This window comes from Homo sapiens, chromosome 2, assembly GCF_000001405.40.
Source record: "Homo sapiens chromosome 2, GRCh38.p14 Primary Assembly".
NCBI lineage: Eukaryota > Metazoa > Chordata > Mammalia > Primates > Hominidae > Homo > Homo sapiens.
Window position 1 is genome coordinate 229,753,131 of NC_000002.12, and position 1,104,144 is coordinate 230,857,274.

The 1,104,144-nt window shown below is 41.6% G+C and overlaps 9 protein-coding genes, 7 long non-coding RNA genes and 10 pseudogenes across 172 annotated transcripts, besides 89 other annotated features; 13 read left to right on the top strand and 13 right to left on the bottom strand.

The window, feature by feature from the left end:
- Positions 10,707 to 170,056, bottom strand: TRIP12 (thyroid hormone receptor interactor 12). 61 transcript variants are annotated; one of them, XM_047446379.1, is made up of 43 exons: positions 168,750 to 168,879; positions 126,852 to 126,998; positions 107,276 to 107,401; positions 105,789 to 106,444; positions 105,642 to 105,701; positions 87,692 to 87,797; positions 83,718 to 83,854; positions 77,626 to 77,709; positions 76,063 to 76,158; positions 65,234 to 65,382; positions 62,143 to 62,178; positions 61,969 to 62,064; positions 61,103 to 61,195; positions 60,740 to 60,901; positions 58,006 to 58,074; positions 57,750 to 57,915; positions 55,122 to 55,239; positions 54,578 to 54,734; positions 52,600 to 52,672; positions 50,869 to 51,097; positions 50,441 to 50,559; positions 49,122 to 49,329; positions 46,153 to 46,253; positions 45,745 to 45,919; positions 44,560 to 44,701; positions 43,461 to 43,652; positions 42,049 to 42,200; positions 39,843 to 40,000; positions 39,023 to 39,096; positions 38,736 to 38,935; positions 37,994 to 38,121; positions 36,481 to 36,632; positions 35,668 to 35,810; positions 34,375 to 34,531; positions 32,627 to 32,725; positions 25,746 to 25,860; positions 25,303 to 25,457; positions 24,185 to 24,349; positions 20,967 to 21,131; positions 18,389 to 18,502; positions 16,101 to 16,195; positions 15,486 to 15,589; positions 10,707 to 14,620 (listed from the first exon to the last, which is right to left on the bottom strand). In XM_047446379.1, exons 2-43 carry the CDS (start codon positions 126,947 to 126,949, stop codon positions 14,424 to 14,426), a joined length of 6,021 nt encoding a protein of 2,006 aa, XP_047302335.1. In that variant the 5' UTR covers positions 126,950 to 126,998; positions 168,750 to 168,879; the 3' UTR covers positions 10,707 to 14,423. The 61 variants fall into 61 exon arrangements, with proteins under 61 accessions (XP_047302335.1, XP_016860779.1, NP_001335261.1 ...); XM_017005290.3 differs by having other exon boundaries at positions 39,843 to 40,015; NM_001348332.1 differs by having other exon boundaries at positions 52,600 to 52,753.
- Positions 69,099 to 69,299: a silencer, noted in NCBI's record as "peak4073 fragment used in MPRA reporter construct". NCBI's record gives its function as "represses an SCP1 promoter by STARR-seq MPRAs in K562 erythroleukemia cells {active_cell/tissue: K562}" and the evidence as "EXISTENCE:reporter gene assay evidence [ECO:0000049][PMID:32103011]".
- Positions 97,026 to 97,705: an enhancer, noted in NCBI's record as "H3K27ac-H3K4me1 hESC enhancer chr2:230714872-230715551 (GRCh37/hg19 assembly coordinates)". NCBI's record gives its function as "activates a minimal SCP1, AML or CMV promoter by ChIP-STARR-seq in naive H9 embryonic stem cells {active_cell/tissue: H9 hESC(naive)}" and the evidence as "EXISTENCE:reporter gene assay evidence [ECO:0000049][PMID:30033119]".
- Positions 97,706 to 98,384: an enhancer, noted in NCBI's record as "H3K27ac-H3K4me1 hESC enhancer chr2:230715552-230716230 (GRCh37/hg19 assembly coordinates)". NCBI's record gives its function as "activates a minimal SCP1, AML or CMV promoter by ChIP-STARR-seq in primed H9 embryonic stem cells {active_cell/tissue: H9 hESC(primed)}" and the evidence as "EXISTENCE:reporter gene assay evidence [ECO:0000049][PMID:30033119]".
- RNU6-613P (RNA, U6 small nuclear 613, pseudogene) lies at positions 141,216 to 141,323 on the top strand (annotated as a pseudogene).
- Positions 147,217 to 147,718: an enhancer, noted in NCBI's record as "H3K4me1 hESC enhancer chr2:230765063-230765564 (GRCh37/hg19 assembly coordinates)". NCBI's record gives its function as "activates a minimal SCP1, AML or CMV promoter by ChIP-STARR-seq in primed H9 embryonic stem cells {active_cell/tissue: H9 hESC(primed)}" and the evidence as "EXISTENCE:reporter gene assay evidence [ECO:0000049][PMID:30033119]".
- Positions 148,510 to 148,710: a silencer, noted in NCBI's record as "peak4074 fragment used in MPRA reporter construct". NCBI's record gives its function as "represses an SCP1 promoter by STARR-seq MPRAs in K562 erythroleukemia cells {active_cell/tissue: K562}" and the evidence as "EXISTENCE:reporter gene assay evidence [ECO:0000049][PMID:32103011]".
- Positions 167,197 to 167,296: an enhancer, noted in NCBI's record as "active region_17205". NCBI's record gives its function as "activates an Ori minimal core promoter by ATAC-STARR-seq in GM12878 lymphoblastoid cells {active_cell/tissue: GM12878}" and the evidence as "EXISTENCE:reporter gene assay evidence [ECO:0000049][PMID:35858748]".
- Positions 167,934 to 168,434: an enhancer, noted in NCBI's record as "H3K27ac hESC enhancer chr2:230785780-230786280 (GRCh37/hg19 assembly coordinates)". NCBI's record gives its function as "activates a minimal SCP1, AML or CMV promoter by ChIP-STARR-seq in primed H9 embryonic stem cells {active_cell/tissue: H9 hESC(primed)}" and the evidence as "EXISTENCE:reporter gene assay evidence [ECO:0000049][PMID:30033119]".
- Positions 168,372 to 168,761: a silencer, noted in NCBI's record as "silent region_12404". NCBI's record gives its function as "represses an Ori minimal core promoter by ATAC-STARR-seq in GM12878 lymphoblastoid cells {active_cell/tissue: GM12878}" and the evidence as "EXISTENCE:reporter gene assay evidence [ECO:0000049][PMID:35858748]".
- Positions 168,372 to 168,935: a biological region, named in NCBI's record as "H3K27ac hESC enhancer GRCh37_chr2:230786281-230786781".
- Positions 168,435 to 168,935: an enhancer, noted in NCBI's record as "H3K27ac hESC enhancer chr2:230786281-230786781 (GRCh37/hg19 assembly coordinates)". NCBI's record gives its function as "activates a minimal SCP1, AML or CMV promoter by ChIP-STARR-seq in primed H9 embryonic stem cells {active_cell/tissue: H9 hESC(primed)}" and the evidence as "EXISTENCE:reporter gene assay evidence [ECO:0000049][PMID:30033119]".
- Positions 169,373 to 259,989, top strand: FBXO36 (F-box protein 36). Of its 2 annotated transcripts, none has more exons than NM_174899.5 (4): positions 169,373 to 169,479; positions 223,111 to 223,219; positions 243,621 to 243,793; positions 257,566 to 259,989. In NM_174899.5, exons 1-4 carry the CDS (start codon positions 169,384 to 169,386, stop codon positions 257,752 to 257,754), a joined length of 567 nt encoding a protein of 188 aa, NP_777559.3. In that variant the 5' UTR covers positions 169,373 to 169,383; the 3' UTR covers positions 257,755 to 259,989. The 2 variants fall into 2 exon arrangements, with proteins under 2 accessions (NP_777559.3, XP_005246374.1); XM_005246317.3 differs by lacking the exon at positions 169,373 to 169,479 and adding an exon at positions 185,145 to 186,138.
- Positions 169,592 to 169,651: an enhancer, noted in NCBI's record as "active region_17206". NCBI's record gives its function as "activates an Ori minimal core promoter by ATAC-STARR-seq in GM12878 lymphoblastoid cells {active_cell/tissue: GM12878}" and the evidence as "EXISTENCE:reporter gene assay evidence [ECO:0000049][PMID:35858748]".
- On the bottom strand, positions 184,684 to 184,752 carry RNU6-964P (RNA, U6 small nuclear 964, pseudogene; annotated as a pseudogene).
- Positions 190,696 to 191,196: an enhancer, noted in NCBI's record as "H3K27ac hESC enhancer chr2:230808542-230809042 (GRCh37/hg19 assembly coordinates)". NCBI's record gives its function as "activates a minimal SCP1, AML or CMV promoter by ChIP-STARR-seq in primed H9 embryonic stem cells {active_cell/tissue: H9 hESC(primed)}" and the evidence as "EXISTENCE:reporter gene assay evidence [ECO:0000049][PMID:30033119]".
- Positions 199,833 to 200,697: an enhancer, noted in NCBI's record as "H3K27ac hESC enhancer chr2:230817679-230818543 (GRCh37/hg19 assembly coordinates)". NCBI's record gives its function as "activates a minimal SCP1, AML or CMV promoter by ChIP-STARR-seq in primed H9 embryonic stem cells {active_cell/tissue: H9 hESC(primed)}" and the evidence as "EXISTENCE:reporter gene assay evidence [ECO:0000049][PMID:30033119]".
- On the bottom strand, positions 203,183 to 205,869 carry LOC105373924 (uncharacterized). Its single transcript, XR_923981.4, has 3 exons — positions 205,829 to 205,869; positions 205,555 to 205,658; positions 203,183 to 203,265 (listed from the first exon to the last, which is right to left on the bottom strand). It is a non-coding gene; the product is annotated as an uncharacterized LOC105373924 (long non-coding RNA).
- Positions 211,979 to 212,193: a silencer, noted in NCBI's record as "fragment chr2:230829825-230830039 (GRCh37/hg19 assembly coordinates)". NCBI's record gives its function as "represses an EF-1alpha promoter that drives an FKBP-Casp9 reporter gene in an ReSE screen in K562 erythroleukemia cells {active_cell/tissue: K562}" and the evidence as "EXISTENCE:reporter gene assay evidence [ECO:0000049][PMID:32094911]".
- Positions 220,185 to 220,291, top strand: RNU6-1027P (RNA, U6 small nuclear 1027, pseudogene; annotated as a pseudogene).
- Positions 253,659 to 253,848: a silencer, noted in NCBI's record as "fragment chr2:230871505-230871694 (GRCh37/hg19 assembly coordinates)". NCBI's record gives its function as "represses an EF-1alpha promoter that drives an FKBP-Casp9 reporter gene in an ReSE screen in HepG2 liver carcinoma cells {active_cell/tissue: HepG2}" and the evidence as "EXISTENCE:reporter gene assay evidence [ECO:0000049][PMID:32094911]".
- Positions 259,990 to 271,750: 11,761 nt separating the features above from the next.
- Positions 271,751 to 298,624, top strand: LOC107985996 (uncharacterized). The gene is made up of 2 exons (XR_001739919.3): positions 271,751 to 271,872; positions 297,719 to 298,624. It is a non-coding gene; the product is annotated as an uncharacterized LOC107985996 (long non-coding RNA).
- Positions 281,852 to 315,794, bottom strand: SLC16A14 (solute carrier family 16 member 14). Of its 6 annotated transcripts, none has more exons than NM_152527.5 (5): positions 315,425 to 315,794; positions 305,964 to 306,236; positions 296,631 to 296,774; positions 292,615 to 293,592; positions 281,852 to 284,401 (listed from the first exon to the last, which is right to left on the bottom strand). In NM_152527.5, the coding sequence occupies exons 2-5, from the start codon at positions 306,220 to 306,222 to the stop codon at positions 284,250 to 284,252; spliced, it is 1,533 nt and encodes a 510-aa protein (NP_689740.2). In that variant the 5' UTR covers positions 306,223 to 306,236; positions 315,425 to 315,794; the 3' UTR covers positions 281,852 to 284,249. The 6 variants fall into 6 exon arrangements, with proteins under 6 accessions (NP_689740.2, XP_016858969.1, XP_011509053.1 ...); XM_017003480.3 differs by lacking the exon at positions 315,425 to 315,794 and adding an exon at positions 313,969 to 314,923; XM_011510751.4 differs by lacking the exon at positions 315,425 to 315,794 and adding an exon at positions 314,179 to 314,374.
- Positions 292,876 to 294,075: an enhancer, noted in NCBI's record as "BRD4-independent group 4 enhancer chr2:230910722-230911921 (GRCh37/hg19 assembly coordinates)". NCBI's record gives its function as "activates an origin of replication core promoter dependent on BRD2, P300/CBP, MED14 and CDK7 cofactors, and independent of BRD4, by STARR-seq in HCT116 cells {active_cell/tissue: HCT116}" and the evidence as "EXISTENCE:reporter gene assay evidence [ECO:0000049][PMID:35650434]".
- Positions 305,101 to 305,194, bottom strand: RNY4P19 (RNY4 pseudogene 19; annotated as a pseudogene).
- On the top strand, positions 313,609 to 389,045 carry LOC107985995 (uncharacterized). Its single transcript, XR_001739918.2, has 6 exons — positions 313,609 to 313,647; positions 330,023 to 330,172; positions 358,503 to 358,596; positions 366,870 to 368,886; positions 371,171 to 372,419; positions 386,938 to 389,045. It is a non-coding gene; the product is annotated as an uncharacterized LOC107985995 (long non-coding RNA).
- Positions 314,502 to 315,272: an enhancer, noted in NCBI's record as "H3K4me1 hESC enhancer chr2:230932348-230933118 (GRCh37/hg19 assembly coordinates)". NCBI's record gives its function as "activates a minimal SCP1, AML or CMV promoter by ChIP-STARR-seq in naive H9 embryonic stem cells {active_cell/tissue: H9 hESC(naive)}" and the evidence as "EXISTENCE:reporter gene assay evidence [ECO:0000049][PMID:30033119]".
- Positions 314,502 to 315,437: a biological region, named in NCBI's record as "H3K4me1 hESC enhancer GRCh37_chr2:230932348-230933118".
- Positions 314,648 to 314,897: a silencer, noted in NCBI's record as "silent region_12405". NCBI's record gives its function as "represses an Ori minimal core promoter by ATAC-STARR-seq in GM12878 lymphoblastoid cells {active_cell/tissue: GM12878}" and the evidence as "EXISTENCE:reporter gene assay evidence [ECO:0000049][PMID:35858748]".
- Positions 315,168 to 315,437: a silencer, noted in NCBI's record as "silent region_12406". NCBI's record gives its function as "represses an Ori minimal core promoter by ATAC-STARR-seq in GM12878 lymphoblastoid cells {active_cell/tissue: GM12878}" and the evidence as "EXISTENCE:reporter gene assay evidence [ECO:0000049][PMID:35858748]".
- Positions 315,668 to 315,787: an enhancer, noted in NCBI's record as "active region_17207". NCBI's record gives its function as "activates an Ori minimal core promoter by ATAC-STARR-seq in GM12878 lymphoblastoid cells {active_cell/tissue: GM12878}" and the evidence as "EXISTENCE:reporter gene assay evidence [ECO:0000049][PMID:35858748]".
- Positions 315,798 to 315,857: an enhancer, noted in NCBI's record as "active region_17208". NCBI's record gives its function as "activates an Ori minimal core promoter by ATAC-STARR-seq in GM12878 lymphoblastoid cells {active_cell/tissue: GM12878}" and the evidence as "EXISTENCE:reporter gene assay evidence [ECO:0000049][PMID:35858748]".
- Positions 387,546 to 388,074: an enhancer, noted in NCBI's record as "H3K27ac hESC enhancer chr2:231005392-231005920 (GRCh37/hg19 assembly coordinates)". NCBI's record gives its function as "activates a minimal SCP1, AML or CMV promoter by ChIP-STARR-seq in primed H9 embryonic stem cells {active_cell/tissue: H9 hESC(primed)}" and the evidence as "EXISTENCE:reporter gene assay evidence [ECO:0000049][PMID:30033119]".
- Positions 407,196 to 407,265: a silencer, noted in NCBI's record as "silent region_12407". NCBI's record gives its function as "represses an Ori minimal core promoter by ATAC-STARR-seq in GM12878 lymphoblastoid cells {active_cell/tissue: GM12878}" and the evidence as "EXISTENCE:reporter gene assay evidence [ECO:0000049][PMID:35858748]".
- On the bottom strand, positions 412,056 to 472,506 carry SP110 (SP110 nuclear body protein). Of its 18 annotated transcripts, XM_017003968.3 has the most exons (21): positions 472,405 to 472,506; positions 470,974 to 471,152; positions 468,575 to 468,654; positions 463,651 to 463,798; positions 461,820 to 461,988; positions 459,631 to 459,897; positions 459,217 to 459,300; positions 458,340 to 458,423; positions 456,801 to 456,878; positions 454,861 to 454,929; positions 449,449 to 449,598; positions 447,755 to 447,835; positions 432,864 to 433,013; positions 430,442 to 430,510; positions 425,027 to 425,125; positions 424,408 to 424,550; positions 419,714 to 419,829; positions 418,936 to 419,044; positions 418,349 to 418,498; positions 417,491 to 417,631; positions 412,056 to 416,107 (listed from the first exon to the last, which is right to left on the bottom strand). In XM_017003968.3, the coding sequence occupies exons 3-21, from the start codon at positions 468,589 to 468,591 to the stop codon at positions 415,994 to 415,996; spliced, it is 2,238 nt and encodes a 745-aa protein (XP_016859457.1). In that variant the 5' UTR covers positions 468,592 to 468,654; positions 470,974 to 471,152; positions 472,405 to 472,506; the 3' UTR covers positions 412,056 to 415,993. The 18 variants fall into 18 exon arrangements, with proteins under 18 accessions (XP_016859457.1, NP_001365371.1, NP_001365373.1 ...); NM_001378442.1 differs by lacking the exon at positions 470,974 to 471,152; NM_001378444.1 differs by lacking the exons at positions 418,349 to 418,498; positions 470,974 to 471,152 and adding an exon at positions 418,566 to 418,637.
- Positions 426,743 to 427,285: an enhancer, noted in NCBI's record as "OCT4-NANOG hESC enhancer chr2:231044589-231045131 (GRCh37/hg19 assembly coordinates)". NCBI's record gives its function as "activates a minimal SCP1, AML or CMV promoter by ChIP-STARR-seq in naive H9 embryonic stem cells {active_cell/tissue: H9 hESC(naive)}" and the evidence as "EXISTENCE:reporter gene assay evidence [ECO:0000049][PMID:30033119]".
- Positions 433,021 to 563,441, top strand: SP140 (SP140 nuclear body protein). 38 transcript variants are annotated; one of them, XM_047443073.1, is made up of 29 exons: positions 433,021 to 445,953; positions 460,524 to 460,639; positions 460,829 to 460,944; positions 483,953 to 484,130; positions 485,083 to 485,251; positions 488,274 to 488,357; positions 490,601 to 490,681; positions 491,858 to 491,950; positions 492,733 to 492,810; positions 494,786 to 494,935; positions 495,755 to 495,838; positions 497,851 to 497,931; positions 500,186 to 500,287; positions 502,322 to 502,402; positions 516,402 to 516,488; positions 516,707 to 516,823; positions 517,456 to 517,509; positions 531,216 to 531,281; positions 532,622 to 532,702; positions 534,762 to 534,836; positions 537,330 to 537,434; positions 539,516 to 539,658; positions 541,141 to 541,188; positions 544,291 to 544,332; positions 556,794 to 556,909; positions 557,613 to 557,721; positions 558,024 to 558,101; positions 558,322 to 558,465; positions 559,456 to 560,085. In XM_047443073.1, the coding sequence occupies exons 4-29, from the start codon at positions 483,954 to 483,956 to the stop codon at positions 559,552 to 559,554; spliced, it is 2,544 nt and encodes an 847-aa protein (XP_047299029.1). In that variant the 5' UTR covers positions 433,021 to 445,953; positions 460,524 to 460,639; positions 460,829 to 460,944; position 483,953; the 3' UTR covers positions 559,555 to 560,085. The 38 variants fall into 38 exon arrangements, with proteins under 38 accessions (XP_047299029.1, XP_011508819.1, XP_011508820.1 ...); XM_011510517.4 differs by lacking the exon at positions 433,021 to 445,953 and adding an exon at positions 450,438 to 450,563; XM_011510518.3 differs by lacking the exons at positions 433,021 to 445,953; positions 460,524 to 460,639; positions 460,829 to 460,944 and adding exons at positions 472,606 to 472,773; positions 481,808 to 481,945.
- Positions 449,969 to 450,018: an enhancer, noted in NCBI's record as "active region_17209". NCBI's record gives its function as "activates an Ori minimal core promoter by ATAC-STARR-seq in GM12878 lymphoblastoid cells {active_cell/tissue: GM12878}" and the evidence as "EXISTENCE:reporter gene assay evidence [ECO:0000049][PMID:35858748]".
- Positions 463,493 to 463,642: an enhancer, noted in NCBI's record as "active region_17210". NCBI's record gives its function as "activates an Ori minimal core promoter by ATAC-STARR-seq in GM12878 lymphoblastoid cells {active_cell/tissue: GM12878}" and the evidence as "EXISTENCE:reporter gene assay evidence [ECO:0000049][PMID:35858748]".
- Positions 466,583 to 467,062: an enhancer, noted in NCBI's record as "active region_17211". NCBI's record gives its function as "activates an Ori minimal core promoter by ATAC-STARR-seq in GM12878 lymphoblastoid cells {active_cell/tissue: GM12878}" and the evidence as "EXISTENCE:reporter gene assay evidence [ECO:0000049][PMID:35858748]".
- Positions 466,780 to 466,966: a silencer, noted in NCBI's record as "fragment chr2:231084625-231084811 (GRCh37/hg19 assembly coordinates)". NCBI's record gives its function as "represses an EF-1alpha promoter that drives an FKBP-Casp9 reporter gene in an ReSE screen in K562 erythroleukemia cells {active_cell/tissue: K562}" and the evidence as "EXISTENCE:reporter gene assay evidence [ECO:0000049][PMID:32094911]".
- Positions 472,486 to 472,695: an enhancer, noted in NCBI's record as "active region_17212". NCBI's record gives its function as "activates an Ori minimal core promoter by ATAC-STARR-seq in GM12878 lymphoblastoid cells {active_cell/tissue: GM12878}" and the evidence as "EXISTENCE:reporter gene assay evidence [ECO:0000049][PMID:35858748]".
- Positions 472,926 to 472,975: an enhancer, noted in NCBI's record as "active region_17213". NCBI's record gives its function as "activates an Ori minimal core promoter by ATAC-STARR-seq in GM12878 lymphoblastoid cells {active_cell/tissue: GM12878}" and the evidence as "EXISTENCE:reporter gene assay evidence [ECO:0000049][PMID:35858748]".
- Positions 473,046 to 473,125: an enhancer, noted in NCBI's record as "active region_17214". NCBI's record gives its function as "activates an Ori minimal core promoter by ATAC-STARR-seq in GM12878 lymphoblastoid cells {active_cell/tissue: GM12878}" and the evidence as "EXISTENCE:reporter gene assay evidence [ECO:0000049][PMID:35858748]".
- Positions 473,146 to 473,195: an enhancer, noted in NCBI's record as "active region_17215". NCBI's record gives its function as "activates an Ori minimal core promoter by ATAC-STARR-seq in GM12878 lymphoblastoid cells {active_cell/tissue: GM12878}" and the evidence as "EXISTENCE:reporter gene assay evidence [ECO:0000049][PMID:35858748]".
- Positions 504,661 to 504,730: an enhancer, noted in NCBI's record as "active region_17216". NCBI's record gives its function as "activates an Ori minimal core promoter by ATAC-STARR-seq in GM12878 lymphoblastoid cells {active_cell/tissue: GM12878}" and the evidence as "EXISTENCE:reporter gene assay evidence [ECO:0000049][PMID:35858748]".
- Positions 511,652 to 512,173: an enhancer, noted in NCBI's record as "H3K27ac-H3K4me1 hESC enhancer chr2:231129497-231130018 (GRCh37/hg19 assembly coordinates)". NCBI's record gives its function as "activates a minimal SCP1, AML or CMV promoter by ChIP-STARR-seq in naive H9 embryonic stem cells {active_cell/tissue: H9 hESC(naive)}" and the evidence as "EXISTENCE:reporter gene assay evidence [ECO:0000049][PMID:30033119]".
- Positions 535,129 to 535,278: a silencer, noted in NCBI's record as "silent region_12408". NCBI's record gives its function as "represses an Ori minimal core promoter by ATAC-STARR-seq in GM12878 lymphoblastoid cells {active_cell/tissue: GM12878}" and the evidence as "EXISTENCE:reporter gene assay evidence [ECO:0000049][PMID:35858748]".
- Positions 536,241 to 536,441: a silencer, noted in NCBI's record as "peak4075 fragment used in MPRA reporter construct". NCBI's record gives its function as "represses an SCP1 promoter by STARR-seq MPRAs in K562 erythroleukemia cells {active_cell/tissue: K562}" and the evidence as "EXISTENCE:reporter gene assay evidence [ECO:0000049][PMID:32103011]".
- Positions 559,129 to 560,328: an enhancer, noted in NCBI's record as "CDK7 strongly-dependent group 2 enhancer chr2:231176974-231178173 (GRCh37/hg19 assembly coordinates)". NCBI's record gives its function as "activates an origin of replication core promoter dependent on BRD2, BRD4, P300/CBP, MED14 and CDK7 cofactors, with strong dependence on CDK7, by STARR-seq in HCT116 cells {active_cell/tissue: HCT116}" and the evidence as "EXISTENCE:reporter gene assay evidence [ECO:0000049][PMID:35650434]".
- Positions 565,167 to 565,216: a silencer, noted in NCBI's record as "silent region_12409". NCBI's record gives its function as "represses an Ori minimal core promoter by ATAC-STARR-seq in GM12878 lymphoblastoid cells {active_cell/tissue: GM12878}" and the evidence as "EXISTENCE:reporter gene assay evidence [ECO:0000049][PMID:35858748]".
- Positions 566,347 to 566,496: an enhancer, noted in NCBI's record as "active region_17217". NCBI's record gives its function as "activates an Ori minimal core promoter by ATAC-STARR-seq in GM12878 lymphoblastoid cells {active_cell/tissue: GM12878}" and the evidence as "EXISTENCE:reporter gene assay evidence [ECO:0000049][PMID:35858748]".
- Positions 573,737 to 574,206: an enhancer, noted in NCBI's record as "active region_17218". NCBI's record gives its function as "activates an Ori minimal core promoter by ATAC-STARR-seq in GM12878 lymphoblastoid cells {active_cell/tissue: GM12878}" and the evidence as "EXISTENCE:reporter gene assay evidence [ECO:0000049][PMID:35858748]".
- On the top strand, positions 574,063 to 650,602 carry SP140L (SP140 nuclear body protein like). Of its 21 annotated transcripts, none has more exons than XM_047446412.1 (19): positions 574,063 to 574,171; positions 575,627 to 575,701; positions 604,675 to 604,837; positions 605,834 to 606,002; positions 608,484 to 608,567; positions 617,727 to 617,837; positions 618,468 to 618,521; positions 630,380 to 630,445; positions 632,094 to 632,174; positions 635,429 to 635,503; positions 636,789 to 636,893; positions 638,957 to 639,099; positions 640,284 to 640,331; positions 643,627 to 643,668; positions 646,997 to 647,112; positions 647,852 to 647,933; positions 648,236 to 648,313; positions 648,534 to 648,677; positions 649,668 to 650,602. In XM_047446412.1, exons 1-19 carry the CDS (start codon positions 574,140 to 574,142, stop codon positions 649,764 to 649,766), a joined length of 1,767 nt encoding a protein of 588 aa, XP_047302368.1. In that variant the 5' UTR covers positions 574,063 to 574,139; the 3' UTR covers positions 649,767 to 650,602. The 21 variants fall into 21 exon arrangements, 20 of the variants coding, with proteins under 20 accessions (XP_047302368.1, NP_612411.4, NP_001339821.1 ...); NM_138402.6 differs by having other exon boundaries at positions 617,778 to 617,837; positions 647,825 to 647,933; NM_001352892.2 differs by having other exon boundaries at positions 617,778 to 617,837.
- Positions 588,500 to 589,091: an enhancer, noted in NCBI's record as "H3K27ac-H3K4me1 hESC enhancer chr2:231206345-231206936 (GRCh37/hg19 assembly coordinates)". NCBI's record gives its function as "activates a minimal SCP1, AML or CMV promoter by ChIP-STARR-seq in naive H9 embryonic stem cells {active_cell/tissue: H9 hESC(naive)}" and the evidence as "EXISTENCE:reporter gene assay evidence [ECO:0000049][PMID:30033119]".
- Positions 588,500 to 589,129: a biological region, named in NCBI's record as "H3K27ac-H3K4me1 hESC enhancer GRCh37_chr2:231206345-231206936".
- Positions 588,938 to 589,129: a silencer, noted in NCBI's record as "fragment chr2:231206783-231206974 (GRCh37/hg19 assembly coordinates)". NCBI's record gives its function as "represses an EF-1alpha promoter that drives an FKBP-Casp9 reporter gene in an ReSE screen in HepG2 liver carcinoma cells {active_cell/tissue: HepG2}" and the evidence as "EXISTENCE:reporter gene assay evidence [ECO:0000049][PMID:32094911]".
- Positions 594,815 to 595,154: an enhancer, noted in NCBI's record as "active region_17219". NCBI's record gives its function as "activates an Ori minimal core promoter by ATAC-STARR-seq in GM12878 lymphoblastoid cells {active_cell/tissue: GM12878}" and the evidence as "EXISTENCE:reporter gene assay evidence [ECO:0000049][PMID:35858748]".
- Positions 641,019 to 647,906, bottom strand: LOC105373925 (uncharacterized). 3 transcript variants are annotated; one of them, XR_001739922.2, is made up of 4 exons: positions 647,807 to 647,893; positions 646,990 to 647,096; positions 644,615 to 644,785; positions 641,019 to 641,175 (listed from the first exon to the last, which is right to left on the bottom strand). It is a non-coding gene; the product is annotated as an uncharacterized LOC105373925 (long non-coding RNA). The 3 variants fall into 3 exon arrangements; XR_001739924.2 differs by having other exon boundaries at positions 641,102 to 641,175; positions 644,610 to 644,785; positions 647,807 to 647,906; XR_001739921.2 differs by lacking the exon at positions 641,019 to 641,175 and having other exon boundaries at positions 644,526 to 644,785.
- Positions 658,626 to 658,715: an enhancer, noted in NCBI's record as "active region_17220". NCBI's record gives its function as "activates an Ori minimal core promoter by ATAC-STARR-seq in GM12878 lymphoblastoid cells {active_cell/tissue: GM12878}" and the evidence as "EXISTENCE:reporter gene assay evidence [ECO:0000049][PMID:35858748]".
- Positions 658,806 to 659,075: a silencer, noted in NCBI's record as "silent region_12410". NCBI's record gives its function as "represses an Ori minimal core promoter by ATAC-STARR-seq in GM12878 lymphoblastoid cells {active_cell/tissue: GM12878}" and the evidence as "EXISTENCE:reporter gene assay evidence [ECO:0000049][PMID:35858748]".
- Positions 659,376 to 659,425: an enhancer, noted in NCBI's record as "active region_17221". NCBI's record gives its function as "activates an Ori minimal core promoter by ATAC-STARR-seq in GM12878 lymphoblastoid cells {active_cell/tissue: GM12878}" and the evidence as "EXISTENCE:reporter gene assay evidence [ECO:0000049][PMID:35858748]".
- Positions 662,718 to 663,237: an enhancer, noted in NCBI's record as "active region_17222". NCBI's record gives its function as "activates an Ori minimal core promoter by ATAC-STARR-seq in GM12878 lymphoblastoid cells {active_cell/tissue: GM12878}" and the evidence as "EXISTENCE:reporter gene assay evidence [ECO:0000049][PMID:35858748]".
- Positions 663,071 to 792,476, top strand: SP100 (SP100 nuclear antigen). Of its 6 annotated transcripts, NM_001080391.2 has the most exons (29): positions 663,071 to 663,198; positions 664,461 to 664,535; positions 689,807 to 689,969; positions 691,048 to 691,216; positions 693,689 to 693,772; positions 695,958 to 696,020; positions 696,431 to 696,580; positions 697,042 to 697,125; positions 708,132 to 708,284; positions 709,305 to 709,388; positions 710,937 to 711,020; positions 713,171 to 713,224; positions 713,990 to 714,085; positions 715,913 to 715,966; positions 716,885 to 716,968; positions 720,194 to 720,310; positions 721,264 to 721,317; positions 741,286 to 741,330; positions 745,331 to 745,405; positions 749,936 to 749,980; positions 751,056 to 751,160; positions 753,173 to 753,315; positions 754,863 to 754,901; positions 757,995 to 758,036; positions 786,137 to 786,252; positions 787,746 to 787,866; positions 788,171 to 788,242; positions 788,762 to 788,905; positions 789,706 to 792,476. In NM_001080391.2, exons 1-29 carry the CDS (start codon positions 663,167 to 663,169, stop codon positions 789,814 to 789,816), a joined length of 2,658 nt encoding a protein of 885 aa, NP_001073860.1. In that variant the 5' UTR covers positions 663,071 to 663,166; the 3' UTR covers positions 789,817 to 792,476. The 6 variants fall into 6 exon arrangements, with proteins under 6 accessions (NP_001073860.1, NP_003104.2, NP_001193630.1 ...); NM_003113.4 differs by lacking the exons at positions 786,137 to 786,252; positions 787,746 to 787,866; positions 788,171 to 788,242; positions 788,762 to 788,905; positions 789,706 to 792,476 and adding an exon at positions 761,965 to 763,397; NM_001206701.2 differs by lacking the exons at positions 757,995 to 758,036; positions 786,137 to 786,252; positions 787,746 to 787,866; ... (1 more) ...; positions 788,762 to 788,905; positions 789,706 to 792,476 and having other exon boundaries at positions 754,863 to 755,016.
- Positions 686,554 to 686,603: an enhancer, noted in NCBI's record as "active region_17223". NCBI's record gives its function as "activates an Ori minimal core promoter by ATAC-STARR-seq in GM12878 lymphoblastoid cells {active_cell/tissue: GM12878}" and the evidence as "EXISTENCE:reporter gene assay evidence [ECO:0000049][PMID:35858748]".
- Positions 688,305 to 760,175, bottom strand: LOC101928816 (uncharacterized). Of its 3 annotated transcripts, XR_427235.4 has the most exons (4): positions 759,948 to 760,175; positions 757,140 to 757,209; positions 745,506 to 745,678; positions 688,305 to 690,235 (listed from the first exon to the last, which is right to left on the bottom strand). It is a non-coding gene; the product is annotated as an uncharacterized LOC101928816 (long non-coding RNA). The 3 variants fall into 3 exon arrangements; XR_001739925.2 differs by lacking the exon at positions 688,305 to 690,235 and having other exon boundaries at positions 744,417 to 745,678; XR_001739926.2 differs by lacking the exons at positions 688,305 to 690,235; positions 759,948 to 760,175 and adding an exon at positions 759,668 to 759,707 and having other exon boundaries at positions 744,417 to 745,678.
- Positions 694,810 to 695,079: an enhancer, noted in NCBI's record as "active region_17224". NCBI's record gives its function as "activates an Ori minimal core promoter by ATAC-STARR-seq in GM12878 lymphoblastoid cells {active_cell/tissue: GM12878}" and the evidence as "EXISTENCE:reporter gene assay evidence [ECO:0000049][PMID:35858748]".
- Positions 751,988 to 752,157: an enhancer, noted in NCBI's record as "active region_17225". NCBI's record gives its function as "activates an Ori minimal core promoter by ATAC-STARR-seq in GM12878 lymphoblastoid cells {active_cell/tissue: GM12878}" and the evidence as "EXISTENCE:reporter gene assay evidence [ECO:0000049][PMID:35858748]".
- RN7SL834P (RNA, 7SL, cytoplasmic 834, pseudogene) lies at positions 753,971 to 754,256 on the top strand (annotated as a pseudogene).
- HMGB1P3 (high mobility group box 1 pseudogene 3) lies at positions 761,794 to 762,956 on the top strand (annotated as a pseudogene).
- Positions 799,091 to 799,291: a silencer, noted in NCBI's record as "peak4076 fragment used in MPRA reporter construct". NCBI's record gives its function as "represses an SCP1 promoter by STARR-seq MPRAs in K562 erythroleukemia cells {active_cell/tissue: K562}" and the evidence as "EXISTENCE:reporter gene assay evidence [ECO:0000049][PMID:32103011]".
- Positions 812,415 to 812,474: an enhancer, noted in NCBI's record as "active region_17226". NCBI's record gives its function as "activates an Ori minimal core promoter by ATAC-STARR-seq in GM12878 lymphoblastoid cells {active_cell/tissue: GM12878}" and the evidence as "EXISTENCE:reporter gene assay evidence [ECO:0000049][PMID:35858748]".
- On the bottom strand, positions 818,765 to 820,826 carry TPM3P8 (tropomyosin 3 pseudogene 8; annotated as a pseudogene).
- On the bottom strand, positions 821,416 to 836,526 carry LOC112268431 (uncharacterized). 4 transcript variants are annotated; one of them, XR_002959451.2, is made up of 7 exons: positions 836,368 to 836,526; positions 833,517 to 833,585; positions 830,457 to 830,531; positions 826,771 to 826,911; positions 826,024 to 826,107; positions 822,792 to 822,896; positions 821,416 to 822,086 (listed from the first exon to the last, which is right to left on the bottom strand). It is a non-coding gene; the product is annotated as an uncharacterized LOC112268431 (long non-coding RNA). The 4 variants fall into 4 exon arrangements; XR_002959455.2 differs by lacking the exons at positions 821,416 to 822,086; positions 822,792 to 822,896 and adding an exon at positions 824,040 to 825,066; XR_002959453.2 differs by lacking the exons at positions 830,457 to 830,531; positions 833,517 to 833,585.
- Positions 825,265 to 825,404: an enhancer, noted in NCBI's record as "active region_17227". NCBI's record gives its function as "activates an Ori minimal core promoter by ATAC-STARR-seq in GM12878 lymphoblastoid cells {active_cell/tissue: GM12878}" and the evidence as "EXISTENCE:reporter gene assay evidence [ECO:0000049][PMID:35858748]".
- Positions 829,744 to 829,963: an enhancer, noted in NCBI's record as "active region_17228". NCBI's record gives its function as "activates an Ori minimal core promoter by ATAC-STARR-seq in GM12878 lymphoblastoid cells {active_cell/tissue: GM12878}" and the evidence as "EXISTENCE:reporter gene assay evidence [ECO:0000049][PMID:35858748]".
- Positions 831,084 to 831,223: an enhancer, noted in NCBI's record as "active region_17229". NCBI's record gives its function as "activates an Ori minimal core promoter by ATAC-STARR-seq in GM12878 lymphoblastoid cells {active_cell/tissue: GM12878}" and the evidence as "EXISTENCE:reporter gene assay evidence [ECO:0000049][PMID:35858748]".
- On the top strand, positions 833,992 to 834,091 carry RNU6-451P (RNA, U6 small nuclear 451, pseudogene; annotated as a pseudogene).
- Positions 836,124 to 836,273: an enhancer, noted in NCBI's record as "active region_17230". NCBI's record gives its function as "activates an Ori minimal core promoter by ATAC-STARR-seq in GM12878 lymphoblastoid cells {active_cell/tissue: GM12878}" and the evidence as "EXISTENCE:reporter gene assay evidence [ECO:0000049][PMID:35858748]".
- Positions 836,434 to 836,683: an enhancer, noted in NCBI's record as "active region_17231". NCBI's record gives its function as "activates an Ori minimal core promoter by ATAC-STARR-seq in GM12878 lymphoblastoid cells {active_cell/tissue: GM12878}" and the evidence as "EXISTENCE:reporter gene assay evidence [ECO:0000049][PMID:35858748]".
- Positions 839,521 to 839,570: an enhancer, noted in NCBI's record as "active region_17232". NCBI's record gives its function as "activates an Ori minimal core promoter by ATAC-STARR-seq in GM12878 lymphoblastoid cells {active_cell/tissue: GM12878}" and the evidence as "EXISTENCE:reporter gene assay evidence [ECO:0000049][PMID:35858748]".
- Positions 849,310 to 849,439: an enhancer, noted in NCBI's record as "active region_17233". NCBI's record gives its function as "activates an Ori minimal core promoter by ATAC-STARR-seq in GM12878 lymphoblastoid cells {active_cell/tissue: GM12878}" and the evidence as "EXISTENCE:reporter gene assay evidence [ECO:0000049][PMID:35858748]".
- Positions 849,580 to 849,659: a silencer, noted in NCBI's record as "silent region_12411". NCBI's record gives its function as "represses an Ori minimal core promoter by ATAC-STARR-seq in GM12878 lymphoblastoid cells {active_cell/tissue: GM12878}" and the evidence as "EXISTENCE:reporter gene assay evidence [ECO:0000049][PMID:35858748]".
- Positions 858,179 to 858,238: an enhancer, noted in NCBI's record as "active region_17234". NCBI's record gives its function as "activates an Ori minimal core promoter by ATAC-STARR-seq in GM12878 lymphoblastoid cells {active_cell/tissue: GM12878}" and the evidence as "EXISTENCE:reporter gene assay evidence [ECO:0000049][PMID:35858748]".
- Positions 862,056 to 862,175: an enhancer, noted in NCBI's record as "active region_17235". NCBI's record gives its function as "activates an Ori minimal core promoter by ATAC-STARR-seq in GM12878 lymphoblastoid cells {active_cell/tissue: GM12878}" and the evidence as "EXISTENCE:reporter gene assay evidence [ECO:0000049][PMID:35858748]".
- Positions 891,333 to 891,502: an enhancer, noted in NCBI's record as "active region_17236". NCBI's record gives its function as "activates an Ori minimal core promoter by ATAC-STARR-seq in GM12878 lymphoblastoid cells {active_cell/tissue: GM12878}" and the evidence as "EXISTENCE:reporter gene assay evidence [ECO:0000049][PMID:35858748]".
- Positions 905,494 to 906,622: a transcriptional cis regulatory region, noted in NCBI's record as "candidate enhancer chr2.6880 targeted for multiplex CRISPR interference". NCBI's record gives its function as "positively regulates CAB39 gene expression with high confidence in K562 cells {active_cell/tissue: K562}" and the evidence as "EXISTENCE:mutant phenotype evidence [ECO:0000015][PMID:30612741]".
- Positions 905,510 to 905,599: an enhancer, noted in NCBI's record as "active region_17237". NCBI's record gives its function as "activates an Ori minimal core promoter by ATAC-STARR-seq in GM12878 lymphoblastoid cells {active_cell/tissue: GM12878}" and the evidence as "EXISTENCE:reporter gene assay evidence [ECO:0000049][PMID:35858748]".
- Positions 905,660 to 905,709: an enhancer, noted in NCBI's record as "active region_17238". NCBI's record gives its function as "activates an Ori minimal core promoter by ATAC-STARR-seq in GM12878 lymphoblastoid cells {active_cell/tissue: GM12878}" and the evidence as "EXISTENCE:reporter gene assay evidence [ECO:0000049][PMID:35858748]".
- Positions 906,040 to 906,309: an enhancer, noted in NCBI's record as "active region_17239". NCBI's record gives its function as "activates an Ori minimal core promoter by ATAC-STARR-seq in GM12878 lymphoblastoid cells {active_cell/tissue: GM12878}" and the evidence as "EXISTENCE:reporter gene assay evidence [ECO:0000049][PMID:35858748]".
- Positions 906,944 to 907,500: an enhancer, noted in NCBI's record as "H3K27ac-H3K4me1 hESC enhancer chr2:231524789-231525345 (GRCh37/hg19 assembly coordinates)". NCBI's record gives its function as "activates a minimal SCP1, AML or CMV promoter by ChIP-STARR-seq in naive H9 embryonic stem cells {active_cell/tissue: H9 hESC(naive)}" and the evidence as "EXISTENCE:reporter gene assay evidence [ECO:0000049][PMID:30033119]".
- Positions 909,781 to 909,860: an enhancer, noted in NCBI's record as "active region_17240". NCBI's record gives its function as "activates an Ori minimal core promoter by ATAC-STARR-seq in GM12878 lymphoblastoid cells {active_cell/tissue: GM12878}" and the evidence as "EXISTENCE:reporter gene assay evidence [ECO:0000049][PMID:35858748]".
- Positions 910,411 to 910,600: an enhancer, noted in NCBI's record as "active region_17241". NCBI's record gives its function as "activates an Ori minimal core promoter by ATAC-STARR-seq in GM12878 lymphoblastoid cells {active_cell/tissue: GM12878}" and the evidence as "EXISTENCE:reporter gene assay evidence [ECO:0000049][PMID:35858748]".
- Positions 913,288 to 914,153: an enhancer, noted in NCBI's record as "NANOG-H3K27ac-H3K4me1 hESC enhancer chr2:231531133-231531998 (GRCh37/hg19 assembly coordinates)". NCBI's record gives its function as "activates a minimal SCP1, AML or CMV promoter by ChIP-STARR-seq in primed H9 embryonic stem cells {active_cell/tissue: H9 hESC(primed)}" and the evidence as "EXISTENCE:reporter gene assay evidence [ECO:0000049][PMID:30033119]".
- Positions 914,104 to 914,398: an enhancer, noted in NCBI's record as "tiled region #12127; K562 Activating DNase matched - State 5:Enh". NCBI's record gives its function as "activates a minimal TATA promoter and a strong SV40 promoter by Sharpr-MPRA in K562 cells {active_cell/tissue: K562}" and the evidence as "EXISTENCE:reporter gene assay evidence [ECO:0000049][PMID:27701403]".
- Positions 914,368 to 914,847: an enhancer, noted in NCBI's record as "active region_17242". NCBI's record gives its function as "activates an Ori minimal core promoter by ATAC-STARR-seq in GM12878 lymphoblastoid cells {active_cell/tissue: GM12878}" and the evidence as "EXISTENCE:reporter gene assay evidence [ECO:0000049][PMID:35858748]".
- Positions 914,888 to 914,937: an enhancer, noted in NCBI's record as "active region_17243". NCBI's record gives its function as "activates an Ori minimal core promoter by ATAC-STARR-seq in GM12878 lymphoblastoid cells {active_cell/tissue: GM12878}" and the evidence as "EXISTENCE:reporter gene assay evidence [ECO:0000049][PMID:35858748]".
- Positions 914,958 to 915,037: an enhancer, noted in NCBI's record as "active region_17244". NCBI's record gives its function as "activates an Ori minimal core promoter by ATAC-STARR-seq in GM12878 lymphoblastoid cells {active_cell/tissue: GM12878}" and the evidence as "EXISTENCE:reporter gene assay evidence [ECO:0000049][PMID:35858748]".
- Positions 915,418 to 915,637: an enhancer, noted in NCBI's record as "active region_17245". NCBI's record gives its function as "activates an Ori minimal core promoter by ATAC-STARR-seq in GM12878 lymphoblastoid cells {active_cell/tissue: GM12878}" and the evidence as "EXISTENCE:reporter gene assay evidence [ECO:0000049][PMID:35858748]".
- Positions 915,838 to 915,977: an enhancer, noted in NCBI's record as "active region_17246". NCBI's record gives its function as "activates an Ori minimal core promoter by ATAC-STARR-seq in GM12878 lymphoblastoid cells {active_cell/tissue: GM12878}" and the evidence as "EXISTENCE:reporter gene assay evidence [ECO:0000049][PMID:35858748]".
- Positions 927,878 to 927,927: an enhancer, noted in NCBI's record as "active region_17247". NCBI's record gives its function as "activates an Ori minimal core promoter by ATAC-STARR-seq in GM12878 lymphoblastoid cells {active_cell/tissue: GM12878}" and the evidence as "EXISTENCE:reporter gene assay evidence [ECO:0000049][PMID:35858748]".
- LOC124907996 (formin-like protein 16) lies at positions 936,935 to 960,196 on the bottom strand. The gene is made up of 4 exons (XM_047446832.1): positions 958,949 to 960,196; positions 943,173 to 943,565; positions 941,421 to 942,116; positions 936,935 to 937,201 (listed from the first exon to the last, which is right to left on the bottom strand). The coding sequence occupies exon 1, from the start codon at positions 960,194 to 960,196 to the stop codon at positions 959,438 to 959,440; it is 759 nt and encodes a 252-aa protein (XP_047302788.1). The 3' UTR covers positions 936,935 to 937,201; positions 941,421 to 942,116; positions 943,173 to 943,565; positions 958,949 to 959,437.
- On the bottom strand, positions 937,791 to 947,399 carry LINC01907 (long intergenic non-protein coding RNA 1907). Its single transcript, NR_040038.1, has 4 exons — positions 947,193 to 947,399; positions 943,173 to 943,565; positions 941,421 to 942,116; positions 937,791 to 939,103 (listed from the first exon to the last, which is right to left on the bottom strand). It is a non-coding gene; the product is annotated as a long intergenic non-protein coding RNA 1907 (long non-coding RNA).
- Positions 959,484 to 960,423: a silencer, noted in NCBI's record as "silent region_12412". NCBI's record gives its function as "represses an Ori minimal core promoter by ATAC-STARR-seq in GM12878 lymphoblastoid cells {active_cell/tissue: GM12878}" and the evidence as "EXISTENCE:reporter gene assay evidence [ECO:0000049][PMID:35858748]".
- Positions 959,712 to 1,067,945, top strand: CAB39 (calcium binding protein 39). 5 transcript variants are annotated; one of them, XR_007076407.1, is made up of 9 exons: positions 959,712 to 960,100; positions 1,006,829 to 1,006,985; positions 1,037,742 to 1,037,906; positions 1,040,083 to 1,040,201; positions 1,045,599 to 1,045,767; positions 1,057,133 to 1,057,192; positions 1,057,509 to 1,057,716; positions 1,057,880 to 1,058,634; positions 1,060,919 to 1,060,964. XR_007076407.1 is itself a non-coding variant. In NM_016289.4 (9 exons), the coding sequence occupies exons 2-9, from the start codon at positions 1,006,872 to 1,006,874 to the stop codon at positions 1,065,572 to 1,065,574; spliced, it is 1,026 nt and encodes a 341-aa protein (NP_057373.1). In that variant the 5' UTR covers positions 959,712 to 960,100; positions 1,006,829 to 1,006,871; the 3' UTR covers positions 1,065,575 to 1,067,945. The 5 variants fall into 5 exon arrangements, 3 of the variants coding, with proteins under 3 accessions (NP_057373.1, NP_001124321.1, NP_001124322.1); NM_016289.4 differs by lacking the exons at positions 1,057,509 to 1,057,716; positions 1,057,880 to 1,058,634 and adding exons at positions 1,064,624 to 1,064,767; positions 1,065,386 to 1,067,945 and having other exon boundaries at positions 1,060,919 to 1,060,984; NM_001130849.2 differs by lacking the exons at positions 959,712 to 960,100; positions 1,057,509 to 1,057,716; positions 1,057,880 to 1,058,634 and adding exons at positions 960,418 to 960,928; positions 1,064,624 to 1,064,767; positions 1,065,386 to 1,067,945 and having other exon boundaries at positions 1,060,919 to 1,060,984.
- Positions 968,034 to 968,557: an enhancer, noted in NCBI's record as "NANOG-H3K27ac-H3K4me1 hESC enhancer chr2:231585879-231586402 (GRCh37/hg19 assembly coordinates)". NCBI's record gives its function as "activates a minimal SCP1, AML or CMV promoter by ChIP-STARR-seq in primed H9 embryonic stem cells {active_cell/tissue: H9 hESC(primed)}" and the evidence as "EXISTENCE:reporter gene assay evidence [ECO:0000049][PMID:30033119]".
- Positions 971,639 to 972,349, bottom strand: BANF1P3 (BANF1 pseudogene 3; annotated as a pseudogene).
- On the top strand, positions 999,011 to 999,117 carry RNU6-268P (RNA, U6 small nuclear 268, pseudogene; annotated as a pseudogene).
- Positions 1,005,790 to 1,005,889: an enhancer, noted in NCBI's record as "active region_17248". NCBI's record gives its function as "activates an Ori minimal core promoter by ATAC-STARR-seq in GM12878 lymphoblastoid cells {active_cell/tissue: GM12878}" and the evidence as "EXISTENCE:reporter gene assay evidence [ECO:0000049][PMID:35858748]".
- Positions 1,021,464 to 1,021,758: an enhancer, noted in NCBI's record as "tiled region #14077; K562 Activating DNase unmatched - State 5:Enh". NCBI's record gives its function as "activates a minimal TATA promoter and a strong SV40 promoter by Sharpr-MPRA in K562 cells {active_cell/tissue: K562}" and the evidence as "EXISTENCE:reporter gene assay evidence [ECO:0000049][PMID:27701403]".
- Positions 1,036,820 to 1,037,319: an enhancer, noted in NCBI's record as "H3K27ac hESC enhancer chr2:231654665-231655164 (GRCh37/hg19 assembly coordinates)". NCBI's record gives its function as "activates a minimal SCP1, AML or CMV promoter by ChIP-STARR-seq in naive H9 embryonic stem cells {active_cell/tissue: H9 hESC(naive)}" and the evidence as "EXISTENCE:reporter gene assay evidence [ECO:0000049][PMID:30033119]".
- Positions 1,040,146 to 1,041,345: an enhancer, noted in NCBI's record as "P300/CBP strongly-dependent group 1 enhancer chr2:231657991-231659190 (GRCh37/hg19 assembly coordinates)". NCBI's record gives its function as "activates an origin of replication core promoter dependent on BRD2, BRD4, P300/CBP, MED14 and CDK7 cofactors, with strong dependence on P300/CBP, by STARR-seq in HCT116 cells {active_cell/tissue: HCT116}" and the evidence as "EXISTENCE:reporter gene assay evidence [ECO:0000049][PMID:35650434]".
- Positions 1,071,269 to 1,071,438: an enhancer, noted in NCBI's record as "active region_17249". NCBI's record gives its function as "activates an Ori minimal core promoter by ATAC-STARR-seq in GM12878 lymphoblastoid cells {active_cell/tissue: GM12878}" and the evidence as "EXISTENCE:reporter gene assay evidence [ECO:0000049][PMID:35858748]".
- Positions 1,075,067 to 1,075,596: a silencer, noted in NCBI's record as "silent region_12413". NCBI's record gives its function as "represses an Ori minimal core promoter by ATAC-STARR-seq in GM12878 lymphoblastoid cells {active_cell/tissue: GM12878}" and the evidence as "EXISTENCE:reporter gene assay evidence [ECO:0000049][PMID:35858748]".
- Positions 1,090,546 to 1,091,171: an enhancer, noted in NCBI's record as "NANOG-H3K27ac hESC enhancer chr2:231708391-231709016 (GRCh37/hg19 assembly coordinates)". NCBI's record gives its function as "activates a minimal SCP1, AML or CMV promoter by ChIP-STARR-seq in primed H9 embryonic stem cells {active_cell/tissue: H9 hESC(primed)}" and the evidence as "EXISTENCE:reporter gene assay evidence [ECO:0000049][PMID:30033119]".

Consider the following 1,104,144-nt stretch of genomic DNA (forward strand, 5'->3'; position numbering starts at 1 on the left):
ACCCTTTCAATTGTAGAAATATTTGAAAAGAGTAAATAAACCAGGCTAAAATGCAATTCTGTCTGAAAATACTTACACACATACTCAAAGTCCACATTACCCAAAAAGAGACTAAGTCCCAGTTGGCCAGCTAATGACACGAACCTGAAACTCCAGAGGTAACCCTTTAACTGAATAACTGCTTTTTTAAAACTGCAAGTGATTCACAGCACATTTTGTCACCTGCACAGGGAGAAAAGAAATGCCTCTGAATATTCAAATATGCTTGTAAAATATTAAGCACCTCCCACAGGCAGTGGAAGTGATATATTTATCCTGCGTCATTATCTCTCGGGGCACCACCTGCATCTGTTCATGGTCAGCAAACATGGCCAAGCTCAATGTACTTTAATGGAGGGAGGATCACAGATCACATCTTCCTCTCACTTGCCCGGGCTACCAGCTGGGTCCTGTTAGCAGCAGGCATCGGACAAGGCCTAAGACCCACAGCCTTCGGTTCTATGGGGCGGGGCCCTAGATGAAGGAATTGGGAAGTGGCTCATCCTCTATTTTTTCTAAATAGAAAAAAAAATTATTTCTAAACAGCTTAAAACATTATTTTCATTTTCTCAATTTACAGTGACCCCCTAAATGAAAGCTATTTCTTTTTTTTTTTTTTCCTAGGTGGAAAAACATAGAACCTATTCATTTTCAAACTTAGACAATGCCAAGTTTTGGGGGAAAGAAAAGTCAGCTGAAAAACTGCAATGGCTCTGATGGTGAACTTGGCAATATGTCAGCACTGTTCAGAGAGAAGGGCCCACTACTTTATATTCTGTGGCTGCAAATGGCAGACAGGTTCATTTTCTCCTTATTGTTCTCTCCTACACACACACACACACACACACAGAGAGAGAGAGAGAGAGAGAACGAGAGAGAGAGAAAGAGAGAGAGAGAGAAGGTACCCAATACATACATCATTTACCTTTTAACTTCAGGATGCCTGATAGTACTTTTGCTCCTGCCACTAACTAGCTGGAGAACTTGGGCAAATTGAATAAATCTTCAAACCTTGGTCTCCTTATTTATGAAATAGGAATTTTTAAAAAGCTACTTCCCAGGTTTGTGTAATAACCAAATACCATTATAAAAGTTATGTAAAGCAGGGAGGTCACCCACTCTCCCCAACATCATCACTGGTGGGGATGGAAGGGCAGTGTGGTTTAGTGAGTCAGGCTCTTCTCCCTGGAGTAAGTCCTGGATTTAAGTCCCAGGTAGCCACTGAGTTTGGGACAGAACCAGGTGGGTAGAAAGTGATTGTGTAATCATAACTATTAATTGTGATCATTTCTCACAGCAAAGTGTGATGCAATCATTTTTCTTAGTTGATGTTATTGTCTATAGAATGAAAGAGGGCTGGGCGCAGTGGCTCATGCCTGTAATCTCAGCACTTTGGAAGGCTGAGGCAGGTGGATCACTTGAGGTCAGGAGTTCAAGACCACCCTGGGCAACATGGTGAAACCCCATCTCTACTAAAAATATAAAAATCAGCCGGGCATGGTGGTGTGCGTCTGTAGTCCCAGCTACTTGGGAGGCTGAGCCAGGAGAATTGCTTGAACCTGGGAGGTGGGGGTTGCAGTGAGCTGAGATTGCGCCATTGAACTCCAGCTGGTTTACAGAATGAAACTCTGTCTCAAAAAAAAAAAAAAAAAAAAAAAAAAACAGAAAAGAAAGAATGAAAGAGAATTAAGACTTGGGCAGACAACCAGCTACATCAGATACTTTTAGTTGTAAGTAGAAGTTGCCCTAATAAATGAATTACACTCTTTCTTTGCTAGTTAATGCTCCTCTTCATTGAGAAATACTGTCAACTGCACTGGAACAAAAATACTTAGTCATAATGTCTTCCCATTATTAAAATGCAAGATGGTATAATTACATTTGCCATATTATTTCTTACACTCAGAGAGATGGATTACATATCACTAAACAGCCATGACCTTGGATGATGGGTTTGATAATTTGCTAGAATTGTTCATAGAACTCAGGGAAGCACTCTACTTATGTTTATAACTCAGGAACTGGCAGATGGAAGAGAAGCATTGAGCAAGGCTGGAGATGGAGTGGGGGAACCTGCAGTGCCCTCGATGGACCACCACCCTGCCAGCGTTTGGATGTGTTCACCAACCTGAAAATCCATCAAATCTTGTTCAAAAGTCTTCATAGAGTCCAAGCGCTAGCTCTTCCTCCCTTTCCTGGAGGTTGGCGGGCAAGGTTGAAAGTTCCAGCACTCTAACTAACCACTGTGTCATCCTAGTGACCAGCCCCATCCTGAAGCTATCTAGGGACCTCATCCTGAATTACTTCATTAGCATAAACTTAAGTATGATCAAAAGGGGGTTTTAGGCCCTGGGGCGGTGGCTCACGCCTGTAATCCCAGCACTGTGGGAGGGCGAGGGGAGTGGATCATGAGATCAAGAGATCAAGACCATCCTGGCCAACATGGTGAACCCCAGCTCTACTAAAAATACAAAAATTAGCTGGGCGTGGTGGTGCACACCTGTAGGCCCAGCTACTTAGGAGGCTGAGGCAGGAGAATCGCTTTAACCTGGGAGGCGGAGGTTGCAGTGAGATCGCACCACTGTACTCCAGCCTGGCAACAGAGCAAGACTCTGTATCAAAAAAAAAAAAAAAAAAAAAAGTTGGGGGGATTATTTTATTTTTGAGATGGAGCCTTGCTCTGTCACCCAGGCTGAAGTGCAGTGGCACCATCTTGGCTCACTGCAACCTCTGCCTCCTGGGTTTAAGTGATTCTCCTGCCTCAGCCTCGTGAGTAGCTGGGATTACAGGCACCCACCACCATGCCAGGCTAATTTTTGTACTTTTAGTAGAGACGGGATTTCACTGTGTTGGCCAGGCTGGTCTCAAACTTCTGACCTCAGGTGATCCGCCTGCCACAGCCTCCCAAAGTGCTAGGATTACAGGTGTGAGCCCCCATGCCTGGCCAAAAGTGGGTTTTACCACAACATATAGTCAGAAGTACAGTTGACACTGTAACTAATTAATTATACATACACATATATTTTATTTGTATTTTTAGCTCAACTCTATGGAAGCAAATATATACGTATATTTGTAACTGAAATAAAAGTTCCACAAAGTAATACTTACCCATAGTACCTCCAATATACGCTGATATTTTTCTATTCTATACTCTATTTCATTTTTTACATTTTCAATTAAGGCGCTACATTTCTAGGTGCTACATTTGTGGAATTTAATTTTTTCTTCTTGTTATTTTTTCAGTATTTCCCACAGCAAAACATTTTGTAGTAAGACGAGAAATAAAAATCACTTAAAGATCATTTTCTTTCAAGTGGAACTGGGGCTCAAAAAATATTGACCAATGGGTGCAGTGGCTCACGCCTATAATCCCAGCACTTTGGGAGGCCGAGGCAGGAGAATCACTTGAGGCCAGATGTTCAAGACCAGCCTGGCTAACATGGTGAAAACATCTCTATTAAAAAATACAAAAATTAGCCAGGCATGGTGGTGCACACCTGTAATCCAAGCTACTCGGGATGCTGAAGCGGGAGGATCACTTGAACCCAGGAGGCAGAGGTTGCAGTGGGCCAAGATCATGCCACTGCACTCCAGCCTGGGTGACAGAGCAAGACCCTGTCTAAAATATAATATATATATATAGAGAGAGAAAGTATAGAGTATATATATATACTATATATATATATAGAGAGAGAGAGAGAGAAGCCAAGAGGGAGAAAAATCAGGCTGGGCCCTCAGTTGCATTTCTAACTTCTCTCTGCTGGGTTTGAGGCATGTTGGAGTCTAAAGCAGACACCTTCGTCTCTGCTCGTGTCTTTGTGGCTCCCACACAGCCGCCAGGGGTCCTGCACCTCCAGGTATTTGCAGCATCCTCATGTAGTCCCCTCCTACCCTGTGCCAGGATTAGTCTCTGGGACCAAAAGAATATAACACAAGTGATGAAATGCCACTTCCGTCATTAGGTTATAAGACTGTAGCTTCTGTCTTGTGTGTTCTCTCTCTCTCTTTCTCCCTCTCTCTCTCTCTCTCTCAGATCGCTTACTCTGGGGGAAGCAAGCCATTGTGTCAGGATACTCAAGCAGCCCATGGAGAAAGAGGTATCCAGTGAGGAGCCGAAGTCTCCAGCCAACAGTCACCGAGGAACTGAGGCCTCCTGCCAATAGCCATATGAATAGCTTCGAAGAGGATCCTTCAGCTTCCAAAAACTACAGCCCCTGTGGACTTATGAGAGGCTCTGAACCTGACAATCTGGTTAAGGCATTTCCCGATTCCTGACCATTGGAATGAGTAAGATAATAATGTTTGTGGTTTCAGACTGTTTGTTGTTACACAGCAGTGCCTAACGATTACACCCACCGTCCCAATGAATGGTCACTGGAGATCACTGAGCTGGCCCTGCAACCCCCGCCTAGGAGAGAGAAGAGAAAGTGTTTTTTATTTATTATTTTTTATATTTATTTATTTATTTATTTATTTATTTATTTATTTATTTTGAAACAGAGTCTTGCTCTGTCAGCCCGGCTGGAGTGCGGTGGCATAATCTCAGCTCATTGCAACCTCCGCCTCCCAGGTTCAAGCCATTCTCCTGTCTCAGCCTCTCAAGTAGCTGGGATTACAGGTGCATGCCATGACACCGGCTAATTTTTGTATTTTTAGTAGAGACAGGGTTTTGCCGTGTTGGCCGGGCCGCTCTCAAACTCCTGACCTCAACTGATCTGCCCACTTCGGCCTCCCAAAGTGCTGGGACTACAGGCATGAGGCACCGGGCCCAGCCAGAAAGTGGTTTTGTTGTTGTAGTTGTTGACTAACAGGGAGAAAGTTGATTGGAAGCCCATGGAGCAGGACAGTAGAAAATTACAGAACAAAAGTTTTATGGCAAATTTTGTCTACAAAACATCAAGTGATTGTGTTCAAAGCAGAAAGTGTGACAATCAAAGGCAAAGGCCATCTCTACAGCTCCTGTTCCGTTCATCCCATCATCAGTGAGGGTGAGCAAGAAACAAACTCACTCACCAAAAGGAACCCCAAAATAAGCTGCACTTATTAAACTGCTTCTTTAGTCTGACAAAGTGAAAAACTGGTTCCCACCTGGTTTCTTGCTTCCTGAACAAATATGGTGGGTGATCACTTCTGGGAAGTATGGGAAGAGGCAATTCTCTAGACCCGTCTCTTCAAAGATGAATCTTTTAGACTTTAGAAAAGATAACATTGGGACTCTCAACTCACAGGAATCATGGACGAAAATCTCTGGTTTTATGGAAAGGCCACTGGCTGGAAATCAGAAAACCTACATTCTACATCCAGGTGGAAACCTGGGTGATCTTGGGAAGGTCTCAACCTCTCTGAGCTATTATTTCCTCAACTAGGTATGAAGGGGTCTGATAAGCAGTACCTTAAATATCTTTCCAGCATTAGGATTACTTAAGGTTATATATCTCACTCCATTGTTAGCATAACAAACTATGTAATTTTAGGTGAAATATATCAACTGTATTATTTTTTAAATAGATGGCTGTATTGCCTTTTTAATGGACGTCCTTCCAGCTCCAAGAATCTGTACACCTCTACGTTTTGGGGTATAAAGAATCTGACCAATGGCAGTGGTTAGTAACATCCCAGTCCTACCCAGTCTCACATCCTAACTTGACAAATGGTCATTGAACAAGTTGGTGGAAACCAAGAAAACCCACTAGTACTTAACATTAAGATGGATTTAAAAGATCAAGAAATAAAACAAAAATAACATTTATTTCCTGAGTTGTTTTAATATCTGGTATTAATAGTGACACAAGTATGCAACTCAATATATATTTCAAAAGAAACCTGCACTTTTATTTTGGCATTAAAACTGTGTAGTTAACAATTACTTTATTTTGTTCAACTTGATTAGAATAGGATCTAATGCACACTCTTCAATCGAGTTGATCTGAAAAAGATAATCTAAGAACTGCAATAGAGGTTAGAAACTTAGAATTTTAGAACCCAAAGGGGACTTAATCGGTCTGCTTCCATAATTTTACAGATAAAAAATACCCAGTGAAAGTTACTTGACTTACCCAAGGTCAAATTCAAATAAGAGCCTCAGTTGTCTGAATTCAGAGCCCAGCCATCTTTCTGAAACACAACATAGCAGTAAAATAGAAACCTTCATAAAAAAACTTTATAAGTAGCAGGAAAGAGTTTAGTATTGAAATGTCAGTTTTTACCAATGTGTACAAAATTCAGAATTGAAATAAGCAGTACTACTGAGTTTTTTTTTTTTAAATCATCATAAAAAACCTAAAAACATAATTTAAATTAGAGCCGGAGCCTGTGAAAGTATTGGCAATGTAAAAAGTTGCTCATCTTTCCTGGGCTGTCTGTTCTAAATGGACTTTGAAAAAAAAAAAAAAAAGTATCACATTCTCTACTCATAATCTTCCAACTGATGGAACATTAGTTTGTTTTTAAAATGGACTTCTCCTTCTCCTGTAACTTTTTTTTGTGGTGATAGAAACATTGAGGTTTTCTTTTTCATTCATCATTTTTATTACATTTTTAACTTTGACCTGTGCTAATATACCTACTAACTCCTAGCACATCCTAACTTTGTCATGAATTTGAGTTTACTTCTGGAATGACATCTGATTTCTTTTAGTTTTATCTACATTGTCCAAGTGAACTGTTCACCAAAAACTAAATAGCACCATGTCAACAGGACATTTTGGCGAAGAACAAAGTGTCACCTATGATTACAGGCCAGTTTATACTGCTTCTGGTGGTGATGGTGATGTTAGGAGGTAGGTTTTCATACTCAGTGTAATTCTGTTGATTACCCCCAGCTTTCCTCTGGATTTTTCCAAATCCACATAATACTTAACTGTATACATAGTTGTTTCAATTTCATTTTCCTTTCTCCCTGGATTCTAAAGTCCTGAAGTAAAAGAGCACAGATTATGCAAACAACCTGACTGACAAAGAGGAAAGAACGCAACAGTACAGAAATGCTCATTCATTCCTTCAGTGACTATGTGAGTCTAGGCCAGGCATTATGCCAGGCACGAGATTTAAGAAAAACAACAACCTGATACCATGGCATCTCCTGCAGATGATAAAATGGGAAGACTGAACACAGTACACTAAAATATTTGTAGTACACTTAGTTGACCATGAGATCCAAACAAAAAACCTCCATGTAAAGGGAAAACAATAACTAACAAAAAGCATCTATTTCTTAATTCATCCATTTCACGATGAATGTCAAGTCGATCCGTGACTAAAGAGATTCGTCATCCCATCTGTCATAGTTTGAATGAGTCCTCCAAAAGTTCATGTGTTGGAAACTTGGTTGCCATTGTGGTGATGTGAAGAGGTGAGGCCTTTTGGAGGTGATTGGGTCATAAGGGCTTCACCCTCATGAAAAAATTAATGCCAATACCTTGAGAGTGGGTTAGCTTTTGCGTGTTTGGCCCCTTTTTCCTCTGTCTTGCATGCTTGCTTGCCATGTGATGCCTTCCACCATGGGATGACTTCACCAGATGCCAGTGCCATGCTCCTGGACTTCCCAGCCTCCAGAACTGTGATCCAAATAAATCTTTCTTTATAAATTATCCCGTCTTTGGTATTCTGTCATAATGCCAGAAATTGGACTGAGACACCACTCCTGCCCACTCCCATGGGTGTTAAGTGGGGAGGGAAGTTGGTATGTTGGAGAGGAAGACCACAAAACTTGCAGCTTTTTCTTTCTAAACACCAAAACACCATTGAATGCTTTGGGAGGAAATGGATTTCATATTCTCACCATCCATCCAGAATGCTATCAGAACAATGGAAGCAAATAAATCTATTACAACACTAAATTGTCCTTGGAGGAAAGAAAACTTACTTTGCCTAGTCTATTAGCCTATAATAATTAAAGACCAACTTTTTTTTTATTTAGTTCTAGAAAGTTGAAAAACCTGGCTTGAATACTTAACATTCTCATTAGAACTATTAAGCTTTTTCTCAATGAATTTAGTTATTAAGCCTGTTTTTATTGATCACAGGGGCAACTACAATGACATTTTCTGAATTTAAAGTCCTTTTAAAATTAGTTACATTTTAAACAAGCGGTTCTCATTTATGTAGGAGGCCAGAGTGGTAAGACAACGTCCTCCTAATCGAAGGAAGCTGGGTGAGAGGGATGTTGTGTGTGTGAGGAGTAGGGGAGGACAGGATTGTGGCTTTTTCTGACTAAAAATCGTCACTTTTACATTCCTCTTCTTATCCCTCTCTTGTGCCTACTTATAAATTCTGCAAAGGTTTGATTTGTCACTAACTATAATTATTGGCTGAATATAAAATCTAAATGCTTTCCAAAAGCTGCAACACACAATTACTGTTTTCACTCAGTAGATAACGCGTTGATATTTGAACTATCTGGAAGTAGTAAGGGGCATTTTGAGTTGTCATAATGACTGGAAGGTGCTATTGACATTTAGAAGCAAAGGGCTTTGCTGTAACCCTCTACCAGGAAGAACTGCATCAAGCAAAATGCCTATACCTGTTAAGAAATCCTGGGAGACGTTTTAAAGAATCATACAAGATTTGAAGAATGTTACCATTAAAACATAAAGCTGGAGATCACTGAACTGGCTTCACAAAAACACAGAGAGTAAGGTTCAGTGGGGTTAGCTTCCCCTAGCTGGGAAGACTGGAGCCAGGACTACATCAGGCCTTCTGACTCTGTCTGGGGCTCTTTCTGCTCCACCAAGTTTATTTTCACAAAGCCCTTTACACAGGTCTGTGTGAGTTATCATGATGCCAGGGACTCTGCCTGGATGCCAAGGGCTGCATGTTCTATTCTAAGTTTTGGAACACACTTTGGGAATAGGACTGACTAGGATGAATGAGTTTTAACAAATGTCCAAATTCCATCAAGAAACTGCAAGCTGAGCCCATCGGGTTTTCTTTACATTACTGTTAACTTTACAGATGATCATTTCAACTAACAGCAGCTGCCCCGTATAACTCTACAATTGCCCACGTTAACATTAACCAGTGTTTAGACCCCTTGCAATCTGGACTTGTGTTTTCTGCCCTAATATCCCTTAGTACAATCTTCTTGATAATAAATTGTTAATAGTGTCCCTAATTAACATTTTGATGTATCATAGCCACATAGAAGATACCAAAATCGATTCCTGAAACCTCAATTCCCAATGAGAGTGCAAGAATCCAGCATGTGTGCCTGGGCCTCAAAGCCACAATGGGACATTTGAGCTGGCTATGGGGCAGTTCTGGGACCTGCTTCCTTGCAATTTCTTGCATAGGAAGGACAGCGTTATTCCAGGCATCAGCACGACCCTTCTTCCTGCCCTTCTCACATCAAGTGAGAGGAGGAGCAACATAGGAGACCAGCTAATCTTTTTTTTTTTTTTTTTGAGACGGAGTCTCGCTGTCGCCCAGGCTGGAGTGCAGTGGCGCGATCTCGACTCACTGCAGGCTCCGGCCCCCGGGGTTCACGCCATTCTCCTGCCTCAGCCTCCCGCGTAGCTGGGACTACAGGCGACCGCCACCTCGCCCGGCTAATTTTTTGTATTTTTAGTAGAGACGGGGTTTCACTGTGCCAGCCAGGATGGTCTCGATCTCCTGACCTCGTGATCCACCCGCCTCGGCCTCCCAAAGTGCTGGGATTACAGGCGTGAGCCACCGCGTCCGGCCCCAGCTAATGTTGAGGTTACTAACCTGGCTCAAAAAAAAAGAGGAAGGAATGACACAGCCTTCTGTAAGCATGAGTTAGAATTGTTCTGCAATGGCTGAATCTCTCCCCTCCCAAAATGCCTCCTGCTTTTGTATGCATTGGCCTCAAGAGTTTGCAGAGACATTGTGCTTTCTACCAGAACAGTGCCCCAACAACTGTCATTAAGATGGAAAACTTCATCCATATACCCATTAACATGCGAACACTAATTCATACAATCACATCAACCAGAAGTGCAATGCTACCCAGCTCCAAACACAGAATTGGTTATCTAGACAACATCAGATTGGTTATAAACTTCCATGCCTGTCTTGTGGTGAGCTTTTATTTAGTAGTGCCTTTCATCTCTGATTTAGAAATTTTACAGACCAAGAGATTTATCAAAGGAAACGTGTGTTTTTCCCTCAGGCAGTTGTATCAAGACAATGTATGTGTGCGTGTATATGTGCATATACGTATGTGAGTTGTGTAACTGTACACAGACCTTTAAAAATAAAATTAAATTCAGTCATCACTCTTCTAACAAAAATCCATCTTTCACTTTTGTAAATCAATTCTACTTTGCTTTTTCTGTTTCAGTGAAATAGACTGGACATTTGCTAAGGGCAGAAGAGCCAGTCTTGAAAGTCAAGCACGATGACTTCATAGTGTTCCAACCAGTAGGCCCTATTGTCTGTGCACATTTTCAACGCCAATGGCACTATTTTGCCGGCGCATAGGGATACCTTACACAAATGCTCCACCAACAAGCAGGTAGCAGGGCCACCTTTTTAAGTGTATTTGTTTTCTACAGCGTTCTCCACTATCTGCCTCCAAAAAAAGCTAAGTTCACTCACTGCATTACTTACCAAAATAGGAAGCTTTCCAAAAGTCACCCACGCAAGCACATAGCACTTCTTAGAAGAACCCTCTAGTTGTGTATAATTTAATAAAACTGACCATGTAGGATAATGCTGTTTATTAAAAATATAGTCAGGGAGAAGGAAGTCAGTGCATTTATGCAATTTTACATACACATCTGTAGTTTGAGGTTCCATTATTCCAACAGTTCATATAAATCACTGTTTCAGATAAAAGGAAAAAAATGCTTTACACAGGAGATCAGCAATTGGTTATAGGTTTGGAAATATGAGTCGGCTTGTAGTAAAAATAAAACCACCTCTTCCATTATTAAAGAATGTCTCCTTCATGCAGAACAAGTCTTTAGCATTAAGAACTTTTCCTTGCATAAGAATTGTTAACTTGAAGTTCTTGGAAAACAGCCAATCCTGTTTTCTATATTTATAAATGCTATTTTGTCTGGATTTTTTTTTTTGAGGTAACAAAGGAAGCATCTTCAGTGATTTGTCACTAGGTTATCCTTTACCGTGTATGTCAACTACTGCAATGTCAAACCTAAGACTTATACAAAAGCATTTCTCAGAGAATCATAAATACAGAATATGACATTTCCAAACAATTATTCTCATTACAGCAGGGAAAACAAAATGGATCAAAAAACAAAGCCTAAAATAAATGAAGGCTTGATCATTTTACTAGTAGAGAAATGAACAATAGCATCCAGAATCCTCCAAAAAGGATTTGGCATATGAATGCACTTTTATGAAAAACTTCATCACATTTTTTTTTTGGAATAGACTCCACTCTCATTTCCTGAGCTCACGCTCACAGACAGGAGTCGAGAGTACAGCTGCAGCACCTGCTAAGCCAGAAGGAAGACGGCAAACTTACAACTTACTCGCGACAGTCCTCAGTGTGGAAAATCAAGAGTTGTGGATCTAATTTCTTGGATACTGAAGTTGGTGCTCTGTCCCTTGGCCTTCTGTGGTAGGATGTATAGGATGCCCTAGGGAAGTCACTCCACAATACGGAGTGGTCACATTCATTTGAAGGCACCACTCCTTTCCATGTTATGCACCTAACTCAAACCCAGTAAAGAGGGACTCCAAGCATAATTACTTTCTTTATATCCTGCTAGTGAAAGTTCTGTCACTACAAATGCAGGGAACCAGAGACAAGCATGAGAAGAGAAAAATCTGCGTTTCTTACGATGAGTGGCTGTGTGAAAGGTTTCTGCTGGGTTTGGCTAAGGCATCTAAAACTCCGTGTCTGCTCCCAATTAGTCTACCTAGAACTTACAGTTCAGTTTTCTGGGGGGATAGGAAGAGGGGATTACATTTAGCTACCTCTTCCTTCTTGGAATAGTTAAAAATACGTTCTCATATATAAAGCAGATCGAATCAGTAACTGTCTAAATGACAACACAAATTCGGTGTTAGCTATGACTAACATCTGACTGACTCCATCTCAGCAAAAAATAAAGGACAACAAAATCTCAGTTGTTACCCAACTAAGTGTTTAAAGTATACTAAGAAGTTAGTGCTCGTTGATAGGATTACCAAGCAAATGAATTTAAGGCATAACTGGAGTAACAGCAAATGAAGTATATACTTTTTCCCTCTGGTGCAATAAGGCCTCTGCCAAGAGAGATTACTTTAAGAGTTTTCCTGCCCCAAATTAACCAAAGGTCCCGTGTATTGAAGGAGGAATAAGCTAAAGGCTGAGGCTTTTAAACAGGTAACGACTGACTTTGAAACACTCAAGACTTTAGAGTTTGAGTCAAAATCATCATATATACTTATTAGATGCTGGAATCAATGAGGCCAAATTTGCCAGGGCTGCAACATGGATAAAATGTCAAGTACAGATGAAACATTATTTTGTTTATACATGTCTAAATTTTAACAGAACCCTTTAAAAATCAGGAACAAAATGCTATGTTCACACAAAAATCCTTGTGCTTAATTTGCAGGAAGATATCAGAACAGTTGAAAACAAATTGTTTCAGTCTTTAACTTCACTTGATGAAGCTGCTCAGCAACTGTGCTGTTAGTGGTGAAAACTGCAGAAACACAATTCCCTTCTTGGATTTCAGGGAAAAGCCATTCACTTGTCAGTCTCTGCAGAGACAGGGAGAGAATTCTCTGCCCCCAACTCCTCTGACAGTTCCCTTCCACTTAATGGGGTCACTGCCCAAGTGAACTCTCAGGAGGGGACATTTCCATATAAGGCCATTTAAGTGTAAATTGACACAGCAATCTATGTCAAACAAGCCACTGAGTTTCTTTTGGGTGGTGGGATAGGGAAAAGGGCTTTTGTGTCAATTAATTAAAACTTACAGAACAGTCAAAAAAATTGATTTCTCAAAGTTCAATTAAAAAAAAAAACTAGCTCATCTCTTATTTTCAAGGAGATGAATTATGGAAAATTCCTTCAAATTTATGCCACAGGCCTAGTTTTGGACCTTAGGAAGGAATCTCCTCCCATTTTCTCTTCACATTTTAGTTTCTTCAAGTTGCTATTATAAATTGTTTGAATAGCAAAATCAGCCATGACCCGAATCATGGAGATATGTGGATTTCCTTGCATTGAAATACATCTATACAATTGAAAGTTATGCATACAGCACAAAACTATAAACAAAAAGGTGAAGCAAACTTTCTTTATTTTCAGGTAAAAACATTAACCTGATGGATTATTGCAGATTTGAGAAATCAGCACATAAAATGACTGGACAGCATTGCTTACAGGTGCTTTTATCTGCGTCGAGACAAAGGCTGAACTGTTTTGTCCCAAGTCAGCACTGGGAGAAGGGGAAGAGGAGCGTGGAATAAAGAAGACTATGAACAAAAACGTAAAACAACAAAGGGAAAAAAATTTTTTTACTCCAACAGGGAAGGAAAACTGCTTATTTTGTTTAAAAAATTTACATTAATTTAAAATCCTCTGGCCACAGAATAATAAATACCGGCCAGCCCAAGCTGTAGACTTCTTAACCTTCATAAAAGAAACAAATGAGCTTTCCTTGTCTCATTCCAGAGGCTGTTGCTGCTGGAATTGCCATGTAAACAGTCCTTAGTGTGTCACCTGGGAAAAAGCCAGTAATACCCTAAACTATATTAAAACTAAACTATAAGAAAAGTCTACCTAGTTACAAAAGCTGAATTATATTCAATAAATTTCAATCCAATGAATTTTAAATTAGATCTTAACTGGAGAGAACATGGGACAACAGAAGCCCATGGGTAACGAAAATTTGAGAACTGTGAGTTGTATACAAAAAAAAAACTGTGAGCTGCACAGATAATAATGAATCAGGGAGAGAAAATCAGAGGAAAGTGAAAAGCACATAGAGCTAGTCTACTAAACTATATTTGTCAAATACATGTGAGCTTAAATTTCTGTACTTATGTACAAGAGTTGTCTTTGGAGGAAAGAAAACTGCAGACTTAGCTAGATGGATACACACAGCCCAGAATTAAACTGCACAGCCACATTTATTGTTCCAGCCTGGAAAAACATCCCTTTTTTAAATTTCACACAGCAAAGCATGTTAAAAACTTCACTCATCAAATAAATGATAATTTAAACAAGAACTTGCTAAAGAAACCTCATCACAACAACGTTTTAGGGCCTGATCACTTTAAGTCCATGGGGCCATTAATGAATATCAACCAAATGTCTCTTTATAATCTGCAAGCCGTTTTTCCTACAACAAGAAGGCGTAACATGTTTCCTTGACTCAGGTGATAACATTAGAAAAGAAATCATGATTTGTTTCTTTTGCTGTAACAGGCAGACACTGCATTTCTTGCTATGATCAGGAAAGATGGAACGACTGCTGCCCTTCTCTTGCTGCTATCAACAGTTTTTCACGCATTATCTCAATGCTTGAATAGTCCGGCAACTTAAGATAGTTCACACAAGTCATTACAGAGGGCAAGAAGTCATCTGGGTTTTCTGTTGATTCAAACGTCTTTCGGACAATTGTCAAAGGTGGATTCAAACTCCGGAATCCTGATTAAGAGAAAAAGAAAGACAAGGAACTTAAGTTTTTAAAAAACATCAGCTATCAGAAAACATTCCACTGCTTTGCCGTACAATATTACACACAAGATATTCTTTCTTGCTTGGCAATTGCACATTCAATATACATTAAGTGCAAGGAACCTGCTTTAATTTATCATTTAAAAACTCGCTGTATAACATGGAGGCAACAGTTCTTTATGTCTTCTGATTTTTAAAATGGAATACCCACAGTGGTTCACGCCCGTAATCCCAGCACTCTGGGAGGCCGAGGTGAGCCAGTCGCTTGAGAGTTTCAGACCAGCCTGGGAAACATGGAGAAACCCTATCTCTACAAAAATACAAAAATTAGCCAGACATGGTGCTGTGTTGTGCCTGTAGTCCCAGCTACACAGGAGGCTGAAGCAGGAGGATCTCGCCTGAGCCCAGGAGGCAGAGGTTGCAGTGAGCCAAGATCACGCCACTGCACTTCAGCCTGGGTGACAAGAGTGAGATCCTGTCTCAAAAAACAAAACAAAAACAACAGAATACCAATTTAACTTACATTAGGATTCAATCTGAAAAACCAGATTTTAGAATCCATTCTCATCTAAGTCAACTAAGAGTTTAGAATGTACAAATGGCCTGGAATTTTATCTAACCAGCATTACATGTGCATTAGTAATCCTACTTCAATATGTTTAAGACAATCCCCATGGATTTCCCTGCTAGTGGTCTCAATGTACTATAATGATACTGGAATAACTAAGAGGCACTGCAAGTGAGATAAAGAATCTCCTGCTGATGGTACTGAAGTTTCACACTCACAAACCCACCCATAGGTAGAATAAATGCTAAACATCAACATCGTACCCACCTCCAACAGGCAATCTTGGGCTACCAGTCACAAACTGGAGAAATAACCTCTGCTGCTCATTATCAAAACTACTGAGAATCTCAAACAAAAACTTCACAGCCCGACTATAACAGAAATAAATATACCAAAATTATTTCATCAGGTTAAAATAGAGTTTTAATCACACTGCATCGCATCACATGACATAAAAATTAGATTAGCACTTTTAAATTACACATACATTTTCCATTACAATGTACTTAAATTCGTTTCTGTTATGACTAGACTAGAATTCAAATGGAATGATTACAGTTGTAATAAGTAAGACTTGATCTGGTACTGTACAGATATTTCTGCTTTACTATATGTAATAATGGGGAACAAGATTAAATCTGTCTTCCCCAACCCCTAGTATTTTCACAGAAATACTTGAGAAAGAAACCCTTGGGTCTTAATTTCCCATCTTCAGAGAAATAAGGCCAAAACAGAAGTAAGCATCCATTAACAGGTAGACACATTTTAAAATGAACCACTCCAACTTTTGTTGTTTACACATGTGCGCATGTGTGTGTACACACACACCCCTCTCCACATTCTTCAGAATCAACAGAAAAACTGGCAGACCCCAGTACTTACCTGTCATGAGTATAACCATGATCAGGCCTACAGCATTCCATCAGTGTCTTTGCATCCCAAGTGTCTGCTTTACTGCCACAAAGGAGCTGATCCAGCTGTGAGTTTAAATAAGGGTAAAAAGAATTACTAAGGAAACATTTGTTTACGTGAGTGAAAATAAAGGTCTACGTGTACCATAAAAGAGTATCAGTCTCAGTACTAAAACCTTCTGCTTGGGACCTCTTTCCAAAAAAAAAAAAATAATAATAAAATAAAATAAAATTTAGAGATTCCATTTCCTTTTTAGCTGTACGCTATTAAGTACCCTGCCCATCTGCAGGGACTTGGTTCCTGAGAAACCCTTCCTCTCAAACCAAAAACACCTGATGACCCTTGATTTCAGTTTTCCTTTCTTCTCATTACTTTAGGTGCTTTAAATGGATAATCTGCTTCTAGTCAGGGAGATTTTATAAATCCTGGCTTTCAGAAACACAAAGGTATACAGTAACAGATGCCAAGGGAGAGAACATTGAGCTGGAGAAAGAAGTGGGAGAAGCAAGCTGAACTAGGACACAGCAAATGGGTAGGTCTTTACACTTTGTAGAGAGGCATGTCTACGCTACATGGTTGGTTGTATGGGGACCAACCCAGATATTATAGAATGAATATTAGAAAGCAATAAATGCTTTCATGTCCTTATACTTTGAGAAAATCCAATTTGAGGCCAATGAAATTTAATATCTATTATATAATGCTCACTGTCTGGTCCTATATATTTAAAGACAAAGCTTTGCTCTGTTGCCCAGGCTGGAGTGTAGTGGCCTAATCACAGCTCACTCCCGTCATGATCTCCTGGGCTCAAGTGATCCTCCAACCTCAGCCTTCCAAGTAGCTGAGACTACAGGTGCATACCACCACGCCCAGCTAATTATTTTTTTTATTTTAGACAAGGTCTCACTATGTTGCCCAGCCTAATCTTAAATTTCCGAGCTCAAGTGATCTTCCCACCTCCATCTCCCAAAGTGCTGGGATTATAGGCTAAGTCACTGTGCCCAGCCTATTTAATTTCCATTACTCTGTGATAGGGGTTATTCCAATTTTACAGATGAAACAGTCCTATCAGATACAGTAACTTGGATAAGGTTATACAGCAAGTGGTGAGGACCATGATTCTATTCCAGGTGACAAGCAGTGCCTACAAGTATCAGGCACACTACATGCTTAAGTAGACACAAATATAACTGAGATTAAGACGTTAAGTTAATCAAAAATTTATAGATTTAATCAGTAGTGAACATACACTCTAAAACTAGTATTCAAACAATAAATAAAAAGGTTTCAAAACTGAGGGAAACTGGACACATTCTAGAGGCTTTCTGTATCTCACTACCAGTGAGTAGTTCTTTTGAGATTTGGCACTTGAAATTAAAGACGGTAATATGGTTTGGCTGTGCCCCTACCCCAAATCTCATCTTGAACTGTAACTCCCACAATTCCCACCTGCTGTGGGAATGACCTGGTGGGAGGTAACTGAATCATGGGGGCAGGTCTTTCCCAGGCTATTCTCATAATAGTGAATATGTCTCACGAGATCTGATGGTTTCAAAAAGGGGAGTTTCCCCGCACAAGCTCTCGTCTTGTCTGCTGCCATGTGAGATGTGCCTTTCACCTTCCACCATGATTGTGAGGCCTCCCCAGCCACGTGGAACTCTAAGTCTAATAAACCTCTTTCTTTTGTAAATTGCCCAGTCTCGGTTATGTCTTTATCAGCAGCATGAAAACAGACTAATACAGGCGGCTAGAGAAAACCAAGCACATAAATCCATTTCTTCCATTCTCAGAAGTATTCTCTGTATTTGGCAATTAGATAATTTATAATACTTTCTTAAAACTTCAAGGACTAACTTTGATTGTGAAACAATGTCTCATCGAAACGAAGTTTAGTTAAGGAATAAAGTCAAGCCCCCTCCATGTCTCTCTTTGCTTCCACAGCAGTACAGAAACATGTAGAACATGCCACACACAGCACAAGTCCCCATTCTCCACTGAATGGCATTGAGGGTCTTGGCTGACAAAGATGCTATGCTTACTGTCACGCGTGGAACCCGCTCCCCAATCTAAGAGGGGACACCTATTTAACATTCTTCCTTGCTCAGGCAATTTCCTTGTCTTTCCCAAACATCCATCCCCTGCTATCTAACACCCATTTTTTTGTTTTTGTGCAACAATACGGTCTTTGACTAGGCAGCACAGAAACACTCCACTAAAATTATAGGTATGACCATTTCTTTTAGATATAAGCTACTCACTTCCTCCGGGTAGAAGTACTGAAGATGACTGAGTGGGAAGACTGATTCAAATCCATCTCTGAACGAATCAAATTGCCTAGAAACGCCTTCATTTAGTGCCCAGAATATAACCAGCTGCAAAAAGAAAGTTTTCAAAAAACTGTGACAAGATTTCAAATCTCTTTACTATTTAATATGTGGCAAAGTACAGTGAAACACCCTTCTGGATCACTTTATAAAGAACAAACAAGTTATTAAGACTTTAAAATAATCTGCTAGAAAACTACATGAGTAAAACATCAGGTCAACATCTAATGTGGGGCCCCTACCAATAACAAAATGTAAAAAAAAAATGCCATGTGCATTTACATTTAGTGTGTTTTAAAAATCTATTTATGTGAAACCCATGCCATACAGTTATATTACCTCACTGGATGGGAATCAAATGAGAATTTCCCAAGAGGATAAAATGTTATTGAGAATTAAAGGTAATGTTTGAAGAATCACAATTAGCCACTATTAAGGGTTTTTAATTTTTAACGTAAAATGTTTAGTTCTAAATCCTGTGAAGTTCTTAGAACCCAACCTGTCTGCAGTGTGTGCTTCCTACTAAAAGTAGGCAAAGCCTGGAAATGAAGTCACATGCAATTGAAGGGTAAGAAAAAGCAACTCTTATTGGTCCAACATTATCTAGTCATCACTGACTTTGGGTAGCCCAATGGGTAGAGAAACAACATTTTCAGATAAAAATGAAAACATTAGGATTTTCTTGATAGAAAATTATAAGCATTAGTATAAATTATTTTGAGATAACCTTAATCTAAATGTTAACTCATTATTTGCTAGTAAGATGGAAGAATAGCTTTCACAAAGTCAGTAGAAGAAACAGGATAAGAAGACAGTCCTACTGAATACTAAAAGGAATTACTTATGAATCACAGAACTGTTAAGTAACAGGGGACTCTGGTTATTATTATTATTTTTGAGACAGAGTCTCGCTCTGTCGCCTAGGCTGGAGTGCAGTGGCATGATCCTGACTCACTGCAACCTCCGCCTCCTGGGTTCAAGCAATTCTCTTGCCTCAGCCTCCCGAGTAGCTGGGACTACAGGCGTGCACCACCACGCCTGGCTAATTTTTGTATTTTTAGTAGAGACGGGGTTTCACGATGTTTGTCAGGCTGGTCTTGAACTCCTGACCTCGTGATCCGCCCGCCTTGGCCTCCAAAAGTGTTGGGATTACAAGTGTGAGCCACCACGCCTAGCCAGTTATTATTTAACCTATATTCTCTCTCTCTCTCTCTTTTAAAGCTGATGAAGAAAATGGTGATGAAGTTCTTCAGAGGCTCCATCTAAAGTCACAAAGCAAGTTAGTGGAAAGGTCAGTTCAAGGGGTAGATAGCCATTCTGACCTAAATCCAATGCCCCTTCCACCCAATGTCAGGAATAAACCAAAACAAATTTTTCAAACATTGGTAATAAGGATCTATATAGTGGTAATTTAAAATACAATTTGTGTTCAATATAAAATTATTTTCCTGAATTTAGCAAATATAGTCAAGCATCACAAATTAATATATACATGCTTTTTTTTTTTTTGAAATGAAGTCTCATTCTGTTGCCCAAGCCAGAGTGCAGGGGCACGGTATCGGCTCACTGGAACCTCCACCTCCCTGGTTCAAGCGGTTCTCCTGCCTCAGCCTCCTCAGTAACTGGGACTACAGGTGTGTGCCACCACACCTGGCTAATTTTTGTATTTTTAGTAGAGATGGGGTTTCACTATGTTGGCCAGGCTGGTCTTGAACTCCTGATCTTGTGATCTGCCTACCACGGCCAACCAAAGTGCTGGGATTACGGGCATGAGCCACCGTGCCCAGCCTAATATATATATATGTATGTATTTTTAAGAGAAACGATCTTGCTCTGTCGCCCAGGATCGAGTGCAGTGGTGCAACCTTGACTCACTGTAACTTTGAACTCCAGGGCTCAAGCGCCCTCCCACCCTAGCCTCCCAAGTGGCTGGGACTACAGACTCATGACACCACACCCAGCTAATTTTTGCATTTTTTTGTAGAGACAAGGCCCCTACTTTGTTGCCCAGGCTGGTCTTGAACTACTGGCCTCAAGTAATCCTCCTGCTTCTGCCTCACAAAGTGCTGGGAGGATTACAGGCGTGAGCCACTGCACCTCGCCCATAAGTTAGTAATTTGAAAGGTGTCACCAAACATAAAAGTGTGCACTGCACGGTGCCTGGAGTAAATTCTGTCAAGCTAGCTGCCTTGATGGAAATGCAAAAATGCAATTTAGTGAGAACACAAATAATGTCTCTTTTCACTTGTTTTTTAAACTAAGAAAACGTGGTGTAATTAGATAGCATTCAAGCCTGAGGAGAAATAATTCAAGGTTATATAAGACAGGAAATATCTGATATGTGCACTCAAGAGCAAAGAGAAGCTAGTGCCTTGTAAAGCAGCCTTCATGCAGTGGTCCTGGGGATGTGGAAGGTCTCAAGCCATAGCGTGTGCAGCCAGAAGCAAGGTACAATCAGGCAAAGTCCTCCGTCTTCACAACTGGCCTACCCCCCAAAGACACAGTTACATACTCTTAGATACTCCTCTAAATTGTGGATAGTGACTGGTATATCCTTCCCTCCTTTCTTCAGTTCGATATTGGGAAACCCTGGCAGAGTGAAATCCAGTCCTAGATCTTCAACTGAGCAGCCATTCATAGTCAAGGTTTCTAATGCATACTGTAGACTCTCTTTGGTCTAAAAAACACAAATGGGGGAGAAATGGTGTCAAGCAAAATTAACTTACGGTTGTTTAAAAAAATAAAAGATATCCTAATAAAATATAAGCTATCCTAATAAAGCTGATGGGTTCAACTCTTAGCCTCTTTATTTTTTTCCTGGTCATAATCTACATATGAAAGAGTCACTGAGATTACAAAGGAAGTAAGCATAAGAAAAGAGAGCTGAAGTGCTTCTTCATTATGAGATGCTGCTGCTCAGTTTAAGCATATGCAAATCAAATTTCACAGTAAGTGCATAATAGGTTGCATATTAGTTAATTTTAAGAATGTGGACCCTAGAACTAGACAAACTTTTCATAAATTCTAGGCTAATTTTGAATCCAATACTGTATAAGTATACAGCCAATACTAATAATACAGTTGGGAAATCGTAAATATAAAAAACATACTATCTAGTGATAGTGATTAACTTTCTACCCCTGCAAAGCTCAAGTCTACAGAATGAAGCCTGGAGAGACTTCATTCAACTACTTCAGGCCTCTGATGCATAACAAGTTTGTATCTATGCAGCAACACTGTGATCTAAAAAAAAAAAAAAAGTTCCAAGAAATCCCTAAGAAAAGGCAAGCAATACTTTATAAGACAAACGTTAAGAAGTCTTTATTACTCACTTTTTAAAAAATGTCTAAGATTATGAAAGGCCCATGTAAATTTTTTTAAACTTAAGGATCAAAAACCAACATGCAAAAATGCAAATTCCATCTAAAACTGAAGACAACAAGTTAGGAGAAAGAAGACAAATGGCTTTCCAAACTGGAAATGCCTCCGTGTATGAAATTCCTATAGGGTAACAATTAAGGTACAGAAAATTAGTCATTTAAACTAGAAACAGTTAGAATGTTCTGATTAATTAATTAGTCATTTTTTAAAGAGCAAACTAAATGCTGTTTAGGATTCTAAATAATTCAGAATATCAATGAGGTGGCAGATTATTGAAAGTAAATGGTCACAGAATTATGTCCATTTTTACTTCTCTGCAAAAACCCACTTTTAAGCCTCTCTCCATTTTAGGTGTCATTTGAAGACCTCCAAAGGGAGGCATTTTATTTTACATTTGAAGTATTCTTCAGCACAAAGATTTAAAAAAAAAAAAAAAAAGAAAGTTCTCCATTTTCATGTTCCCCCCACTGGTAAGCTCTCAAAACTATCCTCTGTGACTCCCTGTCACAGATCAAGGTGATTACTATTACACCACTGGAAAGTCTTCTCTCATAGCTACCAAGGAAATATCTTATTTCTAAAGATGTGCATTACAAAGTGTTGTTATTAGATAGGAATCTAGAATTTACAATGTCCTAGAGATGTTTAAAAGGAATTTACATTAGTTTCTCTAGATTTTATATATTAAGTCGAGAAACTAACGTAAATTCCCTTTAAACATCTCTAGGACATTGTAAATTCTAGCACATTTTCCATATTTCTTTAGAGAATTTAAGCTACCCAGTAGAATCTGAGCCAGGACAACTTGCCCCCATCTGTATATATACTTTATTAAAGAAACAGGATGTGGTTTTTCAGAATGTCACCATTTCTCATGCTCTTGTTCACAGTTGGTTATTATAATAAGTCAATTTCTGGAGTGTGGATTCTGTGCCACTCATTTTATATTTTTAAACTGACAGCATCAGGAACAATAAAGGATAGAACAAATCTCAAAAAAACAAACAAACAAAAAAACTACTGACAAGAGAACTGTGGCGGCATACTGCATTTGAGACAAGCATATATCACAGAGCTTGCATGGTGTGGAAGCATGCAGACAGCCTGGGTTTGAGTTCCTACTCTGTGTTCTCTAGGTGTGTGACCTTAGGCAGGTTGCTCAATCTGTCTGCCCTGGTTTGCTCACCAGTAAAATAGAGGTAACAACAATACCCCAATCTCATATGGTAGTTGTTGGGATTAAATAAATTAACATATATATGCTATCTAAAACAGAGCCTCCTGTTTTACTTGCTTTTTTGTTTCTCCTTTTTTTGTTTTTCCATTATTTACCTAAGAGATAATCCTAAACAACACTGTAATAGTTTAAAACTTACCAAGTTGTGAAGGGAAAATCAAAATGGTTCTAAAAATTCTAAAATGACAAATTCTGTACAGAAAAGGTGGACTTAGCCTCTTTGAATACCAATTTCTCTTAACAGACTTACTTTTTCAAACAGCACCAAATAATTACAAATTAGTATGGGAGATAAAGTGAATCTTACAAATCTTCTAATAAAAAGACACTCTAAAATCCTATCCCTCTACCATAAGATCCTCTCCAACTCATCAGGAGAGGTGACACTCTCCCTCACTACAGAATCTTAACTTGCTATTCTTACTTAATTTATAAAATGAGAGTTGATTAATATTGGTCCATGTTACCAGCCCAAACAAGCTTTTTGGGTCTGTGCCACAAAAAAATAGAATCTTGTTTTCTTCTAATAGCAGATACAGAACCATTATTAATCTCAGATTGAGTTAAATAATTTATCTATTGTTAATTATATACATTAAAATTATACAGTAATGATATGAAGTTCAAGGTTATCTATGAGATGTCACAGAGAAACCTCAAAATGTATTACCAAGGAATAGTTGTTGGCACTCATGGTGACCTTTAAAAAATATCTTCCTGAGATCTCTAGAAACAAGACTGTTCCTAAATTAAGCTACCTTTTTTGAAAATAAATCTGTTCTGAGAATAGTTTTACTGACTCAAATGCTAAAAGATGATATAATGTCTGCCCAGATACATAATATGTCCATCTAAAATTTAATTGAAAGGAGTCCTTATTTATGGTTTGATTTAGAATTGTATTTGCTAATCAAGATGTTTATAGCCTGCTGTGAGTATAGGTCATGTGACCCACTGTGAAATCATATGTCTTAGTTAGTACAATAAAAGAATTAAAATCTTCTAAAATAAAACATTAATATAACAACTGAGTCAAATACAAACTATTTAACAAAAGCCTCATTTTTCTAAAATAAAGACTTGATCTACTGGACTGTTTCTTCTAAGCCTACCTGGGATTTATCTTGTTCAAGTCTTTTCTTCTGTCTGACAATGTCTTCTAGGTGATAAACTGATCTGGCTACAACTGGGTCGATGTCAAACAAATCGTGTGATGTCAGTGAAGTTTCTTGCCGTAGCATCCATTTATAAAAGGGTAAGCCAAGGGGAAGGTCCACCTGAAATGGAATATGCATAATATTTTCACTGTCACACTGAACTTCCAGCATTACCTCCATCTAAGGCACTTCAGGAGATCATTTAAATATTAATAGGTCAAGTAATCCCCAAGAAAGAAAATTCTGTAGTTACAAACTATTTCTCCCACTACACAAAATTGATTCTCTTGATTTGGGGCTCTAAATGCATTTCCACTGTAGTCTGTATTACTGAATATCCCAATGCAAAAAATGTTAAGGGAAAAAACTTACTATATTTAAAATAGAAAACTAAATGGAACTTCTAAAATAACTGATAAACTGCCCACTCTTCAGTTAAAGTGAAATTGTAAACTTGTCAATTTGGCCACAGGTGAAAATGTCTTAAACATACTGATAAAGTGCCTCCGAAAACATGAGAAGAGCACGGTGGCTCATGCCTGTAATTCCAGTGCTGTGGGAGGCCAATGTGAGAGGACTGCTTGAGGCCAGAAGTTCAAGAGAAAAAGAAATGAAGAAATGTCCAGAAACATTCCAACCTCTATGAATACTGATCACTCGGGTTATTTTCACAACAGCACTCTAATGTAAATTTAATGAAGTTTAGTTACATGCACAAACTTTCCTACTGAATTAAAAAGGTAATGTCAGACTTTAAAAAATAAATAATTAATACCACCTTAACTTGCCTGATTATCTGAACCCTTGCTATCCAAGGAGGGGTCCACAACCTGGCAATCGGGCATGCCCTGGGAGCTGACAGGAAAATTTAGAATCTTGGACAGTAGGACAGTCTTACCCCTGCCCTACTGAATCAGAACCGGCATTTTTAACAAAATCCCCAAGTAATTCATATGTGTATTGAAGTTTGAGAAGCATTGCTCTAAACTATAGCAGTAAACTACAGGGGACTGAGGTACTTGCACAGAACATTCTACACCAAAACTGCAAAAAGCAAACCATCCTAAACTTACCAATCTGAAATCCATGATAGCCTTGGCCATTAATTTTCCTAAGAAGCGAAACTTCATCTTAACCTTTGCGATATGAGCTGGCTTTGCTGTCCTACCAAAGGGAAGCGCAAACAGGCCCTGGAGGTTTTGAATATACTTGGTCCCTTCTTGGCTCCCTGAAAAACAAGCAATGCAGCAAACTTCAGATGATGTTTCCAAAAACAAAACAAAACCTGGTAACTAAGAACATTTAAGAAATTAAGCATTCTCAAAATTGGAGTGCAGATCACTGAATGAAGTCCTCTAGAACTGGACAGGCCTTCCCTATTTGATAAATGAGAAAACAGAGGCTAAAAGAAAGCAAGTACAGCTGTCCATTAGAAATTAAATATGTCTAATAAACTGTCAGAGTCCATTACCTGATCTGAGTAACACAAACCAACTAACTTACAGATAGGCATTACCTTTTGGATTGCTAAGAGTTACTTCTTCACCTCTCCAAAGACCCAAGTCAGCTCTCTGTAGTTCCTGAGATACAAGCGCATAAAACTCCAGTGTAGGCCCAAGACCTGTACCAACCTACAGAAGAACACAAGTAGAACGATTTCAAATTTTAAGAATTGTGTTTTTTTACTGCCAACCTCTTGGAAATGTGCACACTAACAGCAACTGTTTACCAGGATGCATTAGAGATTATTTTCCAAAATGTCCTGGCTGGATTTATTCTTTCAGTCCTGGTCACCTGAAACAAAAACTAGCAACTCTTTATTATTTCCTAGCCGCTAAGGCCCCAACATGTCAGTTGAACAATTTCAGGTTGTACTCACAGAAGTGCCACTGTGGCTACATATCTTTCCTTCAGGAACAATATGGCATTGTCTGCATATGGATGTCTTTCCCCTTTTTCTCTTTAGTGAACTGTTACCCCAAAACCAGCTCAAATGTCACCCTCTCAAGGGGAAGGCTCCCCCCAGCATCTGCTCCCAACAGTTAGTCTGTTCCTTTTTTCTTGGGGCTTATTTTTCAGCTACTTAAATACTTACTACATGACTTTACCACAATTTCAGTATATGCTTGCATATTTCACAGGATGATAACTATTTTGGTCATCCTGTTATCTCTGATAGTACCTGACACACAGTAGCCATTTAATAGAGATATGTCGAATAAAATACAAATAATGGAAGGTCTGATTCCACACCAGCACAGAAAGGACTAACGGCCTCATACAGGACACCAATGCTTCTCAACTCCCAGGGTGCACTGGAATCCCCAGAGCTTTATCAACATGCACATATAGGGGTGCCACGTCCTGAAGATTCTGATCTGGCAGGTACAGCTTAGAGCCTGGGCACTGGTATTATTAAACAAGTTCTGAAGGTGACTGTGCAGCCTAAAGTGAAACTACTCCTCCATGAGACACCTGATGTGGACATGCCTGAAGCAGTGTTCATAGCTTGCTCCTTCCTTCACGATCTGTCAAGGTCCCGCCAGATCAGACCATAAACAAAGATATGCAGGTAGTGACAAGTTCATATCACAGGTTATACTCTAAGTCTAACTGTAACCCTGTCAAGAAGGCAACATTTATAGATTACTTGTAAACAAAGGGTACTATTTTAGCATTATTACAGTTACTCTTAAAAATTACCCACACTAGCTTAAAAGTTTAGAGGTAGTCCACTAAACGTTTAACTCTCTCAAAACAGAGATCTGCTTGGGCCTAGTGGTGCTTTCCTGATTAACCCCAATCCTATTAGAATTCCACACCAGTAAATGGTATCACCATTAAACCCAAAATGAATAATCCCACCAAATCCTTAGAGCCGTCCTTGGCCATTCTTTAAACTCGCATAATCCAATCCATCAGAGTAAATACAATAAGCGCTGCCTTCAAAATGCATTCTAAACTAATTACCAACTTTACCCAGCTGCCATTCTCTGTCATCTGGTCCACTGCTAAAGCCTCCTAGATGGTCTCTGCACTAGCATTCCCGACATCTTGTATCCCATTCTCACAGGAGCAAGCGTAATCCTTACAAAACACAAGTTCGCGGCATCCCTTTGCTACTTTCCAAAGGTTTTCCATCTCATTCAAAGCACAGCTCCAGTTCTTACCACGGCCTACATGACCCCTCTGCCCACCCTGCTCAGTCTCTCTGACTCCTACTACTCTGCCCTTGCTCTCTATGCTCGAGCCACACTCATCCTCCAACAGGCTAGGAACACTGCTTCTCTGTTCTTGTGCTAGAGATACTCTTCCCCCAGACGCAATGACTTGCCTCCACTCAAATGTCCTCAGACTGCCCTACGCATCCCCATAATGCTTCATCCTCTTATTTTTACTTTTCTTCCACATGGCCTAACATATATGTGTACATGAATGTGTGTGTATGTATTGGCCTCCCCAAACTAAAAGATAAGCTCCATCATGGGGGTGGGAGTACTTTGTATATTCTGTTCTGCACTGAATCCCAAGCACTAGAGGCCTGAGGAACAAAAGAGAAGCAAAGAAAAACCTGCAGTAACACATGGTATCCACTAGATGGTGCTAGTCAATTCTCCTTTTGGCATAACATTATCCCAGGTTCAACAGAAGTCACAGATCAAATTAGTCTATTTCCTTCATCCAATGCTGTTGTTTCTAAAAGGATTCTTAAAATATTAAATCACTAAAAGCACTTCCTCTGTGAGCCTCTGCAGAAGGTGGAAGGCCCAGGTCATGTTTGCTTTGCTGATACAACCTGGGGGTGGCCAGCACCCCCACAGAGTAACCTGATCTCTTCAGGGATTATCATTCTACCCAACTACACCACTAAAAGTGTAGGTACTTGGTTGAGCTTCATTTTTCTTTTTAAAGGAAAGGAAAGCATAAAACCCCAGAAACAGAAAAACAAAAGTTTGACAACTTGACTTAAAATGGAATCTTTTTCTCTCAAAACTAACACATACTGGCACTTATTATGTGACAATGGTCTGAGTGTTTCACACATTGCAGCTCATTTTATCATTCTAACAACATGAGGAGGCAGCTGCACTAATTATGTAAAGGGCTGAGAGGACACTGATGAGTTTATGTTAACTTGCCCAAAATCACATAGCCAGTAAGTGGGCAGGCCAGGCTCCACATTCCCTGCTCCTGATCTTCCACATTCCCAAAAGGATACTGGGTCACTGGGTCATTTGTAACCCTAATCCTGGGGGTTTGGGTGGCTTGTGAGCCCAAAGACTGGTATAATCCTTCCCTGGCTTACCAATCATCCCAATTCAAATAGGAGCCCACACTGTGACCTGACATTTTCACTGGGATTCTTCTAGAGCTAGTTAGAAATTCTTCCTAAAGGCCACCAGCTGACATGTACAGCTGAATTTGAATCATAACCTGAAGCCCTATGCATCTCACAAAGTCAGTGCTTGTGAGGTAGGGGTGGAGGTACTTTCCCCTTCCCCAGTGAAGCAGCTCCTGGAATCTTTTCCGAGGTCAACAGGTAAGACCCATGAAGGAAGGGCATAAAATCTTGACCTTACATTAGCAATCCAATCCTGCTCCTTAGAACAACCTGTGTGAAGACATTTTGAGCTTGTTTAGGTTTCACGCAAGATGCAATTTTAACAGAACCATGAGGGATGAGAGAGGAAAGATATTTCCTGGCAAGAGAAAAATATGCTGAAGAAAGTGGAATGTACGTTTAAAGAGACTAAAAACATACCAAATGGTTAGAGCAAAGGTCCTGCAGTCTCATAAGTAACAAATTTGGATGCACCAACATATAAGAATCGCATCCTCTGAGCAACAGCCATGATCAAGCTAGATTCAAAAAATCCGTATCTCTTATGCCAGCAGTCCAGGGCCTCCACTCCATCTGGCCTCCTCCTTTCTATCCCCCTTCTCCCAACACTTCTACAGCAGTACTAACTTCTGCCACTCACCACCAAGCCTGACCCTTTGCTCAGGCCCCATCTCCTACTAGAAAATGGTTCCTCAATCTTCCTGTTCTCTTTCACTAAGGTCTAACTCAAGACATCTTGAGGACAGCACTCCTTGTCTGAATGCGTCATTCAGTTGGCACCTGTACCACTACCTTGCCACACTCTTTGGTACCTTTGTCCTGTGTCTCCCTAACTACACTGTAATCTTTTGAGTGCAGAGACTCTGCCATAACCTGGAACCCTAGCATGCAGTATACTTTCCAGTACACAACAACTTATAATTTTACCTTTGGTGACTGAATACTCTTAGCTTTTTAAAAGTCATCAAGAAGGAGAAAATGCTTAATAAAATGAATGAAAAATCAAAGTCATGATTAAAATTACTTAAATAGGCACAGGTAGTATCACACACTAAACTGCTAAATCTATGATACTTACCATGAGCCAGTTCATGTACTCAGTTCATGAACTCAGTCACAACTTTGAGGTTATACTATTATTACCTACATTTTACAGATAAGAAAGCTGAGGGGCAGAACCTCCATTAAGAGGTTCAGGGAAGCCCCAAAACTCTAAGTTTTGTCTTAAAACAAAAAAATTAGGTGAAAGAAGAGGGGGGAAGTATCCCAAGAGACTTTGCTTGTTTAAAAGTATCTGAAAAGAAAGAAAAGACAAAGACTAGAAGAGAAGTTTCATTTTATTCACGGATGATATAAATGTCTATGACACAAGGCAGCAAGCTATACAACTGGCGGGCCAAACTACAGCTCCAGCCCCAGGGTCTGTTTTTGTACTTTCTGCAAGCTAGGAATAACTTGTATCAATTTTAAGCGATTAAAAATAATTTGAATAGTATTTCACAACATGTGAAAATCACATGAACTTTACATTTCTGTGACTATAAAGGTTCACTGGAACACAGCCATGCTCATTCAGTGTCTATTGCCACTTTCACACTACAAAGGTAGAAGTGAGTAGTTGTGATGGAGACCATGTGACCCACAAAACCTGAAATATTTACTATCTGGTCCTTCACAGAAAGTTTTCCCAAGCCATGGGTCTACAATAATCGTAAGTGATTTATTAACAAGTTTTAAGTTTATGAAGGTCACAGAAAACAAGGTTATGATACAAAAACGAACTGTATTTCTAGAAACCAACAAACAACTGAAAATGAAAGAACAGTATCATTTTCAGCTTCATCAAAAAACCACAAAACATTTGGAGCGAAACAAAATATGTGCAAGAAAGACCTCTAGATGTAAATAATGAAAAATTAAAGATTCAGATAAGTGTACACCACATTCATGGATCAGAAGACACAATGCTGTAAACATGTCAATTCTCTCCAAACTGATCTAAATTGAAAGAAATCCGAATCAAAATCCTGTCAAACTTTTTGTAGACACTGGCAGGCTGATTCTAAAATTCACATGAAATAAAAGTTGAAAATAACCAAACCATCTTTTAAAAAAAAAAAAAAAAAAGGCCAGGCACGGTGGCTCATGCCTGTAATCCCAGCACTTTGGGGGGCTGAGGTGGGTGGATCACCTGAGGTCAGGAGTTCGAGACCAGCCTGACCAACATGCAGAAACCCTGTCTCTACTAAAAATACAAAATTAGCTGGGCGTGGTGGCGCATGCCTGTAATCCCAGCTACTCTGGAGGCTGAGGCAGGAGAATCACTTGAACCCAGGAGGCAGAGGTTGCAGTGAGCTGAGATTGTGCCATTGCACTCCAGCCTGGGCAACAAGAGCAAAACTCCGTCTCAAAAAAAAAAAAGAGAGAGAAAAGAAAAAAAAAAAAAGGAGGACTTATACTACCTGATTATGACTTACTATAAAGCTATGGTGATCAACACAGTATAGAATAATAACAGAAAAAAAATCTAGAAAGAGATCCAGACATCACAATCAACCAGTTTCCCACAAAGGGGTCAAGGTAATTAAATAGGAAAAAGAACGGTCTTTTCAGCAGATAGTGCAAAAAAATCTGAATAGCCTATGTCTGAAAGAACTTCAAACTGTAATTAATATATATATATATAAATTAACTTAAAATGAATCACAGATGAAAAGCCAAAACTATAAAACTTCTAGAAAAACAAATATAAGAAAAATCTGAGACCATGGTTTAGAGAAAGATTTCTTAGGATGCAAAAAGCACAAACAAGAAAAAAAAAAAAAAGATAAATGGATTTCATCAAAACTGAAAATTTCTGCTCTTCCAAAGACATTTTATAAATAAATGAAAAGATAAGCCACAAACTGGAAGAAAATAATGGCCAAAATTCTTGAATACTTCTCCAAAGAAAATACATGAATGACCAATAAGCAATGAAAAGGTCACATTATCAATCATGAGGGAAATAAAAATTAAAACCACCATAATATGCCGCTATACATCCACTAGAATAACTAAAACAATACCAAGTGTTGTGAGTATGAGAAGCAATTGAACTCGCATATATACGTTACTGGTGGGAATGTAAAATGTGACAGCCACTTTGGAAAAGTTTTGTATCTCTAACAAAATAAAAACATATCTCTATCTTACCAAATGACTTAGCAATTTAGTTCTGAGGCATTTACCCAAAGAAGTAAAAACATGTGTCTCCACAAGGAAATGAATACAAATGTTCACAGCAATGTTACTCAAAATAGTCAAAAACTGGAAACAACCCAAATGTGAATCAACTGGTGATTGTTAAACATACTTTGGTGCACCCATATAATGGAATACTCAATATATAGTTCATATAATGGAACTACTCCATAATAGGAAACAAATTGACACATGCAACATGGATGAATCTCAAAAGCATTATGCTAAGTGAAAGAAGAATGACAAAGGCTACATACTGCATGACTCCATTTATGATATTGTAAAAAAGACAAAATTACAGGGACAGAAAACACATCAATGTTTATCAAGGGCTGAGGATGGGGTAGGGGATAGAATGACTGATTTTGCAAAGTGAAATGGGGGCACTTTTTGTGGTGATCAGAGTATTCTTTATCTTGACGTGAAAGTGGTAACAAATTGCATCTGTCAACCCTTAAAACTACAAAACTACATTTTTGAAGTATGCAGTTATTATTTATATCTCAGTAAACCTGATTTTTTAAAAAAGGCAATTCAAACATTTTGAAAGTTATCAGCTGTTTAAAATATCCTTTCAATTTATCAACTTAAAGACTAACAACACAAATGTGTTCTTACGCCAGGAAAAAAACTGCCTTTTATTATTTAGTTGAACCTTTGAAAAATGGAGAACTTAGAACAAATCATTCAAGAGAAAAGAGAGCAAAGTCTCCCAACTGTCTTTCAGAATTTCATAGTACCAAGAAACTCAAATAACATTTAATTAAGAGCACAAGTCAAGCTAAATAACCATCACCAGACTCCAAGCTCACCTCATTTTCATACTGGATTTCTAACATGGCCCGTGAGCTGCCGAGGTCCTGCATCACAGACTCCGCCTGTTTCAGCAGCTCCTCTCGGTTCACAGTACGCTACAAAGAAAGTACAACTGTCAGGAAACTATGCTCTACCCATATTACACTTTAATAAACAGGTGGCATTTCTTGAAATGCAAAAGAACAAGATCAACTCAATTGTTAACACTTATTTCCTTAAACAGGTAACTCAGAAAAGGTTAAGAGGTAGCTGTATTGCTACAAATATCAACAGCACCCTGGCATACATTAAGGAAATCAGATGCAAGAGTAATTACTAATTTATCTTGTGGCCATGGCAAGTTCAGAAAATTCAAGTTGGGGAAGAAAAAAATCGTCTTTGCCAAATATCAGTGCAATTCTCAGGGCTGCAGTTTCATGAAATTTCCCTGGGTACATTTATATTTAGATAGAGAAATAGATATGGAGGTGACAGGTCAAACAGGTGAGCTGGAAACCTACTGGCTCTGATCTGCCAAGATCCTACAAGCACTACTACAAACACCTGCAAATGAGATTTTAAAAGGTCCTGCTAGATTTCTAATTTATGCCAATATCAGTGCTTATGGAATCCTAATAAAGATACGAATAGGATGACTTTTTTTTTTTTTTTTTTTTTAGGTGGCGTCTCGCTCTGTTGCCAGGCTGGAATGCAGTGGCGCAATCTCAGCTCACCGCAACCTCCAACTCCCTGGTTTAAGTGATTCTCTTGCCTCAGCCTCCCAAGTAGCTGGGATTACAGGCATGCGCCACCACGCCCAGATAATTTTTTTTTTTTTTTTTTTTTTTTTTGTATTTTTAGTAGAGATGGGGTTTCACCATGTTGGCCAGGATGGTCTCGATCTCCTGACCTCATGATCCGCCCGCCTCGGCCTCCCAAAGTGCTGGGATTACAGGCAGGAGCCACCACACACCGGGCCCAAGAAGATTTTTTTAACTACAATGTTTGCTTTATGTTTTGTTTTGCTTTTCAGTATACACTTCACTCCCTGCCATCCATCTAACTCCTTTATTTTATTACTAATGTCTCTTATGAAACTTTTGGAGATAAAGGCTTTAGGAAAAGAAACTTAAATCCCTAGCGGAAAAAAACAGGTAAATGAACAGAAAAGACCTAAGTAAAAACAGTGCTGGTGAGAACTGTAGAATCGGTCTCCACTGGAAATGGCTCAGGGCCCCGTGGTTCAGAGCCACAAATGTGGAGCCAAGATTAGAAACACAGATTAAGTTAGCAATACTGGAGCTAACTGGTATAAGAGACTCAAAACATATAAAGGATTTTGTTTCAGGCTCTTCTAATTGGAGTGACTTGTTAAGGGAATGAAATGGATCTGATTAATTCCAACTATTACATAAGGGATCAATTTTTAAAGGCAGGAGATAGTTTGAACTCCTAATTTAGAATGAAAAAAGTTTCAGTGAGAGAAGACAAGATTCTTTCTTGGTCTAAGAGTTACGGCAACTAAAAGAGAAAAGAGAATTGTAGAAATTATTTCAGAAACTGGGGGGTGGGGAGGAGAGAAACTCTTAATGAAGAATAAGGAAGAATCACAGCCCAGTTCCAAGAGACTGAAAGGAAAATAGGGCTAGCTGAATATGACCAAGGCCTCCAAGACCAACATGCATATTTAGATATACTACATTTCTAGTTTTTCCCATTATTTTGAAAAGCTCAGATTATTTAAAGATTTTGGGGAGAAACTTACTTTTTTTCTATCCAATCTAGGTGCAACTCTGCTATCTTGAGAATCAGACTGGTTGATTTCTGGGTTGGTATCAAGTAATCTTTGCATTGCTCGGTCCCGATCAAATGCAGTTACATAAAAAAGCATTTGCCGGGTATCAAAAGGAAAGAAAAATGGGCTGTAAAAAGATGCAATGTAAGTTTATTATCTGGATGAGAATCAGAAACTACTAAAAAAAAAATCCAAACTTATATTAGAAACAACTTTTGATATGATATAGAAAATTGTAAATAAAATCAGTAAAAATTGTTTAGGTCAATTTATTTATTTATTTTGAGATGGAGTCCTTGCTCCTGTCGCCCAGGCTGGAGTGCAGTGGTGTGATCTAGGCACACTGCAACCGCCACCTCCCGGGCTCTTGCAATTCTCCTGCCTCAGCCTCCCAAGTAGCTGGGATTACAGGCTCCTGACACCACAACTGGCTAATTTTTGTATTTTTAGTAGAGACGGGGTTTCACCATGTTGGCCAGGCTGGTCTTTAACTCCTGACCTCAGGTGATCCACTTGTCTTGGCCTCCCAAAGTGCTGGGATTATAGATGTGAGCCACCACGTCCAGCCAGGTCAATTAATTTTTAAGAATTTTCATACTTCTTATATGAAATTTCTAAGTGATCAAGTAATAGTGCATTAAGTAGCCTTTCAATGCAGAATCTGATATTTAATTTTTAAAATCCTACACTTAAGTCGATAGATCATCTTTAATCTACCTGAAGGAAGTATAACATAACTAATGAAAGCTCATTTTTAAAATATGACCACCACCTTCATGAGGCACTTGAATCATCCTGAAACCAGCCCTATCTCCCAGTCCATGTCTGTGGAAAAAACTGTCTTCCATGAAACTGGTCCCTGGTGCCAAAAAGAGTTGGGGACTGCCGATTTAAATGTATATGGCCAGTGGCTTACATTTATCACTGCAGTTCTAGAGTCCCTGACCCAAGCAGGCTCAGAGAATCAAGCAACTACACCTTTGGAATCCAATTCCATGACAGCAGATAATTTTGACTATCCTCAGCCAAACTGCTATGTGTACTTTCCTGTTTCATACATAGACACATACTACCAAGAAGATCCAGCCCCCAAACTTGCCTAGTCTGTTTACATGCTAAAGCCACACAATTAAGCAAGTTGTGATCAACAGTATTAATAAACATTTGACTAGGTCCAGTAAAGACAATGTTTCTGTAACAAAATACATCAAGACCAACCCAGTAACATTTCCAAGGCCACCATTACAGAAGTGATTGTCTTACCAGGTTTTTCCTAGCTCAGTAAGCCATGTTGGGATGTTTCCTGTCATGATTACTAAAGGATCTTGAAGTTGCCTATTTGCTTTTGCTGTTAACTTACTGTTAATAAATTCACTAGTTGGAATAATTTCCTTGCACATTGCATTCTGTAAAATGTTTAAAAAAAAAAAAGTCTACATGTAGTAAAATATTAGGATTATATTCACAATCTCTTCCATTATCCCCAAGTCCATGCAAAGTACCCTGAATTCACGTGTTGGTTTCCAACATACAACACACAGCCTCTCATTACTGTGTCCCAACTAAAACAACAATTCCCACAATACACTGTTAAGCCCTCACACATACCCCTTGCCACTGCTGCGCACCCCGCCCAGCCACTGCTGCTGGCTCAGTCATTCAGTGATGTTGCAGCTAATGTTTCATGCAGGGCCAATTCCTTTACTCTTCTCTATGCTATATAAATATCAAAGGCAGCATGCAACTTTCACCCAACTTTTACTTGATATATAAACTTCTGGTTACATGTACCTAAAGAATTTTAACTATAATAAATCCATGTTCAAGTTTCATATTGTAGCTTAATTTCATAAATTTATTCCTAGAGAGAATTTTACAAATCTGCCAAGAGAATTAATCTAAGACTGTGGGCCAGGAGAAAAAAAAGTGGGGGAGAAGTTTCCACTGATGAGTACATTGTACTTTACTGGGCTAGGAGCCCTGCATTTAGCTGAATCACTGTTTCCATTTCTAGTGCAATAGGAAATTTATCAATCACAGACCATGAAAACTTCATAAATAGGCAACATTACTCACATCATACAAGTAATACCAGTATCGACTGATAGCATGTAAAACTCTTAAAAGAAGGATCACATCTAATGACGGGTCTTCAAATGTTATATTTTCAGGTGGTGTGGGAATGAGGTAAACTTCTAAAGGATTTGATACTGATGGGCACACTCCATCTAAAGGACAAAAGATCAAAGTAAGTTTTGATCAAAGTTAGAAAGGCTAAGCCAGTGCAGCCAAGGTCCTATCATCGCTAAAAGAGTAACAGAAGTTGTTATAGTCAACGCTTGGAATCTTATTAGTAGGGTATTGATAAGTTTGACAATCTTCCCATTTTATCTTATATATAAAGTGCCTTGGCTTATAAAAATTTCACTTTTCCCTCCCATACACAAATAAACATTATAATGCAGGAAAGCTGACTCCTCCACATTTCTCCTTTATACCAGAAACAATGGCAAACAGTAAAATGGCTGGAGGAATAAAAACAAACTGTTTAAATTTAAGTTCACTGTTACAGAAATTTCCCAGATCTTTCATATCCAGTTTATAACTAGATGAATACCTCAAAATTAAAAATCTGGTAAAAGAGACTTGGTTATTTAATGCAAGGCTTAGGACTGAACAGATTGTGAGGGTTTTCAAGTAAGGGTCTGCAAATCCTTTGTTATTAGACTGCATTAAGTAAAGGCATCAAAAAAATAAATCTGAGGGATTGAAACAGTTGCCATTTACTTATAGCAAGCAAAATAATAAAAAATCATACCACCATCATTTCATAATAGAAAACAGCATGTTTAACACCAAAAACATAACAATCTCAAAACTAAGAGCCTTTTATATCGAACAAACTTAGTTTTGTGAAAAAAAAGTGCTACAGGGCCCTTTTCTGTGGACCAGGGAAACCAGTGTGAAAATTACTGTGGTGGCGGCAGGGGGCAGGGAGCAGGGGGAGGGGGGGGTGTCCTCCATGGAACAATAATATTGTCTAACTCTAAGGCACTGTTAGTATCGTATTTTTAAAGGGAAGACGTGGGGGAAGAGAGGAAAACTATAGACAGGAAGGAAGTATTACAGAGGAAAATAAGTCTATTAGAAAGTGACGGTTATATTCGATGGTCATTACATTACCTGGCATCACTTTTTATAATTACTATAATTGTACTACTGTCATGGGTGACAAATAAAAAATTAGGGGCCAATTGGCCAATTATCACTACCTTCAGTCTCTTGTTTAGTGAACATGTTCTACCAATGAAATTTGTTTCAACCTTCATAAAAACCTGAACTCTTATATGAACTGGGAATAAGTTTTTTTCCCAATTTTCCTTCCCAATTTAATTTTGTAGGTACTTAATTTTTCATTTTCTAGATATTAAAGTTGAGGATTAAATGTGATCAAACTGTTTGTAATGTCATTTATTTCTCAACTATATTCAAAAATTTTACTACTAAATCCAAATCACTCTTTGAAAATCATGAAAATGGGAAGATTGCCCAGTTGGCAATCCATTTTCCCCTTTATCTACCATCTTACCGTGCCATAACTCATCATGCTTTTTTGCATTTCTAGGGGAAGTTTTCGTTGGAGCTGTTTGGGCTCTTCCTCTTTTACCACCAACACAATCTTTATTACTTTCTTCATCCTCTCTCACAGGTTTATACCTAAAATGACAAGACAGTATATAAACCAAATGTAGATTTTGAAACTGATACAAAGCCAAAATCTAAGCCACAGACACCACAGTTACCAGAAGACTGTTCTGAGATCTATTCTCCTCTCTCTCCCTAGTGTGAATCTGGAGAACTTCTTAGAAGAGATCACCTAGAGACCACCTTCCCAGGAGGGGCTGCCTCAGAAACTCCAAGGGTGGTTCTGGGAAGAATGGCTCTCTTCAAGCATATGTAGCAGACACTCACAGACAATGCAGGAAGCTGCATCCAAATCCCTCTTAAGGACTCAGAGATGCCCAACTTCAGATTACCTAATATCTTATGGCAACATTTTTGTCTTAATTAAAGACCTGAAATAAATCTAGAAAAGCAGATGTAAACCATGATTACTGTCCATGGATATACATTTTCCGGTAGAATGAATGAGGAGGCTACATATACATATGCACCTTATCAAATATTTGAAATCGTCTTTCAGAACTAAAATGTGTGATTTAGGGCCCCCTATCCTTATGAAAGCCAGCCATTAAGTTAATGTGAATTCTAAAACACAAGAACAGTTTCAAAGTTTATGAAAAAACAAAAGAAAGAATTTTCAGACTTGCCATATTGTATGAGTCTTTGTCCAAATACCAGCTCTGCCTAGAGGATTGCTCTCATCATCTGTGGATTCTCTTTCATCTTCAGCCTGTATACTAAACTGCCGTACTGCCTGATACACAGTCATGTTATACGGCAGCAAATGTTCTCCAATATAAAACTGCAGCCTGTGTCTTACATTTCCTGAATTTAGGAACTGAGCAGCCTGAATAAAGCAAAGCAAAAGCCATTTAAGCCAAAGGCCCTGAACTTTATATAGTACATTATACATGGTGGGAATATAGTACCTTACCAGAGACTCATCTATTTCCTCATCTGATCCATCGTCATCGCTGTCTTCATCATCTTCTCTTACTCTTCCATACCCTGAAGACCCAAGTAGACTTTTAAACTCTTAGCGATTTTAGGTGTAAAAAAAAAAAAATCCTGTATACACACTGGTTAAACATATTCTTAGAAAACACATATAGGTTGAGTATCCCTTATCTGAAATGCTTGAGCCCAGAAGTGTTTTAGATTTCAAATTTTTTCAGATTTGGAATATTTGCATGTACATAATGAGATACCTTGGGGATGGGATACAAATCTAAATATGCAATTCATTTATATCTCATATACATGGCGTGAAGGTAATGATATACAGTATTTTCAATAATTTTGTGCATGAAACAAAGTGTATGTACATTGAACCATCAGAAAGCAAAGTTGTCAGGTGTGGAGTCTTCCACTTGCGATGTTCACGGCAACAATCAAAGTTTCAGATTCTGGAGCGTTTTGCATTTTAGATTTTCAGGTTAGGGATGTTCAACCTGTATATATTACACTCTGATCTATGAAGCAGAAAGGTCTAAGAAAATTGCCAAACACAAAATGTCATTTCTACTACATTTCACCAAGATAAATTAACTCAACATTCAAGGAAGCAGTCAACCCCTAGTAAGTTCAATGTATGACTATATACTAAGTAGAAAATAAAAGACAGGAATATAAGTTCCTGCCATCTATTTTTTAACAGAAACAACATTAAACAGAGAAATAATGTATGTAACTCTTAATGTAAATTTCTCCCAAATATACATATATAACACACGAAACAAATATATGGAAAGTACCTCTAACTACAAGGTATCTCTCGATGGCTTGTACCAAAGCCAGAGGGTCAATCTTGACAGGTCCACCCTTCCACTGCTTCACATTTGCACAGTCTGGATGCCTTTGTAACTGGCATTTTAATTGATGTGTGTTGAAAAATTTTAAAGCCTGTGATCCTCTGTTGAGAGAAAAGCTCAAGATAATTTGTGAAAAAAAAGTTAGTCTATTATTTTCACATTTAATATACATTAATTCAAATAAAGGCAAGTTAATACAAACTGCATTTTCATAAGACACACTAGTACTAAGCATTTACTTACCAGTTCTGTGAATGGTAAAGCCAATAATTCAAGTTATTTAGAAAAAATTTTTATACGTAAGAAATAAAAGACGGATGTGTATGCATGCATATGAAAACCTTAAGTCAATATTTGATCTCTGTCCCATCATAAATCCATGGGAGCAGAAATACTTCACCCATGAATATTTAATTATTTTTCTGGAACAAAAATTCCTGAACTATTTAAGCACACTCACTTCTGCAATATTTTGCCCATTCCTATTGAATTATATTTTTTAAAAAGAAAAAAAAAACTCTTTATTTCAAAGATTTCAGCTACAATATTACATTAAAAACTAACCTTTAAAATTTACCTTGCTATAATAGTTTTGAACGAAGCGGTTTAATAGCTACTGCAGTTGAAACCTGGTCATGATGTTTAATTGCTCATTTCAGAAAAGCTCTGGCAGGAGTCAGATACAAACTTAAACTGTGATTATCTGTATGATTCCACAAAGCAAGCTTGTCCAACCTGCGGCCCACAGGCCACATGCAGCCCAGATGGCTTTGTATATAGGCCAACATAAATTCGTAAACTTTCTTAAAATACAATGAGTGTTTTTTTTTTTTAAGCTCATCAACTAACATTAGTGTTGGTGTATTTTATGTGGCCCAAGACAATTCATCTTCCAATATAGCCCAGGGAAGCCAAAAGATTGGACCCTCCTGCACATAAAGCACACAAATAGGGATGTGGAGAATATTCCATTTTATGAATATATACATATGCAAACATATTTTATATAAATTTGGACACAAAAAGCTTCATGATTTTCTCAAGCACAGGTCAAAATGCCCCCTTATTTCATGAACTCCTCCAGGAAATCATAACGATCAAAACTGAATACCACACACTACATTAAATTTCAAAGCAGAAAAGAAACCCTAGTCCATGATGTGATTGCTTTATCACTCAAAAATGCATATGGTTTTTAATTCAAACAAAGTTTTTTAAATGTTTTTAAAACGTCAAAATGTGGATTTAAAAACCAAACTAGGCTGAGTGTGGTGGCTCAGAAATCCCAGCACTTTGGGAGGCCAAGGCAGGAGGATCACTTGGGCCCAAGAGTTTGAGACCAGCCTGGGCAACAAAGTGAGACCCCGTCTCTACAAAAAATAAAAAAATTAATGGAACATGGTGGCACATGCCTGTGGCCCCAGCTACGTGGCAGGCTGAGGCAGAAAGATCTCTTCAGCCAGGAGGTCAAGGCTGCAGTGAGCCATGTTCACACTAGTGTAATTTGGCTTGGGCAACAAAGTAAGACTCTGTCCCAAAATAAATAAATAAATAAATAAATAAATAAAAACCAAACAAATTTCCTATTTTCTAGGCCTCCGGTCAAAATATTCCATGAAACTTGTAACATTCCACAACATAGAACAATTCTTTCCTGTAGCACCTCAAGAGTCCTTAAAACTACATTAAAAATATATATATTTATTAAACTAGTAAAACTTCAAACATTTGACCCCATCAAAATACAAAGTTATAGCCACTAATATTACATATAAATCATATCGCTCAAAATGTAAACATTACTCACAGCCACAAAAAATTTTTTATCCCTACTGAAGTTAAACATAAAGTTCTTAAGGAAGTTTTGTATGCTGAAGTGTATCAATTTAAGGAAAACTAAGCCTATTACAAGTTACAAATACAATCACTGGATTATATATTTATAAAGCATCCTGTTTAAGGCATATGGTATAATTTTAAAGATAAGAAAGCATTTGATTCATTCTTTAGAGTGCTTAATTTCTTTCATCATTACAGCTGAATGTTTTCTGGGCCAATCAAGACTTTACCAGACCTCTTGCCATCTTACTTCAGTGAAATTAAGTACCAAATTCCAGTGGCAAGGGTATAGCCAGGCAATGGTCCTTACCTGCCTCCTGTCCCATTTCCACTAGGGAAATCATGTACTTTGACTGGAAATTGTTCCATCTGGCTGAGGCAGTTGTTCATCTTGTGAACTAATGCCAACAAAGGTGCATTACCCACTGGTTCCACTCTTCCAATGGGCTCTTCTCCAGGAAGCTAAAGTTATAAATAAACAAACAGGTTAAACAAAGCCTTTTCAAAACAAAAGTCTCCTCAAAGAGAAGATTTAATAAGCAGCTTTATAAAAGAGAATAATTTGTCTATTCATCTTTATCTTTTATGGCAGATTTGGTTTGAACGATGTTACCACGTCAATTATTTCAATAAAGACAACTGTTTTGTACAGCCCACAATCCTGTATTCACAATCTCTACATCCAAAGGCTCTGAAAACACAAGTCACTTGGTGGCAAAATCTGATCCAAACAGACATAAGGCTATTTACAGTCTTTATTTATCTGATTTTAGTAAGAATATTCATGTTATGCTATAAAAATATTTAATGCATATAATATACAGTGCTATTCAGAAACTGCTGGGAATTTTAATGTACTACACACTGTAGGACCTTTGAAACCGACCAAACTCCAGGGGTTTCAGAAAAGAGATTGCACATAATCTTAAGTATGCTGTAAAACTATACATAATACTGTCACGCTTCTAATGAATCTCCAATAAATACTAACTTTGCTTTAGGTTGACTCACAAGTTAAAATACAAGCAATGCTCAAATGCCTCTGAGGACTGCAAGCGCATGGTGAAATAGTGTTAATACATAGGAGAGCTATGCTAAGCCCTATTACACAGATAATAGGGAACGTTTCCAAGTGATGCCTTCTCTTTAAGCCACTGTAAAACAAGGAGAATGCTGTCAACAGCATCCAAGGATTACCCTCTTGCTCTGGCCCACTTAAGAGTGAAGGAAGGGGAGCCACTCTGTGGCTTTGTAATCCACATTATAAACGGTGACATAAATGGTCATTAAGCGCCCTTGATTGGAACTGTTACAACTGTATTTTATGTACAAAACAAGAAAATATAACTCCTCTATCTTATTATAGATGTCTGTTTCACTAAAAGGAACTAATACAAACTTCAATACATTTAAAAACAAATATTGCAAGTAAAATACATTCACAGGTGAGAGACTACTATTAATGGCTCATCCTGCAAGCAAAAAAGACTCAAGATACTTCAATCATAGAAATAGTGACATGGGCTTTGTTAAATCCCCATTTCATTGTTTTACTATTTACTTTGATATACAGAAGTTGAAGGATTCCAACTATGTGAAAACCTAGAAGTTTTCCCTCAATGTCTTGACCAAGACCTGCTGGAAATTATTACTGAGATGAAAATATATGCATTAGTGAGCACTGATTCTTAAAAGATACACAGGCATTATTAGATAACTTACTGGAGAAGAAAAAAATACATGAAGAAATCGCTTTAATCTGATCTCTCTGCTCACAGCATCCTTTTCACTTTTAGATGTCAAATAAAGCAACAGCTGCTTCACAAATCCACTATGTTGGATTTCAAATGATGAAACATCTGACTCTGAGACTATGCTACGGATTTCTACAAGGCACTCAGCTCCACCATCCACCTGAAAGAGTTAGGAAAAGTATTTCTATATTGATTTAAGCAGCACTTAAAAAATACACAACTCACATATCCTCAAAAGGAAATGAATATATTCTCAACGCCCTTAAAAAAGAGGGCAGGGGAGTGGTACAGTCTTAGTAAATCCTTGGAAATTATGATTTTAAACACACACACACACACACTAAATATTTCATGAGGAAAACCAGGAATCCATAATAACATAAGAAGAAAATCTTCATATTCAACCAATGTAGTTTTCTTTAAAAAAGAGTATTTTAAAAGATGAGAACAGAAAACTGAAGAATAAGGGGCTATAACACCAGAATGGAAAGATGAATCAAGAATACAAGGTGTGGCTTTAAATTAATACATTTAAGGTCTCAGCAAAATGAACAATTTCTTGGAAAACATACTACCAAAACTGCTCAAGGTACATCAAAAACATCAAAATAAATAAATAAATAAAAATAAAAATAAGAACAAAAACTGAGAACCAGATGAAACGTAAAACACTTATTAGTAAACCTCTAGCCTCTCCTGCCACTCTGAGACCCCATGTGAAGAGAGGGGCTAAGGAAGGCCTATCATCTATACCTATAGTTGAGGATGACTTAGAAAACAGATGTGCTTGTGAGGACATTTCTGAAGTTTCTTCATTTGTCAAGAATGATGAGATGTGAAGGAAAGAAAGTCAAAGATGAGGTTTCTAGTACATTTAATACAGACTGATGAATCCTGATAGTCAAGGGATAAGTAAAAGAAATGCCAGCACCAAGGGTGTATATAAGGTAAAAGTCGATGTAGGATAGCTAAATCCATAGGAAGCTAGAGAGTCATGAAGGAAAAGAGTAGCAGGAGATGCTGGGAAGAGACTGAAAAAGACCAGCAAAATGCACTGGACACAGCACCTGGAGGTTGAGTTGTTCGGTTGCAGCACAAAGTCTCTGAAGGACATTCAATGCAGGGTTGCTTCCATCCATATTCTCAGAACTGAAATAACGTTCTACAAATTTATGTGCCTGCTCCTTAATCCAACCTTTAATTTTTTCTCTACAAGAAACAAAAAGGAGATATTAAAGTCCCAGTGTATGTAGAAAGGATATAACTTCTGATCAAGGCAAATAGCTGCTACATTTAAAATTCATCCTGGTCTATGCTTACAGTTTAAAAACTCCAGATTCCATAACCAAATTAACTTTCACTTTGAAAATGGGCTACGATGTACCACCTGGAGAACTGTTTAAAAACTTAAAATACACTGCAGGTCATTACATGAATTGTAAACAAAGTGTAATAATTTTTTGGAACCCTGCAATATAACACTTTCCTAAGTGTTCCCTTTACTTCCTAAAGTACATACATATCTGCATTATCCTTAACTTGTGTTTCCTGGAGAGCTGAAGTAAAGATTTACAGACCAGAAACATGCGCCTATTAAGGATGTAATAAGCTATGGCAAATAAGACCCGGCTGCTTAAATTACAAATGCTGATGGCTTCAGAAATCCATTCACTTAATTATTTTTATACACTGAAATTAAGAAAAACAACCAACAAAACCAAAGAGAGCATGTTTATTTTCTCAATGACATTTGGTCTTTTAAAATTTCTTATCTGCAGAGGGAAGTAATCATGTTGGTATGCTACATGCAGAACCCAAAAATAAAACAAGTCCCAAGGACTTAAAAAAAAAAAAAAAGGCTCTCCCCTAAAATCCTGAAGTTCCATTGTAATGGGTAGAGAAATTTTATCATAAAAGATGTGAAGAATGTGGACAGAAAATGTCAGCTTTTCCTTGTCTGGAACAAAACTGAGGAAGAGGTTCCCCAAGGAATACAATGTGGTTTTGAACGTATAAGACTTTCAGCTAGGTATGCTGGAAGGAGTTTCAAAGCACATGACTGGAACTTAGGACAAAGCCAGATGCAGGGTTCATAAACTGAGAAACTACCTAATTCTTGAACTATGCTTTTAAGAACAAATTAAAGTGCTGTGTCTATGTATCGTCTCCACACAATAAACGTACTGGCTGAAATAATGTTTAAGTTTTTCTGATATGGGAATAGAAGAAACATAAAACTCCCCCCACTTCACCTATTATTGGAGATGGTATCCTTTGAGGCAGCCCTGGCAAGGCCACTACCTCCCGCAGTCCGTGCTGGCTCAATGTTGTTGCTGTTGGACTGTGTACTTAACCTTCCCCATGTTTTTGGATTCAAGCTTGCCAGGAAAGAAGATTTAGGTGACTGAGTAGTGGTGGGGCTTTTAGCTATGAAAAGAAAAAAGAACTACAGTTAAGTCATTTTAGTTTAAGTGATGAAAAACAACTGATTTTTAAGATTCACAGTCTTAACAGATTAATTAACTGAAAGAACTAAGAACACTTAGTCCTCAGGAAACTTAGGCATACTTCAAGAGCTACTGGCAGTTTTAATAAAGTACATTTCTGCACCTGCTACCACCCTCCCCTTTACCTCCCCATAGTTTCATCAAAGGGGTTACCTTGATTGTCTACTTTGTCATCATCTCTTGGAGGTGAGTACTTTGGCCTTCTTGGCCCTCGTTTTGGCAGTCGTTTTCTCTTTAGAACATCACTTAATCGACTGTCCATGGGAAAATATGAGATAAGTTTAGCAATTACCACTGTTTTATATCTTCACTCACTGAAAAAGCAAACTAAAATGGCAGAAACAGGGAGTAATAAAATACTGTCAGGCCGGGCGCGGTGGCTCACGCCTGTAATCCCAGCACTTTGGGAGGCCGAGGCGGGCAGATCACGAGGTCAGGAGATCAAGACCATCCTGGCTAACATGGTGAAACCCCATCTCTACTAAAAATACAAAAATTAGCCGGGCGTGGTGGCGGGCGCCTGTAGTCTCAGCTACTGAGGAGGCTGAGGCAGGAGAATGGCGTGAACCCGGGAGGCGGAGCTTGCAGTGAGCCGAGATAGCGCCACTGCACTCCAGCCTGGGAGATAGTGAGACTCCATCTCAAAAAAAAAAAAAATACTGTCATAACAAGGTATGTTCTTGTTTAGTGATTATTTAATGCCAATTCTGTGCCAGTCATGTTCTAGAGGTGTGCAGACACAGCAAATGATTATTCAGAAAATAACTAGCTGTTTAACTATACTGAACTATGAAACATAAAGCCAGATAAGATGACTGATCAATTTTCTATGTGTTCCACTTTAAATAGTAGTATATAAGTACATAAAGCAAATATGCAACACAAAGGAGCAAAATAAAAATAAACGGGTAATCACCAACCTGAAAAAGAATGTTAAATCCACATAACACACTTTTTCCATAACCAAAATGGCCGTGAGTAAAATATACATGACCCTTAGTGTTCATGTTGTCAAAATACTCATCTGCCTCTAACATACTACCCAAAGTAATTTCATAGTGTGACAATGGCAATAACATACTAAATAAATGCATTTATGAACATTTTAGTTGGTTTTTTTAAACCTATATACAAATCTAGTGAGTAGTATGAGTAATTTATTCTGAATTAGAATCATTTGCAAAATTAAACACCTGTAGCCTGTTCTAACGACAGTAGAAATAGTTTGTAACAGCAATAAATTTTTAGAATAACAAAACTAAATAAGATGAAAAGGCTGAAAAATGTTGTGGTTTAGTTGGTCTGTGGCCCAAATAAAACTGGAAAAATCTGAAAAAAAATTGGAAAATTTCCAACACCTGACATTTCTATGGAATATACTTAATAATGTGCTCAAATGTGCTTGACAATCAGGAAAAATGAACTTTCAAAGGATGAAAAATGTAATTAAACAATTTTCATTTAAAAAAAATTAACATGAATTTTTCATTTGCAACCATGCTGTAATATGGAACCACTTAAAACTATTTAAAACCATGTAAAAATATTTTAAGAAAAAAGTTATTTTCTCTTTCTTTGGCATAATCAACTGTTAGACTCTATAATCAATTCCAACTCCTTAAATTAAAATGGCTCAGAAATACTGCATTTGAGCTGGGCATGCTAGCACATGCCTGTAGTCCCAGCTACTTCGGAGGCCAAGGTAGGGAGGGTCACTTGAGCCCGGGAGTTCGAGGTTAGCCTGAGAAACAGAGCAAGACCCCATGCTGTGTCTCTTTTTGAAAAAAAGAAAAAGAAAAAAGGGAGAAAGGAAAACATTTTTAAAGGGAAAGAAATACTGCAATTGTCTGAACTGTATCACTCTCTGTAATTTACTGAGTATCTATGATGTCTCAGGCACCATGCCTACATTACAGTAAAACCCTGCAATAACTTATGTTACTGCAGCAGCTAGTGGGTAGGAATGGGGCTGGGAAGGAAGTAAAGGAGAGAGCAAGGCTGGAAAGGAAAATGGCAGACAAAAGCAACTGCAGAATCAGGGATGTGGAAGAGTCCCCAGAACTCTCCAAGCCCAATCTCCTCAGACTGGTCAAACAACATGGGTGCCAGTTAAACTCAGCAGTTTCCTAAAATAATACCCACTGTGCCAGAAGTTCAGTCTGCCAGAAGTCTTGAAACTGCCAAAATTCATATTTAAGCTGGACTAGAAAACTGCCACCAGGTGGCACCAAATTCCCCTCATCCCCTCTCCTACCTGAGTTGGCTGCCTGCACAAGACAATGCTACCCTGCAGATTATAAGATTAAATTTTTGGACCCCACTTATTATTACTATATTTTAGCATGATCTACTTTTCAGTTTAAAAGGAGCCAGAAAGAGTACTGAAGTGAATACATACTGAATTTCAGAACTGAATTTGGTTCATCAGGTACCACTCATCTAGTAATATTAAGCTTCTAATAGCAAGGAAATAAAAACACTTTTAGAGTGTGATTTGTTTCTAACACAACAAAATGGAAACCAATGGAAGTTTTGGAAACATTCTTAGTAGCATGGTATAACAAAGATTAAAAGCTGATAAATAAATGGGAGTAGAGAATTTAAGAACTCTCATTTTCCCTTATTAAAAGCAAAGTATTTAACTCCCAGTTGCCAATTAAAGATAAATGGGGAATCAGTATTTTTTGGCCTTTATTCTAAGACTTCTAATTTTCAGTATTTTTAACTGTATTAATATCTGGATGTCTCTGAGGTCGTATGTATGCAGCAGCACAAAAAATAGTCACAAGATTATGAAATCAGAAACCAGAATTCAAATCCCACAATGTTAGAGCCTACAAGTAACATAAGTGTGTAACACCGTGCAAGTCACAAATGTCTCTGAACTTTAGTTTCCTTGTATGTCAGTGGGAATAAAACTAATCTCTTACAGTTCCTAAACACAGCCCAATACAGTAGGTTTCCAATAAATGTTTTCTTCCCATTCTCATTAACAAAATACAAAAGGAAAAATATAATATATATATGCTAATATGTTACCATTTTACTCCCTATATGATTCTTAGGTACCAAAGCAGCGCTAACAGCAAAGAAATAAAAATCACAACACAATTCTTACTTACCCTTGAGGGCTGAGATCTAAAGAATCATCCCTGCTGTGCTGCAAGCTGGGTGATCCCAAGTCAGCTGCAGCATGAGTGGCAGCTGTGGCTGTCCCACTGCTGACTGAAGTTGTGGATCCCATGGATCCCGATCCATTCGTACATGCCTTTGGTGGACTTGTCAACAAAGACTCTGATTCTGCTAAGTGTTTTACTTGATGCATTACACCTTTATAATAACAGAGATGAAAGGGAGTCAGTTTTAATCAGGAGTAGAACCTTCTCCCCACCATTACAAAATCCCTAAATACCAACACTGACATAATACACAAAAAGACTAAAACATAACTGGCAAATAGGTAAAAGAAATTAGGAGCCAGAGTTTTCAACTTGACTTCAATCAGAAAAAAATATAAAAACTAAAGGTTAAAGAAAAATACTGATATTGAATGTCTTCTAATCTTCAAAACCAGATTATATAAAACTTAATAGGGTCACAAAGTCCTATTCAGAGTTCAAAATACTCATTATAAAAACAATAATCAACTACAGAAATACAGTGCACACCCTGTGGTGTGACAGCCAGAAGGGATGGAAAAGACCAAGAATCAGTTAACTTCAAGCGCTACAAAAAGACAAGATCACATTAACACTGCCACCAAAAAAAAAACCAGCTATTGAAGGGTGGGAACTATCACATCCTTTAAGGTGTGTAAAGAGAGCTAAACATTAACTTGTGAGGCAGGGGTTCCTATCTGTCCCGGAATCATAGGAGAGTATGTATGAAGGAGTGTGACTAAGAACTATCAAATTGTATACCAATATGCATGTCTGATTATCAGCTAGTATAAACTATATGCAAATATGTGGATATATTTAACGTGAGTGAATGAGCACACGTTCACATTTTTCTGGGGAAGAGTCCACGGCTTCTATCATTCTATCAGACTCTTATTAAAAGACAAACTGTAATCCCACGCTGAGGCAGTAGGATTGCTTGAGGCAAGGAGTTTGACATCAGCCCAGGTGTGCACCACCACACCCCGCTAATTTTTGTATTTTTCTTAAAGACTGGGTTTCACCATGTTGGCCAGGCTGGTCTCCAACTCCTGACCTCAAGTGATCCACCTGCCTTGGCCTCCCAAAGTGCTGGGGTTACAGGCGTGAGCCACCACGCCCAGCCTAAAAGACACATTCTACGTACACAGAGCTATAAGCTAACAGAGCTTTAAATGTCATTTTTAAATTGAAAAGCTATCAGTTTTTGCTCGACAGATTAAAACTTTATTTCTGTTGAAGTACTATCTAGACTAAATGACTATTAATTTATATGACATTACCTTCTCTTCTGAAGTAAACACTAAAAATATCAGGTAACTTCTGCATTAAAATTTCTGCCATCTGAAGTGCTCCCACTACTATCTTCAGGTCTTGGCTTGACAGCATGGAAGCAATGTGACTAAAAAAAGAAAGCATTTGTATATAAAACTCTGCCTGAATTTGATGATTATTTTTGGCCATACTACTTTAAATTGAGAGCAAAGCATTTTCATTGTGAAACCATTCTATTAACATAAACATTTTTCTTAAATGCTCAAGTTTTATATTTTATAAAAGCTATTATGTGAATATAAATAGACAAAAAAGAGCTCAAGATACTCCTAACAAATTTTTGTGCATATTTTTTCTATTATTACTTTAGAGGTTTCTGAAATTACTTGCAGAGATTTGTATTTGTAAAATGTTTCTACTATTTTCATTAACACACCTTGAAACAGCATGATTTTTCAGAACATCCTTCAGAAGTTCAGCATCCGCAAAATAAATTATCCTAAGAATTGCTCTAAGGCACTTATGTCTGACCGCAGGTCCTGCTGAGGAACTATACACTTCATAAAGAACACCAAATAATGTCTTAATAAAAGACTTAGCCAGTTCCGGATCCTCTTTCATAAGCTGTGCTCGAGCATCATCCTTCTTTGACTCTGAATATCCACCTATTACATTAAAAAAAAATATATGTGCAATCCTGAAGTGACAGACTTCAGAAACACAATAAACAATATAAAATACTCAAGCCAGTGTAATTCTTGAAATGCTATGAAAACTTTTTCATTATAGAACACATGAACTTCTATGATATGATCAACTAGGATTTACAAAGATGCTAAAGGCAACATTAAGACAGACAAAATTCAGCTGTCTAGAAAACTAGTGACCCATTGGGGCCAGCTGAAAGTAACAATTCATCACCGCACTGTACCTCTTTATTTTACTGATATACATTCAATGAAACAATAGGGAAATCCAATCCTAACCAACCAAACCAGTGGTAAGAAACTGAGTTCTAGAAATGCACCATATTTCACTAAAAGCTTTGTAAAATGGATAAAGAAGGTAATTCTACCACTTTGCTTAGTGACATAAAGTGTAAGGAAAAGATAACTGATAAGCAGTAAGTTATATACAAGGGGTTGACAAAGTACGGTCTGTAAGCCGAATCCAGTCCACCACCGGTTTTTGTAAATATAATTTTATTAGAACGCAGCCATGTACATTTGTTCACATATTGTATATGGCTAATTGAGGGCTACAATGGCAATGGTGGTGAGTATAGACTATATATAACCTGCAACACTTATATTATTTACTATCTGGCCCTTTATTTTATTTAATTAATTTATTTATTTATTCAGACAGAGTCTCACTCTGTCACCCAGGCTGGAGTGTGGTGGCAGGATCTCAGCTCACTGCAAGCTCCGCTTCCCGGGTTCACGCCATTCCTCTGCCTCAGCCTCCTGAGTAGCTGGGACTACAGGCGCCCACCACCACGCTCGGCTAGTTTTTTGTATTTTTAGTAGAGATAGGGTTTCACCGTGTTAGCCAGGATGGTCTCCATCTCCTGACCTCGTGATCTGCCTGCCTCAGCCTCCCAAAGTGCTGGGATTACAGGCGTGAGACACCATGCCCAGCACTACCTGGCCCTTTTCAAAACAACAACAACAACAACAACAACAAAAATATTTGCAGACCACTGTTCTCTAAACTAGGGCTGAAAAAGCAATGAACTAAATCCCTGAGGGGACAGATAAATGTCAGAAACCTGGTTTTGTTTTGTTTTGTTTTTTTAATCACAATTATCTGTCCTTAATTAGTTCAGATAATTTTGGCAGGAAGGTATAAAATACAAGGTTGGAAAGAACTAGTCAATGGATCTAAAGGTATAATAGTAATGACAGGATCAGATAAAAATCTGTATGAGCAAATTCTGACTCGAATCTCAGGACATCAGGTAAGCAGACAAATTGTGGAAAAGATACCAGTTAATACTGGCTCACTCATCCATTAATGGACATGATTTAAAAAATCGAAAACCAAATTATTGTTATGCAATTGTCTTAAGCTTAAAAAGATACTTAATAAGCCAATTATTATTTATTATGCAAACACAAAATATTGCACAATAGTATAGTGCTATTTTAACTCAGAATGTACTTACTAGTGTTACTATTGGCTAACGGGTTAGGTTTTCTCTGAATGGCACGTGCTGTTCCCGTGTCCTCATTGATTTGCTGCATAGAATTAAAATCAATAGTATAAACTCGTCCCAGAGTGGACAAGCTTATCTCATCCTCACCGACCTGATGGGCTGCCTGAGAGCAAAGAGAGAGAAACTTTGAATATAAACATTGAGAAATCTATTACCTTAAGACACAGTGGGGACCCTCCAAATATGCTATCTTACATATTTATTTCAACAGGTTTTAGATGGTGAAGTTAACAGAAGATGGAATAATAGTGTAGATATGACAAAACTCATTCATTCAACAAATCATTTTTAATTAGACATAGGTTACATGCCTCAAGCCTTATCAGGGACCCTTAGACATAAATGCAGGTAAAATCTTGATGAAAGATCCACCTGTGTAGCATCACTGACACAAAGAAGACACCATTTGTATTGAGAATGCTTTTAAGACATTGCTTATAAAAAATCAGTTATCCATATATCTTAGTATTCTTAGATTAAAAATATTATTTACATGATGAATTCTTAGCGACCTACCAAAATCCTCCCTTAAACAAAATGATCCTATAAAATTGTCCTCATTAAACAAAGATAACTTTAAGACTGAAAGGGACACAACTGAAACAGATTAATCGCCAAGGTTGTGTGTGGTATACAGAACATATTTAAATTGACACAGTTCAATTAGCACAGTTTGACTTTAAACAGACTACAGAAGTGACAAAATATTCTCATTACAGAATCCAATCTATGGAACTCCTAGGCTGAATGGAAGACAAGACTCTCAGCACATATGAGAGAGTAAGCTAATAGTGAAGGTGCAATGATCAGGAAAATGCTAAAAAGAAGACGACTTAGAGTTAGAGACCAGGACCACTATTAGCAGGATTGGCCTGCTTATACACTGCTTATATATAATGCTGCACAGAAGACCAGTCAAAGTCAATTTTCTCATAAAAGCTTGCTCTGAAACTGGATTTATTTTTAAAACTCTTGATTTTATGAGGTAAGTCATTGGTTTAAAATTTTTTCTAAAATTCATTTTTAGAAACGAACTAGAAGGCACCTTTAAAGAAGACTGTCTATTCAAAATGTGTGATGTTCTAAAAAGAATTCAAACATCAAAGATTGAAATTAGAAAATAGATAAATTCTTACAGGTGTCTCATGTATTGAAAATAGTAAATTATGCATGGCATCACAAATAACACAGTGATCAACACCTCCTAAGCTAGAGCAAATATTATGCTCATTTAGTTTTAAAAATATTTCAGTGCAAACAATATATAAGGAAGTAAAAATAAAAATCACATAAAACTGTCACAGAAAATCACTGTCAACATTTTGGTACATTCCTCCCCTTTGTATTATTCATATGTTCACTTATTTTGCTGAATTCCAAAAAGATTCACTTAATATTGTATAGTGTTTTTCATTCATATTTGATTTTATATCATTAAAATTTGTCCCAATAATATCTGGATAACATACAAGCCTACGTGTATCACAATTTACTTAACTATTTACCCAGAACTGGCTATTTCATTTGTTTCCACGTTTCTGCTCTGGAAAAATATTGAGAGGAAACTATTTGTATGTAAATCTTTGCTCATGGGACATTGCTTTCTGATAGAAGATAGATAAATTTTAGAAACCTACGGCCTAAGTCTTCCAATGTTTCCTTTCAGAAATGAGGAAACTATGGAACAACAAACTTAAATTACTTGCTCCAAGTCAATCAGGTAGTTAGCAGCAGAAGCAGGACTAGAACATGAAGTTTTCTGACCTGAACAGAAATGAGGACCTTGTTCTCAGGAGACAAAATGAGAGAATCTTGAGTTAATTCAAAATCAAGCACATTCAAATCCACATATCCACCTCCCCATTCCATCCCTACACCCACTCTCCAACAAAATAGACACATTTAAACGGTACGATGAAACTACTACCTCAATGATCCGGCTGTCAATCCTGTTATATGGATGCCAGAGGCCCCGATCATCACGCCACTGCCATATCGCACCATCTGTGTTCTGTGCATTTCCCTTCTTCAACATGGTATCAACTGCAAAAATGCCTTCTTTTGGTAAACATGGCATAAGTTCACTGAAAACAAAAAGTACAATAATTTTAGTAACTTTATGAAATATTAGTAAACGTTAGGTCTCTAAAGAAAAATAATCTCACACAAACCAAAAGTTGTATTTAGACCAATTTTTTTTTTGGAGACAGAGTCTCACTCTGTCGCCCAGGCTGGATGGCAGTGGCACGATCTCAGCTCACTGCAACCTCCGCCTCCCAGGTTCAAGCAATTTCTCCTGTCTTGGCCTCCCAAGCAGCTGGGATTACAGGCGCCCGCCACTACGCCCAGGTAATTTTTTGTATTTTTAGTAGAGACGGGTTTTCATCATGTTGGCCAGGCTGGTCTCGAACTCCTGACCTCGTGATTCACCCGCCTTGGCCTCCCAAAGTGATATTTAGCCCAATCTTTACCAAATCAGAGATGTCAGTTCATACAACTCTTGAGGGCTTCGTGGAACAAGATCAATCTGTTCCTGACAACTTCCATTGGAGGCACCACACAGGAGAAAGTGAAGCGTTTCTGCAATGTCTGTAAAAACCAACAACAAAAAACAAAAGGCTATTAAACTAGTTATACTACCTCATTCAAAGGCAAACATTGCCCAAGGGGGGAAAATAATCAGAATCATTTTCTTACAAAGCAACATAATGCAGAAATTAATGTAAAAAATGCAAAAGTGCTGTAATAAAGGCCTAAAAAAAATTTGTGTAGATTTTAACAATCTCTTTCTGGAGACTTCGTTCTTTAGTCCAAACCTAGCTGGGTGCCTAATCACAATTCCTTCTCACCCCTGAGACTTCAGGAACCCTTTATTTCTTTCCTTGAGAAGCATCGTACTTTGCACAAAAATGCATTCAACATACCACAAATCAAATATATTTATGTACTTGTCTTCAATTCAAATATACTGAAAATATGTGGCCCATAGTATAAAACGTTAACAATTAAATGTAACTGAATCTTATTGTATTGTGATCAGGAAAATCACTACCTAAGCAACACTGATTACATGCAAACTTGATACAAGGATCAGGCAGGCATTCTCTACTGTAAGTTTCCATTCCCAGAAGACATCATTTTCTGGAGGACTCTGCGTGATAACCACGCAGATGTGCTGACACTGTGAGTGGAGGGAACTCTCAGTCTCTACCGTTTAGTCAGTCTAAACCTAAGGAAAGCTGAAACCTAAAGACACAGCTGGGTCTTTGCTGATTGTGTGTGTGTTCCTGTAAATATTATACATATGCAAAATATACATAAACATTTTATTAGAATGTTTTGCCAATAATCAGTAAGTTCTGTTATCAAGAAAAATATTCATTAATGATTTGGGCAGAGATGTGGATAGTGAACTGCCTGCCACACAGAATTTCACAATTAGTGATTAAGATTTTTTTTTTAATTACAGTTTTGCAACTTTATAGAGAAGTTTGAATACATGGTATGCTGCATTATAAGGATTTTATTTTTTTTAGAAGTCAAGGGATGACAACAAAATAGAGACAGATAGAAGAGGCCTACATTTCCTTTTATAGGGTTATTACAGTAAACAACTATGGTGACCTCCATATGATAAACATGTGGTAAACTGCCTGGAGCATGCAAAAGAGGTGAACATATACTAAAAGAAAAAAAATGTTAAAACAAAAGGCAGGCAGCAATTTCCCAAACTAGTATTTAGGGATGTGCTGTAACAAAACATACATTAACAAGAAATAATCTCTCTTACATGATTCAGGAAATGTTGGGATAAGCAAGGTTCAAAGAACTCCTAGAGACTTTAGTAAGTAAAATGAATTGCGGATACTCAAGAAAGAGTTGAACCTTTCCCAATCTTATTTAGGGAAAGAGCACTTTCTTCAGGACCACTCAAAATAGGGTTGTCTGGAATACCAAGTTTGGAAAAGACTCAATGCTTTACGGAGAATCTTTCCAAGTAGCCACCTCAACATTATTTTTCTACAAAGTTCTGTGCCAATGTGTTAATTCACAAGAAAAGCAACTAAATATAAAACTGAGTTCCCCTAAAATGAAAATACTATACTGCTAAATATACTGTCTCAGACAGTACGAGACCACTCAGACAGAGTGGGACCAAAGACCATTTTATCAGTTAATATCATCACTGACTCCCAAGGTAACATCCATAGAGATTAGAATTATGGCTATGAAATTACAAACAATTAAAGGTATTCTATACAAAAGTGATCAATACTCTACTAGAACTAATCATAACAGCCAGGTGTGATGGCTCATGCCTATAATCCTAGTACTATGGGAGGCCAAGGCGGGAGGAAGGCCTGAGGCCAGGACTTCAAGAACAGCCTAGGCAATACAGTGAGACCTTGTCTCTGCAAAAAGTTAAAAAGAAGAAAAAAATTATAACGTATAGATGTTGTCTGATGCCCCACCATTCTCTGACATCAACTTAAGTCTAAGGATTGAGAGAGGAATGGTCAACTGCAAGAGCATTGCAATAAAATTTTATTTCCCACACACTGTGTAAAGGTTTAGAAATACCTTTCTAAATTTGAAAGGTTTAATTTGAAAGGTCTAAATTTGAAAAGGTTTAGAAATACCAAATTAGCAAACATCAGAGACATTCATCAGTATAAATACATTCCTACTTTTTGAGGGAAGACAGCATTCTGGAATCAGAAAAATTGCTAGAAAATCTAACATGGGCAGAAAAAGCAACCTATATAAGCTGAAGACAGCTGGTTATTGGTTAACATAAAACTCAGAATTCTCCTAATCAAGGATGGTTACATGACTAACATGGCATAGATATTAATGACTTTGTATTGTTAGCCCCAGAAACACCAAGGGCAAACATTTAATTTATACTTTAAAAGGAGTATGTTAGAAACATTAACATACTGTCCCAACACAAATTTATTACATATTAACACTTTTCTTTACTATCCAATGCCTATAATATTAGTAATCTCTTCCATTTGCTCGGCTTATGTTGACTTTACATATTAATGAAGAACCAACTTTTCCTGCTTAAAGTAGAACAGTAAATTTGCACTTACTTTGTTTCATAAGTTGAACAGCTAAAGTTGGACAGTTGGAACACATCAGAGAAAACATGCGAACCACCATTATAAACATCCCAGAACTTAAAATGGGTGGAGTCACTACCAACAGCTGTTGAACATTTGTAAGCAGATCTTTGGAAGCAACCTGCTGGAGTAAATTCTTCACAAACACAAGAATAAAGGAATTATTACATCAAGATTCAGCAATTCAACAACCTCATAAAAATACTACCAAAGACTAAACACTTACCTCCTCATGCTGGAAGTTGTCCACTAGGCGTGCAAAACAAAGGCAAGTGCTTTCTACTGACTTTTTATCCTATTTTTTTAATAAAGGAAAATAAAATTTATTAGCATAAAGCATTTTCACTGTCATGTATCACTACTTTATCTTCCTCCTAACCCCAGATTCTTCAAGGCAAGCTCAATTAGTAAATGACAGCTTTGAAAATGCAAATGGGCCTAAGCAAGGTACAGTCAGTAACATCACAATTTCAAAACAAACAGGAAACAAACCAACCTCTCTCTTGTATAAAGGCCCCTACTAGATAAAAGCAAATACACAGAAAAGGAAGAACTATTATGCTTACACAATCTCAATACCTAAACAAATGTTATACTAAAGAAATATATAAATATCCTACTTTCCTTTAAAACCATTACAAGTAGAAATGTTTAAGTGGGTGCACACTAAAAAGTTAGAAAAAGGAAAGTTGCGAGAACCAGAGGTTTCTTGACAATGTTAAAAATAGGGCATAGACTTGCAATATTCACTATAAAAACAAATAATTCACTATGAAAAAGTTACACTATGAAAACAATTTGCCATATTTGTCATAAAAACAGAGTGGCATCACTGACAAAACATTTGAAATAAGTGTCATAAAAAGAAGGGAAAGAATGTTTTACTGGCTAATGTTTTGATAGATCTTGATTTTTCCTAACTTGAAAGTGGAATTTTCATATGTAAAAATTAGACTTGTTTCTACAAAAATGAGAATAATTCAGATATTATAAAAGCCTATAGCCTAAACCTTCACTGACACTACATAAATCAAGAAAGAGTGCTACAAATTGTGACTATTTAAGTTCTCTAATTCTTTTATCTTATTTCTAAAGAATATCATATGGAACTGATTATCACATAACAGAGAACACGCTTTTAGACTACAGAAAAGATTATCTCAACTATGTTTTTATTTATTTATTATTATTATTTTTGAGACAGAGTTTCGCTCTTGTTACCCAGGCTGGAGTGCAATGGCACGATCTCAGCTCACTGCAAACCTCTGCCTCCCGAGATCAAGCGATCCTCCTGCCTCAGCCTCCTGAGTAGCTGGGATGGACCACCACACCCGGCTAATTTTTTATTTTTAGTACAGATGGGGTTTCAGCATGTTGGTCAGGCTGGTCTCTAACTCTTGACCTCAGGTGATCCACCTGCCTTGGCCTCCCAAAGTGCTGGGATTACAGGTGCGAGTCACTGTGCCCCCAGCCAACTATGTTTTTTAAAAATAAACACATAAACAGATTTTTAAAAAATGAATAGTACTACTTTGTCTTGATCATTTTAGAAGCAAAAGGCTCTAGAGTGATTCAATGATCACTACTATTTTATCTTACATAAATCCCTTATTTGGTCGGGTGCCATGGCTTAGGCCTGTAATCCCAGCACTTTGGGAGGCTGAGACAGGTGGATCACTTGAGTGCAGGAGTTTGAGACCAGCCTGGCCAACATGGCGAAACCCTGTCTCTACTAAAAACACAAAAATTAGCTGGGCGTGGTGGCACGCAACTGTAATCCCAGCTATTCAGGAGGCTGAGGCAGAAGAATCGCTTGAACCAGGGAGGCAGAGGCTGCAGTGAGATCACGCCACTGCACTTCAGCCTGGGCAACAGAGTAAGACTCAGTCTCAAAAACAAAAACAAAACAGAACAAAAAAAAATTCCTAAATTGTTTAAAAATATTTTTATGAACCTATTTTCCCTGGGTTAGCCACACTTTGTAATGGCAATTTTAAAGCCAGGTTTCTAGAAATATCTTTAGCAATAACAAACAACGCTTTAAAATATTTCTCTGTAGCTAAAAAAAAATTCAATTTCTCCATAGCCTTGAAGCTGTACTCACAATTTGTCCTCACCATCCCCGGCCCATAAACCCTGCTTTTCACACTGTTATCATCAGGTCCATTGATTCTGCCACCTAGATAATCACTTTTGCTCTTCTCCAACCCCAGATAGCCACAAACTACATTTTTCATTTCTGTTTGGGACATAGTCTAGTCTCTCTTCTGGTCTTAACCCATATTCTCCTGCTCCCATCTGCCTCCTCCAATGCCTCTCAAGAAAGAGTAATCTTTTCAGAAGGAACTTCTGATCATATCACAGAGTAAACACTCAATGTTTGCTGAAATAACAAAGCCATCCCTTAAAAGTCAAAATTGTTAAAGTCATCAAACATATGAATTACTATTCATTTGAATAAATCTACCAAAATTTTATAAAATAACCTAATATGGCACATAACTGGATAAAAATAAAAAATATCAGAACATTTTCGATTATATATGCAGTTAAAGATTTAAAATACTAATTGAAATTGTCATTTAAAAAAGTGGCTGGGCGCGGTAGCTCACGCCTGTAATCCCAGCACTATGGGGGGCTGAGGTGGGTGGATCACCTGAGGTCAGGAGTTCAAGACCAGCCTGGCCAACATAGCAAAACCCCATCTCTACTAAAAATACAAAAATGAGCTGGGTGTGGTGGCACACGCCTGTAATCCCAGCTACTCGGGAAGCTGAGGCAGGAGAATCGCTTGAACCCAGGAGGCGGAGGTGGCAGTGAGCTGAGATCACACCACTGCACTCTAGCCTGGGTAACAGAGCGAGACTCCCATCTCAAAAAAATAAAATAAAATAAAATATAAAATTAAAAAAATTAGTAATAAAACACTTTATGGCACATAAAATAGATGCATATTTTACCTGATGTGTTAGCCTTTGGGTTAGCAATGGGAGTGAATCTGCCACAAAATGAAATTCATCTGGCGTGATACTCTGGCAGCAATTAGCTGCAATTGCTAATGCATTTCTTTGGGCATTTATGCTGAAGAATTCTAGGTACAGCAAGCAGTCTGCCAAACCACCCTAAAATATAGAAAACTGTTAAGGTAAAGAAAAATCCTTTATCAGCAATAAAAAATAATTTAACTCATAAAAAGTCTAGCACATTACTCTGGAAACAACATTTGTATCTTACAAAAACTGCAATCAAGTAGCCTGTACAAATGTGGATTTTAAAAATTCTACATAAAGTGAAATGTAGTCCCCTTCAGTAACAACACTTACCGCCTGTAGAATGGCTTTACTATGTCTCCGTGACAACATCTCCAAGGCAGTCAAGGCCTGCTCTGCCACATCAATACACTGAATAACTTGCAGCTGGGAACATATATATAGTTACCATAAGGTTATCATTTAAGTTCTTTCCCAATAACTTATCTTCTACATATTTTCTCTAATTTACATCCATGTATACTATCTCTAACATGTAACCCACCATAGGATGCAAGTCACTTAGCAGCTTAAGCTACAAAGTATAGCCAAAACAGTTTCCTTCTAACCAGTTTGCAGTTCTAAGATACTGAAAAATATGTTTTACATAATAAACCAAACCCAATTACATAACTTTTAAATCTTCAGATTTAAAATAGATGAGTTGTTTTACACAACAAAATTTTAAAATCAGATTTTAACTTTACACCATACTGCAAGTTTATCAGATAAAGCAAATTTTGTTGTGCGTTAAACAAACAAAAAGGTCCGTAAGACAGACCAAAAACACAATTTACTAGAAACCATATGAAAATTTCTATTCCCCACTGATTCAACTTTCTCAGCTACATAATGAGGGTATAAATAGCTATCAACCTCACTGGCATGTTTTCTAGAAATTAGATTATTTTTAATCAAGTACTTTAAAGTTCTTCTCTGAAAGTTATTATATTAATGTGCTAATTATTACTAAAAATTACAAAACTAGGCTGATTCTATCAATGATTTATCTTCACCTTCAAACTATTGATCTGCTGGACATAAAACATTTCTCGGGCTAAAAAATATACTTTATTTAGAAAATGAAAGCTAAAATTCAAGAGTTTGAAACTTGACTCCCTATGCCTGCTTTTGAACAAACGGGGTAAAAGTAGGATCACCTTTTCTAAAAAGACAGGAATAGCATCTACTACAACAGCAGAAGATCGAGGAAGTGCTTCCATCATGTATGTTAAGGCTCGACAAGCATGGTTCATCTAGAAAAGAAGAGATTTTAATGAGTAAAAACTCAAAACTTAAATATACACCATTAAAAAAATACAATATATACTTACAATATCAAAATTGTGCTCCATCTGAAGTAACGTAATCTGTTAAAAAGATAACAAAATATTAGAAGCTATATTCCTTGGGAAAATCCTAGAGGTATTTCTTCCTCTTCTATTTGAACTTCAACTGAAATGGAAGTATTATTCCTAACTTTTACCACACAAAAATAACTTTAAGATAAAACCTAGTAGGCGTTCACAGAAATGATTACACTCAGGATGGTTCATCACACACGGTGACTCCGACTTGAGTATGCTGCTAGATAACCATCACCTCGTGATACAGGTCACAAACAAAGCCTTCTTGTTACTTACAACCTATCCTTTTGGTAGCTCTAACCCCTTTCAGAAGCCTATTAATATATCCCTGAGGACTTACTAGTGCTAATAAATACTAGATACATAAATAAACAGGATCAGCAATGCACTGACATTTGTTAACAAATGTCAGCACAGATTCAGGACCATAACTTAAACTCTTGTGAACAAGCTTCTCTAAAACAGATAAGCACCATTTGACTCAGCTTTAAAATGTACAGTAATATAGAATTTAAACATAAGATAGATCACATCAGAAACTAATTATGCACTAATTAAAGCCAAATTAATATAATTACTCCATATATGCATGAATAAGTTTAAATATCTGATTTCATTTTAGTTTTTCTTGTGGAAAAGATCTTAAGCAGATTTCAGGTATGTTTTTCTAATGAAGGAATGCAAAACTGCTGAGGATACACACTCTGTCCTCTCGAAGCAGCTGAGTCACCAAAGAAATTTCCTCCTTGGGGATAAGACAGTCATTCACTGTCTTCTGGTTCAATGGAAATTTTTAAATGCACTGAATTGAAGCTTGTTAAGTACCCTTCAATTAAATTTATAATGACAACAACAAACATCAGATATTCTAACACCATACTCACTCAATATGAATGTCTTCTCAGCTGTGAATTGTGCTGGGTAAAGTATACCTACATACCAGAAGTCCTAAGGACTATTTTTGTTTAAAAGCACACACACAAACAGCATAACACATACACACACTCCATTTCAGGACTTAAAAAAAAAAAAAAAACTATCAAATCACTTAATGTCAGTCACTTAAAACACTTAGTCTAATTTGAAAGGGGCTGTCATGTTAAAAGAAAAAGTACTAAGTTCCCCAATTATTAAATAACCTTGTTATACTGTGTTTGGGAATGACTGATATAAACAGATACCCTTTCACCAAAAATGGCTATTTATGTCACATGACTGTATTGTGATGAAGAGATATAAATAATATTCAACTGTGATAAAAGATATATCTGAAGAACTCATTAATAACAGCCATTATTAATAGCGAGAGCATACTTGTGCAAGTCAATTAGGTACTTAAATCTAATTAACAACCAGCACATTAAGTAAAGTGAATTATGTGTCAACATTTCTGCCTAGACTTAATGGCTTCTTTATTTAACTAATAAAAACTAAATTTTAACTGTAGATAGTATAAGGTAAGCCTAGTTATTTGTTGCTAGTTCTTAGTGAACAAACAACAATAACAATAAAACAAATGAAAGTTTGATTCAGGTCACAGAAGCCAGCTATTGAACAAATCAGCAAACTGAGAATGGACATTAACACAGGCAAAATCTGAAAGTTGAAAGGTTAATAATATTGCTATTATGAAACACTCAGAAAGCAACATGTACAACTTTGACTAGAATGGAAATGATAAAATTTGATAACTGGCTTTTATTATCTGCATCTGGGTGGCAGGTGAAGAAATTGTTCTATCCTTTATCAAACTCTGCCAGAGCTGAGCCATCCAAATAAGAACAAGCAGAATAAGGATTGTCACCTTGTATTTCACAGGCTTTTCTTTACTCAGCTCTCTCACCAAAACTCAAGCTATCTCCATAATTTGATAATCTCATCAAATGGGACAATATGATGTATAAATCATAACTTCATTTTCTGTCAGCTTTACTGGATATACAAAAAAGATTTACATGGCATTTAACTGTAATTTCCAAAATAAAACATACCACAAATGTAAATGTTTATGTTTGTCTTTTGGTAGTGTTTGATTTAGACTCAAATTTTAATCTTAAATTATACCTAATTTCTTTAATTTTGGACAAAGAAAATTATCAATCCACTATTTAAATGCTGTATTGTGCTAAGGTGCCTACATTTGATAATGGCAATTTTTCTTCCTATTGTTTTCATATTTAAAAGTTTAAGGAATCAAGCTGTTAATAAATCTATCATATCAAAATATCAACTCACAACTGTGTTGAAAAGGCATTAAAAAGATTTTTTAAAGTCTTTTATTTCTTTTTCTGAGACAAGAGTTTTGCTCCTGTTGCCCAGGCTGGAGTGCAGTGGCGCGATCTTGGCTCACTGCAAGAGATTAGAGCGATTCTCTGCCTTCCAGGTTCAAGTGACTGTCCTGCCTCAGCCTCCTGAGTAGCTGAGATCTACAGGCACCTGCAACCATGCCCGGCTAATTTTTGTATTTTTAGTAGAGATGGGGTTTCACCATGTTGGCCAGCCTGGTCTCCAACTCCTGACCTCAGAAGATCCACCTACCTCGGTCTCCCAAAGTATTGGGATTACAGGCGTCAGACATTGCCACTGGCCAACATAAAAGCTTTTAAACTGAAAGGATCCACATATATACCATATGGCTTGAGTAGTATTCCCATGTAGACACGTACTAAATATGAAACCTTTCTGGCCCCCCGACACAACCCAGAGTGAGCTTCCCTGGCCTATTGCTCCGTGGATCACCAGGCTAAAAGAAAAAGCATGTGCATTTTACATGGCAGGAGTCAAGGTTACTGATGAGGTGAACAACTTAAAACCAGTCATTTAAGTATCAAGAAGTGGGTGACTATTCATCAAAAAAATGATTTAGAAAATTTGCTAACTCATTAGCAATTGCTCACAGTATCTGTAAGCATGAAATACAAGCACCAAGTCATATACTCCTCTCTTAACTCTATCATGTTTTAAAAATTAATAATGACAATAATCATACATTCAGTACAAAATCGGCAGATTTCAGAGGACAAATGAGGTAAAAACGAGGGAAAAACATTATGCTTACCAAAGCTGGAACAACACTCTTGACAGGAAACCCTCCCAGTGTCTCCTCATTTCCCATGACCAGTAACTGACACATCTCAATAACTGCCTGAAGCTGTTGACTTTCATCACTGGCTTGCAATCCTTGTAGTAGCTGCTGGGCCTTAGAACCTTTAGAGAAAAAAATAATTATTATCTTTAAACATTTAAGAAAATTATTACTAGGTATAAGGTGTGACTCGAAATGTAATTGGTTGCTTATCTTCTTTGCATCCTAATGAAAGACTAGGTCTATACCAGGGTTAAGGCTCACTGCTAATACATTGAAGGAAGAATTAAATTAGTTGGATCTACTCTGCCTTAACATGCTTTCACAGTTATATACTTCTGTCTTCTTAATTGAAAACTTGACTGGTTTTACAGCAAAAACAAAAAATAATATCCCTAAGACCAGTATGAACTGATAGCTTTAACATTATCTGTTTTAAGGAAATATCAATTGTGAGCAAAGGCTTGCTACAATAATAAAAACCTGTTAAACAATGATGCCCATACTTCAAAGGAAATGTTATACACCTCTAAATATCTGTTCCAGAATAAATAGAATCCAATTAACAATGAAAGGGCAAGGAAATAAAAAACACAACAACGTATCTAACAAAAAAGAGAATGGAAAGAATATTCTGTAAAAATAAAAACCACACACACACACACACACACACACACACACACACACACACACACAATTATAAACCCTTGCATCCTCTTTCATTTCCTGCACAGATGATGGCTATTAGAATGTTCCTACTTTTAAGACTTAATTCCACTACTCCAACAATTGAAAAATGTGAATACTCAACAACCACAGAGAAGTACGTTGTCATTAAGCTAAACAATACACTCCAAAATAAAGTCTAGAGAGGCTGGGTGCAGTGGCTCATGCCTGTAATCCAAGCACTTTGGGAGGCCAAGGCAAGTGGATCACTTGAGGTCAGGAGTTTGAGACCAACCTGGCCAACATGGCGAAACCGCATCTCCACTAAAAATACAAAAATTAGCCGAGCGCAGTGGTGTGCACCTGTAGTCCCAGATACGCAGGAGGCTGAGGCAGGAGAACTGCTTGAACCTGAGAGGCAGAGGTTGCAGTGAGCCGAGATCATGTCACTGCACTCCAGACTGGGCCACAGACTGAGACTTCATCTCAAAATTAATTAATTAATTTTAAAAAATAAAGTCTATGAATGTGTTTCATTTTTCATGGACACTTTCCTACTTGAAACCACAATTAATTAAATTAACACTTAACCAATCTTATATGATGTTACTTTTAAAGCTCCTTCACTTCTTACACCTTTTCAAGTTATTCTTCGCAAATTGGACTTTTCCAGTCCTATATCATTGAGTACTGAAATGTGTAGAAATGGGATATATGTCTGGAAACTGTCAATGAATGTGAAATTCTCAAAAAACTGAACCTAATAATTTCAACTGAGCTTCAGTGATATTCCTGGGGGCGTACACCTCTCACAGGGGCACATAGCAATCAATGGAAGTTGTTTTATGGTTTAAGATTGTGGCTACTGCATTCCATAGCTATCGCTGCCTACCTACCTTTACCATAATTAAAAATCCATCCAAAAATACACCAGAAGAAAAGTTCAGGGAAATACAATTTAACAATTTTAAACTAAATAATACCAATTTTAGTGACAGCAGGTTTATCACTTCTGTGTTGACATAATGTGGAAGGAAAAACAAAATGATAGAAAAATAGTGAAAACAAATGAATCCTCCACTGATTCTAACATGACTTTAAAAGGATTAAACAGTTCATATCAAGTATGGCCTAAGAGCACAACCCCCTAAAAGAAAGAACCAACATGTATGCAACTAGATGGAGGTCTTATAACCATTGGGGTTGGCAACTCTTAAGGACATGGATCTTATACAGCATAATCAAAATTATCATCAATACCAATAAAACATCTGGGATGTTCCTAAAAATAACTTACACTAAACTGAAGATGACAACAAAAAGCCAAAACCATAACCAAAACCTGATTTATCCTCTGATTTATGAGGAGAAACCAACTCCTAGAGCAGTGGATTTTGAATTTAGAATCATTTTATACTCTTAAAAACTACTGAGGTACCACAAAGCACTTTTGTTTATGTGGGTTATATTTATTGATAATTTTAAAATATGTTAATTGAAATACAAAAATTTTAAATATTTGCCAGTTAACTCATTATATATTAATATAAATAATTTTGATTTTAAAAGACCTTATTTTCCAAAACAAGTGGTGCGGTCTCAGCTCACTGCAACCTCTGCCTTCTGGGTTCCAGCGATTCTCCTGCCTCAGCCTCCCAAGTAGCTGGGATTACAGGCACAAGCCAACACACGTGGCTAATTTTTCTGTATTTTTAGTAGAGATGGGTTTCACCATGTTGGCCAGGCTGGTAGTGAACTCCTGACCTCAGGTGATCTGCCCACCTCGGCCTCCCAAAGTGCTGGGATTACAGACATGAGCCACCGCGCCTGGCCCAAACACTGTATTTCCAATCTGAATTTGGTTGCTAATGTAGAACTCATGGATACAGAAAGCTAACTGTATTTATTTTTAAAATCCATGAATAAGTGGACCCAGCACAGTTCAAACTCATATTGTTCAAGAGTCAACTGTATATAGAAAAGATTGGCCTTATTTTGTTCCAAAGAGTATTAAAAAGACATGTCTTGGGAGTAAAGACCTAATTAAATTAACTTTGGTTCAGTAAGGGCATCTTAGATAAAAACTGAATTATATTTATTAGGAGTATGTGGCAGTGAAAAACACAATGATTGCTAGTACCGTTTAGTGCCACTGCTTTGATGCTTAAGATCCCACCAGTTTTACCCATTACAGCTTTTGCACCATCAGTTCAAACATCAATGAAGTAGAAAAGGAAAAATCTTGGTAACTATTATTAGTTTTGACCTTATAGAACTCATTTAAGGGTCTCTCTCAGAAACCAAGAGTCCACAGATCACACTTTGAGAACTGTTATCACAGATCAGGGTTTGGCAGGAAAACGTTCTCTTTCAAGGGAGAGATAGCAATTATTTTGGGCTTTACAGGCATATGGTCTCTACTGCAACTACTCAACTCTAGCACTGTAGCTGGAAAGTATCCATAGAAAGTAAGACTAATACAAACAAATGAACATGACTGTATACCAATAAAACATTATGGACACTGAAATTTGATCTGCATTTAATTTTCACATCACAAAATATTCTCTTTTAAAATGTTTTCAGCCACGTAAAATATAAAACCCATTCTTAAGAGTACACAGGTAGTATAAAAACAAGCAGGAGCGTGGATTTGGCCCTTGGGCAGTAGTTTGCTAATTTCTGATAGGAATGGAAACAGAAGCCTATAGTGCTTTAGGGAGTCACAAGAAGCTAATGTGTTGAAATCAACTGGCCCACAGACAGGTACCGAGTTCTGGAACTGTGAAAACTGATAGAGGGGCCAGATACCCTGGCTCACACCTGTAATCCCAGCACTTTGGGAGGCCAAGATGGGCGGATCACCTGAGGTCAGGAGTTTGAGAACAGCCTGGCCAGCATGGTGAAACGCTGTTTCTACTAAAAATACAAAAATTAGCCGGGCGCGGTGGTGTGCACCTGCAGTCCCAGATACGTGGGAGGCTGAAGCACAAGAATCACTTGAACTCGGGAGGCAGAGGTTGCAGTGAACCAAGTTCACGTCGCTGCACTCCAGCATGAGCGACAAGAGCGAGACTCCGTCTCAAAACAAACAAACAAACAAACAAAAAACTGATAGAGGGGAGAGTAAGAAGTTTTGATAAGATAGAAGAAAATCTTCTGCAGTCTCATGGTGCTCAGAAGCCAACATCTCAACAGAGAGAGTAGGCGTCAAAGACACACAGCTGGTACCTGAACTCCCAAGATAATCTGCCACATTTTGAGACTGCTCAACTATTCAAATCTGAACTCCCAAGATACTTGCCACATTTTGAGACTGCTCAACTATTCAAATCTGAGGAGACATAGATTTGCAAAGTTGTCAATCAAAATTCTAGGAGGGCCACAACAAAGAAAACAGTGACTAGCAAGAGGTGAAATGAGTCATACCAAAATTACCAGAGGTGAAATTAGTCATACCAAAATTACAACTCTGGTTAAAACAAGCTCAAGTCCTGATTAAAGTTAGAGTGATCAGCTCTGGACCCTTTATTTTTGGTAGAGAAAAAAGAAAGCTAGCACTAGCAGAAAATATCATTTTGGGCCACTTTAGTTCTTTTATACAAAACGTCTGTCACATAACCAAACAATTACTAGACTTATAAAGAGGCAGGAATATGGGACTGAGAATTAAGTGGGGGAAAAAAAGACAATAAAAGCAGACCAATACTTCTAGAATGAAAAGACAAATGTTTTATAAAGTATTAAAAATACAAGCAAAGATGGACAAAATTGATTAAGAATATACACATTTTCAACAGATGATTGGCATCTATAAAGAGAATCAAAAAACTATTCAGAACTGAAAAACGTATCTGAAATTAAGAACTCATTGACGGGTTTAACAAAAGATTGAAGACAGCAGAAAAAAGAACTAGTGAATTTAAAAACTGATCAATAGGAAGTTTTCCAACTAGGCAAAGAGAAAAAATTCTGAAAACAAAACCAAAAATAAAACAGAGCCAGAGAGACATGCTGGATGCAGTGTAAAGTTTAAATGTGTATGATCCTGATACTCTCCAAAAGGAAAGGAAGGAGAAAATCTGATGATGAGATAAGAGAAACAATACTAGAAGAAATAATGACCAAGAATTTTCTAAAACTGAAGATATCAACTCACATATTCAAAAGTTCAGTGAAGGGCAAGCACATTAAGGGTCAAGGAAACATCACTTAAACCCTATATAGTCAAGCTATTAAAAAATAAGTGGTTTTTACATTTTTTTTGAGACAGGGTCCCATGCTGGATTGCAGTAGCCCGATCTCGGCTAACTGCAACCTCTGCTTCCTAGGCTTGGCCAGGCATGGTGGCTCACGCCTGTAGTCCCAGCATTTTGAGAGGCCGAGGTGGGGTGGATCAGGAGGTCAGGAAATCGAGACCATCCTGGCTAACACGGTGAAACCCTATCTCTACCAAAAATAAAAAAAAAATTAGCCAGGTGTGGTGGCAGGCACCTGTAGTCCCAGCTACTCGGGAGGTTGACGCAGAAGAATGGCGTGAACCCGGGAGGCGGAGCTTGCAGTGAGCTGAGATCGCGCCACTGCACTCCAACCTGGGCAACAGAGGAGACTCTGTCTCAAAAAAAAAAAACAACAACAACAACAAAAAATAAGTGCAAATAAAGCACATGCCTGTAACCCCAGCAACTTAGAAACTGAAGCGGGAGGATCACTTGAGGCCAAGGGTCTGCGACTAGCCTGCGCAACATGGCGAGATGGCATCTCATTAATTCATTCATAAATTAATAAAGACACATCAAGGATTTCTCAAACACAGAAAGAAATCATTATTAATAGTCTGACACTATGTTAAAAAAAAAAGTTCTTTAGGCTAGAAGGAAACAATCCTTTAAAGAAAAAAGAAACTGCAAGAAGAAACTAAGAGCACTGCAAAGGTTAAGCATGTTGGCAAACATAAAAGAAAACAGATATTCTAAGTAACGTCCTATCAAGTTTATAACACGTATATATAGGTAAAACAAATTAAATACAACAAACATAAAGGAGGGCAGGAGGTAAAAAGTGTTAATAAACTGTTGTAAGGTTCTTGTACTGTTTGAGATATGATAAAGTATTAATTTAAGGTATGCTATAATAAACCAATGAATTTGCATTATACTCTCTAGGGTACCACTAAAAGAAATATACGAAGATACATATAACTAAAAAAAGTTAATATTAGAGAAACAATGAATTTTGGTAAAAATTCAAAAGCTTGATACCATACTACTGTCATTCACACATGACTGGTGGAAACGCAAAATGGTGCAACTCCAAATGGGGGGGAGTTTGCAACACCTACAAAAACATCGTATGCATTTACACCCATTTAAGCAGCAAACCTGCTTCTAGAAATCTATCCAAAAGATAATGCTTGAAAAAATACGAAAGCTACATTTCACTGAAGCCTTGCCAATAGAAAAAAAAACTGAAAACTCAAATGTCCAACAGGGGACTATATAAATAAACTATGTATACCCACACAATGGAGTAACGTGGCAGCTTTACAAAGGCCTATCAGTTGAACATGCAACATGCATGTGGCAGCTATGAAGAGTGAACACGAAGAGTGAACACCAAAATATAGTGTCAAAAGCAAAGTAAAGTGTATAAAGTTTGCTACTCTTAACTGAGAAAGGCATTCCCATGGACAATATAGATATTTATGGATTTTTTAAAGTAAATAACAGAAGGACAAGGCATAAAATTTAAAAGATTATTTATGTGAGAGGAAGAAGCAGGGAAAATGGAAAGCAAAAGAAGATAAGATTTTTCTAAATATATGTTGTTTGTAGATTTGACTTTTAGAACTATGTAAATATTACATAATTATAAAAGCAAAACATAAATTTTAAAAAGCAGTCCCTAAAAATCAGAAGCAAAATGAAGTAAATGAAACAATCCAACTTGGTGGCATAAACAAAGAGATGGATTTCAAATGACTTTAAAACACATTAATTTTAACACAAAGTAAAAAATATCCCAGGAACAGAAAGAACTGTAAAAACACTTTTTAACTTTTTTAATAATAATACTTTCAGCAGCAACTTGAAATCTCGTACTGTGGGATAAAGCAAATGAGTCACTATATTATAATTATTGGGAATTAGGACACTCACCATTGGAGAAAGGAGACATAACATCAATGAAGTTAAATAAAAACCCTGTAGACCTAAATATGAATTGGTGGTATCAGCATCAACTTTTAAAAGTCTAGAAATAATGGTCAACCCAGTAGAAATGAATATGCCAGACTGTGGTCTCCAAATACAAAATAAACCAAGGATCTATGGGGAAATGAACAATTTCAGGTATGGGGAGTGTATTAGTCCATTCTCACACTTCTATGAAGAAATATCCAAGACTGGATAATTTATAAAGAAAACAGGTTGAATTGACTCACAGTTTGGCATGGCTGGGGAGGCCTCAGGAAACTTACCATCAGTGGAAGGCACTTCCTCACAGGGCAGCAGAAAAAAGAATGAGTGCCAACAGGGGAAATGCCAAATGCTTATAAAACCATCGGATCTAGTGAGAACTCACTATCAGGAGAACAGCATGGGGGAAAACACCCCCATGATTCAATTACCTCCCACTGTGTCCCTCCCAGTGGGGATTATGGGGATTGCAATTCAAGATGAGATTTGGGTGGGTACATAGCCAAATCATAGCAGGGAGAAAAAAATAAGTCAACTGAGTTTGGCACATCTTGTCATACCAGAAAATAAGAGGCTATCAAAAATTACTAAGGTTATGGCCAAAAGATTCAGAAGCCAAACTCAAAAAGATCCCATCATCCAATGCTGGGACAATTCAAGTATCAGTGAAAATCACTGAAATGTTTAATACACATCTCAACCCACTGCTTACAATTATACTTAAAAACAAACATGTTAAAAAGCAAAACAAAAATATAACAATGGCACCTTTGGAGGACATAAAAATTACTCCTTTTATTAACCAGTAAAGAGTGAAAAATAATTTTTCCTGTATCAACTATTGTCCTAGGCAATCAAATAGAAGGTGAGAAGAAGATATCCTTTATATATTTCTACTAAATTATTAATACTTTCTTTACTTCTCATAAATGAAAAGTGATTATTAGTTCTAAAATACTACCATTTTGTAACCCCTATTACATAGGTACTTAGTTTCAACAGCTTGTTAAAATACAGACACTATGTACTTCCTAAGAACACACTATGACTTTTCAATAGGCTTTCTTTACCAAGAAAAGAAGATAAAGGCTCGAAACTCAATCTGAAGAGGTCTCTAGATCCAACAACCAGTTTGCAAGAAATAAATTATGATATTGAGATAATGAAACTTTGACATCTATTGGGTATCTATTATTAAGAAATTACTGTTTTATTTTTTAAGTGTGATAAAGTGACTGTGTGTTTTGAGGAGCATTATCTTGAACTACATGATGAAATTTTATAGATTAAAATTAGGTGTCACTTAACAAATGGGATATGTTCTGAGAAATGCTTTCTTGACCTATTTTGTCATGTAAACATCATAGAGTATACCTAAACCAAGATGGTACAGCCTACTACACACCTAGGCTGTCTAGTTTAGCCCATTGCTCCTAGGCTAGAAACCTGTACAGCATGTTACTTTACTGAATACTATAGGCAGTTGTAATGCGTATTTGTATATGTTAATATATCTACAAATAGAAGAAGTAGAGTAAAAATATGATATAAAAGATTAAAAAATGGTACGTCTGTATAGGGCACTTACCATGAATGGAGTTTACCAGGAATGGAAGTTTCTCTGGGTGAGTGAGTGAATGGTGAGTGAGTGTGAAAGCCTAGACTATATATTACTATCAATTTTGTAAACTGTATATTTATGTATACTAAATTTTTAAGAAATATCTTTCTTAAAGAAATTAACTGGCCAGGCATGGTGGCTCATGCCTGTAATCCTAGCACTTTGGGAGGCTGAGGCAGGCAGATCACAAGGTCAGGAGATCGAGAACATCCTAGCTAACACAGTGAAACCCTGTCTCTACTAAAAATACAAAAAATTAGCCAGACGTGGTGGCACGTGCCTGTAGTCCCAGCTACTGGGGAGGCTGAAGCAGGAGAATCGCTTGAACCTGGGAGGAGTAGGTTGCAGTGAGCTGAGACTGCGCCACTGCACTCCAGCCTGGGAGACAGAGCAAAACTCCGTCTCAAAAAAAAAAAAGAAAAAGAAAAAAGAAATTAACTTTAGTTTCCTGTAACTTTTTTACTTCATAAACTTTTGTTAACTATTTTGTAGTATTAACTAGCTTAAAACACAAACACAATGAACAGCTGTACAAAAACATTTTCTTTCTTTATATCCATAGAGTATAAGCTTTTTCCTATTTTGAAAATTATTATTATTATTATTTTTTTGGTTATTAAACTGTCTTTTAAAACACTCAGACACAAACACGAACATTAACCTAGGCCTGCACGGGATGAAGATCATCGGTATCATTACGTTCTACCTCCACATCTTATGTCCCACTGGAAGGTCTTCAGGGGTGATGACAGGCATGAAGCTGTCATCTCCTATGACAACAATGCCTTCTTCTGGAATACCTACTACTGAGGGTTACAGTTAATGTTCTTCTTTAGTATATAGAAGGAATACATTCTAAATCAAGCTTGTTCAATGCATGGCCCAGGATGGCTTTGAATGCAGCCCAACAAAAATTCGTAAAGTTTCTTAAAATATTGTAAGATTTTTTTTTAAGCTCAACAGCTATCATTAGTGTTATTATAGTTAGGGTTACCGTATTTTATGTGTGGCCCAAGACAATTCTTCTTCTTCCAATGTGGCCCAGGGAAGCAAAAAGACTGGACTCCCCTGGCTCTAAATGATAAAAGTATGGTTTAAAAATCTGTACTGTATATTAGCTAGATGATGAGCATTTTTCAGCTCCATTATAATCTTGTGGGACTAATGTAGTGTGTGTGAACTGTTGTTGAATGAAACATCATCATGCAGCACATGACTGTATATAATGCCTGGGATTCATTTCAAACTAATATGGGAAGAAGGATTAGAATGAGGCTAGAAATAAAGATTAAATATGAAGTAGGCACTGTTGAAGCTGGGTCATGGGCACAAAGAGGTGTGGCATTGTTTTTGACTCTAGTGCTAGTCTACGGTTTATATTAAGTTCATGTGTAAAGGTTGATGGTAAATACAGGTTTCAGATACTTTAAAATCAATACCCTTAGGGACCCCCTGCAACAGTGATTTGTTTTTTTTTTTTTTCCTTTCCAGGCTTCTCCCCAGTGATAAATAAAATCAAATTTCTCTTAAAAACAAACAAACAAACAAAAATCAGGTAAGAAACATTACCTGATTGTAATGTATAGATCATATTTTGATCCAATTCAAGGAAACAGGCCGGGCACAGTGGCTCATGCCTGTAATCCCAGCACTTTGGGAGGCCAAGGTGGGCGGATCACCTGAGGTCAGGAGATCGAGATCAGCCATCCAACATAGTGAAACCCCATCTCTACTAAAAATACAAAAATTAGCCGGGCTTGATGGCACACACCTGTAATCCCAGCTACTCAGGAGGCTGAGGTGGGAGGACTGGACCCGAGAGGCAGAGGTTGCAGTAAGCTGAGATCACGCCACTGCACTCCCGCCTGGACGACAGAGCAAGACTCCATCTCAAAAAAAATATATATATATAAAAAGTACACATGAAAACCAACATCCTTATGTCCAAATATTTAAAGTTATAAAAAATTCAGCTAGCAAACTGTTTAATATTTTATCCTCTCACCTTGACAAATACATCATTATGACAAACTCAAGATTCAAATCTATGCAAAACATGCCATCAGGTGCCATAATTATCAATGTAATTGTTTGAGATTCTTTATTCTTATTTTGTTCAAACAGAATCAATCTCGCTACAAAATCTGGATAATTCAGCAATGAAAGCTGTATTTAAGGTGTGATTGTACACAGCCTTATTTTTAAAAATGGGTTAAAGTTGATGAAAAACTTCTTAATACTTACATCAATAGGTTACAAGTAACAATAGCAGTTGGCTAATTATTGAGGGATTTCAGGGAAGGAACATTTTTACTTACTAGCTCCACTTCCAATTGTTCTATGGAAAAGCTGTGACATCCGAGGACCAAGAGGACCAAATAGGTGAGGGGGAAGACCCCTTGCCTCTAACAAAGCTAAAGAAAAAAGAAGGGCAGAGTGAACAACTAAGATGACTTCATGCAACTGATGTATCTAAAAATTTCAAGTAACTGATTCATCTCGCTTAACTGATTCAGTCAATGTTACTTTGCTTTCTGGACTTTTAAGAGAAGCTACAAACTTTCAAGACCACCCTAATATATTAAATCAGTGCCAGCAGGAATGTGTAAATATTTCAAGAAAAATCTAAGGTAAATATTTTGATATTTTGAAGAGCTAATATGTTAAGCACCCTTGCTCTGTTTTCTGTATGACATTATTTCCCAATCAGATATTGGTCATCAGAACCTATAAAACCATATGAAAACAGTATGATTTTTATTAGTTCCAAAAAGTGAAAACAAAACAAAACAGGCCAGGCATAGTGGCTCACACCTGTAATCCCAGCACTTTGGGAGGCCGAGACGGGAGGATCACCTGAGGTCAGGAGCTCAAGACCAGCCTGGCCAACATGATGAAAGCCCGCCTCTACTAAAAATACAAAAATTAGCCAGGTGCAGTGGCAGGCACCTGTAATTCTAGCTACTCAGGAGGATGAAGCAGGAGAATCATTTGAACACGGGAGGTGGAGTTTGCAGTGAGCTGAGATCGTGCCATTGCACTCCAGCCTGGGCAACAGAGTGAGATTCGGTCTCAAAACAATCAAACAAACAAAAACTATGTGTTCCTGAGAGTCCGAGTCCTAGAGATACTTGTATGTTCCCTCAGGAATTTAAAAGCAATAAAAAATGATTTATAAATAATACATTTATTGTAAGCCTCACACTGAGATCTGTTATAAATCAAATGAGATAAAAATACATACCCATCCATACATAGTATTAGGCTGCTTTTGTAAAAGCATTTGTAACATTAAAAAAACCCTACAATTTGTGTATACACTATACATTCATTTTGAAACATGATCAAGAAGACAAAAAACCATGGCCAAACGCCTTATTAAAACCCATTTATGCTGCAGGTTGCAATTTTTTGAATTTTTGCATGAGTGAAAAGTCCGACCTTGGTGATGGCCTTGAGCAGTAGGATATAAATAACTCCCACATTCTTAGTGTTCCAATAATGGAACACTAGGCCTAAGTGGGTTAAATGCATTCATAATGCTACTGGATACCAGACAAAAATATATTAAGGTACCCATTTTTCAAGATTTTTAACTTATTTATTACTGAAACCAGCTACACATGCAACCACAATTTAAAAATTTTAAACAAAAATAAATATGTAAGGCTTCATCTAGTGAAACAGTAAACACGAAGAGGCGGACAGCTCATCTTCCAATTCCAAATCATGAAATTGCTACTAAAAATTTTTTTTTCTTGGAGGTGCAGGCACTGCTAGATTATGGTCAAATGAATTTAACTAAATTAATTTCAATAAAGAATGGTATTAACAGGTAGCTCATGGTAATGGTTTCTTATAGGCTCAATAACTGTTTTTACCTTGCAAACGTCCCATCTCGGAATCATCTGATTCACTCTCCCCAGAGGTGGTCATGCCAACAGCCCCTGCAACAGAACTAGAGGCTTGGGGTGGAGGGGAAAGATGAGGGTTAGGAGGAGCACTTAAACACATTATGTCTGGCTTACCTTAGAAAAACCAAAGTTTTGCGGACTACAATTGAATAAAGGCAATTAAACTTGTCTTGCTACTGTACACTCAGCTGTTCTTCTAGACTTTATCCTGTAGCTTTTAGGAATGAAAGGAGAGCTCAACTATTTTAGTATTAAAAAGGTTGTATTTTTATGCTTGTTTTTCATTTATATGTGGCTTTTGACAAATTTCTTGTGCCGTTGAAACTGTTCTTTAATTAAGATGTCCTGAATCCCTCTTCTGAAAGTCAATAAAGAACATACTGCTGTAACAATTGTGATTATTTAACAGATGGCCAATTAGTAACAAAAATAATAAAAAGGCAAAATAGACATTTGGGGGAAATGTTGTATGTAGACGTCTGCCTTCTAAGTCTGCTTTATTTCCGGACTACAGTCTTGATACAATCATTTATCTGTTTTCATTAACTTCAAGAGTGCAAAAAGATATTACAACTAACAGATGACTGCTATGAAGCATGAAGGAGGTTGGGCATGGTGGCTCACTCCTGTAATACCAACACTTTGCGGACCATGGCAGAAGGATCATTTAAGCTCAGGGGTTCAAGACCAACCCGGGCAATATAGTGAGACTTGTAGTCCCAGCTACTGAGTTGGGCATGCCTGAGTCGAGAGCACTGCTTGGGCCCAGGAGGTAGAGGCTGCAGTGTGCCGTGATCGTGCCACTGCACTCCAGCCTGAGCGGCAGGGCCAGACTCTGTCTCAAAACAAAAACAAGAAGTATGAAAGACAGGGCAACTAAAGTGTCAAAACTAGTGTGAAATGAAGAGTTAAGACTCAGGATACTATTAATCGAAATACTAACCTGACCAACAATGACAAAAAAACAGTCTAAGCTAATGGAGGTAGAGTCTATTATAAATCTGAACAGGAAGTAAAACCATATTCCTGCAAAACTAGCAGTTAATTGTGCCTCTATGTGTCTGCTGAGGTCAAAGGTTTTTTTTGTTTGTTTTTTGGGTTTTTTTTTTTTTTTAACACAGATGATTGATCTACATAAGCTCTTCCACAATACCTTAAGCCCTATATACTGCACAGATTGTGACAGAATGCAAGCCAGGAAGAATATTTTTGTCATAATTGTTAAAGAGGCATGTGTGAATAACATATGCGAGTTTAAAGAGCTTGTCTGAAGAAAAAGATGCCAAAATACCAGCCACTGACTGTATTTTCATATTACCATTCTCTTCACACACCATTAAGTATTTTCTATGTAACTTCATTATTGGGATTAAAAAAAAAATTCTTAGAAAAGCTTATGGTTTAAAACAGGGTCAGCAAAATATGGCCCAAAGGCCAAATCCAGTCCACCACATGGTTTTGTAAATAAAAATTTTATTAGAACATAGCTGTACTCATTCATTTACAAGTCTGTGGCCGCTTTCACGCTATAATTACAGAATTGAGTACTTGCAACAGAGACTACATAAAGCATAAAACATTTACTATCTGGCCTTTTACAAAAGTGTTGGTAACTCCCCCACCACTCTGAAAAGTTTAGAGCCATAGAGAGACAGATTAACCAGAAATACTGAAGTTGTATAAAGGCTGGGCAAAACCCACACTTCTGGTAAAGAAAAAGGAAATTAACCAATAACTACACACTATAATGCTACTTACAGGTAGGCAGCATTTATGAAAACGCTTACCATACAACACAGGCATTGTCTAAGTTTCCTCATAACTGTACAAAAGGTATTATAATCATCATGCACATAAGGAAACTAAGGTTTTGTGACTTTGAGCATACTTGGCCAAGGTCAGATAGCTAGTTATGGCTGAGAGATCTGAACTCAGGAAGTCTGACTTCACAGGTTGTACCCTTAGAAACTGTATGACTCAAATATATTCTTTAGCAGTGATTTTTAATTCAAATACAGTTGCTTCTTCACATTATACAGAAATGCTGTTAACGAATACTGTTACTAGGTACAATAATAACTGAAATGGCTCTTAAACTTATCTTAAGACTATTCCATCTATGTAGGAAGCAAATACCGAGTTTTAACAAATGAAATAGTGGGTATTTTTTAAAACACACTCTGGAGCCCATACATTAAAAAACAAACACACAGAAATCTAACCTGTTAGAGTACTGCTGGGTTTTTAAGTTTATTTATCAGAGAATCTACTTGATTTTACTTTAAAATGTTCTCCAGACCTACAACCATTAAAGGTTTCTACCTAACATTACTTCTTAAATATTTTATTCTAACGACTTTCATAATGAATATCTCAAACTGCACTGCCACAAAGACATCAATTAATCAAAACATAAAACCTATAGAAGAACATAATTAAAAGAGATGCTAAGGTTCTATTATAGCAGGGTCCCAACCTTTGGGGAGCCACAGAATCTTTTTTATTTTTATTTTTTTGAGACAGGGTCTTGCTCTCTTGCCCAAGCTGAAGTGCAATGGTGCAATTTACAGCTCACTGCAACTTCCGCCTCCAGGGCTCAAGCGATCCTCCTGCCTCCGCCTCCTGAGTAGCTGGTACCACAGGTACATGCCACCAAGTCTGGCTAAGTTTTGTATTTTTTTGTAGAGACAGGGTTTCACCATGTTGCCCAGGCTGATCTCAGACTCCTGAACTCAAGTGATCCACCTGCCTCGGCCTCTGAATGTTGGAGTTACAGGTGTGAGCTACTGCCAGAAGTCTGATTATCAGTAGAGGGTAGGGTGCTGGTTTTGACAGAAATTGGAAACTAATTGTGAAGAAAAGGATTCTTTTGCCATACCTCTGATAGCAAGTATTAAGCTTTTGTTCCCTTTTATGAAGTAGTTTAGGTTATCTAAAGTGGGAGTTTAGATATGAGTTATGAGTTATCTAATTTTGTAAAACATATATAAAAACTATTTTTGTATATGTTTTACAAAATTAGTTTGGTTTTACCAAAACAAAACAAAAAAAAAACAAAAAAACTACTAGTTTTGTATGTTTTACAAAATTAGAAGACTTAAACCAGCCAAGCCTCTGGCTAATTTAAGTAGTAGTATAGAGATAGCTGTTCTGTAAGGTCATGCAGATACGAAAATGTAATTAATCAACAGCAGTCAGCTACAGTTCTTTCGTCAAGGCTTCAAACCTCCTTAGGCATAGGCCAGATTTGTTCCCAGAGTCAAATATAAAAATGTGACTATCAGTAGATAAAATCCAATGCCAGATTTTCAACAGATATTTCCCGTTTAGTCTTAGCCTATCTTCACAGTACTGTGTAAGACAGTTTCCAATACACACAAGTGAAAATACTGGAGAGATGTTGTCTAAATCAGAATGCAAACATTCTACATGGAGTGACAAATTTTTATACTTTAACCAATTGATGCAAAGTTAACAAAATTGGACCACTTTCTTTATGTGATCTAACCCTGATCATTTCTTCCGAAACTATAAAGCTACCCAATGCAAAATGAAGCTGACATTATTTTACAAGCATAAAGAAAAATAGTTCATTCCTTACTTTAGTACCACTAGCATTTGCAAGACTTTATCAACACTATAAAGGTCTGTACAGTTCTGATTATGTCCAAATCTACGAATGCATAGCAGACCAGGTGCAGAGGCTCACGCCTGTAATCCCAGCACTTTGGGAGGCCAAGGTGGGCAGATCACTTGAGGTCAGGAGTTGGACAGCAGCCCGGCCAACATGGTGAAACCCCTTCTGTACTAAAAATACAAAAATTAGCCGGCTGTGGTGTCAGGCACTTGTAGTCCCAACTACTTAGGAGGCTGAGGCAAGAGAATCACTTGAACCCAGGAGGCAGAGGCTGCAGTGAGCTGAGATTGCAACACAGCACTCCAACCTGGGCAACAGAGAGAAACTTTTCCTCAAAGAAGAAAAAAAAAAAGAATGCACAGGAGTCTGCCTCTGACTCGTGGGAAAGCGTGGCAAACACTACACTTTCAACTTCAAAGGCTAGCATTTCTTACATGAAGAGCTAATGTGGTTGGGCTTTTTAAAATAATAACAACATTATTTCCAAATAAATGTTTCCAATGGAGTCTTATATCGACTATACAAGTACTATCCGAAAACGTTTACTTGTCAAAAAGAGCTCTAAGTCCACAAACCTATACACCATACTAATTTAGGTATTTTCTTCTACATTCCCATTTTACACATGCAGAAACTAAAGCACATTATCATGAAGAACTTAACGTAAAGCTGCTAAATAATTAGCTTATTTCCCCATAAATACTTTCATGAGTCAGCAGAGAAATTCCTATAATTCATAAGAGATCTATCCTCCAAAATGTAATGAAGTCAGTTTTCTAATACAAGTGCACATGCCACATGTATTTTTTATCACCAGCTACAATACACAGCTTGGGAAACACCTGTACCACACTGTAATTTGAAACATAAATGACAGTGTAATGCCTGGAACTGTTTAGAAAGGCAGTCGGATGAGCCTGATTCCTGTATGCTTTTATCCTCTTAGGTAAATAAATAGGGGAACAAAATTTTGAACCCCGTTCCCATTCCAGCCTTCAATTATATATTCGTATAAATTATATAAACTCTTGTAACTGCATTAGACAACAATGCTGTTACAAATATGCCTGGCTTTGGGAAGTCACACATCACAGCTTGTAACCCTGAGCAAGCATAAGCAATGTTTGTCTCCGTTTTTCCTCACTTAAAAAATGGTAATAATAACACTCATACCTCAGCAGGTTGTTTGGAATATTAAATAAGAATATATGTAAAGTGCTTAATACTATGGCTGGACTGCAATGTAGTGTACACTGTATATTAGTTATAATAATTACTGTAGTGAGTCTACATTAATAGCCTGCAGCTCCTTTTCTGTTACCCATTTGGGAATTGCCCCATTTCCACATTCAGGCTTCAAATAAACATTAGAAGACTGGGAAGGAGCGTACAGCACTGGGACAGACTGTGAGTCACAACCAGTTTTAATGAGTTGCAATTAAATGGACTTTCCAAATATCTACCATTTAAACCTTCAAAAAACTATTCTAGGAAAACAAATATGGGAAAAAACTCCTCTCCCACCATATAATTTATCATATAAAACTAAGAAAGTGTAGTGCTTAAAAGAAAAAAATCCTAAGCTAGAAAAAACAAGAAGACATCAATAGCGGGTAAACCACAACCTTCCTGGCAAACTATGACATATGATCAACCACAGACATTAAAGAAAATGACAACGTATCCTAATAGTAAACAATAGTATCTGAAATATCTTTATTCAAAAGGAAGTATATGCCTGTATCTAAACCTGTGTGTATCATCTGATTTAAGGGACTCATACATATAAGCCTATAGTGATTGATTTTAACATTTTTTTATCAGTTGTTCATGTCATTGAGAAATGTCAACAGAAACTACATTTTGATATCCATCAGCCAGAATTAATAGTTGAAGTATTAGCCTTGTTTTGGTACAGGTAATGGGTACATTATTTAAAGCTGAGAGAAAAGCCTTAATTTTGTGCTTCTAATATATCAAGAATAAAAATGAGAAGCCCATAACAATATAAATACTATTCTTACAGCTAAGGTTCAAACTGAATACTTGTATTTTAGGGCTTACAAAAATTCTAAATTAAAATTTATATATGTGTGAAGCAATTTAAACTATATCCTTACATTTTTACTATGAATTTAAATTCTTTCAATCAATGGGCAATTATACACACTAGTCAATATATAAAAAGCTTAAACAGAGTTTGCTTCTTCCTAAAAGCCTTTTGAATGTAATTAGAGCAAATTTGGATGAGAATTTTAAAATGGCAACCAAATCCAACTAATCAAAATATCAAACTGGTAAAGTAAAACAAAACAGAACAAGAAGTTTATACGATAGTAACACCTAGCATACTTCCCTCCCTCTGCCCATCAAATCTGTAAAAGACAGAAACGCATTTTAAAGCTAAGAAGTACCAATCTACCTGCAGCTCCTTGGGGAGCTTCATCTGTCCGAGCAGCTGAAGAATTTACTGCCTCCTGGTTGCTTTCAGGGTCTGCCATTTTCTCCTGTCGACGAGCTTCAGCTGCTCCTCTTTTGCCCAGGCCAGAGCCTCGCCGACTACAACAGAAAAATGTCATCATGGGCAGCATTACCAGTGAACCAGGAGCAATGTATACACAACACAAAGCTCAAATTCATGGAGCACAAAGCCAGTTTCTTCTTCGTCCTCTTTTTAAATAAAAGTAAGTGCACAAAATCACCATGTATAACAACCAAGACTTTGTATATTTAAAATTCTTCCAAGTTATATTGCATTTACAATACAAGCTTTTGTTACTGTGAGCTGTTGTCATCCTCAGAAACAGAAACGATTTTTAAAACACTTCCAACTAAAAAGAAAAGTGACTCTTTCTGCAGAGAAAATTCAATTCGTTTAAAATAGAGCATCACTTCCAGGGTAAATAGTGGATTAATATATTAATGCTGGCTGGGTACGGTAGCTCATGCCTGTAACCCCAGCACTTTGGGAGGCTGAGGCAGGTGGATCACCTGAGCTCAGGAGTTCAAGACCAGCCTGACCAACATGATGAAACCCTGTCTCTACTAAAAATACAAAAATTAGCCAGGTGTGGTGGCATGCGCCTGTAATCCCAGCTACTTGGGAGGCCAAGACAAAAAATTGCTCGAACCCGGGAGGCGGAGGTTGCAGTGAGCCGAGATCATGCCACTGCACTCCATCTTGGGCGGCAGCAACAACAAAAAAATTATACAAAAGAACTGCAGATTAACATTGAGAATGCGAGGAAGGGAGGAGGAGGAGATGGAAAAAAATTTCCCAGCCCGTGTTCCAGATTACCTAAATCATATAAAAATAACTATCCTAATAATGAATAACTCCATTCTTTAAATTATGGATTTAATATTATTAATAAATACAGATAACATTTGGGAAAGATATTCATCTAGGACAGAGACACAGAATAAATTATGGAAAAAGAATGACCACTTATTTCTCCTATAGAAAATTACATTTTATTGATAATAAACCTTTTTTTCTCCTTCAACAGCGAAATCAGTAAGCAAACCAGGGAGAAGCAAAAATACTTCCCCCAAAATTATTCAAACTTGATAGCATTTAAACAAAAGCTCCCCAAATTATCTCAAGAAAGGCAGAAACCTGTTACTAAAGACATGTTTTAGACTAAAGTCACACTACAGTAAAGTGAGAGAAGCAGGCACAACTGACCTACAAAGGAAGGCTCTGGCTTACCTGAGAGCACTGGAAGAGTTTATTCTCATTACAGAAAAAGCTTCCCTACACAGAAATTTGCTTAACTAATCTTTCCTTCACAAGGAAACAGCTCATTCCCAACCCATTTTACAAAGGTACAAATTAGTGGGATTCAAATTCACTCATTTAAGATCTAATCTCCACCAACACACTGGGCTGACCACTTTGGATACATAGGGCTGCTGCCCTCAAGGAGTGCTACTCTAAAGAGAAACAAGGACACCCTTAGTAGGTGACCAAGGCACTGTATATAAGCAGAATCTCAACTAATTCAGAAAAGATTTGCCATGAAGAGCACTTCAAGCAGGTGGCTAGATTAGACGGCCTGCGCACAGCATGATCATGCCTCAGTGGGTAATTTCGCACGTGCTAATTATCGTTGAGTAGAAGGAGAGACGGTTGCAGAGAACAGCAGGGCAAGCAAGACAATTACAACACTAGATTACCTGACTTCGCATATGGCTTAAAATTAATTTTCAGACACAATAAATCCAGTTTGCATCTCAGACTAAACCTTGAGTAATTAAGATTCAAAATTTGGCCCAAAATAGGACAAAAACTCTGGAAAACTAAGAAGTTTCTTCAGAAATCCTCAGAAAAGTTGCTATGCAACCTCAAAAGCAAACAGGTGTACTAAATCCAGATATTTTAAACAATCTAAAAAATTTAAAAACAGGTTGAAAAGATTTAAGGTGGCAAAGCTATATTTCTTATGACTTATAGGCACCAAGTTGTACTGTTTACTTATGTCGCTATTGTAACACCGCCAAGAGTAGAGATAAGAACCAAAAGAAGTGGAAAGACCTTTCTGCTAACCTGAGTGGGAAAACGTAAGCTAAAATCATTCCCCCCTGCATTACTAGTGTTGATGCATTTACTAGAGGGAACAAGCTACAGTCATGTGCTGCATAATGTTGTTTCTGTCAAGGACGAACCACGTATATGACCGTGGTCCTGCAAGATTATTAATACCCTATTTTTACTGTACCTTTTCTATGTTTAGATATGTTTAGATGCATAAATGCTTGCCATGGTGTTACAACTGTCTACAGTATTCTGTAAGGTAACGTGTTTTACAGGTTTGTGGCTAGGAGCAACAGGCTACCACACGGCCTAGATGTGTAGTAAGCTATACTATCTAGGTTTGTTTTAAGTGTTCTCCATGATGTTTGCATGGCAAAATCACCTAATGACACATATCTCAGAACGTGTCCTCCTCATTAAAAGTGGCATGACTGGCCGGGCACGGTGGCTCACGCTTGTAATCCCAGCACTTTGGGAGGCCGAGGCAGGTGGATCACGAGGTCAGGAGACCGAGACCATCCCGGTTAACATGGTGAAAACCCATCTCTACTAAAAATACAAAAAAAATTAGCTGGGCATGGTGGCGGGCGCCTATAGTCCCAGCTACTCGGGAGGCCGAGGCAGGAGAATGGCGTGAACCCGGGAGGCAGAGTTTGCAGTGAGCCGAGATTGTGCCATTGCACTCCAGCCTGGGCGACAGAGTGAGACTCCATCTCAAAAAAAAAAAAAAGAAAAAAGTGGCATGACTTACACAAAGACGGAGAACTCATATATAGCTACTGAATAATTAGCAGCGGAATGGCACCTGACTAACCGACCAAGCCTGAAAAGCCGAGAGGAAGTTGCAGGAGATTTTTACCTTTAGGCTAAGATTCTCAATCAGTTAATAAAAGTATATGAAATATTAACTGTATCACATCAAAGATAGTTGTTTTGAAAGTGAGATCTACAGCAACTAGAATCTAGAATTGGAGATGGGAGAGAACACACATAATAACTACACCTTTTCTTGAGCGAAAGGTGTTATAAAAATTAAGTACATTTCCCCCTCCATTCATTAAACTTAGCAACTAGTTCTAACACTTTTAGAAACCAACTGGGCAACAGTACAGCCATTAAAACAGGCATCCTTTTTGATTCATTAATCACACTATTGGGAAATTTAACTACCTTTTAAAAACAACCCAAATCTGCATAAAGATGCTCATTAGAAGTATATTTGGCAGACGAGAACTCTGTAAACAGTCAAAGGTCCTGCTACTGTCAACAGTATTGTGAAAATAGCGTTAACAACAAAGGAAAAGTAGAAGATAAAAGTATCGTCAAGAAATAGAATGATTAGAACTTAGTAGAAACATGTAAATAAATATTGCGGAGAAATTCACAAAGATAATACCAGTTATGTTAGAATATGTCTTTACTCAAGTAAAAAAAAATTTAAATAATTTTTTAAAAATCATCGGGCACGGTGGCTCACGCCTGTAATCCCAGCACTGTGAGAGGCTGAGGAGGGTGGATCACTTGAGGTTGGGAGTTGGAGACCAGCCTGGCCAACATGGTGAAACCGCATCTCTACTAAAAATAAAAAAATTAGCTGGGTGGGGTGGCAGGCACCTGTAATCCCAGCTACTAGGGAGGCTAAGGCAGGAGAACCACCTGAACCCGGGAGGCGCAGGTTGCAGTGAGCCAAGATCGCGCCACTGCACTCCAGCCTGGGTGACAAGAGCAAGACTCCGTCAAAAAACAAAACAAAACAAACAAAACAAAAAACAACCTATGGAGTTAAGTATTTTGATGAAAGTTGAAATTGAGCAACAGAATAAAAATGAACTCACTATAAAAAAAAAAAAACAAATTACCTGGTACTAGCACAGGAGCCCGTGGTCTTTTGGCGTGTGCTCCGCCTCAAACTGGGGAGCTCAGCAGGTGGAGACTCACTGCGTTTCTTCGTAGATTTTCTTAAACCTATCCACAGAAAATGGAAAAGTGTAATTTTATAATGAGAAATTATCACTAATTAAAAATTATAAAATTCTTCAGGTCATCATGTTCAAAACTTCACAGAATATTTTTATAACCTCTCCAGCAGTATTACTAGCTTTATTTCCACAGCCTATTCATAATGAAAAAGCTAATGGTACTTGGCACTCCAGTTCAGGATCGGTCTTCTCACTTGGGCCCAACCTTGACCCAAGCTATCCCCAAAGTCCTGCCTATCTCTCCTCTTTCAAAGTTCTTTTCTCTCCTGCTCCTCTTCTCCACTAACAAAGGCGAGTTTTTTTGTATATACCATTTATTTCAAGAATTTACTAAACGTCATTAAGTTTATCAACTTTGTTACACTGTTCTTATATTGTCCCATTTCAGTTAGTTTATATAAGGCTCATCAATAAGGTATGAGAGAATAAAATGAGTTATACCACCCATCAGAAAGGTACATGCACTTGGACTGAAGGTTATTAGGAAGACTGATTTATAAAATACTGGATAATTAGGGGGGAGACTCAATTAAGCACAGTTTACATGTTATTCTGGAAGCTAACTAATGCCTTTACAGGTCAATAGGCTCGAAAATGGTGTATCAATTAAGTAAAGTTTATTACTATTTTATGAACAATAAGAAAGCCAAGACAGCATCCACCCTTGCCCAACCCTCACAGTGTTACCACAAATGACATACTAGGCAGTATACTCAATCTAAACAAAGACCTCCAACAGTGAAAGGTCTCCAAAGTTACCAATCATATTTCCATGAGAACTCAGCATCATCTTAAACAGCTGTTAACTTTTTCAGAGACTAATTAATTATACAATTGGTCCTGGTCACTTACTTCTTTTCAGGAAGTTTTAATTTTGCTGATTTCATTGCTTTAAAGGGGAAAAACAATTCTTTACTCCTTTGTGGAAAAGCAGCAGTAAAAGAACTGGGAGAGAAACAGTAAAAAGGATTCTAGACATTTTCTTGATCTTTTAGACTCAAATTAAAACTTCAGTTCATTCAACTTGGGATGGTCTTTACAGCAGACTTAAAAGGAGAGTTGCTAAGTGAAAAATCAACTTATTCAAGAATCTGCAAACATGAAACAGAAGCTATAAAGATAAAAATCTATGTTTAGACAGGCATTACTTTTTAGACATCTAAACTATATCTTTTGGGCCTTTTTCAAAATAACTTTCGTGAAAGATTATCTAAACAGGTGAAGCTGACATAAAAGAATCAAAGAATGAAACTTTAATTGGGAAAAGATGATTGGCTTAAGAGTTTCTTAAATTTCAATCTTATTTTTAGGTTGATTTTCTACATAGCATACTGCCAGAATTACCTGATATAATCATATGCCTAATATCCTATGCTGTCTTTGTCAGGGCACACAATCTGGTCACCTAAGAGACAGGGCATGGCAATAGATCTAGGGAGCTAGCTTGGTAATACATTTGGCTAATTAGCATCACATTTAATATTTTAAAAATTCATAAATTATTTTAAAATAGTATTTCAGAAAGTATTCAATTTTACACTTGCTTTTCTATTGGATTTGTGTGACTAAGTTAAAGTAGACTTACGAATGTACAGTTTAGAGAGAAAAAAATGCAAATTTACATTATATTAAAACACACCAAAAAACAGTGTTTTTGCTTATAACAAAGCACTTAAAAAAAACCCTGTATTCTTGTCATTAGTATTACACAGTACTTCATTCATGAATACTAAAATATCTTTATACATACCATGATACAGTAATAGACAGTAGCACACACTTTTGCATCTATTTAGTGACATTAAAAATAAATTATTCAAATTAATGTACTGTGGGCTACACTGCTGATTTGAAGTGATGACATATTTTTTAATCAAACTTTATTTTACTCTTTCACTATTCATGTCCTAAAACAGACTTCACTGTTTCTTTTACACTGTCTTCAACTATAACTTAAATGTGATAATAATATACTTATTGTGAGTGGTTCAGAGTTTGACAAATGTATTTACCCATATAACCAGCATCACCATTAAGACACAAACATTTCCATTACTCTAAAAAGATCCTTCCTGATCCCTTGTAGGTAATTCTCTCTTATTCTCTCTTTCTCTCTCTCTCTCCCCCACTCCTTCCCTCCCTCCCTCCTTCTCTCTCTCCCTCCCTCTCTCCCCACCCCCCTTTCCCAGGCTCTGTAATGCAGCAAAACTACATTTATCATTTACCTTTATGATGCCACTCAACCAGAATGTCACTGGTTAGATTAATATACTCTTACCCCAAAGGTTTTGTGTCATGAAGTTAGGTATAAATGTAGATGTACTCTTTTCCTCAAAATTCTTGACCTTATTATATTGGTATAAGTATATATGCCCTTGTTACTATAATCTTTAAACCTCTGGATAAAGATGAAACTGGCAGTTAGTATGGTCTGCCTAAAAATCCTAATTGTTCTGTTCTCCAATACAGACGTATCTATAAAACAAACAAACAAACAAAAACAGGCTGAGCATGGTGGCTCATGCCTGTAATCCCAGCACTTTGGGAGGCCAAGGCCTGAGGATCATTTGAGTCCTGAGAGTCTGAGACCAGCCTGGGCAACGCAGATCTTGTCCTCACAAGAAAACCAAACCAAAACAACAAACAAAAAACACAGGCTGGATATAGTGGCTCATGCCTGAAATCCCAGCAATTTGGGAGGCTGAGGCTGGAGGAATGGGTGAGCCCAGGAGTTTGAGACCAGCATCAACAACACTGTAAGACCCTGTGTCTCCACAAAAAATAAATAAATAAAAATAAATTAGCTGGGCATGGTGATGCATGTCTATAGTCCCAGCTACTTAGGAAGCTGACGCGGGAGGATCCCTTAAGCCCAGGAGTCCAAGGCCATAGATTACACTACTGCACTCCAGCCTGGATGACAGAGCAAGACCTTGCGAAAAGAAAAGGAAGAAAAGGAAGGGAGGGGAGAAGAAAGGGAGGAAAATAAAGAAAAAAAAGAACATGTATTCCTAATTAAAAAAAAAAACTGATTTATTCAAAGTTCAAGGTTTCAGTCTTTCAAAACAGCGGCAATTTGCAAGGTTTGGCTTTCGAAATGTGATATAATTAAAACTGTATGTATCCAGTTGCAAGCTTTGAATTTTTAAAACAACATTGTAAGAGAATCAGATTGAGGAGTGACAATGACCTTAGATATTTTACTTACTCTTATGTAAGAATAGTTAAGATGCTTTGGGGTACTTCCTGCTTACATGATTTACTTTCCTTGTCTACTTGAAATTTTATAAATTTTAAAATGTACTTCTCATTACATTAGACTATTATTTAATGATTCCAATCTCATCATTTTGCAGGAGAAATGAGCTCAAGGAGAAATGTCTGCCTACTTAAAAGGAGTCACCAAAGGTAGGTCACTACCAATACTGGAATGGCTTTTACTCTTAGTTATGTTATGTTAATTAAAAACTAGAAATAGACAACTGAATAATAAATCTTCGCTGTCCTGTTTTTATGCTATCTTCCATTCTTACATGATCTATGTTAAAGGCATGTTAATCTTTCATATGGTAATCTGAGATACACATCAGACCTATTACACAGTCCCACAATCAAAATATAGTCTCCCCCACCATGATAAAGTATTCTAGCAATGAAATAAGTAAACTTTCCAGCTTCTTCAAGATTCCTTCTGTTACACAAGAAGTCAAAGCAAACATCAATGTCAATGTATTTGATAAGACTCTATAAAAATCGGGCAGGGACGAAGAGGTGAGGGAAGTGGATTTAAGATCTTCATTCCATAAGTAATTATTCCACTCAAATAATTACTGTTATCTTCCAACTTACACATGCATTTTCAAGTGACTTTAGATGATCAAGTACACACACCTATTTTTAATGTACAGAAACCCTTTTTCTGAGTGCACTGCTTATTTATTTTTAAAGTTCTCTGGAGAGCTATCTCCTACCTCTTCTCCACGTGGTACCATTGGAAATGTCTTCTCCAACACATTTCTACTATTACACAAGAGGGTCAAACACCAATCCTCACCATCATCACCCTTTTTTCTCCTCCACCATACTGATTCATTCAAGGACAGGTATATAACCCAAGGAAATCAGGGACTTCCTTAAATGTTGATATATAAATGAGTAGATATTATCCTCTTTTATTGTAAAGGGAGAGTCTGAGGGAGGTCACAAGATGTGAGATTGCAAGTGCTATCTTCATTTGACCTCTGGATCCAGCCAAGCCTGAAGCTAGGCATTCTCTTGGCTTTACCACCCATCATGTGAACTGATTTGTATTTCCATTTAATTTTGGTTGAATATCCACCATTAATCCCAAAATTCAGACCGTAAGTCATTATTAGAATTTTTAGTCTAGAGCAGGTGTTGACAAACGGCAGCCTGTGGAACAAATTTGACTGGCAACCTGAGCCTCTCAAGCTATGAATGGTTTATACATTCCAGAAAGTCATAATAAATGAAGAAGAATATGTGGCAAAGATTGTATGTGGTCAGCAAGGCCTAAAATATTTACTATATGGCCATTTGCAGAAAATGGTTACTGACCCAGACTTTGAGGGGGAAAAAAAACCACGTAAGAATTCATCCAAATTTCAAAAACTAGTTAAAACTCTCCAAAACAAAAGAAATAAAGCCTCTTTTATATTTTAAAAGAATACAGTATACAAATTAATATCTTAAGGGTAGATATCAAAAAAATTGCTACAAGTCATTTACATTTATAGGCATATCAGGGGATGACTATGATGATCTTTAAAACACAAACGCCTGGCCAGGTGTAGTGGCTCACATCTGTAAGCCCAGCAGTTCAGAATGCAGAGGCAGGAGGATTGCTGGAGGCCAGGAGTTTGAGACCAGCCTGGGCAACATAGTTTCTACAAAAAATTACGAAGAAAAAAAAAAATTAGCTGGGTGCGGTGACACAAGCCTGTAGTCCCAGATGCTCAGAAAGCTGAGGAAGGAGGATTACTTGAGCAGTGAGCTATGATCACACCACTGCGTTCCAGCCTGGGTGACAGATCGAGAGCCTCTCTTTTTTTCAAAAAAAAAAAAAAAAAGGTGGGGGGGGCAGGTAGTTTTTGTCTTGAGATGGAATTTATTCATGGAAAGATGCTGTAGACATCACTGAAATGACAAGAAAGGATTTAAAATATACATAAACTTAGTGATAAAGCAGCAGCAGCAGGGTTGGAAAAAAATTGACTCCAATTCTCAAAGAAGTTCTACTATAGATAAAATGCTATCAAACAGCATCGCATGCTATATTGAAATCTTTCGTGGAAGCAAAAGTCAATCAACGCTGCAAACTTTATCGTTTTGAAACTTCCACAATCACACCAACCTTCAGCAACCACCACCCTGATCAGTCAACATCTATCAACACTGAGGCAAGATCATCCACCAGCAAAAAGATTATGACTTGCTAAGGCTCAGATGATCATTAGCAATTTTTAGCAATAAAATATTTTTAACTAAGCCATGTACATTGTTTTTTTAGACACAATGCTATTTATTGCATGCTTACTAGATTACAGTATAGTGTAAGTACAACTTTTATGTGCACTGGGAAACAAAAAAATTCATGGAACTCACTTTACTGTGATTTTAATTTTCTTGTGGTGGCTGGGAACTGAGTGCATTAACATCTCCAAGGTATGCCCGTGTAACTATATTAATGGTTACTTTGGTAAAAATAAATTTAAAAAAATGAAAAGTAATCTATGAGGTTATAAAAAGGAATCACAGACTTTTATTTTAAAATAACTCAGTAATAATAAGACAGATTTTGCAGATAATGAGCTAAATCCCAAATGCAATTTTTAAAGCAAATTTTTATTTCCTAGTCAATGCACAGCATTTCATGCACTGATTTGTCAATATGAATTACAAATATTGGAAATGTCCAAAGGTATTCATCTAAGCAGTATTTATAATGAGGAGAAACTAGAAAGGAGCTAGATGCCCAATAACAGGGAATAGTTAAATAAAACAGTATGGTAATTAAAGTTGCAAGAAAACAGTTATTATTTAATAAGGATTTGAACATGTTGGCACTTTTACACAGCTGGTGGGAATTCATGTATTTCTAAGTGCAGTTTCAAAATATATGTCAATATCTAAAAAGAATATAACCAGTGACTTAACAAGGAAAGAGTGGTGTAAATTACAAAGCTATACTTAATTAGGGTACATCCATATCTAGCCATTACGAATGATGTAATTTATAGTTATTTGAAAGGAAACCACTCTATTACAAAGTGTTTAGACAAATAATGCACTTTTGTTTCTCCACAACTATTACCTTGCTCTGTCATTCTGAAGATGAAATTTAACGGACATCAAATGTCTATTTCAGAGCCTGGCCACATAACAGGCACTCAAAAAGTAATGCCCACTGTCATGTACAGCGAGATCATACTTTTGCATATGCCTAGCGAAGTGTCTCCCTTCTGGGTAAAGACAGAAGACTTAACACACATGCACTCACTTCTGTCTCCACATGAAATGCCACTAATACAGCATTAAAACAATCTGAGACATAAATCTACAAGGATGAGAAGAATGGAAGACACTATTGTTACAATACAATTTTAGGAGATGAAAACCAGAAATGCCGGGGCTAAATGCACTGGGAAGTCCAGAAAGCTGAAAGTAGAAAGCTGAGATTAACTACCAATCAAACTGACACCAGAGAAACCCAAAAAGGCTCAGGATCTGATGATGCCAGATACCTCTAGGGCAGTGTTGGGATTAAAACTGAAGATTGGCTGATAGGCTGTTTACAAGGCATCAGATCCTCAGATCCTCTCCCACACTTGTACAGCTGGGTAACCATTCCTCTCCTGGTTCCAGCAAAAAACAAGACCTTTATTCTTTAGGAAGTATAGAATATAGAAATTCCTGACTAAAGTACACAGTACAAATAGGTTCACTACACCAAAAATAAGAGGGAGAGAAGGGAATCGAGTACAGACATACTGTCTGACAATATACATTATCCTGCCTCCATCTGTGGCCTCTTCTCCCACTTGGCCCCCAGAACTCAGGCACTTAGGGCTTCACCTTGAGGCAGAAGTTTGAAACAATCTTCTCTGTGGAATTTTACCAGCTAAAGAAAAAAAGATCTAAAAATAATGATAAGAGGAAGTTTACAACAAAATGACCCAACCAGATCACTAAACAATGAATCTCGGTCAAACCTCCCTTATGTACTCAGAGCTTATAAATTAGACTTTTGGTCTTGAATTACACTTGAGTATGAGGAGACAACCAGGAATTACCAGAATTACCAGAATATGAGGAAAGTTCCTAACATGAAAGACAAAACCAATCCAAAATGCAGGCCCCCCCCGCCCCCCCCACACACACAAATACTTGAGATTACACAGGCAAAGAAAACTCACCATTAATGTCATCAAAAAAGAAATGCAACCATAAACCAAACGCATGATTCTATAAACAAGAAAATGAAAACAAAATCACCTCTTGGAAATAAAACATGGCAAACATGGGGGAAAAAAAGCATTTCAAGAGAAAAGTTGGAAGATGTAGAAATCTACCAGAAACAGAACGAAAAAGGAAAGCAATGTCAAACAGTAAGATCAAGACCATTTAAGAGGACAAGCACTCAATAGAAAATCAAGAAAGAGAAAACAAACAAGTACACGGTGACCAACAGTCCCAGTTTGCCTAGGACTATGCTGGTTTTAGAGCTGTAAGTCCTGAGTCTTCAGAATGCCCCAGATCCAGAGAAAGCAAAACCAGTTGGTCACCCTATCAAGGAATAAATCAGAACTAGGAATGGTGCCAGTATTGAAAGACAGAATACACTATATAATTCTTGAAAATTCTGAAGGAAAGTAATTCCCAACCCAGAACTCTATATTCACCAATCTGGCAAATAAATATCAGGGTGGTATAACATTTTCAGACATCTAAATTTTGAAAAAATAAATTGTAAATTATTAAAATCTCATACTTTTCCTTAGAGTCAAGAAGAAATATTCCACCAAAACAAGAAACCAAGATGACATGAAATCTAGAAAAGGGAAACTAAGAAGACTGAAGAAAATCCCAAGGCTGAAGCCGTATAACCAGGCATAATGAACAACCATCCAGAGGCCTCATTTCTTCAAGATGAAACAAATGCATGCAGACAGCTTGAGAAAAGATTGTGACAATTAGTAAGGAATGTGGAGTTTGAGTAAGTTCATGGGAAAGTAAGGAAAACAACAACAAAAAGGAATTTAAAATTCAGGAAAAGCAAAAATGTGTGAGAAAGGAAATGTTCCTTTACGTGGCTCAGTGTAAATAACATTTAGATGTTCACGATACAATAAACCCTGCGTGCTGATCATCACTGGGAAGACAGGAAGTATGTAACAGTATGTGTTTGGTAGGTGAATGGGGTGGGGTAAGGTTAGAATGCAAAATCTTCATTTTCCCTAAGGGGAACACAACAGGGATCAAACACTTGGGGGTGGGGGAGAAGAATCAACAAAGGGACATATAAAAGCACATAATCTAGACACTGAAACTTCAAAATAATCAGCCACAGAAAAGGGCAAAGTGGCAGAAAGACTGCTTTAAAAAAAAATAATAGATCTGGCCAGGCATAGTGGCTCATGCCTATAATCCAAGCACTTTCGGAGGCCTAGATAGGAGGATCGCTTGAGTCCAGGAGTTTGAGACGAACCTAGGCAACATAGTGAGACCTCATCTCTACAAAAAAAAAATCTTTCTAAAAAAATTAGCTGGGTATGGTGGCATGTGCCTGTGGTCCCAGCTACCCGGGATGCTGAGGTGGGAACACTGTTTGAATCTTTTGAGATCAAGGCTGCAGTAAGCTATGATTATCTTCTTGAAGAAGAAGAAAAAAAAGGTCTTATATAACTCTTTCACTTAACACTGCACATAAGTGTTGATAAATATAAAGTGAAAATTTTTGGCATAATACACACCAAAAAAAAAAAAAGAGGTAGCCCTTGGTGAATGAAATTAAAAGTGATTTTGTATTTTTCTTCTTTGTATATTTTGGTACTTTCTGGATTACTTTTAACAAACATATATCAGAATCAGAAGTGTCAAAACCATTCCAGAATACACGTAAGAATATAAAGGGCAATTACTAATGTAAATTGAGTAAAACATAATTTGGCTAATTTAATTCTTATTTTGACCTTGCATACAAAACAATATATAACATGGCCATTTATAATTTCCAAACAATGTAATACAAAGCAAAGCCTTGTTAACAAAGAAGTCAATGCTGTATTTACAATTAAATGATCTCTTTTTTAAATTTGGCCACTTCTGTTTAAAGTTTTTTTAAAGCCTCAAAAACACTAGGATTATTTGTTAGTAATTTTTCAAAGCGGTCACATATTGGAACTTCTAAACTTTTAAGTTGCTAAATTACTTTAATAGCTGCCTTGTAATATAGAAAACTGACACTCAACCCATTTCCTTTTAAGCTCCCTGCCCAACTCTTCACAGAGCTCACAGATTATCTACCTTTTTCACGCAAGTAGAGATGATCCTGCAAGATGCAAGTTGGTGAAACTGAAAGGTGACAGCGTGTGGCAGTCCTCACAGCCCTCGCTCGCTCTCGGCGCCTCCTCTGCCTGGCCTCCAACTTTGGCGGCACCTGAGGAGCCCTTCAGCCCACCGCTGCAATGTGGGAGCCCCTTTCTGGGCTGGCCAAGGCCAGAGCCCACTCCCTCAGCTTGCAGGGAGGTGTGGAGGGAGAGGCGCGAGTGGGAACGGGGGCTGCACCCGGCGCTTGCGGGCCAGCTGGAGTTCCGGGTGGGTGTGGGCTTGGCGGGCCCCACACTCGGAGGAGCAGCCGGCCCTGCCGGCCCCAGGCAATGAGGGGCTCAGCACCCGGGCCAGCGGCTGCGGAGAGTGTACTGGGTCCCCCAGCAGTGCCAGACCACCGGCGCTGCACTCGATTTCTCGCCGGGCCTTAGCTGCCTTCCCGCAGCGCAGGCCTCGGGAGAGCAGCCCACCATGGCTGAGCCTTCCCCCACCTCCGTGGGCTCCTGTGCAGCCCAAGCCTCCCCGACGAGCGCCGCCCCCTGCTCCAGGGCACCCAGTACCATCGATCACCCAAGGGCTGAGGAGTCCGAGCACATGGCGCGGGACCGGCAGGCAGCTCCACGTGCAGCCCCGGTGCAGGATCCACTGGGTGAAGCCAGCTAGGCTCCTGAGTCTGGTGGGGACGTGGAGAACCTTTATGTCTAGCTCAGGGATTGTAAATCGGCACTCTGTATCTAGCTCAAGGTTTGTAAACACACCAATCCGCACCCTGTGTCTAGCTCAGGGTTTGTGAATGCACCAATCGACACTCTCTAGCTACTCTGGTGGAGCCTTGGAGAACCTTTGTGTCAACACTCTGTATCTAGCTAATCTGGTGGGGACATGGAGAACCTTTAGTGTCTAGCTCAGGGATTGTAAATGCACCAATTAGCACCCTCTCAAAACAGACCACTCGGCTCTACCAATCAGCAGGATGTGGGTGGGGCCAGATAAGAGAATAAAAGCAGGCTGCCCGAGCCAGCAGTGGCAACCCGCTCGGGTCCCCTTCCACACTGGAAGCTTTGTTCTTTCACTCTTTGCAATAAATCTTGCTACTGCTCACTCTTTGGGTCCACACTGCTTTTATGAGCTATAACACTCACCGCGAAGATCTGCAGCTTCACTCCTGAAGCCAGCAAGACCATGAGCCCACCGGGAGGAAGGAACAACTCCAGACGTGCTGCCTTAAGAACTGTAACACTCACCGCGCAGCTTCACTCCTGAGCCAGCGAGACCATGAACCCACCAGAAGGAAGAAACTCCAAACACATCCGAACATCAGAAGGAACAAACTCCAGACGCGCCACCTTAAGAGCTGTAACACTCACCATGAGGGTCCGCGGCTTCATTCTTGAAGTCAGTGAGACCAAGAATCCACCAATTCCGGACACAAAACCATGTATCTAACTTAAATTCATCTCTCCTGCTTAACTCATTCTTATTTCCTCCCTCCGTGCTAGGGGCCCAAAGCACTAAGTCTTCCTAATCTAATCAGAATCTCTTTTCTAGAATTTGGCTTTTGCCTGGTTCTTGTCTAGGTCTGATAAAAACCACAGGCTACATGCAAAGTCACCAGGAGAATATGAAACTCAAGACAAAAGTAAGCTGTTAACTACTGCTATGTTACTAATAACGTGCACATGATGTCCACTTTAAATAATAGAGAGTAAAGTAGATCTTCAATAGAACATCTGCCTGGAAATATAACTTAAGTTTTTCTATAAACAGGTTCCATAATTACTCAGATTTTGATCACCAATTGTTTCTTATAATTCTATACCATCATCATCTACTCACTTTGAAATTATTGCAAATTTTTTTTTAAATTAGCTTTTATAAGAAGGTAGATTAGCAAAATATATTTTGAAGCCAAACTATTATAAAATTATTTAAAGTATATTAAAATATAAAAAGATTTTTGAAGCCATCTATATCATTATATTACCCTACTGGTTTTATATTTATGCTGTATAAAATTTGCAAAAATGTCTACTTACTTAGGCTAAACAAGAGACAGCTATAACTTCCTAATGTACATTAAAAATTGTTACATAACAATTTTCTTTCTGGGGTACTCAGGAGACTTTTACCAAGTAACACAGAATGACCTTTGTCTCAGAGCTGTTTTGATGAGATACAGCTGGCAAGCAGCAATGCTTCAGGAAGTCTATCACTAAAGTAGCGGTTTCACTAGATCTTCTGCCAGCCCTAGTGCCTCGCCGGGAACTTGTTCATTGGTCTATCAACAATTGACTAAGCAGCACAATAACAAGGTCTTCCTGTTTAAGCTTCCTCACTAAATGTATTATATCATTTCCTGAGTGTATTCCATGAACCACTACTGGTTCCCAAGTAATAGCTGGTCAAATTAATTTGCAAATTATTGGGTTAAGAAGTTACTGCAAGTCTTCCCACAGCTTTCAATATATTCCTGCTTATCTAGAATCTCCTTGAATAATACTTGAACATGGAGAATGGTTTTTCATAAAGCATCTTAAAAATACTGTTGTTCCTACAATTTTTAAAACATTTCCTTTACTATGAAAGCTCTCCTACTGACCAATTATGTCTTAGAATAAGTCTTTACCTAAGGAAACACATCACATTCAAATAGGTTCAATTCTTAAAAACTGGAAGAAAACAAAGGATATCCAAAATAAAATAAAAAACCTACCCAATGTGAAATTTCTCACAATGGCCTACTCTATTTTTAATATAATTTTTAGATTTTTATTCTACTAAGATTTGTATTAATCAGAAGCCCATCTCTCAACTTTCATCCACCCACTGAATCTAATTCTGGCCTCTGAATTAACGTTAAAACAAAAAACCCTGATGCATACAAAAGCCCTTTAAATACATGACCTGGCTGGGCGAGGCGGGCAGATCACCTGAGGTCAGGAGTTCGAGACCAGCCTGGCCAACATGGCAAAACCGCATCTCTACTAAAAATACAAAAATTAGCCAGGTGTGGTGGCACCTGTGAATCCCAGCTACTTGGGAGGCTGAGACACGAGAATCACTTGAATCCAGGAGGGGGAGGATGCAGTGAGCAGAGATCACACCACTGCACTCCAGACTGGGCGACAAGAATGAGACTCTGACTCCAAAAATAAATAAATAAATAAAATACATACATACATACATACATACATGACCATAACTCTCAATTCAACATTACATGGTACATTACAATATGTTGCTGCATTCTATGGCACTTCATATGTGAAAACAACTTTGAAAATCTTTCATTTATGCTTCACAAGGAGGAATCTTATTATTTTGCAAATAAGATTAGTAATAGGGTTGGTATCATAACTACAGCTGAATGATTTGCCCAACCTCGCCAAACTATGAGGAGATAATATTTTTTAAAGCAATGTACATGTATTAATATTGACATTTTTGTTTTCATTTATGTTGATGTATCCATTTATATAGGTTACATGTTTACATATAAAATTATGCAATTTTATTTGTATATATATTCCTAGTTTTGACTTTCTTGTGTAAATTTAAGGGGTGCAAGTGCAGTTTTGTTATATGGATATATTGCTTAGTGGCAAAGTCTGGGCTTTCGGTATTAGCCATCATCCAAATAATGTATATTACAGCCATGAGGTAATTTATCATCCTTCATCTCCTTCTCAGTCTCCAATGTTTATTACTCCACACTCTATGTCCACGTGTATACATTATTTAGTTCCAACTTACAAATGACAACATGTAGTATTTGATTTTTAGGAAATAAAAAAACTTTAAATCTGGTGTTCCAAATCTAATAGCTACCTTAAAATTGACCAATGGCCAGGACTTACTGATCCCCCATTCTCAAAATGCTCCTTTGAATATGTTTTCTGCCTTAAGATATTCACTTTCAGTTGTACACCCTAAATTTTGTGATGCCTCCTGTGTACTAAGCACTATGCTAAGTCTTCTAATGTTTTCATTTATTCCTCAAATAGCTATTATGCCCATTTTACGGAGAACAAGTTACAAACATTCCCCACAGTTACCAACTGAAAAAATGGCAGAACTAAGATTTGAATCCAACATTTTTGGCTCTACTCCTCAAAATATCATTACCTGAACCCAGAGACAATCATAAAATACCACATTTTGCCCCTATATCCTTAAGAAACATTACCTGCCAATTAATTCTATTGTAAACTATTTTCTGAAGTGACACATTTAATCATGCCTAAAATGCACAATGCCTTGTTTTGACTTCAAGAAACCTACCCAGACTGAGCTTGCCCTATCTGTTCACCCCTATCATTCTGTCCTCAAGGCCAATTTCTGAGATCAACTGGCCTGGGTTTTAACTCGGCTTTGTCACTTCTTAGTTCTGTGACCTTAGACAGGTAACTTTACTAATGATCCAAAGCTTCCTAACCGGTAAACTGGGAATAAAAATACTTGCCACACAAAGGCTAGGCACAGTAGCTTATGCCTGTAATCCCAGCATTCTGGGAGGCCGCGGGGGATGGATCACTTGAGGTCAGGCATTCAAGACCAGCCTGGCCAACATGGTGAAACCCCATCTCTATACTAAAATCACAAAAAATTAGCCGGGCATGGTGGCGCGTGCCTATAATCCCAGTTACTTGGGAGGCTGAGATAGGAGAATCACTTGAACCCAGCAGGCAGAGACTGCAGTAAGCTGAGATCATGCCACTGCATTCCAGCCTGCGCAACACAGGAAGACTCCATCTTAAAACAAACAAACAAAAACAAAAAACAACAACTTGCTATACAAGACCGATGAGGAACAAATAAGATGACTCATGTAAGGTATTCAGAACTGTCAGGCACTTAAAAGCACAGTAAATACATGCTACTTTGTTTTGAAATGTTTTCATTTATTTGAAAAACAGCAAATATATGGTGAATGATATGGTATGAATCCTTGGGTCCACATAGTATTCATCTCTAAATTTAATCAATACTATCAATGAAGGACCAAATAACATTTCATTTTCTCTAGAGTCTTAGTATCTCCAAATGGCCCAATTATGTTACAACAGTAAAACACAGAAACTAACAAGGGTTTAAAAAAAAAAAAAAAAAAAAAGAGAAAAGAAAATGCTTCATTCAAGGTCACACCTACTACCCCCATCTTCAAATCCTAACTCTGCCAAGTATGAGGTATATTACTCAGAGAAGTTATTTCATCTCCTTGGAATACATTTCCTTGATAACTATCCTAGGCTGGGCATGGTGGCTCAGGCCTGTAATCCCAGCACTTTGGAAGGCTGAGGCGGGCAGATCACCTGAAGTCGGGAGTTCGAGACCAGCCTGGTCAATATGGCGAAACCCTGTCTCTTAAATACAAAAATTAGCCAAGCATGGTGGCATGCGCCTGTAATCCCAGCTACTTGGGAGGCTGAGGCACGAGAATTGCCCGAACCTGGGAGGTAGAGGTTGCGGTGAGCCAACTGCGCCACTACACACACTCCAGCCTGGGTAATACAGCAAGACTCTGTCTCAGAAAAAAAAAAAAAAAAGTGTATCCTAAAGCACCATTTTTTTTAAAAGAATATGTAACTGCATATGTAAAATACCTGGTACTTATTTTATGCTACACAAACGCTGGTTCCATTCTCTTGTTTCAACAGCTTAGGCTACGATGAGAGATCAGAACTGGGATAGTGGCAGTGAAAACGGAAAAGTGATTTAATAGTGACAACAGAACACAGATACTGTGCAAGTGAATGAAATAATGGTGAAATGAGTTTTAAAATACTAAATTAGTTTGTGACTATGTGCTGAGCAGGCTTAATGGAATTATCTGGATTGGTTTTATCAAACCAGCAGCAAAATGACACTGCCAAAACTCTTGGTGTTTCCTGATTGAAACACCAAGGAGAAAATCCCACTGATTAGCCACTGGTAGAGTTGGGTTTTCTTTTAAAAATCAAGTTAACAGACTATATAAAGAAAAGAAAGCTGATCTCTACAAAGGACCAAGGCCATGACACTCAAGTACAATCTGCTATTGCCTGGCCCTAGAACCCTCCTACACATAAGAGATGAGTTCTTCAAGTGAGGCAGACTGGAAGGCAGAAGGGGAAGTGAATCCTAAGCAGCTTGCTGTAAACTCAACCTGGCTCACTGGCTGTGAATATTACATAGCAGGACTGACAGACACAAAACACAGGGAGGAAAGGCAGCATAAAAGCTGACATATGTAACTCCAATTATCAATAAAGCATTGGAAGGACAAATAGTTGGTTGTCCTTTTAACTTGGACCTTTTTTTCCTTCTCACTTCAAGATACTGATCTAGCCTATCTTAATCCTTTAAACTTAAAACATTTTATACAGATGTTCTGCATATTTAAAATACCAAAACAGAACAAAGTTCAATCTAAAAGTAAAATATGTTACTTCACAATAACCTATCATACAGGTTAAACATAAAATTTTTTATATAGTACCTACTATTAATAGTATTGTCATTTCAGGTAATATGTGAATCAACCAAAAGTAGTTTTAGACTGCAGTGTTAAATTAAACAGAGCTAATAGTTCTGATTCAATTTTAAGTTAGGCTGATTCAATATGAGCTATACTTTGACAAGAATGCTAGTAGACACTATATACAATCTTTTTAAACCAAGAAAACATTATAGCCCTACCCAAATGTAGATCTAAAATCCATCAGAGAAGAAAAGATGCTTAAAAGCAAGCTTCCTAATTAGGTATTATAAAATTAAAATGCTTTTAAAAATTGTAGAGATAAGTGCTTTATTATCCTATTTGTCCTTTATAGGTTTCTGAAATAGAAATAAGGAAAGAAGCCTGGGCACAGTGGCTCACACTTATAATCCCAACACTTTGGGAGGCTGGGACAGGTGGATCACTTGTCCCAGTTCAAGACCAGCCTGACCAACATGGTGAAACTCCCTCTCTACTAAAAATACAAAAATTAGCTGGGTGTGATGGCGCACACTTGTAATCTCAGCTACTCAGGAGAGGCTGAGACAGGAGAATTGCTTGAACCCAGGAGGTGGAGGTTGCAGTGAGCCAAGATCGTACCACTCACACCACTACTCCATCCTGGGCAACAGAGTGAGACTCTGTCTCAAAAAAAAAAAAGAAGGGAGGAAAGAAAAGAAAGACACTAGCATTCCCCAGATGAGCAGCTGGTTCCCTGAAGAAGTCTTTTGGTAAAGAGAGAGGGAGAAGAGTTCCTGGATATCTCCAAAACTGACTCATGAAGGAATGCACATAACGCTATGTTTCTTCCATCTACTTTCTGTTTCTTTGCTTGAATGTATTCTCAAAACACAAATTCTTTCTACTCCACTGTAAACTTTTAGAGAGCAATATTCTTACTCACTTAGGACACAGAGTAGTGTATATAAGAGTAGTGAAACATAAGTAGTATTCATCTTTAGACAAAACTCCTTAAAAGACTGTGAGATATTACATATGAAAAAGTTTAATTTACATTGAGGTATATTTATAGTAATAACTTAATTCACTGTATCTACACATCAAGAATATCTCATATAAAAAAATATATTTGGCCAGGCATGGTAGCTCACACCTGTAATCCCCACACTTTGGGAGGCCGAGGTGAGCAGATCACTTGAGGTCAGAAGTTTGAGACCAACGTGGCCAACACAGTGAAACCCCATCTCTACTAAAAACACAAAAATTACCCAGGCATGGTGTGCACACTTGTAATCCCAGTTACTCTGGAGGCCAAGGCAAGAGGATTGCTTAAGCCCAGGAGGCGGAGGTTGCAGTGAGCCGAGACTGCGCCACTGCACTCCAGCCTAGGCGACAGAGTGAGACTCCATCTAAAAAAACATATATATATTTGATCTCTGATCATGGCAACTCATAACTAAAAAGAACTCCTAACTAAATGATAATTTTGTATGTGGTATAGAAGAAAATCCAACTTTATGTCCCATCCTGATATTAGGAAATCAGTGAAGTAGGAGATGCCGCGAGGACCAATAAAGACACAGACACTAAAATGTGATGGTTTCGTAATAATAGGAAGGTAGTATTCCTTACCTGTCTCAACAAAACTAAATGTAGTAGCACTTACTACATGCTGTTATGTACTTAATTACACAGACAGTAATACATCTAAGATTATCTAAGACTGGGGGGAAAAAACCCTTAACTTTAAAGCATAATTGCTTTTGACAAACCAAGAGAAACTTTCTTTAATTAAAGAAAAATACCTTTTTGTAAACTTACTTGCTAATTTGGCCTGTAATCCAGAAGGTCCAGGTTTTGATGTCTCTGACTTAGAAGACCCTGGAAGAGACAGTTTTGTTTTAGGAAGGCTAACTTTAGGGCTGAAACGAGCAGCCCAATCAAATTTTGAAGAGCCACCAGTTTTACTCTGTTCCTTTTCCCTGCTACTTCTTCTGGGGCTGGGACTGGACGCTGAACGGGAACGCCTGGCCTTGTTCTGATCTTTTCCTTGTTTCACTCTGGCACCTGGTGGTACAGTGGAGGAGGCCGAGGCTACAGCAGAAGACGAGGAGGAAGTAGAGGCAGCAGAAGAAGAATCAGTGATGGTGCTACACCCAGCTTTGGCTGAGGTGGCTGATTTTGAAGCCAGCTTGGTAGGTTTCGCAGATCTCTCTTCTGCACCAGTTGATTCAGACCCGGAGCCACTCTTTACACAAGAACTCTCTGTCCTTTTTCTTTTCTGACTCCGTGAACCGCCAGTGGCCCCACTCTTCCTGGTATGAGCCTTGCTTGTTGATGGTGATTGTGCAGATTTCAGTTGTTGCTCCTGGTCTAAATGTCTCTTCTTTGACTTACTATGTGGCTTATTTGTTTCTGAGGGAGATTCAGTATGCTGAAGTGCTTTTGGTTTTTTTGCAGAGCTAGGAGAATTGGTCCTGTTGTAGTCTGGACTAGCACTGCGCTTCACTCCTCGAGAATTGTCTTTCTTAGGCACCTGCCCCGTTTTTTGTCTTTCTGAAGTATTGGCTCTGTCTGGATCCTCTGGTTGTGGAACTATCACAGCAGATGATGAACTGCAGCTTCTAAGAGGTTAGATAAGAAAACAGTTAATATCAGCCTGTCATAATTACAACTGTCATATATAATGCTTTCAAAAAATAAAGTATGAATATGTTCCTACTAAGTCCAGTATTAAACATAGGTTTTCAGAAGGTTCAAATCTGTAAAACGAAATAAAAGAACAAAACAAAAGCAGATGTGACTTTGGATACTAAAATATCTGATTAAAAGATAAGGGTGTTCTTTAGCCCAAAGATTACTGACACTAACACTCGTAATCACAAAACAAGAATTAAGATTACAAGAAAAACAACACTTAATTGTTCGGAACCAGAGGAAGCCAGAATATTGATGCCCTATTCACAAGCACAACTGCTTTGTCAAAGCTTAGAAGAAATAAGCATTAACATACGCACTTTCAAAATGAAGGTTAGAGATTTTTATATTGTAGTACTATCAAATCTTCAAAGTTAACATTGCTTTCCAAAGTCTCTTAACAATTAAATCTTAAGAATCACTGACTTAAACCTAAACTATGGCTCTGACAATAAAAACTAAAAAAAAGATTAAAAAATAAAAAGAAATAAAAAATGGCCATAATGGTTTGTTAAGCAAAGGGGGAATCTTACGGCTCTCCAAACAAAAATATCATTTTATCATTGACAAACTCACTGTCTAGGGTATACTGCACTAATCACTGCAAAGGTGATAAACTGTCAATCCTAAAAGTTACTTAGAGAATAATGAAAATATGTATCAAAACGTTTTGGAATAACCTCAAGTTTTAACATTATGCAATGATTTGAATGCAAATAATTCTGCCTTGAAAATGTATAAGCAACATGAAGATTTACCTTTTAGAAAGGTGTCCCCTTGACAGTTCAGAAGTAGTATTAGACTGCACTTTGGGTGCCTTAGAATTAGATTTTCTACTCTCAGGAGGGCTATATCCCTTATGTTTTGCCTGCCCTAAATGTGACCTGTCAGCAGAAAATCAAAACAGAAATCTATCAGGAAACTGAGATGCAAATACAATACTGAAAATGAAATATTTTTATATATTTCTTAAAGCTTCCCACAATTCATTGTTGACCCTACCCTTTTTCCAAATATTTATAAATTTTAATTATTATTCTACTAAATAATCTGGCAAAAAGAAATTGCCTCTCAGAACCACCCCCGCCCCGCAATACCGAAGAGTTTATTATCACCAGTAGTCATAATTGCACAGCGTTGTTAAGGTTGCTTAAGCAGTAACACATTTTTCAGCAATTTTAGTGCAGATATTCAAATATGCTACATTTTAACAAAAAGCAAATTTAGACTTTAGATCTAAACACACTTTTAATACATAATGTGACTGTAATGGCTTTAAAAGTTTACGGAAAAGACAATTGATGATTCCCACACTGATACCGATTTCCAATTTGTACTTAAAATTCAGGTAAACACAGCAAATGCAGAGACAGACGAACCAATTCTCAAACTGATTTTACACAGAAAATCATTTCAAGCACTAAACAATAAATAAACCTACATGAAATCAACATAGTGATACTTGCTAAAACTTTAAAGTACTTGTCAACAGAAAGAACACAAAAAAGTCCTGGAGAAATATGGAATTTACCACAAAAGTTCCAAAAAACATTCAAATAATTCCATGATTGATATGGTGCATCATATTTACAATAAATCAAATCCTTATGCCAGCACTATTCTAAAAGCAAGTTTGAGGAACATGAAAAAACTGTTTTCAGTTAGATTATTTTTTAGACCTTGGGGAATGGTTACATGAGATTTACATAAGCAATAAAAAACAAACACATGTTGATATCCAGAAAACTGCTGCCATTCGGGTGAGATATTAATGTAACAAATGCAATTTATGTAATTCATAGCTGATATCCACTTTCCACATAAGAGCATATACCAATGAAAATCTAGAAAAAAGTTTCATTAATACCAAATTTACTTGTTAAAAAAAAGTTTAAGGCTTTTATTCCAAACACCATCTCAAAAGAACTTAGAAATGAGTCACTGAAAATCTCACAAAATAATTCTAACTCAATCTGTAAGGATGCCATAAATTTCTTAAGATATCATACAAGTACAACCATCTGTTCCAAAAGAGGACCTAAGGTTTCTCTTTTCTGTATCACTTCTTCTTCCATCTTTCCAGAATTCATGAAAAGAGTCTTAAAAGAAGGTAAGAAATTAGCTTCTTAAGAAAGGAAATAGTTCCTGGATCCCTCATATCATTTTTGTTTTTAAGGTTCTAATCTGAAAGTAATAATATGTTCTAAAGACTTATTAGAATAGATGAATTTCTTAAAAAAAAATAACAAAAAAACAAAACTCTAGGTGAGCCTTTCAAGTGTTATTAGTCTTCACTTTTAGTAATGAAAGGACACATATACTTCAAGAAGCATATTTTCTAAAGTTGTAGCTAAGCTGAACTTTGTAAGATTTTTTATACATTGTGTTTTTGTTGTTGTTGTTGTTATTTTTTATTTTTTGGTGTTTCAGACAGGGTTTTGCTCTATCGCCCAGGCTGGAGTGCAGCGACACTATCTCGGCTCACTGCAACCTCCGCCTCCCAGGATCATGTGATTTTCCTGCCTTGTATATATTGTGATTTAATTTTAATTTTTCCTAGATATTCTCCCATTGCAGACTAAAATTTTGCTTTAACCAATGAGTTTATTAGAGATTTAATTTCTAAGAGTTGCTTTTGTTTTTGTTATATTTCTACTAACAGATCTCAGAGTTCAACTCTTTTTTCTTCAGAAATGAGACTATTTTTCAAATCATTCCATAGTTATTCTAAAAAAGAGGTGTAACGTTCTGTTTTTGGGGTGTGGAATTTAACAGCTACAGGAAATATAAATTATGTCATTCAGGTCCTCTACATTCTTATTTTCTTAAAGATCGTTGCAGACTGATGTTTTAATTAAATCACGTTTTCTACTTTATTTCATTTTAAAATTTAAAATATAGCTTGTTGCATTCCTTGATAATTAAACAACTCATTCTGAAAGAAAACTACATACATTCAAAGCTAGACAACTTTGTGAAAAATAAATGCCCAAAACAATTAAAAATTATGATTCATTCCATTTGTCATCAGAAACCGGCCCATATGAAACTAAAGGTGAGGTCTGGGGCAGCAGCCCTCCTCTTTTTAACTCAAATAAATTGTTCTGTTGACTTTTATATAGCTTATGTTAGATCCACCTAATTCTACTCCTGTGTTATTTCTCATGCCCTTACTAATACCTTCAATGAACTTAAGAACTTAGCATGTAAACTCTCTATATTATACCACAAAAAGTAAACAGTATTCAAATCATTTAGAAAACCAAGGCTCACAAAACTGGCTTAAATTCAGCAATGCCCAGCAGGGCACGGTGGCTCATGCCTGTAATCCCAGCACTTTGGGAGACAGAGGCGGATGTGTCATGAGGTCAGGAGTTCAAGACCAGCCTGGCCAAGATGGTGAAACCCCGTCTCTAATAAAAACTACAAAAATGAGCCGGGCATGGTGGCGCACACCTGTAGTCTCAGCTACTTGGGAGGCTGAGGCAGAAGAATTGCTTGAACCCAGGAGGCGGAGGTTGCAGTGAGCCGCGATCGTGTCACTGTACTCCAGCCTGGGTGACAGGGCGAGACTCCATCTCGAAAAAAAAAAAAGAAAGAAAGAAAAAAAAAAAATCAACAATGCCCACACTGATCTTACCTAAAATTATTTTAAAGTGTGATATTCTAAGGACTGTTTAAAAAATATATTTTAAAAATATAAAATATTGATACTTAACTGTCCCTTCTGCCTATCTGTTTAGCCCATGGGACTTAATACATTTTCCATAAAGGAGAGTAAATATTTTCAGCTTCCTGGGCAATACTGTATGTCAAAAAAACAGGTACAGAAAATTCTCAAACAAACGAGCATGGTGGCTATACTTCAATCAAAATTTTATTTACAAAAACAGGCAGTGAGCCAGATTCAGCCCATGCGCTATAGTTTTCAACCCTGGCTAACAAGGAATAGACAACCAGATGGTACCATGAAGTGACAATATGGGGCCTCCCAAAATGGAGCTCTATTTTATTATGTCCACTTATAAATTATTAATGCTCAAAAATGCTGCAAAGTAAATCTCCATAAAATAATGATGTCCAATCTGGAATAGCCAATTAGAACATCACAGTATTCAGAGGTAAAGGAGCCTTGGACGCCTCCTTTTAGCTCATTTTACCACCTCTCTAATTTAGCAAGCCTTAATCCTTCAACTTTAGTTTTTATTAAAAAGCATAATCTTTTTAAAACCTAGTAAAATTTATATCCACTATAAATAAAATTTGTAGAACAGTATAGTAAAATGCATGACAAACTCTTTTAAATAGCACTAGAATGAGGTCATTTAGTAAATTATAGCCCAAAGATTTGGGTGAAAGAGAGAGAGAGAGAGAGAGAGAGAGAGAGAGAGAGAGAGAGAGTGTGTGTGTGTGTGTGTGTGTGTGTGTGTGCACGCGCACACGTGCACACATGTGTTCAGGAGCTTCTATAACAACATATGGGTATTCCTGAAAAAAAAACTCATGTCTCTGCAAAATTATCCACTAAAAATAACCGGGCTGATATGTTAAAAATAAGATGGGCCCAGAGCACACAAACCTATGTTATTTTGTAATGAGCATCCCAGCAAAATCACATCAATTTTAATAAAAAATTAAATCTCCCAATAAAATTTGCACCAATAAATCCACTTGAGACTTATTTTTGTATTTTCTCCTTTTAAGTGTAACTTTTTAAAGGCATTTTTTAAAAAGCTTCAAAAAATTAAAAATATAATTATTCTTGGGTAGACTTTCCTGTTATCTTCTTCCTTTAGAAACAAAGGAGTAAATGGTTTTGAACTTGTTGAGACTGCTTTTGACAGTACAAGGTATGGTGGTTTTAGAAACCACTGGAATAGCTATTTCTTTCACTAAATTATTTCTGCCAGATTTTCAACTTTTTTTTTTTTTTGGTGTAATGTCTTCAAATATTACCAAACCTTCCTCTTTAATTGAAAGGTCTTTCCCCATTTTCAGTTTATACATTAGCACTGTGGGAAAAACTGCTTATGAACCAACACTACTTCCACGTTATATTGACATTATTTCTCTATTTACCAAGTGTGTATGGGCCAATTCACATTAAAGAAACCAACACTGCAACAGAACAGACTATAATCAACTCTGGGTTATGTGCTTTCAAGATCATTATGTGCTTTCAAGATCATTTGGGTTATGAAGCCTCAAATGCCTCTGAGTGTTAACTTTTAGGCACATAGTATTGACTGTACCCTTCCACCTACATTTGTACTGCTATTTAGTCAAATCCTTTACAGTAGTCCACAGAATTAAAAACCATCTCTAGTCCAGAGGACATCTAAAAGAGACCTAAACTTTATATCAAGAGCACAATATTGGGCCAGGTGTGGTGGCTCATGCCTGTAATCCCAGCACTTTGGAAGGTTGAAAGCAGGTGGATTGCTTGAGCTCAGGAGTTCAAACAGACCAGCCTGGGCAACATGGTGAAACACTGTCTCCACAAAAAATACAAAAATTAGCAGGGTGTAGTGGTACACACCTGTATTCCTAGCTACTCGGGAAGCTGGGGTGGGGAAGATCACTCGAGCCTAGCAGGTCAAAGCTGCAGTGAGCTATGGTTGCACCACTGCACTCCAGCCTGGGCAATAGAGTGAGATCCTCTCTCAACTACAAAAAAAAAAAAAAAAAAAAAAAAAGAAAGAAAGAAAGCAAAATGCTGTCTCAATGTTAGGAAAAATGAGGAAAGTGGCTAGTTACAAGTAGCTAGTTAATTCCTATTATAGGTATTACACTGCCTGAATTTAATTTTTATGCTAGACATATTCACAGCTTATATGATATGCATATATATAATATACACACACATTACCACTTATATTTGGTAATATATGCATGTATTACATAATATACATGCATATATTACCAAATATAAATGGATTGTGGGTTTAATTACAACTCTAAATTTGTTTGTGTATATGTGTATACAGACACATTTTTATGCTTTTCTACTTTAAATACACAATTATAACATTATAGTTTTGTCTTCTAAAAATTAGATATTTTATTTCAAATGCTGGAAAATCCATGTTTTAAAAGAGCCATTGATTTTCAATAATTAATGGTGGAAAGTTCACTTTAAACCACTTTAAATAAGTAACTCACTAATGTTCCCTGTAAAACGCACTGTTTTTCTATTTCTATTACAAAAAGAAGCTTGATTCATCTGATCAATGTTCCTATCTTTAGTTACACTGAAACACTAGCCCAAATGATTCTATAATTTAAAGTAAAGCAGTATTTCTAAACAGCAAAAATACTGCCCCTAGGAAGCATTCTGGAAACATACACTGGGAAGCGGCAGTGCTATTCCCATTTAGCAGGTGTGGATTAGAGGTAAAGATGAGCAACATACAGAACAAAAAGACCCAACTGTCCCATGCCCCATGTATTTCAAACAGTCTTGGTAATATATGAAAACCTTATGAAAAGCCCTGACAGTGTGGCAGTGACATAGGTGAAAAACGTGCTTGCAATTTCTCAGATTTGTTTTGCACAGTTCTTACATATTAAATTTTCCAAGAATGCAACGACAAGCGATTATACTATTTTTTTGGCAGCTTTACCAAGAGTCAGGCACCGTTTTTAATGCCTATGATGAAAATGCTGCTTATGGCATTTAAGTCCATTGTTGTAACTGTCACATTCAGTGACTCCAAATACAGATGCACTATAATTTTGTGTCACTGTGTCCAAGCATTTACCTATTGAGATGTTATTTTTGTTATCAACTATTTTCCTTTTGTTTATCTTTGTAAAATGCTAAGACATTATATCAATATTTCTAAACTGTGTGTAGGCAGGTATTTTATTTCTTCATTTATTTGAAGATATTAAAAGAGCATAATAAAAATATTTATATGATATACATTATAGACAGGGAGCACTGCCTCTGATAGAGTTGAGAACCATTGTACTAAGCTACTCATTTCAAAAGATGTTAGGTTTGCCACCAACAAATATATGCAAGTCCCAACAGGGCACATAAATATAGGTAACAGTCTAGTCCCTGTCCTCAAAGAGGTCAGAGTCTCATAAAACAAAGTAATCTACCAGGTACTCTCCATAGATGTTTCCAACGAATACTTTTAGCAGGAGAATATAAGCTTTATAGGCCACACCATTTAAACCTGGCCCTGAAGGATGAAAAGCTGAGGAAAAAAAGCTTTCCAGTCAAAAGCAGAATACAGGCAAAGGCAGAGGCAGGAAATTTTAAAGCCCATACAGTAACTGGCAAATGATATAAATTGCCCTGAACATGGAGATACATCAGAAAATATGGATGAAAGGATGTTCACCACTATGCAATTCATTCATGTAACCAAAAACTACTTGTACCCTGAAAGCTACTGAAATAAGCAAAGTATATATATATACACACACACATAGAGGGTTTTTTTTTTTGTTTTTTTTTTTAAGTGTAGGCTATGGTCAGACAGGGAAGGTTTTTTTTTGTTTGTTTGTTTGTTTTTTTTTTTTGAGACAGATACTCACTCTGTCACCCAGGCTGAAGTGTAGTGGCATGATCTCAGCTCACTGCAACCTCTGCCTCCTGGGTTCAAGAGATTCTCCTGCCTCAGCCACCTGAGTAGCTAGGACTACAGGTGCCTGCCACCATGCCTGGCTAATTTTTATATTTTTAGTAAAGATGGGATTTCACTATGTTGGCCAGGCTGGTCTCGAACTTCTGACCTCAAATGATCCTCCTGCCTCAGCTTCCCAAGTTGTGGGATTACAGGTATGAGCCACTGTGCCCGGCCAAAATAAATGTCTGAAGACTTTAGAGATAGTATATGAGAAAAAGGGAGGAAAACACCACTATTAATTTTCTAAAAAGGAGCCCTCTGCCTTCTTTTTCTCTCTGTATTACAAGAAAACAGCCTTCCAAATGTGATAAAAAAGCTTGCAGTTAGTATAAGAATCATTTGTATATATATTTTTAAGTGACACTGAACACTTTTAAGAAGGCATTCCAAGACTGGGAAAGCTTTTTAAAAGTGGTTTGGAGTATCAGAAGAATGAAAGCAAATCCTCAGTGAGGGATATGAGACAATCTATGGCAGCTGACAATTTCTTATAGGTTTTCCAGTATGCTTATGATGTGACTTTGACTCAATTCCAAACTTGATTAAAATAAAGCATAGTGCAAAGGAAATTACTAATAGAAAACATATAAACTATTACTTTGTAGGCCCCCCCAAAAAATTTAACACGGGTACTACTAAGAATCAAATGTTTCTAACTTCCAACTACAGAAAAGTAGCCTCTGCTTCTCCTTAGACCAAGGCAACCATGCCATTGTTGAATACAGCACCATATTATCTTGCCTCCTGATCCCAAGGCCTGATGGGACAGACTAGTTTCAGCATTACCAATGCAGCAGGCACACAGGTCTCCACAGCTAAAACTCCAGGCTGCCTAATTAGAGCAGTAAGATTTACTATTGCTGAAAAGAGCAAGTTACAAATTACCCAGCCGATTCTAGAATACTTACTTTCATTCATTCATTCATTTATTTTTTGAGACAGGGTCTCTAGTCCAGGCTGGAGTGCAGCGGTGTAATCTTGGCTTACTGCAGCCTCAACTTCCTGAGCTCAGGTGATCCTCCCACTTCACCCTCCCAAGTAGCTGGGACTACAGACACTTACGACCACACCTGGCTAATTTACTGTATTTTTAGTAGAGACAGGGTTTCGCCATTTTGCCCAGGCTGCTCTTGAACTCCTGGGCTCAAACGATCTGCCTGCTTCAGCCTCCCAAAGTACTGACATTACAGGCATGAGACACTGCGCCCAACCAATTCTAGTATAAATACCTTTAAAAAGTGGCTCAAATTCAGTCATAAGAGGCATTAAATTATTTTTGCATCACATCATGTCTCCCCATAACATTCTCCTCCTCCCAAACAAGAAGCAGTTTGAACTTGCTTCTGACTGAACAAATGAGAGGACAAAAAAAGAGACAGGAAAGAAATAAGAATTAAAGAATATAAAAGGAAGGCACTCACACCGGTTAAACAGACGAATGAAGAAAACACACGGGACCAGTGGCTAAGTTTCACTAAGTAGGCTTTAGGGAAACAAACTATCATAGAGATGCAAATAAGAATGCAAAATAACGTATAAACATCCTATGACAGCTACATCTCAAGAATATTCTGTTTTTCCTTTTTCTAGATGCAAGGTAGGATGGTACTTGTCCAACCACTTGGAAGCACGTACTGCCATGTGACTTGCTTCAGCCAAGGGAATGTGAACAGAAGTGAATCACTGCTGGGGGAAGTTTTGGAGATTCAAGAGTACAGTTCACCATATTCTCTTACTTGACAACACAGCAAGGTATCTGAATATCTGAATGTGCAGGCATGGAGCAGAGCTTACCACTGACCTGGACAGACAACCTTTTTAGTGGCTAGATTATAACCACTAATATCTAGGAGATGTTTTTTCCTGTAGTATTATCTAACCCACCTTGCTACATAGCCCATTTTAACTATGCCCTATTTCAACCCTTCCTTACTCCAATCATGTTTTCATCATTTCAGTAAAAAAGAAAGTCACATTTCTGTGCCCAGAAATTCCAAGGAAACAAATATCCTTTTCTAACCCATACTAGTAATTGTTGAACACCTACCACTTACCAGCAAATTAACACAATACACGCAACTTCGAAATAAAACCCAGACTGTGAAAGGAATTAATGAGACCACATGTCAAAGACAAATATAGTTGACATATACCACACCTGCTTTGCAACTGTTGCTTCAGCCTCAGAGCCCAGATCAATGAGGTCATCTCTAGAAATGTTTCTCATCTGACTCTAGTAACAACCTGTATCCCCATTCCCCCTACCGAGCTGGGTTGCTTTCTGGGTTCTTTCCCTGGTAGGAAAAGAAAAACCCTACCCTACCCTCATTTCTATAACTACTATAGAGCACGGTGCTTACTAACGTGGTGTTCAACAGATGAATGAATATAATCTTATACTGATGTTGTATTAAGGCAGAACTCTAAAATGCCAAAAGAGGCATTATTAAAATAACACATGCATTATCTCCAGAATCAGAACAACAGTGGAATAATCAATCCTAGAAAAGGCTAAGAGTCAACACAACTTTAAAGAACTACTAACGAATTTAAACTTGCCAGAACGTTAGCACACACATACTCTTTGCTCTTCTCTGCCTGTCCATCTTCCTCCATAAGGCACATACACAGTAGTTGGCAACTTCAGATTCACATCTTCCCATCTTTGTCACCAGAAAGAAAAAAGCTAAATCTTCCAACTTTTCTCATCTTGATCATGTGACCACACCAGGCTTATCACTGTGCTCAGAAAGAGGGAGTACGTCGATTCCCCTAGCTTTCACCAAAGGTTAAGGAATAGCTAACAGGATCAGAGTAAAACTGTATTAGAACAGAGTAACTACCCATCAAAACGCATGGGAAGCCATTCCACAAGACTACTGTTTTAAGGAGAGGTGCCGTGCACAACAAAAACCATGAAGAACATTATTTATTGCCACCTCCATGAAAATGGTATAATCTTTTTAATAATTCAAAATGAAAGAGGGCTTGATCTAGCTTCAGAAGATGAGAGGCCTAAAAGTTAAGCCTTAAGGCACAGGGAAAGAAATAAACATGGTGTACAAAGAGATGGTGAGATCTGCCTGGATGGACATGACATGGTAGCAAGAAGCAGTAACGTAAGGACAGATGAACAGAGAGGAGGCAGCCAGACAGATACTGAGTCTGTAGTTCCCGGGGATCTCCAAAATGTTACAGTGCTTTGGGATCTGTATAAGATTTCTAAGACTGGAAAAGAGTATAAACTACATTGATGTGGAAACTTTTGAATGGATCTTGAAAGACTGGCAGAATTTCAGTAAGATAAGGTCTAGAATACAGAAGGCAAGCATTTTAAAAGGAAAATGGCATGATCAAAATTACTAAAGAAGGAAATTGCAAGGTATTTTAAGTAGTTAAGCATAGAGTAAAAACTATCAAGTTTTAGTCTCTGAAATCAGTAGATAGGAATTAAGTTTGGCATTTTATTTATTTATTTTTTTGCGGTATACTTCTTTCAAAAATCAAGAAAAGGAAAGTTAAGTTGATTGGTACACTGACAGCTTGTCCTGAGTCCTTCTTGAGTGTGGCTTCATTATTTCACTAGAAAACATCCTAATCCGGCTAGACACGGTGGCTCACACCTGTAATCCTAGCACTACGGGAGGCTGAGGGGGAGGATCACTTGAGCTCAGCCTGGCCAATGTGGTGGAACCCTGTGTCTACTAAAAATACAAAATTAGGCAGGCATGGTGGTGCACACCTGCAGTCCCAGCTACTCGGGAGGCTGAGGCAAGAGGAGGCTGACGCAGGAGGATCACCTAAGCCTGAGAGACAGAGGTTGCAGTGAGTCAAGGTCACACCACTGCACTTCAGCCTGGGCAACAGAGCAAGACACTGTCAAGAAAAGAAGAGAGGGGAGGAGAGGGGAGGGGAGGGGAGGGGACCGGAAAGGAAAGAAAAGAAGAAAGAAAAGAGAAGAGATCCTAATCCAAACATAAGTATGGTTTCTTCCCAATTTTCTTTGCAATATTAGAAAATTAAAAGACATTAGTAATATGGTTTATATGTTTGTCCCATCCAAATCTCATGTTGAAATGTTGGAGATGGGGCCTGGTGGGAGGTGTTTGAATCACTGGGGTGGATGGATCCCTCATGAATGGCTTAATGCCAATGCCCTTGGGGTGAATGAATTCTTGCTCTGAGTTCACTTGAGATCTGGTTGTTTACAAGTGTGTGCCTGCCACCCCTCCCCACCCCTTGCTCCCACTCTTGCCATGTGGTATGCTGGCTTTGCTTTCTGCCGTGATTTTAAGCTCCCTGAGGCCCTCACCAGGAGCAGATGCCAGCGCCACACTTTTTGTACAGCCCACAGAACCATAAGCCAATTAAACCTCTTTTCTTTATAAATTACCCAGTCTCAGGTATTCCTTTACAGCAATGCTGAAGCCTAATATAATTTGAAATTAGAAAATACAAAAACAAAATATTAATAAGGAAAATCAATAATCCTAGTATAATCAACTAGTAATTATATGCAAATGAAAGTAGTCTTATAGAAGACAATTTTCTAGAAGAGTAAATATTTGAAAACATACTCAACCCAGCAATTCCACTTGCAATAACCTAGCTAGTACTAACTAGTACTAGAGAAGTACTAGTACAAGTTCACGATGACAGTGAGAATGTTCAGGTGTGGCATCATTTGCTATGGCAAAAACCTGAAACCAAATGATGAAAGGAGTGATTACATATATGCATAATTGATATATCTACATAACGGAAAATTATAGAGACATTAAAACTGATAATATAGTTTTAATGACAGATATTGTAAAAAAAAAAAAAAAAAAAAAAAAAAAAGAAGCCTATATTAAGGCCAGGTGCAGTGGCTCATGCCTGTAATCCCAGCACTTTGGCAGGCCAAGGCAGGAGGACTGCTTCAGGCCAGGAGCTTGAGACGAGTCTGGGCAACATAGCGAGACCCCCATCTCTCTTTTAAAAAAAGAAGAGTCTGGGTGTGGTGGCTCATGCCTGTAATCCCAGCACTTTGGGAGGCCAAGAGGGGCAGATCACTTGAGCCCAGGAATTTGAGACCAGCCTGGCCAACAAAGTGAAACCCTGTCTCTACTAAAAATACAAAAATTAGCCAGCTGTGGTGACAGGCACCTGTAGTCCCAGCTGCTCAGAAGGCTGAAGGAGGAGAACTGCTTGAACTCGGGAGGCAGAGGTTGCAGTGAGCCAAGATCCCACCACTGCACTCCAGCCTGTGAGACAGAGCAAGACTCTGTCTCCAAAAAAAATAAAGAAAAAGATGCCTATGAAACAGTTAATGAAGACAGCAAGTCACATTACGGTATGTAAAATAATTCTATCCTTAAAAAGAAAGAAATGAACAAAAATACAAATACAAAGCTGTCAAAAATGTCCTCTTACTCTAAAATCTTCCTGTCTTTTAAGAGTCTGTTAAACTCTGCACCTTCTACAAACTCTTAAGTATCCCTATAAACTTACAGGACTTACAAGACTCAAGTCTACTTTCCTAACCAGTGTATGTCATTTATCTTCTAATGGGTAACTCCTGTCTTGCCAACTGTTTTAAAGCTTCTTTGAGACTGACTTATACTTCTCCAAGCCAGCCTTTAAGGAATAGGACTGTAGTTTTTACACAATAAACTGGTAAGTATCAGCTAAACCAATTAAAAAGTCAGTTCTCCTGTACAGTGGTACAAAGGGAGATTAATAACAAATACAAAGAAAAAAATAATAGAAGGAGACTGCATCAAAAATTATTCTCAGCCAGACTCATTCTTTAAACCTACTTTTTCAATGTGACCTCATTACTAGAGAAACAGCAATAAAACAAGAATAAGGGTTTTCTTCTTTATCAAATTAGCAGAAAAATGCAAAATGGAGATAACGTGACTAGAACAATGAGAAAAAGCACTCTTTCCCCTGATGGTGATAATGTGAACAGGAAGTAAAAAATTAATGCACAACAAAGTTATTCATAAAAAAGTCCCTTGGACCAAGCAGTTTCACTTCAGGGAATCTATCCTGAAGAGATACCTGAAATGTGAACATTTGGAGCATAAGCAAAAACAATTTCTCCTAAACCTACCTAACTATCCAAAAACTGAAAAAAGTAGCCATGGAAAATACTGTATACTCATTCAGTGAATAATGTGGCCACCATTTGTAAATGATTACCAAAAGATCACAATGACATGGGCAATGTTAATGTTAGGGTATTGAGAGAAAAGAGCAGGATACCAAACTGTACACACAGTGTGATCTGCCAAAGTGTACAGATAAAAAAAGTTAACACAGACTTTTCTCTGAATAGTTCTTATTTTCTTTTTGTACTTTTCTGCATCCCAATCCTTTGAAATAGTTTTTTTAAGTGAAAACACAACTCTATTTCTTTCTATATAACTAATGGGGGTTTAAAAAAATCTCTGCTCTAAAAATGTAAAGAAAAATAATAAATAGAAGGCTATATCCTATATTTCTCACAATTGAGTTTTTACTGAGTAATACATAATTATTAAAACTTTGCAGGCAAATTTTTTGATGGGGGTGAGAAGTAGGCAACTGTATACAAGCATTTCCTCTCATCATTCAAAAACTTCAGACAGATTCTAGTCAGATGTAAAAACGGGTCCATAACAAAGCTGAGGAAAAATTTATTCTTAGCATGGAGAAGGCAAAGGAAGAAAAACAGAGTTGGTAGACTTAATTATCTGATTTTAAAATGTTGTAGAAATTAAAATAAACCATAAAAAAAAAACAGAAAAAAAATTTGTCCATGTTAGTGAATCAACACCTTTCACATAAAGGGCCCTAATAAAAGAGTAAGTATCTCCAAAATTAGACAAAAGACGCTAACAAACAGCTCAGAAAATAAATGAAAATGGCCCACGGAGCAAATTTTTCCACTCTATAGTAAACGAAGAAATGCTAACTTTAAACCAAGGAATTCTTTTTCCCCACAAACTTTTCTTTTTAAAAAGGGTATGCTCTATTGACTAGGATTTGGCAAAATGAGGACTCTCATGAAGTATTAGAAGTATTAAATTGGCCCAAGATTTCTGAAAGACAAAAGTCTTCAAAATATTCATACCCTTAGATTCTGTAAACCCATTTTCAAGAATTCGACTTGATAAAACCAGCTCACATTCAAATATGATAGGCATAAGCAATATTTTTTACAGCAAAAATCTGAGGAAAAAACCTAGAGGCCCAAATTTAAATCATGGGCTTTTATATTAAAGAAAATCATGGAGCCACTTTAAATTACCTCATGGAAGAATGTTACAGAATTCCAGAAAATACATCTAGTGATAACATCATCCCTATTATTTGTATGTTGCAAGTATACATATATTGATCTCTGTGGAATTTTGAAAAAAACAAAAAGAAGCTACACGTATAGAAAAGACTGTAAGAACATAGACTAGAAATATTAACCATGGTTATCTCTGAGTGGTAGGATTAAAATTGTTTTCTTTAATTTTCCTGAAGCGTCCCAATTTTCTATTCTCAATATGCACTGTTTATATAGTTAAATCAACCTTGAAGACACTACCACTAAAGCAATCTTAAAGTTGCTATAAAATTAAATTCAATCCTACCACTGCCACTTGAGAAAAACAAGAAAAAGCACACGGTATAATAAAAACGCTACTGCATTGCCAAGAGGGAGGTGGTAGCCTACAAATACCTGTGCTAGAACTGGAAAAGGCTAGGTAGTATCCCTGAGAGCAAGTCAACAGAGAAGCAGTGGAAAGGAGTGATTTCCTATAGAAGAAAAAGAGAACAGAAAAGAGAGGAACAGGTCAGCTACAATCCAAAAAATTAGAGAGGAAAGGGGCTAAGAAAAATAATAGAAGAGGAATAAGATGCCTAGTTCAACTGTGGATAGTGATGAAGGATGGGTGAAAAGGAGAGCAGAGGTAAAATTAAAAGGGATTAAATATATCCTCAGACTCTACTTTCATTTATCTTAAGAATGAATTTAAACTATTTTTAAAAAGAAACCATCTTGATTTGGGAGAAAGGCACAAGAGGTCACTGGAAGGAGGTTACACAAAGAAGACAGCTTAATGCAGAGGTTTAGAAAAAAACAGAGTGGGTCAAAAATGAATCCTAGCACAAATCCTAGGAGAGAAAAGTGCTACTTAAATTCAAAACTAAAGTTTATACCCTCTTCTAACACTCCCTCATCATACGGATCCAGTGGGCTGCAATGAAACACTCTGGCATAATGAAAAGGTACACTGACTTTACAGTCAAGAGGTCTGGAAACAAGTCCTGACTACACACTAGCTATACAAAGTTGAGCAAGCTTCCACATTTGTAAGAGAGATTACATATTTAATTTCTGAGTTTCAACTGAAAGAATGTGTAATAATTTTTTAAACTTAAAACACTCCATTAATGCTGTTGTGTAACTGCTATTATTATCATTAGTTGAATCACTGTATCACTGTGAATACCTTTATGGGGCAAGTCAACCATTTTCAGGAAACGAAGGCTACAATGACAGCATTTTACTTAGGAAGGCTAAACGAGTCACATGAAGAGAATAAATATATAGCTGTAATTGTTCTCTCCCAATTAATCCCAATCCTCTCACTCCCAAAACTCCCTGGAAAGGTTTCTGAGAGTTTAGATAATTGCTAGAACAGTACACTCTATAGGGGTTTCAAAAGTCAATCTGGGTCAGGTGCAGTGGCTCATGCCTGTAATCCCAGCACTTTGGGAGGCTGAAGTGGGTGGATCACCTGAGGTCAGGAGTTCAAGACCAGCCTGGCCGACATAGTGAAACCTCGTCTTTACTAAAAATACAAAAATTAGCCAGGTGTGGTGGCCCGTGCCTGTAATCCCAGCTACTCAGGAGGCTGAGAGGCAGGAGAATTGCTAGAACCCAGGGGGAGGAGGTTGCAGTGAGCCCGGATGATGCCACTGCACTCCAGCCTGTGTGACAAGAGCAAAACTCCATCTCAACAAAACAAAACAAAAATATATCAACCTGGGGGCTGATAAGAAGGCCTTCAAAGTTACTCCCAGTCTTGACATTTTATTATGAGCAAAAGAATCAAGCCAAGACGGCAAAATGATATTTAGAAGAGCCAGCATCTTCTCATCTCATTTGCATTCTTAAAACTAATAAGATGTTTTGGCTAAAGCTCTAAATTTCTATGTCCTGATCACACTCTTCACAACTGAGCATATTATTGACTGGCTTAAACTACATGAACTACAACAAGATTTGTCATTCTACAAATCTAATCGAGTTCCATCTCTGTTACAACTTTGAGCTACTTAAACCAACACATCTTAATCGCTAGTATTAACCACTTCCATTTATGTCCCACTACTTTGTTTATTACTTATTTATTTTTTGAGACAGGGTCTTTCTCTGTCGCCCAGGCTGGAATGCACTGGCGTGCCCAGTCATAGTTCACTGAAACCTTGAACTCCTCGGCTCAAGCGATCCTCCCACCTCAGCCTCCTATGTAGCTAGAAATATCAGTGTGTTCCACTGTGCGCAGCTAATTTATTTTTTGTAGAAACAGAAAACTTCTACATGTGTCTTGTGATGACACATGATGTGTATTGCTATGTTGCCCAGGCTGGTCTCGAACTCCTGGCCACAAGTGATCATCCCACCTCAGCCACCTCAAGTACTGAGATTATAGTCATGAGCCACCATGCTCGGCCTTACTCATTTTTTTAAAATACATGATACTAGGTTGGTGCAAAAGTAATTGTGATTTTTGCTATTAAAAAAAACTGCAAAAATCACAATTACTTTTGCATCAAGTTAAATACACAGCTGGGCATACTGGCAGGCGCCTGTCTTCTCAACTACTTGCGATGCAGTGAGCTATGATTCCATCACTGCACTACAGCCAGAAAAATAGAGTTAGACTCTGTCTCTAAAAATAAAATAAAAACATAATACAATTTACAAAATTTTTTAGGCTGGGCGCTGTGGCTCATGCCTGTAATCCCAGCACTTTGGGAGGCCAAGGCGGTTGGATCAGGAGTTCAAGACCAGCCTGGCCAAGATGGTGAAACCTCGTCTCTACTAAAAACACAAAAATTAGCCGGGCAAGGTGGCAGGCGCCTGTAATCCCAGCTACTACTTGGGAGGCTGAGGCAGGAGAATCACTTGAACCCAGAGGGCAGAGGCTGCAGTGAGCAGAGATCACAGCACTGCACTCCGGCCTGAGTGACAGAGTAAGACTCCGTCTCAAAAAATAAATTAAAAAAAATTTTTTAATCTACATAACACTGATATATAGAAAAAATGACCATGCTGAAACACTGTGGATTTTAGAAGCAATGCGCTGTTGATAGCCCACAATGATTGTCAGTTCACATGCAAGAGTCCCAATGCAACCTGAGGATTAATATGCATAAAACCGCAGTTGTTCTAAAGGTACAAGTTACTTACATGCACATACATAATGTACATCTACACGCAGTTTTTTAAAAGACAGAAGAAATGTCAATAGTAACCAATGTCAACAGCACACGTTATAAGTGTGGAATTATGTTTTTCTTTTTAGTTTTCTATATATTCAAAATAATCTAAAATGAACATGTAACACTTTTATTACAGGAGGAATAATATTTTAAAATCAGTCACATGAAGTTGAGTGTGGCTGCTCCAAAGAATAACCTGAATGTAAAAGAGCAAACATTTTCAGAACAGAGCTCTATATACTAAGTATAAGTGATAAGAGCTTAACATGCTAAAATACTGAAGTTTACCAATAATCCTATGAAATAGCTATCCCATTCTGTGGACTAAGAAACTGAGGTTTCCTGAAACTCTTAACAAAAGACACATAGCTATTTAATGGCAGAGGCAGAAATCACACACAAAGGCTGGGCGCGGTGGCTAACACCTATAATCCGAGCACTCTGAGGCCAAGGCCAATGGATCACTTGAGGTCAGGAGTTTGAGATCAGCCTGACCAACATGGTGAAACACCATCTCTACTAAAAATACAGAAATTAGCCAGGTGTGATGATGCGTGCCTGAAATCCCAGCTACTTGGGAGGCTGAGGCAGGAGAATCGCTTGAACCCGGGAGGTGGAGGTTGCAGTGAGCCAAGATCATGCCGCTGCACTCCAGCCTGGGCGACAGCAACTGTTTTAAAAAAAAAAAAAAAGAAAACAAAACAAAAAGAAATCACACGCAAAGCTGCCCTAGTCCAAAGTCCCTATGCTTAACCACTAAATAGTCTGACATCACCATGATGTGCTTTTATTCTTTACATTTGACATTAAAAAAAAATTTTTTTTTTTTGAGACGGAGTCTCGCTCTGTCTGTCGCCCAGGCTGGAGTGCAGTGGCGTGATCTCGCTCACTGCAAGCTCCGCCTCCCGGGTTCACGCCATTCTCCTGCCTCAGCCTCCCGAGTAGCTGGGACTACAGGCGCCCACCACCATGCCCAGCTAAATTTTTTTGTATTTTTGGTAGAGACGGGGTTTCACCATGTTAGCCAGGATGGTCTCGATCTCCTGACCTCGTGATCCGCCCACCTTGGCCTCCCAAAGTGCTGGGATTACAGGTGTGAGCCACCGCGCCCGGCCTAAAAAATTTTTAAATACTTTACTAGATAATATGCATTCATGGTTATGGCCGCAAACTGCTGTATGAGATAATCCTATTAGAATTCAGCAGCTGAGCGCAGTGACTCACACCTATAATCCCAGCACTTTGGGAGGCCGAGGCGGGTGAATCGCTTGAGGTCAGGAGTTTGAGACCAGCTTGGCCACCGTGGCAAAATCTTGTCTCTGTGTCTCAAAAAACATTAGCTGGGTGCGGTGGTGCACACCTGTAATCCCAGCTACTTGGGGGACTGAGGTGGAAGGATTTTTAAGCCTCAGAAGCAGAGGTTGCAGTGAGCTGAAATAGTGCCACTGCACTCCAGCCTGGGTAACAGAGCGATGAGACTCTCAAAAACAAAAAAATTTAACAATTATCCATCACAAGCTAAACGTAATCAATGTTAGTCCCAAAATTAGAGAACTAGGCCTTGCAAGAAGAGTTCTGAGTATTTTTTACATGAAGTGACAGTCCTTGGCTAAATCTGACTTGGAGTATTACATTCAAGAAAACACATCTGATCTGATTCTTCACACTACTTCATATGTAACTACTCCAACTAAAAAGAAACACCAGACCACTAAAAACATAAGACAACTCGTTCACTAACAAAGTCAGAGTGCCTCACTACCCTGTTAATATCTATGCTGTCAAAAGGCATGATGAGGACAAAAGCTCAAAAGCTGAGTATTAAAACTCAAGTTCTTAAAACAAATGAGGCCTCTTTTCCATAAAGTATCATTAAGTCAACACATAAGGAAAAAGACCACGAATGGTGAAAGATGTGTTGTAACATACATTTAACGAAGTGAAGAGAAAGGGCAAACAAAACATGACACACCACATGCTAAATGAGGTGTCTGATCATGTCAGTGGCTATGAACTACTTCTTTGAGTCTAGCATATCTGGGGAAAAATTTAGGAACTGCTTTGGATTCCAGTTTGCTTTTAAGTACCTGGCTCACAAATCAGGAAAAATTACCCATATGCAATGAACCATTCAAGTTTTGGACCTCGCAAGGAGGCTTAAAAATATTTTTTCTTTTATTCCCAATTCCTTTTCAAATTACCATGAAATACATACCTTCCTCCTATTGAGTCGTCTTGTGGTTGGGCCCCGGCAGTGTTCCTCTGTGAACGTCGCAGTGACCCCCCTGGATTGTTATTAGGCCGGTTGGACATTGGCACCTCTCTCTTGAAGGGACATACCCTTTCTAGACACTACCATTCACTAAAAGAAAAAAAAATAAACAAAATTTATCAGATGTACAAAATACAATATGGAAAAGAAATGAGGGGAACTTACGGTGACATGGAAATTTTCTGCAAACTATCTGATTTTACAGCCTTCACCCATGCTGCAATGTCTCACTGAACTGTGAAGTCTGACTGATCAACGTGTTAACAAAATGTCAGGGTACGTGTAACATATTCAAGCCATGTGGTCCCGGACTCAGTATATAAAATTAACTTAGATTTCACGGAATAGCCAGAAAATTCTCAATTCAAAGAAAACAGAGCACAGGTAGAAATATGTCTTCGTTTCCCCATTCTAGTATTGTGCCTAAACAGGCACTACACCTCAAGTCAAAAGATGATGGCTCAAGTCTTGTGACGGAATAGGTGTTAAAGAAGTTTGCCTTTGTACAAATCACAGCCTCTAAGCCTAGGATTCCTTAGACACAGAATTAACAATGTATGTCATGTCTTCTTCACAGTATTGTTGTGAATAACAAATGAAAAAATAAATACAAACAAAATCGTGGCCGGGTGGAGTGGCTCACACCTGTAATCCCAGTATTTTGGGAGGCTGAGGTGGGTGGATCATCTGAGGTCAGGAGTTCAACACCAGCCTGGTCAATATGATGAAACCCCGTCTCTACTGAAAATACAAAAATTAGCCAGGTGTGGTGGCGCACATTTGTAAACCCAGCAACTTGGGAGGCTGAGGCAGGAGAATCGCTCGAACCCGGGAGGCAGGGGTTGCAGTGAGCCTAGATCATGCCACTGGATTCCAGCCTGGGCAACAGAGTGAGACTCCACCTCAAAACTAAACAAAACAAACAAAATTGTAAAACTATAGTATCTTACTGAAAAGATGAGGAGAAAACAGCTCAAATAGAGTAAATTGAGCAATGGTCTCAGATATTCTGGATTTTCAACAGCAGCTCTGCTGGCCGTGACCTTGGACAAAATAATCTCTACCTTTAATTTACTCTCCTTTAAAACCAGTACGTTACCTACCTCAACAGAGTTGTCAGCAACAAGAAATTGCGAAAGTATTTTTAGCTCAAATTTAGCTCAAAACAGTTCTTAATCAAACTGAACTTTCTATAAGAAATGATTGTGCAGATAAAATATCGAAACTCAGAAAATTAGTTTAACTGGTAAAACAAGCCAACATAACAATCATAGAATTACGACATGCACAAATAAAATCTTGCACTATTTTTTGTAAGCCTGCAGTCAAATTCCAAGTGGAGTTCTTTCATTACTTCTATTTACTGGGAAAGAGAGTGAACATATGACATTATAGAAACTGGTGCCAAAGAGAATGCAAATTAATCATAATTAAATCTATTACTGTACTGGATTTTGTTTTAGAGATTCCTTATACTGTAATAAGAAAGTAGTTTTCTTTTGGGTTATATTGTTGATACAATTCAGTAGAAAAAGACTGTTTCTATCACATATGTCCAAATTAATATAATAAACTTTAATTAGAAAGTTCAAATTACTAATTTAAGGATAGTCAGTTTTAGAAAGAAAAAAATAAATACAATTAAACATTAAAAGAGAGGCAGGCAGAGAGAGAAGAAAAGGTTAAACTTATGCGTACTGATATGGAAAGATATGAAACTCTCATTTGTGTGTATGTATACCAAGAAGACTTGTATATAAGTTTCTGTATACTGTCCACGTTAAAAATTCATGGAAAGATGCATGAAACATACTTCGTTAATAATGACTGCCTTTGAGAAAGGACTGGGGGATCCAGAGTTTAGAATGGAAGAAATCATTTTTGTTGTCATTGAGACTGATTGTCAATTTATAAGGAATTAAACAGGCTGCTCTAGCATAACAGCTTTAAGTACAGAGCTCTCAAGTCAAACTGTCTCTGCCCAAGTTCAATTCTGGACTCTAACACTAACAAGTTGTACATAATCTTGCATATATGAGTGTGTGCATACATACTTCCCCCTGTGCTTCAATCTATCAAATGAGGATAAAGAACTCACATGGCAGTTGTGAAGATCAAATGATAAATCCATGTAAACTACTCAATACAGTGCCAATCATGTAGCAAGTGCTCAGTACATGTTAAGTATTATTATTACTATAAACATTTATTCAAAAGAATAAAAATACTTGTGGTAAAATAAAATCTAATATATTGGGAAAGGCTTCACCATAAAAATCACTGTCTATATGAGTCTTAATTTTTGGCAAAATACTTTCAAAAGTGAAATGTTTTTAATTAAGGGTAAACATCTCAATCACCTGGGAAGCTTTGTCAAAATATGAATGCCTGTCCCCTAACCTCAGATCCTCATTCTTTGGGCACAAAAATTGGAGACATAGTTTAAAAGAGCTTTCCTGGGTATACTGCGATACACCAAGAAGTTCAGCACATCAAAGAATAAAAGGCCAGTCTTTTTCAAAATTCATGTTAGAAATTTCTCTACTTCAATCATCTCAATGCCATTTCACCTGGACCCAAACAGCAAGGACAGATACAAGAGAATAGGATGATACTGCTGCTCTCACTTTAAAAGGCAAAGAATAGTATTATAAACAAGGTTAGTAGTTGTCACCTGCCCACCTTCTGCTATTAAACGCCTACTGTATGTCATGGAGTGTTAAGTCATTCAAATGAAACTAAGTCAGGCTAGTTGTTTTGACCTAGAGTCACCTAGGTAACCTTAACAATGCTCCCCAACATCTTCAGTGCTGGTCAACCAGCACCATTATCAGCCAACAGCCTATTTGTCGATAATTCTTGAGATATAAGAGGAAGAATAGCAGGTAAGAACAAAGCTGTTTATCAAATTACTCCCTGCTGTTAAAGCATAAATTCATCTTTTTAAAAAGAGGCCAGGCTTTGTAAAACATTTGAACTTTAATTTCCTGAAAGTAAATAAAAGATTAACATATGATGGATACAGGATCTCTCCCTCTGCCAGGTATCAATAAAACCAGAGGGCTGGAAGGGACCCTCGGAGATGATCAAGTTCAACCCCTTATACTTTGCAGACAAATCCAAATGAAGAAAGTTCCAAGTAATTTGTTGAAGAACCAGTCTTCTGAATCCTGGTACTGAGCAGTTCTACACACTTCATAGGTATCACCACCTCAACTTCAAAAAAAGTTTAATGCCTCTTTGGCTTCAGCTAAGAACCCAGAGGCCAAAAGTTTTCTCTACGCAATGAATTACAGAATGTTTTCCTTATAGAATATTCTGTACTGACTTGACCAATTACTTATGTCTACCATATATTACTTAATTTTTAAAACACAAGTGGGAATTACACTATTACACTGCTAAAAGTTATGTTTTCATAGCCGGTAGTGAATATGAACTCGAAGATTCCATCTTAACAGATTAACTCCTAGTGTGAAACTAGAATTATAAACCCAATTTAATATCCCTATCAAATCCTGAAATACACTAGTCTTTTCTAACCATGGCCATACCTTCATTTCTGTAAAACTAATCAAGATTTTTCACATAAAACCTTTGATATTCAGTCCTAAGGTACTGAAATAAAATAGAGAACATGTATGACTTTAACAGGAAAAACAAAAAGGCTAATGGATGTCTTCAAGGTTGAAAACAAATTCACGACAATTTTAATCACAGAGTATACAACCAACTTATTCACTGTTTAAGTTAAATGACTTTTCATTTTATGTGAAAATGTATTTAACTCTACACGCAAATACCACATAGAGAAACAAAAACAAAAACAATCGGCTGGGCGCGGTGGCTCACGTGAGGTCATGAGTTCGAGACCACCCTGGCCAACATGGTGAAACTCCATTTGTACTATAAATACAAAAATTAGCCAGGTGTGGTAGTGCGCACCTGTAAAATCCCAGCTACTTGGGAGGGTGAGGCAGGAGAATCGCTTGAACTCAGGGGGCAGAGGTTGCAGTGAGCCAAGATTGCACCACTGCACTCCAGCCCAACTAATAGTGAGTCCATTTCAAAAAAAAAACCCAAAAACCTGTATGTTGTTGTTTTATATTTACATTTAAAAATTCATTCCTAAAATATCTATCAAGAATAGTCCTTAAAGGAAAACTTAAACTAAAAACATTTTGCAATTTTTCTTTTCTTTTTTTTTTTTTTTTTTGAGACAGAGCCTTGCTCTGTTGCCCTGGCTGGAGTGCAGTGGCACGATCTCGGCTCACTGTAACCTCCACCTCCTGGGCTCAAGCGATTCTCCTGCCTTGGCCTCCAGAGTAGCTGGGATTACAGATGCCTACCACCATACCCGGCTAATTTTTGTATTTTTAGTAGAGATGGAGTTTCATCTTGTTGGCCAGGCTGGTCTTGAACTCATGACCTCAAGTGATCCGCCCACCTCGGCCTCCCAAAGTACTGCAATTACAGGCGTGGACCACTGCCTGTGCCTGGCCGGAAATTAATTTTTCTTCTAAATTCTTAATATCATACGCACACAAAGAAAGGCTAAAAAAAACCCAAAACATTTTTTAAAAATTCAATCCTTCCTCTGGTACAGAACTTTCAGAACACTGAAAGAAATCACCTGCAAAAAAATAAAGCCAGGCACGGTGGTGGATGCCTGTAGTCTCTGCTGCTGGGAGGCTAAGGCAAAAGAATCACTTGATCCCAGAAGTTTGAGGCCAGCCCAGGCAACACAGGTACAGAAACCTTGTCTCTGTAAGAAACTTAAAAATTAGCCAGGCAGGACGGTGCACACCTGTGGTCCCAGCAACTCAGAAGGCTGAGGTGGAAGATTACTTAAGCCTGGGAGGACGAGGCTGTGGCAGGCCGTGATAATACTACTGCACTCCAGTCTGGGTAACACAAGGAGACCGTCTCAAAAAAACAAACAAACAAAAAATACAGCCACATATTGCACTAGTGACATTCTGTTCAACAACTGACCAGAAATACAACAGTGGTGCCATAAGATTACATAATACCACATATTTACTGTGATTTTTCTATGTTTGGATATTTTTAGACACACAAATATTTACCATTTTGTTACAACCACCTACAGTATTTGGTAGAGGAACAGGTATGTTACAAACATGTTGCTATGTTTGCAACAGGTAAATCTCATTTGTCCAGTATGTACCCCCCTAATTTCTTACGGACTTATTTAGATTTGGTCCTCCAAAAAGGCTTGGTTTAGCTTCAGATCATTAACTTGGAGGTAAATTACAGTAATAAACACAATTTGCAAGGTACTTTACTCATTTTGTAAAATTTAAATGTGACAAGGAGTCATATAAACCATTGCCCATTAGTCCTATTTTACAAATAAAGAAACTGAAATGTTACAAAATTAGTACCCTGCATGAAACAAGTAATGGCATCCAGACCTGCAGACTGCAAGCAAGAACTGACATCTGGAGCTCCAGTTCTGAACTACACACACCAGATAAAGAAGGAAATGACTAGGTCCCAGAACCAAGTGTGGTAAGGGGCAGCATATATTAAACCACTACAATAAAACAAAATAGAAATCACCCTTGTGTATAAAAGAAGTCATTCTTGCCTACCTAAAAACAGCAAGGACTTCAAATAAGCCTATCTTTAAAGTGGGAATGAATAACCCTTAACATTCCCCAAAAGCACTGAGAGGTGCTGAGATTGAGAGGTGCCGAGAAACAATGACAAGACAATCCCTCCTCACAAGGAGCTTACTGCTCTGTATCGCCCACCTAGGCTCAAATTCTGCCTCTGCTGCTTGGTAAGACCTACAAGTACTTACCTTCATCTCAGTTTGTTTCTCCATTTAATTAGAGACAATATTATACTTTGGGATTTAAGTATTAGAGAACTGCATATAAGGCTCTCAGAACCTTACCTGAACATGATAGCTGCCATTTAATGAGTACTTATTAAGTACAATCTTAAAGAAAAACGGGGGAAATCATCAGGTCCATCATGTGCCAGAAAGGAATTGAAGGGGAAAAAGAACAAAAACTTTCTACAAAACCACTGGGACAGTTTATTATTTTACTTTGATTTAGGAAGGAAGCAATACAAAATCAGCAGTTTTGTATGGTATATTCGTAAGTCAAATGTCAAACTCTTAAGTAGCCATATGTCAAACCTGAAATAGCTGTATCTGATATAGAACAGCACAATGCAGTTTATTAGTTCACGTTTGAATTAAGGGCAACAGAAATTTACTGCCTTTTTTTCCAGTTAATCAGAAAAGTTCTATAGAGAAATTAGGAGAGTAAGGGCCATTGAGTGCAAGAGAAAGGGCTACGTTAGGGTCTGTTAGGCACTGAATGCAATTTATGGGCATCAAAACCATTTGAATGTGATAACGGGATATTATACAACATGTAAAAATAGCATTTTTTTTTTTTTTGAGACGGGATCTCACTGGACACCCAGGCTGGAGTGCAATGGCGCGATCTCGGTTCACTGCAACCTCCACCTCCCAGGTTCAAGCGATTCTTCTGCCTCACCTCAGCCTCCCGGGTAGCTGGGACTACAGTCGTGCAACACCATGCATGGCTAATTTTTGTATTTTTAGTACAGACAGGGTTTCACCACATTGTCCAGGCTGTTCTCAAACTCTTGACCTCAAGTGATCCACCCTCCTTGGCCTCCCAAAGTGCTGGGATTACAGGCATGAGCCACTGTGCCCGGCCAAACTAGTATTTTCAAATTGTATTTTTATAACACTAGAAAACAATATTTAATGGAAAAAATACAAGATTTAAGTTGAACAGTAAAGTATGGGTTACGTGTATTCTGTGCTTAGCATGTACCAGGCAATGTGCTTTAAATCATTTAATTTTCACACCAACTTTACAAAACTGGTAGTGCAAATAACCTTCTTAAAAAGAAATCATGACACACAGTAAGTTAAAATAACCCTAAGGCTACAAAGCTAATAGGGGACGGGCTCAGCACTCAAATACAAGTTTGACTGAGCAAACAAGGAAAAATAATTATGTATTTACCTTAAAAAAAATCAAAATACTAGAAAGCCATGACATCCCAAGCTTAAAGGATTATGGGGGATAGAAAGAAAATTCTGATCCTTTGCCATTTGGTAAATCAGCTTAGCTGGCCAATCATTAAGTGAATAATTATAAAATATGCTAAATTGATTTGAGAAGCAAGATCAAATGTACTACTCTAAACAAAGAAGAAAAAGGTGGCTAACTTTGCCTTCACAGGTTGAGGATGACCAGTCACTTCTGCTGATGTTCCTTGAAATGCTAGAGCAGTGAGGAAAGACATGGAGGAATGAGAGAATAAATTATAATGCAGGGATGTGGAGTGGTTCCTTGAGCCTGAAAATAAGCCTAAACTCTATCATGAAGGGCCAGAAACAAAAAGTTTTACATTTAAGACCTACAGATAAGGAGGCAGATCAAGTAGAAAGCTACCAAACAGATCTAAGGGTAGATGAGGATCTGTTAACAATGGAAGAAGGCAAAATGAAGACGGGGTCAAGAAACATTTTGATGACAGGATCTACACAGTGAGAAAGAATAGTCTAAGACTGTGGTTCTCAGACTTCAGACAAATATAAACCCTAAAATGACTCAAATTTCTTACACTGGTGACAAAGGTTAAGAAAAGTTATCTAAAACATATAAAGAAGATGACTGCACATCCTTTCAATGTCCTAGGAAATGCTACATCAGAGGCTTACCTAGGAATTATTTAATTTTCTGCAAGAGCATCATATTTTAATTTTGCTATTATATTTACTATTAATCAGGGGTTCAGACATTAAAGTTACATGTTAACCTGTAGATTTAAGTCTGGAGAAATACAGTTTATGTACAGAAGAAAAGACAACCCCAAAGATTGCAGTTTGTTGCCTGTAGGTTATCAGTAATCTCATTCTAAAATTCTTTATTAAATTGCCTATAAATACCCAGTTCCCCAAATGCTCTTTAAACTAGCTTTACTACAACAGCTTCCTGTCCTTATTAACTAGTCAAACAGTATCTTTGCTATTTACATTCTATAGTTCTAAAAGTCATGCTTTTAACTTTAGAAAATTATACAAAATGATTGTAGCAGCATTATCAAATGATACACATGAGCAGAAAGAGTACATTTAGTGTTAATCATATAAAACCTGACTCATCATGTAGGTATCCAGGTAGAGTTTCAATAAGCAAATGGAAGTAAAGATTGAGAATTATGTAGGCAACTGGATATACAGATGGGAGAAATTACACTGACATGCAGGAGGTAAGAGAAACCAAGGTAATCAATAAGATTCTATTTTCTCTATGAAAAACAGACAGCATAAAGAGAGGAATACGCCCAGGATGAAATATTGGGAAATGCTAAAATCTAAGGAAAACATAAAAAAAAAGAATCCAGTCAAGGAAAATCAAGAACTTACCACAAGCACTGGGAAAATAAATCAGGATAGTGGTGTTGGCAGACACCAAGAGGAAGACAGATAGGCAGAGTTCAAAAAACTCAAAAATGTCCATCAGATTTAGAAAATGGCGAGAGCAGCCTGGGCAACATGGCAAAACCCCATCTCTACACAAAATACAAAAATTAGCGAGGGCGTGGTAGCGCGCCTGTAGTCCCAGCTGCTCAGGAGGCTGAGGTGGAAGGACTGCTTGAGCCCAGGATGCGGAGGTTGCAGCGAGCCAAGATTGCGCCACTGCTCTCCAGCCTGGGGGACAGAGCGAGACTTTGCCTCCAAAAAAAAAACAAAAGAAAATGTTGAGAGCTATTTCTAGAAATGGTGGGGAAGGAGAGGGTATAAGGTAAGATAATAAATACCAACTCTCTTCTGGAAGTGCTAGACTTTATAAAGAGAAGAGACAATAGCCAGGAGAGAAGGGAAGGCAGAGAGACAAAGGCTGTGTTTGCATGGATATATGTAATTTCCCTGTTTGTCGTTTTTAAAAAAATAAATTTTGAGCATATGTATTTAGGTAAAGAAAAGAATTACTGAAAGAAAAGGTTGGGAATAAAGGACAGTCTACTAACAGGATCCCGCAGGGGGAAAAAAATTAAGAGCATAAGCTTTGGATCAGAAGAGCATATCAATCTCTGAGGCATGAGAAGATGACAACTCCAAGTAAGGAAGTACGTGCCTAACTTGTTGAATCTGTGATTAACAGGTGTGAGAAAAGCAAAGAAGAAAGGAGGTAACCCTTCACAAGGAGGTCCAAAATAGACCAAAAATCTATTTTGTAGAACACTGTAAGATGATCAATTATCCTGAATAGCTATTGCTAAGCTATTTCTAAAATACAGAGCCACTCATTCCCTAATATAAATCCTGTCTTAGCTCAGATGGCTTGTATAATCCATTAGAATACTAACTGCATTCATGTAACAGAGGATATTCTTCAGGTCTCAAAAGCACACAGACAGCAACTTTTAGTCCACATGCCAAAAATGGTGCACAGACCCAATTTTAACAGGTCTACAATCCTGTTGGCTACCATCATTAGCCAGTGAATGGGGATAGGAGGTCAGCTTATCAATAGTCTTTCTAGTTACTTCCTCTTAAGGGTATCAGACTAGATAGTCTCTAAAATCGGATTCAGTTCCAAATTTTTTAAGACTCCAACCTAATGTTTATTTCAGTTTTTCTTCAATGGGGTACTTTAAAAGTTCTTCCTTATAAAGATATAATAATACCATTTATTAGGGACTCATTAGGTGATTATGAAAAATGAGGAGCTGCTGAGGGAGCAGAGAAAGAATGATTTGTAAATGCTTCTCTCCCTTAAGCGACAGACAGAAACCTCCTGGCTAAGAATAAAAGTTATTCACAGTACAAGGTACCCTGTAGATTACAGCAAAGTGCTCCCTATGGACAAAAACAATTTTATATTTGGTAAATGACCTTTCCAGCATTCAGACACACATAATAAGGCAATATTTTCAAAAATATTCTCTTCAATATATATTCTTGTCACTATTGTGAACTCCACCATAATAATGACATCACAGAGGTTAACTCTTTTTTTTTTTTTTTTTGAGATGGAGTCTTGTTCTGTCGCCCAGGCTGGAGTGCAATGGCGCAGTCTAGGCTCACTGCAACCTCCGCCTCCCAGGTTCAAGCAATTCTCCTGCCTCAGCCTCCTCAGCAGCTGGGACTACAGGCACGCACCACCACACCCAGCTAATTTTTGTATTTTTAGTAGAGATGGGGCTTCACCATGTTGGCCAGGCTGGTCTGGAACTCCTGACCTCAGGTGATCCGCCTGCCTCGGCCTCCATCCACCTGCCTCGGCCTCCCAAGGTGCTGGGATTACAGGTGTGAGCCACCACACCCAGCCTACAGAGGTTAACTCTTTAACATAGTTCAGATTAGGACGTCTATTCCTGACTTACAATAAAAAATATTTTAACGTTGTGATAACCATGGATTTGTGTTATAATCTTTTCCAAACAAGTATGTAGCCTGTCATCAATAGAGCTACAACCTGGGGAACTGTCAGAAACAAAAATTATTAAGATTATAGTTAAGGTGGGGGAAAGGAAGCATTAAAATGTAACTCAAAGTCGGGGAGAAAATACAGACTGTAACTTTAACACCTGGTGAATAATAGTGTCAAATTTTTGTTTAAGATCATGCATTTCAGAGTAATTATACCTAAATTCATTTAGAATGTCTCGAATATTTTTCAAAAGTTAAAAAAAAATTTTAAATGCCATACTCTATAGACTAATGCCCCACATTTCTACATTTAGCATTTTTACCAAAAATAAGTAGATGCCAAAGACTGCCTCTATATTGAGCCAGAATACGTACAAACCAGGAGCCAAGAGAAAATTCAGAGCTGTATTTCCCAAACGTAAATTTCTGTAATACAGATTCCTGGACCCTATCAGAATGGGGGTATGGGAAAATCAAACCATTCTTAGAATAATAGGCTGGGTGCAATGTCTCATGCCTATAATCCCAGCACTATGGGAGGCCAAGGCACAAGAAGGTGGCTTGAGCCCAGGAGTTCAAGACCAGTCTGGGCAATATAAGGAGACCCCATCTCTACAAAATATTTAAAAATTAGCTGGGGCTGGGCGCAGTGGCTGACACCTGTAATGCCAGCACTTTTGGAGGCTGAAGCGGTAGGATCACTTGATCTCAGGAGTTTGAGACCAGCCTAGGCAACATGGTGAAACCCCCTCTCTACCAAAAAAAAAAAAATTTAGCCTGGCGTGGTGGTGGTGCACATCTGTGGCCCCAGCTACTCAGCAAGCTGAGGTGGGAGGACTGCTTGAGCCTGGGAAGTGAAGTCTGCAGTAAGCTGAGATCATGCCACTGTACTCTAACCTGGGCGACAGAGCGAAACTGTCTCAAAAATAAAAAATAAAATTAAAATAGCCGGGTGTGGTGACATGCACATCTAGGCCCAGCTACTCCGGAGGCTAAGGTGGTGAGGTGGGAGGACTGCTTGAGCCCAGGAAGTCAAGGCTGCAGCAAGCCATGATTGTGCCACTGTGCTCCAACCTGGGTGACAGAGGGAGACCCTGCGTCAAAACAAAACAAAACAAAAACACCAAAAGAAATTAAAAAGGAAAAAAAGCAAAATAACTATTTTTCTAGTATCAGCTAGGTTTGACAACTGTGACACAGATTTACGCTATTGTTTTGGTATCATTACGTATCATCTTCTATTCCTTTGTAATTTTTACATGACTCTCCCAACTCCCACAATTAAAAACTGCCACTGATATCCTTAGAAACTTCTAGGAATCTAACCTAAAGAAATACTTGCACAAGTAAGCAAGGATGTAATCACGATGGTCACTGCAGTATGTCACTGTGGAAAAATGGAGATGATCCGAATGTTCTCAGCAAAGGAACAGTTAATAAGTATACTGTATCAATACTATGGCATATTTAGAGGTCCTCAAAAGCAAAGGGGTAAATCTGTATATACTGCACTGACATTCATAGACAGAACATTGTTAATTCATTCCTTCAGCAAATATTTGAAGGCCTATTTGACAGGTGTCAATACTGTTTGCTACAATGGAGCTCACCTCAATTGGAAAGAGAAAATAAACAAACTATATGCACATTGTGGTAAGTCCCATGAAAAGTGAAATAGGAGAAAAATAGGAAGGAGTAGAGGATAATGGGAAGGAGGAAGGAAAAAGCTACTTTGGGTTGAATCATCAGGTAACAGCTCTCTGAAGAGACATTTTAAGCTGAGACTCAAAGCATAAGAAAGAAGCAGGGGGAAGGAAAGGTATGTATTTGTTTATATATGTGTAGGAAAAAAGTCTGCAAAAATACACCTAAATGTCAACAGTGGAGCAGAGAGAGAAGTAGTAAAAAGTACCTATGTCTTGAGTCTGTTCAAACCCTGGCTCTACCATTTTAAGTCATGTTATCTTGGAAAAATTTCATAACTAAGCCTGAGTTTTCTCATCTGTCAAAGAAATCATTATGCCTTTCAGAGGTAAAGACATTGTCACCCATTTGAGAATAATGTGACAAAATACAAAAAAAATTAGGTCAGGCACGGTGGCTCACACTTGTAATCCCAGCACTTTGGGAGGCCAAAGTGGGCAAACTGCTTGAGCGGAGTTTGAGACCAGCCTGGGCAGCATGGCGAAACCCCTTCTCCACAAAAAATACAAAAATTAGCCGGGCATGGTAGTGCGCATCTCTAGTCCCAGCGACTTTCGGGGCTGAGGTGGGAGGATTGCTTGAGCCCAGGAGATGGAGACTGCAGTGGGCTGAGATTGCACCACTGCACTCCAGCCTGGGTGACAGAGTGAGACCCTGCCTCGAAAAAATAAAAATAAAAAATAAAAAGCCATATTCACATTCAAATCAGTAAGACTACAGCTACCACTCATCTTCAAATGGGCATAAACATAAACTGAACAACATTTGTAAAACAGGCTAGTTACACAAATTGAATTATCTTCCTGAACTTTCCATTTTGATTCTTCTTTTACTTCTCACTACCTTTCCCCTGCATGCAGATTATAAAATTTCTCAAAATACAAAAAAGTTGAGAATTGCTCAATACCTGTAAGTCCCATCTAGCTTCTACAATGAAAAGTTTTACATATGTTTTATTACATATGTATCCATATCCTCATTTACGTACCCCTGTGTCTGCCAACTATCCATCCTATTTTTTGATGTATTTCAAAGTAAGTTGCAGGCACCATTATACTTTATGTATCATAAAACAGTTTCCAAATTTTGCTTCATGTTTTCAGTTAAATTTTCAACAACGAAATGCCCAAGTGTTAAGTGTAAAATTCAATGAGTTGTGACAAACACACACACCTATGTAACCCAAATCCTTACCAGGATATACAGTCTATCACCCAAGAAACTTTCCTCACGCTCCTCCCCAATCAGTCCCTGCACTTCACCTCCCAACTCTGCAACTACTGTTCTAATTTTTTTTTTTTTACCATTGTCTTGCCTATTCTAGAATTTTATGTAAGTGGAAACATAGTATGTACTCCTTTGTGTAAGGCTTCTTTGACTCAGCATAATAATATCCTGAGATTCATCTATGTTGCTGAGTTTTATCAATATTTTTACTTTCTTATTGCTGAATATTCTACTGTATGAATATGAACATTTTGATTACCCATTTTTCTGTTGATGGACTAAGTTTTGCCCGTTAAGTTTAAAGCTGCTAGATTTTTCTACAAGTCTTTCCATGGATACATGCTTTCATCTCTTTTGAGCAGAATTAACTAAGAGTAGAATCACTAGATCACCCTCCTGAGTAGCTGTGAGTATAGGTGTGTGCCGCCATGCCTGGCTTTCCTTGTGGGGAGATGGAGGTGAGTAGAGACAGGATGTTGCTATGTTACCCGGGCTGGTCCCAAACTCCTGGACTCAAGCAATCCGCCCACCTCAGCCTCTCAAAGTATTGGCCATCTCTGCTAAAAATACAAAAAGTGGCCAGATTGGTGCTGCATAACCATAATCCCAGCTACTCGGGAGGCTGAGGCAAGAGAAGCACTTGAACCTGAGGGATGGAGGCTGCAGCGAGCTGAGATGGCACCACTGCACTCCAGCCTGGGTGACAGAGTGAGACTCTGGCTCAAAAAAAAAAGTTTTCGTTATTCTGCTGGGTGTGTAGTAGTATCTTATTATTGTTCTAATACGTATTTCCCTAATAACTAATGATGCTGATTATTTGTGTTTGAAGCTAACTGCACCCCCCGCCGACTTTCCAAACCCAAAATACTCAAGAATCTAATATCATTTCAAGCTTTTTAAAAAAAGTCTTTATCGTGATCACTTTGGCAGCACATACACTAAAAGTGGAACTATACGGAGAAGAATAGCATGGCCCCTGTGTAAGGATTACACAATTTAATATTGTTTTTAAAGGCCTTTATCAACTCTCAACTCATGAAATAAGGGAAAAAAAACTATGGGATACACTTTCATGATGAAGATGACCAGAAATATTCCTGAACCCCATCCCAAACCGACTGCTGGGAAAGTTGCCTTGTTGCTAAAAAAAGCAAGCAAGACAGGGGAGACAGCAGGAGAGAAGAGAAGGAAGGGGAAAAGAAAATCTATACCTGAGAATTTATACATGTGTGGCCAAGATTTGTAGGCATATTTCAAATCAGGTGAATGATCCAAGAAACTTTAAGCCAAGGAACTTCAAATCCTACTGATCACTTAACGCAGCGATGCTCAGTATTTAACGTGCCTAAGAATTACCTATGGATCTTGTTAAAATTCACATTCTTGTTAAAATACAGGGATAGAACTTGAGGTGCCATGTTTCCTAAAAAAACTTCTCTGCCAGTCTGAGAACCATACTTTGGGTAGCAAGCTCTTAGTGCATCTAAATACTTGACAAGAGCAAAGTAAACCTTTAGAGAAAGGCACCTTTAGGCCTCGGAAAATGCTACACATAATCTAAGGACAATGAACAGAATATACATAACACTCAAGTAAACAAGGCATCATGAATAAAAACCTGCAAAAAGACACAAAACATTTCAGATAGGAGAATTATCAGATCTTAAAATGCTCACAATGTGTAGATGCATAAAGGACAAACATGAGAAAGATAAATGAAACAGAAAAACTATTAAATGTTACATAGATTTGGAAAACAACCAAACAGAATTTCTAACATGAAAAATAAAATAATAAAGCTCAGACAGGTCTGGCTGCCTATTAGACAAAGACAGCAAAGTGGAAGACAGAAGGAATTATATAAAATATATACAGAAAGAACAAAAGATTAAAAATAAGATATGCAGAGAATAAAGTGAGAAATTCATATATAAGTTTAAATAAAAATTCCAGAAGTAGAAGAGTGAAGAAATGTGAGACATATCTAAACATTTAGTGGCTGAGAATTTTCTAGAACCAGTAAATGATATGAATCCACAGATGCAAGGGACCTAACTGAGCTCAAACAGGATAAATAAAAGACATCTAAACCCAGACATGTCCTAAGTCAAAAACAAAATAGGTGTGGCGGCCTATTAGACAAAGACAGCAAAGTGGAAGACAGAAGGAATTATATAAAATATATCACAGAAAGAACAAAAGATTAAAAATAAGATATGCAGAGAATAAAGTGAGAAATTCATATATAAGTTTAATAAAAATTCCAGAAGTAGAAGAGTGAAGAAATGTGAGAGACATATCTAAACATTTAGTGGCTGAGAATTTTCTAGAACCAGTAAATGATATGAATCCACAGATGCGAGGGACCTAACTGAGCTCAAACAGGATAAATAAAAGACATCTAAACCCAGACATGTCATAATTCAAAAACAAAATAAACTAGCCACATGTAGAGCTGTGCAGGAGGATCGCTTGAGCCCAGAATTTTGAGACTACAGTGACCATGATAGCACCACTTCATACCAGCCTGGGCAACAGAGTGAGACACCATCTCTAAAAAAATAATAATAAAATAATAAAATAAAACATTCTACACCAAGTGAAATTATCTCCAATGAATGAAGTTTTGGTCAGATTAAAAGTTTTTCCACCAGCAGAAAAGAAGTGGCCCAGGAAAAAGTAAAGGTTGTCACCTTTACAGCTAAATGTAAATGAATATTAACTCTATATTATACTATAGAGTAAGATTCAAAAAAATTTATTCAAATGACAGTATCTTAAGGCCAACAGGAACTTGGTAAATGGAGTTATCATTTTAAGGTCGTTGTATTTTCCACAAAAAGACCTTGTTAAATATACTGTTTTACTTTGTAAAACAGGCAGGCAGAGACTAGAATCATCTCTCTATTAAAAATAATAAACTCAGCCAGGCGTGGTGGCTCACACCTGTAATCCCAGCACTTTGAGAGGCTGAGGCAGGTGGATCACCTGAGGTCAGGAGCTCGGGACCAGCCTGGCCAACATGGTGAAACCCCGTTTCTACTAAAAATACAAAAATTAGCTGGGCATGGTCAGGAGGCTGAGGCAGGAGAATCGCTTGAACCTGGGAGGTGAAGGTTGCAGTGAGCTGAGATGGCGCCACTGCACTCCACCCTGGGTGACAGAGCAAGACTCCGTCTCAAAAATAATAAAATAATAATAATAAACTATTATGAAGGCAACAAATCAGAAAATAAAATGAAGTAAAACTCCATCTCTAGTTAAGATTATCAGACTAGGCTTTTAAAATACTCTAACTACAAGAGATAATCTAAGAAACAAGAATACAGAATGAAAGAAGATGAAAAATACCATACAAACACTAGGCAAAGCTGGTGTATCTAAAAAAGACTTTACAATAAGACTCTTGTTTTTAAAAGTAATAAAAACTTTTAGGGTGGTAAAAATTACAGTTTATAATACTACAATGGTAGCTGTATGTCATTACAAATTTGATAGAAGATGCAAAAAGAATAAATCCTAATGTAAACTAGGGACTCTGGGTAATAACATATCAATGTAGGTTCACTGACTGTAACAAATGTACCACTTCGGTGGGGGATGTTGATCACAGGAAAAGGCTATGCATGTTGAGGGGTAGAGGAGTGTACAGGAAATCTCTGTACCTTCAGCTGATTTTTGCTATGTGAGCCTAAAACTACTCTTAAGAAGTCTTTTAAGGCATTAAAAGGCATTACCAGAGATAAAAAGAGTACCTCCATAGTGAAAAAGGGTTTAATCCAGTGACACTGCAATTCTCAATTTATATACACTTCATTTATATACAAGGCCTAATATTACATATTAAAAAACTAAAAAATACCAAATCCAAAGTGGATTTTAAAACACTTCTCTCAGCAACCAATATAACAAGACAACTAAAAAATAAATAAGGGGCCAGGTGCAGTGGCTCACGCCTGTAATCCCAGCACTTTGGGAGGCCAAGGTGGGAGGATTATTTGAGGTCAGGAGTTGGAGACCAGCCTGGCCAATGTGGTGAAACCTCGTCTCTACTAAAAATACAAAAATTAGCCAGGTGTGGTGGCATGCGCCTGTAATCCCAGTTACACCGGAGGCTGAGGCAGGAGAATCGCTTGAACCAGGAGGCGGAGGTTGCAGTCAGCTGAGATCGTGCCACTGCACTCCAGCCTGGGCGACAGAGTGAGACTCCGTCTCTAAATAAATAAAGATAATTATCTATTCAAGTTTTACAAAATCTTCTTGCCTTAAAGTTCTCTATACTTCTGCATAATTACAACTCTGAAGAGCCCCATGGCACTTTGCAAACTTAGACATTTCGTTAGATGCCTCTGCAAGTGGGTACTTACATTAGACAACCATGTTTGCCTCCTCTCTCTCCCCCCTATGTTCCCACAGACTCCTATGAATGCTGCAACATAATACCTAACACCCTTCCAGATAGTCACAACACCTGCCACAAGTTAACCAGGATTCAAGACTCAACAAACAACCTATGATGGACCAATGAGAGTCTCCTCCCAAGACTCTTTGGGTACCTAGATTGTAAAACCTAAGTTTGGCATTATAATGGCTGTATTTAATACAGTCAAATTAGAAAGCAGTCTTTAGAGAGAAAGAGAGAGACAGCAGACACAAAGACAGTAGAGACAATAGGTGATAGTTTCGGAAATACTGGTTTCCCTAAGGCCCAGCTGCCTAATTCCATTCTTAAGGATTTCATTAGACACACATTGATAAGTCAATGTCAAGTAATAGTCTTAGGTAAGCAGGCATTCAATTAATGTTTGAATATTTTTTAAGTCCCACTTTATTTTTTACACCTCCAAATTGACATTAGTGTAAACTTGACTCATTCAGAGATTTCCCCCAATAACAAAGACAAAATTAAGCCACAGCGCACGAAGTAACAACAATGTACAAAGACTTCTAACATGTGTCTCTCTTTAACCCTAATAACCCCAGAATTATAGCAAGAGAAAGCCATTACTCACATTTAACACAAAAAGTAAGACGCAAAGGAAATTCATCTATGCTCAAGCGTCTAAGGATTAGAATTAGAACTCCAGTCGCCTGACTCTCAGGCCAATTTACTTATACACTGACCTTTAAAAGGGTAAATTCAAATCAAAACTTTCTATTTGTATTATACTATATACAGTAATAAAAAAATCAACTTTTTAAGTGATAATACACAGTATAAAAAAAAGATTCTTCTCTAAAATTTGCATCAGATAGCATTTTGTTTAAATTTTTTTTTAAAGACAGGGTCCCACTGTCCACCAAGGCTGGAGTGCAGTAGCACAATCAAAGCTCACTATAACCTCCACCTCCTGGGCTCAAGTGGTCATCCCACCTCAGCCTCCCCAGTAGCTAGAATTATAAGTGTGCCCCACCGCATCCACCTAATTTATTTTTATTTTTTGTAGAGACAGAGGTTGGGAGGTGTCTCACTGTTCCCCAGGCTGGTCTTAAACTCCTGGCTTCAAACGTTCCTCCAACCTTGGCCTCCCAAAGCATGAGCCACTGTGCTCAGTATTGCTGAATACACTAAAAGTCATCAGCAAGAAACAATAAAATGGTATATTTTCTTTTCCCATTCCTTATTGAAGTAAAAGAGAAAAACATTAAGAAACCAGTAAAGCAAGAAAAAGAGGGCTAAACAAAACCACAGCCATCAAATTTCTTCTTTTTTTAATACAGATGAGATTTCCAGGCCTGTCTCGAACTCCTGAGCTCAAGCAATCCACCCACCTTGGCCACAAGCCATGGCACACGGTCTAGCCACCAAATTTATATACGCAATCACTTTTTCAGCCACAGGGAATAGAAAAATAGTTAAAACTGTAAAAAGAAGTAGAAACAGGAGGTACTGCCACACCTCCAAAGTGTTAGAACAGTTAAGGTTTTCCTCAGGTGGAAAAAAAATCAGGAAAACCAGCAAGAATGAGCTAGAATAAACTAGACCAAGATTCTACCCTGTGCTATCAGCTGTGAAAGACATGAGCTAGCCCAAGCCCTCTTTCAAAGACAACTTGAAGTGAGGTGTGCAGATAGCCAGCGGTGATACTGGAATCTTTGGTAGGATGCATGCAAGGTTTAAAAGAATGCTGGGAAGCTCAGACCAACGGAAGACCAAAATGGAAACAAGTAACTGGAGTAAAAGGCGACAAACTACTACTCTAAGTACTATTAGAGAAGAGCAACCCGAGCCCTAGGGGTGGCAATACACATTCCAGGAAGAGCTGGTATATAAGAACTCATGAAAATAAGGTATTTCCCCAAGAGAGAAGTGGAATGGTCTAGAATGGGAGGCAAAAAGGGAGTTCTAGCAAGAGACAACTTCAGAAAGGTCTAGGGGCATGAATGAATGAGCAATATATAACTGTGGATAGGTTTCAAAGGAAAGCCTGAAAACATGCAAACAACTGAAATGACAAAACAACCCAAATACACAATTCACACCTATAATCTTCCAAACAAACTGCATACCAAATATATAGAAGGCGCTAATAGGTCTTTTAAAACAAGTTGTTACATACAAAAAGAAAGCCTATGGAAGTTCTGTTGTTTGGTTTGTTTTTAACTGACATGGGTTTATTCAAAACACAGTTGCACAAAATAACTTCAAAGTTTTTAAGGAGAGATTCTTGAGAACTTAACACACTATGTACAGACTGTTATACAAAGGAAGCTCTTAAAAGTCCATCACACATTTCATGTTTGCTTTAGTTGAACTTCTACAACCTAGGAATTAAAAAACAAACAGAAACCTGGTAAATTGTTTCGCAAAAAGTAGAGTCATCACTATACTTGAATTTGGTTCTGAAATGAATTTGGCATCTTCCAATAACTGTTTCCTATCTAACCTGCTTGAAGTGACACTATCATAACCAACAAACGTATTTTCTAGTTAACGAGATGTTTAAATTCAAATAATTTAAGTAGAAATAGTAAATTGAAATTGCCAATGGGGTATTTCTTCCTAAAGAGAAATCCAAATAACAGTTTCCATTTGCAGTCCCATACTACAGATGATTAAGATATTTTTCAGTTGATAAGATTTTTAACTAAGAAGACAGCACATTACAACATTAATTCTAAAATTTAACCTAAAAGTTAATAGAATTTGGCCAGGTGCGGTAGCTCACGCCTGTAATCCCAGCAATTGGGAGGCCAGCACGGGTGGATCACTTGAGGTCAGGAGTTGGAGATCACCCAGGCCAACATGGTGAAACCCTGTCTCTACTAAAAATACAAAAATTAGGTGGGCGTGGTGACACATACCTGTAGTCCCAGCTGCTCTGGAGGCTGCGGCAGGGGAATCGCTTGAACCCGGGAGGCAGAGGTTGCAGTGAGCTGAGACCGCGCCACTGCACTCCAGCCTGGGCAACAGAGGGAGACTCTGTCTTTAAAAAAAAAAAAAAGTACTGCCTACTGTAAATAGGTGAATTGTATGGCATGTGAATTATATCTCAATAAAGCTATTTTTTTTTTTTTTTGAGACAGAGTCTTGCTCTATCGGCCATGCTGGAGTGCAGCGACGCAATATTGGCTCACTGCAACCTCCGTCTCCCGGGCTCAAGCAACTCTCCTGCCTCATCCTCACTAGTAGCTGGGATTACAGGCATGTGCCACAACGCCTGGCTAATTTTTGTATTTTTAGTAGAGACAGGGTTTCACTATGTTGGCCAGGCTGGTCTTGAACTCCTGACCTCAGGTAATCCGCCTGCCTCACCCTCCCAAAGTGCTGGGATTACAGTCATGAGCCACCACACCCGGCTCAATAAAGCTGTTTTTAAAAATTCTATTTTGTTCACAAAATGCTTTCTACCTTCAAAAGTATTACATAATAAGGAAAACTTTGGCCAGGCGCAGTGGCTCACTTTGGCCAGGCGAGGTGGCTTACGCTTGTAATCCCAGCACTTTGGGAGGCTAAGGTGGGTGGATCACCTGAGGTCAGGAGCTCAAGACCAGCCTGGCCAATATGGTGAAACCCCCCTCCTCTACTAAAAACACAAAAATTAGCCAGGTGTGGTGGCGCACACTTGTAAATCCAGCAACTTGGGAGGCTGAGGCAGGAGAACTGCTTGAACCTGGGTGGTGGAGGTTGCAGTGAGCCGAGATTGCACCACTGCACTCCAGCCTGGGTGACAGAATGAGACTGTCTGAAAAAAAAAAAAAATGAGAACCGAATTTTATTTTTACTGTTACCCTACTTCAGAACAGTTTTTTAGGAACTGGAAGGTAATAAGACAGTCTTTTCCCTCAAGGAATATACACTCTACCAGGGTCGGCAGACAAATAGCAATTACCAGACAGTTCTGTGAGGAAAACTAAGCAGTGGGAAGAGAAGAAGATAAGAAGAAGTAGAGACTACAGACAGAAGATGGTAGCAGACAGGGTTCCCTACCCAAATTCCAACTACCCCACCTTTCTTCCCTGCTAAAAGAATCCAGCTACAACCGCCTTTAACCTCCCAGGAAGCAGGCTATTCCCTCGCCCTCAGGGATGAGTCATGATTGGGCTAAAGCCAGTTATTTCTTTCAAACTTCAAGATTAGAGGCATGAAATCAATTTAGACCACTGGTTCATAATGAGGATTCTTATACTTGGAAGAAATAATTTCACTAACCTCTAATTGAAATTAAAGCCAGGCATGGTGACTCATGCCTGTAACTCTAGCACTCTGAGGGGGCCAAGGCAGGTGGATCACTTGAAGTCAGGAGTTCAAGACCAGCCTGGCCAACATAGTGAAACCCCGCCTCTGCTAAAAATACAAAAATTAGCTGGGCATAGTGGTCGTGCCTACAGTCCCAGCTACTCGGGAGGCTGAGGCAGAATCACTTAAACCCAGGAGGCGGAGGTAGCAGTGAGCCGAGATCGCGCCACTCTACTCCAGTCTGGGCAATGCAGCGAGACTTCGTCCTCCCCCCACCAAAAAAAAAAGAATTTTAACATTTCTTTCTCATATGAATAGGCAACAAACCACAGCATTATTGGCGGTACCTTTAAGTTTGTACCAAAAGAAATCACTGATATTATATCACATTACAATTGCTGCAGATACCTCAAACTATCCTTTACACTCAACTACTTTGAGAAGCTGCTAGATCGTTACTGACAGTGCTAATAAACATATTACTGATTACATACCAGCTTTCACAGTTTGAGAGCTAGACTTCCAACATTTTGAGATCTTTGGTTTTTTTGAATCTTATGGGTATTAATTTTGTGAATTTAACAATATTATTCTGAGGTATCCACGAGCTTCAGACTGCTAAAGAATCTATGCTTCAAAAAAGGTTCAGGGCATCCAGACTTAAAAGGTCCTAACCAAAACTTTCAAATGAAACAGAGAAAAGAAAATAGAGCATGCATAATCATTAAGCACAGCTCATGCAACTTACTTCAGTTACACAGATATGCCTTCACATACAGTGCTGACACACAGTAGGTCATTCATATTAGACTGCATATTAGAAGAATTTAAAAGCCAATGGTCTAAACCTGGCTGTGTACAAAATACCATTACTGTGTGCGGGTTTTTTTTTCTTTTTCTTTTTTTCTTTTTTTTTTTTTTTTTTGCCAGAAGTATGATCCAGTTGTCAGTAATAAGATATACAGGGAGACAGGCTAGGCATCCTCTAGGAATACTTTTGCTTTCTAGATAAACAACAATAGGAACACAACAGTATCTTTTCTTCTTCCTGACTCAAATGCAATGGACACAATGACTTCAAGCCTTGACAGCCATTCAGTAACCGTGAGAACCACTTGCTGCTTAGAATGGCAGAGCAGAAACACACAGAGCCTGGCCCTTGCTGGAACCACTGTGCAAACGAACCATGTCGTGCAAGGAAAAACAAACCCCAATCTGTTTAAGGCCTTGTTGGTCAAGTTTTCTATTTACTTGCAGGTGAAAATGTTCCTATCAGAAAAAGGAATTATTATGGATAGGATGACCAAGTAAGGCCATCTGAGCTAAAACCTTACGCATGAAGAAACAGCCATTAAGATCTAGAAGATGACGTTCCACGGAGCAAGAAGAGCAAGTAGAAGGCAAGAAAAGCAGGAGATGATGTCAGAGAGGTGGCCATGTAGGAGCCTGTGAGCCACAACAAGGAGTCTTCTTACTCTTCCCATTGGGCTGCCACAAGCAAAGAGCCACATCCTGCACAAGGTTAATACAAATGATATTACAAGTATCCCAAGTTAATGCAAGATACTCCAAGGTAATACAAAAGATAAGGGAGGAAAATTTCATTTAAAAACATGGTTTTGGCCAGGCGCGGTGGCTCATTACCTGTAATCCCAGCACTTTGGGATGCCAAAGCAGACAGATCACTTGAGCTCAGGAGTTCAAGACCAGCCTGGGCAACATGGTGAAACCCCATGTTGTCTCTACCAAAAATACAAAAAAAAAAAAAAAAAAATTAGCCAGGCATCGTGATGCACGCCTATAGTCTGATCTACTCAGGAGGGCTGAGGCAGGAGGATAGTTTGGGCCCAGGAAGTGAAGGCTGCAGTGAACTAAGATGGAGCCACTGCACTCCCGCCTGGGCAACTGAGCAAGACCCTGTATCAAAAAATAAAAATAAAAATAAATTAACTTTTTAAAAAAGCATGGCTTCACAGATATGAGTACAAAGCTAGCATTTTTAAAAAGGATTATTAACAATAGTTTCTGGCCAGGTGTGGTGGATTACACCTGTAATCCCAGCATGGGTGGCCAAGGAGGATGGATCACCTGAGGTCAGAAGTTTGAAACCAACCCAGTCAACATAGTGAAACCCTGTCTCTACTAAAACTACAAAAATTAGCCAGCTATGGTGGCGTGAGCCTGTAGTCCCAGCTACTTGAAAGGCTGAGGCAGGAGAATCGCTTGAACCCAGGAGGTACAGGCTGCACTGACCCAAGATTATGCCACTGCACTCCAGCCTGGGAAAGAGTGAGACTCCATCTCCAAAAAAAAAAAAAAAAAAAAAATTTTAATCTGACAAAAAGGGAAAGATTTTAACAATTATGGTTAAGTAAATATAAAGCACATTAATGAAGAACTAATAATGCAACAGGAAGATGCTCATCATATAATAGCATAAGGAAAAGCAATATGATCTGCTATTATTAAAACAGAGGCTAGAAGGAAAGACTACATACAAAAATGTTTATAGTGGTTATATGAGGTGGCAAAATTGGGGGTGATTCTTAGTTTTCTTTATTCAAATTTTAACAATTGCTCTATACTTTATAATCAGAAATAAATGCCTCAAAAAGCATAAGTTTTAAAAAGTCATTCGCTACATGTTACGTGACACCCTGGATAGGATCCTGGAACAGAAAGACATTAGGTGAAAATTAAGAAAATTCAAATAAAGTATAGGTAGTAATAATGTATCAATACTGGGTCATTAGTTGTGTCAAATGTACCATACTAATGTTAAAATTTTCACAAACAGAAACTGGATGTGGAGTATAGGAGAACTCTATCTCTGAAGCTTTTCTGTGAATCTGAAACTGACCTAAAATAAAAAGTGTGTTTAGGCCGGGTGCGCTGGCTGATGCCTGTAATCCCAGCACTTCAGGAAGCTGAGGCAGGCGGATCACCTGAGGTGGGGAGTTCGAGACCTGCCTGACCAACATGGAGAAACCCCGTCTCTACTAAAAATACAAAATTAGCTGAGCGTGGTGGCACATGCCTATAATCCCAGCTGCTAGGGAGGGTGAGGCAGGAGAATCGCCTGAACCTGGGAGGCAGACGTTGCGGTGAGCCGAGATCGCGCCATTGCACTCCAGCCTGGGCAACAAGAGCAAAACTCCGTCTCAAAAAAAAAAAAAAAAAGTGTATTTAAAAAGACTCTTCAAGTGGGCAAGTGCAGATAATAGGAGTCATTACTAAGTTATAGCAGGCAAAAAGACAAAGTCATTTAGGAAGAGAGAAGATATATTTTGAAAGAGTCAAGGGCAAAACGTTATACACAATAATGAATACCCAGCACACCACAGACCCTCACTTGTAGAATAAGGCCCTCAGTTATTATACTGTCTTCTCTGCAGTCTCTTAAAACAGTTTTCAGACACAAAAGGTTTAAACCATCTTCAAAAATAACAAAAGCATTATTGATCCCTTCAGGTAACAAAGTGCTGAGAATAACGAATATACTTTTAAAAATACCTTTGAGCTACCAAAATTATCACTGTCTTAAAGCCACATAATGCAAGCCTTTACCCTGAACTTAAGGTACACAAGTCTAGAAAGTAGTTTTGCAACTCAATGCATATTAAAAGCTGGGGGAGGAGGGTGTAGCTCACAGTGCCTAAACACCAAGACGCCCACCAATCAGAGCAAGGAGAGAACACATGCACTGCACAAAGCAATTAAGTTCTATAAAAAGCAGGCCATTTAGGAGTATCCAATAGCCAATGAGGGCCTTAAGGCTAAGTATAATAAACCAATGTTCACTAATGATGGCCACAACTCAGGCACAAAACATTACAGTGCATTCAGAACATTCTGAAAAATCAACACCTATATAGTAACTGTTGAAGAACCACATAAAGAAACATGTTCATGGCCAGGCGCAGTGGCTCACGCCTGTAATCCCAACACTTTGGGAGGCCGAGGTGGGCAGATTACCTGAGGTCAGGAGTTTGAAACCAACCTGGCCAACATGGTGAAACCCTGTCTCTACTAAAAATACAAAAATTAGCTGGGCATAGTGGCACACGCCTGTGATCCCAGCTACTCTGGAGGCTGAGGCAGGAGAACTGCTTGAGCCTGGGAGGTGGAGGTTGCAGTGAGCTTGAGATGGTGCCACTGCACTCCAACCTGGCTGACAGAATGAGACTGTCTCAAAAAAAAAAAAAAAGAAAAGAAAAGAAACATGTTTACTGTTTACTGCATGAATCTTTCTTCATCAGGTTTTACATCTATTTCTGAAAAAAAAAAAATAAATAAAAGACTTCCATTAATTAAAAAAAAAGAAATTAGGCCGGGCTCAGTGGCTCACAACTGTAATCCCAGCACTTTAAGAGGCCGAGGCGGGTGGATCATGAGGTCAAGAGATCGAGACCATCCTGGCCAACATGGTGAAACCCTGTCTCTACTAAAACTACAAAAATTAGCTGGGCATGGTGGCGGGCACCTGTAGTCCCAGCTACTTGGGAGGCTGAGGCAGAAGAATTGCTTGAACCTGGGAGGCAGAGGTTGCAGTGAGCTAAGATCACACCACTGCACTCCAACCTGGGCAACACGGTAAGACTCCACCTCAAAACAAAAAAAAAAAAAGAAAAAAAAATAAGAAATTTATCCTCTAGCGATTAAAAAAAGACCTTGAAACTAGGTAAAGAGGAATATGGGATGTTCCTTACACTATTTTTGCAAGATTTTTATAAATCTGAGACTATATCAAAATAAAGACATCAAAAAATGTATGCCATATCACACTGCTAACACTGACCTTATTTATTTGAAACTGTAAGTAGTCAAAGAGACTATAATTAGCAGTGATAAAACACCTGAACCTAAATCAAATTTAGAAACAGCCCCCCACAAAACTTTTCTAAGTGTGTAATCTGGGTCAGGGTTATTTTTCCTTTCAATTTTTAGATTCCATTTTAATTGTCCATTAAATTTACTCAAAACCTAAATTATAACATCTTAAAAATAAATACACACTGTTGACTGTAACTTTATACATTGCCACCAACTGTGAAAATAAGGCACCATTTAGGAGAACTATTAACATTTACAATAAAACAAATACTATTTGATCACTCAACTGGGAACCAGGCACTGTGCTAGGTAAGAACTTCATTTACTCATTAAAAACTGAAAAGAATCCTGAAAAGTATGTATTTTCTATATTTTACACAGTAACATGCTCAAGGTCAAACAAGGAAAAACTAGAACCCAAGTTCATCTTGCTGCAGAGTCCATAACACTCGCAATGATCTCATTTCAACTCTAAAATTCTACCACTCAAATAATTCCAAGATAGTATCAGAAAAATCCATCTTCTCAAAACTGTCTTTTCAGATGCAAAGGAAAGGAAAATAAAAACACTGTCTCTCAAAAGGCATGGTTACTAAAAATAGTATTCTTACAATGCTGAGGAAGCTGAGGCAAGAAGATTGCTTGAGGCCAAGAGTTCAAGACCAGCCTGGGCAACGTGGCAAGATTTCATCTCTACAATAAATAAAAAATTAACCAGGCATGGTGGCACATGTCTGCAGTCTTAGCTACTCCACAGCTAAGGCGAGAGGACCACTTGAGCCCACAAGTTCGAAGCTGCAGTGAGATATGATCACACAATTGCACTCCAGTCTAAACAACAGAGAGACCTTATCTCTAGAAAAAAATAACAAATTAATAATAATAATAGTTTACAAATGCAAGCACTTATCCTATACCAGGCATTGTTTTAAATGTTTTACATATATTAACTAATTTAATCCTCATAACAATCAGGATATATATACTATTTTTACTTCCATTTTACAGATGGGAGAACTAGTGTCAAAAAAAAAAAAAGGTTATTCAACTAGTAATGTTGGAGCCTAGATTTAAACTGAATCTCAGTGTTCGCTCTTACCCACTTCACTAAACTTATCATTATTCATACATTATCACATTATCCTCCACCAGCAGACTGTGCTAAGCTATATAAAGTACCACAGGCCCAGCCCTGAGCCAAGGGAAGGATTCAACACAGGTTAGTTGCTAATATTATTCAAGATGCCTTTTCTTAATATTCTTATCCCATTCATTTTCCACACCAGTGGACTGACCTAGATCATTAGACTATATTATATACCTTTTAAAGTGATACATCAAAAAGGGAACCAGGAATTTAAATCTGAATTCAAGGTGGGCAAATATATACAGATGCAAATAATGCAACTATTCTGAGAAATATCTTGGTAGTATTTTTACCATATTCTTTATTCCAAACAGTTGGTCATCTTATGAAGCATCCGCGTAACGTCTCACAATTCAGTTTAAGAGATTTTAGGCCGGGCGCGGTGGCTCACACTTGTAATCCCAGCACTTTGGGAGGCCGAGGCAGGCGGATCACAAGATCAGGAGATCAAGACCATGGTGAAACCCCGTCTCTATTAAAAATACAAAAAATTAGCCGGGCGTGGTGGCGGGCGCCTGTAGTCCCAGCTACTCGGAGAGGCTGAGGCAGGAGAATGGCATGAACCCGGGAGGCAGAGCTTCCAGTGAGCCGAGATTGCGCCACTACACTCCAGCCTGGGTGACAGAGGGAGACTCCGTCTCAAAAAAAAAAAAAGATTTTATGCTGCTGGACATGGTGGCTTACGCGCCTATAATCCCAGCACTTTGGGAGGCTATGCGGCCAGACATGATGGCTCATGCCTGTAATCCCAGCATTCTGGGAGGCCGAGGCGGGCAGATCACTTGAGGCCAGGAGTTCAAGACCAACCTGGGCAATATAGCGAGACCCCTCTACAAAAAATAAAAAAAATTAGCCAGTCACAGTGGCACATACCTGTGGTCCCAGCTACTGAGGAGGCTGAGGCAGGAGAATCACCTGAACCTGGGAGGCAGAGGTTGCACTGAGCTGAGATCACGCCACTGCACTCCAGCCTGGGTGACAGAGTGAGACTCTGTCTCAAAAAAAAAAAAAAAAAAGAGATTTTATGTTAGTTTTGTCCAAGTTTACCACTCTCCCTTTAAGACTGTAAACTCCAGGCCAAGGACTACATTTTATATATCTTTATAATCCTAAATCTTGGCCTAGGGCCTGAAATAAGAAGTGTTCAAAAATACTTATTATACCCTGATAAGGGCCAGGAGTGGTGACTCATGCCTGTAATCTCAGCATTTTGGGAGGCCACAGTGGAAGGATCACTTGAGCCTACGAGTTTGAGACCAGCCTGGGCAACATAGGGACACCCTGGCTCCACACACACAAAAAAAAAAAATTAAAATATTAGCTGGATGTGGTTGTGAACACCTGTAGTCCCAGCTAGTCAAGAGGTTAGGGTGAGAAGATCGCTTGAGCCCAGGAGGTTAAGGCTGCAGTGAGCAGTGACTGTGCCACTGGACTCCAGCCTAGGTGACAGCGTTGAGACCTTGTCTAAAAAAAAAAAAAAAGCCTGGTACAGTGGCTCATGCCTATAATTCCAGCATTTTAGAAGGCTGAGGCAGGAGGACTGCATGAGGCCAGGAGTTCAGGACCAGCCTGGGCAACCAAGATTCTGTCTTTACCAAAAAAAAAAAACAAAGTAGCCAGGTATGGTGGTGTGAGCCTGTAGTCTCAGCTACTCAGGAGGTGAAGGCAGGAGGATCACAAGATCCAAGGGCTTTCAAGGCTATGGTGAGACATGATTGTACCACTATGCTCCAGCCTGGGAGACAGAGTGAGACACCCAACTCTAAAAACAAAAAATATATATATACCATTTGCTTATAATTCACATGTATTAATTCCATATCCACTGCTAGAGTAACTGCACTGACATGCCTTAAATGATTGCTTTTCTAGGTTTGAGAGTATTGCTACATGCAATTCAAGCAACACCTTTAAGAGCTAAATGCAGCAGTTGCTGAAACCAAGATAACTCCTTTCCTTGAGCCATGATTCTAATACTAGCCCTTAAAATAGAAACAATTCCAGAATTTTTTTAGAACTGTTGTTTTACTAAGTCCTTGATTTTACACTCCTTAAAATAACTATAGATAGATTAAGCCATTCCTAACTTTACAACTGTCTGAAGAAATATGGAAAACTTCCCAAATCCTTTACTATTGCATTAAAAATTTAAATAAACTCAGCAGGAATCATGAAAAAGTTCTAAGTTTCTTGAGATACAGTAAACTCTCAGAAGTTAACTCTGTAATTATGAATCACCTTCATTTTCTTTTTTAGTAATAAGAAACAAAACCGTAACACTATGGCTGAATATCAGTAAACACATGAGTTAGGTAGTAGACCCATTTTATAGAAGAGAAAGAAACTCTGGTATTCCAGCAAACATAAGTTTACCAATTCCTTAAATGATTCAAGAAATAAACTGAGTATCAATTAAAACATGTACCACAATGAAGATATAAAATGATGGTGTATTAGCTCTTCAGTAATTCCTTTCAGTAGTCCTTACTTTCTGTAATGACAAGATACCTGGAAAAAATGTCATGGCCTAATATACAGGCAGCTGAAAAGTAATACTAGATGGTTAGAAGAGGCAGAAGGAGATTATCTTACAGCACCACACCAAAGGCTGAAATACCCCAAGTCTTAGTTCATAGCAGCAACTGGAAAGGCAACACTTTTCAAAAGGCAGGATGAAGAGTAGAGTAAAAAAGATGAACTCTGCAATTAACAGTCTAGTTTTCTGAAAGGATTTTGAGGCCAGAATGTGAAAATCAACACTAACATTACTAATGACAGTTGAGAAATAATTAGTAAATAGGTCTGATCACAAAGTTAAGACTACTGAATCTTCTTAAACATCAGCCTACTTGTTGCCATCTACTGGGGGAAGGGCACAAATGCATTTGGACCTGGGGTGGAAGGGTAGAGAGCAGGGTCAAATTCCCTTGAGACTAAGCTGCTTTCCCTAGGTGGGAAGAAATGAAAATACATGCTTCATATAAAGGAAAAAATATATGAAGCTGGGTGGCTGTTTTACAGAAAAACAGGCACTCTTGTGCTACAGCAGTAAAACAGATAGACTTCACGAATATTTTTATTCTAAAGTCCACAAAATGTTGGACAATACAGCCTTCCTTACTCTACAAACAGGTACAATTCTGAGTCATAAATCTGCATAGCTAGCATCTCTGCTTTCTACATAAGAATCAAATTAATCCAAACTGCAATTAGGAAAGTCTGTAAGAACACACCAGAAATAAAAGCTGCTAAAGAAAGCTAAATATCATAGCTATCAGAACACTGAAAAAAATTGTTTTTAGTTTCTCTTCAGCCACCATACAACCTAACTTCTCATTTTTAAAATCCTGTATACATACTTGTATAAAAGTAATGGTATCTGTTAAAGGATATAAAACTGTGCTAGATAGGAAGAGTATGTTCTCCTGTTCTATTCCACTGCAGGGTGACTATAGTTTAATATACAGTTTCAAATAGCTAGAGGGAAGATATTGAATGTCCCAACACAAAGAAATAATAAGTGTCTGTGATGATGGTATGCTAATTACCCTGGTCTGACTACTATACATTGTATGTATTGACACATTACTAAGTGCCCCATAAATACATACATATTATGTGTCAAAATAAAATTTTAAAAACAATTAAAGGGGTAACAACTCTACTATGCAGAGTGCAAAGCGAATATTTTATTAGAATATTTAATTTGATTAAACTATGTAATATTAATTTGTACTTTTTAAAAGTATTTACATATTTATCCCAGAGTCAGTAATGGCTAGAAAAAAAAAACCAGAAGTATTTAAATATTTAAGCCACAATTCACTTTTGTTTTAAACATAATTTCACTGTATTGAACGCTAAGCAAAAGTTTCCCTATATAAGACTTACAAATTACTGAGGACAACTCACAAAAAATCATGCATTAGGTATCAAAAAGTATTTTGAATTACAAAAAATCTGAACAAACAACAGTTGAATGTGCTGAGACAAAATGACTGATAGCTTCCACTAAAGGAAGACTTCTGTGTCCAACAGAGGACTGGTGTGGGTCATTTAGACAATAAACCAGCTTCTGCTTATTTAACATTTTAAACAACAGGAAAAAACAAGAAGTTTTACCTTCACTACTTCTATCTCCTCCAAAACTTAATACAAAAACTTTTATATGTAGTATCAGAAAGGGAAGCACTGTCATAAAAAATGACATCTAAAAGCACTTTTATTTTTGTTTTCAGTTCATTCATAAATATTTTTGTACACCTTTTTCACATCACCTATTCAGGGATCAACAATCATTCAACATAATCTGTTAAATCTAATTCCGTGATCTCCCATTTAAGAACTTCAATAATCTCAGCCCAATTTCCTGTTATTTCATATATATGGACCCTCTACTCCAGAGAGCCCATTTACCTTAATATTAGATCCTCACCACAATTACACCTTTAAGCTCCCCATTCTTCTATATCTTCCTCCAAACAATCAGGGCCAGTTTAAGCCCCTCTCTCTTCATAGTCTTCCTAAGTAACTTCAACCCAGAACTGAACCTCTCTAAACTTCCAAGTACCCACTGTATAAAACTCGATCTTGTACTTAATAACAAATATGCACAATGTTAGATGTTGTGTGCTGTAGTCGTAAGTTTCAACTCATCTACAACAAAGTACATTTCAAGATAAGGAATCTCCTTTTATAAATCTCTTCTTTTTCAGCACCCTCTAAGAGGGCAGATCTTGTATGGAACCAGATATGCACTCACATTAGCTGCTGATGAGTATTTGTTTTTGTTTTTTGAGACAGAGTCTCACTCTGTGGCCTAGACTGGAGTGCAGTGGCATGACGCACTGCAGCCTCAACTTCCTGGGTTCAAGCAATCCTCCCAAGTAGCTGGGGCTACAGGCATGCACCACCACATCAGGCTAATTTTTTATTTTTAGTAGAGATGATGTCTTGCTGTGTTGCCTAGGTTGGTCCTGAACTCCTGGGCTCAAATCATCCTCCTGCCTCAGCCTCCCTAGGGGTTGGAATTACAGGCATGAGCCACAGCACCTGGCTGAATATTTGTAAATGAAGATGCTTCAACAATTTATTTAGTATAGCCACAAATCATGCCCTAATTCATGTTTCTTAATTTACATTCTAATATCAGATTTTCTAAATGCAGAAAATCTACATTTAGAATTTTACAGAATATTTCTCTATGCTAAATACTATACTCCTATATACAGTTTTAGACAAATAAGCTGTGATGGAATAAGATAAATATCAACTATATGAAACATAACAGAACTTGGAAGACAAGGAATAAGTTTCAGGTCCCTTTTATATTCTGTCAAGCACAATTGTGGCACACAGTAAGCACTTGATAAATATGTATTGATAAATAAATCATCATCTACTAATAAACATCATCTCCAAATGCTAAATTTGGGGTAACCAACTAACTAAAATATTCTAGGGTCTTAACAATTCCTTAAGTAGCTGATTTTAATGAGCCTAATTTTGAAAAATTTATATTCTACACTCAGCTGCCAACCCCTGAAAAATGAAAACAAGCAAGTAAATTATGGCAAACGATGCTAATATTATTTCACAACATCGTTTCTCAATGTGTCACACCAGAACACACTACCACGTACACCTACCATGTACAATGCATTATGTTGGAAGCCTTGTGCTAGACACTGTGAAGATAAAAGAATGAGATCTCTACCTTGAAGAGGCCAAAAACCCAGTTAAGTTAAAATGTAAACAACTAATTATGTAAGACAGAACGTGAAAGTCATCCTGAAATATGTTACAGAAGGAGAATAGGAGAGTAAGGAGTAAAAATTTTAAAGGAGTCACTGGAAGAAAGTTAAGTGTAAGTATATATATTTCTAAGAGATACAGGCCAGGCGCGGTGGCTCACACTTGTAATCCCAGCACTTTGGGAAGCCGAGGTGGGTGGATTGCCTGAGGTCAGGAGTTGGAGACCAGTCTACAATCCCAGCTACTCAGGAGGCTGAGGCAGGGAATCGCTTGAACCAAGGAGGTGGAGGTGGAGGCTGCAGTGAGTCGGGATCGCACCACTGCACTCCAGCCTGGGCGGCAAAGCAAAACTCTGCCTCAAAAAATAAAAATAATAATAAAAATAATAGATACAAGATGTGAGAGGGGGTGTCAATTCAAGTAGACAAAAAACCAAAGCAAAAATGCTAAAAAGTTGCTGGGTGTGTTCAGAGAGGAAGAAACAGTTCAATCTGATTGCAGCCAAGGATGTAAAACAGAATTACGAAACACTGGGGTCTGAGAAGTTGACAGCATTTGCATATATTTCCTATTTACAAGGCTACTAGAAGCACTTGGTTTTTGAGAATCAAAAAAAGTAGGGGACATTCATATGATCTCTATGAACCTGCTCTCTAAGGACACAAAGTAGCTTAAATTACAACTGAAGAGAGAATTTCAAGAGATGGGCTACTGTGAAAACTCACTTTAGGTTTCCAGGGCATCGCACATGTTTACCAGTATAAAATCTTTAAATTAAGTTCATCTGACCTTAAGAACACAGCACAAGGTACATCTATTTATTCAGAGCACTGCCCACGGCTAGAGTGAGTAGGAGTTTTGAAGTCAGGGTAGAACTCATTGGTTATGACAGCCAACAAGTTGATTAAAATACACACTGAAATGCTGTAACTTCAAGTCTTGAAGGCTTGTTGATGGACACTTAGGCTTATAAATAGCCTTCAAAAATCCATGTATGGGTAATAACACCATATTTATAGAAATATGTACATGCTCTCTAAAAAGAAACAAACAGAATAAACTACAATGATGTATACTATTATAAATTGGAAACACTAATCATTTAGCACTGCATTAAAACATATTGGCCAGGCACAGTGGTTCATTCTTGTAATACCAGCACTTTGGGAGACCAAGGCGGGTGTATCACGTGAGGTCAGGAGTTCAAGACCAGCCTGGCCAACAGAGTGAAACCTGTCTCTACTAAAAATACAAAAAATTAGCTGGGTGTGGTGGCAGGCACCTGTATCCCGGCTACTCGGGAGGCTGAGGCAGGAGGATTGCTTGAACCCGGGAGGCAGAGGTTACAAGTGAGCCAAGATTGCGCCACTGCACTCCAATCTGGACAACACAGCGAAACTCAATCTCAAAAAAAAAACTTATTTAGGTCCTCAATGTACTTTATCAACTATTACATGCACATAATGGTCAATTAAAGAGTAACAAAATGGCTTGCCCTAATTCTTTTTAAAATGTATGATTTAAAGTAACTTGCAGTCTCCAAAATATATACTGACTAAAAGTCTCAAAGTCATTTTAGCATTAACGATGCAAAATAAGAATCAAAATTTTAAAAATAGGACATTAAGCCATTACAAAATATTTCCACTTACAGTATCTTATTTTATTTTCACAAGACTTATTCTGTCAACAAACGCTTAATCCCTATCATGGGCCAGCTACTGTGCTAGATGCAGAGATAAAAAGGGACACTACTTGGGATTAGTGTCCTTATAAAAGTTAAAAAAAGGGTGAGGGCTAAAGACTTTAAAGAATTCATAATCAACTAAGGAATACTATTGTATACTAAAAAAAAAAAAAAATTTTTTGAGACAGGGTCTCACGGTCACCCAGGCTGGAGTGCAGTGGCACAATTACAGCTCAGCACAGCTTCCATCTCCCAGGCTCAAGCAATCCTCTCACCTCAGCCTCCCAGGTAGCTGAAGACTACAGGCATGTGCCACCATGCCCAGCTAATTTTTTACTTTTAGTAGCAACAAGGTCTCTACTAAGTTGCTCAGGCTAGTCTCAAACTCCTGGGCTCAAGTGATCCTCCTGCCTCAGCCTCCCAAAGTTCTGGAATTACAGGCATGAGCCACTGGGTCAAATGTTTCAAGTAGGATACCTATGCATATAACAGAGGTATGTTCGAGTTAAAAGAGTTTTAACAAATGAGGCAATGGTCCACAGTACTGTAAACAAGTGGAGAAAGGGCCTTGTGTTCCAATTCATCTGTGGAGCCTAATCTAAATACAGAATGTCTAGCATATAAATGACAACTGACTCTACATTAGGTGGTAATAATCAAATTTTTCAGATTAGGCACTTGAAGCTCACAAAGTACTAAGTTAAATTATTTGCCCAAGGTTACAAAGATGGGAAATGCATAGCCAGGATTGGAACCTAAGTCTTGCCTTCAAATCAGATAATCACTTGAACAGTGCTATTAAGGAAAACACACAGTAGCAGGTATTTTTCACTCTAGACCATTTGAATGACTTTTTAAATCAAGCATAACCATGATAGCCAAGTGTGGAGGTGCCCGTCTGTGATCCCAGTATTTGGGAGGCTGAGGCAGGAGAATCACTTGAACCTGGAAGGTGGAGGTTGCAGTGAGCCGAGATCGCGCCACTGCACTCCAGCCTGGGTGACAAAAGTGAGACTCTGTCTCAACAAACGAACAAGCATAACCATGAAACTGACTACTGCCAATAGCTTCTGCACTCTCAAGACAAAGCAGGTAAGCCTGAATAATGGGTAAGTTCCTTTTTCTTCTATCCAATTCAGTTTAATGAAATCACTGAAATCACAATAAACAACCAAAATCTAAAAGGCCTCAGAGAAAAATGACTGAACAGACTTATTTCAGTCTAGGAAACCTCTTTTTGCCAATAACCTAAAACTATCAGTAAGTTAGGATATTAAAGAACTACATTTTTAAAAAACCCAAGACATTAGCAGAGTTAAATTTTACTTAAAAAAAAAAAAAGAAAAATCAAGGGACAGGTCTAGCATCGGTATACTTATCTATTTATTACAAATAACAGCAAGCATCCATTATGCACAGAGAAACCCAGCAGAGAGGTAGAGAACAACTGCTTTGAGGTTATGTCTTCAAGTCTGTAACACAGCTGCTGAAATGATACACAAGTACCAAAAGAAAATACACAAGTAAAGCTTACATTACACTACACGTTAAGAATTACCAAGCACTGGCCGGGCGCGGTGGCTCACGCCTGTAATCCCAGCACTTTGGGAGTCCAAGGCGGGTGGATCACGAGGTCAGGAAATCAAGACCATCCTGGCTAACAAGGTGAAACCCCATCTCTACTAAAAATACAAAAAAATTAGCTGGGCGTGGTGGCTGGCACCTGTAGTCCCAGCTACTCGGGAGGCTGAGGCAAGAGAATGGCATGAACCCTGGAGGCGGAGCCTGCAGTGAGCCAAGATCGCGCCATTGCACTCCACCCTGGGCAACAGAGCGAGACTCTGTCTCAAAAAAAAAAAAAAAAAAAAAAAAAAAAAAAAAAAAAAATTACCAAGCACTAAGATTATATACAACAATCTAAAAATTATATTTATTCTGTAACATCCACCAGATTTTTACTCTTCCACCCTATCTGGCCTGGACTCTCCTCAGGCTTGGCCTTATTAACTAAAGCTTGGCCTATGAAAAAAGTGGCACAGAATAATCCACTGGCTTAACACTAAAACATGGCAGTGACAGTTGATATCCATCCAGGCACTCTAATGGCACGTTAGTCAGGGGAGATGTGAAGAGGCCCTGATCACTGAACCAACCAAGAGAAAGCATTCTGAAGAATCTGCTGGGGTCAAAGAACCCTTCCAAGCAGGTTGGAGTCCAGTGGCATGATCATAACTATTAACTTCAAATCTCTGGGTTCAAGCAATACTTCCGCTTCAGCCTCCAAAGTTGCCTAGAACTACTGATGCATGCCACCATGCCCAGCTAACTTTTTTTTTCTTTTTTGTGGAGACAGTCTCACTATGTTGCCTGGGCTACAACTCCTAGCCTCAAGCGATCCTCCCACGTCCTCACCTCCAGTGCCACCTCACCCAGACCAATCAGGTTTATTAGTATACCTTCACACATACCACATTGACATGAAATCATCCTTGCCCTCAGGAAGCCTACAGTCCAATCAGGGAAACAAAAGCAACACATGTCAACAAATGCAATACTGTAATGCAGAAACGAAGCAAGTACAGTTAATCAGAAATACAAAGATCACAGGTAGAAACTTGTTCGAGGAAGTGATCTGAAGACATGAGTTGTAAGTTGTTCTTCACATCCTTTATCTTCTATGTTTTTCTGTACATAGTGGGTGCTTGCTTGATTTAAATGAGGGAAAAGTCCATGTCAAACAGGCAATTGCAAGGAATGATTTCAGTGAAGATTAAAAAACCAAGTAGGTTGCTGTTTTGACTTGAGTCCATCAAATAGCAAACAAAAAAATAAAGGAGCAACTGGTATCACATTTGCTCAAAAAGATCCCTACCCATCCACTTAAAAGGGGGGAAAGTTCCCTAGGTTCTGTAAAGAAAACAGTGACCAAGATTCAGAAGCATTATTCCCTAATTGTAATCTCTTACATTAAGTCAATTTCATTAGAGTCACAAACCAGAACAGGTACTTTGTCAATAAAAAACGTAAATGAATTTGAAGTTTCTTTAAACATATTAACAAGTTTTTTCAGTAGAATGTATGGCAAACAAGTATCTGGCATGCTGATACCAAAAAAAGAAGGTAACTTTAAAAAGACAAAAATGAGACCCAAATTCTACTACCAATTAAGCAGCAATTTCAAATTATGAAGTTCTATAACTCTGTACCTTCAACCTAGTTTACATTAATTCTCCCCTGCCCCATGGACCACCACGACTAATGAGAAGCTGTATCTTTTAAAAATGACCTCAAAACAGCTCATGTAATTTTCTAAAATTAATTTATTTAGCATGTTGTTTTTTTTCAGTCATTACATCTGTTGGGTCTCACAACCACCCAGTGAGGTAAAATAGAGATTACCCACTCCCATTTTACAGATAAAATAAATGAAGACCAGATAGGTTAAGTGACTAGCTCAAGGTCACAAAGCTACTAACTGGTAGTGTGTGAATTTCCAAGCCAGTGATGTTTTCCTTGCTAAGATGAAAACCTTAAAATAAAGCAGGATATTAAAACCTTGTCTAGATAACATAAATACAATAATCTTACAAGTTACACTGGGGCCGGCGTGGTGGCTCTCCCCTGCAATCCCAGCACTTTGGGTGACCAAGGCAGGCGGATCACCTGAGAGGTCGGGAGTTCGAGACCAGCCTGGCCAACATGGTGAAACTCTGTCTCTACTAAAAATGCAAAAATTAGCCGGGCGTGGTGGCGCGTGCCTGTAATCTCAGCTACTCAGGAGGCTGAGGCAGGAGAATCGCTTGAACCAGGAGGCAGAGGTTGCATTAAGCCTACACTGCACCACTGCACTCCAGCCTAGGCGACAGAGCAAGATTCTGCTTTAAAAAAAAAAAAAGTTACAATGGGAAAGGAATCATACATGGAATCATACATTACTACAAATTTACTTTGCCAGGTGAAAGTACTGATTTTACCGTGATCTACCTAGCATCCCATTCGTTTTTTAAATGTAACTACTTTAGTTTAGCACCTTCTGGAACCTAACTGCCAAAATTGTTCTCAAACTTTTTGAAAGTAAATGAAAAAAAAAAAGAAAAATAAAGCCTGTTCATAGACTCAAACTAAGTAGTATAAATGTCAGCTGAACAGACTTAAAAACTGCTCACACTCCAGAAAAACTGGGGATTGAATGGAAACAATGATAATCTTAATTACAGTTTTCCAATTCTTATGGATATTGGCACATTCATAGAAAGGCAGACATGTACAAAGCCCACAAACCCCAATCATATTATGTACTCTTAAGCTTAAAATAAAACTCCCTCAATCTCACAAAGATAGTCACAGCAGTTCAACATTTCTGGGGCTGAACACACAGCAGGAAGTGTCAAAAGAAAGAATTAGAAATTCTGTATACTTTAAAACTTACACTTAATATTGATCACTTTGCATGTGGTAAATATGAAAATCAGCCTCAATAAAATCCTCTACAATTTATTGTCTCTAAACCTCTGCTAATTCCATTCCTCAACCCCCCCGGGGTGTAAATGCGACACACACAGGCCTCATATACAGGCCTCTTGCCTTTTTTTCTAACACAACTAGGACCTTTGTTCTGAGCGTCGTTTTACCCCACTCAATAGCTCTTTCAACTTTCTACCCCGTATTTTTTGTTTTGTTTTTAAAGAGGAGACTCTGAGACTCAACTTGCTAGGTCTTTAAAAAATGAAATGCCAAAAATACCTAATGAGACTCTCGAGAGGAACATAAAGTTAAACACATCACTAAAGGGCCTACAAAACGGAGTAAAGCCCGGAGATCGGGTGATCTGGCAGCCCAGGCAAGATCGAGGACCGCGACTAGGAAAGGAGACAGCAGGAGAGCAGTTAGACGTCCACTTAGAACGGATTCACTGCGCTATTAACCGTACCCGCCTCCCCCCGCACCGGCCCAACCTTTACACACAAACACATTCCCTCCCCCAATTAACTAAAGAAGCAATTAAACTATGCCCACCACCAGACTCGATGCTTAGGCTAAACCTCCCCCAAAGTAAAACAGCATTATCAAAAAAACACAACATTTGTCTTAAGGGTTTGGAAGCTGCCCCTTCCGTTATCTCCTCACCACGTAAGGTAACCAATTCCCTCCTGTCCCCCACCAGGAGTTCAAAGTGTGATTTCCCCCCGATTTACATGTGTTTTTATGTTTTTCCGCATTTTTCCGTCTAGGAAATGAAGGATTTCTTATTCTGAGGAAGGGAGAGACGCCGAGGAAGACAGGATTTGAGGTTTTACTACCTTCGTTATTCGAACTCCCCTCTAACTTGTTCCTGTACTAGAAACCCACTCACTATGGAGAAGGAAGGAGAGGGGCTGAACTGATGGACAAACGTTGTAAATAATAGGTTTTATGTAATCCACATATAAATAAATTAATCGCCTGACTCGCTCTGAATGCTAATACGATTGGGGTGACAATTGGCCCACCTCCCTCCCCCAAGTCCTAGTTAAACCCACCTACCACCAATTTCCATTCTGATCTATTTAAAAGGATACTCTATTCCTCTCAGTCAAGTTTCTCGGCTTCTTTAGGCCTCCCTGCATGCCCCCCTCGTCATCATCCTCCCTCAGCCTCAACTTCCCACGGCTTAAAAAACTGCCCCGCGCAGACCCCGTCTCCGGGCTCGCCCTCCCTCAACCGTCCCTCGCCGTCCCCCTGGGCAGGAAACCCCTTACTGCGGTCTAAAGTCTCTCTGGCCTCTCCCTTCTCTGACCCTCGCTTCCCACAACTGTTGTCACTGGAGCTGCTTCCTAGTTTCCATTTCCGGGCCGTCCACGGCCCCGGAGCCTCCCCTTTCCCGATTTCCGGGCCCCTCGTCCCATTTCCGGGGAACCCTTGCCGTCTTCACACCCCCCACCTGCACTTCCGGCCCCCCACTTTCTCTCTTCCCAGACACCCTCCAAGCTCCAAAGCCCACTTCCGGCCCCCCTTGGTCCCCGCCGAGCTCCCCAACACCCGCAAGCCTTACCCCGGTTCTGTGAAGGGCCCTCCTCATTGCGGGAAGCCGGAGGAGGGACCCAGCGACCCCTACCTCCCGCCAGGCCCCGGTCCCTCCGGCCGCGGCCGCCCTCGAGCGTCTCTCCCGTCCACCCCCGGCCCGGTCCTTCCGCGGCCCCGCCGCCGCCGGCGCCGGGAGCAGGCCAAGCGGGGGCCGAATCGCGGCGATGACACAACCGGGCTTCCTGGGACTTTCTGTTCCAGCTCCTCCCCCCGCCCCCCCAACCCCTCAGCTGGCCCCCTCCCCCAAGGCTTGCCCCCGCCGCCCAGAGCTGCGCCCCAATTACCTAGTTAGGCCCCAAAGTCTCCGGTCCGGACTCGGTGGCGCGGCAGTAACTTCCACTAGCTCCCCCCACCCCCCCCAGCGGCGCGGCGGCGGCGGCTCCGGGTTCCTTCAATTATCAGCTGAGCCGCAGCACCGCGCCCGGCGTGCGCCTCCGCCCGTGCCGCCTCCCTCCCCGCCTGCTCTGACACCCTCGGGGAACTACTTTGTCCTCGGGCTCCGGTTACGGGCTCGTCCGCGGGACCGGCACCGCTGCCTACTGGCGGCCCATCACATCGCCCCTCCCTCCCACGCCTCCCGGCTCGACTCTCTCAGCAGCCTCCGATCTCCGCCCGATCCCTTCGAGGGACCAGGAAGGGGACTGTGGAGATCTACTTGGTATCCCTCCGCCGGGGTCACCCCCTCCCCTCCGTGGTAGCAGGAACTAATTCCCCCTCGGGTCACCCGGGACCTGGAGCTGGAAATTTCACGGATCAGGGTTCCCTAAGACCCTTGGAAGAGGGGACGATCGCCCCAAGTTAGAAATCCTTCTGCCAGCTCATAAGCGTGGTTCAATTTAAACTAGGGTTTTGGCCCCTTGACCCCAACCAAGCCCCGCCCCTTCCTGGTTGTCTTAGCGACGGCGGTGGCGTCCCAAGATGGCGTCGTGGCTGCCGGAGACTCTCTTTGAAACTGTAGGACAAGGCCCGCCGCCTAGCAAAGACTATTACCAGTTACTGGTCACCCGGTCTCAGGCAAGTGCGAGCCGCGGTTTACCCTCTCTCCTAACTCCCTACCTGGCCCGGTTGGGGCCCGGGACGCAGGCTGTGCTAGGCCAAGAGCAACCGTAGCCCGCCGGAAGCGCCCAGTCCCGGCTCCGCGCCGGGAGATTTTCCTCGTCACCTCGGCCTCCTCGGTCCGACGGCCCGCGTGTCCCTGCTCTCCCCGAGCCCGGCTAGTCCCTGGCAAGCCTTCTCTGCCTCCCCGCGGTGCCGCGTGCTCCTTTCCCGCCACCCCGGCTTCTTACCCGTAGAGTTTCCTCCGCGCGAAGAGGAAAACGGGCGTCTCCGGCTTGCGTGCGGCCTCACCTCAGCGTGAGAAGGAGGGAAAGAACGACTCAGCCAAGTGTCCCAAGGAGGAGCCGGCTAGGGAGGGGAAAAGGAGATTGCCTCTTTTCCAGGATAGGAATTAATCATGGAGAATTTTATAAATCTCTTTGTGGCCTTTACGCGTGCCACGGCCACATCAAAACTTAGTTATTTCTAGTAGCAACTGACGATTGGGAGCTCTTACCTTTTGGAGTCCCTTCTATCCCATTGAAAGTGTGCGGGTGGTGGTATAAAAATGTTTCAGCTGCTCTGCGCTTCAGCCCCACCCATAATGACATCTGCTCCACAACAATAAGACCGAGGATTATATTATCTCCAAAGTAACCATCGGCCTATTTTTATGCCTACTTTGGTTATTGAAGGTGGGCTTTTGGATGATTTACTGTGTCCATGAAATTCTCAACTTGAGCGGGGCCTCCATTGGGAAGACGTTTCTAATCCTGGCTGAGTTTACGCCTGTCACTGAGTTATTCATGCACCCTGCCCTTTCAATAGATACTATTCCTATAAAATGAAATTTAGAAGTTTGTATATATTTGTTTTGGTGTGCATATTGATCATTCCCTCAGTTTTTCCAGGAGCCCTTAAACAAAATAGGTAATGAGTTAATTTTTTTATATTTTTGAAAGCATCTTTTAAAATATAAATGTTAATATATATTTTTTAATTTAAGATTTAGAAATATTACAAATGTAAAATCAGCCTGTCCAAAAAAAATTTTTTTTAAAACAGTACTGCTCCTTGCGGAGCAGGGCTAATTCATAGGCAGTGGGCCCAGGGTCAGACTCAAATTTTTAATTAAACTGTTCTTAGGGGGTTTTGCACATTTAGTGATGTATGAAATACTGAAAGGTATCCTTTTCTGTACTTTTTTTTTGGTGTTGTTTTTTTTTTTTTTTTTTTTTTTTGAGACGGAGTCTCGCTCTGTCGCCAGGCTGGAGTGCAGTGGCGCGATCTCGGCTCACTGCGACCTCGTTTCACCATGTTGGCCAGGATGGTCTCGATCTCTTGATCTCGTGATCCGCCTGCCTCGGCCTCCCAAAGTGCTGGGATTACAGGCGTGAGCCACCGCGCCCGGCCTTGTACATTTTTTAAACGGATTATTGATTTTTCCATTTGTTTTAAGATTTGTTTGTTTATTTATCGAGAGGGAGTCTCCCTCTGTTGCCCAGGCTGGAGTGCAGTGGCGCGATCTCAGCTCACTGCAACCTCCGCATCTCCTGGGTTCAAGCGATTCTCCTGCCTCAGCCCCCCGAGTAACTGGGATTACAGGCGTGCGCCACCACACCCAGCTAATTTTTGTATTTTTAATAGAGACGGGGTTTCGCCATTTTGGCCAGAGTGGTCTCCAACTCCTGACCTCAGGTGATCCAGCTGCCTCGGCCTCCCAAATTGCTAGGATTATAGACTTGAGCCACCGAGCCTGGCTGGCTTTAAGATTTATGATCCTAACATTTCTTCACCTCCTAACATGAGTGGTCAAAAATATAATCTGTTCTAATCTTACATGATTTTCTATTTTTATCTACCTCAAGTAAGTTAGAATGTTTTAATTTTTACAGCCTTTAAAAATTTGTCTTTTTTTGCATTTTCTTTCCCCTGAAGGTCTGGTATTTTACAAGTATGCTTCATTTCTCTCATTTGTAAGCCTCACCAGGCTGAGTATCTTGTTACCTTTTTATTTTAGTAAATTATCCTTAGGAGTGCTCCCTGGCATTCGGCTTCCTAAAGAATAATTCTGTTGTTGGTGTTCTTCAGACTTTGCTCTCAAGTCTAACTTAGGCGCATGCCTTCCTCTAACTACTCTTTTTTTTTTTTTCTTTGAGGCAGCGTCTCGCACTGTCGCCCAGGCTGGAGTGCAGTGGCTCAATCTCAGCTCACTGCAAGCTCCGCCTCCTGGGTTCACACCATTCTCCTACCTCAGCCTCCCCAGTAGCTGGGATTACAGGCGCCCGCCACCACGCCCGGCTAATTTTTTGTATTTTTAGTTGAGATGGGGTTTCACCGTGTTAGCCAGGATGGTCTCTATCTCCTGGCATTACAGGCGTGAGCCACCGCGCCCGGCCCTAACTACTCTTTTTTAAGAAATCTTTCCCACCATCCCTTCAGTGTTCTTAATTTTTCTTTTTCTTTCTTTATTTTTATTATTTATTTATTTATTTTTTATTTTTTGCAAGTGAAAAACTCTCCTTTATCTCAGGTTCTGTCAGTTACATATATATAAAATCCTAAATTCTGATCCATTTTCTTTTTTAAGCATGCTGAATAAATCCACTACACTTCTACCAGTGAGAGTTAATCTCCAAGCTAATTAATTCACCCTCTTTTTAAAGTAAAATTTGTTGTAAAAAATGGCATGCCAAAAAAATATACTTTTCAGTCAACTGCCTTGAGAATATGCTATTTTCTAACCACAAGACAATTTTTCTGAGTCTCAGCACAGGAAACCAAACATCCAGTAAGAGGTGGCCTGACATAAATAAGTACTAAAAGACTAGCATTAAAATATGTTTTATAAGATAGATTTTTTTTCTGGAATGACTTTCTAAAATTATTTCTTGTACATTTCCTCCCCTTTCTCCTGTCTTTATTTTTTTAATGTTGTATATTATCCAAATTATGCCCCAGATTTAGATGAATCCTTCTTTCATGCTGATTCTGTTTTTTAGTCTCTTTTTCACTGCATCTTTTTCGTTGGCCTTAAATCCAAATAACTGCACATTTGACATGGATTTGAGGGCAGATATTTCTCTCATTAGTGTCATACCACCACTGACATAGTCCAGAATATAAATGTTATACATAAACATTTTCTTTGTTTATATAGTAACATTTGAAATATACTGTATGCTTATACAGGCACTTCTCTTTTACTGCTTGATACCATGTTGTTTTGGGTCTTGGGAGAGGGGTTTTATTCAAATAAATAACTTTTGGATTACAGCTTGGGGTCAGTTTAGTTTCTCGAAGCTGATCTTTATAATGATGATCTCCAGCTTTAGAAAAAATAGTGCGCTGCTTTCTAAATCAAAGATTCACTCAAGGGTTGGGCACAGTGGCTCAAACCTGTAATCCCAGAATTTTGGGAGGCTCAGGTGGGAGGATTGCTTGAACTAAGGAGTTTCAGACCAGCCTGGGCAACATAGCAAGACCCCTTCTCTTAAAAAAAAAAAAAAAAAAAAGGGGGGGCTGAGCACAGCTCATGCCTGTAATCTCAGCACTTTGGGAGGCCGACACAGGCAGATCACTTGAGGCCATGAGCTCGAGACCAGCCTGGCCAACATGGCAAAACCCCATCTCTACTAAAAATACAAAAAATTAGCTGGGCATGGTGATGCACGCCTGTAGTCCTAGCTACTCGGGAGGCTGAGGCAGGAGAATCGCTTGAACCCTGGAAGCAAAGGTTGCAGTGAGCTGAGATCACACCACTGCTCTCCAGCCTGGGCAACAAAGCAAGACTCAGTCTTTAAAATAAATAAATAAATAAATAAGATTTACTTGGCCAGGTGTGGTGGCTCACACCTGTAATTCCAGCATTTTGGGAGCCTGACGGGTGGATCACTTGAGGTCAGGAATTCAACACCAGCCTGGCCAACATGGTAAAACCCTGTCTCTACTAAAAATAAAAAAATTAGCTGGGCATGGTAGCATGAGCCTGTAATCCCAGCCACTGGGTAGGCTGAGGCAGGAGAATCACTTGAACCCAGGAGACAAAGGTTGCAGTGAGCCGAGATCTCACCACTGGGCAACAGAGTGAGACCCCATCTCAAAAACAAAAAAAAAAATACTGTTATTCTTACTCTAGCTCTAGTAGTTTACATATATTTTCTTATATTGGATTCTAATTCTTTGAAAACCAGTAGATTAATAAAGTGTTAGGGGTGGAAAGGATCTTTGTTTTTTTTTTGTTTTTGCAACAAGAGCCTCACTCTGTCATCCAGGCTGGAGTGCAGTGGGGTGATCTCGGCTCACTGCAACCTCCACCTTCTGGGTTGAAGTGATTCTCCTGCCTCAGCCTCCTGAGTACCTGGGATTACAGGCACCCGCCACCATGCCCAGCTAATTTTTGTATTTTTAGTAGGGATGGGGTTTCACCATGTTGGCCAGGCTGATCTTGAACTCCTGGCCTCAAGTGATCTGCCCGCCTTGGCCTCCCAAAGTTCTGGGATTACAGGGGTGAGACACCAAACCTGGCCAGGGCTAGAAAGAATCTTGAATATTATTTAGTTTGTACTTTCATGACACATATATATTCCTATTTATAGTGGGGAGAATGTAGCTAGTATTTGATTTGTAAAAACACTTTAATGACTAATCTTTTATATGTTGTATTTTTTTTTAACTCCAAAGGAAGTTCATGACCAATTGGCAAGTTAATGAGTGCAGGTGTTTTAAAATCTATGAGTTTAGAAGAAGCAAAAAATCACTTTATTCTAAGTGGTCCAGGAGGGTACTGTTACCAGTATTGTACTCTTGAAATGTTGTCTTCTTTGTCCTCTCAAAATGGAAGTGTTGCTTAGGTGGCCAGAACAGTTAACTTAGGTTTAATGTGACAAATACTGGAAAAGTGTTAGAAAGAGAATAATGGTATGCTAAGTAGATGGGAACTGGCAGATACGGCCTCTTGCAGCCAATAACCCAGGTGGTTGTCCGAAGAGCACCAATATGTTATAGTTAACTCCAGCAGATGAAAGAAGGAAGAATTGGGCAATAGATTCGTCTTGTTTTATCTCTTTTTCTAAATCCTATCCAAAGCTCCAAAAAGATATATGAAGCTAGTGTCATTTGAAAAAAAAAAAAAAATGAAAAAGCTCACCCCTCTAAAAAAAATGGCAATTATTTTTGAAGTGCATTAGAGTTGTGGCACTAAAGACTGAAAACACCTGAGGTTGCATGCCAGCCTGTGACAGGAAGCTGTCATCTCAATGACTTCTGACAAAAGAATTAAACTAGACTTGGTGATGGCTGGGCGAGAGACAACAAAAAATTGAGCTAGTGCCATTTCATACTGCAGACCAATTTTGAAGATTTAAAATGTAAATGCAGTCTAATAAAAATGTTAATGCACACACCCTTTGACCCAGCAAATCCATTTCTAGGATTTGGATATCCAAAAATGCTATCACATGTGCACAAGGATATGTGAGCAAGATTATTGACCAAAGTCAATAATTGTAAAAACATTTTTCCATGAGAGGAAATGTGGTTAAACTGTGATTCATTCATGCCATAGAATACTATCCAACTTTTCAAAAACAATGCGGTGGATCTCTGTTTACTCAGTAGACCAAATAAAATCTTTAGCAAGAAAAGCAAGTTGCTGGATTAAACATAGCATATCCTACTTTTTTAAAAAAGTGTTTTAAATAAATGTTAGTGAGGTTTTAAATAATTCTTAAAAGAAAAAGCTGGAATGATGCACTCTTAAGAGTTACAGATTTTTACTCTCCGCATTCATATTTCTGGAAGATCTGAATTTTCTACCATGAGCATTTATTTTTATAATCAGAGAAAAGCAATAAAGATTTAAAATGAAAGTGTAAATGGATAACTGTTACTTTGAGGTGGTGTCCTGCCTGTATTCCCCCTATTGGGCCAGCACCACCTTTCACCCACCTCCCTCATTGAATATTGAGGCTGAATATTGAATATTGAATATTGAATAGCTTTGATAGCTGTGTCCCAAACTCCTGCTGTTTTTGTGGAAGGAAAATAATTCTAATTCTACAGTTTTAGAGTGCAAATTGATTAATGATTAATTTTGCAATTTTCCTTGCAAAATTTTAAGGAGGATTTTTGGTGTTTTTGTTTGTTTTAGAGGCAGAATCTCATTCTGTCCCCCAGGCTGGTGTGTAGTGGTGCAGTCAGCTCACTGCAGCCTCAAACTCCTGGGCTCAAGCAATCCTTGCGCCTCTGTGTCCCAAAGTGCTGGGATTACAAGCATGAATTTCTGTACCCATCCTTAAGGAGGATTTAGTGTCTAGAAACTTCTGACCTTTTTTTCTTTTCATTTTTTTTTTTTCTTTTCTGAGACAGAGTCTTGCTCTGTCACCCAGGCTGGAGTGCAGTGGCATGATCTTGGCTCACTGCCTCCCAAGTAGCTGGGACTAAAGGCATGTACCACCCCGCCCGGCTAATTTTTGTATTTTTATTAGAGATGGGGTTTCACCATGTTTGCCAGACTGGTCTCAAACTCCTGACCTCAAGTAATCCGCCCGCCTCAACCTCCCAAAGTGCTGGGATTACAGGCGTGAGCCACTGCACCCGGCCTCTTTTTCTTTTTAATATAAGTAATAATTACCTTTGAGAAACTAAAGGAGCTGGGTATGGTAGCTCACACCTGTAATCCCAGAACTTTGGGAGCCTGAGGCAGGCAGATCACAAGGTCAGGAGATCAAGACCATCCCGGCCAACATGGTGAAACCCCGTCTCTACTAAAAAAAAATAGAAAAATTAGCCAGGCGTGGGAGCGGGCGCCTATAGTCCCAGCTACTGGGGAGGCTGAGGCAGGAGAATGGCTTGAACCTGGGAGGCGAAGCTTGCAGTGAGCTGAGATCAGGACACTGCACTCCAGCCTGGGCAACAGAGCAAGACTCTGTTTCAAAAAAAAAAGAAAAAGAAAGACACAGCCAGGCGCGGTGGCTCATGCCTGTAATCCCAGCACTTTGAGAGGATGAAGCAGATGGATCACGAGGTCAGGAGTTCAAGACCAGCCTGGCCAACATTCTACTAAAAATACAAAAAAATTAGCTGGGAATGGTGGCGCACGCCTGTAGTCCCAGCTACTCGGGAGGCTGAGGCAGGAGAATTGCTTGAACCCAGGAGGTGGAGGTTGCAGTGAGCAGAGATCACGCCACTGCCCTCCAGCTTGTGCAACAGAGTAAGACTTTGTCTCAAAAAAAGAAAGAATATTTTGCAGACTTCTAAGCTATCATGCCCATTCTGCCCACTGACCACCGTCCACAGCCAAAATGTTTCCACACAGAAAGAACTACTGCTGCTCCTTTTAAATTCCAAAAGTCAGTATCATACTTGTGCTTATGTATTTCCACAGCCTGGTCATCATAGCGAGATCTCATCTCTACAAAAAAATCTAAAAATTATCCAGGCGTGGTGGCTCACACAGGTAATCCTAGCACGTTGGGAGACCTAGGCAGAAAGATCACTCGAGGCCAGGAATTCAAGACCAACCTGGCCAACATAGCAAGACCCCTTCTCTATTTTTAAAAATAATTAGCTGTGCATGGTGACATGAGCCTGTAGTCCCAGCTACGCAGGAGGCTGAGGCGGGAGGATCACTTGAACCTAGGTGTTTGAGGCTGCAGTGAGCCATGATCGTGCCAGTGCACTCCACTGAACAGAATGAGACCCTGTATCTTACAGAAAAATAATTACTTTCCTCATCTCTGTTGTTTGTGTTGATTTACACTCCTCTTTTCAGCTGTCTTTTTGTTTTTCTTTCACAGTCCCTTATTCTTCCCTCTTCCCTTAAGAGAGATGCTTTAGGCTGGGCACGGTGACTCACGCCTGTAATCCCAGCACTTTGAGAGGTCAAGGTGGGCAGATCACCTGAGGTCGGGAGGTCGAGACCAGCCTAGCCAACGTGGTGAAACCCCGTCTTTACTAAAAATACAAAAATTATCTGGGTGTGGTGGTGGGCGCCTGTAATCCCAGCTACTCAGGAGGCTGAGGCAGGAGAATTGCTTGAACTTGGGAGGCAACAGTTGCAGTGAACCACGATTGCGCCACTGCACTCAAGCCTGGGCGACAGTGAGATGCCGTCTCAAAACAAAAACAAAAGAGAGATGCTTTACCCCTTCGCCACTGCACCTGAGAACCTCAGCCCAGCTCAGCTGTGCTGGAGCCCTCCTCGAGGTGTGCTGTGGTTTTCCCTCCTGCTGTCATTTACCCCCTCACTGCTCCTCCTGATGGCAGCAAGTGCGCAAACATTCCCTTCCCTGCCCTACAGGTTAGGCCAGGTGTTTATAATAATAAACTGCATTATTCTTCTGTTCCTCATGTTTGACACACTTCAGAAAAATGATTCCCAAACATTGTGTCTTGTGACACTCCAGGATCTGCCCAATTTAAGTTGTGAAATCCCTTTTAGTCAGAAATTTTTAATTTCTTTTAATTTTTTTAAGTGGCATATGGCACTTTTCTGAGGAGAGGGATGGCATGATCCAAGTAAGGTGATTAAACTCTTAAAAATAACAGTATTCACTGTTTAGTTAGTCTAGTCAAGTGGCTCCTAAATCCTCATTTCAAAATCACATGACAGCTGGACATAGTTCCAGTATCACCTTTTCCCAGGTAAATTGTTCACTTGGTACCTGTGAGTGCCTGCTCAATCTGGGCAGTTAATTTGGTCTCACCCTACAGTGACACAGATTTGCTTCATAATTATATGGGGCAGTAGAGCACTTAATTGGAAGTCACTGAGTCACGGATCCTTTCATTCCTCCTGCAGTCTGCAAGCTCTTGACCTGGGGCAAGGCACTTAATTTGTCTGAGCCCTATTTGCCTCATCAGCATAAGAAGGTTACTAGTCTAAGAGATCACTAAGCTTTATCCCAACTCTAAAATGATGTTTCACGACCGGCATGTTGGCTCACACCTGTAATCCCAGCATTTTAGGAGGCCAAGGCAGGCGGATCAAGAGATCAGGGGTTCGAGACCAGCCTGGCCAGCATGGTGAAACCCCGTCTCTACTAAAAATACAAAAATGAGCTGGGTGTGGTAGTGCATGCCTGTAATCCCAGCTACTCTGGAGGCTGAGGCAGCAGAATCGCTTGAACCTGGGAGGTGGAAGTTGCAGTGAGCCAAGATCGTGCCATTGCACTCTGGCCTGGGCGACAGAGTGAGACTTCAGTCTCAAAAAAATAAAATATAATGCTGTTTCACATGAAAGTAGTCTTTTGTTTTCTTTTGGTTTTTTGCTTGTATATGTGTATATATTTTTTTTTTTTTTTAGACAGGGTCTTGATCTGTCACCTAAGCTGGAGTGCAGTGGTGCAATCATAGCTCACTGCAGCCTCCAACTCCCATGCTCAAGCAATCCACCCACTTTAGCCCCCTGAAAATAGCAGAGACTACAGGCCCGTTCCACCATGCCCAGCTAAGAAAGTAGTGTTTTAGGCTGGGCGCAGTAGTCACACCTGTAATCCCAGCACTTCAGGAGGACGAGGTGGGCGGATCACAAAGTCAGGAGTTCGAGACCAGCCTGACCAACATGGTGAAACCCCGTCTCCACTAAAAATACAAAAATTAGCCAGGGCCCGGCACGGTGGCTTACGCCTGTTATCCCAGCACTTTAGGAGGCTGACGCGGATGGATCACCTAAGGTCAGGAGTTCGAGACCAGCCTGACCAACATGGAGAAACCCAGTCTCTACTAAAAGTACAAAATTAGCCTGGTGTAGTGGTGGGTGCCTGTAATCCCAGCTACTCAGAGGGCTGAGGCAGGAGAATCACTTGAACCCGGGAGTTGGAGGTTGCAGTGAGCCAAGGTCACGCCATTGCACTCCAGCCTAGGCAAGAAGAGTGAAACTTTGTCTCAAAAAAAAAATTAGCTGGATATGGTGGCGCACTTGTAATCCCAGCTACTCAGGAGGCTGAAGCAGGAGAATCGCTTGAACCTGAGAGATGGAGGTTGCAGTGAGCCGAGATCGCACTACTGCACTCCAGCCTGGGCAACACAGCAAGGCTCCGTCTCAAAAAAAAAAGAAAGAAAAGAAAAGAAAGTGGTGTTTTATACTGGAAAAAGCACTGGAGTTTTGTTTTTTTCTTTTCTTTTCTTTTCTTACAGAAAAATTGAGTTTGCATAGCCGGGCGCAGTGGCTTACGCCTGTAATCCCAGCACTTTGGGAGGCCGAGCCAGGTGGATCACGACGTCTGGAGTTGGAGACCAGCCTGACAAACATGGTGAAACCCCATCTCTAATAAAAACTAAAAATTAGCCGGGCGTGGTGATGCACGCCTGTAATCCCAGCTACTCAGGAGGCTGAGGTAGAAGAATCGCTTGAAACCAAGAGTCGGAGGTTGCAGTGAGCTGAGATTGCGCCATTGCGCTCCAGCCTGGGTGGGCAACAGAGCGAGATTCCGTCTCAAAAAAAGAAAAAAATTGAGTTTGCATCGAAGATTGTATATTAGAGGCTGGGCACGGTGGCTCACACCTGTAATCCATTTGGGAGGACGAGGCGGGTGGATCACCTGAGGTCAGGAGTTCGAGAGCAGCCTTGCCAACATGGTGAAACCTCTACTAAAAATACAAAAATTAGCCAGGCGTGGCGGTAGAGTCCTATAATTCTAGCTACTCGGGAGACTGAGGCAGGAGAATCACTCGAACCCAGGTGGTGGGGCAGAGGTTGCAGTGAGCTGACATCATACCACTTCACTCCAGCCTGAACAAAAGAGCAAAAAAAGAGCAAAACTCTCTCATATACACACACACACAAAGATTGTGCGTTAGTAGCTGTGTGACCTGGCGTAACCTGCCTGATGTTCCATTCTGTTCTTCTGTAAAGTTAAGTTGTGGCTACTTCACAAATATAGTGAGAACCAGATGTATGTAACAAGCACTCCAGGCCAGTATTTCTCAAAGAGAAGCATCATGAGCCGGGTGCAGGGGTGCGAGCCTATAGTCCCAGCTATTGAGAAGGCTGAGGCAGAAAGCTTGAGCTCAAGAGTTGAGTACAGCCTATGGAAAATACTGAGACCCCCTCTATGTTGTTATTTTTTTGAGATGGAGTCTTGCTCTGTCGCCCAGGCTGGAGTGCAATAGCACCATCTCAGCTCACTGCAACCCACACTTCCCGGGTTCAAACAATTCTCCTGCCTCAGCCTCCCTAGTAGCTGGGATTACAGGCGCGCACCACCATACCCAGCTAATTGTTGTATTTTTAGTAAAGATGGGATTTTGCCATGTTGGCCAGGCTGGTCTCGAACTCCTGAACTCAGGTGATCTGCCCGCTTTGGCCTCCCAAAGTGCTGGGATTACAGGCGTGAGTCACCGTGCCCAGCCCCCCTTTAAAAAAAAATACACAAACATTAAAAAAAGTTTTGTGATTAGAAAAGATTGGAAAATTCTAAGTAAAACAAAATTATATTTCCTTCTTTTCTCTGAAATTTCTCAGAGCCTTTCAAATCCTATTGTGCAGCCGGGTGCGGTGGCTCACGCCTGTAATCCCAGCACTTTGGGAGGCTGAGGCGAGTGGATCACAAGGTCAGGCGATCGAGACCATCCTGGCTAACACGGTGAAACCCCGTCTCTACTAAAAATACAAAAAATTAGCTGGGCATGGTGGCAGGAGCCTGTAGTCCCAGCTACTCGGGAGGCTGAGGCAGGAGAATGGCATGAACCCGGGAGGCGGAGCTTGCAGTGAGCCGAGATCGCACCACTGCACTCCAGCCTGGGCGACAGAGCGAGACTCTGTCTCAAAATATAAATAAATAAATAAAATAAAATCCTATTTTGCATCATGAATCTCCAAGAGACTACTGCAGAGTGGAGCTTTTCCTACGACCACAGCACCCTCTTTTCCCTGAGCATCTTTAGGGGCTGTGACTGGAATGCTGTTTGGAAAACCAGTCAGCAGTCTGCCTGGTACACAGCAGAAAATGCTGAAGAAATGTTAAATACTGGCACCAAATCAGTCAGACTTTACCTTTTCTATGACTGTTTCATTTTCCTTATTTATTTTTACTTTTATTTTTGAGACAGAGCTGTGTTGCCCAGACTGGAGTGCAATGGCGTGATCTTGGCTCGCTGCAACCTCTGCCTCCTGAGTTCAAATGATTCTCGTGCCTCAGTCTCCCAAGTAGCTGGGATTACAGGCACTTGCAACCATGCCCGGCTAATTTTCATGTTTTTCGTAGAGATGGGGTTTCGCCACGTTGGCCAGGCTGGTCTTGAACTCCTGACCACAGCCTCTCAAAGTGCTGGGATTGTAGACATGAGCCACTGCGCTCAGCCTTTCCTTTGGTTTTACAAATAAATGTGCTGCTGAGTTTCTGCAACCATTTTATTCTAACCTCCTCTTTAGAAATATTTTAAACTAATAATCCAAAAGAAAATACCTGCACCCTCAAATGTGTTATATGCCACAGTTTAACGTCTTAACTTGTGCCTCCACAATCTGGATGAACATGTTTTGATGCACGCCACAGAGGAAAGCATCTGTCATCACTGAATATGGTAGAATTTCTTACAAATGTTTTATTGTTTGGGAAAGCTCAGCTCTGACCAACCCCCTGGATTTGTGCCTATACAAAGCAGGTATAATTGGAGCAGAGAGTAAGCCTGAAAATCATAAGAGTCTCAGATGCACCAGCTCAGCACAAAATCTTGGAACATTGACAGTTCACAAAAACACACCACCGTGTGATAACAATATCAAACATTAGCCAGATGTGGTGGTGCATGCCTGTAATCCCAGCTACTTGGGAGGTTGAGGCAGGAGAATCTCTTGAACCTGGGAGGTGGAGGTTGCAGCGAGCCAAGATCGCACCATCACACTCCAGCCTGGGCAACAAGAGCAAAACTCCGTCTCAAATAAGTAAATAAATAAAAATAATAATAATAATATCGAGCTAGGGAGAGTATTAACACATAGTAATTTTCAATGCTTTTTTTCTGAATTTGGTATTTGATAAGGAGATAAGAATTTGGCAGATATTGTTAACGATTCAACTCTGAAACAGAAGTCTTCCTGTCCTTACATTAGTGGATCTTTTGGATCCTTGGAATTGAAGGGTATCCTAAAATCAGCAGCAAGAATCATTTTTTAAAAAATGGACTTCAGCTCATTCCGTTACCAAATGTTCAAGTATCTTCTGTGTATCAAGTGCTACCATGTGCTGTGCCAAGCACTGAGGAGCAAAAGTATGTAGTCTGCCCTCATGGAGCTTACAGCCTAGTGGGAGATAGAGATACTGATCAGAAGGCCAGGTGCGGTGGCTCACCCCTGTAATCCCAGGACTTTGGGAGGCCAAGGCGGGTGGATTATTTGAGGTTATGAGTTCAAGATCAGCGTGGCCAACATGGCAAAACCCCGTCTCTACTAAAAATACAAAAATTAGCTGGGTGTGGTGGTGGACGCTTGTAATCCCAGCTACTTGGGAGGCTGAGGCAGAATGCTTGAACCGGGAGGCAGAGGTTGCAGTGAACCGAGGTCACGCACCATTGCACTCCAGCCTGGGCAACAAGAGTGAAACTCCGTCTCAAAAAACAAACAAACAAACAAAAAACTAACTCATCCCCTCTCTTCCATTCTCACAGCACCTTCCTGTCTCTCCCCATCATGCTTCTATATTGCTGTGGCCAGAGTCACAGTTCTATCCTACAACTTCAATCATTTTATTCTCCTGTGCAAAAATCCTTGGCTAATGAATCCCTATTACCTAGACCAGCAGTTTCCAAACTTTTTAAAACAGAACACTTTTATGAAGAAAAATTCTTTACAGATTTTATCTGTATCTGTTTACAAATATCTATGTAAATTTATGCTTATCTATTAAAAGGGGCATTTTATAAAGATAGATTGTTTTATAAGTTCAGATTAATAATATTTACTTATGAAGTTAATGAGAACAAAGGAACTACTGTGATAAAAAGAAAACTTCAAGCTGGGCACGGTGGCTCACACTTGTAATCCCAACACTTTGTGAGCCTGAGGCAGGAGAATCACTTGAGCCCAGGAGTTCGAGACTAACCTGGGCAACAAAGAGAGACCTTGTCTCTACAAAAAAAAATTTAAAATGAGCCAAGCGTGGTGGCATGCAACTGTGGTCCCAGCTATCTGGAAGGCTGAGGCAAAAGGACGACTTCAGCCCAGAAGGATGAGGCTACAGCGAGTCGTGATTGTGCCACTGCACTCCAGCCTGGGTGACAGATCAAGACCTTGTCTCAAAAATAAAAAAGATTTGAGATGAAAACATTAGTGTTACTCAGCATCAATACTAAATTTCTGCATTTTATTATAAAATTAAGCCTGATCCATGTAGCTGATCATAAATCTATTCTCCATATTACATCTAACATGAACTTCTAAAATTGCAAATGTAATCACCAAACCTCACCACCTCTAAAACGCCCCTGACTATAGGTCATATCATTATTTTATATATAGCCCAGAAAGAAAACAATGCTAATTAAACTTCGATTTCAGCGATTTTGTAAGAAAAAAAGTGTCCCACAATCGTTGGAATATAGTGCGGCAACCACCTCACCTCCTTAAAAACCAATAATTGGGCTGGGCGCGGTGGCTCACGCTTGTAATCCCAGCACTTTAGGAGGCTGAGGCGGGCAGATCACTTGAGGTCAGGAGTTTGAGACCAGCCTGGCCAGCATGATGAAACCCCATCTCTACTAAGAATACAAAAATTAGCCGAGTGTGGTGGCAGGCACCTGTAATCCCAGCTACTCGGGAGGCTGAGGCAGGAGAATCACTTGAACCCAGGAGGCGGAGGTTGCAGTGAGCAGAGATTGTACCATTGCACTTCAGCCTAGGTGACAAGAGCAAAACTCCGTTTCAAAAAAATAATAATAATTTAAAAAATAATAAAAACCAATAACTTTTCATCTTCTCAGTATCAGGACAAAGCTCCTACCGTATTCTACAAAGCCAGCATAGCCTGGCCTCTGCCTCGCCACCCTGGCTCTCCCTGCTTCAGCAGTGTTGGCTTTTTTTCCACTCACCCAATCTTCCTGATCTCAAGTCAAGCTTCACATCCTCTGAGGAGCCTTTCCTGACCTTCTTACCAAGGCCACACCCTGCATAACACACTGTAGAACACATGGGTTTCTCTCTCTTTTTTTTTAAGCAGACTCAGAAGGGAAAGGGTGTCTCTTCTTGCTCAGGGGCCATGCTAATCTCTGTATCGTTTCAATTTTTAGTATATGTGCTGGTGAAGCGAGCACAGGTCTCTCTTCTTGATAGCACTTACCATGGTGGACATCTTAGTTTTGCTTATATGTTTATCTGATCAGTATCTTTTGGTTTGTTTGTTTGTTTGTTTGTTTTTTAGACAGTCTCACGCTGTCGCCCCAGGGTGGAGTGCAGTGGAGCGATCTTGGCTTGCTGCAACCTCTGCCTCCTGGGTTCATGTGATTCTCCTGCCTCAGCCTCCCGCATAGCTGAGATTACAGGCACCTGCTATCATGCCCGGCTAATTTTTTGTATTTTTTGTAGAGATGGGGTTGTAGAGATGGCGTGAGCCACCGCGCCCAACCGGATTGGTTAGATACAACTTTCTTTTTTTTTTTTTTTTTTTTTTGAGGAGGAGTTTCGCTCTTGTCGCCCAGGCTGGAGTGCAATGGCGCCATCTCGGCTCACCGCACCCTCCGCCTCCTGGGTTCAGGCGATTCTCCTGCCTCAGCCTCCCGAGTAGCTGGGACTACAGGCACCCGCCATCATGCCCGGCTAATTTTTGTATTTTTTGTATAGGTGGGGTTGTAGAGATGGCGTTGTAGAGATGGCGTGAGCCACCGCGCCAGACCGGATTGGTTAGATACAACTTTCTTTTTTTTTTTTTTTCTTGAAGTGGAGTTTCGCTCTTGTCGCCCAGGCTGGTATGCAATGGCGCCATCTCGGCTCACCGCAACCTCCGCCTCCTGGGTTCAAGCGATTCTCCTGCCTCAGCCTCCCGAGTAGCTGGGATTACAGGCACCCGCCATCATTCCCCACCATCATGCCGGGCTAATTTTTGTATTTTTTGTATAGATGGGGTTGTAGAGATGGCTCAAGCCACCGCGCCCGGCCGGATGCATTAGTTTTCTTACCCCCAAAAAACCTTTTTTTTTTTTTTTTCCCCCGAGGCAGAGTTTCGCTCTTTTCGCCCAGGCTGGAGTGCAGTGGCGCCATCTCGGCTCACCGCAACCTCTGCCTCCTGGGTTCAAGCGATTCTCCTGCCTCAGCCTCCCGAGTAGCTGGGATTACAGGCACCCGCCATCATGCCCCGCCACCATGCCCGGCTAATTTTTGTATTTTTTGTAGAGATGGGGTTGTGGAGATGGCTCGAGCCACCGCGCCCAGCCGGATGGGTTAGTTTTCTTACCCCAAAAAACAGATACACCTTTTTTTTGGTTTGTTTTTTGTTTTTTTTTTTTTTTGAGGAGTTTCGCTCTTGTTGCCCAGGCTGGAGTGCAATGGCGCCATCTTGGCTCACCGCAACCTCCGGTTCCCGGGTTCAAGCGATTCTCCTGCTTCAGCCTCCCAAGTATCTGGGATTACAGGCATGAGCCACCGCGCCCGGCCCAACAGATACAACTTTCTACCTCGTAATAATGTTTCAAGGATTATATGAGGTAAGATATACAATTTTTTTGCACATTTTCTTGCCCTATTTTACATTTTTATCGTGGTAAGGTCCTCTCGTCCCAAGATGAGTCTTCCTCCTGTCTAAAACTGTATTAAAGTATCTCTTCAGCATTTTTTGAAAAGAACAACCTGGCCAGCACGGTGAAACCCCATTTCTACTAAAAATACAAAAAAAAAAAATTAGCCGGACATGGTGGTGTGCACCTGTAATCCCAGCTATTCGGGAGGCTGAGGCAGGAGAATCGCTTGAGCCCGGGAAGTGGAAGTTGGAGTGAGCTGAGATGGCGCCACTGCACTCCAGCCTGGGTGACAGAGCGCGATTCTGCCTCAAAAAAAGAGAGAGAAATAGATTGGCATTTGGCTGGAAAAGTCGTTTCCACATTAATACCCTTTAAAGCCTCTGCTCCCCTATTACTTACTGTCTTCCACACGTTGGTTCCCCAAGGCTCCCTCTTCTGAAGATGGCGGCCACCTTAGCCTTTACAGCAGCTCCTCGAGACCCTATAGGAGCTAAGAACCGCCGGGCGCCGTGGCTCACGCCTGTAATCCCAGCACTTTGAGAGGCCAGGGTGGGCGGATCACCCGAGGTCGGGAGTTTGAGACCAGCCTGATCAACATGGTGAAACCACGTCTCTACAAAAACATACAAAAATTAGCCAGGCGTGGTGGCGCAGGCCCGTAGTCCCAGCTACTTGGAGGAGAGGTGGGAGGATTGCTTAAGCCCGGGAGTCCAGGGTACAGTGTACCGGGACTGCGCCACTGCATTGCAGCCTGCTCCGCTGGAGTGAGACCCTGTCTCAAAAAAATATAAAAAAAAAAAGGCTAAGAAGCCATTGGCAACATTTTTAATGCTTTTACATTCTGCCTACTGTGTCAAACTAATTGTTCCCAATTAGTGGAGCTTGTTTAAGCTGTGACTAAAGGATGTTTTTATATAAGTGAAATAATTATTCCTAAATATGACTTTTAAACACGGATTTTGTTTAACCTTGTTTCTTTTTTGGAGGGTGGTTGGTAACACCAAGACTACTTTATTGAAAGCGTAACTAAGAGCGATTGATGGATACGTAAAGACATAGTAGGCACATCCATGTAATAGTACCGCGGTGAGGAGCATTCAGGAGTGATTCTGCCGTAATGCTTAGGTGTGTATCTGATTTATGGAAGATAGGCTGTAGGCTGTATAACCCGTGTACATATATGTTAGGGGCCGAATTATGTCTCCCCCCAAAAAGATAGTTGGAAGTCCTAACGCTGAGTACCACAGACTGTGACCTTATTTAGAAACAAGGTCATTGCAGATGAAATTAGTTAAAATGAGATCCTGCTAAAGTAGCATGGGCCCCTTATCCAATACTACTGGTGTCCTTATGTGAAGACAGACACACAGAAAGCCATGTGATGATGAAGGCAGAGATTGGAGGGATGCAGCAAAAATTGCCAAAGATTTTCAGCAAACTAGCAGAAGCTAAGAAGAGACTTCTTCCCCTTCAGAAGGAAGGAGCATGGCCTTAGTAACACCGCGATTTTGGACTTCTATCCCCAGAATCGTGAGAAATAAATTCGTGTTGTTTTAAGCCACCCCATTTGTGGTCCTTTGTTATGACAGTCCTGAGTGTGTAAAGCTATTTGTGGCCCACCTACTTGATTCGCCTAAATATGTTAGTGGGAAAATAGAGTTGCCTGGGTGTGTTGCTCGTTTCACACCTGTCCAAGCCTCCACCTGAGATAAATCACCATCTGTTTGGCACAATCCCCCTGGCCTACTGCTTGCCACTGGACCAAAGATAGACACCTGACTCTAGCGCAGTGAATCTACCGACTGACCAGCAGCCATAGGACTTGGGTGGCCTGGTGTGGAAAGAGGAGCCCCTTCTTGAAAATGGGGACGAAGCCGGGCACGGTGGCTCACGCCTGTAATTCCAGCACTTTGGGAGGCCGAGGCAGGCAGATCACGAGGTCAGGAGATCGAGACCATCCTGGCTAACACGGTGAAACCCCGTGTCTACTAAAAATACAAAAAATTAGCTGGGTGTGGTGGCACACGCCTGTAGTCCCAGGTACTCGGGAGGCTGAGGCAGGAGAATTGCTTGAACCCAGGAGGCAGAAGCTGCAGTGAGCCAAGATAGTGCCACTGCACTCCAGCCTGGGCAACAGAGCGAGACTCCGTCTCAAAAAAAACAACAACAAAAAAGAAAATGGGGACTAAGACACAGAAGAATATAGCTGTGGGGAGTAGCTTCAGGGAACTGAAATAGGTCCAGAGGAAGCTCGAAGTGGCCATTCTGAAGTTTATGCAAACTGCTGGCCAGGAGAGGCGAAAAAAAAAAAAATAGAGAAGGGACATGACAGTGGGGAAGGGGAGATAGGAGGGGATTTGTTACTCTCACTCGAGGCTGCAAGTTGCCTCTCCACAATTAATCTCACCTTTTAGTAGAGAACCCAAATTTTCAGGCCTGGCGCGGTAGCTCACACCTGCAATCCCAGCACTTTGGGAGGCCGAGGCAGGTGGATCACTTGAGGTCATGAGCTCAAGACCAGCTTGGCCAACATGGCGAAACCCTGTCTCTACTAAAATACAAAAATTGGCCGGGTGTGGTGGCGCATGCCTATAATCCCAGCTACTCAGGAGGCCAAGGCAGGAGAATTGCTTGAACCCAGGAGGCGGAGGTTGCAGTCAGCTGAGATTATGCCACTGCACTCCAGCCTGGGTGACAGAGCAAGGCTCAGTCTAAAAAGAAAAAAAAAAAATTTAGATGGGCTTAATGCTTCCCAGTAAGACTGCGTGTCCTAACCTCCCTGGCAGCTAAGTGTGACCTTGAAGCTAAGTATTAACTAAGGACTTTTAGGAGGTTTCTTTAAAGGGAGGTGGAATAGGGCTGGGCCTCTTTGTCTGGCTACTTAGAAATAAAATCAAGGGTGAGAGGTAAAATGGGTAATAGGAGGCAGCGTCCTTCCCCCACGCACCACAACCCTGTGCTGGAGCTCCCAAGAGCACATGGCATAGCAGTGCATTCTGCCATTCCGCTGTGTACCACCCTCTGTCCTGTCTTCCCTTTCCCTTTCTCTTCAGTTCTTCATTCTGTTTCCTTTTATTTCTTTTCCTTCTTGTGTGTCTTTACCTACCCTGCATAAAAATGCTGGTTAGGACCTTTGGGTTCCTCATTCTGGTTACCTGTTGGAGTGAGTCTGTATCCTGAGAAATTCATGGAGATCACCATGATTAGAAGTCATGGCTGCTGAGCCAAGCATCATAGACTTGAGGCCTAGCAGCTTCCAGGGGCTCCAGGACCATCAGGTGGGAAGGCCCTGGGGGGGTCCAGGACAGCTCCAGCCTAGCTCCACAGGGGCAGAAGTGTACCAGTGCCTACTTGCTGCTCCACCACAGGCTAGGCCACTTGTCTCCCACCACGTCTCTGGGTTTACGCGTCCCTCGACTTTTGCTGCCCATACCAAAGGCTCAGTTCTGAGCCTCAAGTTCCATTTCCTCTCACGAGAGGATGTGACGCTCTCATTCAGCCACTCTGCCCTGTTTGGGAGCTTTTTCCCACAGTCAAGCCGGTCTATTGCCCATCCTTGGATCATGTGGTAGGAGCTGATGTTTTTACCACCCGCCTCTGTCCATCTTCTTGTGGTTACAGTGCCCTGGTTTTCCACAGGAAAGCCATGCCTCCCTCACCCTTATTTTGTATGGTCCAAATAGTCTCATATGGATCCACCATCCTCAGTGTCTAGTAATGCAGAGATGGGTCCACTCCCCAATCCAAGCCAATGAGATGCTTAAGAAAGGCGCACTTCCTTTATCCCTGAACTTGGTTGTAGTGATGTTAACCAGGGTCCAGCAGTCATGCTGTCAGCACCAGAGACAACCTACCTACAGATGCAGCCAATGTGGAGGGACAGGAGCCAATAGGTGAAAGAGAGGTGGGGCCTCTGTGGCACTGTTTGAGCCTCCACAGCCAGCTAGGCATTACCGCTAGGTAAGTCAATAGGCCTCTTTTCTTTGCTCAAATCAGGTTAAGAGGGTTTTCCATCACCTGTAACTGAAAATGTCCTAACTGGTCCAGGTCAGGTGGCCACCCTGGTCCAATCAGCAGTGGCTGGAGTAGCAGGCCAGATGTCACTTGCAGAACAAAGTGTGCTCAAGTCAGCCCTTGAAATGGGGCTGTGGGACGGGCAGTGTGAAGCTGAGTCTTTCCACTATAAATAAGGCTGTGCAAGGCCAAGTTAATAGATGTTTGGAGTTCATAAATCATGGTGGCTGTGGTTATCAAATTAAAAAAAAAAAATCAAACCAAAACCACCAGTAGCCTCAAAAAGCACATGATTGGAAATGTGAGAGGCTGTCAGGAGCCCTGGCCCGTGGGCAACCTTGCTGGAAGTGCTGTGACCATGTGTGTGTTTGAACCTGGACAAACCACTGATGTAGACATCTCCCCAGATCCATTCCTCAAAACTCCCTGAAGTGATTAGATATTGAATCCCATGCCTAAGACAGAGTAGCAGTGTCTGTTTGCTGAATGAGATTCTTCCCCCAAATATGGTTTGGATTTGTGTCCTTGCCCCCATCTCAGTTCAAATTGTAATCCCAGTGTTGGAGGAGGGGCTTGGTGGGAGGTGATTAGATCATGGGGGCGGACTTCCCTCTTGCTGTTGTTGTGATAGTGAGTGAGTTCTCATGAGATCTGGTTGTTTAAAAGTGTGCAGCACCTCCCCCTTCTCTCTGTCTTCCTCCTCTGGCCACGTAAGACGGGGCCAGCTTCCCCTTCACCTTCCATCATGATTGTTAAGTTTCCAGAGGCCTCCCCAGCCATGCTTCCTGTACAGCCTGTGGAACTGTGAATCAGTTAAAGCCTCTTTTCTTTATAAATTACCCAGGTTCAGGTAGTTCTTTATAGCAATGCAAGAACAGGCTAATACACCACCCTTCTCAAAGACTGCCACTTCTATATTCTGTATTTTAGGAGTCAGCACTATTTGAGGAATTGAAATGAAACCTAAGGTAAAATAAAGCTAGCAAACAAAGGAGAGATTTGTGTAGACAGCCTAGACAAGTTTACATTCCGCATTAAACACTTGGATTTATTTAACAGTTTCATTTATGACTTTACAGTTGTTTAATAAATATTACGGCATTCCAGCTAGGAAGATAGTATCACCCCTTTAAACATGAGAAAATCAAATGAATGGCTTAAGGCAAAAAATTCTTTTATTAGTACCCAAAAGTGTAGACTTTGTTATTACTTTAAATTTAGAAAAGTAAATTTTCAATAGTTAGTGGCTAGCAAAACTGGTATTTTTTTTCTTTTTCTTTTTTTTTTTTTTTTTTGAGACGGAGTCACGCTCTGTCGCCCAGGCTGGAGTGTGGTGGCGCCATCTTGGCTCACTGCAAGCTCCGCCTCCTGGGTTCATACCATTCTCCTGCTTCAGCCTCCCGAGTAGCTGGGACTACAGGCGCCCACCACCACGCCCGGCTAATTTTTTTGTATTTTTAGTAGAGACGGGGTTTCACCATGTTAGCCAGGATGGTCTCAATCTCCTGACCTCGTGATCCACCCACCTCGGACTCCCAAAGTGCTGGGATTACAGGCGTGAGCCACCACACCCAGCCCCAAAACTGATATTTTTGTGTGAACTAATAAATAATTTAGTTAGGTTTATTTAGAAAATAAACTTTAAGGATTTAGGGATTTGCAAACTTCAGTTTGAAATAGGTTTAGACAGCTAAAGATCTTTGGATTTTGTAAAGAGAAAATTAATTGAAGAAAGAATTTAAGGTAAATATGATTTATGACTATTCTGTTTTAGATGTGAAGCGGTAAACAATATTGGGCCACAGATTGGGAGTAGAGTGGGGGAAGGAAGACAGGAAGACAGCAGTGAGGTAAAGGAGAGTTTGTAAGTCATTCATAACCAACACTACCCATTTAGCATGATAGTTATGAATATACCAAGGCCTTTTAGACCACTCTGAAATGCACATTGACCCTCTCTTTTAAATCATGAATTTCTGTTTTTTTGTTTGTTTGTTTGTTCTTTGTTTTAGCTGGAATCTGCCTCTGTCACCCAGGCTGGAGTGCAGTGGCGCAATCTCGGCTCACTGCAACCTCCACCTCCCAGGTTCAAGCAGTTCTCCTGCCTTTGCCTCCCGAGTAGCTGGGAGTACAGGTGCCCGCCACCACGCCTGGCTAATTTTTGTATTTTTGATAGAGACGCATTTCACCATGTTGGCCAGGCTGGTCTCAAACTCCCGACCTCAGGTGATCCACCCGCCTTGGCTTCCCACAGTGCTGGGATTACAGGCATGACCCACCACACCTGACCTAAATCATGAATTTCTCCCTTAATTTGTGCAAAATTTAGTGTACCTGGATTTCCTTCTGTGTTCTTCTCTATCCTTAAGATTTTTCAGTTCAGAAATATTCTTGTTTGGGATAGATATTAAAAGATGAAACTGGAAGCCAGGCGCGGTGGCTCATGCCTGTAATCCCAGCACTTTGGGAGGCTGAGGCAGGCGGATCATCTGAGTTCAGGAGTTTGAGACCAGCCTGGCCAACATGGGGAAACCCTGTCTCTACGAAAAATACAAAATTAGCCAGGCATGTTGGCGCATGCCTGTAATCCCAGCTACTTTGGAGGCTGAGGCAGGAGAGTCCCTTGAACCCGGGAGGCGGAGGTTGCAATGAGCTGAGATTACGCCATTGTACTCCAGCCTGGGTAACGAGAGCGAAACTCCATCTAAAAAAAAAAAAAAAGACAAAACTGGTAATTGGGAGGATGAAAAGGAAGTAAAACAGGAGTAAGAACTTTGCATTGCGGCCCCAGGGGGTTGTGGTGGAGGGAAGGAAGCGGAAGCAGGTACCTGAGACCATAGGACTGTACTTCCATGGGACATGTATGATCCAGGTGGATACAAGCCAGGTCTTGATGCACTGCTGTGTTTAAGGTGTGCTGTGAGCTAAGCCTCTGCAGCATAGTTTATGCTCGTCCTACCCCCTTGTAAAAATTATCTTTTCAACTCGCCCATTGTCACCTCTATCCTTCATTCAGCCTTTGCTTATGCTACTCCTCCACTTGGAACACGCTTTCCCCAATCTTTGCCTAGTCATTCATCCTGTTAGATCTGCCTGCATCTCTGCCAAGAATCCCCTTAACTTGGCCTTTTTCAGGAGTGAGTTTGAGGAGAAAGCTTAGGAAATAATAAGCCAAATTTTTGTGTCTTAAACATCCAGTTAACTCTGGATAGTGACAGCCAACAACATGGAGTCATAAAAGCAAAGGTAAAAACTTGAATAAGCAACAAGACATTGAAGAAAATATCTCGACATGATCAGCAACAGGCAACATCAGTTTCTTAGCATCTCTTAAAGACTGATAGAGGAGAGACAATTTCTTTTCTAGCAAACAAGAGATGGTGAATGGAAATTAGCCTCTTCTAATGTAAGCTGTGTAGACTAAACACTGTAAGAGCCTAATGTTCAGCGTGCACATGGTCATGAATCCAGCTTTTAGTACAATGCCAAGCACAGTGTGAACTCAGTACATATTTGTTGCATTAATAAATATTAGTCCTATTTGCTGTTGGATTAAAAGCAAGTATAGAAGTCAGGCGCTGTGGCTCATGCCTATAATCCTAGCACTTTGGGAGGCTGAGGCTAGTGGATCACCTAAGGTCAGGAGTTCCAGACCAGCCTGGCCAACATGGTGAAATCCCGTCTCTACTAAAAATACAAAAAATTAGCTGGGCATGGTGGCAGGTGCCTGTAATCTCAGCTACTTGGGAGGCTGAGGCAGGAGAATCACTTGAACCCGGGAGGCGGAGGTTGCAGTGAGCCGAGATCACACCATTGCACTCCAGCCTGGACAACAAGAGCGAAACTCTGTCTCAAAAGTAAATAAATAACAATAAGAAGCAAGTATAGAATACAAAAATGGCACAAAGCAAGGAAGTAAGGCAGGAAGGGTTTTATGTAGGTTGTGACTATATGATATGAATCTCAAAAGTTATATTTTACAGAGTAAAGAAGTAGGGAGCTGGAATAATTCTAGGCAGGAGGGATTCATTTTAGCAGTCAGTGAATTGTGATACTATAGTTGGGAAGTACAGTGATGTGCTGAAATGTAGGGCATAGTCAGTGGCTAGTATGAGATGATGCTGAAGGAGAGATGGACAGGGGTCACTCCTTGGCCTTCTATGCCACCCCAAGGATTTGGGCCATGGGGAAGAAAAAGGGATCACATCGACACCAGCATCTTAGTAAGCAGCCTTTGGCTGCTGTGTAGAAGATTGCTTGGATCAGTTTAAGCCCATGGAGGCAGAGAGCTTTCTTATTAGATTTTGTCATGATCCTCTAAAGTACCACGGAGTTGAATGTCAAGTTATATTAAGGAAGTGAAATCAATAGAATTTAGTCATGGAGTTGATATTTTGTGATGATAGAGGCTAAGAAAGTCTAGAATGACTCAACTAGTGCCACCAAAATAAGGAATACAGGAAGTGGACTAGGTAGGTTTCAAAGGGAAGATGATGAGATCAGTTTTTTATAGCTGAGTATAAACTGCCCCTGTGGATTACAGGTGGGTGTGCACAGTAAGCAGCTGCATAATTTAGTAGGATTCAACATCAAGAGTGAAGATACAGATTTTGACTCTGCAGCACTGAAAACCATTTGGATTAGATTACCTAGACAGAGGAGGGATGTCACTAAGGACAGAGCTTCAACATTTAGAAGTCAGGCTGGGTGTGGTGGCTCACGCCATTAATCCCAGCACTTTGGGAGGCCAAGACAGAAGGTTCATTGAGACCAGGAGTTCAAGAGCCGCCTAAGTAACATAACAAGACCCTTTCTCTACAAAAAAAAAAAAAATTATGTTTTTAAAAATAAACATTTAAGAAGTTAAGGCAGAGGAACACTTGTGTCCCCACATTTACATGTTCTTTTTACTTTTGGGGAGAAATGTACATCATTGATATTGGTGTTCTAATCTACACAAGTTATTTGAGGTTGGGTTAAATATTTTTCATTGTAAGTAACGAATTGCTTTTAGAGCAGGAACAGTCTGAAAAAACAGTGTTGGTAAAGGCATGGGAAAAGGCCTCCTCTGTGTGATGTCCCAAGGAGTGTAAATTAGTACATTCTTCCTGTGGCAGAAACCATTAGTTGCCCCCAATATCCATTTTCTCTTTTCCTTAGTAAACAATTATCTGACTTTTAGCCGAACACTTGGGCTTTAGAGAAAAAAAAAAAAAAAAAAAGACTTCATTTCTCATCCTCCCTTGCAGCTACAGTTAGCCACATGACTAAATTCTGGCCAAGGGAATGGCAGTGGAAGGGGTGACTGTGACTACACAGAAGAGTCTGTGAGAGTTGGACCCTTTTCATCTCTTCCTCCTTCCTACTGTCTAGAATGCAGATTCTGTGGCTAGGACTTCAGCAGCTATCTGGTACCACGCAAAAGCAGCCAAATTCTGAAAGTGACGGAAAACCCAAATGGAAAGGGGCCTGGTTCCCTGGGTTATGGACTGCCTACTGCCTCTTTATTTTATTTTATTTTATTTTTTATTTTTTTGAGACGAAGTCTCATTCTGTTGCCCAGGCTGGAGCGCAGTGGCATGATCTCAGCTCACTGCAGCCTTCGCCTCCCGAGTTCAACTGATTATCCTGCCTCAGCCTCCCTAGTAGCTGGGACTACAGGCGCCGGCCACCACACCCGGCTAATTTTTGTATTTTTTAGTGGAGACGGGGTTTCACCATATTGGCCAGGCTGGTCTTAAACTCCTGACCTCGTGATCCGCCCGCCTTGGCCTCCTAAAGTGCTGGGATTACAGGCATGAGCCACTGCGCCCAGCCTCAGGATGCCTCTTTTTTTTACATAAATGCCTGTCTGTATAAGCCACCCTTTTGGATGTTGTCTCATTCAACTGGACCTAGTTCTGTCTGATGTGCTTCCCAAAGACAGCTTAGCAATGTTTTGTCAAGTGTAACGTGTGCACGTCCTTTATTCTGGCATCCCACCTCAGGGAATTTACCCTAAGGAAATAATTACACAAATAGGGAGTGGAGAAGAGTAAAATAAAAGTCCTTCAAAGAAAATTGGTTAAGTAAATTAAAATTATGTAAAAAGGAACACTGTGAAGCCACTAAAAATAATGATGCTATATTTAGACATCACATGAATAGATGTCTGTGACACTAAAGTATAAGAAGAGATTATAGACAAGCATGTTTAGAATTATCCCATTCATGTAAAATGTATACACACACACACACACACACACACACAGATTAATCTGTGTAAGTATATAGATGCTGAGAAATACTTGGTAGATGTCTATAAGTATAAAAATATTCCAATATTCTTTGCCAGGCATGGTGGCTCACACCTGTAATCCCAGCACTTTGGGAGGCCAAGGCGGGCGGATCACGAGGTCAGGAGATTGAGACCATCCTGGCTGACACGGTGAAACCCTGACTCTACTAAAAATACCAAAAATTAGCCGGGCGTGGTGGCGGGCGCCTGTAGTCCCAGCTACTCGGGAGGCTGAGGCAGGAGAATGGCGTGAACCTGGGAGGCGGAGCTTGCAGTGAGCCGAGATCGTGCCAGGGCACTCCAGCCTGGGTGACAGAGCGAGACTCCGTCTCAAAACAAAAACAAAAACAAAAACTTGTCTCTGGAAAATGAGACACATTAGATGGCAGCCAACTGGAAGAAATTTTACATTAACTTGTCTCAGGAAAAATTAATCATAGCATGTAGCTTCAGTGCCTCCAGCAGCCACCCTGAGCTCTAGGACAGGGGACACTGGCCCAGGGGAGCTGACAAGAGCAGTGAGACCAGGAGCTTGCTTTAAAATCACAGCCCAGGCTGGGCGCAGTGGCTCATGCCTGTAATCCCAGCACTTTGGGAGCCTGAGGTGGGTGGATCACGAGGTCAGGGGTTCGAGACCAGCCTGGCCAGCATGGTGAAACCCCATCTCTACTAAAAATACAAAAATTAGCTGGGCATGGTGGCACGTGCCTGTAATCCCAGCTACTCAGGAAGCTGAGGCAGGAGAATCGCTTGAACCCAGGAGGCAGAGGTTGCAGTGAGCCGAGATCACTCCACGGCACTCCAGACTGGGCAACAGAGCAAGACTCCATCTCAAAAATAAATAAATAAATAAAATCACAGCCCAAAGGGAAAAGAGAGAGCTGAGTGCAGGATAGTGAGGGAGGAATGTGAGGTATGGAGGTAAAGTAAGTTCTGTCTAAGGTCAGAAATGTCAAAAGACAACATTACAACAAATTTTATCATAGATCTAATTAGCTATTATTCGCAATTCATGAGTCAGGTCAGCCTCCTTTCCACAGAACGGAATGAGAGCTCCCACTGAGCAATGGCCGAACAGTGGGTTTTGTAGGATGGAAAACAAGGAAACAGAACAATAGGGAAAAAAATCATATTGGTTAACACAGGTTACTTCAGGCTACTTTTTTTTTTTTTTTTTTTTTTGAGACAGAGTCTCGTTCAGCCGCCCAGGCTGGAGTGCAGTGGGGTGATCTTGGCTCACTGCAACCACTGTCTTCTGGGTTCAAGTGATTCTCCTGTCTCAGCCTCCCAAGTATCTGGGATTACAGGCATGCGCCATTATGCCCCACTAATTATTTTATTTTATTTTATTTTATTTTTGAGACGGAGTCTCGCACTGTTGCCCACACTGGAGTGCAGTGTTGTGATCTTGGCTCGCTGCAACCTCCGCCTCCTGGGTTCAAGCGATTCTCCTGCCTCAGCCTCCCGAGTAGCTGAGACTACAGGTGTGTGCCACCACACCCGGCTAATTTTTTGTATTTTTAGTAGAGACAGGGTTTCACCTTGTTAGCTAGGATGGTCTCGATATCCTGACCTCGTTATCCACCCACCTCAGCCTCCCAAAGTGCTAGGATTACAGGCGTGAGCCACCGCGCCCGTCCCAGGCAACTTTTTTTTCTTCTTTTTTTTTAGACGGAGTTTCGCTTTTGTTGCCCAGGCTGGATTTCAGTGGCGTGATCTCGGCTCACTACAACCTCCGCCTCCTGGGTTCAAGTGATTCTCCTGTCTCAGCCTCCCAAGTAGCTGGGATTACAGGCACGTGCCACCATGCCTGGCTAAGTTTTGTATTTTTAGTAGAGATGGGGTTTCATCGTGTTGGTCAGGCTGGTCTTGAACTCCTCATCTCAGGTGATCTGCCTGCCTTGACCTCCCAAAGAGCTGGGATTACAGGCGTGAGCCGCCGCGCCCAGCCCAGGCTACTTTTTTGTAAAGCATTAAAGCAGAAAGGACTTCCTTATGATGCTTACTCAGGTAGACTGGAATCTCCTGATTTCAGGGAAAATCGATCTGCTTTGGGATCTATCTTCTCCCTTAAAGTTTCAGTTGGATGATGGGGCATTTAGAAGAAGTGATTCCATTTTAGTTGGTCTGCTCTCTTGGGGCCTAGTGCAGGAGCACAGGCCAAAACAATGGTCTCCCATAATTTTGTTTAACTGAAGTCAGCAAGTGGAAACAAGGAAAGATCTAGATTATATGACTTGTCAAGTGATTGCAAGTGATTTTGCTCAATTCCAATTTAGCTTAAACACAAAGGACCCTGGAATGCTTTGGCCATTTGAGCCTGAGAATGAAACCTCATAAATATTGACACGAAAGCTCTCGCCAAGTTTTGCACTGTGGTCATGGCTATAACTTGGTGAAAAAAAAATTTTGCATGAAATGTTTTATTTAAACTTTTTTTCAAGAAAATGTTTTTTTCTCCCTAACAGAACATTTCATAAGTTATTTTAATTACTGTATCTAATTTTTTTTAGGCATTGCTTTATTTTAAATTGTATGTTTGAAAATTTATAACTATCATAACCAGACTGCAGGCCAAACAACTTCAGGTTTGGTGGAGAAGGACATTCCCTTGAATTTTCTCCTCTTCTTTTCCCTCTAGTTTCTGCTTTTCTCCCTTAAATCCTCTTCATTCCTTGCCTTAGGGGAGTTTCCCAAGACAACACCTTGAGATGCAAGAGTTTAGGAGTTTTAAATTTCAAAAGCCCAAACATTGGGTAGAGGCTTAAAGTTTAAGACACAGATAATAGAATGGTTAGAATATGCAGAGTCCATCTCTGTATTCTCTAATCAAGCAAACATCTCAGATTGCAAGAGGGAGAAGATATTCTCAGAGAATGAGGTTAGATACTGCTGTTTCCCATGAGGCATCCTCAGCTTTCAATCAAGTTGGGGAGTGAAAGTCAGTAAACCAGTGGCTGAGCAAACCTCCGCCCCGACCTTTCTCACAGGGCCACAGATGAATGGGAGAGCCAGCCGAGAAATCTAAAGTGCCTCGCATCCCCAGCAGTTTGCTAAAGGAGGTAGTGGCTGGACAGGTTAAGACACCCTCCCAGCCCCCCAGCCTCCTGCAGTACTCAGGGAACCATTAGGCACCTTATTCTGCAGCCACCAGTGGGGCAGTGTTGCCAAGAGGGTACCAGGAGGAGAATCCTGCAGCCTTGAGCTGTGCAACTGATAACGAACTACAGATGGGATGGACGCCATCTTACCTGATGCTGGCCAGTAGATCATGACATGGAGAACTCCCCGCTATTCCTGAGAAACTTGGACTTTGACTCAACAGAGAGGTGAGGGAGGTGCCAACGTGACCAATATTTGGTTTTAGGAAACATTTTCTCGGGTTGGGATGGAGAGAGATGTTTTTCCCTGTTTACTGTGTTCATTTTGCCATGTGCATGTATTGCCTATTTGAAAAGAAAACGGCCGGGTGCGGTGGCTCACGCCTGTAATCCCAGCACTTCGGGAGGCTGAGGCGAGTGAATCACCTGAGGTCTGGAGTTCGAGACCAGCCTGGCCAACACGGCAAAACCCAACCTCTACTAAAAACACAAAAAATTAGCTGGACGTGGTGGTAGGCGCCTGTAATCCCAGCTACTTGGAAGGCTGAAGCAGGAGAATTGCTTGAACCCGGGAGGCGGAGGTTGCAGTGAGCGGAGATTGCGCCATTGCACTCCAGCCTGGGCGACAGAGTGAGACTCTCAAAAAATTAAAAAAAGAAAAGAAAAATAAAATAATATTCAGTTAGAAAAAAAAATTTCTTGGCAGGTGTGGTGGCTCTTGCCTGTAATCTCAGAACCTTGGGAGGCCAAGGTGGGAAGATCGCTTGAGCTCAGGAGTTTGAGACCAGCCTGGGCAATATGGCAAAACCTCATCTCTACCAAAAATTAAAAAAAAAAAATTGGCCAAGCATAGTGGTACATGCCTGTAGTCCCAGCTACTCAGAGGCTGAGTTGGGAGGATCACTTGAGCCCTGGCTGCAGTAAGCTGAGATCATGCCACTGCACTCCAGCCTGGATGACAGAATGATATCTTGTCTCAGAGAAAAAAAAAATAAAAAAAGATTTTTTTTTTCAAGAGGGGAAGGAGAGAGGAGGGAAAAGGAGAACAAGAAAAATTTATTTCTTGCACATCTTTGTTAGTGAAATGAGAATCCTGTACTACCTTAGTATAACAGTAAAAATTTAAAGTATTGAAAGCCATTGATTCATCTTTTACAAGTCAACGTAATTATTTCTTTTTTTTTAAATTTTAAAGACAGAGTCCATTCTGTTGCTTAGGTTGGAGTGCAGTGGCGTGATCACAGCCCACTGCAGCCTTGAACTCCCACCTCAAGGGATACATATGCCTCAGCCTTCCAAGTAGCTGGGACTATAGGCATGTGCCATCACGCCAGCTAATTTATTTATTTTTGTAGAGACGGGGTCTTGCTTTACTGCCCAGGCTGCTTTCGAACTCCTGGCATCAAGCTCTTTTTCCACATTGGCCTCTCAAAGTACTGGGGTTATAGGTGTGAGCTACCACACTCAACCTTATTTAATTGATAACTTTGTTGACTCAATAGGTAAATGAATGATGCAACTGTCATTACAAACCCTTTGGATTTTTTTTTTTTTTTTTTTTTTTTTTGAGACAGAGTCTCACTCTGCTTCCCAGGCTGGAATGCAATGGCCCAATCTCAGCTCACTGCAACCTCCGCCCCCTGGGTTCAAGCAATTCTCCTGCCTCAGCCTCCCTAGTAACTGGGATTACAGGCATGCGCCACCACACCCTGCTAATTTTTTTATTTTTAGTAAAGATGGAGTTTTGCCCTGTTGGCTAGGCTGTTCTCAAACTCCTGACCTCAAGTGATCTGCCCGCTTCGGCCTCCCAAAGTGCTGGGATTACAGGCATGAGCCACTGCACCCGGCCTTTTTTTTTTTTTTTTTTTTTTGAGACGGGAGTCTCGCTCTGTCACCCAGGCTGGAGTGCAGTGGCGCGATCTCAGCTCACTGCAAGCTCCCCCTCCCAGGTTCACGCCATTCTCCTGCCTCAGCCTCCCAAGTAGCTGGGACTACAGGCACCCGCCATCACGCCTGGCTAATTTTTTGTATTTTTAGTGGAGACGGGGTTTCACCGTGTTAGCCAGGATGGACTCAATCTCCTGACCTCGTGATCCGCCTGCCTCGGCCTCCTAAAGTGCTGGGATTACAGGCGTGAGCCACCATGCCTGGCGTTTTTTGTTTGTTTTTTTTTTGAGACAGAGTCTCGTTCTATTGCCCAGGCTGGAGTACAGTGGCACCATCTCGGCTCACTGCAACCTCTGTCTCCCAGGTTCAAGCAATTCTCCTGCCTCAGCCTCCCAAGTAGCTGGGACTACGGACATGCGCCACCACGCCCGGCTAATATTTTTGTATTTTTAGTAGAGACGGGGTTTCACCCTGTTGGTCAGGCTGGTCTTGAACTCCTGACCTCAAGTGATCTGCCTTCCTTGGCCTCCCAAAGTGTTGGGATTACAGGTGTGAGCCACCGCGCCCAGCCCGATCACCCTATTTAAAATTGAACCCTCATCCCCTGCCCAGCACTTTTTATCTTTTCCTTGTTTATTTTTCTTCACAGCATTTTTCAGTAACACACTATGAAATATGTTGGCCAGGCATGGTGGCTTATACCTGTAATCCCAGCACTTTGGGAGACTAAGGTGGGCAGATTGTTTGAGCCTGGGCAATATGGCAAAACCCTATCTCTATAAAAAATTAGCTGGGCATGCTGGCACTTGCCTGTAGTCCCAGCTACTTGGGAGGCTGAGGTGGTAGGATCCCTTGAATCCAGGAGGTCAAGGCTGGCGTGAGCTCTGCTTGTGCCACTGCAGTCCAGCCCGGGCAACAGAGTGAGACCCCGTCTCAGAAAAAAAAAAAAGAGAGAGAAATATGTTTACTTGTTTTATGTATTGTCTACCTCCCTTTTCTCTCCCTCATCAAAGAATGGAATCCCCATGGGAGTCGGGGGTTTTGTCTGTTTTGCCTAAAACAATGCCCTCTGTGTTTGTGGAATGAATGAAATACTATGATTGCTCAAGCACACCATTCGAACTCCTATCAAATTTAAGTACAAAACCCATCTAATTCCAAACATAAATAATTTGTGGATTGGCATCATATGGATTATGAACACCACTCATTCTCTACATTATCATGGCCAATGAAAAGTTAAGGCTTTCTGTCATTCCTATAAGGTCACATGTTTAACAGGTTTAACAGGTTTATAGACTGTAGGACCAAATAGACCTGGATTCAGGTCCCACTGAGCAGTGAATGGTTGAGGGCAAGTTCTTCTAAACTTCCTTGCATCTTGCTTTATTCATCTTTATTCATCCCAGCACCACAATCCTAATTAACCTCTTAGGGTTGTTGTAAAGATTAAATGGGATTCAGTCCAAAGCACTCTGTACATGTCACATGTTAGCCACTCAGTAAAATCTATTCTTACAATTATCATTTTGGGAGCTGTATTAGTTTTCTCAGGCTGCCATAACAAACTGCCATAGACTCGATGACTTAAACAATAGAAATGTATTTTCTCAGAGTTCTGGAAACCGGAAGTCCAAGATTAAGGTGTTGGCAGGTTTGGCTTCTGCCGAGGCCTCTCTCCTTGGCTTTCAGATGGCTGACTTCTTGCTGTGTCCTGCCATGGTCTTTTCTCTGGGCATACACATTGTCGGGGCAAAGGGAACTTTCCCATCACCCTCTGAAGGTTCCGTAATTTGAGTCTATGAAATGAACTGACTGTAAACAGATTAACAATAGAAAAGGGGCATCACAAGAAAGAAAATATCCGCAAAGCAGTGAGATTTAGAAGCTTATATGCTCTCATCACAGGGTAGAGGGAAGGAGGGATGCAGATAGCTTAGGGGAGCATAAATGATTTGAGGGAGAGAAAGAATGGGCCAGAAGAACAGGTGACAACTCGTGACAAAGTCTGTCCGGATATTTGATGTTAACCTTTGGTCTTCTTTCCTGTGGTAAGTCAGTCTCCCTACATGATGGGATTCTTGTGGAGGGGGATGCAGGACAATTGAGTTCTTTCTGAAGGATCTCAAGGCAGATAAGGGAAATTCAGAGAATGCCTCTCACTGCACTTTGGGAGAGAAAAAGGGACAAGAGACAGAAGGCCAGGAAAAGGTCAAAGAGACTAGTTCTCCTTTAGTTCAAAGCACTCAGCGCCAAACCTCATGAGGTGGGGTATTGTTTTCTAAGCCCCAACAACACCCCTGGGGTCTCTTCCCCTTATTCTAAGAACCCCAGTCCTATTGAATTAGGATTATACCCATATGACTTTATTTAATCTTGATATCCTTCTTACAAGTCTTATCTCCAAATACCATCACACTGGGGGTTAGGACTTCAAAGTATGTATTTGGGAGGGACACAGTTCAGTTCCTAACAGGAGTGGAGGAAGATTTCAGAAAACTATATCCAATTTTGTTATGTTTAATAATTTTAGAATATTTAATTCCAAGAAACACAAGTGCTTTAGTGGATATTCTTTTCACTAGCAGATAGGCACTGAAAAGGGCATAGATGCAGGCATCCCGCAGCAGGAAGAAAGGAAGCCACACAGTAAAGAGGGAAATGTTACATATGCAGAGAGACTGAAGGAGGCACAGAAATCAAACTATGAAGTAGGCCGGGCACGGTGGCTCATGCCTGTAATCCCAGCACTTTGGGAGGCCAAGGCGGGCAAATAGCCTGAGGTCGGTAGTTTGAGACTAGCCTGGCCAACATGATGAAACCCCATCTCTACTAAAAATACAAAAATTAGCTTGGCGTGGTGGCGGGCGCCTGTAATCCCAGCTACTCAGGAAGCTGAGGCAGGAGAATTGCTTGAACCCGGGATGCGGAGGTTGCAGTGAGCCGAGATCGCACCATTGCACTTCAGCCTGGGCGATAGAGTGTGACTGTCTCCAAAACGATACAAAACAATGAGGTGACCATTTCTGAGTGATAGGACTCTACCTGAGGATGCATTTGAAGCAAGCAGTAATAGGGAATGAGTCAATAACAAGAAGAAATTAAGAAGCTCTCACTGTTGAGAGAAAGGGACGAGAGAGAGAAAAATTGTGTCTCTGATAGCAAATGTTTGTCTGATCCAAAGTTAACTGTCAGCTTCTCAACCAGCTGGACCTGGCATTTCCCTCATTCCCCGCCAGGAGATTAGACACTAACAGAGTTCCTTCTAGCTGTGCCCTCAAGAAACTTGGGCAAAATTTTTAAAATAAATTTTTTACTACTAGATTACAGTTTTGTACCAGAAGTAGAAGTATAGACACCTTCAAGTTGTAAATAGTAACTTTTTGAAGAAGCAGCTTGTAGGCTTAGAGTCAGGTATATCCCAAGATGAATTTGGTACAGTGGAACCACAGACACTTGGGGGCTTTGTACCTTCTTAGTCACTTTGCCTGCCCATATCTGGGAAGGTTTTGGAAACAGGATTCCAGGTTGTATTATTTTTTCAGAGGTTTGTTCTGGAAGATAACATTGTACTAATGCAAATTAAAAAAAAAATTTTTTTTAAAAACTTCACTTCCATCTGTTTGACCTTTACAATTTTTTTTTGTTCTTATTGTTTACAGAGAGCTCTGACTTTCTTTTTTTTTTTTTTTTTTTTTTTTTTTGAGTCAGAGTCTCACTCACTCTGTCATCCAGGCTGGAGTGCAGTGGCACAATCTCAGCTCACTGCAACCTCCACCTCCTGGGTTCAAGCAATTTTCCTGCGTCAGCCTCCCGAGTAGCTGGGACTACAGGCGCCCGCCACGGCGCCCGGCTAATTTTTGTATTTTTAGTAGAGACGGGGTTTCAACATATTGGCCAGGCTGATCTCGAACTCCTGACCTTGTGATCTGCCCACCTTGGCCTCCCTAAGTGGTGGGATTACAGGCGCGAGCCACCGCACCCTGCCGAGGGCTCTGAATTTCTTTGAAAGTTTTAGCACACTTATCTGCAGACACCTTGAGTGTTTTGGGGTCAGGCCTCTATAAAGTATGTGTTAGAATTGTTGGTGTGGCATTGACTCACCCCGTCCCTCTGCACTTGGGAGTGATGTCTCACGGTGTCCCGCTGCAAGAGTGGATCTGAGCTTCTTCCCATAAAGCTTAGGGAACTATGACTACATTCTCGCCCTGTATGTAAACAAATTCCAGTAATAAGTTAATGGGAGAGGAAACTAAAAATGTTCCTGGTACTGTGCTAGGCATGTTTACATGTATCATTTCATTTCCATCCTCCCAAAACATTGTGACCAAGGCATTATTATCTCTTTGACACTGAAGAAACAGATGATGAAACTCACCCAAGGTCACCCAGTTAGTAAGTCCTTGGGCCGGAATGTCCCTCTAAGTCCAAAACTGCTTGGATGCTCTCAAAGTCTCCTTTGTTCCTTCACACTGTAGAACACAGTGACATTCCATTCACTTAGGTTATCCATCTTGTAGCCTCCTATTGCTTATATGACTTTTTTTTCTGAATCGTAAGTACCCATGTTAGATTTTGCCCTCATTTTCTTTTTTAAAATAATTTTTAATTTTTAATAAAAAGAGGTGGAATCTTGCTATTTTGCCCAGGCTGGTCTTGAACACCTGGCCTCAAGTGATCTTCCCATGTTGGTCTCCCAAAGTGCTGGGATTACAGGTGTGAGCCACTGAGCATGGCCTCCCTCATTTTCTTTTGGAAAGATTTTGACCATTGGTATTTATACTTTACTTACGTATCCTCCTTCCCTTGTGCAAAATCTTGTGCAAGTTTTGCTTTCAGAAAACCTGCCTAATGTGAGATTGTGTCTGAGGTGTAAACATCCAAGTTTTTATGCATGGTGAGGAGAAAATGACAGCAATCATGAATTCTCCAGTTTGCTTTATTGTAATAGAACATTTTTCTATAAAGAATATTGCCAAAGTAGGCTGGGCGCGGTGGCTCATGCCTGGAATCCGAGCACTTTGGGAGGCCGAGGCGGGTGGATCATGAGGTCAGGAGATCGAGACCATCCTGGCTAACATGGTGAAACCCCATCTCTACTAAAAATACAAAAAAATTAGCTGAGCGTGGTGGTGGGCGCCTGTAGTCCCAGCTACTCAGGAGACTGAGGCAGGAGAATGGCGTGAACCCAGGAGGTGGAGCTTGCAGTGAGCCAAGATCGTCCCACTGCACTCCAGCCTAGGCAACAGAGCTAGACTCCATCTCAAAAAAAAAAAGAATACTGCCAAAGTTACATTTCTGGATCTGAAGACCTAGGAGAGGAAGCAAAATGAATAACTACCATCTCTGTTGAAGTGTACAGTTAAAATAACAGCTTCTAATCAGTCAACTCTAAAGTTCTAATTTCAGGGTTTCAGCCTGATAATAAGGATGGTATTGAAAGCATGCATAATGATTCTTAGTGTGGGGGTGCTATCCCTGTTTCCTGTACCCTTTTCTGAAATGAATGTGATATTATAATTATTTATTATTATTAAAATATTATAGTATTACTTTGGCATTTCTCATATCCATCTAGAATTTATTTATTTATTTACTTTTATTTATTTATTTTTGAGATGGGGTCTCGCTCTGTCATCCAGGCTGTAGTGCAATGGTAAGATCATAGCTCACTGCAGTCTCAACCTCCTGGGCTCAAGTGATCCTTCTACCTCGGCCTCCTGAGGAGCTGGGACTACATACAGGCCCACGGCACCACACCTGGGTAATTTTTTATTTTTGTAGAGGTGGGGTGAGCTGTGTTACCCTGGCTGGTATCAAACTCGGAGGCTCAAACCATCCTGCCACCTTGGCTTCCCAAAGTGCTGGGATTACAGGTGTGAGGCACCATGCCGGTCTTTTTTTTTTGGGCGGGGGGGCGGTGGTGTTGGGATAGGGTGTCACTCTGTCGCCCACACAGCAGTGCACTGGTGCCGTCATAGCTCACTGCAGCCTCGAACACCTGAGCTCAAGCAATCCTCTTGACTCAGCCTCATTAGTAGCTGAGACTACAGGCATGTGCCGCCATGCCTGGCTAATTTTTATTTTTACTTTTTAGTTTTTTGTAGAGATGGGGTTGCGCTGCATTGCCCAGGCTGGTCTCAAACTTCTAGCCTCAAGCCACCCCAAAGTGTTGAGCCACAACACCCAGCCTAGAATTTATTTTTGAGTGTCGTTGGAGGTAGCAGTTTAAATGTATTCCTTTTAGGCTGGGCGCAGTGGCTCATGCCTGTAATCCCAGCACTTTGGGAGGCCAAGGCGGGCGGATCACCTGAGGTCAGGAGTTCGAGACCAGCCTGGCCAACATGATGAAACCCCAACTCTACTAAAAATACAAAAATTAGCTGGGTGTGGTGGCGGGCACCATAATCCCAGCTATTCAGGAGGCTGAGACAGGATAATTGCTGGAACCTGGGAGGCAGAGGTTGCAGTGAGCCGAGATCACCGCCATTGCCCTCCAGCCTGGGCCTCAGAGCGAGACTCCATCTCAAAAAAAAAAAATAAATTTATTCCTTTTAGATGGATGGCTTATCATGTTAATACTATTTATTAAGTAAATCATCCTTTCTTCCCAATTTGAAATACTACCTTTTCCATATATACCTGAAGATACTGGTGAACTCTTCCACCAATATATTTGTTTATTATATACAAATACCATGCTAATTTATAATAGCCTTATATTACTTTCTAATATATTGCAAGACACAATTTTTTTTCCCAAGATTTTCTTGGCAATTTTCACACACTATTTTATTTTATTTTTTTCATTTTTGAGACGGCATCTTGCTCTGTCACGAGGCTGGAGTGCAGTGGTGCGATCTCGGCTCACTGCAACCTCCGCCTCCCAGGTTCAAGCGATTCTCCTGCCTCAGCTTCCTGAGTAGCTGGAACTACGGGCGCATGCCACCACGCCCAGCTAATTTTTGTATTTTTAGTAGAGACGGGGTTTCACCATGTCGGCCACGATGGTCTCGATCTCCTGACCTTGTGATCCGCCTGCCTCGGCCTCCCAAAGTGCTGAGGTTACAGGCATGAGCCACTGCGCCCAGCCACATTTATTTTACTACATGAATTTAAAATAATTTTGTCCTCTTTCCCCGAAAAAGGTGAATTTTGATTGGCTTTGCATTAGGTTTACATATTCATTTGGGAAGGGGTAGTTTTTTTAAAAAGGAAATTAAAATTTTAATCTTAGACTATAAAATGCCTCTCAATTTGTTCAGGTATTGGCTTTAGGGCCATCAATAAAATTGAATAGTTTTAAAATTAGGTTTTTGGCCAGGTATGGTGGCTCATGCCTGTAAACCCAGCACTTTGGGAGGCAGAGCTGGGCCAATCACATGAGGCCAGGAGTTTGAGACCAGCCTGGCCAACATGGCGAAACCTCATCTCTACAAAAAACACACAAAAATTAGCTGGGCACAGTGGCATGCGCCTGTAATCCCAGCTACCAGGGAGGCTGATGCATGAGAATCACTTGAACCTGTGAGGCAGAGGTTGCAGTGAGCCGAGATTGTGCCACTGCAGTCCAGCCTGGGTGACAGAGTATCTCAAAAAAAAAAAAAAATTAGGTTTTATACTCCTTATGTTATTTATTTTTAGGTATTTTATTGTTTTGAACTGTTGCAATGTAGGGTATATTTCTTCCCATATTCATTTTCTAACTACTTATAAATAATTAGATAATGAATAAAGTTAATTTCGGTATCTTTTTTTCTTTTTTTTGAAACCAGGATCTTGCTCTGTCATTAAGGCTGGAGTGCAGTGGTGTATTCATAGCTCACTGCAGCCTCAAACTCTTGGACTAACGCAATCCTCCTATTTCTGCCTCCCAAATAGCTGGCACTACAGGCATGCACCACCACACCTAGTTGATTTTTATTTTATTTTATTTTATTTTATTTTATTTTATTTTATTTTATTTTATTGTAGAGATAGAGTTGCACTGTGTTATCCATGCTAGTCTCAAGCTCCTGGCCCCAACTAGTCTTCCTGCCTCAGCCTCCCAAAGTGCTGGGATTACAAGCATGAGCCACTGCACTCAGCAGCCTTGGCATTTATTTATTTATTTATGAGACGGAGTTTCACTCTGTTGTCCAGGCTGGAGTGCAGTGGTGCGATCTCGGCTCACTTCAACCTCCGCCTCCTGGGTTCAAGCGATTCTCCTGCCTCAGACTTCCGAGTAGCTGGGATTATAGGCATGCACCACCACATCTGGCTAATTTTGTATTTTTAGTAGAGACAGGGTTTCACCATGTTAGCCAGGCTGGTCTCAAACTCCTGACCTCAGGTGATCCACCCATCTTGGCCTCCCAAAGTGCTGGGTTTACAGGCCTGAGCCACCACGCCCAGCTTCATCATTCTTTTTTAGGGTAGCACATAACTGAGTACTCCTTTGTGAGGTTATGTCAAAGTTCATTCATTCAGTCCCCTATTGCTTGACCCAGGTTGCTTTTTTTTTGAGATGGAGTCTCACCCTGTCGCCCAGGCTGGAGTGCTGTGGCATGATCTCTGTTTGCTGCAACCTCCGCCTCCCAGGTTCAAGCGATTCTTCTGCCTCAGCCTCCTGAGTAACTGGGATTACAGGCACCTGCCACCACACCCAGCTAATTTTCGTATTTTTAGTAGAGATGGGGTTTCACCATATTGGCCAGGATGGTTTAGATTTCCTGACCTCGTGATCCGCCCACCTCGGCCTCCCAAAGTGCTGGGATTACAGATGTGAGCGACCGTGCCCGGCCCCCCAGGTTGTTTTTTTTAGCTTTTGCCAGTAATACCTCAATGAAGAAACTTATACATGTATCCTTTGCATTTCTTTTTTCTTTTTTTTTTTTTTTTTCGAGGCGGAGTCTCACTCTGTCGCCCAGGCTGGAGTGCAGTGGCGTGATCTCAGCTCACGGCAAGCTCCGCCTCGTGGGTTCACACCATTCTCCTGCCTCAGCCTCCCGAGTAGCTGGGACTACAGGCGCCCGCCACCATGCCCGGCTAATTTTTTGTATTTTTAGTAGAGATGCGGTTTCACCGTGTTAACCAGGATGGTCTCGATCTCCTGACCTTGTGATCTACCCGCCTCGGCCTCCCAAAGTGCTGGAATTACAGGCGTGAGCCACCGCGCCCAGCCTATCCTTTGTGTTTCTTATGTGTGGCACTGTTGTCTGTAGTATGTAATCCTATGAATGGAATTGCTGAGTCACAGGATGAAAGCATCCATAATTTTATTAGATTATGCCAAATTTCCCTCCATACATTTTGTACCACAGTGGTGAGTTCCTGTTTCCCCAGATCCTTACAAATGGAGTGTGTTTTTATTCTTTTGGATTTTGCTAGTCTGGATGGATGAGAAATAATATTTCAGTATGATTTTAATATGCTTTACTATTATGAGTAAAATTGAGCATCTTTTTATATGTCTATGAGACTTGTGAATTTTTTTTTTCCCTGTGAACTATTTGTTGATATTTTTCTCTCTTTATACAAACTCTTTAGGGAGATTGCCTGTTTGTCTGTAATGTTAATTGCAAATGTTTTTCAGTTTATCATTATTTTATTTTTTACTTTGTTTTGATGGTTTTTGTTTTCAAATCACATTTGAGATATGCTTTTAATACAGTAAAAATCACTCTTTTCAGGTGGCATGAATTTAAAAAAATGTATAACCGCCATCATTATCAAGATACAGACTATTTCCATCAACCTGAAATTGTCCTCATACCTCTTTGTGGTCAGTTTCCTCTTCCATCCCTAATTCTTTGGTATCATTGATCTGATTTCTGTTTTTTCTTTGTTAACATGCCGTAAATGGAATGTTATGTATGGAACATAGCATTTTCTGTCTGGCTTCTTTCACTTATCTTAATGCTTTGAGATTCAACTGTTATTGCATGTATCAGTATTTCTTTTTGTTTCTTTGTTTTTGAGACGGAGTCTCGCTCTGTCACCCAGGCTGAAGTGCAGTTGGTGCGATCTCGGCTTACCACAGCCTCCACCTCCCGGGTTCAAGTGATTATCCTGCCTCAGCCTCCTGAGTAGCTGGGACTACAGGCACCTGCCACCACGCCCGATTATTTTTTGTATTTTTAGTAGAGACAGGGTTTCACTGTGTTGGCCAGGCTGGTCTCGAACTCCTGACCTCGTGATCCTTCCGCCTCGGCCTCCCAAAGTACTGGGATTACAGGCGTGAGCCACCGCGCCCGGTGCGTGTATCAGTATTTCTTTTTATTGTTGAGTAACATTTTGTCATATGGATGTACTTACCTGTTTACCAGTTGATGTTTGTTTTGGTTATTTCCAGTTTGGAGCTACGATGAACTAAGCTGCTTTAAACATTTCTACTATAAAGGTCTTTGGAGATTTTTCCATGGAATAAGTTTTTATGTTTATTTAGTAGAGTTTATCAGTCTTTCTTTGATTGTTTCTGGATTTTGAGACACAGTTTGAAATATGTTAAAGGAATTCACCATTTTTTTCCATCTAGGACTTATATGGTCTGATTTTTTAATACGCAGACCCTTTCTTTCTTCCTTCCTTTTTTTTTTTTTTTTTGTAGAGATGAGGGTCTTACTATGTTGCCCAGGCTCGTCTCAAACACCTGGGCCCAAGTTCCCACTTCAGCCTCCCAAAGTGTTGGGGTTACAGGCTGAGCCACTGCACCTCGCCTATATGCTGATCTTTGATCTACTTGCACTTTTTCCTGGCGTGAGGCATGAATGAATTTTCTTTTTTTTTCTTTTTTATTTATTTATTTTTTATATATTTATATTCTTTTATTATACTTTAAGTTCTAGGGTACATGTGTACAACATGCAGGTTTGTTACATATGTATACATGTGCCATGTTGGTGTGCTGCACCCATTAACTCATCATTTACATTAGGTATATCTCCTAATGCTATCCCTCCCCCCTCCCCCAACCCCACAACAGGCCCCAGTGTGTGATGTTCCCCTTCCTGTGTCCAGGTGTTCACATTGTTCAGTTCCCACCTATGAGTGAGAACATGCGGTGTTTGGTTTTTTTGTCCTTGCAATAGTTTGCTGAGAATGATGGTTTCCAGCTTCATCCATGTCCCTACAAAGGACATGGACTCATCATTTTTATGGCTGCATAGTATTCTACGGTGTATATGTGCCACATTTTCTTAATCCACTCTATCATTGTTGGACATTTGGGTTGGTTCCAAGTCTTTGCTATTGTGAATAGTGCCACAATAAACATACGTGTGCATGTGTCTTTCTTTATAGCAGCATGACTTACAATCCTTTGGGTATATACCCAGTAATGGGATGGCTGGGTCAAATGGTATTTCTAGTTCTAGATCCCTGAGGAATCGCCATACTGTCTTCCACAATGGTTGAACTAGTTTACAGTCCCACCAACAGTGTAAAAGTGTTTCTATTTCTCCACATTGTCTCCAGCACCTGTTGTTTCCTGACTTTTTAATGATCGCCATTCTAACTGGTATGAGATGGTATCTCATTGTGGTTTTGATTTGTATTTCTCTGATGGCCAGTGATGATGAGCATTTTTTCCTGTGTCTGTTGACTGCATAAATGCCTTCTTTTGAGAAGTGTCTGTTCATATCCTTCGCCCACTTGTTAATGGGGTTGTTTGTTTTTTTCTTGTAAATTTGTTTGAATTCTTTGTAGATTCTGGATATTAGCCCTTTGTCAGATGAGTAGATTGCAAAAATTTTCTCCCGTTCTGTAGGTTGCCTGTTCACTCTGATGGTAGTTTCTTTTGCTGTGCAGAAGCTCTTTAGTTTAATTAGATCCCATTTGTCAATTTTGGCTTTTGTTGCCATTGCTTTTCGTGTTTTAGAAATGAAGTCCTTGCCCATGCCTATGTCCTGAAATGGTATTGCCTAGGTTTTCTTCTAGGGTTTTTATGGTTTTAGGTCTAACATTTAAGTCTTTAATCCATCTTGAATTTATTTTTGTATAAGGTGTAAGGAAGGGATCCAGTTTCAGCTTTCTACATATGGCTAGCCAGTTTTCCCAGCACCATTTGTTAAATAGGGAATCCTTTCCCCATTTCTTGTTTTTGTCAGGTTTGTCAAAGACCAGATGGTTGTAGATCTGTGGTATTATTTCTGAGGGCTTTGTTCTGTTCCATTGGTCTATATCTCTGTTTTGGTACCAGTACCATGCTGTTTTGGTTACTGTAGCCTTGTAGTATAGTTTGAAGTCAGGTAGCGTGATGCCTCCAGCTTTGTTCTTTTGGCTTAGGAATGACTTGGCAATGTGAGCTCTTTTTTGGTTCCATATGAACTTTAAAGTAGTTTTTTCCAATTCTGTGAAGAAAGTCATTGGTAGCTTGATGGGGATGGCATTGAATCTATAAATTACCTTGGGCAGTATGGCCATTTTCACGATATTCTTCCTACCCATGAGCATGGAATGTTCTTCCATTTGTTGGTATCCTCTTTTATTTCATTGAGCAGTGGTTTGTAGTTCTCCTTGAAGAGGTCCTTCACATCCCTTGTAAGTTGGATTCCTAGGTATTTTATTCTCTTTGAAGCAATTGTGAATGGGCGTTCACCCATGGTTTGGCTCTCTGTTTGTCTGTTATTAGTGTATAAGAATGCTTGTGATTTTTGCACATTGATTTTGTATCCTGAGACTTTGCTGAAGTTGCTTATCAGCTTAAGGAGATTTTGGGCTGAGACAATGGGGTTTTCTAGATATACAATCATGTCGTCTGCAAACAGGGACAATTTGACTTCCTCTTTCCCTAATTGAATACACTTTATTTCTTTCCCCTGCCTGATTGCCCTGGCCAGAACTTCCAACACCATGTTGAATAGGAGTGGTGAGAGAGGGCATCCCTGTCTTGTGCCAGTTTCCAAAGGGAATGCTTCCAGTTTTTGCCCATTCAGTATGATATTGGCTGTGGGTTTGTCATAAATAGCTGTTATTATTTTGAGATATGTCCCATCAATACCTAATTTATTGAGAGTTTTTAGCATGAAGGGCTGTTGAATTTCATCAGAGGCCTTTTCTGCATCTATTGAGATAAACATGTGGTTTTTGTCTTTGGTTCTGTTTATGTGCTGGATTATATTTATTGATTTGCATGTGTTAAATCAGCCTTGCATCCCAGGGATGAAGCCCACTTGATCATGGTGATAAGCTTTTTGATGTGCTGCTAGATTCGGTTTGCCAGTATTTTATTGAGGACTTTTGCATTGATGTTCATCAGGGATATTTGTCTAAAATTCTCTTTTTTTGTTGTGTCTCTGCCCGGCTTTGGTATCAGGATGATGCTGGCCTCGTAAAATGAGTTAGGGAGGATTCCCTCTTTTTCTATTGATTGTAATAGTTTCAGAAGGAATGGTACCAGCTCCTCCTTGTACCTCTGGTAGAATTCGGCTGTGAATCCGTCTGGTCCTGGACTTTTTTTGGTTGGTAAGCTATTAAGTATTGCCTCAATTTCAGAGCCTGTTATTGGTCTATTCGGAGATTCAACTTCTTTTTTCAAATGGCCACCCACTGGTTCCTAAATCATTTATTCCTAAATCAATATTTTTAATCTGATTTGAGAAGTTCTATTTTATAATTATTTATATTTAATTAGTATTAAATATTATAATATTCAATTAAAGTTATGAATTAAAAATGTATTTTCCCTTAAACTTTCAACACACAACTTACAAACCTAGTAAATTCAATTATAAATCAAATAATTTTGTGTTAAAACTTAAAACTCTTATTTTCATTGTACTTTGATTGTTTAATTATACATTTGACAAATTAAAATCTCAAACATTTATGCACTGTTCACAAACTTAAACTGTCTTAAACATATAAAGACACAAAACTTATATATCTAGCAAATTTAATTCTCTGAAATTTTTGTTTTGTTTTGTTGAGACAGGGTCTTGCTTTGTCACCCAGGCTAGAATGCTGTTGCAGGAATACCACTCACTGCTGCCTTGACCTTCGGGCTTCAAGCAGTCCCCTTGTCTCAGCCCCACTACAAGCTGGGACTACAGGCGTGTGCTACCATGCCTGGCTAATTTTTGTATTTTTTGTGGAGATGGTATTTCGCCATGTTGCCCAGGGTGGTCTCAAACTCCTGATCTCAAGCAGTCTACCCACCACAGCCTCCCAAAGTGCTGGGATTACAAGCATGAGCCACCATGCCCGGCCAAATTATTATTATTATTATTTTTTGAAATGGAGTCTTGTTCTGTTGCCCAGGCTGGAGTGCAGTGGTGCAATCTCCACTGAGTGCAACCACTGACTCCCAGGTTCAAGTGATTCTTATGCCTCAGCCTCCCGAGTAGCTGAGATTACAGGCGTGCACCACCACATCTGGCTAATTTTTGTGTTTTTAGTAGAGACGGGGTTTCACCATGTTGGCCAGGCTGGTCTCAAACTCCAGACCTCAAGTGGGATCCAGCCACCTTGGCCTCTTAAAGGCATGAGCCACCACACCAGGCTCAAATTATCTTAAATTTATATACCCCTTATAAACTTGAGTAAATTCTGTTAAGCATTTCAGTCTATAATCATGAATTGAATATATTTAATTTTCTCAAGCATTACCAAAATCTAAAGACGCATAATTAGAATTCTACCAAGATCAAACAAAGTTGTTTTTTTTTTCTTTTTTGAGACAGGGTCACCCTCTGTTGCCCAGGCTGGAGTGCAGTGGCACAATCAACAGCTCACTGTAACCTTGACTTCCCAGGCTCAAGCAAGCCTCCCACCTCAGCCTCCCTAGTAGCTGGGACTACAGCTGGAGGCCACCACACTCACAAATTAAAAAAAAAAAAAAAAAATTCAGGCCAGGCACGGTGGCTCACGCCTGTAATCCCAGCACTCTGGGAGGCTGAGGCGGGTGGATCACGAGGCCAGGAGATTGAGACCATCCTGGCTAACGCGGTGAAACCCTGTCTCTACTAAAAATACAAAAAATTAGCCGGGCGTGGTGGCACATGCCTGTAGTCCCAGCTACTCAGTAGGCTGAGACAGGAGAATCACTTGAACCCAGGAGGCGGAGGTTGCAGTGAGCCAAGATCACGCCACCACACTCCAGTCTGGGTGACAGAGACTCTGTCTCAGAAAAATAAAAAATAAAAATAAAATAAAATTGATAAATTGGACTTTGTCAAAATTAAAAACTTTTGCTCTGTGAAGACCCTGCTAAGAGATGGAACAGAATAGCAGAAAATATTTGTAAACCACATATCTGACAGAGGATTAGTATTTACAATATATAAACAAACAATCTTGTTAGAAAATGGACAAAAGACATTAAGAGGTATTTCACCGAAGAGGATATATGAATGGCAGATAAATGCATGAAAAGATATTGAACAATTAAAATCACAGTGAGACAGCACTACTCACCTATCAGAATGGCTAAAATAAAATAGTGACACTACCAAATGCTGGTGAGGACCCAGAGAAGCTGGATCATTCATATACTGCTGATAGGAATGTAAAGTGCCCATTACCATTTTAAGTGCCAACATTTTGACAGTGGCAAAAAAAACTAAATATTCAGCTACCATATGGCCCAGCAATTGCACTCCTGGGCATTTATCCCAGAGAAATGCAGACTTATATTCATACGAAAACCTACACACAAATGTTTATAAAAACTTTATTTGGGGCCGGGTGCAGTGGCTCACACCTGTAATATCAACACTTTGGAAGGCTGAGGTGGGAGGACTGTTTGAGCCCAGGAGCTCGAGACCAGCCTGGGCAACATAGTGAGATGCTATCTCTATTTAAAGAAAAAAATGTATATATCTGTAATAGGCAGAAACTGGAAACAACTCAGAAACCTGAGCATCAAGGTAGCAGTTTGGAAGAAAATCCAGAAGCTAGAGAAGAGTGCACTTTTAACCTAGGCTGTAAATAGTTATGGGAGGGCATAGTGTGAGCCTGACATGTTTACAGCATCCTCAGAGTTGAAATCAAAAGGAAGCCATCTCTATGTAATTGCAGCACCAGCTTAAGAGCCCAGCACCTCATTACTGTTATCACCAATGTTCTTGATGTCACAGAGGACAATATTCCGTGTGAAACACTGCAGACATTCATTTAGGATGTGATTCAGAACACTCAGATCCTGAAGATAGATAACTTTTAGGAGAACTTTCGTCTGTGTATTCCACTTATATTTTCCTTTTTTAGATATATTCACGGGTAACATAGATTTGTCATATTAAAATTAATATAATGTTACTATAACTTATAAAATGAGTTAATTAGTATAATTACTAACAATAATGTTCTAAAATACATGCCTAATGACGAATTAAAGAGCTCTTTCAGTAACTCTGAAATAAGTGATGAAAACCATTGTCTTAATTTCCTGGCTCCCCTCATAGTCCAAAATGGCTGTAGCAATTCCAGCAATTGCATCAACACACAAAAATTGTCAGTTCCTCAAAAGGAGCTGTGTTTTCTTGTGTCTCTTTTTACAAGTGATAAAATCATGGCCAGGTGAGGCGGCTCACGCCTCTAATCTCAGCACTTTGGTAGGCCGAGGCGGGCAGATCACCTGAGGTCAGGAGTTTGAGACCAGCCTGGCCAACATGGTAAAACCCCGTCTCTACTAAAAATATAAAAAATTAGCCAGGCATGGTGGTGAGCGCCTGTGATCCCAGCTACTCAGGAGGCTGAGGCAAGAGAATTGCTTGAACCCAGGAGGTAGAGGTTTTGGTGAGCAGAGATCACGCCACTGAACTCCAGCCTGAGTGACAGAGCAAGACTCCATCTCAAAAGAAAAAAAAAAAAAAAGAACAAACAAAAAACAAGTGATAAAATCTTTCTCAGAGTCCCAGCAGACCTCTGGTATCTCATTGGCTAAAACTTTATCACATGCCTATGCCCATACCAATTGCTGGCAGGGGGAAAAAAAAATCTACCCAGAAATGACTTAAACCGATCAGGCTTGCCTCCTAGAGCTACTGATGAGGCCTATACTCTGAGCACAAGCTATGTGAGAGGATACTGGAGAAATGGAAGGGCAGGTGGGCAATTGAATTCTCTGTGGCAAACAGCATCTGCCACAGATTCCCAATCACATCCACTCTGTTTGAAGATAATTAATTTAACTTTTTTTTTTTCTTGAGATAAGGTCTCATTTTTTCACCCATGCTAGAGTGCAGTGGTACAATCATGGCTCACCACGGCCTCAACCTCCTGGGCTCAAGTGATCCTCCCACCTCAGCACAGACACGCACCACCAACCCCAACTAATTTTTTTTGTTTTTAATTTTTTGTAGAGACAGGGCCTCACTGTGTTGACTAGGCTTGTTTTGAACTCCTGGGCCCAAGTGATCCTCCTGCCTTGGCCTCCCAAAGTGCTGGGATTGCAGACATGAGCCACTGCACCTGGCCCAAGTATCCAATTCTTTTTTTTTTTTTTTTTTTTTGAGATGAAGTCTTGCTCTTGTCCCCGGCTGGAGTGCAATGACACGATCTTGGCTCACTGCAACCTCCGCCTCCTGGGTTCAAGTGATTCTCCTGCCTCAGCCTCCCAAGTAGCTGGGATTACAGGCTCCTGCCACCATGCCCAGCTAATTTTTGTATTTTTAGTAGAGACTGGGTTTCACCATGTTGGACAGGCCTGTCTCAGTTGAACTCCTGACCTCAGGTGATCTGCCCGCCTTGGCCTCCCAAAGTGCTGGGATTACAGGCATGAGCCACCGTGCCCGGCCTACCAAGTATGCAATTTTTAACAATTACTAGTAATTAGGAAAATCAAATACCAGGTCCGACTGAAAGCTGAAATAATTATCTTTGAAGATTATGATTAGGAAAATAGATCTCGATGAAGTATAGCTATGATTGAATACTATTAGACAGCTGATGAAAAAAATATGGTTCTGACCTCCTGGCTTTTGGGGCTGAATTTATCACTATAAATATGAAGGACTGACCAGTAAGTGACCAGCAAGTGAACAGAGGGAGAGAGGAGGAGGGAAGACCTGCCCCTATGGAGCATACTCTGTGTCTGGCATCGGGCAGGGCACTTTGGATATTCTCTCATGTCATCCCACCGACATTCAGTGGGATGAGTATCATCCCACTGCCTCAGCCTCCCAAAGTGGTTGCAGGTGTGAGCCACCACGCCCAGCTCAATTCTGATTTTTTTACTGTCATAATTCAGCTATGACAACCATCCTCATTAAAAAATATTGTGGCCAGGGGTGGTGGCTCGCGCCTGTAATTCCAGCACTTTGGGAGGCTGAGGCGGGAGGATCACGAGGTCAGCAGTTCGAGACCAGCCTGGCCAACATGGTGAAACCCTGTCTCTACTAAAAATACAAAAATTAGCCAGGCGTGGTGGCGTGCGCCTGTAATCCCAGCTACTCGAGAGGTTGAGGTAGTAGAACAGCTTGAACCTGGGAGGCAGAGGTTGCAGTGAGCCGAGATCCTGCCACTGCACTCCAGCCTGGGACAGAGCAAGACTCTGTCTCAAAAAAAAAAAAAGAAAAAGATATTGTGTACCTTGTCAATAAATTCGTTAAAAATTCTTCCAAGTTGGATGTCTTGGTCAAAGGGTATGGATACCTGAAAGGCTTATGATAGCTATTGCCAAACCAGTTGACACTCCTCTCAACGATTTTTTTAAAGGGCTTCCATTTTTCCCTGTCCTCACCAATACAGGGTTTTATCACTTAAAAAAATCACCAATTTGAGAAAAAATAAGTGTTAGAAAATATCTTATTATTGTGTTCGCTTTGGCAGCACATATACTAAAACTAGAACTATACAGGGAAGATTAGAATGGCCCCCGCGCAAGGATGACATGGAAATTCATGGAGTGTTCCATATTTTTAAAAAATGTCTAAAATTTTAGGGCAGGTGCGGTGGCTACACCTGCAATATCACCACTTTGGGAGGCCGAAGCAGGCGGATCATGAGGTCAGGAGTTTGAGACCAACCTTGCCAACATGGTGAAACCCCGTCTCCACTAAAAATACAAAAATTAGCCAGGTGCCGTGGTGGGCGCCTGTAATCCCAGCTACTCAGGAGGCTAAGGCAGGAGAATTGCTTGAACCCGGGAGGCGGAGGGTGCAGTGAGCTGAGATCGCACCACTGCACTCCAGCCTAGGGACAGAGCAAGACTCCATCTCAAAAAAAAAAAAAAAAGTTCTTTAAAATTTTAAATTTGTCTATTCGGCTGGGCACAGTGGCTCATGACTATAATCCCAGCACATTGGGAGGCTGAGGTGGGCAGATCACTTGAGCCCAGGAGTTTGAGACCAGCCTGGGCAACTTGGTGAAACCCCATCACTACCAAAAAAATACAAAAATTAGCCTTGTGGTGGTGGCACGCGCCTGTGGTCCCAGCTACTCAGGAGGCTGAGATGAGAGAATCACTTGAGTCCAGGAAGTCGAGGCTGCAGTGAGCTGGGGTCGTACCACTGCACTCCAGCCTGGGTGACAGAACAAGACCCCGTTTCAAAAACAAAAAGGAAGAAGAAAATAGCTATTAATTCTGTTTTAATAAGTACAATACATGGAACATAATTGAATCTTGCAGTTAAGTTGTGATTATGAACATTAGTTTTCTGTGTACTGCTCTGTAGAGTGGTCTAATGGGTTGTAGTGTGAAGGTTATACATAAAAAAAAGCATCAGGCCTCCAAAGGAACTCTGTGTTTATGAGTTAGCAGTGAGGAGACTTGGATTCTGGTCCTAGCTAGCTGTGTTTCCTTAAGCAAGTGTTATATTCTCAGTAATTTACTTTAAATACCTCGGAAGGGCCAGTGGGAAGCTTATCTGTGTGTGTGACTTAACTTGAATGTGTGCCATGGAGAGCGTCCCTCCAGTGGCCATTGTGGCAAGCACTGCAGATGTTGCCTTCTAAATCAGTACCAGAGGGTTCATTAGTTAGTATAAGGAATGTCGAAATAATTTTTCCTTGATGAAATGAATGGTATGCAAGATATGAGGCCAACAGATTGTACAGGCATCTCTCTGCCTTTTTATGAACAAGTTAAGAGGCAAGCCCAGCAATGTAACATTTCTGGAGCGGTGCCCTGGGCTCGATCTCCATTTTTTCCGGAATCCCCCACTCAACCAAGGATTTTGTTGCTTGATCTGGCTGGAAGGATCACTGACTGTCATTATAACATAGAGGCCTTGCCCATTAATATTAAATAATGTTTAATGGAAAGGAAACTTGCAGTGCAGAGAGATTGCCCAGGCCTGTGTTGCTGTAAAATGCATGCCATTTCTACTGCAGTGCTTGATACCCCTCTGTTGTTAATTGAATTATGTCCCTGCCAAATTCTAATGTTGAAGCTGTAGCCCCCAGTGTGACTGTATTTCCCATCTTTCTCCTCCTAGCCTTCATCGAAATGCAGACATAATTTGGTCTGTTTCTCAAATCGGTGGAAGTTTTGTCATCTTAATTACCTACCCAGCTCCATTACAGGTTTAAAAACATAATATAAGATATGTTTCAAGGGGCTTCTCATCAGGCCCATTAATTGACACTGCCATGAAATCAACACAGCCTTTAAGTGCAGTCCATAACCATGGAAATGAAGTTTGCTTCAGATAAACCAAAATTCTCAGAGAAGACAAATGTGCCATCAGCAGATCCATTACCAAGAAGTGTCCTGTGTAATGACACTTTTTCATGCATCAAACTAAGCATAATGATGCTTTCCCTATCTCTGTCCATGTAACTGTTGCTCTCTGTGGGAAAATTATCCACTCATCTTGTCTGTACCTGTAGACAGTGAAGGAAGGAGGAGAGCTGAGCAATTTCTTTGGAATTAGCTCCCCAAATTATGGAATGTTTATTCTCAGACATCTTCCGGAAACAGATAACCATTTGGCTCCGGGTGATTTTAACATCAATTGACCTGATGGATTTTTTTTTTTTTTTTTGAGACAGGGTCTCACTCTGTCACCCAGGCTGGAGTACAGTGGTGCGATCTCAGCTCACTGCAGCCGCAGCCTCAACCTCACGGGCTCAGGGGATCCTCCCACCTCAGCCTCACAAGTAGTGGGGACTACAGAGCACACCACAATGCCCAGCTCATTTAAAAAAATTTTTTGTAGAGACAGGGTCTCACTATGTTGCCCAAGCTGATCTAGAACTCCCAGGCTCAAGCAATCCTCCCACCTCAACCTCCCAAAGTGTTGGGATTACAGATGTGAGCCACTATGCCCAGCCTTTGACCTGATCTATTTTATTTTATTTTTTTTGGTGGGGGGGCGGGCGGGGGATGGAGTTTCACTCTTGTTACCCAGGCTGGAGTGCAGTGGCGCGATCTCGGCTCACTGCAACCTCCGTCTCTAGTGTTGAAGCAATTCTCCTGCCTCAGCCTCCCAAGTAGCTCAAGTGATCCACCCACCTCGGCCTCCCAAAGTGCTGGGATTACAAGTGTGAGCCACTGCACCCGGCCGACCTGATCGATTTTAAAAGTTCCTTCTAGCACTATGGTTTTGTGATTTTAATCTCTAAGGAAAATGTTCTTTGATGCCCAGAGGTTAATTCTAATTTGATGTGATGCCAGACTGCAAAGTTATAGCTAATGTTGGACACATAGCCTTATGCAAATTTTCAAAACCCCAAACTTAATGTAACTGTTAGTATTGAAATCAATTTTAATTCATATCACTTTGTATTTAATTATAGGTAATCTTTAGATGGTGGAAGATCTCTCTAAGGAGTGAGTATCGATCAACAAAACCTGGAGAAGCAAAAGAAACCCATGAAGACTTCCTAGAGAATTCACATCTTCAAGGTAAGGAACGGAACATATTATATACCCCTGTTAAGTTCTCATTAGTTAGTGGTAGATTTTGTTAAAGAAGTTTCAAATATATTTTCACTTGAAATATTGATATGCAGTTATGTACTTACATATACAATGTTAGATTCTTAAAAACTAGAAAACTGTTGTTTTTTTCTCTTGGAAAACATATTAGCATTTGGCCGGGCGCGGTCGCTCATGCCTGTAATCCCAACACTTTGGGAGGCCGAGGCGGGTGGATCATGATGTCAGGAGTTCGAGACCAGCCTGGCCAAGATGGTGAAACCCTGTCTCTACTAAAAATACAAAAATTAGCCGGGCATGTTGGCACATGCCTGTTATCCTAGCTACTCAGGAGGCTGAGGCAGGAGAATCACTTGAACCCAGGAGGCAGAGGTTGCAGTGAGCTGAGATCAGACCATTGCACTCCAGCCTGGGCAACAAGAACAAAATTCTGTCTTAAAAAAAAAAAAGATCCTAGGTTAACATGTGGACTCCATTAATGAAGTTAAAATCAAGTAAATATAGTTTTATGCTATAATATTTATGAATTGGGCAGTGGCAAACAACCAAGTGGTTTGGGCTTTACTGGCAAGGGCTTGAGGGAAAACTTTTATACGGTGTTTTCTGAAGGAAGACAAAATATTTGATTGGTTACAGTGGAAATTCCCTGGTTAGAGGTTAGTTGGCAGTTTCTGACTGGTAAAGTCTCTGGTTAGAGGTTAGTTGGCGGTTTCTGACTGGGTAAAGAGAAATTTCCTTTTCCTATGCTACAACCATCTATATTTAAAAAACATTTTTTTTATTAAAAAAAAATTTTGTAGAGCCAGGGTCTCACTATGTTGCTCAGGCTGTTCTTGAACTCCTGGCCTCAAGTGATCCTCCTGCTTCAGCCTCCCAAAGTGCTGGATTACAGGCATGAGCCACTGCACCTGGCCCAACCATCTGTTCTGAGTTGGGTTTCAGTTTGCTTGCATAAGAACTCAGGACACTGGAGACGTCTAAGCCCAATTGCTTCCCAATTAATTATTTTAACACTTCTCAATATGAAAAATTCAAACATAAAAAGCAGACAGAATGGTTTTGTTTTTTGTTTTTTGTTTTTTTTTGAGATGGAGTTTTGCTCTTGTTGCCCATGCTGGAATGCAGTGGCATGATTTCAGCTCACTGCAACCTCTACCTCCCAGGTTCAAGTAATTCTTGTGCCTCAGCCTCCCGAGTAGCTGGGATTACGGGTGTACACCACCACGCCAGGCTAATTTTGTATTTTTAGTAGAGATGAGGTTTCACCATGTTGGCCAGGCTGGTCTCGAACTCCTGACCTCAGGTGATCCACCTGCCTCAGCCTCCCAGAGTGCTGGAATTACAGGCGTGAGCCACTGCACCCGGCCAGAATGGTTTTTAACTAACTCCCATGTACTCATGACCCATCTTCAGCAATACTCAAAATGTGACCCAGACCTATAGATGAAACCCACTGTTCCCACTGGATTATTGTGAAGCAAATCCCAATTGTTAATGTCGTTTAATCTTAATCTACTTTAGAATGTGTCTCTCAAGGGACTTTCTTCGACTAAACTCTTTAATAATTACTCCTTAAAAATAAAAATTTGCCAGGTGCAGTGGTTCATACCTGTAATCCTTGCACTTTGGGAGGCCAATGTGGAAGGATTAGTTGGGCCCAGGAGTTCAAGACCAGCCTTGGCAACAGAGTGAGACCTGGTCTCCACAAAAACAAAACAAAACAAAACAAAAACCAAAAAAAAAATTTTTTTTTAAATTAGCTAGGTGTGGTGACACGTGCCTGTAGTCCCAGCTAATCAGGAGGCTGAGGTGGGAGGATTGCTTGAGCCCAGGTGGTTGAGGCTCCAGTGAACCCTGATCATGCCACTGCACTCCAGCCTGGGCAACAGAGCAAGAATGTCTCAAAAATAATAATAATAGCTGGGCACGGTGGCTCACGCCTGTAATCCCAGCACTTCGGAAGGCCAAGGTGGGCAGATCACCTGAGGTTAGGAGTTCAAGACCAGCCTGGCCAAGACAGTGAAACCCCATCTCTACTAAAAATACAAAAAATTAGCTGGGCATGATGGTGGTGGGTGCCCGTAATCCTAGCCACTCAGGAGGCTGAGGCAGGATAATTGCTTGAACCCAGGAGGTGGAGGTTGCGGTGAGCCGAGATCACGCCGTTGCACTCCAGCCTGGGCAACAAGAGTGAAATTCCATCTCAAAAAATAATAATAATAATAATAGTAATATTTTAAAGCTAGAAGACACCTTAGAGATTCTTATTATAGTTAACAATGTTATTTCTATTAATATCAAGTACTTTCACTCTCATTTTATTGTTATAACATCCTTGTGAAATAAATATTATTGCCATGAAATTCAGAAAGGAGGATCTTACAGCTAAATACTGACATTGCCAGGACTAAGCATTGAAACTCAAAAAAATCAAGCACGATAATCTCATTTAGAAGGCAAACTCTGAGTGGATCTTTGATAATCAACACTCTTTAAAAAATTCCATTATTTAGGCCGAGCACAGTGGCTCATGCCTGTAATGCCAGCACTTTGGGAGGCCCAGGTGGGTGGATCACCTGAGGTCAGGAGTTTGAGACCAGCCTGGCCAACATGGTGAAACCCCGTCTCTACTAAAAATATAAAAATTAGCCGGGCGTGGGGGCAGGCGCCTGTAATCCCTGCTGCTCGGGAGGCTGAGGATCACTTGAACCTGGGAGGTGGAGGTTGAAGTGAGCAGAGATCGTGCCACTGCATTCCAGCCTGGGCAACAGAGTGATACTCTGTCTCAAAAAAAAAAAAAAAATCCATTATTTAACAATAATAGTATGCAATAGGCCAGGTGTGGTGGTTCACACTTGTCATTCTAGCACTTTGGGAGGCTGAAGTGGGAGGATTTCTTGAGCCCAGGAGTTTAAGACTAGCCTGGGCAACATGGCAAGACTCCATATAAATATATATAGTGTGTGTGTATATATATATATATGTATGTGATAGTTTTGTTTTATGTATGTGTGTGTATATATATATATAAATGTGATAGTTTGTTGTTGTTTTTTGTTTTGTTTAGAGAGGGAAGGTTTTGTTTTGTTTTGCTTTCTTAAATAGTTAAAAGTTGGGCTGGGTGCAGTGGCTCATACCTATAATCCCAGCACTTTGGGAGGCAGACGCAGGTGGATCACCTGAGGTCAGGTGTTTGAGACCAGCTTGGCCAACATGGTGAAACCCTGTCTCTACTAAAAGTACAAAAATTAGCCGGGTGTGGTTGTGCAAGCCTGTAATCCCAGCTACTTGGGAAGCTGAGGCAGGAGAATCACTTGAACCCGGGAGGCGGAGTTAAAAAAAAAAAAAGTCTGCTGGATTGAGTGGTTCACTGTCTTACTATCTGTATGCAATATCATTAACTCCTTTATGGCAAATATTTATAAAATTCATTGTTGGCTTAAGAACAACCATGTCAAATAATGAAAAAGAGAAGAAAATGTGACTGAGATTAGAAGAAAAAAAAAAGAACAATCATATTGGCAGAAGACTATTTACTTTTGATTGAATTTCAGTCAGCCCAGGCATGCCTAACTTTAACTGTGGACCAGACATGTTTCTATGCAGCTCACTATAAAGTAAACTTCCATAAAACACATTTCATTTTCAAGTTAACATTCGTTTTTTTTGTTTTTTGTTTTTTTGAGACAGAGTCTTGCTCTGTCGCCTAGGGTGGACGGCAGTGGCACGATCTCAGCTCACTGCAACCTCCACCTCCCAAGTTTAAGCAGTTCTCATGCCACAGAGCCCCCGCCCCTGCCCCTGAATAGCTGGGACTACAGGCACACACCACCACACCTGGCTAATTTTTGTATTTTTAGTAGAGATGAGGTTTCATCATGTTGGCCAGGCTGGTCTCGAACTCCTGGCCTCAAGTGATCTGGCTGCCTCGGCCTCCCAAAGTGCCGGGGATTATAGATGTGAGCCACGGCGCCCTGCCTCCATTTTATTTTCTAACCACTGTAGGACCTTCCCCAGAGCTATGTGTCTAGTTAATGCTGCATTGTTCCTTGAGACCATGTGGTTTTCTGATTGTCTTCCACAAAAACCTGGAGATGGGGATTTGGGCCAGAGATGGGAGTCAAAAGCCTCCCACTGCCTTCTGATTGCTGGCTTACTTGCAGACCTCACCAGTCTCTTGCCTGCTCCAGGCACCTTCCAAGCCCTGCCCTTGATAAGAGATTGGGGGGAGGGGTCAAGCTCCTGATAAGATACTGGGGGAGGGGATTCACTTCAGGATAACTACTTGAGGGGTTCTGATACTGGAAGAGAAAAGGCAATATAGCGAAGATTTTATGAGTCTGACAGCAGGCCTGCCTCCCTGCTGGCTGTGTTCCTGCTGGACAGCAGGAGAGTTGAGGGATTCAGCCAAGGCATGTACTAACCAGGCTTTTTAAATGGTAGTTTACAGAGCTGCAGTCTCGGGGCTGCCAGGTGGTTTCCCGCCAGCAGCAGCACTGTGATACCAAATTAAATCAGCCCGGCAAGTTCAAAGGCTCCTGTGTCTCTAAGGGGAAAACTCCAAACCATGGTGTTGGTAGTCTCTGTACACCCCCTTCTTAGAGAATCCTTCAGGAAGTCCTCTGTCTTCAGAGGAAGGAGGAGGGTTCATGGTAGCACAGACTGGGACTCAGTAAGCTGGCGTTGAAATCTCTGTCCTGCCACCAGCCCGCTGTGTGATCACAGCTGATTGCTCCTCCCCTCTGTGAGTCAGTTTCCTCATCCTTAACTGGAGATAATGGTTACTCCATATAGCCACGGTGAGCATTCAATGGCCTGATACAAAGTCAGGCGCAGTGGCTCACGCCTGTAATCCCAACTACTTGGGAGGCTGAAGTGAGAGGATCACTAGAGGCCAGAAGTTTGAGACCAGCCTGGGTAACACAGTGAGACCACCCCCCCATCTCTAAAAAAAACTTTAACAAAATGAAAAGCAAGACAAAATACCTGATATATGAACAGATTTTTTTTTTTTGAGACAGGATCTCACTCTGCTGCCTAGGCTGGAGTGCAGTAGCACGATCACGCTCACTGCAACTTTCACCTGCCAGGCTTAAGCGGATCACTTGAAGCCAGGAGTTCGAGACCAACCTGGCAAACATGGCAAAACCCTGTTTCTACAAAAAATACAAAAATTGGCTGGGCGTGGTGGTGCCTGCCTGCCCAGTTACTCAGGAGGCTGAGGTGGAAGGATCACCTGAGCCTGGGAGGTCCAGGCTGTAGTGCGCTGTGATTGTGCCACTATACTCCAACCTGGGTGACAGAATGAGACCCTGTCTCAAAAAAAAAAAAAAAAGAAAGAAAGAAAAAGGAAAAGAAAAAAAAAATTCCCAGCATGTCCTTATGGTTTGCTGTTGTATTAGTCTGTTCTCACATTGCTATAAGGAAATACCTGAGAATGGATAATTTATAAAGAAAGGAGGTTTAATTGGCTCATGGTTTTGCAGGCTGTACAGAAAGCATAGCAGCTTGTTTTTGGGGAGGCCCCAAGAAGCTTCCAGTCATGGTGGAAGGCAAAGAGGGAGCAGGTGTCTTACATGGCAGGAGCAGGAACAAGAGAGTGACAGGGTGAGGTGCCACACACTTGAGTTTTTTGTTTTGTTTTTGTTTTTTTTTTTGAGAGACCTAGCCTCACTCTGTTGCCCAGGCTGGAGTGGAGTGGGGCCATCCTGGCTCACTGCAACTTCCACCTCCCAGGCTCAAGTGATCTTCCCACCTCAGCCTCCTAAGTAGCTGGGACTACAGGCATGTGCCACCATGCCTGGCTAATTTTTTTGTATTTTTTGTAGAGATGGGGTTTCACTCTGTTGTCCAGGCTGCTTTCAAACTCCTGAGCTCAAGCAATCTGCCTGCCTTGGCCTCCCGTAGTGCTGGGATTACATGCGTGGGCCACTGTGCCCAGCCTCCTTCCTCTATCTGCAAAGCCAACAATGGCAGGTCTTGTCTTTCTCACGAGGCATCACTCTCACCTTGCCTCCGTGGTCATGTCTCCTTCTCTGACTATGACTCTCCTGCCTTCGTCTTTCCCTTATAAGGAACTTTGTGATGACATTAGGCTCACCAGATAATCCAGGATTATCTCCCATCTCAAGATCCTTAATTTGGCTGGGCACAGTGGCTCACACCAGTAATCCTAGCACTTTGGGAGGCTGAGGCGGGTGGATTACTTGAGGTTAGGAGTTTGAGACCAGCCTGGCCAACATGGTGAAACCTCGTCTCTACTAAAAATACAAAATTTAGCCAGGCATGGTGGTGGGCACCTGTAATCCCAGCTACTTGGGAGGCTGAGGGAGGAGAATCGCTTGAAACTGGGAGGCAGAAGTGGCAGTGACCCAAGACAGAGCAAGAGCTTGTCTCAAAAAAAAAAAAAAAAAAAAAGGATCCTTAATTTAATCACATCTGCACAGTTACTTTTGCCGTGTGAGGTCCCATATTCACAGGGTCTGGAGATTAGGACATGGACATCTTTGGGGACGGGCATTATTATGTCTACCACAGTGATTTATATTACTAAATTGCAAAATCAAAAACGTTGCTGAATTTTTTTAACAGATTTGCATTTTTATTTTATTTATTTTTGAGACAGGATCTCACTCTGTTGCCCAGGCTGGAGTGCAGTAGTGCAATCACAGCTCACTGCAGCCTCCATCTCCTGGGCTCAAACAATCCTCCTGCCGGGCGCGGTGGCTCATGCGTGTAATCCCAGCACTTTGGGAAGCCAAGGTGGGTGGATCACCTGTGGCCGGGAGTTCGAGACCAGCCTGACCAACATGGAGAAACCCCGTCTCTACTAAAAATACAAAATTAGCCAAGCGTGGTGGCTTATGCTTGTAATCCAAGCTACTCGGGAGGCTGAGGCAGGAGAATCGCTTGAACCTGGGAGGCAGAAGTTGCAGTGAGCCAAGATTACACCATTGCACTCCAGCCTGGGCAACAAGAGCAAAACTCCATCTCAAAAAAAAAACAAAAACAAACAAAACAATCCTCCCACCTCAGCCTCCTGAGTATCTGGGAGTGCAGGTGCACACCACCATGCCCAGCCAATTTAATTATTTTTATTTTTTAGTAGAGATGAGGTCTTGCTATGTTGCCCAGGCTGGTCTCAAACTCCTGAGCTCAAGCAATCCTACCTGCCTTGGCATCCCAAAGTGCTGGGATTACAGGTATGAGCCACTCAGCCTGGCCCAGGTTTGCATTTTTAAGAATCAAAACTGTCATGTTTATTAATTTAAACATTACTCTTAACACTACCAAGTATACAGAACTGTTAGCATGTGAATAAGAATGTTGCTTAATACAGACTACTTCCATTCCAATCCTGGCCCTAAACCCACTAGGTATGTGACCTTAACCAAATTATTTAATCTTTTTAGGTCTCAGTTCCCTCAACTGCTGATAATGGGAATAATAATGGCATCTATCTCACAGGATCCTTATGAGGACTAATTGAATGAAGTGCTTAGAATTTGCCTGGCACATAATAAGTACTCAAAAAATTCCAGCTGTTGGAGTTTTTAATATTTAAAAAGTGAAAATTGTTTCTCTCCTCCAAGCTCCCTTCCCCAGAGACGACCATTCTAAATAGTTTCATTTGTATTTGAATTCTTTCTGTTTGAATTGTATATATGTTTATAAAAATAAAATCAGGTTGGGCGCGGTGGCTCACGCCTGTAATCCCAGCACTTTGGGAGGCCGAGGCGGGTGGATCCCGAGGTCAAGAGATGGAGACCATCCTGGCCAACATGGTGAAACCCTGTCTCTACTAAAAATACAAAAATCAGCTGGGCATGGTGGCACGTGCCTGTAGTCCCAGCTACTCAGGAGGTTGAGGCAGGAGAATCGCTTGAACCCTGGAGGTGGAGGTTGCAGTGAGCCGAGATCATGCCACTGCACTCCAGCCTGGCAACAGAGCAAGACTCTATCTCAAAAACAAACAAAAAAAATCAAATCAATTACATCTTTAGGTTTTATTTTTTTTTTATTTTTTGAGTCGGAGTCTCGCTCTGTCGCCCGGGCTGGAGTGCAGTGGCGTGATCTCGGCTCACTGCAACGCCGCTCCCGGGTTCACGTCATTCTCCTGCCTCAGCCTCCCAAGTAGCTGGGACTACAGGCGCCCGCCAGCAAGCCCGGCTAATTTTTTATATTTTTAGTAGAGACGGGGTTTTACCATGTTAGCCATGATGGTCTCGATCTCCTGATCTTGTGATCCGCCCGCCTCAGCCTCCCAAAGTGCTGGGATTACAGCCGTGAGCCACCGCGCCCAGCCTAATCTTTAGGTTTTTAACTTGTTTTGCTCTTCATATATTATGATTATTTTTCTGTTAGTGTACATAAAGTCCCCTGTTCTTTTGCAAGGATGTATGGTATTCTGTGGGTACAAATACACAATCCTCAATTGATGGGCATTTTCGGATGGTTTCCAGGTTTTGCTGTTCTCACTGAAGCCTTTAGGTACATGCTGGGACATCTATATCTGCACACTTACATGAGAATGTCAGTAATATGGATTCCTACAGGGGGAATTGCTATATCCAAAGAGATATACCTTATAAATTTTGATAGATTTTATCTGAGGGGTGCATTCTTGAAAATCTTGCAGAATTCAGGGTTAACGTGACCAAGGATGGTCTTTCTGTGAACTGGCTCGCATGCCACTGCCACAGGATGCAGCGCAAATGGCATTTGCAACACATTTGACCTTAATAATTATGCCAACTTTATAATTATGCTACTCTTGAAAGAATTTTAAGTTGTGTGATTTACATTATTTTAACATTTGCACCTAAAATGAGACTTCATTAATATTTTGATGTCACAATATTTCAATTTAGAGTAATTTAAAATTTACGTAAAATACCAGTTACTTTCTTATCCTCACAAATTGCCCTCCAAAAAACTGCTGTGTTAATTATACTCCATCCAATAGGAGGTAGGTGTTTTCTTACCCCTTTTGCCACCATGCCTTGTTCCATAATCCATTTTCTCTAGGTTTCTTTTTTAGACTTATACGTCAGCCTTTAACTTGGGCCTTTATTTTCTCATTCCTAACTAACACCTCTTACAACACTCCTCCCCTCCTTGCTGCCCTCTCTGATCAGCTGCCCTTTGTCTTCAGCCTTGATCTCTAGCTTCTGCATACCTTGGGTTGGGTTCTGCAAGTGGATGGTGAGGTGGGAGAGTGCAGGAGGTAGGAGCCTGGGAGGCTGGCTCTGGGCTGCAGAGCAGAGAAGGCAAATCCAAATAAAATCTTACATTTTGTCATTTATTATTAACTGATGTTTTAAGATTAAAAATTGAAATAATGCACATAGTAAAACAAAAGTTAAATGAATTTGAAAAGTTTTAGGTTAAGCACTGTGGCTCATGCCTGTAATCCCAGCACTTTGGGAGGCAAAGGTGGGAGGACTGCCTGAGCCCAGGGGTTCAAGACCAGCCTGGGCAACATAGTGAGACACTGTCTATACAAAATTAAAAAAATTAGCTGGGCATGGTGGCATATGCCTGTAGTCCCAGCTACTTGGGAGTCTGAGGTGGGAGGATGGCTTGAGCTAGGAGGTCAAAGCTGTAGCTAGCCATGATTGTGCCACTATACTCCAGGCTGGGGGACAGGATGAGACCCTGTCTCGAAACAAATAAATAAATACAATAAAAATGAAAAGTTTTAGCATGAAAATAAGTCTCCCTCTGACCCTGTGTTTCTAGTTCCAGGACAACCATCATTAGGAGTTTCTGTTATATCCTTATAAAAATGGTTTATGCATACATACAAGAATATGTTATATATTAACACAAAAAGGACTGGGCAATGTAGCTCACACCTGTAATCTGAGGACTTTGGGAGGCCGAGGCTGGAGGATCACTTGAGCCCAAGCAGTTCACGACCAGTCTGGGCAATGTGATGAAACCCTGTCTGTATAAAAAATGCAAAAATTAACTGGGTGTGGATTCACGTTCACCTGTGGTCCCATCTGCTGGGGAGGCTGAAGTGGGAGGATCACTTGTATACAAGAGGTCACGGCTGCTGTGATTGTGCTACTACACTCCAGTATGGGCAACAGAGTGAGACCCTATCTTAAAATAAATAAATAAGTAAAATAAAATAAACATAAAAATTTTTTTTTTTTTTTTTTGGAGACAGAGTCTCCCTCTGTAGCCTAGGCTGGAGTGCAGTGGTGCCATCTTGGCTCACCACAGCCTCTGCCTCCTGGGTTCAAGCGATTCTCCTGCCTCAGCCTCCCGAGTAGCTGGGACTACAGGCACCCACCACCATGCCCAGCTAATTTTTGTATTTTTAGTAGAGACGAGGTTTCACCATGTTGGCCAGGCTGGTCTGGATCTCCTGACCTCAGGTGATCCACCCACCTCAGCCTCCCAAAGTGCTAGGATTATAGGTGTGAGCCACCACACCCGGCCAAAAAGAAGAATCTTATGCATTGTATCCTGTAGCTTGCTCTTTAAAAGTTTTCAAATTCAGAAATATTTTAAACCTACAGAAAAGAACATTACAGAGACTCTGGCTGGGCACAGTGGCTCACACCTGTAATCCCAGCACTTTGGGAGGCCAAGGTGGGCAGATCATTTGAGGTCAGGAGTTCAAGACCAGCCTGGCCAACATGGTGAGACCCATCTCTACTAAAAATATAAAAAAATTAGCCAGGCGTGTTGGCGCACAACTGTAATCCCAGCTACTTGGGAGGCTGAGTCGTTTGAACCCAGGAGACAGAGGCTGCAGTGAGTCAAGATTGTGGCCATTGCACTCCAGCCTGGGCAACAGAGCGAGACTCCATCTCAAAAAAAAAAAAAAAAGAACGTTACAGAGACTCAATACCACTAACAAAAGATGTTAACATTTGTCCTATTTACTTCATTTCATCTAAATTGTCACTTTTTTGTTGTAATCTGTTCATAATATCCTCTTCTTTTGATGTCTGAGGATCTGTAGTGTGTTCTCTTTTTCATTCCATGATAATGGTAATTTACATTTTCTCTAATTTTTTTCTTAATTAATCTTGCCAGGGGTTTACTTCATTCATTAACTTTTTTCATAGAACTAACTTTTAGCTCTGTTGATTTTGTTTTTGTGAGTTTTTAAAAAGTGATTTCTGTTCTTACCCTTATTTCCTTTCTACTACTTTCCTTAAGTCTGGTTTGTTGTTCTTTTTTAGCTTCTTGAGATGGAAGTATAAATCATTATTTATTTATTCATTTTATTTTATTTTTTATTTTTGAGATAGGGTTTTGTTCTGTCATCCAGGCTGGAGTGCAGTGGTGTGATCATGGCTCACTACAGCCTTAACCTCCTGGGCTTAAGTGATCCTCCTGCCTCAGCTTCTGGAGTAGCTGGGACTACAAGTGTGCACCACCACACCTGGATAATTTTGTAGAGACAGGGTCTCACTATGGTGCGCAGGCTGGTCTTGGGACTTATCTCTAACTCCTGGCCTCAAGCGATTCCTCCCACCTTGGCCTCCCAAAGTGCTGGGATTATAGACATGAGCCACTGCACCTTGCCTAAATCATTGTTTAGAGCCATTTTTTCTCCTCTAAATTTTCTTTAACTGCTGCTTTACCTACATAGACAAGTTTTGATAACTTGCGTCTTTATTCTCATTCATTTTCATTCAGTTAAAACATTTTCTAATTTCCATTTTGATTTCTTCTTTGACCCTTAGATTATTTAGAAACATATTGTTTAATTTACAGGTAGTTGGAGATTTCTTAGTTACTTTTTTTGTTCTTAATATTTAGCTAAATTACATGTGGTCAGAGAATCTACTCAAAATTATAACGTATTTTTTTAGATAACCATCTCAAAAGTATAGAAAATTATTTCATATAAATATTTCTAACATCTATTATAAACGAAAACTCCTAGAAAGCTAGTAATAGCTTTGTCCTGGATGTAAACACTTTTGCTTTTATTTACTGTTCCAGTGTTTCTTTCTGCAGATATAAACAAATTCATAAATATGTTTATATTCTGGTACCCGTTTTTTACACAAATAGCATTCTGCTCCTGCTGTTCAACACTTTACCTTTTCACCAGTATATCCAGGAAATCGCTTCATGTCTTTGGAGATATTCTTTGTTTTGTTTTGTTTTGTTTTTGTTTGTTTGTTTTTTTGTTTTTGAGACCGAGTTTCACTCTAGTTTCCCAGGCTGGAGTGCAGTGGCGCGATTTCAGCTCACTACAAGCTCCGTCTCATGGGTTCAAGAGATTCTCCTGCCTCAGCCTCCTGAGTAGCTGGGATTACAGGCATGCATCACCATGCCCAGCAAATTTTGTATTTTCTTAGTAGAGATGGGGTTTCTCCATGTTGCTCAGGCTGGTCTCGAACTCCTGACCTCAGGTGACCTCAGCCTCCCAAAGTGCTGGGATTATAGGCGTGAGCCACCATGCTGGCCTGTTTTTTTTTTTTTTTGTTTTTTTTTTTTTACCGCATAGTATTTATGCTTTAATAGAGTATATATGCTTTATACTAAAGCATATACTATATACATATCATATATATGCTTTATCTGCATATAATATTTCTTTATATGTAGGCATCAAAATTCTAATGATAAAAATTGGGTTGTTTCCAATCTTTTCGTATCACAGATAATGCCAAAATGAATAACTGTGTGCACAGATCATTTCAGTGTGAGATTGCTGGCCAAAAGATAAATGCTTACTAAGTTATAATTTTGAGTTAATGGTTTCTGGTATATAAAGAAATGATACTGATCTTTTTTCAGTAGGATTTCTTGACTTTCGTCAACTTTTGTATGTTGACATTCAGATCATTTTGTGGTAATGGCAGTTTTTCTTTCTGATCATGATGTATTTTTATTTTTATTTATTTATTTTTTTGAGATGGAGTTTAGCTCTTGTTGCCTAGGCTGGAATGCAATGGCACAATTTTGGCTCACTGCAACCTCTCCCTGCCAGCTTCAAGTGATTCTCCTGCCTCAGCCTCCTGAGTAGCTGGGATTACAGGCATGTGCCACCATGCCTGGCTAATTTTGTATTTTTAGTAGAGACAGGGTTTCTCCATGTTGGTCAGGCTGATCTTGAACTCCCCACCTCAGGTGATCTGCCCGCCTCAGCCTCCCAAAGTGCTGGGATTACAGGCGTGAGCCACCACGCCCGGCCATGATATATTTTGTTTGTTGTTTGTTTCAGAGTCTCGCTTTCTAGCCAAGGCTGGAGTGCAGTGGTGTGATCTCAGCTCACTGCAACCTCTGCCTCCCAGGTTCAAGCAGTTCTCTGCCTCAGACTCCAGAGTAGCTGGGATTACAGGCACCCACCACCACGCCTGGCTAATTTTTTTTTTTTTTTTTTTGTATTTTTAGTAGAGACAGGGTTTCACCATCTTGGCCAGGCTGGTCTTGAACTTCTGACCTCGTGATCCACCCGCCTCGGCCTCCCAAAGTGTTGGGATTACAGGCGTGAGCCACCGCACCCGGCTCATGATGTATTTTTATATTTTCCTTGTTTTGTTCTTTCTGTGACCTCTAAAACAATGCTGAATAGAGATGGTGATAGTGGGCATTCTGGTCTTATTTCTGACATTAGAGGTTATATACCATCATGATTGGAGGGTGCATTGTAGAGCAAACTCCCTGGGTTCAATCCTAGTTCTGCCGCTTTCTCATTGTGTGATCCTGAACAGCCACTTATCCTTTCTGTTCCTCATTTCCTAGTTTCTCTCTCTCTCTTAAGTTCTCTCCATATTCCAGAACTCCTTTTTTTCCTCTATAAGAGGGGAATAATAATAGTACCCATCCAATAGGGTCATTGTGAGGGTTAAATTATATAATATATATGATATATCTTATATATATTGTATAATATATATAACACACACACTTTATATATATACATATTAGAGCAGTACCTGGCAAATATTGAAGATGATACCAACCCATATTTGTACCATTCATTATTATTGTTACTGTTATTGGGTTTTAGTAACTTCTGTATATCAGGTTATCAGGTTAAGGATGTTCCCTTTTATTACTAGCTTTCTAGGAGTTTTCATTTATAATAGATGTTAGAAATATTTATATGAAATAATTTCTATACTTTTGAGATGGTTATCTAAAAAAATACGTTAATATGGCAAATTCTGTAAGATATTTACCAAAGTTATAACATCCTTGGATCATTCCAGGATTAATCCTACTGGTCAAAATTTGTTTACTTTTTTAATATGTTGGTGAACTCAATTTCCTAATGTTTTGTTTAGAATTTTTACCACATATGTTCCTAAGTAAAGTTTAGCATACAGTTTTCCTTTTGCCTACCATCATTGCTGGTTTGCACAACTTCCTAATTTGAGCTGGGGAGTTCTTCTATTTCTATTCTTTGGAACAAATTGTATACCATATGGATTGGTATATAATTCTTTGAGAGTTTATAAAGCTAATCTGTAAAGCAGTATAGACCTGAAACTTTAGTTAAGGTTTCCTTTTCTTAATTAATCAGTGAATTCATTTTATTTACTGGTCACAGTCTCTTGGGTTTTCTTTCTTTTTTTTCCCCTCCCCCGCCCCGAGTTGGGAGTCTCACTCTGTCACCCAGGCTGGAGTGCAGTGGTGCAATCTAGGCTCACTGCAACCTCCACCTCAAAGCAATTCTTCCACCTCAGCCTCCCTAGCAGCTGGGATTGCAGGCAAGCACCACCATGCCTAGCTAATTTTTGTATTTTTAATAGAGATGGGGTTTCACCATCTTGGCCAGGCTGGTCTAGAACTCATGACCTTAAGTAATCGGCCCACCTTGGCCTCCCAAAGTGCTGGGATTACAGGCATGAGCTACTGTGCCTGGCCTAATATCTTCTTTGACTCCTTAATTATTCAGAAATGTGTTTAAAATTTCCAAATGTTTCCCAGGATTATGAACTGAATGTGTCCCCCCTCAAATTCATATGTCAAACCCCTGACTCCCAGTGTACTATATTTGGACATGGAGGCCTCTAAGGAAGTAATTAAGGTTAAATAAGGTCTTTAAGTTGGGGCCCTAATCTGATAGAATTGGTGTTCTTGTTAGAAGTCGGACCAGAGGCTCACTCCCTGTCTCCTTAAGCTCACAAAGAAGAAGTCATGTGAGCACACAGTGAAATGGCAGCCCTGCACAAGCCAAGAGAAGAAGCTGTAGAATGAAAGCTACCTTGCTGGTTGAGGGTCCAAAGTCTTCTCCTTTTGTACTGCGTGTGACCCTTTCAGTTCAGGCTGGATGGCAGTGTTTTTACCAACATAATTCTCTTAAAAATATCATGGGTTTTCCATAATTCTTATTGGGGTCTACTGCATTAGAGAAAACCACACTTATATATTTCTGTGAGATAAGCACTTCTCTACCTTGGGTTTCTGCTCTTGACTCTTGAGTGACAACACTGTTAAGCTTCATGAAAACCCTAAGGTTTGACTGAATGGTTTTTGACAGAGCATCTTGTAGCCACCTTTCCCCATCTCCAATTTCTTCTTTATACCATGTTTTTCTTCCATTGTCCTAGATTTGATCTTTGCCTGAGAGTCACTTCTTAATTTTAGCTTGTTTGACAGCTGAAGAGGCAGAGAATGTTCAAAAGCAGTAAATCCTGTGTCCTTTTTAAGAGACCTTCCTTTAGCTTGTCTCTTTTCTCTTATCTTTTACTTTAAGCATCAAGAAGAAATCAGGCAGTATGTTCCTGCTCTGCTTGGACATTTCCTTAGCTAAATGGCACAACCCATAAGTTGCATTTTTTTCTCATTTAATCTTTTTTTTTTTTGAGGTGGAGTCTTACTCTGTTGTCCAGGCTGGAGTGCAATGGTGCAGTCTTGGCTACGGCACCCTCTGCCTCCCGGGTTCAAGCAATTATCATGCCTCAGCCTTGTAAGTAACTGGGATTACAGGTGCCCGCCTCCATGCCCAGCTGATTTTTGTATTTTCAGTAGAGATGATGTTTCACCATGTTGACCGGGCTGGTCTCGAACTCCTGACCCCAAGTGATCTGCCTGCCTTGGCCTCCCAAAGTGCTGGGATTACAGGCATGAGCGACCACACCTGGCCCTCACTTAATCTTTTGTCTTCATCTTTAAAACCTCAGAGTCCATTAGACTTCTACTAATGGTTTCTTCTTGGCTCTTCAGGCTTTCACCAACCCTCTCGTCACACTCATTCACATTTTTATGGACTTTTCAATATCAAAGCCACTCTTACATTTTAGGTTCCACTGTGGCAGCACATCTCTTGCAGGTACCCAAGTCTTTATCATCTATTGCTGTGTAACAGATTATCCCAAAACGTAATGACTTAAAACTATAATAATTGTTTATTATCTCAAACAGTTCCAGTGGACCAGAAATTTGGGAGCAACTTAACTGAGTGGTTCTGATTAGGAGACTTGCATGGGGTTGAATGGCACCTCAGTCATCTGAAGAAGGCTTGATTGGGGCTGGAGGATCCCATTCAAGGATGGCTTATACACATGGCTGAGAAATCACTGGTGGTTGTTGGCAGGAGGTTTCAATTTCTTGTCTCATGGACCTCTCCATAGTGCTGCTAAGTGAGGACTAAACTCTGATTTTTTTATCTTGCCCAAATTCCTATCTGAGGGGTCTGGGGAGTCATGCCCTACAAATCATAGTCTCATCAGATGGGTTTTGTTTAACCCTATATATCATAATTTACTTTCCAACCTGACTCTGGCATAACATTATGAGACAAAGAAGAAAATCAACATATTTTACCCCAAAACATGTTGATTTGCCATATTTTGAAATGGCCCTGCAAAGCTGTTCTTTGTGGGGGAAAATTTGTATCTGTAAAGAATCTCTATTAACAGAGCTAGATCTTTTTCTTCCAGACCCTCCCAATCCTAACGAGAGTAACTAAGATCTGAATAGGAAACACTGGTCATTTATTGTCTCTAAGGGCAGCCACTATAAGACTTCAAAAGAACTTGTCAGGACATGGCCGTTGGCTTCTCGCAGAGTGAGTGATCGAAGAGCAAAGCAGAAGCCTTTATGATGACCTACCCTTTGAATATCATTTCTGCAATATCCTCTTTGTTAATAGGGCAGCCCTATTCAGTGTGGGATGGAAATATGCGGGGGTGTAAGTTTAGGAAAAGATAGTCACTGAAACTGTCTTGGAGACTGTCTGCCACATAATCCAACAGGCAGGCGGTGATTTTATGTTTCAGAATGGAGTTTGTTTTAATATACTTTTTTTAATTTCAAAAGAAATATATGTTAGTTACATTTAAAAATACCAAAAAAGCAAGAGTATTTTTTCAAAATACTCTAACCACCTACACTTTCAAACCATCACATTTCATACCTAGCTGTACATGTCCTAAAACTTTTACACTTTATTTATTTATTTATTTATTTTTGGCAGGGACGGAGTTTGGCTCTGTCACTCAGGCTGGAGTGCAGTGGCACGATCTCAGCTCACTGCAACCTCCGCCATTCTCCCGCCTCAGCCTCCTGAGTAGCTGGGACTACAGGCGCCCACCACCACGCCCGGCTAATTTTTTTTTTTTCTTTTTGTTTTGTATTTTTAGTAGGGACAGGGATTCACTGTGTTAGCCAGGTTGGTCTCGATCTCCTGACCTCGTGATCCACCCTCCTCAGACTCCCAAAGTGCTGGGATTACAGGCGTGAGCCACTGCGCCTGGCCAACTTTTACACTTTAAATACTTTATTGGTGGAGACTTTCTAAAGTATATTTGAGCATGCTTTGAACATGTTTTCTTGTCATTTTAAAGTATTCAAAAATTATCTTCAATTATGTCAAGGGCTTTAAATAAGCACTGCTTTTTCTTCTTCTTCTGCTGGTGGGCAGAGGATCTTCACAATACCTACTCTTTAATGCTGAGTTTTTGAAAGGGCTATTCCTCACCCCCCAAGAAGGCCCTTGTACTTTAGAGGGGCTTTGAATGGGAAGCACTTGGAATTCAGAAGCAACTTAAATCCTTAATGCCTCTATTTTCTATTTCTGTATTAATGCCTTAATGTAGGCTAACCTGTTTGGGAGAGAAATCTTATATAGCTACTCTTCTAAGCTGGCACGATTGGGCTTTTACATAAACACAGCCCACACCTTACATCCATTCTGAAATCAGAGAGCCCAACTTCTAGGATCACAGTTCCGCCTGCTTCTGCAGGGAGCCTATTGCCCTTGACAGCTCTGTCCTACTTGCTCCAGAAGGAATGGTTCAGGTTGAATAGGGAAGGTGGTCGCCAAATATTGGACAGTGAATCTAAGAGAGTGCACTTTTTCTCTTCTAAGAGCCATTTTTGGGAAGACTCCATAGTGGAGCTTTCAGAGTCAGAAGGGGAGAAGAGAAACTGACAAAGCCCCCAGTTTTGGGGCCCCTGTGATCTATATGCATACCCCACCATCACCCTGTTTTCCTCTCTCTTAAAAGGAGGTAGTCTTGGCCGGGCATGGTGGCTAATGCCTGTAATCCCAGCACTTTGGGAGGCTGAGGCGGGTGGATCACCAGGTCAGGAGTTCGAGACCAGCCTGACCAACATGGTGAAACCCCATCTCTACTAAAAATACAAAAATTAGCCGGGCATGGTGGTGGGTGCCTGTAATCCCAGCTACTCAGGAGGCTGAGGCAGGAGAATTGCTTGAACCCAGGGGGCGGAGGTTGCAGTGAGCTGAGATCGTGCCACTGCACTCCAGCCTGGGTGACAGAGCAAGACTCTGTCTCAAAAAAAAAAGAGGTAGTCTTTTTTTCCAATATTTAAAAAAATTACACTGGTAATATGGGTTTATTGTACAAAGATCAGAAAATACAGATAGGCCAAAGGAAGAAAATAAAAGTCACCACATTTAACCACTGTTTACATTTAAACATCTATCCTTCCAAACAAGTTTTCATTTCTTGTTTATTCAGAGAACTGGGGGGAAATCCTTTTTTCCTACATCAAACATAGTTAGATAGGCCATTGATTGGTTGATTCTTTATGAACTATTTCCTAATTTGAAAATAAGTGAACAGGTACAGAAAATATTAGGCAAAAGTTAAAATACTATGAAGCATCCAGCCTGAGCAACATAGTGAGACCCTGTCTCTACAAAAAAAAATCATAATAATTTTTATGAAATATTCATGTTTTTCTCTTTGCCTCTTTATATTTTTTCTCTTTCTTTCCTTCCTTTCTTTCTTTCTTTCTTTCTCTTTCTTTCTTTCTTTTTTTTTTTTTTGGACAGAATTTCGCTCTTGTTGCACAGGTTGGAGTGCAATGGCATGATCTCAGCTCACCGCAACCTCCGCCTCCCGGGTTCAAGCAATTGTCCTGCCTCAGCCTCCCGAGTAGCTGGGATTACAGGCATGTGCCACCACGCCTGGCTAATTTTGTATTTTTATTAGAGACAGGGTTTCTCCATGTTGGTCAGGCGGGTCTCGAACTCCCAACCTCAGGTGATCCGCCTGCCTTGGCTGCCCAAAGTGCTGGGATTATAGGGGTGAGCCTCCGTGCCCAGCCCTGTTCCTATTTTTTTTTTTTCCTATCAAATGAAGTTAGGGATGAAAGGAGATGGTAAAGAAGGAAGAAAGTTTGGTGTAGACACAATGTATAAAAATAACAGGCTGGGTGTGGTGTCTCATGCCTGGAATCCCAGCACTTTGGGAGGCCGAGGTGGGAGGATTGCTTGAGCCCAGGAGTTCTAGACCAGCCTGGGCAACATAATAAGACTCCATCTCTAAAAAAAAATTTAAAAAAATAGCCAGGCATGGTGGCACACACCAATAGTCCCAGCTACTTGGGAGGCTGAAATGGGAGGATTGCTTGAGCCTGGGAGGTCGAGGCTGCAGTGAGCCGCGATTGCACCACTGCACTCCAGCCTGGGCGACCCCATCTAAAAAAAAAAAAAATAAGTTAAATAAGAGATCAAATGTCAGCTAAAATTAGGAGACAATGTGTTTTAGACTAATGGACAGTAGCAGGGCTGGCAGAAAAGCCACGTGGACCAGCATCTTTTTCCTCCACATAGCTGCCTGCTTGGAGGGGCCATGAGTACAATGGTAATGCCAAGACCAATTACGTTAGTGGTATAGACTGGAGTTTGGTGCTGATGAGATCAAGGGGATGCAGAAATCACTGTGTTAAACAGTGAGTGTCCCTCAAAGATTCTGATCTCAGGGCAGGGACAGAAATTGGAAACAGATGCCTCAAAAATGCATTCAGTTAGTCCCAAAGGCAGCTCGGTGAAAGTAGGAATGACTTAGCATCATCTAACGTCACTCCCAGGGGAAAAATGCCCTGAAGCTTGTATTTCACTGATTGTTATTATAATTTTTATGTGACTGTATATGATAACCATGTTGGCTTCTTTGAATTACAGGTCAAACTGCCTTAATATTTGGTGCAAGAATATTAGACTATGTCATCAATTTGTGCAAAGGTAAATTTGACTTCCTTGAACGGCTCTCAGACGATTTGCTCCTGACTATCATTTCTTATCTGGATCTTGAAGATATTGCCAGGCTTTGTCAAACATCACACAGATTTGCAAAGGTAACGGTCAATTATTTTATGTCTATATAGAATTTTCCATGTGCTTTCTAAAAAAAATTTTTAACATAGCAATCATTTGTTGAGTACTAACTTTGTGATGGACACTGTCTTAGGTGCACAAGCAGCAGAGATGAAATGACATTCCTCCCCTCAAAGAACTTACAGTATTATAGTAGAGATTCATGTAAATGCAAATAATTATAATACAGCGTGATCAGTTCAACAAGGGATGTGTATGCAAGGTACAAAGAGAGTGCAAAGTGATTTTCTCTGCCTGGCTTCACAAAAGCAGGTTACTTTATCTAGCTTTTGAGGGTGAAGTTGGTGAAGACAGGTGATCTGGGTTAGGGGGCATTCCAAGTCAAGGAACAACCAAGCAGAAGCATAGTGGCGTAAGAGAATAGGGCACTTTGGGAGGCCGAGGTGGGTGGATCACCTGAGGTCAGGAGTTTGAGACCAGCCTGGCCAACATGGGGAAACCCCATCTCTACTAAAAATACAAAAATTAGCTGGGCGTGGTGGCAGGTGTTTGTAATCCCAGCTACTCAGGAGGCTGAGGCAGGAGAATCACTTGAACCCGGGAGGTGGAGGTTGCAGTGAGCCAAGATCTCGCCACTGAACTCCAGCCTGGGTGACAGAGCGAGACTCTGACTCAAAAAAAAAAAAAAAAGAGAGAGAGAATAGGGCAAGGAGGACAACCTGACATCCGCGTTTCCATTTCTTCTAGTAATAGCCTTTGCTGCATTTCCTGTCTCCCAATATGTGTGTTTCAGTGGGCTGTCCATTGCAGTGTCCTGTTTTCTTCCTTGCCCGAAGCTGACAAGATGCATTGTCTCACTGCTTGAAATCCTCAGCAGAATGACCCAAGAGCAGGAAGCACAGTTAGTGCTGATTTCAGCCATTGTCAAGGCTTCAGTGTGACCTTTGTCAGTTGTACTCCCTGGATCCTGGAAGATACCTTGGTCCCTAACCCTTCTGTTGTTCCTTCAACTCCAGAACCCCCAATGCTACCCCACAATCACACACATACTACTTTTCCATTAAATCTCTTTTTGGCTTAAGTAAATCAGAATGGGAATCTGTTGCTTGCAACTGAGGAACCCTGACTAGCTCGGTATTTAGCTGTAATGTGTTGGGGCAATGTCCATTTATAAAAGAACATACAACATTTTCCAAGATGATTCAAATCATAATCTTATTATCTAAAAAGCCAACATTTTTTCCCAATAATGCAATAAAATGTCTTTATTTTTAAAATTAATTTTAATTCAGGCACAGTGGCTCATGACTGTAATTCCAGCACTTTGGGAGGCTGAGGAGGGAGGATTGGTTGAGCCTAGGAATTTGAGATCAACTTGGGCAAAATAGGGAGATTCCATCTCCACAGTACATTTTTAAAAAATTAGCTGAGTGTTATGGCCGGGCGCGGTGGCTCATGCCTGTAATCCCAGCACTTTGGGAGGCTGAGGCGGTTGGATCACCTGAGGTTGGGAGTTTGAGACCAGCCTGACCAGCATGGAGAAAACCTGTCTCTACTAAAAATACAAAATTAGCCAAGCGTGGTAGCACATGCCTGTAATCCCAGCTACTAGGGGGGCTGAGGCAGGAGAATCGCTTGAACCCGGGAGGCGGAGGTTGTGGTGAGCCAAGATCGTGCCATTGCACTCCAGCCTGGGCAACAAGAGCGAAACTCAGTCTCAGAAAAAAAAAAAAAAAGAATTTCTGAGTGTCATGGCATGCCCCTGTAGTCCCAGTTACTCTGGAGGCTGAATAGGAGGATCACTTGAGCCCAGGACGTTGAGGTTACAGTGAGTTGTGTTCATACCACTGTACCCCAGCCTGGACAACAGAACAAAACCCTGTCTCAAAAAACATAATTTTTTTTTTTTTTTTTTTTGAGACCGAGTCTCTGTCTGTCGCCCAGGCTGAAGTGCAGTGGCGCGATCTCGGCTTACTACAAGCTCTGCCTCCCAGGTTCACGCCATTCTCCTGCCTCAGCCTCCCGAGTAGCTGGGACTACAGGTGCCCGCCACCACACCCGGCTAATTTTTTGTATTTTTAGTAGAGACGGGGTTTCACCGTGTTAGCCAGGATGGTCTCGATCTCCTGACGTTGTGATCTGCCCGCCTCAGCCTCCCAAAGTGCTGGGATTACAAGCGTGAGCCACCGCGCCTGGCCAAAAATAATTTTAAGTAATGTAATTTTTTTTTTTTTTTTTTTTGAGACAGAGTCTTTCTCTGTCGCCCAGGCCAGAGTGCAATGGCATGATCTCCGCTGACTGCAACCTCCGCCTATTGGGTTCAAGTGATTCTTGTGCCTCAGCTTCCCGAGTAACTGGGATTACAGGCACCCACCATCATGCCCAGCTAATTTTTATATTTTTAGTACAGACGGGGTTTCCCCGTGTTGGCCAGGCTGATCTCAAACTCCTGACCTCAGGTGATCCACCCACCTCGGCCTCCCAAAGTGCTGGGATTACAGGTGTGAGCCACCGCGCCCGGCCTTAAGTAATATAATCTGTATTATAGTACTTAATATATTCCTTTTGAGAGTGTGTGTGTGTGTATATATATATGTATATATATATATATATGTATGTGTATATATACACACACACACATATTTAATTTTTAAAAGAGAGGTGGGATTTCATTGTGTTGCCCAGGTTGCTCTTGAACTCCTGGGCTCAAATGATCCTCCCACCTCAGCCTCCCAAAGTGCTGAGATTACAGGTGTGAGCCACCTTCCTGTCCAAATATATATATGTATATATATGTATTTTTTAACTTATATTTTGGGTTCAGGCATACATGTGAAGGTTTGTTACACAGGTAAACTCATGTCACAGGGTTTTTTTGTACAGATTATTTAATCACCCAGGTTAATTATTAAACCCAATACCCAATAGTTATGTTTTCTGCTCCTCCTCTTCCTCCCACCCTCCACCCTCAAGTAGACACCAGTATCTATTGTTTCCTTCTTTGTATTCATAAGTTCTCATCATTTAGCTCCCCAAAATATATTTTTTACTTGATTTTCCTACCTAAAAATGGAAAGCTGAAAACAAGTACTATTGTATATATTTTTGCCATTAAATAAGTATCCTAAAGTTGAAATTTTGTGCTTGGTGCTGATAAGAAGCTGATTATTAGGGCCTGGCACGGTGGCTCACACCTGTAATCCCAGCACTTTGGGAGGCCGAGGTGGGTGGATCACCTGAGGTCAGGAGTTTGAGACCAGCCTGGCCAACATAGGGAAACCACATCTCAACTAAAAATACAAAAATTAGCTGGGCCTGGTGGCACAGGCCTGTAATCCCAGGTAGTTGGGAGGCTGAGGCAGGATTGCTGCTTGAACTCAGGATGTGGAGGTTGCAGTGAGCCAAGATCACACCACTGCACTGCAGCCTGGACAACAGAGTGAGACTGTCTCAAAAAAAAAAAAAAAAAAAAAAAGAAGCAGCAGCAGCTGATTATTCATACTTTAAATGAAAAGAGAATTCTACGTAAATAAAATATGCAAGTGGGGATCTAGCAAAAGTTTCTGCGCTGTTGCAGGGCCTGGATTTGATTTTCTATCAAATCCTTCCATTTACTTTCAGTAAATTTCTGCTCCTGCAAGTAAATGGAAGGATTTGATAGGAAACAGCAGCAAGTGAGTGGCTTCTGGTAGTTATTTCTCACGCTGAGCGGCTGCCTTCTCTCCAAGTTTTACTCACTTCCACTATTACTTTCACTCTTAGTGTCCTGCTATTATTTCAGTGCAGTCTTGAAAACATTCTCCATAATTTAGCCAGTGCTCTGAAGTAGGTCTTCTCTAGGTTGCTGATTTCAGCCCTGAGCATCTTTACAGAGCAGAATTATTAGAAGATGGAACATGACTCAGGGCTGCTGCTTTTATTCTCCCCGCATAACATTAACCACTTTTCTTTTTTTTTTTTTTTTTTTTTTGAGTCAGAGTCTCGCTCGGTCACCCAGGCTGGAGTTCAGTGGTGAGATCTCAGCTCATGCAACCTCCACCTCCTGGGTTCAAGGGATTCTCCTGCCTCAGCCTCCTGAGTAGCTGGGTGGGACTACAGGTGCTTGCCACCATGCCTGGCTAATTTTTGCATTTTCAGTAGAGACTGGGTTTCACCATGTTGGCCAGGTTGGTCTTGAACTCCTGGCCTCAAGTGATCCACCTACCTCAGCCTCCCAAAGTGTTGAGATTACAGGCGTGAGCCACTGCACCCAGCCAACCACTTTTTTTCTTATTTGCACACAGGGAAAGAAGGAAAACCACTTATTTCTGTTGTCAATCTAAGTTTTATCTCTGTTCCATTTACCTGTTACACACTTCATTTATAAGTTATTTTCTTTTTCTTTTTTCTTTTTTTTTCTTTTGAGACAGAGTCTCGCTCTGTTGCCCAGGCTGGAGTGCAATGGCACCATCTCGGCTCACTGCAACCTCTGCCTCCTGGGTTCAAGCAATTCTGCTGCCTCAGCCTCCCGAGTAGCTGGGATTACAGGCACCCACCACTGTGCCTGGCTAATTTTTGTATTTTTAGTAGACACGGGGTTTCGCCATGTTGTCCAGGCTGGTTTTGGACTCCTGACCTCAGGTGATCCACCTGCCTCGGCCTCCCAAAGTGCTGGGATTGCAGGCATGAGCCACCATGCCCAACCTTATAAGTTATTTTCATTTAACTACTTTATTAATGAAAAAAAGGCTTCCTTTTCAAATTCCGGGGGACAAGTTTATTACCAAATTATTTGTGTCCAGTCCAGCTCCTTCCTCTTTACCTCAGGGAGGGAGTTGCTCCTCTCCTGCTCAAGATCAGTGCTACCTGACACGTGGTTCCAGGGCCTACTCCTGGGAATTTCACTTATTTCCTTTCTCTTCTGTTTGTTATTGTTACTATTATTGTTTTTTTAAGAGACAAAGTCACTCCATCACCCAGGCTGGAGTGCAGTGGCATGATCTCTGCTAACTGCAATCTCCGCCTCCCAGGTTCAAGCGATTCTCATGCGTCAGCCTCCTGAGTAGCTGGAATTACAAGTGCAAGCCACCACACCTGGCTAATTTTATTTTATTTTATTTTATTTCTGTATTTTTGGTAGAGACGGGGTTTTACCACGTTGGCCAGGCTGGTCTCGAACTCCTGACCTCAAGTGATCAGCCTGCCTCAGCTTCCCAAAGTGCTGGGATTACAGGCATGAGCCATTGCTCGGCCTATTGTTATTTTTTTTTTAACTTTTAATTACCCAGCTTCCCCCATGTTGACATCTTACATAACCATGGTACATTTATAAAAACTAGGCAATTAATATTGGTACAACACTATTAACTAAAATACAGATGTTATTAGAATTTCATTAGTTTTTTCAATAATGTCCTTTTGCTGTTTTATGTCCAATCTAGCTTACTACACTGCATTTAGTAATTAAATCTTTCTCTGTTTTTTCCCCCCCGTACGTTAATTTTTTTTTTTTCCTTTTTGAGACAGGGTCTTGCTTTGTTACACAGTCTGGAGTGCAATGGCATGATTACAGCTCACTGCAACCTCCACCCCCTGGGCTCAAGTGATCCTTCCACCTCAGCCTCCTGGGTAGCTGGGACTACAGGCCTGCGCCACCATACCCAGCTAATTTTTGTATTTTTTGTAGAGACAGGGTTTTGCCATCTTGCGCTGGTTGGTCTTGAATTTTGGGGCTGAAGCAATCCTCCTGCTTCAGCCTCCCAAAGTGTTAGGATTACAGGCATGCGCCACCATGCCCGGCATTAATTTTTTTCTCAAATCAGTTTCATCCTTCAAAAAACAAAAACTATCCTTATCCAATCTCTCTTCTTCAAAAATGGTTTACATAGCAGTTAATGCTCAGCAAACCAGCAGCATTAGTGACTTTATAACCCATGATGAAATGAGAATAATAAGGATGATATAAAGTTTTTGATAAAGCTAAACTTGTTTTATTTAAATGACCGTCTTTCAGTGGATGTTAGATCTTTCCTATTTTGGGGAGGGTTGAAATATTCCTTCTTGGCTGGGCACAGTGGCTCACACCTTTGGGAGGCCGAGGCGGATGGATCACGAGGTCAGGAGATCAAAACCATCCTGGCCAACATGATGAAACCCCCGTCTCTACCAAAAATACAAAAAATTAGCCAGGTGTGGTGGCATGCGCCTATAGTCCCAGCTACTCAGGTTGAGGCAAGAGAATCGCTTGAACCCAGGAGGCGGAGATTGCAGTGACCCAAGATCGGGCCACCGCACTTTACCCCAGGCTACAGAGCAAGACTCCGTCTTAAAAAAAAAAAAAAAAAAAAAAAGTTCTTTTTTTTATGAAGTGGTGGCAATAATACATGATCACTTTAAAAATTGTTCTTATTTGACAAAATGTGAAAGTCAGCAGCAACCTTATTTTTGTTCTTTATTATCATTTTATTTTGTTCTGCCTTTTAAAAAATTCACTGGTCTTAGGATAACCCAAAATTCTGAGAGGTGTTAGTCTAATGTCAGCCTACAGCTCCTCTTTCATTTTCCCCTCGGTCCATGCCTGCAAAATATCTCTGGCACATTCACAACAACCTTGTGTTTGTTGTATCAAAAGGGCCTGTTTCAGGTGTTCTTCTTCTTTTTTTTTTTTTGACACGGAGTCTTGCTGTGTTGCCCAGGCTGGAGTACAGTGGTGTGATCTCAACTCACTGCAACCTCCACCTCCCAGGTTCAACTGATTCTCCTGCCTCAGCCTCCCAAGTAGCTGGGACTACAAGCATGTGCCACCACACCCGGCTAATTTTTAGTATTTTTAGTAGAGACAGGGTTTCGCCATGTTGGCCAGGCTAGTCTTGAACTCTTGAACTCAGGTAATCGCCTGCCTTGGCTTCCCAAAGTGCTGAGATTACAGGCATGAGCCACCCATGCCCAACCAAGTCTTCTGCTTCTTGACTCATCTCTGCTTCCAGGACTCTGGTGGGTTTTCTCCTGGGAACCCCTTCATTGCTTCAGTGATTGCTTGTCCATGTGAGCTCAGGGTGGCCATTTTACATTGTACTCTGGTCATGCCATTGTCCTGCTCACTGGCCTTTAATGGCTTCCTGTCATTTTCAGAATGAGGTCCACAGTCGTAGCCAGCACAGCCACGGGGCCCTTGCCCTGCCTCCTGCCACCCTCTGCCCCAGCCAGGTCAGCTCCTTGCAGCTCTCTGTGTGCTGTGCTCTACTGTGCCTTTTGCCTTTGCTTAACACTGCTCTCTTTTCCAGGAATATTCTCCTCCTGACTCAACCACCACCTGGATCTCCCAAATGCCCCTTGATTGGCTTTTGTGCTTGCTTGCCCCACCCCCTTGACTTGTCTCTCTGCCAAGCTCAAGGGCAAGGATTGTGTCACCTAACTTCATATACCCACCTTAACAGAGTGTCTAGCCCAGAGTTACCTCCCAGAAAACGGTGGTTGAATGCTTCCATATCAATTTTGTTTATATTTTTGAAAAAGAAAGTTGACATCCATTGCAATGGTCAGATTGGAAATGTTTAAAAATTATGTATCCTTGTATATAAACTAAAAAGTTATTGCCCCTCCCAGTCCTGACCCTCATTCCTCTGATTCTCATCTCTAGTGGCAACCATATTAACTGTGTTTTGCATGTCCTTCCGGAGATATTCTACACATGTAGAACCATATGTGTGTGGGATGTGCAAGTACATATACCGGTACACACACCCTTCTAAAAAGCATGTAGTAACATATTATATATTGTTCTCCATCTGTTTTTTTTTCTACTTCACAACATATTTTAGACACTTTTAAAATATCAGTACTGGCCACGCATGGTGGCTCACACCTGTAATCCCAGCACTTTGGGAGGCCGAGGCAGGTGGATCACTTGAGGTGAGGAGTTTGAGAACAGTCTGACCAACATGGTGAAACCTCGTCTCTACTAAAAATACAAAATTAGCTGGGCATGGTGGCACACACCTGTAATCCCAGCTACTTGGGAGGCTGAGGCAGGAGAATCGCTTGAACCCAGAAGGCAGAGTTTGCAGTGAGCCGAGATTGACCCATTGCACTCCAGTCTTGGCAATAAGAGTGGAACTCCATCTCAAAAATAAAATAAAACATCAGTACCTATCAATCTTCCTCCATTTAAAAAAATTGCCATAGGATATCAGCGCATGGACAGATTATTTATTTATTTATTTATTTATTTTCCTGAGACAGGGTCATCTTGCTGTGTCACCCAGGCAGGAGTGTGGTGGCATAAACACAGCTCACTGCAGCCTTCACCTCCTGGGCTCAAGCAATCCTCCCACCTCAGCCTCTCAAATGTCTGGGACTACAGGTGCACACCACGACACCCGGCTAATTTTTGTGTTTTTTGTAGAGACTGGGTCTTGCTATCTTGCCTTAGCTGGTCTCGAATCTTGGGCTCAAGCAGTCCTCCTGCCTCGGCCTTCCAAAGTGTTGGGATTACAGGTGTGAGCCACCACACACAGTGAAGATAATTTATTTAACCAGATTTTTTGTTTACCCTCTGTATTTATAAATGATGCTCCATACTTTATATACAATTTGCATTGCATGTTTATCTGTAGAAAAAATTGCTAAGTGTAACTATTTAAAATACTCAAAGAAATATATTGAAATATGCATGATATAGGTAGTATACTGGGACTATAATATGCGCCTCCATGCATATGGAAAAAAGGAAATAAGTATGTACCTTGGGTCACAGACTATAACATTCATTCATTCATTCATTTATTCATTCATTCATTTATTTGAGATGGAGTCTCACTCTGTTACTCAGGTCGGAGTGCAGTGGCACAATCTTCGTTCATTGCAGCCTCCGCCTCCCAGATTCCAGTGATTCTCCTGCCTCAGCCTCCTGAGTAGCTGGGATTACAGGTGTCCTCCTCCATACCTGGCTAATTTTTGTATTTTTAGTAGAGATGGGGTTTCACCATTTTGGCCAGGCTGATCTTAAACTCCTGACCTCAAGTGATCTGCCTACCTCGGCCTCCCAAAGTACTGAGATTACAGATGTGAGCCACCACGCCCAGCCCATAAGAACATTTATTGAGCACCTACTGTATGTCTAGCATTCCACTAAGTTTTCTAATTACATTTTTTATTTAGTTCTCATAGAAATCTTTAGATGTAGATACTATTATTATCCTCATTCTATTTTATTTTATTTTAGTTTTTTTTTTTTTTTTTTGAGGCAGACTCTTGCTCTGTTGCCTAGGCTGGCACAATCTTGGCTCACTGTAACCTCTGCCTCCTGGGTTCAAGCAATTCTCCTGCCTCAGCCTCCCAAGTAGCTGAGACTATAGGCGCATGCCACCATGCCCAGCTAATTTTCGTATTTTTAGTAGAGGCGGGGTTTCGCCATGTTGGTCAGGCTGGTCTCTAACTTCTTACATCAGGTGATCTGCCTGCCTTGGCCTCCCAAAGTGCTGGGATTACAGGCGTGAGCCACTGCGCCCTGCCATCCTATTCATAAGGAAGCTAAAACTCAGCAAGTCTAACTGATGTGCCCGAGGTCATATGGCCAGGGAGTTTCCCTCAGGCACCCGACTGCTGGACCGAGTGATATATGGATACACTTCAGGGCTCTGTGCAGTCAGTATGTAATTACTGAGCCCCTGCTGTGGGCCGGACACAGTGGTAGGTTCTGGGGACTTGAAGGTGAAAAGATGCACGTGTCCCTGCCTTTAAGGAGCTTACATTCTTGAGCAGAGCAAAGGAAGAATATGGCTGGGAATGAAGTGGGAGGGGCTGGGGAGTAGCAGGCAGATCTGCAGGCACATGGTCAAGGTGTTGTTTTCATGGAGCCTGTTAAGAGTGCGGTGTGCAGGGTCACCTCTACGAGACAGAAAGGCTCCCACGGCCAGACCTGACGCCGTAGTATCGCTTCTGCCTTAGAAGCATAAAGACACATTCCCAAGAGCCAGACTGTGTAGGGACTCTGTGAAAGGCACCCCAGCCCAGGGAGTCCATGGTGCTATTCCACAGTTGAGGATGGAAGTATCCAGTTATACTTAATGCCACCAGCAATCAGGATCATCCAGCTTTCTGCCTTTGCTCTGATTCTATGTTGACCAAGGCCTGGAGCCTGCAGCCTGGAGCTGTGGATGAGCAACCAGCATACTGGAAAGTAGAGCTCCACACCTGTCAGGGTGGGGCCAGTCTCGGACTGAGACAAGTTCACCAAGGTGTGCTGCCATTTGGGCACCTGCCTGGGGTGCCTAGTGGCTTGCCCCTGATAGCACCAGGCCTTGATGCTATCCATTTCCTCCAAAATGCAGTAGATAAGTCTGGAGAAACCACCAGTGCAGCTAGATGAGAAGGCTGAGGCCCAGGCCGGGAAAGAGATGGTCATGACAGGCATATAAACACATTCATCCTGATTGTGACTCAGGAATCACCGGGAGAACCACTTAGGAAGAAAACCACTCCTCTGTCCTTTGTTGGCTGTGGAGAGAGAGATTTTTTCCTCATGTCTACAAACCCTCTATGATCATAATTCCCATGTCTGGCCAAGCAGGTGAAGCCCCTGGGGCACAGGTGGAAACACAGATGCCAGGCCCATCCCCTGAGCATCTGGCTTGGTAGATCTGAGGTGGAACCAGCACTTGTGCTCTTAATGTGTTTTCTTGTGTTTACAGCAACCTGATTCTAAGGGTTTGGTCCAACAATTTTCTTTTTTTTTTTGTTACAGAGTCTCGCTCTGTTGCCCAGGCTGGAGTGCAGTGAAGCAATCTTGGCTTACTGCAATCTACCTCCCAGGTTCAAGCGATTCTCCCTCAGCCTCCCAAGTAGCTGGGACTACAGGCGCATGCCACCATACCTGGCTAATTTTTGTATTTTAGTAGAGACAGAGTTTCACCATGTTGGCCAGGCTGTTCTCGAATTCCTGATGTCAAATAATCCACCCTTCGGCCTCCCAAAGTTCTGGGATTACAGGAGCCTGCCACCACCCCTGGCTAATTTTTGTATTTTTAGTAGAGACAGGGTTTCACCATGTCGGTCTGGCTGGTCTCAAACTCCTGACCTCAAGTGATCTACCCACCTCGGCCTCGCAGAGTGCTGGGATTACAGGCATGAGCCACTGTGCTCATCCTGGCCCAAGAATTTGACCAATCGATATTAAGGTTGTACAGATCAAATGTCTCAGGGGACTCTAGAAGGCTGGAAGCTTGCGGGAGGAGATCTCCTAGCATCACTGCGCAGGCAGTGTGGTGTGTTTAAATAAGCAGGAGGCTGGAGAGCTGGGTTCTGTTCTGTTCTTCGCTCAGCCACTCCCCAGCATGAACCTGGAACAGCATCCTTCTCCCTTCTCTTCTCTCAGCCCTGGTTTTCCTATTTGCAAAGGGAGAGGTTTTAAATAGATAAGCCCTAAGATTCTCTTCAACTTGACAATTTATGTATGCAAAATTCATGCACCACCACCGGGGGGCGCTAAATCCATGGTTAGCTGGGCTTTGGATCTGAGTAGCCAAAACTATAGAACCTTTCGTTTTGCAACCTGGCAACTACTAAGCAAAAGATCGTCAGGGTTTGGGAGTCATAGATGGGGGTATTTTGTACACGAACTTATAATATAAAACAAAACTGTAAATATTTTCAGTATAAAATTTGATGAGTCATAAATGAAGTTATACTAGTGGAAATTTTAGCTCTTTTGAGAATTATTTCCTTTCCCCCCAAATCTTGTAGTTTCCACCCATAATCTCTATTACAAGACACATTGATATCCTGAAATGTACTGTGCTAGTAATGGGATAGTAATCCACATTGGTGCTGGAGTTCAGATCTTTTAAAGGAAGGTCAAATGATCTGTTTTTCATATTAAGACATTTTTAAAGTTTTCCTTTGTTTATATTTAGAATAGGTTGTAATCTGAGTAGAGGAACTAAACCTTGAAGGACTGTTGAAGGAGAGATAAGATAATGAGTGACCCTTCTAACATCAAAATGCTTTAAGGTCTGTAGATATCATATGATTCAGTGTTGCTGTTTAGCAATAACCATTATGTGACTATAATAGCTGTTGTGTTGATGTTTGCGCAGAAAGGATCTTAAGCAATTATGCCTTATTGTACTATTCATTTCTATTTGTAATTCATTCTCTTCCCTTATTGGAGTACTTTTAGAAGATCATGAAGTATGGAAGGAAGGAGTGGTGACTGCTTTCTGTTCAGAAGTGAACGTAGTGGTGTCAGGAGGTAGAGGTCACACTTACACATTTCTTCCTCCCCAGGAGGAAGTCAGGACACAGGGGGGCACAGCACAACAGGGCTGGCCAGGGCTGGTGCTGTTTGGGATAGGAGGTAGGATGGGCAGGGGGAAGCTGGGTATGGGCCAGGGAGGCTGCCCTGGTGCTCCATTATGAGGGGACAGCAATCATGCCTATGTTTGTGTGAACCCAAGATTTAGCTCCCACTTACAAGTAAGAATGTGCGCTATTTGGTTTCCCATTTCTGTGTTACTTTGCTTAGGATAACAGCCTTCAGCAGCATCCACACTGCTGCAAGGACATGGTTTCATTCTTTTTTTATGGTGTGCAGTGGCAAAAGTTAATAGAAGAATAGAACATCTTCTACTTTCAAGACCAAGAAGTGCTCACACCTTGCAGGAATTGGAGAAGGTTTGGATCACATCACCAGGGGTAGCATCTTGATGAGCTGAAGTGCTGGCTAAAGACAGACAGAAGATGGGGTGATGGTAGAGGGAGAAAGTTATAAATACAACTTCCGGCCGGGCACGGTGGCTCACGCCTGTAATCCCAGCACTCTGGGAGGCTGAGGCAGGCAGATTACAAGGTCAGGACTTCGAGACCAGCCTGATCAACGTGGCGAAAACCTGTCTCTATAAAAAAAAATACAAAAATTAGCCAGGCATGGTGGTGTGCACCTGTAGTACTAGCTACTTGGAAGGCTGAAGCAGCAGAATCACTTGAACCCAGTAGGCGGAGGTTGCAGTGAGCCGAGATCGCACCCCTGCACTCCAGCCTGGGCAACAGAGTGAGACTCTGTCTAAAAAAAATAAATAGATAGATAAAAAAATAGATAAGGCTGGGCACAGTGGCTCACGCCTGTAATCCCAGCACTTTGGGAGGCCAAGGTGGGCAGATCACCTGAGGTCGGGAGCTCAAGACCAGCCTGACCAACATGGAGAAACCCTGTCTCTACTAAAAATACAAAATTAGCTCAGTGTGGTGGCGCATGCCTGTAATCCCAGCTACTTGGGAGGCTGAGGCAGGAGAATCACTTGAACCCAGGAGGCAGAGATTGCAGTAAGCCGAGATTGCGCCATTGCACTCCAGCCTGGGCAACAAGAGCAAAACTCCATCTCAAAAATAAAAATAAAAATAAATAAATACATACATAGATAAATAGAGATGAATTGGAATTAACTAGAGGCAACAAACTTCATCCAGATGTTGACAGTGACTGATGGGACTTGGCCGCAGTGGGGTGGGGGTGAAGGTGGAGAATAACACATTTTCCCTTGCACGAGGGAGTGTTGTGTTGCCTGGTGTTGGTAGGAGGATGTTCTTTCTACTGCCGTCACTGGGAAGTTTAAGTGTGTGCAGAAGGGTATGTCCTTTAGATATATGTGCACTTACATATTTGTGTCTGGCTGTTTTCCTCAAAGAGGAGGTTTCTCAAGGCAGGACCTGTGTCTGGCACAGGTAGTGTTTCTCCAGTGTCCCACAGGCAGCAAGAGTTTGATAATGAGTTAACACATGTGTGCTGTAACCCACCTCTGACTTTTCCCACCCACAGCTGTGCATGTCTGATAAACTGTGGGAACAGATAGTCCAGTCGACCTGCGACACCATCACTCCTGACGTGAGGGCCCTGGCGGAGGACACAGGCTGGAGACAGCTGTTCTTCACCAACAAGCTCCAGCTCCAGCGGCAGCTCCGCAAGAGGAAACAAAAATATGGAAACCTGAGAGAAAAGCAACCTTAGGCACACATTTTCCTACCAGCAGGGAGCTCAGGCATGGCTGTGTTTCTCTTCAGTGTCCAAATCTCTTCTGTCTCCTTTTCTTAAGAACTAAGAGGTTTTGTTGATGCGTGGAGCCATTTGAAACTCGTAGGGGATTTGCACACAAATGCAGCAGAGTCTGGCTCCCCAGTGCCTTGCTAGAGTCACCGTCATTCTGAGGTCAAATCATGGCCCGAGGACAAGGGCTGTAAGACAGGGAGCCCCATAGGCCATCATCATCCTTATCCCACACCCATTATAAAAGAGGTTTCTATTGTATATAAACAAACAATAAATGATTATTAGCAGGTTTTTATTAGACATCTATTTTATCTAGGCATTAGAAAGGGTAATGGGGCTTTTGAATTTTTTCCTGGCATTGTGTCGTCTGCGTCCAGCCATGAAGCTGGTGGCTGAGTGTCCCCACCAGGAACTGTGAAGGGCACGTACCACGGGAGGCACTCAGGGTGGGTGCAGCTGCCTTCCCAACTTTGTTCTGCTAAGTCCATATTCAGGGCCCTATCCTTGTGAGCCCAGGATGCCAGGGTCCATCCCCGCATGTAGACAGCTTCCGACCTGGTGCTGGAGCATGACTGGAGAAGTGCAGGCATCCTGCTTGCGGACCTTGCTCAAAGTACAACTTCCCAGGACTACTTCACATTGTTAAATAAACCTATAAACATTTCTTTTCTTTTCTTTTTTTTTTTTTTTTTGTATTTTCTTTTTAGTAGAGGTGGAGTTTCGCCATGTAGGCCAGGCTGGTCTTGAACTCCTGACCTCAAGTGATCTACCTGCTCTGGCTTCCAAAGTGCTGGGATTACAGGCATGAGCCACTATGTCTGGCTAAAACCTATAAACATTTCTTAGAGAAATGCTGTTCCCCAAAGGAATGTGAACAGCTACCACTTTTAACAAGGATATTTAAGAAAACAGACTATGAGTTAACTAAGTAAAAATGTAAATATGGTTTGCATGCTGTTAACATGGCAGAGGGGTAAAAAGAATACAGTCCTGGGGAGAAAGGTCACTTCACTGAGAAGGCTTACTTAAAAATGTTTTTCTCCCTGCACTTTCATGATTATTAAGTACCCCTAGAAAATGAACTCATAGCAGCAAATAATCTAATGACTCCTTTTAGGTTACAGAGCAAAGTAGCTTTCTACTTCCACATCACATTATAATATAGCCTTATAATTTCTTCTTTCCTGCAACCTTCACTTTCCTACCTAGGAAAACTCACCTCCGGTGCCAGAGAAACTTCCCAGGATGCACTAGGGCCCTGTGAACAATACAGAAGTTGTGGACTCTGGCTCTTTGTCCCACCTAAGTCCTTCCAGAAGGGCTCTACAGCATGGCTTAGTGACATTAAAAAAAAAAACTGAACCCATGTTAATATCAAACAAGATTTTAATCTTCATTCACACACCCTTAAAACCCAGTCACGGGGCTCCCCGGTGCCAGTTTGAGACCGTCAACCTAGCCCTCTCTGCTTCTCATTGCTGGAGGTACACACAGTCAAAAGTTTTCCGTGACTGTGAAATCCAGTGCAATCTGCTTCCCAGCAGATGAGGAGCCTGACGTGGTTATGTCTGGATTTAGTCCAAGAACAGAGCAAAGCTTTAATTGTCAAGAGACCCAGGCCTCATTCTCCACTTAGGAGAGTTTGCTAGGGCAGGTACAGGTAAAGGTAACCAGCAGGCAGCTGAGAGCAAGAAGGCACGTGCTCTGCAGAGCTCTAGCTGCCTTGGCTCTCCCTGAGCTCCCAGACTTCACTCATGGCCTAATTTTCAATGACAGAACGTAGGTTTTATCGTGAGGATGCAGACACAACCACAATTACGTATGTCAACATAACTTCATAAATATGTAACTGTAACTTATTGGTAACATCAGTGCAAGATGATTAAAGCTTCATGTGTAGTATTTTATCAACAAACAGATTCTGAAAGCTTATGGACATGCGCAATAGTTGATTCAGCTTCAATCAATAAGAACATAAATATGGCAATTTGAAAACACTATGTATATACCTACTCACATATATATTATACTTACGATATATACTTATATGTAGTATATAATAATATTACATATAAAAATGTTATAAAAATAAATGCTAAAGTAAATAAAAAAAGAGCCATTAATATGTTAACTATTGTTAAATAATAGCTAAAATAATACAGATTATTAAATTATTTTAATACTTACTTGCCATAATAATCTGAGTGCCTTATTACTTGATTACAATTGTTTTTGCCAAAATAGGAACAATATCATCAAGTGAACATCCTGTGTCTCCCCAGCATCCTCAGTGGTTGAAACACTTTGTCCCTCCCTCCCCCATCTCATTTTCCATGTGAGGTTCCATGTGACGATCCCATAACATGGTAATAGGCAGCGATGGTCTTGACTTTCTGCTTCTATTAACAGCTTTCATTTCTATTTCTGCTTTCATGTGGATGGATAAATCTGCTTTATGTCTTAACATTTCAGAGTGAAATGCCACACAATTTTTTTTTTTTTTTTTTTTTGAGGCAGAGTTTTGCTCTTTTCACCCAGGCTGGAGTGCAATGGTGCAATCTCAGTTCATGGAACCCTCCACCTCCTGGGTTCAAGTGATTCTCCTGCCTCAGTTTCCCGAGTAGCTGGGATTATAGGAGCCTGCCACAATGCCCTGCTAATTTTTGTATTTTTAGTAAAAACAGGGTTTCACCATGTTGGCCAGGCTGGTCTCGAACTCTTGACCTCACGTGACCTGCCCGCCTCAGCCTCCCAAAGTGCTGGAATTACAGGTGTGAGCCACGCTGCCCAGCCTTACAGCATTTTATAATCTTGTCCTTTTTCATCTTTTCAATCAACTGTGTTTCTACTCTGTTCTCATTTACCATTGTAATTATACAATACTGAAAATTTCCAATGGTTTATATATTTAGTGGTATAAGAACAATCTATTAACAATAGAAAATACATATTTTTAATTTATAACTAAATAATAAACATATTTTACTTAATGTCAAGTTCTACTACTACTTTTTTCCCAAACAGGTTGGCATATGTATGCATTAAGCCTCAGCAATATAGAATCCAAAATTTTTTCATTCTTTTTTTTTTTTGAGACAGAATCTTGCTGCTGTCGCCCAGGCTGGAGTGCAATGGTACAATCTCGGCTCACTGCAATCTCTGCCTCCTGGGTTCAAGCAATTCTCCTGCCTCAGCCTCCCAAGTAGCTGGGATTACAGACATGTGCCACCATACCGGGCTAATTTTTGTATTTTTAATAGAGACAGAGTTTCACCATGTTGGCCAGGCTGGTCTCAAACTCCTTACCTCGTCATCCACCCACCTTGGCCTCCCAAAGTGCTGGGATTACAGGCATGAGCCACCGTGCCCGGCCTAAAATGTTTTCTTCTACTGAGTAGGCCCCAGAACTAAGGCTGAGGTGATCATGTGGGGAGGGACTGCAAGCAGGGGTAAGGACAATGCACCAGGTACCACTTGTCATTGTTTTGTGAGCTGCTTGTGTATATAATGGTTATCAGTCTTTATTTATTACCCCAAACTGACTCCTGAAATACCGAAGAATAATATAAAACAACCTTACTAAAAACAGAAAAGTTCATCACAGTTTTTTGCTCTGAGTTTTAGTATAATGACCTCTATCTTCAGTTTGTATTAATATACTGTGAGAGCGTATCCAAGCTTTTCAATTGTGAGTAGTTGGTTTCAACTTGAAATGGATGTCTTTGATGTCATGTTAAAAACATCAAGTGATAAAAAATATCTTGAGACAAATGACAATGGAAACACAATATCAAAAGCAATCTAAGAGGGAAGTTTATAGCAATAAATGCCTATATTAAAAAAGAAGAAAGACCCCAGGCCAGGTGCAGTGGCTCATTCCTCTAATCATGGCACTTTGGGAAGCTGAAACGGGAGGATCCTTTGAGCCCAGGAGTTCAAGACCAGCCTGGGCAATATAAGGAGACCCTGTCTCTACAAAAAATAAAAAGATCAGCCCAGCATGGTGGCACAGGCCTGTGGTCCCAGCTACTTGGGAGGCTGAGGTGAGAGGATCGCTTGAGCCCAGAGGTCGAAGCTCTAGTGAGCTGTGATCACACCCCTGCACTCCAGGCTGGGCAACAGAGTAAGACTGTTTCAAAAAAAAAAAAAAAGGAAAAAGAAATACCCTAAATAAATAGCCTAACATTACATCTCAAGGAGCCAGTAGAAGAACAAACTAAATCCAAAGTTAGCAGAAGGAAGGAAATAAAGATTCGAACAGAAAAAATCAAATAGAGAACAGAAAAACCATAGGAAAAACTCAATAAAACCAAGAGTTAGTTCTTCGAAAAAATAAACAAAATCAGCAAACCCCTAGCTAAACTAAGGAAAAAAGAAGACTCAAATAAAATCAGAGATGAAAGTGGAGCCATTCCAACAGATGCCTCAGAAATAAAAGGAATCATAAGGGACTATTATGAATAATTATATGCCAACAAATTGTATAACCTAGAAGAAATGGATAAGTTCCTAGAAAAGTATAACCCACCAAGATTGAATTGATGAGAAATAGAAAGCTTGAACAGAATAACAAGTGAAGAGATTGAAGAAGCAATTAAAAACCTTCCAGTGAAGAAAATCTCAGGACCAGATGGCTTTCGTGGTTGATTTCTACAAACATACAAAGAAGAATTGTCACCAATACTTCTTAAAGACTTCCGAATAATAGAGCTAGAGGGAATACTTCCAAACATATTTTATGAGACCAGCATCATCTTGATACCAAAGCCAGACAAAAACACAAGACAAGAAAAGAAAACTTCAGGCCAGCATCTCTGATGAGCATTGATGCGAAAATCCTTCATAAAATATTAGAAAACTGAATTCAACAACACAAAAAGATTGTACATCAAGACAAAGTGAGATTTATCTCTGGCATGCAAAGCAGGTTTGACATACACAAATCAATCAGTGTGATACATTATCTTAACAGAATGAAAGAGAAAATACATAATTATCTTAATTGACAAACATTTGACAAAGTTCAGTATCCTTTCTTAATGAAAACTTAACTATGTATAGAAGGAAAGTTCCTCAACATAATAAAGGCAGTTTACAAAGACCTCACAGCTAACAACATAACCAACAAGGAAAAACTGAAAACTTTTTCCACTAAGATCCAGTACAAGGCAGGGATGCTCACATTCACCACTTCTATTCAACATAGTACTGCAAGTGCTTGCTAGCAAGAGCAATCAGACAAGAAAAAGAAAGAAAAACATCCAAGTTGAAAAGGAAGAAGTAAAATTATCTCTATTTGCAGATGACATGATTCTATAGGTAGAAAACCCCAAAGATTTGACAAAAAACTGTAACTAATAAATGAAGTCAGTAAAGTTGCAGGATACAAAATCAACATACAAAAAAATCAGTAGCATATCTATACACAATTCTTTTTCTAGCTGAAAAAGAATTCAAGAAACCAGTCACATTTACGACAGCATCACAAACTAAAATATCTGGCCAGGTGCGGTGGCTCATGCCTGTAATTCCAGTACTTTGGGAGGCCGAGGTGGGTGGATCACCCGAGGTCAGGAGTTCAAGACCAACATGGTGAAACCCTATCTCTGCTAAAAATACAAAAAAATTGCAGGGTGTGGTGGCAGGCGCCTGTAATCCCAGCTACTCAGGAGGCTGAGGCAGGAGAATTGCTTGAACCCAGGAGGCAGAGGTTGCAGTGAGTCAAGATTGTACCACTGCACACCAGCCTGGGTGACAGAGCAAGACTGTCAAAAAAAAAAAAAAAGAAAAAACAAACTTAAAATATCTGGGAACAAATTTAGTCAAGGACATGAAGGATTGATACACTGAAAACTATAAAACTGATGAAAGAAATCAAAGAAGACACAAATAAATACATATATTCATGGATGGGAAAATTTAATATTGTTCAAATGTCTGTATTACCTAAAGAAATATGCAGATTTAATACAGTGCCTATCAAAATTCCCAAGGACATTCTTCACAGAAATAGAAAAAAAAAAAAAAAAAAGCCTGGGTAGTATAACAAGACCCTGTCTCTTAAAGAAAAAAAAGTTAAAAATTAGCTGGGTGTGGTGGTGCATGCCTGCAGTCCCACATACCATGGAGCTGAGGCAGGAGGATTGTTTGAGCCTAAGAGTTCAAGGTTGCAGTGAGCTATGATCATGCTACTGCACTCCAGCCTGGGCAACAGAGCAAGGTCTTGTCTCTAAGTAAAATAATAAAGAAAAAAATCCTGAAATTAATATAGAACCACAAAATACTTAGAATAGCCAAAGCAATACTGAGAGAAAATGTTTGAGGCCTCACACTTCCTGATTTAAAATTATATTATAGAGCTATACTAATCAAAACACTATAGTACTGGCAGAAAAACGGAAACATAGACCAATGGAACAAAATTGAAAGCCCAGAAATAAGTCCAAACACATAGGATCAATTAATTCTCAACAAGGGCACCAAGAGGACAAAATGGGGATAGGATAATGTCTTCAATAAATGGTGCTGGGAAAACTAGATTGCCACTGCAAAAGAATGAAATTTGACCCTTACCTTACACCATACATAAAACTCAACTCAAAATGGATAAAAGACCTAAATGTAAGACCTGAAACCATAAAACTTCTAGGCGAAAACTCCTCCTCCTGGGCTCAGTCCTTGACATAGGCCTTGGCAATGATTTTTTGGATATCATACCAAAAAACCAGGCTACGAAAGCAAAAATAAATAAATGGGATGATACCAAACTAAAAAACCTTTGCAGAGCAAAGGAAACAATCAACAAAATGAAAAGGCAGCTTACAGACTAGAAAACAATATTTGCAAACCACATATCTGATAAGGAGTTAATATCCAAAATGTATAAAGAACTCTTACAACTCAATAACAAAAAAACAAATAACCCTATTAATAAATGGGCAAAAGATCTAAACAGACATTTCTCCAAAGAAGACATAAAAATGCCCAACAGTGGCCGGGCATGGTGGCTTATGCCTATAATCCCAGCACTTTGGGAGACCAAGGCAGGAGGATCATGTAAGCCCAGGAGTTTGAGACCAGCCTCGGCAATATGGCAAGACCCTGTCTCAACTTTAAATTTTTTTTAAAAAATGGCCAGCAGGTATATAAAAAGGTGATCAACATCACTAATCAGCAGAGAAATGCAAATTAAAACCAGGTCGAGATACCACCTCACACCCATAAAGGTGGCTCTTGTCGAAAAAACAAGTGATAAATAACAAATGTTGGCAGGGGTACGGAGAAAAGGAAACCCTAGTACACTGTTGGTGAGAATGTAGATTGGTACAGCTATTATGGAAAACAGTATGGAGGTTCCTAAAGAAATTTAAAATAGAGCTACCATGTGACCAGCAGTCCGTCTTCTGGGTGTATATCCAAAGGAGATGAATCACTGCCTCGTAATGATGTCTGCAATCCCATGTTCATTGCAACATTACTCACAATAAGCAATGTGGAAACAACCTAAATATCCACTGATGGACAAATGGATAAAGTAAATGTGGTAGATGTATACAATGGAATATTATTTGGCCTTAGAAAAGAAAGAGATCCTAGCATTTGCAACAACACAGATGGACCTGGAGGTTATTATACTAAGTGAAATAAGCCAGAAACGAAGAGAAAAACATGGTCTGATCTTACTTATATGTGAAATATATATCGTTTTTAATTATATATATAAATATATATTCACATATATCTGTGTGTGTTTATGTGTGTGTGTGTATATATGTGTGTGTGTGTATATATGTGTGTGTGTGTGTATGTGTGTGTGTGTATATATATATATATAATTTTTTTTTGAGACAAAGTCTCGCTCTGTCACCCAGGCTGGAGTGCAGTGGCACAATCTCGGTTTACTGCAACCTTTGCCTGCCAAGCTCAAGTCATCCTCCCACCTCAGCCTCCTGTCCTGAGTAGTTGAGACTAGGGCGCCACCATGCTCAGTTAACTTTTTAGTTTTTTGTAGAGATAGGGTCTCATTACATTGCCCAGGCTGGTCTCAAACTCCTGGGCTCAAGTGATCCTCCCACCTCAGCCTCTTAAAGTGCTAGGATTATAGGCATGAGCCACGATGCCTAGCCCTGGAATATATATAAATATAAGAGCACTCATATATACTGAGATAGAGAATGAAACAGTGGTTACCACAGGCAAAGGCTAGGGAGAGAGGAAATGAGGAAATACAGTTCAAAGCATATAAAATAGGAAATATATAGGATAAAAAGTTTAGAGATCTGATGTACAACATGAGGACTAATGTTAATAAAATTGCATTGTATTGGGGATTTTTGTTAAATAAGTAGATTTTAGCTGCACTTGCACTAATAAAAAGGAATTATGTGAGATGATATTGTTAATCAGTTTCACCATAGTAACGTTTTTACTGTCTATATATATCCCATAACATCATGCTATACTGTCAGATACACACAATAAAATTTATATTTTAAAAAACCAAAAACATCAAGTGAACAAAGTGCCACCACATTGAAGAAAAATGGCACCTGCAGTTAAAACCCTAACAATATACATTGTCATTTTACAAAATAAAATTAATAGCTTCACTTCTACTTCATTTTAAAATAAGATCATCTGCACTCTGAGGCAGCATTCGTCTGCCCTTGCAACGTGTAACTGTCAGAGTGGGGCACTACAGAGGACTACCTGCATTATATTCCCTCAAAAACGGTTTTCCACTCAGGAAAGTTATTTTCAATTGGGAAATATGTTCTGCCCATTCAAAAAGTCTTACAGCCACTGATCCATGGCCACAGACTGCACTGGAATAACCTCAGAAATAATAATATTAGCAGCTTCTATCTATTGTCTACTATGTGCCAAGAAATAAACAGATAGTAAACAACTGAATTCTTAACAGCAATCCTTAAAAGTAAGTGATATTATTTCTGTCATTTCTCTCAGGGGTCTACAAATTATGGCGTGGACCTAATCTGACCAGCCTCCTGATTTATAAATAAAGCTTTATTGGAACAGTATTTATGTGTTATCTGTGGTCGCTTCCATACTACAATGGCAGCATTAGGTAGTAGTCGTGACACAGACTGCATTGCCTGCAAAATCTAATTATTCTGAGAGGACAAGTTAATTTTTTCAAAGTTTCATAAAACTGAGACAAATCTCTACCTACTAAGTCTGTGTTCTTAACCACAAATGCCACAGCACCTCTCCTTTCAGAGCCAAAACTACATCTCACCAATAGAACTTGAAAAGGTGATGGGATTTGTGCAGGTCACATTTGAAATTATAAGGAGAGGGCCTTGAGCATAATATGAGACCATTCAAGACTGGTTGCCCAGAGAATATGCCAAGCTTTTGATGAACAAAATTATTGCCTATTTTTAATAAAGTATCTTTTTGTTGTTGTTGTTTTTGAGACAGGGTCTCACTCTATCGCCCAGGCTGAAGTGCTGTGGCACAAACACAGCTCACTGCAGCCTCAACCTCAAGAGATCCTCTCACCTCAGCCTCCAGAGAAGCTGGGACCACAGGCACACATCACTACACCCAAATAATTTTTGCATTTTGTGTAGAGATGAGGTCTTGCCATGTTGCCCAGGCTGGTCTCAAACTCCTGGGCTCAAGTGATCCTCCCACCTCAGCCTGCCAAATTGTTGGGATTACAGGCATGAGCTACAGCACCTAGCCTAAAGTGTCTTAAGGCATTTAAATAATGAGCAAGGGGTAAATTCTTCGAGCCCCTCATACACTCTTATGGAAAGCTACCAGGATGAGTAAAGGGGGTGAGTAAATACAGCTTACTGGTTCTTTCCCAAACTCAGTGCTCTCTTCCTACCACTTTCCTCTACTTGACCACTTGGAAATCTGCCTCTGTCAAGAAACCCTTACCTCCTTCTATTTCACCTGGCAATTCAAGAGGAGGTGGGATTGGCTCTCACCTTGCTCTCCAGTGCTAATTGGAGACCCTCAACCCAACTCTCTCCTCACAGTCCAACTGTAGCACCTTTCCTGCATTGCAGTGGTCTCCGCTCTCCACCATGGCTCAATTCCCTTTTCATAGATGACAACTGCTTCCCCGCTCCAGTCTTTGCAATTCAACATCAGCATTCCCTCCCCAACTCACTGTTCTCTGAATATTTTGACGCTGGAGACCTCCCCCCATCCACACATACCACACTCCAGCCTGGCCAACCTGGAATGCTTATCCTTCCACGGCCTTCACATCTGAGCTTTCTGGTGTGGAGCCATTGCTTCTGGAGGGAAGCCTCCTTACCTTCTTGAGGAGTTGCCTCATTTCCAAAACTCACTTCTTCTAAGCTTCCATGAATCTGTACATGTGACCGGTTTGCTCTCTGCCCTAACCTGCGTCCCTTACTGCCTGTTCATCCAGCAGCCCCTCCCTGACTGTACTTGACTACCTGCCCTCTCTGAATTCCAGGATTAGTGAAACGCTCAACGCGTGAAACGCTCTTGCCCTGTAACCTGCAGGATGTCCACCCGACGGGCGATTTATGTCCTCTTCCCTATGGTCAGACGGCAGAGCATCACTGGGGCACACCAGATGTGCTGCCTTGGCCCCCGACCGACCTAGCCTGGCTTCCTTTGGCTTCCACGCATTGCCTTAACAGGCCTTGTATTATCTATTTCCTGGGCTTCTCACAGTGGATCTTCAAGTCTTATCTCCCACTTCGCAGAGATTAATCTTTTCAGTGTGAACGTCACAGCTTCTCTTCTCTCCTGCATGAAACCTCCCTGTCCTGGGCCCACCTTGTCTTTCTTCTACCTTCAGAGGGAGGAGTTGACTTATTTACAGTGCTCACCTATCCATTGTTAGGGATTCTGGTCTTTCTCATCTCCTTGTTCTCTATATCTTCCATCTCTCCTCTTCACAGATTCTCTTTCCTTCTCTTTTTTGAATACTTATGTAAATAGAGACAGGGTCTTGCTATGTTGCCCAGGCTGGTCTCAAACTCTGGTTTCAACTGATCCTCCTGCCTTGGCCTCCCACACTGGGATTACAGGAATGAGCTACCGCACCTGGCACCCTTTTCTTTTCTTAAGAACATAGGAATCCGACAGGCTGTAATCCCAGCACATTGGGAGGCCGAGGTGGGTGGATCCCTTCAGCCCAGGAGTTTGAGATGAGCCTGAAAAATATAGTGAAAAGTGAGACCTTGTTTCTACAAAAAAAAGAATATAGGTCTCTCCTTGAAAGAAGCTTCATTCTAATGACCTTCTCAGTGCCCTGTTATTTCTCTCCTTCTGAGCCACCAAACAGCTATAACAATTACTCTCCCCTCGCTGCTTCCCCTTGTTCTCTACTATTCCCGCAATTCCTTAGCCTCTCTTGGTCATCTTCTAAAGCTACTCTCTTAGCTACTACTGAGAGTTTCTAATCTAGTATCCCTTTCTCAGCTCCCGTTGTTAATTCATTTAAAAATACTGTTTTAGGCAGGGTGCAGTGGCTCATGCCTGTAATCCCAGCACTTTGGGAAGCTGAGGTGAGTGGATCATCTGAGGTCAAGAATTCGAGACCAGCCTGACCAATCTGGTGAAACCCTGTCTCTACTAAAAATACAAAAATTAGCCGGGCCTGGTGGCGTGCACCTGTAGTCCCAGCTGCTCCTGACTTCAAGTGATCCGCCCGCCTCGGCCTCCCAAAGTGCTGGGATTACAGGCATCAGCCACTGCACCTGGCTTAGCTCTACTCTTTTTTTATATTGAACTCCTTGATCTTTTCAGCTTTCAGATGTATACATGTGTATGTGTATTAGTTATACGTTGTGCCCACATATATGTATATGTCTATACTTGTGTTTGGATATTGTCTACACGGTACCAAGTTAACATAACAATAAACGAGTAATCAAAAATCAAATAAATAAGCTCAAATATTTTTCAAGTTCACTTGACTTGAGTGAATCTTTTGGTAAATATGAGTAGTTTAATATTGTTGGTTTAATAAAAACAAATATCTTCTGACTTATCAGCAAAATATGCATGTATTTAATGTTCAGGTGATTGCTTTATGATACTTAGATAACATATGATAATATTAATAGCAAAATGGTTAATAGGAAATTTAAGTTGAGAAGATGGCTAGAGGCTGAAACAGGAGAATTGCTTGAACCGGGAGGCGGAGGTTGCAGTGAGCTGAGACTGCGCCATTGCACTCCAGCCTGGGCGACAGAGCGAGATGCTGTCTCGAAAATAAATAAAAACTAATAAATAAATAAATAAAAATACTGTTTATGTATTAGTTACTCTGTGCCAGGCACTGAGCTAAGCCCTGGAGACACTTGCATAACTAGAACACGGCCCTGCCCACAAGCAAGTTCAGTCAGTAAATGTTCCCCATTTTTCCTAACATCCAAGGTTCTTCGCTAGCCAGCTTTACTTCCTACCTCTCTACTCTTTTTCTTCCACCTTTGAAGGATTCTTCTCCTGTTTCCACCTCTGAAAGTCCTGCAGCTGTTCCTTTACTGACCAGCAGAGTAGGTCCTAAAGGGCTGCTGGTGAATCCAAGGCCATCCAAGGAATGCTGCCCTGGAGAGAGCTCAGTGACTCTTCCTCCTTTCACGCACCCTTGGGAAATGGGGCACACTTCCAGAGGACTTTCTCCAGGTGGTGTTTCAGTGTCTGCCTTGTGCCTGGAGGCACTGCGCTCCACGCTTGGGAATGCCATGGAAGCAGACAGACCTAGTCCTGTTCTCATGGGGCTTCCTTGGTTGGGGGTAGTAGGGGAGGGGCTAAAAGGAGTAGGAAGGTGACACCTCTTCCTTGGAGATTCTGATATGCTCCTCTGAGTAGAGTTTATTCTCAGCACCATCCTGTTCTTTTTTTTTTTTTTTTTTTTTTTTTTTTTTGAGATGGAGTCTCATTCTGTCACCCAGGCTAGAGTACAGTGGTGCGATCTTGGCTCACTGAAACCTCTGCCACCCGGGTTCAAGCAATTCTCCCGCCTCAGCCTCCCCAGTAGCTGGGACTACAGGCGTCCGCCACTGCGCCTGGCTAATTTTTGTAGTTTTAGTAAAGATGGGGTTTCATCATCTTGGCCAGGCTGGTCTTGAACTCCTTACCTCATGATCCACCCGCCTCAGCCTCCCAAAGTGCTGGGATTACAGGCGTGAGAGCCACCATACCCGGCCTTTTTTTTTGAGACAGTCTTACTCTGTGGCCCAGGCTGAAATGTGGTGGTTCGATTTCAGCTCTCTGCAACCTCCGCCTCCCGGGTTCAAGCAATTCTCCTCCCTCAGCCTCCTGGGTAGCTGGGATTACAGGCATGTGCCACCACTCCCAGCTAATTTTTGTATTTTTAGTAGAGACAGGGTTTCACCATGTTGGCCAGGCTGGTCTCGAACTCCTGACCTCAGGTGATCCTCCCACCTCGGCCTCCCAAAGTACTAGGATTATAGGTATGAGCCACCATGCCTGGCCACCATCCTGTTCTTTTGATTAATATTTATGAGACTCATGACTTGACAATCAATCCGACCTCCCACTTTGCAGAGATTAAGCTTATCAGCGTGAACTTCTCTTGGCTTATCTGTCAAGGTTTTGTATAAACAACCTTCCCCTACCTGTGCAGCCTGGCATCATCCCTATTCTTGGTTACTTCAGGCTATTCTTTGAACCTGAGCTCCTCCTGTGCTTTCCGGGTCTGTGTTTTCACCCATGTTGTTCTCCCCTTGCCCCGTCATCATGCCAGCCCCCTAACCAAGTCATGCCCAGCCTCCAGGGCCACTTCACACTTCAGCCATCTCTCCTTCTGATTCCTCTAGCACAAAGTGTGCTGCTGGGATCTTGGGAGTCCTCAAAACCCCTTCAGTCATCTGTGAGGTCAGAACTATTTTCATAATAATACTAGGACATTATTTACCTTTTTCATTCATTCACTCATTCTTTTTTTTTTTTTTTTTTTTTTTTTTTTTAGACAGGATCTCACTCTGTCACCCAGGCTGGAGTGCAATGGCGCAATCTTGGTGCACTACAACTTCTACCACCCAGGCTCAAGCAATCCTCCCACCTCACCCTCCCAACTAGCTGGGACCACAGGTACGTGCCACCATGCCTGGCTAATTTTTATATTTTAGTAGAGATGGGGTTTCACCATGTTGCCCAGGCTGGTCTCAAGCTCCTGGGCTCAAGCAATCCTCCCGCCTCAGCCTCCCAAAGTGCTGGGATTATAGGGAAGAGCCACCAGGCCTGGCCGCTTTTGTATTCATTCTTTCACAAGTAAGCAGTGGAATTTTCCAGAGGCTATGTGAACTGTGATGTTACTCTGATGACTAGTGGAACATATGCTTGTCTATTTTTGTGTTTTCTAGACTTTTCTAAGGTAATAGGTTTAGGGTATGAATATGTTGAATTTTCAGAGGCTAACCTAGTTTGTTTTCAGTACTTCTACCGTGCTCTTGCTAGTTATCTTTGTTATACCTGCTATCTTTTTTTTTTTTGAGACTGAGTCTCGCTGTGTTGCCCAGGCTGGTTTCCAATGATTCTCCTGCCTCAGGCTCCCAAGTAGCTGGAATTACAGGCACGCGCCACCACGCCCAGCTAATTTTTGTATTTTTAGTAGAGACGGGGTTTCACCATGTTGGCCAAGCTGGTCTTGAACTTCTGACCTCGTGATCTGCCCGCCTCAGCCTCCCAAAGTGCTGGGATTACAGGCGTGAGCCACCGCGCCCAGCCTATACCTGCTATCTTTTATGCAACCTTATTCTCATCCAGTAAATTGGTATCCTGAGGTTTACCTGTGTGGAAATACAAGAGGTAGATATACTTTGTTGTCTTACTTTGCAATAATATTTAAAAATACTTTTGTTTTATTTTGTTTTTTAGAGGGAGTCCCACTCTGTCACCCAGGCTGGAGTGCAGTGGTGTGATCTCAACTCACTGCAACCTCCACTTCCCAGGTTCAAGCAATTCTCCTGTCTCAGCCTCCCAAGTAGCTGGGACTACAGGTGCGTGCCACCACACCCAGCTACTTTTTGTATTTTTAGTAGAGATGGGGTTTCACCATATTGGTCAGGCTGGTCTCGAACTCCTGACCTCAGGTGACCCACCCGCCTTGGCCTCCCAAAGTGCTGGGATTACAGGCAGTGAACCACCTTGCCCAGCCAAAAGTACTTTTAAAAATAGCTTTTAAACCCTAAAATGTGAATTCTAGGATTTAATATTTTATTGAAAACTTAAACATTTATATTTTTATTCTATTTAAAGATGGATCATTTGCTTTAAAGGGGGATATGGGAAATCTTGCTTTCTTAGCCCACAGCTGCACTGAGACTAAAGATGCTAAAAAAAGATGAAACTGACATATTAAGGAGTTTTCAAACTCACATAAGGGAAAAACTAGTAAAAAGAAGTATAAATATGACTCAGAAGGTATTTTTCCTTGGCTTTATAGTGTTAAAAATTTACCTTTTTTGGTACCCCTCAAGTTACGGCATCACTTTGAGAGGAATCATTCAGAGTTTAAAGAAAAAAGGAGTTGAATATTTTAAATGTAGATATGATGTTTCTTAAAAGCCCAGAATGTATCATTACAGCTTTTTAAACCAAAATGAAAAAGCCGTTGAAGTGGGTAAGTTACCGTACTGCCCTGAGAAAGGCGGACAAGCCCATTCAGCTGGCATTGCCAAGTGCTTGCTGGATGGAAACTCAGCAAAAGAAAATCACAACGGTGCCACTTTTTTTTTTTTTTTTTTTGAGGTGGAGTCTCCCTCTATCCTCCAGGTTGGAGTGCAGTGGCGTGATCTCTGCTCACTGCAACCTTTGCCTCCTGGGTTCAAGCAATTCTCCTGCCTCAGCCTCCCAAGTAGCTGGGATTACAGATGCCCGCCACCACGCCCACCAAATTTTTGTATTTTTGGTAGAGACACGGTTTTGCCAAACAGTGCCACTTTCTAATGACACAGTAACTTGTCATATTAAAGCTCTAGCAGCAAACATGAAGGATGAGTTAATCTCTTCTCTGCATATTGTGCTGATGTCTTATAAATGGCCAAGTCAGTAGATTAGGTTGCGCTTGATGTTTTGCTTGTGTTCATCCGGTATCAACACTGACTAATCAAAGTCCTTTATTTTTTTTTTGAAACAGGCCGAACAATACCACTATTCTTACTCTTTTTTTTTTTTTTTTTTTTTTTTTTTTGAGACAGAGTCTCACTCTGTCGCCCAGGCTGGAGTGCAGTGGCCTGATCTCGGCTCACTGCAAGCTCCGCCTCTTGGGTTCATGCCATTCTCCTGCCTCAGCCTCCCGAGTAGCTGGGACTACAGGTGCCTGCCACCACACCCGGCTAATTTTTTGTATTTTTAGTGGAGAGGGGGTTTCACCGTGTTAGCCAGGATGGTCTCGATCTCCTGACCTCGTGATCCACCGGCCTCAGCCTCCCAAAGTGCTGGGATTACAGGCGTGAGCCACCGTGCCCGGCCACTCATTTTTTTAAGAAGTGGTTACTTTTTCTCCCTCCATCACCCAGGCTGAAGTGCTGTGGCACCATCTCAGCTCACTGCAACCTCCGCCTCCCGGGTTCAAGTGATTCTCATGCCTCAGCCTCCCAAGTAGCTGGGATCATAGGCACCTGCCACTACGCCCTGCTAATTTTTGTGTTTTTAGTGTAGACAGAGTTTCACCATGTTGTCCAGGCTGGTCTCAAACTTCTGGCCTCAAGTGATCGGCCTGCCTCGGCTTCCCAGGGTGTTGGGATTACAGGCGTGAGCCACCGCACTATCTTTAATACTGTGTGACAAAGGTGGGAGGAAGCAAGACCGCATCTGCTGCACATCAGAGTGTCACGGTTGTCATGAGGAAAAGCAGTTGTGTGATGAATCGCGAGCTCAACTACCCCTTTTTTCATGAAACACCATGTTTATACTTGGCAGACACATTATTGGAAATGAGGCTATCCCTTCAAGGAAAACAAGTGCAGATTTCCTTGCCAATGATAATATTCAAACTTTCAAAAGAAAAATAATATTTTGGATAATTTACACCAACTTCCATGAGCTTGTCCACTTTCCAATGCTTAAAGTATTTTTAAGTACTTTAAAATACTTTGAAAGTTTTATTACCACCCATCTCATCAGACTGCCTAGTAGTATTAACACATGTGATTCTAAAAATTGAGATGTAATTCACATATCATAAAATTTACCCTTTAAGAGTATATATGGCCAGGCGCGGTGGCTCACGCCTGTAATCCCAGCACTTTGGGAGGCCGAGGCAGGTGGATCACGAGGTCAGTAGATCGAGACCATCCTGGGTAACACGGTGAAGCCCCATCTCTACTAAAAATACAAAAAATTAGCCAGGCGTGATGGCCGGCGCCTGTAGTCCCAGCTACTTGGGAGGCTAAGGCAGGAGAATGGCATGAACCCGGGAGGCGGAGCTTGCAGTGAGCCAAGATCGGGCCACTGCACTACAGCCTGGGCAACAGAGCGAGACTCCGTCTCAAAAAAAAAAAAAAAGAGTATATATGTCAGTGTTTTTTGTATTATATTCAGAGTTGTGCAATCGTCACTGTCATCTAGTTCCAGAACATTTTCAGCACCTCAAAAAGAGACCCCGTACTTATGAGCTGTCACTTTCTATTCCCATCTGTCCCCAGCTCTGGCAATCACTAATATAGTTTCTATTTCTGTGGATTTGCCTACTCCAGACATTCCATATAAATGGAATAACTGATTTTTTACACAAATAATAATTGTGATTTTCAAAATATTGTATAAAATATGAAAAAATTTTAGAAGAGCTACAAAACTCAGTGGAGCAATATTTTCCAAGTGATCAAAACATCATTTTACAAAATCAGAAATGGGCAAAAGATTCAAAGTGTAAACTAGATCAATGGATTTTAATGTAATATTGTATGGGAAGTTTATTCATATGGTTTCAGATTCTACACTACAATGAACCTTTAAGAAATACCACTTCTTGAGTCTGATGTGGTATCAAAAATACATTTAGCAAATATGAGAATCAACCTATTTTCTATTAAGCCAAACATTAATGAAATTTGCAAAAATGTAAAACAATACTACTATTTTTTTTTTTGAGACGGAGTCTTGCTCTGTCACCAGGCTGGAGTGCAGTGGCGTGATCTCGGCTCACTGCAACTTCTGCCTCCCAGGTTCAAGTGATTCACCTGCCTCAGCCTCCCGAGTAGCTGGGATTACAGGCGCCCGCCACCACGCCTGGCTAATTTTTTGTATTTTTAGTAGAAACGGGGTTTCACCATGTTGGCCAGAATGGCCTCGATCTCTTGACCTCATGATCTGCCTGCTTCAGCCTCCCAAAGTGCTGGATTACAGGCATGAGCCACCGCGCCTGGCCAAACAATACTACTGTTCTTACTCATTTTTTTAAAAAAGCAGTTACTTTTCATAAAAATGTTACTTATATTAACATAGTAGTTTCAATATTATTATTTTAAAATGAAGAAATATGTAAATGTTTTTTAATTTCTCAGTTTTGATTTTTCTGTTTTTTTAAGACAGAGTCTCACTGTGTCACCCAGGCTGGAGTGCAGTGGCATGATCACAGCTCACTGCAGCCTCAATCTCTCAGCTAAAGTGATCCTCCTACCTCAGCCTCCCGAGTAACTAGGACTATAGGTGTGCCCCACCATGCCTGGCTAATTTTTGTACTTTTTTGTAGAGACATGGTCTCACTCTGTTGCCCTGCCTGGTCTCAAATTCCTGGGCTCAAGTGATCCTCCTGCTTCAGCCTCCCAGAGGGCAGGAATTACAGGTGTCATCCACTGAGCCCGGCCCTCAGTTTCAATTTCTAATATGGTGAATATTGGTAGATATAGCCAGCAAAAGCCAAATATCTTTGGTTCCTCGTTGGTTTTTCAGAGTATAGAGGAAGGAATAGTAACTGTCAATCACATCCCAACAATTTATGAATACACATTTTACAGTTTTTAAAAACATAAGCTTTTTTTCTTTTCTTTTCTTTTCTTTTCTTTTTTAAAGCCTGTGGGAAACATGGGCTTTCTAATGGAACTATTTTTCTTTCTCTTCTTCTTCTTTTTTTTTTTTTTTGAGATGGAGTTTTGCTCTTGTTGCCCAGGCTGGAGTGCAATGGCATGATCTCGATTCACTGCAACGTCCTCCCAGGTTCAAGAGATTCTCCTGCCTCAGCCTCCCGAGTAGCTGGGATTACAGGCATGCGCCACCATGCCTGGCTAATTTTGTATTTTTAGAAGAAACGGAGTTTCTCCATGTTGGTTAGGCTGGTCTCGAACTCCTTACCTCAGGCCTGCCTCAGCCTTTCAAAGTGCTGGGATTATAGGCATGAGCCACCACGCCTAGCCATGGAACCATTTTTCAATGTGGAATAGGACATATTTACTAACATCCAGATATATTTCGTTTCTCTGAAATAAGAAGCCAAAAGTATGTAAGATTAAACTAATATTTAGTACTGAATGTCATAGCATTATATCTTATTCGGAAATGACCTACATATTTAATGAATATTTATCATGTAATTTGCCTTAGCAAAACTCTAAGGATATAGAAACCTTTTATTTTGTTTTATTTTTTGAGAAGGAGTCTCACTCTGTCACCCAGGCTGGAGGGCAGTGGTATGATCTCAGCTCACCGCAACCTCTGCTTCCTGAGTTCAAGCAACTCTCCTGCCTCAGCCTCCCAAGTAAACTGGGATTATAGGCATGTACCACTACACCCAGCCAATTTTTGTATTTTTACTAGAGACGGGGTTTTGCCATGTTGGCCAGGCTGGTCTCGAACTCCTGACCTTAAGTGATCTGCCTGCCTTGGCATCCCAATGTGCTGGGATTACAGCGTGAGCCACTGGGCCCAGCCTAGAAACCTCTTAAAGTAAATATATTATAAAACATAATTATTATGTCAATTTATAAACTTTTTTCCTATTTACATTTATTTTAATTATTCTTTTTTTTTTTTTGAGACGGAGTCACACTCTGTCGCCCAGGCTGGAGTCAGTGGTGCGATCTCGGCTCACTGCAACCTCTACCTCCTGGGTTCAAGCTATTCTCCTGCCTCAGCCTCCCGAGTAGCTGGGACTACAGGTGCACACCACCATGCCTGGCTAATTTTTGTAATTTTAGTAGAGATGGGGTTTCGCCATATTGGCCAGGCTGGTCTCGAACTCCTGACCTCAGGTGATCTGCCCACCTCGGCCTCCCAAAGTGCTGGGATTACAGGCATGAGCCACCGTGCCCAGCCTTATTCTTTCTTAACAACTATGTTTGGAAAAATTTCATGAGCCGTTAGACAAATCTAGCCATCATCTCAACTTAAATTTTGTATTAACCATTTTGCTATTAATATTATCATATGTTATCTAAGTATCATAAAAGCAATCACCTTAACATTAAATACATGCATATTTTGCTGATAAGTCAAAAGACATTTGTTTTTATTAAACCAACTATATTAAACTACTCATATTTACCAAAAGATTTACTCAAGTCACAAGAACTTGAAAAATATTTGGGCTTATTTATTTAATTTTTGATTACTCATTTATTGTTACGGCAATTTGGTACCATGTAGACAATATCCAAACACAAGTATAGACATATGTGTATATGTAGACACAACATATAACTAAAACACATAAACATGTATGCATCTGAAAGTTGAAAAGATCAAGGAATTCAATATAAAAGAAAGTAGAGCTAGGTCGGGCATAGTGGCTCATGCCTGTAATCCCAGCATTTTGGGAGGCCGAGGCAGGAGGGTCACTTGAGGTCAGGAGTTTGAGACCATCCTGGCCAACATGGTGAAACCCCATGTCTACTAAAAATATAAAAATTAGCCTGGCGTGGTGGCATGTGCCTGTAGTCCCAGTTCCCCAGGAGGCTGAGGCAGGAGAATTGATTGAACCCAGGAGGCAGAGGTTGCACTGAGCCAAGATCATGCCACTGCACTCCAGCCTGGGTGACAGAGTGAGACTGTCTCAAAAAAAACAACAAAAAAAGAGTAGCACTTTAGACTGAGAGGAGCCTGTCCACCCACGATTCTTGGGGCTCCGTGAGGAAAAACAGAGGTACCCTACCCAAAAAGGAGGAGTCTGTGATGTCCTTTCTGTGTTCCTGAAGGGTCCTTGGGCTGCTAGAAGTTTTCTTGGTGTCAAAAGTGGCAAGAGGAAGAAGAGACAGTAGTAAATGGAAGAACAAGTCCTAGAGTAGCCACTTTCAGAAGCTCTTGTTTTCCAAATGGCCAGTAAGGTTTTACATTATCCTTGGCAAAAATCATGTCAATGAGAGGAGAAACAGAGGGAGCACATATAGTTAGCAGGAGTTTCGCAAGAAATTCAGTTGACTGAGAAGCTGTTACAGAGAGAACAGAGGACTCAAATAAATGTATGTATACATATATAGCCTAAATATTGGTTTTAATTAAATGTACTTTCGACTATACAGCTCTTAAAATATTTTTATCAGGTTTTAGCTGGGTTAATAGCAAACATTCCTGTTTCCTGGTTTTTTCTTTCTGAAATTTACACCAATGGTGGGGTGTATTTGTTTATTAGAGGTCTAGAGGAATCACTATTTAAAGCTGTTTGTGTCTGAAACCCAAGTTTCAGAACTGTAACACTAGCACTTGTAGTCTGTATCTTTCATTTGACAAGTGGTCATTCCTAGTGATAGTTCTTTAATTGTTTCATTGAACTTTGCTACTTCTTATTTTTTTTGAGACAGAGTCTCACTCTGTCACTCAGGCAGGAGTGCAGTGATGTGATCCCGGCTCCTGAACTGCAACTTTGAACTCCTGGGCTCAGGTAGTTCTCCCACCTCAGCCTCCAAAGTAGCTGGGACTGCAGGTGCACACCACAACACCCAGCTAACTTTTTAAACTTTTTTGTAGAGACAGGGTCTCACTATGTTACCTAGGCTGGTCTCAAACTCCTGGGCTCAAGCCTCAGCCTCCCAAAGTGCTGACATTACAGGCGTGAGTCACCACACCCAGCCCTACTTCTTTCATATTATTAATTACACCTTTTTTTGTTTGTTTTTGATATGGAGTCTTGCTCTGTCGCCCAGGCTGGAGTGCAGTGGCATGATCTCGACTCACTGCAGCCTCTGCCTGCTGGGTTCCAGCAATTCTCCTGCCTCAGCCTCCCAGGTAGCTGGGATTACAGGCACATGCCACCACACCTGGCTAATGGTTGTATTTTTAGTAGAGATGGGGTTTCACCATGTTGACCAAGCTGGTCTCGAACTCCTGACTTCAGGTGATCCAGCCACCTTGGCCTCCCAAAGTGCCGGGATTACAGGCGTGAGCCACCATGGCAGGCTCTAGCTTCATTTAAACACGTCAGGAGTCATTTCCCTTGGCTTTGTTATCACTCTTCCTGCACTGGAGTAGTAGGTTACTTATGCATGCAGGCTGCTTGAGGGCAGGGGTTTTGCATTAGCCTGCCTTGCTCCTATAGAAGCCCAGTCCACATTTGTTGATTGGAAAAGGACCGAGTAAAAGATTATATACTGTGAAGTCTTTATAGATAGTAATTGACCAGAATGCTGTATAAAAGGAAATAACGAGAGAGGTTCAGGACAAGTATTTGAAATTCACTGGAATATTTTGCCCTTAAATATGTTGAGACCGGGTGTGCGATTTTAATATGCATAAGAATCTACTGAGAAGCTTATCTAAAAAGGGAGATTTACTGGTCCCATTCTCAATTCTCTAGGTTTTAAGTAGGCCCAAGTATCTGCATTCAAAATAATTTTGGATACAAGTTTTAAATTGAAAAAGCATTATGTACATAAGGAAAAAAAAATCAGACCTACCTTAGTCCCCAGATTTTCTTCCCTGGAGCCAACAACTATTAATGTTTTCTTATGTTTCCTTATGTTTCTTCCCAGCAATTGTCAATTCATGTCTAAGCCTATTATATATATGAATGACTTTTTTTTTGTAATGAAAACATATAATTGGGGGCATATTAAACATATTGCTTTATCTTGCTTTTTTTTTTTTCTTTTTTTCTTGAGACAGAGTCTTGCTCTGTCACCCAGGCTGGAGTGCAATGGCACAACCCAACTCCTGGGTTCAAATGACTCTTCTGCCTCAGCCTCCTGAGTAGCTGGGATTACAGGTGCCCACCACCACGCCCAGCTAATTTTTGTATTTTTAGTAGAGATGGGGTTTCGCCATATTGCCCAGGCTGGTCTCAAACTCCTCAGCTCAAAGTGATCCATCCGCCTTGGCCTCCCAAAGTGCTGGGATTACAGGCATGAACCACCACGCCCAGCCTATCTTGCTTTTTTTTTTTTTTTTTTTTTTTAAAAGCACTATATCTTCAGGCTGTTTCCTAATTCTACATATAGATCTGCCTTTTTTGTTTAATAATTCTATAAATTCCGCTGTATTATTGTCTATACTTTAAAATACTTTATACTGTATTTTAACAGTTGTACTATACTTTAACGGTTATCTATTGGTAGACATTTAAATTCTTTCCAGTCTTTTTTTTTTAATTTTTTTTATTTGAGAAGGAGTCTTGCTGTGTCGCCAGGCTGGAGTGCAGGGGCGCGATCTCAGCTCAGTGCAACCTCCACCTCCCGGGTTCAAGCGATTCCCTTACCTCAGCCTCTCAAGTAGCTGGGACTACAGCCGCCCGCCACCACACCAGGCTAATTTTTTGTATTTTAGTAGAGACGGGGTTTCACCATGTTGGCCAGGATGGTCTCAATCTCCTGACCTCGTGAACCGCCTGCACCCGGCCCAGTCTTTTATATAACAAACCATAAACAAAAAATCCTTACATATTAGTCTGTGTTCACATGTAGAAAATGATGTTAGAAATACAATTGCTGGATTCAAAGATGTGTGCATTTTAAATTTAATACTTAGACTCAGCACTTTTCATAATCATTCTAGGTGATTCTGTCCATGTGGTTTGTGAATATACCTAGAGAAATAGTTTTTCAGGGGAAAGAATGAAACAAATAATTACCACCTACATTTTAGGATTATTCTCTTCGAGGCCAACAAAATAGAAATTTTATACAAAAACTCACTGACCGTCTTCAAAGAGGACAACATTTATTTAGTTGTATGTAAATAAAAATTACTTGGATACATGAGGGGAAAACGATAAAGCACATGATATAAATATACAATTAACCCTTTATAATATCTTCAAACAACGGCAAATAACATAAACAGGAAATATTTGCAGTAATTCTTTACAGTATTCTCTTTTACTCTGTTGTCAACATGAATACTGCAAGCAGGTCTTTATTTTTTTTGACAATGGGAACTTCCACTCATTCGGTAGAAGTCACCACTTTCAAAACATAGTAAGTCAACACACAACTGTACAAACTGAACGTGAGCAAGTCTAACTTAGATGTAATTAGAGTTGAGTCATTGGATAAAAAGTTCATATTGATGATACACAACCAGCAGTGCAAGCATTCAAATACATTGGCTATAGCACCATTTAAAATATTTAACACTGCCTCTTGTTAGTTTGATGTTGTCGGAAAATGAAAGTAATGAAGCAATGTAGTTTTTAAAACATACAACATGTGTTTCAATCTAATCATCCTAATTCTATGGTAAATTACACAGAGAGAGATAGAGGAGGGAGCATTGCCTCAGCTTTAAGATTATCTTTATCAAAATAGAGAGCTGGATTCTTTAACAGCAGCCAAAGCTGTAATGATAACACATAGGTTGTTGTGTTGAACCAAATGGAGTATGACATGCAATCTATTGTCTATAATAATTTACAGGCAATTCCCGAGTCATTGGAGGTAATATTAAGTATATATATTAACCATGCTTTTGTCTCTCCTTTCCATTAGCTGCCTTTTATTATTTTGGTGGTCCTTTCATTACACAACCACTCCCACTATACATTAGAGCAGGAAATAATGGAGATGGAACAAAAAGAGAACTTGTCCATTGAATCACTTGTTAACAGCTCAGAAGGGCATGGTTGAGTATAACTGAAACTGCTGGCTAAAATTACGCTTGGGGTGGCATTGTTTGATTCCAATTCCTAGTAGCATTCCTGCGTCTAATTGTGAAGGATAATTGAGAATGGGCTGTATTCACTTTAGGTAAATTTGACCTAAGACACTGGCAATGATATTCAAGGATTTGTGTGTGTGTGATGATCAAATTGTGAGTAGAAATTTAAATAGTCTTAAACTATCTGTAAACAAGTAAGGCAGCCAGAAATTTCAAATGATCTGGGAAGAACATTCTGCAGTCTGAAAAACGTTTGGCTTAGAAAAATAGACATCTCAGATAAAGAAAGGGCATTATTAGATGTCATGGATCACAGTCATCTTCTGTATGAAATCAATCAAGAGAACTATTTTTAAAACTGTGCCACGCTCAGGCAAATGAATGGTCTATATAACAACACGAGAGTCTAGAGATGGGCTATTTGTTATCACTACTCCAGTGTCAGATGTGGCACAGACATCTACACTAATGGCATTCCATTTATTATCCTCACAAATTGATAGTGTTATACTTTGGATTAGCAACATTCCTTGGAGATGATTTAACTATTAACTTTATTTGTCAGTTAGCAATTAGTTCTATATTATATTTTTGGGCAGAAGAAACTCAGAAAAAAATATTACAGGCCCCACCTCATGCTTATATCATCTAAGAGGCCAATGATACGAATAAAAGTGCTTGAATTGTAGCCCTTGATTTAATGTTGTGCGTACAAATACGGCTTCTGCTAAGGAAATCATTACTGTTATTTCTTTGTTAAGGTTTTGTCTCAAGATTCCATTTATAACTGGATAGCACTGAATTAGGATTAATGGCAAGTGCCTTCTTTTAGAGGAGGATTTAGGAGTCACAATCCCTAGCTGCAGAATTCCCTCATAAAAATACAAGCCGTGTTTCTTTAATTGCACTAAATTGTATTACCTGTGGAATTAGAGCTTGCCTTTGTTTGATGCTAGTAGATCAATAGCTCCCTGTAATAATTAATTTCTGAAATCTAGTCATATTCTTGTGCTTGAAACCCATTTATCTGTAAGCTTTCTGGAAGCACACAGATACTTCAGTTTTGTCTTACAAAGAAGTGGTTGAGTTGAAAAGCTTTTATTCCCTGTTTTTGTTTTTAAAAGCTGTATTTAAAACCCTAGTCCCAGTAGATGACAAGAGAATGGTTTTTATAAGGGCATTTCTACCAATTACTTACTAGGCTGTCTTTGAACAACACTGTCATCTCTAGAATGTATGTAGTCCTTAAGATCTTCCAGCATTACATCTCCCCAAACAGAGAGGCAGTGCTGCTTACAAATGAGGCTGTGACAATGGCATTTACAAATGACAGTGCCAGTTACCGTACAAAATGCTTTCCCACGTCCTGTCATAGGTGCCTCACAGCAACCATGCGAGGTAGGCATGAGTATTACAATGAAACCTACACGGAACATTACATGATACTAAACATGTGCACCATCCATGTATTTTCTTCTGGATTGTTCTATAATTCGAATGCACGGCTGAATAAGTAAAAAGAGTATTCCTATCATGTAAAGCAAACCACATATGTAGAAGGAAAAATCATATTTTTGCGTGATGTCATAGATCCACCCTACAAAACAAAAAAGAATATATTCAGTGTCATGGAGTTGATACAATGAAAGTGAAGAACATGAAGCAGGCATTTATTGCTGCTGTACATGTTTCTACAAGAATTTATATGTCATTTCATACCAATAAAATGTTTCATTTATCCATTTCTTTTCCTTTTTTTTTTTGTTTTTTATATTTTTTGGTTCTCATTTAGCCATTTTAAAGGGTGTGCTGTACACCAGTGTTCCCCGTGCCTACGGAGGACTGCATTCGTTAAGCCACTTGGTTGCTTTGGAAGGCATTTGAAGCAATTCCCAGCTGACTCATGGGGAGAACCTTCTGGTTCACTCAAAGGCCCGCACAAGGCCAGCAGTGAAATGCGAATCCAATGATTTTCTTTTTTCACAAGTGCAAACACGCATTTTTCTAAAACCTACAAAAACGATTCTGAAGTTTTTAGTGTGTATCAAAAGAGGCTGGGCAGAAGACATTTGAACTTTCTTCATTCATTCTGAAGTATTTGAGGGTACACATTTGTTCTAGAAAGAATCAAAATCTTCAGGTGTTATAAAATTCACATTTACAGTCACAAAACTTTAATATTTACATTTATAAAACTCTAAGTTGCCAAAGATACTGCCATAGATGCTGACTAAATTATGTTATTTTCAAATAATAATTTAATATTATAATCTAACAGCTTAATATAATAATCTTATTAGACATTCTGTAAAATACCACTATATTTCATGAATTCTAAGACAATGATGTGCCATTATTTTATGTATCAGTAAGAAATAAATATCCTTGTCAATTCAAATATGACTCAGTATTTCCTCAGGACTTTGTAAAAGGCATTCTAATTTGAGACATTAAAATATGAGAAAAATGTGTCTCAGAATCTATGAAATATGTTTCCTATATTTCAGTGATTAATTCTAAGAATGGATCACAAGTCATGGTTCCCACATAGTCAACTACGCAAACTGAGAGGATTGAGTTACACACAAGAGTTTTATTTATGGTAAAAATGTAAATTTTGAACATTCATTTTTTTCCCTTTTAGTAAGTACATTAATTAGCAGAGACTTAAAATATAAATGATTTAGTGGCCAGGATCAGTGGCTCACACCTGTAATCCCAGCACTTTGGGAGACCAAGGCGGGCAGATCACATGAAGCCAGGAGTTCGAGACCAGCCTGGCCAACATGGCAAAACCCCCATCTCTACTAAAAAATACAAAAATTAGCTGGGTGTGGTGGTGCATGTCTATAATCCCAGCTACCCAGGAGGCTGAGGCATGAGAATTGCTGGAACCCAGGAGGCAGAGGTTGCAGTGAGCTGAGATCGTGCCACCGCACTCCAGCCTGGGCAACAGAGCAAGACTCCATCTCAAAAAATAAAATGAAATAAAAAAATAAGATTTTATGATCAAACATAGTATTCCGTGGCCACTTTTCAGAAACATCTTTAAAAAAATCGAATTGGCAAATGAATGCGTAAATGCACTTAAACTTCTCCCATCAAGAAACAGCCACACAAAAGCAACCAGGAAAGGTGTAAACCAGTCCCTCCGACTTCCTGGTTGTTATCTGTATCTCTTTGTTTATTGTATCTAGTGTGTGATGAATATGCCTGGATTATCTATTTACAGGGATCAGTCAAGACATTCATAAAGAAAAACAAACAATAGCATACAAATTTATAATCTTTTCTTTAAAAAAACAACTCGTTAAAAGGTATGAATTCTGGATCTACTTTAAAAGTAAACCAAGTTTTTGAATTTGTTATTTGATGTAAAAAATAGAAAAGAAAAAAAAAATCTGACTCTTTAGAAGTGACTCAGTAAAGTGTTCTATCATCTTTTCTTAATCTATAATTGGAGACAAGGGGGACAAAAAAGATTAAACGTAATCCAAAAATAATGCTTCAGCTTCAGAATTGAATTGGAAAGGCACATTGACACTGACCTATGAACAAAAACACACCCAACTTCTACTCAGTGTTACCAGTTGGCAACTGTGGACCATTGTGAATTAGGACAAAATGAACAATTCACTTGCAGATAATGCAGAGTGATCTGTATCTGCAGAATACATGATGGGAATAACTGTAATCTACAATTTTAAAAAAATCAATAAATACAAATGAGGTTCTCATAGTCCACTCATCTCCATAGGAAAGCTGACTAGGTCATTTTAATGGCTAAATCCCCGCTGTCCACATGATCAAGTGATTGAGAGCAGAAATGATGGCTGTAACTAACAAACAGCTGAACGGCTTGTTTCAAATGGCTGAAACAAGTCAAACAGTTATTGCTGTTTAACGTGAACCTCGAAAATAGGACAAAATCCTACCTGGCTGGAAAATTAAGCTGTATTTCGTTCAGACTATTTATTTACGTTTTGGTGGAAGTGGTTGATTATAAGCTCCAGGCTCTGTGATGTGGCCCCTGCCTACATCTCTCCCCCGCTCATCAGCACAAGCCATGCTGAATTTGTTAGCATCTCAAATACATTTCTCTTGGCTCCTTGTCTGAACATGTCCTGTTCCCCCTTCTGGGTGGGATAGTAATAAATACTGTCACCCTCAGAGCACCCTAGGATCCCCTTTTCCCCATCCCATCCTTCATCTTTACTCTGCAGAATATAAAAAATGTCTGTTAAGTATATTACATATTGCTACAGTCTTAAATTGAATTCATTATTATTATTATTATTATTTGGGACGGAGTCTCACTCTGTCACCCAGGCTGGAGTGCAGTGGCACAATCTCAGCTCACTGCAGCCTCCACTCCCCCGGGTTCAAGCAATTCTCCTGCCTCAGCCTCCCGAGTAGCTGGGATTACAGGCGGCATGCGCCACCACACCTGGCTAATTTTTGTATTTTTAGTAGAGACAGGGTTTCCCCATGTTGGCAAGGCTGGTCTCAAACTCCTGACTTAGATAATCCACCCGCCTCAGCCTCCCAAAGTGCTCGGATTACAGGCGTGAGCCACTGTTCCCGGCCAAATTCATTATTATTATTATTTTTTTTTAAAAACTGTCCTCTTTCCTCTAAAAATATAAGCATGTGTAAAAGCATCTCCACATGCCCAAGCTTCAAACATAACTCATGTCAGTTTTTTTTAAAAAAAGCACATCCAACTTCACTGAACAATTTAACATAGTGCAAATTGTAGGAGTAGTCCTAAATTTCATGTCAAGTTAATCCCATAGGTTTTCTCCAATCCACCTTTAGGATTTATTTATAAATAACTCTGGATCCTGCCATCTCCCTTTGGTGCCTGTTTTAATATTTCTGCTAGTTTAAATTCAAACCCAGTCGGATGTAAAGCAGGTCAAGAGAGACAGGACTCTACCAGGAGCTTTGACTCTCAGCACAAGTTGACACAACTTTTTCAGAGAGAAGAGAGTTCCTACAAGCTGCCCTCCTCATGCATCCTTCACCACCCCTCCTGCAGGTTTGACCTCAGTTCTTGGATTTGGAACCCGGGATTCTTGGCAACCCTGGATTCTTGGCAACCCTCATCCAAGCACCAATTCAAACCTACAGCTTCAAAGTAAAATCTGGTTCCCTGTTAAAGTGCATTTTCTTTTCATTTGAGTCTGTCAAATAAGTAATAGATGTTTTTCGTATTAATTAAATAAAGGCTCCCAGCTTTTGGTGGAAAACATTGCAAATTATTGTTAAGGTGTTAGATTTTATGTGAATGGAAGAGATGTGTGTGGAATATTGGTCGGTCAAATCTGATGGCTGAGGTTTTGCCATATTATATACTGAAACATCTAGGAAAGTATGTACTACTATTACATAATTTTGTTTTATTTTATTTTATTTTATTTTAATTTTGAGACAGAGTCTTGTTCTTGTTGCCCAGGCTAGAGTGCAGTGGCATGATCTCAGCTCACTGTAACCTCCGTCTCCCGGGTTCAAGCAATTCTACTGCCTCAGCCTCTCAAGTAGCTGGGATTACAGGTGCCTAATTTTTGTATTTTTATAGAGATGAGGTTTCACCTTGTTGGCCAGGCTGTCTCCAACTCCTGACCTCAGGTGATCCGCCCATCTCCGCCTCTCAAAGTGCTGGGATTACAGGCATGAGCCACCGCACCCAGCCTATATTACATCTTTAAAGGGGTTGAACAAAATGCCCAACAATATTATAAATAAATTAGAACAAGAAGTCCATGCTGCTGAATGACATGGTTGAAATGTCTGTTCAATATCTCTGATTCTACATTCTTGAAACTGTTTTTTTTTAAAAAGAAGGTGATGTGAACAGTAATTTTCCTTGCAGCAAACCCAGCTAAGTAATAATTTCTAGCACACCTCGAATTTCTAGCAAGAGTGCAATGTGGTCATTTAGTCACGCATGTTGCCAGTCACTCTGAGCCCACAGTGCACATAAACGGTGGCTTGCATCTCATTGCAATCTTGGCTTCTTGGCCTGGAAAGTCAATAAATGAAACATCATGCAGGTAGCCAATGAATGTTGTTCATCATTCCTTAGAGCATGAATTCAATGGAAGATGAAGAAACCAACAAATGCAAATAAAGAAAGTCCCCTTTAGCTTGCTGGCCTAGACAGGCACATCTGAATGTTGATTTTGGGGTTTCCATAGCAGCATATGATACGCATCATTGAAGGCTCCCAACCATTAATACAACGATTTCTACCGTCCATGGTGGATCCCATTCCACTACAGAATCCACCTCTGGGGAGGAACCTTGAAGCAGTCAAGAGATAAGACCTGATGACTGAGGGTTGAGTATAACTCCCTGTCATCTACTTATCATTCCTTTCTCTTCCACTCAAGAAAGCTCACTAGAATGCAGATGAGTGGACAGCACATGACCACAGGGAAGGGATAAGGAAACTATCCTGGCAAACTCTGGTGCGTTGACTAACATTGCCCATGAGAATTACTCATGCCATACCTCACAGTTGTGTTGTGATGCTACCATTGAAATCTGACAGATCAAGACAAAACAACCCAAGCCTGCCCATTAGAAGAAAGTACCCCTGGATCATGCAAAGAACCATCAGTGACAGAGTCCATTTCTGCATACAGTGTATCTGAAGGACCTCCAACAAGAGGGTGGAGGAGCCACTACTAGGTCCCCATACCTCCAATGGATATTTAACATCTCTAGCAGGCACCATTGGCGGACTGATTCAACTGCCAATCCCAATTCTTTTCTCCTTTCCTTCCTCTAGTACAGAGGCTGGAAAGCAAAATACTGCATTCACAGCTCCCCTTGAAGCTTGAACTAGCTGTGTGATATAGTTCTGGCCAATCAGATGTAAGTGGAATTTTGCTGGGACTGAGCCTTTCCCCACTTCCTTCTCCCTGCTATAAATGATGATGTAGTGGCTGGAGATACAGCAACCATTGTGTCACCATGAGGCAGTCAGCATGAGGAAAGGGCCAAGAGGATGTCTGAGACGTTGCCCCAATATCCTCCAGTCCCTGAACTCTATATTTCTGGTTATGTGACAGAAATCTGCTTAAACTATCATTGTCAGGATGTTATAATCAAATGCGTTCTGACCTGACAGAGAATTTTACATAATGAGATCAGTGAGCAATTTTAGACCTTTCAGCTGCCAGTATAGTTTGCTCCGTTGCTATAGTCAATTTTCACCTAAAAATGCTGCATCTGCATTTCTGTGCACAGGCAGACAACAGGAGCAGCTTGCTCCAGGAGGAGTCCTATATGTAGCCCTGGGGATTCCTAAAGTGACTCTTGGACTTTAAACCTTTAGTCAGCCAACTGCTGGTGTTGTCCGCTGTACAGGCAAAAATCTATGATTTCTTGTACTTCAAATTTCAAGCGGATTTAAAAGCGTGTTTGTTGGTGCAAGCTCTCTGCCAGTGGGGGGTCTTAAGGGAGAGGGTGACTTTATGACTTACAGAAAGACTGGGAAAAAAGGGGGCAGGGAGGGCTTTGTCCTGTACCCATGGGATTCCTTCACCCACTGGGGAGAGATATTCCTGCCAGAAGGTATTAGAATAAAGGGCCTGGAGGGCCCAGACAGGAGGGTGCTTGGGGGTGGCTGGGGAGAGGGGACATCTGAACAGGTGAGGCTCCACTGGGTTAGCCTGAGGCTCTGCACAAAACCTCTAGCAGCTCTGACAATCACCACCAGCCCTGGCTGTCTGAGGGCCACCACCAGAGAGCACCTTTGTGTTGGCATTCTGCCCCAGCCTCTGCCATGCTATGCAGACTCCTGTCTCCAGTTCTTGGACAGAAGACAGACCTCGTTATCTTCACACAGTACCTGGTGTCTTGGGGCATGAGTCTATCTGCCCAAACCTGACTTGCCTTTCCACGAAGGCACTGGCCCAGACACAAGATTCCTTGGTACTCACGGCTTCTGCTATGCCTGAATACCAAGTTCTCTGGTTAATTTGCTTCTTGCAAATGAAGGGAATACATGACAGAGAATGTATCCTAGATGTTGCCAACTAGTGGCCTCCGGGCCTGTGGTAGGCAGAATGCTCCCACCCCCCAAAACACCGAAGTCCTAATTTCTGGACCCAGTGAATATGTGACCTAATAGGGCAAAAGGGACATTGCAGGTGTGATTAATTTAGGACCTGGGCTGGGGAGATGAGCCTGGATTTCCCAGGTGAGCCCAATGTAATCATAGACACCCTTATAAGTGAAAGGAGGTGGCTGGGCATGGTGGCTCATGCCTGTAATCCCAGCACTTTGGGAGGCCGAGGCAGGAGGGATCACAAGGTCAGGAGTTCGAGACCAGCCTGGCCAATATGGTGAAACCCCGTCTCTACTTAAAAAAAAAAAAAAAAATTAGCTGGGCATGGTGGCGCACACCTGTAATCCCAGCTACTCAGGAGGCTGAGGCAGGATAATTGCTTGAACTTGGGAGGCGGAGGTTGCGTTAAGCTGAGATCACGCCACTGCACTCCAGCTTGGGTGACAGAGGGAGATTCCGTCTCAAAAAAAAAAAAAAGTGAAAGGAGGTGGCAGGGAGTCTGAATCAGAGAGAAGTGGGAAGACGTGAGTTACACTGCTGGCTTAGAAGATGGAGCAAGAGGGCACGCGCCAAAGAATGAAAGTGGCCTCCAGATGCTGGAAAAGACAAGGAAACAAATTCCCCCCTAAAGCCTCAAGAAGGAATTCAGCTCTGCTGACCTCCAGAACAGTAAGATAATAAGTCTGTATTTGTGTGTGTGTGTGTGTGTGTGTGTGTGTGTGTATGTGTGTGTGTGTGTGTGTGTGTGTAGATGGGGTTTCGCTGTATTGCCCAGGCTGGTCTTGAACTCCTGAGCTCAAGTGATCCTCCTGCCTCGGCCTCCCAAAGTACTGGAATTACAGGTGTGAGCTACCACTCCTGGCCAATCTGTATTGTTTTAAGCCACCATAAGTTTCTGGCAACTTATTATCGCAACAATAGGAAGCGAATGTAGGGCTGGATCAAGTCCATGGATGTGTTCTGTTGCACCTGCCACATGGTGTTTTGGAAATCTGTTAGTGCTACCTAACAGTACAGATTCTTAGCTTCCCTTGGGGGGAAACAACAACAGAAGATCTGGCAACAATTCTCAGTATTTCTTGGTGACAAAAATCAGCTGGAACTGCCCAGAGGCCACCTTCAAATGGGTAAGGAGCCCGTCAGTATTCCATCACCCCATCCACTTTATTTCCTCACTCTACCAGCCTGGCTGCTTTATCATGTGGATAGGATCAAAAGTTCATCTGCATTTCATCTATATTCTACATAAAAGAATGGCCTTGGCCAGGCGTGGTGGCTCATGCCTGTAATCCCACCACTTTGGAAGGCTGAGGCAGGTGGATCACTCGAGGTCAGAAGTTCAAGGCCATCCTGGCCAACATGGTGAAACCCCCATGTCTACCAAAAACATAAAAAATTAGCCGGGCGTGGTGGTGCACACCTGTAATTCCAGCTACATGGGAGGCTAAGGCAGGAGAATCACTTGAACCTGGGAGGTAGAGGTTGCAGTGAGCTGAGAGCGCACCACTGCACTCCAGCTGGGGCGATAGAGCGAGACTCCGTCTTGAAAAAAAAAAAGAAAGAATAGGCTTTAACTTGCTAAAATGTATAAATGAGAAAGTAAAGGGCAGGAATGGGAAGATAAAAGGAAAATGTACACAAATGGAAACCTTCTTCTTTATCTGGGACTTTATAACATAACGCACCATATGTACATGCACTCTGAGCTCTTAAAACCTCAGAGAGTTTACCTGCAAAAGGTGGTCCCAGCAATGCAGAGATGCCATTAGCACAGATGATGATGCCGTAGGCATTGGCCAGGTGTTCAATGCCAACCAAGTCTTCAGTCACTACGGGCATTAGGGAGAAATAACCACTGGAAAACCCTATCAGCGCACAGATGACCGCCAGGCCAGCGTACGTGTGCATCAACGGCAGAATAAAAATACTGAGGACAAGGGTGAAGTTGGCCAACAGGAAGACATTCCAAACACTAATGCAAGGCAAGTCGGCTATGACGCCCAGGATCACTTTTCCAAAGATGTGAACTATTGCTATAATTGACGTCAGAGGGAAAACGTCGTTTTGCTCCGATAAGTTATACAAATTGACGATTTCTGGGAGGTGAATGAAGGGGATGACAAAGCTGCTGTATGCAAACAAAGCCCAGAAAATAAAGGCTACAAACATTCGATTTGTAAATAGAGAGGCTGTCCCAAAGTAGCCCGAATACCAGTCCTCGAAGCCCTTCCTGACTCTCATGGTGAGCCAGCTGACAGTCTTCAGAATCCGGAGGGCACACATGTTCTTCCTGTGCCCGGCCTGATCGGGGCACTCCTGGGCTTGCAGGTCGCAGAGGGTCTCCTCGTTCCCGAGCCCACCATCCTTCTCTTCTGTTCTTCCCTGCTGTCCAGTTGACTTCACAGATTCTGTGGAGTGCGCTGGCAGGCCACGCACATCTTTCTCTCCTGGGTCGTTTGGGTTTTTACCAGGAGAGAGGGGCCTCATGAGCGCCCCACAAACACACAGGTTTAGGGAAACGGCACCTTGGATCAACATGGCATTCCTCCAGCCGTACTCTGCGCACAGGTACTTCAGCAGCACAGTCATTAGGAACGTACCGAATCCGGTCCCCGTGGTGCTGAGGCCCTGGGCGAGGGCGCGTCTCTTCTGGAAATACCTGCCCACCATGACCACCGCTGGCAGGTAGGCCATCCCGCTGCCCAGGCCTGTACAGGCCGACGGGGGGAAGAAAAGACACAGTGCAACATCAGTGGCCATATCCAGAATTCGCAGCAAAGATCACCTGCATTTCCTTAATTAGCATCTATTTATGCTTTTTATTTCTAACAAAGCAATAACACTGATTATTTAAAAAGCAGCTCCCAGGGATAAGCAGCAGAAAGACCATCCACCCAAGCAGGTTTCTAGCCCGCCATTTTCCCCAACAGGCTTTGCTGCACAAGTTCCTCCAATAACAAAATGGAGCAGCATTCTCCCATCAGAAAAATAGAAGCTCCAGGCAGGCAGGCAGGACCATGTATTTTCACCACTGGTGTGCCCAGGACTGCCCAGATCACATGGCACGTGCTTAGCAAGTAGCTGGGAGAATGAACGTCTTCTCTGAGGGCCTCTGCTGTCTTAAGCCTCCCTTGATTGCACTATGTGTCCAGAGACCCCAACCTGGCTCTTTAGTCTCAGCAAAAGGAGTGTTTATTTCCTCGCCTATAACACAAAAATCCCACTGCTAGCCCTATTCACGGGACTATTATAGGGAAGAGTTTCTAATGTACTCAGGGAAAATATCTGACTTCTTTTTTTTTTTTTTTTTTTTTTGAGACAGGGACTCACTCTGTTGCCCAGGCTGGAATGCAATGGTGCGATCACAGCTCATTGCGTCCTCGAACTCCCCAGGCTCAGATGATCCTCTCACCTCAGTCTCCCAAGTAACTGGGACTATCACCGTGTGTGGCTAATTTTTGTATTTTTTTTGTAGACACGTGGTTTCACCATGTTGCCCAAGCTGGTCTCAAACTCCTGGGCTCACGCAATTCACCTGCTTTGGCCTCTCAAAGTGCTCGGATTACAGGTGGGAGCCACTGCTCCTGGCCAACATCTGACATTTTTAAAGAACTGTTTTAACCAGAGGAATATGTTCTAGTGATCTGTTGTACAATATGGTGACTGTAGTTAGTACTAATGTATTCTATATTTTTCAAATTGCTAAATGTAGATTTTAAATGTTCTCATCACAAGTATGTGAGGTGATGGATATGTCAATTAGCCTTATTCAATCATTCTACAATATATACATGTATCAGAACATCACATTTGACTCCACAAATATTTACCATTGTCAATTACGACTAAAATAGAAATATCAAAAATGTATTATGTATAATAAGGGAAAAAGAGAACTGTTATCAGGTCCTTCAATCAATGGTTTTTAAACTATGCTTCAAAGGATACAGAAGTGCTTTATGTGTGTATGTGTATAGATATATATTACAAGAAGCAACTTGCAGATTTATATGGACAGTAGGTTATTATGTTCACCTTCTCCTCCTGTCAAAAGATACATACTTCAGCTCGTATGTTTTATATATATAACCATATTTACCTATTAGCTAACATTTACTGAGCACTTTGCTAAGTGCTTTATACAAATTATGTCATTTAATCATTTCAACAACCATGTAAACTAAGCTCTCTTCATTATACCCATTTTGCAGGTAAGGAAACTGAGGTATAAGTAGGTTAAATAACTTGCCCAAAGTCACACAGGTAATAATAATGAAAAAAGAAAAGCCAGAATTCCAAGCTCACTTTTAACTCTTATGCTAACGCATTCATTGTAGCTCTGTACTCAAAAAGAGTGTCAAGCTGGATTCAGTTTATTTAAAATGCAATTGTACAAGTAATTACTCATCTGTGTGAATCACACTACCTGCTGATAAAGGAAATTGTGGCTGGGAATATATTTTGCATAATGGATATGCAGATTGTGGTGGCTGGCAGCCAATATTAACCTGTTCACTGGGAATGACAACCTAACTGTACTCTAGATTTGCTTCTTCGTCTCTACATATATGTGTGGTTTATGCTATTTTATGAATTTGAACAGGGCTAAAAGAGTAAATTATTATAAGGCCGGGTGCTGTGGCTGACACCTGTAATCCCAGCACTTTGGGAGGCTAAGGCAGGTGGATCACCTGAGGTTGGGAGTTCGAGACCAGCCTGACCAACATGGAGAAACCCTGTCTCTACTAAAAATACAAAATTAGCTGGGCATGGTGGTGCATGCCTGTAATCCCAGCTACTTGGGAGACTGAGGTGGGAGAATTGCTTGAACCCAGGAGGCGGAGGTTGCAGTGAGCCAAGATTGTGCCATTATACTCCAGCCTGGGCAACAAGAGTGAAACTCCATCTCAAAAAAAAAAAAAAAAAAAAAACAAATGATTATTAAAGAGTAAATGAACGTTATTGGTTTCCTTAATCTTTTTTAAAATATTTACTTATGTATTTATGTTTTTTCTTTTCTATTTTCACACAGGAGGCTTTATTATTATTATTATTATTATTATTATTATTATTGAGACAGAGTCTTACTCTGTCAACCAGACTGGAGTGCAGTGGTGCAATCTTGGCTCACAGCAACCTCTGCCTCCTGGGTTAAAACTATTCTCATATCTTAGCCTGCTGAGGAGCTGGGATTACAGGCAGGTGCCACCGCACTTGGCTAATTTTTTTTTTTTTTTGTATTTTCAGTAGAGACGGGGTTTCACCATGTTGGCCAGGCTGGTCTCGAACTCCTGGCCTCAAGTGATCTGCCCACCTTGGCCTTCCAAAGTGTTGGGATTACAGGCGTGAGCTACTGCCCCTGGCCTATTATTTAGCTTATTTCCCACACCACACTGATGTAATTTCCTTAATCTTTGGTCCATTCACCTAAGTCAACGTTACTGCCTTCCTTTTCCTATTCCTCACTGGAGATAGCATTGGCATTTAGAACCAGGCATATGGAAATATAATTTGATTCTCTTAGGCAGGCCAAGTTTTGCTGTTAGGTGGGCTCCCCCCACTTAAGGCATATTAAAATGTAATGTTAAAATGTATTTCCAGGAGTGTAGGGAGGGGTTGGGGTGAAGTGGGGGGGAGGAAACAGAACAGAATGTTTTAATGTGTCTCTTTTCTCCACAATTAAATCCACTGCCAAGATGTCTTATAAAACATTTAAAATCGAGTTTAAAAAAAGCCACATGCTTACCAGCTGCGACTCCAAAAGTAATGAAGAGATAATGCACGTTTGCAGCATAGGCACTCAACACCCAGCCCAGGGAGTTGACGAGCCCTCCAATGATCGCAGTCTGGCGGCACCCACAGGTGTTAATGAACAAGCCGATGAAAGGGCCTGTCACAGAGCATTGGAAAAGGAATTGACTAAAGGTGCTTCCGTTTTATTCTTTCTCATAAATCTTCATGTGAAGACAAAGAATAAAATGTCACTAGAGCTGTTAAATGACACAAAAAGCCCCCATTGCTTTATATGCCAAACATTTTTAGCATGCAAAGATGATTTTAAGTAATTTCATCAGAGAGCACAAGGTTCTGGATTTTCAGGAAAGGCAGACCTGAAATAAATAGACATTCATTCTTTCATCTACAAGAAAACCAGTGGTCTAGGAGCTATCTCTAGCCTGTGGATACATTTTGTCGATCCCATACAAAGTCTAAAAAATGTCTGGAATTAGTTGCCAATGTTTAAAAATTAAGAGGATTCACAAAAAGTCCAGTGGCAACACAGACTACCTTCCCACAGGACCAAAGTTAGTTGGAGCTGTGCAGTGGCTGAGCCCGTTTGACTGGGACACACCCCTTCCAGTTTGCTGCAGTCTCTATCCTTCCCTCTGGTCTTAAACCTGGCCTCAATTACATTATTTCTTTGGCTTCTTTCCAAATAGAAAGACATTTCAGTTTTTGACTAAAATAGAAATATTAAAAATGTATTATGTATAATGAGGGAAAAAAAGAACTGTTATCGGGTCCTTCAATCAATGGTTTTTAAACTATGCTTCAAGGATACAGAAGTGCTTTATGTGTGTGTCTGTGTACAGACATATATTCCAAGAAGCAACTTGGGGATTTATATGGACGGTAGGTTATTATGTTCACCTTCTCCTCCTATCAAAAGATACATACTTAAGCTTATATGTTTTACATAGGTATCTATATAACCATATTTACCTGTTAGCTAACATTTACTGAGCACTTTGCTAAGTGCTTTATACAAATTATGTCATTTAATGGTTTAACAACCATGTAAACTAAGCTCTCTTCATTATACCCATTTTGCAGATAAGGAAACTGAGACCAAAAGGGAGTACAGGAAGGGAGTCTTCAGAACTCCTGGGCTTCAGGCAGAAAACTAATAGCCTGTTTTCATGAGGATACCCAGATTGAAACCAAGCTGAAAAGAGCTAGTTGTCATCACTTCATACAGACTCCCATCCCGGCTGGTGTGCACAGTCTCTGACCAGACCTATCAGGCTATGGAGATTCGGGAATCCATTTCCATTGTGTAAAATGTGACAACACTCACAGCAGCACAGTATTTTATGAGACGCATTCTGATTGTTTCCTTTACGCTGACTTTCTAGTTTTGTTTTGTTTTCTTGTTTTTGTTTTGATACAGGGTCTCACTGTGTCATCCAAGCTAGAGTTCAGTGGTGTGATCACGGCTCACTGCAGCCTTCACCTCCCTGGGATCAAGCGATCCTCCCATCTCAGCCTCCTAAGTAGCTGGGCCTAGAGGCTTGTGCTATCATGTCCTGCTAATTTTGTATTTTTTATAGAGATAGGGTTTCGCCGTGTTGTTCAGGCTGGTCTAGAATTTCTAGGCTCAAGGGATCTGTCTGCCTTGGCCTCCCAAAGTGCTGGGATGACAGGCTTGAGCCATGGCACCTGGCTGACTTTCTAGTTCTTAATTGTCAACCTTCTTTATTCTCCTCCTGATTTTGTAGTAATTTCTGATGTCACTGAAGCTGAAAGCTTATCTTGTGATCAATGATTCCTTGTTTAAATAGGAATCCAGATTTATATGAGCTAGTACTCAATATTCAGTAAGATGGCATATTTTAATTATCTTATTTTTGATCATTACAAAGTTATGAAACCTTATATGCAGATGAACTATATTAAAAACTTGTTTAAAGAGCTTCCCTTTTGGCTTAAACTGAAATAAAGTTTCCTTTAAAGTTCTAACTATATTCATGTGTATATCTGGGTACAGTCAGCTAATGAGTTTATTTTGTCTAGTGGTTTTGTGGGTGCCTAATCCTAAAAACTATGAAGGTGAAGACTTATTAATTTAATTAACTCTGTTGCATTACAGGAAATAATTCAGTAAATTAACTCCTTAGAATAGACTTAATATATTAAACATACTTTTTTTTTTTTTTTTTGAGACGGAGTTTAGCTCTGTTGCCCAGGCTGGAGTGCAGTGGCGCGATCTCGACTCACTGCAAGCTCCGCCTCCCGGGTTCGCGCCATTCTCCTGCCTCAGCCTCCCGTGTAGCTGGGACTACAGGCGCACGCCACCATGCCTGGCTAATTTTTGTATTTTTAGTAGAGACGGGGTTTCACCGTGTTAGCCAGGATGGTCTCGATCTCCTGACCTCGTGATCCGCCCGTCTCGGCCTCCCAAAGTGCTGGGATTACAGGCGTGAGCCACCGCGCCCGGCCTAAACATACTTTATATAAATGTTATTTGTTATTAAATATGCACATTATAGAAATAATATATAAAATAAATGCACTGATAAAAAATCTGATGGAATTACTGGGGTTAACTGAAATTCACATACCGTAAGTTAGAGATACTTGTCTGATTTCTTTACACATTTTTATTTTTGTTTTTCTAAACCCATGGTTACTTGACTATGCCTAGCTTGGATGAGTGGGTAAAAAAAAGAAAAATGCATGACTTGTCAGTTTGCTGTTTGTAGCCTTTTCAAAGGTCAACAGATCACAGTTCAGTAGCACAATCATATTTTCCACTTCACAGAAAGGGCCCAGAAGCAAATTTTTCTGAGGTGCTTTATGAAACATTACATTAAAAAGGCGTTTGAGAAAAAAAAAAGGGAGAAAATTCCAAACTCAGTGCAAATATTCATGTCTGGAGGAATTTTATAAATTTAAAAAAGTATAACTATTTAACTGCTAAAAACATTAACTAAACAGCCAGGCACTGTTACAACTTAATCAACTCTCGCATGCTGGGGCTTCAGTCATTTATGATTTGCAGATGAGCCAAGCGAGACCCAGAAATGCTGTGACTTCTCCATGGTTATAAAATATATGTACATTGAAAAAAAAATAAAAACCCAAGCTTTTTGACTCTCAGTTTCCTCCCTCCTCCCCCCCTTCCTTCCCTTTCTTTCTCTCTCTCTTTCTTTCTTTCTTTTTTGAGACAGAGTTTCACGCTTGTTGCCCAGGCTGGAGTGCAGTGGTGCCATCTCGGCTCACTGCAACCTCTGCCTCCTGGATTCCAGCGATTCTCCTGCCTCAGCCTCCTGAGTAGCTGGGATTACAGGTGCTTGTCACCATGCCCAGCTAATTTTTTGTATTTTTAGTAGAGACAGGGTTTCACCATGTTGGCTAGGCTGGTCTCAAACTGCTGACCTCAGGTGATCCACCCGCCTCAGTCTCCAAAAGTGCTGGGATTATGTGAGCCACTGTGCCAGCTGAGTTTCATTTTCTACCCACTGTTTACTGATGGTCCACTAGCATTGCCAAAATCAAACCACCATTTCCAGAAAATAAAAGAAGTCCCCTCACAATCTAAGGAGAAGGGGGAATCATACAATTGAGATACAATCCTTTGACCATGACTCACACTTTTATAGAGTAATTCAGTGTTTTAGGATGAGATTATTCACATTATCTGACTTTTTCATTTTCAGAAGAAATCTGAATCTTGGACCATTTCCCACTGTAATAAAGTGTCCTGGCCAGGTGTGGTGGTTCACACCTGTAATCTCAGCACTTTGGGAGGCCGAGGTGGGTGGATCACGAGGTCAGGAGTTCAAGACAAGCCTGGACAAGACGGTGAAACCCCGTTTCTACTACAGCTACAAAAATTAGCCAGGTGTGGTGGCAGATGCCTGTAATGCCAGCTACTTGGGAGGCTGAGGCAGGAGAATCGCTTGAACCTGGGCAGCAGAGGTTGCAGTGAGCTGAGATCGCACCACCGCACTCCAGCCTGGGTGACAGAGTGCGACTTCATCTAAAAAAAAAAGTGTCCCACTGCTGTGGGGAACACCCTCAGGAAGTTATATTTTATTGACCCATCCTGGCAGCTGACAGGTTGGAAAAAAGCGCTGGTAGAGGAGCAATCACAGGTGAGCCTTGGCAGTTCTCAGGGATGGTTACAGATGCTTTGAACTCCAGGTCTCTTAGGGTAACCCCTCACCATAGTAAAGAGTTAGGAGCCTCTAAATCAATGAACTGTTTGCCTTAGCTGAACAGTGGTGTTGCTTAGGAGCTTAAAAAAAAATCCTGATACTTGGAGCCCATCCCAGGTGCAGCCTGAGGTGGGGGGGGAAGTTAAAGCTCCCCAGGTGGATCTGATGTGCAATCAAGATTGACAATCACTGCTATAAAGTGATTTAGCAAGTCATTTATCTTGTGTAGCCTGTGGATTCCCCCAACAATAGGGCATCCCCCAAGAATGATTCAGAGCTAGCCTCACAAAGGCTGCTGTAGATACTGTGAAAAGAAAATACAGACTTGGCACCCCAATTCACTCTGCCAAAAGAAAAAAATTAAGCTGAAAGCTGAGTCATGCAAGCAACTGCCTTTCCTTTTATTCCTAAGCAGTTAGTCACAGAGAAAGGGTTATATAGCTCCACAGGTAGCTACTCTATGTTCACCTTATTTTATGTAAAAGTGCTGATTTACTGAGTGTGAGATGAATACAAAATTGATGATTCCCCTATCTGCACCTTTTCTCTTGCAACACGTGGATGACTGTACCCTCCCTTTCTCCTCCAGCCCCCTTTTCCCCTTTAAATGTTGAAGTCCTCAAAATCATCTTTGGAGAAAGGCACAGGTAACAGACTGTTTCTGTGATTCTGTGTTTATTTCTTCTGGGCACCTCCCTACCCTTGGCTAAATTAACTTCCGGATTGATTGAGACCAGTCTCAGATATTTTGTGGTTTACAATACAAATGAGGTGATTACGTTTTATTAAAAGTTGGGACCTTCTGCAGGATGGTGATGAATTCATGCTACTCATGGGGCTGAGGCAGGAGAATCGCTGGAACCCAGGAGGCAGAGGTTGCAGTGAGCCGAGATCGTGCCACTGCACTCCAGCCTGGGCGACAGAGCGAGACTCCATCTCAGAAAAAAAAAAAAAAGAAGAAGAAAAAAAGAAAAAACCACGGACCTTTCTAAATTTAACAGGTAGCCCAAATGTGCTTACAATGATTAGAACGTAAAAACCATTTGTATTATTCATTTCAAGTATGTTTTCAGTTCTCATTTGATGTAATGGCAGGCAGTGTCATAGTAGACACAATTTTGGAGTCCCATGGACCAGGTTTAAAGCCAGTTCTACACTTACTGGCTGTTCAACCTTCAGTAAGTTACTTAATGTCTCTGAGTGTTGCATATTCTTCCTCTGTAAGATACAGACAATGGTCTGGCCTCCAGTGTTGTAGGATCAAATGAGATCATGTACATTAACGTGCATGTGGCATGCAGTGCGTGCTAAATAAAGGAGAGCTGTTACTGCGCGTTTCTGGCTTGGAAAGCTTCCCTGAGGCTGCTCAACAAATCTGCAGCCACCCTGTACCAGGAAGCTTGGGATAATGGACAATAATTTTAGGTAAATAGATAGAATAAAAGACCTTTCATTTATATAACTATGAGGCCTGCTGTGTTATGTTATGATTTCTGAAACTCAGCAAAAAATGTTTATCTGGCAGGCAGCTTTCCCTGTAGAAAGATTAGTCTAAAATCTGAAATTCCACAGTCTGGAATTCAGGGACTCTCAAACAAAATTCTGAACACACAGTTACCTGTCAATTAAATTAAGTATGACCATCACATTTCACCATGAGTTAGGGGTTCTTATTTTGGGGATCATCTTTAAAACCATATCCAATAATTTCAGAACTAGTTTCTGTTGCTTATTTTCATAGGACTTATGAAACATAATATCTAAGACCAACTTATTGGATGGTTTGGAAAATATTGGGACATTTCATATCCTGGCCTTCTTCTGAGTCTTTTTTTGATGTTACTGCGTGCATACACTTCCAAGATTAAATCTACATGTGTTTTGTTTAACCCCTTACAAATATATTTTTAAAAAAGAAAGAAAGCTGGATTTTAAGTGTTCTAGAAACACAGTTTTCCTTTACTAACTTATTGAGAAAAGTAGAATTACAACTGACGTAAAACTTGAAGCCCGACACTGAAATAAACCTACCTGCGTGTTTCCTATGACAAACAGTCCTAGTTTAACAAAACAATGCAGATTTGAAGAAGTCAGTTCAACAATGTTACAGACAAAAATGATTTATCAGTAATTTTCTGACATACATAATGGTGCCTTTATTTAATTTTAAAACTATCCGTATTAATTCCCTTCCAGTAAACATACACACTTGCACACACATGTGCCACACAACTTGAGAAATAACACTTTGTCCTTGTTGTCTATCATTAGGACTACCATTGTTACTAATATTGGTGTTTTTTTTTTTTTTTTTTTTGAGACGTAGTCTCACTCTGTTGCCCAGGCTGGAGTGCAGTGGCGCCATCTCGGCTGACTGCAACCTCTGCCTCCTGGGTTCAAGCAATTCTCCTGCCTCAGCCTCCCGAGTAGCTGGGACTACAGGCGTTTGCCACCATGCCTGGCTAATTTTTTGTATCTTTAGTAAAGGCAGGGTTTCACCATGTTGGCCAGGCTGGTCTCAGATTCCTGACTTCAGGTGATCCGCTCGCCTCAGCCTCCCGAAGTGCTGGGATTATAGACGTGAACCACCGTGCCTGGCTTTAATATTGTTTGTATTATCAAAAATAACATTGCTGGTGGAGTGGCTCACACCTGTAATCCCAGCACTTTGAGAGGCTGAGGCAGGAGGATCTCTTAAAGCCAGGAGTTTGAGATCAACCTGGGCAATATGACAAGGCCCCATCTCTACCAAAAAGTTTTAAAAATCAGCAGGGCATGGTAGCATATGCCTGTAGTTTTAGCTACTCAGGAAGCTGAGGTGGGAGGATCGCTTGAGCCCAGGTGTTCGAGGCTGCAGTGAGTTACGATTGTGCTACTGCACTCCACCCTGGGCAACAGAGTGACACCCTGTTTCTACAAAAAGTAAAAAAAAAAAAAAAAAAAAAAAGAGTTGAATGCCAGCCAAGATCAACAAGTCTCTGAATTGCATTCGAGCAATTAATTACTAATTGGGAATCACTGAAAAGGCACAGATTCCAATCAGACACACATTGGCCTGGCATATGCATACTCGCACAAAACCGAAAAAGATTAGAGGCCGTTTATGTTTCCAGTATAAAATATATTATAAATATTTTAAATTCAGACAATTAGATATAAATATATGGCTTTCACCTTTAAGTGAAACAACTGAAAAACGTCATAGTGGTGGTTATCTCAGAGCATTGTTAAGGGAAGGAAATAAAATTAAATGAGATAATGTAAGGGAAAGCCCCTAGTATATCATAGATGCTTATTCAATATTAATTGACAGTAAGAGTTATTTCATTTTCAAACTGAAACACATTAGCCATCATAGCATTATATTTATAATAACTTCCCAGGTTTAGTATCTCCAGCTGTATAAGATTTGACTTCATAGATTGCTGTGTGGTTAGGTTTAACTAGAAAATAGAAGAATAGGGAGTGTATATTCAGGAAAACTTGAATCTATGTTCCCATGTTAAACAATTTTTTAAAAAAAGAAAATGCAGCCAGATGCAGTGGCTCAGGCCTGTAATTCCAGGACTTTGGGAGGCTGAGGTGGTCAGATCTCTTGAGGCCAGGAGTTCGAGACCAGCCTGGGCAACATGGAGAAACCCCATTTCAAAAGAAAAAAAAAGAAAATACAAGAATATATTGTTATTCCTTTCTGTTAGCTATATATCAGTAAGCTTTCTAGAAACAGTTTAGAAGATTTTTCAATAATGAAAAATCAATAATATTTCAAATTGAAAACATCAGAACTCAGGCTGGGCATGGTGGCTCATGCCTGTAATCCCAGCAATTTGGGAGGCCAAGGCAGGTGGATCACTTGAGGTCAGGAGTTTAAGACCAGCCTGGCCAACATGGTGAAACCTCATCTTTACTAAAAATACAAAAAAATTAGCCGGGCGTGGTAGTGGGTGCCTGTAGTCCCAGCTACTAGGGAGGCTGAGGCAGGAGAATACCTTGAACCTGGATGGCCGAGGTTGCAGTGAGCCCAGATTGTGCCACTGTGCTCCAGCCTGGGAGACAGAGCAAGACTCTGTCTTAAAAAAAAAAAAATATATCAGAACTCTGAAATGAGATTGTTACTGGACTTTTATAGTGTTTTATCTAAAATTTTTACCTTTAAAAGTATTCATAAATGTTAAACAAGCAGAGATTTATAATGGTACATAATGAATTATAATGGTTAGGCAAACAGAGTTTGGGTCTAAATAAAGTTTTTTAAATGACAGTTTTTTTTTTTTTAAAGCCAGTTAAATTTAGCAGTCAGGGGTTGTATACCAACTTTAGTGACACTAATATTAATAAGTTCTGATAATCCACTACCACTGGACCAGCCAAAATGATCAATTTTTAAAATACTCCAAATGTTTAAAATATTTAAATTGTTATATCACACAAGAGACAAGAGGACAAATATTGCATAATTTCACTTACATGAGGTACCTAGAATAATAGTCAAATTCATAGAGACAGACAGTAGAGTGGTGGTGGCCAGGGGTGAGGGAAGATGGGAATGGGGAATTCATGTTTATTGAATACAGTTTCCGTTTGGGAAGATGAAAAAAAGTTCTAAAGATGGATGGTGGTGATGGTTGTGAAAAAATATGAGCGTACTTAATGGGACTCAAAATGCTTAAAATGGTAAAATTATTTTTTTTTTTTGAAAGGGAGTCTCACTTTGTCTCTCAGGCTGGTATGCAATGGCACAATCTCAGCTCACTGCAACCTCCACCTCCCAGGTTCAAGCAATTCTCCTGCTTCAGCCTCCCGAGTAGCTGGGATTACAGGCACATGCCACCATACCTGGCTAATTTTTATATTTTTAGTAGAGACAGGGTTTTGCCATGTTGGCCAGGCTGATCTCGAACATCCGACCTCAACTGATCCACCCAACTTGGCCTCCCAAAGTGCTGGGATTACAGGTGTGAGTCACCGTGCCTGGCCTAAAATGGTAAATTTTATGTTATGCATATTTTATCACAATTGAAAAATAGTAGCTAGTAACATCCAATATCGAATGTTACAACAATATAAAACATCACTTACAGTGGGGAATTGTCATTTGATAACGATTCAGTTTTACGACAGGTCACACATGAACATACCCACTATCAAGGTGATGCCCATGCTGAGGGAGCTGACCCAGGCGGTCAGGCCGCGGCTCTGGTGGAATTCTTCCAGCCATTCCACGTTGAGGACACCCAGGGCCATCTGGGAGCCCATGATGAGGATGTGCACAAAGAAAGAGGAGAGCACCATCATCCAAGCCCATCCGCCATCAATGTTTGGGTGGGGCTTCAGTGTCTTTTTGTCTTTGGGGCCATCTTCAAAATCATACCCAATATCTTCATGACTGGTATACATTTTCCAAGATTTTTCTGAAATACATATAACAAATAATTTCATGGAACATCAAAAGGAAAAATATCTTCATCTTCTTTGTGCAGCTCTACCTCCCCATCAGGGTCAAAGTGGCTCCAGTATCACATCTGATCTTCAGGTTAATCTTTGTCACCATACAGATTTGAAAACACTCCTTACTGTTTCCCAGGAGCAAGTGCTTCTATGAAACCTGTTTCATCTTACAGCCATCACATATATAGGTATTACAATCTTGGGAATAGACTCAGAGAAGTAAGGTGATTTTCTAAGGCCTGTATTTAGTATGGTCAATTGGGAAACTAGGATTTGACCCCAGTTAGTCCTGACTCCAAAGCCCATACCCTGTCTCCCTTATAGAGATGGATACTGACAGGTGACAAGAAAGATGTCAAAGAAGGAAGATCTGGCTTCAGGCAGCCTTTCAGTGTAGCTTCACCTTGGTGGGGTCCCTAGCAGAGGATCTGGTTCTCAGTTTTTGTGGGTGCAAGTGTTAATTTGTTCAGTGCAGCCAGAGTGGATTAGCCTCAGGGGGTCTGGCTCATACTAACCCAGCTCAGGAGAGACTGATAAGTCCAATTGATTACAATGAAAGACATAGCTTTCTAATAATGGTGGTACTTATGTCTCATTATACAAGACTCATACTTTACTCCCCTCCACCCAACCCCATTCCTAGTATTTACACAGGGAACTTAATTAGTTACTAGAAAATTACTTCAAAAATAGGGTATCAGACTAAGGAGTTTGAATAGATACTGTGGTGACATACAGGTCACCAGGTGAGGTTATCAGGTAGGCAGGAGCTAGATCATGCAAGGCCCTTGTGAGCCAAATAAGGAGCTTGTAGTTTATCTTGTACATAATGAACAGCCATTGGACATAATGAGATGGGTACTTTGCATAGATCTATCTCTCAAGATGTTTGAATGAGAGGAGGGAGGCTAGATGGAGCTAGAGGATGCTAGCTCCTCTTTTGTTTGTTTGTTTTCCTGAGACAGGGTCTTGCTCTGTCACCCAGGCTGGAGTGCAGTGGTGTGATCATAGCTCACTGCAGTCTTGAACTCCTGGGCTCAAGGGATCTCCCACTTCAGCCTCCTGAATAACTGGGACTACAGGTACATGCCACCATGCCTAGCTAATTTTCATATGTATATATGTATGTATGTATGTATGGAGAGACAGGATCTCACTATGTTGCCCAAGCTGGTCTTGAACTCCTGGCTTCAAGCGATCCTCCTGCCTCAGCCTCCCAAAATGCTGGTATTACAGGTGTGAGCCACTGTGCCTGGCCTGTTTCATTTTTCATGGTTTTTTTTGGGGGGAGGGGATGAGAATTAAGTGTGTGTATAAAGACTGAGGATAAGGAGCAGGAGTCGGGGGTGGAGAGAGAGAGATATTATGATGATAATGACTAATCCTGGAGATGGTGAAACAGATTGGTCTTTATTAGGAAGAGAGACCCATCCTCTGAGTCTGGAGGAAGGAGGGGGTGGATGAACCTATGATGGTAGTGGGATGGAAAACCACATCTGATGGTTTAATTTCTTTGGTGAAGCAGGAAGTTAGGTTATCGGCTGAGAATGAGGAGGGCAGAGGTTGTGTAGGAGACTTAATGCTCAGAATAATGGAAAAGACTGTTGCCTACAACAAGTGGAAATGATTGCTGGGCAGTTCCAAAGGTCAAGTTGAGCCCTGCAGGGTCCCACTGCCCAGCTATGGCCATGGAGCACCAAGGACAGAGCCAGGGAGCACTCTGCCCCGGAGCTTGCAATAAGCTGGAGGACTTAAAAACAACAAACAACTAAAAGTTGGTCTGCTTTCTAAATCATCACTACATGCCAGCAATTCTAGACAATTACACTGAAAAAATGTTTAGCTGGTCTAAGTTCCAATTATGTTGAATTTTAATTATGTATATGTATGCTTCAAATTAGCTGGTTCTAATTTCTCATCCTTTTGTAAACATTGTATTCTACATGGAAGTTATTTCAAGAACTCCTGGTTTTACAGTTGACCCTGGCACATGTGTAGTCCCAGCTACACACATTATTTGGGAGAGGAAGCCCCTAAGAGTTCAGAATTGTTGGCAAAACAATACCCACTTGGCAAAATCCACACCCACAACCCCTGTGGTGTTATGTGTTGCCGCCTTTCTCAGAACACTCTAGGTGAACTGTGCCAGCACAACTATTGTCCAGAAAAAGAACCAGATCTCAAGTCACTTCACTTGTGTCACTCTATGTACTCACTTGGAGATTCTAGTTTACAATTTAAAATAGTGAAACAGTGAAGACTGCGAGGTACAAAACCTTGGTTTGGAAAGTGACATTTTAAATTAATACTTGAAATGTTTTACTCAATTTGAACAATATCTTTTTTTTTTTTTTTTGAGACAGAGTGTTGCTCTGTCACCCAGGCTGGAGGGCAGTGGCGTAATTTTGACTCTCTGCAACCTCTGCATCCTGGGTTCAAGCAATTCTCATGCTTCAGCCTCCTGAGTAGCTGGGACTACAGGCATGTGCCACCACACCTGGCTAATTTTTGTATTTTTATTAGAGACGGGGTTTCGCCATGATGGCCAGACTGGTCTTGAACTCCTGACCTCAAGTGATCCTCCTGCCTCGGCTTTCAAAGTGCTGGGATTACAGGCATGAAGCACTCTGCCCGGCTCACTATCTTTAAAATTGAAATATATTCTTTTAATTATTTTAACACAGAAGAACAATAACATAATGAGTATTACTGACCATTACATGATTATTACTGAAAATCATTTTGTTGCCATGGCAGAGGGTGATGTAAAAAAACTATCCATTCTGGGTGTCAAAGGCACTAAGAAGTCTCGAATTGTAGAGCTTTTCTCAGGAGTGTTCTGATGTGGACGGGTAGGAGAGAGGAGCAGATTGTGGCAAATTGCACAGTGCCTGCAGCCTATTTCTATCCACACCTGAGTTAAGAATTTTTTGTTTGTTTTTACCTTTTTTTTTTTTTTTTTTGAGACAGGGTCTTGCTCTGTCACCCAGGCTGGAGTGCAGTGGCGTAATCATAGCTCACTGCAGCCTTGAACTAGCAGGCTCCAGTGATCCTTCTGCCTCAGCCTCCCAAGTAGCAGGTACTACAGGCATGTGCCACCACAACTGGCTAATTTAAAAATTTCTTGTAGAGATGGACTTTCACCGTGCTGCCCAGCCTAGTCTCAAGCAAGCCTCCTGCTTTGCAATCCCAAAGTGCTGGGATTACTTTATCTTTCTAAAGGCTATGTTTCCCAAAAACCCTAAAATACTCTGACCACTTAGAGGAAAAGTTTGCTGACCCCTGGACTAGAGCATTCGTTCTGGCTAAGGGTTTACTGGGGGAAAAAATGAGTGTAGGGGATCCAAGGGTACCAGTGGAGAAGCAACTTAGTGGATCTGTCTGGGGATCATCTTCTTTCTTTCTGTCACACCTTGTTCTCATTATTATTTTTACATTTTAAATTATTCCATCTCCTCAACAGCTGTCCAGTCCTCAGCCACTACAGCACCTATGTGCAGTGCTGCTCTTGGCCTGGGTCCTTCCTCCTTCACACATCTGGCTACCTCCCATTATCCAGATTGCTGGGAGTGATAAAATGTTTATCTCAGAAGCCAATTTCCAGGCCGGCGCAGTGGTTCAAGCCTGTAATCCCAGCACTTTGGGAGGCTGAGGTGTGTGGATCACCTGAGGTCAGGAGCTCGAGACCAGCCTGGCCAACATGGTAAACCCCGTCTCTACTAAAAATAGAAAAATTAGTTGGGCATGGTGGCAGGTGCCTAAAATCCCAGCTACTTGGGAGGCTGAGGTAGGAGAATTGTTTGAAGCTGTGGGGGTGAAGGTTGCAGTAGTGAGGTGAGATCACGTCACTGCACTCCAGCCTGGGTTAAAGAGCGAAACTCTGTCTCAAAAAAAAAAAAAAAAAAAAAAAGCCAATTTCTTCAGCCCTTCGAATTATCATTAGGATGGAGTCCCTTCAGCACCTTCTCCCAGCTATTATGTGTGATTTTCTCTCCTTCCCCTCCTCTCTCCTTCCAGCCTCCTCACCTCTTCTGTTGATCCTTCAAGATTCAGTTAATTTATAATAGTGAAACCCTGAAACAGTGAAAAAAGACCCTGAAAACATCTTTACTATCTAACATCAGAATACTTGTTAAATCAATTGATTGTAGCATAGCTAGACAATGTAGGTCTCTCATCAATAATAAAGTTCACACTTTAGCGTGACCCTGTACATTTTCAAAGAGCCCTAGACAGCTTTATTTTTGACATATGTAATAATCTCTTTGTTATTTCTACTAAGACATGTATCCATAGGAAAAAAGACTGGAGCAAAACAAAGAAAAATGTTGATGGAGATTATTCTTTGAATGATGGTCTTACCAGTAATTTCCCGCTTCTTTCTACTATCTTAGTGGTGAGAAATTTCCTCAATATGCCAGGTGTGGTGGCTCATGCCTGTAATCCCAGCAATCTGGGAGGCTGAGGTAGGAGGATTACTTGAGCTCAGGAGTTTAAGACCAGCCTGGACAACAGTGAGACCTCATCTCCGTAAATAAAAATTAGCCAGGCACATGTGGTGGCGCATACTTGTGGTCCCAGCTACCTGGAGGCAGAGGTGGGAGAATTGCTTGAGCCTGGGAGGTTCAGGCTGCAGTGAGTTGTGATCATGCCACTGCACTCCAGCCTGGGAGACAAAGTGAGACCCTGTCTCAAAAAAAAAAAAAAAGTTCCTCAATAGATATATATTACCTGTATTATAAGAAAATAAAAGCTACCTTTAAAATATTGTCTGGATCAGCCTCTTACCTCCAGGTAAATTAGTGGCTGACTTGTAAAAGAGAAAACAAAACAAGATGACCTCTATTGGGAAGTCTTCCAGTATGTCTTGGGTTTCAGCCTTGTCTGTGTGTGTGTGTGTGTGTGTGTGTATGTGTGTGTGTGTGTGTCTGTGTATGCATGTATCTGTCCCCTTCCCAATGTCTGAGCCTGCTTGGGGCTAGAAAGGGATGGGGCAGCCCTTGCTCTCCAAAGCTTACAGCGCAGTGCAGAGCTGCATTGTCAAAGGGCCAGTGGATGAGCCCAGAGAGGGTTCAGAAGGGATGGTTGGTGAGTGTCTTCCCTCTGCCTCTGTTGTGTGCAGAATCCTGAGGAGCCAGAAACAGGAGAACCAGGCAGCTTGACACAAGGTGTGAATAGCTCATAAAAATGTCATTTTGCTGTCCATGGGAAAATGCTCAGCTATGTTTAATGTGATGAAACAACAATACATGGCATTTTCCTGAAGTTCATTTACAACCAAGGAAGGCTTTGAAGTAATACAAATTTAAAAGTTAGAGTTTTTTAGGCCGGGCGTGGTGGCTTATGCCTGTAATCCCAGCACTTTGGGAGGCCGAGGTAGGCGGATCACCTGAGGTCGGGAGTGTGAGACCAGCCTGACCAACATGGAGAAACCCTGTCTCTACTAAAACTACAAAATTAGCCGGGTGTGGTGGCGCATGCCTGTAATCCCAGCTACTCGGGAGGCTGAAGCAGGAGAATCTCTTGCACCTGGGAAGCAGAGGTTGCAGTGAGCCGAGATCGCACCATTGCACTCCAGCCTGGGCAACAAGAGTGAAACTCCATCTCAAAACAAACAAACAACAACAGGAAAAAGTTATAGTTTTTCAGCCCGTGTGTTGAAATATTAAGCACTTTTCTAAATCAATGATAAGAACTTTATATTCTTACTGAATTATTTATGGGTGAAGAGATGTAGGTGCCAACAAACTGCTCTTGATATTTCCAGTTTGTTCATAAATAAGTGACACTGAATAGCATTTAATGGACAAATTTTATTCATGAGGCACAAGGGTGCATGTAGAATATAGTAAAAAAGTTCTTTTTTTTTTTGAGATGGAGTCTTACTCTGTTGTCCAGGCTGGAGTGCAGTGGCATGATCTCGGCTCATTGCAACCTCTACCTTCCAGGTTTAAGCGATTCTCCTGTCTCAGCCTCCTGAGTAGCTGGGACTTCAGGTGTGCACCACCATGCCAGATAATTTTTGTATTTTTGTAGAGATGGAGTTTCACCATGTTGGTCAGGCGGGTCTGGAACTCCTAACCTCAAGTGATCCACCTGCCTTGGCCTCTCAAAGTGCTGGGATTACAGGCGTGAGCCAGCATGCCTGGCCCAAAAAGTTCTTTTGGATCCTCAGGAGGCCCCTATAGATCTGCTGAGCAATGGAGTCAGTTGTATTTCACACTTAAATCTCTCCAAAAGTAATTACTGTTTTGACTACTCATGGTTAACTTCTAGACCAACTAGTTAATGAAAACAAAAGACAACAGAAAAACAAATGTTTATCCCTCCAACTCCAAGATTGCTTGTAGCATTCATATAATTATATACATGTATAATTATATATGTATTTATATAAGATATAAGAATAATTTTAGTATTATAATCCTACTCCACACCTGGAGAGGGAGAACTTAGAGGGTGTATCTGTACCCCTAGGCTCCATGTCTTTGACCACCATAGGGCCTTCAAGCTCCCTTACATTTTCTACATCCTGACATACATGTAAAATGACGATATGCATGTGGCACCCTGAGGCAGTGAATGTGGGGCTTCTGCTAAGGATTAATATGTAAAATGTGGCAGAACACGGTGGCTCATGCCTGTAATCCCAGCACTTTGGGAGGCTGAGGGGGATGGATCACTTGAGGTCGGGAGTCTGAGACCAGCCTGGCCAACATGGTGAAATCCCTTCTCTGCTAAAAATACAAAAATTAGCCAGTGTGGTGGTGCGCACCTATACTCACAGCTATGCAGGAGGCTGAGGCAGCAGAATTGCTTGAACCTGGGAGATGGAGGTTGCAGTGAGCTGAGATGGTGCCACTGCACTCTAGCCTGGATGATAGAACGAGACTACCTCAAGAAAAAAAAAAAGTAAAAGGTAACCCACTCTAAGCAAGCTTGCTATTGGAAGCTTGACAAAAAATATTAGGGCTTCGTTATGAAGAGGGTGAAATAAGAAAATGGGAAGATTACGGGAGCAATAGTCAGCCTTCCATTCTCCCCAAATGAGTTCATAGACGATGAAAAAGAAATTGTAAATGGGGGGTAACATATATAGGCTATGAAACTGGGTCAGCTACATATTTACGTGATAATAGGCAGAAATGAAAATAACAGATCCTTCTAGGGTGTTTCAGATATTAGAACAAAATTAAATTTTCTACAGCAGCGTAGAAAGTTTTACAAGCAAGTCATTTTTTTTTTTTTTTTGACAGAGTATGGCTTTGTCGCCCAGGCTGGAGTGCACTGGTGAGATCTCGGCTCACTGCAACTTCCGCCTCCCGAGTTCAAGCGATTCTCCTGCCTCAGCCTCCCGAGTAGCTGGGACTACAGGTGTGTGCCACTGCATCTTTAGTATCTTTAGTAGAGAAGGGGTTTCGCCATGTTAGCCAGGCTGGTCTCGAAACTCTGACCTCAGATGATCCACCCGCCTCGGCCTCCCAAAATGCTGGGATTACAGGCATGAGCCACCGCGCTGGGCCAAGTCATTCATTTTTAATTTGGCTATTGTTATTACATTGCATGTGGTGAGCTCATTACACATAAGGAAAGCGGGAAGCACGAAGCTAAAATTGAAATTACAGTCTTCCCCAAAGCTACGCAGAGCGTGGTGGTAGCGGCTCTGCATCCCACGCAGGTGAGTGCGGGCTTCACCTTTAATTCTGCTCTGCAGGCGCTTCCGCGCTCTTCACCTGGTGTGTACAGGGCATTTGGGGCCTTTAGAGGGCGCACTTGCGGCCAGCAGGCTGAAGAGGCTGCCGCGGAGAAGGCTGGGGAGCGGAGCTGAGCTGAGCTGGTGCAGACAGCATAGGAGAAAAACAGAACCGAAAAATTCACACCGAATTAGGAGGACTCAACACATACATGCTTCGCTCTGGGTCAGGGACTGTGCTTGGTGGCTTCTCCTCCAGTCCAATTGGCATGAATGTCCGCATTTTACAGAGGAAGAATCTGAGCCATCAAATGGGAGCAATGAAGCTTAGAAAGGTTAAACTAGCAGGCTGTGGAAACCAAATCGGAACCCAGGCCTGCAGGATCCCAAGCCTGTTTTACCTCCTCCCACCCCCAACACTGCCTCTCTCCCCTCTCTTCTCTCTCTCTCTCTCTCTCTCTCTCTCTCTCTCTCTCACACACACACACACAGCCGCACACGCACGCACATGCAAACAAAGAAGCCAGACAAGGCAAAGGAGAATCTCTCTAAGCCCCAATAATGGCCCTCAGTCATCCTTGTTAATGAGCCCGAATCAACTTTTCCTCAGAAAGAAAATGGCTTAATTGGAAAGCAGAGTTCAGCTCCTAAAACATCGTCATGGCCTTGGCAGCGTTTAGCCCCGAAATGGCCGTCCCCGGTCTCTCACCCCATTTCAGCCTCTCTTGAGGAGCCTCAATCGGAAGCGCTAAGGGGGCCCAGCCTCTGCGCGCCCTGGGTGCGGGATCGTGCCCGCGGGGTCCGGCCTCGCGCCCCACCCTTCGAGCGCCCGCCCCCACCCGCGCTCGGTGCTCCCGCTCCCTTGGCACCCCGAGACCACATCCCCACTTCGGGCACCCCGCATCCCTCGGCGCGTTCGGAAGCCAGCAGCCCACCGGGGAAGCTGGGCCGGCTGCAGCACCACAGCCTGTGCAGAGAGGCATCCGCACCCCGCGAAGTCCCTAGGCGCAGCCCCGGGTCCCCCGCTCTGCGCCTCATCACTGTCCAGTTCGAGTCCCAAACGGGCCTAGAGAGCAGCCGGGCAGCGAGGCTGGGCTCCGGGCAGAACGCGCTTCTCCAGCCGGACGGGGGTGCCCAGGATGACGCTCGCGGGGCCCCGGCCAGCTTGAGCAGCAAGGCGCGCGTCCCCAAGCTCCGCCTGGCGGTCTGCCCTGAACCGCCGGTTACCCTGCCCGCCCGCAGCTCCCAAGCCCCCGCGGCGGCCTTGGCACTACCACCTGCCCCGGCACAGTCTCGCCCTCCACCGCCCGGGCAGCCTTTCCCGAGCCTGCCTTGGGCTGGGGCTGCCCCTTCCCGGGGGTCCCTGGGGGTGCAGCGGCCATCTGAAACCTAGGCTCCGATGCCCCCGGCGTCGCTCCATTCCCCAGGCCCGCGGCGCGCGCGGCCTCGGATACTCACCGCCCGAGGCCCGCTGGGCTGCGGCCTCACTCGGCTCCACGCCCGGATCCTCGAACTTGCTGCTCTGCTTGGAGCCCCCTGAGCTGCTGGGTGTAGAGATTTGTTGCAATGTCGCCTATCATCCTGGAGACGCGGGTGCCTGCGGCTCAGCTCTCCGCCCGGCTCGGTGCGCTCTGTGAGGGGCTCCCGGGCTCTTCCGCCGCTCGCTGCCAGGCCAGGTGAGCGTTTGGTGGAGCTGAAAGCTCGACGCCTCAGTCCAGGTGGCTTTAAAACGGGTGCGTTTGGAGGTGCCCAAACCTAACCTGGGCTTCCTTCCAATCGGAGCAATTTCAAATCTTCATGCTCGTTCATTCCTATACCGGCTAATTCTGGTTTGGCAGGGAAAAAAAATGCAGTCACCTCACATGCACACTCTTGTGGCCGGTTGAAGTTTATAGCTTTGGCTGAGGTTCCGCTAAGGCGCTGCACATTTATCACTGGCGGAAAGGTCCTGAAATCTAATCCAGGATGCAAGTGAGACTAGCAGTAGCCTCCATTTCTCTGAGATGGGAGAGAAGGGATGAAACAGACCCTCACTGAAATATTTTTGGCCAAAGAGGACTCAAAGTCCCTTATTCTCTCTCTTTTAGAGACACGGGTTTCACTATATTGCCAGGCTGGTCTCGAACACTTGGACTCAAGGAATCCTCTGGCCTTGGCCTCCAAAGTGCTGGGATCACAAGCTGAGCCACCGTGACCGGCCAGTCCCTCATTCTTGTTTCCACCCTGGGTCCCACCTCTCCCTGCTCTTTCTGCACGTCCATTACCTACCTTCGTGGGCACCAGGCACAACTTTCATCTCAATACCTCCCTACCTCATTCCCAGCAGGGCACACAACATAGTGCTTTGCCTTGGACAGTTTTCTGTATTATTGAAGTGAATGTGTGAGTCGATGAAGCCTGTGCTGTTTTTTCCCGCCTGAAGGTTTTGCAGTAATTCTCTGCTGCTGTTGTGATAAACTGCCACAGTAATAGCAGAGGAAAACCACACAAATTCACTATTTTACAGTTCTGGAGGTCGGAAGTTTGAAATGGGTCATACTAGGCTGAGATCATGGTGTTGGCCACCTTGAAGGCTGTGTTCCTTCTCGTGGCTGTAGGGGAGAGCCACCAGCTTCTGCAGGCCGCCCACATTCCTTGGCTGGTGGCTCTTCCTCCATCTTCAAAGCCAGCACTGCTGCGTCATTTTGTCTTCTTTCCATACTCACATTGCCTTGTCTCCCCTTTTCTGCCCCCACCCCTGTCCACTTTTAAGGACCCTGGGGATTACATTGAGTCCAATGAGATAATCCAGATAATCTCTCTATTTTAAGGTCAGCTGATTAGCAACCTTAATTCCATCTGCAACCTTAATTCCCCTCTTGCCATGTAAGGTAACAAATTCACATGTTCCAGGGATTAGGATGTGGACATCTTTGGGAGACCATTATTCTGCCTACCACAGATTTCCTTCTTTCTTCTTTTCCTTTTTCTTTTCTTCCTTCTTTTTCGTTTCTTTGAAAAAAAATTCACATGTATTTCACATTGCCTTCCTCGGTCACCCAAGCTGGAGTGCAGTAGCATGATCACAGCTCATTGCAGCCTCAACCTCCTGGGCTCAGGTGATCCTCCCACCTCAGCCTCCTGAGTAGCTGGGACTACAGGCACACGCCACCATGCCTGGCTAATTTTTTTGACTTTTTATAGAGACGGAGTCTCATTATATTGCCCAGACTGGTCTTGACCTTTTGGACTCAAGTGATCTGGCTGCCTCACCCTCCCAAAGTGCTGGGATTACAGGCATGAGCCGCTGCACCCGGCCTATATTGCTATTTCTTATATCAATTCTGTCTCTCTTTTTTTTTTTTTTTTTTTTTGAGATGGAATCTCACTCTGTCACCCAGGCTAGAGTGCAGTGGCAATCTTGGCTCACTACAACATCTGCTTCCCAGGTTCAAGCAATTCTCCTGCCTCAGCATCCCAAGTAGCTGGGGTTATAGGAGCGTGCCACCATGCCCAGCTAATCTTATATCAACTCTTGATTTAAAAATTATTGAGGCTGGGCACAGTGGCTCACGCCTGTAATCCCAGCACTTTGGAAGGCCAAGGCGGGTGGATCACTTGAGGCTAGGAGTTCAAGACCAGCTTGGCCAACATGGTGAAACCCCGTCTCTACTAAAAACACAAAAATTAGCTGGGTGTGGTGGCGCCTGCCTGTAATTCCAGCTGCTTGGGAGGCTGAGGCACGATATTGCTTGAATCTGGGAGGCGAGAATCGCTTGAACCTTGAGCTGAGATCGTGCCTCTGCATTCCAGCCTAGGCAACAGAGTGAGACTCTGTCTCAAAAAAAAAAAAGAAAAAAAAATTTTGAGAAAATTGTGAGAAATTGTGGCCAAGTGAGGGCATTTTGATGAGGTGCTAGGCTTCAGTGGTTTACATATCTTACTTTTGCTGATAAGAACACGGGCAACTGGATGGTTAGTGTTCCCTTGGGCGGTGCCTCTCATATCCACTCATTTCAAGCAGGCTTTTGACAGCAAGATTAGGGTTCCTGACAAGCACTTCAATTGCCGATGATCCATTTTGTTGGAAAAGAAGTCTGTAAGATTTTTAAGTCTGTTTTTTTTTTCTCTGAAAACTTGCCCACTTATGGAGGTATGATGGATCTCATATGAACTGTGCATATTTAGTGTCCAATTTGATGAGTTTCAGCATATGGAGGTAGGATGGATCTCGTATGAACTATGCATATTTAGTGTACAATTCGATGAGTTACAGCACGTCTATGGAACTACCACCTCAATCAAATGACTCCAAAATTTTCCTTGTGCTGCTTTGTAATCCTTGTCCCACCTCCACACACCCAGGCAGTCTTTAATTGGCTCTCTGAGAAGCTTCTACTCTGGACCATGAAGGCTTTTCTGATCAATTATTTTGTCTTCATAAGTTTCACTGCTCTTACCTGTCTGTTGGTCTCTCAGTGACACAGGTGGATTGAGGACAGGCCCAAAGCAAAGAGGACTGTGACCCATAAGTTGGTATGTCTGGGTTAAATAAATAGAAATCCACTATCAGGCCAGGCGCAGTGGCTCATGCCTGTAATCCCAGCACTTTGGGAGTCCGAGGTGGGCGGATCGCCTGAGGTCGGGAGCTTGAGACCAGCCTGGCCAACACGGTGAAAACCCATTTCTACTAAAAATACAAAAATTAGCAGGGCGTAGTGGTGGGTGCCTGTAATCCCAGCTACTCAGGAGGTTGAGGCAGGAGAATTGCTTGAACCCAGGAGACGGAGGTTGAAGTGAGACAAGATAGCGCCATTGCACTCCAGCCTGGGTGACACAGCGACACTCTGTCTCAAAAAAAAAAAAAATCCATCTTCAATTAGAATGTAAAATATAAGCGCTAAACTCTTTTCATGTATCTGAAGTAGAGAAACCTGACATTCTCCCTTGATTTTTAGGCAAATTATATATTTTCTCTCAATAGCAATCTTACCTTTAATTGAATTGCATTAGCTAACAACCTTACATCTTAAGAATGTAAACTAATTCACATGCTGCCTGTAAAAGCCTCCTCTCTTAGTTCTAATCATGTACTCAATTGATTTCATAATCCCACCTTGGAGTTGGGGTGAAACTGAGAATTTGGACAATCTTTGCCTTAATTTTGGTGGTTTAATGGTGTAGAATAGGCACAGAGTGGGATAGAATTAGCTTTTGAGAAAGTTGCTAGCACAGAACATTGAAGGGGTTAGAGAAATGCCTTAAAGTGTCACCGTGACTGCCTCATTGTTGTAGCCAGCCCAGATGTAAAGATGACCCACAACCCACATGGTCACCAAGAATATCCTCTGTCTCTCAGTATGGCCCTGTTCCCCACTCCTCTGAGTTTAATGTGGGAGATCAAAGACTAGAATCCAGAACACAAGTGCCTGAAATGCAAGTGTGCTCAGAAATCACAGGGCAAGCCACACGCTGCACAGCCAGGCAAAGTTTTATGAAGGAGGAAGGAAATGCTTTCTCTTACACAGGGCCAGAAATCCAGTGCTGTGCCCAAATCCGTGCCACCTCTTGGCTTGGTGGGTCAGTCTGTGCCCCCCCAGGATTCTCCCTGTGACTGGATTTATCTTTCCGTAAGTGCAGATGCTTTTACCAAGTGGGGACCTTGGTTACATCTGGTCTTGGCAGGTATCTTCAGTCTTGGCCTGCTGCCAAACCAGCCTCCAGGGATTTTGGACTTCAGCATGGCTTATGGGGACAGAAGGAGGTTGCAGGGCTGATAGCAGCCTTCAGCAGCCTGGAGTCTCATAAGAACCACCACACTGAGATGACATTGGTCATGGCTTCTGGGTGCCTCATAAATTTCAGATTTCAGCAAGGCCTCATTTTTATGCTTTATCCATGAACCATATGTGCTAGTAGTTACTTTTCAGCTATTCATTTATTTTTTCATTCAACAAATATTTGCTGAACGTGTATGATGTGATTTTATGAAGTGCTGGGGATACAGCAATGAACAAAACCAACACAAATGCTTTTCTGCACTAAGTATATGTTCCAGTGAGCAAGAAAAACAAGTTATATATATGTAATGCATATATGTGTATGTGTATTTATTTCTCTCTCTATATATATGTATATATATACATACATATATATACAATTAGTAATAAGCACTAAGAAAAAAATTAGGCAAGGACAGGGAAATTGAAGGGTTATTGTGATGGGAAACTTTAGAAGGGAGAGAGAAAGCATCAATAAGAAGTGCTGGAATGAGCCATGAGAATGACAGGAGGAAGCTCATCCTAGCAGGAAGAGTAGCAGGTACAAAGTCCACAAGGCAGAGGGAAGTGTCTGTAGGTCACCCTAAAGCCTTGAAAATCACAGGAAAAAAACTGGCTTTTATTCAGAGACAGGAAGCCACTGGAGAGTTGAGCAGGGGGGGCTGGGCATGGTGCCTCACGCTTGTAATCCCAGTACTTTGGGAGGCTGAGGTAGGTGGATCACTTGAAGCCAGGAGTTTGAGACCAGCCTGGCCCACATGATGAAACCCTGTCTCTACTAAAAATACAAAAGTTAGCTGGGCGTGGCCGTGCATGCCTGTAATCCCGCTACTTGGGAGGCTGACTACAATAATCCAAGGGAGAGACAATGGCTACTGGGACCATAGAAGTGGCAATGAAGGTTGTAAAACAAAATTGGATCTGAATATACTTTGGAGGCAGAGTTGTAGGATTTGCTTTCAGATTGAATGTGTGAGAGAAAGAGGAGTCAAGGATGACTCCAAGGTTTTGGCTAAGTGATTGGAAGAATGGAGCTGACATTAACAAAGATGGGAAGACTGCAGGAGGAGCTTGTTTGGGGGAGATATTAGGAGTTCAGATTTGGACCTGTTACTATTTTAATATGGCATACATAGTTACTCTTTTAATAGTTACTACTTTTAATAGTTACATGGGATACATAGTTACATGGGATACATAATTACTATTTTAATGTGGCATACATAGTAGTCATACAATGGAATATTATACAGCAATCAAAAGGATCAACTCCATTAATACACCATATGTTTGAATCTTAGAAATTACATATTAAGCAGAAAAAAGCATAATACTCTTTATGCAAAATTACAAAACTTAAACCAAATATTTTTGGAATGCATCTAGGTGCAGTGCAACTATCCAAAAAGAGAAGCAAGGAAAGATGAACATGGGACTTAGGTCAGGGATGACAGGGAGAAGGGATGGGTATGATTAGATGTGCCTTGTTGTGCTGGCTTCGTGGACACTTATTTAATTATTAAAATCAATTAACTTAGCCAGGCATAGTGGCTCACCCCTGTAATCCCAGCACTGTGGGAGGCTAAGGCAGGGTGACTGCTTGAGGGCAGGAGTTCAATATCTGCCTGGGCAACCTCAATAGTGAGGCCCCATCTCTACAAAATAAAAATTAAAAATAACAGCTGGGTGTGGTGGCATGCACCTGTAGTCCCAGCTACTCAGGAGGCTGAGGTGGGAGGATTGCTTAAGCGCAGGAGTTTGAGGTTACAGTGAACTATGATGGTGCCACTGCACTCCAGCCTTGGTAACCAAGCAAGACCTTGTCTTTAAAATAAATAAATAAATAAATAAAAATAATGAGCTCACTATGACCAAGTGGGACTTATCCCAGGAATGCAAGGTTGGTATGTATTTGAAAATCAGTTAATGTGATAGATAGTATCAATAGAATAAAGGATGAGGTGTGGGCCTATAGTCCTAGTGACTCAGGAGGATGGGGTGGGAGGACTGCTTGGGGCTACAGTGAGCTTTGATCCCACCACTGCACTCTAGCCTGTGCAAAAGAGCAAGATCTAAAACAACAACAACAACAACAACAAAACAACAAAATGAAAAACAGCCCGGTGCGGTGGCTCACGCCTATAATCCCATCACTTTGGGAGGCCAAGGCAGGTGGATCACTTGAGGTCAGGGGTTCAAGGCCAGCCTGGCCAACATGGTGAAACCTTTTCTGTACTAAAAATACAAAAAGTATCTGGGCGGGTGTGGTTGCACGTGCCTGTAGTCCCAGCTACTCAAGAGGCTGAGGCAGGAGAATCGCTTCAACCCAGGAAGCGGAGGTTGCAGTGAACTGAGATCATGCCACTGCACTCCAGCCTGGGCGATAGAGCGAGACTCTTTCTCAAAAATAAACAAATAAATAAATAAATAAATAAACATTTTAAAAAAGGAAAAAATCAAAATAACATGATCATCTTAATATATACAGAATAAGTATTTGACAAAATACAACACCCTTTCATGACTAAAAAAAACACACAACAGACTAGCAATTGAAGGGTACTTCCTCAACCTGATAAAAGGCATCTACAAAAACTCACAGCTAACATCATACTTGATGGTGAAAGATTGAATGCTTTCCCCTAAAGATCAGGAACAAGATAAGGATATCCACTTTTGACATTCCTATTCAATATAGTACTAGAGATTCTAACCAGGGGAATTAGGCAATAAATAAATAAAAGATTAAAAATTAAAAAAAGAAATAAAGGGCATCCAGAATAGAAAGAAGAAAATAAAATTACCTCTATTTTCAGATATATGATTTATATACAGAAAACATAAGGAATCCACTAACAAGAATAGGACTTAAGAAGTGCATTCAGCAAAGTTGCAGCATACAAGATCAGTGTATGCAAATTAATGATATTTCTATACACTAACAACTCCATTTACAATAACATCCAAAAGAATTTTAAAAATTGGGAATATGCTTAAAGGAAGTGCCAAGCTTGTACTCTGAAAATTACAAAGCATTACTGAATGAAAATAAAGACCTAAATACCTGAAAAGACATCTGCCTGAACACCAGTGGGCCTTACAGCCCAGGCAGATTCTGTAACCCTGGTTCACCAGGCCAGTCCCCAGCTGGGCCTACATTGTCTCCTCTGCAAGAAAGGATCAGGAGATATCAATGTATTGCCAAGACCAAATACCAGCATTAGAGAACTTTTAGGACTGTGTAATCAGTGATTATGAAAATAAAGAGCTCTCCTCTTCCTTGTTGCGAAGTAGCAGAGCATTTATGGTGAAAGCCAAGAATGCACAGAGTTGAGCTGTTTCCGAGGTCAGCCAGACCAAAAGCCCAGCTCCTCCATCTGTGTGTACTTGGCCTGGCATCAGCGCTGGAGTGGGTGTAATACCAGCACCTACATCAAAGGGTTGTTGTGAGGATTAAATAAGACAACACACGGACAGCACTGTGCCTGGCACATCATTAGGGGACTTATATTTAAAGTAGTGATAAGAGCGTCATCCAAGCCTATTCCACCTGAGAGAGAGAATTGCCTGACACGAGAACCCTCTTGAGAGGCAGCATATATTAGTCATTAAGAGTATAAAGCCTGGAGCCTCACTGCTGAACTGCAATCCCAGCTTTCACCACTCACCTCTTTATCTGTTAATGAGGTTGCTGAGCATCTCTACATCTCAGTGTCATCTTCCGTAAGACGAAAATGTCTCAGCCCATTTGGACTGCTGTAACAACATACCATAAACTGGGTGGCTTATGCACAACAGACATTTATTTCTCGCAGTTCTGGAGGCTGGGAAGTCCATGATCAGGGTGCTGCAGATTTTAGTGTCTGGTGAGGGCCCATTTCCCGGTTCATATACAAAATCTCACTGTGTCCTCACATGATAGAAGGGGCAGGGCACTCTCTGGGGTCTCTTTTATGAGGACACTGATCTCATTCATAAGAGCTATGCCCTCATGACCTAATTACATCCCAAAGGTCCTACCTCCCTAATACCATCACCTTGGGGGTTAGGTTTCAATGTATGAATTTGGGGGGGATACAAACTTTCAGACTGTAGCAGATTAATAAAAATAATACAATAATAAAATATATAAATATTTTAACAATATTTTATTATTTTATAAATAATAAATATACATTTTATTTATATTTTATTTTATAAAAGTATAAATATATTTTAATAATAATAATAATACCTACCTCTTGAGTTGCTGTGAGGAGTAAATGATTTAAAGTATGTGAAGGCTGGGTACAGTGGCTCACATTTGGAATCCCAGCACTTTGGGAGGCCGAGGCAGGAGGATTGCTTTAGTCCAAGAGTTCGAGACCAGCCTGGGCAACAAAGTGAGATCCGTGTCTCTACAAAAAAATGAAAAAATTAGCTGGGCATGGTGGCATGTGTCTGGGGTTCTAGCTACAAGGGAGGCCGAGGCAGGAGGATCACCGGATTCCAGGAGGTTGAGGCTGCAGTGAGCCACTGCACTCCAGCCTGGACAACAGAGTGAGACCCTGTCTCAAAAAAAAGAGTATATGAAGTCCATTGACCTGTACCTCCTGATGAGATATACTGAGAGGAACACAGCAGCCCTTCTGTGAGATCGTTGACAAAAAATACATAGGTCTAATCATGGGGAAACATCAGACAAAGCTGAATTAAGGGACATTCTACAAAATAACTAGCCTATCCTTCCCAAGAAGGTTGGCATCACCAAGGGTAAGCAAAGATTCATGAAGAGCCCAGCTTCAAGGAGACATGAGAGAAATGACAAATAAAGGCAACACGTGATCCAGGGTTGCTTTTACCAGTTGTGGTGGGACCATCAGCTAAATCTGATTAAGGTCTTGAGATTAGGTAATAACACTATAAGCCTATTAGTTTTTTAAAATTTTAACAATTACAGTACTGTGGTTATGTAAGAGAATGTCTTTTTTTAAAAAAAGAAATGCTCGCTGAAGTATTTAGGAGTAAAAAACAATTTTTTAAAAGTATGAAAAGTTCTTAGAATGATCCTTGGCACATAGCACCCATGGGTGTTAGCTATTATTTTCTAGCTGAATTTTTGCAGGGCCAAATTCCATTTAGTATCCAGCAGTGCTATTGTGACCTTTATTAACAATGCTGCAGGAAACTGGCTAATCTAACTGCTTTTTCTTTTCCTGTTTCCCAGCGTTTGGTTTCTGATCTTATGCAGTCCCGGAAAATATGTACCCCATAAACATACACATCCACTAAGTATGCACAATGTTTTTTAATTGAAAAAGTAAAAAAAAAAAAAAAAGAAAGAAAACATAAAAGAAAATATAGAAAAGCTACAAGGACTTTCCTTTTCTCACACTTAACACCTCTCTGTTCCTCTTGGTTCCTTCTGCCCTCCCTACCTTTCTCCATTCCCCTTTTATGGGTCTTAGTTTATTGGTGGAAGCTGAGCCCACCTGTGGCTCCCGGGGCAGGACTGGGTGGATCAGGCTCCTCTGCCTCAGCAGGGAAACCTGCCTGCTGCTGAGCATGGAGAGGGCTGCTCAGCAGAGAGGAGTGGGGCATTTGCAGAGAAGTGGATCTCCCAAAGAAGGCTTTTAAATAGTTCTCTATGGTCTCCTGTCCCGCGTGGGATTGGATAATCAGGTGACACATGGGGGAGGGGTGGTGTCACATAAAAATGCCTACCTAAGCCGTGTGCTGCTTCCCAATTTATTTTGTGACTAACTCCCTAGGGACCAGGATGGCCAGAGAAGGGCAAGAGAACTTCGGATTAGTTAGTTAGGGCTGGTTTTCTCAAAACCCTTGTCATGCATGGATGGCTAAATCTTGAACCCAGTCCTCAGTGACTTTTACCTTGGGATAAGAGGACCAAATTATTGTGTTTGTTGGTGACTGGACAGCTCCTAATAAAACATAGTCATCTGGATTCATTGTAAGGAAGGCCAGCATTGATATGGACGTGTAACTAGCCTGGAGTCCCACACACTTGAGCCACAGTGGGGCCTTCAGGATACTTGCGGTAAAACAAAAATCATAATCAAATGCAGTTCATGGAGTTTTAAACCTCCATGGAAAGAGGTCTGCCAATGGGAAGGATGAAAAAAATGGTTTGATCCGGCCAGTCATGGTGGCTCACGCCTGTAATCCCAGCACTTTGGGAGGCCGAGGCAGGCAGATCACGAGGTCAGGAGATCGAGACCATCCTGGCTAACATGGTGAAACCCTGTCTCTACTAAAAATACAAAAAAAAAAAAAAAATTAGCCAGGCGTGGTGGCGGGTGCCTGTAGTCCCAGCTACTCGGGAGGCTGAGGCAGGAGAATGGCATGAACCCGGGAGGCGGAGCGTGCAGTGAGCCAAGATCGGGCCACTGCACTCCAGCCTGGGCGACAAAGCAAGACTCCATCTCAAAAACAAACAAACAAACAAAAAAAATGGTTTGATCCTCCTCAATAGGTATAGAGGTGAGAGGACGGAGAAGGACATTGTTCATAGAGGTTATACTGGCTGCAAAAATAGGAGGGTGTGCTTCTTGGGTATCAGGACTGTCAGAATGATTTGAGGCAGTATCTTCTGGAGGGTGAACTGGTAGCACTGGTGATTTTAGACCCACACTGACTAGCAGTAACTAACACTAGGTCTCCTTCAGGCATTTTAAAAGAGTATTGAGCTCCTACAAGGTGCCAGACACCAGGTATCTAGGTGCTGACACATCAGTAATAAACACGTGCATGTGCAATTCTTTTTCAGTTCATTGAATACTCAAGGAGAAAGTCCGGGTGGAGTGTTTAACACCTCTAATTTATTAAGGGAGAGAGCAGTCTTCAGATTCGGAATCATCAACAAGTAGCCCTACCTAGTTGGAATTTAATAACCATATATTGTTTTTAGGTACTTATTTGTGGTTTCTCTTATTAATTTATTTAACAATAGTTATTGAGGGCCAGGTGAGTCCTGGGTGACGGAGAAGACTGTATTGGACAAGCTGACAGGAGTTCCTGTTCTCATGGAGTATGCATTCTAAGGGAGAGTGAAACAGGCAATATTTCAGGTGCTAAGCATTATAAAATAAAACAAAGTAGGGTGAGGGGAGTGAGAAGGAGGTTTCTTTGCTCTTTTACATATTTACAAGTGGTAGACTTGCTTTCCATTTACATAAATGATATGACACTTCTTATCAAAACAAAATTTAAGTTAAACCTGATTTCATTTAAAGAAAGTGATAAGTAAGTAATTGTTCAGCAAGATGGTAGGCAAATAACTGACATGTGGCAAGCATTGCTTTAACGCAATTGTTCCCTGCCTTGGCTACACATTAGAACACCTGGGAGCTTTTGAAAAAAATCCAGATGGTCAGGCCAAACTCCAGACAAATTGCATCAGAAGAATTAGCCAAGAAATCCTCATCCCCTGGCCTCACAGTGTGTTTATTTTCTGGAGAAACTGAACCAGAGAGGGTCCAGATTCAGGTATCAGGCAGGGCAGAAGGTGGAGCTGAGGATCCAGAGGTCTGTGGGGTTGGGTGACATCTGTATACTAAGTGGTGGGACACCGCCAATAAACTTTCACCTCTCCTGTTCCCAGGAGGGCAGCCTGGCTTATTTTCCCAAAAAGGAGACTAGAAGATTCTTCCCTGGAGAAACTGAATAAGTTCAAAAAGGCTGAATTGAAAATAATGATGTTTGGGGGTACCCAGTGACAAAGTAGGCTTTCCACCCAATAAAAACCAGTAAAATATAAGCATTGGTATACCCTTCCCTGCCCAAGAACACAGAGCTTCTAATTAGCTATAGGATGGAGGTCTAAATCTATGCCTGCTAAGCTAATTGGGTTTTTAAAAGTTGGTTACGGCGATGGAATTGGAGGGATGGCCCATGCTTAGAGTGTGGGCACTGACCGATCCCATCCTGAGCGAAGTAGGTTACATAGAGGTGCCAGCCGGCTGGAGTTGCCTCTCCACTGGCCCGCCATTGGTGTGTGCTCACTAAGAAGAGCAACTGACCATGCTTACAACGAGCCTGGCTTGATTCTCACATCTTTATGAATTATTTTATTCAATTGTCACAATACCTCCATGAAGGAGAGGCTATTATTTTCTCATTTATAGGTGAGGAAACAGGGGCACAGACGGGTTAAGGAATTTGCCCCAGTTCATGAAGCTAGTAAGTGGCTGAGCTGGATTTGAATCAGGCAGTCCAGCTCTACAGTCCCTGCGTCAACCATGATACATGCTGCCTTTAGTTGAGTACACATTTTAAGTGGGGGAAAAATCTCAAGAGACATGTCCCTGGTTCCTGCAGGCTACAGTTGGTTTGAGGAACAGGTGTCCCTGTCTCCCTAACCAGGTGCTTAAAGGCTTCCTTGACCTGACCCAGCTCACGTTTCAAGTGTCCTCCTCTGCTACACCTGTATTGTCACTGTTCCAGGCTGAGTGGATTGCCCTCAATTTCCAGAGGACATTTATGCTTTGTGTTTCTATGTGCTTTTTCCTTGGCTTGGGATCTCCTTCTACTATACTTTTTTATTTATCATAATCCTTTTCTTTTTTCTTTCTTTCTTTTTTTTTTTAGTCATGACTCAACTCAAGCTAGCTCCTTCATGGCCACATCTCTCAGATCAATTTTTTTTTTTTTTTGAGACAGAGTCTTGCTCTCTTGTCCAGGCTGGAATGCAGTGGTGTGATCATGGCTCACTGCAACCTCTACCTCCCAGGTTCAAGTGATTCTCCTGCCTCAGCATCCTGAGTAGCTGGGATTACAGGTGTCTGCCACCATGCCCAGCTAATTTTTCTGTATTTTTAGTAGAGATGGGTTTTCACGATGTTGGCCAAGCTGATCTCGAACTCCTGTCCTCATGCGATCCACCTGTCTTGTCCTCCCAGTGTTGGGTTTACAGACGTGAGCCACTGTGCCCAGCTCAGGTAAAAATGAACAGGACCTCTTTTATGAACCCATGGGATTTGTCTGGTACTCTGTGGAGCACTTCTGCTGTTTTTTTCTGTCTGTCCAGTACATATCTTCTTTTTTTCTGCTAACAGCAACCTGGTTTTCCCCATGGTGAGCCATCTCTGGTAAGGGTTGAGCTGCCTTTTTTTTTTTTTTTTTTTATTGAGACAGAGTCCCACTCTATCACCCAGGCTGGAGTGCAGTGGAATGATCTTTGCTTACTGCAATCTCGGCCTCCCCGGTTCAAGCAATTCTCCTGTCTCAGCCTCCCGAGTAGTGGGGATTACAGGCATGCGCCACCACATTCGGCTAATTTTTGTATTTTTAGAGATGGGGTTTCACCATGTTGACCACACTTGTCTCGAACTCCAGACCTCAGGTGATCCACCTGCCTTGGCCTCCCAAAGTGCTGGGATTACAGGCGTGAGCCACTGTGCCCGGCTGGGTTGAGCTGCTTTTACAGGATCCCAGGCCTATCCTGTCAGGGCATTCTTTTTTTCTGACTATAGAAATTGGCTTGGGAATAGACCTATGACCCAAACCAAGCCAATTGTACCTCAAATCTCAGCTCTTTGACTGTAGCTGTTGGGAAAGAGGCATTGTCTGCTGGGCTTGCCAATCTGATAGAAACTAAGCCTCGAACTGCTGGGGGAAACTTTTATTGCCTTATGGAAGCACAGCCCTATCTAAAATTAAAGTCAGTGAAAACAGAACAGAGCCAAAAATTGGAGAGACGAAGAAATCATGGCCTCATTTAAGCTGCTGGGTCCAGCCTTGCTTTCCAGAATCTCTGTCTGTGTTTTTCCGTTACTTGAACCGATATGTGCTCTTCAGCCAGTGTGAGTTGCAGTTCATCCTATGCAAGTGCAGGAATCCTGATGCACACGTGGCCCGTGCGCCTTGTATTAGGATGATTCATGGTTCTGAGTTCTAGGGGGAAAGGATACACATGTGATTCTCTGTGCAGCACAGGGCATAGAGTAGGTATCCCGTCATACATGTGGACTTATTGGGCCACTCACACTCACTGCTGTTGGGTGTGTCTGAGGATCCCATGGTGTTCCTAGGGGCCTTGGAGAGCATTCTCTGGTTTGCTGATCTTGTTCTCTACTTCCTTCTCTGGAAATCAAACTTTCCCTAGTTGCCGACAGCAAAACCAAGTTGCTGTGGGAAAACATCTTTTTACTTGTTCAGTCCAGAACCACCGCTCCTCTGATCCCTTTTCCTTGGAAACTCCGTCTTGGCAATGAGAAGGGTGTGTTCTTCTCTTGAAGTTTCTCTCAGGGCATTTGAGATTATTGGTAGATAATCTCTATGTTTTGTTTAAATTTGACAGGAAACCCAAAGGTTTGTGAGAGGATGGGATTTGGAGGGAGCCATTTCCTCATCAGGAAAGGAGAAAAAGGAGAAGTCTTAACGTAAAGGACTGAAGTTCAGAACCTCAGGACTGTCTGTACACAAGGACAGTCCACAGCAACATTGTAAAGTAAGTTAAGTGTCTTTGGAGCCCGGTCAATTCCCAAAACAGTGGCCCATCTTTTCCCTCCTGAAGTTCCTCTCCAGGTGGTTTCTTGCCCATCAAGCCTCTGAGGTCAGTTGGTCCCCTACTCCTGTCCAGCTGGCTCTCCCACACTCTTTACCTTAGATGACTGAAAATTACATTCCTCATTCTCCATTCAATTTGCCCATCTTCCGAGTCCCCAGTGTCTTAGTGGTAACATTACTGTTGGTCACCCAGCTAGAACAGATGGGCATTTCAGAAGTAAGGGTCAGATAATGTCACACCCCTCTGGCCCACACTGTTGAATCAAGCCCTCCCATTTGAAGCACTCTTTACTCCCACTTCACCCCCCTCCCCCAGCCTCAGCTCCCATCAGTTAGGCCTCGGGCCTCTGCACATCCTGGGCTCCAGCCCTGGGCTCTTCATACGTTGGGAAAATAATAGTTAAGGACAATATTCTCAATCCCCTGTGATCTGTCCCAAACTGTCTTCTAGTCTATTTGAGGACAGCAGGACTGATGCCCAGCTGGTATTTCCATTACGGCCATACAGGGTATGAAAATGTTGACACATTACTATCATGACTGGTCAGTAGGTAAATAGCTGCTTCCTGGTTCCTTGCTACACCTTACCTGCCTCCTGCCAAGGCTGGGTTCATTCTGATTGGTGGGTGATCTTGCCTTACCAGATATGAAATATATTGAATATCGCTCCTGGGATACCTAAAATTGCTGTACAAAATAGCTATAATTCCATGTTGTACATTTATATTTTATTATCTTTTCAAACATTTTTTTTTTGAAGACAATATAAAGATGAGGTCTCACTATGTTGCTCAGGCTGGTCTAAAACTCCTAGGTTCAAGCAATCCTCTTGCCTTGCCTTCCCAAAGTGCTGAGATTATAGGTGTGAGCCACCATGCCCGGTGTATTAGACATTTAAACGTACTGAGTTAAATCATTTGCCGGAAGGCTGGGTGTGGTGGCTCACACCTGTAATCCTAGCACTTTGGGAGGCTGAGGTGGGCAGATCACCTGAAGTCAGGAGTTCAAGACCAGCTTGGCCAACATGGCGAAACCCCGCCTCTACTAAAAATACCAAAATTAGCCAGGCGTGGTGGTGCATGCCTGTGGTCCTAGCTACTTGGGAGGCTGAGGCAGGAGAATCACTTGAACCGGGGAGGTGGAGGTTGCAGTGAGCTGAGATCGAGCCACTGCACTTCAGCCTAGGCGACAGAGCGAGACTCCATCTCAAAAAAAAAAGAAAATTCATTTGGTGCAAATATATAGTTTTTGAGGGTCTGCTATGTGTAAGCCTTCCAGGGTCTACTTGCTGGGCCTAACGAAATGCAGGAGAGAGCTATGCATCCCCACAGGGATGTACTGTACCCCACATGGACGCACTACACCCCACAAAAGCCCAGATGCTTGCATGTCCCCAGTCTCTCATTTCGTGTGGCACAGAGAAACAGGAACAGAGAAGGCAAAAGGTGAATACCATGATGGAGAGGCCACTGGACAGATTTCTTGGAGTCTGGTGGATGACTGAGGCTACGGGAGCTGGACAGCTGCATGGCAGTGTCTGCCGGGTGACGTTGCAGGGAAGAGGCTGCACAACTTGGGAAGAGCCTCCTAACATCCATGGAATTTGGGAACAAAAATCTCAAGTTTCTGACCATGGATAATATCTTTGCAGTGAAGGCTCTCTCCTGCCCCGAATTTTTTATTTTCCTTAAAATGCACATGTTATCCTTAGATGATTCCTACGCCACTGACTCAGTTTGGAATGGCATAAAATAAAGCTAGTAGATGGAAAGAATTCTTAAAAAGCCAAAGGGAAAAAACATGCTGATGTGCTCAGTTTTTCTCCTTGTCATTAACCCTTTGAGAGCTGGTTTATTCCTCTGCGGGTCCCCAGGCCCCATCTCAGTGGCCCTTAGAGTGCAGCCTCTCCTCGTTGAGTGCAGACCCAGGTAAATGTACACAGCGTAAAGATTCCTGCTCTAGGGGTTAGCAGGTTTTGGCTTTCAACTTGCCTTACTACTGGGATGACGAAATTGGCCTTTCCTCTGCTCTTGCTGTGAACATGCATCTGCGTCATTCATTTCAACACACAGGGTGGTGGAAGCAAATAGCACTCTTCTTGTTTCTGAACTGCATCTGGGGGTGGGGGGCGGTGGCAGTGGGGAGATCGGCTGCAATAGAAGCTGGGCATATAGAGACCATCTCTGTTTTTAAGACATGTACAGCCTGTTAGTCAAGCAGGACCAGAGTTTCCAGCAACTCTTTCTCTTCCTCTGCACACTGACTCTCCCCAGTGGGGGCCCACCTGTGTCCATTCTCATGGGCCTGGATTGCAAACTAATTCCAGGCTAGTGTTCAAATTGTTAAGGGACCACCCATTGGGGGGTGCTGGCATTCTAAAAGTTAATTTGCCAGTATCCAAGGGTTGAAAGAAATGTTGGAGATTAACTAAACCAGTAGTCACCAAATTGGGCCAAATCCAGCTTGATACCCATTTGGGGGAAATACAGTTTTAGTAGAATACAGTTTTAGTAAATACAGTGGAAGACAATACACTTATGTATTGCCTAGGGCTGCTTTTGTGCTATAATGGCACGAAGTAGTTGCAATAGAGACCACATGGTGTGCAAAGCTGAAAATAGTTATTATTTTCTCCTTTTCAGACAAAGTTTGCCAACACCTCATCCAATCTAATCCTGTTTACCTCCCCATACAAGTGACTGTTCAATTATGGAACACCTATGATAGCTCATTTCCTAATACTCACCAGCTTTTTAATTCTAGAAGATTCCTTCTCATGTTAAGCTGTATTTGCTTTCTTTTTTTTCCCTACTACTTTATTGGAAAACTAGAGTCAGATAATCCCAAAGAGCTAGCCGGCTAGTCTTTCTTTCTTTTCTTTCTTTCTTTCTGTTTCTTTCTTTCTTTCTTTCTCTTTCTTTCTTTCTTTCTTTCTTTCTTTCTTTCTTTCTTTCTTTCTTTCTCTTTCTTTCTTTCTTTCTTTCTTTCTTTCTTTCTTTCTCTTTCTTTCTTTCTTTCTTTCTTTCTTTCTTTTTCTTTCTTTCTTTCTTTCCTTCCTTCCTTCCTTCCTTCCTTCCTTCCTTCCTTCTTTCTTTCTTTCTTTCTTTCTTTCTTTCTTTCTTTCTTTCCTTCTTTCTTTCTCTCTCTCTCTCCTCTCTCTCTCTTTTTTTTTGAGACGGGGTCTCACTCTGTTACCCAGGCTGGAGTATCGTGATGCGATCATGTCTCACTGCAGCCTGGACCTCCTCCTAGCTCAAGTCATCTTCCCACCTCAGCCTCCCGAGTAGCTGGGACCACAGACTCGTGCCACCATGTCTGGCTAATTTTTGTATTTTGTTGTATTTTTTTTTTTTTTTTTGAAGAGACGGGGTTTTACCTGTTGCCCAGGATGGTCTCAGACTCCTGGATTCAAGCGATCTGCCTGCCTCTGCTTCCCAAAACACTGGGATTACAGGCATGAGCCACTATGCCTGGCCCAAAGATTAGTTATTTCATTTTCTTCTCACCAATGATCTCTTCCACCAATCTGTGAAGATGTTTGTAATTCCATCATTAGATCATTGGCAAGAAGGAAATGAAATAACAACCTTTCAGACCACCTGACATAGGTAGTTGCCTCTTTTCTTCACACTTCAAAGTTTACCCTTGTGCTGAAAATTTGGAGATTCAACTTTGTTCTAAGCAGAGCCAAATCAACCTTTGAAAGTGGGATTAACCACACACCAGCATTCTCTTTTTAGCCCTTTGAAAGTGGTCAGCTTATAATATTATCATGATTCACACACACACGGAGTATGGATTTCAGATCTTTCTCCCAGAAAAGGAAAAATACTCAAATAGAAATAATTATGCAAGGGAAGAAAACAGTCTGAGATTTTGTAATTTCAGGGTTTCAGTTAGATACTATTCCCTTTCCTAGTGCTATGTGACAAATCACACCAAAACTTAGCAGCTTAAAATAACCATTTGATTTTGGGCAATCCCGGTGGCTCATGCCTGTAATTTCAGCAGTTTGAGAGGCCAAGGCAGGAGGATCTGTTGAACCCAGGAGATTGGGACCAGTCTGGGCAACATAGTGAGACTTCGTCTTTACGAAAACAAAAACACAGTAAGCCAGATGTGACGGTGTGCACCTGTAGTCCCAGCTACACAGGAGGCTGAGCTGCAGGGATCACTTGAGCCTGGATGTCCAGGCTGTAGTGAGCTGTGAATGAGCCACTGCACTCCAGCCTGGGTGATAGAGTGAAACCCTGCATCAGAAAACAAAACAAACAAACATTTAATTTTGCTAACAATTTAGTGGATCAGGAACTTGGGAAGGGCTCAGTTGGGCCATTCTGATTCAAGGCTTCTCATGTGGACAGTCAGATGTCAGCTGGGCTCGACCTGCAAGATGGCGCACTCTGATGGCTGGCAGCAGATGCTTTTTGTCAGCTGGGTGCTCAGCTGTGATGTTGGCTGGAGCGCCTACACATGGCCTCTCCAGCATGGCAGCCTCAGTGTCATTGGACTACTTACATGGCAACTCAGGGCTCCAAGTGCGAGTGGTCCGGAGCATGGCAGATGCATTCCTGATTGATTGAGGCAGTCACTAGCCCGTCAGATGCAAGGGGAAGGGGACTAGAATCCCATCTTTCAATGTTAGGAATGGCAAAGTCACACTGGAGAAGAGCAGGTGGGATGGAGATATTGTCGTGACCATCTTTGGAAAATGGGATTTATCACAGGTACTGTCCTGAAATTGTATTTTCTATTTCTTCAGGAACCATGGCACACCCAACATATGACCCAACTGAGAGGAACTTTCAAATAAGTTTTCTCCACTTTCTATTCTTTAGTCCTTCTCTTCTCAATTGCTTCCCACCCTCCATCCATAACAATGGTACAAATGAACTATCCTCATACTCTGGATTGCCTATAATATTAGTTCTAGACATCAATGGCAGTGTCATTCAGTCACACTCTACTTTGATACTAAATTTATGACTTTGCACAATCATTTTATCTATTGCAAGTTGCTCAACAGTTTTGTTTTCCTGATGTTTATGTCAGGATAGGTGGACAATAGAGGGTAATTGATCATTTTCTGGAAGGGGTTTTGGAAAACTTCCAGAAGAGTGAGAGGACCCATTCCCCACCTGCCCCAAGAAAGCCACCTGACTCTGGTACTCTACATAGCATATCTTATGCAGTCTTGCCCCTGAAACATTGCCATAAGTCACACATCTGCCCTTCTTCCCTCTCTCCCTTTTCCTTAGGCCTCACAGCTATCCTACTGGTTCTTAGAATTTTTGAATAGTAGTTTTGGAGAAAAATTTTTATGCAAAATATATAAACACATGAATCACATTTAAATATTTCCTGTACCAGCAATTCTAGTGCTTGCCAAGTTATTTAGGAGAAACAGGTAAGAACCTGTGGGGAAAAAATGGATTAATTCCTGATAAGTATTTTACGCATCATTTGTATATGACTGCCTTAGTCTGTTTTCTGCTGCTATAACAGAATCCCACAGACTGGGTAGTTTATAAAGAAAAGAGATTCAGTTGGCTCATGATTCTTGAGGCTGGCTGGGAAGTCCAAGGCTGTGATACTCAGCCATCTGGTAAGAGCCTTCTTGTTGCATCTTCCCATGGAGGAAAGTGGAAAGTTACGTAAGTGCTCAAGACAGAGAAAGAGAGGACCAAACTTATCCTTTGTGTCAGGAGCCCACTTCCATGTTAACTAACCCACTCCTGAGATAAAGACATGAATCCGTTCATGACAGCAGACCCTCACTCATGACCTAATCACCTCTTAAGGACCTTATGTCTTAATACCATCACAATGACAATTAAATTCCAACATGAGTTTTGAAGCAAACATTCAAACCATGGCAATGACTAAGCTGTTTTGTAACTTGATATAATTCAGGTCTGTATAAAAATTAAAGGGAGAGGCTCCCCGCAAAAAATAAAGTTTGCATTTTTTTTTTTTTTTTTTTTTTTTTTTTAGACAGGGTCTCACTTTATCATCCAGGCTGGAGTGCAGTGGCACAGTCATGACTTACTGCAGCCTTGACCTCCTGGACTCAAGTAATTCTCCCACTTTAGCCCCCTGAGTAGCTGGGACTACAAATATGTGCCACCACACCTAGCTAATTTTTTATTTGAAGACACGGTGTCTCACTATGTTGTCCAGGCTGGTCTTGAACTCCTGGGCTCAAGAGATCCTCCCACTTCGGCCTCCCAAAATGCTGGGATTACAGGCATGAACCACTGTGTCTGGCAGTTTGCAATATTTTATGAAGGCATTAGGAAAATGTGTGTGTGCATGTATGTGTGTGTGTGTGTATACTTTATGTACACCTATTCTATGAAATCACATGACTTAGGAATAATTTAAATGCCCTCATTTTTGGAAACTAACTGTATATTAGTATATATGCTTGCTATGTTGTCAGCTACTCACCTCTACTTGATTCTCATCCAGCAGCGCATCTTCCCTTAAAGCCATGTGCTAGTACTTGCTGGTGTTCAGACAAACTAGGCAGCAGGTAGAAGACACAGTTTGGGAGTCTGTCGTGCCCAATATCTAATTTTTCCATCCTGGAGTTGACAGCCATTTTCTCATGCTATAAATGCACCCAAACTTTATTTGCATGAAAATCACTCCAGGTGTTTGTTCAATCACAGATTCCTGAGCCCCATCTCTGAAGATTCTAATTTAGTAGTCTGAGGTGTGTCCAAGGGATCATTTACCATAAATGATTCTGCTGATCCAAGCTCTCCCAACTTACTGCCTCACTGACTCTCATGTACTCCTTCTCCTCTTATCCCAAGCTTCTATTTTCTGCTAGGTTATGCCCTAGTTGTATTAAACCATCAGAGAATGAGAGAGAGAGATAAAAAGAGAGAGAGAGGAAAAGAAAGAGAGAGAGAAACCAAGATCTGAGGGGTGAAGACATAAACATTCTTCTCTATGGCCTTCATTTAGTTGAGCATAAACCTGATTTCTTAGCCTGAAGGGCATCTGGCCAGGGCTGGAATTGGACCAAAATAAGCAGTTTATCAAATGATATGGTTTGGATATTTGTCTCCTCCAAATCTCATGTTGAAATGTAATCCCCAGTGTTCGTTGGAGCTAGAGCCTGGTAGGAGGTATTGGATCATGGGGGCAGAGGCTTCATAAATGGCGTAGCATCATCCTCTTGGTGACAGGTGGGTTCTCACTCTGAGTTTTTGTGAGATCTAGTTGTTTAAAAGTGTGTGGCACCTCCCCACGCTTGCCTCCTCTCTCACCACGTGACATGTTGTCTCCCCATCACCCTCTACCATGATTGGAAGCTCCCTGAGGCTCTCGTCAGAAGTGGATGCTGACACTATGCCTCCTGTACAGCTGAAAGAACCATGAGCCAATTAAACCTCTTTTCTTTATAAATTATCCAGCCTCAGGTATTTCTTTATAGCAATATAAGAACAGCCTAATACGTCAAATGAGCCTTTCTCTTCATTCTCCCTCCAGCCTCTTGCTGAACAGGCTTGGAGGTATCTGTGAAATGACCTGGCAGTGAAAACAGCCATTTCAGGGGCACATCCAAAAGGTGGGAGGAGGTAGAGCTCTCTTCCCCCAAGCTTGGGAGGTGAGAAGTTTTTTTCTACTCTTCTGAATTCAAGGGGGAATTAGGGTCATCCTAACAAAAATCTCAGTGGTCTCCAGAGCTGTGCTATTCAGACTTCAATGTGTCTATAAATCATCTGGATCTTGTTAAAATGCAGAACATGACTCTGCAAGTCTGGGGTGGGGCTGGAGATTCTGATGTTCTCATAAGCCCCCAGGTGATTCCCACGCTTCTGTTCTTGGACCACACTTTGAAGCCGGAATAAATGCCAGAGTCTCATTGGAAGAAAGCACCATGATCACTTCAGGAAGCCATGTCACCAATGGACTGTTTATGGGGTGGAGTGGGTAATTAAATAAGTTATGGAACTGAGGTATCTCAAGAAATAAGGCAGGTGAGGGTTGTCAGAGGGCCCAAGATAAGGAGAACAGGCAAAGAGAAGCAGGATGAAATGAAGGAAATAGTCTGGGATAGGAGAGGGCTAGCTTGTAAAGATGGCTTTTTACCAGCTCCATTTGAAGGGCTCATGATGGAATGCAGGCACCACTCTCCTGTGGACCCTTCTCCTAGGGGTGGAGATGAAAGATTTAGCAAATAAAAAATACAGTGCCCAGAAATAATAATAACTGTCATAAACTATTATGAACGCCTCCGCACACATACACTAGAAAACAGATGGACAAATTCCTGGACACATACACCCACCAAAACTGAACCAGCAAGGAATTAGTTCCCTGAACAGGCCAATAACAAGCTCCAAAATTGAATCAGTAATAAATAGCTTACCAACAAAAAAAACCCAGGACCAGATGGATTTACAACCAAATTCTACCAAGTGTAGGGAAAAGAGCTGGTACTATTCCTACGGAAACTATTCAAAAACACTGAGGAGGAGGGACTCCTCCCCAACTCATTCTATGAGGCCAGCATCATCCTGATACCAAATCCTGGCAGATATGCAACAATGACAAAAAATAAAACTTCAGGCCAGTATATTTGATGAACATTGATGCAAAAATCCTCAACAAAATACTTGCAAATTGAATTCAGCAGCACATAAAAAAGCTAATCCACCACAATCAAGTAGGCTTCATCCCTGGGATGCAAGTTTGGTTCAACACACACAAATCAATAAATGTGATACATCACATAAACAGAACTAAAGAGAAAAACCATGATTATCTCAATAGATGCAGAAAAGGTTTTCAAAAAAATTAAACATCTCTTTTTATTAAAAACTCTCAATAAACTAAGTATTGAAGGGGCATACCTCAGAATGATAGCCATCTATGACAGCCACAGCCAATATCATATGAAATGAAGAAAAGCTGGAAGCATTCTCCTTGAAAACTGGTGCAAGACAAGGATGCCCTTTCTCACCACTCCTCTTCAACAAAGCTTTGGAAGACTTAGAGCAATCAGGCAAGAGAAAGAAATAAAGGGTAGTCAGATAGAGAGTTCCCCTTCCTTACACCACATACAAAAATCAACTCAAGATGGATTAAAGACTTAAATGTAAAACTCAAAACTATAAAGTCAAGCTATCTCTGTTTGCAGACGACATGATTCTGTATCTAGAAAATGCCTTAAAAGCTCCTGCAGCTGATAAACAACTTCAGCAAAGTTCAGGATAGAAAATCAGTGTACAAAAATTACTAATGTTCTTATAAACCAACAACAGCCAAGCCGAGAGTCAAATCAGGAAGGCAATCCCATTCACGACTGCCACAAAAAGAATACACCACTTAGGAAACAGCTAACCAGGGAGGTGAAAGATCTCTACAATGAGAATTACAAAACATTGCTGAAAGAAATCAGAGATGACACAAACAAATGGAAAAACACACCATGCTCATGGAATAGGAAGAATCAATATCATTAAAATGGCCATACTGCCCAAAGCAACGTATAGATTCAATGCTATTCCTATCAAACTACCAATGTCATTCTTTACAGAACTAGAAAAAACTACTTTAAAATTCATATGGAATCCAAAAAGAGCCCAAATAGCCAAGGCAATCTTAAGCAAAAGCAACAAAGCTGGAGGCATCACATTACCTAACTTCAAACTATATTACAGGGCTGCATAACCAAAACAGCATGGTACTGGTACAAAAACAGACACATAGAAGAATGGAACAGAATAGAGAAACCAGAAATAAGACCACACACCTATGACCATCTGATCTTTGACAAAGCTGACAAGAACAAGCAATGGGGAAAAGACTCCCTATTCAGTAAATCGTTCCAGAGTAACTGGCTAGCCATATGCAGAAGATTGAAACTGGAACCCTTCCTTATACCATATACAAAAATCAAATCAAGATGGATTTAAATGTAAAATCCAAAACTATAAAAACCCTGGACGACAACCTAGGCAATACCATCCTGGACATAGGAACAGGCAAAGATTTCATGATGGAGATGCTCAAAGTAATCAGTATAAAAGCAAAAATTGATGAATGGGACCTAATTAAACTTAAGAGATTCTGCACAGCAAAAGAAACTATCAACAGAGTAAACAGGCAACCTACAGAATGGGAGAAAATATTTGCAAACTATGCATTTGACAAAGGTCTAATATCCAGCATTTATGAGGAACTTAAATTTACAAGGAAAAAACAAACAACCCCATTAAAAAGTGAGCAAAGGACATAAACAGACACTTTGCAAAAAAATACATATATGCAGCCAAAAAGCATATGAAATTATTTCATCACTGATCATTAGAGAAATGCAAATCAAAACCACAATGAGATACCATCTCACACCAGTCAGAATGGCTATTAGAAAAATCTAAAAAAATAACAGATGCTGGTGAGGTTGTGGAGAAAAGGGAACATTTACACACCGTTGGTAGGAGTGTAAATTAGTTCAACCACTGTTGAAAGCAGTATGGTGATTCCTCAAAGAACTGAAAGCAGAACTACCATTTGACCCAGCATCCCCATTACAGGGTATATACCCAGAGGAATATAAATCATTCTACCATGAAGACACATGCACATGAATGTACATTGCAGCACGGTTCACAATAGCAAAGGCCTGGATTCAACCTAAATGCCCATCAATGACAGATTGAATAAAATGTGGTACATATACACCATGGAATACTATGCAGCCATAAAAAAGAGACCATGGCTTTGTGGGAACATGGATGTAGCTGGAGATCATTATCCTTAGCAAACTAACACAGGAACAGAAAACCATATACCGCATGTTCTCATTTATATGTGGGAGCTAAATAATGAGAACTTACAGACATGAAGAAGGAAAGAACAGGCACTAGGGTCTACTTGAGGGTGGAGGGTGGGAGGAGAAATAGGAGCAGAAAAAATAACTATTGGATACTAGGCTTAGTACCTGGGTGATGAAATAATCTGTACAACAAATCCCTGTGACATGAGTTTACCTAAGTAACAAACCTGCACATGTACCCTTGAACCTAAAATAAAACTTTAAAAAATAGTGCCCAGTTAAATATGCGTCTCAGATAAACAATGAATACTTTTTAGTATAAGTATGCCCCAAATAGTGCACCTCCCTCCCACCCTTTCCCCTGAGTCCCCAAAGTCCAATATATCATTCTTATACCTTTGCATCCTCATAGTTTAGCTCCCACTTATAAGTGAGAACATATGATATTTGGTTTTCAATTCCTGAGCTACTTCACTTAGAATAATAATCTCCAATCCATCCAAGTTGCTGCAAATACCACTATTTTTTTTATGGCTAAGTAGTATTCCATAGTGTACATACACAACGTTTTCTTTATTCACTCATTGGTTGCTGGGCATTTACGTTGGTTCCATATTTTTGCAATTGCTATAAATATGTGTACGCAAGTGTCTTTGCATCTGACGGAGGACTAACATCCAGAATCTACAAGGAAATCAATCAAATCAGCAAGAAAAAACCAAATAACCCATCAAAAATTGGGCAAAGGACATGAATAGACAATTCTTAAAAGAAGGTATACAAATGGCCAACAAACGTATAAAAAAAAGCTCAACATCACTAGCTATCAGAGAAATGCAAATTAAAACTATAATGAGATACCATCTTACCCTGCAAGAATGGCCATAATTAAAAAATCAAAAAATAATAGATGCTGGCATGGATGTGGTAAAAAGGGAACACTTTTACACTGCTAGGGGGAATGTAAACTAGTACAACCACCATGGAAACAGTTTAGAGGTTCCTTAAAGAACTGAAAGTAGGATTACCATTTGATCTAACAATTCCACCATGGAGTATCTATACAAAATTTTTAAAAATAAATTTTAGTGTTTTCTTTTGTGGGAGGAGATGTATTAGAATAACCTAGTTCATTTTTTAAGAATCAAATTTGTTGAGATATAATTTACATACGGGAAAAAAATCACCTTTTTTTTCCCTTTTCCAACCTTTATTTTAGATCCGGGGGGGTACATGCGCAGGTTTGCTACCTGGGTATATTGCATGTTGCTGAGGTTCGGGTATGAATTATCCTGTCACCCAGGTACTCAGCTGTATTCATGTTGCTGCAAAGGACATGATTTCATTTTTTATGGCTGTATAGTATTCCATGGTGTATATGTGCCACATTTTCTTTATCCAGTACACTGTTGATGGGCACCTAGGTTGATTCCATAACTTTGCTATTGTGAATAGTGCTGCACGAATTGCAAAGTGCATGTGTCTTTTTGGTAGAATGATTTGTTTTGTTTTGGATACATACCCAGTAATGAGATTGCTTGGGTCGAATGGTAGCTCTACTTTTGGTTCTCTGAGAAGTCTCCAAACTGCTTTCCACAGTGGCTGAACTAATTTACATTCCCTTTAGCAATGTAGAAGCATTCCCTTTTCTCTGCGGCCTCAACGATATTTGTTGTTTTTTGACTTTGTAATAATAGCCATTCTGACAGGTGTCAGATGGCATTTCATCGTGGTTTCGATTTGCATTTCTCCAATGATTAGTGATGATCGGCATTTTTCTATGTGTTTGTTGTCCACTTGTATGCCATTTTTTGAGAAGTGTCTGTTCATGTCTTGTGCCCATTTTTTAATGGAATTATTTGTTTTTTGCTAGTTCAATTGTTTAAGTTCCTATAGATTCGGGATATGAGACCTTTGTTGGATGCATAGTTTGCAAATATTTTCTCCCAGTCTGTAGGTTGTCTGTTTACTCAGTTGACTATTTCTTTTGGTGTGCAGAAGCTTTTTAGTTTAATTAGATACCACTTGTCAATTTTTGGTGTTTTTTTTTTTGCAATTGCTTTTGAGATCTTAGTAATAAATTCTTTCCTAAGGCCCATGTCCAGAATGGTGCTTCGTAAATATTCTTCTAGGATTCTGATAGTTTGAAGTCTTACATTTAAATCTTTAATCCATCTTGAGTTAGTTATTATAAATGGTGAAAGGTAGGGGTCCAACTTCATTCTTCTGCATATGGCTAGCCTGTATCCCACCACCATTTATTGAATAGGGACTTCTTTTCCCATTGCTTATTTTTGTTGATTTTGTCAAAGATTAGATGGCTGTAGGTGTGTGGCTTTATTTCTGAGTTCTCTTTTCTGTTCCATTGGCCTATCTGTTTATTTTTGTACCAGTACCATGTTGTTTTGGTTACTGTAGCCTTATAGTATAGTTTGAAGTGGATTAATGTGATGCTTCTGGCTTTGTACATTTTGCTTAGAATTGCTTTGGTTATATAGGCTATTTTTTTGGTTCCATATGAATTTTAGAATAGTTTTTTCTAATTCTGTGAAAAATAACCTTGGTAGTTTGATAGAAATAGCATTGAATCTGTAGATTGCTTTGGGCAATAATAAGGCCATTTTAATGATACTGATTCTTGCAATCCATGAGCACGGAATATTTTCCATTTGTTTGTCTCATCTGTGATTTCTTTTAGCAGTGTTTTGTAGTTCTCCTTGTAAAGACCTTTCACTTCCTTGGTTAGATGTATTCCTGGGTATTCTATTTTTTTGTGTGGCTATTGTAATGGGATTGCTTTTTTTTTGGACAGTCTTACTCTGTCACCCAGACTGAAGTACAGTGGCATGATCTCTGCTCATTGCAACTCCTCCTCTAGGGTTCAAGTGATTCCCATGCCTTGGCCTCCTGAGTAGTTGGAATTACGGGCACGCACCACCACACCAGCTAATTTTCATATTTTTAGTAGAGACAGGCTTGTTTCAAACTCCTGACTTCAGGTGGTCTGCCCTCCTCAGCCTCGCAAAGTGCTGGGATTACAGGCATGAGCCACCGCGCGCAGCCGGGATTGCATTCTTGATTTGGCTCTTAGCTCCAGCTAATAACGTTTAAATGTTATTGCTGTAAAGAAATGCTACTGATTTTTGTACATTGATTTTTATATCCTGAAACTTTACTGAAGTCATTTATCAGTTCCAGGAGCTTTTTGGCAGAGTCTTTAGGCTTTTCAATGAATAGAATCCTATCATCTGCAAAGAAAGATAGTTTGAATTCTTCTTTTCATATTTGGATGCTTTTTATTTTTTTCTCATGGCTGATTGCCCTGGCAAGGACTTTCAGTACTATGATGAATAGGAGTGGTAAGAATCACCTTTAGAAGCACATAGTTCTCTGAAATTTGACGAATGTTTACAGTTGTGTAACCACCACCACATTGAAGATGTAGAACAATTTCCATCCAACCAAAAGAGTTCCCTTGTGCCCTTTTGTACCCAACAATTGCCGTCACTACTAACACCTGGCAACCACTCATATGAGTTCTGTCTAGAGTTTTGTTTTTCCAGAATGTCAGGTAAATGAAATTATACACTTGATATTCTTTTGTGTCTGGCTTCTTACAGTTGGTATAATGCCTTTGAGATTTACCTACGTTGCATGTGTTTGTGTGGATTACTATAGCATAACTGTTCCTTCTTACTACTGAGTAGTATTCCATTGTATGACTATATCACAAAGATTTGTTTATCCATTCATGGATTAATGGATATTTGGCTTGTTTCTGGTTTTTGACTTTTAGTGAATAATGCTGTTGTAAACATTTGTGTACAGGTTTGCGTGTGGACATATATTTTCATTTCTCTTGTGTCAATACCTAGGAATGCAATGTCCGGGTCATCTGTGGTAAGTGTATGTTTAACTTTCTAAGAAGCTGTCAAACTGTTTTCCAAACTAGTTATGCCATATTACATTGCCACCAGAAGTCTATGAACATTCCAGCTGATTCACATTTTGGCTAACATTTGATATTGCCATTTTCCCTCACAGTTTTAAACATTCTAATAGGTGTGTAGTGAGTGGTCTCTTATTGTAGTTTAATTTATATTTTCTTAATGATGTTGAGTGTTTTTTCCTGTGCTGATAGCATTTTTTCTAAACTTTTTTTGGTAAAATGTTCAAATTTTCTATGCTTTTGAAAATTGGATTGTTTTCTGATCATTGAGTTTTGAGAGTTTACTTATATTCTGGTTACCTTTCTTTGATCAGATCTATGATTTGAAAACATTTCCTCCCACTCTCTGGCTTATCTTTTCATTTTTCTTAATGTATTTCAAAGACCAGACAATTTAGAAGATCTGCTTTTTTTTAAAAAAAAAAAAGGAGATATAATTCACAGAACATAAAATTCATCCTTTCAAAGTGTACTATTTAGTTGTTTTTATCTATACACAAAGCAATGCAATCACCATTATCTAATTCCAGAACATTTTTGTCACTCCAAAAAGAAACATCATACCTATGAGCAGTCACTGCCTACTCTCCCCTCTCCCTAGATCCTGGCAACCACTAATTTTCCTTGTATTTCTATAGATTTGCCTGTTCTGGACATCTCATGTAAATAAAATCATATAATACGTGGCCTTTGTTTCTGGTTTCTGTTATAATGTGTTCAATGTTCATCCAATTGTAGCAGGTATCAGAACTTTATTCCTTTTTATAGCTCAGTAATATTCTATTGCATGGATATATTACATTTTGTTTATTCATTATTCATTTGAACATTTAGATCATGGCTATTATACATAATGCTGCTATGAACATTTGTGAACAAGCTTGTGGGTTTATTTGTTTTTGAGACCGAGCCTTGCTCTGTTGCCCAGGCTGGAATGCAGTGGTGTGATTTCGGCTCACAGCAACCTCTGCCTCCTGGGTTCAAGTGATTCTCCTGCCTCAGCCTCCTGAGTAGCTGGTATTACAGGCATGTGCCACCATGCCTGGCTAATTTTTGTATTTTTAGTAGAGATGGGGTTTCACCATGTTGGCCAGGCTGGCCTCAAACTCCTGACCTCAAGTGATCTGTCCACCTCAGCCTCCCAAAGTGCTGGGATTCCAGGTGTGAGCCATGCGCTGGGCTTATGTGCAAGTTTTTATGTGGATATATGTTTTTATTTCTTTTGACTATATACGTTGGAATCGAGTTGCTGGGTCACATAGTAATTCTTTGCTTAACTTTCTGAGGAACTTCCAGTACTATTTATTCTCTGTCCTTTTCATACTGCCTATCCTAGTGGATGTGAAGTGGTATCTCGTTGTGGTTTTAATTTGCATTTCCCTAGTGCTAGTGATTATGGACATCTTTTCATGTCTTCTTAGCCAAAAGCATATGTATGTTTTCCTCGGAGAAATGTCTATTCAAATCCTTTGTCCTTTTACAAAGCTGGGTTCTTTATATTATATATTTTTTTAAGAGATGAAGTCTTGCTGCATTGCCCAGGCTGGAGAGCGGTTTCACAATTTTAGCTCAGTGCAGCCTCAAACTCTTGTCTTTAAGTGAATCTTCTGCCTAAGCTTCCAGAGTAGCTGGGACTACAGGTGTGTGCCATCACGCCCAGCTCTTTTTATTGTTAAGTTGTAAGAGTTCAAAAAGCTGAAGTTTTAAATTTTGAAAGAAAATATACTTTTTTTACTCTGTGGTTTGAGCTTTTCGTTTGCTATATAAGCAACATTTGCCTAACCTAAGGTTGCAAAGACTTTTCTTTTTTCTTTCTTTCTTTCTTTTTTTTTTTTTTTTTGAGAGACAGAGTCTTGCTCTGTCACCCAGGCAGGAGTGCAGTGGTGCGATCTCAGCTCACTGCAACCTCTGCCTCCCAGGTTCAAGCCATTCTCCTGCCTCAGCTTCCCAAGTAGCTGGGACTACAGGTATGCACCACCACACCCAGCTAATTTTTGTATTTTTTAGTAGCAGTGGGGTTTCACTATATGTTGGCTAGGCTGGTCTCGAACTCCTGACTTCAGGTGATCTGCCTGCCTTGGCCTCCCAAAGTGCTGGGATTACAATCATGAGCCACCACCACACCAGGACTCTTTCCTTCTAGAAGTTGTTTAGTTGTTGGTTTTACATTTAGGTCTATGATCCATTTAAGTTGAATTTTGTATATGATTCAAGGTACAGGTCAAGATTTATTCTTTTTTTAAAATCAAATTTTTATTTTTGATTTTTGTGGGTACATGGGTGTATATATTTATGGGGGACATGACATATTTTGATACAAGCATCCAATGTTAATAATCACATCATGGAAAATGGGATTATCCAATTCTTCAAGCATTTATTTTTTGTGCTACAAACAACCCAAGTATACTCTTTTAGTTATTTTAAAATGTACCATTAAATTATTTTGACTATAGTCACCATGTTATGCTATCAAATATTAGGTATTATTCATGCTTTCTAACTATTTTTTTTGGTGACCATTAACCATCTCCACTTCCCCACCACTCCCCACTCCCCTTCCCCGCCTCTGGTAACCACCCTTCTACTGTCTGTTACCATGAGTTCAATTTTTTTGGATTTTTAGATCCCACAAATAAGTGAGAATATGCGATGTTTGTCTTTCCTTGCCCAGCTTATTTCACTTAACATAGTGACCTGAAGTTCCATCCATGTTGTTGCAACTGACAGAATCTTATTCTTTTTTATGGCCGAGTAGTATTCCACTGTGTGTAAGTACCACATTTTCTTTATCCATTCATCTGTTGATGGACACTTAGGTTGCTTCCAAATCTTGGCTATTGTGGACAGTACTGCAACAAACATGGGAGTGCAGATACCTCTTCAGTATACTGATTTCCTTTCTTTTGGTTATATACCCAGCAGTGGAATTGCTGGATCATATGGTAGCTATATTTTCAGTTTTTTGAGGAACCTCTAAATTGTTCTTCATAGTGGTTGTACTAATTTACATTCCCACCAACAGTGTATGAGAAAATCAATGTACTGATTTCCTTTCTTTTGGGTATATACCCAGCAGTGGAATTGCTGGATCATATGATAGCTATATTTTCAGTTTTTTGAGGAACCTCCAAATTGTTCTTCATAGTGGTTGTACTAATTTACGTTCCCACCAACAGCGTATGAGGGTTTCCTTTTCTCCATATCCTTTCCAGAATTTGTTATTGCCTGTCTTGGATATAAGCCTTTTTTAAAAAAAAGTTAATGTAATTTTAGGTTCCAGGATATGTGTGCTGAACATGCAGGTTTGTTACATAGGTAAATGTGTGCCATGGTGGTTTGCTGCACCTATCAACCCATCACCTAGGTGTTAAGCCCCGCATACATTAGCTGTTAGTCCTGATGCTCTTCCTTCCCCTGGCCCCTTGACATGCCCCAGTGTGAGTTGTTCTCCTCCCTGTGTCCATGTGTTCTCATTGTTCAACTCCCACTTATAAGTGAGAACATGTGGTGTTTTGTTTTCTGTTCCTGTCTTAGTTTGCTGAGAATGATGGCTTCCAGCTTCATCCATATCCCTGCAAAGGACATGATCTCATTCCTTTTTATGGCTGCATAATCTTCCATGGTGTATATGTACCACATTTTCTTTATCCAGTCTATCATTGATGGGCATTTGGGTTGGTTCCAAGTCTTTGCTATTGTGAATAGTGCTGCAGTAAACATATGTGTGCATGTATCTTTATAATAGAATGATTTATATTCTTTTTGGTATATACCCAGTAATGAGATTGCTGGGTCAAATGGTATTTCTGGTTCTAGATCCTTGAGGAATCGCCACACTGTCTTCCACAGTGGTTGAACTAACTTACAATCTCACCAACAATAAAAAGGGCATTTCTATTTCTCCACAGCATTGTCAGTATCTGTTGTTTCTTGACTTTTTAATAATCGCCATTCTGACTGGCATGAGATGGCATCTCATTGTGGTTTTTATTTGCATTACTCTAATGATCAGTGATGTCCAGTTTTTCTTCATGTTTGTTGGCCACATGAATGTTTTCTTTTGAGAAGTGTCTGTTCATGTCCTTTGCCCATTTTTTGATGGGCTTGTTTTTTTCTTGTAAATTTTTTTAAGTTCCTTGTACATTCTGGATATTAGACCATTGTCAGATGGGTAGATTGTAAAAATGTTCTCCCATTCTGTAGGTTGTCTGTTTGCTCTGATGATAGTTTCTTTCGCTGTGTAGAAGCTCTTTAGTTTAATTAGATCCTATTTGTCAATTTTAGCTTTTGTTGCAATTGCTTTTGGTGATTTCATCATAAAATCTTTGCCCATGCCTATTCACTGAGTAGTAATGCCTAGATTTTTTTCTTGGGTTTTTATGGTTTTGGGTTTTACATTTAAGTCTTTAGTCCATCTTGAGTTAATTTTTGTATAAGGTGTAAGGAAGGGGTCCAGTTTCAGTTTTTTGCATATGGCTAGCCAGTTTTCCCAGCACCATTTATTAAATGGAGGACCTTTTGCCATTGCTTGTTTTTGTCAGGTTTGTTGAAGATCAGATGGTTATTTCTGAGATCTCTATTTTGTTTCATTGGTCTATGTGTCTGTTTTGATACCAGGATATAAGCCATTTTAATTGGGGTGAGATGATTCTCATTGTAGTTTTGATTTGCTTTTCTCTGATGATCAGTGATGTTGAGCACTGATTGTCATGTGTATGTCTTCTTTTGAGAAATGTCTATTCAAATATTTCACCCATTTTCGAATCAGGTTATTAGATTTTTTCCAATAGAGTTGTTTGAGTTCTTTATATATTCTGGTTATTTATCCAGATATTTTCTCCCATTTTGTAGGTTTGTCTTTTCACTTTGCAAATATTTTCCCTCGTTTTGTGGGCTGTCTTTTCACTTTGTTGATTGTTTTATTTGCTTTGCAGAAGTTTTTAAACTTGATGTGAACCCATCTGTCTGTTTTTGCTTTGGTTGCCTGTGCTTGTGAGGTATTGTTCAAAAAATTTTTCCAAGGCCAATATCCTAGAGATTTTTCCCAAAGTTTTCTTGCAGTAATTTTGTAGTTTGAGGTCTTAGATTTAAGTTCTTAATCCATTTTGATTTGGTTTTTGTATATGGTGAGAGGTAGGGGTCTAGTTTTATTCTTCTGCATATGGATATCCATTTTTCCCAGCACCATTTATTGAAGAGACTGTTTTTTCTCCAGTGTATGTTCTTGGTGCCTTTGTCAAAAATGAGTTCACTATAGGCATGTGGATTTGTTTCTGGGTTCTCTATTCTGTTCCATTTGTCTATGTGTCTATTTTTATGACAGTATCATGCTGTTCTGGTTACTATAGCTCTGTAGCATAATTTGAAGTCAGGTAATGTGATTCCTCTAATTTTGTTCTTTTTTTTTTTTAAATTCTCTACTTAACACCTCATTTCTGAGGAGCCTAAGTTGATTTTTTTTATTATTATACTTTAAGTTCTGGGATACACGTGCAGAACATGCAGGTTTGTTACCTAGGTATACAGGTGCCATGGTGGTTTGCTGTACCCATCAACCCGTCATCTACATTAGGTATTTCTCCTAATGTTATCTCTCCCCTTACCCTCCACCCCCTGACAGGCCCTGGTGTGTGATGGTCCCCTCCCTGTGTCCATGTGTTTTCATTGTTCAACTCCCACTTATGAGTGAGAACATGTGATGTTCAGTTTTCTATTCCTGTGTTAGTTTGCTGAGAATGATGGCTTCCAGCTGCATCCATGTCCCTGCAGAGGACATGAACTCACTCTTTTTTGTGGCTGCATAGTATTCCATGGTGTATATGTGCCACATTTTCTTTATCCAGTATATCATTGATGGACATTTGGGTTGGTACCAAGTCTTTGCTATTGTGAATAGTGCTTCAATAAACATACATGTGCATGTGTCTTTATAGTAGAATGATTTATAATCCTTTGGCTATGTACCTAATAATGGGACTGCTGGATCAAATGGTATTTCTGGTTCTAGATCCTTGAGAAATTGCCACACTGTCTTCCACAATGGTTGAACTAATTTACACTCCCAACAACAGTGTAAAAGTGTTCCTATTTCTCCACATCCTCTCCAGCATCTATTGTTCCCTGACTTTTTAATGATCACCCTTCTAACTGGCGTGAGATGATATCTCATTGTGGTTTTGATTTGCATTTCTCTAATGACCAGTGATGATGAGCTTTTTTTCATATGCTTGTTGGCTGCATAAATGTCTTCTTTTGAGAAGTGTCTGTTCATATCCTTCACCCACTTTTTGATGGGGTTGTTTGTTTTTTTCTTGTAAATTTGTTTAAGTTCCTTGTAGATTTTGGATATTAACCGTTTGTCAGATGGATAGATTGCAAAAATTTCCCCCCTTTCTCTAGGTTGCCTGTTCACTCTGATGATAGTTTCTTTTGCTGTGCAGAAGCTTTTTAGTTTAATTAGATCCCATTTGTCTATTTTGGCTTTTGTTGCCATTGCTTTTGGTGTTTTAGTCATGAAGTCTTTGCCCATGCCTATGTCCTGAATAGTATTGCCTAGATTTTCTTCTAGGGTTTTTATGGTTTTAGGTCTTACATTTAAGTCTTTAATCCATCTTGAGTTAATTTTTGGATGAGGTGTAAGGAAGGGGTCCAGTTTCAGTTTTCTGCATATGGCTAGCCAGTTTCCCCAACACCATTTATTAAATAAGGAATCCTTTCCCCATGAAGGTGAAAGGAGTATTATTAGGAGTACTGACTCACATGATCACAGATGAAGTCCCATAATAGGCCATCTACAAGCTGAGGAGCAGGGAAGCCCGTCCAAGTCCCAAAACCTCAAAAGTAGGGAAGCCAACAGTTCAGCCTTCAGTCTGTGGCCAAAGGCCTGAGAGACCCTGGCAAACCACTGATGTTAGTCCAAGAGTCCAAAAGCCGAAGAACTTGGAGTCTGATATTTGAGGACAGGAAGCATCCAGCATGGGGAAAAGATGAAGGCTTGAAGACTCAGCAAGTCAAGTCTTTTCCACACTCTTCTGCCTGGTTTATTCTAGCCACTCTGGCAGCTGATTACACGGTGACCACCCAGATTGAGGGTGGGTCTGCCTCTCCTAGTCCACTGACTCAAATGTTAATCTCCTTTGGCAACATCTTCACAGACACACCTAGGAACAATACTTTGCATCCTTCAATCCAGTCAAGTTGACACTCAATATTAAGTGTCACATAGGCGCTTATAGCTATACATTTCCCTCTTAGTACTGCTTTCATTGTAGCCCATAGGTTTTGGTATGTTGTGCTGCCATTGTCCTTCATTTAGAAAATTTTTCAATTTTCTTGTTAATTTCATTGACTCACTGGTCATTCAGGAACATATTGCTTACTTTCCATGTGTTTATATAGTTTCAAAAATTCCTGTTGTTGTTCACTTCTCGTTTTATGAGAAATTCTGTATCAAGATAAGATACTTGATATTATTCCCATTTTTTGAATGTTTTAAGACTTGTTTTGTGCCCTAACATCTGTTCTATCCTTGAGAATGATCCATGTACTAAAGAGAAGAATGTGTATTCTGCAGCTGTTGGATAAAATGTTCTGTAAATATCTATTAGGTCCATTTGGTCTACAGTGCAGATGACATCCAATGTTTCTTTGTTGAGTTTCTGTGTGAAAGATCTGTCCAAAGCTGAAAGTGGGGTGTTGAAGTCTCCAGCTATTATTATATTAAGATCTGTCTCTCTCTTTAGCTCTATATGCTAAAGAGAGCATACAGAGTTCTGTTCATATATTTGCTTTATATAAAGCAATATGTAAATATTTGCTTTATATAAAGCAATATGTAAATATTTGCTTTATATAAAGCAATATGTAAATATTTGCTTTATATAAAGCAATATGTAAATATTTGCTTTATATGTCTGAGTGCCTCAGTGTTGGGTGCATATATTTACAATTGTTATATCCTGTAGCTAGACTGACCCCTTTATCATTACAAATGACCTTTTTTTGTCTCTTCTTACAGTTTTTGTCTTGAAATCTATTTTGTCTGATATAGATATAGCTGCCCCTGCTCTTTTTTGGTTTCCATTGGCATGGAATATCTTTTTACATACCTTTATTTTCAGTCTATGTGTATCTTTATAGGTGAAATGTGTTTCTTGTAGGCAACAGATCAATGGGTCTTGTTTTTTAAATCCATCCACCCACTTATGTCTTTTGATTAGAGAGTTTAGTCCATTTACATTCAATGTTATTATTGACAACTAGGGGCTTACTCCTGCCATTTTGTGATTTGTTTTCTGATTGTTTTGTGGTCTCCTTTTTCTTCTTTCCTTCCTTCATGTCTTCTTTTTAGTGAAGGTGATTTTCTCTGGTAGTATGATTTAGTTTCTTGCTTTTTGTTTTTTGCGCATCCACTGTTTGTATACTTTTTCTTTTAAAGTTACCATGAGGCTTGCAAATACTATTTTATAACCCACTATTTTAAACAGATGGCAACTTAACACTGATTACATAAAAAAACCAACCAAACAAACACACAAAAAGAAAACTAATACAAACTCTACAATTTAATTTCATTTTCCTGCTTTTTAACTTTTTGTTGTTTCTCTTTATGTCTTATTTTACTGTCTATGTCTTGAAAAGTTACTGTAATTATTATTCTTGATTGGGTCATCATTTAGTCTTTCTACTTAAGATAAGAGTAGTTTACACACCACAACTACAATGTTATAATAGTCTGTGTTTTTCTATGTCCTTACTATTACCAGTGAGTTTTGTTCCTTCAGATGATTTCTTTTCGCTCATTAACATCCTTTTCTGATTGAAGAACTTCCTTTAGCCTTTCTTGTAGGACAGGTTTGGTGGTGATGAAATTCCTCAGCTTTTGTTTGTCTGGGAAGGTCTTTATTTCTCCTTCATGCTTGAAGGATATTTTCATCAGATATAATATTCTAAGATAAAAGTTTTTTTTTCCCTTCAGCACTTTGAGTATGTCATGTCACTCTCTTCTGGCCTGTAAGGTTTCCATTGAAAAGTCTGCTGCCAGATGTATTGGAACTCCATTACATGTTATTTGTTTCTTTTCTCTTGCTGCTTTTAGAATCCTTCCTTTATCCTTGACCTTTGAGAGTTTCATTATTGAATGCCTTGAGGTAATCTTTGAGTTACATCAGCTTGCTGTTGTATAACTTTGTTGTACTTGAATTTTGATTTCTTTCTCTAGGTTTGGGAAATTCTCTGATATCCTTTTGAATAAACTTCCTATCCCTTTCTTCCTCCTCTTTTAAGGCCAAAAACTCTTTTTTTTTTTCTTTTTGAGGTGGAGTCTTGCTCTGTCACCCAAGCTGGTATGGAGTGGCACAATCTCAGCTCATTGCAACCTCTGCCTCTCAGGTTCAAGCTATTCTCCTGCCTCAGCCTCCCGAGTAGCTGGGATTATAGGTGTGCGCCACAACACCTGGCTAATTTTTGTATTTTTAGTAGAGATGGGGTTTCACCACATTGGCCAGGCTGGTCTTAAACTCATGACCTCAAGTGATCCACCTGCTTCGGCCTCTTAAAGTGCTGGGATTACAGGCGTGAGCCACTGTGCTTGGCAGGCAAAAAACTCTTAGATTTGCCATTTTGAGGCTATTTCCTAGATCTTTTAGGGTGCTTTATTCTTTTTTCTTTTGTCTCCTCTGACTGTGTATTTTCCAATAGTCTGTCTTCAAGCTCAGTAATTCTTCTGCTTGATCACCTCTGCTATAAAAGTCTCTGATGCATTCTTCTGTATGCCAATCGCATTTTTCAACTCCAGAATTTCTGCTTGATTCTTTTTAATTATTTTAATCTCTTTGTTAAATTTATCTGATGGAATTCTGAATCCCTTCTCTTTGTTATCTTCAATTTTTTTTTTTCAGTTTTCTCTAAACAACTATTTTAAATTCTCTGTCTGAAAGGTCTCATATCTTTTGTTACTCCAGGATTGGTCCCTGGTGCTCTGTTTAGTTCATTTGGTGAGGTCATGTTTTCCTGGATGGTGTTGATGCTGTCAGATGTTCTTTGGTATCCAGGCATTGAAGATTTAGATACTTATTGTAGCTTTTGCAGTCTGGGCTTGTTTGGGCCCATCCTTCTTAAGGAAGCTTTTCAGATATTTGAAGGGACTTGGACCCAAAGCCCAATATTGCTGTAGTTTTTACAGACTCATTGAGGTACCACCTTGGTGGTCTTGGATAATTCAGAGAAGAAAGAGAGTCTCTCTCCCTCTTTGCTGAGCAGCCTGGAACTGGGGATGTGGTGATATAGGCACTCTTGTGGCCACCACCACTGCAACTGTGCTGGGTCAAGCCTGAAGCCAGCCCAGCACTGGGTCTTGCCCAAGGCCTGCTAGAACCACTACCTGGCTACCACCTATGTTCATGCAAGGCCATAGGGCTCTATGATCAGCAGGTGGCAAAGCCAGCCAGATTTATGTCCTTCCCTTCAGGGCAGTGAGTTCCCCCAGGCCCTAGGCAGGTCCAGAGATATTGTCTGGGAGCCAGGGATTAGAGTCAAAAACCTTAGAAATTTGCTAATATTCTATTTTACTGCAACTAAGCTGGCACTCAAACCACAATACAAAGTCCTTCTCACTCTTTCCTTCCCTTTCCACAGGCAAAGGAGCCTCTCTCTGTGGCCACCACCACCACTGGCCTATGGGAGGTTTTTCCAGGCCACCACCGATGTTCACTTAAAGAACAGGGGCTCTTGAGTCAGCTTGTGGTGAGTGCTGCCAGGCCTGGGACTCACCCCTCAGGGCAGTGGGCTCCCCTTTGGCTCAGGGCAGGTCCAGAAATGCTGTCCAAGAGCCTAGGCCTGGACTCAGAGACCCCAAGAGCCTTCTTGTTGCTTGACCCCACTGTGGCCAAGCTGGTACCTAAGGTGCAAGACAAACTCCCCTTTACTTTTCCCCCTGCTTTTCTCAAACAGGAGGAAATTTTTGCTGTAGTCACCACAGCTGGGAATGTGCTGGGTCACACTTGTAGTCAGCACGTCTCAGAGGCCAAGGCCCACAGTGTTACTGGTGATTATCCAGTGCCCAAGGGTTCTTTATTCAGCAGGTAATGAATCTTACCAGGACTGGGTCCTTCTCTTCAAGATAGTGGGCTCCCTTTTGGCCCGATGTGTGTTTAGAAATGTCTGAGAGCTAGGGCCTGGAATGGGGAATTCATGACTCTGCACAGTGCCCTATCATATTGTGGCTGAGCTGGTACCCGAAATGCAAGACAAAGTCACTGTTACTCTTCACAGTGAAAGACTTTTGTTGCTGTGAGCTACACTGCCTGTGGCTGGGAAAGGGGAGGTGCAAGTACTCCTGTAGCTACCCTGGCTAGTGTCTTCCTAGGTCACCTGCCACCTTAGTCCTATGGCTCTGAGCCCAGCCCGACACTGGAAGTTACCTAGGAATTGCAGACCTTGTGTTCTAGGCTGCCTTTCAAGTTTACCTAGGACCCCAGAGGACTTTGGCTTACAGTGGCGAGGCTTGCTGAGAGACTCAGTTGCTGACTGCTGGGATGGGTGATTCCCCTCTGACTAGGTCTGGTCCAAATGCCCCCTCTGTGCACAGACACTGCCTGAACCCAGCATGGCTTTGTTCTCTGCTGTGACAGGGCAACACTGAGTTCATTGTAAAGTCCCCCAGTTGCCCCACCCTCCCTCCCTAAAGTGCACAGATCGCTATGGGGATGGGTGAGGGATGGCGTTGGGAATTCAAGACTGTCTCTCCAGGCTGGGCACAATGGCCCATGCCTGTAATCCCAGCACTTTGGAAGGCTGAGGTGAGCTCATCACTTGAGGCCATGAGTTAGAGACTAGCCTGGCCAACATGGTGAAACCTTGTCTCTACTAAAAATACAAAAATTACACGGGTGTGGTGGCACATGCCTGTAATCCCAGCTACTCAGGGGGCTGAGACACGAGGATCCCTTGAACCAGGGAGGCAGAGGTTGCAGTGAGCCAAGACTGTGCGACTCACTGCACCTCCAGCCTGGGTGACAGAGTGAGACTTGGTTTCCAAAACAAACAAACAAAAAACCCTGTTTCTTCTATTCTTTCCAATGTCTCTTTCTGCAGTATGAAGTTACAGCCAAGTACTGTGAGTGCTCACCCAATTTTTGGTTCTTGTGACGGTGTTATTCTATGTGCAGGTATTTGTTAAATTTAGATGTTCCTTGGGGCTGGCAAATGGTGTAGGCTTCTATTCTGTTATCTTGCTTGCTCTACTCCCTCAAGGTTCATTCTTTTTGAATATATATATATATATATATATATATATATATATATATATATATACACACACACTTTTGAGCATATATATATACACACACACATACACACACACATATACATATATATATATGGGATATATAGTCATAGTCAATGGAACCAATAATAGTATGGAGTACATACATATATATGACTATATATGTATAATACAATTGTTGCCTCACTATTTGTTGAAAAGATTTTCCATTTACTTGACTTTTACTTGATTTTCTATGAATCGAGGAGTATTTTGACTTTCAAGTTTTGTGATTTAAGAATTACATTTAGTAAGGCTATAGGTGCCATACATAGTGAGTCCTCTGATGGATCTGGACAAAATAAATGGAAAATGTTTTGGAAAGGATTTACCATTCTAGTTGCCATTAAGAACATTCGTGATTTATGGGAGGAGGTCAAAATATCAAAATTAATAGGGTTTGGAAGAAGTTGATTCCAACCCTCATGGATGACTCTGAGGGGTTCAGGACTTCAGTGGAGAAAGTAACTGCAGATGTGGTGCAAGTATTGAGAGAAGGAGAATTAGAAATGGAGCCTGAAGATGTGATGGAATTGCTGCAATCCTATGATAAAGCTTGAATGGATGAGGAGTTGCAGATAAGCCACTTACAGGTAAGTAAGCAAAGAATATGGTTTCTTAAGCTGGAATCTACTCCTGGAAAAGATGCTGTGAACACTATTTAAATGACAACAAAGAAGTTCTCACTCATTTGTGGGAGCTAAAAAAACTGAACACATGGAGGTAAAGAGTGGAAAAATAGATAACAGAGATTGGGAAGGGTGAGTGGGGAGGATGGGCAGGATGAAGAGAAGTGGGTTAAAGGGTACAAATAAACGCAGTAAGACAGAAGAAATAAATTCAGTGTTTGATAGCAGAGTAGGATGACTATAGCTAATGAAAATTCATTGTACTCAGGTAATGGACACCTTAAATATCCTGACTTGATAACTATGCATTGTTTACATGTAACAAAATTTCTCGTGTACCCCATACATTTGTACAAATTAAAAAAAAAAAGACTCTCAAAGAAAAAAAAGAACGTAGAATGTCACATAAACTATATTACACAAACCTGCAAGGTTTGAGACAATTGACTCAAATTTTGAAAGAAGTTTTATTGTGGATAAAATGCTATCAAATGTCATTGCATGTTACCGATAAATATTTCGTGAAAGGAGAAGTGAATCAATGTGGCAAACTATATTGTCTTATTTTAGGAAATTGCTACAGCCATTCCAACCTTCAGCAGCCGCCATCTTGATCAGTCAGCAGCCATCAACATCAAGGCAAGAACCTCCTTCAGCAAAAAAGGTTATGACTCACTGAAGGCTCAGATTATCATTAGCATTTTTTAGCAAAGTATTTTAAAATTAAGGTGTGAACATTTTAAAAGACATAATGCTATTGCACTCTTAATAGATTACAGCAAAGTATAAACATACCTTTTTTTATTAACTGGGGAACCATACAATTAGTGTGACTCACTTTATTATGATATTTGCTTTATTGCTGGGTGGTTTGGATGAAGCCTGTAATGTCTCTGAGGTATGCCGGTGTACATATATATATGTGTGTGTGTATATGTGTGTGTATATGTGTATGTGTATGTGTGTGTGTACATATATATGTGTGTATGTGTGTATATATATATATATATATTATATTTTAAGTTCTAAGATACATGTGCACAACTTGCAGGTTTGTTACATAGGTATACATGTGCCATGTTGGTTTGCTGCACCCATCAACTCGTCATTTACATCAGGTATTTCTCCTAATGCTATCTCTCCCCTTACCCTCCACTCCCTGACAGGCCCCGTTGTGTGATGTTCCCCACCCTGTGTCCGTGTATTCTCTTTGTTCAACTCCCACCTATGAGTGAGAACATGTGGTGTTTGGTTTTGTGTCCTTGTAAAAGTTTGCTTAGAATGATGGTTTCCAGCTTCATCCATGTTCCTGCAAAGGACATGAACTCACTCTTTCTTATGGCTGCAGAGTGTTCCATGGTATATATGTGCCACATCTTCTTAATCCAGTCTATCATTGATGGACATTTGGGTTGGTTCCAAGTCTTTGCTGTTGTGAATAGTGCTGCAATAAACATATGTGTGCATGTGTCTTTATAGTAGAATGATTTATCGTCCTTTGGCTATATACCCAGTAATGGGGTCACTGGGTCAAATGGTATTTCTAGTTCTAGATCCTTGAGGAATTGCCACACTGTCTTCCACAATGGTTGAACTAATTTACATTCCCAACAACAGTGTAAAAGCATTCCTATTTCTCCACATCCTCTCCAGCATCTGTTGTTTCCTGACTTTTTAATGATTGCCATTCTAACTGGCATGAGATGGTATCAAATTGCGGTTTTGATTTGCATTTCTCTAATGACCAGTGATGATGAGCTTTTTTTCACATGTCTGTTGGCTGCATAAATGTCTTCTTTTGAGAAGTGTCTGTTCATATCTTTTGCCCGCTTTTGAAGGGGTTGTTTGTTTTTTTCCTGTAAATTTGTTTAAGTTCTTTGTAGATTCTGGAAATTAGCCCTTTGTCAGATGGATAGATTATAAAAATTTTCTCAGATTCTGTAGGTTGCCTGTTCACTCTGATGATAGTTTCTTTTGCTGTGCAGAAGCTCTTTAGTTTAATTAGATCCCATTTGTTTATTTTGGCTTTTGTTGCCATTGCTTTTGGTGTTTTAGTCATGAAGTCATTGCCCATGCCTATGTCCTGAATGGTATTGCCTAGGTTTTCTTCTAGGGTTTTTATGGTGTTAGGTCTTATATTTAAGTCTTTAATCCATCTTGAGTTAATTTTTGTATAAAGTGTAAGGAAGGGATCCAGTTTCAGCTTTCTGCATATGGCTAGCCAGTTTTCCCAGCACCATTTATTAAATAGGAAATCCTTTCCCCATTTCTTGTTTTTGTCACGTTTGTCAAAGATCAGATGGTTAGGGTAGATGTGTGGTGCTATTTCTGAGGCCTCTGTTCTGTTCCATTGGTCTATATATCTTGTTTTGGTACCAGTACCATGCTGTTTCGGTTACTGTAGCCTTGTAGTATAGTTTGAAGTCAGGTAACATGATGCCTCCAGCTTTGTTCTGTTTGCTTAGGATTGTCTTGGCTATGCAGGCTCTTTTTTGGTTCTATATGAACTTTAAAGTAGATTTTTCCAATTCTGTGAAGAAAGTCAGTGGTAGCTTGATGGGGATAGTATTGAATCTATAAATCACCTTGGGCAGTATGGCCATTTTCATGATATTGATTCTTCCTATCCATGAGCAGGGAATGTTCTTCCATTTGTTTGTGTCCTCTTTTATTTTGTTGAGCAGTGGTTCGTAGTTCTCCTTGAAGAGGTCCTTCACATCCCTTGTAAGTTGGATTCCTAGGTATTTTACTCTCTTTGTAGTAATTGTGAATGGGAGCTCATTCATGATTTGGCTCTCTGTCTATTATTGGTGTATAGGAATGCTTGTGATTTTTGCACATTGATTTTGTATCCTGAGACTTTGCTGAAGTTGCTTATCAGTTTAAGGAGATTTTGGGCTGAGACAATGGGGTTTTCTAAATATACAATCATGTCATCTGCAAACAGGGACAATTTGACTTCCTCTTTTCCTAATTGAATACCCTTTATTTCTTTCTCTTGCCTGATTGCCCTAGCAGAACTTCCAACACTATGTTGAATAGGAGTGGTGACAGATGGCATCCTTGTCTTGTGCCAGTTTTCAAAAGGAATGCTTCCAGTGTTTGCCTATTCAGTATGGTATTGGCTGTGGGTTTGTCATAAATAGCTCTTATTATTTTGAGATATGTCCCATCAACACCTAGTTTATTGAGAGTTTTTAGCATGAAGGGTGGTTAAATTTTGTCGAAGACCTTTTCTGCATCTATTGAGATAAACACGTGGTTTTTGTCATTGGTTCTATTTATGTGATGGATTACGTTTATTGATTTGCATATGTTGAACCAGCCTTGCATCCCGGGGATGAAACCGACTTGATCATGGTGGATAAGATTTTGATGTGCTGCTGGATTCAGTTTGCCAGTATTTTATTGAAGATTTTTGCATTGATATTCATCAGGGATATTGGCCTAAAATTATCTTTTTTTGTTGTTGTTTCTCTGCCAGGCTTTGTTACCAGGATGATGCTGGCCTCATAAAATGAGTTAGGGAGGATTCCCTCTTTTTCTATTGATTGGAATAGTTTCAGAAGGAATGATACCAGCTCCTCTTTGTACCTCTGGTAGAATTCGGCTGTGAATCCATCTGGTCCTGGACTTTTTTTGATTGGTAGGCTATTAATTATTGCCTCAATTTCAATTAATTTCAATAATTAATTATTGCCTCAGTTGTTATTGGTCTATTCAGAGATTCAACTTTTTCCTGGTTTAGTCTTGGGAGGGTGTATTTGTCCAGGAATTTATGCATTTCTTCTAGATTTTCTAGTTTCTTTGCGTAGAGGTGTTTATAGTATTCTCTGATGGTAGTTTGTATTTCTGTGGGATCGGTGGTGATATCCCCTTTATCATTTTTTATTGCGTCTATTTGATTCTTCTCTCTTTTCTTCTTTATTAGTCTTGCTAGCAGTCTATCAATTTTGTTGATCTTTTCAAAAAACCGGCTCCTGGATTCATTTATATTTTGAAGGGTTTTTTGTGTCTCTATCTCCTTCAGTTCTGTTCTGATCTTAGTTATTTCTTGACTCCTGCTAGCTTTTGAATTTGTTTGCTCTTGCTTCTCTAGTTCTTTTAATTGTGATGTTAGGGTGTCAATTTTAGATCTTTCCTGCTTTCTCTTGTGGGCATTTAGTGCTATAAATTTCCCTCTACACACTGCTTTAAACATGTCCCAGAGATTCTGGTACGTTGTGTCTTTGTTCTCATTTGTTTCAAAGAACATGTTTATTTCTGCCTTCATTTCGTTATTTACCCAGTAGTCATTCAGGAGCAGGTTGTTCAGTTTCCATGTAGTTGTGTGGTTTTGAGTGAGTTTCTTAATCCTGAGCTCTAATTTGATTGCACTGTGGTCTGAGAGACAGTTTGTTGTGATTTCTGTTCTTTTACATTTGCTGAGGAGTGTTTTACTTCCAATTATGTGGTCAATTTTAGAATAAGTGTGATGTGGTGCTGAGAAGAATGTATATTCTGTTGATGTGGGGTGTAGGGTTCTGTAGATGTGTATTAGGTCTGCTTGGTCCAGAGCTGAGTTCAAGTCCTGGATATCCTTGTCAACCTTCTGTCTTGTTGATCTAATATTGACAGTGGGGTGTTAAATTCTCCCATTATTATTGTGTGGGAGTCTAAGTCTGTTTGTAGGTCTCTAAGACTTGCTTTATGAATCTGGGTGCTCCTCTATTGGGTGCATATATATTTAGTATAGTTAGCTCTTGTTGAATTGATCCCTTTACCATTATGTAGTGGCCTTCTTTGTCTCTTTTGATCTTTGTTGGTTTAAAGTCTGTTTTATCACAGACTAGGATTGCAACCCCTGCTTTTTTTTTTTTTTTTTTTTTTTTTTGCTTTCCATTTGCTTGGTAGATCTTCCTCCATCCCTTTATTTTGAGCCTATGTGCATCTCTGCACGTGAAATGGGTCTCCTGAATACAGCACACTGATGGGTCTTGACTCTTTATCCAATTTGCCAGTGGGTGTCTTTTAATTGGGGTATTTAGCCCATTTACATTTAAGGTTAATATTGTTGTGTTTGAATTTGATCTTGTCATTATGATATTAGCTGGTTATTTTGCCTGTTAATTGATGCAGTTTCTTCATAGTGTCCATGGTCTCTACAATTTGGCATGTTTTTGCAGTGACTGGTACTGATTGTTCCTGTCCATGTTTAGTGCTTCCTTCAGGAGCTCTTGTAAGGCAGGCCTGGTGGTGACAAAGTCTCTCAGCATTTGCTTGTCTGTAAAGGATTTTATTTCTCCTTCACTTATGAAGCTTATTTTGGCTGGGTATGAGATTCTGGGTTGAAAATTATTTTCTTTAAGAATGTTGAATATTGGCCGCTACTCTCTTCTGGCTTGTAGGGTTTCTGCTGAAAGATCCGCTGTTAGTCTGATGGGCTTCCCTTTGTGGGTAACCCAACGTTTCTCCCTGGCTGCCCTTAACATTTTTTCCTTCATTTCAACCTTGGTGAATCTGACAATTATGTGTCTTGGGGTTGCTCTTATTGAGGAGTATCTTTGTGGTGTTCTCTGTATTTCCTGAATTTGAATGTTGGCCTGCTTTTCTAGGTTAGGGAAGTTCTCCTGGATAATATCCTGAAGTGTGTTTTCTAACTTGGTTCCATTCTCGCTGTCACTTTCTGGTACACCAGTCAAACATATATTTGGTCTTTTCACATAGCCCCATATTTCTTGGAGGCTTTGTTCATTTATTTTCACTCTTTTTTCTCTAATCTTGTCTTCTCACTTTGTTTCATTAATTTGATCTTCAATCACTGATATTCTTTCTTATGCTTGATCAAATCGGCTATTGAAGCTTCTGCATGCATTGCAAAGTTCTTGTGCTGTGTTTTTCAGCTCCATCGGGTCATTTAAGGTCTTCTCTACACTGTTTATTCTAGTTAGCCATTCGTCTAACCTTTTTTCAATGTTTTTAGCTTTTTTGCGATGGGTTAAAATGTGCTCCTTTAGCTCGGAGAAGTTTGTTGTTACCGACCTTCTGAAGCCTACTTCTGTCAACTCGTCAAACTCATTCTCCTTCCAGTTTTGTTCCCTTGCTGGCGAGGAGCTGCGATCCTTTGGAGGAGAAGAAGTGCTGTGGTTTTTGGAATTTTCAGCTTTTCTGCTCTGGTCTCTCCCCATCTTTGTGGTTTTATCTACCTTTGGTCTTTGATGATGGTGACCCACAGATGGGGTGTTGCTGTGGATGTCCCTTTTGTTGATGTTGATGCTATTCCTTTCTGTTTGTTAGTTTTCCTTCTAACAGTCAGGACCCTCAGCTGCAAGTCTGTTGGAGTTTGCTGGAAGTCCATTCCAGACCCTGTTTGACTGGGTATCACCAGCGGAGGCTGAAGAACAGCAAATATTGCTGCCTGATCCTTCCTCTGGAAGCTTTGTCCCAGACAGGCACCCTCCTGTTTGAAGTGTCTGTTGGCCCCTACTGGGAGGTATCTCCCAGTCAGGCTACATGGGGTTCAGGGACCCACTTGAGGAGGCAGTCTGTCCGTTCTCAGAGCTTGAACGCTGTGCTGAAACAACCAGTGCTCTCTTCAGAGCTGTCAGACAGGGACATTTAAGTCTGCAGAAGCTGTCTGCTGCCTTTTGTTTTGCTATGCCCTGCCCTCCGAGGTGGAATCTAGAGTGGCAGTAGTCCTTGCTGAGCTATGGTTGGCTCTGCCCAGTTCAAGCTTCCCAGACACTTTGTTTACACTGTGAGATACTCAAGCCTCAGCAATGGCGGATGCCCCTCACCCCATCAAGCTGCAGCATCGCAGGTTGATCTCAGACTGCTGCACTAGCAGTGAGCAAGGCTCTGTGGGCCTGGGACCCACCGAGCCAGGCACAGGAGGGTATCTCCTGGTCTGCCAGTTGCTAAGACCATGGGAGAAGCACATTATTTGGTCAGGAGTGTACCAGTTCTCCAGGTACAGTCTGTCATGGCTTCCCTTGGCTATGAAAGGGAAAACCCCCAACCCTTTGCACTTCCTGAGTGAGGTGATGCCCCGTCCCACTTCAGCTCACTCTCCATGGGCTGCACCCACTGTCCACCCAGTCCCAATGAGATGAACCAGGTACCTCAGTTGGAAATGCAGAAATCATTTGTCTTCTGTGTCATTCTTGCTGGGAGCTGCAGACTGGAGCTGTTCCTATTCGGCCATCTTGGAAGTGACCTCGTACATATATTTCAAAAATATAACTTACTTGCAGCCGGGGATGGTGGCTCACACCTGTAATTCCAGCACTTTGGGAGGCTGAGGCAGGTGGATCACGAGGTCAAGAGATCGAGACCATGGCGGCCAATATGGTGAAACCCCATCTCTACTAAAAATACAAAAATTAGCTGGGCATGGTGGTGCCCCCCTGTAGTCCCAGCTACTTGGGAGGCTAAGGCAGGAGAATTGCTTGAACCAGGGAGGTGGAGGTTGCAATGAGCCCAGATTGAGCCACTGCACTCCATCCTGGCAACAGAGTGAGACTCCATCTCAAAAAAAAAAAAAAAAAATATATATATATATATATATATATTTGATGTTATATATATAACTATATATATATATTTCCACCAAAGCCCAGTAATAGGCCTGGAGCTGTCTCTCAAAAGGAGAGTAGTTATCTGCAGAAGATGGCAGGGCCTTGCTCCAAAATCCTAGAGGCCTCCACTTTAGGCCTCACCTATGTGGGCCTACCAAAGGCTCCAAACAGCATCCCTGTCTGCCACTGACACCTCAAGCACCACTGGATTTGCTGGGTCATATGGCCTAAGTGGCAGAGCAGCTTGCACAGCTCTCTGTACATATATATATATATAACTTAATAAGTTATATATATAACACATATAGAACTTATTAAGTTATATAATAACTATGTATATAACTATATATAACTATTATATAACTTAATAAGATATATAACTATTATATAACTTAATAAGTTATATATAACTATTATATATAACTTAATAAGTTATATATAACTATTATATAACTTAATAAGTTATATATAACTATTATATAACTTATTAAGTTATATATAACTATATATAACTTAATAAGTTATATATAACTATTATATAACTTAATAAGTTATATATAACTATTATATAACTTAATAAGTTATATATAACTATTATATAACTTAATAAGTTATATATAACTATATATAACTTATATACAACTTATTAAGCTATATATATAGTTATTAAGTTATATATATATAACTATATATATAACTTAAGTTAACTATATATATAACTTATTTGCATGTTCATAGGTACAGGTCAATAAATACTTAAAATTTGTAAGAACTTTTAAAATATAAGAATTTTTTGTTACATATGTATTGAAATTGTTTTAAAGATTTTTTCCTTTTATGGGAAAAACACTACATTGAGATACAAATTATGTGTTATATCTTAGAACCCAGTAGATACTTCTGCAGCAACTTTCTAGTAACCTTTTAAAAAGAGATAAAATGCACATCTGGAAAGAAACATATAGATGCTGTGATGGTTAATACTGAGTGTCAACTTGATTGGATTGAAGGATACAAAGTATTGATCCTGGGTGTGTCTGTGAGGGTGTTGCCAAAGGAGAATAACATTTGAGTCAGTGGGCTGGGGGAGGCAGATCCATCCTTCATCTGGTGGGCACAATATAATCAGCTGCCAGGGAATATAAAGCAGGTAGAAAAACATGAAAAGGAGAGACTGGCATATCCTCCCAGTGTACATCTTTCTCCTGTGCTGGATGCCTCCTGCCCTTGAACATCGGACTCCAAGTTCTTCAGTTTTGGGACTCAGACAGGCTCTCCTTGCTCCTCAGCTTGCAGACAGCCTATTGTGGAAGCTTGTTATCTTGTAAGTTAATACTTAATAAACTCTCATATATATCCTATCATTTCTTTCCCTCTACAGAACCCTGACTAATACAGATTTTGGTACCAGGAGTGGGGTCACAAACAGGAGAAGGCTCTGCAACAGGTCCAGGCTGCTGTGAAGCTGCTCTGCCACTTAGGCCATATGACCCAGCAAATCCAGTGGTGCTTGAGGTGTCAGTGGCAGACAGGGATGCTGTCTGGAGCCTTTGGTAGGCCTCCATAGGTGAGGCCTAGAGCAGAGGCCTCTAGGATTTTGGAGCAAGGCCCTGCCATCTTCTGCAGATAACTACTCTCCTTTTGAGAGACAGCTCTGGGCCTATTACTGGTCTTTGGTGGAAACTTGTTTGACTATGGATCATCAAATCACCATGTGACCTGAACTACCTATCATTAACTGGGTGCTTTCTGACCCATCTAGCCATAAAGTGGGTCATGCACAGCAGCATTTCATCATCAAATGGAAGTGGTATATATGTGATTGGGCTCGAGCAGATCCTGAAGGCATAAGTAAGTTGCATGAGGAAGTGGCTCAAATGTCCATGGTCTCCACTCCTGCCACCATGCCTTTTCTCCCCTAGCCTGCACTGATGACCTCATGGAGCATTCCCTATGATGGTCAGAGGAAGTGAAGACTAGGGCATGGTTCACAGATGGCTCTGCATGATATGCAGACACCACCCGAAAGTGGACAGCTGCAGTACTACAGCTCCTTTCTAGGACATCCCTGAAGGACAGGGGTGAAGGGAAATCTTCCCAGTTGGCAGAACTTTGAACAGTGCACCTGGTTGTGCACTTTGCATGGAAGGAGAAATGGCCAGATGTGCGATTATATACTGATTTGTGGGCTGTAGTCAATGGTTTGGCTGGATGGTCAGGGACTTGGAAGAAGCATGATTGGAAAATTGGTGACAGAAATTTAGGGAAGAGGTATGTGGATGGACCTCTTGGAGTGGTCAAAAGTGTGAAGATATCCCATGTGAGTGCTTTGTGAGTGCTCACCAATGGTGACCTCAGCAGAGGAGGATTTTAATAATCAAGTGGACAGGATGACCCATTCTGTGGACACCACTCAGCCTCTTTACCCAGCCATCCCTGTCATCACCCAATGGGCCCATGAACAAAGTGGCCATGGTGGCAGGGATGGAGGTTATGCTTGGGCTCAGCAACATGGACTTTCACTCACCAAGGCTGACCTGGCTACAGCCACTGCTGAGTGTCCAATTTGCCAGAAGAAGAGATCAACACTGAGCCCTTGATATGGCACCATTGCTCGGGGAGAACAGCCAGCTACCTGGTGGCAGGTTGATTATATTGGACCTCTTCCATCATGAAAAGGGTAGAGGTTTGTCCTCACTGGAACAGACACTTACTCTGGATATGGGTTTGCCTATCCTGCATACAATGCTTCTGCCAAGACTACTAGCCGTGGACTCACGGACTGCCTTATCCACCGTCATGGTAGTCCACACTGCATTGCCTCTGACCAAGGCACTCACTTTATGGCTAAAGAAGGGCGGCAGTGGGCTCATGCTCATGGAATTCACCTGTCTTACCATGTTCCCCATAATCCTGAAGCAGCTGGGTTGATAGAGTGGTGGTATGGCCTTTTGAAGTCACAATTAAAATGCCAACTAGGTGACAATACTTTGCAGGGCTGGGGCAAAGTTCTCCAGAAGGCCGTGTATGCTCTGAATCAGTGTCCAATATATGGTACTCTTTCTCCCGTAGCCAGGATTCATGGGTCCAGGAATCAAGGGGTGGAAGTGGAAGTGGCACCACTCACCATCACCCATAGTGATCCACTAGCAAAATTTTTCTTCCTGTTCTTGTGACATTACGTTCTGCTGGCCTAGAGGTCTTAGTTCCAGAGGGAGGAATGCTGCCAGCAGGAGACACAACAACGATTCCATTAAAGTGGAAGTTAAGATGGCTACCTCGACACTTTGGGCTCCTCCTACCTTTAAGTCAACAGGCTAAGAAGGGAGTTACAGTGTTAGCTGGGGTGATTGACCTGGACTATCAAGATGAAATCAGTCTACTACTCCACAACAGAGGTAAGGAAGAATATGCATGGAATACAGGAGATCCATTAGGGCATCTCTTAGTATTACTATGCCCTGTGATTAAGGTCAATGGGAAACGACAACAGCCCAATCCAGGAAGGACTACAATTGGCCCAAACCCCTCAGGAATGAAGGTTTGGGTCACTCCACCAGGAAAAAAACCACAACCCACTGAGGTGCTTGCTGAAGGCAAAGGGAATACAGAATGGGTAGTAGAAGAAGGTAGTCATCAATACCAGCTATGACCACATGACCAGTTGCAGAAGTGGGGACTGTAATTGTCATGAGTATTTCCTCCTTCTTTTGTTAAAAACACGTCTGTGCATGTATACACTTGTATTAAGAAAATATCTTTATTTTATTTCCTTTTTTTACCATGTGACAAAAGATTTATTGACTTGGTATCAGCATTTGTGTATTGTTAACTTTGTGTAATAGTATTTGGGTTGGGGATTGGTGCATTTCTGGTTGTACAAAGGATAATTGTATTATTTTAGATGTAATTATGACCTGACCTTATTATTGTCATTGATCTCAGGAGTTGCGTATGGGTTCAAGTTGACAAAGGGTGGACTTGTGATGGTTAATACTGAGTGTCAACTTGATTGGATTGAAGGATACTAAGTATTGATCCTGGGTGTGTCTGTGAGGGTGTTGCCAAAAGAGATTAACATTTGAGTCAGTGGGCTGGGGAAAGCAGATCCACCCTTAATCTGGTGGGCACAATCTAAACAGCTGCCAGTGAATATAAAGCAGGCAGAAAAGCGTGAAAAGGAGAGACTGGCCTAGCCTCCCAGCCTACATCTTTCTCCCATGCTGGATGCCTCCTGCCTTTGAACATCAGACTCCAAGTTCTTCAGTTTTGGGACTTGGACTAGCTCTCCTTGTTCCTCAGCATGCAGACAGCCTATTGTAGGACCTTGTGATTAAGGTAATACTTAATAAACTCCTCTTTATATATATTTAAACATATATATAAATATATACATATAAAGGAGAGTTTTTTATATATGGGGGTTTTATATATATATGTAAAATATATATAATATAAATAAAAATATTTATAATATATAACTATAAATACTATATATAATAAAACATATGATTTATATATATTTATATAATGTAATAAATATATGATATAAATATAAAATAAATATAAATTTATATTATATATAAACATATACATTATATATAAATATATAAATAAATATATGTATATATCCTATTTGTTCTGTCCCTCTAGAGAACCCTATTATAGATGCCATTGAATATTGGTCCACAGTAATAAAACACATATTTGCTGTTAATTATCTAGTCCCAATTTCAGCCAGTCCTGTTAGAATTGGAGACTATTCCACTTGTAATTTTTATACCCTTTTCTCAGTTACACTTTCCTTCCACCTGTAGAGACTAGGGCTATGACATTTAAGTAAAAGGGGCTATTTTTAAAAATATGGTGTTTAGCCATCTGGGGTAATGTGAGTTATTGAATTGGGGCTACTCCAATCTTTTTTTTTAAAAACGTTATTAAAAATGTTAAAAAAATCAATGTTCCAATGTTAAAAAGAAAAGTTTATAAATTTTCCCCACACTCCTACAATCCCAATCCCTGAATTAATTGATGTTAACACTTTAATATATAATTTATCTTCTCTTATGCTAGTCTGTGTGTGTGTGTGTGTGTGTGTGTGTAAGATGGGACCATGTTTTTTTTCTTTGTTTAAAATTATTTTTATTTATTTTTATTTTTTTGAGACAGAGTCTCGCTCTGTCGCCCAGGCTGGAGTGCAGTGGCACTATCTCGGCTCACTGCAAGCTCCGCCTCCCAGGTTCAGGCCATTCTCCTGCCTCAGCCTCCCAAGTAGCTGGGACTACTGGCACCTGTCACAAAGCCCAGCTAATTTTTTTTGTATTTTTAGTAGAGACGGGGTTTCACCGTGTTAGCCAGGATGGTCTCAATCTCCTGACCTTGTGATCTGCCCACCTCGGCCTCCCAAACTGCTGGAATTGTAGGTGTGAGCCACTGCGCCCGGCTGGGGCCATGTGTTTTTATAAAAATATCTACATGAGTCACTTAGGATGCATTCAGTTACAGGGAATAGAAAACTCAATTTAATTGGCTTCAACAAGCAAATGTGTTGGTTCATATAGCCAGAAACTTCAAAAGTTAAGACAAGTTTTGGTGTTAGTTTAATTTGGCAGCTCAGAAATTTCTTTAAGGACTGAATTTCTTTTCATATATCTTTTCTGGGATATCTGCTTCATCCCAAAGCTGGGTTCCTCCAGTGATCGAAACATGGCTACCAACAGTCTCCAGAAACACCTCTTCCAACCCGAGGAGTGAGCGTCTCCTCCCCAGCCACTGGGCAGAGTTCTAGGATTCCCTCTGATTGGACCATGTTGATCATGTGCCTTTCCTGGGGCTGGGGACTGTCCTACGTTGATTGGCTTAGATCTGGCTTATGCGCTGGTTCCTGAAATAAACACCGTGTCAAGAGTAGGATATACTTGCAGTTTAATTTAGCCAAACCTGGACCTATGCTGGAGCTGAGGATGGAGCAAATACCAGCAAAACTGCCTAAATGTTCCCCAGTGCTGTGGGGGTGGAACGGACGCTGAGAAGCTCACCCTAATATCCAATTCACCATGGAAAAAAGACAGGAAGGATATACAGCAAAGTGCCCACGACAGTTATTTTCAAGTGGTGATATTATGGGGAATTTTTATTTTCTTTTTTACGCTTATCTGTATTTTACATTTTTGACAACAAGCATATATTACTTGAATAACTTCAAAGAGAAATGAAAGCTATAAATATGAAGAAAAGCTGGTATATAACACTAGCAAGTAATTAACAGCTTGAGGGATTTAAAGCAGACGTGTTGGCAAACAGGAAACATGAATTTTCAGAATGGTACCAACGGTGCCTTGCAGAAGCTTCCAACTGCCTTTCTCTTGCCCCTGTTAGGCAATTCCGTCGTTTCTACAGACTTAATCTGAGATCTCTGAAGGCTAGTCTGGCTTAAAACTACCAGTTTCAGCGGCTTGCAATTTTCTCTTATATTTGGGTGGGGAAGATTTTTCAGTTTTCCCTTAGAGACACTTTCCCTTGTGGGGCATGATAGTGTGTTCCTCGTTGCAGAAGGACCCCTGTATGCAGAAGTAGAGGCGCTGGCCTCAGGCTCCTCCACTTCCTCTTGGACAGAAGACGCTGAGCATTTTTTCAGGAAGTGGTCACCCCAGTGGTCCCCGGCTTTCTCAGACTTCCTGCAGCTCTCTACACAGTGAATCACAGTGAGACACTGGCAGCAGGCACCACGGAAGGGACCCTCAAATCTGAAGGCTCAAGGTCCTGGGAAAAGATGAAGTGGAGCATGCCTCTTGTTTCCTCCTATTAGATGCTGAGTGTTGGAAGTTCTTCCTAGGATTCACAAAGAAACTCCTGCTCTTCTTCCACATACTTTTTCCTGGGAAAGAAAACTTGTTTCACTGGCAGAAAAGATCCCCACTGTTAAAGTGAGGTAAGGATATCTCATGTCAGGGTAGGCATCTGCATTCTCACTTTGATTTCTGCTTGAAGCTGATTCTCAGCTCTGCACTTTGAGAAATTTGATTTTACCTGACCTATGCCCTTCTGGAATTTATTATGTTGTGATGGTAAGCAATAAACTGGCATTTTAGTGTCATGATGCGAGCTATACTTACCGGAAGGATGGAAATGCTCTAGGTTGAGCAGTCATGCTCTTTTTCTCTTCTCAGTAGGAAAACACAGTGTGGGGAAGGAAATGAGGCCAGAAGATGGATATTGGATGGTCTTAAGGAAGCATTTTGTTTCTCCTGGTTATGTCTCCACCCCACCAGAATGTAAATTTCACAAGAGTAAGGACCTTGACTGTCTCATTCAGTATTGTATCCGCAGCATCTAGAACAGGCAGAGATACTCAGTGCACATGTAATGAACAAATGAATCAAAGGCTGCCTAGCTGGATGGATGAATCCTTATTTTTCAAGGGTCAGTGTCCTCTGGGAAGTCATCTCTAACCATTTTTATGGAAGTTAGATGCCCTCCTCTGAGTGTCTACAAGTGCTGGGATTCTGCAGCAATTTTTTCATTTAATTATAGGCATTTTGGCATTTTGCACAGAGCCTGGCACATAGTATATAGGTGTTAAAATAATAATACTGTGGAAGCCTCATAAATATCTCTCAGCATGTGAAAATACTTTAAAGTAGATCAGGATCTTACATTAACCAGAGCTCCTGTCCTGCTTCAGTGTTGGTGATGCATTAGCAAGTTCTTACTCCCTGATTTTCATGGCTTCTAAGGGAAGAACCACCCTTCTATTTTCAGCTGTTATTACAATACCATCTATATTTGTTGAACCCACAAAATGTGCTGAATGATTTTAGCGAATTACGTTTCTGGGATCAAATTGGTCGTCTCCTGTTGTTGCATAAAGAGGCGACTTCATCTCATCAGCAAACCATCTGCAAGTCTTAGGGTAGGACATCTTATTTCTAGTGGGACCTCCTTGAAACAGTACATTCCTCTGGGGTTATGTGGCTTCTTACAGCTTTGGTCACACAAACAGAAGCCCCCAATCTGGTCCCTACTCAGTTTTGGCCCCTCTCTTCTATTGTCTGTGGTCCTCTGTCCACAGACCACACTCCCTCTGACAGGTATGCTTGCCTGACCAGACCACACTTCCTTGGGGTCCAGGTGGGGATTTGCATGGCACCACTCTGAACACACTGAAAGAGCAAATAGCTTCATGTGACCCACAGGCTTGGATCATCCAGAAGTAATATTCATTGTTTTAAGACCAGTGATCCAAAGATCAAGACATAGACCAAGTGGCAAACAGATTTAAGATGAGGGCAGCCTAAAGTCTGAAAAAAAGCTAGATACTCAAGTTACATAAAATTGGCAATAACCAGAGAATGGTCATGTGGGCCTGATTCTTTGGCAGAGTTTGCCACAGCCGAGGATTTAATATTCTCTGTTAATTTATGTGGGCCTGAGCCCATGGATGTGGATGGCTTAAGTGGCCAAGGAAGTGGTGAAAAAGAAAATAGGATCTTCATAGTTCTATTGGAAAAGTCTTTGATAGAACAGTACTGAAGCAACTCTCACTAGACCAGAGTGACACAGTCTTGGATTTATTGAGTGCACATGATGAGCTTTAGGCATCCCAGTCATTGTTCCCTTATCTAAAGGCCATCCTCCTTTCCCAGGGCAGGGAAGGTGCATCTTATACCCATGTTGTCACTTAGATCTGTTCAGTTGTGTTGTTCACTGAGAATCCCTGTAATGACTGGTTATTCGTGCTGTGATTGGGTCCTTCTTAACCTGCATCCTGATGGCTTTAAAACCCCAAATGACAAGTCACTGAGCCAAACCACAAAGTTGGCTAGAATCTAAATTTAGTTAACTGTGCCCTTCAAACACTTGTGTTTCCTTAAATTAGGTTCTTTGTTGGCTGATTCCCTTCTGCAGGCATCATTTATAAGTTTCCTTTTGTCAGATTTCCTGTCATTTCCTATCCACAGTGCCAGCCTCTTTGCACAGTTCTGGGTTTCTGGAGAGCCTCTTTACCTGCTTCTGTCTTCCTCAAAACAGCCTTATTAACCTTGTGGTGCCCTTGCTTTTTCCAGGAGGCTTTTCTTGCTAGCCTGTGTCTGTACTGACTAGGATTCATCCCAATATTCCTGCTCTGGCTTTTCATGCAAGAGAAGGAAGACTACTTTCCCCAAATCTTCTTGGTAAAAGGAAAAAGGAACTTGCTTTTCACTAATCCAAGGTTTGCAGTTTTCATACATTTCCTCCAATTCAAAAAAATAGGAAATTGATATGTTTTTGCCACCTCTCTCATAACCCATACCAGTGTTCACTCCTGATCCATCCCCAAATCAATGAAATAAATTTTTTGAGGACAGAGGTCCTATCCCATTCATCTCTGCAGGTCCAGTGCTTAGTGTAGTTCCTGACACATGGCAGGTGCAAAATACATGTTTATTGAGTGGAGGAATGGATAAATGCATGAGTGAATGTATAAATGGAGACATTGAGATGGGGCCATATATTGAAAAATTGTAATTGATTATAAGTTATTTGCTCATTCAAAAGTGGTTTAATGATAATATAGCTGGAGTTTTCAAAGTTAGTAATTTTCTTTGTCACTAATACTTAGAATGTAAGTTCTTTTGAAAAATACAAAATATAGTTACAAATAATGTTTTCAAAAATAGCCCTAATAACAGTAATATAATTTCTACTTGAAAATAAGTTTATTAAAGTAAAAGAGAAATATAATGATGATTTAAAAAAATCACAAGGATAAGTACTGAGTTAGCTATTTTCTCTCTATGTATGATTCAAATTTGTATGCTGATTCTAAAAGGCAAATATAAATGCTAATGAAAGTAACCAAAAACATTAATAACTTGACTTACGTGGACTTTGCTATGGAAAAATGCAAGTCCATTCAAATAGTAATAGAATTCGCTGTGATAGGTCGGCTTATAACTCTGCCAAAAAAACTTTATAAATATATCAGCTTCCAATAAGTGAGATAAATCAATTAAACAGCAATTAAGTAAAAGTTCAAGTTAATAATCAATTATATGCTAAGTAAAAGTTCAAGTTAATAATCAATTATATGCTAAGTAAAAGTTCTCAGAGCAGGCAAAAGGTTAAGTTATTCCATGGATTTTCAGTTTCAGATATTTAAAATCATACAGCTTTCAGATCTGGGCAGGCAACTCTGCATGGTGTGAACAAACACAATATGCATTATGCAGAGACATCTAATAAAGATAGAAGTTTCTAACCAAGCAATACATATTACAAGCAGATTTCGAAATTGAGGGATTTCTTTTTCATCAGTGAAACAAATCACAGCATGTGTAAAAGGTTAGTAAAAATAGCTATGTGTAAATTGTGCTTTGATTTAGGGAAATAGAATTAAGCCTGGAAGAAAGTTCACACTAGTCTCCAATGCTAAGTCAGAGAGAGAAAATGAAAGAGCTTTGTGGAATCTGCCAAGACTCTTCGTGGATTTCAACTTTGCCAAGATTGTTCCGATAAAGCATCTGGTTTATGGCTAAGGAGAGGCGTGGCCTGCTGAGACAGAAAGATTGTGTCTTGCTGCGTTAGGATGAGGCCGCTATCTCAACTACGCTGTGAGGGAAAGCCATTTGACTATGGAGGATAGCCTACCAGCACAACACAAAACTCACCATCTTGGCTGCTCTGTGTTGTGTTACAAGCTCTAATAATCTAAAGGTCCTACATAGGCAAATTAACTTGTAACTAGCTTAATAATTGCAGTAAGGCAACATTAAAATAGCTTCAGCATATTTTAGAAGTAAATGTTGGAAGATGAACTCAATAGAGACAAGGCAATTGACCAAAGACAAAAGCCTTTCAGATGTTGGGAAATATTATTGGCAATGAATCATATGCTCAGCCACATATGGCTTGCTGTTTGCTCTTTGTAGTTTATTGACATCAATTGACCTTTGACATCTGGAGAGACAAGGAGAAAAGGAGGAAGACCATATGTTTACTGTATGCCAGGAAACTGTCACAGGTTTTGGATTGTATAAACTCCATGACATCAGAGACTTGGTGCGTGTTGGTCAACCCCAGCACTTAAATCCATGCTGGGGACACATAGGTAGTTGGAATTCACCACTTGATTGAATAAATGTTCATCTGTTGAGCTTGCTACTTTTGTTCCCTGGTTAGTTCTGTGCTTAGTTCCTTGGTTATTTCTGTGCCTGCAGAGAACTCCATCCATCCAAGTAGAATTGATTGACTTTTAGCCAGTATATTATGATTTCTTATAAGTGCATTATTTAAATTTCTATTCGAATTCATGAAATATGTTATTTGTTACATATGACACCATTATAGTTAATATTGAACAATCTTTTTCTGAAATCTTGGAATGACCCCTATGCCTTATTTCTCTTATGTCTGTCTGTCTCTCTCTCTCTCTCTCTATATATATATATATGTATATATGTATATATACTCTCTATATTTTTTGGGAGACAATTTAGTCTGTATATATATAGAGAATATATCTATATATAGAGTATATATAGTAAATGCTTGAGCATATATATTATATATAATAGCATATATATACTATATATATAGTAAATGCTTGATCACATATATGTATATATAAAGGATAGTAAAATATGTCATTAAATTGTATCCTCTGTTCATATAGGTGTTATTATTACTGTAATAAGTTAGAATCACACATACTCATCATTATCAAAATTGTAAAATGAGAAGAGCTTTTCTGCCATTATTAGCAGCTACTTCTTTCCAATACTCCCCTCTTGAATATTTATTTATATTCAAGGTTTGGGAATTTGTTTCACCCTGCCCTGTCCACGAGTAGTGTTCAGTAAAGATGCATGTGCATATTGTTTTTGAAAATATGTTTTTAAACATATTTTAGAAAAGGACGATGTTCTATTAAAACAAGGTAGTGAGTCTCTAGATGAACGAATCTTATGAGTACTTAAAGAATGCCTGTAGACCAAAATTTTGGTCAGAAAAGAAATGGGAAAGAAAGCTGGAGAATTCGCTTTATATGAAAAGAGGCAGGTTAAGACTATAAAAGCCAACTGCCTGGGAAACCACTCATTAGAAAAAAGTGCCATTCTCTATCTTCAGAAGTCACAGGATATACCTAAATAGGCTTTGTGATTTCACCCAGTTCTCCGTGTCACACCTCTGAAGTGTCTCCAGAGGATTAACGATCACAGTGAATATTTAGTAAATGCTTGACCTTGATGTTGAGTTCCTGGCGCTCAGTAAACACTGGTTCCCTCCCTTCCTTCCTGCCTGCTTTGAGGAGGAGAAATCCAAAGCCTCATGGACTGCAGTGATTTTTAAAATACCAAATAAGTAAGTCTACAATTAGATCAGAGAAAAAGACGAGTTTGAAGAGAAGGGAGCATGTTTACTGTGGGCGAGGAGGAGGTCTGATCATTAGGGTAGATTGTAACAGCCATTTTGGAATGGCCTTCGGCCAGCAGCTGCTGAGCATTTGAACTCATTTCTGCAGTTCTTTCTCAGCTGATGTGTTCTTCCCATCAGCGGTGAGTCAGATTCTGGCCCTGACCTTAGTGGCAGACACTGGCCGAATGACCGTAAGCACCGCCCCTGCCCCAAAGGCCTCCTCCCTCTCAGAGACCAGAGATCTTTCCTCCTTTAGAAATTCCACATGTAGGTTCTAGAGGAGTCTAGCTGGACCCATGGGTAAGCCATTCTCAGCCTCCTGGCAATACGATAGTAACTGGTAGATGCTTTTCCCTATATTCGTGTGCTCAGGCTGCCATAAGAAAATACAACAGATTGGATGGGCTAAACAGCACCAGTTTATTTTCTCACAGTTCAAGGGCCAGAAGTCCAAGATCAAGGCTCCGGCAGGGTTGCTTTTCCCTGAGGCTCCTTTTCTTGGCTTGCAGACGGCTGTCCCCTTGCTCCCTCTCTGCATGGTGTTCTCTCTCAGTGTATGCATTCCTGGTGTATTTCTCTGTCCTAATCTCCTCATGTTCTTCTTGTAAGGACACAAGGACACCAGTCATACTGGATCGGGGCCACCCTAATAGCCTCATTTCATCTTAAAGGCCCTGTCTCTAAATACAGTCATATTCTGAGGTACTAGAGGTTAGGACTTCCACAAATGAAATTTGGGAGACATAATTTAGTCTATAACAACCACTCAGTTGCAGTCTTTTTTCTGTGTTTAAATTCACACACACCAATATGACACTTGGAAAAAAGCTAAACAAACAACAATAGCAAAAGCAATGGTCTCAGAAATCAGAAGAGCTGGGTTTGAGGCCAGGCTTCGCCATTAACCAACATCTCCCTTCACCTCCGTGTTCCTGGTCACTGCCTCTCATGAAGCAGGGATGAGACCACCACTCATTTTTCCAGCCTCTGCAGCCTGTTGGGAGGACCGAGTGAGAAGATGTGTGGGGAGCCCTTCACGGCTGTTCAATGTTGACCATCACTTATGTGGGGGCTCCTGGTCCAGTGGCTTAGAGAGTGGGCTCTGGAGTTGAACTGCCTGATCCAAATTCCAGAGTCACTGTCATGAGCTGGTAAACCTTGGCTAGGTGATTTCCTTCCTCTGTCCCTCAGTTTTCTTTTCTGAAAAATGGGAATGATGATAGCTGATATGGTTTGGCTGTGTCCCCACCGAAATCTCACCTTGAATTATAATAATCTCCACCTGTCAAGGGTGACAGGTGTAGATAATTGTATCATGGGGGGTGGTTCCCCCATACTGTTCTCGTGGTAGTGAATAAGTCTTGTGAGATCTGATGGTTTTATAAATGGGAGTTCCCCAGCACAAGCTATCTTGCCCACCACTGTGTAAGACATGGCTTTCTCCTCCTTTGTCTTCTGCCATGATTGTGAGGCCTCCTCAGCCATGTGGAACTGTGAGTCTGTTAAATCTCTTTTTCTTTATAAATTACCCAGTCTTGGGTATACCTTTATTAGCAATGTGAGAACTGAATAATACAGTAGCGCTGACTTTATAGGCTTGTTGTACAGATTAAAGAAGTCAGCACTCACTAAAACTGTGTCACAGTAAACAACCCAGCACATATTTTCTATGGTTATGTTTTGTATGGGTCATCAACCTCTTGTGCTCTCTTCCAGTCTAGCCCCATCTCTCACATCCAGTGCCCCCTTGGTTTTCTCCTGAAGGGGGGTGTCTTTAGCAATGGTGGTGGGCTTACAGTGGCCTTACAGTCCCTCAGAGATGAGAGAAGTGAGAAATTTCCCCAGCCTGGTGCCCCAGCGCCTGTGATGAGGCCAAGTGTATTAGTCCATTTTCACAGTGCTGGTAAAGACAACCTGAGACTGGGAAGTAAAAGAGGTTTAATGGACTTACAGACTCAGTTCTACATTGCTGGGGAGGCCTCACAATCATGGCAGAAGGCAAAAAGGAGCACGTCATGTCTTACATGGATGGCAGCAGGCAAAGAGAGAGCTTGTGTAGAGAAACTCCCATTTTTAAAACCGTCAGATCTCATGAGGCTCATTCACTATCACAAGAACAGCGCAGGAAAAACCCATCTCCCATAATTCAATCACCTCCCACCGGGTTCCTCCCATGACATGAGGGAATTGTGGGAGTTACAATTCAAGATGAGATTTGGGTGGGGACACAGCCAAACTATATCATTCCACCCCGACCCCTCCCAAATCTCATGTCCTCACATTTCAAAACCAATCATGCTTTCCCAACAGTCCCCAAATTCTTAACTCATTTCAGCATTAACTCAAAAGTCCACAGTCCAACATCTCATCTGAGACAAGGCTTTTCTGCTTATGAGCCTGTAAAATCAAAAGCAAGTTATTTACTTCCTAGATACAATGGAGGTACAGGCATTGGGTAAATACAGCTGTTCCAAATGGAAGAAATTGGCCAAAACAAAGGGGCTACCGTCCCTATTCAAGTCCGAAATCCAACAAGTCAGTCAAATCTTAAAGCTCCAAAATGATCTCCTTTGACTCCATGTCTCACATCCGGGTCACACTGATGCAAGAGGTGGGTTCCCATGGTCTTGGGCCACTCTGCCCCTGTGGCTCTGCATCCTCCCTCCTGGCTGCTTTCACAGGCTAGTGTTAAGTGTCTGCCACTTTTTCAGGCACACAATGCAAGCTGTTGGTGGATCTACCAATCTGTGGTCTGGAGGACGGTGGCCGTCTTCTCACAGCTCCATTAGGCAGTGCCCCAGTAGGGCTCCCCCACCCACATTTCCCTTCTGCACTGCCCTGGCAGAAGTTCTCCATGACACCAAGGTGGCAATTGCCCTCCATGGAAGGAAGCTGTCTCACTCTGCCCAAACTCCCTGACACGTCTCTGCTGCTGGCCTGGAGGTGCACAGGACAGAGAGGAGTCTCTTTCAGAGACGTCATGATAGTGGCTCTAGAATTTAGACCAGACAGTTCAACTAGAGAGCCCACTCTTTAAGGCACCAGGCCAGGAGTCCCCACATAAGTGATGGTTGACATCCAATGGCTATGAAGGGCTCAGCACACAGATTCATCAGCCTCCTGGAGAAATGACTCAAGGTGCATGTACTGTTGCAGAGCCACCAGAGCCATCTTTTCATACTGATGTAGAAATAAAGACCAACCAGATGAGAACAAGCAAAGGCTATGTATTCAGAGCTTGGATTTTGGCAGAGACCCAAAGGCAGGCAGAGTGAGGAAGCTTCATAATGGAAAAAAGGGAAGGCTTCAGGTGTGCCTTGATTGGAGGCTGTTAACGTGGGGAAGCTGTGGGCAGTTAAGTAGAAACAGGACATCCTATGTGATAGGTTAGGGGAGCATATTTAGCTCTCTCTGACTGGTCCTAAGTTGGAAATTTGGATTTAGGAAAGCTGTCAGTTATTAATCAAGTCCTGGCCCTTGGGGGTGGGTTATTACAGGGGCTATTGTTTGCTTCCTGGATTGTTACTAGAGATAGCAGTCTGACTCCTGCAAGTCTGACTTACATCAGGCTGGCTTCCTAGGTGGTTACTGGAGATAAAGGGTTGGTTTCCTGGGCTGGGTGCTGCAGGTTGTGAGTCAGAGTTCTATTTTTATATGTGGTCTGGTCATATTTGTTTGTATATTCAGTTTCTCTTGGAGGACAGCATGTTGTCCACAGGGCTCTTACAAGGAGATCTCTCAGGCTTCATTGTTCGTGTATAAATCTGGGCCAGTCCTTAACACCCATCTGCTTCCTGCAGGACTTTTGCAGAGAATGGCAGTGGCTGCCTTTTATTTTGTCAGGGTACTTGTGGATATAATGTAATTTTTTGCTGAAGTCTCTTGGCTCCAGGTCTTATTTCAAAGCTGAAACCAAAGTAACATTTTGGGCCAGAAGGAAGCAGGTGTTTCCCATTTTAGAATTTCAGAAGAAGAAGGCTCTAAGAATGTGGCTAAGTGGAGTAAACATGTATAGATGGGAGCTAATTACATAAGTTTGGTTGCCACAAGCTCTTGATCTATGCAAATATGCTTCTGAGAGGAAATGTGAATTTGGAGACTGGGAGATTCTTTCTGCATGTATGATACTGAATAAATTACTAATCTTCCTGAGGTCTTATACATAAATTAAAGGCAATAAAACCAGGCCTCAACGATTTTGCAGATATCCAACCCTCCTGGAGATACCACGTGTACAAAAAGTATTCTGAGCCACTTTCTGTGGTAGTATTGTCCTCACTGTGCAAATTTCTCCTTTGCTGGGCTGCCTGCTCTGCAGACAGAGCTCGTTTCAAATGCCACTATGCACAGGTGGGCATCTCATGCTGGCTCTTAACCTGTGGCATGTGCTGCTACTAATTTTAATTGTGCAAGTCTCTTTACTGCTTACAAAATGGATTTTCACCCTTGGAATAGTATCAAGGTCCTCCAGATCTGGTCCTGGCCTTAGTCCGTCCCTAGTGCTCTAAACAAGTCCTTACTCTCACAAAACCCAGATATATACTCATTGTCTCCTGAACATACCAAGTTTGGTTTCACTTGGGCTCTCACAGTTTTCCTTTGCCTGGAATCTGCGTGGCTCCTTTTCCCTCCCCAACTCACGCCTGACCCTGCTTTGCTCTGGTTTTTATCCACGAAAGGCCTGATTCAAGCCTCACCTCCTCCAGGATGTCTTCTCTGACTGTATCAGACCATGGTGATCTGATTCCTTTTATTTCTGAACAACTCTCCCATAGCACACTTGACTTTCTTATTCTTTTGGTAAGTGGGTAAAACTATACATGATGTTTTTGGTTATCTATATCATATTCTGCATCTTCCACTGGACAGTAAGCTTCAGTATGTCAGCAACTTTTTTTTTTTTTCCACACAGGATCTCACTCTGTTGCCCAGGCTGGGGTGCAGTGGTGCAATCATGGCTCACTGCAGCCTCAACTTCCCTAGGCTCACGTGATCCTCCTGCCTCAGCCTTCTCAGTAGCTGGGACTACACGTGTGCACCACTATAGCTGGCTAATTTTTCTATTTTTCGTAGAGACAGAGCTTTGCAATGTTTCTCAGGCTGGTCTCAAACTCCTGGGCTCAAGTGATCTGCCTGCTTTGGCCTCCCAAAGTGCTGGGATTACAGGTGTGAGCCACTGTGCCCGGGCTCAGTGACTGTTTTACTACCTTATAACCTCACTGCTTAGGATTATGCATTGTATGTTTCAATGCTCAATGAAGGTTCGTTGAGTGCAATGATGAAACAATGTGCCATGTGGATTAATGTGTTAAGCATATTAGAACACTAAAGGAACCAGTCCCTGCTGGTCCCAGCAATAAATAGTTGCCTGAAACCATTTCAGATCCAGAGGGAGGGGGTTTTCGGGACTTAGCCTTTATTATAGTTGCATCTGCAGTAATTCAAGGGGAAAAAAGAATAGCTTTAAAATTTTTATTGTAACAGAAACACAATGACAGCCACTGCATGCCCTATGGAGGGTTTTGGGTCTTGGAACACAGCTAGGCAAAGCCCAACCCATGGCCCTGAGGGTTCTGACAAATGGAATGGGGCAGGTGTGGGGGGCAGGTGGTGAGCCCCCATGCAGGTACAGGGAGTCTTTTTGAGCAGAAATGAAAAATCCAGCAGGGATGCTTCAAAAGATGACTGGGATTCTGGGCAGAATGGGGGTGAGGAGCAAGACCAAATAATGGGGACTATCACCCATCAGCTGGGCCAACCCTGGCAACAGTGAGCCCAGGATTGTGTGTTAAGAGGCCTAAGCAGACAGGGAGACCAGCACTATTGTGGACTCTGCTGGCAGCCACCTCCATGTATCTCGGGGTCGGCTGGGTTTCAGGTCCGGGGAGGGGACATTGCAGGACAAGGCAGGCTCTGTCCTAGAGAGCCAGGGCTTCTATTCAGATCAGCAAGAAAAGGCTCAGGCATGGAGAAATATCATGAGGGTGTTTTGGGGTTGGGGCAGGGGTGATCTTGTTCTCAGGAATAAAGTAAAAGCGCAGATGCTCTGGGCCCAAGTTCAGAGTTGGCTTTGAGGATGTGAGTGAGGATGACTGTAGAAATAGAACAGATGTGGAGCCTGGTGATGCTGCACAGCTCCAAGGACCACAGAAGCAAAGCGACTTCAATATCCAAAGTCACAGTCCTTGTTAGCAGCAAATCTAGGCTTCAAGCCACATTCATGTGATCCGCCTAGTCCAGGGGCGGAGCATTGGTTCTAACTTACCAGGATTTTCATACAGTCTTCATTAGGGCTCTCAGTTTCTATGGTGGTGCCAAGACGGTTTCAGGGTGTGCTCTGACAGTGAGCGATTCAGGAAAAAGGACTTGATGGGAGCAGATATGCATTTTCCTGCTTAATATTAAGAGGTTTTTGTGTTAGATCTTGATCAAAAAGTCTGACCTTAAAAGACACCTGCAGTTCAAAGATGATGACTTTCACAATGACAATGACCATTACAATTCAGTTCCTCTCTGAAGAGCTGGAGAGAAGAGAAAATAAATGCCTGGAGTTCAAAAACAAGACAATGGCACCAAAAATCCATCAGAAAAAAGAAAGTTTTCCTCAAAAAGAGGACAACACAATACCCAGGGGGGAAAATTATGCCTTCAGTGAGGGATTTCATAAAGAGTTATGACATTTCAGATTCTCAGGAAGTTAAAATAGTTGTATCTCCATTGTGATATGCCCTTTAGGAAATCAATATAATTTATTGTGCCTCTTCAGGGCCCATTTTTTATACTTTGAAGTCTACAGGACAGAGTGAAGGAATAGAAACTCATTTAAGATAGTTCAAATAATAGAGGGGTGTATCATATTTTCAGAATCCGAGGACAGAAATTGCAGGGCATCTCAGTGGAACTGGAAATTCAGGAGCAAAGGTTGTTTTGTCTTCTTGCAAGGGCCTTTGTGGACACTCAGAGGCCTCATAGTCTCACTTCTCTCTGCTTCTCTCCTACCTCCCTCTGTGTCTTCTGCTCACAACATGACTGGCAGGCTAATTGCATGACATTACTCTGAGACTACATTCTTTGTGTACCTTGTGTTGGGTTTTTGAGAGACATATTCTGACTCAGTGCAGTCTAGTGAATGACTTGCAGTGAGTCAGATGCCAATCAACTTTGCTGGGGGAGAAGGTGATGCTGTAGTTGAGGATGAAGGAGCAAGGCAGCAAAGGCTTACAGGGTACATCACTTTGGATGGGGTACAGGTGGGGAGGGGCAGGCAACAGTCAGTATCTGCATCATAGACTATCATGGCAACAACAATGATGCTATAATTTGGGTGTTCTCCCAGGCTGCCACACAGTGGCATTGCTGTGCACACTTGAGAAAACTTTATGAAGTTACCATGCACAGCTTGTCATTTTGGTGGTCCCATTCCCTCAGCAACCCTGAGATCCCAGTATCTTCCTAGATACTAGAAAAGGATGCATAAGCGGTAAAACCTTGACCTGAATTTGAGCAATTTTCTAAGTACAAAGAGTATATCTTTCAAACCTTTGCATGTGTGTGGATAATTTGTGTATATGTCCCTCCTCTGAAATATTAATATAAATAACACCCAGAATCTGATATTCATAGGTTTGGGGAAAGTGTGTGGGGTATTTTTCTTTGCTTTAAATCTGGTGGGTTTTGGCATTTTTGCATTTTCCCAGTGTTTTAATCCTCTGATCTATGGGCTCTGGAATAAAGAGCTGCAAAGCAGATTACACCATTGGATGTGTTGTCAGCTATGGTGTGGTCACACTGTCAACAGCAGAGGGCTAGTTTAGAAAAAAAACTCAGCCATTTGAATCAATAACTCTAGTCCTAATGGTCTCATCAGCTAAGGCTGAGGACCTGTCTTTCACTCAACCTAAAATTGGTGCCTTCATTTGATTTTGAAAGAAATATGAGTAAGTCAAAGTTATTTGTTTGGCTTACAAACTTGACTACTGTGTACACTGAATTGGCTTCAGTGAAATCCTTTTAATGTCTTTAACTTTAAACCCAGGCCAGTGTTTTTAGCAGTGTGCTCTACCGTGTATGAGCAGTTAGGCAGGTCTTGGGAATATACTTGTTTTTAGAAACTGAGAAATAGTCCATGGTTAATGTGAAGGGAAGAAGTTTGGCTTTTCCCATTATACTAATTAAGGGTGGATTCAGCTGCATATAATAAAAATACAGCAACAAAATAACAGTGGCTTCCAAAAGTTAGAGATAGATTTTTTTTTCTTTTTCTTTAAGACAGGGTCTGGCTCTGTCACCTAGACCTGAGTGCGGTGGTGCAATCACAGCTCACTGCAGCCTTGACCTCCCAGCCTCAAGTGATCCTCCAGACTCAGCCCCCCAAGTAGCTGGGCTTACAGGCACATGCCACCATACCTGGCTAATTAAAAATAAATTTTTTTTTGTAGGAACAGGGTCTCACTATGTTGTCCAGGCTGGTCTTAAACTCTTGGGCTAAAGTGATCCTCCCACTTCAGCCTCCTAAAATGTTGGGATTACAGATGTGAGCCACAGTGCCCAGCCGTTTTTTTTTTCTTATGTAAAACAAACCTGGAGGTACATAATCCAGGCCTGTGTGGCCACTCCACAGTCAACAAGCTCATTCTCTTCTGTTGTGCCATGATTACTGTGCCACCTCATGACTCAAGATGGCTGTTAGTGTGCCTATCATCACAGGCACACTCCAACAGAAAGCAGGAAGGAGCAAAGAAGGGTCGGCACCTTTCTTCTGTAGACACTTCCTAGAAGTTACACAAAATACTTACTTTTTCTTATGTCAAATTGGTCAACATTTAGTCACATGGGTATGCCTAGTAATATGGTTTGGCTCTGTGTCCCCACCCAAATCTCATGTTGAATCATAATTCCCAATGTTTGGGGAGGGACCTGGTGGGAGGTGATTGGATCGTGGTGGTGGATTTCCCCCTTGCTGTTTTTGTGATAGTGAATGACTTCTATTGAGATCTGGTTGTTTGAAGGTGTATGGCACTCCCCCCTTCACATTCTCTCTCTCCTGCCACCAGGTAAAGAAGATTCTTGCTTCCTCTTTACGCGTCCGCCATGATTGTAAGTTTCCTGAGGCTTCCCCAGCCATGCTGAACTGTGAGTCAATTAAACCTCTTTACTAATTACCCAATATCAGGCAGTTCTTTATAGCAGTGTGAGAATGGACTAATACAGAAAGTTGGTGCCAGGAAAGTAGGGCATTGCTATAAAGATACCGGAAAATGTGGAAGCAACTTTAGAACTAGGTAACAGGCAGAGATTGGAACAGTTTGGAGGGCTCAGAAGACAGGAAGATGAGGGAAAGTTTGGAACTTCCTAGAGACTTGTTGAGTGGTTGTGACCAAAATGCTGATAGTGATATGGGCAGTGAAATCCAGGCTGAGTGGTCTCAGATGGAGATGAAGAACTTATTGGGAACTGGAGTAAAGGTCATTCTTGCTGTCCTTTAGCAAGGAGACTCGTGGCATTGTGCCCCTGCTCTAAAGATCTGTGGAACTTTGTACTTGAGAGAGATGATTTAGGGCATCTGGCGCAAGAAATTTCTAAGCAGCAAAGTGTTTAAGATGTGACCTGGCTATTTCTAAAAGTGTACCCTCATATTTGTGAAGAAGGACATGGTCTGAAATTGGAACTTATATTTAAAAGGGAAGCAGAGCATAAAAGTTTGGAAAATTTGCAGCCCGACCATGTGGTAGGAAAAAAAAAAACTCTTTTTCTGTGGAGGAATTCAAGGCTGCAGAAATTTGCATAAGTAAAGAAATGTTAATAGCCAAGACAATGGGAAAAATGCCTCCAGGACATTTCTGAGACCTTTGTGGCAGCCCCTTGCATTGCAGTCCTGGAGGCCTATGAGGGAAAAATGGTTTCGTGGGCCAGGCTCAGGGCCATGCTACTCTGTGCAGCCTCGGGACATGATGCCCTGTATCCCAGCTGCTTCAGCTCCAGCCATGACTAAAGGGGGCCAAAGTACAGCTTGGGCCATGGCTTCAGAGGGTGCAATCCCTAGGTCTTGGTGGCTTCCACGTCGTGTTGGGCCTGCAGGTGTGCCAAAGTCAAGAGGTGAGGTTTGGGAACCTCTGCCTAGGTTTCAGATGATGTATGGAAATGCCTGGATGTCCAGACATAAGTCTGCTGCAGGGGCAGAGCCCTCACAGAGAACCTCTACTAGGGCAGTGCAGAGGGGAAATGTGGGGTTGGAACCCCCACACAGAGTCCTCACTGGGGCACTGCCTAGTGGAGCTGTGAAAAGAGGGCCACCATCCTTCAGACCTCAGAATGGCAGATCCACCGACACCTTGTACTGTGCACCTACAAGTTGAGTGCCACAGGCACTCAATGCCACCCTATGAAAGCAGCTAAGGGGCTGCAGAGCCACAGGGCTAGAAGTTCCTAAGGCCTTGGGAGCCCACCCCTTGCATCATTGTGTCCTGGATGTGAGACATTAAGTTAAAGGAGATTATTTTGGAGCTTTAAGATTTAAAGACTGCCCTGCTGGGTTTTGGACTTGCATGGGACCTGTAGCCCCTTTGTTTTGCCCAACTTCTCCCTTTTGGAATAGAAGCATTTACCCAATGCCTGTACCGCCATTGTATCTTGGAAGTAACTAACTTGTTTTTGATTTTACAGGCTCATATGTGAAAGGGACTTGCCTTATCTCAGATAAAACTTTGGAATTGGACTTTGAGTTAATGCTGGAATTAGTTAAGACTTTGGAGGACTGTTAGGAAGGCATGATGGTGTTTTGAAATGTAAGGAGGACATGAGATCTGGGAGGAGCCAGGGGTAGAATTATATGGTTTGGCTCTGTGTCCCCACCCAAATCTCATATGTTGCATTGCAGTCCCCAATGTTGGGGGAAGAACCTGGTGGGAGGTGATTGGATCATTGGAGGCAGATTTCCCCCTTGCTGTTCTCATGATAGTGAGTGGATTCTCATGAGATCTGGTTGTTTGAAGGTGTGTGGCACTTCCCCCTTTGCTCTCTCTGTCTTCTGCCAGCATGTGCAGAAGGTGCTTGCTTCCCCTTCGCCCTTCCACCATGAGTGTAAGTTTCCTGAGGCCTCCCAGCCATGCTTCATGTACAGCCTGTGGAACTGGGAATCAATTAAACCTCTTTTCTTCATAAATTACCCAGTCTCAAGTAGTTCTTTATAGCAGTGTAAGAACAGACAATACATCTAGCTTACATGGAGAAAAGAAATAAATTTTAGCTGGTTAGCTGTGTCCTCAGCCAAAAATTGGGATTCTTAATACTAAGGAAGGAAGAATGAGTATCAGGAGGCAAAATTATTTCAAGGATCAGTTTGGTTTCAACCAAGTAAAGTATAAAGAAAGACAGTGGATGGGTTATGGTCACCACAAACATATACTCTGTTTTTCAGCATGACATACAAATACAGAGTTAACTGTTCAGGATGCCAGAGAACTTTAGTTGTGTTATATTCACAGTTTTCAAAGAGAATGGCATCAATAAGAACACTGACCTGGTTTAAACATGGAAATCCACTAATAACTTTAAGCAAGTTTGAGGCAGCAGCATGAAATATATTCTTTCACAGAAGTTTATGTGTGGCATTTCTTTAGAGAAAGCATCCATTTCTGAATCAGTCAGGATTCAGTTCTAGCAATAAGAATCATCACCCTAGGTATTTTAAGCAGAAAGGACCTAATACAGGAATCAGATGCTGACAAAGTCCCTAGAAAGCTGAAGGAGTGAAATTGGGACCCCAAACCCCATGCCTGATTGATGTCAAGAGTAAACCACTGCAACCAGCATGATCTGGAGGTTAAGCAGCTGCCACCACCACAGCTCCTCCTGCCCCTTGACACTCATGCCTTTGTGAATTTGCTTGCCAGAAGAAATAGTGAGAGGGAGACGGCCTCCACTCCCTTCCATCTTCCAAATCTTACATCATTGCTTCTAACTGGTAGAACCTAAGTGGCATCCAGAACTCTAAAAGTAAAGAAGTCTTGGAAATGTAGTTCTGAGTTTCATAGATTTGGCAATGCTGGAAGTTACCACAAAAGGAGGGTAAAATGAAGATTGAATGAGCCAATCCATAGGATCTGCCTTTACTGCATTTAATTTTACCTACAGGCAACAACAGCAGCAAAAACAACAGATAGCATTTATTGAGCAACAACGGCAACCCTAACATGATGCGAGCTATTTTATAAACAATATGTCACATCCTCACAACAATTTTATATATAGGTATGATTATTTCTGATTTTAAAATGAGAAAAAGCTGAGGCTTACAATGGCCTTACATAAACCTAGGAGGTCGGGGCCTTCCCTTTAACATTTGTCTTGTACACTACTTGGCCCAAGGTGATCATTTCCTCACTGTTGAGAGTTGGGCCAATTGCGTGGGAGATTCAGGCCTCGATTCTCCACTGTGCTTTGGGTGTGGACACCTGGATCATGGAAGAAAGCCTTTTTCACCCATTGTTTTGATTACATTCTCCTGTCCTCAGGCCTTCCTTGTTTTCAGGCTCTAGTGGTTTCTACTACATTTTGACTTCAAGTTTTCTTGCTTCTCTCTAGGTGTTATAAGTCTTGCCCCTCTCCAACCCCAACTTTGAGAAAACAAAGCATCACTTTTTCTTTTCCATTGCTCAAGTATCTTTCCAGGGAAGGCATCAGGTCTTAGTACCTTTGTCCCCCAGGGGACCCAACACGGGGCCTGGTGGACTGTAGGCCCTCAGATTAAGAAACGGATTCATCAACCAATAAAACATACCTTTCTACAAACCCCTTCCCCATAAAAGCCAAGCTCTCTCTTTATTTTGGTTAACATTTTTTTTTTCCTGAGTCTGCTTGCTAGGGAACTGTTGAAATATTAAGCCATCTAAGAGCAAAGGATATCTTTGTTCCCCAGAAAGTAAAAGAAAAAGTAAAAAAATTTACCAAGCTTAACTTATATATAAGTCCTAGATCTAATATAAGTCATTTAATTTATCCTTAAAACGTAGAAAACTATTAAAACTCTATTTTCTGATCTCAAAGGTGACTTCTGCTTGTAACATTAAGTGCTAAGTGGTAGTTTCATACTTTCAAATACAAATTATCAATTTTAAAATTAAAAAAATTTTGAATTGGGAATCTAAGTGGTGTAAAAGTCAAAGGGTTCAAAATGATATTTAGTAAAAAAAAAAAAAAAAAAAAATCTTTTCCTCTCCATTTTCCCAGGTCTCCCACTCTTCTCTAAGAGTCAACCAATGTTAACAGTTCTTCTGTGTTTTCCTTAAGAGATGATCTACAAAAGGCAAAGTATTGAGAATTTATCATTTGTAAGATAATTTTGGTTTTGATATCATAGATTTAGATTGGAAAGTTGTTTAAACTGGTATTTAGAGTTATAATTTATGTCACAAATGAGAGTTCATGATATCAGCAATAATTAACTTCATGATGTGAAAATCCTGTGCACCCCTGGGAACCTTAAACTCTGGGCAAGATACAAAAGGGAAGGGAAGAGAGGAAGTGGTAGGTAAAGTTACTTGCAATTGTTGAGAGTTCTTGTAAAATGTTCGTTGCTCATATTGAATGGTGCAATGATAGTGAGTTTAAAGTCAGATAGTGTGGGAGGTTTGGGCAAATGTTCAGAGAAGATATAGCTTTCATAAAGCTCTAAGAATAAATTGCTTTAAGGATAAAATGTGAATTATCTCAAAATTTCTAAGTTCTTATGAATATTTTATTTACTATAACTGCAAACACATTATTTCTGCATGAAACTAATTCTGGCTTCTACGTAGATATGCTATATAAACACATATTGACTACTTTAAGAATAAACTTGGGCAAAATCTTAAAAGCAAGAATAGAAAAGTAGTAGTTCATAATACTCATCATAAGAAAATGTTGAATGAATTCAGGCCATTGTTTAGAAGAAGTTCAAGACTGTAAAATCAGCCATGCTTATGGATTTTAAGCTTTTTTTTTCTCCTCTGAGAAGGTCAAAGTCTGTTTCTGGAACTACCTGCCTGATGGCCATACAAACACATATATATGCAGTGGAGAGAAAACTGCACATTGGTGGAGGTGGGGAGAGGATGTCAGAGTGTTCTTGTGAGCCAAGAGGACTTACAAGTAGGGTCTGGCTTTGGGTTATTGGAAACGACCTGTCCAAAGGGCTTCATGCCAAAGGAAAGGGGCCTCAGCCGAAAGAGGCTGGAGGTTACTATTGGTAGCAGAGGATGAAAATAGAGTGAGAAGCACCTGGCTAAAGACAAGGATTTCCCAAGAGTCCAAAGGGGATAACTTAGACCTAGGATCCCACAGTGTGGTATAGAAAAGAAAGAATCACCGCTGGGAATCTGCCCTACGCAGAAGATGCAAATGTCATATTACATCTGCCTTTGTTAAGGATGGCCTTTCCTGCCCGTTTCATGTTCTTCCAAGCTCTGTTCCAACACTGAAGGAGTCACAGGTGGGTAGGGGAAGCAGACAAGAAACCTTAATTCCACCTGCAACCTTAATTCCTTCTTGTAATGCAGCACAACATAGCCATATAACACAGCCATAAGCTTTGTGGGAGTGGGGGGATGTTATTCTGCCTATTATATTTACTAAAATGAGATTGTTCTTTGGAGCTGATAATGACCAAAGGACTTTTATTATTTAGAATAACTAGGCAAAATGCAATTCAAAACCATAATGAGTTATCTCCTCACATCCATTATGACAGCCACCATTAAAACAAAACACAGAAAATAACAAGTGCTGCTGAGTATATGGAGAAATTGGAACACTTGTGGATTGCCGGTGCAGTTGTAAAATAGTATGACCACTATAGAAAACAGTATGAAGGTTCCTCAAAAAATCAAAAATAAAATTACCATATGATCCAGCAGTCCCACTTCTAGGTATATATCCAGAAAGAACTGAAAGCAGAGCTTGAAGAGATATTTGTATGTCCATACTCATTGTAGCATCATTCGCAATAGTCAAGAGGTGGAAGCAACCCAAATGTCCATCATGCCTCATGGATGAATGGATAAATGCAGTGAGATATATATATATATATATATATATATATCTCCTATATATACACCAAATTATGACATAATTTCCTTCCTTTTTAAGGTTAAACAGTGTTCCATTGTATATATATATATATATATATATATATATATATATATATATATATATATGTAATTTCCCAATGGCTTAAAGAAGGAACAAATTATTGGTAAATGTCTTGATCTTATTACATATTATAAGATATAGTATAAACAAACTATAAGTTGTGTGTGTGTGTATATATATATACACAATGGAATATTTATATATACACAATGGAATGTTGATATATATACACAATAGAATATTGATATATATATCTTATATATAATATATGTAACATGTAATTGATATATATCTTATATATGTAATTATATATGTATGTAATATGTGTAATCTTATATATGATATATATCAATATTATAATATATGTAATATAGTATGTAATAAGATATGATATGTAATATTGTAGTATGTAATATCTATATACACACAATGGAATATTGTTTAACCTTAAAAAATCTGGAATATTGTTTAACCTTAAAAAGGAAGGAAATTATGTCATAAGCTACAAGATGGATGAGCTTTGAGGACGATAATGCTAAGTGACATAAGCCAGTCACTAAAAGATGAATACTGTATGATTCCATTTATCAGAGGTGTTTAAAGTAGTCAAATTCATAGAAGTTGAATATAAAATGGCAACTGCCAGGGCTGGAGAGAGCAGGGAGAATGAATAGTTCTTTAATGGGCACAGAGCTTCAGTTCTCAAGATGGAAAAGTTCTGGAGATTTGTTTCATAGCCATGTAAACGCACTTAACGCTACTGAGCTATACACCTAAAAATGGTTAAGATGGTACATTTTATGCTGCGTTTTTTTTCCACAGTCTTTTGAAAAAGTGACTAGACAAAACTATGGGATCTCATCTAAGATTTCATCCTAGGGAGGTAAAGGTTGGATTTGAAAATAGGGTTTGAATGGGCCCCAGGAAAAAGAATCAAGCTGTTTCTTGCTTGCATACTAGTATGTCTTGCTATTTCAATATAAAGGTTACCAGTTAACTACTAACAAGATCACTATTCATCATTAAGAATCTGTTAATGGCTAATTTGAAAGGAAATTTTATTTCTAGTTGTGATATATAGGTATACATGTTACCTAAAGCTAAGTATAGTATAGATGCTATGTGTATATGCATATGTATGTGTATAGAGAAATTTATATTCCTGTCCATATATACAATTATAGGACCATTCTGGGCCAATTGAATCTAGACTATTTCCATGAGTTAAGGTCAGATGAACCTTAGTTGTAATTATTATACTTACAGTTTATGTAGCACTAACAATTTTTTAAAAATCAGAAACATCAGTCAATCATTTGCTTTGCTTTGGATATAAGGACTTTTTCTGCCCATGTTCTCACGTTATCTCCATATCTACCACCACAGATCTCCTAGTTAAAGGCAAATAACCACAACACAGGCAAAAATAAGAGAGCATGTGACTGAGAGACAGTGATATATTATTTCCATGGATCCCCAGGTGCTCATTCTTTTTACATTTTAATGTAAAATGTAAAATCTAGATGTGTTTTTCAAAAAGACTAAAAAGTGCTGTCCAGCTTCTGTGCCATGGCCTGTGCGTCTATGACCTCAGACATTATTCCAGGGAGCATCTTAGGGCAAGAGCAATCCCCTGATGTTTCAGTCAGCAGCCATTTACAAACCATTAGAGGAAGGAATGTGAGTCCAGGTTTTTGTTTGAAAATTCCTCATTGACACCTTGTTGTAATAAGATCAAGACATTTACCAATAATTAGTCCCTTCTTTAAGCCAATGGGAAACTCGAACTTCTCCTATCTTTTTGAGATTAGGTGAAGCCATGTGTACTTTTTTCATTGTCTATTCCTGTGTAATAAATCACCCTCCAAACCTAGAGGCCTATTATCTCACTGTTTCTGTGGATCGAGAATTCAGACAGGACACAGACATATGGGAGGTGCCTCATCTGGAAGACTGGAAGGCTGAGGGGCTGGGATCACCTGGAGGCTTGATGGAGGCTGGAGGATCCACTCTGAGGGACCCACTCACACACCCAGTGGGTTGGTACTGGCCAACTGGTTCCTCTCCACATAGGCTTCTCTTCATCTGGTGCTCTCAAAGGGCTGCTCGAGTGTCCTTGTGACATGATGGCTGGCCTTCACCAGAATGCACCATCTGAAAGTGGGCCCACACCAGTTGAAGGTATTCTTTTTGCATTTGGCCTCTCGGGTCACATATTTCAATGTCTGCCATAGTCGTAGCGAGGCAGTAGGTCTGGCCCACATGCAAGGGAAGGGGAATTAGTCTCCACCTTTTGAAGATGGGTAGATACATTTTTAAACTACTGGTCCGTGTGACTGGTTTTGCAAATAGGAAGTGACACCTGTCACTTTTGAAGGAAAGCCTGTAAGAGGTGGTGTGTGATTTTCCACATTCTGGTCCCCTGTCAATATTGAGGGTGCACGTGTTCACATGGAGGACTAAAGCTGAACTGTTACACGGGGTGGCTGCCCTAGAAAGTAGCCCTGACCCACCAGGGATCTCGTATGAGTGAGAAATAAACCTTTGTTTTAAGCCACTGAGATTTGGGGATAGTTACTGCAGCATAACTAACTCTATCCTGATGAATATTCTCCTGCAACCAAATGTGAGAAACAGCTGTCAGTGGCCCAAAGAGAATCCTGGAGACTGCAGTATATCTTTTTAAAAGATACACTTGGCTGGGCGCGGTGGCTCACACCTGTAATCCCAGCACTTTGGGAGGCCGAGGCAGGTGGATCACGTGAGGTCAGGAGTTCGAGACCAGCCGGGCCAACATGGCGAAACCCCATCTCTACTAAAAGTACAAAAATTAGCTGGGCGTGGTGACACGCACCTGTAATCCCAGCTACTCAGGAGGCTGAGGCAGGAGAATCGCTTGAACCCAGGAGGCAGAGGTTGCAGTGAGCCGAGATTGTGCTACTGTACTCCAGCCTGGGCAACAAGAACGAGACTCCGTCTCAAAATAAATAAATAAATAATAAATAAATAAATAAAAGATACACTGCATTACCAATTCTCCCAGTGGCATACAGTCGGGGCTGGCAAACCACGGTCCACAGGTTAAATCCAGCCTACCATTTGTTTTGTATAGCCTGCGAGTAAGAATGTTTTTTTTTTTTTTTTTTTTTTTTTTTTGAGACGGAGTTTCGCTCTGTCGCCCATGCTGGAGTGCAGTGGCGCGATCTCGACTCACTGCAAGCTCCGCCTCCCGGGTTCACGCCATTCTCCTGCCTCAGCCTCCCGTGTAGCTGGGACTACAGGCGCGCGCCACCATGCCCGGCTAATTTTTGTATTTTTAATAGAGACGGGGTTTCACCGTGTTAGCCAGGATGGTCTCGATCTCCTGACCTCGTGATCCGCCCGTCTCGGCCACCCAAAGTGCTGGGATTACAGGCGTGAGCCACCGCGCCCGGCCGTAAGAATGTTTTATACATTTTTAAATAGCTGAAAATAGTCAAAAGAAGAATAATAGTTCATGACGTGAAAATTATATAAAATTCAAATTTCTGTGTCCATAAAGATTGTTTTTGGAACACACCCACGCCCATTCATTTCAGTATTGTGTATGGCCGGCTTTGCCTCACAGCGGCAGAGTTGAGTGGCTGTCACAGAGAGCACAGGGCCCGGCAGAGTCTGAAACTTGCAGAAAAAGTTTGCCAACTCTTGACTGTAGAAGACAAGAAAGTCTGATAAAATATGAAATTTGATGACTTTGAGTTGAAATGTGATTCAGAAAAGTTGGACGAAACAAATTTAAGGAACACCCTAACCAACTCATTTTCTTTGCATCTCTATTTTAATGTGACCAAAGGTGATATAGGATGAACATCTGTCCGAATAAGCTTCAATAAATATACAGTACAACTCCTAAGAAATGAAAAAGCATGGTGGCATAGTTTACTTTGCAACTTATTTTCCTGCCTTATACGATCTATGGTGTCCTGGATGCAATGATATATGGTAGCATAGAAGATAAAAAGTGAAAAAACAGTCCTCTGGAAAAGCCTTTGAAAGCTCATTGTGATTATCAGCCTTTCTGAGTCAGTAGCTCTTTTTCTTTTGAAACAGAGTCTTACTCTATTGCCCAGCCTGGAGGGCAGAGATAAGATCACAGCTACTGTAACTTCGAAGTCCTGAGCTCAAGGGATCCTCCTGCTTCAGCTTCCAGATTAGCTGGGACTACAGTTGCATGTCACCATGCCCAGCTAAGTTTTTCCTTTAGAGACGGGGTTGGGGGGAGGGGGAGTGGTCTCATTATTTTGCCCAGGCTGATCTTGAACTCCTGGCCTCAAGTGATCCTCCCACCTTGGCTTCCCAAAGTGCTGGGATTACAGGTGAGCCAACGCATCTGGCCAGTAGGTCTTTGTTTCATTTATTCTACCCCTAGCAGTTGGCAAAATAAACAAGGTGGTGAGCTCCGATTTTGTGCACCTGGTCTGATAGCTAATTAGCGCATCAGCATCCTGAAGTCCTCAGTCTAGGGTGTTCCTGGATTTTATTCAGCTGTTTAGAGCACCTGGATGGGGGCTGGGCGCCTGTAATCCCAGCATTTTGGGACCTGAGGTGGGTGGATCACTTGAGGTCAGGGGTTTGAGACCAGCCTGGCCAACATGGCAAAACCCCGTCTACTAAAAATACAAAAATTAGCCAGGCGTGGTGGCGGGCACTACTCGGGAGGCTGAGGCAGGAGAATCGCTTGAACCTGAAAGGTGGAGGTTGCAGTGAGCTGAAATGGCACCACCACACTCCAGCCTGGGCGACAGAATGAGACTCCATCTGAAATAAATAAATAAAATAAAAATTAAAAATAGAGAACCTGGATGGGATCTGCAGCAGCACTGCCCAGCAGGTGCTTTTCCTGCTCTTTCTGAGAAGGGCTCCTCTCCACCAAGAAAAGTGACTGCAGCCAAAATAGGTCTGGGCTGAGCATGAATTTATTTTCTGTGGTCTCTGCTGTCAGTACTTCCAAGGATGATAGCCAGAGTGTCCTCGCTTCAGAGAATCCAACCATGGCTTTCCAGTACAATAGACAGAAACAAATGCCCTGAGTCAATATAGGCTGTGCTGTCCCTTTAAAAACAATTCTCATTTACTTTGGCAATAAAATATTAATCGCAGATGACAGAAAGAAAAGTAGGCAATTAATTCTAAATCATTACACTGGCTTAAAGTGGGGAAGAGCTCAAGCTCATAATGATACACTGATCTCTCCTGGGAACTTCTTCTTTCAAGGGGCCCTCCTCTAAAAGATAATTGCAGGAAAAGACTAGAAAACACATGTGTTACTTCGAAAAGTGTGAATAATAATAATGATCAATTTAGGGGATCATGTGGGCCAGGTGGGACCAAATAGGGGGTTTTATTTTTAGTGGAAGTGGGGATCATCATGTAGTTTTTATAGAAGTCAGATATATTCAGGTATAATTGACATACGGTAAAATCCACTCTTTTTTTTTTTTTTTTTTTTGAGACGGGGTCTTGCTCTGTGGCCAGGCTGCAGTGCAGTGGCATGATCTCAGCTCACTGCAACTTCCGCTTCCCAGGTTCAAGCGATTCTCCTGCCTCGGCCTCCCAAGTAGCTGGGATTACAAGTGCCCGCCACCATGCCCGGCTAATTTTTGTATTTTTAGTAGAGATGGGGTTTCACCATGTTGGCCAGGATGGTCTCGATCTCCTGACCTCATGATCCACCTGCCTCGGCCTCCCAAAGTGCTGGAATTAGACATGAGCCACTGCACTGGGCCAATCCACTCTTTTAAAATGTAGGTTTGTTTTGTTTTGACAAATGTAGAACCACATGACACCAATACAGTCAAGACCCAGGGCAGTCCCATCGTGCCAGACGCTCCCTCAGTCCCTTTGGCAGTCACTCCTCTTTTGCCGTGCCATCCCTGGCAACCACCAATCCATGTTTTGTCCCTGTAGTTTTGCCTCCACTAGAATGTCATATAATGGACATCATATAAATGAAATTATGTCATTACCGGCCTGTTGAGTCTGGCTTTTTTCAGTTAGCCTAATGCTCTTGGAGTTCATCCCTGTTGCCGCATGTATCAGTAGCTTGTCATTCTTTATTACTGAGTAATGTTCCATTATATGGATGTGCTACAATTTACTTACCAATTTACTTGCTGATCGGCGTGTGAGTTCCTTCCAGTTTTTGGCCATTACAAATAAAGCTGCAATGATCATCCATGTACAGGTCTTTGCGTGGACCTATGTTTTTATTTCAGTGCCTGGGAAGGGGTTGCTGGGCCAAATGATAAACATTAGTGTAATTCTGTCAGAAACTACCAAACTGTTTTCCGATGTGATTGTTCCATTTTGCATGCATGAGATTTCCAGTTGCTCTGCCTCCTTGTCTGCTCTTAGTATTGCCAGTCTTTCTAATTTTAGCCATGCTAATAGGTGTGTAACAGTATCTCATCAGGGCTTTCATTTGCATTTCCCTGATGACTAGTGATGTTGAGCATCTTTTTATGTGTTTAATTTGCCATTTGTATATCTTCTTTGATGAAGTATCTGTTCAAATCATCTTCCCTTCCCACTTAAAAAAAATTGAATATTTTGTCTCTATTGAGTTCTAAGATTTGTTTTTCTTTCTTTCTTTTTCTTTTTCTTTTTTTTTTTTTTTTTTTTTGAGATGGAGTCTTGCTCTGTTGCCCAGGCTGGAGTGCAGTGGCTTGATCTCGGCTCACTGCAACCTCTGCCTTCTGGGTTCAAGCGATTCTCCTGCCTCAGCCTTCTGAGTAGCTGGGATTACAGGTGCCTACCACCACATCTAGCTACTTTTTGTATTTTTAGTTGAGACAGGGTGTCATCATGTTGGCCAGACTGGTCTTGAACTCCTGATCTCAGGTGATCTGCCCACCTCTGCCTCCCAAAGTGCTGAGATTACAGGCATGAGTCGCCGCACCTGGCTGAGGATTTCTTTATATATTCTGGATTCCAGTCCTTCATGAGATATGTGTTTTTAAATATTGTCCTCATCTTTTCTTGTTTCTTTTTTAACTTTCTTAAAAGTATCTTCCAAAAATCAGGTTTTAATTTGATGTTCAGCTTATTCTTTTTTTTTTCTCTTATGGTTTATGTGTTTTATGTTCTAGCTAAGAAATCTTTGCCTAACCCAGGGTCTCTATTATTTTTCTACTGCTGCTGTGAAAAACTACCACAACCTTAGTGGCATAAGACAACACAAATTTATGATCTTACAGTTTTGTAGGTCAGAAGTCTGAGCTCCTTGACTGGTTTCTGTACTCTGGGTCTCACCAGGCCAAAGTCAAAGTGTCGGCTGTCTGGGCTCTTACCAAGAGGCTTGGGAAAAATCCACTACAGTGTTCACTCAGGGTGTGGGCAGAACCCAGTTCCTTGAGGTTGTGGGGCTCAGCTGCCAGCTTCATTGCTGGGGTCAACTGGGGTCGCCCTTGGAATTCTCTCTGATCCTCTCTCTGGGCCTCTCTCTGATCCTTGAAAATGAGGCCCTCACTCTGCTAGCTGGCAATCCTGACTCATAAACTCTTAAAGAACTTCTCATGACTGGAATATCTAATTTTCCCTTCTGCTGCAGCTAGAGAAAGTTCTCTGCTATTAAGGGGTCATGTGATTAGGTGGGGCCCACCTGGATAGCCCAGGATACACTCCCTGTTTTAAGATCTGTCTCTTTCCTTGCATCTGCAAAGTCTCTTGCCAGGTAACATAACATGTTCATAGGTTCCAGGAACTAGGAGGTAGGCATTTTTGGGAAAGCATCCAGCCTACCACCTCCTCAAATATTTTCTCTCCTGTTTCTTCTAGGAGCTTTACAGTTTTACATTTAGGTCTATGATCCATTTTAAATTAATTTTTGTATATGGTATCAGATTCTTGGATTATGATTGAGATTTTTTCTTTCTCCTCCTTTTTTTTTTTTTTTTTTTTTTTTTGCGTCTGGATATCCAATTCAAGAAACATATGTTGAACAAGTTAGGTTTTCAGTTTCTATCATGATGAAGAATTTGTGATTTGTATAGCTTCAGAACCCACAGAACCATGGCTCATGTTTCATCATGATCACAGCTGACTTCACGGACTGATTTCATGAACAGTCCCATCATGTTTTGACACTCACAGAAAGTATTTTTCTCTGGGAATTTTTAGGAGTGGGAACGTATGCTTCCCTGTTCTCTGCCTCACCTCTTGCACATACACAGCATTGCAGATGGCACGGAACCCCTGGTTCAGCGGGCTATGGGTGCTCTGCAACACTGAAGGTGAAGGTAGAAGGAAGCAGCAAAAAAAAAAAAACCCTGGTCCCTGATCCTGTTTTGGGGGTTGGGGTAGGCATTTCCTTGGGAGCATTTAAACAACAGCACATCGAGGAGGGACAAAACTCCTTGGCCAGACAGGTAAAGGTCAGAATTTGAAGGCAGGAATGGAAGTAGCAGGTGAATTCTAGGCTGATGTAATTCAGGTATAGGGGGTTGGGATGGGCACAGACAGGATTGGGATCAGATTGGCAGACAGGGAAGGGCAAAGCTGCAAAGGTGGAACTGCAGACCGACCACGGCTCGTGCTACTAGCTGTGTCCACACCCACACCCTGCAGAGGGCCTTGGTGACATGGGGCAGAGCCGTCCCCAGCCCTGGAGAGCCAGAGTGCCCCAAAAGTTTCCTTGGAGGAGGACAATGGGACAGGCCCAAGTGCCCCACAAGGCACTCAATCCCCAGGAGACTTGCTGGTTCTTGGCACCTGCAAGGGAAACCCAAGGGGCTGTCTCGGGTCCCCAGCCCCTGTTGCTGCCCCCAGCTCTGACCCTGGCTTAGGGGCAGATGCCTCAGGCTGCTGTGCCTGCAGATTTTGCAGAAGGAACAAGAGGCTTTAAACTCAGTACACTTAGCCAGTGCAACTCTCTTTCACTAAGGAAAGAAATAGTTAAGAATTCAAGACTCCTCACCTTATGCATTGATCTGTGTCTGCTCTTTGATTCCAAAGACAGGACGGTCTATGAGCCAAGCCAGAAAATTTCACACTGGATCCCTTAATGGATCCCTTCAGGCACCAATACTGCTGAGAGAGACAAGAGGCGACAGGGCCTGGCCTAGATGTGGGCAAATTCCTATTTGAAGTGGCATGAGCTGTGTTCTGTCTGACTTCCACCTTTTTAGCTTTTTCTTTCCAGGCCATTCTCAGGAACCCCGTCCACAGGAGTTTCCCCCAGTCCCCAGCCATCGGCCTCCCTGTGCTGGGGCTGAAGTCACCGTTCTCTTTGGGATCACCCTGCCAACCTTATCTGGGGTCACTGATTGTGGCTGGCATGACAGAAGCTGCCACCCGTGCTGTGGCACCTGAAGCCTCGTGGGACCTCAGTTCCAGGGACTCCTGATGAGAAGGGTCAGGAGGGAGAAACCCAGGACACTGCATGTGAAGGGAAGGGTACCCTCCCTGGTCCCAACCACAGCCGTGACTCAGCTTTACCGAGTAGCTACTGTGTGCGAGGCACTTTGCCTATGTGGTTGGATCAAATGGCATTTTTTCTTCCCTTCTGAGAAATTAAAATGATTAATTTGGGCACTTCCACTATCTGTCTGCAAAAGAAAACTTTATAGAATCTAATTCTGGAGGCAGGCATTTCTTTAGCCTAATAAAGCCCAAGCCAGGTTAGTGGTTGTCAAGAAATAGTATTTGTTGAAATAGACCAGGTTAGATAGTTCAACAGAAGAAAGTCAAGTAGAAGGATGATGAATCTCTCCTGGGGATCAGGATGATGTGTTAGAAGGAAATTAAATTTTCAGGGTAAGGTTTTTTTTTTTGGAGATAGGGTCTCCCTTTTGCCACCCAGGCTGGAGTGCAGTGGGGTGATCTTGGTCCACTGTAGCCTTGACCTCCTGGCTCAAACAATCCTCCTACCTCAGCCTCCTGAGTAGCTGGGACTACAGGCGTGCGCCACCACACCCAGCAAATTTTTATTTTTATTTTTTTGTAGAAGAGATGGGGGTGCGGGGGTGGGGGGCGGTCTCACTATCTTGCCCAGTCTGGTCTTGAACTCCTGGGCTCAAGCAATCCTCCCTCCTTGGCCTCCCAAAGTGCTGGGATTAGAGGTGTGAGCCACCACGCCTGGCTGGGTTTATTTTGATTTTAGGTATTTTAGGACAGAAGCTGAAGCCCAGTGTTCACTCCAACACCCCCCTCCTGAATCCCAAAAAGTCTGGGTGGTGAAAACTTGATCCTTTGAAAGCCCCAGCCCCCACCCCATCTCCCCTCCTCACCTGGACCCTTGGCAGTGGGGGTCCCAGGGCTTCTTTCAGGAAGTCCTGTCTCAGGGCGTCCTCTGGCCTCTGGTTCTCAGCTCCAATCCCTGCTGTCTTCCCCGCCTTCCCCACGAAGCACAGAGTCAGGCATTTCTTCCCTGGGCCTGTCCACACTCCTCACTGCTTCCTTGAGAGAACAACGACCCCAGCTCCAGTCCAGGAGGGACTGTGGGCCTAGAGGGGCCGCTGGCTAGGGGCTGAGAGGAGCTCCCGGAGGTGTGGTTCCCGAGACTGGTCTTCTCCTGTTCTATTTTCCTGGGTGTCATTTTCACGGCAGGAAACCTTTTTAGAAAGGGAGGGAGGCACATTTTTCTCAGGGACATTCACAGCAAGGCCTCATCCTGCCCACGTCCCACAGCCGCAGGATTTTCTGGCCTGGTCCTGTTCTGGATCTGCCTGATTCTCAAGGCACAGCAGCAGGGGAGGGCGGGCTCCGCACCCTGGTCAAGCTAGGGCAGGCGCTTGGCTTGCCAGCAAAAGGTCCCGCTTCCCAGGACAAAGACTCGCTCTGAGGCCGCACTTAAGTCAGGCTCCTCGAAGCTCTCTTTCAACGGGGCCTCAACCCTGGGCTTCTGTGCCTGTCATCGTTGGGCCTGCATCAGCCAGTTTTAGCAAGTCCCTCCTAAGTCAGTGTGGAGAGAGGCCCCCATCCTTCGCATCTGACCACCCTGGCCTGCCTTCAGCAAGAATCCTAAGCCTGTTTAACCAGAAGCTTTCCTTCCCCCTGCTGCTTTCTCTTAGTAATTTCCTCCATCCCGACTGCCAGCCTGCTCCATGGCTATAAATCCCCACTCGTTCTGGTTGAATTAACCACTGAGTCCGTTCTATATGCACTGAGGCCTCTTTCCCCCTTTGCAATACTTCCTGAATAAAATGTGCTTTTCCTACTTTACCTACTGTCAGGTCCTGGGTTTCTTTAACAGGAGGGCAACCTTCAGACTGGGTCCAGGTCAGTGACATAGAAGGGGAAGTGGCACAGTGTGTCCACAGAGGGCAGAGCCCAGTGACGGGAGCTCACAGCAGAGACGCCCAGGCTGCATTCGGGAGGGCAGTGGCACCGATGAGAGGGGCATAGGCAAGGACACCACGGGGCAGGATGCAGAAGGGAGTCCTGGGGCAGAACCAGAGCGGGAGCCCAGCCCATCAAACATCAAGACGTGGCCTGGTGCATGGGGAGTGAGATTCCAGTGACCCAATGGGGACCAGGAGTCGGGAGATGCTGCTCGGAGAAGCTCCGGACCTGCAAACCAGCCTGCTCAGACTGACTGGGAGCCTAGAGGCATTCATTCATTCATCCATTCATTCTACAAATCTGTATTAAGCGCTGATGAGTTTGACGGTAGGGATATACCAACAAACAAAAGAGATAAAAAATTTTGTCCCTGTGGAGCTTACATGATAGTGACAAGAGACAGACACCAAACACAATAAACAAATCATGTTGCGTGTTAGAACATGATAAATGGGATATTTTGGGGGAAGAAAGGACACACGTGAGAGGGAGCAGGAGAGCCAGGTGTGGGAGGTTGCAGCATTAGGGGTGGTTGGAGCAGGCTCCCCCAGGGACATTTGAGCAAAAACATTAAAGATGTGAGGGTGAACTGTGGGGACTTCCAGGGGGAGGAAGCTCCAGACCCAGGGGATTGCTGGTGTAAAGGCCTTGAGGCAGGAGTGGCCTGGGTTCCAGGGAGGCCAGTGGGTGCAGCAGACCTACGAGGGAGGGGAGAAGCCCCTCATACAGGCCTCAGAGGGGGTGCTCTCACCCTGAAGGTGGAGTAGGTAGGATTGGACTCATCTTAACAGGCTAAGTCTGGCTGCCATATTGAGAATAGGCTTTGGGGGTAGGGGTTGGGGTTGTGACGTGTGTTGGGTGGGGTAGGAACAGGCCATGTACCACTGCCATTAAAGCATTTCAACTGGGGACCTGTTAATATTCTTAACTGCTCCCCTGCATTTCACAGCTGCCTGTATCCAAATACAATGGGGCCACCTGACAGCACACCTCAGGGTGACTTCATGTTCAAATATAATATCAACCCAATATCCAATAAAAAGCTTCAAAAATCATGCCAACATCTTAAGTCCCTCAAGGCGGTGTCAAAGCAGGAGCCAATCCATGACCTACCGAGAGAGGAGAAAGGAAGAAGCCAGTCAGGCAGGCAGTTAGGGTGGGCCCTCAGTTAAATTCTTTCAAACAAAAGAACAGCCAACTTGCACAGAGGGGCTTGCCTAAGACACGCCCACAGCCACATAGATAAGAAAAGCTACACAGGTGACTCACCCAGACACGCCTGCAGTGGAAAGTTCTGTCCCGTAACACATGTACAGTAAGGGGAACAAAGCAATATGGAGTCACTAAGCTAAGGGCCCACATGCACACTTGGAGGATGGGGTGGAGCTAACAGAAATTTGTGTCTTATGCAAATGAGATGCCCAGCCCTCATCAGTTTCTTATAAAAGCCTTTGCATTCAACTGTAAAGACAGCAACCCTCTTCTGGGCCCCCTCTCCATGGCAGAAAGCTTTCTTCTTTTGCTTAGAAAACTTTTGCTCCAATCTCACCTTTTGTGTCCACACTCCTTAATTCTCTGGGTCATGAGACAAAGAACTCCAGGTAATACGTCACAACGAGAGACTGCTACGTCGTGGTGCATTGGTGAGACTTTAACACTAAAAGAGAATACCGTGTGGGCCACCTCCACTCATCCATCTCTCTCTGAAGTTCTCATGACCATGGCTCAATATTAATCTCCTCCCTCCATCCACATGCTTGCTCCCTGCACCCCCAAATCTCATCTGCCCAGCTGCTTTTTTATTTAGTTCCCTTCTCAGTTTAGTTTTTTCTTCTGCAGTTGGCTTCACATTCTATTCTTATTACTGTTTCTGAAAGCTGTTAATAAATAAACAATTAAACTACAAAACATTACAATTAAACAAACCAAGCAATCAACCAAACAATAAACTCTCGGTTGTCACCTCACAGGACAAGGACAGCTCTTGTGATTAAGTTGCAGGCTCTACTGCTGCCCACACCACAGATACCTTAGTTAGATTTGCTCCTTTGTCAAATGTTTAAGTCAGATAAAGGACCAGTCGTAGGGCAGTGGATCTCAAACCTAATTGTGGCAAAACAAAACAAAACAAACAAACAAAAATCACCTAGAAAACTTGTTCAACTGGTTAAAAACACAGATTCCTGGGCCTGAATCCTAGAGATTCCCACCCAGAGCCAACATCCCAGAATCTGCATTTTAGGCAAGCTCCCTGTGATTCTGAAGCAGCGGGCCATAGGCAATTCATTGGGAAGCGGTCAGTGTCCAGATATCTCAGAGGACCCCTCTCTAAGCACTCTTGATTGGTCCCAAAGACCCCCCTTCCCCCAGTAGGCTGGCTTCTTCACCCTGTCCTCATCCTCTAGCATCCCCGAGAGGAGGTCACCTGGGACATTCTTGCAAATGGGAGGATCTAGAATCCAGGTCTCTGCCTGCTGCCGGCCATCCCCAGGCGGGCCTCCTACCAGATTCCAATCTATGAAACGAAAAACTGGGGATCCTTTTCCAGCCCACGTTACTGAGTGCATCTCAGTTGTTTCATTATGCTAGCTGTGAGGTTTTGCACTTGTGACAAACAACAGAAGGGACCTTTTGTCACAGTAAGGAAATCCTCGCAAGCATGTGCCTAAACGTGACTGCCTGCTGCTTCGTCTTTGCCAGTCTCATCTGGAGAGGACCTGGCGCATGCTCTTGGTTGGTTTTCCTCCATCTGCATGAAATAGGAGCCACTGAGAGCATCTTCCTCCCCTTCAAAGCCTTCACTACTTCTTTCTGCTAGTTCCTTGTCCTTGCAGGAGCTTTAATAGCTCAATTCCTTTCCGTCTCTGGAGGGGCCCACAGTGCCCTCTGGTGGTTGAACAGCATGCTACACTTTTTTTTTTTTTTTTTTTTTTGTGGGGTAGGGAGAGGGTGGACAGAGTCTCCTGTCGCCCAGGCAGGAGTGCAGTGGTGCAATCTCGGCTCACTGCAACCTCCGCCACCCCGCCACAGGCTCAAGCGATTCCCTTGCCTCAGCCTCCCAAGTAGCTGGGATTACAGGTGTACACCACCACACTGGGCTAATTTCTGTATTCTTAGTAGAGTTTCACCATCTTGGCCAGGCTGGTCTTGAACTCCTAGCCTCAAGTGATCCACCCGCCTCCTCCCAAAGTGCTGAGATTACAGGCTTGAGCCACCGTGCCTGGCCTATGGCACACTTTTGTAGAAGTCCAGGGTGCCTGCTGCTCTCAGGGCTAGGTCCTGTGCCCATCCTGGGAGAATGGGAAAGCCTCTGTATGCATTCTGCTCTGCCTGAGCCCTCCACAGAGCCAGAACCAGGCCTAGGGGTTCAAGGGTAAACTTCTTTGAGGAACTGGAAACTGAGATGATGATGAGATTAGGGATTGGCTATGAATACAAACTGGGTCATGGTCCAGATACAGAAACATCAAAATCTGACCTGTGGGCTCTGTCTGGGAAAATTTAGGGCAAATTGGCACTTGTAGGTGGCAAGGAGTGGCTTGTTTACCCTGCCCTCCTCACTGTCCCTTGTTTGGACCAATTCTGCCTTCTTAGGAGGACATGACAATTCTTCCCCCAGGATCCTAGGATGCACTGAAGCCTCTAGTTTTTTCCTGCTGGTGAGTACTAACATATGCCCATTAACTTGAATGCTTATCTTTCACTGGCCAAGACCAAGCTTTGACAGGTACCCCCAGAGCACTTTCATAGGCCCGTGAGTCAATTCTGAACCAAGTCATGGGGGCAGCTGAGTCAGCTCCCCTCAATCCCGGCCTTGATAGCTGGGCACAGTTGTGGCCCGGGGTCTGAATGCTGCAACCACAGTGCTTAAGGTCTGGGTTGTGGAAGCTGGAGAACCACTGCTGGGCCTGAAGGCTGGAAACCTCGCTGTTGCCCTTGCGAAATAAGGACATTTCCACTTTATCCCCTAGGGCAGAGCATTTAGTGAGTCAAAACCTTAACTCCACATCCAACAGACTCTGTTTCAGAACAGTGTGTCAGATGCTTCAGTATCAGCTGACATCCTGGACGTGTAACCACCCCTTTCTGCTCATACTTGGGCCTTGTGTCCAGGTCTGGGTGACTGTCCTCACCATTGAGTTTTTGCTTGAGGCCCCGGGCTGTCTTCTGGAAAGTGGCTATCATGGGTTCCTCAGGGTTCTACCCAACCTCTCTGTAAATGATCAGACGCCAGTAGCTGCTAAAGGGGAAAAGTGTCCCCTCTGCCAATGCATCTGAGCTCTGGTCTTGTCCAATGGGGATGACTGGTGCCAGGTTGCCTGGAGTCCTGTGCTGGGAGGGACTTCGCCAGGTGGTCTTCCTTGTTCTAGATGGTTCTGGAGATTCAAATGGCCCAGTTGAGACCAGAGGTGAAGAGAGCAAGACAGTGCCTTCTTGATTTCATTATTTCACATGTCACTTCATAGGGGAATGACTGCTAAAATGAATACGGTCTGTGCATTTTTTCTAAGTCACAATTACAGAAGAGATAGAATGACAGGAGAGTTGTGAATCCCATAGTCCCCACACCTAATTTCAAGAGGGGAGGAGTTCCATTGGAGCAGCTTTGGGACGAAAGAGAAGCAGTCAGGGTCCTCAGGGCTCAGGGCAGGAAAGCAAAGAGTCCAAGGCACCTGCCAGGACTGACCCCGCCCACCGACTCCCATAACTACTTGCAGAATGTGAGCTTGCTCTGAAGGCCTGGCTCTACCAGAGCTTGGAAAGCATCTGAGAAATGTACCCACTCCAGATGTTGATGCCAATGAAGTCTACCTCTCCTGAGGGAGGCTGCACTTCACCAGGAGACAATGTCTCCCCAGTTTCTAAGAATGAATCTTCCAAGGTGGAATTTCTGCTATCAGCTAGAGGGGGGAATGTATTTTTACATGTAATTCCTCCAGTCATTCCTGATAAGAAAGCTTTTTTTGTTGTTCCATTTTTGCAACCTTTTGGAGTCATGTAAAACCTCCCACATCATAACCTGAAGGTAGTCCTGAGCTGATGCAGGCTCCCTGGCCAGTTGGGGAGGAAAGGGTTCAGGAAAGAGTGGAACCCAGCTGGATCAGATGGGAGAAATTGAAGCAGTGTTGTTCACCTGGGGTAATACTTGAGGTTTGTGGTCTCATGCCAAGGAAATCAAGAACATGGACACACCTGGAGTGAGATTAAGAGTGGACGTTTGGCCGGGCGCGGTGGCTCACGCCTGTAATGCTAGCACTTTGGGAGGATGAGGCAGGTGGATCACCAGGTCAGGAGATAGAGACCATCCTGGCTAATATGGTGAAACCCCGTCTCTACCAAAAATACAAAAAATTAGCCGGGCGTGGTGGTGGGCGCCTGTAGTCCCAGCTACTTGGGAGGCTGAGGCAGGAGAATGGCGTGAACCCGGGAGGCAGAGCTTGTAGTGAGCCAAGATTGCACCACTGCACTCCAGCCTGGGCGACAGAGCGAGACTCTGTCTCAGAAAAAAAAAAAAAAAAGAAAGAGTGGAGGTTTAATAGGCAAAAGAAAGAGAAAAAAGAATAACTCTCCTGCAGAGAGAGAGGAGTGCCCAAGTGGGTCTTCCAGCCCACGCCAAAATGCACCGGATTTTATAGACTGGCTTGAGGAGGCAGTGTCTGATTTACATAGGGCCCACAGATTGGTTGGACCACATGTGACATTTACATAGCACAGGAGGAAGTTGGCCACCCCACCCTAATCTTATTATTATGCAAATGGGTTTTCTACTTGGTCAGCACCATGTTGTCTGCTCCTTACTGTACATGTGGTTGGCAAGGAAAAGGGAAGATGGAGCCACCGTGTTGGACATGCCTGGCTCCCAGATAGCCCTTTCCCATTGGCACAGCTGCCGGCATTCACCCGTGCAAGCTTCCAGCTTGCTTATCTATGTCTGCAGCTCAATTTTACAGGCTGCTTTTTGTTAGAAAAGAAATGACTTGGGGGCTGCTTTTCATTAAAAGGAAAACCTCAGCGAGGACTTCCTTACCCTCACTATCTGCCTAAATAATTTCTTTTTAACGCCTATGTTATTATGGCCTGGGTGCAGGACTGGAATGGGTCCCTGGAGAGAGGCAATTGGCATTGTCTGCAGGGGCATCACTGATGGTGGGTTCATTAAGAGTTTTTAACATCTAAGGAGGTACGTGCTGAACGTGGATGAGGCCTGAGCAGTGGGAAACGACCAGGAGGGCAAATCCTGCACCTACAGCTCAGAGAGTCTGGGGGAAGGTGAGGACCAGCTGGGCTAAGCAGAATAACCCAAACCCTGCTCTCGCAGGCAGAAATCACTTGAAAACCAGGGGAGCAGTACAGCAACAAACAGGAGCAAGGGAAGAGAGTGTTCCGGGAATAGGGGTCTTGGCTGTCATGGCAATCAAACTGCTAGTGTTTGAAAGTCTCAACTTGAAAGAAATAAATGACTCTTTAGGGTACCCCCCACCCCCTGCCCAAGATACAGAGAAACCCAGAGCCATGATTAGATGATAGACAGACAGACCTGGATCAGCTTACCAATGCGAGAACGGAAGACAGGGTTAGGTCATGAATGGATATAAGATTTTTTTACCCAGCAATCCTGGCTGCTGGTAAACTGGTAGGGAGGGGAATCTTTTATCATAATGCATTGAGCTTATGCTAGGAATGGGAACCTTTAGTGTACCTCTCAGAAGGATTTGGAAGTCTAAAGTCTAGGCTGATAAAATCATCATCTCTAGAACTCAGCATTCACTCCAAAATGGCACCAGGAGTGGCCATCTTTATGGCCATATTTGTTGTCTTTCCATACAATGAAGGGAATTCTACTTTATTATATGCTTTTCTTGAGCCAGTGCTCAAACTGCCTCCGCCCTTTCCTGGATCATAGGTGAGGTCAATCTATTTCACAGTTCACACTGTTGTGAAAACACTGAGAAATAGGAGCAAAAGAAATCTCTATACATTTTCTGTTCATTAGTCTGTGACACTGGGTACCTAAATGGAAACTCCAACACACTCTACTCCCAGTTCCTCACTGGGAGGCTGAAGGGGGCCTGCTGGACAGGTTCTGCCTCCTTATGGGGCAGGGCCTCGGTTTTTGATGGTCTTACTCCTCCATGGAGACTAAGAATGAAAAGCCAGAAACACAGACCAGGACAATTTAGTAAGTTGTAATGATTTGCAATTTTTGTCTTGAGAAAAGCATTATGTTGAGAAAAGTTTATGTCCTTTGAACTTTTGTTTAAAAATAGCAATTAGCATTATTAACATGCTAAAAAATAGGTTTAAATACTATCAAATTGCAATTATATTAATATCAGTTTCATACTAATGGCCTAAGACGAGGAGTGCTTCTTGAAACATTTTTAAAAAATGATAAATAGGGAGAACAGAGAGCAGATAGCCTGTAGATAATAGATGTTCTTGAAAGTGAGCCCAGGACAAATGGATCAGTAAGGTTTAATGGGGCTGCAAAAATAACCAGGCATGTATATCGAAAGGGCTCAGTGTGCCAGGCATGATGAATGAAAAGGTACTATATTTGAAACCTATCCTGGCAAAAATAACTAAATATAGAACTATTGGGATAATAGGGGAAATATCATTGGTTTCCACACACTAATGAGGAGGCAGAATTCTGGCTGGACTTAGATTTCAGAGTTGTAGAATAAAATCCCCAAAGACAGTGGAACAAAGTTTAAATCAATTTTGAAGGTGAGAAGTTATGATAAGTTATATATTATGTTATTAATTTATGAAAACAATAGAACACATTCTAAGATATGGTGAATCAGAAAACATACCATCCATGTAATTCTTTTCAAATTACTTAAAGACACACTTCAGTTGACTGAAAGGCAGAGCAAAAAGGAAGTATGGAGAAGTCGTGTCAAGAAAAGACCAGCAGGGAATCTTAAACAGTGAAAACAGAAACACATTAATACTGTTCTCAAAAATACAGGTTATCACGTAACACACACTTTTAATTTTTGCTTTTGAATTACTTTATATGACATAGGACATGACAAATAATTTACATAATGTGAAACTAACAAATAATGACATAATATAATTGAATAGAATAAACATTATAGAGTAAAAGCAAAAAAATTAATACTAATTCATGTCTGTATTTCAAGAGAGTGAAAAGACAGGAATAAGGGAGCTGAGAGGTATCAAAGTGATAAACGCATTGCCTTAAGTATGTGACACATTACAGATATTTTATTTTTGACTTTGACATTAAAAAAATAAGTCAAAATGCATTGGGAAAACTTATGGGTAAATATTGGAACTAAAAGCCGTTACGATGCCTTCCAAAATAGAAGGCAGAAGAAAAAAAATAGACAAAAATAACATTAAAACATTAAAAAGAGAAATATTAAAATATGACAGAAATAAGACCACCTATATAACTTTTTTTTTTTTTTTTGAAACAGAGTCTTACTCTGTTGCCCAGGCTGGAGTGCAGTGGTGGGATCTCGGCTCACTGCAACCTCCACCTCCCGGGTTCAAGCGATTCTCCTGCCTCAGCCTCTTGAGTAGCTGGGACTACAGGCGCCCGCCACCACGCCTGGCTAATTTTTGTATTTTTAGTAGAGACGGGGTTTCACCACGTTGGTCAGGCTGGTCTCGATCTCTTGACCTCGCGATCCACTCGCCTCAGCCTCCCAAAGTGCTGGGATTACAGGCCTGAGCCACTGCGCCTGGCAGACCACCTATATTACTTTTAACCACAAATGAAATAGATGACTTCTTAGAAAAACATAAAAGCAGAGCTGTCTCAAAAACCAACAGAATATCTTCATAGCCTGAAAACCGTAAAGAAAGCAGATAATGTGGTTACCACTGTCTCTCCAGTGAACTCTGGGTCACACACTTTTGGTTAATTTAAAACACTATAAATTATTCCAGAATATATTAAAAGGTAGAAAATTTTACAAGTTATTTTACCGAGGTAGGATAACCGTAAATCTGACTATGACAGTGTGTAAAAACTATAGAGCAATCTCATTTATAAATACAAATGTAAAATCCTCTGCAATGGTATATTAAATACCCTCTGCAATGGTACATTAAATACCCTCTGCAATGGTATATTAAATCTATAACAAACAAAAATAAACTCCACAGAAATTTAGAAATCAACTTAGTTTGTTTTTCATAGTGATCTGAGTGTTAAAATTCTGTTAACTTTTATTGTTGTACCTGGGGATTGAGCAAGTGAGTAAATAATACTGTTGGAGAAGGGAGACACCAATACAGAACCGAGGAAGACAAGGAAGAAGCCTGTGGGGTAGGATGGGATGGGATGGGAATTAGAGGTGTATCATACATATAAATCATGTATCAAGGAAAATTTCCTGCCCTGGGATTAGGGGGAACTAGCAACATGTGCTTGACTGGATTTCAGAATTGCTATAAATGAGTGACTGCTGCTTCCTTTTTCCCCGTTTGAATGGAAGTGTCTATAGTAGTTGTTCAGTCCCTGTTTCATCACTGACTGTTGGCAGCAGGGAAGAAACAATTTTTCAGCTCACAGGCCTCTAGTTCAAGAGGAGGTGCACCCAAGGAGCTGCACCCAATAAACCATACCTGAGGAGCCTATTTCTTTTGTTTTCTTTCCTTTTTTTTTTTTTTTTTTTGAGGCAGGGTCTCTGTTGTCCAGGCTGGAGTGCAGTGGTGCATTCTTGGCTCACTGCGACCTCTGCCTCCCAGGCTCATCCTTCCACCTCAGCCTCCTGAGTAGCTGGGACTACAGGTGTGTGCCACCTTGCCCAGCTAATTAAAAAGATTTTTTTTTTTTTTTTTTTGTAGAGATGAGGTTTTGCCATGTTACCCAGGCTGGTCTTCAACTCCTGGACTCAAGCGATCCACCTGCCTCGGCCTCCTAAAGTGCTGGGATTTCAGGTGTGAGCCACTGTGCCCAGCCCGAAGAAGCTTTATCTGATCTGAACCTGATTTAGATAAGGAGGTCCTGGACTTTGTTCCAATGCTGCAGAGAGTGAGACTTCTGTGGGGAGAGGAGTGTCCTTTGCATTTGGGAAAGATGTGAACTACTGTGGCCAGAGGGTGAACTATGGTAGATTGCTTCTAAAGATGGGAGCAGCAATGTTTCTTCCCAAGCAACATTCTCCTTTGAAATGTGACTTTGCCACCCATCGCATCAAGAGGTAAGGTCTATTCTCCCTCCTTCTGAATCTGTCCCTGTGACTTGCTTTCACCAATAGATTGTGGCAGAAGTGACAGTGTGCAAGTATGAATGGGGTCTGCCAGTACCATGTGGAGCAAAGGGAAGCATCCTCATGGATGATGCCTGAATTCTTGATCCACAGAATAGTGAGCAATAAAATGTTTTTTTCTTTTTAAGCAGCTAAGCTTTGAGGTCATTTGTTACACAGCAATAGATAGCTAATACACCATCAAAGAGTTCTGGGGTCATTTCAAAACAACTCAGGAGGCAAATTGAGGAGTTTCTCACTAAAAGTGGGGAACTTGCACATGCCTGTAATCCCAGCTACTCGGAGGCTGAGGCAGGAGAATCGCTTGCACCCAGGAGGAGGAGGTTGCAGTGAGTCAAGATGACGCTACTGTACTCCGGCCTGGGTGACAGAGTGAGACTCTGTCTCAAAAAAAAAAAAAAAAAAAAAAAAAGAAAAAGTGGGCAACTCAAGCATCAATAAAGGTATTAACTGCAATGGTTTGTAGCATGCTACGTATATTTAAATATGTGGGTTCAAGATAATTAAATTAAAAAATCCCTGGTTACCTTTAGAGGATATTGGGACATCAATTCATTATTTTGAACATTGCTAAATAAAAAAACAAGCATTTATCCTATTTTTTGTACAACCTGTATTTCAAGGTAACCGAATACTGTTAAAGAGAAGCTATTTGCAGAATAATTCTGACCAATAATTATGTAAAAAAAAACCTGAATCTCATCATTTTGCAACCTCTGATGATATCACGGATTTAGGTATTGCTAAAACCATCAGGTGATAGATGATCAGGCTGATAACACGTGCACCTGCTGCCAACCTTAACATAAAAAATAATACTAAATTCCCCTGTGAAGCCTGCATGTGCCCCAAAACCCCCAAATCAAAACAAACCCCTCAAAACCTGAGTTAAAGCAAGCTTCTAGATCTAACTTCTAGCTTACAAAAAATGAGAGGAAGAGAGGACTATACCACTAAGAAAATGCAACCAGAAAATTCCAGATTGCAAAAAATGTAATAGGACCAAAACCCTGAGTTCTTCAATAAATACATGACAATTTATAGCTTAAAAGAGACATAGGGACAGGAGAGCCAAATGCAGTGTGTGGAACTTGTTTAGATCCTGATTTGAACAAATCAACTCTAAAAAGACTTATGAGACAGTGGGGAGAATGTGAACTATGATGGGGTATCTGATGGTATTAAGGAAGTATTAATTTTTTTTTTTTTTAGTGTAGATATAGACTTTTAAAGGTAAAAAGAAAGAATAAAGATGGAGGGTGTGATAATCCTATGAAGTGTCTGGGTTTGGGTCCTGAGGGCAGCCAATTACATCCCAGACTCACTGGCAATCAACAGTCCAAGCCAGGGTCCCATCAGCTGAATCCTGAGGTGGGGATGCTTCAGTCTTTACAGAACAGGGTCAAGGAAGAGTCCAGAAACCGCCGTCATTGGCTTCATGAAAACCGAGCACGTCTTTGAGATCTTTTTCAAATTCTGCCTCTAAGTCAAGTCCTACCTGGCCAAAGTCAGAAGCCTGAAAGAGAAAAAAGCAAACAAACACATTGAAGGATGAAGGATTACAGCCATCAAATCACTCATACTTTTTTTTGTGTTTTTGTTTTTGAGTCAGGGTCTTTCCCCGTCACCCAGGCTGTGGTGCAGTGGCACCGTCATGGCTCACTGCAGCCTTGAATTCCTGGGCTCATGTGATCCTCCCACCTCAGCTCCTGAGAAGCTGAAACTACAGGCACATGCCACTATGCCCAAAGTTTTAAAACATTTTTTTCTCTTTCAGAGATCGGGGTGAGGAGGCCTTGCTATGTTGCTCAGGCTGGTCTCAAACTCCTGGCCTCAGATGATTCCCTCACCTCGGACTCCCAAAAAGCTGGGATTACAGATGTGAGTCACCATGCCCAGCCTCACTCTTATTTTTTTAGGAGCCCAGCAGTAAGGCAGAATGGATGGGGAGATGCTGCTACTAAAATGTTGAAAAGCATGAGACTCCAGCTGGTTGTTAATTTCCACCTGACAGGCGATTTAGACTGAAGGGTTAGTTTTGATCATGGCAAATCTGAGCATGATGCAAAATAGCTTAACAATTTTTGTAAATGCATTTCTTGGAAGCCCACTCGCTGAGGAAGGATGACCCTCTGTTCTCCAGGACTACGGATATGCCAGGCACTGAGTGGCTCTCTGGTCAACCCTTTCTCCCTGCAGCTCCATGAATGGGTACCAGTTTACAATCTGTGGTTTGTGAACATGCCAACTCCTGGCATGGAAGAAGGGAAGGAAGCTGGGTGGAGATGAAAATCTTCCTTAGGTACCTCCCAAGAAATATCTGTACAAGTGAGGATAAAAATCAGGAAAAACCAAAGTTACAAATGTCTGGGATTGCAGGATAGCTCAACCAGCTGTCCCTCCCTAGTAAAGGAGGATGAAACCAACATTGGATCTGAAGGCAATTCCAGATGTTTGAGTCCAATGAGAAATTTATGTGTAAAAATATGCAAGCCTGATTATCCAGGAAGTTTAATTGATTTTATGTTGTTTACTTATTTATTTTCATATTTCTGAGGCAGGAAGAACAATGTAGGCATAAACTGCCTTTCCTTCCAGTTTGAACAAAGAGGCTGGATGCCATTTACTGCTCTCGTTGGGAGCGAGCTGCCGATCTGGGAACAGAGCATGGTTTTTTTCAGCTTCTGTTCCAGAGATCCCTCCCCTGTCCTGCTTGCTGTTCTTTTTGCCACTCACTCCTTGCCTCCAGGAATGCCGAGGTGGTTTTTTTTCTGTAATCCTTGTCTTGTTTGAGCTCTCCCCAGGCTGAAACTGAGTGTAATACTTGCAAAATTCTGCTGTCCCAGAAATTAGGGGAAAGTAGAAAAGACGCAAAAAGGAAGCAGGAAATGCTCTTTACCTTGTAAAATGTTTTATGGTTGCGAAACATCAGGCGCATGTCTCGCACAAACCATGCCACCGTGTACATTTCCGTAATCAGCCTTTCCTTAACCAGGTCCAACCACATTGCTTCCTGAAAGGGCTCACCGTAATCTCGAATCTTGGGGACAAAGCCACCAGAGGTGACGTTAGCACAGCTGTCATCACTGGAATGGATCCAACTTAAATACAATCCAAGCCTTCATTTCCAGGGTCATAATGATAATACCATTTGACCTCTTTAAGCCAGCTATTGTTCTAGGCACTAGATAAACTAAATTCTAAGCCAAGTATATGAATATGTAATCTCCACATTTATGGGTACCATAAATAATAATGCCCATTTCATAGATGAGGAAACCGAGGGATGGAGAGGTCAAGGAACCTACCCAAGATGTCTCAGCAAGAAAGTGGTAGAGCTGAGATGGGAACCCACACAGTTTGGCATCTATGACTCTTTTTTTTCTTTTGAGATGGAGTCTTGCTTTGTCACCCAGGCTGGAGTGCAGTGGTGCGATCTTGGCTCACCGCAACCTCTGCTTCCTGGGTTCAAGCGATTCTCCTGCCTCAGCCTCCTGAGTAGCTGGGATTAGAGGTGCCTGCCACCATGCCTGGCTAATTTTGTATTTTTAGTAGAGATGGGGTTTTGCCATGTTGGCCAAGCTGGTCTCAAACTCCTGACTTCAAGTGATCTGCCCGCCTTGGCCTCCCAAAGTGCTGGGATTACAGGCGTGAGCCGCTGAGCCCAGCTGGCATCTGTGACTCTTAATCTCTAGTAGGAAAGACATTCTTCCTAAAGAGAAGATGAAACAGATACACAGGAGGAGAAGCAACTTGCCCGGTATCCCAGAGCCCGTGAGCAGTGGGGTGGAGTTTGAACCAGGTAGTCCCTCTCCAGAGTGTGCAGCAAAATCCCTGCTGCCCCGCTCCACTGCTGCCACGCTGCCCTTCTCTTCTGTTCTCCAGCTTCCTGAGCAAACTGCAGCACCTGCCAGATCAGCCCCCAAATTTCTCCAAATGCATTTTATGCAAGAGAACCGTAAAATGTGACTTACATTAAATGGGATGCCCGTAAAAAAGGAGCTTTGTGGATGACAGTAGGCCTTCAAGAGGAGGAACTCACATTTCTGTAAAATGTGAAGAGGGCTTGAAAGTGAAATGCAGCTTAGAAACAGTGAAGCCAGGCGAGTGTCTAGACATGCACACGGATGGGGCAGCCAAGCCCAGTCAGCATTCCAGCCATGCTTCCCAAGGCGCACAGGGTGTGTGGGATTTTGTTTAGACTCTGAGTTTGGGCATTAAATCGTCATCCTTTAAAGGGAGACATTGAAGGCTCCCTTTGGTACATTGCCCTGACCCTGTGCCTGTTTGTGCTTCTCGTGTGAGAAGGGAAAAGTATAGGTTTGGGGTTTGCATCCAACTCACCAGCTGGTCCTGAGGCTGCATCTGCCTCTCCAGGGTCTTAGATACATGATGGCACTGTTGGCTTCCTGAAGACCTCTTCATCCTGCAGAAGGTGCAACTCCACAGCATCCTGAGAGGTTGGACACAAGGTGAGCAGAGGGCAAAGCCCCTGGAAATGGCCACCATTCCTGTGGCTGCCACTGTCTTCCCTCAGGAAGGATGGGCTCAGCCATGAGGGTGGGACACCTCCCAGAGTGTCCAAGATCCCCACATGGGGTCTCCAGCATTGGCCCTTCCCTCGCATCAGTGGTAGCGGCAGGCGGGCAGCCTGAGGAAGGTGGTGTCACTGTTAAGTGTGGGCTCTCTTTTCCCTGTCTGAGCTGCTGGGAGCACAAAGGAACCCTGCCTGCCAGGCTTGAGTGTCAGAATCTGGGCTTTCACCTGCAGGGACCTCAGGCCTCCATCAGCCAGGTGAGACTATGGTGAAATGTGTGACAAGCCGTGCTTCCTGTCTTTCCTCAACAGGCACAGAACATAAGCTGGCTTTTCCCGTCCCCTCCTCCTTTTGGACAGGAGTCCCTGCTGTCCAGGGAATAGCATACTAGGAAAGGGCACTTCCAGGGGCAGAAGCAGTGTGGGGCCAAGAGGCTCACTGGCAGTCTCAGAGACCCAGAGAGGCCCAGAGTCTCTGGCACCAGACTGCTCTGCGTCACACCCTCGTCCCCGACGCTCACAGGTCCTGCCCTTTCCATCTGGAGGTGAGTGCTGTGTGCCCGAGGCGGGGCTGCATCCCACTCACCTCTTGGCTTCCACAGGGGGGATGTGACAGTCCTCATGGAAGACTCGTGGACAAGTACCGCAGCAGAGAAGTTGTCCCCCTTGACAGCACACCTCGCATTCATCCGAGTTTTTCCGCTGCAAGGGCAGATAACGTGGGCACCGCTAGGACCATGGAGACCCACGAATGCTGACCCTGTGGGGTTCTAGAACACATCATTTTTGTGTGTGCCAGAGTGGATATCCAAACCCAATTTTTGATGGGGGGAGCTGATGCCACCTCCCTGGGGGAAATTGCAAGACAAATGGCACAACAAGCAGAGAGTCTGGGTGGTGACCGCCGCCACCAGGACTTTTCTTCTCTGGCTGTGGCTTGCCAACAGGTTCTGCTGCGTTTTGAGCTGTGCTGCTGCCTGCTGGCAAGCTTGTGCTTTGAGCTGGGCCACTCTGGGCGCATTTGCTGAGCCCACCAGGCCTCTATTAATAGATCTGACTGACCAAAGTAAGAAATGATGATAACTGGCATTTGGGTGCAGGAGTATGGGAACTGTTGTTCCTGGTGCCTTGCCTAACTGCCCCATGGTCGTAACATAACATGGCCCTAAAATGTTCCACAGTGGGCATGGATGCTATGACCCAGTAAATAACACATTAAAATAATTAAAATTAAGTTACCTTTGGCACTTACAATTGGCTTTACAAAATGGAACTCTATGGACCTTCTCTGTTAAAATATTTAATACTGATCAATATGAATTAAAACACGGCTTTCAAGGATTGAAACTCATTATGGAAGATCTATTTAGAGAAAGGGTGATTATCCCCACTGTTTCTCCATTTAACAGCCCAATTTGGTCTGTTCTTAGGCTTGGAAAGAATGAATGGTGCCTCTCGGTGAATTACTACAACCTGAATCCTGTGACCCCACCTGTGATGGCCCAATGTTATTGAAATTACTGACTCCATCCACTTAGCAAGTGGTAAATACTCTGCAGGCATAGATTTGACTAATGTGTTCTGTTCAGCGCCTATTTCAACAGATCTCAGCTGCAGGTTGCTTTCACCCCCGAAGGGACACAATAGACCGTTATCTGGCTACCACGGGGTACCTCGACAGTTCTGCCACCATACACAATCTTTGCAGGCAGGATTTGAACTGCATCTGACATTCTCTAGGAGTACAGGTGTAACATCACCCTGAAGACACCCTTCTTTCAGCAAATTCATTTGACACACTCAGGACATTACTCACAAAGAACTCATAGAAAAGGATGGGGTTTGTGTTTCCACATGGTGGGATTAAACTAAAACAAAAAAGTATGGGCCACTGCCCCAGGCATAGTACAGGGATCCACACCAATTTCTGGCCATTGTCTGGTCAGTTGAGGGATGCTCCATCCCTGACACTGTCAAAAAATAATTATTGACCCTCTGAGTACTCACAGTGTTCTAATAAACCTCCCAGCATCCTTCAGGCCTCTTGAGTTCAAGGAAACACATCCTTCATTTGTAGATTTTAGGTAAGCCCATTTACGCTGTTACTTGCAAAATAAGCCCACTTTGAATGGGGCCCCTTCTAACAAAAGGTTCTAGAATCTGTCAAATTGCAATACAGCAGACATTAGTGCCCTCCTGAGTCTCATTCACTGTGGAAGCTTTGGCAACCTCCTCTCATGCCTCCTGGCATCTCTGGACCACCCATGATGGCCATGGGCTTCTGATACAAAAAAAAACCAAAACCCCAAAAGCTGTTCTCCTCAGCCTCACACTATATGCTGATAGAGTGGCAACTGCTGGCTGCATCCAAGCCCTTCTGGAGACGGAGGCTCTCACAGGCCAAGTCTGTGGCTCTTTACACCAGCTGCCCATCATGTGTGGGTCATGGAGGCAGCACGCTGCAGGGCAACCACAAAACACATTTTGGGAGTACCAGCATCGGTCTCTTTGTTGTACACATACATAAGTGAGACTGCAGTGGAGACAGACGGACGTGCTGCCGAGCAGCAGTGACACTGGATGATGGGGCTGAGGGCAAGGCCCGCACTGGCTCATTCTCAGTCGGGTAAACCTTCATCTTATTCTCCCAACCTGGCCCTGGAAGGTGGGACTGAGAGGCTGGGTCAAGCATGCCCCTGGCTATTATGAGCTGACATGTGGCATTAGGAGAGTTAGAGGGTATTACCATGTTGGGGCTATTAATTAATGATCTGGATTTTAAAGATTTTTTTTTTTCTGGTTGCAAAAGTAACAAATGGTCATTATAGTAATTCCAATTGTACATAAAGGTATAATACAGAAGGCATATGTCCCTGTGATCTCATCTCAAAATAAGTGCAGTTGATTCTTTTGGCTATTTTTTCACTCATAGACCTACCTACACGTTCACATAAGCAACAATGGGTTCCTTCCCCACACGTCACAACTAGCATTAAGTGTCCTGAAGCTCTCCTGACCACAAAACCATTTGGTGGCTTTCCATTGATTGAAGGATAACTCCATACTTATGAATCCATGTATTTAAACAAATATCTATATCAAAGGTCTAATATTCTATAAGAAAAGTTTAAAAAAAAACCATTCTGTAGCTGTATCAGTTTATTCTGCAATACTGATAGAACTTGTGTTCGTCCCTAATTTTTTGCTATTATGATGTTACACTGAGCACCCCTGATTCTCAGGGTATTTCAGACCAGCATGGGAAAGATGATTTATATAATAGATGGCATTGGGAGACCAGTGCCTTAAACTTTGAATGAATCCAGCCTGGTCAGGCCAGCCTCCAGGGCAAGATGGGGGAGGCACCATTGTCTCTGCTGGAAGTTCACAACTAACGGGAAGCTCATGAGTGGAGCTGATGTGTCTGGAGAACACATCTAAGCAAGTAGAGGAGGTTGAGGAGGGGGAGTTAGTGCAGCCAATAGATGACTGCCATTTCCAGCTGTAGGGATGCCCTGTAGAGACAAAGCTCAGTTCAAAGGCGTCATTCCATCCTGGTGCTACCAATAAGAAGCATGGAGGATTCAGCAATACTCAGTATGCAATCATGGATGATCCTCTTGTCCTTTCATATACTGTTCCTGTCTATTTCAATGCCTTTTCTTTTGCTTTTCATGCTGCAGCATTCTTTTTTTTTTTTTTCTGAGACAGGGTCTTGCTCTGTTGCCCCAGCTGGAGTGCAGTGGCATGATCTCGCCTCACTGCAACCTCTGCCTCCAGAGCTCAAGTGATCCTCCCACCTCAGCCTCCTGAGTAGCTGGGACTACAGGTGCATGCCACCATGCCTGGCTAATTTTTGTATGTTTTGTAAAGAAGGGGTTTTGTCCTGTTGCCCAGGCTGGTCTCAAACTCCTGGGCTCAAGGGATCCACCCACCTTGGTCTCCCAAAGTGCTGGGATTACATCGCTCTGTATAGCAATACAGAGTCTCACTATATCACTCAGGCTGGTCTTGAACTCCTGGGCTCAAGCAATCCTCCTACCTCAGCCTTAGCTGGGACTACAGGTGCACACCACCATTCCTAGTTGATTAAAAAAAAATTTGTTAGAGATGGGGTCTTGCTATGTTGCCTAGGCTTAGAGCATTTTATTTCTGACACCTTTGGTTTATAGCCATCCAAATATCCAGATCTTTTTCTAAAACACATGGACATGATGAGCTTTTTCATTTAATTTTTATTTTAGAGTCATTTGCTTCCCCATCCCAAATTAACTATGCAAATTAATTGTTTTGAAGATGCCATGCCCAAATGTGGAGGTGACTCAGAGCTTGGAAACTCAGAAGCTCTAAGGTGAGCCTCCAGACAGGGAAAGTCTGCAACATGGTGACTGAGAGGGTAGTAGAAATTCACTTGCTATTTAACTCTCTCTTGAGATTTATTCTTGGAGGACAGAGCAAAAGTCCACTCTGAAAGACAGAAGGAGTCAATGAATGAGGTTATTCTGGAGGTTTTTCTTTTGTAGATACTGGCCTTCCCACTTCCTAGTGAATGTCTGTACCCAGACATCACACTGGATCTCAAACCCAAGAAGTCAAAAAGAAAAATTAGCTCCCTCCCCCAGTCAGTTTTTCTTCTGGACCTCACTTAGTGATAAAATCACTTTTTCCCCTGTCACTCAAACCCACGACCCTAGTTCTTCTTTCTTAACCTTTCCCATCCATTCCTTTCTCCTTCCATTTCTCCCTCTCTAGATTAAAATCTTTAGGATTTCATCCTAGTGATAATTTCTTGAGTGTTGCTGAGAGAGGCCTTGTGTTGGGTCCTGTCATCATAGACACTAGTTGTTCTCAGGACAGGAATAGTGTGCTGTGGACATGCAGCGGAGAGACAGACCACGGACTGGGCAGCCTGGAAATGCTGCAGGGGGGCCAGATGAGCTGGGCCTTGAGTAGATGTCAGGTAGAGGATGCAGGGGAGTGGTTGCAGGCATCTGTCTTCAGCTAGTTTCTTTTTAGGTTCTTACATCTCTCTTCACCTCAAAGCCCTTTGCCGGCATTTAAAGTTCCTGTACTCCTTTACTTGCATTTAAAGTTCTCCACCATCAGGAACAATATGTGCTCCTAACTTTGTCACCCACAGTTTTTTTTCTATGAACATTTAACTCCTTATAAATCATGCTGTTGAATCCTAACGGGAGCTCTTCACATTTCTGCTCTTAAAGCTCCACTTCTCCTTCAAGGATTTAAACCTGTCACCTATCTGTCCCGTCATTATAATACCTTCAGCAGCTCTCCTAGGGTCATTCCTTCACAACGTATATTCCGTTTCCAGTTCTTTGCGTTCCTTCCTTTTCCTTCGACTTCAAATTCATTTGGTGTTAACCAAGTTCCATCCTCATTCCGAATGCACTTCACTGAGGATCCTGTAAGAAAAAGCCCATTCTTGGATCTACCCCCATCCTCTGTGAATTCACCCTGAACCTCTTCATCCTAATTGTGGCCTTCTACCTTTCCAGGTCAAGAGAGACTTCCTCTGTGAGGTGGAAGGAGTAGCAGGGGAGTCTGCGGGCCTCTTCTCTTGGACTGAAGCCAGCCCTAAAGCCTGACTGAGTGGTGAGGGGTGGGACAGAATGTGCATTCGTGTAGTGCCTACATGCAGCAAGGACATGGCTGTCAGTACAGCAGGGCCCATGGGTGACTTCCAGGTGGGAGTGGAGGGTCTGATTGCCAGAAATACCATGATGTGGAAGAGTTTGGAAATTCCTTCCTAAGAAGCGTTTCTTCTGCAGTCTAGCTAGCAGGGTCCATTTCCTGATCAATTACACACACGGGTATTTTCCTCCCTTCTAGTGAGTCCTTCATCTAGGGATTCCAAAGAGCAGAAGACCAAGGAACTCACCGTGTTTCATTTTCTTCTTATATAAAATCCCTTTCGCCTCACCACAGGTCACGGGGAGCTTAGAACAGTGAAAATCCACAGTGTCACTTTTGGGTTTTCCTTAAAGTAGAAGAGAACAGTTTTGTGTTATTCAGTCTTCACTCCATCTTCCTTTTGAATTCTCCCCTCCATGAATTCCAATAATGTACAGGGTATTGGGGAACGTTCTCTGGTTAGTTTGCAGGAACTCTTTCATCTCGAGTGACAGATAAGCTATGTGTACACAGTGGCCTGCAACAAACCACCACTGCCACCAACACTATATCAAAAAAAAAAACATTTTAGTGGAACATATAGGGCATCTTCAGTGAATGTGTCTTAATTTGCAAGTGAATTGGCTGTCACTGAATAGTCTTCTATTCTATAAGCATCCTGCTGATCTCTCTGTGCTGATGGAAATGTTTCTTTGCATTCATGTTGCCAGAGGAAAAAAAAATCTTCATTTATAATCTTATTTCCTGACTTAAATGAAGACTTGGGTGAGTGAGGTGGCTGGCACTGAGGGGATGGTGTCAGTCTTAATTATTTGCTGTTTCTTTTCATTTTATTGCTTCCCTGCTTCTTCCTCGATGAATAAAAGAAAACCCTGGAGAGCTTTGAACTAATTTCCCAGTTGCTCATGGAGCAGTCTGGCAACTCAGAACCCCTGGGTAGAAATCCAGAGTTTAGATTCAGGGGAAGCAGTTGCAAGAGGGTTTAAAATAAATCTCAGCAATTCCTGCTGCCTTCCCCTCCAACCTCACTATGGGTGAATTCATTAAAGAGAGACAGCAGGGGCTGTTTCTCTGGGGAGAAATGAAGGGGCTGTCCATGTCTTATGTTGAGTTACAGAGGATGTTACACCTAAAATGAATCTAGGAGAACACCTGGTCCAACTCTCTCCCTTGCCTCAAACAGTTATTGAAAGAGCTAAAGGAAAACAAATGGCAAAACAAGAGCATTGACGGAAAGGTGAAGGAACAGTATCAGCGGCGAAGAAGCCATTCATTTCTCTGGAAAGACACAAGGCAGATAGAGTGAGACTGAGAGAGGAGGGACCCTGAGAAGTGAGGATGTGATCCCCCCGACAGAACCCTACAGGATGCCTGGCCTCACAGGAGCAGGGGCTGGCAGCAAGGCTAGGCATGGGGGTGGAGGGTAGTGGGGGTGTGGGAACTTACGGTGGGAAAAACTTTGTTTCAACAGCCAGCCCTCTTGCATGGAGTGGCCAGCTCCACCATTTGTCTCTAGACTCAACTCAGTAAATATGGAACAGCAGATGAGAGCGTGGCCTTGGGAGCCAGACTGGGGGGCAGGGAGGAGTGGGGGTGGGAGGGGCTTGTAATCCTGGCTCTGCAACTTACTAGAAGGATTACCTAAGCGTGCATTACTGTTATCAAATTTGAGTGGGAAATTTGCTGCCGCAGGTTCCTAATGTGAGGGAAAGGCAGAGCTCCAGGTGACTCTGGACCACTATTGCAAACCTTGAGGGAGATTAGCACAGCTCTGGGGACCTTCCCTTCTACAGTTCTCTGTCTCCACAGAAATGTCTTCTCTAATTCCCTGTGGTGAATATAGCTTTAGGGAACACAAATGTCCCAAACACATTCACAAGCAGATGAGGGAGCAGGGGGTGGCTTTGGGGGCCACGGGTAGCAAGCTGATGTGCAGAGTTGTGAGGACAAACATCAGTCCCTTCCTTACCCAGTGGAGGCAGGCCATCAAGTGAGGTGGGGCCTTTAGACCCGAGGACTTCCAAAGCCAACTGTCCTATGCCTGAGGGCAGCCTGTTCCTAATAGTGCTAAGTCTGGCTCAGCCTCACCTACTCATCTTACCAACCAGGCCTTGAAGGATGGAACCCTGCAGCCCCAGGAACCCGGTGGGGGATGCTTGGGGCTCTCTAACGGCAGCTGGCTTGTTTGAAAGGTGAGCTGCAGCAGCGGTGAGTTTAGGTCCCCATTAGGAAGCATGAGCAAACAATGAGGAGCCTGCTGTGAAAAGCAAGCAATTAGAGAACAGAGAGCTCAGGGAAAGGAAAAGCAAGGTGGAGAAAACTAAGAAGAAAAGCCTAATCGAGATGAGGAATAGCGGCATGGTAAAAAACGAATTCATAATCCAGAAGACCAACTCCAGGAATTCCTACAGAACATGAGGAAGGAGCACAAGGTGGAAATTATGCATGGAAAGACCACAGGCCTGGGGAGTGATTTGGGAGCTCTATGATGTATACATGAGGGGTCTGGGGAGGGGATGATTGGGGGTGGAGATGGGGCGGTGGGAGGAAAAGTGATAGTCAAGGAAACAGTAAGAGCAGCAGATGCACTGTGTCATCTATCCGCATAACAATGTGTAAGAAAGAGAAGGCAATGACTGTCCTCATTTTATAGATGAGGGACTTGGGGTCAGATGTGGAGAGAGAATTGCCGGTGGTCACCATATTACATGAGGTGGAGCTGGCACTGGAATTTACACATGCCAGACCCAGTATCTAGCGCTCTTTCCACATCATCAGAAATGCCACGAGACTGCACATCATACAAGCAACAACAGCACAGATACTCTGCATTTAATGAGAAGTTACAGACAGTGCAGAAGGGAGAAGAAACTGATGCTGAGGGACAACTGTCAACGTTTGCCGGGGCTCCTGCCTCCACCAGTGTTTGAGAGTAGGTGCTTTCTAGGTTCATTTACATTTTTAGTGTAAAGGAAAAAGGGCTTGAAATTGGAACACATAGGTTGATTTTAGCTCATTCAAGTCTTTTGCCCTTTAATTGAATCTGTAAAATGGGCTGATAACACTCACTTATTATGGTAATTAAATGGCAAAATGTAGATCAAAGTGCTTTGCCAACTGTGAAGTAATGTACACATTTATATGGTTATCAGGACCACTGCATGAAGTTGTATGGGTTGTGCCCTGAGCAAGGACTCCACCTTTAAGGGGTGCTCTAATTCATATTAGAAACAGAATCAGTTTACCTGCTTAGTACAACAATCTTCCAGCAGAAGGCAGAAAAGGGTTTGGTTTCAAGAATTGGCTCTGACAGATGAGGTAGTGAATTGAGGAAGGGGCACCTTTTTCTAACTCACACACATGCATCAGATAGGCCCAGATACTGGTATTCATACTTGAAGAAGTACCAGCTGTGTGAGGCATGGGGAGCTGGACATACAGCAACACACAAGACCCATCCACTTACTGACCTCACGTGACTTTCACGCAGTGAACAGGCTGTGCACAGATCATTCATCACAGTTAAGATAAGTGCCATGAAGACAAAATGCAGGTCTCCACAAGGGCATGTCAGGGAGACCCACCCCTACCTGCTGGGAGAGAGAATGCTTCCCTGTGGAAGTGACATTTAAGGTGAGGTCTGAGGGCAAAGGTCTAATATCCAGAATTTACAAGGAACTTAAACAAATTTACAAGAAAAAAGCAAACAACACCTTTAAAAAGTGGGCAAAGGACATGAACAGACACTTCTCAAAAGAAGACATTTATGCGGCCAATAAAGATATGAAAAAAAGCTCCACATCACTGAGCATTAGAGAGCTGCAAATCAAAACCACAATGAGATACCATCTCATGCCAGTCAGAATGGCGATTATTAAAAAGTTAAGAAACAACAGATGCTGGCAAGGCTGTGGAGAAATAGGAACACTTTTATACTATTGGTGGGAATGTAAATTAGTTTAACCATTGTGAAAGACCTCGAAGCAATTCCTCAAAGACCTAGAACCAGAAATACCATTTGACTCAGCAAGCAATCCCATTACTGGGTATACACCCAAAGGAATATAAATCATTCTATTATAAATATACCTGCATGTGTATGTTCACCGCAGCACTATTCACAATAGCAAAGACATGGGCTCAACCTAAATATCCATGAATTATAGACTGGATAAAGAATATGTGGTACATATACACCACGGAATACTATGCAGCCATAAAAAGGAACAAGGTCATGTCCTTTGCAGGGGCATGATTACAGCTGGAAGCCATTATCCTCAGCAAACTAATGCAGGAACGGAAAACTAAACACCACATGGGTTCTCACTTATAAGTGGGAGTTAAACAATGAGAACACATGGACACAGGGAGGAGAACAGCACACATTGGGGCCTATCAGGGGAGCAGGAGGGAGAGCACCAGGATAAATAGCTAATGCATGTTGGGCTTAATACCTAGGGGATGGGTTGATAGGTGCAGCAAACCACCATGGCACACATTTACCTATGTAACAAGCCTGCACATCCTGCACATGTATCCTGGAACTTAAAATAAATATTTTTAAAAAAGGTGAGGTCTGAGGGTGTATAGCAAAGAAAGGGAGGAAGATAGGGGGATTCACTTTGGGGTTGGGTGGGTGAGCTGGGAGGCCCATGTGAGGAGGCCCTGAGCAGGAACGAGGTGGGAGCATTCGGTATCTGGTGACCTATGCTGTGAGGAATCAGGCTGGTGTGACCCTAGAGACACGGGTAGGGGTGGTTTATGGGTGTTGGTGACATCCTGTGTCTTGAGCTGCGTGCTGGGTGTGCGGGTGCATTTTCTGTGTGTGTGAATCCATCAAGCTGTACTCTTAGGATACATGCCATTTTCTGCAAGCACATACACCAGTGCTACTCAGTGCTCCAGCCTACGATGCGACAGGGGCTTGATCAGAATCAATGCACTGCTGTCTCCACTGAGGAATCTTGCTATGAAAACAGTGTGCTTAGCGTCACAGTTGGTTTACAAGCTCCTTATTCTTGTAGACCTGCCAAGCAGCATGCTTGTAGATGGCACCAGTCTGGGGACCCCACCTTGGGTAGCACCTATTATACTTTGATAATGAATAAAAAGGGCCAGTGTGGCTGGCGCCTAAAAAAGGAAGAGAGGGTGACAAGAAATGATGCTGAAGAAGCAAGGTATAAAAGCAGAAGAAAAATAAATGCAAGAAGAGGAGTGGGAGGGAGAGGACAGAGATGCAAAGAGGGCCGAGGGTGCAGAGAGGCTGAAGCAAGCCCAGGGTCCCAACCAACACAGGAAAAGGAACGAGAACACTGTCAGGCTGTGCTTGAATAAGGGTTTCCTTTAATTCCTAGAATGGAAGACATAGAAGTTCATTTTAGAATTTGACTTAAAGGTTTAGTGATCATCCTTAATCATTTTTGGGTCTTTGTATAGCTCTGTGTTAAAGAATCCTTCCAAGTATGGAAATGGCCACCATGCACAAGGGGGTGGGTTAGGCTGGCAGCACTCCTGATGCACCCAATTCAGCTGGTACCCATGACGGTGGAGAACAACTTTGGAGGAGAAGGGAGAGAGAAGAAGGAGAGGGCGGGTGGAGCTTCCAGCAGAGGCCAGGGCTCTGGGGAGCCCAGTGGGGAGGCGCTGTGGCTTGCTTGCTTACCTCTTCGGTGAATATTTTTCTGAAATCTCCTTTTTGAGCTTGAACAGATATCTTTCTCCTTTTTCTTTTCTAAACACAGAATTAATAATCACTTATAGCTACAAACATAGATTTATAAGCCTCATAGGTTAACAATCTTCAAGCATTTTTTCCTGTTTTTCTACCAGTTTGGAGAGACAAGTTACATATGAGTCCTTATGAAAGGACTTCCTTGTAGCATTGACTAAGGAAATACAGCAAGCTCATGTTAATAGGCAGAAAAGCTAAAAATACTACAGAAGCCAAATTTCCACTAATTAATATATGTCAATACATTTACTACAAATACTAGAATAAAGGGATGTACAGGAGTCCCCCCTTATCCACACGGCATGTATTTCAAGCCCTCCAGTGGATGCCTGAAACCATGGGTAGTGCCCACCCCTGCAGATACTATGTTTCTTCAATCTGATAACCAAGACAGCTACTAAGTGACTGATGGGTGGGCTGCGTATACAGCAGGACACACTGGACCAAGGGATGATTCGCATCCCCGAGTGGGATACAGCAGGATGGTGCAAGACTTTGTCACGCTACTCAGAACAGCGCATCATTTTTAACTTATAAATTGTTTATTTCTGGAACTTTCCATTTAATATTTTCAAACTGCAGTTGACTTCAGGTAACTGAAATCATGGATCAAAAAACTGCTTATAAAGGGGGGCTACTGTATGGCCTTATAAATATCACATAGGAAGGGCTTTTTAAGGAGGAAGTAATGGGCATAAAGCAGTGGTTAACACTGGGTGATTTTGCTCTCAGGGGATATCTGGCAATGTTTGGAAATCTATTTGTTTGTCAGGACGGGGAAGCAGCTGCTACTGGCATCTAATGGGTAGAGGCCAGAGATGTCGCTAAACATCCCATGACACACACGACAGCCTCCGAAGCAAAGAATTATTCAGTCCAAAATGTCAATAATGCCAAGATTGAGAAACTCTGGCATAAACCATACTGCTAAAGGTAAACTGATTTGTCTATCTAACTAAGCAAATGGCTCCACAACCAAAAGCTTCTTAAGTTCAAAGACAGAAACCAAATCAGAAAAACTAATAATTATAACAAAGGGTTAATTTCCCTAACGGATTTAACAAAAAAAAATGGCCAGTCTTATAGAAAAATGGGCAAATTCAAACAGATGACCCTCAAAAGAAAAAATTCCAATGTCAAATTTATTTAAAAAACAGGTAAATTGGTAACGATAGGCTAGGTAATGCTGTGGTAATTCACGATCCTCCCAAATCTCAGTGGTTTATTACAGGTGTCAGCAAACTATGGTCTAAGGGCCAAATTGGCCTACTGCCTGTTTATGTAAATAAAGTTTTATTGGAATACAGCCACGCCCATTTGTTTACGTATTTGCCTCTGGCTGCTGTCACGCTACAAAGGCAGAGTCGAGTAGTTGCATCTTCTGGTCCTTTTTGGAAAAAATTTGCCAAGCTCTGGTTTACAATGGCAAAGGTTTACTTCTCTCTCATGCTGTTTGTTCATCATAAATTAGATGAGGCTCAGCCCTACATCACTGACACTCATGGCTTCTGCAGACAGAGCAGCCTCTGTCTAGAACATCCCTGGTCTTGGGCAGAGAGAAAGAAGACAAAGGGGCTCTTAAAGCCTTGGCCTGAAAGTGGCTCTCTAACTTGGGTCCACATTTCTTTCGCTAAGTTATCACATGGGCATTCCTGAGTCCACAGGCAGGGCTGTAGACTTCTGAGGAGGTGGGGCACTGGAACACTGGAGAACCGTAATACAAGCTACCACAGCATGTTTGATCACCTGCCAAGTGAAAAGAAATTCAAAGGGAAACACCGGTGGAATATCACCCTTCACCTTTGGCCGTCATCATAGACACATCTTGTTATTTCTAGTGTTGGTGAAAGTGGAGGGAAAGGGTGTCTGTATGATGTAATGGGAGTATAAACAGACAATTTAGGCAATTTGACAACAAATATGTCCTAACTTAAAAATGCAGACTTGACCAAGCAACTTCACTTCTAGAAATGAAACATTAAAAAACAATCCTGCAAATGTGTCCACTTTGAGGATTGGTGCCACTTCCAAGACTGGGTTGGCCAGAACCAGAAAGGAGTCTCCCAAACTCAAGAGAGTAGTGGTGACTCTAATAACAGAAATGAAAACAGCAGACACTGGGGAGTAGTCATGTAAATCCACATGGCAAAGCCAAGGTGAACTGCACCCTGAGAACACTTCTTCCAACAACCACTGTCACATCAACAGATCCGTGCTCTGTCTTCATGTCCCTCTTTTCTGTACGTCTCCCTCCTTCTACTATTGACTTTACATATCTATCTGACCCTGTACTGCTCCAAGAGGCCCTCCTACATTGAGCTATTCAAATAGCAGATTCCATCATTAGCCTTACCTTTCAATCTGGACTTTCGGGCACATTTAGTTCTTGCCTTTTGGACCCTCATCATGACCTCTGAGTTCCAGGTTGAGTCGTCTTTCCTTTGAGTCACCTTATCCACCACTTGGAGCTTCTCTTGGATGCCATGCCCAGGTGAGGCTGCCCCTGGACCAAATAGACTTGTGAATAGTTTAGTGAGCTCCCTTCTCATGTTCCCAGCCCCTACCCTTTCAGGAGTTATCTTGCCATTTCTCTATAATTCTCTCTTTTCTTGTGTGTATCTTTCTTCCCCCCAGACTCATAATACTTCCTTCTATTTCTCTTTTTCAAGTCCTCATTTTGTTTAGTAATTACAGGTGTATCAATTAGAATGCAAGCTCCACTAGTGTAGGGATTTGTGTCTGTCTTGCTCACTGCTGAGTTCCCAGGACCTAGGACAGATACCTGGCCCACACCTTACACTCCACTGCTGAATGAATGTTTAATAGGCACTAAAGTTTTGAAAATATTAAATGTATTTTTCTTTTTAATTTGTTTTTATTTCAATAGCTTTTGGGGTACAAGTGGTTTTTGGTTACATGGATGAATTATATAATGGCAAAATCTGAGACTTTAGTGCACTCTTCGTCTGAGTAGTGTACATTGTACCCAATACATAGGTTTTTACTCCCCCTCCTCCGTCCCTCTCCTTTCTGAGTCTCCATAATCCGTTATATCACTCTGTATGCCTTTGAGTACTAATATCTTAGCTCCCACCTATAAGTGAGAACATACAGTATTTGGTTTTCCATTCCATCACCTCACTTAGAATAATGGCCTCCAGCTCCATTTAAGTTGCTGCAAAAGACATTATTTCATTCTTTTTTTATGGCTGAGTAATACACCATGGTGTATATATACTACATTTTCTTTACACATTCATTGGTCAATGGGCACTGAGGTTGGTTCCCTATCTTTACAATTGTGAATTATGCAGCAATAAACATGTGTGTAGGTGTCTTCTTGATATAATGACTTATTTTCCTTTGGGTTGATACCTAGTAGTGGGGTTGCTGGATGGAATGGTAGATCTACTTTTAGTTATTTAAGAAATCTCCATACTGTTTTCCATAGAGGTTGTACTAATTTGCACTCCCACCAGCAGTGTATAAACATTCCCTTTTCACCACGTCCATGTTAACATCTATTTTTTTTTGACTTCTTAATAATGGCCATTCTTGCAGGAGTAAGGTGGTATCTCATTGTGGTTTTAATCTTCATTTCCCTGATGATTAGTGATGTTGAGCATTTTTTCAGATGTTTCTTGGCCATTTGAATATCTTCTTTTGAAATATGTCTATTAATGTCATTTGCCCACTTTTTGTGGGATTTTTTTCTATAATGTTTGAGTTTCTTGTAGACGCTGGATATTAATTCTTCATTGGATGCATAATTTGCAAATATTTTCTCCCATTCTGTGGGTTGTCTGTTTACTCTGATGTTTATTTCCTTTGCTACGAAGAAGCGTTTCAGTTTAATTAAGTCCCATTTATTTATTTTTGTTTTTGTTGCATTTGCTTTTGGGGTCTCAGTCATGAATTCTTTGCCTAGGCCAATGTCCAGAAGAGTTTTTCCTAGGTTTTCTTATAGAATTTTTCTGGTTTCAGGTCTTAGGTTTAAATTTTTGATCCATCTTGAGTTAATTTTTGTATAAGGTGGGAAATAGGGATCCAGTTTTATTCTTTTACATGTGGCTAACCAGTTTTCCCAGCACCATTTATTAAATATGGTGTCATTTCCCCAATTTATGTTTTTGTATGCTTTGTCAAAGATCAGTTGGTTTTAAGTATTTGGCTTTATTTCTGAGTTCTCTATTCTGTTCCATTGGTCGATGTATCTACTTTTATAACAGTATCATGCTGTTTTGGTAACTATAGCCTTGTAGTATAATTTTAAGTCTGGTAATGTGATGCCTCCAGATTTGTTCTTTTTGCTTAGGATTGCTTTGGCTTTGCAGGCTCTTTTTTGGTTCCATATGAATTTTAAGATTTTTTTTCCAGTTCTGTGAAAAATGATGTTGATATTTGATAAGAATTGCATTCAATCTGTAGATTGCCTTGGGCAGTGTGATCATTTTCATATTGATTCTTCCAATCCATGAACATGGGATGTGTTTCTATATGTTTGTGTCATCTATGATTTCTTTCAGCAGTGTTTTGTAGTTCTCCCTGTAGAAATCTTTCATCTCCTTGGATAAGTATATTCCTAGGTATTTTATTTTATTTTGTTGAAGTTGTTTTAAAAGGGATTGAGTTCTTGCTTTGATTCTCAGCTTGGTCACTGTAGGTGTATAGCAGTGCTAATTTGTGTACATTTGATTTTGTAACCTGAGACTTTACTGGATTCATTTATCAAATCTAGGAGTCTTCTGAAGGAGTCTTTAGGGTTTTCTAGGTATATGATCATATAATCAGGGAACAGTGATACTTTGATTTCTTTTCCAATTTGGATGTCATTTATTTCTTTCTCTTTTCTGATTGTTCTGGCTAGGACTTCTAGTACTATGTTGAATAGAAGTGGTGAAAGTGGGCATCCTTGTCTTATTCCAGTTCTCCAGGGGAATGCATTAGATTTTTTCCCATTTAGTATCACATTGGCTGTGGGTTTGTCATATATGACTTTTATAACTTTGAGGTAAGCCCCTTCTATGCCTAGTTTGTTGAGGATCTTTATCTAAAGGGATGCTGGATTTTATCAAATGTTTTTTCTGCATCTATTGAAATGATCTATGGTTTTTAATTCTGTTTTTGTGATGTACCACATTATTGACTTGCATGTGTTAAACCATCCCTAAATCCCTGGGATTAAATCCACTTGATCATGGTGTATTATATTTTTGATGGGCTGCTGGATTCAATCTCACTGTTTGTTATTGGTCTGTTCATGGTTTCTATTTATTCCCAATTTAATCTAGGAGGGGTGTATGTCTCCAGGAATTTATTTATTTCCTCTAGATTTTTCTAGTTTTTGTGCATAGAGGTGTTCATAGTAGTCCTGAATGATCTTTTGTATTTCTGTGGTGTCAGTTGTAATGTCTCCAGTTTCATTTCTAGTTGAGTTTATTTGAAACTTCTCTCTTTTTTTTTGGTTACTCTGGCTAATGTTCTATCAATTTTGTTTATCTTTTCAAAGAACCAGCTTTTTGTTTAATTGATCTTTTTTATTTTTTGTTTCAATTTTATTTCATTCTTCTCTCATCTTTCTTTTTTTCTGCTAGCTTTGGGTTTCTCTAGTTCCTTGAGGCATGACATTAGGTTGTCAATTTGTGATCTTTCAGACTTTTTGATGTAGGCATTTAGCGCTATGAACTTTCCTCTTAAAAGCACTGCTTTTGCTGTATCCTAGAAGTTTTGATAATTTATGTCACTGTTACCATTCATTTCAAATAATTTTCTAATTTCCGTCTTAATTTCAGTGTTAACCCATAAATCATTCAGGAGCAGATTATTTAATTTCCATTTATTTGTTATGGTTTTGAAAGTTCCTTTTGGAGTTGATTTCTAGTTTTATTCCACTGTGATCTGAGGAGATACTTAATATAATTTCAATTTTTTTCTTCTAAAAAACCCCCCAAAATGGGACACACGTGCAGAACATGCAGGTTTCTTACATAGGTATGCATGTGCCATGGTGGCTTGCTGCACCTATTGACCCATCCTCTAAGTTCCCTCCCCTCACCACCCACACCCCAACAGGCCCTGGTGTGTGTTGTTCCCCTCTCTGTGTCCATGTGTTCTCAATGATCAACTCCCACTTATGAGTGAGAACATGCGGTGTTTGGTTTTCTGTTCCTGTGTTACTTTGCTGAGGATGATGGGTTCCAGCTTCATCCATGTACCTGCAAAGGACATGATCTTATTACTTTTTATGGCTGCATAGTGTTCCATGATGTATATGTACCACATATTCTTTATCCAGTCTAAATGCTGGATTCTTTATCCAGCATTTGGGTTGGTTCCACGTCTTTGCTATGGTAAATACTGCTGCGATAAACATACATGTGCATGTGTCTTTACAGTAGAATGATTTATATTCCTTTGGATATATACCCAGTAATGGGATTGCTGTGTCAAATGGTATTTCTGGTTCTACATCCTTGAGGAATCACCACACTGTCTTCCACAATGGTTGAACTAATTTACACTCCCACCAACAGTGTAAAAGTATTCCTATTTCTCCACAGCCTCACCAGCATCTATTGTTTTCTGACTTCTTAATAATTGTCATTCTGACTGGCATGAGATGGTCTCTCATTGCAGTTTTGATTTGCAATTCTCTGATGATCAGTGATGTTGAGCGTTTTTCCATATGTTTGTTGGCTACGTAAATTTTTTTTTTTTTGAGAAGTGTCTGTTCATATCCTTTGCCCATTTTTTGATGGAGTTGTTTGTTTTTTTCTTGTAAATATGTTTAAGTTCCTTGTAAATTCTGGATATTAAACCTTTGTCAGATGGGTGGATTGCAAAATTTTTCTCCCATTCTGTAGGTTGCCTGTTCACTCTATTTCTAGTTTCTTTTGCTGTGCTGTAGCTGTTTAGTTTAATTAATTCCCATTTGTCAATCTTGGCTTTTGTTGTAATAGCTTTTGGCTTTTTTATCATGAAGACTTTGCCCATGCCTATGTCTTGAATGATATTGCTTCAGTTTTCTTCTAGGGTTTTTATGGTTTTGGGTTTTACATTTAAGTCTTTAATCCATCTTCAGTTATTTTTTGTATAAGATGTGAGGAAGGGGTCCAGTTTCAGTTTTCTGCATATGGATAGCCAGTTTTCCTGGCACCATTTATTAAATGGGGAATCCTTTTGCCATTGCTTGTTTTTGTCAGGTTTGTTGAAGAACAGATGGTTGTAGATGTGTCGTGTTATTTCTGAGGTCTCTGTTCTGCTCCATGGTCTATATGTCTGTTTTGGTACCAGTACCGTGCTGTTTTGGTTACTGTAGCCTTGTCGTATTGTTCAAAGTCAGGTAGTGGGATGCATCCCGTTTTATCCTTTTTGCTTAGGATTGTCCTAGCTATATGGGATCTTCTTCGATTCCATATGAAATTTAAAATAGTTTTTTTTTCTAATTCTGTGAAGAATGTAGAGACAATATACCAGAATCTCTGGGACACAGCTAAAGCAGTGTTAAGAGGAAAACTTGTAGCACTAAATGCCCACATCAGGAAGCTAGAAAGATCTCAAATGGACACCCTAACATCACAATTAAAAGAGCTAGAGAGGCAAGAGCAAGCTAATCCAAAAGCTAGCAGAAGACAAGAAATAAGTAAGATCAGAGAAAAATTGAAGGAGATAGAGACACAAAAAACCCTCAAAAAATCAATGAATCCAGGAGCTGGTTTTTTGAAAAAATTAACAAAATAGATCACTAGCCATATTAATAAAGAAGAGAGAGAAGAATCAAATAGACAGAATAAAAATGATAAGGGGGAATATCATCACTGATCCCACAGAAATACAAACTACCATCAGAGAATACTATAAACACCTCTACACAAATGAACTAGAAAATCTAGAAGAAATGGATAAATTCCTGGACACATACACCCTATCAAGACTAAACCAGGAAGAAGTTGAATCCCTGAATAGACCAATAACAAGCTCTGAAATTGAGGCAGTAATTAATAGCCTACCAACAACACAAAACCCAGGACCAGATGGATTCACAGCTGATTCTACCAGAAATACAAAGAGGAGCTGGTACCATTACTTCTGAAACTATTCCAAACAATTGAAAAGGAGGGAACTCCTCCTTAACTCATTTTATGAAGCCAGCATCATCCTGATACCAAAACTGGGAAGAGACACAACAAAAAAAAAGAAAATTTCAGGCCAATATCCCTGATGAACATCAATACGAAAATCCTCAATAAAATAATGGCAAGCCAAATCCAGCAGCACATCAAAAAACTTATTCACCATGATCAAGTCGGTTTCATCTCTGAGATGCAAGGTTGGTTCAACATACACAAATCAATAAGCATAATCCATCACATAAACAGAACCAAGACAAAAACCACATGATTATCTTGATAGATGCAGAAAAGGCCTTTGATAAAATTCTACATCCCTTCATGTTAAAAACTCTCAATAAACTAGGTATTGATGGAACATATCTCAAAATAATAAGAGCTATTTATGACAAACCCACAGCCAATATCATATAAAATGGGCAAAAGCTGGAAGCATTCCCTTTGAAAACCAGTACAAGACAAGGATGCCCTCTCTCACCATTCCTATTCAACATAGTATTAGAAGTTCTGGCCAGCACAATCAGGCAAGAGAAAGAAATAAAGCGTATTCAAATAGGAAGAGAGGAAGTCAAGTTGTTTCTGTTTGCAGATGACATGATTATATACTTAGAAAACCCCATCATCTCAGCCCAAAAACTTCTCGAACTGATAAGCAACTTCAACAAAGTCTCAGGATACAAAATCAATGTGCAAAAATCACAAGTATGCCTTTACACCAACAATAGGCAAGCAGAGAGCCAAATCATGATGAACTACCATTCACAATCACTACAAAGAGAATAAAATACCTAGGAATACAGCTAACAGAGGATGGGAAGGACCTCTTCAAGGAGAACTACAAACCACTCCTCAAGGAAATAAGAGAGGACACAAATGGAAAAACATTCCATCTTCATGGATAAGAAGAATCAATATCTTGGAAATGGCCATACTGCCCAAAGTAATTTATAGATTCAATGTTATTCCCATCAAACTATAATTTCAATTTATAAAAATTTATTGAGACTTGTTTTGTGGCTATCATATGGTCTATCTTGGAGAATGTTCCATGTGCTGATGAGAAGAATGTAATCTTCTGTAAATATCTATTAGGTCCATTTGTTCTAGAGTGTAGTTTACATCTATTGTTTCTTTTTTGACTTTCTGTCTCAATGATCTCTCTGGTGCTGACAGTGGAATACTGAAGTTCCCCACTATTATTGTGTTGTTGTCTTATCTCTTTTCTTAGGTCTAGTAGTAAATGTCTTATGAATCTGGGAGCTCCAGTGTTAGCTACATCTAAATTTAGGACTGTAATATCTTCCTGTTAGATTGATCCTTTTATCATTATATAATGACCTTCTTTGCCTTTTTTTACTGTTGTTGCTTTAAAGTCTGTTTTATCTGATATGAGAAAAGCTACTCCTGTTTACTTTTGGTTTCCATTTGCATGGAATATCTTTTTTCACCCTTATACCTTGAATTTATATGGGTCCTTGTGTGTTAAGTGAGTCTCTTGAAGATAGCAGATATTTGGTTTGTGATTTTGTATCCATTCTGCCAATCTGTATCTTTTAAGTGGAGCATTTAGGCCCATTTATGTTGAACATTAATATCAAGATGTGAGGTACTGTTTCAGTCATCATGTTAATTGTTACCTACATACGTTGTTTTCTTCATTGTGTTATTGTTTTATAGACCTTGTGAGTTTTATGCTTTCAAGAGTTTGTATTCTGGTGCATATCAATCTTTCGTTTCAAGAGTTAGAACTCCTTTTGGCATTTCTTATAAAGCTGGTCTGGTAGTGACAAATTCCCTCAGCATTTGTTTGTCTAAAAATGACTTTATTTCTCCTTCATTCATAAAACTTAGCTTTGCCAGATACAAAATTCTTGGCTGAGAGTTATTCTGTTTAAGGAGACTAAAGATAAGACTCCAATCCCTTCCAGCTTGTAAGGTTTCTGCTGAGGAATCATGTATTTTTCATCCTTGCAAATAGTAAAGATTTCCCTGACTATTACATCAATAGGTTTCAGGGGGAGGGCAGATGCTTGCTAGAATTGAGAAGCCACTGCTCAGTTGGGGCCATTTTGGCAAGCTTAGACAAAATCTTGAAGCACAGTATTTGTTGGGAGCAAAGAGGAATTTATAAATTCCAAAAATTACCTGTACCTATCAAAAGAAAACTTTGGAGGTCTGAATGTCAAGTTTTCCTATAAGTCATTGGTAGTGAACACTCAGCAAATGACAGAGAGTATGTTTCCTCCAGCCTAGGGAGGCAGTGGGGTGGGGAACTAGGAAGAAGAGGCCAGGGAGGGGAAGTGCAAGCAGGCAGATATGACTTTCCTTCTAGGCCAAACCCCAAGATTGAGGCATGCTGGGAACAAGCAGAAAAATTAGAGGGCTTTCCAAAGCAGTGAGCCTCATGTCCTAATTCATGTTTGGGAGCTGGGACAAGATCTCTTCCCAGGCTGGCTCCCATAAAGGTACAGAATCCAAGAGAATCCCCACTGACCGGCATATCTTAGGCCCTTTGTGAATAATTTTGAGTAAAAGAATAAAGAAAAAGGGGCCAGGTGCAGGGGCTCACACCTGTATCCGAGAACTTTGGGAGGCTAGGGCAAGAGGATCACTTGAGGCCAGGATTTCAAGACCAGCCTGGACAACATAGCAAGACCTGGTCTATACAAAAAATTTACAAAATAAATTAAAAAAAGAAAAAGGGAAAAAGAAAGGAACAGAAAGGGAAGAGGGAGAGAATACAGAGGAGAAAAAGAAAAGTGGGATGAAGCAGAGGAACCAGAAAAATGCAGCTTTTTTGTTTCTTATTCTGCAAGTAACACAGTTTGTGCACTGGAGTAGACACATGCATGCAGGCATGCAAGCAAGCATGGGTTGACTGAGGTAGTTCTGAACACTCTATGACTCCAAATCTAATCCAGTTTGGAACTGAAAGTCTGAATCCTGCTTGGGGATTTAGGTTTCTTGTGTCTATTCTTCTGGGCTCTGACCCTAGACAGGAAACAATTCTAATCTCAAAATTGTCTGATGCCTCATGTCCACCTCAACCCCATTCCCTCCCTATGATAAGAGAAAAGAAGACTAGGTATAAACCAAGTTGGTGTTAGGTTTGCTCTTCCTTTGTTGGGGAGTCTACTGATGGGGTGGCCTAGGGGACAAGGTTGGGGCTGGCTGTGCTCCAGGCACATGTGGCTGGAGAGGAGGTCATGCCAGCTGGTCAGGTGAGGGGCCTGATAAACACCAAGAGAGTAACAATTTCACTTTTCTTCCTTATGTCTTGGGCATTTTTTTTTTCTGTTTTCTTTTTGAACTTGGCCATATTCTTTTCTCCTTTTTTCTAAAAAAGAAAAAACCCACATCTTTTATGGCTACAAATATTGATCTACAAACCTGCAATGTCATTACTTTTTTAAGTAATTTTTTTCCTGTTTTCCCTGACTTTGAGAAGGCAAGAAAACCATGTGACCTATGTGAAAAAAGTACTCCATTTTAGCTGGAAATTGAATTAGGGGATTGAATAAAGATGGATCAGGAATATACTAGAGGACTAACATTTAATATATGTCATTTAAAAAGTTTTTTGGGGACAGAGTCTTGTTCTGTTATGCAGGCTGGAGTGCAGTGGCATAATCTCAGCTCACTGCAATCTCCACATCCTGGGTCCAAGTGATTATCGCACCTCAGCCTCCTGAGTAGCTGGCATAACAGGTATGCACCCCCAGGCTAACTTTTGCATTTTTAGTAGAGACGGGGTTTCACCATGTTGGCCAGGCTGGTCTTGAACTCCTGGACTCAAGTGAACCTCCTGCCTCAGCCTCCCAAGGTGCTGGGATTACAGGCATGAGCCGGCATGCCTTATTAATTTTAAAATTAATAAGCAGTTTTTCAAGACTAGACAAAGATTGTTATAAACCATGGATATTAAAAGGTTTCCTAGCCAAAATTCAGGGCCAGAAATTACACAGTTATGAGATAAACAGATTTGAATGTTTAAAAAATTAAAAATATACAGAAGGAGCAGGACTGAAAAAAACTGTTCACAGTTCAAAAAACACCCCGACACTATTAAAGCAAAAACAAAATTTAAATATACATAGCATATAGAAGGTTAATATCCTTATTAGATAAAGCAAAAGATGAATGGTAATCTAGGAAAATAAGCAAAAAATATAAGTTAAAAATGCTCAAGGAGGAAATGAAGATGACAAATTTATTTAGAAATCATCTCTATATTACTACTAATCAAAGAAACTCATTGTTTGGATGTTAAGGATACCTAAACATTTAAAAAGTTTTATTACATCCAGCATTGAGGATGTAGGAAATGAATACTCATATATTGTTAAAGGGAATATAAATCATTATGTTTTCTGGACAGCAAATTGGTAACATGTATAATTAAGATATAGATTTTAACCAAGTAAGCTTGTGTTTAAGAATCAATTCTAAGGAAATTATTGGACAAGTGTGCAAAGATACAAATACACACAAACCTGATTTCTATTTTCATATAAAAATAAGAAATAAACTGTCCACTAGTAGGTGATTATTTAAACAAATTGCGGTGAATCATACGTAACGTGCCATGCAGTTAAAAAAATAGATAACATTGATACAGAGATGATACACAATGAAAAAAGTGATTTATAGAATAGACTATATAGTATGAGCTTATATATAAAAAGAAAAATGTATGCATACTTATACAAAAATAAAGTGGGGGAAGCAGATTAAATAGATGTTTAACTTTATGATTTATAATTTTCTTTTTTTTAAAATTTTATTATTATATTTTAAGTTTTAGGGTACATGTGCACAATGTGCAGGTTTGTTACATATGTATACATGTGCCATGTTGGTATGCTGCACCCATTAACTCGTCATTTAGCATTAGGTATATCTCCTAATGCTATCCCTCCCTCCTCCCCGCACCCCACAACAGTCCCCAGAGTGTGATGTTCCCCTTCCTGTGTCCATGTGCTCTCATTGTTCAATTCCCACCTATGAGTGAGAACATGCAGTGTTTGGTTTTTTGTCCTTGCAATAGTTTGCAGAGAATGATGGTTTCCAGTTTCATCCATGTCCCTACAAAGGACATGAACTCATCATTTTTTATGGCTGCATAGTATTCCATGGTGTATATATGCCACATTTTCTTAATCCAGTCTATCGTTGTTGGACATTTGGGTTGGTTCCAAGTCTTTGCTATTGTGAATAGTGCCACAATAAACATACGTGTGCATGTGTCTTTATAGCAGCATGATTTATAATCCTTTGGGTATATACCCGGTAATGGGATGGCTGGGTCAAATGGTATTTCTAGTCCCAGATCCCTGAGGAATCACCACACCGATTTCCACAATGGTTGAACTAGTGTACAGTCCCACCAACAGTGTAAAAGTGTTCCTATTTCTCCACATCCTCTCCAGCACCTGTTGTTTCCTGACTTTTTAATGATTGCCATTCTAACTGGTGTGAGATGGTATCTCATTGTGGTTTTGATTTGCATTTCTCTGATGGCCAGTGATGATGAGCATTTTTTCATGTGTTTTTTGGCTGCATAAATGTCTTCTTTTGAGAAGTGTCTGTTCATATCCTTCGCCCACTTTTTGATGGGGTTGTTTGTTTTTTTCTTGTAAATTTGTTTGAGTTAATTGTAGATTCTGGATATTAGCCCTTTGTCAGATGAGTAGGTTGCGAAAATTTTCTCCCATTTTGTAGGTTGCCTGTTCACTCTGATGGTAGTTTCTTTTGCTGTGCAGAAGCTCTTTAGTTTAATTAGATCCCATTTGTCAATTTTGTCTTTTGTTGCCATTGCTTTTGGTGTTTTAGACATGAAGTCCTTGCCCATGCCTATATCCTGAATGGTATTGCTTAGGTTTTCTTCTAGGGTTTTTATGGTTTTAGGTCTAACATGTAAGTCTTTAATCCATCTTGAATTAATTTTTGTATAAGGTGTAAGGAAGGGATCCAGTTTCAGCTTTCTACATATGGCTAGCCAGTTTTCCCAGCACCATTTATTAAATAGGGAATCCTTTCCCCATATAATTTTCTTTTTCTTTGTTTTGAGACAGGGTCTTACTACATTGTCAAGCTGGTTTCAAACTCCTGGGCTCAAGCAATTCTCCCATGTTGGCCTCCCAAAGTGCTGGGATTACAGGTGTGAGCTACCATGCCTAGCCTGATTTACAATTTTCTACACTGAAGATTTTATTAGGAATATTGTATCACACAAGACAGGGTAGGCTGTGCTGCAGTAACAAATGAAACCAAATTTTGGTGGTTTAACATTGAAAAGTGTATTTCTCTATCACATGAAGTTCTCTGTAGGACAATAGGACCCTCTGTAGGACTGGAAGTCCTCTGTAGGGCCCTCCAGGGCTGCTGTCCTCTATGTGGTAGGTCATGCTGCTTTGGCCTTCTGGCGCCTCCCTCTTCCACACACTTCCACAGGCGGGAAAAGAATGTGGAGAGCTGCAATGGGCTCTTACATGCTGTGACCCAGAAGTGACACCCATCTCTCTGGCTTATTTGCCAGAGCTAGTATAGCAGAGCTGCCTCCTGCAAGGGGGATGATAATGGAGCTTTCCAAGTGTCTGGGAAGGGGAGAAGAATTGGAACTAGAGGAGGGCAGTCATAATGCCCACCATAAACATGGGCAGGGTGAGCACTGCTAGTTGTTCCTCTTTCTCTGGTCTCCCTTTTTCTTTAGTAATAAAGCCCCTGATTCTGAGCCCCTTATTCTTATAGATTAAAGATTACATTTCCCAGCCTCCTTTGAAGTCAGGTGTGGCCGTGCAACCAGTCCTGGCAATAAAATGATAGAATTTTTTTTTCTTTTTTGAGATGGAGTCTTGCTCTGTTGCCCAGGCTGGAGTGCAGTGGCATGATCTTGGCTCACTGCAACCTCTGCCTCCTGGGTTCAAGCAATTCTCCTGTCTCAGCCTCCTGAGTAGCTGGGATTACAGGTGCACACCACCAGGCTCAGCTAATTTTTTTTGTATTTTTAGCAGAGATGGGGTTTCACCATGTTGGCCAGACTGGTCTTGAACTTCCAACCTGAAGTGATCCACCCACCTCGGCCTCCCAATAGCAAATTATTAATGATAGCAAATTACTATCTGTGACCGGAAGCATTTAGAGTCCTTCAGTGGAGGAGGTGTGCCCTTCTTTGACTTTGCCATTTTCTCTTTAGCTGGAACATAGACATGCTGGCTGGACCTCAATAAAGGGGATGCCACATGCTGAGGATGATGGAGCCACATGCTGAGGATGATGGAGCAACAAGCAAGAATAAGCCCAGGACCCTACAGTGTATGACACCAGCTCTTGACCACCTACCTCTCTTGCTTTAGCTACTATTATTATTATTATTATTATTTTTTTTTTTTTTTAGTGGGGTGAGGTTTGCTGTCACACACAGCAACATAATCCTCTTTTTTTTTTTTTTTTTTTTTGAGACAGAGTCTCACTCTGTCACCTAGGCTAGAGTGTAGTGGTGTGATCTTGGCTCGCTGCAACCTCTGCCTCCTGGGTTCAAGCGATTCTCCTTCCTCAGCCTCCCATGTAGCTGGGATTACAGGCGCCCACCACCACGCCTGGCTAGTTTTTGTATTTTTAGTAGAGACAGGGTTTCATCATGCTGGCCAGGCTGGTCTCGAACTCCTGGCCTCAAGTGATTCACCTACCTCAGCTTCCCAAAGTGCTGGGATTATAGGCATGAGCCACTGTGCTGGGCCAGCAACATAATCCTAATGGTGACAGCACACTGCTTTTAGAAAAGTCCAGGAACTTTTCTATGTTGAAAAAAAGTGAAATCATGATTTTAAAAAGCATAACGCTTTTTCTGGCTTGGATGTCTTTTATGGCCTAGAATGGCATAATAACAGTAAGGTAACATCAATCCACACCACAGAGACCAAATAGTTTCTTCTTCACACTTATGCTCTGCCCTGGGAGATTTTCCCAGAGAGAGTTTATTTCCATTATCCATAGGATCTTGGAAGTAATGAGAAAGTAATTTTTGAATAAGCAGTTTTCTATTTTGGGCAATAGTGAATTGACAAAGGTTTGACAGTATTCTTTCTGCCCCTTCCTTTCTATGGAGAACGATGGCTCCTGAAAAGAGTTCCTGGGGACCAGGTTGTTAACCCGGTGGCAGCCAGCCCTTACCCAGGGGATCCTGAAAAAAATCCATTAATCCTTTCCATATCTTAATTTCCTCATCTGCTAAATTGGAATAGGTCATTCAATCTTCTCCAAGGGTGGTTGTGAAAATAAAATAAAATTATCCATGAGAAAAGTTGAAATACTACTAGATAAGCCAGTGCAATATAGGAGAAACTGTTAAAATGATAATTTAGATTTTAAGGTGGTAAAATTTAATCCATTTTTCCTGACAATAATTAGATATTTGTTGTTTGAAAATCACATTTGTCATGTGAGAGTTCTGTGATTTTTGTGACAATGACCATATCACCAGCAAACAGACGAATATCTAGCTGTTTTTTCCCCTCTAAGGATAGTGTTATCAACTTACTCCAGAAATGTGAATAATGGTAGCGATAGTGAGGGGTGAATTAACATGCACAATTTTACCAGCACATGCCCACAACTCCACCAGTTGTACATGCTCAGTCATAGTGTCACATGTGTGTTTTAATGAGTTTTTCGCTTCTCAATTTTCTCAGAAAGGCCACATGAGAAATATGGAGATTGGAATTCTAGGAAAAAGCTTGATCCATGGGTTGGATCAAGCTGCACTTTCGACAAGCTGTACTTTCAGTATAGTACCATGAATATACTTAGGACACTCATTCTCAGTAATGGTGATATTGCTGCCAGTAGTGGAAAAACTCATTCTTGAGTGCTGAGAAAAATCTTATATAGTGCAGATATACATACATACATATGGACACATTACATAAAATGGACATATATTTGTAGTAGTAAATATCATGGGAAGGGTCTTGATTAAGAAAAAAAAATCCAGAAGGGCTCTCTAGCACAGTAATAATGAAAAAAAAAAGTTAAGAAATATTGCCTCAGTGTAAGACAGCTCTGAATTTAGATTCCTGGTGACTGTACTCTGAGACCAGCAATCTCCAAGTTTTACCTTGTGTGACCCTTCGTGGTGTACTAGGCGTCTTCTGGGACCTCTTTCCTTCATTCATTTCTGAAGTGCCATCAATGATCTCTGGAAAATGAAAGATCTTAGTAAATGCCCCTTGGGAAACACCATGGAGAATCTCCCAGAGACCCAGGAAGGCCCTTGCACACTCTGAAGTTGAGTCTTGGAGGCTCCAGGTCTTACCCTCCTAACAATGCATCTACCAAGAGATTTGGTGCTGCTCATGACACTGTGCCTGTCTGCCACTCAGGGGAGGAGCAGACCGCAGTTGGTTAGCAGTGGTTACTCTACCAATGGAGACATCCACAGTGGGGTGCAGCCATCTGAACCCCTTGGCCAGAGTCTCTCAAAGTAAGGTCTGTGAGCCCCTAGGGGGTCTGTCAAACCGTTTCAGAAAATTTGCAAGGTCAAATTGTTTTCATAATATGATGTTATTTGCCTTTTTCACTATTTCAACCTTTGTACAGATTGAGCAAGAGCAATGGCAGATAAAACTGCTGGTGCCTTAAGACACATCAAAGCAGTGTCCCCAAATCTCAGCAGGAATCACTGCATCCTTTATTGCCACCTACTCACTGTACCAAAAAAAATAAAAATAAAAGCAAGATTCACTTGAGAATGTTTTTGGTGAGCCAGTAAAAATTATTAATTTTATTAAATTTCTACCCTTGAGTACATATCTGACATCTTAATATTCTATGTGAAAAACTGAAGAGCACATATAAAGCACTTCTATTGCATCCTGAAGTACCACAGTGGCCTCAAGAAAACACTTGTGTGATTGAGATACAAGCTCACTGTATAATTCCAAATGTATATTTTCCAAACAGCTGTACTATTATAAAATCTTGCATTAGTAGAAGGTCCATTCAAAATGCAAGGTGGATTAATGTATTTTATTGTAACAGAGTATGAAGTTAATTGATATGGTTTCAAATTTTACATTACAACTAATATTTAAGAAACTATCACTTGTTGAGTGTTGGTGTAGTATTAAAGGTGAATATCCACAGATATCTCAAAAGACTGTTAAATTACCTCACCCTTTTAAACTAGATATCTGTGTAAGGCCAGATTTTCTTTCTATCCTTCAATCAAAGCAACATATCACAACTGAATGCAGAAACAGTTGTAGGAATCCAGCTGTCTTTTTATAAAGCTCACTCACAATCAAAGAGATTTGCACAAACATAAAATGATGTCACTCTTTTCACTAATTTTTTTTGTTTTAGAAAATATATTTACTTTTCATAAAATAATGCTATTTATGTTAACAGGCAATTGGTTTATTATTGTTACTTTTACATGAATTAATATTTTAAAATTATTAGTTTTAATTTCTAATCAGGTACATGTAGATAGACATAAACAACATAAACAGAAGCTCCTTAGGGTCCTCAATAATTTTTGAGAGCATAAAGGAGTCCTGAGACCAAAAAATTTGAGAGCTGCTGCCCCAGGCCACAGCTGTCCCTGTGAACACGTCTGTTTCTTCCACAAAACTTTTCAGATGCAACAGATGCTTGCTCTCTTTGTTCCTCTTGTTATACCCCATCCTCATTCTCTGTACTTTTTCCTTTTACTATTGACTTTACATATCTACTTAACTCTGTACCTGCTTCAGGAGAGACCCTCCCACACTGAGCCATTCAAATGGCAGATTCCATCATCAGCCTTACCCTCTGATCTCGACTTTCGGGCACATTCAGTTCTCGCCTTTTGGGCCCTTGTCTCTACCGTGGAGTTACAAGTTGAGTCATCTTTCTTTTGAGGAACCTGATCCACCCTTTTGAGCTTCTTTTGGATTCCGTGTCTAGATGAGGCTGTCCCTGGACCAAATAATGACTTGTTAATAGTTTAAATTGGGGTCTTCAGTGAGCCTCCTACAGTCCCAATCAGTGACTTCCCTTCTCATGCCCCTAACTCCCACTCTTTCAGATCTCTGTACCCCTGTACCTCACTTTTCTCCTCCTACTTCTCTATAATTATATCCTTCTTCTTATGTGTACCTTTCTTTGCCTCCCCAAATTACCATCTGCTTTCACTCCTGGTATGACCTGTTGCAATCAACTAGATAAAGCTGGGGAAATCCTAGAGCTTATTTCCTGATTTTCGTTTGTGTCGGCCTGCACCACGAGGTGGCCACACAGTCTCGTCTAGGTGGAGAGGAGGTGTCTTATAAAGCACCTCTCCAGGTTCCCCCACGGCCTGTGTGTGGTACAAGAGATTTCCAAAAGTTTCTAGGTGCCTTCAGTGGGCAAAGTGCAAGGTATTAAAAAAACTGAGAGGGAAGGACCCTGCCAAGAAGGCGGCTACCATGAGGGAGAGATGGAAGGTGAGGCTGAGACCCAGAGGAGGTGCAATGCCAGAGGGTGCAGAGGTGAGTTTGCTTCATTGTGGAAAAAGAACACAATTTTCACCGGCTGTTGACTTTAGAAGCTGATCCCACAGGATGACCGCTGTCCTGTTGAACAAGAACGTTTCTCTGCAGGTTAGAAAGGACACAGAGTGTGCAGCCATGCTTCCCGCACGCAAGTGCGGTGATATCCGCAGGCCACTTCCGGAGGAAAAGGCATGGGTGAACCCTTAAGAGGGGGCGGAAGCGAAAGCCCGGTGGGACCCAGGGCTGGCGGGAAGTTCAAACACGGAAGTTACTGAATATTTATCCAGAAGAGGTGGGGCAGCCTGATAGAGCCTAAAACTTGCCTTTCATTGCCAAGTTTAGGGTTTTTTTTCTGCATAACTAAAGGAGGGTTTCGGAGATGAGAACACTTACAGAAAATATGAGAGTGTGGTATGTATATTTTCAGCACTACTATATATATTTTTCTCTTACAATTTTGAAACATCTTTTTATGTGTTTTGTTTTGTAAAAAATAAAGCTGATTAATTAAATGTAAAATAATATGACTCTTAAAAATATCTCTGTTGGGCTGCGGGCAGGGAGGAATGGGGAGTTGTTTAATGGGTACAGGGTTTTAGTTTTACAAGATAAAAGAGTCCTGGAGATGGATGGTGGTGATGGTTGCACAACATTGTGAATGTATTTTAATACCATTGAGCTATGCACCTAAAAATGGTTGAGATGATAAATTTTATGTCATGTGTATTTTACCCAGGTAAAAAATTGGAAAATTGGAAAAAAGAAAATTAAAAGCACATCATCTGTCACATTTAAAATAAAACGATTCTTTTAAAAAACCTGAAAAATTTCATTTAAATACAATATGAAGAAAGGCAAATCTGGAAGGGACTGGAGTCTACTCCTTTCGGTAGCTTGGCAGAGAGATGTCAAAAGGTCAGAGTTACCTCAACAGAACTGACCATCTGACACTGACTCCAGAGGTTTCCCCTCTCTAACAAAGTCACTTCTCTGACCAGGGAGTGTTCATAATTGTATAGTTGCATAGACATTCCCTGTCTCCCTAATCCTATAACGTGTAGAGCATTGTGAGAGTGGGCATCTCACTACTGGGCTGCTGGCCACGGGGTGTGCAGAGTACGTATGTCTGCCCTAAATATGGGATAATAAGAATTTGGAGAATTGTATTGGAAATTTCCCTCCAATAACCTTTAGTTTGTATCTACACCACGTGGTGCCCATAATGTCTATGACCCCTTTTCATAACACAATAATGAATTCATAAACTATCCTTTGTCAGATCATTATTCAAATTTTGGGTTACAGAAAGTATGGTTTCTTTCATTTTTTTTTCATTAAAAAAAAATTAATAGCTAATTTGTGCCAGGACATTACCATCTAGCCTAGAAGAGACACATTATGTAAGTAATTACAATAGAGTATTTGGAACCTTCCAAAAGAGCCAGTGCTGGGTGCTGTAGAAATTATGGGACCAGCTTGGCTAATTTAGGGGTCAGAGTATGTATTCCTGAGATAGACATAAGTCAACACGACTGATGAAAAGGAGATAACTAAACATTTATGGGGAGTAGTGTAGGTTCAGAATATAGCATCCAAAGAGAATAGCACATGCCAAGGATCAAAGGGGAGAGAAATGAAATGGGAAGAAATGAAAGTTCAGAGTGGTTGACTGGAGTTTTGAGTGGAAAGAGATATATTAATAGTTGGAGGGTAAGGCATGAGTTAGACTGGATAGAACTTTAACAATCACATTAAGGACAGTGAACATTACCCTAAGGGCAATAGGAGGCCATGGACAAGATTTAAGCATGGAAATAAACTAATTAGATTTTAATGTAGAAAAGAAGAGGGTGAACCAATAGACCTTGTCAATATGCTAATAGAGTTCAGTTAGTCACGGATGACTAAGGTTTTTGCTTGGCACCTGGGTAGATTAAGTTCCTCATTTCAAGTTAAACTACAACAGGCTCCCAAGGGCCTGTGAAACCCTACATAATCTGATTCTTGTTTACTTTTTCACTTCCTACCACCTTCTTTCTTCATCATCACCAACAACACTGGTCTTTCCTCTCTGCCTCAGGTTCTTTGCACTTTTGAGTCCCTCTGCCTGGACCATCCAATCCAAAGTGACTCCCACCCCAACCTGCAAGTCACTATTGTAATCCTATCCATTATTTTCTTTCATCCTGTCATCAGTACTTGAAATTATCTTGTTTATGTGCTTTCTAGTTTATATTCTTTCCTTCCCCCAGCCAGGATGTAACCTCCATGAGCTTTCCCCTTTGTTTTTTGCTTACTTTCTTACTTTCTCTCTTTAAAAAAAAAATCTGTCTTCAGCTTTCAGAATGGGTATATACAGTTAGTGCTCACTGCATATTTGTTGGAATAAATGTCTGAATGGTACTTAGAAGACTAGGTTTTTGGTAAAGAAGGTGAAGTTAATTTCAGGCATATTGAGACTGTAGTGTCAATGGGAGACTTGCAAACAAAGACGCCCAGTGTGCAGCTGGCTATGTGTTTCTTGAAGACAAACCTGAGTTGAAGACGTAGAGTTGGGAGCCATCAGTATAAAGGTGGTAATTGAAGTTGTGAGAGTGATTGACAAAGCTCAGAAGTGTGAGTTGAATAATCTGACTAGTTTACAATGAACCAAGGAGGCCCATAGAGAATACACATAACATGGTGAGAGGGCATTGACTAATAAGTAGAATGGGGGAGAAAGCAGCTTGTCTCTCCTTCCTGCCCAGGAAGGTCACTTACTTTTCTTAGAATGGAATCATTTCTGTTAAGTGTCTTAAAAGGACACCAGCCCTGTGATTTTGGACACTGGGATCATACTAATGATAAACTAAGTCAGGGAAGAGGAGCTTTAAGCCACTGGCTTAGGCTGCCATCTATTGCTCTGTTTCCTTTTACAGCTAGAGTTGTCTACATATGTTATCACCTCCCATTCATTATCCTTCCCACACAACTGGCTCCTGCCTCCATCACCAAAATTTTTCTTAAATTTTCCAGTGATTCTTTGTGACCAAACTCAAGGCCCTCTTCTCTGAATTTATCTTAGTCTCTCAGTATAGTCAACCATTCCCTCTTGGCTTGCTAACATGTTCTTTCTTGGTGCTCCTCTGTCTTCACTGGTCTCGTTCCCTCAGTCTGTCTTGCTAGATTCCTCTTCCACTGGGATTACTTAGAGCAGGGCTAGGTCTGTGGTTCTCTTTTCTTCTCCCATAGATCAGAATACCTTTATTTTATTGATAACTCATATATATACATATATCTGGTCCAGATATTATATATTATCTGGTCCAGATTTTATATATATATATATATATATATATATATATATATATATATATGGACCACACTTTTTCAGTGAGTGCCAAATTGCCATATTGTGGGGAATATAACTTCCTGATTTCTCAGTGTTCCTGTAAAAAGCCCTAGTCCCGGAGACACAGAAATGTATGCAATATAAATATAGGAAATACTTGCTTTCACTTCCCCAGAAACATTTTCCTCTTCCCACACCATGAGAATTAGAGCTATAGCTATTTTTCTAGTTAATTACTCTGATCTAGAGGGAGAATAGAACCTCTCTTATCTCCTGAGATGGCCAAATGGGTTCACCCAGGACTAGCTTCCTAGGTTAAATCCTAAAGTACCAGGAAAACTGGAGTGGTCTTTCCCTAGGTATTTATATATCACAAGGGGTAAAGCCCAGAACTTGGAGACATCTTTAGGTTGTAAAAGCCAGCAACACCTAGAGTTTCTCTGGCCTTTGGAAAGATGCATTTAAATTCCAAAGGTTAGGATGGAGAGCTTTGGAACGAGGATCTTTTCCATTTTATCTCAAAGCAGCAAAGTTTTTTCTTTTCCTTTCAGGAGGAAAGGATGATGGCTATCCCTCTCATGTATCTAAACAGAAAAATCCATCATTCTACATCCCTTATACATGAGTTGTAGTCTATTTTGAATAGAAAGATTCCATTAGCTCTCTTAGCATTGCCTTTGGGTTTGTGTATGGGAGACAGACGCTGCAATATTGCTCTGGCTGATAAGCTGGTTGTGAATATCAGTAAAGAATTATTTTCCCTGACCAGATACCTTGTGTTCCTGCAGCACTCATATATATAAGGAGATACCAATGCAAGTGGAGTAACATCTTAGACCCTTTACAGTTCTTGACAAAACACACATCTATACACAGCTGCATAGATGGCTAGCAGAAACCTCTAAAGGAACAGGTCAATAATTGAACTCTAAGAGTTATCCCCCAATATATTTGCATCTTCCCTCAGCAATGGGCATTACCACTTACTTGTTCAAGCCAGAAATTGAAGAGTGGGCCTTGATTTTTCTCTTTCTCATCTGTAGCTAATAATATGTCAAATCCTGTCAACAATACCTGCAAAACTGATCTTGAATTGGCACTCTTCTCTGCATCTCCACTGTCAGATCTGAATCCAAGCCACCAAGAACTCTCATGGCATCTGCCCCAAAATGGCTGCCCTGCCTCCATTCTTTCCCAGCTCCAACTCATTCTTTACACCGTAGCAAAATTGAGCTTACATTGTGTCACTTCACTGACTAAATCTCTTCAATGGCTTCCCATTGCATTTAGAATAAAATTCAACCCTCCACAGCTTGACCTACAAGCCCTGCATGAGCTGTTTCCAGCCTCCAGCTTCCTCTTGTACTCTCATCTTACCTCCTGGGAGGCTTTTTTTCTTATGTCTCCTTTTTGGAGTTGACCAGATACATCTTTTTCTTTTCTTTCCTAAAAAGAAAGGATAATGTTTTATAGTTACAAACATTGATCTCCCAATCTTGTATGTCAATGATATTCAGCTTTTACTTTTGGTCTTCAAACCACATTGCTAGAAGTTCATTGGTGACCTTAGGTGATGGTACTTCAGGGAGTAATAGGGGAAGAAGGACTCTAAAATGACAGAGGAAAAGGAGAAACGAAGAAATAGAGACAGGGAGTTTAGGTAGCTCATTTCTAGAAGTTTGGTTGTGAAATGAAGGAGAGAGATATGGAAGTAGTTGAAGTGAGATGAGAATCAAGAAAAAGCATTTTTTAATGAGCTGTGATACATGTAATGCAGATTCTTGTGTGAGACATACTGCTTTAATGAATACTTGAGAGAGAAGGGATCATGGATACTATAAGATGAGGCAGAAGGATTGTCTTAGAAGAGAAGGAGGGAACTCGGAGAGGAGGGAGACAGATGTAGTTAGGGTTTGTAGGACTAGCAGCACAAATAAGGGGATTCTCATCTGATATCTCCTTATGGTGCAGGAGGGAAAGTCACTGATTGAGCAAAAAGCAGGAGGTGAGGGGGTCAGAGGTTTGAAAAATAGGGCTTGAGGTTTGAAAGGATTATTGCAGGAAGTAGCATTGTCACACAGTAAGGAGAGATGATTTGTGCTGGAACCATGAAGACCAGTGAGTGCACTCTGCCCTGCTGTGGAACTCTCTCCAGCACTGCTGGCTTTCAGATGCAGTGTACAGGAAGTAGGTAAGTAGGGTCTTCCAAGACTTGCCAGAGAGTTCTAGGAAAAGGCAGAGAGGAAAGGCAGGTTTAAGATAATGGCAATAGATTACTGAAATGATGAATCTTGGACTGTGAGTTAGTGTCAATGTTAAAAAGCTGGGAAGCAAAGAAAAGCAGATGATGGCTTGGAAGGAGGAAAGGCCAGTGGACTGGTGATCCAAATGAGGTTGAAGGACAACTTCAGAGGAAACAACAAATAAATAAGCACAGAAAAATATATTTTTGATTCTTTTTCTTTTGTTAGGATTGGGCTGGGAAAGAGTGATCAGAGGTTGAATGATAGCTATAAAAGGAGAAAAGCTCAAGGACAGGTATCAAAAAAGGAATTCTGAAATTAACTGTTGGGAAATCGAGCCAGGTTTGAATGACGATAGGGTCTATAGCTTGCCTTTGGGTATGGGAGGCCAAGAATTGGTGGAGGAAAAAGTCATGGAAAATGAGAAGATGAAGGATTTGAGGGGCCAGAGTATTGGATAACAGAGTTGTCTGTTATCCGTGTGTACCCTGAAGGCATCTAGGATGATGCTGGGACTTGAAATGACAGAAAAGCAGCTTTTGAAAGGATTATTGGGGAAATTATTGGATGATATTGATGATGAGTGAGTGAACATTTTAATTGAATGGTTAAGACTCAAAGGAGAGGATCAGGGAGGAAGGGGCTGGATGGGGCCAGTAGGCAGCAAAGGACAGACATCTAACCTGTCTCTCACCATGAGGTGTGAGTGATGGATGGCAGAGAATGCCTAGCCATGTCTTAAGAGGAAGTGGGTTCCTCTCTGGGGAACCAACTTTCAGTTAAAGAGGGAAGTGCAATTAACACTCTAAGAAGTTGTGAATATAGGAGATTGATTTTTTCAGAACAGGCAATTCCAATGGCATATTTCAATACCCCCAAATGCCTTCTGGTTTCCTGATAATTTTCATAAAGGCCTTTTTGGAAGATGCAGCAAATGGAAACTGCAGAAACGAACTGTGTGTGGCATCAGGACTGTGGTCACATAGTGGTGCTCTTGACAAGATACAGTCAGAAAAACAGAAAGCAACTCTGAATTCACCCTTCTGACCTCTACAGAAGAAAGGCTTTTCTTACCTTTCTTGTCTGAAGGTGTGCTGGACACCTCCTGGGGCTCTTCTGGGTCATTTGGTTCTGGAGAATTATCTCTTATCTCTGACAAAAGAAATATAAGTCATTTCAGAGCTCAGATCCAGTGAAGAGAAAGTGCTGAGGGAAGTCAATGCAAGAACTAGAAAAGTAGAAAGTACATGCAGCCCAGGGCCGGGAATCTGCTTGCCCTAAGAATTCCCTGGCTCTGTCTTGATTTTTGCCAACTTGTGGTTATTGTTACCTGTGCGACCATCACAGGGAACTAGGGCACAACTGCCCCACAGCAGAGGCTCAGTCTGATCCTTTTAGAGAGATTATCTTATGGATGGAAGAGAAGTGAGTGAAGAAGGTGCAATGAATGGAAATTGCAGGAATAAACTGTGCTGGGTATCATGACTATAGTCACATGGTTTCTGCTCCCAGCAGCCCCTGCTCAAGGAATGAAGCTGAGAGCGGAAAGTGGTGATATTGAAATCTGATGTCCATGATGAAGGGGAATGTCTTTGCTGTATGAAAAATACATCTTATTGCTTTGACGTCTATGTGTGGATATTCTTTAACTGCTCTATCTGTGGTTATTTTACTTGGAGAAATAGTGGAGAAGGCTAAATGCCTTATATATTTCTGTATATAAGGATTGTTTGAAGAAAGCAGGAGCTAGCCTGTGCTTGCTAGCACCTGTTAACAGCAAAGACATATAAAGCTCTGCTAGTTTTTGCTGCACAAAGAAAGACAGAGAACTTGAAGCCATAACAAATAAAGGCTCATCTCACATGAAGCTGTCACCTTTTTCTTTACACACTGCATTGAGATTGGTCTCAAATGCTGGCCTGCTTAGGAATAGGTGACTGAGGCAGGTGGCAAGCAGTCATTAGATCTTTGGAATAATTTATTACCTTTCAAGTTATATTCATAATATCAACTCTTAAACTCCAAGTGATATAGAAATGACCAGGGTTGAAAGTGAAAATTCCCCACAGTCAGGTGGGGGCTTGGAAGGAGGACCATCCATGTCTGCTGCAGCAATTCACTATTAGGGCCACACAGTGTTTTTGTTCATTTGCTTTGCATTTTGACAGAGCCGTTTTGAGCACTACTTTATTGAAGTGGCCTCAGAAGAGTGGCTCTGTCAAACAGTCCAGCCTGACTCAGTTCCCTTGCTTTCCCCTGGGGTTCCTGCCACAACCCTTTGTGGCAGGTGAATGTTTCCCTTTCAGGCGCTTTGTGGCATTTGGAGTCCAAACCTACAGGCACTGGTGGGGCTCTGTCCATCATCATCCGTGGCCCTATCCAAGTCTACCTTTTCCAGACTTGCCTCCTTTGCCCTCCCCCAGGGACTCTGTATCCATTCAGAGGTCGGGTCTCCTGCCTGTTCAAGCTCCCAAGTGCTGGGTGAACTGGAAGCTGGGCCAAGATTGCTGAGAGGCAGGAGGAGAGCCCCCTCTCTAGAAGATCCGAATGGCTTTTCCTCTTAGTAAACACAGAAACAAAGGCAAGCTTTTAGGTTGACCAAACCAAGATTACCTGGCATAGAGCCCAAGGGAGAGTGGGGCATCTCTTGAGGGTCTTCTTTATCTCTTATTTGGGGGATCAGGTTGTCACTGGCCACTGAATGGAGGAAGAAAAAGTTTTAGATCTCAGGAACAGCAAGCAGGGACCAGAATGAGGAGAAAAGAGAATGCTCTATTCCAACAAGTAAAAATGACGGGGTAACAGCAACCAAGGCCTGGGAAAGGATGGCATAGAGTGGGAAAGTAAGCAACCATTCACTCTCAATTAGCCACTTGTTCTTCCATTGCTGTTAGCTTCCTGATTATGTTAACCTTTTTGGATGGTAGGTATTAGAGGAGTGGATGCAATATTATTTGGATCGAAGAGGACCCCTCTTCTCAGTACTGGAGAGCTCAGAATCCATGGTATCATTTTTGACAATGCCCAATATCATACCATTCTTACGTTTAATGTAATCAAACTCCATTATGATGATGGTTTGGGGAGGACAAGTGATACAATTTGAGAAGCTAAATATTAGGTCTAGCAGACCTTTAAACATTTTATCATCTTTTCTAGTAATTTTGATAACATTGTTCTTAGAATCCAAACCATATAAAAATGAAGAATGTTGAAACTCTAAGGCCCCCATAATCAGGTGGGGGTGAGGAATCAGCTAAGGGTCACTAGTGTGAGTGTTACGCAGGTTACTTGTCAATTCAGAATGGTGTTTTGGTTGTTGGTTTGTTTTGCATTGCTGCGTTGGTGAATTGGCCCCTTCTGTTTCTTTTCCTTTGTATTGCTCAGTTCTTTTTCCCAGGGTTCCCACCATAGCCTCTTGGTTGGCAGACGCATGTTCTCCCTTCACAGTCACCTTGAGCTAAGCGGTATCAGCCCCAGTCAGTGTTACCTTGCACAGTGCTAGTGAGGAGGCTGGGCATCTCTTCTGAGTCTTCTTCCGCATTCATTTTGGATGTTAACTTGTCATTGGTCACTGAAGGAGGAAAGGAAATTATTACAGATTGCAGGGACTGGATGTCAGGGAGAAGAGTGAATGTTAAAAGTGCCTGGGGCAGATAGAGCATCAAGGCACAAGGGCAGAGGGTTGGAATGTCCCGGGAGTGGGAAGCAGGTGTTCTGGACTCTAGGTCTTACCCACCCCCCGGCAGTGCTCATAATCCCTCTTGAAAAGGGTTGTGTTTGGGTAGATGGGTGCAAGAGAAGAACTAGGACAATAAAAGTCAAGATGCTGGGATTGGCGGCAACATGGCACAGGCACCTTAGGCTGAGGATATACAGGTGTTGGATGGGATCTGTTTCTCACCTGAAGTGCTTCTTCCTTCCTGGATGAGTGCAGGGAGAGGCAGGACAGGGTCAGATGGGCTGGGCGACTCACTCAGGATCTCATCGCTTTGCTGGGAGGATGTTCCAGGCTCACTGACTCTTGGCGCACAGGGTGAACAGCTTGGTTGAGGGGGTTGTGGTGGGGGCAGCGCCAGTGGGGTATGGAGGGAGCTTCCTTCTGCTAGGCCAGTTGGGGCTTCAAGTAGGATTGGTGTGTCTCTGCTCTGCCATTCATAGGAAGCACCAACTGGGATTGGTGAAGGGACACACATCAGTACCCTGGAGACTCAGAATTACTTGGGGAAGGGGATTTCTTAATACATGCCTTCCAATAGGATGGGGGCATGGAGCTATTCATTGTCCCCCAGGTGCAGAGAACTGATTCATTGTCATCATTATCCATTTGTGGCCCCTTAATATTTTATTTATCTGGTTTGGGCATTGAGTGCTACAATAAGTGCATCTAAGCCCTGATCTAATACCAAAATGGTTTCACACATAAAAGTTGAGTTTGGGTTTGTACCCAGGGGTTTAACTTTTCTTTAATCTTGGTGTCATATAATTTAGTCAATAATGAACATGCTATAGTTTTAAAAGAGGTCTCTGTTTTAATAAATAAACAGATCATACTTCCCCGAAGCAAATAAGAGAAAATAAAAATTCCTTAGCAGGGTGTATTAGGACATTTATATTCTGGTTTCTGCTCATTTCTGCAGAGTCAGCTTCTGTGCCTTCTATTGTACCCTGTGATCTGGTCACACCCAGCTTTCTCTCCCATCCACAATACCCCAGACCCTTGGCTTTCTGCATGCTATTCCCTTGCATGGCTAGTGCTGGGTTTCTCTTAAGATTCTTCTCCATCATTTATTTCAGAAGTAAATGGTCTCAACCAGTGAATGGAAAAAGGAAAGTAACTTCAAATTTTGGAAAGGGATTCAGAACAAAATCATCAGGTTGAAGATCCCGGAAGATGACTGAAGCTCAGCCAGGTCAGGGGCACATCAGTGTGTGGGTCCCCATGGTTCTCAGATGTTCTTACCATAGCCTTTAAGGCCATGCCTCTCCTAGTATTGCCCAGATGCTGCCAGGACAGTGGGCCCTCTGTAGCTGCCCCTACCTGGAGGTGGACTTGCCCCTTTCACTGTCCATGTAGCTCAAGAAATCATCTCTCCCTTCAGGGGGAAGCCTTTTGATGGTGAAGTGTCAGAGAGCAAAGGAGGAACTGTCAACAATGGTGATTCCACTAATGAAAATATCCAATGTGAGCTGGTGGTCCTTTGCTTGTTGTTCTGAGGTAAGTGAACATGTGATTTGGCCACAGTGTTTTACTTCCAACCTAAAATGACTTTACTGCCTCTCTCTTTCCCTGGCTGATTTCTTCCCAACTCTGCCACTGTTCTTTTTCCTACTCCTTTATTTATCCAGTCTCTTTTCTTTCTCTACGTACTTCATGATCCATTCTTTCTCAGACCCTCTCTTTCTGTGGCTATGTTTGCGATTCACTCCCTTTCTCTGTAGCTACCTTTTTTCCCTTCTCTGGCTTTACAATCTGCCTTCCAGCTGTCCTTGTCCGGACTAGTGGTTAAAATCTTGGGCCCTGGTATTGGGAGACCCAAGTAGGACTCTTGCTCTGCTTCTTAACCAACAAGTAATTTTGGGAAGATTACCTCTGGGCTTTAATTTCTCTGTCAGTCAAATGGGGTTAAAAATGACTTCAAAGGGTTGTTTTAAAGATGATGTGAGATAATCAAATAAAGTGTTTGCGATAAGGCACCAAAAAAAGATACTTATTATTATCCGTCCACATTCATTTTTTCTTCCTCCCTGGCTCTCCTTGTCCTTCCACCAGACCTGATCTTTGTAACTTTGCATTTCTGTCACCTTATGCATTCCCTATAGATTTTCCAGTATGCCAAATTGTATGATTTTTTTCCAAATTCATAGAACACATAAGAAATGTTTATGTCCTCTAGAAGTTCATCTTAGAGAGTTGGGATCAGCTTTAGCAAGGGGCTGCTCCTGCAGCTGTACCAATGAGAGAATATGGTCCATTCCACCCCAGAGAGAAGGCGGGGGATTAACGTGCATATTCCACAGGGCTAGAAGTAAACCCAGACTTTTACCATAGCAACTTTTTAAATGCAAAAAGCACTTGAGAAATCTCATTACCACGTTTGAAGCTTCTGTAAATCGTCACCAGATTGGGATATTCACGCAGGTTAATTTGACTGAACAATGTCACCAGAAGAGACAGGTTAAAAGTCCTCTCCAGTTGGGTGAGAATGTTGTGCACCACTCTGGATACAGGGATCAAATTTCTACAGGCTTCCAGAGATTCCTATAAAAATGGAGTGAAGGTTTTTATAAATGACTATAAAATTGAATGGGAAGTTATACATTTATGGTTTTCTAAGTTTTAAGAAAGCTACCTTACTCTTTTAAGAAGAAATTCAACATAAAATATATAGTCACATTCTCTAAGGTAGAGCGGTCACAGTTTTACATGCTTATTTTTGAAACTTTACACATATTTGGATGACTAGCAACAAAAATAAATAATTTAGCTTTCTTAAAGTAAGTCTATATTCTGAATCCAACTTTCAGGCACATTTGAGACGAGAGAAATTTGAAGGAAGGAAAGTGGGGTTAAAGGATGCTACTATGTAATTGATTCTTTAAAGCTGTGGGCAGGATACTTCAGCAATGGTTCTAGTGATGGTCACAGAGGCAATTCTGCTGGTTGCTTGTGAGCCTCTGCTCAGTCTCTCTCTGTGTCTCTCAAACTTGAGATAAGCCTGAATGGATTCCAGCCACAGAGAAGTCACCCTGAGAATTTTCCTTGCCTAGAGGATGGACAAAAGGAGAAATACGGCAAGAGAGAACTGATTGCAAATAATTATTGAACATCTACTAGGCTCGGTCAGCGAGTCTTTGGGTACACAGCACTGAATAAGACCAACATGGAGTTGCCTATATTTGGGGGTCAGGGTAGGCACTGTCAAGTGGAGAAGATGAGCATTAATAAACACAAATAAATACCCATTTACAATTGAGAGTAGTGTTACGGAGGGAAAGCATAGATTGCTATGGAACTGAATAACTAAGGGGTCTTCATGAGATGAGTTGGCCAAGGAGATGTCTCTGAGGAGTGCTCTCTGGGCTGTGATCTGAAGAGGGAGTTGGGGCCAACCAGACTAAGACTAAGGGAAGATTATTGGCACTTCCTTGAGTCTAGGGCTCAATTAATGCTTTTAAAAACCAAAATTATATAAAAATAGGTCCACTTTTGTCCACATAGCATATCTCCCAGTGCCTGCCTGTCTCACATCAGAATGCACTGTGAGCAATATTAGCTGTTATAAATTGGGATGATGCCTGTAGTGAGTTGAATGTTGGATGGATATATCTCAGCCAAGATATATCCATCTAGAATCTGTGAATGTGAACTTATTTGGAAAAAGTGTCTTTGCAGTTGTAATTAAGTTAAGGATCTTGAGATAAAATCATCTTTGATTAGGGTGACCCTAAATCCAAGTGTCCTCAGAAGATTAGGTAGAAGACTCAAAAGAGAGGTGATGTAGAGATGAAAACATATCAGAGTGATGCATCTACAAGGCAAGGAACACTAAGGATTTCCAACAGCTACCAGAAGCTAGGAGATAGGCAGCTATCGGATTCTCCTCAGGGCCTCTAGAAGGAACCAACCCTGTCAACACCTTGATTTTGGACTTCTGGCCTCCACACCTGAGAGAATATATTTCTGTTGTTTTAAGCTACCTGGTTTGTAGTCATTGTTACAGCAGTCCTTATGACACCCTAGAAACCAACATAGCCCCTATGACACCCTCTCTCCTAACTACCCCCACCTTCTGTGATAATGAACATGCCTGGGCTGGGCCTTCCAAACTCTGGAAGCCCTGGTGGTTTGTGGTTTGAGACTTTAATAATCAGGCATATTGGTGGGGGCTGGGCTGCCATGGAAGGGTTCAACATGACTCACCATGTACATTCTCTTAGTGATGATGGAGTTGTCTAGGAGGCCTTCAAAGAAGGGAAATGGCTTGTGTATGGCATAGGCGATCCCCAGCTTCTGGTGCATGAAGTGCTGAAAAAGAGCCTCTTCCATGGCTCTTGTCATGGTGAACATCCTATGGAAAGAGGCATGATAAAAAATAGAAGCAAAGGCTGGGCGCGGTGGCTCATGCCTGTAATCCCGGCACTTTGGGAGGCCGAGGTGGGTGGATCACCTGAGGTCAAGAGATTGAGACCATCCTGGCCAACATGGTGAAACTCTGTCTCTACTAAAAATACAAAAATTAGCTGGGTGTGGTGGCGCACGCCTGTAGTCCCAGCTACTTGGGAGGCTGAGGCGGGAAAATTGCTTGAACCGGGGAGGTGGAGGTTGCAGTAAGCCAAGATTGTGCCACTGCACTCCAGCCTGGGTGACAGAGTGAGACTCCATCTCAAAAAAAAAAAAAAAAAAAATAGAAGCAAAACCTTGAGGAATGTGGGAAGCTTCTCTCTGCATTAAATGGGCAGATCTAAAGGTAAGCATTCTGGTCCCAAAGGCATCCTTAGTAGCCTGCAAAGCAATGTCTGCCTAAAAGGCTCATGGGTATAGGAAACAAGGACAATTCCCAGCAACAATGGAGGCTGAGAGTGACTGAAAATATAATGACAGAATCCCAAGGCGCTGCAGGTAAACATAAGGAAGGTATTAAAAGTAGCTAATATTTATGGAGTGTTTCCTGTGTGCCAGACTTTGTTCTAAGGGTTTCATATGCAGTAACTTATCTGATTTTCATAAAACCCTTGCGAGGTGGTTCCTATGACTGCACCTGTTTATACTGTTGAGGAACTGAGACACAGAAATGTTTAATAACTTGCCCCAGGGTTGCACAACTAGAGAGTGGAAGAGCTGGGAGCAAATCCTGATTCCAGGCTTACAGTGCTAACTATGTGTTCTATGGCCACACTGATCTGGGTTAAACAAGATGACCTGGGCTACGGCTGAAGCCATTAACTAGCAATGCTCATGCAACAGGGACCACCCTAAAATGGGTAGAGTTCAGCTGGAAACCTGGTAATATTTGGAAACTTTAACGAACCACTCCCAATCTTCAACACAAATGGGCCAAGCATAAATAAAAGCATGAGGGCTGAGAAAGGCATACTTAGTAAAAGTGACTTAACTGACTTGTTCACTGCAACCATTTCATGTCTCAGACATGCGCCTTTTCCCATGCCCATGCAGCATGTATTAAAGATTGGCCATTTATGGACTGTGAGGAGATATCAATAGGTTATAATGGGAAGAAAGTTTACAAATGACATTCTTGACAAATTGTCAAGAAAAGGAAAAGCACTAACAAAACATTCAATCAACTTGACAGTTTTTAACAAACAGAACAAACATGGATTCCACTTTTCCAACTTCATTTTGTGTTGAACAGAAAAGTAAATCGTAATTAACAACTGTTTACAGGGATTTAATCCCAGTGGCAGATTAAGCACCCTAGTCTCTTTCTCCTCATTCCCCAATTTTTTTAACTTGGCAGAAAAAAATACTCATGAAAAGAATAATCCGCAATCGCATAGGAAAACAAGAAAAGATGCCATTGAGAGTCTGTGGTGGTAAAGAAGTCTTGGAAGATAGAGAACAGATAGGAGAGAAATCTACTATCCACAATATGCACAGGGGAAGGAGATAGTGCAAAGATCAGTGCAAAGTCAGAGAAAGGCAGAGTAAACATATACTAAGAAGAGGAAGGGGTCTTGGAGGCTCCTTTTAGAACAATTCATTATACAGCAGCGCTCAGAACAGGAAGTCTAGAGCTTCCTCATTCTTCATCTGTCATGAGTCCCAAAGATGAAAGGGAGGCACAGAGAGGTTTAGTAACTCACCCAAGGTATTCAGTGGCAAAGCAGAGCTTGTCTGACTCTAAAGCCCTGTTTCTTTCTATGCAAGATACTACATCTCATATATGACTGTTCAGATTTTTATTATGTAAAGAGATTTTGCAAACGAATAAGCAAAAGACAAACATCCAACTAGAAAATAAAAAAGCAAAATACATGAACAGAGAGTGATAAAAGAATAAGCCAAATGTGCAATGAATAATACGATAAGCATGTTAACTAGCTAGTAGAAAGCATAAAGAAGGCCAGGCATGGTGGCTCATGCCTGTAATCCCAGCACTTTGGGAGGTTGAGGTGGGCGGATCAGCTGAGGTCAGGAGTTCGAGACCAGCCTGGCCAACATGGTGAAACCCTGTCTCTACTAAAAATACAAAAATTAGCTGGGCGTGGTGGTGCACATCTGTAGTCCCAGTTACTCAGGAGGCTGAGGCAGGAGAATCGCTTGAACCTGGGAGGTGGAGGTTGCAGTGATCTGAGATGGTGCCATTGCACTCCAGCCTGGGTGACAGAGCGAGACTCCGTCTCAGAAAACAACAACAACAAACAACCAAAAAAAGTGTAAATGAAGACAATTTGATAACATATTTGTCTATCAAATTGGCCAAGATAGAAAATAATAGTAATAATCTCAGACACTGTGAGTGGGAAGGTCAACAGGTCCAAATGTTCTGAAGGCTGATTTAGTAATCAGTGTCAAATGTCCTAAAACATGTGCTCCTTTGAATTTCCACTTCTAATAATTTATTTCAAGGAAATAATCATGTATTTAGAGAAAATATATAAAAAGTTCATGATACACTAGAGACGAAATTAAATGTACTCTCATTTTTTTCTTTTCCACCAGCTTCCCAAGTACCTCTAGTCATTTACACAATGGATAACAGATGAGCCGCCTATTGCGGGCACTGAAGGATCAGAGCTTAGGTGAGGGTAGAGGGCAAATCTCGGCTCCATTCACAATAACAGGCTGGACTCTGGCGAAAAAAAGAGGTGTCAGTGTTCCCTCCATGTGCCCCCTTTTAACAGTCTCCTAATAAGTACCACATGTCTGAGCTCTGAGAGAGCCTCAGAGTTTAAATAGTTGAACTCCACCCTGCAGCTGCTGCCGCGAAGTTAACTCTAAGAGCTGCAGTCACCAAGAGCGAAGAATAAAGCAGCAAAGACAGAAACTCACCTGGACTTTGAGTTTGTCGTTCCTGCCCCTTTCCAGGGGCTGGGACAGGGATCACTCCTCAAGATTGGGAGAGTTACAGGGAGATGCTAGCAGGCAAAACAGGAAGTCTGTGCTTTGACAAACGCAGTAAGGGGCCGGGCTTCCGAGAAAAGAAAAGTGAAAGTTTTCGGAGTTTGCCAAGCCGGAAGCTGAAGGCAGGTCGGTGCCTGCAGCCTCTCTCCACCTCCTCATGGGCACTTGTGAGGCTCCCAGGACGTCTTGGCAGTTGGGGTTTGGGGGAGGGCGTGTTGCCAGTTGGGATCAGCCCAGAGAGGGAGGTATGGGAGGAGGAGGCATAAGGGTACAGCCCCAGCGGCAATAGGAACTGGGAACTCAGCGTCCAAATGCTTCCCTAACCACATCTATTTTCCCATGACTTGTCCTCATTCTGTACATTTTAGGTTGATGAAAATGTTCTCAAACTGGATTGTGGTGATGTTTACATAACTGAATGAATTCACTGGAATTTATCCAGTGTGTTATCAAACTCTAACAACACACAAAAAAACAAAGAGAATGTGCCAGAAATGCCTAGAACTTGTCAGGATAAGATTATTACAGGAAGAAATTGAAATGAAAGGGAACCTGCACATGAACTGGAATTGTGCAGAGGCAGGCAGACCTCCAGGCAGAAAAATGGCTGAGAGCTGGGCAGGTAGTTGGGAGCCAGGAGTCTGAGGCAGAACTGGGACCTGCTGATTCCAGAGAGCAGTAACTCAAGGGCTGGCAGGGACACCCCTTCTCATGCCCCTTTTAAAGATCCCTAATGTACATTGACATGTGGGGCCTATGAAAAATCCTAAACTATTGGCCAGGCACAGTGGCTCATGCCTATAATCCCAGGACTTTAGGAGGCCAAGATGGGAGGATTGCTTGAGCCTAGGAGTTTGAGACCAGTCTGGGCAACATAGTGAGACCCCATCTCTACAAAAAATAAAAAAATAAAAAATTAACTGAGTGTGGTGGCATGCACCTTGTAGTCCTAGTTAGTGAGGAGGCTGAGGCTGGAGACTTGCTTGAGCCCAGGAGTTCAAGGCTGCGGTGAGCTATGATTGCACCACTGCACTATAGAAATCTGTGTAACTTTGGGCCAGGCTCGGTGGCTCACGCCTGTAATCCCAGCACTTTGGGAGGCTGAGATGGGTGGATCACAAGGTCAGGAGTTTGAGACCATCCTGGCCAACATGGTGAAACCCCATCTCTACTAAAAATACAAAAATTAGCCAGATGTGGTGGCGGGAACCTGTAATCCCAGCTACTTGGGAGGCTGAGGCAGGAGAATTGCTTGAACCCAGGAGGTGGAGGTTGCAGTGAGCCGAGATCGCACCACTGCACTCCAGCCTGGGTGACAGAGCAAGACTCCATCTCGAAAAAAAAAAAAAAAAAGAATTCTATGTAACTTTGATTAAATCAATAATTCTCAAATGTATTTGACCCACAAGTTCCCCTACCAGGACATCCACAAACTCCTCAGATAAAAGATGGGAGACATGGATCTAAAGTTTAAGAAGCTTTGAAACCAAGGCTAACTGCATAAGAGCAAGCCCTTCTATGCAGGCACAAACAGCATATCCCACCCTAGTATGTACAGAATAGCAGACCCGGCCTTGCGGGTAATGGCTGTGGGTGAAACAGAGGCATGGAAGCCACAGCCAGGAAAAATTCAATGCTAACAGCTGAGGAGAGGGTGCATTGATGCCTCAGCATGCAGTAACATACAGCGCTGTGATGCAGGGGATGGCGGTGGTAAAGGAATTAAGGTTATTTTATGCAAATGTCACATGTCACTTACCTGAAGCCCCTCCCCATCACCTGGAAAGCCCCTTCATGGGCATCTGAGGATCCTGGCAGCAAGAACTTCTTCCTTTAGATCTATTCAGAGATACACCAGGCAAATGCAAAACAAACAAACAAAAGTAAAGCAGGAGTGGGAAAATAAAGTCAATGTCAAATCAGGCAAAAATTGTTACATGAAAAAAAGACAGCTGCGAATGAGGATGAAAGATGTTTATTCTAAGCCATATATGCTTGGCTGGGCACAGTGGCTCAGGCCTGTAGCTTAGCTAGCACTTTGGGAGGCTGAGGCAGGCAGATCACTTGAGGCCAGGAATTCAAGACCAGCCTTGCCAACATGGCAAAATCCCGTCTCTACTAAAAACACAAAAAAATTAGCTGGGCGTGGTGGCACATGCCTGTAATCCGAGCTACTCGGGAGGCTGAGGCATGAGAATCGCTTGAACTCAGGAGCTGGAGGTTGCAGTGAGCTGAGACTGCGCCACAGCAGTTCAGCCTGAGCAACAGAGTGAGATCCCGCCTCAAAAAAAAAAAAAAAAAAATGCATGCTTGAGAACATGGTAATAATGGGAAAACGTCACCTGTTAATTCACATGCTAGTGATTATGTACTGAGATAAATTATACATAATTCTTTTTAGCTCCATTTTATTGAGGTATAAAATTTATTCATTGTAATGTACATTTTACCAAATGTAGTTACTACACCAGTCAAGATGTAGACCATTTCTAGGCCTGGAGAGTCGCTTGTGCCTATAATCCCAGCATTCTGGGAGGTCAAAGCAGGAGGATCGCTTGAGCCCAGGTGTTTGAGACCAGCCTGGACAACAGAGCAAGACCTCGTCTCTACAAAAATACATTTTTTTAAATTAATTGGGCATGTTGGCATACACCTGTGGTCCCCGCTATCAGGGAGACAGAAGTGGGAGAATTGCTTGAGCCCAGGAGGTCCAGTCTCTGGTGAGCAGTGACAGAGTGAGACCCTGTCTCAAAAAAAAAAAAAAAGATACAGACCATTTCTGTTACCCTAGAAAGTTCCCTGTGACCTTTGCAAACAATCCCCTCCTTAAGGCCAGCACCAGGCAACCACTGATCTGCTTTCTATCACCACAGATTAGTTTCGTGTGTATTAAAGTTTTTTTTTTTTTTTTTTTTATCAATGAAGGCACATGGAATGCATTTTTGGTGTATGGCTTTCTTTTCCTCATCATCATGCTTTTGAGATTCATCTCTGTTGTTGTGGGTCAGTAATTTATTCTTCTTTAGCAGGTATGCTAGCCACCAAGATCCTGCTCATCCTGTCTGATCAGCATGATGTCATCAATCAGTCTGACTTTTTTTTTTTTTTTTGAGACAGAGTCACGGTCTGTCTCCAGGCTAGAGTGCTGTGGCGCAATCTTGGCTCACTGCAACCTCCGCCTCCCAGGTTCAAGTGATTCTCTTTCCTCAGCCTCCTGAGTAGCTGGGACTACAGGCACGCATCACCATACCTGGCTAATTTTTGTATTTTTAGTAGAGATGGGGTTTCACCATGTTGGCCAGGATGGTCTTGATCTCCTGACCTCGTGATCTGCCTGCCTCAGCCTCCCGAAGTGCTGGGGTTATAGGCATGAGCCACCATGCCCAGCCCAGTCTGACATTCTATGGGATGTCCAGGTGATCCAGATATCTTTCAACTATATTATGACAAAGGGCAAGTGAGTCAATATAACCTGCCTGGACTGCCTACTTTCTTAACCTAGTCCTCTGGCTTTCCCATACATTCTGTGAGCTACCCAATATAGTTCTAAGAAATTGACTTTTTGCCTGAGTTAGCCAGAGTCAGTTTGGATTACTTTTACTCCCAAATCCTGACTGATAAAAATGTTGGGCACCAGAGGTTGAATTATAGGCAAGAGATATTCAAGGAAATATGATCAATCTGGGATTGGTTATCTGACATAATTGGACATAAAAACAGTGAACATCCCCATTAGCGTTCAGAGTCAGGAATTTTGGAGTTGTGGGCAAATAGGGGTAAGTTGGCAAATTAAATTACAGCACTGGATTGTGATCAAGACTCTATACAATTCATTTCCCCAATTCCAGGTGTCAGATTCTAGCATGCTTAGCAAAATGAAGAGAAATCTTCCAGGTAGAATGAAAGCATTGATTTACCTTTGGGGATTATGACCTACTTGGCCTAAATCTGGATGGGGGAACAGAGCCAGGAGGCAGGCCGGAGCCTTCTGACTCCACTGGTCACGTGGCAGTAAAGGAAGACATTGGGAACCAGAGATGGTCTGATGGTCCTACATATGCCTGGCCCAGGAATCCCTTACCCAGGAGAGGTTCTGTAGTGAGCATAGGGAAAAACAAGATAGTGGGAAATAGAACTGAAATTTCAGGCTATCCTTACCTGGGCTAATGCATGGTGTTGCAAAGTAGGGCTTTCTAGTAGTAGCAGCAGTACCCCTGAAGTACCAATCTTACCACCAGTCAGCTGAGGAACACCAATGGCCTTGTGCTTATAAGCAAAAGAAGCTGGCACATTTTCAAAAATGTCCAGTTCATTGGTGTCCTGGGTCTGCCTACTGCCTAAGGGCAGAGAGAAGAGAGAGAGGGGATGCTGGAGCAGGCGGTATAGTCTGTACCAGGCCTTGTTGGAGCCCCATGGAGACTGGGAGGAGAGGACAGCTGTGTCTAACAGAAGCCCAGCATACTTTTCCTTCTTGTTTTAAAGAGGGAGGGAGAGGGAGGGAGAGAGAGGGAGAGGGAGGGAGAGGGAGGGAGAGAGAGGGAGAGAGAGGGAGACAGAGGAGAGAGAGGACAGAGAGAGAGAGAGAGAGGAGAGAGAGAGAGATACTGGAAAAGGTGTCCTCATCAGTGTTCTAGAGTTTGTCTCAACCAGATTGGTGTTTGTTCCTTTGGTAGAAAGAAAGCAGAAGTGTGGAAGGGGTAGAAATTTCTTGCACTCTGTATTTTGCAAACTTATGTATGCAAATTTCCTTGCATATGTGTAATGAACCAGAAAAAGTAGGATTCAGGAGCACATGTTTTGGAAAAATACTGCTTTGCCTCTGGCTTTTCAATCCTCACTACTGTTCTGTCACTGGCCCTGGATTCTACCCATACCCTGGCTCTCATCAGCCCCCTGTCTTTGACCCATTTTTCTGCCTGGATTTCTAGTCCTGTGGTTATATTTTTTATATTTGCCCTTTGCTTCCATTTGTTTATCACTCGACTTTATGCTGATATAGTGTGTTTTTGTAAATTGTTTCAAATCCTTTACAGAATGAGGGCTGGGTATAAATGAAAAATTGTGTGCAAACATAAATGTAATACAGCTATCCTCCTGTATCATATTGTCCTTGAAGGTCTAGATAATCTCAGCTCCAAACCCTTTCCCCATCCAGTGAGAAGGCTGTCACTCTCCTCAAGATTTCAGTGAAATGGTTGAAGCTCATTTTTTTCCCAGTCACCCCTGGCTGCTGTTGTAAAGTGCCCACATATTTGAGAAAACTTAGAATTGCACCTCATTTCTCTGCCCAACCTCAGCACTTGCCTTTGGCTGGAGGAGTTGAGAGAGTTGTCTTTTACCTCTGTCTGCTTTCATGGAGTGCTAAGAGCATCTCCCCCACTTTCTAATGCATGCTATTTCAGTTCTCCCTGGCCCCATGTCCAAACACTGGGCCTAAGCCATCCAGCCCAGGCTCACTAAGGTGCATGGCCAGCCCTGGAGCCTGACTGAAGATTTGAAATGTCTGGTCTTCACTTGTCCTTCTCAGCCACCTCAGCAAGGGGTGGGGACAAATACAGAGTTTACTTCCTCCTCATGATGCCACCTTACCTCAAAACAACTTTGATCTGCTTGAGTTGAATGACTTTTCCACCCTCTTTCCTTGGCAGGAACAAGTGACCCTGTCTTCCGTGGCCTCGTGGGGCTGGCTCTGCTCCTCCTCCCTTGACTGAGAGACGTCATGGAGATTGGGTGGAGGGAGGACTGTAGAGTTGGTGCACCCACGTCAGCTAGTTAGGCAATTTCACTTTTCTTTTCCTCTTTGACTGAGCACCGAGGGGCAGTTGGCAGCTTCACCTCAGAGCTGCAGGAAGGAACGGGGCAGTGAAAATCGAATCGGGTGTGATCCTAGGCCAAGCTCATGGCCCAGCAGGGCCAGCAGGGGCAGATGGCAAGTGGAGACAGCAATCTCAACTTCAGGTGGGTCATCGTCTCCTTTCCCGTCTGTCCTTCATCTCTGGTAGGGTTCCCTTTCATACTTGTTATTTAATGTCTACCCAGCTTCACTCTACAGGTATACAATAGAATTCAGTTACAAATAAATAACGAGGCAATCAGATTTTTTAAATTGCAGGGATTGGCTGTTGGAGAAACTCAAGGATGCCGTGACTCACATCATCTTCCTATTCTCTTACATCTGCAAATGGCTGGACTGGAGCTGTTTGAACATCATGCCTGTTCTGAGGCTTTGTGTAGGATTGGATGATTCCCCGTGACCTCTGAACCCTCTCTTCTCCCCCAGGCCTCCTTTATCCCCACTCCAAAAGACAACTCTGTCTAAAAAGGATCTTTTTAGAAGAATTAAAATCCAAACGCCTGTCTGTTGTCACACTTTCCAGGCTGTGTAGTTGGGGACCGGTTCTGCTCTGAGCCCATCTATGTGGCTCTTAGCCCTAGAATCACTTCAGGATCTCTGAATACTTGGTAGGAGGAAGTGAAAGCAGATGAGACCCAACAAAAAAGGCAAGCAGGTAGAGAGTGAGTGCTGCTTCTGCTTTTTTTATTCTTCTGTTCTGGTATTTTTTACATATCTGGTCAGAGAAGCCTGGAAATCATCTTTAAAAAATGTAAGACAATGAGACCAGTCTGACCAACGTGGAGAAACCCTGTCTTTACTAAAAATACAAAATTAGCTGGGTGTCATGGTGTATGCCTGTAATTCCAGCTACTCAGGAGGCTGAGGCAGGATAATCGCTTGAACCAGGGAGGCAGAGGTTTTGGCGAGCCAAGATCACACCATTACACTTTAGCCTGGGCAACAAGAGTGAAATTCCATCTCAAAAAAAAAAAAAAAAAAAGACAAGTACATCAATACGGTCATTTCTTCTTATCTGTGGATTCTGTATCCATGGATCTAACCAACCATGAATGCAAAATATTTTCTAAAAATTAAAAACATAAATAACAACAATAAAAAGTAATATAAAAATTTAAAATACAGTATAACTATTTGTATAGCATTTACATTGTATTAGGTATTATAAGTCTAGAGATGATTTAAAATATACAGGAGGATGTGCATAGGTTATATGTAAATACTACACCTTTTATATCAGGGACTTGAGCATCCATGGATTTTGGTATCCATGGAGGGTCCTGGAACCAATTCCCCCTGGATACCAAGGGATGACTGTACATTCTTGATAAAAATGAAAATGTGTGGAATGTAAAAATGTATGGAAACTTGTCTAATTGGGACTCTGTGCTAAGGCTACTTCTGGCGCTGGTACAGCCCCAAGAAAGCAAAAGCTATTGCTATTATCAGCAGTAGTGGTGGCACCAGACTGGTTTTCAGTGCCCAGTGCCACCACTCCCAGACAGGCATCCCTGTCATCTCTCTTTCACTTGCTCTCTAGTGAAGGGAAGATGAGCCAGCGGAGCTCAAAGTCCAGCCAGCCCATGGTCACCAAGCAGGAAGAAGACGGCACTGAGAGGTGACAATGGGCTAATGCTAACCTCAAAGAATGAGTTAGGAAGTGTTGCCTCTGCTCTTATTTTTGGAGGAAATTGGGGAGGATGATGTCATTTCTTCCTTAAATATCTGGTAGGATTAGCTAGTGATACCATCTGGGCCTAGTACTTTCCTTTCTGGAGGGCTATTAATTATCGATTCAAATTTCTTTAATAGATGTAGGCCTATTCAGACAACCTATCTCTTGTGCAAGTTTTGGTTAGTTTGCCTCTTAAAGAATTTGTTCATTTCATCTGTGACCAAATTTGTAGGTGTAGAGTCCATAGTTTTCCTTTATTACCTTTCCATTGTCCATGGAATTCGTAGTGATGACCCTTCTTTCATTCTGATGATTTCCGTCTTCTCTATTTTTTTCTTTGTTAGGCTGGCTAGAGGTTTATTAATTAACTCTTTGAAAAGAAAATCAGCTTTTGGTTTCATTAAGTTTCTCGAATGTTTTCCTGTTTCAATTTTTTTAACTTCCACTTTAATTTTAATTTTTTTTCCTGCTTGCATCAGGCTTAAATTGCTCCTTTTTTCTCTAGTTTCCTCAGATGAAAGCTTAGATTATTGACTTAGATCTTTCTTCTTTTCTATTGTATGCATTTAATACTATACATTTCCTTCTAAGTGCTGCTTTTGTTGCATCCCATTCATTTTAATAAGTTGTTTTCCTTTTCATTTACTTCAAAATATTTTTAAAATTCTTTTAGGACTTCTTATTTGACCCTAGAACTCTTTTGGTTAATCTGGAAATATTTTGGAATTTTCCAGCTATTTTTCTGTTACTGATTTCTAGTTTATGGTCTGAGAACAAACTTTTAGGATTTCTATTCTTTTAAATTTGTTAAGGTATGTTTTATGGCCCAAAATGAAGTACATCTTGGCAAATATTCTATGTGAGCTTAAAAAGTACATGCATTCTGCTATTGTTAAATGGAGTACCGTATAAGTGTCAGTTAGACCAAGCTGATTGCTATTGCTCATCAGGTCAACTACACCCTTACTGATTTTTCTGCCTGTGTGATATGTCAATTAATAAAAAAGAAGTGTTGAAGCCTTCAATAATAGTAGTGAATTTGTCTATTTCTCTTTATAGTTCTATCAGTTTTTGCCTCATACATTTTGCCATTAGTTTGTTAGTTGCATACACATTAAGGATTGTGTACCTTCTTGGAGAATTGACCCTTTTATCATAATGTAATGTCCCTCTTTAATCCCTGACAATTTTCCTTGTTCTGAAGCTTCTTTGTCTGAAATTGATATAGCTACTATACCTTTTCTTTGATTAGTGTTGGCATGGTATATCTTGCTCCATCCCTTTATGTTTAACCTATCTGTATTTTTATATTTACAATGACTTTCTTATAGACAACATATAGTCGGGTGTTTTGTGTTTTTTATGTACTCTGTTGATCTCTTGTCTTTTAATTGGTGTTTTAGACCATTGGCATTAAAGTGATTATTAATATAGTTAGATTAATATCTACCACATTTGTAAATGTTTCATTGTACCTATCGTTTTTATCTTTTCTTCCTTTTTTCCTGCCTTTTCTGGTTTAATTGAGCATTTTATGCTTCTATTTTCTCTCCCTTCTTAGCATATCAATTATACTTCCTTTAAAACATTTTTAGTGGTTCCCTGAAGTTTGTAATATATATTTACAGCGAATCATGCCCATTTTAAATTACACTATATCACTTCATGAGTAGAGAATACACCATGCAACTGAATGTCCCAAATTCTGCCCTCCTGTTCTTTTTAACATTGTGAAATGACTGACAATGTTAAAAAGAACAGGAGGGCTTCCAGTCATTCCATTTATTTATGTCCCATAACCACTCAATATGTTGTTGATTCTATTAATTTGAATAAATGGCTTCATTTTAGGTTAACTTGGAGTAGGAAAAATGAAAACATTTTATTATATCTGCATTTATTTCTTCTCTGGTGCTCTTTCTTTCTCTATGTAAATCTGAGTTTCTGGCCCACATCATTTTTCCCTTTGCATGAAGAAATTCTTTTTTTTTTTTTTTTTTTTTTTTTTTTTGAGATGGAGTCTCACTCTGTTGCCCAGGCTGGAGTACAGTGGTGCAATCTCGGCTCTCTGCACACTCCGCCTCCTGGGTTCACGCCATTCTCCTGCCTCAGCCTCCTGAGTAGCTGGGACTACAGGCGCCCACCACCACGCCTGGCTAATTTTTTGTATTTTTAGTAGAGACGGGATTTCACCATGTTAGCCAGGATGGTCAAGAAATTCTTTTAACATTTTCACATGGAGTAGGCTTTCTGGCAAAGAATTTCCTCAGTTTTTGTTTGTTTGAGAAAATCTTTATTTCTACTTTACTTGGAAGGTTAATTTCACAGGATATGGAAGCCTACATAGGCTTTTTTTTTCTTTCATCACTTTAAATATTTCTTTCCACTTTCTTTGCTTGCATGGTTTTTAATGAGAAATCTGATGTAATTTTATCCTTGTTCTTTCACAGGTAGGGGTTTTTTGTTTTTTTTCCCTACCCCCTGGCTTTTTTCAATATTTTCTCTGTCTTTCGTATTCTGCAGTTTGAATATAAAATTGTAATTGCCAAACTAGACTCTTCTTGTCCATTGCCCAGAAAAGCCACACATTGAGAATAGTAGGAGTTGCAGGAGAGAGAGAATTTAATAATCGCAGGGCCAGCCAAGCGGGAGATGTTTCTGAAATCCATCTCCCCAAGAATTCAGAGACTAGGCTTTTTAAAGGATAGTTAGGCAGACAGGGGGCTGGGGAACAGGGAAGTGCTGATTGCTTAGGTTGGGAATGAAATCACAGGGGGTTGAAGCTGTGTTCTTGTGCTGAGTCATTTCCTGGGTAGGGGTCACAGGACCTGGTTACCAATCCTGTGGTATTAGCTGTTCCATTAGAATGCAAGGTCTGAAAAATACCTCAAACCCCAGTCTTAGGTTTTACAATACTGAAGTTATCTATAGGAGCAATTGCGGTGGTTATGGATCATGTGACCTCCAGCTACATGACTCCTGAACCATAATTCTAATCTTGTATCCAATTTGTTAGTTTTACAAAAGTGGTTTTGGTCCCAGAGCAAGGAGGGGGTAAGTTTTGGGAAGGGATTGTTATAATCTTTGTTTTAAAGTTAAACTATAAACTAAATTCTTCTCATTGTTAGCTTGGCATACACCCAGGAATGAGCAAGGACAGCTTGTGAGGTTAGAAGCAAGATGGAGTCAGTTAATTTAGATTCCTCTCACTGTCATGATTTTTGCAAAGGTGGTTTCAATATGTCTAAGTCTAGATCATTTGATATTTATGCAGCTTGGTGTTTGATGAGTTTCCTGAATCTGTGGTTTGTTGTCTGTCATTACTTTTGGAAAATTCTTGGCTATCACTACTTGAATATTTCTTCTGCTCTATTTTCTCTTTCTTCTCCTTCTCGTATTCCAATTACATATTTGTCACACTTTCTGAAATTATTCCAGCATTCTTGGATATTGTGTTCTGTTTTGTTTTTTCCTTTTTTTTTCCTCTTTGCATTTCTATTTGAGAAGTTTCTTTTGACATATCTTCAATTCACTGATTCTTTCCTTGGCCATGTCCAGGCTACTGATGAACTCATCAAAGGTATTCTTCATTTCTGTTACATTGTTTTTCATTTCTAGCATTTCATTTTTCATTATGTCTTTGAGTTGTCATCTTTCTGCTCACTTAACCATCTGTTCATGCGTATTGTGTGCTTTTTTCTTTAGAGCCCTTAACATATTAACTAACCATAGTTATTTTAAATTTCTGTCTAAAAACTTGAAAATCCATCATATCTGAGTCTGGTTTTGATGATTACTTTGTCTCTTCACACTGTGTTACTTCTTGCCTTTTGGCATGTCTTATAATTTTTTTTTTAAGTCAGACATGATAAGTCAGGTAATAGGAACTGAGGCAAATAAGCCTTCAATGTGAGGTTTTATATTAATCTGGGTAGGAAATGGGCCATATCTAATGTTTGTTCTAGCTGTAGGTGGCAGAGGTGTCAAATTCCTCTAGCGTTCTTGTTTTTCTTTCCCCTGCTTTCTCTGGGTTTCTCTGAGAACTCCTTTTTAAATAGTCTGTTTCTTGTAGTTCTTCCAGCTGTAATCTGCTCTTATTATACAGGAACCCTGTTGATGGAATGGTAACGTGTCAGAGGGGGAAGTGGTCTATAATCTTATGATTACATCTCGATCTTTTAATGGAACTGCACCTTGGGCTATTACTTTTAAAAGAATTTCTCCCTCCACCCTTTTTTTTCAATTTTTTTGAGATGGAGTCTTGCTTTGTTGCCCAGGCTATAGTGCAGTGGCGTGGTCTCGGCTCACTGCAACTTCTGCCTCCTAGGTTCAAGTGATTCTCCTGCCTCTGCCTCCTGAGTAGCAGAGATTACAGGTGCCTGCCACCATGCCCAGCTAATTTTCTTTTGTGTTTTTAGTAGAGACGGGGTTTCACCATGTTGGCCAGGCTGGTCTCAAACTCCTGGCTTTGTGATCCACCCGTCTCAGTCTCCCAAAATGCTGGGATTACAGGTGTGAGCCACCGTGCCCAGCCTCACCTCCACCCTTTTTAGAAGTGACAAGATGGCCAGAAGGGGCTAGATTTTGGTAGTCACCCTTCCCCTAGAATGGTTAAAGCATTTTCCCTGGAGAGCAGGCCCTTGTCATGGAGAATGCTTTGGCTTTTTAAAAACTTTTCTTTTCCCTCTTCTTGCCAGAAGGATAAAGAGATTTTTCTTGGGGTTTGTGGAGGTAAAATCCATAAAAGGTTGGGGGCCTGCCCTGAGATGATGACCCCCAGGAGTTTCTCATGCTCATGCTCCTCCACACTCAGCCTCCAGCAATTCATCAAACATACCAGGCTATGACTTCAGTGCCTGCTGCCTCAGATAGTTGATCTCGGCTAATTCTCTGGATTTGCCTGTATCTCCAGATTTTGGGGCAGTTTGCCTTGTGACTTTGGTTATTTGAGAGATAGAAGAAAAGTTGTTAATTCATAGTTTGTTCAGCAGGGTTGTTGTTGTTGTTGTGAGGATGGGAGCGATGACTTCCAATGTCTTTGCGTGTTGAAGCTGAAACCAGAGGTCTAGTGAACTTTTACATTTTTGAAGTTTAGACTTTTTTCTTAAGACAAACTTTCTTTTTGTTTTAAATTTTGGTTTTATTATAGTATTATCTTATAGCCAGAGCATGTAACCTGTTCAATTTCTCTTCATTATTATTTATTGAAATTACTTCAGGGCCAAATACCTGGTATGATCTTGTGTGTTTAACACAGTGTTATTAAAAATCAATTTTGCCAGTTTTTAAAACTTACATTTTGTGTATCTTTGTTCTTTTATTTTTATCTACTTGAGAAGCTAAGGACTGGAAGTAAGATGTTTTTTAACAGCCTTGAAAGATTTCCCCATTAGTAATCTTTAATCTTACTTTTTAAATGTGAGTATTGAGAATTTTACCTTCTTTCTCATTTGTATTTGCTTAATGAAACTTATCCATCTTTTGACTGTTAACATTTTTAATGTTATTTTATCTCTGTTATGTCTCTTGTAGTTAGATTCTATTTTGACCATTTATAATTTAAGATGGTAGCTTAATCTGTTTTAAATATCTTGTTGCTTATGGATTTTTTATTTTTATATTTTATGCCTCTTTATTTTCTATAAGAAAAAGAGCATGTTTTTCTTTCTCATTATTTTGTAAAGTTTGTAGCCTCATTTTGACTCTATTTGTTACACTTGGGTTTCTAATTAATTCTTTAATGTATATTTCTCTAACTGAGACCATCAAATTTATAACTATATCATTTGAATTTGTATTTGAAATAAGTTACTTAACTCAATTTTTTACTTGTCCTCACTCAATTTAAAAAACTTTACCAAGATATCGCACCACTGCACTCCAGCCTGGGTGACAGAGCGAGATTCCGTCTCAAAACAAAACAAAAAAAACATTAAAATAGAATCTAAAGTTTAAGATTGAAATTACTATAATTTTATTATATGCAGTATATATCCTCTCTTTTTAGAACAGTGCTTCTCAAGTATTTGGGTTCAGGATATTTTTATATTTTTAAAAATTATCGAGAACCCCAAAGAACTGGCTTTTGTTTATTGGGTTATATCTGTTGCTATTTACGATATTAGAAATTAAAACTTTGAACACTTAAAATATGTATTTATTCATTTAGAAATAATAGTAGTGAATTTATTACCCGTGAATATGTGATGTGTTTTTATGAAAAATAATAAAACTTTTCAAAATAGAAATAAATTAGCCAGAGGATTAGCATTGCTTTACATTTTTATACGTCTTTTAAATATAAGTAGAAGGCAGCTAGACCCTCCTATCTGCTTCTGCATTCAATCCGTTGTGACATCACAGGCCATTTAGCCTCTGAAAAATTTCATTGTATATTCATGAGAGAATGAGAAAGATAAAGGGAAAATAATATGTTATTATGTGAAGAGTTTTACTTGGTGACACCTGAAAGGGTCTTGCACAATCCTAGGGGGTCCCTAACCCCACTTTGAGAATTACTGTTCTAAGATAATTTATACATTTGAGACATCAGTATTGTAACTGGTTTTAATGATGCTTCCAGTTCCTCTACAATAAGGCTTTACTGATACTGATTTCTTGATTCTGTTAATGTAGTACATCATCAAATAATTCGTCCTACACAGTGTCAGTAAAAATGGAGTAGGGTGATCTATAGGAACAAACAATTCCCAAATCTCAACGGGTCACCAGCCCTCTGCACAGAGGACCCTCATCCTGGACTCTGTCTCTGGCTGAGGAGCAGCCACCCCATCTGAAATGACAGTCACTGTGGTAGAGGAACAGAGAGCATGCCTAACCAGGTGCTGCCTCTGAGCTCTTCTGCCAGAGTGATACCCATTGCTCCAAGGGAGGTACAATCTTACCTTGGCCCAGAAGAAAAGAACATTGAAAAATGTGTGACCAACACAGAAGGTGCATGAGCAAAATATTCTTTGAGTCCTTGTCTATCTAAGTATTGATTCTGCCCTCATACGTGAATCATTGAATAAGGTATACATTTTTCCATTTTAATTTTTTTGGACCCATTCTCAAGAACTGAATGGGTATACACTTTTTTTAGTAGTTTCCTCTTACCTCTAGGTTTATAGGTTTGCATCATTGCTTTAGACATTTAGGGTTTCAAATTCACTTATTTTTCCCTTTAGGGCTTTTCCCCATATGTTCTGGGAAATTCTCCCTCCTTTATCTTATAAAAATTTTCATTCACTTTTTAAAAATTTCACAATCATTTTGAATTTCCAAGGTCGTTTTATTTTCTGGTTGTTTCTTTTCTGCATGGAATTTTTGGTACAATATATTCTCTTTCTGTGTGATAATATTTGTTGTTTAGAAATTCTTTTTTGTTCCCTGAAACATCTGTATTTCCGCTAGGGTAATTTTTTGCCTTTTGCTTATCTTGGTTTTACTCCTTAATGTTGTAGGTTTCCACAAATGCTGTGGTCTGTTGTAGTCTGTTCATGCTTACCAGCAAGATGCTGAAAAGTAAACTTGAAACTCCATTTAATGAGATGGGCTTGCAAACTTGTGGGCTTCACTGAGCAAATACCAAATCCCTGAAGGTAAAGGCCTTTTCTCTGAGTCATTTATATTTTTCTTAAGAGGAAACCTCCAGTCTTCTGCCTGATTGTGGGTGTTCTGTGTCGTAGAGCAAACTGTTTTTAATTTTGCCTTTGGAACAATCTCTCGATTTTCATCTCTGCATCTCCTTCTCAACCACCACTGCATCTCTGGGAGGCTGCAGGACACGCTGGATCCTTTTCTGACCTCAGGAAGCATCCTCCACCTTCAATAGCAATGAGTACCCCTCAGACCACTTTTTCTCTTTCATACTTAGGTTAAAATTTCTCATCTAATTCCTTTCTCTTCATCATTGTAACTTTAATTCCTTTACTGTCATTTTAGGAGATATTCTAGTGAAAGAGGAGAAAAACAGTTGTCATTAATCAACGATTTTAAACCAGAAGGCTTTTTCTTTTTTAAAAGAATTCAATGGATAAATGGTGCATGTCTGGAGAATGGGAAATTTTAGTGATCCTCTATTCTATCCTGATGCATGTTTAAGGAATGGAAAGTCCCAATGACCATTTCCTGGTGGGATAAAAAAAATCCTGGAAGTCTTCATACCGTTTAGAAATACAGATAAATTTGTTAAGGCCTATTAGCAAGGGGAACAATTTAGCAAGTAGGAATCAGAACTACAAACTTTTGTGATTAAAAATTAGTTTCCCAGGCACAGCCTTAATGTCTGAAATCCAGAGGTCTCCAAGTTTAGACAGATTAATGTGTCCTAGTTTTGCATATCCACACAAATCTCCATGTTGGACCAGAGAAAGAGTGATTTTCTTGTGACTGTTTTTTTTTTTTTTTTTTTTTTTTTGAGATGGAGTCTTGCCTCTGTCACTCAGGCTGGAGTGCAGTGGCACGATCTCAGCTCACTGCAAGCTCCGCCTCCTGGGTTCACGCCATTCTCCTGTCTCAGCCTCTCGAGTAGCTGGGACTACAGGCACCTGCCACCATGCCCGGCTAATTTTTTGTATTTTTAGTAGAGACAGGTTTCACCATGTTAGCCAGGATGGTCTCGATCTCCTGACCTTGTGATCCGCCTGTCTCGGCCTCCCAAAGTGCTGGGATTACAGGCGTGAGCCACCGCGCCCGGCCTTCTTGTGTATTCTTAATCAAACCTTACCAGATGAGAGTCTTTGAACCAATTTTATGATGCAGAATGCCACCCTCCTTTTGCAGTTACAGATGGAGGAGATACATCTCCTTTACATCTCCTGAGATTTCCTCTCTTTGTTGTTAACTAAGAAGACTTGCAGTTCAGTGTTAGGTTCTGTAATATCTCAGCCAGATTTTTATTTCTTTCTCTGTAAGTTAAAGTTCTCCAGAGAAACAGAACCAATAGGATGTGTATATACAGAGAAAGAGATTTGTTATAAGGAATTGGCTCTTGCAATTATGAAGGCTGGCAAGTCCAAAATCTGTAGTGTGGGCCTGCTGTTTGGAGACCCAGGAGAGCTGATGGTGCAGCTCCAGTCTGAATGCAGTCTACTAGAGGATTCTTTCTTTCTTGGGGACACTAGTCTTTTGGTTCTATTCAGGCTTTCAATTGGTTGGGCAAGCCCCACCCACATTATGGAAGGCAATCTGCCCTACTCCAAATTCACCAATGTAAATGTTAATCTTATCCAAAAACACCCTCAAAGTTGGCATATAAAATTAATTACCACAGTATCATGTCAATTCCTATAAAGATTTTGACATCTTTTAATTGCATATTTTCCCTAGAGAGTTCAGGTGAAGGTCTCTTTATAATAGTTTGATTGGAACAGGGTGAGCCTTTTTACTTCTATGTACAGGTCTTTCTTAAGTTCACTGTTTTCATCTTTTCCACCTTGATTTTTCCCAAAATAAATAAATTCCATTCATTCTGGTCTCCCTACAAGAATGCTTATTTTATACATGTTGGCTCTCCATTGGCCATCCTTCATGTCTAAAATCTTCTAACCACCACAAACCTCTTGGAAACTCAGTGTCTACTTCCACGTTGTATCTTTGTTTCTTAGGATGGTCGCAGAGATCCAGAACGTAGAGGGTCAGAACCTGCAGGAGCAGGTTTGCCCTGAGCCCATTTTCAGGTTCTTCAGAGAAAACAAGGTGGAGATTGCAAGTGCAATAACAAGGCCATTTCCTTTCCTTATGGGCCTCCGAGACCGCTCCTTCATCTCCGAGCAGATGTATGAAGTAAGTAAGAATTTCCAAATGATGATAAACCAGGTCCATACTCAATTATGCCAAACTTCAAGATGCAATGAGCAGGCTAAAGGGCCTCCTGTGAGTGGGGACCTTCACCATTCTGTAGGTTAGGAGGTGACAGGAGAAGCAGGCATCACAGAAAACCTCCCTTCTTCTGTAGTAAATGTTGGGGGAGGGCCACAGTGAGGGAGGTGGGGCAGGAGAGAGAATGGGAATGCTGTATGGGTGCAGATCATCCTAGGTACTTGTAAACAATCTACTAATGGTAGCCATAATTAAAATAAATAAGTGACCTAGGCAGCATTTTATTCCAAAGCCTACTTATTTGAAACACTTGAAACTGAGATTTTTTTGAAACTCACAGTGAAGTTGTGTCATTTTAGGTTACATTTGGAAGTGGATGCTTGCTACTGTCTCTCCAAATCATTGTTTGATCTTTGGACATTTCTAGAGCCCTAGAATGCAAGTTAATGTTAGCAGTGGATGCCCTTAGGGATACTGAGGACAAGGCTTCTTCTTGTCTTTGTGAATTTTCTGTGCCCTTTGGCCAGGAGTCATAGTGGGGGCTGGTTGATTGGTTTCCTGGAGCTCGTCAGGCCAGGCCAATCCTAGTAGTGGTTATTGTCCATGCAACAGAACAGCCTTGTTAAGGCCACTCCTGAAATAACCTGGCCAGGCTCTAAAGCCATACACAACATTCAACTTTGAACCCACACTTATTATTTAAAATTACTCTCTCCCCTTAAGTGTACAACAATGTCAGAGAGTCAGGTTCAAAAAATTAGAGTGTATTTTTATGGTGGAGGACATTTAAGAAGTCATCCAAATATACGCAAAATTCTAACATTTCACAAGAGAACAGATGTTCTATCTACAACCTAAAAGTCTTTTGTAACCCATAAATCTCTAGCTACATAATTCTCCATTTAATATTTTTAAGCATTTTCAAGAAGCTTTTAGAAACCTGGTCCCAGTGACAAGAGTGATGTATTGTGTACTCAGTGAACTGGAGAAGACATTTGGCTGGTCACATCTGGAAGCATTGTTCAGCAGGATTAACCTGATGGCCTATCCTGATTTAAACGAGATTTACAGAAGCTTCCAGAATGGTAACTATAGCTCTCAACAGCTTTGGGGGATTCAAGCCCATTTCATTCATTGATTCATTCATTCACTCTTCATTCATATTTGACAAATATTTGACTGAGTGACTATTACATGCCAAGCCCAGGGGGAATATAATGATGAAAAAACACACATGTCCCATGTCCTTATGGAGTTTACATACAGTGGGAGTGACAGACGTTAACCAAGTAATCCTGCAAATGGTTGCTCAGCCAGGACTTGATTTTGATGCTGTAAAACATAGGGTTGAAGTCTCTATTTTTTTGAAGGAATACATGAGTGATGTCTTTTCATGGGAAAGGAGGAAGCCTTCTCTGATATTTGCAGATATGTTCAAAGATAAAACAATTTTCTTTGTATTAGAAAATTTATCATCCAGTGCAGTCCTGTGTCAACTTGTTTCTCCAAACAAAGACTGGAGAAGTCACGAAGAGAGCCTAGCACATACTGGTACACTGAGGAGGAGCTGCATGTGAAAGCTATGAAGACAGAAAAGGGGGTTGGTGGGGGCCTTTCCGAACCATGTGGTTGAATTGCAGACTGTGGGAGGCAGGGTGTGAGAGCTGACTCTGGAGAAAGAAGTTGAAGTGGATTCTGGAAGGCTTGACACCCTGTGCTAAGGAATCTGGAGTTTAATTTTTGGAAAATAAAGAAGGAATAAAGGGCATTTAAACGGGAAAAGTAAAAGAAGTCAGTATGAAGAATGGGATGTGTTGATTTGTGAATACTATACCTTGATTCAAAAAAGAGGTATCTTGTTTTCATATTATGATACATCCAAGTCAGAGAAAGGTCTAGAGGAAGTCAAATACTGTGCATGCCTCCTTTGGTATCCATGAGGGATTGGTTTCAGGAATACCCACCACTCTCAGTCCTGAATGCTTAAGTCCCTTATATAAAATGGCGTAGTATTTGTGTATAACCTATGCACATTGCACCAGTATACTTTAAATCATCTCTAGATTACAATACCTAATACAATGTAAATGCTATGTAAATAGTTGTTAAATTGTATTTTTCATTTGATTATTTTTAATTTTTGTATTGTTATTTTATTTATTTATTTATTGAGATGGAGTTCACTCTGTCACCCAGGCTGGAGTGCAGTGGTGTGATCTTGGCTACTGCAACCTCCACCTCCTGGGTTCAAGTGATTTTCCTGCCTCAGCCTCCTGAGTATCTGGGATTACAGTCACCCACCACCACACCCGGTTAATTCTTTTGTATTTTTAGTAGAGACAGGGTTTCGCCATGTTGGCAAGGCTGGTCTTGAACCCCCGACCTCAGGTGATCTGCCTGCCTTGGCTTCCCCAAATGCTGGGATTACAGACATGAGCCACCATGCCTGGCCTGTTATTATCTTTAACTTTTGTCCCACGTTTTTAATCTGAGGGTGGGTGAATCCACAGATCCCAAGCCAACTGTACCTAGGCACAAATTTTGAGTCAATATTTGTATTTTAACCAGGGTGTTCCAGGCTGTGGCAATGAAGGGAATGATGTTACTTCTACTGCCCACATCTCAGGGGCTCTGATTCTGTCTGTGGACTGTGGGGATCCTCCTGGCCCCAGCATCCACATCTCATATGTTAGTATCTGGCACTTCCTGTGTTTGGGTGACAGGTACCTGAGGCTCACGACTGCCCACTGCCTCAGACTATGAGTAGAAATGTGAGAAATGGGCAGAAGTAGAATGAATTGTAAAAAGATTGAAAAAAGAAAAAATAAACCTCTACTTATACTACACAACATCCACAAAAAAATAATTCAAGTTGGATCACAAATCTAGAAGTTAAGACTACAAGTATAAAGCTGCTAAAAGAGAAAACATAAGACAGTGTGTTTGCAAACTGAGAGTAGGCAGTAATTTGCTATACAGGACACAAAAAAACATGGATCATAAAAGAAAAACTTGGTAAGTTAGATGTCAACAAATTAAAAACTATGCATCCAAAGTCACCATTAAGAAAAGGAAAAAACAAGCCATAGACTGGGAGACAATATTTTGCAATACACATATCTAACAAAGGATTGTACTCACAAAATATGAAGAACTCCTATAAATGAATAATAAAAGGACACATCACCAATTCAAAAAATGGACAAACGATTTGAACAGACATTTCAAGACAGGAGATATAAAATGTCCAGCAAGAATATAAAGTGTATGACATTATTAATCATGAGGGAAATGCAAATTAAAGTTATAGTGAGATATCATTCACTCACTAGAATTGCTAAAATTAAAAAGACTGACAATACCAAGTGCTGATGAGAATATGGAACAATTGGACCTCCCATCCCTTGCTGGTAGGAATGTAAAATGATAACGACCACTTTGGGAAAGTGCCTGGCAATTTCCTATAAAGTTAAATCTAACCTATGATCTTGGCAGTTTCACTCCTAGGTATTTACATGAGAGAAATGAAAATATGTTCATGCAAAGATTTGTTTAAGAATGTTTATGGCAGCCTTATTCATAATAACTAAAATCTGGAACCAACCCAAATGCTCATCAACGGAGGGTAGATAAACTATGACTAATTTATAGAGTATAATACTATTCAGCAATAAAAAGAATGAACTGTTATCACATAGAGCAACATGGATAAATCTCAAAAACATTATGTTGAGCAAAATAAGCAAGTTGTAAGAGTACATACTGCATGATCCTATTTATATAAGTACAAGTACAGACAATACAGACAAGTACAGTGCCAGAAAGGAAGGCGCCATTGCTGGTGATAGGAACCAGAACAGTGGTGTCTTAAGCACAAAGCAATTTTCTGGGATGGTGGAAATGTTCTGAATCTTGACTGGGATGTTGGTTTCACAATGATTTACACTTAAGATATGTGCCTCTCAATGAAAAAAAGGGGAACAAGGCTCTGTTGGACCTCGGGGGTGGGAGATCCTGGGGCTTGGACATCAAGTTCATCTTGAGCACACTGAGGTCTCTCCTCTGGTCACTGTCTGAGTTTGGTAATTTTCACATTGTTTTCCTCAGTATGCTATGAACACTCACCTCTCCAAATGAATAATGTAAACGATTTAGAAGATAGACCCAGATTACTACCATATGGTAAACAAGGTAACTATCATTTAGCTGATCAATGCCCTTATTAAAGTTTTGCTTCCTTGCCTTCATGGAGGCAAATCTTGTATTTCCTCTCCTGTCTTAGCCCTCTGTTATCTCCCAGTCCTCCTCCCCTCACACAGCCATGTACCTGCCCTTATCTGCCAACAGATGTGAGAGAACCAATGAAAAAGGAGATCTGATCTCTTGAATAGATGGAGTCTCCATTGGTGGAGAATATAAGAAGAGAAAATGGGAAAGGTAGACAGAGAATAATACAGGACAAATTACATGAATGGATTCCATCTTCTAAAGGAACATAAAAGTCCTACCCTCCGAGGTTGAGATAAGGGGATTATTTTTAATTAATTTCATAGAACTATTAAGAGAAACTCAGAAATAACCTAAGCCATATCAGATTCAGGTGAGAGATATTCCTTACGGAGATGACCAGTTAGGGGTCTCTAGTACTGTGGTCACAGTCCAAGAGGGGAGTTTGGATATGGAGAGAGAGGGGAGCCTGAAAGATAGAATTGCGCAGGGAGACAAAACTGAAATAGTGTTGGCAGATAGAAGATCAAAGTGAAATGGGAGAAACAGAAATGGAAAGAGAGGAAGTATAAGACACAGCAGAGAAAAGGTAAACCGAAACATCTGCCAAGGATCAGAGGTAAAAATGGAGAGAGAAGTATATGGAAAAGGAAAGATGAGAGGAAAATAAATACCAAGAAATGGGGAAAGTAGAGAGGTACAGAGGCAACTATGTAGATAAAGAGTTAAGAAAAAAAGGGTGTAAAACACTTGAGAGTGAAAAGTGGATAAAAGGGAGAGAGAAACAGACTGGGACAGTGTAGGTTTGAGGTAAGAGCACTGGATATCCATAACTTTACAAGGGTTTATTCCATTAACCGTAAGTTTTCAGAATGAACTGTTCCCACATCAAAGTGGCACTTGCATGATACTCAGATTTCAATAGATCTCTCCCAGAATAGTCCAATGATTCCCAAGCACAAATCTCCACTCTAAATTATCTTTAGAGTACATTTATTCATGGACCTGAGGACCTTTACTCAAGGGTCAGATAGACATCTACACTTGATTTTTTTCAAGAACCTTAAACTTGGTACTTTGAGAACTGAAAGCCACATCTTCATTGCTCAAGTTAGATCGAACTCCTCTGCAGCACTCTTTCTCTCAGAGACGGATCACTATTATCCCATGGTTTTTCAAGTTGGAAACCTAGTCAAGTCATCATGGATGACTCCTCCCTTGCCCTCAAATACATGCCAGTTATGCAGCCAATGTAATCATTTCATCTTCAGGTTGCCCCTGGCCTGTCCATCTTTGCATCCCCAAGACCAGGTCTCTGGTCCAGATCTCCATCACCCTCATGATTCTCAGGGCAACATCCTTTGCTCATCTCCTCCCTCTAATCTTGCTTCCATCAAATGTGTTATTTGCACTTCAACTAGATGGGATATTTTAAAGTGCACATCAGATTGTATCATTTTCCTACTTACCTCCTTAATACACTAAGGATTAAATAAATGGGTTTTTAAGTAGCATCCAAAGGCATCCACAATGAGCCACCTGCTTACTTCTCCAGCTTAATCCCTGCCTCCTGAAATATTACTTCAAGGTGGAATAAAATTTCCCCCAATAATTTCAATTGTTAAATCTCTCTTTCAAACTGAGCCTTTCCCTATGTTTTCTCTATGCTGCCTTATTTAGAATTGTTTTCCTGTCCCACTATCCTCCATTTACCCTTCTCCAATCCAGCTAAATCCTACTTAGAATATATGATCAAAGGGAGGTCTTTCTTTAGAGAAAGCTAGAAAGGCACAATTGGGAGACCAAGGATGGGAGAGAAAGAGCAGTATCAGAGAAAGCAAGAGAAAAAATTTGCAGGAGCAGAGAAGAGAGAAATGCATCTAGGAAAGAGAGGCTCCAAGAAACATCCGCAGAAAAAAACAGAGGCAGAGATTGAGGAAATGTACAGAAACAGGTGGAAAGACATGAGTGAGAAAATGGGAAAGAGAACAAGGTATAAGGAAAGGAAGACTCCCCCACAGTGGATGAATTATTCTCAGCCTCTGGTGAAGGTTACTGAAGGACTGAATCCTCAGGTCAGGTTGTTTGGGGAGAGGGGACCTTCCAGATTATCAGGTTTTCTTAGTTTTCTCATTATTTGTTTTCTTGTTTTGATGGCTTTTTGACCATAAATCAAGACATCTAAGGGATTTCATTCCTTTCGGCAGAGAACAGCAATGCCTGTCATGAAATGGATGATATAGCAGTGCCTCAGGAAGCCTTGAGCTCCTCGCCAAGGTGTGAGCCAGGTAAGGAAGGAGTGACTTGCTCTCCCTGACCTGCAGGGTGTCAGGAGGTGGAATTCAGAGCTGGTGTTTCCTAATGCATTTTACTCTGAGTACATGCCACAGGCAAAAGATCCATTTTGTCCTTGGATCCTATAATTCTGCTAAATTTTCCTAAGTGTATGTTATAGTAGAAATATGCTAGAGAAGGATGATGTCTTTCATGTCTACTAATAATAAAAACTTGATTATACCTACCCACCACTTACTTTCTCTAGAGAATAAAAACGATTATTGTTTGTTACTATTATTATTTTGTCCCTTACTATAGAAAGCCTTCAAAAGAAACATGTTCCATCAGACCAACTACTCGAAAAACTAAATGATAATTTTTGCCAAATATTTTCCATTGTGTTACTATCTTATCTAGTTATTGTTCAAAGAATTTTGGCAAACAAGATGTCATTTTATCTCCACAGCTTATGAATTTTGATGGATAAACTTTTGCTTATTTGTATTTTATAGCTAAATAAAGTAGAAGTAGAAGCATAGCAATGTGTAAGGTCTTTTACCAGGTCAAATTAGTCAAGCAAGAACATGACCCACATCCCTGCTGACTCACTGCGGTGATGGTTGTGTGAATTTGGCAGAGATCAGGGTAGCCAGGGTCATGGATTGGAGTTCACACAGGAGACCCAAGGAGGCCTGCAGGTTCTTAGGGGAGTGGGCCAGGGCCTGGTGCAAGGAGACTCTTATTCAGCAAAAGCATTTCCATGGCCAGAGCAGGGAAAAGCAGAGAGAAACGGTAAGATTGGAATCTGCCATGTGGGATGCAAGAAATCCAGAAGAAGAGAACCAGAAAGAAAAATGGAGACACAAGTAGGAAAATGTGATGGAGGGCATTGAAGAGCAACAGAAAAGAAAAAGAGAGGGAATCCCAGGGAGTCAAGGAGATGGACGGTGCTTCATGGCGTAGAAGCAAGAGTGTGTGGTAACCAAAAAGTGAGAAGGAGAAAGGAGGTAGCAGAGAGATGATCAGAAGGAAAACAGGCAGAGCAAGGCTGTGGCGGGGCTCAGGCGAGGTCCTTGGAGCAATAGTGTTTTTTTGCAAGGAGAAGCTCACTTGAGTGCTGAACACCAGGATTCAGCAGGAGCATCCTGAGGTCTGTGCTCTCATCACTGTGCCTTGTTTATTTCCAGGTTTCTCTTCAGAGTCTTGTGAGCAGTTAGCTCTCCCAAAGGCTGGTGGAGGAGATGCTGAAGATGCACCCAGCCTACTACCAGGTGGGGGAGGTAATTATGATTTAAATGACCAATTATCTCATTAAATTAGTTGGCCTATCTCTATGCAACCAACACTTCCTTCTCTCTCCACCACCAACCCTGTAACACACTTTTGTTCAGCCTGTGGTTGTTTTCCCCAGGTGTGTGGGAGGCAAGAGGTAAAGGACGGCTAAGTCCTTTAGTGGAGGGGCTCCTGGGCAGAGAGCTTAAGGGTACAGAGTAATAAAAATTACTCTGATTGGAGGCACCAAATGGTGTTGCCTAAGTGGGCCCAATTTTATCTACATGAATATTGAATCTAAATCCTACCAGGATGGGGTTTGAGAAAAGAGAGAGAATTTTAAACTTACTTGCCAGGGATTATTTAGGAATAATGAAATACTGTATATAGAAGAGACAAAGTGGAAGTGACAAAGTTAGAAGAATGAATAGGGATATAACGGGGCAAAGAGGTAACAAACATCACGAAGGAAGAAAGAGACAGAAATGCAAAGAAATGGTAGAAGTCAGGGAGAGGAAGTCAAGTCAAAGAGATCCTGGAGTTGGTTTATGGTGCAGATGCAGCAATGTGTAAAGACAGGGTTAGAGGGAGAAAAAAGAAGGAGAGAGAGGGAGAGAGGGGAAAGGGGCCTGACAAGGTGCTAGAAGAAGTAGAGCCACTTTTGTTTGGTGCAAAGATACCTTTATTCCCAGGGAGCAGTTCTACACCCGAATATTAGAGCTCAGCATGGATCCAGGTAGGTGTCCAGGTCACTGCCAATTGTCTGTCATGTTCCTCTTTCACTCTGCAGTGTCCTGTAAACTTGCTATACAAATAGATGAAGGAGAATCAGAAGAAATGCCCAAGTTACTGCCTTATGATACAGAAGGTAATTAGGATTTAAATTAAAGCTTTATTTTTCTGTCAACATACAAAAACACCTACTCTTTCATCTCCCTTCCCATTCCCCCATCTATTCATGTATTCATCCATATATCCATCCATCCATCCATTCATCCATCCATCCATATATCCATCCATCCATCTGTATATTCATCTGTCCATCCATCCATCCAGCCATCCATCAATCCATGCATCCCTCCCCACATACAGACAGAGACAGTCTATGTCCAGCTTCTTCCTGCTTTCCTTAAGAGGCACAAGTAGCAAAAGAAGGATGAGCTCAGACTGGTTGGGGCTTTCCTGCATATAGGACATAGGGAAAGAGAGAGAGAAAGAAAAATATAGTTTGAATCGTTAAATAAAGAGAGATCTGAGTGATTGCCAGTTTTACCTCAATAGTTGTGGGATCCAAATATTACCACGTTGGGTAACATTTGGGTAATATTACCACATTGGGTAACATTTGGGTAATATTACCACATTGGGTTATAAGGAAGGGGAGATAATTTTCAACTTATTTTCTCGAGGTTATGCCAACAGCATGGATATAATGAGTATATTGCAATATAGAAAACTCAGTGAAAGACTGTTGAAATGAACTTCACAAAGGGAAGGGTCCCTGCCCCTTTGTTAATGGCAAAAGATGAGGCCTTTGATACTATGGCAGAAAAATAAGACAGAATATACAGAAAGACTGAAGTTTAAATTTTTAGATTTAAATTTTGGATTGAAAAATTAGGAACAGAAAGCTAATTAGAGAGAACAGATAGAGGCATGGAAATGAGCACCATGGAAGAAAGGAGATAAGCTTGATTATTAAATATGGCACAGGAATTAAAAGGTGGAGAAAATACTGTGAGAGGAACAGAGAGAAGAAAAATGCTCGAAGACAGAGACAGTGGAGGAGAGGCACAAAAGTTGTACACAGAGAAAAAGAGAAAGGAGAATAAGTGAAGTTAGCAGAGAGTGAAAACTGCTTGCAAGAGATGGGGAACAATATGGGACATTGTAGGGATGGAGGGAAGATTCACTAGACAGAAATAACTTCTGGCCCAAGAATGAGACATGTTAGCAGCGAGTTTTCACATTATGGTGTCCCCAGCCTATCAAAATGGCACCTGTAATGTCCTCAGAGGCAGTCGACCTCCCCCTGAGGCTTTCATGTCTCTCCCATCTATAACTTAATGATTTCAAAACACATATGTCCAGATTTATCTTCTAAGTTCATTCATCTGAGTACCTGAATACGTTCATGAAGATATCTGAAAGACCTCTCCATTTGGATGTTTTTCAGGAACCTCAATACAAGACACCTCCAAGAGTACATACCATCTTTCCTGACACAGATCTGACTCCTCTCCCAGTGTTCCCTATCTCAGGATGAAACACTATTACTCCATTCTTGAAGCAGAAACCTAGGAGCCACTCATGACTCACCCCACCTCCCTCAACTTAAACACCCCATCAACCATCCAGTAGACTTTTAGTGAGTTCTACATATCTCACCTGTCCATTTCCTTCCACCCCAACACAAAAACTCTGGTAAGATCTCTCTCTTGGACTGGAGCAACAGCCTCTAGACTCACATCTTTCCTCTGATCTTGTACCTCTCACATCCATTCTTTCCAACTCAAACAACTCTTTCAAAAATTGAAGTTGGCTTATCTTACATTTCTACTTTAAATCAATAACTACTTGGGGTCATAAGGATTAAATCTATTTTTTCCCCCAGGGCTCCAGCTTCATGTCTGCCTCTCCTGCAATTACTTCAAGGTTTATATACAAATTTTCTAGTCATTGTCATTTTCTGATGACTCTTTCTCATCTGAGCTTTCCTAAAGGCTTAGCCCTGTGCTTGAAAAAGTCACCTTGTTTCACTACAATCTCCATCATGCTCACTAATCTAGTGAAATTATATGGAAATTACATACACTCTCAGAGATGCCTTTTTTGATCCCTAGTTCTAGAAAGCAACGGGATGATAGATGCGGCAAGGACATACAGCACAGCACCAGGGGAGAAACAGGGAGAGGAGGAAGGCAGGAACAGTCCCAGAAAAAGAAACCAAGACAAGGAGAAGTACCAAGAGAGTCCAGAGGGAAGAGACAAAGGTAGGAACAGAAGAAGCAGAGACATGTGTCAAGGGTGAAAATGAGAGTGCCAACATGGGGTGGGAGACCAGGTGGGCAAGGTTTCTGACAGTCTCTATCAGATTACTGGATTGCACAAGAGCTTCTTTTACCCTCACAAAATCTTTAACATCGATATGCAAACAGCTGTATGTCTATCTTACAGACTGAGAAATAAAGCACAGAAATGCAAGCAGGATATTATCACAAAGGCAAAGTAGAAAAGGAAGAGTGGGCACCAGTGTCCTGGATGTGTCACTGGGTGATGGTTGTGCAAGGCCAGCTGGGGGTTCAGGGCCAGGTCACAGGGTCAGAATAGAAAGAAGTCCAAGGAGTTCTGCAGGTTCCCGGAGGAGTGGACCAGGGATCAATGTAAGGCTTTAAGGAAAAAAAATGCTAATGGGAGGGAAGGGAAATCATGGAAACACAGCATGGAAATAGAGCCTGCCCTTTGGAATAGGAGAGGGATCTAGAATAAGAGCTAAAGAAATAATAGAAAAGGGATATGGTATCACTGAAAAAGAAAAAAGACATAGAAACAGGAGACAAGAGAAGCCAGTTGGAGAGAAGATCAGACAATCCAAGCGCTGCTCAGCTAGGAGGGAATTATGTGGAGGCAGAACGGTGAGGAGGACACTGAGAATTACAGAGAAGGAGAAAGAGGAGCTGCAACAAGGTGGAGAAAAGGCGGAACAAGACAGGGGTGGCTCTCAGCATTTGCCCATCTTGGATGGCATGAACACACTGAGGCCTGTGTCCAAGTCACCCTCTGTGGTCTGTCAATTTCTTGTTTATCTGCAGAGACCTTTGATCTAAAAACTCCCCAAGTCACTAATGAAGGAGAACCAGAGAAGGGGCTCTGTCTACTACCAGGTGAAGGAGAAGGTAATTATGATTTAAGTTTTTAAATATTTGAGTACATCTTTGTTTTCTAGTTGGCATGGAAAAAAAGTTTCCCTTTCTCCCATCCTACCCTTCCCTTCTTCACATTCGCATACATACAGATGGAATTATGTCAATTTTCTGTTGTGCCTTTTTGAAAACTGTGAGAGAGACAAAGGATCAAGGTGAGCTGAGCCCCTGAGTGGGGACCATATTTCTGCATGGGGAATGTAGGGAGAACGAATATACCAGAGGTAGGCTGGGGCGCCAGAGAAGTGCGTGGGTGATGTTATTAAACACACATTAAACCTAAATAACAGCAGATTATGGCAACTGACGCAGGGGAGAATGTTTTCAGCCTACTTCCAGAAGGATCTGGAGCACAGACATGTTTTGTGAAAGACCGAAGGCTTGCAACTGAGGAAAGTCATGCAGGAGACCCTTGGGATGGTGCTGACAAGGGAAGGACCTGTGGTGCTATAGCCCCTGCGTGAACAGAAGATCTTTTCCAACCTGGAAGAAGATAACTTTGAGAATGAGGAAAATATATAAAATAAGGGACATTTTACCAGCATCTAGGAGCATAAGATAAAACCCAAAGAAACAGAAAAGGAGAAAGTAGAAGACACATAGAAAGGTGATAACCTCAAGGAGAAAAGTTAGAGAAAATTGTACAAATGGTAGCAAATACAATAACAACAGCAATATGGGAAGGAAGCACAGAAGAAATTATGCAGAGAAAGAAACAGATCAAAATAATTAAAGAACCCATGAAGAGTGAAAACTGTTGTCCAAGGAAAGGGGCAGGTCGAGGGCCTATGGAGCTGAAGTCAGTCACTAGATAGAAGCAGCTCCCAGCAAAGGGCACCTCTATCAATAGTGAGTTTTCCAATCCAGGCCCCCCTAGGTAGACAGTGGCACAGAAGCATACTCAGAGAGTAAGAGTACTCTTTCCCCAGTCTCATCTGCTCAGGTAGTGGAATGATTCTCATGTACATGTCTGCGATGCAGACCTGCTTTCCAAGCTCTTCCATCCATGTGCCTGAAGATATTTATCCCAGGACCCTGCCCCTTGCAATGTCTTTCAGGAACTACACACATCCAAAAGGGAAACCAACACCTCCTCCGAACCTAGAAACTCCCCTTTCTCCAGGGTTTACTCTGTCAGTAAAGGGATGAATATCCTGTTTGCTCTTCTACTCATCAGACTCTTTTTCTCTGCTTTAGCACAATTGTTCTCTGCTTTAGCACAATTGGCAATTGCAAGATGTCAATCAGATCATTTTCTTTTCCCCTTAGACGCGGTGATCTTTGCTGCACAGGATTAGATGAATTATCCTTCCTGTGGATTTCTGTGGCTTCCACCCTTCATGGGTCCCCAGCCCATATCATCTGTCCCATCTCTACTAATGGCATCAATTGTTTCAGGAGCTGCAATGATCTGATCTTTCTTTTATATGTGGGCCCTTGAGCCACATTTCCCCTGTACTCTGTATTGTTGCCTTGGCCCACTCTTCTCCTGATCCCTTTCCTTATCTGGTTCATTTCCACCATCCCAAGGATGCCTTTCCTGATGCCCAGTATGAGAAAGGGGGTGACAAGGAAATAAATGAGATGGGGAAAGCCAATAAAAAGCAGAGTCAGGGGTGCAAGAGAAAAAGGCAGGAGCAGAGAATGGAGCAGAAACACATGGAAACAAAGAGAAGCACCTGGAGCCACTGGCAGCAGGAAAGCAGGGCAAAGGCAGAAGAAATGTGCCTAGGAAAGGGGGAGGGGGAGAAGGAGAGAGAATTAGGAGTCCAGGCAGCAAGTGAGCTGATGGATGGTTCTCAGCCTTGGTGACAGCAACTGGAGTGCATCCACTTACAGGCCAGGTGAACCCACCTACAGAACCCACCTACAGGCCAGGAGGGCCTGGGTGATGGACAGCCCCACCTAGGAGATACTTCAGCTTCCCACGTCTTCACTAAGTTTTCTCTTCATAATTTCTTGAGGGATTTCTTTTCTTTCTGCAGAGGGCAGTGATGACTGTTCAGAAATGTGTGATGGAGAAGAGCCCCAGGAAGCCTCTAGCTCCCTAGCAAGATGTGGGTCAGGTAAAGAAGGGGAGGATTTCTGGCCCTGGGCTGCAGAGTGTCAGGAGGTTGAATTTGGAGCTTGTGTTTCCTGATTGTCTTTCCTCCAAGTATACTTCACAGTGAAAGAATGCAATTAAATCTGAGATTTTTCACATTTTCTATACATGGATATTTGAGAAATGCAGGGAGGAATCTTGATATAGAAGTCTGTGTTTAACGGAATGGGTTTTATTGTTTGAACATATGTGTTTAGATAATCACGTGGTAGTTGGATTATGTCAAGGCAAGGCAATGTGTTCTCCCCTTCATATTCTCATGCCTATTAATACTGAAGCATTAAAATATTTTACTGAATAAGATCTCCTGATACCCTCACAAAACCTTAAGATGGGGCCAGACAAACTGGGTAATCCTATTTTACAGATGAAGAAATAAAGGTCAGAATATGCTAGGAGGAAAAAATGCTCTTTGCCTTTATTTTTCTTCACTATCAATAGTATTACTTGAATTTAAAATTCTATTCTCACTCACTTTTTCTATGGGAATGAAAAAGCTTATCATCCCTCTGCTGGTAGATACTTTTTATCATTTTATTACAAACTTGACAAAGCCTTCAAAGAAATGGTATCCTACCCTCTAATTGACAGAATTCAGATGATCTCTTTATGAGACTAAATGCTATTTTTGACCAATACTCTTCATTATGTTATTGGATCATGCAGTATGTTTTTAGAGGACTCTGATAAGTGTTACATTTTTACCCTCAGAAACCTCAAGATTTAGGCAGGGAAAGTGCTGTTATTGTTGTTTTGAGGAGCCAGAAACACAGACGTACATGTGACACCGGTGTTTGTTAAGACCCAAGAAGGAGGGAAATGCGGAGACCAGTGTCCTGGATGACTCCTTACAGGCTTTCAGTTCTGTGAGGCGGGCATGGGTTAGGGTGGGGTCCCATAGACTGAGTCCAATGTGGATGCCCAAAGGGTTTTTAGGAATCTGAGAGACTCTACCTGGGTTTAATGGAAAGAGACTTTTATTAACAAGTAAAGCAAGCTTAAGGAGAGGAGTGGAAAAATTATTGAGAGTTAGAAAGTATGTAAATATAATCCATGATACGAGATAGGAGATATCCAGAAAAATAGAGCCAGGAAAGATACACAGAGATAGAATGTGCATAGCAGATGTAGCATATCACTGAAGGAGAAAGAGACAGATATTCAGGGAGAGATGTTTGGAAGAGAAAGTCCACAGAGCCAAAGAGAAGGACAGTTGCCTTCATAGAGTAGCATTCTATGAAGGTGTATGAAGATATAAGTGTATACCTTCATGTGCCTTAATAGGCATAGAGTGGGGCAAGGACATAAAGCACAGGACCAGGGATGCAAGAGGGAAATGAGGGAGGCAGGAGCAGTCCCAGAAAAAGAAACCAAGACAAGGAGAAGTACCAAGAGAGTCCAGCGGCAAGAGACAGAGGTAGAAACAGAAGAAGCAGAGACATGTGTCAAGCATGAAAATGAGAGTGCCAACATGGGGTGGGAGACCAGGTGGGCAAGGTTTCTGACAGTCTCTATCAGATTACTGGGTTGCACAAGAGCTCCTTTTACCCTCACAAACTCTTAAACATCTGTATGCAAACAGCTAAACGTCTATTTTAGACTGAGAAATAAAGCACAGAAATGCAAGCAGGATATTATCGCAAAGGCAAAGTAGAAAAGGAAGAGTGGGCACCAGTGTCCTGGATGTGTCACTGGGTGATGGTTGTGCAAGGCCAGCTGGGGGTTCAGGGCCGGGTCACAGGGTCAGAATAGAAAGAAGCCCAAGGAGTTCTGCAGGTTCCCTGAGGAGTGAACCAGGGATCAATGTAAGGCTTTAAGGAAAAGAAAAATGCTACCGGGAGGGAAGGGAGATCGTGGAAACACAGCATGGAAATAGAGCCTGCTCTATGGGATAGGATGGATCTAGAATAAGAGCTAAAGAAATAATAGAAAAGAGATACAATATCACTAAAAAAGAAAAAAGACATAGAAACAGGAGGCAGGAGAGGCCAGTTGGAGAGAAGATCAGACAATCCAAGCGCTGCTCAGCTAGGAGGGAACTATGTGGAGGCAGAACGGTGAGGAGGACACTGAGAATTAGAGAGAAGGAGAAAGAGGAGATGTAACAAGATGGAGAAAAGGCGGAACAAGACAGGGGTGGCTCTTAGCATTTTCCCATCTTGGATGGCGTGAATGCACTGAGGTCTGTGTCCAAGTCACCCTCTGTGGTCTGTCAGTTTCTTGTTTATCTGCAGAGACCTTTGATCTAAAGACTCCCCAAGTCACTAATGAAGGAGAACCAGAGAAGGAGCTCAGTCTACTACCAGGTGAAGGAGAAGGTAATTATGATGTACATTTTTAGGTATTTGAGTACATCTTTGTTTTCCAGTTGGCATGGGAAAAAAGCTTCCCTTTCTCCCATCCTACCCTTCTCTTCTTCACATTCGCATACATACAGATGGAATTATGTCAATTTTCTGTTGGGCTTTTTTTGTAAATTGTGAGAGACAAAGGATCAAGCTAAGGTGAGCCCCTGAGTGGAGACCATATCCCTGCATGGAGCATGTAGGGAGATACAATATGCCAGAGGTAGGCTGGGGGCACCAGAGAAGAAGTTCCTGGGTGATGTTATTAAAAACACATGAAACCGAAATATCAGCAGGTTATGGTAATTGAGGCAGGGAGATTGTTTTCAGCCTACTTTCAGAAGTATCAGGAACACAGACGTAAGTTTTGTGAATGATTGAATGCTTGCAATTGAGAAAAGTCATGTGGAAGACCCTTGGGATGGAGCTGACAAGCAAAGCGTATGCAGTTTTACAGCCCCTGCGTAAACGGAAGAACTTTTCCAACCTGGGAGAAGAGAACTTTGAGAGTGAGGAAAATATATAAAATCGTGGACATTTTACAGGCATCTAAGAGGTTAAGGTAAAACCCAAAGAAACAGAGACAGAAAAGGAGAAAGTGAAAGACAAAGTAGAAAGAGGATAATCTCGATAAGAAATAAGAGGCAGAGAGAAAAGTTAAGAGAAAATTATACAAATGGAGGCAAATACAAATGACAACAATGTTGGAAGGAAGCACAGATTAAACTATGCAGAGAAAGAGATCAAAATAATTAAAGTACCCATGAAGAGTGCAAACTATGTCGGAGGAAAGGAGCGGGTTGAGGGCCTGTAGAGCTGAAGTCAGAGTTACTAGACAGCAGCAACATCCAGCAAACGGCACCTCTATCAATAGTGAGTTTTCTGATTAAGGTCCTTCTAGGTAGAGAGTGACACAGAAGCATACTCAGAGGGTAAGAATTCTTTCTCTCCCCGCAGCCTCATCTGCTCAGGTAGTGGAATCATTGTCAAGCATTTAATATCTGTCTGTTAGGCAGGCCTCCCTTCCAAGCTCTTCCATCTGTGTGCCTGAAGACTTTTATCTTGGGACCTTCTTTATTGCAATGTCTTTCAGGAACTGAACACCTCACAGTGGAAACCAGCACCTCCCCTGAACTTAGAAACTCCTCTTTCTCCAGGGTTTGCTGTCTCAGTAAAGGGATGAATGTCCTGTTTGCTCTTCTACTCATCAGACTCATTTTTTCTGCTTTAGCACAATTGTTATTTGCAAGATATCAATCAGATCATCTTCCTTTCCCCTTAGATGTGGTGATCTTTGTTGCACAGGATTAGAAGAGTTATCCTTCCTGTGGATTTCTGTGGCTTCCACCCTTCATGGGGCCCCAGCCCATATCATCTGTCTCATCTCTACTAATGGCATCAATCATTTCAGGAGCTGCAATGATCTGATCTTTCTTTTATATGTGGGCCCTTGAGCCACACTTCCCCTGTACTATGTGTTGTTGCCTTGGCCCACTCTGCTCCTGATCCCCTTCCTTATCTGGTTCATTTCCACTATCCCAGGAATGCCTTTCCTGATACCCAGTATGAAAAAGGGGGTGACAAGGAAATAAACAAGATGGGGAAAGCTAGTAAAGAGCAGAGTCAGGGGTGCAAGAGAAAAGGATAGAAACAGAGAAGGGGGGCAGAAACGCATGGAAACAAAGAGAAGCACCTGGAGCCACTGGCAGCAGGAAAGCAGGGCAGAGGCCTGAGTCTAATGTGGAAAGGGGGAGGGGGAGAAGGAGAGAGAATTAGGAGTCCAGGCAGCAAGTGAGCTGATGGATGGTTCTCAGCCTTGGTGGCAGCAACTGGAGTGTGTCCACCTACAGGCCAGGTGAACCCACAGGGCAGACCAGGAGGACCTGGGTGGGGGACAGCCCTACCTGAGAGATACTTCAGCTTTCCACATCTTCACTAAGTTTTCTCTTCATGATTTTTTGTTGGTTGTATACTGAGACCTCTGAGGGATTTCCTTCCTTTCTGCAGAGGGCAGTGATGACTGTTCGGAAATGTGTGATGGAGAAGAGCGCCAGGAAGCCTCTAGCTCCCTAGCAAGACGTGGGTCAGGTAAGGACGGGGGGGGGGATTTCTGGCCCTGGGCTGCAGAGTGTCAGGAGGTTGAATTTGGAGCTCGTGTTTCCTGATTGACTTTCCTCTGCATATACCTCACAGTGAAAGGATCTAATTAATCCTGAGATTTTTCACATTTTCTGTACATGAATCTTTTGTGAAATGCAGGGAGGAATCTTTATACAGAAGTCCATGTTTAACAGAATGGGATTTATTGTTTGAACATATGTGTTCAGGCAGTCTAGTGGTAGTCAAAATATGCCAAGGCAAGGCAATGTGTTCCCTCCTTTATATTCTCATGCCTTTCAATACTACAGTATTAAAATATTTTACCAAATAAGATCTCTCGATACCCTCACAAAACCTTAAGATGGGGGCAGGCAAACTGAGTAATCCTATTTTATAGGTGAAGAAATAAAGGTCAGAAATACGGTAGGAAGAAGCAATGCTCTTTTGCCTTTATTTTTTCTAGCTATCAATACTATTATTTGAATTTATATAAAATTTCTATTCTCAGGAACAATTTTACACTGTTGGTGGGACTGTAAACTAGTTCAACCATTGTGGAAGTCAGTGTGGTGATTCCTCAGGGATCTAGAACTAGAAATACCATTTGACTCAGCCATCCCATTACTGGGTATATACCCAAAGGATTATAAATCATGCTGCTATAAAGACACATGCACACGTATGTTTATTGTGGCACTATTCACAATAGCAAAGACTTGGAACCAACCCAAATGTCCAACAATGATAGACTGGATTAAGAAAATGTGGCACATATACACCATGGAATACTATGCAGCCATAAAAAATGATGAGTCCATGTCCTTTGTAGGGACATGGATGAAGCTGGAAACCATCATTCTCAGCAAACTATCACAAGGACAAAAAACCAAACACTGCATGTTCTCACTCATAGGTGGGAATTGAACAATGAGAACACTTGGACACAAGAAGGGGGATATCACACACCAGGGCCTATTGTGGGGTGGGGGAGGGGGGAGGGATAGCATTAGGAGATATACCTAACGTAAATGATGAGTTAATGGGTGCAGCACACCAACACAGCACATGTATACATATGTAACAAACCTGCACGTTGTGCACATGTACCCTAAAACTTAAAGTATAATAAAAAAAATTTCTATTCTCACTCCCTCTATGGAAATAAAAAAGGGTATCATTCCTCTGCTGGTAGATACTTTTTTATGATTTTTTCACAAACTTGACAAAGCCTTCAGTGTAATGGTATTCTACCATCTAATTGGCAGAACTTAGATCAACTATTTGTGAGACTAAATGGTATTTTTGACCAGTACTTTCCATTATGTCATTGGATCATGCAGTGGTTTTTCAGAGTACTCTGATAGGTGTTATAATTTTACTCACAAAAACCTCAAGACTTAGATAGGGAAGGTGCTGTTATTGCTGTTTTAAGGAGCCAGAAACACAGAAATGCATGTGACACGGGTGTTTGATAAGACCCAAGAAAAAAGAAAGAGCAGAGACCAGTGTCCTGGATGACTCCTTACAGGCTTTCAGTTCTATGAGGTGGGCATGGGTTGGGGTGGGGTCTCATAGTCTGAGTCCAATGTGGATGCCCAAAGGGTTTTTAGGAATCCAAGAGACTCTACCAGGGTTCAATGGAAAGAGACTTTTATCTAACAAATAAAGAAAGATTAGGGAGAGATAAGGAAACATTATCAAGAGTTGGAAAATACTTGAATGTAATCTACGATACGAGATAGGAGATATCCAGAAAAATAGAGCCAGAAAAGAGAAACAGAGAGGCAATATGAAAAGTATATGTAGCACATCACTGAAGGAGGAAGAGACAGTAAGGGAGAGGAGATGTTAAGAAGAGAAAGTCCAGAAAGCCGAAAAGAACCATAGATGCCGTCATAGAGTAATAAAAAGATATCACTAGTAGAAGGGGCTATCACTTAGGCTGGGTGCAGTGGGTCACCCCTGTAATCCCAGCAATTTGGGAGGCCAAGGCAGGTGGATCACTTGAGGTCAGGAGTTCAAGGCCAGCCGGGCCAACATGGCAAAACCCCATCTCTACTAAAAATACAAAAATTAGCTGGTTGTGGTCGAGCACACCTGTAGTCCCAGCTACTCGGGAGGCTGAAACAAGAGAGTTGCTTGAACCCGGGATGTGGAGGTTGCAGTCAGCTGAGATCACATCACTGCACTCCAGCCTGGTGACAGAGCAAGATTCCATCTCAGAAGAAAAAAAGAAAAAATAAGGGGCCACCACTTAATATCAAACGAAAGGCTGAATTTATTGTTCAGTTAAGGGATAGTTGTGCTTGTGGGTCAGTTTCTCTGAACAGAGAACGTTTGTGGAAGTGTGGATCTCGGTGACTGGCGGCCTTCAAAAGTGAGATTTGTTAGTGGTTAGCTGACCTTTAGTGAAAGCAGGGTCACTGGAGTGTGGCTGTTACTGACTGTCTGACTTTCAGAAGCATGGGGAAGTCAATGGTTGGCTGGCTTTCAGAGGCCTGTGTACTGGCCAGAAGCTATTGTTGATTAATTGGGATGATTCTGGTTGTTATTGACCATATGGCCAAACAATAATGAGTTTTCCTAGAAGTGTAGCAACTTTCAATTATCAGTTTCCCCTTTAGGAAATCTCTCATCTAAAGCTGCAGGAGGCACCATCAAGTATTTTCCCCATCCAAGATGTCTTTTCTGGAAGAGGACCCTGGAAACAAAATCCTAGGATTCCCCTTCACTGAGTAGGAGTTATAGAGTTGCTAGATTGAGAGTGTTATCCTTGCAAAGGATGACATAAGAAAAAGTAATGATGTTTTACAATACGTTAATGGAATGGCAGACAACTGTTGAAAGTTTTTAATTAGCAGCAGAATTGTGCTGCTTGCAATACTATCCTATTTATTCCCTTTTGCTCCAAGAATACTCACCAGCCACCCTTGTGGCTGCAGCGTTTATCCCAAGTAAATTTGCCATGAAATATCTTGCTTTTATTATTATTTTCACATCACTCTAATATATTGACTTTGGAAACAAAAGACATTCTTCTAATTATAGCATTCTGGTTTTAGTAGTGGTATTTCCATTTACAAAATACAGTAATTGTTGATCACTGAAAATGTCAAATCCTGGAAAACGTGGCTTTCCCACATGTGCTGTTAACATTGTTACTGAACAATTGTTGGCCGAAGATTCATTTGATGAATCATATATTTTTAAAATAGATGATTCTGATATGGTTCTGTTTAGAAATAACTCCAAGAACAGTTTATATATTTTATTTTCACATTGAAAATCAATCATGTTTGCTTCAGCCTCAAAGAATGTGTTTACGTAAAATTAAATGAGTGCAGCAAGCTGCACTTTTTTTTTTTTCTAAACGGGAACAGAGTTAAAGTTGATCCAAGTACAAAATCTCCAGAACCATGGACTAATGCAGTCACCTGCAATTGCTTTGAGGCAACTAGGATGAGATGTGGCTACTAGCAATGGCTCTTTGATGTCTGTCACGTTTTGAAGTGATACCCCTAGAGCATGGCCTGTTTGTTTATTTATTTATTTATTTATTTTTATTTTTCCGTAAGTTATTGGGGTACAGGTTGTATCTGGTTACATGGGTAAGTTCTTTAGTGGTGATTTGTGAGATTTTGGTGCACCCATCACCTGAGCAGTATACGCTGCACCATATTTGTAGTCTTCTATCCCTCGCACCCCTCCCACTCTTCCCTCCAAGTCCCCAAAGTCCATTGCATCATTCTTACACCTTTGCGTCCTCATAGCTTAGCTCCCACGTATCAGTGAGAACATACAGTGTTTGGTTTTCCTTTCCTGAGTTACTTCACTTAGGATGATAGTCTCCAAGCCGGGCACGGTGGCTCACGCCTGTAGTCCCAGCACTTTGGGAGGCTGAGATGGATGGATCACCTGAGGTCAGGAGTTTGAGACCAACCTGGCCAACATGGCAAAACCCCGCCTCCGCTAAAAAAAAAAAAATACAAAAATTAGTCAGGCATGGTAGTGTGTGCCTGTAATCCCAGCTACTAGCAGGGGCTGAGGCAGGAGAATTGCTTGAACCCGGGAGGTGGAGGTGGTAATGAGCTGAGATCACACCACTGCACTCCAGCCTGGGTGACAGAACGAGACTCCATCTCAAAAAAAAAAATAGTCTCCAATCTCATCCAGGTCACTGCAAATGCTGTTAATTCATTCCTTTTTATGGCTGCGTAGTATTCCATCATATATATATATATATATATATATACCACATACATACATATATACCACAGTTTCTTTATCCACTTGTTAATTGGTGGGCATTTGGGTTGGTTCCACAATTTTGCAATTGTGAATTGTACTGCTATAAACATGCATGTGCAAGTATCTTTTTCGAATAATGACTTCTTTTCCTCTGGATAGATACCCAGTAGTGGGATTGCTGGATCAAATGGTAGTTCTATTTTTAGTTCTTTAAGGAATCTCTACACTGTTTTCCATAGCAGCTGTACTAGTTTACATTCCCATCAGCAGTGTAGAAGTGTTCCCTATTCACTGCATCCATGCCAGCATCTACTGTTTTTGATTTTTTGATTATGGCCATTCTTAAGGAGTGAGGTGGTATCGCATTGTGGTTTTGATTTGCATTTCCCTGATCATTGGTGATGTTGAGCAATTTTTTCATATGTTCATTGGCCATTTGTATATCTTCTTTTACGAACTGTCTATTCATGTCCTTAGCCCACTTTTTGATGGGATTGTTTGTTTTTTTCTTACTGATTTGTTTAAGTTCATTGTAGATTATGGATATTAGTCTTTTGTCAGATGTATAGATTGTGAAGATTTTCTCCCACTCTGTGGGTTGTCTGTTTACTCTGCTGACTGTTCCTTTTGCTGTGCAAAAGCTCTTAGGTTTAATTAAGTCCCAGCTATTTATCTTTGTTTTTCTTTCATTTGCTTTTGGGTTCTTGGTCATGAAGGCCTTGCCTAAGCCAATGTTTAGAAGGGTTTTTCTGATGTTATCTTCCAGAATTTTTATAGTTTCAGGCCTTAGATTTAAGTCCTTGATCCATCTTGAGTTGATTTTTGTATAAGGTGAGAGATGAGGATCCAGTTTCATTCTCCTACATGTGGCTTGCCAATTATCCCAGCACCATTTGTTGAATAGGGTGTCCTTTCCCCACTTTATGGTTTGTTTGCTTTGTCAAAGATCAGTTGGCTGTAAGTATTTGGGTTTACTTCTGGGTTCTCTGTTCTGTTTCATTGGTCTACGTCTATTTTTGTACCAGTACCACTCTGTTTTGGTGACTATGGCCTTATAGTATAGTTTGAAATCATGTCGTGTGATGCCTCCAGATTTGTTCTTTTTGCTTAGTCTTGCTTTGGCTTTGTGGGCTCCTTTTTGGTTCCATATGAATTTTAGAGGTGTTTTTTCTAATTCTGTGAAGAAGATGGTGGTATTTTGATGGGGATTGCATTGAATTTGTGATTGCTTTTGGCGGTATGATCATTTTCACAATATTGATTCTACCCATCCATGAAGCATGGGATGTATTTTCATTTGTTCAGGTTGTCTATGATTTCTTTCAGCAATGTTTTGTAGTTTTCCTTGTAGAGGTCTTTCGACTCCCTGGTTAGGTATATTCCTAAGTTTTTGTTGTTGTTGTTGTTGTTGTTTTGCAGCTATTGTAAAAGGGGTTGAGTTCTTGATTTGATTCTCTGCTTGGTCACTGTTGGTATATAGAAAAGCTACTGATTTGTGTACATTAATCGTGTATCCAGAAAGTTTGCTGAATTCTTTTATCAGTTCTAGGAGCTTTCTGGGGGAGTCCTTAGGGTTTTCAAGGTATACAGTCATATCATCAGCAAACAGTGAGAATTTGACTTCCTATTTACCAATTTGGATGCTCTTTATTTCTTTCTCTTGTCTGATTGCTCTGGCTAGGACTTCCAGTACTATGTTGAAGAGGAGTGGCGAGAGTGGGCATCCTTGTCTTGTTTCAGTTCTCAGAGGGAAAGCTTTCAACATTTCCCCATTCAGTATTATGTTGGCTATGGGTTTGTCATAGGTGGCTTTTATTACCTTAAGGTATGTCTCTTGTATGCTGATTTTGCTGAGAGTTTTAATCATAAGGAGATGCTGGATTTTGTTGAATGCTTTTTCTGCATCTATTGAAATGATCATGTGATTTTTGTTTTTAATTCTGTTTATGTGGTGTATCATATTTATTGACTTGCATATGTTAAGCCATCCCTGCATCCCTGGTATGAAACCTACTTCATCGTCGTGGATTATCTTTTTGATATGTTGTTGGATTCAGTTGGCAAGTATTTTGTTAAGGATTTTAGCATCTATGTTCATCAAGGATACCAGTCTGTAGTTTTCTTTTTTGGCTATGTCCTTTCCTGGTGTTGGTATTAGGGTGATGCTGGCTTCACAGAATGAATTAGGGAGGGTTCCTTCTTTCTCTATCTTGTGGAATAGTGTCAAAAGGATTGGTACCAATTCTTTGACTGTCTGGTAGCATTCTGCTGTGAATCCGTCTGATCCTGAACTTTTTTTTGTTGGTAATGTTTAAATTACCATTTCAGTCTTGCTGCTTGTTACTGGTCTGTTCAAGGTATCTAATTCTTCCTGATTTACACTAGGAGGGTTGTATTTTTGCAGGAATTTATCCATCTCTTCTATGTTTTCTAGTTTATGTACATAAAGGTATTCATAGTAACCTTGAATGATCTTTTGTATTTCACTGGTGTCAGTTGTAGTATTTCCTGTTTCATTTCTCAGTGACGTTATTCGGGTTTTCTCTCCTCTTGGTTAATCTTGCCAATGGTCTATCCATTTTATTTACCTTTTCGAAGAACCAGCTTTTGTTTCATTTATCGTTTGTATTTTTTTTATTTCAATTTCATTTAGTTCTGCTCTGATCTTTGTTATTTCCTTTCTTCTGCTGGGTTTGGGTTTGGTTTTGGTTTGTTCTTGTTTCTCTAGTTCCTTCAGATGTGACCTTAGATTGTCAGTTTGTGCTCTTTCAGTCTTTCTGATGTAGGTGTTCAGGGCCATGAACTTTCCTCTTAGCACCGCCTTTGCTCTATCCCAGAGGTTTTGATTGTCATTCAGTTTGAAGAATTACTGTCATTCAGCTTGAATAATTTTTTAATTTCCATCTTGATTTCGTTTTTGACCCAATGCTCATTCAGGAGCAGGTTATTTAATTTTCATGTATTTGCATGGTTTTGGAGGTGCCTTTTGGAGTTGATTTCCAGTCTTATTCTACTGTGGTCTGAGAGAGTGCTTGATATAATTCCAATTTTCTTAAATTTATTGAGGCTCGTTTTATGGCCTATCATATGGTCTATCTTGGAGAAAGTTCCATGCACTGTTAAATAGAATGTATATTCTGTGGTTGTTGGATGAAATGTTCTATATATATCTGTTAAATCCATTTGTTCCAAGGTATAGTTTAAACCCATTGTTTCATTGTTGACTTTCTTTCTTGATGACCTGTCTAGTGCTGTCAGTGGAGTATTGAAGTTCTCCACTATTATTGTGTTGCTGTCTATCTCATTTCTTAGGTCTATTAGTAATTATTTTATAAATTTGGGAGCCCCAATGTTAGGTGCATATATGTTTAGAATTGTCGTATTTTCCTGTTGGACAAGGCTTTTTACCGTTGTATAATGTCCCTCTGTGTCTCTTTTAACTGCTGTTGCCTTAAAGTTTGTTTTGTCTAATATAAGAATAGCTACCCCTGCTTGCTTTTGGTGTCCTTTTGCAAGAAATGCCTGTTTCCACCCCTTTACTTTAAGTTTATGCGAGTCCTTATGTGCTAGGTGAGTCTCCTGAAGGCAGCAGATGGTTGGTGAGTTCTTATCGGTTCTGTGGTTCTGTATCTTTTAAGTGGAGCATTTAGGCCATTTACATTCAATGTTAGTATTAAAATGTGAGGTACCATTGCATTCATTGTGCTTTTTGTTGCCTGTGTACTTTTTGTTTTTATTTTTTAACTTGTATTTTATTTTTGTTTTATAGGTCCTGTGTGATTTATGCTTTAAAGAGGTTCCGTTTTGATGTGTTTCTAGGATTTGTTTCAATATTGAGAGCTCCTTTTAGCAGTTCTTGTAGTGGTGGCTTGGTAATGGCGAATTCTCTCAGCATTTGTTTGTCTGAAAAAGACTGTATCTTTCCTTCGTATATGATGCTTAGTTTTGCTGGATACAGAAGTCTTGTCTGATAATTGTTTTGTTTGAAGAGGCTGAAGATAGGGCCCCAGTCCCTCCTGTCTTATATGGTTTCTGCCAAGAAATCTGCTGTTAATCTGATAGGTTCTCCTTTGGAGGTTACCTGGTGCTTCTGTCTCACAGCTCTAAAGATTCTTTCCTTCGTCTTAAATTTGGTTAACCTGATGACAATGTGCCTAGGCGAAGATCTTTTTATGATGAATTTCCCTGGTGTTCTTTGTGCTTCTTGTATTTGGATGTCTAGGTCTCTAGCAAGGCCAGGGAAGTTTTCTTTGATTATTCCCCCAAATATGTTTTCCAAGCTTTTAGAATTCTCTTCTTCCTCAGGAACACCGATTATTCTTAGGTTTGGTCATTTAACATAATCCCAGACTTCTTGGAGGCTTTGTTCATATTTTCTTATTCTTTTTACTTTATCTTTGTTGGATTGGGTTAATTCAAAGACCTTGTCTTTGAGCTCTGAATTTCTTTCTTCTACTTTTTCAATTCTATTGCTGAGGTTTTCCAGAGCATTTCACATTTCTAAAAGTGTGTCCAAAGTTTCCTGAATTTTTTATTGATTTTCTTTAAGCTATCTATTTGCTTGAATATTTCTCCCTTCACTTCTTGTATCATATTTTGGATTTCCTTGCATTGGGCTTTGCCTTTCTCTGGTCCCTCCCTGATTAGCTTAATAACTACCCTCCTGAATTCTTTTTTGGGTAAATCAGGGATTTCTTCTTGGTTCGGATCCATTGCTGGTGAACTAGTGTGATTTTTGGGGTGTGTTAAAGAGCCTTGTTTTGTCATATTACCAGGGTTGGTTTTCTGGTTCCTTCTCATTTGGGTAGGCTCTGTCAGAGGGAGGGTCTAGGGCTGAAGGTTGTTGTTCAGATTCTTTTGTCCCATAGGATGTTCCCTTGATGTACTATTCTCCTCCTTTTTCTATGGATGTGGCTTCCTGTGAGCCAAACTGCAGTAATTGTTGTCTCTTTTCTGGGTCTAGTGACCCAGTGAGTCTACCAGGCTCCAGGCTGGTACTCGGGGTTGTCTGCACAGAGTCCTGTGATGTGAACCATCTATGGGTCTCTCAGCTGTGGATACCAGTGCCTGTTCTGCTGGAGGTGAAGGGGGTGCAATGGACTCCATGGGGGTCCTTTGGTGGTTTAATGTTCTATTTTTGTGCTGGTTGGCCTCTTGCCAGGAGGTGGCACTTTCCAGAGAGCATCAGCTGTGGTATTATGGGGAGGAACCGGTGATGGGCCAGCCCTAGAATTCCTAAGGTTATATGCCCTTTGTCTTCAGCTGCCAGGGTGGATAAGGAAGAGCCGTCAGGTGGGGGAGGGGCTAGGCATGTCTGAGCTAAGACTCTCGTTGGACATGTCTTGCTGCAGCTGCTGTGGGGGATGGGGGTGAGATTCCCATGTCACTGGAGTTGTGTACCTGGGAGGATTATGGCTGCCTCTGCTGAGTCATGCAGGTTGTCAGGGAAATGGGGGAAAGCTGGCAGTCACAGGTCTCACCCAGCTCCCATGCAAACCAAAGGGCCAGACTCACTCCCACCATGCCCCGCCCCAACAGCCCCCAGACCATTTCCAGGCTTGAAAACCTGCCCCAGGCTATCTGCCTCCCAGCTGCAGAAGAAAAAGGCTTGGTTCTTCCCCACCTGTGGAGTCTGCACACCGGATTTGCGCCCTCACAAGAGTTCTGTCCAGGAGGCGTCTCACCCTGTTCAAATTGTTACAAAGTTCAGCTAGAGATTGGCTTCTCCCTGTGTAGTTTTACCCCCTGCTCCTCTCCCATTGGGTCCCTGTGGTGCCAGGCAGGAATGGCCTTCTAGGGGACCCAGCCACCTCCCAGGCCCTTTCCGCTGCTTCCCCCTACACCTGTATTTCCCTCATCTCTTCAGATTGACTCAGCTCCAGGTAAAGTCGGAAACTTCTCCCACAAACAGACCTTCAGCTTCTCCAGTGGGGGTGTGTGTTCGGGAGAGGAGGGTCTCCTTTTCCCACTTCTGCAGTTGGGGCACTCTCAGTTTTACGGGGGGGGGCGGTCTCCTGGGTCCTGCAGGTGCAATCTGCTTCCTTCAGAGGGTCATGTTGCCTAGGCTGGTCACGAACCATGGCCTATTTTTTATGTACGTATAAAAGAAAAGGATTATGATAAAGGAGAAAGGGAGACAGGAGACCTGTCTCCTGATAATGTGATAATAGAAGATTCAGTGTGGGTGACTGATGAAGGAGTATTTTAAAATCGTGAAGATCTGTTCCATTTCTGTGTTCCATGAGAATGGCCCCAAGATATTTGGGTCAAATGTAGGGAGGCCTGGTATTTCAGAAAAGATTGACCCCCATTGTCTTCAAGACTCAGTTAATCCTAGAAATCCTCTTATCTTTCCTTCAGTCATTGGTCTTGGGAAACTCTGAAGACATTGTAACATTTCTTTATATAATATTATTTCCTCAGCCAATAGATTATGTCTGAGAAAATAGCCTAGTTTTTGTTTTGTTTCATTTTGTTTGTTTTACAAACTTGGAGTTTTTCCTTAGAAGTTTTATGTCCATTTTTGCCCAACTCAATGAATAGATTAAGAAATGTCTAGATCTATAGAGTATAATAGAGGTGACCTATGCATCAGATCAGAGAAGATGCAGGTATGAGCTTTGTATCCCTTAGGCCGTATTTAAAACTTGGAAGAAGATGGTTGTGTTCGTTTTTCATTGCTGCATGACAAATAACCACAAATGTAATGGCTTACTACAATACCCACTTGTTATCTCACAGTCCTGCCAGCAGAAGTGTGGGTGGGCTCAACTTAGTTCTCTGCTTAGAGTCTCCTTAGGCTGAAATTAAGATGTCAGCCCAGCTGAAGTCTTGGCTGAAGGCTCTGAGAATCTTGCAATCGAGCTCACCCAGGTTGTTGACATAATCCAGTTCCTCGTGGTTGTTGAACCGAGGTCACAGCTTTGTTGCTGGTTGTTGGTCACGGACCACTCTCAGCTCCTGGAAGCCAATCATATTCCTTAATACATTGCCCCTCCATCTTGAAGCCAGCAATCTTGTGTGGAATCCTTCTCACACTTTGAATCTCTGACTTCCTCTTCTGCTGCTGGCTAGAGAAAACTCCCTGCTCTTAAAAGGCTCATAAGGTTAAACCAGATCCACTCTATTAGTCTCTCTTAAGGACAGCTCTGCCATATCACATAAGGTAATTATGGAAGTAATATCTCATTATGTTCACAGTCCTCAGGATTAGGGAAAGAAATATTTGGGGGCCATCTTAGAATTCTGCCTATCGTCAAGGAAATTCCTAGAAAATAACTGTCCAGATAAGCCACTGATTTTCCCAAGCAAATAATATTTATCTTTATCAAGTGAGACATTAAACAAAGCTGAACATAAATATATTAAAAATTTTGGCTTTAGGTGAGACTGAAGAGATTGTAGTAATCTGGTTAGGAGGTACAGGGAAGTGAGGTATACCTATTTTGTTTATTGCTTGCAGACCTCAAATCATCCGTAGTGTAGGTATACTAATGGTCAGGTCAACTATACATAGATCATGTGTCAGAGAATTTTCCAGGACTTCTAAAATTAGTCCTTCTTCTGAACCTTTAATCTGGTAGTTCTATTTGCAGAATAGATCCCTACCTATTACATTTATAGAGGTTTTGTTGAAAACAGTGTTCCTCAGATAATGGTCTGAAAGTAATAGATTACTGGTTGAGATGTGGAAACATTCAGTGATTTTTTTCTCTTCTTTTATAGACCTACTTGTCAAATGTGTTACTTACTTTGGACATGACAAAACCTCCCCATTGCAAGCCAGAGTCATTTTAGGGAAAATTTTGCCAGTTATTAAGAAAAGTACAAGAGTTAGAATCATGATGAAAGTATACAGAGGAAGTGAACATTTTGTCGGGGAGATTATGGCTTTGGCAAAGACAATCCCGTGACAAACAGCAAAGAGGCCACTATATTTCAGTATAAGTGTGAATGGTGTGTTCCACATGAATGAAGCAGAAACTGAAAAGGGGACATATGATTAATTACATGATTGTAGTTGACTCCAGATTACATACTAAACAAAATGATTTTCTTTCACAAATTGACAAGACACTAGGTGCCCTCATGAAGGTTTTGATGAGGGACCCAAGAAAAAATGTGACCGAACATCTTTGCACAGTTTGGCTACTGTCTAATGGACCCACATCCATTAGTTTTAGGGGCTGGCTTGAATTGAGGACTTATCAGACCTTGACCACCAGCTGTTTGCTTTGGATCACTGTCTTCTAACATTCAGAAAGCACAGGAAAATCAGGAACAAGCACACATGAAATAAGACTTTTTGTTTTTTTGGTGGGGTTTTGCTATGTTGCCCAGGATAGTCTAGAATTCCTGAGCTCAAGCCATCTGCCTGTAATATGACCTATTAACAGGCATAAGCCACCATGCCTGGCAGAGATAAGACTTTTTAAAAATAGACAGAAGAGGCCGGGTGTGGTGGCTCATGCCTATAATCCCAGCACTTTGGGAGGCCGAGATGAGTGGATCACCTGAGGTCAGGAGTTCGAGACCAGCCTGGCCAACATGGAGAAATCCCCTCTCTACTAAAATTACAAAAATTAGCCAGGCGTGGTGGCAGGCACCTGTAATCCCAGCTACTTTGGGAGGCTGAGACAGGAGAATCTCTTGAACCCAGGAGGCGGAGGTTGCAGTGAGCCGAGATTACGCGGTTGCACTCCAGCCTGGGCGACAAGAGTGAAACTCTGTCTAAAAAAAAAAAAAAAGACAAAAGAAAGGTAACAGTAGATGAAGTAGTGAAACAAGTAAATAAGTAAATAAGCACATTAATTGAGAAAATGTTTGCTAAGTGGTGTACTTCCAACTGAAAATATCTAATTGTATCTAATTGTATACCCATGTTTAAATAAGATAAATTCAGAACTAGGAGCTCAGTGAAACAAGTCAGAGTTCGAGTTGTTGTTGAGAAAGATTCACTTGGCAGTAGGTCAGAAAAATGACCTGAGCTGGACACAGTGGCCTGAGATTCATGCCTGTGGTTCCAAGGGTCCCACAGGACACTCCCCAGCAAGAATCTTCAAGATAATCTCGGCAGGAACTCCAATTTTTGAAGGGCTAGGCTACTACTCATAATCTGAAACTAAAAGCTGATTTATTCCTAGCTAAGCAAGGCACCTAGTGGGAGGAGGCCCTGTGCTTGTAAGACACAGTCTCTATAGAAAAGGAAACTGCAGTTTTATAGAGAGTTTTAGGAAGCATATTGTGTAGGGACTCCAGACCTTCAGAAACAGGAGTGTTTATGAGTAATTTAGCATTTGGCCATCAATGCAGGCTTTGTGGAGGGGGTGTTGCTGACTGGCTGGGCTTCAGATATGTAGAACTGCCAGTAATGGGCTCGCTTTCAGAAATGTGACTGGGGATATAAGTAGTCAGTGGCCAATTGGGATGAGTTTAAATAGTTGCTTTTCACTATTGTCAAAGAACAGTAGTATTTTCTGGAATGATAAGAGTTTCCTTGCTTTATTCTCAGGACTACAAGTACAAAAATAAAAGTAGAGAAAAGGAGGATGAGGTGCATAACATGGGGAGAGCGTGGCTCTGTTATGTGTCAAATGTGATTATTGGAGCAGGTATATTTTTTTCCAGAGAACAGTTCATCTTAGCTCAGAATATCAGTGTGCAGTATAGCAGCACTGGAAACTCTTCTGTGGTCATTGTCTCAGGATCCTTGGACAATAATTTTCTTGTTTCTCATTAGTGTCTAGTGAACTAGAAAATCACCCAATGAATGAAGAAGGAGAATCAGAAGAGCTTGCTTCTAGCCTGCTATATGATAATGTACCAGGTAATTATGACTTAAAAATAGTGAAAACAGAAACAGAGTTCTGATAAAGAGAAAAAGGAGGAGAAAAAATAGACTTAAAGGAAGAGTCAAATATAAGGAGGAGCAGTGAAAGGAGAAGATTTCAGAGGAAAAAGTAAAGAAGGGGGAGCAACAAGGGTGCAGAAAATAGAGTCACTGGGTCAAACTGAAAGTCTTCATGAATCACAATTTTGGCCCAGGAGCGGAGCAATCAGCATATGAAAATGAGAAGTGTTCCTGTGTCATGTGTTTCTCAGAAGAGGTGCCAGGAAGCCCAGAAGCAAGGACGGAAAGTGATCAAGCGTGTGGCACAATGGGTAAGGCTGTCTGAGGGCCGTGGGATGGGGGTGGCTCAGTGGGCCCCACAGACCCCCAGTAGGGTGGAGGTAGGTGCTCCAGTCTGTCCAGAATTCTATTCTCCGCATTTGCTTGACCTGAGCCTTTGGGGAGCTGCAGGGAGGCAAGAGATCGTTATAAAGTACTATTTAAGAGGATGGACTCTGTTGATTAGACATAGATGATGTCATAGAAGTATACTCTTTGCAATGGCACTTATCTTGTGTATTGCATTAGTATATTAAGTTACACCCAATCTTCCATGAAGCCCAGGATACCCCAGTGAACTTCTGCTGGTAGATAATAGTGTCACTTTGCTACAACTTAGAAAGGCCACACTCAAAAGACAACTAATCCCGGTACTTAATTGTCAGGAGGAAAGACTGCAGGTCTACTCTTCTTAGCCCAACACGTATTTTTGATAGAAGACCCAGGGCCCATCCTAGACTCCTAGTTCTCAGTTCGGTGGGTTTTTGGTTCCCCTAGAAGAAAGAGAGGAATGATTATCCAAGCATCTGTATAAACTCAAGCCTTCTGTAGTATACATTGTCCTAAAATCTATAACTTTTATTTATTAATTTCTGTTTCCTCACCACCACTTGTTATTTTCCAGATACTGTGGATATTGCAAACAACTCCACTTTGGGAAAACCCAAGAGGAAAAGAAGTAAGAATAAATAAGAATTTATTTGCTTTTGGTATTACAAATACGTTTTTAATGCCAGAGTTTTAATTTTGTCATTGTTACTATTTCTGTTATTATTTGTAATACTGTGGTAGACAGAAGGATGACCTCCCTAAGATGTCTACCTCCTAATCCCTGGACCTGTAATCTGCTATCTTACATGACAAAAGGGACTTTACAGATACAATTAAGCTAGAGACCTTGAAATGGGGAGATGATCCTGGGTTATGGGGTGGGCACAATCTAATCTTGTAGGCCTTAAAGAGTGGAAAACTTTTCCTGGCTGTGGAGAAAGGAAGATGTGACTATGGAAGAATCATCAGAAATATGTCATGTTGCAGGCTTTGAAGATGGAAGAAGGGACCAAGGAATATGGGTGACCTCTAGGAGCTGAAAAGACAAGGAAATAGCTTGTCCTTTCCAGCTCCCAGAAAGGAATTACTTTAGCCAGTGAGACCCATGTCACACTTCTCACTGACATAACTGGAAGAAAATACATTTGTGTTGTTTTAAACCACTAAATTGGTGGTAATTTGTTATGGCAGCAATTAAGAGTAATACAGATTTTGGTACTTAGAAGTAGGGTGTGGCTATTAACATATTCCTGAAAGTGTTGGCATGCCTTTGGGATTGGGCAATGGACAGAGGCTGGAAGAATTTTAGATTATGATCGGAAAAGCCTATATTGCCTTGAGTAGTCCTTAGTAGAAACATGGATGCTAAAGACTGTGCTAGTGAGGACTGAGAAGGAAGTGAAGAACATGGGAGAGAAAGCCTATATTGCGTTAGAGAAAACCTGGATCATCATGAGCAGACTGTTAGTAAAAATATGGAGGTTAACTGTGTTACTGGTGAGCACTCAGAAGGACATAAGAAAGATGTGGAAAGGGCCTCCTTATTATATAGTGGTCTGTCCTGTACTCATGTGAAAAGCAGAACTTTCTGGATCTATAGCTAAGGAGATTTCCAAACACAGTGATCATGGTGTGTTGTGGTGTCTTTTGCTAATTATAGTAAAATGCAAGAGGGAAGAGGTATATTGAAGGAAGAGCTGCTAAACGAAAAAGAATCAAGTCTTGATGATTTAGAAAATTCCCAGCCTATCCAGGTCAAAAAACATGATAAAATGAGGAGATTCACTGTCAGGGACGTGTGCTTGGTAGAAACAACAAAGACTTTTTGCCAGTTCCCTGGGAAGTAGTGAAAGGTCAGATTATACATTCACAAAAAAAGTTATTTGAAGAGACGTAGCATGTGACTCATAAGTCCCTCAGCCATCTCAGCAGAAGTCAAAAATAGATGTGCGTTGCTACAAAAAGAATAAAATACCTAGGAATACAGCTAATTAGGGAGGTGAAAGATCTCTACAAGGAGAACTAAAAACCACTGTTCAAAGAAATGACAGATGACACAAACAAATGGAAAAACATTCCATGTTCATGGATAGGAAGAATCAATATCATTTTAAAATGGTCATACTGCCCAAAGCAATTTATAAATTCAATGCTATTGCCATTAAGCTACCATTGACATTCCTCACATAACTAGAAAATACGATTTTAGAATTCACATGGAACCAAAAAAGAGCCTGAATAGCAAAGGCAATCCTAAGCAAAAAGAACAAAGCTGGAGATATCATGCTACCCAATTTCAAGCCATACTACAGGGCTACATTAACTGATATGGTTTGGCTGTGTCCCCACTCAAATCTCATCTTGAATTGTATCTCCCACAATTCCCAAGTATTGTGGGAGGGACCCAGTGGCAGGTAATTGAATCATAGGGGCCGGTTTTTCCTGTGCTATTCTCATAATAGTGAATATGTCTTCATGAGATCTAATAGTTTTATAAGGGGGAGTTTCCCTGCACAAGCTCTCTCTCTTTGCCTGCCATCATCCATGTAAGACGTGACTTGCTCCTCCTTGTCTTCCACCATGATTGTGAGGCTTCCCCAGCCACATGGAACTGTAAGTCCATTAAACTCTTTTTCCTGTATAAATTACCCAGTCTTGGGTGTGTCTTTATCAACAGTATGAAAACAGACTAATACAGTAACCAAATCAAGATGGTACTGGTACAAGAACAGACACATAGCCCAGTGGAACAGAAAAGAGAACCCAGAAATAAGACCAAACACCTACAACTAACTGATCTTTGACAAACCTGACAAAAACAAGCAATGGGAAAAGGATTCCTTATTCAGTAAATGGTACTGGGATAATCAGCTAGCCATATACAGAAAATTGAAACTGGACCCCTTCCTTACACCATATACAAAAATTATCTCAAGACAGATTAAAGAATTAAATGTAAAACCCAAAACTATAAAAACCCTGGAAGATGACCTAGGCAATACCATTCAGGACATAGGCATGGGCAAAGAGTTCATGACAAAGATGCCAAAAGCAATTGCAATAAAAGCAAAAATTGAAAAATGGGATCTAATTAAACTAAAGAGTTTCTGCACAGCAAAAGAAGCTATCATCAGAGTAAACAGACAACTTACAGAATGGGAGAAAATTTTTGCAAACTATGCATCTGACAAAGATCTAACATCCAGCATCTGTAAGGTACTTAAACAAATTTACAAGAAAAACAAACAGCCCCATTAAAAAGTGGGCAAAGGATATCAACAGATAACTTTTCAAGAGAAGACATACATGCAGCCAGCAATCATATGAAACAAAGCTCAACATCACTGATGATTAGAGAAATGCAAATCAAAACCAAAATGAGATACCATCTCACACCAGTCAGAATGACTATTATTAAAAGGTCTAAAAACAACAGATACTGACGAGGTTGTGGAGAAAAAGGAATGCTTATACACACTGTTGCTGGGAGTGTAAACTAGTTCAACTATTGTGGAAGACAGTGTGGCAATTCCTCAAAGACCTAAAGACAGAAATACCATTTGACCCAGCAATCCTATTACTGAGTATATACCCAAAGGAATATAAATCATTCTATTATAAAGACATATGCACATGTATGCTTATCTCAGCACTGTTCACAGTAGCAAAGACATGGAATCAACCTAAATGTCCAGCAATGATAGACTGGATAAAGAAAATGTGGTTCATGTACACCATGGAGTACTGTGCAGCCATAAAAAAAGAATAAGATCATGTGCTTTGCAGGGACATGGATGGAGCTGGAGAGTATTATCCTTAGCAAACTAATGCAGGAACAGAAAACTGAACACCACATGTTCTCACTTATAAGTGGTAACGAAATGATGAGAACACATGAACACCTAGAGGAGAACAACACACACTGAAGCCTATCAGAAGGTTCAGAAGGTGAAGGGTTGGAGGAGGGAGAGGATCAGGAAAAATAACTAATAAGTATGAGGCTTAATACCTGGATGATGAAATAATCTGTATAACAAACACCCATGACACATGTTTAGCTTTGTAACAAACCTGCACATATATCCTTGAACTTAAAGTATAAAAAAAAAAAAAAATAGATGTGTGAATTCCTAGGAAAGATCTGTAGGGAAGCTTCATGTCTAATGGAGGAAATCAGAAATCCCCATGATATATGCAGGAGATCCATAAGACTCTTGAGGGTTTTGTACCAAGAGAAACAAAGATTTCCATGTCCTATCTCCTAGAACCTATAATCTGTTACTTTACATGGCAGAAGGGACTTTGAAGATGTAATTAAGTTAAGGATCTTGAGATAAGATCACATGGGCCACTAAAGTCAGAGAACATATCCTTCTGTCGAGAGAGGGATGTGTGACTATGGAAGAATGGTCAGAGAGAATAGAGCTGGATGTGGAGATGGATGCAGGGGTCCATCAACTAAAGAATGTGGGCAGCCTTCCGAAGCTGGAAAAGGCTCCTCTGTGGCCTCCAGAAAGGAGCAAAGCCCTGCAGACACCTTGATTGATTTTAGCCCTGTTAGGTGCATGTCAGATTTCCAACCCTCAGAATTATGAGACCACAAATCTGTGATTTTTTTGTCACTAAATTTATGGTAATTTATTACAGCAGCAATACCTTTTGTAAGACAAAAAAAAAATTTCACCCTATACGGTTATATTCAATCTTCTAAACTAACAATTTATATTTTTTCAAATTACTTACACCTTTATGCTTTTTTTTTCTGATTTTAAAATACTTGTTCCCTGTAAACTTTGCTGTACATATTTCTATATTTTTTTCTATGCTTTGTTAGCACATTTAGAATTATGTGATATATCTAAATGAATACATTTAAACTGTTACATTTCTTTTTAAATCAATATAACATGCACTGGATATTATAAACATTTAATATCTTGCCAACTTAACTGTAAAAAAAAGTTTTATTTCATTCCTGTTTTAACTTACATTGCTTTCATTTTTGGTGCAGTTGAGCATTCTTCATTTGTTATTGGCCATTTTTGTTTCTTCTCCTACGAGTGCCTGGAACTTATATTTTGCCAGTGTGTTGTCTTTTTTTCCCCATGCTTTAGGACAACAGGAATACTTATATATGATATATACTAAGGGTTGACTACGTGTGTTGTCATATTTGATGTTATTCTTTTACGTTTCTTTGTGGTATAGGCACATCTCGTTTGATTGCACTTCACTTTATTGTACTTTGAGGATATTGTGAGTTTTACAAATTAAATGTTTGTGACAACCCTGTGTCAAAAAAAGTCTGTTGGTGCCCTTTTTCCAACAGCATGTGCTCACTTTGTGTCTCTGTCACATTTTGGTAATTCTCGCAATATTTCAAATTTTATTATTATTCTTCTTCCTGTTATGGTAGTATGAACAGTGGTAACAATGATCTTTGATGTTACTATTCTAACTGTCTATGGCACCACACACTGTGTTCGTATAAGATGGCAAACCTAATAAATGTTGTGTGTGTTTCAACTGCTTCACTGACCAGCTGTTCCCCTGTCTCTCTCCCTCTCTTTGACTTTCCTCTTTCCTGAGACAAAAAAATATGGAAATTAAGTCAATTAATAATCCTACAATGGCCTCTAAGGGCTCAAGTTAAAGGAAGCGTCACATGTGTCTCACTTTAAATAAAAAGCTAGAAATGGTGAGGCTTAGTTAGGAAGCCATGTCAAAAGCTGAGAGGCTGAAAACTAGGCCTGTTGCAGCAAACAATCAGCCAAGTTATGAAGTGCTACTCCAGTGAACATACGAATAATAAGAAAGTAGAACAGTCTTATCGCTGATATGGAGAAAGTATGAGTGGTCTGGATAGAAGATCCAACCAGCCACAACATTCCCTTAAGCCAAGCCTTAATCCAGAGTGAGGCCTAAACTCTCCTCAATTCTATGAAGGCTGAAAGATGTGAGAAGCTGCATAAGAAAAGTTTGTGGCTAGCTGATGTTGGTTCCTGAGGTTGAAGGAAAGAAGCTGTCTCATAACATTAAAGTGCAAGGCGAAGCTGCAAATGCTGATGTAAAAGCTGCAGAAGGTTGTCCAGAAGATCTAGCCAAGATCCTAGATGAAGATGGCTACACTAAACAACAGTTTTACAGTGTAGACTAAACGGCCTTTTATTGGAAGAAGATGCCATCTAGAACTGTCATAGCTAGAGAGGAGAAGTCAATGCCTGGTTTCAAAGCTCCACAGAACAGGCTGAGTCTCTTGTTAGAAGCTAAGGCAGCAGGTGACTTTCCCTTGAAGCCAATACTCATTCACCATTCTGAAAATCCTAGGGCCCTTAAGAATTATTCTAAGTCTACTCTGCCTATGCTGTATAAGTAAAATAAAGCCCAGATCATAGAACATCTGTTTACAACATGGTTTACTGAGTATTTTAAACCCACTGTTGAGACATACTCCTCAGAAAAAAAGATTCCTTTCAAAATATTACTGTTCATTGACAGTGCACCTAGTCATCCAGGAGCTCTGATGGAGATGTACAAGGTGATTAGCATTATTTCCATGCCTGCTAACACAACGTCCATTCTGCAGCCCATGGATCAAAAAGTAATTTCAACTTGCAAGTCTTAATATTTAAGAAACACATGTTGTAATGCTATAGCTGTCTCTATACATAATGATTCTTCTGATGAATCTTGGCAAAGTCAATTGGAAACCTTCTGGAAAGGATTCACCATTTTACATGCCATAATAACATTCATGATATATGAGAGGAGGTCAAAATATCAACATTAACAGGAATTTAGAAGAAGTTGATTACAATCCTCGTGGATGACTTTGAAGTGTTCAACACATCAGTGAAGAAGTAATTGCAAGTGTGGCAGAAATAGCCAAGAGAACCAGAATTAGAAGTGGAGCCTGAAGATGTGATTGAATTGCTGCAATCTCATGATAAACCTTGAGTGGACAAGGAGTTGCTTCTTAAGAATGAGCAAAGAAAGCAGTTTCTTGAGATGGAATTTATACCTGGTGAAAATGCTGTGAACATTGTTGAAATGACAACAAAGGATTTAGAATATATTAGTTGATAAAGCAGCAGCAAGATTTGAGAGGATCTACCGTGATAAAATGCTACTCAATAGCATTGCATGCTACAGAGAAATCTTTCAGGAAGAGCCAATCAATTTAGCAAACTTCATTACTGTCTTATTTTAAGAAATTTCCACAGACACCTCAGCCTTCATCAGTCACCACCCTAGTCAGTCAGTAGCCACCAACATCCAGGCAGGACTTTCCACCAGCAAAGAGATTATGACTTACTGAAGGCTCAAGTGATCATGAGCATTACATTTAGCAATAAAGTATGTTTAAGATATGTTCATTTTATTTTAGACACAATGCTATTGCACACTTAATATACCACAGTATAGTGTAAACATAACTTTCATATGCACTGGGAAACCAAAACATTTGTGTGATTTACCTTATTGCAATATTCACTTTATTGCAGTGGTCTGAAACCAAGTATTTCTAAGATATGCCTGTATCTTTATCCCAAAGAAGCTTGAAATTTTTATCTGATCAAATCTGTCAGCCTTTTCATTTATGGTTTCCAGGTTTTATGTAAAATTTGCAAATATATTGTCCACCTCATAATTTAGAAACATGTTTACTTACTTCTAGAATATTTGGAATACTTTTTAATGTTTAAATCTATAACACACATGGAATTCATTTATTGGTATATGATGTGAGATGGTAATTAAGAGATATAACACTGGTAGTTTTTTTCTTCATGATTCAAAATACTATTTTATGTATGTTTTCCAGTATATACAGAACTGTGTCTTATCACATTTCTTTATCCATTCATCTGTTGATAGAGACTTAGGTTGTTTCTATGTCTTAACTACTGTGAATTATGCTGCAATGAACATGTGGATGCAGATACCTCTTTAAGATATTGGTCTCATTTCCTATAAATTCATACCCCAAAGTGAGATTTCTGGATTGTATGTATTTCTGTTTTTAACTTTTTGAGGAACCTCCATACTGTTTTCCATAATGGCTGTACCAATTTACATTCCCACTTAGAGCATACAAGAGTTCCTTTTCCCCACAACCTCACCAACACTTGTTATCTCCTGCCTTTTTGCTAATAGCTATCCTAATAGGTGTGAGGTGATGTTTCATTATGGTTTTGAGTTACAATTCTCTCATGATTAGTAATGTTGATTGCTTTTTTTATAATCCATTGGCCATTATATGTCTTCTTTGGGAAAACATTTATTAAGATCCTTTGCCCATTTTTAAATCAGATTATGACATGCTTTTGTTTTGTTTTGTTTTTTTGCTATTGAGTTATGTGAGTTCCTTATATATATTTAGGTAGTAACCCTTATCAAATACATGGTTTGCAAATGTTTTCTCCTATTCCGTAGGTTGCCTTTTCATTTTTACAATTATTTCATTTGCTGTACAAAAGCTTTTTAGAGTGATGTAGGTCCACTTGTTTATTTTTGCTTTTGTTCCTGTGCTTCTGGTGTCATATCTAAAGAATAATTGCCCAGACTAACCTCAAGGAGCTTTTCCTCTGTTTTCTTCTAGGAATTTTATGGTTTTATATTTGACATTTAAGCCTTTAATCTATTTTGAGTTAATTTTTGTATATGGTGTAAGCCAAGCGTCTAATTTCATTCTTTTGCTTGTGGATATTCAGTTTTCTTAGGACCATTTATTGAAGAGACTGTCTTTTCTCCATTATTTATTCTTGGCACCCTTGTCAAGATTAAATGCCCCTTCTTGACATCTGTATTCAGCATAGTGATGTAAGTCCTAGTCAGAGCAAGTAAGAAAGAAAGAAAAGGCATCCAAATTGGAAAGAAGTTAAATTGTCTCTGTTTGCAGGTGACATGATCTTCTATGTAGAAAACCCTATAGACTCCATCAAAAAACTGTTGGAACTAACAAATGAATTAGTAAGGTTGCAGAATTCAAAGATCAGTTGTGTTTCTATGCACTAACAATGAACTATCCAAAAAATAAATTAAGAAAACAATCCCATTTACAATAGCAACAAAAAGAATAAAATAGGAACCAAGTTAACAAGAGGTGAAATATTTGCACACTGAAAACTATGACATTGATGAAAGAAATTGAAAAATATACAAATAAATGGAAAGATATCTCATGTTCATGAACTGGAAGAATAGTGTTAAAATGTCCATATTACCCAAAGTGATCTGAAGAGTCAATGAAATCTCTATCAAAATTTAAATGACATTTTTCACAGAAATAGGTAAAAGGAATCCTAAAATTTGTATTGAATCATAAAAGACTCCAAATAGTCAAAGTAATTTTGAAAAAAAAGGAAACAAACTGGAGGCATCATACTGTCTGATTTTAAACTATGTTACAAAGCAAGAGTAATCAAAACCATATGGTACTGTCATAAAAACAGACATAAACCAATGCAATTGAATAGGGAACCCAGAAATAAACACTCATGCATGTATGTTCAAGTAATCTTTGATAAGGACAACAATTACAGAATTTTCTTTATGTAGATGTTCCACGCATCCACTTTTCTTATCTGCTTTATTGAGCTGTAATTTGCATAAAACAAATTCATCACCTTAAGGTATAACCTAATTTGTTTTAACAAATGTGTGCAGTTATATAAATACCTCCACAATCATGACATGTATCATTTTCATCACCCCAAAGTCCACTTGCATTCTTCTCTCCATTCTCTGGTTCTCGACAACAGCTGATCTGTTTTTTGCTAGTTTGTTTTTTAAAAGATGGGGCCTCACTGTGTGTTCCAGGATGACCTTAAACTCCTGGGCTCAAGTAATCCTCCTGCCTCAGACTCCCAAATAAGTGGGAATACAGGCATATACCACCCCTAAACCAAGGTGTTTTTTTTTTTAATTTGCAACCTAATGTGTGGTCAATATTTGTAAATGTTTTCTGCCCCTTGAGAATAATGTACATTTGAACTATTTGTTAGGCTCTGGCTTCACTCCATATATATCTTTTTTATCAAGCACAACTTTCTTGTTTAAATTTGTGTCCATAGTAATTTAAATTTTATTTGCTCCATCAGATTTGCATACAAATGTGTTAAATTCTTGCACATGGTTGTATATTTGCCAATTCCTCTTTATCTTGTTGCTTTACTTTAAATATTTTGAGGCTATTTATGATTTGTAACTTTTTAATGGATGTTTTTCTTTTATCATTATACAGCATTCTGCTTTATCCCTGTTAATGCTTTTGCCGTAAAATCTCTTTTGCCAAGTACTAACATTGTTACACAAACTTTTATGATTTTTTAAAAATATTTTCCACTCACTTTATGTGATGCCCTTTTGTTCAGTTTTCTTTTATGTCTCTTGTAACTGCACTTAACTTTTGTAGTTTTGTCTGATATTCCTAGCTTCTTAATAGGTAAATTTCAATTTGTTTACATTTATTGAGTTTCCAGATGTATACGGACCTATATCTTCTGTGGTATTGTTGACCATTCTCTATTTGTATCTTTCGTGTCTCCTTCCTGCTTTTTAATGGATTGGTATAAAACTATATATTCTCCCCTTTCTCCCTGCTGGTTTGGAAATTAAAGATAAAATTTCTGTAAGCTTTTAAATTATGCCCCAATCCCAAAAGATGACAAGGATCTTATCATGGTTTCACTACAAACTGAACACCCCATCTCTACCATTTTGGCTATTGTTTAATATTTTATTTTTAACTATAAATTTTGAAACTATTATCATTTTTACAGTTGATATTTACTTAATTTAAAAAAATATTTTGTATACTCACCATTGTTCTTTTTCTTTGGTTTCACTTTTTGTCTAGCTGAAGTAAATTCTTTGTTTTTTCTAGTGAGTGATCTCTAAGTGGTAAACTCTGTAAGTGTTGGGTGTACAACTTTTTCTTTACTTTGATAGAACTTTTTAGCTACATTAAAAATTCCAGGTCGATAATTTATTTCTTCTCAGTATAGTAAGGTGATTACTATATTATTTCCTGGAATCTATGGTGTGGCTAATAACAATTATTCTCTTATTGTAACTAACTGTAACTTCTTGGTAAATATTCTGTCCTTTCTCTCTAAAAGCTTTTATTCCCCAAAATTTAATCACGAAAATTTTAAGCATACAGAAGACTTGGGAGAATTGTACACTAAACATCAATATACTTTCACATAGATTCACAATTAACATTGTATCATTCCTGCTTTATCACTTTTCTATTCATCTATGCATTTCTCTATCCACTCACTAACCGGTGGTCAAGTTTGAAACATTTCAAGGCTGCAGACGTTAGCACTATTCCCCCTCAACTACGTCAGAATGTATATCATTAAGTAGAGTTCAATGTATGTTTAGAGTTCTTTTGTTAAGATAAAATTTACAATGAAATGCACAAGTATTAAGTGTACCATTTGATGAGTTCTTATAACTGCATTTTTCTGCACCATCAAAATTCTTATCAAGATACAGAACATGATCATCACCCTGGAAAGGTTCCTTACGCCCTTTCTGGTGTATCTCCACCCACTATCCATCAGGGCAATCACTACTCTTCTTTTTAACTATGATAATTTGGCTTTTAAAAAACTTTATATAAATAAGGTTTTATAGCATATTCTCTTTAGAGTGGGATTTATTTCACACAGCATGTTTTTGAGATTCATCCATATTGTTGGATGTCTCAGTAGTTTGTTCTTTTTCATTGCTAAGTAGTGTACATTATCTGGATATACCAAATTTTGTTTATAATTCTCCTATTGATGGACACCTCGAGTTTTTTAAGTTTTTGCTATTATGAAAACTCTGCTGAGTACATTCTTGTAGGAGTCTTCCTGTTTTTTCGTATCTCCTGCATAAATACCTAGAAACAAAATTGCCGGGATATAGAGTAGATGCATCAGTTCTTTCCCCCAGGACCCATGAAAAGGATGGTGCAGAGCAAGCCCAGGTGGATGCTGCACTCATAGGTGTGTGCAGCAGCAGAAGAATGCTTCACTGAGGAAACCTATGGGATTATAAGGGGACCAATAGCAAACCTGCCCAAACCTTACCTCTGAGGGAGACATTATCTTTTTAGCTGGAATTTAAGCAATTCTCCTCTGGGGATATTAAGCAAATCTCCTCTGGGGATCTTAAGCAAATCTCTTCTGGAGGCATCTCCTCTGGAAAATTTCTAAGGAGGGAGATGTTCTCTACTTTATACTGGTCAGGGATACATTTGCCCTATAATCTGGAGGCTACATGATCTCTAGCTTCCAAGGCCGCTTTGGTATTCAAATATCCTTGAAGTGATACTCTGAGGCACGTAGAAATGCCATGGAGAATGGCCTCCCAGCAAATTCACCCCACATTTTTGCTTCTGGCAAATTTCCCCATGAAGACACCACCCCATCAGCCACTCTGATTATTCGGACCCATGGGTCCACATCCATTCAATTTTTTTCCTGCAACATTTAACAAATCTTGACCCAGTGCAGCGGCTCACTCATGTTATCCCAGTACTTTGGGAGGCCAATACAGGAGGATCACTTGAGGTCAGGAGTTCAAAAACCAGCCTGGACAACATAGTGAGACCCCGTATCTACACACACACACGTACCCACACACATTTCATAAACTGTAAACGATCTAGGTCCCTTATGAGCACCTCTAAGGTACAAGTCCTTATGTGAGGGAGGCAAGTTAGTGCCTGGCTTTCATACAAGAAGCACAATCCCAAGGGCACACGTGGTGCTCCCAGAAGGGAAGTGTATACAATTGTTGGGCTTCCCTGAGTGGGATGTACATTAGTAAGGGAGAAGGTGAACAGTGTCTCTTACGTGGCTCCTGGCTGGCTGTAAGCCTTGGGGTTCCCAGTTCTGTTTATCCTTGATTTGTTTGTGTGTGGCTGGGGAGAGGGTGGGCATATGGGGGACTGCTTGAGGACAGTCTGTCCAATCTGTCCTATTTGTCCATGTCACCAACCAGGTGGCAGTCCCCCCTAACAAATGACTGAGAATAGTGGTGGAGACTATGTCTAGAGGGTTCTGTGTGGGACCTCAGAAGCTGGGCCCAGCCCCTGCCATCTCATGGCTGGTGCAGAGAGGCTGACTCAGCATTCTCAGAGGCGGGAGCGCTGGAGTAGTGTGTTTTCCTTCTGGACAAAGCATCCTTGGGTTCTTCTGAAAGACAGATATCACCAATGCTCCTGTTTTCTCCCATACCTCTTTAGATGTCTGGATTTTTGCTCTTGCTTCACTGCTGCAAAATCTGCTATACCATTCCAGTGGCTGTACCTTCATCTTTTGCCCTAATTATCTCCTTTTCTCACTTAGACTTTCCATCTACAAAATTAGATAGAAGTAGAGGAAAAGCATTTTATAAAATGTGCCTGGAGTTAAATCTGAATCCCTAGGCACTTTGAAGGCCATAGCCACCAGGCTGGTAGGGGAAAGAATGAGGCATCATCCCTAGGAATGACCAGGGTCACAACAGAATCCTGAATTTTCAAGATAGGTCTACAGAACACTCGCAATCCCCACCACTTTTGTCCTGGTCACTATCCAGGAAGGAGATGATCCCTTTCTGGAGATTGCTCCCTTCAATGAGCCTACTGCCCTCCCATAGTGTGCGGACAGGAGGAGATGAGGGACAGTCAGAAAATCAGTGCACTGTGGAGTCACTTTTCTGATAAAGGGCACGTCAGACTGCAAATGGCCCAGATGGCCAGTTTGAGGACACTGATGAGTTTCTGGGGTCACCATAGCGTTCCTGGAGTCAGCTGCTCTGCAGCCTGAAGGAGGGCTGACAGTGTGGAGGCAGTGCTGAGATTATTTAAGGAAACTATATAGAAATTCTATAATGATTATGTAATTACATAATGAAAACTCTCCATATCAGAGTTCAGAATATCTCCCAATTTCCAACACAGAATATTATCCATAACACCATCAACCTCAAGGAGGATGTCCTCTCATTGCACATTTGAATTTACACAACAAACACTTGAAAAAGCAACATGAAACAGCAGTTATCATTCACTTTAAGGTGCCAGCAAGAGTTAATTTTCCATTAAAAATTTTGTTCAAAGGAACGTCATCTCCTGTAGTCTCTCCCAAGCCCATGGCCCAAGGCTCATGCAGAGGTAAAATATAACTCTGTACTCAACCTCCACGCTGCTACACTGATCATAAAGTATTTTGCCCCATTCCTGCGGACCAAAGTATGAAAAAAAATCTTTAATACTATTGGCATATAAAACTCAGAGAATTATATTTATACCTCTGCATAATTAACTTTATTCTCTTTGGTTTGAAGGAAAAAAGAGGGGGCATGGCTGGAGCAGAATGAGAATGAGAAGGCAGGAAAACAGCCAACAAAATGGTAAGCAGGCAAAGTGAAGTAGTTACAGCTTTTGAGTTTATTAGGGCACTGTCCATTGTATTCTGGAAGGCCTGCAGTTCCCCAGAGCCAGAGTTCTATACCTCCTGTATCCATTAGGATGTAGACTAACAGGCTGTGACAAAGAGGCCTGAGAATGCAATGGCTTCAACAAAATGGTTTCTAATGCATGTAATAGTCCAGAGGCCCACAGTTAATAGGGAGGTGTTATCATCCTCAGTATGACTTTCTTTCCTAGCTCAAAGTATTTTTATTAATTTGGAAAGACATTCCTAAGAGGGCTAAATGAAGAAATCAGGGTGTATGTGTATGTGTGCACAATAGTAAACATACATATATGTATAACCATATTTTATGTGAAATTCATACTTGTGAAGTATATTTTTATGTATCCTGATATACACATATGTAATTATTTATCTGTACATATAAAAAGACATAAATATAGAAAAATAGATGGCAGTTCATTCATAAAAATATATGCAGTGGTTACATTTGGTCAGTGTAATAGAGGTGATGTTTATATATTTTTATCTGTGGTTTTTAAATGTATGTGTATATATTAAAATATTATAAATCTTCAACATTTTTAATGAAAAAGTGTTATTCAAAAAGTAACATATGCAAAAAGAAAAGACTAGGAGAATATTTTTGCACAAATCATCATCTGGAGATAGCCATCCTCATCTGTGGCTATCTCCAATGGTGATGTTTCATATCATTTTATTTTCTGAATTTCCTGTAAATATATTTATTCTTTATAATCAGGCCCCTGAAATTTTCAAAATTTATTTTAGCCATGGTCTGAGGACTTCCATTCTTCTAGACGATGAAGGCTAAGTCTCATTTTCTAAATGATTGTCAATTTTGAATCAGTGGATCTAAATAGTAAGATTTTAGAGTCCTATTGAAAGTTATTAATTTTTACCAATCTTGCCAGTTGATGTGGCTTCCTGGTTGGTGGATGTGACAGCTTTGTTTGGAAAGAAAAAAAAGTGGCTGCGTGCATTTTAAGAATGGCTGTTTTCAAATTGAAAATTTGTTTGGACTCAATCATTATAACATTTTCATTTAAGTCTGAATCATTATAACATTCTCATTTAAGTCTGTGTGTATGTAGACAAATTCTAAGAGACTTCAATGTGCAATTAAATCCTGTGTGTAACTTAAAAGTCGACACTCCCAAAAGCAAAAAATGCTCTGGACACCTGCTCGAGGGGATCCAGAATGAGACCCAGGACTCCCTCACTTGCGTTTGTTCCTGCCTGACAGCTGTTGTTCTGCCCAGTTCTATTAATACATTTTCCCCTGCCTATCCCCAGATAATAGCAAAGCCGACGGCCAGGTGGTCTCCAGTGAAAAGAAGGCGAACGTGAATCTGAAAGACCTTTCCAAGATTAGGGGTAAGATAAAGTTTGTCCGCTTTCCCTTTGCCCTACAGGTCAATACAAATTTTACTGAGGTATTGACGAGCCTAGATCCACCTTAATTGTTTACTCATCAAGCTTAGTCAATTGGAGAGCAGTGAAATCTAAAAGAGCAAACTCATTATAAGCAGGGGTTGTAAGTTGATTGTATTCATATCATAGATCTTATCTGCCCAGTTTCTAAAATAGTTTTCCTCTGTGTTTTATCTCATTTTCCTGGAAATTCCTTTGCCTCAAATCATTGTTTTATTAAAATGGCTGGACCTGGTAAATTGTAAGCCGAATACAGGTTTATTCTCTCACTGCCCTTTCAAGTCCTCCTCCTAGATGAGTTCTTTCCTGTCTTGAGCAAGCTCTGTCGCTTTCTTGTTCCCTTTTAAAAACAGTAAGAGTCTCATTTCAGTAGTTGGGACCTTTCTGACCTAGTATTAAACTACAATGTCTTCCCCAGTTTAAAGCACCTTCGCTTCTTCAGCCTAGGCAAGCCTTAGTCTGGAACACATATAGTTGGGGGTGACATGGTCAGTGTCTTCTCTTATTCTGTCTTGGCCCTACCCCCACTCCATAGCTGTTGGCTTGGTCCCATCCAGGATTGGGGAGGTGAGAGAGATGGGTGAGATCAGAGTGTGGAAGTGTCTTGCCTGACAGGTGCAGCCGTGAAATGACATTGCAAGTGGTTGATGCACAATCACTAGCTCTTTCTTCCATGAGATGCTTTCATCAAGTCCACTGCAAGGGAAGGGGAGGGGTCAGGCATCACAGCTTGACTTATTTTGAAAGAAATAGAGCTTTACTTCTACAACCTGGATGTGAGTGAAGGGCTGAACCTGGCATAATCAGTTCCACCAACTCTTTCTAAGGTTACATATGTGGCCTGGTGCATTGTCCTAGGATGCGGGTGCTCAACTCAACCTACTTGCTTGGGACTTTCTCAATTTTCCCAATGAAACTCTCATTTCCAAGCCATAGGTCCACTTTGGGTCTGATTGGTCCTTTTTACTTTGGTGGCCTAATATGCTCATGATATGCTTAGAACTTATAGTACTTAGGAATGCATAGGCTGGAAAATATTTCCTCATGGGCCTACATGACCCTGATCAGCACCCCCAGATGGTGGTCATTGGATGGTGGACATCCAGCACAAGAAGGAAGGAACATTTTGCTTTCCTGCCTTGGAAAATAAAACACATTTGGACAATAGTAAACATTGAGATGCCCATTCACAGCCAATTAACATGCACTTGGGAGAATATCATCGGCTGCAGTGTCTGCCATGTCAATCCTTAATTACTATTTGGAATGAAGGCTGCGGAAATCTCAATTCTACCCATTCCTCATGGTTAACCTTCTTCTGATTAGTTTCTTAGATCCTAATATTTATTTTGTCCAAAGCCATGTGGACAAAGCCCTGGTCACATTTACTATTACTTTCAGCACGAGGGTACAAATATCTTCCCCCAATGTGACATGTGCAGCATACATCTCACCTATGGGACACCTAATAGGGTTTCCCTTAAGTCACAGAACTGTCATTTATTTGTGTCTCTGCTGAGAGAAACTGAAACGCCTTCACTTAATTTTGTAGTTTTGTCTCAATTTTCTCTGAATATTTTAGTTTCTGTAATGACGGTAATCATCATTTTGATCTTGCAAAGATTAAATAAATTAATGGATATGTAAGTGTTTAATGTGTATTATATGTCATATATATTTCAAATATATATGTTTGGAATGAAATATGAAATGAACCTTCAAAATATGGAATGAAGCATTTATACTTTTGCTTGAGATATACGTGAAATACTGATTTCAATTAGTTTTTTTCCTAACATAAGAATAGGAAAATGAAATATAAAGTGAACCTAACATTAGCTATCTAATTCTTCATACCTTAAAGGCTAGGGTTTAAATCTTTTTATTTATACATTAAACAGGCTTTTGGAAAGTTACATTTAAATGGAATTTTTGAAAAGCTGTAATATGTGTAATACAGCTGCTCATAAATGACTGTGATTATATTATTCTACTTTCTCAGGGAGAAAGAGAGGCAAACCTGGAACCCGCTTCACTCAGAGTGACAGAGCTGCACAGAAAAGAGTCCGATCAAGAGGTAAAAAAGAAAACAGGAATGAACTTTCAATAACTAAACATCTAATTTCCTGTGCGGTACACTGTACTTTCAGTAATAAACCCATTTCCTTAATTGTTTTATGAAGCTGTACTAACTAGTGAGAAATGTATCCTATTTAGTCATTTTCCAAAATGTGTCAAGGAAAGAAGGAAGTAAGTTGGTGATGGATCTACAACCAGATCCCAGGGGCCCAGGGGCCACTAAAGTGCTACTTTCACTGAAATGATAAATTTCAAGGCTGGAGATAGTTCATTGCCGTATAAAGGGTATAACCCATAAGTGATTTAACTGACCTTCCTCTGACTACTCAGAAAGCCACAGGTTGCACACTAAGGGTGAAAAAGAGTTGTGGTTAGAGATCTGTGTCCTAAGACTTTCTTTTTCTTTGTGTGGGCTTAGGCTGATCATTTGACTTTCTTTGTCTCAGTTTTCTCATCTGGAAAGCAAGAGCATGAATTAGGCCAACTATCTTTCTTTCTTTCTTTCTTTCTTTCTTTCTTTCTTTCTTTCTTTCTTTCTTTCTTTCTTTCTTTCTTTTTTTATTCTTTAAGTTCTGAGATACACGTGTAGAATGTGCAGGTTCTACAACCCATCATCTACATTAGGTATTTCTCCTAATGCTATCCTTCCCCTAACCCCCAAATCCCGACAGGCCCCGGTGTGTGATGTTCTGTCCCTGTGTCCATGTGTCCTTATTGTTCGACTTCCACTTATGAGTGAGAGCATGTGATGTTTGGTTTTCTGTTCCTGTGTTAGTTTGCCCAGAATGATGGTTTCCAGCTTCATCCATGTCCCTGTAAAGGACAGGAACTCATTCTTTTTCATGGCTGCATAGTATTTCATGGTGTATATGTGCCACATTTTCTTTATCCAGTCTATCATTGATGGACATTTGGGCTGGTTCCTAGTCTTTGCTATTGTGAACACTGCTGCAATAAACACACGTGTGTGTGTCTTTATAGTAGACTGATTTATAATCCTTTGGGTATATATCCAGTAATGGGACTGCTGGGTCAAATGGTATTTCTGGTTCTAGATCCTTGAGGAATCGCCACACTGTCTTCCATAACGGTTGAACTAATTTACACTGCAACCAACAGTGTTAAAGCTTACCTATTTCTCCACATCCTCTTCAGCATCTGTTGTTTCCTGACTTTTTAATGATTGCCATTCTAACTGGCGTGAGATGGTATCTCATTGTGGTTTTGATTTGCATTTCTCTAATGACCAGTGATGATGAGCTTTTATTCATGTTTGTTGGCCAGATAAGTGTCTTCTTTTAAGAAGTGTCTGTTCATATCCTTTGCCCACTTTTTGATGGGGTTGTTTTTTTCTTGTAAATTTGTTTTAAGTTTCTTGTAGATTCTGGATATTAGCCCTTTGTCAGATAGATAGACTGCAAAAATTTTCTTTCATTCTGTAGGTAGGCCAACCATCTTTCTTATTAGTCCATCCTGGTCCTAATAGTCTGCCTTTCTAAAAATTTGTCTCAGGACCAAGGACAGCTCCCCCGTTTATCATGACTTCTGTTGCCCAGGCTGGAGTGCAGTGGTGTGATCTCACTGCAGACTCCACCTCCCAGGATCCAGCAATTCTCCTGACTTAGCCTCCCAAGTAGCTGGGATTACAGGTGGGCACCACCATACCTGGCTAATTTTTGTATTTTTGGTAGAGATGGAGTTTCGCCATGTTGGCCAGGCTGGTCTCGAACTCCTGACGTCAAGTGATCCACCTGCCTTGCCCTCCCAAAGTGCTGAGATTACAGGTGTGAGCCACCACGCCTGGCCCTACACCTTTGGTTGGAAGGGAAGGATTCACTGCTCACCCTCCTGGAGTTCCTTTGAAGACCTTTCACCCCCTTCTCTGTGAAATCAGGTCTCCAGTCCCCCACCTGCAACCCCATATAATTTTCAGATTATTCTAGAGCTCCCTGAGCTCTTCTCTTAGCTACGGGGAAAGCAGACAGGACAGAGAAATGAACTAAAGGAGAGAACAAAAATAGAAGGCAGACATCATCTCCATTAGGTTATCCCATCATTACCCTCTCCCTGCTTGCCCCGTCAGTGCTCAAATGGGGAGACTGAATATGATCTCTGGAGTCATCTAAGGCTACCCACCTGCAGCAAAACAGCATAGCTGGAGAGCTTCTGTCAGAACAGTGACAGCAACTGTGTTTCATTGTCATATAAGAATCAGTGGAGCTTACGAGATTAGGAGTTAAACCAGTTTTACTGAAGTCTAATTTCTCTGCTAAAGCATTCTATTTTGTATGAAATTTGAAAGGTGAAATTGGGGTAGACATTCTGTAATTATGTATCAAAAATGCCACTTGGAAGAAAGACTTTGAAACTCTAGAGGGTTTTGGAATAGAATTTCCTAAGTATCCCTCGTGTCTTTATAGGAATTACCTCAGTAGGGAGGGGGGACGTGCCTTTGCAAAGTGAGACAGAATGAAGAAATCCTCTCTTTCAGCTTCAAGAAAGCACAAAGATGAAACTGTGGATTTTAAGGCTCCTTTGCTTCCAGTGACCTGTGGTGGGGTGAAGGGAATTTTACATAAGAAGAAATTGCAGCAAGGTAGGTTTTATGGTCTTCTTTAATTTGCAGCTCCTATCTGAAGGCATCACAAGTAGTGGGGAATTATCATGTGAATTACACATCATTCAAGGAGTTTGGTCCCAGTTTGGCTTGAGGGAAGGAGGAAGGGATTTCTAAGATGACGTTTACAGACTTTAAGAAATCGCAACCACCAGATGCTCACTTGCACATGGAATGTCCAGAGGGTGCCCAAAGAACCAAAGAGAAGGCAGGAACATCAATTCACAGATGAAAAATGTCACGTATTTTACTTTGAATCAGACAGAAAAATGAAGAGGCCCTCAACCTCGACCTTCATATTCTCTCTCCCTTCTGGAGTGCCATCACCAGGGCAGGGTGCTTGGTATAGGGAGATGATCACAGAATTTGGGATCAGAAAGCCTGAGTTCCAGCCTTTGCTGTTTCAGGAGTGACTGTTCCATTCTGAGTAGAGAAGGGAACCTTTCTGAACCTGAAATGTCTCATCCAAGAGAGGGAACAATAATGAAAAACCTGCCTCATGATGTAGCTGTGAGAATTAATTTGCATATTGATGTAAAATATGTAAATTTACATGTTTTTACTGTAAATTATAAAACTTTGCCAAAAAATGTCTATTAGAATGGCCATCATCTCAGACCAATCTTAATATGACTCTTTGGATGTCAATTAACAGAAATGTTTGCATTGTGACTATTTCTAAACAGCTTTACTGAGATATAGTTCACATATCATACAACTCACCACTTAGAGTGTACAAATCAACTTTTTTTTGTATAGTCACAGAATTGTACAGCCATCATTATCCTCTAATTTTGGAACAATTTGTTCCCCACTGAAAGAAAAGCCCATGTCAATTAGCAGTCAGTGCCTATTCCCACCTAAGCAGCCACTAATCTATTTTCTGCTCTATAAGTTTGCCTACTGTAGGCTTTCTAGAAGTGGAATCCTATAATACATGCCCTTTCCTGACTGCCTTCATTCACTAATTGTGATATTTTCAAAGTTCATCCACAATGAATGTATTAGTATTTCATTTCTTTTATTGACAAATAATATATGTCATTGTATAGATATACCACACTTTGTTTATAAACTCATCATTTGGAACTATTTCCACTCTTTGGCTATTATAAATAATGCTGTTCTGAACATTTGTGTAACAAGTTTTGTGTGAACATATTTCAGTTCTTTTGGGTATATAGTCAAGAGAGGAATGACTACATCGTATGGTAATTCTATGTTTAATTTATTGAGGAATCACCAAAGTGTTTCCACAGTGGCTGCACTATTCTGTATTCCTACCAGCAATGTATGAAGGCTCCAATTTCTCTACATGCTCACCAACTTTGTTATCGTCTGTCTGTCTTTTTTTATTACAGTCATACTGTCATCCTAGTGGGTATGACATGGTATCTCATTTTGGTTTTGGTTTGTGTTTCCTTAATGGCTAATGGTGTTGAGCATGTGACTATCTTTTACATATAAATTAAATTTTTTATCAGATAACATTTCACAATTAGTTTTTTAATATCAGCTACCTGTGATTGCAGGGATATGAAAATTTCTGTTTAATAATGCCACTAGACTGCATAAAACATGTTATAATTGAGAGTGCAGATGTTGCGGGAGTGACCCCCTGAGCCACAGGGCACCCATCTGAGACCGTAGCCCCAAGTTGAGGATTCTGCCTCCAACATTGCCCTCACAGCCATCTGGAGACTCAGGCCTGGCCTCTACTTCCAAATTTGAATAGCAAGTTGGAGTCCTCTCATCTTTCAGAATCACTTGCTTTTCCTTCTGTAAGTGCTTTTGAAATGCTTAAAAGGTTGCTCTTGATGATAACCATCACTCTCCTCATGGATGAAGGTCAAAGAAATGTGCACCCCCACCAGGAAATATCCTTAGAGGGGATTTTCAGGCTGGATTTGGGGCCTCTGTAGTCTGAGAGGGAAGGCCAGACTCTCCTGCTATTGATCTGCATCACAAATTGGGTGGCTCTAGATCCAGTGTGGTGAGTGGCCATAGTCTGTGCGCTGGGAAAAAAGAGGGCTCAGGATCAAGTTACCCTGGTCTTACAGGAATCTTGGTGAAGTGTATACAGACTGAGGATGGAAAATGGTTCACCCCCACGGAATTTGAAATCAAAGGAGGCCATGCAAGATCAAAGAACTGGAGGCTGAGTGTGCGCTGTGGCGGGTGGCCCCTACGATGGCTGATGGAGGTATTCCAATGACAAGGGGCCAGGCCTGTGTTCCTTCTTGTTCCCTAATAATGAGGAGACTGTTTATTCACCAAATATTTGTTAGGTTATAGCTAAAGCCTTGATGCCAGTGGGTTTATCCTCTCACTCAGGAGAGAGGGACCCCACATTCATAACCACACTACAGTGCAACACATTGACGTTGTACCAGGGGCTCCGTCAGGATAGACTCAGCAGCTTGGAGGAGGAAAGGGTCATTCTGACTAGGGTGCATGCAGACAGCTTTGTGCACTGAAAGAAAGAAGGGAGTTGACAGTCAAGCAGTGGAAGAAGACACTTCAGAGAAAGAATGGCATAAAAGCCAGAATGCCATGAAAACCAGAACCATGGCAAAAGTAGCTCTGTGGATTTAGGTAGCACAGGTTGTGTGCAATTAGGTATAATTTAACAATTGGGGCAGGTTGTGCAGGGCTTTAATGCCAGGCTAAGGAGTTTAAACCTGTAATTGAGATAACAAGGATTCAGTGAAATCTTCTAGGATTGGAAATGACATTTAAAACAATATTTTATTTTATTTATTTATTTTTAGGAGACAGTCTCACTCTGTTGCCCAAGCAGGAGTGCAGTGGCTCAATCTCGGCTCACTGCAACCTCCACCTCCCAGATTCAAGTGATTCTTGTGCCTCAGCCTCTCGAGTAGCTGGAACTACGGTTGTGCACCACCATGCCAGGCTAATTTTTGTATTTTTAGTAGAAATGGGGTTTTGTCACGTTGGCCAGGCTGATCTCGAATTCCTGGCGTCAAGCGGGAGGCCTCCTCGGCCTCCCAAAATGCTGGGGTTACAGGCGACAGCCACCCCGCCCCGCCATAAAACAGTATTTTAGACAGCCACGGGGCTTTCCCCCTAGCAAACCTATACTCAATCTAGAATGCTCAGTTCAAGTGTTACCCCTTCCTGAATGTTCATTGATTGACCTGTCATGGGCCATTGACCAGGCCTTCCCAGGGCTCCTGAGCCCTCTACTAAGGCCTTTCATTCACTGTTTTATATTTATTATTTTGTGAGTGCTTTTTGTCCGTAGACTCCTTTAGGTTGTCCCATCTTCATGTGCCCAAGATTGATCAGAATTACTGATACCCAGTAGCAGGCAATGTGTGTGCTGCTTGGATAGCTCTGGTGTAAGGACTCCAGCTGGAGTGGCACTGGTGGGACTGGAAGAGAGGTGATAGGTGGTATGAGATTGTGAAGGAAAACCTCTTAGGACTTAGGAAAGAAGCACAAGAGAAGGGAAAATGGTCCTGAAGATGCTTTTCTGGCTTCTATTGATTGAAGTCTAGAAGAAGCACAGGTGAAGACAGGGAGATGGTTTCTCATTAGACACCTTGGATTTGAGCTGGCAGTGGAACACTCAGGTAGAAATATTTGGGAGGAGGTTGGAAATGCCAGACTCACAAAACGGAAACACAGGCTGACCATATACCTGAATCTTTTTGTCTTTCAGAATGGATTTCTGCCTGATCCTCCAAGAATACGTTACAGGAAAAAAAAGGTGATTATTACATAGCTTTATACAGCTTCTTGTCACATAACTGATTTAGCATGCACAAAATCTTATTTTATGGGGTCTGAAATTGGGTAGGAATAATTAAGCTTTCACCTTCTTCACTACTCACCTTAAAATACTTTTTGCATGTATTCCTTCAGAGTCGCTAATTTGAACACTAAATGTATATAAAGCTAGGTCCTGTTTGGATTCAACCATTTCATATGAAGATGATAAGGAGCCATCAGAATATACGTCCTGGGAGTGTTTTAGCAATAGATGCAGATGTCTTAAGAGTGTCCAAGTTGGAAAGTCAAGCATGGTCATGGGATACATAAAAATATTTCATAGTAAGGTGAGAGGATCACCTTCAACTCAAAATTCAGATTTTTTTCATTGAAGTTACTATTTTCTAACTTTAGTGAAATAGGATGGAGCAGATATTTGCTCACATCCATTTGAGACATGCATGAAACCATATATCATTTAATGAAATCGGCAACAAAAAGAATATTTCTTTTCTGATCCTTCACATTCTCTTTCACCTTCCAAAAAAATGTACACACAGACACACAGAATGTCTTCTCAAGGTGAAATTATTTCCTGTTACCACAATGGTGCCACTGAGGAGGAAGATCTCCAGAGGCAAATGTATTTTATAGGAGGGGCTGACCAGGAAAATCTTTTATGTTGATGCCACCTCTTTGGCTCTACCAGAGGGACTGTGCAGACCTGCTTTTTATCTGTGAAAGTGATTTTTCCCTCTCTTGAAGAATGCAACAAACAAATAGGTTAAGTGCAGTGTATATTCAGGACAAGGTGATGGTTTTTCCAAGACTGGGTATGAATGAGAACCTGAGGAGGGGGAAGAGAAAAATGTCATCCTTATGCACTTCAGGTAGAAATACGCATTCAAGACATTCACAGACTTCTAAAACAGCTCACACATAGCTAGCCACTAAGCTTCATATTCCACTGGGAACCTGAGATGCAGGCCTTTACATTATCTGATATACTGGCTGATTTGAATTTTCAGCCACTGAGACATTTCATCCACTGGGTTTCCCGAAGGGAAACTATGATGTCACCTATTCAGTGACTACACTAAAGACCAGCATCTCTACCTTTCACCGGGTGCCAAGAGTAACTGAGTCTGGATGACCCAAATGAGCTGGCAATTTCCGACTAACCGACTCTCCCTCTATTCTGGGGTGCAAAACTTAGCAGCGACAAGGTGCAGTTGCCTCTATATGTTGTGTCTCCTCATGGGGGAGAACAGAAGGTCCCTTAAGTGGCAGATCCAGGATCCATTATGAACTCCATGGGTCCTCTGTGCCTCTCAGAGCTTCTCTTACTTGCAGAGCCATTTGGCTTTAGGAAATTTCAGTGTCACTATGAGTGCCACATGATAGCATCTCTGCTCATGACAAGGGCCACATAGACCTTTTGGTGGCACCTGAGATATTGTAAAGCAATCTGATATACTCACCCAGAATAATTGTTGTATGCTAATGTTTGCTTAAGAGCCTCCAGTGATTTCTAAGTGAATCAACATTCATTTATTCACCCACTCAACATATAATTATCAAGCACACACTAAATGCCAATGGACATTACAGAAGATTGACCTCAAAAATTATTTCAGGCCAAACATGGTCACTTGAGCCTATAATGCCAGCATTTTGAGAGGCTGAGATGGGAGAATCATTGGAGCCCAGGAATTTGAGACCAACCTGAGCAACATAGTGAGATACCATCTCTACCAAAAAAAAAAAAAAATTACCCAGACATTGTGGTGTACACCTGTAGTCCCACCTACTCAGGAGACTGAGGTGGGAAGATCACTTGAGCCTGAAAGGTCAAAGCTGTACTGGGCTGTGATTTCATCATAGCACTCCAGCCTAGGTGACTGAGTGAGACTCTGTCTCAAAAAATAAAAAAAGTTTTAAATTTATTGTCAACATGGATGAATTACAAATGGGGTGGGGTGGGAGATTCTAGACCAGTTGGAGAGGCATTCAGTGACAAGGTCATCTCTCAGGTGCTTGTCCTTTGAATCACACTTGTTTATGGCCTCTGTGCCCTGGGCTACAGACAAAAGCTGAGGCTGCTTGTATCCCAGAAGGGAAGGATGCCAAGTCATGCCATGGATATCCAAAAGCAATCTAAATAAATGTAGTGGGTTACCTCTTAAAAGTCAGTCAACCTGGCATCTTCTTGTGATTTGGATAGAAGGGAGAGGGAGAGAGTTTCAGGAAAAAGAGCTGCAGCACAGAGGACCTTGGAGGCATTTTATCACCAGGGCTGTGTCCCTAGGGGAGCTGCAGAAAGCAGTGCTCTTCTTGTCTGGGACACTTGCATGGCCTCTAGGACTCTGAGTCCTGTGGTCCCAGGAGGCTGTGGGAGATAAGTCCTCAGCCTGATTATTATTGAGGCTCCTCTGGGTGGGATGACACAAAGGCCAAGTTTAGGAAATATGCCTGAGGGCCCCTTGAAGTAAGAGGACAAGTAGAGCTTCTCTGACTTGGCCTGTGCAAACTAGGTCCAGACTCCCTGCAGGGAATGGGACTTGCATTGGGATTAACGGTAGTACTTGCACACTTTTTATTCTTTCAGTAGATATATAGGTCCAAAAAATCAGATATGAGGTAAAGGGAAGACTGTTTACAAAAATAAAACTTTAGACAAAATAAAATTTATAGCATTTATTTGAGCAAAGAGCAATTCATGAATTGGGCAGCACTCAGAACAAGGAGAGGTTCAGAGAACTCTGCTGTAGCAGCCCAGACAGTGAGGCCAACACAGGAGTAAGACAGAGAAACTATATTTAATGGGTTATCATAGAAAGATGATAATTAGAGGTTAGATGGCAGATTCTAGTTGGTAAAATCTCTAGTTTCATTTTACTGTTTACATCAGGTTTCAGTTTGCTTACTTAGAAACTTAAACCACTGGAGCCACCCCAGCCTACTGGCCTTCTCTCTTCCCAATTATTTTTTAACAACTGGTTCCTGAATCCCTTCAAAGAATACTATTTAAATTTAAATAAGTGATAGATGGAAACAATGCATTCAATATCATAAATCAATCTTTCTGTTTTTTCAACAGAGAATACTGAAGTCTCAAAACAATAGCTCAGTTGACCCTTGTGTAAGTACAAATTCTGAACTACGACCCCCAGAATATTCCACTCCTTTCTCCAGGCATATGTTCTGTGTCATGACTGCTGTTGCCTGAATCATGTTCAGTCTCAGCTGGAGTATGTGGCTGTGTGAATTCAGTTGCATCACCCAAGCCAGGTAGATGTGCCTGGGCCTTGGATGTCTCATTATGAAAGCACCCTTTCCATCTGTTTCAGTAGAAACCTTCCAATGTCCTTATTTCCCCTGGAAAGTGAGTATGGGAGGCTGAGCTCCAGACCACTGAGGTCTCTTGAGACAGAGCCTGAAGTGGTAATGGGTAGGGCTGGCCTGGTGATTAGGGGGAAGGAACAAATGTGAGAGGATAACAGCATTTTCAAGTAAGTGGTGTGGATGAAAGGGAAAGTCCTAAAAATGCACTCCAAGGTGCAGGTAGAGTTGAAGATGGTCATAAGCATCAGCCAGAAGGAACAGACCAGGCCAAGCTATTATGTTCCAGGTGTTGATCCTGTCATTAGCCCTGTAAAGGAGTACATACAAGGCAAGGGGTCCTTTACAGAGCTCATTTGGATGGTTTCAGGGAAGCCATTAGGGTGCTGAGCTGGTTAGGACTGAAACCATCACGACCTAGCAAATCCTGAGGCATTTTAACTCAACTGCTTATCTGGTGCTCAGTACTATGCAAACTTTCTGATGCCACAGGCCCCATCCATTCTCTGCTTGCTATATGACTGCCTGCTTTGGATTCTGCCAAAATCATGGATGAGTCCCTTCTCTAAATGAAATCGTGATTTGATTCTTTTCATTGCAGTGAGATGTCTGTTTTAGGCCGGGTCACCTTCTTGCACAACTCTGGGGGACAGCACTCACATAGAATATCATGCAATAGCACTGACACATGATACTTAACAGAGGAGGGATGCTCAAATAGTTTTATACACACCTTACCTCCAAAGCAGTCCTCCAATCAGATTTAGGTCTTTTCCACACTGATTTTGATGTCTGGCCAACTGAGGGACTTTTCAATAATTAAAACAGCCCTGGAAGTCAGTGTTTGTGTGGCTGATTTTGGATGGACTAGGCATGGAGGTTTAGGTTTCACAGCTCACAGCCAGATATGTGTGGGGAGAAGAGGGAAACAGTTCCAGCAAAGGTATGGTCACCCCTGTTAATAATTTTTCCAAGGCCAGTAACAACATTGACTTATAATATCCCCATGCGTCCATAACCAGACTTTGCTTAGGTTGAATCTCATATTGTCCTGCAGCCTGGAATCACTTGAAGAGCTTTAAAAAAATATTGTTTCCTGGATCCCACTTCTGGGGAAATTATAATTTAATCATTCTGGACTATGTATGACTGGAACATTAGGATTTGTTTAAGATCCCCAGATGTACTAATTCTGATACATAGAATTGCCTATTCTGTCACCTAAAGAAGAATACCAGTGCCTGTGCCTCAACCCTGACCCAGTGATTCAGAATCTCTGGTGTTGGGTTCAGGACATTAGCATTTTATATACTCTCCTGAGAGGAGTCTAATGTACAGCCAGGCCAACAACCAAAGAACCAGAGAAATCAAATCTCTTCTTGAAAAGATGGGTTTGGAGAACAAAATGGCAGATAGGAGGCAGGACTAACTTGCTCCTCCTACTCAGATGGACAGAACAGCGTGTTGAGACTCACACTGTGAACTTTTGCTCCAAGAACCACTGCAGGAATATACCAGCAAAACTGAAGGAAGTCACACACCCTTTAAAAGAAGTGGCTTGCCACCGCAAACTCTGGGAGATAGCCAAAAAACCGTGAGTCCTCAAAGTGTGAGAGGGAAAAAGTCCACCTCTGAACACATATCCTCACTGGGGAACCTGGAAATCCAGATCACAGGAGAAGGATTTCACCTAACCTAGAGCTGAAATGAATTTAGAAAGCTGGGTGAAATATAAAAGTAGAATAAGCAGCAGGAAGAGGTGCCTTCCCCAAGGATCCCTATAAGCATTTCAGTCCCCAGGGAAGCCATTTCTGACTTTATCTCACAGTCCTTGGGGAGGGCAGCCAGTACAATTTGCAGAGAGCCATGGGGAGAAGGAGGCTTCCAGCTGAACTTTGTAATAATTTTAACCAAGCACAAATTTTCCTGGTCAGAATCTGGGGGTGTGAACCTGAAGTACAGATATAAGTGCAGAAGCCATGGCAGGCAGGGAGGGGTGAGATCTGAAAGCCCTGCTTGCTTTCTCAATGGGGGTGCTTCTTCCTGGGGCAAGATCTTAGCTCCAGGCAAAGGATGCCTGGATATAAATTTGGCTCTGTTGGCTGTTGGGCACCACAGCGGGAGTGAGACTGGCCTTGCTGGCTGCCTGGGTGCTGGGTGAAGCCTGTCACTGCCGGCTTCCCTTACTTATCTGGTGAACTGTATGAAGCAGCAGAGGCAGGCATAATCCCCTCTGGAACATAAATCCATTGGCCTGCAAGCCACCCCTCATCCCCCACAGTGGCCACAGCAAGCCCTGTCTGAGAATCTGAGCTCAGACACACCTAACCCTGCCCCCAGCTGATGGTCTTTCTCTACCTGCCCCTGTAGCTGAAGACAAAAGACAGGGGCTCATGGGAGCTCTATGACCTCACCCATCACCTGAGAAAACCGAATACTTATCCAGTGAACTTAGGTCAAGCTTGTATCCCCCTCATATTACTTGCAGCTGATGGTCTCTTGAAAGTGCCACCTCCTCGCCGAAGGTCAGCCAACTCAAGTCATTACAGACACTCATACGAGAACCACCTTGCTCCAGGAAGGAGAAAACAACAACTAATTATACTGCCTGTAACATCCTGGCTAACCAAAGATCCTGAGTCTGTCCCTGTAACAACCTCACTGCTAGCATAACCAACATTTGAGAAAACCAGTGTACTAAACAAAACTACAATCAAGGACTCTCACAGAATCCACTTCACTCCCCTGCTACCTCCACTGGAGCACGTGCTGGTACCCATGACTGGGAGAACTGAAGACAGATCACATCACAGGACCCTTTGCAGATACTCCCCAGTACCAGCCCAGAACCCAGTAGCTCTTCTGGGTGGCTAGACCCAGAAGAGCAATAACAATCACAGCAGTTTGGCTCTCGGGAAGCCCATCCCTAGGGGAAGGGGGAGAACACCACATTAAGGGATCACCCTGTGGAACAAGAGAATCTGAACAGCAGCTCTTGAGTTTCAGATCTTTCCTCTAACGTAGTCTACCCAAGTGAGAAGGAACCAGAAAAACAATTCTGATAATGACAAAACAAAGTTCTATAACACCCCCAAAAGATCACGTTAGCTCACCAGCAATGGATCCAAACCAAGAAGAAATCTCTGAATTGCCAGAAAAAGAATTCAGAAGGTCAATTATTCAGCTACTCAAGGAGACACCAGATAAAGGTGTAAACCAACTTAAAGGAATTAAAATAATAATACAGGATATGGATGAAAAAGTCTCCAGAGAAATAGATATCATAAATAAAAATCAATCACAACTTCTGGAAGTGAAAGACATACTTAGAGAAATACAAAATACACTGGCAAGTTTCAACAATAGACTAGAACAAGTAGAAGAATGAACTACAGAACTCGAAGACAAGGCTCTGGAATTAACCCAATCCAACAAGAAAAAAGAACTTTTTAAAAATGAACAAAGCCTCCACGAAGTTTAGGATTATGATAAATGACCAAACCTAAGAATAATTTGTGTTCCTCAGCAAGAAATCTAAAAGTTTGGAAAACATATTCGCGGGAATAATCAAAGAAAATGTTGCTGGCCTTTCTAGAGATTTAGACATCCAAATACAAGAAGCTCAAAGAACATCTGGAAAATTCATCACAAAAAGATAATCACTCAGGCAGAGTCATCAGGTTATCTAAAGTTAAGATGAAGGAAAGAATCTATGAAGCAAAAACATCAGCTAAACTACAAAGGAAAACTTATCTAATGATTAACAGCAGACTTCTCAGCAGAAACCCTACAAGCTAGAAGGCTTTGGGATCCTATCTTTAGCCTCCTTAAACAAAATAATTATCAGCCAAGAATTTTGTATCCAAGAAACTAAGCTTCATAAATGAAGGAAAGATAAAGTCTTTTTCAGACAAACAAATGCTGAGAGAATTCACCACTACCAAGCCAGTGCTACAAGAACTGCTAAAAGGAGTTCTAAATCTTAAAACAATATATCAAAATATACCAAAATAGAACCCCCTAAAGCATAAATATCACAGGCCTATTAAAAAATAACACAATGAAAAAAATAAGGTATTCAGGCAACAGCTAGCATGATGAATAGAATAGTACCTCACATCTCAATACTAATGTTGAATGTAAATGACCTAAATTCTTCACTTAAAAGATACAGAATGGCAGAATGGATAGGAATTTACCAGGCACCTGCTGTCTTCAAGAGACTCACCTAACACATAAGGACTCACATAAACTTAAGGTAAAGGGGTAGAAAAAGATATGCCATGCAAATGGACACCAAAAGCGAGCAGGAGTAGGTATTCTTACATCATACAAAACAGACTTTAAAGCAACAACAGTTAAAAAAGACAAAGAGCGACCTTATATAATGATAAAAGGACTAGTCCAACAGGAAACTAGCACAATCCTAAATATGCACCTAACTGTGGAGTTCCCAAATTTACAAAACAATTACTCACTTTGGGAGGCCGAGGTGGGTGGATCACAAGGTCAGGAGATCAAGACCATCCTGGCTAATGCAGTGAAACCCCATCTCTACTAAAAATACAAAAAAAAAAAAAAATTAGCTGGGCGTGGTGGCAGGCACCTGTACTCCCAGCTACTCAGGAAGCTGAGGCAGGAGAATGGCATGAACCCAGGAGGCAGAGCTTGCACTGAGCCAAGATTGCACCACTGTACTCCAGCCTGGGCAACAGAGTGAGACTCCATCTCAGAAACAAAAACAAAAACAATTTCTACTAGACCTAAGAAATGAGATAGATGGCAACAGAATGATACTGGGGGACTTCAGTACTCTGCTGACAGCACTAGACAGGTCATCAAGACAGAAAGTCAACCAAGAAACAATGGACTTAAACTGTACACTAGAACAAATGGACTTAACAGATATTACAGAACATTCTACCCAACAACTGCAGAACATACATTCTTTTCATCAGTACCTGGAACATTCTCCAAGATAGACCATATCATAGGCCACATAACAAGTCTCAACAAATTTAAGAAAATTGAAATTATAGCAAGTACTCTCTCAGACCACAGTGGAATAAAATTGGAAATCAGCTCCAAAAGGAACCCTCAAAACCAGGCACGTACATGGAAATTAAATAATCTTCTCCTGAATGATCATTGGGTCCACAATGAAATCAAGATGGAAATGAAAAAATCCTTTGAACTGAACGACAATAATGACACAAGCTATCAAAACCTCTGGGATACAGGAAAAGCAATGCTAAGAGGAAAATTCATAGCATTGAATGCCTACATCAAAAAGTCTGAAAGAGCACAAATAGACAATCTAAGTTCACACCTGAAGGAACTAGAGAAAGAAGAACAAACCAAACCCAAACCCAGCAGAAGAAAAGAAATAACAAAGATCAGAGAAGAACTAAATGAAATTGAAACAAAAAAAATACAAAAGATATATGAAACAAAAAGCTGGTTATTTGAAAAGATAAACAAAATTGATACACTATTAGCAAGATTAACCAAGAAAAGACTAGAGAAGATCCAAATAAGCCCAATTAGAAACAAAATGGGAGATATTACAACCAACACCACAGAAATACAGAAGATCACTTAAGTCTACTATGAACACCTTTATGCACACAAACTAGAAAACCTAGAGGGGATGGATAAATTCCTGGAAATATACAACCCTCCTAGATTAAAGCAGGCAGAAATAGAAATTCTGAAGAGACCAGTAACAAGCAGTGAGATTGAAATGGTAATTAAAAAATTGCCAATACTAGAAAGGCCAAGACCAGATGGATTGATTCACAGCTGAATTCTATCAGACATTCAAAGAAGAATTGGTATCAATCCTACTGAAACCATTCCAAAACATAGAGAAAGAGGGCATCCTCCCTAAATCATTCTATGAAGCCAGTATCACCCTAATACCAAAACCAGGAAAGGGCATAGCTCATGTCAACAAATGTGATATACCACATAATCAGAATTAAAAACAAAAATTGTATGATCATCTCAATAAAGACAGCAAAAGCATTTGACAAAATCCAGCACCTTTTATAATTAAAACCCTCCACAAAATTGGCATAGAGGGGACATACCTTAAGGTAATAAAAGCCATCTATGACAAACCCATAGCCAACATAATACTGAAATGGCAAAAGTTGAAAGCATTCCCTCTGAGACCTGGAACAAGACAAGGATGCCCACTTTCACCACTTCTATTCTACATGATACTAGAAGTCCTAGGCAGAGCAATCAGACAAGAGAAGGAAATAAAGGGCATCCAAATCAGTAAAGAGGAAGTCAAACTGTTGCTGGTCGCCAATATGATCGTATACCTAGAAAACCCTAAGGACTCATCCAAAAACCTCCTAGATATGATAAATGAATTCAGTAAAGCTTCAGGATACAAAATCAATATATACAAATCAATAGCACTGTTATATACTAACAGAGACAAAGCTGAGAATCAAATCAAGAACTCAACCCCTTTTACACTAGCTGCAAAAAAATAAAATACTTAGGAATGTACCTAACCACAGAGATGAAATACCTCTACAAGGAAAACTACAAAACACTGCTGAAAGAAATCACAGATGACACAAACAAATGGAAACATGTCCTATGCTCGTGGATGGGTAGAATCAATATTGTGAAAATGATCATATGGCCAATAGCAATCTGGAAAGTCAATGCAATTCCCATCAAAATACCATGATCATTTTTCACAGAACTAGAAAAAACAATTCTAAAATTCATACAGAACCAAAAAAGAGCTCATGTAGCCAAAGCAAGACTAAGCACAAAGAAAAAACTTGGAGGCATCACATTACCTGACTTCAAACTATACTACAAGGCTATAGTCACCCAAACAACATAGTCCAGGTATGAGAATATACCAGTACACATAGACCAATGGAACAGAAGAAAGGACCCAGAAATAAAGCCAAATATTTGCAGCCAGCTAACCTTTGACAAAGCAAACAAAAGCATAAAGGGGGAAAGGACACCCCATTCAACCAATAGCACTGGCATAATTGGCAAGCCACATTTAGAAGAATGAAATTGAATCCTCATCTCTCACCTTATACAAAAATCAACTAAAGATGGATCAAAGACTTAAATCTAAGACCTGAAACCATATAAATTCTAGAAAATAACATTGGAAAAACTCTTCTAGGCATTGGCTTAGGCAAAGAGTTCAGGACCAAAAACGCAAAAGCAAATGCAAGAAAAACAAAGATAAATAGATGGGATTTAATTAAACTAAAAGGCTTCTATACAGCAAAAGAAATAACAGAATAAACAGACAACCCACAGAGTAGGAGAAAATATTTGCAAACTATGCATCCGACGGAGGACTAATATCCAGAATCTACAAGGAACTCAAAGCAATCAGCAAGAAAAAATCAAATAATCCCATCAAAAAGTGGGCTAAGGACATGAATAGACAATTCTCAAAAGAAGATATACAAATGGCCAACGAACATGAAAAAATGCTCAGCATCACTAATTATCAGGGAAATGCAAATCAAAACCGCAATGCGATACCACCTTACTCCTGCAAGAATGGCCATAACTTAAAGATCAAAAAATAATAGGTGTTGGCATGGATGTGGTGAAAATGGAACACTTTTACACTTCTGGTGGGAATGTAAACTAGTACAGCCACTACAGAAAACAGTACAGAGGTTCCTTAAAGAAGTATAAGTAGATCTACCATTTCATCCAGCAATCCCACTACTGACGGCAGCGGCAGGCAGTCTGAAGTGGCTGCTGCCATGAAGCTGGCTGCAGTGAGGTGCAGGCGCTGGCCGTGGGTCTTAGGGGGCAGACACAGAGGCAGGAGATCCCCAGAGCCAGTTGCCCTGGGAGCCTTCCTCTGGGAGCCGCTGCAATGGGGCTAGGCCCAGCTGCCCGTAGGGCGTGGTCAGGCAGGGAGGGGTGAGCAGAGAGAGGTCCCAAGATGGAGCTGGGCCAGTGGTGGTTCGGCACTTGCACACGTAGCGTGGGGGTCGGGCCCGAACGCGGAGCAGTGGCCACACTTCAGGGGCCGGGGTGGGAAGTGGGAGTGGCGCCCACTTCCAGGACCCAGCCAGCAATGCGGCCCCTGCACCCACCCTGCCCACAGCGCCAGGTTCCCGCCCCTCACAGGAGGCTGAACAAAGGGCCGCCAGAGGCCGTGTCCCTAGGATCTGCCCCGAGTTAGAGTGACTGCTGTGCCTGGTGCTTTCAGCAGCTGAGACTGGGGAGGCAATCCGGTCCTGGAGGTTTCCCCCAGGCAGGGTCACAAGCCAGGAGAGGGGGTGCCCCAAGCCATCCCTGAGCCTTGGGGCCACAGGAGGAACTTGAGCCAACATCACCCCTGCACCAGATGCTGGCCTGGGCCTGGCAAGGGCTGGAGCCACCAACCCAGGCTGCAAGGAGGCAGACAGGGCAGCAGGAACGGCCAGAGGAGCAGCAGTGGCAGCAGTGGGTCCCTGTGCCCTGTGTCCCTGAGGCAGGGACCCTCACCCTCACACAGCCGGCAGGACCTGCTCTCAGGCCCAGAGCCTCTATCACAGCCTGGACCTCTTTCCCCACTGCATCCTGGGAACCTGCAAGCACCTGGCCAAAGGTGCAGCCGAGACTCACAGAACTGGCCCCTGAGTGTCAGGTTCCTTTGTGTGAGGTTGGCTGGGGCACTGTGCCACCTGCACCTCATCCACAACTGCTGCAGGAGACACAGAGAGGGGGCATGGCTGAGGCCGCCCCACTCTGCAGAGCCAAGGACAAGCAGGAGCCCTGCCTCTCCCAAATTGGCAGGGCAGGAGCTCGCCATGCGCAACTGCAGGTGCCCAGGTTGCAGCTGTAGGCCTGGGCCTCCCAGTGCTCTTGGGGGCCCAGGAGGCTACCCTCCACCTGCCAGAACAGAAGCTTCTGCTGCCTGGCCATTCCCTGCTCCCAGCACCTGCTGCAATCTTGGAGCAGGGTTGGGGCTGAGCCCAGGTGCAGTTGCAGCCCTGTTGGGTGTGCACATGCTTGGGGCAGAGCTGACACACCAGGCCCCTGCTGCCTGCACCCCTCTGGATTTTGGGTGCTGACGATCATAGGAGAGAGGCCAAGAATGGGCTGGGGCCAGCTCAGCACTGGCCTGCAGGTGCCCCTTTGGGCAAGGGGCCTGGGCACCATGGGTGGTGGGGAAAGGCAGACAGGCTCCTGGGTGGGAAGGGGCAGGTCCCTGGTGAGGCACCACCTTCAGGCAAGAGAGGGCCTGAAGGCTGGGAACTGGGCTGCCAATCCTATGGACCAGAGTGGGAACTTGTAATGCCTTTCAAAGGCCTGCTCATGGTAACCCATGGACCAATCAGCATACACTTCCTCCCCTCTGAAGCCCATAAAAGCTCTGGACTCAGTCAGACTTGGAGAGAACATCCTGGACAACCAGCAGCAGAGAAGAGCTTCACACTCCAGGGACTACCTGCCAGCAGAGAGAAGCCACCCACCCTAGGACCTCCTCCTCTTTGCTGAGGGCTGAACACTCGTCAGGACACATTGGCTGCAGAAAGGAGCTACCCACAGTGGGTCTCTGAGCTGTTCTACTGCTCGGTAAAGCTCCTCTTCGTCTTGCTCACCCTCCATTTGTCAGCGTCCCTCATTCTTCCTGGTTGCAGGACAAAAGAACTTGGGATCTGCTGAATGGTGAGGCTAAAAGAGCTGTAACACAAACAGGGCTGAAACATGCCCCTTGATCACCGCATTGTGGGTGAAGAGAAGGAGAGAAGAGCTGCAGCCCTTTGGGGAGCCCAGACCTGGAAGCTCCCTGAGCCAGGGCTGTGACTCCCTTTTGGAGGCTCTGAGGTTCCTGGCATCTTCAAGCTTCTAGGTGCCAGCACATCCCCTGTTGCCAGCCATGGAAGCTGTTTGCAGTGTGCCTGGTCCAGACACAGCCTTGCAGAGAGCCAGTGCTCATGCCAGCACCTGGAGTTGCCTGCCCTTATGCAATAGCAGGCATGTCTGACTGTATGCAGTGGCTGGACCCCATGCTTGCTCACACGCCTCTCCCACTCCATGCCTGACCTGCCCCATGGCAGGCCCTTGGTAGGTATGCGATCCAGGCCAGTAGCCTGAGCCAAGTGCAGCCTGCCAGGCCAAGTGGGTGGAAGGAGCCCAGTGGGCCTGAGCAAAACTCAGGCAAAGGCACAACTGCTTACAGAGGTTTCTGGCAAGAAAAAGCAATACCCCAAGGATTCCGTAACACTACTGGGTGTCTACCTAGTGGAAAAAAAGTTATATGAAAAAGACACTTGGACATGCATGTATATATATATATATATATATATATATATATATATACACACACACACACACACACACACACAGAGACACACACACACACACACCATGGAATACTACTCAGGTATAAAAAGGAATGAAATAATGACATTCACAGCAACCTGGATGGAGTTGGAGACCATTATTCTAAGTGAAGTAACTCAGGAATGGAAAACCAAACAACGTGTGTTCTCACTTATAAGTTGGAGCTAAGCTATGAGGATGCAAAGGCATAAGAATGATACAATGGGCCTTGGGGACTGAGAGGGAAGGGTGGAGGAGGGTGAGGGATAAAAGACTACACATTGGGTACAGCGTACACTGCTCTTGTGATGAGTGCACCAAAATCTCAAAAGCCACCACTAAAAAAATTATCCATGTAACCAAAAACCACCTGTTCCCCCAAAACTATTGAAATAATAATTTTTTAAAAAGATTAAGGATTCGACATACTTAAACATTTGGTACTTCATTCCCTCCCTAGGGTTTTGGAGATGGTGGAACACACAGCATCTGACACTGGACAGATGAGATTGACAGCAGTGTATTAGTCACATTTACTCGGTAGCCCGGTGGGGGTGGGCAGGCATCCCACGCCACGCAGGGCCACATGGGGGCTGCGCTCAGGAACAGAGGAAACAGCCAGTGGCTGTGGAGGGCGGGCTGTCCCCTGCTTCCAGAGGGAGAGTGTGATTGGCTTGTTTGAATAATTCCATGGCTGGCAGGGAAATGAAATCAGCTATTCAAAAATACGCAGAAGGTGCAAGCGGTCCTCTTGATCAGAAGTGTTGGTAGGAAACCTTACCTGCAGCAGCAGAGCCGGCGGAGGACTTGTAGATAGACCATTCTAGGCCCTCCCAGTGTTACCAGATGTCCAGGCTGCACATAATATTGAACTCTAATTTTAGTCCTTACAGCACTTTTCACTTGAACGGCAAAGGGCTCAGTCACAGACTGGTTCTTTGTTGTAAATACACATGTATTTGTCTACAATACAGCATGTATGTATTGGTCTCTATATTTGCTCTATAAATTCTGTTGGTTTTTAATGACCGGGATTTGCTCCACAACACGTGGATGCAAATACCATCATATTTTAATTTCCCCAAATGAAATTAAATCTGGCTAAAGGTGTCACATATTGAGACTTGTAAGAAATGGAGAATTCGTTGATTTACCATTCCTTTTATAGAACAAAGCACCAGCTCTTTTATGGGCCCAGGAAATGAGGTGAGGGCCTCTGTCTTCAACACTGTATGGTGCTGTTACCATTGTCCTTGGTCATCAGAGATGGCACCTTCGCACCTTACAATCCAAGTTAGCTAAGTCAAGGGGGATGTATGCCAGGCTCCCAGAGCTGAAGAGCTCTGTGCTTCCTGGGGCCCACCTGGTCATCTCCACCCACGGTCCTTCCCCCTCAGAGGTCGGCGTAGAGCCCTCCAGGCACAAAACGTACAGTCTAGGAATCCCTAACTAGGCCCTCTCTTCAACTCATGGGGAACTTATGGCCAAGAATATGGGATGTGGTGATATCTCAGAAGCTTATTCCATCATATGTAATTAGCTAGGTCTCCTTTTCACTAGTTGATTTGTGGTATAGGCAAATTGATTTAACACTTCATTTCAAAACCTGGTTTTATCTGCAGAATAAGGAAATTATTCAGATTCCTATAAAATCATCATCTTGCTTTGTTGCTAGTCTTTCTTCATTACAATCTCTGGTTTCATAAGGAAGACTTTTCAATTCTGACCCATACCCCTTCCTCCTGAACTTCACTGCAGACCAGGATTTGTTCTGAAATCTCCATGCCATGTTTTTCCTTCATATCCCAGGGAGAAGCATTTGCCTGTCCATGCAGGTTCACACAAAGGCAGTGTGTTCTAGTTGCCCAGAGGGTTGGCCTTCCTGAATCTTGCGGTTCCCAGTGACGTGGACACTGTTTTATCTTCTAGATGAGAAACCTGGATGAGTGTGAGGTGTGCCGGGACGGAGGGGAGCTGTTCTGTTGCGACACTTGTTCAAGAGTCTTCCATGAGGACTGTCACATCCCGCCTGTGGAAGCTGAGAGGTAAGTGACATGCAGGCGTCTCTCTTTTTGTCCTTTAAGGGATCTTCCACCTGCCATGCGCACTCTCCAGCAGAGTGCCGGCTTGTGTCTAGATGGGGAAAGAGCAGGTTCATCGGGTACTGGGACCCAGCAGTGTGATCCAGAGAGCAGTGGGAGACGCTGGCAGCAGGAGGTTAATGTCCTCTGTGCTCTCAGGGACACCTCCTCTGATATGCTGAGGGCAGTGTTGGGGACCTTTGCCTACATACCGGCATTGTCCTTTCCTTGAAGTTTTGCAGCTGGGTGGGTTGGAGACAAGAAACACCAGTTGTTTATATTTTGTGCTTATTCATACAAGACAGGAAGCACGATCTCATTGGGCTGTTGGAGGCCCGAGGTCCCTGGGGCTGAAAACCCAGTTTCTGAAACTCAGGCCTGACAGACAGGGTTCCCTGTGCTCCCAGCAGCTCAGACAGAGAAAGGAGAGTCCACACTCACGGTGACACCACCTTCCTCAGACTTCCTGCCTGCTGCTACCACTGATGCGAGGGAAAGGCCAATGGCTGGAGACCCCATGTGTGAATCTTGCATACTTTGGGAGGTGTTCCCCTCCCTCCCATGACTGAGCCCATCAGCCATTCCTGAAGGAAGACAGTGGTAGCCACAGGAACGGTGGCCATTTCCAAGCTCCCTGCCCTCTGCTCACCCATGTCCAATCTCTCAGGACCCCGTGGAATTGCATCTTCTGCAGGATGAAGGAGTCTCCGGGAAGCCAACAGTGTTGTCAGGAATCTGAGGTCCTGGAGAGGCAGATGTGTCCTGAGGAACAGTTGGTAAATCAGATGCAAACCCCAAGCCTTCTCCTTTCCCCTCACACGTGAGAACCATGAACAAGCGCAAGGGCAGGGGAATGTACTGAAAGGAGCCTGCTCTTCCGCGCCACACTTCAATGGCACTGATAGAACACCACACCTTGTTTGCACAAAAAATAACTCAGCCATGACATGTCTGTTTCCAAGAGCCACACATGTTAGAGAAACTTGAGGAAGAAGGGTGTGAGTTCTGTGCTGTGTCTCATGCATGTGGGCTCATTCTCTCCAAGCTGCTTTTCATTTACGGCCTCTTTCTTTTGCAGAAATGTGAGTTCCTCCTCTTGAAAGTCTATTGCTGTTCTGAGAGCTCCTTTTTTGCCAAGATTCCATACTATTATTATGTAAGTAACAACAGCAACCCATGATTACAGGCTGCCATGACATTACCTGACCCTGAAATGGGCCCTCGTGAGATTTGTGATCTTAATCCCACGGGGCAAGAGCACACGCTGTCGTTAGTTGCCTTCACCTTGTTGTATTTCTGCTGGATTTTATGGGAATCCACAGAAGGTAGACACTGAACTATGCTGGTAGCTTTTCCATTGGTATATTTGTCACCAGATTAGAGAGGCGTGTCAAGGCCTGAAGGAGCCCATGTGGTTGGATAAAATCAAGAAAAGGCTGAATGAGCACGGTTACCCCCAAGTGGAGGGGTTTGTACAAGACATGCGCCTCATCTTCCAGAACCACAGGGCCTCTTACAAGGTAGGTGGCTCTTCCTGCTTCCATTTCATTTCTTTCCATCCTTCCCCTCATTTTCTGGTGCCAAGAAAAATTTAGTTTCCCTCATCCTGTAATAAGCTTGCACGAGCAAGGGTTCTGGAAGTGATTGATTGGTTTCAGTTCAGAACTTAAGCTCTTCTTAGCAAAGAAACAGTGAATCAAAAGGTGTCCCTGCAACCAGAACCCCAGGTCCCTGAGAGCTCCTCCCCCACCTGCCCCAGAGGAGACAGGAGCTCAGAGAGAGCAATTGAATCCTGCCTGCTGCAGCATATAAAGAGGAGAGAATTTCATCTTAAAGTGGTATTGTGCTTCTTATCTGCTCCCAATCCCAGAAATCCCAAACTCCAGATTCTTTGCATGTGAATAGACCATATCCCAACAAGGATTGCCAGCAAGGAGTAGAAGTGACAGAGAAAGGAACAGATCAGTGATCTTACCTTATACCCTTCCACTATCTGAATTGTTGAAAGAACCTAGATTGCTTTTCTAACCCACTGAAATAAGCAACCAAAGGCAAAGAAGTAATAATCCCAGCTGTGGAAATGATTTCACTTTTCTGCCCTGTTAATAAGAAAGGATCATGCTGGTAAGAAACGGAAGTTACTCTTAGCTGCATGAGTTTTCAAGTTTAACCTGGTTAATGTAACTTAGGGTGTTTAAGATAAGTGTTCTACTTAATAATAGTGTATTTCACACTTCAACATTGTTAAGAAAGTAAATTTCAAATGTACTCACCACAAAAAAATGATAACTATTTGAGGTGATGAATATGTTAATTAGTTCAATTTAATTATTCCACATAGCAGTCATAAATCACAACATTACTTTGTACTCCAAAATATATGCCATTATAAATTGTAGACTTACAGTACTTTTTTTTTTAAAGACAAGAGTCCTGATCATTCTCAGTTGAAAGGTGTCTCATGACGCTAATGATGAGGAGCATTGTTTTTGTCTTTATTATTTTTTCAGTACAAGGATTTTGGCCAAATGGGATTTAGACTGGAGGCTGAGTTTGAGAAGAATTTCAAGGAAGTGTTTGCTATTCAGGAAACAAATGGGAACAATTGACTGGATTAGTGGATGCTGAAAGCATTCAGCAAATGGCACCCTAAAATATGCCGCTGGTTTGCCACTGACTTCAAAATGAGGTCACTTGGGCACAGCACATGCAGGGAGGGGCTTTTCTCTGAGCCTCCTTCATCTGCCCAAAGACAAATCCTCAAAAGGAAATTCAATCATCATGAATCACAACCCCAAGTATCTCATCAGCCAGGGAAGAGTAAGTGGGATCACAGGGAAGGATGTTGGCAGCGACACCATCCCATACAGGCTCTTACCTCTTCTCCTGAGGGCTGCTCCAGACAACATTTATTACCCAGAAGACCTTTTGTCTGAAAACCAGCCAAGCTTTATTCAGGACACACTTCTTGCCTTCACTTTCCCACTTCCGTGGCCACCTCCATGCAGAAGCCCTAAGCCCACATTCTTTCGATAGCTCACGGTGGTGCATGAGTGTCCATCATCTGACTCTTCTCGGAGTCTCATATTTTGTGGGACTCCTGTGCAAACATATGTTATTAAAATTTTTTTCCTCCTGTTTATCTGCTTTTGTCAATTTAATTCATTCATAGCTCAACCAAAGAACCTAGCAGGGTAGAGGGAAGCCATTTTTCACTCCCCTGCAAAGCTGTTGGCATCCTGGCACCATCTCCTCTTCTGGCCAGGTCTTTTCATCCCCAACTGCTGAGTGGTGGCTGCTAATTAATGCCAGTAGTCCCCAGAATATTACCCGGGGTCAAGTGGAACCAGCTTCACCTGGAAGTGACACCCCGTGGCCTGAGGCCAGCCCCCTTGCCTGAAAGCAGGACCAAAGGTATGGTGTGCGGCTACTCTGTGTTCCCAGGTATCAGGCTGGAGCTAGTCTCCAGCTGTGGCCACACCCTGGTTTAGCTTTTGGCCACACGATGCTGCTTCCCCTACTCCCTTCTGAGCGAACCCTCACCATCAATCTCTTGCTTAAGGGACTTCATCCCAGAATGTGCTTCTGGGGAATGCAACCTAAGGTAATGGCCCCAGGAAGCGAGCTCTGAGGACAGGATTCTGGAGTTGGATCACTGTCTAGCCCAATGGTGCTGGGCAGAATATGGATAGCCCCAGAAGTGCTATCACTGAGCAGTTGCCCAAATTTTCACCTGTAGTAAATTGGAAGAGCTGCAGGTCAAGAGGTAAAATAGCTGGTACAATTGTCTGGCATTTAAGAAGTGAGGAAAAGTAACTATAAGAAGTATGGGTTTTGGTGGCTATTGCTAAGTGCCATTAATGTCCTGAAAAGAGTAAATGACAGGTTTAGATCTAGTCGTTACCAGCCTAAGGAGAAGAGACCCTCATACACCTGCAGCTGGAAGGCAGACAGCAAGGAATGCCTATTACAGGCCTTTATTTTACAAAGAGTCAAACTTCAGAGAAGACTGAATTCTAAGCTCAGGATGGTCTCTTATGCCAATGTCAAGGCCATGAAACTCAGCATGGGGCTATCTAGATAGAGGTACCTGAGAACTTTGACTCCAGATGCCCCCTGAACTCACTGGGCCTACAGAAAAATCCTCTTTCCCCTTGTTGGAAGAATGAGCTACCACCCCCACCCAACTCCCGATTTTTCTAGAAGGAAGACTGTGTAGAGACCGCTCAGGACAATGCAAGTGAACAGTCATGGGCAGGGCGGCAAAGTGAAGAGAGCGTTTATCCTCCGAAGGAGCTGTAGGACTGGCCAGCGTGCATCAGCAGGAGCAAGGAGATTGTGTCTGGGAGTGGATCCTGGTCCAGGAAGGGTGAAATGTGAAACCAGATACGTGAGAATTATTGACAAAAGGGCAAGCTTCGCTACCACAGAGTTTAACTAGCCTGGCATGGGCCAAAGGTGATGATTCTGATATACTCCTGGGTGGCTCCTAGAGACTTAGTATAAGCCATGGTACACATTAAATCAAGTGGAAGCAGAGATACCAGAACTACTGTGGCAGAGTCTGGAAAAGTGGGTCCCAAGGATAGAGAAGTTGGTGTGCTAGAATGACTCTGCACTCTACAACTGGAGAATCCATCCATCAGGTGACTGAGTTCCTCCTAAGGGGAACACTACTAATGTGTCTCAGACACTAACTAAAGGGAGAAGGAATGCACTGCTGAGGGGGCAGCACATCCTTGAGAAGCTCAATGGTGGCTGCCCCCTGCAAGCTGGAATAATGCTAGGGATGTTTTATAGAACTGGATCCCCCAGTAGTGAGTAAAATGAAAGAGTTCCAGCATAACAGAGGCCAAGAGGCAGCATTTAACTGTGAGGGCAAGATAAAGTAATTTCCCTAAGGGGCATGAATGTTAGAGTGACAGCTGGAAGGCCTGGCCTGTAGGTATCTATGAAGACAGACATGCATGGATATGCTGTTCCTATAGGCAAGATAGATGGGCAGCTGACAAGGATATTGCTTTAGACATATAATCAAAAAAGATTGGACATCAATGAGCAGAATGCTGAGGTCAGCTCTCTAAAGGTGAAGTCTAGACCCCTTGCCCAGCTTCCAAACCTCAGCCAGTTCTCAATGGAATCCAGAACCCATGATGGAAATGAGGGCAGTTTCTCATAAGGAAGAACCTTGTAAATGTGCACATCACTGATTCCCTCAAGTTTTCACGGGAGGGCTCTATGGCCATTTATTCAAGTAACTCACATGCCGGGGAAAGGAAAATACACAGATCTTTCAAGGGATGTTGAGTACAATGTCAGAGTTGATGCTAATCCCTGGGGACTCAAAGCCCTATCATAGCCCCTGTTAGAGTATGTGGAGATCAGGTAATGTCCATCTCACAATGGGCCCTCTGGATCCACAGAGCCACCCAGCAATCGTTTCCCCTCTTCCTGAATGTATAATCAGGATATACATTCATGCATACATCATAATACGTAGCAATTGGCTGACCCGGTTCCTTAACCTGGGCTTTCCTAAACTATGAAATAACAATGACTGTCTTAGGGAAGGCCAAGCAGAAGCCTCTGAAACTGAGGTTTCATGGTGAAAACAAGTAAGTTAAAAGCAATATCACATTCTTGGGGAGTGATAGAGATTAGTGCCACCTACAAAGACCTGAAGGAGGCAGGGGTTGTTACCCCAGTTACACCTCCATTTTAATTCAGCAGTCTGCCCTCTGGTATCTCCTGGTGGTTCATGCTGCTAAATGGCTCCTAAAACTTAACCAAGGAGTAGCCCCAATTATAGTTGCTGTGTCAAATATGGTATCTTTATTATAATGGGTTAGCACAGCCTTAGCAAGTGATATGCAACTATTAATATGGAAATGCCACTTTTAAAGGATTCAGCAGGATGTAGGTTGAGAAGCAATTCACATTCTCAAGGATTGGACAACAGTATATCCTTACGGTCTTGCTCCAGGGCAATGTGAATCCTGCTCCGTGTTACAATATAGCCTTTCTGGAAACTCTGGAATACATTACATTCGTCCACTGGATTGATGACAGTATGTTCATGGGCCTGATAAGTGAGAAATATAGACTATTCTGAATGACTTACTAAATCACAAACACTGCAGGTGGTGGGAGAGAAACGTTACAAAGATTCAGAGATATGCCATATAGGTAAGCTGTCAGGGGTTCAATGGTCTGGAGCATGTCAGTGTATCCCCTCCAAAGCTCCAAGCTATTGCAGCTCATACCTCCTACCACGAAGAAACTCAGAGCTTGATGGGCCTCCTCAGGTTAGGAGAATCACCATGGTTGACATTCTGATGAATGTGATTCTAGGCTTTGTAACGTGTGTGTGTTTGGGAGACAGGGAGTAGGGAGGCAGTGGGTATACCATCTTAATAAATAAAAAATGCTTATCAACTTTTTTCACTTAATAACATACAATGGACATTGTCACATCAATAAATACAGCTCTACATCATCCTTGCCATACCTTTCCTTTTTTCATCCAAACTGAATTGTTATTGGCTAGTTAGTGATTTTTGGTCTTGTAAGCAATACTAACTTGTACTGAGAGGCAGCACAGGCTAGCATTTAAGAGCACAGACTCTGAATGTAGCCCGTGTAGGTAGAAGCCCAGCTCCTGCACATGTCTACTTGCTGGCAGTGTGTGCTTGGGCAAGCTATTCATCCTTCCCCTGCACTGCTTCATCTGTAAAATTGAGGTAACCCTCTGGATTATTGTGAGGATTAATAAGTTAATATTTATTATTCACTTAGAAAGTTTCTGGCCCTGCATGCAATACATAAGTAATAAATAAACAAATCTAAGATGAACACAAACACCCTTGTATCAATTCAGGCTCTTTGCCATCAAGAGAGACCCAATTTATCTAGGTTAGGCAAAAAGGGACTTTGATGATGAAATACACAGTGCCTCACAGAAAGGGCTGGAAGGCAGGGGTACTGAGCTGGCAAATAGCCCTGGAAAAAGGCAGGAATCAGAGTGGTTCCAGGCATTGAGCGCCAGGAATGATGCAGCTGTGTCCTTAAGGATGTTAATAATTTTACTAATTTTTTTTTAAAAAAACACAAAAAACAAAAACTCCTCACAATACTTCACTCAAGAGTCCAACTCCCACCACACAGCGTCTGGCTGGCCTGGCCTGCTCACGGGCCAGCATTGTGATGAACAGCTCCTCACTCCTGCACCCAGAAGGGAGAGCTCCTTCACCCAAAGGAACTGGGGACTGTTAGGAAAGGGGGATGGAGGAGGCTGGACAGCCAAGGAAATCACAGCTGACCAAGGGAACCCACCTGGGACACTCAAGGCCTGGACCACTGCTGTCTGATGGAGGAACAGGGGCAATTCCAGGCCAGTCAGAGAGGCCGCAGAGTTGGGGGGCTGCCAAGTTCCTTGGGTCCATGGGACCAGGTAACTGTTTCCCCATTGCCCTGTGCTGCGGAGGCAAAGGCTGAGTTGGTCACTGTTCTAGAGGGAAGGCAGTCTGCCTTACACCACTGGACAACCAAGAACAAGGATGGGAGCTATACCTGTCATGGTGTCAATCCAGTACACCTGCATTCAAAGAGATGCTGGATCCTGGGTGGGTTCCTACCCTCTGGGAGTGTGCTGTGTCCCTGGGAGCTGCCAGGACCCGGTGCTGTAATTGTCCTGAGCTGGGAGGTCATGAGCTCTCGGTAATGACCTCTCAGCTGGAATCTATCATGGTGAGTCCTGGGCATCAGCACACACCCTGCTCTGCTGAGCTGGGAGAAGCACATTCCACCAGGAAGAAGGGTAGATGGCCCTGGGAGGCTTCACAAAGCTCTGGAATTGGAGCCCAGGAACTAAAGTTGTCATGACTGTTTCCTGCGACATCAAACTCTCACATATGCCCAGTAGGGTGCCATTTATTCCCTAGTTAGATGCTCAGGGAAGTCAGAGCAGGAAGGAGGCAGAGGGAAGGACAGGGCCTGAATCCCTTGGAAAGAGGTGGCTGCTTCAGTAAGTCCCTGAAACAAGTACAGGATTCGATACCATCACTCAATCTCCTTCTGTAACAAAGACAAAAAATACACTTAGACTCCTCTGCAAGAACTGATATGTCTCATCTATATAGATGATTTATAATTAACTCCAGTGAAATTCTAGAATGCCCATGCCTTTTCTCCAGGGGTATTATTTGTTTTCTTATTTTGTTTACTGAAATAAGTCAACTCCTGTGAGCGCAAAAGTACAGAGTATGCGTAGTCCTGAGTTGTATATCTCATAACGAAGGTGCGCTTCCTGTTTGATGCTATGTTTAGTGGTGTCTCTTCTCTTGGGTGGGCAGTGGGCCTGGGGGAGTCTCTCTAGAACTTCTGGTGCCCCCAGGAGCAGGCCTGAGTGTGGGAGGGGGGTAGGGCTGGGTCATTGCTTAGGAGTGAGGAGCAGGGAGTTCTGCTTCTGATATTTAGGAGGAAACTCCTGAGCATCAAGTCCTCTTGCAGAGGACAGCTAGAAACTCTGGACGGTAGTCAAAAAACAATGGCTTGAGGCCTCTGTAAGGTAAATGAAACTCGAAGAGACACTTCCTGTTTTTTATTGCCTGTCCCTGAGAGCAACAACAGTTTTGTGTGGCACAACCAAAGCTTTGATAGAAAGCCTACCTTCTTTGTGGTTGGCCAAGCCATGGGGAAGAGCCCAGAGCAACCAGGCTTTCTAAGGAATGAAGGGAAAATCCCAGAAGGCAAAAAGCCACAGAAAAGAACTCAGATAATGTGTATGACCCTTCCCAAGTCTCTGGCTGATGCCTGGAGTGAAGTGAAATCAGTCTGAACATAGAGCAGAGCTTTGCCCACTGCAGACAAGAACTAGAGTGTGGCTTGAACCTAAACACAGAAATCACCTGCCAGAACAAAAGCTCTTCCTGTTCTGATCCAAGCTAGAGTTAGCAATTAGCTGCCAATGTAGTCACTCTAGATGCAGACTGGACACTGGGTGCTGCAGGTCAATGTGACTAACCAGGTGCCTTCCCACCTTCTGCTATCACTTCTGTTCAGATTCCTCTGGGCTGGAATTTTTCATCTGACATGAAACCACCTCTTACTACCTTACATCAACACCGAGATATTGCTCTCCTGAAATCTTCATTCACATTTTCCGCCGAACTCCATTTGTGTGTGACTGAAAGAGTCTACACCAGTTCACACAAGGACAGCACACTCTAGAGTTGTATAGTGTGGCCCCGCCAGCATTAAGCAGGAAACTAGGGTGTGGCCTGTTCAGGGAAGGGGGTTACTTCTCTACTGAGACATGTGGTTACATATTTAACCGCATCCTGCCAGAGCTGCCAGAAAGGTGGGTAGGACCACTTTCCATCTCCTGTTCACCTCATCCTCCAGAGGGTTCATCCACAGTTGCCTGAGTCTGGGTGGGGAGGAGGATGCAGGACCTCAGCCTTGAGATCTCAGGACCTCGAGTCTTGGCCATATAATGATGTAGCCACCACTTCTGGCTCTCTCTCTGGTGTCTGTGTTCACTCCTCTGAGTCTCACAGAATGGGATTGTGCCCATGGCTGGTGCACTCTGCATGCCAGTGGACATGTCTGCTCTTAGATGGTTTTGTAACATCTGTGTCAGTACATGTGGCCCAGAGTGCTGTACAGGAGCTGGCTGGTGCTTTTTGTTTTGTGCTTATTCAGGAAATACAAGAAATAACTCCTGGGTTCCTGCATTGTGCCATTGTCTGAATGATAAATGGTAAATCCCAGCCCCACTTCCTCATGCTCCCCAGTGGGGAAGGACCCAATTTCCAATTCCAAATTCTTACAAGCACAGCTCAAGAATACCATTATTGTCATCACAGCTGAGCCTGGAATCCAGGCTCTGAGATAAATGCGAGCCCCTCACTTCCATAGCTCCACATTCAATGGGCTGAACATCCTCTAGAATTATTCATGAGAGAGGGTGTAATAGGCCATAGATGGTATGTGTTGGGAGTGCAGAGGGGTCTCCAATTCTCTCTGGAAAGGAGGGTGTCACCTACTAGACTGAGTCCACTGGCCATTCTCAACTGGCTAGTAGCTGCATAAGTGGATCTGTCAGGGAACTTACCCTTTATTCCCCTATACATCAAGAAAATGGATCAGTAGCAGATGAGATGGATGAGTTTTCTTTTTTTTATTATTATTATACTTTAAGTTCTAGGGTACATGTGCACAATGTGCAGGTTTGTTACGTATGTATACATGTGCCAGGTTGGTGTGCTGCACCCATTAACTCGTCATTTACATTAGGTATATCTCGTAATGCTATCCCTCCCCACTCCCCCCACCCCATGATAGGCCCCGCCCAGTGTGTGATGTTCCCCACCCTGTGTCCAAATGTTCCCATTGTTCAATTCCCACCTATGAGTGAGAACATGTGGTGTTTGGTTTTCTGTCCTTGCGATAGTTTGCTCAGAATGATGGTTTCCAGCTTCAGCTATGTCCCTACAAAGGACATGAACTCATCCTTTTTTATGGCTGCATAGTATTCCATGGTGTATATGTGCCATATTTTCTTAATCCAGTCTATCATTGTTGGACATTTGGGTTGGTTCCAAGTCTTTGCTATTGTGAATAGTGCCGCAATAAACATACATGTGCATGTGTCTTTATAGCAGCATGATTTATAATCCTGTGGGTGGAAAAAACTAAAGTTCATATGGAACCAAAAAAGAGCCCACATTGCCAAGACAATCCTAAGCCAAAAGAACAAAGCTGGAGGTATCACGCTACCTGACTTCAAACTATATTACAAGGCTACAGTAACCAAAACAGCATGATACTGGTACCAAAACAGAGATATAGACCAATGGAACAGAACAGAGCCCAGAAATAATACCACACATCTACAACCATCTGATCTTTGAGATGGATGAGTTTTCAACTTCAATGTCATTGTTGTGGGAATCAGCACAACTGTGTCAGTATGTTGTCCAGAAAGACATTGGACCAGAAGGCCCTGGAGGCCACCTGCTCCCCAAAACTTGTTCCACTTGACAGTTTTACAGCCCACCTGGCCCTGACAACCTCATCCCAAGGTGAGACACAAGATTCCCAGCAAAGCCTGGTTCCCAGGGCCATTTCATGGCCTGGCCAGACCAGGTGGTCCTGTGCTAGTGGGCTGGGGCCCTATATGATGCCAACCTGTTCCCTGGGCACAGCATTTGTACCCATGAAAAGCACGTGCACCAGTTATGAGAAATGCACAGGGCTGTCCCACCAAGCTCCCACCGCTTGGCCCTGGTGAGAGCTCATTAGACTTTATTTTGGATTTCTCCTAGACCAGATCTGTTATGACTGACAGGCTAAAAAGACCCACCTCATCCTCAAAACAGGGTTTTCTCAGCCCTTGCTAGGCACAGGTGCCCTGGGAGAACCCCCCCTAGTGGTCCAGTCAGCTGTTTCCCACCCACATTTCCAGGAGGAGCACCTGTGGAAAGGCAGACTCCACCCCTTCCCTGCACATCTCCTCCAGACCATGGTTGGCAGATGGGCATTGGCCTTTGCTAGAACTGTACTTCCTGTCTCATAATCTCTAAATCTTCATGAAGCTACACTTTCCACCCCACTCTTCCTTTGTTCAGCAACACTGAGGTCCTTGCCAGGTACCCTGTTCTTCATAGGAGCACCCACTTTCCAGCCCAAAGAAATGAAAGTTGCTGCCCATGAGGTGCTGGTGGACACCATCTGGATGGTCCACGAGGTACTCTCCTTCTCTCACCACACATGCATCACCTGGCAGTCCTAAGATCTAGGATAGTCCAGGGACCATTCCATTCCAGCTCACTGTGCTGAAACTAGTAGACACATGGAGGTTTGCAGAAATATTAGGAGTGAGGACTTGTTAAAAGGCTGCACATTTCGTTGAAGCCTTTGCTGCCTCCAGCCCCAGCCTCCAGGTTCTCTCCACTCCTGGTGGTGCCCAGCCCAGCATTGTTGGGACCCTGAAGCTCACAAGGAGACCTCAGTCCCACCACAGCTCAGAAGACATTCCTCCACCTTTCTGAGGGCAGGTTTGACCCCACAGCCTTAGTTCCACCCTTGTGGGGTACATCCAACATGGAGCTGCCTGGTTCCAAATATCCGATGATAGCTGATATTTGTGCTAATGGGGACCCACTGGTGAACACAGGAAGATGCCATCAGGAATCTCCAGAATGTGAAACGTGGTGAACCTGTAGAGAGTCGTTCTTTTTCAGTCCAGCAGTTGGGGCTCAAAGGGAAGCTAAGACTCAGAGGAGCCCTGTGACAGAGCAGGAGCACCATCATCTTGGACAAACACCACAATTTTAAGTTCACCTTAATTAAAAAGCCCCCTAAATCCAGCCCAAAAACATCAGCCTAATGGCTAATGTCAGCATAACCAGAAACATTCCAACCCTAAGATAAGCCACCCCCCTCCAACCAGAAACATGCCAACCCTGAGACAACCTCCCCTCCCACCAGAGACATTCCAACCCCACAATAAACCTTCTCTCACATGGAAACATTCCCAGCCTGCTATAAGCTCCCCACTTCCTAAACCCTTAGATACCCTTAGTCAGTAAGAGAAAATGCTCCTGACCAAAACTGACCAGAATCCCCTCTCAGGTTTATTCTCCAAAATAAACCTGTCTTTAACTGTTGAGCCACTTTTCATGTTTCTTTCCCCTTTCTTTAACTCTTACACCCTGAGGGTAAAGGAAGGTGAAGCTCTTTCCCCTCATTCAGGGAGACTGGGTTTGGGGTGGGGGACATTGCCACACTTGTCTGGATGAAACGCACTACATGAAACCTCATGTCTTCTAATTCACTCCATACCACCCGCTTTTGCCATTTGCCCACTATTTTTGAATGTTTTCAACTGCTCAGCATCGAGTCACATCAGCGTGCCCTGCAAGGACTGCAGGAGTGTCCTGCAGGGCCTCAAGGTGCGGGGCAAGCTTGAGGGCTTCAGCCTTGGGGGAGGTCCAGAAGGCAGGGCCACCTTGGGGTTCCAGAAGGAAAGAAGTTCTCAGGGAAGAGGACAGGGACCAGGAGAAGTGAAGGGCAGAGTCCCCCGCCCCTCACGGGCTGAACAGAGGGCAGGCGGTGCCCTGGTGATGCTCGTGAGCTGCTGGATGGCAAAATGATCTCAGAATCCAGTCCTTACATGGGTTCGACTTTATTTAGAAGGAACTATGGCACTTCTACCACACATTTCGAAGTGTTTGGTGAGCTATAATCCCCAGTAGAGGACGATTTTCAGCTTTATTTCCACCCAGCCCTTAGGAGGCTGCAGTGCCCTGCGTCGCCAGGAGAGGGGGTGCAGGCCCAGTTGGGGGCGGAGCCTGGAGGAGCACGGGGTGGCCGCTTGGACGGGAACACGGGAGGCTGACATGGGGAATGGCGGTCACTGGCCCCTTGCTCGCTGCGCATGCTCACAGTGTGTCTGTGGCAGGCCTTGCTGGCTGGATGGCCTTGGGAAGGAGGCATGAGGTGGCTTCCATGGGCCACCAGGAGCCTGTGGTGCTCGTCAGCACCATGGGACAGGGATCTGTGCATGTCCAGCTGCAGATACAACAGGGGCTCAGCTGAAGGACCCTGTGTGATGATGCGGACTCAGGGGTGGCCCTGGGCCAGTCTCTTTCCTCCTGGTGCTGCACAAGGACTGAGGGCATCCTCGGGGTTTCTCATGAATGGTCCCCACCTTCAGAAGGTGGCCGGAGGGACTTCCTGTGTTGTTCAATGCTCCCCTTGTCTTTCTGACTCCCTACAATCCTTCACCCATAGCCTCTTCCTCCGCGCCAGGGTACTTCTTCCCATTCGCCCATTTTCCAACGATTCACCCCCTTCCAACAGCAATAATTACATTTCCACCTCCAACAATCCCACTGGCATCTTACAGTGTTGCAGGTTTGGGAGCCCAGTCACTGAGGCTGTGCTGAGCAGGGGACCCTGGTGAGTGGGCCAGGGAGGATCAGACCAGCCTGGTCTCACCCAACTTCCTAAAAGCTGAAATATTGCCACCAAATGCCCGCTGAGCCCAGGGGATAATTGCATCACAATCATGCAGTTGCAAGGAACTATGATCCCAGCCTCTACCCATCTGGGGCACAGATAGAAGAGAACCTGAGAAGAGAGATGTGTACCCATGTGCTTGAAATCTTTAAGATATAGGCAAAATGAAGAAACAGATGGGGATCAAAATACCAGCTTTATTCCTGATAAGAACTGGATTAGGAATGTGGCTTAGACATGTGGCAGTAAAGGGACCCCTAACACTAAACCCCAGAACTGGCTTATCCCCATGGCATCGAACCCTCCCTCATGCCATGCAGGCCCCTGTCCTTGTGCACTTGAGCTTGGAGGGGCCAACAGAGTCTTGGTCTCTGCAGGCAGGATGACTCCAGGGACACCCAGCAAGGAGCAGGCTCACTCCCACTCCTAGAGAAGAGTCCCCTAGAAGAGAAGAGTCCCCTAGAAGATGGGTGGGGACCAAGCCTTGATTGATTGATGTTCCACCTCCTAGAAGGAGACAGTTTGGCAGGACTGGCTGCTCCCACTAAAGATCCCAGGCGCCTACTCTTCACTCGTCACTTCTACGTCCCTTGGAGGCTGGCCAGGTTCTCTATTCTCATGCCCCAGTGGCACTGTTGCTGCAGCTGCCTCCTGCCCTGAAACTCTCTGGTCCATAACGCCAATGACCTCATCTCAGGGATAGACCTCTGGGTTCCCACATGGGGGTCCCAGGTTCAAGAATCACAGCCCCTCCCCACCCCTCGCCACTGAAGTCTGAACTGAAGCTGCTTTTGGTGAAGCTCACGAAGGCCCATCACCTGGATGGGTGCCCTGCCTGTGGTTCTTCCTCAATCACTGCCTCTCCTGCTTCTGAGTTTTCCAGGCTCCAGTAACTGGAACTACTTCTGTGACAGCAAAAACATTCCCTGTTGCCTGTACTCCTTGCAGCCATAGAAAATGCTCCAGGAGTTCCATTATTTCCTTCTAAACAATCCAGCAGGATTTTTAGAACTTCATACTACTTCTTAATTTGGTCCTGTCCCTTTCCCAACCCAGGTGTGTCTGATGTATTCCAGATCAAAGAAACTTTGCTTTTCCCACAGAAGCCTAGAGATTCTCCATTAACTGGCATTGCTTTTGCAGAGTGTGGTGTGTGCTCAGCTTTTTCCAACCCTGTCTGACAAGAACATCTCCTTCCCTGCTGTCAGGAGCTGCCCTAGCAAGGGCATGTCCACCTGTAAAGGTCAACACTTGCAGATTTCCAGCCAGCTCATTGGTCTGGAATTCCAGCCCCTAAGCACACCCAGAGAAAAGCTGGTACATATGTCAGTGCCACTCAGTGGCCTGGGCCTGCTTGCTGCCCAAGAGCAGTGAGAGGGGTGAGTGCAGACGCCAGAGCCGACTGGTGTGGTCCGCGCCAGGCCTTGTCAGTGCTGCTGTGCTCCATGGAGACTGGGATCAGAGGACAACTGTGCCCAACAGATGCTCAGCTTACCAGCCACTGTGCCTCCATAAAACTGGGGAGTCATGGGGGAGCGAGCAAGAGAAAGAGAGAGAGAGACCTACAGGTGTGCAGTACCTGATAGAAACAGTGACCTCGCCCACTGGAAAAGCTGTCCTCACCAGTGTCTTGGCACCTGCTTATTAACTCATTTTGGGGAAAGCAGGGCACCAGTAGAATCAGGGTAGAAACCCCCCACCCTCGTATTTTCAAATGTACCTGAACAAGCATTCACAGCTTCCAACTATTGTGCAATAAACAGCAAAAAAAAAAAAAGTCCTTGAACCAAAATTGTCCTTAGCTGCTCTGCCCTCTAAGATGGGGCATAGTTTACATGGGAGTTGGGGGAGGACTCCATGTTTGCCCCTTCCCCTTGCTGAGATGGCTGGGGGTGGGGGCTGGAAAAAGTTGGATTCAGCAGAATGTAATTTGGAAAACATGGCTCTGGAGCACCATCCCCTCTGGCCCCTGAATCCTCACCAGCTTCCACCCTCTGCTCACCTTGGGCCCTGGATTCCAGCGCCCCCAGGCTCCCAGCTGCCTCCCTGTCTCTGCCCCATGGTCCAGCCTGGAGTTCTGGTCCCTGGTTGTGTCCTGTGGCCCCATTCTCATGCGCCCTTTGCTTCTATTTCTTTACCTATGACTTTATACTGATGTAAAGCGAGTCTTCTCGGTCGCTTCTTGTTCTCTGAGGAATGTTGAATCAGAATCTAAATGGAAAATCTGGGAAGAGATAGAACCTCCCGCGGGAGCCACCCTGCCCTTCCATGTCTAGATCATCTGGGTTCCAACCTCCATCCTCCTCCAATGAGAAGCTTTTGTTCTCTCAAGATTCCAGTGACTTCTCCGAAGCTCTCTTCATCCCTGGCTGTTCCAAGGTGGCCCCATAGTCAAGATTCCTTAAACCCTTGCCCCTTAAAATGTTTGCCTTTCTTACCATGCTGGCTCCAGCCTCTGGTCCCAGGGGTGTGGAGAGTTCTCTCTTACTTCTGGCTGATTTCCAGGAAGGCTAAGAACACTCTCCCCAGGTTATAATGCTGAGCATTTTGGTTCTCTCCAGCCCTGGGTCCCCATGTCAGGACCTACCTTAGTCCAGTCCATGCTCTCCCATGGGCCTGAGAGAAGATTTGAAGTTTCTGGCTTTCCCTCCAACCCTCCAACTCTCACCCCCAGCCATTTCAGCAAGGGGAAGGGGCAAACATGGAGTTTTCCCCCCAACTCCCATGTAAACTATGCCCCCTCTTAAGAGGGCAGAGCAGCTAAGGACTATTTTGGTTCAAGGACATTTTTTTTTTTTTTGCTGTCCATTGCACAAGCAAGTGGACTCCCGGAAGCCAGCCCTGCTCGTCCTCTGGGCCCTCCTTTCCCTGGTCCTGCAGGTCTTGCTGCTTGTCAGGCCTCTCCTCCAACCGTCTGCCACATTTCAGAAAAGCTGAGAACCCCTTGGAGTGAAAAAGGAGGAGAAACACGGTGTCTGTATCCCAGCAGGAAGTTAAATAAATACTTTCACTTTTCTTTTCCCCATTTGGGCAGAAATCTGTGAGGGTGAGTCAGTCTGTCGGCCGACTTCCTGCTCCGGGTCAGGGCAGCCACACTGCACGCAGGCTGGGCCGACTGGGGAGCTCATAGGCCAGGCTCTGACACCCAGGCAGGGCCTAGGGTGGGACGATGGCAGGTGGGGGCAGCGACCTGAGCACCAGGTGAGTCTTTATCTCTCTTCCTTTCACCTTTATCTCTGGCAGTATTGGAGCTTTCATGCCTGTAGTTCAGTTTCTGTCTAAAGCTTCAGTTTAGTCCTGCTTTGCAAGAACATAGGTAGGTAGTGTAATATAATGGAATAAAAGAGAATGTAATAAGGAAATCAGATTTTTACAACTGCAGCAGGACAGCTGTTTGTGTGAGTCCAGCTTGCCATAACACAGATGACTTTTCTTGTTTTGAAACTACTGCTCAGCTGGCGGGGACACTCTGAACAGTCGTTTCAGTCATTTGTGACTGAGAGTTATTATTTCCTCATGAGAATGAGGAACACAAATTATATGTTTGTGTTTCAACAAACATTTCCTCATGATCTCCCAACCCTTTCACATCCCTCTGCCCTCTCTACCTTCACATATGTCATGTCAAAGAAGGTAGTTTGGAAATAGACACTCCAGGGTAAACAGCTGGCTTACTTTTAAACATTGGAAACTGTGGTTTCACCTGTCTTGGCAAGGGGCCTCAGTCAGCTTTGGGGCTATTTCCTTGACTGACTCAGGGTGTGAGTTCTGATACAATTGACCTTGATCCAAAGAAGGAAAAAGAAGAAAAAGGCCCAGGATGGCAGAAAGCTAAATATTTTTATTTTTACTTCAATTTCCTGTCCCAAGATGGGGGATGCCTCTGACCAGAAAAGAGATGGAAATCCTATCTTTTCTCTAGTAACGAGTTTATAAATAACATTACGTAATCTTTTTATTTTATTTCATTTTTTTGAGACAGGGTCTCACTCTGTCAACCAGGCTGGAGTGCAGTGGCACAATCCCGGCTCACTGCAACCTCTGTCTCCTGGGTTCAAGCGATTTTAATCTTTTAAATTTTTTAATACAAAAGAAATACATTACATTCTTACTCATAAAATTTCAAACAGTGGAGAAGTGTATAAACGAAAAAGTCTTCTTCACCACTCACTTCGCCTTGTAGCTTCCTTTCACAGTCTTGTGAAGAGTCTTCGGCATAACTTTTCTCATATTTTTCGATGCATTTACGTGTATGAAGTATGTTTTTGTAAACATATAATTTGTGTTCTCGTTTTGTAATAAATGGAATTACATTGTGCGTGCTATTCTGCATTTTGCATTTCTACTCATTTTAATGGTGGAAATCTTAGAGATCTTTTCACCTTAATGCATATAGATCTACCTCACTCTTTTTACATATACTATTCCATAGAATTTACATAGCATAATTTTTTAACCATTCTCCAATTGAAGGACATTTAGATTGTTTTAAATTGTTCACGTTTATCAATAAGCTATAATAATGATTATATATTTCTCTTTTTTTTGCACATATGCAAGTATTTCTCTTGTGCCTAAACCTTAAAAAGTGGAATTGTTGAAGCAAAGGGTGCTGTTATTTACTTGTTTATAGATCCTGCCAAATTGTCTTTTTAGGGGGCTGAACGGAGGTGTTTCACAAGTAGCAAATGAGATGAACCATCTTCCTGCACACAGCCAAAGTCTGCAAAGGTGATGAAGAATTACAATTTGTTTTAATTTGTATTTTCCTGATAATGTGGAAAGCTGAACAGCTTTTCATGTTTCTTGGCCACTGAAATTTCCTCTTCCATAATTTTTTTGTTTATTTTTTGCCAATGTGATTCAGTTGAGGTGTTTGTCTTTTTTTCATGATATGGGAGAGTTCACTAAATATTCTGCAAAGTATAAATATACTTTTCTTGTCCCTTACATTTGTATATGGTGACTTTTATCTTATTAACAGCTTAAAATTTCATGTATAAACATCTTACGACATAGATTTTATAAGACAGATGCACCCTCATTATAAATAGTGATGCAGAGAGTTGCTGAGGCACTCTGTGAGCACGGCCAGTTTTTAAAGTCGTTCTTCTGTTAAGGTGGCAGATTTGATTCTGCCTTTGTTCCAGGAAAAGTTCCTTCTCTAAAATCTCTGACATTTTCTTTTTCAATTTTTAGGCAAAATTATTCTTACATTGGAGCAACTTCAGCCTTCACAGCTTTTATCTTCCCCGTGGTCCTTTCATCTTTTCAGTTTTTTACTTTGAGTTCACAATAGTTGTCTCAAACTTTTCCTCCATGACAATTATCTAGTGATATGGTTTGGCTCTGTGTCTCCACCCAAATCTCATCTTGAATTGTAATCAGAATTGTAATTTCCAGGTGTTGAGAGAGGGACCTGGTGGGAGGTGATTGGATCATGGGGGCAGCTTCTCCCATGCTATTCTCATGACAGTGAGTGAATTCTCCCAAGATCTGATGGTTTTGTAAATGATAGCTTCCCTTGTGCTCTCTCTCTTGCCATCTTGTGAAGAAGACACTTGCTTCTCCTTCACCTTCTGCCATGATTTTAAGTTTCCTGAGGCCTCCCCAGCCATGCAGAACTGTGTGCCAATTAAACCTCTTTCGTTTATAAATTACCCAGTCTGGGGTATTCCTTTATAGCAGTGTCAAAACAGATTAATACATCTAGCTTTCAGTAGATTTCTTGTTTCTTGTAATTTCCAATTTAAAAAAATTGATCGTGTTTATTTTTGAGGAGGGATCTTAATTTGTTTCTATAGCTCTGCAAGCTCCCCTGTATTCCACATTTTGTTCATTTCTCGTTCAATCTTCATGGTTTTTCTTTTTTAGGTTTTTGTGCAATGTTAAGAACTTTGGGATATTATTATCGTCTCTGAGATATTCTTCCAGACTGATTCTATCTGATCTTGTGTTCCATGTGCCTGCTGTGGCTTTACAACCCATCTGGGCAGGCTCGACCAGGGCAGCTCACCCTAAATATCCCATTTGCTCTGTTGTAATCTGGGAGAGTCATGGTTTTTTTCAAGGTTCCTATTTTATCTGAGAGAGACCAAATTGTTTTTCATCTGAGCTACAGTTTGAAGACTCTGTTTTTATTCTTATCAATTTTTCTGAGGACACCATTAATTATCTTACCCTTTTCCCCACTTATTGTGAACCAGGTGGCCATAGAGGCAGGGTGTGTTTCTGTGTTCTCTCTTCTCTGCCCCTGGCCTGTAAGAGCCTCTTCTTATGCCAGTACCACACTGCCGTAGCGATGGAGGCTTTCCAGGAACTCTTGACATCTGACGAGGCAAAATCTCTTCCTCTTCCTCCAAAATGTCTTAAACTTTGGGTTCCCAAATTAGCCTGTCAAAATCTTGGCATTTTGTGTGAAATTGCACTGACTCTATAGATCAATTTGAAGAGAGCCGACATATTTACAATATTATGCCTTCCATTCTCATGAATATGGCTCACGTATATGATTAGTTTAGAAATGTTTTCTATTAAAATGTATTTTTCTCTCTGAAGGTCTTGTACTTCTGCTAGATTTCTTCATAGATATTTGATATCTTTATGCTATTATTAACTATAGTAGTCCTTCTTTATCCACGGTTTCACTTTCTGAGGTTTCATTTAGTCATAGTCAACCATGGTCCAAAAACATTAAATGGAAAATTCCAGAAATAAACAATTCATGAGTTTTAAGTTACTTGCTGTTCTGAGTAGTGTGATGAAATCTCACGCTGTCCCTCTCCATCCCGCCCAGGATGCGAACTGTCCCTTTATCCAGCGTATCCACAATGTGGACACCACCAGTCCATGAGTCACTGAGTAGCCATCCTGGTAATCAGATCGGCTGTCATGGTATCTCAGTGCTTGTGTTCAGAGAACCCTGATTTTAGTCAATAAAGGCCCCAAAGCACATGAGGATTGATGCTGGCCATTCAGATATGCCAAAGAGAAGCCGTCAAGTGCTTCCTTTAAGTGAAAATGTGAAATTTCCTGAAAGAAAAAAAAAATCACATGCTAAGGTTGCTAATATCTACAGTTCAATCTTTTGAGAGAGAGAAAGAGACCACATTTACATAACTTTTATTACAGTATATTGTTATAGTTGTTCTACTTTATTATTAAATATTATTTTTAATCTCTTATTATGCCTAATTTATGTATAGATGGGGGAAAACATAGTATATACAGAGTTTGGTACTATCTGCAGTTTCAGGCATCCGCTGGGGATCTTGGAAGCATCTGCTGTGGATAAAAGGGAATGAGTGTACTAAATTCTCTCTTACATATAAATTTGTATAGGTGACCCATGTTCTAATCCATGGTTATATTTTTTATTCTTGTTTCAATACTGAACTGTTTTAGTTGCTATGATCTTCTAGGTAGTGTTCTGTAACCTGTCTTGCTGGGATTCAACTGAGAGACACTAAATGAATAGATAAATCTAACAAGAATTTACATTTTTAAAAATTCTTAATGATCCCAGCTAGAAACATGGTATATCTCTCCACTTATTTATAATTTTTTGAACTTGAGTCCTTATTGGGTCACTTTAGTGCTAGGCATTTTAAAATTGTATTTGTAAACAGGAACTCGTTTTCCTTTTACATTTTCTAGTTATTTCTTTCTGGCATAGGGGAAATCTATTTGTTTTAGTTTGATGACTTTGTGCATAGGAGACTTTCTAAGTAGTCTTCTCCCTTCTATTATTGTCTTGTTTTTTTCTGGAGAAATAATTACATCTTCAAAATAGCAGCTTTGTCTGCTCTTTTTCAGAATTTATACCGTGTATTTTTCTTTTTCTTACTTTTTTTCCTTCTTTTTCCCTTTGTGCATTAGGCAGGATTGTCAGTGTAATACTGAATAGCAACAACAAAAATGAGCATTTTTGTTTTGTTCCAGCGCTCAGGGGAACGCTTGTAATGTTTAACTTGAGACTTTCTGACAGATGCCTTTTATCAAGATAAGGACATTTTCTGCTCCGGTTTACTAAGTTATTTCTTTTAATCAAGACCATGTATAGGATATTTATCAAAATGTTTGCTAAAGAATCTTTGAGGTCATCATATCATTTTACTTTTATTAATTTTGATAATTTTTCCAAAGTAAAACATACATAGAGAGATTAAAATATCAAACAGTCAACAAGACCTTAAAATACAAAAGTAGCTCTTTCGGCCATCTTCCCCAGTCGTCGTCCAGTTTCCCAGATGGATTATCTTTAACCTTTTAGCTCTTCCTTCTGTACTTACTTCTGTAATTTGAAAAGATATGCAGATACAGCTCTTTGTAATTTTTCAAGTTCCAGACATTAATCTGTTCACATAATAGGGCAGAAGATGAAGACTTCTCCCCTAACACTCCTTTTCATTCCCCATCCATTCTCGTAATACATCACAGTTTGAGGTTCATCAGTAATCAGTGTTATCGTTATGAGGGTTATTTAAATGATGTTCATAACCAAGTCATATACTATGTGATGATCACATTTCCTTTCCTGTGCAACATCTTTCCCAAAAATAACTATTGCCCTCTTACACATTTGCTTGGATTTTGTGTGCCCTTGTTATGAATTCTTCCCAGGCACCCTGCAGAATTCTAAAATTCTTCTCAGGACAGTGAGGCACATTGTGTAACTTATCAATTCCGTTTTATTTTCTTGGGGGAGCCCTTCTGGAGCTACCCATTCTGCTGATCCAATTAGTTCTGGTTAGTTTCAGCTTCCAAGACTGACCTTCTGAAGCTAGACATCTCTCCTGTGTTGGGTCTTGTTTTATGGATTACATGTATCTTCTTTCTTGCTTTACTATCTCATTTTGGCTTACCGCATTATCCAGTAGCCTCCTGACTAAGAGTTCATAGAAGGTATATATCTTAAGATCATTCATATCTGGAAAAAAAATTATTCTTAAACCTCACAACTGTATGAAAATTTGGTAAATCTAAATGTATAGTTTGGAAATTAATTTGGTTAACTGCCTTGCAGTTTTCAGCATTGCTAATAAGAAGTCGAATGCCATTCTGATTTTTTTTTTTTTTTGATGGAGTCTCGCTCTTTCTCCAGGCTGGAGTGCAGTGGCACAATCTCAGCTCACTGCAACCTCCACCTCCCAGGTTCAAGTGATTCTCCTGCCTCAGCCTCCCGAGTAGCTGGGACTACAGGTGCCCACCACCACGTCTGGCTAATTTTTTGTATTTTTAGTAGAGACAGGGTTTCACCATGTTTGCCAGGAAGGTCTCAATCTCTTGACCTCATGATCCACTCGCTTCGGCCTCCCAAAGTGCTGGGATTACAGGCATAAGCCACCGCGCCCGACCCCCATTCTGATTCTTGATCCTGTCTTTCTATGTCACCTGTTTTGCCTCTCTGAAACTTTCTGGCTCATCTCTTTAATCCCTTGATTCTAAATTCTCATGATGGTTTGCCTTGGCGTGAGTGTTGTGCTTAGTTCTCCGGGGTCCTTTCAAATGGAGACCAATTTATTTCAATTCTCATCATTTTGCTTGTGATATTATTTAATTATTTTCTCCCTTCTGCCTTATCTCTCTGTTTTATGTTTTGGAATTCCTGTTAGTTGGATATTGGGTTTCCTAGGTTGATCCTCTAGAGATTTTTTGTTTTTTTTTCTTGACAATCTTGTATGTCTTCTTCTTTTGAATCTACCTTCTATGACATTTTCTCAGGACCTTCATTTCTTCTAGTGATTTAAAAATTTCTGCCATGATATTTTTAATTTCCAAAAGCCCTTTTAAAAAGTTGTTTCTCGTTTATAGCATCTTGTTGTTGTTGTTTCAAGAAATCCAATATTTTCTCTCTCCTAATGAGGATGATGATTTTTAGAATTGCATCTGTTCCTTCCAGGTTTCTTTCGCAGCTCCTGCTCCAATATTTGCTTGTTCTGAAAGAATTCATCAAGTGTCCATTGGGTGTCCATTCACATTTCAGAACGAGACACTAGAAATCTGACTAGAAGCTCTGTGTAAGGAATGCCTCTCGTTGACTGTACCCCATTTTGATTTTCATCTTCCAATTTATCCTCTGAAGGAACAGTGCCTCTAATTACTAACCACTTCCAGAGTTTGAAAGCATACATGGGCTTACTCCTTGTCAGCATTTCCTCTGCAAGTAATCAGGTATTTTATTCTTTCATTCTGTGAAACTAGCTGCCATGTATGCACCTACCTTCTGAAATGTTTGGTTGTCTCTTATTTGATGTCCTTTCCTCTCCTGTTCCCTGGTTCCTGCTGCTTTTCTGCCTGTAACTCTCTATTACAGGTGGTTTCATGGGATTTCACAGGGAACAAAGATGAATGCAGATGTGTTCAACCCGCCAGGCTTAATGAAATACATAGATCGATTATCTAATGTGATTTGTCCTGGAATTCCTGAGATAACACCTACGTGGTCATGTCACATGATTTTTTCATCCATTCCAGTGTTGGATTTACATGTATTTTATTGTGGGATTTTGCCTTATGTGTTTTTAAGCAACAGTTTTTATTTTGTATTTGCTTGATGTTGATAGCGAAACTATAACAGCCTTATGAAATAATTGAGGGTGATTAAAATTATATGTATATATATATATATAAATGGTTTCTTTAATACAGACATTACCTGTTCCTTGAAGGATTGCTAAAAATTGTCCATTAAATGATTTGAAACCAATGTCTGTGTGTAGGTGTGGGGTGAAATGTAGTTTAGGGTAAGTCTGCAAGCATATTATGCATTTCTTCTATTATTTTTAGTTCTCATGCTGACCTTTGAGGCAGTTTTTATCATTTATATTGTCCTAAAGTATATTTTCCCTAGATTCTCTTATTTATTGGTAGAAAGTTGTATCGAAATTTCTCTTATAAAGTTTTAATTCTTTCCTTCTCTGAAGACATATCATTTTTTAAACTCCTAACGTTGTTTATTGTTGTCTTTTCCTTTGTTCTTTTGATCAATCTTTCCATTTTGTTGGTCTTTTCAATGAACCACTTTTTGCTTTTATTGATCCATTACTCTTATTTTTTGTTTGAGATATAATTAAATCTTGCTTAACATTTTTATATTTTTCTATTTATTTTCTTTCCTAATTCTTTACTTCAACTTTGTTGAGGGGATTACCTTGTGTTCTGTTTCTGATACCTTGCTTTAAAACTTAATCTACTTGTCAGTGTTTCTTATTTTCTAATAAATGCATGTTAGGCCATGAATATTCACCTCTGTGCCACTTTGGAAACGTTTGGCCTTTATAATGTACAGTGTTTTCACTGGAGTTTCTTAGCCGTTTGTTATTTTGATTTTGATTTCCTGATTAACCTAAGAAGCGTCTGGAAGCAGCTTTTAAAATTTCTCAGTGGAACGAGTTGGGGAAGTCGTCCTCTGTCCTTGGGTTGTTTACTCTGATCCTATCACATTGTGGTTAGAAAATGTGTTTTTTAGGATTTTGGTTTGTGAGAGTCTACTGTTGTTTTTTTTGTGGCCTAGTGCATAGTCATTTTTGAGGCTTTGCCACATTTGAAAGGCAATATAATGTAATGATTAAGAGTGTGGTAACTAATGTCAGATGGGAGAGAAAGTGGGAGGGGAAGAGAGGATCAACACTAGGATGATTGGAGAGGGACGGTGTGAAGTCCAGCTCTGCCACTGCATAGATGTGGAGGTGGGGCAAGCCTTGTTTCTTCCCTATAAAATGATGGTATCAACAATGGTGTTACCAGTGGGCTGGTACAGGTTCTTGTCTTCACCCCAGAAAAGAATTTGAAGGCCAGACCAAACTGAAAGTACAGAAGATTTATTGCAGCGTGAAAGCAAGTACATACTCAAGAGAGGATTGTGAGTGTGCTCAAAAGAATAAGCTGAACCCAATATGGCCAGGACTCACATACTATACAGATAAGCATAATGAAGGTGTGGAATATTCCATCATAAGAGGAGGGATTTTCTGGGAAATGGGCAGGCAGTTCCCAGAATTGGATTGCCACTTTTTTCTTTACTAAATATGGTTAATCCAGAATTGACATGGCATCAGATGCATGATGGGATTGGGAGGTTTCCCCGTGGAAGTCTTATAGTAATAGGGGCATAATGCAGTCAAGGGTCCACAGCCAGTCAAGTTTCTGGCCATCTTGGATTAAACCAGTTGTGGTTGATTTCTTCTTTGTTACATTCTTATCTGTGCCTAATCTAGAACGTCTAAATTGTCTTTATTTTTGCAGCCTGTTGCAACAGTTCCTTTCCACTAAGGGGTGGGTCCTTGAGCTAAACTATTTGGCCCCATTTGTTTTGCTTTTAGCTACCTGCAAGTAATTATGTCTTGTTCCCTCACTAACTGCCTACCACCTGTTTCATGAGAATCTATGAGGAGGAAACAAGTTAAGCTACGCACCAAGCACTTAGAAGAGTGAGTACCTCATACAGAGTGAGTACTCAGAAATGTCAGATATTTTTTAATGTACTGAAACAAGTTATAACCTCTTCATTACACATCTACTTAACCCAGAATGCTCATTATTTTATTCAAATCTTTAACTTGATTTAATTTTGACTTACTGGACTTGTCAACTTCTAACAGAGATGCCTTAACATTTTTTTACTACAATTGTGAGTTTTTCAGTTTTCCTATATCACTGTCAGACTTTCCTTTCAATATTTTAAAGCAATTTTCTTACAGATCATGACTTCTACTACATAGACTGGTAGAATATATCTTTTATCAGTATGCAAAAAACTTCTGTGCTGTTTGTATTACTCTTCAGTCTAAATTCTGTTTGTTTCTGATGTCAGTTTTGCCACAGAGCTCTCTTTTATTTTGCATTTGCCTGGTGTGTTGTATTAGTCTGTTCTTGCACTGCTCTAGATAAATACCTGAGACTAGGTAATTTATAAAGAAAAGAGGTTTAATGGCGTTTCTAGTTCTAGATCCTTGAGGAATCGCCACACTGACTTCCACAATGGTTGAACTAGTTTACAGTCCCACCAACAGTGTAAAAGTGTTCCTTTTTCTCCACATCCTCTCCAGCACCTGTTGTTTCCTGACTTTTTAATGATTGCCATTCTAACTGGTGTGAGATGGTATCTCATTGTGGTTTTGATTTGCATTTCTCTGATGGCCAGTGATGATGAGCATTTTTTCATGTGTCTTTTGGCTGCATAAATGTCTTCTTTTGAGAAGTGTCTGTTCATATCCTTCGCCCACTTTTTGATCGGGTTGTTTGTTTCTTTCTTGTAAATTTGTTTAAGTTCATTGTAGATTCTGGATATTAACCCTTTGTCAGATGAGTAGGTTGCAAAAATTTTCTCCCATTTTGTAGGTTGCCTGTTCACTCTGATGGTAGTTTCTTTTGCTGTGCAGAAGCTCTTTAGTTTAATTAGATCCCATTTGTCAATTTTGTCTTTTGTTGCCATTGCTTTTGGTGTTTTAGACATGAAGTCCTTGCCCATGCCTATGTCCTGAATGGTAATGCCTATGTTTTCTTCTAGGGTTTTTATGGTTTTAGGTCTAACATGTAAGTCTTTAATCCACCTTGAATTAATTTTTGTATAAGGTGTAAAGAAGGGATCCAGTTTCAGCTTTCTACATATGGCTAGCCAGTTTTCCCAGCACCATTTATTAAATAGGGAATCCTTTCCCCATTGCTTGTTTTTCTCAGGTTTGTCAAAGATCAGATAGTTGTAGATACGCAGCGTTATTTCTGAGGGCTCTGTTCTGTTCCGTTGATCTATATCTCCGTTTTGGTACCAGTACCATGCTGTTTTGGTTACTGTAGCCCTGTAGTATAGTTTGAAGTCAGGTAGCATGATGCCTCCAGCTTTGTTCTTTTGGCTTAGGATTGACTTGGCAATGCGGGCTCTTTTTTGGTTCCATATGAACTTTAAAGTAGTTTTTTCCAGTTCTGTGAAGAAAGTCATTGGTAGCTTGATGGGGATGGCATTGAATCTGTAAATTACCTTGGGCAGTATGGCCATTTTCACGATATTGATTCTTCCTACCCATGAGCATGGAATGTTCTTCCATTTGTTTGTATCCTCTTTTATTTCCTTGAGCAGTGGTTTGTAGTTCTCCTTGAAGAGGTCCTTCACATCCCTTGTAAGTTGGATTCCTAGATATTTTATTCTCTTTGAAGCAATTGTGAATGGGAGTTCACTCATGATTTGGCTCTCTGTTTGTCTGTTGTTGGTGTATAAGAATGCTTGTGATTTTTGTACATTGATTTTGTATCCTGAGACTTTGCTGAAGTTGCTTATCAGCTTAAGGAGATTTTGGGCTGAGACAATGGGGTTTTCTAGATATAGAATCATGTCATCTGCAAACAGGGACAATTTGACTTCCTCTTTTCCTAATTGAATACCCTTTATTTCCTTCTCCTGCCTAATTGCCCTGGCCAGAACTTCCAACACTATGTTGAATAGGAGTGGTGAGAGAGGGCATCCCTGTCTTGTGCCAGTTTTCAAAGGGAATGCTTCCAGTTTTTGCCCATTCAGTATGATATTGGCTGTGGGTTTGTCATAGATAGCTCTTATTATTTTGAAATACGTCCCATCAATACCTAATTTATTGAGAGTTTTTAGCATGAAGAGTTGTTGAATTTTGTCAAAGGCTTTTTCTGCATCTATTGAGATAATCATGTGGTTTTTGTCTTTGGCTCTGTTTATATGCTGGATTACATTTATTGATTTGCGTATATTAAACCAGCCTTGCATCCCAAGGATGAAGCCCACTTGATCATGGTGGATAAGCTTTTTGATGTGCTGCTGGATTCGTTTTGCCAGTATTTTATTGAGGATTTTTGCATCAATGTTCATCAAGGATATTGGTCTAAAATTCTCTTTTTTTGTTGTGTCTCTGCCTGGCTTTGGTATCAGAATGATGCTGGCCTCATAAAATGAGTTAGGGAGGATTCCCTCTTTTTCTATTGATTGGAATAGTTTCAGAAGGAATGGTACCAGTTCCTCCTTGTACCTCTGGTAGAATTCGGCTGTGAATCCATCTGGTCCTGGACTCTTTTTGGTTGGTAAGCTATTGATTATTGCCACAATTTCAGCTCCTGTTATTGGCCTATTCAGAGATTCAACTTCTTCCTGGTTTAGTCTCGGGAGAGTGTATGTGTCCAGGAATTTATCCATTTCTTCTAGATTTTCTAGTTTATTTGCGTAGAGGTGTTTGTTGTATTCTCTGATGGTAGTTTGTATTTCTGTGGGATCGGTGGTGACATCCCCTTTATCATTTTTTATTGCGTCTATTTGATTCTTCTCTCTTTTTTTCTTTATTAGTCTTGCTAGCGGTCTATCAATTTTGTTGATCCTTTCAAAAAACCAGCTCCTGGATTCATTAATTTTTGAAGGGTTTTTTGTGTCTCTATTTCCTTCAGTTCTGCTCTGATTTTAGTTATTTCTTGCCTTCTGCTAGCTTTTGAATGTGTTTGCTCTTGCTTTTCTAGTTCTTTCAATTGTGATGTTAGGGTGTCAATTTTGGATCTTTCCTGCTTTCTCTTGTGGGCATTTAGTGCTATAAATTTCCCTCTACACACTGCTTTGAATGCATCCCAGAGATTCTGGTATGTTGTGTCTTTGTTCTCGTTGGTTTCAAAGAACATCTTTATTTCTGCCTTCATTTTGTTATGTACCCAGTAGTCATTCAGGAGCAGGTTGTTCAGTTTCCATGTAGTTGAGCGGTTTTGAGTGAGATTCTTAATCCTGAGTTCTAGTTTGATTGCACTGTGGTCTGAGAGATAGTTTGTTATAATTTCTGTTCTTTTACATTTGCTGAGGAGAGCTTTACTTCCCAGTATGTGGTCAATTTTGGAATAGGTGTGGTGCTGAAAAAAATGTATATTCTGTTGATTTGGGGTGGAGAGTTCTGTAGATGTCTATTAGGTCCGCTTGGTGCAGAGCTGAGTTCAATTCCTGGGTATCCTTGTTGACTTTCTGTCTCGTTGATCTGTCTAATATTGACAGTGGGGTGTTAAAGTCTCCCATTATTAATGTGTGGGAGTCTAAGTCTCTTTGTAGGTCACTCAGGACTTGCTTTATGAATCTTGGTACTCCTGTATTGAGTGCATATATATTTAGGATAGTTAGCTCTTCTTGTTGAATTGATCCCTTTACCATTATGTAATGGCCTTCTTTGTCTCTTTTGATCTTTGTTGGTTTAAAGTCTGTTTTATCAGAGACTAGGGTTGCAACCCCTGCCTTTTTTTGTTTTCCATTGGCTTGGTAGATCTTCCTCCATCCTTTTATTTTGAGCCAATGTGTGTCTCTGCACGTGAGATGCGTTTCCTGAATACAGCACACTGATGGGTCTTGACTCTTTATCCAATTTGCCAGTCTGTGTCTTTTACTTGGAGCATTTAGTCCATTTACATTTAAAGTTAATATTGTTATGTGTGAATTTGATCCTGTCATTATGATGTTAGCTGGTTATTTTGCTCGTTAGTTGATGCAGTTTCTTCCTAGTCTCGATGGTCTTTACATTTTGGCATGATTTTGCAGCGGCTGGTACCGGTTGTTCCTTTCCATGTTTAGTGCTTCCTTCAGGAGCTCTTGTAAGGCAGGCCTGGTGGTGACAAAATCTCTCAGCATTTGCTTGTCTGTAAAGTATTTTATTTCTCCTTCACTTATGAAGCTTAGTTTGGCTGGATATGAAATTCTGGGTTGAAAATTCTTTTCTTTAAGAATGTTGAATATTGGCCCCCACTCTCTTCTGGCTTGTAGGGTTTCTGCTGAGAGATCCGCTGTTAGTCTGATGGGCTTCCCTTTGAGGGTAACCCGAGCTTTCTCTCTGGCTGCCCTTAACATTTTTTCCTTCATTTCAACTTTGGTGAATCTGACAATTATGTGTCTTGGAGTTGCTCTTCTCGAGGAGTATCTTTGTGGCGTTCTCTGTATTTCCTGAATCTGAACATTGGCCTGCCTTGCTAGATTGGGGAAGTTCTCCTGGATAATATCCTGCAGAGTGTTTTCCAACTTGGTTCCATTCTCCCCATCACTTTCAGGTACACCAATCAGACGTAGATTTGGTCTTTTCACATAGTCCCATATTTCTTGGAGGCTTTGCTCATTTCTTTTTATTCTTTTTTCTCTAAACTTCCCTTCTTGCTTCATTTCATTCATTTCATCTTCCATCGCTGATACCCTTTGTTCCAGTTGATCGCATCGGCTCCTGAGGCTTCTGCATTCTTCACGTAGTTCTCGAGCCTTGGTTTTCAGCTCCATCAGCTCCTTTAAGCACTTCTCTGTATTGGTTATTCTAGTTATACATTCTTCTAAATTTTTTTCAAAGTTTTCAACTTCTTTGCCTTTGGTTTGAATGTCCGCCCGTAGCTCAGAGTAATTTGATCGTCTGAAGCCTTCTTCTCTCAGCTCGTCAAAGTCATTCTCCATCCAGCTTTGTTCTGTTGCTGGTGAGGAACTGTGTTCCTTTGGAGGAGGAGAGGTGCTCTGCTTTTTAGAGTTTCCAGTTTTTCTGTTCTGTTTTTTCCCCATCTTTGTGGTTTTATCTACTTTTGGTCTTTGATGATGGTGATGTACAGATGGGTTTTTGGTGTGGATGTCCTTTCTGTTTGTTAGTTTTCCTTCTAACAGAGAGGACCCTCAGCTGCAGGTCTGTTGGAGTAACCGGCCATGTGAGGTGTCAGTGTGCCCCTGCTGGGGGGTGCCTCCCAGTTAGGCTGTTCGGGGGTCAGGGGTCAGGGACCCACTTGAGGAGGCAGTCTGCCCGTTCTCAGATCTCCAGCTGCGTGCTGGGAGAACCACTGCTCTCTTCAAAGCTGTCAGACAGGGACATTTAAGTCTGCAGAGGTTACTGCTGTCTTTTTGTTTGTCTGTGCCCTGCCCCCAGAGGTGGAGCCTAGAGAGACAGGCAGGCCTCCTTGAGCTGTGGTGGGCTCCACCCAGTTCGCGCTTCCCGGCTGCTTTGTTTACCTAAGCAAGCCTGGGCAATGGCGGGCGCCCCTCCCCCAGCGTCACTGCCGCCTTGCAGTTTGATCTCAGACTGCTGTGCTAGCAATCAGTGAGAGTCCGTGGGCGTAGGACCTTCCGAGCCAGGTGTGGGATATAATCTCGTGGTGCGCCGTTTTTTAAGCCCGTCGGAAAAGCGCAGTATTCAGGTGGGAGTGACCCGATTTTCCAGGTGCCTTCCGTCACCCCTTTCTTTGACTCAGAAAGGGAACTCCCTGACCCCTTGCGCTTCCCAAGTGAGGCAATGCCTCGCCCTGCTTCCGCTCGCGCACGGTGCGTGCACCCACTGACCTGCGCCCACTGTCTGGCACTCTCTAGTGAGATGAACCCAGTACCTCAGATGGAAATGCAGAAATCACCCATCTTCTGCGTCGCTCACGCTGGGAGCTGTAGACCGGAGCTGTTCCTATTCGGCCATCTTGGCTCCCGGAGCCTGCGTTTTTCTTTAATGGAAAGGTTTTTTTTTCCTACTTATTCAATCAGTTTACTTATTATTGGTCTCTTCAGATTATCTGTTTTTTCATGATTCAGTCTTGGTAGGTTGTATGTTTCTAGGAATTTATCTATTTCTTCTAGGTTATCCAATTTGTTGATGCATAATTGTTCATAGTAGCCTAATGATTCTTTGAATTACTGTGTTATTAGTTGTAATCTTTCCTGTCTCATTTATAAGTTTTAAGTTCTGTCTCTTATTTCCCTTGGTTAGTCTAGCTAAAGATTTATCCTTTTTTTTAAAATCTTTTCAAAGAACCAAGTCTGAGTTTTGTTGATCTTTTCTACTGTTTTCCTATTCCGTATTTATTTCTGCTCTAATCTACATTATTTTCTCCCTTCTCCTTACTTTGTGCTTAGTTTGCCTTTCTTCATCAGGTGTAAAGCTACGTTGTTGGAGATTTTTCTTTTTTCCAAGTGTTTATAGCTATAAACCTGATAGAATTGCTCCTGCTGCATCCCATAAGTTTTGGTGTGTTTTGTTTTCTTTTATTTGTCTTTCCTTTTTCTTCCCTTCAACTTTTAAGTTCAGGGGTACATGTGCAGGATGTGCAGGTTTGTTACATAGGTAAACATGTGCCATGGTGTTTGTTGCACAGATCATCCTAGGTATTAAGCCCAACATCCATTAGCTATTCTTCCTGATGCTGTCCCTCTCCCTACACCCCCGACAGGTGCCCAGAGTGTGTTGTTCCTCCCATGTGTTCATGTGTTCTCAACATTCCGCTCCCACTTATAAGTTAGAACATGTGGTGTTTGGTTTTCTGTTCCTGAATTAGTTTGCTGAGGATAATGACTTCCAATTCCATCCATGTCCCTGCAAAGGACATGATCTTGTTCCTATTTATGGGTGCATAGTATTCCATGGTGTATGTGTACCACATTTTCTTTATCCAGTCTATCATTGATGGGCATTTAGGTGGATTACATGTTTTTGCTATTGTGAATAGTGCTGCAATGAGCATACATGTGGTTGTATCTTTATAATAGAATGATTTATATTCCTTTGGGTATATATCCAGTAATGGGATTGCTGGGTCAAATGGTATTTCTGCCTCTAGGTCTCTGAGGAATTGCCACACTGTCTTCCACAATGGTTGAACTTACACTCCCAAAAACAGTGTAAAAGCATTTCTTTTTCTTTGCAACCTCACCAGCATCTATTGTTTTTTGACTTTTTAATATAGCCATTCTGACCAGTGTGAGATAATATCTCATGTGGTTTTGATTTGCAAAGGACATGAACTCATCCTTTTTTATGGCTGCTTTCTTAATCTTGGTCTGATTTGATTGTGCTGTGATCTGAGAAACTGTTATGATTACTGTTTTTTTTGCATTTGCTGAGGAGTATTTTACTTCTGATTATGTGATCAACTTTTGACTAAGTGCTGTGTGGTGATGGGAAGAATGTGTATTCTGTTGTTTTTGAGTGGAGAGTTCTGTAGATATCTATCAGGTCTACTTAATCCAGAGCTGAATCAGGCCCTGAATATCTTTGTTTATTTTCTGACTCGATGATGTGTCTAATATTGTCAGTGGGGTGGTAAAGTCTCACACTATTACTGTGTGAGAGTCTAAGTCTCTTTGTAGGTTTCTAATAACCTGCTTTATGAATCTGGGTGCTCCTGTATTGGGTGCATGTATATTTCAGATAGCTCTTCTTGTTGAATTGAACCCTTTACCATTATGTAATGTTCTCTTTGTCTTTTTAAAATCTTTGTTAGTTTAAAGTCTGTTCTGTCAGAAACTAGGATCAAAACTCCTGCATTTTACTGTTTTCTATTTGCTTGGTAAATTTTCCTCCATCCCTTGGTTTTGAGCCTATGTGTATCTTTGCACATGAGATAGGTCTCTTGAAGATGGCATACCGATGGGTCATGGCTCTTTATCCAGTTTGCCATTCTGTGGTTTCTTTAACTGGGGCATTTAGCCCATTTACATTTGAGGTTAGTATTGTTATGTGTGAATTTGATCCTGCCACCATGATGCTAGCTGGTTATTTTGCAGACTAGTTTATGTGGTTGCTTCATAGTGTCACTGCGCTGTGTACTTCAGTGTGTTTTTGTAGTGGCTGGTAATGGTTTTTCCTTTCCATATTTAGTGCTTCCTTTCCATAGTGTTTTGTTTTCATTTTTGTTTGCCTCATAATATTTTTAAATTACCCTTTTGGCTTCTTCTTTGACCTATTGGATATTCAAGAATGTATTGTTTAACTTCCCTACATTATTTATGTATACCTTACAGAATTTATGAATTCTCTGAATTTCCTCCTGTTATGGATTTCGAGTTTCATACCACTGTGGTCAGAAAAGCACTTGGTATGATTTCAGTCTTCTTGAATTTATTAAGACTTCTTTTGTGGCCTAACATGTACACTTGAGTAGAATATGTGTTTTGCTGCTGTTCAGTGAAATGTTCTGTATATGTCTTTTAGGTCCATTTGATCTAAAGTCTGGTTCAAGATCAAAATCCTTATGATTTTCTGTCTGATTCATCTGTCATTGTTAAGGGTGAGGTATTAAAGTCCCTTACTATTATTGTATTGCTGTTTCTTCCTCCTTTCAGATTGGTTAGTATTTGCTTTAGCTATTTAGGTATTCCAATGCTATTGTCAAAATATTTACAACTGTTATATCCTCTTGATGAATTGGCCCCTTTATCCTTATATATTGACCCTCTTTGTCTTATGTGGCCATTTTTTACTTAATGTGTATTTTGTCCAACATAAAGATAGTTACCACTGCTTTCGTTTGGTCACTTTTTGCATTGGATATCTTTTTCCATACCTTCACCTTCAGCCTACATGTGTTCTTAAACCTACCATGAGTCTCTTACATGCAGCAACTTGTTGGATCTTGTGGGGTTTTCATAATCCATTCAGGTACTCTATTTCTTTTGATTGGAGAATTTAATCCATTTATTGATAGGTGAGAACTTACTATTGCTGTTTTGTTATTTGTATTCTGGCTGTTTTGTAATTTGTATTCTGGCTGTTTTGTAGTTCTTTTTTTTTTTTCCTTTCTTTTTTTCTTGTGGCATTCCTTTGTGAGTTGATGAATTTTAAAGTGATATGCTTTGACTCCTTTCTCCTTTGTGGTTACTGTGAGGCTTACATAAAATATCTTATAGCTATATCATCTGATTTTAAGCTAACAACTTCAACCACATATAAAACTCTACACTTTTGTTTCTCTCCTCCCTCATATTTTAATTGACTAATGTTACAATTTACATATTTTTATATTGGATATCTAAAACCAAATTACTATAGTTATACTTATTTAAATGTTTGATTTTTAATTTTTATGCTAGAATTGAAAGTGATTTATGCACAATCATTACAATATAAGAGATTTCTGACTTTGACTAAATTTTACCTTTACTGGTGAGTTTTGTATATTTATATATTGTTATGTTGTTAACTAATACCATCTCATTGCAGCTTGAAGAACTAGAACTCACTTTAGCAGTTCTTGTAAGACAAGTCTACTGATGATGAACTCCTTCAACTTTTGTTTTTTTGGAAAAACCTTTATCACGCCTTCATTTAAGATAGATAGATTTACCAAGTGTAACACTCTTGGTTGGCAGTTTTTTTTCTTTCAATATTTTGAATGTGTCACCCTAATCTCTCCTGGGCTGAGAAGAGGAGGTTTCCACTGAAAACTTTACTGTTAGTCTTATGAGGGCTCCATTTTTTGTGATAAGTTATGCTTTCCTTGCTGCTTTCAAAATTATCTTTTTGTCTTTTGATAATTTAATTATAATACTTATTGGTGTAGAATTGTATTGTTGAACCTGTTTGGGGAACTTTGGGCCTCAAGAACATAAATGTCCATTTCTCTCCCCAAATTTGGGAAGTTTTTAGTCATTACTTCTTTAAATTGACTTTCTGCTCATTTTTCTTTCTCTCTTCTTCTGTAATTTCCATAATTTGTATGTTGTTTCACTTGATGGTGTCCCATAAACACAATAGGCTTTTTTTCACTCATTTTCATTCTTTGTTCTTTTTGCTCCTCTAAGTAGATAATTTCAAATGACTTCTCTTTCAGTTCACTGATTCTTTCTTCTGCTTAAGTAAGCTGTTGGAATTTTCTGTTAAATTGTTCAGTTCAGTCATTGTATTTTTTAGATCTAGGATTTCTGGGGGTTTGTTTAATGGTTCCTATTTTTTATTGGCATTATATTTTGTTTATATATTGTTTTCTGATTTTGTTGAGTTGTCCATCTGTGTTCTCTTGTAGTTCACCGAACTTTTTAAAGAGAATTATTCTGAATGTCAGTTAGCTCATAGACCTTCATTTCTTTAGAGTCAGTTGTTAGAGCTTATTAATTTCTTTTAGGGGTTTTATTTTTTGCTGATTTTTTATGATCCTTGTATCCTCACATTAGTGTCTGTACATTTGAGGAAGAAGTAACCTCTTCCAACCTTTATAGGTTTGCTTTGGCATGGAAAGCCCTTTAGTAGTCAGTGTTTCCTGGAGATCTGGACAGGTCAGCTGGTAGCATCCATGAATAGTCACAGTTTGCTTTTGAGATCTCTAGTTGTGCAGGATTATTGCCTGTGCTCTGGTGTTTGCTGGGGCCACTGGCTCGCCTGTATGGTTTGTTGAGTGTTTTGGTTGGACTCTTTGGTTGGGCAGGGCTACTGGCTGGCTTCTGAGATGGAACAAGACCTCAAGCTACTGTTCAGTGGGACCACAGGTTAGGCTCTGTGATTAATCAGGGTTGCAGGCTGTGTTTTGCAGTTGGGTTGAGTCACTGTCTGGGTTCTCTTCCAGAGTAGAACCACTGGCTGTGCTTCAGTGTCAATCAGTATTGTTATCAGGTACCTGGGTTTGGTGGGGCCACAGGCTATGCCCCAGCTTGCTGCAAGCTGGGCTCCTCTGTCAGATGGGATCATTCTCTGGAATCCCTGGTTAGGCAGAACTGCAGGCTGTGCCCCTCAGTTGGGAGGTGTCCTTGGCTTTGTTTACTGTCCATGCAGGTCGCTGGCTGGCCACTGAGGCTGGGCAGGGTTACTATTTGGGCTTCCTGGTTAGCAAGGCTAGAGGCCATACTCTGTAGTTAGGCAGAGTGGCTGGCTCGATTACCTGCGTGGTCAAGGACGTATGTTAGGCTTTGAGGCTGGGCAGAATCTCTTTGGGGGTTCCCTGGTCCAACAAGACAGAAAGCTAAACCCTGTAGCTGGCCTGGATTGCTGACTAGGCACCCAAGCCAGTTAGAATTGCTGACTATGCTCCCTGGCCAAATAGGGTCACCAGCTTGCCTCTGCAGTTGGGCAGAGCTGCTGGCTGAGCTCTCTGCTAGGGTGCTGATGGCAGGAACACAGTACCAGCATGGTGATCCATGCACTGGCCACTGTGAACCCTGCCCTCACTTCTTCATTTCTGGTCAAACACAGGTGGTCTAGCCCCACTGATTTCCTCTTTGTTTCCCATGAGACAAGACAGAAGTGGGCCTCCTAAGATGTAGCACAGAATGCTACAGAAGCTGGATGTCCTCCTCAGGCTCTCTTTTCCCCACTGGAGAAACTTTGGGCTCAGGAAAACCCTCTTGATATGGCACTTTGCCAGCCTTGGGGAGGAGCAACACAGTCAAAGTGAAACTGTATGACTCAAGAATTTAACTGCTAAACATCTACCTAGAAATGAAAACGTATATCCACACAAAGACTTGCATGCGAATATAGTAACATTATAGTAACAGTAACGTGATAGTTAACTTTCACAAAATCTATCGTACACTGTTTCCAGAAGACCATTTCATAGCAATGTGTAAGGGTTCCAGTTTTTCCACATCTTTGCTAAAACTTGTTATTGTATGTGTTTATAGCCATTCCAATGAATGCATATTAGTATTTTGTTGTGGTTTGAATTTGCTTTTCTCTAATGACTAATGATACTGAGCATCTCTTCTTGTCTTTATTATCTTCCATGTGTCTTTCGGAGAAATATCTGTTCAAATCATTTGCCCATTTTTAAATTGGGTTATCTTCTTATAGAGCTGTCAGAATTCTTTACATACCTGAATATAAGTAGTTTATTGAAAATATAATTGGCTAATATTTTCTCCCAGACTGTGCCTAGTCTTTTCTTTTTCTTAACAGTATACTTGAAACACAAAAGATTTCAGTTTTGTTAAATTTCAGCTTATCACTTTATTATTTTAAGGATCATGCTTTTGATGTTGTAGCTAACTCTTCATTTAACCTAAAGTCACAAAGATTTTTGTCTTTATTTTCTTACAAAAGTCCTGCCATTTTTGCTCTTTTAGAAGATTACTACATAATTTGGGGAACCCAGTGAAAAATAAAAATGGGGGATCCTTGCTCACAAGTTATTAAGGATTTCAGAACAGTGAAAGCAGAACACTAAACTAAGCACAGAGTCATTTGTGACTGCACAGGATGCATGCTCATGAAGCCAGCCCTGCTCTTACATTTAGATCCATGATCCATTTTTAGTTGATTCATGTATATGATGTGAGGTAAGAGTCTACATTTGTATTTTTGTGTGTATCTATGCAATTCTACTTGTAGTATTTGTTGAAAAGACTATCTTTTCCTCATTTAATTGCCTTGGCACTTTTGTTGAAAATCAATTGCTGAAACCACAAGGATTTTTTCTGCACTCTCATCTCTGTTTCACTGAATTATACCAGTACAATAACTGTCTTGATATGGGTAGCTTTATAATAAGTGTTGAAATAAGAAAGTATAAATCTTCCAACTTTTTTCTTCTTTTTATAGATTGTTTTGGCTATTCTGGGTTCTTGCAATTCCATATAAATTTTAGGATTAGCTTCTCAATTTCTTCAGAAAAGCCATTTGGAATTTTGATAGGAATCACATTGAGTTTATAGGTCAATTTGGAGAGAATTGCCAGGTTAAATATATTGAGTCTTCCAATCCATGAACATGGGTATCTCTATTTATTTAGATTGTTAATTTCTCTAGTAATGTTTTGTCATTTTCAGCATACAAGTCTTGCATTCTGTTTGTTCATTCCTAAATGTTTTATTATTTTGCCTACCTTTAATTTTGAATTTGAAAACTCAATTTTTACATTTCTAAGTTTACTAGTTGGTTGTTTTATAGAAACAATATCATTGAATAAGTTATGGGGGTACTAAATATACTTACTCTAGGCTGGGCACAGTGGCTCATGTCTGTAAACCCAGCACTTTGGGAGGCAGAGGTGGGCAGATCACTCGAGGTCAGGAGTTTGAGATCAACCTGGCCAACATGGCAAAACCCCGTCTCTACTAAAAGTACAAAAATTAGCCAGGAGTGGTAGCACATGCCTGTAATTCCAGCTACTAGGATGGCTGAGGCAGGAGAATTGCTTGAATCCAGGGGGCAGAGGTTGCAGTGAGCCGAGATCAAGCCACTGCACTCCAGCCTGGGGGACAGAGAGAGACTCCATCTCAAAAATAAAATAAAATAAATATACTTACTCTAAAGTCTTATTCTATTTGTTTATTATTTCTCTTTCCTCTGATGTTACCCAAAAAAATGGTAAAAAGAAAGATCTGAAGGGATCTGGTTAGAACCCTGAAACTGTCCACTAAGCCAGTGTTAACACCTGGGGTGTAGTCGTTTCATGCCTTCCCTATTATTTATTCTGAATTTTATATACAAATGAAAGACTTTTTTGTTTAATTTATATAAAAATGGGATCATAATGTATTAATCTGAACATGATGTTTTCATGGAACAGCAAAACTATTACCTTCAACCCAAATTGCTACAATTAAATAGCTATGTAATATTTCAACAGTGTACATTTATGATAATGCACTCAACCATTCTGCCAAATGGGCAATCAGGTTATTTTCAGGTTTAGAGGTATGTGTTATTGTGGAGTTGTTGTTGTTGTTGTTGTCGTTTTGCTACTAAAAACAATGCTTCAATAAATACTTCTGTATTTATGAGAATGTAGTCAACAAATACTTATTGAACACCTTGTGTATATCAGGTACTCAAGAAAAATCAATGGACAAAACAGATGCCACTGCCCTTATGGCATACATATTTTTGGGAGAAGAGAGACAATGAAGAAGATGATAAACAATAAACAAACAAATGTGTAATTTATTTAAGACGTTAGGGATTGACAAGAGCATGGAAAAAAGAGAGGCAGATGAGGGGATTGGGAGTATGGGGGCAGGATGGGGGATTGTGGTTGTGATTTTAGATAGGTTGGTCAAAGAAAATCTCATTGAGAAGGTAATAGTGAATCAAGGATCAAAAAGAGACAAGGAAATTAGTTCACTGCATAGATACATATATCTATGCTAGGCAGAAGAAACAGTCAATATCAATTCCCTAAGGCTAGAGTATGTCTGGTTAGTCAAGAAACAACAAATAGGTGAGTGTGACCAGGCAGAAGTGATCAAGGGGAGAGGAGAGAAGGTTGGATCATTACATTACCTTTGAACAGTGTAAGGATCTGGGTTTCACTCTTGAAGAAATGGAGAGCATTGAAAGTTCTGCAGTTCTTGTTTCTATAGGATACATGTTGATCTTTTTATTTATATAGGGTAGATTCCAAAAGCTGGATCTGCTGGGTCAGTCAGTCTGTAGTATATTTTAAAATTTAGCGGATGTTGCCAAATCTTTTCTGAAAAGGCTGCAGTAATTCATGCTCACACCAGCCATGAGTGTCTGTTTCTCTGAATCTTCTCCCACATGGCATAGTGTCACTAATGAAATTGTGTTTGCCAATCTAATGAGTGAGAAATGGTTTCTCATTGATGTTTTAGTTTTAACGTATTCATATGTGTATTGGACATTTTAATTTTCTTTTATTTAAGCTGCCTGTTCAGGTCCATGTTGGAGGGATTGTTTGTTATTTTTTATTAGCAGACTTTAGTCTTTGCCTATTAATATCAGGTATATTAACCCTTTGTCATACATATTGAGAATGTTTTTCTACACTGTCTTTTATATCTGTATTGCTTTTTAAGAACATTTAAATCGATTAAGAGAAATCTTCCTTTAACTATTCTCATCTCAAATTGTTCTTTATTGACTCATATATTCTGTCATTTCAATATTTACATTATTTTATCCAGGTTTTTTTTCGAGACGGAGTCTCACTGTCACCCAGCCCAGAGTGCAGTGGTGTGACCTCGGCTTACTATAACCCTGACCTCACCAGCTGAAGTGATCCTCCTGCCTCAGCCACTCAAGTAGTTAGATCTATAGGTGCACATCACCACATCTGGCTAATTTTTGTATTTTTTGTAGAGAGAGCCTTTTGTCATGTTACCCAGACTTGTCTTGAACTCCTGAACTCAAGTGATCCACCCGCGCCAGCGTCCCAGAGTGCTGGGACTACAGGCATTATCCACCACACTTGGGCTTTATTCAGTTTTAATGGGGTTTCTGGTTGCAAGCACACCATACTTACATAATAATTTCAGAAAAATTGATGTTTTAAAATTACTACTTTTTTTCTAATTGGGAGCATTTTATATATCTCCATTTATTTAGATCTTATTTAATTTCCTTCAATAAAATTTTTATAGTTCTTATACCTTTAAGATGTTTATAAATATATACATGTGTATTTGCTATTTAGTCTGAGTATTTTTTTTAACTTATGTCTTTCCAAATAAGAACTAGTAAGTTTTATATGTCTATTTTTTATTCATACTCCTTGGTGTATTAGTTCATTCTCATACTGCTACAAAGAACTACATGAGACAGGGTAATTTAAAAAGAAAAGAAGTTTAATTGACTCACAGTTCCACAACCTTAACAGGAATCATGACTAGGAGGTCTCAGGAAACTTAACAATTATGGTAGAGGGTGAAGGGAAGCAGGCACCTCTTCACAAATCAGAGCAAGAGAGAGGGAGTGAGAGACAGCAAAGAAAGAAATGTTACACTTTTAAATAATCAGATCTCATGAGAACTCACTATCATGAGAACAGTATGGGGGAATCCACCCGCATGATCCAATCACCTCCCACCAGGTCCCTTTCCAACACATGGGGATTACAATTTGCCATGAGATTTGGGTAGGGACACAGAGCCAAACCATATCATTTGGCAAATTAGTTTTCTACTTCTCATGAATTTTATTAGGTCTCTCTCTAGTTTTTCTATGTATATAATTATACAACATGTATTACTGTACCTTATTTTAGTATTTATACTAATTGCTTCATTTTCATAGCCTATCGCATTAGCTAAAGCTTCCAAAATATGCATATGTGTATGTGTGTATATATATATATATATTTGTATACACACATGCACACACACACATATATGTGTGTATATATGTATAATGGTGGTAATAGTAGACATTCCTATATTGTTTTCTATTTAAATGACTTCACCATTCATGTTTATCATAACATTTGCTGATTTTAGAGAGTTCATGTTATGTTAGTTTTATTTCATATAGAGTTTTTATTTTAAAAATAGCTGTTAGGACTTATCAAATTCCCTTTTAAAATCATTTGTGAATATATTTAAATACTTCTCCTTTTATTTATCAATGTAAAATTACAGAGAGATTTTATAATGTTGAACTATTTTTTCTCTTATTCAATCTCATTGCCATTACCTTTCTCTTTCTTTCTATTTCTAAATAGCCTGTAACTACAAGTTTTATTTTATCTTTAACCCAACACAGTGTGTTTTGTTTTGCTTTCTAAAATCTTAAGAAATTTATTTTCCTTATGCAATATGTTTCATTTCTATTGATTGTAACTTTTTGAGACTTCTTTCGTGGCCAAGATTATGCTAAATATTGATAATGTGTTCTCTGTTTTTAAGTCACAAGATTAAATAATAAATCATTCTTATTAATTTATCTAGAACCTGTATATTTTGTCCATTTTTGGTATATGGAAAGAGTAAAAAAACTAAGGGTGAATTGTTTTGCAATGCCCATAAAACATTTGTCCTATTATTTGTTTCTTGAATTTTGAATTGACATTAATGGGAAATGTTCTGCTTTTTGTTTTATTTAAAGTTGCATACCATAAATTGCCTATTTTTGATTTCAATATATTTTGTGTCACTGCATCTTTAGTTGGATTCTATCTTTGATTCCAATTAGTATCAATATCATCAATATTGACGATACCTTCGATATCACTAATATTACCTTTCAGGATCATTTCTTCATGTATATTCAGTGTTATAATTTTTCAACCTTTTTTCTGTTTTACCTTTTATAATTCATTGTTTTTCTTGTTTTATTTCTCTAAAAATGCAAACTATGTTTGCTCTTTATTTTTATTTTCAGAGTTTCATAGGTTTTATAAGATCTGATTTCACTCAATCAGTAGTTACCTTCAACTTTTCAAATTCATTGTTTAATCTGTATTTCTGTAATTGTTACAGTTGAATCTGAAACCATATTGTTCCACCATATCATTTTCATACTTGAAACAAATTCCTTAACTCAGTTTTTCTTCACCAACCCTGCTCAAAATTTTAAGTTTGTTGATATAATTTGAAGCTTTAATTCAAATAGTTACCATTTGGAATTTCCCCCCATTTCCCATAATATTTCTGTTTCTCCTGGGGTAACTTTTTCCTCTTTTTCCTTACACTAGTCTTTCTTTCTAATATTGAAGTATTTCCTCAAATGTCTATTGATCTGTGGTTATTTGTTTCTACATAAGAGAAGACTTTGGAAATCAATCAATGTGATTCACCAATTAAAAAATAAAGAAGGAAAATCATATGAATATCTCATTAATGCATTTGATAAAATTTAACATCTGTTCATGATAAAATTCCCAGCATATTAGGAATAGATAGGAACTCAGCAAATTAGAAATAGATAGGTAGGAAAGTCATATGACTACCTTGGTAGATGCGTTTGATAAAATTAGTAGTTCATGATAAAATTCTCAGCAAGTTAGAAATAGGTAGGAATGCAAAGCACAGTGGCTAACAGCTGTGATCCCAATTCTTTGGGAGGCCAAGGTGGGAGGATCACTTGAAGCCAGGAGTTCAAGACCAGCATAGGCCACAAAGCAAGACTCTATCTCTACAAAATATAAAAATAAAATAAAAAATTAGCTGGGCATGGTGACATCTGTAGTCCTAGCTATTCAGGAAGCTGAGTTGGGGGGTATTACTTGAGCCCAGGAGCTTGAGGCTGCCATGAACTATGATTGTGCTACTGCACTCCAGCCTGGAAAACAGAGTAAAACCTTCAAAGAAAGAAGGGGTGGGGGCGGGGGAAGAGAGAGAGAGAGAAAGAAAAAGAAAGAAAGAGACAAGAAAGAAAGAAAGGAAAGAAAGAAAGAAAGAAAGAAAGAAAGAAAGAAAGAAAGAAAGAAAGGAAAGAGAAAGAAGAAAGAAAAAGAAAGAAAAAAGAAAAAGAAAAAGAAAGAAAGAGAAAGAAAGGGAAAGAGGTAAGAATATGTATAAAGGTCTAACAGACATCACACTTAGTGATATTGCTAGTTGCTTTTTCCCTAAAATTGGAAATAAGACAAGGAAGTTGTCTCTCACTTCTTCTCTTCAACATCGTATTTAAACTCCTGACCAGCGAAATAAGATCCAAAAAAAGGAAATAATTGTTATTTTGGGGAAAGAAACAGTGAATCCGTCTTTATTTGCTGATGACATATTTATTTTCTTTAAAATATAAAGGAAATCTATAAATACTTTACTAGAACTAATACATGAATTTAGCAATGCCATAAATACATGGTTAATAGTTTTCAAACCAATCATATCTCCTACAATGGCAATAAGGAATTTGAAAAGCAGTATCCTTTAAAGTAGCACCAGAGAGAATAAAATAACTAGAAATAAATTTAATGAAAGATGTGCTTGATTTTTAAAATTAATCTAAATAAGTGGAGAAGCAAACGATGCTAACAGATTGCAAGCTCAATATTGTTGTCAGCTCCCCCAAATTTATCTATAGTTTCAAATCAAACCCAAGAAAAATCCAAAAGGCTTTTCTCATAGAAATTGACAAATTGATTTGAAAAGATATGTGGAAAATCAAAGAATCTAGAAAGTCCAAGACAATCTTTTCTAATTGACTTCAAGACTTTCTTTAAGCCATGGTATTCAACACAAAATCATATCAGCATAAGGATAGACAAACAGATCAATGGTATGGCATAGAAAGTACAGATATAAACCCATGTTCATATTGTAAATTGCTTTTTGAATATTTTCGTGACCTTGGAGTGGCAAATTCTTCTTAGTACACTAAAGTCATTAATTATAAAAGAAAAAATAATAAATTGGACTTCATCAAAATTAAAGATTTTTTCCTATCAAAAGACATAATTAAGAAAATAAAAGGGAAGCTACAGACTGGGTGAAAATATTTACAATACATAAATCAGACAAAACACTTCTATCCATAATCTGTAAAAGGACTCCTACCTGTCAATAAATAAAATAAAATTCTATAATATAAATGGGTCAAACATTTGAACAGACACTTCACCAAAAAATAAATAAATTGCCAGTAAACACATGAAAACATGCTTGACATAATTTCCTGATTAAAGAAATACAAATTAAAACTAAAATTAGCTATCACATCGTACACACTGGAATGGCTAAAACTAGAAAGGCCATCACTGGTAGTCTTTGCAAAAACAGTTTGGCAGGTTTTAAAATGGTTAAATGTACTCTTACACAATGACCCAGTAATTCCATTCCCACATATTTACCCAAGAGAAATGAAAGCATTTTGCCACAAAAAGACTTGCACAAGAACAGCAGTTTTATTCATACTAGTCTCAAACTGAATCCACTCCAATGTCCATCAAGAGAAAAATGAGTACGCAGACTGTGGTAGATTCACACAATGGAATACCACTCAACAACAAAAATGAACAAACTAACTGTTCAACACAGCAACATAGATGATAAGCAAAAGAAGCCAGACACAAAAGCATGTATATGTTTTGCTCATTTATATGAAATCCAAGAGCAGGCAGTATTAACATCTGACAGAATAAATGACAGCAATGGTTGCCCCCTGAGAGGCTGCCTGGCTGCATGTGTTCAGTATGCAGGTTCACAGGCAGTATATGCATTGCTCTGTTCATTTTTCAAATAACAAATCAGTTTTTAGCTGTGTGTCTCCCTTCAAATCTCCACTGTTTCTTCCGAATTCTGTAGGGCACCACGATTGCTTTCCTAACCTCTAGGAGCATCCCCTACCTACTATTGCAACTAGCACTTTTCTGACCACTTTTTGTCTTCAAGGTTTTATTTGAAATCTCTTATGTGCTCATTGTCCTCCACCATTCTCTTTGTCACTGTAAATCTAATTCCTTTATTATCATTTTAATGAACTTTAACCAGAAACTTTTTTTTACAGGAATTCAAAACAATAATGCGACATTGTTTCCTGCTTTATGTTGTGTACTGGGAAGTGCCAATAATTCTCTTCTGGTTGGATAAAAAGAGCTCCCAAGTTTTCATAACATTTAGGAATACTGAGATGTTGATTAAAACATTATCAGAGCAATAACATGATCAACTAAGAACTAGAATTAGAGACTCAGCTTTAAAATTGCTTTAAAAGGAAACGGCAGCGATTTCTGAAATTCAGATGCCTAAAATGATTAACTGTATATAGCAATAGTATGGACAGATTTATATTAACACAAAGCAGAACCAGATGTTCCAGGAGATATCACTGATATTCTCATGAAATTCTCAATAATGTGGTATTATTATCATTATTAAACCACATTGTATTATTTATGAATTAATTTTATGATATATGATGGTATTTCCTTCCTAGCAGCTACAGATTAGAGAAGGACATCTTATTTTTATTTTGTCAAATTCTCTCAGTTGTTGATTAAGCTGCATTTTCAAGGTTAGATTTTTATTTATATTCCATTGACTTTCATTTCTCTGTGGATGACCTGCTTACTCCATCTAGATTCTGTAGGAATTCAATATTTTTATTTTGAAAAATATTCCAGATATGGTTAGGTGAAGATATCTTTACAATGACTTTGTTCAGTTTAGACTGGGCTTTTTCAGTGCCCTCTATATTAGTCTTGCATAGGCTCCATGATATCTTCTATTACATTTTTGTTTGTTGCTTCAATTCCATTTATTCTGGGCTCTACTGAGGACCACCTATTTTATATATGTTGGTTCTTCATAGCTTATCCGTTATACATAAAATCTTACCATCTCCACAAACATCTCAGAATCTTGATGACCATTTTCATTTGGTGTCCTTTTTCCTTAGGCTGTTCACGGAAGACCAGGATGTAGATGAGGGACTTGTCTATGACACTGTATTCAAGCACTTCAAAAGACATAAGCTGGAGATATCAAATGCAATAAAAAAGACATTTCCATTCCTTGAGGGCCTCCGCGATCGGGAACTCATCACAAATAAAATGTTTGAAGTAAGTAAAGTTTATTTCACAACCTGGCAGATATGCTTTCATATTTTACAAGTATTTCTGTAAGTGCTCCTGTAAAGTAGAAAAGGAGAGGAGAAGCAGAGGTCACCAGAGATGGTCCTACTTCCAGCTGAGGAAATGGTGTTCCATGGCACCCTCTGGAGTTGGGGTGAATGGTACTGGAGAAACTGGAACGGAAACAGCTGTTCTCCATAAATGTACAATGTTTTGTAGAATTCATACACTATAACATAAACTAAAATTTAAAAATAATTTTAATGAATTGATTTACTGAAATCATAATTGACAGAGCATTTTATTTCAATTAACATCAATTTAAAATACCTAGATCTGAGAACATTAAAACCCACAGGGAATTGGTGTCTAGAGAGGACAAATTTGGAAGTAGATGCTTGTTATTCTTTCTCCAACACATTTGTTTTCTTGTCTTTCCTTTTTTTGTGCATTTCTGGAGTCTTGGAATATGAGTAAATTCCACCCATAGGCCCTGTTGGAGATACAGAACAGCGAGTCATCTCTGGCTATGAATATGCTTCCTCTGTGGCCAAGTTCACAGCAAGGGGAGAATGGTCACCTAGTTTCTTTGAGCCCTTCAGGCCAAATCAGTCTTGGGGGAAGAGCAGGGGTTGCCCAGCCAACAAAACAGCCACTCATTGATTGCCTGCTACATCTATCCCAAAAATGTATCAATCAGGCTCTTAAAGAACTTTGAGCCCACTTTTATCCTTCAAAGTTGCTCCTTTTTACATCTAATGTAAATGAGGGTGAAGCAATCAGGCTCATCAGTGGGTATTTTTAAGGAGATGGGATTTACTTCTTTCATTACTGGCTATACAAATATGTAAAAATTATAAAACTTTACATGAGAAGATACCTCTGAAGAGAAATTGAAATTCAGTAACCATAAAATTTGTTTTTATGGCTCTTCTGTAACTTGAAAGTCTGTATTTGTATTTTCTCCATTCAATATTTTTAAAGGATTCTGAAGATTCTTGTAGAAACCTGGTCCCTGTACAAAGAGTGGTGTACAATGTTCTCAGTGAACTGGAGAAGACATTTAACCTGTCAGTTTTGGAAGCACTGTTCAGCGAGGTCAACATGCAGGAATACCCCGATTTAATTCACATTTATAAAAGCTTCAAAAATGGTAATTAGGTTTATTATCTACCTTTTGATTTCCGGGGCCAATTTTTTTCAATAAGCATATGTTTGAGCTCCTACCATGTGCGATACATTGTGTTGGGCAGTGGGCATAGAGTAGTTAACAAAATAGACGTGTCATGAGTCTTCTTGAAGCCCATGGTATATGGCTATGGCAAAACAAACATCTGGAGGTCTGCTTCACTGGCCACTTAGACTCACAGGACAACCAGAGCCACACTGGCATCAGATTTACTTAGAAGATAAGAAACACAGAACACCAACGGGGCAGCATCAGTTGTTTCTTCTCTTTAGTGGGAGTTTTTGCAGTGACCTACACAGCAGTCCACTAAATTGACTACTACCTGCCTTGAGTGACAGTTTAGCTGTGGGTGCAGGATCCACTTTGGCATAACACCACATATCTGTGGGAGTCAATATCTCTTGTAACAACCCCATAGTCATAGCTTTCAGGGTGCCACAGGGACAATCTGAGTTATAAGAGTTATCAGTTGAAGGAAGACCACAATTATTCTTTCCCTACAGGTATTTATAGTTCATGTATAGTTTCAGGCAAACAGTCATGGGTCATTTCTAAGCCCAGAGTTTGCCCAGTAAAACCAGGAAAATGCTACCTTTATTAGGTTTCTAGAATAATGAACAAGAAAATTAACCCTGGGTCAAGTTTGCCTTTAGTGAAGGATAAATAGTTTTGTTAACCCTTTACCCACAAGGGATAAAAGAAACATTAATCAAATAATCACAAAACTGATTGCTCGGACAGGGACTATACCAAATTAAAGTTTGGTATTGGTGCTATACCAAACTAAAGTTTGGTATTGGTGCTATACCAAACTAAAGTTTTGATTCTTGACTTTTTTCCTGAGAAGGCATAATTTATACTATTATAATGGTACACAGTAAAGAAGGTGCCCTCTATTTTGTTTTACTTGCCTGGAAAACTTTTATTCTCCTCACAGTTTGATCTCAACCCAGTTCTCCAAATAAGAGATAGAGACATCACAAGAAAAACAGGGACATGCCCTGAAGAGGGTGGATGCTATGGGGACTGGAAAGAGTAAAAGCATGTCTGCAAAACAGGACAAACTGGATTTGGCTAAATCACAGAGTGAGAAGCAGTATAGGAGCTGACTTAAGAGAGATCAATTGGAGGAAGATGGTGAACGGTCTGGAATTGAAAGCTAAGGAATTTGAAGTTTATTTACTAGGCAATAAAGAAATACTACAGGTTTATAAACAAGGAAAAAAGTTTAGGCAGCTATATATGTTTTGGCTTATTGATTTGTGTTAATACTAACAATATCTAGATTAAAAATAAAATAATTTTTGTAACAAGTCATTCAAGTCAGAAAGTGAATAAAAGGAAATCACATATCTGGGCACAAATTTCGAGTCAATGTTATGTTTGTAAGCAGGATGGTCCAGGCTGCGGGGATGAAGGGAATAGTGTTACATTTACTGCCCACATTCTCAGGGGCTCTGTTCCTCTGCATGGACTGCAGGGATTCCCTTCCTAGCCCCAGTGCCCACAACTCACATGTTAGTTTCTGGCACTCCTTATGCTTGGGTGACCTGCACTGAGGCTCACTGTCACCTGCCTGGGGCAGCACTGCCCACCGCCCCACCCAGCACAGCAGCCTACCCACCTTCAGGGAGATGCTGAAGTCCACACAGGCTGCCCCTGTGTCCTCTGTTATGTTTATCTGGGAACTGTTCATCCTCCCTGACCCAATTAAGCCAACGTTCTCCTGTTTTCTAGCCTCATCTTTAAAGCTGTTTGGGTTTTCTCTTTTAGTTTTTATTTAGGCATGTTTTTGGAGATAGGGTCTCACTCTGTTGCCCAGGTTAGATGGCAGGCTAGTGAGCTATCTCTGCTCACTACAACCTTGACTTCCTGGACTCAAGCAGTTCTCCCGCTTCAGCCTTCTGAGTAGCTGGGACCACAGGTGCACACAACCACATCAGGCTGATTTTGCTAAATTTTTTTCAGACACAAGGTCTTGCTATGTGGTCTAGGCTGGTCTCGAAATCCTAGGTTCAGGAGATGCTCCTGCGTCACCATCCCACAGTTCTACGATTACAAGCATGAGCCACTGCACCTGGCCAGTTTTCTCTTTTATAATGGAATCTCTCTAGGACTTGAGACCATCCTTCCAGGGAATCCCTCTGTTTCTTCCTTAACACTTGATGTATGCCTACCCTGCCATCTGACAATTTTGCGGGTAACACAGCTCACTATGTTTCCATTACTCCTTTATCCTTAAATCTTGAGTATCCCCTTTCTGTGTAGGACACATAAAAGCTCATTGTTGAGGTCATCTCTTCTCTGTCCCAGAAGATGATAGGAGAAGTTTAAGTCTGACTTCTGAGTCAGCCTAATGCTGGAAATTCCTAAAAGCCAATTTCCAGGTGTTGTCCCTGGTTCTCACAGATCTTTAATTGCTTTCTTCTCTCTCCCACTCTTCAGCAATCCAAGACAAATTGTCTTTCCAAGAAAGTGATCGAAAAGAAAGGGAAGAGAGGCCTGACATCAAACTAAGTCTTAAACAAGGTAAAAATGACAGAATAAAAACGGTTTCTCATCCGCTAAGAGGAAAAGGAGACAAGGGAGGTGAGGGCCCAAGGTCCTGAGGGGAAATTGTGAAACAGGGAAGACACAGGGAAGGACCATGGAGAAGTCAAGGAGGGGGTTGTATGAGCTCCTAATCAGATGCAGGGTCCTGGAGAAGTGGCCATAACAAGACATTGTTGGCTCAATAACCATGAAGGAACCAGAGCCAAGTGTGTCAGTAGGCCAGATTTACAGATGCTAACTACCTAGATGTAATTGTGATTTAGAAAGGTCCCTGTGGGAGGTCAGTATGAAGCTGTGAAGTGTTAAGAACCACAGCCCATGGCCCATGGTCAACATCAAAGAGGAGACCCTTAGGGGAAGAAAAGCTCCTGTTTTATCTGTACTCTCACATTCTCAACACTTTTGACACCAAACATGTGGAGAACCTCCCCACACCAACCAGTTCTTCAGTTCCCTGCAGAATTGTGTACCCCATCCTTAAGGGCTTTCCAAAAGTCACCTTATTAACATAAACTCAGGTTTGGTTGAAATGGGGTTGTTATGCATAACAGGAAGTGCTCTTTTGACTTTCATCACTTAGGATGTTTCAAGGGTTTTAGGAGCTCTGGCCAGGAGCAGGGGATGAAGACTGAAATATATATTTCTTATTATATCACAGGAGATAATTGGTGATGGCAGAAGAGGGGACCCATTTAAATGTGGGGATGTTGTTCAAGAGCAGGAATATTCAAAGAGAAATGCACTCATGTAGAGAGACTCAGAGAGGAAGTGGTGCAGATGTGGAGAGGATGTAGGTATTGAGAGAGAGAGAGAGAAGGAAGGAGGGGAAGTTAAAGAAAGAGTGAAAAAGGCATAAAGGACAACAAAAATAACCATGTTATTAACAGCTCACTTTGATTAAACGTCTATTCTATGGCAATTGTGAGTTTAATGCTCCTGACTGCCATGGAGATTTGTATTCCTTATTGTCCATTTTGCAGATAAGAAACTGAAATCTGGACAAACCACTTACGAAGTTTGCCTAGGGTCAGATGAGCAAGGAAGAACCCCCCTAGGCATTCTAAGCCAGAGCCTTGTTCTTAACTCTGTGATATCCAGGGAACCTAATAATAAAAGCAGAAACATAAAACGCAAATGAGGAAATTTATGCAGAAAGAAAGATACAGAAAAAAAAAAAAGAATAACATGACTGGAGGAAATGGTGGCAACTCAGACACAGAATCCTCATAGAAAGACCAACCAGAAAATGTGAACAGATGTGGAGTGGGAGGGTGTGGTGTAAACGCACATAAGGACAAGACATCCAGGGCTTATGATTTTTCAGCTTTACAATGGCTTTATTGAGGTATTAAGTGCATTTTTGACTTATGAGATTTTCAATTTATGTTGGGTTTATGGAGGTGTAGCCCCATCATAACTGTAGGAGCATCTGTGCTGATTTATCCTTTGGATATATATTCAGCAGTGGGACTGATGGATCATATGGCAGTTCTATTTTTACTTTTTTTGAGGAAACTCCGTACTGTTTTCCATAATGGCTGTACTAATTTACATTTCCATTAACAGTGTACAAGAGTTTCCTTTTCACCATATCCTCACCATTTATCATCTTTAGTCTTTTTGATAATAGCCATTCTAACCTGTATGTGGTGATAGTCATTGTGGTTTCAATTTGTATTTTCTTGATGATTTGTGATGCTGGGCATTTTTTCACATACCTGATGGTCATTTGTATGTGTTCCTTTGAGAAATATCTGTTTGAATCCTTTGCCCACTTTATAATCTGTTTATTTGTTTTTGTTTTTTTTTTTAGTATGGAGTTGGTTGAGTTCCTTACATATTTTAGATATTAGCCCTTATCAGACATATGGTTTGCAAATATTTTCTCCCTTCTGTAGGTTGTCTCTTCACTCTGCTGATTGTTTCCTTGCCCATGCAGAAACTTTTTAGTTTGATGTAGTCTCACTTCTTTATTTTTGCTTTTGTGATTGTGTTTTTGGTGTCATACCAAAAACATAATTGCTCAGACCAATGTCATGGAGCTTTTCCCCTGTTTTCTTCCAGTAATTTTGCAGCTTCAGGTATTAAATTTAAATATTTAATCCATGTTGGGTTGATTTTTTAATATGGCATGAAATAGGGTCTAATTTCATTCTTCTGCACGTGAAGATCCAGTTGTCCCAACATCATTTATTAAAGAGACTGTCCTTTCCCCATTGCGTGTTCTTGGCACCTTTGTTGAAAATCAGTTGACCAAAAATGCATGGATTCAAGCTCTCTATTTTGTTCCATTTGTCTATGTGTCTATTTTATGCAAGTACCATGTTCTTTTGATTATTATAGCTTTGTAGTATATATTGAAGTCAGGTAGTGTGATGCTTTCAGCTTTGTTCTTTTTGCTTAAAATTGCTTTGGCTAGTTGGGGTCTCTTGTGCTTTTATACAAATTTTTAATTGTTTTTCTATTTCAGAAAAAAATGTCTTTGGAACTTTTATATGATTTGCGCTGAATCTTTAGAGCACTGTGGATAGTATGAACATGTTAAGAATATTAATTAATCCAATCCATGAACATGGGGTATCTTTCCATTTTTTGTTCTTCTTCTATTTCTTTAATCAACATTTTAGAGTTTTCAGTGTACAAATATTTCACCTCCTTGGTTAAATTTATTCTTAAGTATTTTCATTGTAAATTGGATTGTTTTATTGATGCCTTTTTCAGATAGTTCATTGTTAGCGTATAGAAATGCAACAGATTTTTTATGTTGATTTTGTATCCTGCAACTTTACCAAATTTATTAGTTCTAGCAGTTTTTTGGTAGAGTCTTCAGGGTTTTCTCTATATAAGATCATGTCATCTACAATTAAGAACAATTTAACTTCTTCCTTTCCACTTTGGATGTCTTTTATTTCTTTTTCTTGCCTAATTGTTCTGTCTAGGACTTGCAGTACTGTGTTGACTAGAAGTGACGAGAATGGACACCCTACTCTTGTTTCTGATCTTAGAGGGAAAACTTTCAACATTTTACTAATGACTATGATGTTAGCTGTAGGCTTGTCATATGTAGATGGTAGTGTTCTGAGGTACATTTCTTCTATAACTATTTTGTTGAAAATTTTTATCATGAAAAAAGTTGAATTTTGTCCAATGCTTTTTCTGCATCTATTGGGATAATCATATAATTTTTGTCCTTCATTCTATTAATGCAACGTATGACCTTTTAAGATTTGTGTGTTGAACCATCCATGCATCCCAGTGATAAAGCTTACTTGATCATGGTGAGTGTGCTGTTGAATTTGATTTGATAGTATTTTTTGAGGATTTTTCACATATGTTTATCAGGGATATCAGGGATATCATATATGTTTATCAGGGATACTGGCCTGTAGTTTTCTTTTCTTATAGTGTCCTTGCCTTACTTTGGTATCAGGGTAATGTTGGCTTCATAGACTAAGCCTACAAATAGACCCCTTATTCAATTTTTTAGACGAGTTTGAAAAGTATCAGTATTTATTATTTAAATGTTTGGCAGAATTCAGCAGTGAAACCATCTGGTCCTGGGCTTTTGTTTGATGGGTGGTATTCAATTCTGGATTACATCTCCTTATTCATTATTGGTCTGCTCAGGTTTTTATATTTGTGTTGGTAGGTTGTATCTGTCTAGGAATTTACCCATTTCTTCTAGGTTATCCAATTCTTTGGTGTATAATTGTTCATAGCAATCTCTTATGGTCCTTTGTATGTCTGTAGTATGAGTTACAGCGTCTTCTCTTTTATTTCTGATATTATTCATTTGAGTCTTTTCTTTTTTTTTAGTCTAGCTAAATGTTTGTCAATTTTGTTTACCTTTTCAAAAACCAACTCTGTTTAGTTTATCTTTTCATTGTTTTTCTAGTCTTTATCTCATTTATTTCTGATCTAATATTTATTATTTCCTTCTTTCTACTAATCTTGGCTTTAGTTTTCCTTTTTTGTCTGAAGTTTCCTAAGGTGTAACATTAGGCTGTTTGAGATCTTTCTTCTTTCTTGATGTAGGTGTTTATTGCTACAAACTCCTCTTCTTTGAACTGCTTTTGCTGTATCCCATCAGTTTTGTTATGTTGTGTTTCCATTTTCATTTGTCTCAATATTTTTTTAAATTTCCTTTTAATTTATTCATTGGCCTATTGGCTGCTCAAGAGTGTGTTTAATTTCCATGTATTTACAAAATTAAAAAACTCTTCTTGTTATTGATTTCTACTTTTATATCATTGTGGTCAGAAAAGATACCTGATATAATTTCAACCTTCGTGACTTTAAGTTTGTAGCCTAATGTATGATTTATCTTGGAGAATGTTCCATGTACAAGTGAGAAGAATGTATATTTCACTCCTGTAGAATAGAATGTTCTTTATGATGCTGTTAGGTCTATTTGGTATAAAATATAGTTTACATTTTATTTGTCTTTGTGGATTTTCTGTCTTAATGATCTATCCAGTGCTGAAAGTAGGGTATGAAAGTCTTTTACTATTATTGTATTACAGTCTGTCTCACCTACAAATCTATTAATATTTATTTAATATATATTTGGTTGCTCAGATGTTGGGTGCATATATATTAGTGTGCAATTATTATGTCATCTTAACAAATTGACTGCTTCATCATTATATAATGATCTTCTTTGTCTTGTTTTAGTATTCAATTTGAATTTATCTCATCTGATATAAGTATAGCTACTCCTTCCTTCTTTGGTTTGCATTTGCGTGGAATATTCACTTCTATCTTGTCATTTTCAGTCTATATGTATCCTTAAAAGTGAAGTGAGTGTCTTGTAGGCCATAGATACTTGAGTTTTTTTTTATTATTATTCATTCAGCCACTCTGTCTTTTGATTGGAGAATTTAATCCATACTTAACATAACTATTTATACTTAATATAATTATTGCTAGGCAAGTACCTACTACAACTATTTTGTTCATTGTTTTCTGGTTGTTTTGTGGATTATTATCTATTATTATTATTATTATTATTATTATTATTATTATTTTTGGAGACAGAGTCTCACTCTGTCACCCAGGCTAGATTGCAGTGGCATGATCTTGGCTCACTGCAACCTTCGTCTCCGGATTCAAGTAATTCTCCTGCCTCAGCCTCCTGAGTAGCTGGGACTACAGGCGCATGCCACCAAGCCTGGCTAATTTTTTGTATTTTAGGTGAGATGGGGTTTCACCATGTTACCCAGGCTGGTCTCGAACTCCTGAGGCAATCTGTCCACCTCGGCCTCCCAAAGTGCTAGGATTACAGGCGTGAGCCACCATGCCCAGCCTGCTTTGTAGATTCTTTATTCCTTTCTTTCTCTCTTCCTTCGTTTGTGATTAAGTGATTTCCTCTAGTGGTATGCTTTGACTCCTCTTTAGCTTTTGTGTAAATACTATAGGTTTTTGCTTTGTGGTTAACATGAAGCTTACAAAAAATATCTTATAGTTATAATAGGCTGTTTTAAGCTGATAGCCTACAAAAACTCTGTACTGTACTTTTACTCTAACTTCTCATTTTCTTTTCTTTTCTTTTTTTTCCTTTCTTTCTTTTTTTTCTTTTTTTTTTTTTTTGAGACAGAGTCTCACTCTGTCACCCAGGCTGGAGTGCAGGGGCATTATTATGTCTCACTGTAGCCTTGATCTCCTAGGCTCAGGCTACCCTCCTGCCTCAGCCGTCCAAGTAGCTGAGACCACAGGTGCGTGCCACCACACATGGCTAATTTTAAAAATTATTTGTAGAGACAGTGTATCACTGTGTTGACCAGAGTGGTCTTGAACTCCTGGGCTTCAATGATCCTCCCACCTCAGCTTCCCAAAGTGCTGAAATTACAGATGTGAGCCACTGCACCCAGTCTCATATTAAATTTTTTATATCACAATTTACATCTTTTTATATTGTGTGTTCCTTAACAAATTATTGTAGCTAGGCTGGGTGCGGTGGCTCATGACTGTAATCCCAGCACTTTGGGAGGTTAAGGTGGGCAGATCACGAGGCCATCCTGGCCAACATGGTAAAACACCATCTCTATGAAAAATACAAAAATTAGCTGGGCATGGTGGCACGTGCCTGTAACCCCAGCTACTGGGAAGGCTGAGGCAGGAGAATCGCTTGAACCAGGGAGCTGGAGGTTGCTGTGAGCTGAGATCACACCACTGCACTCCAGCCTGGCAACAGAGAGAGAGACTCCATCTCAAAAATAAATATATTGTAGGTATTATTTTTAAGTTTTGTCTTTTAACTTTTATACTAGAGATGTAAGTGGTTTACACACCACCATTACAGTATTAGCATATACTGTATTTTGACTGTGGACTTATTTTAACCGTGAATTTTGTATTTTCTTGTGTTTTTATTTTATTAGTTAGCATCTTCTTCTTTCAGCTTAAATAATTCCCTTTAGTATTTCTTGTAAAGCAGGTCTAGTGGTAATGAACTTTCTTAGCTTTTGTTTGCCTAGGAAAGTCTTTACCTCTCCTTCATTTCTGAAGGACACCTTTGCCAAATACAGTATTTTGGTGGGCAGTTTTTTTCTTCAGCACCTTTAATATGTCATTTCACGGTTTCCTGGTGTGTAAGGTTTTTGCCAAAAAAGTTCATTGCTATCTTTATTGAAACTCCCGTATATGTTATTTGCTTCTGTTCTCTTGCTGCTTTCAGGATCCTCTCTAAGTTCTTGAATCTTGACAGCTCATGTTGGTGTAGTCTTGTTTAGATTGAATCTTTTGACCTTCTGGTACCTGAAGATTTATGTTTTTCATCAGATTTGCAAAGTTTTATGCTATTATCTCTTTAAATAATCTTTCTATCCCTTTGTCTTTCTCTTCTCCTCTATGAATTTCTGCAACTCAAACATTTGCTCTTTTCACAGTCTCATAAATCCTGTAAGTGTTCCTTATTACTTTTCATTCTTTTTTCTTTTTCCTTCTCTAGCTGTATTTTCAGACAACCTGTCTGAGTTCAAATTCTTTCCTCTACATGATTAATTCTGATATTGATGCTCTTTGTTGCATTTTTTCATTTTATTCATTGTATTTTTCAGCTCCAGAATTTCTGTTTCTTTTTAAAAATAATTTCAATCTCTGTTAAATTTCTCATTTTGGTCATTTATTGTCTTCCTGATTTCAGTGAATTGTTTCTTGGTATATTCTTGAAGTTTGCTGAGATTCCTTAAAACAATCATTGTAAATTCTTTGTGAAGCAGTTTGTTATCTTCATTGCTTTGGGGTGAGCTATGAGGAGATTATTGTGTCTTTTTGATGGTGTTATGTCTCTTTGGCTTTTCACATTTCTTATTACCTTGCATTTATATCTGTGCATTTAAGGAAGTAAGGACTTATTTCAGCCTCTGTAGATTGGCTTTGTCTGGGAAAGCCTTTCACCCTACTTAGAAATTCTAGGAATTACATCTTGCATAGACCAAAGAAAGGCTTGCTGCTGAAGGTGCCTAGGATAATCAGTGGGCAGGTCTATGCTGGGGCAGGCCTTGAGCCAGAGTCTGCAGGGATCTACACCACTGGTGCAGCCATCTTCAGGCACTTCAGTGAGCCTGAAGACCAGTGCATGAGAGGCAGCTTGGTACTGGGATGAGACTGAAGGCCAGAGCCACTGGTAGTAGTCTGGGTTCACTGAGGCTGAAGTAGTGCTGGGGCAGGCTGAAGACTGCATCTGTAAGGGCTGGCCTGGAGCCTGGGGATTCAGGATTCAGCCTGGGTTCAGTGTGAGCTTGGAGGTTCAGACCATGTGTACCAGCTGGAGTATCTACAAATAAGGAAACTGCTGATTTTATATAGAGTTTTAGGAAACATAGTTCAGGCACTACAGACTTTCAGAAACAGGAGTGTATGAATAGTTTAGCATTTAGCCATCAACACGGGCTTTCTGGAGGGGGCTGCGGCTGATTGGCTGGCCTTCAGATGTGTAGGACTGCCACTGATGGGCTAGCTCTCAGAAATGATTAGTGATATAAGTAATCAATGGCCAATTAGGACAAGTTGAAACAGTTACTTCTTACTACTTTCTTTTTGTTTGTTTGTTTTCTTGTTTTTGAGACTGAGTCTCTCTCTCTGTCACCCAGACTGGAGTGCAGTGGCACAATCTTGGCTCACTCACTGCAGCCTCTGCCTCCTGGGTTCAAGTGATTCTCCTGCCTCAGCCTCCCAAGTAGCTGGGATTACAGGCGCACGCCACCACACCCAGCTAATTTTTGTATTTTTAGTAGAGACAGAGTTTCACCCTGTTGGCCAGGCTGGTCTTGAATTCCTGACTTAGTGATTTGCCCACCTCAGCCTCCCAAAGTGCTGGGATTACAGGCATGAGCCACCGCACCCTGCCACTTCTTACTGTTTTCAAAGAACATTAGTATTTTCTGGAATGATAAGAGCTTTTTAATTTTTTCTATTTTACTCTCAGGACTACAAGTAGAAAAATAAAAGTAAAGAAAAGGAGAAGGAGGTGCAAAACATGGGGAGAGCATGGCTGTTATGTGTCAGGCGTGATTATTGGAGCGGGTATATTTTTTTCCAGAGAGCACTTCACCTTGGCTCAGAATATTAGTGTCCAGCATCACAGCACTGGGAACTCTTCTCTGGTCACTGTCTAGAGGTCACCCGAGGAATGTGTGTGACCTCTAGAAGCTGAAAAGACAAGGAAATAGGTTGTCCTCTCCAGACCCCAGAAAGGAATAAAGGCCTACTAACATAATGACTTTAGGCAGTGAGACCTGTGTCACACTTCTCACTGACATAACTGGAAGATAATAAAATACAAAAATAAAAATAAAATAACTTTTTTGTTTCTCATTAGTATCTGGTGAACTAGAAAATTACCAAATGACCAAAGAAGGAGAATCAGAAGAGCTTGCTTCTAGCTTGCTATGATGTGATGTACCAAGTAATTATGACTTAAAAATATTAAAAACAGAAACAGAGTTCTGATAATGAAAAAAAGACAAAAGAGGACAAAAAGGGAGACTTAAAGGAAGAGTCAAATATAGGGAGGAGAAGTGAAAGAAGATTTCGGAGGAAAAAGTAGAGAAGAGGGCAGCAACCAGGGTGCAGAAAAGAGGGTTATTGGGGCAAATTAAAAGTTCATAAATCACAATTTTGCCCCGGGAGCAGAGCGACCAGCATGTGAAAATGAGAAGTGTTCCTATGTCATGTGTTTCTCAGGAGAAGTGCCAGAAAGCCCGGAAGCAAGGAAGGAAAGTGACCAAGCATGTGGCAAAATGGGTAAGGCTGCCTGAGGGCTGTGGGATGGGGTGGCTCAGTGGGCCCCACAGACCCTGGGAAGAGTGGAGGCAGGTGCTCCAGTCCGCCCAGAATCCTGTTCTGTGCATTTGCCTCACCCAAGCCTTTGGGGAACTGCAGAGAGGCAAGAGATCATTATAAAGTTTTACTTATCAAGATGGGCTCTGTTGATTACATATGGATGACGTCATAGAATGGTGCTGCTCTTTAAAGTGGCAGTTATCCTGTTTATTGCATTAATATGTTAAGTCACACTCAATATTCCATGGAACCCAAGATAACCCAGTGAACTTCTGCTAGTAGATAATAGTGTCATTTTGCTACACCTTAGAAAGGCCTCACCCAAAAGACAACTAATCCTGGTATTAATTGTCAGGGGGGAAGACTGCAGGTCTACTCTTAGCCCAACACGTATTTTTGATAGAAGACCCAGGGCCCATCCTAGACTCCTAGTTCTCAGTTCAGTGGGTTTTTGGTTCCTCTAGAAGAAAGAGAGAAATGAGTAACCAAACATCTTTATAAACTCAAGCCTTCTATAGTATGAATTGTCCTAAAATCTATAACTTTTATTTATTAATTTCTGTTTCCTCACTACCACTTGTTATTTTCTAGATACTGTGGATATTGCAAACAACTCTACTTTGGGAAAACCCAAGAGGAAAAGAAGTAAGAATAAATAAGAATTTACTTGCTTTTGATGTTACAAATACATTTTTAATGCCAGAGTTTTCTTTTTGTCATTGTTACTGTTTCTGTTATTATTTGCAATACTGTGGTAGAGAGAATGATGGCCACCCCAAAAAACGTCCACCTCCTAATCCCTGGACCTGTAATCTGCTATCTTACATGGCAAACGGGACTTTACAGATACAATTAATTTAGAGACCTTGAAATGGGGAGATGATCCTGGGTTATGTGGTGGGCCCAATCTAATCTTGTAGGCTTTAAAGAGTGGAGAACTTTTCCTGGCTGTGGAGAAAGGAAAATGTGACTATGGAAGAGTCATCAGAAACATGTAATGTTGCAGGCTTTGAAGATGGAAGAGGGAACCAAGGAATGTGGATGACCTCTAGAAGCTGAAAAAACAAGGAAATAGTTTGTCCTTTCCAGCCCCCAGAAAGGAATGAAGGCCTACACCTTGACTTTAGGCAGTAAGACCCGTGTCACACTTCTCACTGACATAACTGGAAGATAATATATTTGTGTTGTTTTAAACCACTAAATTTGTGGTAATTTGTTATGGCAGCAATTAAGAGTAATACGGATTTTAGTACTTGGCAGTGGGGTGTGGCTATCACATATTCCTGAAAGTGTTGGGGTGTCTTTGAGATTGCGCAGTGGAAAGAGGTTGGAAGAATTTTAAATAGAGTGATAGGAAAATCCTAGATGAAAAAATGGAAATTAAGTCAATTAATAACCCTACAATGGCCTGTAAGTGCTCAAGTTAAAGAAAGAGTCGGCCGGGCGCGGTGGCTCACGCCTGTAATCCTAGCACTTTGGGAGGCCGAGACGGGCGGATCACGAGGTCAGGAGATCGAGACCATCTTGGCTAACACGGTGAAACCCCGTTTCTACTAAAAATACAAAAAATTAGCCGGGCGTGTTGGCGGGCACCTGTAGTCCCAGCTGCTTGGGAGGCTGAGGCAGGAGAATGGCATGAACCTGGGAGGCGGAGCTTGCAGTGAGCCAGGATCGCGCCACTGCACTCCAACCTGGGAGACACAGCGAGACTCCGTCTCAAAAAAAAAAAAAAAAAAAAAAAGAAAGAGTCACATGTACTCACTTTAAATAAAAATCTAGAAATGATGAAGTTTAGTGAGGAAGCTATGTCAAAAGTTGACATAGGCTGAAAATTAGGCCTTTTGCAGAAAATAATTGGCCAAGTTATGAATGCAAAGGAAAAGTTCTTGAAGGAAATTAAAAGTGCTACTCCAGTGAACACTTTAATGATAAAGCAGAACAGTCTTATTGCTGATGTGGAGAAAGTTTGAGTGGTCTGGATGAAAGATCAAATCAGCCACAACATTCCCTTAAGCCAAAGCCTAATCCAGAGTAAGGTCTTAACTCTCTTCACTTCTCTGAAGGCTGTGAGATGTAGAAAGCTTCATAAGAAAAGTCTGAAGGTAACACCAGTTGGTTCATGAGGTTGAAGGAAAGAAGCTGTTTCATAACATTAAAGGGCAAGGTGAAGCAGCAAATGCTGATGTAGAAGCTACAGCAGGTTGTCCAGAAGCTCTAGCTTAGGTCACTGATAGAGTTGGCAACACTAAACAACAGATTTACAGTGTAGACTAAACAGCCTTCCATTGAAAGAAGATTCTGTCTAGAACTGTCATAGGTAGAGAGGAGAAGTCAATGCCTGGATTCAAAGCTCCATAGGACAGGAGGAGTCTCTTGTTAGAGGCTAATGGAGCAGGTGACTTTCTCTTGAAGCCAATGCTCATTTACCATTCTGAAAGTCCTAGGGCCCTTAAGAATTATTCTAAATCTACTCTGCCTGTGCTCTATAATTGGAATAAAGCCCAGATGAGAGCACATCTGTTTACAGCATGGTTTACTGAATATTTTAAACCCACCATTGAGACATATTCCTCAGAAAAAAAGACTCTTTTCAAAATATCACTGTTCATTGACAGTGCACGTAGTCATACAGGAGCTCTGATGGAGGTATACAAGGTGATTAATGCTATTTCCATGCCTGCTAACACAACATCCATTCAGCAAGCCCATGAGTCAAAGAGTAATTTCAACTAGCAAGTCTTAATATTTAAGAAATACATGTTGTAATGCTATAGCTGTCTTTATATATAGTGATTCCTCTGATGAATCTGGGCAAAGTCAATTGGAAACCTTCTGGAAAGGATTCACCATTTCACATTGCGATTAAGAACATTCATGATTCATGAGAGGAGGTCAAAATATCAACATTAGCAGGAATTTGGAAGAAGTTGATTACAACCCTTATTGATGACTTTGATGGGTTTAAGACTTCAGTGGAGGAAGTCACTGTAGATGTGATGGAAATATCAAGAAAACTAGAATTAGAAGTGGAGGTTGCAGTGGTTCCCACCTGTAATCCCAGCACTTTGGGAGGCCAAGGCGGGCAGATCACCTGACATCAGAAGTTCAAGACCAGCCTGGCCAATATGGTGAAACCCTGTCTCTACTAAAAATACAAAAATTAGCTGGGCGTGGTGGCTTGTGCTTGTAGTCCCAGTTAGTTAGGAGGCTGAGGCAGGAGAATCGCTTGAACCCGGGAGGCAGAGGTTGCACTGAGCAGAGGTTGCACCACTGCACTCCAGCCTGGGCAATAGAGTAAGACTCCATCTCAAAAAAAAAAAAAAAGATGTGGAGCCTGATGATGTGACTGAATCGCTGTGATCTCATGATAAAACTGAGTGATAAGGAGTTGTTTATTATGGATGATTAAAGAAAGTGGTTTCTTGAGATGGAATCTGCTCCTGGGAAAGATGCTGTGAACATTGTTGAAATGACAACAAAGGATTTAGAATATATTAGTTGATAAAGCAGCAGCAGGTTTTGAGAGAATCTACTGTGGTAAAATGCTATCAATAGCTTTACATGTTACAGAGAAATCTTTCATGAAGTCCATCAACACAGCAAACTTCTTTACTGTCTTATTTTAAGAAATTGTCACAGCCACCTCAACATTTATCAACCACCACCATGATCAGTCAGCAGCCATCCACACCCAGGCAAGACCCTTTACCAGCAAAGAAATTATGATTTTCTGAAGGCTCAAATGATTGTGAGCATTTTTTGAGCTATAAAGTATTTTTAATTAAGGTATGCCCATTGATTTTTTAAGACATAATGCTATTGAATACTTAATAGACTACAGTATAGTATAAACATAATTTTCATATGCACTGGGAAACCAAAAAAATTGTGTCTTGCTTTATTGCAATATTCACTTCATTGCAGTGTTCTGAAACCAAACGTGCAATATTTCTAAGATATACCTATATGTTTTATCCCAAAGATGTTTGAAATTTTTATCTGATCAAATCTGTCAGTCTTTTCATTTATGGTTTCCAGGTTTTGTGTACAATTTACAAATATATTATCCTCCTCATAATTTGAAAACATTTTTACTTGCTTGTAGAATATTTGAAATACTTTTTAATGTTTAAATCTATAACACACATAGAATTCATTTATTGGTGTATGATGTGAGATGATAATTAAGAGATATAACCCCAATACTTTTTTCTTCTTGATTTGAAACATGATTTTATATATATTTTCCAATATACACAGATCTGTGTCTTATCACATTTCTTTATCCATTCATCTGTTGATGGAGACTTAGGTTGTTTCTATGTCTTAACTACTGTGAATTATGCTGCAATGAACATGGGGGTGCAGATATCTCTTTGGTTTCATTTCCTTTGGATACATACCCCCAAATTAGATTTCTGAATGGCATGTTTTTCTATTTTTAATTTTTGGAGAAACCTCCATACTCTTTTCTGTAATGGCTGTACCAATTTACATTCCCACTTACAGCATACAGGGGTTCCTTTTCTCCACACCCTCACCTATACTTGTTATCTCTTGCCTTTTTGATAATAGCTATCCTAATAGGTGTGAGGTGATATTTCATTATAGTTTTGAGTTACATTTCTCTCATGGATGGTTAGTGATATTGAGTGCTTTTTTATAACCCATTGGCTATTTATATGTCTTCTTTGGGAAAAAGTTTATTCAGATCCTTTGCCCATTTTTAAATTAGGTTATGACATGATTTTGTTTTGTTTTTTGCTATTGAGTTATGTGAGTTCCTTATATATTCTGGGCAATAACCCTTATCAAATACATGGTTTGCAAATATTTTCTCCTATTCCATAGGTTGCCTTTTCATTTTTAAAATTATTTCCTTTGCTGTACAAATCTTTTAGTTTGATGCAGTTCCACTTGCTTATTTCTGCGTTTGTTGCCTGTGTTTCTGGTGTCTTATCTAAAAGATAATTGCCCAGACCAAAATCGAGGAGTTTTTCCCTGTTTTCTTCTTTGAATTTTATGGTTTCATGTTTGACATTTAAGCCTTTAATCTATTTGGAGTTAATTGTTGTATATGATGCAAGCCAAATATCTCATTTCATTATTTTGCTTGTGGATATTCAGTTTTCTTAGCACCACTTATTGAAGAGGCTATCCTTTCTCCATTATTTATTCTTGGCACCCTTGTCAAGATTAAGTGCCCCTTCTTGACATTTGTATTTATCACACTGCTGGAAGTCCTAGTCAGAGCAATTAGGCAAGAAAAAAAAGTCATCCAAATTGGAAAGAAGTTAAAATGTCTCTGTTTCCAGGTGACATTATCTTCTACGTAGAAAACCCTATAGACTCCACCAAAAAACTGTTGGAACTAATAAATGAATTCAGTAAAGTTGCAAGATTTAAAGATCAGTTGTGTTTCTACACACTAACAATGAACTATCCAAAAAGAAATTAAGAAAATAATCCCATTTACAATAGCAACAAAAAGAATAAAATGGGAACAAATTTAACCAGAGGTGAAATATTTGCACACTGACAACTATGACACTGATGAAAGAAATTGAAAAAGATGCAAATAAATGGAAAGACATATCCTGTTCATAAACTGGAAGAATATTGTTAAAATGTTCATACCATCCAAAGTGATCTGGATAGTCAATGAAATCTCTATCAAAATTTCAATGACATTTTTCACAGAAATAGGAAAAAGGAATCCTAAAATTTGTATAGAACCATAAAGACCCAAATACTAAAAGTAATCTTGAAAAAAAGGAACAAACCTGGAGGCATCACACCGTATGATTTTAAACTATATTACAAAGCAAGAGTAATCAAAACAGTGCTGGCATAAAAACACACATAAACCAATGGAATAGAATAGGGAACCCGGAAATAAACTCATGAATGTATGTTCAAGTAATCTTTGATAAGGGCACCAACAATAGGATTTTCTTTATGTAAATGTTCCACATTTTCATTTTTCTTATCTGCTTTATAGAGCTATATATAAAACAAATTCATCACCTTAAGGTATAACTGAATTTGTTTTAACAAATGTGTGCAGTTATATAAATACCTCCACTATCATGATATGTATCATTTCCATCACCCCAAAGTCCACTTGTGTTCTTCTCAGCTGTCTCTGATTCTTGACAACAGCTGATCTGTTTTCTGTTCGTTTGTCTTTTAAGAAATGAGGCCTCACTACGTTGTCCAGGATGGCCTCAAACTCCTGAGCAAGTGATCCTCATGCCTCAGATTCCAGAGTAAATGGGAATACAGGCATGTACAACTCACCAACCCAGGTTGTTTTTTTTAAATGCTGATCTGTTTACATCACTCTAGTTTTGCCGTTTCTGGAGTTTCATATAAATGAATTCATACAGTATTGAATTTACTTATGTTTAGCCCCTGTCAATTAACATAATGCTTTTGAGATACATCCATGTTATTGTGTGTGTTCATAGTTACTCTGTTTTTCATCGCTGAGAAGTATTTCTTTATATGAATACATTACAGATAGTTTATTCACCTGTTGATAGGCATTGAGGTGTTTCCAGTTTCAGCTATTACAAATAAAGCTGACAGGAACATCTGAACACAAATCTTTGGGTTGGGCATGTTTTATTTTGGGGAGTGAATGCCCAGGAGTGGTGCTATTGGGTCATATGAACATACATGTATGTTCAGTATTTTGAGATTCTGCCAAAATGTTTTTCAAAATGATTATGCCCTCTTGCATTCCCACCAGTAATGTGTGAAGCTTCTCATTGCTCCACATACTCACCAATACTTGATAGTGTTAGTAAAACTTTAATTTTTTTATAAAGTCTACATTTACCATTTTTCCTTTATAATCTGTGATTTTGAGGTCCTATTTAAGGAATCTTTTCCTAACTCAAGAACCTATGTTTTCTTCAAGTTTTTGGTGTTAGCGCTTATTGAGATCTATAACCCATTTTGAGTTAGTTTTTGCATATAGTTTGAGCTAAAGATTGATTTCTTTTCTTTTTTTGCATGTGGATACTCAATCATTCCATCATAATTTGTTGAAAAAAGTATCCTTTCTGCATTGAATTAGTTACTTTGACGTCCTTGTTGAAAGTCAGTTGGCCATATATGTTTAGGTCTATTACTTGACTTTTTTTCTGTTCCATTTATCTGTATGTCTATTCTTATGCCAATACACCATCTTGATTACTACAGTTTTACAAATCCTGAAATCAGGTAGTGTAAGACCTCCAGTTTTGTTTTTCAGAATTGTTTTGGCTATTTCAGACCCGTGCATTTTGAAGATTCTTCTATCTTGCAGCTCAGCTACTGTCAAGATTACATCATTGTCCAAGGTGCCTGCTAAGCTCCAGCCACAATGTCCATGTTCTAGGCAGTCAGAAGGAGAAAGGGTGAAGAGCAAAATTATCTTCCCCAGAGGCCTATTACTTTTGCGAGAAGTTTTCTCCGGAACTCCCCTCCTCCCACAATATTCTGCTCTCATCTTAGTGGTCAGATCTTAAACTGGTGGCCATGTCAGGTGTGAGAGAGGTTATGAACTGTGGTTTTTCTCTGGAAATATCGATGTCTGCAGTCTTGGAGGTATTCTTTTAGTTGATCAGGAGTGGAAAGTAGATATGTGGAAAACAATATGAATTGACTTCGCCAATTATTTAAAATGTGTTAAATGTTCCTTTGCATCCTAATGTGTGGTCATTATTTGTAAATGTTCTATGCCACTTGAGAATAATGTACATTTGAGCTATTTGTTAGGCTCTGGCTTCACTCCATGCATATCTTTATAAAGCAAAACTTTGTTGTTTAAATATGGGTTCATAGTAATTTATTTCCTCCATCAAATTTGTATAGAAACTTGTTAAATTCTCACACAAGGTTGTATATTTGCCAATTCCTCCTTATTTTGTTCATTTTCTTTAAATATGTTGAGACCATTAATGACTTTATAACCTCTTAGTGGATTTCTTTTCTTTTATCATTATACAGCATTCTGCTTTATCCATATTGGTGCTTTTGCCTTAAAATCTCTTTTACCAAGTGCTAATGTTGTTATATAAACTTTTTTTTCATATTTTTCACTCAATTTATGTTAAGCCATCTTGTGCAGCTTTGTTTTATGTCTCTTGTAACAGCACTTAGCTTTTGCAATTTTATCTGATAATCTTAGCTTTTTAATGAATTTTTATTTGTTTTCATTTATTATGATTCCAGATGTATATGGACCTGTATCTTCTGTGGTAGTGTTGACCATTCTTAATTTGTGTTTTTTTGTGTGTCTCTTTCCTGATTTCTGATGGATTGATATAAAATTCTATATTCTCCCTTTTCCCCCTGCTGGTTTGGAAATTAAAGACAAAATTTCTGTAATCTTATTAATCATGCCCCAAACCCCAGAGATGACAAGGATCTTGTAATGGTTTCACTACAAATTGAATACCCCATCTCTACCATTTGGCTATTATTGTTTAATATTTAATTTTTAACTATAAATTTTGAAACTATTATTTTTACAGTTGATATTTACTTAAATCAATTTTTTAAATCATTTTATGTACTCACCATTGTTCTTTTTCTTTGGTTTCACTTTTTGTCTAGCTGAAGTGAATTCTTTAGTTTTTCTAGTGAGTGATCTCTAAGTGGTAAATTCTCTAAGTGTTGTATGTACAAATTTGTCTTTCTTTTGATAGAAATTTTTAGCTAAGTTAAAAATTTTAGGTTGATATTTATTTATTCTCAGTATAGTAAAGTGATTACTACATTGTCTTCTGGAATCTATGGTATGGCTAATAAAAATCATTCTTTTATTGTAACTATAACTTTTTGGTAAATATTCTGTCCTTTCTCTCTAAAAGCTTTTTTCCCCAATTTTTAATCATGAAAATTTCAAGCATGCAGAAGTCTTGGGAGAATTGTATACTAAACATCAATATACTTTCACACAGATTCACAAATAACATTGTATCATTCCTGCTTTATCGCTTTTCTATCTGTATTAGCCCATTTTTACACTGCTGATAAAAACATACCCAAGACTGGGTAATTTGTAAGGAAAAAGAATACAGGTTTAATTAACTCACAGTACCATGTGACTGGGGAGGCTTCACAATCATGGCAGAAGGTGAAAGGCACGTCTTACATGGCAGCAGGCAAAGACAGAGTGAAAAACAAGTGAAAGGGGTTTCCTTTATAAAACCATCAGATCTCGTGAGACTTGTTCACTACCATGAGAACAGTACAGGGGAAACTGCCCCCCGATTCAATTTTATCTCCCACTGGGTCCCTCCCACATGAGAATAAGGGAGCTACAATTCAGGATGAGATTTGAGTAGGGACACAGACAAACCATGTCACTATCCATATATACATTTTTTTATCCGCTCAATAACTCATGGTCAAGTTTGAAACATTTCAGGGTTGCAGACATCAGTACCCTTCCCCCTCAAATACTTCTGCATGCATTCTTTTTTTAAGATAAAATTTACAATGAAATGCACAAGTATTAAGAGTACCATTGGATGAGTTCTTACAACCACACTTTTCTGCACCATCGAAATCTTTATCAAGATACAGAACATGATCATCACCCTGGAAAGGTTCCTTATATCCTTTCTGGTATATCTCCACCCACTACCTATCAGGGCAATCACTACTCTTTGTTTTTCCATGATAACTTAATTTGGGTTTTTAAAAAACTTTATATAAATAAGGTTTTACAGCGTGTTCTCTTTATTGTGAGATTTATTTCACTCAGCATGTTTTTGAGATTCATTCATATCATTGGATGTATCAGTAATTTGTTTGTTTTCATTGCTAGTGTCCATTGTCTGAATATACTGAATTTTGTTTATAATTCTCCTGATGAACGTCACCTCAAGTATTTTCAGTTTTTTGCTATTAGGAAAACTCTCCTCAGCACATTCTTGTAGAAGTCTTCCTGTTTTTTCATATCTCTTATCTAAATACCTAGGAGCAAAATTGCTGGGATATAGAGTAGACGCATCAGTTCTTTCCCCTCAAGACCCAAGAAAAGGATGGTGCAGAGGAAGCCCAGGTGGATGGTGCACTCACAAGTGTGTGCTGCAGTGGAGGAATGCTTCACTGAGGAAACCCATGGGGTTTGCTAGCTAGGCGACTGCTAGCAAACCTGCCCAAACCTTACCTCCGAGGGAGATATTATCTTTTTAGCTGGAACGTAAGCAACTCACCTCTGGGGATATTAAGCAAATCTCTCCTGGGGACATCTCCTCTGGAAAATTTCTAAGGAGGGAGATGTTCTCCACTTTATACTGGTCAGGGAATAAATTTGCCCTATAATCTGGAGGCTACATGATCTCTAGCTTCCAAGGCTGCTTGCTATTCTGACATCCTTGAAGCAATACCCTGATACCGTGAGTACAGAAATGCCATGGAGAATAGCTTCTCAACAAATTCTTCCCACATTTTTGCTTCTGGCAAATTTCCTCATGAAGACACTACCCCATCAGCCACTCTGATTAATTTGACCCATGGGTCCAGATATATTTGATTTGTTAAATGTTGTAGGAACAAATTGCAAATGTAGGTGCAGTGGCTCACTCATGTTATCTCAGCACTTTGGGAGACCAAGGCAGAAGGATCACTTGAGGCCAGGAGTCCAAAAACAAGCAAAACAACCAAAACAAGCCTGGGCAAGATAGTGGGACCCTGTCTCTCTACACACACACACACACACACACACACACACACACACACACACACACACATTTCATAAACCGTGAATGCTTTAGGTCTTTAGGTCCCTTATGACCAGCTGACCACCTCTAAGGTACAAGTCACTTTATGTGAGGCAAGCAAGTTAATGCCTGGCTTTCATACAATAAGCACAATCCCCAGAGCACACAAGGTGTTCGAAGAAGGGAAGTGTTTACAATTGTTGAGCTTCCCTGAGTGGGATGTACATTTGTCAGGGGGAAGGTGAACAGTGCCTCCTCCTACATGGCTCCTGGCTGTCTGTAAGCCTTGGGGTTCCCAGTTCTGTTCGTTGTGTCCAGTCCTTGATTTGTTTGTGTGTGTGGCTGGGGAGAGGTGGGCATGTGAGGGGACTGCTTGAGGACAGTCTGTCCAATCTATCCTCTTTGTCCATGACACCAACCAGGTAACAGTCACCCCCCCACCCACCCCAACAAATGACTGAGAACAGGGGTAGGGACAATGTCTAGAGGGTTCTATGTGGGACCTCAGAAGCTGGGCCCAGCCCCTGCCGTCTCATGCCTGGTGCGGAGAGGCTGACTCAGCATTCTCAGAGGTGGGAGCACTGGAGCAGGGTGTTTTCCTTCTGGACAAAGGATCCAGGGTAGTTCTGAGAGACAGATATCACCAATGCTCCTGCTTCCTCCATACCTCCTAGGGTTGGAGGTGTTCCTGCCTTAGATCTCTGGATTTTTGCTCTTGCTTCACTGCTGCAAAATCTGTCTGTACCATTCTGGTGGCTGTACCTTCATCTTTTTCTCCTAATTGTCTCTTTTCTCACTTAGATCTTCCATCCACAAAATTAGATACAAGTAGAGCAAAAGCATTTTCATTAGCTGTGTCTGGAGTGAAATCTGAATCCCCTGGGCACTCAGAAGGCTGTGCCTACCAGGCTGATGGGGAAAGAATGAGGCATCATCCCTAGGAATGACCAGGGTCACAACAGAATCCTGAATTTTCAAGATAGGTCTACAGAACACTTGCAATCCCCACCACTTTTGTCCTGGTCACTATCCGGGAAGGAGATGATCCCTTTCTGGGGACTGCTCCCTTCAGTGAGCCTACTGCCCTCCCATAGTGTGCAGACAGGAGGAGATGAGGGACGTCAGAAAATCAGTGCATTGTGGAGTCACTTTTCTGATAAAGGGCACATCAGACTGCAAATGGTCCAGACAGCCAGATTCAGGACACTGATGAGTTTCTGGGGTCACCATAGCATCCCTGGAGTCAGCTGCTCTGCAGCCTGAAGGAGGGCTGACAGTGTGGAGTCACTGCTATTACTTAATGAAATTATATAGAAATTCTATAATGATTATGTAATTGCATAATGAAAACTCTCCATATCAGAGTTCAGAATATCTCCCAATTTCCAGTACAGAATATTATCCATAACACCATCAACCTCAAGGAGGATGTCCTCTCATTGCACATGTGAATTTACACAACAAACACTTGAAAAAGCAACATGAAATAGCAGTTATCATTCACTTTAAGGTGCCAGCAAGAGTTAATTTTCCATTAAAAATGTTGTTTCAAAGGAAGGTCATCTCTTATAGTCTCTCCCAAGCCCATGGCCCAAGGCTCATGCAGAATTAAAATAGGACTCTGTACTCAACTTCCACACTGCTACACTGATCATAAAGAATTTTGCCCCATTCCTGTGGACCAAAGTATGAAAAAATCTTGTATACTACTAGCATATAAAGCTCAAATAATTATATTTATTCCTCTGTATAATTAACTTTATTCTCTTTGGTTTGAAGGAAAAAAGAAGGGGCATGGCTGGAGCAGAATGGGAACGAGAACGCAGAAAAACAACCAACAAAATGGTAAGCAGGCAAAGTGAAGTAGTTACAGCTTTTGAGTTTATTAAGGCGCTGTCCATTGTATTCTGGAAGGCCTGCAGTTCACGAGGGCCAGGAGAGTTCTGTACTTCCTGTATCCGTTAGGATGTAGACCAACAGGCTGTGACAAAGAGGCCTGAGAATGCAATGGCTTCAACAAAATGGTTTCTAATGCATGTAATAGTCCAGAGGCCCACAGTTAATAGGGAGGTCTTATCATCCTCAGTATGACTTTCTTCAGTAGCTCAAGAAATTTTTATTAATTTGGAAAAATGTTCTTAAGAGGGTTAAGTGAAGAAAGCAAGGTGTATGTGTATGTGTGTGCAACTGTAAAATATATATATACATATATATAACCATATTTTATGTGAAATATTTATACTTGTGAAAGTATGTTTTTATGTATCTATCAATCCTTACATAGATATATGCAATTATTTATCTGTGTGTATGAAGAGATATAAAGCTATAGAAAAATCAGTGGCTGTTCATTTATAAAGATATATGCAGTGGTTACATTTAGTCAGTATAATAGAGGTGATGTTTATATTTTTATTTGTGGTATTTAAGTATATGTGTTGTATTAAAATTTTAAAAATCTTCAACTTTTATAATGAAAAAATGGTCTTTAAAAGGCAACATATGCAAAAAGAAAAGCCTAGGAGAATATTTGTTAACAAATCACCATCTGGAGACAGCCATCCTCATCTGTGGCTATCTCTAGATGATGATGTTTTAGACCATTTTATTTTCTGAATTTTCCATAATTATATATGTTATTTATTTTAGTCATGGTCTAAGGATTTCCTTTCTCCTAGTCAATGAAGGCTGTCTTATTTTCCAAATGATGCTCAGTTTTGAATCAGTGGATCTGTATAGTAAGATTTTAGAGTCCTATTGAAAATTGTTTCTTTTCACCAATCATCTATCTTCTGCTCTTCTGTTCTTGCCAGTTTAAGTGTCTGCCCGGCTTGTGGATGTACATTTGTGTTTGGAAAGAAAAACAAGTGGTTGCATTTATTTTAAGAATGGGTGTTTTTGGCCGGGCATGGTGGCTCATGCCTGTAACCCCAACACTTTGGGAGGCTGAGGCGGATGGATCACTTGAGGTTGGAGTTCGAGAACAGCCTGGTCAACATAGTGAAACCCTGTCTCTACTTAAAATACAAAATTTCGCTGGATGTGGTGGCGGGCGCCTATAATCCCAGCTACTCGGGAGGCTGAGGCAGGAGAATCACTTGAACCCAAAAGGCAGAGGTTGCAGCAAGTCAAAATTGTGCCACTGCACTCCAGTCTGGGAGGCAGAGAAACACTCTGTCTTTAAAAAACAAAACAAACAAACAAAAAACAAGAATGGGTGTTTTCAAATTAAAAAATTATTTGGACTGAGTCATTATAACATTTTCATTTAAGTCTGTGTGTATTATCCTAACACATTCTAAGAGACTTCAATGTACGGTTAAATTCTGTGTGTAATTTAGAAGTCAACACTCCCCAAAGCAGAAAATGCTCTGGACACCTGCTCGAGGGGATCCAGAGTGAAACCCAGGACTCCCTCACTTGCGTTTGGTCCAGCCTGTGAGCTGTTGTTCTGCCCAGTTCTATTAATACATTTTCCCTTGCCTATCCCCAGATAACAGCAAAGCCGATGGCCAGCTGGTCTCGAGTGAAAAGAAGGCGAACATGAATCTGAAAGACCTTTCCAAGATTAGGGGTAAGATAAAGTTGGTACCACTTTTCATTTGCCCTGCAGGTCAATGCACATGTTGAGGTTTTGAGGAGCCTAGAAGCTTTATTGTTTACTAGTCAAACTTAGTCAATTTCAGAGCAGTGAAATCTAAAAAACAGCAAACCCATTAGAAGCCAGAGTTGTAAGTTGATTGTATTCATATCATAGATCTTATCTGTCCAAGTTCTAAAGTTGTTTTCCTCTGTGTTTTATCTGATTTTCCTGGGAATTCCTTTGCCTTAAATCATTGGCTAATTAAAATGGCTGGACCTGGTAAATTGTAAGCAGAATACAGGTTTATTTTCCCACTGCCCTTTGAAGTCCTCCTCCTAGATAAGTTATTTCTTGTCCTGAGCAAGCCCTATCGCTTTCCTGTTCCCTTTTCACAACAATAAGAGTCTCATTTCAGTAATTGAGAGTCTTTCTGACCAAGTATTAAAACTCCAATGTCCTCCCCAGTTTAAAGCACCTTCCCTCCTTCAGCCTGGGCAAGCCTTAGTCTGGAACACATATAGTTGGGGGGTGACATGGCCAGTGTCTTCTCTTATTCTGTCTTGGCCCTACCCCCACTCCATAGCTGTTGGCTTGGTCCCATCCAGGATTGGGGAGGTGAGAGAAAGGGGTGAGATCAGAGTGTGGAAGTGTCTTGCCTGACAGGTGCAGCCGTGAAATGACATTGCAAGTGGTTGATGCACAATCACTAGCTCTTTCTTCCGTGAGATGCTTTCATCAAGTCCACTGCAAGGGAAGGGGAGGGGTCAGGCATCACAGCTTGACTTATTTTGAAAGAAATAGAGCTTTTCTTCTACAACCTGGGTGTGAGTGAAGGGCTGAACCTGGCATAATCAGTTCCACCAACTCTTTCTATGGTCCCATAGGTGGACTGGTGCATTGTCCTAGGATGCGGGTGCTTGGAACTTGGGTAATCAACTCAACCTACTTGCTTGGGACTTTCTCAATTTTGCCAGTGAAACTCTCATGTCCTGGGCACCCCCTTAGTCCTGGACAGACCAGGACAATTGGTCATTCTACTTGGTACTTATTGGATTGTTCCCAACCATTGGGACTTGAAGTGAAATTTTGAGAAAACAGGAGGAAATTGAAAACTCTGTCACACTTCTTTCTAGAGGTTAATACCAACCATAACAATTATTTTAAAACAACTTTAAATTATATTCTGACCACCATAGTATTTATTAAGGTTTATGTTAGGGTTTCAGTATTGTTAAATGGGTATTACAGCCTGAGACACAATAATATTTGAATCCTGCCTTGCTCAGCCACTTGATTCTGAGAGTAAAACACAGTAGTGCTGTATTATGAATTTGCTGGATTTAAGCTCCAGTTTGTTCTGTACCAAAACCTCCATAGACTAGAGTAGACTTCATGTTGTTTCTTTTTTCTCCCTAAAAATATGAGGCCTAAACAGATTTAATGAAAGCTAAATCCGACATACCCACTAGTCCCAGAAAAGATGTAACCAGACAGAAACAGCTAGAGAGAAAGGAAGAAATAACTCTGTATTAGCTGGACTGTTCAAGGTTGTGGCCAGAGCTCTAGTGCCAAGCCTGGCTGGAATATAGGAGGGAAAAGAGCAGCAAGGATATGACATCTGGATCTATTCTCACTGTACGGTGAGTGCGGACCCTCAGGAGAGGAGGGAGGGGTGAAGCATTGAAGAGGAGAGACCTGGAGATGTCCTGGACTTCCAGAGTCCACTTGGCATCTTGCGTGGGAGAGGAGGGGAGGAGAGCTTCTCAGAGAGCCACACCTGTGTGGCTGATGTTCTATTGCCTGGAAACCTCATCTTCCAGAGGCAGGCAGCAAGATGGAGCAAAAAGATTAACATGCGTCTTGGAGAACCACAGTTCCACCTCTTTAGTAGTTTTTCTTAGCCCTTGGCTGTTACTATACAAGCCTCCTACCTCCCTATACAAGTTTATTAAACTCTTCTAAAGCTCTTCTTTGAGTGCCTGTTATCTTGGTTAAATATTAACAGGATGACAACTTGCAAATTTGAAACTTGTTTGATCTTGGGATAAGATGTCTGTAATTATCAATATTGGTTCCTTGGGCCATTTGGGTCTTAAATGGGTAAAAACCTGGTCAGTAACTGTGTAGTCTAAAGACCAGAAAGTGGAATTATATTACCAAGCCATAGGTCTACTTTGGGTCCGATTGGTCCTTTCTACTTTGCTGGCCTAATATGCTCATAATATGCTTAGAGTTTAGAGCACTTAGGAATAAGTAGGTTGGAAAATATTTTTCCATGGGGCCTACATGACCCTGACCAGCATCCCTAGATGGTGGTCATTGGATGGTGGACATCCAGCACAAGGAGGAAGGAACATTTTGCTTTCCTGCTTTGGAAAATAAAACACATTTGAACATTAGTAAACATTGAGATGCCCACTCACAGCCAATTAACATGCACTTGGGAGAACGTCGTCGGCTGCAGTGTCTGCCATGTCAATCCTTAATTACTATTTGGAATGAAGGCTGTGGAAGTCTCAATTCTACCCATTCCTCATGGTTAACCTTCTTCTGATTAGTTTCTTAGATCCTAATATTTATTTTTTCCAAAGCCATGTGAACGAAGCCCTGGTCACATTTACTATTACTTTCAGCACAAGGGTACAAATATCTTCCCCCAATGTGATATGTGCAGCATACATCTCACCTATGGAGCACCTAATAGGGTTTCCCTTAACTCACAGAACTGCCATTTATTTGTGTCTCTGCTAAGAGAAACCCAAACACCTTCACTTAATTTTGTAGTTTTGTCTCAATTTTCTCTGAATATTTTAGTCTCTGTAATGACAGTAATCATCATTTTGATCTTGCAAAGATTAAATTAGTGGATGTGTGTTTAACATATATTATATGCCATATATATATTTCAAATATATATTTGAAATGAAATATGAAATGAAACTTCAAAATATGAAATGAACCTTCAAAATATGGAATGAAGTATTTATACTGTTGTTTGAGTTATATGTGAAATACTGATTTCAATTAGTTTTTTTCTAATGTAAGAATAGGAAAATGAAATATAAAGTGAACCTAACATTAGCTATCTAATTCTTCATACCTTAAAGGCTAGGGTTTAAATCTTTTTATTTATATATTAAACAGGCTTTTGGAAAGTTACATTTAAATGGAATTTTTGAAAAGCAGCAATATATGTAACACAGCTGCTCATTTGTAACTGTGATTTTATTATTCTACTTTCTCAGGGAGAAAGAGAGGCAAACCTGGAACCCACTTTACTCAGAGTGACAGAGCTCCACAGAAAAGAGTCCGATCAAGAGGTAAAAAAGAAAAGAGGAATGCACTTTCAATAACTAAACATCTAATTTCCTGTGCTTTATGCTGTATTTTCAGTAATAAACCTATTTCTTTAATTGTTTTATGAAGCTATACTAACTATTGAAAAACATATCTTATTAAGTCATTTTCCAAAATGTATCAAGGAAAGAAGGAAGTAAGTTGGTGATGGATCTACAACCAGACCCTGGGGCCCCAGGGGGTCACTAAAGTGCTACTTCCACTGAAATGATAAATTTCAAGGCTGAAGATAGGCCATTGCTGTATAAAGGGTATAACCCGTAAGTGATTTAGCTGATCTTCCTCTGGCTACACAGAAAGCCACATGTTGCACACTAAGGTTGAACCAGAGTTGTGGTTAGAGATCTGTGTCCTAAGGCTTTTTGGCTTTTTAAAAAATCTTTGACTGTGTGATCTTGTGCTGACCACTTGGCCTTCTTTGCCTTGGTTTCCTCATCTGAGAAGCTAGAGGATGAATTAGGCCAACCACCCTTCTTATTAGTCCATCCCAGTCTAAATAGTGTGCCCTTTTCAAAACCAGTCTCAGGACCAAAGACCGCTTCCCCTGCCCATCATGGCCTCTACACCTCTGTTTGGAAGGGCAGGATTAGCTGCTCATCCTCCTGGAGTTTTTCTTTGAAAAACTTTCACACCTACTTCTGTAGTATCCGGTTCTCAGTTCCCCACCCCCTGCTAGGTACAATTTTCAGATTATTCTAGAGCTCCCTGAGCTCCTTTCTCAGCTGTGGAGAAAGCTGATAGGAGGGGAAAATGGAGCAAAGCAGAGAATAAAAGTAGAAGGCAGGTGCTGTCTCCATTAGGTTATCTCATCATTAGCCTCTCCCTCCTTGACCAGTCAGTGCCCAAATGGGAGACTGATTATGGTCTCTGGCTTCATCTCTGGCTACCTAACTGCAGCAAAACAGAATAGCTGGAGAGCGCCCATCAAACCAATGACAACAACTGTATGTTTCATTGTCATATAAGAATCAGTGGAGCTTACTACACTGGAAGTTAAAACAGTTTTACTGAAGTCTAATTTCTCTGATAAAGCATTCAATTTTCTGTGAAATTTGAAAGGTGAAATTGGGGCACACATTCTGTAGTTACCGATCAAAAATGCCACTTGGAAGAAAGACTTTGAAACTCTAGAGATTTATGGAATAGAATTTCCTAAGTACTCTTTGTGCCTTTATAGGATTTACCTCAGTGGGAAGGGGGGATGTGCCTTTGCAAAGTGAGACAGAATGAAGAAATCCTCTCTTTCAGCTTCAAGAAAGCACAAAGATGAAACTGTGGATTTTCAGGCTCCTTTACTTCCAGTGACCTGTGGTGGGGTGAAGGGAATTTTACATAAGGAGAAATTGGAACAAGGTGGGTTTCATAGTCTTCTTTAATTTGCAGCTCCTATCTGAAGGCATCACAAGAAGTGGTGAAATTATTTGTGTGAATTACACATCATTCAAGGAGTTTTGGGCCCAGTTTAGCTTGAGGGAAGGAGGAAGGGATCCCTAAGATGACATTTTAAGACTTTAAGAAATCACACCCATTAGACGCTGACTCGCACATGGAGTGTCCAGGGGGTACCCAAAGAACAAAAGAGAAGGCAGGAACGTCAATTCACAGATGGAAAATGTCAGGTATTTTACTTTGAATCAGACAGAAAAGGGAAGAGGCCCTCAACCTCAAGCTTCATATTCTCTCTCCCTTCTGGAGTGCTGTCACCAAGGCAGGGTGCTTGGCTTGGGTGATGATCACAGGTTTTAACATTAGGAAGCCTGAGTTCCAGCCTTGGCTGTGCCAGGAATGACTGTTCCATTCTGAGTAGAGAAGGGGACCTTTCTGAATGTGAAATCTCTCATCCAAGAGAGGGAACAATAATTAAAAACCTACCTCATGATGTAGCTGTGAGAATTAATTTACATATTAATGTAAAATATTTTACGATTGAAAATTATAAAACTGTCAAAAATGTCTATCAGAATGGCCTTCATCTCAGACCTCTCTTAACTTGGCTCTTTGAGCACCAATTAATATAAACATTTTCATTGTGACTTTTTTTAACAGCTTAACTGAAATACAGTTCATGTATCATGTAACTCACCACTTAGAGTATACCAATCAATGATTTTTTTTGTATTTTCACAGGATTGTACAGCCATTATTATCACCTAATTTTAGAACAATTTGTCCTTCACTAAAGAAAACCCCATGTCAATTAGTAGTCAATGCCCATTCCCACCTCACCCCAATGCCCAGCCCTAAGCAGCTGCTAATCTATTTTCTGCTCTATAAATTTGCTTATTCTAGGCATTTTCTGCAAATGGAATCCTATCATACATCCCCTTTCATGACTGGCTGCTTTTAATCAGCATGATGTTTTCAAAGTTCATTCATATTGTATTAGTACTTCATTTCTTTTCTTGATAAATCATATATTTCATTGTATAGATATACCACATTTTGTTTATCCATTCATCAACTTGGGTTATTTTCACTCTTTGGCTGTTATAAATAATGCTGTTTTGAACATTTATGTAACAAATTTGGTGTGAACATATTTCAGCTCTTTGGAGTGTATATTCAAGAAAGGAATTGCTGAGTCAAATGGTAATTCTATTCTTAACTTATTGAGGAAACACCAAAGTGTTTTCCACAGTAGCTGCACTATTCTATATTCCCACCAGAAATGTATGAAGGCTCCCATTTCTCTACACACTCACCAACACTTGTTATTGTTTGTCTTTTTTATTATGATCATCCTAGTGAGTGTGATGTGGTATCTCATTGTGGTTTTGCTTTGCATTTCCCTAATGGCTGATGGGGTTGACTATCTTTTATATATAACTTAATTTTTCTATTAGGTAACATTTCACAATTATTTTTTAATATCAGCTGCCCATGATTGCACAGATGAGAAAATCTCTGTTCAATAATGCCCTAAAACTGAATGAAAAATGTTGTAATAGAAGGTGCATATGTTGCCAGTGTGGCCTCCTGAGCCACAGGGCACCTATCTCAGACTGTACCCCTAAGTAAGGATTCTGCCTCCACATTGCCTCCAGAGCCATCTGCAGACTCAGGCCTGGTCTCTACTCCCAGAATTCAACAGCAAGTTGGAGTCCTCTCATCTTTCAGAATCACTTGCTTTTCCTTCTGTAAGTGCTTTTGAAATGCTTAAAAGGTTGCTCTTGCTGATAACCATCACTCTCCTCATGGGTGAAGGTCAAAGACATGTGCACCCCCACCAGGAAATATACTTAGAGGGGACTTTCAGGCTGGATTTGGGGCCTCTGAAGTCTGAGAGGGAAGGCCAGACCCTCCTGCTATTGATCTTCATCACAAATTGGGTGGCTCTAGATCCAATGTGGTGAGTGGCCACAGTCTGAGCGCTGGGAACAAAGAGGGCTCAGGATCAAGTTACCCTGGTCTTACAGGAACCTTGGCAAAGTGTATACAGACTGAGGATGGAAAATGGTTCACCCCCATGGAATTTGAAATCAAAGGAGGCTACGCAAGATCAAAGAACTGGAGGCTGAGTGTGCGCTGTGGCGGGTGGCCCCTACGACGGCTGATGGAGGTATTCCAATGACAAGAGGCCAGACCTGTGCCCATTCTTCTTGTTCCCTAATAATGAGGAGACTGTTTATTCACCAAATATTTGTTAGGTTATAGCTAAAGCCTTGATGCCAGTGAGTTTATCCTCTCACTCAGGAGAGAGGGACCCCATATCCATAACCACACTACAGTGCAACACACTGATGTTGTACCAGGGGCTCCATCAGGATAGACTCAGCAGCTTGGAGGAGGAAAGGGTAATTCTGACTAGGGTGCATGTGGACAATTTTGTGCACTGAGAAAAAGAAGAGAGTCGATAGTCAAGCAGGGCAAGAAGACACTTCAGAGAAAGAATGACCTGAAAACCAGAATGGCATGAAAACAAGAACCATAGTAAAAATATTAACAGCTCTGTGGATTTAGGTAGATGGGTTGTGTACAATAAGGCACAATTCAGCAACTGGGGTTGTCTGTGGAGCACTTTAATGCCGGGCTAAGTAATTCAAATCTGTAATTGATAGCAACAATCAGTGAAATCTTCTGAGATTGGAAATGACATTTAAAACAGTATTTTAGACAGCAATGGGGCTTTGAAATGCCTTCACTGTCTCCCCTGCTAGCAAACCTATACTCAGTCTAGAATGCTTAGCTCAAATGTTACCCTCTTCCTTAAATATTCACTGACCTATAGCCATGGGTCCTCCCTTCCCAGGGTTCCTGAGCCCCTACTAATGCCCTTTTTTCACTATTTATATTTATCCTTCTGTGAGTGCTTTTTGTCTGCAGACCCCTTTAGGTTTTCCCATCTTCATGTACCCAAGATTGATCAGAGTGACTGACACCCAGTAGCATGCAATAAGTGTGTGCTGCTTGGATAGCTCTGGTGTAGGAACTCCAGCTGGAGTGGCACTGGTGCAACTGGAAAAGAAGTGATAGATGGTATGAGATTATGAATGAAAACCTCTTAGGACTTAGGAAAGAAGCACAAGAGAAGGGAAAATGGTCCTGAAAATGATTTTCTGGCTTCTATTGATTGGAGTCTAGAAGCACAGGTGAAGACAGGGAGATGGTTTCTCATTCAGACACACTGGGTTTGAGCTGGCATTGGAACACTCAGGTAGAAGTATTTGGGAAGAGGTTGGAAATGCCAGACTCACAAAACAGAAACGCAGGCTGACTATGTACCTTGGTCTTTTTATCTTTCAGGAAGGATCTCTACCTAATCCTCCAAGAATATATTACAGGAACAAAAAGGTGATTATTACATAATTTTCTACAGATTCTTGTCACACAACAGATTTAACATGTACAACATCTTATTTTATGGAGTCTCCAATTGGGTAACTATAATTAAGCTTTCACCTTCTCCACTTCCCACATATAAATTTTTTTAATATACACTTTCAGAGTTACTACTTTGAATACTTTGTGTATATAAAGCTAGGTCCTCTTTGGATTAAACCGTATCAGATGGAGATGCTGAGGAGCCCTCAAAACAAACCTCCTGAATGTGTTTCAGCAATAGATACAGATGTTGTAAGAGTGTCAAAGTTGGAAAATCCAACACGGTCATGGAATACATAAAAATATTTCATAATAAGGTGAGAGTATCATCTCCAACTCAAAATCAGATTTTTTTCATTGATGTTATTATTTTCTAACTTTTGTGAAATTGATAGAGCAAACGTCTCCTCACAGTCACTTGAGACATGTATGAAACCATATATCATTTCATGAAATAGGTAATAAAAATAATATTTCTTTTCTGATCTTTCACATCCTCTTTCACCTTCCAAAAAAATGTACACACAGATACACAGAATTCTTTCTCAATGGGAAATTATTTACCTTTGTCAAGATGGTGCCATTGGGGAGGAAGATCTCCAGAGGCAAACGTATTTTACAGGAGGAGCTGACCAGGAAAATCTTTTATGTTGATGCCACCTCTTTGGTTCTACCAGAGGGACTGTGCAGACCTGCTTTTTATCTGTGAAAGTGATTTTTCCTTCACTTAAGAACGCAACAAACAAATAGGTTAAGTGCAGTGTAGATTCAGGACAAGGTGATGGTTTTTCGAAGACTGGGTGTGAATGAGAACCTGAGGAGGGGAAAGAGAAAAATGTCATCCTTATGCACTTCAGGTAGAAATATGCATTCAAGACATTCACAGACTTCTAAAACAGCTCACACATAGCTAGCCACTAAGCTTCATATTCCACTGGGAACCTGAGATCCAGGCCTTTACATTATCTGATATACTGGCTGATTTGAATTCTCAGCCACTGAGACATTTCATCCACTGGGTTTCCCGAAGGGAAACTATGATGTCACCTATTCAGTGAGTACACTAAAGACCAGCAACTCTACCTTTCCCCAGGTGCCAAGAGTAACTCAGCCTGGGTGACCCAAATGAGCTGGCAATTTCCAACCAACCGACTCTCCCTCTATTCAGGGGTGCAACACTTAGCAGCAACAAGCTACAGTTGCCTCTATATGTTATGTCTCCTCATGGGGAGAACAGAGGTCCCCCGAGTGGCAGATCCAGGATCCATTATGAACTCCATGGGTCCTCTGTGCCTCTCAGAGCTTCTCTTCCTTGCAGAGCCACTTGGCTTCTGGAAACTTCAGTGTCACTATCAGTGCCACATGATAATGTCTCTGCTCAGGCTCATGACAAGGGCCACATAAACCTTTTGGTGGTAGCTGCGGTGTTGTAAAACAATCTGATACACTCACCCAGAATAATCGTTGTGTGCTAATGCTTGCTTAAGAGACTCCAGTAATTTTTTTTTTTGAGACGGAGTTTCACTCTTGTCATTCAGACTGGAGTGCGGTGGAGCAATCTCAGCCTCGCAGGTTCAAGCAATTCTCCTGCCTCAGCCTCCCAAGTGGCTGGGATTACAGGTGCCTGTCACCACACCTGGCTAATTATTTGTATTTTTAGTAGAGACAGGGTTTTGCCATGTTGGACAGGCTGGTCTTGAACTCTTGAAACAATATTCATTTATTCACCCATTGAACATATACTTATCAAGCATATACTAAATTCCAATGGCATTACAGAAGATTGACCTCAAAAATCATTTCAAGCCAGGCATGGTGACTAGAGCCTATAATGCCAGCATTTTGAGAGGCTGAGATGGGAGGATGACTTGAGCTCAGGAATTTGAGACCAACCTGGACACATCGTGAGATATCATCTCTACCAAAAAAAAATAGAAAAATACCCAGGCATTGTGGTGCATACCTGTAGTCCCACCTACTCAGGAGGCTGAGGTGGGAGGATCACTCAAGCCTGGGAGGTCGAGGCTATAGTGAGCTGTGATTTTATCATGGCATTCTAGCCTGGGTGACAGAGTGAAACCCTGTCTCAAAAAAAAGAAAAAAAAATTGTTTCAATTTTATTGTAAACATGGATGAATTACAAATGGGTGGAGTAGGAGATTTAGGCTAGTCAGAGACGCACTCAGTGACAAGGTCACCTCTCAGGTGCTTGTGCTTTAGATCACACTTGTTTATAGCCCTGTGCCCTGGGCTACAGACAAAAGCTGAGGCTGCCTGTATCCCAGAAGGGAAAGGTGCCAACTCCTGCAATGGATATCCAAAAGCAATCTAAATAAATCTAGTGGGTTACCTCTTAAAAGACAGTCAACCTGACATCTTGTGATTTGGATAGAAGGGAGAGCAGGAGACTCTCAGGAAGAAGAGCTGCAGCACAGAGGACCTTGGAGTCATTTTATCACCAGGGCTGTGTCCCTAGGGGAGCTGCAGAAAGCAGTGCTCTTCTCTGGGACACTTTCATGGCCTCCAGGACTCTGGGCCCTGTGGTCCCTGTAGGCTGTGGGGGATAAATTCTCAGCCTGATTATTATTGCAACTCCTCTGGGTGGGATGACACAAAGGCCAAGTTTAGGAAATATGCCTGAGGGCCCCTTGGAGTAAGAGGACAAGTAGAGCTTCTCTGACTTGGCCTGGGCAAACTAGGTCCAGACTCCCTGCAGGGAATGGGACTTGCATTGGGCTGAACAGTAGTACTTGGGCACTTTTTCTTCCCTCAGTAGATATATAGGTCCAAAAAATCAGATATGAGGTAAAGGGAAGACTGTTTAAAAAAATAAAACTTTAGACAAAATAAATTTAATAGCATTTATTGGAGCAAAGAGCAATTCATGAATTGGGCAGCACTCAGAACAAGAAGAGGTTCAGAGAGCTATGCTGTAGCAGCCCAGATGGTGAGGCCAACACAGGAGTAAGACAGAGAAATTATATTTAATGGATTATCATGGAAAGATGCTAATTAGAGGTAGATGACGGATTCCAGTTGGTAAATTCTCTAGTTTCATTTTACTGTTTACATCAGGTTTCAGTTTGCTTACATAGGAAATTAAAGCACTGGAGCCACCCCAGCCTACTGGCCTTCATCTCCTCCCAATTATTTTTTTACAACTGGTTCCTGAATCCCTTCAAAGATGACTATTTAAATTTAAGTAAGTGATAGATGGAAACAATGCATTCAATATCATAAATCAATCTTTCTGTTTTTTCAACAGAGAATACTGAAGTCTCAAAACAATAGCTCAGTTGACCCTTGTGTAAGTATAAATTCTGAACTACAACCCCCAGAATATTCCACTTCTTTCTCCAGGCATATGTTCTGTGTCATGACTGCTGTTGCCTGAAGCATGTTCAGTCTCAGTTGGAGTATGTGGCTGTGTGAATTCAGTTGCATCACCCAAGCCAGGTAGATGTGCTTGGGCCTTGGATGTCTTGCAGTGTGAAAGCACTCTTTCCATCTGTTTCAGTGGAAACCCTCCAATATCCTTACTTCCTTATTCCCTTGGGTAGTGAGTATGGGAGGCTGAGCTCTAGACCACTGAGGTCTCTTGAAACAGAGCTTGAAGTGGTAATGGATAGGGCTGGCCTGGTGATTAAGGGGAAGGAGTAAATGTGAGAGGATAACAGCATTCTCAAGTAAGGGGTATGGATGAAAGGGAAAATCCCAAAAATGCACTCCAAGGTGCAGGTGGAGCGAAGATGGTCTTAAGCATCAGCCAGAAGGAACAGACCAGGCCAAGCTATTATGTTTAAGGTGTGGAGCCTGTCATTAGTCCTGTAAAGGAGTACATACAGGACAAGAGGTCCTTTACAGAGCCCCTATCACCAGTCTCAGGGAAGCCATTAGGGTGCTGAGCTGGTTAGGACTGAAACCATCACGACCTAGCAAATCCTGAGGCATTTTAACTCAACTGCTTATCTGGTGCTCAGTACTATGCAAACTTTCTGATCCCCTGGGCCCCATCCATTCTCTGCTTGCTATATGACTGCCTGCTTTGGGTTCTGCTGAAATCATGGATGAGTTCTTTCTTTAAATGAAATTCTGGTTTGCTCCTTTTCATTGCAGTGAGATGCCAATTTTAGGCAAGGTCACCTTCTTGCACAACTCCAGGGGGCAGGACTCACATAGAATATCATGCAATAGCACTGACACATAATAGTTAGCAGAGGAGGGATGCTCAAATAGTTTTATACACACCTTACCTCCAAAGCAGTCCTCCAATCAGATTTAGGTCTTTTCCACACTGATTTTGATGCCCGGCCAACTCAGGGACTCACGAATGGTTAAAACAGCCCTGGAGGTCAGTGTTTGCGTGGCTGATTTTGTATGAGCTTGACATGGAGGTTTATGTCTCACAGCCCACAGCCAGATGTCTGTGGGAAAAAGAGGAAAACAGATCCAGCAAAGGTATGGTCACCCCTATTAATAATTTTTCCAAGGCCAATAAGAACATTGATTTATAATATCCCCATGCTTCCATAACCAGACTTTGCTCAGGCTGAGTCTCAAATTATCTTGCATCTTGGAGTCACCTGAAGAGCTTTAAAAAATATTGTTGCCTGGATCCCACTTTAGGGAAATTCTAAATTAATCAATCTGGACTATGTATGACTTGAACATTAGGATTTTTTCAAGGTCCCCAGATGATGCTGATACATAGAATTGCCTATTCTGTCACCTAAAGAAGAATACCAGTGCCTGTGCCTCAACCCTGACCCAGTGATTCAGAATCTCTGGTGTTGGGTTCAGGACATTAGCATTTTATATACTCTCCTGAGATGAGTCTAATGTACAGCCAGGCCAACAACTAAAGAACCAGAGAAATCAAATCTCTTCTTGAAAAGATATAAGTTTGGAGAAAAAAAAGGGCAGATAAGAGGCAGGACTAACTTCCACCTCCAACTCAGACAGAACAGCGTGTTGAGACTCAATTGTGAACATTTGCTACAAGAACCACCACAGGAACATTCCAGCAAAACAAGGAATTCACAGACCCTTTGAAAGAAGTGGCTTGCCACTGCAAACTCTGTGAGACAGCCAAAAAACTGTGAGTTCTCAAAGTGTGAGAGGGAAAAAGTCCACCTCTGAACGTGTATCCTCACTGGGGAACCTGAAAATCCAGATCACGGGAGAAGGATTTCACCTAAGCTAGAGCTGAAATGAATTTAGAGAGCTGGGCAAAATATAAAAGTAGAAGTAGCAGCAGAAAGAGCCCTGTAGGCACTCCACATAGGGCCACATGGGGGCTGCGCTCAGGAACAGAGGAAACAGCCAGTGGCTGTGGAGGGTGGGCTGTCCCCGGCTTCCAGAGGGAGAGTGTGATTGGCTTGTTTGAATAATTCCATGGCTGGCAGGGAAATGAAATCAGCTATTCAAAAATAAGCAGAAGGTGCAAGCGGTCCTCTTGATCAGAAGTGTTGGTAGGAAACCTTATCTGCAGGAGCAGAGCCGGCGGAGGACTTGTAGATAGACCATTCTAGGCCTTCCCAGTGTTACCAGATGTCCAGGCTGCACGTAATATTGAACTCTAATTTTAGTCCTTACAGCACTTTTCCCTTGAACGGCAAAGGGCTCTGTCACAGACCGGTTCTTTGTCATGAATACACTTGCATTTGTCTACAATACAGCATATAATGTATTGGTCTCTATATTTGCTCTATAAATTCTGTTGGTTTTTAATGACTGGGATTTGTTCCACAACACATGGATGCAAATACTATCATATTTTAATTTCCCCAAATGAAATTAAATCTTGCTAAAGGTCTCACATATTGAGACTTGTGAGAAATGGAGAATTCATTGATTTACCATTCCTTTTATAGAACAAAGCACCAGCTCTTTTATGGGCCCAGGAAATGAGGAGAGGGTCTCCATCTTCAACACTGTATGGTACTGTTACCATGGTCCTTGGTCATTAGAGATGACACCTTTGCACCTTACAATCCAAATTAGCTAAGTCATGGGAGATCTTCTGCCAGGATCCCAGAGCCGAAGAGCTCTGTGCTCCCTGTGGCCCACCTGGTCATGTGTACTCATGGTCCTTCCCCCTCAAAGGTAGGTGCACAGCCCTCTAGGCACAAAACCTACAGCCTAGGAACCCCTAACTAGGCCCTGTCTTCAACTCATGGGGAACTTATGGCCAAGAATATGGGATGTGATGATATCTTAGAAGGTTATTCCATCATATGTAATTCTCTGGGTCTCCCTTTCATGAGTTGATTTGTAGTATAGACAAATGGATTTAACACTTTACTTCAAAACCTGGTTTTATCTGCAGCATAATACAATTATTCAGATTCCTATAAGATCATCCTCTTGCTTTGTTGCTAGGCTTTCTGTGTCATAATCTCTGGTTTTATAAGGAAAACGTTTTTATTCTGACATATACCCCTTCCTCCTGAACTTCACTGCAGACCAGGATTTGTTCTGAAATCTCCATGCCATATTTTTCCTTCATATCCCAGGGAGAAGCATATGCCTGTCTATACAGGCTCACACATAAGCAGTGTGTTCTAGATGCCCAGAGGGGTGGCCTTCCTGAATCTTGTGATTCCCAGTGACGTGGACACTGTTTTACCTTCTAGATGAGAAACTTGGATGAGTGTGAGGTGTGCCGGGACGGAGGGGAGCTGTTCTGTTGCGACACTTGTTCAAGAGTCTTCCATGAGGACTGCCACATCCCACCTGTGGAAAGTGAGAAGTAAGTGACATGCAGGCACCTCTCTTTCATCCTTTAAGGGACCTTCCACCTGCCATGCGCACTCTCCAGCAGAATGTCTGCTTGTGTCTAGATGGGGAAGGAGCAGGTTCATCGGGTACTGGGACCCAGCAGTGTGATCCAGAGAGCAGTGGGAGACGCTGGCAGCAGGAGGTAAATGCTCTCTGTGCTCTCAGGGACACCTCCTCTGATATGCTGAGGCCAGTGTTGGGGACCTTTGCCTACATACTGGTATTGTCCTTTCCTTGAAGTTTTGCAGTAGGGTCTCCTGTCCCAGGGGGTTGAGGAAAAAAAACACCAGTTGTTTATATTTTGTGCTTATTCATACAAGACAGGAAGCACGGTCTTAGGCGGATGGAGGCCTGACGTCCCTGGAGTTGAAAGCCCAGTTTCTGACACACAGGCCTGGCAGGCAGGACTCCTTGTGCTCCCAGCAGCTCAGACAGGGAAAGGATAGTCCCCACTCACGGTGACACCACCTTCCTGAGGCTTCCCTCCTGCTGCTACCACTGATGCGAGGGAAAGGCCAGTGGCTGGAGACCCCATGTGCAGTTCTTGGATACTCTGGGAGGTGTTCCCCTCCCTCCCATGACTGAGCCCATCAGCCATTCCTGAAGGAAGACAGTGGTAGCCACAGGAACGGTGGCCATTTCCAAGCTCCCTGCCCTCTGCTCACCCATGTCCAATCTCTCAGGACCCCGTGGAATTGCATCTTCTGCAGGATGAAGGAGTCTCCGGGAAGCCAACAGTGTTGTCAGGAATCTGAGGTCCTGGAGAGGCAGATGTGTCCTGAGGAACAGTTGGTAAATCAGATGCAAACCCCAAGCCTTCTCCTTTCCCCTCACACGTGAGAACCATGAACAAGCGCAAGGGCAGGGGAATGTACTGAAAGGAGCCTGCTCTTCCGCGCCACACTTCAATGGCACTGATAGAACACCACACCTTGTTTGCACAAAAAATAACTCAGCCATGACATGTCTGTTTCCAAGAGCCACACATGTTAGAGAAACTTGAGGAAGAAGGGTGTGAGTCGTGTGCTGTGTCTCATGCATGTGGGCTCATTCTCTCCAAGCTGCTTTTCATTTACGGCCTCTTTCTTTTGCAGAAATGTGAGTTCCTCCTCTTGAAAGTCTATTGCTGTTCTGAGAGCTCCTTTTTTGCCAAGATTCCATACTATTATTATGTAAGTAACAACAGCAACCCATGATTACAGGCTGCCATGACATTACCTGACCCTGAAATGGGCCCTCGTGAGATTTGTGATCTTAATCCCACGGGGCAAGAGCACACGCTGTCATTAGTTGCCTTCACCTTGTTGTATTTCTGCTGGATTTTATGGGAATCCACAGAAGGTAGACACTGAACTATGCTGGTAGCTTTTCCATTGGTATATTTGTCACCAGATTAGAGAGGCGTGTCAAGGCCTGAAGGAGCCCATGTGGTTGGATAAAATCAAGAAAAGGCTGAATGAGCACGGTTACCCCCAAGTGGAGGGGTTTGTACAAGACATGCGCCTCATCTTCCAGAACCACAGGGCCTCTTACAAGGTAGGTGGCTCTTCCTGCTTCCATTTCATTTCTTTCCATCCTTCCCCTCATTTTCTGGTGCCTAGAAAAATTTAGTTTCCCTCATCCTGTAATAAGCTTGCACGAGCAAGGGTTCTGGAAGTGATTGATTGGTTTCAGTTCAGAACTTAAGCTCTTCTTAGCAAAGAAACATTGAATCAAAAGGTGTCCCTGCAACCAGAACCCCAGGTCTCTGAGAGCTCCTCCCCCACCTGCCCCAGAGGAGACAGGAGCTCAGAGAGAGCAATTGAGTCCTGCCTGCTGCAGCATATAAAGAGAAGAGAATTTCATCTTAAAGTGGTATTGTGCTTCTTATCTGCTCCCAATCCCAGAAATCCCAAACTCCAGATTCTTTGCATGTGAATAGACCATATCCCAACAAGGATTGCCAGCAAGGAGTAGAAGTGACAGAGAAAGGAACAGATCAGTGATCTTACCTTATACCCTTCCACTATCTGAATTGTTGAAAGAACCTAGATTGCTTTTCTAACCCACTGAAATAAGCAACCAAAGGCAAAAAAGTAATAATCCCAACTGTGGAAATGATTTCACTTTTCTGCCCTGTTAATAAGAAAGGATCATGCTGGTGAGAAACGGAAGTTACTCTTAGCTGCATGAGTTTTCAAGTTTAATCTGGTTAATGTTACTTAGGGTGTTTAAGATAAGAGTCCTACTTAATAATAGTGTATTTCACACTTCAACATTGTTAAGAGAGTAAATATCAAATGTTCTCACCACAAAAAATGATGGCTCTTTGAGATGATGAATATGTTAATTAGTTTGATTTAATTATTCCACATAGCAGTCATAAATCACAACACTGCTTTGTACTCCAAAATACATACCATTATAAATTGTCAACTTACAGTTTTTATTTTTTAAAGACAAGAGTCCTGATCATTCTCAGTTGAAAGGTATCTAATGACACTAATGATAAGGAACATCGTTTTTGTCTTTATTACTTTTTTCCAGTATAAGGATTTTGGCCAAATGGGACTTAGACTGGAGGCTGAATTTGAGAAGGATTTCAAGGAAGTGTTTGCTATTCAGGAAACAAATGGGAACAGTTGACTGGTTTAGTGGATGCTGAAGGCCTTCAGGAAATATGCTACTGGTTGCCACTGACTTCAAACTGAGAGCACTTGGGAAATAGCACATGCAGGGAGAGGCTTTTCTCTGAGCCTCCCTCATCTGCCCAAAAACAAATCCTCAAAAGAAATTTGATCATCATGAATCCCATCCCCAAGAATCTCATCAACCAGGGAAGAGGAACTGAGATCACAGGGAAGGAGATTGGAGGTGATACCAGCACAGACAGACTCTCACCTCTTCTCCTGAGGTCTGCTCCAGACAACATTTATTACTCACAAGACCTTTTTCCTCCGTTTTTTTTTTGAGATGGAGTCTCACACAGTCACCCGGGATTGGAATGCAATGGCGCGATCTCAGCTCACTGCAACCTCTGCCTCCCGGATTCAAGTGATTCTCCTGTCTCAGCCTCCCAAGTAGCTGGGATTACAGTGCCTGCCACCATGCCCAGCTAATTTTTTGCATTTTTAGTAGAGACGGGGTTTCACTATGTTGGCCAGGCTGGTCTCGAACTCCTGACCTCATGAGCCGCCCGCCTTGGCCTCCCAAAGTGCTGGGACGTGACAGGAGTGAGCCACCACACCTGGCCACTCGCAAGACCTTTTATCTGAAAACCAGCCAAGCTTTATTCACGACACACTTCTTCCCTTCACTCTCCCACTTCTGTGGTCAACTCCCTGCAGAACTCCCAAACTGCCGTTCTTTTCGATAGCTCACGATGGTGTATGAGTGTCAATCATCTGACCCTTCTTGGAGTCTCATATTTCGTGGAACTCCTGTGCAAACATATATTATTAAATTTTTTTTCCTCCTGTCAATCTACTTATGTCAATTTAATTCATTCGTAGCTCAGCCAAAGAACCTAGCAGGGTAGAGGGAAGCCATTTTTCCCTCCCCTGCAAAGCGGTTGGCATCCTGGCACCATCTCCTCTTCTGACCAGGTCTTTTCATCCCCAGCTGCTGAGTGGTGGCTGCTGATGCCAGCAGTCCCCAGAGTATTACCCTTCGTTAAATGGAATCAGCTTCACCTGGAAGTGACGCCCCGTGGCCTGAGGCCGGCCCCTTTGCCTCAAAGCAGGACCAAGGGTGTGGTGTGTGGCTACTCTGTGCTCCCAGGTATCAGGCTGGAGCTAGTCTCCAGCTGTGGCCACATCGTGGCTTAGCTTTTGCCCACATGATGAGCTTCCCCCACTCCCTTCTGAGCAAACCCTCACCATCAATCTCTTGCTTAATGGACTTCATCCCAGAATGTGCTTCTGGGGAATGCAACCTAAAGTAATGGCCCCAGGAAGCGAGCTCTGAGGACAGGATTCTGGAGTTGGATCACTGTCTAGCCCAGTGATGCTGGGTGGAATATGGATAGTCCCAGAAGTGCTATCACTGAGCAGTTGCCCAAATTTTCACCTGTAGTAAATTGGATGAGCTGCAGGTCAAGCTATTTTAGTACAGCTATGTACTAAAATAGCTGGTACAATTGTCTGGCATTTAAGAAGTGAGGAAAAGTAACTATAAGAAATATGGGTTTTGGTGGGTATTACTAAGTGCCATTAATGTCTTGAAAAGAGTAAATGACAGGCTTAGATCTATTCATTACCAACCTAAAGAGAAGAGACCCTCATACCTGGAGCTGGAAGGCAGACAGCAAGGAAGGTCTGGTACAGACCTGATTTTATGAATCGCAGAACTTCAGAGAACACTGAATTCTAAGCTCAGGATGGTCTCTTATGCCAAAGTCAAGGCCTTCAAACTCAGCATGGGGCTATCTAGGTAGATGTACATGAGAACTTTGAACTCCAGATGCCCCCTGAACCTACTGGGTTTGCAGAAAAGTCTTTCTGCCCCTTGTTGGAAGAGAGAGCTACCACCCCCACCCAACTCCCGATTTTTCTAGAATGAAGACTGTATAGAGACCGCTCAGGACAATGAAAGTGAACAATCATGGGGAGGGCAGCAAATGAAGAGAGCATTTATCCTCCGAAGGAGCTGTAGGACTGGCCAGCGTGCATCAGCAGGAGCAAGGAGATTGTGTCTGGGAGTGGATCCTGGTCCAGGAAGGGTGAAATGTGAAACCAGATAAGTGACGATTATTGGCAAAGGGGCAAGCTTCTCTACCACAGAGTTTAACTAGCCTGGCTTGGGCCAAAGGTGATGATTCTGATATACTCCTGGGTGGCTCCTAGAGACTAAGTATAAGCCATGGTACACATTAAATCAAGTGGAAGCAGAGATACCAGAACTACTGTGGCAGAGTCTGGAAAAGTGGGTCCCAAGGATAGAGAAGTTGGTGTGCTAGAATGACTCTGCACTCTACAACTGGAGAATCCATCCATCAGGTGACTGAGTTCCTCCAAAGGGGACACTACTAATGTGTCTCAGACACTAACTAAGGTGAGAAGGAATGCACTGTTGAGGGGGCAGCACATCCTTAAGAAGCTCAATGGTGGCTGTCCCCTGCAGGCTGGAATAATGCTAGGGATGTTTTATAGAACTGGATCCCCCAGTAGTGAGTAAAATGATAGAGTTCCAGAATAACAGGGGCCAAGTGGCAGCATTTAACTGTGAGGACAAGATAAAGTAATTTCCGTAAGGGGCATCAACGTTAGAGTGACAACTGGGAGGCCTGACCTGTAGGTGTCCATGAAGATGGCTCTTAGGACATGCTGTTCCTCTAGGCAAGACACATATTGCTTTAGACATATAATCAAAAGAGATTGAAAATAGATGAGCAGAAGGCTGAGGTCAGCTATCTAAAGGTAAAGTCTTAGACCCCTTGCCCAGCTTCCAAACCTCAGCCAGTTCTCAGTGGAATCCAGAACTCACTGATGGAAATGAGGGCAGTTTCTCATAAGGAAGAACCTTGTAAGTGTGCGCATCACTGATTCCCTCAAGTTTTCACGGGAGGGCTCTATGGCCAAATTTTTTGAGTTACTCACATGCCGGGGAAAGGAAAATACACAGATCTTTCAAGGGATGTTGAGTACAATATCACAGTTGATGCTAATCCCTGAGGACTCAAAGCCCTTTCGTAGCCCCTGTTAGAGTAGAGTACGTGGAGGTGAGGTAATGTCCATCTCACAATGGGCCCTCTGGATCCACAGGCCACCCAGCAATCATTTCCCCATTTCCTGAATGTATAATCAGGATATACATTCATACATACATCATAAAATATAGCAATTGGCTGACCTGGTTCCTTAACCTCTGGTTTCCTAACCTATGAAATAACAATGACTGTTTTAGGGAAGGCCAAGCAGAAGCCTCTGAAACTGAAGTTTCATGGTGAAAACAAGTAAGTTAAAAGCAATATCACATTCTTGGGGAATGATAGAGATTAGTGCCACCTACAAAGACATGGAGGAGGCAGGGGTTGTTACCCCAGTTACACCTCCATTTTAATTCAGCAGTCTGCCCTCTGGTATCTCCTGGTGGTTCATGCTGCTAAATGGCTCCTAAAACTTAACCAAGGAGTAGCCCCTATTACAGTTGCTGTGTCAAACGTGGTATCTTTATTATAACGGGTTAGCACAGCCTTAGCAAGTGATATGCAACTATTAATACGGAAATGCCACTTTTAAAGGATCCGGCAGGATGTAGGTTGAGAGGAAATTCACATTCTCAAGGATTGGACAAGAGTATATCTTTACAGTCTTGCTCCAGGGCAAGGTGAATCCTGCTCTGTGTTACAATATAGGCTTTCTGGACACTCTGCAATACATTACATTGGTCAACTGTATTGATGACAGTATGTTCATGAGCCTGATAAGCGAGAAATGTTGACTATTCTGAATGACTTAGTAAGTCATAAACACTGCAGATGGTGGGAGAAAAACGTTACAAAGATACAGAGATATGCCATATAGGTAAGCTTTCAGGGGTTCAATGGTCTGGAACGTGTCAGAGCATCCCCTCCAAAGCTCCAAGCTGTTGCACTTCATACCTCCTGCCACTAAGAAACCCAGAGCTTGGTGGTCCTCTCCAAGTGAGGAGAATCACCGTGGTTGACATTCTGATGAAAGTGATTCTAGGCTTTGTAATGTGGTTGTGTGTTTGGGAGGCAGGGAGTGGGGAGGCAGTGGGTATACCATCTTCATAAATAAAAATGTGCTAATCAATGTTTTTCACTTAACAATATAAGATGGACATTGTCACATCAGTAAATACAGCTCTACATCATCTGTGCCTTACCTTTCATTTATCCTCAAAACTGGATGACAGTTGGCTCTTTGATTATTTTTGGTCTGGTAAGCATAGTAATTTGTACTGAGGGGCAGCACAGACTAGCATTCAGTAGCACAGCCTCTGTAAGTGGAAGCCCAGTTCCTGCACTTCTCCACTTGCTGACGGTGTGTCCTTGGGCAACCTACTCATCCTTCCCCTGTACTGTTTCATCTGTAAAAAGGAGATACTAGTAGTAAATAGCTCACTGGATTATTGTGAGGATTAAAGAGTTAATATTTATTATGCACTTAGAAAGTGCTGGCCCTCCATGCAATACATATGTAATAAACAAGCAAACTTAAAAGATTAACATAAACACCTTTGTATCAATTCAGGCTCTTTGCTGTCAAGAAAAACCCAATATATACCCAAAAGAATAGAAATCATTCTATGATAAAGATACATGCATGTGTGTATTCATTGCAGCACTATTCACAATAGCAAAAACATTCAATCAACCCAAATGCACATCAGTGATAGACTGGATAAAGAAAATGTGGTACATATACACCATGGAATACTATACAGCCATAAAAAGAAACTAGATCATGTCCTTTGCAGGGGCATGGATGGAGCTCGAAGCCATTATCCTTAGCAAACTAATGCAGGAACAGAAAATCAAGTACCATATGTTCTCACTTGTAAGTGGGAGCTGAACAACGAGAACACATGGACATAGGGAGGGGAACAACACACTGGGGACTGTTGTTGGGGGCAGGGGAAGAGAGAGGATCAGGATAAATAGCTAATGCATGCAGGGCTTCATATCTTGGTGATGGGTTGATAGGTGGTGCAAACCACCATGGCACACATTTACCTGTGTAACAAACCTGCACGTCCTGCACATGTATCCCAGAGCTTAAAATTAAATTAAATTTAGAAAAAAAAAGAAAAGAATCCAATCACAAAAGACCACATAATTTATTATTCCATTTATATGAAATGTTTAGAATAGGTAAATCCATAGAGACAGAAAGTAGATTGATTGGTGGTTGCCTAATGCTGGGAGGTTGAGGGGAAATGGGTATGTGGTTTCTTTTTATGGTGACAAAAATGTTCTGAAATTGATTGTGGTGATGTTAAAAAGCCCTATGAACATACTACATAAATTTGAATTGTACAATTTAAATGGGTAAATCGTATGGTATGTTAATTGTATCTCAATAAAGCTGTTAAAAAAATAAAAAAGAGAGAGACCCAATTTATCTAGGGTAGACAAAAGTTACTTCGATGATGATATCACAGTGCCTCACAGAAAGGGCCGGAAGGCAGGGTTACAGAGTTGGCAAATGGCCCTGGAAAAGGGCAGGAATCAGAGCATTTCCAGGCAATCATGCAACAGGAATGACACAGCCATTCCCTAAGGATGTTAAGATTTTACTAAATGTTGTTGTTGATTTTTTTAACCTCTCACAATACTTCACTCAAAAGCTCAACTCCCCCCAAACAGCATCTGGCTGGCCTGGCCTGCTCAATGGCCAGCATTGTGATTAACAGCCCCTCACTCCTACACCCAGAAGGGAGAGCTCCTTCACCCAAAGGAACCAGGGACTGTTAGGCAAGGGGGATGGAGGAGGCTGGACAGCCAAGGAAATCACAGCTGACTGAGGAAACCCACCTGGGACACTCACAGCCTAGACCACTGCTGTCTAATGGAGGAATAGGGGCAATTCCAGGCCAGTCAGAGAGGTGGAATTGCTGGGGGATGCCAAGTTCCTTGGGTACACAGGAGCAGGTAACTGTTTCGCCATTGTCCTGTGCTGCGGAGGCAAAGACTGAGTTGGTCACTGTTCATCTGACATGAAACTACCCCTTACTACATTATATCAACACCGAGATATTTCTCTCCTGAAATATTTGTTCACATTTTCCCCTGAACCCCGTGGTGTGTGGGACTGAAAGAGTCTACACTGGTTCATACAAGGACGGCACACTCCATGGTCGTGTAGTGTGGCCCCAGGAATGTTAAGCTGGAAACTAGGGTATGGTGTGTTCAGGGAAGGGGGTGACTCCTCTGCTGAGACACTTGATTACATCTTTAACTGTGTCCTGCTGGAGCTGCTGGGAAGGTGGGTAGGACCACTTTCCATCCCCTGATCACCTCATCCTCCAGAGGGTTCATCCACAGTTGCCTGAGTCTGGATGGGGAGGAGGATGTAGGATCTCAGCCTTGAGATCTCAGGACCTTGAGTCTTGGCCATATAATGATGTAGCCACCACTTCTGGCTCTCTCTGGTGTCTGTTTTCACTCCTCTGAGTCTCACAGAATGGGATTGTGCCCATGACTGGTGCACTCTGCATGCCAGTGGATAGGTCTGCTCTTAGATGTTTTTGTAACGTCTGTGTCAGTACATGTGGCCCAGAGTGCTGTACAGGAGCTGGCTGGTGCTTTTTGTTTTGTGCTTATTCAGGAAATACAAGAAATAACTCCTGGGTTCCTGCATTGTGCCATTGTCTGAATGATAAATGGTAAATCCCGGCCCCACTTCCTCATGCACCCCCCAGTGGGGAAGCACCTAATTTCCAATTCTGGATTCTTACAAGCACAGCTCAAGACTATCATTATTGTCATCACAGCTCAGCCTGGAATCCAGGCTCTGGGATAAATGTGAGCCCCTCACTTCCATAGCTCCACATTCAATGGGCTGAACACCCTTTAGAATTATTCATGAGAGAGGGTGTGATAGACCATAGATGGTATGGGCAGAGGGGTCTCCAATTCTCTCTGGAAAGGAGAGTGTCACCTACTAGACTGAGTCCACTGGCCATTCCCAAGTGGCTAATAGCTGCAGAAATGGATCTACGTCAGGGAACACTTTATTCCCTTATACACCAAGAAAATGGATCAGTAGCAGATGAGATGAATGAGTTTCCAACTTCAATGCCATTGTTTTGGAAACCAGCAAAACTGTGCCAGTATGTTGCCCAGAAAAACATCAGACCAGAACACCCTGGAAGCCATCTGCTCCCCAAAAAACTATTCTACCTGGCAGTTTTATAGCCCACCTGCCCCTGAGAGCCTTATCCCAAGGTAAGACACAGGATATCCAGCAAAACCTGGTTCCCAGGGCCACTTCATGACCTGGCCGGACCAGGCGGTCATCCTGTGTTAGTGGGCTGGGGCCCCATAGGATGTCAACCTGTTCCCTGAGCACAGCATTTGTACCCATGAGAAACAGGTGCACCAGTTAGGAGAAATGCACAGGGCTGTCCCACCAGTTCTGGAGTCATCCTTGGCCCTGGGAAGAGCTCATTAGACTTTATTTTGGATTTCCCCTAGAGCAGATGTTATGACTGACAGTCTAACAAGACCCACCTCATCCTCAAAACAGGGTCTTCTCAGCCCTTGCTAGGCAAAGGTGCCCTGGGAGAGCCCCCCAGTGCTCTGGTCAGCTGTCTCCCACCCACATTTCCAGGAGGAGCACCTGTGGAAAGGCAGACTCCACCCCTTCCCTGCACATCTCCGCCAGACAATGGTTGGCAGATGGGCATTGGCCTTTGCTGGAACTGTACCTCCTGTCTCATAACCTGTCTCGTAACCACTAAATCTTCATGAAGCTACACTTTCCAACCCTGCGCTTCCTTTATTCTGTTCAGCAATACTGAGGAACCTGCCAGGGACCCTCCTCTTCATAGAAGCACCCACTTGCAAGCCCAAAGAAGCAGAAGCTGCTGCCCAGCAGGTGCTGGTGGAGACCATCTGGAGGGGCCACCAGGTATCTCCTTCCCTCGCCACACATGCATCACCTGGCAGTCCTAAGATCTAGGACAGTCTGCGGGCCATTCCAGCTCACCATGGTAAAAGTAATAGACATATGGAGGTTTGCAGAAACATTAGGAGTGCAGACTTGGTAAAAGGCTGCATTGTTCATTCAAGCCTTTCCTGGCTCCAGCCCCAGCCACCAGGCTCCCTCCGCTCCTGGTGGTGTTCAGCCCTGCCTCCTTGGCACCCTGAGGCTCACAAGGAGACCCCAGGCCGACCACAGCTCGAAAGACATTCCTCCTCCTTTCTGAGGGTAGGTCTGACCCCGCAGCCTTAGTTCCATGCTTGTGGAGGCATCCAACATGGAGCTGCCTGGTTCCATATGTCAGGTGACAGCCCCAAGTCTAACGGGGACCCACTGGTGAACACAGGAAGGTGCCACCAGGAATCCCCAGAATGTGAAACATAGTGAGCCTGTAGGGTCGTTCTGTTGCAGTCCAGCAGTTGGGGCTCAAAGTGAAACGAAAGGGAAGGTGAAGCCCCCTCTCCCTCACTCAGGGAGACTGGGTTTCGGGGTGGGGGGCATTGACAAACTTCTGTGCATGAAACGCACTTCTCTGAAGTCTCGTGTCTTCTAATTCACTCCATGCCACCCGTTTTTGCCGTTTGCCCACTATTTTTTAATCCTTTCAACTGCTCAGCATCGAGTCATATCAGTGTGCCCCGCAAGGACAGCAGGAGTGTCCTGCAGGGCCTTAGGGTGCGGGGCAGGCTTAAGGGCTTCAGCCTCCGGGGAGGTGCAGAAGGCAGGGCGGCTTGTGGCTCCGGACGGAATGAAACTCTTAGGGAAGAGGACAGAGACCAGGAGGAGCGAAGGGCAGAGTCCCCCGCCCCTCACGGGCTGAACAGAGGGCAGGCGGCGACCCGGTGGTGCTCGTGAGCTGCCAGAGGGCAAAATGATCTCAGAACCCAGACCTTACATGGGTTCGACTTTATTTAGAAGGAACTACGGCTCTTCTACCACACAATTCGAAGTGTTTGGTGAGCTAGAATCCCGATAAGAGGAGGATTTTCGGTTTCTGTTTCTGCCCAGCCCTGAAGAGGCTGCAGCGCTACGCGCTGCCGGGAGACTGGGCGCCGGCCGGGCGGGGGCGGAGCCCGGAGGAGCGCGGGGCGGCCGCGGGAACGGGAACGCGGGAGGCGGACACGGGGGATGGCGATCACCGACCCCTGCTCGTTGCGCGTGCTCACGGTGTGTCCGTGGCGGGCCTCGCCGGCTAGGTGGCCTCGGAAAGGAGGCATGAGGTGGCGTCCATGGGCCACCAGGACCCTGTGCTGTCCGTCAGTTACCAGGGGACAGGGATCTGCGGATGTTCATCTGCGGATACAACAGGGGCTCAGCTGAAGGACCCTGCGTGATGATGCGGACTCAGGGGTGGCCCTGGGCCAGTCGGTTTCTTCCTGGTGCTGCACAAGGACTGAGGGCGTCCTCCGGATTTCTCATGAATGGTCCCCACCTTCAGAAGGTGGCCAGAGGGACTTCCTGTGTTGTCCAATGCTCCCCTTGTCTTTCTGACTCCCTACAATCCTTCACCCATAGCCTCTTTAGGCCAGTCACTGAGGCTCTGCTGAGCAGGGGACCCTGGTGAGTGGGCCAGGGAGGATCAGACCAGCCTGGTCTCACCCAACTTCCTAAAAGCTGAAATATTGCTACCAAATGCCCGCTGAGCCCGGGGGATAATTGCATCACAATCATGCAATTGCAAGGAGCTATGACCCCAGCCTCTACCCATCTGCGGCACAGATAGAAAAGAACCTCAGAAGAGAGATGTATACCCATGTGCTTGAACCCTTTGAAATATAGGCAAAATGGAGAGACAGACGGCGATCAAAATACCAGCTTTATTCCGGATAAAAGCTGGATTGGGGATGTGGCTTAGATATGTGGCAGTAAAGGGACCCCTAACACTGAACTCCAGAATTGGGCTTATCCGCATGGCCTCAGGCTGTTCCAACTCTCCCCCACGCTATGCAGGCCCCTGTCCTTGTGCACTTGAGCTTGGAGGAGCCAACAGAGTCTTGGTCTCTGCAGGCAGGATGACTCCAGGGACACCCAGCAAAGAGCAGGCTCACTCCCACTCCCAGTCAGAGAAGCGTCCCCTAGAAGATGGGCGGGGACCGGAAGGGACCGGGCCTTGACTGATTGATGTTCCACCTCCTAGAAGGAGACAGTTCGGCAGGACTGGGTGCTCCCACTAAAGATCCCAGGCGCCTGCCCTTCACTCGTCACTTCTACGTCCCTTGGAGGGTGGCCAGGTTCTCTATTCTCATGCCCCAGTGGCACTGTTCCTGTAGCTGCCTCCTGCCCTGAAACTCTCTGGTCCATGATGCCAATGACCTCATCTCAGGTACAGACCTCTGGTTCTCACATGGGGGTCCCAGGTTGAAGAATCACCCCCCACCATGTTACCAGTAGAGGGTCTTGACTGCAAGTTGTCCAGGTTCTTGGCGTTTTGAACAAAGAATTGGACAAAGCGCACAGCAAAGCAAGAAAAGAATGAAGCAACAAAAGAACGAAAGCAGGGATTTATTGAAAATAGAAGTACACTCCACAGTGTGGGAGCAGGCCCAAGCAGTATTCAACGGTCCCGCATACAGAATCTTCTCTGGTCCAAATACCCCCTGGAGGTTTCCCATTGACCACTTGGTGCTCACCTCATGTAAATGAAGTGGCGGCCTGCAATCAGTCTGATTGGTTGAGGAAAGCAACCAACCAGAGGCTGAAGTGAAGTTACAAAGGTCACACTCCTGTGCAAACATCTCATTGGTTGCAGAAAGCAACCAATCAGAGGCTAAAGTGAAATTACAAAGTTGTACTTCTATGCAAAGGAAGACTTGGCCTGCAATCAGTCTGATTGGTTGCAGACAGCAACCCATCAGAGGCTGAAGTAAAGTTACAAAGTTACACTCCTATGCAAAAAACAACTATACACAGGTACTTTCCATTTCCCATTGCCCCACAGAAAAGGTGGGGGTTTGCAAAGGGAGTAGCCTCTGGACCTTTTGTTACTTAGGCATGGAAAGTTAGGGTTTTCCTTTCAATTTAGTTCTAGGAAGTTAGCATGAAATGGCCTTAGGTTCCCTGCCTCCAGACCCTATTCTCCTGCCTCACCCACACCACTGAAGTCTGAACTGAAGCTGCTCTTGGTGAAATGTAAGAGGCCCATCATCTGGCTGGGTGCCCTGCCTGTGGTCCTTCCTCAATCACTGCCTCCCCTGCTTTTGAGTTTTCCAGGCTCCAGTAACTGGAACTACTTCTTGACAACAGAAATATTCCCTATTGCCTGTGCTCCTTGCAGCCATGGAAAATGCCCCAGGAGTTCCATTATTTCCTTCTAAACAGTCCAGCAGGATTTTTAGCTCACATGTCTTCTTAATGTGGTCCCGTCCCTTTCCCAACCCCAGTGTGTCTGACATTGTTTTCTGGATCAGAGAAACTTTGCTTTCTTCACAGAGGCCTACAGATTCTCCATATACCAGCGGAGCATGGTGCATGCTCATCTGTCTCCAACCTCATCTGATGAGAACATCTCCTTCCCTGCTGCCAGGAGGTGCCCCAGCATGGGCATGTCTGCCCGTGAAGTTCAACCCGTAAGGAATTCCCTGCCAGCCTGTGGCTCATTGGTCTGGAATTCCAGGTGCTGCTCTTAGTAGCCCCTAAGCACATCCAGGGAAAAGCTGGCACGTTTATGTCAGTGCCACTCAATGGCCTGAGCCTGCCTGCTGCCCAGAGGCAGCGAGAGGGGAGAACGTGAACCACACCAAAGCATACTGTGTGGTCCATGCCAGGACTTCTTGGGACCAATGTGCCTCATGGAGACTGGGATCAAAGGACAGCTGTGCCCAAAAGAGGCTCAGCTTACCAGCCCTTCAGCCCCATAAAGTCGGGGAGTCATGGGGGGTAGGAAGAATGAGAGAAAGAGAGAGAGACCTACAGGTGAGAGAAAGAGAGAGAGACCTACAGGTGTGCAGTGCCTGATAGAAACAGTGACCTTCGCCCACCGGCAAAGCTGTCCTCACCAATGTCCTGGTGCCTGGTCATTCACTCATGGGGAAAAGAAGAGCAGAAGTAGAGTGAGGGTAGAAAGCCCCTTCCCCCACATTTTCAAATGTACCTGGACAAGCATCCTTATTCACAGCTGGAAGAAGTTGGATTCAGTAGAATGCCATTTGGAAAACACCGTTCTGAAGTGCCATCCCCTCTGGCCCCTGAATCCTCACCAGCTTCCACCCTCTGCTCACCTTGGGCCCTGGATTCCAGCGCCCCCAGGCTCCCAGCTGCCTCCCTGTCTCTGCCCCATGGTCCGGCCTGGAGTTCTGGTCCCTGGTTGTGTCCTGTGGCCCCATTCTCATGCGCCCTTTGCTTCTGTTTCTTTACCTATGACTTTATACTGATGTAAAGCGAGTCTTCTCGGTCGCTTCTTGTTCTCTGAGGAATGATGAATCAGAATCTAAATGGAAAATCTGGGCAGAGATAGAACCTCCCGCGGGAGCCACCCTGCCCTTCCATGTCTAGATCATCTGGGTTCCAACCTCCATCCTCCTCCAATGAGAAGCTTTTGTTCTCTCAAGATTCCAGTGACTTCTCCGAAGCTTAGGTGTCTCTTCACCCCTGGCTGTTCCAAGGCGGCCCCATAGTCAAGATTCCTTAAACCCTTGCCCCTTAAAATGTTTGCCTTTCTTACCATGCTGGCTCCAGCCTCTGGTCCCAGGGGTGTGGAGAGTTCTCTCTTACTTCTGGCTGATTTCCAGGAAGGCTAAGCACACTCTCCCCAGGTTATAATGCTGAGCATTTTGGTTCTCTCCAGCCCTGGGTCCCAATGTCAGGACCTACCTTAGTCCAGTCCATGCTCTCCCATGGGCCTGAGAGAAGATTTGAGGTTTCTGGCTTTCCCTCCAACCCTCCAACTCCCACCCCAAGCCATGTCAGCAAGGGGAAGGGGCAAACATGGAGTTTCCCCCCCAACTCCCATGTAAACTATGCCCCCTCTTAGAGGGCAGAGCAGCTAAGGACAATTTTGTTTCAAGGACATTTTTTTTGGCTGTGTATTGCACAAACAAGTGGACACCCGGGAGCTGGCCCTGCTCGTCCCCTGGGCCCTCCTTCCCTGGTCCTGCAGGTCTTGCTGCTTGTCAGGCCTCTCCTCCAACCCTCTGCCACATTTCAGAAAAGCTGAGAATCCCTTGGAGTGAAAAAGGAGGAGAAACACAGTGTCCGTAGCCCAGAAGGAGGTTAAATACTTTCACTTCTCTTTTCCCCATTTGGGCGGAGCCCTTTCTGAGTCAGTCTGTCGGCCGACTTCCTGCTTGGGGCCTGGGCAGCCACACTGCACGCAGGCTGGGCCGACTGAGGGGCTCAGAGGCCAGGCTCTGAGGCCCACGCAGGGCCTAGGGTGGGAAGATGGCAGGTGGGGGCGGCGACCTGAGCACCAGGTGAGTCTTTATCTCCCTTCCTTTAACCTTTATCTCTGGCTATATTGCAGCTTTCATGCCTTTAGTTCAGTTTGTGCCTAAGGCTTCACTTTAATCCTTCTTTGCAAGAACATAGGTATGCGATGTTATATAATGAAATGAAAGACAAGTAATGAGGAAATCAGATTTTTTAAACAGGAGCAGGACAGCTGTTGGTGTGAGTTCAACTTGCCATAACACACGTGACTTTCTTGTTTTGGATTTACTGCTCAGCTGACCGGGACACTCTAAACATAGCAGTTGTTGGTGGCTGGGATTAACTATTTCCTCATGATCTGTGAACCCTTTCACCCCTCAGCCTTCCTCTACCTTCAAATATGTCATGTCAAAAAAGGTGCTTTAGAAAATAAACACTCCAGGGTAAACACCTGGCTTACTTTTAAACATCAGACGCTGTGGTCTCACCTGTCCTGGCAAGGGGCCTCTGCCGGCTGTTCCCATGACTGGCTCAGGGTCTGAGTTCTTATTCCATCAACCTTGATCAAAAGAAGGAAAGGGAAGAAAAAGGCCCAGGGTGACAAACGGCTAAATATTTTCATTTTTACCTCAATTTCCTGTCCCAAGATGGGGGATACCTCTGACCAGAAAAGAGAAGGAAATCCTAACTTTTCTCTAGTAGTGAGTTGAGAAATAACATTACTTAATCTTTTAAATTTTTTAATACAAAAGAAATACACTGTACATTATTGTTCATAAAATTTAAAACAGTGGAGAAGTATATTAAGGAAAAAGTCATCTTTGCCACTCAGCCATTCTTGTAGCTTCTCTTCCCAGTCCTGTGAAGAGTCTTGGGCACAGCTTTTCTTATATTTTTCTATGCATTTATATATCTAATGCATTTTTTGTAAATACGTAATTTATGTTCTTGATTTATAATAAATTATATTACATGTGCTAGTCTGCATTTTGCATTTTTACTTATTTTAATAGTGGAAAACTTAGAGATCTTTTAACCTTAATACATATAGATCTGCCTCATTCTTTTTATACATGCTATTCCATAGAATTGATATATGATAATTATTTATTCTCCAATTGAAGGACATTTAGATTGTTTTTAAATTGTTCACATTTACCAATAAGCTATCATAACAATGATTATATATTTCTTTTTGGGTTTTTACATCTAAACAAATATTTATCTTGTCTCTAAACCTTAAAAATGTAATTATTGAGGCAAAGGGTCCAGTTATTTACTTGGTCCTGCCAAATTGTCTTTCTAGGAGGCTGAATGAATGTATTTCACCAGTAGCAAATGAGATGAACCATCTTCCTGCACACAGCCACGATTTGCAAAGGTGATGAATGAAGAGTTATGTCTTGTTTTAATTTGTATTTTCCTTACGATGGGAAAATTGATCAGCTTTTCATGTTTCTTGGCCATTTAAATTCCCTCTTCTATAAATTGCTTGTTTGTTTTTTGCCAATATGATTCCGTTGAGGTGTTTGTCCTTTTTTTCGTGATATGGGAGAATTCACTAAATATTCTGTAAGTATAAATATACTTTTCTTGTCCATTACCTTTGTCTATGGTGACTTTTATCTTATTAAAGCTTAAAACTTAACATATAGGCCTCTTGTGATACAGATTTTTTTAAGATAGATGCACCCTTGTTATAAACGAGGTGATGCTGACACCCTCTGTGAGCACTCTTAGTTTTTACAATTATTTCTGTGTTAAGGTGGCAGATTCGCTGCTACCGCTATTCCAGGAAGAGTTCCTCCTCTAATATCTCTGAAAATTTTTTAAATTTTTAAACAAAAATATTCTTACATTGGAGCCACTTTAGCCTTCACAGCTTTTATTTGCCCCGTTTTCATCTTTTCAGTCTTTCACTTTGTGTTCATAATAGTTGTCTCAAACTTTTCCTCCATGACAATTATTTACCTTCTAGTAGGTTTCTTGTTTCTTGTCATTTCTAATTTTTTAAAAATTGATAGTGTTTATTTTTGAGGAGGGATCTTAATTGGTTTCTGTACGCCTGCAAGCTCCATAACCTCTTGTCATTCAGTCTTCACAGTCTTGCTTTATTTAGGTTTGCCTGTGCTGTTAAGAACTTTGGGATATTCTCCTTGTTGTCTCTTAGTTATTTTTCCAGACTGATTCTGTCTGATCTTGTGTTCCACGTGCCTGTGGTGGCTTTACAGCTCCTCTAGCCAGGCTTGGCCAGGGCAGGTCACCCCAAACTTCCCGTTTGCTTAGTCATAATCTGGATGAACTTTTTTTCTTTTTTTTTTTAACATTCCCTGTTTTATCTGAGATCAAATTGTTTTTTGTCTGAGCTACAGTTTGAAGTCTTTGTTTTGATTCTTATCAATTTTTCTGAGTTCACCGTTGATTGATTAAATTATCCTTTTCCCTGCTGATTCGCAGTGCTACCCTTTTTGGGAGTATAGAGGCAGGGTGTGCTTCTGTGTTCTCTCTTCTCTCCCCTTGGCCGGTGACAGCCCCTCCTTATGCCAGTACCACGCTGCCATAGTGATGGCAGCTTCCCAGGAACTCTTGACATCTGAGGGAGCAAATCTCTTCCTCTTCCTCCAGAATGTCTTAGACTCCCAAATTTGCCTGTCAAAATCTCGAGATTTTGTGTGGAACTGCACTGGATCTATAAATCAATTTGAAGAGAATGGACATCTTTACATTCACGAGACTTCCATCTCATGAATATGGTTTATGTATATTATTACTTTAAAAATGTCTCCTATTAAAATTTGTATTTTTCTCTCTGAAGGTTTTGCCCTTCTGCTAGATTCCTTCATAGATATTTGATATTTTTATGCCATTATTAACTAAAGTAGTCCTCCCTTATCAACAGTTTTACTTTCTGAGATTTCAGTTACTTGCAGTAAAACTTGGTCCAAAAACATTAAATGCAAAATTCCAGAAAACAATTCATGAGTTTTAAGATACTTGGCGTTCTGAGGAGTGTGATGAAATCTCATGCTGTCCCTCTCCATCCTGCCCAGGATGTGAACCATCCCTTTATCCAGGGTATCCACAGTGTAGACACTACCAGCCCATGAGTCGCTGAGTAGCTGTCCTGGTGATCAGATCGACTGTCCTGGTATAACAGAGCTTGTGTTCAAGGAACCCTTATTTTAGTCAATAATGGCCCCAAAGCACAAGAAGGTTGATGCTGGCAATTCAGATATGCCAAAGAGAAGCCGTCAAGGGCTTCCTTTAGGTGAAAATGTGAAATTTCCTGAAAGAAAAAAATAATATGCTGAGGTTGTTAATATCTACAGTATGATGTTTTGAGAGACAAAAAGAGACCACATTTACATAATTTTTATTACACTACATTGTTATAGTTGATCTACTTTATTATTAGATATTGTTATTCATCTTTTATTGTGCCTAATTTATGTACAGATTGGGGAAAACATAGTATATGCAGAGTTTGGTACTATCTGCGGTTTCAAGCATCCACTGGGGTTCTTGGAAGCATCCCCTGTGGATAGAAGGGAACTAGTGTGCTAAATTTTACATATGAATTTGCGTTGGTGACCCATGATCTGATCCATGGTTCTATTTTCATTCTTGTTTCAATACTGAAATGTTTTAGTTACTATGATTTTATAGGTAGTGTTCTGTAACCTACCTTACTGGGATTGAATTGAGAGACACTAAATGAACAGATAAATTTAGGAAGAATTTATGTTTTAAAAAAATCCTGAATGGCCCCAGTGAGAAACATAGTAAATCTCTCCATTTATTCATGATTGTTTGAACTTGGGACCTTGTTGGGTCGCTTTAGTTCTAGGCATTTTAAAATTGTATTTGTAAACAGGAATTCATTTTCCTTTTACATTTTCTAGTTATTTCTTGCTGGCATAAGGGAAATCTATTCATTTTAGTTAGCTGATCTTGTGCATAGGAGTCTTACTAAGTGGTCTTCTCCCTCTTAATATTGTCTTGTGTTTTTCTGGAGAAATAATTACATCTTCAAAGATAGTAGCAGCTTTGTCTCCTCTTTTTCAGAATTTATACCTGTATACTTTTCTTTTTCTTTCTTTTTTCTTTCTCTTTTGCCTTAGCGCATTAGCCAGGACTGCCAGTGTAATACTGAATAGTAACAGTAAAAATGAACATTTTAGTTTTATTCCTGATTTCAAGGGGAATACTTATAATGTTTAAATTGAGGCTTTCTTATAGACACCTTTTTTCAAGTTAAGGACATTTCCTGCTGGCTCTGGTTTACTAAAAGTTATTTATTTTAATCAGGCCTGTGTATAGGATATTTATCAAAATGCCTACTAAAGAATCTTTGAGAATTGTATCATTTTTCTCTTTTAATCTGATTTATCCACAGTAAATTATATTGAAACATTTTATTAATTCGGTTATTAATTTCACCAAAGTAAAACATATATATATATATAGCTTAAAGTATCAGTCAATAAGACCTTTAAAAACACAAGTAGTACTTTCTGCCATCTTCCCAGCCCATGTCCAGTTTCCCTAATGGATTAACTTTTTGGCTCTTACTTTTGTATTTACTTCTGTATTTTGAAATGATGTGCTGATACAGCTCTTTGTAATTTTTCAAGTTTCAGACATTAATCTGTTCACATAATAGGACAGAAGATGAAGACTTTTTCCATAACACTCCTTTTCATTCCCTGTCCATTCTCATAATACATCACAGTTGGAGGTTCATCAGTAATCAGTGTTACCATTATGATGACTATTTACATGTTGTTCATAACCAAGTCATCTACTATATTATGATTACATTTCCTTTCCTGTGCAACATCCTCCCGCCCCTCCCCGCCGACCCCACAAATAACTATTGCCCTCTTATATATTTGCTTGGATTTTGTGTGTCCTCATTATGAATTCTTCCCAAGCACTCTGCAGAATTCTAAAATTCTTTTCAGTACAGTGAGGCACATTGGGTAATTTATCAAGTCCATTTTACTTTCTTGGGGAAACCCTCCTGGAATTATCCATTCCCCTGATTCCATCAGTTCTGGTTAGTTTCAGCTTCCAAGGCTGACCTTGAAGCTTGACATCTCTCCTGTGTTGGGTCTTGTTTTGTGGATTACATGTATACCTCTTTCTTGCTTTACTATCTCATTTTGGTTTACCACATTATCCAGTAGCCTCCTGACTAAGAGTTTATAGAAGATATACATATATATATATATATATCCTACCTTACTGGGATTCAATTGAGAGACACTATATATATATATATATAAATTGTACATGTCTGGAAAAAAAATTTTATCCTTAATCCTCACAACTGCATAAATATTTGGTAAGTATAAATGCAGAGTTTGGAAATTAATTTAGTTCACTGTCTTGCAACTTCCAGCATTGCTAATAAGAAACCTGATGCCATTCTGATTATTGATCCTGTCTTTCTATGTCACCTGTTTTGCCTGTCTGAAATTTTCTGGCTCTTCTCTTTGATCCCTTGATTCTAAAATCTCATGATGGTTTGCCTTGATGTGGGTGTTAAATTCATTTGTTGTGCTTTGCTCTCCAGGGCCCTTTCAAATGGACAACTTTATTTCAATTCTGACCATTTTGCTTGTGATATTATTTGAATAGTTTCTCCCTTCTGCTTTATCTCTCTCTTTTATCTTTTGGAATTCCTGTTAGTTGGATGTTAGCTTTCCTAGATTGATCCTCTAGAGACTCCCTGGTTTTTTTTCTTGAAAATCTTATATGTCTTCTTTTCTTGAATCTAACTTCTATGACATTTTCTGAGGAACTTCATTCCTTCTAGTGATTAAAACACTTCTGCCATTATATTTTTAATTTCCAAAAGCTCTTTTGAAAAGTTGTTTCTCTTTTATAGCATCTTGTTTCAAGAAATCCGAAATTTTCTCTCTACTAATGAGGATGAAAATTTTTTTTAAATTTTACGTTTCTTCCAAGGTTGTTTTAAGTGTTAGTTCCTTCCAGGTTTCTTTCCCAGCTCCTCCTCCATTATTTGCTTGTTCTGGAAGAATTCATCAAGTGTCCACTGGGTGTCCATTCACATTTCGGAATGAGACACTAAAAATCTGATTAGGAGCTCTGTGCAAGGAATGCCTCTCATTGACTGTGCCTCATTTTGATTTTTCATTTTCCAACTCGCCTTCTAAAGGAATGGTGCCTCTAATTCCTGACAACTTCCAGAGTTCAAAAGTGTACACTGGCTTACTCCTTGTCAGCTTCCCCTAAGCAAGTAATCAAGATTTTTGTTTTTTCATTCTGTGAAATTAGCTACCATATATGCCCCTATCTTCCAAAATGTTTGATTATCTCTTATTTGATGCCCTTTTCTATTCCCTGATCTTTGCTTCTTTTCTGCCTCTAACTCTCTCTTATAGGTGGTTTCATGGGATTTCAGAAGGAACACAGATGAATGCAGGTGTGTTCAACCTGCCAGGCTTAACCAAATGCATAGATTGGTTCTCTAATGTGACCTTTCCTGGAATCCCTGAGATAACACCTACATGGTCATGCCATATGACTCTTTCATCCACTCCTGGGTTGGATTTATTTATATTTTGTTGTGGGATTTTACCTCACGTGTTTATAAGCAACTTTGTGACCTACAATTTTCATTTCTTATTTTGTATTTGTCTAGGGTTGATAGCAGAACTATAGCAGCCTCATGAAATAACTGAGGGTGATTGAAATTTTGAATATATTTATATATATGCACATATATGTATTAGAATGATTTGTTTAATACAGACATCATCTGTTCCTTGAAAGATTGCAGAAAATTGTCCATTAAATTATTTGAAACTGATGTCTGTGTGTGTAGTTGTTAGGAGAAAGCAGATTAGTGAAGCTCTGGAAGTATATTATGCATTTCTCCTGTTATTTTTAGTTCTTATGCTGACCTTTGAGCCAGTTTTGATTGTTTATTGTCCTAAAAAGTAACTATTTCCCTAGATTCTCTTCTTATTGGGAGAAAGTTGTATAGAAATTTCTTATATAAAGTTTTAATCCTTTCCTTCTCTGAAGATGTGTCCTTTTTCCTATTCCTACCATTGTTTATTATTGTTTTTTCCTTTGTTTTCTTGATCAATCTTTCCATTTTGTTGGTCTTTTCAATGAACCACCTTTTGGTTTTATTGATCCACTACTCTTATTTTCTGTTTGAGATTTAATTAAATCTTGATTTTCTTTATTATATTTTTCTATATATTTCTTTCCTAATTCTTTACTTCTCCTTTGTTGAGGGGATTACCTTGTGTTCTGTTTCTAATACGTTGGTTTAAAACTTAATTTACTTGCAGTGTTTCTTATTTTCTAATAAATGCATTTTAGGCCATGAATGTTCATCTCTGTGCCACTTTGGAAATGTTTGGCCTTTATAACGTATAGTGTTTTCATTGGATTTTATTTCTTAGCCATTTGTTATTTTGATTTTGATTTCCTGGTTAACCTAAGAAGTGTTTGGGAGTAGCTTTTAAAATTTCTCAGTGGAACGAGTGGGGGAAGTCGTCCTCTGTCCTTTGGTTGTTTACTCTGATCCTATTACATTGTGGTTAGAAAATGTGTTCCTTAAGATTTCCATTTGTGAGAGTCAATTGTTGTTTCTTTTGTGGCCTAGTGCATAATCAGTTTTGAGGCTTCACCACATTTGAAAGGCAATATAGTGCAATGATTAAGAGTGTAGTAACTAATGCCAGATAGTAGAGAGGGTAGGAGCAGGGAGGATCAACACTAGGATGATTGGGGAAGGGTGATGTGAAGTCCAGCTCTGCCACTGCATACATGTAGAGGTGGGGCAAGCCTTGTTTCTTCCCTGTAAAATGACGGTATTAATAATGGTGCTGCCAGCAGGCTGATACAGGTTCTTGTCCTTGCCCCAGAAAAGAATTTGAAGGCCAGACCAAAGTGAAAGTACAGAAGATTGATTGCAGAGCAAAAGCAAATACACACTCAAGAGAGGATTGCAAGTATGCTCAAAAGAATGAGCCATGCCCAACCTGGCCAGAGCTCACATGCTATATGGATAAGCATAATGAAGTCATGGAATATTACATAATAAGAGGAGAGATTGGCTGGGTGCGGTGGCTCAGGCCTGTAATCCCAGTACTTTGGGAAGCTGAGGCAGGCGGATCACCTGAGGTCAGGAGTTCAAGACCAGCCTGGCCAACATGGTGAAACCACATCTCTACTGAAAAATACAAAAATTAGCTGGGCGTGGTGGCAGGCACCTGTAATCCCAGCTACTCAGGAGGCTGAGGCAGGGAGAATTGCTTGAAAACAGGAGATGAAGGTTGTAGTGAGCCGATATCGCACCACTGCACTCCAGCCTGGGCAACAGAGTGAGACTCCATCTCAAAAAAAAAAAAAAAAAGTGGGGGTGGAGCAGGGAAGGGATTTTCTGGGTAATGAGTGGGCAATTCCCAGTTGGGGTGCCAGCATTTTCTTAACTAAATATGGTTAATTTGGAACTGCTGTGGTGTCAGGTCCGTGATGGGAGTGGGAGGTTTCCCCAGGGAAGTTTTATGGTAATAGGGGCATAATGTAGCCCCTATTTGAAAACTTCAAATTTGTCGTCCTACAGAAATCATCTAAATGTGTAAAAACAATCCAGTACTTTAGGAACACAGACCATGATATAATTGCTTGAATTTAAAAGTCTCCTAAGGTTAAAATATTTAGTTGTGATTACCTTTCTTTTGGTGTTATTGAGGTATAATTGTATAAATTGAAGGTGTAAAACATGATGATTTCATATATGTTTATATTGTGAAATGATTACCACAATGAAGTTAGTTAACATATCCATCATGTCACATAGTTACCATTGCGTGTGTGTGATGAGAATATTTAAGATCTACTCTCTCAGCAAATTTCAAATATGTAATACATTATTGTTAACTATAGTTTCCATACTACACATTAAATACCCAGAACTTATCCATCTTATAACTGAAAGTCTGTGCCCTTTAACCAACATTTCCCCATTCCTCCGACTTCCAAGCTTTTGGCAACTGCTATTTGACCCTCTGTTTCTATGATTCAACTTTTTTAGATTCCTCGGTCTGAATCTAATCTACCAATGGGCTTGTCATACATGGCCTTTATGGTATATTTCATTTATACCCAATTTGTTAAATGTTTTTTATCATGAAAGGATGCTGAAGTTTTCAAATCCTTTTTCTGTGTCTATTAAAATGTTCATATGATTTTTGTCCTTCATTCTGTTAACGTTGCACAACACCATTATTGATTTACATGTTGCATCATCCTTGCATCCCAGGGATAAATCCCACTTGATCATAGTAAGTGATCATTTTAGTGTACTGTTGAATTTGGTTTGGTTTGGTAGTATTTTGTTGAGAATTGTTGCATCTATGTATATCTGGAGAAATGGCCTGTAATTTTTTTTTTCTTGTAGTATACTAATCTGGCTTAGGTATCAAGGTAATGCTCATAAAATTAGTTTGGAACTGTTCCTTGCTCTTAATTTTTTTTTTTGGAAGAGTTTTAGAAGGATTGGTATTAGTTTCTTCTTAAATGCTTGGTAGAATTCACTAGCATAGCCAACTGGTTTTTCTTTAATGGAAAGTTGTTTACTTATTCAATCTTTTTACTCATTATTGGTCTGTTCAGATTATCTGCTTTTTCAGGATTCAGTTTTGATAGATTGTGTATTTCTAGGACTTTATCTATTTTTTCTAGGCTATACAATTTGTTGATGTATAATTGTTCATAGTAATCTCACGATTCTTTGCATTATCATGTTATCAGTTGTAATGTTTCCTCTGTCATTTATAAGTTTATTTATTTGAGACTTGTCTCTTTTTTAACTTGGTTAGTTTAGTGAAAGAGTTGCTAATTTTGTTTATCTTTTCAAAGAACAAGTTCTGAGTTTTGTTGATCTTTTCTATTGTTTTCCTATTACCTATTTATTTCTGCTCTAATCTACATTATTTTCTCCCTTCTGCTGCTAACTTTGAGTTTACCTTATCTTTCTTCATCAACTGTAAAGCTAAATGGTTTAAGATTTTTCTCCCTAATGTAGGTGTTTATAGCTATAAACTTGCCTCTTAGAATTGCTCTTCCTGCATCTCATTAAGTTTTGCTATGTTGTGTTTTCATTTTTGTTTGCCTCAGGATATTTATGTTACCTTTTTGGCTTCTTCTTTGATCTATTGGTTATTCAGGAATGTGTTGTTTAATGTCCTTACATTATATATTCCGTACAGAAGTTATGAATTCTTCAAATTTCCTCCTGTTATGGATTTCTAGTTTCATAATATTGTGGCCAGGAAAGACACTTGATATGATTTCACTCTTGAATTTGTTAAGACTTCTTTTGTGGCCTAACATATGATTTTTTTCCTGGAGAATGTTTCATATACACTGGAGTAGAATGTGTATTCTGCTGCTGTTGAATGAAGTGTTCTATATATGTTTGTTAGGTCTATTTGATCTAAAGTCTGGTTCAAGATCAATGTTTCCTTATATTTTTCTGTCTGATTGATCTATGATTATTGACAGTGGAGTATTACAGTCTCCTACTAACATTGTATTGCTGTTTCTTTCTTTTTTCAGTTCTGTTAGTATTTGCTTTAGTTATTTAGATGTTGCAGTGCTGTATGCAAAAATATTTACAGTTGTTGTATCCTCTTGATGAACTGTCCCCTTTATCTTTATATATTGATCTTCTGTATCTCTTGTGGCCATTTTTTACTTAATGTATATTTCATTTGGTATAAATATAGTCACCTCTGCTGTCTTTTGGTCACTTTTTGCATGGAATATCTTTTTTCATCCCTTCACCTTCAGCCTACCTGTGTTCTTAGAGCTAAAAGGAGTCTCTCTCTCTCTTTTTTTTTCCTTTGGCAGAGTCTCACTCTGTCACCCAGGTTGGAGTGCAGTGGTGCTATCTCGGCTTATTGCAACCTCTGCCTCCCGGGTTCAAGCAATTCTCCTGCCTCAGCCTCCCGAGTAGCTGGGATTACAGGTACCTGCCACCACACCCGGCTAATTTTTATATTTTTAGTAGAGACGGGGTTTCACTATGTTGGCCAGGCTGGTCTCGAGCTCCCGACCTCAAGTGATCATCCGCCTGGGCCTTCCAAAGTGCTGGGATTACAGGTGTGAGCCACTGCGCCCAACCTAAAATGAGACTCTTCTATGCAGCAGATTGTTTGATATTGTGGGGTTTTTTTTAATCCATTCAGTCACTCTATTTCTTTTGATTAGAGAATTTAATTCATTTATTGATAGGTAAGAACTTACTATTGCCACTTTGCTAATTGTGTTCTGACAGCTTTGTAGTACTTTTTTTCTTTCTTTTTTTCTTGTTGCCTTCCTTTGTGATTTGATCACTTTTGAAATGATATACTTTGATTCCTTTCTCTTAATCTTATCTACTACAGGTTTCTACTTAGTGGTTACTATGAGGCTTACATAAAATATTTTATAGCTATACCATCCTATTTTAAGCCAACAACTTCAAACACATACAAAACTCTACACTTTTACTTCTCCCCTCCCTCACATTTCAGTCAATTGATGTTACAATTTACATACTTTTTATATTCTGTCTCCAATAACAAATTACTATATTAGTACATTCTCACACTGCTCTAAAGAACTACCTGAGGCCAGCTGCAGTGGCTCACGCCTGTAATCCCAGCACTTTGAGAGGCCGAGGTGGGTGGATCACTTGAGGTCAGGAGTTTGAGATCAGCCTGGCCAACATAGTGAAACCCTGTCTCTACTAAAACTACAAAAATTAGCCAGGCGTGGTGGCATGTGCCTGTAGTCCCAGCTACTCGGGAGGCTGAGACAGGAGAATCACTTAAACCCAGGAGGCAGTGAGCCAAGATAGCACCATTGCACTCCAGCCTGGTTGACAGAGCAAAAGCAAGACTCTGTCTCAAAAAAAATAAATAAATAAAAAATAAAATAGAAGTACCTGAGACTGTGTAATTTATAAAGAAAAGAGGTTTAATTGACTCAGTTCCACAGGCTGTACAGGAGGCATGGCTGGGGAGGCCTCAGAAAACTTACAATCATGGTGGAAGGGCGAAGGGGAAGCAAGCACGTCTTCAAATGGTGACAGAAGAGAAAGAGACTGAAGGGAGAAGTGCTACACACTTTTTTTTTTTTTTGAGACGGAGTCTCGCTCTGTCGCCCAGGCTGGAGTGCGGTGGCGCGATCTCAGCTCACTGCAAACTCCACCTCCCAGGTTCATGCCATTCTCCTGCCTCAGCCTCCCGAGTAGCTGGGACTACAGGCGCCCGCCACCACACCCAGCTATTTTTTTGTATTTTTAGTAGAGACAGGGTTTCACTGTGTTAGCCAGGATGGTCTCGATCTCCTGACCTCATGATCCACCCACCTCGGCCTCCCAAAGTGCTGGGATTACAGGCGTGAGCCACCACGCCTGGCCGAGAAGTGCTACACACTTTTAAACTAGATCTCATAAGAACTCACTGTCACAAGAACAGCAAGGGGGAAATGCACCCCCATGATCCAGTTCCTCCCACCAGGGCCCTCCCCCAACACTGGGGATTACAATTCAACATGAGATTTCAGTGGGGACATGGAGCCAACTATATTAATTGCTATAGATATAATTATTTTTAATAGTTTGTTTTTTAACTTTTATACCAGAATTGAAAGTGACTTATGCACAATCATTACAATATTAGAGATTTCTGACTTTGACTGTATATTTACCTTTACTGGTAAGATTTTGTATATTTATATATTGTTATGCTGTGAATTAGTACCATCTCATTTCAGCTTGAAGAACCCCTCTAGCATTTCTTGCAAGACAGGTCTAGTGATGATGGATTCCTTTAGCTTTTGTTTGTTTGGAAAGGTTTTTATCTCTCCTTCACTTCTGAAGGACAGCTTTACCAGGTATAACATTCTTGGTCAGTAGAGTTTCTATTCTTTCAGCATTTTGAACATATCACCCTAATCTCTCCTGGGCTGAGAGGAGGAGGTTTCTGCCGAGAAATTTGCTGCTAGTCTTATGAGAGCTCTCTTATATGTAATGAGTTATATTTTCCTTGCTGCTTTCAAAATATTGTCTTTATCTTTTGATAATTTAATTATAATATTTCTTGATGTCAAATTTTATTGTTCAGTCTGCTTGGGCACCTTTCAGCCCAGTGAATCTAGATGTTCATTTCTCTCCCCAAATGTGGAAAGTTTCCAGCCATTACTTCTCTAAATGTACTTTCTGTTCATTTTCTCTCTCTTTTCTCCTTCAGTAATTCCCATAATTTGTATGTTGTTTTACTTGATGGTGTCCCATAAATCCCATAGGCTTTTTTTAATTCATTTTTATTCTTTGCTATTTTTGCTCCTCTGAGTAAATAATATCAAATGACCTATCTTTGAGTTCACTTAGTCTTTCTTCTGCTTGATTGAGTCATCTGTTAAAGCTCTCTATTAAATTCTTCCATCCAGTCATTGTATTTTTCAGATCTAGGATTTCTGGCTTTTTAAAAATGGTTCCTGTTCCTTTTTGGCATTATAATTTTGTTTATATATTGTTTTCTAATTTTGTTGAGTTGTCTATCTGTGTTTACTTATAGTTCACTGAACTTTTTAAAGAGAATTATTCTGAATTATATGTCAGTAAGTTCACAGATTATTATTTCTTTAGAGTCAGTTATTAGAGCATATTCGTTTATTTTAGTGATATTATTTTTTCCTGATTCTTTATGATCCATGCATCCTATCATTGGTGTCTGCACATTTGAGGAAACAATAACCTCTTCCAGGCTTTATAAGTTTGTTTCGGCAGGGAAAGCCCTTCACTAGTCAGTCCAGCCTGGAGTTCTGGGCAGGTCAGCTGGTAGCATCCATGGACAGGCAGAGCTTGCTGTTGAGATCTCCAGCTGGGTCAGATCATTGCCTGTGCTCTGAGGTTGGGTAAGGCCACTGCTGCTCTCTATGGTTGTTTGGATGTTTTGACTGGACCCTTTTGTTGGGCAGCGGCTAACGGCCAGGCTCTAAGATGGGACAAGGCCTTAAGCTACTGTTAGGTATGGTCACAGGCTGGGCTCTGTGATTAGGCAGGGTTGAAGACTGTGTTCCACAGTTGGGTGTTGCCACTGGATTAGTTATTCTCCAGAGTAGGGCCACTGGCTGTGCTTCAAACTTTATCAGAGTTGCTACCAGGTGCCCAGGTTCAGTGGGACCACAGAATATGCCCCTCCCTTAGGTCCTTGCTACAAGCTGGGCTCATCAGGAAGGTAGCATAAATTTCTGGAATCCCTGTTCAGGCAAAGCTGCAAGTTGTGCCCCACAGTTCAGAAGTGTCACTGGCTGGGCTGAGTGATTGGGTAGGACCACAGGCTACGTTCTACATTTGGACAGGGTGACTTGTTCTACTCCCTGCCTGGGCATGGCCATAGGCTGGGATCTCTGGTTGCTTGGGGCCCCAAAGCTGTGCCCACCATTGAGAGAGGTCATTGGCTTGGTTTCCTGCCCATGCAGGTCATTGGCTGGGCTTTGTGCCTGGGCAGGGTCTCAATTTGGACTTCCTGGTTAACAGGGTTAGAGACCATACTCTGTAGTTAGGCAGGGTGGCTGGCTTGATTACCTGCCTGGGCAAAGACATATGCTAGGATCTGAGGCTGGGCAGAATTTCTTTGGGGGTTCCCTGGTCAGGCAAGACAGAAACCTAAACGTCTTAGGTGGGCTGGGCTGCTGGCTAGGCACCCAAGCTACTTAGAACTGCTGACCATGCTACCTGGCCAAATAGGGCCACCAGCTTGCCTCTGCAGGTGGACAGAGCTGCTGGCTGAGCTCTCTGATAGGGTGCTGATGTCAGGAGCACAGTACCAGCATGACAATCTCTGCATTGGCCACTGTGAGCCCTGCCCTCACTTCTTCATTTCTAATCAAACCCAGGTGGTCCAGCCCCTCTGATTTCCTGTTTGTTTCCCATGAGGCAAGACAGAATTGGGCCTCCTAAGAAGCAGCCCAGAATGCCAGGGAAGCTGGGTGTCCTCCTCAGGCTCTGTTTTCCCCACTGGAGAAACCTTAGGCTCAGGGAAAACCTCTTGGTGTGGTGCTGTGCCAGCCTGGGGTAGGAGCAACACAGTCAAAGTGAATCCATTCCTCTTACCCCTTCTAATGTGGTTTTTCTCAGGTTTTGTGGTCCAAGGGAGGTGGTTCAGCTTCACTCTTGGGTTCTGAAATTTTCACAAAGGCATCCTTGTCTATGGATAGTTGCTACTTAGTCTTTCTGTGAGAGAGACTAAAGCCAGAAACCTCCTATTCTGCCATCTTAGTGACATCCCATCCTGGATGTGCCTTTTAAATCTAAGGTTCTAGCTTCAGCTCTGGAAGACTATTTTTTTTTACTTGATTTCCCTATTCTCTTTCTTTCTATTCTCTTCTGGAATTCCCCTTGGCAGAATGTTGAAACATCCTATGCAGTTTAACCTTCTTTTTTCACATTTTCCATATCTTTCCCTGCCTATATTCCAGAAAGAAAAATGTGGCTCACTAAGTTACTCTTCAACTGAGTCTATTCTGCACACCCACCTTTATTTTTTAACAGCTTTAATGAGGTATAATTTACATACTGTAAAATTCTCCTGTTTTAAGTGTGTATCTCAATGATTTTTAACAGAATTACAGAGTTGTGCAACCATCATCACAATCCAAGTGTAGAATATTTTCACTACCCTTAAAAGCTTCTTCATGACTATTTGGGATCAATTCCTGCTCCTATTCTCCAGCCCTAGGCAACCATCAATATACTTTCTATCTCTGTAGTTTTCCCTTTCCTGGCCATTTCATGTAAATGGACCATATATTATACGGTCTTTTACATCTGGGTTATTTCATCGAACGTAATATTTTGAAGTTCATCCATGTTTTAGCATGTGTTTATATTTTGTTCCTTTTTCTTGCTGAATTGTATTCCATTATATGGCTCTATCAATGGTATTTTTTCATTTGCCAGTCAATGGAAATTTGGATTGTTTTTATTTTTTGACTATTATGAATAATGCTGTCCTGGGTATTTGCATACAAGCCTTTGTGTGGATATACATGTTCGTTTCTAGGTAGATATTTAGGAGTGAAACTATTGGGTTCTATAGTAGCATTATGTTTCACTTTTTTCAAATCTGTCTTACAGTGTTTCCGAAAGACCATTTTACAGCAATGTATAAGGGTTCAAGTTTTGCTAAAATTTGTTATTTTATGTCTTTGTAGTCATTCCAGTGAATATATTTTGGTATTTTGTTGTGGTTTGATTTGCTTTTCTCTAATAATGAATGCTACTGAACATCTTTTCACATGTTTTTATTTTTCATATGTCTTTTGGAGAAATATCTGTTCAAATCATTTGTCCATTTTTAATTGGCTTGTCTTCTTATTGAGTTGTCAGAATTCTTTACATATCTGAATACAAGTAGTTTATTAAAAATATGATTGGCTAATATTTTCTCCCAGACTGTGACTAATCTTTTCTTTCTCTTTATGGTATATTTGAGGCACAAAAGATTTAAATTTTGTTAAATTTTAACATCATTTATTCTCTTATGATTATACTTTTGTGGTAGCTAATTCTTTGTCTTACCTAAAGTCACAAAGATTTTTCCTGTGTTTTCTTCCAAAAGTCTTATCATTTTTGCTGTTTTACAAGACTACTGCATAATTTGGGAAACGCAGTGAAAAATGAAAATGGGGGGATCCTTGTTCAAAAATTATTAAGGATTTCAAAACAGTGAAAGCAGAACACTAAACTAAGCACAGAGTCTTTTGTGACTGCACAGGATGCATGCCCATAAAGCCATCCCTGCTTTTACATTTAGAGATGCATGATCCATTTTGAGTTGATTTATGCATATGGTGTGAGGTAAGGGTCTAATTTCATATTTTTGCATGTGCCTATCCAGTTATACTAGTACTATTTGTTGAAAAGACTATCTTTTCCTCATTTAATTGCCTTGGCACTTTTGTTGAAAATCAATTGACCAAAAACCTAAGGATTTATTTCTGCACTCTCAGTTCTGTTGTATTGATTTTTATATATATTTATGCCAGTACTGTCTTGATTCATGCAGCTTTATAGTAAGTGTTGAAATCACAAAGTATAAGTCTTCCAACTTTTTTCTTCTTTTTCAAGACTGTTTTGGATATTCTGGGTTCTTTGCAATTCCATGTAAATTTTAGGATCAGCTTCTCAATTTCTGCAAAAGGCCATTGGAGATTTTGATAGGAATCATACTGAGTCTCTAGATCAATTTGGAGAGAATTACCATGTTAAACATATTGAGTCTTTCAATCCATGAACATTGGCATCACTATTTTGATCTTTAATTTCTCTCATCAATGTTTTGCCATTTTCAACATACAAGTCTTGCATTCTGTTTGTTCAATTTATTTTTAAATGTTTTATTATTTTGCCTACCTTTATTTTTGAATTTGCAAACTCGACTTTTAAATTCCTAAGTTTCCTAGTTGGTTGAATATTATTCATAACTTATTCAATATTATTGAATAATATTGACCTAATATTGAGTCATAGACTTTTGAGTAAGTATATTTAATAACCCCATAACTTATTAGGTCTCAATATTATTAAATAAGTTATGGGGTTATTAAATATACTTACTCAAAATCTTGTTCTGTTTACTGTATTATTTCTTTTCTCTGATATTACCTAAAAAATGGTAAAAGAAAGATCTGAAGGGACCTGGTTAGAACCCTGAAACTGTCCACTAAGCCAGTGTTGACACCTGGGGTGTAGTGGTTCCATGCCTTCCCTAACATTTATTCTGAATTTTATATACAAATGAAAGACTTTTTTAGTTTAATTTATATAAAAATTAGATCATAATATATTGATCTAAACATGATGTTTTCACTGAACAACAAAACTATGACTGTCTATCCAAATTACTAGAATTAAATAGCTATGTAATAGTTCAACAGTGTATATTTACAATAATGTACTTAACCAGTCAGCTGAATACACAATTAGGTTGTTTTCAGGTTGAGGAGTATGTGTTATTGTTGAGGGGTTTTTGCTGGTAAAAACAATGCTTCAACAAAAATTTTGCATTTATGAGCATCTAATCAACAAATATTTATGGAACACCTTGTATATATCAGATACTCAAGAAAAATCAGTGGACAAAACAGACAAAATCTCTGCCCTCATGGCATATATATTTTTGGGGGAAAAGAGACAATAAAGAATATGATAAACAATAAATACACAAATAAGTAATTCATTTAGCATGTTAGGGAGTAGTAAGGGCATGAGAAAAAAAAATAGAGGCAGATTAGGAGCTTGGGAGTGTGGGGGCAGGCTAAGGGGATTGTGATTGTGATTTTTAGATAGGTTGGTCAAAGCAGGCCTCATTGAGAAGGTGATAGTGAAGCAAGGATCTAAAAGAGACAAGGGAGTTAGTTCACTACATAGATATATGTGTCTATGCTAAGTAGAGAAAATAGCCAGTATCAAGTCCCTAAGGCTAGAGAATCTCTGGTGTAGTCAAGAAACAGCAGAGGCGAGTGTGGCCCGACAGACATGAGCAAAAGGAGAGGAGCAAAGGATGTATCATTTCAGACCCTTTGAACAGTGTAAGGATCTGGCTTTCACTCATGAAGAAATTGGGAGCATTGAAAGTTCTGCAGTTCTTGTTTTTATAAGATGGATGTTGTCTTTTTATTTCTATACGATAGATTCCAAAAGTGGATCTGCATGGTCAGTCTGTAGTATATCTTAAAATTTAGTAGATGTTGCCACATCTTTTCTGAAAAGGCTGTAGTAATTCATGCTTACACCAGGGATGAGTAAGTGTCTGTTTTTCTGAATCTTCTCCCTCGTGACATAGTGTCACTAATGAAATTGTGTTTGCCAATCTAATGGGTGAGAAATGGTTTCTCATTGATATTTTAGTTTTTATGTATTCATATGTTTATTAGACATTTTCATTTTCTCTTATTTAAGCTGCCTGTTCAGGTCCATTTTGGAGGAGTTATTTGTTGCTTTTTATTAATAGACTGTAGTCTTTGCCCATTAATATCAGATATATTAACCCTTTGTCATATATATTGAAAATGCTTTTCTACACTCTTTTATATCTGTATTGCTTTTTAAAAACATTTTAACCTATTAAGAGAAATCTTCCTTTAACTATTCTCTTCTCAAATGTTTTTTGTCTGACTCAGATATTTGTTCTGTCATTTAAATATTTACATTATTTGATTCAGCTTTTTTTCCAACTTTTATTTAAGTTCGGGGGTACATGTGCAGGATATGCAGATTTGTTACACAGGCAAAAGTGTGCCATGGTGATTCGCTGTGTGATTCATTCCATCACACAGGTGTTAAGACAAGCATTCACTAGCTCTTCTTCCTGATCCTCTCCCTCCTCCCAGCCCCCACCCTCTGAAACACCCAAGTGTGCATTGTTCCTCCTGTGTCCATGTGTTCTCATCATTTAGCTCCCACTTATAAGTGAGAACATGCAGTCAGCACTATTCACAATAGCAAAAACATGGAATCAACCTAAATCGCCATCAATTATAGACTAGAGAAAGAAAATGTGGTACATATACACTATGAAATACTATGCAGCCATAAAAAAGGAATGAGATCATGTCCTTTGCAGGGACATGGATGAAGCTGGAGGCCATTATCCTTAGCAAACTAATGCAGGAATATTTTATCCAGTTTCAATGGGGTTCCAGGTTGCAAGTGCACTATACTTACATAATAATTTCAGAATAATGGATGTTTTAAAACTACTACCTTTTTTGTAATTGGAGGCCTTTCATAATCTCTGTTTATTTAGATCTTATTTAATTTTCTTCAATAAGATTTTTATAGTTTTCTTCATACAAGTCTCATACCTTTCAGATGTTTATAAATACATACATTTGTATTTGCTATTGAGTCTGAGTATTTTTTTCAATGTATGTCGTTCCAAATAAAAGCTATAAGTTTTATATATCTATTTTCTATTCATACTCTCATATGGTTTTGCTGTGTCCCCACCCAAAATCTCATCTTGAATTGTAATCCCCGTAATCTCCAGGTGTTAAGGGAGAGACCAGATGGAGGTAATTGAATCATGGGGCAATTTCACCCATTCTGTTCTCATGATAATGAGTGAGTTCTCATGAGATCTGATGGTATAAGGGCCTCTTCCGCCTTCACCTGGCACTTCTCCTTCCTGCTGCCTTGTGAAGAAGGTGCCTTGGTTCCCCTTCGCCTTCCACCATGATTGTAAGTTTCTTGAGGCCTATCCAGCCACACTGAACTGTAAGTCAATTAAACCTCTTTCCTTTATAAATTACCCAGTCTCGAGCAGTTCTTTATAGCAGTGTGAAAATGGACTAATATATACTCCTTGGTAAATTCTTTTTCTAGTTCTTATGAATTTTATTAGGTCTATAGGTTTCCTACATATATAATTATAGAACATATTGTACACTATTTTAGTATTCCTACCAATTATTTTATTTTCATGTCCTATTGCATTAGCTAAAGCTTCTAAAATATGTATATGTGAACACATATGTATATGTGTATACACACACATATATGTGTATACACACACGCATATATGTGTATACACACAAGTGTATACACACACGCATATATGTGTATACACACACATATATATGTGTATACACACACATATATATGTGTATACACACACACACATATATATGTAAAAGACCGTGGTAATGGTAGACATCCCCATATTGTTTTCTATTTAAATGACTTCACCATTAATGTTTACTACAACATTTGCTGATTTTAGAGACTTCATTTTGTGTTAGTTTTTATTTCATAGTTTTAATTTTTAAAAAATAACTGCTAGGACTTATCAAATTCCCTTTTAAACCCATTCATGAATAGGTTTAAATACGTTTTCTCCTTTTATTTATTGGTATAAAATTGTAGAGACTTTCTAAAGTTGAACTATTTTTTTGTTTCATTCAATCTCATTGTCATTGGTTTTCTCTTTCTTCTTGGTTCTAAATAACCTCTAACTACAAGTTTTATTTCATCTTTGATCCAACACAGTGCATTTTCTTTTGTTTTCTAAAATCTTAAGTAATTTATTTTCTATATGAAGTCTGTTTCACTTCTAGTGATTATAACTTTTTGTGACTTCTTTTGTGGCTAAGATTATGCTGAATATTGATATATATTTCAAGGGTATTGAGAAATATGTGTTCTCTGTTTTTTCTTTGTTTTTTTTGTTTTGTTTTGTTTTGTTGTTGTTGTTGTTTGGGACAGAGTCTTGCTCTGTCACCCAGGCTGGAGTGCAGAGGCTCACTGCATCCTCCACCTCCCAGGTTCAAGCAATTCTCCTGCCTCAGCCTCCCGAGTAGCTGGGATTACAGGCATGCACCACCATGCCTGGCTAATTTTTGTATTTTTAGTGAGATGGGATTTCACTATGTTGGTCAGGCTGGTCTTGAACTCCTGACCTCGTGATCCGCCCGCCTCAGCCTCCTAAAGCTCTGGGATTACAGGCATGAGCCACTGCGCCCAGCCGTGTTCTCTGTTTTTAAGTCACAAGATTAAATATTAAATCACTCATTAATTTATCCAGAGCCTGTATACTTTGTCCATTTTTGTATATGTAAAGAATCAAAAAACAGGGGTGAATTGTTTTTCAATGCCTGTAAAACATTTGTCTCATGATTTGTTTCTTGAATTTTGATTTGACATTAAATGGGAACAGTCTTGCTTTTTGTTTTATTTACAGTTGCATACCATAACTTGCTGATTTTCAATTTCAACATTTTTTGTGTCATTTTTTCTTAGTTGTGTCTTTAGTTGGATTCTCTTTGATTCCAGTCAATATCGATATCATCAATATTGATGATTCTTTTTCAATATTATTAATATTGCCTTTCAATATCATTTTTCTTTTACATTCTGTTTAAATAATTTTTCATACTTTTTCCATTTTGTCTTTATTTCATTTCAGTAGTTTTGGGGGAACAGGTGGTTTTGGTTACATAGATAAGTTCATTAGTGGTGATTTCTGAGATTTTGGTGCATCTGTCACCCAAGCAGTGTACACTGAACTCAATGTGTATTCTTTTATCTGTCACTCCCCTCCCACCCTTTCCCCTGAGTCCCCAAGGTCCATTGTATCATTCTTATGCCTTTGCATTCTCATAGCTTAACTCCCACTAATAAGTGAGAACATAACGATACTTGGTTCCATTCCTGAGTTGCTTCACTTAGAATAATGGTCTCCAACTCCATCCAGGATGCTGAGAACGCCATTATTGCATTCCTTTTTATGGCTGAGTAGTACTCCATGGTGTATATATATACACACACACACACACACACACACACACACACACACACATATGGTATATATATATGTGTATACATGTATATGTGTATATATACATATATATATCACATTTCTTTATCTACTCATTGATTAGTGGGCATTTAGGCTTGTTCCACATTTTCTCAATTGCTAATTGTGCTGCTATAAACGCGTGTGCAAATGTCTTTTTCATATCATGACTTATTTTCCTCTAGGTAGAGACCCAGTAGTGGGATTGCTGGATCAAATGATAGTTCTTTAAGGAATCTTTATACTGTTTTCCACAGCAGTTGTAATAGTTTACATTCCCACCAGCAGTGTAAAAGTGTTCCCTTTTCACCACATCCACGCCAACATCTATCATGTTTTTATTTTTTAATTATGGTCTTTCTTGCAGAAGTAAGGTGGTATCGCATTGTGGTTTTGATTTGCATTTCCCTGATAATTAGTGATGTTGAGAATTTTTTCATATATTTCTTGGCCATTTGCATATCTTCTTTTGAGAATTGTCTATTCATATCCTTTGCCCACTTTTTGATAAGATTATCTGAATTTTTTCTTGCTGATTTGTTTGAGTTATTTATAGATTCTGGAATTTTTGCTTAGTCTTGCTTTGGCAATGTGGGCCCTTTTTTGATTCCATATGAATTTTAGGATTGTTTTTTCTAGTTCTGTGAATAATGATGATGGTGTTTTGATGGGAATTGCATTGAATCTGTAGATTGCTTTTGGGCAGTATGATCATTTTCACAATATTGATTTTACCCATCCATGAGCATGGAATGTGTTTCCATTTGCTTGTGGCATCTGTGATTTCTTTCAGCAGTGTTTTGTAGTTCTCCTCATAGAGATCTTTCACCTCCTTGGTTAGGTATATCCTAAGGTTTTTTGGATTTTTGTTGTTGTTGTTGTTGTTGTTGTTTTGCTTTGTTTTTTTGGTTTATTTTTTATTTATTTATTTTTTTGCAGCTGTTGTAAAAGGGATTTGATTTGATTCTCAGCTTGATCATTGTTGGTGTATAGCAGTGCTACTTATGATTTTGTATCCTGAAACTTAACTGAATTCATTTATCAGATCTATATCTTAGGATACTAATCATATCATTGGTGAACAGTGACTCAAGTTTGACTTCCTCTTTACCGATTAGGATGCCCTTTATTTCTTTCTTTTGTCTGACTGCTCGGGCTAGGACTTCCTGTTTTATCTTTTACAACTCATTGTTTCCCTTGTTTTATCTCTCTAAAAATGCAAACTATGTCTGCTTTTTATTTTTATTTTCAGTGTTACATAAGGTTTTATAAGGTCTGATTTCACTCAATCAGTAGTTATTTTCAAATCTTTTCGAAAGGAAAGAAGGAAGGAAGGAAAGAAAGACGCAGGAATATGTATAAAGGTATAGCAAACATCACACTTAATGGTGCTGCTAAGTGCTTCTTCCTTGAAATTGGAAATAAGGCAAGGAAGTCCACTCTCATCACTTCTCTTCAACATTGTATTCAAACTCCTAACCAGTGAAATGAGACCAAAAAATAGAAATAATTGTTTGGAAAGAAACAGTAAGTCAGTCTATTTGTTCATGATATAATTATTTTCTTTAAAATACAAAGGAAATCTATAAATAATTTACTAGAAATACTACATGAATTTAGCAATGCCATAAATTCATGGTTAATATGTTTCAAACCAATTATATTTTCATATAATAGTAATAAGGAATTTGAAAAGCATTATCATTTAAAGTAACACCAAAACAATAAAATAACTAGGAATAAATTTATTATTTTTTAAATTTAATTAAATTAAATTTTTTATTTCAATAGGTTTTTGGAGAGGAATAAATTTAATGAAAGATGTACATGACTTCTAAAAACTATAAGCAGTGCTGGGTAAAATTAAACACATGTAAGTAAATGGAGAGATATACAATGTTAACAGATTGGAAGCTCAATGTTGTTGTCATCTCCCCCAAATTTATCTGTAGCTTCAATTCAAATCCAAAAAAAAGTCCTAAAGTTTTTTCTTGAAGAAATTGACAAACTGATTTGAAAAGATAATGTATAAAAGCAAAGAATCTAGAAAATCCAAGCCAATCTTTTCTAATTGACTTCAAGACTTTTGTTAAGCCATGATATTTAAGGCAAAATCTTACCAGCATAAGGGTAGACAAATAGATCAATGGTATAGCATAGAAAGTACATATATAAACCCATGCTAATATTGTAAATTGTTTTTTGAATATTTTCATGACCTTGGAGTAGGCAAATATTTCTTAGATAGTACACTAAAGTCATTAATTATAAAAGAAAAAAAAATAAATTGGATTTCATCAAAATTACAGATTTCTTCCCATCAAAAGACATGATTAAGAAAATGAAAGAGAAGCTACAGACTGGGTGAAAATATTCACCATACATAAATCAGACAAAACACTTCTATCCATAATATATTTAAAAAATGCCTACCCATCAATAAGTAAAATTGAATAATATAAATGGGCCAAAGACTTGAACAGACACTTTACAAAAAATAAATTGCCAATTAACACATGAAAATGTGCTTGACATCATTTTATCATTAAAGAAATACAAATTAAAACGAAAATGACATATCACATCACACACACTGGAATGGCTAAAACTAGAAAGGCTATCTCTGATAGTCTTTGAAAAACAGTTTGGCAGGTTCTTAAATGGTTAAATGTACTCTTACACAATGACCAAGCAATTCCACTGCTACATATTTATGCAAGATAAGTGAAAACATCTTGCCACAAAAAGACTTGTACAAGAGCAGCAATTTTATTTATACTAGTCTCAAAGTGGAATCAACTCCAATGACCATGAACAGAAAACTGAATAAGCAGATTGTGGTATATTCACACAATGGAATGCCACTCAACAACAAAAATGAACAAACTACTGTTCAACACATCAACATGAATGATAAGCAAAAGAAGGCAGACACAAAAGCATATATACCTTTTATCCCATTTATACAAAATCCAGTAGCGGGCAGTATTAAGATACGATGGAAAAAATGACAGCAGTGGTTGCCCTGAGAGACTGCCTGGTTGCATATGGTCAGGATGTGGGTTGACGGGCAGGGCACACACTGTTCTGTTCATTTCTCAAATAACACATCAGTTTTTGGCTCTGTGTCTCCCTTCAAATCTCCATTGTTTCTTACAAATTCTGTAGGGCACCATGATTCCTAACCTCTGAAAGCATCCATCCCCTATCTGCTATTGCAACTAGCACTTTTCTGACCACTTTTCACCTTCAAGATTTTACTTGAAATCTCTTATCTGCTCATTGTCCTCTGCCATTCTCTTTGTCATTGTGAATCTAATTCCTTTGTTATCATTTTAGTGATCTTTAACCAGAAACTTTTTTTACAGAAATTCAAAACAATAATGTAACATTATTGTTTCCTGCCTCATGTTAGATACTGGACAGTGCCAATAATTCTCTTCTAGTTGGGAAGGAAGGGCTCATAAATTTTCATAATATTAAGAAATACTGAGATGTTGACTAAAACATTATCAGAGCAATAAAGTAATCAACTAAGAACCAGAATTAGAGATTCAACTTTAAAATTACTTTCATAGGAAACGGCAACAATTTCTGAAATTCAGATGCCTAAAATGATTCACCATATATAGCAATAATACAGAGAGATTGATATTAATACAAAGTAGAATCAGGCATTCTAGGAGATATCATTCATATTCTCATGAAATTCTCAATAATGTGGTCTCATTATTATTATTAAACTGCATTGTATTATTTGTGAATTAATGATGTAGGATTATATTTCTTTCTTAACAGCTACAGATTAGAGAAGGACATGTTATTTTCATCTTTCTCAGATTTGTTTTCTCTCAGTTGATTAAGATGCATATTCAAGGTTAGATTTTATTTTTATTCCATTGTTTTTCATTTCTCTGTGGATGACCTGTTTATTCCACCTAGATTCTGTAGGAATTTAATTTTTATTTCAAAAAATATTCCATATATGGTTAGGTGAAGGTATCTTTACAATGGCTTTGTTCAGTTTAGACAGAACTTTTTCAGTCCTCTATATTAGTTTTTCACAACCTCCATTTCTTCTATTACATCTTTTTTGTTGCTTCAATTGCATTTATTCTGGCCTCTACTGAGGACCACCTAATTTATATATGTTCATTCTTTGTAGCTTGTCCTTTATATGTAAACTCTTACAGCCTCCACAAACATCTCAGAATCTTGATGACCATTTTCACATGGTGTCCTTTTTCCCTAGGATGTTCACGGAAGACCAGGGTGTAGATGACAGGCTGCTCTATGACATTGTATTCAAGCACTTCAAAAGAAATAAGGTGGAGATTTCAAATGCAATAAAAAAGACATTTCCATTCCTCGAGGGCCTCCGTGATCGTGATCTCATCACAAATAAAATGTTTGAAGTAAGTAAAGTTTATTATGTCACAATCTGGTAAAGCAGCCCCAAAATAAGTTATGCTTTGATATCCTAGACCAAAACTTCAGGGTACAATTTGCTAACTGACAGGTCTCCTATGAGTGGGGAACTTTTTCAAGTGTTTCTGTAAGTGCTCCTGTAAAGTAGAAAAGGAGAGGAGAAGCAGAGGTCGCCGGAGATGGTCCCACTTCCAGCCGAGGAAATGGTGTTCCATGGTGTCCTCTGGAGTTGGAGTGAATGGTACTGGAGAAACTGGAACGGAAACAGGTGTTCTCCATAAATGTACAATGTTTTGTAGAATTCGTACACTATAACATAAACTAAAACTTAAAAATAATTTTAATGAAGTGATTTACTTGAAATAGCAGTTGACACAGCATTTTCTTCCAGTTAACATCAATTTAAAATGCCTAGATCTGGGAACATTAAAACCCACAGGGAATTGATGTCTAGAGAGGACAAATTTGGAGGTAGATGCTTGTTATTCTTTCTCCAACACATTTGTTTTCTTTTTCTTTCCTTTTTTTTGTGCATTTCTGGAGTCTTGGAATATGGGTAAATTCCACCCATAGGCCCTGTTGGAGATACAGAGCAGCGAGTCATCTCTGGCTATGAATATGCTTCCTCTGTGGCCAAGTTCACAGCAAGGGGAGACTGGTTGCCTGGTTTCCTTGGGCCCTTCAGGCCAAATCAGTCTTGGGGGAAGAGCAGGGGTTGTCCAGCCAACAAAACAGCCACTCATCAATTGCCTGCTACGTCTATCCTAAAAACATATGGATCAGGCTATTAAAGGACTTTGAGCCCACTTTTATCCTTCCAAATTTCCCCTTTTTGCATCTAATGTAAATGAGGGTGAAGCAATCAGGCTCATCAGTGGGCATTTTTAAGGACAAGGGACTTACTTCTTTCATTACTGGCTATACAAATAAGTAAAAATTATAGAACCTCACATGAAAATACCTACGTAGAGAAATTAGAATACAGTAACCATAGAATTCCTTTCTAGAGCTCTTCTGTGACTTGGAAGTCTTTATTTATATTTTCTCCATTCAATATTTTTTAAGGATTCTCAAGATTCTTGTAGAAACCTGGTCCCTGTACAGAGAGTGGTGTACAATGTTCTTAGTGAACTGGAGAAGACATTTAACCTGCCAGTTCTGGAAGCACTGTTCAGCGATGTCAACATGCAGGAATACCCCGATTTAATTCACATTTATAAAGGCTTTGAAAATGGTAATTAGATTTATTATCTACCTTTTTATTTCCAGGGCCAAGTTTTTTCAATAAGTATATACTGATCTCCTACCATGAGTGACATGTTGTGTTGGGCAGTGGGCATAGAGTAGTTAACAAAATAGACATGCCATGAGTCTTCTCTTAGCTCATGGCGTATGGCTATGGTAAAACAAGTACCCGGAGGTCTGCTTCACTGGCCACTTAGACTCACAGGACAACCAGAGCCACACTGGCATCAGATTTACTTAGAAGAGTATAGGATAAGAAACAGAATCCCAACAGGGCAGCTTCTTATCTTCAGTGGGAGCCCTTGCAGTGGTCTACATAGCATCCACCAAATTGACTACTACCTGCCCTGAGTGACAGCTTAGCTGTGGGTGCAGGATCCACCTTGGCTCAGCACCACATGCCTGTGGGAGTGTATGTCTCTTGTAACAACTCCACAGTCACAGCTTTCAGGATGCCCTAAGAGGCAAGCTGAGTTACAAGAGTTATCAATTGAAGGAAGACCACAACTATGGCTTCCCCACAGGTATTTATTGTCCATATATAGTCCCAGTCAACCTGTCATGGGTCATTTCTAACCTCAGTGTTTGCCTAGTAACACTGCAAAAAAGGCTACCTTTATTAGGTTTCCAGAATATGAGCAAGAAAGTTAACCCTGGGTCAAGTTTGCCTTCAGTGAAGCAGAAGTGGTTTTGCTAACCCTTTATCCACAAGGGGTGAAACAAAGATTGACAAAACTGATTACTCTGCCAGGGACTATTTTTGGTGCTATACCAAACTAAAGGTTTCATTCTTGACCTTTTTCCTGAGAATGCATAATTTATACTATTAAAATGGTACACGTTAAAGACGTCCTCCAATTTTTTTTACTTGCCTGGAAAACTTTTTATTCCCACACAGTTTAATCTCAACCCAGTTCTCCAAATAAGAGATAGAGACATCACAAGAAAAATGGGCACATGCTCTGAAGATGGTGGATGCTATGGGAACTGGAATAAAAGTGTGAAAACATGTCTGCAAAACAGGGCAAATTAGATTTGGCTAAATCTGAGAGTGAGAAGCAGTATACAAGTTGACTTAGATCAATTGGAGGAAGATATTGAAAGGCCTGGAATTTAAAGTTAAGGAATTTGAAGTTTACTCGCTAGGCAATCAAGAAATACTGCAGGTTTATAAACAAGGAAAGAAGTGTAAGCAGTAGTTGTATATGGCTTATTGATTTGTGTCAATACTAACCTTATCTAAATTAATAATAAAATAATTTCTATAGCAAAAATTCAAGTCAGAAAAGGAATAAAAGGAAATCAAATACCTGGGCACAAATTTTGAGTCAATGTTATGTTTGTAAGCAGGATGGTCCAGGCTGCGGGGATGAAGGGAATGGTGCTACCTTTACTGCCCACATTCTCAGGGGCTCTGTTCCTCTCCATGGACTGCAGGGATCCCCCTTCCTAGCTCCAGTGCCCACAACTCACGTCTTAGTTTCTGGCGCTCCTTGTGCTTGGGTGACCTGCCCTGAGGCTCACTGTCACTGACCTGGGACAGCACCACCCACCGCCCCACCCAGCACAGCAAGCCCACCCACCATCAGGGAGATGCTGCTGACTCTCGGACCCTGAAGTCCACACAAGCTGCCCCTGTGTCCTCTGTTATGTTTATTTGAGAACTGTTCATCCTCCCTGACCCAATTAAGACAACATTCTCCTGTTTCTAGCCTCATCTTTAAAGATGTTGAGGTTTTTCTCATTTATTTTTTATTTATTTATGTTTTTTGAGACAGTTCCAATCTGTTGCCCAGGCTGGAGTGCAGTGGCATAATCTCAGCTCACTGCAGCCCCAGCCTCCTGGGCTCTAGTGATCCTCCCCCCTCAGCCTCTTGAGTAGCTGGGACCATAGGTGTGCAACACCACATCCAGCTAATTTTATTTTTCTTTTCAAAGATGAGGTCCAGCTATGTGGCCCAGGCTGGTCTCAAAATCCTGGGCTCAAGCAATCCTCCTGCATCGGCCTCCCAAAGTGCTGTGATTACAGGTGTGAGCCACTGCACGTGGCTGATTTTCTGTGATTACAGGTGTGAGCCACTGCACCTGGCTGATTATAAAAAAGTGGAATCTCTCTAGGACTTGAGACCTTCTCCCCAGGGAATTCCCCAGTTTCTTCCTTACACTTGATATATGCCTACCCTGCCATCTGACAATTTTGAGGGTAACACAGCTCACAATGTTTCCATTACTCCTTTATCCTTAAATCTTGAATGTCTCCTTTTTGTGTAGGACAATAAAGCCTTCACTGTTGGGGTCTTCTCTTCTCTGTCCCAGGGGATGACGGGAGAACTTTAGGTCATGTGGAACCCTCTGAGCTCTGAGTCACCCAAGGGCTGGAAATTCCTAAAAGCATGATTTCCAGACATTGTCCCTGGTCCCTGTAGATCTCTAATTGCTTCTTCTCTCTCCCACTCTTCAGTAATCCATGACAAATTGCCTCTCCAAGAAAGTGAAGAAGAAGAGAGGGAGGAGAGGTCTGGCCTCCAACTAAGTCTTGAACAAGGTAAAAATGACAGAATAAAAGCTTTTTTCTAAGAGAGGTTAGGGATCCAAGGTTCTGAGTGGAGATTGTGAATCAGGGAAGACATATGGAAGGACTATGGAGAAGTCAAGGAGAGAGTTATATGAGCTTCTAACCAGGTGCAGGGTCCTGGAGAAGTGGCCATGACAAGGCATAGTTGGCTCAATAACCATGAGGGAATCAGAACCAAGCGTGTCAGTAGGCCAGATTTACAGATGCCGACTACCTAGAAGTAATTGTAATTTAGAAAGGTCCCTGTAGGGGATCAGTGTGAAGTTGCAAAGGGTTAAGAACCACAGCCCGTGGCCCGTGGTCAACATCAAAGAGGAGACCCCTGGGGAAAGAAAGGCTCCTGTTTTACCTGTACTGTCATATTCACAACACTTCTGACACCAAACATGTCGGTGATCTCCCCACATCAGTCAGTTCTCCAATTCTCTGTAGATACCATCTGATATCTTATAATTTAATTGAATTCTGGCACTAATTGCCCAGACTTGGCACGGACTCCGCAGGTTAAGGGCTCATTCCCATAAGAATGCCCCCCACTTCAGATGCCAGTTGCAAGTCTCAGGTTGTGGCCTGTGCCTGTAAATTGGAGGTTCCCGCAAGCCCTTCATTGGCTTTCATACTTTCCTAGTAGATCACACAGATCTCATGGAAATGTTGACTTATATTTGACATTTATTATAAAGGATACAACTCAAGAAGAGCCAAGTGGAAGAAATGCATAGGGCAAAGCGTGGGGAAGGGCACAGAGCTTCTGCCCTCTCTGGGACACGACTCTCCTGGCACTTCCATGTGTTTGCCAACCCAGAAGATTTCTGAACCCAGTCACTTAGGGTTCTTTATGGACATTCCATTATACAGCCTGGATTGATTAAATCATTGGCACCTGATTATTAAGTTAACCTCCATCCCTCCTCTCCCCTCCCTGGAGGTCAAGAGGTGGAGCTGAAAGTTCCACCCCTCTAATCTCATGTTCAGCTCCCCTGGCAACCACACCCCAATCCTTAGGGGCTTTCCAAAAGTTACCTCATTAACATAAACCCAGGTGTGGTCGAAAAGGGGTTGTTATGAATAACAGAAAGTGCTCTTTTCACTTGTTATGACTTAAGATGTTTTAGGGTTTTAGGAGCTCTGGCCAGGAGCAGGGAATTAAGACTGAAATGTATATTTCTTATATCACGGGAGAAACTTGGTGATGGCAGAAGAGGGGACAAATTTAAATGTGAGGATGTTGTTCAAGAGCAGGAATATTCAAAGAGAAAGGCGGTCATGTAGAGAGACTCAGAAAGGAAGTGATGCACATGGGAAGAGGATGTAAGTACCTAGAGGACAAAGGAAGGGAAATGAAACCGTGAAAAGGGGTAAAAGACAACAAAAATAACCTTGTCATTAACAGCTCACTTTGATTGAACATCTACTCTGTGGCGGTTGGTTTAATGCTCATGACAGCCATTGGAGATTAATATTACTTATATGCCTATTTTGCAGATAAGGTAACTGAAATCCAGAGATACCACAAATGGAGTTTACATAGGGTCAGATGAATAAGGAAAAACCCAGATGTTCTACCCCAGAGCCTGCATTCCTAACCCTGTGCTATCCAGGCAATCTAAAAAAATAAAAACAGAAAAATGAAACAAAAATGAGGAAATATTTGCAGACAAAAAGATCCAGAAAAAAAGAATACCAAGAGCTGGAGGAAGTAGAGGCTACTCAGACACTGAGTCCTCATGGAAAAGCCAATGAGAAAGCATGAACAGATGTGGAGAGGGAGGGTGTTGTGTGAAAGGGGGTGGGCATGAGGCAACCAGGACTTCAAAGAAACTGAGCTAAGGGCCCTGGGCAGGGTAGCTCTGGGGACAAAGGCAGGATCACTCTGCCATCATCACTTACCAGAGTGTCTCACAGAGGACACGCAGCAGAGTTGTCTGGCCAAGGCCCCTGTCATCCAGGGGTGCAGCTGACCCAGTCCCCTACTCTCAAGGCTGGAGTCTGACTTCAGTAATTAGGTAGCATCTGCCAGCTCCAGGTGGCCTTTGCATTGAGACCTAGAAGGGGTCTTTAACTCCTACGTTACAGAGACCAAAAAGGGATTAGGGGAGAATGGCAAAATCCATACCTCGATTTCTGAAATAAACTTCTAATTTCTTCCTGCCAGGAACTGGTGAAAACTCTTTTCGAAGCCTGACTTGGCCACCTTCGGGTTCCCCATCTCATGCTGGTTTGTTCCTGTTTACTACTCTTTGAGCCTCTGCTATTCTTGCCCCTTTCTGGAATGTGCTGTGGGGTTGCCTCTTTGTGTTAATGATTGTCCAGAATTTTCAGGTTTTACATCTACAGTTTTTCCATTTCTGGGATTTAAATAACAAGTCCTTATCCTCTAGGTTGCCTAGGAGGGTTTCTTCCTCCCACACCCCTTAATCACACTTGCTGCTGGTTCCTGCTGCCGCTGAGCCTGGTCGTTTTACCCATGTGCCTGCTTCACCATTTTCTGCCTGCATCTGCTTGAATCTGGCTGTTGCCTTGGTGCCTTGACCTTACGTCCATCAGTGGCCCGTGCTGTAGTGGTTGGAGGGGAGTGACAGGCAGCAGAGGGCAAATAAAATACCTGTGAATCAAACCATGGTTTAGGTACAACCCCACCTGAAAATGGACTCTCAGAGCACCCCTGTGAAACAGAACAGATAAATGCAAAGAGAAAAGATACAACCAGTGACAAAGATGATTCGCTAGGAAGCCAACAAACAAATGAACAATGTGCTCAAAAGGCTGAGCCAACAGGTAAGACTGACTGGGTTGGCATGAATGGGGAGGAGCCAAGGGGCCCTGGCTGGTGGCAGAGGAAGAGTCTAATGCACAATACAAGGAGACACCTGTTTAACAAGCAGGGGAAAATCACATAGACACAGAGGGGGCCTGTTATACAGATGAGCCTGATACACTGACATACTGATGACAAAGACCTGGAGGAAGAAAGCTAGAAGCAAAAAACTGAGAGAGAAAGGGGAAGAGTTGCAGAGTCTCACCAAAGAAGAGAGACAAACAAAAGGCAAAAGGAGAAAGTAAGAGAGAGATTGGACAGGAATCAATGAAGCACGAACACCTTCACGCAGCAATATATGCAGACAGGGGTATAAGTAGAAACAGGAGAAGAAAGGAGAAGCAGGGTGAGGTCTAACCAAATGGAAACAGGACAGAGCAAGGCTCTACTGGATCTCAGCTGTGATCTCGTTTATCTCCAGAGTCCTGCGAACAAATTGCTGTCCAAGTGAATAATGGGGATGCTGGAAGGGAGATGCCCTGCCCGTTGCCCTGTGATGAAGAAAGTAATTATTGCTTACCTTGCCTATTTTCTTTCCTTTCTTATTCAGATGCTATACATTTGGTTGGTTGGTTGGTTGGTTGTTGTTTTACCATCGTAACCACTTTTTAAAATTACCAGATTAAAAGCTGGATGTATTTATCATTACATGTTGTTTTGAAATATGTACACATTGTGAAAAGGCTAATTAGAGCTAATTAGCATAAATATTACCTCACGTACTTATCATTTTTGTGGTGATAACACAAAACCTATTCTCTCAGTAATTTTTAAGAATACATTATTAACTATATTAATCGTGTTGTATAAAAGATCTCTTAATGTATTTCTCTTATTTAACTAAAATTTTGTATCCTTTGACCAACATCTCCCCAGTCCTCTTCCTCATATCCCCAGCCTCTGTTACCACCATATACTCTCAACTTCTATAAATTCATCTTTTTTACACTCTACATATAAGTGAGATGTCATATATGTCTTTCCATGCCTGTCTTATTTTACATAACATAATATCCTCCAGGTTCATGGTTGTTGTTGCAAATAACAGGATTTCTTCCTTTTCAAAGGCTAGATAGTATTTCAGTGTGTAGATGTATTTCATTGTGTATATATTTTCTTTATCCATTCACCCACTGATGGGTACTTAGGTTGTTTCTGTATCTTGGCTATTGTGAATACTGCTGCAATGAACATGGGAGAGCAGATATCTCTTCCATATACAGATGGTCCCTGATTTATGATGGTTAGACATATGATTTTCAACTTTACAATGGGTTTATTGAAGTATTAAATGCATTTTTGACTTATGATGTGTTCAATTTATGGTAGGTTTATGGAAATGTAGTCCCATCGTAACTCTAGGAGCATCTGTACTGATTTCATATCCTTCGAATATATATTCAGTAGCGAAATTCATGGATTGTATGGGTAGTTCTACTTTTTATTTATTTGAGGACACTCCATACTGTTTTTCTTAGTGATTGTAGCAATTTACATTCCCACCAACAGTGTACAAAGGTTCCCTTTTCTGCACATCCTCACCAACATTTGTTATCTTTAGTCTTTTTGATAATAACCATTCTAACCAGTATGTGGTGATGTTCATTGTGGTTTTAGTTTGCATTTTCTTGATGATATCCGAGGCAGGGCATTTTTTCACATACCTGTTAGCCATTTGCATGTGTTCCCTTAAGAAATGTTTATTCAGGTCCTTTGCCCATTTAAAAATCTGTTTGTTTGTTTGTTTGTATTTAATATTGAGTTGTTTGAGCTCCTTATGTATTTTGGATAATAATCCTTATCAGACACATGGTTTGCAAATATTTTTTCCCATTCTGTAGGTTGTCTCTTCACTCTGTTGATTGTTTCCTTGCCTATGCAGAAGCTTTTTAGTTTGATGTAATCCCAGTTCTTTTTGCTTTTGTGATTGTGCTTCTGGTGTTATACCCAAAAAATATTTGCTCAGACCAATGTCGTGAAGCTTTTCCTCTATATTTTCTTCTAGTAGTTTTACAACCTTGGGTATTAAATTTCAGTATTTAGTCCATTTTGAGTTAATTTTTTAATATGGCATGAGATGGGGTCAAATTTCATTCTTCTGCATGTGGATATCCAGTTGTCCCAACACCATTTATTAAAGAGATAGATATCCTTTACCCATTGCATATTCTTGGCACCTTTGTTGAAAATCAATTGACCATAAATGCATGGATCCAAGCTCTCTATTTTGTTCCATTTTTCTACATGTCTATTTTATGCAAGCACCATGCTCTTTTGATTAACATAGCTTTGCTGTATATATTGAATCAGGTAGTGTGATGCTTTCAGCTTTGTTCTTTTTGTTTAAAATTCCTTTGGCTAGTTGGAGTCTTTTGTGCCTCCACACAAATTTTTAAATTGTTTTTCTATTTCTCAAAAATGCCATTTGAATTTTTTTTTTTTTTGAGATGGAGTTTTGCTCTTGTTGCCCAGGCTGGAGTGTAATGGTGCAATCTCAGCTCACTGCAACCTCTACCTCACAGATTCAAGTAATTATCCTGCCTCAGCCTCCTGAGTAGCTGGGATTACAGGCATACTCCACCACGCCCAGCTAATTTTTTGTATTTAGTAGAGACAAGGTTTCACCATGTTGGTCGGGCTGGTCTTGAACTCCTGACCTCAGGCGATCCACCCACCTCAAACTCCTAGATGCTGGGATTACAGGCGTGAGCCACTGCACCTGGCCGCCATTGGAATTTTTATAGGTATTGCACTGAATCTTTAGAGGACTTCGAGTTGTCTGGACATTTTAACAATATTAATTCCTCCAATCCATGAACATGGGGTATCTTTTCATTTCTTTCTTCTTCAGTTTCTTTCATCAATGCCTTAGCATTTTCAGTGTGTGCATATTTCACCTCCTTAGTTAAATTTATTCTTAAGTATTTTGTTGCAGTTATTGTAAATTGGATTGTTTTCTTGATATGTTTTTCAGAGAGTTTATTGTTAGTGCATAGAAATGCAACTGATTTTTGTATGTTGCGTTTGTATCCTGCCACTTTACTGAATTTGTTTATTAGTTCTAGCAGTTTTTTTTTTTTTTTTTTTGGTGGAGTCTTCGGGATTTTGTATATATAAGATCAGGTCATCTGCAAATAAGGACAATTTAAAACTTCTTCCTTTCCAATTTGAATGCCTTTTATTTCTTTTGCCTGCCTAATTGTTCTGGCTAGGACTTGCAGTAACATGTTGAATAGAAGTGAGAATGGGCAATCTGTATTGGTCCATCCTCACACTGCTAATAAAAGACTGGATAATTTATAAAGGAAAGGGGTTTAATTGACTCAAGAGTTCAGCATGGCTGGAGAGGCCTCAGGAAACTTACGATCATGGCAGAAAAGGGGAAGCAAACACGTCCTTCTTTACATGGCAGCAGCAAGGAGAAGTACAGTGCAAAGGGGGGACAAGTTCCTTATAAAACCATCAGATCTTGTGAGAACTCACTCACTGTTGTGAGAACAGCATTGAGGTAACTGCCCCCATGACTCAATTACCTCCCACTAAGTCCTTCCCATGACATGTGGGGGTTATGGGAACTACAATTCAAGATGAGTTTGGGTGGGGACACAGCAAGACCATATCAGCATCCTACTCTTGTTTCTAACCTTAGAGGGAAATCTTTCAGTTTTTTGTCATTAAGTATGGTACTAGCTGTGGGCTTGTCATGTATGGCCACTATTGTCCTGAGATACATTTCTTCTATATCTATTTTGCTGAGAGTTTTTATCATGAAAAAATGTTGAATTTTGTCAAATGCTTTTCCTACATCTATTGAGATGATCATATGGTTTTTGTCCTTCATTCTATTAATGTGGTGTATGACCCTTTAGATATGTATATGTTAAACCATTCTTGCATCCCAGTGATAAATCTTATTTGATCATGGTGTTTAATGTGCTACTGAATTTGATAGTATTTTATTGAGGATTTTTCATATACGTTTATCAAGGATAGTGGCCTATAATTTTCTTTTCTTGTAGTGTTCATGTCTAGCTTTGGTATCAGGGTAATGCTGGCTTCATAAAATGAGTTTGGAAGTAGTCCCTCTTATTCAATTTTTAAGAAGAGTTTGAAAAAGATTGCTATTTGTTCCTTAAATATTTGGTAGAATTCAACAGTGAAACCATCTGGTCCTGAACTTTTGTTTGGTGGGTGGTATTTTATTATGGATTAAATCTTACTCATTATTGGTCTGTTCAGATTTTCCTGTTTCTTTGTTATTCAGTCTTGGTAGGCTGTGTGTGTTTAGGAATTTATCCATTTCTTCTAGGTTATCCAATTTGTTGGCATTAAATTGTTTATAGCAGTGTCTTATGATTCTTTGTATATATGTGGTATGAGAAAGGTAGTGTCTCCTCTTTCATTTCTGATTTTATTCATTTGAGTGTTTTCTCTTTTTTCTTAGTCTAGCTAAAGCTTTCTCAATTTTGTTTATTTTTTCAAAAAGCCAGTGCTTTGTTTTGTTGATCTCATTTTTTTCTAGTTTTGAACTCATTTATTTCTGATCTGATATTTATTGTTTCCTTCTTTCTGCTAATTTTTGCCTTAGTTTTTCTTCTTTGTCTGGTTTCTTGAGGTGTAACATTAGGTTGTTTGAGATCTTTCTTCTTTCTTTATGTATTCTTGTGTTTATTGCTATAAACTTCCCCTCTTGTAACTGCTTTTGCTATATCCCATAAGTTTTGATATGTTACATTTCTATCTTCATTTGTCTCAAGATTTAAAAAATTTTTTCCCTTTAATTTCTTCATTGACCCATTGGTTATTTGGGAGTGTACTTAATTTCCATGTATTTGCAAATTTTTCAAAATTCCTCGTTATTGATTTCTAATTTCATATCATTGTGGTCAGAAAGTATATCTGATATAACTTCAGCCTTCTTTACTTTGTTAAAACTTGTTTTGTAGCCTAACATATGATGTATCCTGTAGAATGTCTCATGTACAATTGAGAAGAATGGTACTTTTCTGCTTGTAGATAAAATATTCTATATATGCCTTTTAGGTCCTCTTGGTCTAAAGTATAGTTTAAGTTTGATGTGTTCTTATTGATTTTCTCCCTGGACAATCTGTCCACTGCTGAAGGTAGGGTGTTGAAGTCCCCTAGTATTATTGTATTAGTCTCTCTTTCCTTCAGATCTATTAATATTTGTTTTATATATTTAGTTGCTCAAATATTGGGTGCATATGTTTACAATTGTTATATCATCTTGATAAGTTGACTCCTTCATCATTACATAATGACCTTCTTATTTTCTTTCTTTCTTTTTGTTTCTTTTGTTTTTTGTTTTAGTTTTTGTTTTGGAGACAGGGTCTTGCTCTGTCACCCAGACTGGAGTGCACTAGTGCAATCATGGCTCGCTGCAGCCTCAACCTCCTGGGCTCAGGCAATCCCCCCAAGTAGCTGAGATGACAGGCATGTACCATCACATCTGACTAATTTTTTTTAGTTATTTATAGAGACAGGATTGCCTTATGTTGCCCAGGCAGGTCTCAAACTTCTGGGCTCAAGCAATACTTTCACCTCAGCCTCCCAAAGTGTTGGGATTACAGATGTAAGCCACCATGCCTGGTTTTATCATGACCTTTTTTGCCTTGTTTTATATTATTTGATTCAAACTGTATCTCATCTGACGTAAGTACACCTGTGCTTTCTTTCTTTCATTTCCATTTGCATGAAATATCTTTTTCTATCTTTTCACTTTCAGTCTATGTGTTTCCTTAAAAGTGAAGTGAGTGTCTTGCAAGCCACATATACTTGGTTCATGATTTTTAAATTCATTCAGCCACTCTATGTCTTTTGATTGGAGAATTTAATTTATTTACACTTAATATAATTACTGATAGGTAAGTACTTTCTAAAACCATTTTGTTTATTGTTTTCTGGTTGTCTGTAGATTCTTTATTCCTTTCTTTCTCTCTTACTGTCTTCCTTTGTGATTAGGTGATTTTCTCTAGTGATACACTTTGATTCCTCTTTATCTTTTGTGTAATCACTGTAAGTTTTTGCTTTGTGGTTAACATGAAGTTTACACAAAACATCTTATAACAGGCTATTTTAAGCTGATAACAACTTAATTTTGATTGCCTACAAAAACTGCACTTTTACTTTGCTCCCTCATTTAAAATGTTTGATGTCAGAGTTTACAAGTTTTATATAGTGTATACTCTAAAAAATTATTGTAGCTACTATTTTTTGACTATATATTTACTTTACCAGTTAGTTTTATACTTTCTTATATTTTTATATTATTAGTTAGCATTTACTTCTTTCAGCTTGAGCATTTCTTGTAAGACAGGTCTGGTGGTAATGAATGTATTCATCTTTTGTTTTCCCGGGACGGTCTTTATCTCTCCTTTATTTCTGAAAGACAGCTTTGCCAAGAAAAGTATTCTTGGTTGTCAGGTTTCTTTTTCTTCCTTTGGCACTTTGAATGTTTCATCTCATTCTCTCCTTATCTGTAAGGTTTGTGCTAAAAAGTCCACTGTTGTCCTTATTAAAACTCCCTCATATGTTAGTTGCTTCTTTTCTTTTGTTGCTTTCAGGATTCTCTCTTTGTCCTTGAATCTTGACAGCTTGATTATAGTATGTTTTGGTGTAGTCGTGTTTGCACTGAATCTGATTGGAGACCATTGACCTTCTTGTACCTGGAAATTTATGTCTTTCACCAGATTGGCAAAGCTTTATACTATTATCTCTTTAAATTAACTTTCTACTTTTGTCTTTCTCTTCCCTTTTATGAATTCCTGTGATTCAAATATTTGCTCTTTTGGTGTGTTTCATAAATCCTGTAAGCTTTCTTCATGACTTTTCATTCTCTTTTCTTTTTCTTCTCTGATTGTATTTCAAATAACCTGTCTTTGAGTTCATATTCTTTCTTCTGCATGATCAATTCTGCTGTTGATGCTCTCTGATGCCTTTTTAAATTTCATTCATTGTATTTTTCAGCTCCAGAATTTGTTTGATTTTTTAAATAATTTCAATATCTCTGTTAAACTTTCTCATTTTGGTCATTTATTGTCTCCCTAATTTTAGTGAATTGTTTCCTATATTTTCTTAAGGTTTGCTGAGATTCCTTAAAACAATTATTTTGAATTCTGCATAAGGCAGTTTGTTATCTCCATTACTTTGGGGTCTGCTATGGGGAGATTATTGTGTTCTTTTGGTCATGTTGTGTCTCTTTGGTTTTTATGTTTCTTGTTGCCTTACATTTATGTCTGTACATTTGAGAAAGTAGAAACTATTCTAGTCTTTGCAGGCTGACTTTGTCTGGGAAAGCCTTTCACCCTATTTAAAGATTCTAAGATGGCCATCTGGCATGGTACAAGGGCAGGCTTGCTGCTAGAGTCCTCAAGCAGGCTAGTCTGGTGCCTAGGACAACCAGTGGGCAGGTCTGTGCTGGGGGAAACCTTGAGCCAGAATCTGCAGGGCTCTACACCACTGATGCAGGCTTCTTCAGGCACTTCAGTAGGCATGAAGCCCAGTGCTATTGAAGCCAGCTTGCTGCTAGGATGGGCCTCAAGCCCAGTGCCACTTGGTCCAGTTTGGCACTCGGTCTGGTCTGGATCATGGGTTCACTGAGGCTGAAATAGTGCTGTAGGAGGCTGAAGACTGAGTTCGCAGGGCTGGCCTGAGTCCTGGGGCTGCAGGATTTAGGTTGGGGTCAGAGTGAGCTTGGAGGTTCAGACCATGGGTACTGGCTAGAGTCTGGGGCTTTGGGAGCTGGGTTTTACTGAAGTCGGTTCTGTGGTTTGGGTGTAAGGCAAAGTCTGGTGCTCACTTCCTTCTCCTTTCCCCAAGCATATTGTATCTTGCTCAATGCTGTGCTTCCTGGAGTTGGGGAAGATGACACAGTGAAACTTTTCTTCCTGCCCTTTTCAATGTGCTCTTTCTTATTTCTGTGTTTCACTCAGGTGCTGTGATCTTTCATCTGGTTTCCTCAGCTCTTGCAAAGGTATTTTCATGCATAGGTCGTTGTTCACATCAGTGTTTCTGCAGGGGATGGAGGGCTGGAGAGTCCTATTCTCCCATCTTGCTCTACTTCTCCCCAATTTTCTAATTATATCTTTATTTTTCTATAAGGGCAAAACTTCCCTTTGTTTTCTCATACTAACTGCCTACACTCATCCAAGACACACAGACTTTGTTCACAGCCTCTGGCTGCTTTTAACAGGTATGAGATGGAAGGGAAAAAGAGAGTGAGTCTTTTTAACAGAGGGACTGTCCCTGGTTAGAGAATGCAAGAAGAAAGAATACAAAAGAGGTCAACTAGGGAATATTAAATAACAAAACACAGTTGACCCCTGGACACTGTGGGAGGTTAGGGGTACCAATGCCCCATGCAGTCAAACATTTGCACATAACTTTTACATTCCCCAAAACTTAACAACTGCTGTTGACCAGAAGCCTTACTGATAACATAAACAGATGATAACACATATTTTCCATACGTATTATGTGCTGTATTCTCACAATGAAGTAAGATCTCCAAAGGAAAATGTTATTAATACAATCATAAGGAAGAGAAAATATATTTACTATTCATTAAGTGGCAATAGGTAATCATAAAGACCTTCATCCTCATCATTGAGTAGTTTGAGAAGGAGGAAGGAGAGGAGGGGTTGGCCTTGCTGTCTGAGGGGTGGCAGAGGTGGAAGAAAATCTGCATACAAGTGGACTCATGTAGTTCAAGCCCCTGTTGTTGAAGGGTCAACTGTGTATGAGTGAGACAGATTTTAGATAAAGTGACATGGTATCCATACATTGTCATGTTGTGGAGTTGTTGAATAGAAATATGTTGCAAGTTACTTTTCAGAAGTTATCATGAAAACGTAGAAATTATGCATGATGCTGCTTGTCAGATTTGCAAAGGAAGGAAGCCCAGGTGAAAGACCTTCAGGAAGGAATGGCAAGTGGAGGGCCTCTGGTGTGGTAGACAATGGCACTGGAAGAGACCTTTCGTAATGATGGGAATGTTTGAGATGAGGAAGATATAGAAAGACAAAAAGTGATATAGCACTCACACATCAGATGCGAAAGTATTTTTGAAAAAAAAGTGACATAGAAGAAGCTTGCAGAGGTAACGTTAATAATTAAGAAATAAGGGCCGACTCAAAGCAGGTAGGAAATGTAACAGAGATGCAACATTACATATGGGACAACAGGCCTGGCACGAGGTGAGGCAGGGAGGCCCCCAGGGCACAGCATGTAAGGAGACCTCACTTGGCATGTGAGACTGAGCTTCCTTAAATTTCAAGGCACCCCATAGCACCACCTTCACCTCACCCTGGTTCTGTCTCTAAGAGACAATAATTTTTAAAAAGTGTAGATAAAAAGACTATGAATAGAAAAAACATAGAGGGAAATAAATACCAAGAAATAGGAAAAATGGAGGGAGGCACAAAGAGAAGTATGCAGAAAATGAGTTAAAGGACAATGAATGAAAAATTGGTAGAGAGTGGATCATGCAAAGAAGGGAAGAGAGAAGACAAATCAAGACATTCTCTGATCTGAGGAGATAAGAGCTAGAAAGGAGGCACAGGGTGTCCTATTACTATGGAGAAAGATCAGCTGCCCTCTTATCAAAATGGCCCCTGTGACTCCACCTCCACCCCCAGATTACAATAAGCCTCTCCTCAGGCATCACTTCCTCTCCATGGCTCAATCACCATCTAAGATCTGTTGATTTCTAAACATACATCTCCAGCTCAGACCTGTCCTGTTGACTCCCTTCCCCAATTGCCTGAAGACCTTTATTTAAAGACCTGAAGAACATCTCTCTTTGGAAGCTGCATCTGTCATCTATTGCTGTGTCATGTAACAAACTATCCTGAAACTTAGTGGCTTAAAACAATCATCATTTCATTTGCCACTTGTGTCAATCCCAACTTTAAAATATCTCTAACTTGTCCATTTCTCTTCATCCCCAGCACGAACACCCTAATCTAGACCCCTGTCACTCTCACTAAAATTAGAGGAACAGTCTCCTGTCTGGCCCCCAGTCTTGCTCCTCTCAAGTCTGCACTTCAGTTGAATGGACTTTTCCAAAATAGAAACCAGTTGATATGACTTTCCTGTTTGAAACCCAGTGCCTTCGTGTGGCCCTTAGCAGTAGATCAACACTGCTTGGAGTGGTGAATTGAAGGATGTCTACCACGCACCTGCGCGTTCCCCGTCACCCACCTCTCGCCCTTTCATGCCACATTCCCACCACACTAAGCTTCCTTTACTTACTGGAATTTGCCAAGCTCTCTTTCTTTCATCTCTGCCTTTATATATGCTTTTGGGAAAACAGTTTGGGGTAATCTTCCAAAGGTGAAAATATACATACCCTATAACCCAACAATTATATTCCTCAGCAGAAACCAACAGAAATGTGTGTTATGTCACCAAAACACATAGAAAAGAATGCTCAAGGCAGCATTATTCATAGAAGCCAAATGCTTGAAATTGTACAAATGAATAAATAATTCATGGCTTATTTCTATAATGGAATACTATCTAGTAGTGAAAATAATTATACAAAACGAATACAGATGACTTTCACAAGCATGTTGAGTAAAATATCCATACAATTTTGGGGGATTTGGCTTCTTTTGGGAGATCTATATATATTGAGAGAGAGGTAAAGGGAGAAAGAAAGAGTGGAGAGAAAAGAGATTATTCCATTTTTATAAATTACACAACAAGCAAAATTAACCTTAGTGTTGGAAACCTCAATGGTAGTTGTCTTTGAGCAAGTTAGTGGAAACAGTTAATGGGAAGTGTCACCAGGAGGTGTCTGGGGTATTGGTAATCTGTTTCTTTTTTTTTTTTTTTTTTTTTTTTTTTTTTTTTTTTTTTTTTGAGACGGAGTCTCGCTCTGTCGCCCAGGCCGGACTGCGGACTGCAGTGGCGCAATCTCGGCTCACTGCAAGCTCCGCTTCCCGGGTTCACGCCATTCTCCTGCCTCAGCCTCCCGAGTAGCTGGGACTACAGGCGCCCGCCACCGCGCCCGGCTAATTTTTTGTATTTTTAGTAGAGACGGGGTTTCACCTTGTTAGCCAGGATGGTCTCGATCTCCTGACCTCATGATCCACCCGCCTCGGCCTCCCAAAGTGCTGGGATTACAGGCGTGAGCCACCGCGCCCGGCCGGTAATCTGTTTCTTGATCAAAGTGATTTACTTCCTTCGTGATCATTCAAAACCCACTTTTATTCATGTGTCTTATACTGCAATTATAATTTTTATTTTTTTTAAAAAGCAAAATATTAACCATCAAAGAATGAGACGAGTAGGTAAAGGGAAAGGTAAAAAACAAAACAGAGCCAAGAGAGGCACAAAGGAAGGGACAGAGTTGAGCAAAAGGAAAAACACGGAGGTGGGGTGAAGGTCTAGCCCCAGCAGTGAAATTGCAGAGAGGGGGAGTTATTAATGATAGTGAAGGAGGTTCACTGGGGACACAAATGAAAATTCTTCATTTATTACAATTAGGCCCAGAGGCAGAGCTACACAACCATGGAATCCAAATTAATTCCTGTTCTGTGCGACTGGTGGATATAAAAAAGGAAAAGCCATTTTCTAATTCAAAAGTTGAGTGCCAAGCCCAAGCAAGAACTCATCATAACCAGGCATCTGACATAATAGGTAAGGCTGACTGGGAGAGTTTGTAACTGTGAGTCACAGGTTACCAGGTAAGGGGCTCAGGGACTTCATCACGGACCATCGGGGCAGTGCAGGTAGCCTGGGATGGAGGCAGGAAGGGAAAGGGGCTGGCACCTGATGCAGTGAGTCTTCAGCTTGACAGAAGAAAGTCCTTAGGAGTTGGGAAAATACCAGAAGACAGAAATGGAGGTAATCAGTAAGAATGTCAGAGAGGCTATTTCTGAAGTCAGAGAGGGCTGGGCCTGATGGCTCATGCCTGTAACCCCAGAACTTTGTGAGGCTAAGGCAGGGGGATCGCTTGAGTCCAGGAGCTCAAGATCAGCCTGGGCAACATGGCGAAACCCCATCTCTACAAAAAATATAAAAATTAGCCAGACAAGGTGACACATGTCTGTAGTCCCAGCAACTTAGGAAGCTGAGGCAGGAGCATCGTTTGAGCCTGGGATGCGGAAGTTGCAGTGAGCCAAGATTCCGCCACTGCACTCCAGCTTGGGCAACAGAGCAAGACTCTGTCTCAAAAAAGAAAAAAAAAAGGAAAAAATAAATAAAAAATAAAAAAGAGAGGAAGGCATGGGAGAGGAGTTAAAAAAAAAATCAGAGAGCCAAGATATTCACAAGAGGAGATGGGGAGGGAAACACATCAAGACAAAGAGAGGTATAAAGAGACACCATCGCTGGAAACAGAGGCAGAAGCAGGGGAGATGGCAGAACAAAGAGGAAAGATGAGAAGTAAAATGAGAGTGAAAGAAAAAAATAGAATGAGGGTTGGGGTAAGAACAGTGTCAGTGGATGGGCACAACTGCCTTCTGTGTGTCAATTTTATCAGCTTTTGGTTAAGAACTTGGAACAAACTGCAGGTGGCATGCATTCAAGGAACACCCCAGGGTCTTGAGTTAACTTAGCTTCCTGGGTCTTCCTAGTGCTCTCATTGTGGAATTTCCTGGTGCATGGACTCCTTGGTCACACCCTGAGACTCTTAATGGTTTTTGCTCCTTTGTGCAGTCATCAGCAGTGAGGACTCTGAAGGATCCACTGACGTTGATGAGCCCTTAGAAGTCTTCATCTCAGCACCGAGAAGTGAGCCTGGTAAGGAAGTTTGGGAGAGCAAGGCTTGGGCTGTGGGAATCTGATTTAAGAGCTACTATTTCCTGAGGCATTTTATTCTGAGCTCATTCTGTACAATGGATCCAGTTTATCCTGGGATCCCATTCTTTGCATTAATTTTACTTGACCTTTTTGGAAAATGCAGGGAGACAAGAAATTGTTATAAACTTATTTTTGAGAATTAGCCTTCTTTCTTGATGGATTCTATTAATCAATATTCATACCCATACATTGATTATATAGTAGGAATAGGCTAGCCAAGTGATGAGTTTGTTTTTAAAACTAACTAGTTGCTATGCCTATATAGTGTTAGATTTATATAGTGATTTTTATAGAGAACAGAAAACTAAATATTCCTTTATGGGAAGATGTTATTGTCATCTGATCACAAACTTTGAATAGGGTCAAAAGACATCTCATCCAACTATCTGGTGTTGGCAAAAACAAACACCTGAGATAAAGTATTCTGAAACTTGAAGTATTGTTTCTGATAGAGTTCTTCAGCAAGTCATGGCACATTTAGTGATTTTTTGAAAGACTTTTGCAAATTGTCTTATTTTTAAATTTACAATAACCTTAAAGGGGTAAACAGAAGAGAGATTCTCGTCCTTGTTTCCTAGATGAGAGAACACAATTGCATAAATGTTTCAAAGTCATCTCCAAAATCTCATGGTAAATTAAAGGAAAGACAAGACTAGCATCCTGGATTCTGAGTTACTTCCTTTGTGAAATGAAAGAGAGAAACATTATTAAAATCTTGTATTATCTCAATCCTATTTGCAGCATGAGTTGTCATAAGATTTATAACATAAATACTTATCATAACATAAGTATGCAAATTGGTTGATTTGTTTTGCCCTTTACTTTCTAGATCCAGAGGATATTAGAAATATGCCACTTTAGGGAAAATACACTAGGGAAAGACCTAAGAGCAAAGAAGAACCTCATCTTGATGTTATAAAATAACAATGTAATAATACATTCATTCTAATTGCTCACTGTATCTTTCAAAGTAAAATGTAAATTTGCATTAGTTTTTAGACAATATGTACTCTAACTTTGAACTTAGTGTAAGCAATCTGCTGTAAAAAATAGTCCCAAAATATGTCTTTGGCTCAAATACATGAGGAGATTATTTCTCAGCCTTGTAAACAATTCAGCAAGGCACTGGGTTGGTGGGAGGTAGAAAAAGCTCACGAATTTAACAGAAGATCTTCAAGGTCCCCCTGCATGAAAAATAGAAGCAGAAACAAAGGAAATGTGGAATGGCAAGCAGAAGGGATAAGAAGTAAAAGAAGCGTGGGAAAGCAAAGGCCAAGCAAGGCAAATATTCCCTCTGGGGACAAGAATGGAGTATCACTAACCCACAATGAAGGTTAGTTGAAAGGCAAGACAAGCATGGCCTGTGTACAGGCGAGGACTTGCACGGATTTTCAAGGTTTTCCAGGTTTTCTTATTAGGGAATTTCCTACTGAACTGATTCCTTGGTCACACACTGAGACCTCTAAAGAATCCCATTCTTTTGTGCAGTGATCAATAATGACAACCCTTTAGAATCAAATGATGAAAAGGAGGGCCAAGAAGCCACTTGCTCACGACCCCAGATTGTACCAGGTAAGAATATTAGAGTTGCAACCCGAGACTGTAGAATATCCAGAGTACAAATCCAGAGCTCTGTTTTCTTGATTAATTTCATTCTGAGTGGTCTCCTTATGCCTTGATTCCATAAATTCTAGAATATCACTTTCTACATTTAACCTCTCTGGCCCTGTTGAGAAATGGAAGACATTAGGAAGGTGTTATAAACTCTTGTTTAACTGGATTGGTTCAATCGATTGATACATTGAAAATGTAGCAAAAATATGCTAGTAAAATAACAGTCTTTTTAACAACAAACTATCAAGAGTTATTATTTCAAGAGTTGAAATAATGTACTTATTCTCTACTACTACCCTTTATATTTGATAGAGCATGATAAGCACAGTCTTCCTTTGTTCATTGATAATTATTGTCTTAATCACAAGCTCAGAAAGTCTTCAAAGAATACTTTGTGCTGCTATTTAATTATTAATGGCAAAAAAAAAGTGACTTCAACTACACCCAAACCCAAATTATAGTTCACTTATTGGCTTACATTGTGATTTTTCACAGGGCTTTTGAAAATGAACCTTCATTTCCCCATCACAAAAACCTTAACAGGGAGGTAGGGTAACTAGTTTATCCCTGCTTTATATGTGAGAAAATGGGAGCTAGTGGTGTTTAAGAGTCATTTATGACCAGGCGCAGTGGCTCACACCTATAATCCCAGCACTTTGGGAGGCTAAGGCAGGTAGGTGGCTTGAGCTCAGGAGTTGAGATCAGCCTGGACAACATGGAGAAACTCCACCTCTACCAAAAATACAAAAATTAGCCAGGCATGGGCCGGGTGCAGTGGCTTACTCCTGTAATCCCAGCACTTTGGGAGGCGGGGGCAGGCAGATGATGAGATTAGGAGTTCGAGACCATCCTGGCCAATATGGTGAAACCCTGTCTCTACTAAAAATACAAAAATTAGCCAGGCATGGTGGCGCTTGCCTATAGTCCCAGCCACTCGGGAGGCTGAGGCCAAAGAATCACTTGAACCCAGGAGAGGGATGTTGCAGTGAGCCAAGATCATACCACTGCACTCCAGCCTGGGTGACAGAGCAAGACTCCATCTCAAAAAAAAAAATTAGCCAGGAATGGTAGTGTGTGTGCACCTGTGATCCAGCTACTCGGGAGGCTGAGGTGAGAGAGTCACTGGAACCTGGGAAGTTGAGGCTGCAGTGAGTTACGATTGTGCCACTGCACTCTAGCCTGGGTGACAGAGTGAGACCCTGTCTCAAAAAAAATAAGTAAAAAAGAACGAGATCATGTATTTTGAGAGAACGTAAATGGAGCTGGAGGCTATTATCCTTAGCAAAGTAACGCAGAAACAGAAAACCAAATACCATATGTTCTCACTTGTAAGTGGGATCTTAATAATAAGAACTTATGAACACAAAGAAGGAAACAGCAGATGCTGGGGTCTACTTGAGGATGGAGGGTTGGAGGAGGGAGAGGAGAAGAAAAGATAACTATTGAGTACTGGGCTTAATACCTGGGTGATGAAATCATCTGTACAACAAACTCCTGTGACACACATTTACCCATGTGACAAACCTTCACATATACCCCCAAACCTAAAATAGAAGTTGAAAAAATTAATTAAAAAGAGGCATTTCCAAATAATACACACAGAGGATTATGGAGAGAGCTGGGCAGGATCCCAACATTATGACCCTGAACCTCCAGAACTGGATTCACTAGAAGGAGAGAGAGAAAAACGCTCATCAAAACTTTGTTATTGGCAGGGCACGATGGCTCAGGTCTGTAATCCCAGCATTTTGGGAGGCTGAGGCAGGTGGATCACCTGAGGTCAGGAGTTCGAGACCAGTCTGACCAACACAGTGAAACCCCGTCTTTACTAAAAATACAAAAATTAGCCGGGCTTGGTGGTGCACAACTATAATCCCAGCTACTCAGGAGGCTGAGGCAGGAGAATCACTGGAACCTGGGAGGCAGAAGCTACAGTGTACCAAGATTGCACCACTGCACTCCAGCCTGGGTGATAGAACAAGACTCCATCTCAAAAAAAAAAAAAAAAAAACTTTGTTATTAACCCAAGCCCATTTGCCATGTCAGTTGTCATAGAATTTATAAGTCTCTTGCATACAAATAACGGGTTTCTCCCTTTTACTTTACAGAGCCCATGGATTTCAGAAAATTATCTACATTCAGAGAAAGTTTTAAGAAAAGAGGTAAGAGAAAGCTTTAGGAAAAGAGGTAAGAGAAAATAACTTCTCTTCATGGTTATAAATGAACAATATTTTCTACAAAAGAGTCAGTCTAATTCCTTGCTATATCCTTCAAAGTAAAATATAAATTTGCTTTAAATTTCAATGGTTCCTATTTTAGCCTTTGTATTAGGGAGGTTGGCTAACTGCTATAACATATGAACCCAAAGAAGTCAATGACCCCAACACAACAGAAGGTTTTTTATTTTTTTAGTAGAAGTTTGTATTTTTTTCAACTGAATATTTCAAGGATTTTTAGATGAGGGAAAGGTTGGGCTCTGTTTCAAGCAGTTCTTCAGGGAAGCAGGCAAGTAGAAGATCTGCCTTCTCCCATCCTAGACTTTCATGGTTGCCCTGAGAGAGAAGCAAATTTACAAATAAATACAAATCCATATACAAAAACCACAACAAAACCATAAAGGGACAAGTAAAGAAAGAAAGATAATGTGGTGTAAGAAGACAGAGGGCCAAGACAAAGCAGAGATGCCCACTGGGGCTAAAATTTTCTCAGCCTCAGGCTCAGGTGACAGTGAGGGATAAAATACTAACCTTGAGCCACACAAATCTGAATGAAAAGGCAGATCATGGAGGTTTGAGGCACGGACATTCTTGCCCTGAAGTTTCAGAGCATCACAAATTTTCCTAGTTTCCTTTTCATAGAATATTATTCTGACTTGGTTCCCTTATCATACATTGAGAGCTCCAAAGGACATTTGCTCCTTTCTGCAGTGATAGGACAAGACCACGACTTTTCAGAATCCAGTGAGGAGGAGGCGCCCGCAGAAGCCTCGAGCGGGGCACTGAGAAGCAAGCATGGTGAGAAGGGTAAGAACAGCTCCCTTGACTTCAGGGCTCTGACTTCAGAGCACCTCTTCCCTGATGCACTGTGCTCTGAGCACACACAACAGCTATCCAGGAGCCAGTTCTCTGCATCTACCTCATCTGGCCATTTTGAAAAATGCAAAGAAAGAAGTCACTCTAAATTCAGGCTTAACAAGATGGTTGTGGTTGAGTGGCAGTGGCCTGTTTACTACATACTGCCTGTATTAGTCCATTTTCATGTTGCTGATAAAGACATACCTGAGACTGGGTAATTTACAAAAGAAAGAGGTGTAATGGACTTACAGTTCCACATGGCTGGGGAGGCCTCACAATCATGGCAGAAGGTGAAAGGCACGTCTCACATGGTGGCAGACAAGAGAAGAGAGCTTCTGCTGGGAAACTCCCCCTTATATAACCATTCAGATCTTGTAAGACTTATTCACTATCACAAGAACAGCACAGGAAAGATCTCTCCCCATGATTCAATTACGTGCCACCAGGCCCCTCCCACAACACATGGGAATTCAAGATGAGATTTGGGTGAGGACACAGCCAAACCATATCACTGCCAGACCTATTAACTCCAAAGTATTGGATTTATGTAGTGATTTCTACTTCTGCTCATTCTCTGTTTTGTAAAGAAAAGAAAGTACACTAGTCTGTTATTGCCTGATTTTGTCACCAACTTGTTCAAAATTCCAAAGCTTCTGGTCATACTCTCTAGTTATTGACAGAAAGAAAGCCTCCTGTTTCTTACCATCAGATTCAATTCATAGCTTTTGACAGATGGCCCCCAACATGAAATTGGCCAAATAGTGATATTTGAAAATATATTTACAAATAAGATCTACTTGCATCTTTACAACAACCTAAAAGGTGGGTGAGATAACTATTGTTCCCCCCATTTGACAGATGGGGAAACTAAGGCACACTTAAGGATCTTTTTTCTTTGCACATCACATATGGAAAGTTATAGGAGGAGACAAGACTAACAACCCAAACTCTTAATAAACATTCATAATCCTCTATAAAACCTTCAAAGCCAGATGTACTTCAAAGTTCAAAAAATGTTTTATTATTTTAGAAAGACAATGTGGTTTATATTCTATATACAACAAAATACCCTAGTAGGATCCAGGGAAGAATCCCATTCTCAAATATACTAATGTTTATACAGCAAATTATATAAATATTCACACCAAATATGATAAGATTTTACACGGACTCATGGCAACTCAAGTCCAGATTCACTGCCAAATTAGTTAGCTGCAAACCTATGAAAACAATACTGGTTATTAAAATATCTTTGAGGCCAGGTGTGGTGGCTCACGCCTATAATCCCAACACTTTGGGAGGCTGAGGGGCTGAGGCAGGTGGATCTTTTGAGCCCAGGAGTTCAAGACCAGCCTAGGCAACATGGCAAAACCCCATTTCTACCAAAAAATGCAAAAAATTAGCTGGGCATGGTGGTGGTGCATGCCTGTAGTCCCAGTGATGTGGGAGGCTGAGGTGGAAGGATCATTTGAGCCTGGAAGGTCAAGACTGCAGTGAGCCAAGATTGCACCACTGCCCTCCAGCTTGGCTGACAGAGTGAGACCCTGTCTCAAAAAAAAAAAAAAAAAAAAAAAAGTCATTGATTTTGCAATTAGGGCTAAAGGATTGTGGGTCTGTGCTCCATTTGATAGTAATCTCTTTCCCTTAGATGGGAAGAGACAGAAATGATCCTCATAGAATATTTATAGTCCAAATTCTGTCAACAGTGTAAGCAGTCATAAGATTTATAGATCTTTTAGTTAGATATTATTGATTTGGTTTTCCTTTACTTTCTAGCTCCTATGACTTCTAGAAGTACATCTACTTGGAGAATACCCAGCAGGAAGAGACGTAAGAGCAATTAAAAACTCTTGATGTAACAAATGTCTTTATTTGCTGCAAAAGCTACATTCACTTTTTATGTTATATCCTTTAAAATAAAAAATTAATTTGTTGGGATTTTAGATGATTTGCATTTTACATTTTCAATTAGATGAGTTGGGCTGGTATAAAACATAAGCCTCAAAATGTTCAAAGGCACAAGTGCAACATAAGTTTATTTTTCACTCACATAAATAGGATAAAGTAGTTCCTGAGTAGAGGGGGTGCCCACACAGTCATTCAGGGCCCAGCTGATGGGGGCTCTGACATCTTTAAGATGTTGCTTCCATGGTTCCCTTGGATAAGAAACTGAGATGGAAGCAGAAGTATGTGCAAACTAATAATGAAAGCCTAAGAAGCGTAAGAAACAACGTTGTCCTAGGATTGTATTCAGAAAAGATTGAACATTATGTATGTTCCTTTTATTTGATTATGCATGAATGAGATAGGAGAAAACGATGGAAGGATCCACACTGATCTGTTGACTTCACTAGCTGGGAGACCAGAGACAGAATAGGGTAGGAAAAGAGAGCTTTGGGGTTATATACATTTGCATTCATTGGTCTTCTTATGACAAGCATATATTGCTTTCTTAATTTGAAACCACCCAATGAAATGGATGATTTATAATAAATACATATTTTTCCCAAAGTTAAAAAAAAAAAAGAAGAAGAAACAATGTCATCCCCAGCCCCAGCCTCAGAGAGGGCTCCTGGAGCAATCTTGACCAACAGGTCAGATGATCAAAGCCAAAGGGTGGCCTAGTGGTGGGACTATTTCTCCCCCTCCTCCACAAGCTTCTCTTGTTCAGTTTTGCTTTTAAAGAATTCCCTGCTGATTCCTAAGACTCAGACTAAGACTGTTAAGGAATTTTATTTTTTTCTGCAGGTTTCAGCAGTAGTGACTTTTCAGACCTGAGTAATGGAGAAGAGCTTCAGGAAACCTGCAGCTCATCCCTAAGAAGAGGGTCAGGTAAAGAAGATTAGGATGCCAAGACTTGGCCTGCAGAATGTCAGGAATGTGAATTAAAAGCTGCTGTTTCCAGACGCTTTTTATTCTGAGCACCTTCACTACCTTGTATCCAGTTCATCTGGGAACTCCTTTTTGCATTTTAGAAAATGGAAAGAGGCAGGAAATTATGATAAACTCATGTTTAACAGAAAGAGTTTCACTGACTAAATGTATGTAATTATATTTTGTTGTTGTAGAAGAAATAAATAGCAAATTTGTGGTATTCTTTTTTTTAAACCTGCTCTCATTCCTATTAACACTAAGATCTTAGATTTTTATAGTGATAAATGGGTTGACATCATTGTCATTTGTAATTGTAAAGCCTCAAAAGACAACTGTTCCTACTATGTAATTATAGACAGAAATAAAAACTTCAGATCAAACACTCTCAAACGTTAGTATAGTTTTTGGTAGATGTCCTTCATCATGTAATTGGATTATATTGTGTTATTTCAATGTCTTTTGGCAAATAATATCTTATTTTGTCATCACAAAATTTTTAAGACATAGGCAGGCTAACTATACCCATTTTGGGGTGAGGAAATAGATGTACAGAAGTATTAGGGCCAAAAAACTAAAGAAACAATAGAAACTAGCAACCCAGGTGTCTCACGGTGGGTGACTGTTGTATGTAACAGACAGGAGGATAAGAGCTGTGTCATTTAAGTCAAAGTCCAAAGAAGATGCGCAAGGAACTCAGAATATTCACAGGAGACTATACCAGTGCCTGATGCAAGAAAGCTTATTTAACAACCACTGTGTGTGTGTGTGTGTGTACACATGCATATATTTGTTACATATAACATGTATACATACATAAACACACACATATGTGTGTGTATATATGTATATTGGTTAATACATATAATCTTTAGGGGGAGGGAAAAATAAAAATCGCAAACAGACAGAGATAATAGGAATGGAACCAGCTATATAATATACAAAATACCTAGAAAGACAGAAGCAAAATAGATAAACATAGAAATAAAGGAGAACAGAACATCATTGATGGAAACAGAAAAAGCAACACAGGAGACAAGATAAATCAAAGGGAGATGAGCTCACCGAATCAAAGAGACAGAGACAAAAATGTATAGCAGCAGGGCAATGGGCAGAAAAATGAGAAGTGAGAAGGAGAACGAAGTGTGGCCAGATAGAGTAGGGCTATGAGGTGTACTCATTGATATAGGTGTATTTTTTTGTCAGTCCGTTTAAGCTCTGAAAATAGTTCAGCATGACCACATTGAGACAGGTTCCCTGGTTTCCTCGTCACTGTCTATAGTCTATTATTTCCTTGTTTGTCTTCATTGTCCTGTGAATTTAGAGCTCCTCCAATGAATACACAAAGAGAGTCAGAAGAGATGCAGCCCATTAGCTTGTGATGGAGAAGCCGATTATGATGTTCAGTTCATTATTAATTATCTTTTTTTTCCTACTTGCATGGAGGAAAAGTTCTTTTTTCTTTTCCTTACCTCTCCCCCAAAACATATGCACACACACATACACACCACACACACAAAGACTTGTGCACAGACTCGGGCTGCTTGCGACAGGTTTGAGGGAGCGAAAAGAAAAAGAAGAGCTGGGCTCCTGAATGGAGGGAGGAGACACTGAGTGGATAAAGTAAGGAGAAAGAATGGAGAAAGGTAGGCTAGAGTCACCAAATGAAAAGATATAAGAGTCAGCTTCAAGTTTTTCTAAGTGGACAAGGAATTCAAATATTCCAGGTAGGGGAATTTTGTGGGGGAGGGAGGGATAATTTTCAACACACTTCTCAGAAATTGTACCAGAAACGTGAAAATAAAGTTGCTGATTGATTGACAGCCTTGCAAGGTAGAAAGCTCATAAAGAACAGACAAAGGTAATAGAGATGGCTATGTGGTCAGTGTCCTAACAGCAGGCATTTGGTGATGAAAGTAATAACCTGTGAGATAAAGATGAATATAGATGAAGAAAATGTGGATAAAGACAAAGATTGAAATTGCAAAAAGAGTCAAGATCAAGATAAGGGCCAGGCGCAGTGACTCATGCCTGTAATCCCAGCACTTTGGGAGGCCGAGGTGGGCGGATCACGAGGTCAGGAGATCAAGACCATCCTGGCTAAAACGGTGAAACCCCATCTCTACTAAAAACAAAAAAAATTAGCCAGGCATGGTGGCAGGCAGCTGTAGCTCCAGCTACTCAGGAGGCTGAGGCAGGAGAATGGCGTGAACCTTGGAGGCAGGTCTTGCAGTGAACCAAGATCGCACCACTGCACTCCAGCCTGGGCGATCGAGCAAGACTCCGTCTCAAAAAAAAAAAAAAAAAAAAAAAAAGTCAAGACAAGATTCAGAGAAACAAGCTAGAAGAGAGAATAGAAGGAGGAAGTGATAGTAGAAAGAAGTTCACCTCAATAATAAAACTAGATCTAAAGATATAAACAGAAAAACAGGTGGAATGAGATACATTCAAAGGGTGATGAGTGGTGTAAAAAATTAGGTACAACAAGAAGTATGTAGAGAAAGAATTAAAAGATGAGAGAAAAATGGAGGCAAGAAGGGGGAAGTGTAAATGGGAGAGAAGAGAATGATGGAGAAATTGTAGGATCTGAAATGACCATGAGATAAAAGCAACTTTAGCACAAGGCATGATTCACAATAGCAGTAAGTTTTCAGAATAAGGTGTCCCCTGGCCCCTCTGACTCACCCAGATTAAAAAAGGCCTCACCCAGGCATTTCATCCACTCCTGTGATTTCAGTCACCACCCACAACCTCATGATTCCTACATGTGTATCTCCAGCCAGCCCTGTCTTCTAAACTCATTCATCCAAGTGTCAGAAGGCTCCTGTTGGAGATTCTGAAGGCCTTAGACTTCACCACTTGGATGTTACTCAAGACCTTCAAACTTAACACCTCCAAAACTGAGCACATCATCTTTTTCCCTAAAACCAGCCTTTGCTCCTCCAGTGTTCTTCATCACTGAAACAAACTATTAATTGACCCTTTATTTCAAGATGAAATTCTCAGGGTTATTTATGAACAGAAGGGAAAAATACAGTGAGGAACCACAAAAGAAAAAGAGATTTCAGATGTAGAGCCCATCCCTTAATTTAGCTGTGGGGAGTGGGCAGTCACTAATGTTGGGGGGAAGGAGAATCTTTGAAGGGGAGTGGGCACAAATAAAAATGTTTACAAATCACAATTTAGGATCACAGCCACAAGAACCTGAAAATAAGAAGTGCTCCTGTGTCATGTGTTTTCCAAAAGGTGTGCCAAGAAGCCAAGAAGCAAGGACTGAAAGTAGTCAAGCATCTGACATGATGGGTAAGGCTACCCTAGGGTCTTGGGATGGAAGTGGCTCAGTGGATATCACAGACACTGGGTAGGGATGTGGGAAGTGATCAGAGTTGAAGCAAAGCATGAAACAGCCTCTGGATCACCAACAGGAAGTGGGCCCACAGGCCCCAAGCTTCAGAATTTCAAAAGTCTGAAATCATAGTCCCGGTTTCCTGCTGCACTTGACTGTGAGCAGACTGTGACAAAGAACAGGTTTGGTGCCGCCAGAATCCTGTTCTCTACATTTGCTTAACCCGACCCTTTTGGGAACTGCAGGGAGGCAAGAGATCATTATAAAGCCATATTTAACAGAATGGGCTCTCTTGGTTAGGTGGTAAAAAAATACACTGGTAAACATAGTAGTATCTCACTATATTAGCATATCAATAGTAAAGTGTTGAATTTATAAAGCGAGTTCCATCCTTGTTCTTGAAAAAAAAAAAAAGAAAACATGTTCTTCCACTCACAGGTAATAGTGTCATTTTGTCACAACTTTGGAAAGGCCTAAAAAGACAAATAGTCCTGCTACCTGTCAGGAAAGAAAAATCAGATACCTACTCTTATGCTAAAAATACATTGTTTTGAAAGATATCCTCTGGACTGTTATTGATTTATATAGTGATTTCCTATTAACTCTTGCAAGTAAGATATTTAATATTCATAAAAATTTTAAAGCTGAACAGGATAACCGTTGCTGTCCCTGTTTCATAAATGAGGAAATTGGTGCATAAAAGTAATGAAGAGCTGTTTCAAAGTCTCAGAGAACTAGACGAAGACCTTAGACATCAATTCAGTGTCTGTTTCCTTTGGAAGGAAGACAGATAAATTATACTCAGAATATTGTTATAAACGCAAGCCTTCCATGCAGTGTGAATTGTCATAAGATTTATAAATTTTACTTATAAATTACAGTTCTCTGACCACTACCTGTCACTTTCTAGATACCATGGATGTTGAAAACAATTCTACTTTGGAAAAACACAGTGGGAAAAGAAGTAAGAACAAATAAGAATTTACTTAATTTTTATGTTACAAATGAACTATTTTTTAATGCTAAGGTTTATTATCATCATTTTCTTTTTTCAACTTTTATTATAGATTAAAGGGTGCATTTGCAGGTTTGTTACATGGGTAAATTGTGTGATGCTGAGGCTTGGTGTCCCAAAAATCCCATCACCCAGGCAGTAAGCATAGTACCCAACAGATGGTTCTTCAGCCCATGCCACCCTCTCCCCCTGCCCCATCTAGTGGTCCCCAGTGTCTCTTGTTCTCATCTTCACATTTATGTGTATTCGATGTTTAGCTTCCACTTGTAAGTAAGAACATGCAGTATTTGGTTTTCTGTTCTTGCATTAAGTTGCTTAGGATAATGGCCTCCGCTCCATCCATGTTGCTGCGAAGGGTGTGATTTCATTCTTTTTATGGCTGCATAGTATTTCATGGTGTATATGTGTGCCACATTTTCTTTATCCAATTCACTGTTGATGGGCAACTAGATTGGTTCCGTGTCTTTGCTTTTGTGAATAGCACTATAAGGAACATATGAGTGCGTGTATCTTTTTGATAGAACAAGTTATTTTCCTTTGGGTATATACCTAAAGGTAGTGGGATTGCTGGGTAGAATGGCATTTCTGTCTTTAAGTCTTTGAGGAATTGCCACACTGTCTTCCACAATGGTTGAACTAATTTTACCCTCCCACCAACAGTGTATGAGCATTCCTTTTCCTCCACAACCTCACCAGCATCTGTTATTTTCTTGACTTTTTAATAATAGCCACTCTGAGTAGTGTGAGATGGTATCTCACTGTGATTCTGATTTGCATTTATCTGATGATTAGTAATGTTGGGCATTTTTTTCATGTTTGTTGACCACTTGTATGTCTTCTTTTGAGAAGTGTCTGTTCATGTCCTTTGCCCATTTTTTAATTGGATTTTGTTTTTTGCTTGTTGATTTGTTTAAGTTCCTTGTAGATTCTGGATATCAGACCTTCGTTATATGCACAGTTTGCAAAAATTTTCTCCCATTCTGAAGGCTGTCTGTTTACTCTTTTGGTAATTTCTTTTGTTGTACAGAAGCTATTTAGTTTAACTGGGTCCCACTTGTCAGTTTTTGTTTGAGTTGCAATTGCTTTTGGAGACTTAGCCATAAATTCTTTGCCAAAGCCTATGTCAGGAAGGGTATTTCCTAGGTTTATTCTAGGATTTTTATAGTTTTAGGTCTTACATTTAAATCTTTAATCCATCTTGAGTTAATTTTTGTATAGGATGAGAAGTATGGGTCCAGTTTCGTTTTTCTTCGTATGTCTAGCCAGTTATTCCAGCATCATTTATTGAATAGACAGTCCATTTCCCATTGCTTATTTTTGTTGATTTTGTTGAAGATCAGATGGTTGTAAGTGAGCAGGTTTGTTTCTGAGTTCTCTGTTCTGTTCCACTGGTCTATGTGTCTGTTTTTGTACCAGTACCATGCCATTTTGATTACTGTAGCCTTATAGTATAGTTAGAAGTTGGGCAACGCGATGCCTCTAGCTTTGTTCTTTTTGTTTACAATTGCTTTGGCTATTCAGGCTCTTTTATGGTTCCAACTGAGTTTTAGAATAGATTTTTCTAATTCTGTGAAAAATGACGCTTTTATTTTAATAAGGATGGTGTTGAATCTATAAATTGATTTAAACAGTATAGTCATTCAAACTGTATTGATTCTTCCAATCCATGAGCATGGAATAATTTTCTATTTATTTGTGCTATCTCTGATTTCTTTCAGCAGTGTTTTGTACTTCTTCTTGTAGATATCTTTCACCTCCTTGGCTGGATGAATTCCTAGGGATCTCATTTTCTTTATGGCTATTGTAAATGGGACTGTGTTCTTCATTTGATTCTCAGCTAGAACGTTTTTAGTGTATAAAGATGCTACTGATTTTTATGCATCGATTTTGTATTCTGAAACTTTACTAAATTTGTCAGTTCCAGGAGCATTTTTTTCTACTCCTTTCATAAGATAAAACCTGAATGCCTTTTAAAGTAGCCATTTATTTTTTTCAAAATGCTCATGTTGCTTTATTCTGTCTTCATCTTGCTTTTCATTCTGATTTGAAAATAGATGTTCTTGTGAACATTGGTGTCTATCTTTCCAGAATTTTACTATGCATGTATTAACACGTTTTGGAATATAGTTTTATTTAAATGAGTAACTCTGTACACACTTGTCCTTTCTTGCTTTTTAAACTAATATACCTGGACAATAAAAACGTTTTAAATTGAAATATAAAAAGTCTTATTTCAGAGCTGCTTTAATGTGCATTGTTTTCATTTTTAGTGTCGTCAGGAATTTTTCATTTATTATCGGTCATTTCTTTTTCTTCTTCATAAAACTCTTTGTCAGAGAATGCTCTGTGTTTCTTTGTTTTGTTTTGTTGTGTTTTTGTTTATTTTTGACGGAGTCTTGCACTGTTGCTCAGGCTGGAGCACAGTGGTGTGATCTCGGCTTACTGCAAGCTCTGCCTCCCAGGTTCACACCATTCTCCTGCCTCAGCCTCCCGAGTAGCTAGGATTACAGGTACCTGCCACCACACCCGGCTAATTTTTTGTACTTTTAGTAGAGTCGGTGTTTCACTGTGTTAGCCAGGATGGTCTCGATCTCCTGACCTTGTGATCTGCCTGCCTCGGCCTCCCAAAGTGCTGGGATTACAGGCATGAGCTACCACGCCCGGCCCTCTCAGTGTTTTAAGTCATGGTGTTTTTCTTATTATTCTGAATGAATATAGAACTCTTAAATATTATATATATTAAATCTTGGTCATATACGTTGCTAGTATTTTGTCCATTTGTTGTTTTTCTTTTAGATTTGTTAAGGGAATCTTTTGTCCTAGAGAAGTTTTAAATTTTTATGTAGTCAAATTTGTCAGCCTTTTTCTGACTGGTTCTTGGGTTCCATATCATATTTACAACAGCTATTTCTTCCTCAATATTTTAAAAATATTGTTTTATATTTGATTCTAGAAGTTTGATATAACTGATCATTTTTAATGTTTACATATGTAATCTACAGGGGGTTTGCCTTTCTGTGTAAGTGAGGTGGGAATTTTAAAAATATTCTCCACACTATGGCATGGTGACATGGTGATTTGAATCACCACTTTGATTACACACTGCCTTTACCTGTCTATATTCTATGTTCTTCTTTTGTAATTGAAGGCACTACAGAAAAGAAAGAAGAGCTCAGAGGTAGAACCATCCTGATGCTTCATTGGGGTGAATTTTAGAATGAGCTCAAGAAGATCTCTCCCAACTCCTTCCCAAGTCCATTGAAAGCTCTGATCAGAAATGCATTGAACTGGCTAGGCATCATGGCTTATGCCTATAATCCCAGTTTCTCAGGAGGCTGAGGCAGGAGTATTGCTTGAACCCGGGAGGCAGAGGTTGCAGTGAGCTGAGACTGCACCACTGCACCCCAGCCTGGGTGACAGAACAAGACCCTGTCTCAAAACAAAACAAACAAAAAAAAAAGCATTGAATTTGAAGGTTAATTTGGGAAGAACAGAGACTTTTACTCTTTTATTCATGTCTTATGTAATGTTCTTCCACTAAAAATTTTTTTGTACAATTCTGGCATTTTAAAAAAGTTTTATACATTGTATAAATTTATGTGTTGCTATGAATATCTTTTTTTCTATTACATAATAACTGGAGGGAATTTAAATGAGACAAGACTCTCAAAATCTTTATTTAAAAGGAAATCTGTAGTCAATTTATTACCTACTTGCATATGAGAGAATCAGAATGCCACTTAGTTAATATAAAATTTTACAAGCATTTATAAGTTTAGGGATCCAGATGTCACTTAAAATATTATGGCCAGGCCCAAAAATTATCAAATAAAACCATCGATCAGAATTACAGGTTTCTTTGGAAACTGGTTTCATGAGAAGTGGCAGTAATTTTCTATTTTGTGGGATTATTACAAGACCTCTTCAAATAGCTCTCCTAAGGACAAGTTTATGTTAACATAGAACAGAACAAATCAGTAACGGTTATGAAAAGACACACTTCCATATTTTGCAAGAGAGTAAGACTGATCTTCTTTTGAAATTTCTCAATTTAACACTTTGTCAAATCAGATTCTTTATGTTAGTCTTGTGGTGCAGAATGTCCTCTCTCCTTCCACAACTATGGGTCGAGGGGCCTTTCCTTTCATCTCCTTCAGCAATTTCTTTTGTTAGTTATGAAGACTTACATTTTTAAAATCTGGTCAGTGGAATTCATTAGTTAGCCTTACAAGAAATGTAAGCCCGTGGAGCTCAATGTTACTGGGAAAAATAGAGGTGCCTGAAATGAATTTCACCTAAAAACAGTGAAATAGGATGCATAAAGATTTTTTTTTTCTTTTGAGATGGAGTCCAGCTCTGTCACCCAGGCCAGAGTGCAGTGGTGCAATCTCGGCTCACTGCAACTTCTGCCTCCCGGATTCAAGCAATTCTCCTGTCTCAGCCTCCTGAGTAGCTAGGACTACATGTGCCCACCACCATGCCTGGCTAATTTTTGTATTTTTAGTAGAGATGAGGTTTCACCATATTGGTTAGGCAGGTTTTGAACTCCTGACCTCAGGTGATCCACCCGCCTTGGCTTCCCAAAGTGCTGGGATTACAGGCGCGAGCCACCGTGCCCGGCCTAGGATGCATATAGATTTTTCAACTACAGCTCTCCCACATTCTCCATTCTGAATGAGCTCCAGATCCCATATCATTTTATTTTCAGATTTCCTTTCTGTCTTGTCTTCACCTAAATACATAACGTGAAGTTAGTTCAGTATTTAGGTGAAGATGCTGATGGTGTCTTTCTTTTAACACTACATCTTGTGTAATATTTTATAGGCATTGCTACTGTTTATAGGCTAATTATTATTCCCAGCATCATTAAAATACTTTCTGCATTTTATTTTCTTTTATCTCAAAATACTGATGGCCTTTCTTTATACCACTTCCATTTGCCAGACCTCATCCTATGGACCTCATCACGCTTCCCTTTTTATTGTTCTACTTATCTATTTCACACTCCCAACCCTCCCACAACTTTTCTTTCCTTGTAAATTAGACCACAGCTGTACTAAAGACTCAGTCTTCCTTCAGGGTACCTGTTTTGGGTTAGGACGTACAAACAGGCTTCAAAACTGTCCATCACTATTGGAGTAAAATAGGAAATCCAGTGAAATGGAAGAAACAGCCAGATTTAAAGCGATCCCCCAACCAATAGTGTGGAAGGCTTCAGCACAGATGCCAAGATTTTGAGAGATTTTGGCCAAGCCCATGCTCACAGTGAAGATGGTGGAATGTTTTTCGTTGGAGATGAAGTCACCATAGCTCAGTCTATAGGACATGGCAAGACAATTCACAGTGACTCCCAGTTCCACAGGATAAGGCAGTGTGCTCAGAGCCTGCAATAGTCTTTCTAGAGCATGATTTGGGCATCTTGACCAATGAAGGACAGGATTCATGGCTTACTCTCTGACTTTTTGTCAGGCCTCTCCTCAAATGCTGACTTATGAGAAGTTCTTCCTGGCTCTTCTACATAAAATAACACATCCTCCTCCCACACACACTTCTAGCCCCATTCACCACTCCCTGAAGTTCTTATTCTGGTTTACTTTTCCACAAAACACTCTGCCATCTTCTGTGTTTATTTCTTCATTGCTGTCTCCCCACTAGACCATAAGCTCTACGCCAGCAAGGACTTTGTTTTATTCACAACTGTATCCTCAGCATCTAGGATAGTGGGTTGATTCACAGTAAGTGCCCGATTAATAGTTATTGGATGAGTAATTTGCATGAATAAATTAATTCTACCAGCTTGTGAAAATCTAATCCAAATATATGATTGTACAAAATATGTACTTAAAGCAAGCAAAGAAAAAACATTAAAAATAAAAGGATGGGTAAAGAAATGTCAAGACCTATAAATTAGAAGATCAGGGATTTTTCATTGCTTGCTCTTTGTCATAAGTAATCACATGGTAATCAATATTGTCAGCTAATTCAGGTTCCCTGTGGATCTCATTTATGGGGGCCAGTCTGCTTCTTGACTACATGTTCTCAGTAGGCAGCTGGGCTTCTCCCTAGGAGGACTGTACAGATTGATCAAGGGTGGATGTCCTGCTGGCTTCACAGATGAGGTAGGGGGTAGACGGCAGGTGTGTAGAGCAATGCTGGAAGGGGAGGCAAATCTCCTGCCAGGAGCCTGAGGTCTGAGGCCTGAAAAGATCTGTTTCCAAAAAGCTGGTTCCTCCAGTCAAAGAGATCGAGCTGGTGTGGCTTGTCTGAGAATGGCCTTCAGTGATCACCTGCTCATGGCCTTTCTGACTGGAAGTTGTGGCTGCCCTTTGCCTCTTAACACCTGGCACGTATTGGCATGACCGTGATCAGGTGAGTGAGCTGGGAGAAGGTGGTCTCCTTTGGGCCATGTGGATGGATGCATTCTCTTCTCTTGTCTTCTGGAACACCCCAATCTCCTACTGGCTAATATAGCTCCTTCCTGGTCATTTGCTGGTGATGTTGGTGGTAGTGTGGATAGTGGTAGTATTGGTGGTGGTGGTGGTGGTGGTGGTGGTGGTGGTGTTGGTCCCTTCGTGGCTTCCTGATGTCTACGTATTGGAGTGCCCCACGGATTGGACCTGAGTGCTTTCCTTGTCTCTATACTCTCTCCCTAGGAATTGCATCCAGTCCTGTTCTTTAAATTTTATCAATATGTGAATGACTACCAATTATATTTCTTTTCTTCTCTCTCTCCTCAACTGCGAAGTCATAAATTCAACTTCTTACTCCAAACTTCTACCTGAAGTCTAACAGGTGTCTTAAATCTGATGTGTCAAGCACATTTCTTGATTCTCATTCCCAAACTTGTCATCCTCATCAGTAATCCTCATCTCAGTAAATGGCACTACATTTACTAAGTTTGAGCCAAAAATGTAGAAGGTGTGCTTGATTTCCCTCTATGCTAACCCCTCGCACTCTCTCTATCATCAAGTTCCAAGACTATATATCAGATTTGTCCATTCTTTATCTCCCCTGCCACTGCCCCGGCCCAAGCCCTATTATCTTGCATGTGGAATACCGCAGAGTCCTCCTAAATGGTCTCTCTGCTTTCATTCTTGCCCACTAGAACCTATTCTCCATTCAGCAGTTGGCCACCCAACTGCTATATCCTTTCAGTGGTTTTCAGTCGAACCTAGAAAAGTTTCCAGTTGAACCTAGAAAAAAAAGTCTAAACTTCTTACTGTGCCTATGAAGCATTACAAAGGCTGCCCCTGATCAGCTCTTAAACCTCATCCTTTATGATTCCCCCTCACTTGCTACTCTGGCCTTCCTTGAATAAACCAAGTAGTGTTCAGCCTCAGAACCCTTGCACTTCGTGTTGACTCTACATAAGATGCTTTTACCTGGTAAGAATGGTTTCCTCTTATTCATGTTTCAGCTCAGGTGTCTCCTCCATGGAGAGGCCTTGCCTGATCTCCATATTTTTTTAATTATTATACTTTAAGTTTTAGGGTACATGTGCACATTGTGCAGGTTAGTTACATATGTATACATGTGCCATGCTGGTGCGTTTCTTAAAAACTCCCCCAGCCTCTTTGATATCACCTTTTGACCTGTCTTTTCACTTGATTGTAAGTTTTTGATGTACGGAATATTTTATCCTTGTGTAATTGGTCTGTTTTATCATTTATAATTATTTTTTTAATCTTGTTTAAGAAATCTTGGCCTAATCTCAGGTTACCAAGATATTTTAATACTTTTCTTACTTTATTGAACATCTTGACCAATAAAGTCAGATCCAGTGAATAAATACTCTCGCTTCCATTCCTAAGATGGGCAGCCTGAGGATCATTCATTATGGTTCTTCAGAGAGTCCCCAGCAAGAGTGAGGCTCAGTTGACCACACTGGTGACCAGCCCAATTGGCTTCCCTTCTCATCCTTTCCCTCTTCCTGGTTCCTCACTCCTAATCCTTGTGATCACTTGAAAAATAAACCTACTGAGAACAAAACCCTATCTCAAGATTTGCTTTTGGGAATATTAGGTGGAGACATTCTTATTTTTTTTCTCATTTGGATATTTAATTCTTTTAGAATTGATTTTTTTTTTTTAGTGTGGCATAATGTAAGGGTCTAATTTTTACCAACCTGGATAACCATTTCTTCTAGCTTCTCCACTGATGTGTAATGTCACACATAACATGCATCAAGCTGCCATTTACATATATATATATATAGGGTTTATTTCTGGGCTTTCTAGTCTGATCCATTGCCCTATCTATTCTGCATCAATACATATCACACTCTAGTAAATACTAAAATTTTATAACGTATTAATATCAGGTAGGGTAAGTTCTCTCAACTTTTTTCTCTTTCAAAATTGTCTTGGCTATTACAGCCATTTTATCATTCTTATAACTTTTAATATCATTTTGTCAACCCTTGAAAACCCTGTTGAATTTTTATTGAAATTGCATAGAATAAATGTGGAGAGAACTGACGTCTCTAAAATATTGACCGTTTCTATTCACGAACATAGAGATATCTCACTATTTATTCTTTCCTTTTTAGACCCTTTATTCATTTATTCAGCAAATCCTTATTTCCAATGTTGCTCAATAGGGATAAAGAAGTGAGAAAAATCTCATCGAGCTTACATTCTACTTAGGGTATATAGACAGTACACAAATAAGTACATAATATTTCAGATAGTGACAATGTCATAAAGAAAAATAAAGAATAATGGAGGTGTACAGTGACAGAAATGTGCCATTTTATGTAGGGTGTCCAAGGAGAGCCTTGCTAACAAGCTGCATGTAACTCAAGATCTAAATGCAGTGAGGGACTAAGCCATGGAGCTGAGGCAGAGAAAACCTCAGTTGCAAAGACCTGAGAGAGGACTATACATGGTCCTTTAGGCAACGGCAAGGGAGACCACTGGCTGGAGAGGTAGAGAGGGGTTGGGCGGGAAGTGGTTTCTCAGAGGTATATAGAACTTATAGGCCATGGCAAAGACTTTGGATTCTTAAGTAAGAGAAGACATCAGAGAGTTTTGAGCTGGGGACTATAATCTGAATTACGTTGTGAGAACTTCCTCTGGATTCTACATGGATAATAGACTTTAGGAGGGCAAGGATGGGGCAGGAGTAAGGAGGCTATTGCAATGGTCTCGGAAGGGTGATGGTGAATTGGACTAAGTTGGTAGCAGTGGAAGCGTTCAAAAGTGGGTAGATTCTGAAAATGCAGATACGTGTGGGTATGTATTCATATACACATATACAGTCAATTCTCATTATTCCTGATAGTTATATTCTATAAAGTCACCATGAACATAGACTTAGCAAATATTGGACCATTGCTTCTAGTAGAAATACAGAATAAGGTTTTTCGAAGCCTCTGGTCATATTTTCCTCAACTGATAAATACATAACCTTGTTTTATATGTGTTTCTGTATAAAGACACCTTATGTAATATCACATTGATTTATTACTATTGAACTCATATCCAACAGCACTATATCTCATGCCTGAACAAAGCTCATCTAACACATGTACTTTCTGTCCCACGTCACAGCCTTCTTGTACTTAGGAACACTAGACAACTCTTCAGCATTACACTTGGGTGCCACTTTATATAGTGAAATTACCAACAAAAAGCACAAAAACGCACACAAAAAAGTGGCACTAAATAGACCACAAACGGACTCTTGTTTACAGTGTGAACGCTGAAACAAGAAGGCAAAGCATCACCTTGTTTGACCTCAGCTAAGAGCATGCATAGGTGACTCAAATAATTTGCCACACTGCATGTCTGCAAATGACCAGGGAAGTGCCACGAGTATTGATTGGAGGGTTCACATAAATTTGAACTAATAGACAAATTTGCAGATTTGGAATCTGTGAATAATGAAGATTGTGTGCCAATTAGCTTTACTCAACTTTTTAAAAATCTATTGGTACTTTTAGTGGGATTGTGTTAAATTTATAAATAAACATAGGGAGAACTCCCATCTTTATGATGCTAGACTGCCTCCCCAAGAACACGCCATGATGATCGATTTGTTCAAGGGTCCTCTGTGCCCTCAGTGGAACTTTTACATTTATTTCCTGCATGTGGGTGGGTGATGCAGACTTTCTTTACACTTAGTCTGAGCTTTGGTGGCAGTGTGCTTTCGTTGTTATTATAAATGAGGTCTTCCCTTGCATTATATCTTTTAACTGGTTTTTACTCCCATATAGGAAAGCTACTCATTTCTATATCTTAATTTTGAAACTTACTAAATTTTCCTATTATGATAGTATATTTTTAATTGCTTCCCTTGGGTTTTCCAGGTATATAATCATACAATCTGCTTTACTTTTTTGTGCTTGTTCTAACTTTTCCGAGGCATATGTTTAATTCAACTGGTGTCTTTTTTTCCCACTGGTTCATTATTTAAGGCTATTTATTGGTTTGGTTTGGTTGTTTTTGGAGATAGGGATCCTGGTATGTCACTCAGGCTGGAGTGCAGTGGTGTAATCATAGGTCACTACAGCCTTGAACTCCTCAGCTTAAGTGATCTTCCTGCTTCAGCCTCCCAAGTAGCTGGGATACAGGCACATGGCACCAGGTCCCAATATTTTATTTTATTTTATTTTATTTTATTATTTATTTTATTTTAGAGATGGGGTATCACTATGTTGCCTAGGCTGGTCTTGAACTCCTGGTCTCAAATGATACACCCATCTTAGCCTCCCAAGTAGCTGGGATGACAGGCATGAGCTACCACACCCAGCTAAGACTTTTCCCCTCCCTTTGGGCACTATATTAACAGTCTTCCATAGCTTCTCATAGGCAATGTTTTTTATTATTGTCATTTGCTAAATATCCTGCAATTTGTATTTGCATTTCCTCTTTGACTCAGTTATTTAAGAGAGGGTGGGGAAAATGTGTATACTCTATTTTCTGGCTATGGAGTTCAACATGTATCAATCATATTGATCCTGTTAAACAAATAATTTGGGTCTTCCATCCTTTTCTGTTTTCTACACTGATCTCTCATGGGCTAAAAGAAACAAAAATAAAGTCTTCTATTAATAGTGTGTTTCTACCCATTTCTTATTGCATCTCCTATAATTTCTACTTTCTTAAAACTTTTTGGCCTGAATTACATGGTCCCTGATTTCTTTTATTGATGTATACTGAATATATCTTTGCCTATATATTTATTTTCAATGTTTTGTATGTTTTTAAATGAGTCTTGTATACATGATAAAATGTTGGGTTTTACTTTGTAATTCAGTCTCTCAAAATTTCTTTTTTAAATAAGTGAGTTAAGCCCATTTACTTTTATTGATAGAACCAAGACGTTTGATCTTGTTTTAGTCACATTGGTTTATATTATATGTTCTAGGGATTTGGGTTTTTTAAAAGTCAACACTCTGCATTCTGTCTTCTATTCATTTTATGTGCATGTGTGTACTTCTGATACTAAGGAAGATTTGCATTTTTCTTCTAGTGGTTACAACTAGCTAGTGGCTACCTAGCTGAGACTATCTGTATTAGTCCATTCTCACACTGTTGTAAAGATCTACCTGAGACTGGGTAATTTATTTTAAAAAAAAGAGGTATAATTGACTCACAGTTCCACATGGCTGGGAGGCCTCAGGAAACTTACAATTACAGCGGAAGGTGAAGGGGAAGCAAGCACATCTTACCATGGCAACCCAGGAGAGAGGGTGAGCTACGGGGAAGTGCCACATTTTTTTTTATGTTCCGGGGTACATGTGCAGAATGTGCAGGTTTGTTACATAGGTATACATGTGTCATGGTGGTTTGCTGTACTGATTGACCCATCCTCTAGGTTCACTCCCCTCACCTTCCACCCCACAACAGGCCCTATGTGTTCCCCTCCCTGTGTCCATGTGTTCTCATTGTTCAACTCCCACTTATGAGTGAGAACATACAGTGTTTGGTTTTCTGTTCCTGGGTCAGTTTGCTGAGGATGATTGCTTCCAGCTTCATCCATGTCCCTGCAAAGCACATGATCTCATTCCTTTTTATGGCTGCATAGTAGTCCATGGTGTAGATGTACCACATTTTCTTTATCCAGTCTATCATTGTTGGGCATCTGGTTTGGATCCATGACTATGCTATTACAAATAGTGCTGCAATAAACATAGACGTGTGCATGTGTCTTTATAGTAGAATGACTTATATTCCTTTGGGTATATACCCAGTAATGGGATTGCTAGGTCAAATGGTATTTCTGGTTCCAGATCCTTGAGGAATCACCATACTGTCTTCCACAATGGTTGAACTAATTTACATTCCCATCAACAGTGTAAAAGTGTTCCTATTTATTCACAGCCTCACCAGCATCTGTTGTTTCTTGACTTTTTAATAATTGCCATTCTGACTGGTGTGAGATGGTAACTCACTGTGGTTTTGATTTGCGTTTCTCTAATGTTCAGTGATGTTGAGCTTGTTTTCATGTTCATTGGCCACGTAAATGTCTTCTTTTGAGAAGTGTCTGTTCATATCCTTTGTCCACTTTTTGATGGTTTTGTTTTTTCTTGTAAATTTGTTAAAGTTCCTCATAAATTCTGGATATTAGACCTTTGTCAGATGGATAGATTGCAAAAATTTTCTCACATTCTGTAGGTTGCCTGTTCATTCTGATGATAGTTTCTTTTGCTGTGCAGAAGCTCTCTAGTTTAATTAGATCCCATTTGTCAATTGTTGCTTTTGTTGCAATTGCTTTTGGCATTTTTGTCATGAAGTCTTTGCCCATGCCTGTGTCCTCAGTGTTTTGCCTATGTTTTCTTCCAGGGATTTTATGGCTTTGGGTTATACATTTTAAGTCTTTAATCCATCCTGAGTTAATTTTTGTGTAAGGCATAAGCAAGGGGTCCAGTTTCAGTTTTCTGCATATGGCTAGCCAGTTTTCCCAACACCATTTATCAAATAGGAGATCCCTTCCCCATTACTTGTCTTTGTCAGGTTTGTCAAAGATCAGATGGTTGCAGATATGCGGTGTTATTTCTGAGGTCTCTGTTCTGTTCCATTGGTCTATATGTCTGTTTTGGTACCAGTACCATGGGGGTGTTTTGGTTACTGTAGCCTTGTAGTATAATTTGACATCAAGTAGGCTGATGCCTCCAGCTTTGTTCTTTTTGCTTAGGATTGTCTTGACTGTATGGGGTCTTCTTTGATTCCAAATGAAATTTAAAGTAGTTTTTTCTAATTCTGTCTAATTCTGTGAAGAATGTCAATGGTAGTTTGATGGGAATGGCATTGAATCTATAAATTACTTTGGGCAGTATGGCCATTTTCATGATATTGATTCTTCCTATCCATAAGGTTGGAATGTTTTTTCATTTATTCATGTCCTCTTTTATTTCCTTGAGCAGTGGTTTGTAGTTCTCCTTGAAGAGGTCCTTCACATCCCTTGTTAGCTGTATTCCTAGGTATTTTATTATCTTTGTAGTGAGTGTGAATGGGAGTTCATTCATGATTTGGCTCTCTGCTTGCCTACTGATGGTGTAAAGGAATGCTTGTGATTTTTGCACATTGATTTTGTATCCTGAGATTTTTCTGACATTCCTTATCAATTTAAGGAGTTTTGGGGCTCAGATGATGGGGTTTTCTAAATACAAAATCATGTCATCTGCAAGTACAGACAATCTGACTTCCCCTCTCCCGATTTGAATAGTCTTTATTTCTTTCTCTTGCCTGATTGCCCTGGCCAGAACTTCCAATACTATGTTGAACGGGAGTGGAGAGAGAGGGCATCCTTGTCTTGGGCCAGTTTTCAAAGGGAATGCTTCCAGCTTTTGCCCATTCAGTATGATATTGGCTGTGGGTTTGTCATAAATAGCTCTTATTATTTGGAGGTATGTCTCATCAATACCTAGTTTATTGAGAGTTTTTTTTGTTTGTTTGGGTTTTTGTTGTTTTTGTTGTTGTTGTTTTTTGAGACGGAGTCTCAGTCTGTTGCCCAGGCTGAAGTGCAGTGGCATGATCTCGGCTCACTGCAAGCTCCGCCTCCCAGGTTCACGGCATTCTCCCACCTCAGCCTCCCAAGTAGCTGGGACTACAGGCACCCGCCACCATGCCTGGCTAATTTTTAGCATTTTTAGTAGAGATGGGGTTTCACTGTGTTAGCCAGGACAGTCTCAATCTCCTGACCTCATGATCCAACCGCCTCGGCCTCCCAAAGTCCTGGGATTACAGGCGTGAGCCACAGCGCCCGGCCAAGAGTTTTTAACATGAAGGGATGTTGAATTTTTTCAAAGACCTTTTCTGCATCTATTGAGATAATCATGTGGTTTTTGTCTTTGGTTCTGTTTATGTGATGGATTACATTTATTGATCTACATATGTTGAACCAGCCTTGCATCCCAGGGATGAAGCCTACTTGATCATGATGGATATGTTTTTTAATGTACTGCTGGATTCAGTTTGCCAGTATTTTATTGAGAATTCTTGCATCAATGTTCATCAGGGATATTGGCCTGAAGTTTCCTTTTTTTATTGTGTTTCTCCTAGGTTTTGGTATCAGGATGATGCTGGCTTCATAAAATGAGTTAGGGAGGAGTCACTCCTTTTCAATTGTTTGGAATAGTTTCAGAAGGAAAGGTACCAGCTACTCTTTGTACCTCTGGTAGAATTCAGCTGTGAATCAGTCTGGTCCTGGGCTTTATTTTGTTGGTGGGCTGTTAATTACTGCCTCAATTTCAGAACTTGTTATTGGTTTATTCAGGGATTTGACTTCTTCCTGGTTTAGTCTTGGGAGGGTGTATGTTTCCAGGAATTTATCCATTTCTTCTAGATTTTCTAGTTTATTTGTGTAGAGGTGTTTATAGTATTCTCTGATGGTAGTTTGTATTTCTGTGGGGTCGGTGGTGATATCCCCTTTATCTTTTTTTATTGTGTCTATTTGATTCTTCTCTCTTTTCTTCTTTATTAGTCTATCTAGTGGTCTATCTATTTTGTTAATTTTTTCAAATAACCAGCTCCTGGTTTTTTTGGAGAGTTTTTCATATCTCTATCTCCTTCAATTCTGCTCTGATCTTAGTTATTTCTTGTCTTCTGCTAGCTTTTGGATTAGTTTGCTCTTGTCTCTCTGGCTCTTTTAATTGTGATATTAGGGTATAGATTTTAGATCTTTCTAGATTTCCGATGTGGGCATTTAGTGCTATAAATTTCCCTCTTAATACTGCTTTAGCTGTGTCCCAGAGATTTTGGTACGTTGTCTTTTTGTTCTCATTGGTTTCAAAGAACTTCTTGATTTCTGCCTTAATTTCATTATTTACCCAGGAGTCATTCAGGAGCAGGTTGTTCAATTTCCATGTAATTGTGTGGTTTTGAGTGAGTTTCTTAATCCTGAGTTCTAATTTGTTTGTGCTGTGGTCTGAGGGACTATTTGTTATGATTTCAGTTCTTTGCATTTGCTGAGGAGTATTTTACTTCCAATTATGTGGTCAATTTTAGAATAAGTACCATGTGACACTGAAAAGAACATATATTCTGTTGATTTGGGGTGGAGAGTTCTGTAGATGTCTATTAGGTCCACTTGATCCACAGCTGAGTTCAAGTCCTGAATATCCTTGTTAATTTTCTGTCTCATTGATCTGTCTAATATTGACAGTGGGGTGTTAAAATCTCCCACAATTATTATGTGGGAGTCTAAGGACTTGTTTTATGAATCTGGGTGCTCCTGTATTGGGTGCATATATATTTAGAATAGTTAGCTCTTCTTGTTGAATTTTTCCCTTTACCATTATGTAATGCCCTTCTTTGTCTTTTTTGATCTTTGTTGGTTTAAAGTCTGTTTTGTCAGAGACTAGGATTGCAACCTCTGCTTTTTTTTTGCTTTCCATTTGCTTGGTAAATTTTCCTCCATTCCCTTATTTTGAGCCTATGCATGTCTTTACAGGTGAGATGGGTCTCCTGAATACAGCACACCAATGGGTCTTGACTCTATCCAGTTTGCCAGTCTGTCTTTTAATTGGGGCATTTAGCCCATTTACATTTAAGGTTAGTATTGTTATGTGTGAATTTGATCTTGTCATCAAGATGCTATCTGGTTATTTTGCACACTAGTTGATGCAGTTTTTTCATAATGTCACTGGTCTTTATTTTTTAGGGTGTTTTTGCAGTGGCTGGTACTGGCTTTTTCTTTATTTTAGTGCTTCTTTCAGGAGCTCTTGCAAGGCAGGCCTAGTAGTAACAAAATCCCTCAGCATTTGCTTGTCTGAAAAGGATTTTATTCCCCCTTCACTTGTGGAGCTTAGTTTGGCTGGATATGAAATTCTGTATTGAAAATTTTTTTTTAAGAATGTTGAATATTGGCACCCAATCTCTTCTGGCTTGTAGAGTTTCTGTTGAGAGGTCTGCTGTTAGTCTGATGGGCTTCCCTTTGTAGGTGACCTGGCCTTTCTCTCTGGTCTTTCCTTCATTTGGACCTTGGAGAATCTGATGATTATGTGTCTTGGGATTGATCTTCTCTTGGAGTATCTAGATGGTGTTCTCTGTATTTCTTGAATTTGCATGTTGGCCTGCCTTGCTAGGTTGGGGAAGTTCTCCTGGATAATATCCAGAAGTATGTTTTCCATCTTGTTTCCATTCTTCTCATCTCTTTCAGGTACTCCAATCAGTCATAGGTTTGGTCTTTTTACAAAGTCCCATATTTCTTGGAGGCTTTATTCAATGAAGCACATTGACTGTCCCTTGGTGTAGGAGGTGTGCTTTGGGGGCGGGGTGAAACCCAGTTGTCTGGGCTGCACGGATTCCTCAGAACTACCAGGAGGAAAGGCTAAGTCTGCTGGTTCATGGAGACTGCGGCCTTTCTGCTATGGGCTCAGGCCCAAGGACATCTGGGTTCTGTCCCTGAGCCTCTGGCTGGAGTTATTGGAGTTCCTGCAGGGAAGCCCCACCCAGTGAGGAAGGATGAGTCAGGGTCAGGCCTGAAGAGGCACTCTGGCTGTAGTAGGCCACAGCCAGTGTGTTGGGCTGTGAGGGACACATCTTGGGACCAAGCCATCCAGCCTCCCTGGCTCCAGCAGAGGAGAAGCATGGCCTGGAGCTATAGAGATGGATGCCACCCTTCCCCTGCCCAGAGAACTTAGAGTGTTAGGCAGTTGTGAGTCCCAGTGCTGGCTGCTGAAGTGCCACATTTTTAAACCACCAGATCTTGTGAGAACTGACTATCATGAGACCAGCAAAGGGAAAATCTGCCCCCGTGATCCAAATCACCTTCCACCAGGCCCCTCCCCCAACACACAAGGATTACAATTCAACATGAGATTTGGGTGGGGACACGGAGCCAAACCATATAACGATACTTTCAGCCTTCCTTACAGTTCGCTCTGACCATGTCATTAGGTTCTAGCCAATGGCATATAAGCAGAAGATATGTGAGCCACCTCTGAGTCTTTTCCTTGAAATAAATGAATGGGTAAGCAGCCCACACTCATTTCCTATTTTTTCAGTGGTTAGGAGTGTATACTTCCAATTTAAAGAAGGTTTGCTTTTTTGTTCTAGTGATTACTTTTAGGATTACCTTTATATGATTCCTTTGGTGCTCTATTTTAGACAGTATCCTTTAGTTTCCCACCCAGAAGATTTATAAAATCAGCCTGTGTGCCATTCCATTGTCCAGTCTTTTTCCTCTCCCATCCAATTTTAGGCTGTGCCATTACCATGTTTACCTTTCAGCCATTAACCTTGCTTTACATCTACTCTTGGATTTGTCAACACAATACCTTTGGATTCCTACCTATAAAATAAACAAAGAACTTGCCCTACAGCCTATTTTTGCTCTCTCCTCCCTGTTTTTCGTTTGTTTGTTTTGGTTTGGTTTGGCTAGAGACAGGGTCTCACTCTGTCACCCAGGCTAGAGGGCAGTGGTGCAATATTAGCTGCAACCTCTAACTCCTGGGCTCCAGTGATCCTCTTACCTCAGCCTCAAGAGTAGTTAGGACTACAGGTGTGCACCAACATAGCTTGCTAATTTTTCAAATTTTTTGTAGAGACAAGGTCTTGCTGGGTTGCCCAAGCTGGTCTCAAACTCCTGGCTTCAAGCGATCTTTCCACCTATGCTTCCCAAAGTGCTGGGATTACAGGCATGAGCCACTGCACCTAACCCTTCTCATATTTTTTGTTATTATACTATTTCTATATTGTCAGAGCATATGCATTTCATATTCTCATCTGTCACCCTACTGCTCACTTTTATTTTTGTCCTTTTGCCAGAATTTTTCAGTTCTACCTTAGTTTGCTGAAGTATATCTTCTAGTAATTTTCACAATAAGGACTCAGAAACTACATTCCAAGAATTTTTCTGTTCAAAATTATGTGTTTGTGTTATTTATACCTGAAAAATAGTTTGCTCATTCTTTGTTTCTAGAAATATCTTATAGGTTTTTCTCCACTCTCCCATGGCATTAAATGTTGCTGTGGAAAATTCTGTGGCCAATAAGTCTCCCTTGAAAATAACTTTTTGCCTACACCGCCCATTCAATTCTTTATTTATCTTTAAAGTCCAATAAATTTGTTGGAAATATATCTCAGTGTTGGCTGTTTTGGGTCAATTTCTCTGTCACAGGGTGAAGAGATAGGTACTTTTGATGTATACATTTCAATTTATATTATAATTCCACAGACTTTTTTCATCAAGTATTTATTCTATTATTTTGATTTTCTTCTTTGGGAACTCCAATAATTTGTTCACTTACATTGATTATTTTCTATTTTTTATTTTATGTTATTTTATTTGAAACAATGTCTTACTCTGTCACCCAGGCTGGAGTGCAGTGGAGCCATCTCAGCTCACTGCAACCTCCACCTCCCAGGTTCAAGTGATTCTCCTGCCTCAACCTCCCAAGTAGCTGGGACTACAGGCATGTGCCACCATGCCAGCTAATTTTTTTATTTTTAGGAGAGATGGGGTTTTGCCATGTTGGCCAGGCTGGTCTCAAACTCCTGAGCTCAGGTGATCCACCTGCCTCGGCCTCCCAAAGTGCTAAGATTACAGGGGTGAGCCACTGCAACCAGCTTATTTTCTAATTTGTTTAATCATTCTTAAAATTTCTTGTTTCCTTTACCTATTTCTGTAATCTATGTCCTTCACTTTAATTTCTGAAATGTCTAATCCCCTTTATTTGCCTTCTAAATTTGTCTTCATTTCTCTGATTTTTTTTTTCTACTTATTTCTTAAGTTCTGGCTGTTATAAACACAATTACAGCTTTAGCTCTTCAAAGTATGCCTCTGAATTCCACCAAGTGTACTTTACTGGTAATTTCTTTCTTTTTTTTATTTCTCTTTTTTGAGACGGAGTCTTGCTCCGTGGCCCAGACTGAAAGTGCAGTGGTGTCATCACAGCTCACTGCAATCTCCTTCCAGGTTCAAGCAATTGTCCTGCCTCAGACTCCCAAGTAGCAGGGACTACAGGTACATGGCACCACTCCAGGCTAATTTTTGTAATAGGATTTTGCCATGTTGATCAGGCTGGTCTCAAACTCCTGGCCTACAAGTGATTCACCCACTTTGGCCTCCCAAAGAGCTGGGATTCCAGGCACGAGCCACTGTGCCCGGCCATCACTGGTGATTTCTTAGACCTACTGTTGCTTGACCCTCTTGGTACTCTTCTGCTGCTGCTGTCACCTTCTGCTTGATTTCAGCTACTTTAAAAACTTTCTTTATTGTGAATGATAAGACCACATATGGATATGTACAAGCATAGTGTAAATGATTGGCACTGTGTAAAAACAGGTTGCTTTGTGGTTATTGGTTTCTGCGTGACAACAACCAAGATGGGATGTTGGTGGCCGAGGACTTAGCCCCGCAAAAGTAGAAGGAAAACAAAATTCAATGCTTGTAAACTATTGACATATAAAGTGTGTAAATCTTTGTTTATAGTTCTAAAGGATTATTTTCTTTCTTTTCTGTTTGCAGGAAAAAAGAGAAGGCATAGATCTAAAGTAAATGGTCTCCAAAGAGGTAAGAAGAAATGTGGGGATTTACTCCTTTGAACTCGCTGTGGTCCTGTTCTTCCTGCCAGACCCCATCTTTGCTGCAGCCTCAGAATCTCCTATGGGCCACGGTAGCTTCAGACCTCATGGATTCTTTAGAGTACCAGCTAAGTCATTGTAACAAACAGATCCCAAAATACAGTGGCTTAAACCAAATAATCTAAGAGCCCAGAAGTGGTAGGCAGTCTGCCTTCCTTAACATGAGGTTTCCAACTGTGGGTCCACAAGGGCTGAGCTGGTTGACATTGTCTCCCAACCAGTGGGAATGAAAAAAAAATTGACAAAAGAACCAGCCATTTATTTATTTTAATAGAAAGACTCAAAAGTCTTCTGCCCACATCCCATTGGCCAAAACTTGGTCACACAGCCAGAGCTAGCTGCAAAGCGAGGCTGAGAAATATAACGCTGGCCGGGCAGTCCTTGGTTCAGCTGTAAGTCTATTCTTATGGAAGAAGGAATGATTATGGGTGACAAATAGCAATATGCCTACTTGCCCTTTATGTTTGCCTCCAAAGTCACTGATTCCCTTAAATGTGGAGGAAAACTCAGACTCTCCATTTATTCAGATCCAGCCTTTTTGTCACCTGAGACTCTTTGGCAAGGACAGGAGCTGGAAGCTGAGATGCATTACAGAGATATGTGGGCAGAGACATGCCAGCCTTGATTAGGAAATGAGGGAACAGGAGGAAGTGTTAGAAAGGTGTGTTGTAACTAATACAGTCCAGGACAGAACATGGAGAAACAGACAGAGAGAACTTGAATCAATTACATGGAAGCCAGAGTACTGGTGCCACATCAGATCTAAGCCTGAGAAACACGGGGTTATTTTATTTATTTTTTTCTTTTTTGAGATGGAGTCTGGCTCTGTCACCCAGGCTGGAGTACAGTGCTACGATCTCAGCTCACTGCAACCTCTGCCTCCCAGGTTCAAGCAATTCTGCCTCAGCCTCCCGAGTAGCTGGGATTACAGGCGCATACCATCATGCCAAGCTAATTTTTGTATTTTTAGTAAAGACAGGGTTTCGCCATGTTGGCCAGGCTGGTCTTGAACTCCTGATCTCAGGTGATCCACCTGCCTCGGCCTCCCAAAATGCTGGGATTACAGGCAGTGAACCAAACTCAATCAGAGCATATGCCACACTGTGAAGATAAAAAAGACGTGACAGTCCATTCTCTTCATCAGATCTTGTGAATTTTATGCTTATTGCATTCCTCCTTTTCTTCCTCTTCTTTGTCTCTCTTTTATTTCCTTCCATCTCCCATTCTACTTATGCTTCTCTTGCATACTTTATTTCTTTATTTATTTTTGCATCTTGTAAAATACTTCTGGCAAGTTGATATGGCACTATAGAGATAGTAGCACTTTTTCCTCTAGAGCTAAAGCATATTTGGATATATTTTTTCCCATTACTTCTGATTATTTGTCTGTCACTCATATACATAGATATATATGTTTATGTAAATGATATATTTTCAAGTATAAGTAACTTTAAATATAACTCTACTATAAATAAGTATATACATATAATATTTCTAGCATCTCTATCATTTTTATTTCTATACCTATCTGTCATCTTGGTTATATTCCAGTTTGTACTTACCCAGGTCTAAGATGTTTTTTCCGTCATGTTTCTACTGGTTTCTATAGAAGCCTCTCTACCTTAACTATTTTATTAAAATACTTGGATTTGTTAAGTCTAAGCAGAAATCACATTTATTCCTTCTACTTCCTTTTCAAACCTGTTCTCTCAAATAGTTCTTTTCTTGCCAATGGATGAAGTCTTAGGTAAGCCCTAGAGCTATGCTAGTCCCTTTTAGCGGTAATATCTCATTTAATATTAAAAAGCGTGAGCTGATATAATATTAAAACTGGAAATTATGTGGTAGGGAAGCTGGGTGAAGTCAGCATTTACTTTCATCCACACTTCCTCTCCAACTCCACTCAGTGTCTATTGCTTTCAGCTAATTTGGGTCTAGGAGGAGGAGGAGAAGGAAGTGGACAGGAGCAGGAATGGTCCTCATACTATATAGGTTGGTGCAAAAGTAATTGTGGGTTTTGCCTTTTAAAAAAAAAGGGAATAGCAAAAACTGCAATTACTTTTGCACCAACCTTATAGATTTTGGTGTCTCCTAGATATGGTGGATGCATGAGCCATATTCATTTGTGAGTTCTTCAGAGACACTCAACTTAGAGAGAACCTCTCAACCAAAGTTCCCCTAATTCAGGAACTTCAACTGGATGCTTACCAATTCCCTCAGTCTCCCAGCTCTGGGAGGTCCACACTACACTCCTGCTGGGGTCAACTCATCCATCCAAGTGATTCTCCCAGACAGAATATCTCTCAAGAAGAACTAAGTGAGTTCCTCCTTTCCCTAGGGAGACCTATAGGAATTATGACTCTTCATACCCTCTCAACATTCTAGGATTGAGTCTATAAATGTCTCTGCCTTCCTCAAACTCCTGAAGGTGAAGATCAGTTACATTGAAACTGAAGTCTTCTCAGTTGCCTTAAGGACGGAGGAGCACTTTACTCAACTTCTATAACATGGTGTTAACCTTTAGTATTTGGGTAGGAAATCCAAGAATAGCCACACTACTTCCTGTGGGGTATTTGAGCAAGACAATTTGCAAAGAATAATTACAAAGGAAGTCCCAAGAGCTCTATAGTATTAGCAGATCTTAAGCCCCAAATCTTCTAGTAAGTAGAGCTCGAGTAAACGGAACTAAACTACTTGTATACCTCTAATTTGTTTGTCCTCAGTGGACTTTGATGAAAGGTGACTACAACAGGACCAAAGACATAGATGAACAGAAAAAGAGTCTTTGTTTGTCTAAGATATTTATGGTTGGACAAGTTCAAATTGTGGCCAGGCCATATAAAGAAAGAAAGGAAAGAAAAATGCAGGGAGATGGTGTGAGGAGGGAAAGAGGGAAGGAGGGAAGGATGAAGGGAAGGAGGAAAGGATGAAGGGAAGGAGGGGAGGGGAGGGGAGGGGAGGAGAGGAGAGGAGAGGAGAGGAGAGGAGAGGAGAGGAGAGGAGAGGAGAGGAGAGGAAAGGAAAGGAAAGGAAAGGAAAGGAAAGGAAAGGAAAGGAAAGGAAAGGAAAGGAAAGGAAAGGAAAGGATCAGCACCTTTAAACATGGCACTCATGAGATGCTCCTGCACATACCTCACTGTCTTTCTACCTACCCCCATCACCTGCTGAATCTAACAGCATATTCCTGAAATAGGGTTTTAATCAACCCTTTGTTAGTCCTAACCCTAAGGCTTTCTGGGACTTGAATCTCTATACAAATTCCCCTTGGACAATAATCTCTTGGTTAGTTTCTTAGATCCTAATTTTTTGGCCAAACCTATGTGAATAAGGTCTTTGGTCATTTTCACTGTATTTTCAGCCTCAAAGCCTTCATTGAGGGCTAAGATGGTGGCTAGTGTGTCACCATCATAATGAGCAGGACAATCCAAATTCTTGCATTGCTGCCATTGATTTCTGCCTACAACCAGAGGAAATCTGCAATGCTTCACTTCATTTTGCAATATCTGTATGCTGAAGTTTCTTCATTGGTCATAGGGGTAGTAAAAGTCTCTATCTCATAAATGAATTAGTAGATGTAAATATCTTGTGTTAGTGTCTAGCACATAATAAGCACTTAAGTCTTAGCCCTCATTATTATTATTCTTACAGTATTCTTTGGGATATAAATGAAACTGTCGTAAATTCTTTTTAAAATTAATGTTGGGGGGAGGCAAATGAATTTGGATTAATGTCACGGGAAAGGAAAGAAAATCTAGGATGAACCCAGGTTAACCATCAAAGGCTTGGTAATTGCAAGGCTATGTGTTACATATTTTTCTTTGTGTGTTAGGCTCTGGAAAAGTTATAGCTAAATAAAATTTTTGAAAGCACTATTATATATAATGTGAGTTTTTTACACCATCCATATTTATATTTTCCTATTTTCTCAGGGAGAAAGAAAGACAGACCTAGAAAACATTTAACTCTGAATAACAAAGTCCAAAAGAAAAGATGGCAACAAAGAGGTAAAAAAAAAAAAATACATTTTAAATAAATAACGTCTAAATTCTCATGCTCTTAGTAAGAAACATTTTTTTCCTAAATGCTTTATGTAGCTGTACTTACTGTTGAGAAATATATCAGATGTAGTCAAGTTCCAAAATATGTCAGGGAAAAAAAGATGATAACACCACAAACAAGTAGCTAGGTGATGAATCTGCAACCATACCCCAGGGCCCAGGAGCTGCTTGCAGTGCTTCCTCTCCTGAGCTGATAACTTTCAAGGCTGGAAATAGTTGCTGGCATAAAAACAAAAACAAAACAAACAAAACCTATGTAATTCACAAGTGATGTAGCTGTCCCTCCTCTTGCCCATCACCACGTGGTAATTGTGTGGACTTGGGTCTGCCCCAAGTAAATTACAGTTTACTCATCTGTAAAGTGAAATTAAGTCAGTTAGACAAGACTGGCTGCCCTCCAAGGCCCATACCAGCTTCCCATGTGGCTTCTCATTCCGTGGATCTCCTACAGGACTCGGTAAAAACTATGGACAGCCCCCTCTCCCGCATCATCAGCACAGAGCTCTTGTAGACTGTGCCTCTTCCCCAGTGTCACTGGCTGGAAGGGTTGGAACAGCAGCTCAGAATCCTCAAGTTAATTTTAAGACCTTCACACCTGTTTCTACTAAATCAGCTCTTCAGTCCCCACCTCCACCACATAGAGGCTCTAAAATGCAAAGCCTCCTCCCTGTACAACTTGCAGATGATTCTGGAACTCTGATGAGCTGTTCTTTCAGCCAGGAGAAAGGTGCATGAAGGAGGAGGCAAGCAGAGAAGACAGACATCATCTCCTGCCAGACTGCCCTGTTGTTATCCTGCTCAAATTTACAGACAAATTTGTCATCTAAAAGAGTTTTAACACCTAAAACTCTTTCTCTGGCCACATAACTTCATATAGACTCTCTCTCTCTCTCTCTCTCTCCCCCTATATATATATATATAAATGTATGCAACTGCTTCTCCATAGTTGGTGGTGGCAAACCTGCTTGGGAATTAAGACACTGGATGGTCCTTCTAGAAGATACACAACCCACTGCTGTTCCCTCAGTGAGAGTATCTCTTAAAAACACCCAGTACAGCTCCCATCCACAAGGTCTGCACCAGACCATGGGAATCGTGCTTCTTCATTATTCCCCTGCTGGCTCCCAGCTCAGCCCTCTGGCACCCTTGACCCCGCTAGCCATGACCTTCACCTTTACACTTCTCAGAGGTGAGTCTGAGAGTCTCTCATTCCCTGACATTCCCAGGGACGGAGGTCCATCTCCTGCTTAGATGTCTTTAAACCTCATTTGGCTTGAGAGAAGGTATCTGACAATTCTCTCCAGAGAAATGTGGCCTCTCTCATAAGGCCTGGAGGTGGGGAAGGCTGATGCTGGCAGAACCAGGCTCCCAATCCCCTACCATGTTCTTTGCAGATAGACTGGCATCTTGCCTTAGGATATAGGAGTACTGGGCTCCTATTGTGGCATTCTTGGATGTTGAGGCTTCTGCTAATATTCTGAGATAACCAAAGAGTCGCCTAAACACGGTGATATACTCTTTTGCCAAGAATGATTAGTCCCTGCTATGAAAAAATATATATTTTAAAATAACTTTTAATTTTTTCTGACCATATTATTATTTTACATGGTTAATGTAGAATTAAAACTAGTAGACCCAAGAACAGTTAAGTCCTACTTTGTCCAGGCATTTGACTGCCCGGATATACAATTGTAGTGAGGTGCTGGAGCCAGCGAACACACAAAGAACCACTGGAAAGCACAGTTCTGCGGCACTTTATTATACATGATCTGCTCCTCAGCCCTGATGTCTCCAGGCCAAGAGCTGGGAAGCAGCGCAATGAGCTTCTGGTGTTTTGCCCTGAAGTTGTTTGCCCTCAATAGGTTTTGATTGAAAGGAAATCCCTGCAGTCCAAGAAGGATTTAAACAAGAGATAAACTGAGAGCAAGAGAATATACATTGACCAATAATGGCTAGGGCTGAACATACCCAGGTTATGGCCAGAGCTGGATCTCCAGTTTGACCACTTTATGAGAAAGAAGAAAGCAGACAGAACACAAGTGTCTTTTGATGGAACTGTGGGGAGAAGGGAGAGTTGGGGGAAGGAGGAGAGAAGAGTTAGAAGTGGCCAGTTTTCCTGGGTGCACCTGCAACTTGAGCATCATGAGTGACAGGAGGGAGAGTCCCACACAGAACCACCCCTGTGTGGATGACATTTTACTGTGGCAACCGCATCAACTACCATACTTGGCCCAATCATGGTCTTTGAAACTGATCGATCTAGAGCAATTTTACCTGAGAGACAAGGAACGAGTGGTAAGAAAGCTTCATCTAATTCCTTGAGGTCTCCATTCTTCCACATTTTACGTGTTTCTTTTAAACCTTTAGTTCAGGCCAGGTGTGGTGGCTCACACCTGTAATCCCAGCACTTTGGGAGGCTGAGGCAGGTGGATTGCTTAAGCCCTGGATTTAAGACAAGCCTGGGCAACATGGTAAAACCCTGTCTCTACTAAAAATACAAAAATTAGCCAGGTGTGGTGGCGCACACCTATAATCCCAGCTACTTGGGAGGCAGAGGAAGGAAAATCACTTGAACCTGGGAGGTGGAGGTTGCAGCCAGCCGAGATCCGTGCCACTGCACTCCAGCCTGAGCAACAGAGCAAGAGGGCAAGACTCGGTCTCAAAAAAAATAAAGGGGGTTGGGGGGAAACCTTTAGTTCAATAGCCAAGTTTATAATTCTTTTATATGGGTTTAGTCATCTCTCCTCCCCATGTATCTCCATAATATTTTAATAAACTTCCTAAGGGCAACATCTTGTGCGGTAGAGCATGCTTTTTCTCAGGATATGATTCCTCTTGACATGTGAATTATCAGTAAATGTCTGATGGTACCATTTTTATCTTGATGAAGTTAAAAAACAAAACAAAACAAAAAAACCTCTAAGTAATTGTTATGACAGAGGCCCAGAAAATACAGTGTCATCAATCCCAAGGTTTCTTTATGCTAGATTGAAGGAAACATGCCTTTCCAGCCTAATCTCGTCATAATTTGCTCAAAGGAAGGAGCATTCACAATTGAGCATCTGGAGGAGTTTTTCTCCTGGGGCTTGCAGGACCCAAATCCACACCCTATGATACCAGCCATGGGCACAGAATAATGGGCACAGACCTTAAGAAAGAGCATCCACTTTGTGTCCCTGACTTCAGCAAACACGTTTGAACGATGCAGATCTAAACATACATCTGGAATGACTGGCTATTTATTTGGACACACCGATCAACACATAGATACATGCTTCCAAGATTTGTTTCTTTTTTGAGATGGAGTCTCGCTCTGCTGCCCAAGCTAGAGTACAGTGGCGTGATCTTGGCTCGCTGCAATCTCCGCCTCCCGGATTCAAGCAATTCTCCTGCCTCAGCCTCCCGAGTAGCTGGGATTACAGGCACATACCACCACACCCAGCTTTTTTTTTTTTTTTTTTAATTTTTAGTAGAGACGGAGTTTCACCATGTTGGCTAGGCTGGTTTTGAACTCCTGACCTCAGCCTCAGAACTCCATCCACCTTGGCCTCCCAAAGTGTTGGGATTACAGGCTTGAGCCACCGGGCCCAGCCCTGAGATATCTTTTAAGTCAATCCTTTGTGCTATCTTTAACCATACAACTCTTAGGCCTTGTGCCTTAATTTCTACAAGTTCCTCTTGAATAGCCTTCATTGGGTTAGTTTTTAAGTCCTTGGTCATTTTCCTCACCATTTTCAGTACAAAACCTTCCAAGTTTACATATCTGACTGGTAGAGTCTACCATGAGGTCTGTCTTGAGACCTTATGTTTCTACTTTTTATCTCTGACTCTTTCCCAAAGAAAATTGTCAACACTTTAATTTATATATTTATCTCTGAGCATCAGTTTCCTCATCTGTAAAGTGAGGATAGTACTAGTGCCTATTTAATAGATTTTGTTGTAAAGATGAAGTCGGTTAATAGAGGCAAAGATCTAAGGATAGCTCCTGGCATACAACAAGCACTGAATACGTGTTCAACTTCATTCTTGCTCTCCTCCTGTTGCTTGGGAAGCAGGTAAAATACTGTTTCAAATTTATCTGGAATGATTTGGAGACGTTAATAGAGAAATATAGGATACATCTCAGTTAAGCATCGTGGCTGTAACCGAGTCTAGATCAGAGGTCAGCAAAGTATGACCTACAGGGCAAATCTATCCTGCTGACTGTAAATAAAGTTTTACTGGAACACAGTCACCGTCGCATCCTTTGATGAATTCATGACACAACTACAGAGTTGAGTAGTCACAACAGAGGTTATGAACTGAAAAACCTTAACTACTTACTATCTGTCCCTTTACAAAAAAAGTTCCCGACTCCTGATATTTTTCTTTAAGTTCTAGACAGGATCCTGAAAAGTTGCATTTGAATGGTGGTTTTGTAAAACACTACTATTTGCAATGTAAAGAGACATTTATGTTGTTTTTCAACTTTCTCAGGAAGAAAAGCCAACACTAGACCTTTGAAAAGAAGAAGAAAAAGAGGTAAATAGAAGTGATCGATATGTTTTTCATAATTAAACATTTAATATTTAATATTCTGTACTGTGAGTAACAAGTCAGTTTTCTTAATTGGCATATGGAGCTAGTACTGGAGCCTTAACGTTGACCAGCAGTTCATTTTAAGACCCTCAATACCTGCTTCAGTGGAATCAGATCCCCAGTGTCCCAGTCAACCCCTCATGCAGGGTTCCCTGAGCAATGTGCACGTTCTTTTTTGTTGATTGATTGATTAATACGTAATAGATAGAAATACTTGGGGGTACATGTGACAATTTGATACTTTCGTATAATCAAATCAGAGTTATTGGGATATCCATCACTTTAAATATTTACCTTTTTTGATGCCAGGAACATTCAGATTATTCTCTTTTAGCTATTTTGAGATGTATAATCAATTCATGTTAACTATAATCACCCTATTGATCTATTGAAAACACCAGGTTTTATTTCTTCTATCTAACTGTATATCTGAATGCTTCGTCAATCTCTCTTTATCCCTCCTCTCTCAATGTGCAGTTTCTTCTAGAACCCCCCACACCAAGCTTCCCTTTTAGCGTCGGAGAAAGCTCAAGTGAAAAAGTGAAGCAAAGCAGTTGGCAAAGAGGGAGACAGATGCCACCCCGAAAGGTGCCCCATTAGGTGCCACTCTGCCATCCTGCCCTCTGTCCCCTCAGTCAATGCCTGGAATGGGGAGATGAGGCTAAAATTTGAGAGTTTGTTTTAACACAACATCAAAGCAATATGAGTGGAAATCTCCCTTCAAAACATCAGGAGGAAAATCATTGTGTGATAGGTGGATATGACCAACCAGCTTGAAAGTTGAGATCCTACCACATGCCAGGATGTTGTGTCATATTTTAGAGGGTGGAATGGAGGACAACAGTATCTACAGCTATCTAATGTGCCATGAAAGAAGGACTTTGAAATGTAACTGATTCATGGGGGAAATACCTCCAATACATTTTGAATTATAAAAGAAAGCTCTCAAGACAGGTGGGGAGGGACAATGCACAGTTGTAAAAGTAGATGGAATGGAAAAAAAAATGCTTCCTTGCAGGTCCAAGAATTCCCAAAGATGAAAATATTAATTTTAAACAATCTGAACTTCCTGTGACCTGTGGTGAGGTGAAGGGCACTCTATATAAGGAGCGATTCAAACAAGGTGAGTTTACTGGTCCATCTACGATTTTCAGCTGGAAAATATCCACACAGATAGCATACTGTTTAGGAGTAGACACTTGCCTTTGAGGTTCTGCAAAACCAGCCCCAGGCTTGAAGATTTGCTAGGAGCTTTCCTAGGACTTGGGACATCATCACATTTACAGCTAGGGTTTATGAGAGAAGCATGCAAAACATACCATAGGGAAAATGCACATGGGGTGAAATTCAGAGACAACCAAAAGCAAGCTTCCAGGAGTCCTCTCCCAGTGGAGTCATGCAGGACTCATTTAATTACTGCAGCAACAAATTGTGACAACACATGTAAAATGTTGTCTACCAGGGAAACCAGCCTGAGTTTAGGAGTCCAGGGTTTTTACCAGTCACATAGGTGCCCTCTGCCTAGCACATACCAAAATTCCAGATTCCCAGAAGGAAAGCGGGTGTTCAGCATAAACCATATCATTTGCGCAAACAGTTTAGGCACAGTGAGCCCTCTTCTTCATTTATGGTTATAGATAAATGCAATTTATTTACATATGTCTGAAAATAATACATCAGGATCGGTAGTTCCCAGATTACACAACATTTTAACAAGATTTCTTTGGATAGGCTATCTCAAATTTATTCTTGTAAGAGAATATAAATAAATTGCATTTGTTTATAACCATAAATAAGAGGGATTTATCTCTAAAGGGCTTTATCTTTATGGATAAACAATATGTTTATCCACATTGTTTATTATGAACAGTTTAGCCCACAGTGAGTTCTGGGAATGATAGAACTCTCCTAAAATCCAAATTCCTAAATGCCAGTGGCCAAACTTGCATATGGACAATGGCCAACCTTGCATATAGGCCCTCTAAGGAAAGTCTCAGGCCCACTCTGTTAACTCTGTTTTGCACAACAATGACATTTTCACACTTTCAAAATTCATAAAACATTAACCTATGAGGCCATCTCCTCTTACCCTATGTGAAAGGCCCACAAGACATCCAACTAGCACCCACTACAAGGGCAAGCACCTCAGTACTTGGGTGGAAAATGTACACATCTGAGAATCTCAGCAGTAACTTTCACGCCCCATTTCCCATAACATCTGTTTAGCCTTCTGCTAAATGGTAAGATCACAGGGTTTAGAATCAGAAGACCTGCATTCAAGTTTCAGCTATACCAAGAGTGTCTGATTCATCTACAGCCAGGTGCTCGGTCTCTCTAACCTTGAACTTCCTTCTCTACAAAATCAGAACAATAATATAACTTGCCTCACTGTATTATTATGAGAAAAAAATAAAAAAACAGACATAAAATACTTTGCAAGTTACAATTGTTAAATTACAGAACTAATGTTCATCTGTCATGGTTGACACCTCCCCACAACATAGTTCTTTGAGCACCAACAAATATAAATGTTTGCCCCATGACTATGTTGCATAAGCATAATTTAACTTCTCCCACTATATAACATTTCCATAATTACTTTTAATATAAAATAGCCATGAGTTCAAAATATGAAACATAATTGATTGTACCACATGTACAACATGGTACAAGACAAGGCAGATGTGGCTGTAGTAACAGCTTCCACATGGCCACTTGGGGACCCAAGAGCATGGTAGAGGGCTTTATGCCTTCATCCACCTCTCTGAAATTCAGGCTGACTCTATATCAGGTCTCAGAGAAGGGAGGAGGAAGAATTCTGCTCATTCTTTAGGGCCATTCTTTGCACCCACCCCCACCTTTGGAATATAGCAAAATACGTTGAAAAGGTAAATGTTGGTAGTAATATTTCTTCTCATTGCATGATGGTCAAAGAAATGTACACACATGACAGAGAGAACCCTTCATCTCTGTTCCTTCAGGCTGGGTATGAAGCCCCTGATATCTGACAGGAAAATTCAGACTTTACTGCTACGATCCTAAGCCCAAAGTGGGTGGCCCCAGACCCCAGCATGGGGGGAGGCCAAGTTCAGGTGTTTTCACAGTTGGGGAGCTCACTTTGCCTTGGTCTTACAGGAACCTCAAAGAAGTGTATACAGAGTGAGGATAAAAAGTGGTTCACTCCCAGGGAATTTGAAATTGAAGGAGACCGCGGAGCATCCAAGAACTGGAAGCTAAGTATACGCTGCGGTGGATATACCCTGAAAGTCCTGATGGAGGTATTCTAGTGACAGATGGCTGAAACCAAGGATTTAGCTGTCATGCTTCACTAACACCAAGCTTTAGCAGAATTTCTCAGTGCCCAGAAATTCATCATGACTTCCTCTGCCCAGGTCTCCATGCATATGTTATTACTAACGTTCTCACCTGAACATTACGTTGGCTGGCTTATATTACAGCTTAATCCTCTAAGTACTTTATTTCTTACCCTTTTGAAGGTTGGACAGTAAATTGTGGCCTTGACTCTGCCATTAATAAACTGTGCAATTTGGTCACATGAAAGTAACTTAAGTTGGAGGGGAGGTCTTAAATTTTCGGGGGAGGTAAATGTTAAATACACACACACACACACACACACACACACACACACACACACACATATTTAACATATATATATGTAGTTCCTGGATTACAAAATATTTCAACAAGATTTCTTTGAATAGGCCACCTCAAATTTATTCTTGTAAGAGAATATAAATAAATTGCATTTTAAAGTAACATTGCTTCTCATATGAACCCCTTGATGTTACAAAGCAGGCACAGGGTCTTTGCTGCAGATGAACCTGTGTCTTTAGACTCCAAATACAGTGCTTTCTGTTGCACGCCCACAGACAGTCCTTCCTCATGCCACTCTAACAATTAAAAAAAAAATCTGCCAGGCACAGTTGCACATGTCTGTAGTCCCAGTTACTCAGAAGACAGAAGCAGGAGGGTCACTTGAGCCCAGGGGTCCTGGGCTTAGTGTACTATGCCAATGAGATATCCATGCTAAGTTCAGCATCAACATAGGGGACCACCAGATTGCCTAAGGAGGGGTAAACCAGTCCAGGTTGGAAACAGAGCAGGTCAATACTTTCCTGCTGATCAGTAGTAGGTTTGCACCTGTCGATAGGCACTGCACTGCACTCCAGCCTGAGCAACACAGCAAGACCCCATCTCTAAAAATAAATAAATAACTATTACACAAATAAAAGATCTTTGCCCAGTAAATACTTATTGAACCAACATCTAAAGCTGTGGAGGGTATACAAAGTGTGAGCCCCTTCCCAGAAGGAAGGCTGTGCTTTCATAATTACAGGCCTGGACACGGTGTCAATGTTCTCACAAGAGACACCTGCAGGAAGAGGTACAATAGATCGGAGAAGAGAAAGTCATTTCTGGCTTTGAGGTTGAGGACCATTTTGTGGAACTCTTGCACTGAGCTAGGTCTAAAAAGATGAACAACTAGCAAAAACGTAGAATGGGGCATTCTACATATATAGAAAGGACAGCATGCAAATCTGCTCCACAATGTGTCAAGAAGTTGGGAGTAATGAGGTGGCTACATTCTCTGGACTGATTATAGAAGTCATGAGGCCAGAGGAAGGCATTGAAATGCTTCCTTGAATCCCTGGAGAATCATGAAAAGTAATTTCCATGAAAATACCTTGAATTTGAGTTAATAGTGGGATATCCAGGTAGGAATATTTGGAAGGCAGTCAGAAATACTAAGCTCACAAAATAAAAGCAAGAACCCATCAAATCATTTATCTCTTTTCTTTTTTAGAACAAATTTCTGCCAGAACCACCAAGCACAAGAAAAAAGGTGATGATCAAGTGATCTTCTGCCAATGTCTCGTCTATTATGTTGTTGATTTTCTATCTCTGTGGACTTACAGTCTTTAAATTGACCCATCATCATAAAATTTGATTTTATAATATGATGCTTTTGCAGTTGCTGCTTTCAAACATTATTCAATGTATAAGTCCAGGGCTCCTTTGAACATCAAAACGTTTGAGATAGAGGTGGGAACAATCCTCAGAAATAGATTAAAAGACAGAACTGAATTGTATGTGTTTTTTAGTAAAGGAGCTAAATGCCATACTTTTTTTTTTTTTTTTTTTTAAGAGAAAGAGTCTCACTCTGTCGCCCAAGCTGGAGTGCAGTGGTGTGATCTAGGCTCACTGCAACCTTCACCTCCCTGGTTCAAGCGATTCTTGTGCCTCAGCCTCCCCAGTAGCTGGGACTACAGGCGTGTGGCATGATGCCCGGCTATTTTTTTTGTATTTTTAGTAGAGATGGAGTTTCACCACGTTGGCCAGGCTTGTCTCAAACTCCTGACCTCATGTGATTTGCCCGCCTCAGCCTCCCAAAAGGCTGGGATTACAGGCATGAGCCACCATGCCTGGCGCCATACTTTCTTTAAATATAAAAGATAGAGCTGGCATTGGAAAAATAAGCATGAGTTTGAAATGCACAAAACAGTGTGCCTTTGCAACCTCAACATAAACACTGGTTGTTTTTCACTGGTTTTTCTGGATTCTATATTTTAGAAATAAATATGAAGCAAAAGTTCCCCTAGAAACATCCCATGGTCACTACACATGACCTAATGGAGAATTCCCCCTAAAATGTATATATAGGCATATGTCACCCAGGGAAGCAAACAACAAAAAACATTCTCTCCTTTTCTTTTATCTTTTACCTCCACCACACACACACACACACACACACACACACATACACACACACACACACACACATACACACACACACGCGAGTTCTTCAGGTGAAAATTTTGGACTGGGAGGCAGAGTGCCCTGTGAGGCTGCTGACCTAGAAAATCTTTTCCTTTGTGGAGAGGCCCTTTGGCCCCAGTAAAAGGGCTGCACAGACCTCACTTCTATCTGTGAAGGTGAAATTCTCCCTCTGTGGAGGTAGTATGTGGAGTTCATAGACCAGTGGTCTTCATACTATATGTATTCTATGGAAAAATGGTGAGATCACTGATGCCTTCCATGGCCTCTCCAAGGCTGGGTATAAGAGAGAACCTGGTGAAGGAAGGAGATGGAAGAACTTCCATTTTCCTAAGCTCTGACATGGGTGACCTTGGATATTTCTGCCATACCAGGAAGTCACAATCTTTACAAAGCTGGCTCCTGGGGCTACCTGCTCCACTGGCTTTATGACTAGAGATTCAGTGACTAGGCTCTGTATCCACTGGGTTTTCTGGAGAAAGACATTATTTGATATAATTATTAAAATCAAACATGTCTACCCACTGCCAGACAGTCAAGGCTGATGCAGTCTGGGCTAATCAATTGAGCTGGCCATCTCCCATCCCTTCATCACAGGCACCCTCTCTCCATTCCCTGAGGGCCCACAGCTCTAGAGGTGAAATTGCCTCGGTTCTCAGAGGATCTCCCCGGAGGGTCTATCTTCCCTCCTCTCCCCTCGGTTTCTAATGCTTGTGTCACTCTCAGCACCGCGTGGTAACTGCTATTGTTGCCAGCTTTCCTGCTTATAAGTTTTTTGTTAAACCTGCTGGTGATAGCTGAGATACCCCAGGATAATAAGTCATAAAAGTCCAAGCTAATCGTTTACTGGCTGCTAAGAAACCTCTTCTCCCAAGTGACAATTGTGTTCACTTGTTCATGCACTTATGTATCCATTAAACAAACAACTGTGGAGCCACTACAAAGCTCCAGGTGATGGGCTTGGCCAATGAAATAATGCAAAACAAAGGAGGCCAAAAGGATGAACCTTAAGGATTCTGTCAACCTTATTGTCTTACCTGGGTGAATAACTCATGGGATGGAGTGGGAGATTCTAGGCCACTAAGCTGCTATACTTTATCTTAGCCAAAAGGCCCAGATTGCTTCTGGCAGGTGGTAATATGGCCACCTCTTCTATCATCATGCCTTGGATCCCACTGAGTGGTTTGTCTAAGGCCTCTCTGCCTTGAGCTACAGGTAAAAGCTTTAGCAGTCATTGTTTCATTCCACAGATACCCTAGGTCAAAGCAAGCTCTCAAGATTCAGGAGAAAGTGGAGAGGTGCTTACCTTCAGGAGAAGAGCTACAGTACTGGGGATCTTGGAGGCATTTTGTCTTCAAAGATGTGTTCCTGGAGAGCTGCAGAAAGGGTTAGAGTTATTCCTGGGACACCTGCATGGTGTCCAAGACTCTGGGCCCTGTGGTCACTGGGAGCTGTGGAGGAAGAGTCGGCCGATTCCCTTTGCAGCTTCTCTGGATGGAATGACACTTCCTTTTTTTTTTTTTTTTTTTTTTTTTTTTTTTTTTTTTTTTTTTTTTTTTTTTTTTTTTTACAGAGTCTAGCTCTGTCACCAGGCTAGAGTGCAATGGTGCAATCTCAGCTCACTGCAACCTCCACCCCCCGGGTTCAAGCGATTCTCCTCCCTCAGCCCACTACAGGTGCGCGCCACCACACTCAGCTAATTTTTGTATTTTTAGTAGTGACGGGGTTTCACCACGTTAGCCAGGATGGACTTGATCTCTTGACCTTGTGATCTGCCCTCCTCGGCCTCCCAAAGTGCTGGGATTACAGGCATGAGCCACTGCACCTGGACACTTCCAAATTTAGACAAACATGCCTGCAGGCCCCTTGAAGTAGGAGGACCGATAGAGTTGCTCCAGCTCAGTCTCCCTGAATGGTTTCACGAAGGCCTGCCTTGGGTGTGAGAGCCAGGAAATGGCACTTGCATTGGGCCAAACTGTCACTGACACATAATTTAGTGCTTTTTTATTCTTCAGTTAGATGTACAGGTCCATAAAAGCAGACATGAAACAAAAGAAGGGCTGTGGCATGAATCCCTTAAAAATAAAGAAGTCTGTTCAAATGTGGGGTTAATGAAAAATCACACTCAATATTGTACCAATCTTTCTGTTTTTTTCAACAGAGAATACTGGAATCTCACAACAATACCTTAGTTGACCCTTGTGTAAGTATAAATTTCCGACTATGACCCCAAAATAAGTCAGGCCTTTCTCCAGGCACACTATGTCATGACTGCCTTTCCCCGAAGCATGCTCAGTCTCAGTTGGAGTATGTTGCTGTGTGTGATTAGAAGATGCAAGCCAGGTACCTGGGTCTGGGATTGGGTGTCTCAGTGCAAAAGCAGCCTTTTGTTTCAGTAGAAATCTTCAAATTTCCTCATTTCCCTTAGAAAGTGAGTATAGGAGGCTGAGCTCTAGATCACCGAGGCCTCCAGAGACAAGAACTTGAAGTAGTAATGGACAGGGCTGGCCTGCCGATTAGGGAGAAGGATCAAATGTCAGAAAATAAAAGCATTTTCAAGTAGGTGGTGGGAATGGAAAGGAAAATCCCAAATATCTGCTCCAAGGTGCAGACAGAGCTCAGTCAGCCAGAAGGAACAGACCGAGCCGAGCTGGTGAGTTCGAGGTATGGACTCTGTCATTAGTTCTGCAGAGGAAGACACACACGAAAAGTGAGTCTCTTATGAAGCCCCTATTGCCACTCTTGAGGGAGGTTTAGGCTCAGTATGCTGAGCTGGTTAGGACAAAAACCATCACCACTTGGCAACTGATGAGGCATGTTTATTCTCACTTCTTGACTGGTGCTCAATGATGTACAAACCTGATTCCACAGGCTCCATTATCAACCAAAATTAAGGCTGTTTAGGAATAAATAAATTTTTTGAGACAGGATCTTGCTGTGTCACCCAGGCTAGAATGCAGTGACACAATCACAGCTCACTGCAGCCTCAACCTTCTGGGCTTAAGTGATCCTCCCACCTCAGCCTCCCAAATAGCCAGGACTACGGGTGCATGCCACCACATCAGCTAATTTTTTTAATTTGTTGTAGAGCCAGGGTCTCACTATGTTGCCCAGGCTTGTCTTGAACTCCTGAGCTGAAGTGATCCTCCCAACTCAGCCTCCCAAAGTGCTAGGATTACAGGCATGAGCCACAGTGCTGGCCAGGAAGAAATAATTTGATAACGATTTCTTAAAAGCCAAATGTGAGGAGTGACTCAATAAAACACACCAACAAAGTTGGGAGTATTGGGAGTTTTTAACAAATTGAAATGCCTTTTTTTTTTTTTTTTTTTTTTTTTTTTTTTGAGACGGAGTCTCGCTCCATTGCCCAGGCTGGAGTCCAGTGGCACGATCTTGCCTCACTGCAACCTCTACCTGCTGGATTCAGGCAATTCTCCTGCCTCAGCCTCCCAAGTAGCTGGGACTACAGGTGTGTGCCACCATGCCTGGCTGATTTTTGTATTTTTAGTAGAGACAGGGTTTTGTCATGCTGATCAGGCTGGTCTTGAACTCCTGACCTCGTGATCCACCTGCCTCAGCCTCCCAAAGTGCTGGGATTACAGGCATGAGCCACCGCACTGGCCACAAGTTGAAGTGCTCTTATAGCAGAGGTCCCCAAACTTTTTGGTGCCAGGAACCAATTTTGTGGAAGACAGTTTTTCCACAGACCGGGATGGGGTTGGGGGCAGGATGATTTTGGGATGTTTCAAGCACATTAAATTTATCCTGCACTTTATTTCTATTATTATTACATTGTAATAGATACTGAAATAATGAAATAATTATATAACTCACCATCAAGTAGAATCAGTGGGAGCCCTGAGCTTGTTTTTCTGCAACTAAAAGTTCCCATCTAGGGGTGATGGGAGACAGAGACAGATCATGAGGCATTAGATTCTCAAAAGAAGCACGCAACCTGGATCCCTCGCATGTGGAATTTACAACAGGGTTTGTGCTCCTATGAGAATTTAATGCTGCTGCTGATCTGACAGGAGGTGGAGCTCAGGCAGCAATGCCAGCAATGGGGAGCTGCTGTAAATACAGATGAAGTTTCACTCACTCGCCCACCACTAACCTTCTGCTGTGTGGCCCATTTCCTAACAGGCCATGAGTTGGTACAGGTCCTTATCCCGGAAGTTGGAAACCCCTGTTTTGTAGAAGAGTTTAGGAGAAGGGAGAGGGACTCCTCACACCAGAGCTGTCCTTTCTCATTGAAGGATACAATACAGAAGTTACAATCATTGGATACAGATCGCAACATGCAGGCTCAAATGTATCCATGCAAGACAATCAGTAAAACTCTAAGATCCAGAAATAAATCAGTGTCCTTTTCAGGGTCACTGGGTTATGCATTAATCACTGTGTCAACAATTTGAGAGACTCATGATAAGATTCAGGGACAAGATTTCACCATGAATCACAAGACCTTCCCAAGGTGGGTTAATTGGAAAGCCTGTTTACTTTTAAACTAAACTGCCAAATGTGACCTGTAGATTATCACATTCCCTTTTTGATTAAAAAAAAAAAAAAATCTTCCCATGGAAGTATTGCTGATCAATCTGCTAGGTTAAGGGGATAGATGTTCTTCATTCCTTGTCAATGGGAAGGCTTATTCCAGGAGGTCATGTCCCTCGGTGGGGGAAAAAAACCTTGTTATTGCAATCAGGCCAGTTTGCTGACAAGATGAGGTAGGTCATGACACACAGCTACCTGCTATTCTCCTGAATGATAAATCATCTCACTGGGAAATCAGTATTTTGGCCTTAGCCATGGATCGAAAGCAAGCACAATGCAAATCATGAGTGACTTAATAGCCAAGAAAATAAACTATGTTTATTATTAGGTTGAGGCAAAAAAGTAGTTGCGGTTTTCGCCATCAGAAGTAATGGTGAAAACTGCAATGACTTTTTTGCACCAACCTAATATTATAATCATAACAACTTGAAAACACAATAGAAAAAAGAAATTAGTCCTAAGAGTAACCAAATGAACAAGTCATCAATTTATAGTTGCTGTTGCTTGTTGAATACAAGCAAACAACTTGAAAACACAATAGAATAAAGAAATTAGTCCTAAGAGTAACCAAATGAACAAGTCATCAATTTATAGTTGCTGTTGCTTGTTGAATACAAGCAAACAACTTGAAAACACAATAGAATAAAGAAATTAGTCCTAAGAGTAACCAAATGAACAAGTCATCAATTTATAGTTGCTGTTGCTAGTCTTCAGACTTTCATAATTTTACTTTTCTTGGAAGAAATAAAACAATGAGTGATTCACAGCATTAATAATTGACTAGCAGAAATATAATGCACACAAAAATTATAATCAAAAAGAGAATTTGTGTACAAGAATGGGGGAAAAAAAACCTGTTCCATTAGGGAGCCAACTAAGAAAGAAAATTAAATCCAGGTTCTTCTTTAGAGACTTATTATAGCCAGGAAATAATTAAGTCCAAATTGCAAGCAAATAATAATTTTTGAAACTCAAAAATAATGGTCTGGGCTAGAATCTAATAACAACTATGCTATAATTTTCTTCTGAAAGATAATTTTTCTCTCTTCGATCTCCCTTTTCTGCCAAAGAAAAATCATAGGCCAATTTTATTTGCAATATAAGTTTTAGTCTTATTGTACTTGACCTGATTATTTATATAAAAGGCAACAGGAATAGTGATTGTCCATATAGACTCCTTTTAAGTTGGCTTTGCTGGAACTTTTTCGTTAGACATTTTAGATTAGACTTTCAAAAGCTTCTTCAGGCTAGAAAGCCAAGCCAAGGATTTATCATCAGATTGTGTCTGCACTACTTGTAAGAATTGGGTAAATTCCTCCTTTCTTGAAGTCCCCCAAATACCTCAAGGTTTCTGGGCCTGTTGGGAAGGGACATTACTTAACACGAGGTCAAAAAACCTACAAGAGATTGCAGTACATTGAGCTCCATAGAGATAGTGCTGGCGCAAGTGAGAGCTGGACAGGCCCTGGGCGACTCTGTACCTTGCTGAGGAAAAATAACTAAACATGGACAAAGCAGATCCTAAGAAGCTGAGAGGTGAAATGTTATCATATGCATTTTTTGTGCAAACTTGTCAGGAGGAGCATAAGAAGAAGAACCCAGATGCTTCAGTCAAGTTCTCAGAGTTTTTAAAGAAGTGCTCAGAGACATGGAAGACCATTTTTGCTAAAGAGAAAGGAAAATTTGAAGATATGGCAAAGGCGGACAAGGCCCATTATGAAAGAGAAATGAAAACCTATATCCCTCCTAAAGGGGAGAAAAAAAAGAAGTTCAAGGATCCCAATGCACCCAAGAGGCCTCCTTTGGCCTTTTTCCTGTTCTGCTCTGAGTATCGCCCAAAAATCAAAGGAGAACATCCTGGCCTGTCCATTGATGATGTTGTGAAGAAACTGGCAGGGATGTGGAATAACACCGCTGCAGCTGACAAGCAGTTTTATGAAAAGAAGGCTGCAAAGCTGAAGGAAAAATACAAAAAGGATATTGCTGCATATCGAGCTAAAGGAAAGCCTAATTCAGCAAAAAAGAGAGTTGTCAAGGCTGAAAAAAGCAAGAAAAAGAAGGAAGAGGAAGAAGATGAAGAGGATGAACAAGAGGAGGAAAATGAAGAAGATGATGATAAATAAGTTGCTTCTAGTGCAGTTTTTTTCTTGTCTATAAAGCATTTAAGCTGCCTGTACACAACTCACTCCTTTTAAAGAAAAAAACTTCAACGTAAGACTGTGTAAGATTTGTTTTTAAACCGTACACTGTGTTTTTTTGTATAGTTAACCACTACCGAATGTGTCTTCAGATAGCCCTGTCCTGGTGGTATTTAGCCACTAACCTTTGCCTGGTACAGTATGGGGGTTGTAAATTGGCATGGAAATTTAAAGCAGGTTCTTGTTAGTGCACAGCACAAATTAGTTGTATATGAGGATGGTAGTTTTTTCACCTTCAGTTGTCTCTGATGTAGCTTATACAAAACATTTGTTGTTCTGTTAACTGAATGCCACTCTGTAATTGCAAAAAAAAAAAACAGTTGCAGCTGTTTTGTTGACATTCTGAATGCTTCTAAGTAAATACAATTTTTAAAAAACCGTATGAGGGAACTGTGTAGACAAGGTACCAGGTCAGTCTTCTTCCATGTCTATTAGCTCCACAAAGCCAATCTCAATCCCTCAAAACAATCTTGTCATACTTGAAAATATGACACTCTAGTCAAAGCCTTGGTAAAATAATCAGTGTTTCCAATCTGTCCTGTTACAAAAGAAACAGATTATTATTGAACTTATGCAAATAACCATTGTCATAAGAATGTTTATGAATAGTTTCCAAATTATGGCAAATTCATGTAGAGAGAGAAAAGTAACTGTTTTGGTTTTGCTCACAAAAGTCTACTTTACCTAAGGGCTGTCAGATATAAGTAACTTAAAAGAAAGAGAAGTTTTCTTGACTTTTGAAAACAAAATATGAAAAGAATCGGCAATGTTTCAAACAAAAAGTCATAAAAGTCACTTTATTCCTCCATCAATTTAGTCTCATGTAATTCTTATTTTGCTGGTGTTGGGTTAGCAATCTTCATGAAGACATCAGTTTTTCATTAGAGTTCTGGAAGTTTTATCTAGTCTAACTATATGATCTCCAAAGTTATCAGAAACCTATGTTCAAGAGTACTTGCCAGAGCCTTTTCCATAAAAAAGCAATTTTGGATTATAGTTGACTTCAAATGCTTGTAGAGAAAATTTTAAAACGGTAACTGTGGATGTCAAAAACTTAGAATAGCCATGGTTAAAATCTAATAGAAGTACCCAATTGACAAGGAAATTTAGATATTTTGATTACCTGCAGCATTTTAAGATAACAACCAGAATCACGACTGATAGTGTCCCATTAAAACTATTAGATTTTTACAAATGTCATATACTCTTTAGGATATTCACATTAATAACATATCTATACAAATATTACTTTAGAAAAGACTTAATCAAAATTATGACTGATAACAGATTTTTATAAATTTATATAATTTGGGGAACATTTTATCGATAACATACTCATAAGTGTAACTGAAGGAAGATCTAGTATTATGTATCATTTGACAGTTTCTCCCATACAATTTACCAAATCAGTCTAATCATTTAATATCTCTGCAAGAGGAGAGATACATTCTTTCAGGTCCCTCAGAGGTCCAACTGGAAAATAGCAAAGTAAATTTTAGGCCAAAAAAACAATTTAGGATGTTGATCTTGGGGAAACCTGCCAAAGATGTAGAAAGGTATAAAACACTTGATCAAAATGGAATCACAGATCATTGTAAAATAATAATTATTCATTTAACCAGAGTTATAATCAAAAGACTTCAAAAGCAATACAGAAAGTTGTATGGATGTAAAAATCTTAGCTCTTTTAAAGCTCAGTTTTCTTGAGTAATCAAAAACTTAATAAAGACAATACAGGAATTATCTCAATAAAAATAAGTTTTGGGCCAGGCGCCATAGCTAACACCTGTAATCCCAGCACTGTGGGAGGCCAAGGCAGGCAGATCACCCGAAGTCAGAAATTTGAGACCAGCCTGGTCAACATGGTGAAACTCTGTCTCTACTAAAAATACACAAAAAATTAACCAGGCATGGTGGCATGTGCCTGTAGTCTCAGATACTCAGGAGGCTGAGGCAGAAGAATCGCTTGAGCCCAGAAGGCAGAGGTTACAGTGAGCCGAGATTGCACCACTGTACTCTAGCCTGGGCAACAGAGCAAGACTCCATCTCAAAAAAAAAAAAAGTTTTAAAAAGAAAGAGATATCAGAATTAAAAATCAGTATCTTTTAATTTTATTAAAAGCAAAGCAATATTTTAAGCAAACTTTGTTGTTCTAACATAGGGGACCAAATTTTTTGTTTTTTATTAGTTTATTTTTAATATCAAATCTCAATCTTTAGAAAGACTTAGAATTTCCTTTTAATTATAGCCAACTTGATCATATACAAAATTTATTTCATAGGGTTTCTTTTCACAAACCTTATTATGACTTAGACTGTTTGCGAAACGCTTGGACTTTTTGCTTTTCTCTGTACTTTCTTAAATAACTAGACATTTTACTTTAGAACAAAAAACTTACAAGACTTTTTTCTCATGCAAAATTATTCTCTTTTAACCTGTCTTACCAAAAATATTTATAACTTTCTTCGCTTTTCTCTCTCCTTCTTACTGGTTCCTTTCTTTATTGCTCCTTATTTTAAAACAACCTTAAATAACCCCTGAATTAAACACAATTACTTTTTCTCAGTAAAGAACATATTTTTATGCCTTCTTATAATTTTCTGTCATGAAAAACACATCTTACTTTTTTGACACATTTTAAATTTAGAATTATATATATTAATTAGAATGTTTAAACTTTCAGTAACTTTAAATTTTATTGAAAACCTAGGAAATAAGAAATCTTGAATTGTCTATCACATGACAGTATCTTACAAATGAGAACTCTTTTATAATTTTTAGAAACATTTTCCCATAACAAAAACATTTTTTATCTTAATTGGAATTGACCTAGACGTTTAATGAGCATCTATTTTTGAATTTAATTTAGCAAAACTTTAAGATTATAAATTACATTAAAAGTTTATTTATATATGTTTATCCCATTTACATTTATTTTTAACAGTTTACCTAGATTACTTATGAAAATTGATATATTAGACAAAGCTAGTCATCATTTCAAGTTATTTTCCTGTCAACCAATTTTATAGCCTGTGAATATCAGATGTTCACTTAAGAAAGAATCTTAAAGTTAAATATATGAGTATTTTGCTGATAACTTAGAAGATAGTTGTTTTATTAAAGCAAAAATATTTAATCAGTCATACTTATCAAAAGATTTATTCAAGTCATGTGAACTTAGATGTTTGGGACTACTAATTCCTGAGCATTAATGTATTTATAAGTCAGTCTGTTACTACAGAGAGGTTTTATAGCTTTGATTTTAAAATTTTGGTCATGAATCAGGTAAATTTCACTAGTTTTAAAAGGAGAATTGAATTAAATTGTGCCTTTCAAAATGGTACAAGTTAAAGTTATCTGTCCTACATGACTGAAGCCCTTAATGAGTGTAAAACATTTATATCTCAAAGCACAGAGAAAGAATTTAATCCTTCCATATGGCTAATGAAGTTTTACATTTCCAAGGGACTGTGAAGTCCAGCAGGGCATTTAAAGGGTATTGTCTGATATTGGATAAAGAGTTTAATTGGGTTTACTTCCACTTTAATGGGGGTGGTTGAATATGTTTTACCAATGTCAGTGGGAGATTGGGAGCATAAGTGATCCAGCAAAGCTTGCAATAACTCATCGGTGTCATTCGTTAGTCTTGGGTCAGAAAAAATTGTTGGTGATAATTGTGATAATTTTAATTGTTTCATTTTCATTCTTTAGTTGTTCTGTTTGCTCCTTCTGTTCCAAACGTAAATACGTTTTCCCCCTTTTGAGAGAAGGAAATGTGTGTATTGTGACATTCCAAAAATCTCTACCTAAGAGACAGATGGGAGCCAAGAGAACAAGTAGAAAGGAATAAATTCAGTTAAGGAAGAATATGAAGGCATAGGGGTAGAAGGAGGAGAAGAAATTGGAATGAAAGGGAGAAAGCTTCTGAAGTCTTTTTCAAATCAGAAATAGTGTGGGATGGCCTTTTGCTCATCTCTTCAATGAAGGCCATTTTTTTTCCCCAGAATTTCTTTTAGGAGCATCTCACTGCTATCAGAAGTAAGTCAGTTTGTCTGGTTCTAAAACCAGCTTTTTCCAATTGTGTATGGTAATACATCAGCTTAGGCATTTTCAAAAGATCCCCATTTTGGCCACTGCTGCTTTTGACCATCCCGGGTTACATGGGTCCACTTATCTAAGTACTTGCAAGAAGAAGGACTCTAAGTGTTACACATCAAACCAGCTGGTGCTGATAGAGGCAGTGTACCCTGAGTCTTAGAAGACATGTTTCCCATCTTGGTTGTTTTGAATGAGACAAGTAATGTAGTGGATTAAGTGTGGTGGTTTTGAATTTTTCTTCCCCGAAATTTCACTCAATAGGCTGAAAAGATTATCTTACATGTCTCTGATTCCAGAGTCACCTCCAAAGAAGTTTCAGGGTATTCATGGACAAGAGATAATCAGTTTTTATGAAGCTTGCCAGCTGAGCGAAAAGTTAACAGTGTGGGGATTTTCCTATGAGACTGCTCCATGTTGCTGGGGGTATGCCCTGACACCTCCGCTATTGTGGGTTTCCTAAAAACCATTTGGTCACAGACAGAGAATGTTTCTTAACTTCAGAGCAAGACTGCCCTCCCTCATGCACTCAAAAATGAGAAAGCTAAGGAAAGGTTGTCCCATCCAAAACCTTGAGAGAAATAATTCACAGAGCTCCTATTTTACACCGCCCTAGGATTCAACAAAAACTCCTGTCTAGCCAAGGAGAAAACCAGCTTCAAAAAACCAGAACTTCCACCACGATGGGAGGTTCATTGATTTTGGGAGGAACTCCTCTGCAACCCCCAGCCAGGGCATCCAAGTTCAGGAACACAATGTGTTCATTGCCAGTACCTGCACAAAGGTCGGAGGCCGCATATGTCGTCCAGGGAGGTCACTCCAAAATTCTGCCAACTACACCGGAATGTTGACGAAAATTTAGCCTGTTGAGAAATAAATAATTTGATAACAGTTTATTGAAAGCCAAATGTGAGGATCAACCCAAGAAAACACACCAACAAAGTTGAGAGTGTTCCAGAGTCTGTTACAAGTTGGAATGATTTTATAGGTAGGGTCAGGAGAAGGAAGAGGGACTCTTCACACCAGAATTGTCCTTTCTTATTGGAGGATACAATAGAGAGGTTACAATCATTGGATACAGATTGCAACATACAGGCTCAAATGTCTTCATGTAAAACAATCAGTAAAACTTTATGATTCAGAAATAAGTCAGCACCCTTTTCAGGGTCAGTGGGGTATGCATTAATCAGTATGTCAACAACTTGAGGAACTCATCATGAGATTCAGGGACAGGATTTCACCATGAATCACAAGACCTTCCCAAGGTAGGTTAATCTGGAAGCCTGTTTACTTTTAAATTAAACTGTCAAAAGTGGCCTGTAGGTTTTCACCATCCTTTCTCTGCTTGTCATGTGGATGCAGAGAAAAGGGAGTCTGCCAAACTTGAAACTTACCCAACTGTCCCATAGAACTGATCTTTATAGTTTCTTTTGAACAAATGTGAAACTTGAGCCCCCCAGTTTTGAAATCTCAGAAAGCTCCATTTGTCTTATCAGAGGCCGTTTCTCAGGAAACCAACCATCAGGCCTCTAAGATTGTAACAAGGAGCTGAAACACACCAGGTCACAGCATCTGGACAATGCAACCCAGGTAACTGACCCCCGGTGCCTGCCTAACTGACTATCTGCTTCTTGTTGACATATTCCTCTTCTTTACCCCTAATTCCTAGTTTGCTGCATGTAGTTACATTTCTGCCCTATAAACCCCTAATTTTAGTCAGTTATGGAGATGGATTTGAGACTGATCTCCCATCTCCTTGGCTGCAGCACCTGATTAAAGCCTTCTTCCTTGGCAATACTTGTTGTCTCAGTGATTGGCTTTCTGTGCAGTGAGCAGCTGGACCTAGATCAGGGTGTTTCAACAACAGATTTTGGTTTCCTGACAGTAAACATGTTGCTTGTGGCTTGGCTGCCATGGGCCACGAGTCTCAGAAGCCCTCCTAAGCAGCTGCCCACTCAGTTTTGACTGGAGGTGAGTTGTGGATTCTCTCTGGCCCTGCTGCTACGGGCCCAAACCACATTCCTGATTGCCTAGGAAGAACAGCCTTTGAAATTCCACATCTGCATCTGGATAGATGAGTATCCTTTGTGGGCCCAGACAGCAAGATCTGCTCTTCTCTATTGGGGAACATTTTAAAGGAATTTCCATTTGCAGGTTGAAAAAACCCAAATGGCTGAGAAAGGGAAACACCCTGACTGTTTTGATATGGACTTTCTTGATGGATTGTTTGTAATTGTGTGTGTGTTCCAGCAACTGAGTGTTCATTGCAGGTACCAGACAGTGGGATTGGCTCCTATCGATTTGGGAAATTCCAAAGGAATTTCTGTTTGCAGGCTGAAAAAGCCCAACCGATGGAGAAAGGAAAACACTCTTGACTGTTTTAGTTGGGACAGTCTTGGGGCTTGTTTGTTGTGGCAGCAGATGGATCATTGTGTTTTGGTGATTGTGTGTGTGTTGATACAGTCATGGGAAATTAGAATTTGATAAACTGATATTCTTTCATAATACTGTTTAGCCCCAATATTCTTTGGAATCTGGAGTTTGTTGTTAAATGAGAAAGTGGGATGGAGTTCCATGTATCCAGGCTTTTAAGCTGCTGTTCTAAACAGAGTTGGGCCTGGTTAGTATGTGATGTTCTCCTTTAGTGCTCTTTGGCCCCAGTGTTCTTTTTTTTTTTTTTTTTTTTTTGAGACAGAGTCTTGCACTGTCACACTGTCACCCAGGCTGGAGTAGAATGGTGTGATCTCAGCTCACTGCTACCTCTGCCTCCTGGGTTCAAGCGATTCTCCTGCCTCAGCCTCCCGAGTAGCTGGGACTACAGGTTCACACCACCACGCCCAGCTAATTTTTTGTATTTTTAGTAGGGACAGGGTTTTGCAGTGTTGACCAGGATGGTCTCAATCTCTTGACCTCATGATCTGCCTGCCTCGGCCTCCCAAAGTGCTGGGATTACAGGCATGAGCCACTGGCACCCAGCCCCAGTGTTCTATTTTTTAAAAAATATTTTTTACTTTATTTTTTTGAGGCAGAGTCTCGCTCTGTTGCCCAGGTTGGAGTGCAGTGGTGCCATTTCAGCTCACTGAAACCTCCATTTCCTAGGTTCAAGTGATTCTCCTGCCTCAGCCTCCCAAGTAGCTAGGATTACAGGCACCCACCAGCATGCCCGGCTAATTTTTGTATTTTTAGCAGAGACAGGGTTTCATCATGTTGCCCAGGCTGGTCTCAAACTCCCGATCTCAAATGATCCACCTGCCTCAGCCTCCCAAAATGCTGGCCCCAGTGTTCTTTGGAGCCTGGGGAGATTTGGCCTTTAAAAATCAAACTGCCTTGAAAACTGCTTCACCCAAAATTTTGGTTCACAGCCTTCACCAGATAACATATCCGGGCAAAGTGTAGCCATGTGAACATGTTTGTAGACCAGTGAATTTGTATTGCTATCTCATGGCTATAATTCTGAAGTAAAAGCAATTGGATCTTTGTTTGTGTGTATACACGTTTAGATGTGTTTATGTGTATGTACCTTTATTATGTTATATGTTATGCCTACCAAATTGGCTTATTTTAAAAAAGTGCTGGCCAGGGATGGTGACTCACGCCTATAATTCCAGCACTTTGGGAGGCCAAGGCAGGTGGATCACTTGAGTTTAGACGTTTGAGACCAGCCTGGGCAACATGGTGGAACCCCATCTCTATAAAAAATAAAAATAAATAAAAGCAAAACAGTATTCATTAATTAAGTTCAAAGTATTTTTCAAGTTCATATGACTTAAGAACATCTTTAATAAACAATCTGGCTTTACAATTATTGGTAAAATAGGCTGGATGTGGTTGCTCACACCTGTTATCCCAGCACTTTGCGGGGCCAAGGCAGGCAGATCGCCTGAGGTCAGGAGTTTGAGACCAGCCTGGCCAACATGGAGAAACCTTGTCTCTATTAAAAATTTAAAAATTAGCTAGGCATGGTGGCGGGTGCCTATAATCCCAGCTACTCAGGAGGCTAAGGCAGAAGAATCGCTTGAATCTGGGAGGTAGAGGTTGCAGTAAGCTGAGATCATGCCATTGCACTGTAGCCTAAGTGACAAGAGTGAGACTCCATCTCAAAAAAAAAAATTATTGGTAAAATAAAAATATAAATGTCTTTAGAATTGTCAGCATATATTTCTGTCTGGATTTTATATTTGTCTCTGCTAGATATTTTGAGGTGACAGAGCTTGGCACAGAAGGTTATAAAACTATAAACCAGCTGGGTGTGGTTGCTCACGCCTGTAATCCCAGCACTTTGAGAGGCCGAGGCAGGTGGATCACCTGAGGTCAGGATTTCGAGACCAGCCTGACCAACATGGTGAAACCCTGTCTATACTAAAAATACAAAAAAAAAAAAAAAAAAAAAAGAAAATTAGCCAGGCGTGGTGGCAGTTGCCTGTAATCCCAGCAACTCAGGAGGCTGGGGCAGGAGAATCAGTTGAACCTGGGAGGCAGAAGTTGTAATTAGCAAAGATCGCACCATTGCACTTCAGCCTGGGCAACAAGAGTGAGATTCCATCTCAAAAAAAAAAAAAAAGAAAAAGAAAAGAAAAGGAAAAAAAACGTATAAACCCAGCCAAAACAAAATGATCATTCTTTTAATAAGCAAGACTAATTTAATGTGTTTATTTAATCAAAACAGTTGAATCTTCTGAGTTATTGGTGAAAATACCCATGCAGTTAATTTAAAGTTCTTACTTAGGTGAACATTTGATATTCACAGGTTATAAAATGGTTAACAAGGAAATGATGCATAAAGAATCTTATAAACTACTAAAAATAAATAAAATATAAATGGATAAGTGCTATAGATAAAGTTTTTGTGTAATTTAAAATCTTAAAGTCATTTTGGATGCTCATTGGTTGTCTGGTAATTTCCAATTAAGAAAAGGTTATGATATGGGGAAACATGTTTCTAAAAATTGCAGAATGTTTCTCATCTATAAAATGCTAGTATCTCATAGGCAACTCAGGATTTCTTGCTTCCTAGGTTTTCACTAAAATTTAACATTACTAAGGACAAGAATTCTAGTTAATATGTAATTCTGTATATAAAATGTGCCAAGAAGATGTGTTTTTATTGAGAAAAAGAATAATTTTGTCTAATTCAGAGGTTATCTGAAGGTTACTTCAAATTATGGGCTTGAAAAGGTTATTTATGAAACAAGGTAAAAAGGAACAAGTAAGTAAAGGAGAGAGGTGTAAAGAGAGTTATGGATATCAAGATGTAATTTTGGTAAGGAAGGTTACATAGAAAGGAGAATAATTTTGTATGAGAAAGGATTTTGTATGGTAAATTTTTGTCCTAAAGTAAAATGACTTATTTTTTAAAAAAAAGAAAAAGAAAATTTAGGACAAAACAGAAAGTTCAACCATGTCATAGATGGTCTGTGTAAGCCATAGGTAATTTTTTTCCCTGTTTCCCTGTGTGTCTATCTTCATGAGCGTACAGAAAAAACAGTAAGTTGAAAAGTTTAGATAATATTATTTAAAACCTGACAGAAAATTGGAGAAACTTGACTAATTAACATTGCTCATAGTTAAAGCTCTTAGTCTTGATGAAGGTGAATTAGTAAACTAAGAAAGTTTGTGAAGAAATACATTGGCACTCCAAGATGGCCAAACAGGAAGAGCTCCGGTCTGCAGCTCCCAGCGAGACTGAAGAAGAAGACAGGCGATTCCTGCATTTCCAACAGAGGTACCTGGTTCATCTCATTGGGACTGGTTGGACTCTGGCTGCAGCCTACAGAGGGCAAGCTGAAGCAGGGCAGGGCATCACCTCACCCAGGAAGCACAAGGGGTGGGGGGATTTCCCTTTCCTAGACAAGGGAGTATACTAGAAACAATATACTCCTGACCAAACACTGACTTTTCCTGCAGTCTTAGCAACCGACAGACCAGGAGATACCCTCCCATGCCTGCTTCAGCAGGTCCCGCACCCACAGAGCCTTGCTCACTGCTAGCACATCAATCTGAGATCAACCTGTGATGCTGCAGATTGGTGGGGGGAGGGGCACCCACCATTGCTAAGGCTTGAGTAGCTCACACTGTAAACAAAAAGGCAGGGAAGCATGAACTGGGCGGAGCCCACCACAGCTCAGCAAGGCCTACTGCCTCTATAGATTCCACCTATGGGGGCAGGGCATAGTAGAACAAAAGACAGCAGAGAGCTTCTGCAGACTTAAACATCCCTGTCTGACAGCCCTGAAGAGAGCAGTGGTTCTCTCAGCAAGGCATTTGAAGCCTGAGAATGGACAGACTGCCTCCTCAAGCGGGTCCCTGACCCCCAGGTAGCCTGACTGGGAAACCCCTGCCAGTAGGGGCTCACGGACACCTCAAACAGGCAGGTGCCCCTCCGGGATGAACCTTCCAGAGGAAGGATCAGGCAGCAATATTTGCTGTTTTGCAGCCTCTGGTGGTGATACCCAGGCAAACAGGGTCTGGAGTGGACCTCCAGCAAACTCCAACAGACCTGCAGCTGAGGGGTCTGACTGTTAGAAGGAAAACTAACAAACAGAAAGGAATAGCAAAAATATCAACAAAAAGGACATCCACACCAAAACCCCATCTGTAGGTCACCAACATCAAAGATCAAAGGTAGGTAAAACCACAAAGATGGGGAGAAACCACAGCAGAAAAGCTGAAAATTCCAAAAACAGAGCGCCTCTTCTCCTCCAAAGGATTGCAGCTCCTCACCAGCAAGGGAACAAAACTGGACGGAGAATGAGTTTGACAAGTTCACAGAAGTAGGCTTCAGAAGGTCAGTAATAGCAAACTTCTCCGAGCTAAAAGGTCATGTTCTAACCCACCACAAGGAAGCTAAAAACTTTGAAAAAAGGTTAGACGAATAGCTAATTAGAATAAACTAGAATAAACAGTGTGGAGAAGAACTTAAATGACCTGATGGAGCTGAAAACCATGGCACGAGAACTTCATGACGCACGCACAAGCTTCAATAGCCGATTCAATCAAGTGGAAGAAAGGATATCAGTGATTGAAGATCAAATTAATGAAATAAAGTGAGAAGACAAGACTAGAGAAAAAAGAATGAAAAGAAACGAACAAAGCCTCCAAGAAATATGGGACTATGTGAAAAGACCAAACCTACGTTTGATTAGTGTACCTGAAAGTGACGGGGAGAATGGAACCAAGTTAGAAAACACTCTTCAGGATATTATCCAGGAGAACTTCCCTAACCTAGCAAGACAGACCAACATTCAAATCCAGGAAATACAGAGCACACCACAAAAATACTCCTTGAGAAGAGCAACCAGAAGACACGTAAATGTCAGATTCACCGAGGTTGAAATGAAGAGGAAAATGTTAAGGGCAGCCAGAGAGAAAGGTCGGGTTACCCACAAAGGGAAGCCCATCAGACTAACAGCAGATCTCTCAGCAGAAACTCTACAAGCCAGAAGACAGTGGCAGCCAATATTCAACACTCATAAAGAAAAGAATTTTCTACCCAGAACCTCATATCCAGCCAAACTAAACTTCATAAGTGAAGGAGAAATAAAATTCTTTACAAACAAGCAAATGCTGAGAGATTTTGTCACCACCAGGCTAGCCTTACAAGAGCTCCTGAAGGAAGCATTAAACATGGAAAGGAACAACCAGTACCAGCCACTGCAAAAACATTCCAAATGTTAAAGACCATCGATGCTATGAAGAAACTCCATCAATCAACAGGCAAAATAACCAGCTAACATCATAATGACAGGATCAAACTCAAACATAACAGTATTAACCTCAAATGTGAAAGGGCTAAATGACCCAATTAAAAGACATAGACTGGCAAATTGGATAGAGTCAAGATCCATCAGTGTGCTGTATTCAGGAGACCCAACTCACATGCAAAGACACACATAGGCTCAAAATAAAGGGATGGAGGAAGATCTACGAAGCAAATGGAAAGCAAAAAAAAGCAGGGGTTGCAATCCTAGTCTCTGATAAAACAGACTTTAACCATAACCAAAACAAAGATCAAAAGAGACAAAGAAGGCCATTATATAATGGTAAAGGAATCAGTTCAACAAGAAGAGCTAGCTATCCTAAATACATGCACCCAATACAGGAGCACCCAGATTCATAAAGCAAGTCCTTACAGACCTACAAAGAGACTGAGACTCCCACACAATAAAAATGGGAGACTTTAACACCCCACTGTCAATATTAGACATATCAATGAGACAGAAGGTTAACAAGGATATCCAGGACTTGAACTCAGCTCTGGACCAAGCAGACCTAATAGACATCTACAGAACTCTACACCCCAAATCAACAGAATATACATTCTTCTCACCACCACATCACACCTATTCTAGAAGTGACCACGTAATTTGTAGTAAAACGCTCCTCAGCAAATGTAAAAGAATAGAAATCACAATAAACTGTCTCTCAGACCACAGTGTAATTAAATTAGAACTCAAGATTAATAAACTACTCAAAACTGCACAACTACATGGAAACTGAACAACCTGCTCTTGAATGAGTATGGGTAAATAACGAAATGAAGGCAGAAATAAATATGTTCTTTGAAACCAATGAGAACAAATACACAGTGTACCAGAATCTCTGGGACACATTTAAGGCAGTGTGTAGAGGGAAATTTATAGCACTAAATGCCCACAAGAGAAAGCAGGAAAGATCTGCAATGAACACCCTAACATCACAATTAAAAGAACTAGAGAAGCAAGAGAAAACAAATTCAAAAGCTAACAGAAAGCAAGAAACAACTAAGATCAGAGCAGAACTGAAGGAGATAGAGACACAAAAAACCCATCAAAAAATCAATGAATCCAGGAGCTTGTTTTTTGAAAAGACCAACAAAATAGATAGACCACTAGCAAGACTAGTAAAGAAGAAAAGGGAGAAGAATCAAATAGATGCAATAAAAAATGATACAGGGGATATCACCACAGATCCCACAGAAATACAAACTACCATCAGAGAATACTATAAATGCCTCTATGCAAATAAACTAGAATATCTAGAAGAAATGGATAAATTTCTGGACACATACACCCTCCAAAGACTAAACCAGGAAAAAGTTGAATCTCTGCATAGACCAATAACAGGTTCTGAAATTGAGGCAATAATTAACAGCCTACCAACCAAAAAAGTCCAGGACCAGACAGATTCACAGCCCAATTCTACCAGAGGTACAAAGAGGAGCTGGTCCCATTCCTTCTGAAACTATTTCAATCAGTAGAAAAAGAGGGAATCCTCCCTAACTTATTTTATGAGGCTAGCATCATCCTGATACCAAAGGCTGGTAGAGACACAACAAAAAAAGAGAATTTTGGGCCAATATCCCTGATGAACATCAATGCGAAACTCCTCAAAAAAATACTGGTAAACCAAATCCAGCAACACATCCAAAAGCTTATCCACCATGATCAAGTCACCTTCATCCCTGGGATTCAAGGCTGGTTCAACATACGCAAATCAATAAACGTAACCCATCACGTAAACAGAACCAATGACAAAAACCACATGATTATCTCAATAGATGCAGAAAAGGCCTTTGACAAAATTCAACGCCTTTCATGCTAAAAACTCTCTCAATAAACTAGGTATTGATGGAATGTATCTCAAAATAATAAGAGCTATTTATGACAAACCCACAGCCAATATCATGCTGAATGGGCAAAAACTGGAAGCATTCCCTTTGAAAACCGGCACAAGACAAGGATGCCCTCTCTCACGACTCTTATTCAACATAGTGTTGGAAGTTCTGGCTAGGGCAGTCAGGCAAGAGAAAGAAATAAACGGCATTCATTTAGGAAAACAGGAAGTCAAATTGTCTCTGTTTGCAGATGGCATGATTGTATATTTAGAAAATCCCATCGTCTCAGCCCAAAATCTCCTTAAGCTGATAAGCAAATTTAGCAAAGTCTCAGGATACAAAATCAATGTGCAAAAATCACAAGCATTCCTATACACTAATAACAGACAAACAGAGAGCCAAATCATGAGTGAACTCCCATTCACAATTACTACAAAGAGAATAAAATACCTAGGAATCCAACTTGCAAGGGATGTGAAGGACCTCTTCAAGGAGAACTACAAACCACTGCTCAACAAAATAAAAGAGGACCCAAACAAATGGAAGAACATTCCATGCTCATGGATAGGAAGAATCAATATCATGAAAATGGCCATACTGCCCAAGGTAATTTATAGATTCAATGCTATCCCCATCAAGCTACCACTGACTTTCTTCACAGAATTGGAAAAAACTACTTTAAAGTTCATATGGAACCAAAAATGAGCCCACATAGCCAGAACAATCCTAAGCAAAAAGAACAAAGCTAGAGGTATCATGCTACCTGACTTCAAACTATAATACAAGACTACAGTAACCAAAACAGCATGGTACTGGTACCAAAACAGATATATAGACCAATGGAACAGAACAGAGGCCTCAGAAATAACATCACACATCTACAACCATCTGATCTTTGACAAACCTGACAAAAACAAGAAATGGGGAAAGGATTTCCTATTTAATAAATCGTGCTGGGAAAACTGGCTAGCCATATGTAGAAAGCTGAAACTGGACACCTTCCTTACACCTTACACAAAAATTAACTCAACACAGATTAAAGACTTAAATGTTAGACCTAAAACCATAAAAACCCTAGAAGAAAACCTAGGCAATACCATTCAGGATATAGGCATGGGCAAAGACTTCATGACTAAAACACCAAAAGCAATTGCAACAAAAGCCAAAATAGACAAATGGGTTCTAATTAAATAAAGAGCTTCTGCACAGCAAAAGAACCTATCATCAGAGTGAACAGGCAACCTACAGAATGGGAGAATATCTTTGCAATCTACCCATCTGAGAAAGGGCTAATATCAAGAATCTACTAAGAACTTAACTTTACAAGAAAAAACAACCCCATCAAAAAGTGGGCAAAGGATATGAACAGACACTTTTCAAAAGAAGACATTTATGCAGCCAACAAACATGAAAAAATGCTCATCATCTCTGGTCATCAGAAAAATGCAAATGAAAACCACAATGAGATACCATCTCACGCCAGGTAGAATGGCGATCATTAAAAAGTCAGGAAACAACAGATGCTGGAAAGGATGTGGAAAAATAGGAATGCTTTTACACTGTTGGCAGGAGTGTAAATTAGTTCAACCGTTGTGGAAGACAGTGTGGCAATTCCTCAAGGATCTAGAGCTAGAAATACTATTTGACCCAGCGATCCCATTACTGGGTATCTACCCAAAGGATTATAAATCATGCTACTATAAAGACACATGCACACGTATGTTTACTGCAACACTATTCACAATAGCAAAGACTTGGAACCAACCCAAATGTCCATCAATGATAGACTGGATTAAGAAAATGTGGCACATATACACCATGGAATACTATGCAGCCATAAAAAAGGATGAGTTTGTGTCCTTTGCAGGGACATGGATGAAGCTGGAAACCATCATTCTAAGCAAACTATCACAAGGACAGAAAACCAAACACCGCATGTTCTCACTCATAGGTGGAGTTGAATAATGAGAACACATGGACACAGGGCGGGGAACATCACACACCGGGGCCTGTTGGGGGGTTGAGGGGCTGGGGGAGGGATAGCATTAGGAGAAATGCTAAAACCAACATGGCACATGTATACCTATATAACAAACCTGCACGTTGTGCACATGTACCCTAGAATTTAAAGTATATTTAAAAAAAGAAAAAAGAAAAATAAATTAATTAATTTAAAAAAAGAAATACATTGGCAGTTTGGCATTTCTTTTTTTTAATATAATTAAGCATGAAGCCAGATGTAGTGTGGAGCCAAATTTCACATACATGCTTGCATTGCTTCACATTCTATCTGCAATTGTGCATAGATAGTACTAGCACTAAAGTACTTCCTAGTTACATACCTAAAGTGAGTTTCTAAATTGTACAAAATGTATAGTGGGTGTGGTGGACCTAAGGACATTTAATTGTGTATCAGGAACAAAATATGCATCATATGTTTTTAGGCTCTGAATAATACTATAGCCTCCAAGGTAAACTGAGTAGAAGAATAATTGGAGGTTGGTTTCCTATTTATTTGTTTTTGCTCCTAATTTTCATGTATTTGCTGTTTGTTCTCCTTTGGATTTTCCTTATATATACATATATGAATTTATGTTTTTTAGTTTCTAATGGAAGGCTTTTATTTGGTTCTATGAATAGTCATTTTGTTTCCTATGTGTTTCCAACAATTCATTATTTTCTCTATTTCTCTAAACTTCCTAATCTACCTTTGTCAGGTCTCCAAAAATTAATAGAGGACACCGACCACTTAAAATTTGATGGTTTTTCTTACTTCTAACGATCTAGAGAGCTGTAAGAGCTTTACGGTTCCTAGAAAAAAATAAATAAATAAAAGACATAAGTTCTGAAAAGTAATAGCACTTTTTTATTTTGTTATTTGAAAAGTAGGTGAGAATAGAAATGTTTAAATGATGTTTTTTTCCAAGGTAATTCAATTCAATCAATAATTTGAGTTAGTTTCAGATCTTTTCCTTTAATGAGGAAAAACTGTGATATAGGTACAAAGTTTTAATGTTCAGAAAATATTGGCCTATCCTTAAGGAAATTATACTAATTGGGATTTCTCTCAAATTACTTTAGTTATCTTTACCATTATTAAAATTAAGTGACATTCACTTAGATTAAGTAGTAATAAAAAAAAAAAAGATGTGAGACTAGTGAGTTTTGATCCCAAGCCTTCTATCACTGTTGAGTCTTTCATGTGTGTACTTGAAAACAAAATATCCACAAGTGTTTCACTGGTTTGAAGAGTCTAGTGGTGAAAGTTACCTAATCAGTTGTCAGTATTGTAACTGATTAGAAAGTTACCTAATTAGTTGTCAGTACTATATTACCAATCATGGAAATGTGTGCTAGTGCTCTTTTATTTTTATTTTTATTTATTTATTTATTTTTGAGACGTAGTCTCGCTCTTTCACCCAGGCTGGAGTGCAGTGTCGCGATCTTGGCTTACTGCAACCTCTGCCTCCTGGGTTCAAGCAACTCTCCTGCCTCAGCCTCCCCAGTAGCTGGGATTACAGGCGCCCACCACCACGCCTGGCTAATTTTTGTATTTTTAGTAGAGACGAGGTTTCATCATGTTGGCCAGGCTGGTGTCGAACGCCTAACCTTATGTGATCCACCTGCCCCGGCCTCCCAAAGTGCTGGGATTACAGGCATAAGCCACCGTGCCCGGCCCTGATGCTCTTTTAAAATAGCTAAAAAGAAATTACTGTGTGTGTGCTTAATCTCATTTTGTCCCTGTTTTGTTGCATAGTATCTAAATGAAAGGAGATTATTTATCCTCATGCTAAATTTCCAAAACTGATATTTACATTTACCATTTTTTAATGATGGAGAGAAAAGTTAATTGTCTTTATTTTGATAAGTTTAAAATAGGACCTATCCCATTTTTTACACTTTTAGTCACAGTTCTGTCACCAGAATGCTAGCAATTAGATATATGCGAGGAGTAACCTAAATACTTTAATACAATGGTTTGAAGTGCTATAGGAAGTAATAACTACTGGACACTAAATCACAGTGTTTGTGACATGTCACAGAAAATGATAGGACTTTCTGCAGCATAAATGTCCTCTTAACCAATCCTTGTGCTGTTAAGTTACAGGGCTTTAACTTCTGGGTCTGAAAAAGGCACCTACTTCTGCTAAATCTTGAACATTACCCTAGTTTAAGCCTCATCTTCAGACCTGGGAGAAAATGACAGTCAAAATGAACTGCTTTCATGAGACACTGGGCCAGAAATTAAAACTATTCAATCTGTCTAGGCCAAGGGACTGTCATGGCAGATGTGGACATGTGAGATTTGAGGGTTTTCTATAAATTAAATATTAATATCAAAAGCACACTGATTCAAGGCCAGAGTCTAGGCCCATGTGTCAGAATAACAGCATTTTCCTGGAGCATTAATCGGCTCTTTAATAGAAGATTGTAAAAGGTTTATGGAGATCTTACTCTACAAACAAACTGATAAAATTAAAATTGTTTATAAGGTTTTAAAAATTACTTTTAATATTAGTAATACACTATACAAAGGTGAAATTTGGTTTTCTCTTTTGAACAAAATTTTCATATGAGAGCTAATGAAATATTTTTATTTACCTTTTGAATAACTACAGGGTGCAAAAAAAGGAGGAAAAAGACATTTAGGTGGCCTCATGCTGTCTTTATTAGGTTTCATTGTTTGGGAAACTGAGTCTACTCCCTAGAAAAGGGTAAATGTCAGCGGGTGCGGTGGCTCACGCCTGTAATCCCAGCACTTTGGGAGGCTGAGGTGGGTGGATCAGGAGGTCAGGAGATTGAGACCATCCTGGCTAACATGGTGAAACTCCATCTCTACTGAAATACAAAAAATTAGCCGGGCGTGGTGGTGGGCACCTGTAGTCCCAGCTACTCGGGAGGCTGAGGCAGGAGAATGGCATGAACCCAGGAGGCGGAGGTTGCAGTGAGCTGAGATTGCACCAGTGCATTCCAGCCTGGGTGACAGAGCGAGACTCCGTCTCAAAAAAAAGAGAAGTCTTAGCTAAATCAATGACTACTTTACAGTGACCTGTGATCCTATTTTGTAATATCAAATGTCTTAAAACTTTGATATTTGACAGACTTTCCAAGAGTAAAAATTTCAAGTTCTAAATTCGGCCTTTTTGACCTCAAACTAACTTATTTGCACATTAGGTTCCCTGAAGTTCAAGAGAGACATACTAGACTTATTGACTTATTTGTTACATTAGAATTATGCAGAAAGCGTTGTCACATCTGAGGTGGTGGTCAACTTCTTTTGGGTTATATTTATATAGATGTGTTGTTAATATGTGTTCCAGGATTGTATGATTCTTGCATGTTTTAATATATGCCATCAGTAATAATTATGCTTATTATGTTGAATTGTTATATGTCACAGAAATAACCAAATTTCCTCATCAACTGTGTCTTTAACTATGGCTTGCTTAAGAGTTTTGACATCCACTATTGTTATTTTGCATTGATTCTTCTCAAAAAGTAACATATAATCAGCCGGGCATGGTGGCTCACGCCTGTAATCCCAGCACTTTGGGAGGCCAAGACGGGTGGATCACAAGGTCAGGAGTTCGAGACCACCCTGGCCAAGATGGTGAAACCCCGTCTCTACTAAAAATAAAAAAAATTAGCCGGGCATGGTGGCAGGCACCTGTAGTCCCAGCTACTCGGGAGTCTGAGGCAGGAGAATTCCTTGAACCTGGGAGGTGGAGGTTGCAGTGAGCCGAGATTGTGCCACTGCACTCTAGCCTGGGCGACAGAGTGAGACTCCATCTCAAAAAAAAAAAAGTATCTTATAATCAGCTACAGTCCATGGTTTGCTTCTTTGGGGGAGTTCATGAAAAGGACTTTTGAATGTAGGTTTCTGATGACTTTGGAGGTTGTTTCATTAGATTAGAGAGAGAAAACGTCCAAGAAACTAACTGAAAAACTGATACATTCATAAAATTTACTAACCTAATATGAAGCAGAGCAGGAGTTAGTTGCCTACACTGAACAAATGGAGGCCAGAAATAATTTCTTATGGATTTTTTTTGTTTGAAACATTGCTGCCTTTAACAATTGAGAGGAGCATTACTCTTGTAAACTAAGTTTGAGGCATATTTCTCTCTCTCTCTGCCTAATTTCTCCAGAATTCATAAACTATTTGTGAATATTATTAATTCATGGCAATGTGTTTGCGTATGTTTAATAAGAATCTGTTTTCTGCTGGGTGTGTTGGCTCATGCCTGTAATCCTAGCACTTTGGGAGGCCAAGGCAGGTGGATCACTTGAGGTCAGGGGTTTGAGTCCAGCCTGCCAACATGGTGAAACCCCGTCTCTACTAAAAATACAAAAATTAGCCAGGAGTGGTGGTGCATGCCTGTCGTCCCAGCTACTCGGGAGGCTGAGGCAGGAGGATCACTTGAACCTGGGAGGTGGAGGCTGCAGGGAGCCAAGATCATGCCACTCCACTCCAGCCTGGGTGACAGAGCAAGACTCCATCTCAAAAAAAAAAAAAAAAAAAAAAAAAAAAAGAATATGTTTTCTTTTATAATGAGACACAGTTGGAGGAACTGGTCATTTTCCCAGGGCTTTGACTGAAATGGCCTTGTGAGAGGTTCCAGCAAAGCCAGTTTAAGATAGCCTACATGGACAATGGTTCTTGCTGCACTTTGTGTGGGCAAATAAGCCAAGTATATGGGACTGAAGCTTATTTGGCAGGTAGGTTGGTCCTGCTGTGATTTGTCTTTAGTGGAAGTGGGAGACTGGAGAGAAAAAGAGTGTGTTTCAGAAGAAACCTATAGTATTCAGTTAACTTTTGATTTTTGGGTGGCTATGTGGGTCACCCATGGTATGGATTTGCCCACGACACTCCTCATCAGCATGAAACAGCCAGAAAGATTGACAACCAGTTCCCCATGATTGAGGAATTGATAAACAGAAAAGGGGCACTGAAATGAACCCAATTGTCCCATAAATCTGATTTTTACAGTTTATTTTGAATAAACATAGAAATTGACCCTCTCAGTCTTAAAACTTGAGAGAGTTACATTTGTCTTATCTGAGTTCTTTCTCAGGAAACCAACCGTCAGACCCCCACATAACATCAAGGGACTGAAACTCACCAGATTACTGTATTTGGACAATGAGATGCCAAACTCCTCACCCCTTATGACTGCCTAACCAATAATCTCCTTCCTGTTAACCAATTCCTCCTTACCACTCCCTAATTCCTGCTTCCCTGAATATAGATACATTTCTGCTATATAAACCCCTAACTTTAGTGAGTCAGGGAGACAGATTTCAGACTGATCTCTCATCCCCTTGGCTGCAGCACCCGACTAAAGCCTTCTTGCTTGGCAATACTCATTGTCTCAGTGATTGGCTTTCTGCGTGGCAAGCAGCAGGACCTAAACTGAACCCCTGGTATTTCAATAACAAAATCATGGGTGACTTCCCTGTCTAAACAAAGTCACATTTTGATTCTTTTCATTGCAATGAGATGAGCATTTTAGGCAGGGTCAGCCTTTTGCACAACTGCAAGGAGCACCTTTTGCTGTAAGAATGCCATGTAAGCTAGGCACAGTGATTCATGCCTGCAATCCTAGCACTTTGGGAGGCTGAGGCAAGAGGATCACTTGAACCCATGAGTTTGAGACCAGCCTGGGCAACATGGCAAAACCCCACCTCCACAAAAAATACCAAAAATTAGTCAGGCATGGTGGGACACACCTGTAGTCCCAGCTACTCCAGGGGCTGAGGTGGTAGGATTACTTAAGTCCAGGAAGTTGAGGCTGCAGTGAGCTGTGATCGCACCACTGCACTCCAGCCGAGGTGACAGAGTGAGACCCTGTCTCAAAACAAAAATGCCATGCAGCTGGACTGGTACAGGACACTAATTGAGAGGGGATAGAAAAGAAGTTGCCATGCCCTCTATTTTCTTAGCCAATGCTCTTCCCTAGCAAGATCTAGATCAATCCACACTGTTTCTGTTTCTTTGCTGGAGGTGAGACCCTTCAGTAGTCAAACAGCTCTCATCTCTGGGGTCTGCATAACTTGTTTGATGACTAAGGGAGACCCATAGGGCCATTTCTTACAGCCCACAGCCAAGCCCTCTGTGAAGAGGAAAAGGCAACTCTTCCAGCAAGGAAGTCCTCACCCCTTTTCAAAAACTTTCCTAGACAAACTTGTAGGCTGTTAATGACTCTAGTTATGACCTCCCAGCCCTTACTCAGGAGAAACCACTTTGTAATGTGGGTTTTCAACCTTGGCTGCACGTTGCAATCACCTGGGGATCCCCCGCAACCGCCTGACAAAGATTCTGATGTTATTGGTCTGAGGTGCTGCCTGAGAATTGGTGTTTCCAAAGCTCCTCTGGTGTTTTGTGTTTTTCTAGCACAAGAAAAGTTGTGAGTCACTGTAGTGCAATACAGTTCGATCACAATTGCCACAATTGTGTAGGGTCCATCAGAACCACCTGAAGGGCTTCATAGACCACAGCTGGCTAGGAGCTACCCCTAGGCTTCTGATTCAGCAAGTGAGAGGCAGAGCCCAAGGCTGTATATTTCTAACAAGTTCCAGGTGCTGCTGCTGCTGGTCCAGAGACCACTGCATTAGAGGCCAGAGTTCTCAACTATTGACTGCACATTAGAACCATCTGGACAATATTTAAGACATACTGATGCCTATACACCAACCCAGACTAACTGAATCAAAATCTCTGGTAATGGGGCTCCAGAGATGTTTTTTAATGCTCCCAGGGGATTCTACTGTAGAGCAAGTTGAGAACCACTTGTAAGCAAAAGAAAAAAATTCTTACTAAAAAGGTTAAAGAGACATACACCAAGTTTGCAGGCTTTCTAGACAATGGAACTTCAAACATAGGATTTGCCTGTGGTATTTATTCTTTCTTGGGGCCCACTTGCAGTGTACTTTATAGGATGATGTATCAGAAACCTTGACCCAGCAGCCTAAAAATAGTGGTCAGCATCGATGAGTCTCATCTGTTACAACAAAAAGGAAAAACAGTTACAAGGCCCCACTCCAGGGGAAGCTCAGGCACCCCCCTTGGAGATGTGCCCAAGAAATGGCTCCTAATAGGCCACTCAAATTCTGCCATTGAAAGGGAACACATGGGCAAGATATATCTTGCAGCCTAGAATTGTTTTTATTTATGTGACTTTAGTCTCTTCTTTGTATAGTGACTTTGTAGAGGAAGAGAAATTACAACACCTTACATGCCTAAGTCATGGGGACTCTTCCTCCAGGTTCCCAGAGCAAAAAGCAAAAAGCCCTGTACTCCCTGGTGCCCACCTGGTCATCTTGCCCACGGTTTTTCCATCCCAGAGGTACTGCTGCAGGCCCAGAGCCCTCCAGGAAAAGAACTGACATCTAGGAACTCCTCCCCCAAGCCCTTTCTTCAACTCATTCTTGCTATGACAAGAGTGTGGGTTGCAGTGATATCTCAGAAGTTTATTCCATCATATTAAATTCTCAGTAAATCACCCTTTGGCAAGTCAGTTTAAAGGATACGATGTAGACAGCTAGAAAAGACACTATTTCTGGGCCAGGTTTTCCCAGCTGTTTAATAAATTGCTCAAAAAATCTCTAATTCATCCTATTTTTGTCACTAGTCATCATGTCAGAATCTCTGGTTTCATAAAGAAAACTTTTCTGGCCTGACACACAGCCACTATCTACTGAACTTTGCCGCAGACCAAAATGTCTTCTGAGATCTCCACTCAGCAATCTTTAATATTTTGAGGACAGAAATTTACAAGTGTGCCCTTGATACATAAAAAGGTCACATATTCTAGGGTCCAAGGGTCTCACTGATCCCGGTGATGTCTACATCTCCCCTTCTAGCCGGAAAACTCAAATATATGTGAGGTGTGCAACAAATGGGGACGGCTGTTCTGCTGCGACACTTGTCCAAGATCCTTTCATGAGCACTGCCACATCCCATCCGTGGAAGCTAACAAGTGAGTAAGACATGTCCCCTTCCCTGAGCCCTTCCTTCTTGTGGTACAGCTCCTCCTGCCACTCATGAGTACTCTGCAGAGTTTCTGTACCTGGTTATGTGTTTCTTGATGCATAAGGAGCAGGCTCCTTAGCATCAAGATCCACAAGTATTATCCAGAGCTGTTGAACAGTGCTGGTAGCAGCAGATTAATGGGAAGCAAAAACTCTTCAAGTGGTTATTGAGTGCAATAGTAAGAGGTGTCAACTTCTACCTCCCCTACTTGGCTCCCAGACCCATGCTCTCTAATGGGGTGATGCCATCATACACTGCCTGCTGGTTTAAAGAGTACACCACCTGCTGTGGGACCATCACACAGCTGGTAAAGCCAGTGCTGCAGCAGTCTATCAAGCCAACTGACCCTGGGTCACAGGTCACATGTTGAGACCTGTGAATTCTGCAAGTGTGAGTCCCCTGCTCACTTCCTTTGCTAAAAAATGTGCCTTTGGACAGAGGTGATGGTGTGCAGGATACCACGGAGATTGATAAGGTGCTCTGTGAGTGGTGTGTGGACAGAATTGTTAAGGCTGAGAGGATGATCTCTACCGGGAATGTGTCTGACTCTATGAGGGCAGAGCATTGCCCTTCCATAATGGAGGAGGCTAATGTGACCCACCTGCTCCCAGGGTGTCATCTCAGGGGATCAGCATAAACCTCTGCTTTTGACCAGTTGGCCAATCTGCAGAGGCAGAAGAAAAACCAGCTTTTTGGTTGAGCCCTTGTATAGCCCCTATCTCTGCACCAGAGATGCAAAGTGCTCTCAAAGGAGCACTTTGTAACAGGCTCCTTGAGCAAGCACTACATGGCCAAGGGGATGCTGGCATCACTAGGATGGGTCATTGTGCTTGCCTGATTATCAAAAGCCTCCTAGCACAGACAGCCTAGTAGAGAAGGTTGGAGAATGAATCTAGGAACAAATGAAAGATATCTGACACCTCTCTGGAGATTTCCTTTTCAAGAAGTTTCTGCAGCACAGATTCTAGGTATAAGATATGGCAGGGCCAAGGGAGAGGATGCCTATAGCCTGTGCTCTCTGCTTACTCAGCAAAGTTGAGAAACAAGAACTTGTTTTCTGATTTTTCTGTGATCTGATTGACTCATAGAGGCCCAACACTTTGTGCTTAAGGTACTCATTTCCATTAACTGTAGCAAACCGTGCTCATTATCAAGTTCCCAGTGGCTCAGATGGAAACCCTAAGTTTTGAGGTGAATGAGATTCTGTCACTCATGGGGCACTTCAGCCAACAGATGATCACCCCTGCTATCACTATTGGTGGGAGGGCATGCCTTTGGCTATTGAGTCCAAATGGGGCTCTAGTGCAGAGGCCTCCAAGAGAGAAGTTGGATACAAGGTGGAAACCACTAGGCATTCTTGAGCAGAGGACTTGAACAACTGTAGGAATGGCGGCTGATTCACAGAACCTGCCATTGCTCACTTTATGCCCCATCTCTCAGGAACCCGTGGAGTTGCATCTTCTGCAGGATAAAGACTATTCAGGAAAGATGCCCAGAAAGCCAATCAGGTCATCAGGAATCTGAAGTCCTGATGAGGCAGATGCTGCCTGAGGAGCAGTTGGTGAGTAAAAATGTGAACCTGAAGCCTCTTCCTTTCTGTTCACCTGGGCAGGAGAAGCACAGTCTTACAAAGTGCTCAAGGAATGGAGCCCAAAAGCAAACTGCTGGCCTATGGTGTGCTTTGCTCCATGACCTAACGCTACAATTCATATTCCAAAGAAAAATCCCGGTCCAAAGAAACTCCCCATGCCATGTTTGTTTCAAAGAGTCCACAGGTTTGGGAGTCGTGTGTTCTCTTTGGGCAAGCATATGAGCTCTTTCTCTCTAAATTGCATTTAATTTGAAATGGCCTCCATCTTTTGCAGAAATGTGAATTCCTCCTCTTGAAGGTCTACTGTGATTCGAAAAGCTGCTTTTTCGCCTCAGAACCGTATTATGTAAGTAACAGCCAAACAAAAATGCTTATACTGGCATTTGTCAAATCTGTGATCTGAATCCCATGGCACAAGGTGCCATTCTATTTGGCTTGTTGATGAGTTTTTAGTTCAGGCTACTATAGAAATTTATCATAGATTAGGTGGCTTAAACAGCAGAAATGTTTTTCTCACGGTCCCGGAGGCTGCATGTCCAAGATCAGGGTGTCAGTAGGGTCCGGTTCTGGAGAGGGCTGTCTTCTAGGTGTCAGAGACGACACAGGGTTGCTCCCTGTGTTCTTGAGTGGCAGAAAGAGAAGGAGAGAACTCTCCAGAGTCTCTTTTATAAGAGCCCTAATCCTATTCATGAGGGCTCCACCCTTCTTACCTCATGACCTCCCAAAGGTCCCACCTCCTAGTACCTTCACAGGGGGGTTAGGATTTTGACCTATGGATTGGGGGAACTCCACAAACCTTTATTCCATAATAGTGGGAGTCTATGGCACTGGGCTGATAGCCTCATTTTGGTCTTTTACTCAACAGAACAGAGAGGGGTCTCAGGGCCCACAGAAGCCCATGTGGTTAAACAAAGTCAAGACAAGTTTGAATGAGCAGATGTACACCCGAGTAGAAGGGTTTGTGCAGGACATGCGTCTCATCTTTCATAACCACAAGGAATTTTACAGGGTGAGTGGCTCTCCCTGCTTCCTTTTCTCTTTCAATTACATCACTTTAAAGTCACTTTCCCTGTCATCTTTTCATGTCAGGTAAATGTTACAATCGCCCTTATCATATGACAAGCCCATACAAGTACAAATCCTGGAAGTATCCTAAAAGCCCTGTAGTGCATGTGGAGAAAATAACAACAAACTGGAAGGTGCCATTGCAAACATGGTCCTATATATAACCTCAGAGTTGACTCATTTCTAGATGGTTTGTTTTCACCCATAGAGAACAGTAGGCTGCAGACTCATTTGTTTCTACTGGAAATAGAAGTGCACTTTAAAGGCATTTAAAGTGTTTCTCTTCTCTAGAGGAAGATACCAAATCAAAGGTCTCAAATGTCAAAATATTGAATTTCTTTACATCTGAACTTCCTGGCACTATTTCAGAAATTAATAAGGATTATGTCAAGGGGTGAGAGTAAAGGGAAAAGGAAGACATTATTAAATGGCCTTAAACATTTCTGTACTATCATAAGGTTACTCAGAAAATGCTGTGCATAAAAATCACACAAGTAGAATTTTTAAAAGTTAAATTAATCCATAAGCTTTTGATCAGAAATTAGATTTCAGTGTAGTAGTATTTTGACTTGTCTTCCAGATAAAGATAAATAATTAAATTATCAAGGAACATAAGCAACTCAAGTAGATTAATTCTCACTTAACATTTGGGATAACCTAAAATGAGGCCCCAGATTATCTGCAACACTGGGTGTCTCAGCTCATTGCATAACTGCTATATTGTTTTTTTCTTTGCTTTTTTAGGAAGATAAATTCACCAGACTGGGAATTCAAGTACAGGACATCTTTGAGAAGAATTTCAGAAACATTTTTGCAATTCAGGAAACAAGCAAGAACATTATAATGTTTATTTAGCCATTCTTATCTCCTCCCTTCAGATCCTCTGGCAGCTAGCTACGCAATGTGCCTGTGGTCCCACTAATCTGTGACTGCTCCTGTGGAAACTCCACATCACAATTCTCCAAAATTTATCATTGCCATTTTAAAACCGTCTTTTCAGCTTTCAATAAAATTCAACACCCCTTCATGTTAAAAATTCTCAATAAGCTAGGTATTGAGGAACATATCCCAAAATAATAAGAGCCATTTATGACAAACCCACAGACAACATTATATGGAATGCGCAAAAGAAGCATTCCCCTTGAAAACAAGCACAAGACAAGGATTCCCTCTCTCACCACTCCTATTCAACAAAGTATTGGAAGTCCTGGTCAGAGCAGTCAGGAAGCAGAAAAAAATAAAGGGTATCTAAATAGGCAAAGAGGAAGTCAAACTATCCCTGTTTGCACACAACATTGATTCTATATCTAGAAAACCCCCTAGTCTCAGCCCAGAAGCTCCTTCTGCTGATAAACAATTTCAGAGATGTTTCAGAATACAAAATTAGTATATGAAAATTACTAGTATTCCTATACACCAGCAATAGCCAAGCCAAGAGCCAAATCAGGAAGGCAATCTCATTCACAATTGCCACTAAAAGAATAAAATACCTAGGAATACAGCTAATCAGGGAGGTGAGAGAGTTCTACAATGAGAATTACGAAACACTGCTCAAAGAGATTGGAGATGACACAAACAAATGGAAAAACATCCCATGCTCCTGTGTAGAAACAGTCAATATCATTAAAATGACCATACTGCCCAAAGCAGTTTACAGGTTCAATGTTATTCCTATCAAACCACCAATGACATTCTTCACAGAACTAGATAAAACTATTTTAAAATTCATACAGAACCAAAAAAGAGCCCAAATAGCCAAGGCAATCCTAAGCAAAAAGAACAAAGCTGAAGGCATCACGTTACCCCACTTCAAACTATATTACAGGGCTTCAGTAACCAAAACAGCATGGTACTGGTACCAAAAAAAAAGCCACATAGACCAATGGAACAGAACGAAGAGCACAGAATAAGACCACACTCCTATGACCATCTGATCGTCGATAAAAACAAGCAATGGGAAAAAGACTCCCTATTTTATAAATGGTGCTGGGATAACTGGGATAGAAGATTGAAGCTAGACCTCTTCCTTACACCATATACAAAAATCAACTCAAGATCAATTAAAGACTTAATGTAAAATCAAAAACTATGAAGACTCTGGAAGACAACCTAGGCAATACCATCCTGGACATAGGAACAGGCAAAGATTTCATGATAAAGACAAAAGCAATAGCAACAAAAGCAAAATTTGACAAATGGGATCTAATTAAACTTAAGAGATTCTGCACAGCAAAAGAAACAATCAACAGAGTAAACAGACAACCTACAAAATGGGAGAAAATATTTGCACACTATGCATCTGACAAAGGTCTAATAGCCAGCTTCTATAGGGAACTTAAACAAATTTACAAGACAAAAAGAAATAACCCCATTAAAAAGTGGGCAAAGGACATGAAAGACACTTTTTTTTTTTAAGATGGAGTTTCACTCTTGTTGCCCAGGCCAGAGTGCAATGGCGTGATCTTGGCTCACCACAACCTCTGCCTCCCGGGTTCAAGCAATTCTCCTGCCTCAGCCTCCCAGGTGGCTGGGATTACAGGCATGCACCACCTGACTGATTTTGTATTTTAGTAGAGACGGGGTTTCTCCACATTGGTCAGGCTGGTCTTGAACTCCCGACCTCAGGTGATCCACCCACCTCGGCCTCCCAAAGTGCTGGGATTACAGGCATCAGCCACCATGCCCGGATGAAAAGACACTTTCCAAAAGAAGATACACATGCGGCCAACAAGCATGTTTTAAAAGCTCAATATCACTGATCGTTAGAGACATGCAAATTAAAACTACAATGAGACACCATCTCACACCAGTCAAAATGCCTCTTTCTAAAAAGTCAAAAAATAACAGCTAGTAAGGTTGTGGAGAAAAGGGAACATTTATACACTATTGATGGGAGTGTAAATTAGTTCAACCACTGTGGAAAGCAGTGTGGCAACTCCTCATAGTGCTAAAAGCAGAACTGCCATTCCACCCAGCAATCCCATTACTGGGTACATACCCAGAGGAATATAAATCATTCTACCATAAAGACACATGCATGCAAATGTCCACTGCAGCACTATTCACAATAGCAAAGATACAGAATCAACCTAAGTGCCCATCAGTAACAGATTGGATAAAGAAAATATGGTACACATACACCATGGAATAGTATGCAGCCATAAGAAACAATGAGATCATGTCTCAGGAACATGGATAGAGCTGGAGGCTATTATCCTTAGCAAACTAATTCAGGAACAGAAAACCAAATACCACAGGTTCTCAGTTGTGAGTGGGAGCTAAATGATGAGAACTCATGAACACAATGAAGGGAACAGACACTAGGGTCTACTTGAGGGTGGAGGATGGGAAGAGGGAGAGGAGCAGAAAAAGTACCTATTGGTGATGAAGTACTCTGTACAACAAACCCGTGACAAGAGTTTCCCTATATAACAAACCTTCACATATACCCCTGAACCTAAAAGTTTTTTTAATTGTAAATAAATGGATCATTAAAAAAAATTTTAATAATAAAATTGTCTTATCAAGTTCTCTTATTGAATAATTTGGAACGAAACTTACAACTGATAACATAAAGTCTTTCTATAAAGGATCATATTATATCTTCCCAATTATTCAGTTTTGTATTTTTTGTTGTTGCCGTGAAAGCAATCTTTTCCCATTGAATTTTATTACTGATTATTGCCTATTACACAAAGCTACTGTTATTTATACGTAATTTTGTCACTGATTACCATACTGAATACTAGATGGTATCATTTTCACCTTTTACCCAGTGGCATCAGGAAGCCTGTGGTGGCTACATAGCACCTCCAACTTTCAATTCATGGAATCGTATTCGGTTTAGGGGATGGAAGCATTCCTCCATTGAGCACTAAAATCTCGGACAATTCTTTTTTTTTTTTTTGAGATGGAGTCTCACTCTGTAGCCCAGGCTGGAGGGCAGTGGCACAATCTCAGCTCACTGCAAGCTCTGCCTCCTGGGTTCACGCCATTCTCCTGCCTCAGCCTCCCAAGTAGCTGGGACTACAGGTGCCTGCCACCACGGCCGGCTAATTTTTTGTATATTTAGTAGAGACGGGGTTTCACCATGTTGGCCAGGATGGTCTCGATCTCTTGACCTCGTGATCCACCCACCTCGGCCTCCCAAAGTGCTGGGATTACAGGCGTGAGCCACCACGCGTGGCCAGACAATTCTTGGTTCTGTTGGAAAATGATTCTGCCAGGGCACCCTGGTGTATTTGCATGTGTAAAAGAGGAAAAAATAATTTTCCCACTACCCTTCTAAGTTTCCCCTACCCAGATCCTCTGGGGCCCCTGTAACAAAAGACAGATTAACAAGAGAAAAACAGAAGTTTATTAGCATATATATATATATATATACACACACACACACACACATATATGTATACACACATGTATATACATACATATATGTATACACATATGTATATGCATATATGTGTGTGTGTATATATGAGAGATACTCAGAGAGATGAATAACTCTCAAAGAGGTGGCTGAGAGATATATAAAGAGATATATAAAGAGATATATAAAGAGATGTAAATCACCTCCATGATCATCACAATAGATTCTTACAGAGGCCAGGTGAGAAATAGAGAACTAGCCTAAGTCAGCCTCATGGTGTGTCCTTTGGCTTCATAAACAGACCTTGCAATTTTTTCTCCAGTCCCTGTGTATATAATTTTAATGACTGCACTTAGGAACTAGCAGAACCCTCATTGGTTCACTAGCTTGTGACATAATATCCATTGTAGTAGGAAAAGCAAAGTGGAGACCCTTGAAATTGCCATCCCCCAAGCAAAAATATGGAATTGCAGGGATTAGCACTCTCAAAGACCTAAAAAATATCAACTGGCCTCTGTAATATCTCCATTCAATTCACCTGTATGTCCTCTGTTAAAAACAAAATAAAACAAACCGATGGGTCACATAGATGACAGGGAACATTTAACCCTATAATAGCCCAATTGCAACTGGTGTGCCAAATATGATAGTATTACTAGAACACAACAACATACCTTTTGGCACTTCGTATCCAGCTACTGATATGGCAAAAAACATTTCTTTCAATCCCTATTAGTAAAGAGTTTACTTTTACATTGAAAAGACAGGAATACATATTCATATCCCCAGGGCTATGTTAACTGTTGTTTTCTGCTACAAAGTTTTCCTGAAGGACCTTGTTCTCAGAGACATTCCATAGAACCCATAGAACATCATACTTTCCACTATATGGGCCTGGTGTGCAGGTAAGGACAAGTGACTTCACCTTGTCTCATGGGGATCTATGGCAACAGCTAATATGCCATGATGTTCCTAGAAGTGAGATAGGTAGGCAGCCATAAAGAATGTTTCTTCACCAATATAACTAGAAAAAAATCAAGAGCTGGACAACTTGGTAAATGAATGAGTTGGCCAAGTATACATCTTCAACAGGTTACAGGAGGCTCTATAAATATTCCTGAAGGGAGATCACACACATGCACGCAGGTTAAATAAATACATATGTTACATATGACCCATGTTCACTTTGGGGTGGAGATAACATTAAAATGCAGTAAAATTAGGCTCCATATGTCAAAAGGTGAAACAGAACATAAAGGTGCTATGTGCACAGCCTCCATAACCTTGCCAGAACCAGTCTGTGGACAGTGGTCATTTATCAGGAAGGAATGATTTGTAAGTTGGTCAACTGTTATGTTGAAATCTTGAAAAGGGAGGGGAGTCTGCCAACAGTGTCAGGCCATTGGTTGAAACCAGCAGAGAAGTCTTCCATTCTTCGTTTTCCAGGGCTAGTTTCTGTTTATCTCTTAGAGAATAAAAGTGGCGAACAGCAGGGACGACAACAGTTCTCCTGTCCTACCTCTTCAGGTTTGTGAAAGGAAAATAAATCTTGGAACCCCAAACTCATTAAGCCAAAGTGAAAAGTTAAGCTGAGATCTGGGTCATGCAAACCTGCCTCATCTTTTGGTTCCTAAATAAAATGGCTACAAGATGAAAAGCTACACGCCTCCCCCGTATTTTTCCCACAAGGAAATTCCTAGTGAGCTCCAACAACTTTACCCTAAGGTATTTCTGTTAAAATTTCACCATGGCAGGCCAGGCATGGTGGCTCACGCCTGTAATCCGAACACTTTGGGAGGCCAAGGCAGGCGGATCACTTGATGTCAGGAGTTCAAGACCAGCCTGGCCTACATGGTGAAACCCTGTCTCTACTAAACATACAAAAATTAGTCTGGTCGGGCATGGTGGCAGGGGCCTATAGTCCCAGCTACTTGGGAGGCTGAGGCTAGAGAATAGCTTGAACCCAGGAGGGAGAGGTTGCAGTGAGATCGTGCCACTGCACTCCAGCCTGGGTGACAGAGAGAAACTCTGTCTCAAAAAAAAATTTCACCATGGCAATGTAAATTGATAGCTTATCCTTACAGGTGCAGTCACCTCCCTGCCCACCAGACACAAATGCATATCTGATTGTTTCCCTGCCCCATTTTGTCTATGTCATCTTACATTAAAAAAATGCAGATTCACTGAGCCAGAAAAAGGCATGAATTTTTTCCTACCCTATTTTTTCCTACCCTCTCTTACATGAAAACTGTGTACTTCTCAATAGCCCATCCTTTCCCCTTTAAATTTGGAGCCCTCAAAATCATCTTCGGAGAAAGGCATAGACCTCCTGGGCACACGTCCTTAATTTTGACAAGTAAACCTCCTAAAATGATTGAAACTTGTCTTGTCATTTTTCTCGATTGGCAGGTTGTTGGAGTGATAGTGTTAGATTTTAGTTGCAAACATGCTTTGGAAAATCACTTATAATAAGCCAATATCACGCTGGAGGATATCTTTCAACAGCGATAATTAAAATTTTTGAGTGGCTGATTGAAAGATTATCTTTCTAGCCGTAATTAAATAAAGTGAACATTTTGTCTAAAATGGCTCCTTCAAGTTTTTGACTAATAAAAAAGTATAGCTATCTGTGTTCTATAGAACATTGTAGACAGCAGATGGTAGAGATCATTATATACCCAGCCTAGGCAACATGGCAAAAGTCCATCTCTACTAAAAATACAAAGAATTATCTGGGTATGGTGGTGCTTGCCTGTAGTTGCCATTACTTGGCAGTCTGAGGCGGGAGAATCACTTGAGCCCAGGAGGCAGAGGCTGCAGTGAGCTGTGATCACGCCACTGCACTCCAGCTAGGGCAACAGAGTGAGACCTCGTCTTGAAGATTTAAAAAATTTAAAAAAGAAATCATTATATACATTCAATTTATAGGCATAGAGAATGTTTTGCCTCATCTTTTCTCAAGAAGATAAATATATGACTACATATATTCGGTCCATAAAGCCCATCTATTAAGTGAAAACTTCACATTTCTTGTCTCCCTGCATTTTAAAAGTGAAGGTAAAGAAAATGTAGAAAATAGAATCCCAGGTTAAAGTGACCCCATTGCAAGAACAGTATCTCTGGGAATAAACTGACAATCCACAGCTGGCAGTCTGAGGTGGGAGAGTCACTATGTTCCAGTCACTATTACCAGAAATTGAGAGCAATTCATCCGCATGGAGCATCTTCACTCAGTCTGGCTCCCCTCTTACACCTTCCTCTTGTTCCTGTTTTCCCTTCCCACTTGTCCTTACATGTTTATTATACATCTGCCTCTGTTTCACCATGAAGACTTTGGAAGCCACGTGTCAAAGAAAGCAGGACTCCCATCAGCCAGAATCCCTAAATGGCTGTGTGACTCAAAGAACCCTGACAACCAGCAACCACCTTATCCTGATAATGTGAGCAAGAAATAATCTCCTTCTTGTGTTTGAGCCAATAAACACTTTGGGACCTATTTCTGACAACAGTTACCCTACTTGACGTACAAAAAAAAAAGCTTGTATTGGAAGAGGATGCCATACAAAAACCTGAAATACAGGCCATTGGCTTCATGATTCAGTAACAGGCAGTGAAGGTAGAGAAAATGTAGAAAATAGAATCCAAAGTTAAAGTGAATCCATATCAGAGGAAACATAGCAAAGGCTGGAAAGATTATGCAGCAGCAAATCAGGAAAGGAAGGGGAAAATGAGGTGAAAATTGCTAGCTGCTCACCAAAACCCAGTTTCCCCTCTTTTCCCGGAACACATAGCTGAACTATCTTTTTAAGGCTTCTTTGCAGTGAGGTAGGACCATTCGCCTCAGTTCTAGCCAAAGAAGTATGCACAAAGGTGATGTGCTTGCTGTATTTCTTTCACAAATTCAACACCAATCCCCAGGTGACCTCAGGAGCCATGGGATGAGAATGCCAAAGCCTCTATCAGCCTAGGTCCTCACCTAGGTCCCCAACTGACTGTGTGTGAAAAAGCCACCCAATATTCTGCCTCCAACATTTCTTTTTTTTGAGACAGGGTCTGGCTCTGCTGCCCAGGCTGGGGTGCAGTGGTGCAATCACAGCTCACTGCAACTTCCACATGCCGGGCTCAAGTGATCCTCTCACCTCAGCTTCCCAAGTAGGTGGGACTACAGGTGCACACCACCATGCCCAGCTAATTTTTGTATTTTTTAAAGAGATGGGATTTCACCATGTTGCCCAGGATGGTCTCGAATTCCTGAATTCAAGCAACTAGACTGCCTTGGCCTCCCAAAGTGCTGGGATTTCATGCATGAGCCATCACACCTGGCCTGTAACCTTCTTAGACTTTTTATATAAGTGAGGCATAAAGTTCTACATGTTTGAGCCACAGTGGGAAGGAGATTATTTGTTAAAGCAGAGAGCTTCCTCTAACTAATTAAAATATGCTATATATTATATACAGAATTTAAGTAGGAAGATAAAATATGGATCATTTATATTTAAACATTTTTCAATTGGGAAAAATAAATAAAATAATTAGAATGAACTCTTTGTAAACCAGTAGTAACATCATGAGTTTATAATTGCTTACATTTTTTCCAAACATGTCCTCCCATAGAAGATATGTTTCAACTATTCATAGAATCTAGAATAGAGGAAATAAAAAGGCAAAAACATATTAAGTAAAAAAGAGCAATACATTTTAAAACAATTTGCACTTTGAAGGGTATTCAGATCATAATGGCATTTTGATTATCATTTTCTGTCTTATCTAGCCATTTCTCTATTTAATAATTGAGTTCTGGGTGTCCAGGATTTTAGTCCTAGCTCATTGTTTAAATCTCAGACTACAAAAAAAATAGCCTTAAACAGTAACATGCCATGATTTCCTCATTTATAAAACAGAGAGATTGCTGGGTACAGTGGTTCACACCTAATCCCAGCATTTTGGGAGGCTGAGGCAGGAGGTTTGCTTGAGCCCAGGAGTTCAAGACTATCCTGGGCAACATAGTGAGACCCACATGTCTATTAAAAAAAAAATGTAGGCCGGGCGAGGTGGCTCACGCCTGTAATCCCAGCACTTTGGGAGGCTGAGGCGGGCAGATCACGAGGTCAGGAGATGAAGACCATCCTGGCTAACACGGTGAAACCCCGTCTCTACTAAAAATACAAAAAATTATCCTGGTGTGGTGGCAGTCTCCTGTAGTCCCAGCTATTCGGGAGGCTGAGGCAGGAGAATGGTATAAACCTGGGAGGCACAGCTTGCAGTGAGCCGAGATCATGCCACTGCACTCCAGCCTGGGCGACACAGCAAGACTCCATCTCAAAAAAAAAAGAAAATTTAAAAATTAGCCAGGCATGGTGGTGTGTACCTACAGTCCCAGCTACTCAGGAGACTGAGGTGGGAGGATAGCTTGAGCCTGGGAGGTCAAGTCTGCAGTGAGCTGTGATCATGCCACTCTACTCCAGCCTGGGCGACAGAGCGAGACTCCGTCTCAAAAAAAAAAAAAAAAAAGGAAAGAGAGACAGAAAGAAAGAAAGAAAGAAAGGAAGAAAGAAGGAGAGAGAGAAAGAGAGAGAAAGAAAGAAAGAAAGAAAGAAAGAAAGAGAGAAAGAAAGAAAGAAAGAAAAGACGAGACAGAACAAAAATTTTCCTGCTTAATTCTTCTGAATGTATTTTTAAAATACCTTAATCATTTGCAAAATTACTCTGTAAAATTATTACATTAGCCCATGACATGCTGGAGGAAATTTTTCAAAGCTACTGTTTGGGTTAGAAATAGTTTAATATGTAGCTTTTCTTTCTGGCACTAATTAGATAATGCAGCAATTGCCTTTTTTTTTTTTTTTTTTTTTTTTTTTGAGACAGGGTCACACTCTGTTGCCCAGGCTGAAATGCAATGATGCAATCATGACTCACTGCAGCTTTGACCTCCCAGGCTCAAGCGATTCTCCCACCTCAGCCTCCCTAGTAGCTGGAACTATAGGCATGTGCCACCACACCCAGCTAAATTTTGGTTTTTGTTGTTGTAGAGACGGAGTCTTCCTATATTGCCTAGACTGGTCCTGAATTCCTGGGCTGAAGCAATCCTGTTGCCTCTGCCTCCCAAAGTGTTAGGATTATAGGCATGAGCCACTGTGCCCGGGCCCAGTTGTCTTTTGAGGCTTTTTCCACATTTGTGCCCAAAGGACATTATCAACCAGTAGAATTCTTAGCTTTCTATGCTCTATAAAAGATAAGGTATAAACAGATGTAGAAATCACACCATAAAGTCAAAACTTCAGTATTAAGAGGCATGACAATGTGTCATTTATACAACAGCACATCAAAAAGTTTATCTACCACGATCAAGTAGGCTTCATCCCCAGGATGCAAGGCTGGTTCAACATATGCAAATCAATAAGCATAATTCATCACATAAACAAATCTAAAGACAAAAACAACATGATTATCTCAATAGACACAGAAAAGGCCCTCAATAAAATTCGACAACCCTTCATGTTTAAAACTCTCAAAAAACGAAGTATTGAAGGAATATATCTCAAAATAATAAGAGCTATTTATGACAAATCCACAGCCAGTATCATATTGAATGGGCAAAAGCTAGAAGTATTCCCTTTGAAGACTGGCACAAGACAAAGATGCCCTCTCTCACTACTCCTATTCAACATAGTATTGGAAGTTCTAGCCAGGGCAATCAGGCAAGAGAAAGAAATAAAGGGTATTCAAATGAAGACAGGAAGTCAAATTGTCTTTGTTTGCAGATGACATAATCCTATGTCTAGAAAACCCCATCATCTCAGCCCAAAAGCTTCTTAAGCTGATAAGCAACTTCAGCAAAGTCTCAGGATCCAAAATCAAAGTGCAAAAGTCACAAGCATTCCTATACACCAACAACAGGCAAGCAGAGAGCCAAATCATGAATGAACTTCCATTCACAATTACTACAAAAAGAATAAAATACATAGGAATTCAGCTAACAAGGCAAGTGAAGGACCTCTTCAAGGAGAACTGCAAACCACTGCTCAAGGAAATCAGAGAGGACACAAACAAATGGAAAAACACTTCATGCTCATGGATAGGAAGAATCAATATTGTGAAAATGGCCATACTGCCCAACGTAATTTATAGATTCAACACTATCCCAACTAAACTACTGTGGACATTCTTCACAAAATTAGCAGAAAGTATTTTAAAATTCATATGGAACAAAAAAAAAGAGCTCATAGAGCCAAAACAATCCTAAGCAAAAAGAAAAATCCTGGAGGCCTCACACTACCAAACTTCAAACTATACTACAAGGCTACAGTAACCAAAACAGCATGGTACTGGCACAAAAACAGACACATAGACCAACGGATCAGAAGAGAGAACTCAGGATTAAGGCCTCACATCTACAACCATCTGATCTTCAACAAACCTGACAAAAACAAGCAATGGGGTAAGGATTTCCTATTTAATACATTGTGCTGGGAGAACTGGCTAGCCATATGCAGATAATTGAAACTGGATCCCTTCCTTACGCCTTACAAAAATTAACTCAAGATAGATTAAAGATTTAAATGTAAAACTCAAAACTATAAAAACCCTAGAAGAAAATGTAGGCAATACCACTCAGGACATAGGCACAGGCAAAGATTTCATGACAAAATCACCATAAGCAATTGCAACAAAAGCAAAAACTGACATTTTCACTATTAAACTAAAGAGCTTCTGCACACAAAAGAAACTATCACCGGAGCCAACAGGCAACCTAAAGAGTGGGAGAAAATTTTTGCAATCTATCCATCTGACAAAGCTCTAATGTCCAGAATCTACAAGGAATGTAAACAAATTTACAAAAAAAAATCAACTCCATTAAAAAGTGGCCAAAGGATATGAACGGACACTTCTCAAAAGACATTCAGGTGGCCAAAAAACATATTAAAAAAGCTCAGCATCACCAGGTGCAGTAGCTAACGCCTGTAATCCCAGCACTTTGGGAGGCCAAGGTGGGCGAATCACGAGGTCAGGATATGGAGACCATTCTGGCTAACATGGTGAAACCCCATCTGTACTTAAAAAAAAAAAAAAAAAAAAAACAGAAAAAAATTAGCCAGGCATGGTGGCAGGCACCTGTAGTCCCAGCTACTCAGGAGGCTGAGGCAGGAGAATGGCATGAACCCAGGAGGCGGAACTTGCAGTAAGCCGAGATCACACTACTGCACTCCAGCCTGGGCGACAGAGCAAGACTCTGTCAAACAAACAAACAAACAAACAAAAAAGCTCAACATCACTGATTATAAGAGAAATGTAAATCAAAACCACAGTGAGATACCATCTCATGCCAGTCAGAATGGCAATTATTAAAAAGTCAACGAACAGCAGATGCTGGCAAGGTTGCAGAGAAATAGGAACGCTTTTACATGGTTGGTGGAAATGTAAATTAGTTCAACCACTGTGGAAGATGGTGTGGTGATTCCTCAAAGATCTAGAACCAGAAATACCATTTGACCCAGCAATCCAGTTACTGGGTATATACCCAAAGGAATATAAATCATTCTATTACAAAGATACATGCACATGTATTTTCATTACAGCACTATTCACAGTAGCAAAGACATGGAATCAACTCAAATGCCCATCAATGAAAGACTGGACAAAGAAAATGTGGTATGTATACACCATGGAATACTATGCAGCCATAAAAAAGAATGAGATCATGTCCTTCACAGGAACAGGCATGGAGCTGGAAGCAAACTAATGGAGGAACAGAAAACCGAACACCGCATGTTCTCACTTGTAAGTGGGAGCTGAGCAATGAGATCACATGGATACAGGGAGGGGAACAACACACACTGGGACCTGTTGGGGGTGGGGTGAGGGGAAGGAGAGCATTAGGAAAAATACCCAATGCATGCGGGGCTTAATACCTAGGATATGGGTTGATAGGTGCAGCAAACCACCATGGCATACATTTACCTATGTAACAAACCTGCACATCCTGCACATGTACCCAGAACTTAAAATGAAAATGAAAAAGCCTCATAATTTTGCTAGCATATTTAAAATAAAATATCAACATATGAATACACAGACTCAAAGCTTCCATTTGTTAAACATGGACTTTATAATTATGCAGAGAATGGATCCAGTGAGTTGCTTGGATCCCTTTCATGTGGATGCACTGAGAAAGTTCAGACTCCTAATTACAATCTTTTTCTTCTTTACCTGGCCAAATTCTTGGTGAGGAATTTTGTTTCTTGACCCTATTCTTTATTATTATTTCCTAAAGGATAACAACTGCTGATCATAGGAGAAAGTAATAGAATTCTTTAGGGGTTTTGGTGATAACCAACTCAGAAGAAAATGCCATATTACAAAAAAGAAGAAAAAAAGAAACCTAGAAAAGACCTCGAAAAGTTCCAGGCTAGAATATACCCACCCACAAGCTAAATTAGTCTGCTTTTTGATTCATCTGAGGGATGATCAGAAAGGTTGGGAAAAACTTACCCACAATAGGCAACTTGCATTGTCTTGTAAAACTCTTCTTACACTTTGCTCCCTTCTGATATCCTACCCTTTCAAATCATTCTACACATTTCCTCTTCCTCTGCTCTTTTCCTCATATATGGAAGCCTTGGAAACTATGTGTTAAAGGCACTACAGCCTCCACCAACCACAGTCCTCAAACAGGTGAAATAGAGCTTTGCCCATCCATCCCATCCTCTATCAACATGGAACCCCCTTGTTTACAAGAATGTAAAACAAGCCTCAATTTTGCTTGAGCTGTTACATAGTTTTTGGTCCATTTAACAGCTATTATCCTATAACATTGAATATAGAAGTCATAATGAAAACTGGCACTGGTGATGAGAATGCTGTGGCCCATGCTTGTAATTCCAGCTGAGCCAGGAGGATTGCTTGAGTCCAGGAGTTCGAGGCTGCAGTGAGCTAGGATGGCGCCACTGTACTCCAACCTGGGTGACAGAGCAAAACCCTGTCTCTAAATAAATAAATAAATAAATAAATAGAAAGAAACTAGTACTGGAAGTGAGGTGTTGCCATAATAAAAATGGCTTAGTGATCAGGAATTTTATATCAGAGCATGGAAAATGGTTTCCTTTATTAGGCAATGGCAAAACATGACAGATTTCTTGCAAGATATATCACAAAAGGTAAACATTTTTTTAATGCCTCTAAGTCCTGTAGCTCTAGGAAAAGGAATTGGAAAACACTAACAATAGAGTCTGTTGGTTACCACTCACTGGGTTTGAAGGCTTATTACAGTTAAGAGATCAGCTCCAGCAATAATTGATTCATTTGAGAACAAAAGTGAATGGGACTCAAGAGAGTACAGAAAAGTGGGTTCTCGTAGGGTTGGAGAAGCCAAAAGAACTCCGAAGAGTAAGAGATGAGACTGAAAGAGGCTTTGAGCAACAAAAAGCTAGTTAGGGTTTCTCGATTAAACAGAGGAATTGAGCACTGAGGTAAATTTCAAAGTAAGCAAAGCCTTGACACCTAACCACCTGGCATCAGATAGCCTCAAGGGAGTACCATTCAACTAAGAGAGAAATTTGGTTTGGGAGGGAAAAGTTAAGAAATAAATCAGGCTTATGGATTAAGTTTAGAACAGAACTCTAGATGTTGTTATAAATATGTGGAATTCATGGACAATAAATCAATGAAAAGCCAACCAAGCTTTAATAAAATCACTGAAAGAACCATAAACCTGAACATAAAGTACTTTTCAAGTACTGTTCAAGCCTTAATAAAACCCTTAGTCATCCAAACTTAAACATGCAGAAAAAAGCTGTGAATACATACAGTGCTATAGAAGGGTGTGTCCCCCAGTGGATACTTCAGAGGTGGCCAAGAAGGAAATTGAAAGAGAAAATGAAAAAAAAAAAAAAATAGAGGGCACGGTCAGGAGAATTATTTCAAAAGAGCAGAATCAAAGTCAAGAAATTTCCAAATTCCTCCACTGCTAGAGGAGAGGGACCCCTTTAATCACAGCCTGGTAGATTTAGATAATAGACCATTGGCCACTGTTTGTCTCCCATTTTTCCACTTCCTAGATAGTAGTTGTATTGGGATTACTCTGTCACTCATCAAACATTGTATATTGGAAGTACAGTAAGGGAAGACAAACTTATTAAAAGGTCACCAAAACATCAAGAACATCATCCAGACCTGATAGGGAGAACTGTACTTCACACAAAGTAAGTGGATATTGGCCTGTGTGCAGTAATTATATGGGAGTTTGTGTTATCTCCTGTAAGGGAGGGGCAGGAAGAAAGAGGGTAAGGGGTTCTATATGTGGGAAGATCGGAAGAAGGGTGATACTTGAGGACAAGATAGAAAGTGTATAGGAGAGACAGCTAGCTGCTTACCCAAACTGTATTTTCCTCTTCTTCCAGGGCACACAGTTAAACTATATTTTCCAGGAATTCCTGCAGGTATGAGTGGCCTATGACCGAGTTCTAGATAGAGGAACATCTGAGGAAGACATGTGCCTAGTTCCAAGGCTGACCCATAAAAGCTTCTTACACGTACTGCCCCACAATCTTTCCTCTGCCATGAACTGGATGGCAGTCTCCAAGTAAGGACACCCTTGGAAGCCATGAGTGTCAAAACCTCCATCAGTCTGAGACCATGCATAATTACATGGAAGAGAGCCCCCAACAACCCAACAACCCTCCCATCTCACCAACTTGTAACTCATTAGACTGTTTTAAAAGAAATAAACTTAAATTTTGTTTGAGGATGTTATATATATTGGGGTCTATTTGTTAGAGCAGATAGCCTAATTTAACTACTACAAAGCAAGCTAACTACTACTATTACATGAATCTTCCAAAATCAAAAGGAATTATTTTCTATTTGTAACATATGCAGCAAACAATTAGAATAATTCTTTTGTAAAGAAAAATATGTTTATATGAATATTAAGAGTTTTATTGGCTTTTCTGTTTTCCAAGTGGCTTTTCCCAAAGTATATTTACTTCTAATATCTATAAGATTTATAAAATGGCAGGAGAAATCTAAAATAGGAATGTGTAAAGTCCTTATGTTGTCTAGAAAATGGTAAGAGTATTAATGTTTACTAGGCATTGATAAACCAAAAATGACTATAATAATGTAATTTTAATGTAATCCAATAAAGAAGTAAGAAGAAGAAAAGGAACATAAAACAGGTAAGACAAATAGAAAACAAGCAGGAAGATGGTAGATTTAAACCTAAATATATCAGTAGTTACATGGAAAGTAAATGAAACAATTTCTCCAATTAAAAGCCAAACATAGCCCAGGCACAGTGGCTCATGCCTGTAATCCCAGCACTTTGGGAGGCTGAGGCAGGTGGATCATGAGGTCAGGAGTTCGAGACCAGCCCGGCCAATATGGTGAGACCCCCATCTCTACTAAAAATACAAAAAAATTAGGTAGGCATGGTGGCGTGTGCCTGTAGTCCCAACTACTCGGGAGGTCAAGGCATGAGAATTGCTTGAACCCAGGAGGTGGAGGTTGCAGTGAGCCGAGATCATGCCACTGCACTCCAGCCTGGGTGACAGAGCAAGACTCCGTCTCAAAAACAGACAAAAAAAAGGCAAACATTGTCATACTGGATTAAAGAAAACCTATAGGCTGCTTGCAAGAGACATGATTGAATATACGAAGATATATAAGTTAAAAATAAAAAGATGGAATAAGATATGCAAACACTAAGTCGTCTCAAAAAAATATAAAGCCGGTGAATGGTATCAGAACATATCACCCCATAATATGCCACTTTGCCATGTTGATTATTTTGAGCTGAAGGCAATTGAGAAACAGCAGATGCAGAAAGGGGTCTCTTTCTTACACCTTTATGCCTAAGAAAAGTGCCATCCCTGTACCAGGAATAGAACATTCTTATCACCAGAGTCAAGGAGTTGAAGCCATGATGAATCTGTACAAACAAACCTCACTAAAATAACCCTTATCTCCCATTAGTTTTCTCCATATATTTCTTAGTCACTTTCCCATAATTTACCACTCTTAGCCCAAATCCTTTTTTCCTTTGTATTGTTACATCTCCACAAGTTATTGCTCTGTGTTAAAATAGTATATAAGCCTCCAGTCAATTCATTTATTTGGGGTTTTTATTTCTTGCTATGATGTTTCCTTTGCCATGTAAAAATACTAATATTAAATAAAATTTCTGTGCTTTTTCTCCTGTTAATCTGTCTTTTGTCAGTTTAATTTATAGGTCCCAGGCATTAAACCTAAGAGAGTAAAGAAAAAAAAATTTTTTCTACACTGGTGTAGACTTTTAAGCAAAAAACACCATTAGGGATAAAGAGGGACGTTACACAATGATAAGAAATTCAACACACACAAAAGATAATTCTACATTTATTGGTACCTAACAGAAAAGCCACAAAATATATAAAGCAAAGATTGACAAGATTAAAAGGAGAAATAGACAAATCCACTACCAAAGTAGAAGCTTGTAACTCACCTCAGTCGCTGATGGCACAAGCAAAAAATCAGTAAGGATGTAGAAAATCTGAACCATGTGATTAACAAACTTGACTTAATTGACATAGATAAAACAACATACCCAACAACTTCAAATGTGCATTCTTTTTAAGTACACATGGAACACATAAAAATGATAAATGTTGGGACATATAGTAAATCTCAAATTTCAAAAAACTAAAATTGTGCCAAGTACATCCTCTGACAATAAGAAACAAAACTAAAAATCAATAACAAGAAGAAAATTCCCCATGTAAATGGAAATTAAGAAATAAACCAATAAACACCTCATAGATCAAAGAAAAAATTATAATTGAATTCAGAAAACAATTCCTGAATGATAATAAAAATATGACATATCAAAACTTATGAGATTCACCAAAAGCAAAACTTAAGAAGGAAAAAATTATAGCCTTAAATGCATTTCTTAGAAAAGAAGATCCATCCCTGCAAGGTCTGAGAAAAAAAAAAAAGAAAAGCTAAAAATCAATGATCTAAGCATCCAAAGGTAGAGATATGAAAAAAGTTAAGAAAGAAACTGATATAGAAAACAAGCATTCAAGAAAGGGGATCAGCAGTTAAAGTCTAAAGTTATCTCTTTGAAACAGCTATAAAATTAACAAGCTCCTAATAAGACTAGACTTTTTTTAAGACAAGGGTCACAAGAACAAATATTAGGGGGAAAAAGAATATGTCAATACATATTCTAAAGACATTAAAATATCTCAGGATACTATGATCAGCTTTATGCCAAACAATTGGAAAGTTTAAATTAAAAACACAATTTACAATATAGGCAAATGCAAAAAATATAAATTTTTTCTACTTTTTCTGTAATTGTTCTGTAACTATTAAAAAATTGAATGTATAATTTAAAACCTCTCTTCAATAAAATTTTCAGGCCAGATGGCTTAAGTGATGTATTTACCAAGCATTTAAGGAAGATAATACACCAAATTTTATCAACCACTTCCATAGAATAGAAACAGAAGAAATAACTACTGATTATTTTGTGAGACCAGTATAACCATAATTCCAAACTCTGAGGGGGCAAAACAAGAACCTAATGATTTCAAACAAGAATCTCTTTCATGAATACAGTTGTAAAACTCCCCAACATAAAAAATAAAGCCAGTTATATTAAAAAGTATAATTCTTATGACCAAGCTAGGTTTATTTCAGAAATGCAAGATTGGTTGAACATTCAAAAATCAATCAGTGGGCCAGGTGCAGTGGCTTACGTCTGTAATCCCAGCACTTTGGGAGGCTAAGGCAGGCCAATCACTTGAGGTCAGAAGTTCCAGACCAGCCTGGCCAACATGGTGAAACTCCATCTCTACTAAAAATACAAAAATTAGCCAGGTATGGTGGCATGCACCTGTAGTCCCAGCTACTCAGGAGGTTGAGGTAGGAGGATCACCTGAGCCCAGGAGGTGGAGGTTGCAATCAGCCGAGATCATGCCACTGCACTCCAGCCTGAGCAACAGAGCAAGACCTTGTCTCAAAAATAAATAAATAAATGTAATAAAATGCATTAACAGATTACAGGAAAAAAGCAATTTGATCATGTTCATAGGTCCAGAAAAACATTCAATAAAAATCAAGATGGGCACGGTGACTCACACCTATACTCCCAGCATTTTGGGAGGCAGAGGCAGGTGGATCACTTGAGTCTAGGAGTTTGAGACCAGCCTGGGCAACATGATGAAACCCCATCTCTACAAAAAATACAAAGAAAAAATTAGCTGAGTTTGGTGGTGCACACCTGTGGTTCCTGCAACTCAGGAGGCTGAGGCGGGAGGATCACCTGAGCCTGGGAGGCAGAGGTTGCAGTGAGCCATGATGGTGTCACTGCACTCCAGCCTGGGTGACAGAGTGAGACTCTGTCTGGAAAAAAAAAAAATCAATATCCATTCATGATTAAGAAAAACTTAGCAAACTAGGAATTGAAGGACACTTCCCTAATTTAGTAGAGGGCATCCATAAAATACTTACAGCATAGCCAGGCACGGTAGCTCATGCCTGTAATCCCAGCACTTTGGGAAGCAGAGGCAGGCAGATCACGAGATCAGGAGTTTGAGACCAGCCTAACATGGTGAAACCCCTTCTCTACTAAAAATAGAAAAATTAGCCGGGCGTGGTGGCACCTGTAATCCTAGCCACTCAGGAGGCTGAGGCAGGAGAATCACTTGAACTCAGGAGATGGAGCTTGCAGTGAACTGAGACCACACCACTGCACTCCAGCCTGGGTGACAGAGCGAGACTCCATCCCCCTCCAAAAAATATATATATATATACCTACAGCATACTTCACACTCAATGATGGAAAGTTGAAAGCTTTCTGATGATTGCTTGAGACCAAGACAAAGTGCTCAAGCAAGTTGAGACCAAGACCAAGTGCTCCTATTACCCCTTTTATTCAGCATCGTACTGGAGGTCTTTGCTGGTGCAGAAACTCAAAGAAAAGAAATATATGTTAAAGAATCGAAAACAAAGATATGAAACTTATTTTTCACAGATGGTGAAATTGAATACACTGAAAATCCAAAAGAACCTATCAGTAAATCACTAAAATTAATAAGTAGTTTGGCAGGTTTTCTAGATCTGTGTCAAGTTACAAAAATGAAATGCATTTTACAAACCAAAAACAGTTACTACACGAAGTGTTGAAATATACATTTACCATACTACTGAAAAGAATATAGGAAAACAAATCTAATAAATGATATGTAAAAATCTATACAGAAAATTCTAGAACATTGTTAAGAAACATTAAAGAATACCTGAGTAAATGGAAGGATATATTATGTTCAGGGATTGGAAGATGAATATTGTCCATTCTCCTCAAAATGATCTACAGAAACAACCCATGTTGTTTCCATTTTAAACATCAACAGCATTTTTGTGGAAATTGACCAGTTGATTCTAACATGTAATATTGGAACACAAAGAACTGGAAATAACCCAGACAATTTGAAAAAGGTGAACACAACTAAAGGACTTCACTACAAGATATCAAGATTTAAATAAAGCTACTCTAATTAAATGGTATTGTCTCAAAGATAGAAAAATAAGCCAGTTGAAAGAAAAGACTCATGCCTATTTGGGCGGTTGATTTACTACAAAGGTGACATGGCAAAACTGTGTGGCAAAGACAATACTCAGTTACTTGGATACCTACATCTAATAAATCTTGAAGAAAAAGAAATCCAGGCCCTCTAATCCACACCAAGCAATTACTGGTGGATTTTAGATAAAAATGTAAAAAGATAAAACAATAGCATTTTGAGAAGATAACCTAAAATAATATCTTCATAAACTCTGGGTGGGTAGGGAAAGATTTTTTTTTTTTTTTTGAGATGGAGTCTCCTCTGTTGCCCAGGCTGGAGTGCAGTGGCACGATCTCAGCTCACTGCAGCCTCTGCCTCCCAGGTTCAAGCAATTCTCATGCCTCAGCCTGCCAAGTAGCTGGGATTACAGGTGTGCACCTCCACACCTGGCTAATTTTTGTATTTTGAGTAGGGACGGGGTTTTGTCACATTGGCCAGACTGGTCTTGAATTCTTGACCTTGGGTGATCTGCCCGCCTCGGCCTCCCAAAGTGCTGGGATTGTAGCTGTGAGCCATTGCACCTGGCCAGATTTCTTAAACAGAATGCAAAAAGCACTTAACCCTAAAGGAAATAATTTATATACTGGACTACACTAAAATTAAAAAATTTCCTTCACTCAAAGATACCATTAAGATCATGAAAATGCAAACCGAAGAGTAGACAAAGATTTTTGAAACCTATTTATCCAAACAAGGGCTCATATTCAGAGTATCTAAAGGACCCTTATACTTCAATATAAGAAATGCAGTGAATCCCAGAAGTAAAGATACTTGAATAGGAACTTCACAAAAGTAGATATTCCAAAGGTCAGTCTAAACACATGAAAGTGCTCTCTCATTAGCAGTTAGGGAAATGCAAATTCAAATCACAGTGAAATATCACTACACACCTAAATTGGCTAAAAAAAAAATTGCCAATACCAAATGTTGGCAAGGATATGAAAAAATTGGAACTTCTATAAACTGATAGTGGTAGTGTCAGTTGGTGCAATCACACTGGAAAACTGGCATAATCTTTTAAAGTTGGACATGCATATACTCTATAATTCAGCAATTTCACTCAGGCATACATAGTCAACAGGAATGCAGGCATGTTTGCAAATATTCATAATAATACTATTCATAATACCTCAGTACTGAAATTAATCCAAAGGTCTATCAACAGTAGAATGGGTAAAAACACTGTGGTACATTTTAATATATAAGTGGAATTTATAAAAAGTAATCTTCTATGTCTGACTTCTTTCACTTGAACTTAACATTTGTGAGATTCATCCACATCGTGGCAGGCTTCTATTGTTGGGAATCAGGATCGTGTTTTTGTCTTTGGAAAGGAGGAGGAGTCTGGTGGTTGGGAGGGGTCACAGAGTGGTTTCTGGGGTGATCGGTTTCTATCTTGATTTCTGTAGTGGTAGCATGGGTATGTTCATTGTGTGACAATTATTCTGTAGGCTTATGGTTTGTACGCTTTTTAGTATGTTATACTTCAATAAAAAATGTGTTTTTTACAAGGCAAAACAAATTTAAAAATTATTATTAAAATTATTATATAATGACATGTATCAAAACCATTGTATCTGTCTGAAAGTGATTCATCTAAAACATTTCTTTCTGTAAATTCTAGATAGTAATTTCAGCTGTCTTTTGAGACCTTTTCAAGGTTGTGACTAAATGACAATAGAAATCATTCTGTTAACATGAGTTTAAAGTTGTTTATTGTTTATCATTATTTTCCCCAAACACCTAGTGCTATGGTTTGACTGTGTCCACCAAAGTTCACGTGTTGGAAACTTAATCCCAATGCAACAGTGTTGAGAACTGGGACCTTTAAGAAGTAATTAGGTCACGAGGCTCTGTTTTTAATGAATGGATTAATTCCGTTATCCTGGGAGTAGGTTAGTTATCTTGAGAATGAGTTCCTGATAATAGCACAGTTTCTGCTCACTTCCCCTTTCTCTTTCACATTCTCTTCCCCTTCCGCCTTCCACCACAGAATGACATAGCAAGAAGACCCTCACCAGATGCCAGCACCTTGATATTGGACTTCCTGGCCTCCAGAATTAAGAAATAAATTTCTTTTCGTTACAAATTACCTAGTCTCGGGTATTCTTTTATAGCAGCAGGGGAAAAAAAAAAAAAAAAAAAAAACTAAGATACCCAGATAATATGAATTGCAATCAGAGTAAACTTAATCGGGAAACAGTAGTTCTAATTTCAAGCCCTGTTTGTGGCCATTTGGCATCTTCCTTGCCTGGACCACTTCTTGGTGCTGAGCTAGAGGTTTCCTATTACTCTATTAGTCACTTGCAGAGTAAGCCCTACTGAACTCCAAACAGAAATAAAACCCCTTGGAGGTTTTAGTGGTGCCCAGTGAGCCAACAGAAAAGGAAATCACGTAACAAGACTAGGGGCACCCGGGGAGCTCCAGGAACTCAGGAGTAGGACCAGGCCCACCTGACACCGCCCTGGTGTGACTCTCAGACGCATCTCACCAGCAGAGGTTAATGTGGCAGCAGCACTGTTGCCAGAGACAGAGAAAATTTTACCTACCACAGGCAGTTCTGCTTTGTCAACCTGCTTGCCATGTTCCTACACCTCACTACCATTCTGCTACTTACCCTTCCTGCTTGTCTACACATCTCTTCTGACTCTTATTCTTTTTCTTACCATGGATCATCTTGGAAGATAACTGTTAAAATGTTAAAAATGGCAGAGCCTCCAGCATCCTAGGTGTCTGAATGACTATGGGGGTCACAGTCCCCTAGCCTCTCTCCCAAAGCCCCCACAACTCCACTCATGACCTGGAACACTGTAGATTGTCCACAAAGCAAGAATTAATTTCTATTTAGTTTAGCAATTACAAAAGTTCAGGGTCTATTTAATATAACATAGCGTACCCTAACTAACAAAAAAGATTAATCTGGACTCTTCAGAACTTTTTGTTTTACTTGTGAATGATTTCACAATCAGATTTAATGTTTCATAGAAATTTTTTTATGTTCATTTGTGTACCAAGAATTCTGATTTGGACATACTTCTTTTCCTAACATGTATTTTCAGAGATTTCTCCCCAGCAACCAGTTAACTATAAAGCAATGAGAGGAAAACAGAAACAAAATCACGGGATGATCATTTCTCTCTGTGTATCTCTACCTTTCTAAGGAAAATGACAGCTATAAAAATGAATTCTAGCAATCAAAGGTGGTAATTCCAGCTCTTCCTTTAATTCCCTATTTGGCATTGTAAAAAGACAAGGGAAAAGTCACCTTAAGCATCTGTGGGCTTTCGTTTTGTCATGTATAAAACAGGGCAATCAGTAATTCATTCTGCTTACATTTCATGATTGTTGTAAAGTTAAAATCAGAGTTTTTTGCAAAACCTTTTGATAAACCACCACGTGTTCAATGACAAATAAAAAGTAAAATGAGAAAATATAAAGTAAAAATCTGCGCTGTTATTTATGAGACTGGATTAATAGATACAAAGTCAGTTGCAAAGTTAACAGGAAACAATATTTCTCCTAAGAACTTGCTGCAGATAAGCCAGGTGCTGTGGCTCATGCCTGTAATCCCAGCACTTTGGGAGGCTGAGGCAGGCAGATCACGAGGTCAGGAGTTCAAGACCAGCCTGGCCAACATGGTGAAACCCCGTCTCTACTAAAAATACAAAAATTAGCTGGGCATGCTGGCACATGCCTGTAATCCCAGGTACTCAGGAGGCTTAGGCAGGAGAATTGCTTGGACAAGGACCCAGGAGGCAGAGGTTGCAGTGAGCCGAGATGGCACCACTGCACTCCAGCCTGGGCTACAGAGCGAGAATCCATCTCAAAAAAAAAAAAAAAGAAAAGAAAAAAAGAATTTTCTTCAGCTATATAAAGTCACAACCCCCCACTATGGGGGTTTCAGAAAAAAAAACGCTGCACAGCAAAAAAAAAAAAAAAAAAAAAAAAAAGTCATAACAATCCCCCTTTTTATTTTTGTATCAAATATGTTTACCCAGAATCCTCTTTTTTGAATGAACACTGCTTTCTTACTTGTTAAGGAAACTTGCTGTCAAAAATCACACACATTTCTTCTGCCTCTGTTTCTTGCCTGGGGAAATGTTTGAAGATGGATCCCTGAATGGGTACGGGGATCTCTCCTCCTCCCTCCTTGCCCCCATTCCAACTCAACCTCCCTTAACCCAGAATAGAACCTATTTGAATGGTTTTCATATGTAACGAATAGACTTCTAGTGTTTAAGACATTCTACACCTGTTAAAAATAGATGGTAAAGGTTAAACACTTAACTTCTAGTATTTAAGACATTCTACACCTGTTAAAATAGATGGTAAAGTCCAGGGGCAGTGGCTCAGGCCTATAATCCCAACACTTTGGGAGGCTAAGGTGGGAGGATAGCTTGAGCCCCGAAGTTTCAGACCAGCCTGGGCAGAATAGCAAGACCCCATATCTACAAAAATTTGAAAAATTAGCTGGGTATGGTGTTGTGCACCTTCGGTCCCAGCTATTTAGGAGGCTGAGATGGGAGGATCACTTGAGCCCAGAAGGTCAAGGCTGCATTGAGCCATGTTCACACTACAGCACTCCAGCCTGGGTGACAGAGAAGACCCTGTCTCAAAACAAAAACAAAAACAAAAAAACATGGTGGAAACTCCCATTTAAAAAATGCTTTTTTTACTTATCAAAAATGTAGCAAACAATTAAAATGAGTCTTTTGTAAGAAAAATATGTACATTTTTACATTGACTTACCTTATTTGACATCATACCTAGTATGTATTTCCAAATTAATTTTGTTCATAAAATCCATGGAAGAGAAACAGTTGCTGGTTAATAAAGTTATAAATCAGCTGGGCACGGTGGCTCATATCTGTAATCCCTGCACTTTGGGAGGCTGATGTGGGTGGATCACCTGAGGTGAGGAGTTCAAAACCAGCCTGGCCAACGTGGTGAAACCCCATCTCTACTAAAAATACAAAAATTAGCCAGGTGTGGTGGCAGGTACCTGTAATCCCAGCTGCTCGGGAGGCTGAGACAGGAGAATCACTTGAACCCTGGAGGCAGAGGTTGCAGGGAGTCAAGATTGCACCACTGCACTCCAGCCTGGGCAACAAGAGTGAAACTCCATCTAAAAAAAAATAAAAGATAATAGTAAATTTAAAATAAAGTTATAAATCCTGAAACAATTAACACTGCAAACATGTTTGATTACTATTTCCCTCCCTTCTTTCTGAAGAAAACAGACACCCGCTGAACTGAGACTCGGGCATATATATTTTTGGTGCTACCTCTGCCCTCAATTCTCCATGTAACTTTGTAAAAGATCTTTAAACATTTATGTGCTTATGTTTCTGCATCTATAAAACAAGGATAATGACAGTTATCCTGCCTACCCATTATGAATGTTGTAAAGATACAAAAAGATGTTATTTCCAAAATTGTTTTGAAAAAAGTTTGTAGATAAGCCAATGGTATGCTGAACACCACCTGTCAGAAAGACTATTGTTTGGATCTTTTAGGTCTTCAAATTTTTGATGACATTATTATGTATCAAGCAATCAAAAATTACTTTTTTTTTTTTTTTTTTGAGATGGAGTCTCGCTCTGTCACCCAGGCTGGAGCGCAGTGGCGTGATCTCGGCTCACTGCAAGCTCTGCCTCCCAGGTTCACGCCATTCTCCTGCCTCAGCCTCCCGAGTAGCTGGGACTACAGGCACCGGCTACCATGCCCGGCTAATTTTTTTGTATTTTTAGTAGAGACGGGGTTTCACCATGTTAGCGAGGATGGTCTCCATATCCTGACCTTGTGATCTGCCCACCTCGGCCTCCCAAAGTGCTGGGATTACAGGCGTGAGCCACAGCACCTGGCCCAAAAATTACTTTTTTGTGATCTTTAGATGATGAGGGTTGTTTGGGGTGGAAATCTATACATAAAGGAAGGACCTCAATATGAACAGGTATGTGTTTTTTTCTGACACCAAATGTGTGGTGTCTTTTCCAACAACAAACACATTCTTCCAAAACCAATCAGTTCTTTAACTTCTCTGAAACCAACTGAGTATCCAACAATTCAGTTTATTTATTTTACCAATTACAAATGTTCAGGGTCTATTTAATATAACATAGCCTACCCTAATCTCTGAAAGTTGGGGTCAATGCCAACTCTGACACTACCCAGAGTTGGCATTGACCCCACAGGCTAAGATGTCAGTCCCACAAGACTGCCATACTGTAGATAACAATCATGAATGGGGTGACCAGGCCACCCACATTTCTGTGGAGAAGGCTACAACTTTAGGGGTTCACAGGACTTCCCTCAGGTTGGGTAATTCCTTAGAATGACTCACAGAACTCAGAAAGTATTCTACTTCTGATTATAAAGTTGTGTTCTTATAAAGAACACAACTGAGGGATGACTGGCTTTGTTGAGTGAGTGTGTGGAGGTGTTCTGGTGGCTGGATGTGACTGGCAATTCATAGCATCCTCATATCCGCTCACAGGTCAAAATGAAAATGTTCATGAGGACCTTGATCGGCAAGACCATCAACCTGGAGGTGGAGCCAGGGACACCATGAAAAATGAAAAATGTGAAGGCCAAGATCCCAGATACAGAAGGCATCCCCAGCCTCCTGAGTAGCTGGGATTATGGGCGTGTACCACCACAGCTGGTTTTTTTTTTTTTTTTTTTTTTTTTTTGGTAGAGATGGGGTTTCATGATGTTGGATAGGCTGGTCTCGAACTCCTGACTTCAAGTGAACCACGTTTATTCTTCACTCTCGCATTCGCAGTGCCCAGTGATGGCATTACTCTGCACTATAGCCATTTGCGCCCCAACTTAAGTTTGGAAATTACCAGTTTCAGTAAACAGTTGAACCTAATCAAAATGTTAGTCAAAGTTTTGTTGCATGGAAAAAAATAAAACCTCAGGAAGAACCAAATATAGCACAAGGTGTGGAAGGAGGGACAGAGCTTTCATGCCCTCTCCAGGTGAGCCTCAACCCCACCTCCAACACATAAATGTATTCACCAATTCAGAAGCTCCCTGAACCCTGTTGTTCAGGGGTTTTTATCAAGGTTTCATTATGTAGGCATGATTGATTAAATCCCTTGCCACTGGCAATCGACCTCGATCTTCTGCCCTTCTCTTCTCCCTAGACATCAAGGTTTAGGGTTGAAAATTCTAATCTTCCAATCATGTGGTTGGTACTTTTAAGACACCCATCGTTCTGGAATTTCCAAGAGTTTTAGGGACTTCGTGCCAGGAACTGGGGACAAAGATCAACTATGTATTTTTTAAAGTATACCACAGTAGGCCTGATCACCTGTGTATTAGTCTGTTCTCGCATTGCTATAAAGGACTACCTGAGACTGGGTAATTTATGAAGAAAAGCGGTCTAATTGACTTATAGTTCCACAGGCTATAAAGAAGGCATAGCCAAGAAGCCTCAGGAAACTTACAATCATGGAAGACGGCAAAGGGGAAGCAAATACATTTTACCATGGTAAAGCAGGAGAGAAAGAGTGAAGGGGGAAGTGCTACACACTTTTAAAAAAACAAATCTCATGAGAACTCACTCATTATGATGAGAACAACAAGGGGGTTGTCCTCCCCCATGATCCAATCACCTTCCTCCAGGCATCTCCTCCAACGCTGGGGATTACAATTCAACATGAGATTTGGGCAGGAACACAAATCCAAACCATATAATTCCTCCCTGGCCCCTCCCAAATCTCATGTCCTTCTCACATTGCAAAATACAATTATCCCTTCTCAATAGTCAACAGTCCCCCAGTTTAAACTCATTTCAGCATTAACACAAAAGTCCATAGTCCAAATTCTCATGAGACAAGGTAAGATCCTTCAGCCTATGAACCTGTAAAATCAAAAACAAGTTAGTTATTTTCAAGATACAATGGGGGTACAGGCATTGGGTAAATGCTCCCATTCCAAATGGGAGAAGTTGGCAAAAACAAAGAGACTATGATCCCATGCAAGTCTGAAACCCAACAGGGCAGTCATTCAGTCTCAAACCTATAATCTCCTTTGACTGTATGTCTCACATTCAGGCCACACTGATACAAGGGGTGGGCTCCCAAGGCCTTGGACATCTCCACCCTTGTGGCTTTGCAGAGTACAACACCCTCAGCTGCTTTCATAGGCTGATATTGGGTGCCTGTGGTTTCTCCATGTGCACGATGCAAGCTGTCAGTGGATCTACTATTCTGGGGTCTGGAGGTTGGTGGCCTTCCTCTCACAGCTGCACTAGGCAGTGCCCCAGTGGGAACTCTGTGTGGGGGCTCCAACCCCATATTCCCCTCTGCACTGCCCTAGTAGAGGTTCTCCATAAGGGCTCTGCCCCCTAAAGCAGACCTTCTGCCTGGACATCCAGATTTCCCATACATCCTCTGAGATCTGGGCAGAGGCACCCAAGACTCAGCTTTTGCACTCTGTGTACCCACAGGCTTAATATCACATGGAAGCTGCCAAGGCTTGGGGCTTGTACCCTCTGAAGCAATGCCCTGAACAGTACCTTGGCCCCTTTTAGCCACAGCTGGAGTTGGAGCAGTGGCAATGCAAGGTGCCATGTCCCAAGGCTGCAAAGTACAGTGGGGCCCTGGACTTGGCCCACAGAACCATTCTTCCCTCTTAGGCCTCCAGGCCTGTGATGGGAGGGACTACCGCAAAGGTCTCTGAAATGCCTTCGAGGCATTTTCCCTATTATCTCAGCTATCAACATTTGGCTCCTCTTTACTTATGCAAATTTCTGCAGCCAACTTGAAATCCTCTGCAGAAAATGGGTTTTTCTTTTCTTTTTCTTTTTTTTTTTTTTTGGAGGGACTGGTTCTTTATTTCAAAAAGACACTTGTCAATATTCAGTATCAAAACAGTTGCACTATTGATTTCTCTTTCTCCCAATCGGCCCCAAAGAGACCACATAAAAGGAGAGTACATTTTAAGCCAATAAGCTGCAGGATGTACACCTAACAGACCTCCTAGAAACCTTACCAGAAAATGGGGACTAGGTAGGGAAAGAAACTTTAAAAGATCAACAAACTGCCAGCCCACGGACTGCAGAGGCTGTTAGAGCCACATGGGGTGGCCAGGGTGCCACAAACCCAAAGAAGCAAAGTTTCAAAATAATATAAAATTTAAAAAGTTTTGTACATAAGCTATTCAAGATTTCTCCAGCACTGACTGATACAAAGCACAATGAGATGGCACTTCTAGAGACAGCAGCTTCAAACCCAGAAAAGGGTAATGAGATGAGTTTCACATGGCTAAATCAGTGGCAAAAACACGATCTTTGTTTCTTTCAAGGAGGCAGGAAAGCAATTAAGTGGTCACCTCAACATAAGGGGGACATGATCCATTCTGTAAGCAGGTGGGAGGGGGTAGAGATGGGACAAAATTTTGGTCTCAGAGGTCTTACCATCTTAATTTGGTCACTTCTAATGAAAAAAATAAAAAATAGAAATAACATTATCCAAAGATATCTTAAAGCTGAAAACTTGAACAGAACATTTCTTGTTTTTGTTGTTGTTTGGCTAGCTCCTCCTGGAATCACCTTTCTGGTTTAGCTAGTACTTTGTACAGAGCAATGAGGTTTCCCATAGTGGAGTCTCCTGGGCTCTGTTTGGCTCTCAGTAAGGCAGGCCTATACCTTTTCCTCTCCTCTATGGAGAGGGGAATATGCATTAAGGTGAAAAGTCACCTTCCAAAAGTGAGAAAGGGATTCGATTGCTGCTTCAGGGCTGTGGAATTATTTGGAATGTTTTACAAATGGTTGCTACAAAACAACAAAAAAGGTAATAACAAAATGTGTACATCACAACATGCTTTTTAAAGACATTATGCATTGTGCTCACATTCCCTTAAATGTTGTTTCCAAAGGTGCTCAGCCTCTAGCCCAGCTGGATTCTCTGAGAAGAGGCAGAGACAGTTTGGTGAAAAAGACACAGGGAAGGAGGGGGCGGCAAAAGGAGAAAGCAGCCTTCCAGTTAAAGATCAGCCCTCAGTTTAAGGTCAGCTTCCAGGAGGCTGGCCTCAGGCGGAGTCTGGGTCAGAGGGAGGAGCAGCAGCAGGGTGGGACTGGGGCGTTCTACATCTCATTCAGGTCAATCAGAGTCTGGTCCAGCATCCTTTGTGTACAGAGGTGCTCCTCTTTGGTGCGTTTCAGTTTATCTTCCAAGTCATCAATTGTCTTTTCCAGCTTGGCTACCGATCTCTCAGCAAACTCAGCACTGGTCTCTGCCTCCTTGAGTTTATCAGTAAGAATCTTGATCTCTTCCTCATATTTGTCTTCTTTTTGAGAGTACATTTCTTCAGCAGCACTCAGACACTTCAGGTTCTGGTCCATCAGTCTAATCTGCTCATCCATCTCTTGGCAACGGGACTCTCCCAGCTCAGCTCGTTCCTCCGTGCCTTCCAAGTCTCCTTCAATGATCACCAACTTATGAGCCACCTCTTCATACTTCCTATCTGCCTCTTCTGCAATGTGCTTAGCTTCTTGGAGTTAGATTTCCTGGAGTTCCATCTTTTCTTCATCTTTTAAGGCCCGATTTTCAACAACCTTCATACCTCTCTCACTCTCATCAGCAGCTTTTTCCGCTTCTTCCAGCTTTTGCAAGGCAGTGGCCAGGTACTCCTGAGCATGGTCCAGCTCTTCTTCAACCAGCTGGATCCTACGGTTCAAGGAGGCCACCTCAGCCTCAGCCTCTTCCCGGGCCTGCCTTTCTCCCTCAACTTCTCGCTGGAGGTGCTCAGCTCGCTCCTCTGCATCATCTGCCTGCTGCTGCAGAACCTGGATCTTGCACTTCACTGCCTCGATGGTGGTGATCTCAGCCACAGTGCCCACCCAGCTACTGCTCGTGCTCTGGTTCCTGCCTCCTCCCGGGTTTTTCTTTTCTACCACATGGTCAGGCTGCAAAATTTCCAAACTTTTATGCTCTGCTTCCCTTTTAAATATAAGTTCCCATTTCAGATCATCTTTTTGCTCACACCTATGGCAGTATGCTGTTAGAAGCAGCCAGGTCACATATTGAATGCTTTGCTCCTTAGAAATTTATTCCACCAGATGCCCTAAATCACCTCTCTCAAGTTCAAAGTTCCATAGATTCCTAGAACAGGGGCACAATGCCACCAGTCTCTTTGCTAAAGCATAGCAAGAGTGACCTTTACTCCATTTCCCAATAAGTTCTTCATCTCCTTCTGAGACCACCTCAGCCTGGACTTCACTGTCCATATGATGATCAGCATTTTGGTCACAACAATTTAACAAGTCTCTAGCATGTTCCAAACTTTCTCTCATCTTCCTGTCTTCTTCTAAGCTCTCCAAACTGTTCCAGTCTCTGCCCATTACCCAGTTCCAAAGTTGCTTCCACATTTTCAGGTATCTTTATAGCAATGCCCCTCTCCCAGTACCAATTTCCTGTATTAGTCTGCTCTCGCATTGTTATAAAGAACTACCTGAGACTAGGTAATTTATGAAGAAAATAGGTTTAATTAACTCATAGTTCCATAGGCTGTACAGGAAGCACGGCTGGGGAGGCCTCTAGGAACTTACAATCATGGCGGAAGGTGAAGGAGAAGCAGGTACATCATCACATGGTGAGGCAGGAGAGAGTGTGTGAAGGGGGAAGTGCCACACACTTGTAAACAACCAGATTTCATGAGAGCTCACTCACTATCATAAGAACAGCAAGAGAGGAGTCAACCCCCATGAGTCAATCACCTCCCGCCAGGCCCCTCCTCCAACCTTGGGGATTACAATTCCACATGAGATTTGGGTAGGGACACAAATTCAAACCAGACCAATGTGAAAGGGAAAAGCAACAGAAATATGCTAGCTTCTTTCTAACCTAATGTCAATACCAGAGCACACATATTCAATGAAGGTTGCCTCTCCCATTTCCCAAAGTGCCAGGTGAGGTGAGGGCACAAAAAGAGCACCAGGGATAACTGCATCATGGCTATGGAGTGCACTCCAGTTGAAATGCATTAGGAAGCAGACACTCTAAACTCAGGCGTCTGAGGTCCTGGAGCCCCACACGAATGGTCCTTGCCCTTCTCACCAGGCCTGGGCATTGATGCTGAGATGGAGGCTTCCAGGGGCTCTTTGCCTCACAGGAATCAGAGTCTTCACTGCTGATCGCTGCACGAAGGAACAAAATCCTTTAGGGTCTCAGTGTGGGATGCAGGAGCCAACACCGCAGGAAACGCACAATTAGGGACACCAGAAAAGACCCAGGAGCTTGTGTGACTTGCAGGTAGGAATGTCCCTGCCCAGCACAGTTGCAGTGCTCCTGCGGAATGCTGAGCCGCAGGGTCCTGGTGCTCCAGGCACTGAAACTAGACCCTCAGGCTGGGGGCAAATGGCCATAGTGGCCAGCTTTGCGTGTCTTGCTCTCCATTTCCTTACTTCCTCTCTCTTCTTTCCCTTCCCATTGTCTCTGTCCATTTCTCCACTCCTGCTTCTTTCTTGCAGCTTCTCCCTCTTTGTTTGTCAATCTCTGTAAACGCCTCTCTGGCATTTCTGTTTCTGCCTCTTTTGCCTCCTTGCACCTCTGTCACTCTCGCCTGGCTTTCTTGCATTACATACCTGCCCTCCACGTCTCCTCTGAGCCACTTCTCCCTCTCCCAGGTGTCTCTGTACTTTTCCATTTCCCCACCAACTTTCCTCTGTCGTGCAGAAGCTCCCTGAGCTAAACACCAGAATCCACGTCTCCCAGCATTCATCTGGGCTCCCTGGGCCACCACGTGGGACTCTGACCACACCCCCAGCCTGTCACTTCTGCTGTGACTCACACAGTGTCACCGCATCAGCCTTACCGATTATTACACCCTCCACCAGCCTTACCGATTATTTCAGGGGCTTGGTTACACGCCTTCCTTGCCATCTGGATGTCTTCCGGGAGCACAAAACTAGGTTGCACCCAATTTTTGGATCTGGATAGCTTTGCCCCTAGAACAAATAGTGATCCTTGAAGAATTTTCATCTTTCTCCCTCAAAAAAGCCTTGTGGTACCCCTCTTCCTCTCTCTCTACCCACTTCAGAGGATCACTCTGTCACTAAATTTCACCTTCTTTTATACTGCCTCACTCCAGATATGTTTCTTACTTTCTGTCTCTCTATGTTTATCTTTTTACCTTGAACTCTATTTTGTTTTTCTCTTTTCCCTTTACCTGTCATTCTTATTTACTAACTGATCATTGTCTTGGCCAAATTTTGTGATCTTCACTTAATTAACTTAATCATTAATAAAGACCTTAAGGGCCAGGCACAGTGGCTCATGCCTGTAATCCCAGCACTTTGGGAGGCCAAGGGGGGTGGATCACGATGTCAGGAGATTGAGACCATCCTGGCTAACACAGTGAAACCCCGCCTCTACTAAAAATACAACAAATTAGCTGGGCGTGGTGGCGGGCGCCTATAATCCCAGCTACTTGGGAGGCTGAGGCAGGAGAATTGCATGAACCCGGGAGGCGGAACTTGCAGTGAGCCGAGATTGTGCCACTGTACTCCAGCCTGGGCAACAGAGTGAGACTCCCTCTCAAAAAAAAATAATTAATTAATTAAAAAATAAATAAATAAAGACCTTAAGTTCTTAATTCTTATACTTATTTCCACAAAAGTAGCTTATTACGTGTACATGTACATATAAATATAATTCTTAGGCTGGGTGTGGTGGCTCACACCTGTTATCCCAGCACTTTGGGAGGCCAAGGCAGGCAGATCACCCAAGGTAGGGAGTTTGAACCAGCCTGGCCAACGTGGCAAAACTCCATCTCTACTAAAAATACAAAACTTGTGGGGCATAGTGGTGCATGCCTGTAATCCCAGCTACTCAGGAGGCTGAAGCAGTAGAATTGCTTGAGCCCAGGAAGCAGAGGTTGCAGTGAGCCGAGATCGCACCACTGCACTCGCCCTTCAGCATGGATGACAGAGCAAGACTCCATCTCAAAAATAAATAATTAAAAATAAATAAATATAATTCTTAGAACTATTTTTGTGAAGCTTTCCATACAAATACATCAGTGATGTCATGTTCGCCAAAATATATGTCCAGTTTTTAGGGCACAGAAATATGAATACTTTCATTTCCTGACAATATGAAGTGTGCTCTTTATTATGTGCCAGACACTGTCATGCTAGGTTGGAAGGACACAGCGAGAACAAGCAGCTGTGGTCCAGAGAGAGCGCATGCTAAGCACACGATCACAACGAGGCAGGAGTTTTATCTCACAGCAAGCAAGAAGTGCTCTGGAACAGACAGGCCAGTCCAAGAGACAGGAAGAGGCCTATGGGAAGAAATATCACGTGAGCAGGAGGTAGCCAGATTAGGGAGAAGATGAGTAGGATAGAGGCCAAGAAAACAGACCCTGATAGAAGACAGCTTGGGCAAAGTAATTTGAGTAACTAAAAGAAGCCAGCGTGACTTCTTGGAGTGAGAGAATAGAGGCTGGAGAAATAGGAAGGGCCCTCATTGCCCAGCCTTGGAAGTCTAGTAAAGGGATCAACTTAAACCCAGGTATCATCATGCCAGTCATTGGAGGTTAGGCAGGAAGACAGCACAAACATACCTGAACTTTGGTACGATATAGCAGCTGAAGTTCATGGGAGAGTTATCAGAGATCTGATTAGCATCATAGCATCAGAGATAGAGAAAAATGATCAGGTGGCAAATGCCACCAAGTACAGTGCACCGGGCTCGATGGTTGATGTGGCATAGGGGTTGAGGGAGGGAAGAACTCAGGAGGATTCTTGAGTTTTTCTTTTTTTTTTTTGGAGACACAGTTTCACTCTTGTTGCCCAGGCTGGAGTGCAATGGTGCGATCTCCCCTCACCACAACCTCCGCCTCCCAGGTTCAAGCGATTCTCCTGCCTCAGCCTCCCGAGTAGCTGGGATTACCAGCATGCACCACCATGCCCGGCTAATTTTTTTATTTTTAGTAGAGACAGGGTTTCTCCATGTTGGTCAGTCTGGTCTCGAACTCCCAGCCTCAGGTAATCTGCCCGCCTCAGCCTTCCAAAGTGCTGGGATTATAGGTGTGAGCCACTTGCCTGGCAAGATTCCTGAATTTCTTGCTTGAGAAAACTTGACAGTAATGGCCATTTTACCAGAAAGGGAACTCTGGAAGAGGAGGAGGAAGGGGAAAAGGATGAGGATGTGGTTTCATGGAAGAATGTGTCTCCTCTCTCGCTGCCACACTGACCCCCACCAATTTTTTATTTGCTCTTTACACTCACTCTCACTTCCTGGCTTCTTCGTGCCTCTCCCTCACTTTCTCTGTTCCTGGTATTTACATTGACCTCATGTTTCTCTCTCTGTATGATTTTTCTCACTGTCCCTCATTTGAGTTTTTAGTTTATGTCTCCTCTGCCATGTCTCTCACTTCCTCCCCCATGTCTCTGTGTTTCTGGGGCTTCCTTTGATCCTCTGTCTGCCTTGACCCTTCCAAGCATTTTCTTCCTGTGTCTTCTCCTTGTCTGAAAAGTCGTGTCCCTCCATTCCTTTTTTGGCTTTAACTCTACCTCCAGGGCCCCTTTCCCTTGCCCTCCCCATTCTGAAGGTTGTCTACAATGACCTTTCTTCCTTGCAAATATGATGGTCACAGACCTTGTTTGCCTGATCTTGTGGCAACTTCTAGCAAATAGGACAAACATTATTTCCTTGTCAATCCTCCACCAACCTGGGAAAGCTTAGACATCATGTCCACTTAGGTAAAACTGGGCTCCCTCCTAAAACTTGCTATTCCATGGCCCAATCATCCACCTCTTCTATACTCGCGCTCCTCAGCTTCTCCACCCAGGGTGCCATGCTCCAGGGAGGCGTTCGCCTCTCCTTTCTCTCCTGCCTGGAAGACTTAGGGCATGTACTCTCGGGGTCCTGCCAGTGAGTGCCTCTCACAGTGTTGCAGCCCGCGCACATCACATGCCTCATCCTGCTTGTTTCCTTCACAAATTTGAAAGCAACCAGAGGCTGGGCTCCTGTCGGGGAGGGAGGGGAGGAAGAGAAGCCCTTCCTCCCTCCACACCATGAGATAATCAGGTAATCGGTCACTTAAAGGGCAGGATTCAATTGCAGTACCTTGTCTACCATGTGGCAGTCTGCTGGGCATCTCTTCTGACCCTCTCTCCTTTTTTACTTGGAGAGCCTCGAGTTCCCTAGGCACTGAAGAGGGAACATAAAATGAGACACCAGATCCAGTGGCCGGGAAAAGGACAGAGATGTGACCACACTGAGCGCTGCGGTTGGGAGCAGAAGTGAAATGCTCCTGGGGAAGTGATGCTCCTCTCCGAGGACCCCTGCTGAGATCCAGCCAAGCCCTGCTCTGCCTCTTCCCATCTTGTCAGACCTGGTTCTCTCTCTCTCTCCTGCTCAGCCTTCCACCAGGATCCAATCCCCAGGCTTCTGCCCTAGGAAGGCATTTCTGCATCATGGACTTAGCCAGCTTCTCTCTTGTCTTCCGGTGCATCTGTCTCTCTCCTCTCCAGCAATGCTGCAGGAGAATGCATTCCTCATTCTCCATTTTCCCTTCCCAACTCTCTCCTTCTACATCTCTTCCAACCTACATATCAGGCTCCAGTCCTGTTCTCTCTGTGTCTCCGTGTCTTTTTCTGTCTTCCTCACAGCAACTAAAAGACATACCTTTCCATTACGTCAATGTCTGCCTGCAGTGGACATTGGTCTATCTTTCTACTGTCATTCAGGACTCCTTGGGGTCTCCCCTTAGATACTGAGCATGTGACACAGCACTGCCTTCCCCCTTCTGTGTGTGCTACAGACGCCTACCACTAGTCACCCATGCAAACACCTGGCCATCATCAGCCTTACCTACTTGGGTGCATGTGTTTGCTTGCTGTGTTCCAAGAGCATCACCTGGGCCAAGGATAGAACATTCTGGCTTTATATATGTTGACTTCACATCCTAGACAGGCTCAGAGGTTTCTGTTCTGGTTCCAGAATGGATGGCCCCTAGATGACATTATGATTTCATAAATATGGCACTGTGACATCATAAATCAAAACCTAAAGTTTTTATTTAAATGCATTAATAAATTAATCAAATATCCTTTTTGATCATGTATCCCGATTGTCAATGACATCAGAATGACCTTCCACAGCTCTGAGGGTTCTCTTATATTTCTTCTATGTCATTTCAGAAAAAGTGATCATAAAACACTGAACAAAGAAATAAAATTTGTTATGGACATTATGGTCTAAGGATGAGGGACATTAGGAAAAATAGAAACAAGAAGATGACTGAGAATCTAGAAACAGAAGCTAGTTATGGCACAAAAGTACTGAAGGGTTTTTGAAGAGGCCCATCTGGCACCTGAAAGGTAGCTCCTAGCTGCCTGCCCCAGGAATGATGGGTGAGGGTTTGTATGGGAGGCACAGTGGTGCCATGGTCCTATGTGAAGGACCCAACAGGGAAGAAAGCCTATCCCACAGAAGGAACATGCCCATCATTTCCCTCCAGCCACCACAGCACAGGCCATCACTGGATGTAAGCTCAAAGCACCAAGGCAGCAGCCAGATTCAAGTAGATGCAGGCAGAAAAACTGTGAAGCAGACACATGGGTAAAACGAGCAGGCTCAGCACCAGCAGGAACCAGTAGCAAGCGTGCTTAAGGGTTGTAAGAGGAAGAAGTCCTCCCAGGCAACCTGGAGGATAAGGACTTATTATTTAAATCCTGAACTTGGAGACACTGCAAATGCAAACACTAAAAATTCAGGGCAATCATAAACACAGAGGCAACCCTCTCTTCCCTTACCCCCAGCATGTTCCAGAATGGCGCAAGAACAGCAGAGGATCACAGCACAATCAAGAGGAACACACCAACAAAAGATGAGGAATCTGAGCATGTCCAGGTCAAGCTTTGAAAAGGGTCTTCACAGCCAGGTGCAGTGGCTCAAGCCTGTAATCCCAGCACTTTGGGAGGCTGAGGCAGGAGGATCGTTTGAGCCCAGGAGTTCAAGACCAGCCTGGGCAATATAGTGAGACCCTATCTCTACAAAAAAATTAAAAATTAGCTGGGCGTGGTGGTACATGCCTATGGTCTCAGCTACTGGGGGGCTGAGATGAGAGGATCGCTTCAGGCCAGGAGTTCACCGCTGCAGTGAGTTATGACTGTGCTACTGCACTCCAGCCTGGGCAACAGAGGGAGGCTCTGTCTTTAAAAAATACATATAGAGGCCGGGCGCAGTGGCTCACACCTGTAATCCCAGCACTTTGGGAGGCCGAGGTGGGCGGATCACGAGGTCAGGAGATCAAGACCATCCTGGCTAACATGGTGAAACCCCGTCTCTACTAAAAATACAAAAAATTAGCCAGGCAAGGTGGCGGGCGCCAGTAGTCCCAGCTACTCGGGAGGCTGAGGCAGGAGAATGGCGTGAACCCCGGGGGGCGGAGCCTGCAGTGAGCCGAGATTGCGCCACTGCACTCCAGCCTGGGCGACAGCGGGACTCCGTCTCAAAAAAATAAATAAATAAATAAATATATATATATACACACACACATACATACATACATACATAGAGAGAGAGAGAGAGAGAGAGTTTTCACCATCTGGAGCTGGCAGATGCTGCCTGATCTTTTTTTTTTTTTTTTTTTTTTTTGAGACAGAATCTCACTCTGTCACCCAGGGTGGGGTGAAGTGGCGCAATCTCAGCTCACTGCAACATCCACCTCCTGGGTTCAAGCGATTCTCATGCCTCAGCCTCCCAAGTAGCTGGGACTTCAGGCACGTGCCATCAAGCATGGATAATTTTTATATTTTTTTTTTTTGTAGAGATGGGTTTTCGCCATGTCGGCCAGGCTGGTCTTGAACTCCTGGCCTCAAGCGATCTGCCCACCTCAGCCTCCCAGAGTGCTGGGATTACAGACGTGAGCCACCGCGCCCAGCCCCGCCTGATTCTTGAAGTCAGACTCCAGCCCTGAGAGTGGGGGACTGGGTCACTGCACCCTTGGCTGAGAGGGCCTAGGCCAGACAACCCTGCTGAGTGTCCTCCATGAGACATTCTGGTAACTGGCAATGGCAGAGTGAACTGCCTTTGTTCCCAGAGCTACCCTGCCCAGGGCCCTTAGCTCAGTTCCTGTGAAGTCCTGGTTGCCTCATGCCCACCCCCTTTCACACAACACCCTCCCTCTCCACATCTGTTCATGCTTTCTCATTGGCCTTTCCATGAGGACTCAGAGTTTGGGTCACCTCCACTTCTTCCAGCTCTTTGTATTCTTTTTTCCCTGGATCTTTTTTTCTGCATGTATTTCCCCATTTTTGTTTCATGTTTCTGTTTCTATCTTTTCCATTAGATTCCCTGGGTAACAGGAAGAATGTAACTTCTGTCACAATAGCGGAAAGATAGAAACAACCCATCATTAACTGATGAATGAATAAACGAAATGTGGTAGAGATGTATGATGGAATATTATTCAGCCATCAAAAGGACTTGAGATACTAATTCATGTTACCACGTGGCAAAAACCTGGAAACATCTTATTAAGTGAAGGAAGCCCAGACACAGAAGGCCACATATTGTGTGATTCCATTTTCATGAACTGTCCAGAGTAGGCAAATTTGTAGAGGCGGAAAGTAGATTACTGATTGCCAGGGATTAGGGGCAGAGGGAAATTAGATAATTGGTTAATGGGCATAGGGTTTCCATTTGGGATGATTAACCCGTTTTGAAACTAGAGACAGGAGGTCGTACAACATTGTGAATATACTAAGTGTCACTGAATTCCACACTTTAAAATGGTTAACATCTGAATTTTACCTCCTTCCCTCCCAAAAAACACAACAACAAAGGCTCTGGGTTTATCTTTTCTCATCTGACCTACGCAACCCCATACATTGTCCCTCTGGGTTTCAGTTTCCTAATCTGCAAAATGGGCACATAAATAATACTAATCTCCAAAGGCAGCCATGAGCAATAAACCCACAGCTGCCACGGAGCAGGCATTCCATCACAGTGAGCTGTTCATAATACGGTTATTTTTATTGTTGTCCTTGACTGTCTTTCATTTCCCCTCCTTCTTCCTCCCTCTCTCAAAATACCCTCATCCTCTTCTCAGCATATGCGTCACTCCCTCTTTGTGTCTTTCTGTATGACTAAGTTTCTCTTTGAATATTCCTGCTGCTGAACAACATGTCCACGTTTAAATTGGCCCCTTCTTCTGGCATCACCAAGAGTATCTTCTTTGACATTGTTGGCCATAGGCACATCCTTCTTAGCCCTTCACCGCTTCTCACTGAAGGTCTCCTATAAACTAGTAATTCACACTCAGATCCTCATTCTACCCTCCGGGTTACTGGGGGGAAAGTCTGTTTTTGCCACCTCTTGAGAGTGCTCTTGGATTCCAGCTGGAGTCAGGTCACTTTGGAATCAACACAAAGTGACCCTCAACCAGCTCTGCCACCATCCCCAGCAGTGCAGTCTTCCCTCAGACCTCGGTTCCCTGTCTCCTTTTCTTCTTAGTAGACCAGAAAACAAAGTTTTTGTCCAGACATTATTACCTTGTTTACAGGTTGGTTGAAAGCTGGGCATTTTTGTTGTCTCTTTTCCATCCCTTTTCTGGGAAAAGGGGAGCACTGAACAAAGAAAAGAATTAATTAGGGCCTGCAAGCAAGTGACCAGGAACTCCATCTCATGACCACATGAACGAAGCACCATGTGTTCTTACAATTCAGTGGGAAACTCCTAGCCCTTCAGTCACTCTGAATCTCAGTGGCTTGTGACTTGGTGTTGCTTGTTTCTTCCTCTGAGGCAGCCAAGAAAGAAAATAACAGCACAAAACCACTGAAGTCCTATAGATGATGAGCCTCTCAGGTTTTAAGGATGATGGAGCAGTAGAAAAATTGTAAACCATAATTAATCATCCAACAAGATGATCAGAGAGGCGTGAAAGCTTATCTCCATACAAATTCTGTAAGTGGAATGTCTCTGTGAACTGTGCAAATCTTACAGAAGAAACAAAGGGATTTCCCGAGGAGAAGAGCTAAGATCCTAGAGAGATGCCTCTAGGTAAGAGAAACCCAACAGCCTTAAAGGTGGGGCTAGAAAACAGCAGAGTTTTGGCTAAATTGGGTCTGGAAAGATGAGAGGCTCCCAAAGAGAGAGGACATGGTGGAGGAACTAGACAGACTTCCCCAGGGGTGGCCCAGACCCAAGGAACAAAGGGAGGACTCTCTGAAGTCTACAATCAGGGAGCAAATATTGCAGCACTGGGAAATGTCCTGAGACACCTGGACCAAGGTCCTCAGAGACTGCCAACGAAAGGAGGCCAGGGCGCAGGTTAGTTATATTCACACCGCCTAGCACAGGGCCTGGGACATGTAAGCATTTCTTTATTATTTTTTTTTAAAGGAGTCTCACTCTTTGTTGCCCAGGCTGGAGTGCAATGGTGCGATCTCAGCTCACTGCAAACTCCGCCTCCCAGGTTCAAGCGATTCTCCTGCCTCAGCCTCCCGAGTAGCTGGGATTACAGGCATGTGCCACCGTGCCCGGCTAATTTTGTATTTTTAGTAGAGATGGAGTTTCTCCATGTTGGTCAGGCTCCCGACCTCAAGTGATCCGCCCGCCTCGGCCTCCCAAAGTGCTGGGATTACAGGTGTGAGCCACCGCGCCCGGCCGCATGTGAGCATTTCATGAATACTTGCTAAATGAGCGACTGACCAAGTGAAAGAATGAAAACCAGACCTAGACCCCAAAAGACAGGGGAGAGAATTGATTACCCTTTTTGAAGCTTTTATGAATCTCAATTAAATCGGGATACTCCTTCAGGTTAATCCTGCTGAACAGGACTGACAGAACTGAACAATCAAACACCTTCTCCAGGTGGCAGAGAACCTGATACACAACTCTCTGTATAGGAATCGAGTTTATACGGGCTTCTTGAGAATACTGTTAAAAAATTCAATGGTAAAAGTATACAAAATAATAGCTTTAAAGTTAAAAAAAGATTGACAATGTAATTGCATAGAATACTTCCATTGTTCTCAGTGTAGGCTACTATTTTTCATGTAATATTCTAGAACTCCTTAAATATTTGATCCACTGCGTTAGAAAAACAAGTCAACCCTTCCTCTTGTCTTTTGAGCTCTCATCCTGCCCAGGATGCCGTGGGAATAAATCTTATGGTGATTTTGTTGTCTGCGCAGCAGTCACTGCCCCCACACTCCCCACCTTCCCCCTGTGGTATGAGAAGTCCTGAACAGGCTCCCAGAGATAGGGAGATGGTTCTTCCCTTGCCATAAAGAACACAACAGGAAGAGTACAATCACACACTGAAGACATGGCTTCCTTCTCTGTACCTCAGGGCACTGTTCAAAACACCTGAATTCCAAGGCTCCAGAACTACCCAAGAAAATTTAAACACTTTAGACAAGACAATAGCAAGGCAGAAATTTGTTTGATAACAATTATAATGGCACAATTCTCTGGAGGTTTCATCTGACATAAATAGACATTACAAAGAAATACTGCTTCCATCATCTTAGCTATCTTAATTTTGTTTTATTCTTGTATATTGTATAAATCACTACATATTTGTAGAGCACATCCGTTTCAATTTCACTCCAGACATGTCACCATTACCATCCACTCCCACCCCAATACTTGCTACAAAAGAACAGAGTGGCCAGGCACAGTGGCTTACGCCTGTAATCCCAGCACTTTGGGAGGCCAAGGCGGGTGGATCACCTGAGGTCAGGAGTTCAACACTGGCCTGACCAATATGGTGAAACCCTGTCACTACTAAAAATACAAAAATTAGCCAGGCGTGGTGGTGGGCGCCTGTAGTCCCAGCTACTCGGGAGACTGAGACAGGAGAATTGCTTGAACCCTGGAGGCAGAGATTGCAGTGAGCTGAGATTGTGCCACTGCACTCCAGCCTGGGTGACAGAGCAAGACTCTGTCTCAAAAAAAAAAAAAAAAAAAAAAAAAGAACAGGGCTTCAGTTAGAAATAGAGTGTCTTGTCCAGGCAAGGTGGCTCACGCCTGTAATCTCAACACTTTGGGAGGCTGAAGTAGGAGGTTCACTTGAGGCTAGGAGTTTGAGACCAGCCTGAGTAACATAGCAAGACCCCATCTCTACCAAAAAAAAAAAAAAAATTAGAAAGATGTGGTGGCATGCACCTGTAATCTCCCAGCTACCCGGGAGGCTGAGGTGAGAGGTTTGCTTGTACCCAGGAGACCTAGGCTGCAGTGAGCCATAATTGTGCCAATTTACTCCATCCTGGGCCACCGAGTGAGATGCTGTCTCTAAAAAAAAAAGAAAAAGAAATAGAAGTGTCATCTTTAATGACATCTGTTTACCCCATTACCTTCTACCTTATACAATAATTAACCAACAGAAAAGGGTCTTCCCACAAAAGGCATAAAAGGCCTATCAGGCAGTTAGCAATATACTAAACTTTGAATCCAGGATGCCAAATATAAATTAATGTGGGGGCCGGACTACAGTGGGTGACGTAATAAACTTCACTTATAGTATACATTTTTTCAGTGATAAAGGAATTGTCTCTGAGGCTTTCAAGAAAAGGAAATGGCTTTGTTATTGCATTTGCTATCTCCACCTTATTCTCCTTGAAGTGATTGGAAAAGATCTCACAGGAAATCTCCTTCTTCTGGACCACTGCAAACATCTTAAGGAAAAAAAAATACAAAGAGAAAGTAAACATCAAGATTCCCAGATGCCTTTCCTAGCCAAAACATTCCAGGCCCAGATGACTTCACTTGCAAGTTCTTCAAAACATACATTTAAGAAAGAAAATAACCAATCTTACACAAACTCTTCCAGTGAAGAAAGAAAAAAGGAACACACTCTAACTCACTAGAGAAGGATAGCATAATTCTGATATACAACCTGACAAAAGCATTACAAAAATGAAAAGTAGAGGTTACTATCTCTCGTGGACAGAGATGGGAAAACTGCAACAAAACATTAGCAAGTCAAATCCAGCAATAGGTAAAAAGAATAATACATCATGACTAAGTGAGACTTATTCCAGGAATGCAAGAATTCTTTAACATTTAAAAATCAGGAAATCATGCTTGTTTCGGCAACACATACACTAAAATCGGAACAATACAGAGAAGATTAGCATGGCCCCTGCACTAGGATAACACATAAATTTGTAAAACACTCCATTAAAAAAAAATCAGGAGGCCGGGTGCCGTGGCTCACACCTGTAATCCCAGCACTTTGGGAGGCTGAGGCAGGTCACGAGGTCAGGAGTTCGAGACCAGCCTGGCCAACATGATGAAACCCTGTCTCTACTAAAAATACAAAAATTAGCCAGACATGGTGGTGCGTGCCTGTAATCCCAGCTACTCAGGAGGCTGAGGCAGGAGAATTGCTTGAACCTAGGAGGTGGAGGTTGCAGTGAGCCAAGATTGTGCCATTGCACTCCAACCTGGGCAACAGAGCAAGACTCTCGTCTCAAAAAAAAAAAAAAAAAAAATCAGGAAATGTATATCACCAGATTGACAAAATAAAGGGGAAAAATATATGATAATTTCAATAGATCCAGAAAAAGCTAAAATATAATAAAATATCTGTTCATGATTTTTAACTCTCAGAAAACTAAGAATAGAAAGTAACTTTTTTAATATAATGAAGTATATAAACAAACAAAACCCTATGGCTAACACTATACTTAAATGTGAAATACTAAATACTTCCCCACTCAATTTGAGAACAAGACAAAAATGTCTACTGTCACCATTTCCATTTAACACTTACTAGAAATCCTAGATAATGCAATCAGGTGATAAAAAGAAATGAAAAGAATAAACCCAAAAGGGAGGAAATGTAACTACCATTATTTGCAGATGACTATATACTTGGAAAATCTAAAGAAATGAACTATTAGAATTAATTAGTAACTTCAGTAAAGTATCTGGATTCAAGGTTAATATGCAAAAATCAATTGTATTTTTGTATACTAGCAAATTATAAGTTTAAATAAAAATAGAAAAACAATATCCTTTTCAAAAGCATCAAAACCACTAACAATAAAGGTAAATCTAACAAAAGATGTTCCAGAACACTACACTGAAAATCATAGAACTTTTGCTGAGAGAAATTAAAGAAAGCCAAAATAAATGGAAAGGTATATTTGTGGATTGAAGACTAAATATTAATATGTAAGTTATCCCCAACTGATTCATAGATTCAATATAATTTTAATAAAATTCAAGTGGAATTGTTTGTGGAAATTGACAAATTGATTTTAAAATATAAATGAAAATGCAAAAGACCAAAGTTAGCCAAAAGAGTCTTGAAAAAGAATCACAATGTTTTAACTTCATATAAAGTTACAATAACTAAGACAACATGATATGGGCATAAAGATAAACATATAAATCAACAGAGACTACAAGAAAGAGAAACACACACATAAGGTCACCAAATTTACAACAAAGACACCGCCACATTTCAGTGGGGAAAACGATGGTCACTTCATGAAATGGTATTGTTGGAGCAATTGAACACCCTACCTCATACCATACACAAAAATTTATTTCAAATGAATCATAGACCTAAATATGAAAGATAAAATAGTAAAGCTTCTAGAGCAGGTAGTATAATATCTTCTTGGCTTAAGGTAGGCAAAGATTTCTTGCAAAAGATCCCAAAACACTAACTATGAAAGAAACCACTGACAAATTAGACTTACTTAAAACTAAGAACTTTTGTTCATCAAAAGACACTATTAAGAGAGTGAAAAAAAGCCACAGAATATGTGAAGATATTCACAACACATATCCAACAGAAGACTTCTATGTAGAACATGTAGGAAGAATGTCTAGTAATTAGAACACAAAAATCCCAATTTTTTTTAAAAAAATAGGCAAAATAACAGGCATTTCATAACAAAATACTCAAATGACCAATAAACATATCAAAAAGTGCTCAAAAGCATTGTTTTTCACGGAAATGCAAAGTAAAAGCTCAATGAGATACCACTATGCCAAGATACCACTATCTATTCACCAAAATGGCTAAGATCTACAAAAAAAAAAAAAACCTAGCATCAAATGTTGAGAAGAATATGCTGTTTGAAACACTCATACGTGGCTAGTGGAGTGACAATTAGGACACCCACTTTGGAAAACTGGCAGTGTCTACTAAAGCCACCCTATGACCGGGCAATTACACTCCTAGGTCTATACCAAGAAAAACAAAGCAAAACCAATACAAGAAACCTCAGGGTTCAAATGTCTTTGTCTCACCCAGGTAACATTTGCAAAAGGGTAAGCCAGGATAGGTAGCGTTCCATCACCAGCTATCACTTGCCACTTTTTACCTGATTTCTCAGAGCTTAGTTTCTTCTACTTTACAATATGCAGTTGGCTTTATGACCCAGTTCAAAGAAGTTTTGGAATAAAACTAAGTATAAGTAAATAAATATAAAAACCCACATGGAGAAAGATGACAAAGGAAGGGAGAAAAAGACGCATCCTCTGTTCACTTGCCACCTCCACCTGCTGACTTCCTGGTCCTGCTACTTTCTAGGCTGCAGAGCCCCATGGGGGCTGACACACCATCCGTCAACATCTATGAACTCTCAGGCCCAATGTGGGCTTTCCAACATGGCTCCCAGGGACCAGAACAAAAAGTCTGAACTGACTCACCCAGAAAGTAGAAAAGGGAAGTGAAAGTATTAATATTTCTGAATGCCTCTGTATTTGTGAAAACTAGGCCACAGATAGTGGGGTTTCTCAACTCTTGTGAAAATATGGTAGCCGGGAATTAAGAAGGACTTACAGAATCATGACTGGAGGACCAGAAGAGGGTACAGGCCAAGGAGGAGGAACAGGAGGCCAACTCCAAGAAGTCCATGGAAGTCAGGGGATCATGTGTTTATGCAAAGGAAAGAGGGCAGAAAACTCTATTTGACCAAAGCTGACTGAAGTTGTTTCTAGGTGAAGTAACATAGTTGATGTTAGAGAGAAGTAAAACTCTGTTTGCCTCCTCCCCTTGCAGACATGGCCATGGGAAAAAAAAAAAAAAGGGAAAGACAGAAACTTCCAAGCCTTTCTCAGGCCTATGAGTTGGTGGGGCACATTGTGACCTTGACTGGACAAGTTAGACCCCAAGCATTTGGATATAGGTTGGAGGAAGCTGAAATGCTCTACATCATAAAGTCAGGGGAATGCCCTTAGAAATTTCTGGAAAGCAGGCAGGGAGGAAAAAGAGAAACCTCTGGACCACTGGGGCCAGAGGCAGGAGCCAAGTTGGTAAAAATAGCCAAGCTTTTAAAGATAGTACAGATATAAGGCTTTTAAAAAATATCCCCAGAATTTGACACTCCTCCCATTGACAGGTGGAGTCTGTGTCCCCTTTCCTTTAATCTGGGATATGTGACTGCTTGACCAACAGAATGTTTGAATATGGCAGAAGCAATGCTATGCTGATATTAAGACCAGGTCTTAAACCACAGGAGGGCCCCAGCCAGCCAGCCAGCCATGTGGTGCGCCATATTGGAAGTTGATGCTGCAGCCCTGGTCGAGCTGCCAGGAGATACCCATCTAGAGCAGACACACACCATCTCCACTGAGCTCTGTCCAAACTGCAGGTGTATCACGAAATAAAATAAGACTTTTATTGTTTTAAATCACTGCTTTAGGGTAGTTTTTTTTTTCACAGTAGTATAACTAGAACAGATTTTGAAGTAGGATGCAGTTATAACAAAAACATAAAACATGGGGCATTTGGCTGTGGGACAGAGCAGTGGATGGAAGCCTAAAGGTGTTCCAGAAGATGTCAGTGCAGTGTATGAGAAAGCGAGAGAAACACTAGTGGAATCTGGAGGAAGGAGACCCTTGTTATATAGTAGTAAAAGTTCTGTAAAACTCTCACCTGCAGTCATGGGGAAGTAGAAAATGTACCTAACAAAATCAATGACCTAGAGATGTCCAGGCAGTGGAGCTCAGAAATGATTCTCATGGGATGGGCCAAGAGGATGAGAACCAAGATTATCTAGGTCTTAAGGGGTGAGATGAAGATCCAGCTACATTTATGTTTGTACACAGTGATTTTTTTCACTCATACTCTGATATTATTCAAGAAAGATTTGAAGTGACTTTTTAAAATACTGAAATGTATCAGTACAAAGTTAAAGATAAATTGGAGCAAAGAGAGAATGAAAGTAGGACATGAACTAAAACCAGGGACCAGAACTCTGAGCCGAACTGTGGGGCAGAGACAGGGAGGCAGCTGGGAGCCCCAGGGATGCTAGAATCTAGGGCTTAAGGTGAGCAGAGCCCAAAAGCAGGTGAGGATTCAGGGGCCCCAGGGGTACCGTGATCCAGAATGATGCTTTCCAAATCATGTTCCACTGAATCTGACTTCTGACTGTTTTTTGGTTTGTTTGTTATGTTTTGTTTTGTTTTTGATACAGAGTCTCGCTCTGTCACCCAGGCTGTAGTGCAGTGGCATGATCTTGGCTAACTGCAACCTCTACCTCTCTGGTTCAAGCAATTCCCCTGCCTCAGCCTCCCGAGTAGCTGGGACTACAGTCACACGCCACCACATCTGGCTAATTTTTCTTGTATTTTTAGTAGAGATGGGGTTTCACCATGTTGGCCAGACTGGTCTCAAACTCCTAACCTCAGGCAATCCACCCACCTCAGCCTCCCAAAGTGCTGGGATTACGGGTGTGAGACACTGCGCCTGGCTGACTGTTTAAGAGGAATCCCAGGACATAAGGGTTCTGTGCCCAAATAATGAAAAATGTGGGTCAACGAGGCTTCTATCCTTCTTCTCCTGCACCCCCCACCCCTGGCTTGCGTTCTTGCGTTTCTCTCCCCACAAATTGGGTACACATCCCAGCACGCCAATGAGGACATCTTCACCGGTGGACAGGCACATGCAGGTCCTGCACATGCGTGGGTCTCTCCCTCTCTCTGCCTTCTCCCTCCCTCTCCCTCTCTCTCCCTCCCCCACCCTCTCTCTCTGGCTCTGACTTGTCACTTGTGTGTCACACGTCTCACTGAAGCAGGATGTGCTCCCTCCCAGCAGAACCATCTCTCCAGAGTGCTGCTCTCTTTTGCTCCCAACCATTATGGGGCAAGTTAACCTAAGCAAGAGAGTGGCCCAAATGTGCTGACTTCTCTGACTCCCTTGAAAGAACAAAGCACTTTGGTGTTCCTCAGATGGCTGTTGGGAGGATTAGAACTCTTGTGGTTCAGAAATAACCCTTTGATTCTAAACCCCATGCCCTAGTCAATAGTACTCCTTCCTGGAGTCTTTCAAAAAAATCATTCCAGGCCAGGCACAGTGGCTCATGCCTATAATCCCAGCACTTTGGGAGGCCGAGGTGGGAGGATCACTTGAGGTCAGGAGTTCAAGATCAGCCTGGCCAACATGGTGAAACCCCATCTCTACTAAAAATACAAAAATTAGCCAGGTGTGGTGGTGTGCACCTGTAATCCCAGCTACTCAGGAGGCTGAGGCAGGAGAATCACTTGAACCTGGGAGGCGGAAGTTGCAGTGAGCCGAGATCATGTCATTACACTCCAGTCAGTGACAAGAGCAAGACTCCATCTCAAAAAAAAGGAATGAGGATCTTTACACTATGGGGAACATATCAGATTCTTGGTTAAGATTCAGAATAAACACAAACCTAAGTGGTAAGGCGAGTAAAAGACCTATGACAGAGCACTTGGCTTAAAGAGAGAGGACACTCTGGTTGACTCTGCAAATCCCCTCTGCCTCAGATGACTGCTCCAAGCCAGTTGTGGTCATCTGTCTTCCTCCCTGGTCACTCGCTCATGGATGGTCAGGACTAAGCCAGTTTGCACTGATGACATGCAAGGAGTTTTCCTGGAGCTTCTGTGCAAAACCAGCCAGTCTTCCTCACCCTGCGGCTCTAAACAAGGCCCTGTCTCTGAGCTGCTGCCAGCAGTCATCTTATGACCACGAGAGGAACCACCAACCTCAGGGTGAACATATTCTCATTATTTAGGCCAACTTGAGTCAAGATATTTGTTAACTTGTAGATCCTAACTTTAAAAATCTTCAGAGTTGATTATGTGAGAAGCAAAGGGTTGGGAGGAAATAAAAAGAAACAGGAAAAAATAGGATCCGTTTAAGAACCAGGCTTGGGAAGAAGAAAAATTGTCTGTTTGTAAATGACATGATCTTACATATAGAAAACCCTAAAAACACCATCAAAAAACTGTTAGAACTAATAAACGAATTTCATAAAATCGCAGGATACAAAATCAACATTAAAAGTTCATTGTGGGAGTGAGGACAAGACAGCCAACTAGATGCAGCCAGGAAACATTTCTCCCACTGACAGAAACCAAGATATCATGTAAACCATCACATCTTGGATTGATTTTCTGAGAGAAAATACTGAAAGTGGATAGAGAGGCAACACAGACATCGAGGCTGAAGAGGGAGGAAGCTGGGAAGCCTGCATGGGATTGTCGAGTATCAGGACCAGATCCTAGTCCTGAACAGGACCTAAGAAAGGAACTGTGGGGCACCATTTTCCTGTTGCAGGCCTCTGGGATCCTAGCCACAGGAGAACACAGCGACCCCCACAGACATTTGAACTGGCAGGAGGAACTGTCTGAAGAGTAGGCAGAGGCAGAGTTGGAACCTCTGTGGAGTCCAGAAGGTTTTGCTTGTGGGGCAGCTGCAGCGATACACAACCATAGGCACCTATCCCCCAAGGCTCTCAATCTTGCTCTGAATGACGGTAGACCCTGAGGACCACCAGCCTGGGAGAGAGCAGGGCCTTTTCCGCAGGACTGAAGTGCATCTGATCTACATGCCCCTTTGTATACTGGCCCCTCCCGGGGCCGCTGCCTCACTGCTCCCACAAGAGTATGCACACAACACAGCCTCCACTGCCCTGCCCGAGTGTTTGGCTGGTGGCCTGGGAGCAGTTCAGCCCCCAGCTCAGCCGGTGCTCAACCTAGAGGAACTAGAGGACAAAGCCACGGTCCTGGCCCCAGTTGCCCAGGGTTTGAGTACACTGCTCAGGGGTATTGAGCTGGGATCTGTAGCCTGAGCTCGAGTGGTAGAGGAGCCCCCACTCTCAGACACTGAGAAGAGGAAGGCACAGGTTCGTGCACCAGTGCAGGAGCTTGGCATGTATCCCTCACAAGACCCATCCAGGTAGGGTGTAGGTCAGCCGCAGCCTCTGCCCAAGGGAGCCCCATGGCCCAGAACACCTAATAACCCAGTGATCTGAGCACAAAAGGCTAAGGGTAAAACTAGCTGGTCAGGCCTGCCCCAGGGGCAGACAGTGGTGGGTGATCCATCTGGGGGAGCATGAGCTGCACAGTCCCACAACAGTCTGCTGGGTAAAAACCCCAGGCCACAGGCGCCAACCAGCTGCCCACACACAGCACAACCACCCTGCCAGGGAATCCTCCGCCCTGACCCACTGCATCAACAGACCACCCACAGACATACCTACAACCTGCCCTGACTCTGCCAAGCACAGAGAACCAGCAGGCCCCCAGGAAGTTTCCAGGTCTCCCGGTGACCTAACCTTTAGCTTGGACCACCCCTAAGGGGGAAGTACAGCCCTCCTGGGCCTTGGAGCCAAGGCCCAGAAATAAACTTGGTGAGAGGGTCATTTCTCATCCCCCCAACTCCCCTTCCCCAGAGCACTGCAGCAAACACACTGAAATACAAAAAAAAGCACATAGCTGAGTAAGACCTGTCTGCTGGCCCTTACTCTTAAGCACCATTGACTGGATCACAGCCTGAATTACACCACCAAACAAAAATAAATTCCTTCAACACACATCGCCTGTGAAACAAAATACAGGAAATTAGCCACAACTAAGAAACAAGTACAGAGCTTTGGCCCCATGGAAGCACCCAGAAACAAAGTCAATCAACTATACACAATATACACCACAGTCAACCCTCACGGGAAAAACAGAATATATAAACAAAAAGCCCTATGCAGATGACAGCAACTTCAAAAAGATAAAGAAACACCAGCCTTCTCCAATGAGAAAGAATCAGCACAAGAACTCTGGCAATTCATAAAGTCAGAGTATTTCCTTGCCTCCAGAGGTTTACACTAGCTCCCCAGCAATGGATTGAAATGTCTGAAATGACAGATATAGATAGAGTTCAGAATCTGGATGACAAGGAAGATTCAAGAGAAAGTGGAAACCCAATCCAAGTAAGCCAGTAAAACAATCCAAGAATTGAAAAATAACAGTTATTTTAAGAAAGAATCAAACTGAACTTGTAGAATTGAAAAATTTACTACAGGAATTTCAAAATACAATTGGGAGCCTTAACAACAGACTAGACCAAGCTGAGGAAGGAATTTCAGAGCTTGAAGACTGACCCTTTGAATCAACCCAGTCAGAAAAAATAAAGAAAAAAAAATTTTTATTAAACAAAACTTCTGAGAAATATGGGATTATATAAAAAGACCAAACCTATAACTCACTGGCATTCCTGAGAGAAAAGAAGAAAGAGTAAGCAACTTGGAAAACATATTTGAGGATACTATTCATGAGAAGTTCTCCAATCTCACTAGAGAGGTCAACATGCAAATTCAAGAAATTCAGAGAACCCCTGCAAGATACTATACAAGACAACCATACCCAAGACACATAGCCAAAGTCAATGCAACAATGACAATCTTAAAGGCAGCTAGAGGAAAGGGTCAGATCATGTACAAAGGGAACCCCATCAGTCTAACAGCAGGCTTCTCAGCAGAAACCTTCCAAGCCAGAAGAGTGGGGACCTATTTTCAGCATTCTTAAAGAAAAGAAATTCCAACCAAGAATTTCATATCCCATCAAACTAAGCTTCATAAGCAAAGGAGAAATAAAATCCTTTGCAGACAAGTAAATGCTAAGGGAATTCATTACCACTAAACCAAGCTTACAAAAGATCCTTAAGGGAGTTTTAAACACGGAAATGAAAGAACAATACCTCCTACTACAAAAACACCCTTACATTCTTAGGCCACAGGCCTTGTAAAACAACTACACAATCAAGACTACAAAGCAACCAGCTAACAACATCATGACAGGAACAAAATCTCACATGTCAATATTAACCTTGGATGTAAACAGTCTAAATATCCCCCCTTAAAAGTCACAGAGTGGGCCAGGCATGGTGACTCACACCTGTAAACACAGTACTTTGGGAGGCCAAGACAGGCAGATCACCTGAGGTTAGGAGTTCGAGACCAGCCTGGTCAACATGGCAAAACCTCATCTCTACTAAAAATACAGAAATTAGCCGGGCATGGTGGCAGCTGCCTGTAATCCCAGCTACTAGGGAGGCTAAGGCAGGAGAATCACTTGAACCCAGGAGGCAGAGGTTGCAGTGAGCCAAGATCGCGCCACTGCACTCCAGCCTGGGCAACAAGAGCGAAACTCTGTCTCAAAAAAAAAAAGAAAAGAAAAAAAGAAAAGAAAGAAGTCACCGAGTGGCAAATTGGATTGAAAAAAAGACCCAACTGTCTGCTGTTTCCATGAGACCCATGTTACATGCAACAACAGTCATGGGTTAAAAGTAAAGGGATGGAGAAAGATCTATCATGCAAACAGAAAACAAAAAAGCAAGAGTTGCTATCACACATCAGATAAAACAGACTTTAAACTAACAACAGTAAAAAAGAACAAAGAAGGGCATTACATAATGATAAAGGGTTTAATTCAACAAGACTTAATTGTCCTAAATATACATGCACCCAACACTGGAGCACCAGCATTCATAAAACAAGTACTTCTAGCCTACAAAAAGATGTAGACAGCCACATAATAACAGTGAAGTACTTAAACACCCCACTGACAACTTTAAACATATCATCAAGACAGAAAACTAACAAAGAAATTCTAGACTTAAATTTGACACTTTACCAATTGGACCTAACAGACTTCTACAGGATACACTACCCAGCAACCAGAGTATACATTCTTTCAATCTGCACAGGGAACATACTCTAAGATTAACCATGGCCGGGCACAGTGGCTCATACCTGTAATCCCAGCACTTTGGGAGGCCAAGGCAGGTAGATCACAAGGTCAAGAGTTCAAGACCAGCCTGGACAACATAGTAAAACCCCATCTCTACTAAAAATACAAAAATTAGCCAGGCATGGCAGTGCATGCCTGTAGTCCCAGCCAGTCAGGAGGCTGAGGCAGGAGAATCGCTTGAACCCGGGAGGTGGAGGTTGCAGTGAGCCAAGATCATGCCACTGCACTCCAGCTTGGACAACAGAGTGAGACTTCATTTCAAACAAAACAAAACAAAACAAAACAAAACAAAAAAAGATTAACCACGTTTGGCCATAAAGTCAGTCTCAATAAATTCAAAAAAATCAAAACCATACCAAGTAGACTCTCAGATCACAGTGAAATAAAAATATAAATCAATACCAAGAAGATATCTCAAAACTACACAATTACATGGCAATTAAACAACTTGCTTTTGAATGACTTTTGAGTAAACAACAAAACTAAGGCAGAAATCAAAAAAGTATTTGAAATTAATGAAAACAGAGACACAACATACCAAAATCTTTGGAATATAGCAAAAGCAGCATTAAGAAGAAAGTTTATTATGCTAAACACCTACATTAAGAATTTAAAAAGAGCTCACATTAACAATTTCACATTGCACCTAGAGGAACTAGAAGAACAAGAACAAAACGCCAAAACTGGCGAAGAAAAGAAATAACTAAAATCAGGGCAAAATCAAACAAAATTGAGATCCAAAAATGTATACAAAGGACTGATAAAACAAAAAATTGGTTCTTTGAAAGGATACACAAGATAGATAGACTGCTAGCTAGATTAACAAAGAAAAACAGAAGATTCAAATGAGCACAATCAGAAATGACAAAGATGACATTATGCGCCTGTGGTCCCAGCTACTCAGGAGGCTGAAGCAGGAGGATGGCTGGAGCCTGGGAAGTCGAGGCTGCAGTGAGCTGAGATTGTGCCACTGCACGGCAGCCTGGGTGAAGAGCAAGACACTGTCTCAAATAAATATTTTTTTACATAATCATAATCCTATTAAAGAGTGGGCAAAGGACATGAACAGACACTTCTCAAAAAAAGACATACAAGTAGCCAACAAACACATGAAAAAATGTTCATCATCACTAATCATCAGAGAAATGCAAATTAAAACCACAATGAGATACCATCTCACACCAGTCAGAATGGCTATTATTCAAAAAAGAAAAATAAGAGATGTTGGCCAGGGCTGCAGAGAAAAGAGAAGGCTTACACATTGTTCTTGGGAGTGTAAATTACTTCAGCCACTCTGGAAAGTGGTTTGGAGACTTCTCAAAACACTAAAAACAGAATTATCATTCAACCCAGCAATCCCATTACTGGGTATACACCCAGAGGAAAATAAATCATTCTACCAAAAAGACACATGCACCCATATGTTCACTGCAGCACTATTTACAATAGCAAAGCCATGGAATCAACCCAGGTGCCCATCAGTGGTGGACTGGATAAAGAAACTGTAGTACACATACACCATGGAATACTACACAGCAATAAGAAATGATTCTCCACATGGTCAGCTGGAGATCATTATCCTAAGCAAACTAATGCAGAAACAGAAAACCAAATGCTACATGTTCTCACTTATAAGTGGGAGCTGAACATTGGACACACTTGGACATAAAGATGGGAACAGTAGACACTCGGGACTAAAGAGAGGGGAGGGAGGAGGGCCAGGGTTAAAAAACCACCTATTGGGTACTAAGCTCACTACCTAGATGACAGATACAATCGTACTGCAAACCTCAGCATCACACAATAGACCTTTGTAACAAACTTGCACATCTACCCCCCACCACCAAATCTAAAATAAAGTTTGAAAAAGAAAAAATAAAAATAAAAAATTAGTTGCATTTCTATAATATATACTAACAACAAACAGCTTGAAAATGAAATTAAGAAAACATTCCCATTTACACTGGCATCAAAAAGAATAAAATACTTAAGAATAAGTTTAACGAAGGAGGTAAAAGATTTGTACAATAAGAACTATAAAACACAGATGAAAGAAATTGTAGAAGACACAAACAGAATAATTAATACCATTAAAATGCTCATGCTATACAAAGTGATCTGCAGATTCAGGCAATCCCTATGAAAATTTCAATGATGTATTTCACAGAAATTTTTTTAAAATCCTAAAATTTGTGTGGAGCCAAAAAAGACCCCAAATAGCTTAGGCAATCTTGAGAAAGAAGAATGAAGATGGAGGCATCACACTTCCTGATTTCAAAGTATATTACAAAGATATTGTAATTAAAACAGTATAGTACTTGTATAAAAAACAGACACATAGGCCGGGCATGGTGGCTCATGCCTGTAATCCCAGCACTTTGGAAGGCTGAGGCAGGTGGATCACCTGAGGTCTGAATTTCGAGACCAGCCTGGCCAACATGATGAAACCACATCTCTACTAAAAATACAAAAATTAGCCGAGCATGGTGGTGGGCACCTGTAATCCTAGCTACTTGGAAGGCTGAGGCACGAGAATCGCTTGAACCTGGGAGGCGGAGGTTGCAGTGAGTCAAGATTACTCCATTGCCCTCCAGCCTAGACAACAGAGTGAGATTCCGTCTCAAAAAAATAAATAAATAAATAAATAAAACAGGCCCATAGACCAATGGAACCCAATAGAAAGTTCAGAAATACACCCATATATACATGGTCAACTAGCCTTCAGCAAAGGCACCAAGAATACACAACGAGAAAATGATGGTATCTTCAATAAATCATGTTGGAAAAATGAAATATCCATATGCAACAAGAATGAAATTGGATCTTTATCTTACACAATACACAGAAATTAACTCAAAATAGATTAAAGAGTTAAAGGTAAGATCCAAAACTGTAAAATTCTAGAAGAAAAGAAGAGAAAAGCTCCATGTCATTGGTCTTGGCAAAGTTTTTTTGATATGACACCAAAAGCGCAGGCAGCAAAAGCAAAAATAGACAAGGGGATTTTCCACAAACTAAAACACTTCAGAGCGGCCAAGGAAATAATCAACAAAATGAAAAAGCAACCTACAGAATGGAGAAAATATTTGCAAGCCATATATCTGATAAGTGTTTTTTCTTTAGTTTTAATATCTTTTTTAAATATACTTAATTTAATTTTTGTGAGTACAGAGTAGGGGTATTTATGGTGTATGATAAGGATTAAATATCTAAAATATATAAAGAATTCATGCAACTCAATAGCAAAAAAAAAAAAAAAACACATAACCCAATTGAAAAATGGGCAAAGGACCTGAATAGACATTTTTCCAAAAAAGATATACAAATGGTTAAGGGGTTTATGAAAAGGTGCTCAACATTACTAAACATCGGGGAAATGCTAGTCAAAACCACAATGAGATATCATCTCACACCTGTTAGATGGCTATCACCAAAAGGTCAAAAGATAACAAGTGTTGGCAAGGATGTAAAGAAAAGAAAACACTTAAATGTTGTTGGTGGGAATGTAAATTCCTGCAGCCATTCTGAAAAACAGCGTGAAGGTTCTTCAAAAAATAAAAAATACGGGCGGGGCACGGTGGCTCAGGTCTGTAATCTCAGCACTTTGGGAGGCCAAGGCAGGAGTTTCAGACCAGCCTGACCAACACGGTGAAATGCCCATCTGTACTGAAAATATAAAAATTAGCCAGGCGTGGTGGCATGCACCTGTAGTCCCACCTACTCGGGAGGCTGAGGTAGGAGAACCATTTGAACTCGGAAGGCAGAGGTTGCAGAGAGCCGAGATCGCACCACTGCACTCCAGCCTGGGTGACAGAGCAAGACTCAGTCTCAAAAAAAAAAAAAAAAAAAAAAACTACCATAGGATCCATCAATTCCCACTACCGGGTATATATCCAAAGTAAATTAAGGACAGGCACAGTGGCTTAACCCTATAAATCCCAACACTTCTAGTTATACGGTATAGCCGTAAAAAGTGAAAGCATTACCTTGGATATTTGCATACCCATGTTTACAAGAGCATTCAGTGGCCATGCACAATGGCATGGTATTCAGCCATGAAAAGGGAATAAAATATTGATATGTGCTGCAGTGTAGATGGACCTTGAAAACACTGGGCTAAGTGAAAGTAGCCAGACATGGAAGGACAAATGTGTGATTCCACTGATCTGAGGTACCTAGAATAAGCAAATTCATAGAAACAGAGAATAGAATCGAGGTCACCAGGGGATGGGAGGAGGGGGAAGGAATGTGGTGTTATTTGTATAACGGGTAGAGAGTTTACATTGGGAATGACAAAAAAGTTTTGGAAATAGTGGTGACGTTTACACGAATGTATTGTGAATGTATTTAATACCACTGAATTGCACACTTACAAATGACTAAATGAGAAATTGATAATGCTAAATAGTCATATATATTAACAATGAAATGATAACTATTATGTATACTTTGCTACAATAAATAATAATAATAATGATAATGGGAGAGGACTCATGTTATTTGAATGTGGAGCTTCGTGTTAATTAGTCCAACTAAGCTATCACATGCTGCTCTCTGGAGCGTGGGGACAGACAATAGCGCTGAGCATAACTGGGGACAGAAAAATAAATTGGCGGGGGCAGGGAGGCTCAGCTTAGTTGAGAGTGGGATTTTGTAGAGAATGAATGTCATGACCAATATCAGAAGTTTCTCAGAGCCACAGTTGAGCTGCTTTTTCTGCTGGTTTCAGGTGACGGCAAAACAGTGGCACAGGTGTGGGCCTGAAGCCCGCATAATGGAGCTTTCCCCTCCTCCCTGGATTCAGCCACACCCAGGACGAATGAGGTTTGGCTGCAAAACTTAATAGTTTGGGGGGTTTGGGGGTTTTTGTTTTTTGTTTTTTGAGACCGAGTCTCACTCTGTGTCCCAGGCTGGAGTGCAGTGACATGATCTTGGCTCACTGCAACCTCCACCTCCCGGGTTCAAGCGATTCTCCTGCCTCCGCCTTCCCAGTAGCTGGGATTACAGGCCCCGCCACCATGTCCGGCTAATTTTTGTATTTTAGGAGAGATGGAGGTTTCACCATGTTGGCCAGGCTGGTCTCAAACTCCTGACCTCAAGTGATCCACCTGACTCGGCCTCCCAAAGTGCTGGGATTACAGGCGTGAGCCACCGCACCCGTCCAATTTAATGGTTTAAGAGAATATGAGGCCAGGCACAGTGGCTCACACCTGTAACCCCAGCACTTTGGGAGGCCAAGGCTAGTGGATCACTTGAGGTCAGGAGTTCAAGACCAGCCTGACCAACATGGTGAAACCCCATCTCTACTAAAAATACAAAAACTAGCCAGGCGTGGTGGTGCACACCTGTTATCCCAGCTACTTGGGCAACTGAAGCAGGAAAATCACTTGAACCCGGGAGGCGGAGGTTGCAGTGAGCCAAGATCATGCCACTGCACTCCAGCCTGGGTGACAAGAGCAAAACTCCGTCTCAAAAAAAAAAGAGAAAACAAAACAAAAGTGAGGAAATCAAGGGGAGGGAAATCACTGCCCCAGCTCAGGGTTCTTGCCCCGAGGAAGGAGCTGCACTGCCAGAGTCCCTTTCAGGCACCCTCCAGGAGGCCACCAACCCCCAGCTGCAGTGCCTGCATGACAAAAGTTCAAGTTCAAGGGCCTGGCTTCCCCTCTGTTCCCCGCCCCCACACCCCCACCCACCCCCAGCAACACAGACAGGAAGCAGGGCTCACTTCCTGCACCAGTGCACTTACAGGAAGTCAGCTGCTATCACAAGTGCAGCCACCTGAGAGCCCAGGCCCTTTCCCAGAACCCCACCCATACCTGGTGGGGCTGATGTCCAGCTAGGGTGCTACACTAAAGCCCTACACAGTACTGAAGCATTAACACGCTTTTAACCCAGTTAGGGAAAAGCCACTGCCCTGAGCCCGTTGAAAGAGCTCAGGAAATGCCACCCCAAAATATGCTGCTTTGGTGTGCCGATCACTTTGAGCTGAAGACACTTGAGAAAGACCAAAGGCAGAGAGACGTTTTCCCTGAACTCCCCCTGTCTGCCTAAAGACAGATCCCCAATCCCCTCCCAGGGAGTTTCGGGGAAATGAAAATCAAAACCACAGTGAGATACCATCTCACACCTGTTAGATGGCTAGCATCAAAAGGTGAAAAGGTAACAGGTCTTGGCAAGGATGTAGAGAAAACACATATATGTTGTTGGTAGGAATGTAAATTGGTGCTGCCATTCCGTAAAACAGTGTGAAGTTTCCTCAAAAAATTAAAAATAGGGATTAGGTGGGGGTGGCTGGCAAAATGGCCAAATAGGAACAGTTCCAGTCTGCAGCTCCCAGCAAGATCAACATGGAAGGCAGGTAATTTCTGCATTTCCAACTGAGGTACCTGGCTCATCTCATTGGGACTGGTTAGACAGTGGGTGCAGCCCACAGAGGGTGAGCCAAAGCAGGGTGGGGTGTCACTTCAACACCCAAGAGGTCAGGAAACTCCCTCCCCTAGCCAAGGGAAGACATGAGGGACTGTGCCATGAGAAACAGTGCACTCCAGCCCAGATACTACACTTTTCCCATGGTCTTTGCAACCTGCAGACCAGGAGATTCCCTCAGGTGCCTACACCACAAGGGCCCTGGGTTTCAAGCACAAAACTGAGCAGCCATTTGGGCAGACACCGAGCTAGCTGCAGGAGTTTGTCTTTCCATAACCCAGTGGCGCCTGGAATGCCAGTGAGACAGAACCATTCACTCCTCTGGAAAGGGGGCTGAAGCCAGGGAGCCAAGTGGTCTAGCTCAGCAGATCCCACCCCCATGGAGGCCAGCAAGCTAAGATTGACTGGCTTGAAATTCTTGCTGGCAGCACAGCCATCTGAAGTTGACCTGGGACACTTGAGCTTGGTGGGAGGAGGGGCGTCCACCATTACTAAGGCTTGAGTAGGTGGGTTTTCCCTCACAGTGTAAACAAAGCCACTGGGAAGTTCGGAATAGGTGGAGCCCACCACAGCTCAGCAAAGCTGTTGTAGCCAGACTGCCTCTCTAGATTGCTCCTCTCTGGGCAGGGCATCTCTGAAAGAAAGGCAGCAGCCCCAGTCAGAGGCTTATAGATAAAACTCTGACCTCCCTGGGATAGAGCACCTGGGGGAAGGGACGGCTGTGGGCGCAGCTTCAGCAGACTTAAACATTCCTGCCTACTGGCTCTGAAGAGACCAGCAGATCTCCCAGAACAGCACTCAAGCTCTGCTAAGGGACAGACAGCCTCCTCAAGTGAGTCCCTGACCCCTGTGCCTCCTGACTGGGAGATACCCCCCAGCAGGGGTCGACAGACACTTCATACAGGAGAGCTCTGGCTGGCATCTGGCAGGTGCCTCTCTGGGATGAAGCTTCCAGAGGAAGGAACAGGAAGCAATCTTTGCTGTTCTGCAGCCTCTGCTGGTGATACCCAGACAATCAGGGTCTGGAGTGGACCTCCAGCAAACTCCAGCAGACCTGCAGAAGAGGGACCTGACTGTTAGAAGGAAAACTAACAAACAGAATGCAATAGCATCAACATCAACACAAAGGACAACCACACAGAAACCCCATGCGAAGGTCACCAACATCAAAGACAAAAGGTAGATGAATCCACAAAGATGAGGAAAAACCAGCACAAAAAGGCTGAAAATTCCAAAAACCAGAATGCCTCTTCTCCTCCAAAGGATCACAACTCCTCACCAGCCAGGGCACAAAACTGGAAAAAGAAGGAGTATGACAAATTGACAGAAGTAGGCTCCAGAAGGTGAGTGATAACAAACTCCTCCAAGCTATAGGAGCATGTTCTAACCCAATCCAAGGAAGCTAAGAACCTTGAAAAAAGGTTAGAGGAATTGCTAACTACAATAACCAGAGAACATAAATGGCCTGATGGAGCTGAAAAACACAGCACGAGAACTTTGTGAAGCATACACAAGTATCAACAGCCAAATCGATGAAGTGGAAGAGAGGATATCAGAGATTGAAGATCAACTTAATGAAATAAAGTGTGAAGACAAGATTAGAGAAAAAAGAATGAAAAGAAATATGGGACTATGTGAAAAGACCAAATCTACATTTGATTAGTGTACCTGAAAGTGACAGGGAGAATGGAACCAAGTTGGAAAACACTCTTCAAGATATTATCCAGAAGAACTTCCCCCAACCTAGCAAGACAGGCCAACATTCAAATCCAGGAAATACAGAGAATACCACAAAAATACTCCTCGAGAAGAGCAACCCCAAGACCCATAATCGTCAGATTCACCAACGTTGAAATAAAGGAAAAAATGTTAAGGGCAGTCAGAGAGAAAGATCAGGTTACCCGCAAAGAGAAGCCCATCAGACTAACAACGGATCTCTCTGCAGAAACCCTACAAGCCAGGATAGAGTGGGGGGCATTATTCAACATTCTTAAAGAAAATAATTTTCAACCCAGAATCTCATATCCAGCCAAATTAAGCTTCATAAGTGAAGGAGAAATAAAATCCTTTACAGACAAGCAAATGCTGAGATATTTTGTCACGACCTGGCCAGCCTTACAAGAGCTCCTGAAGGAAGCACTAAATATGGAAAGAAAAAACCGGTACCAGCTACTGCAAAAACATACTAAATTGTAAAGACCATTGACACTATGAAGAAACTGCATCAACTAACAGGCAAAATAACCAGCTAGCATCACAATGAAAGAATCAAATTCACACATAACAATATTAACCTTAAATGTAAATGGGCTAAATGCCCCAATTAAAAGATACAGACTGGCAAATTGGATAGAGAGTCAAGACCCATTGGTGTGCTATATTCAGGAGACCCATCTCATGTGCAGAGACACACATAGGCTCTACATAAAGGGATGAAGGAATATCTACCAAGCAAATGGAAAGCAAAAAAAAAAGCAGGGGTTGCAATCCTAGTCTCTGATAAAACAAACTTTAAACCAACAAAGATCAAAAAAGACAAAGAAGGGCACTACATAATGGTAAAGGGATCAATGCAACAAGAAGAGCTAGCTATCCTAAACATATATGCACCCAAAACAGGAGCACCCAGAATCATAAAGCAAGTTCTTAGAGACCTACAAAGAGACTTAGACTCCCACACAATGACAGTGGGAGATTTTAACACCCCACTGTCAATATTAGACAGATTGACAAGACAGAAAATTAACAAGGATATTCAGGACTTGAACACAGCTCTGGACCAAGTGGACCTAATAGACATCTACAGAACTCTCCACCCCAAATCAACAGAATATACATTCTTCTCAGCACCACATCACACTTATTCTAAAATTGACCACATAATTGGAAGTAAAACACTCCTCAGCAACTGCAAAAGAACGGAAATCATAACAAACAGTCTCTCAGACCACAGTGGAATCAAATTAGAACTCAGGATTAAGAAACTCACTGAAAACTGCACAACTACATGGAAACTGGACAACCTGCTCCTGAATGACTACTCAGTAAATAACGAAATTAAAGCAGAAATAAATAAGTTCTTAATGAGAACTTATAAATAAATAAATGAGAACAAAGACACAATGCACCATAATCTCTGGGACACAGCTAAAGCAGTATTTAGAGGGAAATGTATACCATTAAATGCCCACAGGAGAAAGCAGGAAAGATCAAAAACTGATACCCTAACATCACAATTAAAAGAACTAGAGAAGCAAGAGCAAACAAATTCAAAAGCTAGCAGAAGACAAGATATAACTAAGATCACAGCAGAACTGAAGGAGATACAGACACGAAAAATCCTTCAAAAAATCAGTGAATCCAGGAGCTGGTTTTTTGAAAAGATCAACAAAACAGACCACAAGCCAGACTTATAAAGAAGAAAACAGAGAAGAATCAAATAGACACAATAAAAAACGATAAACGGGATATCATCACCGATCCCACAGAAATACAAACTACCATCAGAGAATACTATAGACATCTCTACACAAATATAATAGAAAATCGAGAAGAAATGGATAAATTCCTGGACACATACACTCTCCCAGGACTAAACCAGGAAGAAGTCGAATCCCTGAATAGACCAATAACAGGTTCTGAAATTGAGGCAGTAATTAATAGGCTACCAACCAAAAAAAGCCCAGGACCAGATGGATTCACAGTCAAATTCTACCAGAGATACAAAGAGGAGCTGGTACCACTATTTCTGAAGCTATTCCAAACAATAGAAAAAGAGGGACTCCTCCCCAACTCATTTTATGAGGGCAGCATCATCCTGATACCAAAACCTGGCAGCGACACAACAACAACAACAACAAAAAAGGAAATTTCAGGCCAATATCCCTGGTGAACATCGATGCAAAAATCCTCAATAAAATACTGGCACACCGAATCCAGCAGCACATCAAAAAGTTTATCCACCACAGTCAAGTTGGCTTCATCCCTGGGATGCAAGTCTGGTTCAATATACACAAATCAATAAACGTAATCCATCACATAAACAGAACCAATGACAAAAACCACATGACTATCTCAATAGATGCAGAAAAGCCCTTCAATAAAATTTAACACCACTTCATGCTAAAAACTCTCAATAAAATAGATATCAATGGGACGTATCTCAAAACAATAAGAGTGTCATAAACAATATTTATGACAAACCCACAGCCAATATCATACTGAATGGGCAAAAGCTGGAAGCATTGCCTTTGAAAACCAGTCTAAGACAAGCATGCCCTCTCTCACCACTCCTATTCAACATAGTATTGGAAGTTCTGGCCAGGGAAATCAGACAAGAGAAAGAAATGAAGGGTACTCAGCCAGGCGCGGTGGCTCATGCCTGTAATCCCAGCACTTTGGGAGGCCGAGGCAGGCGGATCACCTGAGGTCGGGAGTTTGAGACCAGCCTGACCAACATGGAGAAACCCTGTCTGTACTAAAAAAAATACAAAATTAGCCAGGCATGGTGGTGCATGCCTGGAATCCCAGCTACTCGGGAGGCTGAGGCAGGGGAATCACTTGAACCCAGGAGGCAGAGGTTGCAGTGAGCCGAGATCGCGCCATTGCACTCCAGCCTGGGGAACAAGAGTGAAACTCCGTCTCAAAAAAAAAAAGAAAGAAAGAAAGGGTATTCAAATAAGAAGAGAGGAAGTCAAATTGTCTCTGCAAATGACATGATTGTATATTTAGAAAACCCCATCATCTCAGCCCAAAATCTCCTTAAGCTGATAAGCAACTTCAGCAAAGTCTCAGGATACAAAATCAATGTGCAAAAATCACAAGCATTCCTACACACCAATAATAGACAAACAGAGAGCCAAATTATGAGTGAACTCCCATTCACGATTGCTACAAAAAGAATAAAATACCTAGGAATCCAACTTACAAGGGATGTGAAGGACCTTTTCAAGGAGAATTACAAACCACTTCTCAATGAAATAAAAGAAGACACAAACAAATGGAAGAACATTCCATGCTCATGGGTAGGAAGAATCAATATCATGAAAATGGCCATACTGCCCAAAGTAATTTATAGATTCAATGCTATCCCCATCCAGCTACCATTGACTTTCTTCACAGAATTAGAAAAAACTACTTTAAATCTCATGTGGAACCATAAAAGAGCCCGTATAGCCAAGATAATCCTAAGCAAAAAGAACAAAGCTGAAGGCATCACACTACCTGACTTTAAACAATACTACAAGCCTATGGTAACCAAAACAGCATGGTACTGGTACCAAAACAGATATATAGATCAGTGGAACAGAACAGAGGCCTCAGAAATAACGCCACACATCTACAACCATCTGATCTTTGAAAAACCTGACAAAAGCAAGCAATGGGGAAAGGATTCTCTATTTAATAAATGGTGTTGGGAAAACTAGCTAGCCATATGCAGAAAACTGAAACTGGACCCATTCCTTACACCTTAAAAAAAATTAACTCAACACGGATTAAAGACTTAAATGTAAGACCTAAAACCATAAAAACCCTGGAAGAAAACATAGCAATACCATTCAGGACATAGGCATGGGCAAAGACTTCATGACTAAAACACCGAAAGCAATGGAAACAAAAACCAGATTTGACAAATGGGATCTAATTAAACTAAAGAGCTTCTGCACAGCAAAAGAAACTATCATCAGAGTGTACAGGCAACCTAGAGAATGGGAGAAAAATTTTGCAATCTATCCACCTGACAAAGGGCTCATATCCAGAATCTACAAAGAACATAAATTAACAAGAAAAAAACAACCCCATCAAAAAGTGGGCAAAGAGTATGAACAGACACTTCTCAAAAGAAGACATTTATGCAGCCAACAAACATACGAAAAAATGCTCATCACCACTGGTCATCAGAAAAATGCAAATGAAAACCACGATGAGATACCATCTCACGCCAGTTAGAATGGCGATCATTAAAAAGTCAGGAAACAACAGATGCTGGAGAGGATGTGGAGAAATATGAACACTTTTACACTGTTGGTGGGACTGTAAATTAGTTTAACCATTGTGGAAGACAGTGTGGCAATTCCTCAAGGATCCAGAACCAGAAATACCATTTGACTCAGCCATTACTGGGTCATACCATTACTGGGTACATACCCAAAGAATTATAAATCATTCTACTATAAAGACACATGCACATGTATGTTTATTGCAACACTGTTCACAATAGCAAAGACTTGGAACCAATCCAAACGCCCATTAACGATAGACCAGATAAAGAAAGTGTGGCACATATATACCATGAAATACCATGCAGTCATAAAAAAGGATAAGTTCATGTTCTTTGCAGGGACATGAATGAAGCTGGAAACCATCATTCTCAACAAACTAACTCAGGAACAGAAAACCAAACACCACATGTTCTCACTCATAAGTGGGAGATGTACAATGAGAGCACATGGACACAGGGAGGGGAATATCACACACCAGGGCCTGTTGAGGTGTGGGGGCTGGGGGAGGGAGAGCATCAGGAGAAATACCTAATGTTGATGACGGGTTGATGGGTGCAGCAAACCACCATGGCACGTGTATACCTATGTAACAAACCTGCATGTTCTGCACATGTATCCCAGAACTTAAAGAATAAAAAATAAATAAATAGGGACTAAGGAGGATTAACTTCTATCCCAGGAGAGGAGACAAGAATACCCCAGAGCTGGACAAACTTTGTCACAAACCATTATCTCTGCTTCTGAGGTCCAATTCATCTCTCCCCAAAACCATTAATTCTCCTCTAAGTTGCCTGCACCTCCCCACCCCTCTCCACCATGAGGAGGGTATTCAAGCTCCTCAGTCTCACTGGTTTGAAAGTGTTCCCTTTTCTTTCCTGTGATGCCCCAGTGCACATAATAAATTTGTGTGCCTTTGCTCATGTAATTCACCTGCTGTGTGTGTGTGTGTGTAAATGGGGTTTCACTTTGTTGCCCAGGCTGGTCTCAAATTCCCAGCCTTAAGTGATCTTCCAACCTCAGCCTTCCAAAAGTATTAGATGTTAGGATTGCAGGTATGAGCCTGGCAGGTGTTTGCTTGTTTGTTTGTTTGTTTGTTTTTGTTTTTGAGACAAGGTCTTGCTCTGTTACCCAGGCTGGAGTGCAGTGGCACAATCGCAGCTCACTGAAGCCTCAACATCCCAGGATCAGATGATCCTCCCGCCTCAGGTTCCTGAGTACCTGGGACTACAGCACGCCACCACCCCGCCCGGCTATTTATTTTTTTGTTAAAGAAGTGATCTTACTATGTTGCCCAGGCTGGTCTCAAACTCCTGGACTCAAGCGATCCTCCCACCTCAGCCTCCCAAAGTGCTGGGATTATAGGTATGAGTCACTGCCTCCAACCTATTTTTTAAATTTTTTTTAGAGACAGGGTCTTGCTTTGTTGCCAAGGCTGGAGTGCAGTGGTGCCATCATAGCTTACGACAGCCTGGAAATCCTGGGCTCAAGTAATCCTCCCACCTCAGCCTCCCAGGTAGCTGGGACTATAGGCATGTACCACCAGCCCACTAATTTTTTTGGTTTTTGTAGAGACAGGGTCTCACGATGTTACCCAAGCCGGTCTCAAACAGCTAGGCTCAAGCCATCCTTCCACCTCAGCCTCCCAAAGTGCTGGGATTACAGGCATGAGCCACCGTGCAGGGCCTGATAGTTTATTTCATAGACTCAGCTACCAACTCCTTAGAGTGTAGAGGGAAATTCTTCTCCACACACACCCTTCAAGGTTCTCCCTCCACCCTCTGCTGCCCTGGACACCCTCCCTAGACCTTCCCAGTCGGCAACCTGATGTCAGGAATCCTCCTGAAACCTGCTCCTGACTTCGCAGGTCTCAGTTCTGATCCGTAGGAGCACACAGAACAGAATGAAAGGCAGGGCTCTCCTGCGAAGGTTGGTTTTTTATTCTGATTTTAGCAAGTAAAACTCTACTTGAAATTTGCGTCTGACCACGGGTTCTCTCCCCTAAAATTTCCATACTCGCCCCAACCTGATTCCCCTCTCCAGATTCTCCAGAAAGTCTACACTGCCCTCTGGTGGCATAATGTTGCTATTGCACAGTCTCCTTTCAAAGCATCCTGTAACGTTTCTTCTTGTCAGTCATCCTGTTGTCCATCCTGGAAAAATAGAATTCTTCTCAACCTTCTAAACGAAGATCACAAAATCAAGGTCAGAGTGCCATTATTTACTTCTAAATGACGGTGGAATAACATAAAGAATAGGTGCATGAGATGGTTTTGATATGTGGCAGTTCACGTGCCCACAAATGGGTTTATGGCCTACGCAGAGAACCCTTAATTCAAATTGCTAGGTGGATACTGTGTCTTTGATGCTCTTCCATCCCCTTTATGACCTTTCCATCCTCCTAGGTCCCTGGGGACCTAGGGGTCTCCACAAACAATGTATTTCTGCCCACCCTGGATTTCCCTCTAGGCTAGAATGCTCTGAAGTGTAGCCTCCAGAGCAACTCAGACTTCTAAGGGCACACAGCAGTGATGCAGGGGACATTGAAGTTGCAGAGAAGTAAGGTGGCACCTAGATACCCAACTGTACGGCCTCCACTGGAGCACAGAGCCTGTCAGCTTCCCTGGCCTGCCCTGTAGATTCTCACATTGTGAGGGCATCCTTCCAGTGCAGGCTCAGAGGTGGCCTGAACAGAGAAGAAAATACTAGGTTATGGAGTGAGTTTAACCACGGCAGACAGTTGTCTTTATGAGGGGAGATGAGAAGTGGGTTGTTGTAAGTGGATGCCGTCTTGGGGAGGTGATTCATCCCCACAGTGTGGATTAATGCCTGCCATCTGACCGTTGCTCCGGAGGTGATGGATGTGGAAATGGATCCCAGGCAGAGATGGCTTTGAAAGGGCCCCCTCACCAATGGGAGCTCTCTCTGGCAGACATAGAACCAAACACCTCAAACACTTGTGGGGGTCCCATATACAGAACAAGATGTATCTTCTCAGACTGATAGCCATGGCTAAGATGGCCTCACAGCTCCAGCCCTAGGAAATATCTAGCCATAGTGTCTGCCGGGGCAACTAAGCGTTCGCAGCAAGTACAACAGCACCTGGAGTTGCCCTGTATCCCCGTTTTGTGGAAAAAGAAGCAGCCGCCATAAACAAGAGAACTTCATGTCACAAATCCTGAAAGTTAAAAATCCCAAGCGACAAAGAAATCTTAACGTTTCTTCCCAGCACCAACACAGAATCGTTCATAAATCCTAAATGTTTACTAGATGAAGACTGTGACCGCTTTCAAATGTTCATGATCAGTACTCTTTTCACGTGGCCTTTTTGAAGAATGTTGACTTCGGACCGCAGTGCTTCACCTTCCCACCGCTGCTGAGTGTCACACAGCGTCATCTTCCCTCCCTGCCTGCCATGAGGCCCTTCCTGCTCAGCTGCCCACAGCAAATCATGAAAGGATCACTAGGTTATATTTATAATTTTCAAAAACTTTAGAAACATACAAATATAAAATGAACATGTCAATGGTTTGATTCAAATCATTCATTAAACAAGGGAACCAGAAATAGGTTAAAACTGGTTCAAAGGAGAACTTGAAGAATTGAGATTTACATTGTCAGTCCAGTCAAAGGAATGCTGAAACAAATTTGCTAATATATGCAAAGCTGGTTAATATACTACTACACAACAAACTATATAAATCATCTTTTCTACAAGACAGTAAAAAATTATATCTCTCCAATGCAAAATGCATTTTCATTGTTATGGGCTAGAATCATTTACAAAACCTTCAAATAAGAATCTTCATATTATTATTCCTTTTCTGCAAGTTAACCTCTACCTCTTAGAGTTGTAAAATACCCTGGCTAATAAAGTTAATCAAAATTACATAGCAACCACTGCATTGAAGGAATACTCAGTCATCTCTTTTATTTTATTTGATATTATTTTATTTTATTTTATTTTATTTTATTTTATTTTATTTTATTTTATTTTATTTTATTTTATTTTGAGATGGAGTCTCACTTTGTCACCCAGGCTGGAGTGCAGTGGCGCAATCTCGGCTCACTGCAACCTCCGTCTCCGGGGTTCAAGCAATTCTCCTGCCTCAGCCTCTCGAGTAGCTGGGATTACAGGTGCCCACCACCACACCCGGCTAATTTTTGTATTTTTAGTAGAGACGGGGTTTCACCATGTTGGCCAGGCTGGTCTCAAACTCCTAACCTCAGGTGATCCACCCGCCTAGGCCTCCCAAAGTGCTGGGATTACAGGCATGCACCACCGCATCTGGTAATCTCAGTAATCTGTTAATTCTTCTTGAAAATGTATACATTAAAGTGTGTGGACTTGATGTGTTAAGGAACTGGGCCATTAGTCTCCAGCCTTCTCCTCTCTGGAAATGGGGTTTATGTAAATGCCAAAGCTCCTTTATAAGTTCTGAGCCCCTCAGTAGTTTTTCCCCTATAAAACTGGGTTTTGCTCAGGTGCATTTCTGCTAGCTAGGAGGCAGCTTGAAGTCCTGGCAAGCCAGGCTGGCATTCTAGAGAGTTCAGTGTAATCACAACACAGAAGAGTACCTGGGCCTGGCCTTCCTGGAGACATATCAGGGAGGCCCTTGGAGCAAACTTTTTCTATACAGGACCAGATAGTAAATATTTTAGACTTTGCAGGTCGTAAAGTTTCTGTAGCAACTACTCAACTCTGCCACTGTAGCGCAAAAGCAGCCTTAGACCACATATGAATAAATGGGCACGGCCGTGTTCCAATAAAACTTTATTTACAAAACAGGCCATGGGCTGGATTTGGCATATGGACCACAATTTGTCTACCTCTGGTAGAGAGAATACAGGAGCTTTCATTCATTCACACAGTTAATATTAGCTGTGATCCTAAGTGAGCCATACCTAAACCGATCCCATCCCTGCCTTCACGGAGCTCCTGGTGTGGTGGAACGCATAGTTTACATAAGGAATTTTAATACAGGGTAATAGCAGAGATGGCAAGTCAGACAAACCTAGTCCAATGAGAAAACACCACTTAAGTTGAAACATAAATACTTACTAAGATGCTGAATTTGAGGTCCTTGTGACATATCCAAGTAGCAGTGTCATTGGACAGGTGTTTATAATAAGTCTACAGCTCAGAAAGCCAGCCCGGGTCGGGCGCGGTGGCTCACGCCTGTAATCCCAGCACTTTGGGAGGACGAGGCGGGCAGATCACCTGAGGTCAGGAGTTTGAGACCAGCCTGACCAACATGAAGAAACCCAGTTTCTATTAAAAATACAAAATTAGCCGGGTGTGGTGGCACAGGCCTGTAATCCCAGCGACTCTGGAGGCTGAGGCAGGAGAATTGCTTGAACCCAGGAGGCGGAGGTTGCAGTGAGCCGAGATCGTGCCATTGCACTCCAGCCTGGGCGACAGAGTGAGACTCCGTCTCAAAAAAAAAAAAAAAAAAAGAAAGGCAGCCTGGGCTGCAGATCAGATCTGGAAGCCACTGAAGCCTCGGGGGTGGCTGACGTTGCCTGGGAGGGTGAGTGGGCAAGAGGAGCTGTGTGAGTGACTACACCCTGTGCTTCTCAAACTTGAGCGCACAGCTCACTCACCTGGAGGGCTTCTCAAAACACAGATTGTGGGGCCCCGCCCCCTAAGTCTCAGATTCAGTACATCTGGTTCGAGGCCAAAGAATTTGCATTTCTTTCAAGTTCCCAAAGAAGAAGGTACATCTGGAGTCTAGTCAAGTTTTGAGAAAAGGGCTTTTCATTACAAGCAGAGTGTAACCAGGAAAGATGGCTCCTTGTACCCACCAGAGGAATAAAAACATCTTTTAAGAAAAGTCTAAGATTCTGACATTTTGGTTACAAAGTCAAGAAATAAGCTCCACCTAAAAAAAATCATCATCATTGGCCGGGCGCAGTGGCTCACGCCTGTAGTCCCAGCACTTTGGAAGGCTGAGGTGGGTGGATCACGAGGTCATGAGATTGAGACCATCCTGGCTAACACTGTGAAACCCCGTCTCTATTAAAAAATACAAAAAATTAGCCGGGCATGGTGGCGGACGCCTGTAGTCCCAGCTACTCAGCTACTCGGGAGGCTGAGGCAGGAGAATGGTGTGAACCTGGGAGGCAGAGCTTACAGTGAGCAGAGCTTGCGCCACTGCACCCCAGCCTGGGCGACAGAGCGAGACTCCATCTCAAAAAAAAAAAAAAAAAAAATTCATCATCATGAGATGCATCCATTTCACTGGCATTAGTCATCTGAGACTATCTAATGCAGAGCAATAAATTCTTTCCATGATGCTGGATATCTCTTGGACCTCCCTGTAAATAATTTTTTTTTTTCTTCTTGAGATGGAGTTTCACTCTGTCACCAAGGTGGGAGTGCAGTGGCGAGATCTCGGCTCACTGCAACCTCCCCCTTCTGGGTTCAAGCAATTCTCCTGCCTCAGCCTCCAGAGTCGCTGGGATTACAGGCACCAGTCACCATGACTGGCTAATTTTTTTTCGTATTTTTAGTAGAAAGGGGGTTTCACTACATTGGCCAGGCTGATCTCGAACTCCTGACCTCAGGTGATCTGCCTGCCTCGGCCTCCCAAAGTGCTAGGATTACAGGCATGAGCCACCGCACCTGGCCCCTGTAAATAATTTTTTTTTTTTTTTTGAGATGGAGTCTCGCTCTGTCACCCAGGCTAGAGTGCAGTGGCGCAGTCTCAGCTCACTGCCAGCTCCGCCTCCCGGGTTCATGCCATTCTCCTGCCTCAGCCTCCCGAGTAGCTGGGACTACAGGTGCCGGCCACCATGCCCAGCTAATTTTTTTTGTATTTTTAGTAGAGACATGGTTTCACCATGTTAGCCAGGATGGTATCAATCACCTGACCCCATGATCCACCTGCCTCGGCCTCCCAAAGTGCTGGGATTACAGGCATGAGCCACCACGCCCGGCCCCTGTAAATAATTTTTAAAGAGGCAACCTCGATGGGCACTGATCAGTGAAACAGAGGTCATTAGAGCGCTTGCTATCTGAAGGCGGAAATCCTCCATCCACTGGGCAACACTAGCCCTTGACTTAATTTCATTACAATGAAGGTGAATTTGGCTCTGGTCACTATCGCTCCAGCTCAGAAAGTATTCTGGCTGCAGTGAGCCCTGGAAGAGACAGATCTGAAAATTTACTGAGGTTAGAATCAAGGCACCTTGGAGTCAGGCAGCCATTGGTTGGATTTCTAAAACTGTCATTTACTTTGAGTGGCCTAGGGCACATTACTTTCATTTTTGTGAGTGTGTGTGGTTTTTGTTTTGTTTTGTTTTGTTTTTTTGAAATGGAGTCTCATTCAGTTGCCCAGGCTAGAGTGTCATCGTGCTACCTCAGCTCACTGCAACATCCACCTCCTGGGTTCAAGCAATTCTCCTGCCTCAGCCTCCCAAGTAGCTGGGATTACAGGTGCACACCACCACGCCCAGCTAATTTTTGTATTTTTAGTAGAGATGGGGTTTCTCCATGTTGGTCACGCTGGTCTCAAACTCCTGACCTCAGGTGAGTCGCCCACCTCGGCCTCCCAGAGTGCTGGGATTAGAGGTGTGAGTCACCACACCTGGCCTAGGGTACATTACTTTCTGCATGCTTGTTTCCTTATATGAGAATATAAATAACTATAGCATTTTTCTGAAAGATAAATTTTTAAAAGTATGTGAAAAGAACAGAATTCTTGGCCTGTGGTAAGTACTCTATAAATGGTAACTATTTTTGCCATTATTTCCATTTTCACTGTTGTTTGGAGAAGAAATGAAAAGTTGAAGAGAGTGTTTAATCAGTTCATAAAGTTGCCAGGGGACTTTAACAGCTCACAAGAGTAAAATGCTAAAAGAGAAAATCTCCAAGCCTTAGGGAAGAAGCTTAAGGGAGTTACACAGGAAGTTTAATGCCCTTTATATTTGTGTGTAATAAACACACATCATAAGAAAGGAATTCCCTTAGCCGGGCGGGGTGGCTCACGCCTGTAATCCCAGCACTTTGGGAGACCGAGGCGGGCGGATCATCTGAGGTCAGGAGTTCAAGACCAGCCTGGCCAATATGGTGAAACTTTGTCTCCACTAAAAACACAAAAATTAGCCGGGCGTGATGGCACATGCCCATAATCCCAGCTACTAAGGACGCTGAGGCAGGAGAATCTCTTGAGCCCGGGTGGTGGAGGTTGCAGTGAGCTGAGATGGCGCCACTGCACTCAAGCCTGGGTGACAGAGCGAGACTCCGTCTGGAAAAAAAAGAAAAAAGAAAAAAAAATCATTTCATTTCCAAACTTATAAATAACTGGCAACAAGTATTTTTGCAGAAAGCACTAGAGCAAAGTACTCTCCATCACAGCTGAAAAAGGGTTTTATTTAACTTGGAACAGCTGCAGGCACAGAGACTGAAATGTTCCTGCCATTGAACATTGAGTTAGGGAGTTCCCAGCTACACAGGGCAGGGCAGCATCTCTGTAGGACACCTGGAACCAAATGGGCTGAACTGGAACAGAATGAAAGAGAAATCCAGGTGGGACCAGAGAAGTAACTATTCCAAAGCCCTGCTCAGGTGAGTTTTGACTCAAGAAGAATCAGAAATCAGAAGTTCATCTTGGGGCTTCCTATATCTATTAATTTTCTGTTGTCTTTTTTTTTTTTTTTTTTGAGACAGAGTCTCACTCTGTCACCCAGGCTGGAGTGCGTGATCTCAGCTCACCGCAACCTCCGCCTCCCGGGTTCAAGCAATCCTCCCACCTCAGCGTCCCAAGTAGCTGGAGCTACAGGTGCCTGCCACCATGCCCAGCTAATTTTTGTATTTTTAGTAGAGACAAGGTTTCACCATGTTGGCCAGGATGGTCTTGAACTCCTGGCCTCAAGTGATCTGCCCACTTCAGCTTCCCAAAGTGCTGGGATTACAGACATGAGCCACTGCGCCTGGACTTGTTGTCTTAAACTCTTAAGTTAGAGAACTTTCCAGGTCATGGCTAAGACAGACATATTGACCAGAGACACCATCAAAACACTTGCAGCCCAAACTGTGAAGTCATTTCAATATGACACCCAGTGACTCCTTTTGCAATTGTCATTCTCAACCCATTTACACTCTTTCTTCTTATAAGAAGAGATTTTTTGGCTGGCTGCAGTGGCTCACACCTGTAATCCCAGCACTTTAGGAGGCCGAGGCAGGCAGATTTCTTGAGTCCAGGAGCTCAACACCATCCTGGACAACATGGCAAAACCCTGTCTCTACAAAAAATACAAAAATTAGCTTGGCATGGCAGTTCACAACTGTGGCCCAGCTACTCAGGAGGCTGAGGTGGGAGGATTGCTTGAGGCTGGGAGGCAGGTTTCAGTGAGCTGTGATCATGCCACTGCACTCCAGTCTGGTCAAAAGAGTGAAGCCCAGAAGAAAGAGAAAGAGAAGAAAAGAGAAGGAAGAGAAGGGAAGGGAAAGGAAAGGAAAGGAGAAGGAAGAGAGAGAGAGAGAAAGGAAAGAAAGAGAGAGAAAGAGAAGGGAGGGAGGGAGGGAAGGAAGGAGGGACGGAGGGAGGTAAGGAAGGAAGGAAGGAAATGAAGGGGAAACAAAGGAAGAAAGAAAGGGAAAGGAAAGGAAGAGAGAGAAAGAAAAAAAGAGAAAGGAAAGGGAGGGGAGGGGAGGGGAGAGGAGAGGAGGGGAGAGGACGGGAGGGGAGGGGAGGGGAGAAGAGAAGAGAAGAGAAGAGAAGAGAAGAGAAGAGAAGAGAAGAGAAGAGAAGAGAAGAGAAGAGAAGAGAAGGTCACTTCCAAGATGGCCAAATAGCAACAGCTCCAGTCTGCAGCCCCTAGCGAGATCAATGCAGAAGACGGTTGATGTCTGCATTTCCAACTGAGGTACCTGGTTCATCTCACTGGGACTGGTTGGACAGTGGATACAGCCCATGGAGGGTGAGCTGATGCAGGGCAGGGTGTCGCCTCACCTGGGAAGTGCAAGGGGTTGGGGGATTTCTCCTTCCTAGCCAAGGGAAGCCATATGACAGACTGTACCTGGAGAAATGGTATACTTCTGACCAAATACTGCACTATGCCCACAGTCCTAGCAACTGGCAAACCAGCAGATACCCTCCCATGCCTGGCTCAGCGGGTCCCATGCCAACAGAGCCTTGCTCACTGCTAGCACAACAGTGTGAGATCAACCTGCGATGCTGTAGCTGGACGAGCGGAGGGGAGTCCGTCATTGCTGAGGCTTGACTAGCTCACAGTATAAACAAAGAGGCCTGGAAACATGAACCGGGCGGAGCCCACCTCAGCTCAGCAAGGCCTACTGCCTCTATAGATTCCACCTCCGGGGGCATGGCATAATAGAACAAAAGGCAGCAGACAGCTTCTGCAGGCTTAAATGTCCCTGTGTGACAGCTCTGAAGAAAGCAGTGGTTCTCACAGCATGGCATTTGAACACCAAGAACAGACAGACTACCTCCTCAGTTAGGTCCCTGACCCCCATGTAGCCTGACTGGGGAACACCTCCCAGTAGGGGCCAACAGACACCTCAAACAGGCGGGTGCCCCTCTGGGACAAAGCTTCCAGAGGAAGGATCAGGCAGCAATATTTGCTGTTCTGCAGCCTCTGCTGGTGATACCCAGGCAAACAGGGCCTGGAGTGGACCTCCAGCAAACTCCAACACACCTGCAGCTGAGGGGTCTGATTGTTAGAAGGAAAACTAACAAATGAAAAAAATAGCATCAACATCAACACAAAGGACATGCACACCAAAACCCCATCTGTAGGTCACCAACATCAAAGACCAAAGGTAGATAAAACCACAAAGATGGGGAGAAACCAGAGCAAAAAAGCTAAAAATTCCAAAAAACAGAGCGCCTCTTCTCCTCCAAAGGATCGCAGCTCCTCGCTAGCAAGGGAACAAAACTGGACAGGGAATGATTTTGAAGAGTTGACAGAAGTAGGCTTTAGAAGGTCAGTAATAACAAACTTCTCCAAGCTAAAGGAGCGTGTTCTAACCCATTGCAAGGAAGCTAAAAACCTTGAAAAAAGGTTAGATGAATGGCTAACTAGAATAAATACTAGAGAATACCTTAAATGACCTGATGGAGCTGAAAACCATGGCACGAGAACTTCGTGATGCATGCACAAGCTTCAATAGCTGATTCGATCAAATGGAAGAAAGGATATCAGTGATTGAAGATCAAATTAATGAAATAAAGCAAGAAGACAAGATTAGAGAAAAATGAGTGAAGACAAACGAATAAAGCCTCCAAGAAATATGAGACTATGTGAAAAGACCAAATATACATTTGATTACTGTACTGGAAAGTGACAGGGAGAAGGGAACCAAGTTAAAAAACACTCTTCAGGATATTATCCAGGAGAACTTCCCTAACCTAGCAAGGCAGGCCAACATTCAAATTCAGGAAATACAGAGAACACCACAAAGATACTCCTCCAGAAGAGCAACCCCGAGACACATAATTGTCAGATTCACCAAGGTTGAAATGAAGGAAAAAAAGTTAAGGGCAGCCAGAGAGAAAGGCTGGGTTACCCACAAAGGGAAGCCCATCAGACTAAGAGTGGATCTCTCGGCTGAAACCCTACAAGCCAAAAGACAGTGGGGGCCAATATTCAACATTCTTAAAAAAAAAAAAAAACAATTTTCAAACCAGAATCTCATATCCAGCCAAACTAAGCTTCATAAGCAAAGGAGAAATAAAATCCTTTACAGACAAGCAAATGCTGAGAGATTTTGTCACCACCAGGCCTGCCTTACAAGAGCTTCTGAAGAAAGCACTAAACATGGAAGGCAACAACCAGTACCAGCCACTGCAAAAACATGACAAATGGTAAAGACTATCGACGCTATGAAGAAACTGCATCAATTAACGGGCAAAATAACCAGCTAACATCATAATGACAGGATCAAATTCAAACATAACAATATTAGCCTTAAATGTAAATTGGGCTAAATGTCCCAATTAAGAGACACAGACTGGCAAAGTGGATAAAGAGTCAAGACCCATCGGTGTGCTGTATTCAGGAGACCCATCTCACATGCAGAGACACACATAGGCTCTAATAAAGGGATGGTGGAAGATCTACCAAGCAAATGGAAAGCAAAAAGAAAAGCAGGGTTTGCAATCCTAGTCTCTGATAAAACAGACTTTAACCATAACCAAAACAAAGATCAAAAGAGACAAAGAAGGCCACTACATAATGGTAAAGGGATCAATTCAACAAGAAGAGCTAAGTATCCTAACTATATATGCACCCAATACAGGAGCACCCAGATTCATAAAGTAAGTCCGTAGAGACCTACAAAGAGACTTAGACTCCCACACAATAATAATGGGAGACTTTAACACCCCACTGTCTATATTAGACAGATCAATGAAACAGAAAGTTAACAAGGATATCCAGGACTTGAACTCAGCTCTGGACCAAGCAGACGTAATAGACATCTACAGAACTCTCCACCCCAAATCAACAGACTATAACTTCTTCCAAGCACCACATCACACTTATTCTAAAATTGACCACATAATTGGTAGTAAAATACTCCTCAGCAAATGTAAAAGAACAGAAATCACAACAAACTGTCCCTCAGACCACAGAGCAATCAAATTAGAACTCAGGATTAAGAAATTCAATCAATCGGCCGGGCGCGGTGGCTCACGCCTGTAGTCCCAGCACTTTGGGAGGCCGAGGCGGGTGGATCATGAGGTCAGGAGATCGAGACCATCCTGGCTAACAGGGTGAAACCCCGTCTCTACTAAAAATACAAAAAATTAGCCGGGCGCAGTGGCGGGCGCCTGTAGTCCCAGCTACTCGGGAGGCTGAGGCAGGAGAATGGCGTAAACCCGGGAGGCAGAGCTTGCAGTGAGCCGAGATTGCGCCACTGCAGTCCGCAGTCCGGCCTGGGCGACAGAGCGAGACTCCGTCTCAAAAAAAAAAAAAAAAAAAAAAAGAAATTCAATCAATCAAAACCACACAACTACATGAAAACTGAACAACCTGCTCCTGAATGACTACTGGGTAAATAACAAAATGAAGGCAGAAATAAATATGTTCTTTGAAACCAATGAGAACAAAGACACAACATACCAGTATCTCTAGGACACATTTAAAGCAGTGTGTAGAGGGAAATTTATAGCACTAAATGTCCACAGGAGAAAGCAGGAAAGAGCTAAAATTGACACTTTAACATCACAATTAAAAGAACTAGAGAAGCAAGAGCAAACAAATTAAAAAGCTAGCAGAAGGCAAGAAATAACTAAGATCAGAGCAGAACTGCAGGAGATAAAGACACAAAAAACCCTTCAAAAAATCAATGAATCCAGGAGCTGGTTTTTAGAAAAGATCAACAAAAAGACTGCTAGCAAGACTAATAAGGAAGAAAAGAGAGAAGAATCAAATAGACACAATAAAAAATGATACAGGGGATATCACCACCAATCCCACAGAAATACAAACTACTTCATCAGAAAATACTATAAACACCTCTATGGAAATAAACTAGAAAATCTAGAAGAAATGGATAAGTTCCTGGACACATACACCCTCTCAAGACTAAACCAGGAAGAAGTTGAATATCTGAATAGACCAATAAAAGGTTCTGAAATTGAAGCAATAATTAATAGCCTACCAACCAAAAAAAGTCCAGGACCAGATGGATTCACAGCCAAATTCTACCAGAGGTACAAAGAGGAGCTGGTACCATTCCTTCTGAAACTGTTTCAATCAATAGAAAAAGGGGGAATCTTCCCTAACTCATTTTATGAGGCCAGCATCATCCTGATACCAAAGCCTGGCAGAGACACAACAAAAAAAAAGAGAATTTTACGCCAATATCCCTGATGAACATTGATGTGAAAATCCTCAATAAAATACCAGTAAACCAAATCCAGCAGTGCATCAAAAAGCTTATCCAACAAAATCAAGTTGGCTTCATCCCCAGCATGCAAGGCTGGTTCAACATATGCAAATCAATAAACATAATCCATCACATAAACAGATCCAATGGCAAAAACCACATGATTGTCTCAATAGATGCAGAAAAGGCCTTTGACAAAATTCAACAGCCTTCCATGCTAAAAACTCTCAATAAACTAGGTATTGATGGAACGCATCTCAAAATAATAAGAGCTATTTATGACAAACCCACAGCCAATATCATACTGAATGGGAAAAAACTGGAAGCATTCCCTTTGAAAACCAGCACAAGACAAGGATGCCCTCTCTCACCACTCTTGTTCAACATAGTGTTGGAAGTTCTGGCTAGGGCAATCAGTCAAGAGAAAGAAATAAAGGGTATTCAATTAGGAAAAGAGGAAGTCAAATTGTCTCTCTTTGCAGATGACATGATTGTATATTTAGAAAACCCCATCGTTTCAGCCCAAAATCTCCTTAAGCTGTTAAGCAACTTCAGCAAAGTCTCAGGATACAAAATCAATGTGCAAAAATCACAAGCACTCCTATACACCAATAACAGACAGAGAGCCAAATCATGAGTGAACTCCCATTCACAATTACTACAAATAGAATAAAATAACTAGGAATCCAACTTACAAGGGATGTGAAGGATCTCTTCAAGGAGAACTACAAACCACTGCTCAATGAAATGAAAGAGGACACAAACAAATGGAAGAACATTCCATGCTCATGGATAGGAAGAATCAGTATCATGAAAATGGCCATACTGCCCAAAGTAATTTATAGATTCAATGCTATCCCCATCAAGCTACCACTGACTTTCTTCACAGAATTGGAAAAAAACTACTTAAAGTTCATATGGAACCAAAAAAGAGCCTACATAGCCAAGACAATCCTAAGCAAAAAGAACAAACTGGAGGCATCACGCTGCCTGACTTCAAACTATAGTACAAGTCTACCATAACCAAAACAGCATGGTACTGCTACCAAAACAGATATATAGACCAATGGAACAGAACAGAGGCCTCAGAAATAACACCACACATCTACAACCATCTGATCTTTGACAAACCTGACAAAAACAAGAAATGGGGGAAAGGATTCCCTATTTGATAAATGGTGCTGGGAAAACTGGCTAGCTATATATAGAAAGCTGATACTGGATCCCTTCCTTACACCTTATCCAAAAATTAACTCAAGATGGATTAAAGACTTAAATGTAAGACCTAACACCATAAAAATCCTAGAAGAAAACCTAGGCAATACCATTCAGGACGTAGGCATGGGCAAAGACTTCATGACTGAAACACTAAAAATAATGGCAACAAAAGCCAAAATTGACAAATGGGATCTAATTAAAGAGCTTCTGCAGAGCAAAAGAAACTATCACCAGAGTGAACAGGCAACCTACAGAATGGGAGAAAAATTTTTCAATCTATCCATTTGACAAAGGGCTAATATCCAGAATCTACAAAGAACATAAACAAATGTACAAGAAAAAAACAAACAACCCCATCAAAAAGTGGGCAAAGGCTATGAACACACTTCTCAGAAGAAGACATTTATGCAGCCAACAGACATATGAAAAAAAGCTCATCATCACTGGTCATTAGAGAAATGGAAATCAAAACCACAGTGAGATACTATCTCACACCAGTTAGAATGGCGATCATCAAAAGTCAGGAAACAACAGGTGCTGGAGAGGATGTGGAGAAATAGGAATGCTTTTACACTGTTGTGGGACTGTAAATTAGTTCAACCATTGTGGAAGACAGTGTGGCGATTCCTCACGGATCTAGAACTAGAAGTACCATTTGATCCAGCAATCCCATTACTGGGTATATACCCAAAAGATTATAAATCATTCTATGATAAAGACACATACACACGTATGTTTATTGTGGCACTATTCACAATAGCAAAGACTTGGAACCAACCCAAATGTCCATCAATGATAGACTGGATTAAGAAAATGTGGCACATATACACGATGGAATACTATGCAGCCGTAAAAAAGGATGAGTTCATGTCCCTTGCAGGGATATGGATGAAGCTGGAAACCATCATTCTAAGCAAACTATCACATGGACAGAAAACCAAACACCACATGTTCTCACTCATAGGTGGGAATTGAACAATGAGAATACGTGGACACAGGGCAGGGAACATCACACACTGGGGCTGGTCAGGGTTTGGGAGGCTCAGGGAGGGATAGCATTTGGAGAAATAACTAATGTAAATGACGAGTTGGTGGGTGCAGCAAACCAACATGGCACATGTATACCTTTGTAACAAACCTGCACATTGTGCACATGTACCCTAGAACTTAAAGTGAAAGAAAGAAAGAGAGAGAGAGAGGGAGAGAGAGAGGAAGGAAAAGGGAAGGGAAGGAAAAGGGAAAGGAAGGGAAGGAAAAGGGAAGGGAAGGGAAGGGAAGGAAAAGGGAAGGGAAGAGAAGGGACTTTTTTACAGTGAAGAAAAAATAATGTCACTGAAGGCTTTTTGTCATCTAAGCTGTGTAAAATTACTGAGGAATAGTGAGGAGTGGGGAACCAGGGAAGCAACCCTGCTGACAAATTTAACCCTACCCAGGACAAAACAAAAACCTGCAGGGTTTCTCCTACTGCACTGTGATGCTAGAAGATACTGAATAAAGAGATGCGCTTTAGGGTGAAGGGACATATTAAAGGGGTTTTGGTTACAGAAAGATAGGTATCTATGCTTAGTCTGGTGGGCCTGAAGAGAGATGAACTGGAGGAAAACATTTCATTTCTTACGAGGCAGCTGGTGGAGAAGAAAAGGAAGGAGCCCAGCCAGCCACCTGGCACTCTATGCAGAGACAACTGGGAAGATGCTCCCTGGCTCAGGACCCGACAGAACTCCCCTCCACTGCCTCGAACCTTCAGTATAAGTTTGGTACATGCAGCATTATGGGTAGTTTTCAACAAGGCAGTGTGGGAGACAGGCAGAACTTCCCAGGGGAGGAAAAGATAGAGGACTAAGGAGCAACAGGAAAAATATAAACCTTCCAAGAATATCCAGGGGCCTACTATTAGTGGAATAATGGCTCAAGCTAATGATTATTCATTCACCCTTTTATTCAACCAATATTAACTGAGTGCCACCTACATGCTAAGTACAGTCCAGCCAATGTGCACCAGTGCAGGAAAACCAATTGTGCACATTCCTTCCCAACTCCACGTTTAGTCATGTCATGTTGGTAGTTTGAAGTCAGCCATGGTAGGAATATTGGCACCATAGTAATTGGCAAATGCTACAAATCAGAACTTTTTTCCCCTCAGAGAGTTGGTTTGCCACTAACCCCTGGCCAGCCACTCTTTTGGATACTGAGAAAAGAGCAATGAGCAAAACAGACAAGGTTATAACCCTAGAAGAGCATATGTTATAGAAGGGAAAGATCAAAGAATTGATTGATTGATTGATTGATTGATTCACAAGCTATTTTCGAATGGTGAATAGGGCTAGGAAGACAAGAAAAAGGGGTGACTGATAGGCTGCAGAGGTTGGGAAGATCTCTTTAAGGAGGTAACACTTGCCTGGATGCAGTGGCTCATGCCTGTAATCTCAGCACTTGGGGAGGCCAAGGTGGGAGGATCGCTTCAGTCCAGGAATTTGAGACCAGCCTGGGTAACATAGCGAGACCCCGTCTCTATAAAAAAAAAAAAAAATGTTTTTCAATTAGCCAGGCATGGTAGTGTGTACCTGTAGTTCCAGCTACTCGGGAGGCTAAGGTAAGAGTATCACTTAAGCCCAGGAATTCAAGGCTGCAGTGAGCTATGATTGTGCCACTGCACTCCAGCCTGAGTGACAGAGTGAGATAGATAGATAGATAGATAGATAGATAGATAGATAGATAGATAGATAGATAGATAGATAGATAGAATGGGTGCAGTGGCTCACACCTGTAATCCCAGCACTCTGGGAGGCCAAGGCAGGCAGATCACCTAAGATCAGGAGTTCAAGACCAGCTTGGCCAACATGGTAAAACCCCGTCTCTACTAAAAATACAAAAAACATTATCTGGGCGTGGTGGCACACACCTGAAATCTCCGCTACTCAGGAGGCTTAGGTAGGAGAATAGTTTGAACCTGGGAGGCAGAGGTTGCAGTGAGCCAAGACTGCGCCACTGCACTCCACCCTGGGCAACAGAGTGAGACTCCATCTCAATAAATAAATAAATAAATAACAGAGGTAAGCAACACTTGAGCAGTGAAATGAATTTTTTAAAAGAAAATCATCCCAGCAGTTTGGGGTTATCTGTAGAGCAGGCAGCTCTTTGTAGCATGCTGTTATAGTCTCCCATCGTAAAAACACCTTCCGGCCGGGTGAGGTGGCTCACGCCTGTAATCCCAGCACTTTGGGAGGCCAAGGCGGGCAGATCACGAGGTCAAGAGCTCAAGACTATCCTGGCCAACATGGTGAAACCTCGTCTCTACTAAAAATACAAAAATTAGCTGGGCGTGGTGGCGCATGCCTATAGTCCCAGCTACTCAGGAGGCTGAAGCAGGAGAATCGCTTGAACCCGGGAGGCGGAACCTGCAGTGAGCCGAGATGCACTCCACTGCACTCCAGCCTGGCGACAGAGCAAGACTCCGTCTCAAAAAAAAAACCTTCCCCAGCCCCTCCCTCTTTTCTCTCCTTGCCTTTATAGCCAGCTGCTCCCAAAAGAGGCCTCTGTTTATTTCCTCCAATTCCTCCTCTCCCTGCTTGCTCCCACCACTCACCAATACCACTCTTGTCAAGGTCACGAGCAAACTTCATATTGCTGAGTCCTGTGGTTGACTTTCATCCTTTATCTGACTGAAGCTCTTGGCAGCACTTGACAGAACCAGCCACTCCCTCCTCCTCACATATTGTTTGCATTTGGCTTCCAGGACGTCACCCCTCCTGAATTCCTCCCATCTCACCAGCTGGGCTTTTTTTTTCTTCAGTCTCTTTTGCTGGTTCTTCTCTAAACCCCTGACCTCTAAATGCGGAGGTGTCCCGGCCTCACTTTTTGGACCTCTTCCCTTTCCTGACTATACTTCTTTTTCAGAGACCTCATCCAGCCTCACAGCTGTAGGTTCCAGCTCCGTGCTGATGAGTCTCAAACCCACGTCAGCTGGCCAGACCGCTCACCTGAACATCCACTGCTTACTTAACATCTCCACCTGGAGCCAGAGTGATCCTTTAAAGTGTGATTTGTATCTCATCACTCCTTTGCTTCAAATCCTCCAATGGCAACACAGTGAGGCAAAGATAGTCTTTTTAACAAATGGTGCTGGAACAATGGTATATCCATGATATAGTCTGGCTCTGTGTGCCCACCCAGATCTCACCTTGAATTGTAATAATCCCCATGTGTCAAGGGTGGGAGCAGGTGGAGGTAATCAAATGACGGGGGAGGTTTCCTCCATGCTGTTCTCCTGATAATGAGTGAGTCTCACAAGATCTGATGGTTTTATAAGCCTCTGGCATTTCTCCTGCTCGCACTCACTCCATCTTGCTGCCCTGTGAAAAAAGTGTCTGCTTCTCCTTTGCCTTCCACCATGATTATAAGTTTCCTGAGGCTTCCCCAGCAATGAGAAACTATGAGTCAATGAAACCTCTTTCCTTTATCAATTATCCAGTCTCAGGTATTTCCTCATAGCAGTGTGAGAACAGAATAATACAATCCACTTACAAAAAATGAATCCAGACACAGATCTTACAGCCTTCACAAAAATTAGCTTGAAATAGATCACAGCCCTAAACGGAAAACGGAACACTGTAAAACTTCTTCCTATGATTTAGGTGTTTGCACCCTCCAAAATTCCTGTTGAAACTGAATCCCCAATGTGGCAGTATTGGGGCCTTTAAGAGGTGATTGTGTCATGAAGGTTCTGCTCTCATGAATGAATTAATCCATTCATGGATTAATGGATTAAAGGGTTAATGGATTAATGTGTTACTATGAGAATGAGACTGGTGGCTTTAAAAGGAGAGGAGAGACTTGATCTAGCACATTCAGGCCCCTCACCATGTGATGCTGTGCACCACCTTGGGACTCTATGGAGAGTCCCCACAGCAAGAAGGCCCTCACCAGATGCAACCCTTCAGGTTATGACTTCTCAGCCTCTATAACTGTAAGAAATACATTCCTTTTCTTTATACATTTCCCAGTTTTAGTTATCCAGTTATGAGCAACAGAAAGTGAACTAAGACACTCCTAGAAGATAGGAGAAAATCTAGATGACCTAGGGTTTGGCAATTATTTTTTTAGATATATCACAAAAGGCACAATTCATAAAAGAAATAATTGATAAGCTGGATTTCACTAAAATTAAAAGTTTCTGCTCTGTGAAAAACACTGTCAAGAGAATAAAAACAGAAGCCACAGACTGGGAGAAAATATTTGCAAAAGACAGATCTGATAAAGGACTGTTTCCAAACTTTATATATATATATATATACACACACACATACACACATATATATATGTACATATATATACATATATACACACACATATATACATATATACATATATATACACATATATACATATATTCACATATATATGCACATATATACACATATATACATATATACACATATACACATATATACACATATACACATATATACATATATACACATATATACACATATACACATATATACACATATATACATATATATACGTATATATACACACACATATATATATATATATATTTTTTTTTTTTTGAAATGGAGTTTTGCTCTTTTTGCCCAGGCTGGAGTGCAATGGCGCAATCTTGGCTCACTGCAACCTCTGCCTCCTGGGCTTAAGCAATTCTCGTGCCTCAGCCTCCCATGTAGCTGGGACTACAGGTGCGTGCCACCACACCTGACTAATTTTTTTTTATTTTTAGTAGAGACGGGGTTTCACCATGTTGGCCAGGCTGATCTTGAACTCATGACCTCAGGTGATCTACCCGCCTCGGCCTATCAAAGTGCTGGGATTACAGGCATGAGCCACTGTCCCTGGCTCAAAATTTATATATTTTATATAGAACCCAATTGAAAAATGAGCCAAAGACTTTAGCAGACACCTCACCAAAGAAGAGGTGGCAAATAAGTATACAAAAATGGGCTCACATCATATGTCATCAGGAAAATGCAAATTAAAACCATGAGACACCTTTATACAGCTATTAGAATAACCCAAATCCAGAACACTGACAACACCAAATGCAGGCAAGGGAGTGGAGCAATAGGAACTCTCATTCATTACTCGTGGAAATGCAAAATAGTACTATTGCCTTGGAAGACAGTTTGGTGGTTTCTAAACATACTAAACATAGTCTTTTACACAAAACTAAACTTACTCTTAACATAAAATCTAGCAATCATGCTCCTTGGTATTTACCCAAAGGAGTTGAAGACTTATGTCTACACAAAAGTCTGCACACCAATATTTATAGCAGCTTTATTCATAACTGCCAAAACTTGGAAGCAAACAAGATGTCCTTCAGTAGGTAAATGGGTAAATAAACTGTGGTACATCCAGACACTAAAATACTATTCAGAGCTTAAAAACAAACTGTCAAGCCATGAAAAGACAAGGAGGAAACTTAAATGCATATCACCAAGCGAAAGAAGCCAATCTGAAAAGGCCATGTACTGCATGATTCCAACTATATGACATTCTGAAAAAGGCAACACATGGAGACAGTGAAAATATCAACAGTGGCCGGGCACGGTGGCTCACGCCTGTAATCCCAGCACTTTGGGAGTCTGAGGCAGGTGGATCACCTGAGGTCAGGAGCTTAAGACCAGCCTGGTCAACATGGTGAAACCCCATCTCTACTAAAAACACAAAAAGTAACTAGGGTGGTGTTGGGTGCCTGTAATCCCAGCTACTCAGGAGGCTGAGGTAGGAGAATTGCTTGAACTCGGGAGGCGGAGGTTGCAGTGAGCCGAGATCGTGCCACTCTGCTCCGGCCTGGGCAATAGAGCAAGACTCAGTCTCAAAAAACAAAAACAAACAAACAAAAAGATTAATGCTTACCAAAGTTTAGACAGGAGAGAGAGATAAAGAGTTGGGGCCCAGAGGATTTGCAGGACAGTGAAACTAGTCTGTATGATACTATATAGTGGATACATGTTATCGTACATTTGTCTAAGCCCATAAAATGTACACCAAGAGTAAACCCTAATTTAAAACTATGGACTCTAGGTGATTATGATTATCATTGTAGGTTCGTCACTTCTAACAAATATACCCCCTAGTGGAGGATATTGACAGTGGGGGAGGTTGTACATGTGTGAGGCCATGGGGTATATGAAATATCTCTGTACATTCTGCTCAATTTTTCTGTGAACCTAAAACTGCTCTAAAAACTAAAGTTTATTTGGCCCGGTGTGGTGGCTCATGCCTGTAATCCCAGCACTTTGGGAGACCGAGTCAAGTGGATCATTTGAGGTCAGGAGTTCAAGACCAGGCTGGCCAACATCATGAGACCCTGTCTCTACTAAAAATACAAAAATTAGCTGGGCGTGGTTGCATGTGCCTGTAATCCCAGCTACTAGGAAGACTGAAGCATGAGAATCACTTGAACCAAGGAGGTGGAGGTTGCAGTTAGCCAAGATCGCACCACTGCACTCCAGCCTGGGTGTCAGAGTGAGACTCTGTCTTAAATAAATTAATAAATTAAATTTTAAAATAAAAAGTCTATTAAGGCATTAAAAAAAAAATCCTCTAACAGCTCCCACCTTGCTCAAAGTCAACACCAAAGTCATCCAAATGATCTACAAGGCCCCCTCCCTGTACTTCTGTGACCCGCTCTGGATTCATTGAAGACCTGCTTCATTGTAAGAGCGTTAGGAGGAGTGGGAGACTAAGGCTGGCCTAGTTCAGTTTCCCCGCTCCCCAGACAGGCCTGAGCAAGGGCTTGGGAGCCAGGCACTTATGTGAAAGACAAATTCAGGACCCACATATGATGGGAGTAGGAGAAAAGCCATCAGACGGCCCATTTGTGAGGGGGTGGACACGTGGGGTTCCTCCCACCGGGAACCCTCTGGGTAAGCATCTAGAACCCACCTGTGGCGGTGGGGGGCGGGGGGTGCAGGCTGCTGAGCCTCTTTGTGCTCTCTCCCATCCTTCCCTGGTTGGTGGTTGTTCCGGGGGCCATAACTGTTGGGAGTTTCTCTTTCTCCAGCTTGCAGTCCTGCAAGCCCCCATGGCATCTGAGAAAACTCCCAGGCACAGAAGGGTTGAGCCAGGCACTTGGGAAGGATGTTGCCGGATGTTGGAGACCTCCACAGCCTCTGGTGGGGAACTGCCCAAGGTCCAAGCCAGGGGGAGGGCCTATCCCGCCTCTGATGGCTGGAGGCTCTGGATATCACCAAAGATTTGAAAATTTGACTGTGTCTACAGCCATTCCACCCTGACAGAGTGAAAGTACTGCATATATTTAATAGTCTTAAGGATAAATACAGAGAGTAGTTAAAAGTATAAACAAATCAATGAGAATGCTAAACACTAGATTCAGAAATATTGTTGCCACTGAAAGAAGCGGCAGGAGATGTGGTCTAGGAAGCCTCAGTTGTATTAGTAATTCTTTTTTTTTTTTTGAGATGGAGTCTTGCTCTGTCGCCCAGGCTGAAGTGCAATGGCACGACCTCGGCTCACTGTAACCTCCGCCTCCTGGGCTCGAGCAATTCTCCTGTCTCAGCTTCCCAAGTAGCTGGGACTACAGGCACACGCCATGATATCCAGCTAATTTTTGTATTTTTAGTAGAGACGGGATTTCACCATATTGGTCAGGCTGGTCTCGAACTCCTGGCCTCAGGTGATCCACCCACCTCAGCCTCCCGAAGTGCTGGGATTACAGGCGTGAGCCACCGCACCCAGCCATTAATGTTTATTTTTTTAAGTGGCTGTTCATTATATTTTTCTCTATACATTTTTATATATTTGATGTATTACATTGTTATTTTATTATTGTTGTTATTATTATTATTTGAGACAGAGTCTCACTCTGCTGCCCACATTGAGCGCAGTGGCACAATCATGGCTCACTGCAGCCTTGACCTCCTGAGCTCAAGCAATCCTCTCACCTCAGCCTTTCAAGTAGCAGGGACTACAGGCACATGACACCACACCCAGCTAATTTTTTTTTTTTTAAGACTAAGTCTTGCTCTGTCGCCCAGGCTGAAGTACAGTGGTGTGATCTCAGCTCACTGAAACCTCCACCTCCCAGGTTCAAGCGATTCTCCTGCCTCAGGCTCCCGAGTAGCTGGGATTACAGGCACACGCCACCACGCCCAGCTGATTTTTTTGTATTTTTAGTAGGGATGGGGTTTCACCCTGTTGGCCAGGCTGGTCTTGAGCTCCTGACCTCAGGTGATCCACCCACCTCGGCCTCCTAAAGTTCTGGGATTACAGACGTGAACCACCAGGCACAGCCAGCTAATTTTTTAATTTTTGGTAGAGACAGGGTCTTACTATGTTGCCCAGGCTGGTCTTGAACCCCTGGCCCCAAGCAATCTTCCCACCTAGGCCTCCCAAAGTGCTGAGATTACAAGTGTGAGCCACTACACCCAGCCTATATAATTATTTTTAAACAAATATTTAAATTATTCAGAAAATTTTTGAAAAGGAAGAAAAATGAGAGGATTAGACTTGCTATATATAAAAGCACATTATAAAGCACAAGTAATTAAAAGTTTGTCATCAGAGCAAAAATAGACCAATCTATGAAATAAAACAGAAAGCCCAGAAATAGCCACCAAGTGCATATGGGATAAAGAATAAGAGGAAGGTATCATTTTAAATTAGTAGGGTAGGATACATGACTCAATAAATGGTCTCAGGGATATTGTTCTTACCTCCAGGATAAATTTAAGATAGATTTTTTTAATGTAATGCAAAACTTAAGTCATAAAAGAGGAAAACATATGAATTTAGTTATACTCTTGGCATAGAGAAGGCCTTTGTAGCACGATATATTCAGACACCATAAAAGGAAAATTTTGTTTCATTTTTGTCTAAATAAAAACTTTAGACTTCTTCAAGAAAAGGACAAACCAGGAGAAAGTATTTACAGATGTATGGCTACTTTACTTAAATCCAATAAAGTCTTAATAATCAACATATAAGAGATAACCCAAGTGGAAAAAAAATGGGTAAAGGAATGAATACTTGATAGGAAACAATAAAAACAGCCATTAAGCATGAAAAAAATACATAACTTTAGTAATTAAAGGAATACAGGCGACTATAGTTAATAATTTATTGTATATTTCAAGATAGCAGGCTGGGTATGGTGGCTCATGACTGTAATCCCAGCACTTTGGGAGGCTGAAGCAGGTGGATCACTGAGGCAGATCACCTGAGGCCAGGAGTTTGAGACTAGCCTGGCCAACATGGTAAAACCCTGTCTCTACAAAATATACAAAAATTAGCTGGGGGATGGTGGCGGGCACATGTAATCCCAGCTACTCGTGAGGCTAAATCAGGAGAATTGCTTGAACCTGGGAGGCGGAGGTTGGAGTGAGCCGAGATGGCGCCACTGCCCTCCAGCCTGGGTGATAGAGCAAGACTCTGTCTCAAAAAAAAAAAAAAAAATAGCTTAGAAGAGATTTGGAATGTTCCCAACACAAAGAAATGGTAAGTGTTTGAGGTGGTTGATATGCTAAGTACCATCATTAGATCATTACACATTGTATGCATGTGTAATGCTTGTAAGCATGGTAAGCCAGGCACAGTGGTGCACCTGTATTCCCAGCTGCTCTGAGGGCTGAGAAGTCACTTGAGGCTAGGAGTTTGAATCCAGCCTGAGCAACATGGTAAGTTTTAAAACTTTTTTTTTTTTTTTTGAGATAGAGTTTTGCTCTTGTTGCCCAGGCTGGAGTGCAATGGCACAATCTAGGCTCACTGACTGCAATGTCTGCCTCCCGGGTTCAAGGGATTCTCCTGCCTCAGCCTCCCGAGTAGCTGGGATTACATGTGCCCGCCACCACACCCAGCTAATTTTTTCTATTTTGAGTAGTGATGGGTTTCACCATTTTGGTCAGGCTGATCTCAAACTCCTGACCTCAGGTAATCCACCTACATCGGACTCCCAGAGTGCTGAGATTACAGCATGAGTGAGCCACCGCACCCAGCCATTTTAAAACTTTTAAAAACAAAACAGGCCAAGTGCAGTGGCTCACTCCTATAATCCCAGCACTTTGGGAGGCCGAGGCGGGTGGATCACCTGAGATCAGGGGTTCAAGACCAGCCTGGTCAACATGTTGAAACACCATCTCTACTAAAAATACAAAAATTAGCCGGGTGTGGCGGCGGGTGCCTGTAATCCCAGCTACTCAGGAGGCTGAGGCAGGAGAATCACTTGAACCTAGGAGGCAGAGGTTACAGTGAGCCAAGATCATGCCATTGCACTCCAACCTGGGCGACAAGAGTGAAACTCCTTCTCAAAGATAAAAAATAATAAAAATAAGACAAAATATCATATGTACTCCATAAACATGTACAATGTTTATGTATCAGTTTTTTTAAAGAAATGCAAATGAAAACAACTAGATACCATTTTTATTAAATCAGGTTAGCAACATTTAAATATTTGATTGGTGAGGCTGTGGGGAAAGAGGCAGTGGGAGACATAAACAAGGCAAACTCTTTAGACAGCACCTTTGCAATAGCTATGAAAATGTAAGAACGTATCCTTTGATTCACCAGTTCCAGTTCTTCAGGGTGTGCTCACATGAGACTGCAGAGAGGTTGTATACAAATGACCACACATCAGTGATTGTGATAGCAAAAATAGGAAGAGCCAACTGCCTATCAATAGGATAATAAGTGATGCTATGCAGCATTATAAAGAATAGGATGGGATGGGCGCAGTGGCTCACACCTGTAATACCAGCACTTTGGGAGGCCAAGGCAGGTGGATCACTTGAGGTCAGGAGTTCAAGACCAGCCTGACCAACATGGTGAAACCCCATTTCTACTAAAAATATAAAATTAGCCAGGCATGGTGGCACGGGCCTGTAATCCCACCTACTCAGGAGATTGAGGCAGGAGAATCGCTTGAACCCAGGAGGTGGAGAGTGCGGTGAGCCGAGATCATACCGTTGTACTCCAGCCTGGGCAACAAGAGCAAAACTCCATCTCAAAAAAAAAAAAGAATGGGTGGGTCTCTATGTGTGGGTATGGAAATTGTCCTAATGTAATTTATTACTTAATATATTAGGCTGGTGCAAAAGTAAGCATAATTACATATGAGTACATTATTTAATATATTTAATGTATTATTAAATAATGAAAGCAAAATACACAGCAGTGCCATTGCATAGTCAAATTTGTGGTTTAAGAGTTTACACGTACTAAAATACACATAACCACGGTGAAAACGCATTTGCTCTTTTGAACTTTGGCAATTCTTATTTTTAACCACATGAATGCTATATTTTTATCTTTAAAAAGCTAGTTTTTTAATGAGAAAAATGATGTAACAGATATAAAATTACTGACTTGGAACAATATTATTACCTGAAAAAAGTTGGGTTTCAAAGCAGCATGTATATGATAATCACATTTCTTTCTTTATACATCTGTAATTATTTCCATATATATTTTTGTGCATCGAAAATTGAAAGAATTTAGCCAAAATGTTCACTGTGGAAATCCCCAGCTGTCATTATTTTTCCATCTGCTTCTTTGAACTTTGTACTGTTCTATAGCAGGGTTTCTCAGCCTCAGCACTACTGGCATTTAGGACCAAATACTTTTTTGTCCCGGGGACTGTCCTGTATCTTGTAGGACGTTTTGCAACACCTCTGGCCTCTCCCTACTAGATGCCAGTAGCACCCCCACCTATGACAAATAGCATCTTTCCAGACTGTTACATGTTGCTTCTGGGGTGCAAAAATCACACCCCCCACAACCACTGGATCTACAGGAAACATGATTTGTTTATGTAATTTTAAAATGTGATTATGTAATAAAAAATAATACATTGGATAGAAATACAGATGATGATAGACAAATAGATAAATGATGGCAAGTAGATGGATGGATAGACAGATAGAAAGAAATAATGTAGGCTGGGTGCAGTGTCTCAAGCCCATAATCCCAACACATTGGGAGGCCAAGGTGGGAAGATTGCTTGAGCCCAGGAGTTCAAGACAAGCCTGGGCAACATAGTGAGTCCTTGTCTCTATGTCAAAAAATGAGACGGGAAGGCCAGGTGCGGTGGCTCACACCCGTAATCCCAGCACTTTGGGAGGGCAAGCTGGGTGGATCACTTGAGGTCAGGAGTTTGAGACCAGCCTGGCCAACATGGTGAAACCTCGTCTCTACTAAAAATACAAAGATTAGCCAGGCGTGGTGTCAGGCACCTGTAATCCCAGCTACTTCAAAGGCCAAGGCAGGAGAATCACCTGAACCCGAGAGGCAGAGGTTGCAGTGAGCTGAGATCTCGCCATTGCACTCTGGGCAACAAGAGCGAAACTCCATCTCGAAACAAACAAACAAACAAACAAAAACATGAGACGGAAGAATTGCTTGAGCCCTGGAGGTCAAGACTGCAATGAGCTGTGATCGCACCACTGCACTCCTGCCTAGGTGATGACAGGGAGACCCTGTCCCAAAAAAAGGAGAGGGAGGGAAGGGGAGGGGAGGGGAGGGAAGGAAAGAATAATATAAGAGAGAAATACACGCAGAGTATCCATTAGGAGACAGGAGGGAAGAAGCAGTTGAAACCACTCTACTGAGATTTTTTTCCTGATTTTTTTTCTAGGTCCTCTTGGAGGAGAATGAGTGACTATTCCCGAACTCACCAGAAGGTATTCATCCAAATGAGTGCCCACCATGCTACCCTTTGGAGGCTTTGCCTGTATTCTAATGATGCTGCAATAATAAAAAGTATGTTTTGTTTTGCTTTTTGAGATGGAGTCTTGCTCAGTCACCCAGGCTGGAGTGCAGAGGTGTGATCTCGGCTCACTGAAACCTCCACCTCCCAGATTCAAGCGATTCTCGTGCCTCAGCCTCCTGAGTAGCTGAGTAGCTGAGTAGGGATTACAGACGTGTGCCACCATGCCTGACCAGTAAAAATATTTTTGATACTCCTCTTTGAAATTTCTCTTCGGAATAGATAACATATATTTTTTAATAACTTCAGAAATGGTCAATATTTCTTTTAAGTAAAACTGCTGATAAGAAATAGACAAGATTGGTCAGGCATGGTGGCTCACACTCATTATCTCAGCATTTTGGGAGGCCCAGGTGGGAGGATCACTTGAGCCCGGGAATTTGAGATCAGCCTGGGCAACATAGTGAGGCCTTTTCTCTACAAAACAAATTTAAAAGTTAGCCAGGTGTGGTGGTACATGCCTGTAGTCCCAACTACTTGAGAGGGTGAGGCGGGAGGATGCAGGATTGCTGGAGCTTAGAAGTTCAAGGCTGCAGCGAGCCATGATTATGCCACTGCACTCCAGCCTGGGTGACAGAGCAAGACCCTGTCTCCAAAAAAAAAAGAAACGATTCACATAGCTTATTTTGCACAATATTGTTTTGTGGTTTTTGGTTTTGGGTTTTTGGGGTTTTTTTGTTTGTTTGTTTGTTTGTTTGTTTTTTGAGATGGAGTTTCGCTCTTGTTGCCCAGGCTGGAGTGCAATGGTGCAATCTCAGCTCACCGCAACCTCTGCTTCACGGGTTCAAGCAATTCTCCTGCCTCAGCCCACTGAGTAGATGGGATTACAGGCATGCACCACCACACCCAGCTAATTTTGTATTTTTAGTAGAGATGGGGTTTCTCCATGTTGGTCAGGCTGGTCTCAAACTCCCGATCTCAGGTGATCCACCCGCCTCAGCCTCCCAAAGTGCTGGGATTATAGGCAGGAGCCACCACGCCCAGTCACAATATTGTTTAATTTAATCATGTAATTTATTCATCACATTAAATCCAGAATTGCTTTTTTGTTTTTTTGAGACAGCGTCTCACTCTGTTGCCCAAGCTAGTGTGCAATAGTGTAATCATGGCCCACTGTAACCTTGAACTTCTAGGTTCAGGCAGTCCTCCCTCCTCAGCCTCCCCAAATAGCTGGGACTACAGGCATACACCACCACACCTGGCTAATTTTTTTTTTTTTTTTTTTTTTTGAGACGGGGTCTTGTTCTGTCGCCCAGGCTGGAGTGCAATGGTGCAATCTTCACTCATTGCAACCTCCGCCTCCTGAGTTAAAGCGATTCCCCTGCCTCAGCCCCACAAGTACCTGGGATTACAGGCACGCACCACCATGCCTGGCTAATTTTTTGTATTTTTAGTAGTAGTAGAGACAGGTTTCACCTTGTTGGCCAGGCTGATCTCGAACTCCAGACCTCGCAATCCACCCGCCTCAGCCTCCCAAAGTGCTGGGATTACAGGCATAAGCTTTTTTTTTTTTGGCGAGTCAAGACCTTACTATGTTGTTGCCCAGGCTGATCTTGAACTCCAGGCCTCAAACCATCCTCCTGCCTTAGCCTCCCAAAGTGCTGGGATTAAAGGCATGAGCCACAGTGCCTGGCTGTGAGAATAGTTTTAAGTAGATGTTTGTTGTTGTCATGAGTTCAATTGTGTCCCCAAAAAAAGATATATTGAAGCCCTAACTTCCACTACCTCAGAACATAACCGTTTTGGAAATAGGGTCACTGCAGATTAGTTAAGGCAAGGTCATACTTGAGTAGGGCGGGCCTCTAATCCAATATGGCTGATGTCCTATAAGGGAAAACTCTGTGAGCACAGACATATGCAGAGCGAAAATAATGTGAAGACACACGGGGAGAAGATGGCATGAGACTGGAGCAGTACAGCTGCAAGACAAGAAATGCCAAGGGTTGCCGGCCGGGAGTGGTGGCTCACACCTGTAATCCCAGCACTTTCGGAGGCCAAGGCGGATGGATCACTTGAAGTCAGGAGTTCAAGACCAGCCTGGCCAACATAGTGAAATCCCGTCTCTACTAAAAATACAAAAATTAGCTGGGCATGGTGGCACATGCCTGTAGTCCCAGCTACTCAGGAGGCTGAGGCAGGAGAATCCCTTGAACCCAGGAGGCAGAGGTTGCAGTGAGCTGAGAGCGCGCCATTGCACTCTAGCCTGGGTGACAGAGGGAGACTCGATCTCAAAAAAAAAACAAACAAAAAAAACCCCCAAGGGTTGCTAGCAACACCAGAAGCTGTGAGAAACAAGGAAGCGTTCTCCCCCAGGGAGCACCACCTGCTGACGTCTTTAGCTCAGATTTCTAGCTTCCAGGACTGTGAAACAATAAATCTCTATTATTTTAAGCCACCCAGTTTTGGGTACAGTCTGGTGCCGAGTAACAATGTTTAGGTTAACAATGAATCATATACACAATGCTTGTCCCATAAGATTATAATGAAGCTGAAAAAATTTTTATTGTCTAATGATATCATAACCATTGTACATTGTTGTGCAATTACTTTATTTTTTATAAGTTTACTGTAGCCGAATGTACAGTGTTTATAAGGTCTACAGCAGTGCACAGTAATGTCCTAGGCCTTCACATTCATTTATCAGTCACTCACCGACTCACCCAGAGCAACTTCCAGTCCTGGAAGCTCCACTCATGGCACGTGCCCTATAGAGGTGTACGAAATTTTATTTTTATTATTTATTTATTTATTTATGTATTTATTTTGAGATGGAGTCTCACTCTGTCCCCAGGCTGGAGTACAGTGATGTGATCTTGGCTCACTGCAACCTCTGCCTCCCGGGTTCAAGTGATTCTCCTGCCTCAGCTTCCCAAGTAGCTGGGACTACAGTCGCCTGCTGCCAAGCCCGGCTAATTTTTTGTATTTTTAGTAGAGACGGGGTTTCACCATGTTAGCCAGGATGGTCTGGATCTCCTGCCCTCGTGATCCGCCCACCTCAGCCTCCCAAAGTGCTGGGATTACAGGTGTGAGCCACCACACCCGGTGGTATTTTGTATATCTAAACATAGAAAATTACAGTAAAAATAGGCTATAAAAATAAAAATTGGGCCGGGCGTGGTGGCTCACCCCTGTAATCCCAGCACTTTGGGAGGCCAAGGTGGGCAGATCATGAGGTCAAGAGATCACGACCATCCTGGCCAACACAGTGACACCCTATCTCTACTAAAAACACAAAAATTAGCTGGGCGTGGTGGTGCATGCCTATAGTCCCAGCTACTCGGGAGACTGAGGCAGGAGAATCTCTTGAACCTGGGAGGCGGAGGTTGCAGTGAGCCGAGGTAGCGCCACTGCCCTACAGCATGGGCAACAGAGCGAGACTCCGTCTAAAAAAAAAAAAAAGAAAGAAACAAAAGAAAACAGATATACAAAATACCATTGTGCTACAATTGCCTGCAGTATTCAATACAGTAACATGCTGTCCAGGTTCATAGCGTGGGAGCAGTAGGCTACACCATGTAGCCTAGGTGTGCTAGGTACCAGCAGTAGGCTACACCATCTAGATTAGTGTAAATACAACCTATGATGTTCACACAATGATGAAATCTCATGATGCATTTCTCAGAACGTATCCGTTGTTAGGCGATGCATGACTGTACTTTGTTACGGCAGCCCCAGGAAACTAATGCAGTTGTCTACTCAGCATCCATTCCCCTCTTCCTAACAATACCCAAATTTTCGTTTGTACGTTTACCCCTTCTGCATACAGGAAACCATTGAGATGGCTTAGCCAATCAGCATTTTTTATTTTATCCTCCATAAGTCGTTGGTTTGGAGGTGGACACATCTTTAACTGGGCCGATCGGAGTGGCTCTCAGCACTCTCTCTTAGAATAGTGGGACAGAGGGCTCCTCGAGAAGGATGTGAGCCACTAGACATGAACCAGAAAGCATAAGGCTTGGATTACATCTGGCAACAGCCATCTTCAGATGCAGCCAACAGGGTGGGCAACAGAGCAGAGAGACTCAAAGGTCCTGGGTCATGGGAGATGTCTTAAAACCGCAAGATCAGTCTGCCCTGAAACATTGAATGTCTTACAGTCAAAGGCTTTATAGTTAAACCAGTTTAACTGAGATCTGGCATTCTTGCAGCCCAAAGCTTCCCAGCTGACAAGCTGGCAACACAGGGCAGATTGTACCATCTCAAGCCAAGTGAGGGGCTTTAAAAGAATCCACTGGAGGCTGGCTGCAGGGGCTCGTGCCTGTAATCCCAGCACTTTAGGAGGCTGAGGCGAGTGGATCACCTGAGGTCAGGAGTTCGAGACCAGCCTAACCAACATGATGCAACCCCATCTCTACTAAAAATACAAAATCAGCTGTGCATGGTGGCACACGCCTGTAATCCCAGCTACTTGGAAGGCTGAGGCAGGAGAATCACTTGAACCCGGGAGGTAGAGGTTGCAGTGAGCCAAGATCACGCCATTGCACTCCAGCCTGGGCTACAGAGCGAGACTCCATCTCAAAAAATAAAAATAAATTTAAAAATTAAAAAATAAGGAATCCCTTGGAGAGATAGACACGAAGGACTCGGGACTGAAGCCACACCCAAAGAATCTATAGCCTGGAGGCCATGGCTGGAACTCACCCTGCTTGGCAAATACAGGAAGAGACATGACGGTGGTGGAAAGGGCCTGCACTTCCAGAGCCTGGTGGGACAAGGATGGATGTGCATCTCCCAGAGGCCAGAGATGGGCTCGCTGAAAGGAGCTGGGCCAGGTCTCCTTGAGAGAGACTCTGCCCAGGAGAACTTGCTGCAAGTAAAGCAGGGGAATGAACCAGAAAGCAGGGACCCTGCATTGGTGATCAATTGGGCAGCAGGAGGTGTCATCCAGTTCCCTGGAGTTCCCACTTAAAATTACAACAGAGCAGGTCAACCAAAGCCCTTCCTGCCCCTCACCTCTCTTCCCCTGCCCACTCTAGTCCTGCAGAGACCAAAAGAACAGGTGGCGAAGGAGACCAGAGGTTGAGAGTCAGAAAAGCGATCAGACCACTCCCCACAGTTCCTGGACTAAGACAGGCCCCAGCTGAAGCAGGGTAGAGGGCGTTAGTAGGATAAAATATTGAATATTAGAAGAGATAAGACTTTTTTTAATTATTAAAAGGAGTCTGTTCTTATAACTAAAAGGTCCTGGAAAAACTGTGGGCCATCCCCAGATTTTAACCAGGTCTAGTGAGCACTGTTGTGCCCACATCCCGGGCATTCAACCTACGCAGGAAGGCCTTGTATTGCCAATACCCGAGCCTCTGCCCAACAGCTTTTATCTGGCCAGGGAGGGTGCTCAACGCTTGAGCAAGGCAAACAGGAAGTGCTGGAGTGGTCAAGTGCCTGGAAGTAGTCTTCAACCAAGGAGGGACAGGAAGTCATTGGGTAAGTACCACAGCTTCCTGCCCCTCAGTCGGGATAATGCTGTGACCTCTGGTCTGAAAACTCACTCTTTAATGGCCCATTCCCTTTCCTATCTTACTTCCTCACTATTTATACCCAGTTCACGTCTCAGGGTCTGTTTCCAGGGACACCCAAACCAAGACAGCAGAAATAGACAAGATGATGTCAAACAGCAGGTTTGAGTGGGCAGGAGGGCAGGGGACACGGGAGCGGGGGTGGGATGTTTCCTGTCACTTGTCTATCCAATAAACCAATCACTCAATTATTTTACTCATAATCAAGTTTCCTGCCTAAAACCTGGGGACAAGAGGCAGTGGGAGTTTTTCATTCTCTTCTGCATGTTCACCACATCTTGAAACTGAAGCTAAATACAGTTAGATACTCATCACATGGCTCTTCTGACTTCTTCCTGCCTCTTGAACTTTCCGTTTCCTCCCATGGTGCCTTTAAGAGTGGGGCAAAGTGCATACAGGGCTCGAGCTCACATGAAGTGAGCTTATAGAGCTGGGGTACTTTGGCTGATCTACGTCAGGGTAGCTAGTTTCCAATAGCCCAAGGGCCTTACTTTGTTTTTTCCTTTTTTAAAAATTAAAGTGTAATCTACCTACAGTAAAATTCAGTCTTTTTTCTTTTTTTTTTTCTTTTTTGAGACAGGGTCTCACTCTGTCACCAAGGCCAGAGTGCAGTGACACCATCCTGGCTCACTGCAGCCTTGACCTCCCTGGGCTCAGGTGATCCTCCCACCTCAGGCTCCCGAGTAGCTGGGACCACAGGAGCTCACCACCACACCCAGCTAATTTTTGTATTTTTAGCAGAGACAGAGTTTCACCATCGTGGCCAGGCTGGTCTCTAACTCCTAGCCTCAAGTGATCTGCCCACCTCGGCCTCCCAAAGTGGCGGGATTACAGGCATGAGCCATGGTGCCCTTGCGCCCTACCCTTTCTGATAGTTTCTCAAGTGCAGGAGTAGGGTGAGGCAAGAGAAGAGGAGAGTGAATGCCTCCTCACAATTTTGTGTCTTAGATACCTCTCTTGCCTCATTCCAGTCCCAGCCCTGGTTGTTCTACATAATACTTCCTTAAAATTTTTTATTTCTGGAGCATGCATGGTGGCTCACACCTATAATCCCAGCACTTTGGGAGGCGGGCAGATTTCTTGAGCCTAGGAGTTCAAAACCAGCCTGGGCAACACAGAGACCTTGTCTCTACAAAAAAATCTTAAAAATTAGCCAGGTATGGTGGCACACGCCTATAATCCCAGCTACTCAGGAGGCTGAGGTGGGAGGATCACTTGAGCCCCAGAAGTTGAGGCTGTAATGAGCCACGATTGCACGACTCCAAAAAAAAAAAAAAAATCATTTCTGGCTGGCACAATGGTGCACACCTGTAATCTGAGCTATTCAAGAGGCTGAGGCAGGAAGATTGCTTGAAGCCAAGAGTTCAAGACTGCAGTGTTCTATGACTGTGCCTGTAAAGAGCTATTGTACTCCAGCCTGGGCGATACAGCAAGACCCTGTCTCTAAAATTTGAAAGAAAGACTGGCCAGGTGCAGTGGCTCACTCCTGTAATCCCAGCACTTTGGGAGGCCGAGGCAGGCAGATCACTTGGGATCAGGAATTCGAGACCAGCCTGGCTAACATGGTAAAACCCCATCTCTACTAAAAATATGAAAATTAGCCAGGTGTGATTGTAGGTGTCTGTAATCCCAGCTACTCAGGAGGCTGAGGCACAGGCATGAGAATCACTTGAACCCAGGAGGAGAGGGTAGCAGTGAGATGAGATCGTACCACTGCACTCCAGCCTGGCTGACAGGGCGAGACTCTCTCAAAAAAAAAAAAAGGGGAAATTTTTTTTTTTTTTGAGACGGAGTCTTGTTCTGTTGTCCAGGCTGGAGTGCAGTGGCACGATCTCGGCTCACTGCAACCTCCAACTCCTGGGTTCAAGGGATTCTCCTGCCTCAGCCTCCCAAGTAGCTGGGATTACAGGCATGCGCCACCACGCCCGGCTTATTTTTGTATTTTTAGTAGAGACGGAGTTTCGCCATGTTGGCCGGGCTGGTCTCGAACTTCCTACATCAGGTGATCCGCCCACCTCAGCCTCCCAAAGTTCTGGGATTATGCATGTGAGCCACTGCGCCCGGCCGAGAAAAATTATTTCTACTGGTTTGTTTCTAGTTTGTAAAAATCCCATTGATTCTTATATATAGACTTTGTATCCAGCAACTTTTGCAGCCGAGTCTTAACTCACAGAATAAAGGGTGGGACGTTCCTGCTTCGGTTCATGCCTAAGAAAGCTCAGTGACAGGCAGATTCTGAAAGTGATGTTCCAGACTAGAAAACATGGAGTGTCTGTGTTTTCAAGGATCTGTGGGCTTTCCCCCAAAGCTTTCTATTGCCTCTCTCCACTCCTCAGTCACTTACCAGGCTCCCAGTGCATCATGGGCAAATGGAAATCTGGGAAATGGAACTTTAAGTTAGAGCCAGACTAGCTGGGAGAAGGGCAGGCACGAGGAGAAGGAGCGGTGGCTCAGCTTCTGTGAGTCCATGGAGGCCAGAAGTCCATCCTCCAGTTCCCTATCTACCCCCCTATATTTTCTCATGCTTTATTCTCATTCCTCATTACAAAAGGGATGTGAGGTGATGCACAAAACTACCTAATTTGGAAAGATAAAATTAATATAGAAGAAGCCTGAGAAACACAAACCCCTTCTCTACAAAAACATTTTGAAAAAAATTAGCCAGGCATGGTAGCACACACCTGTAGCCCCAGCTATCTGGAGGCTGAGGTGGGAGGATCGCTTGAGCTCAGGAGTTCGGGGCTGCAATGAGCTATGATCGTGCCACTGCACTCCAGCTTGGGTAACAGAACGAGACCCTGTAAAAAAAATTAATATATAAGGAAATTGAAGGGAAAATGGGGACACAGACATAAACTGAAATCAGGCTTGGGTGAGCAAAACTATGGAAGGAAAACACATCAGAGTCTAGGGGTTTGGAGAAGCCAGGGTCAAAGGCAGTGCCAGGGCCAGAAGCAGACCCAGATGTTAGAGCAGACCCAAGGGTGTGCCTCATGCCTTAGAGGGTTGAAATTTATTCTGACCACCGTGATCTCTCCTCTAGATGACTGCATTCACTCCTCTCTGTTCACCCGGCTTCTAGCTCTGCTTCCTCCGCACAATCTACTGTCCAACTAGCAGCCAGAGAGATCTTTTAGAAACACAAATTGGCCCCAGAATGGGAGAAAATATCTGCAAGCCACGTGTGATTAAGGGTCTAGCCTAGGCTGGGTGCAGTGGGTCATACCTGTAATCCCTGTCACGCGCGTTCGTGTAAAGAGACCACCAAACAGGCTTTGTGTGAGCAATAAAGCTTTTTAATCACCTGGGTCCAGGGCGGCTGAGTCCAAAAAGAGTAAGCAAAGGGAGATAAGGGTGGGACAGTTTTATAGGATTTGGGTGGGTAGTGGAAAATTACAGTCAAATGGGGTTTTTCTCTTGCGGGCAGGGGCGGGGGTCACAAGATGCTCAGTGGGGGAGCTTCTAAGGAATTTCACAAGGTTTATTGATCAGTTAAGGTGGGGCAGGAACAAATCACAATGGTGCAATGTCATCAGTTAAGGCAGGAACCAGCCATTTTCACTTCTTTTGTGATTCTTCAGTTGCTTCAGGCCATCTGGATGTGTACATGCAGGTCACTGGGGATATGATGGCTTAGCTTAGGCTCAGAGGCCTGACATTCCTGTCTTCTTATATTAATAAGAAAAAAAAAACAAGATAGTATTGAAGTGTCGGGGCAGTGACAATCCCAGCACTTTCGGAGGCCAAGGTGAGTGGATCACTTTGTCTGAGGCGTTTGAACCAGAGCAACTCCGTCTTGATTAGGAGCCGGGTAAAATAAGGCCGAAATCTACTGGGCTGCATCCCCAGATGGTTAAGCCTTCTAAGTCACTGGATGAGACAGGAGGTCAGCACAAAATACAGGTCATAAAGACCTTGCTGATTAAACAGGTTGCAGTAAAGAAGCCAGCTAAAACCCACCCAAACCAAGATGACCAAGAGAGTGACCTCTGGTGGTCCTCACTGCTACACTCCCACCAGCGCCATGACAGTTTACAGATGCCATGGCAACGTCAGGAAGTTACCCTATATGGTCTAAAAGGGGAAGCATGAATAACCCACCCATTGTTTAGCATATAATCAAGAAATAACCATAAAAAATAAGCAACCAGCAGCCCTCGGGGCTGCTCTGTCTATGGAGTAGCCATACTTTTATTCCTTTACTTTCCTAATAAACTTGCTTTCCCTTTACTTTATGGACTCACCCTGAATTCTTTCTTGCACAAGATCCAAGAACTCTCTCTTGGGGTCTGAATCCTGACCCCTTTCCTGTAACATCCTGAAGTTGGGAGTTCAAGACAAGCCTGGCCAACACAGTGAAACCTCCTCTCTACTAAAATACAAAAAATTAGCCAGGCATCGTGCCATGTGCCTGTTGTCCCACCTACTCGAGAGGCTGGGGCACAAGAATCGCTTGAACCCAAGAAGTGGAGGTGGCAGTGAGCTGAGATCGGGACACTGCACTCCAGCCTGGGTGACAGAGTGAGACTCTTTCAAAGAAAAAAAAAGAGGGAGGGGGGTCTAGCATCCAGAATATTTAAAGAACTACTACAACTCAATAAAAGAAACAAGTAACCCAGTTTTAAAATGGACAAAGGACTTGAATAGACATTTCTCCAAAGAAGACATACAAACGGCCAACGAGCACACGAGAAGATGTTCAACATCATTAGTCATTAGGGAAATGCAAATCAAAACCACACCCACTAGCATAACTATAATCAAAGACAGACAATAACGCGTATTGGTGTGGTTGTGGAGAAATTGAAACCTTCGTATTTTGATGGTAGGAGCTTAAACTGGTGCAGCTACTTTGGAAAACAGTTTGGCGGTTCTTCAAAAGGTTCACGGAGTTACCATGTGGCCCCCAAAATTCTACCCAAGATAATTGGAATACTATGAAGCAATTAAAATGAAAGACTTGGCTGGGCACGGTGGCTCACACCTATAATCCCAGCACTTTGGGAGGCCAAGGCGAGTGGATCACGAGGTCAGGAGTTCAAGACCAGCCTGGCCAAGATGGTGAAACCCCGTCTCTACCAAAAATACAAAAAGAAAAAAAAAATAGCTGGGCGCGATGGCGGGTGCCTGTAATCCCAGCTGCTTAGGAGGCTGAGTCAGGAGAATCGCTGGGACCCAGGAGGCAGGGGCTTCAGTGAGCGAAGATTGCACCACTGCACTCTAGCCTGGTCGACAGAGCAAGACTCCGTCTCAAAAAAACAATGAAAGACTCCTACTATGTGTGACAACTTGGATAAAATCTCATTCATCTACTATTGAGTGGAAGAAGCTAGGAGAAATAAGTAGAAATTGTATGATTCCATTATATGAAAGTCAAAAATAGATAAAGCTAATTTTTTGACCTATGTCAAGAGTATAGAAAGGAACCAGAAATCCTTGGCCTTGGAGATGGCAAGAATTAGGGCCTCAGTCACCACCTGGGCTCTGGAATTTTCTTCGCTTTTTGTCTCAGCTTCTGTTTAGAAGTTAGCTTCAGTCCCTCCAAATGTCTTTTTCTTTCTTTCTTTCTTTCTTTCTTTTTGAGACAGAGTCTTCCTCTGTTACCCAGGCTGGAGTGCAGTGGTGCAATCTTGGCTCACTGCAGCCTCCCTGTTCCAGGTTCAAGCGATTCTCCTGCCTCAGCCACCTGAGTAGCTGGGATTACAGGTGTGCGCCACCATGCCCAGCTAATTCCAAATGTCTTTTTCTACAATCCATGGCCTGTGGCAGACTCTGGATGCACATATTTCCAGTCCCCTCATTTGGAACAAGACCTCTTTTCATTTACATCCCATTCAAAAATTGCTAAGGAGGCTTCTAACTAGCCAGAGATTATAAATACTGACCCCTGGCTTGTCTGGCCAACAATAGAATAGGCAGCTCCCACGAGGCCCCTGTGGTTGGAGTTGGAGGTGGGGAGAGGTCTCCCAAAGAAGGCCTCTCCAATGGGATGTGCTGTTTCCAAAAGATGGATGGGTGCTAGGCAGACAAGCTCATAGATATCCACACCATTCAGATCCAGCTTTCTTGGAATTCACTCAACTGATGCCTTCTTCCTTCCCAGACCAACAGTTCATGCCCCAGTCCTCTCCTAGGTTGGTCCACTCACACAAAATCTTACAAGCAGCTGGAGAAACACCATCAGGAAGCCGGGCTTGATGGCTCACCCCTGTAATCCCAGCACTTTGGGAGGCCGAGGCAGGTGGATAACCTGAGGTCAGGAGTTTGAGACCAGCCTGGCCAGCATAATGAAACCCCGTCTCTACTAAAAATACAAAAAAATAGCTGGGTGTGGTGGCGCACACCTGTACACCCAGCTACTCAGGAGGCTGAGGCAGGAGAGTCACTTGAACCTGGGAGGCGGAGGTTGCAGTGAGCCAAGATCACGCCACTGCACTCCAGCCTGGGCAACAGTGTGAGACTCCATCTAACAAAAAAAAAGAATGAGATCCTAATACTAAAAAAAGTTCAAGATATGTTAAGTCAAAAAGCAAGTTGCAAAACTGTATCTATGGTAACATGATAATAAGGATGATGATAATAATAATACTATCTATGTTAGCAGATGCAGAAAAAAAAATCCAAGCAATAGACACCAAATTACTAACGTTAATAGGTGCTGGAAAAGGGGATCGAGTGGGGAGATTTATGAGAGACTTTCATATTTCTTTAGGATTGAAAGCATAAAATAATGGTCTAATTTTTAAGAAAGGAATTTGAAAGTTGGGGACAGTGTGACAGATGTTGTTTGATTGCCTTCCAGACAGATGTCTTGTGTCCACAAGGTTGTTTAAGAATTCAGACTTATCTCCTTGTTCACTGACCCATAACACAGCAGAATAAATGTTTGACATGGGAAAATTCTCGGGGACAAAAGAGCTTATTCAAGCAGAACTAACAGCCATGCACTATCTCATAATCAGCAGAGAAACGGACATGGTGCCTGTGCTGGGGGTGGGGACAGGCAGAGGAGAGGCTACAGAGGGCTTACAGGGAACAGTAGTAGCTCTTGTGGCTCAGGCTTTGCTGAAATTGATGCAGCGGTGGCCTGAATGGTGGAGATTCTAGGCGCGAGGCCACAAGGAGGAAAGTCAGGAAGACGGAGATGCCTATGTGATTGAGTGCTTCAAAGCAGGAGCAGACACAATTAATACAGAAAATGAAGAGGGCAAGATGCACGAATCTTGAAGCAGGTGATAGGGGAATCACATGCTCTTGAAATGAAGGCCTGTTTTAAGGAGATCTGCATAAAACATGCATCCTGAGTTTTTCTTTCTTTGCTTTTTAAAAAGTTTATTTTTTTTATTGTGGCAAAATACACAGAACATAAAATGTACCGTCTTAACAATTTTTGAGTGTAATGTTCAGTGGGTGTTAATTACGTTCATCTTGTTGTGTAACTGTGACCAGCGGAGGGTGTCCAAGTTCTTGGCGTCTTGAACAAAGAATTGGACAACACGCATAAACAAAGCAAGGAAAGAATAAAGCAACAAAAGCAGAGATTTATTGAAAATGAAAGTACACTCCACAGGGTGGGAGCGCCCCAAGCATAGGGGCTCAAGAGCCCCGTTACAGAATTTTCTGGGGTTTAAGTACTCTCTAGCTGGGCGCGGTGGCTCACGCCTGTAATCCCAGCACTTTGGGAGGCCGAGGCGGGCGTATCATGAGGTCAGGAGATCAAGACCATCCTGGCAAACACGGTGAAACCCCGTCTCTACTAAAAATACAAAAAAAATTAGCCGGGCATGGTGGCAGCCGCCTGTAGTCCCAGCTACTCGGGAGGCTGAGGCAGGAGAATGGCGTGAACCCAGGAGGCGGAGCTTGTAGTGAGCAGAGATCGCACCACTGCACTCCAGCCTGGGCAACAGAGCGAGACTCCATCTCAATTAAAAAAAAAAAAGTACTCTCTAGAGGATTCCACTGGTTACTTGGTGTACGCCCTATTTCCTGTCATAGCTGAAGTGTTTCCATTTGATTTCATTCTAGGAAATCAGCATGAATCGGCCTTATGTTCCCTGTCTCCAGACCCTATTCTCCCGCCTCACACCCATCACCACCATCCATCTCCAGAACACTTTTCATCCCGTAAAACTGAAACTCTGCACCCATGAAATAGTAACTCCTCATTCTCCCCCTCCCCCAGCCCCTGGCACCACAATTGTACTTTCTGTCTCTATGACTTTGACTACTCTAGGTACCCCCATAAGTGGAATCAGAAGGTATTTGTCTTTTTGTGACTGGCTTGTTTCACTTAGCATAATGTCCTCAAGGCTCATCCCTGTTGTAGCATCTGTCAAAAGTTTGTTCCTTTTTAAGGCTGAATAATATTCTATTCTATGGAGAGACCACATTTTGCTTATCCGTTCATCCATCAATGGACACTTGGATAGTTTCCACATTTTAGCTATTGAGAGTAGTGCTGCTGTGAACACGGGTGTACAGGTATCTCTTTGTATCCTTGCTTCAGTTCTTTTGTGTGTATACCCAGAAGTCATCCTGGGCTTTTTTGGCATGGGGCAGGTTATTTCTCAATAAGATGGCAGTAGTAATAATCCCTGACTTGCAAGCTGCCTTCTACTTTTCCAAGGATGTTCCCATCAAATCCTTCCCTCATTTGATTTTCACAACCTGCAAGGAAGGCAAGGCAACTGGCATCCATATGGACATGGAAACCGAGGGCCAGGCTCCTGGTGTCAGGCTCCCCCACCCCTCAGGATGTGGCATTCCCTTCCAGGCCCCATCTGAGCACATAGGTGGCCGCATGCCCATTTCGGTCTATCTCAGCTTCAACTCTGGCTGGCCTTCTACCATGTATTTTATTGTTATTGCAGCAAATATTTTTTGTATTGTTAGATATGAGTTATAAATTTCTTTTCAAAGAATTAACATGTCAATATGTTCAATTATTTGCCTTCTACTTTTAAACTTCCTCATAAAGCAAGCTTTTTCAATTACCTACTCCACCCTGACTCATTCTGATCACCTGCTCCACCCTAACTCATTCCTATTACCTGCTACCTGCTCTGCCCTGACTCCTGCCAAAGCACTCACTCCATCATTCTCTTTAAATTAGCCAATCAGAATTAGTTTAGCCTGTGCGGTCTAACCCTAGCCAATAGGGGAATGACACAGCAGCAGGGGCCATGTGCATCAGAGATAAGAACCCCTTCCCCTCCCTTGTCCAGGTGTGCGCTCACCATTGCTCCATCTGTAAGGGCGCACCCTTCTATAGAAGTAACTTGCCTCGCTGAGAATTAAAAAGAAGATTTTATATTCGAGTGCTATTTCTTTTACGGCACCGAAACTTTATATATAACAGTATCATAGACTCTTTGTGGAGGGAGGTGAGAAAGAGCTATTTCCAGGTCCTTATACGTATAAATAGGCATGTCCACTAGCCCCCCTTTCTTCAAGGCAGCTAGATGGGAGGGGCACTGGTTTCCCAGAATCAGCTTTAATTCCATTAAAGTAGATCAGAAAAATGGCTTATGCATTTCCTCAGGAATGTTGATTATTTTTTCCCAGAAGGAAGTTGTTAATTGCATCACACACAAAAAGTTTTGTCCCAGACCAGTTTGGGGACAATTATTTTTCTTTTCTTTTTCTTCTTTTTTTTGACACAGTCTCACTCTCTGTCACCCAGGCAGGAGTGCAGTGGCACAACCTCAGCCCACTGCAACCTCTGCCTCCCAGGTTCAAGCTATTCTGCCTCAGCCTCCCGAATAGTTGGAATTACAGGCGCCCACCACCATGCCCGGCTAATTTTTGTATTAGTAGAGACAGGGTTTCACCATGTTGGCCAGGCTGGTCTCGAACTCCTAAACTCAAGTGATCTGCCTGCCTCGGCCTCCCAAAGTGCTGGGATTACAGGCGTAAGCCACGGCACCTGCCCAATTTCTCTTTTACAGATTGTTGGTGTACATAAAAATCACCCTAGGTGCTTATTGAAAATGCTAATGTGTTCATAAAGGAGGGTGAAGTGGTTGCCTCCTCCATATCTGAGGTCTAACAGGTGACTCCGCTCCTCAAAGGTGACCCTTCCCAGAACCATCTGCTCCACGGAGGCCACTGGTCAGTTGGCTGCTGGTCACACCGGGACCAAAGTCTTGGGGTATATGCAGTGGCCTTCCCCAGAGCCTCCCCAAAGGCAAGGGGGTGGGAAATGTTTCAAACCTGGGATAGAAAGAACCTCCCTTCCTTCCCCAGGCGAGCACTCCAACTTGGGTGTAGCCAACATTATTGAAATCTTGGGAAGACAGACAGGTCCCAGCCCACCCCCAGTGGCAAAATAGATGTTCCTTTTCTTACTGAGCCTCTCGGCCATTCTGCCAGCCTCCCACACAGTTGCTCTACCCCTTGGTGGGCAACACAAGCCCTGCCCCCAACCGCCTAAACATCCTCCCCACTTTAGTGTGACGAGCAGACACCTACAAAAACCACCCGCCTTTCCTTCCCACACCAGCCCGAACCTAGGAGGCCTTTCTGCGTATTCAAAGCTGGGAGAAGGTGCTCTTCCTGCTCTCCCCACCTGTGAGGCAGGAGATGGAGCTGAGGACCTGACTGCCTGTCACTGTTACCAGGTTCTTGGCATTTTGAACAATGAATTGGACAAAACCCACAAAAAATGCAAGGAAAGAATGAAACAACAAAAGCAGAGATTTATTAAAAATGAAAGCACACTCCACAGGGTGGGAGCGGCCTGAGCCAGCGGCCTTAAGGCCCAGTTACAGAATTTTCTGGGGTTTAAATACCCTCTAGAGGTTTCCATTGGTTACTGTGTAAATGAAGAGGATGAAGTAAAGTTACAAAGTCATTTACTCGATGTACACTCTTTGTGAATGAAGAAGATATTTGCTGTCATCACTGAAGTGTTTCCAGGTTCCCTGCCTCCAGGCCCTATTCTCCTGCCTCATTGCCACCTCCTACTCACGGCTCTGTTTTTTCAGGTAGGATGTTGAGGTGGAGGATCGGCAAAGACAAGGGGCTCTTTGATATGAATGAAGCTGTCAAAGGCGTTTGAACCACAGCAACTCCATCTTGATTAGGAGCTGGCTAAAATGAGGCTGAGACCTACTGGGCTGCATTCCCAGATGGTGAGGCATTCTAAGTCACAGGATGAGATAGGAGGTCAGCACAAAATACAGGTCATCATAAAAACCCTGCTGATAAAACAGGTTGCAGTAAAGAAGCCGGCTAAAACCCACCAAAACCAAGATGGCCGTGAGAGTGACCTCTGATCGTCCTCACTGCTACACTGCCACCAGCGCCGTGACAGTTTACAGATGCCTTGCCAATGTCAGGAAGTTACCCTACATGGTCTAAAAGGGGAGGCATGAATAATCCACTCCTTGTTTAGTATATCTTCAAGAAATAACCATAAAAATGGGCAACCAGCAGGGCTGCTCTGTCTATGGAGTAGCCATTCTTTTATTCCTTTACTTTTCTTTTTTTTTTTTTTTTTTGAGCGGGAGTCTCACTCTGTCGCCCAAACTGGAGTGCAATGGTGCAATCTCAGTTCACTACAACCTCCGCCTCCTGAGTTCAAGCAATTCTCCCACCTCAGCCTCACAAGCACCTAGGATTACAGGCGCCTGCCACCTCGTCTGGCTAATTTTTGTGTTTTTAGTAGACAGCGGGGTTTCACCATGTTGACCAGGCTGGTCTCAAACTCCTGACCTCAGGTAATCCACCCTCCTCGGCCTCCCAAAGTGCTGGGATTACAACCATGAGCCACCGAACTTGGCCCTTTACTTTCTTAATAAACTTGCTTTCATTTTATGGGCTCACCCTGAATTCTTTCTTGCATGAGATCCAAGAACCCTCTCTTGGGGTCTGGATTGGGGCCCCTTTCCTGTAATAAAGCCACCTGACCCTGCTCCCAGAGCTTGTCCCCTTTCTTCCTGTGGCAAATGCGTCTCAGCAAAGGCTGCAGGACGATGCCGACACAAAGGAAGGAGCCCAGGCCGGCAAGGCTTGAACACCCCCCAGGATGCCTGGACTCCTCACAGAGGCCCCCCAACTTGGACTCTGCTATAAAAGTGAGGAAAAGGAAAACGGAATAAATCGAGCGTAAAGTGGATTGTGGGGCAGGGGTCTCAGAAGTGGTGGATTAACTGGAACTGACTGTGGGATTCCACCATGAGACAGAAATGGGGCCTTAGATAGAGACTGAGGTGTGGAATAATTAAGGTCTTTTTTGATTCAAAGTCGAATCTGTAGCTCGGAAATAGAACTTGCTGCTAACCCGTGCATTTAGCACCTAATATAATTCAGGAACTGTGCTGGGCACTGAGGATTAAATGTTTAAAAATGTGTTCTAAGGAGCATAGGGTCCTGTGTGAGAGGCAGCCATGAGCAACCCCATACACACCACCTGGTGCTCACCCTTGAGGGCCACCCAGAATGGGGGAGTTGAGGAGGCATCCGGAGCCGGCGACGTTTGAGCTGCAGAATCCTGCGTTCCTCCTATAAGCCAGCAAACACGAGAGACATTTTTATTTAACATTTAAAAACCAAGATATAAGAAAGTGGGCCAGGCGTGATGGCTCATGCCTGTAATCCCAACACTTTGGGAGGCCAAGGCGGGTGGATCGCCTGAGGTCAGGAGTTCGAGACCAGCCTGGCCAACATGGTGAAACCCCGTCTCTACTAAAAATACAAAAAATTGGCCGGGCATGATGTTGGGCTCCTGTAATCCCAGCTACTCTGCAGGCTGAGGCAGGAGAATCATTTGAACCCAGGAGGCGGAGGTTGCAGTGAGCAGAGGGCGTGGAAAAAAAAAAAGAAAGAAAAAAAAAACTAGATATGACAGTGACATCAACATTGAAAATAAAATTCAGGATGAGTAGGAATCCGGGGGATAAAAAGGTTTGGGGTAGGAAGGAGTTCCAGGTAGGGGGAGCGGGCTCACAGGTGGGGGGTTTCAAGGACTGAGTAGGAGGCAACAACCTGTCCGCAAGAGGAGTGGGCCTTGCTGGCCCAGCCCAGGAAGTTGGGTTTTATCTTGAAGGTAATTGAAAGCCATTAAGGGAAACAAGCCTGTGGGACCTGCATTTCTAAAAGCCTCTTGTGTAGCTCAGTGGGAGTGGCCTGGAGGGGGTTCCTGGAAGGAGCCAGCCAGTGAGGGGCTAAGGCAGTAACTGGTGGGAGCAGGTGAGGGCCCCAGCAGGAGGGAAGACGTGGGAGCATCGGAGTGGACCTGTGGTTGGGGGGACACGCACGTGGGTGGGTGGGGGCAGGAGGGGAGACATGGGAGCATCGGAGTGGACCAGTGGTCAGGGGGATGCACACGTGGGTGGGTGGGGAGTCACGAAGGTGGTGAGGAGATGAATAACCAATACGGTTATTAATAACTTGTTACCTCCAGATTAGGAACAGATTTTGAGGCATAGAGATCATTTGAATCAGGTTCCTCCTTCCCTGGATTGGGGCTGGGTGGAGTTTCCTCTCAGTGTTCTGGAACGTTCTCCAAAGTGCCTCAGGGCTGCCCAAAAATAACCGAAAGGACACCCAGGACCCCCTCCTGGACAGCGAAGACATCTCTCCAAAGGCCTCAGCAGAGCCCCCGTGTTTTGGGGAGCCCGTCGTCCCCAACCCTCTCCTGGTACCACAGAACAGCACTTACTTCGCTAATTGTCTCCTGGTAGAAACGGCACAGCTAACGTGAAGGAACAAGGCATCCTAATCCACTGTGTGGTGTGGCAGAATCCATGACAAGCCACACAGGTGTAGGGCTGCCGCGCTGTCACACAGGGTCCCAGCGCTGAAGGACCGGGCGGTGAGGGGGCAGGGAAAGTCAGAAAGGGCACCCAGGGTACAGGGCACAGTGCTCAGTTTGCTGTGGCTGCCTGAGTAGTAATAATCACAGCTACAACTGCAGGTGCGCTCAGGTGCCAGGCCTGCGCACTGTCTCGGAGCATCTCACTTTATGCTCATAGCGAAGGAGGTACAAATTTCAACCCCTAATTACCATTAGCTGTCATCATTTTTATTGTGGCTCTGCCTGGCTAGCCCTTGCTCTCCTCACCCCAAGTCAGTGGCCCACTGAGTCCTCAGAGCCTGGCTCCACAGCCCCAGACCACCAGGATGGCCTCTCCTCCTGATGCTCCCATCTGAGTCTTCGCTGCTTTGAAAAATGCGGGTTTTTCTTCTGTGTTGAGTTGAAGACGGAGCTCTGCCTTTCTCTCCTGAGGTGCCCTGCACATGTCAGGGTCCCCGTGGGTGGCCGGAAGGAAAAGCTTCATGAAGGGAAGAAACCAGCCCTTCAGTGGTATGGGGCTCCCCTGGTCCCTGGAGGAACAGTAGCCTCTGTCTGAGTCCTAAACTGGGGCAACAGGCCGGGCACAATGTCTCAAGCTTGTAATCCTAGCACTTTGAGGCACCGAGGCAGGCCGATTGCCTGAGCTCAGGGGTTCGAGACCAGCCTGGGCAACATGGTGAAACCCCGTCTCTACTAAAATACAAAAAATTAGCCAGGTGTGGCAACATGCACCTATAGTCCCAGTTACTCGGGAGGCTGAGGCAGGAGAATTGCTTTAACCCAGGAGGCGGAGGTTGCAGTAAGCTGAGATCACACCACTGCACTCCAGCCTGGGCGACAGAGCGAGACTCTGTCTCAAAAACAATAAAAATAAGTAAATAAAATAAACAAATAAACTGGTGCAGCAGTCCCCTCAGTGGTCATGTGTCCACAGGTTTCCATCACAGCCCTGCAGTGACAGGATGGCTAGATGCCCTGCAGAAATCCTTTCCTGGACATACTCCCTCCTCCAGCCACCAGCCCCCCACTGGGTACAGTGCTCATCACAGCCTGGGGTGGAGGCATCAGCAATGCCCTCTTCAAGCTCTTCCCAAAGAAAGTGCCCCATCCGCCTGCCTCTGGCCCTGCCTGACCTGCACATGAGCCACCAGCTTCCTGCCAGGCCTCTGGTGATCCCTGGAACAGTCTCTAGAGCAGGAGCAGGAGCAGGAGCAGGCAGGGCCTGTATCTTCACTCTGCCTGAGCCCAGGCAGGCTCAGCTATGCCTTCAGGCCCCTCGACCACAATCATGGTGACCACATCCCTGGGATAGTCCCTGCTTTGATAACCTGCCTCACTAGTGCCTGCTAAGCACCGCTCCGCCCAGCCTGGTGTGTCCTCCACATCTTCAACCTCTGCAGTCTTCCCAGGGCTGCCCATGCCCTCCCTGGTTTCCAGTCTCTCCTCTACCACTCTCCTCCATCCCCTCAGTCATCCCCCGGTGCTCCCCTTCCAGACCCCACGGTTGCCCCTGTGCCACCTGACTGTCCAACTTTTCTCCAAGCACTCAAGATGGTCTCAGTGCTCCCCACCCCCACCTAGTGAGTCAATTTCAGTACCTGGGCCCTCTAATTCTGCCCTGCGGAGTCTCAAAGTATGTGCTGCCCACTCACCAGAGGAAACAGAAAGCACCTTCTCAGAATACAGCAGGCTTTAATTTCTAGAACTGTGGAGTCATTCAGAAAATGAGAAGAAGAGTGTTGGGTGTCTGATAAGTGAAGATAAGGGCTCAGAGGGATTGCAGGTCGTGGGGTGCGGAGGGGTGGAAGGGAAGACAGTTATGCTAATTTTTCTAAAGAAGAGCCTAGACATCAGCCCATACATAGGATCAGCTGTGGTTAGGAGGCAGCGCCTTACCAAAACCTGCAGGAACAGCCCCCTCCTCCGTCACTCTGTGCCAAGCCCAGCCCCTGTGGCTGCAGCTTGAGAAGCCCCTGATGTGCTCTCAGAGGCATTTCCCCTGGCGCAGTGGCTGGTGGGCACCTGGAACAGGAGCCCTGCAGCTTCCCCAGACTCAAGCAGGCAGTCACGGCCTTGTGCAGCCTCGACATGGCCTCTGGCTTCTCAACAAGGCCCCCAGTCCATCTGCCTCTGTGCCCGGCCTGCTGACACACCACTGCCCTCGTTCTATGCCAAGCACCTTCCAGTGTGCCACCCAGGGACCGGTGGCAGGAAGCAGGCTCCTAACAGACATGGATTGGGCTCCTGGGCACAATTACTCTACTTCTTTTTTTTTTGAGACGGAGTCTTGCTCCGTCACCAGGCTGGAGTGCAGTGGCGTGATCTCAGCTCACTGCAACCTCCGCTTCCCAGGTTCAAGCAATTCTCCTGCCTCAGCCACCCGAGTAGCTGCGATTACAGGCACGTGCCACTGTGCCCAGCTAATTTTTTTGTATTTTTAGCAGAGACAGGGTTTCACCATGTTGGTCAGACTGGTCTCGATCTTGTGACCTCGTGATCCACCCTCCTCGGCCTCCCAAAGTGCTGGGATTACAGGCGTGAGCCACCGCGCCTGGCCCACTTACTCTACTTCTGCACCCCCCACCCTGCACATAAGGAGGGTACATCAGACCCAGAGGATGGCAACCCCCCCAGACTCAGAGGCCACAGGGAAGGGCCTGCGCTGGCCCACCTTCACCTCGATGCTGACTCGCAGAGCTCCGGGAATGTGGACCAGCAGGGAAGGAAAAGGTTCCCAGATAGACTCCGGAAACAGAGCTCACATGACCCCCCTGGGACTCTCTCGTCCCCGCACTGTCCCTGCCAAGGAAAGGACAAGGCCTTGGGCCAGTCTTCTGCAGGAGGTGTCCTGGACAGGCAGTTCCCAACCCACGTGTACAGGCAGTGGCTTCAGATTTGTCTCTGGGCTGTGCTTGTTCCTCTAGGAAGGGCCCCAGCAATTCCAGCCCCAGGGAAATTTTCTCTCCTTCTTCTGGTGTGGATCAGCCAGGGCATTTCACAACCAGCTACAGATGACAAAGAACTGGTAACAGGGCCACCTCCCGTGCCCTGGTCTGGGTGTCCCGGTGAAACTGAATGAAATGAACAGCAGGTGGCCGGGGTCAAACACCAAGTTAAACAGAAGGGGACAATCTCAGCTCCCAGGCAGAGACCACGGGTGGGGGAGGGAGAGCGGGCAGGAGGTTACAGACCACGTGAATAAGAGTTCAGATCTTTGTGGTACTGGTTGGCAGTTTCCGTTCTTACACCCCAGCTTCCTTCCTGATTCTCTGCCCAGCACAAGGGGATTGGGGAACATGTCCAGCCAACTATAGCCAAAGGCAGCACAGGGCAAGGTATACAGTCAGTGCCAGTTAATGGTTAAGACAGCCAGCATATCAGGCATTGCAGTGAGCCGAGATTGCACCACTGTACTCCAGCCTGGGCAACAGAATGAGACTCCATCTCAAAAAAAAAAAAAAAAAAGAAATAGACAGCCAGCATAGGAGTCAGACAGGATCCCAACTCCACACTTGAACTCTCTAAGCCTCGGTTTCCTCATCTGTAAAATAGTGATAACATTGAAGACCATCTCACAGGGATGCCAAGAAAATTAAATGAGAAACTCTATGGAATGCACTTAGGACAGGGCCTGGCACATAGTAGGACCTCAATAAATATTAGCCATACTATCAACTTGACTGAGAATGGTAGTTGAAGAACCAGTGGGCTCCACACAATCTCATATTAGAGAATCTGACTCTCCAGGCAGGCGTGAGAGTCAGTGCATGATGATTAAATCCTTTGAGGCACACGGGGGAAATGTGTCCTGCCTAGGGCTGTCTTACTTCTCTTCCTCACCCCTGTTGGCCTCAGTATCTGGAACTGCACCATAGAGATGAGTCCCTTTGGGTAGTGCCAGGCAGCGACTCAGATCCCAGGGTTCCAAATAGAGACACAGGGGCACTGCTGTACTGGGGGCATGGAGGGCTATAGCATGGGCCGGCTTAGGGGTGTGGTTTGAGCACCCCAGTTCCCCATAGGCCTGATTCCCCACAGAGCTCAGATGTAGAAGGGCCTGGCAGATCGGGCAACCAAAGCTCCTTTCCCTAACCTCACAAGGTCCAGAACCCCAAGATTTAGACTTTCTTCCTTTCCCCAGCCCCCTTATCACCACTTCCTGGCACTCAGCTCCTGCATCTGAGAAATGAGTATGGTACCAGGGTTGTGGTTAGGCTCAAATGAGCAACCCATGCAAAATCCTTTGAACCGAGCTAGACATAGGTGTGGTATTAGTTTGATAGGGCTGCCATTACCTAGATCCACAGACCGGGTGCCTTAAGCAACAGAAGTATACTTCCTCATGATTCTGGAGGCTGGAAGTCTGAGATCCAGGTGTTGACAGGGTTGACTTCTAAGAGCTCTTTCCTTGGCTTGTAGACTGCTATCTTCTCCCTCTGTCTTCACATGGTCGGCCCTGCGTTTGTGTCCTAATCTCCTCTTTTTTTTTTTTTTTTTTTCTTTTGAAATGGAGTCTCACTCTGTCACCTGGGCTGGAGTACGGTGGTGTGATCTCGGCTCACTGCAACCTCCGCCTCCTGGGTTCAAGCGATTCTCCTGTCTCAACCTCCCGAGTAGCTGGGCCTACAGGTGTGTGCCACCACGCCCAGCTAATTTTTGTATTTTTAGTAGAGGCGGGGTTTCACCATGTTGGCCCGGATGGTCTCGATCTCCTGGCTTCGTGATCTGCCCACCTTAACCTCTCAAAGTGCTGGGATTACAGGCATGAGCCACCGCGCCCAGCCAATCTCCTCTTTTTATAAGGACATCAGTCATATTGAATCAGGGTCCATCCTAATGACCTCATTTTAACTTAATTATCTCTTTAAGACCTATCTCCAAATACAGTCACATTGTGAGGTACTGGGGCTAGGATTTCAACATAAGAATTTTAGGGGACACCCTAATGTCCCTAATGTCACCAAATAATGGTGGCAGAAAGGAGGTGTTTGTTGCACTGAACTAAATAGCAATGTTTCCTGAGCCCCTAATAGTTGGTGCTCAGCAAACATTACTATTTAATTCAGTACAACAAATACCTTCTTTCTGCCAGCGTTATTCTAGGCCCTTTGCTTATGAGCAAAGCAGCCCAATTCTTTGTCCCTGTGGGGTTTACATTTTGGGGGTAGAGGGAGGGGCAAGAGACATCATATGTCAGACATACTAAAAAGTAAGTTATATAGTGTGCTAAAAGATGGTACGTTCTATACAAATAAATAAATAAATAACAGAGTAGAGTAAGGGGAATCTGGAGCGAGGGCCAGCATTTTGAACAGGGTAGTCAGAGCAGGCCTCATCGAGGCAACATTTGGCAAAGCCTTCAAGGAGATGCTCTATGGTCTATTATGGTTCTTCCTAGGGAATCGTATCAGAATTGTTGGGCTTTGAACTCCCATTTCCCTGCCCACTTCCACCCACGCTGATATCAGAGCAGAGACAGTGCCTCTGAGACACAAGATCTGACACTGACATTTGACTCTGCTCTTTATTAGCAGAGCCATGCCGGGCAAGTTACTCAACCTCTCTGAGCCTGTGCCCCACACACTGTACTCCTGCGGGCCATCACCTCTGTGCAGTGGGGTCAGGGTAGAGGCATGGCCCAAGGTCAGCCACCCATGGGCTGGGCTGCCCTAGGCTAGCTGGGGTGGGTGCTGGGCTTTCAGAAGTAGCTACCAGATTTTGCATGAGATGACCTGGGTATCAATTAGGACTGTGTTCACCTGCATGTAACTAAAAACTAGAGTAACAGGGATTTTTTTTTTTTTTTTTTTTTTTTTTTTTTTTTTTTGTCTCATACAAAAAAGGAAGTTTAGAGTTGGCAGTCAAGGGCTGGTACCATCGCTTAGGGGTCAGCCAACATCAGGACTCCTCCTGTTCTCCTCCACCACACTTAGCATCTGGCTTTTCCCCTCATGGTTGAATATGGCTGCTGCACCTCCAGGCGTCCAAACTGTCTTCCAAAAAGTTAGAAGGAGAAAACGATGAAGTCAAAGATCAAAGAGAAAGGGCTAAAGAGCATGCCAGTTGAATCTGTTTCTTTTTAAATATCCACCCACCAGTCAGGCATGGTGGCTCATGCCTATAATCCCAGGACTTTGGGAGACCGAGGTGGGTGGATCATCTGATGTCAGGAGTTTGAGACCAACCTGACCAACGTGGTAAAACCCCATCTCTACTAAAAAGAGAAAAAATTAGCTGGGTGTGGTGGCGGGGGCCTGTAATCCCAGCTACTCGGGAGGCTGAGGCAGGAGAATCACTTGAATCCACGAGGCAGAGATTGCAGTAAGCTGAGATCGCGCCATTGCACTCCAGCCTGGGCAACAAGAGTGAAACTCCAGCTCAAAAAATAAAACAAAAAAAAAAGTAAATTTCCACCCACTGACTCCTGCTCTTATTCCACTGGGCAGAACTAGGTCAACATGACCACCACTACATACAAAGGATCCAAGGAAGTAGTTGAGCTGGACACCTTGCCACCCCCCAAAGGCAGGATGCTGTTAGTAAGGAAGAAGGGGAAACTAGATACTGGGTAGGTGCCCAGCATATGCTCTCAGCTGAGCTCAAGTGCAGTGAGGGTGGGCGGTGCATCACAGCCCTGGCCCAGGGCCACCCCCAGGACTGGGAGGAGAGCCCAGAGCTGAGAGGGGCAGAGCCTGGGCTGCAGGTCTCTGAGTCTGCATGGTATGGGCAGTCTAGTGGTGGGAAGATTTTCTCCCTCCCCCTCCCCACTCACTTATGTGCACCGGCATCCACGCAGCCTCCACTTTCACAGGCTGAGGTGCTGTCTCATTTCTCTCACCCTCTGCCACACCACCCCTTGGGTCTCCCTGACATTGCGCTGCTTTCTCAGGCCTTGGCTGGAGCACAGTGCAGAGGGGGTGGGGATGGGGGAGCACTCCTCATCGCTGCTTTTCAGAGGATCCCCCTCCACTCTTCAAAAGAAAGGATGGGAAGTGGGGTGTGGGGCTGTGTGCTAAGGAAGGCTCTCCTTCCAGCTTCTACTGCCTGCCCCCCACCTCAGGATCAGAAGTGGGGGGCTCCAAGGGCCCCTCATTCCAGAGCCCATGGGCTAAAGCAAGTAAAGATGAGTGAGGATTAAAGCAAAAGGCAAACATGAGGACACAGAGCCTGCCCTCCCTGTCGCAGCAACCTGGTGAGGATGAACTCAGAGGCTGGCCCTAGTGGTGGAAAGTTAAGGAAAGACTGCCAGAAGATGAATGCCAAAAACCTAGGGCTCCCCTTCTTCCTCCCCATATCCAAGCCCTCATCCTCCTTAGACATACATCCAGAGTCTGACTGCTCCTCCCGCCTCCACAGCCACCACCCTGGTCCATCCTTTGTCCCGACTCACGTAGATCATGACATCTCTCTCCTTCCTGCACGTCCAGCCGCCCCAACCACCCTCATCACACAGCCAGACCAGCCCTCTCGTGTTTCCCAAATCTCCATGATGGCTCACAGGTTCCCATGGATTCCTGTGGACTCCCAGGATCACTTCAGCCACAGGGAAGTGTGCTCCTGACTCAGGGCCTTTTCATTTCTGGTACCTTCTGCCTCGGAGGCCCTTCCCCCTGGAGCCCTGGGCTGACTCCCTTACCCTTCAGACTTTCACTAGCATCTACCAGAGCCTTCCTCTGACCTCCCTGTGTTAATGACAACAGCTCTCCACCCTGCTGCATACCCTAACATGCTGAGCAGCTTTCTTTTCTCCACACCACGTGTTGCCACCAGACAAAAGTGCTACAAGCTCCTGGAGGGAGGGACCAGGTCTATAGTTCACTGCCATATCCACAGTCCCTCATGTACTCCCTCAGTGCTTGCTGAGTGAGTGAGTGAATGAATGAATGAGCGAACCACAAGAATATTATTTGACCTCAAGAACACCGCAGGAACTGGCAGGGGGACCATGATCTTCCTGAACGCTCTGCATGAGATGACTTGGCAGATCCCACGGACTTGCCTTCTTAAAACCACCCTGGAGGCCGGGCACGGTGGCTCATGCCTGTAATCCTAGCACTTTGGGAGGCCGAGGTGGGCTGATCACGTGAAGTCAGGAGTTCAAAACCAGCCTGGCCAACATGGTGAAACCCCATCTCTACTAAAAATACAAAAAAAAATTTGCCTGCATGGTAGCGGGTGCCTGTAATCCCAGCTACTTGGGAGGCTGAGGAAGGAGAATTGCTTGAACCCTGGAGGCAGAGGTTGCAGTGAGCCAAGATTGCACCACTGCACTCCAGCCTGGGTGACAGAATGAGACTCCATCTCAAAAAAAAAAAAAAAAAAAAAAACCCACCCTGGAAACAGGGAGAGAATCAGAGCGAAAGCTTCCAGTTCAAACGCAGGTTGAGAATGAGGTTTGCAGAGCCAGCGGGCAGTGAGTGCTGACCGAGAAGACCCATGGCGGCCCACTGCAGTGGGGGCGGCGGCAGTGTGACCTTGTTGAAACTAGCCGCTCCAGTGACCCAAGGCTGGGGGAGATTTGGCTCTGCTACTTTCCAGCACTGTGAGCTTGGGAGCCTTACCTGCTCCGAGCTTCAGTTTCCTTACTTGTATAATGGGGATTAAATAACACACTTTTTTTTTTTTTGAGATGGAGTCTCACTCTGTTGCCCAGGCTGGAGTGCAGTGGCACTATCTTGGCACTATCTGCAACCTCCGACTCCCGGGTTCAAGCAATTCCCCCGCCTCAGCCTGCCCAGTAGCTAAGATTACAGACACACGCCACTACGCCCAGCTAATTTTTGCATTTTGGGTAGAGACGGGGTTTCACCATGTTGGCCAGGCTGGTCTCGAACTCCTGACCTCAAGTGATCCACCCACCTCGGCCTCCCAAAGTGCTGGAATTACAGGTGTGAGCAACCACGCCCAGCCCTAACACACTTTCTTTATTGCCCTTGAATCAACCGCATTCCAAGGCCAACGTCATTTGGAAAGGTTGACCTAGATTTCCTTTTCCATCTCCACTGGGACCTCCCCTTTCACCCACCGGAACCCAGGAGGCTCTGATGCCTTGAACACACAGAAGGGCTCCTAATCTTTTGTACATCAAAGTCGCCCCAGCTTCTTTGCTGCCCAAGCTCACTGGTGTGGTTTCCTAATGTCCCCGACAGTTTGGGAGATCTCTGCCAAGGCTGGCCACCTGGTACCAGCCCAGGTGCCCCACCTGTCTCCCACCCCCAGGTCTCTGGTCACCTCCTGGATACTGTGAGTACTGGAGAACTTGCTGCTTGGGGACACCAGCACTCTCTCCCCTGAGGGCTGGGGCATATGCTCTCCAGACCCACCTTTCTCCTTCCCTCTCAGGACCCCTGGAGTGATCTCATCAACATCTGGCTTAACTCATCAGGGGATTTTCTGCAAGTGAGAAGGCTAATGCCTCTGGGGCCAGGCAGGCCTGGTGAATGTATGACAAAACTGCAGGGCATGGTAGGAGCGTGTACTGGTTTTCTAGGGCGCCGTAATGAAGTACACACAAACTGGGTGGCTTAGAACAATGGAACTGTGTCGACTCACAGGTCTGGAAGCCAGAAGCCTGAAATCGAGGTGTTAGCAGCACCATGCTCCCTCCAAAAGCACTGGGAAGGATCCATTCCAGGCCTCTCCCTGAGTTTCTGGGGGTTGCTGGCCGTTTTTGGCATTCCTTGGCTTGGAGACACGTCACCCAGTCTCTGCCTTCAGCATGTGGTATCTTCCCTGTGTGTGTCTGTGTTCCCATTTCCCCTTTTTCGAGGACAGAAGTCAGATCAGGGGCCCACCCTACTCCAGTATGACCTCATCTTAACTCATTACATCTGCAATGACCCTCTTTCCAAATAAGGTCACATTCTGAGATACTGGCAGTTAGAACTTCAACATGCATATTTGAAGAGGGTGCAATTTAGCCCCTAACAGGGCTGACGAGCCCTAGAGGGTGAGCAAGTCCACTCCAGTTTACTGTTGCCCTGCAGGGCTCTGGGAGCCTGTCCAGGGTTTCCTGGGACAAGGTACTTTCTGTGCCTAAACTGGGTGAGTCCCAGGAAGCCAGCTTGGTTAGTCACCTCAAATGGGGCCCTATCTTCTTATGTTTCAAGAGAAGTCAGAAACTCTGACTTCACGTGAAATCTCCCAGTTTTTGAATGGGCATCTAATTTGACAAATTTTAAAATCCTGGGCCCCATCTGAGGGTGTCTAGCCTGCGAGTGGCCAGTGGTCACCCATTGCCTAGCATGGCAGGGCAAATTGTAAGACTCCAAAAACTGCAAATAACAGCAACTGTGGCCATGAGCTCAGGCTGGGCAACTTGTTCTGGGGCCCTGCATCAGCCCCATCTCTTTGGAAGCCTTCCTGGGCCCCTACTACCCATGCTCAGCAATGCTTCTGGCTCCAGAAACTTCCAGCACTGTTTCAGATAGGGGGACTGGCATTTGCAAACTGTCTTGGAGTTGGTGACCCAGAAGGAGGGACCCCAGACTAGAGGAAGATGAGAAGGCAGAGAGTACCAGACAGTGCCATCTAGGGAGAAGAAACAAGTCATGAATATCTGATGTAGGGATGGGACGGACACTAAGTGGGAAAGGCCACCCTGCTGCCCAGCCCCCACCACCGCCAGCACCACCAGGCTGGCCATCTCTTTCCCACCTTCCCCACCACCATGCACGTGGTGCCATGCACCGCTGCTCCTCACCCACTCAGACCAGCTCCAGCACCTTTGGAGGTGAGATTAGCTTCTCACACAACTTCTAAGTCTTGATCATAGCACATGCTCTGCGGTTTTGCTGATGGTGACTAACGGAGGGAATTTCAGGCTAGATCAGAAAGGAAGGTGGAACAGGGTAAAGTGGGTGAGGATGAGGCTTTCTGGTTGCTCCTCCCCAGTGTCCAGGAAGTTGCCCATCCAAGCCTCTTTCCCCTGGTGGGGCTTGCCGTGCTGTGTCTCTGGTTTGCTGGCCTGGGCAGTGCCACACTGCCAGGCTTTGCAGATCTGGAAGGGGAAGGAACAAGCCAAAGAGGAAGTGGCATCAAGAAGAAGATGGGAAGGGCAGTCTCCCCCTTCCCTCTTGCCAGGCCTGCAGAATTGGGGAACCCGTATAAAAGACAACATCCCTGCTGGGAGCTGCACCCTCTGCCCGGCCCGGCCCCAGGTGCCCTGATCTGCCTGCCACGACCTGGGCAAAGCATGCTGTTCCTGCACATACTCGGGCTTTCTGAAACCTGAGAAGGCAAGGGGGGTGAGGGAGAGTCCCACACAGCCCAGGCCCAGCTGGTCAGGCTAATTTTAGGTTTTTCTCAGCCTGACTGAGGCCTACTAATCTCCACCATGCCAGAGAATGCACATGGAGCAGAGGCTGTCTTTACTCATGATGCCCCCTCATCCCTCCAAAAAGCTCCTTTTTCTGTCCAATTTCAATTTCTCTTTGACCTGCCCCAGGCCCACCCATCCCAGGAAATCTGCCCCGACCACCACCTCACAAAGAGAGCTCTCCCTTTCTCAGTGTGTGGGGTAACTGTGGTTGGAAACCACAGTACAGCCCTGTGTCCCCAGCCCTGGCACAGTGCTTAGCTCAAAATAAGCCCTTGGTAAGTGTGGGTGGAATGAATGAATGAGCGTTTTATTACACAGTGACAGCATGCTACATGCAGGTTAGGTCTAAAGTTAGCAAATAAGGTTAAAAGAGTTCAGAGTTTAAATTACCCTTGAAACTCCATCAGGAAGACAGCTTATTGGGATTGACATTAGATCTCCTCAAGAAGTCCAGTACAAATCCATTTCCTTTTGTTGAGGAGAGGGACCTGGACCGCTGGCCCAGCTCCCCAGCCCTTGGCCCAACACACGCACTTGCTCAGGAATTCCCGAGGTTTATGGGACATGCCTCCAAAAAAACATACATCTAGAACTCCTAGATGTAAGAGCCTTCCCATCGCCCATCAGCCTTCTCCAGGGACTCTGCCGCTGTTGTCATGACAGCCAGGACAGAGTCTAGTGGAGCCTCGGGAAGTCCGACAGGCTGAGAATGAAGTCAACCAGAGGCAGAGAGGGGCCCCCACACAGAGAGTGGAAATCAGAGGCCTTTGGTGAACAGCCAAAATGACCAAGTTTTGAAGAACTCCCTGAAGTATGCCAATAACAAGAAAAAGGGGAAACTCGTCAGCTCCAGGCATCAAATGAGACATGCCCCAGGCTAGAGCCTGAAAAGGCCAGCAGGGAAGGGGGGCTTTCTCCTCTTACCCCATTTTCCTCCCTATGTTTCAATGAGTTTTTCCTATTGTTTTATTTGAGAATTTCCAAACACATAGAAAATATGGAAAGAATAGTACAGCAAACACTCACGAGCCCTTCATCTATGTTCAGCGACTGTTTAGATTTTGCCTTGTTCTCTGTCTACCTGTATTTGAAACATTTGAGAGTGAGTTACATAAATCACGACACAGCCCCAAATATTTCAGCTGCATCTCATAAGAATTGTCCATTCTCCTGCATAACCACAAGACCAAGTTTAAGGGTAATTGAGTTAAAAAAAAAACACCCACAACTTTTTTTTTTTTTTTTAAATAAAGAAGCTTTGCATGACTAGAAAAATAAGGGAGGGTCAGGGATTCCAGAGAAAAATTATACCAGACCAAGCTTAGATTTGTTCTGATAAACTTCTAAACTGGGTTCTCAGGCCGGGCGTGGTGTCTCAGGTGGGGCGTGGTGGCTCACGCCTGTAATTCCAACACTTTGGGAGGCTGAGGTGGGTGGATCACCTGAGGTCAGGAGTTTGAAACCAGCCTGACCAACATGGTAAAGCCCTGTCTCTATGAAAAATACAAAATTAGCCAGGCATGGTGATGCATGCCTGTAATCCCAGCTACTCAGGAGGCTGAGGCAGGAGAATCGCTTGAACCCGGGAGGTGGAGGTTGCAGTGAGCGGAGATGGCACCATTGCACACCAGCCTGGGCAACAAGATCAAAACTCCATCTCAAAAAAAAAAGAAAGAAAGAAAGAAAGAAAGAAAGAAAGAAAGAAAGAAAGAAAGAAAGAAAGAAAGAAAGAAGGAAAGAAAGGAAGAAAGAAAGAAAAGATATCTAAATTGGGTTCTCATTACAGAAAAACAAGTAAGCGTTCAGCTCTGCCAAACATCTATGCAAGAAGTCTGTAGATGCATATTTAACAGCAAGTCTCCAAATCATATATTTATACTTCCCAAATGATGTTTTGAGAAACTGGAGCTGTTCTATATTTATGCTTATCACATAGTAAGTGCTTAATAAGTTCAAATGCAAACTTTGTCTTTGGGGCAGTAGAAAGTCTTCAAAGCCCACCATCTGAGCCTACATGGGTGATATAGTTTGGTTTTGTGTCCCCACACAAATCTCATCTCGAATTATAATTCCCAGGTATTGAGGGAGGGATCTGTGATTGGATCAAGGGGGCAGTTTCCCCCATGCTATTCTCATGAGATCTGATTGCTTTATACACGTTTGGAAATTCCTCCTTCTTTTGTTCTTTTCTTTCCTGCCGTTTTGTAAAGGTGCCTGTTTCCCCTTCTGCCATGATTGTAAGTTTCCTGAGGCCTTCCCAGCTATGCAGAACTGTGAGTCATAAATTAAACCTCCTTCGTTTATAAATTACCCCGTCTCCAGTCTCGGGTAGTATCTTTGTGGCAGTGTGAATACTAATACAATGCAGCTGGCTCAAACTGAATGAGCCCTGACTCTGCCTCACAGGAATGGCCTTTAGCTAACCACAAGATGATCTCTCTGATCCCATCAAACACCTGCTCTAGCTGCTCTGAGGAGACCTCCTTAGCCACCCAAGTCCTCCCAGCTTTCCTTACATAAATCTCTAGTTCATTTGTGACCACTATCACAAATTAGCTGTTAATTTGTCCTCTATTTTTCCCTGTGGGTTAGTCTTATTTCCCTAATACTAGCCTAAGACTATCTTCCTCTCCACTGTGGCTCACAACTGGCAGCCAAAGTTTCTTGGTTGACTCCAGCCCCCTAAAGATGGGGCAGAGAATGCCAGTCCCTGGTGTGCCAGGAACTGAGCTAAGCACCTTCCAAATAAGGTCTCATTTAATCTTCACAAAACTCTATTGTATGAGTACTAGCATAGCTCCTAATTTAGAGATGAGAAAATTAAGGCTCTCAGAGATTAACAGAAGTCACAACAGCCACCAAGTAGCAGAGGTGATTTGTAGTGACCTGAACTGGTCTCTCAGTAGACAAGTTAACAAGTAAGACAGGTTAATTTTTAACCTGGGTTAAAAATCTCAAGGCACTAAGATGCCAGACTGTAGGGCAAGGGCCCTTTGTGGTTTTCCATGCATATTGGATGGGTGGGGGCCAGGGAGAAGATGCTTCAGGCTCCCATGCGTGGAGCAGGTTACATTGGCATTCCTAGGGTTCTATTTCATGCATGAACTTTGTATCCTCCTGTGGACTCCCACAGGTTTTTTTTTTTTTGAGACAGGGTCTCCCTCTGTTGCCCAGGCAAGACTTAAGACTTCAGTGGCGGGCCGGGCGCGGTGGCTCACGCCTGTAATCCCAGCACTTTGGGAGGCCGAGGCGGGCGGATCATGAGGTCAGGAGATCCAGACCATCCTGGCTAACATGGTGAAATCCTGTCTCTACCAAAAATACAAAAAAAAAATTAGCCGGGCTTGGTAGCGGCGCCTTGTAGTCCCAGCTACTCGGGAGGCTGAGGCAGGAGAATGGCGTGAACCCGAGTGGAGGAGCTTACAGTGAGCCGAGATCGTGCCACTGCACTCCAGCCTGGGCGACAGAGCGAGACTCCATCTCAAAAAAAAAACAAAAACCAAAAAAAAGACTTCAGTGGCACCATCATGGCTCACTGCAGCCTCAGCCTCCCCGGTTCAATCAATCTTACTACCTCAGCCTCTGAAGTAGCTGGGATTACAGGCACACGCCACCATGCCTGGATGATTTTTGTATTTTTTGTAGAGATGGGGTTTCGCCATGTTGCCCAGGCTGGTCTCTAACTCCTGAGTTCAAGCTATCCTCCCACCTCGACCTCCCAAACCGTTGGGATTACAGGCGTGAGGCACAGTGCGTGGCCGAGAGTCTGTTTTCTATTCTAGCCTTCTCCTCGGATTTCACACAACAGGTGCTCCATAAATACTCAGTGAATCCAGGCAGGTATGAAGAAATGTAATTTGTTTCTCCTTTATCCATCCCCCTGAGCAAATGTCCAGACGGCGGAGTCCAAGGGAATGCTACGACCCACCCGTTTGTATCCCGTTAACCTTCCTGCTGCTGACCCGGGAGCAACTGCGTGGAGTGGGCGTGTGCTCTCGGTTGCTCAGGTTGTATCCTGAGATCCTGGCATGGTCTTCCAGGGGAATATTTTTTCCACTGCAGATGACCAGAGGAAGATACCCTACATTCTTCCATAATACGGAGGACAGCTGTGTGGGTTACAGGGGAGGCCAGAAATGAAGCAGGGATGGTGGAACTCGAGACAAAGAAGAAACAAAGGACTGCCCTTAACAGATGCCTTCATTGTTTGACCGGTTCATTATCCAGAACATATGAAGGAAGGAATAAAGAGGGGATCTCAGTTCTTTTTCTCAAACGGCCAAAGAAAACCTTTTGTTGTTGTTGTTTTGAGCAAGAACCTTGTACTGGTACATGAAGAATAGATGAGAAAAGTGTGCAGTGAGTTTGAAAAATATTATTGAGATCTTGAACTTCCACCTTAGCCTGGGTTCCATTGGCTTGGGGAAATTTTAGGCTTTGTTACAGATGTTAAATTATGAAAAAAATCTAGGTACAATTCAGCTTCTATAGGAAAAAACAAACAACAACAAAAAAAACAAAAATAAAAACAAACAAAACAGGCTTGCAGGTCAGGCTATTGCCTTGAAAACAAAAGATAATTAAAGATTACTTACGGCTGCGCACGGTGGTTCACGCCTGTAATCTCAGCACTTTGGGAGGCCGAGGCCGGTGGATCACCTGAGGTTGGAAGCCTGAGACCAGCCTGACCAACATGGAGAAACCCCAACTCTACTAAAAATACAAAATTAGCCGGGCATGGTGGCACATGCCTGTAATCCAGAGGCAGGAGAAACGTTTGAACCCGGGAGGCGGAGGTTGCAGTGAGCCGAGATCGCGCCATTGCACTCCAGCCTGGGCAACAAGAGTGAAACTTCGTCACAAAAAATAAAATGTAATAAAGATTACTTTATCCAAACCCCCTCCCAAGTAAGTTTTTCAAAAAAATGTGCTCTCCCTCTCCTGTGGGTAAGGGAGGAGACCACCCCTCATATTGCCTTATGCCCAATTTCTGCCTCCAAAGAAAGAAAAAGTAAAAACTAAAAGGCAGAAATGAAATCCACAAGCAGTCAGCCCGGCGCCACACCCTGGTCCTCGAAGTTAAAGATCGACCCCTGACCTAATCGGTTATGTTATCTATAGATTACAGACATTGTATAGAAAAGCACTGTGAAAATCCCTGTCCTGTTTTGTTCTGATCTAATTACCGGTGCATGCAGCCCCCAGTCACGTACCCCATGCTTGCTCAATCGATCACGAGCCTCTCACGCCCACCCCCTTAGAGTTGTGAGCCCTTAAAAAGGACAGGAATTGCTCACTCAGGGAGCTCGGCTCTTGAGACAGGAGTCTTACCGATGCCCCCGGCCGAATAAACCCCTTCCCTCTTTAACTCAGTGTCTGAGGAGTTTTGTCTGTGACTTGTCCTGCTACACAGGGAAATTAGAGAAGAGCTGGTCCCTCCAGCCCTGAAAATAGTAGCCAAGACAGAGAAAGGGGGTAGGGGAAGGAAAGCAATGCCAGGTATGTCCCAGTCAGAGGGACCAATAGGATATAAACAAGGTGGAGGGTAGCAGGAACCCCTTCTCCTCCTCACCCCAGCCCACCCTATTCCCTACTCAGGCCTCTGGGAGAAGGTTGCTGAGAGGCTGCCTGCACCTGCTTGGGATGCAGCCTCATCAGCGTGTCTTGGTTAGGCAGGATGCTGCCAACAGCTGAGCTCTGCTAAGCCACCCTTAGACCTTTGGCAGCATGAGCCAGACTTTGGAGGAGCTGCAAGTCTAAATGAGAAGCTTCCAGAGGGGTCCATTGTAGCAGGACAGTTAGGGTGTAAGCAAATTGCTAAGGTTGGAACCAAGCACAAGCTCCGGGCAGACCTCAGAGGGGTCTTCAGCCCCAGTGGGAGCTGGGGTGCAGTGAGCCGTGGTGCAACCCTGCCGAAGCATCGCCAGGGACACAGAATGGACCCCGAGGGTACAACAGCCACAGAGTTCACCTTGCTGTACCCTTGCTCTGCAGAGCTGGCCCGGGGGAAGAGGTGCCACTTTGGCATAGGGACCAAGAAGCGTCCCAGAACAAAGCAAGCCAGACCATGGCCCCAGGCCTTTTAACCTTTGACATCATAAGAACATCTCTGATTCACTGAGACTGTTGCAGTTGAGGACTGACAGCAGGAAGGGCCTCAGAGGGAAAGTCCTTGTGAGGACTCCTCCTTGTGACAGGACTCAGAGCCGAGGCCCAACACTAGGGCTTAGAAGGTGGGGCTTAGCCTGTGGATGGGCCCAGGGAGTGGCCTTCAGACACCACAGCTGAGCATGAAAATGTAAACTGAGCATTCATGCCTCAGGAAACTGAGGGAGGGGCTCCTCTGCCATCTGTGCTAAAAGTAGAGCAGCCAGGGCCTCATCCCAACAGAGGACAAGAATCTCTTCTTCCACACAGGACCCTTCCCAACACCAACTCAGTGTGGCAGGGAAGGAGCAGAGGCAGCCAAAACCAGGAGTTGGATTGAGGGTTCCATCCGTTCCTTGTCCCCCTGGCGTTTGGAATGCTGTGCCATCTAAGATACTTGTCACCAAGTCCTGGGCCCAGCTGTCCCTCTGCTAACCAAGATCCTAGGCCAAGTGCCACCTGAGTTCTGTGGTCCAGTGTGACTGGCTGCAGAGGGGCTTGGCTGTTCAGTTATAAGAAGAGGTTCCCACGTACATGCCCTCCTCCTGATCCTATGCTAAGCCCCAGCACAGGGATGGGAACCTGTGTGTCACCCAGCCTTAACCACTCAAAGAGGGGATGCCTATAGCTCAGGCTCTCCTTTCACTCCATTAGCATCTATCCACCTGGGTCCCTTTTCCCCAGTTAATCATGGCTGCATCCGTATCACGAAGCCTTCTGCTCTGAGGACAGCCAGCCGGGACCAGACATATATGCAGCAGGCTGTGCCTTCCTTCTATGCCTTTGTTTGTGCGGCCCTCTTTCCTCTGCCCACCTGTATTCACCTGGCTGAGGCTCAGAGATGCAGTTTAGGCACATTGGCTGCAGAAACCTGTCTCTGAATCCTCCAGCTTCTCCAGCACCCTGCAAAGACCTTGCTCCTAGTATTTCATTCATTCATTCAACAAATACTTAAGTACCTACTCTGTACCTGTCCTGGGCACTAGGGATGCCACCATGAATAAAAGAGACGAAAGGAAAAAAAAAACTCTGCCCTTATAAGACATAGATCCTACAGTATGTGGGACGGAGACTGATAATACATGAAATAAACAAGCTACATGGCATGTCAAATTCAAAATTCTGTAACGACAAAGAAAGCAGCAAAGGGGGTGAGGCACGTGGGATGGTGGGATGGTCACGTATGTGTGTGCCTCTCTCACAGCTCGGCGTGCTCCTTCAGAACAAGCATGGGATTGTGTTTCTCTCTGGGTCCCCACGCCTAGCCAGGCACCCTGCTGAGTAGTCTTCTTCACTAGTGCTGCCACATACTTAACCACTTGCCCTTTACAGCCCAGAGATCCCTGGGCTGTCTGCACCTATTTCTCCCCAGAGTGCCCAACAGGTCACCAAGGAGGGAGGGTCCAAGAAGGGCAAGGCAGGGCTTGGATAGGCTCCCAGGACTAAGCAAGCAACACCTACCAGCTCAGGCCTTCTTGAAATTAATTCTGGGGGTCAAGCCAATATCATTTGTAGAGCCATAAGCCCTAAGGAAGAACCCTTCAGACAACAAATCAACGAATGCAGCATTCTAATTTTCAACAAACGTATGAATTGCAACATAGCATTAATGACAGAGGCACTGGAAAAGAGTGCTGCCCTGATGGTTTCATAGGAACCACAGTTTACTCAGGGAGGCTGGCTCTGGGCATGAGGAAGAGGGCTCAGCTTTAGTGCTGCTTTATAGAAGTGTACTGGGTTTTTGTCTTGTTTTTTTTTTTTTTTCTCGTTCTGTCGCCTGGGTTGAAGTGCAGTGGCAGGATCTTGCCTCACTGCAACCACTGTCTCCCAGGTTCAAGCAATTCTTCTGCCTCAGCCTCCCAAGTAGCTGGGATTACAGGCATGTGCCACCACACCTGGCTAATTCTTGTATTTTTAGTAGAGACGGAGTTTTACCATGTTGGCCAGGCTGGTCTCAAACTCCTGACCTCAGGTGATCCACCTGCCTCAGCCTCCCAAAGTGCTGGGATTACAGGCATGAGCTACCGCTCCCGGCCTATTTTTTAATCAGTTATACTGGAGGTGGGTATGCTCTCCTCCTTCCTGACTCAGCTTAGATAGGCAACCCTGTGTCCCAGAAGATCCCTCTACTGTGCCCACACCCCATCTGCCCATGGATTAGCCCTGACCCAAAGTGGGCCAGTCACTTTCTTCTTGGGATGTGGAAGTGAGTGCAGTTTGAGAGGCGAAGCTGCTGATGCTTGAAATCCAGCTTGTGGGTGGTGCAGTTAGGAGGTGATGTGGAGTGAAGTCAGCACCACATGTAGGGCCAAGCTCCCCTGCTGCCAAGAGGAGGCTGGGGCAAATGCAGGCAGGGAGAGGCTGTGATGCTGCAGGCCAAGAGGCAGAAAGAGAGAGACAGAGAGGGAGGCAAGAGAGAGAGTTGGAAGAGAGAAAGAGAGGCTGGGACTGGCCAGAATGTGTCCTGCCTGTGGCTGTCTCAGAGGTGCCTCATCCTCATAACAACCCTTCCTTCTTGTAACTTGAGCTAATTTTATGGATTTCTTTTTTTTCTTTTTCTTTTTCTTTTTTTTTTTTTCAAATGGAGTTTTTTTCTGTTGCTCAGGCTGGAATGCCGTGGCGCAATCTTGGCTCACTGCAACCTCTGCCTCGTGGGTTCAGGTGATTCTTCTGCCTCAGCCTCCAAGTAGCTGGCATTACAAATGCTCGCCACCACCCCAGGCTAATTTTTGTATTTTCAGTAGAGATGGGTTTCACCATGTTGCCCAGGCTGGTCTTGAATTCCTGACCTCAGGTGATCCACCAGCCTTGGCCTCCCAGAGTGCTGAGATTACAAGTGTGAGCCACCATGCCTGGCCACATTTTAAAATCTTACAGTTTCTGTGGGTCAGAAGACCACACATGGCCTAGGTGGTCCTCAGTTTCAGGGCATCTCAGAAGACTGGAATCAAAGTGTTGGCCAGGTGCAGTGGCTCATGCCTATAATCCCAGCACTTTGAGAGGCTGAGTGGCACCTGGACAACAGAGTGAGACCCTGTTTCAAAAACAACAACAAAAACAAAAACAAAAACAAAAGACAACAACAACAACAAAAAACACAAGGTGTCAGTTGGGGTTGTGGTCTCATCGGAAGGTTCAGCTGGGGAAGGAGCTACTTCTAGCCTCACTCACAGGGTTGTTGGCAGGGCTGTTAGGCTGAGGCTGCCCTCAACTTCTTATTACATGGGCCTCTACAGCTCTCTTCATCAGAGCAAATGTGTGAGAAGAGCCAGAGAGAGTGCAACAAGATAGAAGTCACAATCTTTTATAACCTACTCTTAGAATTGTTATCCTATCACCTTTGCCGTATTCAATTAATTAAAGCAATTAGCTAGGTCTAGCCCACAAACAAGGGGAAGGGATTTCACAAAAACATGAATACCAGGAGAGGAGAACTAGTGGGGGCCATGTCAGAAGCTGCTGGCCACACCCCTGAACTAGAAAAACCACAAGATTACATGAAAAAGACATTTAAGGAAGGCCCTACCACAGATGGAAACCTAGCCTTGTCCACAATTCCAAGAAGATCCTTTAAGTTCTAAAGTAATCTGGTTTTGTTTTTCTTTCTGTTTTTGTTTTTAGAGAGAGTCTTGCTCTGCTACCCAGCCTGCAGTACAGTGGTGCAATTGCAGCTCACTGCAGTCTCAACCTCCTAGGCTCAAAGGATCTTCCCTCCTCAGCCTCCTGAGTAGCTGGGACTACAGGCATGCACCACCATGCCTGTGACCCATAAAGTTCTTAAGCCAATGTAACTTACTCAATTATGTTGGTGTGTCACTAAAAGAATAAAAGAGATGAAAGAAAAAAAAAAAACCTGCCCTTATGGGACATAGATCCTACAGTATGTGGGACAGAGACTGATAAAACATGAAATAAACAAGCTACATGGCATGTCTTTCCCTGCAATTCCAGCAATAAAATTCCCAGGAGAGGCTGGGGAGAGAGAAACACACACCAAAGAGTAGGTAGAGACAGTGAGAGAGACAAAGAATAAAGAAGAAGGTAGGGAAGGTGGTAGGGAGGGGGAAACGGGGAGAAAACAAGAAGGTCTAAGGAAACATATTACTTCTTGACAGCAAATACACCAAAAGCTACCGTTTCTTTTTTTTTTTTTTTTTTTTTTAGACGGAGTTTTGCTCTGTCACCCAGGCTGGAGTGCAATCGCACAATCTCGGCTCACTGCAACCTCCACCGCCTGGATTCAAGCTATTCTCCTGCCTCAGCCTCCCAAGTAGCTGGGACTACAGGTGCCCGCTACCACGCCTGGCTAATTTTTGTAGCTTTTAGTAGAGACAGGGTTTCACCATGTTGGCCAGGCTGGTCTCTAACTCCTGACCTCAGGTGATCCGCCCATCTCAGCCTCCCAAAGTGCTGGGATTACAGGCATGAGCCACTGTGCCCGGCCAAAAGGTACCATTTCTAATACAGATATAACCCTAATTGACTTGGGACTTAAATTGCAAGAGAAAGAGTTCAGCACTTGATGTGTTAGGCAAAGTATCAGCTTTCAGCCCAAAGTGTTAAGGGGATTATAAGCAGGTGTGTTGGCCTGAGGAGTATCCATTCAACAGGTATTTTTAAGCATCTACCATGTGCCTGACCTTATGCTGGGAATACACAGTGAAAAAGTACTTCATTCACAAATATTTATTGAGCATCTGCTATGTCATATAAATTGTTCTGGGCTCTTAGGGAGTACATCTAAGAAAAAAACAGACCTAACTAAGCAGAACTTACCTTAGAGCAATACCAACAGATGGCATGCAAAGATTAGTTGGTACTTTGTAAAGTGCCCTTATGCTATCCCACTGGAACCTCAATAGGCAGAAGGTTCCAGTATTGTCATCATCTGGAATATGAATAAACCCAGAACACAGAGATCAGCACAGGCCCCAGAGCTCAGAGAGAGTCAGAGGCTCATGGACCTCATCTTTACTTTCTTCTACAAGTGGTTCTCAAATTCGAGTGTTCGCTATAATATCCTAATGTTCTTGTAAAAATGCAGAGTACTGGGCCTGGCTCCCAGAGATTCTGACCCATTAATTCTGGGATAGGCCTGGGAATCTGTACTTTTAATATCACCCAGATGATTCAGCAGTAGAAGGTCCCCAGAGCTCCCTTTGAGAACACGCTGTGAGCCCATCTCCCAACCAAGAGATTTTTGTCAAAGCTCCCAAGGAAGGAGTAGGGTTGACTGCACAGTGAATGCTCACTTCCTCATGTGAAATGTACAAATTCAATTCAACTTGATCAATATTCATTTGTTCAGTCGAATAAAAATAAAGAGCTTAGGAGGTGGCTGGTGGGGTGTAGATAGGGATGTCTACATGGAGGAATATAAACTCAGAATGCCAGGAAGTTGTCTTCAAATATCTTAAGATGGTGGGTAGCTCAGTTTAACTCAAACACCTTTATTAAATGCATCAACTAGGATACTTTTGGTTGTGAGCAACAGAAAACCCTATATAACTGGCTGAGCAACCAGGAGCTGCATCATGTCACCACAAGGAGGAGTCCAGAGGGGTATAGCCCCCGTGCCCCAGGCACTGTGCTAGGTAAGGGCTTGAGGTACCCAGACATGGTCTCTATGCTCAAGGACAGTCTCAGAGGAGAGAAACACATGAACAGATGCCTTGGAGTTAATGTGCTGTGATACGTGCTGTGACACAGGTGTTGCCCAGAAGAGGGGCACCCGGCTCTGCCCGAGGACAACAGGCAGGTAAAGCTTCCTGGCAGAGGTGATACCTGTGCTGGGCACTGAGGATGAGTAAGAATGAGGCAAAGAAGAAAGGAGTGGAAGGGGGTTTCAGGCCATATGGCTTACAACTCAGAGGGATGAGGCATCACGGCGTGGCGTGGGAAGTCCCGTGCCTCTGGAGTGAGTAGATTGGGTGTCAGACTGAAGAACGAGCAGAAGCCAGGACCCGAGGGCACATAAGTCATCCTGAGGAACTTGAACTTGGTGGTCCGCCACATGGCAGTGTTCATGGGGCAGCTAGAGATGCAAGCCACAGTTTGCAGAGCAATTTTTTGAACCTTAGAAGCCATATAAGGGCTGAAGATATGTATTAGAGTGTTGGCAGCATAGAGGTGATAGAAATTCTAACACAGATGAGAAATGACAGGCACAGTGTGAGACAGAGAAGAACACTAAGCTGAGCGTGGGAGCCTAGGAGCAAGACTCAGGTCTCAAGACCCCGCGTCTCCACCAAGCAGTCTCAGAAGAATTGCTCGACAGGTGGGAAGAGCTCCAGGCGAGAGGCTGTCTTAGAAATCAAGGAAGTGGAAAGTTTCCAGGAGGAGAATGTGGTTGCCATTTCAAATGCAACAAAGAGGCCCAGAAAGATAAGGACTGAAATGTATCCCGTGGGTTTGATAATCTGGAAGTCTGGAGACTTTGGTAAACAGTTACAGTGGCGTGGTAGGGACAGAACCAGGGTACTGTGGTGGGGAATGATAGAGCAACGAAGGCTAGGATTACCCAGTGAAGATGGCTCTTATAATAAGCTCAGGGCAAAAGGAAAGGAAAGAGGGAGAGGCAAGAGGGGAGTATAGGATCAAAGGAAAGTGTTTTTTGGGTGGGGAGAACTTGAGCATGTTTGTACATTGAGGGTCAGAGGGAGATAGGAGTGACTGCAGCAAGTTGTGAGCAAATTGGAGCAAGAGGGACAAAATTGAGGCAGCGTGAGGGGCTGGACCTGACCATGAGGAGGAACACTTCGTCCTCAGAGACAAGGGTGGGTGGGTGGGTGGGTGTGACACACTGGAAAACCAGGATGGTGGGAGCCGTACAGTGTTCAGTACAGGATGATCACCAGAAAGAAATATTAATGAGAGCTTTCTGCAGATCCTGACCCTTTGTAAAGGGAGTGCACACTAACTTTCCAATTCGCAAAGAATAGCACCCTCTTATAATCACCCCAGGGATAAGGAAGGATCAGAGTGTGAGTCAGAAAATGAGCTGCTTGGCCGGATGCAGTGGCCAAGTGCACCTGCAATCCCAGCACTTCAGGAGGCTGAGGCGGGTGGATCGCCTGAGGTCAGGAGTTCGAAACCAGCCTGGCCAACATGGTAAAACCCTGTCTCTACTAAAAATACAAAAATTAGCTGGGTGTGGTGGTAGGCGCCTGTAATCCCAGCTACTTGGGAGGCTGAGACAGGAGAATCGCTTGAACCTGGGAGGCAGAGGTTGGAGTGAGCCGAGATCACACCATTGCACTCCAGCAGTGGGTGACAAGAGTGAAACTCTGTCGAAAGAAAAGAAAAGAAAAGAAAATTAAAGAAAAGAAAGAAGGAAGGAAGGAAGGGAAATGAGCTGCTTGTATCAGATATTTCAGGTGTGGAGTAGCTCTAGGTGATGACAAGTTCCAGGATTTGAATGTGGTACGGAGCTGAAATGGAGCAGAGGTGAGGGTTACTGGGATTAAGATCAGAGAAATCGTGCAAGCCTAGGTTCTTGGATAGGTGTATCAGATAGGAACCCAATTTTGCTGCAAGCAACAGCAACATGGCTGCAGTGGCTTAAATAAGTTTGGGATATACAGGATAAGAAGTCTAGAGTCAGACAGATGATGGTGATGGCTCAATAGCCTTTTGAGGACAAGGTGGACTCTGCTAGCCATTTCCTCATGGTTGAAAGATGGCTGTCCCTGCTCCAGCCATTGCATCTACAGTCAAGGAAGGAAGAAGGAGAAAACGATGTACCAGCTGTGTATCTCCCCTATTACCAGGAAAGCAAATGCTTGTCTAGAAAACACTCCTTCTCTCCAGCATATTCCCACTGGGTCTTCTTGAGAGAACCGTGTCCCTTGGCCTTCCCTTGGCTGCAAGAGAGCTGAGAGAACTGGGAACGGGACTGCCATGGTAGATGAAGTCAGCACCTTCTGCTGGGCACACCGCTGCATGGAACTAAATCAGGGTCCTCGTACGAAGGCGAAAATGGGGCTGGATATTGATTAGGCCAACATGAGATCTGCTGTGATACATCCTCTGTGTGGTGAACAAAGTCTTGTCCTGCTCTAGAGCGTTGATATTCGGGCCAGTGAAGGATGGAAATAGCTGTTAGGTCCAGCTGAGGGCAGGACTGGGAAGAGGAGTGATGGGAAGGTAGTCAGAGGCCAGAGCTGAGTCCCTGGACACCAGCCTGTGTTTGTGCTGAGAGGGGAGCTCTCCGCACGGTCTTGAGCAGCTGTGAAACAGGCAGAGCTGTCTTCGGGGAGATGGAAGAGGCAGGCCTGGCCAAACTAAGGGGCAGGTGCAGACCACAGCCACAGTTTGGGAGGCAGCAAGTGCCTGCCCAGCCTCCAGCACCCCCTTTGGGCCTCTGGGCACCTCAGAAATGTGAACTGGGCAACCCAGGCTCCGCATTCACAGGCGTAAAGTGTGGCACCCTTTGAGAAGGGGACTCAGGTCAGACTGGCCCTCCAGAAACCTCAAGACTACCACCCCCATGTCTCTTCCTTATACCCTGTGGTCCTCACCATGGTCCTCTCATTTGATCCCGGTCCTCTTGCCCAGCTATCCCCTGGCTCCTCCCACAGCATTAGGGTTCCATCCCCAGCAATGCTGGGTAAGAGCTTCCCAGGACTCCTCTCCCCTCCCCAGGGCCCTCTATTTGAGCAGAACCAGACAGGGCAACACAGGGGCAGATGATGAGCTACACAGGGCCCGCTGCTGGCTGGTTGTGAGTGGGTAAGAAAGGAGGAGGGCAAAGCTGACTCCCCACGCTAAGCCTAGGTGACCCATCCAGCAGCCTACAGCTGTGCAGTGGGACTTGGGCAGCAGTGATGGTTCAATAGCCTTTTGGGGACAAGGTGGCCTCTGTTAGCCATTTCCTCATGGTTTAAAGATGGCATCCCAGTGTGTGACCTGGACACCAGGTTTTGTCTCAGATGAGCCAGAGAGTAGAGAAGCCCCTCAGGCTGCACTCCCCCATGTTTCTGCCCTTCGTCCACTCCATCGAGCATGCCCTGCACCCTCAGATCCCAGGGCCTTTGCTCATGCCATCAGTCTGCCTGGAACACTCCTCCCCACCCTGCTCTCCAAGTTGACTCCCACTCTTCCTTTGCGCCCCAGCTTAGACATCATTTCTCTGAAGACCCCTTTCTTGGCCTTTTGCCTGGTTCTTTCTTTCCCCGTTTTCCTTCTTAGGAGTATGTGATTCTGTATTAGTTCAGATCATTACCACCAATCACTGAGTCAAACATGCAATCCCAGTGAGCAAGCACAACAGAGGCTGATTTCTTCTACTTCCACGTGGCTTGGGAAGGCCTCCTTCATTTGTAGTTACACTGGCCACCTGGCAATATGCCACACCCAATGTCACCAATGCGGAGCATGAGAAGGAAGCACACCAGCTTTTAAAGTGCATCCTTGGAGGTGACACAAATCACACCCACTCAAGGTCCTTGCCAGAATTGATCACATGCCCCAGACTAAACTGTAAAAGGTATTGGGAAATAGTGGGATGTACGTGGAATAGTTAGTTAGTTAGTTAGTTAGTTAGTTAGTTAGTTAGTTATTTTTAAGAGATGGGGTCTCAGTTGTTGCCCTGGTTGGTCTCAAACTCTTGGGTTCAAGCAATCCTCCTGCCTGAGCCTCCTGCGTAGCTGAGATGACAGGTGTTTGCCACCATGCCCAGCTCATGGAATATTTAGGAAGCTCTACTTGTCTCTGCCACAGCTTTTTGTAAAAGCCTCTTATCACAGTTGTCACTTTACATTTATTTATGAGCTTCTTGGATGGTGTCTGTCTCTGTCCCGAGGGTTGTGAGCTCCAGTGAGGACAGGAATTGCATGTGTTGGCTCACGGTTCCCCCTCAGGGTCTAGCCGACTACCTGTGTGTCATCGGTGTCCAGGAAATATTGAGTGACTCACTAAATAAATAAACTGCATTAAGTGGGCAGTGGGCTTAGCAATTGAGAGTTCACTTCAGGCCACAAAGAGCATCATTTCAGAGGGAAACAAAACTTCAAAGTCTAAGGAGTGAAATTGAGTTAGGGATCAGAGGGGCAGCTAATTTTGACAGAGAAAAGCAAGAAGATCTGATGAGGAGAGGCACGGGGGAATTTTCCCAGAGGCCCAGCTCCCTAAATCAGCTTTTATTAAACCACTCCTTGGTACTGTGGCTGTCCCTGGGTGCCACAGACACAAAGAGCTGTGGGGGAGAAGGGGAAGGTTTTGCAGCCATCACTAGCTCCCACTGCTTCCCCTGTGACCTTACCACTGTGAAAAATAATGCAGCAACAGCAGAATGCACAGTTTCCATAATTAGGCTCCGTGAAGAGGGGAAGCCGTCTCAAAAAGCCTGCTGTTTTAGCTCTGGTAGAAGTCTGGGTAGTTTAAAGCGGAGAACGTGTTTTCCAGACAGATGGCTTAACATCGGTTCCTGACAAAAGGCAGGCAGGAAAGAAGAAACCACTCAGGAAAAGAAAAGCCTTCAAACCTCTGGAGAGGCAGTGAGTGGTCTAAAATCTCTGCTTCTTCTTAGCTCTCTGGTTCTGGCCACATTACCCAGCTTCTCTAAGCTCCAGCTTCCTCACCTGTAAAATTCCTCTTCATCAGTTCTAAGACACACCTTTTTTTCTTAACATTTTAACATCGCTGAAATTAGGATGTAATTAGCGATCAATGGCAGGCCACAATATAGTTGGTAGGGCTTTTCTCTTCATATGGCATAAAGTAATGGCAAGTGTTACAATCAATGTATCTTAGATTTGATGAAATACAGCATTCCCTTTGGTTTTGGGATCAGAAATAATATAGGTGAACCGGTGCCAGGTAATATATGGAATTGTACATAGTAGATTCTCAGAAAAATCACAATTTTAATCTTATTACTTTAAGATATAAAAAAGAAAAATCTTCAGGCTAGGCGCGGTGGCTTACAACTGTAATCCCAGCACTTTGGGAGGCTGAAGCGGGCAGATCACCTGAGGTCAGGAGTTCAAGACCAACCTGGCCAACATAGCGAAACCCCATCTCTACTAAAAATACAAAAATTAGCTGGGCGTGGTGGCACACACCTATAATCCCAGGTATTCGGGAGGCTGAGGCAGGAGAACCTCTTGAACCTGGGAGACAGAAGTTGCAGTGAGCCAAGATCATGCCACTGCACTCCAGCCTGGGTGACAGAGCAAGACTCTGTCTCAAAAACAAAAACAAAAACAAAACTTCAGTCTTTGTGGGATACGTAGCATGAACAAGGTTAGAAATGTAATGTGCAACATCAGAACTAAAGTTGGCTGGGCGCTGTGGCTCACGCCTGTAATCCCAGCACTTTGAGAGGCCGAGGCGGGTGGATCACAAGGTCAGGAGATCAAGACCATCCTGGCTAACACAGTGAAACCCCGTCTCTACTAAAAATACAAAATATTAGCCAGGCGTGGTGGTGGGCACCTGTAGTCCCAGCTGCTCTGGAGGCTGAGGCGGGAGAATGGCGTGAACCTGGGAGGCAGAGCTTGCAGTGAGCCGAGACTGCTCTGGGCAATAGAGCAAGACTCTCTCTCAAAAAAAAAAAACAAAAAACAAACAAACAAAAAAACACTAAAGTTAATAAAACTTTATTGTATTAGAGATTTCTGTTAAGTTAGTAGATTTCAGCTGCTCTTGTCACCAAAAAGGAAAGTAACTATGTGAGATGATGGCTATGTTAATATGCTTCGCTATGGTAACCACTTTACTATCTATATGTATCCCATAACATTTGTTATGAACCTCAAATACACACAATAGAATTTATTTTTTAAGAAAAGTCTTTGTGACATCATCCTTAGCTAACCAACACAGGAACAGAAAACCAAATACTGCACATCCTCACTTATAAGTGGGGGCTAAATGATGAGAACACATGAACACATAGAGGAGAGCAACACACACTGGGGCCTTTTGGAGGGTGGAGGATGGGAGGAGGGAGAGGATCAAGAAAAACAACTAATGGGTCCTAGGCTTCATACCTGGGGGATGAAATAATCTATACAACAAACCCCATGACACAAGTTTACCTATGAAATAAAGCTGCACGTGCAACCCTGAACTTCAAATAAAAGTTTAAAAAATAAAAATAGGCTGGCTATGGTGGCTCATGCCTGTGAACCTAGCACTCTGGGAGACTGAGGCAAGTGGATCACTTGAAGTCAGGAGTTCGAGACCAGCTCCACTAGAATAACAAAAATTAGCCGGGCTTAGTGGTGTGTGCCTATAATCCCAGCTACTCAGGGGACTGAGGCAGGAGAATTGCTTAAACCAGGGTGGGGGCAAAGGTTTCAGTGAGCCGAGATGGTGCCACTGCACTCCAGCCTGGATGAAAGAGCGAGACTCCATTTCAAAAATAAATAAATAAATAAATAAAAATCTTTGTGAGTTGTTTGGTTTCTACCCTCAGACTCTATACAACTGTCATTACAGGATTAGGAGGTGCCCTTGTAAGACTTGGGCAAAGTACACTGACTTTGCAGGTGGGACTGGGGTAAAGGCTAGATGACGGAAGAGAGAGAGAGAAGACAGAGAGAGAAACAGAGAGAGAGAAAACACAGAGAGAGAAGAGAGAGAGACGGAGAGAACACAGAGGTTAGCGGGAGGAAAAATCAAAGGTGAAATATGAATCCACCGCCTCTTTGGAACTTTACAGTGGTGACTGAAATGTAAGAGACACTGGTTCCAAGCCTGGGAAAAGGGCAAAGTGATCCAGCCTCACGGATGACTCAGCCAGGAGCAAAGAGGGCATTCAGAAGAAGACATAAATATTCCTTAGCCTCAGAGAGGCAGAGACCTGAAAGAACTGATAAATCAGGAATCTTGATTATTGTAAATTTGGAAGTTGTACATGTAAAATGTTTTCTTTTTCCATTGGAAAGATAGAGACTGTCATTTGGTGCAAATCTCTCTACTGATTTTTAAAGAAAGAAAGGAATACTGTTAGGTAGATGGGGGATCTGGAAAGAATTCCTGGATTTAGCTTGGGGCTTAGAATCCAGCCCCTTCCCCTCTTACTGTTCCTCCTCCCCGCCTCCACCACAAGTGATTTGTTCCATTTTAATTGCACCCATTTGACTTTCACAAAACATGTTAAAATTTTGTTAGTGCATGAATATCTGGGTATGTGTACTTGAGTTTAATATTTGAAGGCTTAATTTGCTTTTTGAAATGTTTTTATAAAAGTATTTCATTACTTAATGAAGTGAAGTAATTTTTAAAAGTAAAATCAAGGTCCAATCTGTATTGATCTGGAGAAGTTCTGCAGTATATCAAATGTTTATGGTTTTGCACGTCCCAATTACAAGAATCAGAAGGGCATTAAAAACAAAAAGATAAAAAAGCTTATGCAGAGATGGTGTTAGTAGTGACTCAGGGCATTCATTATTTTATGGGAAGGGAATTATTAATAAATTACTTCAGGGGTAGAATTGCCAATTTTACGTCACTTTTATGACAAAATAAATCAAATGTGCAAATGCTCAGTTTTGTATATAATTCAGCATATGATTGTATATGTGTGACCAATTCTGCTAAGTATAAAGTCCCATGACAGTTTTATTCAGAAAATACAAATAATACAAAAATGCAGAACTAATTTTCTGGTCCCAAGATAGCTTGGCAAATAGCCACGTTTATAAATATTTTCTGTGACATAATTTGTACTATGACTTAACCAAGATGTCTTTAGAGATAATATTTGTTAAAGTAGTCAGTGATAGAACTTAGCCCATTTATGACTAGTGTTCCATTACTGGAACACTAAGTATGTGGGAGTTATTTGTATCCTACTGCTCAAGGTCATTGCCAAGTTCTGATTGCAAAAATTCAAAAAATTGCAACCTCAGGCATAAATGGGTTAATCTGAAATGCCAGTTAAAAATTGGGCTGTTTCCACCCCTGCCTCCACCCTCCGAGCTTTGCATGTTCCACTAACCCGGGCAGGTGGCAGGTGGAGGTGTCAGGCTGCTGGCATCTCTTCGAGGGCAGAACACTAACCTGACCATGGGCATCCAACCCAATAAAAGCAATTCCAACCTTAAAATAAATAAAAATAAAATTAAACAAATTGGGCTGTGGCGTTTTTTTGTTTGTTTATTTGTTTTGATGGAGTCTCCCTCTGTTGCCCAGGCTGGAGTGCAGTGGTGGGATCTTGGCTCACTGCAGCCTCCACCTCCCAGGTTCAAGTGATTCTCCTGCCTCAGCCTCCCAAGTAGCTGGGATTACAGGTGCCCGCCACCATGCCTGGCTAATTTTTTTAGTTTTAGTAGAGACAGGGTTTCTCCATGTTGGCCAGGCTGGTCTCGAACTCCTGACCTCAAGTGATCCACCCACTTTGGCCTCCCAAAGTGCTGGGATTATAAGCGTGAGCCACCGCACCCAGCCTAGGCTGTTTCAATGCAATTTTTATTTCTTTTCTTTTCTTTGTTTTTATTTTTTTGTTTTTTGTTTGTTTTTTGAAACAGAGTCTTGCTCTGTCACCCAGGCTGGAGTGCAGTGGTGCAATCTTGGCTCACTGCAACCCCCACCTCCCGGGTTCGAGCAATTCTCTTGCCTCAGCCTCCCAAGAAGATGGGATTACAGGCTTGTGCCACTATGCCCGATTAATTTTTGTATTTTTAGTAGAGAGGGGGTTTCACCATGTTGGCCAGGTTGATCTCAAACTCCCGGCCTCAAGTGATCCACCTGCCTTGGCATCCCAAGGCGCTGGAATCACAGGCATGAGCCACCGCACCCGGCCTGTTTCAGTGTAATTTTAATTAGAAACATCCCATGGTGTTAGGGTTAATTTGCTTGGTAATTTTAACCAGGAGCATGCAAATGATTATTGAATTCATTGGGATTTTATGTTATTAGAGGTATCTCATCCACCCATAATGTAGCCTTGTGCTTTGGGTTGTGGGGTGGTTTGTGGTATAATCACTATAAAATAGGCCTGGGCCACTGAACACCAATAGTCAACACAGATATGCAGACTACAGACACATTTAATAAAATGTTACATTGTTGGTAATTATACATTGTGAAAGTAATTTTTGTCTCCTTTAATCTGTCATTTGTTTGTTGCATAGTCAGTCTTTATCTTTGGACTGGGTCCAGAAATGGCCAGAAATGTATTTTAATGATCCTGGAAGTGGCTAGTAGCATGTGCTGTGGATGTGGAATTGGTATGACTGGATGCACCAGGGTCTGCAGAAGCTGCACCAAGATTGTGACTGTACACAGAGATCTTCAGCCTGAAAGAAATCAAGTTTCAGTTTGATGAATTTGATCTGGGCCATCTCCAACACACTTTATGTACCTTATGTACTGTGATGTACTGTTCCTCAGACACCGTGGCAATCTTCTGCATTGGTCCTAAAATAGCTGGAGATATCGCAGCTCCTTCTTGGGGGCCCTGCTGACAAGTGGAGGCCAGTTGCTAAGCCCATCAGCTGCATCGTAGCTGCAGCAGTCCAGGCGCGGTCACCCAGACCATGCGTGGACCAGAAAGAGCCCATCTTCTGCATCACTCCAGGAGCAGCTGAACAATTCCTTTTGGAAGCAGTGGGACGAAACCAAGTAGCTGGCAGCTTCCCCGGGCTCTCTTCCACTGTAGCAGAATCTTGAGAAAGCTGGCTTCCAGCCACGGCTGCTGCTTGAGTGTATGGGTCTGGTGCCTCCATCCCATTTCCTGCATGGCCCTGACCCCTGGATCCTTCTTATTCGAGAAGGTGAGCCAGTGCACACACTGGCAGAGGTCACTGGTTGTCCTCTAGTGGGGGGTCAGGCGTGTCTGTATTGGTGCTTGTCCCACCTGGCAGACCCAGCCTACTTTTTTTTTTTAATCCGTAGATGAACAGGGCAGAAGATGCCAGGTAAATAGGGCTCTACTGCTTCTTGACTTCCTGACCAGCCCAGCCAGCAGGCACTGCCTGGGGTGGTCAGTAGGCTTCCTATACAAGTATTCTGGGCCACCTCTCATTGAACCTCCCCCACATTTACACATCATACCCACTCACACACACCCACACATTCACCTATGTGCACCTCCCCCCAGCACACATACTCACCAGTCAAATGGGCAAATCATGCAAGGGAACCACGGCACATTCCTCTGCTTAATAGATGCTCCTTTCCTATTCCCCTCCCAACCACCAAGAATGATGTCATCCACCAGGAATCCAAACTCAACCCTCTGCCCTAAGACCTAAGGCAGAAAGGATCTGACTACCTGTGGAACCGCGAGTTACTGTAATGCTTGTCACATTAGATTACAGGATGTCAGGGAGTCTTCTGAACTCAGGGACACACCAGTATGGACAGACAGCACAGATGAGTCCCTGCTTCTAGGGTGCCCCATTGGTGCCAAGAGCATAACCACAGAGGTCCTTGACTACTCCTTGCAACCCTTGCTGGACACCCCACTGCTCCTGGCCCCCCTAACTGGAAGACTTTGGTTTCATCCTCACTTAGGTAGTTGGACATGGAGCTGTCTGCCGACTTGGGAACCTCTCAGCCATGCATATAGGGCCATGATATTGCTAGAGGACTTTTGTTCTTCTGCTTATTTTTAAAAGACCAGTCCTGTTCAAAGTCATCTCCAAGCACATGAATTACATAAAAATAGGCTTTAAGGCTTAGAGAGATGAAACTTGGCATCAGAGGTCCCTGAGGAACGGCCACTGCAGCTTGACACCACTTTGAGCCAGGAAAACTTAGTCTTGGCCACTTAGAGTAGGCACTTAACTTTGAACGATTGGAATTTTCAAACAACCAGGTTCTAGGCAACCACTTGGTTAAAACCTTGTTATACAAGCCCAAATAACAGGAGTCAGCCAAGACCACCCTGACTTGAAGAAGATTCTCCATCGTGAAACAGTTATCACTGAGCAATCTTAAAATCCACCAGCATAACCAGATACCAGCTGCAAGCCAATGCCTACCACAGCCGTCCCTAGACAAGGTCTCCCACCCATTCTGCAGGGATTCCAAAAGTGCAGAGAACGGGGCAGGGGGCTAGCTCTGCCATTTTGACCCCTCCAGCATGTTCCTTGGGGAAAAAGCCAGAATACGGGTGTGCATTCTGCCATGACATCAACGTAGAGGGACGCAGATGTCAGATCTTCTGGCAAGACATACTCAGGTCAAGGTCAGGCCTAGGAAGACAATGAAGACTTCTTTACTCATTTCTGATGCCAGAGCCTCTGAAAAACTGGACTCTGTAATATTCTTGGTCCCTTGAAATGCTGGTGCTATGGATGACATAAACAAGACAATCCACACCATTTCTTGTACCAGAGCCCCACTTCCAGCCATCATAGCTCTGTTCATCAAGGTTGAGTCCTAAATCCACGAACTACCCACTGGCCACAGTTTGCATCCCAATTCTGGAGACATAGTACAAAGCCTAATGTATGTCAGTCTACCTCTCTATCCCCCATCTTTGTTGAAAGTGTGGCCAGACGCAGTGCTAGGATTCACACCTGTAATCCTAGCACTTTGGTAGGCCGAGGCAGGTAAATCACTTGACGTCAGGAGTTTGAGACCAGTCTGGCCAACATGGTAAAGCCCTGCCTCTACAAAAATGCAAAAATTAGCCCCGTGTGGTGGCGGGCACCTGCAGTCCCAGCTACTTAGGAGGCTGAGGCAGGAGAATCACTTGAACCCGGGAGGCAGAGGTTGCAGTGAACCACTGCACTCCAGCCTGGGAAACAGAGCAAGACTTCATCTCAAAACAAAAAACAATAAGTGGGCCAGTCCTCAGAGGCATCCTACCACCGCTACACACAAGACTGATTTTCAGCTGGAATCCACTGTATTTAGTTGGTGCCTGTATAGTTATACTTACTGAATAATTTTAACATCTCCCCTGGCTACATGCCATACAGTCAGCATAACTCATTCTCCTATCTTGCTTCTGATGAGTCTTTCTACTTTGTTATTATTATTATTTTTTTTTAGATAGAGTCGCACTCTGTCACCCAGGCTAGAGTGCAGTGGCATGGTCTTGGCTCACTGCAACCTCCACTTCCCAAGTTCAAGCAATTCTCATGCCTCAGCCTCTGAGTAGCTGGGATTACAGGCAGGCACCAACACGCCTGGCTAATTTTTGTATTTTTAGTAGAGACGGGGTTTTGCCATGTTGCCCAGACTGGTCTTGAACTCCTGGCCTCAAGTGCTGTGCCCACCTCGGCCTCCCAAAGTGCTGGTATTACAGGTGTGAGCCACCATGCCCGGCTTACTTTGTTATTCTTTATATGACCCAGAACACACTTTCTGCAGTAAGTACAGATTCTCAAGCACCATGAATTGCCTCCTCTGTACAGGCACTGGGCAAGGCCTGGGAACATCACAGAGAATACCCAAAGTCCCTAAGAATTCTCAGGGGTTCCCCGGTTATCACTAGCCCGCGGGACCTCGCCACCGACATGCTTGTTTTATCAAGCTGAAGCAGGTATCTGACACATCAAAGGAAAATCAACTATGGATGGTGGAGCCTCAGGCAGCCAAAGAGATGATTACAGAATGGAGACATCATCTGGGTCTCCTCACCCTTTTTGTCACATGACCTTGCTGAAATCAGGAAGAGCACCTTTCGATTCCTGTGAAGTTGCAGAGATGGCAAGTCCTGTTGCTTGCTGCCTTCAAACACCCCTGACTACACACTCAACCCAGTGGAGCCATCACTGCCTGTCCTGTGCCCCCACCAAGAAGGGGAATGAGATGAGGTCAGATTGATTAAAAATGTGCATGCCTTTTATTTTTTTGGCCTCCCCCTCCCCAGATTGTAGGGCTTCCCCTTGGCAGTTTTTTTTTGTTTGTTTGTTTGTTTGTTTTGTTTTGTTTTGTTTTTTGAGACAGAATTTCGCTCCTGTTGCCCAGGCTGGAGTACAATGGCGTGATCTTGGCTCACTGCAACCTCCACCTCCCAGGTTCAAGTGATTCTCCTGCCTCAGCCTCCCAAGTAGTGGAGATTACAGGTGTGCACCACCATGCCTGGCTAATTTTGTATTTTTAGTAGAGACCAGGTTTCACCATGTTGGTCAGGCTGGTCTCAAACTTCTGACCTCAGGTGATCCACCCTTCTCAATCTCCCAAAATGCTGGGATTACAGGCGTGAGCCACCACGCCCAGCCTCCCCTTGGCACTTTTAACTTCCAGGCTTACCCTTGGCCTTCATACTGGTCACTAAGCCAGCTCCAAGACCTGAGTGGCACCTGCTCCAGTCCAGTTCTGCCTTGGCCTGGCTTCTGCCCAATGCCTGTCCAGGGTGGGACCTAAGCTGCCTGGATATTATTTCCTCCTTCCGATAAAGGCATACCTGGGTGTGTTTACCACTGTCTCAGCTCAGAAGCATCTCAGACCAATTCCTTTCTATTTCACTCAAGACAGAATGTGGGAGTTTCCCCTCCACAACTGCACCACTGCCTGAGGTGTCTAGGGCCACACTTCCTTCTCTGAACTTGCTCATACCTGAGATGTTGAAAGGGCGGCTGTCCGAGGGATGAGCCACAGGAGGACTGCAAAGAGGCTCAGCACAGATGGTTGTCACTCCAGCAGGACAGTCAGGGGCGAAGTGCTGGCTGCCCTTATGAGAGTTCGTCGCTGGCACTGTGACAGACGAAATTCACTTGACGATTAAGGAGATGGTTTTATTCAAGCTAGTGCCATGAAGAGAATGCTCATTAATGAGGGACATCTCAAAGAAAAGGAAGGGGGCCTGGGATTTTGCAGACGAAGGTAAAAGAGGGAGGCATTGGCCAGGCGCGGTGGCTCATGCCTGTAATCCCAGCACTTTGGGAGGCCGAAGTGGGCAGATCACCTAAGGTCAGGAGTTTGAAACTAGCCTGGCCAACATGGTGAAACCTCGTCTCTACTAAAAATACAAAAAAAAAAAAATTAGCTAGGCATGGTGGTGCATGCCTGTAGTCCCAGCTACTGCGGAGGCTGAGGCAGGAGAATCGCTTGAACCCAGGAGGCAGAGGTTGCAGTGAGCTGAGATTGCGCCACTGCACTCCAGCCTGGATGACAGAGCCAGACTCTGTCTCAAAAAAAAAAAGAGGGAGGCACCCTGGAGTCTATGGGAGTCATGAGGCAGGATGAAGACCAGTCTTCTGGAAGAAACTGGGAGGGCAGTGTGGCCTTTTGCGGTCATCTGCTTTGCCATTTCTGAAACACAGAAAGGTAGAGACATTTCTTAATCATCACTGCTGAAGTTGTACAGTGCTCAGATAAAGTTCAATACTTGCCAAGTATGGTGGCTCATGCCTGTAATCCCAGCACTTTGGGAGGCCGAGGTGGGCGCATCACTTGAGGTCAAGAGTTCAAAGACCAGCCTGGCCAACATGGTGAAATCCCGTCTCTACTAAAAAAATACAAAAATTAGCCGGGTGTGGCGGCACACGCCTGTAATCCCAGCTACTCGGGAGGCTGAAGCAGGAGAATTGCTTGAACCTGTGAGGCAGAGGCTGCAGGGAGCTACGATCATAAGATCGTGCCACTGCACTCCAGCCTGGGCAGCAGAGTAAGATTCTATCTAAAAAAAAAAAAAAAAAAGTTTAATATTGTCAGTCCCAGCTCTTGTTCAAGATGAATATTCCCGATCACTGAAGAATTCAGACTGAAGAATGCAGGCACTGCCTGAGTGGGGTGAAGCAGGGCCTAATGAACAGACTCTCTTACATTCTTGTTGGTGCTGTTCCCGTGAAACCAGTTCAACCATCTGTTAAGAGGTGAGTTGTTTTAGGGTCCAGGAGAACAGGCATCTGTTTTTTTTTTTTCATTATTATACTTTAAGTTCTAGGGTATATGTGCACAACGTGCAGGTTTGTTACACAAGTATACACGGTCCATGTTGGTTTGCTGCACCCATCAACCCTAATTACATTAGGTATTTCTCCTAATGCTATCCCTCCCCCAGCCCTCTACCCCTCAGGCATCTTAAAAGAGGGATGTCTAAGCATGGTGAAATCCTGTCTCTACGAAAAATACAAAAATTAGCCGGGTATGGTGGAGGGCGACTGTAGTCCCAGCTACTCAGGAGGCTGAGGCAGGAGAATTGTTTGAACCCAGGAGGCAGAGGCTACAGTGGGCCGAGATCACACCACTGCACTCCAGCCTGGGCGACAGAGCAAGACTCCATCTCGAAAAAAAATAATAAAAAGTAAAAATATATATATATAAAGAGGGATGTCTAAAATAACGAAATAATAATATAAAAGTTACATTAAAGTAAAAGCCAGTAGTTGAATCTGAGAATTAGCTGGTTCAGTGAATTCCAAGAGGTTAGCAGAAGAAAATCTTCCAGCACCAGTTTTTGAGTTTCTTAAAGCTGTCAATGTCTTGTGATATTGTCCACAATCTTGGCACTTGTCACGAAAGGGCATACATGGCCTGAGCATTTTGCTGGGCTTCCTTAGTGGTCCAGGCAGCAGCTTGTCCAGGGAGAATTCATGGTATCCTGAAGGGCTGAGTCTTTCAAGGTTTATGCCAAATCGCTAAGCCTCAGCTTGTAGAACTCCTTCAGATTCTGGGAGAAAAGGCCAGCTGCAAGGCAACCCACAGTCCTGACAGGGATTTGGGCAGTCGGGTGTTAATTCTTGGTGATGCCAATTCAGGCTTGAGGAAGAAAAAATGTGAAAGTTAGTTTGGAGGACTGTAGTCAGATATTGAAGAAAACTGGAGAAATTGAAAACCTGGTAAGGATTGACAATTTGGGCAAGGCAACAGGATCTAATCAAATTTAAAGGTAGGTTCCCAAACTGGTTTTTCTATGAGGAGTAGGGAAAGGCAGCCAATTAAATCTCATCAGACAAGACAGAGTTTGCATAGTCATCAGCTACCTGCAGTGTGTAAAGAGGTCCAAGAAGACTCAAAGGCAATGCACAGGGCTGGAGTCTGATAACCAGAAGGGTGTGCTACATATTGAAACATAAAATTTCTCATTTTAGACACCTGTCTTTTGACAAAGATAATCTCAAAGAAAAATTTTTCATCATCACAAAATAAGGCTGGCCTTATTAGGTATAGTCTCACTATTTACACAGGAGCAGCAAGAATGGTACTTTAGCAGATAGGCCTCCTTAAACTTGCTTTGCTGGAAGCTTTAATAAGGTATCTCAGATTGGACGTTTGAAAGCCTCTTGAGACTAGGAAGCCACACCAAGAACTTGACATCCAAATTACTTCTGGTACCTATAAATATGAGCAAATTCCTCTCTTCTCAAGGACCCCTCAATATCCTACAGTTCACGGGCTTGCAAGGAAGTGACCTTCCTAACTTACGTGTAAGGCTGACAACTCTGTAAGTCAGAGGGCTGGCAAGCATTGGCTCCATAAAGTCAATCCTAGTTACTTTAATGTATCAGGTGATTTCTGATTAAATGAGCATCATTCTCAAACATGATATTTCAGGCAAAGTTTTGGGTGCATAATCAATATTTCCAATTATGTCCTGTTAATAAGGAAGGCAGATTCTCATTGAACCTATGCAAATAATCATATTGCCATAAAATTAAGAATACTTAATGAGAGTTTCTGAATTTTGGAGAGGTCAGGGAGGGAGAATAAGATATTTAAAAATGGTTTGTTTCTGGTTACCAAAGTCTGCCAAACTGTTACGAGTCATAGAGAGCTTAAGAGAAGAGAAGGGGGTTCCTTCATATGCAGAAAATGGAACATTAAAACCACATCTAAAACATTGCAAACAAAACCCACCATCATTCCTTATCAGTTCATTTAGTCTTAGGTAATAAATTCTTGTTCCACTGGATTTTGAGTTGGTCATCTCATGAACTAACCAGCGTCTCAACTAGAGTTCTAGAAATCCTGACTCAGTCCACTGATGTGGTCTCATAGCTGTTTGAATGATGCCGCCAGAAGCTTGCACTTAAAGTCCCTCGCATAGTCCTTTACTGCATGTCTCTGAGACAGTCCTTCTTTGTTGAAGATGAAGCACTGTGGTCTGTAGCTGATTACAAGGGCTTTCAGGGAAGCATCAGAGTAAAACAAAAAACCCTATCAGTAGATGACAAAATAAAATGGCTGTGCTTAGGCCGGGCGCAGTGGCTCGCACCTGTAATCCCAACACCTTGGGAGGCCAAGGCGGGCAGATCACAAGGTCAGGAGTTCGAGACCAGCCTGGCCAACATGGTGAAACCCCGTTTCTACTAAAAATACAAAAATTAGCTGGGCATGATGGCGCATACCTATAATCCCAGCTACTAAGGAGGCTGAGGCACGAGAATAGCTTGTACTCAGGAGGCAGAGGTTGCAGTGAGCCGAGATTGTGCCACTGCACTCCAGCCTAGGTGACAGCGTGAGACTCCATCTCACAAAAATATATATATAAAATAAAATAAAATAAAATGGCTGTGCTTAACTATTGACAATTTTCAGAAGTGAAAGATCTGCTGGGAGTTTATAACAAGAATAGTAAAACTGACAGGGATGTTGTTTGTTTCTGTGGCATGCAAACCAAAATAAGAAAATCAATCTAAAAACTGTTTTGGATGAAATATTTACAAACATAATGAGTAACCCTACTTCCAAAGAAAAGTGAATGCTATCTCCAATTTATAAAAACAGAGGAACATAATCTTTACCGAGAAAAAATCTTTAGGTATAACATATAATAATACCAACATAATATACCACTAATATACTAAACATATTGTTAGAATATATTAAGAATATATAAAGAACATAAAGTGAAGAGATTCTGTAAATATGGAATAGGTCCAAAACATCTGCATACTAATAAAACTTCACAGGTAGGTGATGTCAGTCCCCAGTTGAAAACCCCTGGCAGGGCCGGGTACAGTGCCTCATGCTTGTAATCCCAGCACTTCGGGAGGCCAAGATGGGCAGATCACTTGAGGCCAGGAGTTTGAGACCAGCCTGGCCAACATGGTGAAACTCCATCTCTACTAAATATATGAAAATTAGCCAGGCACGGTGGTGCATGCCTGTAATCCCAGCTACTCAGGAGGCTGAGGCACAAGAATCACTTGAACCCAGGAGGTGGAGGTTGCAGTGAGCTGAGGTTGCCCTCCAGCCTGGGTGACAGAGTGAGACTCTGTCTGAAAGGAAGGAAGGAAGGGAGGGAGAGAGGGAGGGAGAGAGGGAGGGAGGAGGGAGGGAGGGAGAGAAGGAAGGAAGGAAGGAAGGAAGGAAGGAAGGAAGGAAGGAAGGAAGGAAGGAAGGAAAAGAAAGAAAACTGCTGGTATAGGAGATGCTATATTCAAATTTAAAAAGTTATGGCTGGGTGCAGTGTCTCACACCTGTAATCCCAGCACTTTGGGAGTCTGACGTGGGGGGATCGCTTGAGTTCAGGAGTTCAGGACCAGATTGGGCAACATAGCAAATCCCTGTCTCAACAAAAAATACAAAAATTATCTGGGTGTGGTGGTGCACACCTGTAGTTCCAGCTACTTGGGAGGCTGAGGTAGGACAATCGCTTGAACCTGGGAAGCAGAGGTTGCAGTGAGCTGAGATCAAGCCACTACACTCCAGGTTGGGTGACAGAGCAAGACCCTGTCTCAAAAATATAAAAATAAATAAAAATTGAAAAAAAAAACAAATTACAGAAGTTACGATTGAGTTACCACCTTAAGAGATAGCTGAAATTATGACTGAAAATGATATTCTGTGGTTGTCTAACATCAGATAAAGCTGCACCAACAAACATATGGACAATAAAGGCGTTGATGGATCTCTAGGAATTTTTCACATAGCATACAATTCCTGAAATATCTGTATTTAATAACACTTTGTGATACAAATTTAACCTGGACAAGACTAAGTATTTCTTCTGATTTGAGGACTCTTTCCATTCAACTCATCAATAATATATCAAATAAACCTAATTATTTCCAGCACTTCTCTTTTTACGGGGTGAAAAAAAATCATTTGTGGTCTTTTTCTCTGGGAAATCTCAAAGATAGTTTTGGGTGCAGAAGATATTATTTAGGATTAATTTAGGGAAGGCAAAATATTAAGTTATCAGGAGACTTGAACACCTCATTAAGGTAGGATCATGAGCTACTGTGAAACAATTCCTGACTACTTAAAGTGACAATAAAATATTTTTTAAAATAAACATGGGAGGTAACATAATTATAAAGAATCTTACTTTTTCCTAAGTGAGAAAACTTTGCTCTCTTAAATAATCAAGGACACCAGCTTGACTAACATGGTGCAACCCCGTCTCTACTAAAAATACAGAATTAGCCAGGTGTGGCGTACCTGTAATCCCAGCTACTCGGGAGGCTAAGGCAGGAGAATCGCTTGAACCTGGGAGGTGGAGGTTGCAGTGAGCCAAGACCACGCCACTACACTCCAGCCTGGGCCACAGAGCAAGACTCTGTCTCAAAAAAATAATAAAAAATAATTAAAAAATCAAGGACATCTTAAAGTCAACATAAACCAGAGAAGGTTCTTCTGGTAAAACACAGAATCTTTGTTCCCCAGGCAAACTACAAAGAAAGTGAAGAATACTCTTTCACAATCTTGTATTCATTTCCTTTTGCTGTGCCAACACATTACCACACACTTAAGGGGTGTTATTTATTGTCTTAGAGTTCTGGAGATCAGAAGTCCCAAATCAGTCTCACTGGACTAAAAGTTAAGGTGTCAGCAAAACTGGTTCCTTCTGGAGACTTTAGGAAGACAACTCATTTCCTTGCCTTTTTCAGCTTCTAGGGCCCCCTTTCATTCCTGGCTCAGGGCCCCTCCTCTATCTCAAAGCCAGCAGCAGAGGATCTTCCAATCTCTTTCCCACCATGTCCCTTCCCACATCACCTGTTCCTCATTCTGATTCTCCTGCCTCACGCTTATAAACACCGTTCTGATTACACTGAGCCCACCAGAGGATCCTGGATAATTTCCCCACTTCAAGGATCTTAATCACTTCTACAAAGTTCCCTTTACCACCTAAGGTCACGTATTCACAGGTTCCAGGGATTAGGATGTGGACATCTTGGGGGTGGAGGAGAGGCATTGTTCAGTCTACCACACACTACTTAATAAGGACAGACCAATACTTTTCTCATTTTAACAGAGAGAAAAATTCTAGTTTTGTATCAGTATATTTGATAGTAAAGCTCTTTTAAAAAATCATAAATAAGTCCATCAAATCTTAGTAAGCCTTGACCATGACAAAATTCTCTTTTCTAGAACCTTCTGTAGCTTTCTGATGCAGGCGTTTATAGCTACAAACTTTCCTCTTAGTATTGTGTTTGCTGTATCCCTTAAGTTTTTTTATGTTGTGTTTCCATTTTCATTTGTTTCAAGAAATTTTTCACTTTCCTTCTGAATTTTTTCATTGACCCACTGGTCACTCAGTAGCATATTGTTTCATTTCCATGTATTTGTATCGTTTCCAAAATTCCTATCATTATTGGTTTCTAGTTTTATTTCATTATGGTCAGAGAAGATGACTTGACATTATTTCAATTTTTTTGATTTTTTTTTTTTCTTTGAGATAGAGTCTTGCTAGGTCACCCAGGCTGGAGTGCAGTGGCACAATCTCCGCCCACTGCAACCTCTGCCTCCCGGGTTCAAGTGATTCTCAGCCTCCCCTATAGCTGGGACTACAGGCATGCACCATCATGCCCAGCTAATTTTTGTATGTTTAGTAGAGGCAGGTTTTCATCATGTTGACCAGGCTAGTCTTGAACTCCTGACCTCAAGTGATCTGCCTGCCTCGGCTTCCCAAAGTACTGGGATTATAGGCATGAGCCACCATGCCCGGCCTCCTTCAGCACTTTAAATATGTCATCCCACTCTCTCCCGGCCTGTAAAGAAGACTTGGAAGTCTGCTGCCAGGCATATAGGAGCTCCATTGTATATTATTTGTCTCTTTTCTGTTGGTGCTTTTGGGATCATTTTTTTTATCCTTGACTTTTGGGAGTTTTATTATTAAATGTCTTGAGGTAGTCTTATTTGGGTTAAATCTGCTTGGTGTTCTATAACCATCTTGTACTGGAATACTGATATCTTTCTCTACATTTGAGAGGTTCCCTGTTATTATCCCTTTCAATAAACCTTCCACTTTTAACTCTCTCTCTACCTCCTCTTTAAGGCCAGCAACTCTTAGATTTGTCCTTTTGTGGTTATTTTCTAGATCCTGTAGGCACGTTTCTTTTTTTTTTTTTTTTTTTTTTTTTTTTTTTGAGATGGAGTTTTTGCTCTTGTTGCCCAGGCTGGAGTGCAGTGGTATGATCTTGGCTCACTGCAACCTCCACCTCCCGGGTTCAAGCGATTCTCCAGCCTCAGCCTCCCGGGTAGCTGGGATTACAGGCATGCACCACCACACCTGGCTATTTTTATTTTTATTTTTTGTATTTTTAGTAGAAACAGGATTTCTCCAGGTTGATCAGGCTGATCTCGAACTCCTGACCTCAGGTGATCCACCCACCTCAGCATCCCAAAGTGCTGGGTTTACGGGTGTGACCCACCGCACCCAGCCGGCATACTTCATTCTTTTTAATTTTTTTTTTCTTTTGTCTCCTCTATTTTCAAATAGCCTGTCTCCAAGCTCACTAATTCTTTCTTCTGCTTGATCAATTCTGCTGGTAGGAGACTCTGATGTATTCTTCAGCATGTCAGTTGTGTTTTTCAACTCCAGAATTTCTGCTTGATTCTTTTTAATGATTTCAATCTCTTTGTTAAATTTATCTGATAGTATTCTGAATTCCTTCTCTGTGTTATCTTGAATTTTATTGAGTTTCTTCAAAATAGCTATTTTGAATTGTCTGTCTGAAAGTTCCCATATCTCTGTCTCTCCAGGACTGGTCCCTGATGTCTTATTTAGTTTGTTTGACGAGCTGTTTTCCTGGACGGTCTTGATGCTTGTGGATATTTTCTGGTTTCTGGGCATTGAAGAGTTAGATATTTATTGTAGTCTTTGCAGTCCGGGTTTGTTTGTACCCATCCTTTTTGGGAAAATTTCCAGGTATTTGAAGGGACTTGGGTGTTGTAATCTAAGTTTTTGGTCACTGCTACCGTGTCTATATTAGGGGGCACTCCAAACCCAGCAATGCTGCAACTCATGTAGACTCACTCATAGAGGTACCGCCTTGGTGGTCTTGGATAAGAGCTGGAAGAATTATCTGAATTACCAGGCAGAGAATCTTGTTCTCTTCCTTTTCTTTCTCTCTTTCTCCCTTTCTCTCTTTCTGTCTTTCTTCTTTTTTTTTTTTTTTTTCCAGACAGAGTCTCACTCTGTTGCCCAGGCTGGAGTGCAGTAGTGTGATCTCAGCTCACCGCAACCTCCACCTTCCGGGTTCAAGCAATTCTCATGCCTCAGCCTCTCGAGTAGCTGGGATTACAAGCATGCGCCACCAGGCCAGGCTAATTTTTGTATGTTTTGTAGAGATGGGGTTTTGCTATGTTGCCCAGGCTGGTCTTGAACTCCTGGGCTCAAGTGATCCTCTCTCCTCAGACTCCCAAAGTGCTGGGATCACAGGCGTGAGCCACTGTGCCCAGCCCCTTTACTTTCTTTCAGAGTCTCTTTCTCTCTGTGCTAAGCTGCTTGGAACTGGGGGAGGGGTGACACAAAGCACCACTGTGGCCACCACCACTGGGACTGTGCTGGGTCAGACCCGAAGCCTGCACAGCACTGGGTCATGCCCAAGACCCACAGTAACCATTGCCTGGCTACCACCTATGTTCCCTCAAGGCCCTGGGGTTCTACAATCATTGGGTGATAAAACCAGCCAGGCACATGTCCTTCCCTTGAGGGCAGCAAGATCCCCCTGGTCCCAAAGAGGTCCAGAGAGGCCATCCGGGAGGCAAGGCCTGGAGTAGGAAACCTTAAGAGTCTATCTGATGCTCTATTCCACCGTGGCCCACAGTTAAGTACTGCCTGGCCACTGCCAATGTTCATTCAAGGCCCAAGAGCTCGTCAATCAGCTTACCGTGAATGCTGCCAGGCTTAGGACTCACCTTTCAGGGCAGTAGACTCCCCTCTGGTCCAGGGCAGGTCCAGAAATGCCATCCAAGAGCCACGGCCTAGAATCAGGGACTCTAAAAGCCTGTTTGGTGCTCTGCTCCCCTGAGGCTGAGCTGATACCTAAGTTGCCAAAGTCCCCTTTACTCTTCCCACTCCTTTCCTCAAGCAGATGGTTCTCTCCCCATAGCCACCACAGCTGGAAATGCAAAATCCTGCAATCACTGTGCTCTCCCTCACCCAAGACCACAGATTCTCTTCGTGCCCCATGGTTGCTGCCAGGGGATGGGGGAATAGGGAACATCAGCAATTCAAGACTATCTTTCCTACCCTCTTCAGTGCCTCTTTCAGTGATATGAAGTTTAAACCAGGTGCTATAATCTCTCACTTGATTTTTGGTTCTCAGGAAGGTGCTTTTTTGTGGGGTTAGTTGCTCAGTTTGGTGTTTCTGCAGGGAGGATGATCACTGGAAGCTTCTTTTTTTTTTTTTTTTTTTTTTTTGAGACGGAGTCTTGCTCTGTCTTTAGGCTGGAGTACAGTGGTGAGATCTCAGCTCACTGCAACATCCGCCTCCCGAGTTCAAGCGATTCTCCTGCCTCAGCTTCCCAAGTAGCTGGGACTACAGGCATGCGCCACCACGCCCAGCTAGTTTTTTTATTTTTCATAGGGATGGGGCTTTACCATGTTGGCCTGGATGGTCTCAATCTTCTCACCTCATGATTCGCCCGCCTCGGCCTCCCAAAGTGCTGGACTACAGGCATGAGCCACCGCGCCTGGCCTGCTTTTCCTTTTTTTCTTTCTTTATTTTTTTTAGACAGAGTTTCAATCTTGTTGCCCAGGCTGGAGTGCAATGGTGTGATCTCGGCTCACTGCAACCTCTGGCTCCTGGGTTCAAGTGATTCTCCTGCCTCAGCCTCCCAAGTAGCTGGGATTACAGGCACATGCCACCACACGTGGCTAATTTTGTATTTTTAGTAGAGAGGGGGTTTCACCATGTTGATCAGGCTGGTCTCAAACTCCTGACCTCAGGTGATCCACCTGCCTCAGCCTCCCAAAGTGCTGGGATTGCAGGCATGAGCCACTGTGCCTGGCAAAGCCTGGTTTTCATCCTAGACTTTTTTTTTTTTTTCTGAGAAGGAGTCTCACTCTGTTGCCCAGGCTGGAGTGCAATGGCATGATCTTGGCTCACTGTAACCTCTGCCTCCCGGGTTCAACCAATTCTCCCGCCTCAGCCTCCCAAGTAGCTGGGATGACAGGCTCATGCCACCACACCCAGCAAATTTTTGTATTTTTAGTAGAGATGGGGTTTCACTATGTTGGTTGGCCATGTTGGTTGGCCATGTTGGTTGGCCATGTTGGTCTCGAACTCCTGACCTCACATCCTAGACTTCTACATCCATCAGAACACCAAGTACTTACCTTATAAATATTTTTTTTCTAATGGATTCACTTTTACCTATGCCCATTGCTGCAATCCTAGCTCAGGCCCTCATTACCCCTTCCCAGAATGAGAACAGCTCCCTGCTGGTCTCACGGCCTTCAATCTGGCCTTCCTCTCAGCCACAGCACACACCAGGATCAGAGTGGTGTTTCCAAATCTATAGTACACATTTGAGTGTGTCACTCAATGGCTTAAAGGTTCAATGCCCACCTACCTAACCCACCCCCACTATCTTCATGTTGAAACCCAATCTCCTTAATATGGATGATATGGCTGTTCAAGACTGGCCCTTTGCTTATCGCTCCAACTTTATCGGTGCCAATTCCCTTCCTCAAACTCTAAGCTTTATATAATTAACTACCCATATGAAGTTCCCTAAGTTCACCATGTTTTTGGTGTTATTTGCATGATTTTCCTTGAACATTTAACCCCATCTTCACTTGACTAAATCTTATTCGTGTTTCTTATCTCACTCTTTTGTAGTTGCCTATTTTCTTGTGTGTCTTTCCTGGACTATAAGCTCACTGAGAGCAAGGACCACACAGTGTTCAATGTCTCATTCTCACTGTTTGTGCTCAGTAATTTTTACTCTCAATAAGTATTTGTTGAATAAACAAAGTTTCATTGAGATTTACAGCAGGTTTGGTGAGTCTGAGGGTGTGGGTAGGGTGGAAGGATGGGAGGCGAAAGAGATAACTAGAGTTCATGCTTCAAAGGTAGAGTCCTTCTGGTGCAGTATCCAGGGTGGGGCTAAACAAGTGGTTTTTGAAGTGGAGTAGAATTGAAGGTCACTGGAGCAGAGAATACAAGGCAACTATGACCCCATAGATGGGATGAGTGGCACTTGGTGTTGCCCAGGAGAAGTCAGGTCAGGCACCAGGTGGGGTGGGGAGGGAAGCTGTGAGTCAGGCTCCAAAGTCCTTTCATAGATGGTCTGATTAAGGCAGGGAGGTGCCTTCATCCTAATTCCAAGCTGCACGGGGAGAGGAAGGGAAATGAAAGTGATGGAAGATACACAGAGAGCCAGCAGTGACTCAACGAGAATCATGGCACTGCCTTATAACCCTGAGATCTGTGGGCCCTCATTAGAGAATGAAGGGCCTCCGTTCAAAAGGATTTCATGATGAACAGGTGGGAGAATTTTCTAGAAAGTGGTTGTGTCTACAGAGAAGCATTTTAATAGAAAGGTCTTCCCAGAGAGCCCAATAGAAGGGTTTAGAAGATGTCTCCCAGTGTACATTCAAGTGGTCAAACGACATGATTTCTTCCAGTTTGGTTTCAGAATTTGTTACAAACCCCTGTATCAGAAATGTCTACTGTCTTACTGCTACAATTCTCAGCTGTTTCTCCCAGTTAAGACATTAATCTGGAATCTTACTCTGATCCTTAAAGCGAAGCAATTAAAACCCTGTATATGGGATTATCCACCCCTGTGCATTCTTTTTTTCTGTGGGAAATTGGGTCCACACTTGTTTTTGTGAAATGTCAGCACAATAAAAGCCTCTCTTTGGGACAACAGTTACAAAGAACTCTCATCTTAAAAAAAAAAGTCCTAATGAAAAAAGTTTCAAAATTCGACATCACTTGCAGTCTGACCTGTGGGCTGGTCACCTTCCTTCCACCCTTTCACGGTTAGCAAAGAGGAACCGAGGGACATCGGCAAACTTGCACCTCCTCACTTCCAGGGCTGCAGGATGTTTCCTCAGCTGATTTCTCTCTGAGTCCAGCCCCACAGCCCCTGTAGGCCTCCTTCTCGGCGTAACGGCTGGGCTTGGTTGGGATGGACTTTAAACGTGCTGACATTTTTCTTACATTTCATATTTTGTAGTTAAGTTTTCCATCTATCTGCCTATCTAGGTTCATGAGCAAGGTTAGTCTAGTTTTCTTTTTTGTGTGTTGCATTTATTGAGGTTTTGGTATCATGCCAATAATCAGAATAACATCAGTATCTGGCAGGATGCAGTGGCTCACGCCTGTAATCCCAGCACTTTGGGAGACCGAGGTGGGTGGATCACCTGAAGTCAGGAGTTCGAGATCAGCCTGGCCAACATGGTGAAGCCCCATCTCTACTAAAAATACAAAGATTAGCCTGGCGTGGTGGCAGGCGCCTGTAATTCCAGCTACTTGGGAGGCTCAGGGAGGACAATTGCTTGAACCCGACAGGCAGAGGTTGTAGTGAGCCGAGACTGCACCACTGCACTCCAGCCTGGGTGACACAGAGAGACTCCGTTTCAAACAAACAAACAAACAAACAAACAAAAAATCAGTATCTTCCTCCACCCCTTCCCATCTCAGCTTGTTAGAAATGCAGAATCAGGGGTCCACTCCAGACCACTAAAACCATTATCTACATTTCTTCAAGAGCCCCTGGAAATGCACATTATAAATTCACATAGTTCGAGAAGTTGCCCTAGGCCTTATCATTCCTGAAAACCACTCCTTCCATAATCTCGGGAGCAAGCGACCTGGCTCTCCAACCAGCATGTTCTTCCTTCCAGCTCACTCCCTTACCGTGCTGATTCCAACCATCCGTTGATCCTGCCACTTCTACATGGGCCTCTCTCCCCCCACTGCCCACAACCCTTCCTCATTCCCTCCTGGACAGGTGTGGATTTAACAGTCCACCATAATTATTACTTCCTTATTGTACCTTCACCTTCCTTTCCCCTGTTTCCCTCCATGGAATTATCTAGCAAAAACAACCCTGGTGGAATAGATTCCCCACCTTCCCAGCAAAATGTGGCTGCTAAAAAACATGGAATAAGCCTGCCAACTGGTCCTTTACACCTGCTCCTCTCCCCTGGAACTTCCAACACCTCCTCCCTCTCTGCACTGAGCGAATGAATGACTGTTCTTCCTGTTTCCCTGAGGAAATCGAAGCCCTCAGAAGGGACTGTCCACAAGTTCCAGGAACCTCGTCTACCTGGATCTCTGCCTCGTGCCCACATTCTGCCTGCCCTCTTGGAACCGTGACCTCACCTGCCTTGCTCCTATTCAAGGCCAGACCTTCCAGTGCACTCTGCGTCTTTCCCTTCTCACTCAATCAGGGACAGCTCTCCAGAAAACACCCCCCAACCCTCATCATCACATTTTCCCTTACGACTGAATCATTCCCACCAGCATTTAAGCACATTGGAAGAGCTCCCAATCTAAAAACAAAACAAAATGAAATAAAACGAAACATTTGCTCGGACCCCACATTCCCCTCCAGCCATCACCCCATTTCTCTGCTCCTCATTAGAAACAAAACTTCATGAAAATGTTGTCTAAACCAATGGTTTCTTTCCAGGGCCCCCATTCTTTCTAGGGACTCCCCTCCCCGCCCCTTCCTTCTCCTCCTCTCCTGCTTTTGAGACGGAGTTTTGCTCTTGTTGCCCAGGCTGGAGTGCAATGCCGCGATCTCGGCTCACGGCAACCTCCGCCTCCTGGGTTCAAGTGATTCTCCTGCCTCAGCCTCCCAAGTAGCTGGGATTACAGGCACATGCCACCATGCCCGGCTAATTTTGTATTTTTAGTAGAGATGGGGTTTCTCCATGTTGGTCAGGATGGTCTTGAACTCCCGACCTCAGGTGATCCACCCGCCTTGGCTTCTCAAAGTGCTGGGATTACAGGCGTGAGCTACCGTGCTCGGCTTTTTTTTTTTTTTTTTTTTTTTTTTGAGACAGAGTCTCACTCTTGTTGCCCAGGCTGGAGTGCAACGGCACAATCTCGGCTCACTGCAACTTCCAACTCCCAGGTTCAAGCGATTCTCCTGCCTCAGCCTCCCAAGTAGCTGGGATTATAGGCATGTGCCACCACGCCTGGCTAATTTTTTGTATTTAGTAGAGATCACCTGAGTGGATCACCTGAGATCTTCTTTCCTTCTCTTTCTTTTTTTTTTTTTTAACATAGTCTCCCTCTGTCACCCAGGCTGGACGGCAGTGGTGTGATCTCAGCTCACTGAAACCTCCATCTCCTGGGTTCAAGCAATTCTCCTGCCTCACTCTCCGGAATAGCTGGGATTACAGCCATGCAACACCACGCCCTGCTAATTTTTGTATTTTTGGTAGAGATGGGGTTTCACCATGTTGGCCAGACTAGTTTCGACCTCCTGGCCTCAAGTGATCCACCTGCCTCTGCCTCTCAAGGTGCCAGGATTATAGGCATGAGCCCCCTCACCTGGCCAGATTTTCCTGGATCTCTTCCTACCAAACTGGCTCCTCCCTCTCAGGGTTCTTTGCTGGTTCCTTACCATTCCCTGACCTGTCATTGTTGGGGGACTGGGCTTAGTAGTAACACTCACATCCTAAAGGATCTCACTGAATTCAGAGGTTTTACCTACTCTGAGAACCACCTAAATTCTGTCTGTGGCCCAGACTTCTCCTCTGAAGTCTTCTTTTTTTTTTTTTTTTTTTTTTTTTGAGCCGAGTCTCGCTCTGTCACCCAGACTGGAGTGCAGTGGCGCAATCTCAGCTCAATGCAACCTCTGCCTCCCAGGTTCAAGCAATTCTCCTGCCTCAGTCTCCAGAGTAGCTCGGACCACTGGCGCACGCCACCACACCCGGCTAATTTTTGTATTTTTATTAGAGACGGGGTTTCACCATGTTAGTCAGGCTGGTCTCCAACTCCTGACCACAGGTGATCCGCCTGCCTCAGCCTCCCAAAGTGCTAGGATTACAGGCGTGAGCCACCGCGCCAGGACTTCTCCTCTGAACTCTTAAGTCCAACTTCCAACTTGGGTGTCCAACAGGCAGCTCAAACTTTGTATGTCCCTAAGTAAATTTCCAAGTTCCTCCCTTCACATCTGTTTCTGCTTAAATTTTCCCCATATCACCAAATTGTATTTTCCAGTTGCTTGAGAAAAAAAAAAATTAGAAATCAGGAAAATCCTTTTAGCTTTACCCTTTATTTATTTATTTTTTTTCTTGAGTCAGGGTCTCACTCTGTGGCCCAGGCTGGAGTGACAGTGGCACAGTCACAGCTCACCGTAGCCCCGACTCTCCAGGCTTAAGTGATCCTCCCACCTCAGCCTCTGGAGTAGCTGGGACTACAGGCACATGCTACCACGCCTGGCTAATTTTTTTTTCTAGAGACAGGAGTCTCACTATGTTGCCCAGACTGGTCTCCAACTCCTGGCCTCAAGTGATCCTTCCTCCTCTGCCTCCCAAAGTGGTGGGATTACAAGCGTGAGCCACCTTTTATTATTATTATTATTATTGAGACTGAGTACTGCTCTATTGCCCAGGCTGGAGTGCAGTGGCACAATCTTGGCTCATTGCAATCTCCCCTTACTGCAACCTTTGCCTCCCGGGTTCAAGCGATTCTCCTGTCTCAGCCTCCCGAATAGCTGGGATTACAGGTGCCCGCCACCATGCCCAGCTAATTTTTGTGTTTTTAGTAGAGACAGGGTTTCACCATGTTGGGCATGGTGATCTCGAACTGACCTCAAATGATCCTCCCACCTTGGACTCCCAAAGTGTTGGGATTCCAGGCGTGAGCCACCTTTTAAACGTGTCTACAGGTGATCATTTTACTCTTCTACTGCCACCACCCTGGACAGAGCCTTATCTTTTTTTTTTTTTTTTTTTTTTTTTGAGATGGAGTCTCCCTCTATCGCCCAGGCTGGAGTGCAGTGGCGCGATTTCGGCTCACTGCAACCTCCGCCTCCCGGGTTCAAGCAATTCTCCAGCCTCAGCCTCCCAAGTAGCTGGGGTTATTTTTGTATTTGTAGTAGAGACGGGGTTTCAACATACTGGTCAGACTGGTCTCGAACTCCTGACCTCAGGTGATCCCCCTGCTTCGGCCTTCCAAAGTGCTGGGGTTACAGGTGCGAGCCACCACGCCCGGCCGGACAGTCTTATCTTTTGGCTGGCTGATTTCAACAGGCTTCTCGCTGGTCCCCCTGCTGAAACCCTCAGGGCTTTCAGTCTGGTCCTCATACCACAGCCACAGGGATCCTCCTGAAATGTCATTCCACGTCCTTTCTCTGCTCGCAACCCTTCAAATTGCTTCCCATCTCCTTGAGAGTAAAAACAGGAAGTCCTAACTTTGGTTGGTAGGGCCGCACTTCTTCCTCATCTCTTCCCCTATCTGGGGCCGCTTTCAAGCCAGCAGATTCTCGCCTCAGGGCCTTGGTCCTGCTATTCCCTCTGCCTTTCCATACAGAAAGCTCCCAGGCTCTCTCTCTCCAGGAAGCTGCTCCCTGAATGAACACTGTAAATAACAACACCCTGCTTTCTCTCCCCTCCTCACCCAGTGGTGTTTTTAACTGTCCAGTATTTGTTTTTTTGTTGTTGTTTTTTGTTTGTTTTGTTTTTGTTTTTTGGAGATAGTCTCGCTGCGTCGCCCAGGCTGGAGTGCAGTGGCGCGATCTCGGCTCACTGTAACCTCCGCCTCCCGGGTTCAAGCGATTCTCCTGCCTCAGCCTCCTAAGTACCTGGGAATACAGACGCCCGCCACCACGCCCGGCTAATTGTTTTTTGTATTTTTAGTAGAGATGGGGTTTCACGGTGTTGGCCAGGCTGGTCTTGAACTCCTGACCTCGTGATCCGCCCACCTCGGCCTCCCAAAGTGCTGGGATTACAGGCGTGAGCCACCGCGCCTGGCCCAATTGTCCAGTATTATACATACCTGTAGGTTTATTAGTCAATTATTTGTCAACTGTTTGTGCTAGGAGCATGGACTGTTTCGCTCACTGCCCCATCCCTGACGTACAGGAGGCGCTTAAAAAGTAGTTCAGTTACACATTAAAAACAAAGAAACAAAAATACACACATATGGCATTTGTATGTGCCAGGCTCCGTTGTCAGAGCTTTGCAATGCACTGTCCCGTTCATCCTCAGAAGCCCGTGGCTGGTACCACTATATTATTACACACTTTTTTTTTTAATGTGTGAGGAAATCCAGGCACAGGGACGTGAAACAGCCCATAGATAGCAAATGGTGGAGCAGGACTTAAATCCAGGTTGCTGATTTAAATAGGAATATTCCCATTAATCTGGAACGTTCTGGCACTTGTCCCCCTGGATGCTGTGTCCCCCTGGATGCTAAAATGAAGCGATCTGCTCCAAGAAAGTAAGAATCGGTCTGCACAAAGTGGGATCCCGGCCTCTCGCAGAATTAAGCTTGAAGAGTTGAGGAAGTGGTCGTTGAAAGTGGGCGTGCGATTCCCGCAGTAAGAGCGCTCAGGCGGAGGAGAAAGGGCTGAGCCCCGCCTTGGAAGCTGCGGCGGAGGAAGAGGAACTGCGGGGCTTGGCTTCTGCTTTTCTCTGCGGCCCCTCCCGCTCGGGCCTCGCGCCTACTTGCGGCGCCCTGAGTCCGCCGGCCGCTCGGGGGCGCCCGAGGCGGAAGGGGGCGTTGCGGCACCGCCCGACGTCGCGTCCTCGGCGGCTGCGCAGTGCGCACGTCAAAGCCGGGCTCGGGCCGCAAGCGGGGCGAGGGGTTCGGGGAGCGGCGCGGCCTGGGAGACACAGAGCCTTCAGGCGCCGGGGCGGGGGCACAGGCGAAGACTAAGGCGGCGCCGGGCCCCACAGCAGCAGCCGCAGCCCAAGCGAGCGCAGCAGCGCGGCGGCAGCCGCGGGAGCCCCTGGGCAGCCGTCCGCCCGCGCAGCCGCCGCCGCCGCGGGAGCCCGTCGCCGGGAGCAGGAGCGGGCGGAAGACAACGGAGGGGCCGAGCGTCCGAGCCACTCCGCGGGGACCGAACGAGCAGCCCGAAGCGGCGGCGGCCGAGGACGGGGACAGCGACGACGCGGAGGCAGAGAAGGGAACGCCCGGCCCAGCCCCGTGAGTGACCCCCGGCCGGCCCTGCTCGTGGTGCGGACGCCTGCCCGGCTTCCGCCTGCCCCGCTGGGCCCTCACCGGCCCCGGGGCTGCCTCCATTTTCCTGGGTGGCGGCGGCCCCGGCCCAGCTTGTCCCCGGAGCCCCCGGGAGCAGCCGGGCCCAGCCTGCCCTCTCCGCCCGGCTCGGCTCCGGTCCCTCGCTGAGACGCTCCCTTTGCCTTCGCCGGCGTGGGGCGCCCGGGGGCCTGCAGTCCAGGCGCTCCTGCCTCTCCCCCCGTGGTTCTCTGGCGGGGCTGGCGGCGCGTGGTGGTCCGGGCCGGAGTCGGGCGGGCGGGGAAGTGCGGGCCGGGTCAACTGTCACCGGCTGCACCCGGGCTTCAGCGCCTCGCTCCCGCCCCTGGTAAACTTCCTGTTGTCGGGAGGCAGATACCAGCTTTGTGACCAATTCAGGAAAATGCCTAACTGATTTCTGGTTAGGAATTGGGCGGTCGGAGCGTTCTGGAGTTCAATGGAACCACCCCAAGCGCAGACTGCGTGCAGGCGCCGTAGTCGGCCCGCACCGGAGGGATTCAAAGGTGAAGCGGGCCCCGGTCCCCTCCCCCGAGGAGCTTAGGCTCTGGTGTGAGAGATAAGACGAGAACACAAATAACTGCGATACCGGGAAGGAGGTGATAAGTCCTGTGAAAGAACGACGGAGTGCTAGAACGGCACCCGGAAAAACCGAACCGATCACTTCTGCCTCGCAGAAACCTGGAAGGCTTCCTGGGCGGGGGATGCTGAGCAGAGTCTTGAAGGCCTGATGGGATTTAGGAGAGGAGGATTGCAGAAGAGGTGTGTGGAAGGGGTAGCAAAAGCGAGAAGACAAAGCCTAGAAATCATGGATAATTCCGTTTGTTGGCATGGTGCAGGGGGCGGGGGGTATTGGGCTAAAGAGGTATTTTGGGGCCAGATCCTTGAATGCTGTAGAGGAGCTATTTGAGCAGCATTCTAAGAGAAACTTAGAGCTCATTTCTCAGTGACTCATGAGCCCGGAAATGTAGGCTAGGGGATATTAAAGGCGCTCTTGTGAAAGGAGAGAGGAGGAGGCCCAGTCAGGAGTTGACATTCTGTGCCTTGAATGTAATGCAGTTTCAGATCGATTTTGACAGCTTCCCAGATAATCAAGTAAATCCATGCCCAGGCTAAGCAAAGTACCTTTGCAGAAAGCTTCATTAGATATCAGGCTCTTAAGAGGTAATGGAAAGGTGTCTATAAAATAAGCTCATCTGCACACAGAAGGTGTTTCTATTTGTGCGTTCGCTACAGTGCATAAAAACTTCTTGCACTTTGTATTAGGCGTATGTACTTTGGAATTACTAAGCTAAACCTACATTCTTTGAGGTGGCATTTGTGTAAAATAACATAAATTGATGATTTTTAAAAAATGGTTAGTAATATTCTGCTGTAGAAAGCCAGACGTAGACCTTTTACAGAAAGGTAAAACTTTGTTTTTATATTTTATTTTATTATGAAATCTTTATAGTAGAGCCAGAAGTGAAAGTGTTTAGCTTTATTTTGTAGTTTGTTCAAATTGTTAGGAAGTAATTAGCAGCTGTATTCGAAATCTAGAATATACGATCTGTGAAAGCAGCTTAGGGCCTAAGTTTTGTAAGCTTGCACTTGTTTGCGTGTATGACAAGTGAATGCCACCTTTTTGCAGTTTAAAAATTTTCTGCTTTTCAAAATAATACATGATCTTTGTCAAAGCTTCCAAAATTCAGGGAGTGCTAGAAAATCTTTAAAACATTTTCTATAATCTTACCACTTAGATTTGGTTACTGCTAACATTTTTGCGTATTTTCTTTCCAGTCTTTTTCTGTGTATTTTTTCTTTGCATAATGAAATATATTGTATGCATATGTATACACACACACATCTCTTATTAAGCTTTTCTTGTCATTAAATATCTTCATATAAAAAATTTTTACTCAACAATGGAAGTCTTCTAAGCATGTTATGTTTTCCTGACAAGGTTGTATTATTTACCTCAGATGAAATGCAGTAGTTAGGCTTAATAACTACTAGTGTGGACAGAACTTTTTCTGAAAGTTTCTTGTTTGAAGTATGTTTCTTTCTCTGTAAGACTTGGATCCTCTTGCTTGTTGAATAAAGTTTTTCTTGGCAGGATGTGTGTTGTCATGAGGTGTGGAAGAGGAAGAAAGCACACAGATCTCTGCTATAGGAGTGAATGGACTTTTAAAGGGATGTTGTCAAAAGATTACTGTCATGGCTGGTATACCATCCCCCACAGACGGCGATGCAGTGTCCCTTCCCACTCCCCACTTCGCTCCTGAAAAATAGTCTCTACACTAGGGCCATCCATATAGGTTAACTATTTTTTGAACATGACATCACGAAGACTCAGGCTGGATATAAGCATAGAATATTTCATGAAATGGTTTGCTACTATAACAAATGGGTGGTATTTGCCTTTTTGGTTTTGTTTTGTTTTTTGAGACAGGTTCTCACTCGGTCGCTCAGGCCGGAGTGCAGTGGTGCGAACATGGCTCACTGCAACCTCAACCTCCTGGGCTCAAGCCATCCTCTCACCTCAGCCTCCTGTAGACGGGACCACAGGCTCGTACCATCACATCCGGCTAATTTTTGTATTTTTATAGAGACAGGGTCTTGCCATGTTTCCCAGGCTGGTCTTGAACTGCTGGGCTCAAGTAATCTCGCCTTGTCCTCCCAAAGTGCAGGGATTACAGGCGTGAGCCACCACGCTTGCCTGGATATCTGTTTTTTTATTTCAAGGCAGCTTACTTCCCTTCATTAGCATTTTCTACTTCAGGTTCTTGTACTAAGTCAGTTTTTTCCCATGTATTTTACATTCTAAGGTGTATTAATAAGATCTCTGTTTCTGTTTCATCACGTATGAAGTAAGATGCTGAGTAAGGCTGTATACGTTTCCTAAAGTTAATGTAGAAGAACTGCTAAGAAAGTCCAGTATAAGTATGGGGTTTGGTAACTTGATTTTATTTGAATGTTTGTATATTGCAAATACGTATGCCACACAGGGTCTTTATTACCTTGGAATATTTACTAAAGTTTTCTGTTTTGATCAACTTTTGTGGGATTACAGATTTCTTTAGTTATTGCCATACTTTCCCAAGAGCCTTTTTTCCAGATTGATGACTAATCACTCACAGTTTAGCCATCTGCCATGAAAATACACAAATCCAACCTCCCCAACCCCCAAAAATAAAATTCAGTAGTAGGACGAATTTTGTTTCAGGTATTGTCTTTTGTTTACCTTTCTGGCATTGTTTCTATTCCAGCTCTATTTTATTTTTTAATTTAAAAAATGTTTTAATTAAAAGAGATGGTGTCTCATTCTGTTGCCCAGGCTGGTCTTGAACTCCTGGGCTTATGCCATCCTCCTGCCCCAGCCTCCCAAAGCACTGGGATTATAGGCCTGACCACACTGGCCTCCAGCCCTATTTTAAAAGGTCAGGCCGAGCGGGGTAGCTCACTCCTATAATCCCAGTGCTTTGGGAGGCCAAGGTGGGAGGATTGCTTGAGCCCAAGAGTTGGAGGCCGATCTGAGCAACATAGCAAGACCCTATATCCACAAAAATAAAAAATTAGCCGGGCATGGTGGTGTGTGTGCCTGTTGTCCTAGCTACTCAAGAGGCTGAGGCAGGAGGGATTGCCTGAGCCCAGGAATTTGCAGCCTCAGTGAATTTTGATCACTGCATTGCAGCCTGAGGTGACAGAGTGATACCCCATCTCAAAAAATGTATATATAAAATAAAAATAATAAAAATAAAAATTCATTTTCCTCTTTTTCATTGCTTCTTTTAATTGGGCATTTGATTTTATGAACGTCTTTACATGTTACAGAAATGGGACTGTGGAAGGTGGATTAATTTGGATAACAGAAAAACTGGTAAACATTTTTTTTTACACACTTTGATAAAATTGTGGGGAAAAAATATCAAATCTGAATCTCTGGGTTAAATTACTTGTGACTTGTTATTACTGAGGTGTAAAGATCTGGCATTATTATGAAGTCAGGTAATCTAAATTTGCATAGCAATTTAGTCATCAGTATCTTTTGGCCATTGTAAGAAGACTTGTATTAGAGCCTTCTTTAATTACAGAAGGAATTGAGCTGTGTGAGAGTTCGTACGTTCTGTGCCCTTAGTGACTTTCCGACCGGATCCCAACCACTACTTTTTAAAAAATTCTCCTGCAAGGGTGTCTTGCAGTGAGAAAGAGAGACTGGACTCAACTCCCCTCATCTCTACAGTCCGGAATATGGGGGCAGAGCAAAGTGAAGCAAATACTTCTGCCGTCACCATTTGTAGAGTAGAACAGTCTGTGAATAAAATGATCAGTGTTCTGCCTCTGTTTCTCAGGCCCTCCGAGGATTATGAGAAGAGTTACTACAGGCCTAGGTGGCAGATCATAGACTGGTGGTGATGAAATCAGGTTAACAGCTAGTTGCCATCTGCATTTTTGGGGGGTGTTGTGCCATTTCTGTCTCACTGAGCTTCCCAGTCCCACTGTGCTTTTAACTTTTAAAACAGAAGGGGTGAGGGGACAGCAGAATTGTGGTTTATAGCAGCTGTGATGTTAAGCCTGCAGAGGAAGGCAGGATGGCATGCAGAGAATTGCGGGAGGTCATTCGGGTGTGAAGTGGCTCCAAAGGAGGGAGGTAAATCCTGCCTTGGCCCTTCATGTTGACCATATCCAGTGCATACCTATTTGTATGATCTTTAATAGCTTTTGTCTTGGTACTCAGAATATAGTGTTTAAGTTATAGATTGTGTTTGCTTGTTTATGTGTGTATTCATATGCATGTTTCAAAGATGGGGAAAATCTAGCCATTATTTAGTGGCAGTTTGTTTTTATATGGTAATTATTCTTTGGGAGCATTATCCAGCAAAAATTGTTGAGGACCACGGAAGTATGATACTGTTAAAAGATCACACACTTTATTTGGTAATACATTTGAGAAACAAAACATACATTGTGTATCTTGATCTTAATTAAGTTCCTACTTTGTGATCTTGTCTCATGAACTGTAACTTGCTCTTTACAGTGTACTGACTATTAACATGCTAGTCACTGTTGTCTCCCTCCACAGTAGATTATATATCAGCTGTATTGAGGCACTAGGAAGAAATACTTGGACAGGTTTCTGTTTACATGTCTGTAGTTAAGGCCCGCTTTTAGGTTTATAGAATTTGGAGAGGTAGTGTTAGCCAGTGGTTAAAAGCGCAGGTGCAGCCAGACTGCCTAGATTTTGAACCCTCATTCCTCTGCTGTGGGCTCTATAACCTTAAGTTCCTTCTGTCTAGCTTGAATTCCTTGGATGGTAATAGTAGACCATATCTGAGAGGGTTGTAGGACGATTAAATGAGTTGCTACATCTGATGTGCTGCCGTGTATCAGATGCCTAGACATAAGTTTTGTGATGCTCATGATAGGCTTTTCCAGGGGGGAGAAACTTTAGAACTTCAGAAACAACCTAGGCAGAATGGTTCTTTCTGCAGGTGGGAACACTGAGGCCCACCGTAACTAGAGCAGAGTTTGGTTCACTTTGAGCAGTAACAGGTGTAGCTTTCTGCAAAGTGAAGTCTCTTTTCTAGGGTTTTATGGCTTATTAGCCACAGGACTGAATCTGGAGCCTGGTTTTCTTCATTCTTTGTCCAGTTTACTTGAATTAAGTATCATACTTTATGCAGTAATGTCTTCTTTTGGACCTTTTCACTAACATTTACAAAGGTTGTATTCAAAATATATTAAATGTTCTTTGTCATATAATTCTTTTTTAAGGTTTAATATACTAATATTCATAATATTTGTGATGTAGCTGGCAAGTGATTTGGGAGGCGTGTATGAAGTTAGAAGTCGAAATAGACAAAGAATCAAGGAAAATTAACAAAAATTAGTTAGCTTGGGGGAACAAATTACCGTTTAGGTCCACTAAATGTTGGGCAAACCTCTTAGGTAGTATTGTCCCCAACATCATTGATGGGAAACCAAAGTGGAGGGTTTGTCCAGGATAACACAAACATTGCACAGTTGAGCCAGAATTTGAACTCAGGTCTGCCTCACTTCAAAATATGTGCTCCCTGAAATAGGGTATGACTCCCTCATGAAATAATTTTATTTTCCTTGCTGAGCAGTTTTGAATTAGTATTTTAGAATGGAGGTTTATAAATAGATCCGAATTTGGATTTTAATAGGTTTCCAAGCAGTAACCACATTACAATCTAAAAGAGATGGTTTATTATAAATGCTTTCGTTGTATAGTCATAATTTGATTAGTGGCTTATAGTTTAGTTAGGCCAGTAGATAGTATTTAATTTCTACATTATTCTTGTAGAGAAGATGGGAGGCCTGTGTTACAGTGGGAAACACAGAAGCCTGGGAATCGAAAGATCTGGGCTGGGTCCTGACTCCATGGCTAATTATGTTGTCACTCTGTACAAGTAACTCCATCTCTCTGGGCTTCAGTCATCCCATTATTATACCAAGGGCCCCAGATTGAAAACCCCTTAAATTCTCTTACCCTTATTTTCAGTGATTTGTATGTAGGCTTCTGACTTGCCTTTTTCTCCTGCACTGGTTCCCTCCCCTTTTGCTGGTGGTCTTGCAGTCTGAGTACTTTATGGCATGTGACTGTGCTTTAACCTTTTTTCTCCCAGTTGGTCAGATGGTAGTGTTATTTCACAGTACTGAAGTTCTCTGCTTAGGGTAATGAGAATAACATCAAAATGTGTATTTTCAAATGTTCTACCTTTGTGCTTATGAATAAATAGTTAAGAACTAAATGTTTTATGGTTGTAAAGTACAAGCTTAGTAAGTCAGTCTATTTATTAACAAGTCCTCAAGCCTCACATCAGTTTCGTTGTCACAATTGTGTTGTAAAGTTGGGCGAGTTGTGTGTTTTAGGGGAAGGAAAAACATTAACAAAAGGCAATGAGAGTGGGAAAGAAAGAACCAAAAATGTAGAATTAAATTTGGGAATGTAAAGAACATGCTTTGGCTGTGGTTGGTATTAATCCCCTACCTATGTAAAGGTGGCATCCTGGCTTAGATCACAGGGTTCTTTGCAGCTCGGGATTCTATCACTGGTAAGAGATAAGGGTGATATTCACCACCCATTAGCATTCATACATCCTCAAATGTCTATTATTAATTTGGTCCACAAGTTGTTTGTTTGTTTGTTTCCCAGGATGGAGTCTCCCTCTGTCGCCCAGGCTGGAGTGCAATGGCGTGATCTCGGCTCACTGCAACCTCCGCCTCCCGGGTTCAAGCGATTCTCCTACCTCAGCTTCCCGAGTAGCTGGGATTACAGGTGCGCGCCACCATGCATGGCTAATTTTAGACGGGGTTTCACCATGTTGGCCAGGCTGGTCTTGAACTCCTGACCTTGTGATCCGCCCACCTCGGCCTCCCAAAGTGCTGGGGTTACAGGCGTGAGCCACCGCGCCAGGCTTAAGCAGTTTTTAATGCCCCTTATGCTAGGTACTAAAGGCCAGGCCTCAAGGAGCTCAGTAAACAAGTTTTTTCCTGCTTTGATGGCATATCATCAGCCAGCCAGTTCATTTACTTTTAGATTCTATAGCAGGGAGACAGAAACTCAGGCCGTTAACATGACCCATGTAGATACTCTTTTGGCTCCCATCTCTCTAGTTACAGTATGGTTTCATCGCTGTTCAGCATTGGTGAGTTATAAGTTTTTCCTATGTATGTAAGTTTCGTGTCTCTAGATTGTAATTTATTTGGATAGAGGATTTTTGTTTCTTACCTTTTAAAATTTATCTTCCCTCCCCTCTTCCCCACCTCATGTTTTCAGAGTATAATAATACGTTCTTTCTATAAATATTAAATGATACAGCTGTGTGGTAGTATAAGAAAACTTTTGCAGCCAGCATGGTGGCTCGTGCCTGTAATCCCAGCACTTTGGGAGACCAAGGTGGGCAGATCACTTAAGGTCAGGAGTTCAAGACCTGCCTGGCCAACGTGGCGAAACCATGTCTCTACTAAAAATACAAAAATTAGCTGGGCATGGTGTCAGGTGCCTGTAATCCCAGCTACTTAGAAGGCTGAGGCAGGAGAATCGCTTGAGCCCTGGGGGTGGAGGTTGCAGTGAGCCAAGATAGTGCCACTGCGCTCCAGCCTGGGCAACAGAGGGAAACTCCATCTCAAAAGAAAAAAGAAAAAGCAAACTTGCTTAACAGAGATGAAATACTTAACCAAAATACAATTTTTTCTGTTTATCTTTTTATCTCAGCTATATTTGTGCTTATTTGAAAGTGATTTACATACCATGATAATTGAAGGTTATGAGGATCCCCTTTTCGCAGATAAGTTCCACGTAAAGCCGTGTTTCCCAAATTGTGTTTTGTAGACTGCCAGTCTTAGAGAGATTAGTTGTTTGTAGGAGAGGTTCCAGGGTGAGATTTCAACTTGGGAAAACACTGGGTTAAACATAGTTAAACAGAGTTTTATTTTTGATGGTGATTGTGTTACTGTTTTTCTGCAGAGCTTGTCAGAGTTTTTAGTAGTGTGTATTGGCAAATTGAGAAATACTGCACATTATATTTCCTTCCTTCAAGTTTATTTGGTCAAAAGAACACACCCTCCCCCCCAGGAAATACCCACAAACATCTTGAAGAAAGGTTCTACTGGAACACAGGTTAGGAAACCCTCTTATTTGCATACTTACTAGTATGGCATTCAAAGCATTTACTTACTAATTCGGATGATAATTTTTTGTCAGTTGGAATTCAACTAAGATTGTAGTGGCTTTCACCAAGCCTTTTTTTTTTTTTTTAATTTCAGCCTGCAGTGAGAAATTATATTTTTGACCAGTGACCCAACACATACACACACTCTCAAAACTGAAAAAGAAATTTCATGAAACAGTACTTAGGTCTTACTACATAGAATGCATTCTAATACTTTCTATTTTATTTCTTAATGCTTTTTATGAACTACTAAAATCAGCATGCAATTTGAGAGACACTACAAGGTTACATGAATTTATAAACTTAGTTAGAGTGAGAATATACCATACAAACTTTCATTTTTCTATTTAAAAAATATTTTTTGTAGAGACGGGGTCTCACTATATTGCCCAGGCTGGCCTCAAACTCCTGGGCTCAAGCGATCCTCCTGCCTCAGCATCCCAGAATGCTGGGATTACAGGCTTGAGCCACCTTGCCCAGCTCCAAACTGTTTTATAAGTGAGAAAACTAAAGCTCAGTGTAGAGATGAGATGGGAGGGACTCTGGCCATAAATTCTGGATTTAAACCTTGGTTGTGTGTTGTTGGGCAGGGTGTTTAATGCCTCTTTTTCCTCAGCTTTCTCATTTGTAACATAGCAATAATAGAACCTATACATAAAGTAGTTGTGAGGATTCAGTAAGAATGCCATGCATAGCGTGTCTGATAGTGTGCTGTAAGTGTCCAATACATTTTAGCTTTTATGATGGCTGAAGTCTCAAATTCTTTCTGCTGTACTATACGTACTTTGAAAAATATTTTAAGACTTTAGAAGTGTTTAAGCAACCTCCAAGTAAAGCTAGACTCTTGATCTCTAGTTGGATGTATCATTTGTTGTGATCTCAGCCCTCTGAAATAGTAAGTTTTAAAAATAGCGAAAAGGAGCCACTTAAAGTTGTTTTGTCTCAGTTGCAAATTGACTCTCGGTTGCCGAGCTTTATGCTATATTATTATATAGTTTTAAAACTATTCCTTTTTAACTTTCTTAATTTTCAATTTTGTTAAAAGAATGAATACTTTAGCAGCTTTTCAAGCCTTTTTTAAAAATCTTTATAAGCATGTAATTAAATACAAATATGTTCATACCTGTAACCTATTAATTTAGCTTTCTTGTAGTTTTAATTCATTAAAATAAAAAAATAAAAGTTACTGTTTCCTGTTTTATCCACGTTTCTGCAGGTTTGGTGAGTTTGCCCATCCTCAATATTTTATATTGCCATTGGGGGTTTAATTTTGTGTCCTGACCTAAGAAAAGGGACATTTACAGGGGATTTACGATAGTGGGAGCCTGATTTCCCATTATCTTTTTTTTTTTCTTTCTGGTTTAAACACTTCATTTTAATTTCTCTGCTGTGGGCTTCCTGAACCCACCCCACTTAAATGTTAAGGTTGAACCTCCCCCAAACACAGGAAGACAAGCAAGTCTCTGATTCAACATTCTTGCCACATCAGAGAAATCTTGCTGCCCCTTCTGCAGTAGGTGTGTCTTCATCTCTACGTTCCTGGAGTGTGTTGCCTTTGAGCTGATCCTCCAGTTGTCTCACCTCCCAGACCCTTTTGCTCCTTTTAGTGCCCCACACTGTCCTTGAAGGACCATGCTGTCACCATGGCACCCAGAACCCCCTGCCTACTGGTTGGGCTTTGGTTGGGTTTAGCCAATGGAAGCCCTGGGCAGAAGATTAGAGAGGGTAGGAGGAGAAAGAACTCAGCGTATGTCTTGCCCTGCCCTCTCCATGCCCTGGTGCATTGTTTGGCCAAGGGTTCCCATTATCTCAAACATAGCTGGCTACTTCATATATTAATGTCACTACTGAGGCAATTTGAGGTGTTTCTCAGTTTGTTTCTTTTATTCCCCAGTTTGTCTTCAGTGTGACCTGAAGTTGCTGAAATAAGAGGTTCCAATCAGCGTCACCGCCACATACCAATTCAGTATGCAAATAGCATAAAGAGGGTCTGGCGTGGTGGCTCGCACCTGTAATTCCAACACTTTGGGAGGCTGAGGTTGGTGGATCCCTTGAGGCCTTTAGGAGTTTGAGACCAGCCTGGGCAACATGGTGAAACCCTGTCTCTGCTAAAAATACAAAAATTAGCTGAGTGTGGTGACGCACACCTGTAATCCTAGCTACTTGGGAGGCTGAGGCATAAGAATTGCTTGAACCCGGGAGGTGGAGGTTGCAGCGCGCCGAGATTGCGCCACTGCACTCCAGCCTGGGTGACAGACCAAGACTGTCTCAAAAAAAAAAAAAAAGAAGATAGCATAAAGGCATAAAGATTCTGTACTTGTGTGAACAGGAGGCATGTGGTAAAAAGTAAATAATTGCTAACATAGCACAGGTATGTTTTAGCACAGGTATGTTAGCTGCTGATACATTGTTTAAGACCTCTATGGGCCGGGCACGGTGGCTCGCCCCTGTAATCCCAGCACTTTGGGAGGCCGAGGTGGGCGGATCACCTGAGGTCAGGAGTTCGAGACCAGCCTGACCAACATGGAGAAATCCCGCCTCCACTAAAAATACAAAATTAGCCGGGCATGGTGGCACATGCCTATAATCCCAGCTACTTGGGAGGCTGAGGCAGGAGAATCACTTGAACCCTGGAGGCGGAGGTTGCGGTGAGCCAAGATCGCGCCATTGCACTCCAGCCTGGGCAACAAAGAGTGAAACTCCATCTAAAAAAAACACACACGCTCACCAAAAAAAAAAAAAAAAAAACCTCTATGAGTAGTTTACCTCGTTTAATCTTTTTTTTTTTTTTTTTTGAAAGCCACTGACTTTATTGATCTAAAAAACTTTACAAGGACAGTGACTGTTGTGCCAAAAAAGGAGCCAAATGGTATCAAACGGATTGAAAGTGAGGGTGGGGGTGAGGGATGGGGCCGGGAATCCATTCAGGAAAGCTGGTAACTGTCACCAGGGAACTGGCAAGGGAAAAAGGACGGGGGAGGCATGCAAGAGCGAGAATCCAAAAAAAAGTTGAAATGGTTAGGGGAGAAAACTCCCAAAAGACCCCGGAGTACGTCGGAGGTGAGTACAACAATAGCAATCTTTTCCTTCGTAGAGGACAGGGGAGGAGTCCCTACTCGGCTGCAAACTCTGGTTGAGGGCTGGGGATTGAGAGCTTCCCAGAGAGCATCACAAGAAGGCGTCGCACCACTCTCGAAGGCAGTCCCGGGACTGCTTGGCGCTGGCGCCACAAGTGTCTTTCAGCCATTCCCGGTAGAGGTCTTCATCTTTCTTTAGCACCAGAAACTGGCCAAGGACAACGTAGGCCTTGTCAAAGCCCCTTTCCTCCAGCTTCTTGCCCAGGACTTCACCAATCCCAGCCAGGCTCCCCACTGGCTTCTCCCCCATGGGCTCTGCCACGAAGTCTCGGTGCTTTTGGGAGGTTGTCATCTTGATCAGGCTTAATCCGCAACTTCAGTTCCCGTAACGGTTCCTCCCGCCACCCGGCCACTCCTGCGGATACCTCCCGTTTAATCTTTTAACAGCCCTTTTTAATATCAAATTTTGTCCTCATATTTTTAGGTAAGTAATGGGGAAAACCAAGCAAATTGTGTAATTGGCCCGAAGTTATACATGTAGAAAGGGGTCCTAGATTTGAAACCCAGGTCACAGAGCTTGAACTTGCAACCTACCATGCTGCCTCTACCACATGATACTGGAATGTAGAATCATCCTGGAACATAGGACATTTCTGATACAGAAACAGATGAGGTCAAGTCTCCTGGTCAGGATGTTTGATGTCTCAGGACACAAAGAACTTTCATTTCTCTTTACTGAGTTGCTGTCAGTGATCTTTGAGGAGCTGTGATGAAATGGAGCCATGCAAGAAAATTAGGAAAGTTAAAAGTACAGTTTTTCCATAAAAGGAAAAGATGGAATCTACAAATCATCAGACTGCACTTGATGTTGATTGCCAGAATACCTAGCTAAGTGTTGATTTCTAGAAGCTACATCCATTTATTTATTAACTATTTCCTTTTTTAGTAGGATTCTATTAAATGTCTGAGATAAGGATGGGGCAGGATAGGATTGCTGAAAGAATGCATAGTTCTTCCATATTTGAGATTATCTGAAAATATTAAATTGCACAATTTAAATTGGAATATTTTCTAGGACTTGAAAGTCATTTTGATGTTTTTGCTTTTTAATTTAATTAATTTTTTTTTTTAGACGGAGTCTCTCTCTGTTACCTAGGCTGGAGTGCAGTGGCATGATCTCGGCTCACTGCAACCTCTGCCTCCTGGATTCAAGCAATTCTCGTGCCTTAGCCTCCTGAGTAGCTGGGATTACAGGTGCATGCTACCATGCCCGGCTAATTTTTTGTATTTTTTTTTTTCCAGTAGAGATGGGGTTTCGCTGTGTTGGCCAGGCTGGTCTTGAACTCCTGGCCTCAAGTGAGCTGCCCACTTCGGACTCCCAAAGTGCTGGGATTACAGGCATGAGCCACTGCACCTGGTCTCATTTTGATGTTTTTATAGGATCCTTTTACTTGTGTTCATTATAGTTATCTAATATGCTTTGGCACATAAGTCACATATGGCACATTAGTCACAGGTACAGTGGCCTGCATCCCTGTGCCTTAACCTTCCCATGTAGGCAGGAAGGAACTAGGAACTGTTAGCATCTTCCTGTATGTAAACAGCAAAGTGTAAATACCTTCTGTTTTTATATTGTTAAAATCATCCATTTCTGTTCTTTAAGATTGTTGCTAACCTATTCATTTACTCAAAGGCTAGTCTTGGTCTTGTTCACATAGTGATTGGAAACTGAGTTGATGGAAAGAGGGCAACCCTTCCCTACAGAAGCTGAAAGGGAGGGGCGGGGAATGTTTTTTCTTTTTTAATCTTATGGAAGCTCCCGGACTTTTTAAATATAGTGAAAGGAAGACAGGAATCAGGGTGCTTAGCATACGAGATTGTATGCTGATGCCCTTTGGTGTTTGAAAAGGTCAAAAGACTGTCTTTTATGGAGGCTTTTGTTATCATTGAGAAGAGGAAGGAATAATAAGAAATACGGAGAGGGAAGAGGAACAAGACATAGGAGTATATCCAGAAGAAAGTGACCAAGTAACTGTAGACACTGGGTCTAAATTTGTGTGTCATGCACAACTTTGGAAGAGCTAATCATGAAGGTGGAACTGATTGCTTTTCAGAATTGTCTTAAGAAGTAGAACACTTGAATAGATTGTTAACCATATTTAATAATATATGTAAATATTTAAATATATATAAATTGGAAGCGGGTACCCTTATGGAAGCTAAAAGGGAGGGGCGGGGGATATTTTAAATGTGTGTAAATATTTAAATAAGTATGTATTTAAGAAGTAGAGCACTTGAATAGATTGTTAACCGTGTGTGTGTGTGTGTGTGTGTGTGTGTGTGTGTGTATTTTTTTTTCTTTTTCTTTTTTTTTTTTTTTTGAGACAGGGTCTTGCTCTATCACCCACGCTGGAGTGCGGTGGCGCAGTCTTGGCTCACTGTAGCCTCAACCTTCTGGGCTTGAGTGATCCTCCCTCCTCAGCTTCCTGAGTGGCTGGGACTACAGGTGTGCACCACCATACCCAGCTAATTTTTTTGTATTTTTTGTAGAGATGGGGTTTTGCTATGTTGCCTAGGCTGGTCCAGAACTGGGCTCCAGTGATCCATTTGCCTTGGCCTCCCTAAAGTGTTGCGATTACAGGTGTAAGCCTCTGTGCCTGGCCTTAACTCATGGAATATATTAAATATATATTAAAGGCCATGCCCTCGCAACCAGCTAGGGGAAGGAGTGCTCCAGACCCAGTTAGCATAGAAATTATATACTCTTATATAAATGATATACCTAACATAAATACCCATATATAAATTATATGTTCTCTTTAAAAGTTTCAAAAAACATAAACTAGATTTATTCTAGATCCTAGAATACCAAAAGATACCAAATTCATGTTACAAAACTAGCCCAGGCCAGGTGTGGTGGCTCACGCCTGGAATCCCAGCACTTTGGGAGGCCGAGGCAGGAAGATCACCTGAGGTCAGGAGTTCAAGACCAGCCTGGTCAACATGGTGAAACCCAGTCTCTACTAAAAATACAAAAATTAGCTGGGTGTGGTGGCGCACGCCTGTAGTCCCAGCTACTCGGCGGCTGAGACAGGAGAATTGCTTGAACCTGGGAAGTGGAGGTTGCAGTGAGCTGAAATCACACCACTGCACTCCAGCATGGGCGATAGAGTGAGACTCCGTCTCAAAAATAAATAAATAAATAAATAAATAAAAACTAGCCTAAACTCTTAAAAACCTAATAAAATACAAAATATAAGAACAGCAACCTGGTAAGACATTACAAAGGATGAAAACTATATTCCAAATTTATCTTTTTTTTTTTTCCTGCTCACTGCAACTCTTCCACCCAAGTTCAAGTGATTCTCCAGCCTCAGCCTCCCAAGTAGCTGGGATTACAGGGGTGAGCCACCATGCCCAGCTAATTTTTGTAGAAATCGTGTTTTGCCATGTTGTCCAGGCTGGTCTTGAACGCCTGAGCTCAGAGCAATCCACCTGCCTCAGCTTCCCAAAGTGCTGGGATTATAGGCATGAGCCGTCGCACCCTGCCCCAATTTATCTTTTATATGTTTTTTTGAGACAGGGTCTTGCTTTATCACCCATTCTGGAGTGCAGTGGCGCAATCATAGTTTACTGTAGCCCCGAACCCCTAGGCTTAAGCAATCCTCCTGCCTTGGCCTCCTGAGTAGCTAGGGCTACAGGCATGTGCCACCACACCCAGCTATAATTTTTTAAATTTTTTGTGGAGACGGGATCTCATTTTGTTTCCTAGATTGGTCTCGAACTCCTGGGCTCAAGCAGTCCTCCTGCCTTGTCCTCCCAAAATGCTGGAATTACAGGCATGAAGCATTGCACCCGGCCCCAGATGCACATACAGAAGCCAAGAACATTCTAAGTAAAACACCAGCAAAACTAATTAAATATGAAATTGTCAAAGAAGACAAAACCTGGTATTTACTGTGTGCCAAGTAAGTGTTTTAAGCACTTACATTATCTCAATTAATCCCCTCAGCCTGAAGAAAGAGATTATGCTTATTTTACACATTATGAAATATAGGCCAAAAGGTTAAATAGTCTGCCCAAAGATTAGTTGCAAATTAGCCACAGAGCCTGGTTTTGAACCCTTGGGCGGTTTGCACCAGCTAGTATTTAACCTCTGGCTATATCATCCCAATATGTGCCAAGATAGCAGTGTTAAACAGTTCTTCTTGTTTTATGAACACTTGAAATCAGAAAACAAAACAAAGATGCCCAGTAACACTGATGTTTGATAATGTCTTGGCCAGTGCAAGAATACATCAAATAAAAGACTTAACTATTGGAAACTGGTGGAATATAGCAGTATTTGCAGACAGTCACAATTTTAAACCTGGGAAAACCAAGAGAATCAAATCAAGAGTTAAAAATAAGAGTTTAGTGCCCGGCGTGGTGGCTCACGCCTGGAATCCCCAGCACTTTGGGAGGCTGAGGTGGGTGGATCACCTGAGGTCAGGAGTTCAAACCAGCCTGGCCAACATGGTGAAACCCCATCCCTACTAAAAATACAAAAAAATCAGCTGGGCGTGGTGGCATGTGCCTGTAATCCCAGCTACTCAGGAGGCTGAGGCAGGAGAACAGCTTGAACCCGGGAGGTGGAGGTTGCAGTTAGCCAAGATCTCCAGCTTGGACAACAAGAATGAAACTGTCTTAAGGAAAAAAAAAAAAAAAGTTTAGTAAGATGGTTTTATACCACATAAAGATATTTAATAATTGGTAGCACTTGGCTATGAAAAATCTTGAGCGAAAACCTCATTCATTATAGCAATAAAAAATGAAATGCCCAGGGTGAGGAAATCTATAAATATTTGAGATTTTTACAAAGAAAACTATAAATTTAAGTGAAAAAAGACTTAAGAACAAATGAGAAAATTTTTCCAGGTTGAATCAGTGTAGTATTGGCCAGAGAATACTGTCAGATATTTTAAAAAGTTGACTTATGGAACACAGTAAAAGATACATATGAGCCTGCTACATAAGCAACATCACACATTAGTGGAGAAAAAGGATTATTTAGAAAAAAATTTTTTCTTATAATTTTAGACAGAATCTTGCCCTGTCACCCAGGCTAGAGTTCAGCGGCACGATCATGGTTCACTTCAGCCTCGACCTCCTAGGCTCAAGTGATCTTTCACCTCAGCCTCTCGAGTAGCTGGGACTGCAGGTGCACACCACCACACCGAGTTAATTTTTGTAGTTTTTGCAGGGTTTCACCATGTTGCCCAGGCTAGAGCAAAATATTTTTAAATGATTGGTTATTCTTTGGGAAAATGAATTGTGATAATTAAGCTACCCTTTATATGAAAATATATCTGTTGGGAGAATGACTAAAAACTATACATTAGAAGAAAACTTTTCTTTTTTTTTTTTTTTTGAGACCAAGTCTCGCTCTTGTGCCCCAGGCTGTAGTGCAGTGGTGCGACCTCGGCTCACTGCAACCTCCGCCTCCTGGGTTCAAGTGATTTCCTGCCTCAGCCTCCTGAGTAGCTGGGATTATAGGCACCTGCCACCACACCCGGCTAATTTTTGTATTTTTAGTAGAGACAGGGTTCCATCATGTTGGCCAGGCAGGTCTCGAACTGCTGACCTCAGGTGATCCACCTGCCTCGGCCTCCCAAAGTGCTGGGATTACAGGCATGAGCCACTGCGCCCGGCCAAGAAAACTTATATGAATATCCATTGGATGAAAAAGCAGGTTTATTTTCATTGCTGTCGAGTGATAGAAGAAAAGAACTAAGAAAAATGTGTGAAAAAAATTTGTGCGATGATGGCCGAAGTGTTGACATTTACCTCAGTATAGTAAAAGCTTATACAAACTGATAACTGCCATTTATTAGTAAGCTCCTTTTATGTTTCAAATGCTGCCCTAGGCATTTTATTCATGTTAAAATTTTAACAGTCATTTTATAACTAATTGAGATACAAAAGGTCAATGTTTTATCCCCAGATTTTGGTTCATACCTCTACTAAACAGCAGAGCTGGGATTTAAACTGGTGTCTGATAAGAGATGGTCTTAATCCTTAAAGCATGCTGCCTTTCAAGCAAGTTAAAGGCTAAAACACTGGCCAAGTGAACAGCCAGATCAGATAGTGGCTAAATAAAGTAAATGTAAATAAAACAATGGGGGGTGCTATTAGAGATTTTAACAAGTAGTAATGCTTAATGCAAGTAGGGTTGCATTGAGATGCATAAGGCAAGACGATCTCATATACTGCTGGTAGGGCCTTTCTGGGAAAGAGTTTGGTCCCGTATATAGCCAGGTTGTTAATATACTCATGTAAACCAGGAAAAAAATAAAATTCCTTTTTCATTCTTACTACAAGTGATCTTCGGTGTCTTAAAAAATCTAGCTGTTTTATTGATTGTGGTGGTGATTGCTTAACTCTGAATATACTGAAAATTATTGGATTTTATGCTTCAAAATACTTTTTTTGAGACAAAGTCTCACTGTCACCGAGGCTGTGAGTGCATTAGTGTCATCATAGCTCACTGTAGCCTCAAACGTCAGGGCTCAAGTAATCGTCCCTCCTCAGCCTCTCAAGTAGCTAGGACTACAGACGAGCACCTGCACACCTAATTTTTAAATTTCTTGTAGACACGGGGTCTTGCTATGTTGCCCAGCCTAGTCTTGAACTGGCCTTAGGCAATTCTCCTGCCTAGGCCTCCCAAAGTGCTGGGATTATGATGTGAGCCACCATGCCCAGCTGAATTGTATGCTGAATTGTATGATGTGTGAATTTTATCTCAATAAAGCTAATATTTAAAACATCTAGCTATTTTAGCTATTGAGTGGAGAAGAAAATAGTTAGCTTTTTCGAACTTCGTGTTGTTAAAAATGTTCCAACAAGTCCAGTTTATCCTGCACTGATTTTATTGGTACACCCCATTTAATGGAGTATCCTAAATCTACAGAAAGTAGAATTAGTTCTAAGACTGTCTTAGTGAGTGGTCAAAGGAGAGAGAGCTGAGAGCTTGGTGAAATTATCTCTCTCTTTTTTTTTTTTGGCGGGGGAGGGGGACTGTCTCACTCTCACCCAAGCTGGAGGGCAGTGGCGCTATCTTGGCTCACTGCAAGCTCCGCCTCCCGGGTCCACGCCATTCTCCTGCCTCAGCCTCCCAAGTAGCTGGGACTACAGGCGCCTGCCACCACGCGCGGCTAATTTTTTGTATTTTTTAGTGGAGACGGTGTTTCACTGTGTTAGCCAGGATGGTCTCAATCTCCTGACCTCGTGATCCACCCACCTCGGCCTCCCAAAGTGCTGGGATTACTGGCGTGAGCCACCGCGCCCGGCCGAAATTATCTCTTAACAGGAGAACTCAGTTTCAGGTTTATCAGTCAGTTTTAAGACCCCTTACTTGGGTTTTAGGAAACATCTTCTACCTCATCTTTGTTTAAAACTAATGTGTGCCTACAGACATAATCTGTTATTTTCAGTTGTATCCCACCTTGTGAGGAGTACATGAAGATGGCCCTTGCTGTCTAGGGTCATGTATGTAAATGCATTTATTGTTAATTTTCAAATATAGGGGTGCATGAATCAGGGTAAAATCGCTCAAAGATTCAGTAGGGAGAAAAAACTCGTGTTTAGATTCTTGCCGCTGGGGGAATGAGATCAGTTAGATCAGCCTGTTCTGATTATTCAGCAATGAGAGCAGGATGGGATAAATGATGATGATAATGAAGTGTGTGCCTGTAGGAGAAATGGCAACTAGTTGCCCACCTGGCCTGGGTCAGTGTGGTTAGTGGGAGGTTGAAAAGTTATTTATTTCATGACATAGGCATAATCCCCAATAAATCTTGAGAATTGTAGATATTTACTGATTTGAAGTATTAAATACTGCCAAGAGAGACTTCTTTACGTTATCACTGACAATTAAAAAAAATTTTAAATATGGAATTTTTTTCAACCAGGACTAACAAATATTTATGTGCAGGTTACCCTGTTGCACCCTACTTTAAGTAGAGGGTGCTCTGTCTTTGCTAGATTGAGAAATGGACATGCACAGGAAAGTTGACTAGTCATAGGGGAGTCAAAATAGTCACAGATTAGTAGGGGTGGCCAAGTGTCCTGACTTCCCAGACAGCACACATTTATGCCTGTTGTCCTGATGTATTTATTCATCGTGCCCCCCTTCATTCTCCAATTTGCCCTAGTTTGGATGATAAATTGTCATCTGACCATTCAGCAGTTGCAAGACTAGCTGTTTTTTGACCCCCTCCTCTCATTTTTTTGGTGTTAAAGATGTAAGGCTGTCGTATCAGGTCCTCGGATGTCCCCCCACATACCCCCAAGGTAGTTTGATTCTCAGGTGTTGCTTCTGGAGCTGTAGCATTCCTTCCTTGAAACTAAAAGGGTTTTCAGTAGATTGCCTTGACTTTTCTTCCTTCTCAATGAGAGCTATATGCTGTTAGCACTTCTGGCTCTAAAGTATTCGACTTTGTTTGAAAGGAGATTCTAAATGTAAACACTGTTTTTGCCCAGATTCTCTCTTCCTTCACTCTCCCATAAGTAGCTTCTCAGGAACTATTGAAAGAGAAATTGGGGAGTTGCAGATTTTAAATGGTTGTTACTGGATGCCTTATAACTCTAAAAAAGGACTGTTTAAGGAGACAGTGTAGCAGTATTCCTATACTTACATATTTATATAATGTTTAATTCTTTATTTTCCATATCCCTTCCAAGTTTTAGAGCAAATGTTTCCAAGGGAAATACCAGGAGTTTCACAAGATCGTTTTGGGAGTTGAGTTTAGGATAGCCAGGGGAAAAATTACATTTAATTTGCATTTGCTTATATAATCTTGAACTTTGTTCTCAATTTGTGAAAATAGACATACTGTTTTTACACTTTAATTTTTTTCTTTGTTTCTTCCCCTGTTAATGACACATTTCAGATATCCATCCCCAAAAGTAGATATGCAGAGTATATGGAAGAATAAGACATTGCCACTCGCAGCCCGCACTAGGCCAGTTTGGCCCTCTAAAAGGTGAAGAGGAGAAAGATCTGACCCCTGCCCTTAGAGGTGGCCCCTTGTATTAATTGGAACTCATTTTTTCCAACAAAACAGAGATTTAGTAAAATTTTATTTTGGGGAAAAGGAAGAGGTGCATCTGGGTCTCAAAAGCTGGAACCAAGAATACAGGCACTTTTAAGACTGTCTGTTTCCTACTGCATTTCCTTGCTTATTCGCCCCTTGATCTCTGTGCAGACTAGTTTTTTCCACCTGATAGAAAATCTGGCCACCTGCATTTCCTAAATATGTATCATGGAACTTCAGCCTTTGGATAGACTGACTTCCTGTTCAGTGTCTAGCTTGCCCCTCCCTAACCTCTCGGTTAGGTTGTTGAGGCCAGCAGGGATGTGGTCAGGTAAGGCCATAGTACCACCCACTGGAGCTATGTGAGTGGTATGTGTGAGTGGGGGAGTTGCCAGAAAGAAATGGTTCTGGGGGTGATATAGAATGACCCTATGACCCTTCCGAGGATTGGTGGAGTCTGTCGTCTTCCCCTCTCATTTGTTTAGGTGTCCAAAATCAAACATCCATAGACTTCTTGGTTATTTGACCCAGACCACATCTTCATTCCTGTTATTTTGTCCTTTAGTCCTCATGTTAGTCTTAAATGTAGGCCCTGCTTTAGGGCTTTTGGCCACAGGTATCATGAAGGCCTGAGGGAGTCTAAAGAGCTGGCCCACAGGATCCCAGAGGCATTCCACCCCGACGAAGGAGTCACTGCACTTACATTCTCTCAACTGTGGAGGGAGGAACTGGAATATGTGCCCCACCCGGGTGGAACACTGTTCTGCATTATTAGTCTGCTGGTCTAAACCACCAATATTTGGTGGCGGTGGTGGGGTTGTGTTTTCTGTTGAATCATAGGAAAGCATCAAGTGACCAATACTTGTTGATTGGGTAGCATTTTGGCTTATCTCATCGGCTTGTTTTTCATTTACATTGTGCTCTTTGCTGGTCGCCTGCCCTGATACCCCTTGAATTCTTGTTGTTTTCCTTAATTTCCTTAGAGAGTTTGGAGTAGAATGTGGAATCGCAGTTTACAAGTAGAGCTCAGCCATTATTTTATTTATTTTTTTATTTTTGAGAGAGAGTTGTCGCTCTGTCACCCAGGCTGGAGTGCAGTGGTGCAGTCTCGGCTCACTGCAACCTCTGCCTCCCGGGTTCAAGCAATTCTCCTGCCTCAGCCTCCTGAGCAGCTGGGATTACAGGCACTTGCCACCACGCCTGGCTTATTTTTGTATTTTTAGTAGAGATGGGGTTTCACCATGTTGGCCAGGCTGGTCTTGAACTCCTGGCCTCAAGTGATCCGTCCGCCTCGGCCTCCCAAAGTGCTGGGATTATAGGCATGAGCCACTGCTCCCAGCTCAGCCATTATTTTAATTTATGAATGGTTTGTATACCTAGTTAAAAAATAATTTGGGGGGATGGGGGGGACAGAGTCTCCTTCTGTCACCCAGGCTGGAGTGCAGTGGTGCAGTCATGGCTCACTGCAGCCTTGACCTCACTGGCTCAAGCAGTCCTCCTACCCCAGGCTCCCAAGTAGCTGGAACCCTAGGTGCGCATCACCACACTCAGCTAAGTTTTAAATTTTTTTATAGAGACCAGGTCTCACTGTGGTGCCCAGGCTGGTCTTGAACTCCTGTGCTTAACCAGTCCACCTACCTCAGCCTCCCAAAGTGCTGGGATTACAGGCATGAGCTACCATGCCCAACAACAAAAAAAATATTTTTATATAAAGACCATTTAGACTTTAATATCTGTAATGGCTTGCATGTAATAGGGGCTTGAAAAGTATGTTGAGAAACTTGGAAGTATTTTCATTCATCTTTACTTACCAGAAAGGAGAACGACACCAACTAAGCAGTTATTGCACACTGCATAGGGGCTCTTTGAGAGATGGAAGAGTTATGCCGACCATCTCTCATGTTCACATGGGCTGGTATGCTGTTACTCATGGATAGAAAGTATTTGACTCTCAAGAAAAATGGTGGAAGTCTCCTCTTTTGCTGCACATTGTACATGTTGATGGCTTTACCACATTTTCTCTGTTTGACTTAATGTAGTAATCTCTTCCCAGACAGGATGTCCCTGTAACATTGTTACCTATTTCTACAGCAGTGAGAATATTGACATGCTAGATCTTACAGTATTTAACAAATTTAGCATGGTGGTAAGGATAAAAGCTACACCCTCGTGCTAAAATTAGATTTTTTCATGTCCTTTGCCTGTCATTTTAGGGAAATGGAGAAAATTAGGGATATGTTTCCTTCTCTCTTTTTTTCTTCTCCCCTTCTGTCTCATCTTCCACGTCACCCCAGAGAGTTAGATAAAAAGCAATGGAAAAAGTGGAGAGATGAAATTATTCTCAGGACAAGGTTAGTATCAAATGCATGTCTTTTACACTAGCTACACATTTGGCTTTGAGTTTTGAGTAGCCAGAACAAAGAAAGAAAGAGCAAATCCAAGACAGTTTATGAGATAAAAAGAAAGCCAACCACTTAGGAGAAGCATAATTTTCTGTAATCGAGACCCTGTGGATCCTTTATTAATGCGAGCTCTGGGTCCTTAATATACTTCTCAAATCGTGGTCAGGAGGAGGGGAAGGAGGGGAGTCAAAAAATCTCAAAAACTTGACCCTTCTCTGATCTCAACAGTGTCTGTAAAAATGAAGTACCTGAGTTCAAGTTTAAGGTATCTTAGTACAAGACGTAAAAGACATAGTATTAGGCCAGAGTGCAGTTTAATTAAATCATTTTTCTGATGCTCTGGAGCTGTGGAAGTGGCCCTTTATAATGATTCATGCTGCCAACCTTTTAATTAAAATTGAGTACCAGAGAGGTCCAAGGTTAGAGTGTCTGGTAGCTGCTCTGGCTTTAACAGTTGGCTCGAATGGCAACCAACACTAATATCTGCCTTTCAAAACTTAACCAGGACTTGATTTCAAATCTAGTTACATAAGTTGACTTGGAGTCCAGGTTAGTGTTTTCCTCAGAAACTAGTTCTGCACCCAACATGCAGACATTTTTAATAGACACAGTTTTAAAGTAATTTTTAGAAAAAATTTTTTAAATTGATGACACTGAAACCCAATATGTAAAACTGATAAGAGTGAGGTGTTTGGGCTGAAGAGAAGATAGACCCTCACCTGCTGCAGATCTTAGAATGGGCTTAAAAGCCACTATCAGAATCATGGCTACTGTCATTTTAGTTTGACAAAACTTCAGTGCCTGGATTGCTGTTCTCCCACTGTTATGGAACAAGCTCACCCTGTCTCCCCGCTACCCTCTCAGGACACCTGCAGAAAATCTAATTTTAAACAATGTAACTTCCTTTTCAAGCCACTATGAGTCTGAGAGATTGGCCGTATGGTTAACAATAACCCCAGCATTTGGGGAGATAGAAAAATCCAAAGGATAGATTTTTGAGGCCTGCACGAAAATGATCATCTCTGTTTGTTAGAGATTACAGAGCGCTGTCACGAATATTTTGTTTAGTCCTCACATTAACTTGTGTTAGTAATATTCTTCTGCCAAAATAGTAAAGGAAAAATAAAATGCCATGTTCAAAATTTTTGTAGAGGAAAATAAGTTTTTAATGTAAGTAAATGTATCCATTGTACCTCTTCCTGAATGGTTTTAGGCCTCTCACTAAAACTTAAATTTTTATGTTCCCTTGGATATAAGATGCTTTTGTTGTGCATTTTAGATACTGCTTTGAGATTAAAAAGCAAGTTTTCCAGTTTGACTATATTATGATGTCAACACTTACCTGGAAAGCACCACTCCATAAAGTGTGGAATGTTCTTTGAGCAATAAAAGAAGGTATGTGGTTATTCTGTAAACAGCACTTGGGTTTTTCACCTTCTGCCTGCTTTTTCACCCGATACTTTATTACCCATCAGAGCTTGACGAAATTACAAAGTCATTTTTCTCGCCTTATCATGCTTCAGACTGTTGCATAAAGTCTTCCAGTGAAACATTTTCTGACCCTTATCCAAATTTTTCATTCTACACAACGCAGTTCAAGAAACGTCTCCGCTGAAGTCTGGGACCTTCAGCACACAGTGCCCTGTCTGTACCTATTAGTCTTCCATGGATTTAAGTCTTCTGTATTTGTGCCTTTCTCCCCAGCTGTATTCTAAGTCCTGAAACACCTAGCGAATATGTACCACTTATCATTCATGCCATTTAGTTCTCATCTTTTGGTTTATGAGCTGAGTTTAGGCTGTATGATTGGGAACTTTTTTCCTCCAAAAACACAAGCAAGAGCTTTTATATTTGATCATACCAGTCAGTTGGCAAATGAGGTTTGGTTACTTCCTCTGAAGTTCAGTGTTGTTTAGCCTCATTATTTCATCAGGATCAAGGCTTCATATGCCAGTTAGTGTGTTGATGTGGAGGAGTGGAGTGGAAAGAATATGTTGATTGGTTAGGAAAATTCTCAGCAGAAATTATCCTTGGGTAGAATGTTCTATGTGATCATCTACAGGGCTGTGTACTTGTGCATTCTGTGACTCTAAATACTGCTGCTGGAAAAAGTCTGTTTACACTAAATACCACCATACGACAGCCTTTGAGCAGTTTAAAAAGAAACCTTCCAATCTCCTACTATGGTGGTTTAGCTCAGGCTGGTTTTGTGGCATGTTTGTGCTTTTGTGGGCATTTGGCCAGAACAGAAATAGCAATGCTTAGACCTTGAAGGAGAGTGATTTTCCAGGTTTACATCTGATGCTGTAGAAATAAGTTTAAGGTTATAAATTTTGCAAATAAAACTTTTTTTCAGAATAGTTATTCATTGGAATGACTAAAAGGAAAAACTAAAAATCATTTCACCACTCTCAGGTATGACTTTAGAACCATAGCATTTCCAATCTACCTTAATTCTTTGACACAAAAATAATTTTATGGAAGGCCTTTTCCCCATACTTGAACTTTCAAGTTTTCTCATTTGTTTAGGTATTCTTTTAAAGGAATTATCTCTATAAAAGAGCAGGATTCACTGTTTGCTTTTCTTATTTACCGAAATGTGGGTGAGGCTGTGATGTTTGCCCATGATCATATGGACTATGTTTACACAGCCTTGTAGCAAGTGAGAGTAAATTTAACCAGAAGGAAAATAGATATTTTTAAAATGTGGACATTGATTAACCTTTTGTATTTTAAAATACAGTGCTAATTTGTCTAGAAATAGCTGAAGTTCCCGTTTTCTGAAACTAGTTCTAAAGATATGATAATTTAACTCTTAATTTGTTAGGGTATCTGTGAATAAATCATTGTAGGTAAAACTAAAGATGGCAGATCTGTATTGATAAAAGACCTTTAACATATTCAGAGAAATCAGTCATGTATTACAGATGTTTCTAAATAAATAATGCTTTGTAATATGAAACTATAATTTGAAGTCTTTTTTTTGAGACAGAGTTTCGCCCTGTTGCCCAGGCTGGAGTGGAATGGCGCGATCTCTGCTCACCACAACCTCCGCCTCCCGGGTTCAAGCGATTCTCCTGCTTCAGCCTCCCAAGTGGCTAGGATTACAGGCATGCGCCACCACGCCCAGCTAATTTTGTATTTTTAGTAGAGACGGGGTTTCTGCATGTTGGTCAGGCTGGTCTTGAACTCCCGACCTCGGGTGATCCGCCCACCTCGGCCTCCCAAAGTGCTGGGATTACAGGTATGAGCCACCACCTCCAGCCTCTAATTTGAAGTCTTAAATCATGATAAAGTCTTTGTGCTTTGCCGTAATTGGAGAAGTTCAGCATTGTGAATATGGTTGCTATCATTAGTATAAAAGAGCTATTCAGATTGATTTTAAATCTTCTACTAACTGCAAGTTCGATCTTATCAGTGGTTTATAAAATCCCCTTAGTGGGTTATGACTAGTATTTACAAGGAAGGGAAGGAGTAGGGCTAGGATAGAACAAAATAGAATAAAGAATGTCAGTATAATTTTACATAGTAAGTATAAGTGCTATTTGGTGACTCTTGTTTTCTTTTTATGAATATGTGTGCATCATGGGTCATGAGGTCAAAGTAGTCTGTACGCCACCAGTGATACTATAATGCAGTTAGGTGGCCTGGTGGCCTCGTGGTTATTTAATGACTGTACACAAAATACAGATTGAAGAGAGGCTTTATTGGAAAGCTCCAGTACTCTCTTCCCTGACCTATTCATACTTTTAATAGGAAGTAAAGGAAAACCTGTGTGACTTGCTAATCAGATTTGTAGTTGACAGGAATCTGGTAGGGGAAGCTGATGTATACTGGATAACAGCATTAAGATCCAAGTAAAAAAATTTAAATGCCATACTACATACTGAGTCTAAATCAGAAGGAATTGAATAGGAATAATTGTTCAGTCCTGCTGGCACGTCCCAAAATGCAGTAATACAGCAGACCCCAACCTTTTTGGCATGAGGGACCAGTTTCGTGGAAGACAGTTTTTCCACGGACTAGGGCTGGTGGGACATGCAGGGCAGGGGATGGTTTCAGGATGAAACTGTGCCACCTCAGACCATCAAGCATTAGGTTCTCATAAGGAGTGGACAACCTAGATCCCTCGAATGCACAGTTCGCAATAGGGTTCACGCTCCTGTGAGATCCAGTGCTGCTGCTGATCTGACAGTAGGCAGAGCTCAGGCAGTAATGCTCTCTCACCCACTGCTCACCTCCTCTGTTACTAGCAGGTCACTGGACCCGTACCACTCCACAGCCCGGGGGCTGGGGACCCCTGCAGTAGTATACAATGGTTGAAGATGGGGCTTCCTATGCAACATGTACAAAAGACTTGGGTCAATTAAATTGCTCAGTAGAAAGTGTTTTAGCTGTGTGGTGTGACTATTAAAACTTAACATAATTTAAGATCACATTTATGAAATATATGGAAAGGTAGTCTGCCTGGTTAGCTGACACATGGGGAGTATGGGATCCAGTTTGGAGCACCACACTCTGAGAGGAGCAGTGACAAATAGGAATGCCTGGAGAATAATTCAGGCGGTCCCCTGATTAATTCCCCCAAGGTTTATCTCCCTCTGACAAAACCACAGCTGGATAAATTTTATAGGAATTTGGTTGCTGACTATGGTAATTGTGGTGCAGATTCAATGTGAATATATGGTTCTCATTCCCAGACACCACACAGGTTAGTGTGGAGATGGTTATTTACATATTAACATGTCTTATTAGACTGTTGAAAATGCTTTCAGCTCTTTCTTCATGACATCTCTTTCATTTTATCCCAATCCTGGATGCCTCCATGCTTAAGACACAAGGATACAGGTCTACTTCAGAATATTCCTACCTGATACCCATGGAAATGGTTGCTCAGATTTGATACTTCGTCAGTTTACTTCTAGTATTTGCCCCTGGCTTGGCTTGGACTGGGATAAGGTCTAGGAATGGGAATTTATTTTCTCCTTTTTCTTGAAAGATGGAGTCTCACTTTTTTTGCCTAGGCTGGTCTCTAATTCCTAGCCTCAAGCAGTCCTCCTGCCTCAGCCTCCTGAGTAGCTGGGATTACAGGCACCCATGCCCAACTCTAGGAATGGGAATTTGATCACATCGTAAGTTGGAATCCAATTCTAAAGGCACGTGTATACATTCAGTTTTTAAAATATCCTCAAATCTTAGAGCTATAATTTTGAACAATATATCAAATTTAAATAAGTTTATGTAATGTTATACTTATTCAACGTGTATTTAGATATAGTTACCATATAAAGAATATATTATGCTTCCCCCAAAATAACTTAGTTGCTGGCTAACTGGAGAAAAGTCACAAATTCTTACAGTGGATTTGTTGATTTATTTTTTTGTCTATAACTAAGCAGTGCTATAATGAAAGCAGCCATCCTTTCTCAAACTGGATAGTAGTGAGATTCATTAAATGAGATGCTACTAGAATGGCTTATTTCAGAAAGATACCATTGCTTGACCATAAATGTTAGATATCTATAAATATGAAATTTTGGATTCATACTCAGCATGCAGTTCCAAGCCTAGCAGGAAATCCAAAATTCCTAAATAAAAAGATTTACAGATAAGTCTTTTTTGTTTTGTTTTGTTTGTTTGTTTGTTTGTTTGTTTGTTTGTTTTTGAGATGGAGTCTTGCTCTGTCGCCCAGGCTGGAGTGCAGTGGTGCGATCTTGGCTCACTGCAAGCTCCGTCTCCCGGGTTCACGCCATTCTCCTGCCACAGCCTCCCGAGTAGCTGGGACTGCAGGCACCCGCCACCACGCCCGGCTAATTTTTTTGTATTTTTAGTAGAGACGGGGTTTCACCGTGTTAGCCAGGATGGTCTCGATCTCCTGACCTCGTGATTCGCCCGCCTCGGCCTCCCACAGTGCTGGGATTACAGGCGTGAGCCCCCACGCCTGGCCAATAAATCTTGTAAGAAAATGAAAACTTCTTATATTAAGTGACAAAGTTGAAATGCAAATGGCAAACTAGGAGAACATATTTGCAAAAAAAAAAAAAAAAAAATCTAAACAGCCAAAGGGATAATGTTCATAATTATTCGATATCCTACAAGTCAATAAGAAAAGGACTCCAAAGCCAGCTGGCTAATGGGCAATAGAGATGTACAATTTCAGTAAGAAAATACAAATGGAAGTATGTTCATTGTCATTAATGATTGGCAATTCAAATTAAAATAATTGATCAGAGGGGTGGAAAGAAGAGGAAGGCAAGAAGACAGCATTTTTAATCTGGCAAATCGGAAAGGTTAATAGGTCCTAGTGTTGATTAGCTGGCAAAGAAATGGCTGCCTTCATGGACTTTTGATTCAAGACTGTGTAAATTGGCCTAAGTTTTTGGTATGAGTTAAGAATCTTTGTGTTTTGACTCTCAGACTGCCTTATCAGAGTCACTCAGAATCTTCCTTGGCTGCATTTTCCTCTCATATGTGGTATACATAACTGCACAGAACATCGTGTGGTCTCTTTGTGGCCGGGTCAGCCATTTGTTTAGCCGTTCCTTATGAATAGCTTTCTAAGGTGGGCAGGAGAGGTCTAATTACCTCAAGTTTTATAAAGATGAGGAAACTGGCATTAAAGCTCATTGACTGTCCTAGTTCTGGTTAGTAGAGAAGAAGACAAGGAGTTGCAGTTTCTTTCCCTTCACTCACTCTATATGACTTCCACAGACAACTAGGCTGGAACTCTACGACAAAGTAAGGCCGGCTATGTCTGCACAGAAAGGAAGGGAGAGATAGAGTAACTCATTAAAAATAAGACCCCCAAAGACGAGTCTTTTTGCTGAAATAGTTAAAAAGCAATCTGTGCATTGGAAAAATGCTGTGATGACCCCCTACTGACTCCAGAAAGAGTTGTGTTAGTCTGACAGTTTCAAGTGTGAAGAAAATACGTATTTACTTTTATAATTAATCTAAAGGACATTATTAAAGATAGTTTTGTGTGGAGTTATTGATAAAAATATTGAAAGTTTTGCCAAGCTACATTAATATAGAAAATTTAAACATAAGGATGTAGACCTTAATTTTTAAACTTGACTTTATTTATGATGTTATTAAGCTAATTTAGAACTTGATATTCAGTCATAACTAGAAGAAACTCATTTAGAAGAGTACTCGCTTTGATGGCAGCTTGTTTCAGTACTGAGCAAACTACCTTTCTTGTAAACAACAAAAGACATTTGAAAACTGCTGATTGGGGCCAGTATTAAATTAGGGCAAAAAACAAATATTAATATAAAGAAAGAAACCTTTTGTCTGCAGAAATCAGGTAAGTATGTGTATGTGTGTGTATATATATGGTTATTAGAACTTAGAAGAATAAAGTCACAGAGCTCTGATACATGATACTTTTTTTTTTTTTTTTTTTTTAAGATGGAGTCTCGCTCTGTCACCCCGGCTGGAGTGCAATGGCACGATCTCAGCTCACTGCAAACTTTGCCTCCTGGGTTCAAGTGATTCTCCTGCCTCAGCCTCCCTAGTTGCTGGGATTACAGGCATCTGCCACCATGCGCGGCTAATTTTTTAAATTTTTAGTAGAAACGGGTTCACCATTTTGGCCAGGCTGCTCTGGAACTCCTGACCTCAAGTGATCCACCTGCCTTGGCCTCCCAAAGTGCTGGGATTACAGGCGTGAGCCACCGTGCCCAGCCCCATGATACATTCTTAACTTCGAAGAGCTACTTAGTTATGGTCAGTTTGGTTAAAACACTTCCAGCCATATATACATATTTTTTCTTTTTTTGGAGACAAAGTCTTACTCTGTTGCCCAGGCTGGAGTGCAGTGGCACGATCTCGGCTCACTGCAGCCTCCACCTCCCAGGTTCAAGCAGTCCTCCTGCCTCAGCCTCCTGGGTAACTGGGAATACAAGCACGTGACACCATGCCCAGCTAATTTTTGTATTTTTAGTAAAGACGGGGTTTCACCGTGTTGGCCAGGCTGGTCTTGATCTCTTGACCTCGTGATCCGCTCACCTTGGCCTCCCAAAGTGCTGGGATTACAGGCGTGAGCCACCACGCCTGGCCTCCAACCATATTTTGAAGTATATTCTCTAACTGTGTTTAGATGTTACAGTGGTTGTTTATACATGTCCTACCTTGTTCCAGAAAGAATTTAAGGGAGCTTGAAATAATCTGTTGTGTTTATCATAACTTTAGTTTTTGAAATCTATAACAACTGCATGGTACACTGAAATCACCACAGTAAAATTTGACAATAGTAGTATGAGTCTCTCAATAAGTATTTGAGGTTTAACATGAAGTTCCTGTTTGTAAAATTAACACATAGCTTTCTGCAAGAGCTGTTGCTACTTTGTAAAATGACTTTTCTCTAAAAAATCAGCTACTAAAGCAAAGCCCACTCTTTTCTCTAAGCAAATATATTTTGTTGCTCCAATGAAGAATGAACCTTAGCATTACAGCATATTTCATAAACATTCATAATTTGACATTTCTCATTTACTATAAAGAAAATTTTTAAGGATTAACAGAAAGCCTTTTTTAAGAGGAACATAAGTGTTTTTAAACAATACATTCACTAAGCCCATTTCATTAAGTACTCATTGTTTAATTCATTCATTCATTAAAGATAGGTTAGCATAAGAATTATTTAATACTTTAGATTACCAAAATGGAATTAATGGTCTACTTGACATATATAATAGGTATATCTAGTTTTAGGATCGTGGAGAATGTTCCGCTAACAATGGTCTACCTTTACCCTTGCCTCTCTATTCTGGAAAGGTTAAAAAAATTTGAAGTCTTTGAAAAATCTTTTTTTGTAAGTGTTCTGAGAAAAATGTAGACATGTGCCTAAAGGAAGTTTGTTTTAGTTAAGATGCTATTTTCCCAAAGGATGATGAGTCCTCAGAGGAGCTCATGGTCCTCAGACCTATGCTTGCACTCCGGAGACTTGGTTGGGACTGGGAGGTACTCTCTATGCAGCATATATCTGAGATTTAATAGAAAAGGAACTTTATCAATGATGAGCAATAATCCTCTTAAAAGCAGATGAAGCTGGGGTATGGACCAAGCTTTTTAAAATTTTTTTCTTTTTTCTTTTTTTTGCAGGGGAGGCGGGGCCAGAGTTTCGCGCTTGTTGCCCAGGCTGGAGTGCAGTGGTGCCATCTCAGCTCACGGCAACCTCCACCTCCCGGGTTAAAGCGATTCTCCTGCCTCAGCCTCCAGAGTAGCTGGGACTACAGGCACATACCACCACGCCCAGCTAATTTTTGTACTTTTAGTAGAGACGGGGTTTCACCATGTTGGCCAAGATGTTCTTGATCCCCTGACCTTGTGATCCGCCTGCTTCGGCCTCCCAAAGTGCTGGGATTACAGCATGAGCCACCGCGCCTGGCCAAAATCTTTAAATTAAAAAAAAAATTTTTTTAAGGATGGGGCATTCAGGGGTATCCTTTTCATGTTTATTTGACTCATAATCTTAGAAATTGCCCTTTGCCTATTTGGTCGGGATTTAACAAAGTCACTCAGCAAACATTTATTTGTGATTACTGTGTTTAAAATTACATTTTTATGTTTTATATTTTTTTGTAATACTTGATTTATGTGTAAGATGACAGAACAAGTAAGTACAAAAAGTAGAATCTGGAATCAGAAGACTTGCCTTGAATCCTGACACCTACATTCAGTGTGTAATGTCACGGCTAGCCTTTTATGTGACTTTAAAGATATACAGGAATTAGTTACCATGGGAGCTAGAGAAAGGGTGCAGGGTGGTTTCATGGATGGAAAGTGTTCGCAGACATTGGGTTAGGGAGTACACATCACAGTATGTAACACACCTTAATCAATGACTCATTCCAGTTTAACACTGATAAAAACAGTCAATCCCAAAAAGCTGTGACGCTGCATAACAGGATGGCTCTATAAATAGTGTTGCACTCTTAGGAACCCAGATCAACCCTTTGAATATTCCATCTTGGGTATTACGTGAAGCCATCACACTTTAGTCACAATATTGCCAGGTTTATATTCATGGTATAAACAGTATTCAGACAGACAAATTAAGAGTTGCTCAGCAAAGGTGTGAGTCCAGCTTTGTGTGTAGCAATAGAGAAATTATAGGCACTTTGCTAGATTTCCTGCTCACTTACCCTCCAAGAGCATCTTGGTTCTGGCCTCTGGCTCCTTTCTGCATGGGTTTCAGGTGAAAATTTTCTAGTCAACTCTTGGTTATTTATGTATCATTTCTGTAGGATTTTTTTTGTTGGTGTGATTTTTGTTTTCAGAAATGTTCTTCAGTCCCACTTGGCAAATGTATCTGGGGTCTCATGCAAAGCAGCATGCCAAATGTTATAAGAATATAAAATGACTGTTAATATACAACTTTGCTATCAAGAGGCCTCCAGATTAGTTGGGAGTGATACATACATACATAATAACACATTATAATCAAGATTTTAAAAATCTTACGGGTATAAGGAGGGTCTTACACTTTTACTGTGGAGATCTTTATGGAGCAGCTGGTGTTTGAAAGTGGTCTAGAGGCCTGGAGTGGTAGCTCATGCCTGTAATGCCAGCACTTTGGGGAGGCCGAGGCAGGTGCAGGAGAATCGCTTAAACCTGGGAGGCAGAAGTTGCAGTGAGCTGAGATCACATCACTGCGCTCCAGCCTGGGCAACAGAGTGAGACTCCTTCTCAAAAAGAAAAAGAAAAAAGTGGTCTAGAGATGGGCAGCATTTTGACAAGTAGAGGAGTGAGGGCATTTCTGAGGAGGGGTTACCCCCATTGGCATTGCTGTAGTTTCCAAAAATTATTTCACGGAGAGAAGGGGAGAGGAGCACTATGAACCACTTGTTGATGGCATTGCCCATGGAACTGTTTCCTCTGTAGATATTCTTCCTCTTACCTGCCATCAACAAGGTGAGTTTAATTGAATTACAGTGGACAAAATGAAAACACATGTAGATTGGAACAGTTAAGTAAGAGAACTTTGAGACTCTGTAGAAGGAAAAGGTAGTGTTTATGTCTGAAACATGGATTACAGTGGTCACAGTGGTCATTTTGCAGTTATGCATAAATCTAACTTTTAACTTGCTGGCAAATAAGGGGGAAAATTAGCGCAAAATATAATGGATTATATAGTTCACCTTCCAGTGATTTGAGACATACCAGTTCTTCAAATAGAAACTTTTGCCATATTACTATGTTTTAAATTATGAAATATATAAGTGTATACACATAGGCTGTAGTGTAATGAATTTCCAGCTTCAACAGTTAATACTTTGCTAGCTATTTCATCTGTCCCCCACCTTGTTCTCTGAGAGAGGTGGAACTAAAGTATTTTAAAGGAAATCCCATATCACTCATACTTCCACATGTATGTCTAACTGATCAGGATATTTTTTACATACGTCATAATACCTAACAGAATTAACAGTAATTCCTTGTCATACCCAGTATATAATTTCCCTTGATTGCCAAAATATCTTTTTTTCAGTTGTTTATTTGAATCAGGATCCAGAGAGGGCCCATGCATTGTATTTGACTATATGAGGCTCTTATTATTTAAGTCTCTGCTGTCTTTTTTTTTTTTCCTTTTTCTTATGTTGTTTGGTTTTTTGGAGAAGCCTGACATCTGTCCTGTGAAGTGTCCATTTTCTGGGTTTGATTTACTGCTTCCCTATGGTGATGTTAAACTTGTTCCTCCCTCTTGTTGCCTGTAGACCAACCGCTAGATCTAGAAGCTTGATTTGATTCAGAATTGTAGTTGGGTGGGGTGGGCAAGGGAGAGTCAAATTTTGATAGATGATGCTTTGTACTTCCTATTGTGTTGTATCATGAGTCACACTGGTGTGTGGTTGTCCTAATAGATTAGTGTTGTCCATGTAGTTAGCCTGCGTATCCTCTATGAAATTCCCCATCAGCCTTTCACCTAATGGTTAAGGCCATTGGTGATTGTTGCCTAGTTCCATTATTTCATTAAGAATTACAAAATGGGTTGGGTGCGGTGGCTCATGCCTGTAATCCCAGCACTTTGGGAGACCAAGGCGGGTCAATCACTTGAGGCCAGGAGTTCGAGACCAGCCTGGCCAGCATGGTGAAACCCCATCTCTACTAAAAATACAAAAATTAGCTGGCAGTGGTGGCACCCACCTGTAGTCCCAGCTACATAGGGAGGCTGAGGCACAAGAATGGTTTGAACCTGGGAGGCAGAGTTTGCAGTGAGCTGAGATCATGCCACTGCACTCCAGCCTGGGCAATAGAGTGAGATTCTATTTCCAAAAAGAAAAAAAAAAAAAAAAAAATATATATATATATATATATATATATATATATATATAACAAAATGGTAATTTTTTCCTATCCACACTTATTAGCTATGAATCTCCTATAAAGAACTTTCCCTTGTCATCTATATGGTTATCCTGAAATATAGTCTATACAGAAAAAGGCAGGATAAATGTGCGCCCCCCGCCCCCGTGTTTTTTTTTTAAACCAATTGTTGGAGTGTTGCATTGTTGCCTTCACAACCTCCAAGGTAACCAAAGAAAATTATTTTTAGTATTATTATAATTTTAATGGGCGCTAATGTTTTACATATATTCTTATATATACATATGTTACTATTAAATATACAATACTTTAATGTGTGCAGATGCTTGATTTCCATGTTAATGCATTGTAATCATTATTTTTTATGCTCAAATTCTACCATCTTAGGCCTTTGCAGCACTTTTCAACTTAGCTCCTGTGCCTTTTTTAGCATGACCTCATAAGTACAGTATTTGCTTTCTGGAGTAACACGTCCCTGGCTCATCTTGGGTATTTCCTACTCTTTCATGAAGTCTTGGTTTCTTTTAGTAGGAAATGATCATGTATTGATTTTTTTAAAATACACTTTTTATATTTAGAAAAAAAGTATTATATGGACTTTGTAAATACTTAACCTTAGAAAAATATAAATATCAATTCATGTTCTCACTACCCATTATTAACCTTTGCTATTTTTTCTCTTAGCAAATCGCTCTGCATGTATAGATAAAGATGGGATTATATGTATGCAAACTTATATTTAAAGTGTTTTCCCTTAAGAGGAGTTGTAGACATTTTTTCATATCGGTAGAAATCCTCAGAAGCATTGATTTTAAATGACTTCTGAATGTTCAGTTCTATTTGCTGAGAATTCTGGTTGGTTTTCCTTTTCCTACTGTATTAAATAACTATTCAGTGGCCATCTTTGTATGTAAATCTTAGAGAAGCAATAGATTATGAGGATACACTCGTAGAAGTGTAATTGCGGGCTTAGAAACATTTTTAAGTTTACTGATACATATGAATATATTGATTGTAGTATGAAAGATACTGGACAACCTAATAGACACTGCATAAGAGTTGCTAAAAACCTGCTTTGAAGTCCCAGCTTTTTCGCTTTACTAGCTAGTTTCATGATATTTGAACAAACTAGCCAATAATTTTGAGCCTTAGTTTACTCATCTATAGAATAGAAATAATAGAACTTCTTGTAGGAACGAACAAATGGAGAATCCTGCTGTTACTTTGAGGATCAAAATAAATAATAGTTCATTCTACAAATATTCTACAAATATGTGCCATCTATGGTTTGAATGTTGTTTATTTCCATCAAAACTTATGCTGAGGCTTGGCCCCTAATGTGGCAGTGTTGGGAGGAGATATCTTTAAGAGGTGATTAGGTCGTTAAGAGGGATTAATGCCTTTCTCCCAGGATTGAGTTCTCACTGTTTTGGGACTGGATTAGTTAATGCCAAAGCAGGCTTTTATAAAGTGAGGCCACCTCTGCTGTTTGGTCTCTTTACATATGTCCACCTCCTCTTCACCATGTTAAGATATAGCACAAAACCCTCACCAGAAGCTGACCAGACGCTGCCACCTGATCTTGTACCTCTCAGCCTCCAGAATCGTGAGCTAAATAAACCTCTTCCCTTTATAAATTACCCCAAATTTCAACTGCTTCTTAAAGCTACTCTTGATTTATTTTAATGGAACCTAAGTTACCACATCTTTTATTTTTTTTTTACTTCTCCATATGTAGTTCTCAATTTTGTTTTTATTTTAAAAATTTTTAGTTATCACAACTTAGTTGCAGCTAAGAAAATCTTGCTTCCCATTCATCCAAAAGCTGAATCAAGACTTTAGATGTAGGCTTAAATAGAACAATAAGGTCATTCATTTTATTCCATTTTATATTGCTATCCAGTTTATATAATAGATATGCAGATACAGTGCTAAGCACTTTTTAATTCTTATACCATATCGTGAAGTAGCTATTGCTTTTCCCATTTTAGAGATAAGGAAAAGAGTGCTTAGAAATGTCTAAGTCAGTTGAGGCATAACAAAGTCAGGATTTGAACCCAGGCTATCTTTAAAACCCGTGTAATTAACTATTGTGCTTTAAATAATTGTTCTGTACTACCAGACAGATAGTCTAGCACTTAACACAGTATCTGTAAATAGTTATTGTTTTAATTAAGTAACATTAACACTGGAAGCAAGGGATTAAGTCTTAGAGCCAGTTATCTAAAAAGAATGTGTTCATGCATGTACTACATTTCACACTCCATGACTGCTTAAGAACCTTAATAATCCTTGTAGGCAACTATCTTATGATGTGTGGGGTTTTTTCTTTGTTTGTGCTTTTTGTATTTGACCACGAAGTTCGTGAGTCAGATCTAACACATATGTTAGTGTAGAGTCTTGTGAGCTCAGCTGTCTAGGAATGTGTTGTCATTCAGCAGTTTTTCATTATTGTCTCTAAACACATACGCCCACATCCATACACACCAGAATGTTGTCTTGAGAGCAGGCACTCTTGATGCCTTAAGTTTGTGACATATAGTAAACACAGTTAGAAATGGAGTGAATGAATGTTCTGCTGACTGGCTTATGGACCTTTTGACTTATGGACCTTTTGAGTTCTTTTCAGTATTTGTCAATACATAGGTGAAGAGGAGTGTGTCACATAACGCAAAAGCAGTCAGATCTCCAAAGATGGGCAGTACCTAACAGGCTTAACTTAAATGGTGTGGGCTTTTATTTTCCTAATGGGTATCCTGTATATTCTCTAGCACTTTCTTGGGATGTTGCTTTGTACTCTTGAAAATATTCTTGAGAATATTAATGTAATAGAGCAGTGATTTGATGTCTTTGTTCTTTGTAAGATAGAAGTGGCCATTTCTAGTGTCATCTGGTCTCCATCTGTTCTGGAGAAGAGAGTAGACTTCAGTACCAAAACCCCCCACAAATACAAAGCAAGTAATAAAAAGGAGAATATATGCCAAACTACTAATAATGACTGTCTCTTACAGGCTTTTCAGGTGACTTTCACTTTTCTACCTTATGTAATCCTTTAATGTTTGAATTTTGCATAATGAACAGTATAACCGTTTTTTAAAAGCTCGAATTTTAACTCTCTGTGATGGACTTAGATGCAGGAGTAGATGGAAAGAGTTTCATATTCTGACCACCCCCCCCCCCCCCACATACACACCCCCAACCTCAAAGGATATAGAAACTAGCAGAAGGATATGCTTATGTGCTTTTAAAAAGCAATGCCTTTTTTAAAGTGATGATTTTGGTGCTCGCTTTGGCAGCACATACCCTAAAACTGGAATGATACAGAGAAGATAAGCATGGCCCCTGCACAAGGATGACACACAAACTTGTGAAATGTTACATATTTACAAAAAAAAAAAAATATTTCAATGGTCAGTAAATGTCCCAATCATAGACAACCAGATCTCACACAACATCTCTGTCGTAGTCCATTTGTGCTGCTATAACGAAATATACGAGTCTGGGTAATTTATAAAAAACAAATTTATTTCTCACAGTTCTGAAGACTAAGTCCCAGATCAGGTGCTGGCATTCAGAGTCTGAGGAGGGCTGCATCTCACATGGTGAAAGGTGGAAGGTCAAAATAGGGACAAATGCCATGTCTTCACAATGGCAGAAGAGAGCAATCCACTCCTGTAGGTCCTCGTTATAGTGACAGGAGGGCAGAGTCCTCATGACCTAAAAACCTCCCATTAGTTTCCACTTCCCAACACTTGCATTGGGAATTAAATTTCCAACCCATGGATTTTAAGGTATATTCAGACCATAGAAATACCCTAGAGGTGATAGTGACCCCATTGACAACTCCTGGCCTTTGTGGAGAATGGTGAGGGTCTACCCTTAATGTCTGTAAAGATAGATTTAGAAAACAGAATTGACTGAAATCGTGAACTGAATATACATGGAAGAGTTGAGTAAAGTTTGCTGTGACAACCAAGTTTAGTGATGGAGTGAACAATGGATCCATTCACTGGGAAGGGGAACATTGAAAAAGAAGCAGGACTTAGATGAAATTTGGATTGCCTGGAGGACATCTATAGGGAGCAGCAGTTGGAAAGGTAGGCCATTGGTCGGGCTAGAAATGGATTTCAGATTGTTGAAACCATAGATGAGATCACCCAGAGGGAATATAGGGTGAGGTGACAGCCAAGAGTGGAACCTTGAAGGACATCAACATTGGAGTAGAGTCATTGAATTAAATGCAGAAAGGAAAATAAATAAATAAATAGATGCAGGAAAGGAAAGGGCATTGGGAGAGAGAAGAAAACAACTAGCGGAGAGCAGTGCATGAATGCGAAAGGGGGAAGCTAAATGTCCATGCGGATTCAGCTTGCAGTGTTGTAACTGTTCATTTTATATGAAAGTAATATGTTAACAGCCCCCCACATACCACCACTTTGGGATTCAAGTATACACCAATAATTACCATCAGAAGGAAGCCTGTCCCCATAGCAGGTACGGATTGCCACAACCCACTTTAGAATCCTGTCACTGTCTGGCTTTGTCCCAGTCACATTAATACTTTTGGCTTAGCCCAAGGAATCCTGCTGAGGTTTATTATAAACCATTTTTTGGCCAGACGTGGTGGCTCACACCTGTAATCCCAGCACTTTGGGAGGCTGAGGTGGGTAGATCACGAGGTCAGGAGTTCAAGACCAGCCTGGCCAACATGGTGAAACCCCGTCTCTACAACAAAAATTAGCCAGGCATGGTGGTACGTGCCTCTAGTCCCAGCTACTGGGGAGGCTGAGGCAGAATTGCTTGAACCCAGGAGGTGGAGGTTATAGCAAGCTGAGATCGCACCACTGCACTCCATCCTGAGTGACAGAGCAAGACTCCATCTCAAAAAAAAAAAAAAAAGAAAAGAAAAAACCATTTTTTAATGGACAAGGGAATTGTATTTGAAAGCCAAATGAATTATTTTATTAAAATATCTATTTCTGTTCATTTTCTTCGTGAACTTCAGTTATGTCCAAAACATAGTTAAGGCTGTTTTAAAACAATATTAAGAAAAACTTAGAACATACAGAAAAGTTAACTAACAGTGAAAACCCACACACCCACCAACCATCTAAATTTTAAAATTACAATTTTACCATATTTGCAAATGTGATAATCTGACTTAGAAGTAGTTTGGGGAGCAGAAAGGACATCAGTGTGTCTGGACCTCTAGGATCAAGGCCAGAGGCTGTGCTGTGAGTTGGAGATAGGTAAAACCTAGAGGGCCATGGTAAGGAATTTGGATTTTATTTATTTTAAAATTTTTTTCCCATAGGTTATTGGGATACAGGTAGTATCTGGTTACATAAGTTCTTTAGTGGTTTGTGAGGTTTTGGTGCACCCATCACCCAGGCAGTATAGACTGTACCATATTTGTAGTATTCTTTTTTCTTTCTTCTTTCTTCTTTCTTCCTTCTTCCTTCTTCCTTCTTCTTCCTTCCTCTTCTTCCTTCCTCTTCTTCCGTCCCCTTCTGCCTTCCTCTTCCCCTCCTTCTTCCCCTTCCCCTCCTTCTTCCCCTTTCCCTCCTTCTTCCCCTTCCCCTCCTTCTTCCCCTTTCCCTCCTTCTTCCCCTCCTACTCCTTCCGCTCCTCTTCCTCCTCCTCCTCATCCCTCCTTCTCCTCCTCTTCCCCCCTCCTCTTCTCCGTCTTGCTCTGTTGCTCAGGCTGGAGTGCAGTGGCACGATCTCAGCTCACTGCAACCTCCGCCTCCCAGGTTTAAGCAGTCCTCCTGCCTCAGTCCCCCTAGTAGCTGGGATTACAGGCACGAACCACCATGCACAGCTAATTTTTGTATTTTTAGTAGAGACAGGGTTTTGCCATGTTGGCCAGGCTGGTCTCAAACTCCTGATCTCAGGTGATACACCTGCCTTGGCCTCCCAAAATGGTGGGATTACAGGCATGAGCCACTGCGCCCGGCCTATTTGTAGTCTTCTATCGCTCGCCCGCTTCCCCACAAGTCCCCAAAGTCCATTGTATCATTCTTATGCCTTTGCGTCCTCAAAGCTTAGCTCCCACATGTCAGTGAGAACATTATGATGTTTGGTTTTCCATTCTTGAGTTACTTCACTTAGAATAATAGTCTCCAGTCTCATACAGGTTGCTGCAAATGCTGTTCATTCCTTTTTATGGCTGAGTAGTAGTCCATCATATATATACATACATACACACACACACACACTCAACAGTTTCTTTATCCACTCGTTGATTGATGGGCATTTGGATTGGTTCCATGATTTTCCTCTGGGTAGATACCCAGTAGTGGGATTGCTGGATTAAATGGTAGTTCTACTTTTAGTTCTTTAAGGAATCACCACATTGTTTTCCATAGTGGCTGTACTAGTTTACATTCCCACCAGGAGTGTAGAAGTGTTCTCTGATTACCGCATCCATTCCAATATATACTGTTTATTGATTTTTTAATTATGGCCATTCTTGCAGGAGTAAGGTGGGTATTGCACTGTGGTTTTGGTTTGCATTTCCCTGATCATTAGTGATGCTGAGCATTTTTTTCATATGTTCATTGGCCATTTATATATCTTCTTTTGAGAATTGTCTGTTTATGTCCTTAGCCCACTTTTTGATGGGATTATTGGTTTTTTTCTTACTGATTTGTTTGAGTTTGTTGTAGATTCTGGGTGTTAGTCCTTTGTCAGATGTATAGATTGTGAAGATTTTCTCCCACTCTGTGGGTTGTCTGTTTACTCTGCTAACTGTTCTTTTGCCATGCAAAAGCACTTTAATTAAGCCCCAGCTCTTTATCTTTGCTTTTATTACATTTGCTTTTGGGTTTTTGGTCAAGGAATTTGGGTTTTATTCTAAGGGCAGTGAAAAATTATTGAAGACCTTAACCAGTGGATTTGTGTTATTCCCTTAAATTCCTCCAAATATGTATAAAAGGAAATACTGCTGATGATAAAGGGGAGATGAGAAAGGTAGGTGGATTGTTATGGTGAAATATATCTTTAAACCACTGGAACCCTTCTCGAACCATTGCTACTTCCAACTTGGGCATCTCCATACTCTAGGGATTGTCAGTTTCAAAACTCAGACATGTGCCCATGTGCTGCACATCCTTCAAGGTCACAGAGCACTCTGAATGGCTTGATGGTGGACCAGGCCCTTTGGAAGGCAGCGTCCCCCCCGGGAGAAAGCAGTACCAGCTGAAGAGTCCACTCTTAAAGGTGCCTTTGCTGTCACTTGAGCATTGTCTGAAGGTCACACATGATCCTGTGAAGGAATTAACTCCTGTGTTGCTTAACAACTGGGATGGATTCTGAGAAATGCATCAGGCAGTTTTGTCATTGTGCAAACATCATAGAGTGTACAGTACTTACACAAACCTAGATAGTATAGTCAACTACATAGTAATCTATGTGATATAGCCTATTGCTCTTAGGCTATAAACCTGTACAGCATGTTACTGTGTTGAATACAGTAGGTATTTGTAACACAAAGCACTAAGTGATAGGAATTTTTCAGCTGTTATGGGACCACTGTCATATAATGCAGTCAATCATTGACTGAAACCTCATCAGGCAGCTACATGACTGTGTAAGATATTTAAGCTTAATGCTTAGCAAACCTGAACATAAGAAACAAATTCTGTAATGCAGAAGTTTTGGGGAGTGTTATTTCCTTGTTTTTGCCTACCAAAATCTTGGGTAATTTTATTAAGAGTTGATGAGCCTAAGAACATAAATGATTTTTGAGAATTATTACACTCATACTTTAAAAATAAAGAGGATAGTTTCTAACTGTTTGTTTATTTATTTATTTATTTATTTATTTATTTATTTATTTATTTATTTTTGAGACGGAGTTTCGCTCTGTCGCCCAGGCTGGAGTGCAGTGGCGTGATCTTAGCTCACTGCAACCTCCCCGTCCCGGGTTCAAGCCATTCTCCTGCCTCAGCCTCCTGAGTAGCTGGGATTACAGGCACACGCCACCACGCCCAGCTGATTTTTGTATTTTTAGTAGAGATGGGGTTTCACCATGTTGGTCAGGCTGGCCTGGAACTCCTGACCTCGTGATCTGCTGGCCTCGTCCTCCCAAAGTGCTGGGATTACAGGCGTGAGCCACCATGCCCAGCCTTTAACTGTATTTTTAAAACTAAATCATGAATAATGATTTATTAACTTTACCAATGTGTTTGGATCCTACTGAGGAATGTCACTTCTTGTTTTGGGTAGTTGTTACTGTGTTTCTTTTCCTCCTTATTTAAATTTAAGTCAGGGCCTTACTCTGTCACTCAGGCTGGAGTGCAGTGGTACAGTCACCACCTCTTAGGCTCAAGTGATGCTCCAGCCTCAGCCTTCCAAGTAGCTGGCTGGGACCACAGGCATGCATCACCATGCCCACCTAATTTTTAAATTTTTTGTAGAGACAGGGTCTCCCTATGTTGCCGAGGCTGGTCTCAAACTCCTGACCTCAAGCAATTCACCCCACCTTAGACTCCCAAAGTGCTGAGATTACAGACGTGAGCTGCCTCACCTGGCCTGTATTTCTGTAGAATACAGTCTTACTAGTTCATATGTTCTGTAAAATCTTAGCTGGCTGGTATATTAATTAACAGAAATGATTATGTCATGCCTCCCCTTGCCCACACAGAAGTATTTTATATATGTGTTCTTTTTGGTGGCTGTACTCTTTCTGCTGTAACCAACTTTTGGTATGTGGTAGGACTTGTAAACCTCTGTTACCCTGGAAAGTCACATCTTTCACCATTGAGCCAGAGCTGAAAATATCTCTGTTGCATAGCACCGTAACACTTCCTGCAAAATACCATTAAACATTCCCACCCTCCACATCACTGCTATTATTTGCAGAGTTACAGATAGGAAAGATAATATTTTCAGAGGACATATTGTGAGTGTGATACACTGTTTATGGAGAAGCAACTTGCATGCTTCCCCCCCACCCCCTGCCGCCCACTCCCCTGCCCAAAGGAAAAAGTAATGATCCAGGAAAAGGAAAAGAATGATCCAGGCTTTGTGTCCCATCTGGCTTGTAGAGCGATCATATGACAGCTAGTTAAGAGTGACTCCCCTAACGTCAGTTCAAACTTTTAGGCATAGAAAAGTTATTTAGAAGTGGACTTAAAGATCCTTGGATTTTATGGCTGGGCATGATGGCTCACACCTGTAATCCCAGCACTTTGGGAGGCCGAGGTGGGTGGCTCCCTTGAGGCCAGGAGTTGAGACCAGCCTAGCCAACATGGTGAAAACCCATCTCTACTAAAAATACAAAAATTAGCTGGGTTGGTGGTGCACACCTATAGTCCCAGCTACTTGGGAGGCTAACGCTGAGGCACAAGAATCACTTGAACCTGGGAGGTGGAGATTACAGTGAGCCAAGATTGCGCTGCTGCACTCCAACCTGGGTGACACAGCGAGACTCCAAAAAAAAAAAAAAAAAAAATCCTTGGATATTTAAGAACCTATGACAAAGGATATGCATTAAACTATTTCTCTTTGGTTAATTTTGTCAAAAAAGGATTTACAAGGTGACAGAAGGTAAGATAGGCAATATTTGGGGTTAGAGATTGGTTGGAACAGTTCACATCAGAACATGTTGAGAAATAACATACTTGTTTATGATTTAGTTGTAGGCTTGACATTAGCATTCATTTGCATGTTTTAAACATTCTTTATAAACAAATATGTAAGTCACTCTATTTCAAACTTAAGGGAAAAACACTCAAGTTTGTTCATCAAATCTTAGGTAAAGCTCAAAAGAAGTGTTATGATACTATGCAATGGATGTATTTTTGTGTTTATATAGAAGGGGAAAACAAAGTGGGGTTGGGGTGTCTGAGAGCCACCTTTTCTTGGGTGTGTGTGGGGAGCACCTTGGGCAGTTAAATATAGGATGTTGAAACTTACAGTCAGAAAACCACTGATCTAAGTGATCCATAAGGTTTTTCTAAAAAGTGTCATCTTTCGGTGTCTGATAGGAGACTGTTTAGTGCCTGTGAATTTAACTACTTCTAGTTTTTTTACTGAAAAATGGTAACTTCCAACATGTTCCCAAGTCACTTCCATTGTTTGTCTTGTTAACTTTGTTTCTTCATAGTGCCTTCTTGGAATAGTTGCATGTTCTCCTTTTGGATGATGTAATACTGTGGTTTATGTGGTTGAAATGTTGTTTTCTACTACCCACAAAAAATTAAGAACTTCTAGAAGTTCATCATCCTCAGGGTTTTATCCAGCGAGTTCTTTCATAGGAGATGGTCAAATCCAGGCAAAAAGAGTACATCTTGACAACTGTCACATAGGGGATTACAGGATCTAATGGGAGATTTTATTCCCCTGTCCAGGCTTCTCTCTAGCTCTGAGACCCTGTGACTGCCTGAATAAGATGGGTGTGCCGAGGAAGTGTGTGCCATATTCAGGGCAGCCCACTGGGGTGCTTAGGAGGAGCAGCGTGAACACCGGGAAAAGAGCATCTGGAGAGACCTAGATAGTAGGCTGTTGCTAGTGCTGTTTGGCTAAACACCCTACCTAACTTTTTGCCTCAGTTGCCTCAGCTGTAAAATAGATACTATCAATTTGATGTACAGTGTGGTGATTAAGGACGCTTTGGATCAAGACAGATCTGAGCTTGTTTGACCACTTAGTACCTTGAGCCTCACGCTCAACCTTGCTAAACTTCACCAGTAAATAGGAGCAGGAGATTGTTAGAAAGGGTTTCATGAAATGATGAGTTCTAGTGCTCAGCATCAGGCCTGGCAGTAGCAGTTGCCCTGTGAGTGGGAGCTGCTGCTCTCTACCTCAGCAGCATCAGTCAGCATGTTCGTCCCCATTTGCGTGGTTAGGAGAGCAATTGATTTGAAGGAAAGAAAAACAAAGTGTTTTGAAAAATACAGTGTTCTGTAATTCTAAGACATCTGTGTATTATCATTTCTTGCATATATTTGTGGATTTCCCTGTTCCTACTGATTTTGAAAGTTATGTAAAATGACTTGCCTAAACACGGGTTTTCTTCCCAGATTAGGATTTAGAAAGTCTGTCTTCCGTTGATCCCAGTGTTTGCTCACATGAACCTTGTGCTGTGTTCTAGGTAGCACAGGCGGAGTGCAGCGGAGGCCCCTGCCGCTGCCGTCATGCCGTTCCCGTTTGGGAAGTCTCACAAATCTCCAGCAGACATTGTGAAGAATCTGAAGGAGAGCATGGCTGTTCTGGAAAAGCAAGACATTTCTGATAAAAAAGCAGAAAAGGTATGGATTTGGCTTTATTTATATTTGAAATATCTTAATTAGCAAATGCAAGACACCTTATATGAGGAATCAGTAAGTCCCAATTTGGGTTTATTTTGGATTTTAAAAATAACATCCAAAAGCAACATATGCTGCTGTTGCAACATACTTTTTCTTCTGTATTTTCGTCTAACAAATAGATTTCTAACTGTTCTGTCAGGTTTTCGAGTTTATTTAAATTGTGTTTATTTCATCTTGAAGTGTTTGATTCTAATTTATTTATTTATTATTACTAATTATTTTTGTAGAGACAGGGTTGTGCTATGTTGCCCAGGCTAGTCTCAAACGCCAAGCCTCAAGCGATCTTTCCGCCTCTGCCTCCCAAAGTGCTAGGATTACAGTTATCAGTTATCTGCTTGGTTGGTTTGTTTGTAAAAGTTTTAGAGCAAGAACAAAAGGAAGTAAAGTATACTTGAAAGAAGGCCAAGCAGGCAACTTGAGAGCTATAAGTGCCACAGTTACCTGATTCTTGAAATCGGTTCTTCCCCCACAATCTTCCTGGGAGGACACCCCTCCTGGTTTTCTTCCTGTATTCAGTGTATCCGTGCCAAATGCCTCCATCTACCCAGTCACCACAGTCCAAAACCCAACTTTCATCCCACTTGTGACTTGCCCTCTCTTCCCTAAAATATAATTTTTCACTAAATCTTGTTCAACTCCCTAAATTGTTTATGATTCAGTTCTGACTTCCATTCCTTCTTGAAGAAGTTGTTCATACTCTTTGTGATTTTAGCAGTAGCCTTCTTACTGCACTTTCTAAAAATCTCTGCTTTACATTTTCAGTGTAGATTCTTCTTGTAACACACAGGATCTTCGTGATCTGATCTTTATTTCTCTAAGTAAATTGTAGAGGTTTAGTGTCACTTATCCAAAATGCTTGGGATCAGAAGTGTTTCAGAGTTTGGATTTTTTTTTTTTTTTACTTTGGAATATTTGCATGTACATAATGAGATCTTGGGGATGGGACCCATGTCTAAATATGAAATTCATTTATGTTTTATATAGACCTTGTATACATAGACTGAAGGTAATTTTATACAATATTTTAAATTTGCATTAAATGAAGTTTGTGTACATTGAAGTATCAAAAGGCAAAGATGTTGCTATCTCAGCCACCAATGTCATAGTCTCTGGTTCTGTGGCATCATCATCATTCCTGACTCTGAATTTATATGCTACCGATAAGCAGTCATTTTCTTACACTTATTCACATGTAAGTACTTAACTGTAAAAAATATGACATACCATTAATAATACCAGGCTGGAGTGTGATGGTACTGGAACTAAGGTGGTACCTTAGTTCAGGGTAACTAAGCAGCATAGTTGTTGTATCACTTGTATCTGTTGTAACCTCTTAGAATGTCATAATCATTATTTGATTTGGGATTTCTGTCATAAGGATTATACTTCAGTGTAGTACGGATGCTTTCAGGTGAGTTTGAGGAGTATACAACTAATTATTCCTACTCTAAATGGTCCTGGCTTCGGTACCTATGAGTTATCATTTCTGTTCTGTCTGTATTTTCCTTTATTGCTTATTATCTTTTGGTATGTGCTGCTGGCTGATCTTAAGCTTACCCAGCTTCCTTGCATTTTCTCATTCTGTTCAATGTTTCTAATGCCCTTTGGACTGGGAAACTAGATTAATTGAAACAATTTATAATAAGACAATATAGATTCTAAGAGAACTTCCTTGGGTAAGGTAAGTGGTACTGTTTTTTGTTTGTTTTTTATTTGTTGTTGTTGTTGTTGTTGTTGTTGTTGTTGTTTTGAGATGGAGTCTCGCTCGGTTAGCCAGGCTGGAGTGTAGTGGCACGATCTCAGCTCACTGTAACCTCTACGTTCCATGTTCGAGCAGTTCTCCTGTCCCAGACTCCAGAGTAGCTGGGACTACAGGTGCGTACCACCATGTCCGGCTAATTTTTGTAGTTTTAGTAGAGACGGGGTTTCACTATATTGGTCAGGCTGGTCTCGAACTCCGCACCTCAGGTGATCCACCAGCCTCAGCCTCCCAAAGTGCTGGGATTACAGGTGTGAACCACCGTGCCCAGCTGGTAAGTGGTATTGTAAACGCAGGATTCAAGTACATTTCTCATTTTATTGGTCAATGGGGATATAAAAATATGAAAAGTTTAGCTCCAGAAACTAGAAACAAAGTGACCTCAAGAAGTTAGAGGGGACTTTTGACTGAACCACATTAACATCTACTAACTCAGAGGGTAATAGCACATAACTTGACCTCCCTCTCACAGTTGGACATCTTCAACTTTAGGAAGCACTCAGCAGTCCTGATAGCCCTACAGGCTTTGCACCAGGTGGAGGCAGCTAACAGCCAGCAAAGAGCAGAGGTACCCAAGACTGGCCTCTAGAGGCAGTCGGGAGAGAGCAGACCCCACAGAGTAGACATGATACATGTCTGCTGGAACTGCCCTCAGTGGCTATTCCTTAATCCTTATCTTAAAACTGCAAATTGATGAAAGGATAATGTGTATGTCCCATAAATTAAAAATGGTTCATCTTTTGTCTGTGGCTAAATATGTTGTCTACTCATTACATTCATTCTATTCATCAGAATCGTACTGAACACCTAAATGCTGGGTCAGATTTTAGGCACTGGGGATATAATACTCAATAAGATGAACAAGGTCTCTGCTCTTTCGTAGCTTCCGTTCTAATTAAGAAAGCTGGACAGTAAATAAGTAAACATAGCTGAAAAAGAATTTCAGTTGGCAGCAAGTGCCACAAAAGCAATAGAATGTACTGATGTGATGATAGAGCACATTTCTTAAACTTTTGGGTCTCAAGACCCCTTTTATACTCTTAAATTATTGAGGACCCAAAAGAGATTCGTGTAAGTATAGGTGTGTTATCTATTGATGCTACCCTATTACAAATTAAAACTGAAAAATTTAACAATATTTATTAATACATTTAAAAGTAATAAACTCATTACAAGTTATAAATAATGTGTTTTAATGAAAAATAACCATATTGTCCAAAACAAAAAATTTAGTGAGAAGTGTAGCATTGTTTTAAGTTTTGAAAATCTCCGTGTCTGGCTTAATAGAAAACAGCTGGCTTATCTTAGCTATGTTTGTAATCAAACTGCTCAAACATTATTTTGCTTTAAGTATATAAAGAAAATGTATACTTAAAGTTGGGAGTGGTGGCTCATGCCTGTAATTCTGACACCCTGGGAGGCCGAGGTGGGTGGATCACTTGAGGCCAGGAGTTCGAGACCAGCCTGGCCAACATGGCAAAACCCTTTCTCTACTAGAAATACAAAAATTAGCCAGGCACGGTGGCACACGCCTGTAATCCCAGCTACTCAAAGAGACTGAGGCACAAGAACTGCTTAAACCTGGGAGGCAGAGGTTGCAGTGAGCCGAGATGGTGCCACTGCACTCCAGCCTGGGTGACAAGCGAGATTCTGTCTCAAAAAAAAAAACAAAGACGAGAAAAAGAAAACCTGGTCTCACAGCTGTGTAATTAGAAAAAAGAGCAGTATTTTAATAGCCTTTCAGATAATGTAAAATATTTAATACCATGCAATTGGTGGTTTCTTGATTGCATTACAGAACATTAAACTACATGAATGAACTTTTTATACTCTGTACTTTGAACGAAACTTTTACCAGTACATGATTTTATAACATGTTTTGGTTGTTCAGAAAGTACAAATGGTGGCTGGGCATGGTGGCTCACACCTGTAATCCCAGCACTTTGGGAGGCCTAGTCGAGCGGATCACTTGAGTTCAGGAGTTCGAGACTAGCATGACCAACATAGTGAAACCTTGTCTCTACTAAAAATACAAAAATTAGCCGGGTGTGGTGGCACGCACCTATAGTCCCAGCTACTCAGGAGGCTGAGGCAGGAGAATTGCTTGAACGGAGGAGGCAGAGGTTGCAGGGAGCCAAGATCGTGCCTCTGTACTCCAGCGTGGGTGACAGAGTAAGACTGTCTCAAAAACAAAAAAAAAACAAAACAAAGAAAGTACAAATGGTCCCTGACTTAAGATTTTTCAACTTTGCAATGTTGCAAAATAGGTATACATTCAGTAGAAACCATACTTTGAGTACCCATACAACCATTCTGTTTTTCACTTTTGTAACAATATTCAATAAATTACATGAGATATTCCACACTTTATTATAAAATAGGCTTTGGGTAAGAGGATTTTGCCCATGATAGGCTATTGTGTTCCAAGCTCATTTTAGGTAAGCCATGCTAAGCTGTGATGTTCTGTGAGTTGGGTGTGTAGTACATGCACTTTTGACTTAACAATATTTTCAACTTTTGATGGGTATATCTGCATGTAGCTCCATCATCAGTTTATGAGGAGCATCTGTGTTGGATCACTGACATATACAGATCTCCCAGATGTTGACACATTATACAGATTATAAAAATTAACATTTTTAAATAACACCACTGATCTCATTAGAAGAGTCTTAAGTATTGGGATGTGGTCAAGCTTATTCATGATCTAGTCAAATTTCAGAATTCAGATTTGGCAACAAATATAGTTGGTCGTTTTCCTTGAAGTGACAGGTTCATTTTATTCATTTTAGAGAAAATAACTGCCAGATAATTCAAGTCTGAATAGTGTGTCTGTCTGTCTTCCAATAACAAAAGCAGTTAGTTGAACTTATAGCTGAAATAATCACACAAGGGCTTTTCTTTAAGATAACCATTCTATAAGGAGCCAAAGGTACTTTATATGTACATGCCATTTGTTAACTCCAAGTGTTAAAAATATTGTATGTATATTCAAAGGTCAAGATTTAATAAAATTAAATTTTTACTGCTTCAGGAACATTCCTAAGTTGGACCTTTTTTTTTCCTTTTTTGAGACGGAGTCTCGCTCTGTCGCCAGGCTGGAGTGCAGTGGCGCAGTCTTGGCTCACTGCAGCCTCTGCCTCCTGGGTTCAAGAGATTGTCCTGCCTCAGCCTCCCAAGTAGCTGGGACTACAGGCGTGCACCACCATACTCAGCTAATTTTTTTTGTATTTTTAGTAGAGAACAGGGTTTCACCATGTTGGCCAGGATGGTCTCGATCTCCTGACCTCGTGATCCACCCGCCTTGGCCTCCCAATGGACTGACTTTTTTTAACTGAGTGCACGGTGATGAAGACTGCAATAACTGCTATTAAAGTTTGGCGTCACTGCCTTTGTTCATGCTTGGTTCATGATGGTGTCAGCACCATCAGTATAAATAGCAATACAGAGGGAGGAAGCACATGTCTTATGAAAACAGCCTTGACCTTACAGACGCTTTGAAAGGGTCTTGAGGACCTCAAGGGTCCGCACTTTGAAAGGTACTATGATAGTTAAAAGGCTGTGTATGAGAGTGGCTGCAGGTAGGGAGAATGTCCTAATTTAGGTAGGTTATGTAGGGAAAGTCTTGTTGAGAAGGTGACATTGAAAATGAGTCTTGAATGATAGAAGGCAAGTTTAGTCTCTGATGCAATCCATATCATCTGCTTGACTAAATGAGTGATTTTCAACCAGGGGCAATTTTGCCCTGAAGGGGACACTTGTAATGTCAGGAGACATTACAGGTTGTAACACTAGGGGAATACTACTACTGGCATCTAGTTAGTACAGGCTAGAGATGCTGTTAAACAGGGAATGAATAGCTCCCCACAACAAAGGGTTATCTAGCCAAAAAAATGTTAACAATGCTGAGATTGAGAACTCCTGCCCTAAACCAGCATTGAACAAGAATAGACATTTCGCTATTAGGATAAACAAAACAAAGAAAAACATTTGAATTTATTAAAAATAAATTTTAGTTCAAAGCAAGGCATTTCTGAAGAGCAGCCCATGCAAATTACTTATGCTGAAATAGTTTAAGACTAGGAGGGAAAAACCCTGGAATTTCCAGTTCACTTTCTTATCAGGATTCGAAAGGAAGTAGCAACTAATGCAAATAACGAAGAGAGTACTGAGACCTGAAAACAATGGAAAGATGAAAATCCATTACTAATTGAAAACAGTGAAAAACAACTGATGTCATACTGAAAATCTGATGACTATAAACCCAGGTGCTTGCGACCTGTTGAGCATTGTTCTGGAAATTCTAATCAATGCATAAAGAAGTGGTTTAGAAATAAAGAATATACCTATTGCAAGTAAAGAGGGGAAATTATTGTAGAGGTATTTATAAACATTTACAAAATACAAGATAATTAATGGGAAAAATGAGAGTTTATTAGGAGAGAGAGAGACTAGGAAGTACTACAGTCTTTAAAACAACCAGATCTCGCATGAACTCACAGTGAGAACTCTGTCATTACCATGGGGAGAGCACCAAGCCATTCATGAGGGATCCACCTCCATGATCCAAACACCTCCCACCAGGCCCTACCTCCAGCACTAGGGTTATGTGTTTTCTTGGGACAGGGTCTCACTCTATCACTTAGGCTGGAGTGCAGTGGCACGATCATCGCTTGCTGCAGCTTCCACCTCCCGGGCTCAATCAGTCCTCAGCCTGCCAAGTAGCTGGGACTACAAGCATGTGCCACCATGTTTGGCAAATTTTTCTATTTTTTGTAGAGACCGAGTCTCACAATGTTGCCCAGGCTGGCCTTGAACTCCCGGGCTTAAGCTTCAGCCCAGTTGGCCTCCCAAATTGCTGGGATTGCAGGTATGAGCTGCCATGCCTGGCCTGGGGGTTACATTTCAGCATGAGATTTGGAGGGAACAGATATCCCAATCATATCACCAACCATATCTAGAAAATGTAATTTTACAAGAAAGTAGCTCATTCACTATAGCAGCAAAAAAATAAGTATAAGATGTCCAGGAACATTTTCATCAGGAAGTACGCTGAACCCATATGAAGAAAGCTCAAGGATGTTGTTCAGAGGTACAAGAATTACCTGGCCTATGTTATTAGAAGTAAATATGGAATATAGTTAAAATGCCATTTCTTCCCAAATCATGCTTAAAGCAATTCTATTCAGATCACAGCAGGATAATTTTGAAGCTTTACAGATAGAAGTTCTACTCTGTTTTGAAGCAAAATGCATACTTCAAAACCTGTTCCACTCACATTCTTCATGCTCATCATTAGCATAACTCTATCCTTTCCGTTTTTCAGGCCAAAAGTCTTAAGGGTCACCCATGACTATTTTCTCACTCCCCAAATCTATCCACTTTATCTGGAGAAAAAAAAAGTCCAGAATCTAATCCCTTCTCCCCATTTTCCTTGTTCCCACTGAGCTGTCCTTTTCTCTGCCCTGGATTACTGTAGTGTCCTGCTCACTGCTTCACTGGTCTCCCTTGGTTTCCCTACAACCATAGTGATTCTTTCAAAACATGAGTCAAATAATATATTCCTTAGAGTAAAAGTCAAAGTCCTAACAGGGGCCTAAAGTAATTTCTGCAGGCAAATCCTGTAAGGCCTATTTTTATCAATCTCGTGAGCTAAGAATGGTTTTTACATTTACAGAGTTGGTTAAAAAAGCAAAGTATATGAGGCAGAGACCTTATATGGCCTGCAAAGTCTAAAATATTTACTGTCTATTCCTTTACAGAAGAATAAATGCCAACTCCTGCCCTGAGCAATGAGGCCCATGACTTTATGATCTTGTCTCCTAATACTCTTCACCACATTGGTCTCCTTTCCTCATGCACTCCAGTCATACTCCTGCCTGTTGGAGACCTTTGCATTTGGCTTTTTCCTTTGCCTGGAAGGTTCTTTCCCTAGTGCTCTATTTGGCTTACCTCCTATATTTTTCAAGTCTTTGCTCAAGTGCCATTTTTCACCCAATCCTCTATTTAAAATGCAACCCTACCGTGTGGCATTCCTCTTCCCCCTTATCTTGCTCTAGTTTCCTGTGCACTATACGTAATGATATATGCTTGCTATTTTCCCCTTGTTAGACCATCAGCCTTTCAAAGATAGAGCTCAACAAATAGTTGTATTTATTGAAAATGGAATCAAAAACAGAGTTACTAATAACATGAAACACAGTCATCTTGTTCTCTTCTGAATTCTTAATCTTATCTGAATTAGTTAAAACAGATATTGCTAAGACTTATAAGAGTTTATATATTGAATTTGTGACTGAGGAGAGAGTACCATAGCTAGGTATGTTCTCTGGATTCTGTGATGGTGGCCAACTACTGTATTATATTTCTTTTCAGTGCTACTGCCCACAGTAGTAGTAAGATAAATGTCCTTTCTCAAGAGATATTTACTGGTGGTCCTGGTATTGTCCATACAGGTTTATGTTCATCATCTTCCCTGTAGTTAAGGGTGATCAGGGGACATTTTTCCCTATTAGATAAATAATCATAACTGATGGATGTGATGATTGAGTCACTGTGAGCTTGTTGGCAGGGTTTTGGTGATCTAGGACAGTTCTCAAGTCTAAGCTGACATTCATTGTGATTAAGTTATATGAAGAGAATTAAAGGGTTTAATTAGCCAAGTTTGTGAAAGACAAAAATTGGAGGAGAATAGCACATTCTATGGGTGACTAAATTAGGCACCAAAAACGGGTCAATTAGGTGGAGGTGGTGGGTCAGTGGTTAGAGGGAATGGTTAATATTAATTGACAAAACACAGTACAAATAAAAGTATGACTCTGTATGTAAAAAAACAGACCATGTGTCAAAAAGAAACCAGAATCATTAAAAACACTTGATTAATTTAAAAAGGCAGAAAAGGGATGAAGGGAATTAAATAACAGATGTGGTATAGAAAACAAATAGTAAGATGATAGACTCAGATGTACTGTATCAGTAATCACATTGAATATAAATGGTCTGAATAACCATTTAAAAAACAGAGATTGTCAGATTGGATGAAAGAATCCCTACTATATGGTGCCTATTAAAAAATGTACTTTACAGTTAGCAACTTAAAATAGGTTAAAAGTAAGAAGAATGGAAAAAGATAAACTTTGTTAACACTCATAAAAAGAAAGCTGGAGGGGCTGTACTAATAGCAGACAAAATAGACTTCAGAGCAAAGAATATTACCAAGGGTAAAGAAAGTCATTTTATGATAAAGTAGGGGTGAAATGTTCCAACAGATATAATAATTCTAAACATTTATGCACTTAGTAACAGAGTTTCAAATTAAAGCAAAATAAAACCTGATAGAACTGCAAGAAGTAGTCAAATACACAATTAATAGTTGGAGATTTCAGTACCCCACTATCAATAATTGATAGAACAAGCAAGCAGAAAATCAGCAAGGATTTTCTAGGTAGACCAGAATGGTACTGTCAACCAACTTGACCTGATTGACATTTATAGAACACTCAACAACTGTGGAACACACCTACACATTCTTTTGAAGTTCACATGGAAGATCTACCAAGGTAGACCATATTTTGGGTCAAAGAAAAAGGTCTCAGTACATTTTAAAGGATAAAGTTATACAATGGATGTTCCAAGACTGCAATAGAATTAAATTAGAAATGAATAACAGAAAAATCCTTAGAAAATCCCAAAATATTTAGGAACTAAATATCGTACTTCTAGATAACTCATGGATCAAAGAAGATATTAGAAAGTAGTTTGAGGCTGGACATAGTGGCTCATGCCTGTCATCTTAGCACTTTGGGAGACTGAGGCAGGCAAATCACTTGAGCTCAGGAGTTGGAGACCAGCCTGGCCAATGTGGCAAAACCCTGTCTCTACTAAAAATACAAAAAAAAAAAAAAGGGCCGGGACTCGGGAGGCTGAGGTGGGAGGATCGCTTGAGCCCAGGGGTGGAGGCTGCAGTGAGCTGAGATCACACCACTTGACTCCAGCCTGGCTGACAGAGTGAGACCCTGTCTCAAAAAAAAGAAAGTAGTTTGAGTGGAATAAAAGCAAAAATACATCTCAGAATTAGTGGGATGCTGCTAAGCTTTACTCAGGGAAATTTCTAGCACTAAATATCTATGTTAAAATATATTTAAAAAGAAGAAAGGTCTGAGTTTCTACCTTAAAAACTAGAAAAACAAGAGCAAATTAAATACAAAGTAAGCAGGAGAAAGGAAATAGCTATCAAAACAAATCAGTTAAATAGAAAAAAAAAATTAAAAGATCAAGAAAATTGATAAACTCTAGCTAAGACTGACCAGGAGGAAGAAAACACAAATTCCCATTATCTGGAGTGAGAGATTCCTGTAGTGACATTACCACAGATTGTACAAGTTAATAGGGAATATATGAACAACTGCATGCCATTAAACTCAACAGCTTAGATGAAATGGACAAACTCCAAAGACACAAATTGCCAAAGCTAACTCAAGAAAAAATAGATAACCTGATAGCCCTATGTAGTTAATACCCTTCCTTATCACAGTGAAGACTCTAGGCCCAGATGGCGTTGTTAGAGATTTCTACCAAATGTTTAAGGAAGAAATAATACAATTTCTATGTAAACCTTTCCAGAAAATTTAAGAGAAATCATTCTTAACTCATTCTGTGAGGTCAGAATTATAATCATCGCCAAATCAGACAAAGGTATTACAATAAAATAAAACCTACAGACTAATATGTCTCACGAACATAGATGCAGAATTTCTCTATTTTAGCAAATTGAATAGTAGACCAAGTGGGATTTATTCCTAGAATGCAGAGCTAGTATAACATTACAAAGTTAATCAGTATAATTCACTATATTGAAAAAGTACATGTCAATTGATGAAAAGGGGAAAAAAACCAGCATCTATTCCTGATAAAAAAAATAATCTCAGCAAACTAGAAATAGAGGAAGGGAATTTTCTCAAGCTGATAAAGGGCATCTGCAAAAATCCTACAGCTAGCATTATACATATGGTGAAAGGCTAAGTCATGTTATCTCTGAGATCAAGAAGACGACAGGGATATCTACTTTCACCACAACTATTCAACTTCGTACTTGGAGGTTCTAGCCTATGCAGTCAGGCAATAAAAATAAATTAAAGGCATTCAGATTGAAAAGAAAGCAGTAAAACTTTTGATTTGTAAATGACATGATCATCTACATAGAAAAACTGAAGGAATCTACACAACTAGTAGACTAGTAAATAAGTTTAGCGAGTCACAGGTTATAAGGTCAATATACAGAAATCAGTTGTATTTCTGTATAGTAGCAATGAACAGTCCAAAATTGAAATTTAAAAATACCTTGTATTCAAGAGTGTTAGGTGTAATTGGGAAAAAAGAATGGAAAAAAAGAAAAAGAAAAAAACTAGCATTTAGAATAGCATCAAAAAATATGAAATGCTAAAAATACCATTTAGAATAGCATAAAAACATGAAATAGGGATAAATCTGACAAAGGAAGTGAAAGAGTTGTACACTGAAACCTGCAAGATACTGCTAAGAGAAATTAGCCCAAATAAGCAGGAGATACATGTTGTTCATGGGTTGGGAAACTCAATATTGTTAAAATGTCACTTCTCTCCAGATGTATCTAGAGATTCTGTGCAATTCCAGCAGGATTTTTAAATCAAAGAGTTTGTTCTAAAATTTGAATGGAAGTGCAAAAGACCTGGAGTAATCAAAATAACTAATTAAAACAAAGTTGGAGGGCTCACACTGTCTGATTTCTAGACTTAAAAAGCTACGGTTGTTAAAACAGTGTGGTGTCAGTGCAAAGATAGATATATTAATGGAACAGATTGGGGTGCAGAAATAGACCTACACATGTATGGAACATTGATTTTTGACAAAGGCATAAATGCAGTTGTGCAGAAAGAAGGTAGTTGTTTCAACAATTGGTGCTGAAACTATTTAGTAGGCAGAAAGATAGGACTCAGACCTCATACCATATTTAAAAATTAACTCAAAATGGATCACATAGCCAAATGTAAGACCTAAAATTATAAAGTTGCCAGAAGAAAATCTTTGTGACCTTGGGTTAGGCAAATAATTTTTGGATGTTATGCAAAAAGCACAATTCATTTTAAAAAAAATGATAAATGGAATTCATAAAAATTAAAACCTGCTCTTCAGAAGACACTGTTAGAAGAATGAAAAAGACAAACCACAAACTGGAAGAAAGTCTGCAAAGCATATATCTGATAAAAGACTGCATCTAGAATATATAAAGAATTCTCAGAATTTAACAGTTAGAAACAATCCAGTTAAGAGTGGGCAAGATACTCATATATGCATTTCACCAAAGGAGATAGGCAGATGTCAAATAAGCCCTTGAAAAGATGTTAATCATTAGGAAATTGTGTAGTAAAACCATAAGGAGATTCCACTACACAGCTATTAGAGTGGCTAAAATGGAAAATATTGACTATACCAAATGTTGGCAAGGATACAGAGCAGCTGGAACTGCTTGTGGGAATATAAGATGGTATGACTACTTTGGAAAATAGTTTGGCAGGTTTTTTTTTTTTTTTGAGACGAAGTCTCACTCTGTTGCCCAGGCTGGAGTGCAGTGGCACAGTCTCGGCTCACTGCAAGCTCCACCTCCCTGGTTCACACCATTCTCCTGCCTCAGCCTCCCAAGTAGCTGGGACTACAGGTGCCCACCAAGACGCCTGGCTAATTTTTTGTATTTTTTAGTAGAGACGGGGTTTCACCGTGTTAGCCAGGATGGTGTCGATCTCCTGACCTCGTGATCTGCCTGCTTCGGCCTCCCAAAGTGCTGGGATTACAGGCGTGAGACACCACGCCTGGCCTAGTTTGGCAGCTTTTTAAACCAAACTCGAACCAACCATATGATCTAGCCATTTAAGTATTTACCCAAGAGAACAAGAAATATATGTTCATGAAAAGACTTTTGCTTAAATGTTCATAGCGGCCTTATTTGTAAATGGCCCAGACGTGTGGATAAACCAACTGTAGTACATCCATGTAACAGAGTACTACTCAGCAATAAAAAAAAAAAAAAAAAAAAACTATTGCTGTATACAACAGCATGGATGAATCTCAAAGTGATTATGTTGAACAAAAGAAGCCAGACTATAAAGAGCACATAGTATATGATTCTATTTGCACAAAACTCTAGAAAACAAAGCTAATCCATAATTACAGAAAGCAGATCAGTGGTTGCTTTAGCTTTGATAAAGATGTTTAGGGGAAGGGTTGCATGGTAGAGGGAGGGAACCACAAAGGAGCATAAAGCTTTTGGTGGTTACGGTTTTGGTGGTTACAGAGGTGTTCACTATCTTGATGGTTTCATGGGTGTATGTGTATATATATATATATATGTGTGTGTGTGTGTGTGTGTGTGTGTGTGTGTGTTACATTAGGTACTTTAAATATGTGGAGTTCATTGTATGTCATTTATAACTCAGTAGTGAATAAAAAAAGACTGTTTATGTACCAACTGGGGCAGATGTGGCTTAGAAACCATAAAGCACCCAGAAAGGCCATTGGAAGGCTAGATTGCAATACTTGAAATACACTATTGAAATTCAGCGATTATCTTCTACTCTGTATAGGCAAGTCCACACTTGAGGATGTAGAGAAACTGCAGTGTGCCAAGAGAGGAGTGACCAGGCTGACATAGAAATTCAAAACTCTACTGTGAGGAACAGTTGAATGACCTCAAGATGTGAGGTACAGCCTAGGGAGAAGATTTGAGCAGAGTAATGTTGTAGGGCGGATTTGCTCTTAGTAAAATGTATTTGGGAGACCATATAATGTAACAAAAGGATTCGAACTGATCGTGGCAGGAGGTAGAATTCAGACCCATGAGTGGAAATAAAACAAGAAGTCCAATTTTGTCTTGATATTAGGAAAAACAGTAAGTGGAAGCTGACTTTTTCAGAAGACAGCAAGTTTTCTGTTTCTGAAGAGGTATTGACATGGACTAGGTGACCACTTAGTTAAGTATTCTAGAAGGAATTCAAGCTTTGCACTGTTGACATATCCTTACATCGATATACCACCATACTTTGCAAGGTGCCTTTGTATAGAGTCCCCCATCTTATTTTGAGATAGAATTGATTCTGGTTTCCCGTGATCCAGATGAAGAAAGCTGTTATTTACTAGGCTTATTACTTTGACTCATTATATTAGAGTCAAAGACGGAATTCACACCTAGCTCTGCCAAATCCATGGTAAAATTATGCCTTTTTCCACTTTATTCATTATGTCCCTGGGCTTTTTCCATCCATTTCTTGTGATCTCACAGACAAAATGATAAATATAACATTTGAGTGTTTATTCCTTTATTTGTTATATGTTGGTATTTGTATTTGTTTTATATGGTACATAGTTACCACATTAAGAATTGTGTATGATACAAATAGATTAGTCTCTTAGGAGACTAATTCTTTTAAAAGAATTCATACAAAACTAATTTTCTTACATTTTAAAAAAGCGGTTAATGTTACCATCCTTATTTTTAGGTAACTAGGGGCAGGGGTGGGGTGGGACTTAGTCTTTCACTGCCAACAACCAAACAGATGTGGTGTATGTGGGGACTATTTACGCACTCTTCGCCCACCACATGCTGTATAAAGGAGGTATGGCTGCCTTGCTCAGCTTATAGGTGGTTCCCTTCCTTACGATGAATGCTTGTGTTCACAGGGTTGAATAGCTATATTCACTCATTTCATGAGAGGAGTAAGTTTGCTGACATATTTTAAGAGGGGGGAAAGGGAGTAGCCTCTTCATAGCATGGCCATTTAACAGTGACTCATGGTTACTAAACTTGTTTACAGTAATCTTGGACACCAGAAGGTTATTAATAGACTTTCCTTAGTCCATGATCATTCAGCTTAGACTATGCAGACATTTTCTTTAGTAAAGAGGTGGGGGTTGGGGGAGGTAGAAAGCATTTATCACTGGAATTAATGTGATAATAGAATTGTTCTTATTATCAAATACTTGGCACCAACAGTATCTGTCAGTTCACTTTTAGATTCCATTTCACATCTTGGTCTTCATTTACTTTGATATAGAACTTTCTTTTTTCAACAAGGTCATTTAATCTCTTCTTGTAGAATGAATTGATATTTCAGGCAGTAAATATAAATGGGTAAATATTTAGAGGACTCTTGTTTAAAATGATTCTTTTGTTAAAGATTGGGTTTAAAGAAACTCAAAAAAAACAAAAAATAATAATTTAAGCCTCATCATTCCCCCCAAATCTGAGCTCTTTAAGGCATTTCTTTTTTTCTTTTTTCTTTTTTTTTTTTTGAAACAGACTCTAGCTCTGTTGCGAGGCTGGAGTGTAGTGGTGTGATCTCGGCTCACCGCAACCTCCGCCTCCCGGGTTCAACTGGTTCTCCTGCCTCAGCCTCCTGAGTTGCTGGGATTACAGGCATGCGTTGCCATGCCCAGCTAATTTTTGTGTTTTTAGTAGAGACATGGTTTCCCCATGTTGACCAGGATGGTCTTGATCTCCTGACCTGGTGATCCTCCCACTGTGGCCTCCCAAAGTGCTGGGATTACAGGCATGAACCACCACACCTGGCCTCTTTGAGGCATTTCTTAACAATAACTAGTTATATGTAAGTTAGAATCAATTCAGTTATGTAAACTAATGAACACAGGTATGGAAAATTTTGCTAAATAGATCCCTTCAAAATTATTTCTAAAAAGATGACTTAACAGTGGTGCGCATTGGAGTTAACGTTTTCCTCATGCATGGTTGCCTTTGTTGTTGTCTACTGTCTTTACTTGCATCATTATCTCTTGCAAGAGATCCCCAGTTTGATTGAATCCACAGACATTTTAGTGCCTCTCTGTGTGGGCAGATAGGCATAGGAGTCAAACCTTGTCCCCGTTCTTAAAAAAGTATATAATCCAGTAGAGGAGATACACATGTAAATAATATAATATAGAGGGACTTGGGGGCGCAGATAAAATTCTGTGGGAACCAAGAGGATAAAGCAGTTCCTACGTCTGTCAGAGACAGATACAGAGATGACAGGTTTGAAGTGACGTTTAAGCTGATTTTTAAGGTTTTTGGCAGGCAAAGTGTGAAAGGGAACAGAATTTGAAACAACCTATGGCATGTTCAGAAAACAGTGACAAGTTCAGTGTGACTTTAAGAGGTGGAGATAAAGAGGAATGGTAGGAAGTAAGACTAGAGAAACAAGCTTTGGTAGAATGAAAAGGGCCTTATAGACAACCTAAGGGTATACTGAGGGGGAGTGCAAGAGGTCTTACGCTATAGAAGTCTTATGTTGCCTTACTTTGTTTTGTTTATTTTGAAATTAATTAATTCACAGGAAGTTGCTGAAATGAGTACAGGAGAACCCATGTACCTTTCACCCATATCCCCAGTGGTAACCTCTCACATAACTATATACAATATCAAAACCAGAGCATTGACATTGGTATAATCCACAGGGCTTGTTCAGATTTCACCAGTTTTACAGTTTGTGTGGATATGCATATAGCTCTATGCAATTGCATCACACTTATCTGTTCTCCAAGTCTATACATTTTATTACTTCAAGAATGTTAAATAAATAGAATCATATAGTGTGTAAACTTTTGAGATGGGCTTTCTTCCACTCAGCATCATTCCCATGAGATCCACACAAGTGGTTGTGAGTGTCACTAGTTCATTGCTCTGGAGAAACAAGTAGGTCATGGTTCCAGGTGCTCTGTCTCACTTCATCCACTTTTTTTCTTCCCCCCCCGAGATGGAGTCTCGCTCTGTCACCCAGGCTGGCATGCGGTGGCACGATCTCGGCTCACTGCAAGCTCCACCTCCTGGGTTCATGCCATTCTACTGCCTCAGCCTCCCCAGTAGCTGGGACTACAGGCGCCTGCCACGCCCGGCTAATTTTTTGTATTTTTAGTTGAGACGGGGTTTCACCGTATTAGCCAGGATGGTCTCGATCTCCTGACCTCATGATCCGCCCGCCTCAGCCTCTTAAAGTGCTGAGATTACAGGCTTGAGCCACCGCACCTGGCCTTTCATCCACTTTTTTAGTTTTACTTTATTCTAACTAGTATATTGGAATTCTACATTGTGTAGTAGGGAAGTGTGTATGAGTGTGTGCGAGAAAGATCTTTGTTTCCTTCATAGATTCTAATTTATTTCTGTATCTATACAAAGTCATGTTCTAATGATGTATATGATGTATGTTCATTCCCCCAAAAAGCAGAAAATACAAGACTATAAAGAAAAAAATTAAGTTTATCCTTAATTCAGTACCACGTGAAATGACTACTGTTAACTTGGTGGGGATTCTCATTCATATTCTAGCTTGTTTTCTCCCTCTCTCTGGGGCAGATAAGTAAATGAGTATGGGGTCATGCTGCTCTGTAACCTGTTGGTGTTTTTTTTGTTTTTTTTTTTTTAATTTTAAATTTTAACATCTTTTCATGTGCATATAGATCTCAATTTTGTTTTTTTTTTTTTAAATATGGAGTCTTGCTCTGTCACCCAGGCTGGAGTGCAGTGGCATAATCTCAGCTCACTGCAACTTCTGCCTCCCAGGTTCAAGCAATTCTTGTGCCTCAGCCTCCCAAGTAGCTGGGATTACAGGTACCTGGCTGATTTTCATATTTTTAATAGAGATGGGGTTTCACCATGTTGGCCAGGCTGGTCTTGAACTCCTGACCTCAAGTGATCGCCACCTTGACCACCTCCCAAAGTGCTGGGATTACAGGTGTGAGCCACCACCCCTGGCCCTCAATTATTTTTAAAGCCTGCCGTGGTTCTTCCATTTTATGGGTACGTAATGATTAAACTAGTTCAGTGGGATAACTTTTACTTCTAATTCTTTGCTGTTGTAAGTAACACTGCATGTACTTACCTTTGTGTACTTGTCTGTTTCCATAGGGTAAATTCCTGAAAGTATAATTCACAGGAAGTTGCAGAAATGAGTCAGAGGCCTTGCACCTTTTAAAACTCTTCAATAACATTTTGCCAAATTGCCCTCCAGTAAAGTTGTACCAATTTATTTTCCTACCAGTGGCGTATCTAAAAGCCTTTGCCTCTGATAAGAAGGAAGAATATTTTATCCTTTTAAGATTGTTACTATTACTATGAAATAGAATCTTTTGTAAGGTTTTTAATGTCTGACTTAGCCATTTGTATACTTCAGCATGTTACTATGTTTGTCTTTAAGTGTGCTTTCTATATTGAGGTTAGAATTGCTACTAACTACTAAAAATTGGGGACAGTGAAGAGGGCAGCCCAGTCTTGTATCTCACCAAGTAAAGTCCTGTCCCTTCATGTGGAAGTAGCCTTCTTGTCACCTTGTTTCCTAACGTAAGGCCGGTTTGGATCTACTGAGTGCTTGAGTCCAGAGGAGGAGTGTTGGTAAGGGCTGTGAGTACTTCAAGGACATTGCATAGAAGCACTAATGGGTATGTGAGCTGTCTTCTCGAGTCTTCTGAAATTGTACTTTTGTATCACTACTTTTTATCAGCAATTGCCTCTAGTGACAGTAAAATAGTGCACTGATAGGTACCGTGGGAATATTGGATTTAAGTCAAGAGAGTTAATACGAAACCTCCTGAGGTTTTGGTGATCTCTGAAAAGGCCATTTGTACTAATGTTTAGCTTACTAATTGCTTATTTTCCCACCCTGTTTTATTTTTTAATGGGAAAGCAGGCAGTGAAAAATCTCATAGCCTTAGTGCTACTTGAAGAGGTTATTATGGACTCTATCCTTAAAAATTTGAAGTCCTGTTACACGTTACTTAACAACAGGGATACATTCCAAAAAATGCATCATTAGGCGATTTCTTCCAGCCTGTTGCTCCTAGGCTACAAATCTGTGTAGCTTGTTACTATAGCGAATACTGTAGGCAGTTGGAACACAATGGCAAGTATTTGTTTATCTAAACATAGAAAAGGTACAGCAAAAATATGGTATTGTATCTGTGGGACCACAGTTGTCTCTGTGGTCTGCTGTTGACCAAGACGTTATGTGGTGCGTGACTATAGTTACCTATGTCCTCACCCTGGGAGGGAAAGTTTAGTTTCTGATACTGTTATTAGTGAGGTGAGCATTAGGTGTGAACTTTGGGATACTGGTTACTACTTAAGTTGATCCTAACACTTAAATATTTTAACTTTAAAAAATTATTAAATGTAATTAAAGATGAAGTTGTTATCATTTGATCATATGTGGAAGTCAGGCTCCATAGTTTAGAATTAATATGCCTGGCCCCATGGGACATAGGGACTTCACCTCTCAACTCAGAGCCTTGATCTGAGAAGCTTTGCCAAGCCCCAGACCCTTTCCTCTGTGCTGTGCTCTTTTGGAGCCTCCACACTCCCACCACATACGGCTGCTCTGTACAGCCACACAGGATGAAGCACTTCTCAGAAGCCATAAGGAAACAGCTAAGAACTGAAACAAAACTCTGTACCTCCCTCCCAGACGAGTCAGCAGTAAGGGATGATCCGCATCTCTTTCTAGGCAAGTGAGTGGGCTTGTTATAAAGGGGGGCTGTTCTCTTATGCCTTTCTTCTTGACCATGATCTATAAAACAGTTGGCTACTTTTAATAAAGCAGTCTGCCCATGAAAAGTAATATGAGGCTAACTGGTACATAGAAATGTAGCATCTGTGTCTTGGAACACCATGTTCAACTGAGGAAACTTCCCAGACAATTCAGTCAGTTAACAAAATCATCAGGTCATTCCATGTGTAAATTGCCATCATAAGCGCTTTCCAAAGCCCTTGAATGTGTTAGGGAGATGAGAGGTATGTGTGAAAGGTTATAGCACTTACAAGGTCAGCAACTGAAATAAGGTCACAGCTGCTGTAGGCATCAGAGGAGGAGAGAGTCATGGGAGGGAGGAGAGTCTTCCTGGATGCAGGAGCTCTTAAGAGTGGAAAGAAGGAGTGTGAGCATTCAGGCTTTTATGTTAGCTTGAGTAGAGACAGAGATGTCCAGGGTGAGAGAAGGAATGTAGATGACAGGGCAAAAGAGAATTGAAGACCTTTATTTGGAGTTTGAGATCTTAAAGAAATGGAATGGGTCTTAGGGGTCATCTGGTCCAGTTCCCTTAATTATCGGATGGTCCAGTAAGACCCAACAGGTTTCCATGAGGCCACAGAACTGGCACAATTGCACAGGGGGTACCTGAGTCAAAGCTAACCTCCTTTTTGTTTGGGAGCCCTTTCTCCAGTGCACAGAGAGAGCCATCAGCCTTGGAACTAAGTAGGATGCCCCTTACCTGTGAAGAAAAGGCAAAAAGATTATTGATGAACTTATCAGACTTACAGAATGGTTTAGAAGAGTGCCTTTCACCCAGCCTCCCTAAATGTTAACGTCTTTTATAACCACAGGGCAATGATCAAAATCCAAAAAATAACATTGGTATAATACTATTAACTAATGCACAGGCCTTTTTCAAGTTTCATCAGTTGTCCTACTCATGTCCTTTTTCTGAACCAAAATCTAATTCAGGATCACACGTTACATGTAAGGAGTCGTAACATCTCCCTAGGTCTCCTTTAATCTGAAACAGTTCCTCAGTCTTTCTTATGACTTTTATGACCCTTGGTACTTCTGAGAAATACTAGTCAGCTATTTTATAGAGTGTCCCTTGATTTAGGTTTGCCTGATGTTTCTTCATGATTCAATGTCGATTATGCATTTGCAAGAATACCACAGAAGTGAAGTACCCTTTTCATTGCATCAGTTCAGGAGGCAGTGATGTCAATAGTCTCATTACTGATGATGGTCAGTAACATCATTTGGTTAAGGTGGTGTCTACTGGAAAATTACTATTTTTCCTTTTGTCATTAATAAGTATCTTGGAGCCAGGCTCAGTGGCTCATGCCTGTAATCCCAACACTTTGAGAGGCTGAGGGGGCTGATAACTCGAGCTCAGGAGTTTGAGACCAGCCTGACCAACATAATGAGACCCCATTGCTACAGAAAATTTAAAACGTGGTCAGACATGGTGGTGTGTACCTGTAGTCCCAGCTACTCGGGAGGCTGAGGTGGGAGGATCACTTGAGCCTGGGAGGTCAAGGCTGCAGTGAGACATAATTGCACCACGGCATTCCACCTGGGCAACAGAGCTGGACCTGATCTCAAAAAAAAAAAAATTATCTCGGGGGAACTGAGCATCTCTTCTAAAAGTTTCTCAGGTGATTCTGAGTGTGTTGACAAGTTTGAGATAGGATGCAGAAATACATCAAGATGTAGTGAAGAAGTTGAGAATGTTTTAATTAGAAAGTCTTATGTTAATATAGGAGGAGTGAAGCTAGATGTTCAGATAAAGGAGTAAAGAGAGACTAATGGCTCTTGAGGAAAGTGGAGCCGTCTTGAAATATGTGCTGCTGGGAGTTACTGGTTGGAAATCAGCCCGGTTTAAAGGATTGTTTCTGAGCTGCTTTGAAGTCGAATGACATGGTGTATTGGTGAACCGAATGTGCACAAGTTCCATCACTTTTTCTACAGTGCTCAGAAATTTGGGAGCTCAAGTAGAGAAAGATTTGAATAAAGCACATTTAAGATTATGTAGGGGAGCCAAGAGACCTTGAGCTGCTCGCATGAGTGGCACTGAAATGTGCAGGCTTGGCAGGACCTGGAATGTGGTCATTAAGGGTTCAGTGGATTAGGTGACATGATGATTCAGCAGCTTGAAAAGGATACAGTGTTTGGAGGAGCTGTAAGTGTGAATACCTTACTCAGTAGGTGTGAGGGGACCAATGGGGTGGTAGGAGATGAGAAGGATGTGGTTACAAGGGCAGAGAATATATTGACACAATGCCTGCAGGCCAGAGGTGGGGCCCTAGGCATAGTCCCTAATGCAAGCTGCTATGAAGGGAACCAAGTCAAAACTAAACAAGAACAACCAAGGTTTTGTGTTTTGTTTTGTTTTTTTCCTTCTTGAAACACAGTCTCGCTCTGTCACCCAGGCTGGAGTGCAGTGGCTCAATCTCGGCTCACTGCAACCTCTGTCTCCAAGGTTCAAGATAGTCTCGTGACTCAGCCTCCCAAGTAGCCAGGGCTACAGGCTCATGCCACTGCACCCAGCTAATTTTTGCATTTTTTAGTAGAGACGGGGTTTCACCAAGTTGGCCAGGTTGGTCTCGAACTCCTGACCTCAGGTGGTCCGCCCGGCTCGGCCTCTGAAAGTGCTAGGATTACAGGCATGAGCCACCACTCCCGGCCACAACCAAGTTTATCTGTTGTGTGTGTGTCATCTTCAGTTAGTAAATACTTGCTAAATTGCCTTCTCTTGTGAAACACTTATTAAAATTTTCTGATCATCTTTTGGTAATATTTGGATATATTTTTCAAGCTTTTTGTTTAATCAGCTTATAATTGTCCATGGTTATTTGGTTATTTGTTAGAAATCTTTAAAATGTGGGAGGGGGGATGTCTCGTGGGGAGGGCTGAAAAAGGAGAAATGGAAGAAGAAATCAATGAGTACCAACATAATGATCATTTTGATCTATATAATTTACCTCATCTTTTTTTTTCTTTTTTAAATAAAAGTAGAATGTGAATTGTGAGAAAAAATATTCAAGCAAGTCTGAAATGGAGCAAATACTCTTCTTACTCCACCCCACAGGTAGACGACCATACTGAGTTTGATGTGTATTCTCCCAGAGTATTTTCTCTGTGAGACCATAGGGAATTACGTTGTAAATTGAGCACAAGGCAAATCACAACCAAACTTAACCTTTGAAAACCCTTTAATTGTCCATACAGAGCAGTAAACAGTGTGGCCGTACTGTGACTCAAGATTTCCAACACCGCAAGTATTTCCTCCAACATTGAAACAGACTGCTGTTTCTTTCTTTCTTTCTTTCTTTCTTTTTTTTTTTTTTTTTTTGAGAAGAAGGGAGTCTCCCTCTCTGTCGCCCAGGCTGGAGTGCAGTGGTGGCTCACTGCAAGCTCCGCCTCCTGGGTTCACGCCATTCTCCTGCCTCAGCCTCCTGAGTAGCTGGCACTACAGGCGCTGACCACCACGCCTGGCTAATTTTTTGTTTTTGTTTTTGTTTTTGTTTTTAGTAGAGACGGGGTTTCACCATGTTAGCCAGGATGGTCTCGATCTCCTGACCTCGTGATTCGCCCGCCTCGGCCTCCAAGGTGTTGGGATTACAGGCGTGAGCCACTGCGCCCGGCCCAGACTGCTCTTTCTTTAGTGGAGCACCAGATGCAGTAGTTGGCTTTCATTGGGCTCAGCTTGGGGACTTGTCCACACTATGAGCTGTGTGTGCACACTGAGACCCAAGCTCTGGACATATGCTCATTAAGTGAAATGGCCAGCATTGAATCACTCAGCCAGTCTCTTTCCTTGTTCAGTGCTGTAACTCTTTGTTAGGAAGACATCTGCTTGTAATTCTTTAGCTGGCTCCCTTCCTTTGAACTGCAGTTATTTTTTCACATCTCAGGTGATTTATTTCGTTGCCCGTTCTTAGAGGGAAGTCTGTTCTTGTCTAGTTTTGTTTTGTTTTGTTTTGTTTTGTTTTGTTTTGTTTGTTTTGAGACAGGGTCTTGCTCTCGCTCTGCCATCCAGGCAGTGGATGAAGTGCAGTGGCACCATCTCGGCTCAGTTCAACCTCTGCACCACTCCCCACCCCCACCCCCCAGGCTCAAGCAATCCTCCCACCTCAGCCTCCCAAGTAGCTGGGACCATAGGCATGCACCACTATGCCCAGCTAATTTTTTGTATTTTTAGGAGAGATAGGGTCTCTCACCATGTTTTTCAGGCTGGTCTCGAACTCCTGAGCTCAAGCCATCCATCTGCCTTGGCCTCCCAAAGTGCTGGGATTACAGGCATGAGCCACTGTGGCCTGCCTCAATTAAACACTTTTAAGGAATCCCTTGACTTCATGGTATGATAACATCACATTTCTCTACATCCATTTGTAATCTGAATTTTAAACCCTGTGATCAGGAATGCTGATTTTCAGCCATTCATCAATAATGTATGAAGCATTTTAAGCAACAGCAATGTCTTAGTCATATTTATGTTATGAAAAGATAATTCTAGGTGTGATGTGGAGAATGCATCCCCATTAGGCCCCCTGCAATCCAAAGAAACCAGTCAGTACACGATATATTAATCTAGGCAAGAGTTATGGGAACTTTGATTTGGGTGGTGATGGTAGACGGGGATAAATGGATGGATTTGGGAGTCAGTGATGAGTTAGCTATTGGGGCGAGGTGAAGAGGGGAGAGTTGAAGATGACTCCTAAATTTCTGACGTGTAGTAACATCATCAGTGGTATCATTACATGAAACGGAACAAGGCAGGATATCAGGCACTAGGGCGAGATCTTGAGTTCTATTTTAGATGTATTCGATTTGAGGTACCTTGAGACATTACGAGTGGAGACATTTTGAGAAGGCTGCCCAGTGGTACTGATAAGGCCTGGGAGAAAAGAACTGGATTAGAGATAGGAATCTATGAGGCATCTGCATTTAACTGTTAATTAAAGCAGTGGGTGTGGATGAGATCACTTAAGAGTCTAGAGAATAAGAAGAGGAAGCCCTAGTACCCTGCCTTGCGGGATTCCCTGTGTTTAAATGGCCTAGCCAAGGTGAATGAGGCAAAAAGGAGACAGAGAAGGAGCAACCAGAGAGTTAGGAGGGAAAATAAGGATGGTGGTGAGTCACGGAGGACCAGAAGAATGGTTTTCAGAGGCGGGTGTAATCAGCAATTCCGAATCCTGTGGAAAGTTCAGGTGTAATTGTTGGGAATGAAGTTTTTGGTGTCGGGAAAAAGAGAAAAAAAGAATTAACGCGGGAAGAAATGATCTCTCAGCAGAGAGAGCTTTACTTTCTGCAGAAAGGGTGCTACTCAATAGTTGTCTGGCCACGAGAGCACACCGAACAAAGGAGACAGAGTTATTTATAACCTGACGTGTTTACCCTACTGCTGTGTCCAGTTTCCATTGGCTGGGATAGGACCTCACATTTTACACTTTATCCTATTGGCTATTAGTTTAAAACTTTCTTAAATAGGTAAGGGGAACAGAACAAAGAAAAGGAAGTTGTCCAGGACTAGTTAAGGAAGCATCTCCAAATAAGGAATGGCATGCACTGTGGGCTCCGGTGTGCCTAATTCTGTCCAGGCATGCTGGAGCAAGCTAGGAGAGCTGATTTGGAATACATACATATACACACTAATAGTGCACAGCAATCTTATAGTAAGAAATTGTGACTTTTCATAATCTTTGAAAAAGAACTTCCCCATTTCTCACAGTAATAAAGACACACAATTGTATTTAATGACATGCAGGTCAGTGACTAGCCAAAAGGATTGGGCTGAAGAGTGAGTGAGGAAAAAGACTTGGACTATGGTAAATACAGGCAAATGTTTTGAGAGGTTTAATTATGAGGTGTGGGTAGTAGCTGGGCAGGGGCGCGTGGGCAGGGGGGCAGGGGGGCAGGGGGCGGTTGTGGAATCTAAGGAGGGCCTATTCGATTTTGTCAAATGGAGTCTTAATCAGGTTTAAAACTGATAGGAAGAAATTAGGTGAGGGGAGATTGACTCTGTGAGGAGGAGGTGAGGTAACAGGCAGGGTGAGTTCCTAAGAACGCATGGGGGTGGGGAGATCCAAAAGCAGATGAGGATTAATGTAGGTGGCGGGTGCAGTATCAGCTGGTGAGGGAATTCCTTCTGAAAGAGAAGGGGGCTTTATACAGAGTCCACAATGCCATTCAATTCAGAAGTACAACAAATAGCTTTCTCTCTCTTTTTTTTGAGACAGGGTCTTGCTCTGTCACCCAAGCTGGAGTGCAGTGGTGCAATCATAGCTCACTGCAGCCTCAACCTCCTGATCTCAGCCTCAGCTTCCTGAGTAGCTGAGACTATAGGTGCATGCCACCACACTCAGCTAACTTTTGTGTTTTTTTTTTAAGAGATGGAGTCTTGGCCGGGCGCGGTGGCTCACACCTGTAATCCCAGCACTTTGGGAGGCCGAGGCAGGCGGATCACAAGGTCAGGAGAGCGAGACCATCCTGGCTAACACGGTGAAACCCCGTCTCTACTAAAAGTACAAAAAATTAGCCGGGTGTTGTGGCGGGTGCCTGTAGTCCCAGCTACTGGGGAGGCTGAGGCAGGAGAATGGCATGAACCCGGGAGGTGGAACTTGCAGTGAGCCAAGATTGCGCCACTGCACTCCAGCCTGGGTGACAGAGCAAGACTCTGTCTCAAAAAAAAAAAAAAAAAAAAAAAAAGAGATGGAGTCTCACCATGTTGCCCAGGCTGGTCTCAAACTCCTAGGCTCAAGTGATCTATCTGCTGCAGCCTCCCAGAGTGCTAGGATCACAGGCGTGAGCCACCACACCCAGCCATAAATAGCTTTCTAATTATGTTCCTGTCTCTCTCTTTCCTTCCTTTTTTTGGGGGGTGGGGTGGGGATGGGGGGAACAGCTTTATTGAGATATAATTTACATGCCGTATAGTTCACCCATTTGAAGGGTACAATTCAGTGGTTTTTAATTTATTCACAAATATGTGTAACCATAACCACAGTTAATTTTAGGACATTTTGTCACCTCACAAACCTGTACCCTTTAGTTATTCACCTCCCTTCTTTCTTACTCATCTTTTGCTGTCAGAATAGAATATGGTCTGAATTCAAATTTGAAAATCATATAATAAAGTATAAACTGAGGTACATGAAGAATTGTTAAGAGCTTTAAAACTTTGATCTAACCAGAGAAGCAAAGGAGGCTGAGGCCTCCTACTTATGGTCACTGGTGTAGAATCAATAGATAATGCATTCACAAAACCTATTAGGTATCAGATTCTTCCTGTCAAAGAGAATTATCTGAAGAATAGAGATAGTAAAATGGAGTAGAAAACCCAATACATGCAGATAGATTGTAAGAGAACACCTACTATTGCTAAATGATTTTCTCTTGGCCCAGAAAAATTACATTCTGGGTTACTGAATTTGCATATGGGATGATGAACTACCATCAGATCTCCAAGGCATTACCGATAATGAAGTGTAGTAACAGCAGGCTGGAAAAGGTAGACTCGGCTTAGCATTGATACTGAGGGGGATTATTAGGAGGATGACTTACAAGCATTTAGAAAAGAATGTCATAGTCAGTAGATATTAGTGTAGGTGTAGTAAAAAGGTCAGACCAAATAACTGCATTTTCTCATGGTCAGGAAATAGGGAAGAAATAGTATAATTTAATTTTATCAAGGTATTTGACCAAAAAAACCTTTGGAATATAACTTGGAAATAGTTGCATATATACATGACTGAGCAGCCCTGCTCCAAGATTTGTAGTAGATCATTACTGAAAGGAGCATGATGATTCAAAGATATGATGGGCTCTATTCATGCGTCATTCCTTTCCAGCATTTTAGTCAATGATTGAGGCAGGTCATGGGAGACATACATATGAGATTTTCATATGTATGTGAGAGCGTTTAGCTAATACATTGGATGTCCATCAGAATCCAGAGTTACTGCCATAATCTTGAATGATGGGCTGATGAGATTAAATTAAATAGAAAAATTGAAGTCTTCATTGCAGTGTCATTCGCCCCAGTTTAAGAATAACATTTGGAAAGACCTGTCTTTACCAAGCAGTACCTGTGAAAGCCAAAGACATTTTGTTCACTGTAAGCTCTCTCTGACTCAATTATACAATATAATTGCAAAAATTCTTAGAAGGTAGCCTTGGGCTGCACTAACATTTGTAATGGAGGAGTGGTGGTCTGGTGTCTTCTGCATTGTACCATTCTGGATAGGGCTGAATGTTAGCTCTGCCTTTCTTAGGAGGTTAATCAAAGAACCTGAGGGGAGGTTTTCTGGAGAAGATGACAATTTAGGGAAGATAGGCAGGCTGCCCTCAAGAGATTTATGTGGAAGAGAAGTTAAAATATTGCCTGATCTGCAGTACAAACCCAGGGCCAGTAGACAGTGTAGTGAAGCAATGTTTGTCTCGTAAATTTGTCTAACAACTATCTGATTCTGAATTCAGCTCATCCTGCATTACTGGACACTGGAAATATTTAAGGTAAAGTCATGTGATTTGATAGGAAGCTTAGAAGGTTACATAACTGAATACCATGAGACTATATGATCCTCTAAGTACTGCTTAACGCTGAGGTTTTGTGAATCTGTGCAAAGTAATCTTGAAGTATATTTCTGATCATAAATGCTTCACTTTATATAAGTTTTTATAGCCTTTATGTTATGTCTCTTTAATACTCTACTTGGGTCTCCTTTGTTGGTTTATTAGCTATAAATCTTTGATTTTGTTTTTCGGTTTTTTTTTTTTTTAAGTGGTTGCTTTAGGGCTTATAGTATACACCTTTAACTTACTATAGTCTATCTTCAGGAAATATACTACTTCAGTTATTATAAGAACCTGACAACATTATACCTGTGTACCTCCATTACACCTCTTTGAGCTATTGTTGCCGTATTTTTTGTTCTACATATGTTATAACCCCAGAATACGTTGTTATTTTTGCTTTAAAGAGCCAATTCTCTTTTAAATAAAAGGGAAAATTTTGTTTAATACTGTCTTCATTGCTTTTCATTTCTTTGTGAAGAATCATTTTTCTTCAGCCAGTAGGACTTCCTTAAATATTTCACGAAGTACAAGTCTTCTGGTGATGAAATATTTCTACTTTTCTGTGTCTCAAAAACTCTATTCCGCCTTTGTTTTTCAAAGGTATTTTTGCTGTGGTGTAAAATTTTAGAATGACAATTTGGTTGTGTTTTTCAGTATTTTAACAATGTTCCTCCACTATCTTTTGACTTGCATCATTCCTGTCAAGAAGTCTGTTGTCATTCTTTGATTCTTTGTCCATAGTATTTTTTCCCTCTGGCTACTTTTAAGATTCTTTATCACTGAATTTAAGCAATTTGATTATTCTGTGCCTTGGTATTGTCTTCTTGTTTCTCATGCTTGGGATTTTTCAATGTTTTGGCTCTATGGAATTACAATTTTTATTAAATTTGGAAAACATTCGTCCATTATGTCTTCAAATAGTTTGTCTGCCCTTCCACCTCTTTTGGGGGCTGCAGTTACACATCTGTGAGGTTGCTTAAAGTTATCCCCTAGCTCACTAATGAGATGTCCCTTTTTCCCCCCTAAGTTTCATTTTAGATAGTTTTTAGGCTCTCTCTTTGTGTTTACTAACCTATTCTTATCTACTATCTAATCTGCTGTTAATCCCATCTGGTATAATTTTTATCTTAGACCTTGTAGTTTTATTTCTAAGTGTTTCATTCAGGTGTTTTTTTATGCCTTTCATTCCTCTACTTAACATGGTACATGTTAGTGATAGATAACTATTTGTAGTTGTAGTAACTATTTTAATGTCCTTATTGAGTATTTTAATGTCCTTGTTGAGTAATTCTGCCATCTGTGCCATTTCCACAGCTGTTTCTGTTGATTAGTTCTTCTTCTTATTAGTCGTGTTTTCCGGTTTTGGTCCTTTCCAGGATTGCTGTTAAGCTTTGTTGGGCAGGACCAGATCAGAGTTTGGCCTAGGATTAATTTTGTATGCCTACTGAGGCAAAACCCCCTGAGTACTTTGCTTGATGACTAGTGAATATGAGGTTTTCCATTAGGCTGGTAGGAAACAGGAGCTATTTCCAGCCCCATGTGAGCTCCAAGGTTCTGGTTCCTAGCCTTGGCTACTTTCCTTACCCATGTGTGGTTATCAGTACTCAGTTGAAGACATGAGTGGGCTCTGCAGGTCTCTGCCATGCTCTTTCTGGGCAGCTCTTTCCTCTCTGCCACTCTGCCCTGTTGTAAACTCTAGTCTTCTTGGCCTCCCTGGGTTGCCAGGTCTGCCTCTTCAACTAATGGAGAACACCTCTTCTGGCTGGCTCCCCCGTCCTGGTGCTGTGGCCTAGCAAGAAGGTAGGGTAATTATGAAGTTTCCCTCATTTGTTTCCTTCTCTCAGGGATCACTGTCCTGTACTGCCTGAAGTCCACTGTTTCAAAGTCATTGTTTTGGCCAGGCACGGTGGCTCACACCTGTAATCCCAGCACAAGTTGGGCAGATCGCTTGAGCCCAGGAGTTTGAGACCAGCCTGAGCAAGATGGCAAAACCCCATCTCTACTAAAAATACAAAAATCGGCCTGGCATGGTGGCACACACCTGTGGGAAACCCAGCTACCCAGGAGGCTAAGGAGGATCTTAGCTACCCAGGAGGATCGATTAAGTCCAGGAAGTTGAGTCGGCAGTGAGCTGTGATCTCACCACTGCACTCCAGGCCTGGGCGACAGCACGAGACCCTGTCTCAAAAAAAAAAAATGTCGTTTTATGTATCTTATCCTACTCATTAGTCTTTTTCATGGGGAAAGGTAAATCTGGCCCTTCTCTATCTTGAGCAGAAGTAGAAGCTCTTTAGTGACTTTATATCTATCACTAACACCTTAGCTTTGCACTCACCCATTTTCTGCTCTCTTCCCTTATTTCCTCCACACCTTTTCTGTGATAAGACTTGTACTTTCCCTTCTCCCTCATCCCTAGCTCATGCCATTCCTTATCCTCCATACTTGCTTGTCAGAATCTCTTCATTCTTAGGGATCAGCCCAGTTGCCTCTTTGGTGATGTTTCCCTCCCACTTGAGGAAGTGAACCTTTCTCCCTGTTTTGTTTCTGCCATAGATAAACATGGTTTTCAGTGTTTGGGTGTCTGTGTTGTGCACATGCTGGCCTTCCTGTGGTGTATGCATGTTGGTCCCCATGTGCACGCAGACATAGCGCCCAGCTCCTGAGGGCAAGGATGGAGCTTGCCCACTTTGCTTCTTGTTCATAGGTCCATGGGTCTGTAATATAGAGAGGTGATTTGACAAATTTTGACGTGTTATATGTTTGTTAAAATGAATTGTTTTTTCTCCTCTTCCCAACTCCTCTCTCTAAAATTAGGCTACAGAAGAAGTTTCCAAAAATCTGGTTGCCATGAAAGAAATTCTGTATGGCACAAATGAAAAAGAGCCTCAGACAGAAGCAGTAGCTCAACTTGCTCAAGAACTCTATAATAGTGGGCTCCTTAGCACCCTGGTAGCTGATTTACAGCTCATTGACTTTGAGGTAAGAAATCAATTTCTTATTTTTAAAAAACAGTACCCTGTGCATAATTCTTTTCCATACGTTCTCTCTTTTGGAACATTGTAAGATTCCTTTTGGGCTCTTGGCTCAGGGTTACTGACCTCTGTCAGCATGCCTGGGCTGCCTGCCTGATTAGCAGAGCAAAGGCAGGAACCCAGGGGTGTTTCAGGCTTGGGACAGGGTTCTTCCCTGTTTCATCACATTGGACATGGAGTTTCTTAGATATTCATTATGCCATTTCATTTAGGTTGTTTTAAAAAACAACTGCTCATTAGAGCACTCTAGTACTCTAATAATTCACTGGCCCTTGACTTTCAAGGAATAAACAATCTAAAGACAGCTATAGAATGTTAGAATTTCAGAGGAAGATACAATCTTAAGAGAACATCCAGTTATGTCTTCGTTACCTGTTAATTCATTACAACCAGAGACCATATGTGTTTTGTTTGCTTAGCACTGCTTTTAAATTTTAAATTAGTGTAACATTTAAGTGACAGGACATTTATACACGGTCTGAATTTCTGGCTTCTCTTGAAAAACTTGATTCTAGCAATATTGGGTATATAGTCCTGCTTGGCCCTTCAGCTAGAGCAGAGTAGCATCACAGGGCGTCTACACCTGGGTTTGCTGTAGGTGGCACAGCTTGCTCCTCCTGTCTCAGGGCCCATTTGCATCTCCTGCCCAGCCCTGGTAGGCATTTGACATTGTTGCCCGAGTTAATACAGTTGGATCATGCTATGTTAAATATTTAGTGGATTTAACAGTGAGAATAATGATCCTGGATACCATCTGAATATTTGCGATGCATATATGGTAATGAAGCTAATGAAGCGCTGTGGCATGGCCATGCCTCTTTAACTCTTTGTCATCAGTGTGCTTTGTTTTAAGCCCCAGTGTTTGTCAGCCTGAGTGAGTGGATGTCTGTACAGGTGCTTGAAAGACAGGTACATGTTCCAGAGGAGAAAATGACAGACGTATAGCCAGATTAAATTTTGGAAAAGGATGAGAGGGTATGGTTCATAAGTTGAGTATAATACTGTTAATAAAATAAAGTAAAATTTTATTTCTGTCCTACTGTAGAGCAGATAGAACTGCAATGTTTTCATTTCATAGCTGATTTCATGTATTTTTAATAATGTATCAAATTCCAACAGCAACAATTTGTATTTCCTCTGCAAAGTTGGGGATGTAGTGGAACATCTAGGTTCCTTCTCCTTTGTCTGCCTCCACCCGACCTGGACACTGAATTTAATATTTATGTGGAACTTCAAAGACATCAACTTAAAAGAAAAGTGTGCCCTTAAGGCTGGTTCTTAGAGATTGCCATTTCTGCTCCTGAGCTAGTGCGGGGCCCAGGATGATCTCTCTGTCTGTGGTTTAGGTATACCCTGGAAAGCTAGCATTTCACTCCCTCTCCTATGGGCTTGTTAGCCTTGTAACAAGTGGCTGTTCAGAAATGCCACTTGGAGTCCAGTTCTCCATTTGTTGATTTCTTGTGCAGCTTTCCGATTGTAAGATTCACTGGAAAGATCCGTCTGTTTTGTACAGTAGTGTAATGAAGTTCTGATCTCTGAACTACTGTATCATGTGATACTTAGTACCTTCATTATTAATCTATATAAAGTCTTCCCTAAACAGGCCTAGTTTAATTGGAAGATAGGTCTACTTTCCATTAAAGCCCAGCTTCATACAGAATTATTCCATTTTTAATATAGCAGCAGAGTATATTTTCCTCTCCTTCCATCACTATGAAAGGAAAGCACATATAGTGTTCCCAATGTAAGCATCTTATTTGAAGCTGCTTGTTCCATTTGGGTGGAATTCAGATCCCTTAGATTGTTAACATATTGCAGGGTTTTGTTTCTCATATCAGAGTCAGCGTGATCCTGAGACTTAGAAATGGTGGAAATTATATGTGGAATATAGTCAACCCATTGTTGTTTTTGTCAACACATTGTTCATGTTAAAAATAGTACACTAGTAAACTTACAATTTGGAATTACAAATGAAGAGATAATTTAATGTCTATGAATGTGTTAAAGTCAGATATTCAGTCATAACAATAAGTACAATGGCCTTATTCGAGTTCATTTGGGAGGGTGAATGAGCATTTTGATGTTTGGTCAGGAAAATGTGTTAATGATTGTATTCCTAATAGGGCAAAAAAGACGTGGCTCAAATTTTCAACAATATTCTCAGAAGACAAATTGGTACGAGAACTCCTACTGTTGAATACATCTGCACCCAACAGAATATTTTGTTCATGTTATTGAAAGGGTATGTACAATGTAATAAAATTTGTATTCTCAGTTGAACATAAAGGAAGGATTGCCTTGGGAAAAAAAACAGGATGCTGAATGTGGGAAGCATTTTCTCTGTAGTTAGATAATTTTTCCATAGATTTTGAACACATTTCCCTCCTTGAAATTCAACTTGTGAGCTAAATTGAATTTGAAAATGCCCTACAGGTGGGAATTTAAAATTAGGTGAATTCTGAGCTTTTAAATTCACAAATCCAGCATGACTGAAGGAAAAAATAATAATTCTCTGTGGTCTTATTTCTGTTCTCTAGGATTTAAAAAAGTTGAATTTCATTGAAGTATCAGTTAAGTTATATATTGAAAGACATCTCCTTTGGACATAATACGCACGCTGTAAGGCAGTAAAAGCTGCCTCTTAAATGGAGCATGGATTCTCTACAGCTTTACTTTGTTGAGTCAGCAAAGTACATGTTTATGAAGTAGTGTCCTTTGATTTTTACCTCTCTGTGTCCACTTACTAATCCATATAATTTGGTAATTCACAGTGCATCTTCCTGAAATTACTACTGGTCTAAGCAGGCATTAATGTTTGGGTAGTCTTGTCAGTTTAAAAAAGCCTGAAAACCGAACCATAGAACCAAATGCCCTTCTCCCTCATCCCTGAGCCTCATTGACTGGCAAGGTAACCTCCTGCTGTTTCACACCAGAGTTGTGTGCCAGCCCCGGGTATGGTGTGCATCTGTTTGTCCCAACATTGGTGGTGGTCTGTTCTATTAAGTTGGTGGGCAGGCATGTTCCTGGCATGACTGTTGGTGTGAATCAGCTTGCTCTACTCCTCCTGGCTTTATAGCTTGCCTCAGTCTGATTCACGTCTCTGCGGTTTAACACTTCCCCCAAGTTCAAGCTTGTTTAGACAAAGTGTGAGTCAGTGCCTGTGTTGCACGCCAGCGTTCTGTTTCCCTCTTTCTATTTCTAACCATCTGTGTTACTTCTTCAGATTTTGGGATACAGAACTTTTGGCATCTAATTTTGTGTTGTATCAATTCAGAGTTGTATGTAAAAACATGTAGTGAGCAGTGTGAAATTGTGGTGATCTTAGAGCAGCTTTCAGGTGCCTTTGTGTGTTTTTAAAGCCCATATTTCCTTTTCCATAGAAACCAAGGATTATTAAAATCAATACATTAGTTAACTCTGCTGACATTTTTCACTTCAGAGTAATCAGAGGCATGATATGAATGTTGTTAAATGGCATGTCAAGAAAGACTTTTGAGATACAATTTACAGTTTAGAGCTCTCACCTGTGCTGGCCAGAGCAGACACTTCCAGCCAGGAAGTAGCATGGAGAATGCAACTGGTGGGCCCACCGGAAGCCCCGCCCACCTCCTTTGTTGTGAAAAATATACGTACAACTAGAGGGAATATGTAACATACCGGTTCCTACCCTAAACCCAGCTTCAACAGTTACGAATGTTCTGTCATTCTTGTTCCTCTAGTCCTTGCCCCCTTTTTCCTCTGACACATGACATCACTCAGTATGCATCCCTAGTACGCATTACAAAACACAGTATAACACAGTTACGTTACCATTTGCAAACCTAATGTCTAATGCCCAATCTACAGATTTCCTCAATTTTCACAAAAATGGCATTTTACAGTTCGTTTATTTAATATTACTTCCAGGCTGGACATGGTGGCTCACGCCTGTAATACCAGCATTTGGGAGGCCAAGGCGGGTGGATCACTTGAGTCCAGGAGTTTGAGACCAGCCTGGGCAATATGGTGAAACCCCGCCTCTACTAAAAATACAAAAATTAGCCGGGTGTGGTGGCACACACCTGTAATCCCAGCTATTCGGGAGGCTGAGGCACAAGAATAGCTTGAACCCAGGAGATGGAGGTTGCAGTGAGCCGAGATTGCGCCACTGCACTTTAGCCTGGGTGACAGAGCAAGACTTGATTTCCAAAAAAAAAAAAAAGTTCCAAACAAGGCCCACAAACTGAATTTGGTTAATACTCTGAGCTCTCTTTTAATCTATAATAGTTAATATTATGCCATCTCTTTGTTGAAGCCTGGATTGTTTGTTTTGTAGAAAAATCATATATTTTAGACTTGGCATTCCTGTTGCTTCTGTAACATGTTCCACTATCTGCTAGTGATTTAACTGGTAGATAGTTAGATCTGGCTTTTTTTTATTAGATTCGGATTCACTTTGAGGGGGGCAAAAGTTCATGGATGGTGCTGTGTGCTTCATATTGGGTGGCACTGGTTATCCCATTTCTGGTGATGTTCGGATTGACCGGTGGATGCAGGTGTCCTCAGTCTGTAATCTGTCCATTACAAAATTCTCATTGACCTTTCACCTCCTGGTTTTAGTTTCCATTGAGAATCATTGCCTAGATTCAGAATGGCAGTTTCCTGATTCTGTTATTTCTTCTTCATATAATTAAATTGTTTCTATAAAGAAGAACCCTTCTTCCTTGATGACTTAGTTATCCCAAAATAGTCTCATTTTTTAGTATAATCAGGTATTTTTTTTTTAGTATAATCAGTTGATGACCTGGCCACTTCCTTAGATAAGTATTGAGTTGTTTTAAGGATCATTATAAACTCACGTTTTTGTCTTTTTAAAAATTATATTTGATATGTCTCAATCCATTCCAGTCATTACTTTCTTGTGTCCAAGTTGCCCCATCTTTGGCCCTTGGGAACTCCTTCAAGTTGCCTTCTGTGTTGTTTTGGCAAGACCCCATCAGTCTGTGATTGCTTCCTTGCTTTCTGGCGTAGGATGACCATCTTGCTCATTTTGTACGAGTCCTGCCAGACCTGGAAACAGCTGTTTCTTGAAGGAGCGCTGTGAACTGCATTTTAAGATTTTTGTACTTTTGTTAATTAATTTAGACTGCTTCCATACAGTGTGATTATCTTCTTAGGCTGTGAGTACTTCTGTTAGATATTTATTTGCGGGGCCATGCTGCTAATACTAGCATGCATTTGAAGTCGTATTGCTAGTGTTAGACTACATTTGGAGGCGATTTTTTTTTTACTGGCAATTTACATGTTAGTATGCTGTTCACTCTAGTGCTCACAGGTTATACAGCATAACTGTTTGCCTTGTATTTACTGGTTTATGGTTTAATCGTTTAGACAAGCTTGACAAGCCTCCATCAAAACCTGTTCAACTTGTACCAAACTGTCTTACCCTTGTCTTTCCTGCCTTCTAAAGCTCAGCAAAGATGAATTGTATGATCAGCCATTTTGTGAGCAGATATTTCCATCAAGTAAGAGCCGGTCAGCATTCTAGCTGCATGCCTCCACTGATGCCAAGGAGTGTGGTTTTATCTTGTTGAGGATCTGTGATGTGTAAGAGGACACCACTACTAGATAACAAATGAGTACTACAGGATTTCAGAGGATAAAATGTGGTTTGGGTTAATAAGGCAAGGGTTGATAAAAGGAATAGGACTTAAGATGGGAGTTCCTAGTAGTTTAGAATTTACACAGGCAGAAAAGAGAGAAGGCATCCTAATGGCATATGACTGGGAACAAAGGTACAGGGGCAGGAATGAACATAACATGATTGGCAGCAATAAGGAGAGAATTTGAAAGTTGTGTGGCAGGTTGGGAGGTGACATTGTGCTAGAACAGGAGATCTAATAAGAGGAAGACTGGATAGTTAAGTCCAGAAGTTTGTCTTTATTTGATTAGCTAGAAGAAATCATTTTAAGCTCCCAAGCTGGAAATGCTGTTGATACACTTGTGTGTTGGGTAGATTTATTATGACAGAGCTTGAACAAAGGTGCTGGCTAGGAATCATTTCCAATTGTCCAGGTATGAATTAATGTAGCAGTGGGAATGAATAAAAGGAAATGAAACTAAGATAATCAGAAAAATATTTTTAAAAGCCTTTGAAGGCTTTTGAAGCCTGACATTGAAGTTGGGAAGATTTGGAGTAAAGAAGGAAAGGTTTAGAACTGGGCTGTCCAATATAGTAGCTACTAACCACATGTAATTAATTGAAATTAAATAATATTTATGATTCAACCCCACAGTCACACTAGACAAATTTCAGGTGCTCAGTAGCTATATGTGGCCAATCTCACCATAATGAACAGCACAGATACAGAACATGGAAATTTCTGTTAGACCTGGTTTAGAACTGGGTAACTGAAACAAAATAATGATGCCAAATTATAGAAATGAGGAAGCAGGGGGGTGGGGGTGATTTTATGGAGGGGGATGAGATTTGATTTGAGACACGTTGAGTTTATGGTAGCCCTTTAACGGAAGTTGTCCAGAGGCAACAGAAAATGCCTAACTAATTCAGGAGTAGACATGGAGGTGGGGTTAGTAGTCATGGTGGGAGCCATGAGATTGTATGGGCTTTCATTAGCAGGCTGTAGGCAACAGGTGAAGACCTCAGCCAGGCAAGAAATGGGAACAGTCAGAGAGATAGAAAGGAGAACATGAAAGGTTTTATTTTGGTTTTTTACAGCACTGTCAGGACACTTGAGTAGAAGACTCTATTTAGCCAAGAGGGAATCTTTGCTGGCCCGTTATTTCACTAGTGTGTTGGGAAATGGAATATGACTAGAGGAGAATGTGAGGTGGAAAGAAAGCCAGTGCATGCAGCTTGAGAGGAAGTAGAAGAGAGCGATGTGTTTGAGGGGGCGGAAGAGTCCAGTCAGAGGGCTTGTGCACATCTGAAGGGGAAATGCCTCTTGCTTGGCTGAGAGGTGTCTCTCTAATGGCGGGGAAGGAAGAAGCCAGAGACATGGAGATGAGCATAGGGAAGGCTGTGTGCAGAGAGCTGATGAGGGGGGTCTGCCTGCTCTGTGGCCCCTGGGCTCTCTGATGGGGACACTTTGTGAAGTCCTCAGGAGGAGGCTTATCAGCTTGGTAGTGTTTACATGTGGCTGAGAGTCTCCAAGTACTATCTTGAGTATTGAATTGAAACAACAAGGTATAAATTCTATATGTTTGTAGACCTATTTAGATATTCTGAATTTGGGGAAATATTTTGTTTTCTGTTTTTTGATTTAGCTTTTGGTTTTTCTGAGTGTCAAGAGCACCATCTGTAAAAGCTAACCCCTGTATGGAGTGGTATGACCCGAAATACTTCTCTTGAAATCTTTCAGCTTAAATAATGAACCTTTAGTCACACAGTCACTCGTATGGCTATTTTTCTTTGGTTTAAGGCGGTCATCACCAACCAGTGTGTGTTTGCACTCTGGAGTCAGTTTACCTGAGCACATGCTCTGCTCCGACTGAAATACCTTCTGTAATCTGCGATGGTCATTTAGTTAGGATACATGTCTGAAAACTGTCTTTGGCCTGAAAGTTTGAACTGTTCAGTGTTGGAGTTTTGAAAAAGCAATCATGTTTGGTTTGTTTGTTTGGTTTTTTGTTTTTGCAGGTATGAATCTCCAGAAATAGCTCTAAATTGTGGAATAATGTTAAGAGAATGCATCAGACATGAACCACTTGCAAAAATCATTTTGTGGTCGGAACAGTTTTATGATTTCTTCAGATATGTCGAAATGTCAACATTTGACATAGCTTCAGATGCATTTGCCACATTCAAGGTAACAAAAACTGTAGAATTCTAAATATCCTTGAAAGTCAGAGGTGTGCTGTTTTTCTAAACCTTCATTGCCCTCCTAAATCTACACGTGGCTGCCCTCTAGTGGGAAGAGAAAGATACATTTTGTATATGTTTGTGTGATAGAGGTATATGCAGTAAAGTCACAGCTTTAAAAGGGTGGAAAAGTTAGATTCTAAAGTCTATCTAAAAGACAAAAGTCCTGTGTGGTCAAAATTCTACTTTGCTGTTAAATTATAATTAAGTATGGTATACTGTACAGCATATGTAACAACCAGGTTTTCTCCTGTGTTTGAAACATTGTGTAGCAGTTTCTTTGGTTAAGCACCAGATGAAGTAGTTGGCTTCTGTTCAGGTTTATGTTAATTTGGAATATACACTTCATGAAATATTAGGACCACATTCAGGACAGAGATACTCACATTGTGGACAGGCCCGAGGAAACAGTGGATTCACCTCTCCCATCTCTGCTCACACTGGATCATGTCGATTAAATGTAGAGCGTGGACAGAATCACCCACACTATTCAAATCATAATGTATCTTCCCCGCTCCCCCATCTACCTTTCCTCCCTTGGTGTATATTTGTATAAATTAAATACATACATGATGTGACAGCACTGTACAACGTGCAGATTCTTGTTTTGAGTTACAAGGTTCTATGCTGTTTACAATCTATGAATAAAGCAGGAGTCTTTTACAATGAGAGCAAGCGTTTGTAGGTTACATTCCCTTATATAAATTGCCTAACCTTATGAATAAATATTTAGAACTGTTTTAATATAAACCAATACTTGCCAGGCGCAGTGGCTCGTGCCTGTAATCCCAGCACTTTAAGAGGCTGAGGCGGGCGGATGACCTGAGGTCGGGAGTTCGAGACCAGCCTCACCAACATGGAGAAACCCCGTCTCTACTAAAAATATAAAATCAGCCGGGCGTAGTGGCGCATGCCTGTAATCACAGCTACTCGGGAGGCTGAGGCAGGAGAATCGCTTGAACCCAGGAGACGGAGGTTGTGGTAACCCGAGAATCACACCATTGCACTCCAGCCTGGGCAACAAAAGCGAAACTCCATCTCAAAAAAAAAAAAAATGTATACACGCACACACACACACAGCCCAAAGAAAATACATATATACACACCAGTATTTAGCATACTGATATGCAGACGACCATGCTCAGAAACCATGAACACTATCACAGTGAGAAGTGGCCACCTTTCTTCTGAGGGTTCATTTTCATGATTATGAAAAGCCCCTGAAATAATGAGCACACACTTTGGTCTCTGGGTGAAATATGTCCCACCTCAGAGTGAATGAATGCCCTAAAGATAGGATGAAACCTGGGGACCTGATCATTAGGGTTTTACCTTGAATGAGAATCAGGTCATAAGGCCCCCAGGGATTTATTGAATGAGAATCAGGTCATAGTATGAGAGCTCCCCAGGAATTTATTTCCCAAAACTCTTAAAGAGGGAGTTGAAAGCCTCAGGTGAGGACCCAGATATTTGTATGTAGGTGTACAAAGCAAAACAAAATGAATTTGAGATTATAACATAGAGTGATCAATATGATGTCTTAGGTGTCACCACAGTTGGTGGGCTAGGACTCATGCTTATAATGCATCGGTGGAAGGGTATGTCCCATTCAGAAGTAGCAGACCTGCCATGAAGGGCGGTGTAGCAGCACCATGTGTCAAAGAGAGATTCCCCTGTGTGGAAGGACAGCCAGGAGCCTGAGGGTGGCAGTACTCTGGCCACATGAGGGTGAAGGAAGAGGATTGAGCAGCAGTGGTGTGGGAGAATGCAGCAAGACCCCTGACCCCGTCAGGATGTGGTTGACATGCTTCTGGCACAGATGGCAAAGGTGGCTCAGAGGTGAGAGAGATGTACTGACTATGTGCTGGAAATGGGATTTGCAGTGAGTCTCGTCTGGCCTGGCTGATAATTTCATTTCAGTTAGGGTTACTTCTTTTGATAATTCTCACCAAGGAGAAAATGGCAGTGATGGATCGCTATGGGTAAAGCAGCCCTATCAGGTCATGGTGGCCAGAGAGGGAGACTGGGCAGCCAGGCAGGTCACCCCTACTTGATAAAGAGGAAGCTTCATAAAACAAGGTAGTGTCCTAAGGGTGAGCTCTGGAAGAGAGAGCACTGGGGAGCTGGCCTGGACTGTGCATCTCAGGTGCTCCTTATTGCATGGAAAGGAAGGAGCTGAGAGGAGAGGCCCCCCAAAAGAGGGTTCTCCAAGAAACAAAATTAAGCAGAGTCTACAGCCAAGACAACATGTGAAAGAGAGGACAGACCTCCCATCATAATTTCAGGGTAGCTAAACTAGCAGACAGGTGGAAGTCACCTTCCTACTCCTCCCTGAAAGAAACTCCAGTCAGGGAAGAAAGGAAGACCAGCAGGAACAGCCTTACAGCTGCACACCAGAGGCGCTGACAAGGAGGGACACGTTGCTGCTCCTCTCCTGTCTTGCTGCTAGTCTCCTGTTTGCAGAGCATATTCTTATAATGGAAAAGAAGAATAGATCTATGGTTCATGCTTTCCTTTGAGAATGTGGCAAGAGCGCCCTCCCAGAAAACGTGCTCTGCACACAAAAATTTCCAAACATGTGGCTCATCCATAGCCCTGGAACAGGTGCTGAGTCTTTAAAGGAAATTAGAACTGCTCTAGGCCAGGCATGGTGGCTCACGCCTGTAATCCCACCACTTTGGGAGGCTGAGGTGGGTGGATCACCTGAGGTCAGGAGTTTGAGACCAGCCTGGCCAACATGATGAAACCCCGTCTCTACTGAAAATACAAAAAATTAGTTGTGGTGACATGCGCCTATAGTCTCAGCTACTCAGGAGGCTGAGGCATAAGAATCCCTTGAACCTGGGAGGCAGAGGTTGCAGTGAGCCGAGATCACTCCACTGCACTCCACCCTGGGCGACGGAGTGGGACTCTGTTTAAAAAAAAAAAAATGCTCTAAATATGTCCAAAATTCATAGCTTGAATAAATGGATGCTCAGATAGTAAACCAGATGGCCAAATATTTGTAAATTTTTTTTTCTTTTTTGAGGAATTAAGGAGATGGAGAGGGGCATTAGAAAGCCAAAAATGTTTCCAATGTTCTAGAATAAAAGAAGGTAGCCTCACCAGACTGTGCCTGTGTAAGGTTCTAGAAAGTATGTCTAAAGAGATGGTTTCTGCCACTCAAAACCACACAACTACATGGAAACTGAACAACCTGCTCCTGAATGACTACTGGGTAAATAACGAAATGAAGGCAGAAATAAATACGTTCTTTGAAACCAATGAGAACAAAGACACAACCTACCGCAATCTCTGGGACACATTTAAAACAGTGTGTAGAGGGAAATTTATAGCACTAAATGCCCACAAGAGAAAGCAGGAAAGATCTAAAATTGACACCCAAATATCACAAAAGAACTAGAGAAGCAAGAGCAAACACATCCAAAAGCTAGCAGAAGGCAAGAAATAACTAAGATCAGAGCAGAACTGAAGGAGATAGAGACACAGAAAACTTTTCAAAAAATCAGTGAATCCAGGAGCTGGTTTTTTGAAAAGATCAACAAAATTGATAGACCGCTAGCAAGACTAATAAAAAAGAAGAGAGAAGAATCAAATAGACGCAATAAAAAATGATAAAGGGGAGATCACCACCGATCCCACAGAAATACAAACTACCATCAGAGAATACCATAAACACCTCTATGCAAATAAACTAGAAAATCTAGAAGAAATGGATAAATTCCTGGACACATACACCTTCCCAAGACTAAACCAGGAAGAAGTTGAATCGCTGAATAGACCAATAACAGGCTCTGAAATTGAGGCAATCATTAAAAGACTGTCAACCAAAAAAACTCCAGGACCAGACGGATTCACAGCCAAATTCTGCCAGAGGTACAAGGAGAAGCTGGTACCATTCCTTCTGAAACTATTCCAATCAACAGAAAAAGAGGGAATCTTCCCTAACTCATTTTATGAGGCCAGCATCATCCTGATACCAAAGCCTGGTAGAGACACAACAAAAAAAAACTTTAGACCAATATCCCTGATGAACATCAATGCGAAAATCCTCAATGAAATACTGGCGAACTGAATCCAGCAGCACATCAAAAAGAGTATCCACCACGATCAAGTGGGCTTCATCCCTTCGATGCAATGCTGGTTCAACATACGAAAATCAATAAACATAATCCGTCACATAAACAGAACCAAAGACAAAAACCATGTGATTATCTCAATAGATGCAGAAAAGGCCTTTGACAAAATTCAACAGCCTTTCGTGCTAAAAACTCTCAATAAACTAGGTATTGATGGAACGTATCTCAAAATAATCAGAGCTATTTATGACAAACCCACAGCCAATATCATACTGAATGGGCAAAAACCGGAAGCATTCCCTTTGAAAAGTTGCACAAGACAGGGATGCCCTCTCTCACCACTCCTATTCAACATAGTGTTGGAAGTTCTGGCCAGGGCAATCAGGCAAGAGAAGGAAATAAAGGGTATTCAATTAGGAAAAGAGGAAGTCAAATTGTCCCTGTTTGCAGATGACATGATTGTATATTTAGAAAACCCCATCATCTCAGCCCAAAATCTCCTTAAGCTGATAAGCAACTTCAGCAAAGTCTCAGGATACAAAATCAAGGTGCAAAAATCACAAGCATTCTTATACACCAATAACAGACAGAGAGCCAAATCATGACTGAATTCCCATTCACAATTGCTACAAAGAGAATAAAATACCTAGGAGTGCAACTTACAAGGGATGTGAAGGACCTCTTCAAGGAGAACTACAAACCACTGCTCAACGAAATAGAAGAGGACACAAACGGAAGAACATTCCATGCTCATGGATAGGAAGAATCAATATCATGAAAATGGCCATACTGCCCAAGGTAATTTATAGATTCAATGCCATTCCCATCAAGCTACCACTGACTTTCTTCACAGAATTGGAAAAATCTACTTTAAAGTTCATATGGAACCAAAAAAGAGCCCGCATTGCCAAGACAATCGTAAGCACAAAGAACAAAGCTGGAGGCATCACACTACCTGACTTCAAACTCTACTACAAGGCTACAGTAACCAAAACAGCATGGCACTGGTACCAAAACAGAGATATAGACCAATGGAACAGAACAGAGGCCTCAGAAATAACACCGCACACCTACAACCATCTGATCTTTGACAAACCTGACAAAAACAAGAAATGGGGGAAAGGATTCCCTATTTAATAAATGGTGCTGGGAAAACTGGCTAGCCATGTGTAGAAAGCTGAAACTGGACACCTTCCTTACACCTTATACAAAACTTAATTCAAGATGGATTAAAGACTTAAATGTTAGACCTAAAACCATAAAAACCCTAGAAGACAACCTAGGCACTACCATTCAGGACATAGGCATGGGCAAGGACTTCATGACTAAAATACCAAAAGCAATGGCAACAAAAGCCAAAATAGATAAATGGGATCTAAATAAAGAGCTTCTGCACAGCAAAAGAAACTACCATCAGAGTGAACAGGCACCCTACAGAATGGGAGAAAATGTTTGCAATCTACCCATCTGACAAAGGGCTAATATCCAGAATCTACAAAGAACTTAAACAAATTTACAAGAAAAAAATCAAACAACCCCATCAAAAAGTGGGCAAATGATATGAACAGACACTTTTCAAAAGAAGACATTTATGCAGCCAACAGACACATGAAAAAATGCTCATCATCTCTGGTCATCAGAGAAATGCAAATCAAAACCACAATGAGATACCATCTCACACCAGTTAGAATGGCGATCATTAAAAAGTCAGGAAACAACAGGTGCTGGAGAGGATGTGGAGAAATAGGGACACTTTTACACTGTTGGTGGGCGTGTAAACTAGTTCAACCATTGTGGAAGACAGTGTGGCGATTCCTGAAGGCTCTAGAAATAGAAATACCATTTGACCCAGTGATCCCATTACTGGGTATATCCCCAAAGGATTACAAATCATACTACTATGAAGACACATGCACACGTATATTTACTGTTGCACTATTCACAATAGCAAAGACTTGGAACCAACCCAAATGTCCATCAGTGACAGACTGGATTGAGAAAATGTGGCACATATACACCATGGAATACTATGCAGCCTTAAAAAAGGATGCATTCGTGTCCTTTGTAGCGACATGGATGAAGCTTGAAACCATCATTCTGAGCAAACTGTTGCAAGGACAGAAAACCAAACACCGCATGTTCTCACTCATAGGTGCGAATTGAACAATGATGAGAACCCTTGGACACAGGGCGGGGAACATCAAACACCGGGGCCTGTCATGGGGTGGCGGGGTGGGGGAGGGATAGCATTAAGAGAAATACCTAATGTAAATGATGGGTTAATGGGTGCAGCAAACCAACATGGCACATGTATACATATGTAACAAACCTGCATGTTGTGTACATGTACCCTAGAACTTAAAGTATAATTAAAAAAAAAATACAAAAAAAAATGGCTTCTGAGCAGTTTGGAAACTGTACCCACAGCCATCATGGATTCACTAAGAGGAAGTTCAGTCATATTGATCTCATAGGTACTGGTGGATTGGGGGAGTAAAAGGGCATGGCTGCCTAGGTTCACACCAGCTCTGCTGCTGATCTCACCTCCAATCTCTTCATCTGTTCAGATTCAGGTAATAACATGACCATATCAGTTGTTGTGCCTTCACACAGTGTCTATGCAGTAAACATTAGCTGTTAGAATTACTCCTTCATCACAACAAGGATATGCTAGATGTTGTATAATTCTACAAATCTGTTTTCATGGAAACAGTAAAACTGAGCTAGATGGAGTTTCAGTATAGTAATTCACAACCAGTTGTATGTTATATCCATATGCTATTGGCACGTAAATTGCCGTCACCCTGCAGAGAAACTTCTAGCGAATTTCCACGGGGCTTTCCCCACCCAGCTGAACGTTTTTATTAGTGACTGAAATAAAAGGTGACAAGGCATACTTATCAAATGTGTAGATGTTAGCCAGGAAGGGAAGGACAGCAGATAACAGAGGATCCTAAAACTTAGAAAGGTCAGAGAGACCAGAATATAGCAGGATGAAGTTAAATACAGATAACTGAGGTCTTCCACTTGAGGACCCAGCTGTATAAAATATGGGATGGAGGAATAACACAATAATAATAAATACAAAATGAGATACTAAGTATAATAATTACTAGGATGTAGATAATTTCATATCATACTCAACCCTAGGAAGGCAGTGTTGTTATTACTGACTTTACAGATGAGGAAAGTGAAGCCTAGAGATTTTGATTGAAATCAGACAATAAATGGGGAAGTCAGACTGCGGACCCAGGCAGGCAGGCTACCAGAGCCCACTTTGAGTAAACAATTTTGAATACCCCCAATACAATTAAGCAGTATGATAATGTGTTCCCCAGAGCTCCATGTGACCACGTAGTATGTAACCTAAGGAGCTAACTGATAGTCTCACTCCACTATGAGCTTATCAGGTAACAACACATAAATGTGTTCCATTCCAGGCGCTACACTTTAAGAGGCACATAGACAAATAGATGACTTTCAGAAGACAGTAGATGGTGAGGGGGACTCAGAACCCTGTCATTCGAGGAGTGGTTAAAGGAACTGGAAGTATTTAGCCTGGAGAAGAGAAGCCTCGGTAGGGACCTGCCATGAGAGCACTACTTGTATTTGAAGTGGGGTCCCATAGAAAATGGACAAAACATGGATCTGTCAGCTCTGATGGTTCCTGGCATAGTATTTGGGGATAGGTCTGACCCTAGCACAGGGAGAACTTTCTCACTGTAAGAACTCCAGAGGTGAACCACACAACTGGAAAAATTGAGTTTCTTGTCCTTAGACATAATCAAACATCAAGTAGGAAATGGGGCCAAATGGTTTGCCAAGATGAATGTGAAAATAAGCCCCCTGGGTTAGCAGGATTTCTTCAGGGATCCCAGGGCTGTCTTAGTCACATGATGTTTCAGCCCAAACTCAAGCTTTTAGGAAGCTTTTAAATTCAGCCTACCCTAAAAGTTGGCTGCTTAGTCTGCTGGACTTGGGAAATGATCCCTAGTCTTTCTTCCATTATATGAGGGCCTGGCATAGACTGGAATTCAGATAGATGGAAGATGAGGAATCCTTTTATTCTCCCCTCTGCTGACTGACCTAGCAACTCTGCTGGTCTGGGGTCACATGCACCCTAAACTTTGCAGGTCTGCATGCCCTTTGCCCATTATGTTCTATTCTGTTGGTCTACACACACCCCCCTCCCACCCACACTCACCCCAGTTTGAGCTGTCCGAAGTTTTTGGCTGCAGTCACTAGGCTAAGGTTCCTTCTCATCTCTCAGTAGATAGAGGCTCTGCTGATTGTCCTCATCTCCTCCTTTTCCCAGCTTAGTATTCACCTTTTTCTCTGAGCTGGCGCTTAACAGTTGCTCTTTTCCTACTAGTGTTTTACCCCCCCAACCCCCCACCCCAGGCCTTTGAATGACCCTTTTTAACAAAGGGTTTTCATCCTGTTACGTACTGGGTCCACCTGCTCCTTGGGCAGACTCTGAGTGCCCCTTTCAATCGCTCTTACCCCAAAGCCATTGAGATTTGATTTCTGGTTGGCAGCAGTTTCCTGAGTTTCCAGATGGTAACACATAGAATCTCCCCTACATGGGAAGATGTTAGAGGTCCCCCTTTGTGTGGCCCATCTGTGAGCCTCTGGCTGCTTTTGAGATACCTTACAGAGTGAATACTCGCTTCTCTCAAACCTTCAGTAAAAATCTGTTGTGCAACATGTTAACACCTAGAGGGCCTTTGCTTTATAGAGTAGATACTTTGTTCCTGCCTGTTCCTAAGAATCCAACCTCAGTTGAGAGCCAGTGTCTCTCAGGACCCTCCTGCTTGGCACTCTCTTCGTGAGGTTATGACAGAACAGTGAGCAGCAAGTTCCTTCTGCTGTACTTCCTCACACTGGCCTCCAGAACGATTTAGTCGCAAAAAGTTAGAAGCAACACTGTCTGACAGGGATCCTGACACTTGAATTCCTAAGTTAACATATTCATTTGTTATTCACCAAGATTGTCAGTGCCTGCTCTGTGCCAGGCACTTTTTTTCTTTTCTTTTCTTTTCTTTTCTTTTTTTTTTTAATTTTTTTTATTTTTGAGGTGAAGTTTCACTATTGTTGCCCAGGCTGGAGTGCAGTGGTGCGATTTCAGCTCAGTGCAACTTCCACCTCCTGGGTTCAAGCGATTCTCCTGCCTCAGCCTCCTGAGTAGCTGGGATTACAGGCATGCATCACCACACCCAGCTAGGTTTTTGTATTTAGTAGAGACAGGGTTTCACCATGTTAGACTGGTCTCGAACTCCTGACCTCAGGTGATCCACCCACCTCGGCCAGGCACTATTCTTTAGGGGTGGGGGATTCAGCAGTGAACCCTACAGACAAAACTTGCCCTGTGGCACCTCCATAGCGGGACATCAGCCATAAACACACCACAATAGCATGTTAAATGGTGCTGTCCGTACTTGATAACATTCCCCTTCAGGTCCTCATGTTCCTCTCTCTGCATCTGTGACCCCATGGACCACGGTACGAAGATAATGGAAATTCTCTTACCACTTTCTTCTTCTCCTTCCCCTGGAGGGGAAACGTTGTAGCACTTCTTGCCAAACTCTTGAGTGTACTCAGAATAAACTTCAGGTTTTTAATATGGCCTGTTGAATCCTCAAGGAGGATTTGGGAAAAATTGGGTAGGTCCTTCCTGGCCATCCCTGTTATGATCAGGAAATATAACACATACCCTATCCAGCAGTTTGAACAACTGTAAATCTTTGGGGTGGGGTTAGAAACCTTCTCAAAAGCATACTTTGAAGATTGCTGAATGTGATGTTTTTCCAGACATGTTCCCTGATTTTATTGGTTCATTCATTGATTTATTAAATATTAAGCACTTACTATGCACTGGGCACTGCATAGGTGCTGGGGATTCAAAGGTTAATGAAAACAGACACGATCCTGGTATTTATGGAACTTACAGTGTAGCATAAGAGAGACTTGAATCAAATAATCCCACAAACCAGTGTAGAGTCACAGCTATGTCCAGTGCTTTTGTGCTGGTGACCAATCAGGAGGAGTTGAGGTCCGAAAGACGAACAGTAGGTAACCACGCAGTGGGGAAAGCCTGTACAGAGGCCCTTTCGGGAAGGGCTTTCACAGAAAGTAGGTGACAAAAGAGCTCCCTGTGCAGTCTAGGACCTGACATCTGGAGTGAGCTGTGGCACTTCCCTCGTTTGCTTGACCATGGGACATTTCTTAAAGCGTTTCTCAGAACCAGTGTTTCATTTCAGCATACTTCAAGAAACACTAGTTCTTTGTAACCTGGGCAACCTTCAAACATAAACAGGAACGAAAACTAGGAAAGGTGGTTGGGAGAAAGGCGATGATTGGCGCTATCTTCTTTAGCAGTGGTACGAAGGACCTCAATCCATTAGTTTACCAGCTACTGGCCAGGCCTTCCTGCTGTCACTTGTTCCCATTCTCTTTCCCACCCAGTGAGACCAAGGCTAGTCCTTTGCTAACTTCTAGGTCCTTGAAGGCAGGGATCATATCTTTTTGTCTTTGAAGCCCTAGCACCTAGAGTTTTACCTGGCACTTAGTAAATATTTCTGAATGAATGATCCTTGGGAAAGCTATAGGGTGAGGCATAGGGTTCTGTTTCATGGTAATACAAAATCAGACTGGAGGTTCACAGTCGTTGTTAATTCTACGTTATCGTACCAACATTCTGCTTACCTAAAACACACTCTACCTCTAAAAAATTTGCGTTAGCTATGAACCTGAATGTGATTGAACTTAGGAGGAAGAAAATAGAGCCTCTAATCCTTTTTCTAATAAAAGAAATTTCCTCTTTCTCCACCGGGAGCGCTAAGTGGGCGTGGAATTGTTTGACAGTTTACCACTACTGTTAGCTTTGTTTTTGTGTTTTTGTTTTTAAATAACCAGCCCACTTGGGGAGTGTTAACTTTAATTTCACTACAATTCCTTATTCTTTTCCTTTAGTTTATATTTCCATTGCCTTTATCATTTTTTCTAAGAGCTGTAGATCCATGACTCATCATAATCATTAAAATTGCAGTTCCAAATAATTAATGATTTTATTTTGCTCTTATAGAATCAGTGTTTTAATACAATTCATGCTAAAATGTTAAGTATGGTGATTTTTAACAACAGTTTTTATTAGGTAAAATGGTGTGGAATTTAGGATTCGCTTTTTTGAAAACTTGGAGAACAACTGTAAACAATTTTTTTTTCTTTTTGTAGGATTTACTTACAAGACATAAATTGCTCAGTGCAGAATTTTTGGAACAGCATTATGATAGAGTAAGTATATGAAATACTATTTTTAAATAATAAATTGTAACTTTTGTTACCAGAAATGAAAGACTTACATTAGGTTTTTGTACTAGAATATTTATTTTGCATATGTAATGTTTATAAATGGTGCCGTAGTTATTTCTCTACTTAAACAACTTATAGAATATTACTTGGTCAGAAGTAGATCTTTTTGATTGACATACTGCCCTTTGAAGCTTTTATTGCTTTAAAAGAGGAAAATAGAGCATTTTGCTGCTAAAATGATAGTAAAGATAGTAGGAAAATTATCTGACTTTTTAACTTTTCCTTCCTTTTCCATCAGTTGCCCCACATTTCTGCTGCATACAAATAGAGAGAAAGGGAGGCAGCAGCTGATAGGATGAGAGCAGCACTGGCCAGAGGGGACGGGAGCCCGGCTCTGCTCCTGCTCTACTGCTCACTCCTTTGTGGCCATGGCCAAGGCAGTTAACCGCTTGGGGACTTAGAAGTCCGTCCTTATTGTAAAATGAGGACATTGGACTAGCTTGTCGGTAAGGTCCCTTCCAGCACTGAGTCAATGTCAGATGTTCCTGGTAATAGTGTCCCCCAGAGATTTGTCAATGATTTCCAGAGTGCTTGATAGCTTGATTTCCCTAGACCCGCACAACTGCCTCTAGGGCTGCCATGTGAAATGATCTCTTCCACCACTGCCAGTTCTGCCAGCCTCAGGAGGATCTTCCACAATACCCACAAGCACTGTTGTGATGTACTGGTTTAACTACACATCGTCGAAGATTCTGATAGGTACCCGTAAAGAGGTTAGAAGAATGACAATCCACTTAAAACTCCTGTCTATCCTGCAAAATTTGGTTTAGATTTTAATTTTTCCACTACTCATTTAAATTTTTGAAATCCTGAGTATTATTAATACTTCATTATTCACTTTGCTGTTCAAATACATTCTGAGATTCTTAGAGGCAAAAATCTATGCTTGCTTGTTCTTTTGTGGGTTTTTTTCCCTGTCTTTTCCCCCTGCCCTCCACTCCCAGTAAGAACATAACACAACACTGAGCACACAAGTCCTTCATAAGTAGCCTCATAAATGGCTTAAAAATTGCTGGTCCTTTATTTTTATTTCAGCTCATGTGTATTTGGATATGGGTGCGTTTCTTGTATGTTCATTGCTTTAAAATGGCAGTTCTGTCATCATCAGGGCCTTTTTACAGTAGATAGAAGCATGGACTTGAGCCTTGGACTGCCTGGATTCTGGCTGCAAGTCTCAGCCCTACCATGGGCTGGTAGGACTTCAGCAACTGCCTTCATGCACCCTCTGTGCCTTCAGGATCTTCCACCCTGAAGAAAGCTCTTCATATAGTACCTGTCTACTGGGATCATCATGAGGATTAGATAAGAACGTGTATGTGACGTGCATGGCACAGTGCCTGGAACACAGGAAGCACTTAATAAACGTTAGTTCATTTATCATCACCACAAAGATTTTTCAACATACTAGTAATTTAAGGCCTACCAAAGACACAGACTAGCTGATTTCCAAGACATTTGCTACAGTGAAATCTGTTTAATCTTGCAGTAAAATAGCTTCCTACATGTTGTTAATAGATGACATCAGTTAACAGGATTTTAGAAGAACATATGTGAGGCAACAAATCTATAGAAAGCAGTCAGATCTTATAGAGGGAGAAGCAGTGGGGGATGTGGGTAATTTAAAGCCACAGGTGAGGTTATTACACCAAAATAACATGCTCTAAATTCTGATCCAGTTTGGCTCTGAGCTTTCTAATAACCAAAGCGTAGAAAGAAATAAAACAATTAAAAGATGACAGTATTTGTAGAGTAAAATTCATGCTGGCTGCTCAAAAGAAACGTAGCCTTTCCTAGCACTGGGACCTGAAACCGGTTTCTCTCCTTGGCGTTCTTAAAGGAGAGTCAAGTTACAGTATCATGTAGTGGACAGTCATTGCCGTGGCATTGCAGTAAATAAAATGCTCAACTCCGATGCAGTTCCCTGAAAGCAAGTCTTTGAGGAACCCAGAAGTGGGTGGGAGGACAGGTATCTAGGTTTGTTACTTACTCTTTGTCTGTCCTAATACAGAGAAGAAAAAATCTAACATAACCTGAAGGAAACAGGGGCCACATACATACTTTTCAGGCAGTTCTCCATGAAAAGTTTCTTGCAACCAAGCTTATCCAAAGATGCAGCAGAAAATCTTAACTTGCATTTTCTGTATATATAAGAACTTGAGATGTATATATTTTGTTACTGATTAAAAGCAGGTCCAGTTGTTTTGATCATCAGTTTGATGATAATTTGAGAAGGTAGACTTAACAGCTTTTTCTGAAAAGAGAGAAATCTAACTCAAATACATACCAAATAGATGGCCAGCTCACCTCTGCCAAGAGGCAGGCAGAAGAAATAATGTATAATTCTGTGTTAGCTCTAAACCAAGAAGGCCAGAAAGCAAATTTTTGAGGCTTTGTAAGCCATGTGGTCTCTGTTGACTCTCCTGTCTGTTGTTCTATGAAAGCAGCTGTAAATAATACATAAACTTTTCAGTGAATTCATGTTCAGTAAACAAACGAGCATGGGATGTGTTCCAGAAAAACTTTTCACAAACAGGCAGCAGGCCATAGTTTGCCATCCCTTGCTCTAGACCACAGATGAATGGCTAATGAGGACCCATCATAAAGCATGGACACCAGTAGTTCTCTCATGGACAGATGACAAAGCAGGCATCCCCCGGCACTCGCGATGACCAAAGGAAAGTCTCAGGAAAGCACGAAGATCCAACAGTCATACTAGTGCTGCAGACTTTCAGAATGTTTTAAACCTATCTGTGGTTTAAACAGACAGACAAAAAATAAAATCTTAAGGCTAACTGGCCTTGTCTACTAGGTTTTTGAAGGATAGCCTTGGCCCCCAAGTGCCTGTCATTTCGGTTTTGTAACTCTGCTTTAATGGGCTTCTAGCCTTCACCATCCAGCAGTGCCACTCTTGTCAGTGACCGCTGTTTTGAAGGTCTAGTGGACCTGTCAGTTCTTAAATTTGTGGCATTTTGTTCTCCCCGGGGCTTCATTCATACTATGTCCTTCCTTTTTTATCTGCCCAGATTCTCTTTTCTCCCCTCCATTTCTGAGTGAAATCCCTCCCATCCGACAGGTCTGAGACTAAGCCCCACCTTCGTTGTCGGCCTGGTTAACACAATGCTGAATTTCTCCTCTCTTAATTTCTATTCCGAATTACTTTTTCTCTTTGCCTGATACATTGAAAGAGCAGATAACTTTTCTCTTTGTGGTTGTGCTTTGAACAAATTGAATTCTTGTTTATATAAAATACGAGTTTTTCAATCTAACATCAAGATATGAGAGCAGACTCAACAAGCAAAAGTGTGAGGGGTATGGGAGTTAGGTTTTGTGCATAGGGAGCTTGGGGTGACAGAGAGGCCTGGATTTAAGCTCTGTCTGCAGGCCTGGCTGGAACTGGGAAGGGGCTCAGTCCCAGGAGCCCTCTTCATGGAAGGGATTGGTGGGATCACCTGAGAGTCTCAGAGCAAACATGTCAGAGGAAGACATGAAAGAGAGTGGCAGGGGAGCCAGGGCAGCTGTTGGCCTTCATGGTGTGAGAAATGTGTCCTTAAGCTAATTTACAATGTTACCTACCAGTCTTTTTTTTTTTTTTTTTTTTTTTTTTTTTTTTTTGGCAATAACCCTGATTTATGTTCTCTTATCTTTTAGTTTTTCAGTGAATATGAGAAGTTACTTCATTCAGAAAATTATGTGACAAAAAGACAGTCACTGAAGGTATGACAGACCATTTTGTATAGCTTATTTCTCTGTACCTTGTGTTTGAAATGTGGATTTGGGGAAAGGGAGATGTGCAGGATGGGTCATAGACCTTTGGGGGAAATAAATACCTTTGCCGAGGGTCAAGATTTTTGCGGAAAGGAATGGAGTTGGACAGTGATCCATGTGGAGCACTTTCCTGCTTCCTAGTAAGGTGGAGACACAGAAAGGGAATGAACGGGAGTTTGAAGAAGACTTCATCTCCTAGCAGTGCATTCTTTGCGATTTTGAGCCATAGTCATATCAGCTAGATGAAGGCACTCCAGGTGCTGTGCTCCTGGGCTGTGGCCTGGGTGGCACAGGCAGGTGTGTGAGGGTGGAGGGAGGCGATGTGCGTGTGAGGCTGTGGACCGTAGACAGGCTTGGCTGCTTTGTATCAAAGCAGGATATCCTTTGCAAGTTAGAATGTTAAATTTAAGATTTAAACTGTAGAACAAGGGTTGGCAAACTACAACCCATGGGCTAAATCCAGCCAGCTGCCTGTGTTTGTAAGTAAAGTTTTACTGGAATAAAGACGTGCTCATTTATTTACATATTGTCTGTGGCTGTTTTGAGCTCCAGCAGCAGAATTAAGTAGATGCCTCAGAGACCCTATGTTCTGCAAAGTCTAAAATATTTACTGTTTGGCCCTTGATAGTTTGCTGACCCCTGCTGTAGAAAGTTCTTATAGCAGTTAAGAAGTGCATACCCTCCACTCTGTCAGTAAGCAGTCCCAACAGGAGATATAGATGAAATCACAAAGGATTTGAGGGGAAAATCATAATTCCATTCAGTTTTTTGCCAGGTCCATTTAAAATTTGACTCTGCCCAGAGTTCTTCCCCTCATGGGTGTCTGGACCGATAATGACCAAGATTCCATCCACTCATCCCCTTCCTACCGTGGGGAAATCTCCCTTGAAGACCTTATCTTTCTGTGGAAAAGACTAAAGGACACTAGGAGCATCTGGAATACTTTGTGTCCTTTGATAGGAACACTCCACCGTCCACATTTTCAATCAGCACTTTCTTTCAGAACAGCATATGCCTTTTTTCCGTGTAAGGCTGTAATTCCTGCAGCAGGGCATCCGTGACAGCCACAGCTGGGGAACAGGCACAGTCCAGCCAGGCCCCTTGCTTTCCATTCATTGCTGTTGCTTGGGCCCCACCTTCCCTGGCTTAGAGGATCATTTGCTGTCCTTTCATCTTTGGGGGGTTGGACAGAACTTCCTGGCAGCTGTGGGAGGAGTTTCTCCTCCCTGGACATCAGTGTGTGAGAGAGTGGAGGTTCCTGGGGCCTCTCCTGCTCTGTGATCCTCAAAGGGCTGAGGTATACTACTCTTGCCAGCAGTTATACAGATGCACACAGTTCACTGGAGTCAGTATCTTCTAAGGCCACAAAGGCCAGACAGGATAGCCTAGGTTAGTAGCTTCTAGGGCCATTGTGGGAGGAAGCTGGGGCCGGGGGTGCAGGGTGGAGGTTATTGGCAAATCCATAAACTTTGACCAAATGTTGGATTCTTGGGCTGTTTGGATAAGGAGAAAGGCCTTCAAGACCCTTCTGCCATTCAGAATTACCAACATGAAAAGAAAGGCTGAGACCACCATTTCCAAGCCCTTAGGAATGGATATAAAGCAAGTTGCTGGCTCCTGCAGTTTATGTTAGCGGTGGGCCTGTGAGTGCCCCATGAACACATGGAGCGGCTTCAGCACCAGCCGTACTTTAAAGATGGATTTTAATTTGTACTCTCTTTTTCGTAGCCACATTGGCATTTATTTATTCCCATATTTATGTCGCCAGCAAATTTATATTCCCTATGCAAGACTCCCAAGTTTTTTAGTAAAGTATTACATGTTTGGGCTGAGTATGGTGGCTCACGCCTGTAATCCCAGCACTTTGGGAGGCCAAGGTGGGTGGATGGATGGAGGTCAGGAGTTCAAGACCAGCCTGGCCAACATGGTGAAACCCTGTCTCTAGCCCCAAAAATTAATTAGCCAGGTGTGGTGGCACAAGCCTGTAGTCCCAGCTACTTGGGAGGCTGAGGCATGAGAATCACTTGAGCTCGGGAGGTGGAGGTTGCAGTGAGCCAAGATTGTGCCACTGCACTCCAGCCTTTGTGACAGAGTGAGACTATCTCAAAAAATAAAAAAAGAATTACATATTTGAAGTCATCTTCCTTCAGATTTTCTTTGGTTTCTGTGATAGAAAAAGAACACGAAAGCTATAAATCACATAATACTAACTTTTCAGTCTTTGTAAGATACTGGTTGCTTCTCACCGTAAGAATAGATTTTGTGATTCACATTGATATGAAGCCTACTCCTTTCAGTTTTTCCTATGAGTTCCTTATAAAGCCTAAGTAAAATAGATTTGTTTTCTTGTACATCAGCTCATTTTTTATTTAATATGATGACAAGTTACTTATCCAGAGATCAGTTACCTGGAAACTTCAAGTATCTAGAACATAGCCAGAAACCCAGAAAGGAAGCAACAAAAGCAATTAAAGCAAAGCCACAGAGCCGCTATTTGCGCCTTTTCTTCCCTTAGCCCTCACTCACTCACATCTCTGCAGATACAGGCCTGATACGTGCTTTGCACACTGATGCTCGTTTCTCACTGCACTCTCCTGAGAGAGAGGCACTGTTCCATTATACAGATGATGGAACCGAGACACAGAGGAGTTCAGTAACGTGCTCAAGATTACAGAGCTCACAAGAAGTAGGGAGCCAGGATTGGAACCCAGGCAGGCTGGCACCAGGGACCAAGCTCTCCACAGCTCTGCCACCGCCCACAAGGACCGCAGCTTGGCACCTGCCCCACTGCCGGCTCTGCACACTCAGCCTTGGCCAGGTTGTTGGCATGTTGACAACCTGAAGAAGTGACTGCTGGTTTTAGGAAAGAGTAAGCCGTGACAGTTTAAAAGTTATGAGTTTATATGATATAACCAACTCTCCAGAAATTAGTAAACCCTTGAAGTAAACAGATGTTTTTTTAGCATTAATTGGTATAATTAGTGATGGTGAGGGGTCAGTAAGAAAACACTGGATTATCTTCAGGAGACCTAAGAAGGAGCAGAAAAATACTCACTTGTGTAAACCTTTCTGAATTAGCTGTGATAAAACGATAACTGTGGCATGTGCAGGGTACACAAATGGAAAACTTTGGACACAAAACCCTTTATCTTGGAAAGTCCCGCTAAATAAAATTTAAAAATAGTTGTTTTAAATTAAGCTAAGGTTTGTGGTTAGTTAACAGGAATAATCAATAACTTTTGACCATTTTCTTGAATAGTTTCTTTTTAGTGAGCTAACACAAATGCACGCTTAAAGGGGAGGCTTTGAGAGTCTCCCACTGGGGCCAAGGGGGCATCTTGAACATCCTCTGCAGAGAGAAGCGTCAGGCCTCCCGTAGACTTCATCTCTCAGGGAAAGGGAGGAAGGCATTCAGGTGGCAGAGAGAAGGCCCTTCGTAGCTTTTAGGTTGTAATTCAGTTCAGTTCTTCGGTCTTTTGAGTGCCTACTAATACTCTATACTTGATGATTATAAAATAAATTGTTTTTTTAAACTTTGATTTTTCTTTAAGTTTTAATAACAAGGTAATTGTTTAAATGTCTTCTCAGCTTCTCGGTGAACTACTACTAGATAGACACAACTTCACAATTATGACAAAATACATCAGTAAACCTGAGAACCTCAAATTAATGATGAACCTGCTGCGAGACAAAAGTCGCAACATCCAGTTTGAGGCCTTTCACGTTTTTAAGGTAGAGTACTAGAAGCATCAGTGATACTGTCCACTGGAATTGTTCGTCGTCTTTCATTCGCAAATAACGGAAATTATTAGCCTCACTCTGGTAATCCAGGTGACTTAATTAAATTCAGTCACTTTTCATATTTGTGTGCTATGACTTTTAAACAGAAAGGTAGACCTGGAAACGGGTTACTGTTTGGATCTGGGAACGAGAAGGTTTGTTCATAGAAGAGTGTCATTTATCTTTGGCCTAGAAGATTAGTAACTGCAAAACAAAAGCATTTCTTAATGCTTTCTGTGGAGGTTTCATTCTTAAAATCCCATCTGACCTCTTGTGCTGAGAAATAATTTCTGCCCATTTTATTCTAAAATCAAAGTCTGTATTTAATACTAAACACTGTGTTGCAGGGCTGGCAGAATGAGTTTATCAGTCGTATTTGTGTTAAAACATGTAATTATTATTTTTTTTTCCAAATTGTAAAATAACGCCTTCTAAAGCAAAACCTAATGACCCTGACTTCAGCGCCATCCCAGGAGAGCACAGCTCTGCTTTTCTGCACTGTGGCCGCAGCTCAGGTGTGGCTGCGTTTTGTCCTTTCTCTGTGCCTCATGTGCGTTTCTCTCCACGCAGGTGTTTGTAGCCAATCCTAACAAGACGCAGCCCATCCTAGACATCCTCCTCAAGAACCAGGCCAAACTCATAGAGTTCCTCAGCAAGTTTCAGAACGACAGGACGGAGGATGAGCAGTTTAACGACGAGAAGACCTATTTAGTTAAACAGATCAGGGATTTGAAGAGACCAGCTCAGCAAGAAGCTTAATCTCCAATAAACATCTATGTTAAATCCAAATTCAGCATTTGCTGTTAGCTATTCAGCATCAGGCACTCTTATTGATTCATGAGGAACATTACTGCTAATCTGCTGTTAAGTGAACGGTTTTTCATTTTACCCTTTTGTTTTTCAGTCCAGGTTGGAGATCGTAGCTGCTGCTGCTTGCACACTAGGGCACATGTGGGCTTTCTCTTGATCTTTGTGTCATTTCAGAATTCAAAGACTGTGCTACGGGAGTTCTGAACATGGCTGGGTTCATGAAGGCAAATGTATGGATGAGAGTGTGGTTTAGGAAAGAGGGCACTGATATCAGATTAGACCTATGTGTTTGCACCCATCTTTGTTGGCGATCTGAGTGCAGTGTGGCAAGTGCACACCTGGCATCCCTGCGTCAGATCGCGCACCTTCAGGTCGCGCACCTTCGCTGAAGGAAGATGACGCAGAGCTTTATCTGAAATCAGAGGGGAGCTATCCAAAATGGGAGTTTGGGGGCAGCTAAAGTTGACATGCGAATAAATTGATACTGAAACTTAGCAACTTCTTAAAAGTGTAAAGAAGCCTCATAAGATCATAAGGAAAATGTATATATGCTTTTCACAGCTTTCTAGAATTTTTTGACATTTGATTTTCTTGAGACTTGTAAACCTGGATATGTTGAAGGGTATTTGTTAATTTTACTTTTCAAAGATACTTTAAAACAGTAGAGCTAGCAATGACACCTTGCATTTCATTTCAACACTGCTTCAAGGTTTCTTTTGTATATAATTCTTAGAATGCTCATTTCTTTTAAATGGTTTAATTTGTACAGCAGAGGAATGTTATTGTAGTAGTATGTAACTATTACCTAATACTGAGTTTTTGCAAAAAACAATGAATGCTCATATGTAATTGAAATACTTCAGATCACATGAAAATGCTGATTTAACATTTAAGTATCACAGCATTAAAAGAAAAAGAAAGTAAACCAGTCCTTTGTATTCAGTTACCTAATGGGGTGCCATCAATAAGCTGCGATACAGCCCTGGAGCTCAGTCAGCCACACCTTCCTGCATCCTATTGGCCTTATTCATTTTAAATGAGTTAATGAATCTGCCAGATCTGTGAATGATAGAGATTATGCTAAATTAATGCTGATTCTTTGTGTGTGTGGGAAATCTCTGTAGAGCACCTTTTCTTTCTTAGACTAAGTAACCCAGTACAATAGTTGTGAACTGAATAATTAAAACTTTGGCTTCTCTTAGGAAAAGACGACTTCCTAGTCATAGGTGTCCTATGGGGAAATTTATTTTTTTTAATGTCCTGTTCCTTAATGCTGCAAATTATCAGTATTTATAAAGTAACTGATTTTGCACCACTTTTTTGTTACTGTGACCACGGCAGAACAATGTCTTCTAGACTATATCTATGTAAAGTTATTAGAATGGTATCTGTTCATTTTAGTGATATGAAGATCACAACTAACAACTGACAAATCAGAGTTTGCCAGTTCAAATTCAGCATGGCTGCAGCTGATTAAGAAATTGATATGATTATTCTTTGCTAGCCTCTCTTACTAATGGAATTATATACTGGCCAGTAAAATGGGCCTCCCAATTGCTGTTTCAGCAGGTTTTAAACCTTCAGGAACACCAGTTAGGAAAATAGCTCCAGAAAATATAGATATATTTTATTTTTATTAAAATGGCAGTCTACATCATAATTGGCATTTCTCAAGACTGTCTTTACCAGAATCTGTGTGAAATAAGGCAATCTAGTCTCCTTGAAAAAAAAATCTCTTGGATGTTTAGGAAGGAAGACTTGGCCGTGATGTGGTGTCCTGGCTTTGTGGTGTAGTGCTGTGTGTATGGAGTTAGTGTAAAAACATGGATTACACCAAGTGGAAGAAACGTCTTCTTGCCAAGCTCATTCTTAGAACTTACACATCTAGAACAGCTTCCACTTTGGCAGTGAGGTCGTAGCCTTTTAGGTGGAAGAAGTGAGGGTGCAGCGTGTCAGACACAACATTCATGTTACTCTTACATTGGAATCTGAAGGTAGTTCAGACTTCGTGGGTTTTGTTTTTAAGCAAAACAATGTGAAAACATTTAAGTTTGAAATGTTGCATTTGAAGTTATGATCATTTAATATATTCATATTACCAAGACTATTATACTGGAAGTGGTTTTTGTGTTATAAAGGTTTAATTTTACATAAGGCAGTTACTTAATGTGATTTTTAACCCTTAAAAAAGTGGAGATGTATACATTTGTTAACAATGCCATGAAAGCATTTTCTTTCTCCTAAGGAAAAGTGAATTTCTTATCAGAATATCTGGCTGGCCCTGTAATTTAAATTAAAATAAAATTTTGGAGAAACAGCATTGTCTGTCTTTATGATGTGTTATAGACAGTTGCATTTGTGTTACTGTGAACAGCTTCATCAGGAGACACACAAGCCCGAATTTTATCACCAACTGAAAGTGGAGGGACAGTTAACACCCATTCCTGTCTGCCTTTTTCCCTGTTCAGGGGCTTCACTTCCCCCCCACCGCCCCCGTGCTCATGTTTTCCTTACCCTTCCTGAGTAAAATCACACCTTTTAATGGTACCATTTCTTAGACCCTAACGTTTGAGGAGTAGATCCTCTCTTGCGCTGTTAGCAACACCGCGAGGCTAAACTAGAACACTCGGCCCGGAGTATTCACAGGTTACTGATGTGAAATGATCATGAAGGCGAGGGGACCGTGGAAGCAGGCACAAGAACTCTGGCACCGTAAAGAATGTCCCTCGTCTGCCTTCCAGGGTGCCTCGTAATCCTTAGTTCACAGCCCTGCCCTCGACTTTAACCCCTGTCAGTAAATGAAATCTTATTCTCTGGAGTGAAGGCAAGGGACATGCTCTTGCCAAAAACACTTCATCCGAATAACAATGTCCTATTTGTTATTTCTGTCAAGTAGTTCAGTCTACTTGTACGTTGTAGTTCCCCAAAGGTGACAAGGGCCCATTAAGTCATAACTTGTGACTTGGCCACTTATAAGGATCACCAGGCTGAGGACTGGATTCACGCTTCAGCTCAAATTCCACTTCCTACCACAATCCCCCATCAAATGCCCTCCTCCCCTTGCCAAAGAAGCTCCAGAACGTTGCACTTCAGGCAGCTCAGGAGTAGTGCAGTTCTCACCCAGCCTTCCTAGTTAGGCTCCAACAAGGTCCTGATCGGGAAGTGCTCTGAGGCTGCAGTCAGTGCCCAATACCTTGTTCATGCTGGAGGTTAGAGCCACTCACGGTCATGAGAAAGCCCACCTGCCAACGTGCCAAAGTTGTCCTTTAGGGGAAGAGCGGGCAGCCCAGCACACACCGCCCTTCAGGTACTCCCGGATGTGTCAGGAATCTTCTCCCTGGCCATGGCTGTGTCCTCACTGACCATCTGGTTTCCAGAAGACATGAAGGACAGGGTAAGATTCTCCCCAGTCAGCAATCTCAGTACTGCAGAAAGACCCACTGGAGCTTTTCTCTACGAATACCATCCGCTTTCACCCGTTGACAGTCTGCTTGCGGTCAACCAGCACACCTCCGCCACCGAGCACTTTAGACCCAAGAAGTGCCTAATAAGGATCTTAAGCTTTCGAACCTCCAGGAATCCTGCCACCAGCATTCACGCTGACTGAAGAGGATGGTGGTGGTTGCACAAGGCTGTGTCACTGCACAGCTATATGAGGCCTTCATGTTGTGTGTGCCCTTACAGTGTCCTCTAAAACCTTGCTCATGTCTGAGAACTGGCAGCCAAGTGTCCGTCCCCACTGTGGCTGGAAGGTGGGGTAGGTTCCACCTGAGGGCACGTCCGCCGGGAGCTAAATCTCCAAGGACCGTGACCCCCTGGTTTCTTTTCTTTTTTTATTTTTTTATTTTTTTTTTTTGAGACGGAATCTTGCTCTGTCGCCCAGGCTGGAGTGCAGTGGCGCGATCTCGGCTCACTGCAAGCTCCACCTCGGGTTCACACCATTCTCCTACCTCAGCCCCCTGAGTAGCTGGGACTACAGGTGCCTGCTAATTTTTTGTATTTTTTAATAGAGACAGGGTTTCACCGTGTTAGCCAGGCTGGTCTCGATCTCCTGACCTCGTGATCTGCCCGCCTCGGCCTCCCAAAGTGCTGGGATTACAGGCATGAGCCACCACCCCCAGCCAGACCCCCTGGTTTCTATGCAGAAGATTTCATCCTTTGCAATTTGTTAAATTTTTATTATTTTTTCTAGGTAGCACTTCAGTAGTAAGACAGACCCCAGAGATTTCTGGAAAAGAGTGACATTTTTTCAACATTCTGCACAAGATTGACAGGTTTTACAGATGAGCTTTAGCTCACAAGAGCCCCTTTCCCTTGGTAATAATTTATTATCACCTAAATATTGGTGTTCCGTGGAAACAGCATGGTCTAGCACTAAGTTTTGGTAGCTGAGTCTTGTTTCCTTGAGATGCAACTGGCGTGCAAAGGCAGGAAGAGCCGCAGGCCAGCTGGGGAGGCTTCTGCCCAGAGGAAGTTTCCAGGCAAGACTGCACCCCTGATGGCTCCCTCTTTCTTCCCCGTGAACTGCAGCATGAAGACCTCAAGACCCCTCTAGCCCAAACCAATCCCAGGGAGCAAATACCCCTCCCCAGAAACACTGCTCACACACATTCATGGGGACCTTTGCATATATCCCATCATCTTAAAGTCCTCACCTGTGTGGAGAAAAAGGAGGTGAGGGTCCCTCTGCACCAAGTCCCCTCCTAACCCAAGGGGCACCTTTTCACGCTTAGCTGAATCTCTGTGTGGTCCTGGGCTCTCCCTAAGCCATTGAGGACCTGCTGGTTTCTGGGAACTCACTTCTTTGAAGATCCGGGGCGTGAGGTAGGGTTGGGTGCCAACCTGTGTCATCCAAACACATTAAGAGGGCCCTGTCAGTGCCCCACATCGTCCTTGACACCCGCTTCTGCTTATTGTGAATACCTGTGACTCTGCCTCGGCACTCTCCTCTGGCCCCAAATGCAGGAATGACTGTCCCCAGAAGCAGCCCTCAGCTGCCAGTGTCCTTGGCCCTCAGCTGGGACAGCTGCACTCCTGCCTTCCAGAGCCCGCAGCAGGGCTGAGCTCCGATGCCCACTGCATTAACCAGCTTGCTAGGAACCTTTTGTCAGATTATTTCCATCCCCGGCTCACAACCCATTCTGTAGTATCTCCTGGGATCAAGTCCCAAATAAATAACCAACACTGGAACCCTTATCTGAGGGTGTGCTTCTGGGGTAACCCAAACTAAGACATGCTCATTTTGTTTCTTCTAACTCACAGCCATGCCCGTGATCAGCCAGATGAGAGGGCTCTCTCCTGAAAGAGGAGGCCAGTGAGACAGCAAACAGGGCTGCCTGCCCTTCTGGAAGCATCCTTCCTGTCTCTTTTGCCTCAATATTTAAGAGAGGCTGGCCCCCGAGTATGCATCAAAGCCTGACACCAGGTAGGGAGAAGCCCAGCTCAGCAGAGCCGCTCTTGGCCACAGCTCCTACTGCCTAAAGAAGCTGTTCTGAGACCCCCGACACAGGCTTGCTGTCCCCCAGTCAGCCAGTGCCCCCTGACTCTTATCCTTTCAAAAGCAGCTGGATAGGACACACTATCTGCTCCCAAATAGTTCTTCATGGTCATCAAACATGCTAGCAAAACTGGAAAACCCCAGATTTTCTCATGTTCTGCCCCCTTTAAAAAAAAAGACTTGAAAGGTATAGTCTAGCCCAACAAAATGATTGCACAATTGGGAATTGGAGCCAGAATTTTAGGAAACGTCCAGGTTGAGAAAAGAATTTGGATGGGGACAGTGGAGAGAGGGCTAGGGTCTATGTGGAGGCAGAGCCCGCCCAATGGTGCTAAGGCAGCTCAAAGACGCCTGAAGGGGCCTCTCTGCCTTGCGGGGTCCCCATGAGCTTTCCCTGCAGTCAACTTGCTTTCATTTTTTAAAAATGTCCACTGGGTGGCAGTAGAGCTCCTTGTTTTCAGCAGGCTCTGAGCTGGAGGGAATGGAGCGTTCTAGGGCAAATCTGGGCAACAACAGAGAACCTGGGATGTCGTGGACCCAAATGCCCTGAGCGTCCTGGACGCCTTTTTGAGCAAAAAGGCAGGGACAGTCTAAGGGGGTTATGAAAAGAATGACAGAGGCCGGGCGCGGTGGTTCAAGCCTGTAATCCCAGCACTTTGGGAGGGAGAGGCGGGCGTATCACCTGAGGTCGGGAGTTCAAGACCAGCCTGACCAACATGGAGAAACCCTGTCTCTACTAAAAATACAAAAAATTAGCCGGGCGTGGTGGCGCAAGCCTGTAATCCCAGCTACTCAGGATGCTGAGGCAAGAGAAACGCTTGAACCCAGGAGGCGGAGGTTGTGGTGAGCCAAGATGGTGCCATTGCACTCCAGCCTGGGTAACAAGAGCAAAACTCCATCTCAAAAAAAAAAAAAAAGAAAAGAAAAGAGTGACAGAGGGCGGGACAGATGCACGAGAGTAACATGTGAAAGGTAGAGTTTAGGTGGTAGGTATATGGTTGTCTTGGTTGCTAAGAAACTATTTTTTGGAAGAGTTCTAGATTTACAGAAAACGTTGCAAAGATGACACAGAGAGATCCCATATACTCTGCACCCCATCTTCCCTGTTATTAACATCTCACATCACTGTGTTATATTTGTTAAAATTAAGGAACCAATATGGATACACTATTATTAGGTAAAGTCCATACTTTGTTCTGAGTTCCTTGTTTTCCATGATGTCTCTTTCCTGTTCCCAGATCCCATCCAGGATCCTATGTTCTATTTAGTTGAGAGTTTCTCAGACTTTGGTTTTTGCTGACAGTTTCAAAAAGTACTCATCAGGTATTTGTGGAATCTCCCTCGACTGGGATTTGTCTGCCTTTTTTCTCATGATTAGGATGAGATTATGGGGTTTGGGAGGAAGACCATACAGATTAAGTGCTTTTTTTTCTTTTTCTTTCTTTTTTTTTCTTTTTTTCTTTTTTTTTTTTTTTTTTTTGAGATGGGGCCTCACTCTGTCACCCAAGCTGGAATGCAGTGGTGCGATCTCAGCTCACTGCGACCTCCACCTCCCAGGCTCAAGCAATCCTCCCACCTCAGCCTCTCGAGTAGCTAGGACCACAGACATGTGCCACCACGCCAGACTGATTTGTACTTTTGGTAGAGACAGGGTTTCGCCATGTTGCCCAGACTGGTCTCAAACTCCTGAGCTCAAGCAATCCACCCGCCTCGGTTTCCCAAAGTGCTGTACAGGCGTGAGCCACCACGCCCAGCCTAAAGTGCTGTTTTCATCACGTCATATCAAGGGTACACACTATGGACATGACTGCTCCCTGTTGATGTTGACCTTGATTGCCCGGCTGAGGTTGTGTTTGTCAGGTTTCTCCACAATTGCTTTTTATTTTCCCTCTTTCAGTTCTGTACTCTGAGGAAGTCACTATAAGCAGCCCACACCTACCAAGTAGGGAGTTATGCTCCACCTTCCTGAGAATGGAGTATCTACATACATTATTTACCATTTTTCTGCATGAATATTTGTCTCTTTTCCATTACGTTTTTTTTTTCCTGTAAAATTCTTTCAATTTTCTGTATGCTTGAAATATTTCATAATGAAAAGGAGGGAAAAAAATGGCTGGGGTGGGGACGATGATATACATCCTGCACATGCTACCAAGTACAAGGGCACGGGGGTTTCAGGGGCGTCTGGGGATGCAGCAACACATGCAGCACCTTCTCCAGAATTCACTTTCCCACTGTCATGGTTTGGCTGCGTCCTTACCCAAATCTCATCTTGAATTGTAGCTTCCATAATTCCCACATGTTGTGGGAGGGACCTTGTGTGAGGTAACTGAATCATGGGGGTGGGTCTTTCCCATGCTGTTCTCACGAGATCTGATGGTTTTATAAAGGGGAGTTCCCCTACACAAGTTCTCTCTCGTCTGCCGCCATGTAAGACGTGCCTTTTGCCTTTTGCCATGATTGTCAGGCCTCCCCAGCCATGTGGGACTGTGAGTCCACTAAATCTCTTTTCGTTTATAAATTACCCAGTCTCAGGTATGTCTTTATTAGCAGCATGAGAACAGACTAATACACCAACTGCCCAGTGGCTGCAGCACACAGAGGTCAACAACAATCTCACCTGCACTGTGTCCAAATCAGAACTAGATGGAGGCCCACCAATCAGGACCCCAAAGCTCAGGATGCCACTGCCTCCTGGTTTCTTAAGCTAGCAATGTGGGAATCACCCTTGCCTGGCCTCCTCCCCCATCTAATCGAAAGCAAATCATGTTCTGCCTTAAAACGCTTTAGTTTCAAGGTTGCAAGTCAAACATCCTTGAAACTATTAGAGCAAGCCTTCTAAAATTACAAGAAAGTTCGTTTCCCTTCTTAGGAAACAGAAATGCAATTTTATGAGGAAGCCATGCAGAATACGTACAGATTTCATTTAAGTGTTCTAGTAACTGATAGGCAAATCATTGCTAACCTTGTCCTTACTCATCTGAGAAACCCAACTACATCTTCCTAAAGCACCCATGACAGCAGATTCCCCATTCATTCGAGTTCTTCATTAACAGCCAACAATCCTCATTAATGCTTGGTGAGTGATTACCAAGGGCTTCCCGAGGGATAATTCACTCAGTCCTCAGGCCACTCAGAAGCACAGGTTACTCTATTCTGATTTTGCAGAGGAAGAAACAGAGAGATTAAGCCAAGACCAAACAGCAGTAGGTAGCAGAGAGGTGGCTGCGACATCTCTTTTCTTTCTCTTCCCCTCTTTTTCTTCCTTTCTCTCTCCCCTCCCCTCCCCTTCTCTTTTCTTTTCTTTTTGTGAGACAGAGTTTTGCTCTTGTTGCCCAGGCTGGAGTGCAATGGCGCGATCTCAGCTCACCACAACATCCGCCTCCTGGGTTCACTCCTGCCTCAGCCTCCCGAGTAGCTGGGATTACAGGCGTACATCACCACACCCGCCTAATTTTGTATTTTTAGTAGAGATGGGGTTTCTCCACGTTGGCCAGGCTGGTCTCGACTCCCTACCTCAGATGATCCGCCCCCCTCGGCCTCCCAAAGCGCTAGGATTACCGACGTGAGCCACCGCGCCCAGCTGACATTTCTTTTCATTAGTCCAGCCCTCTGCGCCCTCTTCCAAATGCCTGGCTTCCTCCAGAACCTCCAGAGCACATTGTTGGGGCCTGAGGAGCAGTGCCAAGGGTCCCGGAATCCCATCTGCTCTGATCAACAGTCACAGGACCGCCGACGAGGAAAGAGGATTTGCCACCGTCCCCTGACAGGTTAGAACCAGAACGTTCCGCCCTGCTGGGCCCAGGGCCAGGCTCGGAGCAGGCTTCTCAAACTGCAGGGTCCACGCCACCCATCGGGGGTCTGGCGGTCTAGGGTGGGGCCCGAGACTCCAAACTAGGCTGCCGTGAGGACCACACCGGGAGGCGCCGTGGGGGGCGGGAGACCTCAGCCGCGGGGCGGAGAAGGGCCAGGCGCGCGCTCCTGGAGGTACGGGGCGCGCAGCCCCGAGGTGTGCCCGGGCCGAGGTGGGCGTCTCCCGGGCGCGCCCGGGCGTATGGCGGCGTCGCTGGGATGCCAGATCCCAGGGAGCTCACCGAGGCCACGCCGATGGCCACCCGGGTGGAGCCTGGGCTGTGGGCTTCGCCTGCGTCCCCGCGGCCTGTCCACGCGTCCGGCACCCGGAGCTAGGGCGTGGCCAGGTCGGAAGCCGGCTTAGCGCGCCTTTCACCCCTGGCCCCACCCAGGGCTCAGCCCAGCGCCGCGGCGGGCCCGGGCTCCCAGGTCTGCGGCTTTCACTGGGCCGCGTCCCTGCAGAGGGCCCCGGCGACTGGGGAGGAGGCCGCCCTTTCCTTCCGGCCCGCGACCGCCCCGGGCTGTCCCTACCCAAGGGAGACTCCCAGCGGCCCGGAGCCTCAGACTCTCCGGGAGCCAGGCGGCGGCGCCCCAGGGCTGGGGCCTTGGAGCCTGGGAAAGCAACCGGGGGTCTCTGGGGAGTCCTGAGCGCAGGCGCCCGCCCACGGCCAAGACCGTGGCCCAGCCCTCCTCAGACCTCCCAAGGGGGCCTGCCTGTCCCTGCGGCCTGAGAGCCTGTCCCTGCTGCCCCGACGTCCAGTCCCTACTGCCCCGAGGTCCTGTCCCTGCGGCCCTGCCCTTAGAGCCTCTCCCTGCTGCCCCAGAGCCTGTCCCTGCTGTGTCGAAGGCCTGTGCAGGACTCGAGGCCGTCTCCCACTCAGAGGGCCTGTCCTTGCTGCCCCAAGGGACTGTCCCTGACGCAGGGCCTAGGCCTGGAAAGTGGACACTCAAGAGTCCCCAGGTGATGTTTGGGGTCCGTCTGCCAGAAAGCTGTTCTGCTCCGATGGCGGCGGCAGCCTCTGCCTCCCCCACTGAGTGCAGGACTCAGCTCTTCCTGGCTTGGGGTGCAGTGCAGAAGGGGACCCTCCTTGAGCCCTGGCAAGCACGGGAGGCGCTTCTGCAAGAGGCAGCTGCTGGCTGAGCCTGGTGCCCAGGGAGGTGGTGACGAGGACGCACTCCTTCCAGTTCACTGGGCGACTCTAAGGGACACCAATACAGGGATTGGTGGGCCGGCCCCCCGAGAGAGTCAAGGGAAGAAGCAATACACATGGTGTCGCCCTGCTCAGTCCACCCCAGACCACCACCAGCCAGGCGTGGAGACAGGACCAGAAGGACAACTGCTGGGCTCTGGGGGTGCTGAGCAGGGGTGAAAGCGTCCTAGAGGCTTGGTGCCGACCTGGACACGGCCCGGCCCAGGCGTGGACTCCCCACTTGGGAGCGTTTGTGAAGTGAGGAGAACCCCATGCCACTGCCACATGGCTTCTGTCACCTGCATCCAGTCACAGTTCCTGAGGAAAGGGTCCCCGAGATCCCCGTTGGCCACACTAGGTGCGAGGGAGGAAGCCTGGGCCAGTGGCTGTCCCTATGGACACCGCGGGTGGTTTCTCGTTGACATACATGGGAACGTCGCTGAGGCCAGGAAGACGGCAAATCCTTTATTCCTTGTATAAGAGGTGGGCCTTTGACCCAGACCTGCAGTTGTGAAGGACAAAGTGTTAAAAACTGTCTCAGTGAAAGATCCTGTCAGTTTAAATATTACTACATTTTGAAAATGTGAGAGACGAAATGTCAAGTTCATGCAGGCATTGAAGCCAAGTGCAATGGCAGGACATGTGCTTCCCCTCTCCCCAGCCTGCTTTCCTCAGCTCTGTGCAGGCCGGAGAGAGTAAGAGCTACCTCCTAGGTCTTCTGTGAGCACTAAATAAGCCAGGGTTTGTGAGGACCTCGGAGAGTGCCTGGCTTAACATATGCTTGCTTGGAAAAACCACTGGGTGTCACGTGTGTAGCATGACCTTCAGGACACTGCTTGCCTTGACTCATCACCCCTGTTTGATGGATGAAAGCACAGCCACTCACTGGCATTTACTGTGCTAGAAACATCCTGGTGCCTTCCCTGCTTGGGCCACCGTGTTTTGTAGCCACTGTTACAGCTAGTGCGTGCTGAACCCTGCTGCCAGCCCAGGCGGTGCTGAGTGTGGCTCTGTCTCGGTCCTTCCACCCTCACACAGTGAGGTCAGGACTGCCAGGACAGTGAAGCACACTGGGTAGGAGTCCAGCAGGTTCAGCCTGTCCACTGCCTAGTCAGAGCCGATTTACCAAGACAGGGGAATTGCAACAGAGAAATTCACACAAAGCCAGAGTTGTATTATTACTCAAATCGGTATCCCCGAGCATTCTGGGATCAGAATTTTAAAGGATAATTTGGTGGGTGGGGAGTTAGTGAGTCGGGATTGCTGATTGGTTGGGTCAGAGATGAAATCATAGGGAGTCGAAGCTGTCCTCTTGCCCTGAGTCAGTTCCTGGGTGGTGGCCACAAGATCAGATGAGCCAGCTTATGCATCAGCTTATCCATCAGCTGTGTGGTGCCAGCTGATCCATCAGGTGCAAGGTCTGCAAAATATCTCAAGCACTGATCTTAGGTTTTGCAATAGTGATGTTATCCCCAGGAGCGATTTGGGGAGGGTCAGAATCTTGTAGCCTCCAGCTGCGTAACGCCTAAACCATAATTTCTATTCTTTTGGCTAATTTGTTAATCCTACAAAGGCAGTCTAGTCCCCAGGCAAGAAAGGGGTTTGTTGGGAAAGGGCTGTTATCATCTTGGTTTTAAACTATAAACTATAAACTAAGTTCCTCCTAAAGTTAGTTCCACCTACACCCAGGAATGAACAAGGACAGCTTGGAGGTTAGAAGCAAGATGGAGGTGGTCAGGTCAGATCTCTTTCAGTGTCTCAGTTATAATTTTGCAATGGTGATTTCAAGAACAGTCACCCTGAAGTTCAGGACACACAAGAAAGCACTCCCGATTTGGCCTCTGCTCCCAGCTAGGATTTAGGTCACAAGAGACTTCAGTCTTGTGGTAACAAGAAGAAAACAAATAAAATAAGAAACAGCGTGCTTCTTATGAAGCTAGCAAAAAGTGGTAGCAACAAGGAACCCGGAAGAAGTAAATTCCGGAGCATTCTGAGGTTGTTGTAGGTGAATGGGAAGCTGAGGCAGCTTCCATACGGGGAGGTGATGCCTCATCTGGGTGAGAGCAGTTCTGCCGAGGATGGAGAGACTTTTAGGGGAAATCAGTCAGATCTTGAAAAACAGGGCTATGGGGCAGACTGGAGTCTGGACGAGCCTCAAACACAAGAACAGATCACTTGGCCCAGAAATATCCTGCTCTGGTTTTGCTAAGAAAACAGCAATAGGGCAAAGGATGATAACTAGAAAGAAACTGTGTAATCCGAAACATTCTTGCAGTGATTGGATCCTGGGGCTCTGCCAGCATTGAATCCAAAGGTGAACCAAAAATAGCTGAAATTGAAGACAATCAGCTCCCTGTCTATAAGATCAAAAGGCAGTGGCTCAGGAGACTGGGGACTGGGCTCCCCATAGAGAATGCCCCTGATTAAAGCTGCAGCCCAGTCAAACTCATCTTGTTCTAGAAGGAATCTGAAAGATCCATCCCTGCACCAGATGGAGGGAAAGGCTTACCATCAACTATGATTGTTTGTGAAATAACATCATCCCACACATCCAAGAAACTCAACGAACCCCAAGTATGATCAATGAAAAGAGATCCACATGGTAGGTCCTCAAATATGTTGAATCTACCAAGAGTTGTTGTTGTTGTCGTTGTTGTTGTTGTTCTTGTTGTTTTTTGAGACAGAGTTTTGCTCTTGTTGCCCAGGCTGGAGTGCAATGGCACGATCTTGGCTCACTGCAACCTCCCTCTCCCAGGTTTAAGCGATTCTCCTGCCTCAGCCTCACAAGTAGCTGGAATTACAGACATGTGCCACCATGCCCGGCTAATTCTTGTATTTTTAGTAGAGACAGGGTTTCACCATGTTGGCCAGGCTGGTCTTGAACTCCTGACCTCGTGATCCACCTGCCTCAGCCTCCGAAAGTGCTGGGATTACAGGCGTGGGCCACCGCGCCCGGCCATACCAAGAGTTGTTAAAGCAAACTAACTGTGGCCTGAGAAGGACTCCATACTTCCATGTTTGAGTCCTTGTGGATGAACTGCAACCTAACTTAATAGGTAGACAAGATTGAAAACTTAACTTAGGAGTATGCACCTGTAACAATAGCTGAGTCTTGGCCAATCCTAGTGGCCCTACTTCAACCACTCATACACGGCTGTGTTCAGACTGTGTTGAAATAAGGCAAATGCTGAGCTGTAACCAGTCCAGTTGTTTCTGTACCCCACTTCCAATTTCTGTATGCCACTTGACTTTCTTTTTGGTCTATAAATTTGTTCTGACCACGAGACACTCCTGGAGTCCCTCTGAATCTGCTGTGATTCTGGGGGCTGCCCAATTCATGAATCATTCATTGTTCAATTAAACTCCTTTCAGTTTAATTCGGCCGAAGTTTTTCTTTTAACAGAGGAAATCTTGAAAGGAGTAAGAGAAAAACACCCATCCATCGGGGAACAACAATACAATTACTGGCTGGCTTCTCTCATCTGCAACTATAGAAGCCAGAAGGCAGTGGAATGGCATATTTTGAGTGCTAAGGAAAAAACTGTCAGTCAACTATTCTATATCCAGCAAAACTGCACTTCAAAAATGCAGGCTGAATAAAGATATTTTCAGATAAATGAAGACTGAGAGACTTGATTGCTAGCTGGTCTGACTCAAAAGAAATACTGGAGAAAGTCCTTTAGGGTGAAAGGAGAGGATACCAGATGTTTTAAGCTGAATCCACAGGGTAAATCCAAGTAAATAGTACCAGAAATCATACATATATACATTTATATAACAGATAAACATGTTTTGCTTTTATTTCTTCTTTTAACTTCCAAAAGATGTAAGTTTGTATAAAGCAACAAGTATAGCTGTAGTGTTATGTCTATAATATATAGATTTACTATGATAATAATAGCACCGGGCGCAGCGGCTCATGCCTGTAATCCCAGCACTTTGGGAGGCCGAGGCAGGTGGATCACAGGTCAAGAGTTCGAGACCAGCTTGGCCAACATGGTGAAACCCCATCTTTACTAAAAATACAAAAAAATCAGCTGGGCGTGGTGGCACGCACCTGTAGTCCCAGCTACTCGGGAGGCTGAGGCAGAAGAATCGCTTGAACCCGGGAGGTGGAGGCTGCAGTGAGCCGAGATCTTGCCACTGCATTCCATCATGGTGACAAAGTGAGACTCTGTCCCAAAAAACAAAACAAAGCAAAACAACCCCCCAAAAAAACTTACTGTATGACCTAGCCATTCCCTTCTAAGGAATATTCCCAAGAAAAGTGAAAACTTATGCCACACAGAGCCAGTACCTGAATGTTCAGAGCAGTGTTATTTATTCATAATAACTATAACCTTGAAACCATCCAATGTCCAACAGCTAATGAATGTATAAACAAAGTCTGATAGATTCATACAGTGGAATACTATTCAACAATGAAAAGGAAGAGACTACTGGTCCACACTACAACATGGATGAACCTGAAAAACATTATGCCAACTGAAAGAATCCAGGCACGAAAGACTTCCTATTATATGATCCCATTTATATGAACTGTCCCAAGTTTATGAGAACAGAAAGCAGATCTGTGGTCGTTTAGGGCTGAGGATGGGGCAAAAACTAATTGCAAATGGACATGAGGGAACACTTTGGGGTGATTAAAATGTTCTAACACTGGATTATAAAGATAGTTGCTCAATACCATAAATTTACTAAAAATCATTGAATTGAAAAAAGTAGCAATTAACCAAAATAATGAAAAAGTAGCAATTAACCAAAATGATGAAAAAAGTATCATTTAACCAAAAAATGATACTTGACAATGTTTTATTTCTATCCAGCTATATATTTTTTTTTTTTTTTTGAGATGGAGTCTGGCTTTGTTGCCCAGGCTGGAGTGCAGTGGTGCCGTCTCGGCTTGCTGCAACCTCTGCCTCCCAGATTCAAGCGATTCTCCTGCCTCAGCCTCCCAGGTAGCTGGGACTACAGGTGCATGCCATTCCCGGCTAATTTTTGTATTTTTAGTAGAGACAGCGTTTCACTTTATGTTGCCCAGGCTGGTCTCAAACTCCTGGCCTCAAGTGATCCGCCTGCCTCGGCCTCCCAAAGTGCTGGGATTATAGGCATGAGCCACCATGCCTGGCCCCAGCTATCTTAAAGTTCAGAAACACTTTATTGTTAAAAAAAAAAGTTGGTGTTTTTTTATTGAATAAATATGATCTATTGATAAATAAATTAATAATTGCTAATACATTTTTCTTAGTACAAAGTAGTGGTAAAATATCATTATAATATGGAAATAAATAATAATTTCCAGGCTGGACACAGTAGCCCATTCCTGTAATCCCAGCATGTTGGGAGGCCAAAGCAAGTGGATCGTTTGAGCCTAGGAGTTTGAGACCCGCCTGGGCAACATGGCAAAACCCCATCTCACTAAAAATACAAAAAAATTAGCTAGGCATAGTGGCGCGTGTCTATAGTCCCAGCTACTTGGGAGGCTGAGGTGGTAAAATCACCACCTGAGCCTGGGAGGTCGAGGCTGCAGTGAGCCATGATCACACCACTGCACTCTAGCCTGGGCCATGGGAATGAGATGCTGCAAAAAAAAAAAAAAAAAGAATAATTTCCATCATACCAAAGTTTAAAAAAAATTTTCAATTGAAGGTGAAATAAAGACACTTCTGAAGAAATTGCAGCTGAGAGATTTCATAGCCTATAGACTCACCAGACAAGAGATGCTACAGGGAGCTCATTAGCTGAAGAGAAATGATACAGATGAAAACAGGAAGGTATAAAGAGAGCCAGAAATACAAATTTATGGGTAAATATAAAAGACAATTTTTATCTCTTGTCTTCATTTCTTTAAAAGGCAAAAAAATAATATGGAGTTTATTATAACAAATGTGAAGCAAAATCTATGACACGGATAGATCAAAGACAACAGAGGAATAATTATACTAATGTAATGTTCTTGTATTATACAGAAGTGGTTTAATATTAATTCAATGTACACTGTGATAAATTAAGGATACATGTTTTATTGACTGCCTGAAGCAACCACTTAAAAAAAATCAAATAAATGGAAACAAAGATGTATATCTGAAAAACCAACAGAGGAGATAAGATAAAATACCACAACATACCTGATTAATTCTCAACAAGACAGAAAAACAGAAGCCACAAACAAATAACAGATAGGATAAATCGAAAACAAATAGCAAAATGATGAACTGAAACCTCAACCATATCAATACGTACGTTAAATGTAAACAGGGTAACCACTCCATTTCGAAGACAACAACCGTTAAGATGACAGCAAGAACGAGAGGAGAAAACAAAAAACATGGTTGAACTGAATAAAAAACAAGCCCCAACTACATACTGTTTACAATAAATGTACTTTAAATATAAAGATACAGATACAAAGATAAAAAGTAAAAGGATTAAGAAGAACATGCAAACACTAATCACAAGAAAGCTGGCGTAACCATATTAATATCAATAGACTTTGAGGCAAGAGGCATTACCAAAGATAAAGAGACATAGTTCTTAATGATAATCGAGTTAATTTATCAAGAAGATAACAACCCTAAATGTGTCTGTATCTAATGACAGTTTGAAAATACATGAAACAAAAATTGACAGAACTAAATGGAGAAATAGATGAATCTGCAATCATTGTCACATTGTCTCCAAAGATGGCCATCAACAATGTCACCATCATCCAACCACGTACTACACCTCCCAACAAGAGTTATTTTCCTACTCTTTATTTATTTAATTTATTTTTATTATTTTTTTTTGAGACAGAGTCTCACTCTGTCACCCAGGCTGGAGTGCAGTGGTGTGATCTCAGTTCACTGCAACCTCTACCTCCTGGGTTCAAGCGATTCTCCTGCCTCAGCCTCCTGAGTAGCTGGGACTACAGGCATGCACCACCACACTTGGCTAATTTCTATATTTTCAGTAGAGACGGGGTTTCACTACATTGGCCAGGGTGGTCTCGAACTCCTGACCTCAAGTGATCCATTCCTCTTGGCCTCCCAAAGTGTTGGGATTACAGGCGTGAGCCACCATGCCTGGCTGTATTTTCCTACTCTTTAAATCAGCATGGTCCTTATGACTTGCTTTGACTAACACAATGTAGCAGAAATGATTCTGGGCCAGTTCCAGCCTGGCCCTTAAGAGGCTGGAAGATTCTCTTTCACTCTTTTGGAAGCCAGTTGCCATGTAGAATACCTTGGACTAGACTATTGAGAATTGGGAGATCACATGGAATCAGAGAATCCACATGGACTAGAACTGATGCATCCTAGCCAAGGCCGCAACACATAAGTGAAGCTAGCAGTAGCTGAGCTTCTGGATGGTTGCAGCTGTTTAAATGATACCAGCTGAGACCTCAGCAAACTGAATGATCCAGTGGACCCACAGACTCATGGGGAATAATGAGTTGTTTTAAGCCATGAAGTTTTGGGGTGGTTTACTATGCAGCAGTCTATCAATGAAACATGCCTTTCTCTGTCATTAATGGAATAAGCAGACAAAATCCAGTGAAGACAGCAGCTTCCTCTGGATACCCCCCTGCACTTTGCTGCCACTGCCCAGCCCAAGGGAGTCAGTCACGGAAGTCCCCAAGGAGCAGAAGAGCCAGTGGCTCTCAGAGGTGGAAATGAGAGATGAAAAGCAAAATGCCAAGTTGACTGAGATTTTGGAGCTCTTGGTTGCAGCTGTTCTTCCAGACCAAGAATTAAAAGCTCATGGCCTTTGAACAAGGCCATAGGAGAAATGACTTGGTGCATCCATATGACATGGATTCTGGCTTATTCTTTCATGAAAACCCTACAGAGGTCGAAACTTAGCTCCATCAGCTCTGCCAAGCATGCACTGTCCACACTTAATGGGGCCCTACCAGACTTGAGATTTTTTCCATACATTTTCTATTATTCAGTGGCTGGTGAGGTAAAGCGAGCCGTAGAAACAAAATAAGCAACGGGTGACTACACCTGCTCCTATTCTATATCCTGCTTTTGGAAACCTACAGCCTTCCTGACAAGGATGACTTCAGGAAGAGAAAGGAAACGGTCATCAAAACAATCACTGACGTCTCCAAGGAAAGACACACGTGAGGCAGGGCCGAGCACCCCACTAAGCCCAGCCTACATCAACAGACACCCAGCCAACCCTGAGGCACAGGAGCGCGCCCAGCCAAGATCACCAATGTCCCCCACAGCCCAATCTCAGAATTGGTCAACCCCCAGCAGCCCCTGAGACATATAAGCAAGTCAGGCAGAGGGCTGTCAAGCTTAGCCAACTTTCAGCTGAACCTGAGACACCGGAGTGAGCTCAGCTGAGGTCAGCAGAACTTCCCAGCCATGCCCAGCCCAAATCAGCCAACCTCCAGCTGACCTGCAGCCTCATCATCAACAACACCTGGCTGCTCATTAAGCTAGACAAGGCTGGTCTCCCCCATAGCCCAGGGACCAGATTCTACATTGCAGAAGTGCTCAGGTGGCCCAAACCTCCTGTCACACATTCTATCCAGCATCTAATACCTTCTAAGGGCTTCTGACTCATCAAACACTTCACTCCTATAAGAAGAGTTGAATGTCGTGTCTTCCTTGTTCATGTTGGCCGGCTTATTTCTTGAACTATTGAAACCACCTTTGCAAAATTATGACTGAGACAGTGAAAGAGATCTGACTTCATAGACTCCATCTTGCTTCTAACCTCCAAGCTATCCTTGTTCATTCCTGGGTGTAGGCTGAACTAACTTTGGGAGAAACTTAATTCATTGTTTATAGCTTAAAACAAAGATGATAACAGCCCTTTCCCAAAGTAGACCTCCTTCTTGCCTGGGGACTAAATTGCCTTGTAGGACTAATATTAGCCACAAGATTAGAAATTATGGTTTGGGAGTCATGCAGCTGGAGGCCGCAAGATTCTGACCCTCCCTAAACTTCTCCTAAGATCAGTGCTTGAGATATTTTGCAGACCCTGCACTTGATGGACCAGCTGGCACCGCCCAGACTGATAAACTGATTCACCTGATCTTGCAGCCCCCACCTAGGAACTGACTCCGCGCAAGAAGACAGCTCAGACTCCCTATGATTTCGTCTCTGACCAATCAGCACTCCTGGCTCACTGGCTTCCCCCCACCCACCAAGTTGTCCTTAAAAACTCTGCTCCCCGAATGCTGGGGGAAACTGATTTGAGTAATGATAAAACTCTGGTCTCCTGCACAGCCAGCTCTATGTGAATTACCCTTTCTCTACTGCAATCCCCCTGTCTTGATAAATTGGCTCTGTCTAGGCAGCAGGCAAGGTGAACCCCTTGGGCAGCTATACTATTAGGACAAAAAAATCCCACTTACTTCCTCCTCCTTGTTTAAAGATGAAGTTAGTGAAGTAAGCCAAACTTCATTGCAGGACCCCCAGTAACCCCTCCTGAACCCCTCCCTACACACATTCAAGGGTGGCCAGACCCAGACCAAGGAGGGACTGAGCATCAGGAGTTTTGTGTAACTTTTTATGGGTAAGATGAAGCCTTCAGGGCCTCAGAATGAAAAGTTTACGAGAAGAAAGAACTTTAGCCAGGTCTACTAACTTGTCCCCTGCCCCACCTCCACTGGAGTCTGCCCTGGTTGCCAAGGCTGGTTTGGTTCAGTCTTTGTGTTTTTCTCAGTTTGTTGTAACTGGCAGGGTCCTGACAACCTGAGGGACTTCACAGTGGCATCAGGCCCATGTAGGGTCTGCTATGGCCATGATGCTCTGTGTCACACTGGTCCTAGAGATCCCACACCAGGCAGTGGGAGCAATGCCCAGGACCAGGCCCAGCTCCCCAAGGACTGTTGGGCAAGAGGGTGGTTTTGGTCATAGTCAGAGTTTAGTTGAGAGCCTACTTTATGCAAGTAGAGACAGACTGGCCACTGCCATTTCTATCCTTCTAGGGGGAAAACATCACATTTTTGGAAACTCAGCCACATGGAAATATAAAAACTGGAGGCCATTAATCAAGAGTTGGAAAGTGCCAACTCTTTATTTGGGCTTAAAATACAGGCTTTTTAGAAGAGGACGTAAAGAGAAATCTAAACATTCAGAACAAGTTGAGTTGACAGCTGGCATTGCAAGAAACATTCAGTCTTTAGAAGATGCACCAAAATATATCCGATATCAAGTATCTGCAACCAAAACAGCCTTCAAAATACATCAAAGGAAACAGAGTACCTTTAGACAGCATGAAGCATGACCTGGATGACCATGGTGGTATTCAGGGGTGTGTGAGGCTGCTTTCGCAAGAAACCAGAGAAGGAAGAGTGAGTGAGCATATTAAGCAGAATGAAATATAGAAAACTCTGAAGGAGATCAGATCAAGCCTCTAGGTGACCACTTGCTTAAAGAGGAGTGATTGGGCGGCCTTCCTGGGAGAAGGCAGCATGGATGGTGGGAGCTCAGAACTGGGTAGAACAACTGCATTCGAAAACCAGCGGCTCCTAGATTATTCAAAAGGAGTTTGAAGAAGTGAATGCAACTCAAAGAATTCTTATAAAACACTTTATTTATTTATTTATTTATTTTTGTTTATTTATTTATTTATTTTTTTGAGACAGGGTTGCCCAGGCTGCAGTGCAGTGCCACAGACATGACTCACTGAAGCCTGGACCTCCTGGGCTCGAGCAATCCTCCCACCTCAGCCTCCCAAGTAGCTGGGACTACAGGTGCACACCACCACACCCGGCTAATTTTGTGTTTTTTGTAGAGACAGGGTCTTTTTAGCTTGCCCATGCTGGTCTCCAACTCCTGGGCTCAAGTAATCCACTCGCCTCAGCCTCCCAAAGTGTTGGGATTACAGCAATGAGCCACTGAGCCCAGCTAAAACACCTTAAAAGAAATCAAATGTACACTAAATTAGCTGAAGGAGATGAAATGATCGATGCCCTCATATTTAAAATCTACAAACTGAGACAGCCTCACTGAAGTCAGACAAACACAGAAAGGGGAGGTAACAGCTCCAGCAAAAGGAGAGGTAACAGCTCCAGCAGGAACTCCAAGTCCTTCCTGAATTGCATCAAGAAAAAGAAATCAGTGTGCATCAAATAGCCAATTTAGAGAGAATTTGCCCTTTAATAATAGAGGAGACTATTTCCGAAGCAGATGGCAAGATCAAGCATGCTGGAGACTTATAAAGTACAAGCCCAAATTCTGTCAGAAAAATGCAGAAGGATCATAAGCTGTTACTCAAGCTAGCCTATTTCCTGTAAGAGAAAAAACCCACGATAATAGGCTGAGAGCTCTGTTGGCTGGAAAAAAAAAAAAAAAAAACCTTAGAAACTTAAGAAAAATTGTACTTTAGTAAAAATTATTGGAGAAGAATGTTAATGCTTTTAAGAGTATGCCTGCAACCCTGATGTTCCAAATGGGTATTTGGCCAAGGCCAAGAGAACCACCAAGCAGGGCTGCCACATTAAACACAGGACAGCCAGCTAAATTTGACAGACTCATACTACACAAATTATCATTATTTTATTCTTTGAGACAGGGTCTCATTCTGTCACCCAGGCCGGAGTGCTGTGGTGCGATCACAGCTCACTGCAGCCTCAACTTCCTGGGCTCAAGCCATCCTCCTGCCTCAGCCTCCTGAGTAGCTGGGACTACAGGCGGGCACCACCACGCTCAGCTAATTTTTAAATTTTTTTTGTAGAGATGGGGTCTCGCTTTGTGGTACAGGCTGGTGTTGAACTCCTGGGCTCAAGCGATCCTCCTGCCTTAGCCTCCCAAAGTGCTGGGGTTACAGGTGTGAGCCACTGCACTGGGCTATTTCTGATCTTTATTGAAAAAAAATCTAACTATCTTTTAAAGCTGTCTTTAAACACTTATTTATCCATATTTGGATTTTAGTTATCTCTGCCCAACTTTCATTCTTTCTTTCTGTCTTTTTTTTTTTTTTTGAGAGGGAGTTTCACTCTTGTTGCCCAGGCTGGAGTGCAATGGAAGGATCTCAGCTCACCACAACCTCCGCCACTCAGATTCAAGCGATTCTTCTGCCTCAGCCTCCCGAGTAGTTGGGATTACAGGCATGCGCCACCACGCCCAGCTAAATATATACATAATTTTTTTTTTTTTTTTTTAGTACAGCTGGGGTTTCTCCATGTTGGTCAGGCTGGTCTCGAACTCCCGACTTCAGGTGATCCACCCGCCTCGGCCTCCCAAAGTGCTGGGATTACAGGCATGAGCCACTGCATCCAGCCATCTCTGCCCAACTTTCTACCTCCCTTCATCCTAATTGTCCTCCACAGCTCCTTTCCCACAGTCCTCGCCTGCACAGTAAGAGCTCCAGGCTATGCATCCAGACAGACTGATCTACTAAATGTGTGACCTCAAGCAAGTACCTTAACCGTGTGTGTGTGTGTGTGTGTGTGTGTGTGTGTGTGTTTGAGACACCGTATCACTCTGTCACCCAGGCTAGAGTGCAGTGGCGTGATCTCAGCTCAACACAACCTCTACCTCCTGGATTCAAGTGATTCTCATGCCTCAGCCTCCCAAGTAGCTGGGACTACAGGTGCACACCACCATGCCCCGCTAATTTTTGTATTTTTAGTAGAGATGGGGTTTCGCCATGTTGGCCAGGCTGGTCTCAAACTCCTGACCTCAGGTGATCCACCTGCCTTGGCCTCCCAAAGTACTGGGATTATAGGTGTGAGCCAATTTGCCCAGCCACCTTAACCTTTTGTATGTCAGTTTCCTTGTCTGTAAAACCAGGATAAAAGTGGTACCTTTACATAAGGGATATGTTCAAATTAAGAGAAATAATATGTCAAACACTTGGAAGTATTTTTATACTTGCTGTATAAAACTTGCTGTATATAACTGTTTTATTCAACTGAATTTAGTAAGCACTAAAGATGATAAAGCACAATAACCTACTATTAGCAGTTACTGAACAACTGTTTCTTGAGTTAGGCATTGTAACAACCACTGGGTGTATGAAGATAATGAAGACAAAGTTGCTGTCACTGGGGTCTCTACATGCAGAAAGGAAGATGAGAAAACAATAAGCAATGGGATGGAATGGAACATCATATCATAAAGTAAGAGTTCATCAGCAACTGCTCTCCCCAGGGCCCAGTAAGGGACCCCTGACCCAGTCATTCATGAAGAGAAGGAGGCCATTACGGCAGAAGTAACAGAGGAAAGACAGGCTCAATTTTCCAACAAGCCAGATGCCCATAGAACTGAAGCTTGAGAAACTTCCATTTGTACAGTGAGTCACACCTGCTGCCTGTTGACCAGCTCCTCTTCTTCACCCCTCCCTAACTCCTGTTCTCCTGCACGTGGTTATGAGACAGACGCTAGACCCCTCATCTGACCACCTGCTGAGCAACTCTTCTTCCTTGCCCCACCTGTTTTCCTTCCCCTGCTATAATCTAAACCCCTAACTTTAGTTGGCGAGAGAAAGACATATTTGAGGCTTGCCTCCCATCTCTCCAGCTGACGTCACCTGTAATAAAGCCATTTTCCTTGGCAATACTCACTGTCTCAGCGACTGGCTTTCTGTGTGGCAAGCAGCGGGACCTAGGCTGAACCCCTAGCAATCAGTAACAGGCATTGCTGTTTTAAAGGCTCCAAGTCACTAAAGGAGATGAGGTTGAGAATATAGACAGCAGAACAGACAAATCATTAAAGATGCTGATGGTAGACAGTACAGATTCTGGAGGTGGCCTGCTTGGGTTCAAATCCTTGTTCTACCGCTTAGCAGCTTGGTGACTTTGCGAAAATTAAATGCCTCAGTTTCCAGGTCTATAAAATGGGGACAATAGTAATGGTAGTAATAACTACCTCATAGAGATGGGAGAAATTAAGTAATGGACATAAAGTGCTTAGCACTATGCCTGTATTGAAAGTAGTAAATGCTCAATACATGTTAGCGGCTGCTGCTTTTAATATAGATCTAGATCTCTATCTTCCAAGATGACATAGGTATAGATATATGAATAACTATAGATACCTCAGGGGAACCGCCTTCCTCACCATGTCCGCCCAGTTTTATGCTGGGAAACCGAATCATCTTAAGTCATTTCCTGGTAGACTTTGTTCACAACAGTTCTGTCCTAGCTGCTGAGAGGAAAGCATGAGTAGATTTTCTGTGCCTACCCTGTTCCCACCCACTAATTATTCTGGACTCCTCAACCCTCCTTTCCAGATACCTGTCCCTGTCCAATCTCCTAAGTAACCAAGTCAATTAATATATAAAGGTTTAGCACTGAAGAACTGCCAGGAGCAGAGGGTCCCTGGTGGCTAAGCAGACTGTATTCTACCTCCCAGGTTTCTTCCTCCTTCCCTTGGAGGGTCTCTAGTTTCTATTGTGTAGGGGTGGGTTGCCCCTCCACACCTGTGGGTGTTTCTCGTAAGGTGGAACGAGAGACTTAGGAAAGAAAAAGACACAGACAAAGTATAGAGAAAGAAATAAGGGGACCCGGGGGACCAGCGTTCAGCATATGGAGGATCCCGCCAGCCTCTGAGTTCCCTTAGTATTTATTGATCATTCGTGGGTGTTTCTCCGAGAAGGGGATGTGTCAGGGTCACAAGACAATTGTGGGGAGAGGGTCAGCAGACAAACACGTGAACAAAGGTCTTTGCATCATAGACAAGGTAAAGGATTAAGTGCTGTGCTTTTAGATATGCATACACATAAACATCTCAATGCTTTACAAAGCAGTATTGCTGCCCGCAGGTGCCACCTCCAGCCCTAAGGCGGTTTTTCCCTATCTCAGTAGATGGAACATACAATCGGGTTTTATACCGAGACATTCCATTGCCCAGGGACGGGCAGGAGACAGACGCCTTCCTCTTGTCTCAACTGCAAGAGGCATGCCTTCCTCTTATACTAATCCTCCTCAGCACAGACCCTTTACGGGTGTCGGGCTGGGGGACGGTCAGGTCTTTCCCTTCCCACGAGGCCATATTTCAGACTATCACATGGGGAGAAACCTTGGACAATACCTGGCTTTCCTAGGCAGAGGTCCCTGCGGCCTTCCGCAGTTTTTGTGTCCCTGGGTACTTGAGATTAGGGAGTGGTGATGACTCTTAATGAGCATGCTGCCTTCAAGCATCTGTTTAACAAAGCACATCTTGCACCGCCCTTAATCCATTCAACTCTGAGTTGACACAGCACATGTTTCAGAGAGCACGGGGTTGGGGGTAAGGTCACAGAATCTCAAGGCAGAAGAATTTTTCTTAGTACATAACAAAATGGAGTCTCCTATGTCTACTTCTTTCTACACAGACACAGTAACAATCTGATCTCTCTTGCTTTTCCCCACACTATTGCCTTTGTCATCCTCACCCATCCATCCATCCATCCAGCCAGCCAGCCAGCCAGCCATTCATTCAGCCATCCATGTGGCCATCCAAACATCTATCAACCAGGGGCAATTTTGCAAGGAACTTCCAGCAATGCCTAGAGATAGATATTCTTTGGTTATCACAATTGGTGGTGAGGAGCAGGATGCTTCTGGCATCCAGTAGTTGGAGACCAGGGATGTTACTAATGCAGAGGACAGCCCATACAACTGAGTTTTTCAGCCTAAAATAACAATGGTCCCAAGGTTGTGAAACTCTGTATCCAGCCAGCCATCCTACCATCCAGGCATATCTTTATCTATTTATTCCTTCTGTATTTACCTTAACGACTATGTGGTTCATCCTGGAAAGACTACAGGTAAGGTTTGCTCATAGGCCCCCATCCCAATCTTTAATGGTGTTTTATACCTTCCCATTCATGTCTGAGAAGATAATTTAGTTATTAAAAGACAGAAAATACCTTAACAATGTACTTTGGTCTCTGGATATGTCTACTGGCACTGGCAGGTGGGGGGCTGTCTAGACAGACACCCAGAAACATTCCCCACTTCTTGAGCAGGAATCCCAGTGACCAGGGACTCACTGATACTAGGGAATCTCACAAGGTGATCAGTTTGCAGTGCAGAGTGGCACCATCCCCACGGATCTCTCCCTGTGGCTGCCAGGCAGGACACCCAAGACTTCCAGTCTCTGTCTTCGTCTTACCCTGCTTCTCTGCAGCATGTGACACAGTTGACTACACCTTCCCTGTTAGAGCATGATCCTCCCTTGGCTTCTGTGCACCACACATTCCTGATAGAAGGAGGCCTCCTCGTCACCGTGCTGGTTTCTTCCCCTCTTCTGCTCAACCTCTAAATGTGCACAAGCCCCAAGGCTTCATCCTGGCCTTTGGCTGCTCCTTCTATGGGTTATTCCCAGGTATTCTCATTCAGCCTCATGACTTTCAATTCCCTGTAAGCTGAATCCCAAATCTGTATCTCCAGCCCAGCCTCCTCCCAGGATCCACGTATCAAACTGCTACTTAATGTCTCCTGGATGCTTAAAGGACATCTCAAACCCAACACAACTGAGATAATTCTCCCCCATTCCCCTCTCCACGGGCTTCCATTTCACAACCATCTACCCTGTTCTTTAGACCAAAAGCCTGGGAGTCATCCTGGAGTCCTCTCTTTCCTTCCTACCTCCCCTCACATCCAATTCTTCTCCATGTTCTTCTGACTCTATTTACAAACATAGTGCAACTCCACCCACTTCTCTCTATATCCCAGAATATAAAGCCTCCCTAAAAGCAGGGACCCGGTCAATCCCTCACTGTTATTTCCAGTGCCTGGCACACAGTAGGTGCTCATTAAATGAAACTTCAGGTGGGTGGTGAACACCCTTCTCCTAAGTCAAGCGAAATTAGAAACCAAAAGGTTGTCTAGTAGGCATCCGACAGGGCAGCAGGCAGCACAGTGGAGGGGGTGTCTCAAGGACTATTTCAGCAGATGATGGAAATACGCAATGACTTTCCCCAGACCTGCAGACTCGATTTGTTGTTTAGTTCGCTCTGAACTTCATGTGTCCCTTCCTTGGGCTTGATTCACCTCCACCCCTTAGCAAGCAGCTGGTGCTTATTACACTGTTGGTTAAATGAATGAGTTTTTGAAAGCTTTCAAGTCCCTATCCTTTGAGCTCCCTGTTCTACCTCCTCTGAACACATTCTTTCCTCACACCAGGTACAGCATGACTAGTTAGGCCTCAGCTTGCCTAAGGCCTATTTACAAATAATGTCTTAGAGTGGGTCATTCCTTTCAACCATTATACTTTGATTTTTCTTAATTTCATTCTAAGGATCACATTATCTAAGTGTGTTAGTTTGCTAAGGTTGCCGTAACAAAGTACCGCGGACTGGGTGGCTGGAAGTCCAAGACCAAGGTGTCTGCAGGGTTGGTTTCTCCAGAGGCCTCTCTCCCTGGCTTGTAGATGCCATCTTCTCCCAAGGGGTCTCGTGGTCCCCCTTTTGTGTGTGTCTGTGTCCGAATCTCCTCTTCTTATAAGGACAGTGATGTAAAAGGAATGAAGGGGGCGGGGGGGTGGCCAGCACTGGATTAGGACCCACTCTAATGACCTCATTTTAATTTAATTACCTCTTTAAAGACCCTATCTCCAAATACAGTCCCATTCTGAGGTATTGGAGATTAAGACTTCAACATATGAATTGAGGATAGGGGTACAATTTAGCCCATTAAACTGTCACCAATTCCTAGACTTAACTTTTTTATTGACAACAATAATTACAGATGAAAAAATGTCCTTAAGCATAGCCCAAAAGACAGCTCAAGTTCTAAAAAGAAATGCCTCCCATACCCAGGCCAAAGAGGTCCACACTCCCTAAACAAGTACAAACTGCTAGGGGGACCCACATGCCCTTATCCCTGTGGATGAACCTGAACTTTAATCTTGTGGGTGAAACACAACTGCGTTGTGAAACATGAATATGAAAGAACAGACAAGGTAACCAGATGCATGTGCTACAGTTTTTCCTGATTGAGTTTCCACTTCTACAACAAATAGACTCTGGATTTGACAAGAGTGGGTGATCTCTAGTAGACCCGTCTTGCCCCGGCTGACTCCTGTTCATCAGCTCATCACTTCAACGATGCCTCCCCAGAAAAGCCCACCCTGACTACCCTAGCCAATGCTGGCCACCCCCCACCCTTCATTCCTCTTACGTCACTGTTTTATTTTCTTCAAAGCACTTACTCTTGGAAATAATCACACTTATTTACTTGCTTATTGCCTGTCTCCTTTCTTTAGAACATAGACGAAAGGGAATAGTAGGGCCCTTGTCTATCTTGGTTCAAGCCTGAATCCCCACAGCCTGGTGCATGAGACACCTCGCTCAATCAATAGGCATTGAATGAATGAATAAGACGCTGCTGCACTTTTAAGAGTAAGTGTGACTTTCAGGTGACTTTTTTTTTTTTTTTTGAGACAGGGTCTTACTCCGCCACCCAGGCTGGAGCGCAGTGGTGAGATCTCAGCTCATTGCAACCTCTGCCTCCCAGGTTTGAGTGACCCTCTCACCTCAGCCTCCTGAGTAGCCGGGATTACAGGCATGCACCACCATACCCGGCTAATTTTTGTATTTTTAGTGGAGACGAGGTTTCACCATGTTGGCCAAGCTGGTCTCGAACTGCTGACCTCAAGTGATCCACCCGCCTCAGCCTCCCAAAGTGCCGGGATTACCTCCCAGAGTGCTGAGCCACCGCGCCCGGCCTCAAGTGACTTTTTCATATTCACCTTCCAAACTGTATTTGTCTTTTTCTGAGTCTAAAGTGGTTAAAAATCATTTGCCTTCCTTCTGGGCGGTGACTCAAACTTGTAGCCGGGAAGGAAGGCGGAGGAGGGGAGTTCGGGGTGGAACTCAACAGTAGCAGAAGCGCGGCCCTGCAGACTGCCACAAGGGGGCGCCGCCGGAACCCAGTTTCTCTCGAGGTCTTCGCCCCGAGCGAGGCCCGGCGGGGACTCCCGGAGGCCTCAAGGGCCCTCAGCTAGGCGCCACCACCTCCAGGCCTGCGGTCCGCGAACGTGCCTCTTGCCCTCTGCAGGTTCTCCCAACCGCGGGAAGAGAGGTCCGGCCCGCGACGGAGTTCCCAGGAAGAAGGCTGGCTGCAAAAACATTCCCTTCGCAGCAACTACAAATACAGAATTCCTAGGAAGAAATTTATAATCTACCTAAAGAAAGGCACAAAGCTTTACTACGGACCATAAAGCTTAAAGTAAATGGAGAGACAAACCACATTCTTGGATGGGAAGATTATGAAAATGCTGATTCTCCCCAAAATTAAAGCAAATCCAATTTAAATCCCAACAGGTTTTTGCAAACAAGTAGCAAACCATTCTAAAATTTGTCTTGAAAAGCCAACACATTGCAATAGTCAAGATCATTAAAAAAAAAAAAAAAGTAGTGATGACCAACAATTTTGATGTTTGTTTATGTGTGTCTATCAGTGCTGGAAGGAAATATTGGTGAATATATAAGGAGGAGAGGAACTTTCTGCGTGCACAAGCAAGGAATAAACCATAATAGAAAAGTTTGATAGATTTATGTATCAAAAGAGCCTATGAATGCAATAAAGAGGCAGATGTCAAAATGGAAAAATACCAGTGACTTCTGATGGACACAGGTAATATTCTTAATATACAGAGGGGTCTTCTCTGTTTTTTATGAAGATCAACAGACAAATAGAAAACTGGGAAAGGACACAGGCAGACTATTCAGAAAGAACTATTTGACCAATAAACACATAGGAAAATATTCCAGACCTCCCAGTAATCAGAGAGGTGCAAATTAAAACAACATGATGGCCGGGTGCAGGAGCTCATGCCTGTAATCCTAGCACTCTGGGAGGCCGAAGTGGAAGGATCACTTGAGACCAGGAGTTCGAGACCAGCCTGGGCAACATGGAGAAACCCCATCTCTACAAAAAAGGCCAGGGATGGTGGCTCATGCCTGTAATTCCAGCACTTTGGGAGGCCGAAGCGGGCAGATCACTTGAGGTCAGGAGTTCGAGAGCAGCCTGTCCAACATGGTGAAACCCTGTCTCTACTAAAAATGCAAAAATTAGCTGGACGTGGTGGAGGTGGGCGCCTGTAATCCCAGCTACCCTGGAGGCTGAGGAGGAGAATCGCTTGAACTCGGGAGGTGCAGGTTGCATTGAGCTGAGATCGTGCCACTGCACCCCAGCCTGGGCGACGGAGGGAGATTTCGTCTCAAAAAACAAAAACGAACAAACAAACAAAAATTAGCCAGGCGTGGTGGCATGCTCCGGTAGTACCAGCTATTCAGGAGGCTGGAGTGGGAGGATTGGTTGAGCCCAGGAGGTCGAGGATGCAGTGAACCAAGGTTGCACCACTGCACTCCAGCCTGGGCCACAGAGCGAGACCCTGTCTCGAAACAAAACAAAACAACCTCCCGCCCCTTCCAAAAACTCATGACGCTCTCTTCTCCCTCCAAACAGGCAAATATTAACTAAAAAGATGGCCCCAGAACTTGGGATATCCCTTCCTCCAGCCAGTTTCTACCGCGCATCTCCCACGGCCGGGCTCGCTCCCAGACGCGGGCGGATGCGCAGTGAAAACGCTGAGCAAAGCTCCTGCTGTCCTGGGGCCCACACTCTAGGGACAAAGGCGGGAACGCGGGGATGCGCGACAAAACAGATAATGCGTCACACACTAGCGAGCAATGCGTGCTATAAAGAAAAATCACGCGGTAGGGGCAGAGAGTGAGGGGGGTACCATTCGATGGGGAGGCCGGGGAAGGCAGGGGTGCCGAGGGGCCCCCAGACCTGGATGACGTCAGTCAACCACGCACAGGTGCTGGAAAGGATGTTCCGGGCTACAGGGGCCAAAGCCTGTATGCAGGAGCGGGGCAGGTGTGTTCAGGAGAGGGGAGGAGAGGGCAGAGGGGAGGCCAGCGCGCCTGCCTGGGCCTGGTAGAGTAGGGTGTGGAGCCCCCTGGCCAGGCTTGGGGTTAATTCTGAATGACAGAGGAAGCCGGGGAGGGTGTTTGGCCAGGGGCTAGGCAGGATTGATTTATGTTCTCAAGTGCGCCCCCTGGCGGCTGCGGGGAGAACAGCCTTGGCGGGGGCGGTGGAGGCGCCAGGTGAGAGACCAGATGAGATGGTCCCAACGAAAGGATGGCGTGGACCACGGTGGGAGAAACGGTCCCATCTGGACAGACTTTGGAGGAATAGCCTGGGGACTTACGCAGAGATTCGGTGTAGGGTGTGAAACAAAGAGGGGAGACGAGGATGGCTTCGAGTTTTGGCCTGGGCTGCTGGGACAGAGTTGTCCTGGCTGGAATGGTGAAGGCTGGGAGAGGGGCAGGTTTGGAAGAGAACGTACTGTGATGGCGGGAATGTACAGAGCCACAGCTTTTTAGAAGAGCAGATTGTCAATATTTGTCAAATATTTTGCGAGGTGCAGGCCATTTAAACCAGCTAACCCACTTGTAGCAATTTATCTTAGAAAAACAGCAGGCTAGGAAGAAAGGAAGCTCACTGGGCATATACATATCTTCAAGGCTGCTTTGCTTGCAAAAGCAAACGTTTGGAAAAACATAAATATTTTCAATCAAATAAAATTCAGTGCAGCAAAAGATGGAACCCTATACATCCATTAAAATATTGGGGAGGGGGGAGGGATAGCATTAGGAGATATACCTAATGCTAAATGACGAGTTAATGGGTGCAGCACACCAGCATGGCACATGTATACATACGTAACTAACATTGTGCACATGTACCCTAAAACTTAAAGTATAATAATAATTTTTTTTAAAAAAGAAAAAAATATATATATAATCTGCCCTGGATGACATGGGGAGGTGATCAGAAAATTTGAGGTGAAAAACAGCAGATCAGAAAATTATACAATCTCACTTTTTACAAAATCAGCTTTGTAGGTGTGCGTATGTAGGTAGAGAAAACCTGGAAGAATATACAGTGATTGCACATTGAGCTGGATAACAGCAGGTATCCTAGGAAAGTCTAATTATGGTCAAGGCAGATGTTATGGGCTGAATTGTGTTCCCCTCCACATTCATATGTTGATGCTGAGCACGGTGGCTCATGCCTGTAATCCCAGCACTTTGAGAGGCCAAGGCAGGCAGATCACTTGAGGTCAGGAGTTTGAAACCAGCTTGGCCAACATGGTGAAACCCCGTCTCTACTAAAAATACAAAAATTGGCCAGGCATGGTGGTGCACACCTGTAATCCCAGCTACTCGGGAGGCTGAGGCATGAGAATCGCTTGAACCCAAGAGGCAGAGGTTGCAGTGAGCCAAGATCGCGCCACTGCACTCCAGCCTGGGCAACCAAGCGAGACTTCATCGCAAAAAAAGAAAAAAGAAAAATAATTTGTATGTTAAAGTCCTAATCCCCAGTACCTCAGAATGTGTTGGAAATAGAGTGGTTACAGGTATCATTAGTTAAGGTGAGGTCGTTAGGGTGGGCCCTATTCCAAGATGACTGATGTCCTCATTAAAAGGGGAAATTTGGATACGGACACACAGGGAGAACATGGTGAGAAAATAAAGGCAGAAATCAGGGCAATACCAAATACACACCAAAGAATGCCAAAGATTGCCAGTAAGCCAACAGAAGCTGGGAGAGAGGCCGGCAGCCAATTCTTCCTCACAGCCCCCAGAGGAAACCAACCCTACTGGTGCTTTGATCTTGCACTTCAGATCCTCCAGTGCTGTGAGACGATAAATGTTTGTTGTTTGAGTCGCTCCATTGGGGTACTTGATTATGGCAGCCTTAGCAAACTAATACAGCTGACTTGCTATCTCATCTGAAATTTCCACACTACATAATATATTTATCTTCAGAAAACCTAAGCATTTTCATTTTAAATAGAAAATTTAATTAACAATTAAGTTATCTGGTATAATAACTTAATTGGGTAAAAACAACTTTCAAATTTGTATTCCTGTTGATGGCATTTTCATTTTCTGAGCGTTATTCTGAAAAATTCAGGTAAAACAATGTTATTGTTTTAAAAAATGTTTTAAATTGAAAAAAAAATTCAACACCCTGCTGGGGAGGCTGTCAGAAGGAGGTAGCAGTAGTGGCAGTGCTGGTTGGTTTGACCGAGGAGACCTTTGTGAAGAGCAATGAAGATATCCATTGCAGTGTTGTTTATAACAGTGAAAAACTGGACGCCATCCAAACAGCTGAAAGTTCTCTGGGTTATAGCACCTCCCAGCTCTACACCATTTATCTCATTTAATTCTAATCTTATTATTTAGCCATTATTACCTGTGAAATAGATAATGTTTCCCCCAATTCGTAGACAGAAACATAATGAATATGAGAAAAGGAGTTCATCTTCACTAGCAATGTTTTAAAGTTAGGAAAAGAAGAACAGAACAATATGAATAGAAAGAAATTACTGTCATTGTTTTAAATGCAGAAATAAGGTAATCAGAAAACAAAAAAATATATAATCGATACATCCAAAAGCTGGTTCTTTCAAAAAAAACCATAATCAGCAAGTATCTGGCACTTCCACTTTTTCTGAATTAAAACAACAACAAGAAAACATGACAATATTGAGGTATATGTTCTTATGAAATTAAAGGACATGTTTTAAATGACTTCACTAACTGTTGATGAGAGCATGGTGTCACCAGTTCTCGCAAGTATGGCTGATGATAAATTGAAAAAAAATTCTGGAGAGGAATTTAGCAACTTTTATAAAAAAGCCTAGTATATGGGGATGAAGATTTGTACACAAAGATGTTTACACAGGCTGGAACTCTTGAGCTCAAGTGCTCCTCCTACCTCAACCTCCCGATTAGCTGGGACTACAGACACGTGCCACCACAGCCAGCTAATTTTTTATTTTTTATTTTTGTAGAGATGGGCTTCTCGCTATGTTGCCCAGGCTGGTCTCAAACTCTTGGTCTCAAGCAATCCTCCTACCACAGCCTCCCAAAGGCGCTCGGATTACAGTCAGAAGCCACCTAAACTGGCCCTCTCTCAGCTCTTCAAGGACACCTGCCTTCCTTGTCAGAGAGCCCTCCTCCCACATCTTGAAACCAGCAACACTGCATCGAGTCTTTCATTGAGTCCTTCCTCTGTTTTTATTTTATATTATTGAGATGGAGCCTGGTTCTGTCACACAGGCTGGAGTGCAGTGGCGCGATCCTGGCTCACTGCAACCTCTGCCTCCCCAGTTCACGCAATTCTCCTGCCTCAGCCTCCTGGGTAGCTGGGATTACTGGCACCCGCCACTGTGCCAGGCTAATTTTTGTATTTTTGTAGAGATGAGGTCATAAACTTAATTACATCTGCAAAGTTCTTTTCATCGTGTAAGGTAACAGGTTCCAGAGATTAGGATATGGATATCCTTGAGAGAAGGAGGAGGGATTCTGCCTTCCACAGGAGAAAATGTTGAAATTACCTTCAAGAGAAAAAAAGCAGGATGTTAATCAGGGTTTCTCAACCTTGGAGCTATTGATATTTTAGACTGGATAGTTCTTTGTCGTGAGGACGGTCCTGTGCATTACAGAATGTTCAGCAGCAGCCCTGGCTTCTACCCACTAGAGCCCAGTGACACACACAACCCTCCAGCTGTGACAACTGAAAATCTCTCTAAATGTCCCTGTTGAGGAAGGTCAAAATCGCCCCCAACCAGGAACACACACACACACACACACACACACAGTGTGGTCCTAATTCTGTAAAAAACAGCACACACACACACACACACACGCACAGGCGTGCATGCTCGTATATACGTAGACTACAAACTCTTGAAGAAAAATAACAAAATATTAATAGAGGTTATCATGGGTTTTGTCATAATAGTTGTTTTTTGTTCTTTATGCTTTTCTCTGCCTTTCAAGTTGGAATAGCTCTTACTTTTAAGCATTATTTTACAAAGCAATTTTGCTCCAAATAGATTTTCAAACATGAAATTTATGTTTTTATTCCTAGGAGAAGTGCTACTTGATAGCACTTTGCTGTTCTAATGTACTGTTGGATTTTTAAAATCTCTATTCATAACTAAGTGATGTTTTTTTCTTTTACTTGTCAGATTTTTGTGTCAGAATACATAATCTATGCTAAAATTAATTGAAGCATCAGTGGAATTGGCAGTGCCTTTTGTCTGAAAGAACCATCCAGTTAAATGGTTGGGCTGCTCAGAGCTGTTTTTTGGAGATAATTGCTTGAGAACTTTTTCCAGTAGTTTCCTTGATTACAGGGTATTATCATTTTCTACTTCTTCTTGAGTCCATTTTGGCCATTTATCCTTTTTCATAAAATCACGCACATCAGGGCATTTATATTCATTAGATAGGACTGTATAGAAAAATACCTTATAATTTGTCATATCCACTCTATCTATAGTTTTTTCTCTTATTTATTCATTATATTTTCCCAAGATTTGTCTCTTTCTATTGATTTTTTCAGAAGAACTGCCTCTTCATTATACTTATCAGTTCTTTAGATTTTCTATTTTCTCATTCATTTAGTTTCTTCCTTCTGTTTTTTGTTTTGTTTTTTTGCTTATTTGTTTTTTCTTTTTGAGACAGAGTCTTACTCTGTCGCCCAGGCTGGAGCACAGTGGCGCAATCTTGGCTCACTGCAATCTCCGCCTCCTGGGTACAAGCAATTCTCCTACCTCAGCCTCCCGAGTAGCTGGGATTACAGGTGCCCACTACCACGACTGGCTAATTTTCGTATTTGTATTTATTTTTTTTTTGAGACGAAGTTTCGCTCTTGTTGCCCAGGCTGAAGCACAATGGTGTGATCTCGACTCACTGCAACCTCTGCCTCCCGGGTTCAAGCTATTCTCCCACCTCAGCCTCCCGAGTAGATGGGATTACAGGTGACCGCCACCACGCCTGGCTAATTTCTGTATATTTAGTAGAGACGGGGTTTCACTATGTTGACCAGGCTGGTCTCAAATCTTCTGTTTTCTTTAGGTTTGTTTTGTTGTTCCCTCCCTGGGTTTTTGGCTGTCAATACTTAAGTCATTTGCTTTATTTTTATTATTTTAATTATACATTCTTATTTTTTTAATTATGGATTTTTTTCTTTTTTCTTTTTCTTTTTTTTTGAGACGGAGTTTTGCTCTTGTTGCCCAAGCTGGCTGGGGTGCAATGGTGTGATCTCAGCTCACTGCCATCTCCACCTCCCAGGTTCAAGCAATTCTGCCTCGGCCTCTTGAGTAGCTGCGATTACAGGCGTGCACCACCATGCCCAGCTATTTTTTTGTATTTTTAGTAGAAACGGGGTTTCTCCATGTTAGCCAGCTGGTCTTGAACTCCTGACCTCAGGTAATCTGCCCGCCTTGGCCTCCCAATGTGCTGGGATTACAGGCGTGAGCCACCGCACCCGGCTAAATTACCGATTTTCACAAGGATTGCTGAGTCCCATTACCCATTTCCCTTTCTTCTTTAGTAATAGGAACTGATTTAACTGAGCTCATTGCTACCTAGTTTAAAAGACTATATTTCTCAATCTTTAGCTCTATAATTTTTCTAGTTTGACATCTGCCCCTTTCTTTCCTTTTGCTTTTTTTTTTTTTTTTTTTCGGCAGAGTCTTATGCTGTCTCCCAGGCTGGAGTGCAGTGGCGCAATCATGACTCACTGCAGCCTCATTCTCCCAGGCTCAAGTGATCCTCCCACCTCAGCCTCCCAAGTAGCTGGGACTACAGGTGCACACTACCATGCCCAGCTAATTTGTGTACTTTTTGTAGAAATGGGGTTTTGCCACATTGCCCAGGCTGGTCTTGAACTTCTGGGCTCCTATCCTTCTGGCTCGGCCTCCCAGACTGCTGGGATTACAGGTGTGAACCACTGCATTTTACCCGCCTCTGTATTTCATTCATGACATTTTCAGATATGTAAATATATCAAATTTTCCATCATGATTTCTTGCCTTTAGAAAGTGCCTACTTTATATTCACCAATGTTTTCTTCTAGCACTGCTATTTCCATTACAGTGAAATCTTCAGTCATCACTACTTTTATTTTAAAATTCTTGGCAACTGCAAAGTATTGGCTTTTCAAACCAAATTTTAGCATGATTTTTCTACTTGTCCGCAAAAGTATATTAGGACTTTGATTGAATTTACTTTAGTTTGAGCAAGAATTGACATTTTCATAATCTTCCTATCCAGAAGTATGGTTTGTCTTTCCACTTACTTAGCTTCTTCCCCTCAGCAGAATTTGTCCCTTCCTTTATATCGTTTATAAACTTGTTCCTAGGAATGCTACATTCGTAGTTGCTCTTGTGAAAGGGGTAATTTACCATCATCGTGCTTCCAGCTGCACGTTGTGATGGCGTGTGTCCCCGCAGCTGGGTGGCTGGGGCTGTTTGCAGACAGCCATTTTAGTAGAGTCCTTGCGGGTCAGCCTCCCCTTCCTGCAGTCCAGGTATCTGGAGAGAGTGAGAATCTCATGTGAAGAAGCCCCTGGGAGTAGGAATTGGTGGGGATAGAGATTCAGTCCCGAGGATTATCTCTCCAGAACCAATCACTAAACCACCTCTCTCCAAAGAAGCTCTTTCCACCAAAGAATTTCAACATCACATCTAGCTCTGTGGCTCACCCTGAGACCACATGTGCAGCAGGATAATCAACGAAAGGTATAACAGAAGCTTCTGAGCTGATAATGAAGGACTCTCTTCCTCCTTCTGTCAGCCACACCTATCATCCATGGTGGCTCCTGTAGGAAACCCAACCTACCATTATGAAAATCTCACCTCCTTGTCTGTGAAGTGAACGTGACACATTAAAAATGAGATTCTGGAGACCAGGCACAGTGGCTCACCCCTGTAATCCCAGCACTTTGGTAGGCCGAGGCAGGTGGATTGCTTGAGGCCAGGAGTTCGAGACCAGTCTGGCCAACATGGTGAAACCCTGTCTCTACTGAAAATATAAAAAAATTAGCCAGGCGTGGTGGCGCACACCTGTAATCCCAGCTACTCCGGAGACTGAGGGACAAGAATAGCTTGAACCTGGGAGCTGGAAGTTGCAATGAGCTGAGATTGTACCACTGCACTCCAGCCTGGGCAACAGAGTGAGATTTGATCCAAAAAAAAAAAAAGAAGAAGAAAAGAAAATAAGATTCTGAA

Coding starts and splice junctions, on each gene's coding strand:
- TRIP12 (NM_001348328.1), bottom strand. CDS start 126,949: ATGTCCAACCGGCCTAATAACAATCCAGGGGGGTCACTGCGACGTTCA. Junction 87,798..105,641: donor ATTACAGGCCAAATTAGCAA/GTAAGTTTACAA, acceptor TTCTGTGGATAG/GTTTAAGAAAATCTACGAAG. Junction 38,122..38,735: donor ACAAAGACTCATACAATATG/GCAAGTCTGAAA, acceptor TTGTCATTTTAG/GTATAAACCTGTGAGAGAGG.
- FBXO36 (NM_174899.5), top strand. CDS start 169,384: ATGGCGTCGTGGCTGCCGGAGACTCTCTTTGAAACTGTAGGACAAGGC. Junction 223,220..243,620: donor AGAGAATTCACATCTTCAAG/GTAAGGAACGGA, acceptor TTTGAATTACAG/GTCAAACTGCCTTAATATTT. Junction 243,794..257,565: donor CATCACACAGATTTGCAAAG/GTAACGGTCAAT, acceptor TCCCACCCACAG/CTGTGCATGTCTGATAAACT.
- SLC16A14 (NM_152527.5), bottom strand. CDS start 306,222: ATGTATACCAGTCATGAAGATATTGGGTATGATTTTGAAGATGGCCCC. Junction 296,775..305,963: donor GGGCATCACCTTGATAGTGG/GTATGTTCATGT, acceptor GCTCTGTGACAG/GCCCTTTCATCGGCTTGTTC. Junction 293,593..296,630: donor TACTTTTGGAGTCGCAGCTG/GTAAGCATGTGG, acceptor CGGCCTGTACAG/GCCTGGGCAGCGGGATGGCC.
- SP110 (NM_001378442.1), bottom strand. Junction 447,836..449,448: donor CCGAAAGTCGAGATCAGAGG/GTAAGGCTGATG, acceptor TTCATTTTCCAG/AGATCATTGATGGCACTTCA. Junction 419,830..424,407: donor CCCTAGGAGAGCTGCTGAAG/GTATTATAATGA, acceptor CTGCCCTTGCAG/CGGAAAAACTCGGATGAATG.
- SP140 (XM_006712223.4), top strand. CDS start 472,715: ATGGCCCAGCAGGGCCAGCAGGGGCAGATGGCAAGTGGAGACAGCAAT. Junction 531,282..532,621: donor GGAAAACAGCCAACAAAATG/GTAAGCAGGCAA, acceptor GCCTATCCCCAG/ATAATAGCAAAGCCGACGGC. Junction 556,910..557,612: donor CCGCCTGTGGAAGCTGAGAG/GTAAGTGACATG, acceptor CCAATCTCTCAG/GACCCCGTGGAATTGCATCT.
- SP140L (XM_047446412.1), top strand. CDS start 574,140: ATGGCAGGTGGGGGCAGCGACCTGAGCACCAG. Junction 635,504..636,788: donor GAAAAGAGTCCGATCAAGAG/GTAAAAAAGAAA, acceptor CCTCTCTTTCAG/CTTCAAGAAAGCACAAAGAT. Junction 639,100..640,283: donor CCCTACGACGGCTGATGGAG/GTATTCCAATGA, acceptor TTTATCTTTCAG/GAAGGATCTCTACCTAATCC.
- SP100 (NM_001080391.2), top strand. CDS start 663,167: ATGGCAGGTGGGGGCGGCGACCTGAGCACCAG. Junction 753,316..754,862: donor CCCTGAAAGTCCTGATGGAG/GTATTCTAGTGA, acceptor TTTCTTTTTTAG/AACAAATTTCTGCCAGAACC. Junction 758,037..786,136: donor ATACCTTAGTTGACCCTTGT/GTAAGTATAAAT, acceptor CTCCCCTTCTAG/CCGGAAAACTCAAATATATG.
- LOC124907996 (XM_047446832.1), bottom strand. CDS start 960,196: ATGGAGGCAGCCCCGGGGCCGGTGAGGGCCCAGCGGGGCAGGCGGAAG.
- CAB39 (NM_016289.4), top strand. CDS start 1,006,872: ATGCCGTTCCCGTTTGGGAAGTCTCACAAATCTCCAGCAGACATTGTG. Junction 1,045,768..1,057,132: donor ATGCATTTGCCACATTCAAG/GTAACAAAAACT, acceptor TTCTTTTTGTAG/GATTTACTTACAAGACATAA. Junction 1,064,768..1,065,385: donor AGGCCTTTCACGTTTTTAAG/GTAGAGTACTAG, acceptor CTCTCCACGCAG/GTGTTTGTAGCCAATCCTAA.